The 992,500-nt window shown below is 37.6% G+C and overlaps 6 protein-coding genes, 2 long non-coding RNA genes and 1 pseudogene across 18 annotated transcripts in view; 4 read left to right on the top strand and 5 right to left on the bottom strand.

The window, feature by feature from the left end:
• Positions 1 to 48,242: 48,242 nt before the first annotated feature.
• WNT2 (Wnt family member 2) lies at positions 48,243 to 96,875 on the bottom strand. Its single transcript, XM_003921055.4, has 5 exons — positions 96,498 to 96,875; positions 94,166 to 94,392; positions 88,670 to 88,947; positions 70,606 to 70,870; positions 48,243 to 53,038 (listed from the first exon to the last, which is right to left on the bottom strand). The coding sequence occupies exons 1-5, from the start codon at positions 96,578 to 96,580 to the stop codon at positions 52,809 to 52,811; spliced, it is 1,083 nt and encodes a 360-aa protein (XP_003921104.1). The 5' UTR covers positions 96,581 to 96,875; the 3' UTR covers positions 48,243 to 52,808.
• Positions 96,876 to 127,305: 30,430 nt separating this feature from the next.
• On the bottom strand, positions 127,306 to 187,687 carry ASZ1 (ankyrin repeat, SAM and basic leucine zipper domain containing 1). 3 transcript variants are annotated; one of them, XM_003921053.3, is made up of 13 exons: positions 187,540 to 187,687; positions 187,023 to 187,125; positions 182,619 to 182,744; positions 180,849 to 180,960; positions 151,863 to 151,974; positions 150,853 to 150,987; positions 148,885 to 149,009; positions 147,945 to 148,020; positions 146,884 to 146,940; positions 145,832 to 145,941; positions 133,575 to 133,680; positions 132,011 to 132,124; positions 127,306 to 127,837 (listed from the first exon to the last, which is right to left on the bottom strand). In XM_003921053.3, the coding sequence occupies exons 1-13, from the start codon at positions 187,654 to 187,656 to the stop codon at positions 127,685 to 127,687; spliced, it is 1,446 nt and encodes a 481-aa protein (XP_003921102.1). In that variant the 5' UTR covers positions 187,657 to 187,687; the 3' UTR covers positions 127,306 to 127,684. The 3 variants fall into 3 exon arrangements, with proteins under 3 accessions (XP_003921102.1, XP_003921103.1, XP_010342150.1); XM_003921054.4 differs by having other exon boundaries at positions 132,011 to 132,097; XM_010343848.3 differs by lacking the exon at positions 151,863 to 151,974.
• A 10,569-nt stretch (positions 187,688 to 198,256) lies between these two features.
• LOC101039640 (ankyrin repeat domain-containing protein 49-like) lies at positions 198,257 to 203,590 on the bottom strand (annotated as a pseudogene).
• Positions 203,591 to 237,557: 33,967 nt separating this feature from the next.
• CFTR (CF transmembrane conductance regulator) lies at positions 237,558 to 467,875 on the top strand. 4 transcript variants are annotated; one of them, XR_012512045.1, is made up of 31 exons: positions 237,559 to 237,721; positions 261,807 to 261,917; positions 266,582 to 266,690; positions 282,939 to 283,154; positions 286,312 to 286,401; positions 287,282 to 287,445; positions 288,543 to 288,668; positions 292,354 to 292,600; positions 294,067 to 294,159; positions 300,814 to 300,996; positions 310,076 to 310,267; positions 338,782 to 338,876; positions 341,422 to 341,508; positions 343,021 to 343,744; positions 345,924 to 346,052; positions 353,768 to 353,805; positions 354,465 to 354,715; positions 357,546 to 357,625; positions 360,929 to 361,079; positions 362,280 to 362,507; positions 365,226 to 365,326; positions 377,902 to 378,153; positions 392,092 to 392,247; positions 403,505 to 403,594; positions 413,857 to 414,029; positions 414,616 to 414,721; positions 416,061 to 416,377; positions 427,960 to 428,109; positions 461,988 to 462,062; positions 465,518 to 465,606; positions 466,710 to 467,875. XR_012512045.1 is itself a non-coding variant. In XM_074379167.1 (27 exons), the coding sequence occupies exons 1-27, from the start codon at positions 237,669 to 237,671 to the stop codon at positions 416,259 to 416,261; spliced, it is 4,251 nt and encodes a 1,416-aa protein (XP_074235268.1). In that variant the 5' UTR covers positions 237,558 to 237,668; the 3' UTR covers positions 416,262 to 417,927. The 4 variants fall into 4 exon arrangements, 3 of the variants coding, with proteins under 3 accessions (XP_074235268.1, XP_074235269.1, XP_003921101.3); XM_074379167.1 differs by lacking the exons at positions 427,960 to 428,109; positions 461,988 to 462,062; positions 465,518 to 465,606; positions 466,710 to 467,875 and having other exon boundaries at positions 237,558 to 237,721; positions 343,216 to 343,744; positions 416,061 to 417,927; XM_003921052.4 differs by lacking the exons at positions 427,960 to 428,109; positions 461,988 to 462,062; positions 465,518 to 465,606; positions 466,710 to 467,875 and having other exon boundaries at positions 416,061 to 417,927.
• CTTNBP2 (cortactin binding protein 2) lies at positions 459,333 to 942,117 on the bottom strand. Of its 6 annotated transcripts, XM_074379165.1 has the most exons (30): positions 941,970 to 942,114; positions 883,487 to 883,563; positions 853,480 to 853,634; positions 833,688 to 833,857; positions 815,504 to 815,668; positions 726,556 to 726,740; positions 726,130 to 726,313; positions 611,837 to 611,944; positions 557,386 to 557,610; positions 539,264 to 540,742; positions 534,019 to 534,058; positions 531,880 to 532,083; positions 530,395 to 530,494; positions 528,328 to 528,478; positions 525,758 to 526,012; positions 515,727 to 515,844; positions 508,423 to 508,698; positions 505,844 to 505,939; positions 504,529 to 504,608; positions 494,953 to 495,039; positions 494,771 to 494,870; positions 485,282 to 485,434; positions 484,926 to 485,113; positions 477,771 to 477,949; positions 474,721 to 474,926; positions 474,211 to 474,396; positions 470,754 to 470,817; positions 469,443 to 469,575; positions 467,870 to 467,971; positions 460,564 to 461,667 (listed from the first exon to the last, which is right to left on the bottom strand). In XM_074379165.1, the coding sequence occupies exons 6-30, from the start codon at positions 726,624 to 726,626 to the stop codon at positions 461,422 to 461,424; spliced, it is 5,031 nt and encodes a 1,676-aa protein (XP_074235266.1). In that variant the 5' UTR covers positions 726,627 to 726,740; positions 815,504 to 815,668; positions 833,688 to 833,857; positions 853,480 to 853,634; positions 883,487 to 883,563; positions 941,970 to 942,114; the 3' UTR covers positions 460,564 to 461,421. The 6 variants fall into 6 exon arrangements, with proteins under 6 accessions (XP_074235265.1, XP_003921100.2, XP_039328923.1 ...); XM_074379164.1 differs by lacking the exons at positions 534,019 to 534,058; positions 833,688 to 833,857; positions 853,480 to 853,634 and having other exon boundaries at positions 459,333 to 461,667; positions 539,101 to 540,742; positions 941,970 to 942,117; XM_003921051.4 differs by lacking the exons at positions 534,019 to 534,058; positions 726,130 to 726,313; positions 726,556 to 726,740; ... (3 more) ...; positions 883,487 to 883,563; positions 941,970 to 942,114 and adding an exon at positions 623,312 to 623,518 and having other exon boundaries at positions 460,556 to 461,667; positions 539,101 to 540,742.
• Positions 477,945 to 497,894, top strand: LOC141580051 (uncharacterized). The gene is made up of 3 exons (XR_012512046.1): positions 477,945 to 479,711; positions 485,656 to 485,847; positions 497,173 to 497,894. It is a non-coding gene; the product is annotated as an uncharacterized LOC141580051 (long non-coding RNA).
• An 85-nt stretch (positions 942,118 to 942,202) lies between the features above and the next one.
• Positions 942,203 to 951,450, top strand: LSM8 (LSM8 homolog, U6 small nuclear RNA associated). Its single transcript, XM_010343817.3, has 4 exons — positions 942,203 to 942,346; positions 943,632 to 943,672; positions 946,221 to 946,348; positions 950,554 to 951,450. Exons 1-4 carry the CDS (start codon positions 942,316 to 942,318, stop codon positions 950,642 to 950,644), a joined length of 291 nt encoding a protein of 96 aa, XP_010342119.1. The 5' UTR covers positions 942,203 to 942,315; the 3' UTR covers positions 950,645 to 951,450.
• An 11,002-nt stretch (positions 951,451 to 962,452) lies between these two features.
• Positions 962,453 to 978,330, bottom strand: LOC141580050 (uncharacterized). Its single transcript, XR_012512044.1, has 3 exons — positions 977,683 to 978,330; positions 970,851 to 970,954; positions 962,453 to 962,997 (listed from the first exon to the last, which is right to left on the bottom strand). It is a non-coding gene; the product is annotated as an uncharacterized LOC141580050 (long non-coding RNA).
• Positions 978,331 to 978,444: 114 nt separating this feature from the next.
• ANKRD7 (ankyrin repeat domain 7) overlaps positions 978,445 to 992,500 on the top strand; it is a 1,180,453-nt gene continuing 1,166,397 nt past the window's right edge. Inside the window, exon 1 of the mRNA XM_010343808.3 lies at positions 978,445 to 990,405. Within this exon, the coding sequence (XP_010342110.3) occupies positions 990,200 to 990,405 (206 nt within the window). The 5' untranslated portion in view covers positions 978,445 to 990,199. The remainder of the gene's footprint in view (positions 990,406 to 992,500) is intronic.

The following is a 992,500-nucleotide window of genomic DNA, read 5'->3' as shown; positions in this document are numbered from 1 at the left end:
GGCAAACCCTTCTTTGTATCTACTTTGTACAAGCCCTGATGGGATAAGTAGCTAACTCTGGCTGTTAAAGGAAGTATCTCATATGACAAGCTCCATATACACACACCAGTAGCACTGCTCTCGATGGCAGGGACCAGGTCTATCTCTTTTCTTCTTCCTCTGATACAACTCTCAACATAAAGAGGATGTGCAAATGATTTCTTAGATGAATTGACGCAATACATGATAGGTACAAGTAGCCTTTGACCCATATTCAGAGGAGGAAGACAGGTTCCAGCTGAGAAGGACCAGGAAGGGTTAGAATTTTAATTTTGAGCCAGAGGAAAATGTAATGAGAATCTAATTCTTTGATAGATGAGGAAATTGTGATAAGCCTTGAATGAAAGTTTAAGAGCTCAGAGGCAGTGGGAAGTGGAAATGGCCAAATACATTTTTGTTAGAAACCCCAAGTTTTCAGTAATCCCAGCAATTTAGGAGGCTAGGACAGGAGGATTACTTGAGCCCAGGAGTTCAAGACCAGCCTGAGCAACATAGTAAGACCCAATCTCCACACACACAAATGGTTCTTAATTAGGTGGGCATGGTGGCATATGCCTGTAGTCCCAGCTACTTGGGAGTTGAGGTAGGAGGATCACTTGGGCCCAGGAGGTCGAGGCTGCAGTGAGCCCGAATTACATACTCCAGCCTGGGTGACAGAGTGAGACCCTGTCTCAAAACAAAACAAAACAAACCCAAGATGCAGAAAATACAGCAAAGATGAAAGATAAGGATTTAATAATTAGGATTTCAGAGCCATTTCCTGAAGAGGTGAGGTTTTGAGGGGTAGGAGGAGTTAATGGGAAGTGCACATAGAAAAAAGTTGGTGACATGCAGACACAATCAGGTGACAGGTAACACTGTTGAAGGAAATGACGGGGTGAGTAATGTTGAAGGAATGAGTCTATTGGCTAATAGGAATGTATGAGTCTATTCATGTATTGCTCTATAGAAATATCTAGGACTGATTTATTTATAAGAAGAGAGGTTTAATTCTCACAATTCTGCAGGCTGTACAGGAAGCATGGCAGCATCTGCTTCTGGGGAGGCCTCAGGGAGGCTTCCAATCATGGCAGAAGGTGAAGTGGGAGCAGCACATCACATGATGAAAGCAAGAGCAACAGACAGAAAGTGAGCGGGAGGCGGCACATCTTTTAAATGACCAGAACTTCTATCACAAAGACAGTACCAAGCCATGAAGGATCCACACCCATGATCCAAACACCTCTCACCAGGTCCACCTGCAGCACTGGGGACTGCAATTCAACATCAAGGGGCTAATCAGGTGAGGAGATAGACACCTTCCCTGAACTTGAGGGAAGCAAATGATGCGAACTTCCTAGACCTTGCACCGTATGTCCCAGAGTCAAGACCCCCTCCTCAACTACTCTGCTCAACTGTTGAGCCCACCCACAACTCACATTAGTAGTTCTCACCTTCCCCAGCCTGGATGCCAGAGAGGTTGCTGTTTTCCCAAGTCTTGTCTTGTTTTGCTGCCCCTGAGGACAAGCATTAAGGCCCTCTTCTTTTTAAAGGATTTAATGTACATATGTGGAGAGGTAGAGCCAGAGCAATGCAAATAACACAGCAGAAGTTTTAAAGATGATCATTAATACATCATTCTTACACTTCCTGACCAAGGTCCACAGTTGCTGACTTCCTGCAGAGATGGCAACTGGAACCCAGGTCATCTTCGGCCTTCTGCTTTTATTTCTATGTGAGGGTGCATCAAAATCCATTCTGATGGGCTTTCCTTTATAAAGACCCTTCCTTCCAGCAGGACAGTAAGTGTTCCTTAGTCTCAACTTATGTGCGTTGGACTAAAAATGCAAACATTCTAAATATCAGCAAACTGAATCTAGCAATGGATACAGGAAATAAAACAACATGGCCAAATGGAATGATCTACGGGTTTGTTTGCTTTTTCTTTTAAACTTTGTAATATGATTTGAATTTGTGTCCCCTCCCAAATCTCACGTAAAATTGTAATCCTCAATGTTGGAGGTGGGACCTGGTGCAGGTGACTGGATCTTAGGGGCAGATTTCCCCTTTTCGTGTTGTTTTCGTGATAGTGAATTCTCAGGAGATCCGGTTGTTTAAAAATGTGTGGCACCTCCCCATTCTCTCTTCCTCCTGCTCTGGCCATGTGAAGTACGGGCTCCCCCTTCACCTTCCACCATGATTGTAGGTTTCCTGTGGCCTACCCTGAAGCCACTATGATTTCTGTACAGCCTGCAGAACGGTGAGCCAATTAAACCGCTTTTCTTTATAAATTACCTAGTGTCAGGTATTTCTTTACAGCAATGCAAGAATGGACTAATACACTTCCTTTATCAGTACTTATCAGCATCAAAATTATTATGGCTTTACAAAAGAATTGAGAAGACCATGCACTGTGGCTCATGCCTGTAATCCCAGCACTTTGAGAGGCTGAGGCAGGAGAATTTCTTGAGCCCAGGAGTTTGAGATCAGCCTGGGCAACCATAGTAAGACTACAAAATAAAACATAAAACATTTAACAAATTTAGCTAGCTATGGTTGTATGTACCTATAATCCCAGCCACTTGGGAGGCTGAGGAGGGACAGTTCCTTGAGCCCAGGCACTGATGGCTGTAGTCTACTATGATGGCACCAGTGTACCCTAGCCTGGGTGACAGTGTGAGACCCAGTCTCTAAAAATGTTTTCTAAAAAGAGTTGAGAAGCTTTCCATATTTTCATATGGCCTAAAATAAACACTGACATTATTTGCTGTTATAGGATTAGGTAAAAGACATGAAACATCTGATTTTAGGGTACTAATGGTGGATTTAAATTTTTTTTTAATTTTTAATTTTTGTGGATACATAGGTGTATATGTTTATGGGGTACATGAGATGTTTGATACAGGCATGCACTGCATAATCATGGAAAATGGGGTATCCATCCCCTCAGGTATTTATCCTTTGTGTTACAAACAATTCAGTTATACTCTTTTAGTTATTTTTTAATGTACCATTAAGTTATTGACTACAGTAGTCACCCTTTTGTGCTATCAAGTAGTATGTTTATTCTTTCTTTCCATTTTTCTGTACCCATTTACCATCTCCACCTTCCCCTTCAAACCCCCACTACCCTTCCCAGAGTTTAGTAACCATCCTCCTAATCTGTTTGTGAGTTCTATTGTTCAGATTTTTAGATTTCACAGATAAGTGAGAACATGTGATGTTTGTCTTTCTGTGTCTGGCTTATTTCACCTAACATTAATGACTTCCAGTTCCATCCATGTTGTTGCAAATTACTGAATCTCATTCGATTTTATGACTGAATAGTACTCCATTGTGTATAAGTAACACATTTTCTTTATTCATTCATCTGTTGATAGACCCGTAGGTTGCTTCTAAATCTTAGCTATTTTGAACAGTGCTGCAACAAACAGAAGATTGCAGATAACTCTTTGATATACTGATTTCCTTTCTTTTGGGTATATACCCAGCAATGGGATTGTTAGATTATATGGTAGCTGTATTTTAAGTTTTTTGAGGAATTGCCAAGTGGTTCTCCTTAGTGGTCATACTAATTTACATTCTTGCCAACAGTGTACAAGTGTCCCCTTTTCTCCACATCCTCACCAGCATTTGTGATTGCCTGTCTTTTGGATGTAAGCCATTTTAACTGGGGTGATATGATATCTTATTGTAGTTTTTATCTGCATTTGTCTGATGATCAGTGATGTTGAGCACATTTTCATATGCCTGTTTGCCATTTGTGTGTCTTCAGAAATGTCTATTCAAATCTTTTGTCCAATTTTTGATCAGTTTATTAGATTTTTTTTCCTATGAAGTTGTTTGAGCTTTTTATATATTCTGGTTACTAATCTCTTGTCAGATGGGTAGTTTGAAAATATTTTTCCCATTCTGTGGGTTGTCTCTTCATTTTGTTGATTGTTTCCTTTGCTGTGTAGAAGCCTTTTAACTCGATGTGATCCCATTTGTCCATTTTTGCTTTGGTTACCTGTGCTTGTGGGGTATTGCCCAAGAAATTTTTGCCTAGACCAATGTCCTGGAGATTTTCCCAATGTTTTCTTGTATTAGTTTCATAGTTTTAGTTCTTAGATTTAAGTCTTTAATCCATTTTGATTTGATTTTTGTATATGTGAGAGATAGGGGTCAAGTTTCATTTTTCTGCATATTGATATCTAGTGTTCCCAGCACCATTTATTGAAGAGACTGTCTTTTCCCCAGTGTATGTTCTTGGCACCTTTGTTGAAAATGAGTTCACTGTAGGTGTATAAATTTGTTTCTGGGTTCTCTATTCCATTCCATTGGTCTATGTGTTTGTTTTTATGACAGTACATGCTGTTTTGGTTACTATAGTTCTGCAGTATCATTTGACATCAGGTAATGTGATTACTTTAGTTTTTTCTTTTTGCGTAGGATAGCCTTGGCTATTCTGGTGGTTCCATATAAATTTTGTGGTTCTATATAAATTTTAGGGGTTTTTTTCCTATTTCTGTGAAGAATGTCATTGGTATTCTGATAGGGATTGCATTGACTCTGTAGATTGTTTTGGATAGTATGGACATTTAAATAATATTGATTCTTCCAACCATAAACATGGAATATCTTTCCATTTTTTTGGAGTCCTTTTCAATTTCTTTCATTGGTATTCTGTAGTTTTCATTATAGAGATCTTTTACTTCTTTGGTCAATTCTTAGGAGTTTATTATAATTTTATTTCTGGCTATTTTAAGTGGGTTTACTTTTCTGAATTCTTTTTTATATTATTCACTGTTGGCACATAGAACTGCTACTGATTTTTATGTGTTGATTTTGTATCCTGCAACTTTACTAAATTTATCAGTTCTGTTTTTTTTTTTGGTGGAGTCTTTAGGTTTTTTCAAACATAAGATTGTATCATTTGCAAACAAGGATAATTTGACTTCTTTCTTTCCAATTTTGGATGCCCTTTATTTATTTGTTCGATTACTCTAGCTAGGACTTACAGTACTATGTTGAATAATAGTGGTGAACATGGGCATCCTTATCATGTTCCAGATCTTAGAGGAAGGGCTTTCAGTTGTTCCCCATTCAGTATGATACCAGCTACGGGCCTGTTGTATATGTCTTCTATTATGTTGAGGTATCTCCCTTCTATACCCAAATTTTTGAGGGTTTAATGATTGATTTTTGAGCACTTTTTTTTTTTTTTACTGTCTTCTGTGGTGATCATTGTACACAAATTTTTCACTTCTTTTTATGCTCAGTTGGTTGTATACTTATATAGGAAATAATGCATTCAAATGTGTTGAATGCATTATTCACCGTGACATGGGTTTACAATTTATATATTTAATTTCGTCTGTATTTGTGGTTATTTCTCTTTTCTTATTTCTAATTTTCTATAATATTGCTCTTTTCTCCTTTTAATCAGCCTCAAAAGATTTATCTATTTTGTTATTTAAAAGAAACAAGTTCTTTGTTGACTTGAAACTTTTTTTCGCTGTATGTTTTATTTTTCAGCTTTCATCTATGTATTTATTCTTCCTAGTTGCTCTTTTTTTTAAATAAGAATTACAATTTTTCTAAATTCCTTAAGTGAATAATTGGTTCATTTTTATTTCTCAAAGTCAGGTTCTTAATCTGATAAATCCTTCTCTGAGTGTGGCTTTCTTGTCTTGTACATTTTGCTTTTGAAGTGTTCTCCTTGTCATTCTTTTCTAGAAATTTAGAAATTTCTGTTTTGGCTTCTTTTTGTTTAGGAGTGAACTTTTGGACATTTAATAGTAATTGTTTCTCCATTATTGACTTCATTGGGTTTATTTTTTATGTTACTCTGCAATATCTAATGAAAATATCTAAGTATTCAGCTGCCTGCCCGTAAGTGCAGTAAACCGTGATACCTCACATTCATGCATTACTTCTACGTTTCAGTCACTCTTTCTATAATTTTTTATTAATTACATCTTTCTTCCATGTGAAACTTTAGGGGCAAGTTAAAATATTTAAAACATGTTTGTGGGCTGGGCATAGTGGCTCGAGCCTGTAATCCCAGCACTTTGGAAGGCTGATGTAGGTGGATCACTTGAGGTCAGGAGTTCAAGACCATCCTGGCCAACATGGTGAAACCTTGTCTCTACTAAAATACAAAAATTAGCCAGGCATGGTAGTACACTCCTGTAGTCTCAGCTACTCGGGAAGCTGAGGCAGAAGAAATGCTTGAACCTGGGAGATGGAGGTTGCAGTGAGCAGAGATTGTGCCACTGCACTCCAGCCTGGCATCTGGTAAAAGAGCAAGACTCTGTCTCGAAAAAAAGAAAAAAAAATTAGCCGGGCATGGTGGCGGATGCCTGTAATCCAAGCTACTTGGGAGGCCGAGGCAGGAGAATCACTTAAACTCAGGAGGTGGAAGTTGCAGTGAGCCCAGGTCAGGCTACCACATTCCAGCCTGGGCAACAGAGAGAGACTCCAGCTCAAAAACAAAACAAGAACAAAAATGTTCATATTCTTCCACTGTTCTTCTCCTGGTTCCTCTCCCTCTTCTTGTCCTATGACCATGCACTTCATCAAGCTGAAACAAATCTGTATGCTGGGTCACCAGAGAGCTGGGTCAACACAGGGACATAGTACCCCAAGTAAGCACTGAAAACGAGGGACATGTGGTGCCTCTAAGATGTGCACAACACCTGTTTGGCTTCTGTTTTGCAGTAGTGCAAGCTTTAGTTGGCTGTACTAGGAAAGGAAATTTTCAAAGGGATAGGGGGACTGGAGGTGTAGACCCATGTTTGAAGGAAGTAGTCTTGCAGTTCTGGAGGTTGAGGATCTGGAATAACAGACCAAGCAGACAGGAACTGGCCAAAATGGAAATGTTCAAGCAGAGGCAGCATAGCCCTCTATCAGGAATACTCTGGAGAGCCAGAGGGGCTGGGGGGATAGGATGCCTTCAGGGAATCTCTGTTTCTTCTTAGAGTCATGTGTATAATTTTTTAGCAGGAGCAAAGAAGACAAGACGGGAAATTCTCTTTCCTCCTTCTCCAGCTTGTCTCCGGTTCTGTTCAGCTCAAGTCAATTTCACAGTCCCATTTGTCCTCAGCTTGTGCGTGACCAACCTTAGGAAGAAAACCTTTGGAACTGAAAACCTCAACTTGCCATTGCAAAAGGGCAGACAAGCCTGAAGCCGGTGCATGTTTGTTCAGGGAAGGGGCATAGCCTACAATTTTAGAAGTGTGCAAGGAAATTTAGAGAGTGTGCAAGAAAAAGAAATATATATATATATATATATAAAATGTTCTTTAAAACCACCTCCTCCCAGTTCTGAGCCCCATCTCCTCAAGTCAGTGGGGAATGTCACCTGAGTTCTGACCAGGATGCTCTCCACCTCCAGAGTGGATCTGCCTTCGGGACGCCTGTATGCTCGATGTCTCTGACAGCGTAGCATCGTCCAGGCCCAGAACATCCCTAAAGTCCTCGGCTTTCTGCTTTCTGCTCTATGCTCAGGCCACGGGACCTCAGGGCCCCCCATGCCAGGCTTGCCATGTGTGTCCCCAGCCACCTCTTCTGAGGTCTGAGTGACACTTGCAGGCCCACAGACCACCTGTTATGCCTCTCTTCTCCAGCCTGCCTCCTAGACACCCAGGGTCGTCTCGGCAGTGGGGACAGTCCCCACAATGCCCCCTCTACCCTTGCCACAGCCACAGTTTCTTCCAGGCTGCTTCTGGTTTTCTCCTTGACAACTTTCTGAGATAAAGAGCTGCAAACTCCAAAATCCTATTTGAAATAGCAAAAAGAAGGGAGAAAATATTAATTAACATCTCACAAATATTATGCCCTACAAATCAGACAACCTCCTTGGCATCTAGTGCAAATTTGATTCCCTTGTTCACTCGTTCTCTCATTCAATTAAAATGTATCGAGGACCTCTTGCATGCTGGGGCGGTGGCCATGTTCTCCCAGCTGAACTCTTGGTGTAGCACTTTCCCACGGGGCATCACTTGTATGTGTCCTTGCCTTTCTCCTGCTCTGCTCCTCTGGACCACAGGGGAGTTGAGTTCCACATTGTGGCATTCGTCTACACTCCCTCCTGATCTAGAACTAGACATTCTTTATTCTAGAATATAACACAATAAATATTGACAGGCAGGCAGGACAGACGAGATCCCAAGAGAAGGAAAGATGGCAGCACTCAACCAGGAGGGAGCCTTGTTCTCCAGAAGTCCAGGGAAAAATTATGTTAAAACGAAATGAAATTTATTCTATTCCTGGAACAGCTTAATGAGTGAGGAGCCTTTGTGCAAACTTCGCCAATAAGGTTTTATCTGGGAGATATTGTTTCTTCTTATTCCACATTCCCTAAATGACAGTTGTTAATGTGTACTGTGTCTAGCCGTATATTATTAATACTGTGCAAGGTGCTCAGTCTGCTTTGTTAGGGTTCTCCAGAGAAACAGCACCAACAATAGGAGATATTAATACACACAGACACCCACACACAAACAAACCCATGCACACGCACACACACATACATGCACACACACACACACACACACACACACACACACACCCTTTTCGCTCACAAGCTGGAAACCCAAGAAAGCTGAAGGCCTGAGAACTTGGGGAGCCAATGATGTTCACCCCAATTCAAGGGCAGGAGAAGATGAGATGGGACAGCTGAGCTCACAGGCAGGAAGGAAGGGACGAATTCCTCTGTGCTCTGCCTTTTGCTCCCTTCAGGCCCTTAGTGAACAGGATGATGGCCACCCCCATAAGGAAAGGCAGCCTACTGAGTCCACCAATCCAGATGCCAGTCTCACCTGGAAATGGCCTCACAGAAACGCTCAGAAACAGTGCTTAATCCAGGCAACCAGTGGCCCACTCAAATTAACACATAAAGTTAAACATCACATGTGTGTAACTGTTTAAATCCTCCAAACCACTCTGTAAAGTTGGTACTAATGCCATCATCCCCACTGAACAAGCAGTGAGTCCAGGAGCTGGGCATGAGCCCCTGAGGTCCTGGGCCCTGGCCACGTTGCAGGGTTGCTGTTGGATGTTGCCCACCTGTTTCCACTGCCTGCCTACCCAGTTCTCTAGCTGGAAGTAGATTACTCTTCAGCGGATCTTTGACCTCTGGGAAGGTGCACCAGGGAACGCTGCCCCTCAAATGCCCCTGAAAAGTGCAGAACTGAGCAGATCTCAAAAGACAAGGTGGACGTTTTTCTATATTTTCCAGGCATGTGTGTTGTTCCAGAAGATCAGGAACTAATGTTCCTATATTAGATGATTTAAGAATAAAAGCAAGTGTGTTGCTGTGGACTCAAAACAGGAAGAGGCTCCCCTAATAAATACAGCCTGGGGTTCCCACAATGGGTTTTGAGAAATGTTAGTCCAGTGAAACACCTTTTAAGGGATACATCGCAACCTTTACCACTCTCCTGGAAATTCCCAATGTTGAAAGCCCTGACAAATCTCATAATAAAGAATCCTGTTTAACCTCGCACTTCTCCCAATTAGATCATAGGACATTCTCTCCTTTTATAAAGAAGACTTTTAACATCTCACAGCATCTATTTTGGAAAACATCAGACTAGACCAATCATGACCAAAAGGAGGGTTCCACATACAAGGCATGTAGTGCGGTCATTCTGAGTGTCTCATCTGTCCTGACCAGGTGGGGACCTGCCAGACAGAACTTGAAGAGGAATCCCTGGCTGCATCCAACAGCGAAGCGGGCTGTGCTTCCTAAGTGGGCATCGTGTGCTCTGCGCCCACTCCCTGCCTGCTTAGAAGGCCCCTTGGTGCTGGGTTTGAATGTGGGCCACAGACCCCCAGGAGGGCCTCAGGGCCTTCTAACTGCCCATGACACCCACGCAGCAGAACAAAGTGCAGACATGAAGGACTGGGGCAGCTGTCATAATTCAAGTGTTCTGTTCTCTCTCTGTACAGCCAGGAAAAAAGCCAGTGACTGTTTCTGAGAGCGCCGGTTAAGAGCTGACTTTTTGGCTGTGGTGACCAGTCAGTCATGATCACTCCTCTGAGAGCAAGACCGTGTGGAAACCCCACCCAATGGGCTTTTCAGAAACCCTCTCACCAACTGCAAGGCCTTTGGATCTTATATCTAACAAATTACATTTTACATTATTTTTTAAAAAACAGGTTAGTGACAACTAAGACAGTCTCTCCGTAATTACAGCCCGAAGTCAGAGTGAGAAAATCCCCTGTTCCTTAGGAACTCCCACGTCACTCTTTCTGCATTAATGATATTTATTCTCCCTCGTTGTTTTTTTCTTAAAAAATGGCTCCCCTGGTTGCAATGTTATGTTAAGCATATTACATGTTACTCCAAAGTCAGTTCATATATTACGGCTTGGCCCACTCCTGGGTATACATTTCTGAATAGCTCTCACTCCACAGTTCCAGTTCCACATTAAATATGGGCTGCCATGAGTGGAGCCTGAAAGGGTTGTCCATTCCATTCCCGCTTCTTGTTTTCCCTGGAAGTATTTTCCCCTTCTATTTTGTACTCCTCAGGGAAGATGTGCCCTCCAGTAAGGAAAGTCTATCTGGGGAAAGTAGGAAATATTCTTGCTCTAAAGTTTTCTTGAGGGGAGGTGAGAAGTGGCAGCTGTTTGACAGAGAGTGTTTGCAGTCTTCCAGGGGTCGGCATCGGTTTGGCACATGAGTGGACGCCCTGACTTAGGGGATGTGGGATGCCAGGAACCATCAAGATCATTGGAAAAAAGCCAAAATCTTCTTCCTACTACAACACGAACATCAAACCATGTTTTCATCTTCTGTGGTATCATGGGCTTGACCATCTGTGTTGTAGGGTCACTAACAGACAGTTTCAGGGATTCTGAAACTGTGGGAGGTAATCCTTTGAGTCACTTCAACAGAATCTACCATGACAACCTAGTTTTATTTCCATTTGCTGCCAGATCCAAGCATAAGGCTCTAATGAGCCACCAGCTTCTTTGTTTCACTCATTCATTCACTCAATTAATATATATTATACATTGGGTTTCATCCAGTTCATCAGTGATCATGAAAATAAATCCAATATGCTCATCATCCTTGTGGCCTGTGGCGAGGTTCACAGTCCTTGGGACAAAGTTCTCCTGTGCCGTCTCCAGATGCAGTCCTCACATGACAGATGCCAGGCAGCACCAATAACCCTTCCCTCTGGTGTGGCTCATCTAAGTGGTAAACAAGCAAAAATAGCCCGTGTGTCACACCCAAGGGGGCTTATGAAATGATTCTCAGTGGGCCCCAAAGGCTCTCCAAAGGTGAATAAGTCAAGAGCCACTTTCCTCCTATGCAACTTTGCCAGTTCTGATTTCCCCTCATACTTTTGATTATCTTAGCCATTGCCCAACAGAGTGTGACGAGCCCCAGGCACCTCTCTTTTTTAAGATAAGGGGGAATCTTCAGAGGAAAAGTGACTGCAACAGGGCCAGGGCACAGGGGTCTCTGGAGCCCACTGCTGTCTCCCATGGCTGAAAAGCTGAAGACCTGAGACCCTTGACAAATGAGAATCAGATTGTGTCCAAAATACATCTCAGCCTCTTGCATCTGTCTGTAGCCATATAAGGAGCTGGTCAAGAGCTATTTATCAGAGTGGTTCTTGAGGGCAAAGAAGAACCTACAGGGCACTTCAATTAGCTGAGCAGTCCCCAGGTCTGATGTGCCTGCAGCTGTCACCAGGAAGGGGTATCAACTATTCGAGTGGCACTGTTACTGTGCCTTCATATGCAAGGGCTACAAAGTGCCCCCCTTTCCTTCATCAACTCCTTTGAACATCTTTGCCCATAGTTGCCTAGGATCTTGGAACTTTAGAAAATATTAGCATTTAAAAATTGCCAAGGTATTGGCAAGTAGGCGTTTTAATCAAAATGTCAAATGAGACTGGCCCATAATCACTGACCACCACAGCCAAAGACAAATTAAGAAGATCCTTAGGGAAATCTATCTGCTTTTTCTACATGATCCCGATAGGAACAGAGAATTTGAGTCATGACAGCTGTCCCAGGCCTTAATGTCTTTGCCTGGGACAAATGTGATTATATCCACTGAAAACCCCAAACCCAGGGGGCCCTACGGCATCCACACTGAGACCAGTAAGTTCCTTTTGGGTCTTGCTAGGAAACATTTTCATACATGTAGATTTTCAGGACTCATATATTTGCCTTCAAAAATATCTCTAGATGCCTCTTAATTCTGAGAGGTCTAACCAGATATTAAGAAACACACTGAGTTTTTGAAAATGAGGAAGCGTACTCATCCTACAGCCAGTTTTCTGTCACAGGAGAGGCAACTGAACAAAGCTTTGAGATATTCGTTTCAACTTTATCTTTCCAGGCTGTTTTCTCCCTCTCCCCTCTGAAACATGAATCCTGAAATCTGATTTCATTTGCCAAGTATAGAAAACTTTTTTAAAAGCTCTCCATGTGTGGATACCATTGTCATAGTACTCAACACTTCCTATTTCAGCGTCTCTTTCTGTTCCTTCTATCAGTTATGAACATATTCATCTTTGCATTCCCAGTGTTTAGCACAGTATTTGCATGGACGGTGGTCAGTAAATGCTGAGCAGAAGGAAAATGGAAGGAGGAAGGAGGGAGAGAGAGGGGTGGTTAGACCTCTAGAGGTGTTTCGTTCCCCAGGCTGAATAGTGGGAGAACTAAAGCCTGCAGGGTGTATGGCTGGGGCCCTGACACTCTTTGCATAATGTAGTTTAGTAAGTAGGACTGAAATGTTTCATCAAGTGTGTTCAGAGCCGATTTACCATAGTCACCTTCTGAAAATTCTTTCCATATGTGAGTGTGAAAGAGCAAGACCAGCTAGAAGAGAAGGTCGGAGGCTAGAAATCCCAGCTCTTTGCTTGTTCATCTGCACCTCATCCATACTGCCTATCCTACTGCAAACCACAGACTTCTGGAATTGGAAGACATATAAATAGTCCAGAAGGTCAACAACAAGCTATCAGAATTAAGAAAACAATCACCTTTATAGTAGCATCAAAAAGGATAGGCCAGGCACGGTAACTCAAGTCTGTAATCCCAGCACTTTGGGAGCCTGAGACAGGCAAATCACCTGAGGTCAGGAGTTTGAGACTAGCCTGGCTAACATGGCAAAACCCTGTCTCTACTAAAAAAAAATACAAGGGAAAAATTAGCCAGGTGTGATGGTGCATGCTTGTAATCCCAGCTACTCAGGAGGCTGAGGCAGGAGAACTGCTTGAACCCAGGAGGTGGAGGCTGTGGTAAGCAGAGGTCATGCCATTGCACTCCAGCCTGGGTGACAGAGCAAGACTCTGTCAATCAACCAATCAATTAATACAATAAAATACCTAAACTTAACTAAGGAGGTAAAAGACTTGTATGCTGAAAACATTAATGAAAGAAATTAAAGACACAAATAAGAGAAAAACATCCTGTGTTCATGGAATCAAAAAATTAATGTTGTTAAAACGTGCATACTACTAGGAGCAATCTACAAATTTAATATAATCCCCAGTCAAAATCCCAATGTCATTTTTTGCATAAATAAAAACACAATCTTAAAATGCATATTGAAGCACAAAGGACTCTGAATAGCTGAAACAATCTTGAGAAAGACGAGCAAAGCTGAAGGCATCACACTTCCTGATTTCAAAATATATTAAAAAGCAACAGTAATTAAAACAGTATGGTATTGGTATAAAGATGGATATAATAGATCAATGGAATAGAATACAGAGTCCCTAAATAAACTGAACAATAAATATATGGTCAACTAACCTTACACAATATTGACAAGAATACACAGTGGGGAAAAGGTAGTCTCTTCAACAAACGGTCTTGGGAAAACTGGTTGGCCACATGCATAAGCATGAAATTTGACCCCTTTCTTATAACACATATAAAAATTAACTTGAAATGGATTGAAGTTAATTATAAAACTCCTAGAACAAAACGTAGAGGGAAAGCTTTATGACTTTAGTCTTGGTAATGTTTTCTTGGGTATTACACCAAAAGCACAAGCAACAAAAGCAAAAATAGACAAGTAGGACTATATCAAACTAAAAAGCTTCTGTCTCTGCAATGGAAATAAGAGTGAAAGGCAATCTGCAGAGTAGGAGAAAATATTTGCAAACCATACATCTAATAAGAAGTTAATATCTAAAATACATAAGGAATCCCTACAACTTAATAGCAAACAAACAACCTGATTAAGAAATGGGCAAATGACTTGGATAAAAACCTCTCCAAAGAAGACATACAAATGCTTAACTGGTAAATGTTGATAAAAGGATATCAACATCACTAATCGTCAGGGAAATGTAATTCAAAACAATAATGACATATCGTTTCACACTTGTTAGGATGGACCTTATTTTAAAAAAAGTCAAAAGATAATTTAATTAAAGATAATTTAAGTAAGTGTTGATGGGGATATGAAGAAATTGGAATACTTGTATGCTATTTGCGCAGATGTATATTGCTGCATCTACTATGGAAAACAGTTCTGAGCTTCCTTTAAAAATTAAAAATGGAATCACTATATGATCCAGCAATCCCACTTCTCATGTTTACCCAGAAGAATTGAAAGTAGGATCTTAAAGAGATATCTGCACTCCCATGTTTATTGCAGCATTATTCACCATAGTCAAAAGGTGGAAATAACCTGTATCTAATGACAGATGAACGGTGTATTAGTCCGTTTTCATGCTGCTGATAAAGGCATACCTGAGACTGTACAACTGACAAAAGAAAGAGGTTTGATTGGACTTACAGTTTTGCGTGGCTTGGGAGGCCTCACAGTCATCCAGAAGCCAAGAGGGGCAAGTCACGTCTCGCATGGATGGCAGCAAGCAGAGAGAGAGCTGGTGCGGGAAAACTCCTGTTTCTAATAAGCATCAGATCTTGTGAGACTTGCTATCAAGACAGCAGCGCGGGGAAAGACCTGCCCCCATGATTCGTTTACCTCCCACTGGGTCCCTCCCACAACACCTGGGAATTTAAGATAAGATTTGGGTGAGGACATAACCAAACCATATCAAATGGATAAAGAACATATCCTATATTCATACAATGGAATATTATTCAGCAATAAAAAGAAGGAAATCCTGCCATGGATGGGCACTGAGGACCTTACGCTAAGTGAAATAAGCCAGGCACAGGACAAATATTGCATGGTTCCACCATTCATAGGAGGTAGCTAACGAAGCCAGTAGAAGCAGAGAGTAGAATGGTAGTTGCCAGAGGCTGGGGAGGGGAAGTAAGTGTTGCTCTTCAATGGCTACAAAATGTCAGTTATGCAAGATAAGTAAGTTTGGCTGTAGGACATTGTGCTTAAGAGGATAGATCTCACCTTATATGTTCTTGCCACAATAATAATTTTAGAAAATAGTCCTGAAGGGTTTGTGGAGTGCCTCCTTCTTTCTTCTTGTTTTCCTACCCTGACAGAGAAGTGTCATGATTCTTTTAGAAAGTTGTTCCCAGGCCTGGCACGGTGGCTCACGCCTGTAATCCCATCACTTTGGGAGGCTGAGGTGGTCTGATCACCAGAGTTCAGGAGTTCGACACTAGCCTGGCCAACATGATAAAACTCCATCTGTACTAAAAATACTAAATTTAGCCAGGCATGGCGGTGCAGGCCTATAATCCCAACTACTCAGGAGGCTGAGGCAGGAGAATCGCTTGAACTGGGGAGGCAGAGGCTGCAGTGAGCCGAGATTGCGCCACTGCACACCAGCCTGGGCGACAGAGCAAGACTCCATCTCAAAAAAAAAAAAAAAAAAAAAAAGTTGTTCCCTTAGAACAGGGTTTCTCAGACTCATCACTAATGACATTTTAGGGCAGGCAGATACTTCTTTGTGGTGAGGGGCTGCACTGTGCATTATAGGATATTTAACAGCATTCTTGACCTCTACCCACTCAGTATCAGTAGCAAACCCCATCCCACAGTTATGACAACAAAAATGCTCCAGAAATTGTCAAATGTCCCCTGGGGGCCAAAATCACTCCTGGTTGAGAACCATTCCCTTCAAGAGCCCCAACAAGCCTAGAGCTTAGGCACTCTGAGCGTCAGTGGTGCAAATACCAACGGAGTGTTTGGTGGCATTGTGACCAGATGAAGTTGTTTTTCCCACAGAGCAGCATGCTCCGTTGAGAAGGTGAATGAATGTTCTCCTTCTGGCTTTGACAGCCTAAAATCATGAGGCCATCCAAAGCCATCTTGTTTTTGGTTTTCACCTAGTTTTCTATATTTCCAGTGAAGTGAAAGGAGAAAAGTACATATTAGCTTCCCTGGGCTGCTGCAACAAATGACCACCAACTGCATGACTTAAAGCAACAGAAATTTACTCTTTCACAGTTCTGGAGGCCAGAAGTCCAAAATCAACAGTTGAGCAGGGCCACGTTCCCACCAGAGGCGCCAGGGAAGAATCCTGCCTCCCTCTTCCAGTTTCTGGTGGCTTCAGGCATTCCTCAGCTTATTCCTTAGCTTAAGTCTGTGTCCCTCCAGTCTCTGCCTCCGTCTTCACATCTTCCCCTCTGTGTGTCTCTCACAAGGACACTTGTCACCGGATTTATCTGGATAGTCCAGGGTGATCTCATCTAGAGATCCTTCACTTGATCCCATATGCAAAGACGCTTCTTCCAAAGAAGCTCACACTCACAGGTTTGGGGATGTGGATAGACTTTGCTGGGGCCTTCCATTCAACCCATTAACACTCTAAAACAAAGCTCCGTTTAAGGAAAAACATAGAGACTGACCTTTTTATACTTTATGGTTTTTAAAAACATTTTGAAACAAACAAAAGTTGTAAGTGTAGTTTAAAAACCCTAAAGCCTTTTTTTTGTTGTTTAGTTGCTGACATGATGCCCCATTACCCTCAACTACGTCAGTGTGCATTTCCAGCAAACAAAGACATTCCCCTACCTAACCACAGTGCAACCATGAAAACCAGGACACTGGCAGCAGGCGCGACCTCCCCTCCACAGCTTACATCCCTTGCAACTTTCTCGAATTGTCCTGATGCTCTTTCACAGCAAAAGAATCACACAGTGCATTCAGCAGTCATGTGCCTTCACATTCCCTCACTTTGAAACCAACCCTCAGTCTTTCCTTGATCTTCGAATTCTTAACATTTTTTGAAGATTCAGGATCAGTTGTTTGGTAACATGCTTCTTAGTTTGGGCCTGTCTGATATTTCCTCATGATTAGATTCAAGTTATGTGTCTTTCTCATGACAATCCCAAAAGTAATCTGTGTTCTTCTCCATGTGTGCTATCAGGTAACATACGTTTTCAATTTGCACAATTCCTGGCAATGAAGACTGATGTCTTGATTAAGGTGTCTCTGCCAGGTGACTCTTCCCTCTCTACCCTTGTAATTAATAAATATTTTGTAAGGAGGAACTTGGAAACGATGTAAATATCCCATTTCTCACCTAACTTTCCATTTCTTAATGTGTTTTTTTTTGTATCTGAATGGATTAATGAATTCCTATTTTATTCAAAATCTGTTACTGTCATTATTTGTTTTGAGGCTCACACTGTGTCACATTTGGCCAGATGAGCCCTCATGTCTGATTCTGTGTTGTTCTGACATGTCCCATCATTCTTCGATCACTTCCTTGCTTTTTGGAGCTGCAAGATGCTTACTTAGTACTTTTCTTTGCCCCTAAGAGAAGCTCTGCTCCCTTTACTGGGAAATGGACTGTGTTTCAAGCACCACCATGTTCCCTTTTGTGCATTTTCCAGACTGATATCTCCTCAGTCCTGCTTCACCCCTTATTTCTTCCACACACTGTGTTTACATCACCAGTGTGCCCCTCTCCCCCATCCCTGCCTCCACACATCCCGTTCTGTTTCTGTGTGCATGTTCGGAAGCACTAACTCTGTGGAACTAGCAGTCACACATCAGCAGCCCGGCTCTGAGAAAGGCTGGCTGCTACAGGCAGACGTGCTGGGCAACCCACTGGCCATGCCTGGGGACTGCTGGCTCCAGGACTTCTGGCAACGTAGCCACAATGAGTTAAACCTCTGAATTTGTGCAGGTTTCTCATGTTGGGCAGGATGGTCTCAATCTCCTGACCTCATGATCCACCCACCTCAGCCTTTTAAAGTGCTGAGATTACAGATGTGAGCCACTGCACCCGGTGGTGGTTTTCTCTTTCTTGCCACCAAAAAAGGCTTTCTTGAACATTTTCTTTTTTAAGAGACAGGGTCTCACTCTTTTGCCCAGGCTAGAATACAGTGGTGTGATCATAGCTCGCTCTCTGTCAGCCTCAAAATTCTGGGCTCAAGAAGTCCTCCCACCTGAGCTTCTCAAGTGGCTAGGACTACAAGTGCACATAACTCAATTTTTTTTTTTTTAAGAGATGAGGTCTTGCTATGTTGCCAAGGCTGATCTTGAAGTCTTGGCTTCAAACAAACCTCCTTACCCTCCCAAAGTGATTGGATTGCAAATGCCCTCTCAAAGTGTTGGGATTATAGGCACGAGCCACCTTGCCCAGCCTTCTTGAACATTCTCGTTGACTACATTGCCTTCAAGACCTATCAAGTGGAGACTGTTCTCCCAAGCCCTAGAAGAAGGGTGAGCATTCCCTCTCACTGCACAGTGCTGCGACCCAAAAGTCCGTGTGACACTTTCATTAACCATCCTTCTTTGCAGGCCCATGCCAAGCAAGGGGAGGTATCTTCCTCTTTCCCATCATCCATTGATATCTGGCCCCTTCTCCACGTTCCCTAGCAAACATGGAAAACTCTCCCTTTGTATCCCTTGCCACCATCCTGGGCAACACCAGGGTCCACATGGATGGTTTATGTGCCCCATCAGCCCCACAGTCCCTCCACCCATCCATTTCAAAAAGAGTGAAAACAATACATTAAAAAATGATTTGTATTTTATAGCTTAGGAAATACTTTCCCAGTCACGATCTCACTTTGTTTTGATTTTTGAACTCTATTACCAAAGGTAAACCATAGACTCCTCCCCTTATAACTGCTTCATTTCCCAACCCTGGATGTCATTTTTATGAAGTTGGGCCTTTAATGCCACTTCAAATTTTTTTTTTTTTTTTTTTTTTGAGATGGAGTCTTGCTCTGTTGCCAGTCTGGAGTACAGTGGTGCAATCTTGGCTCACTGCAACCTCTGCCTCTCAGGTTCAAACAATTCTCCTGCCTCAGTCTCCCGAATAGCTGGGATTACAGGTGCCTCCACCATGCTCAGCTATTTTTAGTAGAAACGGGGTTTCACTGTGTTGGCCAGGGTGGTCTCGAACTCCTGACCTCATGATTTGCCTGCCTTGGCCTTCCAAGGGTCTGGGAATACAGGTGTGAGCCACCACGCCTGGCCAAAAATATCTTACTAATCCTTCAAGAAATCCTGATCTCCAGTTTTTCTTTCCAAGTCTAAGTTCTCCTTCTACCTGCACTCTTACTGTCTTGGCTTTGAGCTGCTCCAGAATGTTAACACATCCATTTTCCTCTCTTTCTCTACCATCTCCAGGTCCAGGTACACTTTTCCTTGACCTAATTAAATAGCCGAATGTTTTCCTAGAAACCAGCCCTCTTCAATCTTGCTTCTCCCTTAAGCTGCCGTTCAGCATTTTCCTACTGACTTTTTCTCTAGGGCTCCTGCGCATCACCCTGCCTCTGGCATCTCTTCACGCATTCCACCTTTAATCTTCCAAACTCTGTTTTGACAGGCCCTGCTTCTTCTTGTTGTTGTTATTATTTTTTTAATACCACAAAGCTTGCTGTTATGGACTGGTTCTGTTTTTATTTTTATTTTAAAGGAAAAGGATGACTGCCCATTTCCCAGTTTGAATTTGACCACCAAGCCATGGGAACCCTCCTCCTTCAGCCTGAGACACTCTTTTTCTTGAGTATCTGGAGAGGGTTTTCTTCAAGCTCTCTGGTCCGTGTCTTCCTTTGCCACCATAAATGGAGGCCTCTCCCAAAGTTCTCACATGGTCCTGGAGGGTCCCCTGACTTTGCACGCTCTCCCAGGACCGTTTCACTCTCTCCCACCCGCCCACTCCTGACGCCACCCCATCCCTGCTGAGCTGCTGACCTACATTTCCGACTGCTTATCTGATATCTTGCTCCAGTTTCAAACTGAACTCAGTGTCTTTCCCCTAAAAAGCCCCTGTCTGTGTAAATGACATCATCAATCAGCCACGCACACAGAAACCCTGGCAGATGAATTCCCACAGTGAATCAGTAGCTTCTACTGCCAGATGGCCAGAGAGTTTCGCACCCATTCTGCAATTCAGGGCCTGAGTCCCCTCCCTGATCTGTTCTCATGACCCTCTGCTTGGCTTGCCTGCCTCCAAACTCCCCTCTTTACAAGCTTAAAACACAAGTTTAATCCTACCATTTCCTTTGCTGACTTTGCACTGTTTTCTCACTGTGTAAAGGGAAAGGCCCCGGCTCCTGGGAGGGGACCCAAAGGCTCCATGGTGTCCCTGGCAAGTCCCCACCATACCCTCCAAGCCCCTTGGCTCCTGCCACAGGAGTCTCCCCACTGTTCTCTGAACCTGCTGTTTTTCATCCCATCTCTCCACTTACTGTTCCTTCAGTTAGGAAGATTTTTCTCTTCATTTTCTGCTCATCCAAAAGCTCCCGTAAGTCAGAGCTCAGATCGGTGGCCGCTCTTCTGAGAAGCATTCTTCGATGCTCCTGGACAGAACTAGCTTGCTCCTCTTGTCTACTGTCCTGCCGCACCTTTAGTTCTTCATGGACTCTGCCTTGATTGTAAATGGTTGCAGTCAGGCGCTGCATAACGTCTCGGTCAACCACGGACTGCATATACAACGGTGGTCCCATAAGATTATAAGACTGTGTTTTTACTGTACCTTTTCTATATTTAGATACACAAATACTTACCCTTGTGTTACAATTGCTTGCAGTATTCAGTACAGTCACATGCTGTACAGGCTTATAGCCTAGGAGCAATTGGCTGGACCACACAGCCTAGGTGTGTAGTAGGCTACACCCTCTAGGTGTGTGTAAGTACACTCTATGATGTTAGCATAACAAGAAGATTGCCTAAGGACACATTTCTCCAACTGTATCTCCATTGTTAAGTGATGCATGACTGTATTTTTATTTTTTCAGAGTGGTATTGATATCCCCATTGGCTAAGGAAGATGGCCAGACTAAAAAGGTTTAAATTTCTTTTTTTTTTTTTTTTTTTTTGAGATGGAGTCTTGCTCTGTCACCAGGCTGGAGTACAGTGGCATGATCTCGACTTACTGCAACCTCCACCTCCTGGGTTCAAGCAATTCTCCTGCTTCAGCCTCCCAAGTAGCTGGGACTACAGCCGCATGCCACCACACATGGCCTAATTTTTTGTATTTTAGTAGAGACAGGGTTTCACCATGTTGACCAGGATGGTCTCAATTTCTTAACCTCGTGATTGGCCTGCCTCGCCTCCCCAAAGTGCTGGGATTATATGCATGAGCCACTGCCTGGCAGGTTTAAATTTCTTAAAATGACACAGCCTGAAGCTGTAGAATTGAAATATGAACCCGGGTCTGCTTTACTCCAAAGCTCATTCTCTTTCTCCCTAGGGCCTAGATCAATGGCTCCCAGCCTCCATGGTACATTGAAATCACTTGGGGAATCTGCGGAAACTTTTGCTCCCCCCAGACATTCTGATTTAATTGGTTTGGAGTGTAACTTGGGCTTTGGGTTTTTAAAAATACTCCTCAGGTGACTCTAATGCGTAGCTTTCCTCTGCTGTAGGCTATTGGGCGCTTCCCCCAGTGTCTGGCACACAGTGTGTTTAGTACATGTTTGCATTCAATCTTTTCTCCATATGCTTTTCTGATCCACTGGACACTTACTCTTCAATTCAAAGGCTGGCAACAATTCAAAAGAGAAAATAAAACAGAGAAAGAAATGAATTATCTGGCTAACAGGAGCCCCCAAGTTCATTTTCCATGAAATTTTCTAAATCAATATAAATAAATTAGGAAGCATAGGCCAAAGTTAGGTTTTAACTCATTTCACTGGCTCCTCCGTTGCCCTCTTCTGGTGGAGCAGCCCGCTTCTGTGGCGGCCGCCAGTCCCTGCTCTGCCCCATCCCTCCAGCAGCTGCACAGTGATAGAAGTAGTTTTACAAATGGATCCCAAGGCAGAGCCTGACTTCTTTGGAAGGCAAAGCTCTGCAGAGGAGGCATGTATAGAAGAGGAGGACCATGGCAAGGATCAGGTCACACTCTCTGAGTCCTAGACGAGGTCCCTGTGTCAGGCTGACACAGCCCTGCACAGCCCTGGTAACTGACAGAAAAAAACATCTCATTGGGTCAGTTACTCCCTTTGCATAATGTGAGGTTATCACATTACAGCTAAATTGATGGAAGGAAATTTGAAAAGTGGACAACCTCTTTAAAATGTTTTTTCCCATTAAGACTTTTTTTTTTTTTTTCTTGAGACAGGGTCTTGCTATGTTGCCCAGGCTGGAGTCCAGTGGCTATTCACAGGCGCAATCCCACTACTGATCAGCACGGGAGTTTTGACCTGCTCCGTTTCTGACCTGGGCTGGTTCACCTCTCCTTAGGCAACCTGGTGGTGCCCACTTCCCAGGACCTAACTTAGTGCAGACACCTGTTGGGCATAGTGCACTACAGCCCAGAACTCCTGGACTCAAGCGATCCTCCAGCCTCAGCCTCCTGAGTAGCTGGGACTACAGGCATGCTCCACCGCACCCGGCCCCATTAAAACTTTATTTATAACTTTTAACATTAAATTCTGTCAGTGAGGAAACATCACCTGATAAAACTGTGCTGTGAATTTACATGCACTTCTTGTCCAGTGAGTAAGATATATATTCCTATAAAATTCTAGTAAAGCTCTGTTTTGTTGCATCTAAAGAGAAAACAACTCAGAAGACCTTTCAGCATCCATGAAGGTCATAAAACTACACCTCCCAGATGTTATTGGATACAGGTGTTGGTCCTTGCTAACAATAATCTAGAACACATGAGAGCAAGGACATCCCTTCTGTATGCTCAGAGTTCTGGATTAGAGTTCATTCACCAGACTTTATTTCGAGTCTTCTCTACATGCCCACATACATGGTGTATATATACGACCAAGTTCTCTGTGGGGCTCAGTGACTCACAGTTGTGTTCCTTTAGAAAGATGCCTAGCAGAACAGTAGCGGTTGGATGATACTCTAGACCAGGCATCCCCAAACTTTTTACACAGGGGGCCAGTTCACTGTCCCTCAGACCGTTGGAGGGCCACCACATACTGTGCTCCTCTCACTGACCACCAATGAAAGAGGTGCCCCTTCCTGAAGTCCAGGGGGGGGGCCGGATAAATGGCCTCAGGGGGCCGCATGCGGCCCTCGGGCCATAGTTTGGGGACACCTGCTCTAGATAGTACTTAAGGAGGTGCCTCAGAGCCTCAGGTGATTGAGTTCTTAGTAAATAGTTCCCGTTGGCAACTTGTCATGGAAGTCTGGTAAGAGAACCAGGTGGCGGCTGTGCCTTTGATGGTAACTTCTGAAACTCAGCTTCTTCAAGTGCAAGACAAGAGAGTCATATTAGAAATTCAGCCGGGTGTGGTGGCTCACGCCTGCAATCTCAACACTTTGGGAGGTCAAGGTGGGTGGATCATGAGGTCAGGAGTTCAAGACCAGCCTTGCCAAGATGGTGAAACCCCCGTCTCCACTAAAAATACAAAAATTAGCTGGGTGTGGTGGCAGGTGCCTGTAATCCTAGCTACGTGGGAGGCTGAGGCAGAGAATTGCTTGAACCTGGGAGGCAGAGGTTGTGGTGAGCTGAGATCACGCCACTGCACTCCAGCCTGGGTGACAGAGAAAGACTCCATCTCAACATTCATTTCTGAGGTTCATGCCAGCTCTACGGTGAGTCTCAGGGTCTATAGAGTTCAGAGGATGGGATGCGCATGGTGGGCTTCTTGCAGGGAGGTGTGTATCCAACTCCAGAGTGTATGCCCCCCACGGAGGAGGGGAGACAGGAAGTGGACTAGCCAGGACCTGGTCAGGAAACACAGCGGTTACAGAAACAGACAATTCAATATAGAGAACTGGAGAACATCAAGGAAACCCTGAGCTATTGCAGAAATGAGAGGTACAGGAAGCAGCTAGCACTCTTAGATGTAGAGGAACAAAGGGAAGAGGTTGCGATTATTTGAATTTAGAAACTTGAAGCTAAGGCGGCAGTCCTGGCCTGATGGTGTTGATGTCTCTTACAGCCACAATGAGGCTGGTCTGTAGGGTGAGAAAACTGCAAACTAGAACCTGCTGCTGCTGCAGGAAGAACCGTGGCTGAAATAACACAGACAGGAGCCTCCAGCAGACAGAAAGATCGCATTCCCTCCTGTCTCCTCATCCAGACTGTAGTCCCCTCTGACATCTCCTCGAGGAGCCAACCAAGGAGTGGCTGGCAAAGCAGAAATATGGTTTGCAGTTTCAGCCAAGTGGCCAGAGCTGAGCACTGAGTGGTGGTTTGGAGATAAGAGATGGCATATTCATACCCAGCCCAGGAAGAAAGGCGAACGGGGTCGCTACTACCTAGGGAGCTTGTTTAAGCAAAGTAGTAACAATATCCACCATGTCCAACATCCACCCCATCCGCTTGTATCATTGTACCCATTCGCTTGTTAATCCCCACAATCACTTCATGAAATCGCTGTTACTCAACTGTGGCAAAGGAAGAAGTGTAGCTCAGATGGGTTAAATAACTCTCCAGTCTTACCCAGAATGGGGATCAGAACACAGAATCGTCCCACTTTAAAGCTCTTTCCATCACAGCATGCACCGTGCGTGCTGAAGATGTACTTGGCGTGTCTAAGCAGCAGTGAGTAGTTAGACTGCAATGATTCATGGGAAACAGATTTGGAAGCAGGAGTATGGACTAGATTGTGGAAGAGTAAGGGGCTTGGATCTTTTAGGCAATAGGAACCAGTGAAGATTTTGGAAGACTGCAGAGTAATGATGGGAACACTTTTAGAATGATCTGGAAAGAGTGAGCAAGATGAATTGAAGAAAGTCTGGTGCTGGTAAGCCTCATTAGGCATTAAACTTAATAATTTAGAAATGAAGTGATACAGGCCTTGCTTTGGATGGTGGCAATGAGAAACAAGAGGAAGGGAAAATATTTGGAAGAAAAAATAAACAAGTGGTTGCACGTAGAGATTATATGAAAAGTAGGACTCAGATAATTCTGAGATTCGGGGGTCTGGATAACTAGTAGAATAGTGATTCTGCCCTCAGAAACAGAACTTCTGGAAATTCTGGAAAGTTTTTCCTTTTCAAATGTGGCCTCTGTCTCCCTGCACTGCCCCCTGCCCCTAATGCATCATAGTGGCGCAGGATTCCTAAAGCTCTGAGCTGCACCCTCGATGATCATCAGCAGAGCTGATAAGTTGAACTAATTCAGAGATAACTGTTTACTGTGTAGTCAGGGAAAGTATGCGCTTGGAGATTGGAAACTGCTGTTTTTCACTGTCACCAGCTTGCTGCTATTCACTAGCTTTGACTTGATCCAAGTTATTTAACAGTATGGGTAAGAGGATGCATTGGGATAATGTATATCAGTGGTTCTCAACCTTTGGTTTTATTGTAATCCCCTGGGGAGCTTTTAAGAACTGCAAACACCTTGGCCCAACTCCAGAAATTCTGACTTAATCTGGGCTAGGGCCCAGTCTCCCATACATCAACCCAGGGTGGGTCCAAAGGGGCAGGGTGGAGAGGGTGCTGGGACCCAGTCTTTTTTTTTTAAACCAGCCTCTCTGGTTATCTATTTGAATGCTCTCTCACATACATTTTCAGTGACTCCAGAGGGTTTCACTAATGCCTAAGGGTTGTCAGTACAAGAGAACTCACCCAGAACTTGGTTACCACATTTAGGAAGGTGTGGGCATCTTGCAAGATAAAGGGGCCAGAGGAGAAAAGATCTCTGCTTGCCAGGATAGCCACAGCCCAGTAGGGCATTTTGGCTTTTCATAGTCAAACCAATGAAAACATATTTGAAAATTCAACTGGACTTATAGAAAAGCAAGAACCTTACTACTCTCCCTTCCTAATTTTATGTGAGTGTCATGGGCATTCTGAGAGGAATAGGTGATGCATGTGGCTGTAGTTCTTAGAGAGGCAGCACATTATATTTGGGTGGTCCAAGCCAAGTTGAGACCCAGTTTACCCAGAGAGCATGTACTAAAGTGTAATCCAAACCACCCTTGAAATTCCCTTGTGAAGATCTGAAGATAGTGTAGTTCTGCTCCCACAGTTCAACCTAGTTTTTCTTCTAGTGTTAAAACACATTGCTTATTCTTCCCCGTGCCCTTAAGGGATGGTTGGTTGATGTTTTCAAAGGGCCGTTTGTATCTAACAACAATATCTCTAAATACAAAATTCATACCTAGAAGGCTGAGGAGCTTGAGTGAGAGACAGATTGTGTCCAGAGGCTGGACAGTAACCGAGGGAAGCACAGATCCAAGTTTTCAGTCCATTCTCACTCAGGGAGGCCTGCTCATTGAGGTCATGGCCTCACTGGCTCATATTTTTACCCATACCTCCCCCAAGCCCTTCTCTCTGTCTCTTAAATGCTACGAGTGTTGTGTTTGTGATAAAGGTCATCAAGACCTTCTTGTTGAACAGCACTCACATTAGATGGTAGATTGAAAGTCAGTGAGACAGAGAAGGGGCTAATCCCCCGGTACACATGCCACACACCTAAGGACATCTTCATGTTTGGCACACAGTAGTCCCCTGTCAATGAAAAGAGGAAAATCCTGTAAAATATTTGAAGACATTTATTCTCAGGCAAATATGAGTGACCAATGGCTGGTGACAGCCCTCAGGAGATCCTGAGAACATGTGCCCAGGGAGTTTCGGCCACAGCTTAGCTTTATACATTTTAAGGAGACACATCAATCAGTACATGAGAAATGTACATTGGTTCAGTCTGGAAAGGGGAGACAACTGGACGTGGGGGCTTTCAGGTCACAGGGAGATTCAAAGATTTTATGATTGGCAATTGGTTGAAAGAGTTATTATCTGGAGACTTAGAATTCATAGAAAGGAATGACTAGGCTAAGATAAGGAATTGAAGAGACCAGGGTCTTATCATGAAGGCGAATTCTCCAGGTGACAGGCTTCAGAGAGAATAGACTGTAAATGTTTTTTTGTTTGTATGTTTGTTTTTTAAAGTCAGACTTAATTAAAAGAGTCTGTTCTATCGGTAATTCCAAAAGGAAAGAGGATATAACAAGGCATGTCTGACCCCATCGTCCCATCATGGCCTGAACTAGTTTTCCAGGTTAACTCTGGAATGCCCTTTGCTGAGCCAGGGATTCTATTCAGATGGTTCTGGGACTTAGAATTTTATTTTTGGTTTAAATATCCTATCTGTGATTTCTCTTTCCATAGTTTTAGCTACTTGCAGTCAACTGCAGCCCCAAAATAGGTGAAGGCAGTACAATAAGATGTTTTGAGAGAGAAAGACAATATTTATATGTTATTACCATATATTGTTTTAATATTTTTATTTCATTATTAGTTATTCTCAATCTCTTACTTTGCCTAATTTATAAACTTTATTATGGGTGTGTCTGTATAGGAAAAAATGTAGTATATATAGGGTTTAGTACTACCTGAGGTTTCAGACATCTACTGGGGGTCTTGGAACGTATCACCTAAACGTAAGTGAGGACTACTGTACCTGCAACCCCAGGCTCATCCAGATGGGCTGAAATCCTCTTACTGAAGCATTGGCTTTGACATTAGGCAGCCTGGCACCAGCATTTTGGAGCATGAAGATTGTATTTACATCCCTGCCTCCTCCCACTTTTCCTACACTCCCACCCCAATTAGCATGGCACCAATCTATATCATTTTGTCCTTAGGGTAAACTCTATATGTGTATGTGTGTGTGTGTGTGTGTGTGTGTACACCACTTCTCTTGTTAATGGCTTCTAATCACCCCTCATTCTTAGTATGATGTAATTAAACACCAGACTCACATCTTGTGATCCTTGTGGTAGGTTATGCAGAGGAAAGAATAGAAACTTAAAGTAGACTGCTGGTTTCACTCTCTGCTTGGCCCAAACCTCAACTTGTGCCTAGAATTGGCAACCAGAGGAGAAAACAGCCAGCAGAAAGTCCACCCAAGAAGACTAAACTGAATTTCCAGGGAAGTTTAGTGTTTCTTGTCCTTGAGTTGCTTGAGTTGTTTCTACAACTCTCCAATGTCTTTAAAAAATAAGTTTTTGAAAACTGTTTTTTCTAATTGTCACAGTGGGAGGATTGGCCTTTTCCAGGCTACTCCATCTTACCTGAAGGAATGGGAGGATTTTAAACTAGTGAGTCTGTGTACTGTAAATACTAGGTATAAAATGAAGACAGAAATCAGTTTAGAGCAGAATCTCACTGTGAAAGGAGTCATTTGTGTACCCAGACTTAGTTGTGCTAATATAAGAACACTACGAAACTCTCCTTACCCTAGGATGAGGATGTAGCAGAATCTTTGAGAAATTCCTGTGGTTTATCAGTTTGCAAAAAGATCCTTGGAGGCTTATAGTATGGAATGAGTGTGAGACTCCACCCTCGTCTTTCTGAGAATTGAATTAGAGAAATCGGTTTTTAAGAGTGTGGCCCTAAAAAATATCTGCTGGCATGAAAGGACTTCAAGGTCCCCAAAGGGGAATTTATTATGAGAGTCTGCTCGTGATTCCCGTTCAACATAAAAGCATGGAGGTTCTTTGGGAAGGGAAAGTTGTAGCAAAACATGTAAGTGAGGCTGAGGAAACCCTGGATCTACCCATGAAGATGTATTGTCACTCTGAGAACAATGGCTGAATGCGTGAGTGAAAAATAAAAGAGCTATACCCTTGGGACCCAAGTGTTAGCTTTGAGATGTTCAGGGATCTGCATTGGCAAGAGTATACCTGATGTCTGAGCTAGAGTCCTTGCAACTCTGCAGGGCTGGTGTTCAATGATGGGATCCTATGGAAGTAACAGAGCAGTAATGCTGGTAGGCCGAAGGGGCTCTCCATTAGACTGCTTGGGAATACTAACCCATTTAGATTCAGTGAGCCCTGGGGATTCTTGGACAGTTCGCAATGGGAGCCTCAAGGGAGAGATCTTGGATTTCTACTAATTAGGATATGTGGATGTACAAGAAATAAATTGGAGAAAAATGTGTAAATCTGGTAAAGAGAGTTATGCCAGTTATCCTACCTTTTAAGTTCTAGCTAGTCATATGTAATGGGAGTAGGGACAGAGTATGGGGAAAGAAAATTCTAGTAATATGATAATATTAATATGTTTTAAGACAACCAGTTCTTAGGGTTCATTAGGCTTTTGGGATCTTTTTAATCACCTACAGGAAATCAGAGTGTGAGTTTCTGATGCTTTCATGGATGGGTCTTTATATATACATCAAAGGACTTCATTAAAGACACTTTCTGAGCCACATGATAAATAGCAGGCTATTGGTTACTATATAAAATCAGAGTTTTCTTGACTTTAACAAGTGTTTTGAAAGTAGTAAGCATAATTAATGCTCTCCTATTCTTGTATTTTAATTGTTTCAGGATTTTTTTTTTATTAGATTAACACTAAGAAGTCAATATTGTAATCTATTCATGGCTCTCAGAAAACCTACAATAATTTCCCAATTGTGACCAGTTTATAAAACAATCCTGGCAAGAGGTTGGTTTGCATATTTATGAGAGATTCAAAGCTGGGTACTACCTTTATGGTATGAAATTATACCAGGCTTGATGAGAATTATTTTGAAAGCGTACATCAGAATTATTTGAAAAACAATTGAGTCTTCTGTTTATTCATTCATTTATTTAAAAAAGCATATGAATGTATTGAATACTTGCTGTATGCCTGGGTACTTTATCGTTGAATCCAAAGTGAGAAGTGAGAAGAGAAACTGGTGTAGGGAAAGGGAGAAAGGGAGGGAGCCTGCCTAAAGGAAATATTCCTGATCATCCTCGGCTAATGTGTGTTGGAATTGTAGCTGCACAGATTAGATTAATTTCAGTGAAACATTGACATTTTATGATATTAGGTCTATTGTAGTCTTTCCATTCGTTCAAAGCATCTCATTTTCATTACTAAAGTTTTGTAGGTTTCTTTCTTAATAGTTCTGCACACCGATTATTGTTTATTCCTAAGTGTTTTTGTTTGTGCTATGAGTTTTTCCTACCCTAACCAGTTTCTGGGCTTTCAGTAAGTTCTTCCCACATCCACACCTACAAATTCACTCTCCTTCTTTTAGGTTGAATGAAGAGGTGTAAAAATTGTGTTCATCTTCCTATGAGATAAGACATTATTCATTTTTTGTTATACTGGTTATCTTTAAATTTTTTTTTTTTTTTTTTTGAGACGAAGTCTCACTCTGTCACCCAGGCTGGAGTGCAGTGGCACAATCTTGGCTCACTGCAACCTCCACCTCCCAGGTTCAGGCAATTCTCCTGCCTCAGCTTCCTGAGTAGCTAGGATTACAGACTTGTGCCACTACACTCAGCTAGTTTTTGTATTTTTAGTAGAGACGAGGTTTCACCATGTTGGTCAGGCTGATCTCAAACTCCTGACCTTGTGATCCACCCTCCTCGGCCTCCCAAAGTGCTGGGATTACAGGCGTGAGCCACCGCGCCTGGCCACCTTTAAATTTTTAGCATACTTATGTAACAGTGTCTAAAGTTTGTCAGTACTTCTACCCTTCTAAACATTAAGTTAAACTGTTTAAAAATTGATCACTCCCTTTCTGTCTTGATATTGTTGCCAATACTTTGTTTCACTTTTTTTTTATTACCCAATGTTAGTAACTACTCATTATTTCTAAATATTCACTGTTGTCTACATTTAACTGCACAAATACACATTTATTCGTTCATCATATCTTCTTGTGTCTCAGTTCTTCCTTTTGGAATATATTTCCTTTTTCTTAAAGTTTCTAGTTAGAGTATGCCATTGGTAGATTTTTGTTTCAAAATATCTTTATTTTGTCCTTGCTCTTTAATGATAATTCAGCTGGATATAAAGCTACAGATTGAAATTTATTTCTTTCAAGATTTTGAAAATGATTCTATTGCCTTCCGCTTTCTACCAGTGCTTTGAAAAAGTCTGCTGTTAGTCTGATTATTGTTCTTTTTTAGACAACTTTACTTTTTTCTCTAGTAACTTTTTGTGTCTTCTCTTTTTCTTCTACTCTCTACAGTGTCTCAGCAATATGGTTTGTTATAGATTTATTTTGTTAATTCTACTTTGTATTTATGCTTCTTGAAACAGAGTTTATATATTTCATACATTCTGGAAAACACTCATTTCCTCCTTTTTCTCTCTTCTTTCTTTCTGGAACTTCTAGTATATGAGGAGCCTATTCATTCAGTCTTCCATGTCTCTTAATCCCTTTTGTATTTTTTCTTGCTTTATATCTTGGATAACATCCTGCTTAATTTCTTTAGATCTATCTCCTACGTCATTAACTTTTTCTTCAGCTGATTCTATTTTTTTCTGCTCAGCAGAAAAATATCTACTGAGTTTTTTTTAAAAGATATTTAATCAACGTCAAGATCAGACTCTTACATTTAACAATCAACAACATGTATACAAAAAAAAATTATATTATAAAACTTTTGTTGTAATGCTTCACACTTTCCACAGAACAAAAACTAAAATACCTGTTATAGAGTTAGTCACAAATATTATTCTTATGATTTTTTCCTCAGAGGAGTATGTTCTAAAACATCTCTTCCTGCAGCATGTAGATCCTGCCACTGCAGTTGGCTGACTTCATAAACTTCTTGTAACCGATAGCTTTCCTGTTATTTCTTAGGCTTTCCTCTTTTGCTAAGCACTTTTTCTTGGCAGTAATTAAAATCTTCTGCCACTGCTATAGCAAATGCTATAGCTTCTGCTAAAACAGCCATAAACCTTGGTTTTGTGGTTTGGCAAAGTATTGGTTCTTCCATTATAAGAACTAGAGCTTCTGCTCCATAGTCTCCTTCCTTTTTTGTTCCAGAACTTGAAGATTATCGTAATTGCCATTGCCCACTGCAGCTTCTACCACCTCCAAATTTGCTTCTGTCATTACCAGCGCCATGGGAACTATTCCCACTGCCATCATATCTACCACCATCATGGCTGCCACCAAAGTTGTGACAACCATTGTAGTTTCCTCCATACTTAAAGTTGCCATTCCCTCTAAATTAACCTCTACAACTACTGCCAAAGTTTTCAGAACCACTTTGACTTAGATAAGGCACTTAGAATCTCTTGTTTAGCCACGGATTTCCCTATTTCATGGTTATGGCCATTCACAGTATGCTGTTTCTGAATGACAATCTTATCCATGAACTTATGGTCACTAAAGTTTATAGAAGCAAAGACTCTCTTCTCATCACTCCCCCAGTCAGTAATGATTTCACTTCAATCTTCCTATACTGCTCAAAATAATCTCTTATATGTTGTTCTTCAGTGTCTTCCTTAGTGCCACAAAGATGTTTTCATAGGTAACTGGGCACCTGGTCTTTGGTAAAAAATTTTTTAAAATATCCCTCTTGGATTTCACAACTCTTCCACCTTGTGTGGATTTCTATTCATGACTGAATCTGCTTGCCCCACAGTGGCATATATGACAAACCTAAAGATTCTAGAGTGCTTAGTTCGTGAATATTTTATTACCACACAATCTGTGAGCATTTTCCATTAATGAAAATGGCTCTTCCATCTCTTATGATTATTTTAATGAAGAGCTTCTGCAGTTCTTTGGGCTCTTTGAGACATTGACTAAGACATGACAGAAACAGGAGGAGACTTTAACTGCGTTTCCTCTGTTGTGGCCGCATGCAGAAAATCACTGAGTTTTTCATATCAGTGGTTATATTTTAAATTTCTGGGTGTTTCCCTCTCTCCCTCCCTTCCCTCCCTCCCTCCCTCCCTCCCTCTCTCTTTGCCTCCCTCCCTCTCTCCCTTCCTTCTTTCTTTCCTTCCGTCCTTCCTTCCTTTTTTTTCAGGGTCTTGCTTTGTCACCAAGGCTGGAGTGTAGTAGTGCAAACGTAGCTCACGGCAGCCTGAACTTCTGGGGCTCAGGCAATTCTTCTGCCTCAGCCCCTGCAAGGAGCTGGGACTACAGGTGCATGCCAAAACACCTGGCTGATTTTCTACTTTTTTTTTTTTTTTAATTGCATTTTAGGTTTTGGGGTACATGTGAAGAACATGTAAGATTGTTGCATAGGTACACACATGGCAGTGTGGTTTGCTGCCTTCCTTCCCCTCACCTGTATCTGTCATTTCTCCCCATGCTATCTCTTCCCAACTCCCCACCTCCCCATCCCTCCCCCATTTCCCCCCAACGGACCCCAGTGTGTAGTGCTCCCCTCCTTGTGTCCATGTGTTCTCATTGTTCAACACCCACCTATGAGTGGAACATGTGGTGTTCGATTTTCTGCTCTTGCGTCAGTTTGCTGAGAATGATGGTTTCCAGGTTCATCCATGTCCCTACAAAGGACGCGAACTCATTGTTTTTGATGGCTGCGTAATTCCATGGTGTATATGTACCACATTTTCCCTATCCAGTCTATCATCAATGGGCATTTGGGTTGGTTCCAGGTCTTTGCTATTGTAAACAGTGCTGCAATGAACATTTGTGTGCATGTGTCCTTATAGTAGAATGATTTATAATCCTTTGGATATATACCCAGTAATGGGATTGCTGGGTCAAATGGGATTTCTATTTTTAGGTCATTGAGGAATAGCCACACTGTCTTCCACAGTGGTTGAATTAATTTACACTCCCACCAACAGTGTAAAAGTGTTCCTATTTGTCCACATCCTCTCCAGCATCTGTTGTTTCCAGATTTTTTAATGATCGCCATTCTAACTGGTGTGAGATGATATCTCAATGTGGTTTTGATTTGCATTTCTCTAATGACTAGTGATGATGAGCATTTTTTCATATGTTTGTTGGCCTCCTGTATGTCTTCTTTTGTATAGTGTCTGTTCATAACCTTCACCCATTTTTGAATGGGCTTGTTTGTTTGTTTCTTGTAGGTCTGTTTTAGTTCTTTGTAAATTCTGGATATCAGCCCCTTGTCAGATGGGTAAACTGCAAGTTTCACCATGTTTACCAGGTTGGTCTTGAAATCTTGAGCTCAAGCAATCTGTCCACCTTGGCTTCCCAAAGTGCTGAGATTACAGGTGTGAGCCACCACACCTGGCCCTGGGTGTTCTTTTTCAAATAACTTTTAGCTTATTTTTTTTCAAGTATTATATACCTTATTATTGTTCATTTTTTAAAATATATTTTTTATCATACTTTAGGTTTTGGGGTACATGTGCATATCATGCAGGATTGTTGCATAGGTACATACCTAGCCATGTGGTTGGCTGCCTCTATCCCCCTGTCACCTGTATCTGGCATTTTTCCCCATGCTATCTCTCCCCAACACCCCACCCCCTGCTGTCCTTTCCCTATTTCCTCCCGACAGACCCCAGAGTGTGATGCTCCCCTCCCAGTGTCCATGTGTTCTCATTGTTCAACACTAGCCTATGAGTGAGAACATGCAGTGTTTGATTTTCTGTTCTTGTGTCAGTTTTCTGAGAATGATGGTTTCCAGATTCATTCATATCCCTACAAAGGACATGAACTCATCATTTTTTATGGCTGCATAGTATTCCATGGTATATATGTGCCACATTTTCCTTGTCCAGTCTATCATCGATTGGCATTTGGGTTGGTTCCAGGTCTTTGCTATTGTAAACAGTGCTGCAATGAACATATATGTATGTGCATGTGTCTTTATAATAGAACGATTTATAATCCTTTGAATATATACCCAGTAATGGGATTGTTGGGTCAAATGGAATTTCTATTTCTAGGTCCTTGAGGAATTGCCACACTGTCTTCCACAATGATTGAACTAATTTGCACACCCACCAACAGTGTAAAAGTATTCCTATTTCTCCACATCTTCTCCAGCATCTGTTGTCTCCAGATTTTTTCCATTCTAACTGGCGTGAGACAGTATCTCAATGTGGTTTTGATTTGCATTTCTCTAACGACCAGTGATGATAAGCATTTTTTTATGTTTGTTGGCCTCATATATGTCTCTTTTTGAAAAGTGTCTGTTCATGTCCTTTGGCTACTTTCGAATGGGTTGGTTGGTTTGTTTCTTGTAAATCTGTTTTAGTTCTTTGTAGATTCTGGATATTAGCCTTTTGTCCAATGGGTAAACTGCAACGTTTTTATCCCATTCTGTTGGTTGCCAGTTCACTCTAATGATTGTTTCTTTTGCTGTACAGAAGTTGTGGAGTTTAATTAGATCCCATTTGTCTATTTTGGCTTTTGTTGCCAATGCTTTTGGTGTTTTAGTCATAAAGTCCTTGCCTATGCCTATGTCCTGAATGGTTTTGCCTAGGATTTCTTCTAGGGTTTTTTTTTCGTGTTAGGTCTTATGTTTAAGTCTTTAATTTATCTGGAGTTAATTTTAATGTAATGTGTCAGGAAGGCGTCCAGTTTCTGTTTTCTGCATATGGCTAGTCAGTTATCCCAACACCATTTATTAAACAGGGAATACTTTCCCCATTGCTTGTTTTTGTCAGATTAGTCAGAGATCAGATAGCTGTAGATGTGGGGTGTTGCCTCTAAGGCCTCTGTTCTGTTCCTTTGGTTTATATATCTGTTTTGGTACCAGTACCATGTTGTTTTGATTACTGTAGCCTTGTAGTATAGTTTGAAGTCTGGTAGTATGATGCCTCCACCTTTGATGTTTTTGCTTAGGATTTTCTTGGCTATGCGGGCTCTCTTTTGTTTCCATATGAAGTTTAAGGTGTTTTTCCCAGTTCTGTGAAGAGGGTCATAGGTAGCTTGATGGGGATAGCATTGAATCTATAAATTACTTTGGTCAGTGTACATTTTCAAAATATTGATTCTTCCTAACCGTGAGCATGGCATGTTTTTCCATCTGCTTGTGTTCTCTCTTATTTCCTTGAGCAGTGGTTGGTAACTCTTGAAGAGGTCTTTTACATCCTTTGTTAATTGTATTCCTATGCATTTTATTTTCTTTGTAGCAATTGTGAATGGGAGTTTGCTCTTGATTTGGCTCTCTTTTAGTCTATTATTGGTGTATAGGAATGCTTGTGCTTTCTGCACATTGATTTTGTATCCGGAGACTTTGCTGAAGTTGCCTGTCAGTTTCAGGAGATTTTGGACTAAGACAATGGGGTCTTCTGAATATACAATCATGTCATCTGCAAATAGAGACAATTTGACTTCCTTCTTTCCTAATTGAATATCCTTTATTTCTTTTTCTGGCTAGAACTTGCAATACTATATTCAATAGGAGTGGTGAGAGAGGGCACCCTTGTCTAGTGCCAGATTTCAAAGGGAATGCTTCCAGTTTTTGCCCATTCAGTATGATATTGGCTGTGAGTTTGTCATAAATAGCTTTTATTACTTTGAGATACATTCCATTGATACCTAGTTTATTGAGAGTTTTTAGCATAAAGGCTGTTTAATTTTCTCGAAGGCCTTCTCTTCATCTACTGAGATAATCATGTGGTTTTTGTTTTTGGTTCTGTTTATATGGTGGATTATGTTTATAGGCTTGCATATGTTGAACCAGCCTTGCATCTCTGGGATGAAGCCTACTTGATCATGATGGATATGCTTTTTGATGTGCTGTTGCAATCGGTTGGCCATTATTTTATTGAAGATTTTTGCATCTATGTTCATCATGATTATTGGCCTGAAGTTTTCTTTTTTTGTTGAGTCTTCACCAGGTTTTGGTATCAGGATGATGTTGGTATCGTAAAATGATTTGGGAAGGATTCCTTCATATTGGATTGTTTGGAATATTTTCAGAAGGAGTGGTACTGGCTTCTCTTTGTATGTCTGATAGAGTTATTCTGTGAACCCATCTGGACCTGGGCTTTTTTTAGTTGGTGGGCTATTAATTGCTGCCTCAACTTCAGCCCTTGTTAATGGTCTGTTCATGGTTTCAACTTCTTCCTGGTTTAGGCTTGCAAGAGTGCAAGTGTCCAGGAATTTATCCATTTCTTCCAGGTTTACTGGTTTGTGTGCATACAGTTGTTTGTAGTATCTCTGATGGTAGTTTGTCTTTCTGTGAAATTGGTGGTGATATCCCCTTTATCAGTTTTTATTGCATCTGTTTGATTCTTCTCTCTTTTCTTTTTTATTAATCTGGCTAGTGGCCTGTCTATTGTATTGATATTTTCAAAAAAACAGCTCCTGGATTTATTGATTTTTTTTTGAAGTTTTTTTTGTGTTTCTGTCCCCTTGAATTCTGCTCTGATCTTAGTTACTTCTTGTCTTCTGCTAGCTTTTGAGTTTTTTTAATCTTGCCCCTCTAGCTCTTTCAAATTTGATGATGGGGGTGGATTTTAGATCTTTCCTTGCTTCTCATGTGGGCATTTATTGCTCTAAATTTCCCTCTAGACACTGCTTTAAATGTGTCCCAGAGATTCTGGTATGTTGTATTTGTTCTCATTGGTTTCAAAGAACATCTTTATTTCTGCCTTCATTTCATTGTTTATCCAGTCAACATTCAAGAGACAGTTGTTCAGTTTCCATGAAGTTGTGCAGTTCTGAGTTAGTTTCTTAATCCTGAGTTCTAATTTGATTGCACTGTGGTCTGAGAGACTGTTTGTTATGATTTCGGTTCTTCTGCATTTGCTGAGGAGTGATTTACTTCCAATCATGTGGTCGATTTTAGAGTAGGTGTGATATGGTGCTGAGAAGAATGCATATTCTGTGGATTTGGGGTGGAGAGTTCTGTAGATGTTCATTAGGTTTGCTTGGTTCAGATCTGAGTTCAAGTCCTCGATATCCTTGTTAATTTTCTGTCATGTTGATTCATCTAATATTGACAATGGAGTGTTAAAGTCTCCCACTATTATTTATTGTGTGGGAGTCTGTCTCTTTGTGGGTTGCTAAGAACTTACTTAACTTACTTTATATATCTGGGTGCTCCTGTATTGGATGTATATATATTTAGGATCATTAGCTCTTCTTGTTACATTGATCCTTTTAGCATTATGTAATGCCCTTCTTTGTCTCTCTTGATCTTTGTTGGTTTAAAGTCTATTTTATTAGAGACTAGGATTGCAACTCCTGCTTTTTTTTTTTTTTCTCTCCATTTGGTTGGTAAATCTTCCTCCATCCCTTTATTTTGAGCCTATGTGTGTCCTTGCATGTGAGATGGGTTTCCTGGATACAGCACACTGATGGTTTTTGACTTTTTATCCATTTTGCCAGTCTGTGTCTTTTGATTGAGGCATTAAGCCCATTTACATTTAAGGTTAATGTTGTTATGTGTGAATTTGATCCTGCCATTTTGATGCTATCTGGTTGTTTTGCCCGTTAGTTGCAGTTACTTCATTGTGTCGGTGGTCTTTACCATTTGGTACATTTTGGAGTGGCTGGTACTTGTTCCTTTCTATGGTTAGTGCTTCTTTCAGGAGCTCTTATAAGGCAGGCCTGGTGGTAATGAAATCTCTCAGCAATTGCTTGTTCATAAAGAATTTTATTTCTCCTTCACTTATGAAGCTTAGTTTGGCTAGATATGAAATTCTAGGTTGAAAGGTCTTTTCTTTAAGGATGTTGAATATTGGTCCCCACTCTCTCACTCTTCTGGCTTGTAGGGTTTCTGCCAAGAGATCCGCTGTGAGTCTGAAGGGCTTCCCTTTGTGGGTAACCTGACATTTCTCTCTTGCTGCCTTTAGCATTTTTTCCTTCATTTCAACCCTGGTGAATTTGACAATTATGTGCCTTGGGGTTGCTTTTGTTGAGAAATATCTCTGTGGTGTTCTCTGTATTTCCTGGACTTGAATGTTGGCCTGCCTTGCTAAGTTGGGGATGTTCTCCTGGATAATATCCTGAAGAGTGTTTTCTAGCTTGGATTCATTCTCTCCATCACATTCAGGTACACCTATCAAACGTAGATTAGGTATTTTCACATAATCCCATATTTCTTGGAGGCTTTGTTCATTTCTTTTCACTCCTTTTTCTCTAATCTTGCCTTCTTATTTTATTTCATTGAGTTGATCTTCAATCTCTGATAGCTTTTCTTCTGCTTTGTTAATTTGGCTATTGAAACTTGTGTATGGTTTATGAAGTTCTTGTGCTGTGTTTTTCAGCTCCATTAAGTCATTTATTTTCTTCTTTAAGCTGTTCATTAGCATTTCGTCTAACCTTTTTTCAAGGTTCTTCATTTCTTTGCATTGGTTAGAACATGTTCTTTTAGCTCAGAGAAGTTTGTTATTACCCACCTTCTGAAGCCTGTTTCTGTAAATTCAGCAAACTCATCCTTCATCCAACTTTGTTCCCTTGCTGGTGAGGAGTTGTGATCCCTAGGAGGAGAGGTATTCTTGTTTTTGGTGTTTTCATCCTTTTTGGGCTGGTTTCTTCCCATCTTCAAGGATTTATCTACCTGTGGTCTTTGTAGTTGGTGACTTTCAGATGGGATCTCTGAGTGGACATCCTTTTTGTTGATGTTGAAGTCATTTCTTTCTGTTTTTTAGTTTTCCTTCTGACAGGCCCCTCTGCTGCAGGACTGCTGGAGGTCCACTCCAGACTCCACTTGCCTGGGGATCATCTGTGGCAGCTGCAGAACAGTAAGGGTTGCTGCCAGTTTCTCCTTCTGTTATCTTTGTCCCAGAAGGGTACCCACCAGATGTCAGCTGAGCTCTCCTTTATGAGTTGTCTCTTTGGAGGTACAGGGGTTGGGAAGCTGCTTGAGGAGATGATTGTCCCTTATAGGAGCTCATGTACTGAGCTGGGAGCTCTGTTCCATTCAGAGTTGCTGGGAAGGTATGTTTAAGTCTGCTGCAGACTTTTTTCCCCCAGGTGCTCTGTCCTGGGAGGGTGGGACTCTATTTATAAGTTCCTGATGTGCTGCTGCCTTTTTTCAGAGATGCCCTGCCTAGCAAGGAGGTAATGTAGTCACAGTCTGCCAGCAGAAGCATTGCTGAGCTTCCCTGGGCTCTGCCCAGCTACTATGTGAACTTCCTTGCAGTTTTGTTTACAGAGGTACAATTAGAACTGCCTTGGTAATGGCGGTTTGCCTCGGTGATGGCAGACTGCCTCAATAAAGGCAGATTGCCTTGCTAGTGGTGGACTACCTTGCTAATGGCGGACTGCCTCGGTAATGGCAGACTGCCTCAGTAGTAGTGGACTGCCTTGGTAATGGCTGACTCCCTTTCCCCAACTGAGCTGGACTGTCCCGGGTCCAACTGCCCTTGCTGCGCAATTCTCAATCCAGAACGTTTCAGATTGCTGGTCTTTGTGGGGGTGGCACCCCCTGAGCCAAATCACCTGGCTCCCTGTTTCAGCCCCCCTTTTTTTTTTTTTCAGTTGAATGGGTGGCTCTGTATCCAAGACATTCCAAGTGCCTATTGAAACATCTGCTGAGATTTGTGTGAATTTTTGTGTGGAGACCTGCTGCACTGGCTGAAACAGCCATGCTGGAAACTCATGCTGCTTCTCAGCCCAGGAATCTCCTGGTCTGCGGGCAGTAAAACTTTTTTTGAAATGCAGTGATCACTCACCCTCTGTGTTGTTCTCACTGTGAACTGTGATCCAAAGCTGTTCCTATTTGGCCATCTTGGATCCAAGTCCTATCAGCATTCGTATTGTTCATTTTAAATTTTCTTTTATTCTAAACAGATTTATTTATATAATGTCTGTAATAATTTTATTATGTGATATTCTTGGGAGTCTAAGTATATAGTTTGTCTGTTCTGTGACTCTTGAGCATGGTGGCTTATTTTGTGTTGTGTTTTGTAGTTTTGAAGTACGAGCTCAGGTTTGGTGAAATTTTTATCTGTGGGAATCCCCTTCAGCCTAGTTAAAAATGTGAGCTTCAAGGAGGTTTTGCCTTTGTATCTGCTCAATCCAGAAAGTTTTAAAGGTTGATTTCTTGGCTCAACAATTCCTGGCACATACAAGTTATATAAATTCTAACATCAGAATAAGGTGAGAAGAGGAGGTCAGCTGTGAATGGTCAGAGGACACATTTTCTCTACTATAATTCTATTTTACCACAGGTGAGTTCCTTGTTGATTCTCTGTGGTTGTGGTCATGTTTTTCCTTTATTAAATACATAGCCCTTTGAAGAGTCTGACTTTAGCCTTATTTCCTGCACCAACGTGGTCTCAAAACCCAAACATCTAGACAGAAAAATTATTAAACTTCTCTCAGGGTATCAGATCTTGAGTTTTCAGCTTTCTCTTTATTTTGGTCTTCAGAGCTTTCCTGTATTTGAGATCAAAGGTTGGGAGAGTTCATTTATACATTTCAAAAGATGTTTATTTTACTTTATATAAAATTTCTAGGTATTTGTAGCTGGGGGCTTTTTTTCAGAGATATTTGGTTTGCCATATTACCAGAAATATTTATGCCCATTTATTTCATTTATCTTATTCTATGCTGTTTCCCAAACACTAGGAAAAATATTTAGCAGATAGTTAAGTTGTACCAGATATTTGTTGAATAAATAATTGTTGAATTAAGAAACAAGGCTGAATAGCATCCATGTATTTTAAAAGAAAATTTCAGAAGATAGATTCGTAACTCCAGGCAGCAGCTGTAAGGATGGGAATTTTAGAGATTGTTCGAGGACAATGAAAGGAAAATGATATTTGGAGATGAGTTGTTCCCTGTCATGAGTGTTAATATATTCTACCTAGGGGTCTGATTCTGTTATAGTTGCTGTTAGGAAAAAGGCTTACATGTCCAAAGAATAGAAACATTTCTTTTGGCCATCATCTCACTCTATTTATTGCTCCAAAAGAATGAATCATTTGAATACAATAAAAGCTGATTAAAAGAAAGAATGAATCAAATGCTAGGCATGATTAAACTCCCTAGATTTTATTTACTTATTTAAAGTACCACCTTTTTCATGATCTCACATTTCTTAACAGCTTTCTCACAGATTAAAATGCATATCTGGGGACAGTGTTGTCCCCATCATGAATAAACATGAGTGTTAATCTATTCCATACACTTTTAGAATAATTGTAATAAAAATTTTCCACTCTCTCCCCTTGTTTAAGATTTTATTTATACAAAGATTCTCTCACTTTCCTTCACTCTTCAGATAGTCATGTGAGGACTTGTCCTTGGTTCCCTTACTTTCTGAAGAGATTTTTCTTTTATTAATTTGGCCACCATCAGAAACAACCCCAATCACAAGGTTGGACTAAGTGAGCAGTCAATTGAAGGTCAGTGCTGGGAACCTATATTCATCGCTGCTTGACTGTTTCTAGATTAGAAGGTAGATTAGTCTATTTTCACACTGCTGATAAATACATACCTGAGACTGGGTAATTTATAAAGAAAAAGAAGTTTAATGAACTTAAAGTTCCTCATGGCTGAGGAGACCTCACAATCATGGTGGAAGGCAAAAGGCACATCTTTCATGGTGGCAGGCAAGAGAGAATGAGAACCAAGTGACATGGGAAACCTTATTAAACCATCAAATCTCATGAGACTTATTTACTACCATGAGAACAGAATGGGGGAAACCGCCCCCATGACTCAATGATCTCCCATAGGGTCCTTCCCACAACATGTGGAAATTATGGGAGCTACAATTCAAGATGAGATTTGGGTGGGGACACAGCCAAACCATATCAGAAGGGAAGAGATTACCTTTTGTTTCTAGAAGCATTATCCAGTAATCTAGTATTGTACAAATCTTCCCAGTTTGCTTTATGTAGAGAACGAACACCCATACTTCATGTTAAATGAGGCAAAAATCTTATTGTTAAAAGATGCCAATATTATATTTATATGTACTTTGTGTCTTTAAAATATTTTAAAATACATCATTACATTTGAATGCAATTCCAAAAAACTATTTCTTAGATATTGTTGCTAAGAAAATTATTCCTTCTTCAATGAGAAAAGTATTTTTTAAATTATTGACATGTTAATGCGACCTGAGTAATTAAACATTAGGCAGGGGCTTGGAGAAAACTCTTAAAATATGATTCACACCATTGTCTAAGTTCATATATAATATTTTAGAATGATTATCAACTGTGGATTAATTCTACATGACAGAGAAAGCAGATTTCTCATGACCAGAAATCTCAGATTTTCTGCAAGAATCTAAAAACTATTTTATTTTTTGAGACTGAATTTCACGCTTGTCACCAGGCTGGAGTGCAACAGTGCCATCTTGGCTCACTGCAACCTCTGGCTCCCAGGTTCAAGCAATTCTCTTGCCTTGGCCTCCCAAGTAGCTGGGATTACAGGTGCCTGCTACCCCGCCCAGCTAATGTTTGTATTTTTTTTTTTTTTTTTGAGACGGAGTTTCGCTCTTGTTACCCAGGCTGGAGTGCAATGGTGCGATCTCGGCTCACCGCAACCTCCGCCTCCTGGGTTCAGGCAATTCTCCTGCCTCAGCCTCCTGAGTAGCTGGGATTATAGGCACGCACCACCATGCCCAGCTAATTTTTTGTATTTTTAGTAGAGACGGGGTTTCACCATGTTGACCAGGATGGTCTCGATCTCTCGACCTTGTGATCCACCCGCCTCGGCCTCCCAAAGTGCTGAGATTACAGGCTTGAGCCACCGCGCCCGGCAATGTTTGTATTTTTAGTAGAGATGAGCTTTCACCATGTTGGCCAGGTTGATCTCGAATTCCTGACCTCAAGTGATCCATCCACCTTGACCTCCCAAAGTGTTAGGATTACAGGCATGAGTCAGTGCCTGGCCTATTTTATTAAAAAAAAAAAAAAAAAAAAAAAAGTGCCTGTTGTGTGTAATCCAAAGTCACTTTCTGGTAGAGTTTTGTTCAGTGTGTACCTACATATGATTTGCTATCTACATTTCATATAAATTAAATACAAATCATAGAAATTTTTTGGCCATCCATGTATCCTCATTTTTGTTTAGAGAATATGATCATTGAACTGGTCATTTTCAATAGCCAGTTGGACAAATACTCATTGAGTTCTATCACAGAAAGTTCTGGTGTACCAGAAAGGACACTGGAGTGAGAGTTAGAAGACAAATACTTGAGTCCAGTCTGTGCCTCTTACAAGGTTTTTATGAGCTGGAGCAAATTACCATATCTGAAACTTGCCTCATCTCAAAAATGGGGATAATCATATCTATATTTAAGGGTGGTTCTAAGCACCAAATCCAATCCAAATACTTTACATAGTGCTTGTCAAGTAAAAAGGAAAGTGGTTGGTGCCAGTCCTTCCAGAAGGCTCTGAGCAAGGGTATGTCTATCTTAATCACGCTTGCATTTCCAGGACGTAGCACAGTGGTTGACTCACAGGAGATGCTCAATACAGCCACACTGAATGAATAATAACTGTCCTTCCCTGAAGATGATTCAGAGTATCTTGCTCATATCACAGTTCGAATCATGAAGTTTCTTTTGTTTTCCCATGAATAACATCCAGAGGTTGGAATAAATGTCTGCACAGTTCCTTCCAAAGATGACATTCTGTGATGCTGGGAATTTTTACTCTCCAGATCCTGAAGTGTCATGTAACCTCACTGCTCTGTTGAAGGCCCATATCCATATGACAGAACAATAATATTTTTCAGGAACTATTTAATCATCTGTCTACAATATGCAGACCACAGGAATTATCTTGACTTAGTCATTCTGTTGGTTCAGAAAAATTAAAAGAAATTTGCCAATGAATGGTTAATAACCAGAGGAAGCATTCAAATTCATTTGTCTGTATAGACAGTCTACTGAGTAATTCTTACTCAAGTTACTAAATCCTGTAGAAGAGGAAAATTTCTCATCTGTGAATCATGATTCTAATAAAATCTCCAAGGGCTGGTGTAAATACTTTTAAAAACACAAGTGCTTATTATTTCATGAGAGTTGCTGAGAAGATAAGGCATTGTTTATAGTTACAGCAATATATAGGAAAATTAAACCCATACTCCCTTCTCCTTCAAGTCGTACTCTTAGGCTGGGAATATTTGTCTTGATTAAGCACGATTCCAAAATGACAATTGAGGGTTCAAGGCCTTTCACGAAGCCTTCATTACTATTGGAAAATAATGATCTGGGGCAGATGCCAAAGATTATAGGGTGGGTAGACTTTTGGAGACACCGATTCAGATTTTGTTTTCTATATTTCCTGCTATCTCTTCAACTGGTGGGCAACCTCCACCTGTAACTTGAAGCACCTAAACATTTACAGATGGGTTTGCAGCGCTCCCAGCCTCTGCTGAAGTCACCAGTGTGAGCAGTCCAGCTGAGTGAATCCTGGATGCCTCTTGGTCATTTAATTATTTGAGCTGGGTTTACGGGCAGTAATGTGATTCCTCTTGTCTGTGGAACTTCGGAAAGCCTACAATGCTATTAAAAGAGGACTGGATAAACTGCCTGGGGAAATCCAGGGCCTGTAATTCAATTACAGGGGCTTTCACAGGGTCAGTCACTACCCAGGAATTACAAAATCAAGTTAAGGGTCCAAAAATAGTCTACATATTAAATTGATCGTGTTGATCAGATTTGAATCATGCTCTTATCTAGAACTAGATAATACCATGAAGGAACAGATCACGAGCTATTTATTCATCCAAGTGGTTCTCGTCTGATCAGTACTTCATTGGGCAGCATAAAACATAAATTCAATTTGGCTCATGAAAACTTGTCAAGGCAAAGACAGGCTTTCTGATCACTTCTGTCCACCAGTTGTTCATCTGCCCTAAATTCTTTAGCCAGCAGGGGTTACCCTTCTTTTTTTTTGAGACAGAGTCTCCCTCGGTTTCCCAGGCTGGAGTGCAGTGGTGGGATCTCGGCTCACTGCAGCCTTCGCCTCCTGGGTTCAAGTGATTCTTCTGTCTCAGCCTCCTGAGTAGCTGGGATTACAGGCATGTACCATCATATCTGGTTAATTTTTGTACTTTTAGTAGAGATGGGGTTTCACCATGTTGGCCAGGATGGTCTTGAACTTCTGACATCAAGTGATTCGCCTGCCTTGGCTTCCCCAAGTGCTGAGATTTTATAGGCGGGAGCCACCGTGCCTGGCCCAGGGTTACCCTTCTTGTCCACCACCCAGTCTGGTTTTTCTTCCTGTACTCAACTTCATTTTACCTCCAGCATGTGCCCCTTTCCCACCCTTTACTGGCACACACTAGACAATATTTCACTTTGTTCTCTGCTAAAATACCAGCTGGACCATGCCAAGTGTACGTGGACCTGTGGTACCTGTGGTGGGGCAACTGGCAGTGAGGAGGGGGGTTTCGATGAATAACCTGCAAATGAGATCCGTCCTGACCTTAAACTTGAAATTCTCTCTTCACTTGAAACCCAGACTTCCTTTGTTTTGCACGGTCTCCTCCTTATTATTACTCTCCCTGCTGACTGCCTTGGGAAACTCAACAGTGTTCAATTGTTTGTTGCAGAGATCTGATGTTCTCACTCCTCCACCTTTCCGGGCATACGTATCTTGGGGATTTGGGGTTTTCTGTTTTTGTTTTTCCCACTGAGAGTATTGTGAAACTGAAGAATTCCTAAGAGCTCTGCCTCCAGCTTCTAAAACCACATTACTGTTTCTCTTTGTTATTCTTCTATCGTTTGTCTGATTCCCCTCAGTTAATACCTGTCCTAGAAACCCAGGAGCCTCACACTCGCACAGACTCCAGAGATACACAGTGCGGGCCTCCGGGAGCTTCCAGTCAAGTCTTAGCCTTTCTCATTCTGCCCCATGATGCTGAGGGGTTTCACAACTACCCCTTTTCCTAAAGATTCCTTCCTAGCAAGTCTGAAACGTTAATACTGAGAAGCAATCCTATTCAACTAATGTTCCCAATGAGGTGTTCCTAACTGAAAGTGGCTTGCATATTAATAGAGGGGTTAAGCCAAAGTGTTAGACCAGTGGTTCTCAACTGAGAACAATTTCATATAGTGGGTGGGTAGAGACTAGGGATGCTTCCAAACTTCATGCAATATATAGGACAGCCCTCTCACAGCAAAAGTTGGAAAATTGGAAAATTTCATTGACAATTTCAGAGCAAAAATATTGGGAGGAGATATCCTTTGAAAAACATACCTGGACACATGAATCACCACCACCTCTTTTTATTTTAATTTTTCAAGATATAGGGTCTTGCTATATTGTCCAGATTTGGGAGAAGTGGCACCATTATAGCCCTCTATAGCCTTGAACTCCTGGGCTCAAGGCATCCTCCTACCTCAGCCTCCCAAATAGCTAGAACTATAGGTGTGTGCCATCACATCCAGGTTTTTTTTTTTTTTTTTTTTTTTTTTTTTTTTTTTTTTTGGAGAGAGAGGGATCTTGCTACTTTGCTCGGGCTGGTCTTAAACTCCTGGCCTTAAATGACCCTCCTGCTTTGATCTCCCAAAGTGCTAGGATTACAGGCATGAGCCACCACACCAGCTGCTCTCTCTTTTTCAGATCATCCGGGTAGGTGTGAGAGTTTCTAGATGGGTAGGTGGAATCCTAGACGGACAGCATGCAGTGTAACCACAGGGCTACAGTGCGGTGCTTGAAGTGCAAAACCAGTGCCTTGATTAGCCAGGTCACCCCAAAACATAGCTCACCCATGAGGAAAAAGTGGGGAGGGTAGACTTCCTTTTCTAGAGGAGAATTTATTCCCATTTTCTGAGCTTTTACTGCTTGAGGGAAATAGCCCATAAACTCAGGATGCTCAGATCCTAGTAACCAGGCAAGGGATGCTTTATGTTTCTGATCAAGCAGAGAAAATGCCATTTCAGCCCAGAGTCAGCACTTAGAGGGAACGCAATAATTTGAGAAGTTGATGGAGTGAGTTAGCTGCTGGGGAAAGACACCGGGTTTATAAACACTGACAAGACATGCTAGCATTGAGAGAGGGAAAGCACTTAGATTGGTGCACACAGGAACACACAGGGTAAAATGTGGCATAATATCTCCATTTTTAACATAAGTCTTACCCATCAGCTCACAAGAATAGCTGTCAGTGATGCAAGTCAATTGCCTTCCCTGAACATCTTTACAAACTTGAAAGATGCCTCTCAATTGAGTTGTTTGAAGTATGGTCCTGAGAAAAGACAAGGGAATCGTTCCCATAACCTGCAGGGACATCTTTTCACTAGAGGGTTTGGCAAGACTACCATGAGTTTAAAATAACAAAGTTAACGCTGAAAATCCACTTTATTATGTTTTGATTTCACAGAAAATGTGGACTTGTAAATAACAATAGTCCTTTGCAACAATCTGCGTGACACTTTTATTAGCTTGTGCAAGTGGGAGGTTTGGTTAAACAGAAATCCATGTGAATATCAGGGGGAAGAAAGCTACAGCTGGAACTACTATGATTTAGAAAAATAATAATCATGTTGGGTTTTGCAAACCACCTGTCACATTGCTGATCCCCAGAAAAATGTAAAGAACATTCTCATGGATGAGTGACAATTTTCTCTGCCTAGGTATGGAGAAGGTCAAAAGACGCATGGCTTAGCTGTCAGCTCGCACCAGTGGATTGCTTTTCAGAAGTTCAGTGCAGACCTGACAAAAGCTATTTACCAGCTTTGGAACTGGGGAGGTTTATTTGTTGAGTACAACTCTTGCTCTTAAGATAAGGAAACCCAAGTTGAAGTACAGTAAATAGACACAAAAGAATGGTTCTGGTCCATTGGACACTGCTCTGAGCCTTTATTTTGAGAGTCGGCAAGAGGAGAGCTGCATGTTTTTCAGCTGAGCGAGACAACAACAGCCCCAGGCCAGCTTTTAATAACCGAGAAGTAAGGATAATACCCTGGCGTGAACAAGCCGGCCAGGAGAGCGCATGCACGGTCATGTTGTCCGCTTCTGAGACAGCCCTGCTTTAGGTCTGTTAGATGTGAGCTTCCTTAATAAATTAATATGGCCTAGAAACGTTGACGAGAAACTGGATTTTCTGACTTTAAAGCTACCTTCTTTGAAAAAGAAATGCAATGCCTGATTTTTTTCAGACTTTGTAATAATTCCAGTTAAAAAAAGAATATAGTTGTGACCGTTTCAAAACACCTCTGGAAATTAATATTGGCTGCTTAAAACAGCTAAACAATAGGTGTGGACAATCTGAGCCATGGCCTGGGTCCCTGAGCCTGGTGGGCATGGCTCAGGAAGTAGGTGCTGGGTGTGGTGACAGGGAAGTGGCAGCAGGAAGAAGGGTAGGGGTTACCAACAAAAGCAGAAGAAACCACTGTCCCCCTCCCCCCTTTTTAAAGAGACTTAGTCTCACTCTGTTACTCAGGCTGGAGTACAGTGGCGCAATCTCTGCTCACTGCAACCTCCGCCTCCTGGGCTCACGTGATTCTCATGCCTCAGCCTCCTGAGTAGCTGGGATTACAGGTGCCTGCTACCATACCCGACTAATTTTTGTATTTTTAGTAGAGACAGAGTTTCACCATGTTGGCCAGGCTGATCTCAAATTCCTGACCTCAGGTGATCCACATGCCCCGGCCTCCCAAAATGCTGGGATTACAGGCGTGAGCTACTGTGCCTGGCCTGGAAAAAGCCATTACCCTTGATCACCAAGCTTGGACAGTCACCTGGCAAAAGTCACCAGGTTCTTTCCCTCTCACGTCCCTTCCCATCATCTGGCCCCACCCAGATGCCACAGGATAGATCCCTCTTTTCAGATGCTTAATTCAATCTGGTGACACCTGGCGAAGGGAGACCATATAGCATTCTGGGGTGTCCTATGCCTCTTCTGCTTCCATTCTGAGCCATCTGCAGTCCAGTAACTTGCCAGAGCCCTCCATCATCCCTGAGGGGCACAGAGCCAGAGCTTGGTGTGGTTGTGGCCCTGGCAACTAGGGTGATTGAGCTTAAGTCACTTGAGGGGATAAATTGGTCTCTTAAGGCAGAGCATTAACTCTTTCAGGCCATGGAGGGCTACCCGGGATGCCGAAACTGAATGCACATTGACAAAGTGTGTTCCAAGAATACAGACAGATATCAGTCAGCAACACACACCAACTTACAGAAGCAAATCTGTTAAAGAAAACAATTTATATGCTCAATCTCAGAGTCATGTGCAGATTATATCTTTATTGCAGAAAACTCCAGTGAACTAGTCTATGTTCTGTTGCAGGAACTTTTTTCAGATATTGTAGAAAATTAATAGACATTATCGTGGACCTAGAAAACTTCCATTTATAATAAGATTTTCATAAGGAGGAAATTTGTAAGGAGATTTCCCAGTTATTTTGTTTCGGCTAGTTCGTGCCATACAGTCCCCTTAAAAGCCTCAGATAATTCAGAGTTACGGTGTATTTCAGCTTCCTGGAATACTGGTCCTCTACCAAGCTCTAAGGCGAAGGAGCTTAAAATTACCTTCGTTTATTTTTTCATTTTTTCTCCAAATAATAGACATTTCCTTTCAGAAGTAAAAGCGGATAACAATATTTCATTCTCTCATTTTTCCCTCCTCAGTAGCAGGACCCATTGCCACTTGAGATGGTTGCCAGAGTCTCCCTTATGGATTAGGACAATTTATGTAGGTTTCTATGTGGATATGCTTCATCCCCTTGTTACTTACCAGGAGGGATATATCTCAGCATAGAAAGAATGTCAGATCGAAACCTCCCAGGCATTAAAAAAAAAAAAAAAAGAAAAGAAAAGAAAAGAAAAGAAAAAGCAAACACCCCAATGGAAGCTAAAATTATTTAAAATCCACTGAGTTAATTCTGGGAGAAACTAGTTCGATTTAATGGATAAAGTCCTACACTATCTCAGACACTCAGAGTGTGGTCCTATTTGTGATGGAGCACTGGGCAATAGCTGATATGTGCACTGATCCCTTTACCTCTCCTGGTCTCAATTTCCCCAAACTGAAGGGAGCTGGGATGTCTCCTAAGATCCTTTCCAATTCTGAACACAGCCTGGATTGATGATTTCACAGTTCATCTAGCAGGATGAAGGGCTGATGGCTGTAGGACCCCCATTAAAGTGCCTTCGCACTCTCACGAAGGCATGTACACCAAGCTCCAGTGTAACTGAACGTGAGCAGCTGCTCACATGCCTGGCCTCCTTCACACCAAGCTCAGAGCCGCTGCTGTCTTTCTACTGCTCCCACCTTCTGAATCCATAAAATAAAAGGAGGAAAGGGTCACTTTGGAAAAGTGAGACAATCATTTGGGGGGTTGGAAGGGAGGGAAAGGGTATGAATTCTGTCATTTTTAAGAGGGCTGGAGGCCAATGTCAACTATGACAAAGTACTCTAGTAGGTTGTTTTCCACAAGCCTCAGTTTAAATGACCTACTGCACAGTATGAAAGAATGAGGGAGTATCAACAGTTTGATACCAGATGCATGCAGCGAAGTATCCTGTTAACGTTGCACTGTACGGAAATCATATACAGAATAAGAGCCAAAGCTTTTAGGAGCACTAGAAGTAGCTATTTCATCTTTCTTTCATTTAATATAAAAAATGGTGCAGGCAGCCTCTCCATTTTCCCTGAATGTCATCTTTTGGTTGATAGCAGAAGCCAATGACTATTTGTATACCGATGCTCCCATAATTACAGCTGAATCCCTTAAATATAGTCTCCAAGTTATGATTTGTTTGCAATATAATATAGTGGGGTTACCAACTTTATAAGCAATGCTATGTGTCATTTGCTTTAGGCTACAGTATCACATCATCTTGTAAGAATCAAATAAATACAATTAAATATGACAGGTCTTTAAACTGGGCTTGAAGGGTGCTGGGCATTAGCTGACGGTGCACGTGGCTGACTTCTCTCAGACATCTGCTTATTGTAAGGCTGCCCCAGGCATGAGTTAGCTCTAGAAACCTCTCTGTCAGCATTTTAGTTCACCAATCTTGTATACCCAAAATTTTCATCCTTAACGTTATTTCAGTTATGAAATTCCACGGGTCACATGCATAACACCAGACAGGAATTTTATTCTCCCTTTTTTCTTCATCTGTACAGATATATTTCTCATATTCCATTCACTAAATTATTTTCTACCTAATCTTTACAGAATATTGCCAGACCATTCATCTTCTTTTTAATTCCCTCCAGGTTCTATGTGAGAAGGAAGTCTCATTCCCTAAAGACTTTTAATATTGAGGGGACAGTAATGCAAAGCAATCCCTTTCTGAGGGCTTTGCTCTTACAAAGATAAAACACACCATAGTATCAAAGGACACATGTCCCCACCTTGTTACATCAGATTTTAATATGGCAATAAATGCCTTAAAAATACACATTTTAAACTTAAAAATGTATTGAAAGCCATTCTTCTCCAGGTAATTACCAATTACCCCTAGGGGTGGTAGCTGTAAAATCACTTAATCAGACAAAAGTCGTGGTCTTTTCAAAAATCAAAGTTAAGTCAGTGGCAATTGATTCTGCTTTCTTTACTGTACCCATCAGAGAGAAGTGTGGAATTTCTTAATTAGGAGCATTTGTAGGTGGAAAGACATTGAGAAAGCTCCTTTGAGACACTCTTTTTTCTACCTGGCAACTGCTCTAGAATGAAGAAAAGTCAAGGTGGGTGGAGACAGTGGTCTGGACCCACCACCCTCCCGGTTGAATAGCCTGTCATGCTATTTCCAAAGAGAGCTCACCAGGAAGGGAGATGACCCCAGAATGCTGGGAGACAGATAGAATAGGGTAGGCTTTAGGTGCAGCATGCGGCCCCCTGTCCTGAGGCCCCCAGGGAGGAAGAGGGGGCTTCTGTTGAGACAAGGACCACATGCCTTAGGAAATATCCCCACAGAGAGAACCCGAAGGTCCAGTGTCCTTGCAGATCCAGTGGAGTCCTTGTAGAAGGGAAGGTGGATGGTGACCTCTGCTGGGATCATGTGGGGCTTGTCCAGTCAGCGCTCTTAGGTGCCTTGCATGTGTGCACATCCAGGGCTTCCAGGCAGTCCTGACAGCGCACGGCACAGCACCAGTGGAACTTACACCCACACTTGATCATCCGGGTGACATGGGAGGTGTCGTAGCCTCTTCCACAGCACATGACTTCACAGCTGTCCATGCCCCTGGAAGTCAGGTTGCACACGCGGCCTGCTGTACCCAGGGAGCCTGGAAGACAAGCCAGGGAGTGTTACTGAAAAAGTCTGGGTGGAATACAATGTGCCTCTAGAGGAGGAGTCACGAGGTCCATCCTCTAGGACAGAGGCCTGGCCCTCTCCCCACAGCCTGGGGCTGTGTTCTGTGGGCCCACGCCGTGTGTGCTAATCCCTCTGTGCCAGCTGCAGGGAGTGCAGTGGTCCTGAGAGGGTTAACATGAAACCCAGAAGGGTTAACATGAAACCTTGGATTTCCTTGGCCAACCTGAATCCAACTTCTGAGTTGGATCGACTTTTCAGATTATCCTTACCCAGCCTTGAATTTAAGGATCCTTGATTGAGCAGAGTCAGATCAGAATAAAAGGAGGATCTATCCTGGTTCTCTCTCCCTACCTCAAACCACAATAAGGAAGCAGTCACCCTAGTTAGCTCTCTTGAAATTTGTCAGGGCATGGAGCCCTCAAAGGGAGGGAATGCTATCTCCCTAGACCTGCTTATTAGAAAGAGAATAGCACTCTGGTTCTGAAGAGGAGGCATGGGCATCATTTGTGTGAGGCCCTGAGGAGGGAGAAGGGCCGGCCAGGTTTATCATATTAACTGTCTCCCCTGCTGCAGTCTAGCAGAGCATACAGATGTGTGTGAGGTCCTGGGTGAAGCCAGGATTCTACGCCTTCAATAGACGAAACTGGCATAGAAAATCTGCTAGGAATTACCAGTGGAACAATGTCTTAGTTAATCAGGGTGATGTTTGCTAACTGACAATCCATACTTAGGTATTTGTGTCTAAAAAAGAATTTTAAAGATAGAAAGGTTATTCATTTGCTCTACTCTTGGGGGAGCACTCAGAATTCTTTTATAAGCACATTATCAGACAACAAAACAAAACGTAGCAGACATTTTGGGAGGGTATGATGTGCTTATCATGATCCTTCCTACTTCCTCCTCCACAGCAACGAGCACCTGGCAGCCATGTTATGTAACATCACCCTGCTTGCTGGTGACAAATGATTGGACCAGGGGAAACCACCTGACTCGTGCTGGGCCAATCAGGTAAATTCCCTGGAGATTTGTGATTTTGACAGAGATGGTCGTTACGCCACTTAAAAACTCAGTTGCTGTTGGCAGCTGTACACCATGGTGAAGTGTGTGGACTCAAGGAGGTCCACAGAGAGATAGAAATGAAGCAAATGTACAGTGACAGTGAAGGCAAGACATGGAATGAGAATGCTCCTCAGATCCTGAATTATTTTTCTGGTTCTGCTTCCATTTCTCCCTGAGGCCTGGCTGCATTCTAACGTTTGAGTTCCTAGAGACTCTATCCTTATAAGAAGCTTCTCCTTGTGGCTTAAATTGTCCCAGTTTCTACTGCTTGCTATCAACAATCCTACCTAACTGACAAACCTAGAGAAGCTAAACTCTTATTTAAAAAAAAAAATTATATCAGGATGAAAAAGACAGTGACTTAATTCATTTTCAGTTTCTCCATCATTTAACTAGGAATGTCTTCCTCTTGATAGCTCTGACAACGCCTCGTGACTGTCTCTCTGTTTATCACAGTCCGCTCTGTGTTGGAATTATCTACAGAAATGTCACTTTACCCTGCCTGTTCAGGATGACCAGGGAAGCAGCGAGGTTCAAGCAGGGCGCGGGGTCAAGAAGAGAGGGTGGGGCAGCGCTTGGTCAGAATGATTGGCGGCGGAGAGCAGGAAGGCTGGCCGGGGAACTTCATGAGGACAGGAAGGATGGCAAAAGGCCGGGGTCAGGGTGGAGGGTGGGTCAGCCAGGGATGGCTCCGAGCATGCATCGTGCTGAAGAAGCATGGGGTGAGAAGAGGCAGCAGCTGAGCTTGGATTCCAGGCAGCCATCAGGACAGTCCTCAGAATTTACTGATTATGCAGAAAGGACTTGTTGCCAAATGCTGCCTCTTCACAGCACACCCATTATTTCATTCAGTAAACATTTCGGGAACAGAAACATCTGTAAGACACTGTGCCAGCTACTTGGGGTTTGGGGGACAAGGGAGAGTAAAATAAATAGGACCAAGTTCCTATTCTCAGTGAACCCACTATGTGGCACAGAGATAAACATGTAAAGAGATACTTCCACTACTTTGGGTTAATTGTTTCATTTGCTAAGGACCTACCATAACCCACAGTAGAGTCATGTGCAAAGCACCACAGCAAACAGAGCTCAGAGACAGTCAAATGAGGCTATTTAGAGCTTGGACAATCAGGGTTCAGATCCTAGATTTGCTATGTATCAACTGTGTGGCCTTGGGCAAGTTACCTAAACTTGCTAAGCTTCAGTTTCCTCCAGTGCAAAACTGGAATAAAAATAGTTCTTTCATCAGAGAGCTTTTGGTGAGAACAGAATGAGATAATGCATGACAATGCCTGGCATAAAATCAGTGCTCAATAAATGTTAACTATCCATGTATTGTCTAGAAAGTGTTTATTGAGTGACTACTATGTGCTAGGCAAAATTCTGGGAACCTGGGATATATCAGAGAACAAAACGAAGATCGTGCCCCGAGGAGCTTACTGTTCTAAGAGCATGAACCAAGCATCTGATAATAGTGACATTTCTTGGTATTGATAGTAACAGTAGCAAATAGGATCAGAAAAGGAGCCATCAGCTGTACAGTTTTACAGAGGCGGTAGCATTAGAGATAGGTGTAAAGGTTTGCTGATAAAAAATGGGGTAAACAGCATCCTGGGCAAGAGAGAACCTTCTGGCAATTCTGAGGGCAAGTTCACAAAAGACGGCTGATTCAGGGAGGGTATTAGGGACAATGAGCATAGAAAGGGAGGCTGGAGCAATAGGTTAAAGGGTCTGTTTTTGTTGTTGAGACAGGGTCTCACTCTGTCACCCAGGCTTGAGGGCAGTGGCACGAACATGGCTCACTGCAGACTTGACCTCCTGGGCTCCAGGGATTCTTCCACCTCAGCCTCTCAAGTAGCTGGAACTACAGGCGCACACCACCATGTCTGGCTAATTTTTGTATCTTCTGTGGAGACAGGGCCTCACCATCTTGTCCAAGCTGGTCTCAAACTCCTGGGCTCAAGTGATCCTCCTTCTTTGACCCCTGCAAGTGCTGGGTTTACAGGCGTGAGCCACACACCTGGCCTAACAGGTCTTTATGCCATGCCACAGTTTGATTTTTAGTACAAGGTGGGCGGTGGGCCTGTCCAGACCTTTAATTCTGAAAACTATGTCGTGATGATAAGCCTGGAAGAACAGCTTAGGGCAGGGAGGAGGCCTGTTGGAATAGTCCAGGCAAGAGATACCGAGTGAAGAAACATGCAGGACAAATACGTGATTGGCTGAAGAGGATGAACCAGTAGAACTTGATGACTCATTGAATTAAGGAGTAGAGGGAGGGTCAAGTAGGAAAACTATAAAAATATGTTCATTTGGTGGCACAGCAAGGTGGTTACTGGCGCCCTCGACGAGAGCAGTTTCAGTGATACAGATGAGTGTGGGGGAGGAGGGGACACGGGGACAGCGAGTGTAGGTAAAGTTTTCAAGAGGCTTGGTGATGAAGAAGACGAAAGAGAGTAGAGCCGAGAGTGGCGATGAGGGCAAAGGTGGGACTGCACAATTGTTTTAAGTCATCATGGTTTTTGGTGGTCTGTTTTGCAGCAATAGGTATCTGCACAAGGTTTTCATTTCCAATTAGGTTTTCATTTACGTAAAGTACAAAAATGGGAAAAACTGGTCATTGCTATTAAAGTCAAGGAGGTGATTTCCCTTGGGGAATACAGAAAAAGAGCATGAGAGATGCCTCTGGAATACTGAGCACCTTCAGGTTCTTGATCTGGGCACAGATCATGTGGGTGTGTCCATTTGTGGAAATTCATTGTGCTGTACACATGGGATATGGGTATTTTCTGCACGCATTTCATGTTTCAGTAACAAGTTAAGAAGAAGGTGGTAGAGGAAGAAGAGAATGGAAGGGAGGAGGATGAAGAGAAGGAAGAGGGGAAGAAGAAGAAGAAGGGAAAGAGGAAGGGGAGGAGGAAGATGAGGAGGAGGAAGAGGGGGAAGAGGAAAGAAGGGAGGAGGGGAAGGACGAGAAAGAAGAAAAAGGAGGAGAGGGAGGAAGATAAGGAGAAGGCGGTGGTGGCACGTGCCAAGGCCAGGAAATGAGCAAAGCTCTGCAGTGTGTGAGGAGCAGGAAAGTGGTTCCCCATGGCTGGAATATGGTACTTTAAGGGGAGAGGGTCAGGAGATGAGGTTGAAGTGGTGAGGTGAAGCTGCATCGGGAATGGCCAAGGGCTTTAAACTCAAACTTGAACTAAAGCCAACAGAATGCTATTAAGGGCTTTCACACAAAAGGGCAACCTGTTCTGATGTGTGTTTCAAAAGGATCTCCATGGGTGTGGGGCTGGAATGAAGTGGAGGGGGCTGGAGTGAGGACAAGGGACAAGTTAGAGACCAGTGAAGACTCTGGGCGTACAGGAGTGGCCTGGATTAAGACAGCGCTGGTGGGAATTAGAGCAGTTACTGGAGTCGAGAGAAGGTGAGGAGGCAGGAGCTGCGGGACATGGTGACTGGCTGGAGATTGTGGGGAGGATGAGAAAAGTCAAGGGGGTTTCTCAGGTTCTGGCCTGAGTGACTACTGGTGCTGTTAATTCCCTGACATGGGGGACACTTGGTTAGGGGCCCCTTAGAGAAAAGGTAATGAGTTTAGTTTTCAACATGTCGAGTTTGCTATGACTGTGGGTCATTCAGGTAGAAACATTTGCTGAAAATAACTCTCTGAGACTCAGGAGAGAGGTGGGGATGAAGACTCAGGTTTAGAAATCTTTGTACAGCAGTGGTAAGTGAAGCTATGGGTGTGAATGAGACCCCCCAGTGGGTGTGAAAAGTACTCTCACTTGGCCTCCCAGAAGTGACTCTCCATTTTTACTTTTTTGTTGCTGTTCATATGCCCTGAGCACCAGTAAATATTCTTCCCTTCCACTAACCTGCATTTATCAAAATGGGAATACAGTGCCATGCATTAGAATTCTTTATCTGCTCTAGGGCTTTGGGCTTAAGAGGGCTAGAATAAGGAGGAGAAGTGTCTCATTTCTGATTCGGGCTGTCAGCCTGTCGCTGAAATCTAACTTGGTGGTCTTTCCTTCCTGAGTGGCTTATAGTCTAGCGAGGTTTGAACTTGTGGTCTGACTCAACCTTCTGTAATGGTCATGGAGTTTTTTGTCCCTCAGATGCAGAAAACTGAACCAGACTGTCTGAACAGAAGGATTGCTCAGTGAAGTGACCAACAGCATCAGAACTCAGAGAGAGGAGCAGACAAAGCTATGACCATTGACATAGTCAGAAGTGGTTTCAGTAAAGGAAACAAAGACTCTGGCAATGAAATGTCTCAGTAGTTCAACGCTCAGTTACAAAACACTGGAAAACACAAACTGAACATGCCACTCTCCACTGGCTGCCCAAACAGGGTGTAATGAGGGCCCAGAAGACAGAAAATGAGAGAGGGTTTTTGTGGATTGAGAGCCACTGATGAGAGAACAGCAGTAAGGTCACAGCCTGGAGCTGTGACAGGCCGCCCTGAGGCATTGGGGCACCAGGGAATGGGCCATCAGGGCAGGGAAGAGCAGTCCCTGCAGCTGGAAGGGAGGATGACGCTTAGCAGTGGAGGACAAACTGGCCCTGTCTAATTAGATCTAATTAGGTCTAATGACAGGCTGCAGGGCAGAAGGACGGTTTTGACACTTGCTGTCATTTTATCAGAACATAGAGCCATTTCATCAAAGCTCTGAAAAGAGCATTTCCAGAGTGTAGAATCTAAACAAAATTGCCGGCATTACTTTCCCTCAATGAATTATAATAAAGACTCATTATTATCAATAGCAGTAGGGCCATACTGTTCCATTGGTCTTTCCTAAACAGAAAGCTTCACCATTATGTTTCCCATAAAATACGAGAATCAGAAGTATACGTTTGTGTGTGTGTGTGTGTGTGTGTGTGTGTGTGTGTGTGTGTGTTAATGAAAAGGAGCCACTGAATTTTATCATCTGCCTATTTGTTTAGTTCTAAATATTTGGGACACATACTTGTAGATCTTTTTCCTCAAATAATATACAAACTTGTTAACTGAGTCACTCACCTTTGCTTGGGCTGCAATAGGAACCACTGGAGAAACAAACCCAGCTGTATCTATCAGCCTTAATCCCATAAGGGTAAGTTTTCACATCTTCAAAGCTGAATGGAGTGAAAGTTCATTCATCCTTTCCTTTCTTGTTTGTTTTTTTTCTCATTCCCTCTTCTTCTTTCTTCCTTTCCTTCTACCTTCTTTTTACTCTCTCTCTTTTCCTTCTGTTCACAACTGGAGCCAATATTTATGGAGCACTTCTGTGAGCTAGGCCCATGCTAAGCATTTTACCTGCATTATCTACTTTAATTCTCATAAGCTTATAAAGAAGGCACTATTATTATCACCATTTTGGAAATGAGGAAATGGAGATTCAGGGAGATGAAGTAACTTGCCTGAGATCTCACAGCCAGCTGGTGGCAAGGACAGGATTTGCAAACAGGCTTGCCTGACTCCAGAGCTCAGGCGCTTAACTGCTGTCACATTCTGCCTCTTTGCTGATGCCCCTACCGAGTACCAAAAACCAGCCTCCTTCATAACAGGATGTGACCAGCATGCTGGCGTCTTTCCTGCACTCTCTTCTAATTGTTTTATCAAATGAATAACTTGCAAAGGTCCTGACATGTAACTTTTTGGGGAGAGAGCCTTTTTCTCCAGCTCATGATATGATGTATACAATTAAAATACATAAAGTTATGTGAGAAACTAAAAAAAGGGCTGGTTAACGTGGTGTTAGTTGTTCATGCTACGTTTTTGCTATATTGATATTTCTACTGGATTTCTGTAACCTTTTGGAGAACTGAGAATAACTTGTTTGCAATGCCAGGATGCATGTCTCCAAAACATGTGAGCCCTCAAGGTGGTTTTCATGTCCGTCACAGATGTGGCCAAGGCGGAGGACATTAGGAAGAGCCCTCTCCAAGTAGAACCTTCTGGTTCAGGGAAGCCAATAGCATCAATTTGTATCTCATCAAGAATATAATTACTCAGGCTGATCATCTACCTAACTCTTCATACTTCATTTGAAGATTCTCTGAGCCATTCAACAGCCATCTTGATCTTTACAGGATGAATATTTGTACCACACTGTATCTACAAAACATGTGTGGCTGGCTCTTAAAAATACTCCAAAAGAGACATTCAAAAAATATTCTCAATTACCCGTCCTCTCATTAGAGTCTCCCATATTGATACTTTAAAGGGTAAACATATATTTGGATGCTTCACATTTAACATGTTTGTTCTACAAAGTCATTCATATTCCGTTATAATGTTGTTTCTTATTGCAGTTTGATTTATGTAGTTCACGTAAGAGGAAAGTGACAAGTCGGAAACTCATTTCTCTGACTTTCTTTTGCTTGATATTTGTGAAGTGTGCCCAAGATGTGTGTCCTGCCTAGATTCAGAGCCCAGCCCCCAGGCACAGAAGGTTACACACTCAGACTTGAAACTTCTTGTCATCTTTATACCAAACGATGGTGAGATCATCTTCCTAAACCCAGTGTCTATAAGATCCAGGCAGTGTCGTTAAGGTTTGGCAATGTCTGCGCTGTGGGAAGGAGCTGCTTCCAGCCAGATGGACCTTTTGCTTCCCCATATGGGTTGTCCTCATCTTGACTCGCACAATAGCTCACAAATTCATGAGATTTTAACAAGAACAAAGAAGTGGAGTTTCTAAATCATATAAGTTTGGGACCATGCAACACATTTTGTGGGGCAATGTCGAGGGAACTTTACAGAATTGAGCATCCCATCTCCAGAGCTATAAAATTAATAATGGAGTCAGGGTTCCCAGTGTAAAAACATTTCTGTCTCCACTAACATGCATCTTGCTGACAGCAGAGGAGGAACAGAGGGGCTTTTGCTAATAGTTCCCAGACCCATACCTCTGGGACCTGGAGGAAGGGCTCCCTTCTCTCTCTCTCTCTCTCTCTCTCTCTCTCTCTCTCTCTCTCTCTCTCTCTTTCCTTCTCTCCTGACTCTCTCCTCTCTGCCTCTCTCTATCTCTCCCTCTCCTCCTCACCCCCTTCTCTCCCCAGCCCCCTCTCTGGATAGGCCTGTGTCTGGAAATTCCTGCTACTCCAGGCTGACAGAGGCCCATATGTTGACTATTAGGGCATAAAGCAAGATTCACTTAAACCTGCCATCCAATAGGCTGTTTCTCCTCTGGTTGACTTACACGTTGTCATTAATGACACAGATTTATTGAGGGAACAAAAGTATGTTAAAGAGCAAATGTTAGAGACTGCACATTTATCTACTGGTCAGGCTCACCCCTTCCTCACGTTAGGACTGCACAGCTTAAGCTACTAGACAGTATCTTCACTGATCTCAGATGATTTGATTCAGTGTTTTCATAAGCTGGAAAAGTTTGACTGGTACAGGAAGGCATGTCCCATTAAATTAGCAAATGTTATAATGGAATTAAAGTTGTTATGGACAGACTCTGTAAGGCTTTCCGTATCTGGCACTGCATAGCCTACTCAAAGCTATTTCCCACTGTCCTCCTCCTGTACCTGCTAACCAGGGCATCTCTTCATGATTCCACTGAGGTGACTTTCTGATGTCACAGTTATGTAGACTGTTTCCCCATAAGAGTTACTCTCAGCCAGGCGTGGTGGCTCACACCTGTAATTCTAGCACCTTGGGAGCCCAAGGCAGGTGGATCATGAGTATTCATAATTCAATCTGATACCATTGTCAATTAATTCAAATTAGGGTGCATTTTAGTGTGTCCTAAAAATATGGGAGTTCTACTAAGTTTGTATTTTGAAAAATAACACAGATTTATAGATTATGCCTACAACATCAAAGAGCATTGGATGTGAAAAGTATTTTTGCTATGTTAATACCAGAATTAGGAACTACCCAGGGATGCCACTGATAGTAGTGAATGAAAAACGCCCCTCCAAGAGTAAAAGAACTGAGTATCTGCTGCCAGTGAAAAGCAATAGATATAGTCTGCTGATGCATTTGTCCATGTGAGAATTTTTATCTCCGGGGAAACAGCCAGGCAAGCAACATCTTAAGCTCCGTAAAAAATTCCACTGAACATGTAAGCTTAAATGGGAATTTCCATAGGCTGTGTGTTAAAAGGTATCAGTGATGGGTGGAGACGTGCTTAGTAATTCCTTTCAAAGGAGCCAAGTTATCTTTAAGCTATGAAGCAGCAGCAACACACTTAAGAATGCAGCTCATCTAATGAAACTATTTTATGTTGTTCATAATCTGTCATTCAATTCAGTGCAACAATATTTGTGTGCTAGGAGTTGAGGAACTAGTGAGCAAGGTATATACAGTTCCTGCCATCACAGGATCCTCAGTGAACTCCAATGGTAGGGGCAGGTCACAAGCCCACGTTTATACAAATACACTACACACACTGTGGCATGTGCTATGAATGAAAGAACATAGCTCTGTTTGGACCTAGGGGGTGGCAGTGAAGATGGAGAAGCAGACAGGTCCTTGATACATTTAAGAGGTCTCAGTTGTACCCGGGATGATGAAGGTGGGAAGGAAGGAGTGTAAGGAATGACTGGCAGGTTGATACTTGACCACAGAAGTGGGCGGCAGTGCCATTTTATGAGATGAGGAGGGATGGGAGAAAACCAGTCTCAGGGGACAGGGCAATTAAGGAGTCCAGTTTCAAGCAGAAGCAGGTTGATATAACTGTGTGACATCTGGGTGAAGTTGTCAAGCAGGGAATTGGATACAGGATGGTGCTACAGAAGGCAGACAAGGACAGGGACAACATTTAAAGCCATAGAAATGGAAAGACCAAAGCAGTGAGAAAGCCAGGAAGATCTTCAAAACGTGGAGAAGGAGAAACTAGCAACCGAAATAGAAAAGGACCAGTTATTGGAGCAGGAGGAAAAGCAGGAGAGTGAGGTGTTGTAGAAGTCAAGGAAATAAGAGTGTTTGGGGAGGGAGGGAAAGGCTAATTTTACCATATGCCACTAAAGAGTTTGAAAAGAGGCCTCAATGGGTAGTAATTAATACTAATTATACAGCATAATCATTAACTACCCATGAAAATGGTGACTGATAAGCCTCAGTGAAACATTGCTTTCTCCAATTCTCTTACTGGTCTAGCTATCTTAACACCTTTTAGATATCAATTCATGAATTTCTATGTCTCAAAGCAGAAAGAGATGAATAGCTTATTCTTTACCTTGTCAAAATGACATATATAAGATAAAATCTTGTAAAGAGCAACGCAACAAGGACTGAAACGTAAACAAAACCACTCTCCTGTCCCAGTGAGAGGGTTCTAGCACCTAGCCTGTGTCCCGTTTCCTGGATACTGCTTCAAGGACCATGAAGTCAAAGAAGCCACAAGGGTAAGGGTTGAGTCTGTTTTCCTCAACCCTGCATTCCCAGTGATTATATGAGCGTCTGGCACATGGGAGGATGTCCATGAATATTTATACAGTGAAGAAATGAGGGACATAAGGTGTACCGGTTAGAACTTCACATATTAGTATCTAAGTCAGACCCACGCATTGCTATTGGCTAACATACTTTTAATCATGTTTAATCATTAAAAACATGTTCCCTTTTTAAAATTCAGCTGGTAGGACACAATCCCAGCATTCGTAAGCTTCTGCAAAGCAGGCCACACTACTGGGCATGAGAGAACACCAGTTTCTGAAAACCATGATTAGGATTGTGTTCCCATGGGTTCTGAGTTCTGTTTGCCAAATATGATTTATGTGGAGAAAAAAGTGATACCTCAACGCTTACACCATTCACAGCCTGGAGTTGTCAGCCAGGCTTTTGGGTTTTCCAAAGGCAACAAGTTAAACAACATTGAGCTCCATGTGTTTTTTGAACTTGACTGGAGAAGAGGTGGAGGGTTGCTTGTTTCCTGCGGTTGGAGAGGAGACCTCAGGGTGACCTCCGGCCCAGGTGGCGGTTTTGACATCATAACCAGTGAAAGTGGCCTGTGATTAGGTGCAGACACATTCTCTGGAGAGGAGGGCAGCAGCATTCCTCAGTTAGAGATGAACCTATCTATAACTTAAGGGCTTCTTTGATTTACAGATGCCTGAAGCAATAACCAGAGTAGATAACCACAGAGCCACCAGGATACTCATCCCAGAAAGTCCGGCTTCCAAGATCTAGCCTGCAATTTGGTCTGCAAAATGTCACATGCACAACATCACACAGTTGTACATACTCTTCAGATCTGAGCTGCATGAGGGAGTGATTATAGTTGAACCTTAGAGCACTCACTTTCTTCAACTGAAGACTAGAGGAGAATGTCTTTTGCTGTTGTTCTTGCCATAACAGTATCTTCCTTAATTGGTTTTTAAGCTTACTATTTCTTAGGAGCAATCAAAGACATTTACACTTTGGAAAATTTGAGGGGCTTGTAATTGAAAAGAGCTTCAAGGCAACCTAACCAAAATGTAGGCAAAGCTTGATTCTGATTACTTTTGACCTCCCCTTTTTGTGGGCATCTCAACCCATAAAGTTCCCATGTCTTCATGCTGCCTCTTCATCACATAAGACCTATCCCCAACCACATACACACACACACACACACACACACACACGCGCGCACACACCCACACACCAGGAGGTTAAGTGGCACAGTGAAAAAGGTATGGATTTTTGTTTTTATTTTTATTTATTTATTTTTTATTGATTGATTTTTTTGAGACGGAGTTTCGCTCTTGTTACCCAGGCTGGAGTGCAATGGCGCGATCTCGGCTCACCGCAACCTCCGCCTCCTGGGTTCAGGCAGTTCTCCTGCCTCAGCCTCCTGAGTAGCTGGGATTACAGGCACGCACCACCATGCCCAGCTAATGTTTTGTATTTTTAGTAGAGACGGGGTTTCACCATGTTGACCAGGATGGTCTCGATCTCTTGACCTCGTGATCCACCTGCCTCGGCCTCCCAAAATGCTGGGATTACAGGCGTGAGCCACCTGTTTTTATTTTTTTATTCCCACTTACAGGTCATGTCATCTTGGGAAAGTTAAGTAACTTTTTGGAACCTCACTTTCCTTCTTTATAAATGGAGGTAATTGCCTTGAAGAGTCAGAGAATATGCACATAGGTGTGTAGTGCAGGGCCTGACTTGCAGTAGGAACTCAATAAATGTTCCCATCATCTGTCTCCAGCTAGGTTTGTCCCCATCCAGGAATAACCTGGGGTCTCAACTCTGCAATTTTCTCATCAAAGTTTGCTAGCCTGATTATTTCAGGACTTCTCTAGAGGCTGACTTGGTAACTGTTGTCAGTGGAAGCTTTGAGGGCTGAAATAATTTTGTTTATTTGGAGTCAAAGAGGGTTCCTGAGGATGCAGGGCCTGAAAGTGAAAGAATGACTCTCTTATACTGGGCATGGTGGGAGATGTTTTTTGGGGTAATATTTATCTAGAGTTCCTCAAATGAGGAAATATTTTTTCCTTAGCAAGAAATCAGGTACTCAAAAAAAAAAAAAAAAAAAAAAGTATGTTTCCCTGAATTCTTGAATTTCTTCTTGCCTAATACTTAGGGAAAATTAGAAATTATTAGAAAAAAAATTAGAAATCACAGGCTACCTAAATCACTGACTTTTTCAAACTTTGATGTGTATAAGTTTGTAAAGCTTGCTTGCAGAGGCAGCGCTTGTGGTCCCAGCCACTCAGGAGGCTGAGGCGGGAGGATCACTTGAGCGCAGGGGTTGGAGCCTGCAGTGAGCCACGATGGTGCCACTGCACTCCAGTCTGGGCAACAGAGCAATGATAAAAAATTAAAATGATGAAAAAAGAAAAACTTATAGAATTTCAGGAACAGCTCCTTGAGATGCTGATTCAATAGGTTTCTGAAGAGCCACTTTCTTTGGAAAAAAGTGGACTAGACCTGTGAACTACATCAATTGCACAAACCTAATCGATAAAAATGAGCCAGCTCATATCAGTCAACAAGCTACCTTGGACAGAAAGCAGTTGCTGACCAGCAAGAGTAAGCCAGTAAGTTCCAAATACTGATTCGCTAATAATATTCAATCTGCTCACCACCATTGCTTCCCCGGTGCTGGCAAGTAGAAGGTGCCCACTAAGTTGAATATTAAGTGTGCCTGATTTAAAAACAAAAGCAATGTTTGAAAGCAAAGAAAGAAGCAAAACCAAACAAAATAACCACAACAAAGCAGAACGAGCAGTATGCGATGCAATGTCAGGAAGGGTTAACCCCAATTTTAAAAGAGAAAATGAAAAACAAGAAATTCTATATTAATTACTTGATTTAAATTTGACCGTAAGCTTTTGACTTGTTTTGGAGTCTGGCTACCCCAGGATGATAGCCCATTTTGAACATGTGAGAGTTCCATTTACCAGAAAACAGGCCTTTCCTAATGCAGTCGGATTTCAGCTCGCTGGGGAGGGGGACCCTCAGTGGTGTGCTTACTCAATTATGTGTGCATGCTGGGTGGCTCTTCAGTACAGACTGAGAAGATGACACACTGGTCATTTTGAGAAGAGAGAGGCTCCCAGATCGCACTGTGAGTTAAAGGCAGAAAGCCCCCTTCTTACAGATCTCAGATTCTCTGTTACACTCCCTGCCTCCAATAACTGAGGTTAGAGGCTATTCCAGGATGACTGTGTTCCCTTCTGCACCTGTTGTAACTGACTTGCTAGAGCACATGCTACAGAAGTTTCTAGTGAAAAATGGGCAGGATAAAGCCTCAACTTTATTTAGTTTTTATATTTTAGATATGGGGTCTCGCTATGTTACCCAGGCTGGTTTTGAACTCCTGGCCTTAAGTGATCTTCTCACCTTGACCTCTCAAGGTACTGGGATTATAGGCGTGAGCCACTGTGCCTGGTCAAGACTCACGTTTAAAAGGCCATTGGTCACATAACCAAGAGTAGCCGTATGTGTGGAAGTGGGTTTTATCAGATAAAATTTGCATCTCATACATGTGGCTATCTGCACATGACTGCTAATATATACAATGAAAAAAATATTTTAACAATCTGGACTTGTGCTTACATAATATCGAATATCCTAAATCATATTTTTACTAAAATAATCATCTGATGGTCAACAGCATTAAAAGAAATATTGCAAGGTTTGCATCGACAACTTTGGTATTTTCTTAGGCTCAGCCAAAAACTACATTAACTAAGTACAGTTCAAATAATTTATAAGTAATCTAGGAATCTTACTGGAAATCTGGTCCAATACATTGGAACTGGCAACTTGAAAAAAATAATAGGGTAGATCTTGGTTAATCAACACCAACTGAGAACCAATTTCATATCTTTTAAAGTCAGATAAGCTAAAATTTGTCTCAGATAGAAGAGAGATAAATTAATAGAGAAAATAAGTTATATAGCTTTCTTCAGAAAGCTAGCACCTGTGGCTATGTGCTTTGTACCTGGTGCAGCGAGAGGCAGAGTTAAATGGTTGTTGAAAAGACAGCCACAGCCAGGCACAGTGGCTCATGCCTATAATCCCAGCACTTTGAGAGGCTGAGTGGGGTGGATCACTTGAGGTCAGGAGTTCAAGACCAGCCTGGCCAACATGGTGAAACTCTGTCTCTACTATAAATACAAAAATTAGCTAGGTGTGTTAGCTCATGCCTGTAATCCCAGCTACTCGGGAGGGTGAGGCAGGAGAATTGCTTGAACCCGGAGGCTGAGGTTGCAGTGAGCTAAGATTGCACCACTGTGCTCCAGCCTTGGTGACATAGCAAGACCCTGAGAAAAGAAAGAAAGAGAGAGAAAGGAAAAAGAAAGAGAAAGAAAGAAAAAGAAGAGAGGGAGGGAAGGAAAGAAAGAGAAGGAAGGAGAGAGAAGGAAGGAAAGGAAAGAAGGAAGGAAGGAAAGAAAGAGAAGGAAGGGAAAGAAAAGAGAGAAAATGCAGCCAGCTCAGCTTTAAGTCGCTGCTCTTCCTCTTACCGGCCAAAGCAGTTGGGAAAAATCTTTAACCCTCAGAGCTTCAGTTTCTTCCCATAAAATAATAACACACTCACCTTATAGACTTGTTTGAGAATCAACGAGAGAAGGTAGCTGCAGCTCTGACATGTGATGGGCACTACAGGTATAGTTACTATTTAGGATTAAGAAACAGACTTTCTTTCTAGTACAAAGAGTAGAAAAAGCGGAGTACACAAGAATAACTGAGTAACTTGAAGACGCAGCAGGGATTAGATTCAGAATCACCTCTGTGGGGTAAAAGAAATATAGGGTCTATATTTCATTGATAATAAATGTCACGCCTGTTACACAAGAGGCAGTACATATTCCTCGGGTATACCAGGTTGCTTTCCCTGTGCAAACTTCTTCAATCCAAAGAACCAGAAAAGATGTGCTGGGGAAGAAGTTCCTCTTATATTTGAAATAGGGGTTCCCCCCCCCCATGGCCTTTTCACATATGTGTCCTGGGAGGCAGGCATGCCCAAGTATGTAATAACAGGGTCAAAGCACAGGCCAAGGGGTCAGACATCCACCCACTCCTACCAGTGAGATTGTGAGTGGATCATTCACTTTTCTTATCTGTACAATGGAGAAGATGATATCTAGGGTTGCTTATCTGACTTAAAAAATAAGATACAAATGTGGTTCTTGGTTGGTGTTGGTCATCCAGGAGCAACCTTCTTACTCTTTTTATTTATTTACTTATTTTTGGTCAGTTACAAGTTTCAATGCATTGATTTCATCAGGCTGCTGTAAGGATCCTTCTGGAAGGATAAAATAAGACCAAATGTGCAAGGATCTTAGCCTAGTACCCAGTGCACAGAAGTCAATGCATAGGACTTAAATGATCAAGACAGCAGCATCTCCATGCTTGGTCTGAGGAGGCTGAGGTTGAACAGCTAGTGACTGGCAGAGGGGGGTCAGACCCCTGGGACAATCCTGTATCTAAGCACAGGTTTCATGGTGATTCGGCTATAACTTTGGCCTGACAGGTAGGATGACTTGTTAGAGGTCCCAAAGCATGTCAGGAATGCAGTGGCGCACAGCATCTGGTCCTCTGCTCAACCGTCATTAATCCCTGGATTGCGTGTAGCAACCTGCTCAAATGCTGCAGAGCACTAGCTCATCAAACCACGAAGGCAATTCAGCCACTCAGGGGCAAAAAAAGAAAAAAGGCTTTGGCCTCCTTGTGACATTCTCTGGTAACCTTGCCTCTTGGTCAATCTAATTGACAGCTGGCTGCCATCTACACTGTTTTATTGGTGCCTCTGCAATTATTTTGAAATTAAAAAAAAAACTCAGACTCTAAATTAGAGGACTTTTATTTTTTCTGATAATGAATTCCTTGGCTTCCTACTGAGTCTTAGAAAATGACTTGGGCTGTGGACTCCTATCACCTCCTATGAACTTAGACTTGTACTCATTCTTATTTTGCACTAGAATCTTTGCAAAGGATGAGCTAAACCTGGAGTTCAGGGTTGATCAGGAGGAGTGAGGGGTGGAGCGCGAGCATATGTAAGCCAGACAGGTGGAACAGCTGCGGTATTGAAGCTGACAGAGCTGTTCTTTGAGGGATAGAGAAGGTACTGTCTGGAAGGGAATGGTGTGGCTTTAATAAATGAAGGGCCTCAGACACAGCCTTTATTATACACTGTCTACCTACAGCCAAGAGGGTGAGGACAAATGCTTGCTTTTTATCTTTGGCAATTTCTAAGCATATTGAAAAGAGCAGGGAAGGTGAAGTAGGGCAGATTTCAGAAGAGTACATTTAAAGCCCTGGGACCATGTTCCATAGTCATAGAGGTGGGATTTAATGTATCCTGCTCTCAGCTTCAAGATCATATGAGAGATGCTGGGCTGCTCTCCCTAGTGTACATAGACTACTAATTAGAAATCTGCCCAATCTGAAGAATTTTGCTAATGTGAGTAGCTTGATGTTTTGCCCCAGATATTGTTGAGTTTCCATTTCTCCAGAATCTGTGCACTGTCAACCCATTTCTCCAGTTGCTTAGGAGAGCTCTCTGTGCAGTTTTGTTTCATTTCTTTTTTTTCTTTCCCTTCCTTCCTTCCATCCTCTCTCCCTCTTTCCCTCCCTCCCTCCTTCTCTGTCTTTATTTCTCTCTCTCTCTCTCTCTCTCTCTCTCGCTCGCTCGCTCAAATTGTCACCCAGGCTAAAGTGCAGTGGTATGCTCTCTGCTCACTGCAACCTCTGTCTCCTGGGCTCAAGCGATCCTCCCACCTCAGCCTCCTGAGTAGCTGTGACCACAGATGTGCACCACCATGCCCAGCTACTTTTTTTGCATTTTTGGTGGACTCAGGGTTTCCCCATGTTGCCCAGGCTTTTCCTGAACTCCTGAGCCCAAGCAGTCTGCCCACCTTGGCCTCCCAAAATGCTGGGATTCCAGGTGTGAGCTCCCGGGCCCAGCCCTGTGCAATTTCAATAAGATTGTTAAGGATCATGAGCTTCAAACCTAAAGGGAGAAGGCTGAAAATACAGAATCTCATTTAAATCGTGGAGTATCAATTGTTGAAAGAATTAGGTGCTATGAAGAAGGTATATGAACTTACCTGTCTCTCGGTCCCTGATACAGTAGTCTGGAGAATTCTCAAAATACACAAGGTCATTTTTTGTTGGCTTCTTAAACCTCTCGTTAGCCACAGTGAAACCCGTGCCGTCCTGGTTCATGACCACCTGGATGGCCCCATTGTACTTCCTCCAGAGATAATCGCCCGTTTTCCTGAAGTCAGCCATGGCCAGCCAGCATGTCCTGAGAGAACACGAGCCGCTCACCCCGTGGCACTTGCACTCTTGTTTCAAGAACCGCTTTACAGACTGCCAAAAAAGACAGGGGCAAGTTCAGTGAGGTGGCTTGAAGCAGGTCACACATGCTACAACTCCCCTTACCTCCCAGCAATACAGAAGTGACCCTCAGGATGCTGGATCCTGGGGAGAGTGACTGGGAGATGTTGATCCACTGCTTGTCACTTGCTAGCCGCATCAGCCACTGTCCTGATGACAGCAGACCAGGGTGGTGGGTAGAGAGGGGAGGGATAGGGCCTAACTGTGTACCCCACTGGCTATCAGTATAATGGAAACCTCACTATTTAACAGGGCATGTGTCCAGTTTGAAGAGTGAGGGATTGAATTATTTTCTAAATAAATAGAGCTTTATTATATTAAAAATGTATACTATTTAATTAATGCTGTCCAGTTTAAAAGAAAATAAAAATGCATACTATTATGCATATTAGATTAACAAAATAATTGCTAAGTCCAAATCCTTCAATAAGCCAATCATAGTAATTGGTACTATAGCAATGCTGTGCTACCGTATTTTTTTTGCAGATGACTGAGAAGCAAGACTGAGAGAGGGTAAAGCACTTGCCCAAAGCTACACAGCCAGGAAAAGGCAGAGCCAGGCTGTACTGGAAAGTCAGTTAGCGACCCTGCAGCTGACAGTAGCTTGGGGAGATTCAGCTTAGATGACAGGACTGGGTTTGCTCTGATCATTCTTAGAGAGGAAGCAAAGGAAACTGGCACAAGCTCATCTGGGCTGGCTCCCAATTACGGAGACCCCTTATCTGTGGGTGTGAGGTGTGTGGACAGGAGAGGGGACAGGTGGGCTGGAAACTTCCAAGGGAGCTTCTGCTTTGTCTTCATGAGCCAGCAGAGCAGCACTTCCTCAAAGTAATTTGGTGAGTTATCCTGCCCTGGCCCGCTTCTCCTTTGCTCACCCAAGTGAAGAGATTATTATCGTTCATGGTCCTCACAACAACTTTGATCTATTGCTCTTCCTGTTTTATAGATGAGGAACCAGGGATCAGGAAGGCAACTGACTTGCCCAAGCTCGGTAATAGGAATTCACTCCCACTCTCCCTGGGTCGGGCCTTGGCACTAGGTATCTTTCCCACTTTACCCCCAGCTCCATTGTGGGTGGTGCACCCAGTACATTTGAAATCTGTCCTTCTCAGCACGAGCCAGCCCTGGAGGGCAAGGATGGAGAAGTGAGCAGGAGGCATGTGCTTAGCTTGGATCTCCCAGTTGCAGGGATCCAGGTATCTTTAAAGGATGTCTTAGAATGAACTTCCTCTTTAGAACTACACTGCTGGCTGGGCACGGTGGCTCACGCCTGTAATCTCAGTACTTTGGGAGGCCGAGGCGGGTGGATCACAAGGTCAAGGGATCAAGACCATCCTGGTCAACATGGTGAAACCCCATCTCTACTAAAAATACAAAAAATTAGCTGGGAGTGTGGCATGTGCCTGTAATCCCAGCTACTCAGGAGGCTGAGGCAGGAGAATTGCCTGAACCCAGGAGGTGGAGGTTGTGGTGAGTCAAGATCGCACCATTGCACTCCAGCCTGGGTAACGAGAGAAACTCCGTCTCAAAAAAAAAAAAAAAAAAAAGAATTACACTGCCCCATGCATCCTGCCCCCATCTTTATATTATGGGTGTTTGATAGGAGGCTCACACGATGGCCTGGAGGGCCACATAGACAACCCTGGAATGCCCTCTGGGCTCTACCACTCTGCCCCATGTGGCTTTCACCCATCCAAGAGCTGCCCCTCCTAAAATCTTACAGAGTATCACACAAAACTCACTCCACATCAAGTACTTGGGAATTAGATATGAATGCTCATTCTTCCAAGCTTATTCTTTTTAAATCTAGGTACTTAATCATAATTAATACTTCTACCTTTAAAAATGACAGGAAATATTACTGTTCCTCCTTTTCTTTCTTTCTTTTTTTTTCTTTTTCTTTTCTTTTCTTTTTTTTTTTTTTTTTTTTTTGAGACAGAATCTCACCCTGCCGCCCAGGCTGGAGTGCAGTGGTGTGACCGTAGCTCACTGCAGCCTTGAACTCCTGGGCTCAAGCGATTCTCCTGCCTCAGCCTCCTGCATAGCTAGGACTACAGGTGCATGCCACCATGCCCAGCTAAGTTTTAAAAATGTTTTGTGGAGATGGGGGTCTTACTGTGTTGCTGGGGGCTGGTCCCTAACTCTTGAGTTTAAGCAATCTTCCCATCTCAGCCTCCCAAAATGGTGGGATTATAGGTGTGAGCCAACGCACCTGGTCTGCCGTCTCTTTCTAATGCCGAATTTCCAGATCATAAACTTCAAAGCTGACATTTTTATGTAATTAATTGAAGAATTTGCATATTAATTTAAAATTGTATCTTAAAAAATAACATTATAAATCCTTTAAAAAATGTGGTGACAGACAGGGTCATCTGTGTAACCTCCTCCCTTCCTTGCTAACATTTTGTTCAGGTGTTGGTTAGCCTTGTGTTATAAAGGACTCCTGACCCCAGAGTAGTCCAAATCACTAATAGTAATTTCACTGTCCTGACACTAATTTTTTTTCCAGCTTGGAGCATGTGGCGATTCAATTTGGGCCAATCCTATGGTAGGAGAAATCTCTTAGGAGAAATCTCCTAAGAGAAAGACTCTTAGGAGTCTTGTCAGAAAAACATTCCTTTACTTTTTAAAAGAGACATGTGAGGTGGGGGCACGGTGGCTTATGCCTGTAATCCCAGCACTTTGGGAGACTGAGGCAGGAGGATCGCTTGATCCCAGGAGTTCAAGAACAGCCTGGGCAGCATAGTGAGATTCCATTTCTACAAAAAAGAAAAATGGTAGTGGCATGCGCCTATGGTCTCAGCTACTTGGGAGGCTGAGGTGGGAGGATCATTTGAGCCTGGTGTTTGAGGCTACAGTGAGCCATGATTGCTTCACTGTACCCCAGCCTGGGTGACAGAGCGAGACCCTGTCTCAAAAATAACATAAAGTAAAATAAAAGAGGTACATGAGGAGAAACACCTTGTCTCTGTCTCTAGTTTTCTGTAGCAGCCTCTTTGGGACGTGAGGGCAGCAACACCAACAGGCAGCAAGCTGTAGACACACATGACAGATGTGAAGATCTGGGTTCTGGGGACGCTGCTGAGCCACTCAGTGAGCCCACTTTAGACCTGCCCTCCCGCCAGAATTTTTGTGATCCAGTCAGTAAACTTTCCTCCTTGTTTTAGTGCCTTTGGGATCTGTTACTTGTGGCAGAAAGTATTTCAACAGATCCCATGGGCAGTTCTTGATTGTGGATTAATGACAGGCTTTATCTGACAATTAACCTGGGGGCAAAGCGAGACAGCTTCTCTGGTATTGGGCTTGCTCAGTTCTCCAGCACCCACTGTTAATGCACAGTGTGTTCAGTGCTCAATCGCAGTTTGGGGCTACCTTCATTTCTTCTACCTACTGAGTTTGCAGACTCGAAATTCAAACGTTTAACCTTGAAGTGGATAAAACTGCACTCAGTCAGAGAGGCAGAGGGAAGAGATGTAAGCCGGGGCAGCCTGGTTTCAGGAGTGACTGAGGGAAGAGTAAGGATATGGGAGCAAGAAACTCACAATGAGGATTCCTAGTTTAGAACAACTCCAGTACTCAAATGTTATAACATGGTAAAAATAACAACCACTTATTGAGTGCCTAACTATGTGCCAGGCTCCATACCAGGTGGTTTACACACATTATCTAATTATCACCATAAGCAAAGAAAGCTATCATTCCCGTTCTATGGTTATGAAAAACAGGGCTCTATGAGGAAAGTAAAATCCCTAGTCACACAGCTATTCAGAGGTAGAACAAAGACGTGACTCTCAGATCTGTGCTATTTCTAAAAACACACTTAAAATTTTACTATAAATGACATTGTGATTTTGAATTATGCATTCTGTTTCCCCTCATTCTTTTCTTTTCTTTTTGAGATGGAGTCTTGCTCTTGTCACCTAGGCTGGAGTGCAATGGTGTGATCTCGGCTCACTGCAACCTCCGCCTCCTGGGTTCAAGTGATTCTCCTGCCTCAGCGTGCTGTGTAGCTGGGATTACAAGTACACGCCATTATGCCTGGCGTTTTTTCTTCTTTTTTTTTTTTTTTTCTGGAGGCGGGGTTTCACCATGTTGGCCAGGCTGGTCATGAACTCCAGACCTTAGGCGATCTGGCTGCCTCTGCCTCCCAAAGTGTGGGATTACAGGCATAAGCCACTGTACCTGCCCCCCTCCATTCTTTTGGATAATTAAGAATTAACTTAAAATATTACATAGCTGTTACAATGGGACAGAGGAAGAAGAAGAGGTAGAGAAATAGTGGGGGATTACATTGCATCTTCCAAACTACTAATCATTACACATTTATTAGACAATTCACAGAAGAAATACAAAGTACTAACAAAAGGAAAGTAAGATGTTCAATTTTATTAGTAATTAGAGAAATGCAAACTGAAATAATATACCTTTTTTGCCTAGCAAAAATAGTAAAAATGTCCATTTAAAAAAATTTTAAGAATAAAAAAATAGTAAAACAGTAAAAAGACTGATAATGTTAGTAAGAGTCCAGGGGAAGAGATGCTTTAACAAACCAGTGGTTGGAGAGTATAGTGAAACATCATTTAAATGAAATGTGTTTTTGCATTACCTGCAAAAATGTTAAATGTACATAATCTTGACCTGGTGATTCTACTCTGGAAATATCTGCACAAGTTTGGAAGGATACACACCCACATGGATCTTCATGCAGCTATTGCATAATTAATAATGGCAAAATATGAGGAAAAACCCAAATGACATCAATAGGAAAATTGCTGATTATAGTATATGCTTAATAATAGAATATTATGTGGTCTCTGAACAATGAAGTCGATCAGTCTTACAGGCAGGAAAAGAAGTCAAGTGATAAAAGCCAAATGCAGAACAATATATGTGGTATGATCCACTTTTTAAAGGCCTGCATATATGTGTGTCGCTGGCGGAAAAAGAAAAAATATGTTCTTTTACAATCTGGCTGCAGTTTGAGGGATTTCATGGTCTTGAAAGACATGGGGAAACAAAAAGAGTGAAACTACTCCACACAGTAAAATAACAGGAATTTGAGGATTTCTCCCTGGCAACTGGAGAGGGCAGGTCAGTGGGTGTCACTCCTGGCTACACATTAAAATCACCTGAGGATCATTTCCAGCCTCTCCCCAGACTGGGTAAATCAGAACCTCGGGTGGATGTGAGGCTTGGGCCTTGAAGGTGCAAGGTACTTGTGGTTCTTCAGGTGATTGATTCTCTTTTTTTTTTTTTTTTTTTTTTTTGAGACAGAGTCTCACTCTATCACCAGGCTGAAGTGCAGTGGCACCATCGTGGCTGGAATGCAGTGGCATGATCTTGGCTCACTGCAACCTCCACCTCCCAGTTTCAAGTGACTCCCCTACCTCAGCCTCCTGAGCAGCTGGGACTACAGGTGCATGCCACCATACCTGGCTAATTTTTTAGTAGAAATGGGGTTTTACCATGTTGGCCAGGATGGTCTCTCTCTTCTGACCTCATGATCTGCCCATCTCAGCCTCCCAAAGTGCTGGAGGTGATGGATTCTAATATGCAGTCAGGATTCAGAATCATCCAGACCCAGGGATGCAGAGGAGAAGGTGAGAAACCTGTGCCCCGTGGCAGGAGTCTGGAGCCTATGAAGGGTTACAGTAGTGAAAAATTCCTGGGACAGAAACGGGCATTACATTTCTAAGAATGGGGAAATTGTTTTTCAACTAGAAATTGTTTCTTACCCTGTGCCTCCAAAACGTCGGAATCTCCAGGAAAATGTGCCATGAGTGACAATCTCTGCTAGTGCTGCTTTGGAGGGAATGAAAGATGGGTGGTGGCCAGTGTCCAACCCAAGTAGCAATGGATCAGTGAATAAGTGGACCACACCAGAGCAGCAGGCTATAGCAGCAGGAGACTGCCCCTGGGTCTTCAGAGGCACTGGGCAAGGAGCGTGGTCGAGGTAGGGCAGTGGTTTCCCATGCACAGCTGCTGATGGAGAGGCTGGAGACATTTTATTTGGATGATGAAAGAATGAGTGACTAAAGTGGAGGACTTCTATTCTGTAATTATAATTAAGTAAATTTTGATTCTAAAATTTTAAGGCAATAAACATCTACATAATGTTATTAACTGCACAGCCAAGAACTGTGCCAGAATTGCAGTTCATTATCTCTGGCCCAAGATCACAAACCTTTGTATCAGTGAAGGATGTTCTTAAAGTGAAGTTGGATGTTTTCTAATTTTATTTGCTACCAATTGCATTGACTGTCACCTCATGTTTGCCACTCTCACAATTGTTCCACCTGCTCCGTCACTTCTCCTCATTTCCTGGGGGCATCCACAGTCTTTCATCCGCTTGCTCCAACCAGGATTGGCTCCACAGCTCAGATCTAATGCCATGCCCTCCTAGCTGGACACACTGTATCCTAAATGCCATGTTTTCTCTGTTGATGTATTCCTCATTTTTGCTGCAGTACAGTGTTGAATAACTCCTTCAAGGTGGATGCATTTTCTGAATTCTTGCATGTCTGACACGTCTTCAGCCTTCACACTTGATTAATAGCTTGGCTGGGTATAGAATTCTGGATTAACAACTTTCAAAGTATATCTCCTCAGGTTTTTGGCTTCTAATGTTGCAGATGGGAAGTCTGATATGGGAAGTCTGGTGGATTCTTTGAAAATAAATTTGTTCTTGCTTTCATTTCACTTTGTATTTTTTTCCCCTATGAAAGCTTCCAGAATCTTTTCCTTATTCTTGGGTTCTAAAATATCATAATATTGTCTCCCATTAATCTTGTTCAGCACTCAGCAGACCCTTTCAATCTGGACCGTCATGTCTTCAGCACTGAGACATTCACTTTAATATTTTCCTCTCCTCTACTTTTTCTTTTTTCAGATAGAGTTTTGCTTTTGTTGCCCAGGCTGGAGTACACTGGTATGATTTCGGCTCACTGCAACCCCCACCTCCTGGCTTCAAGTGATTCTCCTGTCTCAGCCTCCCCAGCAGCTGGGATTACAGGCACCTACCACCATGCCTGGCTAATTTTTTGTATTTTTAGTAGAGATGGAGTTTCACCATGCTGGCCAGGCTGGTCTTGAACTCCTGATCTCAGGTGATCCGTCCACCTCAGCCTCCCAAAGTGCTGGGATTATAGGCATAAGCCACCTTGCCCAGCCAGTTTTTAAAAAATGGCATTCTAATTAGCCAGTTGCCAAATTTCTGAACTGGTCATCCATATCACTTATGTTTTCTTTCATCTGTTTTCAATACTTTCTTCCTGATTTCTTGAGGAAGAAATTCCATCAGAGTAACACTCTTGGCTTTTCCTCCCCTTACTTACGTCTCCCCAGAGGAAGAGAAGTGATTTGTCCATCTGTAAGGAAGAAGCAGGGCTTGTGTGCCTGGTTTCTTTCTATTTGGGGATCTGGTATCCTGCGGAAATGAGTTATGATCAGCTCTTACCAACCAGCACGTGGCTCCCTGGCTGCAGGGGCTCCAAGGGCCAGCCTGTGACAGGTGAGTCTGCCTGGCTCAGGGCTGGGCTGCTAGGGAGCACTTTGCTTCAGGCCACATCCTCTAGGGCAGCATTTTCTTCAGTCACGAAACTGACACTTTTAGTCCATCCATTTGTCCATTTTCCAGTTGCTTTCAAACTCAAGCGGAAAAGAGCAAGGGGCGTTTATGGACCTCCTTAAACATTTATCTTTTGGGCTTTTTAATTTACTTTCTGAGAGTTTATTTGGCTTTCTCTTCCAAATTCTTTCTTGTTCTCTAATTATCACTTTTTCAAAGCTTCCATTCTTATTTGTGGGTGTTAATATTTTGTATTACTGTGAGGAGACAGACTGATTAGGCTGTAAAAAGTTTCTCTTACCATCCTTGCTTTTTCTCTGGAGTCATTTTCCTGCAATTTCTTTTGTCTTTTCCTTTCATGCTGCTGTAGTGAATCAAATATATGATCATCCTTGGACAGTCTCTTCATATGTAAGAATGAAGTAGTAAAAAGGTGTTTAGGAACTCTGGTTGTAGAAGTGGAGCTTGTGGACCAAAAAATGTTGCTTTTTGGTGAGTTGGCAGGACACTGACTATTTTTTGAGATGAGGCCTTGCTGTGCTGCCCAGGCTGGGGTACAGTGACTATTCAAAGGCACCATAATAGAGCACTCCAGCCCTGAACTCCTGGGCTCCAGGGATCCTCCTGCCTCGGCCTCCCAAACAGTTGGGACTACAGACAGGTGACACTACATTTAGGACACTGGCCCTTATGCTGAGGACTCTAACTCCAGAAAGCCTAGGATGTTAAATGCCAGACTTCCCCAGAGTTCTGATCATGGGGAGAAGGGAGGCATTGGGGTTCCCTATTCCATGGATGGCATTTTCAGTTTCAGGCCTATGCTTCTCTCCAGGACTTATTTATATCTGAGGCATTCTCAGGGCTTCTTCCCTCCCATGTTGGCTGTTGCCCCATTTGCTTTTATTCTTCTAGACTGTGGCTTCTCCATCCTTTTTATGAGTTACAATTTATTCATTTGCTTTCCACTTTCCAGAAATTTATTAAGCTGTTTCATTTCTCTTCCTATTCTTCTTATTGTCAATTTAAACCATTTTTTCCCCCATGACTACAATTGTAATGAAGTTTGGGAGGAAGAGGAGAAACATTACATGTTCCGTTCACATCCTTGAGTCAGTTTGCAATTTGAAATGTTCTGGAAGGAGATGGGGGAGAAAACAGTCCCATTTTATGATATACATTTCTGCCCTGCTCAAGCTGTTGCTTTTGATACTATGTGCAAGCACTCGTTCTACAATGGAAGGAGAAAGAACTAGAATAAAAATCAGTTACAATGATTTGCTGTCTCTTCCTAGTGCAGGATACTGAAAGCTTCCTTTAGAACCTCAAGGCCATGGCCCATGACACAGTGACATCCTGGTTTCTGTTTTGTCTCTTGACTCTTTCCTAAAAAGTCTCTTGTTCTACCTTCTTCTTTGATTTTTAATGCAGGTCACTGTCAAGATTTCATTTTCAGCTTTCTCATATGCTCCTGTTTTCAATTCTCCCAGCCCCCACGGCTCTTAATATCACCAACTGGCCAGCACAATCTGTAATCAGCCCCAACTCCTCCCCATGTGCCTTAATCCCATCTAGGTTTTACTCTGTGGCATCCTGCCAATAAATACTTGCTCATATGACATGGCTACTCTAAAAAAGTGGTTTTTTTGATAACTTCTAAGGACAGCAGGACTCTTTTGGTGTTTAGCTTCATAGAAACCATTTTTAGCTTAATATATAACTATTCTCAACAAAAATTCTTCAACAGGCTCATAACTGCTCAGTGCTAAAACCTTAACAGATTTTTTATGTGGCCCTTCATTTTTGATTTTGAGCATTTAAGCCTTTGACCTGCAGAGGCTATTTTCTAATTTTACATTTTAAGAAACTTCTATTCTTTTAGCATTCTTTTTTTCTTTTAAACAAACTTCTAGATATTAGCATTCTATACCACAGAGACAGAAGTCTGTTAAAAAAAAGAGCTATGGAAGAAGAAAATACATGCATTGTGTAGGCTGGAACAATTCTGTTTTATATTTCTCTGCTCTAACTTTGTGTCAGATTATAATAGTGAGGCATCACATTCATTAGGTTCTTACCATAAATCACGCTAAGCACTTTATTGTCACTATTTTACTTAGTCCACACTACCACATAAGGTATATACTCTTATTATCCCATTTTATAGATAAGGATATTGAAACACCCAGGATAAAGGAGCTTGCCCTAGATCTCCCAGGCAGTAAGTGAGATAACCCGAGCAGGCAGGATATAAGCCAAGCCTGTCTGACACCAAAGTCGACATCACTCCGCTGGTGTTTTTCATACCAGGGTTTGCCAGTCTCTGGGGCTCACGTTCCATGAATTCGGTGAGTTCTATAAGCTTTTACACTTAGTGTTTGCATATCTAATTATAGTCTAAAATGAATTATATTGCCAGTTATAAAGACAAACTTTTCCTAAGGAGAATGAAGTTGTGGTTCCTTAAGTCAGTTCTGAAGACTCAGCCCAAGCAGCCCTTACGTTGTCTTTGTAAAACTTCTTTGCAGAACATGAGTTTTTTTTCTTGAGGTACCTGCGTTTCGCAAAGTTTATGAACCCTGTATCATGTCATACTGATTTTCTTCCTATCAGAAAGAAGGCATTCCATTTCATGCTGTGTAAAATATTTGCCAACTTAACAACTTGCCTTAGAAATCCTAGTTAGAATTTATTTTAGGTCCCCATATACTGTGTTTTAACTAAATTATTTAGTTCAACTTGAGCATTTGAAGAAGTGTTAGTTCTTCAGTTTTTAGTTGGGTATATTCTACAAAGTCATTAATATATTTCTGGTTCTATATCAGTTTTCCTGAGGGAAACACTCATTAAAAACATATAATTTAATTTTCAGATGCTGGCTTGAAGCCAAGAACATTTATTAACAATTAAATCCTTTTGACAGGCCCACATCTCTAAGATAGAAGTTACAGAAAATTGGGCCAACTCATACCTTTCAAACATACACACTCTGGAACTAAGAAAAGGAATATTTATTTAAAAACTGTGCAGTTGATTTGCTTATACAAACATTTATTAACTTAAATAAGACACTGTGATTTCTTGAGCACTGTCATTTTTTAAAGCGATTTCTTGAGCACTGTCATTTTTTAAAAACAGTGACTGTGGGTGGGCTTAGCTAAAAAATATAAGGTGTGGAATTTACATTTGTGGAATTCAAGAACATTCCCGTTGACTAACCATATATATAATAATTCTTATTGACTAATGAGGCAAGTCTCAAAAACATTTTCCACTAATAATAGAACTTTACATGGAACTGTAACAATTTTTTAGGAGTTATTCCATGTCTTGGGGCTTTACTTCTGGTTTGGTTTTGATTCATATGATAAATAAAGATCTCTAATATCAAGTACATATTATTTTTGGGTCCAAAAAGATAGAGGTGAGGCTGACAAAACTGATCTAACTTTTCAAAATGCTTTTCATTTTATGGACTAAGGAGACCAGTAAGTAAACAAATACTTACTAAGTGGAGTTTATGTCCCGTAAAGATGCTCAAGATTGTTGAAGGAAGGGTCAAGATGAATAGGAGGTTAAAGCATATTAAACTCCAAGGCTCTGCAGTTCAGTATGGCTTTGCCATTTTCTTTCCTATTGATATTCCTTACTTTCTTTCTTTCTTTTTTTTTTTTTTTTTTTTTTTTTTGAGATGAAGTCTCACTCTGCCGCCAGGCTGGAGCGTAGTGGTGTGATCTCGGCTCACTGCAACCTCTGCCTCCCGGGTTCAAGTGATTCTCCTGTCTCAGCCTCCCAAGTAGCAGGGACTACAGGCTTGTGCCACTATGCCCAGCTAATTTTTGTGTTTTTAGTAGAGATGGGGTTTCACCATGTTGGCCAGGATGGTCTCAATCTCTTGATCTTGTGATCTGCCCGTCTTGGCCTCCCAGAGTGCTGGGATTATAGCCACCAGGCCTGGTCAATATTCCTTATTTTCTAAGAGTGTGATTTCTTTGCCATCATGCCCCAGTTCTCTTAGGTCAGACCCATTATTTATTTATTATTATTTAAGTGGCATCAGGGGATCAATTTTTTAAAGTCTTGGCCAGGGACAGTGGCTCATGCCTGTAAATCCCAGAAGTCTGAGAGGCCAAAGCAGGAGGATCACTTGAGCCCAGGAGTTTTAGACCAGCCTGGGCAACCTAGTAAGACCCTGTCTCTACAAAAAATAAAAATAAAAATAAAATTAGTCGGGCACTGTGACATACACCTGTGGTCTGAGCTACTTGGGAGGCTGAGGTGGGAGGATCACTGGAGCTCAGTGCAGTGATTCATGATTGGTAACAGGATAAGACCCTATCACCAAAAAAAAAAAAAAAAAAAAAAAAAAAATTTAAGTCTTTGTTAGAATTTAGATTTACTTGCTTTTAAGGTTTTACCTACAGGTAGTACAATATCCACGTCTGTTTACTTTGGAGGCACTTTCTTGCCTCCAAAGTAAGAAACTCCAAAGTGGAACCTAGAAGTCTCTGCTCTGTCCTAGTGCCGGGTAGGCCACGCTCAGGGGCAGGCCCCAGTGCTCCGTAGCACTGACCTTGGATGGTGCTTGTTTGGATAATGAATGGAACTAGAAATTCTGGATCCCCTCACCCTCTGAGCTTCTCCATATAAAATACAGGATGCCAAGTTAAGTTAGAATTTTAGTTGATTTCAGTGAGCAAATATATTCAATATATTTGCTGATTCTGGCCACCCTATTAGACCTCAGTCTCCTCATATGCAAAATGTGTATAATAATGGTACCTCACTGTGCTTGCTTACTGCCTGGTGTATATGCATACATATTTTATTTTATATGGCAACCGTAGTTTGGTAACCTGTGTAAGATTATGCTCAAGTATTAGGGCCAGTTTTCTGATTCCAGAGCCCTATCCTCCATAATGCCTCAGTCAAGAACTCTTAATGAGTAGAGTAGCCAATAATAATATTAACCATCATGTTGAAAATGTAAATATCAACACAGTTGCCAAAGGCTAATTTTTTAATATTAACAAACATCCCGAAGCTTACTATATTAGTATTTATATGTATATTTAAGGCTAAAAATAAAATTCAGAGAGATGCAAATTTCTCCTAATTTTCCTAGTTAATCTATTTTTTTTCCTGACATATGGGGTCTTACTATGTTGCCCAAGCTGGTCTCAAACTCCTGAGCTCAAGTGATCTTCCCACCTCAGCCTCCCCAGTAGCTGGGATTACAGGTGCATGCCACTTTGCCCAGCTAATTTTTTAAGTCATGAATTCAATCATATTACAAAAAGTTTGAACTTTCATCACTATCACCCTTTCAAAGTGGACTCTAGAGAAATTAACAAATGCATGAATATTAAACTTAAGTATTTAATTTTCTCTCCCACTATCCAATGCCTTCCTCTTGCCTTCCCAGTGGCATTCAAATGTCTCTGCACAGTATTTGAGACTCTCCAGGCCAGATGCAGTGGCTCAAGGCCATCCTAGCACTTTGAGAGGCTGAGGTGGGCAGATTGTTTGAGCCCAGGAGTTCAAGACCAGCCTGGGCAACATGGCAAAACCTCATCTCTACCAAAAATACCCAAAAAACAAAAAGAAAGAAAATCAAACAAACAAAATTAGTCAGGCATGGTGAAATGCGCTTGTAGTCCCAGCTACTGAGACTGAGGTGGGAGGATCGCTTGAGCCCAGGGTGTGCAGGCTGCAATGAGCTGAGTTTGCGCTACCGCACTCCAGCCTGGGTAACAAAGCGAGACCCCATCTCAAAAAAAGAGAGGACTCTTCAGATCTGGCCAGGCCTCAGATTTTCAGCCTCAGTTCCTATTAACTCTCAGTCTTGAACTCCACCCTAGTATTCTTGTCATTCCTCAACTTTGTGATACACTTCTTGCTCCAATATCTGTCTTTGTCTTGAAGTCCCGTCATCCTGGAAAAGTGCTTTCCCTATCTCAACCATGGGAAATCTTTTATTTCCAGCCCAGACACCCAGTTCTTTTTATGATACAACCATTATCTCCTCAGCTAGCTGGCCCTGTGGCTGGTTATTTTATTATATCACATAGCAGTGCTTGCCTTCCAATTGCATTACACTTGTCTCCCTGACTAAAATTTAGTTTCTTATGGTCAGGGGCTGCTTTGTTTTATTCTTTTCCACATTGATTTAGTACGAAAACCAAAGCCTTTCCCAAAGTCATTCCTTAATAAAATATCTGTTCAACCACATTTAGTCCCAAAATATAAGAATAGAGCTCTGAAACTTGAAGTAGCGTTTTTTGAAATTTTTCAAATCCTGCAAAAAGAAGGCTAAATTGCTTCCAGTTTGCTCACAATGACTGGCAGGTCATGTTTTCAGCACTTAAAACAACTTTTTCTTGTCGTTAAAAACTGATAGACATTCATTTTAGAAAATGTGTGAAGACACACACAAAGGAAAAAGTCATCAGTAAACTACCTTCCAAGGGCAGTAGCTGCTGGCTTTCCCCCGTACATATGGAAATACTGTTAGTTTTCTCAGAAATTCTCAACAAAGGTAATATGGAAATACAGACAAGGGCACGTGGGAGAACAGGAGCAGATGAGAGCTCCAAGGGTCTGGTACTTCATGATTCTATGACCCTGGCTTCGTCTCTCCATCCCTCTCAGGCCCAGCTTCTTATCTGAAAAGTACAAATATGAATCCTATTTTTTATTCCTATAGAGGTTTTAGAATGATCAAATTATGAAACATTTGAAAATATTTTATAAATTAAAAAATACGATATGTCTGGTTTTATTAGTATGTTAACTGAACAGAAGATGACTCTATAGATAGACGGAGTGATCAGATTGAATCCTAAGTAATAGTTCCAGCTGGATAGACTTCTGCCTACCTCAGTTACCTGAGTTACAAATAACCTTGACTTCACAAAAGGGAAAGAAACTTTTATTAAGCATCTATTATATGCCAGGTTCTGTGCTGTCTGCCTTACACTTGTCTTCTTGTAGCACCACAAAATGCCCTTTTATACATGAGAAAAACTGAGATTCAATGAGCAAAGCCACTGTATTGTAAGATTAAAACCAAGGTGCCTCTATTTTCACTATAGAGGGACCTTTTAAGGATATTATTTTCACGGAGTTCCTCTTATTCTTATGGAAATTCTTACTCTTACAGAAACTTTCAGAGTGATGGAAGGGCAGAAAGATTGGATACATGAGTTATTTTGATACAGTTTCCCTTAGGGGCATTTAAAGTTGTGATTATCTCATTATTTCATCTTAGAAGAAAGAGTGAACTAACTTTTGTTCTGTTTTGTTTTGATTTTTGAGACAGGCTCTTGTGCTGTCACCCAAGCTGGAATGCTGTGGTGCAATCAAGACTCACTGTAGCCTCAACCTCCCTGGCTTAGGTGATCCTCCCACCTCAGCCTCTTGAGTAGCTAGGACTGTAGATGCACCACCAATGTGGCTAATTATTATTATTTTATTTTTTGTAGAAACAAGGTTCCACCATGTTGCTCAGGCTAGAAGAGCAGACAAATTTAAAAGGTGCTTGTTTGCAAGCTCATCAAAGGAAACAAATGGCAGATATTAATCTTTTGCATGTAATTTAACTGAAACTATCTTAAAATAGAATTTGAAAGTTTTCATAGCGTGGCTTCTTTAGACCTAAACAGAGCTGCTGAAGGATGCTATAGACTTTCGTTCTTGATAGAATATTTTGTTTTGAACAAGGGAGATTTATCTTTTTAGTACTTATTCATAATCCTAATTGGAGATAGGAAACTAGACTCAATCAAGGCTGAACATTCAAGTAAACATGGAAGAAAAAAATCACTATAAATTCTGCTGAAACTGTGATTAAAATAAATGATGCAGCACAGAGAATCTAAAATGATATTACAGTACAGAGACACATGAGGGTGCTCTAACCAACTACTATAATAACTAAATTATTCAAATATTGGGGAAAAATTAAGGCCCGTCGTGACTGGCAGTGATGAATTCCGACTTTTATCATTAGCTAGAGAGAACAATCTTAGAATAGATGGTTTTTAAAAAAATAAAATATATTGTTCTCTCCTACCCCTCCCAGTTTAGAAAGTAGAAGATGTTCTTATCTGTCAATTTGAAAAATACTAAAAAGCACAAAGAATGAGAAAAAAGTGGACTGATGTTACCGTCAGCCCTGGGAGGCGGAGGCTTTCTAGAACTTCAGAGCCAAGCCAGTTGGAGGCTTAGCTCAGGAGGCCTGCCTTCAAACACAAGCCCAGCCTGTTCTCATTTTGATTCCATAGACCTTCTGCTAGTACGAAGGGGGACTGGAGACTGGGGGTCTAATGACTGCAAGAAGAGAATTAGAGACGCATGTTTATCTCAATACATTTACCCTCATTAAAGTTCATATTCACTGACATCATGCATCTCCTTGAAAAAGTCTGCCCACCCACCATTAATTAAAACCACATTTAAAAAAGTCAGTGTATGCACTTTTATTCCAATCAAAAGTAGCCTCCTAAGTTTTGCAGAGCAGGCAGGAGAATATCTGAGGCCTGACAGCTGTTCACCTCTACACAGTGAAGAATCATGTGATTTACATTAAAAGTTGTGTTTATTCAGGGCCTAAAATATAATAGCTATGATCTATTGTCTTGAAGAGTTGAAACATTCAATATCTACTGACCTATTTAGTGAAATTAACATTTATTTTGATAAGTCAATGTTCTTTTGGATACAATGTCTGACCATATGCTTTTATCTTTCCAAATAGAGAAATCTAACTATATACCCAGTTTGAACAATTAAGCAGCACACTCCTATCAAAGACACCACACTTTATAACTTATACATGTACTATCAATGTTAGGACAAAGGTCAGTGTAAATTTTTTAAAATCCAAATCATTGCATAAACAGTAATTACCAATAGTTGTAGGATTGCACAACCATAGTCTATTTTCTTGGCAATAGTGGCTATAATTTCATAAATTCATGAAAATTAGAAATGTTGATTTTTAAAGTTCAAAAAAGGTACTATTTGTAAATAGTTCAGGTCACACTCATCTTATTCCATGTGCTAAGCAAGAGTTCTTCCAACTTCCTTTAAATGAGATTTCTTCCCTCTAGAGCCTTAGTAAAGGGGTTTTCATCCAAACTGATCAGCATTCTTTTCTATTATTTTTCCCATTAAAGCCTCTCAGGGGACATTTCAATTTTATGCTGATCTTTCTTTATATATTAATATCAAACACATTTTTATGTGGTGCTGATAAAAGACAAATTATGGTTATCTCTTCCTATTGTCAATTAGATTATTCTAGAATTGTTCTAAACAAATATTTGATTTAACCAGCCAGTATATGCTTTCCACACAAAAGCATCATGTACAGCATCAGATTCTCTTGTTATTCTGGTCATACCACTGTACCAAATGACATGGGTCATCGATGGATCTGAACATTGGCACTGAAATGGTTTAATCCTAGGGCAAAGCACCCCTGGACTAGGTATTGAGACCTGACTTTCTAGTCCTTTCTATTAACTTCTTTGTGATCTTGAGTACCTTGAGGGTCTCAGTTTCCTCATTTAACAAATGGTGGTTAGGAGGTGAATACTGACTGAAGCCCAGAAATTAATCAGGTCTAGAGGAGAAGGGGTTAGAGTACCCTTTGGGGATCTTGTCTTTCCCTGGTCCACTTACTCATCCAACACCAGAAAATCAAGGTGGGGCTTTTATGAGTGAGACTTGGGTCAGGTTCCAAAAGAGGGCATCCCTAAATCTAGAAAAAGCCAACGAACCATGCTTGTTGAGTTGTTTTCATGATACATGTAAGAAAAGATGTTCTGGGTCTTCATATCCTTTAGATGTAAGCATTCAATGCACCATTGCTGTGTGGGATGAAGCACTATCCTATCCCACAGATAGTATCTTCCCCCCAAATAATACAGTGTCCAGAGGGATCATGAAAGACTTAACTCAACACAATGCCAAATGCAATGGGTGGACTCCTTCAACTACTATAGGGAGGAAGGTGGAGTGTGGGTGGGAATATTTCAACCTAGTTGTTGGTATTCTTTGGAACAAACAGCTAAAAGCTGGGGGACAGTAGCAAGTTGTGTCTACACAGCATTTTATCGACTCTAAGAAAAGTTAAGATAAGCTCAGCATAAGTGATTTATAAAGCCATGCGGCCTACAAAATGAGCACAGTTGCATTCATACCTTCCTGCCAGCTCTGTTGTTATGAAGATTCATCAGGGCTCTGGCATCCTTTCCTTTCCTTTCCTTGGCATCCACAAATGCACGGGCAAATTTGATCCCATAGTCAATGTTATCACTGCAGCCACCCCAATCAAAAACGCCCTTGCTGTCCTTGCCACTTCCCATCTTCTTTGGATCACAGGAACAGGATTTTACTTCTCCTTGGCTACAGGCCCTGGTGATGGCAAATACAACTCCAGCTGAGGAGATGGCATAAACAAAGGCAGATTCCCGACTACCTGAAACAAAAATGCTCTTCTTAAAAGTGGTTCGGTAGCACTGTTTTTGAATAACTTTCATATGGTAATTGTTTAAATACTTGCTCTGTTGCTGACAACCTTTACCACTAGACAACAAGGTACTGATATTCTTGAAGGATTCTTTTCTAGAGCCCAGGCTGTTTCTTTAATGTGATTTAAAGAATATTTGGAACTTCCATCTAATGCAGGTTTTGGTCAATTTAGATATCTGTATGGCAACTCTTCTTGAATAAAGAGTAGCAAATGGCCTTGCTCAGCTTCTGGTTTCACATTAGTTTCAAACGCAGGCTTACTCTGATTCAACAGAGAGCTCTAGAAGCCCTAGAAGAGAGAAGTATAGCATCTCTAGGCTTTTTTCTGTACTTTAGAGTCTGAATGCCACAATTCTATCATTCCATAATATAGTTGGATACTCATGACACCACAGCTTCCCTCAAAAAATCCTTCCAAACCTCCAGGACTTACTGAAGATACTCACATGCATTAAAATTATTGGAATGAAATACTGAATTCAAAGAAATCTAGGGACTAAGGTGGGAAGAGAATTCTGGCAGTAACCAGCCCCTTGCATTAACACTGGAGAGCTTGGCTTAGCATTGACTTTCACAAGTAATTGAGAGATTGCTGAAGGCAATATGCAATATCCTCGAGTTACATACTATATGTCTAACCATTAAGGTGAATTTACTTTCTTCTGGAACACCTGCACTAATCACTGGTATTGGGTAAAAGACAGTGAAAAGCTTTTCTTTGGTTTTTCTGGAAGGAAACAAATTTACCGCCTATAATTAGACTTGGGCAAGAACCCTTTGGGGTGCTTTCTTAGAATTGTTCTTTATTAGAGCAAAGGCTACTTTCACTTACAGGCTGAAAGGTACATATTTCAGTGCAATAACTACATTAAATTATTTTAATAATCTGTAGTAACTCATAACACGGTGTTGTGGTATAGTGACAGATATAAGGCTCTTTAGGGTCTGTGTGCACCTCATTTTTCAAGTGGAGCTGTATTTCATTGTTATTAGCATGCCCTTTTATTAATGGTTGCTGCAGCAAATATATTAACAATCAAAATAGAAGCTAGACAACCTAATGCCAATGCAAGGCAGAAAACAGAGAACCATTCGGTGATTCAATATGTCAAGAGGAGTGTGACTTTTTGAACCACACAACTGGGAGAGCAAACCACCTCTTCGCATTGAAGCCCTGCTTGTTTCCGTTTGTCATTCGTGTTAAAATTTATTATACATCCTTTGCAATATTTGCCCTGCTAGTCTCATTATTAAAAATCAGGAAAACATATCTACACCATATTAAATGGCACTTACCTCAGCCCTCAGAAAATATTTACCCCCCAAATCTCTAACCATCAAAAAAGGGAATCAATCATACTCTGTAGTTAGGTAAAATCAATTCTATGACAATTTGCCATAGGTTGCAGATAGTGCTCTCCAGAGGGGAATATGATGGTTATCAGAGCTGTTTTAAAGAGTCCCCACTTATACGATATAGATCACAGATATTCTAAGTGGAATTGAGATGTTTTGTAAAAGAAGGTGACTAATATATGCTCATGTGGCTTAATCTCAGGTAGTGGCTTTCAGATAAATAAAATTTTTATTATATCCATTTTACACTTTAGGAAAATTCCTTGTCCACAGTTATCCCATTTATCTTCTAAAACTTGGTTTGGGATTTAGAAACCAGTGCCCATGTTTAGAGAGATCACATAGAGGAGGAAATTCCCAAATGCTTAAGTATGTAGCACTCGTCTTATTTTTTAAGGAGAAAGAAGAGACATTTTATGAGGTGGTCTTTTACGGTAAAGGCATGGGAGATGTGGATGATAGTATATCAGGTGACCAGACAGTATTTTGAAAGCAACAAGAGAAATAAATTGTCTAGGTGCAGAATTCATCCTGGTATAACTTGCAAACCAGTACATTAACTTGTTGGCTGAAAGAAAACAAATTACAATCTGCTTCATTTCAGAAATAATTTCCAAAGCAAAAATATGACTTTTCTAAATATTTGTCATTTATTATTCAAACACATTATTATGTAGATGTTCCTTTTTTAAATTAAAAATGTAGCACATTGACTAGTTTTTCATTTTACCTCCAGATGGTTTGGTACCATGTAGATATAGCCCTAAGATGTTTTCAGTTAAGTGTTTTAGATGAATCACTAAAATGTTGTGTGTGAAGTAGTAGCACATTTCAAGAGCTGGTTTGGTAACAAAGCAAATTTTGATCTTGGGCCTCTTCTTAGAAAGATTCTTTTTAAAGCTATCACAAAATAAAACAAAATCCAAATCTAAATGGTGACATCTATATTTCCTAACGTGTTGCTATTGAAGTTTCTCTAATTTTTGTATGGAGATAAATTAAGCAATGTCTATTAAGTACATAGGCACAGTTTTTATTTGGGGTAGGGAGATTGTTACCTAGGAAGGCAAAACTCTAGAAGCTAGGGTTTCTTGAAGGTTATGGGTTGTTCAACTCTCTTTTAAAATATTTGCTTTATAAAAAATATTTACAAGGATGAGACCTAATTACCTTTGTGTTTTCTAAGGCTAATTCAAGAATTTTGGAGGTGTATTCTTGCAAGTATATTTTTGGGTTTGCTAGTTCTGTCCTTGTTTCTCTGCCTGTGACTGGTAACTGTCTGTTGAATGAGTAAATTACAAATGTTTCTAAAAATTGTTCTGTCTTACTCTGACACTGTAAAGCCAGACAGGCAAACATTCTCTATTTCTCTATGACCATGGGACATTCTTGTAATTTTATGTTCTCCTTATAAATGGTCTTGCTCTTTGCCTTTCCTCTTTATCTATGAGCATATTTAGCTGTCCAAAGGAGTGTTCCTTACAACTCTAAGAGGTAACTTTCTCTCTAAGCGACTAATTGTAGAAATCTTTGGATAGCTTCATTGGAATTTCTTGATTATTTCCAGTATAAGCTCCTTTAGGCCAAATTCAGCCCTCCTATAACCAACACAAAATCATCACTGACAGTCACAAGAGTTTGCATAAATGTCTGGGAGGGAATCTGGCCTTCTGTGAAGAATGGAAAGAAATTGTGTTGCATGAGTGGTTTACGTTCTGAGTCCTTTGGCAAAGTATTCTGCTTTATCTGAAAAACATCTGAAGGAAGCACAAATTAGAATCTCTTATTTCTCTGAGGCTCAGACTAAGTCAAACTAGTTCTGTTTCCTGTCACCCAGGCTGGAGTGCAGTGGCATGGTGTTGGCTCACTGCATCCTCTGCCTCCCAGGTTCAAGTGATTCTTGTGTCTCTGCCTCCCAAGTAGCTAGGATTAAGGTAATGTGCCACCACGCCTATGGGGTTTTGCCATGTTGGCTAGGCTGGTCTCAAACGCCTGGCCTTAAGCGATCTGTATACCTTGGCCTCCCAAAGTGCTGGGATTACAGGAGTGAGAACTAGGAGTGTCTCTAGTTCTAACCTCCTTCCTCTCAGCAATTCTATAGCTCAGAAGAAACTAATAGTATCAATATTAAGTTACAGTATTTTTATGAATGAATCCCTAGCTTTGGTGGATATATTTTCTTTAGGATCACTGGTCAATATTGCTTCCTTTGATATGCGATCTAAAGATTTTATTCAAATATGTAGACATTTTAATAGATCCAGAGATGATCATTTTACAAATGCATATCTAATTTGAAATCATTGGAAAATGGTTGTGAGCACTTTGAAAAAAAATCCTGATATGTTTTAAACACTGAGAGCCATGCATAATATATCCAAAGATTACTTGTGCTAGCTATTTGCAAACTCTCTTGACAAGGTCCAGTTTCTTTAATTGATTCACTGGCAAAATAATCTAGGTGAAGTTTTAAAATTCCATGAAGCTGAATTTATTATTAACCTTTCAAAAATTTGCGATGTCATATTGAAACTCCAAAAGGAATGCAGAAGAATATAGTTCTTAAACTAGAGAATAAAATTGCAGAATATTGCAGTAAATTAACTTTAGGGATACTCTAAGAATGAGAGTACTACGCCCTTGGGGGATTTTAGAGACATTCAGTTATGCATTTGGCCTCATAAAACCCTAGGGCTGTGATGATTACATGATAGAAACACCCTCTGTTAAGCATTACCAAGCGCACAGTCCGGATGATTTTCTTAGGAATGGGGGGTAGGCAAAAACAAGTACAAAGTTTCCTATTTCGGGGGTTCGCACATAAACTGCTGTGTTTTCAGTCAGATTTTCTAATAGCAAATGGGCTGTGGTATTTTTTGGAGAGTGCTAATAATGCCAGGTTAGCAGATGGGTATTATTTGAAAATAAAATATGATTTTCAATTAATTTTCTTTGATTGTATACTAGCTAGTGAGCTACTTTATATATGCAGAACTTTTAAGAAGTTTATTATGTAATTAGAAAATGTTTAAGATTCCTGCTAAGGAAGAAAAAAACCTCTATGTATTCATGTTTCCCACCTCTATCCCCCATAGTTATCCTTATTGCTTAAAATGTAGCTCGAAATTGATAGGCACCCACTACAAGTTGATCCATTCATTCATTGTAATGAATGAACAGGGCCTGTAACACACAAGGCACCAAGCAAGGTGCAGGGAATATGGGTTAGTTTCTGCCCTTACAGAATTTACAATCTGATGGGAGGAAAACTGTTGAAATTAGACACAGGGTGACCCAAGGCTGAATTGCTGAATGGAAGGTCAAAGGTGGTGAGTAGAGATTTGTCTGTCCTTAACACTTACGTGGTATTTTTGTAATACTGATAATCTTTCGCTGAGAAAAGATTTGAAGATTCTATCCTGATGATCTGGTCAAATTCTTCTGGAGGAAGAAGCCCCAGAAAGACCAGGAAAAAGTCAAAAGAGACTTGTGGCTCCTTCTCTCTCATCTCTTAGAGACGAAATTTGAACCTGGAGGATGTGCAGTGTTGTAGTAATGGACAGAGCAAAGAGTGAAAAGACAACAGCCTGGGGTTCTACTTCTTCCTTGTAATTCACCTCTTGTAAGCCTCCAGACATGTTCCTTGATTTCTCTAGTCCTCACCTATAAAACAGGGACAATTACACCCATCAGAACAAACTTCTGATAGAGTAAAGTGCAATAGAAAGGAGCAGGGTCTTTGAAGACTGAGTGAAGGGAGCCGTGCATCAGTAGAGAGCCACAGGGCTGGGTGAAGGCAGGAGACTTACTTCGGAGTAGGACCCTGCCAAAGAGGCTGTGATCCCTGTCCAGAGTGTTGCAATTCCAGCGGTGCTGGCGGAACTGGTACTGGCATTCTGAAGTCCACTCGGTCACGCCCAGGCCAATGGCACGCATCACATCTGGGTGTCGATGACACAGCTGCCGCTGGCTGCTCACCAGGCCTGGCACATTATCGCACATCACCCTGGAGGAGCCACCTGTAGCTCCCATGTACCTATGAGGGACCAACCAACACAGAGGTGAGGGCAACATGAACAGGGAGGCTTAGTGGTCCTGGGAGACTAAGGAGTTCAAAGCACTTGTCAAATATGAATTCCTTATCCTTTTGGTGTTATTAGAAAGCAAGGATATTTACTTTTTAATTTAGTGGAGAATTGGGCAAGGCAGGCAGTCATAGTGAGTGATCTTGCAGAAGTCACCCCAAAGATGTAGTGATGACTGCTGAACATGAAGCTAGGTTCACCAGATGATGCTCCAGGTAGGGGGACAGAGGCAAGGTCGGCATTTGGGGAAGTGAACGATGGGTAAGAAGCAATGTATCTTGAGGAGAACATGTGGAAGACTTTTCTCAAGAAGGCTCAGATCTCAGAGACACAATGTGTCTGGACTTGGTTTTGGGGGAAGCTGACCTTAAAGCTCTTCATTCCCATTTATTTGACAGAATGTCTTAAGAACTGTCTGTATCTGTCTAATCAACACCTGCTGGTATCTGATGTTACCCTCTCCTCACAGACAGGCTGTTCTTTCCTTACTGAAGAGTCTTTTAAATATTTCCATTTTGCAGCTCTTTTTGGCTTTTATAAAGATCCTTTGGAAAAAATTCTTTCTATTGTTATTAAGGACACTAAATGTTTGGAAGAATCAAACAGTGTTATAGCTCCATAAAGTACTTTTTGAAAAGAAACTTTAACAAAAAATTACATCATCATCTCTACCCAGATGTTCTCTATTAGTTGTGAAATGTTTAGAAAGGTACCTTTTATATAACCCAAGCTGCCATAGGTGTCTTTTGAAGCGATCAAACAAGGAGAATGTCTTTTTCTTGTATTTTCATTATTTTATATGATCATAAAATCGTTACAGCTGTGACTTCCAAAAAATATATTTAAGTGACAGCTGAGAGACAATGTGACAAAAAGCCTGAGCAATAAATAATGTTTATACACCCATGGAAACAGAAATAGTCATTTTATTGAAAAATGGTCAGTCTGATAAATCAATCTTTGATCCTGTGTCAGCAATGTCAAGGCTAAACGCCTCCCTGTTCAAAGCGGGCTTAGGAAGGAATTGAACCCCTCTTCCCAAAAGCACATTGCTTTGCTCTTTTGAAGAGCTCCAGTGTCTTCCTAAAAAATTCCCTGTTCTAGTCTGTAATTTAGCTGAGACCCCTTACGTTTGCCAGATTCTTTAGAAAACAGCCCACAATAACAGGTCTCTCTGAATCAGTATTTTAATACCTGTTCTGAAACTTTTAGGTGCAAGGACATTATAGGGCTATCAACTCTGTCTCGTTCCAAGACTAGAAAGTCGGCAGATGGAGAACAGTTTCTGGATGGGGAGAGAATCTGCCTTTGGGACTTTAGCGATGCTAAGACCTGTTATAGTTCAACATTCCATCACTATGCAAAAATAAATAAATAAATTGCAGATCAACGTACAAAGGAAAGCAGGAAAGTTATTCTTTGAGGGGACGGTTGTGTACAGGGTAACGTCTTAGACCCCGGGGTCTGTAGCTTTGCATTAAAGCAATAGTCTCTACCTGGAGGCAGCAACATGTTCTTCCGCCCCATTGGGGTGAAGCATTAGGAATGTGGAAGGACGGGAAATAATACAAAATCACACGCTTTGGGCTCTACAACTCCTGACTGCCTGAATTGGCCCGTCGATTTACCTTGTGGGGCGGGGGTGGCAGTTATAGTTTTCAAGGTGAATTCACACACACACACACACACACACACACACACATTCTCACACACTCGCACACGACTGGGCTAGAGCTGGAGATGGGCTAGCACGTCTCTCAACAGGATAAGAAATTGGCTGATTTTGCTGTCGTTCAGCTGGATCCAAATAAACCAAACATCAGAGCTCTCATATGAGGGGGAATGTGGTTTTTTGGAGTTGTCAAAGCTGAAACGATCTTCCAGATAAAGAGAAGGGGCTCATCACCGTGCGATAAGAGGGCAGTAGCCAGGGTTCGGACCAGAATCCGAGATTGCTGCGGCCTCGGGGAAATGCAGCCAGGAAAGGTCTGTGATGGCCAGTGCGGTCCCGGCTCGGATCTCCAAAATCCCCCCGCGCCGGTGCGCATGGACTTACCACCATGAAGAGCTGACCTCGGGGGTGAGCCAGGTCAAGAGCAGAGGGAGCCAGAGCCAGATTCCACGGAGAGGGGAGTTCATATTAACCCCCCTTGCGTCTGCATCAGGTCAGACTCCGTGTGCGGGCGCCATGCGTGCCCAGAGCAGAAGCGCTCAGCTCCGGGAGCGCCTCGTCACGGCCCCGGCGCCTCGCCGCGCCCCCGCCCCCCGCTCGCGTCTGCGACGAGTGGCGAGACTTGCTGATAAAGTTTCAAACGATGGGCCCGGCGAGAGATAAAGGCCAGCCTGGGCTGCCTCGCCCACAGCCCAATTCCCCAGGCGCAACAAGCGCCTGCAGCCCGAAAGCTGTGCGCGCCTCAGGCGCGCCCCTGTCCGCTCTGCTCCCCTGCGCCTGAGGGAGGGAGTACTGCGCCTGGCGGGGGTGGGGAGAGGCGCGGGGTTTTAGACAGCAGTGCATAAAATGATGGCAAGAGATGTCTGGGGATGAGGTGAGGTGGGGAAGGGGGAACACCCCTGCGTGGCTTCGAGCACACGTGAACACAAGCACCTTTAGGGAAGCTGATGGCCAAAGAGCATCTGTGGGCTCCAGGGGCGCGCGTTCCGGATTGCCGAGGCCATCCGCTGGCAAATAAGTCCCTAAGCGTGCAATGCGGGGAAACGATAAGGGGCGGGAGGGCGGCATAAGGAGATTCCTATGCATGGGATACAAGAATCCAGTGATGATTTTCAACTCATTGCTTCACTTCACTCCCTGACCCTGGGATGAAGAGCTAGCACTTGTAAATTTGGAGCTGCTGCGTCTATGCAGGGCAAGGTTAGAGAGGGAGGGGCAGGCCTTTGTGAACTGACCTGTTGGCTTTGATTCCTTGGTGCTGGGCTTATCTAAGGAGCCCATAGGGAGGGGAACCTGGAGGGTCCGTGACCCCTCGGACCTCACCCAGCAGTATCTGCCAAAGCACCCGGGAAAGGCGCAGTTGTTCCACATACCCAGCTCCTCCCTGGCACTGCGGAGCGCAAAAGATCACATCAGAGGAATCGAGGCAGCCAGGCGTAGCGTGTGCCCTTGCACCTTCCGCCGCCCGGGCGCTCAGCCTGTGCACCTTGGGGAGGTTAAGGGACCCCTGGTCCCGGACCTGGGCCCCTGCCTAGCCAGGAGAGAGGGGCTCAGGCCCGTGGGTGGAGCATTTTGAGCAGTAGCTGGCTTGTAGCCGCACCGTTTATCACCGGAAAGGAAGGAAGACCAGGAACTCGTGGCGGCCGTGAACTGTTCCATTGCTCTTTTCCTGGGGCGGAGGGACTTGCTGCCTGCCCGAGGAGCGTGCTCTGGAGACTAGAGTGTGCGCCTGTGTGTGTGTGTGTGTGTGTGTGTGTGTGTGGGAGGTGAATTGTTGGCAGGGCATGGGGGAGGGGGTGCCTCCCAGATCGGAAGGACGGGTTCTCCCTCTCGCCCGCCCACTCTCGGGCCTGGACTGGCCAGAGCGTCAGCCCTCACTGGCCGAGAGCGCCGTGAGAGGCTGGACGAAGCGAAGCTTTGAGAAGCCAAAAACCTGAAAGATGCTGTCATCGCCAACCCCTTCCCCCACGCTGGTCCCTGGCAGGTCCGGCCCCTCCCAGGCTGACCCAGATACATCCCCGTTTGGGTCCGGAAAGGGAGGGGAGGGAAACAAGCACCGCGCCACCCACGACTCGGGAAGAGCAGGGCTCTTAGCCAGGGCCGCTCCGTATCGCTGGGCCGCGACCCAGGGAAGTTCTGCTCGGTCTGCGCCGGTTGGGTGGGAGGTGCAGGCAGGGCTCACGGGGAGGTAGGCGGCGGGGCGGAGGAGCGTTTCTGCTCCCTGTGTGTGCACGATGGCCACGGGGAGGATATGATAGGCACCAAACAGCAACACGTCTTCCGTGCACCTCCATGCTTATGCTCACAAACCTCCTTCCCCGATGAAGCAGAGGAGTAAACTAAAGCTTACCTCTACCCTCCTTTGTCCCATGGTTTCTTGAAATTAAGTCCAGACACTTGGGAAAGAAAAGGTGGTTGGCTCCAAGGAACCATTCATTGCCAAAATTTCACTTCTACCGTGAATGAAGTAGGGGTGTGGATGTGTGTGTTGGGAAAGGTAGGCAGTCATATGATTGTCTCATAGAGAATACGATTTGAAAGCAGCTAAAAAACTCCAACTCAAGTTCCACCCATCTCAGCACATTGTGTCCTGAGAGCTAAGGGGTGTTAAAGGACACAGAATGTGACCATCAGCTTACAGGCCCTTCCTCTCCGCCCAGGGAATTAGTGAGTGGCCAGGAGACCTGCCCTTCAGTTGATGGTGGGGCCAATGGAATGACCTAAACCTGAAACAGACCTCCTGGAAAAGGAGTGGACCATCCCCAAAAGCTAATTAAATCCACGCCAGAGGACTTCATCCTGGGGCAGGAGGAGGAGGAGTGCCACATGTCTCGGAGAGAAGAAATTGGTTTTGGTGAAAGGCAAAAGGCTGAAGAAGTTTGAGCAAAGAAAGCTAAATCCAGATGTGAAAGAAGGGTCCACCCAAACACCCCTTCCTGACCTGTCTAGAGACCGTCTGGACTCAATGACTTGTCTCTTCCAGATCTGTGATTCCATTTCCCTCCCATTCTCCACCCCTTTCACTTATGAACCATTACTTAGCCCCAGTATGACTTATTTTCCTGCCAAGAAGGCCTTTACTCCCTCCTTGTCTGTAGCTAATCTTTGGATGGACCCCTTCACTTTGAAAATAAGGTGTTCACTAGTAGACATAGTTGGGAAATGCTCAAGAAAATTAGGAGGAAAGGTTACAGCAAACCTCACTTCTTTTGCAATCAAAACTACCATCCTAAAGAAGAGTTAATAAGTAATGAAGTAACTTGCATATAATTTCAGCCTAGCTATAGCAGATGATGAGGTAAGGAAAGAGAGGGTCAGAGTGCCTTTAGATTTATGAATTTAAACATCCGATTTTTTTTTAATTTCTTCAATGAGAAATCTCAGAATTGACTGTAAAATTCATTTACAATATACAGAACCGGGTTCTCTTTCTGGAGCTTAATGTTAGTTTGCTTGTAACTTCAGTATAGCACTGTAGCCAAATGAGTCAGTCTATTTTCTTAGTTAGATCCATTGTTTGTCTAATCTCCCAGGGCAGACTAAGAGAAGTCATTTACTACTGAGCCATCTCCACCCTTTAAAAATGGAGAGTTACTTCTCAACCAAATAGTCATTTGCCTTTCAGTCTGAACTGGCTTCTTCCTCAGACAGCGAATCCTAAGATAACCACTCACTAACCAAAGCATACCTTCTAGTATCAATTATTTAAATCTCAATCGTGCCTTTAAATCAATGTGCACCAAAGACTTTTGCTTCCAGCCATGGGAGAGTAACAAGTACCTGACTGGCTCCCCTTTTCCGGTATTGGACAGTAGGCAGCACACAGCTGTGATCCCTGAGAGAGGGGAAACACATTAGGTTTGCTCCACAACTCTCCTACAATTGTCCAAGTTTTTTGGCTGAAGAGAAAGACATTTTTCTAGAATGGAGGAAGGTGGTACACAGACAAGGCAGTAGTTTCAGTTGAGGAGGGAGAAACTGGAGTTTCGGGCTGTTGAAGCAGTTGAAATTTCTGGAGATAGGTGACTATGGAAAAGGAACCCCCACCCCCACAAGCCTACATGGAGATTCACCACCAGTCCTTGGCCAAAAGCTAAGCTGAATCTAGACATGACAAGATTCTGCAAGGCCTAACAGAGATTACCTGCTCCATGTAGTGCATTGTTGAGAGACATTGAAATTCCATTGCAGCAGGGCAGACAGACCTCATTGAGCACTTCAGGCATTCAATTGAAGCACTAGAAAGGCCTTGCCTTAAAAGTAATAGGCTAAAAAGCATGTCTTAGAGCAAAATTCAAAATCTTGTTTCCCTATAGCACATACTCTAATAAAGAATAATAACAAAACAGACAGGACTAGGAAATTTTATAAGAATGAAACAACACCCCTTAAAAGAAAACAACATGATACAGACTCCCTACAATGGATCATCAACGATAAAAAATTTAATATGCTGCACACAGTGGTGTATGTCTATAGTCCCAGCCACTTGGGAAACTGACAAGGGAAGATCACTTGAGACCAGAAGTTCAAATCCAGCCCAGGGCAACATAGCAAGACTCTGTTTCTAAACCAACTAACCAACAAACAAAAATGGACAAGTGAAAAATACACTAAAGTTACCTATGCTTAAGAGAAAGCAGTCAATAGAAACTGACCCTGAGATGGCCCAGATATTAAAGGAATTGGTAGGAAAGAAATTTTAAAGTAACTATTATAAATATATTCAGGTATTTAAAGGAAAATAGAATGAACAAGTAGACAATAAAAAAATAGAGAATATCAGTAGAAAAAATGGAAACCAAAAGAAAGAAATGAAAATTCTAAACCCTACTAATACAGCTACCTTATTTCCAAAATTTGTACTTTCTGAAATGGAATTCCAGAAAGAAAGCAGAAGAAATGGGCCAAAAAATATTTGGAAATAATGCCCCAAATTTGGCCCACATGATGGAAAACATAAATTTATCAATCTAAGAAAGGTGGAAAATTTCCAAAAGACTAAATGCTCAGCATATCACATCAAACTATTTAAAGCTATGTATGACAAATCTCTAAAGTAGCCAAAGGAGAAAGATACATTATATATAGGAGAACAAGAATTATGAATTACACCTGGCTTTTTACCAGCAACAATGAAAGTCAGAAAACAATGGAATGACATCTTTAACATGCTAAAAGGAAAAAAAGTCCACATGGAAATCTATAATCAGTGAAAATGCCCTCTGAAAATGAAGTGGAACTCTTCTCTTGTTTCTTCTTCTTCACTTAACCTTGGGAATAAGAGCCACATTGCATTAATAAGAGCAAAATGAAAACAGAGCAAGCTGAAATAAAGTTTAAAGCCAACCCTAGACAGGATAAAGATTTCCCAGTGGTACTTTTTTTGCTATTCAACAGAAAACTCCACCCTCCCTTTTTAAACATTAAAATTTTTTTTTTTTTAGTTGGAGTCTTGCTCTGTCGCCCAGGCTGGAATGCAGTGGTGCAATCTCAGCCCACTGCCACCTCCGTCTCCCTAGTTCAAGCAATTCTCCCTGCCTCCGCCTCCCAAGTAGCTGGGATTACAGGCACCCACCACCATACCCAGCTAATTTTTGTATTTTTTAGTAGAGATGTGGTTTTGTCATGTTAGCCAGGCTGGCCTTCAACTCCTGACCTCAGGTGATCCGCCCATCTTGGCCTCCCAAAGTGCTGGGATTACAGGCATGAGCCACCACACCCACCACACCCCACCCGACCCTCCTTAAAGGACCATAATATCATTCAGGGTCTCCACGAATTTTTAGCAAATTAAAAATTACTTTTTAAAAGCCCAAACAAAACAAAATCTAGGAAGAAAAACAACAGAAAATAGAAATGGACCCACCAGTAATTTAGAGTTCTGACTTTTCTGAGAGGGACTCCAAAATAATTTAAAATGTTTAAAAAAATAAAAAATAAAAATAACAGACAATTTTAACAGAGAGTTGGAATCCAGACAGAAGACTTAACAAAAAATCCAGAACTAGGGAGAGAAGAATAGAAGCAGTGACTGCGATTAAGAATTAGATAGATGGGGCTGAATATGGTGGCTCACACCTGTAATCCCATAGCACTTTGGGTGGCTAAGGCAGGTAGATCATGAGGTCGGGAGTTCAAGACCATCCTGGCCAACATCGTGAAGCCCCGTCTCTACTAAAAATATGAAAATTAGCTGGGCATGGTGGTGCATGCCTGAAGTCCCAGCTACTCAGGAGGCTGAGGCAGGAGAATCACTTGAACTGGGGAGCTGGAGGTTGCAGTGAGCTGAGGTTGCTCCACTGTACTCCAGCCTGGTGACAGAGCAAGACTGTATCTCCAAAATAAAATAAAATAAAATAAAATATAGATGGGTTAAGGATCTATATATAATCAGCAGAACAGTGGATTACTAAGCCAGAAGAGAGATCAATATTAAATGTTCAGATTAATGCATAGAGAGTATTAAAAAGATAGAAAATATATAAAAGAAAAAGATAAATATGATAGAGTGAAAGTTCTAACCTAATTGCAATTGGAGATCTAGAGGAAGAAGAGAGAGAATGAGACTAAAGAAATATTTGAAAAAACTACCAACTGAGAATTTTTCAAAACTGATGGAAGAAATCAAACCATACATTGAAAAAAAATCTACAAACTTGTAGCAGGTTAAATACAGAGAAAACTATGTTTAGGCAAATCACACATACATTTCTGACAAAGGCAAAAAGAAAATATTGAAAGCTCCCAGATGGGGAAAACCATTAATTTGAGGGAAGAAATTACAAGACATGGCTGACTTTCAACAGTCAGAAGATGGTAGAATGGTGTCTTTAAAAAAAAGGTGGAGTGGGAAAGGATACTGTCAACTTCAAATTCTCTAGTAATTGCAAAGATTCTTTAAAAAATGAAGACAAAATAAATATACTTTCAAACAAAAGGTAAGAAAATCCCTTATTAGCAGAGTTGATGATAAGTATTAAGGCAGTTATTTAGGCTGAAGGACAATGATTCCAGTCGGAATTATGGAATCAGAGTCCCCTGCCAGTTTTTGTACTAGTGATGTCATATATTTTCTTCTATACATTTTAAGCTTCAAAAGTTATTATCATCATTTTAACTACAAATACTATTTTATATTTTTCTATTAATTTAGCTTTCCCAATATTTGTATTCCTTTTTGCAGTTTCACAATTCCATCTGGGTTCATTTTAAGTACTACTGAGTGGTGGTGAGTTTCCCATTTTGCTTTTCTTCTGCTGTTCTGCAGCCTGGACACAAGGCAGCAAAACCATGCAGTGTGAGCTAACATGGACAGAGAGGCATGCAGCAAAGTTATCTGGATTCAAGGAGTATGAAAGAGATTTCCAACATACTCACACTGAGTGGAAGAAATCTCCTGGGTTCCCCGCTTTTAATTCTTTCACATCCCATACCCCTAGGCAAACCAATATCAGTGTTGGCAGCAGTGACAGCAGCAGCAGTGAGGGCCCACAGGTGCTTAAAACTCTGAGAGATGGGAAACCTTACCTCCAGAGGAATTGTGTTCCCAAAAAGATGAGATAAAATTCCATAGCTTCCCCCGCTTCTTTTCTTCTGCCATGTGGTCCCAGACATGGGGATAGTACAGGAAATGTATGGCAGAATGATATGACTAAAGCCAAAGTTTCTAGCCAGAGGACCAAAAAGAGGTGTCCTTGAAAATCAGAAAGTACTAAGGAAGTCAGGGAGAATGAAAATCTTGGGAAAGCAATCATATAAAGTTATATGTGAAGTCCTGTGTTTACCCTCCAAGTTATGTACATGTGGATCTGCCCCTAATGATCACATCAAAAACTTTGTGAATGGAACTATGGGATAGACCACAATCTAAGTCCAAGACAAGACAATGGGTTTTACACATGAGACAGGCATGAATAGCGTTACAAAGCCTTTGAAAACTGAACTAATATCAGAACCAGAGCCCACATAAGGCTAGTCAGAATTTGTGGCCTGAATCCAATTAGGTTGATCATATGTCGAAACAAGAATATCAACATTCCACGTAGATAGGATTTAAACGAGACTCAGAGTCTCTTAGCATTCTATTCTGAATATCCAGGATACAATAAAAGTTACTTGACATACAAAGAACTAGGAAAATTGCAACTCAAATAGAAAAAGACAGTCAAGAGACACTACTGCCCAGAAGACAGAGATTTTGAAATTATCAAAGACTTAAAATCACCTATTATAAAAATTCTTCAAGAAGTAAGGATGAATACTCTTGAATTAAATGGATAATATAAGGTCTCAGTAAATAAAAAATGTAAAGAGAAAACACAGAAATTTTAGAACTGAAAAATTTATTAACTAAAAAATCTATCTGAATGGATGGGGTGATAGCAAAATAGAGATGACAAATAAATGTGTGAATGAACTTGAAAACAGATCAATGGAAGCTATCTAATCTTAACAGCAGAGGAAAAAAAATACTGAAAAGAAATGAAGAGATCCTTGGGAAATAATAAGGTGCAATGTCATGTAACTGGAATCCAAGAAAGAGAGCGGAAACAGTCCACTGCAGCAAAAAATAGTTGCAGAAATGATGACTAAATACTTACTAAATTTAGCCAAAGGTATAGACCTATAAATTTACAAAGCTCAGCAAACCCAAAGAGGATAACCACAAAAAAATTAATTCAGAGATACAACAAAATAAAATTGCTGAAAACTAAAGGCAAAGACAAAGTCTTGTAAACAGACAAAAACAAATGATGCACTACTTATGGAGAACAAAGGGAAATATGATTTAAATGACTTTAGATTGCTCATCATAAATTATGAAAGCAGAAGAAAGTGGAACATTTTTTTAAAGCACTGATAAAAAGAACCATCAACCCAGAATTCTATATACAAAGGAAATATCCTGAGCGAAAGTGAAATGAAGACATTCTCAGATGAAGGAAAACAAAGACAATTCATTGTCAGTAGACCTGTTCTAAAAGACTTGTTAAAGGAAATTCCTCAGACAGAAAGGAAATGATATAAAAAGGAAACCTGTAAAATGTGAAGGAAATGCAAGAGAAATGGTAAATATCTGAATAAAAGTTACAGATGCTTCTACTCTTTTCCAGTTCTTTAAGAAGGCAGAAAAGGGGAAACAGGATTGAAAAACCAAGAGAACACAGAGGAAACAAGTAATAAAATGATGTACTAAATCCAAATATACCCATAATTATATAAAATATGCATAATTCAAACACAATTTTTTTCAAAATTGATGTATTTATTATAATAAACATAAAATTCAGCAACAACAGTAGTAGGTGGTATTTGGTAGTAGAAATTAGGCTTAAAAAATAGAAGTGGTAAAAAACAGGAAAATGGGCAATCACACAGAACTGTGAGACATCGTTAATACTAAACCACAATCTGTGAAGAGAAGAGATAAATAAAGGAGTGATAGCTCAGTTTGAAATGAGATATTAACACACCTACTAACGAAAATAACTAAAATTTTATCAATCAACCTGACAATGCCAACTGTTAAGATATGGAAGAAATGGAATTCTTACTCCTTGCTAGTTGAAGTAAAAGTGGCAAAATGATTTGGAAAACTGACAGAATCTACAAATTCTGACCACATGCATTCATATTGTTTAACAAGTCTATTCTAATTAAAATGTACTCAACCAAAATGCAAACACAACAGTTTTACAACAGAGATTGTCTGAATGGATAAAAACACAGGACCAAACTATATGCTGTCTATGAGAAATTCACTTCAAATACAATTATACAGATAGGTAAAAAGAAGCACACAAAAACATAAATGACACAATCATTAATTAAAAGAAAGGCTCCTGGCCAACATGGTGGAACCCCATCTCTACTAAAAATACAAAAATTAGCTGAGTGCGGTGGTAGGCACCTGCAGTCCCAGCTGCTTGGGAGGCTGAGGCAGGAGCATCGCTTGAACCCAGGAGGTGGAGGTTGCAGTGAGCTGAGATCACGCCACTATACTCCAGCCTGGCAACAGAGCAAGACTCCATCTTAAAAATAAATAAATAAATAATCAAAATAAAAAAAGAACAAAGAAAACGTAAAGTTGATATATCAATATTAAAGTAGGCATCTAAGCAAAATAAAAGTTACCTAGGATAATGAAGGGACATAAACATAATGATAAAATGGTCAATTCACCAAGAAGACATACTGTCCCTAAGTGTGTATAGACCAAACAATAGACCTTCAAAACATGTGAAGCAAAAATTTGACAGAACTGAAAGGAAAAAACAGACAAACGCACAATTACCATTAGAGATGTCAACATTCCTCACTCAGTAATTGACAGAACAAATAGAAAAATCAGGAAGATACAGAAAAACTCAACACCACCAGCAACCATCTGAAATTAGCTGACAGTTATACAACACCTCTCCCAGAATATACATTCTTTTCAAGTGCATATGAAATATTCACTAAGATAGATCATATGCTGGGTAATAAAACAAATCTTAGCAAATTAAAAGATTGAAATCATTTAAAGTATGTTTCACACTCATTACAGAATTAAATGAGAAATCAATACGAGAAAAAGAACAGGAAAATCTCTAAACTCTTGGAAACTAAGCAATATACTTCTAATGATCTTTGGATTAAAAAAGATGTCTAAAGGGATGTTAGAAAATATTAAAACTGAATAAAAATGCATTATTGTGAAACTAAATTTAATATAGATTCTAATAAGTCAAGAATACATATTGTAATCTCCTGGGTAACCACTAAAAATTACAAACTATATAACTGTTCCAATTATCTATTGCTGTATAGCAAACCACTCCAAAACTTAAAACTTCAATACATCCATTTATTATTGTCTTTTCACAGTTCTGTGGGTTGACCAGACTTAGCTTGGTGGTTCATGCTTGGGATCCTTCATATTGTTTCAGGGGTTGCAGCTGGGACTGGATTCATCTGAAAGATTGACTGGGCTGGAGTCCCATGGAGCTTTTTAGTTCATATGTCTTGCATCCTCTTCATGGCCTGGACTTCTTCCATGCTGGCACAAGTCTCCAAGATGGAGGAAGTAAAAGTTGCCAAACTAGTTAAGAACGACACCTGGATCTCATCAAAGAAGTCGCAGGACCTGCCCAGATTCAAGAGAGAAAGTCAACTCTGCTTCTTGATAGAAGAGTAATAAAGTGACACTAAAAGAGAGCATGTGGCAATAAGAAATATTGTTGCCGTCACTAGAAAACAGTCTTCCACAATCTTCCCTTTGCACACAACAATGCACAGTCCTGCCACGTGGGCAAAATAAACCCATTCTCTCTCTCAAGTCCCCTAGTCTTACTCCAATATGGCATTGGCTTGAAGTGCAGGATCTTGTCATCTAAATCAATTACAAATGCAGATAAGGCTTTTCAGGTGCTGATCCTAAAATTTTTATTAAAATGCAGTAGGTATAGAACAGTCATCATAATTTTGGAGAAAAACAACTTGGGAGATTTACATTATGAGATATCAAGCTTAGTTTCTATAAACTATAATAATTAGGGGAAGGTGGTACAGCACAAGAATAGTCAAATAGGCTAATGAAACCTAATAAGAGTTCAAAAATAGACCGACATACAGGGCCAACTTCATTTTCAGCAAAAGTGCCAAGCAATTTAATGAGAAAGAAAGGAGACTGATAAAAGTTTTTCAATTTCTAATTTTAAGGAAAAAAAGGTAGAGCTACTACTTCCCTTTAGACTTCCATCTGGTATTATGTTGAAATGTTAAGCATCATCACTGAAACAATTTTTAAAAGGATATAGATATATAATCTAACAAAAAAATGGAGAAGGGATAAAAAAAAAACCCTCCATACATTCAGTGGAATGAAAGTAGAAAAGAAGAGCTTAAAAGGAAGGCAAAAAGGATCTTGGAGATAAAGGCAAATATATCAATAATCAAAATAAATGTGAATTAGTTGAACTTTCCATCTCTATTCAAAGACAGGGATTGATAGATTGGTTTCCTTTTAAACCAAGTTATACGTTATTCAAAGAGATATTAGAACTTAAGGACACAGAAAGGATGAAAGTATAACTATCTTAGAATCTCTACTAATGTTAAGGCAGGAACATTAGTAGAGACAAAAAGGTTGGAGATGTAATGATAAAGATACAATTAACCTGGACGACAACAATAATTTTAATTTCACCTAACAATGCAGTCTCAAATATCCATACCAAAAATGAACAGAAATATTCGGTTAAACTGACAAATCCATATCTTAGAATTTTAACTTATCTTTCTCACTAATTAACTGTATCAGTTTGCTTTTTCTATGTAATACATCACCCCCAAATTTAGATGCTTAAAACAGCAGTCACTTGTTAACTCATTGTATTGTGGGTCAGAAATTTAAACTGAGTTCATCTGGGTAATTCCTCTGTTGGTCTTAACTGGGGCCATGTTTGATAGCCTTGCTCACATGTCTATGAGTTTACTGAAGGGAGCAATAACTGGGCCATATTTGTCCCATTATCTATTAAGTTAATGGACTTTGTTCTTGTGATGGAAAATCAGAAAAGTAGGAAGGAAACAAATGTTAATGCACAAGCACTTTTCAAGCCTTTGCTTTATCACATTTGCTAATGTCCCACTGGTTGAAGAAAGTCACATGACCAACCTGGACACAAGGGGTGGAGGGAGAGATTCCATTTTTTCAATTCTATCTCATTTCAAGGATATAGATTCAGGAGGGAAAAGATTTTGTGACCATTTTTATAGTCTACATATTGATAGAGCAAGAAGACAAAAAATTAGTAAGGCTATAAGAAGTTTTGAACAATTTAAAAAGTTTTGTATGTTTTATGTATAAAACTTGTCCTCTAAATACACCCATAAAAAATTAATAATAGGCCGGGCACTGTGGCTCAAGCCTGTAATCCCAGCACTTTGGGAGGCCGAGGTGGGTGGATCACGAGGTCAAGAGATCGAGACCATCCTGGTCAACATGGTGAAACCTCTACTAAAAATACAAAAATTAGCTGGGCATGGTGGCACGTGCCTGTAATCCCAGCTACTCAGGAGGCTGAGGCAGGAGAATTGCCTGAACCCAGGAGGCGGAGGTTGCGGTGAGCCGAGATCATGCCATTGCACTCCAGCTTGGGTAACAAGAGCGAAACTCCGTCTCAAAAAAAAAAAAAAAAAAAAAAAAAAAAAAAAAAAAAATTAATAATATACAAAGCTACAAAACTAGTCTCAGCAAAAAACCGAAGAACTGCTCTTTCATAAACCCCATTTTCAGGACAAAACTCAGTTCAGCTAGGAATTAGTTACAAGATAACTTTAAAAAAAAAATTTAGAATTTTTTTTAATGTTTCTAAAAAATTAATTGATCGAGCAGAATTTATATAGAAATTATTAAATATTTTGAATACAAAATATTGGGGAGACTGTGGCATAACTTATGAAATACAGCTAAAGTACCTTTAAATGAAAATTCTAGCTTTAAATATTTACTTGAGAAAAGATGAACAATGTAAACTAATGAGTTGTACATATTCCCTCAAATTAGAAAAAGAACAACATAATAAACTCAGGAAAGCAGAAGGAAGAAAGTGAAAAAGCACATAAAGTAATGAAATAGGAAACAGAGTCATTTGATATGTTCTACGAAAACTAATGCTAGTCTTTGAAAAGATTAATAAAATAGGCATGTCTCTTACAAGACAAATATGGAAAAAAATGACAAAGGCAGACACTACCAAGAAAAAAGGAGAATAATTACAGATTTAGTAAGATCTATAAAATAGAGACCCTGAACTCATTTAAACAAACCAAATAAGGACAATATAAGAAAAAAATATTTATGAATCTAGATGCAACGATAAGAAATAAAATATGATAAAACCATGTGTGTATATAAATCATGGTCAAGGAATTCAAGAATACGTCAACATTTTTAAAAATCTGCCAATAAAACTTCATAGTGTCTGCAGGGAAAAAAACCCTGAAAATCTATCAATGTCATTTAATATATACATATTTTTGAAAGGGAAAAATGATTATTCCAAAATGTGCAGAAAAAATATTTGATAAAATTCAGCAGTTGATGTGAATTGTATTTTTTAAAAAACCTTTTTAACAAGAGCAATAGGATAAACCATTCTTTTTTTTTTCTTTTTTTTCTTTTTTTTTTTTTTATTGAGATGGAGTCTTGCTCTGTCACCTAGGCTGGAGTACAGTGGCACAATTTTGGCTCACCGCAAACTCTGCATCCCAGGTTCAAGCAATTCTCCTGCCTCAGCCTCCTGAGTAGCTGGGATTACAGGCACCCGCCTCTACACCCAGCGAAGTTTTGTATTTTTAGTAAAGATAGGGTTTCACCATGTTGGCCGTGACTGGTCTCGAACTCCTGACCTCAGGTGATCCATCCGCCTTGCCTCCCAAAGTGCTGGAATTACAGGCATGAGCCATTGCGACTGGCCAAAAACTTTTTTAATAATTGAAAGAAATCTGCCAGACCTACAGCAAATGTATCATGTTTAATAATGAAATATTACAAGTATCTTCAAAGTTACAAAACACAAACATCCACTATTGCCACTATTATGAACTATGGGACTGAGATTCTAAAATGTTATGAGAATAAAGAAATATAAATTACAAGAAATGGAAAGAAAGAATTTTTATTATTTGCAGATGATGTGAACATCTACATGGAAAACTTAAAAGTATTAATGAACAGGACTATTAAAATAAACTGGTCATGGTAGTATGCACCTGGAGTCTCAGCTACTCAGGAGGTTGAGGTGGGTGAATCGCTTGAGCCCAGGAGTTCAAGGCCAGCCTGGGCAACACAATGAGACCCCATTTCTTCATAAAGTCTTACTATATTGGCAGCAAATGGTTGAATGGAATAGAATGTAAAATTGAGAAACAGACCCACAAGTACATTAGAAATTAGGTATAGGAAATAGACACCACTTCAAATCAAGGGGAAATTATGCATTATTCAATAACGGTGCTGAGAAAATTGGCTTACAAGTATCTTCAAAGTTACAAAACACAAACGTCCATTATCACCACTATTATGAACTATGGGACTAAGATTCTAAAATGTCACGATAATAAAAAATGTAAATTACAAGAAATGGAAAGAAAGATTTTTATTATTTGCAGATGATGTGAACATCTACATGGAAAAGTTAAAAGTATTAATGAACAAGTATTTACAAAGAAAGAAACGCTATTAGATGAATTTCATATTGTGCACAAAAATAATTTTCAGGTATATTAAGGACCAAAATATGAAAAGTAAAACTTTACAACAGAAGAAAATATAGGTAGATATTTTAAAGGTTTGGGTAACAAAATACACCAATGACCAAAGGTAAGAATTGATAAGAGATAGTTAAACATACATAACTTATACAAATAAGTATTTCAAATATTTAAAGAATGAAAGTCAAAAATAAAAAGACAATTCAGTAGAAAAATAGACAAATGAAAGTAAAAAGCAATTTACGGGGGAAAAAAGGCTCAATCTCACTTGTAATCAGAAAAGCACAAAATAAAACAGAAAACTCAGGCGGGGCGCGGTGGCTCAAGCCTGTAATCCCAGCACTTTGGGAGGCCAAGGAGGGTGGATCATGAGGTCAAGAGATCGAGACCATCTTGGTCAACATAGTGAAATCCCGTCTCTACTAAAAATACAAAAAAATTAGCTGGGCATGGTGGCATGTGCCTGTAATCCCAGCTATTCAGGAGGCTGAGGCAGGAGAATTGCCTGAACCCAGGAGGCGGAGGTTGCGGTGAGCCGAGATCGCGCCATTGCACTCCAGCCTGGGTAACAAGAGCGAGACTCTGTCTCAAAAAAACAAACAAACAACAACAAAAAACCAAACCAAAACAAAACAAAACAAAAAAAACAGAAAACTCAACTATGTTGAATCCATTAGATAGAAGAAAATTTAAGTCAGTTAATATTAAGTGTTGGCAAGTGTGGGGGTAGTGAACAGCCTTGTGCACTGCTAGTAGGTCTGTAAATTAATATAGGCTCCTTGAAGAGGAATACAGTGGTGATGCAGTTGGGCTGTCACCTGGAAACAGATGGAGGATAATTCAAGGAGGTTCGATTTACAAAGAGACTATGAAGATGTGAGCAGAGGAACTGTTACCACTACCAGACCCAAAGGGACAAGGAGAAGAAGTAAAGGTTCATGGAACCCAGAAAGGAAAATCCTGAAGAGATTGCTTAGAGAGAAGCAGAGATTTTTGGTTGAGGACACAGCACAAGGAATCTTGTAGGAAGGAGCTGGTGTTTAATACCTACACTGTACTCTCCCTTAGATATTCTCCTGGGCTTCCTCATTGGATGAACCTAACCAGGAGCTGAGGGTCCATTGCTGTTGTTCATAGAGTCATCCTCCCAGGGCATGGTAGGATGGAGAAAGGGAGACTCTGAAGGGGCAAACAGAAGATAAGTGGCAACATCAGTAGTTAACGAATTGAAAATATTTGTGCCCTACAACTAGCTATTCCAGTGCTCAATACAGTTAAAGAAATTGTGCTGTGCATAAGGATATATATGTTTGTATAGTACAATACTATTGAGAAGAATAAATGAAAAATAACTCAAACTTTTATCAGTAGGGAATAGAGAGGTAAAATAAGGGATGAACATGTGATAGCACACTATAGAGCAGTTACGTGGAATTAATTACATCTTCACTTTTTAACATGGGTGACTCTGAAAACATGTTGATGGCAAAAGTAAACAGAATGAAGCAAAATTAGCATAACCCCATATTAATTGGGAGCGTCTTTAGCACCACTGACAGATAGCTTAGCCACAGTGACTTAATCGAATAGGGGTTCACTTTTCTCATGCTGTAGGAAGTCCAGAGTTAAGACTATCCAGAGCTGGTGCGGCTGCTCTAGGATATATACAAGGAGGGTTCTTTCTGCCTCACTGTTCTTAGCGTATGGCTCCATCTTATGGCTTTTAGGTATTTAGTAGCAGTCTCAATGCTTAAAATAGAACATTTCAGTTTATTTAGCAATTCTTTTAACCTGGGTTTTTCCATGTGTATAGTATTAGTTTTCAAATAGACTTGAAGTGAGTAAATACTTTTAAAATCAGGTGAATTCAAATCAAGAAGAAGCTGAGAAAATAGGTACATCTCAAGTGCATAAACTCTGGTGCTTATGATGGTAAGTAAAATGTTTCAGGAAGGTAAGGTCTTCTGTGTGACTTAGGGAGGTGAAAGTGTATGTAGGTATTAGGATAAGTACCAAGTAGACAATCTGAACAAGATTGAGTCATTTCCATACTACCACTGATCTTCATCTATGGAACAATAAGAATGTAATCTCTAGTTGTCTCTGTTATCACAGGAGGGTTTAATAAGTTTGGCTGTAGAGACAATGGTTTCTGCTTCTAAACTGCAACTGATTGCACATTTTTGCATTCGAGTAGGTACAGTTTGTTGAAGAGGAAGACAGGAAATAGAGGGAGTCTTAACAGATAATTTATTCTCTGTTTAACTATTAACTGTTGTCTTGTGGATTGTGAATACGTCTGTGCCAGTTTAGATAATTTGAGTATTTTTAAGTCACTACATTATAGAAAATATTTCTGTCAAACAAAAATATGGGAATTAAAAAAATTTGACTCCTTTTCTCACACAGAGTATAATTTTCAGTGCAAGGCACTATAACATATGCTATATTGTGAATAACAACTATAGAAATTTTACTGGCTACCATTTATTCAGTTTATATCATTGTAGAAAATCCTTTATGTTCACTTAATCCTTATAGCAACCTTACATATTTTATTAAATATGCTTATTAAAATACAGGTTTGATCACATTAGTTAAATGACTGGCACATAGTAAATATCCAATTAAAGGTGTTATTTTTAGTATAATTATTATTCTCATTTCATAAATGACATGGCATTATTGTTATTCTCATTTTATAGATGAGTACCATTCTTGAAAATGTCTTCATTTAATCTTCCTCCAAAAATGGTATACTGTATTAAAAACTTGTTTTTTAATATAAAATATTGAGAAGATAATCTTAACTCATAGGTAAAGAAATATAGCATTGCTCAAATGGTTTAGAATTAGTTTTTCTAATAACTAATGAATAGTGTCACGTAAGTGCAGTGTAACATTTGTGTTGACACGTAAAATAAATGTATTACTCGCTAGTGGATATGCCAAAAAGAAAATATTCACCCAAATACCACCCCCACAGAGCTAAAAATGATTATTTATTAATCAGTGATAGTGACTTGGAGTGCAAAACAGATGTCATCATGGTTATCTGTGTTCTGAAAGATTAACTATCATCATAGTGTTAGGATAAAAAAAATGGCACAAAACTTCCCGTAAAAAAAACTCAGTTTTGATTCTGATCCTTGAAATTGTGGCTGGATTCATTTTTTTTCTCATTCTGTTTCCTTAGTACTTTTTAATTTTTTTATTTCAATAGGTTTTTGGGGAACAGGTGGCATCTGGTTACATGGATAAGTTCTTTAGTGATGGTTTCTGAGATTTTGGTGCACCCACAACTCAAGCAGTGTACACCATACCCAATGTACAGTCTTAGTCTTCATCCCCCTCCCACCCTTTTCCCTGAGTCCCCAAAGTCTGCCTTTGTGTCCTCATAGCTTAGCTACCACTTATGAGTGAGAACATATGATGTTTGGTTTTCCATTCCTGAGTTTCTTCACTTACAGTAATGGTCTCCAGTTCCATTCAGGTTGCTGCAAATGCCATTATTTCATTCCTTTTCATGGCTAAGTAGTATTCCATGGCATATCTATACCACATTTCCTTTATCCACTTGTTGATTGATAGGAATTTGGCCTGACTCCATGATTTCGAAATTCAAATTGTATTGCTACAAACATGCATGTGCAAGTATCTTTTTCATATAACTTCTTTTCCTCTGGGTAAGCATACTCAGTAGTGAGATTGCTAGATCACATGGTAGATCTACTTTTAGTTTTTAAAGAATCTCCACACTGTTTTTCACAGTGGTTGTACTAGTTTACATTTGCACCAGCAGTGTAAAAATGTTTGCTTTTCACCACATCCACGTCAGCATCTACACTTTTTTTAATATGGCCATTCTTGCAGGAGTAAGATGGTATTGCATGTGGTTTCAATTTGCATTTTCCTAATCATTAGTGATGTTGAGCATTTTTTCATGTTTGTTGGCCATTTGCTTATCTTCTTTTAAGAACTGTCTATTCATATTCTTAGCCCACTTTATAATGGGATTGTTTTTCTCTTGCTAATTTGTGAGTTCCTTGTAGATTCTGGATATTAGTCCTTTGTCAGATGCCTAGTTTGCGAAGATTTTCTTCCACTCTATGGGTTGTTTGTTTACTCTGCTGATTACTTATTCTGCTGTGCAGAAAATTTTGAGTTTAATTAAGTCCCATGTATTTATCTTTGTTTTTGTTGCATTTGCCTTTGGGTTCTTTGTCAGGAAGTCTTTGCCTATGTGAATGTCTAGAAGGGTTTTTCTGATGTTATCTTCCAGAATTTTTGGGGTTTCAGGTATTTAAGTCTTTCATCCATTTTGACTTGATTTTTGTATAAGATGAGAGATAAAGATACAGTTTTATTCTTTTACATGTGGCTTGCCAATTATCCCAGCACCATTTGTTGAATAGGGTGTTCTTTCCACACTTTATGTTTTTGTTTGCTTTGTTGAAGATCAGTTGGCTGTAAGTATTTGGCTTTATTTCTGGATTCTTTATTCTGTTCCACTGGTCTATGTGCCTATTTTTTATACCACTACCATGCTGTTTTGGTAACTATAGCCTTATTAGTAAAGTTTAAAGTTAAAGGTTGCCTCCAGATTTGTTCTTTTTGCTTAGTCTTGCTTTGGCTATGTGGGCTCTTTTTTGGTTCCATATGAATGTTTGGATTTTTTTTTCTAGTTCTGTGAAGAATGATGGTGATACTTTGTTGGGAATTGCATTGAATTTTTGGTTGCTTTGGCAGTATGCTCATTTTCATGTGAGCATGGAATATGTTTCCATTTGTTCGTGTCATCTGTGATTTCTTTCAGCAGAATTTTATAGTTTTCCTTGAAGAGGTCTTTTTACCTCCTTGGTTAGGTATATTCATAAATATTTTATTTTATTTTTCCCAGATATTATAAAAGGGTTTGAGTTCTTTATTTGATTCTTAGCTTGGTCACTATTGGTGTATAGCAGTGCTACTGATTTCTGTAAAATAATTTTGTATCCTGAAACTTTACTGAACTCATTTGTCAGTTCTAGGAGCTTTTTTGACGCACCTTTAGGATTCTCTAGATATACAGTCATATCATTGGCAAACAGTAACAGTCCGACTTCCTCTTTACCAATTTGGATGCCCTTTCTTTCTCTTGTCGGATTGCTCTGGCTAGGACTTTTGGTACTATGTTGAATAGAAGTGGTAAAAGTGAGTATCCTTGTTTTGTTCCAATTCTTAGGGAGAATGCTTTAACTTTTCCCTATTCAGGATAATGTTGGCTGCGGTTTTGTCATAGATGGCTTTTATTACCTTAAGGCACGTCCCATCTATGCCGATTTTGCTGAAGGTTTTAATCATAAAAAGATGCTGGATCTTGTCAAATGCTTTTTCTGTATCCATTGAGGTATTGTTTTTAATTGTTTATGTGGTATATCACATTTATTAACTGTGTATGTTAAAACATCCCTGCATTCCTGGTATGAAAACCACTTGATCATGGTGGATTATCTTTTGGATATGCTGCTTGGATTTGGTTAGTTAGTATTTTGTTAAGGATTTTTTACCTTTATGTTCATCAGAGACATTGGTCTGTAGTTTTCTTTTTTTGTTATGTCCTTTCCTGGTTTTAGTATTAGCCTTCATAGAATGATTTAGGGAGGATTCCCTCTTTATTTTTTCAAATAGTGTCAATAGAATCGGTACCTCATTGGATGAGAAGTGTCTTTGAATGCCTAATAGAATTCAGTTGTGAATCCATCTGGTCCTGGACTCTTTTTGTTGGCAATTTTGTAATTACCATTTCAATCTTTCTGCTTGTTATTGGTCTGTTATGGTTTCTTTTTCTTCCTGGTTTAATCTGGGAGGGTTGTGTATTTCCAGGAACTTATCCTGAAAGGTGTTGACAGTAGCCTTGAATGATCTTTTGTATTTCTGTGATATAAGTTGTAATGTCTCCTGTTTCATTTCTAATTGAGCATATCTAAAGAATCAGCTTTTTGTTTCATTTATCTTTTACATCTTTTTTTATTTCAATTTCCTTTAGTTCTTCACTGATCTTGGTTATTTCTTTTCTTTTGCTGTGTTTGGGTTTGTTCTTGTTTCTCTAGTTCCTTGAGGTGTGACCTTAGATTGTCTATTTGTGCTTTTTTCAGACTTTTTGTAGTAGGTATTTAATGTGTGACCTTTCCTCTTAGCACCAACTTTGCTGTATTACTGAGTTTTGATAGGTTGTGTCATTATTATCATTCAGTTAAAAAAACTACATTTCTATCTTGATTTAATTGTTGACCCAATGATCATTCTGAAACAGGTTATTTAATTTCCATGTGTTTGCATGGTTTTGAGGGTTCCTTTTGGAGTTGATTTCTAATTTTATTCCACTGTGGTCTGAGAGAGTGCTTGGTATAATTTCAGTTTTCTTAAATGTGTTGAAACTTGTTTTGTGGCCTATCATATTGTCTGTCTTGGAGAATGTTCCATGTGCTGATGAACAGAATGTATATTTTGCAGTTGTTGGGTAGAATGTTCTGCAAATAATCTGTTAAATTCATTTATTTTAGGGTATAATTTAAGTCCATTGTTGACTTTCTCTCTTGATGACCTGTCTAGTATTGTCAGTGGAATACTGAAGTCTCCCATTATTATTGTGTTGCTATCTCATTTCTTAGATCTGGCAGTAATAGTTTTATAAATTGGGGAGCTCCAGTGTTAGGTGCATATATATTTAGGATTGTGATATTTTCCTGTTAGACTAGTCCATTTATCATTATATAATGTCCCTCTTTGTCTTTATAAACGATTGTTGCTTTAATGTCTTTGTCTAGGAATAGCCACTCCTGCTTGCTTTTGGTGTCCATTGCATGGAATGTCTTTTTTCACCCCTTTACCTTAAGTTTATGTGAGTCCTTGTGTGTTAGGTGAGTCTCTTGAAGACAGCAGACACTTAGTTAGTAATTCCTATGCATTCTACCATTCTGTATGTTTTTAAGTGGAGCACTTAGGGCATTTACATTCAATGTTAGTATTGAGAAGTGAAGTGCTATTCTATTCGTCATACTAGTTGTGGCACCATTACCTTTTGTTTTCATTGTGTTATTGTTTTATAGGTCCTTTGAGATGTATGCTTTAAGGAGGTTCTATTTTGCTGCATTATGAGGATTTGTTTCATGATTTAGAGCTCCTTTTAGCAGTTCTTGTAGTGATAGCTTGGTAGTGGTGAATTCTCTCAGCATTTGTGTCTGAAAAAAACAGTATATTCATTTATGAAGCATAATTCCACTGTATACAAAATTCTTGGCTGACAATTTTTTTTAAGGAGGCTAAAGATAGGACCCCCAATTCCTTTAGCTTGTAGAGTTTCTGCTGAGAAATCTACTGTTAATCTGACAGGTTTTCCTTTCTAGGTTACTGGATGCTTTTGCCTCACAGCTCTTAAGATTATTTCCTTCATTTGACTTTAGATAATCTGATGAGTATGTGCCTAGGTGATGATCTTTTTGTGATGAATTTCCTAGGTGTTTTTGAACTTCTTGTAATTGGATGTCTAGGTCTCTAGCAAGGCCAGGGAAATTTTCCTCAATTATTCCTTTAAATACGTTTTCCAAACTATTGGATTTCTCTTCTTCCTCGGGAATACCAGTTATTCTTAGGTTTGGTTGTTTAACATAGTCCCAATTTCTTGAAGGCTTGGTTCATTTTTTCTTTCTTTTTTGTCTTTGTCAGATTGGGTTAATTCAAAATTCTTTTCTTTGAGCTCTGAGGTTTTTTTTACTTGTTTGCTGAGATTTTCCAGTGTATTTTGCATTTCTCTGAGTGTGTCCTTCATTTCCAGAAGTTGTGATTGTTTTTATTTATGCTATGTGTTTCTCTGGAGATTTTTCTGTCCAAATCCTGTATTACTTTTTGATTTAAGTTAGTATTTACCTTTCTCTAGTGTCTCCTTGAGTATGTCAATAATCGACCTTCTGAATTGTTTTTCTGACAATTCAGAGATTTTTTTCTTGGTTTGGATCCATTGCTGTTGAGCTAGTGTGATCTTTCGGGGGTGTTAAAAATTGTTTTTCTGGTTCCTTCTCATTTGGGTAGACAATGTCAGTGGGAAGATCTGGGGTTCAGGGGCTATTGTTCAGATTCTTTTGTCCTACAGGGTGCTCCCCTGATGTAGCACTCTCCCTGCTCCCCTGAATATGGGGCTCCTGAGAGCTGAACTTCAGTGATTGTTATTTCTCTTCTGAATCTAGCCACCCAGTGGAGCTACCAGGCTTCAGGTTTATACCAAGAAGTGTCTGTGAAGAGTCCTGTGATGTGATCTGTCTTCAGGTCTCTCAGCTGTGAATACCAGCACCTGCTCCTGTGGATGTAGCAGGTGAGTGAAATGGACTCTATGAGGATCCTTGGTTGTAGTTTCGTTCAGTGTACTGGTTTTGTGTTGGTCTCCAGCCAGGAGGTGATTCTTTCAAGACAGCAACAGCTGTGGTAGTATAGGGAGGAAATAAGCTTGCCCTAGGGTGACCTGAAAAAGTATTTGGGTTTCTTAGATGGTGGGCAGGGACATAGAGCTCTCAAGAGATTATGCCCTTTGTCTTCGGCTACCAGGACAGGTAGAGAAAGACCATCAGGGTTAGGTGTGTCTGATCTCAGACTACTTGGGTGGGGCTTGCCGTGGCTGCTTTCCGGGCTCAGGTGTGTTTCTCAGGCCAATGGAGTTACATTCCCAGGGAGATTATGGCTGCCTCTGCTGCATCATATAAATTGCCAGGGTAGTGGGGGAAACCCAGCAGTGACAGGCCTTACCCAGCTCCCACACAGCCTGAAGGGTTAGTCTCACTCCCACTGTGCCCCTCCAAGTTTATTTCCAGGCAGCCAGTGAGCAGGGCTGAGAACTTGCCCCAAACTACACGCCTTTTCCTGCTTAAAAAGCAAGCAGGGCTTTCACATTTCACACTTCTCCACCTGCCCTGGTTTCTGTGCTCGTATCTGCACTCCCCATGCACCCCCTCCCCTAGATTCTGTCCAGGAAACTTCCTGTTTCGTCAAAATTGTTACAAAGTTCAGCTGGAAGATTCCTTCTCCCTGTGGTCTTTCCCCTGGCCATCCTTCCTAAGACCTCTTGTGAGACCAAGTCAGGAATGGCTTCCCTGGGGACTGAGAGTGCCCACAGGTTCCTTCCTGCTGCTTCTTCTACCCCTGTATTTTGCTCGGTTCCCTAAAATTAGTCTCAGCTCCAGGAAAGGTCAAATCCTTCTCCCGTGATCTGGACCTTCAAGCTCCCCAGTAAGGGTGTTCAGGGGCAGACATTCCCCTTCTCACACTTTGGGCAGTCACAGTGTTTTTGGATGTCTCATGGAGCCTGCAGCAGCAAGCTGCTTCCTTAAGAGGGTCTGTGGATTCTCTTGGCTTTCTTGGTATGTTCCTGCGGCAGTTCTTGGAGCAAAAGTTCATGTGTGTCCCACGTGCTGCAATGTCCATACGAGTGGAAGCTGCAATTTAGCCCTGCCTCCTAGCTGCCATTTTCCCCTGCTATCCCTGCATTCATTTTGGATTGATACCCTTTTAGACATTTAAATCTTCTTTCCCATATTTAATAAATATAATTCATTTAAATTAGGTATTACCTGAAATACCTTCCAGGAAAGCTGTTAAAATTAACAGTGTAAACTTGCTTTAGGTATCATTTATCTAGCCCTAATGTATTCTTGTCAAACCTAGGTGGTCTTTTCCTTTTGCTTCAAATAGACTTTAGGTGCTCTTAAAATTTTCAGCATCCTATAGTGTTACTTTAAACCTTATACAAAAGATAAGGTTATACAAAAGCTACTGTTTCTGGCCTTTAAGAAAGAATCCTACACAGTATTCTGGGCTAAGCTCTGTACTAGGCACAAAGCAGATACCCCAGAAATACTGATTAAAGAGTTTTACTGCCAGGATGGTAGTATGAGAAATGTCATAAATGTACTTCCCAGAGAAACAAGCAAAGCTGGGGAAAACTATAAATATGCAACGATTTAGTCTTTAGAAAATATATTAAGGTCAAAGAACAAATGCAGAAACATTTATTCAAGAAAATCTACTAAAACCCAGCATGAACAGTGAGACCGCATCACTTGAACCCATGATTCACTGTCACCATATCCCCAGCCCCATGCCAAAACAGCTTAGCAGTTAGGTGTGTCTGAGCTCAGACTCCTTGGTGGTATTTACTAAACTTTTAAATCATTGTTTAAGAGTGTACTCCTTTTACTTATTTTTTTTTAAACCTCTAAAATAGCTCAGACAGATCCTTCAGGAATTATTTCAGTAGGCATTGTTATCACAGATGACAGCTGCATGCATGTAATTGCCTTGAAGACCTTTCAGCAGGACAAAATGTGGAGGTAGAAGACAGTGATACTTACAGGCCTAGGCTAATGTGTGTATGTTTGTGTCTTAGATTTTAACAAAGAAGTTTAAAAATTTTAAAAAAGGATACTTTAAAAAATAAAGAGCTTATAGAATAAGGATTTAAAGAAAATATTTTTGTACAAGTGTGCAATATGTTTTGTGTTTTAAGTTAAATGTTATTACAAGAGAATCTGTTTTTAAAAATTAAGAAGTTTCTAAAGTAAAAATGTTATCATACGCTTAGGTTAATTTATTATTGAATAAAAGTATTTAAAAATATATTTAGTGTAGCTGTTAATTGCACAGTGTTTATAATGTCCACAGTACTATACAGCAATGTCTTAGGCTTTCATATTTACTAACCACTTACTCACTGACTCACCCAGAACAACCCTCAGTCCTGCAAACTTCATTCATGGTAAATGCCCTATACAGGTGTACCATTTTTATCTTTTATATTGTATTTTTACTCTATCTTTTATATGTTTAGATATGTTTTGATATAAATATTTACCACTGTCTTACTTGTCCCAAATATTCAGTACAGTAACATGCTGTACAGGGTAGCCTAGGAGTATTGTATAGCCTAGATGTGTAGTAGGCTCTGCCTCTAGGTTTGTTTAAGTACACTCTATGATATCTGCACAGCGACAGAATTGCCTAACAATGTATTCTCAGAATGCATCCTTGTTTTTAAGTGATACATGACTGCATTTACTAATTTTAAATATTTTAATTTGCAAATCTTTATGAGGTATCCCTTATTCTTATACTTTATAACCTTGTGTTTGCTCTTTACCAAAAATGTGACAAAGTTGCTCATATTAATGCTCTTCTAATTCCAAATTTACTATCTTAAGTAAAATATCTAGGAAAACTATCCTAATACCAGATTTCAAAACTCTCTTAATTTCTCTTTAAATTTCGCAGTTTTAAAAAATAATATCTACATTTAAACTTGTTTTCAAGCTTAGGTTGTAGAGTAGGTATTTTACAGTTCTATTTTTCATAATCTGCTTTTGTCAATATGCCAATTTTTTTTTTAATCTCTTGAAGTCTTGGGATTTTGGGCTTGAAATTATACATAGCATTGAATTTTATGTATATATCTAAGCAACTTCTGGTCAGATCAAGATAAAATATTTCCAGTATCCTTGCTTCTTTTCCCAGTCAATACCTACTTCTCAGATGTAGCCACTACGATCACTTCTTTAAGTGTTGCCATAAATAAGTTTTCCCTATTTTGAACTTATGTATAAACTCATAATATGATATGTACAAAATCTTGTGTTTGGCTTCTTTTGCTCAATATTATGTCTGTCTGATTTGCCCATTTTTTATGTGTAGTCATATTCTTTTTTATTTCTATGCAGTATTCCATTGTCCAACTATTTTTTTATTGGCTGCAGTTTTGGGCTATTAATAAACCTACTGTGAACATTCCTGTATACATCTTTCTGGGGAAGCATGAACTCATTTCTCTAGGGCATATATTCAGAACTGCTGGGTCATCAGGAAAACGTGTTTAGTTTTAGTAGATACTGCCAAACGATTTTTCCAAAATGGTTTTTCCACTCTGTGGTTTAAAGCAGTGATGTATGAGTTTCAAGTACTTTATCCCTACTATACTTGGTGTCCTTCTTTTTAAATTTGTCTTTTTGATGAGTGTGTAATGGTATTGAATTTCATGGTGGTTTTAATTTACATTTCCGTACTGACTATGCTGTTGACCATCCTCTGGGCCAAAGTTGGCCCATGGGTTGAAGGATGCTGATCCGTGCTCTTGCCTGGCCTTATTGGCCACTCTTTTAATCTCCTTTCCTGATTCTTCCTGTCTCCCTTCCTTTGAATGTTGGTACCCTAGGACTTAGTTGCCTTATTTGTCTACATTATTCCCTTAGAGGTCCAGTGGAGTCTTCTTATCTCTAAAGTGACAACATCCAAATTTTTATCTTCTGCCTCTGTCTCTCCCCTCTGAATTTCTGACTCAAATATTGTTTATTAAAAATTGCTCCCTTTTCATCTCTCCTGTTTTTGTCTTCTCAGAGACTTCCTTATTTCAGTAAATGGCAACTCCGTTCTTCTGCTTGCTCAAGCCGAAAAGCTTGAAGTTATCTTTGACTATTGCTTTTCACTTAAAACTCACATTCAATCTGTAAGTAAATCCTACTGGTTATATCTTAAAAAATGTGTCTTGAGCTCAACTACTTTCACTGTTTCCAATGTTAACTCAAGCTACCATAACCTTGCATCTGGAATATTGCAGCAGCCTCCCAAGTAGTCTCATAGTATCCACAGTGGTGCCTTTAGTCCATTTAAAAATCATAGTACAGTCTCTTGGTGCAGTGATATTTTTGCTTCATAGTTTTTGTTCTGGAATAGTTTCCCCCTAGATATCTGTATGGCTTACTCTCTAATCCTTTATGTTCTCAAAAAAGATCTGAAGTTTGAGAGGTCTTCCCTGACCACTCAATGTCCTGCGTCTACCCTGCACCTCCTATTTCCCTGTTTTTTCTTCATAGCATTTATCACATCTATTATCTTATGCTTTATCTGTTGGTTTATTTCCATTAGAATGTAAGTTCCATGAGGGCAGGGATAATTTATTTCTCAACATCTAGAAAAATGCCTGGTACATGATAAGTGCTCAGTAAATATTTGAATGAATGAATGAATGCATGGATGAGTGCTGGAAAGAACACGGGACTTGAAGTTAAACTGATTAGATTAAAATCCCAGATTTCTTATTAGCAGTGTGAATTTCAACAATTTACTTCAACAGTCTCTGAAACTCATTTTCTGTAAAATAGGAATATACACTTCATGGCCCTGGCCTATGAATTAAATGTAACATTTATGAAATGCTTGCTATATATTAGGCATTCAAGTGGTAATCTGTCCATCACTGTCCTGACCCTAAGAAACCATAATAGTTATTTATAGTATAATCAGTTTATTTTTGAGCAATATTCCTTTTTTCAAAAGAGAAAGTTGCAGACATGTAAGTTTGAAGTCGCAATGTGTTTTTTTTTTTTTTCAAAAGCAATTTGGAAAAAATAATTTATGAAATAAATGTCAATATATAGATACTGTAATAACACAATAGGGAAATGTCAATACATAGATACTGTAATAACACAATAGGGAAAAATAAGTATTTTAAAATGAATTATAAAATTACAGTATGTAGAATATATGACTTTTAATTCTGTTCTCAGAAAGCAAAAAATATTTCAAGTGTGTTTAACGTAACTGACCTAAAAAACAAAAAACCCAAACAATTAAGATAGGAAATAATAAAAGTGAAAATTAATGAAATAAAAATTTCAAAATGTTGACTGAAAAACTCAAAAGCTGATTCTTTGAAAAATATTAAGAAAATGGATAAATCTATCTAGAATATAACGATTAAAAGAGAATATATAAAAATAAAAAATAACTCACATTTGTAACCCTGTGCCATTAGACATAGGTCTGTAAACTATAGCTTGGTGGGCCAAATCCAGGTAACACCTGCTTTTATAAATCAAGTTCTGCTGTACCTGGCTACATTCATTCACTTATGTACTGTCTAGAACTGCTTTTGTGCTACAACAGCAGAGTTAAGAAACTGTGACACAGACCACATGTCCTGCAAAGTCTAAAATATTTATTATCTGGACCTTTACAAAAAAAAAAAAGTTTGCTGACCTCTTAACTAGAGAAAACCCAGTATGCAAGTTCTTTTTTAAAACTGATTCTATTTCCCAGGGAAATAAGAAGCATGGCCACTATTTTAAGAGTGAGATGGGGAGGTCTCAGAAGTTTGAGGAAAGAGGAGTACAAAACAGTTACCTGATAAAAAGATATTCTCTGAGTATATCAGAGAAATGTAATAAATGTATCAGAGAAATGTAACGAGATTGCCAAAGAGCACTAAACATACCACTTAAAGATAGTGGCAAGATGGGACAAGTAAGCATGTTTCTCTTTGAAAGATACTTACACCCCCAAAATAGTTTATTTTTGTTCATAAGTTGGTTCTAAAGATATAGGAACATTTTCTAATTCAGGTTAATTAAAAATTATATATCAACTAATTTTAAAAAAGATTTACTACTTTCAAGTGCATAGAATTAAAACTTGGTGGAAAACATTCATATCTGTGGTTCAGGGAAGTCTCTAAGGCAGACTTACTTTAAGTCCTCTTTTCTTCTTGTTTGGAGAAGAGAAGAAAAATGATTTATACTGAATTACATGTTATAAAAGAATGGATATTCCAGAAGCAATAAATGCCTCCCTTTCTGCAATAAAGCACTGTAATCAGGTGAAATAATCAGAGTAGGAAGAGACTTATGCTCTAGATAAAATAACCAATTTTAAGTTACAAAGAAAATAATATTCATTCTATTGATACTTTGTCCATAGAACTAACTTCACTAATCACAACAATGGCTGCTGCAGTTATTCTCAGTCTGTAATCTAAAAATCACACTCTATTTGTCAAGGAAAGAAAAAAGTCACCATTTATGGAATTCTGTGACAGATTCTTTTGAAAAGTAAGTATTTTATAAATTCATATCTTCACAGTTTGTCCTAATATTTGCAAGATGTTTTGATTTTGTCAGAAGAAAAAAAATAGTGACCTATCCAGCCAACAGAAGAAACATCATTATCTTAAAGATGAACCAAAGTGAAAAAGACCATCAATAAATAGATAATCTGATAGTACGTCTGTCATTTTCCTAGAGTGCTTTTAATTTTTTTAAAGGAAGCTAAAACTAAGATTTATTCAATAATTTCTCCTTACCCAAGAACTGTGCTGGGAGTGAAACACCATGTGTTAAAAGAAGTTCCTTTAGAACTTCTAAGACTCATTTAAATGAGGAAATACCAGGAAAAAAAATGTTGCTATTTCGGTTAGGTTAAAATGTCAGGCACCAATTCATAGTGTGATTACTTTCCAATGATAGCTGGTTGAGCATATTCTCAGGAAAAGAACGATTCAAATCTTGTTGTTTTGGTATAAGCAAGAGCAGAAACTGCTACTAATTATAGCTCCTTGTAATGTTCTTCCTTTCCACAATTCTTTATCTTTGCTTTGTTTATTTCTCAAGCAAGTGCAGATCAACTGCATATGTTTAAGTATGGCAGTAAGTCAGGCAAGATTTAAATACTATACTCCCTGTGAAATTGGGCCTGCCTTTTTATTAACTTCACTTTAAAAATCTGAATATCATCAGTTTGATTTTGTAAATCTTACTTTTTTAGATATGATAAATAAGATGTCAAATATCATTCACTTTTATAATGTTCCCAAGAATGCTATATAATATGTATGTTCCTCAAAGTGATTTACGTAAAAGAGTCTAATGTACTTTGTACTTTCAACATTAGTGTCTAATTTTTTGCTGTTTTAATTTGTATTTAAAATACTTTTCCTAAGGATTTAATCCACAATTCAAAACTTTAACATTTTACCTTTATCCTTTGTATTCTCTTGGATACTTTCAAAATTAATAATTTCCTCATAATGTAACAAAAAATCCAATAAAAACCTTTATTATATAATAATGAAGGGGGAAAATGAGGAATAAAAGAAAGCTCTTAATTTGTGAACACTTTACTAGTTCTGTAAGACACTATGACAAATAAGCACACTTTTTAAAATGTCAAAGATATTAGATATAACTTTAATTTTGAATGTGATTTACATATGATCAAATCAAAGAATTACTTATAATTTACTGCCTGATCAAAATGAACATAAAACATAACAAATTGTATTTGTAAGTCAGAGTAACAAACCACTTTCTAAAAAAAAATTACATTACATTGTCAAAATGTTTCCTATGGAATACTGGCAAAGAATGTAAGGTTATATTGTGCCAAATAGTTAAAAGCAACAATTTTTGGATGGTTCAATTAAGATGTATATATATAACTTAAAACAAATATTTGGCTTATTTTCTCTGGAAAGTTATCTTGCAAATGAAAAGAAGAAAACCGAATCCGCATACTGTAATAGCTGTCCTCTTCAAAATTCTACTATTCCATGTAGATACTTCTTCCCTTAATGGTATATGAGTTGGATCATTTTCCCGTTCATTTTGCAACTAATGTTTAGTATGGAAAAAGAAAAGAGTTACTATATAATACAACATTTTGATTTAAAAAATATAATACTATTCATGTTAATTCAATTCACTTGATTTAGATGTAGGCAACTCAAGATTCCCTTGGAAGATATAAATAAACATATATATGTATGTTTACCTAAAGACAGTCTTTCATTAGAATCCCATCACTGTAAATTATTAGTTTTACATTAAAAATGTATGCTTTCATAGATGGTCACATTTTAAAATGGTGTTTTTATGTTATGAGATAAAGCAACTTTAATGTTAGTTTCTGTTTCAGCCGGGCCCAGGTTCTCATGCCTGTAATCCCAGCAGTTTGGGAGGCTGAGGCGGGTGGATCCCAAGGTCTGGAGTTCAAGACCAGCCTGGCCAAAATGGTGAAACCCCGTCTCTACTAAAAATTACAAAAATTAGCCAGGCTCTCCTCCCCATGTCCATGTGTTCTCATTGTTCGACACCCGCCTATGAGTGAGAACATGCGGTGTTTGATTTTCTGTTCTTGTGTCAGTTTGCTGAGAATGATGGTTTCCAGGTTCGGGGGGAAATAGGGTAGGGACAGCAGGGGTTGGGGAGTTGGGGAGAGATAGCATGGGGAGAAATGCCAGATACAGGTGATGGGGAGGAAGGCAGCAAATCACACTGCCATGTGTGTACCTATGCAACAATCTTGCATGTTCTTCACATGTACCCCAAAACCTAAAATGCAGTAAAAAAAAAAAATTAGCCAGGCATGGTGGCACGGGCCTATAGTCCCAGCTACTCAGGAGGCTGAGGCAGAAGAATTGCTTGAACCCAGGAGGCAGAGGTTGCAGTGAGTTGAGATCGCGTCACTGCACTCCAGCCTGGGTGACAGAGTGAGACTCTGTCTCAGAAAAAAAAAAAAAAAAGTTTCTGTTTTACCTATAAGGAATGACAATTGATACTGATATGCTTGTCCATTAAGTATCAATTAACATCTTACAAAAAATTGAACCATAATTATAGCAAACATACACCAGATGAAATTTAGCAAAAAGGAGAAGATCAGATGCTACTGGTAGAAACTTAATACTTTAAATATCATTGCAGTAACAAATGTCAACAAAAACTTAAGTGGTTCTTTTAGTACTTCTCAGCAATGAAAGTATAGTACCCAGTTTCTAAATTGCCAGATACAAATTTCTTGCTAAAGAAGCTCCTTTCTCCCCTACCTGTGTGTGTGTGCCCACTGTGTGTATCTCTGAGTGTGTGTGTGGTGGTGGTGGTGGGTAGGGGAAGGCAGAGAGGGAGGAAGTGAGAGAGAGAAAAGACTTAAAGAGGGAGGGCTGAGAGGAGAGGGATGGCTGTTGGGGGTGGGGCAGGAGAGAGAATAAGCAGAAAGCAAAGATCCTTGAAAGATAAAAAGTATCAGGCACATTTATAGAGTGATATTTACTAGAAACATCCTGTGCTGGAGTGGTGACATAAATACTTTCAACATTAGCAGGAATAATGACTTCCAAATTCTACAGTGTAAATATTTAATTAAAAAGCTTGCAAAATTAATTTAAAATTTATAGCAGAAAACCAGACTCCAACGCCAATCTCATTAATACCATATTCTTGGTCTAACTTCCAAATGGCTTCATTCAGCAACAGATTCCTTTTTGACACTGATGCTCCATTTACTGAATCCTGAGACAGTCATTCCTTTTATTAACCAATTACTTAGAATGACCCTTTCTGACAGGAGCCTGTCAGTGTGCTGGCTTGAAAGAGAGTGATGTGGTGTTAAAGTCTAGCCTTGACCTCTCCCACCCTCTCTCTTTGTTACCTCCATACACTTATCTGTGATAACTCATGTTTTCTTTAAAAAAAGATCCCCTTCAGTTATTATTAGTAAACCTCTGAAAAAATATAAGCTTAACAGGCATGATAGCATATTTCCAAATCTGGAAGCCTTCATAATTCTCTAAATCAAATCTCATTATGATGATTACTACTTGTATAAGACTAATCTGGAAAAAGCCACTCACTGGCTTGCTCCAAAATTAAGACTTTCTTTCCCAAAGAACTGTATATGCCATTATTATAAACTAATAAATGTTTTCAAGGGTAGTTCTTATATAGAAATGCACAAATTCTACATAGAGAAGGGTCACAGGAAAAAGATCTTCTATTCAGCTAAAGAACAATGAAAATCCTCTTAACACGTATGCATTATTAAAATAAATATTCTGGTACTTGATTGAATTGTTTATGCTTTAGAGTCAGTCCCTATAACAAAGTTCCTTAATTTCACTAATTTAACAAAAATGTTTTTCTAATTTCATTTTAATCCTATACACACACCCTTAACCCTCACTCCCATGTTTTTAGTTTATCTTAGAGAAACCAAATTAGTAAACAACCCTGAAGCAAATATGTCTTAGGAAATTTCCTACACTAAAGGTTGATGTTTTGCAAGAAGTATCTTTATACATATGCTTCCAAACTTCCCTGGGATCCCCATGAAAAACAGCATTTTTAAGTCAAATCAATTTCTTTCCTTTGATTCTTCTAGATGAGATGGAGGTAGTGATGATGAATGGTGCTGTACTTTTTGGGTTGTCAGCAAGTTCAAGATGTAGCTTGTGTAACACAGGTGCCTGACATATAGCAGGCAGTCTTACGTTTGTTGGAAGAATAAATGTCGGAATAATACAATTTCTAAGATGCCCCTTTCTTTGGAAAGCAATTATTTTCTACAAGACTTCTGAAACAGTACCCATTTCCTCATTTAAAATGTCCTTTCTCAGCTATTATTTTGCATAATAGAATTTTCTTCACAATTTTCTTCTCACTTTAAGAGACTCCTTTTGTGGCAGGTGTGATGACACACACCTGTAATCTTAGCACATTGGAAGGTTGAAGCGGGTGGATCACTTGAGGTCGGGAGTTCAAAGCCAGCCTAGCCAACATGGTGAAACCCCATCTCTACTAAAAACACAAAAATTAGCTGGGCGTGGTGGTACATGACGGTAGTCCCAGCTACTCAAAAGTCTGAGGCAGGAGAATTGCTTGAATCCAGGAGGCAGAGGTTGCAGTGAGCCAAGATCATGCCACTGCACTCCAGCCTGGGCAATGGAGTGAGACTCAGCATCGAAAAAGAAAAAAAGACTCCTTTTGATTTAACCCATTAATAGCTAGAATGACAAATTATTAATACCTGGAACATGTATAAAGTCTATTTTGAAGAAAAGAACTTTTTTGATAAAATATTAATGAAAATATTAAATGAATTATGGGTTGAAGCTATATAAATAACGTAGTATAATTTAACCTTCAAATGAAATATTTCATAAAAGCCTTATAGACATCAAAGTTATTTACTAAACAGATAAAGAGCTCAGAAGTGAGGTTCCTATTCCAACAGCTTAGGTTTTATTATAGCCAATTTTCTTAAAGTGAAAAAAAAATCACCTAACCTTAAATACAGATATATACTTTTTCTGTATATGTAAAAAACCAGAACCAAAAAAGTCCATACTCTTTAGAAAACAGTTAAATTATAAAAATATTACAGAGAGTCTGGAAAATTAAAGAAGTATTTCATCTACAATCCTGTCTCTTTAACAGAACCAATACATACTTCATTTTAATATTATTTTATCTGCACATTTATAAATAAGTAATGTACAAATAGAATTTCATATCTTTAACCAGCTGATATTTAATTTTCATTATTTTTTCAACTGCATATTATTATAACAATAGGTATAGTATGATTTATTAAGTTATTCTCCTAGTATAGAGAATACTATGGCACATATAATTTGGGATAAAATACTATCAAAATATAGGAATTTTTTATGGTAGTTGGCACATCTTGCCAAACTGTTTTTGAAAGGGCTTGTGTTACCAGTCTCACATAAGAATATAAGTTTGGTGACCTCTAGAAATTGGTAGTAATACATTTTTCTCTGCTAATTGAAAAGATAACAATGACATATTCTTTTAGTATATGACATATTCTTCTTTTAAACTAACAAAGTCTGTTTCCTATGTATATTTCTTCCTTTGGAAACTCTTTTTCCCACTTGTCTAAGTGTTCCATTTGTTGCTCTTACCAAAATTGCTTCATTGTCTAACACCTTTTGCTGTAAATCATTTCCCTTAGTTTTTCCCCTGCTTTTAATGTTAAATATATACCTTCTGAATTAAGTCTTTTAGGTTGCAGACCTCTTCACTCAAATCTTCAACATTATTAACCAGTTCTTCACAAACTGAAGTAAAATTCTGGGGAGAAGCCCATTCCAGTGCTATCTGTTAATATTTTCAAAAATCCCACATTAAAGAATGGAAGCAACTTTTCAGGACTTTACATCCACAAAGATTAACAAAACTCTTAAATAATAAATTATATAATTGAAAAGCATTTTTTGTTTAGGATATTGACACCAAAAATAAGTAATTTTATAAAATAATCAAATGAGCTTGCCAAATGCTTTTCCTGAATATATGTATATATAACTTTCTATATGGAGATTAATATTAGTAATAATATTTATGATGAACAAATCAGTTCGTGAAGGTTTTAAAAATGACATGATTCCCATATTAACTAATGTTATATCAAAATCACTGGAAAACAAGTGCCTTTAAAAATTCTCACTAAAACAGCTAAAACCTAATCACATGAAGTAAGTTGCTTTTGCAGGCCACTTACACTTTTTCTTTCTTTTTTTTGAGACAATGTTTCATTCCCCCAGCCAGGCTGGAGTGCAGTGGTACAATCGTGGCTCACTGCTGCCTCAACCTCTTGGGCTCAAATGATCCTCCCACTTCAGTCTCCTGAGTAACTAGGACCACAGGTACATGCCATCATGCCTAGCTAATTTTCAGCTAGGACCAGAGGAACATGCCATTATTCGCAGCTAATTTATAAATTCTTTGTAGAGACAGGGTCTCACCATATTGCCAAGGCTGGTCTCAAACTCATGGCCTCAAGTGATTCTTCCACCTGGGCCTCCCAAAGTTTTGGGATTACAAATGTGAGCCACCATGCCTGGCCATTTATGCTCTTCCTATTCTAAATTTACTTTATTAAAAAATCTTTGCCGGGCGCGGTGGCTCAAGCCTGTAATCCCAGCACTTTGGGAGGCCGAGGCGGGTGGATCACGAGGTTGAGAGATCGAGACCATCCTGGTCAACATGTTGAAACCCCGTCTCTACTAAAAATACAAAAAATTAGCTGGGCATGGTGGCTCGTGCCTGTAATCCCAGCTACTTAGGAGGCTGAGGCAGGAGAATTGCCTGAACCCAGGAGGCGGAGGTTGCAGTGAGCCGAGATCGCGCCATTGCACTCCAGCCTGGGTAACAAGAGCGAAACTCCGTCTCAAAAAAAAAAAAAATCTTTTATTGTTACAGTTTTTAAATAACACACAGTGCTGTTTCCATTTTCACATGGGTCTCCTGTCACTTTATATTTTAAAGAGTTAAATCCTCTTTAAGAACACATGGTAAGTTCAATACATGGATTAGTTTAATTTTTGGTCTGACTCATTTTATTTTTCTTGAGGGCAAGAATACAAAAATTTAAGATTAGTATGTAAAGGAGTAATATTAAACAAATTGACTTACTTAGATCTTATGTGATTTTGCAGAACAAATGATATAATTTTACCAAATCAGTACTAATTATTGAATTATAAACTTATCTGGAATGTTCTTCAGTGTTCATACTTTTCTTCACTTAATAACTTTTGTAGAATACCTTTTGAGAATTTACAGGTAACTCAGTAATAATATTCTGTACAGCTGTTATTAAATGGCCACACTGTTTGTTTAATTTGAGAAGAAAGTTCAGGAACTCATCACCGCTAAAGAAAGGAAACAAACAAATCAAACAAACAGGAATCACTAATAAGAGCAATTTATTTCATTCTACTAGGTTAGTTACTGAATATCTAGTCATAAAATTAGATTCTTCCAAAAGAATTCATTGAATAGCTAATACGGATTACGTACCGAAACAGGCACTGGTTATAAATGAAAAACAAACCTCCAGTCCCAAAGATCTTAAAGTTCAGGATAAGATGCAGATACACAATTACAGCTTTATTATTCACAGGGACACATGAAAGAGGAAGATAAAAGAATCAATATTTGAGTAGCTACTATGTGAAGACACTGAACTAGTTATTTTACATTTGTTATTTCTTTTGATTCTTCCTAACAACCCCTGTAGGATAGATGTTGTTAATACTATTTTACAGTTGAGACATCTACAACTCAGGGGGAATGAATTTAATATCACATGAGAAGGAGGGAGTAGGGAGTTAGAAATGCTTTACAGAGGTAATACTTGAATTGAGTCTGTGGTTGAAGAATAAGTTTGCCAAGAGGTAAGGAAGAGATTCTGGATAAAGACAATAGGAAGTGCAAGAGGACAGGGGTAAAGGTCACTAAGGTGTAATTAAAATACAAATTATAGAAAAGTAGTAAGAGAAAAGACTGGATATAATCATTTATTAAAAGAAATTTGTGTCAGCATAAGAAATTGAATTTTATCTTTCTGATGTAGAGTTACTAAGAGATTTTCAATAGGATATTTGAAAATTCAATTTTTAAATGAGAATGTTTATTTGGGGAGTGATGTGGATAAAAGGAACACAAAAATGGAAGCAGAATAATTAGGTGACCAACAGATAAATATATCCAAGAGATGACGAAAGAAAGTTTAAACTAAGTATCTGGCAGTGGCGGTCTTACTGAGGGGAGGAGACAGAGCAGTGGCTTGAGAAACCTTTAGGAAAATAAACTGAAAAACTTGGTGATGGATTGCACGTAAAGGAAGAATCTACGATGATTCTGTTTTTTGGTTTCCATGGAAGGTGGTGCTGGCAAGCAAGGAACTGAATTTGGTGGCGGTTGGTGGAGAAAACAGTGGGTTGGGATAAAATAAAACCTTACGGCATGATAATTAAGAACACAGGCTCTTGAGTCAAGAGTCAATGTGAATTTGGATTCAGCTTCCACACTTACTAGGTTTATGATTTGGGGCAAGACTAATCTTAAGCCAAATGTTTCCAAATCTCTAGAATGGAGACAGCAGGACTGAAGAAGACAATGTACATAAAGTACCTAGGATTGTGTCTAGCACATGGCTAGTGTTCAAGCAAACATAATTATGATGACTGCAGTAGTGAAGAGACATGTGGATGGCAACAACCAGTAGATGGTAGAAAATGAAGGTCTTGCAAGGGTGTTTATTCTGGGCTCTAAAGACTTATGAAGATAGATACAATTCAGACTCGGTGAACCTCAAAGGGGGAAAAAATGTTTTTATTTTCACTAACCTATAACCAAGATTCAGTCTTTGCTTGAACTGTGAAGGTAGCACAAACACGGTAATATTAGCAATGTCTCCAATAGAAATCAAAACAATGATCACAAAGAAGACTGTATTGTGTATTGTGAAGAGGGGAGGGTTGAGAGTGGTGGCACAAAAAACCCGCTAAAGGAAACGTAGCCTGAGAAGTAGAAAATCAGGAGCTAATTAAGTGTTCTTATGGATGGCAATGAAGGGGACAGATTCAAAGGAGAAAAGATTAAGCACAATAAATAATATATTTATTTTGTCAATAAGAAATCACTGATGACTAGATTAGCTGTAGTGACAGAAGCCAATTTACAGTAGAAACAACAAAGAAACTTAATCCAACAGAAAAGTTGGTCAAGATTATTAACAGGGAATTCAGAGAAAAAGAAAAAAACAAAATTTGTATAGATAATAAATATGGGAATACAATAACTGTTAAGATGCCACATCTTAGCAGAATGACAAAAATTAAGGAGATCATTAATATCAAGAGCTGACAAGTACATAAGATGACTTTCTGGGGAGTCCTTTAACAGTATCTACTAAAATAAAAATACAATAAAAACTACTATTATTGGACCAAAAGATACTTTTTTTTTTTTTGGTGAGACAGAGTCTGTTGCCCAGGCTACAGTGCAGGTGCAATCTTGGCTCACTGTAAACCTCTGCCTCCTTGGTGCAAGTGATTCTTGTGCCTCAGCCACCTAAGTAGTTGGGATAACAGGTGTTCACCACCATGCCCAGCTAATTTTTGTAGTTTTAGTAGCAATGGGGTTTCACCAGCTTGGCCTGGCTGGTCTTGAACTCCTGGCCTCATGTGATCCACCTGCCTCAGCCTCCTAAAGTACTAATATTATAGGCGTGAGCCACCATACCTAGCCCTCAAAATGTACTTCTAAGCCCACACAGAAATTCTTATTCATAGAAATTTTGACTACACACTATACAAAGTTTCACTCTATTTCTAGAAGAAAGGATTATAAAAAGTAAGCAATGTCAGCCTCCAATGAAATGAATAGCAAACTTCTAAGATGCATTACTGGGATGTATACAGTATTTTCATTTAAGACAACAAGTCTTTTCTCCCAGCTATCAATATGAAAAAATTAACAATTTCCCTTTAGCAGTTTTATAAAATATAAACTTTATAAATATACATATAATCAAGTCACTTAGAATAAAGAGTATATAATCAAGTCACTTAAAGTGTACTTATATACTTAGAACAAAGAGTATATAATCAAGTCACTTAGAATAAAGAGTACCTGATGGTTACTTTCAACAAGCAAACCTAAAATTAAAAAATGCAGAATAACTCTTGTTCTATTTATCAATAAAATGGTATTCACAAAACCATTTTCAAAAAATATATAATTCTTATTTATTCTATTTTCTTTCTGATCTTTAGAAAGCACAGAACTTAAGAGTGTATGACACATTTCTGCAAAAGCAACAGCAGTGATTACCTGTATTTTGTTTCCATGTACTATTTATATACATGGAAAGTACACTTATAACTTAGATTTCAGTGTTCTTTAAATACTCAAATTTAGCTTATCAATAAAAAGAATAAATGCTAAATGAGTAATCCACTAATGCCATACATATTTAATTTATGACCTCAAGGAAATTAAGATCCATTGAGAATTATCATTTAAAGTATCAGCAGATAGCAGGTATGTAATTCTAGATAGTGATTCACACATATATATGTGGAATATAAATATAACAGCTCTTATTCTTAAGATAGTAAGACTAAGTCTAAATAAGCAAATTTTATTACTAGCAAAATTAGTCTTAATGAATACAAAATATATATACCTTTCTTGTGACATAATTTTCAGAGCCACTGAATATGAACAGACAAGTTGTACAAAACAAAACTCTACATTGTGCCATTCACACTATGTGAATGGTGCCTCTCCATTACAGCTGTACAGTATACAACCTCCACGACTTTTTGTGGCAGTCCTGATAACTTGGTGCTTACTAAAAAAATTCCAAATAAGCCGATATGACATAGGTATTTGTCAAATTCTCATGTCTTTTCTACTGAGCTAACTACCACCAGTCCCCCGAACCTTGCCAGGTGACTATAATTCATGCCCCAATAACATGAGGCCTGACCATATGACTTACTTTAGCAAATAAAATGTGATTGGAAGTTACTGTGTAACTTTTGAACAGAAGCTTCAATAGCTACTGAATGATCCTGCCATCTCTCTCTTCTCTTTCCCATGAGAGCAGTATGTCCCATATTGAGACTGTTCCTTCAGTCTACTCTCAGAATAACAAGATCACTGTTGCTGACCCATGATATAGATGATTAGGAAATAAACTTTGTTGTTATAAGTGACTTCGATTTAGAAATTATTTGTTACTACAGCATACCATAGTATAAGCGAACTAAAACAACAGGCCACTTAAAAAATTTGAAGTCAAGTATTAAGATAAAATTTACACTTTAAATAAAGGTATTATAAACAAAGGTATTATATGCTCATTGTAGAATATCTGAAAAGAATTAAAATCAACAATCTTACCACTCAAAGACAATGACTGGTATTATTTTCTCTCGGAATATTTTCTTATTATACACATTTTTTTCCCAGTGTTTTTCCTATGGACATATATATATAGCTAGCTGGCATTGTGCTTCACATGACCTTTTATATTATGCCTTTTATAATTACCATGAGTATTTTCCCATGATATTAAGTTTCAAAATAATTTTAATGACGAAAAAATAATTATATTGATGCAATGGAATTCACCATTTTCCTGATGTTCAGTATTTAGAGTTTCCAATTTTAGAATGTTTATAAATGACAGGGGTGAACAATACACACTTTTACATAAAATCTTACACATATGTAGATTTTTTGGGGTGTAGCAGTTTCCTTGATGGACACAGTTTTTGAGATGCTTTTGACACATTCAAGTGGATGTCAGTTAGCTCAGACAAAGGGTCTAACAGGAACTGTTAAAAATTTCAAATGTGAATGAAAATTTATTATTTCCAAAATAGCTAAAATTAGCAACATAATGATATTAAAATTTTAAATTGCACTCCTATTTTTTTTTTTTTTTTTTTTTTGAGACGGAGTTTCGCTCTTGTTACCCAGGCTGGAGTGCAATGGCACGATCTCGGCTCACCGCAACCTCCGCCTCCTGGGTTCAGGCAATTCTCCTGCCTCAACCTCCTGAGTAGCTGGGATTACAGGCACGCGCCACCACGCCCAGCTAATTTTTTGTATTTTTTTTTAGTAGAGACGGGATTTCACCGTGTTGACCAGGATGGTCTCGATCTCCTGACCTCGTGATCCACCCGCCTCAGCCTCCCAAAGTGCTGGGATTACAGGCTTGAGCCACCGCGCCCGGCTTCCTATTTTTTTTTTTTTTTAAAGAGAGTCTTGCTATGCTGCCCAGGCTGGCCTTGAACTCCTGGCCTCAAGTTATCCTCCTGTCTCAGCCTTCCAAGTAGATGGCACTACAGGCACACCCCATTGCATTGGCTTTAAATTGCGTATTTTAATTCTGCAAGCATAGTAAGGCAGAAAAAAAAAGTAAACGCAATGTGTGTATGCATTGTTGTAACATTATTTTAGAAGATTTTGGCACATAGAAGAAAACTATCTTAAATCAGTAAATTGTTGAAGTTACATTACCAGGAGATTATAATCAATCAGTTCAACTTTTCCTGCTGTTAGTTTTCTTATGACTTAATGACTAATTTCTTCTTTAAAGAATGACTTTGAACAAATGGTAAGTAAAACCTTTTCCATAACAGCATGTAAACAAAGTCTGTGATTTAATAACGAGGTCAAATTCCTAGAATATATGTCTGCCAGTTTTATTTTTTTAAAAAAATTCAGTAGCTTTTAATAAGTGAACCATTCAGGATTCTGCACATTCTTTATTAAATCCCATAAAGTAAATTCATATAGGCAACTTTGCCACCATACAATAAAATATATAAAAACATTTAATTTGCAAGTCAAGTCATTTAGAACTTAAAATACTTCAGAGAAACAATAATGAAAAAAAGCAAGAAAAATAACAATGATATTTAAGAAGGTGTGCTGATTTTAAGTCCTCACAACTGAAATCCTTCACAATGCATTTACATGTTTAAGAGCTATTATGTTATTCTGAAACAATGAGGAAGCATTATTTTAAATATAGATCTTGCTGTTATAAGGAGATATGTTAAGGAAGAAGAATGGAGATATTGGAATAGGGAATTTTACTATGGGGAATGTTTATATTTAAGCTGTGAAATAAAGTTTTTAAGAAATTAGGATCCTCTATATTGTTTCCTGGAATATTTCTCTGAATTCCAAAATAACATCGCAATCTATTGTTTGTATGTTTAATTCATGTTTATCATAATTACAATATTAGTTTTAGACTGACTATGCTACTGATAATACCATAGCATTTGCAAATACAGGATATTATAATTCATTAACTCATTTATCCACGTAGTCAATAAAATTTGTCTATACAGTCATGTCCCAGGCAATGGATAGCACCGTCAGTATGTACACTAAGCTCCTTAGGTCATTCAGATAACTTAGCCAGGTAAGGGAACCACTAGCATAAATCATGGTTACAAACCCTAGTATGTTTTAAAAGCATATATGTAGAAACCAATTATCTACTAACATCCAAGTCTCTACTAACATGTAGGGTACTTTTATCTTAGATATAGAATCATCATTTATAAAATTATTTTAGGAAAACTCAAACTGGAATATGTTGAAATAAAAACCAGTATTTGTATTATCAATGGAAAAATAAAATATGATACTCTTAACTAAAAAAAGAAAATTCAGAAAATAATATTAAGCTGATATTAAAAGTGAGATTAGAGGAATCTGAGGAATTAAAAAGTATTTCTGAAGATTTCTTACAGGGAACTTGTATGTAGTTTTAAAAGCTTCTAGAGGCAAAAATTTGATTTGTCCTCTGCACAGGCATTATTCCTATTCTTTTTTTTGTTTTTTTTTTGGATCCATGGGCTATTAAATTTTTTTTTTTTTTTTACTGTACTTTAGGTTCTGGGGTACATGTGCAGATCATGCAGGATTGTTGCATAGGGACATACATGGCAATGTGGTTTGCTGCCTCCACCCCCCTGACACCTACATTTGGCATTTCTTCCCGTGTTATCCCTCTCTGACTTCCCCAACCCCCTGCTGTCCCTCCCTTGGCCCCCCCATAACAGACCCCAGTGAGTGATGCTCCCCTCCCTGTGTCCATGTGTTCTCATTGTTCAACAGCCGCCTATGAGTGAGAACATGCGGAGTTTGATTTTCTGTTCTTGTGTGAGTTTTCTGAGAATGATGGTTTTCAGATTCATCCATGTCCCTACAAAGGACACGAACTCATCGTTTTTTTATGGCTTCATAGTATTCCATGGTGTATATGTGCCACATTTTCCTTGTCCAGTCTATTGTCAATGGGCATTTGGGTTGCTTCTAGGTCTTTACTATTGTAAACAGTGCCACTATGAACATACGTGTGCATGTGTCATTATACTAGAATGATTTATAATCCTTTGGCTATAGACCCAGTAATGGGATTGCTGGGTCAAATGGAATTTCTATTTCTAGGTCCTTGAGGAAGTGCCACACTGTCATCCACAATGGTTGAACTAGTTTACACTCCCACCAACAGTATAAAAGTGTTCCTATTTCTCCACATCCTCTCGACATTATTCCTATTCTTAGTCCCTTAGTAACCAGTAAATGGTTACTTTTGGACTCATATGAAACCAAAAGAAAGAAAATAAAAGAGTTTCCTAAGCAATAAAAGAACAGAAAGAATGAGTTAAGAGAAGCTTACATAAGCAAGAGACTGGGTAAAATGTAATTAACCTGACCAAGTGCCATGGGAGGTAGAAGGTAGGAAAAAACATTTGATGCACAAATCCTCAAAGCTGGGGAGAGAAGGCCATTGTAAAAAAAAAAAAATTCACAGGCTTGTTATAAGATGGTATAGCTAAGTGACATAATTTCAAAATTATCTAGCTGGTGGAAGGAAAACAATTATTACAGGTTATTTTGGATTATAAAATCTAGGGGAAAATTACTGAAAAGACAATCATATAATCTAAAAGGCCGGAGAGACTTTCAGGACTTGTAGACTATGCTATGGCTAAATTCTTTCCATAAGCAAAAATCTCTACAAGTAAGTATTATGTACAATAATACTGTTATCTTATTTATTCTGAACATTATATTTCTATTAGTGTAGTCTAACAGTGCTAGCTTTCCATGACTATTCATGTAACACTGTTACCCTAAAGTGAATTAATAATAAACTTAAAAACTTTTAGTGATTCTTCAGGCATATTAGGTCCCATCCTATAGTAATATAGTTAATCGTGGGACTTTCCATTTATCCTTATTCAAGTTACCCCTATTAATTTGGGGAGATGTGCTTCATCCTGGCAAAGCCTTTAAAATCTTAATTCTCCATATCTCCATCTAGCCGTCAGTCACATGTAGCAATTGAACCCTTGAAATCATACAGAGTATATTCTCTGATCATCAGGGAATCAAACTGGAAACTGATAACAGAAAACTCGCCAAACATGTGGACGTTAAACACCATACACCATGAATTATGTAGGTAATCCATGCGTCAAAGAGGAAGTCTCAAAGAAAATAAAAATAAACACAGAAGTGAATGAAAATGACCATACAACATATCACAATTTGTGGAATGCTACTACAGCAGTGCTGAGAGGGAAATGTAAAAGACTAAATGTTTACATAAGGAAAAAAAGTCTCAAAAATGATCTAGATTTCTGCCTCAAGAATCTAGAAAAAGAGCAAAATAAATTCAAAGTAAGCAGAAGGAAGAAATAGTAAGAATAACAGCAGAAGTCAATGACATTAAAAGCAAAAACAATAAAGTTACTGAAACAAAAGGACAGGTTCTTTGAAAAAAATTCATAAACCTCTAGCAAGACTAACAGAGATAAAAAGAGAAAAGACAGAAATCATCATTATCAAGAATGAAATAGGGTATTACAACAGATCCCACAGCCATTCAAAGAATAGCAGGAAATAGTAGGGGCATCTTTTGGCCTGATCACCTAGAAAAAATGAGCCAAGTCCTTGAAAAACCACACATTACCAAAACTCAGCTACAGTAAGATAGATATAACTGGAATAATCCTATGACCATTAAATAAATCAAATGGTAATTTAAAAGCTTCCTCCACAAAATATCCAGGCCCAGATGGTCTCACTGGAGAAATCTACAAAATGTTTAAAGAAGAATTAATGTCAATTCTACACAATCTCTTATAGAAAATAAAAGGGGAGGGAATACTTCCCAATTCATTTTGTAATTCATGGGATTAATCCTGGTATGCAAGGCTGGTTCAATAATTAAAAATCTAACAAAATAATCTTCCGTTATCAACAGACTAAAGAAAAACATCATATCAGCTGGCATAGAAAAAGCATTTGAAAAATTCAACAACCATTCATGATAAAAACTTTCAGAAAACTAAGTAGAGTATAACTTCCCTAATTGTCAAATAGAATCTACAAAAAACCAATAGCTAATATCACAGCTAATTAATAGTAAAAAACTGAATAGTTTTCTTCTGAGATTGAGAATAAGGCAAGAATGTCCACTATCTACCACTCTTATCGAATGTAATACTGGAAGTCTTACCCACTGCCATAAAGGAAGAAAAAAGGCATACAAATGTGAAAGGAAAAAAATTAACCTCTTTTTTGCAGACCACATGATTATCTACATAGAAAATCTCAAACAATCTACCAAAAACCTAGAACAAATAATAATCCAGTAAGGTTGAAATATACAGACAACACAAAAATCAATTGCATATGGAAACAAAAAGAGAAATACCACTGACAACTGTGCCAAAGAAAATGAAATACTTAGGTATAAATCTAACAAAATATGCATGAGATCTGTGTGATGAAAATGACAAAATGCTGATAAAAGAAAACAAAAGAAGGTCAGAAATGGTGGCACATGTTTGTAATCTCAGTACTTTGGGAGGCCAACTGGGGAGGATCGCTTGAATCTAGGAGTTTGAGACCAACTGCGGCAACAAAATGAGACCCTATCTCTACAAAAATTTTTAAAAATTAGCCAGGCATGGTGGGGCATGCCAGTGGTCTCACTTACTCAGGAGGCTGAGGTGGGAGGATCACCTGAGCCCAGGAATTGGAGGTTGCAGTGAGCCCTCATTGTGCCATTGTTCTCCAACCTGGGTGACAGGGCGAGACCTGGCCTCAAAAAATATAGTTAAAAAAAGAAAACCTAAAACTTTTAGAGATATCTGTGTTTATAAATTAGTAGAATTAACATAGCTAAATGTTAGTTATGCTTAAATTAATCAATAGGATTCATGCAATTACTACCAAAATCTCAGAAAGGTTTTTTGTAGACATAACAAAGCTTTATCTAAAACGTATATGGAAAGAAAAAGGCTCTAGAATAGCCAAGATGATTTTGAAAGAGAACAAAATGAGAGGAATCACTCTTTTTGCTCTTTAGGCTTACCACACAGAGTTATCAACACATGTGGTACTTGCAGAGGGATAGACACATAAAAAACCCAAAATAGAGAACCCAGATTATACCCACACAAATATGCCCAATTAATTTTTGACAAATAATCAAAAGCAATTAATGGAGGAGAACAGTGTTTTCAATAAATAGTGCTAGAACAATTAGCCACCCCTAGGCAAAAAGAAATGAACCTCAGCCTAAACCACATACCTTTACAAAAATGAACTCAAAATGCATCATGGACTTAAATGTAAAACTATAAAACTTCTAGGAAAAAAGTATAGGGGAAAATCTTTGACACCTAGTTTGTTAAACTGTTCTTTAACTTGGTACTAAAAATACACCAAAAGTAATATTCTGTAAAGGGAAAATTTGATAACTTAGATCTCACCAAAATAAAAGTTTTTGCCCTGTGAAAGACCCCATTAAGAGGATGAAAAGAAAAATTACAGTGGGAAAGTATATTTACAAATCACATATCCAACAAAAGATTTGAATGTAGGTAACTCCCAAAACTCAACATTAAAAAACCATTAATCCAACATAAAATGGGCAAAAGATACTGTTAGACATTTCAACACAAAAAGTACAAAGATGACAAATAAGTAAAAGGCTGTTTGACATCAGCCATTAGTAAGGGCAAATAAAAACACAGCAAGCTATTACTATATACCTATCAGAAGTGGCCAAAAAATAATCATGCTAACACCAAATGCTGGTGAGGATGGAGAGCAAACTGGATTACTCATATACTGTTGCTGGAAATATAAAATAATCTTGCCGTTCTGGAAAACAGTTGGGCAGTTTTAAAATACACTAAATATGCTCTAAAAATGCTCTTTAGCATTTATCCCAGAGAAAGGAAATATATTTTCTAACAGAATCTTGTAGATGAATGTTCATAGTAGTTTTATTTGGAATAGCTAAAAACTAAAATCTACTCAAATGTTCTTCAATGGACAAATGATTAAACAAACTGTGGTAAACACATACCACAGGATACTACTCAGCAATATAAAGGCATTAACTATTGTACTGATACATGCAACGACTTTGATGATCCTCAAGAAAATTAGGATGACTGAAAAAAGTTAACCTCAAAAGGAGATATACTGTAAGATTCCATTTCTACAATATTCATGAAATAACATCATTAAAAAGATGGAGAACAAATTATTGGTTGCTAGGGGTTGGGATGGGAAGAAGGACAGATGTGGCCATAAAGGGGTAGTATGAGGGAGCCCTGTGTTAAGTACCTTGAATATGGAAGTAGTTGCATGAGACTACAAATGTGATAAAATTATATACACACACACACACACACACACATACACACACACACACACAAATGAGTGCATAACTCACAAGTAAGCTCTGTGGGTTGTACCAATGTAAATTTTCTAACTTGATTCTGTCCTACAGTTATAAAAGATACTAATATTGTGCAAAGCTAGTTAAACAGTGTATGGAACTTCCCTCTGTAAATCTTTGAAATACTTCAACAATCTATATTTCAAAAATTAAAAAAATCATTTATTGCTCTATAATATGTTAATAAAATCAAATATCATTATTTTCAAAATAGATTTTGGATTATTAATAACCACTGCTTGACAAGTTTATAATACTGGAAATGAAGCTTACATACTGGTACCATAATTTCTCATACAGTAAGGCTGAAAATGGAACTGAGCTACAAGATAAATGTTTTCTTATTGCCCTAAGTGAAAATATTACTACTTTGAATTTTCAATTTAAATTCTAAAATGATTTTTTAGAGTAAAATGTATACTATAAAAAGCATGGGATTGTTTTTGAAGTTCAATTGCAATGAAAAAATAAAACAAAAATATTTCTATGTGAGTTAACAGGAAGACACATTATTTTGCTTCTTGGTAAATGGCTTTATAAAAATTAACTTTACAAAGCACATCCAATTCTAGAACATGGTATATTCAAAAATTTATTATCCTGGGAAAATGATGGTATCAAGTAAAATGATTCAGACATTATGAAAATTAAACTAAAAAAGAACAGTTGGTTCTTAACACTGTTAATATAAATGACTAAGTTAATTTTACCTGATTTCCAGCTTTGCCTCTTCAGACAACTCTCCAAACTGTATCTCTTCTACCTCTAGTTCTTTAAGAGCAGCTAGAATTTTCTGCTGGTCTTTACTGGCAAATCCATTCTGAGCAGAAATAATTTTAAGGTACAGTAAGTTAGTTACACTTGAATAATGTAAAACTCAAAATCACTACAGATGTTTTCTTGAGGAATTCACATCTTAAAAAAATAGACATATATTGGAAAAATAACACATTTCTAAAAAATATATGGCTTTCTTGTAACTGTGATTGATGTTAGTTACAGCATTAAAATATTTAGATATTATATATAATAACTATAGTCAATTTTTTGCAATACATAACAATTATGATGGACTCCCATAACAAATTACTAGAACTGAATATGTACTATTTCAAAAAAACACAGTGAAACAAATTTTCCTTCAACTTTTTATTTAAAATATTATCAGTGATAAATGAGAATTAAGCCCCATCTTTGTCTTCTACCTTTAGTGTTAAACTAAATTTTCTATACTGGATTTAGCTTTGTAGTATGCTTATTGATTTTTAGTGATATTAAAAATTTTAAGTTTCCAATGGGATCTTGAAGCCAGATCCCTGCTTTTTACATATCCTATTTATCAAGGTATCTCTAACAGATCCTGCAGCTATATGTTATGAGATAATACAAGATGGCAAAATAAGAGGTCTTAATAGTTTTGAGAACCAAATGCAAGTCTTGAAAGACATGTGTTAATACCCATATACATAAAGGACGATCTCTTATTGCTAAGTGCTCTATATTACAAATCTATTTCACATTTGAAACTGAAGGATCAGTTTTCGCTTAGACATCATAACAATCTAAAACAAAACAAAACAAAACCCAAACTGTAAGTCTTCACATGTTCTTAAAGTAACTTAATACTAACATACTAACACAAAATTTTAGATATGGTTATCATAATCATTTTAAACAAAGCATTTTAAACAGAGAAAAGAAAAGGATCCACAATTTAAAAAGCATCAAAAATATATTGGGAATTTTTGAAACGGATACTAACTTTTGTAAATTCATCTTCCCTCATGGTCAAAAGCTGTCTTAAAGTTATATCCCTTTCCTGCAAAAAAGGAAAAAAAAAAAAAATGGCCACCTTTCCATACAATTAAAATAGTAGAAGGGAAAGTAGTGAAGTATTCATAAGTTAGTTCATGCTTCATTCTCAAGCAAATTCCAACTTTCTAGAGGGGACAGGATATGTAGATATAGAACAATACTATTGAGTAGATAGTAATGAGTATCATAACAACTATACTCACCTAAAAAGGATAAACATAGCTAGTTTTCCAGATTTAAATAAAATGATTACCATTCATATTTGTTTACATTTAAAAAAAGCAGTTCTATAAAATTGGACAGAAATGTTTTATTAGTATTTTAAATTTCTGATTGTATCACATTAAACCATCATGTATTTTTTACTCATCATTTCTCAACATAGGGAGAAATTTCAAGATTATGCAATGAAGCTCAACTTTGAAATATTTTAACAGCATGTGCATACTCCCAAGAAGTGTCTATCTTAAATAGTGCTTTACTGCAGCATCCCCACTTAGGTGATAACTGTCATGGACTCAAACCCCAGAATGTATACTTAAAGCACCGAGACATTGCTTGGCATGTGATCTGATTTAACCTTCATGACAACCCTATACTAGGTATTATTATCCCTATGAAGAAAATGAGATATTTAAGTCACATATTTCAATGATTAAACATTACACCAAGAATCTGATACCAGGTGTGTCTGGTTTAAAATCATGCTCTTCCTATATTCTACTAAAGATGAGCAAAGACAGATTTGTATCTAAGGGCTCAGGTATATATGAAGGTTAGATAGTGGGTAAGAACTGTTTAATTTCGGATTCCAATTTATGTAAATTTCTAGAATAATACATTTTTGAAGTGTTTATTACAAATTTAAAATCAGAATGTACTAAAAATTATGGAGGAAAGTAAATTGGCAGTTATTCATAGACATGTTTATGAATTAATATCTAATGTTATATTAACCGACAAATAAACATATATGCATAACTCACTGTAGGTTATATAAGATCTTACCTTTAATAAATCTGTCATATGTTCAAGTCCAAGACCATGTAAAAATACTTCCAGATCTCCAAATTCTGCATATGAACTATACACATTTATAGCAATGTCAATTTTAGAATAGACTATAAATGCACAAGCAATAAATATATATTTATATTGCAAGAGAATATGAGTAAGAATAAGAACGAATTAATGTAGAATATATTTGCAATCTGCACACCAGACCTATGCTATATCAAAGGAATGATTGAAGTTTTGTGACTGAAGATATATGAGGAATGTAGCTTATCTTTCCCCAAAATGAAAATACATGCCAGTATGTACTTCTCGTGAAATTTCTGCACATAAAAATCTCCTCAGCTTGGCACAGTGGCATGCACCTATAGTCCCAGCTACTTGGGAGATTGAGGTGGAAGAACTGCTTGAGCCCAGGTGTTTGAGGCAAAAACAAACAAACAAACAAACAAAACCCACAAAAAGCAAAAAAACGAAAAACAAACCACCTCTTTATTGCAATAAATAAAATGTAAATAACTTGAAATGGGGTAAGGGGAGAATTATTTTTGGCCATGTACTGAACAGCAGTGTTCCAGGGGGAAAAGTGTATTTTTAATTTTAGCTTATAAAATTAGAAACGTACTAAAAATAATTAGAAAACAAGGCATAATACTGTTTGAACACTAATATAATTTCAGAACCTTTTAAAAATAAGTTTTATTGTTAATATTTTAATGTACTTAAAGTTTACATTTAAAGTTTTTATTAGAGTTAGTACATAAAAATGAAAAAACATTTTCTAAAATTGTGGAGTATACTAAAAACCCAGATATCTAAAAACGCTCATAAACATTTAAAATATCAGATATTATAAGTCACCACATTTACTACAGCAAAATATACATATTTTTAACTTATAGGTATTCTGTTGAACTAAAACATGTTATATTACCTAAAAATGTGGTCATTTTCTCTATCAGAATCTGTTGTTAATATTTTACAAATAGTTTCTTCCTTAGTTAGCTGTTGAAGTTTTCCTTCCAATGGATTTAAAGTAAAAGAAAGTAAGTTGAAGATCTGAAAAAAGTTAACAACATTAAAATATAATTAACATTGGTACAATATAACTTACACTTAAAAGAAACCATATGATTATCTCATATCCAGAATGAAAATTTTAGCAAGTAAGAGGGACAGAAGTTTCACAATTTACCCTGATGGCAACTTAAAAAAAAAAATTGATACATGACAGCTGTACATATTTTCGGGGTACATATATTTTGATATATATATACAATGTGTAACAAATCAGGCTAAGTGGGATATCAAGTAAATTCTTCCTTGACCTATAATAATAGTAAGAAAAGCAAAAAAGTACATCTAATTAAAAATAGTAAAGATTAAAGGAAGAGAGTAATTAATATCTTTGGTAAGGTATAAAGCAAAACTAAAAATTCCATTTGGATAAGTGACTCAGATTAAATATTAAGGTAGTACGTTAAAAACATTGCTAAATAGAAAGAGAATAATAAGCATAACTAAATATATACAAATCCTAACTGAATACCTCAAAAAGATATGGTGAAATTTCTTAGTTTTAAAATCTAACTTATTAGAAAGTCAAGGTTATATCATGTAATCAGTCAAAATGCAAGATCAAATCTCATTTCAATAAATGATTTATGACTCAAAATAACCTTTGATGTTTATAAACTTCTTATTTCAAGTTTGGTGTCATCTACTCTAAATTTAACAATGTTATAAAATAAATTTAAGTTTTTGAATTTTCAAAGCTTAGAAGAAAAACGGTAAATTCCTTTTTCAAGTTCTACAGGGCTTTAGTGATTACCATTTACCTTATAATAATTTTGAAAAAAATTTTTTTTTACGATATTCAAAGAAATGTTTAATTATTTGATGCTGATACAGTTTTTTTTTTTTTAAATTTAAAATGAAACAAATCCTTTTGTGCCTTTTAAGGTTTCCTTTTAAGCCATATGCCTATATTCTATTTAAAGAATAATTTTTTAAAAATAAAAAGAATAATTTAAGAACTGTACACATAGGGACAAGCCATAAGCTGCACCAACTGGATCCTAGATCCTCTTTCCCCAAGGGCAGCCCATTCTTGGTTCTTTGAAAATATTAAAATAACATTTGGAAAATGATAGGCATGTTTATCAGGTTGCTTAAAAGGTTAGAGGAAGTTACTTTACATGCAGTAAAAGTGGCTTGGTCTGATGATTACATGACAGAATCTTTGGAATTTTATGTGTTTTCAAATTCAGGAATTCAGTGTTACAAACTCTTAAACTTAAATAACTTAGTTTTATAATTGTACTATATTTGGTCCTTGCTTAGACATTACAGACTTGTGGCTAAGGCTTTAATCTTCAGACCAGAAGTTCATATTGATAAAGTAACTTAATGTATGGCAAGTATCCATTATTGAGTTTAACATCTGAATGACAATTATACATCCAGCTATATTATCACTTTATTGTATGCCCTGTCACACATATAAGAGTGAATGCTGCTTAAATAATTTAATTTTTAAATTGCTTAATATATTAATTAAACTTACAAAAGAATGTTTTGGTTACATGTTCAAACTCTGGCATTTTGCTAGCTTTCACTAAATAACTTTTAAAATTCCGGACCAGTTAAAAAGGTTTAAATAGCATATTATAATTTTATTCCTGGGGCCAGAATAAGATTTTATTACTCTTTTATAGAGCTTTTAAATTAGTGTATTATAAGTGCATCTTCTTTAGAAGATGATCCTCTAGAAAAATAGTTTTCATTACCTGGCTGGAGGAAATACACATATATAAACAATTTAATAATTGCCAGATACACTATAATTACACTTGTAAATTCTAACAAAAAATGCAAAAGTTTAATATATGCAGAAGGATACCTCATGATGTTTGTTTCTTTTTGCAATCTCACTGGGCAGCTTTCCATCTTTGGTTTGTAGCATTTTATTAGCTCCAAGTTCAAGCAACTTCAAAACTATACTTTTATGACCCTGACGTGCTGCCCACGTTAAAGCCTGTAAGTTGGGGAGAAAAGAAGATTGTTTAAAGAGAAAGAGTGTATATGAGACAGATAGGAAAAGTTTTCAACAGTATTTATGGCACAATAAAAAAGTGAACATAGTTAATTAATGGAATGATGCAATCTCTTCATTTCACAGTATAATGTAAACATATTTCCAAAGCTGTAATTGCAAAGCTGACTGCAAAGCTCATTGATTTTTTTAAAGGCAGTATTTTATACAATTAACTGATGTTATGGAATAAAATGATTTATTTGCTAATCACTGAAGGGTTTTCTACAAAAAAGAATTCTTATGTGTATTTCAGAGCCCAAATTTTGCTGAGTTACTTTTTTTTTTTTTTTTTTTTTTTGGTCAAGATTAAGGACTAAGAGAGTTAGTTAATTCCTTATTCCTTATTCCTATTTATTTCTTTTTTTATTTTTTGAGACGGAGTTGCGTTCTTATTGCCCAGGCTGAAGTGCAGTGGTACGATCTTGGCTCACTGCAACCTCTGCCCCCCGGCTTCAAGTGATTCTCTTGGCTTGGCCTCCTGAGTAGCTGAGATTACAGGTACGCACCACCACGCCTGGCTAATTTTTTGTATTTTTAGTAGAAATGGGGTTTTTACCATGTTGGCCAGGCTGCTCTCGAACTCCTGACCTCAGGTGATCCACTTGCCTTTGCTCCCAAAGTGCAGGGATTACAGGCATGAGCCAGCACGCCTGGCCTTCTATTTCAACTGTTGATTTTTTTCAACAGATAGCAATTATATCCCAGCCCTTTTGTAATTATTACTTCTTAAAACTCTTTTTTGTAGATTAGTGATAATACTAATGTGGTATCAGTGTCTCAGAAACAAAAAGAAACATTTTAAAAATGTTTCTCACAGTGTAACCATTCTCATCCTGGGTATTAACTTCTGCTCCACTAGCAACAAGGAGAGCAACAACCTGGGTGTGACCATCTCGAGCAGCATACATGATTGGGGTCATAAGTCTCCTAAGGAGGAGGAAAAAAAAATAGGTGTTAATGCTGCCATTAATCTGTCATTTTCATTAATTTAACCATACACAATACCACCAGTACTGCTTTGAAAACAAAAACAAATGAAAGCTTTTGCTAAATCAGGTGATTTAAAAATCCAATTTTCCTACAAATAACTACAAGTGAAAGAGGTAACACTTTTAAAGTGCTGAATGCTTACACAGCACCCTCTAGTGAAGAAATGTATTAAAACAATCATGAAATAAGCCATGCTTTCTACTATGAAGTTCACTAATACATGTATTCATCTAGAAAACTATCAGAGTACCCACACTATGCTTATGCTAGGAATATAGTAATGAATGATCCAAATAAGGCCTCTGGCCTCAAAGGATTTGCTAAAACAAATGCTTATTACATTTTATTTAGAGGATTGCTGAAACAAAAATGTAAATTAAAAAACTTTTTATTCTAACTTGGACACTTACTATATATAATCAGAAAAGAGATAAGTCGAATAGATTAACCAGCTTAATACTCTCTTAAAGAGTACTTTCTGGGAGAGTATAGTGGTTTCTCTGTAGCTTATCATTTCCCAGAATTAGAGATTGAATCCTTCTACTCCTGAAAGTTAGTCAGCTTGTGGGCCTATTCCAAGGAGACCCCATTTTATCTGCTCTACTTGGGCTGAAAGTTAACATCATGGTCTGTTTTAAAGGAGGTCTGACATTCTGAGCCCAATTTTCGTGAGTCACCGAAATATATTTGATTTACACACAAAGAACTTTGGAAAAGAAAAAGAAATGATTTCAGAGTTCTATGTTTTGATCTTACCAAGAAAGTTTATATTGGTTATTCACATTACATATACTACCTACAAATAGACTATTTCTCTGTAAGGTTGTTAGTATAAGGGATACCCTGAATCTGATAACTTCACACCAATGTCCTTATTAGCACAAAGCAATACGTATATCTCTGTTTCATCTACTTTGTGGTATATTATAATTTGAATGTTTTATGTGAAATTATATGCTAAGGTAGTCGTACAACATTGCCTCCTCTATTTTGAGTATCCTTACATAGTGGCTTCATTAGACAGACAATCTTTTTTTTTTTTTTTTTTTTTTTTTTTAAGACGGAGTTTTGCTCTTGTTACCCAGGCTGGAGTGCAGTGGCGCGATCTCGGCTCACTACAACCTCCGCCTCCTGGGTTCAAGCAATTCTCCTGCCTCAGCCTCCTGAGTAGCTGGGATTACAGGCACGTGCCACCATGCCCAGCTAATTTTTTGTATTTTTAGTAGAGACGGGGTTTCACCATGTTGACAAGGATGGTCTTGATCTCTCGACCTCGTGATCCACCCGCCTTGGCCTCCCAAAGTGCTGGGATTACAGGCTTGAGCCACTGCGCCCAGCGACAATCTTTATGAGGTAAAGATTGAATTTCCTAGATAACTTAAGCAAATACAAAAAAAATATATGCAACTGGCCACGTGTGGTAGCTCATGCCTGTAATCTTAGTACTCGGGAGGCTGAAGAGAGCGGACTGCTTGAGTCTGAGAGTTCAAGACCAGCCTGGGCTACAGATGAAAACCTGTCTCTACTTAGAATACAACAACAACAACAAAAATTAGCTGAGTGTTGTCATGCACACTTATGATCCCAGCTACTCCGGAGGTGGGAGAATTGCCTAAGCCTGGGAGGTCAAGACTTCAGTGAGCCAAGATCATGCTACTGCACTGCAGCCTGGGCAACCAGAGTGAAACACTGTCTCAAAAACAACAACAACAACAACAAACACAAAAAAACCCCACATACACACACGTGACAACAACAAATTATTTGAATTAACCATTCGAATTCAAATTCTTCATTACGTCTAAATCTGAACTCTTGATGTGTCATCTCCACTGCACTTACCCCTGTAATAACCCAAATCTGCTCCTCTCAGTTTTCCCTATTTCATGAAGGCACCAATAACCACATTACTCAGGCTTAAGACTAGGCATAATTCATGACTCTTCTCTGTCATTCCAAGTACAAGTCATCAGCAGGTCCTATTAGCCCTATCTTCATAATCTGCTTCTGATCACTTCTCATCACCTCATTAGCCACTGCAGTGGTCCAAGCCAACATCATCTTACTCTGACTTCTATTATCGCCATACCCTCATAACTGCTCTCCATGCTTCCATTCTTGGTCACTTAACAGTTTATTCTCTTTGAAAATGCCAAGTTCTCCCCTTTGCAGGAACTGTGAAAGTGTTCTTCCCTTTCCTCAGACCTTCATCTTGCTAACTCCTTACTCTTTTCAGATCCTTATGATAAGAAAACCAATAACATTTACAAACCTATAGCTAGACTAAGAAAAAAAGAGAGAAGAAACAACTTACCAGTATCAGGAAAAAGAGAAGTAACCTCAGTACAGATTATCCAGATTTTAGAAGTATGAGGAAGTATTATAAACAAATTTATGCCAATAAATTAGACAACTTAGATGAAATGGATAAATTTCTCAAAATACACAAACTATCACAGCTCAGTCAAAAAGAAATAAACTGAATAGACCTAGATTTATTTTTTAAAAATCTTAATTAGTAATTATAAATTAAATTAAATTTTCCACAAAGAAAACAAGCAGCCAGATGGCTTCACTGGTAAATTCTACCAAACAGTTAATGAAAAACACCACCAATTCTAAACAAACTCATCAGTAAACTGAAAAGGAGAAGATGTTTCTCAAATAATTCTATGAAGCACAAATTACTCTTCTATCAAAAGCAGAGAGTGCCATTGTAAGGAAAGAAAACTATAAATCAATAATCTTCCTCTTTCTATTTATTGCTTTCTCTGTTTTGCAGAAGCTATAAGGTTTATCCATTTGTCTATTTTTGCTTTTGTTGCTTGTGTTTTTGATGTCTATTTGAAAGTTCCTTATCCTAATTAATTTCAGGAACCATTTTTTCCTGTGTTTTCTTCTCTAGTAATTTCATAGTTTTGGGTCATACATTTAAATTTTTATTTTGAGTTAATTTTTGTTTGTGGTAAGGTAACAGTCTAGACATATTTTTCTACATGTGGGTGTTGAACTTTCCGAGCACAGTTTATTCAAGTGATTGTCCTCATAGAATGTGTGCTCTTAGTACCTTTGGCAAAAATGAGTTGACTGTAACTGCATGAATTTATTTCTGAATTTTCTATTCCATTGCATTTGTCTATATTTGTCTGTCATTTGTCTATGTCTGTCTGTTCTCCCTACCACCCTCCACATTTTTTGCCACTGCCATGTGGTTTTGGTTACTATAGATTTGTAGCATATTTTGAAATCAGGTAGTGTGGTATCTCCAGCTTTTTCCTTTTTGTTCAATATTCTTTTATCTATCTGAGGTATTTTACATTTCCATGAAAAATTTTATGATTTTTATTTTATTTTATTTCCATTTGCAATTTAACATGGATTACATTGATTCTGTAGATCACATTGGGTGATATAAATATTTCATTAATATTCTTTCTAGTGCAAGGACATGGGATATCTTTCCATTTACTTGTGTAAATGTCTGCTTTACTATCCTTCATCGAGGTTTTATAGTTTTCATTTCATATATATTTATCTTTTGCCCTTTTGGTTAAGTTTATCCTTAGGTATTCTTTTTTTAGCTACTGTTTTGAAATAGCTTTCTTAATTTTTTCTGAGAAGTTTCACTGTTGGCCTATGGATGTTACTCATTTTGTATATTGATATTATATCTTGCAACTTTACTAAATTTATTATTTCTAGTAAATTTTTTTGTGGCATCTTACAGAGTTCTTTCTCTACATATACAAGATCATGTTTCCTGCAAACAGAGACACAGTTTAACTTCCTTTGTTCCAATTTGGATGCCTTTTATTGCATTCTCCTGCCTAATTGCTCTAGGTAGGACTTCAAGTATTATGATAAATAAAGGTAGGAAAAGTAGCCACACTTGTTCCAGATCACAGAGAAAGAAATTTTAAGTTTTCTCCATTGATTATGATGTTCACTGTGGGTTTGTCATATTTAGCCCTGATTGAGCTGAGATATGTTCCTTCTGTACTTGTTTTGTTGAGTTTTCATCATGAAGGAATATTATTATTTTTTTCAGCATCTACTGATACGATTATATGATTTTTCTTATTTATTTGCTGAAAATGATGTGTTACAATTATTTGTGTTTATTGATTCATCTTCACATTCTTTGGATGCATCCCATTTAATCATAGCAGATCATCTTTTTATTTTTTTGTCAAATGCAATTTTCAAGTGTTTTGTTGAGAAATTTTGCATTTGTGTTCATCGGGGATTGTTGCCTGAGTTTTCTTTTTTTTTTTTCCTGTTATGTATGATCTGTGGGGGTTGAAGTTGTATTTCAATAGAACTTTTAAAAATAGTTAAAAAGAATAAAGTTTATGTATATTATCTAACCATAATTAAAATTTATTTCTGGATGATATAGAACCTTTTTTGTTAGTCTCAATTTCTAGTTTCTTTGTTTCAATAAAATTTCCACTAGAGGGCATTCAAAGAAAAGCAGAAAGCAAAGCTCAGTCTGACCAAAAATAATATATTTTCACGATGTATTTGTCATTTATCTGTACTGAGGGTAAAACGGTTGGTCTTCATGTCATATTTTATATACAGTCCAGTATTTTCTGCTTAAAACACTCAGTTTATACTTGAGAGATTAATGAAACAACTATGATAAAGGACATTTTGACCATGATAAAATGCTAGGAATTAGATATCCATTTCCAGCTATCAGAAAAGTTTTGTTAGATCAAATCTCCCACTGAAAAAGACTGTAAAAGCTGATAAAATACAAATATGCTTGGAGACACAGTAGAAGAACCAAGTAGAAGAAGTCAAGCTCCTGGAGAGAAAAGCAACATTTGTTGAATTGAGTCTTATATTCTCTTCCACTTTTTCCCTTAGACATCTGCCAATTCCTGTGTAGCATTAGCAGAAAGCAGTACCTTTAGGCCTTCTTAAGGGGAAGGGGAACTCCAACACTAAAACTGGAGTTCAGGTCTACCAAGGCACTGAGAACTTCAAGAATCAAGAATCTGGAAAAAAGGAATAACAAAGGTGACCCTGCAAAGAAGTGATCTTCTATTGGACTACTGCCTTCAAAGTATTTTCAGGGGCTGAAGAAGACCAAGCTGAAACTAGATGCTAAGAGGGCTTTCAGCATTCCCATAAACAGCTGAGGAAATAAAAGCTGGCTTCATGATCCTCAAAGGGAGAGTTTGAGGAAGCCTGATAGATGAGAGATCCCCAAGTTTGAACTGGGACTGTGGAAAATACAAGAAATAAACTGATCCTGAAATCCAGCCTTGAACCATCTTAATCCCTGATTAAACTGAGGTGATCTGCCCTTATTCTATCAGTCAGAAGTACATTAAATATTTTCTGGAAGCAAACAGACCTGTACCAAAGTTTCATATAATATCCAGCATTCAACCAAAAGTTACCAAGCATTCTAGGAGACAGAGCTAAGTGACAAGCAAACAAACAAAAAAGACCTATAGATGTTATTAAAAACATGCTTTAGAATAAATGTGATTACTGTTAAAGAAAAATAGAAGGAAAAATTAATTAAAGACCTAAACTTTAGAGAAAAAAGAAGCAATCAGAAATTGTAGAACTAAGAAACAAGACTGATAAAATAAAAAAGTTAATAGATGAGTTTAATAGTAGATTAGTTACAGAAGAGAATTAATGGCCTGGAAGATAGACCAAAGGAAAATACCCAGTGTGAAATATGAAGAAGATAAAGAAAGAAAGAGTGTTAAGAAACAAGTGGGTATAGGTATAATGGTCTAAATGTCAATTTAGAGGAGAGAGAAAATGAAGAAAAAGCAGTATCTTTTTTTTTGAGATGGCGTTCTGTCGCCAGGCTGGAATACAGTGGCGAGATCTTGGCTCACTGCAACCTCCACCTCTGGGGTTCAAAAGATTCTCCTTGCCTCAGCCTCCTGAGTAGCTGAGACTACAGGCATGTGCCACCATGCCCAGATAATTTTTTAATTTTTAGTAGAGACAGGGTTTCACTATGTTGGTCAGGATGTCTTGATCTCTTGACCTTGTGATCCACCAGCCTCGGCCTCCCAAAGTGCTGGGATTACAGGTATGACTCATCACACCCAGCTAAAAACCAGTATCTTAAGACATACTGCCTGAAAAATTTCCCAAACTAATGAAATACATCAAACAACAGATTTAAGAATTCCTGTGAACTATAAGTGGGACAAAAACAAAACCCCACTATGTCTAGGGATACCACAGCAAAGCTGATTTAAAAAAAAAAAGGACCAACCGCAACAGAAAATCTTAAAAACAACCAGAGGATAAAATCTACTACCTTCAAAGAATCAGCAATAAGAGTAGCAGCTGACTTTTGTTGTGCTAGACCCCTACTGACTCCAATAGGGATGGCACTGTGGTTAAGAGGTTGAAGGAGAGACCCAGAACCAACAAATGAGACACAGAGTTTGAGAACTTACATACAGGGCAGTCCAGGAATGACAGGCTAGACAGGAAAATTGATACCGTTTGTAAAAAACAATTACGTTACATAGCATTTTTTTTTTTTTTGAGACCTAGGTTCACTCTTGTTGCTCAGGTTGGAGTGCAATGGTACAATCTTGGCTCACTGCAACCTCCGCCTTCCAGGTTCAAGCAATTTTCCTGCCGCAGCCTCCCAAGTAGCTGGTATTACAGGTGCATGCCACCATGCTTACTAATTTTGTATTTTCAGTAGAGATGGAGTTTTATCATGTTGATCAGGCTGTTCTTGAACTCCAGACCTCAGGTGATCCGCCTGCCTCAGCCTCCCAAAGTGCTGGAATTACAAGCATGAGCCACCATGCCCAGCCTTACATAGCATTTTTACTTTGTCATTTCTACCTAGCAAACTTCACCTAGCAACCTCCACCTAGCAACCTCCACTTACCCCAAAACAAAGGGTCTCTAATCCCCTGTACAGCCTGTATTCCAAGGAATGGGCCAGGGGTTCAGACGTCCTTAGTGGATAAGGGGTGAATCTTTGGGTTGGCCACTCTTGGATTCCTTAGCTTGGAAGCCGGAACAAGCATTCTTTTTAGACCATTCAGCCGCTCTTAGGGTATGCTTGAGTTATTGCTGTCAAGTGCATCTGCCATACATTCCACCTCAGCATATTCCTGAATGACCCTCACATTTTTATAATTTTTTTTGTGTATGTGATTTTTGGGGGCCAGGTAGGTGGAGACACAGTATGTGCGGCCAAATGCTGTGGCAGCAATACAAACTATAAAAAAGAGAATAACAAACATAATAGAAATCATACTGTATTGAAGGTTTTTCTAGGCACTTTGAAGTTGATTAAACCAGGCTTAGTAGCCTCCACCAAGACTGTCCTTCAGTTGTCAAACAGGTGAAGGGCTGAGTACCAAATGGAACTCTGTGCTTAAGGAGCTATTAGTTGATGTGCTCCTCTTGTTTGGAGGCTAATCTTGCAGGTATGTCTGCTATTTGGCCAGAATTTGGTTTCCGAAAGGTATCCTTTACTAACCTGCTTTGGGATAGCAGGTGCATATCAGTACTGGGAGCCCCTTTGTCATGTTGCCCACTTGTCGTAAGGGACGCTATATTTAGCTTCAGCCCCCTTCCATGGCTGGGACTAGAACCTTAATGGCACACCCCTCAGGGTAACTGGCTATGTCCAATTCAAAAGGTTGTCTCTGTGGATCAGCTCCAGTGGGCCCCCATCTTGACTAAGTGGTATAGGGGCCTGAGGAGTTGGGCCAAGTCGGGAATAAAAGGACACCAATACCCTATAAGGCTTAAGAAGGTCTGCAACTGCTTTGGTGTGGTAGGACCTGAGTAGGCCTACACCTTATCTATAATGGCAGAAAGAACAACTTTAGTCTTACCCAACAGGATAACATAAGCCTAGACCCTTAACTGTCTGTGCTGCCCATACGCTGCTTGCCACCTGAGAGGGAAAGGTGGGGACTAGCAACCTCCATTACTAATCCAAAGGTGGGGCTGCAGTTTGTAAGCTGGAAAAAGACTTAGTTAGCACGTTATCATTAATTTAATGGAAAACAGGTACCCTCTCCAGGGTAATCCATTGATTGAGGTCTGTGGTTACTAGACTCTGACAGATAGTGGGGCTATGTAAATATCCTTGGGGTGAGATGGTAAAGATCCATTGTTCTCCTTTCTAGGTGAATGCAAATTGGTCTTGACTTTGGGGCAATGGAGATGCTGAAGGTGGCTTTGGCTAAATTGGTAAGAAAATATTACAGGCCAAGCATCTGTCCTATTTTCATCAGATGGGAAGTGATATTTTAATTTTTGGTAACGTATTGTTACTTCCCATATCCCGTCAGGCTTCTGCACAAGCCATACAGTGTTACTGTATGGGCTGTGTACTACTGACCTTATAATGTCTACCTGGGCTAATTCCTTAGCAGTTTCTGTGATTTTTATCATGCCCCTAACCCCTACCCACAAGTAGTATTGCTTCAGTACTACTAATTGCTATGGGGCTGACAACTGTACTGGCTGTATTGGTACCCATTTTGTGTTCCCCTGATTATGTTTTACCATCCTAACTCCCAGTTGGAATTTTTCGGCAGTTGTTTGGAGGGTCAAGCCTGACAAGATACCCATTCCCAAGATGTATTTTGGGATAGGAGCTATATGTGCTAAATAGGGTCTTCGTGACAGTCTCCCAACTTGTAATACTAGTTCAACCTTTATACCTCATCCCCACCCCCCACCATATTACTATCTATTGCTGCTATAGGCCCTTAGAACCAATAGGTGTTAACTTCCATGAGTGCAATTGGCTGCAGTATCCACTATAGCAGGGGTCCCACACCCCCGGGCAGCAGACTGGCACTAGTCTGTGGCCTGTTAGGAACTGAGCCACAGAGTAGGAGGTGAGTGGCAGGCGAGCAAGCATCACCACCTGAGCTCTACCTCCTGTTAGATCAGTGGTGACATTAGATTCTCACAGGAGTATGAACCCTTCTGTGAACTGCCCATGTGAGAGATCTGCGTGCTCTTGATGAGAATCAACTAACTCCGGACGATCTGAGGTGGAACAGTTTCATCCCAAAACATCCCCTACCCCCAGTCAGTGGAAAAACTGTCTTACACAAAACTGGTCCCTGGTGCCAAAAAGGTGAGGGACCACTCTGCACTAAAGCAAGCACAGTCTATTTATTTTTAGGTGACTTATATATAGTTTTGCATGAGGCCTCTGGTCCCTGGCCATCATTGCTTTTATTGGGATTCTGAGGCCTTGGCCTTTATCTTAAGCTAAAGGGGTTTGTGCCTCCCATCTCTCTGTGGGGGGGCTGGTGGGCTGAGCCTAAGGTTTCTCAGTGAAGTGCTATTCTGGCTTGAGTTTTTACCGCAGTCTAACCAAAACAGCATTAGGCTTTTCATCTATTTTTTTTTTCAGGAGGTATCCCTGCTATTAGTAGGTTGCCTACATTTATCGACAAGTCACTCTGACGAGCCTCTTGACTGTCTCCTTTTTTTTTTTTTTTATTGCATTTTAGGTTTTGGGGTACATGTGATGAACATGCAAGATTGTTGCATAGGTACACACATGGCAGTGTGCTTTGCTGCCTTCCGTCCCCTCACCTGTATCTGTCATTTCTCCCCATGCTATCTCTTCCCACCTCCCCACCCGACTGTCTCCTTTTTTTGTGACTCCCTTGTCTTTCATCTAGCAGTGCATACCTCTTGCTTATGCAGTTTTTCTGTTTCCCTTAAGTCAGTGGTCACTTGGGCTGCCAGGGATACTGGCTGCCATATTAGGGTGCTTAAGATGGAAAACCAGCATGCTATACCACTAGTTAGGTGTTAATTGCAGAACTCTCTTTTATTCTGGCATAGCCAATTCATTGTTGGAACCATGAAGATTTTTAGCATAAATATTAATATCATGCTTCATCTCCAATTCCCAGATGATGTCCTGCAACTTTTTCATAGTCTGTCATTGCAATAGAGATGTGAAGATATCCCCTTCATTTGGCCAGGCCCCCTTGAAGCCCACAACCACTCAGCTAAGAAGGGGGTGGCCTGATCCCCATTATTGGTGCCACAACTGCTGCCTCAGGACCAGGTGGTTTTTGATTGATGTCATTTTATTTGTTTCAGATCTAAAGAGTATAGTATTCTCTGCCCTCATGTCCCATGGACAGAGAAACCACCCCAGGACTGACTCTCTCCTCTTCTGTTTGAACCTATTTCCCAGTCCCACAGTGGAATAATCCCACATTGTGGTATGCTGTCCTTTTTCAGGAAGGGCAAGTCTTGCGGGGCTTCCTCTTGTGGGGTCCTTTTACCTTGGTGGTAGCCAATGTATATGCAGAGAGAATAGGAACCTCTATGGACTCACCCTAGTCCTCTTCCTCCTTCCCACTAGAGCTCTCCAAAAGGTCCCAAGACTTAGTGTTCCAGGGTGATTTACTCATGACAGCCCTAACTTGTTGGCTTGGCAGTTGATGACTCTTCAAATGAGTTACCTGGCAAGCCAGAGTGTCCATTCTGTTATTCTGTTCCCACAGGCAGGACACTAATGTCTCCAATATTTAAGTGTGAGCTAACTAAGCATTTCTTTCTAATCACATCTTGTCTTATAACTGATGCAACCTTGCCTGTGCAGTGACCTCAGCCTCAGTGGCTGCTCAACACACAGGAGCTGCCAGTGAACTACAGCTGTCACAGCTTGGCCATGTGACTTTCCCTTAGTGGGATCTACCCCCTGCTCCAGCTCTTCCAGACCTTTTAGTGTTTTGGGGGCATCCCCATATTCATGCAGTGGGCCTCATCCATCAAGGATAGCAGTTATTGGGCCCCACACAGATGTGGATGGCATCCCAGAGTTTTCCTTGCAAATTTCCTTTTCACAATGGCATCATCTTGGTGCTTACAGGATTCTTTCCAACATCCTGGCTGAATTGCCAATTGTTGTGTGGGACCCCTACTGACTCCAATAGGGATGGCACCATATTTGAAAGCCTGAAGTGAGTTTGAGAGGCCCAAGCTAGTGAACCAGCCATAGGGTTTATTAAAGACTTATATACAGGGTGGTCCAGGAGCAATGGGCTGATCAGGAAAACTGCTACCATTTCTAAGAAGTGTGCAAGTTACATATCATTTTTACTTAGCAATTTCCACCTAGCAACCACCATTTAACCCACAAAATAGGGTCTCGATCCCCTGTTTGGCCTGTATTCCAAGGAATGGGCCAGGGGTTCAGATGCCCTTCTTAGATAAAAAGTGAATCTCTAGGTTGAATACTCCCAGGTTCCTTAGCTCAGAACTCCAAAGACATATTCTCCTTAGACCATAGGGTCTTTATCACGGTATTCTTAAGTTAATGCTGTCAGGTGTGCCGGCCACACAAGTTTTCAGTAGAAATAAGAGACAACAAAATGATAGTTTTAAAGTACCAAAAGAAAGGAATGCTAACCTAGAATTCTATACCCAGTGAAAATGACTTTAAAAAATAAAAACCAATATAAAAATACATTCAAAATAAAAATGCTTTCAAACAAAAACACAGTCACCAGCAGATGTTTTAAAGAAAGGTTTTCAGAAGAAAACTGATCCCTGATTAAAACATGAAAATAGAGGATGGAATGAAGAAAGCCAGAAAGGATGAGTATGTGGGTAAATCCAAATAAAAGTAGGTAATAATAACATTATTGATAGCAATACTAAAATGGTAATAAATTTTGAGGTTTAAAATATAGATAGATTTCTGTAATCCCAGCACTTTGGAAGGTCAAGGCAGGAGGATCACCCAAGGTCAGGAGTTTGAGACCCGCCTGACCAACATAGAGTAACCTCATCTCTACTAAAAACACAAAATTGGCTGGGTATGGTGGTGCATGCCTGTAATCCCAGGTACTTGGGAGGTTGGGGCACGAGAATCACTTTAACCTGAGAGGCAGAGGTTGCGGTGAGCCAAGATTGCGCCATTGCACTCCAGCCTGGGCAGTAAGAGCAAAATTCCATCACAAAAAAAAAAAAAAAAAAGAGAGAGAGAGAGATTTAAAATATATGACAACAACAGCACAAATGTAGGGGTGGAATGGGCACAAATGAGGTTAAAATATTCTAAGATTCCTGTATTGTCCAGGAATTGTTAAAAGTACTAATTTAAAGTAGACTCTAATAAGTAAAGAATGTATGTTACAATCTCTAGGGTAGCCACTCGAAGAATAATAAAAGAATTAATAACTACAGCAAGACATAAAATGGAATAAAAAATATTTGATTAATCAAAAAATAATCAGAACTGGAAAAAAAGAGCAATGACCAATGAAATACCAATCAGTGTGCATATTAAAGGAAGGTAGACTAAATACTTCAATGAAAAGAAAACTATTGTCAATCAATCTGGATTAAAGAAGGAAAACTATATTTTGCTTACCTTAAATAAAAGCATAGAAAGGCTCAAAGCAAAAAGATGGAAAAACACTGTACAAATGCAAAAGGAAGCTGATATAGGTATACCAATATTAGATTAAATATATTACAATAAGTAAGAATTACTATATACCAAGGGTCACACATCATAAAAGCAAAAGATCAATGCAATGGGGATATGGTAGGCTTAAAAGACTGACCAAAATGCAAATCTCAGTAACTGATTGAACATGGAAATAAAAATGTCAGTATAGTAGTCCCTGGCTTATCCATAGGGAATAACTACAAGACCTCCACTGGATGCCTGAGGCCACATATAGCAGTGAATCCTTTAAATACTATGCTGTTTTCCTATATGTATATGAAAAAATTTAATTTGCAAATCAGGAACAGCAAGAGACAACAGGAATAATAGAATAAAACAACTGCAATAATATACTCTAATAAAAGTTATGTAAATGCGATCTTTCTCTCGAAATATCTTATTGTACTATATTCACCCTTTTTCTTCTTGTGATGATATGTAATGATAAAATGCCTAGTGATGAGATGAAGCAGGGTGAATGACAGGCATCGTGACGTAGTGTTAAGCTACTTTGACCTTCTGATCATACAGTAGAAGGAGGATCATCTGCTTCTGGTGATCTTGCATTATCAAGCCATGACAATGTCAATGGTTGGATGTCAGGAGAAGATAATGTAGATGACTAATGGGCAGGTAGTGTGTATAGAGTCTTTGTCCAGATATGTCCAGATATGCTGGACAAAGAGATAATTTACCTCCCAGGTGGGAAGGAGAGGGATGGTGTGAGACTTCACCATGCTACTCTGTCAGTACTTTTCATATTCACCAACTCAGAAGTCCTCTACAAATCCTACAGTTTAGGGGTTTTTATGAAAGGATGATTAAATCATTGGCCATTGGTAATTAGCTCAATCTCCAGCCTCTCTCCTCTCTCCATGGAGGTCAAGGGATAGTGTTAAAAATTTCAACCTTTTAATCATGCCTTGGTCTTTCTGCCTCCCCCACCACAACCAGTAATCTCATTAGTATGAGATGTCAAAAGACACTTACCACTAGGGAGATTCCAAGGGTTTCAGAAGTTCTAGTGTGAGGAACTAGATTAGAGATTAACTTAATTAGAGATTAAGACCAAATATTTTAACCAAACATGCTCTACATTCACCCCTATCATTCAAGATATTACAAGGCATTAAGGAGCTGTGTCAGGAACCAGGGGTAAAGATGAAATATATATTTATTATATCGCAGTATCACTGTAGACCATTATACCAAACCATTGCGAAATCACATTATTTTATCATGCAAAAATTGACCATAGGTAGTGCGTATAGAATCTATGGGCTCTAAAGAACATCTCAACATGTTTCAAAGACCTGAAATCAGGTAGAATATGTTCCTTCACCACAGTGGAATTAAGCTAGATATTAGTAATGAAAAGCAAATTAGGAGAATAAACAAACTGTAATATATTCAAACATTAGAACATTCCTCAGCAATAAAAAGAAATGAACTACTCTTACACAAAATACAGGCTCTCAAAAACCTACTGAGCAGAAGAATTTAGACATTAAGAAGTACAATACTGCATGACGTAGAATACAAAGCACTAAGGCAGGGTAGGAAAAAAAATAGTGGTTGCCTTTTGGGTTCAGGGGATTATCTTGGAAGGGGCCTAAGGGAGCTTCCTAGGGTAAAGAAGAATGTTATATATTTTGAAATGAATGTGGGTTACATAGGCATGTAAATTTGTCACAATAAAAACCCTGCTACACTAAAGATCTGTGCATTTCATTTTGTAAATTAGATCTCAATAAGAAAATGGAATAAAAAGTATGTCAAATGGAATTATAGAGTATTTATGGATGATTACATACACACATGCACAGATGGATGATCATATGTATAATTTAACTTGGGCAGAAAAAATACACACAAATTACAAGATTGTGGTTGCTTCTATAAGAAAGAAAGAAGGAAAAGGAATATGATTGGGGAGGATACAAAAGGTCCTTTAACCACATTTTATTACTTTATTTAAAATAGATTTAAAATAATTAAGCAAAACATGGCTTTTCAAAGACTATGAATTACAGTTTTGATATGCTATCAGCTCATATAAGAATAGGTAAAACAAGGAAATTATTTTAAAAAATTATTCAGAATTCTAATAGTTGAAAGTTAAAAATATTTTTTTTCTTTTTTTAAAAAAATTATTTATTATAGTTTAAGTTCTGGGGTACATGTGCAGATCGTGCAGGTTTGTTACATAGGTATACACGTGCCATGGTGGTGGTTTGCTGCATCCATTGCTCTATCATCTACATTACGTATTTCTCCTAAAGCTATCCCTCCTCATTCCCTCTACCCGCTACTATCCCTCCCCCAGGCCCCCACACCCAGGCCCTGGTGTGTGATGTTCCTCTCCCTGTGTCCATTCGTTCTCATTGTTCAATACCCACTTATCAGTGAGACCATGTGGTGTTTGATTTTCTGTTCTTGTGTCAGTTTGCTGAGAATGATGGTTTTAAGCTGCATCCATGTCTCTGCAAAGGACATGAACTCATCATTTTTTTTTTTGCAGTGAGAACATTTTAAAATTTATTCTTTCAGCAATTTTTATTAATTTATTTATTGTTATTGCATTTTAGGTTTTGGGGTACATGTGAAGAACATGCAAGATTGTTGCACAGGTACACACATGGCAGTGTGATTTGCTGCCTTCCTCCCCTTCACCTGTATCTGGCATTTCTCCCCATGCTATCTCTCCCCACATCCCCACCCCCCATCCCTCCCCATTTCCCCCCCAACAGACCCCAGTGTGTAGTGCTCCCCTCCCTGTGTCCATGTGTTCTCATTGTTCAACACCTGCCTATGAGTGAGAACATGTGTTTGATTTTCTGCTCTTGTGTCAGTTTGCTGAGAATGATGGTTTCCAAGTTCATCCATGTCCCTACAAAGGACATGAACTCATCGTTTTTGATGGCTGCATAATATTCCATGGTGTATATGTACCACATTTTTCCTGTCCAGTCTATCATCAATGGGCATTTGGGTTGGTTCCAGGTCTTTGCTATTGTAAACAGTGCTGCAATGAGCATTCACATGCATGTGTCCTTATAGTAGAATGATTTATAATCCTTTGGATATATACACAGTAATGGGATTGCTGGGTCAAATGGAATTTCTATTTCTAGGTCCTTAGGGAATCGCCACACTGTCTTCCACAATGGTTAAACTAATTTACGCTCCCACCAACAGTGGAAAAGTGTTCCTATTTCTCCACATCCTCTCCAGCATCTGTTGTCTCCAGATTTTTTAATGATCGCCATTCGAACTGGCATGAGATGGTATCTCAATGTAGTTTTGATTTGCATTTCTCTAATGACCAGTGATAATGAGCATTTTTTCATATGTGTGTTGGCCTCCTGTATGTCTTCTTTTGTAAAGTGTCTGTTCATATCCTTCGCCCACTTTTGAATGGGCTTGAAAATGGCCATACTGCCCAAAGTAATTTACAGATTCAATACTATTCCCATCAAGCTACCAATGACCTTCTTCATAGAACTGGAAAAAAACACCTTAAACTTCATATGGAACCAAAAGAGAGCCCGCATAGCCAAGTCAATTCTAAGCAAAAAGAACAAAGCAGGAGGCATCACACTACTGGACTTCAAACTATACTACAAAGCTATAGTAATCGAAACAGCATAGTACTAGTAACAAAACAGAGATATAGACCAATGGAACAGAACAGAGGCCTTGAAGGAAACACAACATATCTACAACCATCCAATCTTTGACAAACCTGACAAAAACAAGCAATGGGGAAAGGATTCCCTGTTTAATAAATGGTATTGGAAAAACTGGCTAGCCATGTGCAGAAAGCAGAAACTGGACCCCTTCCTGACACCTTACACTAAAATTAACTACAGATGGATTAAAGACTTAAACATAAGACCTAACACCATAAAAACCCTAGAAGAAAATCTAGGCAAAACCATTCAGGACATAGGCATAGGCAAGGACTTCATGACCAAAACACCAAAAGCATTGGCAACAAAGCCAAAATAGACAAATGGGACCTAATCAAACTCCACAGCTTCTGCACGGCAAAAGAAACAGTCATTAGAGTGAATCGGCAACCAATAGAATGGGAAAAAAATTTTGCAGTCTACACATCTGACAAGGGGCCGATATCCAGAATTTACAAAGATCTAAAACAGATCTACAAGAAAAAAATATTTTTTAAAAAAGAAATCTACTTTAAGCCAGTGTTCCTTTACAGTTTATCACTGAAAATATAAATAAGGTATTATAAAAAACCCTTGCTTTATTTTAAATAAAATATTTTAGTCAGCCAAAAGGGAATAAAGAAAAATGAATTCAACTATATGTTCAGGAAGAACACATTCAAACTTGGAATGTTGATTATAAGATATTGCAAGAATTCATGACATTGTTATCTGTTTAACAAAAATAAATTACATACAAGTTAAGGGGACCTTGGCAGTTATTTTAAAAACTACCAGTATGCATAAAATTTAGCAAAATTTGAAAGCAAATATATATATGAGCTAAAATACTCAAAACAGATATTTTTATTATGTGAAAGAAGAAACTTCATTACTTCCTCTCCAAAAAAGATGAAAAAGAAGAGTTAAATCCAAGTGAGGCTTTCAATAAAGAAAAATATTGTTCTCTCTCACCTAGAATATGTGTATTTAACTAACTTGGAATTAAAGAATGGATAAAGAGCATATTTATAACTTTGCTTATTAATCATCTTACTGCCTGTTTTAGGAACATGAAAAATTCTCATTAATTCTTTTGGAATTACACATTTATTATAAATTCTTCTATAATTTTGTGTAACATATTCCTTATGCATAAATTTTTTATGTAGATAATTTTTACTATTTCCTTGAAAATATACTATCCCTAATTATTAATAGGTACTCTTGGTATCTGCTTAGTGGTACACTCATAACTAAAGTGTGATTCTTTAATGGCATCAACCATTTTTTTTTAGAAACTTGTTATATTTATATGCAATACTTTTTACAAAACTTCTTTTTTTTTTTTTTTGAGACAGAGTCTTGCTCTGTCACCAGGCTGGAGTGGAGTGGCGCAATCTTGGCTCACTGCAACCTCTGCCTCCTGGGTTCAAGCGATTCTTCTGCCTCAGCCTCCCGAGTAGCTGGGACCACAGGCATGTGCCACCATGCCCATCTAATTTTTTTGTATTTTTAGTAAAGACAGGGTTTCACCGTGTTGGCCAGGATGGTCTCGATCTCTTGACCTTGTGACCCACCCGCCTCAGCCTCCCAAAGTGCTGGGATTACAGGTGTGAGCCACTGCGCCTGGCCTTTACAAAACATTTTTACACGATATTGCATCTGACTGTCACAAGAATCCAGCAAAATCAATGAAACAAATTTTCTTATCATATTCTACAGATGAGAAATAAAAGTTCAGTTTCAGAAGTTAGCAAGGTCATGAAGCTTATAATAATAGGACCTGGGACATAAATTTGGAATCCAAGATCATTCACAAATAAGTAATTTTCAATTTTTCTTAGTAAAATAACTCAAAATACATTTTCAATTAATTTTAACGTGAAAATTCTATTTTACCACTGTAAGACAATATTACAATAAAAAGGCAGATGAAACAATGTAAAAAATTACAAAGAAATCATAACAGTTTTTATTCAAGCATAGCAGGGTTTTTGTTTTTTTTTTTAAAGGATTCTCGTTGAGAATTTCTGGTTACCATTATACTGTTGAAAACCAATAGACTAACGTTAGACAACTTATAAACAATAAATTATAAACTCATATACTAGTTCTCTGATATCAGCTATTAGTATGGAAAGTTTTTTCTTGAAAGACGTAAGAGGAAAAAAAATTACATTATCATTTCAAATTTAGAATTTAAAGTATAGCAAAAGACATAAAAGCTAAATTCTCAAATGAATTTTATAAGGAGGTAGTGATAATAATTTTAACCCAATCAGTATGTACAACATTATTATAATCAATAAGACTTATCAAAAGATAATCTATCTGATGGAGAATTCAGTTCAATTTAGAAATAGTAATTTCTTACCATGTACCAGACACTAATAAGATAAAAGTTAAGTCAGAATTTGAACGGTGTTCGTGTGTGTGTGTGTGTGTGTGTGTGTGTGTGTGTGTATCTTGGTTTTTGTTCATGTGTTTTGAAAAAGTAAGGCCAAGAGCTTTTCATCAACTAGCTTTCTTCACTTCCATCCTATTTTGAGTTTGCAAAAGAACCAGGCAGATTTCCACGTATTTGAGTAGCAATATTAACATATGCCTTAAATATGCAAGATAACCCAAAGATATTTATCACTGCATATAGGTAAAACTACTAACAAAGATGAAATCAGCTCCTATGTGTAGAGTAGAGATAAATTTTAAAATGATAATGGGGTAATTTATTAAAAAATATATAAAAGGCTAAAAACCTAAGGAATAATGTCAAACTAATTAAAAATCAGAAAAATAACAAAACTATAACATGCTTATTTTTAGCCGTGATATTGCTTAAACCACAAAGCCTAATAATATGTTGGCAAGAATGCAAAAAAAAAAAAAAAAAAAAAAAAAAAAAAAAAAAAAAAAAAAAAAGAAAAAGGATACTCTCACATGGTTTAGAAATGTAAAGTGGAAACAACTTTCTGGAGGACAGTTTAGATATAACTTGCAAGATTTTAAATGTGCAAACCTTTTAAGCAATTCTCCTTCTGGAAGTCATCTACAGAATTAACATCTACCAAGGGTATTATCATTGTTACTGCAAATGAACATCTGAGTGCTTACTCCGTGGGTAGGCGCTGTTCTAAACACAAAGCAACTTTATGATGTGAGTGGTATTTTTATCCCATACTATAAAACTGAAACTGAAAAGATGAATTAACTTGCCCAATAACAGAGCTAGTAAATAATAAAGTTGGGATTCAAACCTTGGTAGTCTGGTTCATAAGAGAGTACTCTTAACCACCATACAGCATAAGACTAAAAATTATAAACTACTTAAATGCTGTCAATATGATAATGGTTCAATAAATTACAGTGCATTAATAATAAAGAATATTATGCAGCTAAAAAACGGAGGTAAACTTACTATGTATTGACTAGAAAAGATCCCAAACAAGTGAAGAGAGAGTGAGTGTGTGTGTCTGTGTGTGTGTATTATGCATTTATATAAAAATGTGTATTTTTAAGAAGGATTAGGGACATTTATCAAATACTTAAAGTAGCTATCCTGAGGCAGAGAATTTAAGGAATTTCTTTAATCAAGAAAGACTCATCATTTACTACATGGACTTCGACATTATAATATCTCATGACAAAAATGTCTTGATTCTTTACAGGTTTAAAAAGGCTAAAAAGAAAAACTACAACATATATGACAATATTTATTAATGTTTTTAAGTAATGTTTTCTAAATAAGGTATTCTAAAAATTCTTTCTAAAATATTATTTTTGTAATTCCAGTCTATGCTTTTAGAGCAAAGATATGTCACGCATTTGCTTACAACTAGAAAACAAGTTACTATTGTAAGCCAAAATTACATTTTTATCTACCAATCCGCTTCAGTGACATTTACAACTAAATTTATGTTCTGAGAAAGTAGGCAACATTTTTCCCAAGGTATCTTCTGTTTATTAAAACATGCAATAACATTCAACAAGTTAACAATTACACAATGATTACGTAAAAACCTTGGGCATTAATTAATGTGTTCTGCCTTATCAATGGTAATAAAGCATCTATTGAAATTAAAATGTCCCACCATTTTACAAATGTCCCTTATCCTATGACTAAGCAATCTTAATATAACAAATATATATTCTAGAAAAACTGCCTTCTAAATATAAATATATATATATATATATATATATATATATATATATATATATTTAAATACAAGAAGTTTTCAGCAACTGGGGGGTAAAACCCCACAATTTCTAAAAACAGAAATGTTAAATACACATATTTTTTAAAGGCTTATTCTTATTCTAACAATAAAAATGTCAACTCCAAATTTAAGGTTAAATTGAAGATTTACTGTGCCAAGTTCCAATTAATTTGACCGAAGGCCACCTTGTTTTCAGACCTAAATGTGATTAAGCTAAATTAAAGTGATAACATTTTTTCTGTTTCCATACTTTCCTTTGTAGTTTGTTGACCTTTTAAGTGACAATATTGAACTATAAATTAGGGAATGAGACAGAAAAAAGAGAAACCCAAACCCAAAGATACAGAAAGTTTAATCCAAACATAAATTTTGCAACAATATAAATAGTCATGCTGTTTCAACTGTTGTGAAAACATCCTAAATATAGACAAGATGAGTAATATAAATACATTCTACTGGTGGATCCTGTTCTGATTAAACTGTTGTAAATACCCTCATCAAACCTCTGTTGTAGTCAAAAGCACTTAAATACTTAATCATCAATTGTCTGTTCTGTGAAAAATAACATACCATTTACCAGTGAGTTGTAAAGATTATTTAGACAATATATTAACACAGACAGGCAATTAACACAGTGCCTATTACATAGCAAATATTCAATAAATGTTTCATTTAAAAATTATAAAGCCCCCAAACAAATTTTAAAGCCAAAATAAATAAACCAGCATTAAATTTCCATATTTGCTCGATACAGTACACTGTGTTAAATCTTGTCAGTATCAAGATCCAAGAGAAGCATAAGATGTAATTTGTATCCTAGAGGCTTAATTATAAAAATGGCTTTCAAGTTGTCAGTTTTTACCATAAGTCCCACAGATGAACAATGAAAAATGAAAGAAAATTTTAAAAATAATAAAAGAACAAAGTCAATCTACATATAATATGGAAAGGTGTCCATGAATTAAATCATATGTTATTTCCAAAGCTATTTTAAGTAAGATTTTTTTTAAAAAGTTTGCCTGGGATGAAAGAATTACAGAGCTGACACAAAAATAGTTATAAATAAACCATTTAAAAATTTAGAAGATGCTATTTCTATCTCTAGTAATTGCAAGTTAGATATTTTGGATCAAAACTGTGAGGGAATCTAGAAGTTCTTTAAAATTTCTTAAAAGCTGAAGAACTAAATTATCAAGAAACCAGTGAATCAAAATATGAATGGCAAAAAGCCAGAGAGGTAAACTTAGCATTCACAGTTGCTTTTGCCATGAGGGCATTTTCTAGTCCAGAAGAACCCAATGGAAAAGTGAGCTGTGGCTCTGGTGGCCTTGAATATCAAGAGGAATAGCATTCTAAGCCCTGAACCTATACAAGGTAGAGAGTTTGATAAATCATACTTAAAACATTTTAAACTGCGATTCAAGGGGCTTTACCCTCAGGGTAAGCATAAACCAGCTCTTCATGTTTACAACCCCAAAATGGTCCAGGGTACAAAATTTTTGAATTTAAAATTACGGGAGTTCTGGACCGATAGTTCCTCAGATATCTTTAGAAATATGCAAAATCCTCTCTGATAAATCATCCTAGGTCTCATATTATTCATAAAAGTAAGTTTTCAAATTTAATGACTAGCACCTAGTTATGAATGAGAACCCAAGAACTGCTAGCAGAAACAAACCCATAAAGATTTAAGACATTGGAACTGTTCCATCTTGATGATGTGTTTCACATATTAAAGACATTTTAATTTAGAGTTTGAAAATATTTTCAGGGAATAAAAAGTGGCACTAAAATTTTAAAAAGAATCAAATAAATGTTTTAGAAATTAAAAAAATAACTGAGGTCAGGTGCAGTGGTTCACACTTATGATTCCAGTGCTTTGGGAGGCCAAGGTAGGAGGATTGCTGGAGGCCAGGAGTTTGAGACCAACCTGGACAACATAGCGAGATCCTCATCTCTATAAACATTTTTAAAAAGTTAGTCAGAAATGGTGGCACATGCCTACAGTCCTAGCTATTGTTGGGCCTGAGGTGGGAGACTGCTTGTGTCTAAGAGTTCAAGGTTGCAGTGAGCTATGATCACACCACTGCACCCCAGCCTGGGTGACATAGGAAGACCCTATTTTTAAAAACAATAAATAGAAAATTTAAAAATAAAAAAGTAACTGAAATTATAAACTGAATCTATTATTTTAACAACAGATTAGAAGTTGAAGTGAGATTTAGTGACCTAGAGGGTAGATCAAAAGCTATAATCTAGAATATGGCACAATGAGACTGAAAATGGAAAATTAAAGAAAGACATTGAGGATACAGTGAGAAGATCTAATGGATATACAATCAGAGGCTCAGAAGGAGAGTAAAGAACAGGGGGGTTTAATATTTGAAGAAACGATAGATGAGAGATTTCCTAGAACTGAGGTGCCAACCCAAAATGTAGAGGACACTTGTCATTATATCATGATGTAGATACCTTAATGATACCATATTAAAGTGATGTTTTTTCTTCTTCAAGAAGTCATTTTCAAGATGAAACAGAAGAATATTGGAAGAAGCTACATTTTTTTGCAAAAAACAGTGACCCCCAGGAATCCAAATGGTATTAGTAGATTTAAATGTTCACTTAAAACAAAATTTGGGAACAACATAAACGTCAAAGCAAATAAGAATTACATCCTTAATGTGTCTACTTAGTTAATAAGTTTGGAAATATTCACTATCAAATGATAAAAATTTAATTATTATTTTTTAAAAAATCCAACTCCCAAAATGTTGGATGCTTTTCTTAGGCTTTTCTGAGGGAGAACTGATGGAGAGCTTTCTCCTCCAGGGACTGAACAGGTGACTGATGAACATTTTCAGAAATCAGAAAAGCAAGGAAAGAAAGGGGAGAGAGGGAGGAATAAAGGGAGAAAAGAAGGAAACAAACTGTGGACTCTTGGAAAAGTCTAGAATTCATAGATCTGTGAAACAATGGAAAACCTCATTAAGAATATCAAAGGTTCTTTGATACTAGGAATCTGGGAAATGAGTGGGCCAATTTTCCCTACCTTCCCTTGAGTAGCTAAAAGAATACGAAGAAGCCAGAGAGCAGAAAGACCGCCAAAGAACAATAAAGGTAGAAACACTCGAATTCCTGCCACCTAAAAGATTTCCATTTATCATACACCAACAACCATACTGAGCTCCATGAGCCAATAAAGGAAACAACAATCCATGTAAGGGCTCTAAGCAGCCAGCAAAGAAAATAAATAAAACCAGACTGGAAATAAAAAGGACTGCATAGCAAAGAACTAGAATGGCTGAAGAGGTACGGTAGGCCAGTCATGGTGGCTCCCACCTATAATTCCAGCACTTTGGGAGGCTGACGTGGGTAAATCACTTGAGGTCAGGAATTCTAGACCAGCCTAGCCAACATGGTGAAACCCCGTCTCTACTAAAAATACAAAAATTAACTGGGCAGGATGACAGGCATTTGTAGTCCCAGCTACTTGGAAGGGTGAGGCAGGACAATCGCTTGAACCCAGGAGGCGGAGGTTGCAGTGAGCCAAGGTTGTGCCACTGCACTCCAACCTGGGCAACAGAGTGAGACTCTGACTCAAAAAAAACCCAAAAAAACAAAAAACAAACAAACAAACAAACAAAAAAACGCTTAATCTGCCGTTTTGCTTTCCACAGTTACCTATGGTCCAAAAATATTAAATAAAAAATTCCTAAGTTTTGAATTGCACATTGTCCTGAATAGCGTGATGAGATTTTGAACTGCTCCACTTGGGACATGAATTGTTTTTTGTCTGGCACATCCATGTTATATATACTATGCACCCAATTATCAGATTGACAGATCTGTTTCAATTATCAGATTGACAGACCACAAAGAAAGGTGAGTACAATACAGTAAGATATTTTGAGAGAAACCACATTCACATAACTTTTATTACAGTGTAGTTATAATTGTCCTATTTTATTATTAGTTATTGCTAATCTCTTTACTATGCCTAATTTATAAATTATCACATATATGTATGCATGGGAAAAAAAATGGTATTTATAGATTTGGTACTCTCCATGTTTCCAGGCTTACACTAGGGGGTCTTGGAATGTATTCCCTGCACATAACGGGGAACTTTGAAAGAAAAACTGAAAAAAAATGAAATGAAAGAATAAAAACTGAAAAAAGAAAGAAAACAAAAAAGTAAATGTACTTAGTGAAATTAATGTTCAATACACATACGCAAATGGCTTGCTAAAGCAAAACAAATGGAAACAACCACAATATACACCAAACATGATTCCCAATAAGCAATTCAGTAGGTAAAAAAAAGGAGTGAGACAGGTGCAGTGACTCACACCTGTAATCCCAACACTTTGGGAGGCCAAGGCAGACACATCACTTAAGGTTAGACATTCAAGATCAGCCTGGCCAACATGGTGAAATCCCATATCTACTAAAAATACCAAAATTAGGCAGCAGTGGTGGCCCACCTGTAGGCCCAGCTAGTTGGGAGGCTGACACAAGAATCACTTGAACCTGGGAGGTGGAGGTTGCAGTGAGCGGAGATTTGCCACTGCACTCCAGCCTGAGTGACAGAGTGAGCCCCCTTCTCAAAAAAATAAATAAAATAAAATAAAATAAAGGAGTGGATAGTCAGTGATTGCTACTTGAAGCATTGATGCAAGATGCTTGTCTCTGTTTAGGGACTTAGAAAAACGTACTATATTGTCAGCACTCATGCTGCCTTAGCATAGAGCCTAAATACTTAAAAATTCTGCCTACTCAAGTCTTGTTATGACTTTTTTTTGTCTTTTCTTTTAATTTCTAAGCCAATCAATTTTCTGCTTTACTGGGACACCTGTTTTTCTCAGGCCATAAAGAAAATAGAAACTACTAATACACAGAGCATGGATGAGTCTTAAAGTTTATTATAACCAGTTAAATAAATCAGAAAAATACTATATAATTCTAGAACAGAAGCAATTTGTAGTGGTAGAAACAAGATCTGGATCACATGGTTGCTTCTGGTGGAGAGGGAACCTGACTGTCCAGGGACACAGTGGAGCTTTCTGGAGTGATAGAAATATCCCATCTTGGGGTGTGAGTTACACAAATGAATGCATTTATCAAAACTGTTCCAACTGTACACTGAAAATCTGAATATTTTAATTATGTGTATGTAAATTATACACAAGTTAAAAAATTTAAACTATTACAGAATTTTCTTAGTATCGTTGAGCAAGACTTCTAATTAGTTAAGTAGAGGAAATTCAATGGCTTCTTAATTTTTATTCTTCTATCTACCCATTTTTAGTGCAAACACAACCAAATAATGCAAGTGACTCACTTTAAGATCTAGAAACCCCTTGAAATTATCTTCCTGCTCCTAATACAAGTCAGCAACTAATTTTTTCCCTATTTTATCTACAAACGAAAATCCTGTCTTTCGAGGTATTCCATAGAACGGAGAAGAGTTTCCATGCTACTGTACATATGGAAACTGAAACTTCAATCTCAAGCTTAAAGGTTGATCTCTAAGACTTTGCTATTACTTTCACTTCATGAGGTAAGACTACTGATCCATATTAGTTTAAAAAATTTTTAGAAGTAAACTTTATTTGCAGCTATCAAGTATGTGACCATCTATCTAGCTTTTGCAAAATCTAGCTTTTTATGTTTTGCAGCTGGCTCTTTCCTCTCAGCAAAGGCATTTCTCAACAAAAGGGGCTATGTCAACAGCTTGAAAGTAAATTCATCTAAAGATATGTTTTTCTCCTTGACATCTGACGAGTGGTTCCCAGATATATTGCTGGTACCTTCTGGCACTTTTTACAAGAATCTAAAGCTCCCAATCTTCTAATAGGTTTGGAGTGTTGTCACTGCTAATGAGTTAGCTATAAAATTATCTCCAAATTTCATTGCACTCCCCTTGTGTCCTGATATGTTTTTTCTTTTACATTGATAGCATGCTATTCCTGTATGTCCACTAATGCTATCCTTCTTATAAAATTTGCAGCCTCAAAAGCACTATTTGCCATAACTGATCCTCTTTTCAGTTCTATCAAGAAAACACAATTCAATTTTATGGCTTTATGCTTTGACCATTAAAAAAGAAGCAGTTGAATAGTTTTTCAGGTTATTTCTCACATCTTTAATTAAATGCAGATTGCTTTATTTTCTTCAACCATTCTATAAATTCTCTAATTATTTTAGAGAGTTGATCACATACCAATCTAAATCTTGTGCTCCTTCTAATTCATCTGCTTACCTAGGATTTTCAGTTTTGAAATTGCCTTATAGTGTGGTTACCTTATAGTTTTTAGCATAAGATGCTAATCTTGTATCATTTTAACTCAAATGGAATCTGTTTTTCCCAATACATCTTAGGTAGCTAATGGCTATCTTTTAGTTCTTGAGGAGACAGAGTAGTCTAGAACCTGTGACATTGGCTTGACTGACTTCTCCTTCAGTGTGTTTACAAGATTTTAAGTGATTAAGAGCGTAGAGACTTCTATAAAATCTCATAGAGGCAGTCAGAAAAAAAAAGGTGACGAGCACCAAGCGAAAGTTTTATCTTATGCCCTTTCTAAAGGTATGTATCAAAATCACAACACTCATGGAAGTTTACTTCAGTGAGGAATCCTAAAGCACATGTCCTAATTCCAAGGTATAAGCAGATCCAAAAGTTACATTTTATTAAAGATTATACTATATAAGACAGGATAAAAGTTTCTGTTAAAAGTTTGAGGCCGGGCAAGGTGGCTCACGCCTGTAATCCCAGCACCTTGGGAGGCTGAGATGGGTGGATCACAAGGTCAGGAGTTCAAGACCGGCCTGACCAACATGATGAAATCCTGTCTCTACTAAAAATACAAAAATTAGCTGAGTGTGGTGCCATGTGCCTGTAATCCCAGTTACTCAGGAGGCTAAGGCAGGAGAATCACTTGAACCTGGGAGGTGAAGGTTGCAATGAGTTGAGATCACACCACTATACTCCAGCCTGGGTGACAGAGTGAAACTCCATCTCAAAAAAAAAAAAAAAAAAAAAAAAAAGAGTTCGCAGGTAGGCCAGTCATGGTGGCTAACACTTCTAATCCCAGCACTTTGGAAGGCCAAGGCAGGCAGATTGTTTGAGCCCAGGAGTTCAAGACCAGCCTGGGCAACATGTTGAAACCCCATCTCTACAAAAAATATAAAAATTAGCCATTTGTGGTAGTGTGTGCCTGTAGTCCCAGCTACTCTGGAGGCTGAGGGGGAAGGATCACCTGTGAGGCAGAGGTTACAGTGAGCCATGATAGTGCCACTGCACTCCAGCCTGGCTAACAGGAGAGACCCTGTCTTTAAAAAAAAAAAAAAAAAATTAAAGGTTTATAGGTAGTTTTTTCTGCCAGTTCTTTTTTATCTTTGTTTAAACATGAATTATCCATTCAATAAATCTTGGTCCTTCTCACACTAGATCAGGGATTCTCAACCGCGGCACTACTGACATTTTAGATTTGTAATTCTTTGTTTTGAGGGGTTGTCCTGTGCATTTTGGGATGTTAAGCAGCATCTCTGGTTTCTATCCACTAGGTACCAGTAGTATCTCAGGTATAACAATCAAAAATGTCTCTAGACATTGCCGAATGTCCCCTGAAAGGCCAAATAGACCTTGCTTGAGAACCACTACAACTAGATAAAAATATTTTTTTAATTTCAACAAAGATTAATTTCAAACATAATTATATCTATATATCAGGTACTAGGTCATTACTATCTGAGCTAATGAATTATGAATAATAATTCTACTTGTGCTAGACATTTTTGTTAGATGGGCTACTTCCTACTCTATTCATTATAAAGATTAAGTGAAACACAAAGAGAGATTTAATAGGAAGATGAAATAGAAGATAGAGTCAGAAAGGAAGCCAATGTGATAGAAATTTTAAGCAATCTAATTTTTATTATTACTGACATTTCAAAATATGCAAGATACATTTACTGCTTGTCTTCTATGTATCTAGGCACTATTACATATATGTTACCTAGTTAATTGGTGAAGTCTTAAGAAAACGGAAACAAATAGGAAAACAGAAAATCAATATATTTTCTTAGTATTTTTATAAAATTATTTAGTTGTTAAATGTTATACAGAGACAACATTAAGAGGCTTAACTCTTATAGGTCAATTGTATTCTTTTGAGTAGTATAAATCACAGGAAATGATACTATAGTTTTTTTGTCCTTCTTTCTTCTCATTCTAAATTCTTATGGCATTCTCCTCAAAATGTAAAGCTGAAAGGCTACCTTCATGATATCCCCTTCCTTTAATAATCTTACAGAATCAGAACCATGAACTTATGAACTATTTCATTCATCAACTAGTTGACCAAGTAAACATTGTTCATGATTTTTAACAGGTTGATACCAAAGAAAAATTCTTATTCAACTTGAATTTTGAACAGATATAAAGGCTCTTACCTACAAGCAACATTTGGATCAGCATTTCTTGAAAGTAGTAGCTCTACACATTTCAAGATCTGTTCCTCTGAGCCATGAGCAGAACATGCAGTTATCAAAATAGTTTGCTTATCTATAGTGAATAGAAAAGGGAAGAAAAAACCCCATACATCAAGAAATGCATCTATTTGATATCTTTACCACTCAAAACAATCTATTATTGCACTCTAAAACTCTATAACCTCTTCCCAAATCTCTCACTCTTAGCAGATAACTTTGTCTTCTTTCATCGAAAGATGAGATTCGACATGAATCCCTTTAGTCTCCAAAGTTTATCTGTAATTCACTTAATTTCCTTATTTCCATTTCTTCCCATTTCTTATTCCCATTTCTTCAAGAGAACAGAAAGTAGTTAAGAACATGGACATAGCCACATTGTCTGGATTTGAAGAGTGTTTGATTAAAATTTGCCTTGCTGAACTCATGTCTGGGAAACAATGATCCATTTTCTCTGATTTCACTTCTTACCCATTTGAAAACTCTTGCAATCTGGCTTGTAATCAACCCTATTGAAATTGCTGTAAGTGCCACATACATTGGTTTGGTTTCTTTTCAGTCTGGGTACTGGGTCTTTCTGAAGCCACTGTTTCCTAAAACTCTTCTTGCCTTGGCTCTAACAGTGTCAGCAAGGATCAGAGTAAATTAAAAACAAAAAACTCCAATTTTGAATTAAGAATTCAAAATAGGTCACCACAGCTATGATTCACATTAGTGGCCCAATACTGACAGAGCATATTCTAGTCCCAGTCCTGCCACTGAGAAACTGTCACTCCAATGATGTCTTAATATCTCATTAGATGTAATTTACAGATAGGAACCTAATATGTGCCCTTTGTATGCGATAGGGCTATATGGGACACATAAAAGAACTTATGTGTACATTCTGTAAAAAATATAAAGTATTTCATGACTCTAAGTATCCCTCTGATTACAGGAGAGAGAAGTAGAAAAAGAATAATTATTAATTTTTGAGAAGAATATTTTATATACTTTTGAAAACCTGATTCCTAACCATAGCTTTCATTGAGTAATTCTCTGTTGTCCAGGCTGGAGTGCAGTGGCATAATCATAACTTACTGTAACCTCGAACTCCTGAGGTCAAGCAGTCCTCCTCCCTCAGCCTCCTGAGACTTTAAGTGTACACCACCACCCCCAGCTAATATTTTTTATTTTTAGTACAGACAAAGTCTCACTATGCTGTCCAGGCTGATCTTGAGCTCCTGGGCTCAAGTGATCCTCCTGCCTTAGACTCCCAAAGTACTAGTGCTAGGATTATAAGCATGAGCCACCATACCTGGCCAAGTGATATTTTTAAATGATATAATAAAAAGAAAAACTTAACAAAGAAGATTAAACATAAAACTGTGACTAAGCAATATAATTCATAATTTAAAATTACAGACTGATTTCCAAGTAATTTGCCACTAAATTACAAGCTTTTTAATGTTTATTTCAAGGAATTTTTCCTTTAAAAACAGCCAGAACCTTAAAGTTAAAGGTATATAATAACGACCAGTTATAAAGATATTATAACTGGAATTTATCTTTTTAGAAACAGAGTTTTTCAGAATATGTATGGTTTCTAATTTGATTTTGTGTATTATTTACATAATATAATGAACAGAAAGGTTACTTCAAACTGCTTTAATTTTTTCCACTTTATACAATAGCTAGTTGGAAATCAAAGAATCACAGTAAGCATAATCATTTAAGTTACCTCAAACATCTTACCCTTCTCAAAGCTTGCATTAGCTCCTCTGTCCAAAAGGACCCGAACCAGCTCTGCATTGGCAACGCTAGCAGCATACATAAGGGGAGTCCATCCATACCGAAAGGTAGCGTCTACACTAATAATGCCTGTCAATATAAAAACAAGCTTTTAAAAGCCCAGTACCACCAAAGAAAAAAAATCAATCATCTTATATGCTTAAAGTACCATGTAAAGTGACATATACATCATATACTTTATTCTACCATGGGAATTTTTTGGTTAAAAATGGCTTCCAAAAAATAGAAAATAGTTACATCAGGACTTTAATACAATTTGCTAACTTCAGTTTCACTACAGGCACTATATTCCGAGAGACAGATTTGACTGATGTTTTCTCATATAATATGTAACGGAGCATGTATATTATAACACGTTTTTACATGCTACCTTTTTTTCTCTAGGGGAGCTAAAAAAGGTTTCACAGAGGTAAAATGTCTTTTAAATTAGAATATTATCCCTAGGCAATATCAATTATCTCTATGGTTGAAAATACCACATATATATCCCTCAAATACCTTTAACTTTATTCCTAACACTGAACTTACCCATGGGTGACTGGCTGAACGTAAGCTAAAAAGATAGGTTAGGGTTAGATTATGAAAGCTCTGTTAAGAAATGCAGACTCTATTTTGTGATCCAGGAATTGAAATCATTACATATGCATCATAAAGACAACATAGATACCACTATTGAGAATGGGACAGGAGGCAAAAAAAAAAAACTAGTTTTAAGGCAGGGAGTTTATACAAAAATCAGAGCAAGGGCAGTGGAGGGAGAAAGGAAAGAAAACAAAAGCACATTTCAAAGGCAGGGTCAGAATTTAAAGTTACTTTGAGGAGGAGGCGTGATGGAAAAGAAAAATTTAAAATGACCATCAAGTTCTATCTTTGACAAACAAATGACAAACAGTGAGCTAAAATAAAGGGAGATACCAGATACTGAAAATAAGTTTTTTGCTTTTTGTTTTTTTAGAGATGGGATCTCACTGTCACCCAGGCTGGAGCACAGGTGTGATTATGGCTTACAGAATACTCAACCTCCCAACTAGCTCCAACTATAGGCACGTGCCACTGTGCTGGGCTAATTTCTTTTTTTTTTTTTTTAGTGGTAGAGTCTCACTATGTTGCCAAAACTAGTCTCAAACCCTTGGCCTCAAGCAATCCTCCCACCCTAACGTCCCAAAATGCTAGGATTACAGGTGTGAGCCACTGCTCCTGGTCAAGAGATCAAGACTTAAGTAGCAATCTTTCTCTTAAATCTAAGAAATGTTTGGTAATCCCAAAAAAGGAAACAAAATTTTTCTGTTTCAAACAAGGAAAACTTGTATGTGAAACACCACGGAACATGGGCCTGCCTTTAATACCTTGTAATTTATAGGTTCGATAGTCTCTGGCTATAAAATGTCCCACTTGTACAGATTAAGGTCACATCACAGAAGAAATGCAAACTTGGTGGTGGCGGGGGTGTCACTTTTTTGGCTGTATAAACACTGGGTCACTAAAAGACTACATATATCTAATTGTTAATCATCTAATTGATATAAGGTACATAATAATCACTGGGAGAAAGCATTAAACCATCTTAGCATATACATATACTGCTAACCTAACTTGTCTTCTCTCACAAATTTTCCTCTTTAAACTGCTTCCACTGAAAGCATATCCGTGAGATCAGAGAAAATCATTTTTTTTCTCATTTTATTGAGAGTACTGCTCAAACTGATAGCAAAGATAGAAAGGAAAAGATGTGAAGAAAAAGAGAAGGAAATGTGTTATTTTAGTATAAAAATTCTTACTATAATTCTAACTTAATATTTAACCTCTAATATTTAACATATAAATTACTAAACACATATTATGTTCCAGACTTAGAGCAAAAAAAAAAAGGTTAGGTTTAAAAGGATGGACACAGTATATTTATAGAGCTCAAAAACATTCAATATAATACTATATCGTTTAGGGATACAGACATATACAGTAACAGTAAAAAGATACTCAATGATAAATATCAACTATAGAAAAGTCACAATCTCCAGAGGGAATACCTTACCTTTCTGAATGTCTAAAATATGTCATACTTTAAAGAAAACTTAAAACGATAGTACACAGAATAACAAAAACTGGAGACATCTTCAAAAGGTTAAAAGAGGCTGACTCAAAATGTGCTTTTATTTTTAGAGTTTTCAATTGGTGCAGAAACATGTTTCAAGAACAACAATGACTCTGAAAGGCAAAAAGTTAAAAATATTTTTTAAAAGAGTTATGTAATGACATCTGGAAGGAAATACCCTAAAACAGGAGTTAAACTGTGAAAGTGAGGCATCAGCAGTAAGGGGAATGAGAATGGGGACAATGGTAAATAAATCTTTCTACTTCTACCTATATCTTTATTACTGGCTACTTTAAAAATTTTTGTAATTAAAAACAAATTTCAAACGAAATTGACTAAATACCTACTTAGCAGCAGGCTATGATCAAGAGATTGAAAAACTCACACTTGCCCATCAATTGTATCAAGTCTTAATCCTTCAAAAGCCTCTATCGCCTTCATTGTACCTAGTGCCACTATTCCCAAGGCAGATTTTCTTTTCTAAAACAAATCTCTGCCTATTCCACCCCATGCTATGTACACTACATATATATTAGTATTAGATATTCAGGCCTCTTTCCACTTATTCAGAGTTTATTCAATTTCATTCTTTAATTACAAACTCAAATTCCATTGTCCAACAAGTCATACAGATCCTTCTCATTTCTTACAAGAATAACAGCTAATGTTTACACAATTCCTATGTGTTCGAAGTCCTTTAAAAGTGTATTTTAGGCCGGGCGTGGTGGCTCAAGCCTGTAATCCCAGCACTTTGGGAGGCCGAGGTGGGTGGATCATGAGGTCAAGAGATCGAGACCAACCTGGTCAACATGGTGAAACCCCGTCTCTACTAAAAATACAAAAAATTAGCTGGGCATGGTGGCACGTGCCTGTAATCCAAGCTACTCAGGAGGCTGAGGCAGGAGAATTGCCTGAACCCAGGAGGCGGAGGTTGTGGTGAGCCGAGATTGCGCCATTGCACTCCAGCCTGGGTAACGAGCGAAACTCTGTCTCAAAAAAAAAAAAAGTGTATTTTAATTCTCCCCCTTGCCAACAACCTCTTAATAACAATAATCCTCACTTTAAAATTGGTAGAAAATTAAGCTTAGGAAGATTTGGTAACTTAGTCAAGGTTACAAAGCCATCAAGTGGCATGGTTAGCAATCAAACCCAGACCTGTCTTGTTTCCAAAATTATTTACTTTTCACTAAACTATGCATTGATTCGAGCATAGAAGAAAAACATTATGCTATATATAATCACATCTAACTACACTGTGTATCAATGTTTTGTATCTACAATGGCAAAAACCACAATTACTTTTGCACCAATCTAAAGTAAATGCCTGTTACTCCTTTGAGTAATTTCAATTTTTATAATCAATAATTTACATTTCTATGTGAAGGTAATTTAATTTTTTTCATTTAATGCATAAAAAAACATCATGAGGCTCAGGACAGAATTATGATGCTTTACATAAAGAAACTGATGCTCTCTTGCTGGGCACGGTGGCTCATGCCTGTAACCTCAGCACTTTGGGAGACCAATGTGGGTGATCACTTGAGGTCAGTAGCTCAAGACCAGCCTGACCTACATGGTGAAACTCCCATCTCTACTAAAAGTACCAACATTAGCTGGGCTTGGTGACATATGCCTTTAGCCCCAGCTACTTGGGAGGCTGGGGTGGGAGAATCGCTTGAATCCCTGCCCCCAGGTGGAGGCTGCAGTGAGCCAAGATGGCACCATTGCACTCCAGCAGGACGATAAAGTGACACTCCATCCCACACTCATCCCCCAAAAAGAAACTGATGCTCTGAAAGTTTAAATGACTCTTCCAAGAAACCAGAGTAGGCAATAAGATGGAAGAAATTATCAACATCTTTATTCTGATTTTTATCTCAAGCCTCATTCTACCAGTACAAAACAAGAAATTATAGTGAGAAAGAACTAAAATGTACATGACTAGAAACAATTCTTAAGAAATATACAACATTATAGCAGAGGAAATGAAGAGAAAAGAATGATCAGAGTGGGGCAGAATTAGAGTAGGCCTCTTGAAGGAGATGGAAGATAATCAGGGTGGCATTCCAAATATAAGGATTGAGGAAGAAAATAAGGCAGAGAGAACTCAGAGTCAACGAAGATTATGTAGGACAACTGATATATCAATATTTGTTTTGTTTCCATTAGAAAAGCAACATAAACCTTTTAAAAATAAGGAATCCTTGTGAACTTAGGACAGTTGTGTTCAGGTGAAACTATCCTTTATCTCTCACCAGAATCTAGGAGCTCCTGGACCAATGAAACATCTCCGGTGGTCAATGCTTTCTTAAATTTTTCTTTCTTTTCTTCAATGGGTAACATTTGCCCTTTCAATTTCTAGAAGAGTAAACAGTTAAAAAAAATTCTTGTTATATATATTTTCATTTTCACCACATTAGGGAACGATGTTTTGTTAAATACCTAAGTTTTTTTTCTTGGTTTTATTTTGACGAAGATACAAAGTTGGAAAAGAATTCGTGTGGAAAATTATCTTTCAAAGGACTAGGTAATGATGGATCCAAACCCAAGTAAAGAGCTACTACGACCTTAAAAAGCGTATTTGGTGGAAACCACAGCTGGGGAACAAGAGGAAATTTGTGTACGTTTGCTTAAGTCCAAACACCCACATTTCCAATGGGGTAAAAGGGAAATACATGTGAGCAAGTTAGAGGTTTCACCAGGCTGGACCTCGCCTTAGAGGGCTGGGGAGGCCGAAATGAGGTGTGGTCAAGGTAAGTCCTTCTCCGCTACCTGAGACGTCCTGTCGAGATATCCAATCTCCCAGCCGTCATCCTCACTCTCGCTGCTCTCGCCTCCACCCGCCACTGCCAGGCCGCGTAGTGCGCTCGTCGCCATGCTCGCCGCCATGCTCGCCCAGGTAGCTCCCTATGGGAAACGCTCGCCCGCCAGCTCTCCCGGCGCCTGCGCACCCGGGGAAGTGCATAGAGATGCGCGGGAAGGAGCTACGCGCAAGCGCTCTGGCCTGGAGCCCTCCAGCGCAGGCGCATAGCTGCTCACTGCTGCTCACCTTTCTGCTTGCTCCTCAATCTTGAGGCTTCTCGAAGTGAAAACTTGACGAGTCTGACACTGCTGAAGGTTCGTGTGTCAGGCTCCCGGCTAGTACTTCCAATTCTTCTCAGGGATTTACCTTTTGACCTCTTTAAAGTATTTGCTTGATGAAAGTCTTGCTCTGCAAGGAATGCCTTACTTGTGACAGGAGCACACTGGGATTTAATGACAAGTAAGACTAGACTTTCCCTGTCATCCTATTCCTCTGCCCCCTGTCAAACCTCTGTTAAATCTGTATCTCCTGGGAGACGGACTCTTCGTCAGAACCCCTCTCTCCGGAGCACCACTCAGACATTCAAGGAGCCCTCACACAAATAGGAGCCGACTAAGGAACCAGGAAAAATTGCCCCAAATAATTCTTCCTTTACATTTCATGTGATCTCAGACCCACCTTAGATTTAGAAGCTTCAGGCCATCAAAACACTTCCCCTCTATGAAGTGTAGATGCCCTAGAGGAAAATATGAAAGGAGGAAGTTTCCGGGTACAGTGGATCCAAAGAGCCAGAAATAAAGAAATGATTTATACGTCCAGAGAGCAAATAATACAAACAACTCCAGATGGAAGTGGTCCAAGCTCCAACTCACCTTTCTGCATGGTAGAAAGGTTCTAGATGGAAGAACTTCTAGATGTTGGTAACGCAGTGATTTTCTTTGCTACCACTGAAAAGTAGATCCACCAAGAAACGGCACATTATATGTATCTCAAGATAATAGCTATGCACCATTATTTGAAAACTTTTGTGATAAGTTTTTTTTTTCTTGCAGATTCTTTGACAAAAGATTTTGAAATTATTTACTTCAGAAGCTCAGAGGTAAGTACTTTTAGTAGTTTAGCTATTTGGGGGCCACACCTGTCTTTCTAAACGGATTCATTCAATAAATGTTAGTGAATATTTAGTACAGCCAAGTGCAACTGGGTTTGGGGAGACAACCTCAAACCATAGAGCCTCATGCACTCATACTTTAATAGGGAGAGATAGATAATATGCACAGAAACAAGTAAACAATACTATTGCAGATTGTAAGTGCCTTGAAAGAACCAAGTGTGCTCAGTTTCTGGAATCAAACCACTTTGGTGTTTCCTGGGAGAATCACTTACAAGAAGTAGCTGTGTGCCCTTAGGCAATTTATTTAGCATCCATCTGGGTACTAGCTAACTTGTCAGTAGAATGGAGGTGATGATAGTACCCACCAAATGTAATTGTTATGGGGACTAAACGAAGTAATAGGCTTGGAGTAAGGTCTGTCTCAATGTAAGAGGTAGATTTTAGATAGGGTAGTCAGACCTGCACAGAGTCCTAAATGACAAGCCATAAAGAATGAGAGAATAAAGCTTTCTTGGCAGTGGAGATGAATAGTACCAGGGCCCTAAGGCAAGAAAAAAGCTAGGACTCAGGACCAGGATGGGCAAATGAGACCCCTAAGGAGCAAAGTTTAAGGAGGTACTCTCAGGGTCCTGCAAATTCAGTGAGTGGCTCAAATTTTGCTCCTAGGTCACCTCACTTAACTTACCTTAGTTCTTGTCCTGCTTGGACCAGAAAGAAGGCCTGAGGCTAGAGCTTCATAAGAATAGGCATGTGTGATAAGAGGTCCTTGTGGGCCTTAAGTGGAAATCTGGATTTTACTCAAAGCAATTGAACAGTGAAATGTTTTAAGCTAATGAAAGACATGTTCTGATGTGTGCGTGTATTTAAAGACACTCTAGGTCTATTGTAGAGAAGGTTTTTGGTTTGAGCAGCTGGCTAAGGAGTCATTCCATTTATTGGGATGGGGGAAGACCAGTGGATAAATGAGAAGATTTAATAAACATCCCAAAAATAATATATTCAAAAACCAAACAACCAAGTGTAGCTGTTAAGTGGTTAATTGGATATTCATGTGTGGACCTTGAGGGAGCCTGGTCTTGGAGATATAAATGTGGGAGTTATCCAAGTACAATTGGTTTTTAAAAACCTTAGGATTTACCAAGCAAATTGTTTTGTGAATACAGATAAGATTATGCCAAATTGTATGTGGAAAGGCAAAGGAAGTAGAATAGTTCAATTCTGAAAAAGAATAAATAAGGAAGAATTGCTCTCCTTGATTTCAAGACTTCTGTGTAGCCTTGATTTCTGGATTTTGTGGTATAGACCAATAGAACAGAAGAGAAAACCTAGACATAACACCACATAAGTACATATATATGACAAACTAATTTTTCATAAAGGTGCAACATCAATTCAATGGAGGAAGAAAAGTCTTTTTAACAGAGAGTTGTGAAGTAGATTAATATCTTTAGGTAGAAAATGAACTTCAGCCTAAGATGGATTAGGATTAAGACGATGAAGACACCAAAATTAATTGCAACAAGCAAAAATTGACAAATGAGAGAAACTGTGAGAGAAACTGTCATCAGAGTGAGAGAGAAACTGTGAGAGAAACTGTCATCAGAGTGAATGGGCAACCTATAGAATGGGAGACAATTTTTGCAATCTATCCATCTGACCAAAGTCTAATATTGAGCATCTACAAGAACTTAAATTTATGAGAAAAAAGCAACTCCATTAAAAAGTGGGCAAAAGTACGTAAACAGACACTTCTGAAAAGAAGACATACATGTGGCCAACAAACAGATGGAGAAAAGTTCATCACTAATTATTAGAGAAATGCAAGTCAAAACTACAATGAGAAATCATCTTAGCAATCAGAAAGGCTGTTATTAAAAGGTCAAAAACCACAGATGCTGGTGAGGTTGTGGGGAAAAGGAGTGCCTTTACACTGTTGGCTGGAGTGTAAATTAGTTCAACCATTATGGAAGACACTGTGGTGGTTCCTCAAAGACCTAAAGGCAGGAATGCTATTTGACCCAGCAATCCCTTACTGGGTATATAACCAATGGAACATAAAGCATTCTGTTATAAATATATAGACACATGCATATTTATTGCAGCACTATTCAAAATAGCAAAGTCATGGAATCAACCTAAATGCCCATCAATGATGGACTGGATAAAGAAAATGTGGTACATATATACCATGGAATATTATGCAGCCATAGAAAGGAATGAGATCACGTCCTTTTCAGGGACATGGATGGAGTTGGAAGCCATTAACCTCAGCAAACTAATGCAAAAACAGGAGTCCAAATACTGCATGGTCTTACTTATAGTGGGAGCTAACTGATGAGAACACATGGGCACAAGGTAGGGAATAACACACACTGGGGCCTGTTAGAGGGTGGGGGTTGGGAGGAGGGTAAGCATCAGGAAGAATGGCTAATGAATGCTGTGCTTAATACCTAGGTAATGAGATGATCTGTGTAGCAAACTACCATGGCACATGTTTACCCGCACATCCTGCACATGTACCCCTGAACTTAAAAGTTGGAAAAAAAAAAGAAAGAAACATTTCCTAGGCACCAAGCAAAGGATTCAACATTCACGAAGCCTCCAGGAACAAGCCTTAAACTGGTATGCGTTATTGAACTCAAAATACATTTTGTCTCTTCTTTGGCTTTTTACATGCCTTGCTCTCTTGCTCAATATTCATTTTCTCTGTTTCCAAATCCAAATAGTGGATAATTGTAAGCAATTGACTGTTCTCAAGTGTTTTTTTTTTTTTTTTTTTTGAGACGGAGTTTCGCTCTTGTTACCCAGGCTGGAGTGCAATGGCGCGATCTCGGCTCACCGCAACCTCCGCCTCCTGGGTTCAAGCAATTCTCCTGCCTCAGCCTCCTGAGTAGCTGGGACTACAGGCTCGTGCCACCATGCCCAGCTAATTTTTTGTATTTTTAGTAGAGACGGGGTTTCACCATGTTGACCAGGTTGGTCTCGATCTGTCGACCTCGTGATCCACCCGCCTCGGCCTCCCCAAGTGCTGGGATTACAGGCTTGAGCCACCGCGCCCGGCCAAGTTTATATGTTATATGTTCAAAAGGCCAGCGAACATTTCTCATTTCCGAATTACAGTGATGTAATCCAACCCTGAGGGTACACTTACCCTTAAATGAACGAAATAAATTAAATGTTAAGCTGAAAAAAAAATAGGATTTGGTGTTTAATATAAAGGATGAGAGGGAGAAAGGAGTCAAAGCTGGTAAGATAAGAACAAGGAAGAAGAAAACTTTTTGAGGAAACAGGTAAGTTTTGTTCTGCAGAAGCGTATCTAAAAAGCAAAGGAACATCCATGTCAAGGTCCAAAGTTCCCCTAGAGAGGCCTGGGTTATTCAGCTTTAGAAGTCATCTAAGAAGTCATAAGGGACATATTAAAATAATCATGTTATCAAGGGAGAAGGGATAGGATGAGATGAGAGTGCCAAGAATATATTCTTAGGGATTGACAATTTCTTTAGAAAGTCGCTGAAGGAAAGGGATCACTTACGGGGCCTAAGAAATAGTGACCAAAGAAGCAGGAGAGCTGGAAGAAATCAATGCTTCAAAAATCTTTCATTGAACTATAAGATAATAACAACCACAGCAATAATAATGACAATAAATGCATTTTATAGTACATCCTCTATGCCAGTGACTTTCTATGGGCTTTTCTTATATTAAGTCACTTAATACACATCCTCTTGAGGGATATGTTATCTCAATTTTACAGAAGGAATTAGAGGCACAGAAAGGTAAAATTACCTTCCCAAGGTCATCTACCCAGGAGGGCAGGAAACAGCTGGCTCTGCAGTCCATGCTTTTAGTAATTTTTGTTTGTTTGTTTGTTTGTGACAGTCTCACCCTGCTTCCCAGGCTGGAGTGCAGTGTAGCCTCAACCTTCTGGGCTCAAGCAATCTTCCCACCTCAGCCTCCTGAGTATCTGGGACTACAGGTGTGTGCCACTATGCCAGGCTAATTTTAAAATTTGTTGAAACGGAGTCTCGTGTTGTCCAAGCTTATCTCAAACTTCTGGCCTGAAGTGATCCTCCTGCCTCAGCTTCTGAAAGTGGTGGGATTATAGGCATGAGCCACTGTACCAGGCTAGTGATTACTAACACTTAAATAGCACTTCCATGTGCCTTGACACTTTTCTAAACCCTTTGTGTTCACTAATTCGTATAATTATCATGATAGCTTTTTAAGGTAATTACTATCATCTCCATTTTATAGATGAGGAAACTGAGGAACAGGAAGGCCATATAAACTGCCCAAGGTCATAGAGGTGTGACATTCTAAACTAACAGCAGACTATAGGGCTCCCCAGTGGTCCTCAGATTTTACTTGCAAAGTATAATGCTCACAAAAGCACTCTCTCCCTAGGGGAATACTTGTTTCCACTATTTGTTTCACTCTCACTCTGTAGAGGGAAACATTCCTTTCCAAAGGAGATTTCATCTTCTGACCAGTAAATCAGACTCAGAATGAGCTATGATTCATTTACAGGTAAATCACAAGCTTTATTCCTGGCCAGATAAGAAATCAGTAATTTGGTTTTGTCTGAAGAGATTTGGGAATTCCCCCAAGATGATTTCCTGGAGTGGGTCACAATGCCACCTACACACTGGATTAATGACTTCAGTGTTCTGCTTGGTTCACTGATGACAGGAAACTGGTAAAACAAAGAGGGTGAGAAACCAGCTGTATCACAGTAATAAATAATACTCAGCTTTAGGCTCTTCTTCCTAGTTCCTGAGTTTGTTTTCTTTAACTTTCAAGCTTTGACTCAGACAATATGCAACAATTAGCTAATACATTTGTTTGACTATTACAAATGACGATGGTGCTTTTTTCGGGGAATTTTTTTTAAAGTTAATGTTACCATATTTTTACAATTCTTGTTTTCTATAGTAGTACATGCAGTATTACTTTCAATAGTTTGAAAAAATTCTGTTGGGATCCTGAATTCTTTTTTTTTTTTTTTTTAATGATATAGATGCAGGCTTGCATTTTTTTTGGGGGGGTGGGAAAGAGAAAAAGAAAGAGAAAGAAAGAAAGAAAAGAATGAAAGAGAGAAAGAAAGAGGAAGAGAAAGAGGGAGAGAGAACAGGAGTCTTGCTTTATTGCCCAGGCTAGAATGCAGTCTAAAAATGGGTATTGAAAACCTCTTTTATGCCAATAATTGTGCTTAACAATGGAGATAGGAAGGAATAAGGGAGGAAAATAATAAGCAAGCAACTAACTAATATTTCATTTAAACCTGTGAAATGCTGTCCAATTACTGAGGAGTGATTTACTTCCAAATATGTAGTCACTTTTAGAGTAGGTGTGATGTGGTACTGATAAGAATGTATGTTTTGTGGATTTGGGGTGGAGAGTTCTATAAATGTTTATTTAGTTTACTTGTTCCGGGTCTGAGTTCAAGTCCTGAATATCCTTGTTAATTTTCTGTCTCGTTGATCTGTCTAATATTGACAGTGTGATATTAAAGTCTCCCACTATTGTTGTGTGGGAGTCTAAGTCTCTTTACGTCATTAATAACTTTCCTTATGTATTTGGGTGCTCCTGTATTGGGTGCGTATATATTTAGGATTGTTAGTTCTTTTTGTTACATTGATCCATTTACCATTATGTAATGACCTTCTTTGCCTCTTTTGATCTTTGTTGCTTTAAAGTCTATTTTATGAGAGACTAGGATTGCAACTACTGCTTTTTTTTTTTGCTCTCCATTTGGTTGGTAAATCTTCCTCCATCCCTTTGTTTTGAGTCTTTGTGTATCCTTGTGGGGATCCTGAATTCTTAATTTTGACTGAGATCTTTTGGAGATAATTTTAGAGGCATAACAATGGTAAATCAATTTTTTTCAATTTTTAGAATTCATGTGCACAAGACAGTCGGGGGAAAGATTAACAAGTACTTTTTTTTTTTTAATAGCATTAATTGATTCCACAAATAGTTACTATGCTGCTAGCCTATTTTCTTCTAAGCATCAAGGATAAAGTTGTGAGGAAGACGAGGCAAGATCCTTGATGTCCAAATGTTTATAGTCTGGCAAGAGAATAAATGTATAATTAAATGGTAACAATACATTCTATAAAGAAAAATTATCCAGATACAGGAGATAGAGAATAATGGCAGCAAATTGGAATTAAAACAGGAACTTCAGAGAAGACCTCTTTGAGGTTTTATTCTTACTGTGATGGAACATTTCAAGGATTTGATTTGTTACAAGGAGAAAAGACTGTATGTATGGGAGCAATTGTAGAATCAGGAACACCAGTTAAGAGTCGATTCCTGTAGTCTAGGTTCTCAACCTTGTGTGCTCCTTAGACTTCCTTGGAGATAGTTCTAGCTAGCCCCAGTTAAAACCAGTTACCTTATGTCAAAATCTTTGAGAGTAGAGTTCAGGAGTTGATATTTCTCAAATTTCCTCTGGTGATTTTAAAACATAGCCAAGGTTGGAAAAGGTTGTGGAAGAAAGATGTCAGGCAACAAGTCTAGGTCAGTTTTCTAAATCTAGTAGGAACATGTAAGCTGTTAAAACAGGACTGGCTTCTTACCTGGATTTGTTTTCTTCTTTAAGGAATATAGTTAGGTCAGGAAACACATTCTTAAATAGGAAAAAATTTATCAGGAAATGATGAAGATAGATATTGGCTAAGAAGCATTAACTAATATAATACAAGGAAGTAGTGGTGAATGAAAATGTTTGTCATGTTTGTTTCTTAAAATATTCTAGTGTGGAGTCCATGATTGAAAATAGTTGTGAAAGGATGATGTAGGAGACTGGGGCTCTAGCAGCGATCTATGGAGGTGGCTGGTTGTCAGACTCAGGATATACACATTTTGTAGAGATAGCAAATAAGATTCACTGATAGATTGGAAGTGGGTGATAGGAAAAGACAGGTCATGAATGACATCCAAATTTTAGGCCTGAACAATTAGATGAATGGTTGCATTTACTTTATTGGGGGAAAATGGGTAGAAAAGTAGAGATGTATCTGTGTGGGGGAGGAGGTAAAATATTGAAATTAATAGTATCAGTTTGGACTTCATAATGTAAAGAGTGCTAATTAAATTCTAAAATGAATGTTAAGTAGAGAGTGAGATATAGATTCACAGTTTGAATTATTTGTTTCTTGATTTAATAAAATAAAATATTTCTTTACAATGTTGTAAACTGCAGTCCTAATAGACTGCTAGGAAAGAGTAATAACCCATAAATGTATAAACGTTTTAGTGTTAAAAACATAGCAAAATTATAAATTTTAAAAAATGAATTAAAAGATAACTAATGAAATTTTGGAACATTATTTCCAAAACCTTCTTCAATATAGAACAGTTTAAAATTAGTAATATATTGATGAAAACCAAAAAGAGCTCAACAGATTTAATGGGTTCTTGAATTAAAGTAGATAGCAAAAAAAAAAAAAAGGGCTTTTAGACAGATTAATCACTATAAGAGAGGATCTTTTATCATTTGTTTAAAATACAGAGAATTTTAAATAACATAGCTCTATGTTGAAATTAAGGAATAGGTAAATTAGATAAATATATATCACATATTCACATTCAATTGTAACATCAAATTGATGCAATCCAAAGTGTCATTAACTGGAAAATAATGCTCATAGCTAAAATTTATTGAACATTTACAATGACTAAGAACCATTCCAAGCATTTTACATATATTAACTCTATCAGTTAAGGAATACTTTTAGCTGCAAGTGACAATGTTCAGCATTGGTTGCATAGAAACCTATGGTTCATTGCTTTTCATGTTACAAGGAGTCTGGAAACTGGTATTGGTTCAGTGGCACAATGGTTTCTCATAGCATCTACACTACTCTCTTGGCCTCATCCTTATGGTTGTGTGATGTCACTCCCAGGTCCAGGAGGCATGTTTGTGTTAAAATACAAGAAAAAGGAAGGAAAGGATGGACCCAGGAACATCTTTTTATCAGGAAAGCCAAAGCTTTCCTAGAAGCTTCAACAGATTGCTGCTTAGGTCTCCTCTGCTGGCACTGTTACTTAGCACCTCTAGTTGCAAGGGAGGTTGGAAAATCAGGTTATTACATTTTTTTCTGCCTTTATAGCAGAACGGGAGGAAGGAAAAGAAGGTTGAGAATGGGTTTTGAATTATGCAGCCAACAGTAACTACCACAAATTCATGTCTTTCTTATGAAAACCCTCTCAAAGTGGTTCTTTTATTTATTAGCATTTTGCTAATGAACTAAGACAGTGAGAAGCTGAGAAATTTGACCATGGTCACGCAACTAAATAATGTAGAACCACAAGTCTAGTCAGGTGGCCTGTCTCCAGAATCTACTTTCTTCTCAGCCACTCTACTATAGTATAGAAATTAGCCACAGACAGATTTAACATTGAGCCTTATTGTGTCAGTGATCTTCCATATAACTTCCTTATATTCTCATGAATGATACATTTATTATAATAGGCAATACATTACCTAATGATAAAACTAAATGTGTGCTATTGCTCTTCTCCTTTCTAATTATACCAATAATAACAAACCACATGGTTAATTTGAATTTGTAAAGTCACCCTTTCAAATAATTCTAAGTATTTTCATAAATATATACTTCAGATTTTCCTCATAAATCCTGTGAGAAATAGGGGTAGACATGATTATTTGCATTTGATAATTGGGAATACGAGATCAAGCTTATGTCAAAAAGATCTGAAACTTAAACCTAGATTTACATAGAGCCAGGCCATTTGTACTTCATCAAATGTCTGTCAGTATAGATATCTTTATTTTAGGATAAATGTTAATTAAATTGCAGAAGAATGGAAACAAATGTTACCTTTCGAATTTTCTCAACTTGGCAAAGGTTTAAAGCTTTAAAACTCAACATTTAATGTTTCTTAATGTCTTAACAATGGTCTCTGAGATACCAAATTTTATGAAAGCTAGTTCCCTTGGTTACTAGAAATTCCGCCACATTTTTATAGCTCTATTTTATAAAATAGAGAGTAATTTTTTATAAAATAAAGACTGAGTAATTATAAATTATATGCAGGAAGTAAATGTATATTTTGTTGTTATTTTTTGAAATTAAAAACTTACATATATGATTCATGGCAAGTATGTTTTTCTGTTGGAATTTATTTTGTTTCTTACAATAAAATTAAGTATTTTTTATTAATATTTTTCATATGATAGGCAACATTGCTTTTTTAAAATTTATTTTTTGCTATACTTTATTTTTCTTGAATATTTATATTTATGCTTTTTGTGTCTGTCCACACTGGTCTTTTTCCATTAATTTTTCAACTTTAATTTTAGTTCAGGGGTACATTTGCAGGTTTGTTATATGGGTAACAAATTGCAGGTCACTAGGTTTGGCATACAGATAATTTTGTCACCCAGGTATTGAGTGTAGTAGTTCCTGATAGGTAGTTTTCAAACCTCACCTTCCTTTCATTCTCCACCCTCAAGTAGGCTTGACTTTGTATGATGGAAATATTTTACATCTCACACAAAGGAGGCACTGGTACTTACAAATTTATGAAAATAACTGGAACTGCTAAGATTGAGGTGACAAATTTGCACAGCTTTCCACAATTTCAAAGAGGTAGTAATAGATACTTGACCTCTTAATGATATCATATGTTGTTTCTTCTAAAGTTTTTTCAGACCTGGTTTGATATAAGGGTTCATCAGGAGAAGTTCTAGGGTATCTTTGCTATCTTTGTTCTCAGCAGCAAGATGCAGTGTAGTTCAGAGGCCATTTGTTTGGGCATTCATATCAGCATCATGTGTAAGGATGAAAGAAGCCACTCTGGTGTTATTCCACTTACAAGCATTGTGCAGGGTTACCCAGTGATCCACAGTCACTGCATGAACATCTGCCCCTTGTGCAGTCACCTCATGGATGATATCTAAGTGTCCATTGTAGACTGCTTGATGAAGAAGGTTATATTCATCTTTGTCCCAAGTGTTCACATGATTGGCTTTTTCAGAAAGTAGTCTTCACATTATAGTAAGCTTAGAAACATGCCTTCAGTTCATGATTTTCAGTTTTTTCTATGGATGTCTGATGGGTTATGGAGTGCTCTTGGGTTAAAAAGTAGACTTTTTTCAGTAGCCCAAATCAGCAATTTACTTGGATCTTTTACACATTTTTTTTCTTGCAATTGATATCACTGTTCATTTTTCTTCATCTTGTTCCTCATCTTCATCAGAATTGCCTATTCAGAGACTTTGAGTACTAGTGGGAATAAGGTATCCTGTGTTTCTTTCTTTTTTCTTTTTTTTTAAAATTGTACTTTAAGTTCTGGAGTACATGTGCAGATCTTGCAGGATTGTTGCGTAGGTATACACATGCCGTGGTGGTTTGCTGTCTCCATCTCCCCGTCACCTACATCAGGCATTTCTCCCAATGTTATCCCTCCCTAACCTCCCCACCCCCTGCTGTCCCTCTCCTAGCCCCCAACTCCCCAACAGACCCCAGTGTGTGACGTTCCCTTCCCTGTACTCATGTGTTCTCATTGTTCAACACCCACCTATGAGAAAATGCAGCATTTGGTTTTCTGTTCTTGTATCAGATGGTTTCCAGACTCATCCATGTCCTACAAAGGACATGAACTTGTCATTTTTTATGGTTGCATAGTATTCCGTGATGTATATGTGCCACGTTTTTTTTGTCCAGTCTATCATTGATGGGCATTTGGGTTGATTCCAGGTCTTTGCTATTGTAAACAGTGCCACAATGAACATATGTGTGTATGTGTCTTTATAATAGAATCATTTATGATCTTTTGGGTATGTACCCAGTAATGGGATTGCTGGGTCAAATGGAATTTCTATTTCTAGATCCTTGAGAAATCACCACACTGTCTTCCACAATGGTTGAACTGATTTACACTCCCACCAACAGTGTAAAAGTGTTCCTATTTCTCCACATTCTTCTCCAGCATCTGTTGTCTCCAGATTTTTTAATGATCTCCATTCCAACTGGCGTGAGATGGTATCTCAATGCGGTTTTGGTTTGTATTTCTCTAATGACCAGTGATGATGAGCATTTTTTCATATGTTTGTTGGCTACATAAACGTCTTCTTTTGAAAAGTGTCTGTTCATATCTTTTGCCCACTTTTGAATGTTTTTGTTTGTTTTTTTCTTGTACATCTGCTTTAGTTCTTTGTAGATTCTGGATATTAGCCCTTTGTCAAATGGGTAGACTGCAAAAATTTTTTCCCATTCTCTTGATTGCTGGTTCACTCTGATGATTGTTTCTTTTGCTTAATTAGTTTAATTAGATCCCTTTTGTCTGTTTTGGCTTTTGTTGCCAATGCTTTTGGTGTTTTAGTCATGAAGTTCTTGCCTATGCCTGTGTCCTGAATGGTTTTCCCTAGGTTTTTTTCTTGAGTTTTTATGGTGTTAGATCTTATGTTTAAATCTTTAATCCATCTGGAGTTAATTTAGTGTAAGGTATAAAGAAAACCTCAGGCCAATATCCATGATGGACATTGATACAAAAATCTTCAATAAAATACTGGCAAACTGAATGCAACAGCACATCAAAAAGCTTATCCATCACGATCAAGTAGGCTTCATCCTGGGGATGCAAGGCTGATTCAACATATGCAAATCTAGAAACATAATTCATCACATAAACAGAACCAAAGACAAAAACCACGTGATTATCTCAATAGATGTAGGGAAGGCCTTTGACAAAATTTGACAGTACTTTATGCTAAAAACTCTCAATAAACTAGCTATCGATGGAACGTATCTTAAAATAATAAAAGCTATTTAGGACAGACCCACAGCCAATATCATAGTGAATGGGCAAAAACTGGAAGCATTCCCTATCCTTGTGTTTCTAACAATTCAATTTGATTAAGGTATTCCAAAAAGTCCAAGAAATTATTTTGTTCTGGTTTTCCATCATCATTTACTTCCTTTATCCAGTTTTAGTGCTGCTATAAATAAAAAGTATTTCAAATACAAGGATATAAATAGTATAAGTAATATTTCTAGAGATGTGTTACATCTATTTTATTCATCAAGATTTGATGATATTCCTGGTAGTCTATCAGTAATTAATAGGATGCCTTTCCTAACTTAAAGGGTGTATTCCATTTTGGGAGAGATGTGAACTATGTCAATTTCTCACAAACAACTCAGTGACAGGTGGGGCCATAAACTGCATTTTACAGGTGTATTAGTCTGTTTTCACACAGCTGATAAAGGTGTACCTGAGGCTGGGAAGAAAAAGAGGTTTAATGGACTTATAGTTCCACGTGGCTGGGGAGTCCTCACAGTCATGACAAGGCAAGGAGGAGCCAGTCACATCTTACATGAATGGCAGCAGGCAAAGAGAGCGCTTGTGTAGGGAAATTCCTGTTTTTGAAATCATCAGATCTCATGAGACTTATTCACTCTCATAAGAACAGCATGGAAAAGACTCATCCCCATGATTCGTACGTGGGAGTTATGGGAACTACAAGGTGATATGTGGGTTAGGACACAGAGCCAAACCATATCAACAGGTGAAGTTACCTTAAAACAACTTGCCCTAAATTAAGGACCCTTCAATAAAACTGAAAGGCCAGATATTCTGATTCAAAGGTTCCACATTTTTTTTCACTGCACAACATTTTACTGCTCTAAGCACAAAGCAATAGAGATGTGCTGAACCCAAGGATCCAGGGGCAACAGTAAGGGGAAGTAGATAATAAAAAACCTGTAAACTGGAGGGTCTCATGAGTGGGAGTAAGGGAGAAGGGCATCCAGTTCCAGCCTTGTCCCACTAGCTGGTCATGCATAGGCCTAGGAGTCCTGCCTACAGGCTTCCTAACAGCCAAGAGTGGAAAAATCACTTCCACCAAACCTGATGGGGTCTGACCTGCAGGGCTTGGCCTGAGTTGGACAGGTCACTTGCCTCTACAGACCTAGGAGTTCTTCGATGGGGAGAGTCTAACAGGAAGTGAGGCCCCAATTTTTAACATTTCTACAATGTTTTGTAAATAAACAGAATGAGATGATTATTTCTCTTTAGTAGACTTGATTGTTTACTATCATGTCAAAATAGCTTTCATTTTTCAGTGTTTCAAGGTTATAGAAAATGGATTTTAGCAGTTATTGCTGCCATAGAATGCTCTTAAAACGGTTTTTATGAACTGAAGAAGACTACCTCTGGCACATACCATTTTGGTTTGGAAAAGTTTATGCTTATTTATATGTATACAGTAATTTAAGCTAATTATAACCTGCATGTATTTGATTTAAAGCCGTTTGGAATTGTCATACTAAAATAAACAGTAATATAGATAGGATGTTTTTGACCTCCAAGAAAAATTTTTGAAACATTCCTCTCAAAATTTGTTATGTGGATAATAAACATCTTCAAAAAGGGGCTATTCAAATGGTATTTTTTTTTTTATATTTTGGGAAAGAGGAGCAGTTGTCTCCTCGCTCTGGCTTGGCTTTATGGCCAACACTCTTACATTTTTGTAGTCACCAGCTTGAACAGACTTATTTGAGTTATTAAACTGTAATGAGCTAAAGAATAGATTTTCTGAAGTTTCATAGGTTCTTGCTGAGTGTTGTGAAACTGAAATAAATAATAAATAAATAATAAAAAATAAACTGAAAGCAGCAACACGAAGAGAAAAGCATATTTAAGATGGAAATTGAATGATCATTAAGGACCTATAAAATGTGGGGCCTATTCATGCAATTTTATTTAAGTCTTAAAATCACCCGGAGAATTATGTGTTATCCTGATTTTGCAGTTAGAAAACTGAGGTTCAAGAAGTTTAATTACCTTGCCTAGAAAACCTGCTTGGATTTGCAACCAGGTCTCTTTTGTTCCACAGTCATCCAACAAATATTTCTTGACACCAAGCTGGGCTTTGAGAAAGAAATATCGTGTTGTAAATGTCTTACTGTGCATTAAACATCATCTCTCGGAATATAGTCATTCCATCAAATTCTCCATTTTTTTAGACAGCAAAGGTGAATTGTTATGTGCTGGTTGAAGATACCTATAAGAAACATAAAAACCTTGAAAAACTTATTTACATTTTAATGGGATTGACCTTAAGAGTCAAATGGCTGGATCCACTCAGTAGCATAGAAATGTATATAACAGAAGTCTCTTGGGGCTGGAAGTGGTGGCTCACATTTATAATCTCAGCCCACTGGGAGGCTGAGGCAGGAGGATCACTTAAGCTCTGGTGTTTGAGGTTACAGTAAGCTGTAACTGTGCCATTGCACTCCAGCCTGAGTGACAGAACTAGATCCTGTCTCAAAATAAAAGGTTCCTGGATCCAAGGAGGGTGGGAGGGTAGTGGTGGTCATGGTGGGGTGGTGGTGGTGAGGTAGAAAGGGGTGGGGTGAAAAGGCTAAGAAGAAAAATATCCTAGTTGTAGGAAAATCCTAAGAATGCCCCCAAATTGAGTAGGAGTTAGCACCAGGAGATAGGGGAGAGAGTGCTAAGTTTGTTCCAGGAAAGGCACAATGAAAGGTAATTGCAGATAATAGAGGACACTAAAGAAGTGAACAGTGGTGGTTTCTTTCAGTCTAGGAGATATGGGGAACAGAAGCCAGGCCACAAAAGAGAATGTCAGCACCAACCATGCAAAGCATCTCTCTACTTTTAATCCCCCTATTTCACTCATTTCTCTTCATCTTGATATCCCTGTGACCTCATTTCATATCACTCTCTACCTTGCTCACTCTTCTTATTGCTTTTCCTTAAACATGCTAGATTCTCTCCTATTTTAAGTCCTTTGCTGTGGCTGTTCCTTCTTTCTGAAATGCTCTCCCAATGATCTTCACCAGACTAATTCTTTTACATTTTCCATGTGTCTACTCAACTCTTACCTTCTCAGTAAGGCCTGTCACACCCATCCTATTTAATACAGCAAACTGCTCCTTCACCCTCCAGCATGCCTTACCCTACTCTATATACTTTCAAAATTCATAGTGGTTACCACTTTCTGATATATTACAGTGTATTATTTGCTTATATATTATGCTTATTTTCTTCTAAGCATAAGCTCATGTGGCAGGCATTTGTGTTTTATTCCCTGATATATTTTGATACCCTAGAATAGTGCTCTAGGCAAGCTGGCCCAAGTTAATGCCAATCAGAAATGTCACCTGTGAGCCTGTGCTTGTATCTTTAAGCTAGTCTAATATACATCACATGAATAAAATGACAAAGCAGTAGTCCTTAGGCACCTATTGCTAGTCTTTAGCTCACCACCACCTGTCTTTACTATTATAGGGTCTGAGTCTTGTGTATTAACCCTCTACTCCCTGCCCAGCCACCACCACCAAGTGTCTTACCACCACCAAGTGTCTTATATACTCACAAACAAGTTTGGTCAGCTACTGCAGGGGTTCAACAATTTTCTCTTTCTTTCCATTCTTCTTTTTCATTCCCTTATGCTAAATGGGTATGACTTCTTCAAGTTCTTCCATATCTTCTTGGCAAGGCTACTGCTCTCATGAGAATCATGTACTCTCCCTGCCACTTGGGCTTTTTTACTAAGTACCACCACTGAGTTGCTAGAGATTTGGCAATTGCACAGACATCTGTAAAAATAGGCAAGTATGTCTTTTTTGTGTAATTCTCTGCTGGAAGGGGACCCAAAAATATTTCCTTATTTGTGGGGTTTTGCCAAGGACAATGTCTTATTCAAAGAAACCATATAATTTGTTAAATCATTCTTGCCTTCAAGCTGTTTAGCATTTTTAAAAGCATCTATATACTAAGCATATTTATCAGCACCAGCCCAACTGTTGTATATGCATTATTTTCTTTTTATTCTTGAAACAACCTTGAGAAACAAGGGTTATTCTCCTCAATTTAATAGATAAGGAATCCCAAGAGCAGAGAACTTAAATATTTGCCAAATGTCACGTAGGTAATAGCTATGTGGTAGGATTAAAAGCTAGAATAATTAAACCCTATAGAAGATGATGTGCCGCTGTATCTACTTTACCCTGCTGTCCATTTCTTCCTCCGGCTCATATGACTATGGGCTGGTAATTCAGAGAATTACTGTCTTCTGAGAGACTGTGATTCCTCCAATTCCTACCAGCAGCTGCTGGCCAGTGACACAATGATAGGGAGTTCCAGTGGGCTAACCATTTGCTTCAACGTAGGGCTAATTCTGTGGGGCAACTTGTTCTGCAGAGCATTCCTGTGGGATCAAACTTAAACTATTCTCTAACTGAGCCACATTCTTTCCTCTCCTGACCTATACTACTTCCTTCACTTTTGTTCTTTTGAGAGTACAGCCTAACTCATCTCAGGTTTTTCTAGGAAACCTGACTTAAAGCAGACCCATGATGTAATTTTTTAACTACCATAGTAGACTACCTTTTTTTTTAAAAAAATAGGACCAAGAGAGTTTACTCAGTTCTTGCTTTCCTTACTATGAAGTGCCTAAATTGCTCATGTAAATGGATACTACAATAGAGTAAACCTCCATGATGAATGCATCTTGTGATAGGGTTTAATTGTTCTTACACTATATTCTTTTCATGGACAGTATTCTAAAATTGAACATAGATAAATATTTGTAATCAGTCTTGTGAACTGCTGGCCCAAGGATTTCTAGTGGAAATTTTAGACTGTATTCCTTTGGATCTAATTAAGTTTAATACTTCACATTTTTTTTTCTGATAGCAAAAATTACATAATTTGAAAATTTTAATACTTTTTCATAAGAGAATACCAGGTTCCATGAAAGGGCATGTATTTTCTCTATTCCAGAGTATTATGGGTTTTACCTGTAGCTTTTTTAGGAGCTCTTTAACTACTGGAAGTAATATGTAGTTTTTGTGAAACAAATTACATGTACATCCAAAATTAATAATATATACTCTATAGTAATTAGAATGTACTATAAAATGTCTGGGTAGAAATTGGAAACACAAAAGAAGATTAAGAGACAAAATTATTTAGCAAGATGATATTCACAAAGAACTTTATTTTTCCAAGCACGCATTAATATTCTACCATTGGCTGACTAAAATGTACATCTTATCATTACAAATAACTTCTGTGTAATCAATCCACATGAGGCATTCCAGTGGAGGTCCTTGTTGATTAGATTGCTCATTTTTACTTCAAGGTCAGGGAAGTGGATAGAATTTGTAATGAATGGTATAATTGTTGAACATTTAAACAAACACAATCTATTTGGAGGTGAACAGTATGATTTACGTAATGGGAAATCATGCCAACCAATCAGGTTTGGTTTAATAAAATGATAAATAGCTATTTGAAAAAAAAGAGAGGTACAATTAGATGTAACTTATTAACATTAGAAAAAATACCTTTGACAAAGTCTCCCTTTTCCCTGCTGTGCCACATCATCCCCACACACATCCCAACACACACATATCCCCCGCAGACTGTTTCTTAAAAAGACACACTATAAGATTGGAGGGAATGCTTTGTTTTATCTAGAAATTGACTAAGAAATTAGGAATGAAGAGTTGAAACAGTTGATTTTTAAAAAAGAAAACTGGTAGTTGGCTTCCTCAGTAAGAAGTGCTGACATTAATCTAAAATTTTTACAGATCAAGTACTTATATTAAATCCCTAAGTTCAGAATTGTATTAAACAAGTGATTTTTATATGTGAAAAAAATTAACAAAAAGATTGTAGAAGTCTGAGATGCCAGGAGAAAGAACAGAAGGAAGAGCGTTGAACTTTGGTGTAGCTAAGTATAAGATAAGTATTTTTACCCATAAGTATGGATAAAAATAATTCAAATTTTAATTGTGGGGACATGATCTTATGAGAATATAGACCTTCCCTACAGATTTTTGGAAGTTAAAAATGATGGCTCACATTTAAAACATTTTTAATTTTATCTTTATTGTGGTGAAACATATATAACATAAAATTTGCCATTATAACAATTTTAGTGCCATTAAGTATATTTCAGTTGCATTAAGTACATTCACAGTATTGTACAGCCATCACCATTATTCGTTTCTAGAACTTTTTTCATCATGCCAAACAGAAACTTTGTATCCACTGAACAGTAACTCCCCATTCCCCTTTGCCCCTTATCCCCTGGTAACCTCTACTCTCTCTGTCTCTATGAATTTGCCTATTGTAGGTACTCCTAAAAGTGGAATTCTACAATATTTGTCCTTTCATGTCTGATCTATGTAACTTAGTGTAATATTTTCAAGGTTTATCCATGTTGTAGCATGTGTCAGAACCTTATTCCTTTTGATGGCTGAGTAATATTTCATTGTATGTATGTTTTCTTTTGGAGACAGGATCTTGCTCTGTTGGCCAAGCTATAGTAGCACTCTTGTAGCTCACTATAACTTAAACTCCTAGCCTTAGGCAACCCACCTGCCTTGGCTTTCACAGCGCAGGAATTATAGATGTGAGCCACCATGCCTGGCTTACATGTTTTCTTTAAAAATAAGAAAATGTATCCTATCAGCCATGTACTATGTTAAATATTTTATGGCCAATATCTCATTTAGTCCTCACAATAGCTAATAGAGTAGATAATACTATTATCTCCAATTTACAGATGAGAATACTTTGCCCTAGAAAGTTTAAATAACATGTTATAGTAAGTGGTAGAGATGGGTTTAAACTAGATATGTTTATCTCTACTATTAAATTACCAATCCTGAACTTCAAAAACTGTATGAGAGCAGAGCAAGATGATAGAATAGAAGCCTATGCTGTTCATCCCCCTCACTGGAATACCAAAATTTTAACAACTATCTGCATACAGAAAAGCACCATCACAGGAACCAAAAATCAGGTGAGCAATCACAGTACCCGATTTTAACTTTATATTGTGAAAAAAGGCACTGAAGAAGACAGTCCTGAATAGCTGATGCCACCCCTCCCTCAACCCCCAGCAGCAGCCAGTGTGGTGCAGGAAGAGAATTTGTGCACTTTGGAGAGGGAAGAACACAGTGCCTGGGGGACTTTACATTGAACTCAGTGCTGCCCTCTCACAGCAGACAATAAAGCCATGCTGGGCTCAGCCAGGGCCCGCACAGGCAGGAAGCATTTGGACTAGCCTTACCCAGAGGAGAATCACCATCCCAGTGGTTGGAATGTGACTTTCTCGGCAAGCCTCGCCACTGTGGGCTGAAGTGCTCTGGGGTCTAGGTAAACTAGAAAGGCAGTCTAGGGCACAGGACTACAATTCCTAGGCAATTCCTAATGCTAGGCTGGGCTTAGAGCCAGTGAACTAGGGTGGAAGCTGACCTAGGGAGACACCAGCTGGTACAGTTAAGGGAATGCTTGAGCCATCTCTCCCCCAACCCCAGCCCTAACTCCTGGATGATATTTCTTGATATTTCAAGGGAATCTGCTACCTTGAAGGAAGGTCCTAATCCTGGTAGGATTCATCACCTGCTGACTAAAGAGCCATTGGGCTCTGAATAACCACCAGTGATAACCAGGGAGAATGCCATGGGCCTTGGGGTGTGATATGTGTTGGCTTCAGGGGTGACCCAGCACATTCTTGGCTGTGGTGGCAATGGCGAAAGACTTTCTGTTTGAGGAAAGTGGCAGGGAAGGTAAAGGGGACTTTGTTTTGCACCCTAGGTATCACCTCAGCCACAGTGGGGGTACAGCAACAAGCAGGCTCTTGGGGTCCCTGAGTCTAGGCCCAGGGTCTTGGACAGCATTTACAGACCTGTGCTGGGCCGGAAGAGGAGCCTACTGACCTGGAGAAGAAGTCCCAGGCCTAGCAACATTCACCACAAGCTGGGTGAAGAGCCCTTGAGCTTTTAACGTTGGTGGCAGCCTGGCAGAACCCCCTGGGGCCCAGTGGTGCTGGTGGCCACAAGGAGAGGCTCCTCTGCCTGTGGAAAGGGGAGAGAAGGGTGGGAACAACTTTGTATTACGGTTTGAGTGCCAGCTTAGTCACAGTAGAGTAAAACATTGCCAAGATTTTTTGACTCCAATCCCTGGCACCCCAGTGGCATCTCTGGACATGCTTACAGCCTGTGAGAACTCACCACCCTGAAGGGAAGGGCCTTGGGCAAGGTGCAGTGCTGTGCTGGCTTCAGGTCTGACCCCGCACAGTCCCAGTGGTGGTAGACACAGGAATGATCTCACTAAATGAACTAAATAAGGCACTAGGGACCAATTCTAGTGCCTAGAAACATACAGGTAACCTTCTAGACAGAATTCAAAATGGCTGTTTAGAGGAAACTCAAAGAAATTCAAGGTAACACTGAGAAGGACTTCAGAATTATATCAGAGAAATGTAACAAAGAGATAGAAACAATTGAATCCAGAAGAAAATTTAGAGTTGAAAAATACTATTGACATGCTGAAGAATGCAGCAGAATCTCTTAATAGTAGAAAGGATCAAGCAGAAGAAAGAATGAGTAAGCTTGAAGGCAGGTTATTTGAAAATACACAGAGGAGACAAAAGAAAAATAGAATATAAAAAAAATGAAGCATGCCTATAGGATCTAGAAAATAGTCTCAAAAGGGCAAATCTGAGTTATTGGCCTTAAAGATGAGAAAGAGATACAAGTAGAAAGTTTATTCAAATAGGTAATATCAGGAAATTTCTGAAACCTAGAGAAACATATCAACATTCAAGTGCAATAAATTTATGGAGGCCAGGTGTCATGTCTCATGCCTATAATCCCAGCACTTTGGGAGGCTGAGGCAGGCAGATCACGAGGTTAAGAAATTGAGACCATCCTGGCCAACATGGTGAAACCCCATCTCTACTAAAAAATACAAAAATTAGCTAGGCATCAGCATGCACCTGTAATCCCAGCTACTTGGGAGCCTGAGGCAGGAGAATTGCTTGAACCCAGGAGGCAGAGATTGCAGTGAGCCGAGATCATGCCACTGCACTCCAGCCTGGTGACAGAGTGAGACTCCATCTCAAAAAAAAAAAACAAAAAACAAAAAACAAAAAAAGATGTTATAGAACACCAGACAGATTTAACCCACAGAAGACTAGCTCAAGGCATTTGATAATCAAACTCCCAAAGCTCAAGGATAAAAAAAAAAAAAAAGGATCCTAAACACAGCAAGAGAAAAGAAATTACATGTAATGGACCTCCAATATGTTTGGCAGCAGACTTTTCAGTGGAAATCTTATAGGCCAGGAGGGCATGGCACAACATATTTAAAATGCTGAAGGAATGGAATTTTTACCCTAAATAGTATATCCAGTGAAAATATCCTTTAAGCATGAAGAAGAAATAAAGACCTTCCCAGACAAACACAAGGTGAGGGACATCATCAACACTAGACCTGTCCTACAAGAAATGCTAAAAGGAGTTCTTCAGTCTGTAAAAAAGGATGTTGATGAGCCAGAAGAAATCACTTAAAGGTATAAAACTCACTGGTAATAGCAAGCACACAGTAACACAAAGAACAGTATGACACTGTCATTGTGGTATGTAAACTTCTCTTGACTTATATAGAAACACTAAATGATGAACTAATAAAAAATAATGACAACTACTTTTTAAGGCCTATACAGTACAATAAGACATAAAGGAAACAACAAAAGTTAAAAGGCAGGGGGGAAAATTAAAAAGGTAGAGTTTTAATTTTTTTGTGTTTGTTTATGCAATCAGTGTTAAGTTGTCATCAGTTTACAATAATGGATAATGGGCTATAAGATATTGACAAGCCTTATGGTAACTTTAAATTGAAAAACAACAAAACACACACACACAAAAGCAAGAAATTAAAGGATACCACTAGAGAAAATCACCTTCACTGAACAGAAGACAGGAAGGAAGTAAAGAAGGAAGAGAAGACTGTAAAACAACCAGAAAACAAATAATGAAATGACAGGAGTAAGTCCCTACATATCAACAATAATGTTGAATATCAATGGACTGAACTCTCCAACCAGTAGACAGAGAGTGGCTGAAAAAAATAAGACCCAATGATCTATTGTCTACAAGAAACATGCTTCAGCTATAAAGATACATTTAGGCTGAAAATAAAGGGATGGAAAAAGATATTCCATACCAATGGAAACCAAAATAGAGCAGGAGTAGCCATACTTATATCAGACAAAATGGATTTAAGACAAAAACTGTGTGAAGAGACAAGATTATTATATAATGATAAACAGGTTAATTCAGCAAGAGGATGTAATGTTTGTAAATATATATGCACCCAACACTGGATCACCCAGCTATATAAAGCAAATATTATTAGAGCTAAAGAGAGAGATAGATATACTGCCATAAAATAATAGCAGGAGACGTCAACATTGCACTTTCAGCATTGGACAGATCTCCCAGACAGAAAATCAACAAAGAAATATTGGGCTTGATTTGCACTATGGAACAAATAGGCCAAACAGTTCATCCATTGTCTGCAGAATATCCATTTTTCTCTTCAGTACATGGATCATTCTTAAGGATAGGCAGATATCCCTTATGAATGTTGCTGCTAAAATCCTCAGTAAAATACTAGCAACCAAATTCAACAATACATTAAAAGGTCACTTATTATGACCAAGTGGAATTTATCTCAGGGATGCAGGGATGGTTCAACATATGCAAATAAATCAGTGTGATATATCATATCAACAGAATGAAGGACAAAAAGCATATGATCCTTTCAATTGTTGCTAAAAAAGCATTTGATAAAATTCAACACCCCTTTATTACAAAAACTCTAAAAAAACTTGATATAGAAGGAACATACTTCAACATAGTAAAAGCCACATACAACAGACCCACAGCTAGTGTCAAAATGAATGGGGAAAAACTGAAAGTCTTTTCTCTTAGATCTGGAAGATGACAGTGATACCCACTTTCACCACTGTTACTCAAAATAGTACTGGAATTATATTGCCTCAGCTACAGCAATCAGGCAAAAGAAAGAAAGGGCATCCATATTGGAAAGGAAGAAGTCAAATAATCCTTGTTTGCAGATGATATGATCTTATATTTGGAAAAACTTAAAACCTCCACCAAAAAACTATTAGAACTGATAAACAAATTCAGTAAAATTGCAGGATATAAAATTGGCATACAAAAATCAGTAGCATTTTTGTATACCAACAGTGAACAATCTGAAAAAGAATTTTAAAAAGTAATATGATTTAAAATAGCCATAAATAAAATACCTAGAAATTAACCAGAGGTTAAAGAGCTCTGCAATGAAAACTATAAAACATTGATGAAATTGAAGAAGACACCAAAAAAAGGAAAGATATTCCTTGTTTGTGTATTGGAAGAATCAATATTGTTAAAATGTTCATATAACCCAAAACAATCTACAGATACAATGCAATCCCTGTCAAAATACTAATGACATTCTTCCCAGAAATAGAAAAAAAATCCTAAAATGTATATGAAATTACAAAAGACTCAAAATAGCCAAGGCTATCCTGAGCAAATAGAACAAAACTGGAGGAATCACATTATCTGACTTCAAATTATACTATAGAGCTGTAATAAGGCAAACAGCATGGTACTGTCATAAAAACAGACACATAGACCAATGGAACAGAAAATGCAGAAAAGAGAAACCACAAACAAATCCACACACCCACAGTGAACTCATTTTTGACAAAAGCGTCAAGAACATACACTGGGAAAATACAGTCTGTTCAATAAATGGTATTGGGGAAACCATATAAGCAAATACAGAAGAATGAAACTAGATCCCTATCTCTTGCCATATAAAAAATCAAATCAAAATGGATTAAAGACTTAAATCTAAGACCTTAAACTATGAAACTACTCCAAGAAAACATTGGGAGAACATCTCCAGGACATTGGTCTGGGGTAAAATTTCTTGAGCAATATCCCACAAGCATAGGCAACCAAAGCAAAAATGGACAAATGGGATCACATCAAGTCATAAGCCTTCTGTGGAGCAAAGGAAATAATCAACAAGGTGAAGAGACAATGAGATAGCCCACAGAATGAAAGAAAATATTTGCAAACTATTTATCTGACAAAAAAATTAATAGCCGGAATATGTATGGAGTTTATAGGAAAAAAGTCTAATAATCTAATTAAAAATGGGCAAAGATTTGAATGGACATTTCTCAAAAGAAGATATACAAATGGCAAACAGGCATATGAAAAAGTGCTCAGCCTCATTGATCACCAGTAAAATACACCGAGATCAAAACTACAATGAGATATCATCTCACCCCAGTTAAAATGGCTTTTATCCAAAAGATAGTCAATAGCAAATGCTGGCAGGGATGTGGAGAAAGTGGAACCCTTGTACCCTATCAGTGGGAATGTAAATTAGTAAAACAACTATAGAGAATGGTTTGGAGGTTCCTCAAAAAACTTAAAACTAACATATGATCCAGCAATCCCACTGGTAGGTATATACCTAAAAGAAAGGAAATTACTATATCAAAGAGATAGCTGAACTCACATGCTTGTTGCATCACTGTTCACAGTAGCCAAGATTTGGAAGCAACATAAGTGTCCATCAACAGATGAATGGATAAAGCAAATGTGGTACTTATACACAATGGAGTACTATTCAGCGATAAAAAACCGAGATTCTGTCATTTGTGACAACATCATTGGAAATAAAGGTCATGTTAAGTGAAGTAAGTCAGGTACAGAAAGACAAACATCACAGTCTCACTTATTTGTCGGATCTAAAACTCAAAACGATTGAACTCATGAAGATGGAGAATAGAATGATGGTTACTAGAGGCTGTGTAAGTGGGGAGGTGGTGATGGATAATGGGTATGAAAAAAATTAGAAAGAATGAATAAGACCTAGAATTTGATAGCACCACAGGGGGACGATGGTCAATAATAATTATTATACATTTAAAAATAACTAAGGGCATAATTGGATTGTTTATAACACAAAGGATAAATGCTTGAGAGGATGGTTACCCCATTTTCCATAATATTATTACACATTCCATGCCTGTACCAAAATATCTTATATATTCTATAAGCATATCACTTTGTATGAACCCACAAAAATTTTAAGAAGAAATATATAAAGCTATAGGAGAATAAGTAGGGAATGACATTTTAGGGTAAACAAAGAATTGAAGGATTTTGCTGTTGCCATGTTATCAACTAACAAATAGAGAATTTTTCTTCTGAATAGATGAAGGTAGAAAGACAAAATGATTGGAGTTAAATCTTGAAGGATATATTCAGGACAAATAGAATCCTTTTTGATAAATCCTGGAATATTAGAAGTAGAGGTCTTCCCTTAAAAATTTCAAAAGAAAAATTTTGAAGAGAATTGCTAGATGATTTAAGAAATAGAAGTCATAGAGACTGAAAATATAGATAGTTGTAAAAAAGGGTTTATATAGGTTCATGTATTCTATTAAGAAAAAAATAAGGACATTATGAGACTTCAACCCTAACTTGTTTTTAATTAATTCATTAATTTGGTGGTTTGCTTGTAAAGCCAGAGTCTTCCTATCTTGCCCAGGCTGGTCTTGAACTCCTGGCCTTAAGCAGTCCTTAAGCTGATGACATATAAGGCAACTATACTGTCCCACATCATATGCTGTAGTCACACCTTTAATGCCAGATGAATTAGTTTAAAGGTTATCTGTTAAACTGTCCATTAATCTATGCTTTAATGTGTCAGGAAGAACACAGTCTGATTTCATCATTGGACTATCAGACATACTGTTTTATGTTGAGAGTGTATCTTCATCCTTTTACTTTCTAGCCTAGGGTCTTACTCCTTTCATGAGACCATGCAGAACAAGTCTAATGTTTTCATCCCTATGAGCATTTCAAATATTTGAAGACAATGTCAAATATTTCCTACCTTCTTCCTCTTTATCATGGCTCAAGATTAGTAGCCATGACTAGAGAGGCCAAGATAGTAGAGATTAAAGTTCATGTTTTGCTCTTAAGATGCTTATAGATTTCTAATAGGCTACAAACGCACTTAAATATAAAGGAAAATATTAATAAATTAGACTTCATTAAAGTTAAGAACTTATTTTCATGAAACGATACTATTAATAGAGGTGAAAAGTCAACTTACAGAGGGAAAGAAGATATTTGCAATCAATATACTCTATCTGATGAAGAACTTATATCCAGAATATATGAAGAAACTCCTAAAAATCAATGAGAGATAACATGCAAGATAACAGAAAAATGAGCAGGTACCTTGCAAATGAATATATTCAGCTGGCCAATAAACATATAAAAATGTACTCAAAATCATTAATTATCAGAAAATGTAATTTTAAACTACAAAAGAATTCTATTTACCTCAATGACTAACATTAAAACAAAATCCCTGATAATATATAGTGTTGTCCTAGTGGTGGAATAACTCGAACTTCCATATGCTCTTGGTAGAATATAAATTATGAATTGGTACTAACACTTTGGAAAACGATGGAAATATTTACTAAAATTGAACATATGCGGCCAGGCGCGGTGGCTCAAGCCTGTAATCCCAGCACTTTGGGAGGCCGGGGTGGGTGGATCACGAGGTCAAGAGATTGAGACCATCCTAGTCAACATGGTGAAACCCCGTGTCTACTAAAAATACAAAAAAAATTAGCTGGGCATGGTGGCATGTGCCTGTAATCCCAGCTACTCAGGAGGCTGAGGCAGGAGAATTGCCTGAACCTAGGAGGCGGAGGTTGCGGTGAGCCGAGATCGCGCCGTTGCACTCCAGCCTGGGTAACAAGAGCGAAACTCTGTCTCAAAAAAAAAAAAAAAAAAGAAAAGAAAAGAAAAAATTGAACATATGCAAATCCTGTGACACAGATTTTTTTCCTCCTTGCATATACTTTAAAATGCAAAAAGAAAACAATCCAGATATTTATTAACAGTAGAATGATAAATTTATCAACTGTATACATACAACGGAATACTATGTAGTAAGGAAATAATTACCTTTTTATACAATAACATGAATGACTCCTACAAACACAAATTTAGTGAAAGGAGCCAGACACTGAAGAGTATATACTGTAATTTCACTTACCTGAAATTCAAAAACATGCTAAACAAATTGATAGTGGTAGAAGTCAGAATAGTTTCTTTTGGGAGGAGATAATGATTGAAAGATGACAGGAGGGAGGATTCTGTTTTGCTGATATACTGTATTTCTTGATATAGTGATAGTTACCTGAATGTATTCACTTTGTAAAAGTTTGCTGAGACGTGTATCTGTATCTGTATCTGTATCTATCTGTCTATATCTGTATATATAACTCATATATACATATATAGCTCACATATATGAATTGTGTACTTTTCTGTATATATGTTAAAAAATTAACTTTAGAAGGAAAAATTGTCCACAGGTGGGTCTAAAAATTCTAGTTACCTAAAATGTAGGGCTGCATATTGTGCAATTGATAAGCCTGTACTTTCATAATAAGCACAATATAAAGATACTGAAACTTATGTGGCACTTAACAAATTAAGGTTTGTATTGGGAGAATCTGAAAAATACGTAGAGACAGCCATTTTCTAATCCTTCTCCCCCAGTAAAAGAATTCTAGCTCATCCCTTTTTGAGAACTGGAGTTGGGCAGTAAATGAGTCAATTACCGATCCAAATTTGTTTTCGTCTGGGTTTTTAGAACATATGTGAACCGCTCAATGTAGGTTTGGCACATATCAAGCACCTAAGATGTAAATTACTATTAAGTTTTTTATATTTGCATCCCATTTTACTCTTGAGTTTGTTACTAACTGAAATATCAGAATCTCTTTCACAAATGGTAGCACTACAAACCTCATGCTTGTGCATTTTATTTTGATAGAATTTGTTCAATTTCCAGTCTGTTGAAATCTTCATGGATTGGGATTTACTTAATTTTATATTCAACATTGGTGAAAATGTTGGTCAGGGAGGACTAAAGATAAAGCCCTGTAGACCATCCTTATTAACCTCTATCTTGGCTCACAGTGATCCATTAGACCCTTTTGGATATCGTCATTCAGTCAGTTATGACTACTGCTAATGGAACTCACATCTAGTCTATGCTTATTTTGTCAATAAGGTTGTAAAGATAGAAGTAACATAAAATTGCTGGGTGCAATGGCTCACACCTGTAATCTCAGCACTTTAGGAGGCTGAGGCAGGCGGATCATCTGAAGTCAGGATTTTGAGACCTGCCTGGCCAACACGGTGAAACCTTGTCTTTACTGAAAATACAAAAATTAGCCAGGCGTGGTTTGGGGTGCCTGTAATCCCATCTGTTCAGGAGGCTGAGACAGGACAATTGCTTGAACCAGGGATGGGGAGATTGCAGTGAGCTGAGATCACACCACTGCACTCCAGCCTGGGCAACAAAGAGCGAAACTCCTTCTCAAAAAAATGGTATAAAATATCTTTCATAATATTTTTAGATGTTTGTATTCTTATTTTAACATAAACTATATAAAATAGTGAAATATTTCTAAATCTTCCTCATTTTTTTTACTCCAATCCTAACTCACAGGAAATATTTAATTTATGAATATTGCTTCCAAGAAGAGTGGTGGCAAATTAATTAAATATGATGGCTAATTAATCTTGTCTTATGAAAAATTTTGTAACACTGAATATTTCTTGTATGAAGTGTGCTTTTCCAGGATGTTTGAAGCGTCTTTACTTTTCACTTTTCTCTTTTCACCAGCAGAGGGCAGGTGAGGAAGGCAAAAGAAAATACTGTAAAAGTACCTCATCCTCTATTCAACTATTTAAAACACTTCTCTGATATATTTACAAAGTGATCTATTTTGTTTTCTCTTTAGTTATGCTATTTTGAAAATAATTGATCTAAGTATAAATTTTAATTTCTTACATATATTTGGCTTAATGAATCACCAATGAAATTAGTACTTTGAATTTTTAATTAAGTTTATTAAGTTTTTGAATTATATTGAAAAGTCTGAATATTCTTAATGTTTTAAAGTGATATGTCTAAAATGTCCCCTTTTATTTTGGGTAATTCAATTAATTAGACTTTTTCCTTTGCTGGTTTTCTAATTCAATGATGTGAATATTTTCCATAGACAGCTTAATATGGCCATTTGGTAATTTCCTTCAACATGCAGAGTTGTTAAGCATGGTTTTCAGTTTTATTAATCAAGTAATCTATCTTGTAAACATAATTGAATGAAATTCAAATGGGATTTGATAGAGTTTTTTTTTTCTTTTTTTTTGCAACGGTATACCTTACAGGAATGTTTAAATACAGTTTTAGTAGGTATATTAGGATGTTTTTTCTTAAAACTTTAAATTTGTGTAATTAATAATGAAACATCTTTTTTAGAACATTAGATGATATGATAAACTATGTAATTCAGCAGTTCAGAATAGCTTTCACGTAACGTTTGTTAAATCAAAGGTCAGGTGGCAACTTGGATTTTTGCCTTTTCAGCTTGAATAATGCCATTGTTCTGGAAGTAATGCAGCAGAGAGAAATTGAGTAAGTCCTGGGAAGATAAATCCCCTTAACACTTATTCCAAGTACTAGAAATTACTTCTTTCCTTGAATCTTTTTTAAACTGTCAAGCAAGATTATGTATGAGGGCTCCTCTTGGTCATTATAAGGAGTATTTCCAAATACTAGACAAAAATGAACTTCCTCCGGTCATCTAATAAATACAACCTTATAATTGTTATAGTTTAGGACATAGGTGTATCGGAGAACACAAGGAAATGATTCTCGGGACTAAGCAAAAAGGAAATTCTTCCAGTTAGGCAGAGTGATGAAGTTTCAGGCCTGGGATTGCTGTGACAGCCTCTTTACTGATTTCTCATATGTCTTCTTTCTCCACTAGGCCACCATGTATATTTATTCTGCTTTTTTCTTTCTAAAATGCAACACATTGATGTTGTTTCCTTACTCAAAACCCCATACTGACTTCCTTTTGCCAATGGTAGTAGGCATGGGATTCCTTTTTCTGCCATTTGAGACTCTGAACAATGTTCCAGTCTTATTTTCCACATTTATTCCTTCCTCTGCTTTTCACAAACCGTGCGAACAGTGCTGTTTCTAAAGTATGTCCCTTTCCACTCAAATCTTTCTCATTTGTCTCTGCTGTCAGTGGCCCCTTGTCTTTCAAGGCCCATTGTCAGTGACATTTTCTCCTGAAGACACATCTTATTCTTAACTGGAAACAATCTTTGTTGCACTAAGTCTAATGGCTATTTGCATCTGTAGTGTGGCCCTCATTATATTCTATCATCTATTATAGGTATTCATGTATTTGTTTCTCTTTATATGCCAACTATAAAGTCCTTGAGAGCAGAGACTGTGTCTTGGTGTCCCCAGAGATTAGCATGGTATCCTGCAACTGGCAGAGCCATTCAGAGAGACCAGGGTTCGTTGTATTTTTTCAGACCTTCAGTATATGAAAAGCTGAAGAAATGCCAGGGTTAGAAAATTGTGGCATATTTTAAATGTTACATCAAACAAATGGGTGTGATGAAAACACATACATGCCCACAATAATCCCCAGTGTAATTGTGCTGTTTATGAGAGAATTATAGGATTTCTAAAATATTTAGCTCATGGTACTTTTTAGTTGGCATAGTCTAATAACTGGACACAAGTGTAATGTTGCATGTTTCGTATGTTGATTTTCTTCTTTCTGTCTTGTCAGTTTATTTCTAGGACTGTTAATCTGAAGCCTTGACCAGAGGACTTTCTAGACTATGTGAGGGCCCCCTCATGTAAATCTCTGAAATGTTAACTGAAGTGAGTTCAGTTTAATTACACACCAAAACGATGCTATATATAAATATTATACCATAAATTTCTATTTTTGTGTGATCATAGTATTCAGAAATAAGCTTGAAAGTTGTTAAAGTCTAATTAAGTGTATAAATTTAATTTTTAGTTTTTTTACACTTTGAAGGTAGCACAAATAAAGTACTCTTTAAAAAATATATATATATATATATATATATGTATATACTGTAAGTTCTGGGATACATGTGCAGAACGTGCAGGTTTTTTACATAGGCATACATGTGCCATAGTGGTTTGTTGCAACTCGTCTTCTACATTAGGAATTTCTCCTAATGCTATCCCTCTCCTTGGCCCTCGACCCCCTGAAAGGCCCTGGTGTGTGATGTTCCCCTCCCTGTGCCTGTATGTTCTTATTGTTCAACTCCCACTTATAAATGAGAATATGCAGAGTTTGGTTTCTTGTTCCTATGTTAGTTTGCGAGAATGATGGTTTCCAGCTTCATTCATGTCCCTGCAAAGGGCATGAACTCATTTGTTTTTATAGCTGCCTAGTATTCCATGGTGTATATGTGTCACATTTTCTTTATCTAGTCTATCATTGATGGGCATTTAGGTTGGTTCCATGTCTTTGTTATTGTGAATAGTGCTGCAATAAACATATGTGTGTATGTGTCTTTATAGTACAATGATTTTATAATCCTTTGGGTATATACCCAGTAATGTGGGATTGCTGGATCAAATGGTATTTCTAGGAATTGCCACATTGTCTTCCACAATAGTTGAACTAATTTACACTCCCACCAACAGTGTAAGAGCATTCCTATTTCTTAAGAGCATTCCTATTTCTCCACATCCTCTCCAGCATTTGTTGCTTCCTGACTTTTTTAACGATTTACATTCTAACTGGCATGAGATGGTATCTCATTGTGGTTTTGATTTGCATTTCTCTAATGAACTTTTTTTCATATGTTTGTTGGTTGCATAATAAAGCATGTTCAAATATGAATAGAGGAAGTCAAATTGTCTCTGTTTGCAGATGATATGATTGCATATTTAGAAAATCCCTTCGTCTCAGCCCAAAACTCCTTAAGTTGAAAAGCAACTTCAGCAGTCTCAGCATGCAAAATCAATGTGCGAAAATCACAAGCATTTCTATATACCAAAAATAGACAGGGAGCCAAATCATGAATGAGCTCCCATTCACAATCACTACAAAGAGAATAAAATACCTAGGAATACAGTGTATAAGGGACGTGAAGGACCTCTTTAAGGAGAACTACAAACCACTGCTCAAGGAAATAAGAGAGGACACGAACAAATGGAAAAAAAAACAACATTCCATACTCATGGACAGGAAGAATCAATATTGTGAAAATAGCCATACTGCCCAAAGTAATTTATAGATTCAATGCTATTTCCATCAAGCTACCTTTGACTTTCTTCACAAAGTTAGAAAAAACTATTTTAAATTTTATATGGAAGAAAAAAGAGCCCATATAGCTAAGACAATCCTTAGCTAAAAGAACAAAGCTGGAGGCATAATGCTACCTGACTTCAAACTATACTATAAGGCTACAGTAACAAAAACAGCATGGTAATGGTACCAAAACAGATATATAGACCAATGGAACAGAACAGAGGCCTCAGAAATAACACCACACGCAGTCATCTGATCGCTGACAAACCTGACAAAGACAAGCAATGGGAAAAGGAGTCCCTGTTTAATCCTGTTAAAGTCCCTGTTAAAGTCCCAGTGTTGGAAAAACTGGCTAACCATATGCAGAAAACTGAAACTGGACCCCTTCCTTACACCTTATTAACTCAAGACGGATTAAATACTTAAATGTAAGACCTAAAACTATAAAAACCCTAGAAAGTAATCTAGGCAATGCCATTCAGGACATGGGCGTGGACGAAGACTTCATGAGTAAAACACCAAAAGCAATTGCAACGAAAGCCAAAATTGGCAAATGGAATCTAATTAAACTAAAGAGCTGCTGCATAGCAAAAGAAACTATCATCAGACTAAACAGGCAACCTACAGAAGGGGAGAAAATTTTTGCAACCTATCCATCTGACAAAAGGCTAATATCCAGAATCTGCAAGGAACTTAAACAAATTTTCAAGAAAAAAACAAACCCCATCAAAAACTGGGTGAAGGATATGAACACTTTTCAAAAAAAGTACTCATTTTTACTACCTGACTAATTATTTATTTCCCTGCACTGTGAGGTGCATGAAGAGTCAAATTGTATCCTCTGTGACTCTCTTGAGTTAGTAACAAAGATGAATGCTTCATGAGAATTAGTTTAATTTTTTTTCAAAACTAGCTTACAGGTAGAAAATAATGAATTCCATCACTTCAATGTATTTAGAAATTATTACGTAAGAGTGCAAACTGATATCAATACTCAATCATTCTTTGATATTGGGTAATATAGCTTAATTTTGCCTAGAGATATCCCTATCCTGAGGAACATAAATACGTGAATTATGTATCTTTGTGATTCTCCTTCTAGTATAGAGCATATAAATCAGGTGCACCTGGAGTAAGAACTCATCATAAGAATTACCATTGTTTATTTTTTGACATGTTTGTATTTAGATTTTTTTCTGATACAATCTCATTCTCTTAGACTGGTTAGTAGAATGATATGTTTCAAGCTCTATTTTCCTAAATTAACATGAACCCAACCTTTCATATAAAATTATTTTATAGTGAAAAGGAGAGCAAGAAATGAATTATTGTAATTCAGCAGTAAGAAAAAAAATGTGGTTGTTTAAACATTAGGTATCAACTTTTTCTCCTGCATCCAAACAACTGAGAGATGTGATGATTTTTCAAGGAGCAAAGTTAGTGATGGATTGGACCTAAGGGGTGATGAAGTTTGAATTAATTAACTTATACTAAATGCAGTTGCTTCTGAAATGTCCTCTGCAAGAATCACTTAAAAGAGATATATAATTAGATGTAGAAAAACTTGAAAGATGAAGTTATTTGTGAAATTTATTGATTATTTTAAATCTATTAATTTATTTGCATTTGTTTAAAATGTATCATATGTTAAAAACATTTAAAAATCTGTAATAGCACCAAAGGTTTTTCTCTGACCGGAAGTTGCAACTTGAATAACCTATAGTCACGCCTCTTTCTTATTCTCATTTTTATTCACAAATTTTTATATTCACCAAAAGTAAAAAGCATTTTGTTAACTTTCAATTTGTTTTTAAGTAAAATACACGAAAATGTTTTAAATAAATCACACTAGAACTTAATCTTAGGAAACTGAATATCAATATGCATATATGATGAAAATAAGGTTTTATGGAAAAAAGTGAGGACAGTTTCATAAAACCTAAGGAAGAATTTCAAGAGGACACTTTATACAAATAAAAATATGCCTGAGGCCAGGCACAGTGGCTCATTCTTGTACTCTCAGTACTTTGGGAGACTAAGGCGGGAGGATTGCTTGAGCCTAGGAGTTTGAGACCAGCCTGAGAAACATTGTGAGACCTCATCTCTGCAAAAAATAAACAAAATTAGCTGGGTGTGGTGGCATATGCCTGTCATCCCAGCTACTCAGGAGACTTAGGTGGGAGGATTACTTGAGCCAGGGAAGTCGAAGTTGCAGTGGCCTGAGATCACACCACTGCACTCCAGCCTGCATGATAGAGTGAGACCCTGTCTCAAAAAGCAAACAAAAAAAAATATGCCTGAAAGGATAGTTTCCATACTGCCCAGTACTTTCCACTTGGGGAGGCATATACATGTCCAACAGGCATCTGAAAATATTTATTTGTGGACAAAATCCTGTTAATTATATAATTGTGAAACATGCAGCATAGTCCCAATGATGTCAAAGTCTCCATCAAAAATTTGAAATTTATCTTATTTGAAAGGACTATAAATTTTAACATTTTTGTGCAATGTTACCAAACAGAACGTAGTACGTGGCTTGATTTATATATATAATCACATGGAATTCCATACTGAAGCCCAACAAAACTTCCATTACCCTTCACACCCATAATTTATCATTTACTCTTTCTGCCAACCACAGGTGCTGGACAATGATTTGAGGTCTAGCCTGAATCTCTGAATGAGAGGTGCCTCATCTATTGGACTTCTCCTGAATATTGGAAAGATAAGAAGAGAGTTTTGCTTCTTTATTCACTCCTTTCTTACCCTTTGCATTATAACATGGCTGTCTTGGGATTCAAGGGGACAAACCATACAGTCTCTTTTGCTAAATACCAAAAATCAAGAAGCCAGTTGAATTTTTCAGTCCAAATTATTTCACAAGTGTTACACAGTAAAAAACTTTTTTTTCTCAGTTTGAGGTCTCCTGTTAAAAATTTAAACAAAATTAATTTTACAATTTCCTATTCTCAGTGATTTTGATTTTTTGACTGAAATTTTACCCTACAACAATATAGTGAAAAAGGGTGGTCTTGGGATTGGTTCAACCTAATTCAGGACTACCTGTACTAGAGGTGAGGCAAGTACATTAAAGATTATTTGGAATCTTATTTTACTCAAGAGTAAAATGGTATGTGTAGTAATAATTATTTCATAAGGCTATTGGGAGCATTAAGTGGGGAATAAAAACCACATAGAAGGCTTAGCACATTAGAGACTTAATTCAAATTAATTTCCGACATTTTGCTTATTCTGGATATATATGGGTTTGCTTCAGATTGGAAAACAAGACAGGAACAAAGATCCATGTTTCATGCTTCAGTGACTTAAAATATCAGTTGTTCTGGCCAGATGCAGTGACTCACACCCGTAATCCGAGTACTTTGGGAGGCTGAAAAAGGATGACTGCTTGAGCCCAGGAGTTTGAGACCAGACTGGGCAACAAAATGAGGCCCTGTTTCTACGAAAGATAAAAAACATAGCCACGCATGGTGGTGCACACCTGTGATCCCAGTCACACGAGAGGCTGAAGCAGAAAGATTGCTTGACCTTGGAAAGTTGCAGCTGTAGTGAGCCTTGTTTATGCCACTGTATTCCAGCCCGGGTGACACGGTGGGACTCTGTCTCAAACACACATACACACACACACACACACACACACACACACACAAACACACACAAATACACACACGTATATTAGTTCTACAAATAAAAACATTTTATTTTCAAAACATGGTTTACTAAAAGTTTTTCAGTAAGGGTATAAAAACTATTATTGGTCAACTCTGACTACTCCTAAAATGCTTTTGTATTTTGAATGAAATGTTATACTTCTTTGTTAGTTCATTGCAGTACTACTTAAATATGTAAAGTTGAAAGTCAGTAATGGTAAATATAAAGGAATCAGAGAATAAAATGAGTAGAGAGATGGAAAGCTACAGATTGCATATAATTATTTAAGTAAAATATTTTCCTAGAGAAAATAGAGAGTAGAACTTCGAGGCTGAATCTCTTTAAATGTAACAAGTGTTTTTACACCATAAATAGGAGTGGAAATTTGTCACCACTCTGTGGACAAACTCACTTTTTCCTTCTTTCTTTTTGAGATGGAGTCTTGCTCTTTCACCAGGCTAGAGTACAGTGGTGTGATCTCAGCTCATGACAACTTCCATCTCCCGGGTTCAAGCAATTCCCCTGAGTCAGCCTCCTGAGTAGCTGGGACTATAGGCACGCGCCACCACGCCTGGCTAATTTTTTTGTATTTTAGTAGAGATGGGGTTTCACCATGTTGGCCAGGATGGTCTCAATCTCTTGACCTTGTGATCTGTCCACTTCAGCCTCCCGAAGTGCTGGGATTACAGGTGTGAGCCACTGCATCCGACCTCTTTTTTAAAATTTATTTTTACATTAAAAAAATTTATGTCCAGGTTTGTTACATAGTAAAAAATGTGTTATTTTGAATTTAACACTTTTTATATTTAAGTAATGCAACTCTCATAGCAAGTAGTTAATATTACCTTGAAAGTTTGGTATGGTTGATGAATTCCATCCTCTTAATAATCACTACAGATTTTTGAACATTTGCAGCCAGTTTGAGGGTCCTGGGTTGGCACGAGAACATGGAGGTTTACTTTTTCCTGTGAGCTTTCTTGGGATGAAGAAATTTAGTTTAAAAAATTTTTTTAAAGAAATATTTATTGACTATTGTTTTGTTTTTTACATGATTTATTTCCCACTGGAAAATAAATCTCACTGGAGATAGAATTTTTTTTAAGTCACAGAGTAACCCAACTTGAAGCCAGTTTTTCAGATTTAGGTGGTTTATGCTATAAGCCCTAGATCACATAGTCACCCTTTCAGGAGAAATACCTAATTGAAAAACATTAATATGAAGAACATTAATTTTGAAAGTGCTAAAATGACATAAAGGGATTTCACTGGGCTTGAGATATTAAATATTAAAAATTATTAAAGGTTTATATTGTTACTAAGTTGTTTTTTATTGCATAGAAAATGTGCCAAGTATCAGTAAATTAAAGAACTCCTGTTTCTAAATTAAAATTTACAGAAAAATTGTGATGATACTACAAAGAGGTTCTGTACATACCACACTCAGTTTCTTTTATTGTTAACATCTTACATTAGTATGTTATACTTGTCACAATTCGTGAACCAATAGTGTTGCATTAGTATTAAAGTCAGGGTTATTTTTATTACTGAGTGGTATTAGAAACCAAGGTCTGCGTACTGTGATGTGCTAGTTGCTATTGAGATGTCATTACTTTTAGATTCTCTCCCAGCTGACAGAGCAAAGGAATGTGTGTGTATATTAACCTGTGTATCCACATGTGTCTATAATTATTTCTATATGTAACAACTGTATCTTTATTAAGCTAAATATGAGTTCATATGGTGTCTTCAATTCTGATTAATTACTGTATAGATCATTCTAGCCTCTTCCTCTTACTTATCTCTTAACTCCATATTTCAAATAATGAAAATATTGTCTTCCACCATCCGCTATCTACTTACCTAATTTCTCATTTCCAGTTTATGTATATAATTGTTTCAGAATTATTACAAATAGCCCTGTGATATACAACTTTGTCAATTAGTGGTGTTTATGTAACTTCTTTTATCTTTAGTTTTACTGACTCTACTCATTTCCAAAGTTTCTTAGTCCAGAACATTTCACTCATACTTCTCCTAGTAAAGTTGTTTCATACGTTGATAACACAGATTCTTTCTTTGCAGTCTGCATTCCATTTTAGGGTTCTCCCCTCTCCAATCGCCTAAATTATTATTTTTTAAAATTCATATATGTCAAGGTTTATTCTTTGTGCTGTAAAGTTTTCTAGGTTTTGACAAAAACAAAGTTTTATGTGCCCATCATTACAGTGTCATACAGAATTGTTTCACTGCCCTAAAAATATCCCTTGTCCTTTGCCTGTTCAACCCTTCCCCTCCTTTCCAAACTCCTGGCAACCACTGATCTGTTTATCATTTCTATAAAGCTGTGCCTCTTCCAGATGCATATAGTTGAAATCGTACAATATGTAGACTTTTTACCCTGGCTTCTTTCATTAGCAATATGCATTTAACATTAGTCCATGTCCTTATGTGCCTTGTACTTCATTACTTTTTACTACTGGATAGTATTATATAATAGAAATGTACTACAGTTTGTTTCTTTATCCATTTGCTGATTGAAGTATAGTAATATATACCTAGGAACATGACTGCTACATTGTACAGTAAGACTATATTTAGCTTTGCAAGAAACTGCTAAACTATATTTCAAAGTGGCTGTACCATTTTGCCACAAGCAACTGTTGCCAGTGATCCAGTATTGTCAGTTTTTTGGATTTTAGCCATTCAAAAAGTTATGGTATCTTATTGTTTTAATTTGTAATTTTCTAATGACAAATGATGGTGAATTTCTTTTCATATGTTTGCTTTCTATTTGTATATATTTTTTGGTATGGTGTCTACTCAGATGTTTTGCTTGTTTTTTTTAAACTGGGTTTATTTTTATTTTTATTTTTTTAGATGGAATTTCCCTGTTTCACCCAGGCTGGAGTACAGTGGCGTGATCTCAGCTCACTGCAAGCTTTGCCTCCTGGGTTCAAGCAATTCTCCTGCCTTGTCCTCCCAAGTAGCTTGGACTACCAGCTAATTTTTTTTGTGTGTGTGTTTTTAGTAGAGATGGGATTTCACCATGCTAGTCAGGCTGGTCTCAAACTCCTGACCACAGGTGATCCACCTGCCTCAGCCTCCCAAAGTGCTAGGATTACAGGTGTGAGCCACCATGCCTGGCCGACTATTATCTTATTGTTGAGTTTTATCTTCCTTTATTTTTGAATGAAGTAAATAAAATAAAACTGGTTGAGAAGATACACATTTTTTTAAAAAAATCAATGAATTAAATGATACACATTCAATTCTTTCATAGGAAGAAATCATGGAAGAGTCAGTTCAATATTCAGTGAATCATTAATATGAGGATGTAAAATTTGATACACAATTTATTGAGCACTTGTCCTATGTCAATCAGTGTGCTAAATTTTTTACTTTTATATTAACTCATTTACTTCTCACTGCAGCCCTGTGTAATGGAAGCTTTTCTTTCCACCATTTTATAAATGAAGAAACCTTAGATCACACTCAGTGGAAGAGTTTTAAACCCCTATGCCATGCTGTCTGATCGAAAATATGTTTTAAAATGAGATGATCTAAGGTTTGTTTACTTACAGAGCTAAAGGAAAGCATGCCTTAAATTTAATAATAAGTGATTACAGAAACAGATTACAGGAAATAGTCCATCTTTCTTGAATTATCCAAATTGTTACAAGCCTCAAATTCATTTTTGTTTGTATGCAAACTCTTTTAGGTATAGTTTTTCCTAGATGTTTAAATTTATTTCACATCACCTTTTTTTCATCTTTACTTTCTTCAAGGAGAGTAGGATAGAATGTAATAATCAAAAAGGCTTTTCTCCCCCACCCCATAGACCAGATAAATAATTTCTAAGAGCCATTTGCTTTGTTATTGGATAAGTAATTAACAAAAAGAATTCCTAAAGGCAATTAGAATCATGACCAAACTGGGTCTTGAAAACAGCAATGCAATCACAGTTGGTGGCTGTCTTGGTGGCTGGCGATGCGCCTGCAGCATGGGACTGGGTGTTCCACCATGGCTTGGCTGTTGTCCAGGGAGCTGTCAGTCGCTGTGGTTCCCACAGTGCCAAGCACGAGGCAGGTGTAGAAAGGATGAAGGTTTCTGTTCCCCATTAGTGTTGAGGGCATACAGGTCGTCTGACATGAGGGGTATGAGAAGTGAAGTTCCTGCTTTGCTTTGGGTAAGGAATCTGCATTGAAAGGGGCTCACGAACCTGCTCTTACACCTCACATGTCTTGGCCTGGCTTTTGAGATGAGTAGGGAGTTTGAGTTTCCTTTCAGAGAAACAGCACTGAGGCACTTTCATTTTTTAGTTTCCTAGTATCTTTGGTTAAGAAAAAAAATGAGTTCTAAAAATGTAAAATTTTTAGATTTCAAATTTACATTAAAAAATTAATGCTTTTTTTTTTTTTAGGTGGAATTTTGCTCCTGTTGCCCAGTCTGGAGTGCAATTGTGTGATCTCGGCTTACTGCAACCTCCTCCTCCCAGGATCAAGCAATTGTCCTGCCTTAGCCTGCTGAATAGCTGGAATTACAGATGCCCACAACCATGCCTGGCTAATTTTTGTATTTTTAGTAGAGATGGGGTTTCTCCATGTTGGCCAGGCCGGTTTCGGACTCCTGACCTCACGTAATCCGCCTGCCTCGGCCTCCCAAAATGCTGTGATAGGTATGAGCCACTGCACCCAGGCAAAATTAATGCTCTTAACATGTGAAAAATAAAGTACAGTGGAACTGTGGCACTTAAACAAGATAATACAACTTACAAGATTTATAAGAATATTAACTGCTAATGAATAGTAGAGAGATTTAGTTATGGATAAAACATTCAAATTTACCTGAGGAAAGTGTTTTTCTTCTACTTCCAACAGGGCATCTTTGTGACTATAATGACTCCTGAGAAGATTTTGTTTTCAGTCTTAAAACAGGAATGGAGGAAAGATGCAGACCTGGGTGGGTACCAAAAAGGGAAACCGAAGGAGACTATGGAGTTACTGTAGATTTTGCAGCGCTGAAGAAGGTCAGAATAAATAAAAGAGACAATGATGGTGGTAATTTTCTTTGGGCTTAGAGAAGTAATGCTTTGCTTTGCCAGAGTTGTAGTGAAATTTAGATCCAAGAAGCTTGTTGGAAGTTGTAGCAGATTCCTGTTTTGTTTACTTGTCCACTGCCTGGCACAGAGGTGGAGCACTATAGGCTTTCCAAAAACATTTGTGAAATGGAATCAGAAAGTCACTTTACTTACCAAGATGCAGTTCTTTATTTTGAAAAAAAGTTATTTAAAAAATTTATAATTTATGACATGATCATGACATACATCCTTCCAAGCTTTTTTCAATGCTTATACAAACATATGTATGTGACCCAGAGGTCTCCTTTCACCCAGTTTTTGCAGTACAAATAAGGTCATATCTCTTCTTAGCTTTAAATGTTTAAAACATTGAAGTTAGCAAGAAGTCTAGAAACTTTTTTTAAATAACTTTTTCCACTCCTAATTGTCCAAGAACTCCAAGGTTGTTTTGGTTGAAAGAAGTAATTTCCTTTTCTAAGCACTAGAAAAAGGAGAATATGAAGGATCTGAATAGTCCATTGTCACATGTACCACCCCATTTTCTGCTGCAAGAGCCTCTGTCACCACAGCATTGTGTCACTGATGAAAATAGGTCCTCCCATAGTATCAGATGCATCCAAGTCTACTGCTACTATTATCACCCTATTGGAACAGATCCCTGCACAGGTCACAGCAGTTCCTGCAGGAAGATGAAACTCATTCTCCCAGCCTTAATATCAGCCAGTAGTACTTTATTCTTGGATTTCTAAAGTTGTTAATCGTAGTTTCCAAAGCCCACCCAGCACCTCAGGATGGGTGGGTTAAGACAAGCTTCCAGTTTCAGCTGCAGAAACAAGAACCCATCTCCCACCACATAGTAGGTGTTGGCATTAAACCTTCTCTCTCATGGTGTGTTCTTGGGATCTTTGATGTCTCTGTTTGCATATTCCAATTGGGGTCATCTCAATACATCAAATAGATTCTAACTACACTGAATCTCAAAAGAAATAGAAGTAGTCTTTGTCAAGCCACAGAAAATAGCTTGTTCTTTCTTTCCCTCCTAAACACCTACATACTTTTCATTCCTCTAAGGAAGAGGGTCTATTCAATGAATTCAGAAGAAAGAAAAAAATTCAAATCCAGTTTGTGATAAGTCTTTGTTTTCACCTAAACAGAGAAGCAAGAACACAAATTATATAAGGCACCTTCTCTTAATTAAATAAACAAGAGTTCTATGTGGTCTAGTTAAACAGAGATCATGGTGGTTAACTGCTCGGCTCTGGATCCAGACCACTGGGTTTGTTCAAATTCTAGCACTCTTTCTTGAATTTGGGCATAGCATTTGACCTTTTGTACTTCAGTTTCTTCATTTGTAAAATGGGATGTTGATAATAAAATATACCAACTTTATAGGGTCTTCCTTGAGACACATAATGCAATTTATACAACATACAAGTATACATAACATATTTTTTTGCAAAGATAGTAATATACTAAATTTGCTTTTTTTGAAAAATTATATTTTTATGTAAAACTTGGTAAGTTAATTTGTTTGGATGAAAAACATGGTACAAATTTATCAATTTGATTTTGCTGCATTAGCATGATATACTTTGTTCTAAAAAGGACTTAGGCAATTTTCATATATTTCTTTAAATATAGTTTTTGCACATGGAAATAAGAGTTTCAAAATATTTTGCTATCATTTAATCAGTGTTGCCTCTCGACAGCCTTTGAAGTAAAGAGATTCCAGTCACTGTCTCAGACACAAGGATGCAGGCTATGGAGGCCAATGAGCCATAGTCACCAAACTGGGAATTGGCTGCCCTTTTGACTAGGCAGTTAATCACTGTAGTTTCACCAATCACATTGAACTTGAGGATCAATAAATGACCTGGAAACAATGAGATTTCATAGACTCTTTCCGTATAGTGGAAGTTAAATCAGAAAGGAGACCCTAAACCTGTAAATTCTTGAATTTTAGTTTTTTAGGACAAAAAGCCTTCTTTAAGTGACCTTATGTCCTGTCCTTGGGTTTTGATCATGGACTAGTATAAGGAATGACCATAAAATAAATGTTTTTGAAAAAATTATAGCTGAAAATACTGTCCATGATGCCATTCAGTGATATAAGTCTCTAAACAGCAAACTCTTCCATGAATGGGATGGAAGGGGGATGGTTTAAATTTCCAGGTGAACTTGTGTGTTGCCTTCTATGAGATATCAGACTATGAGAATAATACAATGGACTGGGTTTTGATAGCCAAGACTTTCAGAATTGGATGTTAGTACCCATGTGGAATAAAATATTTCTATCCTATCTCTCTTATTATTATTACTTCAAATGCCCTATTTTACTTGTTTTGTTTACTAATTATCTATTTAGAGGGAAAGAGTTATAAATAAATAATTCATTGTTCTCTTTACTGTGCACCCCTGCCTTTCTAAATATAACTCTTCTATGTAGCATGTAAATGATCACAGAACTAATCTGAGAAAGCATATCACTTTTTCATTTTAGAATTCAAATTTTTAATTATCTAATTCTATATATAGCATCTGGCTTTCAGCATGATATCACTAATGAAAATTTAATCTGTGTTATGAATTCCCTGGTTTCTAGAAAAGCTTCAGTAGGAAAATCAGAAGAGAACCCATATGAACAATAAAACATTTCATGACTTGGTAGCTTTAGAAAATCCTAGAGAATTTAGTAACTTTTACATTTATGACAAAGTTGTATTTTTGATATTGTTCAGAATTATTTCAGTTTATTAGCAGCATTAATAAGCTCCCATTTTGTACAGCTTGAAGATCTTTAAGACTTCCTTAATGAGAAACTACCTTTAAGTTACAGAAGACCCATCAGGGTGCCAAATTCCATTTGGACACAGTTACAAATATACCGCTGATGATGAGCTGAAAATTAGAGCAACCAAACAACAGAGCTTTAAAATGTTTTTTCAATACAATGGGACATTTTCACCATATACAAAGAGAATTTTGCCTCTCAATAAAAATTATTTACAGTTGTAAGACTACTTGATTTACCCCTTTTCATCTAGTTCAAATACTAACAATTTCTTAAAGAACAAGAGATTCCAATGTTCCTGAGAATTCTGACAGCTTTTAGAGAATTCAGTTTTCTGTAGCATTCTATTTTGCAATACTACACAAATTTCTAATTTATAACCAGTGGCATGTAATGATAATTTCTAACATTTAAGTGTTAATTAGGTTCTAAGCCCTTTAAGTTTGGTATATGTATCACATTTAATTTATTTCATTTAATGGTTCTCAACTGGGGACAATTTTGTACCTCTCTCCCCAAGGTATTTGGCATTCTCTGGAAATAGTTCTGTTTGTTACAACCTAGTATGTGTGTGGTTCTCTGACCATCTAGTGAGTAGAAGCTAGAGATACTGCTGAACATTCTACAGTACAAAGGCAACTCCCACATCAAAGAATTATCCACACTCAAATGTCATTAGTACTGAGGTAGAGAGACCATAACATAATCTGTTCAACAACCCTATGAGGTGGACACCATTTTTTTTTTTTTTTTTTTGGACAAGGTCTCACTCTGTCACCAAGGGTGGAGTGCAGTGGCATGATTATGGCTCACTGCAGCCTCCATCTCCCAAGCTCAAGCCATCCACCTGCTTCAGCCTCGCAGGTAACTGAGATCAGAAGCATACACAGCCACACCTGACTAATTTTTTTATTTTATTTTATTTTATTTTGGTAGAGAAGAGGTTTTATTGTGTTGCCCAGGCTGATCTCCAACTCGTGAGCTCAAGCAATCCTCCCGCCTCAGCTTCTCAAAGTGCTGGGGTTACAGACATGAGCCATGACACCTGACCAAGGTGGGTATATTTAACCTCATTTGCAGGCAAGGAAACAAAACACAGAAAGATTAAGTAACTTACTTAAGATCATACAGCCAAGTGAATGGAGGTGCCAGGATTGAAAACCTAGTTCTTTATTGCTTTAGCCCAAGCTATTACCACTATACTCTATCATGTTCAGAGAATGTTGATGTCTAGATTCGGAATTTTGAAGGGTGGAGATACTGCCTTATTCTGTACGTCTGCTTTAGCACAAATGTCTTGCTTGGTGAAAAATTAATAGTAACCATTCACCTCTTATGCATCTTCAGATGTGCCCTTTAGAATGACATTTCAACTATTAGGTCAGTAACCCCAAGAGAAAATGGTTGTTTGAGTACATATACTGTATTACAAAATAAGTGGTGAATTCAAAGGAAAACAGAAGATGCAATTCGTGCCTCCAAGGAGGTTGTAGGGAAGAGGGGTTATGTATGTATATAAATAGAAGTTGGTGTGCATGTGTGTTTATAAACAGAATTGTCAGACCAAACATTATTTTGGAAGCAGTAAAAGTAAACTAGAATCTGGCCTACTCATGTCCCAGGACACCTCTTTCTAGTCCTGAAACATCTTTGTTAGACTCTAATATGTGTTTACATCCTAGGTAATCACTGTGGTCCACTGTTGAAGAGCTATGGCTGTTCTTACCCTTCTAGCTTAGATAAACTTATAAGCACAACCAGAATACATATGTGAAACTGACAAGTCCTTGTATTTTTTTTAATGAGTTTTTCTTTCCTATAGGAGTGACTATTTCTTTTCTTCTTCTACTTTTTCAGGTTTTAGTGCACTTTGGATTGCTACCCACTTATCACTATTAAAGCCCACTCATGAGAGAATCTAAGAAATACTCTCAAATTAAGTTGAACACGGTGGATAAGTAAAGTATTGTGAAAGTTCACTCTCATGATTTCAAATGGTGAAACCTGGAAGGGTGAATAATGTTTGATGGAAAGGTTATCACTTATAATCTTTCATATATTGAGATCATTTGTGAGAAGCACCCAGTACATTGCTGAACACAAAGTAGATTTTAAATAAATGTTGGCTTCCTTTTCTTCTACTCCTCCTCACCCTCCTTTTTAATATACCTTTAAAATGATGCCACACAAATGGCCATCCAGTCTTCTATGTTTAAGGTCATTCTTGCTTAAAACATTAGGAAATTTCATAGGGGAAGTATGTGTAGTCATTAAATGCTTGGGCTCAGGTCACAGATTGTTCAGGTTTAAACCCTAGTTTCCTCTGTTATTATTAATTGTGCAACTTGCTTGGGAAAATATTAAACTTCTTGTTCCTCAGTTTCATTATCTGTAATATATAGTTAATGAAGAAGTTACTTGTCCCATGAAGGTATCGTAAAGATTAAAAAAGGCAAATCAGACTATGTATTTGTCATTATAATTGTCATATATGGTAAGTGCCCAACAACCGTAAGTGATTATAAAATTGTTATAAAATGATATGAGCTATTATTGAGCAGCTTGGAGAGAAGAGCTTCACTGTTTCACCTACTCTCACCCTGGCCCATTAATCTGTTTCCTGTTCCTGACGTTTCGAAGACACGTTTAGGATTTCAGTCAGAACCTTAAGCCACATTTGAACACTTTTCTGGTAGATAAGTCCTCATTCCCACATTAGGTATGTACCTAGATGCAAATCCTGAATATCATGTCTCAATTAGTGCATTTGGACAGGCTTGCTAACTGTGTTAAAGCTCTGAATAATGGTAAAGTTTTATTTCTACCAAAACAAATTTGGGCTGTAATGTTTTACGATAAAAATCTATGGTCTTCCTATTTACACGTGTATGTACATGCTTAAAATGGAATATTATAGTTAAATGTAATTCATTAAAAGTACATTATTCCAGTGGCTACTTAATTTGTAGATTTATGTTTTCCTGTTTCATTGTTGAACAGCTCTAGAAGCTATTATTTCATGAAACTAATGTGAGGAGAAAAATTAGGCAGACGTATAAGTGACAGTAGAGAAATACATGAGGGATGATTTGATTAGAAGCAGTATTACACAGTTACAGGAGTAATGATTTAGAACTAGACTCAGGTTTGAATCTTAGCTCTATCATTATAGGCATTTACTTAACTTTGCTTGTTTGCTTACTCAGCTGAAAACTGCAGATAATAACACCTATTTACATGGTTGTTGTAGGGATTATATGAATAATGTCTGGCAAAGAGTAGGAACTCAAGTAACTGTTTTATTCTTTCCAGAAGAAGAGGATTGATTGAAAAATATTTGGGGTCTCCTCTAGCCATATTCCTTGGTCAGCTTCTACAGTTCTCTTTGGAACTTAATTCTTAATTCCTTTATTTTCACTTGCTTGTTGATCACAAAGAAGAACTAATTTTAAATTTATTTCAAAATGCATCTATTATATTTGATGGGCCACACTAATAGTTATCAAGCAAACAACAGCTGGGGGATGGGGAAGTGGATGGAGTGAATTCAATCACATGTCTGGGAAAAGTCAATAGTGAAGACAGAGTCTCAATTTTTGTCATACTGGAGAGATGAAAACACAGGCAGAGGATTTCAAGTAACAGATTGGATGGTGAGTTAAAAACGCTGAAGTTCTTTCCTGGTGTCTAACTTAATGCAATTTGGTTTATCTCTTTCCTCTTTTCTCTACTAATCAAATTTAGGATAATAAAGTTTAAATGTTTCTAAATCTTACTTTACAATATCAAGAAAAAAATGTATGCTTTTGTCAACTGAAGTGCAAAGCAGAGCTATGAAAACCTGCTGAACACATTCTTTATTTTCAACACATGTGGCTGTCTTTCCACCATTATGAAATGCAACGTTTTATTTGTACTATGTTTGGATGATCACAAGTCAACAATAATAAATTCACAAGACCCTTGCCTTAGATGTGTTGGCAATAAAGTAATCTGGCCAAAATTTTTACTTTCCTTTAAATTTTTCAATTCAAACACAGTGTGTGCTTGCTTTTACACAACAGGGTTTAGGGATTGATTAGAGGGTTGGCTCTTTAAAAACCACCAGAGACACACGCAATTCTCACACCAAATGCTGAGAAGGAAGGTGACTACGCCTGGGAATGCCCAGATGCCCTCAGAGGGTTGAAGACGGCGTTTCTCTGAGTCAGGTCAAAGTTAACACATTACCTACGCTTCAAAGACTGCTTGGATTCCTTTCAGTGGATTAGTCAAGATGTTTTGCTTACTGAGACTAGGAAATCTATAGGAGGGCGGGTTAGTTTACATTGTTCTTTGTCATTGTCGCTAAAACACACCAAAGCCTTCGTTAAAAATGCACACTGGGCTAAAAACGACAGACAAGGAACAAATCCTGGGCCGGCAATTAGGCAAAGCATTATCTCCTCTCACCTCCTTGCAGATTTTTTTTTCCTTTAAGTATGTCTCCTAAGATTTCTGTGCCGTATTTGGAGTTCACTCACCTAAGCCTGAAACTAACCATGCTTGGTTCTCTTCTCCGACACGACACGCAAAGGAAGCGCTAAGGTAAATGCATCAGATCCACACGGCCGCGGAACTTTTTGGTTCTCTAAGGCTGTATTTCCATGCATGAAAGGCATATTTTCCTTCCCTTTTCAGAATACACCTTGCAAACGTTACAGGAACCCAGCTAGGGTCATCTGGAAAAGGAGGAAGGCTCGGGAAAGCTGGTGGCAGCTGGTCCTGGGTCTGGCGGACCCTGACGCGAAGGAGAGCTCAGGAGGCTCCCCGGGGAGCCAGTTTTCCTGCCAGTAGTTTCTTGCGTCCTGGAATGTTGCCTACTGGACCTGAAGAGCGGCCGTGACTGTCGCCCACCTGTGCGATGGGCCTGGTGCTGGACGGTAAGGACACAGACCTGGAAGGAGCCCGCGCGAGGGAGGGAGGCTGGGAGTCAGAATCAGGAGAGGGAGGTGCGGGGTGGCGAGGGAGGGAAGGAGGAGAGAAGGAAGGAGCGGGCGGGGGTGCGGCCCGGGCGGGGTGGGGGGGTGCGGAGTGGGTGGAGAAAGCCGCTAGAGCAAATTTGGGGCCGGACCAGGCAGCACTCGGCTGGCTTTTAACCTGGGCAGTGGAGGCGGGGTAAGGAGCAAGAGGAAGGGGAGGTGTGTGGAGTAGGGGTGGGTGGGGGGAGTTGGAAGCAAATGACATCACAGCAGGTCAGAGAAAAAGGGTTGAGCGGCAGGCACCCAGAGGAGTAGGTCCTTTGGCATTAGGAGCTTGAGCCCAGTCGGCCCTAGCAGGGACCCCAGCGCCCGAGAGACCATGCAGAGGTCGCCTCTGGAAAAGGCCAGCGTTGTCTCCAAACTTTTTTTCAGGTGAGAGGGTGGCCAACCGAGCTTTGGAAGGACACGTGCCCACGAAACAGGAGGGCGTGTGTATGGGCTGGGTTTGGGGAAATGGAACAAGCAGTTTTTAAAAAGATGCTCTATCATTCATTGTTTTGAAAGAAAATGTGGGTATTGTGGCATGAAACAGCATTAAGAAGAGATGGAAGAATGAAGTTAAGCTGATTGAGTAGAGCCACATCTACTTGCAACTGAAAAGTTAGAATCTCAAGACCCAGATATGCTTCTATGTGGTTGTTTTCTTTGATTTGTTAATAACACATACGTGTGGTTTAATGCTTTCCCGCCTCAAGCTTTGGACACTTGATTGTCTTCTTGGCACATACAGGTACCATGCCTGCATATAGTAGGTATTCAGAAAACGTTTCTTGACTGAATTCTGCAAAAGAAAATTTTGGGGGGTAGGTAGAAAATATATGCTTAAAGTATTTATTGCTATGAGACTGAGTAAATTTAGTATTTGCCACAAGTAAATTATTCTTCCTTTAAAAATTGAAAGCCAATTTGTTGCAATATTTATCTTGAAGAAGTTAACTTTACAAGCTATAAATTTTAAAAGCCATAGGAATAGATACTGAAGTTATATCCAACTGACATTTAATAAATTCTATTCATATCCTAATGTGATGAGCCATAGAAGCTTGCAAACTTTAATGATTTTTTAAAATAGTGTCTAAGTTTGGAATCTTAGGCAAAGTGTTATTAGATGTAGCGCTTCATATTTGAAGTGTTCTTTGAATATTGCATCTACTTTGTTCCTGTTATTTTACCTGTGTGAATGAATGAATAGGTACAGTTCTCTCATGGGACCTTACTTGACTCATAATTACCCAATGAATAAGCATACAGATGTATCAAAAAAGTCAAATATATTATAAATAGCTCATATATGTCTGTAGAGGGGAAGAAATTTAGCTTTCACATCTCTCTTATGTTTAGTTCTCTGCATGTGCAGTTAATCCTGGAACTCCAGTGCTAAGGAGAGACCATTGGCTCTTGAAGGAGAGCTCCTCCCTGTGGATGAGAGAGAAGGACTTTACTCTTTGGAATTATCTTTTTGTGTTGATGTTATAGCACCTTTTGTTACTCCATCAATAAAATTGGCTTATCAGGCCGGGCGCGGTGGCTCAAGCCTGTAATCCCAGCACTTTGGGAGGCTGAGGCGGTTGGATCACGAGGTCAAGAGATCGAGACCATCCTGGTCAACATGGTGAAACCCCGTCTCTACTAAAAATACAAAAAATTAGCTGGGCATGGTGGTGCGTGCCTGTAATCCCAGCTACTCAGGAGGCTGAGGCAGGAGAATTGCCTGAACCCAGGAGGCGGAGGTTGCGGTGAGCCGAGATCGCGCCATTGCACTCTAGCCTGGGCATCAAGAGCAAAACTCCGTCTCAAAAAAAAAAAAAATGAATAAAAATAAAAATAAAAATAAAAATAAAATTGGCTTATCTATTGATCTGTTTTCCTACTACTTATAAATCAGAATGTTAACTGGCATAAATTATAGACTTTTTTAGCAGAGAACTTTGAGGACCCTAAATGACAATCAGTCTAAAAATGCAGTGTTCAGAAGAATGAATATTCCATGGATACTTCTAAATACCATTTAACTTAAAAATAACTTACTATTGATCTACCAAAGTGGGTTTTTATATAATTTTCTTTTTACAAATCACCTGATTAATGTAGTTTTACAAATGCTGTCAGGTTGGTTTGCAAAGAAAATATATTATAAAGGCTACTAAGTTTGTTAAGAGGATACTCATTTCTGTTCTCCAAAATATTCCATAAGTTGCTTTAAAAATACGTATGTTTTTGAAAGTTAAGTTCCTACTGTTTATAGGAACTGACAATCACCTAAAATACCAGTGATTACAAATTTCCTTCTGGCCTTCTGGACTGCAATTCTAAAAGTGTAGAAAATGTATTTTTCTGCATTAAGTTAGGCAGTACTGCTTAGTCTTCAAGAGTGGTAGGCTTTGAAGTCAGATTATTTTGATTCAGATCCTATATCTACTGTTTAGTAGCTGTGTGACCTGAGGCAGGTCCCTTAACATTGCTCTGTGTGACTTGACCTTTAAAATTTGGAGACTAGTAGGATCTATATCATAGGAGTTAATCCCTTGAGAAAAGGAATGTGAAGAGTTAGCCCAATGTTAACTGCTATTATTATAGATTACTATATTTTTACAGTCATCATAGTACATATAAATTTTTTATATAAGATGCTCACTTAATGTGTGTTGAGTATAATTTTGTGACTCTCAATCTGTATATGCAGTGAGTGGGCTCATATGAGAATTTAATTTATGAAAAACTGTGTTTCACATGGCCTTACTAGATATACAGGAAACACATCACATATTTCTATCATATGGTGTTAAATGCCTTAGAACTTAACTTTCTTAATAGGATCCCTTCAGTTTGAGAATCACAAAAGAGTAAAACTGTTATAGTATGGGTTATAGATTGTATTGAATATCTCTTTATATGTCTAGGTTTTGTCATTGGAAAACCAAAACAGTTTGGAAAATAATATGTAAGTTATTTCTTACTTTTTAAATTTTGCATGGATTTCACATCAAGTATAAATTTTGAAAGACATCTGAACTGTCATAATCCATATATGTATAAAATAAACATAATCTAAGAGAATTCCACCATGAAAAATTCAGGTAGTTTGTGAATATCAAGGCAAACAAGTAAATTAAGTTGAAACTTTTATGAAAATAACATTTATGAAATAGGAAGCTATTTTTAAACTAGAAATGATATATTAGCATAGAGTTTATAATTCATATACAGGTGGGATTGATTTATAAATGGTCACTAACAGAGATTGTGCTTTTTTAATTTGGAGCAATTTTAAAAGTTTACATTTTCTCACAACTTTTAAGGTAGTTATTCAAGTTGTTCTCTGTCTCTTCTCTCATGCCCTGAATTTTTCATGTTTTGTTTAGCTGTGAGAGTGTATATCAAACTGTGTGTCAGATGACATAACTTGATTTTTGGTCATGTTATTTGTGCTACAAGTCTAGGTCTATACTGAGGAATTGTGAGACCCTCACAGAATCCAAGTATACAAATGCCATTGATTTCTTACATGGCATATGGGGTCTCTTGTAAACTCTGCTGATAGGTCTCAAATAAGACCAAAGAGTAAAATATTGTTAGGATTTAAGGTGGAAATTCATCAAAGAATAACATAGTATAAGTCTCAAGTTAACAGTAAGATAATTTGAGATGCTTTTGTAATTATTAAACAAAAAGTAATGAGATATTTTAAAACAAATACACCTGAATTTATATATCAGAATAGGTATGGTGGTTCAAAATAGCTACCTAATGAAAACCACACTCGTATCCTAAACATTCTGCCTTTGATCAAAATAATTTTGGGTCTCTTATTACGAAATTGCCTTTCTAAATAATGCATAAATTTCTTCTCAGTATATATTAGCCTCATTATTTTATAGTTATTATTTAATATTCATAGGTTGCTTTAGGTTAAAAATTATATTACCTAGGCTAGTTTCTTGGACTTACTTTCAAGTGACTTTTGACTGTGTAACAAAATCAAATTCACTCTGAAAATATAAAGCTTTTTCATCACAATTTCCTTTGTTAACAGCCAAGTGCTACCTAATTTTAGGTGTTTTCATTAAAAAACCTGCACTGCAAACTTTAAAGACAGTTACTTTGTTTGTTTTTAAAAGACAGGGTCTCACTCTATTGCCCCAGCTGGAGTGCAGTGACGCAATCATAACTCGCTGAGCCTCCACCTCCTGGGCTCAAGTGAGCCTTCTATCTTGCCTCACAAGTAGCTGGGACTACACGTTTACAGGTGTGTGCCACCATGCCTGGCTAATTTTTTTTTTTAAGTTTTATAGAGACAGTGTCTCACTGTGTTGCCCAGGCTGCTCTCAGAACTCCTTCCCTCAAGTTTTCCTCCCACCTTGGTCTCCCAAAGTGCTGGGATTACAGGCATAAGTCACCTCACCCTATCAGCCTAAAGACAGTGCTTAATGAAGAGAACTAAGTGCTCTGAGCAATGGAAGTATAATAATAAGTATGTTATGAAAGATTTGTAAAGATGACCATTTTTAATGGGACCACACTTATTTAGCTATATAAATTATGATACACTATTATAAATTCATCATGATGATTTTATATTTACATTTTGTTTACATGTTTGTGATTTGTGAGGAAAGCTAAAATTATGACTGAGCCATACATATTTTTGCAGTTTGTTGTGGGTGTTTGTAAAGATGTCGCCACAGGGGACAAGTTGGCTGCTCAATCAAGGGTTTAGTCTAGTTCTGATCAATACGTATGCATTATCTCAGGTTTGTCTCTCAGACAAACCTTAGGCTGTCCAAATCAAACTAACATAGATGTGTAAAACAAAGGCCAATATGTGTTGAACAATTATATTGTGATATACAGCTACCAGTGTTCCTGATTACCGTGAGTCCGTTTAGTCAGTCCATGGGCAAATGCCAACAATGTGGACAGCCCAGGGTGTCCATATTCTCTTTTGGCTTTATATTCTGTAGGAATTGGAGGAGGCCACCTCTGGGATAGGAGCCCTTCTGTCTTGAACAATGTTGCCTGAATACTAACAAATGTTGACTTTCTACACCAGTCCCTCAGTAGTCTCTTCCATTCATCTTCCTTTTGCTGACTGTGTTTTGTTATTACACAGTTGAGATTTTTCAACTGGGAATATGTGTTAATTGTGTGTCAGTTTTGATTAACTTAATTCTCAGAGTTCTCAAAGTACCTCCTGTACATGATATATGACTAAAATTATAATTACTTATGTTTATATATAAAATATCTGTGTATGTATAATTATATAATTAAGTTTCTTTTAGTCAATTTCACAAGTTTTAAAAAGTACTTTGTTTTGAAGTTTATTCCAATAGTTTATATATGCTAGCTGAATTATTAATCACTTGATTCAAGGAATATTCTTATATACTTATAAGGCATAGTGTAGTTTTAATATTTAATTCCTTGCTAAAGAGAGAAGTGGAATCTATTTTTCTTAGCTGCTTCATAAATATTTTATGTTTGATGTGACAGTCAAAATATCCCTCAGAGCCAACTGTTACACTAGGGAAATCACAGTTTTCCAGTTATGTATTATGGGAGGGAGTGGAACAGTGTAATAATATTCAATATATAAACGTTAACACTTGTTTAAAGGTCCTTGAGTGAACACTGCTATAAAATGCATTATTATTGCTAGTGTCTTTCACAAGAGCCTGTAATTTCAGTATATAGAGCTACAATATAAGCATAGTATTGCAAAACCCTCAGGGAAGGATGTTAACTATTTAGCATGCAGTTATATATTGGTCGTGACACTTTAAAAACTTCTCTGACTCAGCAGCAATTTTGATCCCAATGCATCTGTATAGGGCATCTTCCTGGAGCAAAACCTCTGAGATGCAATGAGGTCAAGAGGGGAAAACAGACTATGATAAAGGTCTGGTTGTTTGGAGATCTTGGCAGAAAGATCAATTTACAAATATGTCAAGTGCATTATCACAGAGGAAAACATTGCTCTTTCAATTGGTTCTCTTCAGCATTCTAGAATCAATGTACCACATAGTTGTTTCAGTGTGAAATTGGCATTACGAAGTGGCTTTACTGTAGGGCTTTGTGTCAGCAAAGAGCTTAGGTTTCTTTTAGCAAGAAGCTTGTACAAATTTAATTTACTATTAGCTTGCTTGATGTAGAGAATTCCATTCCTACAGAGCTCTGAAAAATCTTTTTTCAGCGTTTTCACAGCTGTATTCAAGTTTCAAGGCTTGTCAAATTTCCTATTTCCTGTGCAGCTCTATCATTACTATCTTTTGACATAAATTACGATTTCAGATTCTAAAACTTTGTATGTCAGGGCCTTTTATAATTTGTTTAGTACAATATTTGGACCATTTCAAGACTTCCATGGAACAATTTAATAAAGATCTTTTTGTGATGGTTATGAGTTCATGGTGATCAACCCTGGAGACCTATGTATATTGCAGGTTGATGACATTCAACAGTCCTGCAGTGCTAGCATTATTTTGATAAAAAGGATTCAAAGCAAGTGGGACTGTGGGCAGATTCTTAATTCTTAAAACAATTATTACATCCAAGTTTTCTTGTGTCGCTTCTGACTTAGCCTTTGTGGGATAGCATGCTTACTAGTTCCTTGATCATGCGGTAAGGAAATGAAGATTTTTGCTAGGTCCGTAGGATTATTAGAACTCTCAGCCCTAAAACTATACCTGGATATAGCCAGAAAATTTTCCCATAGCTTGCTCCAAGGAGCTGAGATAGAGCAGTACTTCTTTTGTAGGTCATGATTCTGGCTAACTTGGAAGATAATCTCATTTGAATTCTGTATTCTAAGTAAAACATTATGAAGGTAGAGGTAGACAGAAGGAAATTGTTACTGCCTTCATGAAACAAATTATCTGAAACCCAGGTTTCTCAAGGCCTTCATAGAAGCACTCAACTGGGGCACTTAACCTAGTCTAAGGCTGGTCAAGGAAGGCTTGCTGGAGAAGTGTCTTTTGCACTCACACCAAAAGGACGTTATTCAATTGTAATTATCCAAAGAGGGTGGGGATAGGTTAGGAAAAATTTGAACAGATGGTGTGGAGGACTGTCAGGATAAGTAAGCATGGCACCTTCGAAGAATCCTGAGAAGTTCCCTATGACTGGAACATAAAATGTGTGACAGAAATTTGTGGGAGATGGGTCTGGAAACTCTAAAAGGGGCCAGAACATAAGGGACGTTGTAAGCTTTGTTTGGGCTTGATCATACTGGAAGTGAAAAGCCATGGCTTTTAAACAGGAGAGGGACATAATTGATTCACATACTGTTGAAGTTTTGCAAAAGAAAAGATGAACTGAAAGAGTGGCAGTAGGGAGAGAGAGAGAGGAAGAGAGCGAGAGAGAGATTTGAAAGACAGCAGGTAAAATTAACTGGTTTGGTAATTAATTCACAGTGGAAAAGGAAAGGAGAAGAGCTAAGGATAACAACTAGATTTGTTGATTTGGATAATGGAGGGGATAGTGGTGCTGCTTACTGAATGAGAAAATTTAATTGGAGAAGAAAGCATGGAGTAGGAGTGGAGACATATGAGACTCTACTTCTCTCAGAAACAGAAAAGGAAATGATGTGTATGGCTCAGGGTCAGGTAAGATGGTTATTTGACAGTGTTTTAAAGTGATTTAGAGCTTAGCCTTAGGTAAGAGTTATAAGATGTCTGAGGTGACAGTTTTATAAATATTTAGAGTGCCCACAGATTTGGCCTTGTTGTGGCATAGCATGACCTGAGAGTAATAGGAACAAGCAGCTGAGTTTTAGGGATAGTACTGGTTAAATTCTATTTAGAAGTTCTACTTAGAACTCTCCTATATATCCCTCCTATATAACCTGCTAACTGATGTCTGAACCTCCTGATAACTTCACTTCTTTAGGCAGTGCTTTTCACATCATGGGACACAACATATGAGAGGTCATAGAAATTTAATGAGTTATGAGAATCTGCTTGGGACTTCAGATACCGTCTCCAGTGACTGAATAAAAATAGGACCTCACCTACTATGATGAGGATTTTGTGTGTGTTAAAAGAAGGTTTTCTTTACTTTTGAAAAGGTTATATATCCTTGTTTTATTTTAAAACTTTGATCTTTGTTAAATATGCAGAGTTCCTTCTCAGCACTGCCTAGAACTGCAGCTACCTCCTACCTGACTTCATATCTACTCCCAAAAGCCTAGTGAAGGCTCAAGAATTTCAAAAAGAGACTCTAGAATTTCATTTGGTACCAGTCAGGCAAATACATGAAAATTAGGCATAATAGGCAGAATCCCAGGGGTAATGACAGCTGTGTTTAGAGGTGATTCAAGGGCCAGACCTTAGAGTCCAGCATTGGTTATGGGTGTGACACAAAAATGAAGCCTATGTTGACTGGGATTAGCAACCACAGTTCTAGAGGAGGCAAGATGGAGAAACTATATAGGGGACTCCCTTTGTACATTTTATTTATTTTAAACATCTTTATGAACTCTAGAAATTAAAACAATACCAACACAAAAGCATCAGTTTTTCAACCAAAATCCATTGCTATACTTTTATGTGTGAAGGGCCAGATAGTAAATATTTTCAACTTTGTGGGCCACGTAAGGCTGTGCCCTAGATGGCTGTGCTTCAATTAAACTTTATTATGAACATTAAAATTTCATGTTCATGTAACTGTCACATGTTGCAAAATACCTTTATTTAAATTCTAATGCAATACATTTTAAAATGATACAGTTTTTAGTCCTTCTTAGTTTAAAATGAAGATCTGGAAAATATTCTAAGGCTTTTAGAACATTATTTTGTTCAGTAATTGAATAATTTTAGAAGTAAGCGAAGCATTTAAACATGCAAAATGGACTTTTCAGGAGAATAAAATGGTAGCTTAACAGTTATTCAATTATTTTCCAGAATAATTTTTGACTTATAAGCATTGGTTGACCATTTCATTGTCTCTTTTTTTTTTTTTTTTTTTTTTTTTTGGACTATGCATCTTTTAATGTGCCCTTCAAGCCAGAGGCTCTATCTTATCTATCTTGTGTCTTGCATTTTCCCAGGGCAATGTTTTTCACAGTTGTTTAAAAAACAATACTTTCATCAATTTTCAGATGAAATCTTCCATGGGACTGCAGTATATAAAAACAGAAGTGATAATAAAAGATAATAACTCTCCCATAAATACAAAGAAACAGTTAACCTAGTGCTCTAAAGTAAAGGCTACGGTGATTTTGTGTAACATTTATGCACAATTTTATTGATCCTCCATGCTTGTATTTTTCACAGTGTTATGTTTCTGAAATTGAGATGCCTTTTATAATTGATGCCAAAGAAACTTGTCCACCACCAGGCCCAGGAATAAGTTGTAATATGGGAACTTATCAATATATAAAAGGTATATATTCCTGTGACCTCAGTTGAATTATTTGCATTGGTTGCATACCACAAGGCTGACTTAAAGTTAGTTTGCTGCTTGAGATTTCTTGGGATAAATTACTTTGTGATCTAGTTTTGAAAAAAAAAACAGGTAATATTTAGTCTGAAGTTTGTCTGGCATACTAAGCAATGTAATTAAAGTAGAAGTTGCCTAAGCTCAGCAATTTATTATGCCTTGAAATTATACTGCCTGTCCTACAGGTGGAGGTGTTATGAATGCAGCTTGTCACTGTAACCCTATTCATAGCTCTGAAAGGCTGAGAGTGACTCAGAAGAATATTTTTGGTCTGAATATGAAGAATGCTTAGACTAAAACTTTAATTATGATGCTGAAGAAGAAAGTGGGTAGGTGATTGCATGAACAAGTGCATAGTATTGTTAATTTCTAAAAACTGTGTATAGTTAACATAGTGCTTCTTTTTGAAAAGGCTATGGTTAAATTGATAGTGAATCCTATAACCAATATCACTTTAAAGCAAGTAAGCATGATAAAGTATTATAAAACCATGATAATATCATATGTGGCTTGTTATTGTTCCCTGGGTGTTGAACAACTCTGTTATGCTGTGATGAGACCTCGTGCAAACAGGTATGTCAAAGATATGATGGGCTATTAACTGAGCTTGGCCCACATATGCTGTAGTGACATGCTCACTAATGCAGTGCGGAGATAACCAATAACAGATCATAACAGGTCTAAATATATGCAAAGAGATGTCAGCAGAAGCTTTCCTACATAGTGTATACTAAACAAATTAGCCTGACAGCCCAGGATAATGTTTGTATGAATCTAGTGTGCTGCAATTAACATATACTCACACATTTGAGAATGGGTGATTGTTTTTGTTCCTATCTATAAAATAATATTTTAAAACACATACATTTCAAATCAGAAGTTGGTGAATTCACTGAAATATCTCTAGAGAACACTGGATGTTGGGGCTCACAATGTGAAAACCACCAACTTAATTCTTCCCCCATATTGATTGTTCCTGATCTTCCCTGTGTCCCTGATTACACCCATTTGTATCCTTAGAAAGTGATCTCATATTCTACTTCATCTTTATCTTCATTGCCAACTCTCAGGTAGCAATATATGATGGAAGGAGTATGTACTTTGGAATCAGACAGACCTGGCTGGAATCCTAACTCTGTCACTTATTAACAATGTGATCTTAGGCAATTTACTTAATCTCACTCAACCTCAGCTATTCTCATCAGTACAATGAGTTATCCTTATCTTAACATGGCACAGTATTGTGATATCAAGAATTCATTGAGCATTTGTTCTGTATATTAGTCAAGGTTTTCAGAGAAGTAGAACTAATGGTACACACACACACACACACACACACACACAGAGACAGAGTTTATTATAAATAATTGGCTTACATGATTATGATGGCTAACAAGTCCAAAATCTGCGGTATGGATCAGCTGACAGGAAACTCAGGAGAGTCGATGTTCCAGTTTAAGTCCAAAGGCAGTCTGTTGGGGAATTCTCTCTCTCTCTCTGGGAGGCAGTCTTTTTGTTCTATTCAGGCCTTCAGTTGGCTGGATGAAGTTTATCTTTATTAGGGAGGGCAATCTGCTTTACCCAAAGTTTACTGATTTAAATATTAATCCCATTCAAAAACACCCTCCCAGTTGACATATGAAATTAATCATCACTCTCTGTAAGCACTTTCTATGCATTAAGTGATAGCAAATAATGCCAGACATAGGTTGTCTTTAACAAATGGTAAGCACTGTTATCAACAACAACAGCATTATTATAATTTAGCACCTTTTCAACTTTCTGTCTGGGTGCTGAGAAAGTATCTTTCTTCTCTAAATTTAACCTTGCTGTCCTATGAATTATACCCAGTGCTTTCTTTGAATTATGGATGTCACACTCCTACAAATGTCCCTCCCCCATTTCTACATTTGTCCCTGCCCCCATTTCTACATTTGTATCCTTTGGTTTGCCATTGACTTTTATCCCCAGCTTTTACATTTGCAGGCATATGTCAGTTAACAATGGGGATTCATTCTGGGAAATATGTTATTAGGCAATTTTATTGTTGTGAGAATACTGCAGAGTATACCTATACAAACCTAGATGTCATATAGCCTACTACACACTTAGGCAATATGACGTAGCCTTTTGCTTCTAGTCTGCACACCTGTACAGCTTATTACTGTACTGAATACTGCAGGCAGTTGTAACACAGTGGTGTTTGCGTATCTAAGCATGTCTAAACACAGAAAGGGTGAACTAGAAATACTATGTAATGATCTAATGCAGGCGTCCCCAAACTTTTTACACAGGGGGCCAGTTCACTGTCCCTCAGACCGTTGGAGGGCTGCCACATACTGTGCTCCTCTCACTGACCACCAATGAAAGAGGTGCCCCTTCCTGAAGTGTGGCGGGGGGCCGGATAAATGGCCTCAGGGGGCTGCATGCGGCCCGCGGGCCATAGTTTGGGGACGCCTGATCTAATGGGACCACCATTGTATATGCAGTCTGCTATAGACTGAAATGTCATGCAGAACATGACTGTATCTTACATTCTCAGAGTATAACCTTTGTTCATTTGTCCCCTTGTATACATTGTCCTAACGTGGAATTTCTCTGTTACTTAGGGCCAGCGTATTAGTTTACTAGGGCTACCATAACAAAATACAAACTTGGTGGCTTAAAGAACAGAAATTTATTATCCTACAGTTTTGGAGACTAGAAGTGCAAGATCAAGGTCTTGGCAGCTTTGATTTGGTAGGTTTGATCTCTTCTGAGGCCCACAAGGAAGAGTTTATTCCATGCCTTTCCCCTACCTACTGTCTAGTGGTTTGCTAGAAATCCTTGGCATTCTTTGACTTGCAGAGGCATCACGCTGATCTCTGTCTTCACATGGTGTTCTCCCTGTGTGCCTGTCTCTGTGTCCAGACTTCTTTCCTATTAATATAAGGACACCAGTCATATTGGAGGAAGGTCCACTCTAGTGGCGTCTTTGGAATGTTATTACCTCTGTAAAGATCCTATCTCTAAATAAGGTCACATCTTTAGGTACTGGGGGTTAGGACTTAAACTTATCATTTTTGGGGAAAACACAATTGAACCTATAACAATCAAGTCTTTAGGAGCAGAATGAGATATGGAAGTAATTTGAAACCATAAAGTATAATACATGTAATTTATGAAACATTTTAAAAGCTATATGTACTTCATGTATAGTAGTTCATGAATAGCATGGAGACATTGCAGATGATGTTAAGTGACACGATACGGGAACAATCTAAGAGGGTCATAAGAAAAAGGACCTTTTACTCTTGAGAGGACTGAAGAATGACTTTCCATTTATGAAATTTTGGTACATGTCCACTAAAAATAGGATGAAGGCCGAACGTTTGGAAGAATATTTTGATAATGGAAAATGTTGCATATGAAAACATTTTATTGATGAGAATTAAATAATGTTGACTGGAAGCTTTAGGATGATCAACTTTAGGACTCAGAAAAAAGCAGAAACATTATTAAAGAATGGTCTCTGAACAGGTATAGGCACCCTCACATTTGCATTGTGTTTACTACAGAATTGAAAAATGTTTTACCTCTTTTTTGGGGGTTTTAATGTTTCTGACCAAGAGTAACAGCTAACCAGCACCTTTTTGCAATCAGTGTCCTTATGTGAGCTATAAACATATCATGTTTGTGTAATTAATTAATTGAGACATTAATTTGTTCAATCTCTGCTCTGTCCCAGGCACTGAACAAAATGATAGAGATAGAAAGATAGATACTACATCTGCATTGTTCTCCAGAAGTGAGTCTTCTGAGGAAAAGAAATTAGCAAACAAATTGTAATGTCAATTATGTTCCATGCCTCGTGCAGGGGATTCAGTAGTTAAAACACACACACACACACACACACACACACACACACACACACACACACACGATCTATAAGGTGTTTCTTCTTGTGGACCTTATAGTCTAGGGTTCTTGGATACATGGGGGATTGGTATACAAGTAAATAAACATTTTGTGATAAAGGCCCAGGTGGAAGAAGTACAGGATAGAATAGAGCACACCACAGGAAATTAACCTAGACTTCAGAGAGGCTCACACATACATAATTTATATATGACTATTTCCATGCATTTGAGGCTTCTTGAAAATAGAGGCTAAGTTTTATTTTAAGTAAGTTGTCATTTTTTTTCAGTGTGATGTGGCTGAACCAAAGAATGCCATGCCCAGAGATAGTAATAGGAGAATCTTTTTAAATATTAAGAGATACCTAACAAGTCAATAGTTTCATTCAGTGGGAGCTCCTGCAGAGTTCAAAAAGAAGAGAATCTGGCACATTTCCTTTAAAGTTAATTTTCCTAAAGTGTGAATGGATGCAAGAGACTGTAACATTTTGAGATAGAAAAAAAATTCTGAAATGCCTGTAAAATTTATTTTCTCCAAATTATCATGCTTTGTGCTTTTAATGACCTGATTGCAAAGGTGAACATTTTGGATTCTTAAATTGCTTATTAGAATTGGTTAATGAATCAATTATCCATTATTGCGTGTTTTGCTATTGGAAAAATAGCAAATTAAGTGTTTTGCAGACCTTTACTTAGGTGTATGTTGCTTTTATGGAAAAAAAAGATGTAAATATGAAGCAAAAGGGATTTAAAGCAAGACTCTTGCAGTAGAGTTTTATTAATTCCTTGGTAAACCTTGAATCAATTGCTGTCTATGTTCTCTGCCTCTGTCTTGTTTCTCACCTCTGGGATTCACTGTGGGAATGGGGGATTGTTAATCCGGGGCTTCTGACCAATCCTGCCTCTCTCAAGCTTTGCTATTGGTCTCCTTCCCAGTGATAACAAGGCTTCAAGAAAATGAAAGTAGCTTTAGTATTGGTCCTCAAACTGAAGAACAGGATGAAACTTAAATCTTGAGTCACACAATGTGTCTACATACATTCTCCTGTTCCCCAAAAGAAGTAAAGAAGATGCTAGTAATTTAATTTGCAGTACTTCGCAATTTGTTTTCTTGAGGGTTAAGTAATAAAAGTGGAAGGAAAAAAAAGGGTTAAAATGCCACCAAGAACCTAATTCCCTGTTTAGTTTGAAAATGGGAAATCAGCCGCCACTGGGAAGTCTAAATTCAATGCCATGATGTTCTTGGAATCCTTCTGAGAAATAATCATGCATAGCCATAACATAACAGCATAACAGAGCAAAGAACATAAACAGATGAGGGTGAAGGAAATATCACAACAGATGAGAAAAATTCCAGAGTTGACTGATCATTTTTATCTGTTTAGACAATTGAATTCTGAAAAATCACCAGCTTTGTCATTGTGATGCAGCATCAGTTTCAGTATTATCCTTGGAGTATTAGTTGTTAATCATCTTCATCTTAGAACATTTCTGAGGTCACTTCTAGTCTCTCTTTTACAAATGAACAAACATGTAAAAATCCCCAAATCGCATCAGGAAGAATTATACAGTATTTTCTTTTAAATTTGGGAAAAGTCGATTCAAGGCAGTAACTTGCAAGCAAGTGCTAGAAAGGATTTAATAAATAATGATTTTTTTTTTTGTACACATAGTGAGAGGTCATTAAATCATTTCATTGTTAAAGGTCATAAAAAAAGTCTAGCATGCACTTTGCCTATAGTGGTTCAGGCCAGACAGGTTCCTGACTCTATAGCCCAGAGCTTATCAAAGGATTTATGTCCCCAAAGAGAAATGTCATCTCCACCTTTCAATAAACACTTTAGCAGAGAAAAATCAAGTACCTTTAATTCCAAATGTTGAGTTAATTCCAGAAAGACAACCATGGCTCAGAAAAGATATGGGTATTTCTCTGTCAAAAGACAGAGAAGTCCATTAGAGAGTGTTTACTTTAGGTCCTAGTGATGGTATCTGAACAAGGTAGGTAAACAAAGAGCTTCAATAAGGGATTTTGAGGACTAGAAAAAGAGAGGAAATACCAAATAAATGGAATAGCTATAAAACAAATACCAGCAAAGTTAAATCAATGTATCATATGGGAGATATCCTCATATCACTCATGTAATGTCTATTTTGTTTCTGTATTAGGCAGAAGAGAGATGGAACTTGTTTTCCTTTTTCCCTCTCAGCAACGAATGGACATGCTTCAAACTGCTTCTCTGCTTCTGTTCTCTAGAATATGATTGTCTAACAGTAATAGTGATGAAATTTTGACAGTTGCACAAGTTTCTCTCTTTAAGCTTTAAAAATGCCAGCCAGTAACCCAGTGGCATTTCTACCGTAAAATCTTAAGGCCAATCCATTTCCCCTCTTCCTTGTTTTCTTGGTTTCAAATATATTTTTAATGCCAATGGAAATAAAAATCTCTAATTAGAGAGCAATGGTATCCCTTGTCTTGTGAGCAAAGAGCTAAATATGAACTCATACAGGATACAGTAGTTTATAGGGTAATCAATCTTCTTTCTAGCCAGTTGTTCCAGCTACAGTTTCATGGCTCTTATTGGTGGCATAATGCCTTGATAGAATAAAAATCAACCTCAAATCATGGAAAGACACGCTGTGGATGCTTCTCTAAAGTAGATAGGCATCAACTATAAATCACAATGCTTTGTTTCTTCTGTTATCTTTCAAGATGGCTCAGGTTTTCTGGGGGGACGGGTATTGCTTATTATTGCCTCTTAAGTGCTTGGGTCTTTGAAATCCAAGACATGTGAGTGAATTAGATACAGCTGTCAGAAGTGGCCTTTCAATGCTAATGGTACATGTTCCTTGATTTCTTTACAATATTATTGCCTTTACCACTTTTAATTTGAATTCATAGTAGTCCCAGAAGTGAAGTTCATTGATTCTGGAGGGCAAAAACACAATTTACACAACTTATGGTGCATGTCACCAATCCTTAGATCATCTCATGAGCTATGCGTGTAATCTTAAATCACTTGCTGTAGCCAACCAACTATCCACATATTTAAAAGAGCTTAGATTATCAAAGTCACTATAATGAAAATTTTGATTTCACCAGTTCTAGGAGTGAAAAAGCAAATGTTTTGTAAAACTTTCTAATATTACCACTGACAGTTGATTTCTATATGCTATTGTTCTTAATAATAACTTTATTGAGATATAATGCATATTCAAAACAACTTACCCATTTAAAGCATAGAATTCAATAATTTTTTTCATATATTCAAAGAGTTGTCTATCACCATAATCAATTTTAGAACACTTTAGTCACTGCGAAAAGAAGCTCCATTCCTATTAGAAGTCATTCGTTATTCCAAATTACCCTGCTTGCCCTAGACAACTACAAATATACTTTCCATTCCATCTGTATAGATTTGCCTATTCTGGAAATTTTATGTAAATAGAACAAAATGTTCTTTTGTGACTGGCTTATTTCACTTAGCATATATATATATATTTTTTTTTTAATTTTTTTTTTTTTTTTTTTGAGTTGGAGTCTTTCTCTGTCACCAGGCTGGAGTGCAGTGGGGCAATTTCGGCTTACTGCAACCTCCACCTCTTGGGTTCAAGTGATTTCCCTGTGTCAGCCTCCCGAGTGGCTGGGATTACAAGTATGTGCCACCACGCCCAGCTAGTATTTTGTATTTTAGTAGAGATGGAGTTTCACCATGTTGTCCAGGATGGTCTCGATCTCCTGACCTCATAATCCGCCTGCCTCGGTCTACCAAAGTGCTGGAATTATAGGTGTTAGCCACCACACTCGGCCTTCACTTAGCATATATTTTTTTTAAAAAAAGATTCACCCCTGTTGTAGCATGTATCAGTGCGTCATTCTTTATTTTATTAGAGTCAGGGCCTTTCTCTGTTGTCCAGGTTGGAATGTGCAGTGGCATGATCATGGCTCACTGTAGCCTTGAAGTCATGGGCTAAAGCAATCCTCCCACCTCAGTCTTCTGAGTAGTTGAGACTACAGGCATGTGCCACCATGACTGGCTAATTTATAATTTTTTGTAGAGACAGGATCTTACTGTGTCATCCAGGCTGGTCTCAAACTCCTGGGCTCAAGTGATCCTACTGCCACAGCATCCTAAACTGCTGGGATTATAGGTGTGAGCACAGCACCTGGCTTGCATTATTCTTTTTATTGTTGAAATATTGCATTTATAAGAATATGTATTTTACTTATCCTTTCCCCAGTTGATAGATATTTTTGTTGTTCCTAATCATAAATAATGCTGCTATGAACATTTGTGTACAGGTTTTTGTGCAGACATACATTTTCATTTCTTTTGGGCATATACCTAGGTGTGAAATTGATGGGCCATATAGTAACTTTATGTTTAATATTTTTAAATTGTTTTCCAAAGTGGCTGCATCATTTTAAATTCCTACCACCATTGTATGAGGGTTTCAGTTTCTCCACATACTTGCAACACTTATTATTATCTACTTTTAAAAATTACAGCCATCCTACTAGGTATGAAGTGGTATTTCATTGTGTTTTTTCTTTTCCTCACCAATGATTGTGGATTTTCTTTCAATTTTCTTGATGGTGTTTTTTGAAACATAAAAGTATTTAATTTTGATAATTTCCAATTTATTTATTTTTTGTTATTGCTGCTTGCCTTTCTAATGGTGTATCTAAGTGTATGCTACTTTAAAAAATTATAATATGACAAATTGGATACACATGTGGGCTTTTGTGTCACAATTCTATTTTTAAAAATTCTAACTCTGCTCTTGACAAATTAATTAAGCTTCCTCAGCCTCAGTTTCTCACCTGTAAGATGGAGACATGACCAAGACTTCTCTCTTGAATTGTTGTGGACATCAGATGGAATAATGTATGTGAAATACTTAAAATTATACAGGTCTGTGGTAATGAATACTAATGTGAGCTATCATTTTTGTTATAATTCCAATAATAAACTCTGGTGCTTTGAAAATTAAACCAAAGCCAAGGAGTTGATATGAAGAAGCATGTAAAAATGTACAGTCATAGTGCTTTACAGACAGCATTGAATTTGGCTCCCATGAACGTCATCAATAGTAGTCATGGTAGTTATTATCTCCAGCAGGAACTGCAGCTGAGAGATCTTAAGAGCTTTTTCCAAGGCTACATGGATGGGAAATAATAGAGACAAAGCTACAAGCCAGGGCTTTGTTTCTTCTTAAAAGCTTTAGTTCTTTTTTTTTTTTTTTTTTTTTTTCAGTAACAGATTTGTTGTAGGCATCAGGCGACCAGGGATTTGTATTCTTCAAGGTGAAACATTACCTCTGAAAACCATGTTGAGAAAGAAAAAGTGATTTTATAGAAAATTAATATTGATAGCATTACATGAAAATCATAGAGTTAGAATATATTTGGCCAGAAAATTTATGTTAGTAGTTACCCATAGCAATTAATGCATTATAATTATAGGTAACTTTTCTTTAATGAAAAAGTATTTCTTCCTTCCAAAGTTATGCATGCTATTGTTAAACATTAGAGCATATAGAGAAGCAAAAAAGAAAATACATTTTAAAATATTTTCTTAATATGCTTCTGTTCCTAATAATATTTATATTTTAGAAGCATCTTATGAAATAGGTAGATTGATTTTCTATTTAATGTTTGGATTCATTAGGCATGAAGTTAAAAAATTAATTTCCATTAGGGTGCCTGTGTAGTTGTAAATCCTGGACCTCTAGAAGATTTTTCAGTATTGGTTTATAATCTTTTGTTTAGCAGCAAATAATTAGTTCTGTGGAACTTCTGAAATTAATCGATCACTTTAATGCTGTTTACTTATCTAGAGAAAGAAAAGAACTTCTGCAAGTCCCTTGATAAAATTAAGCCTTGGGAACAATGAACTCAAACACACACATGGCTTATCTTTAGTAAGCATATACACTCTAAAGTTGATTAAGCTGACCAAGTGGTTATTGCTTATAAATTCACCATTTTATGGAGAAGCAGCAAACACTGCTAAATACCTTATGGAATTAGAGGAGGGGAAATTAGCAACTTGACCCCAATGCTGTGATTTTAAATTGAATTCTTGAAGCCTACAAGTTTTACACAGTACTTTTTGAGAGCTGGATACTATCACTTTGTCAAGTCTTATTTTTATTATGATTCTCTGAGAAAAATACATCTAACACTGAATCTAAATTGGGTAAAATAATTGTGACATTCAAAACGTTACTTACAATTTTAGAAAAATATTCTTATAGACATTGATGAGTTTTAGTCTCAAATCAACCCTCCCCATCATAGTCATTTATCAAAATGACTAAAGCAAAGTGGTGGAGCTCTGCTCTAGGAGTTCGGTATTTATGATCGTAATCTCTTCCACTGAGGCCCCTCTTTCCTTTCCCTCCCTTCAACATTTTTTTTTCTTTTTTGGTTAGGACTATCCAGATCACGTGGCCTATTTCAAACTCATGGCAAATACATTTGATGCTGAGAAAATTTCTAATGTATTTGAATTTGTCTACACAAACTAGTTTAATCTCTATTTAGTTCCTCAAGTATTATTTCATACAAAAAGGAAAAGGCTATTAGTCTGAGTATATTAACATGTCAGTATTCGGGAGAAGTGTCACGCAACTGGTGGTTTGAATTTGATATTTTATTTTATTACATTTTACTTTACTTGCCTAGTTGAATAAAAAATAATGTTAAATACATGGAAGCATGGTTGTTTTCTACACTAAAAATCATTTTGACTGGAAAAGATCTGATATCTGACCTTCATCTGAAGTTTTAGCAGATGAAAATGTCAGATGTCTCTGTTGAATTAATAAAAGGCAAATGTCAAATCGAAAGATGATTATAAGGTTTAATTATATGACTTGAGGAGGATATGTTGTATGAAAATCAAAGCTTTAATAGTAATTATAATTGGCAAGTTCTTTTCTTTGTAAGGAATTACAAGTCACTCTATATGAAAATTGGAAGTTTTGTCCTAAGAAATGAAATTTACTAAATATAGTGACATCATTGTGTGTGTGTGTGTGTGTGTGTGTGTGTGTGTGTGTGTGTTTTAAAAATCAAATGATAGGGCTTTTTCTTAATATAATCTGAAATCTCTTATAGTTAAATGAACAGAACAGTATATCTAGGGTGCTAGACTTTATTTTCAAAGTTAGTTTAAAACTTAAAAATAGTAAAAATCCATATGCCTTATGGGATCTCTGTCTGCTACCACATAATGAATGATTAGTTAGTTTCTGTTAGAAATAGCCAGAACTAGGCCAGGTGTGGTGGCTCATGCCTGTAATTCCAGACCTTTGTGAGGCCAAGGCAGGAGGATCTCTTAAGCCCAGAATTTGCAACAAGCCTGGGCAGGCTGGTGAGACCCTGTCTCTACAAAAACAAACAGACAAACAAGTGAAGGACAATAAGAAAGAAATAGCCAGAACTTTGAACAAAATTTCTAAGTAGACCAGTTTACAATTCTATTGTCAATATGTAGTGGCTGGTTATGAATGGAGGAGAAGGATAAGATGAACTAGAGGTGAGAGAAGACATCAGGGGCACGTGAAAGGCAGAACCAAGTTTATTGCTTTTTGGTTATTCCAGGTGTATCTGCTTTGTCTCATGAAACATCTGGATGACCATTGATTTCTGGTGGAAAAAATGCTGAAGTAAAAGTCCTGACTGCATTTTAAAATTCTAGATTCGTTTAATATACTCAGGGTTTTTCAAAAGGAAGGGTGACTAGAATTTTGTATTAATTAATAGTTCATAAAGTGTCTCTAAGTATAGGTATCTGTTTATTTTTTATTTTTTTATTTCTAATACTGGCCTGAAGTGGGCATGGAGAACTCCTTGATGGGACAGAGTTTTCATTCAATTTTATTGGTTTAACCTCACAAAATAAAATATTTTCTTAAGATGACTCTGTGGTCATTGTTGGGCAGTGTATGCTTAATGGATTTTAGTTATCATTATTTACCTTAAACCAAATTTATATTTCAGGACACAACTATAGGTTTATTGTAGTGAACCTTCCAGGAAATACTAAGTGATATTAATAATTTTAGATGGTGAACTTAAGACTTTATATTATTGAATTTGTTTGGTTTGATGATGCTAGGTGATGACATTCTTGCTAATCCAAACTATGTTTCATGGTGTAACATAAATTATAAAAATGGGCACAGATAACACAGGAAGCTTTTTATAAAAGCAGCCCACAAATTGTGTTTCTTTGAAATGATCTGGCCATTTATGGGAATGGTCACTAGGTCGTAGATATGGACCAAAGAGTTATGCTTATATTTTTTAAAAAAGATTGAGGAGATTATTTTTAAATTTAATGAAAATGCCTTTTTTGTATGGTATTGACAGATAGTGAATTTCTGTTCGTTTGTAAACATAGTGTCATATTTTAATAATTTCAAACATATTGAAAATGCAGACTTTATTAATTAATAGTGGGAGTACATTTTCCTTTTTTACTAAATGTTCTGCAGGTTCTTTTCTTTCCAGCCACAGTGCCATTACCTTCATTCTAAGCCTTTCAGACATCTGGCGATCAGTGATCTGCTGCACTTGCCTCTTTCCAGCTGAGCTGATTGTTAAATTTTCGGAAAATTTGTGAGCTAATTGTTAGACATGGCCATTATTTAAATTATTTTAACTTATAATTAAATTATATAAAAGCAAATGTATTAAAAACTCAAAAGTTATTACTTCCTAATAATTTTACATTTTACTATTATCTGTGCTATTAAGATTATTTGTGTTCATTGTATTTGAAAGGTGGACTATATTCTATTGCACTTTCATTGTAGTATATTCTAATATGCAACTGTGTATCTCTTCCTGACTCTGTGTTCAATGACTTTATATTTGGTTGGTTTAATATGGTGACAGTGAGAGTATTTACACCATAGAAATTAGCAAATGCCGTAAGTCAGTTTTTGTTTTTGTTTTTGGGAGAGGGGATTGTTAAATATTTGCCTGCATGCAAAATCACTACATGCAGTCTGCTATCTTTTGTTCTTCCTGCTTTCAGGCTCTTCTCCCAGCTGTCTGTCTAGCACAACCCAGCATACCTTTTTTGTCTTAAACAGGGAAAGCTGAACATGGTTAAAGAATGAATGATGTCAGAAGAATGTGGAAAAATCTAGGCTTACCATTTAGTAGTCTAGACAAGTTTAGCATCTCTAAGCCTCCATGTGTTTATCCCTAAAATTGGGCAATGATCCCTTTTTGTTCTACCCATTTAAGAAGATTTTCCAGTGAAAGCCACAACCTGCTCATGTTTATGAAGGGACTTTGGAAAGTGCTAAATATATGCTGTTTCTTATTATTAGTAAACACTACTTCACGTTTTCACTTCTTAGTTTACAAGGGCTCATAATCTAAATTATATCGTAAATTGATGTCCCAGATTTTTTTACAACCTAACTGCCACCTATATTTTCAACTTTCCTTTTGTTCTTTATGTTAGATACTGTGATAGTGTGCACCAGATAGGTATGCCATTATTTTCTCAGATGATGCCCACTGAAGATCCTGTATGATCATGGAACTCATTTTCCTGCTGTATTCAGATTGGCCTCAACAATTTTCATTATTGCTCTCCAGGAAAATTACAAATGAATCGGATTGGGCAATGAAGACTAAACCTAATTATCACTCTTTATTAAAGAAAGCTCTTGTTAAAATGCAGATATTGCAAATTAAGAGGAAAATATGACATAGTAAACTATAGTTACTCATTAATATCTTAGTAAGAAATAGTTAATGAAGTCACTTAACCGTGAAGCCCAAATTCAGTTAAGTTTCAATGAAGGACAAGTTGTAGAGATAATTGGGAACCCAGGGCAGGAGCCTACTGAAGAAGTTCCAGACCAAGGAAGTATGAAGAAGGACCTGGAACTTTAGGGTGGGAGCACTGAGGTTGGACATGAGGGCCACCTGCAAAGTTTTGCCCCAGAACAATGTCAAAATGTTTGCATTTGGCATGGTACTTTCTCTTCTTGTTTGAATGGCTTTGCTAGAATATATTTTCGATTATGGATTTATCTTGCTTCTCAGATATTGCCAAGACACTCCCTTTTGATTTTTGGTGGTTTAAAATGCATTTTGGTACATTACCAAATAAGGTCTGAATTATGCCAAATTTTAGAATTCTCCAGAGAAAAGAAGGATGCTGAGGGAAAAAGCATAGGTTTGGGACTCACTAAATCCAAGATCAATTCCTTTCTTTAATAAATACTTAAAATTTTACCTGAGAAACCCATCATGCTCTTGAATTTTATTTAGAAATTTCTCTTTGTATATGATTGATTTCACAATCCTCCTCTGCCCCCCTTCCCCTTCTTTCTAGATTTTCCTATATTTATACAGATTATTCTACCTTATCCTCGGTAGTTAGAAACAATATTTGTAAAAATCACTAGGGTATACTGCATAGTGATTTCCCATGACAACTTTACTAGTTTCCATTATAAATTATTATTTATTGGTGTCTAGAGGTCAGATGAGTGTAGCTGCTATGGAGTAAGAAGGCAAAACATAAGCAAGTTATAGTCCTACCCTCAAGTAATTATTCAAACATAATAATTAAGTCAACAAATTGATAGAAACTAGTCATTAACTCTGGCTATACTCAGTTCCTTCAACAAATAGCTCATTGCTAAGTATGCTATGCTGCAGTAACAAAATTATATGAGGCTGTTGATTAGGTGCCTGTCTTATCATTCAGAGTTCATTTTGTATTTGAAATGGGAGAGGCTACTGCTAGTATGTGATGATTTGGGGGAAGTTATTTTTTAAAAAATAATTTAAATATGGGATGTTCAGCAGCTTGTTTTTCTCCCTGGGAAAAATTGGGAGAAAATTTTTTTTTCTCCCAAATTTTGGCAAAGTGACTGACAAATTAATTCAGAGATGTTGATGCTTTATACAGGTGTAGCCTATAAGAGATGAAGCCTGGTATTTATAGAAGTTGACTTAATTTATTATCATATTCCCGTGTACCTAATTTTCTACATGCCAGAAAACTTGAATAGGTATCAGATTTCAAATCGTGTTGGAGACCAAATCAAGTGAATATCTGATCCTTCTCTCTTTATTTTAGCTGGACCAGACCAGTTTTGAAGAAAGGATACAGACAGCGCCTGGAATTATCAGACATATACCAAATCCCTTCTGCCGATTCTGCTGACAATCTATCTGAAAAATTGGAAAGGTATGTTCATGTACATTGTTTAGTGGAAGAGAGAAATTCATATTATTATTTAGAGAAGAGAAAGCAAACATATTCATGGGCTTAATTCTTATATTTAAAATTAGGAGACAGGTATGGTGGCTAATGCCTGTAATCCCAACTACTTGGGAGGCTGAGATGAGAGGATTCCTTGATACCAGGAGTTTGAGACTAACCTGGGCAGCATAGCCAAATCACATCTCTACACAAAAGAAAAAAGTTAGATGGGCATGGTGGTGCATGCCTGTATTCCCAGTTACTCAGAGGAAGCAGGAGGATCACTTGAGCCCAGGAGTTCGAGGTTGCAGTGGTTGCACCACTGTACTTCATTCAGCCTGGGTGAAAGATCAAGACCCTCTCTCTCTTAAAAAAATCTGAATTTCATGCCAAAATACTGACTAAATGGAGAATCAAACAATGAAATTATAAAAGAAAAATAATCATTTTCCTGAGAAATGACTTTTTTTGCTTCCTGAAAAATGCACATTCAGTTTCAGAGAATTTATCTTATTAGAGACCATGAGATGAATTTTGTGAAAACTAAAGTAAATGCCATTATGAAGCAAATTGTGTATATTTGCTTTCAAAATCTTAATACTTGAATACAAATATACTCCCTGGGAAGTCTTAAGGTAATGGCTACTGGCTATTGAACAAATATAAAAATTGTGTATTTTTGAGTACCTATTACATGCCAGATAGAATATCTCCTCTCTGTCACAGGAAAGCATCATTATCTCCATTTCACAGAAAAGCAAACTGAGGCTCAGAGAGATGATATATTTTGCCAGTTAATGAATGATGGAACCATGATTCCATCTGAGATCTGTACTGCCTTGCTTTCTAAAAATGGTAGTCCCCACCATAGAGAATTTCTCAGTTTCCTTTCCAATCAAAAGGTTAGGACCCTTTTGATTGCCAGTTTCAGAAACCCAGTTAATTAGCTTAAGTAAATGAAATGGAATGTATTGGCTCATGAAGCCTGAATTGTGTGAAGACCTAGGTAGAGAACTGGTCTTAGGGACTCAATGGGACCAAGGACTCAAATGCCACCTGGTGGCATTTCCCTTATGCTGGTTTTATTTTCTGAGACCAGGCCAGCTTTCTACATACAGTGGGTCCTTGGTTAAAACTCTTTGCTCCTATCTTCAAGGACCATGGAAGTAAGAGCTCTTTGTTCTTGGCTCCATGTGAAAAATCCTGGAGACTCTTGAGTCACAATTCTTACTCCTTGGGCCACTCATAGTCTAGAATGAGCTAGGCTGAATCTTGTGCCAACAGCACAGGTCTGATGCCAGATAAAAGGGAGAATGAGTGGGGATATAAGATAAAACATAACCATTAAATCATGATACCAAAGTTAAAATGTTGAGTCGACTTGCAATTTGTTTATTTTAATTAAATTCATCTCCTTTTTTTGGCATTTTGAAGATAAAGTAAGATATTAAACTTTATTTGTATTGATTTTATTCAAGGAATTAAGCTAGTGGGAGTAGCAAATTCACCATTCTAGGACGAAGGATCAGCTTCTATTATTGGAAATTTTGTGTGTGCAAGTGCCATGAGGAAGGGATACTTTGTTTTGTTTTTTATTTTTTATTGGATTTGATCTCCTTTATGATGTATCTCCAAGTGCCTAGCATAGGGCCTGGAATATGGTATATACTTAATGAATATTTATTGAATGAATCAATGATTGAATGTGAAATGGCTGACATTACATAGAAACCTGTAGCATTGCTGGAGAGAGAAAATATATGAACATAATTCATTGCAGATATATTGACAAGTTCAAAATAATATAATGGATATTGAATATCTACCTTTTTTTTTTTTTGAGATTGAGTTTCGCCCTGTTGTCCAGGCTGGAGTGAAGTGGTGCAATTTCACTCACTGCAGCCTCTGCCTGTGAATTCAAGTGATTCTCCTGCCTCAGCCTCTTGAGTAGCTGGTTTTATAGGTGCTTACCACAAATACCTGGCTAATTTTTGTATTTTAGTAGAGATGGAGTTTCACCACGTAGGCCAGCCTGTTCTCAAACTCCCGACCTCAAGTGATCTGTCTGCCTTGGCCTCCCAAAATACTGGGATTATAGGCATGAGCCACCATGCTCATCCTTAAATATCTAAGTTTTAATTGGATGCTAAGGTAATAATTAATCAGAGCAAGGCTGGGTTAATTGAAAAATGTGTACTCCAGATACATTTTTATTTGTGTTCAGATAGAGAACATCCATCTGAATTTGCAGAATTATCTGACTTAACATTTTTTTATTTTCGTTTTCACTGTGTCCCCATGTTGATTCGATTTTAAAAATATGTCCATTTTATTTCAATTCAACAATGCTGTGCCAGTACAAACCCATAAATTCTATTATTTTTGTTTTGTTTTTTGTGTCTCTTCCTCACCCTGTTACTTCTTTTCTTATAAAATTGGTATTTGGAATTGATTGAAATATTTTGGAAGAGTGACATATCATTTATAGTACTTTGTACCTCTGCACCTTTGAGAAGTGACCCTGGCTTCAAGTTTCATAACTGCCTTGTGACCATGGCCCTCAAGTGGTTGCCAGATGGTTGAAGAATATTAACCTATCTGGCTCAATTTTGTGAGCATGGATTGAATCCTGTACATAACTTCAGTGTGCAAACCACATATCCATTCCAAGATTGTAGTCAGGATATGAGCTTTATAAGAATAAAACTTCTTCCCTTCTGATTTGGGCCTGGTATGTGGTGCTACTAGAATCACACCACCAACTCTTGGTGCTAACAATTTGTGGCACCAAGTTGTTCAAGTTTCACCCATTAAACAAATTCCCCGGTCTTGCCTTCTCCTCAGGTAACTACCCCTTTCTTTTTTTTCCTTTCATAGCTAACATTCTCCACTCTCCTGGTCTCTCTACTTCCTCACTTTCATTTACATCTCAGCTTCTGAAATATGGTTTCCATCATGTACCTAAAACTACACTGACCAGGGTCACTAGAGACCTCTTATGAAATATAGTGACACCTGTCTACTTAGGTGTTGAGCACTTTTTCACATTGAACCCATTTCACTGATTTATGTACACACCCTTCCTTGACATTCCTATCTCACCCATTTCTACTTTGATGGAGAAGGTGAGTCTGCTCCATATTTAGCTTTTTACTGTATTGTGAGTCACCAAATATTATGGATGGGAGGTTAGCTCGGTGTATGAGAAAGGGTGGAAAAGAGTGTGGGGAGGTAAGTAGATGGGAAAAGGTAATTAAGCTTTATAGAAAGGCTCTCATTTGCAAGCTTCTGGGGGATGCCAAGATCCATGCTCAGAGATTGCCAAGCTTGTCTTCAAATATCAGTTGTATATCACTCCTTTATATTTTTTGTGTGTTTGTATTCTTTGTTTTTGAGGCAGAGTCTCACTCTGCTGCCCAGGCCGGAGTGTAATAGTGTGATCTCAGCTCACTGCATCCTCTGCCTCCTGGATTCAAGCGATTCTCCTGCCTCAGCCTCCTGAGTAGCTGGGAGTATAGGTGTGAGCGACAATGCCCAGCTAATTTTTGTATTGTTAGTAGAGACAGGATTTTGCTTTGTTGGCCAGGCTGGTCTTGACCTCCTGACCTCAAGTGATCTTCCCGTCTTGGCCTCCCAAAGTGTTGGGATTACTGGCATGAGCCACTGCTCCTGGCTTATTACTCCTTTAGAGTGATTTAGAGCCAAGTTTAGTTATGGTAACTTGATAGTAATGGGAATAACCATTGACGAAATGTAGCCTTTATCTAATTGTTTATCTAGTTCTTTCCTGCTTGTGGTTCATGAAATTTTTCATCTCTGTACAGTTTCAAAATTAAGATGATGATAATATTTAGAGATACTTTATTCCTTTGTGAAGAGAAAAAAGGCTTTTATTAACAGAAATCAGTGGCAATAATTTAATAAATATGATCAGCTGGTATTCCTATGGTATTTAAAAGAAAACAGAATGTTTACTAGATTTCAGCCAGTTTTCAGACTACTTGATGTCTATTCTTACTATAATAGAAAATATGTAATTTGATCCTATGCTCATTTTCAAAGACTTTTACTCTAATAAATGATTTCAGTAGTTTAAAATGAAGTTTAATTATATTCATCTTATGCTTCTACTTTTAAAAACAAAGTCTAACAGATTTTTCTCATGTTAGATAACAGAAAAAGCCACCGGACATTTTAACTTGTTTTTGATTTGACAGTGAAATCTTGTAAAATCTGCCACAGCTCTGAGCAGATAAAGATCAAGGTATGAGGGAAAAATGTAGGATATTTATGTGTTTATTTTTTCCACCTTGTTCAAAGCACAGCAATGAGTATTCATAACAGTCTTCCTTTCTTTGTCCACACCTTCCATTGTTCTTTAGAAGCCCCACACTTTTCTTTAACACATACAATGTGGCCTTTTCATGAAATAAATTCCCTTCATGGTGATATATGGCAGAGCATTGAATTTTGCCAAATATCTGGCTAAGTGTTTGATGTTGGAGGGTCTCCATGAGGTTTTGTCTCTATAATTACTTGGGTTAGTCTCCTTGGATATACTTGTGTGAATCAAACTATGTTAAGGGAAATAGGACAAGTAAAATGTTTGCACATGCAACTTATTGGTCCCACTTTTTATTCTTTTGCAGAGAATGGGATAGAGAGCTGGCTTCAAAGAAAAATCCCAAACTCATTAATGCCCTTCGGCGATGCTTTTTCTGGAGATTTACATTCTATGGAATCTTGTTATATTTAGGGGTAAGGATCTCCTTTGAAATTCATTCTGTATCACATAATTATATGTTAATTTTTGTGATTCTTAAAGGACTACAAAATCTGGTGAATAGGTGTAAAAATATAAAGGATGAAACCAACTCCAAACACTAGGAAACCACCTAAAACTCTGGTAAGGACGAGTCAAAATTCTTTGGAACTAAAATGTCTTGGAACACGGGTGGCAATTTACAATCTCGATGGACTCAGCAAAATAAATTCCTTGCTTACAAAATTATTTACTGTTATGATTCCAAATCACATTATCTTATCTATATGAAATTACTGATGCCTTTATTTTACAGTATTCGACAGGAGAATGTCAGGAGACAATGTTAGCAGAATTAGGTCAAATGTATCTAATTACACATATGAATGTTTGTAATATTTTGAAATCATATCTGTGTGCTGAATTGTTTCGAAGAAATATACTAAAAATTTAAAATATGGCAGCAAAGTTCCCTTGCAATATATTTTCTTAACATGTGTTCACTAGTATGAAGAGCTGCACACCTGAACATCAGGGCTTTGTGGTGCTTAAGTGCCCTGCATGTTCCCCAGCTGGTGTCCAATGTGACTCTGATTTATTATTTTTCTATATCATCAATGCATTATTTGAATCCTTGGTTGTAACCTACAAAAGGTGACAGGTTCAAGACTTATTTAGCCTTCAACTTAAGGCTGTGCGCAATATTCACTTTGGGGTATTTACTTCCCATATGGATTGACTTGTGTTCATATAGGTCTTTATGCCTCAGGCAGTTAAGCAGTACTACAGTGTCTCCCAAAGAAATGCCATCTGAGTTACAGTGCTTAAAAAATTTCAGTTCATACACCCCACAAAAAATACATTAAAAACTTACCTTAACAAAGATGACGACATTTAGATCCAGAATGTTCTCTAATGCACTTGATAATTTTCTAGAATAAATTTTTCTGAGTTTTGAAATTGTAGATCCATAATATATATTCATATGAAAATCTGCAACCATTTGGGAATTTGGGGGTAAAAAGTATTTTATAAATTTAAATGAAGTAGCTGGAGAATTAAATGTCTTTTAGGTTCCCTTTGAGATGATTTTTCTCAGTCAGAGCACCACCTAGAGCTTTGATAAACAATTTTATTTACAGCTTCTGATTCTATTTGATGTAATTTTTAGAAAATAAGTTTTGCTGGGTGCTTTGAATCAGGTTGTGGAGTACAGTTCACTCTGATCCTATCATATAAATCATGTAAGCATGTAACATTTTCAACAAACGATTGTTGGATTGAAGTGAATGATATTTCAAGCAATTTTTATGTCATAGCTAAGATTTCAGTGAAACTCAGAATTTCCCCTGGTTGTGTTCTCCATTGCATGCTACTTCTGTTGATTAATATAAGCACTGCTGAGTAGAAGCTGGATGAGGGGTCTAATTAGGAGGCCTCTTTCCATGCTCTGCTTGGCTTGTAAAATAATTTATTTCTCTAGAACCCCCAACATAGTAGTTTCACATGAGCGAAAGTGCCCACCTAAATGTTAAAGTTTGTATGATACATGGACATATCTATAGAATATTTGTTTGTCTGATGTATGCCAAAAAATAAACATGATATAAAACAGTTTGATATTTATTTGATATTAACTGGAACCTTACCTGTTCCAGTTCAATATGAAGCTCTTTATGCAGATTATTCTATTTATTTTTCCTAGTAACTCTATGGAGCAGAAATTATCTCTAATTTACATAATAGGAAATTGAGCATCAGGGAAATTAAGTAACTTTTCTAAAGTCATACATATGGTAAATTTGAGTGTAACCAAGTCTCTTTAGCTCCAAAGACTTTGACCCTTTCACTGAACCAGATTATGATTGCTATTAATATATAATTATAATGATTGTATTTACATACTCAACAGAATGGTAACTCTAGTAACCAGCCTTGGTTCTGCTGAGCTTCTCTGCATCTTCTCAGGAGAAACAGGCTACAGAGCTTGAAGGTTGAGGATTCTTCCAGGGTCACTTCAGGGGTAAATCTGAAGAAACTTCATAACAGGTAGCAGGACAGGAATTGATGAGATTTTCTCACTTATACCCTGGGGAAGGAACTGTGTGAAATCTACCCAAGAACCAGTCATGCTAAGGGTCAAACCTATAGACAAAATAAGGGATAGGAGAATGGAATAGATATGGAGAAAGAGTAAATTGTTCTTGAACTTCTCAAGATTAAAAATATCCCAGCAAAAGAGGTATTAAAGCCCTTCATGGAGTATGAATAATCCATGCATGGGAGTGAGTGGATAGGTATTCCTGAGCCTGAGGCTACAGCTCTGGAACTAGCAGCACATTTGAAGGGCAAAAGTATGTTTTCACCAGCTCAACTCCTGCTGATAACCAATGAAATATTGGTAAGTAAAGGATTCTGGGGGGAAGAAGCAGCTGAAATGTGTATGGTGAGAAAACAGAGAGAAGAATATTTATATTGGAAACAGCACAAGTGTGATGAGGCTGTAGGTCTTTCAACCTTGTTGAAACTGCTGTAACATTAAAACAGGGATTCTTAAAACTGCTATAACATTACTCTTAGAATAGATGGTCATACTTTCAGAATGCCTACATGTTCTTAGTATGATAGTTTTGGCATAAAAATATTTGTTGGTTTCAGGACTGATGAGAAAAGTACTATAAAATTTGCTGTTAACTGTGAAAGGTTAAGAAAAAGGAAGTGCCATTATGAAGGAGCTAATCTTTCTGAAGTACTGCTGTAATTTTAAATCATGTTAGCTATGGTTCTCAGCATCAACTATGCACTTGTTTTTTTCATCTGACTCAGCAGCCAGATAGATGCAACATTGTCTTTAACATTTAAGACTCCTAGCATGGAAGAGAAACTGGCTGCTGAAAAACCGAAGGTGAGAGTCAATCTAGGATAGTTTGAGGGAAGCCAAGTAGAGGAAGCTCCGTAAGCAGATTGCTGAGAGAATATGATTATCACAATGGATTTATTATGATAAGAAATTCACAAGCATTCACTCAAAAATATTCTTGATTCTTAGGCAGCTCTGGGCATGTTTCTACCAACAAATTGAGGCATATGTCAGTGCAGCTTAGGTCAGACTACCTTTTTTCATTAAATCTCACAAAATTTAAGGACATGAAGTCCTGGTACTCATGCTGCCAGACCACAGTCTATATGGAAAAAGAGGATCTCTGTCCCTTATGTTTGGATAAAAGTGTTGGGTAGGCATTTGAATACAAGCCTACTGCTAATGCCTGGGCCAAGATCTTTGGCCCCCTAAAAGGTTGCTGAAAAATTACTGATGGGAGACAGATTGATTAATAGAAGGAAAGGCACACAAATGTTTTTAGCGTGTATAGATGGGAGCCTTCAGGATGAAGACCCACCCTCTCAGTGCAGTACAGAAGCTTGTATACCATCTTGAGTTTACAGAAAGAATGAGGATTTGGATTGTTGTAAAACAGGTTTCAGTGTCAAGACAGGTTATAAGAGGCAGAAAGGAAGAGGCTTAGGTAGCAAAGGGAGTCTTGTTTTGTAGATAAATCCTTAGCAGCCCACAGAGAAAATAGATGGTAAATGTTTCTTTTCAGACCTGGGCAGGTGTCAGACTCTCAGTTAATTTCTCCTAGATTAAAAAAAAAAGACCCTTAGAAAGGGAAAACCTGGCTGCACTAACAGATTTTTTACAGATGCAAATTTCTCCCACAAAATATAGCTGTGCAAGTCCACTTCTATCAGCTGGGCCTGTGGCAACCATTTCAAAATATGTGAATGAAATTTATGTAGGGGTAAACTATTTTTGTTTATTTCACTAAAGAAGGGATGCTGTTCTCTTGGGAATTCTGTGCATAGATAGCCTGTGCCTTAAGCACTTTACTTTATATATGTCTCTTCCCATGACTGGCTACCTAGGGACTGCTATCTCCAGCAAGTCTTCTAGATGTCTGCCATATGGAATTCCTTTCTCATCTCTCTGTCTCACCTCCTTATCTAGCTGCTTCTCTAACCCCAGCAGTGACTTACATGCTGCACTCCCCACAATCTCCTATGTCCTGAATATTTTTACTCCATCCTAAACCCTGACTCTAACACAGCTTCACTTTGTTGTGCTACCTACTGCATTGTACGTCTTCCTCTTAGTCCCCATGATGCAGTTCTGCCCTACATCACAAAATGTAATTTAATTGATCTGGGATAAAACCTGGGATGCTGTCATTCTTGAAATGTTCCTCAAGTGATTCTAATTATATAGCCAAGGCTGAGAACCACTTGTAGACAGGCACCAACACAATGACTGAATAATCTGACTTTTGCTAGATCTAAGGTGAGGGGATTGGAGAGTGGTAACCATAGAAAAAACTGTTTGGTTTAATTGCTTTTTATTTCTTCTAAAAAAAAAAATCCAACAACAGGATACATGTGCAGAACATGCAGGTCTGTAACATAGGTACATGTGTGTCATGGTAGTTTGTTGCACCTATTGACCCATCCTCTAAGTTCCCTCCCCCAACCCCTGACCCTCCTACAGGCCCTGGTGTGTGTTGCTTCCTACTCTGTGTCCACCTGTTCTCAATGTTCAACTCCCTCTTGTGAGTGAGAACATATGGTGTTTGGTTTTCTGTTCCTGTGTTAGTTTGCTGAGGATGATGGTTTTCAGCTTTATCTATGTCCCTGCAAAGGACATGATCTCATTCCTTTTTATGGCTGCATAGTATTCCATGGTATATATGTACCACATTTTCTTTATCTAGTCTATCTGTGTGCATGTGTCTTTATAGTAGAATGCTTTATATTCCTTTGGGTATATGTTCAGTAATGAGATTGCTGGGTCAAATGATATTTCTAATTCTAGACACTTGAGGAATTGCCACACTGTCTGCCACAATGGTTGAACTTATTTACATTTCCACTAACAGTGTAAAAGTATTCCTATTTCTCCGCAGCCTCACCAGCATCTATCATTTGCTGACTTTTTAATAATCACCATTCTGACTGGCCTGAAATGGTATCTCATTGTAGTTTTGATTTGCATTTCTCTGATGATCAGTGATATTGAGCTTTTTAAAATATGTTTATTGGCCACATCAATGTCTTCTTTTGTGAAGTGTCTGTTCATATCCTTTGCTAACCTTAATAGGGTTTTTTTCCCTTGTAAATATATTTAAGTGCCTTGTAAATTCTGGGCATTAGACTTTTGTCAGATGGATAGATTGTAAAAATTTTCTCCCATTCTGTAGGTTGCCGGTTCACTCTGATGATAGTTTCTTTTGCTATGTAGAAGATCTTTAGTTTAATTAGGTCCCATTTATCAATTTTGGCTTTCGTTTTAACTGCTTTTGCATTTTCATCATGAAGTCTTTGCCCATGCCTATGTCCTGAATGGTATTGCCTAGGTTTTCTTCTAGGGTTTTGATGGTTTGGGGTTTTACATTTAAGTCTTTAATCCATCTTGAGTTAATTTTTGTATAAAGTATAAGGAAAGGGTCCAGTTTTAGTTTTCTGCATATGGCTAGACAGTTTTCCCACCACCATTTACTGAATAGGAGCTCCTTTCCTTATTGCTTTTTTGTCAAGTTTGTCAAAGATCATATGGTCGTAGATGAGTGGTGTTATTTGTGAGGTCTCTGTTCTGTTCCATCAGTCTATATGTCTATTTTGGCACCAGTACCATGCTGTTTTAGTTACTGTAGCTTTGTAGTGTAGTTTGAACTCAGGTAGCATGATGCCTCCAGCTTCATTCTTTTTGCTTAGGATTGTCTTGGGTATGTGGAATCTTTGATTCTATATCAAATTTAAAATAATTTTTTCTAATTATGGGAAAATATCAATGGTACTTTGATGAAAATAGCATTGAATCTATAAATTACTTGGGGTAGTATGGCCATGTTCACAATATTGAGTCTTTCTGTCCATGAGGATGGAATGTTTTCCATTTGTTTTTGTCCTTTTTTTATTTCCTTGAGCAGTGGTTTGTAGTTCTCCTTGAAGAGTTCTTGACATCCCTTGCTAGCTGTATTGCTAGGTATTTTATTCTCTTTGTAGTGATTGTGAATGGGAGTTCATTCATGATTTGACTCACTTCTTGCCTATTGTTGCTGGAAACAAAATTCATCTCCTGTTTTTATTTGTGAAATTTTGGAACCAAATCTATTTGAAAATTAGAAATTGCTTGTGATCATAGTTTCGCAACTTAGATTGGATACGAGAAGATAAGGTATTTTATTGCTACCTACTATCCATTTTTTTTTTTTTTTTTTTTTTTTGAGATGGAGTTTCACTCTTGTTACCCAGGCTGGAGTGCAATGGCGCGATCTTGGCTCACTGCAACCTCCGCCTCCTGAGTTCAGGCAATTCTCCTGCCTCAGCTTCCTGAGTAGCCAGGATTATAGGCACGCGCCACCATGCCCAGCTAATTTTTTGTATTTTTAGTAGAGATGGGGTTTCACCATGTTGACCGGGATGGTCTCGATCTCTTGACCTCGTGATCCACCCACCTTGGCCTCCCAAAGTACTGGGATTACAGGCTTAAGCCACCGCACCCGGCCCCTACTATCCTTTAATGACTAATGATTGTGACATGGTGAAACAAAGTAAAATATATATGATGCGCTAAGTTTGTATTTTCTCCAAAGCTTCAGCATTTTTTTTTGGTAACTCTGTTGGGATCTGCTTTATGCACTGATACCATGAACTTATTTTATAATCTTAAGCAAATGAAAAAAATTTTGTCTAGACCTCAGTTTCCTTAACTATACAATTGAAGGAAACTGTATAGTATAGCTATAGTTCAGTGTAACATCTCTACCATAACTTCCATCTTTTAAATTTTTTGTTTATGACATGGGGTCTAGAGAAATGGTATTTTTCTTAAATTACAGTGGTACTAGCTTATAACTTAATTTGCTAGGTCATGTTGAACTGATAATGATATGTGAACAGATGAGCATCTGAGAAGAAACCAGGTTGTGTTATAACATTTTTGTTTTTGATTTAGGGTTATGAATAAGGGTGGTGATGGGAAGGGGACTTTGGAATCTAAATTTAGATTCCAAAGTCCAGTTCAAATATTAGTCCAGTTCAAATATTATTTTTTGTTTATTTTTATTTTTAATTTTTTGTGGGTACATAGTAGGTGTATACATTTATGGTGTACATGTGATGTTTTCATATAGGCATGCAATGTGAAATAAGCACATCATGGAGAATGGGGTATCCATCCCCTCAAACACTGAGTTACAAACAATCCAATTACACTCTTTAAGTTATCAGATCACAGTTTTGCCAGTTACTAGCCATGTGATTTTGAGCAGGTTACTTAAATTCTCTTTATCTCAATTTCATTATTTTAAAGTGGAGATAATGATAGCACATGTTTTATAGAGTTGTGAGAATTAAATGCATTAAGCACGTAGAATAGATTCTGGCCTATAGCAAATGCTCTCTCTATGTATTTGGTGCAAAGGTAATTGTGGTTTTCGCCATTGAAAGTAATGGCAAAGACCACAATTACCTTTGCACCAATCTTAGTATATGAAAGGAATATATATATATAAAACCTATATATATATGCCACATATATATGTCTCTGTCTAACCTATTATAATATATAATATAACATAATATATGCCACATATGTCTCTGTCTAACCTATTATAATATATAATATAACATAATATATGCCACATATGTCTCTGTCTAACCTATTATAATATATAACATAATATATAACATTTAATTTATTATAATATAGTAATATACTAAATAAATATATATTACTATAATTAATATACTATATATACTTTTAATATATAATAGGCTATAATATATACATATATGTATATATATATGCCTTTCATAGACATACATATATAGCAACAATAATAGATAAGAAGATAGAAAACATATACATATATGCACACACACACCCATGTATATATATATATATATATATATATATATACACACAGAAAAAAAAAATATATATATATATCCATGTCTATGTTTTCTGCCTTTCATTTTTAGAGACAGGTCTCATCATGTTGCCCAGGCTGGTCTCAAATTTTTAGGCTCAAGTGATCCTCCTGCTTTGGCCTCCTAAAGTGCTGGGATTTCAGATGTGAGCCACTGCACCCAGTCCCTATATTTTTAAATAGACTCTCTACCTAAGTGCACGAATACTCATTATTTACATTTACTTATTTCTGTATATATGCTATAAGCAAATCTTGAAGCACCAGTTTGATTTTTATAAGGCACAGGAATATATTTTGCTAATACTTTAAAATGATAGCTAGATTATAGTATTATTTTAGAAATTAAAATTAATATTTTAATACATCTTTCATTATCATATTGTCTCAACCAAACCTATTATTGCAACTATTTCAGCAAATCCAGGAGCTTTTTCTTATGAAATATGATGAATATAGCTTAGATTTCTAGTGGAGATGTTACCAGTAATAATTTATGAAATTAGCAAGCACTAAAAGGAAAATATCAAAACCAAAACATTTTCAATTAGTCATTGAATCTAAAAGCATGATTGAAAGGTAGATTTTTTTTTGAGATTCTGTTCTAGGTGTGGTATATGTGTGTTTATGCAAAAACTATAAACAATTGTGGCAAAGTGAAGGAAATATTTAAAAATAAACCTCTTAATACTTCAGTGGATTAAGCATGAATATGTTTTTATTATCTATGATAAATATGAAAAAATTCTTTTTCTTAGCAATTTGTATGAAGCCAAAAACTATCATGAGACTCTGCTGTGTCAAAATAAACAAACAAAATTGACACTCATGTTTACCCTACCAAAAGCAAAATTGTAAACTTTTGCTTTGATATATAAGCCAGCATTCTTGTATCCTATGATAAGTTCTGAGTGTAGGTGTGTTTGCTTTCTAAAAATTTTTGTATACATGTTTTCTTTTTGTTATTGTAAGTAATATGAAATTTTTATCCAAATTTTAATTTTTCTTAGGTAGTTTTTCTGATGAATAATCAGAATGATCAGATCATTATTGATAAATTTGATGTTAATCCTTCCATTTCTTTTCCCATGGGAATTTATACTTCATAAAGGGGAGAGGTGATCATTACATAATGTGCTATTTATCTGCTTCTCCTTTTAATGTATTGTGAATGCCTTTCCATGTCATTAGATGTTTTTCTACTTAATTACTTGCATGACTCATATGGCTGTACCATGATTTATTTAATCAGTTCCTCATCATTGAATATTTAAATTGCCTCAGTTTTTTTACTACTATAAAAAGTCCTTCATTATACACCCTTTTAAAAGCTGACTCTTGGAAGATTTTCTTGACTCCTTACCTAAATGTGCAAATACAAATAAATTGCTTTCCAGAAAAGATGTACTACTAATTTACTTTCCTGATACTAAACTACGAAAATTCAGTCCTAGCAATATATATTTTAAAAAATGTTTTTCAAAATGCTAGGTGAAAAAGAGCATATTACTATTTTTATTTGCATTACTTTTGGTTCCTAGTGAGTTTAAACTGTTTTTGTATATTAACTATGCAATTATATTTCCTTTTGTGTGTGTGAATTGCCTTTCATGTTCTTTGTGTGTTTTTATTTTGGTGTATTTGTCTCTTTCTTGATACATGAGAGAATATTTTCCCTAGCCTGTTAGTTGCCTTGCAATTTTGTTTCTAGTGAGTTCATTTTTTTTTAACAATTAGAAGTTTTAATTTTTGAAAAATTTACTGGCAAATCTATGAATCTTTTTGTTTGTTTTCTGCTTCGACATTATTCTTTTATAAAGGCCATCCCACCCAAATATTATGTAAGCATGCATCTATGTTTTTATTACTTCATCTTTTACATTGAAATATCTACTCTATTTGGAATTTATTGTGATGCATGTATGAGGTAGAAATCTAATTTCCAAAAGATAAGTATTCAGTTTTTCCATCATTTATTGCATGATCTATTCTTCCTCCACTGAATTAAAATGTCATATTTTATAATATATTAAATTATTACATGTGCTTGGACATGTTTCTGGACTTTCCAGATAAATCAGTCTATTTCTTTGTCATCTCATGTATTATTATGGCTATATGATTTAATATCCAGTAATGTAAATGCTCCATCACATTATTTTTATTCCTCAAATATTTTTGACAAATTTTTTTCCAAATGAAATTTAGAATCATTTTATTCATTGATTCAACAAATATTTGTTGAGTGGATATTCTGTGCTTGGTATTGTGCATGGTGCTAGGATTATTGCAAAAACTGAGACTGACAGTCCCTACTCTTATGGTATTAAAAATTCACTTCCAAAAAATCTACTTCAAATTTTGATGAAGATTGCACTAATCTTATAACTTGGGGGAGAATGTAATCTTTGTAATATTAAGTTTTTTTATTTCAGAAAGTTTTAAGTCTTTCCCTTTATTTGACACTTTTAAAATATGTCCCAATAATGTTTTGTCAGATGTGTGTTTTAAGATATATATCTTATTGCTATTACAATGTATCTTTGGTTATATTGTTACTTTGAATGGGATAATCATTTAATTGTTATCATGTTTGGTATATAGGAATCTATTTTCTTAGCATAGTTATATTTTAAACTTATATCTATTAAACTCTTAATTCATTTAAATTTGTTACACAATCATATTCTATGCTGATAATGATAAGTTTTGTTCCTTCTTTCCAATATTTGTCCCTAAATCATTTTTCTTGCTGAGTTATATAAGCTAGAAGTTCCAGAAAAATGTTAAATGGTAGAAATAGCTAGTATTCTGGTTTTTTATTGACTCTAAAGGTAATGCATCTAGACTTTTATTAATTATGGCATTGATTGTTGTTTTGAGGAAGAAATTCTTTTTTCAGGTTAAAAATATATCTTTATATTCAAGTTTATTAAGAACATTGATCAGAAACAGATACTGAAATTTTATCAGATTCCTTTTCAGTTGTTATTGAGATAATCATAGATTCTTCTGTATTCTGATTAATTTCTCAAAATTAAACTGTCCTAGTATTCTTGGGATAAAGACTTATAAAGTACTGTATATTTAAAACCAGTGAAAAATATAATGATGATTTTATTAAGTGACTTCACACAACAGAAAACAATGTAGCCTTAGAAGTTTTCCAACTGATCATTCTACTTAGAAACAACTCTGCTTTGGGATCATAGATGTAATTTTTTAAGTAAAATTATCTTGATATTAATTCATTTAATGTAATTGTAAACCTGAGTTCAGTTTTCTGTTTTTTTACCTGAATTTTCCTTCATGGTCTGAATATCTAGAAAAAGCAGACTTTCCTATCTCTAGAAACACTTGACCCTATCCTAGGTATGCATTACAATTTTTTAACCAGAAATGGTTAAAGAATTTAGACTCATCTACAGTAACTTTGAAGCTCTGATCTTAAAGTCCTGTGAGAAATGAGATAACTCCTAGAAGATAAGGAGTATTTTTAGGCTTCCAAACTTTCCCTGGAAGACTGATCTAAATTGAATCCCCAAATTATCCCCACCAGGGATGCAATCACTTGAGTTGTTTTCTAACCTGAGGCCCTCTACCCAGATGGTCTTCTGAACTCACACACTGTTCAGACTTTCATCCCTCTGAGTAGAAAACAGCCATAGTCATGGCAGAATGAGGGCTAGGACAATTACCCAAGGAATTCTTGGCCTCTGCCTTGTGAGTCTGCAGATTCAGATCATGTAATCAGAGATATTAGCATTGGAGGTGACATCACAATTAACTCTCTCCACCTCTTGTTTATCAGTGAGGAAAACTGTCCAGAGCAGGGAAGTGACTAAAGTAACACAGCCAATGTAGGTAATGTGCTGGATAAGAATTTGGAATTCATGATTTTGAATTCAGTGTTTATTTTACCATCACACTGGCTTACACATGGGTATCAGGCTTCTTCTATTATTGAAGTGAAACATTAAGTGAATTCCATCTTGATTTGTGTTTGATAAAGAGTAATAAACTATTTTATTAAATACCCAAAATAATTGTACATTCCTCTTTCTTACATGCAAACCTCAGTTTGCTTGTATTATTTCATGTGGTAGCAAATAAGGACATTTCTTGTGTCTCTGAAAATAGTCTGAACAACGGAGTACAGGCAGCTTTCTTCTACCAAAAATATAGGGTCTATATTTCTCCCAGTCATTCTGGGGATAATTTTTATAAAGGATTGCACTTCATGGATTAAGCTAGGTAACAGTTACCAGTGTTTTTTTCCAAATAAAAAAATCAGGTGATATCTGTAAATGAATGGTTCCATTGTAAATACTAAAGAACATTCTGCTTAAAACTGATTAAGGAAAACTATAGAAAGGGAGAGGTTTTAGAGTGCTGATTTTGTCCTGGAATGGTAACAGCTCCATGTGGTGGTGGGGTTTATGTTGGTTTGCTGTTTGCAGATGATCTTATTATTAGAATTTTTTCATACTGCAAATAAACTGCATTTTAGTCTGTAGACATATGCCTGTCCAGAGCAATGCTACCAGTTATTTGTAACATAGCCACTGTTGTTCAAAGGATGACTATGTCCACTTTGGTTAAGGAAAGATGACAACTAACTCAGTAATGACAATATGTAAAATAGGCATTACAAACCAGGCATGGTGGCATAAGCCTATAGTCCCAGCTACTTGCGAGGCTAAAGCAGGAAGATCTGTTGATCTATAGATTTGAGGCTGTAGTGTGTTATGATTGCACCTGTGAATAGCCCTTGAACACCAACCTAAGCAACAAAGCAAGACCCTGTCTCTGAATTTTTTTTAAAAAAAAGGCATTCCATTCAGTTTAATATACATTTTAATTGTTTTGTTATAAATTACAACTGAATAACAGTTTAGCAAATAAGTCTATTGTGATAGAGAAAACAAGTTCTGGAAAATATAATGGAGAAATCCAGTGGAAGAGAGTTTAGTACACATTACTCAAAAGGAAAGAAATCTTATACAAGTCTTAACATTTCTAATGTGAAAAATTCTGAGCTAACATTTTGCTTGGTTGCTAAAATATTTCCCTTTTTTCTCAGAAGGTTATTTTTAGCATTCCACAGACAGAAGTTACTTTTTTAAAATATTTACATACTTGCTTTGCAATGTATTATCAGTAGTTTTATATTCTTTGAGATAATCTATCCATTCTCTCTCTGTTGATATCTATCTTAATTATCTGTATAGATATATATTAGGAGAGAAATGAGTTCTGAAGGGGGAGAAATATGTTTATGCTAATCATGATATAAGCAATTTGACTTTATAAGCAGTTCACAGGTCATACTCTTCCAGTTATTGTCTTACAATGAACAAGCAATGATGCTTTATCTGGTATGCATGGTAAATAATGTCCCTTGCTCTCTGCCTCAAGACCACACATGATACTTCTAACATGAGTAGCACATATAAATCCAGTGTCGTTGACTGCAACTCAAGAGAGCATTTTGGCCAAGTATAAACCCACTAGTCATAAAAAAAAATCAAATCAAAGTAAATTGATGGTATTGACATTTGCCTATGACAAACAACATAATATAGAAAAATTCTGGGATAAAATATTAATCTAAAATAATTTTAAGGATTAAATATTGCTACTGAAAGCATACTCTAAATAATTAAGTTTGTAGTACGGATATATTTATAATTTTAAATCCAAGATTTATCTTAACTGTACATTTTTCTAATTTAAAGGAGTTATTTTGAAAAAAAAAATACTTGAGCCGGGCACGGTGGCTCAAGCCTGTAATCCCAGCACTTTGGGAGGCCGAGGCGGGTGTATCACAAGGTCAAGAGATCGAGACCATCCTGGTCAACATGGTGAAACCCCGTCTCTACTAAAAATACAAAAAAAATTAGCTGGGCATGGTGGCGTGTGCCTGTAATCCCAGCTACTCAGGAGGCTGAGGCAGGAGAATTGCCTGAACCCAGGAGGCGGAGGTTGCGGTGAGCCGAGATCGCGCCATTGCACTCCAGCCTGGGTAACAAGAGTGAAACTCCGTCTCAAAAAAAAAAAAAAAAAAAAAAAAAAAAAAAAAAAAAAAAAAGAAAAAGAAAAAAAAATACTTGAATCTAGAGCAGGCATCTCCAGACTTTTTACACAGGGGGCCAGTTCACTGTCCCTCAGACCGTTGGAGGGCCGCCACATACTGTGCTCCTCTCACTGACCACCAATGAAAGAGGTGCCCCTTCCTGAAGTGTGGCGGGGGGCCGGATAAATGATCTCAGGGGGCTGCATGCGGCCCGCGGGCAGTAGTTTGGGGACGTATGATCTAGAGAAAGTTTGGCAAACACCTGTGGAACTTTGTAAAACCATCCAGGGCAGCGCTTTCTCTGACTGCAGTAGCTCAGGAGTAAAAACAACATAACTGCTCCAATGTATGGAAATGGGCAAATAACCCAATTTGTTCACAGGATGGCATGTTATGCAGCACTTAGAATAAACGAGTTGGCTATACAAGTATTGATAGGGATAAATGTGAGAAGCACAGTGTTGTTTTTAAAAAGTTGGAAAAAGCACAGTAGGGTGCCATTTATATAAATTTTAAAACCTCAAAATCCATTCTGTTGATATATATTCTAAAAATCCACATATATGTAATAGAAGTACAAAACATATGTAAAATAATACACACTATATAGTCATTTGTATACTTATGTACTTTTAAAAAAATATTTCAGTGGATATTGCAAACTATTAACATGTAATATTTGGGTAGGAGGTTAGTGATTTTCTTTTTAGCACCTGCCTGTCTGCTGTCATTCAAACTCACACTTAAAATGTGGCTATGTGAGTTGAGAGAACCATAATATTCCAAGTTTGTGATTAGTTTGGAAGCTTTTTAAAAGTTTGAATGTTTTCTTGCATTGGTTGACACAGTTAATTCAAACAAAACATTGTATATAAAGCACAGAATGAGCAGCTACACAAAGCTACTCAATCAATGACGGCTCTATATGGGTTAGGATTTCTTGTGGGGGTGCCACTGATGTAGAAAGTATGGTCATCTATTGAGAATGAGGGGGCTGGAGGTACTGGATACTTGAAGTTTAGAACATACATTATAGAAAATAGAAAAAGAAAAACAAATTAAGGGATAAGGCAGAATAATGCTTGGCAATATAGGGGTTAGGGGGCAGTCATGCTTGGTAATACATATTTAAAATAGAACCAATTATCATAAAATCATTTCCTTGCAGGGTTACCCTCTGATCCTTATTTTACTAGGTCATTATAAAACAAAGTGGGGAATTATGTGTCCTTCCCTTTAGAAGTCAATTTAGCAAGATATGTAAGAATTAGACATTCTGGGTTCAAAATCCCTGGATTCAGATCTATTCCCATATATTCGGGAGAGGTGGTAATAAATTCGATGGACAATTTGATTTACTAGTTGATTGAGGACCCCGATGAGGTATATTTGGGAAAACATAACTTCTGTTCTCCCTCATTGACTAACAAGCCTTTGAGAAGTCCAGGAGTCATTGGAAGCTGGCCTGAGGTTGAGGTTGCTGGCAAATCCCGTCACCAAAGTCTATTCCTACTGCTGACTGAGAAGGTACTAGTATTGGAAGTGGCTGACTTTAAGTACTGCTAGTGCTCGTGTGGTCCTCCCTCCCATAGCCAGCTCTGCCTTATATAGTTGCCTTGAGAAGCTAAGTTCATTCTGAAAATAATGCCATTCCTCAAAACACTTCTGAAAGTTCTAGTTTGAAATTACATCAAGTCACTTGGTCTCTGTGGACTCAGTTTCTTCATCGGCCGGTTGAAAATAATACTGCCTACTCTGTAGCAAAGGAAGTCTCTATAGTGAAAAATAAAAAAAGTAATAATGCGTACTCTGATACTGAAAGTTGTTACCAAAAAAAAAGAGGGAAATGTTTTAGAAACTGTTAGGTGCGTGCTATGTAGATGTTACTAATTAACAAACCATTTTGGAAACTATACTTTTTATTTTGTGGCCACTACTCACTGTTTAATTAAAAATACCTCATATGTAAACTTGTCTCCCAATGACTTTTGCTGCAACAAATCCCCACTCTTATTTCAAAGTACCGAGATATTAAAAATAGTGCCAAGTGTTTCACATATGGTATGACCCTTTATGTAAACTCAATTTAAGCCTCCTCTAAATATGAAACATCTTATATTGAAATTATCAGGGTGTTTTATGAGAAAGAAATGAAATTTAATCTCCCTGTTTTTCTCCTTCTGCAGGAAGTCACCAAAGCAGTACAACCTCTCTTACTGGGAAGAATCATAGCTTCCTATGACCCGGATAACAAGACAGAACGCTCTATTGCGATTTACCTGGGCATAGGCTTATGCCTTCTCTTTATCGTGAGGACACTGCTCCTACACCCAGCCATTTTTGGCCTTCATCACATTGGAATGCAGATGAGAATAGCTATGTTTAGTTTGATTTATAAGAAGGTAATACTTCCTTACACAGACTCCATGGTATATATATTCTGTATTATAAATATTTTAAATTCCAAATTAGTTATTGAGCTGGTACAAGTCAGAGATACACGCTGAAATTAATTCCATATGCCTATGAAACAAATGACAGGAATAATTAATGATCTTAATTATCCTTGATAATTTAATTGATTCAACTGATAATTATTGAACGTCTTCTGTAAACTGGCTGTGTTGTAGGGTTTTTTTTTTTTCTCCTAATCATGTTATCATGTTTTTGGAATCCATGGTTTCCTGTTAAGATGACTCACGAGCCTACATAAAAGTAATTGACAAAATATCATCTTATGGTAAAATGCTATATATCTTTATGTTCAGTAAGAAGAGTTTGATACATAATTGTTAATGATAACCCAAGCAATAAAAGTTTTCACCTACTAGTTGTCACAAGTAATAGTATCCATGGCTTATTTTGAATTGGATTTTTATCATCCTGTGAGCCCTACAAATTTAAAGTTTTTGGGACAGCACGTGCATTGAAACCATAGAAACCTACTCTGCTCTTCTGCATGTGTTGTCCAGACAAGAGCCCAAGTTGCCAGGGCATCATTTAGGTGAATTCAAATTAACATTTAGGTAGCTTACAAACACAATTTAAGTTTGTCTCAAAGGCATGTGCTTTCATCAGCCTGATTCACTACCATGTGTGACTAACTTTGATCTGCAAAGTCATTATAGAAAGCTGTTTCTGATGGACTAATTTGGATATTGCTTTACCCTTCTCTTTCTCCTTTTACCACTGTAAAAATGTTATATATTAAATACTTGGCTTATAAGGGACATTGATCTGAAATCTGCCTCTAGCAAATAACCCATAACACTTCCAAGATATAACTGCAAGGTCAACTGTGTTGTAAGACCTCAATAACTGTACTTTATTGTTCAAAAAAGCCTTTTATGAAGGCAGAAGTAAAAAAACAAAAAAACAAAAAACAAAAAAACGGCGTCCACAGTTATCACCTCAGCTGCAATCTCATCAGTTCACAAGTATTAGGAAAACGTGATAAATCAACAAAAGTTTTATTTTGATCCAAACCTTTTACATAAGTGAGGACATTGTTAGATATCATTTAGAATGTAGACGCTACACAACTGGCATGTCATATTAAACTGAATTCAGTTTAATAAATATTTATAAAAATTGCTTGTTATCTTAATGATAGTAGCTCAGGATGTACATGACAAACTTTTAAGCAATTAGGTTCACCATCTCATCTGATCTTCCACACAACTCTTGATGGTAGGCACTGTTATCCCTATCATATGGATAAGGAAACAAAGATTTAAAAGGTACAGAACATGGTGTAGACACTGCTTCAAAATTTCTAAGATAGGTAAATCACAATCTTTGAACTGGAGGGGTTTCCAGCCACTAGGGATAATAGAGTACTGATATTTAGTGGGCAGACTATACTGCAGGGAGAGAGAAGCATGGGCTAAAGTGGTACAGAGATCAAATAAGGGGCAAGTTAGTTTGTAAACAAGTCCATACGTAACATTTAGCACAAATACAGGATATAGGTGCTTTCAGACTGAGATGCATTGATAAAAAGTTAAATAGTGTTGTATTTGTCCTCCTTTCTCAACATTATCTGTGTTCTTGGCCAGTTTGATTTATCTCTCTAGCCACCCTTATTGGCCTACATTGGCATTATCACCAAAGAAGGCAGTCCCGTCTCTGTGTGGCTTTGGTTTGGTTCCTAAAGTGAACCTTGTGTTTACTCTTCCCAGGTCTCATGCTTTCCCATACCTGACCTGTTTGGCCTCATGACCAGGATATGTGGGATGGTTCCTACAATGTTCCAAAGTTTGTAACAGAGCTCTCCTCTGCTTTGTTCCAAATTCTGCAACATTTTACCTTAAATAATGAAATTAAATACAAACAAACTTGAGCTTTGCCTACACTTTTCAAGAATGCAGAAATAACTTAGTTAAAAAATATTCATTGAGTCCTTACTGTGCACACAGCTCCATGTTAAGCCTTATGCAGGACTCAAAGTCCCTTGAGACTAAGCCTGTTACTAAGTCATGTGCAATTTAGCTCAGTGGATTTTCCCCCTTCATATTGCTCTGATAATGTTTTGGAATTAAGTGCCTTGATTCCTTCTTTTCTCTGCTTATCTACACACTGTTTATTATTCCACACCATCTCAAATTCTAACTCCTCAAGAAAATCCTTCCAGATTTTTCTAACCAGAAGTTTTAACTTTCTCTTAACTACCCTATTGCTTTCTACTTTCCTTTACTCATCTATCACATTATATTTAGTTATTTATATATTAGGTCGCTTTGAAGAAATAATTATGTTTTAATAAATCTTAATAATCATTGAGGCATCAAGTAGAGTGATTTGTATTTACTAAACGCTCAACAAATATCTGAGAGATTCACTTGAAACTAATATTAGATAATTCCCAAAGTGGGCTAATAGCAAATCAATTCTTTTTCAGTTTGAAGTCAAATTAAGTAAAGTATGACTCTGCTCTTCCATAATCATAGTCAACTTTATAATTTTAATTAAGTAAATTTAATTGGTAGATAAATTAGTAGATAAAAAATAATTTACCTGCTTAACTATTTTTCATATGCCATTGCATTTTTCTTTGTAAAATTTAAGCATTTTGTTGTTAATATACTTTTTCACAAAAGTATTAATTACTTAGCTATTCATCACATACTTTATTGACTTTAACAGTAATTTTATTCAAAAGAGTTAGTATAGGACTGCATGAAAAATTCAATGCCAAGTCTTAATCTCAAATTTCCCTCCCTTTGGCTCTATCTTTTAAAACAAAACAAAACAAAAATCCCATACCATATAAATGGGTATTTAAGTATAATATCATTCTCATTGTGAGGAGAAAAAATTATTATTTCTCTCTAGATGCTGGAAAATAAAACAGCTAGAAGCATAGCAGTATAATACTGTTAAAAGAAATATTTATGAATCTGAGAAGATAGTAAGCTAGATGAATAGAACATAATTTTAATTACCTCTGCTTAATAATGAATGAATAATAACTGAATTTCTCAGTCATATTATAATGTTACTTAAAATGTATTTGTATTTTGTTTGTTGAAATTTTCTAACTTCCCGTTTTTCTTTTAGACTTTAAAGTTGTCAAGCCGTGTTCTAGATAAAATAAGTATTGGACAACTTGTTAGTCTCCTTTCCAACAACCTGAACAAATTTGATGAAGTATGTACCTGTTGATTTAATCTTTTATGTACGACAGTTATAAATCATATAATTGAAAAGGTAGAGTTTTCCTGGGTCACATAATAGTAATTAGTGGTTAAGTCTTGCTTATCTCCAGCTTCCCTATCCTGGAAACTGAGAAAGATAAATTGTATAGCATAGCACCATTCTGGGGTCTGGTAGAACCACCCAACTCAAAGGCATCTCAGGCTGTTGTTAATACGATTTTTCAAAACTTAATTCTTAACAGATCTTGCTTCTTTTTAATACTTTAAATCTGTTATATACTTTGGCTGAATATGATACTTGGAGCAATTTTTGTTCTATATTGTCTTATGTGACAAATTCAAGCTCCTTGAGGACAGATAATGTGTTTTACTTATCTTTGCATGTCCAATACTTAAAGTAGCATTGGACCCACAGCTGGTACAAAGTTAATTACTGTTAAATTGAGCAACTGTTTATTCCTAATGTCTCTGTCAATTTACAGAGATGTGCAGTTGTGTGGATTGAGTCTCTAGAGAAAGTTTTTTGTTCTCTCATGTCCTGCGCTGTGGTTCTTGCTTAATCCAAAAAGAAGTAAGTTACTAAAAATCTGGAAATGGTAGTTAAGATGTCCAATATCGATTCCATTGAATAAAAATATACTTTAAAATGCACTTACTTGAAATTTGTTCTTTGGGAAAACCTAGTCTATATGTAGAATGTTTAAGCACATTGCTATGTGCTCCATGTAATGATTACTTGATTTTAGTGTGCTCAGAACCATGAAGTGTTTGATCATATGCTCCCTGTATTCGCTTTCTTTCATATATGATTGTTTGTTTCTAGGGGTGGAAGATAAAATGCCACCTGTTTTTGCTGTGCTTTTATTTTCCAGGGACTTGCATTGGCACATTTCGTGTGGATCGCTCCTTTGCAAGTGGCACTCCTCATGGGGCTAATCTGGGAGTTGTTACAGGCCTCTGCCTTCTGTGGACTTGGTTTCCTGATAGTCCTTGCCCTTTTTCAGGCTGGGCTGGGGAGAATGATGATGAAGTACAGGTAGCAACTTATTTGCATAGCTTGAAAATTTTTAAAATTATGTTTTCAAAAAGCCCACTTTAATAAAACCAAGACTGCTCTCTGCATAGAACTGTGATCTTCAGTGGCATTAAAAAAGCCTTTTTGTTGTCTTTTTAAATTCTTTTTTGGAGGCAGAGTCTAACTTTGTTTCCCATGCTGGAGTGCAGTGGCACCATCTCGGCTCACTTCAATGTTTGCCTCCCACTCTCAAGCAATTCTCCTGTCTCAGCCTCCAGTATAGCTGGGGTTACAGGCACACGCCACCACACCTGGCTAATTTTTATATTTTAGTAGAGACACAGTTTCACCAGGTTACTCAGGATGGTCTTGAACTCTTGGCCTCAGGTGATCTGCCCACCTCAGCCTCCCAAAGTGCTGGGATTACATGCATGAGCCACCGTGCCAGGCCTAAAAAAGACTTTTTAAAGTGGTATAAATATTACTTCCTATATCAATAGGAAATTTTTTGCTTGTCAGACTCTAGAATTTCTTTATAAATATGTTGATTCAGTTCATTTTTAGGATATAAAACAGCTAAAAATGGATAAAATATTTATGTGAGTTAAAAGGAATACCTAATTTTTGTGTAGAGTTTATTAGCTTTTACGACTCTGTGGATCATCACACCAGAGCCTTAGTCACTTTGTATTACAGGATAACTAATACCAGTGAATGAATGTCTTACACCAGTCACTGCTTATGATAAAGGGCTTCGTGAGTCAGGTAGAATATGACATAAAGTATAAAAATTTTGGAATCAAATAGCTCTTTGTTTGAATCCCAGATTGCATACTTACTAGTTATATGATCTTAGTCAAGCCAGTTCACCTCGCTGTCTTTGTTTTTTTCATCTCTGAATTGAGATATCCGCCACTCATAGACCATCATAAGGGACAGGGACAGTGCCACATAGGAGGCATTTACTAAACAGTAATTATTTTTGCTACCATCTATTTGATAATAAAATAAATGCCCATCTGTTGAACAAAAGAAATATGACTTGAAACCTTGAGCAGTTCTTAGTAGATAATTTAACTTGTTTTTCCTATGAGATTGATTGGTTGATTGATTTACAGAGATCAAAGAGCTGGAAAGATCAATGAAAGACTTGTGATTACATCAGAAATGATTGAAAATATCCAATCTGTGAAGGCATATTGCTGGGAAGAAGCAATGGAAAAAATGATTGAAAACCTAAGACAGTAAGTTGTTCTAATAATTTTAATTTTGTTAGTAATTCTATCCTTAATTTAAAAAAATAAGTTTGTCATGGTAGACTTTCAGCTCATATTTGATGTTTCTGACAATCAAATTAAGTTATATCAGTATTCATGCATTAGTTCCATAAATTTATTTTCATGGGCTGTAGTTTTATGTAGTTTGTCCATGGTGTTATTTTGCACTGCAAGTATATTATATTTATACCTTATTAAAGAATCTGCTACATGCGTTCATTGTTGCTCAATACATTTATTTCATTGAAATGATCAAGATACTGAAGGGTGATTAGTTGGAACTGGTAGCATATAAACTGGTACAACTCAGATGGAACTGGTAGCATATACAATTCTGAACCAAATAAATGGTTTTCTATTATTATATCTTAATTTGTGTGTTATGGTACATTAACAATGCAAAAAATTATATTTGATTTATATATTTGATATATATGTTTGTTCTTCCTTAACTTGGGAATGACATAGGATAAAATTTATAAATTGTGTTCCTATAAATTCTCCACTTGAAGTGAAGTCAGTTCAAGTAATGAAAGGTAACTCCTGAGATAGAATCAGTACTTGGCACCCATCTCCAGTGTTCTTTCACCTCATATAACCTTTCACTGATTAGCAAAGATTATATCCAACAAAGAAAGTACGGCACAGACTGAGATATGATTACTGAGATAAATTTGGGCAAAATATAAACTACAGCATTTCTGTAGCAATGACACCATTTTTCTTCAGTTGAGCTCCATGTTCTACAAGCTGCAATCAAAAAAGGTTCTAGGAGACTGAGTGAAAGTTGATACACTGTTGAAGGGACAAATAATTTCAACACATGAGAATTTCATCAGGAAAATATACTAAAAAGAGAAGTACCCTTTTGGATGATGTCAGTGTGGGTTATGGGGAATTCAGGCTGCTGAGTCCAGTATACAATGGTAACTGAGGTGCAGGTGTGTGATTGGAACAACAAAAGAATTGCTGAAATATTAAGTCCTTTGCCATGTAAATACAAAGAGTAAAAGAGCATTTATTTCCCAAACATTATTGGTCACCTGTTTTTGTTATGCCTTTCAAGATAAATCCAGGAAAGGAATTGCATTTTCTTTCCAGAAAACAAGATCTTGGGGGAATTGTTCAATTGGTAGAAGTTGTTTTTCTCATTAACAAGTGAGTGCTCTATTACACTTGTTGCGGCATCACTCTTCTGCCTGCAGGCACATGTAGAGCAAGGGTGATGACAAAGGTATCAGAAGGTCTCAGAACTCATGATAAACTCATGGGTAGGTCATTCCTGGTGCTGACTTCACTTTGGTTTTTGTTGCTATTGTTCCCTCTTCCTCAAAAGATGAATCTATCCCCTTACTTGGTATTTCTGTTTGATATATAGCAAACGTTTGGTTGCAGCTTGTATAATCTGGCATGAAATTGTCACTTGAAAAGGCTAGAAAGTTCTGACGTAAATATGGGAAAGCAAGAATTGCTTCTACTTAAGACAGCAAATATAATGTTCTGGAAGAGATTGGCAGAATTCACATCAAAGGAGTGATTACCCTAGCCTGGGCCACTGTTATACTGGTCAAAAGTCTGTGCAAAGCTCTCTGAAAGTCTACTCTTTTATTGCTCTTTAGTAATAAAGTTACTTTCAATTTTAAAAATAAGAAACTGATAAAATATTTTTATGATTCATAAAATGTTACTGATTATATTATGGAGAATATACTTTCTGGGTGATTCTTATAAATGTTCTTGGATCTAATTTTTTTTCTTATAGTACCTCTTCTTTGTGTTTTTCTCAACTCTTTCTAATATATTTCAATAACAGTTCAACAAATTTAACATTTTTATAAAAGGTGTTTTCTATCCTTTTATTAATACCAGCCTAGTCCATGTTTTTCCTTTTCTTGTTGTGGATAAAGAGCACACATTGTAAATTCAAAGTGTATAGACCTCTACTGTGCTATTTAATCTTGGCAACAACTCCACAAAGGAGATGATATGTTTTCCTTCTATAGAGGTGGATTCTGTAAAGTTTGAGGGAAGAGTGACTCGCTTAAGAGGGCATAGCTATAACTGGCAGAACCAGGATTCAAAGCCAGGTAAGATTCCAAAATCATAATCTGATTTCAGTATCAAATTACTGAAATCAGTAAATATTAGACCTAAACAGACTGAATTGTAATCTGTTTTGGGCACACTGAACTCCATTTTCTTCATCAGTGTGCTCAGATTACATTTTAGTTTTCAGACTAAAAACAGAAAAAAGGATTCCCTCTTAGTTCTGCACTTCAGAATGAGAATGGCTTTTCTGAATTATACAAGCAAGTAGAACTAATGCACAAATTCCAGGTACCCACATGTACTATGGCATGGCACAGCCGTTGTCCCCTTCCACCAGAGCCTCCTGTCTGTGTTCTGGTTGACCTTTCCTTGTGCAACAGCTGGATGGGGAGGCTCACAAGTGATTCTAATTGTGTGGCTTCTGGAAGACTGGGACTGAGTTGAAGGCAGCATTGCCCTCTGCTCTCTCTGTTTTCTGCCTGCTGGATCATTTAAGCCTCACATGTGTATTAAAAAAATAATTTCAAATTGCATTTTAGACTAGAAGATTGAATGTATAGTATAATGTAGTTGCAAATAATTACACTGAAATGAGACAGTGAGAATGTAGTATCTACTTTCATAATTTTTCCAAACCCACCAGCAACTTGAATCAAAAGAATCACTTGGGTTTTTTGTTTTTTTTTTTCCAAACGCAAAACCTGGAAACCTTCTGAGACTCATTCAATCAGTAGCTCTGAGAGGCAGGCCTGAGACTGTATTTTTACTTTTTTTTTTTTTTTTTTTTGAGATGGAATTTTGCTCTTGTTGCCAGGCTGGAGTGCAATGGCATGATCTTGGCTCACTGCAACTTCCGCCTCTCAGGTTCAAGTGATTTTCCTGCCTCAGCCTCCTGAGTAGCTGGGATCACAGGCATGCGTCATCATGCCTGGTTAATTTTGTATTTTTGTTAGAGACAGTGTTCCTCCATGTTGGTCAGGCTAGTCTCCAACTCCCAACCTCAGGTGATCCACCTGCCTCAGCCTCCCAAAGTGCTGGGATTATAGGTAGGAGCTACCACGCCCAGCCAAGGCTGTGTTTTGAGTAAGTATCTCAGGTGATTTTTATACATGCTAAGGTTTGAGAACCACTTCTCTGTACCTTATATGTTACTTTCAATGTTCCTCAAAGCCAAGTTAGAATTTCCAGTGTTAAAAATCAATTAGGTAATCACAGAATTGTCTTATTTTAAATAAATCTTGCAAAGTTATTGTCATTTCCACACTTTATTTTTTAAAAACACCAACCAACAAGCAAAAAATGATTAGTCTAACTAATCTTACAAGTTAATAATGAAGTGAATAAAGGCATAAAAATAATGTCATAATAATGTTAATAAGTATGTGCAAAACACTGGTATTTTGATTGTTATCCCTTCATATAAGGTAACAGGCCCAGAGAGATTAAATCACAAGCCCAAGGTCACACAGGTGATATGATATGGAACCAGGATAAAAGTATAGGCAGAAAGACTCTGGAAACCATGCTCAGATCTTACATTCCAAGATACCTGATATTTGAAAAATAAATAACATCTCAAATTTTATTATTTTTTTTTTTATAGAACAGAACTGAAACTGACTCGGAAGGCAGCCTATGTGAGATACTTCAATAGCTCAGCCTTCTTCTTCTCAGGGTTCTTTGTGGTGTTTTTATCTGTGCTTCCATATGCACTAATCAAAGGAATCGCCCTCCGAAAAATTTTTACAACCATCTCATTCTGCATTGTTCTGCGCATGGCAGTCACTCGACAATTTCCCTGGGCTGTACAAACATGGTATGACTCTCTTGGAGCAATAAACAAAATACAGGTAATGTACCATAATGTTGCATCATATACTATGATTTAAGTAATCAGTCAATAGATCAGTTCTAAGGAACTTTGCAAATGTGCAAAAAGATAGAAAAAAATTTCCTTTACTAGGAAGTTATAAAATTTGCCAGCTAATAATAGGAATGTTCACCTTAAACTTTTCCTAGCATTTCTCTGGACAGTATGATGGATGAGAATGGCATTTTATGCCAAATCACCTTAAAATCTCAATAATGCTGATGTAACTGGCAGCTTTGAAATTCTAAAGTCTTTAGGTGATAAGATTCAATTTATACAAAGCTAATTAGATAAATGTGTATGATTAAGAAGCAAATAAATGGTTATAATGCTTTTTTGCTGTTTTTTTAAAAAAATATTTAACCCAGAAAATATGTCTCTGTGACAGAAATAAAAATGAGGATGAAGGGTGGACCAATTTTAGGTAGTTCTGCCATTATTTAATCTAGGCCAGAGGTTGCAAATGGTGGCCCATACACCTAATTTTGGCTCCTCGACTTGTTTTGTTTAAACTTTAATTAAAAACATTTGAATTGGTTGTCATAAAGTAAAAATTAGAAGAACACCCCCCCCAACACACACACACACACTCACACTCATATGTTCAGCCTTTTTTTGGATAATTGGAATAATTAGTCACTGGGTCCTCCTTTTCCACAAACTGTGGTAGCGCCCTCCTTGCAGAGCACCTGCTCCATCCAGTTCATCACGCTTCCTTCTCAGCCCCATTCCTTAATTATATCACCTGTTTGGCCCTGAGACGAAGTGAGTTTGAGATCTGTGATTTAGACAAAGTGGTGAATGTAGCTCTCAATCATAGTAAGTAGCTCTGGGAATCATCTTGCCTTCTGTTAACCCGTTGAGAGAGAAGAGAGAGAAAGAAAGAAAGAAGAAGAAACAGACCTGGGGAGAGTCACTGAACAGGAGCATAGAGACAGAGAAATAGATCTTGGAAACCAAACTGACAGCAAATGAGAGAAACCAAAAGATGTATACCTTCACATCCTTCCTTAACCTACTGAAGTGATGCTCATGAGGCCTTAATAGCACCCATGAGGGTGCTATTAAGATGAAGACATTCATTTTTTTCTCCATCCAACGTTGGATTAAGACACATTAGTGCGTAATTGAGGGTTGCTGTATAAATTCATGGCTAAGGTTAGCACGTAATAGTACAAGGAAGAATCAATTGTATGTTAAATCTAATGTATAAAATGTTTTATAAAGTATCACGTGTTTAAAGATATTTCAAATATGATGAATCTTAGTGCTTGACAAATTAACTGTAGAGCACTGTAATAAAATTATTTTATTAAGAAATAATTACTATTTCATTCTTAAAATTCATATATAAGATGTAGCATGATGAGAGTATAAAGCAGATGTAATAACACATTAATGCTATTCTGATTCTGTATTATGCTTTTGCTTTTTTTTTATAAATAGGATTTCTTACAAAAGCAAGAATATAAGACATTGGAATATAACTTAACAACTACAGAAGTAGTGATGGAGAATGTAACAGCCTTCTGGGAGGAGGTCAGAACTTTTTAAAAAATGTTTGCTCTAAACACTTAAGCATTTTCTTCTTGGTGAATCTGAATTTCATCCTGATGGCAAATAAAATAAGAAGGATGGTATAACTGGTAGAACTGGAAGGAGGATCACTTGCTTATTTTCTAGATTAAGAAGTAGAGGAATGGCCAGGTGTGGTGGCTCATGCTTGTAATCCCAGCACTTTGGGAGGCCAAGGTGGGTGGCTCACCTGAGATCAGGAGTTCAAGACCAGCCTGGCCAACGTGGTGAAAAACCCGTCTCTACTAAAACCACAAAAAATTAGCTGGGTGTCGTGGCAGACACCTGTATTCCCAGCCCCTTGGGAGCCTGAGGCAGGAGAATCACTTGAACCTGGGAGGTGGAAGTTGCAGGGAGTGGAGCTGAGATTGCACCACTGTACTCCAGCCTGGGCAACAAGGCAAGACTCTGTCTCAAAATAAATAAATAAATAAATAAATAAATGCATTATAAAAGCTCTTTTATTTCTTTTAAGTCATATAATTTGTTTCACCTAACAGATCAGGAAATAATACAGAGATTATAGGTTTTGGAGCTGAGTTTGAATCCTGGCTCTGCCATTTACTTTCTGTGTAATCTAAGTCAAGTTACTTGACTTTGTGGGCCCTCTGGCTCTCCATTTGAAAAATGGAGAATATTAATATTTACCTTGCAAGTTTGTTGTGAAGACTGCAGGAGAGAATTTAGGTAAAACATTCATCAGAGTACCATGCATACAGTGGTTCCTCAATAAACAGCTTCCCTGATCGCAAGTTCCAGTCAAAAGTGCTTTATATATACAGTCAGTAAAAGGATGCGGGAGAGATAGACCAGTGTATTGTTTTCTACCATTTTTAACCTTTTTCATCCACTATTAAAAATTCTCTTATATTGCTTGACAGCAGAAAAAAATATTATCCATGATTTTTATTCTCTGAAGAGCAATATTTGATTATTGAGAACAACTGTTGAATTTTTAGTTTCTTCTCACTTATATGGGTTGAGTAAAGGTAGGAGGTACAAAACCAATGTCCTAGGTCTAAATCTTAGTATCTTACTTTGGATTCATTTATGTAAGTAACTTGAGCATCAGAGCTTCATTTTACTTCCTTTTTAAAGATATATGTAAGAGAATAATTCCCATCTGCCTAGCAAAATTGTTTTGTGGAAAAGTTTGTGGATCAGATGTATTTCACTTTGATTTTAGGAATTTCAATTATCTTTCTAGGCATGAAGGAAAAATATGAAGTTTGACATTTTCTACAACGTTCAGGTCATTATTTTCTTACTCTGGTGAAAAATCCTCAATTCCTGTCTCACTCCATCTAATGAAATGGGTGGCATGCTTGAGCCCTTACTATGAGCCGGGCACTAGGATAAGCACTTTATGTGTTTTGTCTCACTTAATTCCCACAGCATTCTATGACCTAAATAAAATTAATGTTTTCATTTCACTGATAATAAAATGGAAGATTCAAAAAGTTTGGGGACTTGGCTCAGCTCACACAACTGGCCAGGACGGAAACTGGACTTAGGACCCAAATGTCATAGGCTAGAGCCCTTTTCTCTAAACTATTGTCTTCTGTCTGGTGGCATCCTAGTCCTCCAGTCTTTGACTGTCACCTAAACTCTGGACACCCCTTGGTGATATTTGCTTATGACAGTGATGCTTGTTAAACTTCCTGTTTGAGACTTCAACATAGTCTTCCAATACTGTCCTTAGAACTTATAGTTTGTAGTGAGTTTTCCAAAATCTTTCTCTCTTAGTCATATCCTGAGTTTTGTTGGCAACTGAACTTACCTCACTTTGGAAATGTCGCATTCTGAAATCTCTTTCTCAGCCTAGAATTTCCTAATCTTCCAACTCTTTGAGTCTTTTAATTCTACATTTACTGCCTTTCCATTTCATCAAAATTTCTAGTCTCGTTAACTCTTCCTTTTGGACTCCTCCTGATTTAACCTCTGCTTATTCAACGAACAGTAATTTCATTCTCCCAGCTGCACTCTCAAATCCCTTTTCCTTTTGGTGTTTTTTTTTTTTTTTTTTTTTTTTTTTTTTTTTTTTTTTTTTTTTTTCCCCCTGCCAAACATTTACTTTATCAGTTTTCAAGAAGGAAGTGGTGCCTGGGAAACAATAGTGCTATCTGTTGACTCTAGTCAACTGTAAGCTTTATGCATTTATTGTTTCAACCTCAAATGGTTGAAATGATTCTATAATCATTCTTGGGAAATCCTTTCATTTGTCTTTAATTTCCTTTACCATTTCCCTAAAGGCTATTCCAGATTTTTACCACATTTACAAAATTTCCGTCTTCTCCCAGGACCTGTTCACCCCCAGTTGATGACCTTGTCTCCCACAATACTTAGAGAAAATAGAGGCCACCATCATATTTGAATGTTTCTAACTTCTCTCTTGATCCTTGGAATTATCTTTTTCTTCTTTTGTGTCTAAGAGAAAGATGTATGCTTCCTCTTATCCTTGTCTGAACTATTCTATTTTGCTTCATTTTCTCAGAACAGGGGACCAGGAATTATTCTTCCTCCAGAAGCTTCAACATCTTTTGTCAACTGACTCCTTCTCATGTTTAAATACATTCAACTTAAACAATTTCATTCCTGACTTTTGCTCATGCAATCTCATGACCCAAACCTTATTACTCTTCTTCCCTTTGCTGTCAAGCCTGTTCTCACTTCCTCACTTTTTGTGAGCTTCTCCCCACAACATAGATTCTGCTATCACCAATCTATTAAAACTCTTGTGGAAATTATTCTTTAATTTAGCTTCAGTGATCCATTCTTTCCAGATTATTTTAGCTTCAGATCATGACTTCTAAGTCTGCCCTGCCTACCACTTAAGTGATGATGGGCCACTGGGCCCCCACCTAGGCCTCTGTATTAGTCTGTTTCTTTGCTGCTGATAAGGACATACCCAAGAATGGGCAATTTACAAAAGAAAGAGGTTTAAGGGATTCACAGTTCCAGGGGCTGGGGAGGTATCACAATCATGGTGGAAGTCATGTCCACATGGTTACAGACAAGAGAATACAACTTGTGCAGGGAAGCTTCCCTTTATAAAACCATCAGATCTTGTGAGACTTCTTCACTATCATGAGAATAGGTTGGGAAAGACCCATGCTTGATTCAATTATCTCCCACTGGGTCCCTCCCACAACACATGAGAAGTATGGAAGCTACAATTCAAGATGAGATTTGGGTGGAGACACAGACAAACCATGTCAGCCTCCTTCTGGTTTTTTATGTTCTCTGTGGATGACATCTCTCAGGCTCAGGTGATATCAATGTGCTGATGACTCTCAAATGCACATCTCTGGCCTCAGTTTCTTTCTTGAACTTCATACGTATGTTTCTAGATTTCCTGTATGTACCTCAAGGTTCTCATTCATCACTCCCCAAGCCTCATAAACCCACCCATTTTAGTGTATTTTCCATCTCCTTTGATAGCATCCCTGAGAGGCAAGTCCCTGGTGAATTATATATGACTCCTCCCTTACTCTAAACCTGAGAGTAAGTAAAATTGCTATTTATGTATTAGGAAGCTGAGACTTAGACAATTTAAGTAACTCAAACAGTTTAAGTTACACAAATAGCTGGGGCAGAGCTAAAATATCAGACTATGCTTCTGTGACTTCAAAGCCGTTTCTCATTCAGCATTTTGTCACTTTTTTTTTCTTCTAATCACATATATGATTTTTTTTCTTTAAGATGCAGAGTCTTAGTCTACCATGTGGGCTGGAGTGCAGTGGCAAAATCATAGCTCACTGTAACCTTGAACTCTTCGGCTCAAGTGATCCTCCTGCCTTAGCCTGCTGAGTAGCTAGGGCTACAGGTGCACACCATCATGCCTAGCTAATTTTTTTTTTTTTTATTTGAGAAAGAGTCTCACTCTGTCACCCAGGCTGGAGTGCAGTGGCACGATCTTGGCTCAATGCAATCTCTGCTGCCGGGGTTCAAGCAATTCTCCTACTTCAGCCTTCTGAGTAGCTAAATCACTGTGCATGCAGATCCATCTTCCTGGTATTACAGGCACCTGACACTGCATCCGGGTAATTTTTGTAGAGATGGAGTTTTACCATCTTGGGCAAGCTGCTCTTGAACTCCTGACTTTGTGATCTACCCGCCTTGGCCTCCCAAAGTACTGGGATTACAAGTGTAAGCCACTGTGCCCAGTTGCCTAGCTAATTTTTAAATTTTTTGTAGAGACAAGATCTCACTACATTGCCCAGGCTGGTCTTGAACTCCTGTTCTTAAACAATCCTCCTGCCTCAGCACCCAAAGGGCAGGGATTACAGGCATGAGTCATTGCACTTGGCCCGTGTACATAATTTTATGCAAATATACGTATTTATTATGTGTAAATATAAATATAAATGTGTGGAGTGATATCCATTGAAATGTTAAACATAGTTACTTCTCAGTGGTACAATTATAGGTGATTTCTATTTCCTTATTTCTGATTTTCTGTTTTTCAAATTTCTTGAAATGTGTCTTCTGATATCAGAAATACAAGTTATTAGTAACAACAACCTTCCATTCATGCAAGTGCTTATTGGATAAAAGTCCCACTTCTAAGCATGACACCCATAACTTTTAGGTTAATAGCCTTTGTCACCTTGCCATATACATCTGACCCAACCACACACACCATTCCTGAGATATATTTTGTTCCTTTGTGCCTGAATCACTGTGCATGCAGATCCATCTTCCTAGAATACCTATAACCATTTCTTGATCTTGTGAAATCCTACTTACATTCTTCGTAGCCTAGCATGTATGTCATTTACTCGGTCAAGGATGACTTGGTCGTTCTCTTGAATGTACCGCCATAGGACATAGTGTGATTTCAGTTGTAGCACCAAGCACATTGCAATATTCATTCATTTATCATTCTCCCATGTAGGATGTTTGAAGTTGTCTCTAATACAGAGATTATGCTCAATAAATATCTATTAGATAAGTAAATGAATAAGGGAATAACAAATGCCTTTGTCTCATTTTAAAATACTTTCATTGTTAGCTACCCCATATAATAAAAACTCAAAACAGTGGACTTTAGGCTTGATTGTTTATGTATGCCGTAAAAGAATTTTGAAAACCTGTGTGCCCCGACACACTTTTAAGTTAACTTACAAATTTTTCAACATAGTTTTAAGTGGTGCCAAATGATGTAGTTTCTTGTTTATTTTATACCACTTGGGTATGCTACATGGATTTTTGTCAAAACCTTGAAGCTGTAGTTTCAGTGCATTCAATTTATGGAAAAAAAAGGAATTTATGAAATCAGTTCTTATTGTCAAGTCAATCAGCTAAATATAACTTGCTTTCTGTCAGAAAAAGTCAGACTTAAAAATACAGATAACTAATGACTATTATTAACTTAACTTATTAAAATTTAAATAATTTAAAAATTTGTTAATTAAATGCCTTATTGCTCGACTCATTTCTGCAATTTCACTCTAAGATAGGTAAGACACATAGATCACCTTAGGTTTGAAATCTGGGTGAAATAAGATATTGTCTCCTTCAGTATTTCTGCCTTTGCTTTTATTGGAGCCTCTTTCAAGAAAAAGTCAGTCTCTCTTGAGTCCCAGAGGTTTTTCTACTCCAGAAAGTGCAATGTAGTAAGACTAGTACTGTCCTCCCTTGCATGGTAAGTGAGAAGGCTGTCTGTATAAAATGAGGGAAGGACTCATGAGAGGGAAGTAGATCAGGAGAAATGATAGATTCTCAGGTAAGTTAATTTTGGGAAAGAGTAAATAGAGTCCCTTAAAACAAGGTGCATCATCTGCTTCCTCCTGATCAATATTTAGGATTGTTTACTTTGATTTGAAGACCACAATGCTAAAGCTTCTCAAGGGGGCAATAGCGAGGCAAGGTATTTTTTTTTATTATTATTATTATACTTTAAGTTCTAGGGTACATGTGCAGAATATGCAGGTTTGTATACATAGGTATGCATGTGCTGTGGTAGTTTGCTGCACTCATCAACCCGTCATCTACATTAGATATTTCTCCTAATGCTATCCCTCTCTTCCCACCCACCTACAGGCCCCGGTGCGTGATGTTTCTCTCCCTGTGTCCATGCATTCTCATTTTTCAACTCTCACTTATGAGTGAGAATGTTTGGTGCTACCAGCGTGATGGAATAGAATTCAGATTTGGGTTATGACTTTAACCCTACGTGACTTTAGTCATTTAACCACTGAGTCACAGTCTACAGCTTTGAAAGAGGAGGATTATAAAATCTATCTCATGTTAATGCTGAAGATTAAATAATAGGGTTTAGGTACCTGACTTACAGGAGAAGGCGGTGTGTGTGTGTGTGTGTGTGTGTGTGTGTGTGTATTTGTATGTATTCAGTCTTAATTTAAAAAATCTTTGACTTGATAATGGGCAAATATCTGAGTTTTGGATCATCTAGAAAAGATGATCCAAAAGAGGACATTTTTGAGTCCTCTAGAAACTATATGCTATATAATTATGTACTATAAAGTGGTAATGTATACAGTATAATTGATCATGTGCTTTTTAAACTAATCATACGTAAAATAAACATCTATTGAAAATATCTGACAAACTCATCTTTTATTTTTGATGTTTGTGTGTGTGTGTTTTAAACAGGGATTTGGGGAATTATTTGAAAAAGTAAAACAAAACAATAACAATAGAAAAACTTCTAATGGTGATGACAACCTCTTCTTCAGTAATTTCTCACTTCTTGGTACTCCTGTCCTGAAAGATATTAATTTCAAGATAGAAAGAGGACAGTTGTTGGCGGTTGCTGGATCTACTGGAGCAGGCAAGGTAGTGTCTTTTATTCTTCATTATTAAGAACTTAATTTGGTATCCATGTCTCTTTTTTTTCTAGTTTGTCTTATAGGAAGGCATTTTGGAGAAATTCTTATGTGAGTATCAGGAGAATGTATGGGTATAGTGTCTCATATAATAGAAATTATTCCTCTGATAATTTCCTCTAGCTTTTAATTTCTTCATATTATTTTCAGTGGCTTTTTCTTCTACATCTTTATATTTTGCATCACATTCAACACTGTATCTTGCACGTGGTGAGCGTTCAATAACTTTATTGAATAAATAAATAATCAATTTTAACCAGTCTCAACCAGAACAGACATTTTTTCAGAGCTGGTCCAGGAAAATCATGCCTTACGTTTTGTGTCAATAGCCGAATAAGCAAAAGGTCCCCATTTTTGTTAATGCTAGAATTTTGGAGAATAGATTTAGATTTGCTTACGATATATTATAAGGAAAAATTATTTAGTGGGATAGTTTTTTGAGGAAATACATAGGAATGTTGATTTATTCAATGGGTCACCCTCTTCTCCATATTCCACTCTAAGAACAACTTAACCTGGCATATTTGGAGAGATATCTGAAAAAAACTAGTAGATTAGAAAGAAAAACAGTGAAAGGAGTAAACTTTAATGTCAGGAGAAGAGAAGACTTTGTAGTGATCTTCAAGAACATAACCTATTGTGTAGATAATGATAAACATTTGTTCTCTTTAACTATTGAGGAAATAAATTTTTAAAACATGAAATAGTAAAATTAGAGAGAAGAAAGAGCTTTCTAGAATTAGAATGGGCTAAAGGGCAATAGGTATTTGTTTCAGAAGTCTATAAAATGGATCCTTTTTCCCATTTAACTGTCATTCTAGCTGTGGTACTTTGTAGAAATATAAGAAAAAGTTTGGTGGTCTTTTGAAGCTTTTCAAGATACTTTCTGGAATTATACCCAAGGATCTAAGACAAACAGAGAAAGAAAGAGAGGAAGGAAGCAAGGAAGGAAGGGAGGAAGAAAGGAAGAAAAGAAAGAAGTAAGAGGGAAACGGTGCTGCTGCTGTAGGTAAAAATGTAAATAAAAATACAAATTAAGAAAAACTCATGAAAGGCAATTATTTATCAATATCTAAGATGAGTAGAATCATGTTTTGAAGAATTTAATATGAGACTTGGAAAACAAAACACCACAAAAAATCTTCAGTCAATAAAGTTGGTGTCAGGCTGGGTGTAGTGGCTCACACCTGTAATCCTAGCACTTTTGGAGGTGAATTGCTTGAGTCCAGGAGTTCGAGACCAGCCTGAGCAACATGGCAAACCCCTCTGTCCAAAAAATACAAACAAAAAATAGCTGGATGTAGTAGCATGTGCCTGTAGTCCCAGCTACTTGGGAGGCTGAGATGGGAGGATCACCTGAGCCTGACAGGTGGAGGCTTTGGTGAGCCATGATTGCACCATGGCACTCCAGCCTATGTGACAGAGTGAGACCCTGTATCAAAAATGAAAAAAAATTTGGTGTTCACAATGCTAATAATACAATTTGGTTGTTTCCCTCTCCAGTTGTTTTCCTACACATGAAACAAGCAAAGCAGCTGGAATTGTGCATTTTTTCTTACAAAAACATTTTCTTTCTTATACTATTATTTTCTTTCTATATCTTGTATACTATTACTAGCAGTTTTCCCTATTAAAAAATTATACCATAAGAGGGGCTGATACTAGATAAGTTACCGATGATCTAAACAAGGATGTTTATCTGTGAAAAGGTAGTAATTGTGTCTCATAGAATTTTTAAAATTAATTCTGTGTATGTTTTCAAGATCAATTCTATGATAGATGTGCAAAAATAGCTTTGGAATTGCAAGTTCCAAGACTTTCAATTAAATTTCATGCAGTTTTATTAAAAATTGATGAGCAGATAATTACTGGCTGACATTGCAATTGCATCTTATGGGAAGCAGCTATGAAGGCAGAGTCAGAGGAAGACAGTGGTCTCTTGGAAATATTTAAACACTTCTGAGAAATAGAGTTGCCAACTCAATCTAGGAGGCTGCCTTTTAACAGTATTAGGAATGGAATACTTTATAGGTTTTTTGGACAAAAGATCTAGCTAAAATATAAGATTGAATAATTGAAAATATTAACATTTTAATTTAAATATTACCCACTCAATACAATTTGGTAATTTGTATCAGAAGCCTAAAAGATAACCTAATAATTCTTCTACTTCTGTAACTTACCCTATGTTTGCAGAGATTTTTTTGTAAAGGTCTTCATTATAACATTGTTTTCAGGAGCCAAAAATTGGGTGGAGGGAGCCCCTTAAATGTTGAGTAATAGGAGATTGATTAGATAAACTTTGGTGTAGTTCTATAATGGCATGTTATTCAGCCAATAAGAGGGTTGTTAAAGAAAGACTGTTCTTCACAAAAGTACAACCTCCCCACCGTCAACATCCCTCAGAATAGTAGAACATTTGTTACAATCAATTAACCTACACGGATGCATCATTATTATCTGGAATCCACAGTTTACATTAGGGCTCAGTTTTGGTGGTGTATATTCTATGGATTTTGACAAATTGATAATGATGTGTATTCATCATTATAGCATCATACAAAATAGTTTCACTGACCTAACAATCCTTTGTGCTCTGCCTAATTATTCTGCTCTCCTCTAACCTCTGGCAGTGACTGATCTTTTTACTTTTGCCATAATTCTGCGTTTCCCCGAATGTTGTATAGTTGCATTGCTCAGTATGTAGCATTCTCAGTCTGGCTTCTTTCACTTAGTAACTTATAGGCATGTAAGTTTCCTCTATGTCTTTCATTCATTGGTAGCTCATTGCTTTTGAGTGCTGAGTAATATTTCATTGTTTGAGTGTGCCATAATTTATTTATCCCCTCACCTACTAAAGGGCATCTTGGTTGCTTCGAGTTTTGGAATAAAACTGCTATAAACATTAAAAAAAAAAGAATGACTGTGATGGATGTATATGATATACTCTTAAGTGAATAAAGAGTTACAAAATATTATGTACATTATGATTAATTTTCATAAAAACATATATGTATATGTATATATGTGTGTCTGGAAGGACAAATTTATCAAGTTATCTCTGAAATTTTGGGTATATTTTATATTCCTGGATTTTCTAAGTTTTAACAATGTATATATATTACTTTCCTGATAAAGTAATAACGTTGTTGACTTTTATCACTATCCCCTATTAATAATCATCTAGACTGCAAAGGGACTATATCTTCTTCACTTTTATATTCCAAGGGCTGTCAACAGTGCCTAATACTTGACAGGTATATTGTAGAAATTTAACTGAATATCTTTAGGAAATAGATTTTTGTTTGTAGTTGTTCTAGTCTGCATTAAATGTCTTACACTTATGAAATTTCCTTGGATTATTTTAGTGAATAAAGCAATATTAGTGTAGAATTTTGCATCACTGGATGCCCTTGTGGCATCTCACCAGTGTATGGGGAGTTTCAGTCCTCCGTTGTCTGCATCACAGCTGAAGCAATGCTGGGTTGCTGGCAATCCCTGACACCACCTTGTCTCTATAATCTATCATTGCCTCACTATGGTACGAGTTTTAGCTTATACTTGTAATAACTGGGACTTGTATGTATAGAATAAGCTGTTAGCTCATGTTTTTGCTTGCTTTTTACACAGAATACATGTCTGCAAAGAGTTTTATCAATATTTTGGAATTTGAGCAGATACGAAGTTAAACAAAAACATCATTGAATACACACACACATATGTATACATGGTACATGATTTATTTTATTTAATTTTTAAAGTTTTCTCTTTTTTAGAGACAGGGTCTTGCTCTGTCATCCAGGCCGAACTGTAGTGGCATGATCATAGTTCACTATAACCTTGAACTCCTGGGCTCAAGTGACCTTTCTGCTTCTGCCTCCCAAAGGGCTGCGATTATAGGCATGAACCACTGTACCTGGTCTAATATATATATAATTTTTTTTAATCTGGATCATCAGAGCTATATTTTGTTTGGGTTTATAAAGCTGTTCTATGTGAAAATATCACTTCTACTTTTAATTTTGAGCAAAAGAATTTTACATTGAAATGAAGTAATTCAGATTTTTCTCATATAATAAAAATTGTAAAATTTACTGAAACAAATATCAAAAAGAGATCCTTTCTTTCCTAGTTTTCCCTGTAAGATGAGAAACTTTTTAATTTAGAAAATATCATCTGTTGGTAATACCGTGGGGAAATCAGCACTCTCTTATAGAGCGAATGGCCTTCCTTTCTTCTGAATATACTTTAGGTGATATTATTTATTAAAATTTAAAAATGAAAATTAAAATCTATATAGAGTTGAAAATTCTTCTTCTCTTTACTTTCTGTCATCTGTCCATTTTCCATTCTTCTCCCTTCCCTCATCCAACCAAGGTAGCCAATCCGGGTAATATTTTTTTTTAGTATCTTTCTAGAGATGTGTGTGTGTGTGTGTGTGTGTGTGTGTGTGTGTATTATTTATATATACATAAAAATTATATATATAATTATATATTATATATAATTTATAATATATCTAAATATATAATATATAAATATATAATTATAATTATGTATATGTATAATATATGTATTTCATATATATATAATTTTTAGTGTTCCCCACCTCCCTTTTTATGTAACAATGTGCAGAGTTTTGTTTCTTGCTTTTCCCAATAAAATAAAAGTCTGAGAAGATAAAGCTAGTGAATGAATGTGGTATCCTGGAACCCAACTGATGTCAAGGAGAAGGGTATTATCAACTAGGTCAAATGCTCATTCATCAAGTAAGTTGAAACTGCTGTAATTAACCAGTGTCTTTTGCAGTATGGAGATCACACATGACTTAATGAGAGCAATAGTGGAGAAGGTCAGACTTGACCAGAATGAAACTAGAAAGAATAAGAGGAAACAAAAGATCAAATACAGTCAACCCTTGATGCCTTATTCTCTTGATATACTCCTGGAGTCCACTTGCTGATACAATTGACCCTTAAACAATACAGGCTTGAACTGCATGGGTCTACTTATTTGTGGTCTTTTTTTTTCAATTAATACATTGGAAAATTTTTTGGAGAATTTTAACAATTTGAAAAAACTCACCAACAAACTATATAGCCTACAAATATTGAGAAAATTAAGAAAACGATATGCCATGAATGCATAAAATATATGTAGACACTAGTCTATTTTATCATTTACTACTATAAAATGTACACAACTTATTATAAAAAGTTAAAATTTATCAAAGTTAACACACACTAGCACTTACCCTACCTGGTACCATTGACAGTCAAGAGAAATGTAAACAAATGTAAAAATGTGGTATTAAATCATAACTGCATAAAACTAACTGTAGTACGTGTGGTACGACTGTAATAATTTGGTAGCCACTTCCTGTTGCTATTACGGTAAGCTCAAGTGTTGTGGGTATCCATTTAAACATCATGTGATGCTAATCATCTCCATGTGAGCAATTGTCTCTCCAGTAAACTGCACATTGCGGTAAAAGGTGATCTCTAGTGGTTCTCGCACATTTTTCATTATGTTTAGTGCGATGCCATAAACCTTGAATAACATCAAGCAATCCATACAGAGTGCCACTAGCGATGCTGGCATGTTATTCAGCCAATGAAAAGGTTGTTAAAGTTACAACTTCTCCCAAGAAGCACGGAGAAGTTATAACATTACAAGAAAAAGTTGAATTGCTTGGTATTTACCGTAGATTGAGGTCTGCCACTACAGTTGCCTGCAATTTTGAGATAAATGAATCCAGTATAAAGACTATTATAACAAAAGAAAAAGAAATTTGTGAAACCATCGCTGCAGCTATGTGCAGTTGTGAAGACCTTACATTTTTTGCACAATACAAAATATGAAATACGTGTTAATTGACTGTTTATGTCATCATTAAGGTTTCCAGTCAACAATAGGCTATTAGTAGTTAAGTTTTTGTGGAGTCAAAATTATACATGGATTCTTGACTACCCAGTGGGTTGGTGTCCCTAACCTTCAGGTTGATAAATGGTCAACTGTGTATTATTTTAAAAATTTGTATTTATCTTCATAAATAAGATTAAATCTATTTTAAAGCAATCTTCATAGGATTTTGTTATTAATATTATTCTTTTTCTTTTTTTTTTGAGACAGAATCTCAGTCTGTCACCAGGCTGGAGTGCAGTGGTGCCACCTTGGCAGACTGTAACCTTTGCCTCCCAGGTTCAGGTGATTCTCCTGCCTCAGCCTCCTGAGTACCTGGGACTATAGGTGCACACCACCACACCCAGCTAATTTTTGTATTTTTAGTAGAGACAGAGTTTCACCATGTTGGCCAGGATAGTCTTGATCTCTTGACTTCATGATCTGCCCGCCTTGGCCTCCCAAAGTATTGGGATTACAGGCATGAGCCACCATTCCTGGCCATTAATATTATTCTTACCCAGTAAAAACAATTTGGAAGTTTATCTTCTTCTTTTCCCCTGATTCTGTAACAGTTTAAATAGCACTGGTGTTACCTGTTTTTAATCTCTTTTCAAAGCAATCCCTTATAAGTTTTCTCTATTTTTTATTTATTTTATCATTTCTTATATTGTATTTTTGTAACTTCTTTGATCATAGTTTTATTTCTGATTAGGTTACTACTAAAACCAAACAAACTTTCCATGAATTAGCTTTTAGATTTACTTACTAGTTTAACTATTCTGTTGTATTGTAACTCATTAATTTATAATTTTATCTTTATTAAATATTCTATTTTTCGTCTGCTTTTTTGTTTTTTGAGTTAGATGTTTGATGCTTTTTTAAAAAGCTGTGCATTTTCCTCTGGGTAATACTTTAGCTATATATTATGGATTCTGATATATAGTGTTTCTATTATATTGTTTTCTAGAAAATCTGTACCTTTGATTTATATTTATTTCCTCTTTGACCTAAGATTTCCTAAGGGAAAGTTTAACATTTTCCAGAAAGAAAACAAGTTTTCTTTGTTTTCCAAGAATGTTGTTGAAATTATTTCTACTGCTTGGAATTTTTAACATTTTTATGTATCCAATAAATAGTCAATATTTGTAGTTGCTGTCTGACCACATAAAAAGAGTATATTTGTGTAGTTTCTATTAATAGGTTAGAGTTCAACTTGGTTATTAAATGTACATCATTATTCATGACCTTTACGTCTTCTACATCTTTACTTATCTTTCTTCTACTTGCTTTGTTATTAATAGATAAAGTTAAATTAAAGGCTTCTCCTACAAATGTTTCTCCCTGTTATTCCTTGTAGGTTCTGTAATTTTTGCTTCAGGAATATTGCTTTTTAAATTTAATGTGTAGATACTTATAATTACACTCTAGCATTATAAAGGACTTTTCTTTTTTATTGAATGTATTTGGGCCTATATATGCCTAACGTGAAAGTTATAGTCCTTTTTTTTCTTTCTTTCTTTGTATTTACAGTTTTAAGTTCTATTTTCAACCTTTATGCATCCTTTGCTTTAGGTATGTCTCTTTTAGTTAGCATAAAGTTAGGTTTCTCTTTAATTTCATCTGAAGTCTTTCCCTCTTAATAGATGGGTTAAGCCAATTGAAAAATAAAACTGACATATACTTTTATTTCAAATATGTCTTCCAAAAATATTTTTTGGATAGATTAGCTAATACACTTTGGAATTTGTTTTAAAAAAGGTTTTGTAGATGAGGGGGTGATAGAGACAGCAAACCGCCATGGCATGTGTGTACCTATGTGTATCCTGCAAGATCTGCACATGTACACCAAAACTTAAAGTACGATAAAAAAAATGATAATTGTGGTGAAATACACATAGCATACAATGTATCATTTTAATCATTTTTCAGGACATAGCTCTGTGGCATAAAGTATATTCACGTAGTTGTGCAACTACCACTTCCTTTTGATTTTTATTTACTAATTTTGTAAATATGCTTCATCTGAGTTCTGTCTTATTATGTTTTGTTTTATGTTTTTCTTTCCTTTATTATGAAGTCACTCTATTACCTGCAGGCTATGTGTATCTGTGAGTATGTGTGTGTATATGTGTGTATTATGTTTTTTTTTTTAAAGTCTGTATTTTTGTTCCAGGGAGTATAGTTATACTAATAACTTTATGTTAAAATTTTCATTCTATGTGTCTTTAGTTCACTAATATGAGCTCTGATAAACTCAGTGCCTTTTCTTCCTCTGGTACCTCCTTTTCTTCTACTCAGCTTTAGTCAGTAATATTATCTTTCTTTGGATTTATCTTTGTATTGTTAAATCTGTGTATGATATTATTAGTGTGTTAGTTTTAAATGATACCTTTTCAATTTCAGCTTTTCTTGATAAGACAAATAGCAAATTTCTTTTATACTCCACACTTATACCTCATTTCCTTTATTTGTTTATTTGGTTTTTACTTCTAACTTTTCTTATTGTCAGGGCATATAACATTCAAATTTTGCTCTTCAACTCTAATTCTACCATTAGTTTTAATTTTTGTTCACAGTTACATAAATTTTTGTTCTCTGATAGTTCTTTTGGACTATCATCACTTAGATGACTTTTATACTCCAAGAAAAGCTCATGGGAACAATACTACCTGAATATGTCTCTATTATTTAATCTCTACCTAATAAGATGAAGATAATGAATCTACCTTGTAGGATTTCTATGAAGATTAAATAAATTAATATAGTTAAAGCACATAGAACAGCACTCAACACAGAGTGAGCACTCAGCAACTGTTAGCTCTTACTAACCTTTCCCATCCTTCCTCCAAACCTATCCCAACTCTCTGAATCAGGTGCCCTTTCTCTGTGAACTTTTATCATAATGCTTGTCACACTGTATTGTAATTGTCTCTTTTATCCCCCCTTGTATCTTTTGTGCATGGCAGAGTACCTAGAACAGGAAGTTCTTTAAATATTTTGAATCACATGAGTTAATAGAATCTTTAAAATAAGAATATACTCTTCTGCTTAGGATGGTAATTTGGGGCAGGTGAATCCTTCGAGTAATTTGATAGTGACCTAATAATGATGGTTTTTAATTCCAGACTTCACTTCTGATGATGATTATGGGAGAACTGGAGCCTTCAGAGGGTAAAATTAAGCACAGTGGAAGAATTTCATTCTGCTCTCAGTTCTCCTGGATTATGCCTGGCACCATTAAAGAAAATATCATCTTTGGTGTTTCCTATGATGAATACAGATATAGGAGTGTCATTAAAGCATGCCAACTAGAAGAGGTAAGAAATTATGTGAAAAATTTTTGATTATGCATATGAACCCTTCACACTACCCAAATTATATATTTGCCTCCATATTCAATCATTTAGTTTACATACATTTATGTTTCCTCTAAGGGTAAGCTACTATGAATGGATCAATTAATAAAACATGGAAGCTGTGCTTTAAGAGGCTTGCAAACATATAAAATAAATACAATTTATTTTTAAATCATAGATTGATTTTATCATAATAAATACATTTTATGAAATGGTGAGAATTTTGTTCACTCATTAGCGAGACAAGTGTCCTCAATGGTTATTTATATGACATGCATATAAATGATATATGTATCTTTAAAAAGATACTCCAGAAATTATTCAGTTGACTTTAATAATTTTAATAATACTATAGCCTAATAGAATAAGCATTGATCTTCCAGCAGAGAATCAGAGGAATAAAATAATGGTGATAGATATTGTATTTCTGGCTTTGAACAAATAATCATATAATTTCTAGTGACTGCAATTCTTTGATACAGAGGCAAAATGAAGATGATGCTATTACTCATTTCACAACAATATTGGAGAACGTTGTTTGCTATGTAAATTGTGTGATGGTGGGTTCAGTAATGATAGATGCAAATGTTAGGGCAGGGAATATGTAACTATGAAGTTTGTTGGCCGTATTCCCCAAATAGTGATTCTGATTTAAGAGTAATATCTTTGATAGACGGCATTTTTAATTCCTTTGTATAATCTTTTATGAAAAAAATTGGACAAAAGTAAAATGTAGCTTAAAATACAGTATCCAAAACATGGAAAATGGCTAACTGTGGATTAGATGGAAATGGCAATTCTTATAAAAAGGATTGCATGCTTATATGAATGGTTCTCCATGTATATACTCACTCATTCAACAGTTTTTTTTAATAGCCCCATGCTTATTTTGTATACACTTTGAGAGCATAATGAAAAGAAAAGTTATCTTCTAAAAGTTTGGACTTAACTTGAAGAGGATATACTTCATTCCTCAAAAGGCCTTCTTCCAGGAATAGTATTTCATAACCTGGTGGTTGGAAAAATCTGGATTTGTTACCAAAAAAACCCGAATGTTTCTAGATAACACAGGTATTTGTCTAGAGGGGACTAGGATGCAAGAGTGGTAGTGCCGTGCAAGACAAATCATGCGCTTTATTTACTTATGAGTGGAAAGTTTTGGAAGGTGACTTGCAGACTTTTTTTTTTTCTCTCTAAGTATGTGTTTTCCAATAGAAATGAATTTATAAATGGTGGTTTGATTTCCTTGAGTGAACCTTTAAAAGTTTATTTAGCTGAAATATAGCTTAGGTATATTACTAGTAATAAATTTAGGACTCTGGGTCTCTCATTTTCAAAATGGGAATTTACTAATTTCTGAACACTGCGCTAGGTCCTGGAAATATCAACTTGAATAAGACATGGTCTATTTTCTGAAGGGTTTATAGTGGAGTCCCATGTGTTAATAATGAATGATTGTATAGTATGTGAATAATATATCAAAAAGGCTGTTAAAATAATGAAAAAAGGAGAAGAAAAAGAACATTTTTTTTTCTTCAAAAATAATACAAAAAGGAAAACATGTTTTTTTTTTTTTTTTTTGGATTGCATGGCCAGCCTTAAAATTACTATTATTTTGAGACAGAGTCTTGTTCTGTCACCAGGCTGGAGTGCAGCAGTGTGATCTCCGCTCACTGCATTCTTGGCCTCCTGGGTTCAAGTGATTCCCCTGCCTCAGCTGCCTGAGTAGCTGGGACTACAGGTGCTCACCACCACGCCTGGCTAATTTTTTGTATTTTAATAAAGTTGGGGGTTTCACCACATTGACCAGGATGGTCTTGATCTCTTGACTTTGTGATCCATCCACCTCAGCCTCCCAAAGTACTGTCATTACAGGTGTGAGCCACTGCACCCTGCCAAAATTATTTTTAAAGTGCATAATTCATGGTATTTGTTTAGCATATTGACAGGGCTGTATGATCATCATCACATTTTTGGCCCCTTGAAAAGAAATCCTGTACCCATTAGCATTCAATTACCATTCCCTTGTAGCTAACTCTCCCCCATTCCAACTTTAAACAATCACCCATCTACTTTCTGTCTCTATCAATTTGTCTCTTCTGGACATTTCACTTAAATGAAATCATGTAATAGGGTTTTTGTTTTGTGTGTGTGTGTGTGTGTGTGTGTGTGTGTGTGTTTGTGTGTGTGTGTATGTGTGCCTAAATAAGCTTCTAAAGGAGAAGGTAAGGAGTCATCATTTAGCAAATATTTATTAAGACTTGCTATATTTTATACAGTGTACTAGGAGCTGGAGATGAAAATATGTGTTGAACACGATCCATAGACTTCAGGGGTACATGGACTGGTGGAAAAGATAAACATATCAAATTGGTGATATTATAGAAAATGACAGAGGCATTTTTATAAGAGTAAAAGGAGGTAGCATGGACTCTATCTGGGTCTGCGTAACATGAGGAGTAACCTTACACAAGGAGGCAGAAGACTAATGTCGTCTAATGGAATGATTCACCATGCAATTCTAAGGGTGTCTTAAATGAAACTTAGGGCTTCGAAGGAATATTTTGATTAAAAGCTGCCAGTAAAGTAGAGTAAAGATCTGATTGTGTGAAGAAGTGGGAGATTAATGAGTAAATGGTCACTGGCTTGTTGAGAGATTAAATGAGATGTACATATAAGGTACCTAACACAACATCTTGTACAAAGTAGTCATTCAGTAGATACTAGTTTGTAGTATCTCCCTTTGAGGTGAAAAATACTGTTAGAAATAGTATTTCTACTACTGATAGTATTTTTCCTACTTATACCTCCCTTTGAGGTGAAGAATACTGTTAGAAAGCATGACATAGGAGAAATACCTGTGAAAGTCAATTCTTGTTAGTGACTATTGTGCAGAAAAGATGGAGGTTGGTGTAATTAAGGGGAAGGAAAGCCATGAAGCCAAAGAATGACAAAAAAGCATCAATATGAATTTTCATGTTGACAAAAGTGGTTATAATAGATAATTATAAAGATGGTCACTTATAAATATGGCAGTTGTTCTGTGTGACACAATTACAGAAGTTGGTGTATTGTACGGAAGAAAACAGCATAAGATCTTGAAGTTTTAAAGTGCGGGCACATTGGCTCCATGCTCAAGAAATGGCAATGGGGCTGGGTGATGATTCTCCTTTGTGTCCCTTTCAGACACACAGACATTACTTGTGTGAGTACCTTATGCCAAACACTATTCACTGTGGAGTGAGCATGGTAGGTATCAAATAAAAACTTTGTTGTCTTTTCTGTCAAATAACTTGTAGGCTGGCTGGGGGTAACAGACCATTTCAACATAAAGTGCTGAGCCAGAGGCACCCTTAGGGCACTACAGTCTCAGACTTTGAGCAGATGATTACATGGCGGCACATGATTGCTGGGAGTAGCAGACAAAAGTAACTGAAAGTGCTCGTTTATCTTGACAGTCAAAATCAAAAGCATTCTCTATTTTCAGTGACTTAAGAGTTTCCATTCTTGTATTTTTGGTGTTGTTAAATAAGTGTTCTCACCTTTGAAAAAGGCCAATGAGAATTCAATACAGTATAATGCTTGTATGCCAAAAGTAGGTGCCTTTTTTAAAAGAAGTGTGGAGAAGTTTCCATCATGAGAGCTTGAGATACCTTCAGAACCCTTGATGGTTAAGCAGCTAGTGCCAGCACTAGAATTCCTCAATATGTTCTCTATGAACCCCTGATCACCAAATACAAACATCCACGATTCAGTATGTTTTCATTTTGATTGCCAAAGTTGATCTCTTTCTTAATGTGTTACACCTAGACTTGGAATTGGAAATGAGAACAGAATATTTTCTTCCTCATTTTTGTGTTTCTGTTCAACTCTAGTGTCTGCAAAGCACTTGCGTATGCAATGATGCTTGGTGTCATAAGAGTAGGCAGGTAAGTGTAAATTTGTCTGGATAGGAGAAAGCATGCACAACATACTTCACATAGTTTTCTGATTTCAGTTTGTTTTTGCAAATTAGTCACTCAGTGAGATAGCGTAAAGACGTTATCACAGGGAAGGGCATGGAGATAGTTCTGTGTTGATAGAAAACTCATAATGTACAGCCATGAGTGAGAAGTCAGGTTCAGATTCTTCACCTTCAGTGATCCTCTTTCATAAACAGCTCCATGTCCTGTTTTACATATCCTACTTTAAAACTAGATTATAGGATAATGACGTTCTAGGCAAAGTGACACTTATTTAAAAATATTATTATGTCTCCCTGTGCTCATTAACTTATCCTATCATTTTTCTGCTCGTGTCCAAACCACGTTTAGAATCCCCTAAATATTTGTATCTATTGTAAACAGCACCAGAGATTTTGCTAGCTTAAAAGGAGAAATCAACATAATTAAGCCCTAGTTAATTTACTTATCTCTTATGGGATTATAATTCTATTTGTTATTAAAAGAGGGACAGAGTACATTGTTCTCTTGCCTTTTTTATTTCTAGACTACCACATCTCCTGCACTTGACAATACCATAGTCTACCACGTAGCCCCATGGCTGACAGGAGGAGAATTCTAGGCAGGCCAGTGTTTGAGTAATGAGTAATTGGACTGCCTTTACTCAGCGACTAATTTACATTTTGTAAATGTACCTGGGTTTAGAGAAGTAATCGGCTATTATGAGGGGTGTGGGGTGGAGAGCTGGGGTGGGGAGAGTGAGAAAGAGGTCAGAGCTTTAGGATGCGTAATTGGTTTCCACAAAATTGTTGCAATACTTTTGGAACCATGTAATGGTCTTCATTAAGTAAGTGTCTGTTATGGCAGCCATTACATATGCATTATAATAAAAATTTATTTATTATGTAAGTTGAAGAAGGTAAAATCTGCATGTATTTTCCAAACTCTGCTTGGCATTTTTCATATTTAAGTCACTAGAAGAAAAAAATTGGGAAGGAAGCTGGCAAAAATTTACTGAAAGAAAAAAATACTTGGGAGGGAAATTGGCAAGAAGTATGAAAAATTTTGGGAGGGAAGTAGGCAAAGAAATGAGTTAATAACTGTTTTGGAAAATAAATTATGCAGATATCACATGACTGATTGAATTTGAATCTGACCTCTTGCTCTCCAGGTCTGGTAAAAACTAACCTGTAAGAACTTGAAACTTAACCTTTGAATGGTCAATCCACCACTGTAGGAGAATTTATGAATGTTCAATTGGGAGAACTGAAAATAAAAATGTACCATAGGAATTAACATTTGCATTCAGTAGCCAAGACATAATGGACATTTAAAACACGTATTTGAGGCTTGGTGCAGTGGCTCATGCCTGCAATCCCAGCTCTTTGGGAGGCTAGGTGTGTGCATCACAGGACAGGCGTTTAAGACCAGCCTGGCCAACATGGTGAAACCCTGTCTCTACTAAAACACACACACACACACACACACACACACACACACACACACACACACACACACACTAGCCAGGCATGGTAGTACACATCTGTAGCCCCAGCTTCTTGGGTGGCTGAGACACAAGAATAGCTTGAACCCAGAAGGCACAGGTTGCTGTCTGCTGAGATCATGGCACTGCACTCTAGCCTGGGTGACAGAGTGAGATTCTGTCTCAAAAATAAAACAAAACATATATTTGAAACACATTGAACTATGTCCCTTAAGCAAGAATAAGCCATACTAAATGACTGTACCTTGAACTACCTGTAATTTTCTACTGATACGTAATTAAGCTTCAAAGCACTGACACATATTAACTGTAATATGAAGCAATAACTTAAAAAAAAATAAAACTACCAGAACCAAACAGAAACGTGATAGCATTTTATGAACTAAACTGCTATTTCATTTCATTTGAGCCCTAGATCTAGAAAATAAATGCTAGTTAACATCTGTGAACAGAACATACACATCAGCATTGTGCTAAGCACCTTTCATGATTTGGTCATTAAAGCCTCACTTTCCATTTATCTAGTGACAGCTTCCCCCAGAGTTTGCACCCAAGGTGAAAATGTGCTGAATTCCAAAAATGTGAGCTAGGTTTTAGAAGTTATAAATCACAATTCTGTAACTAATTATTAGCTTAAAAAATGAGAGTTCTTACGTCTCTCAAACCAGAATATCCTTAAGTCTGTCCCTCCAATAAGATTTGGGCCACTCAATGGAACAGAAATGTACAAACATAATTATAGCTATCTAGAATCAAACTATCCTATGAATAGATGATAAAATTAAGACACTTACATCATGTTTTCATATTAAAATTCTAAGTAAAGAATCATTGTTTTCCAAAGGTAAAAGCCATACTGTATCATGATATAGATATGCATGATGTTTCAACCCTCTTGAAGAACTGAGATTCTTGACTCTACACTTAGAGTTTTCTATATTGAACAGATGTCTAATTTTAAAAAGTCAAGAGAAGATTACTTTGTAATAGTACCTTAGATATACAGAAGGAACCTCAGAAATCTCTGAGTAAATCTTAACATCTGCAGATGAGCATCTTACCAGGCTTCTGACTCTATAGCCATAGAGAAATGTTCATGAAGGCCTTCCAGGAAAGGGATGTTGATAGTTCTAAAAATTGAGTACAAGTATTCTCTAGACATAACAGCTCCTGAAATGGCATATTGTATTCCCATTATTATATTGTAGAACCAAGACATTAATACCTATTTTTTATTGACCAGATTTAGTTATCTTGAATTAGATTTAAAAATTGAAGAAATTGATTTTAACAAATATTTGTTGAGTTCCTGTATGGACACACTGTGTTTGGCATCAGGGATATTGCCTGCAAGTATAACAGGAGTTCATATTTGTAATGAGTTTATGATTTACAGATATTTTTGCAAAGAATATATATACATATATATGAATATATACATTCATTTAGTAAATACTTAATGAGTGCAAACTTTGAACTAGGGACTGGGCCAAACTCTAGAAACATATTGGATGACAAAGACACAATCCCTGTCCTCAAGGAGCTTTCATTCTAGTAGCAAGGATGAAAACCAATAGACTTTGGTAAGTTACATGATATTGGTTAATGTAGGGTTCTTATGTGAGTCTAGAGAAGTAGCACTTAATCTGGTCTTAGATGATCAGGAAAGGTTTCCCTAGAGGAAGTGATATTTAATCTAAGAGAGGATGGATAAACAGGAGTCGTCTAAGTGAACAACAGGGAGAACATTCCAGAAAGAGAACAAAATGTATACGGCCTGATGCCAAGAGAGAACATTTATTGCATTGGGGAACTATAGCCAGTTCTGTGTGGCTGGGCTGTAGAATGAAATGAACCTGGATCCAAGAGGACACTTTGCCTTTTGGGGAAGCTGTAGGTACTACAGTAAGGTTGGAGTCTGGAAAGAAAGGGGTGTATTGTGAGATCTTAATTGAGAGAGGACAGTTATATCAAGAACTTTATATACTCCAGTAAGGAGATTGAACTTTTTAAAACAGTTTATTTATTATACTTTAAATTCTGGGGTACATGTGAAGATTGTGCAGGTTTGTTACATAGGTATACACATGCTATGGTGGTGGTTTGCTGTATCCATCACCCTATCATCTATATTAGGTATTTCTCCTAATACTATCCCTCCCCAATCCCCCAACACCCTGCTATTACTTCCCTAAACCCCACCCCGCAGGCCCCAGTGTGTAATGTTCCCCTCCCTGTGTCTGTGTGTTCTCACTGTTCAACACCGACTTTTGAGTGAGAACATGCGGTGTTTGGTTTTCTGTTCTTGTGTCAGTTTGCTGAGAATGATGATTTCTAGTTTCATCCATGTCCCTGCAAAGGACATGAACTCATTCTTTTTTATGTCTGCATGGTATTCCGTGGTGTACATTTGCCACATTTTCTTTATCCAGTCTGTCATTGGTGGCCATTTGGGTTGGTTCCAAGTCTTTGCTATTGTGAATAGTGCTGCAGTAAACATACATGTGCATGTGTCTTTATAATAGAATGATTTATAATCCAGTAATGGGATTGCTGGATCGAATGGAATTTCTGTTTCTAGATCCTTGAGGAATTGCCACACTGTCTTCCACAATGGTTGAATTAATTTACACTTCCACCAACAGTGTAAAAGTGTTCCTGTTTCTCCACATCCTCTCCAGCATCTGTTGTCTACTGATTTTTAAATGATCACCATTCTAACTGGTGTGAGGTGGTAGGAGATTGAACTTTACATTGGGGGCCCTGGGACTCATCGAAGGGCATTAAATTTGGGAGTGGTGATATGACTAGATTTGCATTTTATAAAGATTGTCATTGGCTGCAACACGAAGTATGGAGTATTGGAGGAGCAGCAAGGCTGGTGGCAGGGAGATCATTTAGGAGTCTCTGGCAGGACTTTAGGTCGGGGATAATAATGACCTGTTAGGTAGGAAGGAGTAAATTGCTTCCTGATGGATAATCAGAAGATCGAATGGATGGACTTGGTCACTATTTGGTATGGAAGGGGAAAAAAAAAGAGATGTCAAAGATGATGCCAATTTTTAAAAATAATTCAACTTATTTTAAAAGTATTTTTCAGCTTTATTAAGGTATAATTGACAAAAATTATAAGTGTATGCCATTTACAACATGATGTTTTGATATACATATACATCGTGAAATGATTACCATAGTCAAGCTGATTAACATATCACTCACAAAAATATCATTTTGTATGTGTGCAGTGAGAATATTAGGATCTACTCTCTTAGCAATTTTCAAGTAGAGAATGCATCTATTACCAACTATAGTGGCCACATCATACAATAGAGCTCCAGGACTTAATTCATCCTGCCTAACTAAAACCTTTTACCCTTTGACCAACATCTTCCCATTCATCTCTTCTCTCTATGCCAGGTTTCTATCTTGGTCAGTTGGGTGGATAGTAGTACTATTTGCTGAGGCAAGTTGGTAGGGTGAAAACAATGTGCTCCATTTTGGAAATGCCGAGATGACCAGGGAACTTTCAAGGGAAACTCTCTAGTTCTAGAGCTTAGAAGAGATGTTTGAGCTGGAGACAGACATCAGATAATCTTCAGTATATGGGTTTTAAATAGTCATAGGAGTGGATGCTATCACCAAAGATAAGTATAGTATAAGAAGACTGCACTGAGGACAGATTTCCAAGGAATTTCAATACTTAGTAGGTATGCAGAGAAAAGGGGGGCTGTGAAGGATACCAAGGAGGAGACTAACAGCAAGGAGGGAAAAATTCCAAGATAGTATTGCATCATGAAAGGGAAGAAGAGAGAATATTTTAAATGATACAAAATGCTCAATAATGGCATCGCTTTGGACAGGCCAAGTAAGATTCCTAAGTACCCACTGGATCAAGTTCCTTAATCTTATGAAAACTTATGCAAATCAATAAAGAGATGATAATCTAATAGTCAAAAATGGAGAAAGCATATAAACAGAAAATTTATCAAAAATATTAAAAGCATTGATCATATAATAATGTGTTCAATCTGATATATAATGAAAGAAAAGTAAATTAAAGCCACAATGGGCATGCCTAAATAACACTATGAGGAAGGCTGAGGAGAGGAAGCATTTGAAATTTCAGTACAGAAGAGAAAAGGAGGGACTTAGAGAACAAGGAGACAGAAACCATAGAACATGTTTGGAGGATAAGACTCAAACAGGTAGAAGGAACCCTCTTCTGGAGTAGGATGAATACAGGTAATGTGTGTGGATGCAAATATGAAGTAGGATGTAATGGGAAGTTGTATGAGTTCATATTTATTCATTCAAAAATACTAAATTGAGCTATTACTGTGTGGCAAGCATCATTCCAGAAATGGAGGACGCAGCGATAAGCAAGACAGTTTGTAGTCTCATGTAGCTTACATCCTATTTTAAGAAGACAGATTATAAAGAGATTAAAAATCAATAATACTATTTTTCAGCGTTAACAATAAGAAAAATAGGGTGATGTATAGAGTTGCTAGGGAAAGTGCTTTCATGGTCCTCTTCATTCTCTCCTCTCCTGGTGTCATTAGCTACTCTCTCATCCATGCTGCCATTTCTCCTTGTTTATGTTTCTAGTGTAGTACCCATCACATTGTTACTATAGAGCCATCTACCTTATGAAGGTGAAAGTGTCAATCTCCTTACTTCTAAAAAAAACACAAAAAAAAACAAAAACAAAAAAAACAAAAAAAGGCAGAAAGAAAGACAATGATGTTTTCAAGCTACCATAATCCTTGATAAGTGTATATTTGGGAAAACCACCTATTCTAACACAGTTGAAATTTAAATAAGTCAGGAAAAATTTTTCCAGATCTTCTCCCAAATTGTCTTCTTCTTTTTCCTTTCCCTTTGGGAAAGAATCTCTTCGTCATGCCTCATAACCTCAAATTTAAGCTGTGGAAGTCCAGGTAGATGGACAGTCAGCAAAGGGAAAGATGGGAAGCTTGTGTTACAAAGCCAACTCTTGACAGAATAAGGATCAAGGTAGAAACTTCAGAAGTAATAGGTAGGTAAGGATGAAGGCCAGCTCCTAAGATCTGAATTACAAAGCAGAAGATTTGTTTACTAGGGAGCTGGAAAACATGTTACGAAATCCAGAGCAGGAAGAAGTTCTAGATAACACAGCAATATAGCAATGAAGTACCTAGAAAAGAGTTATTTTTCAGGGATTGAATTTATTCTAGCATTTTAGGTAACATTTGGGCATTTCTATGTGGGCAGAATTAGAGGAGATAGTTAAAGAATTAGCAGCTCCTAAATGTCAGTTTTTAGACCCATTGAATCAAAATCATCTAAAAAATCTGAAAAATCTAGCTTTTCAGAAATCTGGCTTTCAAAAACCAGATTTTTAAAGGGCAATTTCAGAGATTCTTGAATCTGGAGTCTAGAAATCAATAGCCAGATGAGTCTACAGTAGAGCTAGAATTAAAAATAAAATAATTTGTTTGTTTCAAATATCCTTTCTAATATGACTTTCCTTACCCCAAACACCTTAGCCATTCTTTTAAAAATGCTTGAGACAGATCTATACACATATAGAAATAAACACTAAAGAGACATAAAGATATTAAACAGTTATATATACTTACAAGTTCATATATATTAAACTGAATATTAAACAAGTGTTTGATATTAGTGACAAAATCTGTAACATCCATTATATTAGTGTTTTTTGTATTTTTTGTTGGTTCTATTAAAAATTGCATTGGAATTTGAGTTTTCTGTTATATATTTGGTCAGTACCTATCAGTGAAGGAAAAACCTTTTTTATTATTTTATTATTTTTTTAATTTTTTGAGATGGAGTCTTTCTCTGTTGCTCAGGCTGGAGAGCAGTGGCACTATCTCAGTTCACTGCAACCTCTGCCTCCTGGGTTCAAGTGATTCTCCTGCCCCAGCCTCCTGAGTAGCTGGGACTACAAGCACCTGCCATCAGGCCCGGCTAATTTTTGTATTTTTAGTAGAGATAGGGCTTCACCATGTTGGCCAGGCTGGTCTTGAACTCCTGACTTCAGGTTATCTGCCTGCCTTAGCCTCCCAAAGTGCTGGAATTACCTGCATAAGCCACCACACCCAGCCCTTTTTATTTTTTTAAGCTGATTGAAGACTCTTAGTTCTCATGCTTTCTAGTGGTGATTAATCTTTAGCCAATATTTCTATATACAGCTATTTGTAATCATGTTTGACTTAGGTCAACAAATGATCTTTCCTAAAAAATCAGAACCCCAATTTTAATTTCCAAATTATTTAGTATCTGTTTTCTGCTGTGGAAGTTGAATCCTGTTTATATATATCATACAGAGCCATGTGACACTTTCAGCTACATATTCACACTTATAGTAGCTGTCTGAAAAAATGTTTAATTCATTCTCTCTCTCTTTCTAATACTCTTGGTGCTCTCACATTCTCTCACACGCTCCTCTCTGCCCTTACTCTATTCTTTCTACTTGTTCCCTCTGCTCTTACCACACTTATTTTCTTCCCCCTCCCTCTTGTCTATTTTCCTTGTGCATAAAGCACAACACAGTGCTTAGTAATTATTAAGTATTAATAACAACAGCACTAACTACCCAATGATTTTTAAAGACATGCTTTATTGAATGGCATTACCTTTAAAGTTCATGTTTCCTTTACCCAACCAAGCTTCTCACCCTCCTCCCTTACCACAAGCATCTATATTGTCAAGGTTGTTATAAAGAGTGATAAGCCAGCCATTAAAAAAAGGTTTATGGTATTTTCCTATCTACAAAGTCACAGGAAGCTCAAATGTACTCAGTAAATATTGCAAAATTACACAGGACCATTGAATGTGACACTCTGCCCTTTAAAGTTCTCTCTCTCTCTGTCAATATAGCAACACCCTATATTATTGCCCTGTTCTATGTGCAAATCAGAGTTAATAAGCTTTGTATTAGCAATTACTCCTTAACAACTTCTGGTTTGTTTGGTCCGGTTGAATAGTGTTAGGAGGATGAAATTTTGTGACTTAAAAAAATAAAATTATGAACACTAATGTGAAAAGCGCATATATCACATTGAGTATGTTTGAGATGGAGTTTCGCTCTTGTTACCCAGGCTGGAGTGCAATGGCGCGATCTCGGCTCACCGCAACCTCCGCCTCCTGGGTTGAAGCAATTCTCCTGCCTCGGCCTCCTGAGTAGCTGGGATTACAGGCACGTGCCACCATGCCCAGCTAATTTTTTGTATTTTTAGTAGAGAAGCGGTTTCACCATGTTGACCAGGATGGTCTCAATCTCTTGACCTCGTGATCCACCCGCCTCAGCCTCCCAAAGTGCTGGGATTACAGGCTTGAGCCACCGCGCCCGGCCTGCACTTCTTAATAATAAAGTAAATTAATCTTTATTGCACACTTATTATAATATTACTTTGACCCTCTCTAGTACTCTTTATCTAAGTACTTTCAAGTGCTTTACAGTCTCAAACAGACCCAATGTGTTGTATGCACAGAATCCTTTGAAATTGACATTTGCCTTTCTGACCAGCTTGTTGTAAAGGAAATCAGCCAAAAGAACAAGTATTTAGATGAGTGGCTCAATCATGAGTACACATAATAGTCAAAAGTTAAAAATGCAGATAAATTTACTCTGTCCAAATTTTCCTAAGAGTAGGTGAAGATTTTGTTTGTCTGTTTTGAGGCGGAGTCTCCCTCTGCCACCCAGGCTAGAGTGCAATGCTGCGATCTCAGCTCACTGCAACCTCCTCCTCTGGGGTTCAAGCGATTCTCCTGACCTAGCTTCCCAAGTTGCTGGGATTGCAGGCATGTGCCACCCATGCCTGGTAATTTTGTATTTTTGGTAGAGACGGGATTTCTCCATGTTGGTCAGGCTGGTCTCGAACTCCTGACCTCAGGTGATGTGCTTGCCTCTGCCTCCCAAAGTGCTGAGATTACAGATGTGAGCCCCTGTGCCTGGCTCAGGTGAAGCATTTTTAAATAAGTGCTCCAGGAATTCTAAAATTGGTCCAAGGACCACATATTAAGAACTGATGATCCAAGTAATTTGATTTTTTTTATCTGTAGATAAACCAGATGAAATTGTTAACACCTGAGGAAATTATTAAAAATTAACATGGCAGTGGAGGATCGTTTGAAAGAGGTTTTTCAGGCCCCTTTCAACAAGAAAATTAATTGAACACAATATTAAAAACTCTACATTTGATTTAAGACTAAGGCTTTAATTTATTCTTAATCTCTGTAATTTTTATGTCGTACCCAGTGTTGTAATTATAACGAATGATTTTCCACAATAATTTTTGTGGATAACTCCAAGGGACCTCAAAGGAAGCTATAGTGTAAACAAAGAGAGGTAGAACTTGTCTCTGTGTGTAAGAAGCAGCACAGGCTGTTATACTGCTTTTTAAAAAAATTATGATAGCACCAAGTGGAATTGATTTGTTTTAGATTCACAGAAAGGAAAATCTGCTGTGACAGCTGGAAAACCAACATCCTTAAATAAATATATTACCATATTTGAGTGCCCTTAGTAATCAGCAATGATAAATGTTTAAGAGTACATACAAAATGAAGTGTTTTATGTTAAATAGAGAAAGCCAAACACTAAAACAAATGAGTGACAGATTAGGTAATCAGAACAGATACAGACATTAATAGCAGGATATTGGTATTATTAATGTATTTGATTTTAAAATAAGGAACTTAATTACAATTCTCCTCAGCCTGACCCCACAATTGTATTTTATTTCGGTCTCAGCAGCTTCATGTCATGATCTCTGAAACACTTATTATTAAAGTTATCCAAATGTGTGCATTTCTCTTTATATAAATGTTTCAGTCCATAAAAGGAGGCCAAATACATTAGCTCTGAACATCAAATCTTTTCAGATGTGGGAATCTTTTATTTTCACACTTCTAAAGGTAATTTGTATTTCGAGTGTCTATTATAGACAGAAAACTTTCATATGACAATATTCCTATATTCTTAACTGTGTTGTTAGGGGCCAAGACAAATTCTAAATAGAACTTTTACCCCATTCCTTAGCCTTCTTTCACAAAACCCCCAGCTTCAGACAACTGCTGTTATGAATTTGACATGTACTTTTCCAATCCATTTAAATAAATTTACACCCATATATACATGTTGGTATCTAAGAATAATATTTAGTAGCTTTTGTGTGTGTGGCTTTAAATTTTACATACGTGGTATAATTTGTGCATATCCTTCTTTAACTTGCCTTCTTGGCTACTGTTACCTTTTTGAGATCTAGCTATGCCATTGGTATGTAGAATTCTATTTCATTCTTTTTCTTTTTCTTTTTCTTTTTAATGGTCTACATTTTATTTTACTTTTTCTCCCTTTCTTTTACTTTGTCTTTTTGTAAAAATAATTTGCTGATTTTTTTTATTGCATTTTTCTCCTTTGCGCATATACAAGAGACTTTTCTGACCTATGTATCTGTAAATGAATTGTGTGGTCCTAGGATATATACATACTTTTAAAATTTCACTAGATACTGCCAATTTGCCCTTTGAAATAGCCATACAGTTTACAGTACCACCAGCCACTTATGAAAGTTCCCACGTCCTTATATCATTAAAAGTTCTTGTTATTAACAGACTTACTAATTCTTGGCATACTGATTTGTAAATCAGAATCTCTATTGTTCTATATCTAGTTCAAATTTGCAATTCCTCAATTACTTGTATGATGCTATGCATTTTCATGTTTGTTAATCATTCGGATTTCACATACTTTGGTAAGTTATATGGTGGCCATGAGATGTGCCTTACAGAGGCCTTGCTAGAGAAAATATAATTGAATGAGAACCCCAGATGCTGTGTATTAAAATCCTTCACTGAGTTTGTCTCATGATTCTCCTTCCACGTGAATGAATGAGTACAACTGGGATACTAAAGTAGTTGTGTTTTTTGGAAGTATGAGACTTCCATATTGGTTGGTTTTTGGCTCACAAATGATTTTTTCAAACCTTCCTTAGACTGCTCAGTGTTCTAACATCTTCCATGTAGTCTTCTACCTTTCTTTCCTTTACTAGGGGATTGAATTTACATTGAGATCTCATAGCCTCCTCTGCCTCTCTCCTTATTTCCTTTTATATGAGTATTTGGTTCGAGACCTCCATTCGCAGCTTGGAGGTCCTGGACTAACACAGTTCTATACATTGCATTACCATCCTCTAGAGTGGGATCTTTTGTTGTAGAGAGTTTTAAAAACTTTTATGTAGTCAGTTTTATTCATATTTTTCTTTATGATTTGTACTTTTGTGTCTTTTCTTTAAGATTTATCTTTTCTAACAGAAATCATAAATATTCTTCTATATCACAAAAAGTTTTAACATTGCAATCATTAGAATTAATTTTTGTATATTGTGTGAGTTAAGAATCTAATTTTATTGTTTTCCATATGGAAAGCCATTTGTCCCAAGGTAAGTTTTTGAGTAGTCCCTTTTTCTCCTATTGTCATTCTGATATCTTATTTCCCGATTCCAATCTATGCATTTGATTCTTTATAGGAAGAGTTAGCCCTTTGTATCTGTGAGTTTCAAATCCATGGATTCAATCAACCACAGATAGAAAATATTTAGAAAAACATCAGAATTTAACATATACATACATTTTGCTTGTCATGATTCCCTAAACAATACAGTATAATCACTATTTATATAGCATTTATATTATATTAGGTATTATAAGTAATCAAGAGATTATTTTAAGTATACAGGAAGATGTGCATATGTTATATGCAAATACTACCCAATTTATATAAGGGATTTGAGTATTCATGGATTTTGGAATCTGCAGAGAGTCCTGGAACCAATTCCCCACAGATACCAAGGCATAACTATATTTATTCTATCATCTATTTGTTTATTCTCACATCAATATGTACTTTTAAAATAATAATAACTTTATTATTTAACTTTATTTATTACTTACGATTAGAGAGTTTCCTCTGGTGAGGCATCATTAAGCTGCCGATAAAGACAAGTGAGGGTTAGGATCAGTAAGAATGGGCAGAGGAAGATACAACATATCTCCTATGCATGAAGCAAAAGTGCAGCTCGGAAGCCAGCTCTGTCATTAGGTTGTCCTCTATACCCTCACTAGATTGTAAGCTTTTGAAATCAGAGACTATACCTGTCTCTATGTTACCTTGAGTACTTCACTCACTGCTTGGAACCTACATGCCTGCAATAATTTAAGCCTTCTCTGGCACCCAAAGCATAGAGCAAATCACATTCCTTCCCTTACCTTTGAGAAGCTCAGTCTTTAAGGGTAGAGATATGTGAACAGTTAAGAAGAAAATGAATGACACAGCAGAAAGACATGACTGTCAGAGAAGTCATTGGAGACTTTATAGAGGAAATTAAATTTTTATTTATCTTGAAGGAGCTTGCCAGAGGAAGTATAGTACATCGAACTTTTTAGACAGAGGGAACAGGAGACGCAAAAGCACAAAATGATGGAAGACATGATGAGTTTGGAGAATTATAAAACTTCAGTGTGGCTGAAGGGTAAGGTGGTTATAGAGTGCTGGAAGGTGATGCTGAATAAATAATCTGGGAAAAGTCTTCTTAAAAGTAATTTTTAATAGTTTGAACTTTATTCTGAAGTACACATGGATCCAATAATTTCATTTTGTGTGTGTGTGTGTGTGTGTGTGTGTGAGAGAGAGAGAGAGAGAGAGAGAGAGAGAGAGAGACAGAGTTTCACTCTTATTACCCAGGCTGGAGTACAATGGCGTGATCTCGGCTCACCGCAACCTCCGCCTCCTGGGTTCAGGCAATTCTCCTGCCTCAGTCTCCTGAGTAGCTGGGATTACAGGCACGCGCCACCATGCCCAGCTAATTTTTTGTATTTTTAGTAGAGACGGGGTTTCACCATGTTGACCAGGTTGGTCTCGATCTCTTGACCTCGTGATCCACCCGCCTCGGCCTCCAAAGTGCTGGGATTACAGGCTTGAGCCACCGCGCCCAGCCCATTTTGTGTTGTTTTAAGCAGAAGTGTGACATGATCAGCTTGAATAAATGAACACCTTGAACGCTTAAAGTGGATCACACAGTCTACTATTTTTAAAGTTATTCTTTGACCAAAATATTCTTTATAAACCAAGGGGGAAAAGGGCTTTCTTGAATTTTGGGGTTGTGGGATATATGATAAGCATTCTTGATTTATCATCTTCAATCCTGTTACATAACATAATAACCATGTTATTATCCTTAGCAGTGCTTTCCTCAATAAAATTTAATGGCCTATAAAATGTGACTTTCATTTACAAATATAGTACATCAAACCAGAATTTACATAGCTGCTATCCAAAATACCAACTGCAATTGACCCTTGGACAATATAGGGTTAGGGGTGCTGATTCCCTATGCAGTGGTACATGTTATATAATGTAATACATAACAAGTGTTATTATGTTATATAATGGGATTGAAGATGATAAATCTTTGGAAAGTGGGCAACTAAATTCTTATAATTCCATATCTTCCACATACATTTTACTTTTTTGATAAGAAGTGGTAACCTAGTTCGGAAAGAAAATAATCATCCCCTTTTACTGATGCAGGATACCAAGTCTATCTTAGCACCAAAATAGTGAATGATGGGGATCAAGCTCTATGAATACATTCATATGTGCATATATATGGATATATAGTACACACATATGCACATATATATACATATATACTTGCATATATATGTATATACATGTACATATATGTATGTATATTCTAATGTATATGTATGTATAACCAAGTTATTGCAGAGTTGACCTTTGAACAACATGGGTTTGAACTATACAGGTCCACTTACAGATAGATTTTTTTTTTCCATTTCTGCCATCCCTAAGGCAGCAAGACCAACTCCTTCCCTTGTTCTTCCTCCTCAGTTGATTCAACATGAAAACTATGAGAATGAAGACCTTTATGATGATTCACCTCTACTTAATGAATAGTACATACATTTCTTTTTCTCCATGGGTTTTTTAAATAACATTTTCTTTTCTCTAGCTTGCCTTATTGTAATAATATTGTATATAATACATATAATGTACCTAATATGTGTTAATTGACTGCTTATTTTACCTATAAGGCTTGTGGTCAGCTGTAGGCTATTGCTAGTTAAGTTTATGGCAGTCACAAGTTATTATATGTGGATGTTCGACTGCCTAGGGAGTCAGCACCCCAACCCTCATGTTGTCCAAGAGAATTGTCCAAAGGTCAATTGTAATTGGTATTTTGGATAGCAGCTGTAGTAAATTCTTGTTAGATGTACTATATTTATAAATGAAAGTCACATTTTATAGGCTATTAAATATTATTGAGGAAAACATTGCTAAAGGGTAAAATCTTGTCTAATGCTTGAAACATCTTTGGTTTCCTGTCACTTTAGATCTTTTTCAATTAATTGTGAAAATCTTTTAAGCTAAATTTAATACAACCAGATAGCCAAATATTTAAGTTCCACTAATGAAGATATCTAAATTTCTGTTAAAAATGTAAGATATGTGTTAAACCCTTCTAATATAATTCATCTTTCTCTCAGTCAAACCTTTTTTTTTTTAAGACAGTTTCTTTGCTTCTTCGTAAGTAGTCATAGTTCAACAAGGTTGCTATTGAAATTGTCTGTCTAAGCATGTCAACTATATAATAAAATGACTGGATAAGAGATAAATATAGAAAATTTAGCTTTTCTCTCTATCAGCAGTAACCCTTTAGGAATTAAAATGGTAAACTAATAACTATTTGTTTCATAATAATAGCAAACCATCAACTATTTAGATATAAATCTAATAAGAAATTTATAAGACATATATGGAGAAAATTGAATTGAATAAATCCTTATTGAAGTACCTAAAACAAGACTTGAATTGATAGAAAGATCATGATTTTTAATAAAATTGACATCTTAAAAATGCAAACCCTATCCAGATTTATGCACATTTAATAGAAGTATAAATACATCCTAATGAGGTGGTTTTGAAATTTTGTTAAATGGAACTTAAATTTCATATGGGAAGAAAAAATTAAAAAATGGTTGAGAGTGCATGCTTTGTAGGCAAATTGCCTTGGTTGGAATCCTGGCCCTATCATCTATTAGCTGTGTTATCTTTGGAATGGCATCCATCTTTTCTTATAGATATGCTTAAAACAGTGCCTGACATATAGTAAGCACTAAATATGGATTAGCTATACTTGTTATTACTTATGTTATTAGTATTGTTAATATTTGTTATTATATGGACGACTAAATGACCAAAGAGAGTCAAGAAATTTATGAATAAGATTTGTGCTTTCTCACGTATTAGAGCCATTAAAAAAATCAAAGTATCAAAATACCTAGCTGGATATTAATATAGGAATGAAAAGTGGATCAGAGGAACCAAACAGAAAAGCCAGAAATGAATCTTAGTAATTATGAGAATATGATAGATACTAAATTAATTCAATATAAAAAATTCATTTAATAAATCATGTCTGCTATCCAAATAAAAAAAAAAGAGGTTAGATTCATGTCTCATACCAAATATAACCATAAATGGTATCTTGATTAAATTTTTTAATTAAAAGAGAGCAATAATATTTGAAAAGAAATATAGGATACTCGATGTATAAGCTGAAGGTTGGGTAGTACTTTTCAACAAATATAGGAATTTGTCACTTGGAATACTAGAAGAAAAAAAGACAGCAAACAAACACAGGAATTCCAACTTCCAGCAGGTAAAATGATTTCATGAAATGTTAACATTGTGCACATGATAGATGGTCTATGGATAGTGTAAAAGAAAAAGAGAAAAGGAAAAATGTTTTTTAATGTACGCAGCAAAAAATATTGTTAACATCTGTTACATGCAAATATAAGTGACTGTATAAGGCAGAATTCAATAAAAACAGGCATTTCACAGTAGAGCAATCTACATGTCCCGTATTTACAATTTCATAGGTATTAAGGAAAATACAAATTAAAATGGCAAATTTGCCAAAAATTAAGGTGTGATTATGGTAATATCTATTGGTGGTGGTGGTTATAGGGAAAGGGATACTTTCAAAACTTGCTGATGTAAATATAATTCTTTCAGTTGTTTTGTAAAGGAACCTGGCAATATCTTTTAAAAATAAAGAAAATGCATACTTTTGACTTAGCCATTACATTCATGAGAATATATCTTATAGAAATAAGATCACAAAAGCATAGAGATTTACGTGCAGTGATATTATTGGTAGGTTTTTATTTTTTTATTTTTTTTACTAGGAGGGGCATTGGTAGTAAATGCCAGGGAAAATCACATAGCATCTAATAAGTGTATTTATGAACTACAAAAGCTTATGTTTTCAGTCTAGTCTAATCTAGACTGCAAATAAATTTGAGCAAGTGAATTCAAGCACAGAATTGCTTGAAGGCAGCTTGCATCAATCTACTTTCTTAGAGTATTCTGATATTGACTTATTAAGAAGATTACTGTGGTGTTGATTATTAAAATATTTACGTTTCTAGGTATTTGTCATTCAGTAGTATGTTATTCAATTAGCAACAAGTGTAGAGTTTTAAAAATATTCTTGTTTGTTTTTACTGCTGAGACATATTCTAGTGGAAATTTCAAATAAAGTATTAGTCATCCTAAAAGCACGATAAATTTTCTTAGAAAAGACAAGGTAAAGAACATGTATATCCTGCCTCAATTCTTTTATAAGGTAATAAGATGAATAAAAATATCATGGCACAATTTAGCATTGTAAAATAAAATTAACTGGTCATCTCTAGTGTGGTTGTGCTTGGAAGGTGAAAGAAGTCAAGATCTTGTTTGGGAACATTCTGTCTACCTTGACCTCACCCTTAAGAATCCTAACCTTTAGTTTGAAATCACATGGCTACATACATATCAACTTCAACAACAGTATATCTGGCAAGGTCATGCAGACCTGGGACTTGAGCTTCTGATTCTAAGTCCAGTGTTTTTCTGTATATCTTCTCTTGTGCATTCCTTATGATGATATGCTAACAAAAGCTATATGATCAGGCCTTAAAAATCTGCTTTTTTTTCCTAATGGCAGAATGGAGCGTATTATCACATCAGGTAAACTTTCTGTTCAAGGCTTAATGGAAATGAATGTCATACATAGATCATTGATAAATATCTCATTACAAAATTATGAGAGTTATCATTATTTGAGTGTATATTATGGTCCAGCCGTTTATATCACATTACTTCGAATTTTTGTAACTGTTAAAGGAAGATATTATTACTCCCATTTTATAGACGGACATTTTATAGAAAATACTTCCTCAAAGCTGTTAGTGCAGTAAAGAAGACAGGGTTAGAAAGCAGGTCATGTTGCTCTCTGACTAATGTTACCACTCATGTTTTCTATTTTGTTTAAAGCTTTATTTTATTTTACTTTGTTTATTTTTTGCACTTGTCACCCAGGCTGGAGTGCAGTGGCATGATCACGGTTCACTGCAGTCTTGACCTCCTGGGCTCAAGCGATCCTCTCATCTCTCAATCTCCAGAGTAGCTAGGACTACGGGTATGTGCCACCATGCCTGGCTAGATTTTGAAATTTTTGTGTTGCCCAGGCTGGTCTCAAATTCCTGGGCTCAAGTGATTCACCAGCCTGGACCTCCCAAAGTGCCAGTATTATAGGCCTGAGCCACCTTGCCTGGCCAAGTTTATTTTAGAATTAAAACTATTCCATGTGGATTGTTACATTTTATTTCATTGCTTTATATTTAGGGAATTGCTTTATAAACACCATTTTCTTAATTTTCATACTTAGCACTCCTTATGAAACATGAACTATTATTTGACCCAGGTTTTGATTAGAGGAATTGATTCACAGAGCTGTTAAGTAGCTGTGATTTCACAAGAAGCCAGACAGAGCAGGGTTCAAATTCTGGGTCTCACATCATCCAATTCAGTGTTCCAGCTTTGTTACTTATTGAGCAACCACTAAAAGCACAGGTTACATGACATCTGATAGCTCTCAAAATGGATTTCACAAACACAGTTCAGATTTCAACTCAGCAGCGACTCAGGAGCAAGGACACTTGGATGCGTGTCTTTATGGCATTTTTCCCAGGGTACACACAACCTGGAAGGTCTCTCGAGTATGGGGGAAGGTTTCACCCTGAGGAATCCTATTCCCTCTAAACTGGGACAAGGGGAAGGAGAGTACTGTCTCTCATCAGCCATCTCCTTAGGCAGGCCTGGGGCACTCCTGGGATGCTGGCCATGGCTTACTGACTGAGTGTTGAAAAGACCAGGCACTGGGGCACACTACACTACTCTTAAAAAGGAATCAGAGTACCTTGTGGTTATACTTGAAACAGATGAAGTTACATGATACCAAGAAACTGTTAGCAATTCCTTCCCTGAATCCCTCATTTTCTTAAAGCATTTTCTCCTTTTCCTCAACAAACTTTAAATTAGAGTTTAAAGAATGATAAGACTAAAAGGAGGGCTCTTTATGGTCTTTGGAAGAATTTGATGTTCCATTTGATCTAAGTGTGCAAAGCCTGAGTTCACAAGAGATCTTCTAATCTTTCTATTTTTCCACCTTATTCATATGGGAAAGAAGGAAGGGAATACTTAATTTCATTCTTCTTCCTCCTATTTCCTTGACTTGTTTAAAGTGCAAATGTTATAGACACCTAAGATAGGAATTTGACTGAAACAGCCTCTTATTTATTGTCTTAAAAATTAGTGTAATAAAATAGCATTTGTAGTCTTTGGACATTTAAATGTAGCGGGATATTTTCTTTTTCTTTTTTAAAAATTTTATTCAATTGTGTTTGGACTACAGGTGGTTTTTGGTTACAGGGATAACTGCTTTATTGGTGATTTCTGAGATTTTGGTATATCCATCACCCAAGCAGTGTACACTATACCCAATATGTAGTCTTTTATCCCTCCCCTTACCCCATTGTTCCCTATTGTCCCTAAACACGTTATATATTTCTTATGCCTTTGTAACCTCATAGCTTAGGTTCTACTTATAAGTGAGAATGTGCAATATTTGGTTTTCCATTCCTGAGTTACTTCATTTAGAATAAATGGTCTCCAGTTCCATCCAAGTTGCTGCAAAGGCCATTATTTCATTCCATTTTTTGGCTAAAAGTATTCCATGGTGTATATATGCCACATTATTTTTTTCTACTTGTTGGCTGATGAGCATTTAGGTTGGATCAATATTTTCACAATTATGAATTGTGCTGCTATAAACATGTGTGTGCATTTTTTTTTTCATGTAACGACTTATTTTCCTTTGGGTAGATACCCAGCAGTGGAATTGCTGGATCAAATGGTCATTCTTTAAGGAATCTCCATACTGTTTTCCACAGTGGTTATATGAGTTTACAATCCCATCAGGAGTGTAAAACTGTTCCCTTTTCAGCACATCCATGCCAACATCTATTATTTTTGACTTTTTAATTACGGCTATTCTTGCAAGAGTAAGATGGCATCTCATTGTTTTAATTTTAATTTGCACTTCCCTGATAATCAGTGATGTTGAGCTTTTTTTTTCTGTGTTTGTTGATTGTCTGTATATCTTGAGGATTTTCTATTCATGCCCTTTGCCCAGTTTTTCATGGTCTTATTTGTTTTTTTCTTTCTGATTTGTTTGAGTTCCTTGTAGATCCTGGATACTAGTCCTTTATCAGATGCATACTTTATGGATATTTTCTCCCACTCTGTAGATTGTCTGTTTACTCTGCTGATTATTTATTTTGCTGTGTAAAACTTTTAATTTAATTATCTCCCAAATATTTATTTTTGTTTCTGTTACATTTGCTTTTGGAATCTTTGTCATGAACTTCTTGCCTAAACCAATGACTAAAAGAGTTTTCCCAATGTTATCTTCTAGAATTGTTATGGTTTCAAGTCTTAGATTTAAGTCTTTGATTCATATTGAGTAAATTTTTATATAAGGTGAGTATCTAAGATCCAGTTTCATTCTTCTACATGTGGCTTGCCAGCTTTCCCAGCACCATTTATTAAAAAGGATGTCCTTTCCTCACTTCATGTATTTGTATGCTTTGTCAAAGATCAGTTAGGTATAAGTATTTGGCTTTATTTCTGGGTTCTCTATAATGTTACATTGGTCTACGTGCCTATTTGTGTACTAGTACCATGCTGTTCAGGTAACTATAAACTTGGAGTATAATATGAAGTTGAGTAATGTGATGCCTCCAGATTTGTTCTTTTTGGTTTGTTTGTTTTTGTTTTGTTTTGTTTTGTTTTGTTTTGTTTTTGTTTTTGTTTTTTTTTTTAGAAGGAGTCTCTCGCTCCTCCGACACCAGGCTGGATTGCAGTGGCGTAATCTCTGCTCACTGCAACCTCCACCTCCAAGTTCAAATGATTCTTCCATCTCAGCCTCCCGAGTAGCTGGGACTACAAGCGTGCACCACTGCATCCCGCTAATTTTTGTATTTTTAGTAGAGACAGCCAGGGTTTCACCATGTTGGCCAGGATGGTCTCAATTTCTTGACCTTGTGATCCGCCCACCTCGGCCTCCCAAAGTGCTGGGATTACAGGCGTGAGCCACCATGCCTGGCCTTGTTCTTTTTGCTTAGTATTGTTTTAGCTATGTGGGCTCTTTTTTAATTCCATTTGAATTTTAGGATTTTTTTTTCTAGTTCTGTGAAGAATTATGATGGTATTTTAATGGAATTGTATTGAATTTGTAGATTGTTTTGGCAGTATGGTCATTTTCACAATATTGATTCTACCCATCCATGAGCATGATAAGTATTTCCATTTGTTTGTGTTACCTGTGATTTCTTTGAGCAGCATTTTGCAGTTTTCCTTGTAGAGACCTAACTTCTTAGGTTAAGCATATTTTCATGTATTTTAGATTTTTTTTGCAGCTGTTGTTAAAAAAAAAAAATTGAGTTCTTGTTTTGATTCTCGGCCTGGTCGTTGTCAGCAGGGACATTTTCTAAAGTGTAGGTTGTAGTTTTTTATCTTCTGTTTCTTATTGTCCCCTTCACTTTTCTTGTCCTTTTTTTCCTGCTATTATCTTCTTGATTTTTTTAAATATACAGATAGCTACTTCTTTTTCTGACAATTTTTGCTGTTTCTTTTTCTCCTCTGCACATATTTATTTATTTTCTTATGCATACTTCTTTCTCTCTAGGTTAATATTTGATTAACTCCCCTTCCCTGTCTCTCTTCCTTCTTTCCATAAATCTTTATTAATTGCCTGCTCTGGGCTAGGATTCTATACCTTCTAAACCCGTAATCTATTTTCTATAGCCAACAGTGTTAAAATCATACTGTCAAGATAACTACTTATTTTTAATACTTAAGATATTTTAAATTTTCAAACAATTTAATTAATACAATGTTGAGTTCAAATTGAAAAAGAAATGGAAAACTCTAATAATTCTAGCAACCTCCTGCTTTTTAATAATGTATTAGAAAATTTGCCTCTTCCAAAACCTAAAATGCAATTAAAAAAAAAAAGAAAATTTGCCTCTTTTTCAAAAGCCTACAATGAATCTATTCATATAAGGCAAAAGCAAACCATTCTGTTCATTCTCTTTTTCTCTCCACAAGATTTTTTTTTTTTTTTTTTTTTTTTTTTTTTTATACAGAGTCTTGCTCTGTCACCCAGGCTGCAGGGCAGTGGTGTGATCATAGCTCGCTGAACCCAGGATTCCTGGGTTGAAGCTATCATCCTGCCTCAGCCTCCTCACTAGCTGGGACTACAGGCACATGCCACCATGCCTAACTAATTTAAAAGAAAAAAAAATTGTGTACAGGTAGGTCTTGCTATGTTGCTTAGGTTGTTCTCAAACTTTTGATCTTAAGCATTTCTCCCACCCAGGCTTCTGAAGTGCTGAGATTGTAAGTGAGCCACCATGCTCAGCCAGAATTAGTTTTTAAAAAGAGAATAGGATTTGAAAAAGGAAAATATGAAGTGGGAGAGAAGAAATACACACATGAACTCTCTTGATAATTGCTATAAAATTGAAATATTTCGCCTTGCGAAAGGAGCGCTTCCATGAACACCTCTAAATTATCTTATTACCTTCTAAATTAGGTGTGAAATTTACCTTCTAAATTACAAGTGAAATCTACTGTAGTTTTTGTTATTTGGATGGAACCCTAGGTACGTGGTCCAGTTCATGAGTTGAACAAAATCATGTTCATTTAGTACAAGTAGAAAGAAATAAAGAGCTATGGTTTACATGTCTCACAACACTGAAGATCCTCCCCATAAGCAGTATTTATTATGGGTTTTAATGACGTCTCTCTGTTTTATCTCTCCAGCGCCTGAGTAGCAGAGTCCACTGAGTCATGCTACATCTCCTCCAACATGTCAGCATTTTTTCCCCCAGGATTTTGGTCACTCTAGATCAGAAATGTTGTTAGCAACAGTTCCTTGAGGGCAGTGGCTAGCATGGTTCCAGCCAACAGGCGCTGCCAAATGGCTCTTAATATAAACGACCGCTTATTAATCTATTTAGTTTGTGAGTTTGGAGTTTTGTGTGTAAAGTCCTATTTATGTCCGTATGGTAGATAAATGAAACAAATGAATAACAGAAGTAACCATTTTGACACTTTAGATTTAGATAATATTGGATTATTTCTGGATTGTGAAAGAAGAAGGAAGAAACATATGAAAGAGAATTTTTACTAGAGGAGAGAAAGAAGGGGGTGAAAACAAAAGAATAGATGCATAAGGATGGGAGGAGAAAAGGAGGAGAGCCTTTTTTTTTTTTTTTTTTGAAACAAAGTCTCACTCTGTTGCCAGGCTGGAGTGCAGGGGCACAATCTTGGCTCAGGCTCACTGCAACCTTCGCCTCTGGGGTTCAAGCGATTCTCCTGCCTCAGCCTCCTGAATAGCTGGGACTACAGGCATGTGCCACCACGCCCGGCTAATTTTTGTATTTTTAGTAGAGACGGGGATTTCACCATATTGGCAGGATAGTCTTGATCTCCTGACCTCGTGATCCTCCCGCCCTCCCGCCTCTGCCTCCCAAACTGCTGGGATTACAGGCATGAACCATTGTGCCTGGCCTTTTTTTTTTTTTTTTTTTTTTTTTTTTTTTTTTTAAGGCTAATGAGAGTTTACTACCTATCTAACTCTTCTCATTCTTCAAGTCTCAGACCAAATCCCATCTGTTTGAAAACCTCTAGGGTATTCTATCTTATACTTCTGTTATGTGCAAAATTAATTTGCCAATTAATTGTTAACTGTTTTATAAACTATCTTAAAATGGTTAATTAAATCTTTGGGATGGTATTTAGCTTTCTCCAGGATTATGACATACCTTCTCAACTAGACATACAATGGCTAGGAGTCAAGGATGATTTCTCATAAATTCCAGTCTTATTTTACAATGCCTAGAATGGTTGTTGTCACAGAAATATTCATTACCTGAGAGAAAGGATGACAGGAGGGGCAGAATGGATGGAAAGAGGACATGGGAATGAGGTGCTGAGGATAGATGAGGAAGAAAGCTGTTTTAGTTGAGAGGGTAGGTGAGAGAAGTATGGAAAGGAATTGCCTTGGACCCAGGAAGCCTGGTGAAGATGCTTAGGTCCTGCAGGGGTATGAATAGTGTTCTTTTAGTTTTTCTTGTTAGGAGGTTTCTTCATTTTGGGAGAGTTTTTTTTGAAAAGAGTGAACTTAAATTGGAGAGAAGTGCATTTTAGTATGTCGATAGCATTTGAATTTGTAAAATGGGCCTATGGATGATCTATGGTATTTATATATCCATATTTTACTTTTTGTATTTTATAATTATTATTTAATAATCATGAGTGACATTTTAAAAATTACAGAAAAATTTACATCTAAAATTTCAGAAATGTTGTTTTTGACCAATGAAGTAACTTGCATTTGAAATAATGGAGATGCAATGTTCAAAATTTCAACTGTGGTTAAAACAATAGTGTGATATATGATTCATTAGAAGGAAGATGTGCCTTTCAAATTCAGATTGAACATAATAAAAGTCACTCTCTAATTTTCTATTTTTGATAATAGGACATCTCCAAGTTTGCAGAGAAAGACAATATAGTTCTTGGAGAAGGTGGAATCACATTGAGTGGAGGTCAACGAGCAAGAATTTCTTTAGCAAGGTGAGTAACTGATTATTGGTCTAGCAAGCATTTGCTGCAAATGTCATTCATGTAGAAAACTACAGACATTTCTCTATTGCTTTATATTCTGTTTCTGGAACTGAAAACGTCCTGGGAATTTTATAGCTAGTGGGTTAAGAATCACATTTAAGAACTATAAATAATGGTATACTATCCAGATTCGGTAGAGATTATGGGTTATTTAAAATCTGTGCCCACATTTTGGTGTCTGTATATTTTCTTGCCTCATGGTATAGTTTAATACAAATGGAAAACTCTAGGATTCTGCGTAATACTGGAAAGAGAAGGTGTAAATATCTGTTAGTTCCATCATAGACCCTGCCACTCCAATGTACATACCAGCTTTAGGCTTCTGTTTAGGTTTCTTGGTATAGATAAACAAACATTTTCAAAATTTTTGAGCATAATTTTCATCACAAAAGTAGGAAGGCAAATGATATCCCTTGGTTTAAAATTGGTAATCTTCAAAATAAAGAGGACAAACACATTAACATAGTTAGGGGAGGAGCTCCCTTAGTAGAAACACTCTTGGTCCAAGCGTGTTAAAGCTGTCAAAGGCATGTAAATATAGTTAATGTATGTTAAGGAGAGAGCTTTGTGGTTAAACTGTAACTTTCCGTTTAAACAATTATTGGTGACAGTGACGCGGATGTCAAATGTTTCTCAAGCTTTATCTGAACAAATTTCTTCTCACTTTGTTGCCAGAGTCATTAACAAGAAATCACATTGACTCACCGATGTTTTGGCTCCTTTCCCTTACTTTCTCTTGCTTCCAAAAGCTTCAACAGGAAACACTCTCTCTGAGCACCTGCAATTGCCTCCTAGTATCCTAGGCGTGTGTGTGTTTTTGTGTATGTGTAATCCCCTTACAGCTCTTCAAAGTGAGAATTGTTCTCCGTTCTTTACAGAAGAGATCATAAGATAACAGGCTGTTAGATGTCAACTTGACAAAACCAAGTAGAGTCAGGATTGAACCATATCTTTTTGATTCTTTCCATTGAACCTTGCTTTGATCTTAGAATTACACTGTAAAGTAATAAATCAATAGATATGGATAACTCACAGACAAGATAATAGTTTCTAAATAAATGGAAGTTGATTATTTTCATCTGTGAGCCAAGGTAAGACCTATTCTACGCATTACACGAATTTAGATAAGGTAAAGTATATGGCTTCTAGTCCTCCAACATAGAATTGGGTTTGTGTTATCAGTTTAGATTTGGTTTTGCTGTAAAGAGCACACCCTTTAAGGAACTACTAAAAATAATTGTTTATTCATATTCTCATCAGAATGTGTAATGTGTTGTCCAGTTTGGATGATGAATTTATTATTTTTGATCTCATAAGGAACTGGTCCTAGATGTGAAGGAGAGAATTAAGAACTGAGTGTGGGGGGGGGAGGGGAAACTGTGTACATTTTGATGGGATCCATTATCTAGCTCTTGCATGCTGCTTTCAAAAGTAAGTTACACTTTGAAGATTGCTTTAGACTTTATTTTAAAGTTTTGCCATTGGTTTTTTTAAAAAAATTTTAAATTGGTTTTAGAAATTTCTTAATTGTGTGCTGGTTGAATACAGGTTTCTACACAAGTACCGATAATTACATGTATAAACACAGAATCCTATGTATTTGAGAGATAAGTAAGGTTACTGACAATCATACTTGAAAAATTTAAATGTTGTGAAGAAATGATCCCATTTCTATTAATATGGAAACTATGTCTTCATCTTTATTACTGTTCTAAGATCAACTCAATGTAGATTTTACATGCTTATAGTTTCATATTTTAGCTAAATACTAAAATATTATGGGTATACCTTTTGTTGTGAAGTACTCATACTTCTTTGGAACTTTTATGAATATGGCACAGAGACTGAAACTACAGGAACAAAGTGCAATAGTGATTATACAGTTGTGGCAGCCCTGCTCTCAAGTTGTTGATAGCAGTTAGCACTTAGAAAAACATGTTTACAATAATTTCACATAAGTGCTGCAATTTATTAGCTATCTCTGACATTTTACAGTTTGAAATAGTCTATTTTCTTCTTGGTGTCCTCACCAAAATGCAAGATCCTTGAGGACAGGCACTATATAATTTTTGCCATTGTATTTTGAGCACATAGCATGGTACTGGCCTCTAAATAGATACTATTGATAAAACGTTTTCTTTTTTAAGGTAATATTTTAAAGTATGTGCTATGGTACAATTCAGTTTGTAACTTTTGCCAGTTTATTCCACTTACATCTAACAAAACCATGTCAGCAATTCTTGGAATGTTGTGAAAAGTGATAAAAATCTTTTCAACTTATTCCTTTATTCCTCATTTAAATTAATCTACCCTAGTAAAAAGGCATGTATGAAAGTGCTACTTCTGCACCACTTTTGAGAATAGTGTTATTTCAGTGAATGGATGTGGTGACCATATTGTAATGCATGTAGTGAACTGTTTAAGGAAAATCATCTACACTAAAAGATACAGGAAATAGTGAGGAAATGTAATTTAATTTCCATTTTCCTTTTAGAGCTGTATACAAAGATGCTGATTTGTATTTATTAGACTCTCCTTTTGGATACCTAGATGTTTTAACAGAAAAAGAAATATTTGAAAGGTATGTTCTTTGCATAACTTACTTATAATACTCATGCTAAAATACAATAAAGAAAGACTATACCATCATACACTGCATTTTACCTCTTAAGAAATATGTTCACCCTTGTTGGTGTGGCAGAATGTAGCATGGTATTAACTCAAACCTGATCTTCCCTACCTAGCCAAGATTCAAGATCACTTCCATTAAACCCTTTTCTGTCCATCTCATGCTAAACCAATTTTTCCCATTGCTATGCTGTTATAGCAATTGCCATCTATGTAGTTTTTGCAGTATTATTGACTTGTGACATACATTACTTTAATTGATTATTATACTTAACATTTTCATTTACTTTTTTGTGTTAGTATTTTATTCTGCCTTCTCCTTAAATAGTACACTTCTTAAGAAAATACATATGCCAAGTGTTTTACTGGTTTAATGTAGGTGAATGCTTAGACTACTCATCTACCTCAATACTTCTTTGGAGACCTCCTTCTCAGTCACACAGAGCTCAGGACTTATATTTCCTTGGAACTCCCGTTAGGGTCCAATATACATGAAATTCCCTAGACAGACAGTTAGTTACATGACCTGATTTCAAAATTTTTAAATGATTTCATGAACTATAAGGTAGTCTATTAGGATAACAGTTATTATACTCTTCTAGAAATAAAGACTTTAAGCTATAAAGATGGATATGTGTATAAAATGGCTAGATTATTCTTAGAAGTATCTTTCTTAAAATTTAGTTAAATTTAATATCTAAGATACTATTTTTACAACCCTGTGACTGTGATAAGTAACTTCTATATCAATATAAATCTTGCTGCATTTGTATTGTTGTGTTAGTGTGTTATGGAATAATCTAGAACGATATATCTTTCTATATGATATATAATATTTTAATGCCTAAAAAACCTGATATTTCTTAGATGATTCTAGTCTGGATTTACTTCTAGAATAGATGAAAATTTTATTAGAGGAGAGTCAAACTAATTATCAAATTCTCAGTTATTGTTGCTGTTTTATTTTTAGCGAAACAGATTTAGTCTTAATGTAAGCACTTGAGAAATAAATTAGTGGTCAACCTAAAATGTAAAAAAAAGAAAGAAATTAATAGAAAATTTAAAGAACAACAAGACTCTGACATTTAAAAGACATGGAAGTACAGATCTCTAGGGACCTTAAAGATCATCTAATACTTTCCTCATTTTCTAGATAAATAAACTGAGACCCAGAGGATAAATGATTTGCTCAGAGTCAAATATCTGCTTAATATAGGAAATTTTATTTCATTCTCAGTCTGTTAAGATGCAACTTTTCAATATAGCAGGATATTTCATGCTATCAGAATTCACAAGGTACTAATTTAATTACTACAGAGTACTTATAGAATCATTTAAAATATAATAAAATTGTATAATACAGATTATAGGCAATAAAATATTAATAAAATGCTAAAAGCAAGACATTATTGTAATATTTATAAAATTGATATATATATATATGTATCTTTTTATATTCTTAAAGCTGTGTCTGTAAACTGATGGCTAACAAAACTAGGATTCTGGTCACTTCCAAAATGGAGCATTTAAAGAAAGCTGACAAAATACTAATTTTACATGAAGGTAGCAGCTATTTTTATGGGACATTTTCAGAACTCCAAAATCTACGGCCAGACTTTAGCTCAAAACTCATGGGATATGATTCTTTTGACCAATTTAGTTCAGAAAGAAGAAATTCAATCCTCACTGAGACCTTACGCCGTTTCTCATTAGAAGGAGATGCTCCTGTTTCCTGGACGGAAACAAAAAAACAATCTTTTAAACAGACTGGAGAGTTTGGGGAAAAAAGAAAGAATTCTATTCTCAATTCCATCAACTCTATACGAAAATTTTCCATTGTGCAAAAGACTCCCTTACAAATGAATGGTATCGAAGAGGATTCTGATGAGCCTTTAGAGAGAAGGCTGTCCTTAATTCCAGATTCTGAGCAGGGAGAAGCAATACTACCTCGCATCAGCGTGATCAACACTGGCCCCGCACTTCAGGTACGAAGGAGACAGTCTGTTCTGAACATGATGACACACTCCGTTAACCAAGGTCAGAGTGGTCACCGAAAGACAACAGCATCCACACGAAAAATGTCACTGGCCCCTCAGGCAAACTTGACTGAACTGGATATATATTCAAGAAGGTTATCTCAAGAAACTGGCTTGGAAATAAGTGAAGAAATTAATGAAGAAGACTTAAAGGTCGGTATAAATTGCTTGCGGGTACTTCACCCCCCAGAGTGCAGTTGAATAGAATGCAATATGTAGCATGTAACACAATTTACTCAAATTATAAGATTAGGATAAGGTTTATCTTAAAACTCAGAAAGTTTATTACTTATGCAAGTAACTTTAAAATGTAAAATAACAAATAATTTCTTTTTGCAATGGACATACCTCTTCTCATGAAATGGGAAAGGATTTAGTTTGCAGTCCCTTGCCAGGCCAGTGATAATCATGACTGTAAGTTAGAAAGCACCTGCTTTATTACCATCTTGAACCCTCTGTGGAAAGAGGTGCAGTTTAAATAACTGTGTAAACAAATAGTGGCTTTCATTATTTAGAGCTTGCAAAATAATTTGTATGGAAGTAGCTTATATAAGGTGTATAAACATTTAGCCTCTTGGTAGGACTAACTGACATTCTGGTGTGTGTATCAGTCTTACCTGAATTTAGCTAGTGTGGGCTTTTTTTTATCTTGTAAGTTTGCTTTATACATTGGGTTTCTGAAAAGATTTCTTTTAAAAAATGTATATGAAGCTCAACATGTACTAGTGCCAATCTTCAGACAGAAAGTTTGTTATATTAGGTTTCAAGTATAAAAGCATTTTATTCTTAAAAGAGGAAAAGATATAGTAAGGAAAGTTTTTGTTGTTTTAGTAGAAAACTTAATGCCTTGGATGAAATGAGCCATAGGCAGGGTTGTAATGAATTGATATGTTTAATAGCATAGATCATTTTAGAATAATGTGACCTTTGACAAGACACAAGTCATTAATATCTCTAGGCTGAAGTTTCCCCTTTGTAAAATGAGGGAATAAAATATATTCCTAAAGTGTATAATTTAATGATAATTTGTCTATATAGTTTTTTTTTTTTTTTTTTTTTTTGAGATGGAGTTTCACTCTGTCACCCAGGCTAGAGTGCAATGGTGTGAACTGGACTCACTGCAATCTCTGCCTTCCGGGTTCAAGTGATTATCCTGCCTCAGCCTCCTGAGTAGCTAGAGTTACAAGTGTGCACCACCATGCCCAGCTAATTTTTGTATTTTTAGTAGACAAGGGGTTTTATCCTGTTGGCCAGGCTGGTCTTGAACTCCTGGCCTTGGGATTTGCTTGCCTCAGCCTCCAAAAATGCTGGGATTACAGGCACCCATCCTGAGCCACAGCGTCTGGCCTGTCTATATAGTTTATTTTCAATCTAAATGAATTTCTCAATCCTGAGCCTAAAATTTAGTTGTAAAGAATAATATCCTTTTCTAATAATTGTTACTATTTATGGATTGCTTCTAGTGCTAGGCGGCTTATATTTAGTCCCCACAACTACCCTGGAAGGTACTTACCATTTTTCACATTTACAGATAAGGAAACTAAAGTTTGACAACATGTTTGAATTCTAGCAGCTCCTAGAATGTTAATGGTGGAGGTTGGGTTCAAATCCAGATCTGTCTAACCCAAAAAATGCATACTCCTAACCAGTGCACTGTATCCCAATTCCATAGGACTCTTCTTTATGTTTCATAGTGCTTCATAGTGCTTTCCTATAAGTTTTGTTGATTTTGTGAGAAACAAAACTATCTTTTCCTTTGGACTATCTGGACTCTCTCTTTTTCAAATTTTTGAAATGTGTCTATTTGCCAAGAGACAAAGATTTCCAGAGGAATATGCCCAGGATTGGAATTATGTAATTTAAATCATAGCTGGAAAGAGAGACAGTCCTAAGCTACTAAGGAGTGTTCAAACATAAATGGGCTTTCAGTCTATTGGAAGACCTTTATAGCTAGTAGTATATTGAACTGTACTTGTCCATGGACACCTAAAGAAACAGGTTAAATCAAGGGGAATTCTGGGAAACTCTCCTTTAGATGGTATGATTTATTTGATAAAAGATATGCCACTGTTAAGCCTTAAAATGGTAAAATAGTCCAATAATTTTGAAAAATTATGGTGTTTCTCAACTTTAATAAAGCTGTGTTGCTCCAGTAGACATTATTCTGGCTATAGAATGACATAATTCATAGAATTTATAATAATTTATATTTATTAAAATACACTTATATTCAAGTAATAATATTCCTTTATTTCCACATTTAGATGTAAAACCACAGTGGTGGCATGAAAGTGTACTGTCTTATTGTAATAACCATAATTCTTTTATTCAGGAGTGCTTTTTTGATGATATGGAGAGCATACCAGCAGTGACTACATGGAACACATACCTTCGATACATTACTCTCCACAAGAGCTTAATTTTTGTGCTAATTTGGTGCTTAGTAATTTTTCTGGCTGAGGTAAGAATGTTCTATTGTAAAATACTACTATGATTTAAAGTTAAATTAAGAATAGTTGGGAAAGATGTATACATATTATGCACACACATATAAATATGTATATATACATACATATATGTGTATACATGTATAAGTATGCATATATACACACATATAACTATACATATAAATATGTATATATGTATATATTACATATATTTGTAATTTTACAGTATATAATGGTATAGTTTCATATAGTTCTTAGCTTCTAAAAATCAACAATTAGAAATAGTATTGATAGTTTATTTCATCCTACATATAAAATATATTTAAATAGAAACATAAGAATTTTCAATAGATTTTAATAATAAATGTTAAAAGAGTCAAAAGCTCAAAGTAGAAGGCTTTTATTTGGATTGAAATTAAAGGCCAGGCATGGTGGTTCATGCCTGTAATCCCAGAACTTTAGGAGGATGAGGCGGGAGGATTGCTTGAGCCCAGGGGTCGAGACCAGCCTGGGAAACAGTGAGACACTGTGTCTGCACAAAATTTAAAAATTAGCTAGGCAGGGTGGCATGTGCCTGTATGGCTGAGGTGGGAGAATCTCTTGAGCCTGGGAGGTCAAGGCTGCTGTGAGCTGTGATTGTGCCACTGCATTCCAGTCTGGGTGCCAGAGAGATACTCTATCTCATAAATAAATAAATAAATAAATAAACACTGAAACAAATCTGTACTACATTTTAAATTCATTTGACTCTAGATCACGGGTAAGCTTTTAGCTTCCCTGGGCCACAATGGAAAAATAAAAGAATTGTCTTGGGCCACACGTAAAATATGCTTATGATAGCAGATGAGCAAAAAAACAAAAGAAAAGAAAAGAAAGATCCATGCATAATCTTTATGATATCTGCTACCACAGATAAGCAAAAAAGTCCTCTCATGCAAAAAGTTGAACACAGCTGTTCAAGATATTTTATTAAATATGCAGACAATTACTATTTAAATGATGATTTCTTCACAAAATGAGATTAAATATATATTAGTGGCTTAGCATTCATTTTGGACAATCCTTGTAGAGATTCAAATAACCTACTTGCTTACAGAAATTTTATTGTCTTCAATGTCCTCATCGTGGTTTCTTTACCAACCCTCTACTGTTCTTTATATCACCAAGTTAAAAAAAAGGAGAAGAATGAAAATCACATGGTAGGTCACAAGTTCAGGTCTTCATCAGCACAACAGGGCCTGAAGCAGTGGATGAGGCTTTTCTCTGGATCAGGAGCAGCCACAAAAATGCTTAAAAAGGCCTGGCAGGGAGCATCAGTGGGTGATGTGGGTGATGTGGCTGGGAGGCCGAATGGAGAGTGTTTGTTCTTCAGTTATCTATAGAAGGCAGCTGTCACTCAGCACCAGCGAAGGCCTTGCCATGAGGGAATTGGGGATCAGGTTTGCCAGATATTTTTGTGTATCAGGATAAGACAAATCCAGCTATGTTTTTTTTTTTTTTGGTATTTTTTTTCTATTTTAAAATATGGGTAGTTGATTAAATAAAAAAACAAAAACAAAAACAAATGAATACCATATGGGCACAATAAAACACATCTGTGGGTTGGATTCAGTCTGTGAATGATTACTGCAGATATTTGTTTCAGAGGACACCCTGGGTATGTCCTAATATAAAACCTAAATCTAAGCTCAAGGCCCTTCAGGGAATAAATGGCCCAGAAGAAGAGCCACCTCTCCTAAGGAAGTATAAATGTATAAATAACTGAGACCTAAACTTGTAACTATACATTTTTCCCATTGTTGGTTGTTGCTAACCTCAATTAAAAAGGCTTGATGATATTTGTAAAGTATCATCACTCCACCATGGTCCAATAATATCTGAATGGTCAAGAAATATCTAAAGATATGTACCAAAAAGTTGTGCATACAACTTTTGTAATTTAACAAACCAAATGGAGGCTTGATGCAAGATGCAGTATAGCATAATGCCAACTCTGGAATCCAGCTACTCAGAGTGTGAATTCTAACTCTGTTCTAACCATGAAACTGAGCAAGTTAGTTAAACTCTCTGGGCCTGTTTTCTCATTAAATAATAAGATTTTAATAGTACAGCTATTTTGTGATTTAAAGACATCATGATTATAAAGCACTTAATGTTAAGGCTTGATACATAATGAGCAAGGTTTGTTGCTGTTATCGTTAGTATCCTTAATTATCATTATTATAATACTTAAGATAGTATGAGGTGGACAAGTTCATAATAGCAATATAATGAAAAATTTAATGATTCCTTGTATACTTTAACAAAAATATGAGATTGAGTAATTTATTACTTTTATGTGAGTAATAAATATTGAATTAAAATACATTTAAAATTTACCACATTAGTCTCTGCCAGTCATGCCAAATGACCAATGTGAATGTGAGTAAAACTCGGTCTGTGCCCACTTAATCTCAACCAGGCCTTTATAATTGTTAATGACTTCAACCTCTGCCTTGAAAGATCACATTACTTAATTGTCTTCAACTTACCTGAATGTGGTGGTGATTTCTGTAAATTTATAGGACCTTTGTCTCATGCAGCTCCATGGAGTTGAACTTATGCACCTTTAAAATGGTATGTACTTAATTAATTGAGTGTTGATCTGCTTCACATGTGTACAATATTATGAGCTCACTAAACCAAGAAAACAGTGGTCCTTTAGGGCAAGAAAATAAATTATAACAGAATTTAAATGCCATATAAATAATCTATTATTAGTTGAACTGCCACAATTACTGCAAAAAATGACCTTTTGGTAGACAAAACAATTGATTTTGACATTTTCTGGGCAAGAAATAATATAATATACTATGCACATTTTTGGCCAATATTCTGTAGGCCTTGCCAATTAACTGGTTCTCAAAATTTTGAATAATAAAAACTTGGTGATAATAGAAAAAAATAGTAATTTTTTAAAACTATGCACACCATTATACAACTAAACAATTTATTCACCAGTGTTCACAATTCTATTGCCTTCTTCAAATCAAAATTTACAGTTTTTCTTTTAGATGAAGCTCCTTTATGATACCAGTGTGCCCATTTCTCATTACCATTGAAATGTCTCATTAGCATGTCACATTCTGGTACAACTGCTAATCCAAGATGACAGTTTAGTTCTTTTAAATTCAGTTGAGAACCTTATACTCATGATCAGAGAACCTAAAGGAAGGTTAAGATATGTTTCTTCCTTGATGTAAGTGATTTGCCTATTTTTAGTTTTCCTAAAGGTCATATTTCAATTGAGATTTATATTTTTATAGGTTAGATAAAATATACACCCTTTTGCAATATGAAATACATAGTTTTTAAAAAATTTTCTTCAAAGCTATTAAACTGAAAAAAATAATTTGGTCTATTCAGTTTGTTAGCACTTACTATTTTTGAAAGGGAATGAGTCTATTTTTGTATTTTGTACCACTTTCTCTTCTATAGAGCTGTATCTTCTGTAAATTCTTAGACATTAACAATAAAGAAATAGGCAAAAAAATTATGTTAATTCTTAGACCCCTGCTTGGCAGTGCATCATTGACTAGATGAAGAAGAAATGAAGACAATACATTAGGAAGCAGTTTCTTGGTTATCTTTATTTTTTATTCAGTATACTTTTTTATTATACTTTAAATTCTGGGGTACATGTGCAGAACATGCAGGTTTGTTACATAGGTATACACGTACCATGGTGGTTTGCTGCATCCATCAACTAGTCATCTACATTAGGTATTTCCCCTAATGCTATCCCTCCCCAATCCTCCCAACCCCTGCTAACCCTCCCCAGCCCCCACCCCCAATAGGCCCCAGTGTGTGATGTTCCCCTCCCTGTGTCCATGTGTTCTCCTTGTTCAACACCCACTTATGAGTGAGAACATGTGGTCTTTGGTTTTCTGTTCTTGTGTCAGTTTGCTGAGCATGATGGTTACCAAAAAAGCTCGCCATCACTGGTCATTAGAGAAATGCAAATCAAAACCACATTGAGATATCACCAGTTAGAATGGCAATCATTAAAAAATCAGGAGACAACAGATGCTGGAGAGGATGTGGAGAAATATGAACACTTTTACACTGTTGGTGGGAGTGTAAATTAGTTCAACGATTGTGGAAGACAGTGTAGCAATTCCTCAAGGATCTAGAAATAGAAAAATCATTTGACCCAGCAATCCCATTACTAGGTGTATATACAAAGGATTATCAATCATTCTATTATGAAGACACATGCACACATGTTTATTGCAGCCCTGTTCGCAATAGCAAAGACTTGGAACCAACCCAAATGCCCATCAGTGATAGACTGGATAAAGAAAATGTGGCACATATACACCATGGAATACTATGCAGACATAATAAAGGATGAGTTCATGTCCTTTGCAAGGACATGGATGTAGCTGGAATCCTGGTTCAACAACCAGAGTCTTGTTGACTAGAATATCTGAAGATCCTGTTTAATGCTTTCATTCTGATTGTTAAGAATATGCCGGCCGGGCGCGGTGGCTCAAGCCTGTAATCCCAGAACTTTGGGAGGCCGAGGCGGGTGGATCACAAGGTCAAGAGATCGAGACCATCCTGGTCAACATGGTGAAACCCCGTCTCTACTAAAAATACAAAAAAAATAGCTGGGCATGGTGGTGCGTGCCTGTAATCCCAGCTACTCAGGAGGCTGAGGCAGGAGAATTGCCTGAACCCAGGAGGCGGAGGTTGCGGTGAGCCGAGATCGTGCCATTGCACTCCAGCCTGGGTAACAAGAGCGAAACTCCGTCTCAAAAAAAAAAAAAAAAAAAAAAAAAGAATATGTCATAGAACTGCTATATCCTGTTTCTTTATGACTTCCCTTCTGTTTGTTGATTAGAAATCCCTGAATGGCTTTACATTATTAGTATGGTAGAGATGTAGTATATTCCCATAAAACCACTGCTGCTATTGACTGATAGTAATCATTTTAGAGCAGTGTTATGACAGTTGGTTTATGTTTTAGGGTGTCATTTGACTTGTGAAGCATTGAAATCTGTGTATTAAGCATACTGTTTTCTACATGGTATGGAATTATACTTAAAACCATGAGAAAATGAAAAATAAAGATATTTTTACTTTTCACCTTAATCATCTAGGACTATCACTCTATCCTAAGCTGCATAAACTTTATCATCTCAAAACATTTTGAAAATGAAATGACAGAACTTGCTTACTCAATTTTTCTATATGCACCAAATATTTTTTAAAGTTATTATGTTAAGACCTTGAAAATATTTTGTTCTAGTCAACATAAGAAGTTTAGGTTGGTAGTTCTATGTGGAAACAGCCAAGAAACAACTTTGTATTATGGTGACTAGACCAGTCCTTAGAACATTGCTTTGGTTATTGTTCCATTAGTAAATGTTATAATTATTTCTGAGATTTACTCACCGTCAAAGAATGTTGGCAATGCCAGCATTATTGACACTCCTCTAATTAGAGCAAAGGGGAAATATAATAACAAAATATGATAATAGCCAAATAAAGAGTGACTCAGAGTGTATACTCATCTAGGATCTTGGGTAATTCGATTATTTTTAGGAAATAGACATTTGTACCAGAAGACTTTTAAAATAGCTAGATTGTTTCTGGATTTCTTTTTTTTCTTTTTTTATTTGAGACGGAGTTTTTCGCTCTTGTTACCCAGGCTGGAGTGCAATGGCGCGATCTCGGCTCACCGCAACCTCCGCCTCCTGGGTTCAGGCAATTCTCCTGCCTCAGCCTCCTGAGTAGCTGGGATTACAGGCACGCACCACCATGCCCAGCTAATTTTTTGTATTTTTAGTAGAGACGGGGTTTCACCATGTTGACCAGGATGGTCTCAATCTCTTGACCTCGTGATCCACCCGCCTCAGCCTCCCAAAGTGCTGGGATTACAGGTGTGAGCCACTGCGCCCGGCTGTTTCTGGATTTCTTTTCATTTTGAATTAACTTGAATTTTGAGGAAATAAGGGTATTTTTTTATTGATAGAGTGCATAGAAGCTCTGTGTACAATGAAGAAAATTAGGAAAGTGAGAATAATGCCATTAGATTTTTGTCATTATACTTCTATCTGATATGTGAATTTAATGAAAACTTATGTACCTCATTAAAATATAATACTTCCTAATGTAATTTCTTAATTTAAATGTTCCCTATAAGATTTTTATATATTCTTAAGTACTGTTAAATATTTAAGGCAAATTCCAGTATAAAATAAGACTTGTAGATATCTTATTCTAAACATATTTCTCTTCTATTTATTTTTATTCTGTGTTCATTTCTAAAATTGTTTTACTCACAACTGTTTTTTCTATTTCATTATATGGTAAAGGTATTATTTGGCTAATTGTATAATTTCAGGGTCATTTCTGATATTCCAATTGTGATGGTATCAACACAAGATTATATTTCTCTATAGGGCTTACAAGAATGGAATGCCACATTGAAATAGAATAGAACACAGATGATCTAAATATAAAAAGGACTATAAAAATCACAGTTGTTTAAAAGGTTTTTTGGTTTGTTTATATATGTTATAGAACATTTCTCCCTCAGCCAGATGTTTCCACCTTGAGAGAACTATAGAGGTTCTATGTTGTCCTAGTAACAATAATATGTTTTAACCTGAATGCACCTTATCTTTATTCATAAACTGTGACTTTTTACATTGTTGAAACTTTTTTTTAAAAGGCAGTCTCACTCTGTTATCGAGCCTAGAGTACAGCAGTAGTGTGATTTTGGCTCACTGCAATCTCTACCTTCTGGGTTCAAGCAATTCTAGTGCCTCAGCCACCTGAGTAGATGGGACCACAGGTGTGCGCCACCAGGCCTGGCTAATTTTTTTTTTTTTTTTTTTTTTTTTTTTTTTGGTATTTCTAGTGGAGATGAGGTTTCACAACATTGGCCAGGGTGGTCTTAAACTCCTGGCCTCAAGTGATCTGCCCACCTTAGCCTCCCAAAGTGCTGGTATTACAAGTGTGAGCCACTGTGCCTGGCCTGAAACTTTTAATTCATTTCCATTAATATTAATCTCACCTTTTCCAATAATTTATTGGTTTCCCAGGTATTAGTCCCCTATAATCATTGAATGGTAAATGAAATTATTTACGGCAAATAAACAGATTAATTATCTGCCAGCAGGCTTATATTTGTTTATTATTATTATTATGTATTATATATGTTTATTATTTGTACATAACATATTTATAAAATATATAAAACATAAAATAATGTTTATTATTATATAACATATTTATAAAATATATATTTGTGAATGTTTTAAATAATAAACACAAGAGATAACACAAATATATAGATCTATATATATAGAGAGAGAGAGAGAGATCTAGATCTATATATTTGTGTTATCTCTTGTGTTTATTACTTAAAACACTCAGCTGTGATCTTGGCTCTCTTGTGAGATTCAATAGTTTCTATTGAATAAAGGAGAAATGGCAAAGAATTTACTTCAGTGAAATTTGAATTTTATTAACTTAACATGTTCTTATCATAAATAATAGTACTTATAACAACTATTACAGCTGCTGGACCCAGGAACACAAAGCAAAGGAAGATGCAATTATGTGTACGTTGATGTTGGTACACACATCAAATGGTGTGGTGTGAATTTAGGTGTGGGCATGGGAGGAATAGGTGACGATGTTAGAAATAAATCAACTGTGCCTTCTTCCATTTCAGGTGGCTGCTTCTTTGGTTGTGTTGTGGCTCCTTGGAAAGTGAGTATTCCATGTCCTATTGTGTAGCTTGTGTTTTATTTCTGTTGATTAAATATTTTAATCCACTGTGTTTGTACAAATTGTAATCCACTTTGTTTGACTTTTCCCAAGCATTATGGTAGTGGAAAAACAAGGTTTTTTGTTTAAATGATAATCATTAGTTGGATGAGGTGGCAAATGCCTATAGTCTAGCTCCTCCACAAGCTGAGGCAGGAGAATCACTTAAGCCCAGGAGTTCAGGGCTGTAATGTTCTATCATTGTGAATAGCCACTGCACTCCAGCCTGTACAATATAGTGAGACCGTATATCTAAAATTAAATTAATTAATAAATAAATTATATGCATGTGCAGCTCCTGCCGTTTCTAAAGAATATAATTCTGTTCAGTTTCCATGAAATGCAATAAAAATATTTGAAATAACATTACACATTTAGGATTGTCTTTAAATATTTTAATTTAATAAAGATAAACTTTATCAATGGTAAGAAAAAATATCAATTTTCTTGCAATAATAGTAAGTTTTTGAGATTAAGGATACATGCTCTGTTAATGCAATATGTTATATTTCTTTAGACTCAAATTTAGTTCCATTTACATGTATTAGAAATTCAATAAGTAAGTTTGGCTGCCAAATAACAATTTCCATTTTCCTTTACAGCACTCGTTTTCAAGACAAAGGGAATAGTACTTATAGTAGAAATAACAGCTATGCAGTGATTATCACCAACACCAGTTCGTATTATGTGTTTTACATTTATGTGGGAGTTGCTGACACTTTGCTTGCTCTGGGATTCTTCAGAGGTCTACCACTGGTGCATACTCTAATCACAGTGTCGAAAATTTTACACCACAAAATGCTACATTCTGTTCTTCAAGCACCTATGTCAACCCTCAACACATTGAAAGCAGGTACTTTACTAGGTCTAAGAAATGGAAGTGTGACCCAATAGGGCCTATGGTTTCGTTGGTTTTCTAGTGACGGTGCTGGCTTTTGTACAGAGGCATCTGCCTTTTGTTGAACCTCCTTTTGACTGGCATGCACATTTCCCAGATATTATAGGTTATCATATATTGTTGTTCCTTATATTTCTGTGTTAGATAATTAGAGTAGCTCGGTTTGTAAGAATGTGATGATGAGACAATAGCAGCATAAGAAGGCCCTTATGAGTCAGACATACCTCTCTTTTCAAATATTTGGTCTTGCTTTCTTCTGGGCACCTTGTTGCCAATATATAGTGTTGTTCAAAAAGGCAGGAGATTTGAAGTGATCAATGAAAATGTGATATTTTTCTTCTATTGATTAAGTTTTTTGATGGAGTAGAATAATCTAGTTTCATGTAACTGCTCAAAGTTATATAGTAGGGGGGATCCCACATTTATTTTTAAACTATTTTTATATCATCATATTTGAAGTAATAAAAAGTCAGAATAGTAGAATAAAGGTCCTAAAAATTAAAAAAAAACTAATAAAGTACTTTGAAAGAAATCAATTCTGTTGATTCCTCATTAGATAGATTTGCATTTAAAGACAGGTTAACAAGGATTCCGCTAAATTTTTTCACAGCAATCTGTGAGCATTTTCTCTGTTGAGGCATTTACTCTGTGGTATGAAAAGATGAATCAGGGAATCAGGCACAGTTCTTGCCCTGGAGAAAGTCAGGGGTGAGAGGAGGAGTTGATACAGAAATATCTGATATAAAGCAAAGATTAAATTCCAAGACTGAACTTTTCAGAAATCTAAAAACCTCAAGAAAAACCCGTCATATTTTCTGGATAACAAAATTTCAGTGTTATTAGTATGTAGGAAGATATTGATATTTATTCTGAATCCCATGTGTGTTGCTAAAATCTTGCCTCATTTGAATATAGTCATCACCATCCTCTGTTTTGGAGCTAGGAGTTTTAGACTCAGTATGTCCAATTAACTTGATCCAGTGATTTTATTTTTCATGAAAATCTGAGACCCAGACAAGGCAGGGGATTTGTCCAAGTTTCTAGAAGAGTCAGACGTGAGCCAGGAGGCACAGTGGAAAGAACATGAGCACTGCCTGAGCTCCAAGTTGATGCCGTAAGAGAAGTGATCATGGGCAAGTGACTCTTCCTGTTAAGTGGGGAAAAGAATATCTCAGAGAATCTTTGTGAGAATGAAACGAGGCAATTTACTTGCCTGTTACAAAGCCAATGGGAAATCAATATTAGTTCCCCATGGTTCCCTTGTGTGGGTGTTGTTTTCACAGAGGATGCACTGGCCATTCCACCTCTTCTTTTTCAGGCTCCTCATTCCCTTTAACACTGTTCACAGTTGGTTCCGAACCATTTAAAATATAATAAGCAGCAGGATGATTTTTCTTTTCACCAAAGCAAATTTCATTTTCTAAACACTGTTTATAAATACCATGGGCTATTTTTTTCAAGTTTTGATTATCATGAAAAGATACAAATATGTTTAAATATGCTAAAAACATATTAATCAATAAGCATGTATTAAATAATTCCTACATATAAGGCCTTTTTGCCTGGTGCTATGGGTGATACAAAATAAATATGGCCTGATCCCATTGACCTCTAGCAATTTACATCCTAGAAAAAGAGTTAAGATATGTTTATAAGTGCCAGTGATATAAGACATGCATATAGTCATTATAACAGAGGTGCAAACAAGATTTATTAAGTATGTCCAGAGGAGGCAGAGATTAATTCCAGCTGGAGGAAACACTGATGTTTTCTTGCAGGAGGGTCATTTGAGTTGAGCAAGGGAGGAAACATAGATTTTGACAATGCAAGATGAGGGGAAAGGAGTTTCAGGTGGAGGGGACTGCATGGGGAAAGCAGAGAGGTAGGAAAGTGTAAAGTGTGTTTAAAGAATAGATCAGTTTGGCTGAAACAGGATATTTGAGCAGAGGAAGCTTGTACTAGGTAGGCAGGTTGAGGCCAAATTATGCAAGGCTAAATATTAAACTAAGAATTTTGGACTTTATCCTGCGGTTTATGGTGGATAAATGATAAGATTCAGTATCACTTTATTTGTATAGTATTATGTTTCATTTTCTCTAATTGTTGGTTTAATTCCTCTCTAGACAATGAATTCCTCAAGGGCAAGGAGCATGGCTTATTCACCTCAGTTATCTCAGTGCCTGGTACATAGTAGATACTTGTATATACATTTTAAAAATTGAAGCAACAAGTTATCAAACTTAAGTTAATCCATGATTCAGATGGCAGGTGGAAATGTAGACTGTCAGTGAAGAGGGTAGAAAGAGAATATGACAAGGGAGGACCACATAGTGTGGCAGGCAGGGAGAGAGAGCAGCCGCGGTGTCCATGAGGTATGTCAAAAAGGTTTGGAAGTCAGGAGGGGGAGAACCCTATGTTATGGAATACAATCGGAAGGGAAATGATGACAGCATATCCAGTAAGTTGTCATTAAATGCAAGGTTGGAAAAATAAGATTGTAATAGCAGGATGAGTACCTACCCATTCCTGACATAATTTATAGTAAAAGCTATTTCAAAGACATGGTGTAACTTGAATCTTACAGGAATCTGATACTTTAAAAAGGTTTAAGAGTACAAGACAATAACTTGAACCCCAAATTTTCTAAGTCATTTATCTGATTACATGCTAATTCTTATTTGGGATCTGAATGCATCTACTGTGATCCAAATTTAGCATTGGAAATATTGATACGTCTTTTAAAAATTATTGGTTTTTGAAAAATTTATCATCTTGTATATTATAGGTGGGATTCTTAATAGGTTCTCCAAAGATATAGCAATTTTGGATGATCTTCTGCCTCTTACCATATTTGACTTCATCCAGGTATGTAAAAATTAGTACTGTTAAGTATCTTTGTGTTTGCCATGTTGTTTTTTAAATAATAACAAGAAGCAAATGTGATTTTGTTTTCATTTTTTATTTGATTGAGAGTTGAAGTCCTGTCTATTGCATGAAGTTTGTGGTTATTCAAAGCCTTCAAAACAGACATAAATTTAACAAATTCAATAATAAGTCAGAACTGTTTACCTGTTTACCTGGCCCAAACGTGAGGCAATCCCACATTTATATGTAACAGTTGTCTACTTGGGAGTGATTTGAGAGACACAGAGGACCATTTTTCCTCAAATCATTGGCCACAAAGTGTGACATTTTGGCGTTGGCATCACTATTTGATGGAAGCCAACCTACCCCCAAAAGGCCTGTGTTAGAATGAAGATGGATTCCCTGGGTGGGTTACACTTGAAACTAACCTCACTGGTGAACACTTTGACACAGAGTAGCTAGCCCATTCCCCCACAATAAGGATCATAAGGAAGGGACAGAAGCAAAGATAAGTTTTTGAACGAGAGAGGGGAAAGAAAAATCTAGGTTTTTATGAGGGCTGTTCCTGAGTGATAGATGTGAATAGGCCTCCAGGGCAGCCTGGCTTAGAGGCTGATTCTTTGTGTTGGGGTGACCAACTGGTGGTGAGAGTGGAGAAGGAAAAAGGGGTGGAGGAGGTGAAAGTGACCTTGGGACATTAGGTCTCCAGAAGTGACAGGATTTAAGGAGTGTTGAAAGCTATGATTGTTGGACTAGGTTTGAGAACAGCTTCCTGAGCTTCCTGACTGGTTTAGGTCTAGCTCCAAAGAGCAAATGCCACAATCCCAGTGATCTCCTTGGAGAAATAGTTGGAATAGGATGCTGCTCGTCCTGGGATGAGTCACTGTCCCTTCTTGCTCTTTCCCCACCCCTGCAAAATAATAACACTGTATTTGACTGAACATATAAAACAAAAGAAGGATTACCACATAGTGTGTATATATAACCAACATTGGCAGGTACAAGAAAAACCAGACTGTCAGTTTGCCTCGTTTGAAATGACTGACACAATCAAATATATTTACTGTTCCAAGTGAACTTTAGCATTTTGGATTTCCTTCAGTTGTCTTATTTAAAGATATAACTTAGAAGCAGTTGATGGAATATTTAAATCCATGCTTTGAATTCATGCATTAGAAGAAACATGTACTGTGTCACTAAATGCTGGATATTTGTTTATTATGTTAAGAGTATAAATAACTAGTCCCAAATATAGTATTATTAAATCAGATAAAAACTGGAATGTGAATCTCTTGACCTGATTGCAAAAGTCTTTGCCAGTGGTGCTCACTTCAGAGCTCCTCTGGAAGAGTTAATTTTTAAATATTTATTTTATAAACTAACATTTTTGACATATGTGACAGCTCTCAAATTTCTTCTTTTATGCCAATTTGAGTCATTTCTGCTCAACTTTTTTTTTTTTTAATTGAGACAGAGTCTCACTCTGTTGCCCAGGCTGGACTGCAGTGGCACAATTTTGGCTTGCGGCAACCTCCGCCTCCTGGGTTCGAATGATTCTCCTGACTCAGCCTCCAGAGTAGCTGGGATTACAGGGGCCCACCACCATGCCTGGCTAATTTTTGTATTATAATTATAGATAGGGATTCACCACGTTGGCTAGGCTGGTCTTGAACTCCTGACCTCAAGTGATCCACTTGCCTCAGCCTCCCAAAGTGCTGGAATTATAGTTGTGAGCCACTGCACCTGGCCCTGCTCAACTTTTAATGCTGAGATTCATTTGATTCATTTGTCGTTGCTTCACAAGTGATTAGGCAGAGGTCTTTTATATTAATTTTATACTATTTTATACTTTTATACTATTTTGTTTGTAAAAGTGTCTCATATTAAGGAAGCATAATATATGACAATCCAAATACAGCACAAATTTGATTAATTCTGATTTTATTAAATAATTAATCACAGGGGTCCTTTAAATTGTGAGCTCCTCTGGTTATATTTAATTGTGTCATACCTCTGGTTATACTTAATTTCAAACAAATTAAATTTTCTTCTGTTCATATTTCCGAAGCAGATCTTTTGCACAAAATAAAGCTTATCTATAAAATGTTTAAAAATATTGCTGTTCACTCTTTTTTCTCTTTTTTTCTCTTTAAAATGTTAATGTTATTGTGGCAAGTCCACTTAACATGTGATTTACCCTCTTAACAGTTTTTTATGTGTAAAATACAATATTGTTCACTACGGGCAGAATGTTGCACAGCCGATCTCTGGAATTTATTAATTTTGTAATACTGAGACTTTCTACCTGTTGATCCCTCTCTCCCCTGCCCTGTTACCCATGGTTCTACTCTTTGCTTCTGTGAGTTTGAGTATTTTTATATCTCATATAATTCTGCATTCTATTTTCTAACTTTTGACAATATTCTGACAAATTTTCTTTCTGGATTGGAGCACTGTATAATGAAAATTGAAAATCTGGGTTCTATTCTGCAGATCCCACTATTTTACCTTGATCAGACACTTAACTTAAAGGGTCTCAGACACTTCTCTTGTCATATGTAGAATGGAGAAGATAAGCCTGATAATGGTCCCTTTCAGTTCTAAAGTTGTATCAGTTGAAAATGCATGTGTCACTCATGGACACTGGTGAGTTTCCTCACTGAATAGCATATGCATGTTATAAAGTGTTTATTTTTTTATACTTTCTGCTGACAGTTACTTTATTCAAATGGGTTATTGTGAAATAATTGTTAGCAGACTTCGTCCCTTTTAAAAATATATGTATTTGGTGTAAAGCAGAAATATATAATTTATGAAGTGTGATTTCTTTCAATGTTAAGCATGAGAAAATAGGCTTCAAAAGGTTAGATAGCTTGCCTATGTGACAAGCTTATATTTCAAGCAGAACTTTCTGAATCAAAAGACTCCAAGACAAAAGTCCAGCTTTCAAAAATTGTCTAACCAAAATAAGTCCTAAAATTCACCTTCATACTAAAATTATTTTAAAAGTTTATTTTAAATTAATATTCACTTAAAATTTATTTATCATACAATACTTTAAAGTGTCTAGGAAATGAAAATATTCCAAGATCAAAGAACACTGTGTTTCAAAACCTCAAAAATGTTATCAGTGACACAGTTTTTAAAATTTTCATAAAGCCTATGAAAAATGTACTTGCAAATGACTACTTTCCTATTAGGAGCAGAACAGGGAGAGTATTTAGAAATAAATCACTGACACACTTTGTCCACTTTCCAATGTGAAAACATTTACTCACCAACATGTTTTCTTTGATCTTACAGTTGTTATTAATTGTGATTGGAGCTATAGCAGTTGTCTCGGTTTTACAACCCTACATCTTTCTTGCAACAGTGCCAGTGATAGCAGCTTTTATTTTATTGAGAGCATATTTCCTCCAAACCTCACAGCAACTCAAACAACTAGAATCTGCAGGTATGACAGTGAATGTGCGATGCTCATCTTGGAAAAAAAGCCACAAGAGCCACTTGAGATTCTTTATTGTTAATCTACTCTTCAAAAAAAATTCTGCTTTTTAACTTTACATCATATAACAATTTTTTTCTACATGTCTGTATATAAAAGGAAACTACAATGGGCCGGGCACGGTGGCTCAAGCCTGTAATCCCAGCACTTTGGGAGGCCGAGGCGGGTGGATCACGAGGTCAAGAGATCGAGACCATCCTAGTCAACAAGGTGAAACCCCGTCTCTACTCAAAATACAAAAAATTAGCTGGGCATGGTGGCGCATGCCTGTAATCCCAGCAACTCAGGAGGCTGAGGCAGAAGAATTGCCTGAACCCAAGAGGCGGAGGTTGCGGTGAGCCAAGATTGCACCACTGCACTCCAGCCTGGGTAGCAAGAGCGAAACTCCATCTCCAAAAAAAAAAAAAAAAAAAAGGAAACTACATTACAAAATACACATGGATTGTTTTTCGTAATTAACAACCATGTGACCATTTTGGTTTTTAAATAAGTGGATAGAGTCTTACCATGGTTGGCATACAGGACATTCATTTGTAACGTACTTATATCAATTAAATTAGAAAATGATAGTGCTGCTATTACTAAAGGTTTGTCTGGGTTCCCAAATGAAACTTGACCAAATTTGTTCCTTTGGCTTGTTGTCTTCAGACCCCCTTTTTTCATGTGCTGGAGCTGCCATTTCGTGTGCCCCCAAACTCTACTTGAGCTGTTAGGGAATCCCATTTTGCAGTGACAGTCTTAATGTGGGTGCATTTTCAGGGAATAAATAAATTTTCAGTATGTTCCGGCTTTGTAGGTTATTAGCTAAATCAAATCACATAAACTTCCTTAATTTAGATACTTGAAAGAAATTGTCTTTAATGTAGAATTACCCAGAAAAACAACTCCCAGTGGTAGCTGAGAAAAACGAATAAATAGTGGTGGTGATTTTTTAAGTTCATATTTATGGTAGCCAAGTAAAGAGAAGGGTAACTCATTAATAAAATAATAAATCATATTTGTGCAAAGTATGGCATCATCATGAAAAAACCTCTTTTACCAATGACATTTGTGATATGATTAATTTGGCCTTTTTCAGGTACATAGTATTATGAAATTACATTCTGTGTTTATGTTATTTGCAATGTTTTCTATGGGAATATTTCACAGGCAGGAGTCCAATTTTCACTCATCTTGTTACAAGCTTAAAAGGACTATGGACACTTCGTGCCTTCGGACGGCAGCCTTACTTTGAAACTCTGTTCCACAAAGCTCTGAATTTACATACTGCCAGCTGGTTCTTGTACCTGTCAACACTGCGCTGGTTCCAAATGAGAATAGAAATGATTTTCGTCATCTTCTTCATTGCTGTTACCTTCATTTCCATTTTAACAACAGGTACTATGAACTCGTTAACTTTAGCTAAGCATTTAAGTCAAAGCTTTGTCAATGAATAAAATGCTGCGTTCTTATAGTTTAACAATTTTAGATATCTTTAGAGTTTTTTGGGAGTTTAATAATTAACAAATTTGTTGGTTTATCATAGAACAAATGATTTCTTTGAATTTTTATTGTTTTATTGTTGAACAAATAATTTCTTTGAAATTGGAAATATATGTAGTGTTATCCCTATTTTCACAGTTTTAAAAACAGACACACAGATTGTCAGATAGCAATTTTGTGATGGAAGGGAAAAAAAGTCACCTCTTCATACTCATATTGATAAAGAGTCCTGTCCTCAAAATTAATAGATCTGTAAAGAGCTATCTGAATAGGGGAAATAAAACATTCCCATTTACACACACACACACACACACACACACACACACACAAACGCACACACTCTAGTTCCCCTTGTCAGTATGTTTTGTTTTTTTTTAATCTCTTGGTAAAATTTGTTATCTAATGTGAGTTTTGCACAAATCAAATTAACACAGAAAAGAAAGAAAGTGACATGTTTTTCAAATGCAGATGTTCTGGATTTTAGGATCTTTAGTCAAAAACAAAATATTTAATAAGTAAAATAAAAACCTATGTAGGTAGATTTGTTCCTCTAATTTATGAATTTGAATTTCTAGTATTTATGATAGTGTTGAAGTAAATTGTTAAATGTGACAGTGAATATTCAGAGAAAATACCAAATCAATGCCAAATCTGTAGGCTCATTTGATTGTAGGAACAGAATTCTGCTCAAACTAAAAGGAGGCATTTGTTGGAGTTACAGGAAGGCCTCAGGGAGTACTGAGAAGGTGGTGCCATTGGCCTTTAAAGAAGCTGGAACAAGCACAGGAGAGTCAGCTGCAGTTCTTCTTTTTCTTGAGTCCATAGCTGCCCTGGGTCCTTTCCATTCTGTGGCTGTTTGATTCATTTCTCTCTCTGAAGACTAGTTTTCCTGGTGTATTAGGGCTATTCCACACTGACTATGTAGTATCTATATTCTGGCCTCCTGAATTAACAGCAGAGTTCCTCTATACAATCACAAAGTCCTGGAGAGAACAGAAAACAGGTTTCTTTTGGCTCGGGGGTTCACCTGCCGTCTACTCTCCTGCTCTGAGGATAGTGGGTTCGCTACCTTTGTTGTTCTCCCAGCTAGAGCAGTGGAAAGTGACTCTATGAAAGGAATGCACATGGAGAGGCAAATGTACTAATCCTCATCGGTACTGTAACTTTAAAAATTCTTTTAAGTTATTTGAAAATAAAATCAAAGAAGGCTGAATTACATAAATGAAGACTTGTTAACAATTCAAACTAGTATTACACATGCTATAACATGGGTGAGTGTGGCTGAGTCTTGATTTACTAGGGGCAATAATCAAAACATTTAACAATCAGTATAATACAGAACTTACCAGTCAAGTCAGATGCTCAGCCAGAGTGGATGTTGGCCACCCAGCTATTATTGTCCCTGGCTCAACTAGTCTTCAACTGTATTAACTTGCAAACATTAATTAACTCTCTAAGCCTCTCATTTTTCTCAAGTGTAAATAGACAGAATAATATCACCTATTCCATGTATGTGTGGTGACTATTAATGTGATAATTTGTGCAAAACACTTAGTATAGTGCCTGGTCCTTGGTAAATACCAAATAAATGTTATATGACTTCTTATTATTAAAATTTTATCTTCTCATCTTAACCTTAAGAACAAGCAATACATTGGGGCCCAAATAAATCTTACCTATATCAAAATAATTTAGTACTACATGCAGGTATATGCTGTGTATATTATGCCTTCTGTTAGAGGAATTGCAGAAACGAAAATTTCAATTAATAATAATGTGAATTGTTTCTCACAATTGTAGAACCTTTTGACAATTTTATCATGCATTATAGATGTGTGAACTCTCGACTGGGACTTGATAGCCTAACTTTATAATAATTTAAGAACATTCCTCTTAGAGAATTTTTTGGCCATAATACTGAATACTTATGAATTTTAATTAGTGATCCTTATAATTAAACACTTAAGTATTGTTCTTCCCAGATGCAACAATCTTTTTTTTTTTTTTTTTTTTTTTTTTAAATAAAGGGCAATCTTTTCTCTTTCCGAGTAGCAGACCTGTTAGTTTTCTGACTCTCTGGTGAAGTGCTAAGTATACTTACTTCCTAACAGCATGCAATTAGCAAAGGTCCTCCTTGCAACGGCACAGAGAACATCTAAACATCTTGCAGATACTATTTGGACACACTCCTCCCCTGCTTTTGTCTTTTTTTTTTTTTTGTAGGGGAGTTCATCTGGATACAGGACCTTTATTCCCCATTGCCCATTCTAATATTTGTTACTGTTGTTAGTTATAGAGTAATAATAGAGGAGACAAATATAGTACCTACCCAATACCAACAACACCTCCAATACCAGTAACATTTTTTAAAAAGGGCAACACTTTCCTAATATTCAATCACTCTTTGATTTAAAGCCTTGGTTGAATACTTACTTTATGTAGAGCATTTTTGCTATTAGTAGATGCTGTGGTGAACTGAGACTTAAAAATTGTTAAAATCAGTATAAAATTGAAATGTATGTTTAATGTAATATGTGCCCTTGGAGAGGTGTGAATAAAGTAGTTCACAAAAAGAGAAATAACATGAGGTTCATTTATGTCTTTTGTTCATAGGAGAAGGAGAGGGAACAGTTGGTATTATACTGACTTTAGCCATGAATATCATGAGTACACTGCAGTGGGCTGTAAACTCCAGCATAGATGTGGATAGCTTGGTAAGTCACTATCATCTTTTTAACTTTTATAAAAAAAAATCAGACAAGAAAAAAGTATGAGTAATAGTATGAGGAATAACTGTGTACTCTATATTGAGCTTAAGAAATAAAACATTACAGATAAATTGAGGGTTACTGTGTATCTTTCATTAAACCCGGATCTCTTCTTTCCTCCTCATAGATAGCCACTATGAAGATCTAATACTGCAGTGAGCATTCTTTCAGCTATTTTCTCATTCAGGGTTTTTTAGGACAAATACCTAGGAGTGGTTTTGCTGGATCATAGAATTCACCCATGCTTATCTTTACTGGGTGGTGTCAAATTGCCCTCAGGTCTGTTGTACCAACATATATTCCCGTCAAGAGAGTACAAGAGTTCTCATAGCTACATATCTTTGACAATACTTGGTATTGTTGGACTTTTTCATTTTGGCAGTCTGATGGAAGTGAAGTGATTACTAGAAATATAGGGCAGCTCGATACATATTTATTGGCTTTTGGTGTTCTCTAACATTAATTTCTTATTCATGTTGTTCATAAATTTGCTACCTAGATTTTTTTTCTTCCTTAATTGTAGTAATTTGTGAATTCTGGATTGATTGTCAATTCTATACGTTTCAAACATAATCCCTTAGTCAGTGGCTTGGCTTATAGAGCCTTTTGATGAAAAAAAGCTTTTAAGTTTAATAAAGTTCAATGTATTGTCTTTTCCTTTAGGTTTTGTGCTTTTGGTACTTGATTAAGAACTCTTTCCTTATCTCGGGCTGTCAATTTTAGCAGCATGATGTTTTCATGATATTATTATTATTATTATTATTATTATTATTATTATTTTTGAGACGGAGTTTTCGCTCTTGTTGCCCAGGCTGGAGTGCAATGGCGCGATCTCGGCTCACCGCAACCTCCGCCTCCTGGGTTCAGGCAATTCTCCTGCCTCAGCCTCCTGAGTAGCTGGGATTACAGGCATACGCCACCATGCCCGGCTAATTTTTAGTATTTTTAGTAGAGACGGGGTTTCACCATGTTGACCAGGATGGTCTCGATCTCTTGACCTCGTGATCCACCCGCCTTGGCCTCCCAAAGTGCTGGGATTACAGGCTTGAGCCACCGCGCCCGGCCAGTGCATTTCTATTCTACCTGTTCAATCTCTATGAAAGTTTCTGTAAGGTGTTTTCATTCCTCTAGTTTTTCACATGTGCATCCTGAGCTTTGTGATCTGTGCTTTGACATCGTGTCTTTCATCTTGTGCAATAAAAGGATCTTTGCAAGGACCTATTATGTTATAATACAGTCTATGAAAAGTATCAATATTTGCATTTGATCACATTTTAAAAATCACGTTCTTCTGTTTGAATATCAGAGTGAATATGTGAGTTTCTATTTCCTTGCCAAATAGCACAAGTAGCCTTTTCCTGGGTATTTATGGGCATTTATCTGGTTATTGATTCCCATCATATTGCTGTTAACCATGCCATTGCTAAAGTTATACAGTAACTTTTTTGTTTTCACCTTGGCATATGTTGAGAGTAGGAAATAGATATGGTTATGCCCTCAAATTCCACGTTTATATCATGTTAACCCTAAAGGTCTTTGTGACTTCTGAAGTAAAAACTCAAAGTGTTGCCATTTTACTTACTGAGCTGTTAACTGAATTTAGAGTTGAGTTTATAATGGAATAAACAAGATTTTTAGTTTGATGTATACTTTTAGTTTTTCAGGAAAAAAAAATGTTTATACATGGAAAGAATATTTTATTCACCCATTTGGCTTGGTTTAGACAAGAACACAGAGTCAAATGTTGATAGAATTCTGAAGTTATAAAAATGACAGTGTGGCTTTTTTTTTTTTAACCTTCCCCCTGCTGCTTATGCTCAGGTGCCTAGCTTTCTTTAGTTCTCAACTAGTAAAGTTTGGATGATAACATTTAGCTTCAAATTGCACTGTATTTATGATCACATATCTCAAATATTGGTACACAAAACTGTACAGTAACCTTTTTATTAGATTTTCCTATGAAACTTTTTATTATATTCCCTAAGATAGCTTTTCCCCACCTTCTCCCTTATCAGGTGCTCCAATAATTCCACCCCCTGCACTTTCAACCAGTGACTTTATTATCCCTTGGAAGCAACCAGAAATAATTTTTTGTTTCTCTCTACCAGTTGCACCAGGCTAGTGCACCTCTCCTCATGCACCACCTTCTGCCCGTGTTCTTGCTCCTATATTCAGAAGCAAGTAATTTGCAATACCTTCCTCTTTGTAGGACCTTTCTCATTAGAGCAAAAATACTTTCCCTTGATCTCCAGCTACTACGCCATTTCTTGGCCTATATATAGCTAATTGTTTGAGAAAGGGCCACTTTCCATCTTTTCCTCAACCTACTTCCATTCCATTCTTTTCCTCAATCCACTTTCATTCCATTGTTTCCTCAACCCATTCTTTCCACAGCCTACTTCATTTTATTTCCATCACCCGCATTGCTCAGGACCAATATCTTGCCAGAGCCAATTTCTCTGTCTCCCTTAACAGCTCTAGCAGTATTTATGCCATGGACAAATTCTTCTTCTTGTGATACTTGCTCTCTTACTTCCATGACACTACTCCCACTTCATTTTCCTTCTACCTCTCTGGCTCCTCCTTTGCCCCTTTTGCTGGCCCCTTTTCTCTTTCAGATCTCTAAACATCACCTATATCCCAGCCCTGTTCTACTGACACTCTCCAGCTGTTATTTTCTAAACCCATGCTTCAGAAACCATCTTGATGAATCTTGGAAGGCTGAGGTGGGCAGATCACTTGAGGTCAGGAGTTTAAGACTATCCTGGCCAACATGGTAAAATCCTTTATCTACTAAAGAAATTAAAATTACCTGCATGTGGTGGCATGCACCTATAACCCCAGCTACTTGGTAGGCTGAGACACAAGAATCGCTTGAACCTGGGAGACAGAGGTTGCAGTGAGCCAGGATCATGCCATTGCACTCCAGCCTGAGCACCAGAGAAGACTCAAAGAAAGAAAGAAAAAGAAAAGAAACCATCTCTTGAAGAATCATAAATTCATATCTCTAGTTTAGGCTTCTATCCTGCTCTAAATGTGTATCCAACTATCATCTTGACACCACCACATGTTCATAAAACACAATTGCAGAATGTCTCTCAGTAGACTTGACATTTTAAGGCATGAGTTTCTGTTTAGTATCTCCTTAAAATGTACCCAGGGTCTCAAGAGACTATTAACAGGACAAAACTTCTATTCTACTTACTAATCTGTGTGGCCTTATTTAGCAGGTTAGAAAAAAAGTCATCTGAACATCATCGCTTTATGAATAATATAGTTTAATAGTTTGTGAATCACCCATGTAATTTAAAAAATAGTAAAATTATCAGAATATAATTTAATAATTTCTATTAGAAAACCCCATGTTAGGGGGTTTCCAGTTATTTCAATTGATATCTCAATGCTTTAAAAATTGTTTATTTATATTAATAATTCACTCTTTATTTTAACATAAATTGTGGCTGTCTCTATTCTTTTCAGTTGTATTTTTCATACCATTCTATAGATGAGGTGAAAAGAAAAGTGTTAATTTTTTAAAACTCCATCCTCAAATGATATGTGGATTAATACCTGTTATTGCTAAAGCAATTATCTTATATTTTTTCCTCCAAAACAAAGTTGTGTGCTGGTTTATTTATTTTTTGGACTCATAAGATGCCTTCCTTCCATTTTTAGTAACATAAGTCTTCTCTTTCTCCTATTCTTAACTACTTAAGCATTATGTAACTTAAGCACTTAAGATTGCTATCTATATGAATGAATAAAGATTAAATAAATAAGATCTAGAAAGGGTGACAAGGTGATGCTTCAAACTGAACCATATCAAGCCATCTAGTGATTGATAAACTACGCACACTCATAGTCACATTGTCAGAAAGAAGCCATTGACAATTCAGTTTGTTTCAGGACTGCCTGCCACATAGTGAGCACAACTAAAAGACTACTTTTTATCTTTTACTGTTTGTTTTGGGTTCCAGTAATGATCAAGTGACTGATTGTACAATGACCATCAAGAAGTCTGACACCTAGAAAAAAGGGGAACCTGGCTTTTCTGCATTACTCCTATGTGAATATTATTCTGCCTCTTTAATTCTCCGTGAAGCAGCAGATAAACCATCCCTGTTTATGTTAGCTGTCTACCCTGTTCAACTGGGTGTTTCTAATAACATAAGAGGAAGAAAGCCACCAGAGTGAATAGGGAAAGCAGTGAATCTGCAGGGCTTGTGGACAGATTCCTGTTAGTGAGGCTCTAGAAAGTCCTTGTAAGATTGATGCAATCCGAGAAGAGTTTTCTGTCAATAGAAACTCCCTCGGTTTCTCCTTTGTCCTTTTATTGCCTGTGTTTGTTTTGGGTTCCAGTAAAGATCAAGTGACTGATTGTACAGTGACCAACAAGAAGCCTGATATGCGGAGAAAAGGGGAACCTGGCTTTTCTGCATTACTCCTGGTGTCTAATTTTCTTGTACTGAATGTAGTTTTTGCTGTAAGAATCTGAGGGGAGGAGTCATTTCTTCTATTTTTTTTTTTTTTTGGTCTCCTTTCAATGGTTTCTTGACCATGTCTATCTTTTTCTATTTTTACAAGTCTTTTCAATTTTCCTCTCATGACCTCTGTCTTAAGACATTTTTCCACCCATCTCTTCTCATTTCATCCTGTAGAATGTCTGTGGTAAGAGTCCTGCATTCCACTCTGGCCTTGCCACATGTGGCCTTGGGCAAGTCCTAGCCTCCTTGAGGGCCTTTTTTTTTCTCATTTGTAAAATGAAACAGTTTGGTTAGAAGTTTTCTAAACTTCCTTCCAGCTTTGACAATCTCTCTCTTCTGGATCTTTTTCCTATGAAAAATTTCAACTCTTGATTAGCATATAGGCAGGTATTATTCCACATCCACATTTCCGTTACTATCCCAGAATGCTAGAGTCCATTGATTAAGTTATTCACTGCTGCAATTATCAAAGCTGATCAAAGAACTCTGAACCAATGTGTTACTAGAACCAACAAAGAAAATGCCATTATGATGTTTTAGAGTCTTGAACTAGTAGAAGAGGTTTAATGAGAACCCGAAGGGATTGCTGAAATGTTAAAAACAAAAAACAGGTTGAAAACTTTTAAAAATTCATTGGGCTTCATGCCTATCACTTTAACTTCCTGGGTATAGATAATCTCATTTATGGATTAGATCACAAGTTCTCATTCTACTAGCACATGCAGAATCTTTATAAAAACACAGAGTAGCCAGGTGTGGTGGCACAAGCCTGTAATCCCAGCACTTTGGGGGGCTGAGGCAGGCAGATCACTTGAGAATTGGAGTTGAATACCAGCCTGGCCAGCATGGTGAAACTCTGTCTCTACTAAAATTACAATAATTAGCCAGGCATGGTGGCATGTGCCTCCCAGCTACTGGGGAGGCTGAGACAGGAGAATCTCTTGAACCCAGGAGGCAGAGGTTGCAGTGAGCCGAGATAGCTCCATTGCACTCCAGCCTGGGTGACAGAGTAAGACTCCATTACTAACAAAACAATAGAAACAGAGATTACTCAGGGTCCACTAAGACCAGTGAAGTCAGTTCTCTTGGTAGGAAGCAGGGTGACTGGGCATGACGTTTGTAGTTTTAAAAGTGCTCCAGGTGATTCTAGTATGTATCAAGCAAAGCTTGTGAATCGCTGTACTATATGCTCTCTAAGATTCATTTTAGCTCTGATTTTCTGTGAGTCAAAGCTGAGGGCTCAGCAAACGTTTTCTATAAAGGCTAAAATAGTAAATATTTTCAGCTTTACAGGTTGTAATGTCTTTATGACGACTCAACTCAGTATTTGGAAGGCAAAGCAGCTGTAGATAATACGTAAACTAATGAGAGTAGCTGGATGTGTACTGTGGGCCATAGTTTTGCTGACCCCTGGTCTATGTCATAGAATTTCCTTTTGAATTGAGGGACTACCAGCAAATAATTTTTGTCCTATATCAATCAATGATATCTATATACATCTCTACAAGACATGTAAAAAATGAGGCTTAGTAAGAGAGTACTTTGAGGAAGACACAATATTTCAAAATTAAGATGCTTGGAAAAAAATCTTATTAAAATAGTGAAAACTGTGAGAAGGTGTTTTGATTTGTTGTTTTAGATTCCTCTTTTTGCAAATTATTTTGAAATATTTTTAGCAGAAGCCACATAGATCCAATTGTATTCACCAAGCTAGATTGTAATTAAGCCCCAGAGTAAGTAATAGATTTGGTGAGTGATGTCTCTGACCTTTTTCTTTTTTTGAGACGGAGTCTTGCTACATTGCCCAGGCTGGAGTGCAGTGGCATGATGATCTCAGCTCACTGCAACCTCCGCCTCCCAGGTTCAAGTGCTTCTCCTGCCTCAGCCTCCCGAGTAGCTGGGACTACAGGTGCGTGCCACCATGCCTGGCTAATTTTTGTATTTTTAGTAAAGATGGGGTTTTACCATATTGCTCAGGCTGGTCTTGAACTCCTGACCTCATGATCCACCTGCCTCAGTCTCCCAAAGTGCTGGGATTACAGGTGAGAGCTACCATGCCTGGCCAATGTCCGACCTTTTACATGGAAGGGTAAGTTTGAGTCTTCCTTTGCCCATCGGCACACTTAGTACCATGTTTACCAAAGTTTTTAGCTATTGAAAATGGGCACCAGCGTATTTTGAAACCTCAGTGTTAACTTGGGATATGCCTTTTGTCATGCTGCAAATAGATTTTCTTTCTTTTGTGTGAAGATCACCATCTCTGTCCCTTCTGATAGAAAAAGTGACACTGACTTCTCAAATGATTTGCCACAGGTAAAAATATGCAAACCATTTCTGTAGAGAGCAAGCTGTAATAATATACTAAAGGGCTAGGTTTATAGTATAATATAAGTAACTCATTTATGCTATTAATAATTTATAACAACATGGCAATTGACTGCCTTCTTATGTGCTCTAGGAATGTAAATAATAGATGTAGAAACATAGACCAGAGTTTCAAGAACATGTTTTGGGCAGAGCCTGTTTTCTTGCTAACCATCGTCTCTTAAGTTTATGTGCATGGCCTAAAGATTATGCTAATGGATCTAACTTGGCCTTGGCTGTCAGGTCTCTGTTAGTGAGTATTGAAAAGTATAGTTTGTGCCTACTGGGAAGGATTTATGATATAAAAGCCCTGAATCTCCCCTTACAAGTACTTCATGCTTAGAATTGTTTTCCTATTAAATGTGTGATTTTTTTTTACATTGTGCCCGTTTTCTAGATGATTCTCTTTATATTTATTTCTTGCAATCCTCACATAACTACCAGTAATGAAGTCTCTTTATAGTATTGCCAGCCAGATCTCTGGTGTGTGAAGTGTATTTTCTACGATGGCACATAGTTTGGGTGTTAATGCCTAATCTTGATGTGCTGGCTTCTGAACAACCAAAAGGATGAAAGGAAATAGAACAAATATTTTTGTGAGGGAGAGGAGTCTGGCTTCTTGACTTATTCTAGAATAAGCCTGTAAGCCTCCTCTTGCCTCTTTGTCACACAAAGAGAAAAGGAAAATCAGTAATTATTTTCTTCTTGGCTTAAATGCATCCCTTATAAAGTAAGGTTGAGATTAGGCTGTGAAGCTATATTTTTGTCAAGACTGTCATAGTCCCAAAAGACTTTGTTCTTCTAATGCCTAGGTTAGTAACTTTAGACATTCTTATAAAGATAGTGAGGTCCAGTTTTAAGGATTGATCCCTTCTCAAGGGGCTCAGAAGAGGTTTTGAAGAATAACAAAATTAAATAATGAAACAAAGAATTTAAAGCAGATGAAGATCCTTAAGCAAAAACCCCACCAAATTTTGGCTAAATTCTAATGTACAGAATTCTGCACAAATTCTGTCAAGTTTTCTTCCCCAAAAATGAAGAAAGGGGTTCATTGTGTCAGTGCTTGGGTCTCATTTTGGCTTCATTTTCTATTTCTCAAAGTCTACAAGAAGTGCTCCTACTGAAGCAGATGCTGGGATTTTGCTGCTGGGCAGGGCAGACTTGCTGCTCTAAACAGAGCTATCCCTCCTTAGGCAACTCTTTTCTATGCACAGGAAGCAGCAGACCGGTGTTAAGGAGTTTGCCAATCCAGTCATTCTGATAATTGCTGAATACAAATTTCCATTCAGCACAATCTAGGTAGCTACACAATGGCACAGTAGTTTTTACGCATCACGTGAAAATGTTTAATAGGCACTCTAAATGAGAAAAAAACGTTAAGTGAGGTTAAAAGCTCAATGAAAACAAATAGATGAGACTAAAAATAGTTTGATATGTTGTAACTTCCGTCTAATCCAAATAGCAATGAATATTTTGAGGCTGAGGAGCTGAAGGGTAAAATTGCAGCCTGCACTACCTGCTAATATGCTCGCAGCACTGTCATTCTTAACTGCACAGACACTGCTTTCTGCATAGGAGGTAGAATAATGGATTCATTCTTTATTAACAAAGATTTATTAAGTGACTACATGGTACTAAGCACTAGATGGAGAGGGATGTTTTGAACTGTCCATTGTTTGAATACAAGGAACACTTTGAACAAGGTTACTATAATAGGCAGAGTTGGTTTAACATGAAGCGTATGAGACATAAGCTGCAGGTCCTCTCATTTGCATGAACTCCTTTGAAGGCCCTATATTTAATTTTATATGCATAATTTGGATTTTGATTTTTTTTTCCTTAAGAATTCCCCAAATTACTTAAGCTTCAGGCTCCATAAAACCTGGATCCATCCTTGGTAGCAGCTATGAATCTTTGGCTCTGTAATTAAGTGTGCAAGAAATATGACTTGACTTTTTCTGTGGTTGAGTTTATTTTCTATTTGAGCATGCATTCCACTGAGTGAAAGAAATAATATAATTAAATTCAGAGATTTTGCTGGGTTCTAAGTGGGGTTTGCAGAATGCCATAATATTAGGGATTAAGGTGTGTCTTGACCTGAATCGTCTTTTGTCTGTGCTCACTGTCTCTGAGGCATTGATGTTCCTGTCTGACCTAGAGGTGCATGGTCCATGCAGATGGAGTCTTTGTCTTTCTTGTTCTCACTGTGAGCTCTCCCTTGCTGAGCCTTCTTCAGCTTCTTCCATGCCCCTGAAGGATCAAAAGATTCAAATCTGAAGCTATATCAAGTCATCTGTGCATAGACATTCCAAGCAAACATGTTCATTCTACTGCTCCCACATCATGCAAGACACAGGAAGCTTCACTATGGCATGAGTCTTTCCTGGGCTTTGCCTTGGAATTCAGGCATAGGCCTCCTTTGTTCTAAATTTTCCAAATCACCTTGAGGACAGAACCAGGATTTGGTTGCAAGGTAGAACTTTTCTTAGAGGACCTGGTATCTAAACCCTCTTGTTACTCCCATTTATGGACAACCTTTGTTGAGTCAGTTTGTGGGGTGAGGAGAGTGACTGCTTCTAATCCATCATAACTTTGTCTATGGCTACTCTTTTTGCATAAACACTATGCATTGAGTCCTTAGGCTTTGGCTTTTGGAGCTTAAAGGCCAATATTCACATGGTTCAAAATTTTCAAATGATCAATATTTGACTTGAATTTCAAAAGCCAGTTTTTGAAATTTAAATGACCAGAATTGATTTGTTCTGCTCTGGTTCTGATGTGGCCTCTCCTTCCAGAGGTACTGGAGGTAGAATATCCAAGCTGGAAAGCCCACAAATACGAGGAATTGGTTAGTAATGCATAATCTAATTTGTTATCTGTCCACATCTCTTCAATAATGGCATTTCAGTGGCTACACGCTGACCGTGGTGGAAGTGTCTGCACAAGCCACTTTTTCTTCCTGTCAGAAGGTATTCTAACCCACTTTATTGAATGACTGTCTGCTCATATGCTATGAATAAGTGCCCAGTGTTAAGATGAAATTACATGTTCTTAGCTAGGCATGTTTGACCATGCTGTATGGACCCATTATAGTCCATCTTAGAGTCATATTAAGCAGCTAGGTTGTAAGAAAGATAATGAGTTGGAAAGTTACATTCTCTAAATTTGATTGGTACATTCTGTTTGTCACATTTGACATTAGAAGTTCTAGATTCACCCTCTAGGTGAGTTTCACTAATGGGGAATGTAATTTGCAATGCTCAAACACAAGTCCTAAACAGAAAACATTGTATGTTATATTCTAGTGCTGCCAAAATAGTGGTTTTGAAAGTCTTTATTTTCTAATAATACTATATGTAATTCTGAGTCATTTAGATAACAGTAGTTAAAGGTTTTATTGATTGTTTGGAAGTATTAAAATGTGAAGAATTTTTGTTATATAGTGTCTTTCCTGTCTTGCTTAATAAAAATTAAGTTTAGAATTGTGTGTAGAATTAACAGTCATAAATATCAAGTCTCAACTTTATGCAGCTAATCTACATTTGTGTATACCCTTCAGTTATTTCAAGAGAGGGATGCTATTCTTATGCAGGATAAATACAATAAGAAATTTTAAATGCATTAGAACTAAATCTCTGGCAGTTTTATCTCAATAGTAGTTGCAATTTTAATTTATCTCCCAGACCTTATTATAGACTAGCAGCTCTCTATGAAAATTAGTGACAGTGTGAGTGTATTTTAATTCAAAGTTAATCAAAAATAACTGAGTCAAGACTTATCTACCCTGAAAGTCACTCATAATTCAGAATTTAAAGTATTACATGTGTATAGTCATGACTATATGCATTTTACTTCCTTTACTGTTATTTAGTGTATAGGTGTTGGGGTCCTTTTCACATCCATTAATAGTGGGCTTGACTTCAAAGGATTCTTTTCTTGAATCTTGAATAATTACTGGAGACAATTTGAAGATATTTTCAAGATGAAGGAAACTGAAGCACAGAATCGCCAGAGTGAAAAAGAACTTCATAAACAGAGCAGGCTTGATTAATGGCATGTGAAAACAGGCAATACAATTAGAATTGCTAAGATGGAATTTTAATGTTCAATTAAGGATCTGTGTCTAAACTTCTGTGCTTTATCTACCAATCACTCCATACTAAAGACGAAGAATTTTTCCCATTCCACCTTTTGATATTGAAAAATAGAAATAATAGAAGCAAATGCACTTTTGCCCACATTTTTTTCCAAAAAGGATAATTTTTAAAGTCTAAACATTTGGTATAAATAAGATATGTTAATATCTTAAAGGAAAGCTAATAAACTCTTTGACTGAATAAAACCAGCATCAATAATTTTAGTAAGACTTACTTAACTTTAGTAAGACTAAAAATAAGAGCAGTAAAATTGTGTCTAGTCAGCTACTAATGCCTGGGAAGGATTGAACCACAGGATCAAGGATGACATCTTTTAAAAATAGCATTCTGGGAGGCTGAGGCGGGTGGGTCACGTCAGGAGATCATGAGCATCCTGGCTAACGTGGTGAAACCCTGTCTCAACTAAAAATACAAAAGTTAGCTGGGCATGGTGGCACATGCCTGTAGTCCCAGCTACTTGAGAGGCTGAGGCAGGAGAATCGCTTGAACCTGGGAGGTAGAGGTTGCAGTGAGCCAAGATTACGCGACTGGACTCCAGCCTCGTGACATAGCAAGACTCTATCTCAAAAAAAAAGAAAAAAAAAGGAAGTTGAATGAATTCAGAGTCTTCAAATTTTCTTCTTATACACTTATATTTATTTATTCAGTATATTCATTTCTTTATTTATTGTTCAAATATTTATTGGGTACTTACTATATGTCAGGTTGTTTTTAAAATCACATTCCACATTCCAGTAAGTCATAATTATTCAGAGAAGTACACTTTTGTTTAAAAAATTGAACACCTTAAAAATTAAGTCATTTTCTTTCTGTGTGTGTTAAAGGTATACTTTATTAAATATTACATGAATAGATATATAAAGCAGTTACATATTTAATTTTAAATATAACCCTTACATGCAATTACATTTTTTAGCACTAAAAATGAAATTTAAGTAATTTAGATTAAAAGCATAATTATTTAACTGCAGATATATGCCAATGACTTAAACTGTTTGAAGATTAGAGTGAAGTTGTTTAAAATTGACTAATCATAAAGAGTTCACTTAACCACATGGTTGACACACAGAATTATAGTTAGTTACTAAGGTAGTTTGAGAGAAAGAGAAGAATCTTCAGTAGTGGTTTTAAGTTGTGGTACATTTTATTATAATATACCAGTTGTACAGCATTGCGCAGTGCTGTTCATAATAGAAATAAATTTTCTTTTTGACGTCATCTATTCCCTTGAGAATAGTTTGGCTATTTATGTGTGGCTTGCATAACTGATAATTAGGTGATCACAAAAATAAACAGGCCTGTACAGAGCCCATTTATATAAGTCCTAGTTAATTCTCTTCAGTTAAGCTTTTAATTATATCCAATTATTTCCTGTTAGTTCATTGAAAAGCCTGACGATAACCAAGTGACAAGTAGCAAGTGTCGCATTTTGCAAGTTATTTTTTAGGAAACATCAAACTAATTATGAAATGGTCTGCCAATCTTAAACACAAAAATGTTGTTATTTTTATTTCAGATGCGATCTGTGAGCCGAGTCTTTAAGTTCATTGACATGCCAACAGAAGAAGGTAAACCTACCAAGTCAACCAAAGCATACAAGAATGGCCAGCTCTCAAAAGTTATGATTATTGAGAATTCACATGTGAAGAAAGATGACATCTGGCCCTCAGGGGGTCAAATGACCATCAAAGACCTCACAGCAAAATACGTAGAAGGTGGAAATGCCATATTAGAGAACATTTCCTTCTCAATAAGTCCTGGCCAGAGGGTGAGATTTGAACATTGCTTGCTTTGTTAGACTTGTGTTGAGTAAGTGAATCCCAGTAGCCTGAAGCAGTGTGTTAGTAGAATCTATTTGTAACATTATTATTGTAGAGTAGAATCAATATTGAACATACATCTTTTGCTATTACATGGAGTCATTATCTTGAATATAAAATATAATTTTCAGAGACCTGAATCTACGTAATGGGTTTATTTTAATGTGATTGTACTTGCAGAATATCTGATCAATTGCTAGGTTAATAACTAAATAAGCCATTTAAAAAATCGAAATTATAACATGTTTTAGATTTTCCATTTTGAAAATATCCTCCAATAAGAATAACATTTTATCGCTGACTCCATCTAATGTCTTAAATTTTATCTAAGTTCCATTATGCCAAACAAGTGATACTGTTTTTTTTTTTTCCTAGCTTTTATTTTCAGTTTGTTTGTTTTGGTTTTCTTTGAAGTTTTCACTGAGAAATAGATTTTTTCCCTAGTTATTTACTGTATTTATTAAGCATAAGTAATTGGCATTATTTTGAAATACTGCTTATGGATCCCAGCACTGGGCTGAACACATAGAAGGAACTTAATATATACAGATTTCTGGAATTGATTTCTGAAGACAGGGATGATCATTATCCATAGACTTCAGGTTCCATAAACATAGTTCTTCATTGTCTTCAAATCTCTAATTCTAGACTGCTCTGTAAATCTAGACAAGCGTATTATGTATTTTTGATTGATTTTCTTTTTTATTTAGATAAAATAAAAGGGAGCTGAAAACTGAATTGAAAACTGAATTTTAAAATTTTATCTCTTTGTGGTTAATTACAGACACAGATACAAAAATATATAGAGAGATATAGTTAGTAAAAATGTTAGGCCACAGTCCTTAACACTGACATAGAAACAGTTTTGCTCATGAGTTTCCCAATATATGATTTTGATTTTTGCCCATGGATTTTAGAGCACTTGATAAACATTTAATGAATTACACAAATTCTGTAAAAACATATATATAGGATGAGCAAAAAGTCCCTGTGTACCATGTGAAATGGCTTAAAATGGAACACTGGAAATTTTGACACATCTTTTTGCTTTATATTTGGATAAATATATTCACATACCACTAAAATGAACTATATTTCTGTTCATCAAGAATAAAATTTGATTTTTTTTAATTTTCCTAAGGGAAAACAGTTTTAAATGGGCATAAATGGAAAGATTTTCCATTTCATATTGAATTTGCCCCTAGTGTTAGGATGAGTATGTTTATGGATATTTGGGTTATAACTTGAGCCCTAATGAAACCTCTACAATTGTTGGCATTTTTGCTTCATTATTTAACTTGCAGAGATGTTAGTTGTTCTTTGGAACTATGTAGAATTAATGATTTGTCTTGGCTCTTTTCTTGCACTGGAAAAAGTAAAATTAATTACTCTGTTTTGCTTTACATATCAATGAATACCATAGCTGAAAGTATTTTTGTCCTGGGGTCACCAAGATGAATGCCAAAAGCAATCTCATTTTTATAAACAATAGCAAGAATAGCAAGAATAAAACTAGATAGAAAGCCTTGGTAAACTGACTTTCTCTCCTCCTGACATCCTGCCACCCCTTTGCTTTGCTGATGCTCATTTGCCCACTTATTTAAATTTAAGCAAGCCCTAGAGTAGTACAATTTATGGATCCTCATTCATATGGAAAGTTTCCCTGATTTGAGGTTAGTAATTAGAGATGTAGCAAAAGGAGAAAGAATTAATATGCGCAGGTATTTCATTTTCTCTAAATCTCTATCTACAAAATAGGCCATGTGTGTTCAGTAACAATTCACTGAAAGGCACTCTCTAGGTACTTTGGGGGAATTGAAATTTACTCACACGAGGCTATGGATTGTGCCATTTGTCAAAAGACAAAATGACAACAAATTTTGTTTAAATATGTCAGTTAGCTTTATTTTCTATTCTAGATTTGGCCAATCCTTCATTTCACAAATTGGAATAAGTGTTCCAGTAAGTTGAGCAAAGGAGATTGGCTTTATAGACCAAAAAAATGGCCAAAGAAAACAGAAACAAAGAATAAGAAGAAAATTGGTCATTTCAAAGTTTCTTTTCTTGAAAAGTGGGGACAAAGGAGACAGAATAATAGAAAAGTCACTGATTGGTTAACATTGGTTTAAGAATTAAAACAGCGGGAACTTTAAGATGGAAGTCTGAAACTGACCTGCTTGGGAAATCAGGCTGTCATCTTTGTTGATTTCTTGGAAGGCCAGATAACAGCTTTGTTTTGCTTTGGTGAACATGGGTGACTCCACTTTTATTTTTAGTCTGGTCTGTTGAGGCCTTATGAGAGAGCTTAATCCAAAACAATGACTTCCTATAATTTTTTTTGACACATCCAAAGAGGGACTCTAATATTTATTGAGAGCTTATCATATCCTAAGCGCTGATTAAACACTTTCATTTACTATTACATTTTATCCCAGTATAACCCTAAAGGCAGATAGTTTGCTTTTATTTTCCACACTGGAGGAAACTGAGGTTCAATTATGTGAGTAAGGAAACAGGGATCTTAAACCCAGATCTATCTGAGTTCGAGATACTTTTTCATCAGATGCCATTGCATCTCTTTAAAGAAGGTGGAAGAACAGAAAATGCGGGGCTGGGAAAGAGAGAAAGTTTCTGTCCCAGGAGATGATAATCTGAAAGGGGAAATATAAGATCCACTGAAACCTGAGGCAGATTTATTGTGATGATAACAAAGCATAAATTTCACAGATCTTCATTTGCCTGAGCCAACTTTGAAGGCCCTGTATCTAATTTTGTATTTATAATTCTATAATCTTTATTCTTGGAAAGAGCCCTCCCTCCAAATTTACAAGCTTTGGGTCCCCCAAATCCTTGAAATGCTCTTGAATAAGAGATATACAGGTGAATGTTATGGGAATTCAGAGGAGGAAGCATTTAGTATCAATTGGTGGAGAGTTAGTCTATTCAGGGAAGGTTTTATATAGGAAGTAGCATTTAGAATAGGCTTTGAGAACTGAGCTGTGTATTTGAACAAGTGAAGGTGGTGTTGCAGAATTTTGCTCCTTAGTTCAGCTAAAACTCAGGTTCTTGTCACACGACCAGGAAAATTTAAGCACATAGACACATTGAAAAGTGAGTACAGCAGGATTTTATTGGGCGAAAAGAAAACAAAAAACAAAAAAACCTCAGCAAACTGAGATGGAGGCTTGCTTGCAGATTGAATCCCAGGCCACCACACAGGAACTGAAGAGAGTAGGCTCCTCCCCTGCATAAGGTGCAAATGCCTTGTGGCTCCACCCAGTTTCCTTTGGCCTGCTTGTGGGGTTCCAAGTCTGCTGTGGGCATGCCCAGACAAGCCCTGGACAGGTTCCCATCTGCCTACGCATTTGACTGAGTTAGTTGAGTGAGAAAGGGTGCTCCAGGCAGAGGGCATAACATGAGGCAAGGGGCATACACAGAAGACAGTGACTGGTTCAGTCAGGTTGGGGGATGGCAAAGGAAGTAATGGAAGACAAGATTGGAGCAAGATGGATGATAGATTGCGGATCTTTTTTTTTTTTTTTTTTTTTACATAAATATAAATATAAAGACAGGGTTTTTCACTATGTTGCCCAGGTTGGTCTTAAACTTCTGGCCTTGAGTGATCATCCCATCTCAGCCTCTCAAAGTGCTAGGATTACAGGCATGAGCCACTGTGCCTGGCCTCCAATTTTGGAATTTGAAAGCTAAAGCTATACAGTTGGAAACTCAGATAATCCAGGTAGATTTTGCTATTAGGTGCTATCTGACTTCTGGTACAGAGCTTCTAAAACCCTTGGAATTTCCTAAGTGATAAGAGCCACAGGAGAATCTTTTGTTCTATATTTTTTTCCCCCACTAGTTCCTGAAATAGATCTAGAGCAATAAAAGCAGATAACATCCTTTGTTATTCATAACAAGTCCCTTTCAACTACACCCCAGTTTGTATTTATGAGGTGGCCTTTGGAAAGTCCCTAAGGACAGGAATGGAGAAGGGCTGGTTGCCAGGGGTTCGGGTTGAAACTTCCAGCTTCACCCCTTGACCTCCAGGAACCTTTGAGGGGCTGAAAATTGTGTACAATCAACAATGGCCAGTGATTTAATCAACCATACCTATGTAATTAAGTCACTTATAAGTCTTAACTGGAAGTGTTTTGGAGAGCCTCCAGGCTGGTGAACACACCGAGGTCCTCAGAAGGTGGTATGCCAGAGAGAGCACAGAAGCTCTGTGCCCCTTCTCACATGCCTTTTGCTATGCATCTCTCCCATCTGGCTGTTCTTGAGTGGCATCCATTTATGATAAACTGGTAACCTATTAAGTAAACTGTTTCCCTGAGTTGTGTCAGCCATTCTAGCAAATTATCAAATCTGAGGAGTTCATCGATTTACAGATACACAGTCAGAAGCACAGGTGACAATCTGGGCTTGCCATTGGCATTTGAAGTATGTTGGGAGGCAGTCTTATGGGAATGAGCCCTTATCCTGTGAGGTCTATGCTAACTCCAGACAGTTGTCAGCATTGCTTGGTGTCCAAAACCCACATTGTTGGTACGATGTGGGTTTTACATTGTAAAATGTAAAACCTTTTACATTTACAATGTGTATTGTGAGTAGTATGGGAAAAGCAATTTGTTTTTTTGTGTGTGTGGTCTTTGGTCATCTTCAGGAGCAGGGCTTCTCAAACTGTGGTCCCTGGGCCAGCATCATCTGTATCACTTAAGAATTTATGAGAACTATACATTCTTGGGCCCCAACAAAGTGAACAGGGGTCTGAGTTTCAGCACAACTTCCAGATGATGCTGATGCATTCCTGCCCAACCATGAAAGCCCTTGTTTAAGAAGGCCATTAGGGCTGGGTGTGGTGGCTCATGCTTGTAATCAAGCACTATGAGAGGACACAGTGGGAGGATCGCTTGAGCCCAGGCGTTCTAAACAAGCCTGGGTAACATGGCAAAATGCTGTCTCCACAAAAATTACGAAAATTAGGTGAGTGTGGTGATACATGCCTGCAGTCCCAGCTACTTGGGAGACGAGGCAGAAGGACCACTTGAGCCCAGGAGATGAAGGCTGCAGTGAGCTGTGATGGCACCACTCTAGCCTGGACGACAGAATGAGACACTATCTCAAAAAAAAGAAGAAAAATGAAAAAGAAAGCCATTAGGTATAGAGGACTGATGGTAAAAGGCCAGTTGCAAAAGGTTAGGGAATGGGTGGATACTGAAATAAGAAGCTATGTAGAACACCATTGGTGGTGGTAGGAAGTAGAAAGCAAGAGCACTCGTCTTTGGGGATTGGTCATATAAAATGCAATATGGAGGCATTTGCCTCTGCACTGAGGAGAAATCCATCTTCTCCAAGATAGGAGGAAAGGAGATAAGTGAAGTTAAAGAGAACCTTTGAGCACACAGTTGGGAAACTGAAGGTATTTGTGTTGTGCTGCCTCAATCTTTTAATTCGGCTATAAGCTAAACTCATGAAACTTGAGTAGTGTCAGTTTTGTTTTTCTTTTTTTTAGGACGGAGTTTCACCATGTTGGTCAAGCTGGTCTTGAACTCTCGACCTCAGGTGATCCACCCCGCCTTGGCCTCCAAAGTGTTGTATTACAGGTGTGCACCACCATGCCCAGCTGAGTAGTGTCAGTTATCTGACTTTTTTCTTCTTTTGATACTGTGTCGGCTATTCTGAGTCTTTTGCCTTTCTTTATATACTTAAGAATCAGTTTACCAATATACGTTAAATAATTGGCTGGGATTTTGTGATTGGCTTGAATCTATAGATGAGTTAGGAAGAACTGACATCTTGACAATATTGAATCTTCCTATCCATCATCATGAAATATTTCTCCATTTATTTGATTTGTTGATTTTTTTCTCAGAGTTTAGTTTTCCTCATATAGGCTTTTTACATATTTTGTTCAAGTATTTCATTTTCAAGGAATGCCAGTGTAAATGGTATTGTGATTTTAATTTAAAATTCCACTTTTTCATTGCTGTTACATAGGAAAATGATTGATTTTGCATGTTAGCCTTATATCTTTCAACTTGGCTATAATCACTTATTATTGATAGTTTCAAGAATTTTTTGTCAATTATTTTGAATCCTCTACGTAGATGATCATCATCTGAACTTAATTTTATTTCTTCCTTCCCAATCTGTATACCTTTTATCTCCTTTTCTTATTTCATTAGCTAGGACTTCCAGTATGATGCTGAAAGTAGTGGTAAGAGGAGATATCTTTGTCTTGTTCTTGATCTTAGAGGGATAACTTCAAGTTTCTTATCATTAAGGATGATTTTAGCTGTAAGGTTTTCGTAGAAGTTTTTTTTTTTTTTTTTTTTAAGTTGAGGAAGTCTATTCCTAGTCGGCTGATTTTTTGATTTTTTTTTTTTAAAGAATCGGGAATGGGTGTTAAATTATGTGAAATGCTTTTCTACATCTATTCATTTGAACACTTTATTTTTCTTCTTTAGCCTGTTGATGTGGAGTACATTAGTTGATTTTTAAATGCTGAATCAACCTTGTATACCATACCTGGGATTAATTCAATTTGGTTCTGGTGGTATATAATTATTTGTATACATGTTGATTTCAATTTGTTAATACTTTTTAAGAATTTTTGCATTGGTGTTCATGAAAAATGTTGGCATGTAGGTTTTTTTGTGACAGCTTTGTCTGCTTATGGTTTTAAGCTAATAATTTTCTGATTTTACCAAAGAAATTAGTTAAAATTTCTAATTTTACCAATCCTCTGCAATCTCTTCCCAAATGCTTTTACATGTCTGTTCTCTCTGAAAGTAATATAGCCTCTCCAGTTTTCTTTTGATTAGTGTTAAAATGGCCGAACTTTCTTCATCCCCTTACTTTTAGTCTATATGTGGTTTTAAAGTGAGTTTCTTATAGGCAACAAATAGTTCAGACTTGTTTTTTGATCCACTCTGACAATCTTTGTCTTTTAGTTGGTGTATTCGGGCTATTGGTATTTTAAATGATTATTGATATAGTTAGATAAACATCTACCAAATTTATTCCTGTTTTCTATTAAGCTACTTGTTCTTTGTTCATATTTTTATTGTCTACTCTTTTTCTTTCCATTGTGGTTTTAATTGAGCATTTTATGTTTCCACTTTCTTTCTTTCCTTAGCATAGTAATTCTTCTTTAATTTTTAGTGGTTGCCCCTAGAGTTTGCAATTACGTTTACAACTAATTTAATTCCATTTTCAAATAATGCTAAATAATTTCATGTATAGTGCAAGTACATTATAATAATAAAATGTTCCCAGTTCTACCTTCAAGTCTCTTGTATTGTAGCTATCATTTAGTTCACTTACATATATGTATATACCTAAGTATATACATTATCATATATATGATTGAATATATTGATGAAATTATTTTGAACAAACTGTTTTCTGTTAAATCAATTAAGAGTAAGAAAATAGAAGTTCTAATTTTATTATAAAATGAAATATTTTCATTTATTCATTCTCTAAAATACTTTCTTTCTTTAGGTAAATCCAAGTTTCTGACCTGTATAATTTTCTTTTTCTCACTTCAACTTCTTTTAACATTTCTTACCAGCCAGACCTACTGACAACAATTTTCCTCAATTTTTGTTTGTCTGATAGATACTTTATTTCTTCTTGACTTTTGAAGAATAGTTCCACAGGGCACAGAAATCCAGATTGGTGATTTTTTCCTCTCAAACCCTTAAATATTTCATTCCACTGTCTTCTTGCTTGCATTGTTTCTGAGAAGTTAGATTTAATTCTTACCTTTGCTCTTCTGTAAGTAAGCTGTTTTTTCCTCTGGCTTCTATCAAGATTTTGTCTTTACCTGTGATTTTTCTGGAGTTTGAATATGATACGCCTATGTGTCAGTTTTTTTTTTTGGCATTACTCTGCTTGGTTTTCTCTGAGTTTCTTGGATATGTGGTATGGTACCTGACACTAACTTGGAAAAATTCTCAGTAATTATTGCTTCAAGTATTTCTTCTGTTCTTTTCCCCCCCTTTATTCTCCTTCTGGTATTTCCATTACATGTATGTTACACTTTTTGTAGTTGTCCCACTGTTTTGGATTTTCTGTTTTCTCAGGGTTTATTTATTTATTTATTTGCCTTTGCATTTCAGTGTTGGAAGTTTCTATTAACATATCCTCAAGCTCGGGGATTCTTTCCTCAGCTGTGTTCAGTCTGCCAATGAGTCCATCAAAGGCATTTTACATTTTTATTACAGTATTTCTGACCTATAGAATTCCTTTTGATTCTGTCTTTGCATTTCCATGTCTCTGCTTTCCATCTGTTCTTGCATGTTGCCTACTTATACCATGAAAACCTTTAGAATTTTTTTTTTTTTTTTTTTTTTTTTTTGAGATGGAGTCTCATTGTTGCCCAGGCTGGAGTGCAGTAATATGGTCTTGGCTTACTGCAACCCTCACCTCCTAGGTTCAAGCAATTCTTCTGCCTCAGCCGCGAGAGTAGCTGGGATTACTGGTGCCTGCCACCATGCCTGGCTAATTTTTGCACTTTTAGTAGAGATGGGGTTTCATCATATTGGCCAGGCTGGTCTCAAACTCCTAACCTCAAGTGATCCACCCACCTTAGCCTCCCAAAGTGCTGGGATAACAGGCATGAGCCACCATGCCCAGTCTTTAGAATATTAATCATAGTTGTTTTAAATTCTCAATCTGTTAGTTCCAACATCCCTGTCATATCTGACTGTGGTTCTGGTGCTTGCTGTGTTTTCAAACTGTGTTTGTTTGTGTTTTAGTATGCTTTGCAATTTTTTATTGAAAGGTGGTCATGATGTACTGAGTAAAAGGAGCTGTAGTAAATACACCTTTAGTAATGTAGTGGTATGTGTAGCAAAGGGTGACAGAAGTATTCCACAGTACTATGATTAGGTTTAGTCTTTCAGTGAGCCTGTGTCCCTGTAGCTTAGAAATGCTTGTGAAGTGTTTTTTTACCCCTTTTGGTGGGACATAGCGACTAGTGTGGGTGGGAGTTGAGTATTTCTCTTCCCCTAGGTCAGTTAGGCTCTGAAAAAAAACCCTGATAGGTTAGGCATGGTAAAATAGTCTCTTTCAAGGGCAGGCCTTGTTATAAGACTAGAAAGCTCTGGGCCTGGATGCGGTGGCTCACGCCTATAATCTCAGCACTTTGGGAAGCCAAGGCAGGTGAATCACCTGAGGTCAGGAGTTCAAGACCAGCCTTGCCAACATGGTGAAACTCTGTCTCTACTAAAAATACAGAAGTCAGCCAGGTGTGGTGACACACATCTATAATCCCACCTACTTGGGAGGCTGAGGCAGGAGAATTGCTTGGACCCAGGAAGTGGAGGTTGCAGTGAGCCAAGATCATGTATTGCACTCCAGCCTGGGTGACAGAGCAAGACTCCATCTAAAAAAAAAAAAAAAAAAAAAAAAATGGAATAGAATGCTCTGGCATATTTCAAAATGGTTACTTATCCCCTCCCTCTGCTGGAAGCATGAAGGTTTTTTCCTCTGATTTTCACTGTGAGAACCGGGTTAAGGATCCTACCCACAAAATGCATAAAACTATAGAAATCCCCCAGTGACTGGGCCCACTTGGAATTTTCTTGCTCTCATACTTGTTCACACTGAATCTCCAGCAATTTTTCACTTACAATTTAGGTTTTCGTACCCTAGCACTGGTTCCCTCAGAGTTTTCTGCTTATTGATTCTGTTCTTTAAGTTGTGATTCTCTGTCACAACTTAAAGAACAGAAACCAATAAGCAGAAACATCTGAGTACCTACTTCTCTGTCTCCCACTTTGGGAGGCAGTGGTTTGCCCTGTGATCTCACCTCTCTGACAGATCTAAGAGAATTTGTTGATTTTTCAGTATGCTCTGCTTTTTACTTGCTGTTAGGATGAAACGACCACTTACAGGATTTCTGCAAACCAGACCACAATCTGAAAGTCCTGTTTTTTATTTTTTATCCCTTTGTTTAGCATGTTTCCTATCTTAATATATTTTAAATAAATGAAAGCATAGCTTCTATCTACTTCTAGGTCATATGCTTCCTAGGAATTGATTCTTAAAATGTTATTCGGCTCATGCTGTAATCCCAGAACTCTGGGAGGCCAAGGCGGGCAGATCTCTTGAGGTCAGGGGTTTGAGACCAGCCTGGCTAACATGATGAAACCCTGTCTCTGCTAAAAATGCAAAAATTAGCTGGGCATGGTGATGGGTGTCTGTAATCCCAGCTACTAGGGAGGCTGAGGCATGAGAATTGCTTGAACCTGGGAGGTGGAGGTTGCAGTGAGCTGAGCTCACACCACTGCACTCCAGCCTGGGTGATAGGAGCAAAACTCTGTCTCAAAAGAAAAAAGTTATGCTGAGCAGTTTCTGAAGAAAATAATTTCTACTGCCTTGCCTTTAGAACTTATAACAACATCTTGCAAAGTATCCCAAGATGCTCCAAACATATTCCTTATGTGCTGAATTAAGAAGTTGACTCAAATTTAGTATACTAGTAATATTTTTGGATATCCAAAAACACTGCCAGCTCAGCTTTGGGCTACTCTTCTTGGGGGTGATAAAAAGCGTTGAAATTTAGGACTGAAATGGGCATCTCATTTAATTTTTAATTGATTTCTATATTGTTGATTATGGTGAATATATGAAAAGAATAAATATTCTGTGCAGAAATATTGTTCAATCTACATGTGAAAACACTTTTTTCATAGCAATTCCCTTATGGAAAAGTTGGGCTATTACTTTCTTTGCTCTTAACAGAGGCTTTTAATTTAAAGAATCTATACTTTACAAGTTTTTATTGTTAATGTATGAGAAATGTAGCAGCTATTTTACAACTGTTATTTTTAAAATCTATTTTTCCTTAATAGCCAGATTACCTTCTCCAATTAGAGTACCTCATCCTTTTTTTTTTTTTTTTTTTTTTTGTCTTTTCTTTTTCCTCTCAACATGCTGACTGGGATCTTAATTTGGAGTCAGATACTTCATGATAAATCTGGACTTATCAAAAGTCTTCAGATGGTGTATTGTATATATCACAGTATTGGACAGTCCTCTGATTAAACAGATCTTTAATAGTACTTCAAGATCTATACTTTTGGATGAACTTAGCTGCTTTCTCCGTTTATAGTCTCTTCAAAATACAGAAATGCCAGAAATAATTCATAAGACTATCAAGAGTTCAGATCATATCAGCACAAACCCCTAAATACCTGTTTGCTTTGTTAAACACATATCCCGTTTTCTATCTTGATAAAAATTGGTGTAAAGTAGTTGAATCATTCAGTGAGTATATGAGCAGCATATTCTTAATACTACATTTTATTAATAATTAATAGAGATATATGAACACATAAAAGATTCAATTATAATCACCTTGTGGATCTAAATTTCAGTTGACTTGTCATCTTGATTTCTGGAGACCACAAGGTAAAGAAAAATAATTACAAGTTTTCCATCTGTTGTAGTATTAAAATGGCAAGTAAGATACCCTGAAGGGAATGTGCTGAGACCGTTCTATTCATGGCACAATGCAATTACAACTAGCACCAAATTCAACACTGTTTAACTTTCCACATATTATTTTGATTTATCTTGATCTGACATTCTCAGGAAGGAGGTGCATTTAAGTTACTAGAAAACTCTATCTTAAAAGCTTATTCATGGGAAGTTCTCTAGCCTTCTTCAACAGATCACTGAGAAGCCTGGAAAAACAAGTCCCGGAAACTAATTATTATGTGTCAATTATATAAACAAGAAGACACTGTTGGGTACAAACCAATGATTCGTCGCTTTTGAAAAATGTGTCAGACATCATGCATTACCAGCAGTTTAATGACATAAGGAAACCACAGTAATAGCTAAAACCTTTAAAGCTAAACCAAAGATTTACAAATTGCTTCTTCATCCAGTCTTATCCCAACCTAAAAACTAAGTTCTCTAAAAATTTCAGTATTTGTTTCTGAAGAAAAGGAAACATGGTCATTTATCTAATCCTCATTGAAAACCTTACTAATGATAACAAGGATTTAGATCTCAAGCACTTCTTACCAAAATTCTCAACATGACCTTATAGCAAATCACTTTCCCCTGCACTGGACATATTCAGGTTGCTTATACAAAATTTTACTATTGTGTTTGAAAATTCATGACCCGTGATAAATGTGTTTGTGCAACATTAGCTGATTCATAAATGAAAATGTACTTTTAAATTCCATAGTATTTTAAAATTTGGAGTTGTTCTAGCAATTGAACAAAATTGATTAAATCTATTATTTGTTAGATCAGTTAAATTACATGAGTTCATTCATCTGCTCATAAATCCATCCATTTTTCCACCTGGCTGTCCCTTAGTCAATTCGAATAAATATTTATGGGGCACTTTGGGTAAGGCAGGTGCTAAGAATTAAATGCAAAACAAGATAGAGTCCCCTGTCCTTGTTAAACTTACGTTTTTGGTACAAGCACAAGCAATAATCAAGAAAAAATAAAATAAGTACTGATTGTGATTAATGCTATGAAGAAACTCAACAGAGTATTGTACATAACATTTGATTGATCTAGTTTTCTAAGTTGTCTGAAAACAAACATTTGTGAAAGTCTCTTTGTAGAGTTCTTATGATGGTTAGGAGGTCAACTGTGTCATTATTGCTTATCAGCTTATCCCAAAGACCTAATTTATTACCAGGTTGCAAATAGTGTTTAGTAAGTAATTCTTATTAAGGGTTGTTATGTACTCTAAAACATTTACTGTAATCCATTCACTGGTTCTGGTTTAGAAACTTACTTGTCTATGATGACATAGTATAGAAATTGAGAGTGAATATTTAGAAATTCATTTCTGTATGTTTTACAGTATTGATATGTAGTGAATTAGAAATTTAAAAAGAAGACAAAACTGTCTTTTGCTGCAGATTGAAAAGCATTCTAGTAAAAGACCATTGCTCAGTTATACTATAGAAAGACCAAAAAAATAATAATAATAAGATAAAAGAAATGATGTAAGGGGAAGGAAACAAACATTTATTCAGTGCTCCTAATGTCAGTTTATTCAGTGGTCAGTTAATGACCACAAGTGTGTTCTACCTCGCTCAACGCACCTTCCTCAAGTTCTGGCATCTGAGCTGACATCAGAACAGAGTTGGGGCTCTCTGTGAGCCAACCTCTAGCACATGATCTCCTCATGCAGTGCATGGTGCTCTCACGTCCATGCTATGTTCTTATGGTCTTTAGGCAACACGAATAATTTTCTTTGTTTTCCTTGATATACTTTTTGCTTCCTGAAATTCCCTTCTCATCAATCTGATTGAATGTCAGAATGTGATTTGACAACTGTCCAAAGTGCTCATTCACTGAGGAGTGGCAAGGCCTCTGCCCAACCTGCCATCTCTGTGAATATACTACTGCCTGAACGTATTGTTTATTGCCAGGCTTGAACTTGACCTAATTAATTTATTAGGGTCAATATCTAAATATTAGATCTATTTCAGATTAAGTAATTTTTAAGTTGTGTCCACTTTTTGTACTAGATCACATTGCAGATATCTGCTTCCAGCTTAAGCCTATGTTTAGAGATGATGTGCATGAAGACACTCTTTGCTTTTCCTTCATGCAAAATGGGCATTTTCAATCTTTTTATCATTAGTAAAGGTCAGTGATAAAGGAAGCCTGCATCAGGGGTTCAATTCCTTATGGCCAGTTTCTTTATTCTGTTCCAAGGTTGTTATTCTCCATATATCAACATTGGTCAGGATCGAGAGTGTGCCAAAAAGGTTTGAATGAAAACGTGAAAATCTTCCACTGGTGACAGAAGAAAATATTCCAGTAGTTTTTAATGAAGTACAATACTGAATTACGTTTGTTGCATAAATCCCATCACTTTTACCTTATAGGTGGGCCTCTTGGGAAGAACTGGATCAGGGAAGAGTACTTTGTTATCAGCTTTTTTGAGACTACTGAACACTGAAGGAGAAATCCAGATTGATGGTGTGTCTTGGGATTCAATAACTTTGCAACAGTGGAGGAAAGCCTTTGGAGTGATACCACAGGTGAGCAAAAGGACTTAGTCAGAAAAAAAGCAACTAAATTACATTTTTAGCCATTATTTGACACTTGTGCTCCAAAAATTCACATAACTCTGCAAAATGTATTTGTTACGCATTGCTGTCTTTTTTCTCCAGTGCAGTTTTATCATAGGCAGAAAAAAATGTCCCTAAAATTTTGGAATTCTCAAATTCTGCTTATTGAAATGTTCATGGCTTTGATGGTGTTTTTCAGAAGACCCAATCTACAGTGGGAGCCTTGGGCTTTTGTTTTTAACAGCTCTTTTTGTTCCTGCTTCAGTGGTCTGACCTCCAATTTAGCAACCACCAGGTTTAGAAATGCTTTGCAAGACATCAAAGATGCTCCTGAAATAACAAACACTTGGAATCACAAGGTGGTTGAATTGAAAACAGAAAGTGTAATGATTATTTTTTGTTCTTTGGATGGGATTAACCATGTCAGATTAGTCTGTAGCTTTTTTTTTTTTTTTTAAATGTCACTTTTCAGTTTGTTTCACAAAGGATCTCTAGCCTCACTGGCTTAGTATCATTCTACTAATTAGAATGTGTTACTGTGTAAGAGCACTTTTTGTACGTGAGAGAAATAGCAACAATTCCAGTTTAAAATGATCTAAATGGAAACCAAGAAATGTCTTCACTGGGACCAAATCTTGAAGGAATCTACTGTATTTTTGCTGGTATTTTCTCTAGTCTTTCCGAATATATTCACTCTCAATGATTATTTTTCTCCCTTTATACTAATGGGCGCTGAATCCATTCCACTACCATAGTTCTTTTTAACAGTACTCTGCTTTTTACACAAAATTAAAATGCCAGGAGCATCTACTGACTATAAATCTCGACTGAGAAAAAAGCTCGTATTTCCTAATAGATTACCTTTTTGGAACATTTGCTCCTTTCAACTAATGAGGCACTAAATATTGCAGCTGCTCAACTGGTGCTTTTAATTTATTTGTCTACTCTTTGTCATGTTGCCAGAAGCTTTATCCTGGTTGGAGTTTTGAAAACAGTATTGTTTCCTCAGGAAAAAAAGGGATTGTCAGATGATTGAAAGATAAAGAAAGACTAGAAATACAAGTACCCGAGGTGATAGCATTAGGCAAAATAAAAATGTTGAAAAGTGAAATAGAACTGGTTGACAGAGAAGTGTTGTTATTCAGTTCAACCTAAGTCTTCTGGTCCCATTTTTAATGAAAAATAGTAAATTTTTTGTTTTTTGTTGTTCTTGTTCACACAAAGCTGCCCATTAGAATAAGCCAAGGTCTAAAAATTAATTTCAGTTTCACTGAGAATCCTTTAGTTTATTGACTATGTAGTAGAGAGGTTGTGTTTTATTGCATGCTCCTACATAGGCAAGACATGGAAGAAAACAGAGTAGGCCAGAGATATGAAAATTCTTTATCTTGCTTTTCTGCCAAAGTGAGTCTTCCAAGGTTGTCTTTTTTGTTTGTTTTGTTTTTTTTCTTCTTCTCATTTTCATGCTTCTGTGGTTTCTAGCATTATATAAACCAAACAAAAAAATGTGTCCAGAGATTCCTTCAGAAGTGCTGGGCGATCCTGATATAGATGCTTCTCGTATATGTGTTTATGACGCTGGTTTCTAGGGCTGTCTCTCAGTATCACAAAGATGTCTGTAAACAGCATATGCTATTTCTTTTCTGTGACAACTTTTGAACATTATGTGAATGCCCAAGAAAGGGTGAAAGAGGGCACACTCCTCATATATTTTTGCTGTCTAAACTGACAGATGCTTTTATTTCCCTAACTTTTCTTTGAAAGTTCAAATTAAGTAATGTTGTCCTTTCCTAAAGTTTAAACTTTAAAAAGAAAAAAAAAAAGAAGGAATAAGGAATTAAAAATTCAGAAAGAATTATGTTTGTTTGCTTTTCTATTTTTTTCTTCTTTCCAACTCCCAGACCTTGGAAGGGCATAGTTATGAAGATCTCTGACACTGAGACATTGGAGATCTCTGTATCAATGGGACATTTGTTTTCAGACATGTGAAACAGGAACTTTGAACAAGAAATTTCCCCTCACTTTCTCATAGTGATCCTGAGACATCAGCTGTGGAATCACATGTCAGTTTGGGCAGATCCTTGCACGTGTTTTTATTTTATTTTATTAATGCTCTTTCCTTCTTTATTTATTTTAAGAATATTTATTTTACTAATGTAAAGAGCATTTATTTTATTAATGTTCTTCCCTCCCTTATTTTGTTAATGTTCTTCTCTTCCTTCCCTTGGAAGACTATTGTGTAAATTTCAAGGTGGAGCCTCCTTTAATTTGCTGTTACCTGTGAGCTGTGAAGTCATGATGAAGAGACAATGGGGCTTATCACCAGAGCCCCATTGGCTTAGGCACTTTGAACAACAAGATCTAAAATGATTTATTAGCCTTGAAATGTGTTAAAGACTTAATTCATAAAAAAAAAAAAACAGGAAAAAAAATTTTTAAATGTGTTTCTAAAGCTTCAGTTGCAAGTTTGAAAGGTGACACACTATTCTGAGGAAATGAGTAGGCCTATTCTTGCAATGAGCCTTTATGATCTGAAGAGAATCTATGTCCATACATGACTCCCACCACAAAGTTGGGGCATCTTTTGCTCTGGAAGATATCAAATGGGACCAAAACATGTATCTGAATGATGATTCAGCAGTAGAGCACATCTCACTCATTTTATAATAATTAACAACTTAATAATTAATTATTAAACTCCTCTATGCATCACATTATAAGTATGATAGCTTCTGTGATTACATAAATGGTATAGATAGCACTTTCCCTGGATCTGTCACAGTGAGGTCCCAATCCAACCTACGAGCTTCAAATGAAAAGTTCAAAATTACACTCATTGTCATAAGTCAGAGATCAAAGGAAGAAAGGATTTAGCCAAAATGATAAATTAAATATAGGTGATTAAATATAGTCATGGGTCAAGGCGTGGGCTAGGTAGGGAGTGTGATGTGGGTAGCTATGAAGGGCTAGCTCCCAAGCCCTGTTGTTGCTGCTCCCCCACATCAGTGATCCTTCCCTTTTCTCTACTCTCCCTGCAGTGCCTTTCTCATCTCTTCCCTTGCATCCCTCCGTTATATGATTCACAAAGTAGACTTTTCAAAGCAACATGTAAATTTTGCAAATTTGGGTTTTTTTTTTTTTTTACTAATTCCAACATTCCACTCCCACATTCCAGTCCCACATGGGATTTAGAACCTTGTTTATAAACCCAGCACTTCTAATATATCTTATATTAGAGTAATCCATGTATTTGTTTAATTTCCACTTAGCATTGTAAATACTTTGCAGGTATCCTAGTTAAGAAAGCAAAGTTTGAACACAAAATCATCAATGATTAAAGCAGACCAGATAAAAGAATATAATAGAAATGCTAGATAAAACATAGATTTTTTTTCTTATTAATTTTTCTCTCTCTTATAGAGTGCATAATACAGTAGCTTGCTTGGTAAGAGTTCAATATACATTGTTTTGTGCTGAATCACTAAATGCTTGATCTCTTTAACAAGAGATTGTGGTTTTATCAGTATCTGAATTTTAGTCTGTGTAATCTTAGGCAAGTTATTTAATTCTTCTGTGCCTCAGTTTTTCTTGTCTGTAAAATGAGTATAATTGTAGTAATGAATGCATTATATTTTTGTGAGGATTAAATGAGTTAATACTTAGTATTCCTCCCTGGCACACAATAAGTACAATATGCTGTGTTGTGGTGGTTATTATTATTTATAGTTCCTTAAGCAGAAGAAATCATGTCTCCATCTTTGTATTTTATTGGAAGTATATACCATAGAAATGAACAAAAGAATATAGATAGTTTCACAAGGAAAGTAATAATTAAGGTGGTTCATAAAGGTTCATAAAGCTTGTAGATTTTAGAAATGTTAGGGGCATAAGGATGTGAAGAGGATGTTCCAGGATGCCAGGCAGGAGGACAGATTATGGACAAGTACTAAGATGTGAACTAGAAAGGGTTGAGGGGCAAAAGGTCAGAGGAGGCCACATGTTAGGGAGTATTAGGAGAAATAAGTTAATAGTTGACAAGTACCAAGATGGCTTCAGGAAGAGGCTGGTGAAAGGGTAGTGGAGGACCCTGCTGCTGCTGGTGGCATGGGGTAGGTGGCAGGAGAAGCAGGGACATGAGCTAGGAAACTCTCCAGCTATGTGATGAGTCTGGACTAAAAGAAGGACAGTAGGGGTGGAGTACTGAATTCAAGGGAGGAGAGAAAAACAATTGGTATGCAAGTAGGTACAATTCAATTTTATTATTTCTGAGCCTAAAAATGTGAAATTTTTGATTATTTGGTCAGACCAGGAAAGTATTTTCTTTTATGCTATCTCTGAAAAAGTATATACTAAAAAGTTGTAGTATAAAAAGTTTGTAAAGCATGAAGTAATTTTAGAGGAAACAATAATTTGGTTACCTACAATCATTTGCATGTAAATATATGTATGTTAATATTATAAAATTATTCTGTATTTGTTATAAACCTTAGATAGTTTTGACTGAAGAATGTTTTATTCATCTACTTATAGCTACTTTGTTCTAGCTAATAGATATTTTTTAAAACAAAGCCCCACTTTTTAGGAGACATATTCTTGCACTGTCACCTAAGCTTGAGTGTGTTTCCTTGAATTCCTGGGCTCCAGTGATCCTCCCATCTCAGTCTCTTGTGTAGGTAGATTACAGGCCCACACTACTATGCCCAGCAGTGTTAGTCCATCCTTTCATTGCTATAAAAAATGCTGGAAACTGGGTAATTTATAAAGAAAATAAATGTAATTGGCTCACAGTTCTTCAGGCTATACAGGAAGCTTAGCAGCATCTACTTCTGAGGAGACCTCAGGAAGTTTTAAATCAGGGCAGAAGGCAAATGGGGAGCATTCATGTTACATGATGAAGCAGGAGCAAGAGGGAGTAAGGGAGGAGGAGCCACACACTTTGGAATGAGCAGATCTCATGAGAACTCAATCAGTGTCATGAGGATAACACCAAGAGGATGGTGCTAAACCATTCGTGAGAAATCCAGCCCCGTGATCCAGTCACCTTCCACCAGGCCCCAGCTCCAACACTGGGGATTACAATTTAACATGAGATTTGGGCAGAGACACAGGTCCAAACCATACCACCAGCTAATTAAAAAAAAAAATCCTCTAACATAAACTTAGGATCTTAATTTGTTCACACTGAGCAGTTTTTATTATACAGATTCAATTTATAAAAAAAAATTGCAGACATTATCAAAAAGGGAGATCCAAACCACTGGGATACTTATAAGCATTTTGGCCACATTTTGACAGAACTATACATGGAGTGTTTGTGTGTGTGTATATATATAAAATACATTCTATTTACCCACCTACTATATATAACTACTATATATAACTATGCTTATATAGTTATATATGTACCTACCTACATATATACCTACTATATATAACTATGTAACTATATACATATATAACATACATATATGTGTATATATAACATAGATATATAACATACATATATGTATATATAACATATAAAACACTATATACACAATACATATACTATATAGTATGTTATATATAACATGTTACATCTGTAACATAAAATATATGTTATATCTGTAACATACTATATATATTATATATATTATATATAGTGTGTTACATATGTTATATATACATATATGTATGTTACATATACACATATATGTATGTTATATATGTAACAATATATAGTACACACATACTATATGTAGTATATATAATATACTATATACTATATATACAATATATAGTATATAGTATATTACATAGTATGTAGTATATATAAACAATTTAATTATGTAGTATAGATAAACATATATTGTATATATGTTTATATAGTATATATGTTTATATATACTGTTTAAATATATATATAATATGTAGTATATTTTTTGCTACACCATCAGTCCAAGTGTACCACATTGGCCAAACCACTTAACTTCTCAGGGCCTTGAATGTTTCATTTGCAAACCAGAGAAAAGGACTTAAGTGACCTCCAAGGACCTTTCAAATTTAGAGATGAGTTTGTGGATATATGTTTATATATACTATATGTTATGTAGTATATATAAACAATATATATTGTGTATATATAGTATATAATATACAATATGTATATGTATTGTATATATATGTTTATATATAGTATATATAAACATATATAGTCTATATAAGCATATATTGTATATATGTTTATATATACTGTGTAAACAAACAATATGTATTTTATATATATTGTGTCTGTATTGTATATAATATACAATATGTATTGTATATATTATGTATTATGTATATATAGTATACTATATATACAATAACTGGTGCAGTAGGAAAATAAGACATTAGATACTGAATTGAGTCATTGTCATTTCTGTTCAATTGAATACTTTATTGTAACAATGAGGGTTACTTTCTGTGGACATCTTACTCTTCCACACACATCCCCTTTTTTTGGAATAAAATTTGGAAAATGGAAAAAATATAGTATACTATATTGCATATATAGTATAATATATACAATACATATACAATAATATATATAATATACACACCATATTGTATATATTATACACAATATACATATTATATATTATATATATATTTCCCTTCTGAGCCAAAACCAAAACAGCACTGTGTTCTTAAAGAAACACAGTGACACTTTCCACTTAAGTAATTCATATTCCAGTCACCACACAAGCCAAACTGCTTTATTGTTTTTTGTTTGACATCCAGTGCTAAGGCATAATGCCAGTTGCAGTGAAATATAAGTGCACAACTCTGAGAATTCCATATAGGCTCACCTGTTGCCACCAAGTTGAGTTGAGGAGTCAAAAACTGTAGAAAAGAGGTTTGTCACAGAGTGAGTAATGGTGCTCCTACTCTTCCAAGTCTCAAGAAGTGCTCTTTATGACATATATGACATTAAATAAATATCAGATATTTGCACATCCTAACTTTCCTATTGGAGAAGTTTCTTTAAAGAGAGATAAAGGGCCATTGTGTGATTGACAGTTTCAGGTATATTTTTTGCTGCACCATCAGTCCAAGTGTACCACATTAGCCAAACCACTTAACTTCTCAGGGCCTTGAATGTTTCATTTGTAAACCAGAGAAAAGGACTTAAGTGACCTCCAAGGACCTTTCAAATTCAGAGATGAGTTTGTGGAAAGTTCAAACAGTTTAGAAAACAGAACTAAGACACCCACTGGCACCCTTGGAAACAATACAGTGCCAGATACTATTTGTAACGCAGGAATGAAATGCCTAATTGTATGAAATTGAATTCTTACTGAACCAGTTCGTGCAGTTAAATTTTTTTTTAATTAGAGCACTTACTTCAGTACCTAATGCTAGACAGTAAACCATAGACAAAAGACCTACGGAATTTCTGAATGGTATCAAATTCATCACACTTAAAACTTTGGGATATGTAGTTTCAACCAACAGTTTTCTTTCTTCATAATGTTGAATATGTATCTATTTTAGCTAAATTAATATATTAATATATATCAACATATGTTTGAGAGATATTTTATATAAACTATTGGACTATGGTATTATGAGTAAAAGTTAGGCATACCGTTTCCTAAGCAATTATAAAGAACAATCAAAATTTTAATGGGTTGTTAGTATTATTTCTTTAAAGTCTGTGATACCAATAAACATTAGGACACATTTGAATAGAATTATACATGGTGTGTGTATTTTATATATATATATATACATATATATATGTATATATATAGCTACACACATCTAGATAAATATATACATGTATATCTATACATATATCTATACACATATATCTGTGTATATATACATACATATTATCTATGTGTATATATAATATGTGTGTATATATATATATATTTTTTTCTGAGCCAAAACAAAACAGTAGATTGTAATAGCTATTCTTTCCAAAGAAAGAAAAATAACATGTGCTGAACTCTGAGTTTGATGTTTTTGTATTTTACTTCCTATTTTCCCATTGGTCCATTTATTCATTCAGGCAGCATTTATTGAGCATATATTATGAACATAGCTTGTGCTAAGGGCAGGGTACACAGCAGTTATGGTTTAGTAGGAGAGATGGATGTTAAAAACAAATGCTCACGGATGCACATATAATCAATACTCACTGTAAGCTATGAAAGCAGAGTATGAGTGTTATGAGACCATATGTTGGGAGACCTTATTTGGTATTGAGGATCAGGAAAGATACTCCTGAGGAAGTGATATTTAACTTGAAACCTAAAGGCAGTTGACCATGGGAAGAAGGTAGGGGATGAGATTCCTAGGCAAGGGGAATCTAGTGTGTGAAGAAGCTGAAGACATGAAAGAAAGCTGGTGTGGTGGCAGTAAGAAAGGGAAGAGAATGGAGAAGGGCACTAAGTGAGCCAGAGAAGTAGAAGGGGCCAAATCACGTAGGGTCATGTAGGCCATCTTAAAGGCCTGAGTGTAGTGGAAAGCCTTTGAAGGGTTGTTAAAAGGTCAGTGAAATGATCTAATTTCTATTGCAGTGAATTGTACTGATTGCTGAATGAGAATGGATGGGAAGAGATACAAGAGTGGAAGGGAAGAAATCAGTTACGAGGCTGTTGCCCTGCTCCAGAGAGGACTGATGATTAATTTTATTTGGGAAGTTCAGGGAGAAAGATAAGTCATGAATGACTCCCAAGTTTCTGGATTGAGGAAATGAAGGTACCATACACTGAGATGGGAAAGCCTAGGGGTAGAGTAGCTTTGAGAAGAAAGGTAGCATTTCCCCATTTCATAAAACATGGAGGATCAGAGGCTGGTTCCTGTGTGTAGACATACCTTCCAGGCCAGAACTGCATTACTACAGCATCTTTGCAACTGTATTACTCTTGTATCTTTATGAAAGGCATTACTAAGGCATTGCCTTTCATAACTCTGTGTGTGTGTGGATGCCATAAAATCTTTGGCTTTCCCCTACCATCCTCGTGCAGTCCTCCATGATAATGCCATTATTCCATTTCGATTTGTGTGCTTTCATTGGATGTATAAGTCTCCTTGAAAGTTATAAAGAAGCTATAGCTCAAATGAAACCCTTCAACTCAGGGCCTGTGTAGGAAGAGGAAGCTAACCTCTCCAGGAACTGAGCCTGTGGCCAGAGAGATGGATAACAGTTTAAATAAAGAATATGCTGCTGAGCGCTGATGGGCAATTTATGCACCCATCAGCCTGCTGCTGCCCAACCTTTAATCTTTCCTGAGCTTTAAACAGGAAGGAAAAATGGTCCACAAAGGACTCAAGACATTTTGCTGCGGTAACAAGCACAAGTTTAGAGACAAACACTCCTGTGTTTAAATTCCAGCTCCTACTATCTCCTAGCTAAGTGACCTTGGACAAGTCACTTAACTTCTCCAAGCTTCTGTTTCCTCATGTACATAATAGAATTTACCTCATGAGGTTGACATGAAGATTGAAAGAGATAACCTATGGAATGAACCTGTCCTAGGACATGGTTTGTTGTAAGTCTGCTGTAAATGGGAGCTAAGTGTCCCATCCTTTTGATGGAGGTAACTTCTGTAGCAGGAAACAATACATTGTTAGATACTTGGTTAACTCTTACAATTATCATTTCCTGTTCTTCTCAATAATGCTAGAAACTTTTTATTTAAAGAACCACAATATAAAAAGAAAAATACTTTAAAAAACAGCAAATGGCAAAATTCTATTGGCAAGGCTTTTTAGCTTTATATACTAAATAAATCCAATTGCTTAAATAGTGAATTGACTTAAATTCTAAGTGCTGCTTCTTGTTTAATTCTCTTTCATTGGTCAGAATTCTCCAGTAATGCCTTTTGTCTACTCTCTTCAGTTTATTCAGACATTACTTTTATTTACATAGAAGTTTGGAGGAGATACATACATGTATCCATCACATATTTATGATCCTATGAGTCATATGCTCAGATATCTCTTATATTCACTTCTGCAAAGCAATGTAGGTACATTTCAGGATGGTGATTTTGATGTAGATTAAGAAATATCAGCATGGGGGTCCTGGTTGACCTCTCTAGAGAGTTCCTGAGACATTCGACAACAACTTTTTCTTTAAGTCGCAAATTATGCCCTGGGGTATCAAGTTTCTACGTGATCCTCAGTAAACTTTTCTGCCTTGCTGAGGATACTCTCCTTCTGCCTGAGAGATACAGACACCATTAATTTGGGATTGACTTGCTTTGTGTTGTTCCTTCTGGACCAGATGGGCATTGAACATTTTTATTTCTAGGCAATTATAAAAACTATGCTTCAAGAAATTTCATTCTTAGTTCCCCTAAGTGGGTGTTATTAACCAAAGGCAAAAGAAAAAAGAGTAAAAATAAATTCTAAGTGTTAATAGCAAAAATATTTTCTTTAATTCACCCCTATGCACAGAGAACTAAATATTATTATTGTTGTTGCATCAGCATTCCCCAATGAGACCGTGATTTTTCTTTTAAGACATTTTTAAATAACATAGGCAGACCTAAGTAGTTGGTGATCTGGTTAAGTAGACATTTCAGGGTGATAGCTGTGTTGTGCTCCATGTAGGGAATTAGCCTGTCATTTTATTCCTTACCAGAAACATGCATTCAGTTAAACAAATATTTGACTTCTGCTGTTCCACTGATTTCTAACTTGAGGCTCTCTCCTGTGCTTTTCTGGTCAGATAAGTAGAATTGTGCCTTGGTTTACAGATGAAATGAACATGTGTATTTGAATAAGCATAAGTTAAAGAAATTTCAAAATCCCTTAGGAAGCTAGGCTTATCAGAGAAATCCAAGGAAAATACATTAACAAAATAGGAATTTGTTCTAAAAAGTTAATTATAACTCATAAACTTACTGTTTTTTAACTTTAAAATTTTATATTACATTTGCTTATAATAAGGAATATTGCTAGGAATAAAATATTTTAATATTCTACAATTTACAATTATCTCAATTTCTTTAAAGACATTGAGATTAAAAAAATGTTCACAAGGGACTTCAAATATTGCTGTAATATTTTGTTTCTTAAAAACGATACAAAGGAGACATGATAAAATCAAATTTTGAGAGAACTGGATGGTAAGTACATGAGTGTTTCTTATTTTAAAACATGTTTTTTGCTTCACATATAATACAATAAGGGAAAAATAAAAAGATATTTAGATTATTCATACTTTCTTCTTTTTTTATTGCTATAGAAAGTATTTATCTTTACGGGAACATTTAGAAAAAACTTGGATCCCTATGAACAGTGGAGTGATCAAGAAATATGGAAAGTTGCAGATGAGGTAAGGCTGCTAGCTGAAATAATATTGAAAGAGATAACTCATGCCAACACAAATGGTTGATATAGTTGAGATCATTCTCTACAAGTTGTGTGCATGTGTGTGTGTGTACAACTTTAAAATGGAGTACCCTAACATATGTGGAGCAACAGGTACTTTTGACTGGACCTACCCTTAACTGAAATGATTTTCAAACAGGTAACTCATACCAACACAAATGTTTGATATAGCTGAGATCATTCTACACACTTTGTGTGCATGTATTTGTGTACACAACTTTAAAATGTAGTACCCTAACATACCTAGAGCAACAGGTACTTTTGACTGGACCTATTCCTCTCCTCAGTGGTAAGGCTCCAACCCTCAGGCCCCATCTTGATCCATTTAGGCTGCTAAAATAAAATACCAAAAATTGAGCTGCTTATAAGCATCTTTGGAGTCTGGGAAGTCAAAGACCAAGGTGCCAGCAGATTTGCTGTCTGGTAAGAACATACTTCCTTATTCATTGATGGTGCCTTCTTGCTGTGTCCTCACATAATGGAAAGGGCAAGACCTCTCTGGGGTGTCTTTTATAATGGCACTAATCCCATCATAAGGGCTTTGTCCTCATCACCTAATCACCTCCCACATGTCCCACATTCTAATACTATCATTTTGGGGGTTAGAATTTTAACATATAAATTTGGGGGACGGAGGGACACAAACATTTAGACCATAGCATTTCACTCCTGACCTCCAAAGTTCACATCTTCTTGACATGCAAAACACATTCATTACATCCCAATAGCCCCCAAGTCTTAACTTTTTCCAGCATCAACTTACAAGGCTAAAAAGTCCAAGGTCTAATTTGAATATCAGCTAAATCAGCACAAACAGCTAAATCAGATAGAGTGAGACTTAAGGTGTGATTCATCTTTAGGCAGATTGCTCTCCAGCTATGAAACTGTGAAATCAAACCTATTATGTGCTGTCAAGATAAAATGGTGAGACAGGCACAGTCTAGAGAGTCCCATTTCAAAAAAGAGAAATAGAAAAGAAAAAAGAAGTAACAGGTTTCTATAAGTCTAAAACTTTAAGGCTTGAGAATAATTTGCTTTGCTTTGCTCTCCAAGCTTACTGGAGTGGTGTTTCACCTCTAGACACACTGGGGTGGGTGCTCTATTCTCATGGATTTGAGTGTCTCACTCTTTGTGGCAGGTCTGTGCTCCAATCCCATGCCTGTAGCTCCCTGAGTGAGCAATTGCATGCCTGGTGGTTCTATTGGTCTGGGATTGCATGGGTGGCCCCACCTTCATAGCTCCACTGGGCATTTCCCTACTGGGGACTCTATGTGGTGACCTCACACTTGTGGTGGTTCTCTACCTGGGCCCTGTGACTCTCTGGGTTCTTGAAATCTAGGTGGAGGCAGCCATGCCCCTACAGTTTTGCCGAGTGTGGTATGTGAGCACTAGGGTCTGCTAGAGCTCCACCTAGGGTGGTAGAGATAAATGCAGTAGAGTATGGGGAGCTGTTATTGTTTGGCTGTGTCCCCACACAAACCTCATCTTGGATTATAATCCCCATAATTCCCCCCTCAACTTGTTGAGGGAGGGACCTGGTGGGAAATGATTGGATCATGGGTGTGGTTTCCCCATGCTGTTCGTGTGATAGTGAGTTCTCTTGAGATCCGATGGTTTTATAAGGCAGGTTTCCCTGCTCTTGCACTCTCTCTCTTGCCTGTCACCATGTAAGACATACTTCTTTTCCTTCTGCCATGATTGTAAGTTTCCTGAGGCCTTTCCAGCCATGCAGAACTGTGAGTCAATTAAATTTGCTTTATAAATTACTCAGTCTCAGATATTTCTTTATAGCAGTGTGAAAATGGACTAATAGAGGAGCAAAGTATGCAGTCTGAGGTGGTAATGTGAGGTGGCACAGGGCAGCTGTAGCCTCTCGTTTGAAATCTTTCTGCCCTACCCCAGGCTTCTACAATCTGAACCTGTGATGGGTGTGGCAGCTGGGAAGATCTCCAAATGACTTTGGAGTCATTCTTCCATTGTCTTGGACTTTAAATTCTGGCTTCTGTTTAGGTGGCTGACTAACATCCCCATTGTCTTGATGCAAAGCACCTAGTTTCTGTTGAGATGGCTAGTCCATAGTAATCTCCTTATCAAGTTTGGCCACACCCTTTGTATTCTCTCCTGAGCAGGTTTTCTTATTTTTCACAATATGGAGAAGCTGAAAATCATCCAAATTTTGAAGTTCTGCTTCCCTTTTAATCAACAATTCCATTTTAAAGTCATTTCTCATCTTGAATTTTACTATGAGCAGTCAAGAGTAACTGAACTGTTCCTTCAACTTTGCTTGGATTATTTCCTCAAATATTCAATTTCATTACTTTCAAATTCTACCTTGCATAAAACACTAGTACATAAACAGCTCAGCCAAGTTCTTTGATTGACACTTTATAACAAGCATAGCTTTTCCTCTATTGTCCAGTAACATGTTCCTCATTTCCATTTGAAGAGCCATCAGACTGGCCTTTACCATCCATATTTCTGCAAACATTCTGCTCATGACCACTTAGGTATTCTGTAGGAAGATAGTCGCTTTCTCTCTTAAAAAAATAAAAATAAAAAGGCTGGGCACGGTGGCTCAAGCCTATAATCCCAGCACTTTGGGAGGCCAAGGTGGGTGGATCACGAGGTCAAGAGATCGAGACCATCCTGGTCAACATGGTGAAACCCCTTCTCTACTAAAAAAAAAAATACAAAAAATTAGCTGGGCATGGTGGTGCGTGCCTGTAATCCCAGCTACTCAGGAGGCTGAGGCAGGAGAATTGCCTGAACCCAGGAGGCGAAGGTTGCGGTGAGCCGAGATCGCACCATCGCACTCCAGCCTGGGTAACAAGAGTGAAACTCCGTCTCAAAAAAAAAAAAGACGGGGTTTCACCATGTTGGTCAGGCTGGTCTTGAACTCCCGACCTCAGGTGATCCACCTGCCTTGGCCTCCAAAGTGCTTGGATTACAGGTGTGAGCCACCGCGCCCAGCCAGTAGTAGCTTTCTCTGCAGCTCTCCTCTGCAGCCCTCACCAGAATTGCCTTTAACTGTCCATTCACAGCAATGTAGGCTCTTTCTAGCATGTACCTGAAAACTCTTCTAGCCTCTACTCATTACCTGGTTCCAAAGCTGCTTCCACATTGAGTATTTGTTACAGCAGTACCCAGCTCCTAATACCAATATTTTGTCTTAGTCCATTGGGTCTGCTACAACAAAATACCATAGACTGGATGTCTTATAAACAACAGTAAAATTTATTTTTCACAATTCTGGAGGCTGGGAAGTTCAAAATCTGGTGCTAGGAGATTTTGTGTCTGGTGAAGGCCTGCTTCTTCACAGATGGCTATGTTCTCACTGTGTTGTTACATGGCAGAAGAATGGGCAGGCTAGCTCTCTGGGATCTCTTTTATAAGAACACTAATCCAAATCACGGGTTTAGGGTAGAGCCCTTGTGACCTTAGTCACCTCCCAAAGGCCCCATCTCCTAATACCATCATCTTTAAAGTTAGGATATCAACATATGAATTTGGCAGGGGGACTGAAGCATTCAGTTTATACCAAACCCCACAGATAGCACGATGTTGGCCTTCCCTACTCAATTTGCATCAATGAAACATGAGTTAGAAGAGACCCAGGCAACTCCAGTACACTGGGATTAATCCCAGTATAAGGTATCATCTCCCCACACCTTCTCATCTACTTCCTGTCTGAGTTCTGAAGCTCTTCACTACAAGGAGGAGGCTTTGATTTGACTTGATATACTTCCCTGGGAAACACGGGTTTAGCACAGAAGGGTAATGCTCATTCTAGAGCACCTGCAAATGACAATAATTTTCTTTGGAAGTCACCAGGAGTCATCTGCCTTTGGGGTATGTGGCTGTGAGCACATGGCAGGCAAAATGCCACTTGACCTAGATGAGACATATGCCATCCTTTGAAGCCATTAGGACATTATGTAAGAAATATGTTAATTAAAATGGAATAAAAATTTCTAAATAACACCTTATGTTTATCTGACAGGTGGTTCATTATAATTGAGGGCATTATACAGAATAATTTGGTGGGAAGGAGAGCTGGAGTGAAATTCTCAATTTCTTTAACAGAATACGTTAGCTATAAACTTATAATTTTAAGAATATAAGCATTAAAGAAAAAGGGAACATAAATTATTTTGTTTTTATTAAACTTAAGTTCAAAGGTCTGGATTGTAGTGGAATAGAATCAGGGGACTTAAAATGTTAGCCTCAAAGGTCTTCTTAGAGAACAACTGTATTCTACCATTAGCACTTTTGGTGCTTGTAGTTCAATTTCTGTTTATTCCAAATTTTCTTCCGTTTTCTGCCTCCCTTCACAGTGGACCTTGCCAGGAGCTTTGAAATGACTGTGAGTGTTAAACACTTACCCATTGAGTGCCCAACCTTAACATGCCCCTAATAAAATGTACTTAGATTAACCGTTTTCATTATCAAAGTTTCCTTATTACCCAACAAACACAGGGTCTTTAAAGAAAACATTAACTAAACTGCAAGTGACACATTTTAAGATCTTTGATGTGACTTCAGAGAATGCACTATAGGAACACAATGCAATGGGAGAAAAACTTGGGAAGAAAGACATTAGCCTTTATAAAATCTGGCCAAAATCAAAGTAAATATACGGGAAAGCAGGATCATAAAAATAATCTAAAATCTTAGAACCTGTGGTTATGATTTTAAATATTAATATAATGCAAAATATTTACCTGTTTAGAGTTTTATTTAATCAGTTCATATTTAGGTTTATATATTTACTGTTCTCCTTTTTAATAATTTGCTATTCACAAAGTTGATGATGTTAGTCTAATTTTAATGTCGTGAGTGCTTTGAGTAGTAGTGCTGTTTTTGTTGAGTAGTAATGTGCTTCTCTGAGTAGTAGTATAGGTTTTTGATGAGGAAGCCTGTAGGAGTCGGTTTTTGATGAGGAAGCCTGCTAGCAGCATGTGAACAAATAAGCAAGTATCAGCCTACAGAAGCAGAAAAGACATTTGGGTTTAAAAGTTACAAGGCCTAGGCTTTGGTCTAATGTAGTTGATCATGTAATTTATCCAAACAGGACATTTTTGGGTGTGTCAGACTCTAAACTGGACAGGACACTAGGACAAAAGCTGTAAAGCAGGACTGTCCGGGGCTAACCAGGATGTATGTCATATCACTTAGTCCTCTCTGTCACCTTGCTGTGACTTGTGTCTCTAGAGTTAAATGAACAGAGTAATGACAAACAGCCAAATACCTGAATCTTATCCTAACAGCACTTCCTACATAATTCCCCAGTATCCCAAGTGGAAATTAAAAATGTATATAATGACAATTCCAGGCCAAGAAATGCTTTAATTTTAGCTTGGATTTGGCTCCCAATTCCAGTGTAGAATCTTATCCTTGCTGATCTGGACTGTGTCTCATGAAGCCATGAGGACTTGTGCCTCGTTACTAGCTGGAAGGCTTAGAACCAAAGCTAGCCTAGACAGCTCCTTTCTCATTTTCTGGGTCCAGACCTTCACCTTGGCACTCTGCCCTGTCATTTGATGGAGGAATTTAAAGCAAGTCCAAGGGAGGGTAAGAGAGTTTCTAAGACCTAGAACTTAGGTAGTTTAATTTACCCATCCCAAAACAGCTTAGGCCCAGACAGCTTATTTGGTGCCAAACTAAAATTACCAGCAGGGTAAACCAAAGAGAATCTCAAAAGAAACTGAATCCCAAGGGAAAAAAATAGACTTCTGGCATTCTGGCCCAATAAATTGGTAGGTTTGTTATGACATGTAAAATGGGCTTAGCCCAGTGCCTGGCAAATACTGGTATTAAGTTAAAGTAACTAAAATAATGTTTTTCTTACCTACACATCCTTTAAATGACGTTTGACAGAATCCTGGTTCTTACCTCACTTTACTTAGTTTCCCTGGGAAATTTCATGTGTCCTCTTGACTTTAACTAATACCTCTATTTTGATGACCTCCAAATCTGCCTATTCCCAGAGCTCCCCACCTGATATCTCAACATATGAAAAGCACCTTATGTCAATAACTGAGTTTCTTCCCTGCTCCACCAGATACCTGTCCTGTGTTCCTAAATCCAGTGAATGGCATCCCACCCTCCAGTTTCCCAAAGCCGAGACCTGAGACTCATCTTTCGCTCTCAAGTTCCTCCACGGTTACCCACATGTCACATCCTGTCAGTGCTGTCCCTGCAGAGTATCTGGAATTTAATTCACTTTTCTTCATTTCCACCTGACATCACTACTAACACTTGCATGAATTTCTGAAATAGTTTCCTGGCTCATTTTTCTTATTGACCCCCAATAGTTCATTCTGCTCTTTGCAGCTCTGAGGATCTTTCTAAACTCCACATCTGATCATTTGTTTATTCCCTTCATATGGCTCCTTAATGCCTCTGGACCAAGTCCACACTACTTAAGGTGGCTTACCAGGTCCTTCGTGATTTCATCTTTGCTTGCCTCTCTAAGCTCACTCCCCAGCTTTCCCTTACTCCCCATTATTCAGTTTTACTAAATTTCATTGGATCTCTAAAGTACATGTGCTTTCTGTTCTGCAGAGGCTGTTTTGTTCACTCACTGTTCTCTACCTGAGGAAACTCCCTTCGCCCTCCACTGCCTGCTTCTACCATCTTTCGACCTCTCCTTATACATCACTTCTTTCCAAAAATCTGCCTCGATGCTCCCGGTCTCAGGGACCTTTCCTAGGTGTACCCTATAACTCCACCCCTTTCACAGTATTTCTCACTCTGACTAGAGATTTACCTTTTAACTTGTTCATGTTCCCCACTGCAGTGGACACTCCTGGAGGTCAGAGATTATATCCTATTCACTGTGGTATTTCCAGTGCCTAGAGTAGTCTTGCACACATAGATGGTGTTCAGTAAATATTGGTTGAATGAATAAAGGGTTCTTTCATTTTATATGTAACAGATCATGGAAACAGCCTTGTGATCAATAGACAGCAGGTATTACCATCCTCATTTTAGTAATGAGGACACAGAACCTTGAGATGTCGGAAGGTCTTGACTGGGACTGCTGGCAGATGTGGGAGCAGAGCTGCTTCCCTGCCTTGTGGTTCACAGGCAACTTCACCCCAGCGGGCTATCTCAGGGTCGGCCGTAATCTAAGCACAACATCTGCTGATTTTGGAATGAAGGCTTTTTGGGTTATTGTTTGCTTTTTCAATTACTTATAAAATAGTTTCCATCCTTACTCATTGATAGTTAGGTAAGTTATTTTAGAAAAGCTAAGCAGCAGAAATACTGGCTTTTTAAATTGAAAATTTACCCTGAAAGAGCTACAGAGTAGCAAACAGAGTATCAAAAGGAGTTGATTCTGTCTATTTTTGTAACTGCCACTTACGGATTATTCAGTCAAACCACAATTCACTTTTCTGATTTTTTTTCATGTTTCTCTGTCACAAGAGCAAACTCTTGCTCCATAATAACATTCCAGAGTACAGCAATAGCAAAAGTCAACATTTTGAATCCTTTACAAACTCTTAGACTTTTTTTTAGTTTAGCATGTTATAAAACAAAATTTCTTCTTTCTTCACAGCAATTTGCGAAGTACATGCTATTTATTAGCTCATCAGCATAAAGCTGGCAAATTCTTTTTCCTAAAGTTCTTTATATATACAAACTGTTGATGTTTTTATTTATTCATTTTTAATGCTAGGTTGTAATGAAAATAATTTGAAAACTTTGGATTCTAGTAAATTTGAAGTTATCTTAGTTTGGACAGGACTAAGCTGAAGTTTATACATATTTATTTCTAAATTATTGAAGAATGGTTTTCAATGATAGTATTAACAAGATTATTTTGAGGGCTGGACGCAGTGGCTCATGCCTATAATCCTAGCACTTTGGGAGGCCAAGGCAGGTGAATCACCTGAGGTCAGGAGTTCGAGACCAGCCTGCCCCAACATGTAGAAATCCCATCTCCACTAAAATACAAAAATCAGTTGGGTGTGGTGGGAAGCAACCTGTAATCCCAGCTACTCGGGAGACTAGGCAGGAGATAAGACTATAGTGCTTATCTCTTTGAACAGTCATTTTCCACTTATTAATTTTTTCTCTGGGTTTGGACCATAATTTCCTTTAAGGCAGAGCCTAGTGTCATTCATTTTTGAATCTTGGGTCTGTCAGAGTACCTAGAATTTAATAAAGTCTCATTAAGAGCCAGTTGAAGGAATATATGACTAGGCAGTCATTTACATCCAAAAGATCAGTATCTCCTACTGATCTTACCGGCACATATGCTTGTAACAATAACTTTATATCTTTTCCAAAACAATTGCTAATCTATCTTGCATTCCATTATCTTGCAAAAGCCTATTATACCATGTCTGGCAGAAAATAGGTACTTAATAAAGTTCTTAAATGTTTACTGACTTCAAATTTTAAGTTTTATTAACTAGGTTGACTTTTCTCTAATGAATATGATTCTAAAAGTCTTTTTACTATACTTCATAGTGAATAAAACAGTAACATAGAAATATTACAACATATCCCCTATATTGGTCAGTCTTAGTGCCATTTGTCTTACAAATTCTATTCTCTAAATGTTGACAGTTATATATAAATTTATTTATTTCTGCTAAAGAATTTCATCTGGGGAAAAACACACTTTTCTCAGCTTTTTGCCATGAGTGCAAAGTTTAACACAGTCTAATAGCTTTCCTAGTATGGCCTTAGGAAATTAATGTATGACCGGTATGAATCTAGAGGGAGAGTACTGCATTCTGACCCAAATCTCAACCTTGTTAGTATGGGCATGAGTAACTTCACAGTATTGCAGTACTTTCTGCTAACTTACTTCCCAAGGCAACTTGTGAAAGAAAATTTTTACAAAGCTGGTGTCACACTAGGGTAGTGTTTCAGTAACCAAACCCATGTCCTTGGGGTTTCCCAGGCTCCAATAATACTAATAGTTACTGTACATTAGGTACTTAGCATGTGCCGTAATCTGTGGCAGCTGCTTTCCACAACTTATCTCTGGTAATCCTTCGAACAACCCTTCAACATCAATATTATTATTTTCTCCATTTTTTATGTATGAGATAAATGAGATTTGAAATAATGCGCCTGATATCGTCAGCAAATGAGCTGAGGAGGGCAGATTCAAAGCTGATTCTGTTTGACTCTAGAGCTCCAGTCTTTTATTCTACCAGGAAGAGAACTACCATAGGATTTAAAACAGAATTGATATGGTCAAACCTATATCTTAGGAAGATCCCTGGGGTGTTTGTATGGTGGACTTGCAATTTGACTAATTGAGATTTGTAGGATGATGCTTAAGAAACGATGATGACCCAGATGGGAGTAACTGTAATAGAGTTGGTAGGAGGAGGATGATTTAAAAAGTAATTGGAAGAAGTCTAGGGATGGAGATAAAGATTTGAAAATTATTAGCTTATATGTGGTCATTTGTACCCTGAATACCCTGAAAATGGCCAGGATCTCAGAGGAGAGTTGGAAACGGTGAAGACTAATATGCAAAGGGGCAGAAAGAGGGAGAGTTTTCCACATGTGACAATGGGAAGAAGAAATGGTCATGAGTGTGTGATTTTTTTTTCTTACTTCGTAGTTTTATCTATTTGTTACAGTTTTCATGAATTCAAGACATGAATGGCAATTTTCCATATGTAATTTTAAAAAACGCACAGTGGATTATTTTATGCTATCTTTTGTCCTCAGTCATGACAGAGTAGAAGATGGGAGGTGACATCAAGGATGATGACATAACTCCATCCTTTATGCTACGTTCTATCATCTGTCTAGGTAGATGTCATGGTAGAAGGCATACCTGCAATCTATACATATTATCTTTTCCAGCATGATTCAGTTGTGTTGCAATAATTTGTGTATACCTTTGTAAACCCTGAGCCTCACAAGAGCCATGTACCATGCATTGTTTCCTCACTACCTTTTGGGATCCCTGGCACATAATAGTCACTCAATGAAAGTTTCCTGATGAATGAAGTACAAAGAGAAAACAAGTCGTAGACTGATTCTTTAGAGGTGTCAAGATTATAAATAGACTTTTGCTCAATCAAATTCAAATAGTGGCAGGTAGTGGGGGTAGAGGGATTGGTATGAGAAAGGTAAGCTTTCAGAACTCCTGTGTTTATTTTTAGAATGTCAACCGCTTGAGTGTTTTTAACTCTGTGGTATCTGAACTACTCTCTTTAACTGCAGGTTGGGCTCAGATCTGTGATAGAACAGTTTCCTGGGAAGCTTGACTTTGTCCTTGTGGATGGGGGCTGTGTCCTAAGCCATGGCCACAAGCAGTTGATGTGCTTGGCTAGATCTGTTCTCAGTAAGGCGAAGATCTTGCTGCTTGATGAACCCAGTGCTCATTTGGATCCAGTGTGAGTTTCAGAAGTTCTGTTACTTAATAACAGAGTGGGAACAGAATCATTATGCCTGCTTCATAGTGATGCATATTTTTATTAGGTTGTCATGTCTGTGAGTGGAGGCCTCCCCCAAGATATGAAATAATTGCTCAGTGGAAATGAGCATAAATGCATATTTCCTTGTCTAAGAACCTTGTGTTTTCTTCTGAAGATAGTTTTTAGTTTCATACAAACTCTTCCCCTTTGTCAACACATGGTGAAGCTTTCAAATAATGGACATAATCTGATCCTTATGATTGCCTTTATATCCCACTTATACCATAAGCATGTTTATAGCCCCAAATAAAGAACTACTGGCGATTCTACATAGTGAAAAGTATACTCATTTATAAAATTTTCTTTGAAATATTTGTCCTGTTTATTTATGGATACTTAATCATTGAAAAACTGATTGTGGCTAACTCTATATCAACATTATGTGGAAAGTACTTAAAGAAAGAAGTAATTTAAAGAGATAATAGAACAATAGACATATTATCAAAGTAAATACAGATCATTCCTGTTCTGTGACATTATATGTGGTATTTTCTTTCTTTTCTAGAACATACCAAATAATTAGAAGAGCTCTAAAACAAGCATTTGCTGATTGCACAGTAATCCTCTGTGAACACAGGATAGAAGCAATGCTGGAATGCCAGCAATTTTTGGTGAGTCTTTATAACTTAGGATCTTGTTTGTTTCCCTTATAATTCTTGATAACAATCTCACATGTGATAGTTCCTGCAAATTGCAACAATGTACAAGTTCTTTTTAAAGATAGGTGTCATACAGCTTTGCTCAAAATAGCTGCATAACTTTTTCACTTTGATCTGAGCCATGTGATGAGGTTGAAATACAAGAAATCCAAAATGGCAGCATATTACTAAGTCACATTAATAAATAGCATATATATACTTTTTAGGCCTTTATTTGGGGACCAAGCCATACAAAATACACTACTATTTAAAATTTTTTTAAAAATGTCCTTATCATTCTTTCAATAACTAAATCTCCCATGGATGTGGTCTGGGACAGGTCTGGTTGTCTTACAATCTGATTTATGGTATTAATGACATAGTTGAAAGGCTCAATTAATTTTTCTAGTCATTATTACGGTTCAGATAGTAGTACCTTTCTCCACCACCTTCTCACTGTTCTTAAAAAAACTGTCACAGGGCCAGGCACAGTGGCATACATCTGTAGTCACAACCCTTTGGAAGGCTGAGGTGGGAGGATTACTTGAGGCCAGGAATTCGAGACTAGCCCAGGCAACATAGTGAGACTCCCATCTGTCTTTATTAAAACAAAACAAAACAGTCACAGATTCTTTCAAGTGATGTTTACAAATTCTCTCTGGTTTAGTCACAAGGAAGTTCTGAGGGTGATGTATCACATCATTTCTGTTCAGGCTTTTGAGCCTCCTGGAGGTAAATGGTTTCCTTGCTGAAGACTTGTTATTACCACAATCATCACTAAGCTTAAAGTAACAAATTATGGGGACAGACTCACAACCTCTTGCCCTGCCATGCACAAGATCAAGAATCTAAGTAACATCCTCTATTGTCTGATCTTGGATTTGCTCAACCTGAACAAGCCAAGGAGGCATATTAAACTCAGGCACATCCTGACCAATGTGGAATTATTAAGCTTCAGATCACTGTTTAAGAGATTCAACTCTTTATGGTGCTGTAGACTTACACTCATTTTTAAGGTAATACATAAGGGACCTAATATTTTGTTTTCAGAGTATCTTTGGTTCCTCTAAACTTTCCTGAAGAATCTTCCAGCTGCTAAATAGAAAATCACAACTAATTTCACAGAAGGTAGAACCTCCTTAGAGCAAGAGGATACAGCAGTTAAATGTTATATACCTGATTGTTCAAAATGCAAGGCTCTGGACATGGCATTCTTTGGCTTTTATTTTCCTTTGAGCCTGTGCCAGTTTCTGTCCCTGCTGTGGTCTGACCTGCCTTCTGTCCCAGATCTCACTAACAGCCACTTCCCTAGGTCATAGAAGAGAACAAAGTGCGGCAGTATGATTCCATCCAGAAACTGCTGAACGAAAAGAGCCTCTTCCGGCAAGCCATCAGCCACTCAGACAGGATGAAGCTCTTTCCTCACCGGAACTCAAGCAAGTACAAGTCTCGGCCCCAAATTGCTTCTCTCAAAGAAGAGACAGAAGAAGAGGTGCAAGAAACAAGGCTTTAGAGAGAGGTGTAAATGTTGGCATGTGACATTTGCTCGTGGAATTGGAGCTCGTGGAACAGTCACCTCTGCTTCAGAAAACAAGGATGAATTACATTGTTAAAAAGGGAAACATTTTGGTAAGGGGAATTGAGGACGCTGATACGGGTCTGGGTACATGGCTTTCTGGCAATGGTCAAATTGTGTAAAAGGTACTTCAAATCCTTGAAGACTTACCACTTGTGTTTTGCAAGCCAGATTTTCCTAAAAACACTTGCCCTTTGGTAGTAATTGGAAAGACAGCTATAAATGTCAATCAGCCTAGTTGATCAGCTTATTGTCTAGTGAACTTATTAATTTGTAGTGTTGGAGAAGAACTAAAATTATAATTCTTAGGGTTTTGATTAAGTAATGATAACTGGAAACTTCAGTGGTTTGTATAAGGTTGTACTCCTTTTCCTCTCCTCACCCCATGATGTTTAGAAACACAACTACATTGTCTGCTAAGCATTCCAACTATCTCATTTCCAAGCAAGTATTAGAATACTGCAGAAACCACAAGACTGCCCATCAAAATATGCCCCATTCAACATCTAGTGAGCAGCCAGGAAAGAGAACTTCCAGATCCTGGAAATCAGCGTTAGTACCATCCAGGTCTACAAAAATCTCAGTATTTTGGATAATCACAATATATCCCTTACCTGGAAAAAGGGCTATTACAGCCTTACATAGGGACAGGATGGTTCCTTTGATAAAGAAGTTGACATGCTTTTTCCCAGACTCCAGAAAGTGACAAGCTCGTAAGACCTCTGAACTAAAGGTTGGCTGGAAAAGTATGTTAGTGCAGATTGCCACAGGAAAACCCTTCTTTCCACAGAAGCTCCAGGTAAAGGGTGCGTTAAGTAGATAGGGCATAAGCACCGTGGGTAGATACACATGAAGTCCAAGCATCTAGATATATAGGGTGATGGTGGTATGTTTTCAGGCAAGATGTATGTACTTTGTGCTGTCTACACTGAGTAAGAGAGAATGAGAGACACCCTGAAGAAGTGCCAATCATGAATTAGTTTTATATGCTTCTGTTTTATAATTTTGTGAAGCAAAATTTTTTCTCTAGGAAATATTTATTTTAATAATATTTCAAACATATATAACAATGCTGTATTTTAAAAGAATGATTATGAATTATATTTGTATAAAATAATTTTATATTTGAAATGTTGACTTTTTATGGCACTAGCTATTTTTAATGATACAGTATGTTAAAACTGGGAAGGGGAAGAACCTAGGGTGATATTAACCAGGGGCCACGAATCACCTTTAGGTATGGAGAGAAGGCTTGGGGCTGATACAGTTGTTGCCCACACCTGTATAATTCCCGGCCAACACAGGTTCCCTCTTAGATGCAGTTCTGAAGAAGTTGGTACCACCAGTGCTCCCATCAAGGGTACATTGCTTTCCAAACTCCAAACTGAGTCTTAAGAAGATTGTATTATATTTATTACTGTAAGAAAATATCACTTGTCAATAAAACGCATACATTTGTGTGAAACTTCATTGTTTTCAGATATGTTCACTCTTCATGTCTCTTTAGTCTCTTACTCCAATCTCTAAGCTTCATGGAGCATGAAACATGAATCTGTCTTTTAGATATAGCCTTTTTTGAGAATCTCATGTGAATTAGAACACAAATTTTACAGTTATCTTTTTAAACTAGGTAAAATATACATAAAATGAAATTTTCCAGTTTAACCATTTTAAAGTTCGGTTCAGTATCATTATGTATTTGTATTTTTTGAATGAGGCTTGAAGAAGGAAGATGATCTTCTTATGTAGATCATACAGTATTTGTATTTTTCTGCTTACTTCATTTAGCATCATGTCTTCAAGCCTCATCCATGTTGCAACATGGGTCAATTTTCTTCCTCCTCAAGGTTGAAGGATATTCATTATATAGTAGTCCCCCCTTATCCTTGGGGAATATGTTCCAGGACTCCAAGTGGATGCCTGAAATCATGGAGAGCACTGAACCTGATTACTCTGTTTTTTCCTGTACATGCATGCCTACCTATGATAATGTTTAACTTATAAATTAAGCACAATAAGAGATTAACAACAATAATCATAAAATAGAACAATTATAACAATATATTATGATACAAGTGATACAAATGTGGTCTCTCTCTTTCTCAAAATATCTTACTATACTGTGCCACAGGTAACTGAAACCACATAAAGCAAAATCTTGGATGGGGGGGCCACTTTATGAATATGTGCCATATTTTTCCTCACCCATTCATCCATCATTGGCTACTTGGTTTGCTTCTACCTCTTGGATATAGTGAATAATATAAATCTATAAAGAATCTATAAATGTGGGTATACAAGTATTTCTTCATGTCCCTGCTTTCATTACTTAGGATATGTTTGAGGTTATTTTTATTTTTAAATGGAGGCTTATAGAACACAAAAGATTTATATTCTGCAAATGTCCATCTATTTCTTTCAAAGCTTATTCAAAGAGTGGTAGCTATCTCATAGCTTTTGATAAGTTAAAAATCTTCATCAAGGAAAATGCCATTTCTGCATTGGCACCTGCGTGGATTTTCTTTGTCCAAATTTCTCTTTTTAATAGATGAGGCTTCTTTGGTCCCCCTTTCTTCCTTGTTGAGCTTCTTGATGAAATGTGCAGGTGCTAGCAATGTGGTGGATGGACTGTAGATCCCTGCTGAATGCCAGGCCCTCCGGCCCTGCGTTCTTTCTCGGAGAGGTTTCTTTTCACATGTAGCCCCAAGAGGGCAGTCTCAGAGCATGTTCTAGTCTAGTTCTTTTTTTAAAATTACTAAACTTTTTTTTTTTTTCAGGCAGTTTTAGGTTCCCATCAAAATTGAACAAGAAGTATGGAGAGTTCACATATAACTCCTCCACATATGATAGCCTCCCCCACCCAACATCCCACACTAAAGTGGTACATTTGTTACAACTGTGAAAGAAAATAGAATCTCAAGACCCCAAGCTCACTATGCCAAAGGGGAAGTTAAGCTTCAGAGCTGAGTCACTCAATATTGCCTTTCCTTTTGTTCTCTAGGTGGCTGTAACATTGCAACCCTGTGTGATAGCCTCATCCATAACCCAGGTTCCCACAGTCATAGAAGGCCACATATCTCCCCAAATGGCCTCCCTCACTATTTCTCCCAAGGAAAATCCTGTGAGCCCCTACATCTTTCAGGATACATATCCCTCCTATACAATAGCCCCAAAACGGAGTACTGTTGAATTTCACCCTGACAATGTCTAGTACCAGCTCTTCATAGGCACAGGATGAGGGAAAGACCAGAAATCATCCCTCTGTCTTCCCTGCAATTAACACATAATTGACTTTTCCTCTGCTCCCTCTTTTTACTTATAAAATGTGGATTTACTGAGCAGTAATCAGAGCCTCACCAGAATAGAACCATCTGCCTCACTGTCTACCCTTCCTCCTTCTTTTCCTCCTCCTGTTTGCTCTTTACTCTTTATATATTAAGCTTCCCAAACCCTCTGTGGAAAAGCACAGGTCACTGATGCTCTTCTGGCTTGTGTTTTTCTGGGTGCATCTGCAAACTTTGGCTAAATAAATCTCTATCAATTGAGACACCTGCCTCAGTCACTTTTTCCTTAACACAACCAATGAACCTACACTGACACATGATTATTGCACAAACACAATAGTTTACATTAGGGTTCATTATTGGTATTTTACATTTGATGGGTTTGAACAAATGTATAATGGCATGTAACCAACAGTACAGCATCATACAGGGTAGTTTCACTACCCAAAAAATACTTTGTGCTCTGCATATTCATCCCTCTTTCTCTCCTAACTTTTGGCAACCACTGATCTTTTAATTGTCTCCATAGTTTTCCCTGTACCAGAATGTCATCTACTTAAAATTATGCAGTATCTGGCCTTTTCAGATTGGCTTCTTTCACTTAATAATATGCATTTAAGTTTCCTCCATGTCTTTTCATGGCTTGATAGCTCATTTCTTTTTAGTGATGAATAATATTCTATTTTCAGATGTACCACAGTTTATTCATTGACCTAATAAAGGACATCTTGGTGGCTTCAACATTTTGGCAATTTTCAGTAAAGCTGCTAAAACATCTGTGTGTGGGTGTTTATGTAAATATAAGTTTTTAACTTCTTTGGGTAAGTACCAAGAAGTTCAATTGTTGGATCATAGTTTAGATTTTTAAGAAACTGCCAAACTGTCTTCCAAAGTGGTTGCACCATTTTGCAGTCCCACCAGTAATGAATGGGAGTTCTGGTTGCTCCTTATCGTTGCCAGCATTTGGTGATGTCAGTGTTTTAGAATTTTGCTGTTCTATTAGCTTTGTGGTGGTATCTCATTGTTATTTCAATTTGTATTTCCCTAATGACATATGATGTGGTGTATGTTTTCATATGCTTATGTGCCAGCTGCATCTCTTCTTTGGCAAGGCATCTGTTAAGGTCTTTGGCCTATGTTTCAATCAGGTTATTTCTTACTGGTGGGTTCCTTTTTTGGATTTCCTTCTTTTGATTAGTGTTAGCACAGTATAACTTTATCCCTTTATTAATCTATCTGGGGCTTTAAATTTAACTAGGTTTCTTATAGACATCATGTAAGTCTTGTTTTTTGATCCACTCTTACAATCTGGTTTTTTAGTTGGTATATTTAGGCTCTTTACAGTTAAAGTGATTACTAATATAATTGGATTAATGTCTACCATATTTATTGTTGCTTTCTGTTTGTTTCCTTTGTTCTTTGTTTCTATTTTTACTTTCCCATTTTTTTTTTGCCTTTTTGATTTTTATTGAACATTTTACATGATTCTATTTTCCCACCTTCTTAATATAGCAATTCTACTTCTTTTTTTTTTAATCTTTTTTAGTGGTTGCAATAAACATTTACAAGTAAACTATGTCCCTGTAAATAAGCAATATTCCATTTCATATTAGTGCAAGTACCCGAAATAACAAATTTCTAGCTCTGTCCTTTCTACATGGCTGGTATTCATTTCATTTATATATTAGCTTATACATATTCCAACACTTGACTTTTCATCATATCAAATTTTCTTTCCTCTTTCCCATTTAAAAAAATAAAATATTTTAGCTACAGACTTTCTATTTTTATTTGTTTTCCATACTGAAGTCTTGAGTTTGGGGCTTTACTTGTCCCTGTTTGTGCCCACTCCTACTGACACACACTTTCTTATTTCCTAGTTGTTTCACTTTGTTTATCTTCATTATAAGGAAAAAAAAACCCAAACCTGAAATGAATACGCTTCCTTCCAGTAACCAGGGACCTTCCATGGTTGGGAAATTGTTACCTATTAGAGTAAAAGGCTAATAAAACCCCCAAAGTAAATATTTTTGTAGTTCACTAAAGAAAGAACCTCAAATACTATGTGGAAGACAATTTAAAATGAGGTTTAAAGAGCTCAGTATAAAAACCTGTTTGACCTGTTAAAACAGGTATGGAAAATCACAATTCCCTATTTAAAAATACAGTGAAAAAACCTACAAATGCAAGACAAATACACTGGAGCACAAGAACTCCAAATTGTTAGGTTAGGAATTAGAAGCTGCTCCCACTGTGTAGAGCTAAGAGACCCAAGTCATTGTCAGTTGACAGGGAATAGGGAGCTGCAAGCCTGTAGGCCCAGAGGGCACGTTACAGTTTTCTTTTAGCTCTGCGGTCTACCAACGGCTTAAGTGTTAACAGCTCAGTGGGCTTTTTCCCTTTTCATGTGAGGTGGCTCATGCATATTTGTGTACTTTCTCAATATCTGTGTACTTTCTCAATATCTGTGTACTTTCTCAGAGAAGGGAGAGGTCTTGGCAAAATTTTGGGTTTATCCTTAATTCCATGCAGTGGGAATACTCATTTGCTCATTAATAACTCAGTTTTGATAGGGACAGGGGGCAGAGAAATTCTAGGCAGAAAAAGGTGGGTCCCTGACAAAACCCCACCCTCAGTCTGAAAAACCTGAAACTGCAGCCTAAAGTGAGAAATTCTATCCCCATTTTCCCATTTGAATGTCACCTTTCCTGATCTGACCCACCCCATCCTGTGCCTATAAAAACCCCAGACTCAGCTGGTAGATGGAACCATAACTGGACAGTGGAGAGAAGTAGCTTGACTTCAGACCAACAGCTTGACAGCATAACTTCGGAGAAGAATTGGACAGGAGATGGCAGGACTTCAGGGGAAGATCACCTACCTGCCCCGTACCCTGTTCAGCTCCCCTTCCCACTGAAAGCCATTTTCATCAGCAATAAGATCCCCTGCATTTACCATCCTTCAACTCATTCATGTGACTTCATTTTTTCTGGATGCCAGACCAGCTTGGGAGCCATGAGTGTGGATACAAAAGGCTGTCATTCTGGCACTCTTCCCTTGCTGGTGGAGGGCAGCTGCCTCACATGAAAAGGCAAAGAGCCCACTGAGCTGTTAACACTTAAGCCATCCACAGATGGCAGAGCTAAAAGAACACTATAACATGCCCTCTGGGCCTTCAGGATCACAGGCACCCCTATTTGCATGCTGCCGCTGCCGCAGGCTGGCACAGTGTTTGCTCCTGCCGGTGCCCCAAAGTGGCTGGCTGGTTCTTGCACTCACTCATTCTGGTTCCTGCACTCATTCATTCACATGCTCCCTCCCACAAGGGGTAGATAGGGTGAGATGAGTCAGTGAGGCACCCCTGTCTCATGTCCCATGAAGGGATCAGGGAAATAACCTGCTTCAGTTTCTCTAGTTGTAAGATGGTAAAGTACGTTTTGGTAGGTGGTCAACAATTTTTAAATGAATATGCTAATGCTGGCTTTAATTCTAAAAAGTCACTTGGATCAAAAGTTATGATATACTTCCAATACATCTTCTATTCATTAAAGTACAGAATCTGTACAAAAAAATACAATTTTGTCTTCAAAGACTGCTGCCTTCTGGAGATTTGGTTCTATTGCTAAGACAGCCGATTTCCCAAAAGAACACATGTCAACAACAGAAATGAGTACAGAGCCTCACATACTAATGTAAGTGAATCCCAAAGACATTTTGTCCTTAAGTCATTTTGAATAATAGAAATTAAGCCTGAATACTTTTGGAGTACGAATTGCTCTCTATTTTCTTTCCCATCCACCTTTGTCATTAATGGAATAATAGAAGGAACAATCTTTATCAGCAATTGTGCTGATAAATGAAACCAAAACTGAACTGACAAATATTGACACAAATACTTACAAAGGAAATTTAAAAATCAATCTTGCAATTAATCTCTATGAAATTTAAGTCATAATTTACCAAAAATCATAGAGAAATAAACTTTCTCTGTTTTATTAAAAGAAACGATTAACACATTTGGCCACAATTCACTGGCCATCATTTTTGTCAGTGTTCTATAAGCTAATTAAAAATACAACTATTTTAAATATAACTGTTTTCTTTTTTGTTTTTTTCATTGGCAGCAGGTACCATGGGCTTACTAATATTCTAAAAGAAAAGTTGTGTGAGCAAATTTGTCATCATAGGCAATCCTCTTTTAAGGAAAAAGTTATGACTTTTATTTTCTCTTATCTCCCAATTGGGTCAGATGCTCCAATGCCCTTGAGGAGCCAAAGCAGGAGCCCATGTGTCCTTGCACAAATGCAACTTCCTTCCTGCTTGGAGCTTACACCACACATTTGCAATTGAACCAAACAATGTTGCCAGGCTATTGAGCCACAGAAGTTAAACATTCCAAGTGAGACTGAGACAACCATTACATTCTTTGACATTTTCTGGTCGATTAAAACTTTAATTTTTGACATTTAAAATAGATACGAAAATAGACATAAAGAATAATAAACTTCACATCCCTGTCACTGAACTTCAATAGTTATCAGCTCATAGGCAATCTTATTTCATCTATGTTCCCTCATACTTCCTTCCTATATTATTTTGAGCAAATCCAAATAGCATGTAACTTTGGCTCTATGTATCTCTAAAAGACAGGGCTTTCTCTCTTTCTTTTTCTTTTGAAACAGATCCATATTATCATTAGCACAGTAGAAAAACAGTCATCCTTAATATCCTCAAATATTCACGCCATGTAAAAATGTCATTGTCAATTTCTTCCCAAATATAGATAATCCTCATGTTGCACATTAATATGGCACTGTGAAAATCACCATGCAAGATAATTTAAATAATTAATGGGGAAAAAGTGTTCCATGACCTTTAAAAATATTAAAAATTAAAAACTCTCTTCTGTTGGTTATAATAATAGGGGCACAAGAACAGTGAAACTGATATTTATTAAGTAATTTGAAACTTTACAAACATTGAGAATTAAAATGTTTCTTTTAAAGTACTTATCAAGAGTAGTTTGAGGAATACTTGGTTTTTCTTCTGGTTATGTAACTTGCAATACTAAGAAAGCATCTTTTCTGTGCCTGGGCAAGTTGTCATACTCCTTTCTAATTTAGGACCAGCTTCCAACATTTTATCCTTTGTGATTTCAATGTGGTAAAATATCTCCATGTGTTTGTTTAAGGTAGTGATTTTTGCTGATGTCACTTCCTCTGGGGCATCTTGCAGGCATTCTTGCTGTGTCATCCCATAGCAGAGGGTGCAAAGGCCAACAGAGAGCAAGAGAGAAAGGGGGGATGATCACACTTGCCTTTTTATCACAAACTCATTCCCGCCATAAATATGTTCATCCATTCATCCAATTCTTATATCTTCCTATTTTGTCAAAATCACTTTCCTGTTTGTGTCATTAAGTTCACCTCCACTCAGTTCCTCAGGCTGTGTATACAGTCTCTTCAATGGCGGAAGCGTCAACAATGCTACAAACAGCTCCTTCTTCTATAACTCCACTCACTTTCAACTAAAATTTCACTCACAGCATTATCCCTCTTTGTTTCTTTGCTACACCTGTATATTTGTTAGCCATTCTTCTTTTTTGACTATATATTTTTGTAAAATGTTAGGTGGGTTTAACACTAGGAGACCAGGAGGCAACACAGCCACATGCTTTTTTGTCTGTGCATGAACACGTAGTCGTACTCCACCCAGTCACTGACAGACTGTGAAAAAAGTGATGTGATTGGCCACTGATCATGATGCACATCTGCTGTATGGTGATTTGACTGAAGAGCTAGCAGCATGTATAATTCATGCAATTATTCACAGTTAATATACTGTGGTAACTAAAATTCTAACTGTGTTGCTGAAGGACTGGTGTTATTTAAGCCTTCGTAAAATCTCTGAGCCACTGCTTCAGAACTAAGAGCAAGTACAATTTCCCACCTCTCTTGGGGTTAACACCCATGCTTTAAAGCAAGGTGCTGGGTAGGGTGGGAGACTCTGGTCTGCTAAGTAAGTTTGCCTCTCCTGGCATAGAGTCTCTACCCAATGAACAAACTGGGGTGAGAGCAATTGAGGCCCCGGTATTCTTGGCCTGCTATATTTGGGATGAAAGGCTGCCCTACAGTGGGCTACAGTTTCAGTGTTTGTCCTCTCCAAATTCATGTGGAAATTTAATTATAATTTTAACATTATCAAGAAGTCGGACCTGAGGGACCTTTAAGAGGTGAATAGGCTACGAGGGCTCAGCTTTCATGAATGGAATAATGCCATTATGGCAGTGAGTTCATTATAAAAGGACAAGTTTGGCCCCCTTCTCTCTCTTTCTTGCTCTCTTTTGGCCGTTTTGCCTTCTGCCATGGGATGACACAGCAAGGAAACCCGCACCAGATGCTGGCCCCTTGATATGGGACATCCTAGTCTCCAGAACTGTAAGCCAACAAATATGCATTCATTATAAATGACCCCAGCTGTGGCATTCTGTTATAGCAGCACAAAATAGATCAAGACAAAGGGGACTACAGGCAGGAAAGGAGCCCCTGACCTTTTAGTTTCACTCATCTGGAATTTAGCCACTACAACAAAGAGCTGGGGCTTGAGGGGATAAGAATTGCTATTTACCTGCACTTCCCAGGATGATACTACACTGCCAGGCTATAAACTGAAGAAGGAGGGAATGCCACCATCTTGGCCACATCAGCCTAAAGTCGAGCTTCTATCACACCAAGTTGGGGGAGGGAAGAGGGAGCAGCTTGTGGGTGAAGTGCCATAAACTTTCGTTCTTACTGAGATCAGTATGTTTTCTAGAAAAAATGCTGCTTCTTTTGCTGTATGCCCTTAGGGCCATTTTCAGAGACTTTAAATGATTGATAATTTTTTACCAGTAATGGTTATTTTGACGGGTTGGTCCATAGAGCTCCTCACCTCACTGTTCTAGAAATTGTCTTTTAGCTTAGTATTAATTCCCTCACTTTCAGTTTTTCTGATCTATTATCTCCAGGATGATTCTTTGAAACCACTCTAAATTATTGACTTTGAAACATTTATGTGTAATTGTCATTTTGTTCTTCACATAATCTCTGTGAAGGAGGTTCTAAAAACTAAGAGGCTTAGAAAAGGAAGGGGCTTCCTAGAAATTACACAACACTCCCAGATTTTGAAACTTTAGAAAGTTTGTATGCTTATTGGAAAATTTAGCTCATTTTTAATCAGAGGGAAGTCATTTTACAGTACCCCACACAGGGAGTCAGAAAACTACTTTCTAGTTATGGTTTCCTCTCTAGAGAGCCAACCAGCCCTGCTATACTTTCCCATGGGGATGTGAAACTCCAGAAATCTGAGAAAATAAGAATGGTTACCACAGGATAAAGCTCATGTTTTCTAGCACTACTAAGATTCAGCCTTATGCCTCTGTCTTTGATTTTTTTAATAGTCTTGCTAATGTCAATGTGATTCTATCTCACACATCCCAAAGTCTCTAAAGGTATAATAACAAGGGTTGAGCTTGTCTTAAATCAGCAGTTTCTTGATCTGGTTAGTGAGCTACTATAGGTTACTGCAAAACTTCTCAAGGTCTCCAATATCCAAAGGTACATTTTGACTTGGTAAGAGTGGAATGTCATATATAATGTTTCTCAATTTGTTTGGCTACATAACCCTATTTCCTCGTGCCATTTGTATCCTGTGTTTTGGGGAAGGTTGGCCTAAAACATTTATTCTAAATGGAAAGGGCATAGGAAATCCTTACCATTGGCAGTGTAGGCAAGGAAAAATTGCATACTTCTACCCATTCAGGTTATTTTGCTAGTTTACAAATTAAATTGATGTAAGACAGATTAACAGGAGAAAAACAACTTTAATTATGTGTATATACATGGGAGTCCCACAGAAATATAAGACTCAAGGAAGCAGCCAGATTATTGAGACCTATATATTCCCCTGAGCTACAGAAAGGAATAGGGGTTTGGGGCTTTTGGGGGGTGTGGAGGCAAATTTGGGAAAGATAAGTAAAGGAAATGTATGGTCAATAAAGGTTGCTTTGTGCAGATAAAAGTCTCTCAGGTGATAAAGTTGTCTCCAAAAATTAGTTCTCTTCCTGGTACAGGTATTTTACTCATAAAGATTTTCTTTATAGGCATAAATTTCCTTTACAAAAGAGGGAATTTATAATTTATTTTATGTAGTGGAGAAGTCGGTAGAGCTTTTCTGTGTTGGCTGGTTCTCAGTTTCTTTTAGCTTAAAGTGATCAGTATGCTGAAGTGGAATATTCTAAAATGACAGGTTCTGAATCCTTTCAGCTGGAATACGTTTTTATATCAACACTGTTTCCATCTGCCATCCCTTAGAGTCTGCTTATGGAAGATAAACACCTGGATGACCATGATGAAAATCTGGAGATTTTGAGAAAACACTGGTGCAAGGCTCCATCTAAAATCAATTGAAGAAGAATCTTGGAAGCTGGGGTTAGATTACTGATAGCTTGAAAGGCTTCCCAGGTGAGTCTAATATGCAGAGGCGAGAACCACGGATTTTTTTTTATTGGGCTTTTCAGCTGGCTGAAAGAACTGCAATGATCAGGAAACCAGGGGAGCCTAGAGCCTAGCAGTAGTGTGACCAGGGGAGACCGAAGCTTGTCAACAATGACAACAAAGGTAGGCTGGTGCCTGGCACCTGAGGGAACTTCAGAGGTGCTCGTTAAAACAGAGGTGGTGACATCAAGTGAGAATTCTTAACCAGGCATTCAACAAATTGAGTCATCTATGTGTTCTAGGTGCTAGGAACACAGCAGTAAACAAGGCAAAGTTCTCAGTGTCATTAGGCTTACATTCTAGTGGGTGGGGACCAAAATAAGTCAATGTTAAAAATACATAGCAGACGGTAACTAAAGAGAAAAAGCACAGAATTAGATAATTTGCCGTAGCAAGGTGAAAAAAGTAACTGGTATGGTGGCAATTTAGCAGAAACACGAAGGAGGAAGTCAGTTGTGGGGGTGTCTTAAAGAGTGTTTGAAATGAAGGGAAGAGCAAATGTAAAGGCAGAATCCTGCTTGGGATGTTGTAGGAGCAGCAAGGAGGTGCTGTGGATCTTGGGGGAAAAGAGGGTTAGAAGATATTCTAAGAATACTGCCTCTGAAAGAATCTTACAGCCTCTGTAAGAATACTGGCTTTTACTTTAAGTGATAAAAGAAACCTTTGGCGTGTTTTGAGTGAGGAGTGCTGTGATTGGAGTGACATTCTAGCAGGATGACTCTGATGCTGTGCTGAGACCAGACTGAAAGGTGTGTGCGTGGAAGCAGGGAGGTCAGTTAGGAGTCTACTGCAATAGTCCTGGTGAGAGACCGCAGCAGCTCGGACCAGAGGTGACGAGTGAGGTATCTGAGAGGTGGCCAGAGTCTGCATTTATCTTGAGAACAGAAGCGTCTAAATTTGCTGACAAATTGTATATAGTGTAGGAAAGAAGGCGAGGACTCAAGGATGACGTGAAAGATTTTGGTCGGAGGAGTTAGAAGGATGAAATTACTTATTGCGACTGGGAAGAATGAAGAAGTTGGTGGGATGGGAAGGATTTAGGACATTTTAGACATTGTTAAGTTTGAGACATCTTGGTGTAATGACAAGCAAGCAGTGGAATCTGAGTCTGAAGTTCAGGAAGAAGATTCAGATTGGAGGCAGAATCAAAAAGGTCATGAAAATGGAGATTGCATTTAACACGAGTGTGAACTAGATTCTTGTTACTTGCACCATCAACATCACCTGGGAGCTTGTCAGACTGCAGAATCTCAGACCCCACCTCAGAACTGCTGAGTCAGTATTAGGATATTGCCACGATCCCAAGTGATCTGCTTTAGAGTTTGAACCTTCCTAGATTAGATTACCTAGGAAGGGTCTGAATGAATATAGAATAGAAACACTGAGAGCCTAAGACAGTCGAACTTTGGAGGCCTTGGACAAGATATGGAGACTGAGATGATATAGGGAAGGAGAATTTGGAGAGAATGCTGTTAAATCCAAGTTAAGAATGTGTTTCAAGAAGGAGGGAGTCAAATGCAATAGGTTAATTAATATGAGGAATGCTAATTTACCACTAGACATAGTAATTTGAATGTCATTCATTACTGCTGTAAGAGCATTTTAATAGCATTCGAGATACTGGGAAGAGAAATATTAGAGACTGAGGAAAGACCTTCATGAGTTTTTTCTAAGGGGAAGGAGAGAAATAGATGGTAAATGGATGGGAAACTGAGGGCAGGTGAAAGTTTTTGTTTTTAAGGTAGGAGAATGCTGGGAACAGTGGCTCATGCCTATCATTCTAGCACTTTGGGAGGCTGAGGCAGTAGAATTGTTTGAGCCCAGGAGTTTGAGACCCCATTTCTACAAACTTTAACAAAATTAGCCAGGCATGGTGGCATGTGCCTGTGGTCCCAACTACTCAGGAGGCTGAGGTAGGAGGATTGCTTAAGCCGATGTGGTTGAGGTTGCAGTGAGCTCTGATCATGACACTGTACTCCAGCCTGGACAATGGAGTGAGACCCCATACCAAAACACAAAAAAGGTGAGAGAAATAACATCTTGTATAGAAATAACATACTTGTATAGCAGATATGTAAATAACCAATTAAGGGGTGGGGCATTTGGTGGAGCTGGGGAGGCTAAAGCAACTCTCTCTTGGATGGCAATTCACTATGTTGACTTCTCATTAACCCCTCTTCTGGTAATGCATCTAAGATTTCTATTTTATCACTGTTTCTTATGTAAGAGTGTGTACTTACCATAAAACCTGCTGCCCTCAAGCAACTATCCTATACATCCTTTTTGAAGCGCATATATACCCTTTCCCTGTGGTGTATAAGCCTGAGATATGGAAAGTAAGGTTGTGGAGAGCCACCTTATTGTCTCCCTGCCACCAAGATACAGACGTGGCTTCTGTTTGTAAGACCCTGTTAAATGTTTCTTTCTGAGAAACTAAATATGTCTGCCTCTTTTTTGGGCTTCAGCTTCTAAGTTTTGGGGTAGGTCTGCATATACCCACCCACAGCAGAACAGGGGAGCATTGAAAAGCCTGTCCAGGATACCTTGAATAGGTGAGAGGCAAGAAACCCTGAGAACAAGAGAAGGGATCACCTTTAGTGAGAAGGGTGGAAAGTCACTCATAGATGTAGGAGAAAAGGTAACTTGGTAGATGTGAGGATAGAAAATTGTGAGTTTTCTTTCAATTGACACAGTTGTTATCTATATGAAGGGAAAATGTCTTTAATTAAGAATGAGGATGGGAAAGAAGATACTGGGGATTTAAGAAGAATAAGATATGCACTGTCCCTTAAGACAGTTTACCCCATCATTTTAAAGTCATGACACACATAAAAAAAGGAGATTTGAGTGGCCACTAGAAGGGGATTTGGAGCCAAGTTTACTGGGGCAGGAGGCAAATGGCTCAGGAGTTCTGGTTGCCACTTGCCGAGATGGCTAAAGAAAGTCATACCTTCTGGCGTTCTGATTCTGTTTGACACATGAATTGGGGAGCTCTGAAAGAAGAGATGGGAATGAATGAAGCAGAGACAGGCAGAAAGGTAGCCATGTAGCAGGAAATACTCCATGTGAAGTAGAATTTGTGAATTTGAAGAGGAAACTGGTCAGGATGGTTGTATTTTTTAAAATTTATTTTACTTTAAGTTCTAGGGTACATGTGCAGATTATGCAAGTTTGTTACATAGGTATACACATGTCATGGTGGTGGTTTATTGCATCCATCATCCCATCATCTACATTAGATATTGCTCCTAAAGCTATCCCTCCCCAATCCCCCCACCCCCTGCTATTCCTCCCCTAGCCCCCTACTCCCAGGCGGTGGTGTGAGATGTTCCCCTCCCTGTGTCCATGTGTTCTCATTGTTCAACATCCACTTATGGTGAGAACATGCAGTGTTTGATTTTCCGTTCACAACCCCATTACTGGGTATACACCCCAAGGATAATAAATCATTCTACTATAAAGACACATGCATGTGTATATTTACTGCAGCACTGTTCATAATAGCAAAGATTTGGAATCAACCCAAATGCCTATCAATAATAGATTGGATAAAGAAAATGTGGCACATATATGCCATGGAACACTATGCAGCCATAAAAAAGGATGAGTTCATGTCCTTTGCAGGGACATGGATGAAACTGGAAACCATTATTCTCAGTAAACTAACACAAGAACAGGATGGTTGTATTTTTTAACCACTTCAGCTACACAGGTATAGTCGTGCAATAGAGGGAGAACTGGATTTAATTAAGTTTGGGGTTATGTCTAGCAAGTATGACAGAAAGAGAGGGGATGAGGAAGTGGAGGAGAGATGCCAAGTGTAGACTAATTACAATGTAATATAAACTAGGTGAGAAGAGATATTAGAACATGGAATAGGAGGGGAATATTGAAAAGGGCAGTTTGATGGATTCTGAATTTTGTGGGGTCTGTTTCTGGCGATAGGAAAGGGAAGGAGATGCCTGGAGAATAGAATACTTGCAATTTAACATGGATGAGATGCAGGTGTTGATAACGACAAAGTCAGGGTGTTATATGGGAGTGGGAGGCAGAGGCACTGTGGAGGAAGAGGCTGTTGGACTGAGAGGTCACGGTATTGGAAGGAATTATTTACATTGGTATTAGAATCTCCAAGAATGATGCCAGGTGAGGGTGACAGTGAACCTGGAAAGAAAATTTAACAATTCATTTGCTTCATTCAACAAATGGAGCAAATTAAATGGCATAACCCCAACAAATTGACATGACTGTCCAAAGAAGGACCAGTGTAGTCCAATATTAGAGTCTGATGTCAGAGCTTCAAAAAGGGGCATTTGCTGGGGAGGGACAACATGTGAAAGTGACTGTAAGGAGCAAGGAGGCTGTCATCCTCTACCTCCATGTCTGGCTATCAAAGATGTTAGGGGAGGAAAGCAGCCTGCTTGAGAAGGCCCCCGGAAAAACAGTGTCCCCCAAAGGGAGCCAGGTTTTCATTAGGACCATGTGGTGAAAGGAGCATTCGCCAGCCATTTGAAGATGCAGGAAGCTTTGCTGAGAAGGTGGTGACTCTGGAGGGCACGGGGAGATAGTCTGGGGAAATTGGGAAGGTTTGAGAGATGAGAGCCCATTGAGGGATGTGTGAGGGCCTAAGGAGACGAGAGCACAGGTGCCCCTGGCTTGAGAAGGCAGACTTGTTGTTACTGAAACTGCTGCTTTATGGATGCTGGCGAGCAAACGACTCCAGATAGCTTCAGAGTTTTCTGCCCAAGCAACTACAGGTTATCTAACATCACTTTCAAGAGATCATATTTCTTCTGAAGACAGAAAATAATTTCCCCATAATCCAGCTGAGAAAATTGCTTGGCCTTCTTTTAACCCTTTCTTGAAAGTTTCCATAAAATTCTCAATTCCAGAAATGAGAAATAAAAGAGAATCTTGTCTTAATCCCTTGTCTTAAGATGGTTCATCCTGGAAAAATGATTATCCATTTTTTTCAAGGCCTTCTCCATCAAACCTGATTTGAACAATGATCCAAATAATAAAGAAACCTCATTCCCTCTTAATGTTATGTATCATGGATGTGAGATTGGGTGTATACTGGTGTATATGTGAGGGAGCGGTGGAGTCCTGAATGCTCTTTCAACCTGATCTTTATGAATCACCATGATATTTCTATTTACTATGGCCTGTGTGATTTTGGTTGTTACTTGACAAATATTCTTTTTGAAAACATTGTGCACTGAAGGACACCTAGAAAATTCCAGGAGCCTGTCCAGGTTCTAATTAGATGCAATTTCCTACCTTCATAGCTTTTTATTGGGCAATCTTTGTTGACACTTGTTTTCCAAATTACTGGATTACTCATTTCAGAGTTCAGTTACCCAGAAACCACCTACTTCCATGCCCACAATAAGAAGCAAAACAAGAGGTTTTGCAATAAAGACAACCAGTATCTAGGATAAGGGCTGGCATGTGGGCTGGTCCCATCTTTGCTGTGAAGCTACAGGGAGGAGAGAGTCTGGCTTTCTCACAGGCTGTTGAATAACCGCAGTGAGACACCCCAGCTCACATGCTGGTAGTTGAATTAGTTGGGCTTTTCAAGGTCACAAGAAGGAATCTTATACATGTCACCTGCAGTGATAGGAGTTTATTGTTAGAATAGTGGGTAGGAGGGGAAGGATGGGAAACCTCCTCATCAGCTGCTAAATTCCTCCTGGTCCCAGGGCTTTGGAGCTAGAATAACACACAACAGACTTCTTACCTACAATCAAAGGGCAGGCAGGTAATTTGTCTTCTTTTTGTTCTCTTCACACAATGGAGATTGTGCAATCAAGTCGGCTTTTGGCCTCTCATTATGATGCTCTGCAACTGGACGTGGTTACCAAGTCACCTCTGTGATGGTCAGCTTTTCTAGCATTTGGAGTTTTAACTGAGGCTTCAGGGATTCATAACCCCCTGGGATTTTATGCCACAATGAGGGTCTGTCCATGTGTGCATTTTCTTGCAAGAGGGTAAGATTCTGTTTCTAAAGGGGCCTCAATCTTTGCTTCAATTAGAGGTGGCTAGTGTAACAGATTTGTGTTTTACTCATGGCCTGTGACAAGGTATACAGGGATAAGCCCATTTGAACCACCATCATCAAAAGGAATCCATGTGCTGGCAGCGAGGGACTCCTCCTGCAGCTGGTCACGTATCAGAATGTTGTATGAGGTAATCCCCTTACTTCCTCCCACTGATTTCTGATACCTCCTCTGGTCATTCCATAAGCCACAGAAATGCCCCTGTCTTCTGGCTGTATACACATGCTCCTACACCACCCCTGACTCCGTGACCATGTAGAAAAGTTTTCTTGCATGGCTCTAATGCCAAGTAAGTCTCTTTCATGCTATTCAAATAGACCCATAACAATGGGTTTCATAGTGCCGCACTCAGTTCTATTTTTCTTTTAAAATGATCGAGGTTCACTAAGTGAAAGGCATTTCAGGATTCTTAGCTCTTAGAAAGCAGACAGTTTATATATCAATCTCCTACTCTTTAGTAGCAAAGATTCTACAACTGCAAACTTCAAGAATTCCAGGCAATCCTAAAGGGTTTTCTGGGCCAAGCCTCTTACAGAGGTACGCTTTTAACCATCTCCAGTGAGCTTTTCAGTATTTTCAGCATTGACTCAGTTTCAGTCAACAACGAGATCAAAACAAATGAACATCAAGTCTGAAAAGAGAGTCTGAATACTGTTCTCCAATCACAAAAAAAGACAGGTGATGTGAACATGTGTTGCTCTTTAAAGTTGGTTATTATAAGTCAAATCCATTTACCTCTCAATATAATCAATAATCGTCATAGCTGGGGGCTGCCTGGGCTTCAGATAGCAGTTAGAGAAAATAGAAAGGTGATTTTGGTGCTGTTTGGCTTTGGAGCAATGCAATATGTGGTTCAAATTCAAACTGATTTCATTAACTCTGTAACTGAATTACCTAGTAGCACCTACCAAAACAAACATGTAGAAAACAAACTTTATTTCACCCAAGATTTCAGTTCACTGACATTGAAATGCTTTGGAGACTTGGATCATGTGAATATAACATGAGAGTCTTACAATTTTAAAAACAAATATGTTGACAACAGGGGTGATCACTCTTCTGTCAGCATCAAGAATCATTTCTAATTCTTGTAAACTATTTTCCATGATAAGATCAAAGTAATTTGCAACAAATTACCCTTGGTTTGGGCCCTTGGAGAAATCTGGACTCATTTATACTTTTGCATTTGTTTTAGGGAATTTTTATATGTTTATCAATAGCCTTTATTACAATATTTTATCCTTTGAGGTTAAAAACAAAAAGCTGGCTGAGTGTGGTGGCTCATGCCTGTAATCCCAGCACTTTGGGAGGCTGAGGTGGGCAGATCTCTTGAGGCCAGGAGTTCAAGACCAGCCTGGCCAACATGGTGAAACCCCTTCACTACTAAAAATACAAAAAGTTAGCTATGTGTGGTAGTGTTCGCCTATAATTCCAGCTACTCAGAGGCTGAGGCAGGAGAATTGCTTGAACCAGGAGGCAGAAGTTGCAGTGAGCTGAGATTGTGCCACTGCACTCCAGCCTGGGCAACAGAGCCATCCCTGTCTCAAAAAAAAAAAAAAAAAAAAAAAAACCCACAGAACGAAACAAAAAGGAAAAAGAAAAAAGCTAATATTCAGTAATATGTGCTATACAAACCTTAAAGTTCCATATAAACCTGGAATCAATTCTAGGAAAGACACATAAAGCATGGTGATTATATTTTATTTAACTCTGCCATGGGAAGAGGTGGGTATCATGCTTAAATTAAAACAAAATTTAAAACAAAAGTGGCAATACCCCAATGAAGGAGACCAGGTCAACACAACCAGCTGGCATCATGTTTATCTTCTTAGAATAAAAACAGAACAAAACTCTTTGGCTCTACTTCTGACCTTGGCTGTTATATTGGTGTTCATTTGGCTTTCAGAAAGGCTTGGTTCTTTTATTTGAAGACATATCTTATTTGTTGGAAGAACTTCCATTAAATTATCTTGTCAGTTCTCACTAAATTTTTTTTTCACAGCTCTTGCTGTCTGGGTTATAAAAACCCATGGCAAACATGAGAGGCCCCTAAGGAATGTGTGCTGGGATCCTCTTTAAATATTACTGTCCTGGATCCTTTGAGCTCTTTGCCTCCAGAGAGCAGCACGGAGAAGGTGGGTTAGCCTGCACAGTTTCTCAGAATGGATGAGTTTTTCTTTAGAGTAGCCATGTAGAGCAGCTCAGGAAATGACTGCTATCAAGCTGACAGGCTGGCAGAATATTATTAACAAATGTGAAATAAGCGACTGTCCTGCAAGCATTTCTTGGATGCTGTTTATCCTGATTTCTATCCAGCGCTCTCTAGCACATCTTCTCAGAGTCTAGAAAGTTGTCTCCTTTTTCCCTCAAGACAAATGGGTTATTGCTTTCAAGATTTTTTGCTATGAAGACAACAATGACAAAACAGCTATGCCACCTGCTACTTATTTTCAAAACCGGTTTGATTTCCTCTGACAAACGGTCAGGCCAGTGTGACTTCGCATCACTGGATTAGGTTAGTGTAGGTGCTATGGTTTGAATGTGTCCCCTAAAGCTTCTTAGAAACCTAATCCTCAATGCAACAGCATTGAGAGGTGGGACCTTTAAGAGCTGATTAGGTCTTGAGGGTTTCCTTCCTCATTACTGGGTTAATGTCATTATCATGGGAGTGGGTTAATTAGCCAGCAAGGGAGTTCCTAATAAAAGGTAAGTTTCCTACTTCTCCTCTCCTCCTCCACAACAGACATGGTCTCCTGCCCTGCTGCCTTCTCCCATGGATGACTAAGCAGGAAGACTCTTGTTAGATGTGGGCCCCTCAGCCTTGGACTTAACCTGCAGACCTGCAAGAAACACATTTACGTTCTTTATAAATTATACACTCTCTGGTATTTTGCTTCTTTATAGCAGCACAAAGTGGACTAAGGCAGAGTGTAACCAGATGTCTGAGGAAATGGCCTCCCTCTGCATAGGCTGTCTTTGGAGTACAGCTCCAGGCGGACAGTGGCACTTGTTTAGACCTGCGTTAGTTGGAGGATGGCTAGGAGCGAATGAAAAAATCCATTATGCTTCTAGGACTAAAAGGGTCATTTTGATTAATACCATAAACATAATTTGTATTAAAAATAAAGTCATATTCAAGTTAGAGAAAAAAAGGTAAAGAAATGCCATTTCCTAAGTCTGATTAGAGCATCTTCATTTCTAAAATTAACTGAGTTCTGCTAATGTGCCCTGCCCCAAGTGTAGGCACGAAAAGGTGAAGGAGTTAAACCACCAGGCTCTGAATCAAGGGACTTGTTTAATAGAATTATGCATATTGAAGAATCCTACTCCCTTTGAATTGAACGTGGAAGTTCCTTCAGTCAGTAAAAGAAGGAGAGAGGGAAGGCACCTTCCAGAAAAGTCCAGGCAGAACTTACAAGTTTGAGCCATATGAAACAGCTAATATTTGACCATTTTGCTGAAGAAAACATCGAATTCATATAGATTGACATGATAAAATCAGCAATTTCTATAATGGGAGCTGTGGCCTTTTTCACTTTTTCCTGTCTCCTACATTTGAACAGAAATTTCCAGAAGGGAATAAAACTTGCTCTGCCTCTAGAATAGGCAAGAAATTGTTTTCTCTTTCTCCATCCTTCTGCAACATCAAAAAATATCTTCAGGTATTCCAAGAGACATGAATGAATGAATGAACATTATTCCTATTTTCTCCTGGGATCCAGCCATCCAGCCTTCTTTACCCCAGTTGGACTCAAATTTCTTTCTTTCTTTTTTTTCTTTCTTTTCTTTTTTTTTTTTTTTTTTTTTGAGACATGGTCTCACCCTATCATCCAGGCTGGTATGTAGTGGTGCAATCACTGGAGCCTCAACTTACCAGGTTCAAGTTATCCTCCCACCTCAGCCTCCTGAGTAGCTGGGACCACAGGTACGTGCTGGCACACTAGGCTAAATTTTTTTTTTTTTTTTTTTTTGGTATTTTTAGTAGAGATGGGGTTTTGCCATGTTGCCCAGGCAGGTCTCAAACTCCTGGACTCAAGGGATCTACCCACCTTGGCCTCCCAAAGTGCTGGGATTACAGGTATGAGCCACCAAGCTCAGCCCTCAAAGGTCTCTCTCAATTAATCCGCCTAAGTTTGCTGGAGCAGAGGGTGAGTGGGACGGATATGGGAGTACTTTATATGTGTAAAATTTTGCCATAGGGTAGGTTTTAATTATTGTCAATTCTCGTGTTTTCATAATTTCTTGGAGTAAAGAACTACTTCAGGTATTGTTCATGATATGTATCTGTAACCTCAACTGACTATCTCAGTTAAGATTTTGGTACCCAATAAGTGCAGGCCACATAAGCCTCATCCCTTACAGAATGCTGTTCAATGAGTATTATACCTGTCTAGGCGTGTTTCTTGTTACACTTATGTAAGTTTTAGCTTTCTTAAAGGCTGTCTCAGAATATATTCATATGGCTTAACACCTTTTATGTTCTTGGCTTCCTGTCAGTAGAGGCCATAGCAATATGTGCTTGCTTACCTCATCTGCTGTTTAACTGAGCACACATTACCTGGCATGGGGAAATAACTTCAAATTTCTTCAGGCAAAGGTCCAACAGGCCATACAAGCTCATGGTTAGTTCCTTGCTGTGAACAATCTTGGCATTTACAGAATCTCCAGCATTCAAAATGAGGAACTTGCAGATCATGATCAAACACTTTAGCATCCTTTCAACATTGGCCCCATTATATATTAGGATTAACAGCATTTTTAAAAAGAGATAGTGTATTAGCTTCTTAGGGCTGCTGTGACAAGGGACCACAATCTAGATGGATTAAAAAAGTTATTCTCTCATAGTTTCAAAAGTTCTAGAGGTCTGAAATCAAGGTATTAGCGAGGCTGTGTGCTCTCTGAAGGTTCTAGTGGGGGGTTCTTTCTTGCTTCCTCTTAGCTTCTGGTGGTTGCCAGCAATCTTTGGTGTTCATTGGCTTGTAAATGTATCCCTTGAATCTCTGCCTCCATCACGTGGCGTTCTCCCTCTGTGTGGCTGAATTTCTCTCTTCTTATCCTTAAGGATACCTTCATCCAGTATGGCTTCATCTTGATATGATTAAATTTGTAAAGATCCCATTTCCAAATAAGGCCATATTCACAAGTTTGGATAGACGTGAATTTGGGGACATACTATTCACCTCGGGACAAGTAGTCTGGAAGATTTGCTTCTAAATATACTAAATCCATTTCAATTAAACCAAATGTGATTCAAATAAATACTTACATAATCACCACCATGTCCCAAGCTCCATGTTTATATTCATTCATTTGTTCATTTAACAAATACATATTAAAGGTCTATCATGTGTCATGAGCAGTGCTGGGGCCAAAATAATGAACGAAAGGGACAAGGTCCCTGTTTACAGGGAGCTTATATTCTGGCTTGGAGACAGATACACAAGTGTAATTTCATTTGTTCTCACAAAGCAATATTTATTGAGTACTGACCTAGTGACAGTCACTGAGAATGAAGAAAAGGTAAAAAGAATAAAGTCCATGACTATAGAACTTACATTCTATTTGTAGGGAGACAATGCGTAAATGAGTAGGTAAGTATACAAACAAATAACATTAGCTAGTGATAAGTGCTATTAAGAAACAGGAAGCAGGCAAAGGGTTGCAGCCTCAGAGAGCTTTGTATCTTTTGATCTGGGCTCTGAAGGAAGCCAGGGAATGAGTCTTGTGAAGTTTGGGTTTAGTGTTCTAGCGGGAGGAACTGCAGATACAAAGACCTTGAAGAGAGTAAGTTCGCAGTGTATTTGAGAAGAACAGGAGACCAGTGAGGCCTCTTGATGTGAACCAGAAAAGAGAAAGGGATTGAGTGGTACCCTGGGCTCAAAGAGCCTGGTAAAATGTGACGAGAGCTGTTACTCCAAGCACTGTGGGAAAGCAAGCATAGAGTTTTGAGCAGGAGAGCAACATGAATGTACTTGAATTTTAAAAGGGGACCCTATGGCGATTGTGTGAATACTGTACTGGAGGGGGCAGTGGGTGGAGAAGAGGTCACACTTGAGTGGGATGTTGATTACAGAGCCTATGGTATTCAGATAGTGGAAAGTGCTATGAAGTAAACATGATATGATGGAGAGGAGGATAGGAAGGAAGGTCATTCATTGGGTAGCTAGTAGGTAGAGGGACTTCCCCAAGAAGATGATGCTTTCCTTCATATGTGAATGACTAGAAATTTCCAGCCTTATAAAGATCTTGGAAGATATTTTCAAGTAGAAACAAACATTGGAAAAAGAAAATTGGAAAGCTCTAGCCCTGGTATGTTGGAGAAAAGAGAGGAGAACAGTTGGAACCTAGTAAGCCGGAAGATGTCCTGTAGGGGATGAAGGAAAACAGGGAGGCCGGGCAGTGTCAGGGGCCCCCTGTGGTCCTTCCCAGTACTGTAAGCTTCCTAAGAGTACTAGAAGGAACAGTCTCTGTCCATAGCTTGTTGGCACCTGCTATTTTGTACGGTATAACATTGCCTAGTGTGAGAGTAGGAAGTGGTGACTTTCTGAGGTGCATTGAGTTAGAGGATGTCTCTTTACAAAGTATTACAGGTCACAATTTAAAAATGTCTATTGCCTTATATATAGCAAAATCATTTCTAGGAATTTATCCTAAGAAACAAAATTACAGATACTTAAATATAGAGCATAAAGATTTTTACTGTGGCCTTGACTACAATAGCAAAAGTAACAAAAAATAACCAGAAATACCTGGATACAGTCCATTGTTAAGGAAACAGATAAATAAGTTGTGGTATATGCATAAGTGGACATGTATTTGGCTATTAAAAGAATGTGTGGGAGCTGTATTTGTTGTTGACTTAGAAAAATGTCTCCACACTTTATATTTTGCAAGATATATTGACCTACCTAAATAATATATAAACTCTAATACATAAGATATAAAATTATTTTTAAAAACTTACCCTGGTGGTCTGGTGTGGTGGCTCTCGCCTGGAATCCAAGCACATTAGAAGGTAGGCAGATCATTTGAGATCAGGTGTTTGAGAGCAGTCTGGCCAACAGAGTGAAGCCCTGTTTCCACTAAAAGTGCAAAAATTATCTGAGTGTGGTGGCACAGGCCTGTAGTCCCACCTACTTGGGAGGCTGAGGTAGGAGAATCCCTTGAATCCAGGGTCTGGGGTTGGGGATGCAGCTTGCAGTGAGCTGAGATCTTGACACTGCACTCCAGCCTGGGAGACAGAGAAAGACTCCATCTCAAAAACCAAACCAAAACAACAACAAAAACACCCACTGTGGGGTGATGGAAGTGTTTTGCAATTTAACTTTGTTGGTGGTTTCACAGGTGTACAAACGGTCAAAACGCATGGAATTACACTTTAAGTAAATGCAGTTCCTTGAACATGAATAGTTTATCAAAGTTGAACAAACGTGTATCTTAAAAAGTGTCTGTTTTCTATCATTTATGTGTGTATCTACATTTGAGTAGGTTTCTATAAGCAAAGGAAGAACATATAGGAAGATACAGTGATTACATAGAGATGGGTTTGGAAAGAATGGTACTTAATTTTATAACCCTCTAGTGTCCTTAGCCCCAAATTCCTGTCCAACCAAAATATCTCAACATGAAGATATACCTTTGTTGTCTATCAAGCAGAGGTAGCTAAACATTTGGGCTGGCTAGGTAGGGAAAATACTTCTCATGTCACTTCTATACTTTTTGGACACATGGGAGTTGGGGAGAGGTGGCAAGGACATGCTCCAGCATGATGGCAGTCAGCTAAAATTAAACATAAACCAGTGATCGGAGCATCAACAAAAGGATAATTATCCTTTTACAGTCTATCATGGAACACAGTGGAAGAACAAGATCTTTGAGGTCAGAAATACCTGAATTTTAAGTCCAGCCTCGTTCCTTCCTGGTAGAACAAGTTTTGTGTGGCTTTGGAAAATTAATCTACATGGTCTACATTTTCCTCAAATGGAAACAATAACTCCCTTAGTGTTATAGTAAAGATTAAATCAGATAAAATGGTCACAGGGCCTTCTACATTATAGAATGTCAGTACTTCATATCATTAGCCACTGTGGAAGAAAGGATTGTGAAGTTCTTATTCTGAGAATTAGTGAGTTTATTTAGTGTGCTTATTTACATGGCTAGCCTAGATGTTATTCTTCACTAAGGACTAATTCTAGACCCTGTTACAAGCCCACTATACAATATTGTTGTGATCTGATAAACTTTAAAAACTTGAATCTATAATGACTTCAGCCTGCTCTCCAATATCCCAGTGAAATCATCATGTTTCATCAGATTGCACCTGTTTTTCTGAGCTCTGCTATGCCAAGTTTAAGGCAGCCAGAACTCTCTTCCCTTGCAGCCAGTGAAATTTCTCTGGTTTGAAATGATGGTCATAGATGTTTATATGATGTTCATATTAGGAGGATGACTCACCCCAAATGGCCTCTCAGTGCTGGTGGTCTTGTGGTCTATTATCCAGGGAGACACCATTGCTCCTTGTCACATTGGTGACAAGCAGAAGAGATTAGGTTGCCCTTTGATCTATTGATACACATGCCACACTGTCAGATGGTATTTGAGGTTATGTCCTGAGCTAGGAGATGCGTGGCGTGAGGATGACATATGAAGGATGTCTCTGTGTGTGGGGCAGCCTCTGCTGCCAGACCTGACCTCTCTTGCATTTACAGTAGACCCTCCTTATCCATGGTTTTGCTTTCCATGATTTCAGTAATGTAAGGTCAACTGAAGTCTGAAAATAGCTGAATATAGTACAGTGGCGGGGGGGGGGGGAGAGAGAGAGAGAACATTTATATACTTGTTATAAAGTATATTGCTATACACATTCTATTTTATTATTAGTGTTGACTCTTACTGTGCCTGACTTACAAACTAAACTTTATCATAGATATGTATGTATAGGAAAAAAAAAACCTATATAGGGTGCAGTACTATATTCAGTTTGAGGCAACCATTGGGGGTCTTGGAACGTATTCCGCACAGCTAAACAAGTACTTTTGTTCCCTCTGTCAGTGCAGCATGAGCTGTACTACACTATCATCCTGGGTTTCAGTTTCTCTTTACAGCAGACTTGGTAGGTAGTTTTACATTAATCACTCTGGGTCCAAGCTATGCATCTGTAAACTGGGGATAAGGATACTATTTCCATATCTGTCAAAAGGCAGAGGAGTGACCAGATGGTCCTTCCAATTTTAAGTTTTATTACACCCAATTTTATATTTTTCTGCTTTTCTCTTGCCAACTTCTTTCTGGTTGTCCTATCTTTTATACATAAGACGTCATCACCTGAAATTGAGATATGGAGAACCAAGCTCAGAATTTTGTTAGAAACTACTATACATGCACCTCCTAACTTTTAGAGGGACAAAATAAGGGTGACTTGCATGTTTGTCTTTACTCTCCTGACAACTGAGACAGAAAACCAAACAGGAGCTCATGAAAGTAAAGAAGAGACAGGTTCAGATGTGGACATGACATCTTTGAAGTCACTGTCTGACTTCTACTTCACAGCCAATTAGATCAAATTTACTAGCGACCACACACATCTATAGTGCTACTAAATATCATCATATAAATGGTTAAAACCATGGGAGTGGATGAGATCCTTCAGGAAAATTGCATTGAGTTGAAGAGGATTTCTCAAGGGCAAATTGTGCTTGGATATTTGGAGTGAACAAAAGACATTCCAGTGAAGGAGGTTGAGAAGCACCATCAAAGCAGAAAGAAGACTAACAGTGCTTGGTGTCATGGGGGCCGTGGAAGGAGAAGGCTTTATGGGGGCAGGAGACGCTTAAAAATCAAACGCTTTAACAACAAACATGAATAAAAGCTCAACATCGCTGATCATTAGAGAAATGCACGTCAAAACCGAAATGAGATAGCATCTCGTGCCAATCAGAGTAGTGATTATTAAAAAGTCAAGAAACAGCAGAGGCTGGCAAGGCTGTGAAGAAATAGGAATGCTTTTACAACATTGGTGGGAATGTAAATTGGTTCAGTCATTGTGGAAGACAGTGTGGTGATTTCTTAGAGAACTAAAACCGGAAATACCGTATGACACAGCATTCCCATGACTGGATATATACCCAAAGGAATATAAATTATTCTATTATAGAGATACATGCACATTTCATGTATCTATTCACAATAGCAAAGACATAGAATCCACCTAAATGCCCATCAATAATAGACTGGATAAAGATAAAACCTGTCTCTTCTTTACTTTCATGAGCTCCTATTTGGTTTTCTGTCTCAGTTGTCAGGAGAGTAAAGACAAACATGCAAGTCACCCTTATTTTGTCCCTCTAAAAGTTAGGAGGTGCATGTATAGTAGTTTCTAACATAAAATTCTGAGCTTGGTTCTCCATATACACCATGGAACACTATGCAGCCATAAGAAGGAATCAGATCATGTCCTTTGCAGGGACATGGATAGAGCTGGAAGCCATTATCCTCAGCACACTAATGCAGGAGCAGAAAAACAAACACTGCATGTTCTCACATATAAGTGGGAGCCGAGCAATGTGAACTCATAGATTCAGGGAGGGGCACAACACACACTGCGGCCTGTTGTGGGGAGGGGGATGAGGAGAGGAAGAGCATCAGGAAAAACAGCGAATGTATGCTGGGCTTCATACCTAGGTGATGAGTTGACAGGTGCAGCAAACCACCGTGGCACACTTTTACCTATGAAACAAACCTGCACATCCTGCACATGTATCCCAGAACTTAAAATTAAATTACAAAATAACTGAAGGCTTTAAAAACTACCTGTTGCTTCTGAAGACCAGAAGGTCATTGGTGATTTTAGGAGGAACATTTTCACTAATAGAGTAGGCATAGAGCAAATTTTAGTTGATTAAAGAATCAAGGAGAGGAAGACAAGTCTGGATTAGACAATCTGGAAGGAGATGTTGGTTGTTAGAAGGCACTCCTTTTTGTCTCTTCCTAGGGGCTTTTTAAGTGACATGCAGGCTCCAGGGAAAGATCCACAGCAAAGGAAGATGAAGGCAACCAAGTAGATCATTGAGAGAGCGAAGTCCTGGAGTAATTAATTGTATAGGTGAAAGGGAAACGCCTCCTCTTATTATCTTTTATAAGAAGTAGTTCATTTTCTCTAAGAAGCAGTATAAAGACATGATTAGATGTGCAAGACATTCATTGGGATAATACTTGTAAAGGATAAAGAAGAGAACAAGAGAAAGTGGGGAGACTCTTCTGACCTTAGGAGAAGTCTGACGCTTGTGACGGAGAGGGGAAGAAAGGACTATGTAGGAAGTGTCTCTGGCTGTAACACCGTTCCAAGAAAGCTCTATGGAGTGACAAAGCCTTCAGTTAAAGAAGATGCATGTCTCACAGAAATGGGCATGGAATTGTCCCATGCACACTCAGTCACCAGCTGGGAGAAGTATGCTGGAAGCCTGGTCCCAGAGCAGATGGAGAGGGGGACCCAGAGTGCAGTAGCTGAAGTCAGCAGCAATTATGCATGTTGCATCAGGACGTCTGTGCAGTGAACTTTCATGGTAAAACTCTGATAGAACTGTGGCTGATGTGGATGTCAAGACAGAACAGGAAGACAAAGGAGTTCCTAGGTGGTAGCCTCATTTATTTTTGAAGTATGAAGTATGAGGATTATTCTAGCTAGAAAGGGAAGAGAGAATGGAATTGGGGAAGGAACTTGAGTGATGCTTTAGAACAGCAGAAACTCAAAGAGGATAAGACTTTGACCTGACGAGGTCTCATTGAGGATGGGTACCATAAAGGACTGTGATGTGTAGTGGCATTAACACAGCAGGATTGTGATTTTCCTCTAAAAGGATGTAGTAAGAATAGAGAATACATTTTATGACTTATCTCTTTACTGTTAATCTCACGCCTGGTTCCAAGGCTGCCCCAGTTTTATAATTTTAAAGTAACTTGTACTTTATCTGATTAACACAAATATACATTTATTGAGCCTTATGTATGAAGTACAGAAGGAAATATAATAATGGATTTCTGCTGTCGAGCAATATGTAACTTAATAGCAATACCTATGATGCAAGGCAGACTATGATACGTGATATAAGAGAGGCAGAAATAAAGTCTGTGGAACTTCAGAAGAGGCATAGAGTACCTGAGAGGGTCAAAAAGAGGAGGGACTTAAAGACTATGGAGGTGGCTTTGGTTTGGGATTCATAAAGCGAGTATAATTGTGATAAATTTGTTGTCATCTATGTCTACTGTTGTACCAGGCAGAGACCTTTCTCCTCCTTTTTAATCTTCCTTTTCAAGGCCTACATCTAGGCTGGATGGCGACCACCTCATACCCAGATTACTAATGAGTTGCTCAGTCCCTCTTTAAATCTACCATCTCATGTATTTGATTACAAATACAACTGGGTAAATGATGTTGTTCATATAACCTAGACGTTTTGGGGCCCTCTCCCCGTCTCTCAAATATAACTGATGCTAATGCACTTTGTACTTTTTGCGCATTTGTGTGATGTCTTATTTTACTAATAAGTGCTCTCTAGACTGTGATGAACTAGTTGAGTTATAACTTTGGATAGGAAATTACATATGCTTGGTATATGGTAGTGTTGGGGCAAGATCTTAGGTATTTGCTTAGTTTTCTCATCTGCCAATGAGTTTGTAAATCATAGTCAAGCTCTTGGTTTGGAGAGGGAGGGAGGTAGTTCTGATATATTATCTAATCCGATTTTACCAGTAAACAAGCTAATGCTGAATGTTGATTCTTCACTTGGATGAGACTCCAGTTCTTTATAATATGGAATTGTAACATGTAATAATATTTTCAACCCTCAGTAATAAATCAATAATGAGCTCCTTTTCCACCTTTCCAGTTACTTGGGATAAAAACTACTGGAAATTACAAGATATGCAAAATGTTGTATGATCAGGGCCTCTATCTTAAAAACTGATTTGCTGCTATTTTTGGGAAATGTGCCTATTGCAATATGGAGATTATTGACTGCTATTGTTAAATTTTTCAGATGGAGCTCTACACAGCCCAGCAACTAGCTATGCTTAGCCTCCTTATCTTCATTTTAAATGTGACACAGTAAACTCCAGTCAAGAAAACACATTTAAGACTCATGACACTTGACTGATATATTTGAGGCTTTGCAGTGTTATGCAGAGGTACCAGTAAATATTTAATAGTTGTGAATAAAATTAAAGTCATGGAACCCTTGTCCAATTAAATAAGCCCCTCCAAGAGACTCCTCTGATGCAGTTTACTCACATAGCCAGTGCTTCGATACATCATGATTAGTAATTTTTATATCCTTTCTGGAGGTTTTTGCTCTCCATTTAGAGGTAAACTCTGGTAATAAATTTTTCCTCCAATTTTTGCCTAGTTTTCTACCACTGGTTTATCAGAGTGCCTTTTCTTCAGACAAGAAGATATCGTCATTTAGGAAACCTTGTCAAGGTCAATAAAACATGGACTCATTTTAATAATCCTTTTGTATTAACAGTATTTACTTTTAGGATTATGAAGATGTGTTTATCCTTCCAGGCAGCAGGCTGGGTTGTTGCACTTGAAAAAAAATGTGGTCTGTTAGGCTTGGAGAATAGGCAGGAAACTTAATGTCATAAAGAAAAGGATGTAAATGGACAGTACCTCAGGGTGGTTAAGAAAGGTCTCCTAGGGAGGTTTAGTCTTCTCTCTCAGATGTGGTAGAAACTTCATGTGAGAACATTTTCCAACTCAGATGAGAACATTTTTTCCATTCTCCATAAGCCTAACTCTAAGCTTTTTTCTTTTGTACTTTATATTATTCTTTGAGAGGTGGGGAGGTGAGATGCCCTTCCTTTGACTTAAGGTTCTTACTTTTTTGGCTTACAATTCTCAGAGACTCTGGTTGTCTGCATACAGAGGCCATTCAGAGCTCCATTTCAACAAGCAATTGCATCTTTGATCCAATAATCCTCTAGCACCAGGATTTGGTAATCCTTTCCCAAATATTTTCCAAATTGTTCTTAAAACCATCCCTTTCCATTAGGCAAGTGCCAGGTGAATAAGCATGGCTAAACACTGTCCATTGTAATTTTTGGTTAGGTTTTCTTTTTTTGGTATGACAGCTTTATTGAGATATAATTCATATACATATAGGATGTCACAATTTTCCCATTTAAAATATACAATTCGGTGGCTTTTAGTATATTCAGTTGTGCAACTATCACCACTATCAATTGTAGAATCATCTCAAGCAGAAAACTCATTCCCTTTAGCTATCAGCCTCCATCCTTTCCATCTCCTTCAGTCAGTCCTAAGCAGCACTTACTCTACTTTCTGCCTCTATATATTTGTAATTTTTTTTAAAAAAAAGATTGAGTGTTCAATTGGAATAATTTTTAAAAGTTAATATATTCACAATAATATGGTTTATATGTGTTTTATATCATTTTCTTGACATATATTCTCTAGCTTGGATTTCTCCCTTTTCTAGATCATTGATGTGGAGAAATACACACTGAGTCCTGTTCTCTACCCTCCATTTGATCTAGTGTCCACAATGAAACACACAATTTTCTTCAAAATTTAAGGCAGCACAAAGTGTAGTTTTCTAAGCTTTATCTCATGATGTCAAAGCACACCACTGAAAAGGAAAAAGAAACATTTCAGCTGCACTATGATTAGAGAATGTCTTTGACAGGTTTGGGATAGGTTTTCTTTCCTTTTCCATGACTAAATTAAATTTGGTATGCTATAGTGGAAAGTTAGGGTATTCAAGACTTTCAGTCACAGGAGACAGAAGTCTATTTCACACTGGCTTAAGAAAAAAAGGGAAGGTATTGGCTCACACTGAACTAGGGTTCCACAGGTACTGCCAAATCTCACTGCTTCAGTCTACCATTAAGGCTCAATCTTGTTCTATTTGCTTTTTTTTTTTTTTTTTGGACTGACTCCATTCTAAGGGAGTCTTGACCCTCAAGGTGACAGGATGGTCAGGATGGTTGCCTCTCGTGACAGACTTACAATCCATCCTTTCAACAATGCTAGTAGTGGGGAAAATGCTTCTATTTAAAGCTGAAACATAGTCCTAGAGTTGAGTGTCTTGGGCTCTGATTGGCCTGGACTGGGCCACATGCTAACTCTCGGAGCTGAGGAGGAAGTTAGCTTTTGACTAAAGGAAAGGAATTATTTCCCCCAAAAAAGCAATGGTGTGTGACCAGAAGTGGTTAAAAGGATGGATTTGGGGGCAGGCAGGAACAAAGGATTAGGATTAAAGAGTGATGCAGCATGAGTCATAAAAATCTGGGCTTCAATCTAATGGTGCCACTAAGTTTTATTACCTTAAGCAAATTACGTAATCTCTGTAGGCCTTGGTTCCCAATTCTATAAAATTGCAGACTTGCATAAAAAGTCCTCAAAGATCTCTGCGAGTCTAGAGTTCTAATTCAGAGATGAATTGGCTAGGTTTTTTGGTATTAAACTGATATATCTAACCTGATTTTCTTTGAATTTAATACAGTGGCTTTCATGGAATAGTATCATATCCTACAGCCAAGTAGTTTTATCTGGAGTCATGAAGTTGTGTGTTGTCTTTGATAGTGAGTGTTGGCCAGGTGAACGCATGGTTTCTGATTCAATTTTGAACTATCAAGGGTGTTCACAAAAGTTTAAACCCTTAGTTATTTATTTATTTTTAATCATGTTAGGTATCAAGTTGCTTCCGGTGCTTTCTTTATGTTTACATGAACCCTTGTAGTGTTGCTTGAAGAACCGATAAATTCTTGAAAATAGCAGGGATTAATTAGGAAAAAAATGAGATAGTGTAACTGACCCTTCTGATACAATTTTTTTTTTAAAAAAAAAAAAAGGAAAAAAGGCTATCTTCTCAAGTTGGGAAGTACAGAAGTGAGCTGGAAAAAGAGTGAGTTCCCCCCGCCCCGCCCGGCCTGCCCCACCCCAAAGATTCCTAAGGTGCCTCATTAGTGCCATGGCTAGCAGGCAACATAAGCAGCTGGATTAGCTCACAGTATGATTCACAGGAGATGGAGGAGATCTTGGTGGTGGTGGTGGTGGTGGTGGTGGTGGTAGAATTGGAGAAGTTATTTATATTTGGGTGTGGCATATTAGTTTCCTGAGAGATTCTTGCTTTGGATATTGAAAGTATTTAATTTTTATAAAAATTTTCAATAAAAAGGCAAATACCTAAGTGCCCTATAGAGGTTTGAGACTTATATGCCAATTCAAAAATCAAGAATTGTGACTTCTGAAAGTCCTATGAAACCTTGTATACTTCATCTGTGTAATTTTTGGCACTGTGCATCTTGACTTTGGCATAGATAAATCACTCACTAAAGTTTTTAAGGCAATAACTTTATTTTTTATTTTTTATTTATGTTTTTGTGATACTGTAAGTTTTGACGTATATGTGCAAAACGTGCAGGTTTGTCACATAGGTATACATATGCCATAGTGGTTTGCTGTACCCATCAACCTGTCATCTACATTAGGTATTTCTCCTAATGCTATCCCTCCCCTAGTTCCCCCATCCCCTCACAGGCCTGGTGTGTGATGTTCCCCTCCCTGTGATCATGTGTTCTCACTGTTCAACTCCCACTTATGAGTGAGAACATGCAGTGTTTGGTTTTCTGTTCTTCTGTTAGTTTGCTGAGAATGATGGTTCCAGCTTCATCCATGTCCCTGCAAAGGACATGTACTCATCCTTCTTTATGGATGCATAGTATTCCATGGTGTACATGTGCCATATTTTCTTTATCCAGTCTATCATTGATGGGCATTTGGGTTGGTATCAAGTCTCTGCTATTGTGAACAGTGCCACAATAAACGTATGTGTACATGTGCCTTTATAGTGGAATGATTTATAATCCTTTAGGTATATACCCAGTAATGGGATTGCTGGATCAAATGGTATTTGATTTGTGAGGAATTGCCACACTGTCTTCTACAATGGTTGAATTAATTTACACTCCCACCAACAGTGTAAAAACATTCCTATTTCTCCACATCCTCTCCAGCATCTGTTGTTTCCTGACTTTTTAGTGATCACCATTCTATCAATCACAATGGTATCTCATTGTAGTTTTGATTTGCAATAACTCTTTAATTTAGGGCAGGCTTTTGTCTTTCAGCTTGGATATGAGTGGTATATGCTCTGGGAAGCTAGACACTTCTCAGTCTAAGGAAGGTATCATCACATGGAATTCTATGTAAATATTTATCAGTGGTGTCCCCTGGAGCATAAGCATCTGTTGAAGACTCTTTAAAGAGACTATACTGATTAGATTCTACAATGTACAGACTCACTATATCCAGTGGGAAATGTGGCTTGATTTGAAATTAGAAGGCAGACATTCAAATGACTAATCACAAGTCTGCCCCCAAGGTACTTTTATGACTGTAATTCTGGACTTCATTTTTTAAAAGTCTATAGTGATAATGAAGTAGATCTGTCAAGAAAGGCATGAAAAGAAACAAAATGATCCATCTTGGCAGTGCAAATGCTGTAATGAATGGGGAAGTTGGTAGTTGTGATCCTAACAAGGTATAGGCTTGTGCTGAAATAAGTAAATAAATAAATACAAACCACAAGACTGATGTGACTGCCCAGTTGTGAACACTGTATAAAGGATAAGCTGGCAGATTAATGCTTTTCAAGTACATAGGATAAATATTAGGTTTAAAGGCCAAGATACTTACAAGTATTTATAGGATTAAGTGAGTTATGAAATAATATTTAGTGTCTCAAAGGATGAGAAGGAAGATAGTGTTGTGGTCATCCCACAGAGGAATTGGAACTGCCCACCCAAAATTTGGTTCAGTTATCAAAGCTAATGATGACACAAACACACACATACACATACATAGACACATACACCCCAAGATGGTATGAAAAAGTTTATTACTCATGTAATGAGGTCTTCTGAGAAAAGCAGGCCAGGCTCCTAAGCAAGTCTAAAAATGGACTGAGAGAGCAGGAGGGAGAACTGACTTGGGGTTTATGTGGTGGAATAGCATGGCTGGAGAGAGAGTTCTCTTGTGTAAGCTGGGGCTTATTTGGTTTGAATTTCTCAATAATGCAAAAGTTGGGGCATACAAGCATCTCATCTGCTTCTTTAGATGTGGCTTGAGTTGCCAGCAGGCAAATTCAACTGTTAGTATTTCGTGTCCTAAGACATCTTGCCTAAACTGCAGTCAAAGTTTTTCCTATTTTTTTAGAAGGTGTATAATTTTGGCTCTTACACTTAGCTCTGTCATCCATTTGAGTTGGTTTTTATATATGTTATAAATTAAGGATTAGCATTTTCTTTTATTGGTATTTATTGATATACAACTGTTTCAGCACCATTTGTTGTAAAGATTATATTTTTCTCCATTGAACAACTTTGGCACTTTATAAAAAATTAATTAAGCATGTGTGAGTACGTTGATTTTTGAACTCTGTTCTGTCCCAGGATCCATATATCTGTCCTTGTGCTAGTACTACCTTATCTTAATTACTGTAGTTTCATAGTAAGTCTTTACTGTTAATGCCAATTCTACAACTTCATTCTTTTCAAAATTGTTTTGGCTATTTTATATCCTTCATATTTCCATATAAATTTTAGATTCAGCTTATTAATTTTCATAAAAAACAGAAGGAAAACCCTACAAACATTTTTGATGGAGATTGCATTGAATCTATAAATTATTTGGGGGAGAAATGACATTTTAAACATACTGATTCTTCTCATCTATTGACATGGCACATCTCTGTGATTTTTAGTTTACAGGGTACACATCTTACATACTTTATTAAAGTACCCATTTCTTAATTTTGATGCTATTATAAATATCTTTAAAATTCAATTAGCTGGTATGTAGAATTACAATTTATTTTTATATATTGATCTTGTATCTTCTGATCTTACTAACTTATTAGTTTTAGTTGCTTACTTTTAGATTCCTTAACATTTTTGTAACATCAATTACATCTGCAAAGAAAATTTTACTACTTTTTCATCGTGCAAACTTTTATTTTTTTTATCTTGTCTATTTGAACTAGCTGGGGGTCTAGTACAATGATGACTAGAAGAAGCAAAAGTAGTCATTTTTGTCTTATTTCTGATCTTAGGGATAAACATAATGTTAGCTGTGTTTATTTTGTTTTTGTTCATTTGTTGGTTTCTTACAGATGCACTTTTCAGGTTAAATGCCTTCTCTTCCTAGACAATTGGGAGTTATTTTTTAATCACAAATGAATGTTAAATTTTGTCTTATGTTTTTCTGCCTGTATTGAAATGATCATGTGTTTTCTTCTCCTGTGTTTCATCTTTGTTTTAGAAAGATAACTTTACTAGATATAGAATTTTTAGATTGATAGTGTTTTTAGTTCATCACTTCAGAAATATTTTGTTTTTTTCTGCAGAATACAGTTTATGATAAATCTAAAGTAGTTCTTTCCGATAACATGCTTTTTTTCTAGCTACTTTCAAGATTTTCTGTTTATCACTTAGTACTTCTTAATTACAAATCCATGTCACAGGAGCATTCTAGAGAAATGCAGTGGCAGCTACCACAAGCATTTCTCTAACTTTATTATTGATTGACATTAGAGCCTTTGCTAATTAGTGTAATAAATATCAGAAATGAGTTTTTATTGGTGAAATTAGTGACTTGACAGTCAGCTTACTGGAAGTTAGAAATATCTCATTGGTTTAATAAGTATTCAAGTTCTGTAGCCTGGCTAAAATATTTTGAAGACACTCTTGAGAGAGAATACAGCATAAGCATCAAAGGAACCCAAGCACCTTCTGCAAGGGAGAAGGGGGTTGGGTGGGTATGAAATCATGGAGGTGGTAAAGGAAGACCAAAAAAGGGGTTGGGTAATGCCAAAGCCCGATATTGGAAGACATGGTTCAAGAGAGAAGCTACTCCATGGGTGCTGGCCAATATCCAGAGAGAGAGGCCACTGCAAGAGGCCCTCTTTAGATGTTCAGAACCCCCAAGGATACGGTGTTTGCTAGCTGATTGCCTATACTTTCCACAGTGCCAGTTCTATTTCTTTGGTTTTTGCCCTCCTATCATCCACTTACTCCATGTAATGTGACTGCAGAAGTTCTAAAAGCCTAGGTGATAGATTCCTATGGTGGTGGAGGAGGTGGTGAGAGTGAAAAACTCTCACAAATTTACTTGAGAGGAACTTGAACTGAACTTGGGTTCTTGGTTAGGCTAGGACACCACCATTATATCATGATGATTGTCATGATCAACATCGTATTTTTATAGTTCTTTTCAAACATGTATCTCCTATAGTACTTGTATATGGTAGTACTAGATATTGGAAACCAAAAGAAATGAGTAAGGTATGAATGGACTTTGCCTTCAAGCAGTTGACAGAGTTTGGTTGGTAGCAAATATATGGAACGTTTTTTGTTTTTTTTTTTCCCCTTAAAGTTCCTGGACCCAGCTAGGATAGCCAGATGAAATATCTCTTTACCAAAATGCTAAACTTCAGCTGGTGCTGCCTTTCCTCCCCCCGTGTCCGCTTTTCTGGCTTTCAGCGCATCTTTCTCTTGGCTTTGTGGCTCTCCACTTCCTGTTCCAGTAGGTCGTTGGTCACTGTCCCCCTCATAACAACATGCACGTGGGATATCACCCGATGTTAAAGGCCCCAGATCCTCAATCGTATCTGATTCATTCTCTCTAACTGAATGCCAGGGTTCTGATTCCATTCCCTCAGCATTTGGGCAGGAAAATAAAATCTCAACTATTTGAAATGTGCCTGATGAATTACAGAAGCAAGGAGTTCAGGAGTTATAAGGTACCTTAGCTCCAAGTGGTCAGTGATACAGATCACTCACGGGTAGCACAGGGAGGAGTTTCATTACTTCAATTCTCTATTTACCATATCACAAAATAATATATCACATTTTAATAAAACGATTCAGAAATAAGGAAGAGAGGGATGGCGTAGCAGGCACACCACACCTTGTCTCTCAAATTACACCACACAGGGGCTGCATATTACACTAGTTCCAATTTCATTACTCACAAAGCCAGTCTTGAAATCTCCCGGTAAATTGTCAGGAAGTTCTGAACAATAAACTGGTTTGATAAAACCAACTCATGCTGCTTCTACCTCAAAAAATATTTTGGTGGAAATATTATTATATTTGGACATAAATACCCCTTGAAGGATTTGTTAGGAAGAAAATAGAACATTGTTTAGGTCCCTTAGCACAGAAACCTAGAAGTCAAATAAACTTGGTCAGTCTGTTTTCTCTTCCTAAAGAGAATAAAAGGCCCCAGATGAGTGGGTGGTCACCATAGGAAGAATTCAGCTCTAAGTCAGAGTAACTTGAATATCTGTGTGCTATTTTTATTTCAGAAAACGAAGAAGACACACCAAAAAATCCAGATTAAAAGGGAAGTAGTGTTTAAAGAGCTTGTTGACTTCTTAAAAACAATAATTCCTGCATAGATTTTGGTTAGGATTGCTTTAAATCTGTAAATTTGGGAATTTTAAAAAATACAATGCATTATTATTATATTTGAGACAGAGTCTTTCTTCATTTCCCAGGCTGGAGTACAGTGGCATAATCTCGGCTCACTGCAGCCTCCACCTCCTGAGTTCAAGCAATTCTGCTTCAGCCCCCTGAGTAGCTGGAATTACAGGCGCCCACCACCACAAATTTTTGTATTTTTAGTAGAGACAGGGTTTCACCCTATTGGCCTGGCAGGTCTAGAACTCCTGACCTCATATAATCCACCCCCCCCACTCGACCTCCCAAAGTGCTGGGATTACAGGCATGAGCTACCATGCCCAGCCAATATATTATTAACCATAGTCACCATGATGTGCAATAGACCTCTTCAACTTATTTTTCTCTTCTGTTTTTTTTTTTTTTTTTTTTTTAAAGACAGGGTCTAGCTTTGTTGCCCAGGCCAGAGTGCAGTGGCATGATCTTGGCTCAAACCATCCTCCCACCTCAGCCTCCCATGTAGCTGGGACTAAAGGTGCATACCACCACACCTGGTTAATTTTTTGTATTTTTTGTAGAGACAGGGTTTTGCCATGTTGCCTCGGCTGGCCTCAAACTGCAGAGCTCAGGTGATTCACCTGCCTCAGCCTCCCAAAGTGCTGAGATTACAGGTGTGAGCCCCCACACCTAGCCTCTAACTGAAATTTTGTACCCTTTCAGCAATACCTTCCCAGTCTCCTCTCCATTCCATTTTCTCTTTCTATGAGTTGATATCTTTTAAAGATTCTGCCATGTAAGTGAGATCATGTGGTATTTTTCCTTCTGTGTCTGACTTATTTCACTTATGATGTCCTTCAGTTTCATCCTGTGGACAAACATTATGTGCCATATTTTCTTTATCCATTCGTCTGTTGATGGACACTTATGATGATTCCATATCTTGGACATTTTAAATAGTGCTACAATAAACAATGGAGTGCAGATATCTCTTTGACATACTGATGTCATTTCCTTTGGAAATGAAATATCCCTACCAGTAGAAGGATTGCTGGATCCTATGTTAGTCCTATTTTTAATTTTTAAAGGAGCCTTTATACTGTTTTGTATAATGGCTGTACTAGCTCACATTCCTACTAACAGTGTACAGGGCTCACTCTACATCCTCTTCAACACTTATCTTTTTTGATAATGGTTATTCTAACAGGTGTGAAGTGACATCTCCTTGTGGTTTTAATTTGCATTGCCTTGATGATCCATATGTTGAACATTCTTTCACACCCCTGTTGGCTTCTCTTAAGAAATATCTATTCAGCCCATTTAATTGGGTTATTTTCTTGCTATTGAGTTGAATTTTTATATATTTTGGCTATTAACCCTTATCAGCTATGTGGTTTGCAAAAATTGTTCTTTCATTCTGTGAGTTGCTTCTTCACTTTTTGGATTGTTTCCTTTGCTGTGTGATGCTTTTGAATTTAATATAATTTAATCTAATTTGTCTGCTTTTCCATAAGAAGAGTTGTTAATGCCGTTTACCCTGGCCGATACATGTCTAGATCCCTGAAGACCCTTCCTTCAACCATTCTGTTCTAAAGTAATCCTTTAACAATCTTTACCAAGTGCTCTGTATTATCTTGCTTTATTTGCTATTTTATTTGCTATCTCAGCCCTATTAAGATGAAAGGTGCCTGGCATGTCTTAATGCTTTATTCCTAGTCCCTAGCACAATGTTACTTCAATGAAAAAGTAAGGTTTGAAGTCACTCTGAGCATATGTGAACATTTGAATTAGCTCAGGAGAGATATATTCTTGATTTCCTTAAATTACAACCGAAATGACTTTTATGGTATGTTTAGCTTATGCCCTCACTATAAGGTATCAGGATTTATAGAAACAGCTGGCAGGCTTTTTAATTTTTCCATTGGTTTCCTTTCTGGGAGGCAGAAAAACCCTCTGAATTTTTACCACGATGACATTAAAGCCAGAGATGTTAAGTGTCATTGTAGTTAGCTCTGTGGCCAGAACCTGAGCTCACAACTCCTGATATGAGTGCTTCACCATGAAAGGCAGACTAGATATGGCATGTACTGCACATTTCTTCTCAGTGTGTTTTCCAGTCTTCTCTTTCAAATTAACACTTAATGGGCATCTTGATACACAACTAAACATATTTATTCATGGTTAAAACCAGGCAAATAGAGGACATCTATTCACTCATTTTTTTCCTTTGACATCTGCAAAATATTATCTGAATAAAATGATTTTGCAAAGGATAGGATAGAATTTAGAAAGCTTCACATTACTTCAGAGAGTGACTGTTCTGTAATGGGTCTTGGTTGTTAAGAACAGATGCCTAAATAAGGTGATGGCTAGGGCTAGTCAGCTGAATCTAATGTTAACGATTAACTGCTCACAAAAATATTGTATCTGTGAAAAATTGACCTTGTTTATCAAAATTGGCTACTTCTAATAAGTAGCTTTTATGAAATCTACTTGTTTTCTCTTTTACATAAGCAACTACAAAATTATTAGTGTATTTTGGAGAAACTCTTAAAATAGAATGAAATTGGAAATTGCTAACATGCTACAGTTGCTAATTTCCAGTTAGATATTTCTATGAATTAGTTGTTTCATACACTCCTGGTTTAAAATTCAGTTTTCATAATATAGTTGCCAGTATTTGTGAATTATTACAATTTGAAATGATTTTTGAATACCATGGCTTTAAAAAAATTTCTGATATTTATTTCCGTTCTTCTAACTCTGGGCTTAGTTTGTTGTTATTTTCTAATGTCTTAAGGTGTGATATTTAGGTTATTTGAGATCTTTGTCATTTTTGGATGTATATTACCATGAACTTCCCTCCTAACCTGCTTTTGCTGCACCCCATAAAGTTTGGTGTGTTTCCATTTTTGTCTCAAGATATTTTTAATTTGCCTTTTAATTTCTTCATTGATCCATTGGTAGTTCAGAAACATGGTTTAATTTCCATATATTTCTAAATTTTCTGAAACTTCTTACTGATTTCTAATTTCATACCATAGGTCAGAAAAGGTATTTGATATTTCAATCTTTTTAAAGTTAAATCTTGTTTTGTGGCTTAATAATGACCCGTCCTGGAGAATGTTCTGTGTATGCTTAGAAGAATGTATATTCTGCTGCTGTCAGATAAAATGTTCTGTATATATCTAAGTCCATTTGTTCTAAAGTATAGTTTAAGTCCAATATTTCTGTATTGATTTTTGTCTGGATGCTCTATTATTGAAAGTGGGATATTGAAGTCTCCCCCTGTTATTGTATTCCTGTCTATCTTTAACTTCAGATCCTTAAAATTTGCTTCATAGGGAATACCACAAAAAGTTCTGAGAAACTGATTACTTATTTTATGAATGTGTGAGGCAATTAGGAATGCTTTACTGTGTTATCTTTTTTAACACTCATGGATGACCTGTAGGTTTGTTTTTTTTTTAATACTGAGAAAACTGAATAAAAAAGATTAGCTGGGCACGGTGGCTCATGCCTGTGATCCCAGTACTTTGGGAGGCCAAAGTGGGAGGATCACTGGGTCAGCAGTTCAAGACCAGCCTGGCCAACATGGTGAAACCCTGTCTCTACTAAAAATACAAAAATTAGCTGAACGTGGCGGTGCATGCCTGTCATCTCAGCTACTTGGAAGTTGAGGCTAGAGAATCGCTTGAGCCTAGGAGGTGGAGGTTGCAGTGAGCCGAGATTGCGCTAATGCACTCCAGCCTGGGTGACAGAGACTCCATCTCAAAACAAAAATAAAACAAAAAGAGTCTCATGCCACACAGCTAACAAATGCCGTGCCTAATTCATCCCCAAGCTTGTTTACCACCAAAGACCGTATGACGCCTCAATGCAGCCCCACTGCCACCACTAGGTGCCATTATAGAGTATTGACTTTCAAAGATTTTTGACCATGTCCCACAGTTATACTTTGTCTCACATGTACATACATTCCTACATCCACATGACAGAAACTGTCACAAACAGTTCTTGTATTGACGGTGAGACAATAAAAGATGACTCCAATATTTTCTATTTTTTAATGCTAGTTGTAACTCACTACATTGCTATAATGACCCGTTGGTAGGTCTCTACCTATATTTTGAAAGCCCTGTTCTAAATGTCCTCTTTAGACATCTTGTAGTCTGCCACCAATTACAAAAAGTGTACATGTTGAATGTTACTGACAGTAACATGGATAAATTACTACAGGTCATCTTAATGCATTACAAATTTGGTTTTGTTTTCTCACCTCTAGTTCTTGAGTACACTAACGGGATCTTTATTTTCAGAAAAGCTGCTAATATAGAACACAACGTCTTGGCACTAACAAATCAAATTAGATATAATCTAAGCAGGTGTATGTAAGCAAGAAAAAAAAAACACATTAGAGCTACCTGAATCTAGATATTATCTATGATTTTGAGAGCATTCAGTTTTGTTCCCAAGATTAGTGACAGAATCTCCACTAGACATTGTTTAAGATATGTGCAGTTTTGTAATAGCGAGACAGGGCAGGTGTGTGTACTTCATTGTAAATAACTATTCTGGCCAAAAAAAAAAAAAAAAAAAGGCTTTCAATGACTTTAGACAAGTAAATGATTCTTGGTACAAAATTGTCCTTTTTGGCATTTGTGGAAAAAAATGTGTTTTAACTCCGAGAGCACCCAATTCCTGGTGTTCCATTTAAGTACTTAAACTAAGATTCTTCTAATAGGGTTGAGTCTCGTTGGGAACAGCTAGTGGAATATTAACATGGAGAGCAAGTTTTATTAGCATTTACTAACTTGAAAACAAATTATTTGTTACACAGACTACAAAGAGCTATAGATAAAATATACAGCAAAATTATTTCACTAAATCAACATTTTATTTAGTGTCAAAACATCTTAACTGAGTTGTATAAGTAATTTTGTCTGTAATTTTAGAAGTAACATTTCTAGAAAATATCAATTTTATCAGTTCTGGAAATAATATTGAAGGAATTCTGAATTAATTTATTGAAGCATTTATGTAATTTATATCCACTTAGGTACAAAACTTTTTGTAAGAAAGATAACACTTTTATTGCATTATAATTTCATATTTTACAGGAGTCAATGCAAACTCGTAAGCATAAATATATACATGATGCTACGAAATGGCAATGTAACCACTAAAAGATTTAAAACATAGAATTTAACAGGCAAAATACTTAATATGGCTTTTAATGGAAAATAACTGTTTAGAAATGATTTGTTATTGCCCCATTCTAGTCATTCCCCATCAAGTGAACATAAAATTACGATCTCCGTTTAAAATGGCAAATGTTATCTAAGCCAAAGTTATATGCATTTTGTAGCATGTATGCAATATGATCTGTGGACTTCCTTAAGTATACATATGTACATATATACAGATATACAGTACACAGACAGTTCTGTTTTAATACCCCTGAACATCTTGATTAAAACTATTACAATTTTTCTATTATAAAACTACTTGAAAAGTTGGCATAACTTCTTGGTATTGAAGTTCAATCCTACAGAATTAAAAAAAAAAGCAACAAAATGTTGGTTATAAATACATTCTTTACAAAAACATTGAATAGTGGTCCCGCACTCATACTTTATATTACAGTGAAAACATTTTATTCATTTAAAGGTATTTATATCTGGTTGTCCTTGGTTTCTGTGTGAAACAGAGGAAGTTAATAGTGAGAATATTGTAGGCAGGCCTATTTGTTAGGTTTTTCTAGGTGTTCATTTTTGTGTAAGTTCCAATTCTCTTCTTTTGAGTTGTTGTTGATTTCTATTTGCCTTGTATTACTGCTGCTGCTGTTTCTTTTGGTGTTCTGGGAACACTGGGTGACTTTACTTCTAGGAACAGGAAGAAAAGATTTAACTCTTGAAACACCCAACTCAGTCTTTGATTTACTGTTGCTGCATTCAGTAGTTTGATGGCTGCTGAGAGGACAGACCTCCTGTAAGAGAAAAGAAACCAAACAAGTTTATCACATTTGCCATTGTTGTCAATGTTGTCACCAGCTTCTGTTATGAGACCTACCTCCGCCTCCTCTTTCTTTGTCTCTGAGCAAATGTGCAGGAGTTTCTCTCTAAAACTATAGATTCTCATGAAAAATTAAAAGAAAAATGGAGAGGAGAGGCTGAATAATTAATTTCCTATAGGCTTACTGCATGATTTTCATTAATCCCTTCCTGGTGTTACAAAATTTCTAAATACAGGAGTCAGTGAATCAAGTGCTAAAGCATCGATCTCCTTACTAACAGAAACTTTACTCAGTTACAGGCATGAGGAAATCACCAAATTGCAGTAGTCCAATTTGTAGGCGGCTCTACAAACAAATTGTCACCTTGGGTAAGTCACCTGACTTTTCTACTTTCATGTCTTAAAAATGAACTATTAATAATCAAATAACTTAGAGGCATAAGAAAAACTGGCATACAGCAGAAAACATAAGAGAAGCATTCCTTCCCTAGCAGAGTCTGCATTCTAGTGCATCTATGATTAGGTGGCTCCAGATCTTCCATACTTGGAAACTGCATGTTCTCATTTCTCCAGTGTTTCAGAACTCCTAAGATTACCTGGTCAATGTCTCTCATTTTGCCCATGAAGAATCTGAAAGCTGGATAGGTAAGATGATTTGCACAGAGTGAACAAGTGGTGAAGCTGGGACAAGACCTCAGGTCTCCCAACTTTCACTCAAGGTGTTTTCCCCTATATTGCATTAAATTCTGCAAACTAACATGATATGACTCCTACTAAGTGAGCTGCTCTGAATGCCTCTGAAGGAGTTGACCTTAATAACTTCCCCTCTCCGAAAGTAATAATGCAGCTAAACAGCCATATAACCATTAAAAGATTTAAAACAAAATGAAAATGTAACAGGCAAAATTTAGCTTCAGCTGTCAGTTGCATTCTCCTGGGAATCTTCTTACAGGAGTTGCTGTCAACCTTGACCATGACGTTGGAATTACCTTGGAGCTTTAAGAGTCATTGACTGGGCCCTATTCCCAGAGATTCAGGTTTCATAGTTCTGGGGTGTGGCATGGACATACGATTTTTAAAAATCTTTCTAATATGCAGCCAAAGTTGAGAACCCCTAGCTTAATTCCTCAATATCCTTTTTCTCCATTGACCAATTAAATCAGGGGTCCCTAGCCTCCAGGCTGTGGACCAGTCCATGGCCATTAAGAACTGGCCGGCACAGTAGGAGGTGCGCCAGCATTACACCTGAGCTCCGCTACCTGTCAGGTCAGTAGCATTAGATTCTCACAGGAGTGCAAAACCCTGTTGTGAACTCTGCAAGTGAGGGATCTAGGTGGCCCACTTATTAAAGATCCACCCCCGGGTGTGATAATCTAATGCCTGGTGATCTGAAGTGGAAGTTTCATCTGGAAACCATACCTTCTACCCAGATCCATGGAAAAATGTCCTCCATGAAACCAGTCCCCTGTGCCAAAATGGTTGAGATTGCTTTCTTAAAAGGCACCATTTTTCTTAGACCACTATGTCACACATTTGGTGATCTTTCCCTTCAGAGTATTTCAGTGATCTCTAATTACATATCTCCCATAGTTCTTTCTTTAGCCTTCATTTATCTCCTACATCTAAGAACTGATTTTCACCCTATTAACCCACCTCTATATCCAGCCACACTTCAAACTCTTTCTAAAACTGTATTTATTGAATTTCTTCAATACTACTTATTTCCTGAAGCCATTCCTCTTGTCTCATTACTGGCTAATGCTGCTCTCCCAGTGAATTTAGCAGGAGACCCTCAGTTATCTTTAGCATCTACCTCTTTCTCTCCTCCTCACCAACCTAATCCAGGGTTACCCACAAAAATGGGCAGAGAATTACGGTGGTATTGGTGCAAATAGGAAGGTAAGGGATAATTAGGTCCTCACTTACTGCAGAACAAGTCCCAAGCTTTTAAGCATGTCACTAAAGTTCTTTTAAAGTTTGGCTCCAATTCATTTCCTGCTATTAAAGTCCTAATAATTCTTTGAAGCCCAACACAACATGCCTATTAAACTTCCCCCAAATCACCAACGTGACATCTCTTGGTGTCAGATTTTCAGACTCAGCTAATCTTAAAGGGAACAAAAGAAAAAACAGATGGGTTCAGTTTTAATAACATCCATGGAAGCCTGGAAAAAGGCTGAGCCTGCGTCCGGTGAGGACCCACCTGAGGCCATCCTTGTCACCTCCACGTGCGGTGGATGGTAGGTTAAGGGTGAATCTGTTTAGTATGTTCTGCTTTTGTTTTATAAAGATGCTTATGCTTTCAAGTTACCAGAAAGGAAATGAGAAGCTAAATTGCTTGTCATGAGTTGGATGGTGAAAGAGGCACATACCGTAAAAACAGTGCAGGTATCATAATCCAATCTCATTTCTCCTAACAAGAAATTACTGTTAAGTCTGAAAATGGGACTTAGTCATGGGCTTACTAAGGCCAATTACAACTTGTAACTTGGTCAAAACCACCAGAAAATTCAATATACGTAGTATTCAGAAAACATGAAATATGGCCTTATAATAAGAACAACAGCTAGTTGGCATACAGAATCTGGTGGGGGGGGGTTGTTTAATTTTGCCATTATTGTCAAACTCCTCCTAGCTAATGCCATGGCTCAGAGGAAGGAAAGGAGACATACACTGTGTTCTAGTCTCTGTACCTGTAACACGATGGAAGGGGAGTGCACCTTGAAGTCTGAGGCAGGAAATGTCGGCATGAAATAAATAAAGTACTGAGAAGTACCCAGAACAACTGAAAAATGTAGCTGGGTCAGTGCCTGGAAGTATGAGGTGAGGAGGCAGGATGAGAACATGGAGAATCACGTGGGCTTAGCGTGAGCCACAGCAATTCTAGGCCAGGCATGCAGAATAGAGCAAGTGACCGACACACTGCATCCTGCCTGAAAACGGTTCCTGACACCCTGGAAGTCAAGACTAGGAGGTAGCGGAATCTTGGAGCAGAAGAGTTAAGGGTGTTTAACCCTTCCTGGGATAAAACCTCCACATTCTGTGTATTAAATGTATCACGTTTACTATCTACATTGCTAGGCATGTTAAAGAAAAACTCTAATTCGTATAGGAAGGCACTGACCTAAAGTAGGTTTTATTTAGCGTTTAAGAATTATCGTTACAGCAATTCATTCAATGTACAGCATCTGCTAGAAGCTAAGAGGATACTATAAGTTCTCTAAATGGGAAACTAGGGGGCAGGAGGAAAAGAAAAATATATAAGGAAGATGGCAGTGGGGGTGGATCTTTAAAGAGGCACAGGACTGACAGATGGAAAGAGAGTGTTCTGTAGGGAGGAATAGAGGGGTGGGGGAGTAGTAAATTACATGTAAAAAGAAACTTGTAAAAAAAAGCTACATGAAGGCATATCAACCCCTCTAAAGATATATTTGGAAAGAAAGAAATGGGTGGAAAATGAAGATGACAGATCAGAGCTATGTTTAAGAGTAGTGGGTCTCAACCCTGGCTGCACATAAGAATCACCAGGGATCTGTAAGAAACCCATTGTCCAGGCTCTGAGTATTAAAAAAAAGAAAAAGTGGATTTTGTCATGCAACCAAAGATGTGAACTTGTGCTTCAGGAGGATTTACATGAAAGGAAAACGTTTATTAGCATTCGTTCTTCCTGTTGCTTTATGTATCTTTGTTTCTAATTTAGAAAGCCAGCTAAATGCCACTTGATTCATAAACTCAATTATACTTCCCTTTACTGTTAAAGCAGTGAGGAGTTATATTGTGGCAAATAATAATAAAGGTAACTACTCATTTTTGCTTTCCAACAGATAAGGACGGTTGCAGGCCCCCTCTCCAATGGAGGCATTGCCAGCCTTCTAACCATGAAGGAGAAAGTGAGCTCGACTAACCCAGGGAGGTAAGAACCTCTAAATGGAGATACTTCCTGATAACAGAAGAAACCGGGCATCTAACCAAGAAATACCAGCTGAGTAGAAAAGGAACGAGCCAGCCAAGGTTTCAGAAGGCTGCCAACAGTACCACTTTGCCCTCTGCTGGCGGTTTCTGAGAAACACATCATCTAGCTTACCAGGAAGTGTAGGAGACAGTGGTCCTTATCCCCACATCAAATTGCACATTTAAATAATAACATAGTGTGGGGTTTTGTTTTTTTGTTTTTTGGTTTTTTTTTGGTATAAGAGTTCAGATAATATAAAAATACCCGTTTAAAAAAAGATCTTTTAAACAAAGTTGCCCCGAGCTTTGATTTTCAGTACTATTATTTTGTGGACAGTACCTTATTGTAGCAACCTAATATGGTCACGTGACACAGAAGTGGGGGTACTACAATGTTTCTCCATTAGACATTTCAACAGCCAGTCTCTACCAGTCAACAACATTTTTACACAAGAAAGTGATCTGGCCCTGTGGGAAAGGTGGCTCACTGTCCCTAGATCCTCCTGGCCCTTCCACTGACCATGTTCCACAAGGAATCCTAAATTCTTAGGTCCTAGAGACTGACCTCCAGTCAAGCACAGCTCAGGGCAAGCCATAAACCCAGGGGCAGTGAGTTGAGGCTTTAAAGATGGTAAAGGGATGGGCCCTGGACAAAGTGTTTTCCAACCAGAATGCTCAGTGCTGACTCCAGGTCACCTCCTTAGGTCATCCTCCAAATTTTGCTGGGCTTCTAAACTGTTCCCAATTGAACAAAAAAAGAACAGACATTATGGCAGAGTGAGCTTGAAAGCCATGCATTTTTTCACAGGATATCATGTTAAATGTTTTGTATTATGCCCCCACCCCTGCCGCCATGCGGATTCTCACACCTGCTCCCCACAATGCATGCAGCTCATATAGCTCCACATGTAAAAGCCAGGATCAAAACCTAATAAAGCAGTGAGCGGACAGGGCTTCGGGGCCCAGTGCTGCTGGGTAATCAGATAAGGCTTAATAACTTAATAGTCTCACTGTGCTTACTTTATAATCCTGCTATCTGCACTCCACCCTCCCACCCACACACAGGTCTTTGTAAGTCACGCTGGGAGTAGATGAGAACAGGATGCGAATGGCAATCAGTCAACATGGTTTGGTGAACAAACCATATATTACAAAGTGCTTCTGTGAAGTCTGCATCGTCACAACATAACTAATGGGTGAGACGTTTTTTATTGTTTCTGCTCACCTGGGAATACCGGGCTGTGCTAGCTCTTGCCATTTATTAACCAATTGATAATGGTTCAGTGCTATAGTCATGGAAGCTATTTCAAAAAGTTAAGGAAGTCTATTGGAATCCTGGTTCTTCTAGCTGCCATTCGGACTTGTTTTCAAAGTCGCAATGAAGTGTAATGCATGTTATGAAAAATCAGGATGAGATAAAATTGAGATTTTTTTGCAATATATAAGACCTTTATGTTATCACTCAGTGCTTTGCTTTGTTATAATTAACTCCAATTTTCTAAAATGCAGGGAATCTTAAAAATACATGTAAAAAAAAAAATGGAACCACCAAGATGACCAAAGTTTTGTTAAAGAAGTACCCTCCTCATCCACAATTTTGTTTTCTGTGTTTTCAGTTAACTTGTGGCCTGGAAATACACAATTCCTGAGTTTGCAGGCCATTCTAAGTAGCATGATGAAATCTTGCACCATCCTACTCTGTCCTGCCCAGGGCATGAATCAACTTATCCACGCTATCACCAGTACCCAGTTTAGCCCCTGGGTTACTGGATTGAAGAAACATAGTATATATAAACTTTGGTACTATGTTGGGTTCAGGCATCACCTGAGGATAAGGCAGAACTACTGTATTTCTAGTTTTGTCATATACAAATGAAAAAAGAAAAAAAAAAAGGAGAGCTCAACCGGCACCCAAAATTTTGGAATAAAATTTTAGGAGTCAAATAGAAGGGAAAAAAGTAATGCTTGTCTATGTAATTTTTTCCAAAATGTTCTATAAAAACTCCTTCTAATCTTGATAAACTAATGAACACTTTTACCTTTATCCCATTTTTCAGTTCTTAGCTTTGGTTTTAAAAAAATAACTCTCTGCGATTCACACTGAAACATGCTTGTGAAGTCAATTCCAGAGCAATCCTTCTTTGCTCATTTTGGAGAGAAATACAGAATTCCTAAGTTTGCAGGCCATTCTAAGTAGCATGATGAGGGGAGAAAAGGACACTTACCTTTTGTGACACTGGCATTCTCAGATTATTAATAGCTGCTGAAAATACAGGGTTGTTTCCAGCACTATCAAACATCCTTAAATCATCCCTGGAATCAGCAATCTGGAAAATACAGAATTTGCCCAGTCATGTCTCCACAGTCACACTGTGCATACTCAGGGCACAGCTAAACGGTGGAGAAACCTCAGAAATATTACCCTTATCCTCTTCCCTGCCCCTCAAATCCTGAACTGTTCACATGAAAGACTTTATGTAAAACTGACAGCAAATGCATGAGAAATATCCTCTAAGGCAGGCATCCCCAAACTACAGCCCCCACTGAGGCCATTTATCCGGCCCCCCGCCGCACTTCAGGAAGGGGCACCTCTTTCATTGGTGGTCAGTGAGAGGAGCACAGTATGTGGCGGCCCTCCAACGGTCTGAGGGACAGTGAACTGGCCCCCTGTGTAAAAAGTTTGGGGACGCCTGCTCTAAGGCAAAAGAATCCATTTGAAAAGTCAAAAGACCAGAAGATGAACTCTCTAGGAAAAAAAAAGTTACTTGGCAAGTAAAGAAAGGATATGAAATGTGCAAGATTTTAATCATTACCTTACTTTTCCAGTGGATACATATTTTGTTTCCAACAAAGTTAAATAAGATAGTGAATTGTACTTTGTTGTAGATATTATGATGACTCAGATAACACAGTTGAGTGTTTCAGGGGAACCTGAACAAGTTTCAACCACTTTCTTATGCTCCCTTTCAAGCAAAAGATAGCTATCAAGGCAGCTCAGTGAAACCTGCTGCAGATACCAGACTGCCAAAACAGGTTGAACTTGATGCATGTTTTCTTTGAGATTTCAGGTCACTGGTTTCCATATTTGGATCTCAAATTTCACAGCTTAAAGATTATGATGATATGCATTATACAAGCTAATTCTTTTCCTCATTTGCAAAGAAAGTTGTTGCTTGATCCGTACGTCTGCTGTGATGCTTATACTTTCTTACTGATAGGTGACTGGCATGCCAAAGTTAGGAATATGGAAAGGAAAAATATCTGAGGAAACTCAAATTTAGGCTTATATAAAAAGCTGCCCAGGCCAGGCGACTCACGCCTGTCATCTCAGCACTTTGGGAGGCCTAGGAAGGCAGATCTCCTGAGGTCAGGAGTTCAAGACCAATCTGGCCAACATGGTGAAACCCTGTCTCTACTAAAAAACACAAAAATTAGCTCGGCATTGTGGCGGGCACCTGTAATCCCAGCTACTTGGGAGGCTGAGGCAGGGAGAATTGCTTGAACTCGGGGGCTGGAGGTTGCAGTGTGCTGAGACTGTGGCACTGCACTCCACACCATACAATTTTAACTTCAGGTCTAGGAGGAGTATGGAAAGGCAGGCTATACAAAGTAGAGCTCTTTTATTGTCAAAATAATATTTTGGAAGAAACAGCTTTCCTAAGCAATGTGAGGGATGGTTTGATTTGGAGTATTAACCATGCTATTCAATAAGGAATTTCTTTTAGGAAATTGTGGTCCCCCAAAAGTCTCCCAGCTGTTGGGTAGAGCTATTCAATGCCCGATATTTGTACAGCTCACCTTGCTGATATCAGACTCAGACTTGCTGGAGCACATGCTCTGAAGTTCCTTGACAAGATCTGCTTCATCATCTGAACCCAGAGAGAGTCTCTGATCCAAATTCAACGTCAGTGATACGTCATTCTCTAAAGACCTAACACAAAGTTCAGAAAAATGTTTTTAAAGTGAGAACAATTCCCAATTTGGAAATCTAGACACTGTACCTTTTCTAGGATTTGATGTGGGGTAGGGAAAACGTTTTTAATAGCCTTTAAAAGTATTTCATAAATGTCATTTAATGTAACAACCCACTCTCATATCCTGAGAGATTAGAATACTAAGGTAAGAAATTTCCACAGGAGTTTGATAACTTCTACTCAAAACTTCTTAATAGGATAGAATTTTGTTTCACAAAGACATTCACTTTGACATACAATATTCCAGGCCACATAAAACTAAGATGCTAAACACTGTGGCACAGGGGACAGTGTGATAAAATGGAACAAACACGAATTTCAAACTTGGCTGTACTGCTAACTAGCAATATGACCACGCATCAGGTTTTCTTTTTTCCCTCCTTAACACCTTAGTTCCTGGGTTCCCTGTTCTGTAAATAACCGTTATGTGTACATCCTAGGGTTACTGGAAAAATGATACAGGCTGTTGCATGTAATGGATCTAGCAGTGGTCCTGGTAGAAAATAGCAGGTCATGCAGTTTCCACCTCCGCCTTCTCTCTCTTTGCCCTCTCCTCTTCTGTAATACTGCAAACCAGAGGACAGGATCCTAAATGTGACCTGCCAAGTGACAGGGCGCACAATTTATTGTGCTATCACGGGGACCTATTTACAAACTGCCTAAACATTTCTATAATTGTCCAAATCATCCTTTATGTATCAGTATTTGTAAGCTGAAACAGTCAACTTCTTAGGAACAATATAAGAAATTATCACTGTAACTATATCGCACTTAAAAATAGTCATGCTGTTTCTGTAAATCTGTGGGAGTCATCTAATGACCGTCTAAAAGTTGACAAATGCATAAACAGTTTGATCAGAAATGAAATCTATAATATGTCTAACCTTATTCCACAAATTATAAGCAAAATAGTGTTTATATTATACTAATCTTAAGGAACAGTTTAGATGTCATCCAAGGATATCATTCATTAGATTTCAATATTAGCATCTGAATGACATCTATTACTTTTTAAAAATCATCAACAGCATAATAGTCATACAAATAATTGAGAATATGGAACATTCAAAATAGTAATTGAAGTTACTTGATTTATCTTTGTTTGCTATGAGTGAAATTTGAAAGCGGGACTTACTTTTGTTTTGACAGAGAAGCATTCCTGTTACAGTTCAGCTGTGATAAGGTCTTACTTTTTATTCCTGTTAAAAAAACAGAACGATTTTCAATAGATCATTGTCCCTGTGCATCTTTAACTCTGTATTTAAAAGAAACAGACTGTGGACTCTGCAACACTTTTATACTGTTTTTGGATTAGCATCCACCACTTGAGGAGAGTTTCCCCAGGACAGAGGCTCTGGGCATGGCCTCCTGCACAGGCATTGTGGGAAGGTTAAGGAATAGCCAGCTCCCTCGAGTACATTTTGATGGAACTCGGTACAACTAACACTATCTGAATCTCAAGTCAAGAATCCTGAACTTCACTTTTATTGATGGCCCTTCTCTCTAGTCAAGTTCCTAGTTCCTTAGGCCCTTGTTCACAAAGGACCTAAAGATTTTAATACCTGCCTTTCGGTGATGGAAATCACCCTTTCTCTACCTTTGTGTGCAATCCAACATGACTATGTAGTCAGGCATAGTTTTTGATACATAGCATTAGCCATGCATTTATAGAAATAACAACTTTTGCATTATGTGGTAAAGAAAATATGAACAGTATAGAAAAAGTCATGGAATTTTAAAAATGCTGAAAATCATATCAATGTTTTTTTGAACTGCAGATTATGACCTAATTTTAAAAAAAAGAGAAAACAGCCTGTATTGCTTGCTATAGGTATACTGATTCCTATCAGTTATATACACACAAATGCAAAGGCTTGTGTGTACAAGTCATGGTGTAAAATGTATTTCTCACTACGGTTATGGTCAAAGTTTGAGAAACACTCATAAATCATTTTAGACTCAATGCTATAAATGCATTAAAACAGTTGCTTTTGAGTGAATTATAAAATATTAATATTGCCAGCACAAGTTTTCTCTAAATAATGTTTTTGAAAAGTAAATATATCCTCATTAAAAGCAGATCAAAGAAAATCACTGTTGAGTTTCTTTACTCATACTTTTGTCATTATTGTCCCAAAGCACCAACTAGTGGCTTCTACTAATTACTACATAGCACACAGCCTTGGGCTCTGCCCTAAAAGCCTGGGATCTGACATCACTTTTTCTGTTTTAGGTCAGGAGGGAAATGGGCTGTGTCTTTATAAAATTTTATGAGCTTCCATAGTGATCTGCATGCAAAAGGATTCCTGTATTGGTTTTTTTAAACAACCAAAGTCACCCCAACCATTGTAATACTCATATATGCAATGCAATTATTGGAAAAACTTACCATTATAAAAATAATGAGAGGCATTGTCAGTCATGGTTTTTAACCCAACTACTGACTCATAAATTATATACTCTGTAAAATTACCTTTTAGAAATCTCCTAGAAGTCAGTATAAACTCTTGTAGTTTTATTCTGTCAAAGAAGTTCATGCTTCAAGTAATATAGCATTTGATATCAAATAGTTCTAAAACTAAAATTATTAAAATGCAAATATTTCAAATCTATTCATCTTTTTCTTTTTACATTTAGCATAATAGTTTTCTGAGATAGACTCTTCCATGATACTGATTTAAATTCATATTCATTTTGATTCTGTTTGTCCACTCTAAAGCATATACCAACAACACTTATTAGCTCAAAAAGTTGATCTTAAACTTTATGTAGAGATTCTAATAAGCTTAGAAATGACACAGTGAAGAGCCTCAGTGGGTTTTCAGTTATTTGAGTGCCCACAGATCATTGCATGTCTAACAGGATTAGGGTGGCATGGACTACAGAAAATAGCACTGGGCCTGCAAGAGCCAATTACAGAACCCCACATTTCCACGAGAAGTATCTAAGGGTTTTTGAACCTCAGTGGTGTTCTCTGTAAATGGAGATCGTCATTGTCTTAGAGCTTTCTTGCATACTGAAAGGTATGCAAGAGCAAATGAAAGGTATAATCCTTGCTACAGAAAGTCATCTGGGGGGTCTATACTAAATTGGTCGGCTGGAGTCTAGTGACTCTCACTCCCTGAATCAAACCCTCTGACAACTTTGGGAAGTAATGATAAGCTCTTAACATCAATACAGTATCTTATCAATATAAAATATTGATCTTTTTAAAATTATAAGAAAATTAATTTTATTCCATAAATTTTCATTTAGTTACTTAAAAAAAGGGGTCACAATTTGCTATCATGCACTTGGGGAAATTAAAGAACCCTAGTATATATTGATAGGCTTAAAAAACATTAAATTTTTATTAAAATTAACAAAATACAAGCTTAAGAATGAAAACATACTCAAAACTAAAACCAACTTTTTTATGTTTTAAAACGTATATGATTTTAAGCACCTAATTTAGAAACCAACAGCCATAAAGTTGGCATAAAATTCCACAAAACAAATACTTTGAGAAGGGAGGCACATAAAGTATATAATCTGAAGTCCACAGTGCATAAGAGGTGGAATTTTTTTTTTCATTTTTATTCCAATTTGGATTTCTTTTGGGAAGGACATTTGTAATTTATATAATAGCTGATTATCCTATTATCAATGCCAAAGGGAATAGGTCTAACACAGGAAGATACAGATGTGTTATATCTTTGTTAGAATGAAAGCTTACATATTTATTTTTCACATGATGTCCCATCATATGAAATCTGTCCAATTTATTAGAATATAAACTCTATGAAGGCAGGATTTTTTTTTTTTTTTTTGAGCCAAGCATCTTGCTATGTCACCTAGCTTGGAGTGCAGTGGCGTGATCTTGGCTCACTGCAACCTCGGTCTCACAGGTTCAAGCGTACTTGCCTCAGCTTCCCAAGTACCTGGGATTACAGGCATGTGGCACCATGCCCAGGTAATTTTTGTATTTTTAGTAGAGACAGGGTTTCACCCCCTGACCTCAAGGTATCCACCCGCCTCAGCTTCTCAAAGTTCTGGGATTAGGTGTGAGCCACCGTGCCTGGCCAGGAATGAATGAATATATATATATATTTTACCACTCTGTTTCCAGTGCCTAGAATAGAACCTGACACATGGTACACATCATACATGAGAAAGAAATGTGTACGCCTGATTCACCTGGAAAGGCCTTAAGTGGGTATTAAATATGTCTCTACATATATTTTTTTAAATGTAAGATTAACAGGAGTGACATAATAGGAGAGAAATATGCCAATGATTTTATTATATAATAATGCAATGATTTTATTATGCAAATTATGAACAGCAAGAAAAACAAATTAATAAATGACCATTAACAAGGTAAAGATTAATTTTGGAATTCTAGTTTGAAAGTGGTATTTTTCAGGTAGGGATCTCCCATATATTTTTGAAAATGTACCTTCTATATAGTTTATTCTAAGAAAATGTGCATTAAAATACTTAAACTTTGTTTTGCCAAATGCAGAGTGGATAAAAATGAAAGCAGGTTTGCTTTCAGACACTGGACTGGGAATGTCCATCTCACAGGCAGCATGCCACCCCCTGCCCCTTACCTTCGGTGCTTAGGTCTGGCTTATTCCAGGTCGGTAAAGAGAAGCGGCCGGACTTCCTGCGAGGACTGGTGTTCACCTTTCTCCAGGCACCACTCTCTCCTTTCTTCTTGCTACAACTGTTATAACTGGCAACTATGGATAAAGGGAAACTTCCTCCTTTGAAATCAGCTCTATGCTGTTCTAGCTCTGAAACAACACGAATTACAGCAGGGATAATGCAGTTTCATTGATTAAAGCAAAATATATTTCCATTTCTCAAAGGTATGGACTCTTCAAAATCATGCACTTGTTTAATATCCAAGCTGGGGCTTTGTGAACCAGCACAAACTTTACTTAGAGGTCTAGAATTCAAGCATTAACCAGTAATTAAATTCAAAGTTCTGGAACACTGCTGTAAAATGTATATTTTTCTGATTACAAAGAGAAGACAGCCAGCTCTCTAAAAACAACTTTTAAAAGGTATTTTATAAGGGTGTGAATTTCCTCTCCTCTCTGCAGAAACTCACATACCTGCTCTAGGGAGGGGACAGCCATGCAGTACAGCTTTGTTTAGCAAGATGCTGAGAGCAGCTTTGACCACAGCCTGCTGTCCTTGGCTAGGGTGTCTTTTAGCAGTTGTCTGCCCAAGGCCAGGTTGTCTTTTCACAGAAGCTCTTGACAATATTGCTTCTTGAACTCTGGGTGTGATGACGCCATTCCACAGCTTAGACATCCATCTAGCAAGAGAGGGGCCGATTCATCCCTTAGGAGCAGGCTTCTCAATAATCACACAATTCTATGAAAGGACAGTTTGAAGACTATGGGGAAAAATGTGTTTCTATACATATGCTACCTTTCACAGGTAGTTTTCAAAGAAATGAAATTATCCAATACAAAAGTAAATCTGCCTCAAAAATACAATGTATTTCAAATGAAGCGGATTGTTTACATGTATCTCTCAGTGTAGAATCAATGTGTGAGTGCTGAGTGAATGAATGCATGAACCAATACGTGGAAAAACAGGTAAATTGAAAGGTTGAAGAAATCTGGAAGAAAGCTGTCCTAACAGGCCATGTCTAAGTAGCTTCCATTTCTTTGTGACATCTCCTTAATAAGGTACACATATATTGTATTTTAATATTTCTGAAATTGGGATACTTTTTTTTTGAGACAGAGTCTCACTCTCATCCAGGCTGGAGTGCTGAGGTGTAATCTCTGCTTACTGCAACGTCTGCCTTTTGGGTTCAAGAGATTCTTGTGCCTCTGCCTTCCAAGTAGGTGGGATTACAGGTGTGTGCCACCATGCCTAGCTAATTTTTGTACTTTTAGTAGAGATGGAGTTTCACCACGTCAGCCAGGCTGGTCTCGAACTCCTGACCTCAAGTGATCTGCCCTCCTTGGCTTCCCAAAGTGCTAGGATTAACAGGCATAAACCACTACACCCAGCCTGGGATACAACTTACAATCAATGGCAAATTAAATCTACCTGTCCTAAGGCAAGGGCTCACTGTTGCACCTGGGTGGACTCAGATCTATAGAGAGATAGGGATCAAACAGCTATCACCTCAGGTGGACTGTCTGCATGAATAGCCATAAACAGTGGGACTTCAGCCCAAATTTGCAGCACTCAATGCCAATCAGAATTCTTTCAAAAAAAGATTATGCTTTGTTGCAGTATTTAAAAACAGTTACATGATTAAAGGCTATAGAAACAAAACCACATCATCCAGGTTAGGAATGTTTTCAAAGCTATTGGACATTGCATATAACTTTCAAGAATTGTCAAACACTATGACCCAGGTATTAAGCATCCATCTGTTTTAAGTTTCTCTCTTAATATCTAGTGCTGTGTAATCAGGGGAAAAATAAAAGTACGATAGGGAACACAGACAAAATTCTGGTATTCTACAGCATGAATCAAAATTATGCAGTTATTCCTAAAAATGCTAAAGGTATAAATGTGATAAGCTGTGGTTTGAAAAAAAATCAACTCTTTAACTTAGCCATTGGTAGACAAGTCTCTGTGGCATTTCTGCACATCTGGTGTCAGGTTTTGTTCCGGACTACCTTTTCAGTCTTGGAAGACAGAGATAAATGTTTCCTTCAGGAGCTGAGGGCAGAATTGTTTCCTGATCAGGATAATAACATCATCTTCCAGGGCCAAGGATCAACAGAGTTGCAGCATCCCTCCTTAGAAGCCTTGGAGAGATGGGAAGCGGGTCTCCACTGCTGTGAGGCAAAATCCAGCATCCACATGGGCTACTATGTGGGACTTCAGGGGTAAAGGGAACCTACGTACAAGTGAAGCTCAGGCTGCCTGCTGTGCTGTGGGTGATGAAGTCCTGTGTCCCTAACTTAGCATCCTGAACCATGGCAGGCTAACTTGGTAGCTTGCAAATAAGGTAAAAATCTTGGAAGCTCCACAGTTCTTGACAAAGACTATACTCTATATAGGAGAGGTCAAGATTGGTTCCTAAGAATCCTGAGACTCTTGATATAAAAAATACTTTAATTTAATTGAGAGAGTAATGAAGTGGTAATTATATAAACAACCTTATTTATTTTGTAGCAGAATTCTAAATATATATTTAATATGGGACTTCTTCCCTTCCTGCCAATTAGCTGTTATAAAAATGGTGGTTTGTCTTACAATAAAGAAGATATACATATATTTTATAGACACAGGCACTTGCTCTGTCACCTAGGCTGGAATTCAGTGGCTTAATTAAAGCTCACTGCAGCCTTGACCTCCTAGGTTCAACTGATCCTTCTGCCTTAGCTTCTGCACTCAAGTAGCTAGGACTGCAGGTAGTGCATGCCACTATGCCTGGCCACCTTTTTTTTTTTTTTTTTTTTTTTTTAATAGAGCTGGCGTCTCACTACGTTGCCCGGGCTGATCTTTAACTCCTGGCCCCAAGTGATCCTCCCCTCTCAACTTCCCAAAGTGATGGGATTACAGGCATGAACCACCATACCCAGCTGAGAAGATATTACTTCTATCTCCTGCTTTCCAAAATAGACTTCTGCCCATGACACCAGAAACTGCAGTATCAAATGTGCTTGCTGGTCACAGAAGCATTATTAAGCTGGATGGTGACAATTTTTTTCTCCTTTCATTTTTCTCCTGATTTTCTATTTCATTAACCTTATTGTATATGTCTGTTCTCATAAGCTGCTTCAAAGGAAAACATGGTAAGTACTGAATATACGTCTCAATAAAGGGAGAAGCTTTTCAATTCATTAAAAGAAGGCAGGTTTTTGGAGGGTGTGCATACAATAATTTATGAAACTTATGTGGGACCTCACTCAGGAGATTCTGCATAGCAAGCCGAACATGACTTGGATGAGAGTTTCCTAATGGAGGAAAAACTGCCACCTAGCTCTTAGCAAAAATGCAGCTGCCTTAGGAAGCACGCAGTAGACAAGCTGTGGCCGTCCTCTGAAAGAGCAGAGAGCACTGGCACTCCATGTCAGCGACAGGAGGTGGCGCAAGGCAGCCTGGACAGCATTCTCACACTCAAACATCCTGAACTGGCCATGTCTCTATCATAAGCAGGAAAACAAGGAAAAACGGCACTTACTTCACTGTCACTTGGGCATGTCCAGGGACTACAGGACAAGACAGGAAATACTTTGGTCCAAGAAGTGCTTCAGGTGTGCCCAAGCGGGCCAGGCAGGAGTTAAGCTGACGCCAGACAGACAGAGCCCAGTCGACAATCTTGCACACAGGATCGCAGGGTGGAGGCACCTGACCTCTGAACTAGAGAGCCAGGGAGGTGGAACACAGGCACTTGGTTTAGAACATTTTATCTTTAGAAGCCCAAAGTTAAAAATATACTTCAAATCAAAACTGAAAACTAGCTGAATCTTACTTAACTTTACTTGGGATGACTGAAGGAGGGATAATAACACATACTACTGGTTGTGCAAATGTGTTGGTGTGATCAGCATTTTTTTCTCCTTTAATTCTCACTAGGAGCCTGAGTTAGGCATTTTTACCCCATTTTGTGTGTCAGGACCCTGAGCCAGGAAGAAAAAACAACTTGCCCAAAGTCCCACAGCTAACAGGGAAAAGCCAGGGCTAGAGTCTATTTATATTTTTTATTAAGGTATAATTGACAAAAATTATACATATTTGTGGTGTATATCATGTTTTGATGTATGTATATATTATGAAATTATTAAATTAGGCTAATTAACATATGCATCCCTTCACATACTTATTTTTTATGGTGAGAATATTTAAGATCTACTCTCAGCAATCTGCAAGTATATATTAACCATATAGGGCTTATCTTTAATAGAGAAATAGGATACAGCATATAGCTGAAATAACAAAGGAGTCATTTATCACATTTAAAATAAATTCAGTAATCACTACTGAGCTAAAGAACTTCCTCTTCGTCCTCAGGCTTATCATTTCTGAAGCTCTCTGTTTAAGCTTCACTTTCTTAGTCAGCCAGGGCTGAAAGAACAGGCTTAGCTTTGTGGGCAGCTGATAGAGGGAGAGGAGTCTCTCCAGCTGCCGCATCAAGACCACATGTAGAGGAAGGGAGAAAGAGGGCAGAGCTCTCGTTATATCCGGTCCCCAGGAAAACATTACTTTTTTCTGGGAAGACTGAATTATTCTCTTAATGACTGTCTAATAAACTCCTTCTAAAGATCACACTGTTAGACATTGTAACAGAATCACGTTTCACAGCTCCTAAAGGCAGAATGTAATGTGCCTTTCCTAAGGACCTGAACAAACTGGTGGGCACCCCGTCTCGCCAAAGTACAGATGTTGTTTATATAAAATTTCTCATTTTGCGAGGTGGCTGTATTATGGGAAAAGTGGTCATTATTGGACAATACATTAAAAACTGGTGTTTCATTAAAGGGACTAACCGATAAATAGACTTTCCAGTAACTACATGTTTTTATTTCCTTACCTAGAGATATATTCCTTCAGTGTTAATGGATAATTTTGCCTAGATGTGTGTAGGCCTACTATGTATTCTATGACTATTTGTTATTGCTGCTAAGAAGGAAAATTCCACGTAAGTTAGTGTACTCATGAAATACAGAAGAAACAAAAGAAAAGGCAAGAACAGCTAATGAAGAGCAAATAATCAGTCCTGGTGCAGTTTGACGGAGCTAAGGAAGCCACCCACCAGGTACTACAATTGCCTTCCATTATTTTTCTTTTGAATTTTACCAACTGGAAAAATGAGGAAACTGGGCCAGGCCCTTTATCCTTCAGACACCTTCCAGACTGGCAGTCTTGAAGTACAGACAGACATGAGCTGCTATGGTAATTTGAAAGAAGAATTGACTAAATACAGCGTGGTCAGGAAAGGCAAACAGATGAGGTGGGACTTCAGCCGGATCTCTCACAGGATGTCCAGGACACATGATTGGTGAGGGGAGGCGGAAAGTGTGTCCCAAATATAGAAGAGGGAAGAAACCGTGGAGGAGGAGTCAAAATGGATGCTGATGTTTGCAAATAACAAAAGGGATGAATAAATGATAGGCTTGTACAGGTAAACAATCTATGTAACTGTTATTGATTCAAGGTGCTGGACCTGATCCCCCACCTCGCATGTCCCCTGAATGAATAACTATACAACCATGCAGTTGTCCTTGAGTTTTCCCACACACCAACCTCTTCTTCCCTGTGCCTGAGATGTGTTGCAAGTGCTGCTCCTTCTGCCTACACCCCCTGCCTCCCTATTCTCAGCAAACTCTTCTTCCTTTAGATAACAAATTAGAGTGACCTACAAATCATTTAATGTGACCAGAGACAGAGAGGCCTCCACTCCCCATTCCTAAATTAAGTACTCCTCCCCACTTCTGCTAGAGTTTCTATAGTGGTATGTTACCTATTTCTTTCACAGCACATATTAGCCACCTGTTAAATTAGCATGATTTTAGTGTTGTACCCATGAAGTCAAACAGAATCAGAAGCGGGAACACAGAGTTTAATCTGATGTCATTTATCAGATTTGTGGCCCTGCCACTCAGAAAGAGACAAGGCTTCAATAGTTGAATCCAGTCCAATGCTGAAATAGCATGGGTAAGGGTTACAGATTCAAACTGAAGCTGAGGATTAGGTAATGTGTAAACTGAATCTACCCTACTTGGAAGGCATGGACTTAAGACACTTGTACACAGTGACTATTAGTGAGACTCTACTGTTTTTTTTCTCCTGTTATTGAGAAAAGTCTAAGGTCAGATCATAAGTCCTCAACAAGCCTGGTCGACACACAGACTTGGCCAGCCAAGAAAATAACCCTAAATTTTCATAGAAAGAGAACCCAGGTTTCTTGAGATGGCAAAAAATGGGGGGTGGGGTATGGGAGTATGGGGTATATTTTTATCTTCATTAATATTCAGAATTAAATATAATCAAACATTATTTTTTGGGTTAGGATGAGAGAATCATATATTGGGTCTTTTTAAAATACTTGAAATGTTTACAGGAATTTCATATATTAGAAAAACTTCATGTCTAGTTTAAAATGGTAACTGGGTTATTGATTTAGGGTTGTGATCTTAAGAAGGAAGGGGCAAGAGAATTTTATTAAGTGTATGCAAATGGTACAAGAATTAAGAGAACATTTGAGCCACTGGATTTATTAATTTTCTGGTTTTGTAAGAATTAACTACTTGGGAAGATTTGTCAGACAGCAGAAGTTCTTAAAAAGAGAAATAAAATATATTAAAGTTTTAAAGACCAATCTATGTAAAGAAATGTAATTACGTTATGAGTCCCTTCAAAGATGATTGTTAAATTTTGCTCGATTTATACATAGAAAGATAAAGCTTATACAATTAACTTAAAAGCTTGAGGGAAAGCTGGGCATTTGGATGTACAACTCTAATATACTGAATACATTTTTTTTAAATAGCACTTGAATAATATCTCCTGAATAAAAACTGTCCTCTAAGTCCCAATTCCCACAAAGATAGTTTCTTTTTTGAGGCCTGTCTTTCCATGAGAACACTAGCTCTCTGAGGATGGGGAGGACCCCCATCTCGTCCCACAGTCCCCAGGCCGGGACAAATATTTACAGAATAACCAGCTAACACTGTTCTGATGCATGTATCACACTGTGTTTTGATGATCAGTTTCCACGGCTAGACATCCTTTCAATCTTAGCACTGCATTTTCCTTAGTGTGCCACAAAGTGAGGACTTATAAAGTGCTGTGATTGACCAATGACAAGAACAGGCTGAGTAGTTCTAAGTCTGGATGACTGATAACAAAAAAGGAAGTCAGGGACTGGGGGGAAGCCCAGAGTTAGGTCCGGGGACAGGACGTGTTGAGTTTGTTATGTGTGCAGTGTCAGATGCACTGCGTTATACAGATCTGTGGCTGATTACATGAAACTAACACAAAATAAAGGGGTACATAGACAAAGGAGAAACCTGGATGAATTTTTAAACATGAATTCTGGAAGGAACAGTATTTACATGTATGTATATATAGTACCTCACCAGATCTTTCAGATAAATGTTCAAAAAAGTTTTTTGACTTAATGACATTAAATATTTCATATTCTGGGTAAGTGATAAGATGCTGTACCTGAATTTTAGTATGTTCACCTGGTATTAATGGTAATGAAAAACAATTTTATTTTTCTAAAAGTAAGGTCTCAGCTAAAATGCTAATGTCACCAAAATGTACAGAGCTCTTTCAGCATAAAGACATTTTTTCCAAAATTTAAAATGTGCCCATTTTAAATAATACCACTTAACACACATGACCTAAAGGAATCAATTCTTTTTAGAATTATATTTTATAAAAACCAAATCCCTTTTTTGGTGGTATGGAGGGTTCCCACAAAAATAAATATTTATTTACTATTAGGAGAAATATCCCTTGATTAAAAGTCGGGCATAGAAACTAACTTTGTATTTTCTAAGAAAGAAGAGTCTGGCTCGGTGTGGTGGCTCACATTTGTAATCCCAGCACTTTGGGAAGCCAAGGAGGGTGGATCATGAGGTCAGGAGATGGACACCATCCTGGCCATCATTATCATGGTGAAACATGGTCTCTACTAAAAATACAAAATTAGCCAGGTGTGGTGGCACCTGCCTGTAGTTCCAGCTACTTGAGAGGCTTAGGCAGGAGAATCGCTTGAACACGGGAGGCAGAAGTTGCAATGAGCTGAGATCTTTCCACTGTACTCCAGCCTGGCAACAGAGCAAGACTCCATTTCAAAAAAAAAAAAAAAAGAAGATTCACATAAATCTTTGCTTTTTCAAGTAATGATGATATTAAGACAGGGGACAATTTGGAATGTTGGTATGTCTTACATGAAGGAAACAATTTGGCCAAGGAAACCCAAAAAAGCTGATTCTGTGATACCAGCAGCTCTATTAAATTGATATCACTGTGTTATCTGAGGCTTTGGGATCTGTTACAATTTTCCTTCTCTTCAAAAGAGTAATGATCATTATATAATTCTTTCATAGTTTTCAGTGACAATTCTCAGATCACGTATTTTACAATTAATGACAGTTTAACATTTTCTACTAAAAATGGTATTATTTTTTATATAACACTAGTAGAAAGCCTAGTATTGTCCTGAAAGTTCGATTTTCTTGTATTTCTTCAAGGAACTGGAAGAAGAAACTGTGATTAATTGCCAGTGTGCTTTAAGTACCCACAAAGATTAGGTTCTGTGACATTACAAGATTTCTGATGTTTTGCAGGAGTCATTCATTCCCTTGTACACACACCCCAGGGAATGTTTTATTAACCTACTTGAAGTGTTTCTTGGTGAAGGACAGGCATTTCCCTTTCTTCCTGTTCTATTCTTGGCAGCACACCCCACTCTCAAATATAATGGAAAGGAGAGTGAACCTGAAGCTTGGAACTTTCCTTTCAAAATAAGTTAATTTTTATCAGAGACCTAGGGGGAGGAAGGTACCTTTTACCTGAAATAGGATCAATCCTACGTAATAAAACTGGTACCTTTTCTGCTTATTTATGTGAATTATCTTGGATAATGAGATTTAAATATTGACAGTGATAAAGTTAATGCATGCATCAGTAATTTGAAAAGCTAAGACCTATGACTGTCTTTACCTCACCATTCTTCCTTCTTGTTGAGATTATACAGTGGCCAAAAACATATTTATGACCAGGTCACTGATTTAAATACAACATGAGGCAGAATTCTCTAATTAAATTGGAGATTTCATATATTAATTCTAACTACTAATGGCAGGGACTGTTCGATGAATTCCCAAAAGCCATTCTCACCCAACACTTCTCCCATGCCTATCTCCCCCACCCCAGCGCACATGCGTGCACACACTCTAACACAACAGACACAGAAATCTGTTCAAGCCCTTGGTGGAGAGCTTCAGTCTTGCAAAAGCAGGCCTGGCTATGGTCTGAGATGAAACCAGTTTTGGTTAATGAAACATTAAAGAGAAGTCTTATGTTTCTGGAAAAATGCTTTCCTCCCTGATAAAGAGACTGAGGAAGCCAAAGCTCTCTATCCTTTGCTGCAGCCTGCTTTCTGCCCTTGAATGTGTTTTCATAAAGGCATGGTGTCTGCAGCCTAGTAGGTACCCTGCAGTCTTGAGGGGAAGGTCAACAGACTCCCCTGGGCCTGGGGGCTGAGATGTTGAACATCTACCACAAGACATCTGGTTACATGAGGGAGAAAATCCTCTTTCTGGGAAGCACTTAGCAGTTGGGGTGTTCTGTTATTAGCAGCTTAAAATACTGCAATAATGCGATGACAAGACAGTTCTCCCAATGTGGCCCATTGTGCAGAATTACATGAGAAAATCTTACTAAATCAAGCTCTATTATTTCTAATCTACCTTGATGCTCAGTTACTGACCCAATTTTAAAATATTAAATAATGATGTATTAGATTTGGTCAGCTCTCAATTATTTTTATCATTTGGGAGAATACAGAACACTTATTTTGTTATTCTGTGAAAGTCACCAGAAGTTAGTATTACTCTTGAAAATGTGTCACAAGATATAGAATTCAACTTTTTCATGCTGCTTTTTAATTTTAGCATAGCATAGTGTAACAGTCCTGTTTTAAAATGTGCCCACAGTGGTTTACGTTTTGAAGGCTCCGAGAAAGCAGTAACTTTTCCTTAAAAAGAGTGATTAATTTTCTAACCAAGCCTTCTACAGCATTTAGAACTTGGTGAGACTTCTTCAGAACAGTTGATAACAACAATAAAGCCAATTTGCTTTTTTTTGTACTTAATGTAGTGCAGAAATTGTTTTTTAGTTGTTGTTTTAATTTTGTTTTGTTTTTGAGACGGAGTCTCGCTCTGTCTCCAGGCTGCAGTGCAGTGGCACAATCTCAACTCACCGCAACCTCTACCTCCCAGGGTTCAAGCAATTCTCCTGCCTCAGCCTCCCAAGTAGCTGGGACTACAGGCACGCACCACCACGCCCAGATAATTTTTGAATTTTTAGTAGAGAAGAGGTTTCACCATCTTGACCAGGATGGTCTCCATCTCTTAACCTTGTGATCCACCTGCCTCAGCCTCCCAACGTGGTGGGATTATAGGCGTGCACCACTGTGCCCAGCCATAGTGCAGAAATTGTTATGGGTTTCACGTTCATTATGTTATTTAGCCCTTCAATATCAAAATATTTTATTCGGCCAAGGCTGCCATAGTTAGTAAGTGGTAGAACTCAAGTCCAACTCTCCTGACAACTAAAACCCCTGCTCTCCTGGCAATAGGCTGCAGTTGCTGTTTGTTACCTTATTCACAACTTTCCTTCGTAAGAACCTCTGCAGCAGTCCTTGCATGGGCTCACCATCCCACCGCAGCTGCACCCAGCGGAAATGCTGCTGCACCAGCAAGTCAGAGCCCTGGAGACAGGCCTTGGCGATGGTTCCCATCAGAAAGCAGTTCTCATGAAAGTAATAACACTCAGACATTCCATTTCCTGAAACACACCAAAAGCAATGACCCATCCTCAGTGAGTTATAATTATGGGACAAATTCAAATTCAAATAACTAAAAGAATATGAAGTATAACTTGTACTCTGGGAAACAGAAAGATCAGAATATTATGGAAGCTTGTTTCTCAGCATGCTCCCTCTATTAGCGTTACCTTTTTGGAAAGTACAAGGACTTTCAGCGCTGCGATTTTCAAGAGGTGCCAAAAAGTCCCTCAATAACTCAGATAATGAAGATTTTTCCAAATTCTCTAAAATGATGATGATTTTCTTCTTAACAGGAGATTGTTTCACTGGGATCAGACAAGCTGTATTAAAAAAGGAAATTCACTGATTCAAGCTTTTGACAAAAATTTATCCAAATTGGCAAAAATAAAAAAGTCTGCATTTATAAAGCATTGGCAAAGATGTGGTATAAGGAGAAGTTCTTAAATTGCTGGGAGAGTGAACAACTCTGGAAAACTGTTTGGAATTATTTGATATATTTGAATACATTGACAATGACACAACATGTCTTGTTCTGCAACAGGTCTCAAATGGAATCAACCCAATGTCCATCGACAATAGAATGAATAAATACATAAATAAGAGGATGTTCATACAACAAACAAAGTGATCAAATGACAACTTTTACAACATGGAACACTCACAAACAAGATATTAAGAAGCAAATCAAAAAAGATTATATAAATGTGATTTCATCACGTAAAATTGAAAACAGGTAACATTAAATCTATAATTTAGGGATTCATACACAGGGAGTAAAACTATAAAGAAAAGCTAAGAAATGATTATCATGAAAGATAAGAGTAGTGCTTATTTCCAAAGGAAAGGGTTTGTGATAAAGGGTACAGACCACACAGTCACATTCTGGGAGCTGAGAATATTCTATTTCTTGGCCTAGTCAGTGGTTAAATGGTTATTTAAAATTATTCATTAACCTGTAAACATAAGTAGTATGTATTTTAGCATATCTGTTTCACAATACAAAAGGTTAAAGGCCCTTAAAAATTACTTTTAAATTCTGCATATGTAAAATGTTCATAAAATTATATAGACAGGGCTAGGTGTGTGGCTCATGCTGGTAATCCCAGCACTTTGGGAGGTCAAGGTGGGCCGATCACTTGAGCCAAGAAGTTCAAGACCAGCCCAGGCAACAAGATGGAACTTTGCCTCTACAAAAAAAAAGTTAGCCAGACATAGTGGCATGTGCCTGTATTCCCAGCTACTTGGGAGGCTGAGGTGAGAGGATCACTTGAGCCCAGGAGGTTGAAGCTACAGTGAGCTGTGATCATGCCACTGCACTGCAGCCTGTGCAACAGAGCAAGACCTTGTCTCAGAAAAAAAATGTAGACAGGACCTCAGAGAGTTAAGTAGGTCCCTCTCTCCATTTTCCAGATCTTGGCGAGGTTGAAGTAATTTGACTGTGGTCTCAGAAACAACAGCAAGGAAGGAGTGAAATCCAGGACTTCAGAGTCAGATTTTCATATTCCTTCCACTCAGGATGGGAAGGGCTGACTTCATGTCAACCCAAAATGAAAGTTGGAAAGTAAATGAAAAATTATTATTGTATATAGGACATGAATAAGTCAGGCCACAAAACACACTTAAAACAGTACCTAGCATATACTAAGCAAAAACTATTAATATTTTAGTTAAAATGTATTATATATGGCACTTCCTATATACCACTCAATTAAAAAACAAAAGCACTTTATTTCTCGAAGATTCTAAGACGCCACTGTTTTAGCCAAATTAACCTTGAAAAGAGGCCAGTTTAAACTACTTGAGAGTAACATTACCAAATAGTCAACTTTTTATAAATACTCATGGTAGTCTATTCTCAATTCCTTGTTACTATAGACACAATGAATTTTCATTTTCAAAAGAACTCCTTGAACACTGTAAATGGATCTCCTCTCAGACAGAAATGGCTTTTCTGAATGCTATGACAATTTAAAAACTAGGCTAGAAACAATCACAGCCACCTCTCAATCTAGTTGTACTTGTGGAGGGCCGTTAACACTAGCGTCTAGTGAGTGTCAGATCCTTTTCAACACAGCTATTCAGTAAAGAATGCTAAAAGTCTGTGTGTTTGTTTGGGTTCAAATGTTATTTCACAAATAGATGTATTGTGGAAGTATGAGAAATCCATAGTTAGTTAAAAGGACAATGGAAAACAAACCCTTTTAATTCAATGATTTTAAAAAAACACAGGATTGATGGTTGATGTATCCGGTTTTCTGTAACTGAGGACTGAAGGTCTCTAGTTTTTCCCTGATTTAAGTGCATCGCCAGTTTAAGTGGCTCGGAAGCTGCTGTAGCCAGCCAGAATGTATCTGAAGGAAGGAATATTTCCTTGCATTTCAACAAATGCTTATCCAATGCTTCTTTGCTACAGGTACTGTATGCTGAATGCTATGGCATGCCAGAAGTGACTCATTCTAACTGGGGGTGTGTGGCATTTTAAAGTAAGTTTAAGAAATGGCACTGGCTAAAGAATGGAGGCTGGGCAGGACTCAATTCTAGAAGGAAATGGGGCATCACATCAAGGTCAGAATAATTACTAAAGTGGCATGATGGTGAGCTCAAAGCTGATCCATATGGAAAGCTGGGACAGGGCTGGGAACTTGGGGTGGAACCGCAGGAGTGGCATGGGATCCAGCAGTCACAGCTGTGGGCAGTGGCAGAAGGCAGGACGCATCTTCATCCTGGGCTGCGTGAACATTGGATCCATATGCAGTGATTCTCAGTGATTCTGATTTCATTGCTCCGTGCTGGGCCTGGGGCATTGGCATTTCATAAAAGCGCTCTAGTGACTGGAATGTGCAACCAGGGGTGAGACATGCTGATATGAAGCCTCAGGACCAAACCCAAAATGAAAAGTAGAAGATCCAGAATGTCTTGTTGGAAGGGAGCTACCAGTTGTTGGAATCAGTGGAAGTCTTTAAGTAGGGGGATAAACAGGATTTGACTCCTGCACTGAGATCCTCGCTGGTGCAGAGAATTGGCTGAGGAGGAAAGAAATTGGAGAACATACTTCCTAGACTCTTAATGCTGAGGTTAATAAGGAAAGAGATGATGGGAGCCTCATTCAGGACCAAGGCACAGACTGAAAAGGCAGTTTGAGACTGAATCAGTAAATCTCAGTGGTTGACTTACTAAGAGAGGGGCAGAGAGGAAATGCTGGAAACAACTCTTAAGTTTCCACCAAAGAAGAGGTTGTACAGTTAATGGAGGCAGACAGCAGACGACCAAGCATGTACTTGAGGAGGGGGCAGTGTTGATGGGTTATGTTTCAGGCTTGACGTGTTTGATGAGTGAAGCACTGCTTCTCTGATGTCCAGCAGGTGGTGGGGCATGAGGGTGAGGGCACTGAGGAAGGATCTAGGTTGGAGATAAAATAGGTAAGTTTTCAGGCATGCTGGGGTCTCTTGGAAAGAGGCAGTATGCTCATTCTCCTGGGTCCACAAGCAAGGACTATATTGCAAATGACCTAATTCATCTCACATTCAATGGACTGAGGAGGAAAGAAATGGAGCTTGTGCCCCAGACAAAAAGGAGGAAGGGTTGCTATTCATAACCAATGGGTTATGTTTCCACTTCATCTTTATCTTGGCTTCCTGTGAGGTGCAATCAAGGGTCAAACAGCATGAGTTTCTTTGGTGAAAAGCTTTGTCTTCATCTGCTTGCCTCATTGCCTCAGTTTTTCATTAGTACCTACTTTTCCTTCTGACCACTTAGATTTAACATCCTTAGTCAAGGTGGAACAAAAACTCATTACAGTTTCAAGGATTAACCAGTCTCTGATCAAGGCTCACAGAGAGGTGAAAGAAGGCCACGCACCACATGTTACAGCTGCAGGTTCCTTTTTACCTGAGGCCAGAAAGTCATCCATTTGAATTCCCTTTGCTTTGTGCTACTTCAAAACGCTATTTCTGAAACCAGTCTGCTCTTTCTGATATTTTTCTCCCAACTTTATAGGTTCCATCAGCCCTGCTCCTCTCCTGCAGGTTGGTAATTTTAACTGGACACTCTTTGTGAGGCTCAGGACTACATCCCAGTTTTGAATATCTTTAAAGTCCCAGGGAGTAAATTCTGCAGCAAAACTTATCGGTTTAAATATAATTAACATATCACATTTATAGCTAAACCCAAACTGCTTTGTGTCTTAGGTGACTCCAAGTCTATAACCGCCCCTTTGAGGATAGAAAACAGCCCCTCTTTTCCATGTGTTTGTAAACCACGGCTCTGCAGGAACGATGCTCTCCGAGTCCAAGCGGGAAGCACAGGGCAAGTCTTTAACTAGCCTCCTGGAATGCAAGGTCCAAGGACGTAAACTCGTTTCTGGAGACTCCAATTGTCATAGCCTCTTATTGTTATTACATTAATCCCATCCTCATTACTTTTACAAAGGAAAGTTCCCTTGAAAAATTCAAAGTATTAAAATACCCATCTAGTGTTTAAATTTGTTTTACTGTTTACAGTCACTTGTCATTTTAAAAAGTGTCTGTCTTGCTAACCCAACTTCATACTTTACACTGAGAAGAAATTTGACCTGATTCTAATATGCATTTACAGCCTCCTTACCAAATAACAGAGTCATATGACGTGACTCTCTCTCAAGAAAGGGAATATGAGAAGGAAATGTCATTTAAAAATAAACACAAAGTAATTTATGCTAGAATAACTGCCGTGTCATTCTCTTTGAAGTGGTCTTAAGTCTTGTGTTCTTTTCTTCATTGGCACCATTTTAATCTCTATTTAAGTTTTAGATTCTTAAAGCTAATTATTTAAAACACTATTGCTACTCTTCATTTCTGTCCTTTTCGCTCACACACTTCTTTAACGCTTTTTCTGTGGCTGTTCACTGGCTTCCTTCTGCAGTGTCATAGAGAGGAACAAATAAGGCAATGTGTGCTGTGCTCAGTGGAAGACAGAAGCTCAGCATTCTGACCCCAGTTCAATCCACGCAGGTGAAGGCTCTCTCTTTAGAGAAAATACGGTGAACCATCGGGAATACATGTAGAATACCTCAGGAATCAATGTACTCTTCAGTTGTGGTACTTATCATTTGGTTACTTTAATTTCTTCATAAAAAAGAGTAGCTGGTAGATAATCCCCATATACTCATTATTCTAAATGCTTGAGTGGAACAGTGTAGAAAACCACTTTCCTCCATCCAGATCTCTGCCTTCTTTACCCTGTGCCTCATCCATTGCCTCTTGACTGAAGGATCAGTCCCTGCTGCATGCTTTCTGCACAGTGAAAGTGCTGACACCATGCCCGCCGATGGATCCTTCTCTCTGGCTCGCGGGAGTTCCCCTGCACTGCTCTGAAATCTCTAGTGCCCTCACTGATTCTAGTTCTCCGTTATGTCTTCATCAGCCTCCAGCCCACAGCATGGGTCCTACTAAGAAGATGGTGGTGGAGGTAGAGTGGGTTTTAGGAGATGAGGGTGAACCATGGCAAGGGAAGGATGAGAGGCCAGCCCACAATGTTCCTGATGTAGATTCTGAGAGTTTTAGCTTTCATTCTGGAGCCTTGGGAATGTAACATCAGGAAACAGTCTGAATGGTTTTGTATCCTCCAGTGAGCCCCCGAATGCCTTGTGGAGGGCCCCTGGAGGGAGTGAGACCAGAGGAAATATCAAGGGTTAATCATGAGGCCTCCAGAATACCTTGAACAAGAAATGATAGGTGATGGGGGAATGGAGAGCAGCAGGAGGAGATGAGATAGAAGAAGCAGATTCCATAGAGTTTAGGGCCTGCCTAGACATGGGGAATGAGGCAGACAGGAAGTTATAATGCTCACCTTGCTAACTTGGGGAACCACAGTCAAGGTCTTAGCAGATGAACCTTGTATTTCTATCATAGTTTTATTATTAAAAAGTGAAGAGGCTGGGCATGGTGACTCATGCCTGTAATCTTAGCACTTTGGGAGGCCGAGGTGGGTGGATCACAATGTCAAGAGATAGAGACCATCCTGGCCAACATGGTGAAACCCCGTCTCTACTAAAAATATATAAAAATTAGCTGGGCATGGTGGCGTGCGCCTGTAGTCCCAGCTACTCGGGAGGCTGAGGCAGGAGTATTGCTTGAACCCAGGAGGCAGAGGTTGCAGTGAGCCCCGATTGTGCCACTTCACTCCAGCCTGTTGACAGAGCAAGACTCCATCTCAAAAAGCAAACCAAAAAAAGTGAAGAAAGATATTGAAACTTGTAAATTACTAAGCCAAATACAGAATAAAAATCCTTCTGTATGAATTTTTTTTCTGCTTTACTGCTTATGATCACTTGCAATTTTAAAATGTATCTGTCTTACTAACCTAATTCCATATCTTGCACTGAGGAATATTTAATCCATTTATAATATGCATTCACAGTCTCCTTACCAAGTCACACTCATGTGATATGAAGGCTATAGAAGGATTTTTATTCTGTATTTGGAGATGACATACAATTTCCTACTCGTTCTTCTTGAACCTAGTTTTTTGTCCTTAGTCTATTGTTTAAACACTTCATTTTAAAAAATCCAGATTATTCTATCTTTATGCCAGGTCATCAATGACACCCTTACCAACTCCTTTCTCTCTAATCTTACTTCTACCTCAAGTCTAAGCAAGTTCTTCTACTTGCTGACACTTGAATTGGGCTAAGAATTCCCTTCTTCTTTGCCTATGCTATTTCTTATATCAGAAAATTCACCAATTCATTCAACAAATAATTATTGACAATCTATCTACAAGGCTAAGAGAAGAATAAGTTAAAAAAATGCTAGCCTTCGTGGAGCTCATGCTATAACACGTGTGTGGGACGAGGCCAAACCCCAAATAGTACCCTCATTGCCTTGACATACAGTTGGGTGGTGCCCAAAAGTATAAATAAAGTCCCTTGCTGTTTAGCAAGAGGACGGAATCACAGAAGCTTCATTTGAGGTGTCCTTCAAGTATTCTGACAGTTTCCAAAAGGACAGAGACTGTGTCTACTTTAATCACCAGTGTATAACAGACTACTCAGCATCATACCTGCCATGTGGTAGCCATGGAGTGTGTGGGATGAGAGGCGTTTACGTGTTTACTCCCTAATTCTAGTGGAAGCTGCAGCATGAGCAAAGATATGGAGAGTGGAAAGCAAAGGATATGTAGGGAGGAAACCTCATAATCTGCTGGAGCATGGGTATTTATTTTAAAAGGGTGAGATAGGCACATCAGGTGGATAAGACCCCAGAATAGAAGGCCTTGAACGCATCGACCTAGTCCATTGGGCAATGGAGAGCTGCAGGATGGGAGGGGCAGAAATCACAGGGATTTTAACCCGAGGTCTGCTGGCCTGAGAAGAATGCTCAGGGAGGAGAAGCAACAGACAGAAAAACCACTGACATAAAAGCGAGGAGTTCCAGGAAAGGGGAGCATTAAAGTAAGATGGTGCCCATGGACATGGATTTTTAAAAGCAGATTGAGACTAACTGTGTGACAAGAGTGAGGGTCTGCAAATGAGAGGACCTGGGGTTCTATGTGGTTCTCATAGTGCTTTAAAAAATCAGAATAGTAATACTGAAGGAACAAAACCCCAAAGTTTTTACATAAAAACATGGATTTCTGGCTTCTTCCTAAAAGTCACAAGACCTGACGACACTGGACCTACAGTTCCGTCAGCAACAAACGGCTGGCTCGGAGAGCTACTGCCCCTCATGGGGATTGGGGCATGCCTCCCCTCTACCTGCAACCCCGCCCAGCCTGCTTCACCTCTTCCTGTGGCTTGTTGTTACTTGGGGGCATTGAGGTTTTCAAGCCTGCCAATGAGATCTGAGTTTCTAGTGTGGGAGCCAAGAGACATGGGCCCCTCTCCAAACTGGGAAATGAGGAAGAGGAGCTCTTTCTAAGAAGATGCCCACCATAGATCTAGAAATGCTGGGTTGGTCACCTTTGCATCCTTCGTGACCTCATTCCAGTCTTCTTGGCTCTCTAAGCTTAGAGTAGACTTCAGTCTGTCACTGCTGTCTACCCTCATAGGGCGAGCACAAAATACTTTAGCTTCTTACATTGAGAAGAAACAAGACTGAAAGTTGAAAAAATGTGGGGAACTTTTGTTAGATAACTAATGGAGGGAAAAAGGATATTCTGGCACTGGGGTGTTTTTAAGGACCGTAGTGAGTAAGGTGAGGCTTAGGAGCTGCACTGCTGGGGATGGAGTTCTGTTTTGTGTTCCTGCTGTGGGACCTCTGGGTGGGACACTTAATCTTTTATCTCAAGTGTTTTCATGCTTATAAATCAGGGATGGGATTTTACTTGCCTCAGGAAGTTGTGAGTTAATAAATGCAGTGTTCAGAACAGGGCCTACCAGAGTGAGACCTTAAAAAGTGTTAGCTACAATTAGTAACATTATCAGAAAAAACAGCTTTCTGTGTAGCTAACTTTCACTAGTTTCTAGCCCAAGGCTGACCTGTGTAGTACAGTGATACTCAGATTCTACTGGAATTTTTCTGCCCCCAAGATGTGCTTCTAGGTTTGCGGTATTCTCAGTGAAATCTTTAGTGCTTCCTTAAACCTTCCTCTGAATTTCTTTTTTAAAAAATTAAAATAAAAATTGTGGCTACATAGTAGGTGTGGATATTTATGTGTATATGAGGTGTTTTGATACAGGCATACAATGTGAAATAATAACATCATGGAGAATGGGGTATCCATCCCTTCAAGCATTTACCCTTTGTGTTACAAACAATCTAATTACATTCTTCTAGTGATTTAACAATGTGCAATTAAGTTACTACTGACTCTAGTCACCCTGTTGTGCTATCAAACAGTAGGTCTTATTCATTCTATTTTTTCAGTACCTATTAATCATCCCCACCTGCCCCCCAACACCCCATTATCCTTCCCTTTCTCTGGTAACCACCTTCTGCTTTCTATCTCCATGAGTTCAATTGTTTTGATTTTTAGATCCCTCAAACAATTGAGACCCTGTGATGTTTGTCTTTCTGTGCCTGGCTTATTTCACTTAACATAATGATCTCCAGTTCCATCCGTGTTGTAAATAATAGGATCTCATTCTTTATTATGGCCAAATAGTACTCCATGGTGTGTATGTACCACATTTTCTTTATCTATTCATCTGTTGACTTAGAAAGTGCTAGCCAGGCACGGTGGCTTATGTCTGTAATCCCAGCACTTTGGGAGGCCCAAGGCAGGCAGACTGTTGACCCCAGGTGCAGCACTAAGGGATGTATTGGTTGTAGAGAATTTATGAGTAATAAAATTTACCAAAAAAAAAAATCAATCTGCTGTTTATCACCACCATGCTCCAGCAATTCTAAACAGCATCAAAGATTCAATACCTAATTCGGCTAGGGTGAACTGTCCTACCACATCCTCCCTTGGTATATCACCAGTGCCAGTAACACAGTACACTAGCAACAATTAATCATTTATAACAAAAGATAACAAAAAGAAGAAAATGCAGGATGCTCAACGAATGCAATAATATACACATGAAAATAATTTTTGCAAGTGTTTATCCCATACCTGCTGAATAATTAAAGTTATCTTAAGTGTATTCCCAAGCAACACAGTGTATTTCCTTTTAATGGCACCATTGAAGAGCATGCCTTTAGGTTATCACAGCCAATTTGCTAAAATGTTCTTACCGCTACTGATGAACAGGTCTAGTAGCTGCTTCTTGGAAAAACCAGCATCTACTTCAGCTCTCACTATTTCACAGGAGAATCCCGCAGCCATTTGTCTGTGCTGTGATAAGAAAACAAGGTGATTAGTTCTACATACTTGCCAATTTTCAAAGAAAAGGAGATGGTATACAAGTAATCAATACCTTCAGGCAGAGTGCAAGCTGACGTACTATGTAGTCTTGCAAGCTTCCTTCTGGGCCGTGGAAAATGACGTTATGATATTGCTCAACCTATTAACAAACCAAGAAGAGACCTAGGGTGAAGATGCTAAGCTGAGAAGAGAGAAAAAAACTAAAAATGTGGTACACAAGTGTGGAATTCTCTTTTGTCTTCATACTTTTGAAAGATTAAAAACAGTTCATTTTAGAGGTGGGCAGATCACTTGAGGTCAGAAGTTTGAGACCAGCCTGGCAAACATGGTAAAAACTCATCTCCACTAAAAATAAAAAAAATTAACCAGGTGTGGTGGTGGGCGCCTGTAATCCCAGCTACTTGGGAGGCTGAGGCAGGAGAATCACTTGAACTCGGGAGGTGGAGGTTGCAGCGAGCCAAGATCATGCCACTGCACTCCAACCTGGCAATAGAGCAAGACTGTCTCAAAAAAAAAAAGACATGAGGTTGGCCTTTAAGGAGACTAAGGAAGGTTTGTGAGCACTTCTGGAAAGTGGAGGCAAGCCAGACATGACGACCAGGTATCAGACCATGAGCTAACGGGGCAGTGGTCCTTTAAGACGTTCCTTGATGTTGGGCTTGGGACTGAGTTTTAGGCTCTGAAAGACAGTATGTCTGGAAGCCTGCAGTAATATTCTCTGAGTTGGAATACTATTCCATTATTAGCACACGTTTAGTAAAAGGCTTATGGTGGAGGTACAGGCAAGGACCAAACCTGAAGCAACAACTTCCGCAGAGACACAGGAAAGAAGAACACCCTAGAAAATGCTTCTGAGGCTCTGCCTCTAGGAGTAAGGCATGGGGCCACAGGTCTGTAGAGGTACATTATTATTAAATAATAAATAATTATTAAAGAATATGTTTTCATTTATACTTATGAGATGGGGAAGCCCATGCAATGTACAGATTGTACTTGTCAATAAAAAATGTTGCCCAGATACATCTTGTTACGGCCCCTTTCTCCCAGTCTTCAGTGGAGCATATTAAGTCCTTTTGATATGCATAGTCAGAAATTTTGGATAGGAAATTTTTTCTCCAATTTTTTGGTAATTTCTGCTCTTCTAGGAACATCTACAATGCTTAATTTCTGTTTTCTGTATCTATGATCTTATCTCATCATTATAACCTTGTCCTCTTTTGCATTCAGAGAGCGCTCCTCTAATTAGTCTTGCACGACACTCAACACAATATTCACGATCTCACTTCTGCTCTCTATAGTCAAGTGCAACTTTATGTCATTGTATTTTCAGTTGTTCTAATATTGCCTTACCTCATTCATCTCCTTTCTAACACTATTTTTTGTAATCTAAGCCCAGACGCTACTATGACTTTCTTGAACTCCTTGCATAGTCTACCACCTTGCATTCTGTAGACAAATAACATAATTTTCCAAACTTCTTTTTTTTCTAGTTGCTGTGGTCAAATGTTTCTGTTGCTTCCCCTGGCCCCAATTCATATGTTAAAATTCTAACCCTCAATTTGATTGAATTAGGAGTGGGGGTCTTTGGGAGGGATTAGTGCCCTTATAAATGAAGGTGAGGGGGAACTCCTTGCCCCTTCCACCACTTGAAGATGGAGTGAGCAGGTGCCATCTATGAACTAGGAAACAGGACCTCACCAGACTCTGAATCTGCTGGCACCTTGATCTTGAACTTCCCACACCCTAGAAGTATGAAAAATTTATTTCTATTGTTTATAAGCCACCCAGTCTATGATATTTTGTTATGGCAGCCTGAATGGACTAAGACATTAGTAAATAATTTTAAGGGTGTGCTCTTCCCTGAGTTCTCAGGCTGAAAACTATTCTGCAGTATTCTTCCATAGGTATAAGGTTAATTTGTTATTGTTTACATACTATAAAACCAGAGAAAGAATTTTGCAGGAAAGCAGGATGTGTGGACCACCACTGGCTTCACTCACTGTCCAAAAATTGTGTGGCTGAATCTCCTTCTTGGGTCAGTGGGTGAATGAAAGCTTTGTGTCTGCAGTTACTAAACTCTGGGTCTAGCAATGGCTTCAGTGGAATGAACTCCTGCTGTCCAACACAGCAGACAATGCATAAGGATAAACCCTAGTTCCAGGAAGCGCCACAGCCCAACAGCTCCCATCTCCATCCCTGCTGAGTGCTTCTGGAGACTCGACCTGCTGGGATGCAGCACAGTCTCACTAATCCATACCAACTTCTTGTCCAGTTATTTCTAGGAGCTGTGGTCTTCAGATGGATGTGGAAGGACCTTCTGGGAGTGGAGGAGAATATCATAGTGCAAATATGCACTATGAGAAAAAGCAGAGACTATGAAGTAAAGGATAAATGCCCAATTTTCTAACTGGTTTAAATCCTATTTTTTGAATCACCAGGAAGATGGTAAGGGAAGGATGATAATGATTTCCTACCTAATTTCAGGCAGTTCTCACATAAGTGGGCCTAATACTCTATTACCCTTAACCATAGTAGAAAATGTTTCCAGATTCTTGCCAAAGAGAGAGACCTCAGTTCTGTTTTTCTGTTACTATGAGGTTTTGTCAATTTTCAAAAGTACTTTAGTGGGAAATTGCATATTAGGTACACAGTTTGCTAGCCAGGTGCAATTTTAAACCAGAGCTCTTGAGCTTTCAAAATTAATCCCAAATTGCTATGATTTATTAGGTAGAATTTTGCTTTTCACAAGTAATAGATTGTTTCATACCAGTGAAACAGAACACCGATTTTTAAGATTTATTGAAAACAAACAAGCTAAAGATTTTCAAGATTTACCCCTGACATTTTCAACTAGCGTGGCTATTTAATCTTGTCTCACTTCTGAAAACAAGAGTGCTCTATTCATTATGGCCATCCTGTCAAACTGCCTACGCTTTCTTAAGATTGATTTTGAAATCAAATAACAGATAGAGACCCACTTTCATAAAGAAGCTATCTTTAGTTTCAAAACTTCATTTGTTCTCAGACTATAGACTTTTAGGAAATACATACAGGAAACACTCAATTTAAAATTTCATTGGAAAGGCCATTCACTCGCAGTAAGCCCTTTGTGTTTACATAGCCCAATGTCCTTCATGAGATAAAGTAGAAATATACATAAATAAGTGAATTAGATAGGTAAAGAGAAACACAAATGTATATTCCTACATTTTAAAGCATGCATTTCATTAGTAGGTTTCTCTTTATTTCAGATATTACCAATTTTTTTGTAAAAGGCATTTTGTTATCTCATCAAATAATACAGTTGTGTTGGTTACCATTTAATTTCTGAACAACAACAAAAATAGCTTAATTACTGGGAACCTGTTACTCCATACAAAGCTTTGCTGAGACATTACATATTGTTTTGAAGTTATCATGTTATATTTCTCCAAATACCAAGATCTGAATATAATGAATATATATGCTCCATGCTTCCAGCAGAGGGCTCTAAAGATAGATACATAGGCAGATTTTTTTGGGAGAAAGAAGGGTATAAAGATTCTAATTGTACTGAAAGGAGATCTGTTCTTTGAAAAAGATAGAACACAACTTTTAAAATTGCAGTCTTAATTGTAGTTGCCAGAATCATCTCCTAAGTGCACATTTATAGTGTGACATTTCTGCTTATTAGTAAAGGGACACTGGCCTCATTATCACAATTGGTACCAATCCCTTTTATTCTAGTGTCTTCACAGCCTATTCAGGAAGCTCATCACATGTCAATTAGTGCTTTGTGAGGCAAACAGATTCTGGATTAAATGGACACAAGCGACCTCAACAATGGATCATGCATCTCTGTTTTCCCCTCTACAATGCTTTCCTGCAGAATGGGGTTTACCAGAGGAGCTGTGGTCTCTTGATGTGGCACCTGTAATGTGTTTGCAGAGTTGTGGCACTTTACTTTTGTGTGTGTGGCATTTTAAAGCAGTATATCACAAGTTTTGTTTGGAGTTTCAGTTGTCATACACAGTCTGAGGAAAAAAAGTTTCTGTACAGAGACAGTTCTAGGCCAGCTTGTGCTGACTAAAAAAAAAAAAAAAAGAAAAGAAAAGGGCATTATAGAGCCAATAAAATTGGGATGGTCATAGATTAAAATCACATGCTTTATAGTTACAAACTTTATTCCCTCCACTTCTGACACCGAATTTTAAATAACTAATTTACTTGTAACTTTAGAGCCACTAACGACACAATTACAGTGTATTCATTAACATAAAATTTTCTCAAACAATATTGGAACATCCAGCATTTGGAATATAAAAAATTGGAATTCTTCATGTTAGAGAGCTTTTAATCATTTGCTAAGGTCCCTTTTAAAGAATAGGTATAAGAGAGTAATAGAAATTTAAGAGAAATTACAGTTTACATAGATAGAGACATACATGCATTATTTTTTAAATTAGCTTATTGAAACTTAAAAGCCAACATCAGACTTGGTTACTAACTTCAAATATAGACAAGTCCCCATTTATTGATATAAACATAATAACTTGGGTACTATAGCTAACAGAAAACATAAAATGGAACTCTTGGATATAACTGCTCTCTTGTCAGCCAGCCTCCGGAATTCATGAAGTTTTTCTGATCTAGTCCTTTTCTGGGCTGACACTAACTTACTGCCCAGAATCCTCTTCCATTATTGCCGTGGAAGCCAAATGTTCCACTGGTAGCAGAGCCACCTCTTCCTCATACTAGGCAACCGGCTGCTTCCCACTTCCTCTAGGACCTCACCCAGGCTTGCTCCTTCCTGAGAAAGATCAGGCTAGAGCTGACTCTCTGCTAACAGGTCGTGGGATGTCTTACACACATAACCACCACTTACAACTTTCTCTCTCTCTTTTTCTCTTTTCTTTCGACAGAGTCTTGCTCTGTCACCAGACTGGAGTGCAGTGGTACAATCTCGCCTCACTGCAACCTCCGCCTCCCGGGTTCAAGTGATTTTGCTGCCTCAGCCTCCCGAGTAGCTGGGATTACAGCTGTCTACCACCATGCAGTTAAGTTTTGCATTTTTAATAGAGATGGGGTTTCATTATCTTGGCCAGGATGGTCTTGATCTCTTCACCTCATGATATGCCCACCATGGCCTCCCACAGAACTGAGATTACAGGTGTGAGCCACTGTGCCCTGCTACAACTTTATTTTTCTGGGAAAATAGTGAATTTACTTTGGGAATGTATGGAGAATAATTAGATTCTCCTAGTGATGATTCTTAATGACTGGCACAGCACATATTGGAGTGAATGAAAAACAGGTAGAAGAATCTCAAGGATCCCATCCTGAACATTCAGAGTCTTAATTTTAAAGTAGGGCTCAGATCAGGATAATTGAACTCCAGCATTTTTTCTAATAAAATAATTATTCATAGTAAATTATTAAAACGAGAGCTTTCAAATAAACTAATAAAAAATTACAAACTGGCTAAGAGAAATGTTTGAGTTCTGTTAATGCCAAAAAATTCAACAATTACAATAAATTACTAGCGATTCAAAACTCAATTAGGTTGAATATTTTCCCTATTAAATCAAGGGTGGAGATTTAAAATGTACTTGTATTATTTTTAACAATAAAAGTATTTAAAAATAACATCATTAAAAAAAACAGAAGCAGAATCCTGATTTAAAATCTTCACTACATGTGGTGTTCTGCATAAGGGTTTTAACACATGCATTTTATACAATACATTTGCATACATAGTAATGACTAGTACTTCAATGCTTAATCAAGAGGCTAATAACTAGTATAACTATGATTACATGCATGAATAGGCAGAAAGGCTTGTTTCAACTCGGGGTGGGGGGTCCCATAACTTAATCACTGAAGGCACTGGGTAAATTACTTTGAGTCTTTTATTTACCTGTAAAATGTAACTTGTATGGGGTGTCTATCTCATAGAAAGATTAAATGAGATTATCTATATATTTAGTACAGAGGTTGGCATATAATAAATGCTCAATAAAAAGTTAGCTATTCAAAAGCAACTATCATCAGAGTGAACAGACAACCTACAGAATGGGAGAACATTTTTGCAATCTATCCGTCTGACAAAGATCTCACATATCCAGAGTCTACAAGGAATTTAAACAAATTTACAAGAAAAAAAAACCATTAAAAAGTGGGCAAAGGACATGAATAGACAATTCTCAAAAGAAGACATTCATATGGCCAAGGAACATATGGAAAACAGCTCAACATCACTGATGATTAAAGAAATGCAAATCAAAACCACAATGGGATACCATCTCATGCCAGTCAGAATGGTGATTATTAAAAAGTCCAGAAGCAACAGATGCCACAAGGTTGTGGAGAAAAAGAAACACTTTGACACAGTTAGTGGAAGTGTTAATTAGTCCAGCCACTGCAGAAAACAATGTGGTGATTCCTCATTTCTTTCTAGAGGCAGAAGTATTATTTGACCCAGCAATCTCATTGCTGGGAATTCACCCAGAGGAATATAAATCATTCTGTTACAAAGATACATGCATATATATGTTATCTGCAGGACTATGGATAATAGCAAAGACATGGAATCAACCTAAATGCCCATCAGTGATACACTGGATAGAAGAAAATGTGGCACATACACACCATGGAATAGTCTGCCGCCATATAAAGGAATGAGATCATGTTCTTTGTAGGGACACGAATGGAGCTGGAAGCCATAATCCTCTGCAAACTAATGCAGGAACAGAAAACCAAATACTCCATGTTCTCACTTATAAGTGTGAGCTGAATAATGAGAACACATGGACATATCGGGGGGAACAACACACACTGGGGCCTGTCAGGGTTGGGTGTAGTGGGGGAAGAGAGCATCAGGAAGAACAGCTAATGGATGCTGGGCTTAATATCTAGGTGATAAGATAATCTGTGTAGCAAACCACCATGGCACACATTTACCTATTTAATAAACCTGCACATCCTGCATATGCACCCCATAACATAAAAGTTGAAGGTAAACAGAGTCAACTATTATTACATTTGTTTATCTACTGTACAGATTTCCAACAATTCAACACACATTAATATGTGTGTAGTTATTTGTGGAACTGGGAAGCTATGCCACTCTCTGGCTCAAATTCCCCGAGTGGCTTCCTACCCACCTGGAATAAAATTCGGTTTTTCCCATATTCCTGCATGATCTAGTTTCTGAACATTTCTGAGACTTCACTGTCAACCTAAACACATTTGTATCTGTGGTTCCCTGTACCTCAAGCACCCTCCACAAGGCTACTCCCTTCACTTCATTTGTTTTTCAGTCCAAATGTCACTATAGTAAGATCTTTCCTGAAAACTCCATCTAAAAATAGTGCTTTCTGCCTCCTCTTCCACCCACTCTTTACCTCCTTGACTGCTTTATTTTTCTACACACTTGTGTTAGTACTGGTCATCACAATACATATGCATTTATTCATTTGATTTTTTAAAAATCTGCCTTCTTTACCACTAGAAGGTAAACCCTATGAGGCCAGGGAATGCATCTTATACATAACTCTATCCTCAGCTTCTAAAACATTACCTACATTTAAGAGGCTCTCAATAAACAGCTGTCAAACAAGTGAAATAGCAGGGCACAAAAATGCCTAACACAGGGTCTATGCTCTTAAGGGGCTTATAACTGTTTATGGAAGAGAAAACATTCACAACCATTATGATATATTGTTGTCTCAGTCACTTTACATTTTGCAGAGACTGCTGAAATAAGTGAAACATTTTTATTACATTCCTTCAAGAGTTAACTGTTAAATTAAAAACCCTTTTATGTACACTCACTGAATTCAGAATAGAATTAACAAGTGTTTGTTCTCTGGTTTCCTGGTCACTGGTAGTCAGACTAAGTCTCATGTAAAAGGAGGCACATATATAGGTGTACTTGGGATATTTTACATATAATGTGACTAGCAGACATTTCGTTTTACAGATTTGCTAGTCAACGATAATTTGCAGTTGCATTTTATCATCTTAATGGATTAAAGAAAAGTCCTGGGTTGGAGCCTTGCCTTGTATGGAGAAGCTGAGAAGCCGGAAAGGGAGAGAAGGAAGTGGTTCTACCAGCTGATTCTGCTGAAAGCCCAAGGCTAACATTCCTGAAAACCAGTTGATCACACCCTTCCACCTTCACTTAAGCCAAGTAATAAGACAGATCTCCTTCCCATCACAGGCATACTTAGATGCTTTAGGGAAAGGGGAACAAAGAGTAAAGCAAAGTGAAAGTATCCAATTCAGGAGAATCCACTTTTTCCACATTGTGAGGCTTTGAATGTTTCTCTGCTACTGTGGTTGCTGGTACAAAGGCTAATCCTAACTTTGAGCCTAGCTAGATGATCAATGGAATGGTTTTGAATGCTTCTTTTCATAAGAGGTGAAAACAAAGGCATGAATTCACAGTCTATGGAAACAACTTCTGTAAAATGTCATAGTTCCAACTCATTTATTTTAAAAGGTCATCTAAATTAAGGCAGCAAGCAAAACTATTGTTGCCTTATGTTTTACACTAGCTGCATTAGTTTTAGATGGATCCCATACACATCAGAGACTTGCACAACTCTGGCTTCATCACTTACTAGAGACATGACTTTGAGCATTTTACCTCTCTCTGTTTAGTTTTCCCATCTATAAAATGGATGAAATTATCTCATAGGGATGTTCCAAAGAATAAAATAAAATAGGTCATAACAGCACTCAGCATACTGCCTGGTATGTAATAACTATTTAACAAATGCAAAGCATTACATTTATCCATTTTACATTTATAATTTGCTATTTTCTTTTGATAATCATATTATTCTTCTTCCTTTTAGTAACAGACCACCTAGTTTTAGGTGGGTGCATGATTGCCCAGCAAAAGCCCCACTTCCCAGCTAGGCACCGACATGAGTGTAAGTTCTGCTGAACGGGATGTGGGCCGGAAGGATATGTGCACTTCCCCTGAAAGGAATGGCTCGCCCTCCAGGCTCTTTCCTTCCAGCTAGGAAGTGGGAGCAGAAGTGGTGACTACCTTTGACCAAGCGACAGGAACAACATCCCAGGGAAGCGTGGAGCAGGGAGCAACGGTGCTGAGACCCTGGAGAGGTCATCTGCCACTTCTCCCTCCCCAGCCCTCTCATCTGCTGGGACTTATATGTTTGAGAAAAATAAACTTCTATCCCGTTTAAGCTATAATTATTTGGTTTCTGTTAAAGCAGCCAAATTAACCTCACTAATGCTAGCATCTTTACTCAATTTTAAATTATAAAAGTTTATAGTAAGGCATCTTGATATTTGTGGCCATTCTCTTCCATATTGATTATCATTTACTTGACATCAAGTTTTTGTTAAAGGAAGACATCCTCCTCCTGCCCAAATTATAACACTTCACAGGTCACAGGTGGTCTCTAGATCCAGGCAATTGATACTTCGGTGACAGTGACAGAAATCCAGACTATGTAACGGGCAGCCTGCCAGGGAGTGGGCTGATGGGGAAGGTAATGCTGTCAGAGCACAGGGTGGGTGGGGGCTGTATGCCTCCTTTAAACATAAAAATGGGCCACCCAATTTTCCAGTGGCAGGGATGGGAAGCACAGGCCTCTGCTCAGCAGGGTCCACCTACCAGCCTGAGGTAGTTCTGCATCATCTGAAGAGGGATCATGGAGGCATAAGTCACACTACTGAGGCAGCCTTCTTGAGGACCTGTAAGGAAGGAGAGACGGAAGAAAAATGGGTGCTCCCTTATTAAATATAAACGATCAAAACACCACAGAATCTATCATAAAAGATAAAATGTGTCTGTTGACTTACGTAGGCAGAGCTAACTTTTGGCCAGGAGGCACCACTGTGCCTTTCTGTTGTGAAAATATGACCACACTTTGTTCTGGCTAATAAACTGCCACTGATCCTGACCTCCCAAGAGCTCCCAGCTGCTCCTTCCCCTGCCCCCCTGGGAAGCCCACTCACCTCCCAGCAACTATAGCCAGGTACTCCAGATCCCAGCCCCAACACTGTGCCCAGTATCTGCTGATTGCTGGGCTCAATGTCTTACAGTTCATAAGTAAAAGTTATCATAGATCATTGCAATCCTCAGAAAGCTTTAGCCTTCACCAGCATTAGGTCCATTGGCAATACTCTGCCTGCCCCCAACTTCTGCCATTCTCTCAATACATTATTCGGGCCTAAAGCAATATTCTGGGGTGGCCTCACACTTTTCTTTAATCTTCAGTAAGTCCAGTTCAAGTAATAAAATAAACTTTTATAGTAAAGATTGAATTTTCAAAGACTCCACTCCCAAGTATGGGAAATACATGATGAAATCCAAAGCTGTTCAGAATTGAGGGCTGAGAAATTGAGTATCCCTATACCACATAGTGGTAGCATGGCATTAGGTAAGAATATAAGTCTCTCAGAGCCTCGATGTCCCTCGATATAAAATGGGGATAAGCAGAAATGCATATCTCATTGGGCTGTTATGAGAATTAAATGATTTGATACTTATGCTATAAACAACAGAGTCTAGCACATAGTAAGTGCTCACTAAACATTAGCCTGTACCATTATAATAACCATATTAAGCACAGACTGTACTTGACAGTAAAACAACAACAAAAAAAGACATTTCTCTTTTAACACAGCCTCTGTCACTCTCTTATCAGCATGTCAGTTTGGCCTCTGGTTTATTTTCAATGATGGATGCAATCAGAATGGCAGGAATCAATGATCCAGACAGACATCACCATGGGTGTCAAGAACATAGCTTTGAGTTTTCCTCCCCTTAATCAAACATGTCAAAAAACATCTAATGACCTAGTGGTGGAAGTCACAAGTGTGTGGCTAGAAGACACAGGACGAAACATGAAGCTTTAAGAATTGGTACCATGAGGCAGCCATGAAGCAAACACTCTAAACGTCACCTCAGGTAAAGACATCCTTACCTGACAGAAGCACAGTGATATGCTCTGCCTTGTTCTTCATCATAAAGTCCCACGGGGACTGCAAAAAGCTCTGACCCACTGACCATGGCACATTTCCTAGTTCCAGAAAATGAAATAAAATGTCAAGGGCAGCTTATGAGTGATTTCTCCCACAAGCGTAAACATATGCTCTCCTCCGTGAGAACCCTAAGGAATGTAGAGCTTAAACTGTCCAAGGCACATAGGAATACCTATAAGGCTACAAAAGGGGTCAACTCCCTAATGAAATTCTTGCTGAAGGTCGAAAGGAAGGTGTTCAGTCTACAGACTTCTCCAAAGCAGCCTATAGGAGGGATTAAGAGAGAGACCTAGAAAGCAAATACATCCACTCAAATATTTCTAGGGTTGAGCTCTGAAGAACAAAGCTGACCATAACTGAAAACTGTTTCAGGGTTCTTCCAATGCTTGTTTCTCAAAGCCTAGGAAGCACTTTGGATGAGATATTAGATCATTTATGAACTGGTTCCTGAGGCCCTTTCCAGCAAATTTTTAGATTCCAGGAAAAAAAAAACACATAATTTCAGGTGCTCAGAATAAGGCAAGCCTTCTCCCATTGTGGGCCCTTTGCTCACTGTGGTTCTGAAAGGGTTCTACTTCATAGATACCTTCCCTAGGGAGTGATTGCTAATAAGTATTTGCTTTCATCTCTTCCTTCCACAGATCAATTCTTACACATCTATTCTCAGCCTGCCTCCAATATACATGCACACACACCTGGAATTCTGCTTATCTGCTGACCTGAAGTTCCTTTCGTGTAGCTTAGGTTATGAATCCAGCAAACTCACTTACATATACACTATAAAAACACTAATGTTGTAATTACCCATTATGAAGCGGTTACAGCCAGGCACTAAACTAAGCCCTTTATCCACAAAACTCAATGATTTTTGGATGTGAAATGCTACTAGGGTGTGCTATACCTTTGAGACAAGCATGAACACTGCAAGAATCAAGCCTTAGCATGCACTGCTCACAGAGGTAAACTTATCTGTTGGCAATGAATATCCATCTGCCTTTGTCAGTTTCCACATTAGCTGAATGAAGGCTGATGGAGGGCCATTCCCTTCAAAACACAGTTGTGTTGACTTTGTTTATCAGACCCTGGGCAGAACCACATTTTGAATAATACTCCATGTATGGACAAAATGTGTTCCTAAGAACTGGATAATTTCTTAATGCAATTTTAAGTACATAATAACAATTCTATGATAATAATAATCTTTTTTTTTTTTTTTTTAAAGAGACAGGGTCTCATTTAGTGGCCCAGGCTGGAGTGCAGCAGCTCCATCAGAGCTCACTGCTGCCTCAAATTCTTGGGATCAAGGGATTTTCCCACCTTAGCCTCTGAGTAGCTGGGACTACAAGTGCATGCGGCCACACCCAGCTAATTAAGAAAAATTGATTTGTAAATATGAGGTCTCAGTATGTTGAACTCCGGGCGGAAGTGGTCCTTTTGCCTCATCCTTCCAAAGCACTGGGATTACCAGTATAAGCCACTATGCCCAGCCAATAATAGTAATTTCAAGGATCATGTCAAAATTGCATAAAATCAAGTTGTCACGAATACTTTTGTCTAAAAACTAGTAACATTTTTTATGAAAGTGAATAAACATATCAGTAAACAGAACAAATTTCTTTCCAATATAATAATCTTACAGATAAATAGCAATGATAAAAAGCCCACCTTTCCCTCAACCTTAGCCATTCTTTTCCAATATGGTGCCATTGAAAGTGCACAAGCTTTCATATCAGACAGAATCTGATTTGAATCCTTCTGCTTCGCTCATTGGTTCTGTGACCTCGAGCAAGCCATCTTGTACACGGTTATCTGTAAAATGACACCACTGACAGGACCTTTTATAAAGCTCCCAACACAGTCTTTGCAAAGGAGCAGACTTCCCATAGATGGTAGTTCTTCTGGACCAAGAAGAAAGGAGCTAACCAGGGACAACTCATATTTACAGAGCACTTACTATGCCCAGCAGAAAGCCAATCTCTTTCTTTTCATAAGTTCCTTGGAATCTGTTTTGTGGTGTCTATCAAATTGAAATCACCAATTATCACCCTGATTCATCCTATGTGGGAGCATTGAATATATCTTTATTAAAATGCTTCTTTCAAGTCTAGACTTCATCAGAAAACCTGTCCTAGAGGTAAGGTGCTAATGCACTACAGTGCTCCTGGCCCAATTTAAGAACATATTTTGAGCTGTGTTTAGTACTTGTGCAAAAGCAAGCAGCTGCAGGGTGTTTAGTTTCTTACATTTATCTAGAATAGCAAGTGCAATCACAAAGCCTCATCAAAGGCTTTCATGTTTTTTTATTCTTTGAGTATTATTTGAGGCATAAAAGCATTTTTATATTAACAGGCAACATTACATAATGGCTACATTGTGAATACTCAAGTTTTTCAGCACTGGCAGCTGCCACAAGTAAGCTTTGAATGTGCTTAATCAATGAACTAAGAATCAGGTTATGAAACCCACAAACATAAATAAACCCCGAAATTTCACTTTCTCTTCATCATAGGACTGCTGATACCTAGCGTGATGGATCGTATGCTTCTTGAACTGAGGCCAATGTTGGAATCAGTACTGTTATTACAAGTCACATCTTCCAGACTCCACCATCCATCAGAAGAGATTGCCTGGAAATGATTTGTCAGAGCTTGACTCACTGCTTTTGAAAAATCATCCCATGATGTCTGTTTGCGGATATTTAAAGTACATATTGTGTTTTCGCATTCGAAGTCATCAGAACCATAGTTGCTTGGTTCAATCTCCCCCACTGAAATCCTTAAGGGTATTTTAAGAGCATCTGTTAGAAGAATAAAAGAATTAGGAGTTAAAAAAAATCTGGGCAGAAGAACATTGCAAAACTATTATGTAAAATAAGCAGATATAAACATTTTTTAAAAAACCCAAAGGATTGCTATTTTCTTTCCTTAAATAACATTACATTGCACATTCTTACACTGGAGTAAACTTTTGTTTCTCAATCTCTTCCAGTTTCTTTGGAAGCATGTTGTACGAACTGTCTCTTTCCTTGTTTATTTGGCTTTTTCTAGTATTTGACTGCTTAAACACATTAACTCTTTCCTATCAGCAAGACTGCCAAGTTAAAAAAAAATATGAGAGAACTATAACCCTCCCTTGACCCTGAGTTCTCTATATTCTCCTTTCCTTCATAGATAACGTCATGGATGAGGCAGGTTATAGTTGGAAAGGTTGGTATGCTTAGGACAGTAGCTGAGAATCATATAGACCTTGGGTTGAGCCTCAGGGTCAGGAACAGTCTCCTATAGCTGTGTGTAGTTGTAAACTTCTTTGATCTCTGTTTCCCAATTTATTTCATAAAACAGAGGGAATGTACATCGAGTTGGTATGAAGAATAAATGAACTTACTTTTGTAATAGCTTTTACATATTCTTATATGGTAAATACCATAAAGTATTTGAGAAATAGTTAACAGAGCAGTAGGAATGACCTTTTGAAATGGTCTTTCTGATTTCTCTGACTGAGGCTCCAATGCAGTGGGTAGCACCTTCATGCACTTCTGCTGTTCTCATGACCAGATTGTATACTGAGTTACTTGTGTTTGTTTCCAAATATCCTATGTCCATTGAACTGATGACTATAATTAGTGAATTAAATATTCCATAAATTGATGAAATATGAGTTACTGTTCCTATGAAAACTAAGTTGAATCCTTTAGAGACAGTTTAGGCATTGCTAAAAAAGGTTACCTAATGATGCATAAATGGGACACCTATATGAAATTAGAACAGTTTAATAATCTCTGGACAGACATTACCTTTAGTTTGCTTCATAAATGTGTTTAAACATTCAAACACTAGGAATCATGGATGATGCATTAAAGGTATGCTGTCTTCAAATGAGTATGTGGAATTTTAATTGGTAGAATACCAAAGACCTCTATCTAAACGCTGGTTAAAAAAAAGGACTTTGTATGCTTTAAAATTAAAATAAGATGTCTTAAAACAACATGTGTTTATATGATCCTCTCCTTAAGCTGTATTTTTCCATTAACTAACCAACTGCTGGATTACTTTATTTTCTGTTTGCTGACTCTCAGTCATCTTACTTATCCACAGTATCTGACACAAGTGATTGCTCTCTGTTCCTTGATAGACTCCTGGATCTCCTGTACCTCTTGGATACACTCCTCATGGATCTCCTGTACCTCCCGGATACACTCCTCCTGGATCTCCTGTACCTCCCGGATACACTCCTCCTGCATCTCCTGTACCTCCCGGATACACTCCTCCTGCATCTCCTGTACCTCCCGGATACACTCCTCCTGCATCTCCTGTACCTCCCGGATACACTCCTCCTGCATCTCCTGTACCTCCCGGATACACTCCTCCTGCATCTCCGGTACCTCCCGGATACACTCCTCCTGCATCTCCTGTACCTCCCGGATACACTCCTCCTGCATCTCCTGTACCTCCCGGATACACTCCTCCTGGATCTCCTGTACCTCCTGGATACACTCCTCCTGCATCTCCTGTACCTCCCGGATACACTCCTCCTGCATCTCCTGTACCTCCCGGATACACTCCTCCTGCATCTCCTGTACCTCCCGGATACACTCCTCCTGCATCTCCTGTACCTCCCGGATACACTCCTCCTGCATCTCCTGTACCTCCCGGATACACTCCTTCTGCATCTCCTGTACCTCCCGGATACACTCCTCCTGCATCTCCTGTACCTCCTGGATACACTCCTCCTGCATCTCCTGTACCTCCCGGATACACTCCTCCTGCATCTCCTGTACCTCCTGGATACACTCCTCCTGGATCTCCTGTACCTCCCAGATACACTCCTCCTGCATCTCCTGTACCTCCTGGATACACTCCTCCTGCATCTCCTGTACCTCCTTGGTTGCTCTTTAACGTTCCATTGATATCCCCTCCAACTTTTCCAGACTTCTTAATGATAGTGTGTTTTGGGGCTTCTTTTTCTATTTATTTTGCATGTATTCATCCCTTAGTGATCTCATCCAGTCTCATGACTTTAAATATCTGATAGACTGCTGACCCTCACATTTATTCACCCAGCTCACACTCGCCTCGGGAATTCCTGCTGATTTGACATCTCTACACAGATATCCTAAGAGACAACTCAAATTCCTGCATCCAACTCTAAACTCTCCAACTTCATGAGCAAAATCTGTTTCACCCACAGCCTTTCCCCTAACAAGTACTGGCAACTCCATCCAGCCAGTTACTCAGACTGAACACCCTGAATTATCTGTGAATCTTCCCCCTCTCTCATACTTCACATTCAACTCATGAGGAAGTTCTGTTGACTCTACCTTCAAGTGTATCCAGAAACCAAGTCCTTCTCACTACCTTATCTGCTACAGTCCTACATTGAGCCAACATCATAGTCTCTCACCCGGAATATTACATTCATGTACTAATCCTGATTTACCTATGACTTCCTACAGTTGATTCTCAACAAAACAGTTAGCGCTACTGTTAAAATGTACATCAGATTCCCTCTATCCTACACGTAAACCCTAAAATATCTACCTTAAGTTCTTACGACGACCTACACATTCCAGCAAGATCAGGCCCCACTCCACTCGGTAACTGCTCTCCTGCACTTAAACACTGAAATGGCTACTGCTCTGCCCTGTCCTCCTGCTTCTCTTTTCTCATTCGTTTTAACCCAGTCACCCTGCCCTCTTTGCAGTTCCTCAGACAGAACAGGAATGCTTCTAACTCAGGCCTCTGCCCAACTGGTGCTGAAGCTCCTACCACAGATACCCTCATAGCTGCCCTGTTTACCTCCTTCAAGCCTTGGCTTAAATGTCTTATCAGTGAGGCAAACTTGGCCACCATTTTAAAAGCTGAAACCCACCCTCACAATCCCAATCCCCCTCAGTCTTTACCACAGCACATCTCACCATCTCACAATGCCATAAAAAAACCTTTTCCTTATGTCTATTGTTCATTTTATCACTAAATATTAGACTATGAGCTTCAGGATAAGAACAATCTTCTTAAAAATTCTCTGACTTACCTCAAGTGGCAAAGATAGTGACTGGCACAGACAGCAGCTCAATAAGCATGTGTTCAATGAATTAATAAAAGGGTATTCAGTGAGTGAAGAACACCATTCTACTAGAGGTTTTCTTCCACTGCCTTTCCGTATTATTCTCTGCTTAAAATAATCAGCTTCTGTCTACATAACTACATGAAACTTCTCCCCCTGTTAGCAGTAACTTCCTATTTGCCAAATGCAATGGACTCTCCTTTTAACTCTTACAGTCTAGGGAATGTGATACTGTTAAATCACTTCTTCCTGTTGGAAAGGTCTCCTAACTTGAGTCCAATTACACTATTGTTTTTTCTTTTTTTCTTTTTCTGAGACAGGGTCTTACTCTGTCACCCAGGCTGGAAGGCAGTGGTGCCATTTTGGCTCACTGCAGCCTTGACCTCCCTTGCTCAGGTAATCCTCCTGCCTCAACCTCCCGGGAGCAGAGAACAGTGTGGACTACAGGCACATGCCACCATGCCTCGCTAATTTTTCATAATATTTGAAGAGATGGGCTTTTGCCATGTTGCCCAGACTGATCTTGAACTCCTGGGTTAAGCAAACCTCCTGCCTCAGCCTCCCAAAATGCTGGGATTACAGGTGTAAGCCACCATGCCTGACCATACACCACTGTTTTTTCAACTCTTCCCTCTTATTTCCCAAACTTCTTTTGGAGTAATTTTTTATCTGTTCTGACCTAAGAATGGGGGTTTCTCTGGGCTTGGCCTTCAGTTCCCTTTTGCCCTCACCCTATACATCATTCATGTCTCGTAGCCCACCTGTGACTTGAACTGTGACCCTGTCCTCCAGCCCTGTTCCTCCCTGGCTTGTGCAGGCTTCCTTCCCTCTTACTAGGTTAACAGTCATGCTCCCCATCTTTGGTACCCTGTGTATCAAGACAATTATTTCCACATTACCTACCTCTTACTTCCTCACTTACAATCATTCAATTGTTCATTCATGGCTACAGGATTGCATCAAAACTTACATGGAAGATTGAGTCAAAACGATTGCAAGGCCTTTTATGATCTGACTTTCCATACTCACCTCCCTCTTCTCCCTAGCACTGCAGATATAGCTGAATACCTCTAGAGACTCCAAAGTACATCCCCTTCAGTGCCTCCTGATACGCTGCTGGTTCACCTGGAATGGCTCTATTTTCCACTCTTTCTTGGCTCAGCCCTCCAATTTTCACTTCAATCTTCCACGGGGAAGCTCTTACCTCCCCTATGCATATTTTTACACTTCGCCTCATTTAGTGGTATTTATAACAAATATAGGCTTGGAGTTGTATTTTTAAACTTTTACACAGATGGTTTTATATTATGTGTCCTTTTATAAATGACTTCTTCACTCACCATTTTTAAATGTATTTATGGTATTTATATAGATAAAATTTATTTTATTTATTTATTGTTATTATTATTATTTTTTGAGACAGAGTCTCACTCATCACCAAGTGCCAGGCTCGAATGCAGTGATACAACCTCGGCTCACTGCAACCTCCACCTCCCGGGTTGAAGCAATTCTCCTGCCTCAGCCTCCTGAGAAGCTGGGACTATAGGTGTGCGCCACCACGCCCAGCTAACTTTTTCATATTTTTAGTAGAGATGGGGTTTTACCATGTTGGCCAGGATGGTCTCAATCTCTTGACCTCATGATCCGCCCTCCTTGGCCTCCCAAAGTGCTGAGATTACAGGCATGAGCCACTGCACCCGGCCTAGATAAAATTTATTTTTAAGTGCTATTTGGTACCTTTAAAATATGGATTTTCTACAGTTTATCCTATTTATCTATTCCCTAATAGATTTCCTTTAGAATACTTTTAGTTTTCTAGTATTACATGCAATGCTGCGACACACATCTTCATATGTCTCCTGGTATACATGTGCAGGAGTGCTTCTAGCTATGTGCTTAGTCAAGAAATAATTTGTTAAATAAATGAAAATAATTATGCATCTCTGCATTTGACATACTCATATTCTTTGAAATATTTGACAGAATATGTCAAATAACTTCCTATAGTTCATTTGCATTCACAGGTTTTATCATCAGCCTTATGGAAGTAATCACAATCTAAATGCATATCCTGTCTTTGTTACTTCTCTCAGATTGTCAGATTCGCAAATCTTAGAAGACCTTAAGAAACAATCCACTCTTTTGCACTCTGATATATGAATAATTATTAACCCTATTAACAGGTGAAACTGAGGTAAGAACAGGTGAAGCACCTTGTCTGACATTACATAGACCTCAAAAAATTGTACTGGGATGCAGCTGTCTTTTCCATTAAATCACACTACCTAATGTCCAGTCTTCCATGGGATATGCATGTGCAATTCCTTCCATCATGTCTGAAACAGAAATTATATGCAGGTCTCCCATATCAGTCTTTTATTTCATAAAGTCCTCCTTCATCCTCAATTTTAGGATTTGCTATCCCTCTCCTTCACCCTGGTCCAACTGCTGACATATCATTAAAACTTTTTGATGCTTGATGTGTTTCCAGACTCTCTATAGGTTGACTTGTCCCACATAGAGCTGCCTACAAAATTCCAAAACAGCATTTGTATTATGTTATGCACTATCAAGAATTTCATTGGCTTATCTTTGATTGTCATATAAAGTCAAAACTACTGAAATGAGCATGAAACTGCCCAAAACATTAACTATGTTGCCTCATCCTTCCAATTCCCTACCTCTAATCACACCTCTCTATCCCAGCCATGCAAATATGCTTCATATTTTTCACATCTCAGATACCATAGCTATACGTATTTATTCCTTCTATTTTTTAAATGTTTAATATCAAAAAGTGGAATACAATTAAATTATAGCATTTAAATTCCATAATAAAATTTTAGCCCAACAGAAAGGTTTCCATGTTTGTCATCAGGTTAGCATCAGCTTGTAATAAGAGAACCATTTTGGAGAAATCCTGTACAAGGCACTGTTTCAGACAATGAGCAGCGATTCAAAGTTTAAGGTAAGACTTTGTCAAGAAAAAAAGAAAACACACTCAGGTTTAAGAGAATTTCTATGATTCTCTTTTATCTTTTTATATTAAAGTATACTTACACAGTTTGCGTATATGCTTCCTTACCATTCTAAAATTTTCTTCACAAAATAAAAGAACATGAATGTATGTATTAGGTTAAAAATAAAAACATTATTTTAATTTTGAAAACCCTGTTTATCCTAAAATTGAATTACTGATATAGTTGGCTGGATGGATTGGGTGATCATCTTAATATAAGAGGTCATAATGTCTTCCAAGGTCTATACTTCACACTCCTAAACCCACAAGTGAGCATTTATAAAATGTGCTGAGGAGCATGTACTCTTAGAGCTGGAAGGAATCCAACAAATCATCAATTATCTTCATAGAAAAGTAGGCAACCGGGTGCTGGGAGACAATCAACTTGCCTGGCTCATACAATCAGCTGATGCAGAGTACATAGCTGGGATTTCTCATATCCTGCTGGTCTAATGTCTAGAAAGACAATGTAAGTCAGAAGAAAAATGCAAAAAGTACTTAGATTGCTCTCCTAGGTTAGTAAAATAGGAGTAGCCAGCATTACTTGAATAGCAAATAGTTCTGCAAAAAGTCATTCTACATGGAAAAAGAATTAATTATGACTCTTATAATCAGTGAAGTATTTTTGCCATAGCTAGGGCTCTAAAAAGGTTTAAAAAGGGGATGCGAAAACTGTTAATAGTTGTACTAGAGGCCTAGTAGCAAAGGGGAAAGATAAACAATAAGCTCTGAACATCACTCACTCAGATTCTCCAGCAAATGCTTGCAGTCATCAGTGGCAACATCATGCACAGTCCGATTACACTTGTCTCTCCTTTCCGTCTCAAGCCCTCCGTGCCTACACAAGATTTCTAGGCAGTTCTGTAAAGACAAGGGCTCTATTACCTCCAAATCCAAATGAAGTAACTTGAGTGCAAAACCCAAAGGAAAAGCCAGTTGCCTATTACAATCAAATCAAGAATTCACAGCTATAAATCTTGTTTCAATTCCATCAACCCCAACATACAGATTAATCTTAGATTAAACTAAACAATGTCTAGAAATGCCAAACAAAGTGCTTCATTTAAATGCTAATGATATGATCATAACATTGTTCCATCATTGTTCCACAGAACTGCTTCTTAGGTTTCAAGAAAAAAAAAATAGCTTACTAATCACTCATCTGCAGATTGAAATTAAGAACAAAATTAACTTCAGCAGACATTTTCCTTTTATGGTAATTTGGCAATATAAAGCAAAAAGACTTTTGCTATAATGGGATGTACTTTGCTGTCTTCTAGACTATAAACTGCTTTCCTGGTAATATAAGTGCAGGGTTCTAATTTTAACAATTCTAAGAGTCCTCATAAGCATATTTGTATTTGAGATGTTACCTTGCCATATTTTATTTGAAAACATGCCCTATAGATATTAAAGTTATGTTTCCTCTCCTTTTCAGCTTTTTCTTCTTCTGTGTTGCTTAAGAAAATCTCCATTCAAAAAATAACTATGTACTGAAAGGTCTTAGTTCTCCATATTTTTTCAAATGCAAAGTAAGAGACTATACACACACACACACACACACACACACACACACACACACACACATTTTCTAATAAATAATCACATGACAAGACATTATACCAGGATATTTACCAAGGAACTTTCCTATATCAATGTTTACCACTTGATGATTTGTTTACTGATTTCCCACAAGGCTAAGCAGAAAAATGAATAGATCAGAAAGCATGACAAGGAACTAATAACCAAAACAAGCAATGCCCTGCCCATCATTCCCCTAAACACACATACACACGCATGCACATGCACATGTAAACACACCCACTCAGAGGCATGGGGCTGTCCTGCAGTTCTAACAACATATTAAATCAAGTCATCTTGAATAGCCTTTCTCATCTTTCTGTAAGAAAGTGGTCACCCTTTTAACCACCTTTAAAATATACGTTTTTCCTAATATAAAATATTTTTAAAAGAAATACAATATCCAGCTGGATGCCATGGCTCATGCCTGTAATCCTGGCACTTTGGGAGGCCAAGGCAGGTGGATCACTTGAGGTTAGGAATTTGAGACCAGTCTTACCTGGCTACCATGGTGAAACCCCATCCTACTAAAAATATAAAAATTAGCCAGACATGGTGGTGGATGCCTGTAGTCCCAGCTATTCTAGAGGCTGAGGCAGGAGAATCGCTTGAACCCAAGAGGCAGAGGCTGCACTGAGCCAAGATCATGCCACTGCATTCCAGCCTGGGTGACAGAACAAGACTCTGTCTCAAAAAAAAAAAAAAAAAAAAAAAAAAAAAGGCAGAGGTATATAACTTGAAGCATTATCACAAAGCAAACACATTTGTGGAAGGAAGCCCCTTTTGTACTCCATCTCAACAATTAACTCCTCTCTCCCCTGCCAGAGGCAACTACTATCTGATTTCTAATATTAGAGATTGGTTTGGCCTACTTGTGAACTCTATATAAATGGAATCATACTGTACGTAGGTGCACTTTTATATTTGGCTTCTTTCAGTCTACATAATGTCTCTAAGATTCATCCATGTGTTAGAAGTAGTCAGAATGCATCTTCATTAAAAAATGATTACTATCTGGGATTCCATTATATTCCATTGTGGTAAACCACAATTTACTTATCCATTCTCTTATTGATGGACATCGTTGTTCTGCTATAAACATTCTAGTACATTTCCTGTGGTGGGAACATGTTGGGTATACAGTAGAGCTGGACTGCGGTGCACAGGGCATGCATATGATCTACATTAGTCCATACTGCAAAGGGCTTTCAAAAGTGGCTACACCAATTTGCACTTCTACAAGGAGTATATATATGAGTCCCAGTTGCTTCATGTTGCCTCTGAAATATACTTTTAAATGCAATAATGAGTTCACAAGAAAGTACAGGGAGTCCCTAAGGCCAGAAAGCAAAATAAGGAGTAAGCAGAAACCACCAATTCAGTGGAATTTTAACAGGAAGCCAGTGCTTCTTTGAGGGTAAAGCTGACAGAGAGGACTTTCTTGGATGGTGGAAGAATGGGAAACCGGGTCTTGGTTTCCTAAGTAAAGAAAATCTGCCTGCGTGCAAAGGGAAACAACTAGGGCATTTGTTTCTCACTGCCTGGCCCTGTTCAGGTTGAAGGGATCTCTCTAAAACTTGTCATTTAAATCTGGCAGTCTGTACAATTATTATGTGGCCATTAAAAAAAAATAAATCTTAAAGAAAAGTCTAGAAGTCGGCTTTCATAGGTCTACAGTTCAGATTTAAGAAATCACTAAGCTAAGAAGTTAACAGAAAACAAAGACAGATAAATGTCAATTCATATCAATTTGTTATTACTAATTTGGATAAAGTCAGTAAGTAAATAGTGTTGATTTAGAAATGAACTGTAATTTAGAAACTTAAATAGAAAGCAATCTGAGAACTAAACTTAATGAGTCCTCAAGATAAGAGATGAAAATCACGTTTATTTTGCAAGTTAGAACTTGCAGTAAACATAGGTAAGAGCCACAGCAGACTTGGATTCTAATCCTGCTAATCAAAATGACTTTATCTACCACTGTTGCTGATTCATTTAACATTTTTCTGCTTCCATTTCCCTATCTGTATTTCAAATATCTATAATCTAACATGACTTAAATGAAAGATGCACACAAAGTTCTTACACTCTTGGCCTATACTAAACTCCCAATATTTATTAGCAGTTATCATTATTATTATAATCAACATCATCATCAACTAAAAACCAGTCCAAATCTCCAATTAACTGGTGAGGTACTATAACACATCAACAAATGTCACTAATCTCAAGACAATTTAAGAGTTAATTCAAATTACAAACAGACATGATAAAAGGTGCAACATAAGTTTGCAGTACTCCTGAACTGATCATTTTTTATTTCTGACCTTCAAAGTAGGTTATTTCTAATCTTTATTACATTCACATAGGTCAGTGGGCCAGAACATAAAGCAGTGACTTTCTCTTTAAGGAAGCATGACTGTCAGCCCCCATTAGAGTACTGCATAGCCAAACACTACTACAAGTGTAAATTCTGCAATGCTATGCTAGCTACATGGAGAACTCAAAGAAAGTGAAAACTTTGGCCCCACTGACACTTAACAACAGCTACAACAACGGCTTGAGTGCATACTAAGTTCTAGGCACATTCTACACTTTGCAAGTATTCGATGTTCATGTAGCCCTCACAACAACTTCATAAGTAAAGCACAAAACCCCTTTGGGCCAGGGGCTATTATGAAGGCTGAGAGTCCTGAATAAGATAGAACAGTTCCATGTCTCAGGGAGGAATGCACAGTGTCCTGATACACTCAGAAGAGAGGCTGGTGAAGCCACGAGTACAGTTTTACTTTATGGATGAGCAGGAGGAGGTAAAGAGGGAGAGAAGCATCTACACTCTTTCCTTGTTGGATGGGATTGTGTGAAGAGGATAAATGCTGTGATACCAGTTCCTGCTTCTGGAAATAGATTTCCAAAGGCCCTAAACTGGGCAGGATATCCTATCTAAGTTATAAGAAGAGAGGGATCTAGATGCATGAGTTTAAGCTAAATTCCAATTAATTAGGATGTAGAGACATCTGCTATTACAGAGACTTTTTAAAGTAGTAGCTTAGGCCTCAGCTTTCATGTGCACTCACATTTCGCTTGCCAGAACCCAAGTATTTGGCCACAGTTCCCTGCAATGGGGACCAGAGAATGGCATCTTTATGCTGGGTACCCATGGGTCCCACTGAAACAGAGGGATCCATTATTACAAACTAAGGAAAGAGGAGAGGCTGAGGGGTGATGGAACTGCCAGGCTCCTTTAAACAGAGCTGAGAAGCAAGGTACCAACACCCACGAAATTCAGTAGGAACCTAAAGTCCAGAGAACTAGAGATAAAAATCAAAGTCAGAGCAGGGAACCAAGAGTTTGAGATTGAGCAGAGGAAAAGAAAGTGAAAACACTTTGTATTTATACATTTATAATCCAGCTCAAGTGCTGAGAGCAACCTTGGGGTGTACTTGCTGCTTTAGAGGGCTGGGGAGATGGAAGCTATTCATGTGGAAAATGATGACCTGAGCAAGAAGGTAGACTTAGGTGTGCATGGCACAGATGAAGCTGGCTGCTGGCAGCTGTGAAGGACTGAGCGTTATGCAGTTTGCATGCTTTTCTGTGGGCATGGGGATGTGTTTGGGAAGGAAAGTGCCATGTTCAGCTCTTTTCTGAAAACCAGTTATTGTACTGGAAAATTACATTGGAAAGAAAGAGAGTGACAGGAAGACCAGTTAAGAAAAATGAACTAGTCTATTCTCTGATTCAGCAAACATTTAGCACTTTTGGGCCACAGACTCTGCTGGACACAGTATATGTAAGGATTAAAAAGTAATTATTCAGAGGAGGTGTAGAGGGAGAGAGGCATGCAAATAATTACAATGAAGTACATGCTCTCTAAGCAAAGTGTGGAGAGGTATCCTGGGAACACCTAACTCCAAGAAGCCAAGACTTAAGCTGAAATGTTTTCCAGGCAGAGAGGGGTCAGGACAGGAGAAGAGGCCATTTGAGGTAATGGGAGTAGCAGATACAAAGGCAGGGAGTGGAGAGAGCACAGGATGTTTGGACATTGGCCGGTCACACGTGGCTAAAGTCTAGCATGCACTAGGGAAGGAGACAGAAGAGTGCCGAGGCGAGCAGACCAAGGCCAGACCAGGAAGAGACCTGACTGCCGTGATAGGCATCCCTGGCCCAGAGATGAGGCTTGGGAAGACATGAAGCAGGTCATTATGTCACCGTGTTCACCTGTTAGAAAGGCCCCTCTCACAGCAATGTAAGGGAAGTGGAGAGACTGAACATGATGGGACTGTGGCAGTACCCTGAATGTGACCAGACAGCAGATGATGAGGTCTCCCTCAGGGCAGTGCCCATAAGACTGTGGAGGGGGCAAGATATTCAAAATTTATTCGTAAAAGAGTAAATCTAGAGTTGTGTCGATCATTTGAGTTCTTTAAGTTAGGAAGATGGAGCAAGTAAACAAATGTCAGGTGGATTAAGGGGGAGAAGCAAGAATTGCAGCAGATTGGCTAAGAAGCATAAACATCTGGGCCCAAAAATGTGCTCGAAGGGGTGGAAGCAAAAGTGAACGTGGCCCCCAACAGGGTTACCCTATAATTGTTTAAACTGGAACATGTCAAGGAGTAAAAGGAGGCACTGTTAATAATTACGCTGGGATGACAGGTATAAATAGGGCTGTGCTGAGAAAACTGGAAAGTTTGTTATCAAGGAGAAGATAACCTTCTCCTTCCTGAAAAGGTCCTGCCTAGACAGACTCAGAAAATGCTTAAGTATGGCTAGAGATGAGATTTTAGAATATTTATTGATTATATTCTGGGGATCAACAAGATCATTCAAGTGAGAAAGTTCAGAGTGAGATAAGAGAAAGGCTCAAAACCCAGGTCCATGAAAGCTGTTGGTGGGAAACAGTGGAAGGCCCACGTCTTGGAAGAGGTGGAGCATGACCCTGGTTGGGTAAGTTGATATTCCCTTTAGGGTTCTGCCAGTCACTGCTGCCCAAAGAAGAAAGGATTTAGTACTCTTTGCTGAATGTTATAGGGAATGAGTATAAAAAGGCATTTTCCAAAATAATTTTTCTAAAAATTAAAAGAAAAAAGGAAATAATAAAAGATAATCAAAAGCATTACAACACAGTTCAAATACCAGATTTCTATTTGTCATGATTAAAATCTAGTTCCAATAACTCTGTGCCTTTACAGGCAACCTTATCTAATTTTTTCTTTTCTAAACTAGTTACCCAATTTCATGTGACAATGAATAACATTAGTGACTCCTATTATCTTGTTCTTGTTGCATCCAGTACCTAGGAAGAAGGAATGCAAATTATGAGGACCTTTGCACATACCTCACAGAGACCTCTTGGAGGACCGAGGTGGCTAGTAAAGTGTGAGTGCAAACGTCTGACTCTCCTATGGCTAACAGCTAACAATGCATCAGGCAGACTGCAATCCTAACACATAAAAATGACCTAAAGAGGGTAACAAAAGGGCTACCGACTGATCAGAGGATAGTGGGTCTGCCCAGAGATGACCTCTAGGATGCTGGAGATAAATATCTGGAGGATAAGTAAAAAGGCAGATATGGAAATACAGGTTTGGGACTAGTTACTGCAGGAGTCATTGTTAAAGCTGAGAAGAGTGGATAAGCTCTTAGAAAATGGTAGGCAGCTGAGAATAAAGTTTGGTAGTTGCTTAGAGGTAACACACACACATACACACACACGCACGCAGAAAAACAAATAGCCTGGTCGCAAAGTTGGAGGGGAAGCGAGAAAAGGGCAATGTTCTGGAAGTCCAGGGAGGAAAAAGTTTGCACTAAATCATCAACTTGTTAAAACACCCAGGGAGACTGAGCAAGAGCAGAAGTGACAGGAAGCCACTGGCTTCAGCAACATGTAAGCAAAAAGTATAACTTCCTCCTGTAGTCAAAAATTCATGCAGTCCCTCCAGTGAAAACAATCTCTGGGTATATGAGCTTCGACAACAGAGATGCTCAAGTCCAGACAATCTCCTTAATTTGATTCTGTTGCAGGAAACTAACATGCCAATGGTTTCATGATAGAACAGGAAGTTTCGTTAAGAAACTCATCTATCTATTCACATGAATTGATGGAAACAAAGGCTTATCCTTAGTTCAGCAGCCACTCTGGATAGTCAGGCCAGCTGCAGAGAGAGGTTTTTCCAATGACACTTAATGGTGGTCTGCACAAATTTCTTAACCATTGGGAAAAAAGACCAAGGGCTAACATGGAAAAAGCACAGATTTGGGAATTTGACCTTCAGTGAACTGAGCTTGAGGAATTAGTCACCTATTTCCCATTTGTTGTAGGTAAATACTTAGTTTCTTTTTCTGCAATACAAGGGAAATTGACTGGATGAACTATGTCAGGAGTCCCCAAACCAGGGTCACAGACCAGTATAATTCTGTGACCTGTTAGGAACCAGGCCGCACAGCAGGAGGTAAGGGGAGGGTCAAACTTGAGCTCCGCCTCCTGTCAGATCAGAGGTGGCTTTTCATAAGAGTGTGAATCCTATTGTAACTGCACATGCAAGGGGTCTAGGTTTCGTGCTCCTTATGAGGTAGAACGGTTTCATCCTGAAACCATTCCCATCCCACCCCAGCCCAATCCATGGAAAAACTGCCTTCCATGAAACCCGTCCCTGCTGACAAAAACCACTGAGCTACGTTCTGTCCCTCCAAACTCTGAAACTCCACAATTCTCCACTGAAAACGACGTGAAAACTTAAGTCATCTTCTTGGGTTGCAATGACACTACCACCCTGTGTAGCCTAGACAAATGTATGCTAGAGTAAAGAAAAAACAATCTATTTTTAAGCTCTTCTTGTGGTTAATGTAGAATCTTTTTACCAATACAATGACTAACTCTGAGCTATATTTTTTTCCAGAAATCTGGCCTCAATAACTTAGTTATAAATGGATTACCTTTCTGAAGAATGATCTCAGCCAGAATATAAATTTTAGGTAAAAGATATAAATATATTTTGCAATATCTTTGACTAGGAGAGAAGGAAGTATGGTATAGTGGAAAGACTAATGGACTCAGGCAATCTGGGCTTAACTTTTATCTACTAAACCCTCTGGGGTTTAAACGTCTTAATCATAAAATGAAGACGCTAGACTAGAAGATTAACTATCTACTCCAGGGCTTAAAAGAGATATTAATAGTCTAGCCATGTGTGAATGTTGTCAGTCATGCCCACTTTAAAAAAATTTCTCTTTCCTTCTCCAAAATTCATCTTGTGCTTCTTAAAGTAAAAGAATACAGTAGGTCATAGTCTATGGGAGAAAAAGGTCACACTTCCCTTGGACAGAGGTGCAGAAATCAATGACAATCCCATCTTGATCATAAAAACACCAGAACTAATAAACAGTTTATAATTAAGAAGCTAAGCAGCATCACAATCGCCCTCCACTGAAGGGTAACTTGCCCTGGGGAGTGGCTTCCTCTTTGCCTAACCTGAGAGGTTCAGTAGCTGGACATCCTAGAAAAAGGGAGTTCAGATTTTTTCTTCCTTTTTTTTTTTTTGCCCCAAAGCTGAGTGCAGGCATAACACAGTCCTATCATTAACATCTCATATTACATTCAGAGATTTTCTTTTAAAGGGGTGGAAGCAGGTTGCAAACTACCCTTTCCGTGCACCTCTACAACAGCAAAAGAGATTCACAGTCTTCAATTAACTGTGCATATTCAAATTTAAACAATTCACATTTCCTATCTTCCTGTTTCCTAAAAACTTTTATGTCACATATTATTGCATTCCATTCAAATCATACATACAAATCAAGTTCCCAGAATTCTTGTATCTTTTTGTCAAAGGCTAAAGTGGAAAAAACAAAACTACTACTAACAAACAATACCTCCAGATTGAATTATTCCCTTTTCTCATTTTGGAAAAAACCAAAGTCCAAAATGAGTATCTTCTGCTAAGATCACAGTAACAGGAAGTTACCCAACCAGGAGCTCTAAATACACAGCCTTAGCTATCTCCAACTGGATGACCAAATCTTAGCACTTATATTCAGCATGTCTAAAACCGCATTCAGTCTTCTTGATCAAAATGATGTCTTTTCTTTGTTCTTTCTGGGAATGTCACTATTATCTTTTTATTCAGCTCCCCCATTTCCCACATCTAATTCATGTTCATTCCTTGGGCATTTCTAATGTTTCTCATTATTTCCACTGCTCTAATTGTCTTTCATGTAGTATCTCTTCCTGATACCAATTTCTTCATAATCCCAAATCTTCTCAACGTTGTTGCTAAATGAATCTATTTAAACTATTGATTTGATTATTTTGCTCCTTTGTACAAAACCTTTCAATGGTTTCACTTTGAAGGCCCCAGGCCCTGCTGTGAAACTCCCAGTCAGGTCTTACTTCTCACTACTCTCCATGATTAACAGGGACCTGTTATCCACCTGTCTACTTCCATGTGTTTGTTTTTACTGCTCCTTTCACCTGAACCACTCTCCTTTCTCAGTGGTGATGATGAATTTAACCCTCCTTGCAAAGCTCAAAATAATTTCCACCTCCTCAGAATGAGCCATGCCTGAGCCTAACATTCCTGGAGCTCCGCTCTTTGAAATACGTGTGTTCTCTTTTTATTCGCCCATAATTGCTGCATTTTTATACTGTTCCAACTGCATTTCTATTTTCCTTGTGCTCATTTTTTTGTGCTTTTCTTATCCTACATTTGTTGTGTATCCTGCACACTTGCCATTGAACTAGGAGCTACCTAATGGCAGAAATGATCCTTGCAAATGTTAGCACACACAGTGCCTTGCAGTCAGGAACTTCTATAATCTTATTGCTAACACATATTAATGCTAAAGTGATTGACATCAGAACGTGAAAACTGACTACTATGCTTACTATGTAAGCAACCCAATGGACTAAATCAACACCCATGATTTGCTCCTATCGTAAAAAAGATAAAATGTTTGAAATTACCCTCATATTTATTAACAAACTACAAATAGGTGATTTTTATTAAAAGTCTCCTATACCCTTGACCACAAGTAACTGCTGCATAGGAATAATGTCGATTTGTATTGGTAAATAACATCCGCAAGTGTATTACTCAGTCTCCAATTATTCAATTTAAGTACACTTAATCTATAGCAGACAAGTTTGCCGCTCATCGAATTACAGCTGCATGATGAGGCCAGCTGCTACCAGACACACCTTAAAACCTTTGGAAGCAGCAATGTGGGCAGCAGTCCAGCCTTCTCTGTTGGCGTGGTTGATGAAGTCTGCAGTAACAACAGGCTTGGATTTGCCTTCAGGACTCTCTCCTCCTCCATCCAAGTCAAAGACACCTGACTCGGACTCCTCCTCACTGAAAGAGTTTCCATGAGCTGGTACTCTGTGGTACATAAGAAGCTTGAGGCTGTCCACATTACCAGTGTCCACAGCTGCATGAACTGGTGTCCAGCCATCCTGAAAATAAAATGACCATGGGGAAAAGGGTTGATAACAACATTAATGTCAAGGATAATGTTACTGAAAGTTCACTGCTAAATGTTCTTGGGCATGGACCACTGAGCTGGGAAAAGCAGGCATTCTAATCCTGAACATCACCACTGATGAGCTGGGTAAAGTTCTCTGACCTCTGTCAGTTAACAGTATTTCCAACTATTATGACTCATGTTTGTTATTTTGTAATCACTTCCACCTACCAGTCAAACATTTGGGGTGAGCCGGTACTGTCCAGGGCATAACTGGGCATTATGTATGGTCAATCAAAATCTCAATTTAATACTATGAAGGAGAATGAATTTAAGCTTAAAGGGATTTTAAAAATGTATATGCAAGAATAATGTTATTAGTAGAGTACTGAAAGAATATAGTTACAAGCCAGTTTACAAGGCACTGACCTAACTCTGTGATCTTAAAATTTTATGTGAACCACTCCGGAAGAAAAGACCCTAAATAATAGGAAAAAGGTAGACATGAAGGAGAAACAAAGCCAAATAATTTCAGCGGATGTTTACGGGCCCCTATTGAGTGTTTTGTGACTGCAGAGGGATACTGATCATTACAAGCTTAGAAAATGTTTCAACTAAAATTGTTGGGTCTGTTTTCTAGAATGTATTACTTTGGAGCCTTATTATCCACTTAGCTGGTTGCTAGAGTAGTGGTATTAATATAAGTCCTTTTTAGGGCAATGGTTCTCAGATGTGGTCTTCAGACCAGCAGCATCAGTATTACCTGGGAACTTGATAGAAATGTGAATTTTTAAGCCTCATCTCAAATCTACTGAAGCAGAAACTCTGGGGATGGGGTCTACCAATCTGACTTAAGCCCTCCACGAGATTCTGATACACTAAAGTCTGACCAGCATTATTCTTGGAAATATCTAGGTTCTATCTATAGTCTTCCATCTTTCTATAGAGATGGGTCTGCCTTCTACTCAGGCACCCATCTTCATTAGTTCTTAAAAATTTTTATGTAAAAGAGCCAGGCCTTATTTTAGTGATTTGTATTTTGGCTTTATTTTTCTACCTTTAATTTCCCCTTGACATACTTTTTTCATGTAGTATTTCACATTGCTATACTAAGTATATTTCAGTAAGCTACAGCATACTTAAAAAAAATAGAGTGGAAGACAGAGAGAAATAGACAATAAAAACAATCTAAATTTAGGCTAAGTCATCTGATCATTTGCAAAAGCTGTCCCTTTATGACGTGGCTTTTTCTCCAGGTTGGTATCTCATACCAATACAATCCACTTGGCTAAGACAAGACAGTAGTGCTCCAATCAAGAAAATAAAGTCCACTTGGCTAAGACAAGACTATGGCGCTTCAATCAGCTCCATTCAGGCGTGTTCTTCACTGGGTTGTAGATACCTTTACTGGGGTAGTATAACAGTGTACTACACAAGTAGTCTATTACCAAAGAGTGTAAGTGCTTTTGACCTTTCTGAATTTATATTACAAAAGCCATGCAACCATTTCTGAAAAAAAAAAAATTTCTATCTTCCATTCTCTTTTGAAACTTTCTTACTATAAGGCACAAGACATAATTAATTGTTCCCAATTATACTGTTTTGTACATCTATACTTCTAAAGGTTTTGTTCAGCTCATCAGCAGCTAGCTGGAGCGCATGGATTTCTTTTTTCTCTAACTTAAGGCGTGACTAATTTTTATGCTGTACTACATATTTTTCATTCAGCCTGGAGATATAAAATTCACTTATTTTTCACTATAGAAATTTATCCTGGATATATGTAACACCATAGATTTCCCAAGTAATATATATAACATGAAAATATAAAACTTAACTGTTTTCTCAGATTTTCAAAAAATAGGAAGAGTTAAAAAAAAGTTCTAGCAACAAGAGACAATAAAAATTTTTATATCTAGCTTATTACTTCTCTGCTTATGTTATTAAATATTGGTTCTCTTTTACTTGAGAAAACCCAGGATCTGAGACTATTATTTGTTGAATCAATAAAAAGTTACATCTTGTCTGCCTTAGTCCTAAAAGTAATCAAAGCATAGGTATTTGTTTTCCTGTTTGACAGATGAATCTGAAGCTCAGAGGTTAAAGGACTGGTTAGGCTAATTAACAAGGCATTTAATTAACCGGCAAGAGACTCAAACAAGGGTCAGACACTTTTCAAATCCTACAAGCAAAACAAAATAAAGCAACCTCTATTTTAATGTGTTTTTCTAGTTGTAGAGTTTACAGATATAGTGCAAATTATGTATACAGGGAAAAAAATAAAACAAAAGCCCGACTGGTACTCACTGTGGTTTTTACATTTCGATCTGTTCCAGCTTCCAACAAGAGTTTAATACATTCTTTATTTCCATTTTTACAGGCCAGGTATAGAGGTGTCTGTCCTCCATCAGCAGCATGATTAATATTAGCATCATATGCAATTAATAATTCTACACACCTAAACACAAGATTAGAATTACACAAAACCTGAGTTTGACCTTTGAAGCAGCACCTAACCAAGACATTAAATATAGAAAAGGCGGCAACGGTGCGTCTTTATATACATCAATTGTTTCTATGCATATATCAACTATTATGGATTTTATTACATCAGTACTGTTTTTTCACAAGGCTAGAAAATATATTCTAATCATAAAATTTAATTTCTGCCATGAAAATTTGAAAAGTGCTAATACCTGCTTTATGACATTTCCCTATAACCAACTTGTAAAAGTAGAGTCCTTAGAATTTGTTTAACTTGCTGGGATGAACAGTTAACTGTATTTGATAAGTATATATTATTTTGGTTCAAAATAGTTTGAACATTGAAAAAAGGCTGCTGAGTCATTCTGAGATTTTCACTTGAGAAAATAATTATAAATAGCATAGACAGCAGGGCACCATGTGCCTTCTCTATAAAAGGCAGCAGAAAGGCTCAGAAAAGGGTTGCCTTGGGGAGAAAAGACAGCAAAGGTTGTCCTGTCTCCTGAAGGCAGTCTAGTTGATGAGGAAAAAGATAGCTAAGCAGGAACTCACTGCCCTGAGAATCAAGGAGAAAAGACATGAGGCAAAGTCGAGAATTTGTGACACTTAGTTCCTAGCTAAACATGCAGAGTTTAAGTTGTAAAATTAGTTGAAAATAAACTTAGAAAAGAGGGCTAAATCATAATCAAAGTAAGAAGCAATCCACTCCCTTTTTTTCACTCCACTGAACGTTTTTCCTAGTTTTCCCTTGTAGTATCTGATTTATATATTTTTTAAAAAATTAAGTGACATGTCGATATATGTGTGTATCAGATATATTTAAAGTAACCAATCTCCAGATTTCTCCAGGGTTCTTCCTTTTTGTAGAGTTACCCATGCTTCCATTCCCGTGACTGCTATACTCTCCAAGAAAGTGGCCCTACAGGTTGCCTAGTGAAAGTAATGGTAAAAAGCACAGCCTAGAAGGAGAAATTCCTTTTGAAGGAGTCAGGATATGTCCAAAGAGTAACAGCAAAATCTGGGTCTAGGGTTCTTTGACAAACTCAGGGTAATGAGATATGTGTTAGATATGCAGAAAAGTAAACAATGCTATACATAAATAATTCATTTTGAATTTTAAAAATTTTAGATTTATGATTAACAACATGGAGGTCAACCTTAAAAACCCGTATTTCAATAATTCTGGAATTTGTTAAAGAACATTTCTATCGGGACAGTTACATTCAAAAGCTGAAAGCAACTTGTATTTCCCACAACCCACCATTTCAGCACAGGCAGAGGAAGCAACTTAAAGTCATGCCTATATCTAACTGAGTAAGCTATTAAAGAAATCACTGCTGAAGTTACGTATTATCTTAATTTTAATTAATACGGTCTCTTTGGCTTAATGCTCAAACTACTTTCAGCATGTAATATTCATGCTTCAATTTTGTTTTAAATGGTAAAACAAGATGAATAATTAGAATACATTACTACTAGGAAGTTGAGATTATTAAAACAAATATAATTCTATGTTCTACTTTAGTGACATCATAAGTAAAAAATCTTTTAAGGAGTTGGAATGGTGTAAAATAGTGAACAAACTTCTCAACAGTCCTTTATCTCATGACATATGTGTTGATATGCCATAGATTATCTTCCAAAGAAAGTTCAACCACATTCAGCTGGGACGCGGCACAGTTCTCTTCTTCACTTCCCTCAAACATAATTATTATTAAGAGCAAATTTAGAATCCTGGTTTGCATTTAAATACTCAAATATATTTAGTGAATTTATTTGCCAGTGATTTTAAACACTAGTTTACACATTCAGCCAGAACTAAAATACATGTGCAAATTATAAAAACAGGCTCCTTTCATAGTGGGGAAAAAAGAATTAAGAGTAACTTACTCGAAATGTCCCTGAGCAGCTGCAGCACACAAGGGTGTGAAGCCATTTTTATCAGCAGCATTGACTTGGGCTTCTGCACTCAGCAGCAATCTCACACAGTCTAAGGATTTTAATAGAAAGCCATGTAAACTCCCCATTTAGAGTTATGATGTGCCAAATTCTATATAAGCTGTAGATTCTAAACCCAAAGGGCCTCTCCCCTGCACAGTTCATCTCACAGTTCCATCATGGCAGACATAAGACTCTGCAGACTACTTTACAGGAAAAGCAGTCTCTTTCCCAAAGAGTATAATACCCCAGACTCAATGACCAAGATAATAGGGGGTGTGTGTATGTATGCCTGTGTGTGCCCATGTGCATGTGCATTTTGGGAAGAGTTGCTGCTGAGTAAAAGGAACATCATGTGCCAGAAAATGCTTTACCAGATTTTTCTACCAGCCTGTCCCAGAAAACAATGTTCCTGGATGGAGAACCAAATTCATTTACCAAATTGAAATACCATTCTTTGTATTTAAATAAATTCTTACTTCGTGATGTTTAATCTTTAAACTGCTTTTGGATGGTGGTCATCCCACACTTCATGAATGAGGCTAAAGGAGAGCCCATAGAAAGTCACCTAACTCAGGAATAAATATCACCTAGATGTCACATTCCTCATGTTACTTACTAGATTTACTTCTATATTAAAGAAAATCTCCATAGTGTTTATGAAATAAATAATTCTAGAATATTTTTTAAGCTCCCTTAGCTCACTAGAATCCTCCATTTATCTGAATTAATCGACAATCATATGGGCTCACATATGCAATGCCACCTGACTTTGCATTTGCGGTCAAATCATCTCTTTTTCTGCACTACCATATGTTTTGGTAGATTTGACTACAGGATTTGCATTTTAAAGAACAAGAATAATTTCCAGTCTTCATCGATATACCATTTATAGTTACACAACTTCTCGGTTCTTTTAAGACATTCAGATAACTATAAATTGTTCCAACCACAGAACAATTTCAGGCCAATGACCTTTCCTAACTAGGAAAACTTTCCCTCACTGTAGCTTACAGCCCTAAAGTTCTGATACTTAGACTTTCGCACACATCAGGTATTTCTAACAGACCAGTTACCAGGACTGTTCTGTCCTGACCAAAGTAATCACAGATGGAGGGCTTTATTCTAAATTTTGCTTCGCAATGAGTAGACCCTGAATTTCTATATGCATAATACATGTCATTGTGCATAAAACAAAGATTACTTTTTACTAGCTGTGGTATAAAATTTTATATTAAGGAACTGTACAATTTGGATTTTTAAAATGTTTATAAAAACTTTAAATCTCATGTAAAAAAAAAACTATCCATTACCACCTGTAAAAGAAAAATAAAACTAAATTGAACCTTCTGCGCATAACAATGGATACATGGGCTTTTGACTTTCCATCCTTTTGCAAGTGTGTGGTATGATGAGATAAGATCTTGCCATATTTACCTGTATGTCCATTCTTAGCAGCAGAATACAAGGCAGAATGGCCATCTTCACAGGAGTAATTAATGTCCAGTCCTTCTTCATTAAGCAGCATTAATAATAAAGTGACATTTCCCTGGGCAGCAGCTTGCTGAAGAAGGGTGGGCCTGCCAGCCAGGGGGGCAGGACCACCACTCATTAGCAAAGGGGTTAGGGAGGGTGACCAGCCTGTAGGTTAAAGTGACCCTCATTAGAGAGTAGGAGTAAGGACAAGAGACAGATACTACCCATTCCTTTCTGAATTACACACACACAAACATATGAACATGTGTCCTTAGAGGATTATGTGGTGTCTAACATTATCAATCTGTTAATATTTACTTAGCATGAATCTGGACTGTTATTTCAGATCTTCTATCTGCTGCTAATTAAATCAACATACATGGTGAAAAATTATTTTTAGTCATGAGTCTTGCACAGATAAGTGTTAAAGTGGTGATTGGTTTTAGAAAAACTCAGATGGCTGTCTCATTTTTTTTAATTGAACTTTTGTTCAAATTCCTCTTCAAGATTTAAAAAAAAAATTGAATTTTAAAATGTAAAGGCTTTACAATGTAAAGGTTTCCTCTAGTTCAATATTAATCTGGAAAAGTGAACTGATATTTTTAGGTATAAGAGAAATCATTATCAGCAACACATTTTTCTTTCTTGACAAGGTTTCAAAGTTGTTTAACTACAAATTTTATGTAAACCATTAAGATGGACAAAAGAGTTTATTTATATTCCTTGAATTCCCTTATTTGGGAATAGAAATAATAGAAGCCAACTGCTAGTCAGTATTAAGAGCCAATAAAACATAACATATATAATTGGATCTAGAATTCACCAGCACAAATATTCAATATACAATTGTGAAGACTGCATCATCTGGCCACTTTTACAAAATGCCTAACAAACTTTTAATCAGCCAACAAAACAGGACACTCAACTATATAATTTTAACAAAAATAGTGAGTTATATAGTTAGATACTTCTCATCAGTATTTAGCAGCTTTAGAAGAGAATCTGTTAAGTGTGTGAAGTCGGCTGCATATAGCATGAAAAATTTTCTGAATTCTTCCTTGATCAAAAGGCTGTAAAAACAGTAAAGTAAAAATGTTCATTCAATGTGATATACAGGTATTTGTGTATTTTAGACTTAAATACAGTGAATATTCAAAAGAAGAAATGTTCCTTTATTCTTATAGGGTTCTGATACCTGTAACATCATTGTGCATATGCACATATATTCATCCCTAAGGGCATACTTTCACAGACCAATTAGGACTTTTTGGTCTTGACCAAAGTGATCACAGATGGAAGGCTTTAATCTAAATAGCACTACACAATCACTAGACCCTAAATTTCCATATGCACAATGCATTTCATTGTGCATAAAACAAAGATTATTTTTTACTAGCTGTAATAAAATTTCATATTAAGAAACTATACCATTTGGACTTTTAAAATGTTTTTAACTATCCACTACCACCTGTAAAAGAAAATTAAAACCATACTGAACCTTCTGTTCATAACAATGGTTACATGGGCTTTTGACTTTTCATCCTTTTGCAAAAGTGTACTATCATGAGATAAGACCTTGCCATATTTACCTGTATGTCCATTCTTAGCAGGGGAATACAAGGCAGAATGGCCATCTGATTATGATACATGCGAACATCCCTTTAGTAAGATACAACAGATGTATGTTTTACATTCTCTGTACACTGGTATCAGCATAACAGTCTAAGCATATGGGTGTCATATTAATACGTATGTAATACTAAATTATTATTAAATCCTAAATTACTGGCCTTAAATTATCTTAATAAATATTAAAAGGGTACATATCAAAGGAATTTGTCAGTATTTTTAAAAAGCTTTATTAAAAATGCAAAACAAAGCCAATTATACAAATGAAGCTACACTGCTTATAAAAAGCTGGACATTATATCTTCATAATCAATTATTTGGGTCTATGAATAATTTATTATTTTTAATCCTACTTGTAGTGACATACAAAATTAAAATGCTCATGAAATTCAGTATCTAAACTTTATGATATTTTCCTACTGATAGTCATTAGCTCTTCTTACAAAAGTAATATTTTTACTTCATACTTACAAGAAGGCTCCTCTCTGGTACATTTTACCTTTTGTATTTTCTTAAAAACAAACAAACAAACAAAAAACAGGCCCACAAAAATTAAATCAGTACTTATTAGAAATGGACGATAAACAGAGAAATTATAAACACAAAGGTATAAAACCTTGACTGCAAAGCAAATACAGGCAATATGAAGGCATCACACTATGTCCTCTGTGGCAAAGGAGGGAATGGGGCTCATACTCAGCCTCTCTTTCATCCTCTCTCTCTCTTTAGATCTCATCCAATGGGTCTTGGTTATTGATACTTCTTTATGAATACCAACATACGTAAATAGTTTGCTATTCTTTTGGGTTTTGTTAACATTTTTCTTTTTTCACCACAAATCTAGGATTTTGAGGGGAGGAGACAGTTTAAATATATTTTTCAACTGCTTTACATGGAAATATTCAATTGCAGCTGTAATTTCCTGGGAAACTATTTTTAATTAGTTATCTGAAAGATAATTTTTTTTCATTTTTTTTTTCAATATTTAGACCACACAAGGGTCTTATTATACAGAACTTCAGACGATATGTCAGTTGCCTTATTTTCTTAGAGGTCTGCAATATATTTTAAAAATCTTTACAAAGGAAAAATCCTTTATAAATACCAAGTAATTTCAAACTATAAATATATTTTACATCTTCACTAACGTTTCCAATGTTCTCTAGCATAGACAAGCTTATTTTAATAAATCCTGCCTAAATATGGGAAAAATAAGACTTCACCATGAGACTGTATTGTTCATCTGAAATTCCCAACACTGATAAAAATGGTAATGCTTAGTTAAGTGGTTAAATAATGGTTAAGACAGAACAGACCGGTATTCATACAGCTACTCTAACGATGTTAGGAAAAGGGCATTCAGCTTAGCAGTGTCATATGCAAACATTAGTAAGGGGAGCATCCTGCACAACATGCTGGGAAGAAGGGAACAACTGATCATGCAATGGAAGAGGGAAGGCGTGAGAACAGCTTCTGGCATCAGCTTCAGAGGGTGGAGAAGGTTAATGTCATAGCCCAGATCATTCTTGTTTTCTGATGTAGCCTTTAAGCCAATCATACATGGAGAATAATTTTTAAAAGATATGTGTCAATAGGGAAAAAAGTATAAACCAAATTAAATCAAATGTATCAAATAAGAAAAAAAAAAACAGAAAAAAAAAATGTCCAAGGGTATGGAGACTCAGTTGCCTGGAGTGATTTCTGGTTTAGGCTTCCGTTCATCTAACATTTGAAATGTGTTTATTTGGCAAGTTCAGGAGGAACAAGAAATTCTAGTTCATTTAGAATTAGGAATGTTATTTAAAATTTTGACATCTGGCTATAAAGGTTGCCAAATAGAGTTTGGGTAATTTATGCTACAATTCATTAAAATGGTAACTTCTGTCATTCCAATTTTCCTTGGGGCTTTAACTTAGTCATAATTGTTATAGAGAGAAGGTGACATAGAAACATAGGATTCTAGAGTTGGAAAGATCATGGGCCAGTAGCTGTCCAAGGACGGAGAGGTAGTTTGAAAATTCATCAGGCGAGTTTAAATCTTTTTTTTGTCTGGAAATATTATAATTTTGGTTCACTGCTTATTTTTTTGAGACATGGTCTCACTATGTCACCCAGGCTGGTATACAGTGGCATTATTATGGCTCACTGCAGCCTTGACTTCCTGAGCTCAAGTGTTCCTCCCGTTTCAGCCTCCCGAGCAGCTGGGACCACAGATGCATACCGCTATGCACAGCTAATTTTTGTATTTTTTGTAAAGATGGGATTTCACCATGTTGCCCTGGCTGGTCTTGAACTCCTGGGCACAAGTGATCTTCCTGCCTCCGCCTCCTAACGTGCTTAGGTATGAGCGCTGCAGCCGGCGATGCTTTTGTTTTTAAATGAAAAAGCTAATGGCTCAGAGGGAATTTGCTCTCTAGGGTGATACCTATAAAGGGGCAGGAATGAACTAATCCTGCCTTACTATAGTTAATTCAGTGCTTGTTTGATCACTGAAATTGGAAAAGACACCTGACAGGTATTTGACAGATGTGCTTTGTCCCTGAGCCTTGCTTTTGGCAACTACAATGGAATCAGTGGCTGTTTGGAAGGTTGATACCCTTCAAAGGGGTCATGACCTGGAGAGGCACAAGCTCACCCAGGCACAGACAGGTTAGTAAGCAGGGTGGAGGCAGCTCTTGTGCTTCTTAGTTGCAATGGGCATGGTGGCGAAAACAGGGGCAGTCTAAATGCAGAACAGAGTTGAAATCCTGTATCTTATTTGGAAAGTTCAGCTGACCTACATTTATAGTTGAGTTGTAAAGTTATACATCTTCATCGTGCAAGTGTAATAACACTTCCATTTCTCCCAGTCTAGGTGCTCAGTAAACACTTGCTGAATGACTAAAGGCCTCCAGTGCCTCTATTCTCCCATAACAAGCCACATCTTATAATCAAAGACATAGAAACCTGTTATTCTACCAAAGGTAATTGTGCAGTTCTGAGAGGAATAAATAATATACTTTGGCAAAATTGCAAAAATCAGAGAATGGAAAATAAGGAATCCGGCCAGGCACAGTGGCTCATGTCTGTAATCCCAGCACTTTAGGAGGCTGAAGTGGGCAGATCACAAGGTCAGGAGTTCAAGACCAGCCTGGCCAATCTAGTGAAACCCCGTGTCTACTAAAAATACAAAAATTAGCCAGGTGTGGTGGCACACACCTGTTGTCCCAGCTACTCAGGAGGTTCAGGCAGGAGAATCGCTGGAACGCAGGAGGTGGAGGTTGCAGTGAGCCAAGACCATGCGACTGCACTCCAGCCTAGGTAACAGAGTAAGACTCCGTCTCAAAAAAAAAAAAAAAAGAAAAGAAAGAAAGAAAGAAGGAATCGTTTTCCGCATCTTCAGTGGCTATTTCCTTGGTCTCTGGTCTATGTTGTCTTTTGTTCTCCAGATATAAGTGAAAGGCATTCTTCAGAGGAGTTATAGCTCTTTTATTCAAAATTTCACTGTATCCTAGAGCAGGACATCCTGGTGAATAGACAATAGATTAGTAAATCTCTGTCTTTAAAAGTTAACAGATTTTAATCCATTAACTGACAAAACGTTCCTCAGTCATAGATCCTGGTTTTAAAGCTTCTCTGCTGAAACAAAAGGGCATGTGTAGCTAAACCCTGGACCACAGTAATGACCAAGGCAACAAGCGGCAAAGCCTCAAGGTCTCAAAGTAAAGATGGCTTTGCATTTTTTTTTTAAGTGACAAAACTTCTATATCCTAGGAAGCATTTTCTACTTTACAGTCTATGCATTTACAGCAATGGCACTGTCACTGCTCCACACATTTCTGGAACTTGTGTTTTGTGACTGCCCAAAGATATTATAGTACATTCTCTATTTTCCTGAGTAGCAAAATTTGTCTTCTGTGGGTGGATTTAATTTGTGAGAAACAGCCAAAATTATTTTAGGCCACAAGAAGAGCTGTTCAGCTCAGTAATATCATTTTGTATCAAAAATATAGAATGCTGAATGCCTGTAAAGACATCTCAAAATAATACCAAAGTCAATCCCAAAGCAAATTCTCAAAAATATTGTAAGCAACAATGTCATTGAAGCAGTAATATCACCTCTATTTATTGATTACTCATGCTGTTCTAAGCTCAATACTATGCTCTCTGACAGGTTATAGGATCTGATCCTCCTAACAGTCACCCTCCCCCATATGAGTAGCATAAGAAGTCACCAAAAATGCACTACTGTAAATGGCAGAGACTAGATTTCAACACAGATCTAACTTCAAAGTACATGCTGCTTCCAATTCCCTATTTTGTCCCTCAAAATATGGATAAAGCCTCTCAAAGACCTTAAAGTCAAGTTGATAGTTTACAAATGGACAAATAAATCCTGGTATATTGTTCTCATCACCTGATAATTAGCAAATATGATGCTACTTGTTTTTCTCTCTCTCCCCTCAAAGTGTTAAATATAACAACTATTCAAACCTTCCTGTAATTGTAAAAGTTCCCTCCTATTAGAACCAACGATCTCCACTAACCACTAAGATCTCACAGTAGGAGAGTCTTTTCCAAAGCTTCAACAGAACGTTGTCATCCACATTTTGAGGGGTAAAATTGCAAACTGGAAACAGCATGGACCTTTCAGTTAGTCAGATGTGTGTTGGAATCTAGTCTCTGCCATTTACAATTACAAGTTTTTGGTAACATTACTTTAGAGCTGCATTTGCTTAGTAAAGAACTAATCCAGTCATGTCAATAAAAAAAAAAGCAATGCTTTTTCTAGCACTGTAGAACAAAAGGGGAAAATCCACCTCTTCTTTGTTCAAGAGTCCCAGGTTCAGTGACTTCATGACTTCATAAGGCACACCTGCAATGGAAACCTTCTCTAACACAGACCACATGCTATGTTAACCATCTGTGCCCAAGTGTTGGAAGACAGCAGCACTAAATAGGGTACATGGCTTTTGAAATAAACTAAACTTAGAACAGAGATGTATAAATATTCACATTCCATTTCTGAAGGTTAAAAAAAAAACCCTGAACACCAAATTGATATTTAGAACTTAAAATATACCAATTACAGAACAAATCTAGTAAATGTGATAATCCAATGTAGTGTTAATAATTACTTGAAAGGCCTTTAAAAATGTCATCTCAGAAGGAACATAATTGAACACATACTGTCTGATGATGACCCATTAATACTGAGGTCTTGTGAGATAAATATTTAATAAGAAGGAATACCATTTTTCTCCCATGTAAATATTTTGGTCTCTCTAAATTAATGGTCTCCCTGTGCTTTAAGCCACAATTTTCAAGGTTATTTTAAAAGAAGAAAGTACTTAGCATAGCAAAACCACAATTCATATAGCAAGATGAATCACCATACCCTGGAGCTTTTAAAAAATACAAAAAAAAAGAGAGAGAGAGAGAGAGAAAAGAAATAGGGGGAAAAAAGCATCAAATTAAAAAAAAAATAGTTTCAAGGCACTGTGAAGAAAATCAAGGCAAGTGAGAGGAGAGGCCACGTTGTTTAAAAAGGGTATAACATTTCAATCCCTTTACCTGATGCTGTTACCAGGAGGCTGTCTGAGGCACCTGGTCTACAGGATGAGGCACTAACGGGGTTTATGGAAGAGCAAAAGGCAATGGTGGTAGGAATGGCAAGGGAACTGCCTGAACATGCAGGTTGGTTCAGTCCGGGGGTTGCAGCAGGCCAGGCACCCACCTGAGATGTGGCCAGGGCTGAAACGGTACAGCCTGCAGGTGCCACAGTTAAATCTATGGATGGTTTTGGTGGCAGCTGAGGGGAGGATGACTTAGGAAGGTTCTCCTCATTGATCACCCTGTTCCCTTGTGGCAAACTGGAAGGAGGCGAAGCCACAGTTTTGTTATCACCTTTGGCCCCTGTGTTCGAGGCTCTGCTGCTATCTATAATAACCTTGAGTTGGGGGTGTGGTGGAGAAGGCGTTTGGGAGAGCCCTGGCTTTTTTGGAGGGATAGGAGGAGGATTTCCTCTGTCAACTCGTGCTACGCCATGAGTCTTTACACCGGTCCGACCGACTGAATGGTGGGTGCTGACATCCCCTGTTGGGGGCGCTCCAGGCCTTGGGGGAGCACCTGCTTGAGGTCCCGTAAATCTTGACAGTGCTTGGGTCACAGTATTCCGAGCCAGTTGTTTGGCAACTAGGTTGTCACGACTTGTAGGCGAGACATCTCTTGACGGAGGACTTTGGGTAGTATTTCCATTTTGGTCTGGGTCATTAGCATTGCCCTGAAATCTAAATCTAGCTGCTTGGATTCGTGGGTTTAGACCTGGATGCAAAGAGGCGTTGGCACATGGTGAATGTAAACTGTGCATAGGTGGAGCTTGCGAGTTCTGAGGAGTTATGCCTGGTGTTTGAGCAGTGGGAGGGGCAGCGTTACCGGGAAGTGGCGGTGTGCTACTGGTTGGATCTGGTGTTAAGCCAGTGCTTGGTCCATTTTCCTCAATTCTGTTTGCACTGGAAGGTGGGAAAGCAGGTACAGAAACACCAATCAAGTCACCATGGGAAGCCTGCCTGTCAATTCCTGGTCTGGCCATTGCAGCACTTCCTTTTGCATTTGCAGAAGCTAGGGGGCTCCCTGTGGAAGGTTTTACAGGCATGGTTAAAGGCAACTTCTTCACATGGTCAGCACTTTCTGTCACTAGGTCTGTCTGGCAAGCAACAGACCTCGTCACAGTTCCTTCTGTTCCCACAGATATGGAAACCAAACGCCTATCTTTTGTCTTCCGTGGAAGAGAGAGGCTTGGTTTGCTGTCACTTCCCCTTTTCAGTTGCTCAATCATTTTCTTCATCTTGTCTATCTCCTCTTTGAGGTCAGTGGTGTGTGCTTCTTCTCGGTTCAGCTTGGCACGAAGCTGTTCCCGCTCGGTGTCAAACTCAGAGAGTTGTTTTTCCATCTGAGCTTCCATTTCCGTGCTTCTTTGTTTCTCAGCAGAGAGTTCCTCTTCCAATTCATTTGTCTTTTTCTTTTCCTCTTCCAGTTTGGCCATTACGTCTTCGAGCTTCTGGGCCTCCTCTATGACTTTGCCTGAGAGCTGCTTGCACTCTTTGACGAGCATCAGGACCACCTGCTTGTTCTTGCCGCGCTCTTCCTCAAGGCGGGCGGCCAGCTTCTTGTGCTCTTGCTCAAGGGCTTGTAGCTGAAGCTTTTCCATTTCCAGCTGAAAAATTCACAGGAAAACCCTGATTAAGATACAGAATTTTCTTTTCACCAAAGAAATGCCTTTTGTGAGATCTTTATTAATTTCCTAACAATTACATAATTTGGGTTAGCAAAAATGCCACATTTTCAAAAAGTGTTGTGATAAGAACTATTTTAAAGGCTCATTAAAATGAGAAAATACATGTAAATGGTTTCATTAAAAAAACTAAATTACAACAATAGAGAATTTTAAAAATCTATTGAAGTTAACTACAGAAAAGGAGAACAATAACCAGATGCTTTAAATCACAGCACAGGGATTGAAAAGGTCTATTTTTATAAAAACACAGCTCTGTGATGGAATTGGTGATATTTTTAAAAAAGGTTTAATGATTTAATATTAATCCCTGAGGTAAAGTATTATGAAAAGTACTGAAAACCGAGGACTTCAGTGAAATTCTAATTGTATTTGCTAATTGTATTACCTATCTCAGTAATGGAACTTCTTTGAACTTCCTATGATAAGTTGTTGTGGAAATCATTACCAAATCATACATGAAAGTTCTCTGAAAACTCTAAGGAGCTAAAGAATGATCTTATTAGAACTGTATTTGGTGTCAGTGGAGTCCGACCTTGCCTCCTACTTCGGTCCCGCTTGTTCCCTTAGCTCCACTGCATGCCCAGTGTTTCCTAAACATGGTCCTGCCTCAGGGTCTTTGCCCTTGCTGTTCTCTCTGCCTAGAATTCCCATCGAACACCTTCCCATAGCACTCCCACAAGCCACGTGAGCACGGCACAGGAGTGACAAGCGGGAGGTGAGTGGGAGCAAAACTCCAGCCCTCCCCCTCCCTTCCTGCAAATTTCCCTACGCACTCAGCCACTTGCCCAGGCACATAGAGAGGGGTGCCTTTTCCTTCACAGAAAGGCATTGTCTGTTTACCAAGCCACAGGCCATTAGGATTGGGGCTTTCCAGAGCAGAATCCTTTTTTCTAACTGATACACCTAGAGAGGGAGTTTTTAAAGCCTTTCTCTCTCCAGATGAGGCTTTCTAATATACACAAAAGCTCCCAATAGCATAAGAGGTTGGCTCATTCATTTCTTCCAGGCTTCTGCTCAGCTGTCACTTTTACAGTGAGGGCTTCCATCACCACCCTGTGGAAAATAACAGTCCCTCCCACCCTTGTGTTTATCACCCTTTGTTCACTACCTGCCTGTACCCCCCAACCCCCCAAACTAGAATGTGATTTCACTGAGGGCAGAGACTGTGTCTTTTAGACACAGAACAGTGGCTGGCACACAGTGGTGCTTAATAAATTGTAGACTGAATGAATGAGCTGAAATTGACACAGTTCCACCGATAACAATGAACTTCGGTTACTAATGGGCTTTCTGTATACATGGACAACCTCACACCAACACTAGTCTAACATATTCTTGCAGATTTCTCACTTCTCTCCAGGGGAGCATCTGTCCTGAGGGGCTCATGAAGGACAAAGGACACACCCCCTAGCTGGTATGCAGAAGCCAGGTTGGCTCACATACCTCCCTTGCCCAACTAGTGAAATATTCCCCTGGCAGTCTAATGGGCCTTATGGTTCCTAAAGGTTAAAGTAGGTCTACCTGATTATAAAGACGTGGATAGATTTACCTTCTCCTCTAGATGTTAAACACAAATATACTCTCAAGAGATTCATTGCTTATTTGAGTCAAATTTTTGTCATCAATAACAGAGGAAGAAGACACTTTCATGATCTATGAGTCATGAGGATGTACTCCTGTTCCTTACTCAGTTATAAAAATCCACAACTCTATTCCCTTCAGTCAGCCATGGGACCAAAAGGAGAAAATGGCTTGCTATCCAACTGGTTGTCAGAGATACTGTTTCTTTACTCTGGGATGCTTCCTGCTTTGACAAACAATTGCTAAGTAGCATTGGGATGTGTCCCATAAATAGATGATCAGGAATATAGATTATTCCTCAAGAATAATTACACATATACTTTATTCTACTATATAAAATTTTGGGAGTAATTTCATAAGTAGATCAGGTAAGATTTGGGGAACAATAATGTTAAATACTGTATTCATATGTGTATCTTATTCACGTGGGTGCCGTGCACAAATTGACATATTACCTAAAACACGCTGAACTCTTTTTAAATGCATGAAATAACAGATTGCTGTTAGAAGGCATATGCAAAGTTAGAACTAGTAAGAAAATTTAAATCATATTTTATACTAGCCCCAACAAAAATAATTTTACAGCAATGTTAGAAAAACATAAACTAGGTCAATTTTCAGCTTGCTATTAAAATACAAATTTTATCATCTGTCTCTGAATGTAGAGAATTTTAAGAGCTACCTTCATTTCACAAAACAATTACTAGAGGCCTTATTAGTGTTTTTTTCTAATGTCATTCAGCTAATAAGTGTCAGAGTCGTGGTAATCACTTGGAGTTCTGCTTATCTCAAGTTTTTCTCACCATGTCTCACATTTTGTCCACAGTAATTCTGCACTGTGGATGATCATCTTTCAAAATCAAATCGAAGAAAGAGTTCCAAGTGGAGAGCAAGTCAGCTAATGTCAGATATTTATACAAAAAACTATACTATTATAAAAGCATCTGTAATTCTTTTCTTCGTTCTCCAACACTTGAGCTTTGTAAATCCTATCTCAGACTAATGAATGACTTAAAAAAAAAATCTTACCACAGATAGCCAAGCAGAGGAAACCTCACAATTGGCATACATATAAACATATGGCTCCAAACTTAATTAACCTTTGACCCCCAACCATCAATCACTCTGCCTAACTTTATTTAGCTTCCTCTGCCATTTACTACAAGGGATATTTCAAATGTTTGCCTTTCCCCAAATCTTGACCCAATGATGACTCAACTGACTCTTTACAGACTGACTCCTTTATCAAAAACATTCTAACTCACTCACTCTTCCTTTCGTCCTATCTCCTCCTTTAAGCTTTTTCATAGCCACACCAATCCATATGTCCTTCCCTTCAATCTAAGGAAGAAAGCTTTCCATCTGTTCCATGCTGAACTTTTTCCTTCAGCAATTAACTTCATTCTCTCCTATCACCTCTGAGACTCACTCCATCAGCTATCATGTTGCTGCTTTTAAATATTAAACTCCTGTTTCTCTACAGGAGCCTTCCAGTCAGTATGTAAACATACTCCCATACTTTAAAAATAATTTTTATATTAAAAATTCCTTGACCATTTAAGCTTAGAGACAAAGTATGTGTACTTAAGAGAATAAGAGATGTAGCACTAAATTCTGATTTCAAACTTAGTAGCTGTGTGACTTTGGTAAGTTCTCTCTCTAAAGATTGGTTCTGTATGGTCCTAATAATTATGTTATTTTATACTTTTAAATAAGACAACACATGTAAAGCACATAGTATAATGCCTGGCACTAAAAAATACTAAATTTTCAATTCATAATACAATAGCTACTTGTATTATTTTTCAATGTGTGTGTGTGACTTTGCACTATATTTCTTCCTCTGAAAACACATTAGAGGCATACAAAGATCTAGAGAATACACCATATTAAAAATGTAGATGAATGTTTTTATAAGTTAGATGGGGTCTAATAAACATTACTTCCCCATTACTGGTAGTAGAACTTTCTCTGATGTTGCACATGTTTTTCGATTATGAAACATATCAGAGAAAGTTCTATCAGTAATGGAGAAGCAATGTTTATTAGATCAATTCTCCTACAGATAATTATTATAAATCCTTGAAAAACATATAAAACATAGTGATTTGAAGGCTTTTGAGAGCAATAAAAGAGGTAGAAATCAGAGAGGAGTAAACCCTCCCAACAGAAAGGAGGCAATAGCACTGGATGAGATTTGCCTTTGTGTAGCTGTTCAGCTGGAGGCAATTCTCTATTCCGGTAGCACTGGCAGCTGAAGCTCAAATACAATGCACTGGTCATATGGGCTTGAAGAGTCAGAAGATGAAACTGGGGTTGCTATGATTTATCAGCATTCTTGGTTGATCCTTGAATTACACATTCATGGGAGAGACCCCAGAGAATGACAGAAGGTGGCTACCAAATGGCTCAAAGAGCCGAGCAAAGACCTCAGATGCTGCCAACTGCAAATACTAGAACAAAGTACAACCCTTCAGCAGGTAACAGAATCCAGAGTCTGTACCATATCATCTGCAGTGTTCAGTATACAGTAAGAAATTACTAGACATACAAAGAAATTAAGAAAAAGTGAGTCATAGTCTGGAGAAAAGTAGTCCATAAAAACTGGCCTAAGATTATCCACATTGGAATTAGCAGACAAGGATTTTAAAGCAGCCAGCCATTTTCAAAGAAAATATGGTCATAACAAAATGAAAACTGTAAAAAAGAACCAGATGCACAAACAGAACTGATAAGTATAATATCTAAACTGACAAAGAGTTCATTGAATGGGCTTAATAGCAGATTTGAAAAAGAATATAAAGGATAATGAATTTGAAAATAAAGGAAAAGAAAGATTCCAATTTAAAGAGCAAAGAAAAAAATGACTGAAAAAAAAAAATGAACAGCATCTCATTTATATCTAGGGCAATATAAACTGGTCTAAATTCCACGAACTGGATATCCAAAAAGAGAAAAAAGATAGAATGGGGAAGAAAAATATCTTAGAAAAAAAATGGCCCTAAAATTTATAAATTTGATGAAAAAGAAAACATACAAATCCAGGAAGCTCAGCAATCCCAAAGCAAAAAAACATAAAGAAAGTTAAACCTAGGCACATCATGGTAAAACCACTGAAGAGAAAGATACTCTTAAAATCAGCCAAAAAATTAAAGACATATTCCATATACAGAACCTACAACAAAAATGATGGCAATAATTTTCTCTAAAATATACAAAGCAGAACTTGACAGAAATACAGGGAAAATAGACAAATCTACAATAATAACAATATCTCATTTTAAAAACCTAGATTAAAAAGCTCAGCAAAAACATAAATAGTATATCTGAAAACACTACAAAAATCACCTGGCTATTGATATATATAGGGTACAATATACCAAAGCTACCAAAGATATGCTTTTCAAACACACTTGCTGAGCTATTGAGAACTGCCAAACCAATAGATTTCAACAGGCTAAAATTTTATAGAATGTGTTCTCTGAAGCAGAATTAAACTGGCAATAAATCATAAGATATTAACAAAATCTCAGAATTCAAAAGCAAAACAATATATTGCTAAACAGTAATGCGGGTTAAGAGAAAATCACAAAGTAATTTAGAATATATTTGGAGCTGAGTAAATATAAGAACACAGCGTACCAAAATTTGTGGGACGGAGTGAAAGCAGAGCATCTAAAAGCAGCTAAAGCAGAGGACAGAGAAAAAATTATGGCTATGTTTACATTGGAAGAACTGCCTCAGATCAGTTATCCTAGTTTCACCTTAAGAAGCTAGGAAAAGATAGGCAAATTAAATCCACAGTAAGTAGAAGGAAGCAAATACCAAAGAAGTGGATTAAACAGAAGAAATAAATGATAGAGAAATTAACAAAGCCAAAAGTTGTGTCTCATCTGAAAGATCAATAATATTGCTAAATATGTAGAGAACCAGATTTAGAAATAGAGAAAAATACAAATTACAAATAACAGAAAAGAATGATGGGATATCACAACAGAATAAATAAATATTAAAAGGATAATAACTTTGTGCCAATAAATTCAACAAATTAAAAAAAAATTCTGAAACATACACTTTCAGAAATCACAAAATGACACAGAAAATTGGAATGGCTTTTTTTTTTTTTTTTTTTTTTTTTTTTTTTTTTTTTTACGAGGAACTAAATTCATGATTAAAAACTTTTCCCCAAAGAAAACTCCTTGCTTATAAGGTTTTACTGATGAATTCTAGCAAACATGAAAAAAAAAATGCCAAAAAATTAATGCTAAGCTTACACATACCCTTTCAGAAAACAGAGGAGTAAACACTTCCAATTCATTTTACGAACAAAAAATTACCTTTATACAAAACAAGGTACTTAAAAAAATTTACAGATATCTCTTTTGATCACAGACATAAAACTCCTTAGCAAAATACAGGGAAATGAAATCCACCTATATATAAAAAGAGTAATAAAAAGGTTACCATGAAAGATTTACCTCAGGGATCTAAGTTGGTTTGCTATTCGAAAAATCAGTATGTGTAATTCATTATACCAAAAGAATAAAAGAGAAACACCAGGATTATGTCAACAAATGCAGATAAACCAGTTTTTAAAATCAAAACCATTCATGACAAAAAAAAAATCTTTCAACAACATAAGAATAGAAATGAAACCTCAAATGAGATAAAGAGCATCTATAAAAAGCACAGCTAACACTATACTTAATGATAAAACATGAAATATTTTTCCTTAGAAAGAGAAAAAGACAATAAAGTCCACTTTCATACTTCTATTCAGTATTGTACTGGAGGTTCTAGTGACTGCAGTAATTCCAGGGCACTGGTGGGGAAAAAGAAGAAAAAGGAAGCCAGGCAAGCAATTTGGAAATGAAGAAGTAAAATGTTCTCTATTTATAGATCACATGTTTTTACATTTTTAGCCTAGAAAATCATGAACATACAAGATAATGGCTAGAACTAAGTAACATAGCAATGAATGTACAAAAATCAACTGAATACCTGCACATTAACAACAAACATTCAAAATTCTTAAATAATGAGATTTACAATAGCATCAAAAAATAAAATATAAATAACAGCAACAAATGACTTCTAAGACTCCTACACTGATAGAAGCCAAATGTTGCTAAGAGAAATAAAAGAACCAAATGAATGGAGAAATATACTATAGTCATGGATTGGAACACTCCATTTTACTAAGATTTCAGTTCTCACAAAATTAGTTTATAGATTCAGTGAAATTTCGACCCCTGCAAACTTTTGGAGAAACCAAACTGCCTTTAATTTTTTTTTTTCGTAGAGAAGACCAAAGGATCTAGACTAGCCAAACAATTTTGATAAGGCAAAACAAAGGCAGAAGATTAACAGCTCCTGAATTTAAGGCATACTAACTACTAACTATAAAACAATAGTCATAGTTTACCTAATACGGATAAGACTAATCCATGATGAAAAAAATCAGAAGAGTGCCTAGTAGTTGCCTGAGCTGGGGAAGGGGCTTATTGGAGAGATACTCCTGGAACCTTTATGTGACAATGGAAATATTCTGTATCTTGTTGGTAGGGTCGGGGGATGTACAGATTACACAGGTGTATGCATTTTCAAAACTCATTAATTTTGAAACTTAAGATATGTGAATTGTACTTCCTGTAAACTTTGCCTTAAAAATCTGTAAATAAATATTGAATTCCAGGTTCCTATTTTGGCTTTATACAGCAGTATGAGTAAGTAATTCTGAAACGACTCTGTGTGTTCCACGCTTGAGTAAATGAGTAAATATACTGAAGTACAGTGAAAATAAGGTTTCTCACTGGTGGAAAAAAGGAGTCATAAATAGAAAAAGGACTGGCACATATTCTATGGCTTGGAATTACAGTCAGGAATGTCAGTGTCAGTATACTGACAGCTTGATACATAGAGAGAGACAAAATATAGCTATGTTTTTGGGTACCTATGAATATCATAAATATAAATAATTTCCTAGCTCCAGACTTGTTGCTAAGTACTGTCTCCCATCAAATAGGAAACTTAATGCTCCTGGAAGAAACAGCTGATTCCAATCATCGGGTTAAAGAAAACACAAAATGAGCATGGAGTATCTTGCTCAGGTGCTCAAAAATGATGAGAACATATAGAAAGAGCCAGCTTAAGAGGGCTCCCACTGGCTAAATCTGGGACAGATAGCAATGGTAAGTTTCTAACTTGTCGAAGAAGCATCTGTGACTCTACACTGATGTAATAAACAAGTAAATGGGGGAGAAAGGAAAGCTCTTCCTAACAGTAGAATGCCACATGAAAAATGTAGAAAGAGTAATGGGGGTTGGAAAATCATCAGTGGATTCTAAAACTAGCAGGTGAACATTTAATGAATAAGATAGTTAAAGAATCTCAACATATTTCTCCGCAAATTACTTAGTAACACAAAAGAAAAAGTAACAACTAAACAGTGAGGACAACTGAGAGACATCACCTTAACCAGGTGACCAATGTTACTATCAATCACATGATTTGGTTTTGAAAAAAATCAGCATCATATGCCTTTTGAATTTTACAAACTAATAAAAACACAACATCACAGACATGGTATTTCTACCAAAAATGCAAAAGCTGAATCAAATCGTCAGGGAACATTAAACAAATTTGAATTGAGTGATGTTTTGCAAAATACCTAGCCCATGCTCTTCAGAAATATCAAGGTAAATAAAGCAAAGAAAGGCTGAAAAACTGTTGCAGCTTAAAAGAGACAAAAGAGAAACAACAATTAAATGCAATGCCTGATCTTGAATTAGGAAAATAATTGCTACAAAAATCATTATTGGAACAACTGGGGGAAAATGAATATGTAAATTAGAAAACAAATGCTGTTTCAATGATAAATTTCCTGATTTAAAAAAAACTGTATGGTGATTATATAAAAGACTGTCCCTGTTCTAAGGAAATACACATCAACATATTTGGGAGTAAAAAAGCACTATGTCTCTAATTTATTCTCTAATGGCTTGGAAACAAATCTCTGTGTGTACGTGTGTGTCTGTGTGTGTGCGCATGCACGCGCAGGTGTGTAAAGAGGGGAAGAAAAAAATGATAAAACAGATCAGGTATAAAATATAAACAACTGTAAATCTAGGTAAAGAATGCTGTTATTGTACTATTCTTGCAACTTTCCTGTAAGGTTGAACTTATATCAAAAGTTTGGAAAATGTAAGTGGCACTACAATAGAGGGAAATTACAATTATGTAAGAAATAGATATGGTAATCACTTGACTATGAGGAGAAAGAATTTCTTTTGAAAGCTTCAAAATAGCCATATACAGAAGAGCAAAACTGGACCCCCATCTTTCACCATATTGAAAACATAACCCAAGATGAATCAAATATTTAAACATAACATCTCAAATTATAAAAATCCTAGAACAAAACCTGGGAAATATCATTCCGGACTTCAGCATTGGCAAAAAAAAAAAAAAAAAAATGTATGGCTAAGACCTTGAAAGCAATCACGACAAAAATAAAAATTGTCAAGTGGGACCTAGTTAAACTAAATTGCTTCTATATGGCCAAAGAAATCCTACACAATAGGAGAAAATATTTGTAAACTATGCTTCTGACAGAGACCTAACATCCAGTATCTATAAATAACAAGCAAATAACCCCATTAAAAAGTGGGTAAAGGACATGAACAGACATTTCTCAAAGGAATATACACAAGTAGTCAACAGACATGAAAAAATGCTCCATATCACTAATCATCAGAGAAATGCAAATCAAAACCACAATGAGATACCATTTAACACCAGTCAGAATGGCTATTACTAAAAAGTCAAAAAGTAATAGATGTTGGAGAGGCTGTGGAGAAGAGGACACTTATACACTGTCAATAAGAATGTAAATGAGTTCAGCCACTGTAGAAAGCAGTTTGGAGATTTCTCAAAGAAAATGGAAATACCATTCAGCCCAGCAAACCCATTACTGGGTATACACCCAAAGGAAAATACATTGTTCTACCAAAAAAGACACATGCATGCCTATGTTTATCTCAGCACTATTCACAATAGCAGAGACACAGAATCAACCTAGGTGACCAGCAACAGTGAACTGGATAAAGAAAATGTACATATACACCATGGAATACTACAAAGCCATATAAAAGACTGAAATCATGTCCTTTGCAGCAGCATGGATGCAGCTGGAGGCCATTATACTCAGCAAAGTAATCCAAGAACAGAAACCAAATACCACAAGTTCCTACTTACAAGTGGAGGCTAAACATTGGGTACACATAGATAAAAAGATAGGAACAATAGATGCTGAGGACTCCAAAAGAGGCAAGAGGGGAAAAGATCAAAAACCTACCTATTGGGTACGATACTCAATACTTGGGTGACAGGATCAATCATGCTTCAAACCTCAGAATCACACAATATGCCAATGTAACAAACCTGCACGTTTCCCCTAAATCTAAAATAAAATTGAAATTACTTTTTAAGAAGCTTTAAAATAAAGTTGAAAAATAAAAATAAGAAAGACCAAGGAAGAATGGCTTTTATGTATTAAGGAAGTTTTGACTTATCTAAAAGGTATGTCTGGAACCCATCAAAAGACATAAGTAAAGAGAGGGTGAGAATCTTCTCTAAATAAAGAAGAATGCACCAGGAGACTTACAGATTTAAAGCATTACCACAGACAGCCAGAAAAGGCTATTGCAGGGGATAAAAGAGAGCCAATAAGATTCTCGAAGAAATGGATACCAAATGGCATTGAAGAAGGAACTACATTTTTGTCATTAAAAAATTAAACAGCTGGCGCCATGGCTCATGCCTGTAATTCTAGCACTTTCGGAGGCTGAGGAGAGCAGATCACGAGGTCAGGAGTTCAAGACCAACCTGACCAATATGGTGAAATCTGGTCTCTACTAAAAATACAGAAATTAGCTGGGCGTAGTGGCACATGCTTGTAGTCCCAGCTACTCCGGAGCCTGAGGCAGGAGAATCGTTTGAACCAGGGAGGTGGAGGTTGCAGTGAGTCAAGACTGCGCCACTGCATTCCAGCGAGACTCCATCTCAAAAATAAAATAAAAAAATAAGTAAATATATGTAAATCATGATACATGATTTTTAGTAATTTAGTATGGTGGATTAATATTTGAATAACTACTTTTTGATGTTCAAAAGCCTGGCCTCAATTTTTATTTATTTGTTTTTGAGAGGAGTCTCACTCTGTCACACAGGCTGGGTTGCAGTGGCGCAATCTTGGCTCACTGCAACCTCCGTCTCTGGGTCCAAGAGATTCTTTTGCCTCAGCCTTCCAAGTAGGTAGGACTACAGGTGTATGCGACCATGCCTGGCTAATTTTTGTATTCTTAGTAGAGACAGAGTTTCACCATGTTGGCTAGGCTGGCCTTGAACTCCTAATCTCAAGTGATATGCCTGCCTCAGTCTCCCAAAGTTCTGGGATTACAGGTGTGAGCCACTGTGCCCAGCCAAGCCAGGCTTCAATTTTAATAAATGTTATGAGCCCATTAAGTTTCTCAAACCATTCATGTATACAATAAACATTTTTTTTCTGGTGATCAAACTAAAAAGTCCTAACTCATTATTATAAATTTCCTATATAACTATTCACATTAGCAAAGACATGGAATCAACCCAATGCTCATGAGTGATAGACTAGATAAAGAAAATGTGGTACATATACACCACGGAATACTATGCAGCCAAATAAAGGAGCAAGATCATGTCCTTTACAGGGACATGGATGGCACTGGAAGCCATTACTCTCAGCAAACTAATGGAGGAAGAGAAAACCAAACACCACAGCTTCTCACTTGTAAGTAGGAGCTGAACAATGTGAAGGCACAGAGACAGGGAGGGGAACAACACACACTGAGGCCTATTGGGGCAGGACAGAGGTAGGGAGAGCATCAAGAAGAGCTAATGCATGCTGAGCTTAATACCTAGGTGATGGGTTAATAGGTGCAGCAAAACACCATGGATGTTTACCTATGTAACAAAGCTGCAAGTCCTGCACATGTACCCTGGAACTTAAAATAAAAAATTTTTCCTGCATGTTCATTTTCCTTAATACGTAGGAAAAAAAACCTATTTCAAGCAAAATCTTTTCTGTGGCCTCTGTTCTTGATTGTTTTATACATCTTGAATGTCTTTTGAATACCCATCCTTCATGTTTTTAGCTCTTTTTGAAGCATGAACTACATTGATCACACATTTAAGGATAAGGGTTTTAGAGCTGGTCTTTTGATCCAGTATCAGATAGGCATTTTTTTTTCCCCTCTAAACTTTGGGATATTTTCTTAATTGTAGAGCTATGGGGGAATAAATGTGTTAAAATCTGTGTCTCTCAATCTTAAGTGGCTTGAAGGAATGACATAAAATCACAAATAATCTAAACTATTAAAGATTTTCAACTTTTTTTTAGCAGTAAGAAAGAAATACAGTACATATAGGAAGCCTAAGAAGCAGGAGATCTGAGTTCTCCCACCAAGTGGTTAAAGGAAAGTCGCCCTTGCACAGCAGCTAAGTATGGGGACTCCAAAGGCCGACTGCTTGTCTTCAAACCAATAGGCACAGTTGTTCAACTTCTCTGTGATCTTAACTTACTTATGCTTAAAATGCAATAATAATAGCTTCTACTGTATGTAATAATAATATCCTATGGATCAAATGAGTTGATTTAATAGGGTGTAGGGCACTGTGAGCTCATTACAACTCAGAAGAATCCCTTAAGTATTCTGAGTTTCATCATATAATTTTGAAACCTCCTGTCGTTATAGCCACCGAGTCATTCATTCTTTCCTAAATTTTTTTCCTATCATCAATAAAGTAGTTGCCAGTGATAATTTTTTTAAAGAATTTTTCAGGTCAGTATAACAGCAGTGAATGCATACTTGTTTAAATTTGAGTCATCTTGGTATAAGTTTGTTCACCTACTATCACAAGCAATGTTTTAAAGAACTTTTGGAGAGAAAATATGTACTGAACTGCATATAAGAAACCACACTAGAAACTACAAAGGATATGAAAATTCATTAATTCCACTTATTTGATTGTAGCACTTTATACAAATTTTAGAGAGATGCTCAGATGGCAGGACCACATACTAAAAACAAACCACAGTATACATAAATTATGGAGTTCCAGAATTATGGAGTTCCAGGTGACTTTATGTTATTGTCAAATTTATATCTCCTTCTAACACTTTCAAGTAGGGGCTGAGGATAACTTTGCACGGAGCAGTATCACTGAACTCTTTTGCAAAAAGCAGTGGATTGTATGGAAGAGCTCAGAAGAATGAACACAGCTTCCCTGGTAGTGAGAAAGTGGGTGGTTGCTCCAAGAATAGCACCCAAACTGAAAGCTATGAATGAAGAGGCACCAAGCACATGTTTTTATAGAATGAAAGGGAAAACTATGTAGGTGGGAGCACAGCAGTAATGTAAAGGCAATTAGTTCTAATTCAAAGTGGAAAACTGAGAGGAAAGCAATTATGGCCATTTATAAATTGAGAAAGCAGAGTGCATATCTGCTACACCACAAAACACTCTTACAACACTTAACCATATTCTCTTCTGCTCCCCCAAAATATCTTAAGGCTCATTGCATCATTGCGCTCTTCTTCCCCTGGGCAACTCGACCCATATGCTCAATCTGGTAAACAAATACCTAACAACAAGATATATTAATAGATCTTTTCATTTTTTTCACAGACAAGGGTACTTGTCTGTGATGCTGGCTGGGGAGAGCTGGTCCTCTAGGCTTTGCCAGCCATGCTGAACCATGTTTTAAGCCAACTACTATTTCTGTAAACCAGTCAATAAATGCCCCTTCTGCCTTCTCAGAGAACACTGGCTTACCTGCTCACAACTAAGAATCCCGTCTGAGGCATCTATTGCCATGCAACTCACCTATTTATGATGTGCTGCCACATAGAAGAAGCTGTATCTAATACACACAACTATTTTTGGTTTTTCACTGGTGAAAAGAATTTCTCCCCCTCTGAATTTCCTGGTTATTACTTTGGCTACATACATTCAAAGGTTCTGATGAAATTAAAAGGTCTTTCCTATTTCAGGGCTAGAACTTATGTTTTCTAAATGTGAAGAAAATGTTTGAAAATATATAGATTTCCTCCCTACTGTTCAAATAAATTAGAATGGAAATTCCATTAAAAGATGATAGACAAGATTACAAAAGAAAAAAAAAACCCTCCAAATACCATTTCATCCTGGGTTACTGGCTCAAAATGGGAAGTGGATTACCGGAGGCAAAGTTCCCCATGATGATTACTCATTAGCTTATTCAAAGTGGCTTTACAGGCTCAGTCCATTTGCCAAATTGACTCTTGCCCAAATTTTCCTGGCACACAAATTACCAAACAGTTAACCCGCCTATTAGTAGTCACAGCAGGAGCCAACGCATGAATGAGCATGGACCCTGTTCTCCTGCCTTGAGAGGCCAACCAGAGCAGCACGCAGGCCAAGTGCCTTAGAATTACCAAAGAGATATGCCTGGTGTCAGATAATAAATACTTAAATCATAGATAATGGAGCCTTTGCTTTCCCAGACATTTGCTCTGGCAGTGATTTAAAGAACTGGACTCATTTAAAATAATGGATTTTTTTCCTTATGGCTTTTAGATTTCTAAAGCTGCAATTTATATGCGAGGGAACTGAAGACATTTGGTTAAAATATGTCCTTTCAGAGGACTAAAGGTGACAGATCATTTTGTTGTTAAAGAGATGATTTTGGTGTTTTTGCTTTCATCAGCTGATATGATATTTTCCTTTTAAGACACAGGGTAAGAGTACAAATTATAACTCTTCTCATACACTATAATCTACTAAAATATAATATTTTTAAGAATAAAATGTAGCACTGTGTCAGATAAACCCTTCACTGAGACTACACAGCCAATGAATTTAGCTATAAAGGACTCCTGTATTCCCATTATACATGGGAGACTCACCACTGGCTCATTTTATATTAGCCTCTCAGGACCCATAGGACAGAAACAATTTCCTTTCACTATTAGCCAGATTGGAAATGACCCAGTCATTCAGAAACAAACAGGATGTAAGTTGATTTTTTTAAAAATCAGCTAGATAATAAACTCTTTGATCCAACTAGAAATGCACTTTTCTTCTCCTAAAAGAGAAATGAGTTTTTTTAAAGGCAGAACAGAAGTAAAATTCAGGAAAGTATTTTTTATATATTCAAGGACAACAAAATGTTTTCTTAATTTTTTATAATGCAGCATAAAGTCCAGCAGAAATAATTTATATGAAATAACTAATTGACACATTACAGGCATAACTGAAATGTATCCCATCCAAGAAATACAAATGAGTTTCAGTGACATCAGCTGAAATTCATTGGCTCTTGTTTATGAGGTTTGTGGAAACTTTTGAAAATCTTCAGATATCTTAGTGGTTGTCTGCAGGACTTTGTAAAGGGTTTTCAAAGTCCAGAGTTAAACTGTCTGATTTTGCCTTACAGCTATGGAAAGCCTTCTATTTTTCTTAACTATTTTACTTAGTGCTTTAGTTTTCTACCATGTAACTTACTGAGAAAAATGTTTCCTTTTATGCAGCACCCATACCAGAACACTGGTATTTATGTTAATGTACAGATAAAATTTCAGGGAAAAGACACACATGAAATGATAATATCTATCATAAATATTTGGAAATACAGTGCATTCAAGTTAATCATCAACCAGGTGTTACATAAGAGATATTAGAAGTTCTCTGAAAAGGCCAAATAAAAGAAATATTTTAATTTACACTTTAATAATAATGGTGAAGAGAACATATTAGTTTTAATTGTTTTTTCAGTTCTTGAGATGGAGTCTCACTGTTACCCAGGCTGGAGTACAGTATTGTGATCTCAACTCACTGCAACCTCTGCCTTCTGGGTTCAAGCAATTCTCCTGCCTCAGCCTCCCAAATAGCTGGGATTATAGGTGTGCACCACCATGCCCGGTTAATTTTTTGTATTTTTAGTAGAGATGGGTTTCATCATGCTGACCTGGCTGGTCTTGAACTCCTGAGCTGGTGATCTGCCTGCCTCGGATTCTCAAAGTGTTGGAATTACAGGCGTGAGCCACCTCGTCTGGCCCATTAGTTTTAATTTTAATCATACCATGCAGCATCAACTTCTAACTTCCTCTCTTTTCTAATAAAAGGAATCAATAGTTTTGGCAGTGTACTGGAAGGACAAAATTTAAATTTCTATTCCTTCTGGCTGATCAAGGTAAGTTTTTATTGAACTTTGTACTCTTTGAAGTAGATACTCAAGTGAAAGGAATATGTGTGTGATGGTGGGGGAGGGGGAAGGGAGGAGGTTGGTTTAAATGAGACACATGTGAGCAGGAGACTTGAGGTCTGCAGCTGACACAACTATCACATCGCAGAGGTGAGTTTGACACTAACCAGGACTTTAAGATGACACATTGTAAGACTGGATATACCACGGAAACGTGCATTCCATTTTCTTCACGTTATTTCATTTCCCCCCACCAAAAATAAATAATAATTTCTAATTGCCAATAACTATTTTAGACAGAAGCTGGATAAAATAAGTTGGGATGTTACCATATGATCAGAGAGTCCTGGTTGCATCACTGGATTAACCTACCTAGCAGCTAAGCATGTTTTCTGGAAGGTAGTAGGAAGTCCAAAAACATATATATAGAGAGAGATTTTAAAGAAAGCACTAAAGTAACCATTATCAGAAACATAATTTTTCTGTTATACTTCCATTATAGTTTAGTGTTATTTTGAGCTACATTTTAAACATGAAGTTACATTGACTTAAAGAATCTTTCAGCCTCTTGCACTTCTAAGTACTTATTGCAATGCTGCCTGAAAATGTAGTACTTAAGAACAAACAACAACCTTGGAGATGATCTCTTCCTCTGACACCATGTTGAGGGGAAAATGACCATTTTAACGTCTCAGTACCTTCTTTTGTCTGCTCTCAGCAGCAGCCAGCTGTGCGGACATCCTTTCTTGCATTTTCCTGCAGTGGGCCATGACTGCTTCAAGAATGGAGAGGGGGTTGGTACAAACTGGCTTCTTCTCTTTGTCACCAGCACCTGCTTCATAGTCTCTCTGGAGTGCCAAGAACGGGTCATTTAGATTAAATCTCCCATACCGTTCCTGGATAAATACCTCCTTCCTGCGAGCCTGGAACAAAATTAGAGAAATGTATTGAAGTAAGAAATGAAAATATACAGAAAGATATTTATAAGACGGTTTTGTGATTACATTTCCAAATGGTATTCTCAACTGCTGTGAGTAATGGCTTATACATGATGTCGGTGGTGAGTGAGAGGCAACTGTGACCCCCAGTCGCTGACTAGCCTGGAATACCATTCCATCTGCTTTCAAATTTTCTTCTTTTAAGAATATCACATTTTACATTGCAAATGATGCAAATACAGTTTGCATGCTGTACGACCTTCAAGGATCAGAATTTAAGGTGCAGTCTTTATTTCCTCCAAGATAAGTTCTGGCTCTGTCATTCAGGTTGGAATGCAGTGGCACAATCACAGCTCAATGCAGCCTCAACCTTCTGGGCTCAACAATCCTCTTGTCTCAGCCAGCCTTATAGCGGGGACTATAGATGCATGCTACCACAGCCAGCTAATTTTTCTGATTTTTTAAAATTTATGATGGAATCTCACTTTGTTGCCCAGGCTGGCCTCAAACTCCTGAGCTCAAGTAATCCCCCCGCCTCAGCCTCCCAAAGTGCTGGGAGGCCACCACACCCTACCTAGTCTTTTCTAATTTAAAGTAAAATCAGAAATATTGACAATTAAAATAAGTTTAGCAAAAGTTTAAAAATAGTATCTCTATATTGATGAAACTTATATTTAAAATAATAAGTATCAGGTTAAATCATGCACACAAAAAAATCCCCTACAAGTTTTTTATAGCCAGAAGGAAGTCATATGGATAACTAGTAAGAAAATTCCTTGCAAAATTTTTAATGTAAAAATTTTAATTAAAAAAAGTAAAATTTTGTGTAAAAATAAATCACAATATTTATGGTTTGTAAAGTTTGATCAACCACAATAGTCTTCAGAAAATTTTAAAAATGCATCTATCTCCTTCGCACTGAAGGGCATTAAAATATAGTTCACAGAATCCCAGGAAAGAATGCAACCTAATTATACTCTAAATGTCAGTCCATCAGCAACAAAGTTAATTTCACACCCACATAATGAGGACCAAATGCAATTTTCTATAATTAGCCTACAAAGTCATTGCATAAAAATGGAAAATAGCAGTAGAAATGTATTAAAACCTAGCAACATTTTCCTAATTCAGGTCATTTTGGAATAGCCACTAGAAAGAAAAAGTATCTATGTCACTGCCAGTAGAAAAATTAAATTAGACCGAGTGCATTGGCTCACGTCTGTAATCCCAGCACTTTGGGAGGCCAAGGCGGGTGGATCACGAGGTCAAGACATCGAATCCATCCTGGCCAACATGGTGAAACCCCATCTCTACTAAAAATACAAAAATTAGCTGGGCGTGTTGGTGTGTGCCTATAGTCCCAGCTACTCGGGAGGCTGAGGCAGGACAATTGCTTGAACCCTGGAGGCAGAAGTTGCAGTGAGCCAAGATCATGCCACTGCACTCCAGCCTGGGTGACAGCAAGATGCAGTCTCAAAAAAAAAAAAAAAATTAAAATCAAGCTTATTTGTTCAAAACATTAAACATTTTTTCTAAAGAAATATTATTAATACAGTACATACAGTTCCTTACTTGAAAAACTACACTTTTCCATTTTAGGCCATTATCAGTAAGCCAACAACTAGAAAAACATGAGTCTTACGACAACTGGGAAAAAAGCTAACATTTCTTTCCCTATTATCAACTTAAATTAAGAAATAAAATTTATAAAAAGTCCAATTTCACCATTAAATTTAAGCTAGCTTTCAGAAGACCACTTCAAATTTAAAAGATAAGGTTTATGAGTTAAAAGCATTGGGTGTTTCTAGATTCTTTAAATTCAATTATGTAATCAATACACCAATAAGTATCACTTGAGAGATACAATTTCAAAAGCAATTTCATTTTGTCCTTCACTTTTTTCTTAATATTTATTTGATGCAGTTCTTTTCCCACCCCTGGATGAACATTTGGCTAGCTCTATGTTTTTTCTAATCGTTTTAATTTAATAAAAGACCTACAGTCACTGTGAGTCAAAACAGTCTCAACTTGGTTATAAAAATGTCCATCTTCATTCAGAGGTATGGCAACTTCCATTCCTCAGCTAGCATCCACTGCAGGCTAACATCCACCACCCGGCAAAGCGGTTTATATGACAATCTCTCTCTTTTTCCCAAGACCTTCTCCCCCTCTTTCTAAGCTGTCTTAGTTCCCTCTGGGTTGGAAGGGACTGGAGGTAGATGATAAAGGAGACATGAAGGGAGCAGGAATGCTGTACCTGATTGGTTCAGTTGGTCAGCTGGGTTTACCAACAGAGTGTGCTGAATATTTAAAGCCTACTCTTTTCCCATGAAGGGCTTGGTGATTTCTTACAGGAACACCCTCTCTTGCACTGCTGGGACTGCTTCATCTACAGTTTCTTCAATGTAGGCCATAGGACAAGCTACATAATCTGCAGGACCCACTGCAAGATGAAGACATGGGCTTTTTTGTTCAATTATTAAGCATTTCAAGATGGCAACAGTGCAGTATTTAACCAGGCAAGTGACCCTTCTAAGTGCATGGCCTTGGTGACTGCACAGGTTGCACACCCAAGAAGCACAGCCTTGCATACCCTCCTTATTAGCATTTGGAATCCACCTTTTGTCAGCTGAGGTCCCATGCTCTCTCCACTCTTCCCTACTGAACAGGGCCTGAATCGATCTCATTCCTACTGTTTCACGACCAAGGCTCAAACTGGTCTACAGGAAACATTCATGGATGTCTATTTAAACAAAAGTTGGGAGTCTCTGCAAGATGATCCCCACATCTATCTCTCCTTCACTTCCACAGAATGGCTGCTTGTTCAGCCCCACCTCCACTGAGCCCACCAAGATCTGCAGGAAAAACCTATCACATCATTCAAAAGTCTCTCTGAAGCCCTTTTCTCTTGAGATGAAGGGAGAAGCAACTGGATGAGGCAAGTCTGACAGCACAATTCTCTGCAGAGAAATGCTCTCTGATAGAAATCTTCCTTTAATCTCCAAAAACCACATTATTTTATGTTCTCAATGTGGATGAAAGGTTTAAAAGTCAACACTAGCTTTTAAATATTTCTTCTGAAAATTTGCATCTTGGTCCTCACTGTAATATCTGATATTTGTCACAATGTGTTCTCTGCTGAAACTGACATTTTAACAACTCACTGTAATTACCTGATGTCTACTCACCCATACAAGATTTTTTATGATGTACAATACTTAACACTGATCAAGCAATTTGTCAACACACAGGTTATTCTTAAGCCCGAGTAAACATCTTGAAAAATGGGTTAAAATTAATTTTTGTATAATGTAAGAGGTAAATATATGTATCACAAACCCATTTCCAGTTTTTCCCAACAGATTTTATGGTCAGAAAGTATTTCTTTTTTTTTAGTTCCTAATGTAAAATAGTTTTGTATATGTATATTTTTGTTGTGATTGTTTTTGTTTTAAAATTACGTTTTAACTGATAATCACCTTATGACATTGTTAAACACGAACTTTTTTCTGCTGAAAATGTCGTAAAGTGATACATGTACAGTGTCATAAACATAAAACTGCCTATTTATTTAGAGATAGGGTCTTGCTCTGCCACCCAGGCTGGAGTGCAGTGGCGTGATCATGGCTCACTGTAGCCTTGAACTCTCGGGCTTAACTGATCCTCCCACATCTCAGCTTCCCACATAGCTGATAAAATAGGCATGTGTCACCACACCTAGGTATTTTTTTAAATTTTGGTAGAGATGAAGTCTCACTACGTTGCTCAGGCTGGTCTTGAACTCCTGAGCTCGAGAAATCCTCCTGCCGCAGCCTCCCAAAGTGCTGTTATTATAGGAGTGAGCCTTCATGCCAGCCTAAAACGGCCAATTAATTTGCTTCACAAGTATGGACTAACATGTAGCCTTTACGAAGTATAAAATATGTACATTAGATTCCTTCAAGGGTAGAAACAGTGGCTTTGTGTTTGTTGCTAACTAGATACGCAATTGTGTTATCTTTAGTTATCAAAATGAGAGAAATGAAGCAGCCTCATGTTTCATTTTTAAGTCCTTAAAAGCATGGAAACCAGTTAAAAATGAATATCAAAGATCACATGTTCTTAACATTAAACTGACTCCTAAACTCATATTATTTTCAGTGATGCCAGCTAATAATCTTGTTCTATGACCACATATGCATCTATTTATGTGTATTATATATATTCAACATGTACTTTTGATATTCTTGTCTTATAGCAAGGGTTTCTAGAAATATATAATTCTAACAATTAAAATGTGCTTTTTGGTCTACAGCTTTCTATTAGGCTAATAAATTAGAATCCAGTTGCCCATTTTGATTCCATGGTGAAAAGTCACAGATTAAATAAGTCTATGATATGAAGACAAGATGCTATAATATGAATTCAGTGCACTCATGACATAGACAAATAATCCACTAACAGCTAATTAAAAATATATTTTCATATATTTAATGAATATATATCCATGTATTTTTAAAAATTGATTATTACCAGAGATACATAGAAAGTTACTTTTCTATATAAATATATCCTATCTCCAGAGGATGAGTTTTCCCAGATAGAGGAATAGAAAACATAGTAGACACAAGTATCTGCCTAGGAACTTTTGGCGACTTGGAAATCTCAAGATCCAACAACAGGCTCCCCACTACTAGGATGGTAGGCAGTGCTGACTCCCACAAATGCATGCAGGGGCCAGGTAGCCAACATCAGTGTGTATATTTTGCTTGCTATTAATCAGTGTGAAATGGCAGACTTTTGGTGAACTAAACATGATATGCTCTAACAAAAGACATTGAAGTTTTGTAAGAAATCATGACACTTTGCCAGTGAAACAAAATACAACTGGCAGGCCTGGTTTGGACAACCAGTTTCTCATCTGTGACTTGTGGGAAGAGTCCACTCTGAGACTCACTAGTCTATATCTTCTCTTTATCTTCTCCTAAGCATTTTGCTTTGAGTTCCTTTTAAGTGGGGGTACTGTTATTTTGCTGACACATCCAATCCCCTACAAGGCAAAACACAAGTACATAATGCACACTGGTTGACTGAATAAAGGTAGCATCTAACAGACTTAGGAAAACAGCAGATGTATCCTTGAAGAAAGAATTCAGACCACATTTCCCTGTTGGAGGGATGTCTCTTTTCCAAGGGAGCAATCTTCCCAGGAATCTGGAGAGAACGCTGGGCCAATGTCAGACTCCTTTATGCAGGACTCATTCTAGAGAAAATGATAGCTAAGGATCAGTTCACCCACTGCCCAAGACAGAGAGCAGGGATCCCAGGAAGGATTCATCAACTTTCCAACTTAAAGGCAAGTCACAGCAGTTCCAGGAGAACAACAGGGTATATTGGTTGGTTTTGCATGGTTCCCCATTGTTTGTAATGATCACTTTGCACCCCCTGAATTGTGCTGCATGGGGGCACTCTACAACACACAGTTGTCGGGGTAGTCTTTCTCAAATGGAAACCTTCTCAGTCATTTCTCTGCTCAAAGCCTTTCAGCATCCTTTTGCCCCAGGCCTTTGTGTTGCTTGGGATGCTTCCCCTCCTTTACCCGTGTATCTCCCCATGAACTGCCAACCCTCACTGCCACTTCTTCTTTTCATGCTCATTGCAAAATCTTCAGAGTTTAGCCTAATTTGGATTCAAGGAAACATCTGTAATGAAACATATGTCCAAGCCACTTAAAGTCTCTTCAGTGTACCTACTTTTCAACATACAATGTGTATTCCTTCTAACATTCTTATAAAAAGTTTACTGTTCTTAAAATCTTACTTTCAATGGGGTTCTTGTTTATAATGTATTACATTATGTTTAATAAGGGCAGATAAACAATATAAATGGTTTTAATATGTAAGGAGACCATGCAACAAGAAATGACTTGGAATGTTTATTACCCTGGGTTTGAGGAGGCCTGACCCTAAAAAAGGAAGACCTGAATGTGTAGAGAATGTCTTGGTTTATGCATCAGAATTACTTGAGAATGAAATACACTTCAGAGAGATGAGTCATTATGAAGACATGAACTACTTATAATAAAAACAGACTCTTAAAGGAACTCTTAAACCTAGCCACCCTGGTGTATAAAAGTATAATTTCATCAGAATGTGACGTTTTTTGTTAGGAATGTCACAAGCAGGAGGTTAAAAGACGACCATTATTACCAGAGGATTTAACATACATGAAGTTTCTACTTGGCTTTCCTTGTTTGATATAATCAATTGAGCTAGTTTGGACATGATTAGTAAAAATAAAAGAAAGCATGCTTAAAATATCCAACCTTTCCTATAGTATGTAATCCTCTGAGAAACAGAAACTAGAATTGGCACTGTGAGTTGTAATTAAAACATTATAAAACATACTACCAATTTGTAAACATACTGACAAACTTATAACTAAAATAACTTCATTTTATGAAAAGCCAGAATGGTTCTGTTACAATTTTAAAGATAATACTAACAAAAGATGACTTTTATTGACATTACATATTGCTAGGTGCTTTATATTTATTTTGTCCTAAAAATAAGCCCAGGAGATAGCCATTATTTTAATTCACATTTTATAGATAAGCAGACTGAGGCTTAGAAAAATTAACTTACTTAAGGTCACTTCAACAGTTGATACTGAACCCAGGCAAGCACTATGCTAAAGCCCACATTTTTAAGCACTAAAAGATAATTATGACTGTATTATTTTGGAACACTAGAAAAGGCTTCAAAAATAACTATTGTTTACAACCCTTTTTAAACCAGTATAAAGAAATTAGCTTTAAAAGAAAGACAAAAATATGAAAATGTTCTCAGTTTTCTATATGCTGTATTTGTACTTCTATTATTACTGACCATATGCTAACATGATTTAATCAGACTTAAACAGGTTTTCAAGATTCTGCACAGAATATATCATTTAATATAAAATCCAACAATAAAAATGGTTTTCAGATTTTTTCACAAACCACTGATTACCTAAGAATAAAAAAAAATAACCAAAAAACTAGCATTAATACAGATCTAACTGCAAGAAGACCGCTAAGGAATTCTGTACTCTGTTCTAACCCGCTCAACACAGCTGTCACTATCTTAGGTGCCAATGATACAAAAAGTCACAGGGGGTGGTTGAAATGGTGAGTCCAATCTGGCAAGATGGAGTTTTTCAGGAAGAAATGAATGAGTTCTTGAGTATGAACACAGAAGCAAGCATAAAAAACACATAGGGGTGTCAATCAACAAGATACTGAACCAGCAAACCGTGAAATGGACAGTGACCCTGCTCCAAACCAGCAACTCCACCCCAGACTTCATTATTTAGTAGGGAACAGGTGTCAGAACCGGACTTCTGGACTCATTATTGACTGAAGTAGTCAAAGAACAATTAATAGCAAATCTGAAGACAAGACTGAAGACAAAAAGCAGAAAGGACACTTCAAAGTAGAAAAGACTTCCAGGTGCATGATGGCGCTCTTTCAATACCTGAAAGCATTTTATGTTTAAAGAGATATTCGATGATTTATTTACATGATTCCCAAGGAATAAAATTACGGCCAATATAATAAAGAATTTTTAAGGGTCAAAGCTTTTCCACAGATAAAACGAGCTGAATTTGATTGGAACAAAATCTCTACCTTCAGCTGTGTTTCAAATGCAGGCTGAAAAAACACATGCTAGAAATGTAATTCCAGAGTCTCAAAAGTCAGGAAGGTCTTTGGCTTCTCAACTGTTACATCCCTCTCAAACCCCGAAATTCTATGACTCAAAATCAAAAAGGATAGAAAATACATAGCAGTTTTTCCAAACAGCCAACACAGAAGTTTATCTATCCAGGTATAAATCTTTGTCTTAGTGTTAAGGCGTTCAAGTACCCCAACACTAAATAACACTAAAATTAAAAGCTCTTCTAAGAAGAAAGGGGGGAAATTCTGCTTGTAAATAAAAGAGAATGGAAAGCCAGAGATAAGCCTCAGTCCCCAAAACTCATTCTCGCTCAAAGAGGGGTAGAACAGCAGAGGAGTGAATTTACACATTCACATACTCTCTCTTTTCTCCTTCTCTCTCTCTCTCTCACACACCACACACACACACACACACACACACACACACACACACACAAACGCACACACACATATTTTTAAAGCCTTAGAAATTCACTGGCCAGAAATGAAGAATAACTTCTGGAATTATGACTTAAATGCCAAAAGAACTGAAGAGTTCATTTCAGTGTCTGCATCTCAGACACATCTATGTGTGAAGATACACTGGAGCCACAGAAATGAAGGAGAATGTCATGGCATCACATGATTTTCTGTGCAATGCTGAGAATGTCAGAGAAGAGATAAGCTTTTCCTCCTTCCTCTAGCCTCCCACCTTCATCCCCCCAACCTTTCTGCCTCCTACATGTCCTACCTGCTCAAAGACATCATAATCTGGAGGTGCAGAAATTGTCATGCCAGGAATATACATAATGCATATTGTGAATCATACTAAGACTTTGATTTATTTAATTCCCAAAGCTAAAATCTGGAAGGCATACTTCAATAAACCACCAATTTTTTCTCAAAGTGTAGACAATTCTAACAGAATTCATGAAAGGCTTGGTTTCACAGAAGTCAGAGCCAGAGGTAAACTCTCTCCTTTCTGAAATCTCCCACCACTTTCTTTTGACCTTGTATGCCACTTACTACCTTGTACACATTCATTAGTACTCCTCTCAGTCAGATGTGGGAGCCCATGCTCATCTGCAGAAAATAACATCATTTTTATTCCCTAACTAGGTCAAGAACAGTATACAGTGCTGCACTGTTCCACTCTCTTGCCCAGGGTAGACATTATTAAATTATCAGTGCACTTAAAGCTGAATCCAGAACAACCTCCAACTTTGCCCTATTAAGACTCCAGACAGCCACCACTTATTAGTAATAACTGGGGCACAGATGAACAACCTACCATTTCTGCCCTGGGCACTGAAATATTAATAGCTAGATCTTTACTTCTAGAGAATACGTTTTTAATTTTGATGAAATCCAATTTAACCACTTTTTCGAGTTTCATGTTTTTCATCTTCTATTTAATAGCTAAGAAACCTTTGCCTCACTTGAAGTCTAAAGATTTTCTTCTGGAAGTTTTATTTATATAGCTTTTAAGTTCATGATCCACTTTGAGGCAACATTTGTGTATGGTGTTGGAAAAAAAGGGTTGATGTTCACCTTTTCCACATATAGATTCAATTTCTCAATCATTTGCTAAAAAGACTAGTCTTTCCCCATTGAATATCTCTGATGCCTTTGTTGAAAATCAACTGATCACATATGTGACTCTGTTTCTGGATTCTATATTCTAGTCCATGAGGCATATGTATGTATCTTTGCTTTATAATAAGTACTGACATCAGGCAGGTTAAGTCTTTCAAAATCTTCTTTTTAAAAATTGCTTTTGTTATTCCAGGATCTTTGTTTTTCCACATAAATTTTAGAATCCATTTGTAATTTTTTAAAAAAATAAGTCTCCTGAAATTTTAATTGAGTTTGGTAACTCACTCATTTTATACTCTCTCAGCAATTTTATTTTTGTTTTCAGCATAAAAGCTTTGTTTTTAAGCTTATGTGCTTTTTATGCTTATGTTTATATTTTGTTAGGTTTATTCTTAAGTATTGTATGTTTTTTCGATGCTACTGCAAAAAATTACTTAAATTTCATTTTCTAATTATTTTTCTAATAGTATGTAGGAACATAACTGACTTTTCAATGCAAAGTTTTTATTCCACACATTTTATATATTCCTTTTTTGGTTTCAATTGTTTTTGAAGATTACCTAGAATTTTTACACAAGCAGTAATATCTGCAGAAGTGACAATTTTACTTCTTTATGCTTTTTATTTCTTTTATTCCCATCTTGCAATGGGTAGGATTTCCAGCTTGACACTGAACAAACGTGCTGTGAAAGTGCTAAGTGCTTCCCTTATTCCTGTCTAAATTGCATTCCTCAATTATTATGTTAGTAGCCTGGTTTTTTTTTTTTTTTTCAGGTTTTTTGTTTTGTTTTTTGTGGGTTTTTTTTTTTTTTTTTTTTTGTAGCTGCACCCTTTTTCACTTTGCAATTCTCTACTATTCCTGCTTTGCTGCTGAAATTTTTCAAATATTTTTCTCCATCTGTTAATGAGAATATGTGGTTTTTATCCTTTATATTGTCAATACAGTGGATTTTATTGTTTGATGTTTAAATATTAAACTCTGATTATGTTGTTTGGAATTCAATTTGCTAATATTCTGTTTAGGATTTTTTACATCTATAGTTATGAGTAGTATTACTCTGTAATTTTCTTTTTCTTTTTTTTTTTAAATACCTTGGCAGTTTTGGGATTATGATACTTCTGACCTCATAAAATGAGTTCACTCATTTACCAGGGAAATAATCTAGGCCTGAAATTTTCTTTTGGGAAAAGTTTTTGATCGTTAACTCAATTTTTAAAGCAGACACAAGGCTATTTGAATTTTTTATTCCTTCTTGTATTAGTTTTATAAGTTGTATTTTTTCAAGAAATTTGCCTATTTTATCTAGGTTGTCAAAAGTGTTCATAGATTTATTGAATATCTTTTTAGTGTCTGTTGGATCTATAATGATAATCCCTTTTTCCATCCTTAATATTAGTGATTTGCATTCTTTTTTTCTTGATCATTCTAGCTAGAAGTATGTCAATTTTGTTGATCTTTTCAATGAATCAACTCTTGGCTTTATTATTTTTACTCTTGTATATCTATTTTGCATTTCATTGACTGCTACTTTTAACAAAATTTTTTTTCCCTTCTACTTACTTTGTGTTTACTTTCCTGCCCTTTTTGTCATTTCATAAAGTAGAACCATAGGTCATTGATTTATATCTTTCCTTTTTCAATATAAACCTTTAGAGCTCTAAATTTTCCTCTAAGCACTGTTTTAGCTGCATCTCAAATGTTTTGACATGTTGCATATTTGCTGCCATTCAGTTCTAATTACTGTCTAAATCCATTTGTCTTGGACATATGAGTTTTGTTTTGTTTTCGTTTTTAATCCACGGATACTTGGAATTTTCCTAAATAACTAACTGTGATTGATTTCTCATTTAAGTCTATTGAGGTCACTGAATACACTCTATTATTTAAATTAAGACTTGTTTCACGGCCCAGCATTCTGCCTACCTCAGTAAATGTATCACATGCACTTAACCAGAATGCACTTTCTGCAGTTGTTGGATCTAATACTCTACAAATGTCAATTAATCAAGGTGGTTGAGGGTGGTTTTTACTGAGCTGTTTTCTAGCTGTTCTATTATTAATTACTGAGAGAGGTATAAAAGGTATGATTATGACATTCTCTATTTCTCTTTTTAATTATGTCAATGTTTTCTTCATGTATACTGAGGCTCTGTTATTAGCCACATAAACACTTCATCTTTGTGATGAATTGTCCCTTTTATCATTATGAACTGTAATATCTCTGTAACACTGGGCCTCTTATTGAATCTTCTATTGTTTCCTTTGTCTATTCATAATTCACCAATATAAATATTTTAATTTATATTAGTAAATGCTACCATTTACTAATATATATTTAAATATATTATATATTGTATATTATTACATATTACTATATAATAGATGGGAAAATATAAGTACTACCTGCTACAGGACAAAACTCTGTGTTCATTTCTTAAAATCTGCTATGCAACTAGCTTATTCTTCTAGATGCAATTTATTTGATCTGCTTCTAAAAATAAGTAATTATAATTTTGATTGGAATTTTGTGTAAATTAGAGATACCTTTAAAATAAGACTTCTTCATAAAATTGTCTTGTTGTTAAAAAACATATTGTTCCTTAATATACTAAAATTTGCTTTTATAGCTTAGAAAGGTTTATATTTTCAAATTAATCTGCATAAATTTGAAAATAAAAAATATTTTCAGATATCTTTGGGAATATCCTCATTTGCCTAATTTTCTTTGTACTTATTTTATCTTGAATAAAATTGCTAAAGCAGTAGTTCTCAATCCTGACCACTCATCAGAATCACCTGCATAACTCTGCAAACATTCAGAGTCGGGTCAACACTCAATGGCAAGTCCACTTAATTCTCCTAAGTCTTTGGATGTCCCAGCCAAGGATAAGACCTAGTTACTGATATCTTGCTCTTCTTGGACAATTTTTCTTTTTTTGGAGACAGGGTCTTGCTCTGTCATCCAGGCTGGAGTGCAATCATGGCTCACTGCAGTCTTAACCTCCTGGGTTCAAGCAATCCTCCGCCCTCAGTCTTCCCAGTAGCTGGGACTATGAGCACATGCATCACTCCTGGCTAAGTTTTGTATTTTTTGTAGAGAAGGGGTTTCACCATGTTGCCCAGGCTCACCTAACTTCTTTATGCTTATTTCCAACTAGGAATCTGTCTGGTCTTTTTTTTTTTTTTTTTTCCCAAGCAGCTATTAGATGAGAATATTTTCTATCCTTTCCAATTTGAAGATGATTTCTATTTTCTTCTTATGTAAACACTGCCTTGTCTGGTAAAAACATGCTTCGGTAGTATTCCTCACAACAGCATATATTAATTTCAACATCTCTTGAATTCAAGAGTATGCAAGAGCAACCCTGAGGTAAGGTAGATTTTTCTCCTTTTCAGTAAACCTTCTGTTTTTGTGCCTTGTTAAGCCAATTCTTTTTCTTACCTTAAAATACATAATATTTAAGATTTTTCTGGTGTCAGCTGCTATCTTCCTGGCATATAGTGTTTTTAATCTAAAAATTCTGTGAAATCTTGGTAGCAGCATTTATTCTACTTGTTCCAGGCTCTTTGAGGAACATCAGTTTTTCTCCTGGTGGATCTCCATTCTGCATCTTGCACATTACATGAATCTTCATTGCTACTTTATCACTTGAATCCTTTCCACTAGGTTCGGGGTTCTGGGAGATCTTCTTAAGTTTGTTACTGATTCAATTTTTTACAGTGTTGATTTTTTTTCTACTACTTCCAATACATGCTTTAATTCTGCTAATGCACTTTAAGTTCTCATAACAATCATATTACCTAGGTATTAAGATGCTCATTTTAAAGACAGCAAAACTGTAGCACCAAGAAAGGGTAAGCACTTGCCCACAACTGCACGGCTAGAAGTTTTGGAGCCTGGACTTACTCCTAGCAATCTGCCTCCAAGATCTATACCCCATTCAATGCTTTCTCTTCCCTAGCTTCACAGCTAGTCCACCCTTCACAGTCTGGCTTCCTTCACTTCAAAGCCTAGGTTTCCTCAAATTGTAAGACACAGAACAGATGGTATCTAAAAATGACACTCTAAAATTTGTTTCTTATAATAATTTTCTCAAATGTAAGTTGTTCCTTTGCATTTTAAATGTTACGTTATCTTCCTTGTTCTATCCTGCAAAATCTTTCATGGGCCTTATGTTTTCTTTTTTCTTGTTTACTCCATCCTTAGACCAGTAGGAGTTAACCCAGATCTGGTGTTTATCCATAAGCAGGTCATGCGGGTAGAATCTTCCTGAATATCTTTACTGTCCAGCTGGTTGCCATTAAAATGCTTCTTTAATACCAGGAGTCAATGAATAAACTGGTAGAAATTTAAATTTTATTGCACCTTTCATCTGAGCAAGACAGAGTAAAAGCCAATGGCAGGCCCGACAAGACAAACGGACTCCTAATTAGGTTTTTTTCCTCTCATTTGTGTTAAGGATATGCAGTCTCTTTGGCCGTGTCTGCCTACAGGCTCAAGAAAAAGTCTGTGTTATCCTCAGTCCTTGCAGGGTATAAGGGAATGACCAGCTCTCCGGTTGTTACTTCTGTCTGAGCCATGCATGCTTGCAATGCTGCTTTCTGGTACTTCTCCACAGTCACAGAAGGGATTTCAATCAGCAACTCCTACCTATCCCACATTCTGCTTTGGCCTCTCCAAATACAAGAGGGTAGGCGTTGACTAGCTCTTTTCCAGAGCATCACAGGGTCTCAGGAAGAGTCGGTTTTCATTTATCCCTCAGCCTAGTCATACAGACATTAAATCTATCAGGCATTCCTTTATTTTTCAGGCTATAGGTAGTGCAAGAGTACAAGGGTGAGCTCAGAGGTCAGACAAACTGGATTTGGATATAGAATCTGTTGCTTCCAAGTTATGTAAACTTGGGTTGGATACTTTACTCCCCTTGAGCTTTCACCAGTTACATGAAGGCAGTAGAGTACCTAACCCAGAATTTCGTTGTTGCTTTGAAGAAGAAGAAGAAATAATGCAGACAAGGCACTTAGCTGGGTGCCTAAACAAATGGAAGCATGTGACAAATCACAGTTATCTTTACAATAATGATTATGCTCTTTCTAGTTTGTAGCATTGGTGGAAGTTTTCCCCTATTTTTATATCCTTAGGATGCCTCATCAGAGAAAAGGGAAGTGGGGAGCCAGATGCCAGTGCCAACGTTTCCACGTTATTTAGAACTCCCAACTGCGGTTTATCAGGTATCTAGCATGCTGGGTGACTGTTTCCATGTGTGTGTCCACACAGTCATAACTGTTCTTTCTCTTCAATTGCATCACATTCTAGAAGAAAAAACCTTGGCGCTCCTAACCACTTATTATTCTAGAGCCCCTCATCATCTGGGGAGAGCCAAGAATGATGGGTGCACTCATGAAACACAGCCAATTATGTCAAATGTATCCACGTGCCCAAGGATGAAAATGAACTCACCATCAACCAACACTTACGTAAACATGCATGAACATAACACTCCATGTAGTGAGAAAATATAAATAAATCCTTTCAAGTGATAGTTTTTAAAGGATTACAGAGCAAAAAAAGGCTCAGAACAAAATGTACCAGAATCCTGTTTCAAGGCCATTCTTCAATACATGAATTCAGGTCTAATGTAAGTCAAATGATGTGTTCTAAAGCATAACATTTAGAAAAAAAAAGTTATTATATCATTAACTTTATAAGTCTTGTCCTTATTAATAAATGTTTTCAGCTTTCAGGGTAAATTTAGATGTGAATGTATAAATATTGTCTGTAGCCCTAAAATAACAAATATACAAAAGCCATTCATTTACTGAAGTTCTAAATCATATCCTTTATGTTTTCTCAAGCTTCTAAATCTTGAGTGATATGATTTTCTAAGCAATCCCATCATAAAACTTATCAACGTTTGTGATATTAGTCCCATCATAAAATGAACCAAAGTTTGTGACATTATAATAAACTGGACAATTATAGTAATAGCTCCTATAAAGACTTGACTTAGAAGATCTATAAGAAAATATTCTTTCAATAATTTAAAAGAAAGTTAAAATTTCAATTGAGCATTATTATTATTATTAATTTTTGAGGTAGAGTCTTACTCTACTGCCCAGGCTGGAGTCCAGTGGCACAATTTTGGCTCACTGCAACCTCTGTCTCCCAGGTTCAAGTGATTCTCCTGCCTCAGCCTCCCAAGTAATGGATTGCAGAAGCATGCCACTGTACCCAGCTAATTTTTGTAATTTTAGTACAGACAGGGTTTCACCATGTTGGGCAGGTCTCGAACTCCTGGCCTCAATTGATCCACCTGCCTCAGCCTCCCAAAGTGCTGGGATTATAGGCATAAGCCACCGCAACTGACCAATTGACCATTACTTTTAAAGTTAAGTGTTTACAAAATAAGGCTTCTGAAGAGGGTTTGATACTGTCCAAAGAAGCAGTCATCACTTTCTGGGGGATGAACAGCACTCTAGCAAGCACACTGGGAGTGGGGGCTGGCACAGGCTTCAGGGGGTTCTGCTTTCATGTTTACTAGACTAAATTCCTGTTTTGGAAATTTTCAAACAGGAGTTTTGCCCATTTGCATGTTGTTCTCATCATTATGACTGCACAGAAGCATTTTCTTATTTGGCTTTAATCATGTTTGTGGTTTTTTTTTTAATCATCTAGGACATTTCAACTCATAACAGAAAAAATTCTCAATATTAAACCTCTCACATAAAATGAACACATAAGCAGGTATACAAACAAACAAGCAAATGAAAAACCTTAAGAGACTGCAGGAAGTTTCCCTGAGGTGTTTCAATATTTCGGGAAGAATGTAGTTTACAGTATAATTCCAGAAATGCCTACTTCTCTGTGACTTGAGAAAAGAAATGGGGAAATAGCAGTGGATGTGGAAACAGAGTTAACAGAACCATTCCCACACACAAAATTTACCGAGTGAAAAACACAGAAATAAACGTAGTGTCTTGTCTACTGGGGAAAATACAACAGATAATTTCTGTGGGCAGAAGTTGTGATTAAAATTTTTAAATACAGTCCATTTTATGGCTCCAAGAAACATAAGTTGTCTTGGTTAAAAATAAAATTCCCCAGGACCTTAAGAGTGACTGGTGGAGACAGTTGTTTTCCTGTTCTCCCCCCACGACCCTGCCCCAAACTCCCTGCAGAAGCAGTCTTGGCCACTGATGAGTAACAAGAACCACTAAGCATCTGGAAAAAATAAACAGAAAGATCTTAACATTCTCACCATCTACCAGCTGAAGATGACTCACTCCATATCAAAAACAATCAAGGGAAAAGGAACGTCAACAGTTTGAAAGCAGTCTTTATTCAAAACCTGCCAGTGATTTTACCACCATTAAATAAATGTTCCCCAGTCATTGAGAGAATGTATACCTCCTGCTACTCCCAGAGCAAACCAGAAAACAATGGAGGCTGACAGAAAAGGATCATGGGGAAGCCCAGAAAGAAAGCAGAGTCCTTTGAGGGTAACTCCATCTTATCCCTGCAATAAAGAACATGTGTACCCCTCAGATGTGTGGCAAATGTGCAAACAGTGGATAGGGCACTCCTGGCTACCCTTAAGTCAGAGGTACAGGGACCTAGGCAAGAGGTGAAGGGAAAAGCTGGTCTTGCTCAGGGGTAAGCACATCTCATCAGGACAAGTATCATTTGCAGGGGCACGTAAGAATCCATTTCAGATCGTGCAATTTTGTCTTCCTTCATTGTAGATAATATATTAAGTACTGTAAAAAAATGCTTTACAAACCATCAAGTTTAGTGCATAGGTTAATTCATATCAGCAATATAAAACTGAACAGGCCATTTGTCACAAGCCTGTTTTTGTTCATTCATATTGGTAAAAATGCTCAACTATTTATATTTCTGCTAGACTTTTAATATTACATCATTTATCCAAAGAAAACTCATCAAGAATTGTCTATGTGTATACAATTTTTCTCCAGCAATCAGCTTCCCTTGTCTTTCTTACTATGTTGGGCATTTGGGGGCAGAATGGGAAGTGGGTAGGATCTATTAAATAGTCTGTAATACAGAATAAATGCTAGAATACTATAAACATGTGTTACACATTATGAAACAGTGAAATGTAGCATCTCCTCCAAAGGAATTTAGACCAAGATGGATGCAAATCATTTCCTGAGTCTCCAACATGATTTATTTATGACTAGCTGTGATCAACTTCTGAAAAGACTAAACAAGAATTATGTATTTAAAATCTATTCTTGTAGGAATCTGTTTTCTCTTCTCCAAGCTATGCCACCCACTTTCTCACTGAAAGTGGAGCACAAGCCTTCAGGCCTCAGTGGCCTCAGAGCATGTGACACCACTCTTCTGTGTAGGTGGCACATAACAGTGCTTGTTGGAATTTGCTGCAGGAAGGAGGTCAGGACCTGACCATTCCCACCCCCTCTATTCTGGAGCAGCTACTGAAGGCATCTGTCTCTGTCCTTTAATGTCCTTTATCTATCATTAATATTCCTAGAGAACACAAGGATGGCAAAAATAATAAAGTTAGTTAGGATGAGACTAAAGTCCTCAGCTTCTGCCCCAAATACATCTGTTCTTAAAACTCATCAGTTACACGGAAGTGTTGGTTTAGGCAAGGCTAAAGCCTGTGGTCAGCCTCTCAGCCAGGGCAGACAGCACTGCTAGTTCAGACTAAAGGTACTCAGTTCCTTCTCACCTGCACACCTTTTCTTTGTATTAGGCAGATGATGCTGTGGACTTTTTCAGGATACAATGGGACTAGGAATAAGGAATCCACATATGCTCATGCCCTATTCCTCCTCATCACTATCTCCCCACGTGGCCAGCCAGCAGAAAAGGACCCAGGTATAAATTAACTATCTCTGTGCTATAGTAAATGCCCCAAAGAGGAATTACATCCACAGCTCTAGTCACAATAGCCCAAACCGATTGAGCAACTGCACATCAGAATTCATACAAGAGGAGGTGTCAGAGTATATATGAGGCATCCTGATAGTTTGAGCTGTCTCAGAACAGCCATACATCTAGAAGAGCCCTCTAAAATAATATCATGCTTGCCTGTGAATGCACAGTTTTGCCTGTGTAGTCTATTTTTAAATATTGGTACCAAGTACATGGATGCTTGCAGCCTCGTTTGAGAAGTAAAGGATAACATGTACTTGAGAATTAAGTCTGGCATCCATAGAAACAATTCCTATGCCATTCCACAGAAACAGGAGTATCAACAGAAGAGTCCACCAAAATGATCTTAAAAAGTCAATTAAGGCAAGTAAATATCTTGAGAGCCAATTTCCGAAATAACTACTTTGGAAGCTAATTTAGTATTGGCAACAGTCTTAATTTTATTTCTATTTTTCAGTGTTAAAATGACTCTAATGATAACAGATTTTTAAAATACATGCACAAGTACATGTACAGAGTGTACAACAGGCAATCAAGTTACGTTTCATTAAATATACTTCTACAGGTGACCGGTGACCTACATTACAATGTTTCAGTACAATTCTGTTGAGTTACAAAGTCACACTTCAAGACCAACAACAAGGGCTCCATGGAGATGTTCTAAGGTCAAAAAATTCATTCGCACCATGTTATATTAAGAATCTACCCCAAGATCAATTAACCTGCTAGCTCCTGAATGAGTGAATAGCCAAAGACATGCTGAACATCAACACATCTGGCACTCCTATTCTTTCCTCTTTGCTCTTTGAGAGTCAAGAACACTCAAACTCATTTGGAAATGAAAGTAAACAATTAGAAAGCCAAATATATAGCCATCGGGAGAAATATCCTTAAAGCTGATATATTATTTGGAGGGAGAAGAGACCCAAGAAGGCATTAGAGTCATTAAACAGCTGACGGTTTTGCAACCCTGTTTGTCTGCTCTTTCTTTACTAGGAATGCTTCCCTCTCTAGAATGAATGCCACCCTTCCCTGGCTATCTGGCACTTCTGCAATCTGCCTGCCACACAGAAAATAAACACTTCTCTGGCTGAATTAACTGAGAAAGTAACGACTGTTTTTGTTTCACAAGGTCATAAGAAGGATTTATATTTGAATTCCACTTTGGGGATGAATAGCCTAGACTACCAAATGGTCAGAGTACTCCTGGTTAGAAAATAGGTAATGTTTTCACCTGTAAGTTTATTATTATTATTACTATTTGTTTCTTAAAGTAAATAAACCTCAGGGTTAAAGTGTAATTCTGTGTATGAAATATTTATTGGCTATTAAACCTACTTTTTAAACTCTTCGAGCACCTAGAGATAAAACATAAACATAGCTATCTAAATCCCTAAGTCCCATCATTCACCAAGAACTCTGTCATTATCCAGGAGTCCTCGAATCATGTGGATGAGAAAAAGAATACCAAGAGCTCACTATTTCTTAATATCATTGGCTCCAACAGCCTTCACTAGAACTCCCCCTGACACCTTCATGTCTGTGGGCTCCATCATAACTACACAAAGATCTCAGCATCTTCCCCAACTTCATCTCCCATTCCCCATCCAGTGTAGAGCTCTTAACGTTTCTCCAGATGATTCTGGAGAATCATCTCTTGCTCCAGAAGAAAGCAAGATTGCGTGTCATGAGGAGGGTAATGGTGGGTTAGGAGTGTAAAGGAGGTTTGGAATATCCTCCTTGAGCCACAGCCACAGGAGAGAATAGACTCCTGCTAGCTAATATGATTCAAGCCATTATTTCTCAATACTGTGAGCTTGGGTCCATCTAGAATCTGCCATCTGTGGTCTATCTCAAGTACACAACAGTACATTTGAAAGACTGTATACATTTGAGGTCTCCAAACACACCTGGGTCCCAGGAGCAAAGACTATGACAGTTTCAGTGAATTGTGTTGGCTAGAAGGAGCCTATTCTCTCCCGTGTCTGCTGCTCAAGGTGGACATTCCAAACCATACTGCACTCCTAACCCACCCTTATCCTCCTCATGACATTTAATCTTGCTGTCTTCTTCACACCACTGATCAATTTCTTTTTCAAGTATATTTTCAACATTCTGCTTTCAACCTTATTCTCTTTCTTAAAGGAAACCAATTCTTTGCTCCTATCTAAGGTTGTTAATTCTCTCTGTGCTGTCTTCTGATTCCTTTTCCAAGCTTCTAGAAACAGTATTCTATGACCAAAATGACAGGTTCCAAACCGTTAAATTCAACTACCTGTTGAATAAACTGGCTTACATGTTTCAACAAGCCCCTAAAACTCAACAAGAACTAAACTGAACTCTGCATCTTTCCCAGCAAGCACCTTGTACCTCACACATTCCATGCCATCCTACAATTCACCTGAAACCTGAGTGCCCACAGAGACATCACTTCCCCCCTGCTCACATCAAGGACTACAATGGCTAAATCCTACTATAAATCCTGCTCATCCTCATCACCTCCTCTCCATCCTAGCCACCACCATGTGACTCTACCCCTCAGCATCTTTCACACAAACACTTGCAGCTGACTCCTGCTCAGTCCCTGCATCTTCAGACCTGACACTCCTTCAGTCAACCTTCCTCTCTGCTAAGAGGGACTGTCCTATTGTAGGCCTCAGGTATTACCATATTTCACTTGTCAAGAGTTCTCCAATACCTAAAAATACAGCCCAAACCCTCACTAAGCAAGTTCTTCCATGATCTGACTCCTTATTCTCACTCTACTCTCATTTTTTTTTTACATACTACAACTCATTTCCTCCTTTCTCTCTGCAAAGCTTTGGATTAACAATATTTTTATTTGTTGGTTTTCTATACTCTTGATGCTCTAGTATCTGGGACATCATGGACAGGGGAGAGATTGTCCTTCCCAGACAAGCCAATTCTTAGAGACAGCAAATGACTACTAATCAACCTACATCCCATAACATTCACTCATCAGCCTTTTTTTTTTTTTTTTTTTTTTTTTTTTAATTTTTATTATTATTTTTATTGTACATCTTTCTGGCACACAATATGATGTTTTGATATATTCATCCATGGTGAAATGGTTACTGCAGTCAAGCAAATTAACATATCCATCAACTCACATAGTTATGTTTTTATGTGTGGCAAGAGCCCCTAAAATCTGCTCTTAACAAAAATCTCTAATACAGTAAAATAAAACCTTTGTTTTTGTAATACAGAACAATGCCAGAGAAGGCAGGACTCAGAACACACTTGGTGGGCAAAGGAAGAATGCAGCAATGGTTTAGATGGAAAGGGTAGAAAAGGCCAGGTGCAGTGGCTTACACCTGTAATCCCAGCACTTTGGGAGGCCGAGGTCAGTGGATTATGAGGTCAGGAGTTCAAGACCATCTGGGCCAACATGGTGAAACCTCGTCTCTACTAAAGCTACAAAAAAATTATCTGGGCGTGGTGGCGCACACCTGTAGTCCCAGCTACTCGGGAGACTGAGGCAGGAGAATTACTTGAACCCAGGAGGCAGAGATTGCAGTGAGCTGAGATTGTGCCACTGCACTACAGCCTGGGCCACAGTGTGAGGCTCCATCTCAAATAAAAAAAAATTGGAAACTCCAGCCTAAATCCTCTGGATCAAGAATGTCCTTAGGAATAAAGTTAGTGGTGGGGATTTTTGACAATGCCACTGAACAAAGAAACCAGATTTGGGGGAAGAGTTACTTGGACAGCTCTATGCTATGGCAGGGGGCCTTCTTCAGGGGGATAAGGCTGCTCTTGAGTGGTAGGGGATACAGTTACCAGGATAAATGCAACACGAGTGTCTCCTCCCACCACAGACAAAGCCTCTGGCAGTAGGTGGCCAAGCTGGGCTGATCATATCCAGGTTGTACCATTCGCTATGCTGTGTGGGATACGGTGAAGGATCTTTAGGTTGAGCCTGAAGAGCTCATGTCAGCCAAACCAAAATGACATTTTACACTTGTACTTGCTGGGGCTTGCTATGTAAAGTGTCCTTGTAGAAGGTGACACACACAGAGATGACACAGAGAAAGAGGAGCCTGGTGCTACTAAGTCAGGTAGTCTTGTTCCTTGTCTTCCTTTTTCTCTGTATCTCTTGGAGGCGATGAAGCCTAAAGAGACCTTTAGGAGTAGCCTCACTTTCCATGCTAATCTGCATTAATGAGAATGACATCAGTGAGTACTGCTGACATTAACAAAACAAAATAATAAAACCTTGAAATATGCATCCCCTTTATGAACTGGACCCACATAATGACCAAATATGTTTTGTGTTGATTTTGCTTTTGGCCCAATTAGCGTATCTCAACCCTGGCTGCACAATGGAATAAATAGTCTTAGGAGCCTTAAAACATAATCATGCCCAGAATTCATCCCCAAAGATTCAGATTCAATTGCTCTGAGATGAGGCCCAATTGATATTTTTATTAAAAAGCTTCTTGGGTGATTGTAGTGTGCAGCTGGAGCTGAGAATCCCTGGCTCGGGGTTGAAATCTTTGCAAGGAAGATTTATCATTTGGATTGGAACGTATGTCAGAGCAGCTTCCTGTCCTGACAGACTGCACTCATCAGCCTTTTTTAAAAAAATTGAACTCACACATCAAGCCACTATCTCCCTGCACTAATTACCCCCAGGTCCAGGTATCCCGTAAGTCCCACAACCAGAGGCAGTCCCTACAGCCCAGGAACCTGCCAAAATTATTCAAACTAGCTAATTTCAAACCTGCTTTCCTCCACCTCACTCCTTCCTTCCCATGTAAACCACAATGAAGGTGCTGGCCCATGCTTCCCCTCCCTCTCTCTGCCTCCTGACCGGCCCTGGGGCTTCCCGTGTGGTCCTGTTGATATGCTGTGCCTCCTGTTTCTAGCAATCTCTGAGAATAAAAACATCTTCCTTCGTGAGAGTCATTTCTGTGTTTGTGTCTTGTCTTATCTGACTAAAACAAATCCTGAGTGCATTTTAAAACGAGTTCCAACTACAAAACAATTTTGATTCCTGAGTTCCCCATGTGGTTTCATGCCTCTGTATGTGAAGTTGGTGAGTTGCATCCATCCTACAAGAGCCAGAGTTTAGTCCTTCTTTCTCTGAAAAGCCTTTCCTAACCACCCCAATGTTGAGTCTTTTCTCTGTGATCACTGTATTTTGTACATAGCTCCTTGTCGAATTCATATTCCACTACGACCTAGTGATTTGTTTACAATTCCATCTCTTCTCTCTCCTCCAAGGCTGGGCTGGGAGCTACAAGAAAGGGACCAAGCCATACTCATGTTTACTGTGAGCACCTGGCCTAGTATACAACAAGCACTCAATGAATTCTTCAATCGATTAGTTTGAGTGTGCATTGCTAATGTCGGTATTGAGTAGTACTTAATGATCAGCATTGCTGCTTTGAAATAGAGCTTCTCCATTAAGAATTTCCCAGCTGGAAGGAAAAAGATGTAAAACACCCAATAATAACCTTAGATACCCCTTACTCACAGTTCTTTAACCTATCCAAAAATATATATATAGAGAGAGAGATAGACAACATCTTAATGGTGGCTTAACCAGTCAAATATATATTGACATATATTGACTTTGGAACAAATTTTTTTTTTTTTTTTTTTTGAGATGGAGTCTTACTCTGTCACCCAGGCTGGAGTGCAGTGGTGCGATCTCGGGGACTAAAGGTGTCTGCCACCACAATGGCTAATTTTTGTACTTTTAGTAGATGGGGTTTCACCTCATTGGTCAAGCTGATCTCGAACTCCTGACCTCAGGTCATCCACCTGCCCTTGCCTCACAAAGTGCTGGGATTACAGAGGTGAGCCACCACAGCAGCCCAGAATGTATTTTCATATGTATATTTGACAATTTTGGAATTTTCAATACAATATCTGCAAAAATCAGAGAAGATAATCTGACTCTGAACTAATTGAGAACTTAGGCTAATTTCCTATTTTCTCCCTACTTAGGAGAAAAGTCACCCCAGTTAGGAAATGATGGGAAAGTACAGATTTAAACAAGCTAATCTCTCTTTTTATCCTCAAGAAAAGCAGTTCAGTATTTGAATCATAAATTGTTAGAATTCTAAGTAAGTATATAGTTTAAAGAAAAAATATGTATCTAAGTCATTTTGAAAAGAACTCTAATACATTTAATATTGATGAATGAACACATTTTACTTTTTAGTGAGAGTCATAAACTTCTCCATTTAACATTTAGAGAAATCTCATTTAGTCCATTCAATATTGCTTTCAAGAAGTGATGAAATTTTGTAATTTATTCTGTTTTGTTTAAACATAGGGATAGAAATGCATGTACTAGTTATTTAGCCCACACCAAAGGTGCTAGGTTGGGTTTACTTATTCAAAACAAAATAATTCTGGCCCTTCAAAGCCACACAAGAAAAATGCTTCCGGTTTCACTTGTTTAGAGTTGCCTCTTGGAAATGCCTCAAAGCGATGTAGCAGTGTTCCAATTTTCCTATACTGTACTCTTCAGATAATTGCCAGCATCAATAAAAGCAAAAACAGCTTGCAGTGCACACCTCTGTAGGTGGAATTCTAAACCTGAGCAGCCCAGCTGCCACACATGAATGGACGCTCTCAACACCAAGCCTCCCACAGGGGACAGCTGAAGTTGCAGTTTAAGTGTTGGCAGAAATAGGAACAAGTCTCTCTCTGAGCCCTAAGGACAGCATGGTGAGTTGTCAGTGTGTCTTGTCCGCATGAAAGATATGCACACTAACTTATGTTTAATTAAGTTTGGCCCAAAGCTGACATCTTACATGTTTTAAGTTCAGCCTAAAGATTTCTCTAATTGTAGTGAACTGTGACCCAACTTGATGTGTAAATAGACTGGAATCTACTTTTCTAACAAGTAGCCAAGACTCAGCCAATCACAGCAGCCAAACTTCAGTCAACCACAGGGGGCCAACTGTTAGAAGCAGATTCAAACAAGGCAAACACTCAGCTGTAACCAATCCAGCTGTTTCCCTCACTTCCCTTTTCTCTCTCTAGTCACTTTCCTTTTTCTGTCCATAAATGTTATTGACCATGTGGCCACCCTGGAGTTGTACCAAATCTATTCTGGTTCAAGGGCTGTCCAATTTGAGAATCATTCTTTGCTCAATTGAATTGTTAAAATTTAATTTGTCTAAAGTTTTCCTTTTAACAAGCGTTTTTCTTAATTAAAGCCAGAGAGTCTGGTCGTGCATCTGGAAAGAGATTGAGGATTATAAAATAAGGACGTGGAGCCACATAATTCAGTCCAAATTTGGGGCTCTGGTTTTCAATTGCCTAGATTTGAGTTTGGGCTCTGAAGTTCCTAGCTCTGTCCTTTGCCAAGTTACTAACTACTGTAAGCCTCAGTTTGTGTAAACTAGGTAATACCTAGTATTAGTAATAATACCTACAACTAACACCTAAGTCACAGGATTACTGTAAAGCTCAAAGAAGTAATGGTACAGCACAAGGCATTGTTGTCTGACAGTAGTAAAAGTGTCAAGTTCTGTCACTTTCAAGAAGAGAGAATAGGATAATTGACATCCCCCTATGAACTACCCAGACTTAGTCTGAGCTGGAGGGCTGGAAAGAGGAAACTTCATTACCAAAACTGTTGCTTCTACTTTCTCATGCTACTTCAAGTTTTAAGCACAAGCCCATTCTTGAATTAGTAAATTAAGAACCGCCGCTACCTTGTTATCATTTCAAGTCCCCTCCCACCTCACGTTTCTTTTTTATAAAACTGAAGAGAGTGATCTTTAAAAATACTGAGAGGGTTATTAAATATGTCACTGTTGCACAAAATACCTTAACTGTCTGTATTAGTCTGTTCTCACACTGCTAATAAAGACACACGTGAGACTGGGTAATTTATAAAAGAAAGGGGTTTAATTGACTCACAGTTCCACATAGCTTGGGAGGCCTCACAATCATGGCACCAGGCAAGAGGGTAAATGAGAACCAAATGAAAGGGAAAACCCCTTACAAAATCATCAGATCTCATGAGACTTATTCATTACCACAAGAACAGTATGGTGGGAAGTGCCCCCATGATTCAATTATCTCCCATGGGGTCCCTCCCACAACATGTGGGAGTTACGGGAGCTACAGTTCAAGATGAGATTTGGGTGGGGACACAGCCAAACCATATCACCATCCAATTCTACAATGTTGTACTTTTGTTTTTTTTTTTTTGAGATGGAGTCTCACTCTCTTGCCAGGCTGGAGTGCAGTAGCACAATCTTGACTCACTGCAACCTCCACCTCCCCGGTTCAAGCAATTCTCCTGCCTCAGCCTCCTGAGTAGCTGGGATTACAGATGGATGCCACCACACCCAGCTAATTTTTGTATTTTTAGTAGAGACAGGGTTTACTCTGTTGGCCAATATGGTCTTGATCTCTTGACCTCATGATCCACCTGCCTCAGCCTCCCAAAGTGCTGGGATTAAAGATGTGAGCCACCATGCCCAGCCTCAACGTTATACTTTTTAAGAGAATCCAGGGTCAGTGTTTTGCCTGAGCAGAGTTAACCCAATGAAATCAGGATTAAGAGACAAGGAGAGTGAGACTGAGTTCTGATTGACATCATTAGAGCCCCTATGTCTAGCCAAACCTAAAATCTAGACTTAGTCCTATAATTTTTCAGTTACATGAGCTAATATGTCTCTTGAGAGGTAAGGGTTTCTGTCACTTGCAACCAAAAATTCCCCTACTAAGCCATTGAATGCCAGACTATTGTAAACAACAAAACCACCAATAACAAAATGTTCACTTGCTAATATCTACCAGTCTAATAAACTTTTACTGTTTTTCTCACTACCACTAACTTTGACAGCATTCTTTGCACAGATTTTCTGATTTCTGCCCCTCTCTCAGTATACCCCTGCTACCTTCTCTGCTCTTCCTCTCTTCCTCCCTGTCATTTGCCCTAACCAGCCTCTCTCAGTTAAGAAAATGCCAACTACAGGTTGAGGATCTCATATTCAAAATTCTTGGAACCAGAAGCATTTTGAATTTCAGTTTTTCAGATTTGAGGTATTTTCATGTACATAAGATATCTTAGAGATGAGACCCAAGTTTAAATATGAAATTCATTTATATGTCACATACACCTTATACACATAGCCCGGAGGTAATTTTATTTCATATTTTAAACAATTTTGTGCATGAAACAAAGTTTTGTCTGCGTTTGACTGTGATCCATCCCATGAGGCCAGGCATGGAATTTTCCACTTGTGGCATCATGTTGATGCTCAAAATGTTTTGCATTTTACTGCACTTTGAATTTCAGATTAGGGATGCTCAACCCATACCTGTCTATAAAGGATGGCCAAGATACCCCAGGAAAGTGACATCCACCTGACACTGTAACATGTAGTACCCTTTATCATCTGGCTCCCATCTGCATTTGTGGCCTCACCACCTACTACCCTATCCTTTACACTAGCCCAGCTAAGCCCAGCCAATGCCCAGAGACAGAGATCTCCAAGTTAGCCACTCATGGTTAAAGTCACAAAATGCTGGTGCAATTTGTTATGTGACCATAGATAAGTGAAACATTAGCCTCAAGGACGTAATCTAAGGTGAGATCATCTCCACCTAGAGATAAGTACCACCGACCAAGCTGCAAGACAGGACTGAATATTTAAATGCTTTCCATAAAACCCTCTCCAAGTAGCAGAGCCCATCTTTTGTGTTAGCAGTCACCAGGGAAACAAAAACACTAAATTCTGAGCCCAAAGATGGTATTTCTGCCACTAACACCACATGCAGGTTTCGGTTGCTGAGCTGTAATTTCTGATTTCATAAAATGAGGCCTGTTGAATGCATGGCACAAAACATGAGCATGGTCTCTAATGCTAATATCATCAAGGAGTCTAGGCTGGGCAGTGGCTCACGCCTATAATCCTAGCACTTTGGGAGGCTGAGATGGGTGGATCAACTGAGGTCAGGAGTTCAAGACCAGCCTGGCCAACATGGAGAAACCCCATCTCTACTAAAAATACAAAAATTAGCTGGGCATGGTGGTATATGCCTGTAATTCCAGCTACTGGGGAGGCTGAGGCAGGAGAATTCCTTGAACCCGGGAGGTGGAGGTTGCAGTGAGCTGAGACCACATCACTGCACCCCAGCTTGGGCAACAGAGCAAGACTTCATCTCAAAAAAAAAAAAAAAAGTGTGGTTATGTAACACCTTCACTTGGAGGATAACTTAGACTATAGACAATTCTTCTCTTTAGACACTAATTGTTATTAAAAAGAAAAAAATTCAAAAATTCATTAACAGAGTAACTGCATTAATCACAGGCCCAATCTGTGAAAACCACCCCAGATATTCAAAAGATTAATAGACGAATTCAGCCATTGTTACAAATGACCAGCTATTTAACAAATGATCCAGTTTGGAAGATTTGAGACAGATGAATCTCCAAAATCTACATTTTTTAATCTATGAGGGGAAAGTCATGCATCACCTTTGATTTTGCCTTTACAAAAATGTTAATAAAATTAGCAGCATACAAATACTGAAAGAAACCTGCCCTAAAATAAAGATTTCAGGATTTAATATGGTTTCCTAGGCTTAATCTTATTCATCTTTTTAATAACATGCATTTATTTAGCTGCAGCTAGAAAACACGGTACCATTTTATTATCTGGAATTTCTTCATTTCTTTAAACTGTTTTCCAGATTTTTGTTTAATAATGTATAGTAACACTGCAAAGGGGAACTTTAAAAAAAATCCTCCAAAGTACAATTTCCACAGGTTTATTGTTTTTTCCCCAGAAACATTAATATTCAAGTTAAGGCATCCCCCAACTTCCCTACCTAAAGTAGGAACCTGCCTGTAATTCTCGTAGTACAAAATTTCACCACAGTTTGTGATTATTTCCATAGCATGTTCCCCCCACCCTATCCTTGTCTGGCAGATAAGCACCCAGTCATCAAGTGTTACCTACAACTATTAAAGTATATATGTAGTCTCATTAAATCCTGACAATCATGTTAAGAAAGCTCTTTATATGCCATCAGTCAAGAGTGGTAAACTGAGATTTAAGGAACAGGAATAAATTTCCTAAAGTCACACAGCTAACAACAGAAGTCTGGACTTAGTTCCAAAGCCCTTTGTCAGAACCACAGAATTGACTTAATAATACACCTAGTAATTTAACAAAATCCTCTAGTTATAGCTAAGGGATTGTAATAAATATAAAACTTCAATACACTTGTAATGTGACAAATTGTTATATTTAATATGCTAGTGACTATTCATTTTAAAACAGGTACTTTTTGTTAATTCATCCTTAGGAGCATTTCGGCCACATGGTGAATTTAACAAAAATGCTCCTTCTGTCTAAGGAAGAATCAAGGTCAAGTCTCTGACTTACGATTGAAGAATGGCAGGAAATGAGAGCCTAGTTTTAGTTCTACTTCCTGCTGTGGTCCTGACCAGCTTTCAGGACTCGGCACACATTGTCCCACCTCTCTACTTTAGCTCTACTATCTACAGGACCCCATGGAGTAATTCACCTTTACTCCTCCAAAATTTCCCCAAAATAGTTTTAAAGTACACTTTATCTGTAAAACTTATCATAACTGTAACTCTCCCTAATAATAATAAACTACCAAATAACCAAATCTGGTTAACATAAATGTATGAATTCTCAAAATATTTTCCTGATTCTGAAAGATTCACTACTCCAAATTTATGTCGGGTATATAGATTAATGAATACATACACATATGTTTATGTGTATGCACACACAAATATATGCTTATATATACACGCACACCTGTTCATACAATCCATAAATATCTAGGGTATACTTTAAAGGTTTTTGAAGGCTACGAAGTACAAAACCATAACTAAGCATCACAGTTTTATTGAACCCATGGGCTTTTGAATCACTGCTAGTTCCAGAAATAGCCTAGAAGGGAGAAAAATATCTTTTGTGGAAAAGCAGGACACTTGGTAACAACCAATAGTACTGTCCAAAAAAGGTGAAAAGTAAGGGGATATTTCTGATACCTGTGAGCATACCCATCATCAAGTTAGGGTCAGGTAAATAGAATCTTAAAAAAAAAATCCTAAATTAACCAGGTGCTGTGTGGCATGCCTGTGGTCCAGCTACTAGAGAGGCCGCCCAGAGAGAATCATTTGAGCCAAGGAGGTTGAGGTTGCAATTCAGCCATGTTTGTGCCACTGCACTCTAACCTGGGTGACAGAGTTTAAGACATGTCTTAACAACAACAAAAATTATTTCCCTGCTTCCTCCAATGTTCTCTCACATAAACCTCTCATATCAAAACATGTATTACCACACAAGTGCCTTATGTAAAAGCACACAAGCGTCATGTGATATAGTTAGCTAGCTGTGGCTGTGAAGCAAATCACTATCATCTCTTCAGGAAGAAGTCTGGTCTCTCCTGTAGACAATTATTTCTAGTATCATTGGGAAAAGCTATGTTCTCCAGCAGAAAATCTGAATGGTGAGGGCAAACTTCAAGTAGAGAGGCTGCTCATCTTCTCATAAGGGACTGAAATAGCCCCGCATGGACTCTGGAGGAAGAATGAGTCCAGGCAGTGCAGCACAGCGATACTTCAAAAGCCAAATTCAGTAGTTCTCCAATGTTCTAGTCTCAGAACCCCTTTATGCTCTTAAAAATTATTAAAAACACAAAGATTCTGTTTATGTGTGTTACAGCTTTTGCTAGTTATTAAAAATTAAAATTGAGAAATTTTAAATGCACTAATTTAAAAATAATTATAAATCCATTTATGTGTTAATGTAAACATTTTATAGAAAAATCACTGTATTTTTCAAACCTGAATAAGTGAGAAGAATGTCACTGTTTTGTATTTCTGCAAATTTCTTTACTATCTGGCCTCACAGAAAACATCTCAAGCCTGGTTTCTGCTTCTTCATCTAATCTGTTAAAAAAATCATCTGTCATTGTAGCTGTTGGAAAGCTACAATGTATACATATAACAGATGAGAGTGAAAAAAGAAAATAATGTTTACTATTATTAAGAAAACTGTTTTTAACTCATGGACTGCTTAGTAGGGTCTTAGAGATCTTGAATCATGGACCATACTTTGAGAGACTAGACTTTATTACTTTCTTTTTTTTTTTTCTTTCATCTCCGTCCTTTCATTAAGCCATCTGGAACATCTTAGCCTTGTATCAACTTTGCTATAGAGAATAAAGAGTTCCCTCTCTATACAGACATGTGCCAGAAAGTTAAAGAAAGTACAGCATCCCCCACACATCAAATGCCAATATGGTTGTTGCCCCTGGACCCAAAGAGTCTTCCCCATACCTCTCCAAAGATAAAGTCAATCTCAGATAGAAAGCTATGACCTTTCAGCCAAATCTCACCTCTCCATCAGAAACTGCATGCATAGGAATGCAGGGGAATTAAACAGGTGCAATGAATATAATGATTACACATGCAGAGACACTACTAACTGGTGTGGCTAGATAAAAGATTACTTCTCTTTTTCGTGATGGCTGAAAAATGATGAGGCACTAAAAAGAATGGAAAGTCAAAACATAAAAGAGAAAAAAATGGAACAGTAACAACCAGAAGTAGTTGCATTAGAATCCACAATCAGGACAGTAAACAGCAGGAATGCTACATGAAATACACTAGAACCTAGAGATAAAAGAAACAACAGTTCCCTGGCTTGCAGGAGAGCAGGAGAGAGACAGTGGGAAAAAGGAACCCAGTTTCTCACAAGCTCTTCCAGGCTTCATGGCACCACACTAACCACTAACCACTCTACATACTATAGGGTTAAAAATCAGTTAACCATAGAGGAAACTGGTGGAGGAGGGCATATGAGAACCCTCTCTACTTTCTATTCAATTTTTATGTAAAGCTAAAACTTCTCTAAAAAATAGTCCTTTTTTTAAGAGATGGAGTTTCACTCTTGTTTCCCAGGCTGGAGTGCAAAGGCATGATCTCGGCTCACTGTAACCTCCACCTACTGGGTTCAAGCAATTCTCCTGCCTCAGCCTCCTGAGTAGCTGGGATTACAGGAGCCCACCACCATACCTGGCTAATGTTTTGTATTTTTAGTAGATATAGGGTTTCACCATGTTGGCCAGGCTGGTCCTGACCTCAGGTGATCTGCCTGCTTTGTTCTCCCAAAGTGCTGGGATTACAGGCCTGAGTAACTGAGGAAGGAAGGAAGGAAGGAAGGAAGGAAGGAAGGAAGGAGGAAGGGAGGGAGGGAGGGAGGAAGGAAGGAAGGAAGGAAAAGAAAGAGAGAGACAGACAGAGAGGAAGGAAGGAAGGAAGGAAGGAAGGAAAGAAGGGGGGGAGGAAGGGAGGGAGGGAGAGGAGAAGGGAGGAAGGAAGGGAGGGAAGGGAGGAGGGGAAAGGAAAATAAAGGAAAAGAAAGAGAGGAAGGGAGGGAGGGAAGGAGGGAAGGAAAAAGGGAAAGGGAAAGAAAATATCACAGTAAAGGAAGGTGAAGTACTCCAGGTCCACAGAAACACGTACTCAACAATAAAACAGGTAATGTATAAAAAGTGTCCCCCCACTGGCTCCAATATCAACTATGGAAGAAGCAAATAGAGATAGAAAAAATGTATTCACCTAAAATCAGAAAGTAGATTTTTCTGCATAACATGAAAAAGACAAAAGGAAGAAATCATTTCCATGTTTATACAGTATTCATTAATCTAAACTCCTTGATATAAAGATGTATCTATATTTAACAAGGAAAATTTGGAGTGAATATACTTTTATTCAGCAAATGCTTATTGAGCCAGGTACGATACAGCAGTGAACAGAATAAAATTCCTGCCCTCAAGGAGCTTATATTACAGTGCGAAAAGTAAAACAAACAATAAACATTTAAAATATATAGTATAGTCAGTCCTCTGTATTCATGGGCTGGAAATTCACATCCACAGATTCAACCGAGGATCAAAAGTATTTGGGGAGGGAGGAACAAGAATGATTGCAATCTGTACTAAACATGTACAGACTTCTTTTAATTATTCCCTAAACAATACAGTATAACAACTTTTTACATAGCACTTACATTGACTTAAGTATTATAAATAGAGAAAATTTAAAGTATATGGGAAGATATATATAGGTTATATACAAATACTAGGCCATTTTATATCAGACTTGGACATCTGTGATTTTCAGTGTTCCAGGGGGTCCTGAAACCAATCCCCACAGATACTGAGGGGTGACTGAATATCAGATAGTGATAAGTGTAGAGGAGCTAAATAAAGCCAGAAAGGATGGAGACTGTATGTTGTGAAGACAGGAATGCGAATTTTAAATAGATGGTCAGAGATAGCCTCACTAAGATGACATTTCAGCGAACATCTAAAACAGTGAGAAAAGGAGCTACAGGTCCATTTAGGAGAGCTTTCCAGACAGAGAAAACAAATACAAAAGCTTTAGGGCTGGGACAGGCAAGGGGGCCAGTAGGGCTGTAAAATAAAAGAGATGATACTAGGAAGTGATTCAGAAACATAAGGGAGGTGGATTATGCAGCCTTGAGGCCACAGAAAGACCTTGGCTTTTTACTCGGGCAAGATGGTGGCCACTGGAAGGCTGTGAGCTGAAGGGTGACATGACCCTGGCCTTGTTTTAACAGGATAACTCAATTGCTATGGAAAACAGAAACTGGAGTGGAGCAGCCACGCAAGTGGGAGGACCAGTTAGGAAGGCATTAACATAATTCAGATAAGAGGGTTGTGGTGGGCAGAATAACGACTCCTGAAGATGCCCACATTCTAACCCTGGGGACCTGTGAATATGTTCCCTTACCTGGCAAAAGTGATGCTGCAGATGTGATTAACTTAAAGATCTCGAGATGGGAAGATTATCTCAGATATGGGTTGGGCAAATGTAACAGCAAGGGTCATCAAAAGAGAGAGAAAGGAGACTTGGAGTCAGAGAAAGAGGCATGACAAGAGAAGGAGAAATGAGAGAGAGAGAGAGAGAGAGAGAGAGAGAGACACACACACACACACACACACACACACTGTGGGAGGGATAGATAACAGAACATGCCACCCTACTGGCCTTGAAGATGGAGGAAGGGACCACAAGCCAAGGAATGCGGGCAGCCTCTAGAAGCTGGAAAAGACAAGGAAATGGATTCTCCCATGGAACCTCCAGAAAAAATGCCGCCCTGATGACTCATTTCAGACCTCTGATCTCCAGAACTGTAAGATAATAAATTTGTGTTCTTTCTAAGCCAGGACATTTGTGATAATTTGTTACCGCAGCAATAGGAAGCTAATACAGGATGGTGTCAGTGGAGACAGGGTAAAGCAGAAGGACTTAAGGTACATCCTAACCTTAGAGCCAACAAGATGCACAGAGAGACTGGATGTAGGGAATGGGAGAAAAACAGAAATCAAGTCCAATGTTATTTTTGTTCCTAAAAACTACAAAAATATAGCAACTTTTGGTTAGAACAGTGTTGGCAAAAATCTAACTACAGCAGGTTCAAGGGAGAATGGACAAAAAAAAATTGCCGTCAACTACCAGGCAACTATTTTAAGTACTTTTGCTGCAACAGGGCAAAAGGAAATAATGTCACAACAGCTAAAGGGGAGGCAGGGTGGATGAGAGGAAAAACTTGATGAAATCTGAATATGTGAGAGGGACAGACCTGAGTGCACAATGGCCAGCTGGACCTGAGCCTCAGACATGGATGGTTTGCCAGAGTGCGGGGAGAAAAAGTGAGCACATGGATTGATGTGCTAATCGGCGAGTCAGGAAGCGCTTTCTGATTGCTTGATGCTCTCGATGAAACTGAAGGCAACTGAAAGGGGAGTAAAGCCAAGAGGTACTGAAGGCCTCAGAGGAGAGAAGAAAGTGTAAAAGAATCTAGGAGAACAGGTGAGTAAAAGCACTGAGAAATGCCATACAATTGCCAAGCAGCAAAAAGGACCACCAGGAGGATGTGGTGAATTTAAAGTGAGGGCAGTCAGCCTTGTGCAAGCCTATTGGTGTGGGCAAGAGGTAGCCAAAGAGTTTAATTTCACAGGCACCAGGGTTTTGCCAGGTGAAGACAAAGGGAATGGGGGCATCTGCAAAGGAGGAATTGCAGCAATAGTTCATGGGGTTTAAGATGGATAATGAGATGTCCAAGCACAGAGATTTGAGTAAATAAATGATACGCAGTGATTGAAAATCTCAAAGTTGAGGAATAGCTAGGTATATGTTCACTCACGATATATTAAGAATACAAGCAGGCTGAACAAATTACTGTATAGAGCATGTTCCCATTTCTGAGAGCTCTGTATTATATGTGTTCATTAATGCAGAGAAAAACAGATGCTTCTGAGTGATGGGAAAATTTCCTTTTGTGCCTTTGAACATACTCAATGAAGAATGTTTATTACATTAATAATTAGAAAACATCTGTAAGTCATATCTTAAATAGCACAACTATTAAAATGTCTTGCAGATTATGACATTTAAAATCATACTTACCTAAATTATACATTTCAAGCTGCCCCAAAATCTAGCAGGCACTACCAATGCTCATTAAGATGACACAGATTTTTATAAGCAAACACATTTGACTGGGCTGTGCTTCTCTATGGAGGGTTTTACAAATTAAAACATTGCCAAATGATATCTACAGCAAGGGCTGTGGTTCAGCCAGTACATATTAAGATGGTGTAATGAATGTAATCTGTCCTGGTAACTTAGGCATCCTTTCTGATTTACTCCTGCCTGTGTGGTTTCTGCTGTTAAATATTTTGAATACCATCCCTATCATAGCTAATGGAAAAACAGCTGATGACACAATATAGAGTAAGAATAAGATTTTGGTCCTTCAACCATGTGAAATACCATATACTCAAGGAGGCTATAATTTATGAATACTAGAAAAACTAAAAATAGTTAAAATGCTTGATAAAAAATGAAGAATATAAAACTGTTGTATAACGTGTTTACAACTATGTTATGGCAGTAGGTTTATGGGTTAAAAAGTCAGTAATTTAATAATCAAATGACATATGTTTCCATTAAGAAAAGGAAGTATAACTTTATGGTACATAAATAATTAGAAGGCTGTTATTAGTGAGAAAAATAACTCATGCAGGAGGACTAATCCCACAGGGATCCCACAATCATTGTTCACCTACCAAAAGAAAAAAGAAAAAAATACTTTAAAATATCACATAATGCTATTTATAGCATTAGGAAAAGGAATAATGAAGAAACATTTGAATTGCCTGTAAATTAAATTGTTATATTTTACAAAACTGATATAAACTCAATGCTCATAAATAATTATACTTATAAAAATATTAAAAGCTGTTCCATTATTATTACTAACCACCTTCATTCCTTAAATGTATCAAGATTTAAAAACTGGCTTCTTGAACATTGTGACTTTTCTTAAGCCAATATTTATATAATTGAATGTCATCTTGTAACTAAAAAAAAAAAAACACTCTCATATCAAAGGGGCGACTTCACTTATTATGAAGAAAAAAATGGTAGTGAATGTTTACCGAAGTTACATTTGGTTAGTTACAATGTAAAGACAAATTAACTTAGAGACAAATTGAGACTATTAAGAGACACCACAGGAAGAACAACAATGCCCTGCAAAAACTGATATTCAATTCATCAACAACAAGAAGAGCTAAATAACAAAATTTTAGATTACACGGTTACCAACATGCTTCTAACATTTAAATCATTTCAGGGACATCCAGAAAAAAAAAATGCACAAACTGGTTTTCTAAGAAATGAAAAGTAGGACAATAAAGGGAGTTGGAAAGTTCAAAAACAAGAATGTAGAAAACTGAGCCGGGCATGGTAGCTCATGCCTGTTATCCCAGCACTTTAGAAGGTTGAGGTGGGCAGATCACTTGAAGCCAAGAGTTCAAGACTAGCCTAGCCAACATGGTGAAATGCTGTCTCTACTAAAAATACAAAAATTAGCTGAGCGTGGAGGGGCACACTTGTAATCCCAGCTACTTGGGAGGCTGAGGCAGGAGAATCCCTGGAACCAGGAGGCAGATGTTGTAGTGAGCTGAGATCGTGCCACTGCACTCCAATCAGGGCAACAGAGCAAGACTCTTTAAAAAAAAAAAAAAAAGGAGTGTTCTAAACTGAAATAAGTTGATTAGAAAAAATAATTAGCCAAATTATTTCAGTACCATAAAAAAATATTATTTACTGTCAACTACCAGTACTTTAAAGTATGTTCATAAATTTGTAACATAAGTTGTGTTACAGTCATCATACATTCTCAGAAAGGGCGTTATAAGCTAAAATTATTTGACATCAACTCTCATTTTATTGTGGAAGCATTGATAAAACTCTTTTCCATGCTTTTGTTCCACGTCCAAATTTTTATAGATACTGCTTTTCTAACCATATATATATTTATATATATAAACATATATATATATATAAAAGCCCAGTATGTGCGTATGTGTGTGCGTGTGTGTGTGTGTGTGTGTGTGTATATTTTTTGAGACAGAGTCTTGCTCTGTCACCAGGCTGGAGTGCAGTAGCGCAATCTCAGCTCACTGCAATCTACGCCTCCTGGGATCAAGCGATTCTCCTGCTTCAGCCTCCTGAATAGCTGGGACTACAGGTGAGCATCACCACACCCAGCTCATTTTTGCATTTTTAGTAGAGATGGGGTTTCACCATATTGGACAAGATGGACTCGATCTCTTAACACCATAATCCACCCAACTAGTCTCCCAATGTGCTGAGATTACAGGCATGAGCCACTGTGGCTGGCCTGCCTACCCATATTTGAATATTTGTTCAGTCTGGAAAACATGTATATAACGTGATTAAACAAGGAACATTAGCAAATGTTATGAGATCAGACTGGCAAGTGGTCTGAAGGTCACACAGCCCATCTGCTTCTTGAGATGATCTGCTGAAGATACAGTTCACAGCAGACCAGCTGCTGTGGTGCCCATCCCTCTCTAAATCCAACTGTCTTGTCCATGCCTCACCACCCCACCCCATCACTTCCACCCCGATTACTCTGCCCAAGCATCCTGCCTCTCACTTATGTCAATGAATTTTATGCAAAAGCACCCATTTATACCCAGCCATTACAGTCTTATGTTAATACTGTTGAAAACATGACCACATTACGCAATACCTCCAATTTGAAGAGGCAGAGAAGAAATTTTAGAGCCCAGTATCAGGAAACATTTCCCTTCCCTGAGGAAGTAATTGCTACAGCTTTTTTCTACCTTATTAACAACAACAAATCATATGTAACTCAACCTGCTCCTATTTTATTTTCCCTTTTAGTTTATTCAAGAAACTTAGGACCCTAATCATTTGTTCCACCCCAAGAGCTCAGCTTCTGCTTTACATACTGTGACTCAAGTAAGATTTCACATGAATAAGAGGTCTTATTATTTATTTATTTATTTATTTATTTATTTTTGAGACGGAGTTTCGCTCTTGTTACCCAGGCTGGAGTACAATGGCACGGTCTCGGCTCACCGCAACCTGCGCCTCCTGGGTTTAGGCAATTCTCCCGCCTCAGCCTCCTGAGTAGCTGGCATTACAGGCACGCGCCACCATGCCCAGATGATTTTTTGTATTTTTAGTAGAGACGGGGTTTCACCATGTGACCAGGATGCTCTCGATCTCCTGACCTCGTGATCCACCCTCCTCTGCCTCCCAAAGTGCTGGGATTACAGGTGTGAGCCACCGTGCCCAGCCAGAGGTCTTATTATTAAAAGGTTTTTAAAGCCTTTATTCTAGTCCTAATTTTTATATACTTACATTTTTCCATTTTGCTGTTTTTATTCCTGTAAACCCCTTCAATTCCTATGTGGAACAATTAGAAGTATAAGTGAATAGAATAATTATATTTTATTCAGTCTACTGCATACAGTTCTTATTGTCTTAATAATTCATGTTTTATTTTTAATGCAACAATTCAAGAAAGCTCCTTCAGTGCTATTCCCACAGGCTTCCTTAAGAAAGTATCCAGGCTGAATCACTTTGAGGCACTTGCTGATGGCTTATGAAAAAGCTGTCCTGAGAAGAGCCACTGCCTCTCTTTATCGCATCCAGCAGATGAGAAAAACAAAAACGCTAGACCAATTTGCTGGCCATTGTGCTTACTGAGCAGAAAGCGTTTCCAGCCCTGACACCTAATCAGCATCAGCGATTTCACCATGCAACCTGATGTTACACAAATACATCAGCTTTATGAGTGACTGTCCAGATCAGCGGTTCTCAAACTTCAGCATGCATTAGAATCACCCAGAGGACTTGCAGAAACACTGAATGGAACACTTTGCTTTATCCCCAGAGTTTCTGAGTTAGTTGATCTAGGGTAAGGGCTCTAAGAATTTGCATTTTTAATGAGATGAAGCTGATCCTGCTGGTCTAGAAATCATACTTGGAGAACAAATAGCTCAGATTATTCCATTTTCCTTTTTGATAATGTTCAGGGACTCTTCCCTGCCTATCAGGTTAAGCACAGGGATGCTTCAGCTTGGCATTCAAAACCTCCTGGATAGAGCCCATCCTAACTCCTACTCCACCAGTCCACACCCCTGTGCCTTCATTCATTACCTCCTCACTCTGCCCAGAGCACACACAGATCCTGTGCTCTGGCTCTTTCTGATCAGAATACACTTCTCCCTGCTCTATCCATTAAGGTACTTATTCTTCAAAAGACTGCAGGAATGCCACCTCTTCCCAGAAGCCATCCATAATTCATCTTCACTAGAACTCTTTTGTCTGGGCTTTACTAAACACATACACAAGCCAGCCCTGCATTATCATTAGTAGCTGTTGCCTAGCTCTCTTCTACGACGTTATATAGAAGAATAGTTAAGAAGATGCATCTGGAGTTAGAAAGACCTGGCTTCAAACTCAGGCTTGGCACTTAGCTGTGTGACACAGAACACTTCCTTTCATCATGAGCCTAAAGTGAGGTAAGAACAGTACCTACTTCCAGGGGTACTCATGAAGGATAAATGACATCATCCACATGAAATACTAAATAGCATGCCTAGCAGTTAAGGCTCAGCAAACAAGGGCAACTATTCCCTGGAGGTTTTAGAACATCCTCCAATTTTTCAACATTTCTCGTGTGTCAGGTTTATGTCTCTTCACCTTGAATCTAAGCTCTGTGACTGCTTGATTAATAGAATATACAACAGCCTCCCTGTATCTATAGGGAATATGTGCTAAGACTCTAAGCGCATGCTTGAAACCACAGATAGTACCAAACTCTATATATATAGATTGGTCCAAGGCTGCAGTGTGCTATGGTCATGCCATTGCACTCCAGCCTGCTTGACAGAGATGCCTTCTTAAAACAAAACAAAACAAACAAACCACCTCTATAAAGTCATCTGTCAACCAGGCTGGAATGCAATGGCATGACCTTGTTTTGTTTTAAGAAGTAAGTTTGTTACAGCCATACTGCTTTGTAACTTCAAGTAACCAAAGAATGACAGATAAATAAGAGATACTAATATTCACTCTGAAAAGCAAGAAATTCATGAGGTCACCATTTGCATATAAGGAGAGATCAAAAGAAGACCCGGCAAAGCAGCTGCACAAAATGAAACAACTTTGGGGGAGTTGCACAAAATCCAGGGAAACTAAGTAGGTGGAGACCCAACAAGAGAAACATGGTTATTTTTATTTTATTAGATATATTATAAATATTTTGCAAAGTTTTTGTATTCTTACCTTGGCCCTATTTTTACACAGCCCTCTATCCATAGTGGGTCTTAGAAAAATACCCTGTCAGTCATGGTACATAATCTTAACGTTAGATTAAAAGTCCGGTACTTTTCCATTATTGCACTTATCACACATGGAACCTGTTAATTATGGTTAGTGTTCTATACCAGACAACACATTTTAGAAGTACCAGGACTATCTAGTATACACTCTCTTCCCAGTGCCCAGTGTAACACCTGATATAAATATACACCAAGAAAATATTTGCTAGGTGAATGTTAAACAGCTAAGCAGTAAAAAGGCCATTGGAAGAACTAGAACAAACGCCTGAATTAATTGAGCATACATTTACATGGAGCATAAATACAATGTCCTCAAAAAACAAAGTTTCTATCTTAACATTGAGATTGCATTAGGAACAACTATTTGCTGTCACCAGTTAGAAAACAATGTGCTCTTAAGCTTGGTGTGGTGGTATACACCTGTTGTCCCAGTTACTTGGGAGGCTGAGGTAAAAGGATTTCTTGAGCCCAGGAGTTTGATTACAGGTTGAGCAACATAGCAAGACCCTGTCTCTATTTAAGACAAAAAGAAAATAAAATAGAGAAAGAAAACGAAGAGAGGAAATAAAGGAAAATAATGCACTCATGCTGGAGGAGATAATTTTATTCCCAATCCCCTCCATCTATGCAAGTCCTGTTAATACCCACCCCCATCACACACACAACAAATTACCCACATTTAGAGCCATTACCCAGAAATTCAGAGCTTCATAGAACTACACTTTAATTAACGTCAACTATAATTGCTTCCTCAGATTCCTTCTTTCCCTTTTACTGTCAATCTATTTCCAAAAGTGGTTAACACAATCTCCCTTAAACACTGTTTTTATCACATCTGTTTCCTACCTCAGAGCCTACAGTGAATCTCAACTGTCATCTGTCTGAAATCTAAACTCATTAAGAGTTTAACATATTCTCAATATCTATTAAGAGTTTCTAAAGCTCTTCCATTAGTTGTCCTACCTACAGTCCACCAAACCAAACTTACAACTTGTTACTATTCCCAGACAGGCACAGAAACGTATGGAACCTCTGATGTAGCCAAGGAGACATCATGAAAGGTTACTTCTCAGTTATACTAGTGAAGTCTCTACTTTGTCAAGAAGAAGGAAGCCCAAAACACTTTTGAGACTTCTTATGAATAATGTATTCCCAGGCACTCATGGAAAGAGACTCATCAATAGAAAATCATCAACTCCACTGGGCGAGGTAGCTCATGCCTGTAATCCGAGGTGGGTAGATCACCTGATGTCAGGAGTTCAAGACCAGCCTGCCCAATATGGTGAAATCCCGCCTCTACTAAAAATACGAAAAATTAGCCAGGTTTGGCGGTGGGTGCCTGTAATCCCAGCTACTTGGGAGGCTGAGACAGGAGAATTGCTTGAACCCAGGAGGTGGAGGTTACAGTAAGCTGAGATCACTCTACTGCACTCCAGCCTGGGTGACAAGACCAAAACTCCATCTCTTAAAAAAAAAAAAAAAAAAAAAAAAGAATCAACTCTAAATACTTGTAGGGATTACTTAAAAGTTTGTCTTAAAAAAATCTAAAACTGGATTCTGTTGATTCAGCCTTCGTGAAAGGAAACCTGAACTTTCTAACAAGGCCAATTGCACATCCATATTTTAATACTGTATATCAATTATGTAAAATACTGAACTCTTCCTCTTAGCGCCTCTATCATGACCCTGGCTTACATAATCTACTTTCGCAAATTCACTTTAACTTTTATTAATTAGAAAAAGAAAAAAATCAAAGAATTATATAACATTAAGGAAATCTATACAATAGCCTTTCATGGAAACCAAACGAAGTTTCTATTTAAGGACTCAATTTACTACCTGCTGATGTTTTGGAGATACAAAACCAAAAAAAAAAAAAAGATCAAATATGATAAACTAATATAAATTTACAAATTTAAAAACAAAATGCAAGTATAAGAGACAGACTTAATGACTGAAATATGCAAAGATGGCCAGGATGGAAAGAGCAGTTCCTTAGTAATTGTGTCATTGTACATTTCAGAAATCTCCGTCATGTCCCTAAACTCAGGTCATGTGGCATTCTCACATGCACCAGCATGTTCTCTCTCATCCAGAGGATGCAGAATTATATCCTAATTACAGATAAGTACAAGCTTTTGGTATGATAATAAGGAGGACACATTAAAAATCAATGATATTCTTCTACATTATAATACTTGCCATTCAATAGGATCTTAGAAGTTTTCAAGGATTTACTTCTGTTTATAATTACCTGTGCTCAATTGCAAAGGAACAGCAAATGAATGATTAAACATAGAAGATTAACAATTTATTTGTAGCTTCAACTTCTGTGCAGCTTTTGAAATTTACAATTGATTACAGGTGTGTAGAAATGATCTCAGTAGCAATTAAAGTAAAATAAAGAATCCATAAATGACAATTTTCAGCTCTAGGAAAATGCTTAGTTTCATTAATGTTGCCTTTGAGGCAGAGACATGGTGAGAGCTAAGGTTAAGAGTCAGAAAGAAAATGGCATATATCCTATTAGTTTTACTTTCTCTGTTCCTAAAGTGGGGGTACTACCACTAATCTCAAAAAGTTTCATAAAGATAAGAAATAATGCCTATGAAATGCCTGACATATAACCAAAACCTAACAACATTAAGCCCCATTCTCTCTCCATCCCCTGATCAAATTCTAGCTTGTTGTAAACAGCAGTTAATCTTAGGATTCCTGCAATGCATGTGCCAAATGGAAGTACCCTTTTCTTGATTTTGGTTTGGTTACTGCCCACCATCATGGGACAGATGGAGGTAGTTATAGAAAGAAAATTGTTTTAGTTTAAAATGATAAAAACCACTCTTGCTTTTTTTTCATTTTTAGTTTACTTTTAAGTGGTTGTGAATGGAGGCGGTTGTAAACCATTATTTACGCAAAGTTGAAAATAATGCCACACAAAATTTAAAAATTTATTTAATAAGGAATAAGGTGCACACTGAATATGAGCACACCGCTTTAGACCCCTCTTTCCTCTTATAATCAAAACGTATAATTAATCATAAGTGTGGCAAAAGAAATTTCTGCAAAAACCCATGACTTGTAGCTTAGCCACCAAGTGTCAGGATGAGGCGGCTAAAATGTAATCAGAATGCCTCAGAGGCATACCTTGTATTTTCAGAACACATGGAATTCCAAAAAAGAACTGTTAATTGGACTGACAGTCCCCACAATTGTGATCATCTTCAAAGTGTATAAAAATATATTCCCAGTTTCATCTTATTTGTAACCTTGATTCTATCCTATGCCAGAACAGATCAAATGGTATGTGGGATTGAGCTGGGGAAAGCTTCATCTTTAATTTGTTCTCCTTACAGATATCTTGATAACTTATCAATAATAATCAGCAGGCAAATGCTACACAGTTACTTCAGTTGCTTATTAAATGGTCCAGAAATGGTGATCATAAACATTTTGCTTTCATGACCTCACCACCTTCATTTTCTAATATATGCAAAAGCAGTGTTTTGCATGGTATTCATCTATTTTTTGTTATTAATGGGAAATGTTTATCAGAGAAAAAATTTACCAGAAGAATCAAAGTTTCTCATTTCAGTGTTTGTCCTACTGGAACAAATACAGTGCTATTTAAAAATCATCAGCTGCTTGTTCTTTCTGCAAAGTGATTTGCTTGCAGAAACAACACAAAATCTGGTCAACACCCTTCTTCCTTTCTCTAGCATGGCACAAAAGTGTTATCTCAACAGACAGGAAAGGAAACTAAAATTAATTTATGTTTTCATAAATTTGGCTCTGCTCAGCAAATTCATTCATTAATTATAATGAACAGCACAGAAAGGGTATGTTTTGGTCAATCAAATGCCTGCATTCATAGGAGAATTTTGAAATACAAGAGACTGCATGTTTTACTTAGCTCAAACCAATAAAAAAAAACAGATTATTATTCTTTTATCAGGATTTAGCAGATGTGTCATATGAGGAAAGCATTCACAATACTCTGTAGCTGTTTTTAAAACTAGAGTGGAACCATTATTCTACTTAAAGTGACTGCCTTTGTTCTATGTCAAGATTCTAGCACTGAGCCATACAACCATAAAGGCTTTTTAATTTGGAAAATAAAGCATTTAATTTCTGCATAAGAAACTGTAATTCAATTTCAAATAGTAAAATATGTAATATATTTTGAAACAGTCCTGAAATTTGTTAAAATGGGCATTTTCAGATTATTTTTAGCTTGAAGGGAAGTATCCCTTGCAAGAAAAATCACTGTATCATAATGCAATGCATATGAATAGAGTTTTACATTTATTTTAGCAAAAACAGAATTTTTTTTTTAAGACAGAGTCTTAAAAAAAAGAGTCTTGCTCTGTCACCCAGGCTGGAGTACAGTGGCTTGATCTTGGCTCATTGCAATCTCCGCCTCCCAAGTTCAGGCAATTTTCCTGCCTCGGCCTCTCAAGTCACTGGGATTACAGGTATGTGCCATCACACCTAATTTTTGTACTTTCAGTAGAGACGGGGTTTCACTATGTTGGCCAGACTCTTTCAAACTCCAGACCTCAAGTGATCTGCCTGCCTCGGCCTCCCAAAGTGCTGGGATTGCAGGTGTGAGCCAAAGCACCCAGCCTGAGATACACCTTATAATCACTGGCAAAGTAAATCTGCCTGTCCCAAGGCAAGAGCTCACTGTTGCACGTGGGTGGGCTCAGCTCTGTACAGAGGATGGGGGTCAACCAGCTGTTGCCTCAGGTGGACTATTTGCATTAATAGCCATAAACAGAGGGACTTCTTCCCAAATTTGCAGCCTGCCACCATGCCTGGCTAATTTTTGTATTTTTAGTAGAGATGGAGTTTCACCACATTGGCCAGGCTGGTCTTGAACTCCTGACCTCAAGTGATCTGCCCACCTCAGCCTCCCAAAGTGTTGGGATTATAGGCATTTAGCAAAAACAGTTTTAAGAACAGTCATTCCTTGACCAGTATTACCTCCTTAAAGCAGCATTTCCCAAGGGGTGGCAATTGGATTCCCCACTGGAGAGACCTTCTTGTCACAACTGAAGAGCTGCTACTGGTATCTAGTGGGTAGAGACTAAGGATGCTGCTAAAAATCCTACCAGGTACAGGACAGCTCCCCACAAACAGCAAAAAATAACTGCTCCCAAATATCAACAGTGCTCAGGTTGAGAAAACATGCTTTAAAGCAAAATTACTAAAAAGCTTTAAAATTTTTTTTTGAATTTTGAACCCAATGAACAGGTCAAGGTTTTGAAAAGGAAGATCATTGTAGGTAAACTCAACATACTGAGTCGCAGTCTGAGAAAAGTAAAACTTAGGCCTAAATGACACTACATAGAACAATTTTAAATACATAAAGTCAAGAAATAGAATTTTCTAAACAGATACAATTTTGGCATAACGTATCTTCACTTAAATGCACTTCAAACTTTATTTTTAATGCCTGCTACATAGTAGGTACTCACCAAATACTTATTGAGGAAGGAAGGAGGGAAATTTCTATCTTCCTATATATTAGCCCAGGATATTTTGAAAAATAATACTGGAGAGAGATCCAAGATGGCTGATCACTAGCAGCTCGGGATTGTAGCTCCCAGTGAAAACGCAAAGAACGAGAGGACGCCACACCTTCACATGAATTCTTATTGCTCACGCACTAGGAGATTCCAAGCAGAGGAGCCCCACGGGTCGCCAGCGCGACTCTTGTGACTGGCGAGGCGGTTTTGCCAGCGCCTCGGAGCGTCGGTTCTTGGTGCAGACTCAGAAAAGCACCATCAATCTTAACGACGCTGATTTAGTCGGCACAGTGGGTTGCTCAGATTTCGGTGCTGAGAATCCGTAAGTTGGACGTCCACTCAGAAACCCAATTACAAAGACGGTAATTATAAAGACCACAGATGGATAAATCTACAACGAAGGGAAGAAAACAGTCAAAAAAGGCTGAGAATACCCAAGATCAGAATGCCTCTCCCTCAGCAGAGGATCCCAGTTCCTCATCAGCAACGAAACAAGGCTTGATGGAGAACAAGTGTGTTCCAATTACAGAAGCAGGCTTCAAAATGTGGATAATAAGAAACTTCTGTGAATTAAAAGAACTTGTTTTAACACAATCTAAAGAAACTAAGAACTTTGAAAAAAGGTTTGACGAAATGTCACCAAGAATACAAAATTTAGAGAGGAAAATAAGTGAATTGATGGAGCTGAAAAACACAATACGAGAACTACGTGAAGTATGCACAAGTTTTAACAGCCGCATTGATCAAGCAGAAGAAAGGATATCAGAAGTCGAAGACCAACTCAATGAAATAAAACTAGAAGACAAGATTAGAGAAAAAAGGATAAAAAGGAATGAGCAAAGTCTCCAAGAAATATGGGACTATGTGAAAAGACCTAATCTACACTTGGTAGGTGTACCTGAATGTGACAAAGAGAATGAATCCAAGCTGGAAAATACGCTTCAGGATATTATTCAGGAAAATTTTCCCAACTTAGTAAGGCAGGATAATATTCAACTCCAGGTAATACAGAGAACACCACAAAGATATTCCTCAAGAAGAGCAACTCCAAGGCACATAATCGTCAGATTCACCAGGGATGAAATGAAGGAGAAAATACCAAGGGCAGCCAGAGAGAAAGGTCAGGTTACCCACAAAGGGAAGCCTATCAGACTTACAGCAGATCTCTCAGCAGAAACCCTACAAGCCAGAAGAGAGTGGGAACCAATATTCAACATCCTTAAAAGAACTTTCAACCGAAAATTTCACATCCAGCCAAACTAAGCTTCATAAGTGAAGGAAAAATAACGTTTTTTGTGAACAAGCAAGCACTCAGAGATTTCATCACCACCAGGCCTGCTTTACAAGAGCTTCTGAAAGAACCACTACACACAGAAAGGAACAAACAGTATCAGCCTTTCTAAAAAATACGAAAAAGTAAAGAACATCAATATAATGAAGAATTTACATCAACTAATGGGCAAAATAGCCAGCTAATATTAAATGGCAGTATTAAACTCACATATCATTACTCTAAATTTAAATTGACTAATTTCCCCAATTCAAAGACAGACAGGCAATTTGAACAAAAAACTAAAACCCATCGGTATGCTGCATCCAGACCCATCTCACATTCAAGGATACACAAAGACTCAAAACAAGGGATGGAGAAAGATTTATCAACCAAACAGAGAGCAAAAATAAATAAATAAAAAGCAGAAGTTACAATTTTTGCCTCTGATAAAATAGTCGTTAAAGCAACAAAGATCAAAAGAAGCAAAGAAGGACATTATATAATGATAAAAGAATCAACGCAACAACAAGAAGAGTTAAAGATCCTAAATATATACGCACCCAATACAGGAATACCAAGACATACAAGACTAATAAAGAGACTTAGACTCCCACACAATAATAGTGGGAGACTTCAACATTAATATTAGACAGATCAATGAGACAGAAAATTAACAACGATATCCAGGACTTGAACTCAGATCTGGAACAAGTAAACGTAATTAACATTTATAGAACTCTCCACTTTAAATACACAAAATATACACTCTTATCAGTACCACATCATATCAACTTAGAAGTTTAAACAAAATGTTGGTTGGCTCCTTGTTTGTTATTCTCTTCCCTCATTTTCTTTCATGTCTCCTTTATTAAGGACAATTATAGGCATATCCATATTTAGACTGCATTCTAGCCTGGGCAATAAAGCAATACCCCCATTCTCTCTCCCGCTTCCTCTTTCTCTTTCTTCCTCTTCTTTATTAAAAAAAAAAAAAAAGAAAGAAAGAAAGCTGGGAATTTAGCTCCTTCATTAAAAAAACCAGTTGAGACAGTGGGTGAGGGTCTCCAGTTACAACAGATTGACAACAGCAGAACTGTTACTTCTCTGGGTACAGAGGTTGGGGAAGAAAAATCAGATATATAGTAAATATTTAATAAACCCTAAGAGGCAGCCAAGGCACCCAGAATATGACCTCAGAATGCTCATATCCACCCTTTGAATGGAATTGACTATTTACATAAGCAGGGACTGGAAAATTCGGGAAAAGTCCTATATATAAAAAAAAAAAAGAAGAAGAAAAATAATACTGAAATAAAGATAGGACCCCTCCCCTCTTGGACTTCAGCAGGACTTCTCCAAAGTCCTCCCTTCTTCCACAGTACTGCAGTGTAGCCAGCCAGCCAGCCAGGGCCATTTTCCAGGCTCCTATGCAACTCGGAAAAGTTGCATGTCTATGAAAGGTCTCCTGGATACACCGTGTGCACTCTGCAGAAGAAAGCCCACGCTCAGAGGAAGTGCTTGCCCTTCATTTCCCCTCTTTCCCCCTTACCATGTATTGGTATGTGGAGCAGGCATTGATCCTGTTTCAAGTATGCTGATGAAGCTAACTCCCTAAGAGTAGTAGTAAAACAAAAATAACCTGGGTTGTTTAATGACCACTTGGCATGGAGCTGCCTCTCCAGCTGGGATTACTCACCTCCAGACTGTTACGTGAGAGAAATGAATTTATTTAATCTGTTGTATGTTGAGTCTCTTTGTTACAGCCACCTGCACAAAGCAATTCTAGAAGTGATAATCCCCTATGTTACTGGGGTTATAAATGCATTCCAGCTGAAGAAATGTTAAACTGGCTAAATTTAAAAAATTTCAATGCAAGTAATATTTGAAAGTCTAGATTACATACTCTATATATGAAGATTAGGAGGAAGAATTGCCATGGATTTAATATGGTCAATCACATTTACCCAATCTAAAGGAAAAAGGCACATAAGAAATCTGAAGATAACTGCCAAATAAATTCGTTTACGTGATATAATATTTACGTAAACTCATGCTAATGATAGCAGGCTGGGCCCTGTAAAATGTAGGTTTAATCATGTACTTTTGACTTTTAAAATTTTGTAATTACAGCATCTTCATCATCTTGACTGTGTCTCTCTTTGACTAAGATACCTGTAAGAATACCAGTAGCAAGAGAAAACAAAAAAAAAGCTAGAAGACTCCAAAAAGTAAACAATTAACCTTGAATCACTAATTTCTGTATAAATTGTATATTCAGATTTTGAATAGCCAATTAAATTTAATTAAAAAGCTTCTGTGCCTATCCTGGTGTTCAGAAAATGCAGCTGCTTCTCTTTGGGCACATTCCTTATTAAACTACAAAGTATTTTTCTCTGGGCTTTATTTGAAGGTATCTATTTATTCAAAGATTTACTCCTACTCTATGTGAATATGGAGGAACTGTTGAAAAACCTAAATACTTTTCATGGGAATCAATTAAAATATATTTCAGTTAAGCAGCTTTATGCAATTCAGATTTTTTCAATATTGCTCTTTTTAAAATTAAATGGCCAGGCACTGTGACTCATGCCTGTAATCCCAGCACTTTGGGAGGCTGAGGCAAGTGGATCACCTGAGGTCAGGAGTTCCAGACCAGACTTGCCAACTTGGTGAAACTCCGACCCTACCAAAAATATAAAAATTAGCCGGGTGTGGTGGTGCCTGCCTATAATGCCAGCTACTTTGGAGGCTGAGGCAGGAGAATCACTTGAAACTGGGAGGTGGAGGTTGCAGTGAGCCAAGATCACACCACTGCACTCCAGCCTGACTGACAGAGCAAGACTCCATCTCAAAAATAAATAAATAAATAAATAAATAGAAATTAATGTCTTCCATACTATCACGGCCTTTCTATACTGGGAAGTATCTATACCTTAAATATATGAAAATAGCAAAGGTACCACGATATAAATTGCAATCTCTTAACATCCTCCCCATCCCAAATTATATTTTTGTATTGTTTTGAAAAGTCCAGTGCCATTAATCCAATGATAGATGCAATTTTTAATAACTTGAAATCAAAGCATCAATACAGCATGATTTAAAAAGTAAAATAGCTTCATCTGAAATATGTTTAAAGATTTTAAAATTCTAAAGAATTTGAAGGTCTCACAACAAAATCATTTCTAAATTTAATAAAGTTCAGTGTACAAATTAGACATCTTTATAATTTATATATTAAGTTCAAAACTATTTGCTGTTTTAGCGTAATATTAACTTTTGGCTGAAAAAACACAAGATGCACTTCCTTCCCAGTTGAATAGCAGCACACTGATTAATCACTAAGGAGATTTTGATTCTTGATTTAGGAATAAATTGATCTCATAATGTAAAACAAAATTAAAATGACAGTTTCAAAACCTCTCTCCTTCCCAATTTCTTTCTGGAGCATTAGTCACTCAATTACATTTTACCACTATAGGAAAAGGCAAACAGATGACACACTTGGAGCAATGAATGTCCCAGTGAACACTCAATCGGTAAATCACCACAGTGAGTCTATGATGGCTACCACATGTGTGTGAAAATGATGTTACCTACTGTAAAAAACATAATCATCTAAATCAGGCATCACCAAACTACGGCCCTCGCATGCGGCCCCCTGAGGCCATTTATGCGGCCCCCCGCCACACTTCAGGAAGGGGAACCTCTTTCATTGGTGGTCAGTGAGAGGAGCACAGTATGTGGCGGTCCTCCAACGGTCTGAGGGACAGTGAACTGGCCCCCTGTGTAAAAAGTTTGGGGACACCTGATCTAAATAAAGAAATCACAATTCTCCATTTTAAACCAAGAAGCTTTAAGAATCTCCATATACACCGAGTTCCATATGGGAGGCTGTGTGAAAATGAACTGGAAGCGGCAAGGTGTGGTGGCTCACGCCTGTAATATCAGCATTTGGGGAGGCCAAGGTGGGTGGATCACGACGTCAGGAGTTCAAGATCAGCCTGGCCAACATGGTAAAACCCCGTCTCTACTAAAAATACAAAAATTAGCTGGGTGTGGTGGTGTGCACCTGTAATCCCAGCTACTTAGGAGGCTGAGGCAGAAGAATCACCTGAAGCTGGGAGGCGGACATTGCAGTGAGCCAAGATCGCACCACTGTACTCCAGCCTTGGCAACAGAGCAAAAAAAAAAAAAAAAAAAAGAAAATGAACTGGAATCTCTTATGCATGCCATATCTGTGAACTTAGATAAATCAGAAGTCTCCAGGCTTTTTTGTTTGTTTGATTTTTTTCTATAAACAAAGGAGACTAGTCTTGGCTAATGGTTCTCCACAGGAACAGTACCTTAGGATTTGTTTTAGAAACAGACAAGAGCATTTTTGGTTTTCACAGTGACTGGCACTGAGGGAGGCAGGGCAAAGATGTGGTTCCTTGCCACACATCCAGAAACTGTGCCATGTTCCCTACCACTTTCAAATGTCTCTCTGTTCATTCCTTTCATTGGAACCCTCTGTATGACCAGTCTAGAGAGTAACTCCTTTTTACTTATTAAACAAGTCATTTTAGTGTTTTAACAAACTAAATTTTCTAGGGATTCAACTCCTGTGCACATGTGTACTTTGTTTGGAACTCTAGTAAGAGTCATTCACCATTTCAGAAAAATCAATTCACCCTCCACAAATCTGCTGACTCAAAGTAAACAACATTAGCAGGATGGGATCAGGATTCTTTTGCAACTATTGTATTCAAAAGACTGACCTACAATATGATCTAAGGCTCCTTGTAATTCTAACATTCTTGACTCTATGTAAAACGTTCATTTGGCAAGTGCCGATTATTAGCAAGCCTTTACCTCTACTCTTACATTTCAAAGTACTGCAATTAAGTTAAAAAGCGAAATAACATGTGGTTGCTAAGGTGATACATAAAAACACAGACTTCACTAAATGTTCAAACACTGATGTGAACAGGGGGGAATTTCATAGTTCTGATGCCTTTCACAGCTTAATATAGAAGGACAAAAAAAAAAAAAATACCTAAGGCACAGCGGGAGCCCTTCAGTCTGGCCACAAGAGCCACTACTGGCCTCAGCAGCTGAGTGCCCTTGTTCTGTCCTTGGGCTAAGGGTCACATATGTTAGTTATATGCTGCCTCAGCATTTCTCCCAAAAAATTTATTCAGAAAAATATACATTTGCAAGCAATACAGATGTTCTAAATGTGAAACAGGAGGAACACAACCAAACTGTAAATGTCTACTTAGCAGAACTTCAATTTCATTCAAAATGCAACACCTTCAACTTAACATTGGCTTGCCAACAGTGTAACTATACTCCCGCCTTTCTGTGGCAATTTGTTCCTGCAATCAAATTGAGGGCTAATCATCACATCTACTATGCCAATTTCTGGTTTATGAAAACACACTGAAGACATGACTGCAGGAACTATCTGTACTTCTCACGCAACTGGGTTTGCCCCAAATCCACCTTCTCCATTACTGTGTCTGACCAGCCAGCACTACCACTTCCGTCCTCTACCATATAAGCTCCGGTCACAGGCAACACTTTGTTAACATTCCACAGCTTTTCATATGTACATTAAAATAAGCTTCCTAAGACAAGGTTTGAGGAAATAATTCTCTGACGAAATAAGAAAAACCCATACTTAATAAATATATCCTTCTTGGCCAAATGACCAAGAGCCAAAAAATAACTAATCACATACAAAGGATTAAATAGAAAACAGGGGAAAAAAAAACAAGCACCAATTTATGTTTGATCTACACACCAAAACAAATGCAAGATCCAGAATATTCAACTGGAAAACGGCACCAAGAAAGTCTAATTGACATTGTTTTTTCAAAAAGAAAATTTCATTGAGACATTTAACTCATATATTCTTTGTAAGCTATTACAGAAATAGTTCAAAATTACTGGAAGATCAGAAAAAATTAACACTATTTGAAGGTAGGGATATATAAACATTAACTTTTTAACTCATATTTTCTAAGAAAATGATTATAATTTTTTACAAGGAAAAAATATCCAATAACAGCAATATTTTTTATAAATCTCAACTTCTTCTAACTGCCCTCACATACATGTAGGATCCCAAACTACCAATTTCCAGAAAACACATGTTTCTAACCAATTAAATATGTGAAACATGAAAGGATTTTTGAACGAGTATAGCTGACTTCTCAAGTTTCCCGTATTGAACAGTTTACTTTCAGCCTCCAGCATCTCAACGACCATCTGACTTCAGTGTTTGTTTGGGCTTATAAAGGTTATGGGTTAGAGTTTGGGGTGAAGAACACATTTTGACCTGATGTAACATTTTAAATCTATTTTATTCAAACACTAAGAGAAAGAGTGTTTGCCAATGGCTCTTTGAAAAAAGCAAATGACCCAGCACGGAGACCCAGTCCTGTATTGTTCTTACCCGCAGGGCCTCAATGACGAGGTCTCTGGCCTCCAGCTCCCCTTCCATCACGCTCAGGAGCATCCGCAGCTCGGATTTACTGAGAGTATCCACATCAAACTCTTTTTTCTGTAACACACAAAAAATAAGGCAATGAAAAATCTTGTCCTAAGGAAGACACACACATTCTAAGGGTATGCAATGAATCATTTTTATTCCAGTGGCTCAGCAGATCCAAGAGGAATGGGGTACTATTTGCAGCAGACAACCTATGCCTCGCCCTTCTAGGAGGAGAGGTAAAAACGATAATGCCCATCTCTCCACTCTCCCCTCCAAAGAGCTATAGTTTCCCAGTCTGCCTGCACACCCAGATTCAAAATCTCTCCAAATTACACAGCACAAACTTAAAGTCCCTGGAGTCTGGAGCAAAATAGCTCTGGTATATCTTAGGGGAGTGGGGGGAGTTTCAAGGGTAGCAAAGAAAACATGGATGTATTCCTAGAAGGCCCCCAACATAAAGGCTCCCGGGAGGTTATTACAAATTCCAGAACATCCAATAATAACAGGTCATGTTTATATACTCTGCAGCAGAGGCCACCAGCTGGCAGCCAAATCTGGCCCACAGATGTGTGTTACTTGGGCCACAAACCGGGTTTGTCATCGTTGCTGTTTTTTATTTAGCCAACATTAAAAATCTGAAGATGTCACCAAAAAATCCAGATCCCTGGTTTGTCTTTAAATGTCAGATGACTAGGTAACCCCAGATTCACATTTCCTCAGGGTGATAATCCACAGAGCCAGGAAGTAGCTGCCCCTCAAGAAGGAACACATTCCTCATGTTGCCAACCCTCCCCCACCAACACATACATACATACATACATATACACACACACAGTACAGACACACACACTTTTAAGAAGCCAGGACTGCCACCCATATGTGGTCATCTGGACTGCCATAGTCAGGTGAGTTTGGAATCTCTGCTGTTTGAGTATCAAAGTGCCTTCTTATGAATGCCTCTGTAGCTTCTTGGCAGGCCTGGGAGGGAGCTGAAGCTGGAGTAAGTGAGCCTTCCAGGGACCCAGCTACAACATGAAGTCAGCACCAGGGTCCTAGGTACGGGGGCTGGGGAGGGGAGGTGATTATAATTTCTCACACAAGGTTCTCCCAGCCCTTGTCTTCTCTTGTACATTTCTTCCCTGAGCGACTGCAGCCAACCTCTCAAGGCTTTAAATCCCATTGATATGCCACTGACTCTTGATTCTTTTGTCTTCTGCTCCAATCTCCTTTCTCATAGCAACTTTTAGAAGTAGGTCCTCTGGCATTCGTTCTAGAGATAAAGCTGAGAGATCATCATTGGTGAGTTCACAGTCAGCCTGAGTGAGTTCGAAGCCTGTGCTCCTTCCACCAGGCACACTCTGTTCCTCCCTACTGTAGACAGACTCATTTGACAAGCCCAGTCACCATCATAGCGAAGGGGAATGCAACATTCATTCCCAAATCTCTCTGTACACTTGCCCTCAGAAGCCGTTGCTCAAAATGTGCCAAAATATTACTTCACACTTGCCTAGCACCCAATGACTTCCAAAGAATTCTCAAAGAATCAACTCTAATTTACACCATATTGTCATCACCATTTTTAAAATTGAAACTCAGAAAAGTCAGCTAATGTATCCAGATTGTGCAACCAGTAAACAGTAAAACCACAATATATGACCAAATGCCATGACTTATCTTCACACTTTACCATCATGGCACCAACATTCTAGAATAAGCTCTTTGAGATTGGATAAAAAAGTTATCATCCTATCAATCAGCCAACATGAACACCAGGCTATTTCTGTGAAGACACAAAAGTATACATAGCAAAGACAATGAATTACTTCAAAGGCTTTCAAACAGGCATGACCAGAATGGTCATATTTAAGAATGCGACACATAAAAGAAGCTTCTAGAAAGAGATATGATGGTATGAGGGGGAAAGAGACCAGAGGTAGGGTGTTCTCTCAAGACAGGCTTTAAAAAGACTCTCTCTTAAAATTATTTCTTTTTGCATGTACACTAGACAGAGAAGTTATTTGGGAAGGCAAAGACTAAGGCTAAAGAGAAAAGGAAAACCTATAGCAAGCATAAATCATGTATAGTTCTCAGGGATGCCTGTTACAAATATTTCTTAGAGATGCTCCCTATGAATAGTAAACTCCAATACACCAGGTCTCAATTTCTGCTCCCACTACACGGTAGTGTCCATAAAGTCTTATAAACCAATTGTTCTCAAACTTTGGCATACATAAGAATCACCTGAAGACCTTGTGAAAAAACAGACTGCAGGGCTCCACCCCTAGAAACTGTAATTCAATGAGTCTGAGATGCAGCTGTGAATCTGCCCTTCTAAAAAGCTCCTGCTGATGCTATTGGTGTAAAGATTACACTCTGAGGAACATTTATATAACTTATGTCATTCTCTGTTTTCTCATCTGTATAATGGAAATCCTAACATCTACCCTGCATTCTTCTGAGGATTAAACAAGAACATATCAATGAAGTAAGTGGCAAATGAAGGCAGGCGATTGTTATTATTAACCCAGATGTTTCATGTAGAGAGGAGTAGGGTATTGGCCAGGAGCCTATTTCTTTGAAGACCTACCAGCCCAAGTCCAATAAACTCAGTTTATTGACTATGATGAAAGACAGGCTCTTTTATCCTGTTTTTTTCCCACTGAGATGGGAGAGTAAGCTGCAATTCTTGTGTGCTTTAGAGGGTAATGTTTTATTAATGATGCTGCTCGTTGCTCTAAAGATTTTAATTAATTGTATATTTTATCGTCCTGTTTCTCCAAAGCTTTATAAGCAAAGTGCTCCATTTTAAAAACTAATAAATTATGAAAGACATTGCCAAGATCCTGATTCATATTAGAATCAGGAGAGCCTGCCCTGCTTCCATCAGCAGCAGCAACACATGTGACCTACAGCCCAAACTTCTGTTTTTCTATACATTACCATCAATAAAGAGGGAAATTCATTAAAATAAAAAAAATAGTAGTACAAAGGTCCTTGCTAAACCATAGATTATGTCACACAGAATGTTAAAAAATAAATCTGTCTCCCAACACAATGTATGATGTACTGTTTGAAACATACACTGCTTGTCTCTCTTCTATGTCTCCACCCCTATTTCTCCACTAAAACTACTAATTTCTGGTCTTTCATAGTACAAATATTATAATAATTTCAAATTTTCAACACTTTTCATTTTCATTCTATTCTGGCAAAACAGGGTTTAAAAAAAGCATGAAAAGATGCTGAAGATCTTAAGACTCCAAGTATTTCATAAATAAATACTAAGCACTTTGTTTTTTTTAGAAAAATAAGCCAAGAAGCAACAATTCTACAAAAAAATAGCATATATGTATGTATATAAGAAGTGGCATTAATCTTAGGTGCATATGGTACAAAAGTACTTAGATGTAGAAAAAAAATTATTAAGAGTTTCTTGGTTTAGAAGCCAAAGGAATTGTTTTTAATCATAGAATGTTTATAAAAGACTGCCTTGATAAACTAATTTCCAAATTGGATATAAGACAGAACAGATCAAAATGCCATTCACACAAAAAATTAAAGTCTCTATCAAGGCATTCATGAAAACATGACCCCTAAATCCTCAACCCCCCTACCCCCAAAAAAAAACCCACAGCGGACACATTCACAGACTAAGATTCACTATTGAAGTTGCTTTTCCCAATTAAAAGAGAAAAATCCAGCTCTTAATTTTTAGTGATGAAAAGAAACTAAAAACAAAATAAAACCAGACCTGCTACTAGATTTCAACTTCACAGGCCACTCTTCTGCCTGTTACATTTGCCAGGAAAAGTATTCCAGAAAAAATTGCTTTACACCTAGTTTTAAAAATCTGGCATGGCAGCTTCAACTAATCCAGAATCTGGTCATCAAATACAAAGTATGTCTTGTTTGGGATACAAGTCATATATATTAATTTACTGTATGTTAATCTATTGTATATTATAAATTATAGTTTATTTTAAAATTAAAAATTATACTTATATATCATATGTACATATATATGATATATATTATGTATAAATAAGGAGAAATAATCCCAAACTCAACTGTTCAACACAGTAGTTTTGAACAGCTCTGAGTTACACGGGGCAATCATGGGGTGGGCATTCTTCAGGATTTTTTCTCATTCAGGCTGAGACAGAAAGAGGCAGAACAAATAAAATAGACCCTGGCTGAATCAAGTCATCTTAAATTTCCAGAACTGAACACAGGCCAATACCAAATTTTCCCCTCCCCCAGTTCCCTAAATCTAAAATACTAGGTTTATGTGGGGAATTCAATAGACACAGCTAAATATTAATAGAAAAGTCTTGCCCATATCCTTTAAGAATTAGTGGAGGCAGCACATTGATCAGTTATCAAAATGCCTTCAGGAAACATAATGAGCCACAGATATCCCTCAGATCCTTCCTCAAACACATCTGTCCTATCAGGGCTGCTGGGGGATATGTTAATAACCAAACACAAACTCAGGCACATTCTCTGGCTCTTCCCACCAACACCAGGAGCCTCTCTTCCAGTTTACAATCCAGCAGGTTGTGCCTATTTTCCATCAGTAAGTTTTACACAGGAGAAAGCAAGCAGACTGGAAGGCTGGGTGATGAGAGATGTGGCTAGGGAACAATCGGCAAAATAGGGCAAATCATTTCATCTGATGAATCTCAGGGTTTCCACCAGTAAAATAAGGATGCTGGAGCAAGTGATCTCTTAAATCTCCTCCAGCCCCTAAATGTCCTGATTTCATGTAACATCAGGGTAACTGGATTACTGGACTGAGGAAATTTATTTAGGTCATTTCCTGAGCCTAAAAGCCTTTGTGAGGTACTTGAGGAAAACTGTTTTGCCTCTTTGCTCAGAAGTTACAGAAATGTATTTTCCTCCTAGTTTAATAGTACATGCTAATAATTAATAATGCATTTAGAAATTTCTATGTAAGCAAGATTTATGCTTTGGGAATGAAAATGGGCTATAAAGAAGGAGAAGCAATGAAATCATCTTGTAAGTTCCCGATCACAGTGCGAAGGCTGTATCACTGACATGCAAAAAATTAAATCCACCTCTCTGGGTACATAAGAACATGGACTATATTAAGAATTTAGCTAATTATAAGGGTTTTCATGAAGAAAAGTACAGGCTTCTCAAGATCTCAAACTATTTTCAAATCTCTGAAGCTACTTCTTACCTTGAGATTATCTTTCTGATTTCTCTCTCTGCAAGGAGGAAATAATTTTTGTGATGAGGTTGCACACCTCTGATGATGCTCTTCCTAATCCTCCATTCTCCTCTGATTCATCTGAGTCCTAGCTTTCTTTAGCACATAGCTCAAACCTCACCTTTGAATGCCTTTCCAGACTCCAGAAATCTCTTGTTCTCTCCAGTCTTAAAATCTTCACTTGGCAGTTAATCATGTCCAGCCTTGTGCATTTCTTCATGTTAAACTTATTAAATCTATTAACTCTATTTTCTCACCCCTACTAGATGTGTCAGGACAGGAGCATTATTACTTCTTCACTTGATTTTATCCAGCATGTTACCCCTGCCCCCACCCCACCATATATACCCTTGGTATAAAATATCTACTGCACAGTATGAAAACAGAAATGTGCAAAGGATGTCTCAGGTACAACCATCTTACTAAGATACAATGTTTCAGCCCACTCTAGAGGCAACCAAGTAACTGTACGAGATCTTTCAGTGTTTCAAAAATATTTAGATTAACCTAAACTAGGGAAGCAGTTTGATGTTCACCTTTAAAACAACATATAGTACCGAGAAGATGGGGTCTACTTGGTGTCAGCTCTCCGAGGCCATGTACCTCAGCTCAAATCAACCACACTCTCTGGGGTCTTTCGTGCAAGACAAGAAACTCAGTGTATTGAAAGGAGGTAATACTGACAAGGAAACAATGTCAGGAAGGAAACCTGGTACCGAGTGTAACTAATTTTAACTAAGAGAAAGCTGAAAAGAACGGCAGAAAAGTGGCTCAGTAAGGGGTGGCAGCCTCTAATAATTAGGCCAAACTACCTCCCTTTTCCTCCTTTCAGATCTCCCCACAGTCTCTATTTCCTCCTTAGAAAAAAAAGGACAACATCTCAAATAAAACTAACATCTATTTTCACCCTAACTCAGCTTTTCAATGTTACATCAGCCCAACACCGACACGGATCAGCTCCACAGGCAAGCAGACATTCAGATGTAATAACCAACTTTTAAGAAGCTTACAATGCATTAAAGAATATCGTCTTGATTATCTGTAGGTGGCAAATGTCTGCCTGCTGACTTTCAAATAAAGAGGCTGGGCCAAATGAAGAGGCAGGCCTTTGGAACCACCTTGTCTTTTCAGTGAAATATACGTCAAAACCAAATCTTTGCAAACAAGTATCCACTCCACATAGCAATGTTACCTAGATTACACTACATTTCTATGACCTATTAAATGGATCCCCAACCTATTAGTTGGTTACTAATAATTTATTTAAATAGAGTATCTCCCCCCTCTAAAATCAGGATTTCTGTATGGAAGGCATCATGCCATACACAGCATTAATAATATGATCTCATTATTTATGTAAGTTATTTAAAACATTAACATTTTAAAAATCTTTCACTCTCAGTGTTATCATCATCCTCTCTTGTACCTGTTCTCTGATTCTTTACCTAACTACCAAGAAAAAAGACAAATCTCTTTTCCATGTTATATAAGCTTTGCAAAGGAGCACCAAGAGAGAATAATGTAATGGAACGTGTTCAAATAAAGTCTCCTTCTAACGCAATAGTCAGACGGGCTTGGGTGGCAAAGTAAACGGAGTTGGGGGTTACTACTCCAGTCCCACAATTCTGTGCAATTGCAGACTATTCTAAAGCCTTGCCTAATCTCCTTTTTCCTGCCCAATCTTTCCTTTTATTCCCTTTTCCTGTTTCCAGACTTCTCCATGTTTCTCTTAACCCCCTATCAATCATGCTCTCTTCCACATCCCAATGGGTGATGTGGCCTTGACTCTATTACTGGAAGGATGCAGGCTGGCAGTGGTGCAGCCTCAATCATCATTTTGAAAAGAGAGAATCTAAGGAGAAAACTAATAGTGTTGGAAATTAAACTTTTAAAAAACCCCTATGAAGAATCTAAGAAGTTATTGAGAAAAGCAGCTTGGAAAGGGGCAGTATTAAGATGAAAAATTTTAAAACTAAGAATTAAGGTAATCTTTTTGGATCAACAACCATAATATCTATAATGTTAATTATTGCAAGTCACACGCCAACAGTTTCACTATAAGCTAGCTGGTAACACACACAGTGAATTTTCTAATTAGCCAATCAACATTAAGTTTTATGACACAACTTCTTGGTGAGCTTCCTTTTATTTTCTTCATTTAGTAAATATTTGGGGAACACTTAAACCATGTGCCTAGCATTGTGCTAGCAATTTCTTTTACAAAGTTCACTTTCTTTTACAAACTTCACACCACTCTCTCCCAGCCACAGCCTTGCTGTCCACATGATCAACAGCAGCTCTTTGCAAATCTAAGTACCAAGGCTGTGAAACATTTTCTCACCTCATAAAGTTATGTGAAACACACCAGGATAGAACCAACTGGCAATCTAGCCAAGGCATAGGTTCAATCACTGAGAGGACAAATGTTCTCTAACCAAAATTTCTCCTATGAGAAATACAGTAACAATAACAGCAACAATAATAATGAAGTCCAAAAACTGGTGCAAACAGAAATGTATGGCCTATTATTTAAGAAGAAAAAAACAAAAAGTGAAAAGCAGGAGGACACTGAAAACAGTTATATTCTCGTCTTTGGAAAAATATTCCAGTCAGTTTCCTCAACTTCCAAGCTATTTTTCTGAACCAAATAGCTGAGACCAGAATGGAAACCTCCATGTTCATCACTGAAAGCCCTTCGCATGTCTACCAAGGATATGGCCACATTTGCACACTCCTTCCTGCAGTGCCAGTCCAGATCATCCTTAAATCTCAAGGCCTACCTCAAATGCCATCCTTCTATGGAGGTTTCTAGATCCATCCACTGGGGATCCTCTCTATGACTGTTGCACTCCAAACTTGTAATGCAAAATCACGTGTGCCTCTCACGACACCATGATCTCTGATTTGATTCCTTGGTGTATGTCACTTTCTATCACTGGGATGTATTACTTCAGGGCAGCAAAGATGATACTCATGATGCCTGCATCTCTCTAAATGTTCACTAATATGTGTTAAATCTACATTATTTCCTATTTAAAACATTAAGCTGCAAAACTATCAACATTCTAGAGCTGCCATATATCTATAATTCAGTTTTTTTAAAAAAAAAAACATAGTGAAATTGGCTACAAAAGTTCTTTTCTGTGCATTTACATTCAATATTGTCACTTGGAAAACAAAAATTTCAAGGTTCCAGCTGTTAATTTGTTTAACATCACTGTTGTGCATTTTAAATCACTGTCCAAGTTTTTGTCACTGTCACCATGACAACAAATTTTATACCTACTTCTTGCATATTAGCTGCTCCAGAAAAGCCCAGAATGGCAAGAATGTTGGTTGGCTTCCCAAATAGAACTCTAAAAAGATCTCCATTTTCCTTCCACTCCAAAATTATTTGGTGACAATAAAAAGTATGAAGAGTTCTGTTTTCCATACTGCCTTATCCATTAGGAGTTATTTTCAGAGTAGAAACAGCAATACGGCCTATAAAAGTCATCACATTTGGCTAAGGCACTGAAAATAACCCAGGTTTCCCGGCATGGTTCACGGCAAAGACATTAATACAATCCTACTAAATAATGTAACTGTTACCCAGCTTTAAACTTGGTATGCTTTTAGGATTTAAACAGCTAAGAATGAGGATCACAAACTAAATTTAAAACATTCCACTAAAAATGATATTAAACTGAAAACTATAAATTAAGCTTGTTTCTAAGCAACAATCTAAATAGTCAAAGCTTAGTGAAAACACTGACTTTCAAAAATAGCCTACTGCTTCAGAGCTTCCATTGGCTCCTTACTGCCAAATGTATACATAAAAATGCACAATATGTAAACCGATTTGAAATTCAATAAATCTCCAAAGTGCAAAGTGAATTGTTCACTAAAATAAAAATTAAGTTCTCAGTCAACAAGAACCCAACTTAAACATTAAACCCAACCCAATATTAAAACGCCTTTGATTGTTAAGGAGCAACTGGGATGACACATACCACTCCTCTACACTGGCTTTCCTTTCATTTAAAAATCAATCTACAAGTGGCTGATATGAGAGAACCATGCCTTATTAAGTCAAAACTGGAGAATTAAAATAAAATGCCCAATTTACTACATAAGAAGCCATTGTCGAAACTTTACTAAAATGTCCGATGTTATTACTATTTCTTTTTAACTACTAGATGAAGAATCCTTATTGCATCTCGCAACCCTGAAGGATTCTATGGAAATAGCAAAGAAGGTTCACTTTCGAAGATTTTCCATGGCTCTGCCCATTAACAAGGGTGAAATCATCAAATCCCCAAATATCAGCAGTGAAAATCAGGCTTGAAAATTTTAAACGGCAGAGAGGGAACACTGACCTTGTTAACACAGAAATCTTCCTGGCGACCAAGGTTTTGTTTACGATCTAACTAAACTATATATCAGCTGTACAGACCATCAATCAGATGTTTGTGTTTGGGTTAATTGTCAGGTGGTTAAAATATTGAGGGTAATAGAAACCCATTCTAAGTAGATTAAGTAAATAAATTCAACCTGGAGAACAAGAAACACACACACACACACACCCCTACACACACTCCACACACCCCTACACCCACCCCTACACACACACTCCTGCACACACACTCCTGCACACACACTCCTGCACACACACTCCTGCACGAACCCCTGCGCGTGCACCCACACACCTGCACACACACCCCTACACAGGCACCCCTACACACACACACACACACACACACACACACCCCGCGCCCTCTTTTTCCTTTTTTCTCCTTCCCACCTTTTGGGGATGAAGGCATCAAATCATTTCCACTTCCCAGAGAGCCTTGTCTTAATAGCTAGTTTCCTTACTGTGCCCCACAGAGGGGAGCTGATTCACGTTAAGTGGGCAGGTTTCGTTGGAAATCTTAAAGCTCTGATTTTCAATGCAAAGAATGGAAACTGTTTTCCCAAAAGTTCAAATCAAAACTTGCCAGTTTTACAAGTGGAAATCAGCAGTCCTCCTCCCCCTCTCTGTTTCTCCCTCCACTCCCAGGCTCAGCTCCTCTCACCCCAAGTACCTTCCTCCACATCTCTCCTCTTCCCTCTCCAGAAAGCCCTACCTCCAGAGGGTGGGAGGAAGTTAAAGCGGCCCTGGCTGTTTATGCCTGGCCCTGCCCTCTCCCGCTTCTGCACGGACTCTGCTCAGGTCTTGAGAGGAAAGGAGGGGGCGTCCACGCCCCGCTCGCTCCAACCCACCCCGATCCTTTGGTAGGAGCAGCTAGATCGGGCCAAGAGTGGGAGGCGCTCACAGATCTGCCTTTCTCTGCAGATCCTTGCAGCTCCTGCAAGGCTGCTTCCCAAACACTGAGAACGTTTTCCACCCGGAAATGTGGGTCCAGTCCTCCTCCAAGGTAGAGGCTGGAAACCACCAGTGAGTATCTGCCCGAAGATATTCAGGGGGTGAAAGTGAGGACCAGTTATAAATGGTAGCGCACTGAGCTTCTAGACCCCAGAGAAGGAGAACAATGTCTTGAAACCAGGTGCAGAACCTCCACCTCGCCCGTGCATCGCCTCGGGAAGAACCAACCCCTCCACCCCACTCCAATCACCACCACCAAGTGATGGGGCAGCAGGCTGCTAGGACCTAAAGCTCTGGCCTCAGCGGCAGCAGCGCCCACAACGGAACACGGGGCCTCTCCCAAAGGGCCTCCCGAAGGCACAGGAACAGATGCACACAATGGGCATCCCCACACCTGCTGGGCAATGGCCCGCCTCCCCCTCGAGGCTCTCCCAGGTCCGCTGAGAGGTACCAGGCACCCCCGGGACACGCGCTCGCAACCACGCGCGCCGCGAGAGGTGAACAATGGGGGGTCAAATTCGCCAGGAAACACGTCCCAGCCTTCGCCCCCGGCCAGAATCCACCGCAGCGGAGGGAGTGGGCGAAGGGGTCGCGCAGGACGCACGCAGGAGGCTGGGAGAACCGGGCGACCTGGGGCCGCTCCCCGTGGAGCGCGGAAGGGGCAGGACGGAGCTCCAGCCCGGGTGGCCTCTCCGCTCCCACCAGCCTCCGCCGTGCGGGCACCCCGAGGAAGGGGCACCCAAGGGTCCCGGGCTTACAGAACGCCCCGGCGGTGCGGAGCCGGGTCCAGCTGGGGCCCCGGCGCCGCCCCCGGCCCGCGTCTACACTCGCCCCGCACCCGCCCCGGGAACTCGGTTACCGCCGCCTCCGCCGCTGCCCCGGCCGCGTCCTCCGGGGCCCGGGACAAGTCGGGCTCGCAGCTCGCGCCGTCCGTCGCCATCTTCCTGCTCTAGCGGATCCGAATGCGAGCTCGGAGCCGCGGCTCCGGACTCAGCCCTCTCCGCGCGGGCGGCGCTTAACCCGCTGCTGTCCGGGACGCTGGCGCCGGGAGCCGGGAGCCGGGAGCCGCCGCGCTCCCTCCGCCCCTCGCCGCCGCCCTCGCCTTTTAACCCGCTGCGCGCCGGAGCGCCCCGCCTCGGTCCTGCCCCGCGCCCCGCGCCCCGCGCCCCGCGCCCGGCTGGGCCAGCCGCGGGCTAGTGGAGGTGCGAGAAATGGGCGCACGACCTGACTCCGCTGCGGCCCTGCGCGCGGGCTGGGGATCAAAGACCAGGGAAGAGGTGAAAGGAGAAAGCGCCCGAGAAGCGATGCGTTCCGCGGAACCCCCACCAAGCCGGAGAAATCCTTGCACGGACCGGATTAAATGTCAGGCCTCCTGAACCTGAATTCTCTGAAAGATCAGGGAAAATCCTACACTTCAGCTCCCTCTATCCCGCCCCGAGGAATCACACAAGGCACCCCTTTCTTCTTAAATTGCTTTCTTAAATTTCACCGCCGCCAGGGTGTTTTTACCCTCCCAATGTATGTGTGTATACACCTGGCTCTGATTTACTTTATCTTGACTCTAGTCCTTCTCCAAAAACAGTCCTCAGATGAAAACGATGTGTCTGTTCTGTTTTCTTTTAGTGGATGGCACCAGCCCCTCAGCTTCTAACTTTGTAATCTCCTTTTCAAGGAACTTGTAGCGGGCTGCCTTATGTTCTTTGACCCCTCAAGTCTGAGGTCTCTTCTGAAGGACTAATGAAGCAGTGTTAAATGTCATAGCTTTAAAAGCTAAATGTTATGCCCTCTACTTTTGAGAGAGTTTAAAAAAATTATTCCCTATGTGTGAGAACACGTGTACATATACACAAAAAACAATCAAAAGCCATCTTTGTAAACATAGATTTTATGGGAATTACCCATCTCAGAAGACTTTTTGTGAGATGAGTGAATTAGGCCGAAACACTCAATCTTCCCTTCCCACATCTAACTCGCTTCCTACCCTTTGCTGCCAATTTCCAGAATGTGAATATCTATCACCTTACCAAGACCATATGGTACAGCCCTTCCCAAATCACCAGATCCCTAAAAATGTGTCGAATGCATAAAATCAAATTGAGACATTCAAACTTTGTCTCAAAGAAGTAAAATCAAACCACAACCAAATCCTGCACTTGAAATTCTGGAAGATGAATGATTGGAATGTTCAGTCCAAGAGTTACAGATCAAAGCTATTTTTTTTTTTTTTAATGGCAGATCTTAATGAAAGATTTTGACACTTTAATTGCTCCACTTTCCAAATTGGATCCAAATATGACACAAACCAGGGCAGAGAAAACCTTTTCTACAAAGACCGTGAAAGGGATTGAGTAATAAATTGTGAAAAGTTCCCTCCCAGAAGAGAGGTGAAGAAAGAACTTTACCTAGAACTCTGAGGCTAAAGGTCAGAAGATTAGAAATCCTCTCCAGGTTATCCTGTGAGTAGAGGTATTTATTTATTTATTTATTATTTTTATTGGCTCTGATACTTACTCCCTCTCTTATCCCTTTAATATCCATCCCTGTTCATTATACCACTTTTCTTTATTTATACTCTCTAAAACTGCTCAATATTAGAATTACTAGTTTCCTTTAAGATGAAAGAAAAGTATTGGACAGTAAAAGTCAAGCTGATAGTAAAAATTTAAAGCCCAGGAGCATTCCCTGTTCTTTTCAAAAGGCATTTTTACACACTGCAAGACAATTTTCTTGATTCTGGTGTTGAATACTCCCCAAGCAATTAACTGGCACACTTCTGGGGAAAAAAAATAAAAAGAATAAGATAATAAATTTTACTCAGGGTTAAGAGCTAGAAATATGAAATGACACTATCTCTGGGAAGCAAATCCCTTTTATACATGCAGCCCAATTAAAAAAAAAATCATTAGGTAAAAATAGCTTGTATTCACCTAAATACAATTAAAGCAGGATCATGCCACATGGAAATCAGTCCTTGTTCCCCACCTCACCCCCATCATTTTTTGTGAAATGGAAAGAAAACAAACAGACAAAAATCACAGGACACCACATTTTCTAACCACCAAAATCTAGGACCTTGGAAGGAGAATTGACAGCATTCTGTTTCCACCTTAAAACTGGCACTGTTGAAGCTTTGGCTGAGGATCTCACCTACTGCACAAAAGTGGCACACTAGGAGTTAACTTCCTCACCAGTAGCCTGGCCTGGGGCTGCTTCTCCACCAGGAAGACACTTGATGGTTTAAATTCTCTCCTGAGAATAAGCCTCTGTTACTATTGCAAATTAACTCTTTCTAAGACTTTCTTTGCACAAAGGCAGGCTCTATTACAGTCAAAGCAAATAGATCTGAAAGGGTAGTGACTGGATAGTTCCAGAAATTAAATCTTTTGAAGCCTCATTAAACAGCTAAATAATAATGATAATTAATAATAATTTAAAAAGACATCCCAGGGCTACAGTGAAAATTATTGAAAGGCAGGGTAAAAAAGGAGTGAGATAGAAGTATAAACGGGAGGAAAATAAATCCCTTCAACAAAAATGAATCGTGATTCTTAATCAGTAAATTCCAATAAGCATTAAAATGGAAGGAGTAATATTGAATATATTGCAAATAGAGAAAACTATAATTTACATTCTTTTTTGGAATGTAACAATGATGCTGATGACCCACTGACTAAATAATTTGAGGCTAATTATTTTCCAAACCCTGGAATAGAGGTATTTTTGCTGAGCTATAGCATACTCTCTAAGGGTGAAATGACCAGGGAAATTAGTTCTTGAAGGTAGGAATGCAGATAAATGTTTGGGAGCCAAGTGGTTTTCTGATTAAACCATGTCCTTGGCCTCATCAGCCACATCCTCCAACCCACTAAACCAAAAATCCAGAGTTATACATAATGATACAACAGGATGCTTCCTTCCATGTGGAAGTATAAAGGAATATACACATAGCCTAAAACTGTTTCCATCATGGAGTAAGAGAATTCTTTATTTTGGTAAAATGACAACATTTATGTTAATTCCAAAGAGCAAACCGTATGTCAACATGTCTTAGTATTGCCAAATGACAAAATTACGGAGTAGCAAATCATTTCTGACTGTATCTGCAAGCCTATAGTTATACAATTTAAATACTGCAAACTATGCTTATCCCTGTCTGCAGCACAGTGACCAACCTAGGAAGCCCCAAATCTTGACATCAGGAACTCCATGACAAAGAGTACAGAGGAGCTGAGTGTCCATTGCCAGAAACGATCTTCCTAAGACCTAACTACATTCCCTTATAGTCAACTTATCTACATGCGCTTTAGGCTTTTTGTGGATTTTACTCAGTAAATTTAATTCTAATCTAGTTAGCCACTCTTGTCAACAATCTATGGTTTTTTGGAAGGCCTCCTCCACCAACTGCAGTTGGTGTGTGCCAAAGGAATGCAAGCTAATTTTACCTAAGCTAAAGCAAAACATAATTAGGAAATAAAATCTGCTATGTAGGAAGCAAGCCAAAGGGAAACATAAATAATTAACATAATCACTCCCAGCCCCTTTTAATACCACCTTTAACTGGGAACTGTATCTATTCACTCAATTGCTGAAGTAATATCCAAATATAGCATTTTGCTGCAAGGTTAGAACCACATTGAGAAAATCATCCCCTGGTGCAGTCACTCTAAGAACAGAAACCGGCTAATACTGAACAATGAGATAGTGTTGGTTCCATTCTCTTGAATGTTTTTTATATTTTAAATCATTACTTGTTGGTTTGGACTCTTATCTGCAGAAGTCATTTACAAGAGTAAGTTTTAGTGCAGAAAGATGTTTTAGTGCGAAACCATTATGGAAAAACAATTTTAACAACAACAACAAAAAATCTGGCCAGCTCTTCCCCTTATCCACCTGAATTGGAAATGGACCTGAATATCTCTGTTTATTCAGCCTCTTTAGCAACCTCACAAGCCTGCAGTATATAGTTACTAGGCAACCATATTAAAGCAGGAGTGTTTATACCATTAGGCATTAATTATAGTGGAGCTTCATTTTTCTTAGAAAGTTTAAAAACTATATAAATAGGTTGTGAGATCAGACCCTTTCCTCCTCTGATTAGAACTGTGGAGCCAGCTGTAAAACCACAGCTGAGATTTTTCTTTCACTTGGGGATATGTACCGTTCAACACAAAAGGAAATTTAGTGTTCGAAGAATTAATAAGAACACTAAAGATGATGTCTTTTGGTTTTAATAAATATGCATACGGCATTTATGATTGACTCTGTGAGGATTTACTTAGGATACAAAAAGCAGGAAAAAAGCTACACATGTATATCTCTCCTGTGTCAAACTGTGAAATAAACCAATACATTAACACTTCCTAGACAATCATAATCATTTGTCATATACCAAATTACTAGAGTTTCAAATACATTTGAAATTTCTGAGATGTAAATTTCACCTTACCCTGCCCCAAATCTCACTTGATGATAATAGTTTTGTTTTATGCTTTTTGTTTTTTTGGTCCATCAAGACTTTTTTCATTAATCCAAATTAGTTGGGCTTATTTTAAATAAGCCTGGAAATGTGATGACATTACTTAAAAATATATTAGTATATGTAGTAGCAGCTGTTCAATTAACCAAAAAGCATACAATATAATTTAATTCATAATATTTATAAAACAATGTCATGGCTAGACTTGAAGGATTAATTTATTTCACGCCTTGATTTAAGAACTGAAGGGGGAAAAAAAGCATTGGTATTGCTATTTTCATTCTGGGGAAGGTGAAGTTACTTTTAGAATAAGGAAAAATACTTCTGACAAACCACCATTAAGGTTTAAGCAGTCTGAAATGTTTTATTCTGGCAATTAAAGAAAAATTTAACTACCGAAAATGTTTTACGCTAGCAATAAAATACATGTTTTTTTATTATGGCAAAAGATAGATAGTCACATACTGGTCATTACTATCATCATCATCCTGACATCCTCACTTAATGCCACTATCTATCTGTTTCAGCAGTAACGTCCTTGTTAAGAATCAGTTCAGTTGGGATGTATTTTACCACTGCTTTTTCCTCCCTTTGACATCTATTAAGGACCTCCCTTTGTTGGCTTGCAGTCTCCACCTCCTGACAGTTGACCACCCAAAGGACACTGTGCCATTTGATTCGTAAAACACATTTGATTGACACTTTTCTGCCTTGACCAGCCCTCTCCCATCACCCAATGTGGCCATAGATGCCATTAGAATGGTAGAGGGGAACCTCATTCCTAGAATTTAAAATTTGAGGTGGCAGCAGGTTAGGAATTGAGCTGAACCTGCTAAGCATTGCCTAACTTTGAATAGTGGGTAAAGGCACCCCATATTAAAATACCGCATTGTCTTGTTGTATTTTCTGTACAGAAACATTTTTAGAACTATAGAAGAAAACATAACCAGAATCATAGTTTTGTGGGTTTTTATTTTTATTTTCATTTATTTTAGAGAAGTTCTTGTTCTGTTACCCATGCTGGAGAGCAACGATGTGATTCCGGCTCACTGCAGCCTCAACTTCCTGGGCTCAAGGGACACTCCCACCTCAGCATCCTGAATAGCTAGGAGCACAAGTGTGTGCTGCCATACCTGGGTAATTTTTTTTTCTTTGGTAGAGACAGGGTCTTACTATGTTGCCCAGGCTGGTCTCAAACTCCTGGGCTGAAGCCATCATTCCACTTCAGCTTCCCAAAGTTCTGGGATTACAGACATGAACCATTGTGCCCAGCCCAGAATTGCAGATTTAAACATGAGTGGTAAAGAAACAAAGCTGCTAGAAGAAAAATATTTTCATGAACTTGTAATCAGAATATAAATTCTTAATTTTAGTGCAATCCATTTATCTTTATCTTGTATGGTTAATGTTTTTGTGTCCTGTTTATGAAATTTTTGCTTAGCTCCTAAGTCACCAAGATGCTGTTTTCTTATGATTTTCTTGGAGTCTCATCCCACACATGCCCAGCTTAGAATTCTGCCTAATTTTGAGAGGAAATTGCATGCATACTTTTGTCAGGGGCTCTTTCTCTGAAGTTTCTTCCTCCTTTGGAACTTTGTCCTTCAAGTACAGGACTCTTGGGCAACCACCAAGGCCTGAGCTCTATCTCCTTAGCCCAGTAAAAGTAATCTTTATTCCCCAGCTGCCCCAATTCCATCCTAAGTCTTCCCTCAAGAATCATAGCTTTTAGGGCCAGGCACAGTGGCTGTTGACTGTAATCCCAGCACTTTGGGAGGCTGAGGCATGTGGATCATCTGAGATCAGAAGTTTGAAACCAGCCTAGGTAACATGGTGAAATCCCATCTCTACTAAAAATGCAAAAATTAGCTGGGCATGGTGGAGGGAGCCTGTAATCCCAGCTACTTAGAAAGCTGAAGCATGAGAATCACTTGAGCCTGGGAGACACAGAGGTTTCAGTGAGCCGAGATCACACAATTGCACTCCATCATGGTCGACAGTGCCAGACTCTGTCTCAAAAAAAAAAAGAATCATAGCTTCTAAAGTCCTCCCTGCACTCACAGCTTGCCAATACCTTTTAACAGTTGTTTTACATATGTTGTTCCACTTTTTTGTTTCAGTATTAGAGTTGGCCCAGTACTAGCTTCCCTGTCATGATTGAAACTGAAAACCACACTTACTTTTAGAGAGTATAACAAAACTTCCTAATGTTTCCTTGCCTAATTGGGGTATAAACAGGACTGTATTATTTGTTTGTGTATCCTGGGAGTGGGGTGAACTCAGTTTAGACTCTCTATTTACTATTGACAAATAGAGCCTAGGCACGAATCTGTTACTTCATCTGTAGCTGACATGAAAAACCAGGCTGGCAACAAAGGATCACATTGCATTCATGGAATATAATACATGATATGTACATAAAATATAATACATGGTAACTATACAAAATAGACTGTATTGACAGCTTTTAAATTGCAGTAATGGTCCTTTCATTTCTAGAAAGTGGCATGCCTGCATGGGTTTCAGAAAACAAGAGAAGTGGCAGAGATTGAAAAAAGAAGAGGAGGAATAGAGTGAAAGTGGCCCTGAGCTCTACCCGGTTAAGAGACTGATGATTAACAGGGTGTTTCATAGAACAACACCATCTCAAATGTGAAGATCCTAGTATATTCTGAAAACTTTTGGCTGAAATTCTGAACTTCAAGGTCAAATGAAGATTGGTGGGTCTGTAAGAACATTAACTCTACACTTTTAATGTCTAACACTAGCCAAACACATAACAAGCAGTCAAGAAATATTTATTCAGATTAATTGAATGGAATGGATGTGTGGATAGATGAAAAGACAGGTGAACAAATGGATCAAGTAAATATTACTGCTTTCTTACCTTCTCTAATGACCCCTTTGACATTGTGGTGAAGCCTAATAATTTCTTCTCAGAAAAAGGTTTTAAGTATATAAAATAAAACAGGCTCTTAAAGGAAATAGTTATATTAAAATCTAATAACCAAAATTACACAAAAAAACAAATTTATAAGGTAGTAATGGAAGTGATTATTAGCACAGTAAATAACAAGATACAGTGGTGAACTCCATAATTGATATAATTTTGAAGTTTCTATGATGGTAATTTTTTTTTTTTTTGAGACAGAGTCTCACTCTGTTGCCCAGGCTGGAGTGCAATGGCATGACCTCGGCTCACAGCAACCTCAGCCTCTGGGTTCAAGCAGTTCTCCCACTCAGCCTCCCAAGTAGCTAGAACTATAGGTGCCTGCCCCCATGCCCAGCTAATTTTTGGATTTTTAGTAGGAGTAGTTATTGCCTTGTTGATCAGGCTGGTCCTGAGTGCCTGACTTCAAGTGATCTGTCTGCCTCAGCCTCCCAAAGTGCTGGGATTACAGATGTGAGCCGCTGCACCAGACCCCATGATTGTAAATTATATTTGAGATACCGGTGGCAATTGTATCAAGATTTAGATGTCTGTAACTTCTACTGTGACACAGTCAGGTACTACCACGTCTCTCATGGCCTGCTGCCTTAAGTCATAATTGAAATAAATGCTCACTACGAGAGACTAGTAAACATGAAAATATTTATTTTTAATTTGTAAAAAACTTTATGTTTAAAAAAAATTATGTTTATAAAATGTACATATTAAATATATTAAATTCTATTGAGAGATTAAAATTTAGATGTGATAGGCCAATTAGGGTATGCTAAGTACAAGAGAGCTTAGAAGACCACCAAATGCTCTGTCCTCCAAACAAATACAACTTAGGTCATATGCTATAGAGTTAGTGGTTAAGTTCAAGGTTATATTATTAAAAGCCTCTTTCTAGCTTTGTGACCTTAGGCAAGTATTATGTCTCAATTATTTCTTCAGTTATGAGGTTTAATCATAATGGCTCTTGTCTCTACAGGGTTGTTGAGAGGATTACATTAACTTGTTTAAAGCACTTAGACCAGTGCCAGGCCCCCAGTAAGTTTTGCCTCTTATTACTATTTCCATGCTCTTCATATACCTATTAAATAATTAAGAATCATGCTAATACACATGGAGTTTCAGAAAGAAATAACTTGTTGAAGTAATAAAAATGATCCTACAACTACACAAGAGTCCCAACAAGGCTATTTGTATAAATTTTTAATTTTAAACCAAATATTCCATGATTTTAGTTTAAATATTAACACTCTCAATAAGTGCTTGCAAAAGTCTTAATAGAGAAACTCAAGATGAAGCATATACATTGGAAAGTCACTGCCATTTCATGGATGCTGGGTGAGTGACAGCATCAGTGGGTTCTGGGGCAGAGGGAAGTGGGAAGACGAATCAGAGGGTGTAGATTTCAGCCTGTACATTTTTTACCCTAGATCAATGGTCACCAGCCTTTTTGGCACCAGGGACCAGTTTTGTGGAAGACAGTTTTTCATGGGGTAGGTGGGGGATGGTTTCATGGATTGAACTGTTTCACCTTGGATTATCACGCATTAGTTAGATTCTCATAAGAAGCCTGCAACCTAGATCCCTTGCATGCACTATTCACAGTAGGGTTGGCACTCTTATGACAATCTAATACTGTGGCTGATCTGACAGGAAGCGGAGCTCAGGAAGGGAGCCTGCTCCCTTGACAGCTACTCATCTCCTGCTGTGCTGCCCAGTTCCTAACGGCCATGGACCAGTACAGGTAGGCACCCAGGCTGTGAGAACCCCTGCCCTAGATCTGGAAATACATCTTGATTCCTGTCCATTGGACAGTAAAGTTTATGTAGGTAATCTTTGAAACAATGGCAGAGAGACCAAATTGGAACAGGCTTTAGGCTACTATGGACCACTCTGAAGTGTGTGGGTTACTTTTCTTGAATTTGGAGAGGCCCAAGATGCAGCCAATGCTGTCTAAGAGCTTGATGGAAGAACAGCCTGTGACTACCACAATGAAATGGAATTGGCGTGGCATGGTGGCTCTCGCCTGTAATCCCAGCACTTTAGGAGGCAAGGTGGGTGGATCACTTGAGGCCAGGAGTTCACGATCAGCCTGGCTATCATGGTGAAACCGTGTCTCTATTAAAAAAAAAAAAGTTAGCTGGGTGTGGTGGTGGGCACCTGTAATCCCAGCTACTGAGGAGGCTAAGGCATGAGAATCACTTGAACAGGGGAAGTAGAGGCTATAGTGAGCAAGATCGTATCACTGCACTCCAGCCTGGGTGACAGAGCAAGACTCCATCAAAAAAAAAAAAGGAGTGAAACTGTCAAATGGTGGAAAACAAAGTAAGAAATAGAAATCATGGCCTACCTCTGTCTTGGGGTCCTAACCCTCAAGATGATTATCACAGAAGGAGTCTGCCACCTCACCACATATCTCCAAGAAGGAGAAGCTTCTCTCACAGTTGGAGCAGGTTTCTTTCTAAAAACAGAAGAGAGACCACTGTCTTCAGAGAGAAATCACAAGCTGTCCCGATCCTTCTCTAGATCTTATAGCAGATCTAGGTCAAATGAAAGGAAATACAAGACCAGTTTGCTTGAGAAGTGATGTATAGGAAATTACTTCATTTGACAGGAGTATGTACAGAAAATTCTTTTTTTTTTTGAGATTTCTTAAACTTGTATTATTTTAAAGATGTTTTAGTTGTTCAAATTTGTCTCTTGAAACAGTGACACTCAAAGGTGTAATCTCTGGTTTGAAATGGATCATATGAGGCATGAAATACCAAGAACTGTTACTTTACAACGTTCCCTTAAGCAAAATTGAGTTTGCTTTGAACTTTACACATAGACTAATAATAAACCTCTAAATCCTGCCCAGCAGAAATGTGATTTCTTTAAAATACAGAAACAACTGGCAAAAACTGAAGATTTACTTGTTTTTCATAGTTAGAATATAGTATGCAGCTATAGTTAGACAAGCAGTCTTTAAAAGCTGCTGTGAAACACAAGCCATTGGTAAAAAGAAATGCTGCACTATTAAATTAGACTTTTTAAAAAAATCCAGCGGCAGTCCAAGATCAAGATGCTGGCACACGTGGTTCCTGGTGAGGGCCCTCTTTCTAGCTTATAGATGGCCAACATCCTGCTGCATCCTCACATGGCCTTTCCTCAGTGCATGTGCAGACAGGGAGAGAGAATGAGAGAGAGATTTTTCCCTTCTGCCACCCACTAATAGTAGAACCATAAGGACTCCACCTTCACAACCTAATCCAACTCTAATTACTGTTCAGAGGTGTCTCCAAATACTATCACATCTGGTGTAAGGGCTTCACATATGAATTTTAGGAAGACATGATCATTCAGTCCTACAAGATTCGAGGTCATTTCTGTACCATCTCATTCACTTGATTTTGAACAAGTTTAATGAGTCTGAGAAAAAGAAGCTTCACAGCCAGCCCGTCATGAATTACGCAAAACAGTTGCATGTTTTATTTATGCCTGTGGTGTACCCTACATGCAAACTTTTTCCAACAGTGTTTCAGAGCTTAGAATCACCCACACTACACAACTCCAGAGGGTGCCACTTATCTGGTAGTGTATGGAAATGGCATCCTCATGCTCCACATAAGTCTGAATAGGAAAACTCAAAAAACATTGGTATGGTGAAAGTCCAAGGGAACTTGGTCTTGAAGACCTGTTTGAGCATGATTTCTCTGTGACCTTATGCAAGTCACTGATCTTCAGTGAGTCTAGTTTTGTCTCTAAAAAATGGGGATGATAATTTCAATACTCACTTTACAGGGTTGTTGTGAGGATTAAATAAGATTAATACGGATAAGTGCTTGAATACTGAAAAGAGTTACACTAGTAGTACTATAGACTTGATTTACCTTCCAGGCCTTGCATTCAAGGGTTCTTTCAGCTGGATCTAGACAGCCTCATCATTAAGAAACCCCAACAGCCCTTAGTTGGGTCAGACCATGATGGAACTTCTATTCTATATACACACATTTCTGAGTTCTTTATTAAGGAAATGCCTCTGGAGTTTAAGCATAGAAGGAGTTTCTCTTTCCCTCATTACCACATTTTTCAAAAAGTGAAATTTCTTCTGTCAAAACACATCAAGATACCATGGTGACAATTGCTATAGAAATGCTAGATTTGGAAAGAAACGAGATTTCTATTCTGTTCCTGCTATCCATGTTTAACAGTCTAAATCAAGCCCTTGCTAGCTACAAGACTGAAAATGACTGTTTGCCCTATATATCTTGACCACCCTCCCTACTCCAAACCTTAAATTCTCACTTCTTAAGGCCTTTCAGAGGTTGTACATGAAATTAAGTCTTACCCTAGCATTATCTGAGACACAGAGAAACTGGATGACATTGGCAGAGTTTTTCTTTTAAATTATCCTCTTGAATGTAGATCACAGAGTCATTGTATTAAATGATTATAAGGGCCATGTGTGCAGGATATCTGAATAGGGCTGGCTAGGGTGAAGACAATAGGTAATGATAAAGATTTGAGCCAACAGCAGTGCACAGCCTCTGTCCAACTAAAGGGAAAAAATTCCTCACACTCAGTCAAAAAACTACACACCCAGTAATGTTAGAACTTCTAATTTTTTAAGAGGAGGAAGAAATGAAATATTTATGTGATATTTTCTAATATAAAAAGTATATCTGCAAGACAAAGCTGCCCATGGCTGCCAGTTTTCAACCACTATCAATGGAGGCCTTAACTTCAGAAATTATCTCCCTCTATCCTTAATATTCACAGAAAATGAAAGCGTGCTAAAAGTAGATTCTAAGGTCTCCTCACTGAGTAAGTCCCTTTTCGAGCCTAAACAGTTTCACATTTTACTAGGTAGCCCAGGAGTTTCATCTGGAGATCATTCAGGGACCACCTTTTGAGACACACTGCTGGAGACAGCAAGCTCCTGCAAGCCAACATCTATCCTTGTGTTTCTTGAGCCTAGCACATTGCCAAGCACAGGAAGTTTTAGGAGTGAATGAATTCTTCCATATCCTAATACTGTATCATATCACTAGTCAATATTTAATAAAAATATATCATTATCCTTGAGTAGCAAGACCCCCAAGATACAAGATACTAAGCAAATAGAGGAAAATACTTTTTGATTGGAGTAAGGATTGTGGAACATAGGATGTTATGTTGAGGGGGCTGGCCTGAGAGTGGCCTACAGTGGGTGACTGACCCCATAACATCTAAAGGGCTCTATGGCACTGAGAAATGTTTAAAGGCACTAAAAAAAAAAAAGGTCATTATATGAAATAGACACTTGCAAATAATGGCATTCACAGCAACCTAGATGGAGTTGGAGACCATTATGCTAACTGAAGTAATGCAGAAATGGAAAAGACATGGTATCGTCGTATGTTCGCACTTCTAAGCGGGAACTAAGCTGTGAGGACACAGAGACATAAGAATGGTATAATAGACTTTGGGGATTCGGGCAGATATGTAGGGGGCAGAGTGAGGGATAAAAGACAGCACATTGGGTCCAGTGTACACTGCTCGGGTGGTGGGTGCACCAAAGTCTCAAAATCACCACTGAAGAACTTTTCCATGCAACCAAACACCACCTGTTCTTCCAAAACTATTGAAATTTTTTAAAGTATCTGCTTCACCACAATAGCAAAGTTTCAAACAGTGGAAAATAATTAGACTCTGAAACTGTAGCAATGACAATTTATCTTTGTCTTTTCATTTGTAAAAATTATGGCGGTTAAGAAAATATATCTGTGAATTAAGGACAAATAGTAATAGAAATCTCTCAATCAAAATATAAGAAATACTGATATTTTAATTCTAACTCTAGATTTTGCTATCTTAATTTCTCCTGCAACTCATTTATACATTCTTCTCATTATCTGTAGAGTGAATCACAAAATTTCACTTATTTATAAGTAACTATGCAGAAGTATTTCCTGCTTCTCAGGAGAGGGGTGGTAAATTTTTAATCAATGTTGATTTTGGAACAACATTGTGAAAAATATTTAAAAGGATTAGACTTTTCCAAATTAATGATTTTGAGGGTCAGCATAGTAAAAGTGATAAGAAAAGGATGTAATAAAAACAATATGCAATCACTTTCAGCATTTTCTTACTAATTATGAGAATCCCCCATTTCCCACCTTTTTTTTATAGAAGCGAAGTCCTTGCCTTCCTGTCTGTCTCCAGGACCTGGCTGGGGAATCATCTGAAGTTTGCACACCCTGGGTCTCTCAACTCCAAAACCTTCAACTTCCCTGTTACCCTCTTGGAATTGATTTCGTTTTACCTTATGACGTTATTTGACTATTCTAAAATACGTGTTGGCAACCTTTTTCCGTAAAGTGCCAAGGGTAAATATTTTAGGCTTGTGGGCTAAACAGTCTCAGTCTCAACTATTCAACTCTGCCCTTGCCATTTGAAAGCAGTCATAAATGTAAACAAAGGGTGTGGTTGTGTTCCAATAGAACTTTATTAACAAAAGCAGGTGGTGGGCCAGATTTGTCTTACGGACCATATTTTGCTTACCCCTGTTCTAACACAAAATTATGTACTTTTTGCATCATTTACAATAATATCTTCCCAAACACAGTGTCAGTTTCTTGCATACAGGAAAGTCTATATTCTGTTTTTGCAACACCTATAGAACTTAGCCACAATGTTTGGATCATTATATGATTTTGATGAATATTCATTGACTATTAGCTAATTGTTTTATTGTGTGTGGTGGGGGCACAGGGGAATTTGGTGGGGGAAAAGTATCAGAAAATGATGGCATTTTTGAATGAAGAAGACCTTGTTTGTCACCCATCCTTGGAGGTGAAACCATAGCCCAGGTGGCTGTACAGTAGGTCACATGTTATCTTTCCAAACATAAATGCAACTCTAGGGATCCCAACTTTATCAGCCTTCTATTAACATCCAAATGAAATAATTTCAGCTCCATCCACACAACCATGTTATGTCCAGTGCCTGCCTTTATATTCCGAAAGATTTCCTAGAGGTATTTTCAGTTTCCTGACATTATCCCCTCATTTGCTGCTCTGAATTCTTCCTTTTTGACCCACTTACCCTCAGATCTCTCAATCATGGCCTGGTTTTCTTTTTACTGCTCCCTGGAGAATCAATCTATGCTCAGCTTTTGCCTTGATAAAAAATTTCTCCGCATCTTCAACCCAATTCCCTTTTGGATAACTTTAAAAAAACAACCCCCTGCTGATTCAGAAATGCATCCTTGCAATCCTGATGAAAGTCATCAATATTTGTGTATTAGCAGCAGCCAAGAAGATGGTTGAATTTTACTTTTAGGCATTTGAATTATAAAAACAATTGTTTTCCAAAATATCACACTGCATTGTCATGCTAAATATGCTTTTTCTTACTATAAACACCTTACACCCACTGTTCTTACTTCCAGAGATTCTAATTTTCATTTTCAGACCCAGAAATCCATGTATCCGTGGTGAGAATTCCTGAGCCAAAAGATGCTGAATATAGTTCTAACTCTGGCAGAAAACCCAGGGTAAATTTACAGAGTGAGAAGACTCAGATTAGAGAGAACGAACAGATTACGGTAACATTCTGCTACTTTGGGAGTCATACGCAAAGCAGGCAGCCAATTTTAGATAGTTCATTAGAGGGAAGTGAAGTATCCTTGGTGCCCCTACTGACAAAGCTTTGATGCATAAAGCAATCTCAGAGTATGTGCATAATCAAAGATTTAAGGTATCCAGCAATAGCAGTCAGGGCTTTCCTCTGAAGAAACAGCCCTGCAGGGCAGATCAGGGATAATAATTTTGTGAGATTCCCAACTGGTTTCATGGAATTGAGAGACAAAACAGAAAGATGGCCTGTAATGAAGGGCATTCTCTTAACTATGCCTCGCTCAGGATGCTCGTTAAATCCTTATAAAGAATGGACTGGAATTAACCATCACTACCCTGCCACGTGTTTATTTGCGGTTGTCAAGTAACATGATATTGGAATAGAAAATCTAATTCCACCTCGTAGTTTCTCTACTTCTCACCTAATTCTTTTGAAATTCATGAAAGGTTTATCACATAGTTACCTGTCTAAACTGGAGAACAAAACTGGCTAATGACATTTGACCATTAACAACCTTCATTTTGTGTCTCTATGTGTTATAATATATTATGTTGGATATTTAGCCTGCATAAATCATAAACCTCAGCCAAAAGACTGAACATTGGCTCTTTGATGGCCTTTTATACAACAGAATAAAAGTGCAGTAGAGGCAATGCTATGTATTCTCCAAATGCCATTTGATCACACAGGAAGATGGCATTTCCCAGGTCACCAGACAGTTTACTTGGGGTCACGTAACTAGTTCTGGGTACTTGGCTATAAACAGAAGTGGCATATATAACTTCCAGCTGAAGCACAGAACAGTGGTGATCTCTCTTCCCCTGCTCAGGGACCTAAACGTCAACAATTCCAGATGGCAAAGCTATAAGATGGACCCTTGAGTCACTGCCTGGATGACAAGTGCCTAGAAAGCTGCCTGGCATAAGAAAAAATGCTCACTGTGTTACACCACTGAGATGTGAGCAGTAATTTGTTACCATAGCGTCATCTAGTCTATCTTGACTAATATGCAAACTGACACTGAAAATGAAATAACTAATTTGATATTTAAGTTACTGGGAAAAATTATAAAAACAAAATGTAGTTAAATTTGAATTAGAGAATATGTTAAAAGAAATGCAGACATTCTGTGATATTCATTATGCAGGGATAATGAAGCATGTTAATAAGGAAAATCAAAATATCTACATTGCATAACAATTATCCAAACAATACAGTTTTAGAAATTGAAAGTGAGTTTAAGCATTCTTTAAAACTCAATGCCTTTTGCTTAAAAAACTTATTGACCCTGGGAAGAATTTATTTTATTCTCAGTGAAGCCCTAAAAATGATAGAAAATACACACAACCATATACATCATAAACAATAGGGTTGATTTTCATGTGCATGTACCTTATGTAAATTAAATTACATAGGCTTCATTCTTAATTTACTTCATTGCTCTTCTCTACTTTACAGAGGATTCGCTTCCAGTGCTCTAGGTTAGGGGCTGTCAAACTATACCTTGCAGGCTAAATCCAGCCTGCTGCCTGTTTCTCTAAATAAACTTTTACTGCAATACCGCCATACCATTGTCTATGGCTGCTTTTGCTGTACAACAGCAGAGTTGATGAGTTGTGACACAGACAGTCTGCTAAGCCTAAATTACCTGCTCTCTAGAACGTTATAGAAAAAACTTGCTGACCACTACTCTAGGGAAAATGAGACCACAGCAAAAATGTAAAAAGAAACAAAAGGAGTTTTGTCCTTTGATTCCTAAGGGATTTCCCATGGTGTTTTCAGCTATATGCAATTTTCATCTTAACACACTTATTTTAGAACCTGTACCATACATAGAATATGAAATCATAACCCCTAGTCCGGTTATCTCAAATTCTGACTTAGAGGAATAAAAAGTATTCATAGTTTAAATTTTACTATTATAGGTTCATCTTCAATATTGACAGTGCTGCTTCTAATTCTTCGAAATTATCTTGCGTGTTATTGTCAGGATAATCTTTATATTTATTGGTAAGATTTCCAACAAGTAGCTGTCATGCCAGACCCATAATGACTTAAGTAGGGATAGCACTGTGTTTGAGAGGTCAAAGAAGAGAGCCAGAGCCAGCAAATGAAGCATAGAGTTTACTGAGGGGACTTGTATATAGGTTTGTCCAGTGATGATGGGCTGGACAAGAAAACCATGACCACTTGTAAAATGCATGCAGTTTATATAGCATTTTCACATAGCCTCCTCTCCCTAGCAACTTCCACCTACCAACCTTCATTTGACCCAAAACAAAGGACCTTGATCTCTTATATGGACTGCATTCTATGGGATGGGCAGGGGTTTCCGATGTTCCTCACAGATAAGGAGTGAATCTCCAGGTTGGCTACTCACAGAATTTTTAGCTTGGAATTTGAAACAGACATTCTTCTTAGCCCATAGAGTCATTCTCAGCGTAAAGAGGATGCTTGTTATTGCAGTCAGGTGCAACTGCCATATTGTAGCTCTCTTATATTCTTACCTTTGATAATACTCAGTAACTTCCTATCATCCGTGGTTTCCAGAACAGACTCATTTGCTCTCCAGAATCTAACCAGTTTATCTAAGACAGTCTTATTTTCTATCACTCCATGACATTCTTTCTTTGTCACTCAGAATTTTTCACTTCTCTTCTTATATACTATATGAGGGAGAAATGAACTTTCCTGCAAGTAAACCTGACTACAATAGCTTAAGCAAATAAGGGTTAATTTTTCCGCCACATTGTAAGAGACTGGGAGGTAAGTGGTTGCTGGTGTTGATTTAGTAACTCACCGGTGTCAAGGCTTGTACTTTTAGAATTCTCTAGGCTTCCCCTCATAGTCACAAGACGTGTACTGTAGCACCAGCCATCATATTCATAGTCAGGTCAGGAAGAAAGGAGAAGGGAGAGGATAGCGTGAACTATATTTGACCCTTTTATTAAGAAAGCAAACACTTGGCCAAAAACTTCAAGCAGAATTCTATTTATATGGCTTACTGGTCAGAAGTAAATCTATGTTCATATGACCACATCTAACTGTAAAGGGGGCTGAGCAAGTATATAGATGGTCTAGATCCTAAGTAGTAGAGGCCAAAAAGGACAAATGGGGTGTCAAGTGTGTTAGATAAACAATCCAACATGGCTTGTTGCATACATGTTGAACTAATTGCTGGCTCCATGCTTTTGCATACAGATTTCCCTGCCTAAAATGCTCCCTCCAGCCTTCTTATTCTAAACTTTATTTTTTTAGTTTCCAGCTTTACATTTCATCTTCTTCATTAAACATACTCTGAAAATTCCAATTACCATGATCTGTCTTTTCTCTGAACACTTTTTTTCTCACACACAATAACATATCATCTGTTTCTAAAAATTCAAATTATGCTACATTCATGCCATGTGGGGCTTAGAAAATAATACCTCAAAATGTGCTTTGTTTTCCTCTGAAGTTCCCAGATCTACCTGCAAGCTATAATAGGTCCTCCAGAAGATATTCAACTGCTGTGAATCCCTTCCCCAGACAGGACATCAACTGGGGGAAATGGATGCATATCACAGAAAGAAAGACTAGAGCTCACCCCACACCCAGAGCCCAGACAAGCTTTGTCCCGGGCTGCTGTCTGTTCTTTGGGTCCATTTATCTTCCCTAAATATCATTTACTCTTCCTTGAGAATTGCCTACATCCCCCACTTTTCTCTCTTATGAAGAGGTTATTTAAGCTTCAACCATGTGGCCCTTCTTTGAATCTCGTATGTTGTGGGATTCCCTTGAGCTTGCCCCTAATACATTTGTATGTCTTTCTCTGTTAATCTGCCTATTGTCAGGTTGTTTTATAGACTGAAATTATTGCAACTTCAGCGGGTGAAAGTTCATTTTGCTTATACGGTCACATGCTTTTGTTGTTGGCTCCCTTGTAGGACACTTGAGTTCTTGTTTTAAATTTTATTTTTCCATAAGCTGTTGGGGTGCAGGTGGTATTTGATTACGTAAGTAAGTTCTTTAGCAGAGATTTGTGAGAACCTGGTGCACCCGTCACGCGGGCGGAACACACTGCATCGTATTTGTTGTCTTTTATCCCTCGCCCCTCCCCCACTCGTCTTCCCAAGCCCCCAAAGTCCATGGCAAACTGTTTTCAGTATCTTCTCTTCAGGATCTAAAAAGAGAGTCTCATTTAGGTATTTCATAAAATATAAACTCTTTCTATTAACTATTTAGTGGCTGTGTTTCAAGGGACCTCATAGTCTAGTAATAATTACTTATCAAAACTGTGATAGGAATTGTGGCTTTACAATAATGAGACTGAGCTCTTATAACAGACAAAAGTGTAACTTTATGGTCACATCATATTGTTGCATTTAGCATTGCTAATAAGATGAAAGACACTGAATTTGAAATGTATTTGTTACGTCACAATTATTAATTTGACTAGGAGCTGATTATTCTGCTTAATGGACTATAAGAACGCTAAATCATGTATATTACTGTTGGAACTCTAAATCGTGTATACTACATAGGAGGATACTTTGTTGATATTTAGTATAAATGTGGTTTAGCTAGGAATTTAAGCCAAGCTTTGGGGTCTTAACTCAAGAGATTGGAACACTTAAAAAAAAACACACAACTCATTTCTAGGCTCTCTAAGCTAATCTCCATTTTAAGGGGTCTAGCCTGGTTTTTAGTACTTAATTGCTGACAAGGTAAATCTTATTTTTTCTCCAAAATCTTCTTTAGGGGTTTATATTTTTCTTCCTGAACTGAGTATTTTTAGATTTGTTTTTTTATGTGAAATATATGTCTTCCCCTCACATCAGAATCATTCTTTCTCCAAACAAATTACCAAATAGCTCAGAAATTGTTTTAATTTCTTGGATGGAGATTTGAATGACTGCATATGATTTACAATATTAAGTCATGTGATTGAAAATGTAGGAATACTTTTGAAAAAAAGTGAAATAGGAATTAATAAAAGGAATTCCTAGCTCACTAAAAGTGAGTCAAAGTTTGGGTATGACAAAGATTCTCTCTTTGACCAAAATCTACGCAGATTCTCCCAAACTCTTTTCAACTAGGTCTTGAATTTTGGACTTTTATGTTTGTCCAGTTTTAGCAAGAACCCACTAAGTCAGTTTAGCCAGAATTTCTCACCCTCCATATCTGATCACCCTCGATATCTGATCGACTTCTCATCCTCCACCATCTCCCAGGTGATGTCTGATCAACCTGGTCTTCCTTCAGCAAAAATCCTGTTAGGTCGGTTAAGGTAGACTCCCTTCTTACCCTTGATATTTCCTTTTAGTAATTTCTCATCCACTAACCCCTACTCTGCTCCTTGGCTATAAATCCCCAGTTGTCCTTATTGGAATCAGAGTTGAGTCCAAACTCTCTTCTCAACTGCAAGACTCCATTGAAGTAGTCCCTATGCTTATTGACAATAGTACTCCCTTGAAGAAAGTCTTTCTTACTGCCTTCAACAAGTGTCATCAATAATTTCTTCCTTTACAGGTACCAGTGTCATTTTAAAATAAGCTGCCTCACCAATGCAAACATATTCTTAAAAAGACATTGTGAATCTGAAGCCAAAAAACTTGTAGGAATATAGCTGTAGATGATAGAACAATAAAAGAACAAAGGCAGAGGAAGAGATGAGAGAGTGTGGCCTTCCCAGAGCCCCATTCCAGCTCTCTCCTGGCCTGCTTCTCAGGCAGTAGGCACTTGCATTGAGAAATAAACCATGCACCTTTTGAAGTTATGCCACATCAGTCACAGGCCTTTATATACTGATTAACTGCCTCTCTCAGCAAGAGGGATGATCCACCTCATTCTCTCAGCACAAAAGAAACCAGTCTTGCAGCTCATGAATTAACCCCTCTTTTGCCAGGCAAACTATTTTCCAGGATAATGAAAACAAGAAAATAACATTTCAAATAATTTAATGATGAAAATTGTGATTATTTTCTGGCTAAGCATATGCTAAAAACTGTAAGATCATTACCTAATAACCTAGAATGGCTTCTAAAAACCCAGAGGTGGCAAAGGATATAAGAATTAGCAAACCATGAGCATCCCTAAGTATGCAGTCTGACTCCCTTAAAGGAACTGAAATTGACATGGATTCATGAAGGGCAGCTGCAAGCTAGGTGTTTGGGAGAACTGAGTTGTCTAATTTCCCATGAAGGATTTGCGGGATGCTTCTGTAAACAGAACATGCCTACAAGTCACCAGGGGAGTTTATTGACATTTTGGTTTAGTATATCTGGATGTGTCCTGAGAGTCTGCATTTCTAATAATCACCCTCAGATGTGGATGCTGCTGTCTGTGGACCACATTCTAAAGCAATCCAGTTCTAGAGGACTCTTACCATAACTCAGCTATCTTAACTCATGCACCAAAGCTAATGTCATCTTTGCTTTCCTTAAACATGTGGAGTCTTTGTAACTCTATAGCCTCTCCTACCCTTAGTCCAACTTTAGCTATATCAGATCTGTGGTAGCTTTTCCAAGTGAGGTCTATCACTAGGTTATGTGTAGTAGCTGGTGGACTGCAGGTCTAATTGCATTATTATTATTATTATTTTATTTTTTGAGATGAAATCTTGCTCTGTCACCCTGGCTGGAGTGCGTGGCACCATCTCGGCTTACTGCAACCTCTGCCTCCCAGGTTCATGTGATTCTTCTGCCTCAGCCTCTCTAGTAGCTGGGACTACAGGCAACCAACCACCATGCCTGGCTAATTTTGGTATTTTTAGTAGAGACAGGGTTTCAGCAGGTTGTCCAGCTGGTTTCAAATGCCTGACCTCAGGGGATCCACTTGCCTTGGCCTCCCAAAGAGCTGGGATTACAGGCGTGAGCCACTGCACCCGGCCCAACAGTATTATTTTCCAACAACATAGGCATTGTTTTATCGAAACCTTACGTGAATTCAAATATATCAAACAGAACAAGTAGGAAGAATGGGAGAAGGTTGTTCATTGCATGAAAAAAAAATGCTCTAAAGCACACGAGTTTTCTCACTTTGGCATATGTAGAACATATTTCAGGCAAAAATACAAGACTGAATTTGCATGTAGGCATGTATTTGTGGTGTTGAGCAAGTAACCTACCCTGTCTGCCACTTGGATTGGTGCCTAAACAAGGAGCAGTAATGATACCTTACTTTTGTTTGTGTAGTTACAAAGCACTGCCACATGCATTATCCCTTTAATCCTTTTAATAAGCATCTGATTAAGAGTTATTTTTATTTTACAGATGAAGAAACATAAACTTGGAGGTCACACATCTAATTTCCTAGCCTACTAGGTGGTGGCAAACTTCAGACTTAAAACTGAATTTCTGAGTTCACTTCTCTTTCTATCATCCTCTATGCTCTGCCATCGCACTCAGCTCTGGTTGTACATTGAGATTATGGGGAGAGCTTGGAGAATGCTAATGCCTGAGTCCTACCCTCAGACATTCTGAGTTCATCAGTATGGGAAGTAACCTAAGAATCAGAATTTTTAAAGCATTTGGGTGAGTCAAATACGGTTATTCAGGCTTAATGCTGTTGGCATTTGGGGACAGATGATTCTTTGTTGAGGAGGGCTGTCCGGTGCATTGTAGGATGTCCAGCAGCATGTCTGTCCTATACTCTCTAGACAGCAGTAGCACTCCTCCAGTTGTGACAACCAAATGCCTCCAGACATTGTCAGTTCTTCCCTGGGGAGCAAAATTGCCCCATTGAGAAGCACTGCATGTTATAAAGCCAAAGTTGTGAATGGTTGATAAATAACTGCATTATCAGCAGTAACTATAGTTTATTTGTTCATTTCTTAACTTACCCCACTCATGGCCAAAGAAATAAAATAATTCATCATCTTTACCTTTTCCCAATTTCATCAAAATTAGGATCGAACCTAAATTTGATGATTATCTAATCTAAAGGAAGATAGAAACTTCTGTTCATCCATAGTTTCTTAATTTACTCAATTACATTTCCTTAGTGGTATTATGTACTGGTATGTCTCAATTTTCCCTGATAAGAATCACCTGGAATTACAACAGATTCCTTGGCCGTAATCCAGAACTACTGAATCCAAATTTTTAGGGAGAGGCCAGATAGCTCAGATAGTTAACAAGTGTCTCCAGGTAATTTTTATCACCAGGGAGTTTGGAAAATATTAGGTAAGATAAAGGGAATACAGAGATGAATAAGACAGAGCTCCTCAAGAAGACATGTAATTAAGTAGTGATAATTCATGATGGTAAAAGCAAAATTATAAGTGTGTAGAAACCCAGCATGTAGCATATAGGATGGAGTAATTTACTTATTTTGACTGAAGAGGCATAGCTCAGAGAAGGGCATATGTAGGAGATGATACCTATCTTGGATTTTGAAGCATAAATACAACTAGTACCCAGTGTAAAAGTACATTCCAGGTAGAGAAAATCAACAGGAGAAAATAATCTTGTTTCTAGATGCCTAGCCTATATAGCCATGCATGTAGTAAGTGCTCAATAAATACCTATTCTTTGGTCAACCTTAAACCCACTGTTCCTACATTATAGAGCTCTCTAGTCAGTGATTTTGCACACTGAATATTATCCTCAAATGGGTATCAAAAAGTTTGCCTAAGCAAGAAGCTTGCTAACTGATTAATATTTGTATCTCATTTAAGTCCCCTACATCTCAGATTTAACTCTTAATTTTTTTCCTTGGAATTAACTTTCGTACTCTTGTGTGATGTCTGTTGACTTTTTAAAACCTATTCCATAGGTCTCTGTAAAAGTTGAATTACTGTGTGATTATTGTATGAACATGAAGGACTCAACATGCTCTTAAGATTTTTTTTTTTTTTTTTTTGAGACGGAGTTTCGCTCTTGTTACCCAGGCTGGAGTGCAATGGCGCGATCTCGGCTCACCAGAAGCTCCGCCTCCTGGGTTCAGGCAATTCTCCTGCCTCAGCCTCCTGAATAGCTGGGATTACAGGCACGCGCCACCATGCCCAGCTAATTTTTGTATTTTTAGTAGAGACGGGGTTTCACCATGTTGACCAGGATGGTCTCGATCTCTTGACCTCGTGATCCACCCGCCTCAGCCTCCCAAAGTGCTGGGATTACAGGCTTGAGCCACCGCGCCTGGCGCTCTTAAGATTATTAATGGGAACGTGAAAAACATTTGCAGGCTGGGGGCAGAGACTCATCTTAAAGTGATGATGATACCGGCATTTCAAGCAAATGTGAAAATTTGAGGACATTTCTGAATACTCCTCTTCCTAAGGCTATGTCGCAAGCAGCTTGAGAAAATTTGTTTCATAATTAAGAGAGCAGCTCAGATATAATCTCCGAATGTCTTTTTATGACTACCCACTCACCATTTCCTTCATCTCTTTCTCTTACCTTTTTTCATAACATTTATAATTCCCTGACATTGTGTGCCTCCTTATTGTTGTTTCTCTTTCCTCTACTAGATTAAAAGTTCCCGAAGTTCAAGAATCTTGCTAGTCTTATTTACTGTTGAATCTCAGCTCCCAAAAATATGTCCTATACATAGAAGCCATTAATTAAATAACTGCTGAATACTGAATAGATTATACGTTCCTCCTTTGTAGGATCAACATGCTTGCTCTTAGTCATCAATGTCTAATTTTCTTTCTGGACTGTAACATTCATTAGGGAAGGGATGGTGTCTACCTTATTCTCTATTTATTTCAGCATATAGTAAATACTTAAACACAATTTATTTAATTAATAGATCTATGAATGAATAAGTGAATCAAAATAGAAGGCCAGCACTAGATGGCTTTAATCTAATGAGCCATTTTCTCCAACAGCACACTCACCATCAGCATAGACATTTGGGTCAGCAAATTCCAGGAATAAACAGCTTTGATTATTAGAGCAGTCAGCTCTTCCTGCGACAGTAGTAAGGATAGGACAAATGAAATGGCTAATGAATAATAATCCTGTTACTCTTGAAGAGAATTTTTTAAAAGTTAAAGAAGAAAAGAAACATATATTAGTGGTAGGGAAGCTCATCGAAATAGTTGGCCAATGTAGGTGAAACAGAGGGTCTTGAAAGCCAAGAAATGTGGGCATCTGGTGAGAAAATAGAAGAGGCAAAGACTCCCAGTCTAAAGAGATAGAGGGAGCCTAGAAAGCCCAGTGGAAACCACAGATGTGGTCCCATCCCTGAAGTTCACATTTGTCTACTGTCAATCATGGGTATTCTACTCTTGGAAGTCACTCCCAATCATAGAGAGATTCCAGATTAAAAAAGGGATATCTGCTGACATCACGACCTTCAAACTAAAACTTGCTTCAGGCTCAGTATACAACTGTATGTGGTGGGGAGGAGAGCCCCCTTGCATTCTTAACTCTCAACAAATAAGAACCTGATTTTCACAGGGTAATCATTGCCAACGAAGCAGCTACATTGTCTGGGGCATATATCCTGGAGTTTCTCATCACGCTCCAGGAAAATTTAGGGTGTGGACATACATGAGGAGTTTAGGAGTAGAGCCTTATTAGGCAGAAGAAAAGAGAAAGAGAAAGAGTTCTCTCTACAGAGGTGTCTCCCAGCAGAAAGGACTGGCTGATGGCAGATGCCCTGAATTTTATACTGTGGTTTGAGAAGGCAGTGTCTGATTTATGCAGGGCTCACACATTGGTTCCATCAGGTAGGATGTTTATATAGCAGGTGGGGAAGGCTGGTTGCCCCACCCTTATTTTATTATGCAAATGAATTATCCTTGGCCCATGCCATCTTGTCTGCTCCTTACTATACATGTGGCTGGCAGAGAAGGGAAGATGGGGCCACCATCTTGAACATATGGTCCCTCCTTCCTGCAGGCATTCACCCCTGCAACTTCCCAGCTTGTTTTCTATGTCTGCAACTCAACATTGCAGACTGCTCTTTATTAGAAAATGATTTTGGGTTGCTTTTCATTAAAAAGAAAAGCCTTACCAAGTACTCCCATACCCTTCCTATCTGCCTAAGTGATTTCTTCTTAACTCCTATATCACCGATGCTCTCAAATACACTTTACCACACCTTTTGTGTATCACACCTTACAAAGAAAATTATAATAGTTGCATGGTACACTTGAATAAGCAGACATGGCTGCTACACCTGCCAACTCGGGGGCAGAGGAGAGCAGTATGTCAGGCACAGCTGGAACTCTTTGGAGATGGAGCATTTAGTCTGCAGCCCACTGTTTAGAAATTCTGCGCTGGCAGATGTGTTCTTGTTTTTCATCAGTCATGGAAGGCTTATATTATGCTAGATTCTATATGCATCCCATAAATATTTTGGGTCACCTACTATGTGCCAGGGACTTCTCAAAGCAGGGGACAAAACAAAACAAAGACCCCTTTCTCATGAAGATTACATTCTAGTAAGGTGAGACAGAAAACCAGACCTATGTTGGGGGGTGACAGTGGTAAATACAGCAGGCAAGCATGATAGAAAGTGACAGTACGGCAGGAAAGCTGTGAGCAATTTTATGTAGAGAGTGAGAGAAGGGTCTACTAGCTGCTTAATGCTGCTGCAACAAGTTGCCATATACTTAGAGGCATAAAATAACACAAATTTTTTACCTCACAGTTTTGGAGGGCAGAAGTCTAAAATGGATTAGCAGCTACATTTCTTCTGGAGGCTCTAGGGGAGGGTCCTTGCCTTTTTTGCCTTTTAGAAACTGCATTCCCTGGCTCATGGTCCATTTCTCCACATTCAAAACCAGTAGCGTAACATTCTCAAATCTCCCTCCCTCTCACTCCTCCTTCTTATAAGGACCCTGCAATTATATTGGGCCTCTCTGGATAATCCAGGGACTCTCCCCATTACAATATTCTTTATTCACGTTTATTCACAGTTGTAAAGTCTATTACGCCATGTAGGGGAACACAGTCACAGGTTCCAGGGATCAGGATATGGACATCTTTGGGGGTCATTATTCTATCTACCACAGTAGGATTCTCCTACAATGATCTATTTGATCAACGACCGAATGGAGGTGCAGGGGAGCCATGGAACAATCAGGGGCTTGGGGTTCTAGCACTGGGAAAAGCGAATGCAAAAGCCCTATAGGGCGAGTTAACTTGACACACTTAAAGAATGGTAACCAGTGTGTCCAGATTGGAAGGAGAGGGCAGTTATGGCAGTAGAAAGATCAGAGGAGGGTAGTGGGCCAGGACAGGTGTACAGGGCCCAGGAGGCCATGTCAGGGTTGCATGGGATAAGCTCATTCAATTCATACAACAACCTGATAAACTAGGTGCTATTGCCTTGTTTTTAAGGTTGAACAACTGAGGCTCAGAAAAGTTAACTATAACTCAAAGAGCAAATAAGGAACTAAATCTGATGACTCTGGTTTAGAGAAGTGAGAAGATGCTGGAGAAAATATCAATATCCTTCTGAGTCGCTATTTCAGTTGTGACTCAGAAGGCACATGTCAGTGTTACAGCACAAGGAGCAAGACCCAAATAGCTGCCCTCCTACCAGTTTCCCTTTTGACAACAAAATTAAGGGTTTAGGCAGCTGGGATGTAACTAAAATTAAGCCAGGTAACCTTTTTGTTTTCAGGTTTACTACCTGTAAAACAGTAATACAATATTGCAAATGTACCTTGCTATCAAACAATAAAAGAGAGATTCAGACTAATATGTATTTTCAAAACAGACAAATGGGACTTTGTGCCTTGAGAAGATACTCTGTTTTAACAAAAGATTATCCAAAGCTTTCTTATAATAGTAAGTTTCTCTGGCACGCGCGTGTGCGCGCACACACATTTTCTGATATTTGATGGACAACTTTTTAGAAAAGTAGTGATTACCAGAAGTGCCTTTATTTTGTCTTGCATATATTAGTTCTTTTTCTCCTGCTCAGAGATTTTGCATTATTCCCTGCTAAAAGATGGAGAGTTTGGGGGTGATTTTGCACATTGTGTACCTGAGGGGCTCCTGGAAAGAATAAAAGATTTTTAGAAGCTTCTTAATCACAGAGAAGTCTTTTTCTTTCTTCCCTGAGTCCCACGTCTAATGAATGCAGTGCATTTAGGGTGCAGAGTCAGGCCCAGTGTGTTGGCATTGTTGCTGGAACAGTCCAGTGACCTAGACTATTAATAAAATTGTATGTTTATGTAAAAACTGGGCAATTTAAAAGCAGAGCTATGTGTTCCTTTCCAAACACCTTGGTTGTTTAGAATAGAATTGTTAAGTGTGTGAGTTGATTCTTTAGTTTCCAGTATTCACAGCTCCCACTCACAGCTTTGAAAATTCCTTTATGGCATCCACTTACAGTAGTCAAATTGCAAAAGTTAAATGATATGCATTAAGAAAAAATGGACCCCTGTGGCTGTCTGTGCTTTTGTCATCTTGTCAGGAGTCAGGAATCCTAGAAAGACCTGCATTGTCTGCGTAGCTCTGAGCTTACAGAAAGAATACATGGTATAGAGTTTTAGAAATCATAAAGGATCTCCCTTCATGTGATCCATATCACAGCTCCGCGCTCTGCCAGGTGCTGCTTCCCACGAATTTCTGCCACCCCCACCACCATCCATTCTTTAACACACGTGGTAGCTCTGTGGAGATGGAAGTACATGTCACTGTATGGTGACGTGCAACCCCACATGCATCTCTTCCCCGATCCCCATCCTGCCCCAGGGTGAGTGTTTTCTGAATTGCAGTGATGTCAACAAAACAGCAGACTTAAACAACCAGGACAAGTCCAGGTGAGGTCTGAAAAGATTCCCACAGAGAAAATTTTGCCCTGCTGCCTCTGCAGTGAAATTGCGCAGTAGAGCAGAAAAATGCCATAATGAGAGATCCAAAGGAAAATAGCCTTTTATGAAGTAGAAAGTGAAAAGATGTCCAGATGTGGACACTGCATATTTAAAGATATTTGATGATGCAATTATTATAAGCGCAATGTCTCAATTTATAGACACTGAGGGTGCCTGAAGGGACCAGAACATGCTCCTATGATTTCAGCGACTTAGGTAACCCAGGAGCAAGCCTTATGTGGTTATCTGGCCTCATTGTTCAGTGAAACCAGCTTTGCTGGGAGGAAGAAAACACTGGGAATTATAGATTTGAATGAAGGCTTTTTCAATTAATGATTTTATGAACTTGGGCAGCTTGCATCCCTTTCTGAACCTCAAAGTCCTCATAAGGAAAATGGGCATAATAATGTTTTTCTTGCTGGGTTTCTGTGACGCACAAATAAGATCAAGCATGAATTGCTATGTAAGCTGTGAAGTGCTGCACAAATAAAATTTGTCAATATCAAGAAAAAACAAAATTATCACATTGACCTTGGATTCATGCAATTTCTTTGTTCTGTTTAAATGTGGTAAGAGGTACCACATTTAACTTCCTCAAAGGAGGTTTAGATATCTCGTCAGTAAGTTGTGTCATTAGAAACCAACTCATTGTCAATACTATTTTCAACTTACTGGTAATAATACAAATCTTAAAAATGATTCTAATTTCATTAGGTACAATAAAAACCTACTTGAAGTAGTTATAGAATATGTAAGACTTTAGTACTATTTGGTTGTTTTGGACAACTGACCAAGGAGAAGGGTTAATTGAGGTTGAACCGGGGTCTTCCTAATACAGAGTTAGGCATTTTTGTCTACAAAAGGACTAGTTTCTTCACATAGAAGCTAATTTCCTTTAGACCAGGACAACTCTATAATTCTCCACTAGTTATGACTTAAAGGTAGCACCAAATATGGCCCTTGGCATGAGTAATATACTTACTCAAAATGTTTTATGTCGTATAACAATATTTGCAGGTGTCATGCTATAAATTCAATTTTAGTATTTTTCAGTATTGCTGCTCTGTGAGCGTGTACCTTCCTCTTGGCTTTGCTCATTCTTTCATTTGTATTTTTTCTTTCTTCTCTTTGCTGTTTTTCTCTTTTTCTCTTTTTAAAAATTCAGTTCTTTGTCTTTCCAAGACCCCTTACTCTTGAAATTGTGGTTTCCAGTAAAGGAGATTCTCTAACAATGGACCGGAAATACACTATTAGGCTATGTGTTTTAGAGGGAGAGGTACAGACAGGCATGTTTATGAAAAGAGCAAATATTCATGGTAAAAAAATAAATGAGGCTAGAGAAGTTAACCACTCAGCACTCTCTGAGTTGAATAAGAAAGGGCAGGAAGGCTGTTTGACATACTGAAAATAATGTTCAGGTAATTTAGCAAACAAGACACGCTGGCATTGTAAACTGGTTGGGTGACCTTTGATGAGAATTAAAATGCAACACATGGCCGTAATTGAATATTTTTCACTTTATACCCTTAGTCTGATAAATTTGTGAAAAGACAGAGATACATGTAACCTACAACTTTACCCTTAATATTATTGCAATTTCCACAGTTTTCCCATTGATTAATTTTCTCAACATACTCAAATTGCCAGAGTATGCATAAGAGAAATGTCTTAATGATAGGATTTATTGCAGAAGCACAGAATGTTCAGAAGCAGATGGCAAAGACCTTTTATACTTCTTTCTGGTTTTCATGACCAAGCTTTCAGAAAAATAGACGTGAACAATTCAAGTTAGTTTCCCCAGGACTAGAAAACCTCAGTTTCCATTTTAGTTGCTTCTGCGTTTCTGGGTACTGGCATAATATATGCTATCTGCCCTCCAAAAATGTATAACTGGAATATAAATTTGATTCTTACATTGCTTGGGACCTAGCCTTAACATCTAAAGATTTTTCATATTCTCCTTACAGCTTTGAATTCAATTTTTCAAAAACTTAATTCGATCAGGCTTAAAAAGAAACAATGGGATCTCCACTTTGGTTGATATTTTATTTTTCTGCTCCTACAGTAAAAAATGTTTTTACCTGCTATAAAGTATAATATTAACTAGGTTGTGATTTGGGAATCCCTTTTAATCTTTATTATATCTTTCATGAATAACGTAATTTTAGTTGGAGATATTAATTCAATCTGATTTAAATTAGAAGCAGATTCCATTATTTGTGGTGAAATGCTTTTGCAATTACTAATAGAATGCATCAGGTAATATAGATAAGTGTTAAAAGAAATACTAAGCTCATCAAGAATGTTTTAAAATACATGTAGACCTTTAGTTAATATGGCAATCTGTTTTTTGTTGGGTTGGCCAATGTAATATATAGGATATGTTGAACAAAATACAAATGCGTCACTACTTAAAATTTTAGACATCGTTTCCGAGTGTAGGTTTATATTCTCTAGGCTAGGAACTGTGTCTTAGGCAGTTGTATTTATTAGGCAAATTATTTAACTCAGTAGTTTTCTGGTAACTGTGGTTAAATGTGCTCTGCTTGATTTCCCATTCAGCCATCCTTCAGCTACATCCTCTGTCCTCTTCCTGATCTGTGGGAATTATAGGTTTGCTTCTCTGTGTACTGCTTCCTTTGCCTTCTTCTACTTCCTACCATAACCCATTCGTTGCTGACTCAAATTTGTCACAGGGTCTGAAGCTATCTAGGCCTGGCCCGGGGGAGAGAGTCATTAACCATGGCTTCTGTCCTTTGCTTTGTACTTTGGGCACTTCCACTCCAAGAACAAGACCAGCACTGAGCCGCTTGGAGTAGCAGCAGCAACAGCAGCAGCAGTGTATCTGAAAAACTAGGTTCCCTGAGAAAGCTTTTCTCTTAGAAGATTGTGGCTTGTAGAGTTGCTTCTTGAAGACCTTGCCTCTAGTGTTTGGTAAGCATCCCACACACATTACACACCACACTTCATTAAAGGATAATCCTTAATTGAAAGCAAGTTCATCATGCATTAACAAGGTTATAATGGATCTTGTGTTGCATAAAAAGAGTTTATGAGCTTCAGAAAGAACACATTTGTTTCCTTCTCAACTCAAGGAGACTCTACCATTCAAATGCTCCTGGTGTTTAGCAAATCAAGTCTCGTTTTTTCATCACCTCACACCAAAATTAACTTTAAAGTGCTATTTATATCAGGCAAAAAAAAATTCCAGTTAAAAGTGAGAATGCACTCTATATAATTATTTAACATCAGTTAGAACCACCCACCATTTTCCCCCCAGGAAAATGCTTATTTTTAAAGCGACTGTATCTTTTTTTAAAGAGTTAAACAAAATGCATAGGACTTGATCTAATAAATAGCTGTTTGTTTTTTTCCTAAACTTCAACCTCTCCTTTTTCATTTTTCTATCCCATTATTCATTCTTTCTTTCTTCCTCTCCACAATAAGCCTCTTCTCATTCTTTGTAACCCCAGATCTTGTCTTCACAATCAAGGTTTTTGCTCTCTCCACCGCCCTGTGCAGCCCCTCCCATCTCCCACATACTGACTTCACCTCTCATTCAAACCTTTCTCTGGAAAGCCAACAGTGGTCTCCCAGATGATATCTTCCAGGTAATTTTCAATCCTCCCTTTCCCCCACCACCAAATCCTTTCAGGTTTCCATTTTAGTTCTTCTCTTCTTGCAGTACATTTTCCTTGCATGTTTTCATTCATACCTGCAACATCAAATATCACTCAAATATCCATAATTCCCAGATGTAGAACTTTGGTCCAGATCTCTTTCTTGAGCCTCAAATGTTTATTTCTGTGTGTTTACCAGGCATCTCTGCTTTGATAATCCATAGCAATAGTGGTCCAGCCAGAATTCATCATCTACAATAATCTCACACCCTGCTTCCATTAATACTTTCCTGGATTTCTTATCTTATAAATGACACTTCATCCCACTGCCCAACCCAGAGACAAGGGTATCATCTTGGAATACAATTTTTCCTTTAAATCCTACATCTTGCTAATCTCTATGCTCCATTGATTCCATCTCCTAAAGAATTATCATTTCCATCCCTGATGTCTGTTTCCATGGTCACTGGAATAAGTCACGCCCATGCAAATGGCATTGTTTGCCCATTTGTCATAATAGGGCATTTTCTGATTGTGCCACTTTTAGCCTTATCTCATTATCCTTCACAAAGCTGCTGAAATTTTCCAGTGTGAAAATCTGATTACTCCTTCTCCAGTCCCAAAATCTGCAATGACTTCTTATTATCTTCAGATAAAATCTGCAGTGTTTTGCTGGACAAAGTGTTCCATAATCAAGCCCCATTCAGCCTTCACATTCACCTGTTCTTTGTCCCTTTAGCCCCTCCCACTTAACGTTTTACATTCTGCTAATATTGAGCCACTTCTAGTGCCTCAAACACTGCATGGTCTGCACGCTGCTAGATGTGGTGCATGCTGTTCCTTTCCTGGCATGCCCTCAGCATATGTCTGCTCATTTTTCAAGGCTTGTTTAGGAACTATCTATCTGTGAAACTTATCTTTTTGTCCCTGGGCATATATGCTGCCATTGTACCTATGCCTACTTTCATCAGAAGAGGAAGGATCTTTTCTCTTTGCTTCTGTCTCTCTATTACATTGTAGACTTCCTGAAGGCAAACTTTTGTTTTTCCATCTAAGTGTATCACGTACAAGTATCTAACATATAGTAGGAACTCAGAAAATGTTCATTAAATCAATAGATAACTGAATGAGTAAATGAATGAAATTACTAAAACAATTGAAGGCTTTGAAACTATGTGATGCCAAATATACCTGCATAAACTTTCTTTCATTTCAGCTTTTCATCTTGATTCTGCATAGACACATCATTAATTAAATTCTGGGTGCAGGACAGACTTTATAGAGCATGCTCATGTTTTTTCCTAAGATGAAGATAAAAATATTTGCATGTAAATGAGACAATACCCAACCTCACAGAAGTACTATCTATTTCTCGCTCCTTCAAATAAACTCCATTACCTGATGGGAAATAAATGAAAATGACTCCACTGCAGTAATGGGTTTTCAGGCCAATTTTCCAAGCAAGAGCTCACTTCTAGTTGAAAGTAAATATGCTTCTTGAGCTTACGAAATCACCTCTTGCTTATGTGTACACATGCATTGTGGATGAGTTCACACCTCATTCAGGACCCCTGAAGTTTGAAATCAGCCCTACACATGAGCAACACATTCACGGTTTCACAAATTCCATTTACTCAAATTAGTAAGCAAATTCTTAAGTTTCTAAATAATTTTGAGTTATAAAGCCATCTCATATTTGAAGCATTTGCTCTTGTTTCTAAATAGAGAATTTTTTATTTAATTCTGGAAATTAAAATGTAAGGCAATTGAGTAGAAAAATGTCCACATTCTTTTAGTGCTAATTCTTTCTTCCCTTCTTCCTGCGTTCCCTTCTAAAGTTGCCAATGGCAGGATGTAAGGACTTACTATGTGCCAGGCGCAAGGCTAAGCATGCTGTCTTCATAGAATTTAATCCTCTTAACAACCCATGGAAATGGACACTATTATCATCATCCCTATGTAACAGAGGAGGAAATGTGTGCAGATGGAGGGTAAGCCATACAACTCATAGTTGGTAAAGCCAAGGCTGGAACCCAGATCTGATTACAAAACCTTGCCTGCAATCCTTAGTGGCCCAAGTCATCCAAAACATGGGTAAAATTTGTGAGGTGGAAAATTATTCCAGCTTGTTTTGAATAACCTCACACTCTGTTTAATAAGAATCCCAAGTAACTCATTATTATTACATTGCCTTTCACATGTACTTTATAAAGCAGACATTTTTACAGCTAGTGATGTTGATTCCAGTTTGTAGGATATAATAACTGGTACAAAGAGGTTAGATGCTCCAAAGAAAAGGAAGGGAGCAGGGAGGGAAGTTTTCTCCTTCCTCATGATATTATTGAGAAATAAAAACAAAACCCAAGAAAACAGAGATATTTCAGATGAAGCAGCATCAACAAATTTTTCTTGAGAGATGGCAAGTATTTTAGACTTTGCAGAGGCTTTGCAGCCTCAGTTGCAACTATTCTGTTCTGCTGTTGTAAAGTGAAAGTAGCCATACAGAATAAGTAAATGAATAAGTGTGGCTGTGGAACACTTATTCATTTATTTATTTATAAATAAATTTATAAAAACAGGCAGCAGGCCAGGTTTGACCCACTAACCATAGTTTGTTGATGCTTTCTTTAAAGCATCCAACTATATTCCTTATATTGTGTTATCAATCTAGATATTTGGAAATGCCTAGATGATGGGAAATGATAGGCCTATCAAGATTACTTTTGTGCTATGTAGCTAAAGTCCCACTGTTTAAACTGGATATTATAAAAGTTCAAAGGGAGATAATCTATTTAAACTCCAGAAGCAGGCTCTCTGGCAATTTATGACATTGAACTGTGAAGTCTTAGAAAAGCTTTTGACAGCTATGGAACTATGTTCATACAATTTGGAACTGCAATCTTAGCTGTGAGGATTTAGATTTGGACTCAATACAGATAATACAAACATGTATTATAAATCTTTTTAGTGTAATTAACAAAGTTGGGCATAGCAGTTTTATTATCCAAACAATAAACTGCAATTTTTCTAAAAAAAATAATAATAGAAACAAGGAAAAACAGACCTTATACACAAATTTCAACTCCATCTATAAGGCATTTTCTTTATTTAAAAAATGGCAAGCCTGGGTGAGGTGGCTCACACCTGTAATCCCAGCATTTTGGGAGGCTGAGGCAGGTGGATCACCTGTGGTCAAGAGTTCAAGACTAGCCTGGCCAATGTGGTGAAATCCTGTCTCTACTAAAAATACAAAAATTAGCCGGGCATGATGATGTGTACCTGTAATTCCAGCTACTCGGGAAGCTGAGGCAGGAGAATCGCTTGAACCCAGGAGGTGGAGGTTACAGTGAGCCAAGATCACACCACTGCGCTCTAGCCTGGGTGACAGAGTGAGACTCTGTCTCGAAAAAGAAAAAAATGTCAAGCCTATTTTAAGATGCTATTACTAACTTTTAGATAGATGTATAATGGTAGAGAAGCCTATGGAAACTAAGTGATTGAGTTGGTAGTTTCACTCTGTCACTTCCTAGCTGTGTTAACAAATTCTTAAGCATCTATAAGTCTTGGCATAAAATATATAGCACAGGCCTGGTACATAGTAACTTACAACAAATGTTTGCAAAAATAATGATATTCTTTTTCCCCCTGACTTTCTCTGCCTATAGGTGTAGATCTCTACTTTACTAAAAATGAAAACTGAATCTGGATGTTGAATTCTAACACTGATTTGAATACTAACGTAGAAGCCTTTTAGTTATTATTCCAAATAATTGATCGATCACACAGTCTACAAACAGGTTCTGCATGCTCACTAAATTCGTTATCAGTAAGGCTGTACCCCAGCCTTTCTGTGATAGAAAAAAAAAAAGAAATTTCTATCTTATGGCATTTTGGTATCATTAAAACATAATGCACACATAAACCTATTGTGTGCATTGATGCTTTGTTTAAAAGAAACATGTCACCCTTTAGTGTGTGTGTGCTTAAAAGAGGAAGGGAGAGGAAAAATGAGGCAGAGAGAGAAAGGGAAAGAAAAAGTGTGTAGATCCTTAGGCACATTCAAATTTACTACATAATGCCATACTTTTTTTTTTTTCTAAATTATAACATGTTACCATTAACAGTGGATGAGAATTTTCCTGGCTCTGTATCCTTACAAAGATTTGGAATTACTAAACTGTTTTAAATTTTGTTTTTACTGACACATAATAGTTATACATATTGATGTGGTACAATGTGATATTTGATACATTTATATATTGTGTAAAAATAAAATCAGGATACTTAGCATATCCATCACCTCATGCATTTATTAGTTTTTTGTGATGAGAACATTCAAAATCTTCTCTTCTAGCTGCCTTGAAATATGCAGTACAATATTTTTAACCATAGTCACCAGAACATATTCCTCCTACCTAATAACTTTTTACCTGTTGCTCAACATCCCTCTATATTCTCTTTCCTCTCCCCGCCCTAGCCTCTGGTAACCAGTATTCTACTCTCTACTTTTAAGAGATCTACTTCTTATGGCCGAATAGTATTTTATTGAGTATATATACCACATTTATCTATCCATCCAGTTGTTGATGGCCACATAGGTTGTTTCCATATCTTGGCTATTGTGAATAGCGTTGCGATAAACATGGAGTAAAGATGCTTCCTCAACATATTGATTCAGATAAGGAATTAATATCCGGCGTATATAAGGAATCTAAACAACTCAATAGAAAAAATAAATAAATAAAAATATAAATTTAAAAATCTGATTTAAAAAACTGGTAAAAGACTTGAATAGACATTTCACAAAAAAAAAAAAAAAAAGACATACAAATGGCCAACAGGCCCCTGAAAAAAATGTTCAGCATCACTAATCATCAAGAAAATAGAAATCAAATAGAAATACAATTGCCATATGTTCCAACAACCTTACTCCTGGGTGCATATTCAAAGGAAATTAAATTGTTCAACTTCAGAATTTTTTTCAATCTTGTGGGTTTGAAATGGATTCTCATTGTAATTTTAATTTACATTCCTTAATTTCCTAATGGGGCATATATGTCTTAGATGTTATATGGAAATATAATACAGATTTTAAAACATATTATGTAATACAAATGTTTCATATAAGACACTTAGATTTCTTCTGTTGAGACATGCCTGTCAAAGTCTTTTGCTCTTTTTTTTTTTTCAGTTGATTGTCTTTTACCTATTGTTCAATATGAATTTTTAACAAAGACATATTCTGGGTAATTCTTTTCAGATTTAGGTATCAAAACTATCTTTCATAGTTTGTGGCTTGTCTCTTTACTCCTTTTTAAAGTGTCCTTTGATGAACTGAGTTCTTAATTATAAGTCAAATTTGCTGATCTTCATATAGATTTTTACTTTTTTCATCTTATTTAAGAAATGTTTCCCTATCTGAAGGTTATAAAATTAAATGGTCTTCTAAAAATTTTTACCATATTCTTATGTGTATTTAGGTTTTTAATCCACCCCAATTTTTTTGTACAGTATGAGGTGAGGATACAATTTCATTTTTTCATCTGTTGTTCTAGCACTATCAATAAATATTCAATTATTTCCATGGGTGTACAAAGCCTGCTCTGTCACAAGTAGAGGGTTTATATATTTGTGGTTTATTTCTAGGCTATTTTTTTTCCAACTATGGTACAATATCATGTTAACAACTATTAAACTAAATCTTTATACTGACAGGGTAATTTTCCCACCTTGCTCTATCTTTCTTCTCTAGGAATGCTTAACTATTCTTTGTCCTTTGTTTTTTCAAATGCACATTGGAATAAGCCCATCAATTTCAACAAAAAATCCTGTTGAGATTTGGACTTGAATTGCAGTCCAAATTGGATTTGGAGTAAATGTAAAAACAATTGACATCTTGGCCGGGCCCAGCGGCTTAGGCCTGTAATCCCAGCATTTTGGGAGGCCAAGGTAGGTGGATCACTTGAGGTAAGTAGTTCAAGACCAGCCTGGCCAACATGGTAAAACCTCATTTCTACTAAAAAAAACACAGATTAGCTGGGTGTGGTGGCATGCACCTGTAATCCCAGCTAATTCAACTCTTTCTCTGTAAAAATTCAAAAATTAGCTTGATGTGGTGGCATGTGCTTGTAGTCCCAGCTACTCTGGAGGCTGAGGCAGGAGATTTGTTGGAACCCTGGAGGTGGAGATTGCAGTAGGCCGAGATCAAGCCATTGTACTCCAGCCTGGGTGACAGAGTGACACTTGATCTAATAAATAAATAAATAAATAAATTGACATATTGATTATGTTGAGTCTTCCTATTCAAGTGAATTACATTCATTTTTCCATTTATATATTTTATATTATTTAATAAAATTTTACAGTTTTGTACCAAAATATAAAGTACCTAGAAAAAAATGGTACAAAATTGTACAAAATTATATCAGTTTCTCTAGGTATTTTCTATTTTGTTGCTATTGTGAGTGATGTACTTTTTAAAATTACATTTTTCTTGCTGATTACTGCTGATGTATAAGAAATACATTTGACTTTAAAACATTCATTTTTATTTAGTAAACCTCACCACTCTCTACTAATTGTAATGATATAGCTGTAATTTTCTTTGGAATTTCTTCATGGTTACATACCTTTCATTTCTTATACCTTTTTCTTCCTTTTTACTTTTCTCTATCTGTACTAGCCAAGACCTCCAGTATAATGTTCAACAAGTCAGGTGACAGTGAGCATTTTGTATTTTTCCTGATCTTAAAATAAACTATTTTGTCTGTTCACCATTTAGTATGATTCCTGTGATATGCTTTTTGTAGATGCTCTTTCTAAGGTTAATATAATTCTATTTCCAGTTTGCAAAAATATGCTAAAAATTTGCTGAATTTTATTAAATTTGGTCTGCAATGACTTAGGTGATGTATGGTTTGTCTTTTCTAAACCACAAAGGTGGTCAATTACACTGACTGATGTTTTTGAATTTTTATTTATTTATTTATTTATATTTTTAGTGGAGTCTTGCTTTGTTGCCCAGGTTGAAGTGCAGTGGCGTGATCTTGGCTTACTGCAACTTCCACCACCTAGGTTCAAACGATTCTCCTTCCTCAGCCTCTAGAGTAGCTGGGACTACAAGCACATGCCACCACACCAAGCTAATTTTTGCATTTTTACAGAGAAGAAAGAGTTTTACTATGTTGACCAGGCTGGTGTTGAACTCCTGACCTCAAATGATCCACGTACCTTGGCCTCCCAAAGTGCTTAGATTACAGGTGTGAGCCAATGCACCTGGCCTAAATATATTTTAAATTATATATATATATATATATAAATTTTATATTTTTTGGTGAGATTTACATAATTGACACACAGTAAGATTCACACTTTTTAGTTATACAATCCTATGAATTTTGACAAGTGCATAGAGTTGGGTAACCACCATCACAATCAAGACACAGAACCCACATTACCCACTCCACTTCCCATTATCTTATGGTCACCCTTTATTGTCATATCCAATCTCAATTTAATCTCCCAGAAACTACTGAAATTATGTACTATCTAGCCTTTTGAGTATGATTTTTTTGCTTAGCATAATGTTTGAGATTCATCCATAATCTTGCATATTTAGTAGTATTCTATTATATGAATATAACAATTTATTTACCTACTCATCAGCTGATGGACATCTATGTTGTTTACAGTTTTTGATGATTACTAATGAAGATACTATAAACATTCAGGTGCAAGATTTTAAGTGAACATTAATTTTCATTTTACTTGAGTAAATATCTAGGAGTGGGATTGTTAGGTTGTATAGAAAGGGCAATATTGGCTCCATAAAATGAGTTGGAAAATATTTCTTCTTTATTCTGGAACAAATTATGTGTAGTTGGTCATTTTTCTTCTTAAATGTTTAGTAGAGTTTACCAGGAAAACAATCTAGATCTGGATTTTTCTTTCTTGGAAGATTGTCAGCTATGAATTAAATTTCTCTAGTTAATATATGATCATTCTGGATATCTAGTTCTTCTTGAGTGAGTTTTGGTAATTTGTTTCTTTCAAGAAAATGGTACATTTTATCTACATTGTCAAGTTTATGGGTATAGGGTTGCTCTTGCATTCCTTTATTATCCTTTTAATGTCTTTAGGGTTTATAGCAGTTTCTGCTTATTTATTCATGTTGTTGGTAGTTTGCATATTCTTTCTTTCTTATTTTTGGTCAGTCTATCTAAAAGCTTATAAATTTTACCTTATCAAAGAAAGCTTGTTTTCATTGATTTCCTCTATTATTCCTTTTTTTTCAATTTTATTGATTTCTGCTTTTATCTTTATTTTCTTCTGTTTACTTTATGTTTCATTGGCTCTTCTATTAGTTTCATAAGATAGAAGCTTATTGATTTGAATCTTTCCTGTTTTCTAATACAAGGTTTTATTGCCATAAAATTTCCTCTAAGTATTACTTTAGAAACTTTCTCTAAGTATTACTTTAGCTGTAACCCACAGCTTTTGATGTGTTGTATTATTTTTCATTCAATTCAAAATATTTTCAAATGTATATTGAAACTCCTTCTTTAACTCATGGGTAATATAGAATTGTTTTATTTAATTTCCAAATATTTTGGAATTTTCCAAGTATTTTTATGTTATTAATTCCCAGTTTAATTTTTAGTTTCATGGTATGTATGATTTAATTTATCTTATGCTTGTTAAGATTTATATTATGGTCCAGAATATAGTCTAGTCTGTTGAATATTTCACTTGAAAATAATGCATATTTTGTTATTGTTGGCCAATGTGACTTTTAAATGTTGATTAAGTCAAGTTGGCTGATACTGGTGAGGTCTTCCATATCCTTCCGAAGTTCCTGTCTACTTGGCAATTCCACCCACAATTTTAGAATGACCTGTTTCTCTTTTCAGTTCTAGCAAATGTCACTTTATATATTTTGTAACTAAGTACAGATATATATAGGATGGTCATGGTGAATTAACTCATTCTATGGATTCTTGGTGAATTAACTCTTTTATAATTATGTAATATCCTCTTTGTTCCTTGTCATTTTTCTTGCACTGAAATATACTTCATGTAATATTAATATAGTGACTCTAGCTTTCTTTTGATTAGTTTTATGTTTATATTTTTCTATCATTTTGCTTTTGACTTATCCATGTCATTATATTTAAAGTAGATTTTCTATAGACAGCATATATTTATTTCATCTTTTAAAAACTCAGTGTGTTAATTTTTATCTTTTAGTTAATGTGTACATACCATTTACATTTATGTAATTATTGAAAAAATGGTAGAACTTAGGTCTACCATTTTTTATTTGTTTTCTTTATCTTTTTCTTCTGTTATTCATTTTCTGCATTCTTTTGCATAATGTTAACTTTTATTTATTTACTTATTTTTATGATTCCAGTGCAACTTGTCTATTGCTATCTGTGTTTGAATTTATTTAATATTTGCTCTAGCAATTGAAACATATGTTTATATATATATATTTTTTTCACTGTCTATAAATAGTTAATATCTTGTCATTTTAGTAAGGCATAGAAAACTTAGCACCATGTAGGACTTTTACCTTTACTCTCTTTATGCTTTAGTTGTCATATGCATTTTATCTATGTATATTGAAACCCCTCCAGGTGATGTTTCAAGTTTTACTTTACAAAGTATTTACTATTTTAAAGAAATTAAAAGTAGAAGAAACACAGTGTATTATATTTACCCAGATATTTACTAAGTTAGTGTTTATTCATTTCTAAAGGCTAATTTTTCCTTAATCATTTTACCTTCAGCCTGAAGAATTTCCTTTAGTAATTCTTTTAGAACAGGTTGGCTTGCAATGGATTTTCTTAGTTTTCCTTCACCTGAGACTGTCTTTATTTAGCTTTCATTCCTGAAGGATATTTTTACTGATTATGAAATTCTTGACTGATAGTTCTTTTTCACGTTGCACTTTAAAGATGTTGTTCCACTGTCTTCTAGCTTGTTGCCTAATGAGAAACCCAGTCATCTGAATTGTTATAAATGTAATGTGAAATTTTCTCTGACTGCTTTAAATGTTTTGTTCTTTGTCTTTAGTTTTCAGCAGTTTCATTATTTACAATATTTGGACATGCCTTTATTTGATTTTATCTTGCTTCCAACTTGTTGAAGTTGTTAAGTCTGTAAATTTATGGCTTCTGCCAAAATTTGAGAAGTTTTGCACGATTTTTCTTCAAATGTTCTGTACCAATTCCTCCTTTGTACCACCTACTCTTTTTCAGGGACTATAATCATATGATTGAAATAAAAATAGTTTGAGCCCTAGGGGCTGGTAAGACAATATTGTTCCCATATCAAGGGATACAATAATTTCTTCTTTATTCTTCAGATTATTTGACTTTTTATTAATGTATCTTCAAATTCCCTTGCTCTTTCCTTCCTCCTCTCAATTCTACTATTGAGTCCAAGTGACTTTTAAATTTTCAGATACTGTAATTTTCAGGTCTCAAATTTTCATTTTGTTCATTTTTATATTTCCTAATTCTCTGCTCAGAATTTCTATCTTCCATCAGAAATACATTTAAAGTATATTTCTTTTTAGATGATTTATCCAAAATTTTAATTGTTTCAATTGGGATGGCTGTACAGTGTATCTCATCTGTCAAATTGCCAGAAACAGAGTCCACTTTTTTTTATTTCATGTTACCTTGCCTGCTATTTTTATGAGTCTTCTGATTTGTGTGCCAAGTAGCAAAATATTACTAGCAGTTTCTTGATATAATAAAAATATATCATATTTGTATATCAACCCACAACTTATAAGTAGTTTTAATGTTTATTCAAATAACTTTATGAAGGATGGAGGGCAAAAATTTTCTCTATATTATAGAAGAGGAAATTGACTCACAGAGGTTTACTTAACTACACCAAGGGAACTCCCTGTGGGACAAAAGAATCTGAACAACAACCTTGAGCTCTAGACTTTCACTCTGAGATAGGCTACCCAAATGAGAAGAAATCAGAAAAACAATTCTGGTAATAATATAAAACAAGGCTCTTTGACATCCCTGAAAATCACACTAGCTCACCAGCAATGGATCTAAACCAAGAAGAAATCCCTGATTTACCTGAAAAATAATTCAGGAGGTCAGTTATTAAGCTAATCAAGGAGGTGCCAGAGAAAAGTGAAGTCCAATTTAAGGAAATAAAAAACATGATACAAGAAATGCAGTGAGAAATCTTCAGTGAAATAGCATAAATAAAAAACAATCAAAACTTCAGAAAATAATGGGTGCACTTAAAGAAATCCAAAATTATCTGGAAAGTCTCGCAACAGAATCGAACAAGGAGAAGAAAGAACTTCAGAGCTCAAAGACAAGGTTTTCAAATTAACCCAATCCAACAAAGACAAAGAAAAAAGAACAAGAAAAAGTGAACAAAGCCTCCAAGAAGTTTGGGATTATGTTAAATGATCAAACCTAAGAATAATTGGTGTTCCTGAAGAAGAGGAGAAATCTAAAATTTGGAAAACATATTTCGGGGAATAATTGAGGAAAGTTTCTCTAGTCTTGCTAGAGACCTAGACATTCAAATACAGGAAGCTCAAAGAACACTGGGAAATTCATCACTAAAAGATCATTGCATAGGCCCATTGTCCTCAAGTTATCTAAAGTTAAGACCATCTTAAGAACTGTGTGGAAAAAGCACACGGTAACATATAAAGGAAAACCTATCAGATTAACAGCAGATTTCTCAGCAGAAACCGTAGAAGCTAGAAGGAAGCCCTATCTTCAGCTTCCTTAAAGAAAACAATTAGCAGCCAAGAATTTTGTATCCAGCAAAACTAACCTTCATAAATGAAGAAAAGATATAGTCTTTTTCAGTTAAACAAATACTTGGAGAAGTCACTAGTACCAAGCTAGCACTGCAAGAACTGCTAAAAGAAGCTCTAAATCTTGAACCAAATCCTGGAATACACATCAAAACAGATGCCTCTTTAAAGCATAAATCTCACAGGACCTATAAAACAAAAATACAATTAAAAAATAAAACAAGTTATACAGGCAACAAATAGCACAATGAATGGACTAGTACCTCACATCTTAATACTAACATTGAATGTAAATGGCCCAAATGCTGCACTTAAAAGATACAGAATTGCAGAATAGATAAGGATTCACCAACCAACTATCTGCTGCCATCAAGAGATTCATGTAACACATAAGTACTCACATGAACTTAACTTAAAGGGGTGGACAAAGATATTCCATGCAAATGGAGAGCAAAAGCAAGTAGGAGCAGCTATTATTATATCACACAAAACAAACTTTAAAGCAACAGATGTTAAAAAAAGACAAAGAGGGACATTATATAATGATAAGAGGTCTTGATCAGCAGGAAAATATCACAATCGTAATTATATATGCACCTAACACTGGAGCTCCCAAATTTATAAGACAATTAATGTTAGACCTAAGAAAAGAGAGACAGTAACACAGTAATAGCGGGAAACTTCAATACTCCAATGACAGCACTAGATAGGTCACCAAGGCAGAAAGTCAACAAAGACACAATGGATTTAAACTATACCCTGGAACAAATGGACTTAACAGATATTTACAGAACACTCTACCCAACAACTGCAGAATCTATATTCTATTCAACAGTGCATGGAACTTTTTCCAAGTTAGACCACATGATAGGCCACAAGACGAGCCTCAATATATTTAAGAAAATTGAAATGATATCAAGCACTCTCTCATACCACAGTGGAATAAAACTGGAAATCAACTCCAAAAGGAAGCTTCGAACTGAAGAAAATACATGGAAATTAAATAACCTGTTCCTGAATGATAAAATCAAGAGGGACATTAAAAAAATTCTTCGAACTGAAAGACAATGTGGCACAACCTAGCAAAACCTATGGGATACAGCAAAGACAGTGCTTAAAGGAAAGTTCACAGCCCTAAATGCCTACATAAAAAAGTCTGAAAGAACACACACAATCCAAGGTCACACCTCAAGGAACTAGAAAAACAAGAACATACCAAACCCAAACCCAGCAAAAGAAAGGAAATAACCAAGATCAGAGCAGAACTAAATGAAATTTTAGCAACAACAACAAAAAAACAAACAAAAGATAAATGAAACAAATAATCTGGTTCTTTGAAAAAGATAAATAACATTGATAGATCATTAGCAAGATTAACCAAGAAAAAAAACAGAGAAAATCCAAATAAGCTCAATTAGAAACAAAATGGGAGATTACAACTGACACCACAGAAATACAAAAGACCATTCAAGGCTGCTATGAACACCTGTATGTGCACAAACTAGAAAACCTAGGGAGATGAATAAATTCCTAGAAAGATATAACCCTTCTAGCTAGACACAGATACCCCGAACAGACCAATAACAAGCATTGAGATTTAAGTGGTAAGTTAAAAAATTACCAACAAAAAGAAGTCCAGGATCAGATAGATTCACAAAGAATTCTACCACACATTCAAATAAGAATTGATACCAATGCTATTGACACTATTACACAAGACAGATAAAGAGGGAATCCTCCCTAAATAATTCTATGAAACCAGTATTATCCTAATCCCCAAACCAAGAAAGGACATAACCAAAACAGAAACCCACAGACCAATATCTCTGATCTACATGGATGCAAAAATCCTTAACAAAATACTAGCTAACTGAATCCAACAACGTATCAAAGAGATAATTCACCATGATCATATGGGTTTCATACCAGGGCTATAGGAACGGTTTAACATATGTGAGTCAATAAATGTAATACACCAAATAAACAAAATCAAAATCAAAAACCACATGATCATTCCCATAGATTCAGAAAAAGCATTCAACAAAATACAGCATTCTTTCATGATTAAAACCTTTGGCAAAAGCAGCATACAAGGGACATACCTCAATGTAATAAAAGTCATCTATTAAAAATACACGGCCACCATAATTATGAGTGGGGAGAAGGTAAAAGCATTCCCTCTGAGAACTGAGACAAGACAAGGATGCCCACTCTCAGCACTCCTGTTCAGTAGCATACTGGAAGTTCAGTAGCTATTGGCTACCATATTAAATAGCACAGTACTAAAACCTATTAGGGTGGCCCTTAGAACTAAGAGTTCCTTAAGAACCACCTTTCTTTCTGTGTGATGCTTTCATTACTGTACACTTACGATTTCTCAGTGTGCCTGGGCACATGGCTGCTAGCCTCTCTAGAATCATACATTTTCAGCTTTATCACAGAGGAGAGAACTCTTCATCCTCCCATCAAGATCCCCCTGACTATTCGAAATCCCTTTCAAAAAAATGTTTGGGAAGAAACTCTGACTGTGCCCATTTTCAGTCAATCAGATGGCTCATTAACGAGGCGAGGTAACACAATTGGTCTAGTCTAGGACAGAGTGGGGTTCTGTGACTGACAGCTTCAAAAAAAAAAATGTCCTTATGACTAGAGTGGAGAAGGAAGAGCTCTCCAAAAGAAGCAGGGTTTCTGTAACAAGAAGAAGAGGAAAAGAGGTACTGGGAACTCTGAAACAATAAATGTATACATTCTCCCATGCCTAAGGAAGAATAAAAATGGCTCTTTACTATGGCTATTGTTGGATGAACTGAAAACTCAGATACAGATAATAGTATATCTGCTTGCTATGTAAATATTCAATGAGCAAGCTTGGAATTTCTAGAAAATGAAAATGACAACTTCATTTAACAACTAACTCCTTAATCAGCGTATTTCTCACACTTATTTTTGTATTTTTGGTTAAAAAATAATCAGGATGAATAATACATTGATTTGGTAGTTTAATATTAAATCATAAAATGTGTTCCTAACCAGAAATGAATGTGTGGAACGTCAGAAGAAAAAAATGTCAGGGATCAATAGTATTTTTAAGAATACAGTCATGGTGATTATTTTATAAAAATGGAAAGATAACAGAATCCCATAAAACCCTGATAAGCAACAGACCCTACTGATTCCGGGAGTTTGCCAATTACTGTCAGTTTGCAAAATCCTTTCTGGAAAGATTGACTGATATGTAAGTGTAACTGTGGATCTTTTTCTCAGATCAAGACACAGAGCAGAAGCTTCTCTGGCTGCTGTGGCAGGTGATCATTTAAGGTTAAGGATGATTATTGTTTATCTTAGTCTACTGGGACCCATCAGTAGCTTTCATCACTATGAATATATGATGCTAACATTCCTTTTAAATGTTCTGGCTAATGTAAAGGTGACAGCTTTCTCCAGGGTAAATTCAGTCCTGTCTAACACACTGTAGCTGAAGATGTTCCTATGTTCGGCCTAAATTGGTACTGATTATAGGATTGTCTTGAGAATCAGCATAGTTGAAAAAAAAATATCTTTTACAGTTTTCTGCTTGAGTTCTTCCTGTCCCTTCCATGTGGTGCTGGAAAGTCAAAAGACATGCTGTCCACTACAATGCCCTCTTCATCACAAAATCAGCATTTTTCTGAGTTCAATGTGCATCACAGTCAGGTAGATACTTAAAAATGTATCTCAGATGGCCCCACCACTGGAGACATTTAGTATATTTGGGGCGGGACTTAGGGAGATTGACGTTTTATAAGCCCTGTAGTAATTCTAATGTACACACTTTTAAACTCAACTTAAACTTAAGTTGTGTCACTGTCTCTAATTCTCGATTCTGATCATGTATGGAGGAGTGAAATAAAATAACATGAAATGATAGTTCCCTTACATCAGCTCCTTCTCAAAAATTTTTAAATCCAGGGGTAACCAGGGAGGGAAGAGTCTGGAGAACCTCCAGGTGTCTGTGAACCTCTTGAGATGGTATGCAACGTTTTATATATCTGTGCACTTTTTTAGGGAAATATATTCATAGCTTTTATCAGATTCTTCAAATTATCAAGTTCTAAACAGATACATTAATAAATCCTCACTGACCATCTAGTTACGTATAAATGCCTCAACTTGCTATTTAAGACATGCAGAACACTATTTTAAATCCACTGTCTCATTTTTCTCTTGCTCCTCTGCATGTACTCTAATTTCTGGTCAAAGAGACTATTCACTGTTCCCCAAGTATGGTACTATTTCTGCACCTTTGCCCAAACAGTTCTTTCTACCTGAAATGCCATCTTATTGAAATTCACATCCTCCATTAACCATTTTAAAAATCATTTCACCTATTTAAAAGAGACACCTTCACTGGTTATAATTGCTTTCTCTTCAAAGACCCTAAAACGTTTTGTTTGAATCTGTTTTGTTTGTTGGTTTGTTTTAAGACAGAGTCTCACTCTGACACCTAGGCTGGAGTACAGTGATGTGTTCTCAGCTGACTGCAGTCACCACTTTCCAGGCTCAAGTGATTCTCCTGCCTCAGCCTCCCAAGTAGCTGGTACTATAGGTGTGTACCACCATATCCAGTTAATTTTTGTATTTTTAGTAGAGACAAGGTTTCATCATGTTGGCCAGGATGGTCTCGAACTCCTGGCCTCAAGTAATCTGCCCACTTCACCCTCCCAAAGTGCTGGGATTACTGGTGTGAGTCACCATGCCTGATCTGAATTTTGTTTTAATTTTTTTTAAAAAATTAGAGTTACTTGCTTATTTTATACATCTATGTATTGAAAAATTGTTTCTTAATTTTCTCTGTAACCACTTTTACTTCCAGTCCTACACTTAGCATAGTGCCTTCTACATAAGATACTAAATAAATATCTGTTAAAAGTCCAACAGCCCTATTTCACTTGCCTTACCTCTGTTCCCTTCCATCCATGCTGACAGGGTTTCTGTTTATACAACAGTATGAAAAACCTTGTGGGTCTCCTGTGTATGTTATGGAGATATACACTATTAGAGAGTAGGGTATTCTGCAGATCTTTTCTGGATAATCCTGTCTCTATTCCTGGCTCTTTCTGCATGATTGAGTGAATTCATGAGTCACACACCTAATCTCTTCAGCAAAAGGTTGTACAGCCAAATGCATGCTATGGAGAGAAAGAATTCTTTCTCCATAGCATGCATTCTCGATAGTGAATTTCCTAATTTTAGCAACATTTGCAATTTGAATAGGCTGTGAACCTCTCAAATCACCAAGTGCTGCTTCCTTTTTGCTTAATACTTCCTGCCTCAAATTTCTCTTTCCTCACACATTTTACTAAAAGCTGCAAGGAGAAACAAGGTCCTATTGTCAACACTTTTCTTGGACATCTCAGCTAAATTTCCAAATTCATCACATACAAGTTATGCTTCCCACACAACTGTAGAACACAATTCAGACTTAACAGTTTCTGCCACTGCATAACAAAAATTTCTTTTTCTCCAGTTTTTAATCATATATTCTTCATTTCTGAGTTTTCACTAGCAGTGCCTTTAATGTTCATATTTTTTTTTACCAATATTCTGTTCATGGTTGTATATGTATTCTCTAAGACAATAAAAGCTTTCTCTGCAATGTTCTTCACTTCCTTCTGAGCCTCTCCATTGTCATCTTTGAAATCCATATTTCTATCAATAGTCTGTTCAACATATTCTAGTTTTTCTTTTCTTTTCTTTTCTTTCTTTTTTTTTTTTTTTTTTTTTTTGAGACAGGGTCTCACTTTGTCGCCCAGGCTAGAGTGCAGTGGCTGGATCTCAGTTCATTGCAAACTTCACTTCCCAGTTTCAAGAGATTCTCCCACCTCAGCCTCTCAAGCAGCTGGGACTATAGGCATGCACCACCACACTAGCTAATTTTTCTATTGTTTGGTAGAGATAGAGTTTCACCATGTTGGCCAGGCTTGTTTTGAACTCCTGACCTCAAGTGGTCTGCCTGACTCAGGCTCCCAAAGTGCTGGGATTACAGGCATAAACCGCTGCACCTGACCATTCTAGGTTTTTTCCTATCATGGTCCTCAAAATTCTTCCAGCTTCTTCCCAGAGGCAGTTCCACAATTTTAGGTATTTTTTTGGAGAGAAAAACTGAAACCTAAAAAACCCTACAAAACTTCTACATACTAAAATTAAACACATCAACTGTTGATCTAATCTTGTATCAATCTATTGACAATTAAACAACACCATGTTTTTCTTACCTAGTTTAAACATACTCAGATAATTATTATTCAAAGTATTTGTTCCTTTGAAATAAATTCTTAAAGAGAGCTCGAATCCTTAACAAACAAAACCTTTTACCAATCAAAAATTATTAGACATCTCCAAATTTCCTCAAGAAAAATAGATTTCAACTTTTTTTTTCCACTTGACAGACTTTGAGAGACACTGTGTTCAATGTGGCATCCACATGAATAAAGGCCTTTTTTTTTATAACAAGGACATTATAATAAAGTATCCCTCATACCTCCACTTCTTAATATAAAATTTCTCCTTTGGAATTAATGGTGCTTTATTCTCTTGAATTTAGATTTAATGATCATCTAAATTAGATGTAGCCATAATCTTTAAAATGATTGCATAAAAATAGGGAAGTAGTTTAAAACTCTCAGAAATATAAGTTGTAATGATAGATATATTTTATCAGGCTACAGGAAATGTAGTATCAATTTAAACACGAAAACCCTACTTTTTCTTCATTTATGTGTGTGTGTGTGTGTGTGTGTATGTGTTTCTTCCCTCCCTTATCATCTAACATAAAATATATTAATAAGTTAACTTTATATCACTGAACTTAAGTAACAGGATAACAGTGAGAAAAGTGAGCCAATATCACCCAAGGAATTTGCATCCTCTTCTGGAAAAAGATTATTATGTTTTCAGTTTATGTAGGATAGTTTTATCATGTTAAGTAGAAAAACGACTTTGTTATTATCTTTATGTGAAGGTTAGGTATGGTTTAAGGTGACGTGTATGGGGGCTGAGACGACAAGGAGTGCATTGTGAAGGACACTTTTTTTTTTTTTTTTTTGGAGACGAAGTCTTGCTCTGTCACCCAGGCTGGAGTGCAGTGGCATGATCACAGCTTACTGCAACCTCTGCCTCCTGGGTTCAAGTGATTCTCCTGTCTCAGCCTCCCCAGTAGCTGGGATTACAGGTGTGCACCACCACGTCTGGCTTTTTGTATTTTTAGTAGAGACAGGGTTTTGCCATGTTGGCCAGGCTGGTCTTGAACTCCTGACCTCAGGTAATCTGCCCTTCTGGGCCTCCCAAAGTGCTGGGATTAAAGTCCTGAGCCACCACGCCCAGCTGAAGGACACTTTGGTGTGTCAGCTTGGCTTTGCTGTAATACTCAGCTCTTCAATCAAACACTAAATGAGGGCTTTTGTGAAGGTATGCTGTAGATGTGATTGATATGTATAATCAGCTGACTTTAAGTACAGTAGATTATCCTTAATAGTTGATGCAGTCCTGATGCAGTCAGTTAAAAGGCCTTAAGAGCAGAACTGAGGCTTCCCTGAGGAGGAAGAAATTCCACCTGTGGACTGCAGCATAAGCCCATGCTCGAGTTCCCAGCCTCCTTTAATAAAGGTCTACCTTATAAATTTTAGTTACATTCTTTCCTTGCCACCACTTGCTCTTTGGAGGCTCTTCCATAGCCTTCCAGCTTCCTCCATGTCTCCTGTTTAGTTTTAAGGGTTTTACCACAACTCAGAATAAGAAACGAACAGGGGATAACAAATGTAACTAACATATTTGACGTTCTCCTGAAGGCTGCAAAATCTTAACAATTGTGGCCCTTGACTTAAGGTCCTGGCTTCTTCTGAAACAAGAAGGAATGCTTTAAAGCTTCTATTTATTTGATAGGAGCTCATAAATACCCCTTCTAAGAATCTTTCCCTTCTGTTGGGCCTTCCTTACTGATTTGAAGTTGGACCCAAGGCAAACCATGGGTTCCTCTTTGCTTTGGGAGGCCAGTCCTCCTTCCTGCCCAGAGATGGCACAGTCCCTGAAGATTACCTCACATTTTTAGCAGCAGGAAAAAGTATATGAATTTTAAATGACATCCAGTTTAATACTGCTAGTAATATTTTTCTAGCTCAATAATATGAATATTCTTATAAATGTCAAGATTGTAAGCATGTATGTTTACAATATCCAAGCTCATCATCCCTGATTGCATTTCAAACGTTTCATTTATTTAGGATGACTGAAAGGAATTTTTCAAAATGAATGCTGTTGGTATTATGAGTACTCAGGCAGTAGGCTGATTAAAATGACCCTGGAGAGAATGGTCAAAATTTGCTTTATTCTCCATCTATCAAGATAGATATTTTTATGGCAAAGAAACAGGTATCAGGAAGACATTGTTAAAAAGAACATCTGGCTGGGTGTGGTGGCTCATGCCTATAATCCCATCACTTTGTGAGGCCGAGGTGGGTGGATCACCTAAGGTTAGGGGTTCGAGACCAGCCTGGGCCACATGACAAAACTCCGTGTCTAATAAAAATACAAAAAATTCGACCTGGTGCAGTGGCTTATGCCTGTCATCCCAGCACTTTGGGAGGCCCAGGCTGGAGGATCATGAGGTTAGGAGATGAAGACTATCCAGCCCAATACAGTGAAACCCCATCTCTACTAAAAATACAAAAATTAGCCAGTCATGGCAGTGAGCACCTGTAAAACCAGAGACTCAGGCTGCTGAAGCAAGGAGAATTGCTTAAACCTGGGAGACAGAGGTTGCAGTGAGCTGAGATTGTACAATTGCACTCCAGCCTGGGCAACAAGAGTGAAACTCCCTCTCAAAAAAAAAAAAAAAAAAAAAGAACATCCTACATTTTCATGATATCCTTACTATACAGATCTCAAAGCTTTTGCAAACAAAAATTTAGTATAGTACTTCAGACCTACGGGAATAAACATGTTCAGATTTGGTCTTCATTGTCCTACTGAAGCTCATGAGCACAAGAGTGCACAACTATCCAATGAACCCAGGGCCTCTGTAATATAGGCAAATTGAATAAGTCAGACAATGTCAGTATTTCTGATTCAATTTTTCTATGTAAACTATGAAAATGAGCTACCGTGTCCATGATGATTGTCCCGGATATAATGACTATCAGCTATGTGGTCACAGACATGGTATATTGTGCAATGGAAGAAGAAAACGACACTACATGCTTAAAAAATGTGAGTTTCTATTTTTAACTCTCATGGCTGCCCCTAAATCCCTTGCCTCATTTCCTTCTAACAGCTGTCTTCAAGAAATTGGAGAATTAGAGAAAATACGTGTCCAGGAAAAAAAAATAAAGGCTAAGATTTTCAGTTGCTTCTCTGGGAATTACATGCATCAGAGTTCCTTCATGTAGATGATCTATTCTCTAAATTTTAAAATTATATACATTGTTCAGGTTCATGAAACATTCTATGTAACTGGATATTGCAGCTATGATAATAATAATCAATATTTCTCAAATTTTAAAGAAATTTTGAGCAGATACTTATGAATATCTTAATTTTATGGATCAGCTCATGTGCACAGAGTTCTCTGTTAATAATAAACTAAAAATTAATTTGTTTAGTCACTCATCAGGTGTTTTTCCCTTACTAGCTTTCTGGCCTTGGGCAAATCACATAACCTCCATGGTTCTGAGTTTTCTCATTTATAAAACAAAGAGAATAATAAAATATGTAACTCAGAGGAATGTGTGGAATTCACTCACTTTGCAGAATGCCCAGTGTGTTGTTGGTACTTTTAGTTTGTGTCACTGCTGTCACTGTGGTTGACAGTATAGTTCACCCCCATGTGCAGGTAATCTCTAGGCACAGGGCATGGAAAGAATAAATCACCCATGGCCCTTTCTCTTGAGAGACTCCTTGTCTAATGGGAGAAAGGCATATAAGCAAATACTCGCATTTCATTGCTATACTTACAGAAATCAAGGCCCAATGTATCGAGTATCATGGCAACCCAGAGGAGAGAGTGTTGACTTTTTCTGGAATTATGAGGAAATGCTCGGAAGGATAGCTGCTGAGCCTTGAAGGGTAGAAGTAACCATTTAAGTCAAACTAGAAGTATAGGAAATTTTTGTATGTAAGGACACATCATCTGAGAGATGTAAATGAAGATGGCTCATGTGTAGCATAACTAGTTACTCAGGAGGGCTGTGGCATAGAGAACATGTTAGGGTTGGTTGGAAACAAAATATATTATGATATTAGTTACTTCATTGCTTATTTATTACCTGTCTCTTCCATTAGAATTTAAATTTTATCAGGGCAAGGACTTAGCTTATTTTATTTTCTTCCATATTCCCAGCAAACTTCCAAAGTTCCTAAAACATGGTTTAATTATATATCATTGTTTGAACAAATTAATCAGTTATCTATTAATTACTCAATTTACTCTCTTCTTACAATATTCCCATCCCTTTCTTATGTGTTTCTGTGTCATTTTCTTAATAACCTTAAGCTATACTTTTGTGTGCAGGTCTCTTAACTCCTGTATGGATTAGAAGCTCTTTATGAAAAGTGATCAGTATCACAGCTGCTGGCACATGGTATATATGCATAAATGTCTGCTGAACATAAATATTAAAGTGTAAAATATTCCTATCATATTATTTCCTAATTTTTTATTGAACACAAATATGGCAGATGCCAGAAAAAGAGCTAAGGAAAAGATGCAGAAGGCAAACTAGCCCTCCCTCATGATGGAGCATCTGGCACTCTATTCACTATCACCTGCTTACAGAGAAATGGAGGCTGCACATGCAGGTGTTTTGTACCATATATACCACAATGAAGCATACCGACATCTTTCTTTAGATAGTAGTTGCTAGATACCTATGTCTTGCCTACATAAAATGAATAACTCTAATGTTTTGCTCAAGCAATTTTGATAGACCCAAACACATTTTGAAGGTCCAAACTTGCTACATTTTTGTGGGCAACGTATTTGTTTGTTTTTTACTTAAAGAAAACATCTGACTCTAGAGGGACCAGGTGAAATGATTTAGAATGTAAACACTAACAATTCATCCAATGGCCATCAACTCCCTTTACAGTTATCCCTGGAATTTTTCACACATTATCCTCCCTTCCCCTCCCTTAACTTGGTGGTTATAAAAATCTGTGACCTCTGCCCTGTAGGATTTATAACGAGCTAGAAAAGAGGTTTTTAATAAGAAAATTACAACATAAGGCAGAATGTTATGGGTGATGGGTGAGTCGTACAGGGAATCAGCTGGAGTCATAAGCAAACATGAGCCTAAACATTAGCTGTTAACATAATCAACTGCTCTCATTTTCTTTATGGTGAAATTAGTTCCAGGAGAGCTGGGATCCTATCAACTCTAGGTACTATTGTATCCCAGTACTTCTTCCTTTGCATCATATAAAATAGGTGATATCAATAAATATTTGTGAGATGAAGGGCTGAATTCTTCCCTATGCAGAAGGAGTTCTGTTTTCTTCCCAAGCCAGTGTGATATTTCTGTAGATCCTTAAAAACATATTCTTCATACAAGGGCTAGTTTGATATTCATCAGCCTCTCATACTGTGTGTGTGTGTGTGTGGAGGGGGGAGAAATGCAGAGAGAGAAAGGGAGATGCATGACAAATGGTAGGATGTGGGAGAAAAGGCGCTAGATTTACAATCAGTTTAGTTCCTTCCCTAGCATTCCTATATGTGTCACCTCAGTAACTGCATTAACTCTGAAACCTGCTTACCAAATAGGAAAAGTTCCTCTCCTGCTGTCCTCCCAAAGCAGCTGTATATTAAAGTGTTTGAAATCACTAACCAAATGCAAATAACTGTTATTGCATGCCTGGAGTCACAGTGGGTGAAATCGCTCTGCTCCTGACACTGTTTGGTGCACCTTCCTGACCACTAAGTGTGCCACTAGCCTCACCAATGAGAGCTATCAGACTACTCCTGAAGGCAAATGCTCCTTGCAGCAGGTCTAGTCCCTATAGGAGGCAGATAACATCACAGGAAGGTGCATTCTGGCTGTGTATAAAATAGCATACCCCACAGGCATCATAATGACTCCTAAGACTTGCTTTTTTAGTTTTTCAATTTTCTGTACTTCTTTGTATGCATTACTTAGAAAACCATAGAGAAAAGAAATATACACCAACAACTGTACACTCAGCTTCCGAGGTAGACAGGCAGGGCCAACCTATGGTATTGTTCTGTATACTGGCTGTGAGTAGGGTCAGCAGCTTCACAAAGAACATAAATCCAGAACTGACAAGAAAGCCACAGGCAGACTCTCATATCAATCCATCCTCTTGGCTTAAAGTTGAAATGCAAACACCTGTCAAAGAGTTAGTTGTTACTTGTTATCAATCGTATTTGTATGCATGAAGGCATTGTTCTTCTTCTGCCAGAAACTAATGTCTCAAAAGGCAGAAGGTTGACTGAATGCTGGAAAAGGGAAGGAGGGTGAGTGGAAGCTGAGAAGGATCACAGAAAATCTCAGGAGCACTAGGAGATAAAAGCTATTAAGATAAAATTATGTTAATTCCAGTTATTGTGCCACTACATATATAAAATCATGGTCAATTACAAACTTACTTTAAACATGATAAGAAAATCTTGCATGTTCAAGATTATCTTTTTATATTTCTAAAAACAGAGGAGGAATTTAAGTTATATAAAAAACTCGAATAGCTAAATTTTTCAACACAATTCCTTGATTGGTCAAAATCCCTTCCTGCTCTGTAGTGAGGACTCCAGATTGATTTTTTTAAATAAATTATTCTCCTGTTTTTGTAAAGTGTGCATGGTGGAAAAGACAGTTAGTGGCTGCTTAGATGATCAAAACATTAATCGTTCTTCCAAGTACCTGTGGCAGAGTCTTCGTGTTGAGAATGGGGGTTCCACTAAGTATCCTGGTACACAAGAGAATAATACAATTCCCATCAGAGGTCCTCTTTCCATTAAAGAAAGGAAATGAAACAATCTGATTCCTGAAGATATGCCTGAATATGTCCTTTTATTCAATATTCTTCTGGTGCCCCTTGAAAGATACTCAATCTTTGCCAAATTGAGGTCTTGTGGGGTTTACAAGGCTCTTTGGAGCTGTGTCAGGAATACATTGGAAAAATACTTTATCTGCCAGTTGACTGCACATGAGTATGCATGTGAAATCTGGAAAATTTAGCACTTTGGGGGGAATGAGAGAGTATTGGAATGTTTTAGGAAGTACTGATTATGACCATGAGGATCAGGATGTGATAGAAATGGTTATCAGCTGGTCACCTAAGAGGAAAACAATAGAACCCTATCATATTGGTTTACACAGTAAAGAAATTTATTAAAGGATATTAGGAAACTCACAGACTCTCTGAGAGGTCTAGAGAATGGGCCTTGGAAGCTATGGAACCAGGAACAATACTAAACCACACACTGAGGTTAATCCAACGGAGATCTTGCTGCTGCTACTGCTGCTACTTAGCACAGATAACATAACTTGCAGAACTTTCATCTCTGCTATCTTGGCCAGCCACCTGTCACTGTGGTCATTCATTCCAGACAATGAATTCCTCTTGGTACCTGCTTCTCAGGTTGGTTTCTTTCTATATAGAGGTTTCACAATGGCTTATCTGACTGCACACAAGCTGCAAAAAAGGCTAAAAAAAGAGTTTCTGACTTCTACCCCCAGAGAGGTGAAACATGATAAATGATAGACTCCAAGTAATGGGAGGAGAATTCAAAAGATGCTAGCCACATCCATGTCAAAAGGGCATATTAAATAAAATGCTACTTTCTCTTTCCCCTCAGCTGATACAGAATTTCAGCCCTCAGCAAAGATATATTTAATATTTTGGGTGATTTCCAGATGAGTCTTTTCCACATTCTAACAAATCTAGATATAATCACATGGGTGTAAATTTGGACAGAGTGTTTCTCAATTCTTCTGGTGCTATAGTCTGTTAAAAGAATGTCAACATGTTCTTGATTACTCCATAAACTCTCACAGAATTTTTGGAAAAACACATCTTTCAGTTTTTAATTACAGTCAGGTCTGTGTTTTTATTCCTGGCTTCACATATAAATCCCATCAGGACCCGGCTCTGTGCAAAATCTAAATGACTGTACTTCCCTTATGTAATAACACTCTCCTTTCCTCCATTACCATTAAACTTTACTACTAGATCAATCTGCTTCCCTTTTATCTTAAGATGTCTTTTCTACCAAAAGATACCTCAGTTCCTCCGGTACATAGACTTTTGGATGGCTTACCCACAAGCAGGTCAAATTCACAAGCATATTTCTGAATTCTTCCTTAGACATTAGCATGCTTTCTCAGTGTTTGTAAATCTTAAAAGTCCTTATTTCACCTTCATTTTTAAAAGAATTCTTTGCTAGGTATAAAATTCTAGATTGATAGTTTATCTCTTTCAATAATTTATTTATTTATTTATCATTATTATTATTTTTAAATTATACTTTAAGTTCTGGGGTACATGTGCAGATCATGCAGGATTGTTACCTAGGTATATACATGCATGCCATGGTGGTTTACTGCATCCATCCTGCTCGTCACCTACATTAGGTATTTCTCTGTGTTATCCCTCCTCAATACTTCTAATCCCTGCTATCTCTCCTCTAGCCTCCCCAACCAATTAAAAGGGCCCAGTGTGTGATGTTCCCCTCCCTGTGTCCATGTGTTCTCATTGTTCGACACCCACTTATAAGTGAGAACATTCAGTGTTTAGTTGTCTGTTCTTGGGTCAGTTTGCTTAGAATGATGGTTTCCAGCTTCATCCATGTCCCTGCAAAGGACACAAACTCATCATTTTTTATGGCTGTGTAGTATTCCATGGTATTTAGGTACCACATATTCTTTATCCAGTCTATCATTGATGGGCATTTGGGTTGTTTCCAAGTCTTTGCTATTGTAAACAGTGCTGCAATAAACATAAGTGTGCATGTGTCTTTTCAATAGAATGATTTATAATCCTTTGGGTATATATCCAGTAATGGGATTGCTAGGTCAAATGTATTTCTATTTCTAGATCCTTAAGGAATTGCCACACTGTCTTCCACAACGGTTGAACTAATTTACACTCTCATCAACAATGTAAAAGTGTTCTTCTTTCTTCATATCCTCTCTAGCATCTGTTGTCTCCAGATTTTTTAATGATTGCCATTCTAACTGGTGTGAGATGGTATTGCAATGTGGTTTTGATTTGCATTTCTCTAATGACCAGTGATGATGAGCATTTTTTCATATGTTTGTGGGCTGCATAAATATCTTCTTTAAGTGAAGGAGAAATAAAATCCTATATGGACAAGCAACTGCTGAGAGATTTCATCACTACCAGCCTGCATTAAAAGAGCTCCTGAAGGAAGCACTAAACATGGAAAGGAACAACAAGTATCAGCCACTGCAAAAACGTACCAAATGGTAAAGACCATCGACACAATGAAGAAACTGCATAAACGAATGGGCAAAACAACCAGCTAGTATCAAAATGGTAGGATCAAATTCACACATAATAATATTAACCTTAAATGTAAATTGGCTAAATGCCCCAGTCAAAAGACACAGACTGACAAATTGAATAAAGAGTCAAAACTCATCAGTGTGCTGTATTCAGGAGACCCATCTCATGTGCAAAGACACATATAGACTCAAAATAAAGGGATGGAGGAGGATTTACCAAGTAAATGGAGAGCAAAAAAAAAAGCAGGAATTGTAATCCTAGTCTCTGATAAAATGGAAATTAAACCAACAAAGATCAAAAGAGACAAGGAAAGGCATTACATAACAGTAAAGGGATCAATGCAAGAAGAAGAGCTAACCATCCTAAATATATATGCACCCAATACAGGAGTACCTAGATACATAAAACAAGTGTTTAACAACCTACAAAGAGACTTAGAACTCCCACACAGTAATAGTGGAAGATTTTAATGCTCCACTGTCAATATTAGACAGATCAATGTGACAGAAAATTAACAAGGATATCCAGGACTTGAATTCAGATCTGGACCAAGCAGACCTAACAGATATCTACAGAACTCTCCACCCCAAATCCACAGAATATACATTCTTCTCAGCACCACATCACACTTCTCTAAAATTGAACACATAATTGGAAGTAAAACAGTCCTCAGCAAATGCAAAAAATGGAAACCCTAATAGTCTCTCAGACCACAGTGCAATCAAATTAGAACTCAAGATTAAGAAACTCACTAAAAACTGCACAACTACATGGAAACTAAACAACTTGTGCCTGGATGACTACTGGATAAATAATGAAGTGAAGGCAGAATAAAGATGTTCTTCAAAACTAATGAGAACAAAGACACAACATACCAGAATCTTTGGGACACATTTAAAGCAGTGTCTAGAGGAAAATATATAGCACTAAATGCCCACATAAGATGTGGGGAAGTATCTAAAATCTGCACCCTATCATCACAATTAAAAGAACTAGAGGAGCAAGATCAAACATATTCAAAAGCTACCAGAAGGCAAGAAATAACTAAGATCAGAGCAGAATGGAAGGAGATAGAGACATAAAAAACCCTTCAAAAAAAACAAATCAATAAATCCAGAAGCTGTTTTTTTTTGAAAAGATCAACAAAATAGATAGATCGCTAGCCAGACTAATGAAAAGAGACAAGAATTGAATAGCTGCAAATAAAAAATGATAAAGTGAAAATCACCACTGATTCCAGAGAAACACAAACTACTATCAGAGATTACTACAAATATCTCTATGCACATAAACCAGTAAATCTAGAAGAAATGGATAAATTCCTGGACACTTACACCCTCCCAGTACTAAATCAGGAAGAAATTCAATCCCTGAATAGACCAATAACAAGGTCTGAAGTTGAGGCAGCAATTAATAGTCTACCAACTAAAAAAGTCCAGGACCAGACAGGTTTACAGACGAATTCTATCAGATGTACAATGAGGAGCGGGTACCATTGCCTCTTAAATGATTCCAAACAATATAAAAAGTGGGAGTCCCCCCTAACTCATTTTATGAGAACAACATCATCCTGATACCAAAACCTGGCAGAGACACAACTAAAAAGGAAAATTTAGGCTGCCAATATCCATGATAAACATTGATGTGAAAATCTTCAATAAAATACTGGCAAACGAAATCCAACAGCACATCAAAAAGCTTACCCATCATGATCAAGTCAGCTTCATCCCAGGGATGCAAGGCTGGTTCAACATACGCAAATCAATCAATGTAATCCATCACATAACAGAACCGATGACAAAAACCACATGATTCTCTCAATAGATGCAGAGAAGGCCTTTGACAAAATTCAACAGCTCTTTATGCTAAAAACTCTCAATAAACTAGGTATCAATGGAACATATCTCAAAATAATGAAAGCTATTTATAACAAACCCACAGCCAATATCATACTAAACAGGCAAAAACTCGAAGCATTCCCTTAGAAAACTGTTAGTAGTCAAGTGTGCCCTCTCTCACCATTCCTATTCAACATAGTATTGGAAGTTCTAGCCAAAGCAATCAGGTAAGAAGAAATAAAGCATATTCGATTAGGAAAAGAGGAAGTCAAATTGTCTCTATTTGCAGATGACATGATTGTATATTTAGAAGACCCCATCGTCTCAGCCCAAAATCTCCTTAAGCTGATAAGCAACTTCAGCAAAGTCTCAGGATACAAATCAATGTGCATAAATCACAAGCATTCTTATACACTGATAACAGACAAACAGAGAACCAAATCAAGAGTGAAATCCCATTCATAATTGCTAAAAACAGAATAAAATACCTAGGAATGCAAATAACAAGGGACATGAAGGACCTCTTCAAGGAGAACTACAAACGACTGTTCAAGGAAATAAGAGAGGACACAAACAGATAGAAAAACATTCCAAGTTCGTGGTTAGGAAAAATCAGTTTCATGAAAATGGCCATACTGCCCAAAGTAATTTATAAATTTAATGCTATCCCTATCAAGCTACCATTGACCTTCACAGAACTGGAAAAAAATACCTTACACTTCAATATAGAACCAAAAATGAGCCCACATGGCCAAGACAATCCTGAGCAAAAAGAACAAAGTTGGAGGCATCACACTACCTGACTTCAAATTATACTACAAAGCAACAGTAATCAAAACAGCATGGTACTAGTACAGATATATAGACCAATGGAACAGAACAGAGGCCTCAGAAGTAATACCATGCATCTACAACCATCTGACAAAAACAAGCAATGGGGAAAGGATTCCCTGTTTAATAAACGGTGTTGGGTAAACTGGCTAGCCATGTACAGAAAGCTGAAACTGGACCCTTTCCTTACACTGTATACAAAAATTAAGTCCAGATGGTTTAAAGATTTAAACATAACTAACACCATAAAAACCCTAGAAGAAAACCTAGGCAATACCATTCAGGACATAGGCATACACAAGGATCTCATGACTAAAACACCAAAAGCAAGGTAACAAAAGCCAAAATAGACAAATAGGCTCTAATTACACTTAAAGAGTTTCTGCACAGCAAAAGAAACAATCATTAGAGTGAACTGGCAACCAACAGACTGGGAAAAAATTTGGCCAACTACCCATCTGACAAAGGGCTAATAACCAGAATCTACAAAGAACTAAAAAAAATTTCCAAGAAAAAAACAAACAACCCTATCAAAAACTGGGCAAATGATATGAACAGATACTTTTCAATAATTTACAGATGTTACTTCACTTCTTCAGGCTTGCAATGTTTCCCCTGAGAAGTTGGCTGTCATTTTCATCTCTACTTTTCCATATATTGTGTATCTGTTTTTCTTTGGGAATTTTAAAGCTTTTCTTTCATTGCTAGTTTTTAGCAATTTGATTATGCTATTTTCTTTATATGTCTCCTTTTTGGGGTCATGAACTTTTTTCAAAAAATTTATATGAAATCAGCTGGGCATGGTGGCTTATGCTTCTAATCCTAGCAGTTTGGGAGTCTGAGGTGGACAGATCACAAGTTCAAGAGATTGAGATCATTGTGGCCAACGTGGTGAAATCACATCTACTAAAAATATGAAAATTAGCTGGGTGTGGTGAAGCACGCCTGCAGTCCCAGCTACTCAGGAAGCTGAGGCAGGAGAATTGCTTGAACCCAGGAGACAAAGGTTGCAGTGAGCCACGATCGTGGCATTGCACTCCAGCCCGGTGACAGAGTGAGTCTCTGTCTCAAAAAAAAAAAAAAAAATGAAATCAAGGCATTTTTAGACACATGAAAACTGAATGTATTATCAAATAGGCCTGTATTAAGTTGTGTAATGATAAATGTTAAACAAGTAGCTTTCCAGGAAAATAAACCTAGACTTGTAGCATTTTGTGATTTCTGTGCTGTAAATATTCCTACAGTGACCAATTTTATGCTAACAACCTGTCATTTCTGAAGACAGAGTACGGAAGAGATGCACACACTGTTCTTGTAAACCTCTGTGAGCTGGCTCTAGCACACTGTTGCCTCCACTATAAGAAACATTAAAGGAAGCCCTTCAGCTAGAAGAAAAATGAAACTAGATGAAAATTTGGATCTATCTAAAGAAAAAAATATCACTAGCAATTGAAAATATGTAGGCAGATATAAAATACTTTTTCTACTTAAAATGTTTTACTTGAAAAGATAATTGGCTTTCTAAAGTGGAAATAATAATTTGTACCGTACAGCCTAGACATGACAATGACAACAGCAGCGGCAAGGAGTACAGATAATAAACCAATAATGGAAAGAAATAGAAAATAGAAAGAAATAGAATTAGAACTGAAAATGAATTAATGAACTTCATTACCCCTTAAAAAGGCAGAAACAGAAGAGAAAATGAAATGGCTAGTGCAAATAGGACATTTAAGCCCAACCATATTATTACATAAAACGTAAATAGTCTAACCACTCCAAATAGAAGGTAGAGAATGTCAGCATGGATTAAAAGAAGGATCTAACTATATGCTGCTTTAAAGAAACCCACTTTGCATATAAAATCTTAATATTTGAAAAAATATTATAATCAATTTTTCAGATCAACAGTTACTCAATGCACACAGTCCTTATTTATTTATTTATTTATTTGAGACAGAGTCTCTCTCTGTCACCCTGGCTGGAGTTCAGTGGTGTGAACCTGGATCATTGCAACCTCCATCTCCCAGACTTAAGCCATTCTCATACCTCAGCCTCCTGAGTAGCTGGGGCTACAGGCATGCACCACCATACTTGGCTAATTTTTTGCATTTTTATTAGAGACAGATGAATAAAGAATACTCTCTAGAACCACACATATAGTTGTCTATACAATTCAGTTCACCACAGCAGAACTGCTTAGGGACTATTCAAAGCTGTTTAGGTCTAGGGTGGCTGTCATCCTGTTGCTGAGGCTGGTCTTGAACTCCTGAGCTCAGATAGTTTGCCCTCCTCAGCCTCCCAAAGTGCTAGGATTACAGGCATGAGCAACTGGGCCTGGCCTGTTCCTAAATTAAACAAAAGATTATATTCTAAGCAAAATGAAGTAAATTTATAAAAGAAGTTTTGGATTCAGAATCAGAACGTCTGGATAGGGAGCTCCAATTCTACATCTTACTAGATAAGTGGTTTTTGATAAACCATGCCTTTTGGGGCTCAGTTTCTTTCTCTCTAAAATAGTGGGTTCTCTAGGGAGGTAAGGGAAATCATTTATAAGAATTACCCGACGAACTTCTAAAACACATGTGAGACTACCCCACAACACTCCCAGACTCTAATATTTTCTCAGATTGAGCTAGGAGGGGCTAGGTAGCCTGCTTATATGTTGAAAAAGCTCCCTCGTGATTCCAGTGAACAGCTCTGCCCCTGCAGCCTACCTAAGAGTTGAAGATCACTGAACCTTATTGTTTCAGTGGTCCCTTCCATTTAAAGTATTTTACAATTCTCTGATTTAAGCAGAATTAATATTTGGGTGTTCTTCAAATTACCTGAAGTTCGCAGCCACCAATTTGGCCAGCACTGACAGGCCCCAGGCTCAGCTCCTTGGCATCTTGCCATTTCCTTTCAGTTGATGGATTATAAATGACACTTGTAACTCTGTTGATTTGCCTAGAGATATTTCATTTCAGAGTGAATGCATAGATCAAATAAAGAATACTCTCTAGAAGCACATATTTAGTTGTCTATGCAATTCAGTTCACCACAGCAGAACCGCTTAGAGACTATTCAATGCTGCCTAGGTCTAGGGTGGTTGGCATTGATCTATCTGAAAAAATCAATGAAGTCTGTGCAATTGAAAAGAGAGCACTAAATTAGCTTTACTGGTTCACAAAATTGGAAAGTAGGACAGTGCCCAACATTCCAGTAATTGCTGCTAGTGCTGTAGCAGGCTCAGTGGCAGATACTGAGGAGCAGGACAGCCACCTAGAGCCCTTGAGTCAGGAGGATTAAGGCCCTGAGTTTCCAGTTTGAGCCAGCCCTTAGCCCTCTAGGTCCAGACTGGACCTTCCCTTTTAGCTTCATCCAGGACTATAGGAAATAATTTTCTGTGATAGCGTATAGTTTGTTTCAGTTTTAATATGTCAGAGATGTTTCCTTTAATTATTTTCCCATTACTTTTGCTATTTTTCAAAGACTTCTCCATTCCTCCCCTGAGAGTGCTCGAGGACTCTGTGTTATTTAATTTTTAATATGCTGCATTTCAAAAGACTTGTAAAATTAAATCTTGGCAGAAAAAGAGAGGGCTAATTAAGCAAGAGTGGGTCATGTTCTCATTTTCCGTTCTTAGTCAGAATGAAGGTCTTTTTAATTATAGGACTCAAGTTAAGGAACCAAAATTTTTATTCTAATAATTGTGAACATCACCCTTTCATAAACAGGCCAAAAGACAGACCTGTGAGAACCCCACTGAGGGAAGCCATTGGTGATTTCAGAGGGAAGTAGATGGAAAAGGGTAGACTGGCAAGTGGCCACAGGCAGGAGTGTGCAGTTATGGTTTAGCTATCGTGGCAGTCATGTATATTGTTGCGGTCCTTGGTAGAGATCTAGACCTATATTTAATCAGGATGAGACCTTGTTGAAATCAAGGTAGGTGAAATATTTTCCCATCATTTCACATTTCAGTTCCTGTTTCATTGCCTTGATTCTCAGTATCTCTCCTTCCATTCTTTTCTCTTCCCCACAGAGAAGATGCCTGTCTCATTTTCAGGGATCTGTTAACAAGCATAACCCTACTAGGTCCTATTTTGAGATTTAAGTGCAATGGTGCTAGGACTTGGGCAACACTATGGCCTTTTTGCTTCACTGAGAGATCACAAGAGAGAAGAACTTCAGTGTCCTGTGGTACATCATTCGGAAATTTGGTAGGGGACAAGAGACATGTTTGAACTAGTAGCTTCCTGCTATTCTAGTATCAACACATTTGTAAGTAATCGTGGATCATAAGGCCCCGGCAACGATCCTTGGAGCATGACATCACTGCTGCATCATTCAGTACCTTTGCTAGCGAGTATGAGAGGGGAAGATAAGAATTTGTGAGTAGGGATCTTGTGATGGTGCATAGTGCTCTGACATACATTATATTCTTTCAGACTTGATGTTATTTGGGGACTGGAAAAATCAGGCATTATATGCCCACTATATTAAATTAGAAACTAAATCTGAGAGACCAAGCTATGTTTCTAATATCCACAAGTAGTTGAGCTCCACTAGAAATCAAGTATCTTGGCCCCAAATTCATCTTGTATTAAGTCTCTCTCTCTCTCTCTCTCTCTCTCTCTCTCTGTGTGTGTGTGTGTGTGTGTGTGTGTGAATAATTCTGTACATTTCTTGTTAGTAGAGACTTCCATTTTGGTACATGTTCATTTAAGGCTGTGAAATAGAAGCCAAAACAAACATGTACAACTCTTTGTTCTTTTAGATCAAGTCTTCTAGAAAACAGAACCTGAGACAAAAGCTCACATGCTAATGCTTTATTGGGGATACAACCCCAGGAAATTAAGAGTAAAAGAAAGAAGGAGTGAGGCAGGGAAGGAAGAAAAGCTGTGGATTCTGCAGTGCATCCATCATTCAGGCCTCACCTTAAGAATGATGAGATCACTTCCTCAGCTACAGGAACTGTTGCTGGGAGACAAGCTGCTAGCCCTTTTTAGGAACTGCCTTGGCTGAAGAGAGATGCCTTATTGAGGTAACATGTACTTTCCAGAGCAGCCTCAACCAATGACCTGTCAGTGAAGAAGCATAAAGGCCTGGCTCCCTTGCCTGAATTCAACACAACCTTTAATGACTCGCTCCATTCCAGAGGTCCCTGTGTAGTCGCTGAGGACTTTGTTGTGGCTCATCACAGCCCAACTTCTCCCTTTGCCTGATTTTGCTTCCATTCATTCTCAAGATCACTTCTTTTTTTTTGAGATAGATTCTCACTCTTGTTGCCCAGGCTGGAGTGCAGTGGCACGATCTCAGCTCACTGCAACCTCTGCCTCCTGGGTTCAAATGATTCTCTTGCCTTAGCCTCCTAGTACCTGGGATTACAGGTGCTCATCACCACACCTGGCTAATTTTTGTATTATTAGTAGGGTTTCTCCATGTTGGCCAGGCTGGTCTCGAATTCCTTACCTCAGGTGATCCACTCACCTTGGCCTCCCAAAGTGCTGGGATTACAGGTGTGAGCCACCCCACCTGGCCCTCAAGATCACTGCTTAATAAACTTCCTTCACTGTGGATCAAATTCATACGTAACAATATTAACCTTAAATGTAAATGAGCTAAATGTCTGAATTAGAAGACACAGACTGGCAAATTAGATAGAGTCAAGACCCATTAGTGTGCTATATTCATAAGACCCACCTCAGATGCAAAGACACACATAGGCTCAAAATAAAGGAATAGAGAAATATTTACCAAGCAAATGGAAAGCAAAAAGCAGCAGGGGTTGCAACCCTAGTCTCTGATAAAACAGACTTTAAACCAGCAAAGATCAAAAGAGATAAAGAAAGGCATTATATAATGGTAAAAGAATCAATGCAACAAGAGATAACTATCCTAAATACATATGCACCCAATGCAGGAGCTCCTGGATTCATAAAGCAAGTTCCTAAGAGACCTAGAAAGAGATTTAGACTCCCACGAAATAATACTAAGAGACTTTAACACCCCACTGTCAATATTAGACAGATCAATGAGGCAGAAAATTAACAAGGATATCCAGGACTTGAACTCAGATCTGGACCAAGCAGACCTAATAGACATCTACAGAACTCTCCACACCAAATCCACAGAATATACATTCTTCTCAGCACCACATTGCACTTACTCTAAAATTGACCACATAATTGGAAGTAAAACAGTCCTCAGCAAATGCAAAAGAATGGAAATCATAATAGTCTCTCAGACCACAGTGCAATAAAATTAGACCTCAAGATTAAGAAACTCACTCAAAACTGCATAACTACATGGAAACTAAACAACCTACTCCTGAATGACTACTGGATAAATAATGAAATGAAGGCAGAAATAAAGATGTTCTTCAAAACCACTGAGAACAAAGATGCAATGTACCAGAATCTTTGGGACACATCTAAAGCAGTGTCTAGAGGGAAATTTATAGCACTAAATGCCCACATGAGAAGTGAGGAAGGATCTAAAATTGACACCCTATCATCACAATTAAAAGAACTAGAGGAGCAAGATGAAATCAATTCAAAAGCTAGCAGAAGACAAGAAATAACTAAGATCAGAGCAGAACTGAAGGAGACAAAGACAAAAAAATCACTTTAAAAAATCAAGGCATCCAGGAGCTGGTTTTTTGAAAAGATGAACAAAATAGATAGACCACCGGCAGACTAATAAAGAAGAAAATAGAGAAGAATCAAATAGATGCACATAAAAAATGATAAAAGGGATATCACCACCAATCCCACAGAAATACATACTACTATCAGAAAATACTATAAACACTGTGCAAAAAAGCCAGAAAATCTAGAAGAAATGGGTAAATTCCTGGACACTTACACCCTCCCGAGACTAAATCAGGAAGAAGTTGAATTCCCAAACAGACCAATAACAAGGTCTGAAGTTGAGGCAGCAATTAATAGTCTACTAACCAAAAAAGTCCAGGACCAGACAGGTTTACAGACAAATTCTACCAGATGTACAATGAGGAGCAGGTACTATTGCCTCGTAAATGATTCCAAACAATATAAAAAGCGGGAATCCTCCCTAAGTCATTTTATGAGACCAACATTATCCTGATACCAAAACCTGGCAGAGACAAAACTAAAAAGGAAAATTTAGGCCAATATCCATGATAAACATTGATGTGTAAATCTTCAATAAAATACTGGCAAACCGAATCCAACAGCACATCAAAAGGCTTATCCATCATGATCAAGTCAGCTTCATCCCCGGGACGCAAGGTTGGTTCAACATATGCAAATCTATAAACTTAATCCATCACATAAACAGAACCAATGACAAAAACCACGATTATCTCAATAGATACAGAGAAGGCCTTCGACAAGATTCAACAGCCCTTCATGCTAAAAACTCTCAGTAAACTAGTTATTGATGAAATGTATCTCAATATAATAAGAGCTATTTATGGCAAACCCACAGCCAATATCATACTTAATGGGCTAAAGCTGTAAGCATTCCTTTGAAAACCAGCAAAAGATAAGGATGTCCTCTCTCACCACTCCTATTAAACATAGTATTGGAAGTTCTGCCAGGCCAATCAGGCAAGAGAAAAAAATAAAGAGTATTCAATTAGGAAAAAATGAAGGTTGGGAGTTCAAGACCAGCCTGACCAACATGGTGAAACCCCGTCTTTTTTTTTTTAAAAAAAAAAAAAGAGGGAAAAAGGAAGTCAAATTGTCTCTATTTGCAGATGACATGTGTATATTTAGAAGACCTATGTAACAAACCTGAATGTTCTGCACATGTTCCCTAGAACTTAAAGTATAATAAAAAAATATCTCCTGCACTTTAATCGGTCTCAATTTCCTGACATCGTGATTCACCTGCCTTGGCCTCTCAAAGTGCTGGGATTATAGGCATGAGCCACAGTGCCTGCCCCTGAGTTTACTCTGAGAGCTGCAGGGGATATCTCATGCTCAGCTGATAGAAGAGGTTTACATATGAAATAGCTCAGCATGTAGGTCTAAGTCAGAATTGGACGGTGGTTGCTTTACAGCCTGACTTGGATGTGGTCAATGGGCTGCACTTTGGTGCTACAGGTTATCAACTTTATGAGCAAAGAGAACTATTGCAAGGGCACAAGACACATAGGCAGTGGAAAATATTTTGGCCAGCTGATAAGAGGTACAGAAAGAGAAAGATTGTAAGATTGGAAATAAGGAGGCATGTGGATGAATATATGGGAGTGAGCACATTGTGTGAAGACTTTTTTTTATCACATGAAATATCTACTAGAAAGTACCAATCACTGAAGAGGCACTTCACAGCCAGGTAGCCAAAAACAACTCAGACAGTTGACAACTAGCTACTGTCAATGGCCATGTAACACTGGCATAAGGAGCACAGGAGTGGCGCTGTCATGGTAGCAGGGCCTAACAACGTGGGACCAATAGCATCCACTTCTGCTTACCTTGGCTAGTCTATTATCGCCATTGCCAAATGTCCCTTCTGCCAGCAACAGAGAACAATTCTATGTCTTTACTGTAGCATCATCACTAAATAAGCCACTTGGTGACGGGTTGACTACATTATGCCCCTTCAGTCTGGATGAGCTGGTGACTCATTTTGACAAGAGTAGACATATTTCTGGCATGAGTTTCTTTTTCCTGATCAGAGGACCTATCCATGGTCTGATAGAGTGTTTGATCCACCAGTATGAGTTTCCAGAGAGCACTGCATCAGACCAAGGGACCTACTTTACAGCAAAAAAGGTGTGAGGGTGAGGGCATATCACATTCTTCACCACCTAGAAGGTGCTGGCCTGGAAGAGCAATGGCTCACCCTGCTGAAAGCACAGCTGAGAGGATAACCCTGCTGAAGTACCAGCTCAGAGGCTGGAAGGCCATCCTCCAGGATACAGTGCACACTCTGAATAAGCAAGTATAATATGAGATTGTTTTATTAACAGGTAGAATGCATGGGCAAGGACTGAGGGATGGAAGCAGGAGTGGCTTGTTTATCACCACTCCCCAGCACCCACTTGAGGAGTTTGTGGTTCCCATTCCCACAACTTTGAACTCTGTGTGTCTAGAGGTCCCAGTTCCAAAGGAGGAGCCCTTCCACTCGAGGAAATACCAAGAATCATACTGAACTTTAACTGATACTGCCACCCGGGCACTGGAAAGTAATCATCTTGTCAGGGTTAACTGAAACTGAAGTTAGGCTAATGCTTCACAACGAGGGCAGGAAGAAATATGTTTCATTCTTACATGATTCACTTGAGTGTCTCTTTAGACAGCAACAATGGTCTGCAAAAGGTGTAGTGCTCAAAGGGCTCAGATTTCTAAAGGATGTGGGAGTGAGTCATGCCGCTAGGGGAGCCACTGAGACCAGCAGAAATGCTCGCTGAAGGAGACAACGTGAAGGGAGATGAAGAGTATAAATTGAGCAGCAGCAGCAGTGGAGCTGTTGTTCACCATATTAACTTTCTCTTTTTAAATTTCTTTCAGAAAAAGAAGTGCACCAGTGTCCTGAAGGAGACTCCTAGAATTTACACAAAGAATTATATGTGAAGTGTACAGGGGCACATTGGAGAAGAGGTTGTGATGTGCCCCCCACAACCCTCTTCAGGAGTGACACAGACTTACTCCCTTGCCTGCTGTGATTATTATCAGAAAACAGCCCTCAATGTCACCTTTATTCAGCATCTGTCATTGTCAATGTCAATGTCATCCTCCCTTAGGATAGCCTACACTCAATGGCTGGTTGATGAAGGAGTAAAAATTATCCAGCCCTGTGCACCAACCTGGGATCATTATGGAGGGCCTTCAAAGCTGCAAGCTCTCTGTGGGTGTGGCTGATGTGTCACTTGAGAGTGTATCACAACCCAGCTGATTCAACTGCTCAAACTGCTTCTTACCTTAGACGTTGAAGGTCTTACAGTGAAAGTAAGAGGATTATGAACTCGGCTCAGGACAACTCTTTCCTAAAAGGAACTATTAATGTGTTTTAATGTCAGATACCTTCAAAAGGGTTTTCATTGCATTTAAGTTATTAAATCTTTTTTTTTTTTGAGACAGAATCTTGCTCTGTTGCTCAGGCTGGAGTGCAGAGTGCAGTGGCACTATCTCAGCTCACTGCAACCTCTGTCTCCCGGTTTTAAGCAATTCGTGTGCCTCAGCCTCCTGAGTAGCTGGGACTATAGGCATGGCCACCATGCCCAGCTAATTTTCTGTTTTTTAGTAGAGACAGGGTTTCACCATGTTGCCTAGGCTGGTCTCAAACTTCTGAGCTCAGGCAGTCTACCTGCCTTGACCTCCCAAATTAGTAGGGTATTAAACAGGGAAATAATACTACAAGAATAAAGCATCATTATATCTTCAAAAGAAGTTCAATCTGGAGGGGCAAAGGATGCATAAGTAAGTTATAACGTTACCATCACTCCCCAGTGGCTTGCACAGTAAGACTGGAAGGATGGGAATATGTTTCCAAGGTCCAGAAGGAAGAAAAAGGCACTATGTGCTGTGGGAATAGCACAGGTCAAGCACACAGGCAGAAACATGGAGCAGGTTACATGGTGTGGCCGGAACGTGGAGTGCTGAAAGGCTGAAGGTGAACTTCAGGCTGGAGATGAAGAACGCGTCAATCAAATAGGTACACAATGCCAGCCACAACTGAAACCCAGTCCAAAGTAAAGCAGTGCTATTTGGAACTAGCAGTTTCATCCACAACTATCTTACAGACTTGTAAATTAGCTAAAAGCTGACTAAGGTGCTTTGGATTAAGCCAAGTATTTTTAGTGACCTTTATCAATAAATATGCACATTGTTAACCAAGACTGGAAAGTAGGAAGCATATGCAGTTTATGATTTTAACTGATACCTGAATAGCATATGTGGTTTCGGGCATGGACTCTGGAGCAGGCTGCATGGGGCCCAGAAGTACTTGCTGTGTGACTAAGGATGTTTTTTTCTTATTTGTATACCACTGCTAATTTCTAAAATGAAAATAACAATATGCCTATCTCAGGGTTGTTGTGAGGACTAAGTAAGTTACTATATGTGAAGTACTTAGAACTATGCTTGATACTTGTTAAACATGAGAGAAAGAGAAGAGACGGAAGACAGGAGGAATGAAAAAGCCCAAGAAAAATTACGTGAGTGATCAGACAGTCATAACTAAAGGTATGGTTTCATCCTTTTTCCAAGGAATACCTGAGTTATGACTATGCTAAACAGTAGTATCCATGGGCAGTGAAACTGGTCAGTATACACCAATTAATCTCAACACCAGAAGCAAGCGGGTCAGAAGGCTCACTGTGACTTGCTCCAACCCACTGAAGCAACTGCACTTCCTGTGTTTGAATTGGGTCATATTTCAATGTGTCTGTGCTCACTACCTATTTGTGTTTCTATTCTGGGATGTTTTAAAGGTTTGCCTTGAGGGATAGATGGGGGAGACGATGCAGGCCTGTAGTGGGGTTTTTTTGTTTTGTTAGGTTTTGTTTTGTTTCGTTTTGTTTCGTTTTTTAGAGCCTGAAAACCAGGAGCAGAATGTCCTCATTTTACACAGACAGATACTAAGGTAGGAGGACTTTGGTACCTCTGAGCCAGGCAGTGGTGAGGAGATTTAGAGACGTGTCTCTCCTGGATGTTTTTTTGCTCATACATATGTCAGCATTTTATTGACTCAAACAGAAAATTGAGCTTTTATTTACTTGGGGCAAGCCATTGTTCTATAATATTTGATGTGTCTAACACATTTAAAATGAAAGGGATACGGAAACAGCATTTTAAAATGAAAATATTATTTCATTGTTCTTACCTTCAGTATTATTTAACTGCTTCACCTGTGGAGTCAGTGTGAGGTTCTTAATCAGGGTTTGATTCCAGAAGCTGCTAATTATTAATCTGGCCTTCTACAGGCCACTAAACCTCTTAATTAATAGGTAAAATGATATCTACCTCCTAGGATTTTGTGAAGATTAATCAGTTAATTAGAGGATGTAATGAACGTGAAATCCATGGAACATAATAGATATTCAGTAAGTGTAAGTCTCCATCCATGCCTGTCCTGTCCTAAGAGATGGAGTTTTAATGAGGATACCACTTAATTTTAACATGAATACAATCACTTCTTTCATAATCATTTCCTCCTAAATCAAAAGCTGACACAGAACTCATTTTCTGTCCCTGGATTAGCTCCCTAATTTGTAAGATGAGGTGGTTAGACTATGTTTCCCCTCCAATGTCTTCAAAATCTGGGTTTCTATGGCTTCTTCCTAGCTTTCCATTGGGAAAATTATTTATCCCAGTCATCAAATTCTCCCATTTGCTGAGAGAAAGAATAAAATGAAATGTTTTGAGGTGAATAGAGGGAAAATGCCTCACATGCTTCCTCTATGAAAGTATCTTTTTCCATTTTTGTTAGTTGCAAAGCACTATACAAGTATACAACTTACTGTCATTATTACTAGTATTATTTTTATCACTCTTACAATTCTGTTTTCTCCATCTCCCACAGTTGAATGGGAGATGTCAGTACTTCATGTTAGGATAAATATATAACTAGATCTCTATATAAACATATATATATATAAATATATAATTGTTCAGAAAAAACAGTATATGCATAGGCACGTTCCTACTCATAGTTTAGGTTTCATCCCACCTGTCTACTCAGTCACCTGCTGTTCTTTCTGGCTGGAGTAGCAATATCAATCAATCATGCCATTGGTCAGAATTTCTGGCTACTGTTGCCACTACCATTTAGGAGCCCCCTTGTGAATTCTTGCCTGGCAAGTATTCTCTGCACCTATGTACTGGCCTGAATGAACAAGAGAAGGATCTGCCTTCCACAGTGGCCACCTAGAGTGGTTGAATGACCTGACTTAGAAGTGTGGAGGTGTTGTTGCCCAATGCAGCAGATTTTGACCAATGAAAGAGAAGGGTATCCTAGCGATTAAAGTACTCTGTCTTCCTCTTCTCCCTTTATTTCTCATGGACTATTCTGAGTGTAGTCCTTTCTTACAATCTCCCTTATGCCCTATGACAGTTGAGCAACCAGGCATGTTTGGTGATTGCTGTCTGTCACAGGTTGCATTCCCTGAGAAGCTGACTCTAAGATAGTCTGGTGTACAGTATTAAAGAATATGTCAGAGAACAAGATGGCCAAATAGAGACAACTCCAGTGTGCAACACCCAGCAAGACACAGAAATCGAGACATCTCCTAGCTCCAACTGAGGAACCACGTTCATTTCAATGGGTCTGGTCAGACAATGAGTAAAGCCCAGGCAGGACAGACCGAGGCAGGGAGGGTGCTGCTTCACACAGAAAGCGGATCTGATGGGTGAGTCGGGGGCTCCCCTCCAGCACCCTGGTCCAGATACAGCACTTCCCCTAAAGCCTCAGCAATCCACAGAACAGGGGATCTTTGCCAGTCAAGTGCTGGGAATTACAAGCACAGAGTTCAATAATAATCCAGGACAGTGTCCTGGATTGTCGCACAGATCTAAGCAAACACATAAGCCCATAAGCCGGCCGGGAGAACCTGCATACCAAACTATGGCCCCCTCCTTCTCCCTGGAGAGAGAGGGAACTGAAAGCAGGAAGACACATGGTAAGGCTGGGCGTATCCCTCCCCTCTCCCACAAACCCCAGCAGGCTGAAGCACTAAATCTGCAGGTTTTGCAGCCAGTGCCTCACTCTGAGCTGAACCCTGAATGATCCAGTTCTGTGGAGGAAAGGGGCAACCTGCCATTAAAGAGGCGGGACTAGGCTTCATGTTTTAACAAAAACCACAGGAAGCCTAGGTAACAATGGGACGGTGTCCTTGACAACCCATCAGTGCCTTCAGGTCAGCAGTAGGAGGGGTAACCACCATTAAAGAGGTGGGCCTAACATCTCAATGTAAACAAAAAAGACACAGGAAGCCTACCTAGCAACCTGAAGGAGTCCTTGGAAACTCAGTATTGCTTTGACAGGCAGACAAGTGACCTCATCAAGCAGCTCCCTGATACATCCAAGAAGATGGAAAAAAAATCAGTGCAAAAAAGATGAAACCATCAAAGACCAGAACGCCTCTTCTCCTTCAAGGAATCACAACTCCTCACCAACACAGGAATATAACATGACCAAGAAAAAGTTCAACAAATTTACAGAAACAGTCTTCAGAAAGTGTGTAATAACAAACTTTTCTGAGTTAAAGGAAGACATTCTAACCCAATGCAAAGAAACTAAAAACCTGGAAAAAAGGTTAAATGAAATGCTAACTAGAATAACCAGCTTAGAGAAGAACATAAATGACTTGGTGGAGCTGAAAAACACAGCATGAGAATCACATGAAGCAAACACAAGTTTTAATAGCCAAATTGATCAAGCAGAAGAAAAGATATCAGAGATTGAAGATCAACTCAATGAAAAAAAAAATGAGAAGGCAAGCCAAGAGAAAAAAGAGTGAAGAGAAATGAACAAAGCCTCCAAGAAATATGGGATTATGTGAAAATACCTAATTCAAGCTTGATCGGTGTACCTGAATATGACAGGGAGAATGAACCCAAGCTAGTAAACACTCTCCAGGATATTATCCAGGAGAACTTCCCCAGCCTAGCAAGGCAGTCCAACATTCAAATCCAAGAAATACAAAGAACTCCACAAAGATATTCCTCAAGAAGATCAACCCCAAGGCACATAATTGTCAGATTCACCAGGGTTGAAATGAAGGAAAAAATACTAAGGGCAGCCAGAGAGAAAGGTCAGATCACCCACAAAGGGAAGCCCATCAGACTCACAGCAGATCTCTAGGCAGAAACCCTACAAGCCAGAAGAGAGTGGGGGCCAATATTCAACATCCTTAAAGAAAAGAACTTTCAACCCAGAATCTCATATCCAGCCAAACTAAGCTTCATAAGTGAAGGAGAAATACAATGCTTATGGACAAGCAATTACCGAGAGATTTCATCACCACCAGACCTGCCTTACAAGAGCTCCTGAAAGAAACACTAAACACGGAAAGGAACAAGTACCAGCCACTGCAAAAGCACCCCAAATGGCAAAGACCAAAAATGCAATGAAGAAAATGAGTCAACAAATGGACAAGAAAACCAGCCAGTAACAAAATGGCAGGATCAAATTCACACATAACAATATTAACATTGAATGTAAATGGCCTAAATGCCCCAATCAAAAAACACAGATTGACAAACTGGATAAAAAGTCAAGACCCATTGGTGTGCTGTATTCAGGAAACACATCTCATGTGCAAATCACACATAGACTCGAAATAAAGGGATGGAAGAAGATTTACCAAGCAAATGGAGAACAAAAAAAAAAAAAAGCAGGGATTGCAATCCCTAGTCTCTGATAAAACGGACTTCAAATCAACAAAGATCAAAAGAGACAAAGAAGGGCACTACATAATGGTAAAAGGATCAATCCAACAAGAAGAGCTAACTATCCTAAATATATATGCACCCAACACAGGAGCGCCCAAATACATAAAGCAGGTTCTTAACATCCTAAAAGGAGATTTAGACTCCCACACAATAACAGTGGGAGACTTCAACACTTCACTATCAATATTAGACATATCAATGAGACAGAAAATTAACAAGGACATCCAGGATTTGAATGCAGAGCTGGACCAAGTGGACCTAACAGACACATAGAGAATGCTCCACTCCAAATCCACAGAATATAAATTCTTCTCAGTACCACATCACACTTACTCTAAAATTGACCACATAAATGGAAGCAAATCACTCCTCAGCAAATGCAAAAGAGCAAAAATCATAACAGTCTATCAGACCATAGCACAATCAAATTAGGACTCAGGATTAAGAAACTCACTCAAATTCACACAACTACTTGGAAACTGAACAACTTGCTTCTGAGTGTTGACTGGATAGACAATGAAATGAAGGCAGAAATAAAGATGTTCTTAAAAACCAATCAGAAGGAAGACACAACTTACCAGAATCTCTGGGACACCTTCAAAGCAGTGTCAAGAGGGGAATTTATAGCAATAAATGCCCACATAAGAAAAAATGAAAGATCTAAAATCAATACCCTATCACCAAAATTGAAAGAGTTAGAGGAGCAAGATCAAAAAAACAAACAAACAAACAAACAAAAAACTCAAAAGCTAGCAGATGGCAAGAAATAATTAAGATCAGAGCCAAACTGAAGGAGATAGAGACACAAAAAACTCTTCAACAAATCAATAAATCCAGGAGCTGGTGTTTTGAAAAGATCAACAAAATAGACCACTAGCCAGACTAATAAGAAAGAAAAGACAGGGTCTGGGCGCGGTGGCTCACGCATGTAATCCCAGCACTTTGGGAGGCCAAGGTGGGTGGATTATCTGAGGTCAGGAGTTCAAGACCAGCCTCGCCATAATGGTGAAATCCCATCTTTAAAATAAATAAATAGATAAATAAATAAATAAATAAATAAATAAATAAATAAAAGACAGAAGAATCAAATAGATGCAACAAAAAATGATAAAGGGGATATCACACTGATTCCACAGAAATACAAATTACCATCAGAGATTACTACAAACAACTCTATGCACACAAATCAGTAAATCTGGAAGAAATGGATAAATTCCTGGAAACTTGCACTCTACCAAGACTAAACCAGGAAGAAGCTGAAACCCTGAATAGACCAATAACAAGGGCTGAAGTCGAGGCAGCAATCAATAGCTTACCAACCAAAAAGAGTCCAGGTCCAGATGGGTTCACAGCTGAGTTCTACCAGACATACAAAGAGGAGCTGGTTCTATTCCTTCTGAAATTATTCTCAAGAATACAAAAAAAGGGAATCCTCCCTAACTTATTTTATGAGACCAACATGATTCTGATACCAAAACCCGGCAGAAACTCAACTAAAAAAGAAAACTTCAGGCCAATATCCATGATGAACATCAATGCAAAAATCTTCAATAAGATACAGGCAAACTGAATGCAACAGCATATCAAAAAGCTTATTCATCATGATTAAGCAGGTTTCATCCCAGGGATGCAAGGCTGGTTCAACATACGCAAGTCCATAAACATAATCCATCACATAAACAGAAGCAATGACAAAAAAACACATGATTATCTCAACAGATGCAGAGAACGCCTTCGACAAAATTCAATAGCCCTTCATGCTAAAAAGTCTCAATACACGAGGTATCAAGAGAACATATCATAAAATAATAAAAGCTATTTATGACAAACCCATGGCCAATATCATACTGAATGGGCAAAAGCTGGAAGCATTCCCTTTGAAATCAGGCACTAGACAAGGATGTCCCCCCTCACAATTCCTATACAATATAGTACTGGAAGTTCTAGCCAGAGCAATCAGGCAAGAAAAATAAATAAAAGGTATTCAAATAGGAAAGGAGGAAGTCAAATTGTCTCTATTTGCAGACGACATGATTGTATATTTAGAAGACCCCATCATCTCAGCCCAAAATCTCCTTAAACTGATAAGCAACTTCAGCAAAGACTCAGGACACAAAATCAATGTGCAGAAATTATAAGCATTCCTATATATCAATAACAGAGAGCCAAATCAAGAGCAAACTCCCATTCACAATTGCTACAAAGAGAATAAAATACCTAGGAATACAACTAACAAAGGATGTAAAGGACCTCTTTGAGCAAACCACTGCTCAATGAAATAAAGAGGACACAAACAGATGGAAAAACATTTCATGCTCATGCTTAAGAAGAATCAATATTGTGAAAATGGCCATACTGCCCAAAGTAATTTATAGATTCAATGCTATCCCCATCAAGCTACCAATGACCTTCTTCACAGGACTGGAAAAAAAACACTTTGAATTTCATATGGAACCACAAAAGGGCCTGCATAGCCAAGACAATCCTAGGCAAAAACAACAAAGCCGGAGGGATCATACTGTCAGGCTTCAAACTATACTACAAGGCTACAGTAATCAAAACAGTATAGTACTGGTACCAAAACAGAGACATAGATCAATGGAACAGAACAGAAGCCTCGGAAGCAACACCACAAATCTACAACCACCTGATCTTTGACAAATATGACAAAAACAAGCAATGGGGAAAGGACTCCATGTTTAATAAATCGTGTTGGGAAAACTGGTTAGCAATGTGCAGAAAGCAGAAACTGGACCTTCCTAACTAACACCTTACACCAAAATTAACTCCAGATGGATTAAAGATTTAAACATAAAACCTAACACCATTAAAAGCCTAGAAGAAAACCTGTGTAAAACGATCCAGGACATAGGCATAGGCAAGGACCTCAGGACTAAAACACCAAAAGCAATGGCAACGAAAGCGAAGATAGACAAATGGGATCTAATTGAAATTCAGAGCTTCTGTACAGCAAAAGAAACAATCATTAGAGTGAACTGGCAAACCAACAGAATGGGAAAAAGTTTTTGCAATATACCTATCTGACAAAGAGCTAATATCTGGAATCTACAAAGAACTAAAACAGATATACAAGGGAAAAAAACCAAACAAACCCATTCAAAAGTGGGTGAAGGATATGAACAGACACTTCTCAAAAGAAGACATATATGAGGCCAACAACCATATGAAAAAATGCTCAACATCACTGGTCATTAGAGAAATGCAAATTAAAACCACATTGAGGTATAAACTCAAGCCAGTTAGAATGGTGATCATTAAAAAATCTGGGGACAAGAGAGGCTGGAGAAGATGTGGAGAAATAGGAACACTTTTACACTGTTGGTGGGAGTGTAAATTAGTTCAACCATTGTGGAAGACAGTGTGGTGATTCCTCAAGGATCTAGAAATAGAAATTACATTTGACCCAGCAGTCCTATTACTGGGTGTATACCCAAAGAACTATAAATCATTCTGCTTTAAAGACACATGCACACGTATGTTCATTGTGGCACTGAGTACAATAGCAAAGACCTGGAACCAACCCAAATGTCCATTGATGATAGACTGGACAAAGAAAATGTGGCACATATACACCATGGAATACTATGCAGCCACAAAAAACAATGAGTTCGTGTCCTTTGTAGGGACTTAGATAAATCTTGAAATCATCATTCTCAGCAAACTGACACAAGAACAGAAAACCAAGCACTGCATGTTCTCACTCATAGGCAGGTGTCTAACAATTAGAACACGTGGACTCGGAGAGGAGCAGCGCACACTGGGGTCAGTTGGGGGGGCAAGGGGAGGGACAATGGGGGATGGGGAAGTTGGGGAGGGATAACCTGGGGAGAAATGCCAGCTATAGATGAAGGGGGAATGGAGGCAGCAAACTACCTGGTTACGTATGCACCTATGCAACAACCCTTCATGATCTGCACATGTACCCCAGAACCTAAAGTACAATTTAAAAAAAAGAATATGTCTAGTTTACTCTTTTATTTATTAAGATCGTTTTTACTTTCAGTTTTTTTTTTTATTTGTATGATTTCCAGGTGGCCCATTTTCACGCATTCCTACTCTTGTTTGATAACTTTATGTTCCTGTTTTGGGGATGCTATTTACTACAATATCTCTTTGAGAAATTTAGACATTTGTTTTAAATAAGGAATGCTGTCTTATTTATATTTTATCATTTGTGAATTCTACCAGTGTATGGTCTTTTGACTATCTCAAATAGCAGAAATTCTCCTGTAGGCTTTATAATTTTCAATGATGGGTTTATGTTCCCAGGGTGCTTATTTTTACCTACACCTCTTCCTATCAAGTGGTTTCACGGTTGCTTCAATGAACTCTCTGTGTTGTTTAGCCCAATTAAGCTACTGATTGGGGTGGATTCTTAAACTTTTTGTTGTTGCTGTTTTTGTTAAATTACTCCATTGAAAACTTGATGATGTCCCTGTTTCCTTTTCCCTAAGAAACACAAATACACATGTACACATAAACCACTGGGCCTTTCAAAGGCCAGTCTTAACATATTGTATGGTTACTTAGACCTTTAGTTAAGAATTCTGAGGGAGGAGTTTTGAGTTATTGTACTATGTGGGTACAAAAACTGTAGCTGTTTAGACCTCTTATAGTACAGCTTCAGTTATAATTATCTTGAAGGGTTTCTGCTTGGGCCATAGATAAGTGGCACATTTTAATTTTAGTCATTTTTATAGGTGCACAGCAGCAGCTCACTGTGGTTTTAACTTGCATTTTCTAATAACTATTGATGTTGAGCATCTTTTCATGTGCTTGTTTGCATTCTGTATACTTTTTTGGGGGCAGGGGAATTGTTTGCTCAAATCTTTTGCCCAATTCTTAAAAGTTGGGTTATTTGTTTTCTTATTATTGTGACTTTAGAGTTCTCTTGCACTCTACATACTGGCCCCATTATCAACTATATGATGTGCAAATATTTTTCTCCAACTATGGCTTGTCTTTTCATTCTCCGAATGTTGTTCAGAAAACAGAATTTAAAATTTGATGAAGTCCAATTTTTTGTTTTGTTTATGGGTATGTTTTTAATGTTGTATCTAAGAAATCTCTACTTAGCCTAAAGTTACAACATTTTTTTCTTTTTCAAAAAGTCTGATAACTTTAGGTCTATGATTCATTTTAAGTTAATATTTAGATATGGTGTGAGGTTAACATACATTTTTAGTATTTAAAAATATTGTATTTTTCTTTTATTTGGAGCTGGGGCGGGCTGATTATGAGCTTGTTTACTCCAGAAAATTGACCCTAATTGGTACTACATTACATAGCATTTCATTCAATAGTTCATTTGTTTGATATGCAAACTAATTACATACAGGCTAATTGGCTAGTTTCCAATTAAGAGAAGGAAATGACTGGCCATGCATGAAGTACTGGCTAATGGAGAACAGTTATGTAAATCATTCATTCTCTCAAGAGACTGCTTGATTCTCCTAAACAACTGCATTGGAAAAGCTATTTGAGTAATGAGATCAAACCCATATATTATCACATGTCTATTTGTAATTAAGTAGTAAGTATCAACGAGGTCTAAATATATCAGTTCAAAGGTAAATTAAAAATATGCTACCAGCGGATGAAAGCATCTCTTCGAAATATAATGTTTATGAAAAATACTTAATTAGTGTACATGTTATGATGGAAACTGACAGGTAAAGGGCTTTCTAATATTATTTTGAACCTTAATATATTTTCCCACTAAGCTTCTAAGATTGAAAAATACAGCATTTTATTTATACTTTTAAAAAAAACAAATAAAAAATAAGTTTCCTCTGTGACCTAGAGAAAAAAGTTTCTTTTATAACTAACAAATATTTTTAGAAACAAAGGAAAACAAAGGACTTTAGAATGAGGCAGTAATATCTGGACTCTATATTCATGCCCAGTTTGAAAAATGTAGGTCATTTTAATATGACTATCTTTTGTATAAAAATTCCAAAAATCATGAAGTGTAAATCATAATAAGAAAGCCTCTGCATTTTTACCTTTTTGGGAGAACTGCTGCTAACAATTTAAACTATTGTTATAAAGTGGTTTTAATCAACATTTCTCTTAGGATGGGAACTACATTTGACTGAAAAAAATGCTCAGGTAGAGTGTGAGACCCTGACAAGACGTTAACACTGTTGAAAATGTTTATGCAAAATGAGAATAAAAATGTGCTTGCTACTTTGGAGAAAGAAGAAGGATGAGGGAGAAAGAGAACAGATATCAGATAGGTTGTACAGAACCATCTATCCCTGATAAGAACTTCTGCCCTCAGCCTGGATATCTCCGAATTTTCAGTAAAGTACACACAAAAAGCACAAAATGCATATTATAACATATCCTATAGAACTGGTAAAGCAGCTGAGAGCTTCATCCTGACTAATAAAGGGCAAATAGAGGTATCATGTGCAGATGGCATACACATGGCAGTGGAGGAGCCTGGAGAAGTCAGGGCAGGAACTAGCAGTAACCATGGAATTTCTTTCACAGGACTGTGGAGTTGGGGTTTGGACTAAGTTTACCCAGATTTCTAGCGGCCCAGGGCCCCCCCCCAAGGTGGTAGGTGGGCTATATATAGATTTTACTGCTACAAAAACAAGTAAGGCAGATTTGTATTTACTGTTATAAAAACATGTCTATTAAATAGAAAAAGCAAGTTGTATAACAGTATCCCATTTTTCCAAATGAGTCCACTGGAAGTTAAATTCCAAGGGGAGAATTTACTACACAAATCAGATCTACATTAAGGATGTGTTCAGACACAAGAAACAGGTCCTAGCAGTGGTGCCCAAGTGGAAAGAAAACAGGAGAGGGTGAGAAAAGTCAGAGTTGTGGTGGGGCAACGTAGTACAGACCCTGCTAAGAGAAGCAAGGGCAAGGAAGACTACATGGTCCAGTGAGAAATGGAAATCATGGACCCCTTGTTTAAGACTTATTAAGAATTCCAAGATGGCAACTGGAGAGCATTAAATCATGTGTCAGGCCCTTCTAAGTGCTGGATCCTGTGTGACTGCACAGATAACATGCCTGTTGAGTGGGAGATCACAATCCAGAATTCCTGTGTCTTCCTGCATGTTTTCCTATTCTTTTAGTGGGGCTTTTTGGAGAAAATGACTCTTTTCTTCTAAAGGAAAGATATGGTGAGACAATATAGGCTTACTTGCCCCAAATCTCTTTGCTTACCACCTATTTTGGTCTTACTTCAGCCAGGCAGCTTAGAAGGCAGCTTCTGCAAATTCTCTTCCTGAGAATCACCATTAGCAAGACTCACATTGACTGGGATCTGAAATCTCTCATATACAGGACTGAAATACCATTAGCTGGTTTATTTATTTATTTATTTATTTAGAGTCAGGGTCTCACTCTATTACCCAGGCTGGAGTGCAGTGGCCAGATCATGGCTCACTGCAACCTTGATCTCCTGGCCTTAAATGATCCTCCCACCTCAGCCTTCCAAGTAGCTGGGATTACAGGTGCACACTACCACATATGGTTAATTTTTTTTTTTTTGGAGATGGGGTTTCACCACCTTGCCCAGGCTGGACTTGAGCTCCTGGGATCAAGCAATCTTCCTGCCTCAGCCTCCCAAAGTGTCAGGATTACACGTATGAGCCACCATGCCCAGCCTTATTACACATCTTCTAATACAACTGTATTCCAACCTGATTGTTGTAGTGAAAACAACAGTAGTGAGTGCAGTAAAAAGAGCAAAAATTCCTGCAGTTGGTTCTGAATATGTCTTCTTATATGAAGGAATTAATACAAATTTCATTCTAGTCTCAGTTCTAAATGTTCCTGCGGAAATTATTTAACACTGGGAGGCCTCAATTTCTCTTCTGAAGAATAAAGAATTGAAGTAACTATCAAGTCTAAAAATGTTTGTGTAGTTCAATGTGTAGAAAGATTTTAAAAGAGAAAGAGCTGAGAAGATGGTAAGGGTTTACTTCTAGCAGTCATTTTTTTTTTTTTTTTGGCTTGGAAAAGCAATATTAGAAGCTGTTAGAATAGGAAACATTATATAAGCATGACTTCTTAATTTTGACTACATAATCAATTAATGTATGTATTTATAAGTTCCACATTATATACTTACAGCTGCATTATTTATTTATTTTACATGTTCGAATCTGTCACTATGTGAGTGCCTGTATGAAAGACGTGGCTAAAGATGTTAGGGTATAACTATCTGGTTTCATATCCAGACTATAAATTGGAGAATGAGGTCAAGGTTTGTAACCCCATGTCTTGGTCTTTGGGCAGACTAATATTCATCATTCTTCTGAGTTTTTCAGTAGAATGTTCACCCCTAACACATACAAACTGCTGTTATTCCCCAAAGAAACAGCAAAGAAAGCAAGCAAAGGACCAAGAAAACAAATGGCACTGGACAGGGCTCAGCATAGAGATTTTATACAGTTTCTCTGGCAATAAGGCTTTATGTATCAGATGGATAAAAATCAAGATATGAATCACCATGATCTATATCAACTGATGCAGATTTTCTTAGAAATTTTAAAATTCATTTCTGGGCCAGAGTCAAGGAAAGAAGAAAGAAAATAGTGACATTTTTTATTGGCAGTTAAATATCTACTTTCTTTTAAAATGGAGATATTATCAATAAAACCTCTCCCTTATAAAGTCTCACATATTTAAAGCATCTTAGTAGCAGATTTCGAATATTAGTTCATGAGCTGGTGAGATTACCTTTAATTAACAAATACTGTTAAAGTAAATAATAATAGCATTTTCCTCACTCTATCAATGAATTGAAGGAGATAATTTTATCCAGGAAAATTAATTGTTTTGAAAAACATTGCTCAATTTAGCAAAGCTGATAAAAATACTGCAGCAGGAGAGAAGCATGAATTCAGAGCCAATTATGAGGAAGTAGAAAGACAACCGTCCCTGCAGTTCTGAAGGTTGGAAATAGCTTTGTAGCTTACTAGTTTTTAGGCTTTGGACAAGTTTTAAAACTGCCCCAAGCACTACTTTCTTTTATAAAGGGAAATAATGATTCTAGCTTACAAGGGATGCTGTAAGAACTCTACAGTGGAATAGTATCATGTTTGCATTTAAGTTATATAAATAACGTGCATTCTCCCATGAAATTAAAATACATAACTATATGTCCTCTTTTATACAATTAATATTTTGAGAAATAAATTTTGCATACTATTCTTTGTTGTATACTACACTTTCTTCACACTATAGATATTGTCTTCATACATATGGATATTTTAAAATGTTGTTTTAATAAAACTATTCATGGTATTCTTTATGGGCTATGGGTAATGTTATCCATATGTGACTTTTACCTTGTGAAATGGCTTCCCAATACAATCCCCACATAAGATGTAACTCTGCTGCATATGAAAGTGTTTTTGAAATCATGAATGTGTAAGATGTTGCTGCATATGAAGGTGTTTTTGAAATCATGAATGTGTAAGATGTTAAAGACATCTTAAATATTTTATTTTCATTTAGAAGGAAAAGTGAAATACAATAAAAAGGAAGAAAATAGGATGAAAAACAGGACCTTACATAAAGATTTTCTCATATTATTTTTCTTAATTGCCCATGGTTTTATATTCAGGCCAAATAAATAACATGCAATTTAGAGTATGCTTGTCTTTTAGCCTCAGAAAAGTAGATTTGTGCATGCAGAAAAATATCTATGGACATAAAAAGTGCCTTAATTTTAACACAATATTTTATACATAGTAATCAAACAAGTTGATTTTAAAACAATAAACTGAGTTTAAATCCATTGAATAAATAAATTTTTGGATAACTGATGAATAACCAAGTTGAGAATCTTCACAGTGATTCCATGGCTGCTGAAATTTCACTAACAATTGTTTTAAAACATTATTTAACTGAAATTAATACATACATACACATCTGTTCTATAACAATGTAAAGAGAACTTTAAGTTCAATTAATCAATTGTTAAGAGCTTCAAAACCTTTGAAGGAGAATTTTCGTACTGTTTTATAATTTAGAAGTTAAAATCATAAATGGGTAAGCGACTTGCGTAAAGCTACACATCTGCCACGGAGAAGATAGAACTCAAGGCTGGAAATTGGAAAGCCAGTCAGAAAAAGAGCAGATCAGCAGAGCAAAGACAGCGGAAACAGCCTGCGCATGAACTTCTTCCCTGCCAAACTCCTCAGAAACATCACAAATATAGAGGCTCTTTGGCTTGGCCTGGAAAGCTTTCACAGTAAACATATAAGGCCACATGAAAATATAGGATGTCATGAACACTATGCTTCAGCATATTTTAGGCACATAAAAACATAAAAATGCTATACAGTATCTCCTACCTAATTAAGCGTTATTGTATGCTAGCAAGCCATTCCCCCAGTTTTATTTCCACTTTTGGTGGCCTGAATTATTTTCTTTGTTTGTCTGTTTATTTATTTGATACAGAGTCTCATTCTGTCACCTAGGCTGGAGTGCAGTGGCTCACTTTCAGCTCACTGCAACCTCCACCTCTGGGGTTCAAGTGATTTTCCTGTTTCAGCCTTCTGAGTAGCTGGGATTACAGGCATGTGCCCCCATGTTTGGCTAATTTTTACATTTTTAGTAGAGACAGGGTTTCACCATGTTGGCCAGGCTAGTCTCAAACTCCTGACCTCAGGTGATCCTTCTGCCTTGGCCTCCCAAATTGCTGGGATTACAGGTGTGGCTCCACTTTCTTTGATTCTTTAATTTATGTTTCTCCATGGTCAAATCTTAATCTCATTGTAAACACTTAGTAAAAGACAATGCTATCAGAGTTTTGATCTGGAAGAATGCCCTTCCTGGCAAGGCAACTTCTAGATATGGCTGTTCCCCTGAAGGGTTTCTGTGGCCTGGCATCCCACGGGAACATGTGCAGGTGTTAAGTGAGACAGGTTTTGAGGGGTGCCTCCAACACTTACTAGCTGCATTTATTCCCTGACTGAGACACTCATTCTCTGAGCCTCTATTTCATCATCTGTAAAATGAAGATAATGTTGTACAGTGGATGTAAGAATTCAATAAAGTATATAAAATGCTTAGCATAAAGTAGACACTCTATAAAAAGTAGCTTCTTATCACTAAGGTATCAAAAGTTTCTTATTTTCCTCAATCAAAGAGAAAAAATATTAACTTCAGAAAGAAGAGGAATAATCTTTCTATGGGAAAAAGTTCCTGTTTGAATAGTTATGATGCTCAGCCTTGTTTCATAATTTTCTCAGCCTTTTTGACATCTTAAGCAGCACCTTTCTGATCACCATCGGAATAAACTTGTGTTTATTGACTAAGTTTGTTGACATGAGTGACAATATGAACAAAGTTCCAATAAACCATGTTATTATTACTCTAGAAAGATCATTGCACCAAATTGTTTATCTTGCCGAAACTTCCTTTTAAGAAGAAAGACCTTTTTTCTTCTTTTTCTTTTTTCTTATTCATTTACTAATTTATTTTAAATCTATTTTGTTGCATTTTAGGTTTTGGGGTACGTGTGAAGACATGGACAGAGGGAGGGGAGCATCACACACTGAGAAAGACCTTTTTAAGGGAGAAAAAACTGTACACACTAGATACTTGATATACAATCTTAGGTCACCATCCCTGAGGTACTTTATCAGGTCTTATGTTCATTCAGATGCTTAGTGACTAAATGATTGTCTTTGTCTCTCTAACCACCATAGGCAAAATCTGACTGTATAATTTAGGCATCCAGCACAACCCTAAGTAATGATAACTACAGATGGTCAGTAGCATTAGCCTTTTAAATTAGCTCCCAAACAAGATCCAGTAGGGAGCAAGAAATCATTCAACATCCAGGTCTAAAAGGGCAACAACCCAACTCCCTGTGCCAGAAGCAACACTTGTTTACTGAGACATGTCTAGTGGACCTGAAGACTGACTTCACAAAATAGAAACCAGCCAAGAGGACAGAATGGTTTTTGCTGCTTGGAAGAAGCAGAGATAGTCTGAGACTTGATGCTGTCATACCAATTTATCTTAATTTCTGCATTACTCAATTTATCTGTAGAAGAGGGAATGGGTGTTTTTTTTTTTTTGGTGTTTTTTTTTTTTGTTTTTGTTTTTTTTTTTTTTTTCTGGTAGTAATGGGAAATAGCATGAGTCAGATAGAAAAAACACTCTTCAAAAGGTTCTCCTGATCACACTAGCTGGATATAAATCTTTTTCCTTTCTCTGTGCTCTTGAATTAGTTTTTTGTTTGTTTGGTTGGTTGGTTGTTTTTAATCACTCTTTCTTAAATAGGAGTCATTTGTGTCTATGTCTTAATCTGGATTCTTTGAGAACTGTCTTGTATATTTTTCTATCCTGCGTAACACCTAGCATAGTTTTTACAGTAGATAATAAAAATGTATAAAATGAGTACATACATAGAAAACTAAAGATGGTGGTTTGGGTCTAATCAAAAGAATAGACATGTGACGAAAATAACAACAATAAAAAAAGCTCGGTGGTTTAACTTTGGCCTAAAGTATGGAATCATTAGAAGCCTGCAAACCATTACTATGAGGTCAGCCTCAATTCTGCACTTCCCCTGGCGAACATTTTTATTTCTTTCACTTTTCCTCATACATATATTTTTTGCTCCTTTATCATCTTTACTTCTCATTTTTGTTTGCTTTCTATGCTTGCTCTTTGAAGTTAAAAATTTTAGGGAAATTGAGCAATTGTTGCTTTCTTTAAAATAGATCATATTAGTATAGTCAGCAAGATTTTTCCTGAATTCTGCGTAGACATCTAACTTCCTATTAAACATCAGCTTTGATTAACATAGGTAATGCTTATTGTACTTCCTTGTGGAGTCCTGGTTGACAAAGCATGGTACACATAATTAATCAAAAACAAAATGAAAGCAAATTGTGGACAGGTTATTTTTTCCATAATGAGTAATATACATTGATAGATGATTTTTGTTCACAAGAAATTCAAATTAGTTTGTGAATTTGATTTTCCCTTCCTTGTAAGCAGCTGGTAAGGATTAATTTCCCTATGTTTGGAGAAATTGAGACTCAAGATTGCACAGGAGCAGTCAGGACCTGGCCAAACTTGCAGACACGTAAATTAATATAATCTGTCTCCAGGGTCATCTGTCTTTCTATAGAATCTTATTAAGTACCTTTGGTATAAAGACAGACACTCATCAACCACATGACAAATGTGATAGCAAGTTTGCAGTGCAGTTATGGGGAAAACAGGGACTAAATGAATCCATAGCTCTGCTCTCTGCCTGTAAGGTCAGCTCATGTACTCTTGAGAAGAACCTAGAGGCCTCCTCCTCCCTTCCCCAAACTTTGGTCATCCTGCTGTGAGGAAGGCTACCGAAGGGGCTCTCAGTGGCTTCAAGTGAAATTTCAAATCTTAATTTACTGAGGGGCTCAAAGACCACTGACTCCTCCTAATTAATTTTCTGCTCAAAATATAAAAAAGAGAGTATAATATATGTATTTTAGGGCATAACAGAGAATTAAGAAGAAGTCATTTTAAAAGCGCTGTTATATGTTCTCTTTTGTTCATAGGGCAGTCATCTGAACTCCCTGGGAAGGGGGAGGGAAGTCATAAACAAGATGAGTAACAGCCTAACAATGCACTTTCAAAACAGAATATTTTTCCCCAGAAATATCTGAAACAGCATTATGTCACTGAAGAAGAGCAATGCCTGCCTTCCTAATTTTCATTTGGTTATTAGCATTTTTATTTTTTGTTCCTTTTAAAGTCAAGACCCTTTTCAGCAGAAATTGAAAACCACAGTTGTTTCCCATTGAGGAAGAATGCCCACTGCTTTATCTGTTCCATTCATATATCTGCATAATTGGTTGATTCTGCAAGCTGTAATCTAATGATTTTTGTTTTGCTAGGAAACAATTTGATCTTAAACTATGTTTATCTAGCCTCCCCAGGGACGGACATGCATCATTACCCTTCTCAGTCTTTGTGGACCATATAAAGAAAGGGAAGAAAATTTATAGTGCCCTAAAGCTATTACTACCAAATGAAAGAATTGTCTTTAATTTTGAAAGCTAACTAGAGTGTGATCTTTCATGATTCCTGAAATAATATTCAGCTTTTAACACTGGGTTATTTTTGCCTAAGTCAATAAATGAAAAATGAAGTAACTTCAACCAATTTTGTGTTCCTGTAATAACAGGATTGTTACTTCTTCTGCTGGCATTGCATAGGCAGCTTGTTAAGAAGGCTAACTCCCCAAGTTCTGCTGTCAGAAGAAGAGGTTATACAAGCACATAAACAAAGCTGTTCTGTCAGACAAAATACGTTAGGCTGTGTTTGCTACGGCATAAATAAATGTTCCCTTCAGATCCAGTCAATGTGAGAAAAACAAGGAAATTATGAAGGGTAGTTTTAATGTTAAGAAGACAGGAGGTTAGCAGGCATAAAGGAAGTTTTCATTGTTTCACAAGTGTTTCCAGTAAACCACCCTGAACAGCTGGACCTCCATAAGCAGCACCAGGACATTTTGGAGGAGAGTATCTTAGTCTTGGAGTAAGAGAAGCAAGCTCCACAGTCCTCTAAAAATGTATTTAGAGAAATTGCCAGAATAATGCACTCTACCAATGCACACAATCTTTTCTTCTTTTTCCCAGCAGGTGAATTTATGCAAGCAAGATATTGCTTTGAAAACAAGCCATTTCTTTTTAAAATGACATTTTGACTAAACACAGAGCCATAAGGAAGCCTTCAATACAAAAGGTGATGTAATCTTCCTAAGACTCTAGAAGCAAGACGACAGAACTAGAAAATCCATAAATCCTGTGCTTTTTAAACCTTGCTCTATAAACTATCATCATATTAGTATATCACTGAATTAAGGAAGGCATTTCTTTTCTCTCTCTGAATAATATAAATATTTATGTCATATCACTCTGATTTGTCTTTTCTAGTAGAGGGTCTTTGATACTGACATGAAGGCCTTAGACTCAGCTATTTTCTCCATTTGGTCTCTAAATTACATTCATACATATGTAGAAAGTCATGCTTCTATCTATACAAGTATGTATTATTTTGTATCTATGCATGTGCTTATATCCTGGTTTATTCCATAAAGACTTTAGGTGCTACCAGTAAATACATGCAATAAATTTGAAAAGCAAGCACACACAAAACATAACAATAGGACAGAGAAAATCTAAATTAGCATAGGGGATGTAAATGGGCTAAGGGAAAGTGTCAGAGAGAATATATTATGCCTAAGAAAGTTGTAAATTTCTATTTAGTTCCTAGATCTAAGCAATGCACTTAGTTCTAAACTTTATGACTGACAAAATAACAATAAAAACAGACCATTAAATTGTTATTATATATGAGTGTCACAAAAAAGGCATAGAAAGTCCTTAGGAGAATCACAACTTCTACTTGACAGTTAGCTTCTATTCTCTCACAGGTCTTTGTACTGGGCACACTATTAGCTATAAAGGACAAGGTCCTGGCCAGGCATGGTGGCTCACACCTGTAATCCCAGCACTTTAGGAGGGTATGGCGAGAGGACTGCTTGAGTCCAGAAGTTTAAGACCAGCCCAGTAACATACAGAGACCTTGTCTCGACAAAAAATGAAAATAATAAATAAAGGACAATGTTCTCAGGAACATCACCACAACAAATACACATCTAGTAGTGTGTTTTGAGGAAAGGCAAGAGCATAACCTCTCATTTCAATTCAGAAACAGTTCTTCACACATTCATGAGGAAGAGTTTTGATGTAAGAATAAAACATTCTCTTTCACACATTCAAGGACAGTTTGACGTAAAAATAAAACACACTATGCCTGTACATACATAGATGGACTGTGGCCTGCTGCGGTGGCTCACACTTATAATCCCAGCACTTTGGGAGGCCGAGGTGGCGGATCACCTGAGGTCAGGAGTTCGAGACCAGCCTGGCCAACATGGAGAAATCCCATCTCTATTTAAAAAGTACAAAAAAATTAGCCAGGCATGGTGGTAGGTGCCTATAATCTCAGCTACTTGGGAGGCTGAGGCAGAAGAATCGCTTGATCCCAGGCAGCAAAAGTTGCAGTGAGCTGAGATCATGCCACTGCACTCCACCTTGGGTGAGGGAGTGAGACTCTGGCTCAATAAAATAAAAGAAAGAAAAAGATGGACTGCATGCACATATGTGTAGATTATTCTAGTTTTGGAAGTGATCTTACAGAAAATATTAGTGATGATCTTTTGAGCAGTTACTACGGACCAGGCATTTTGTTTACATATATTATTCCATTTGTCTTAAGACTTTGAAATAATTGTCATTACTTTCTTCTTTTGTATTTTATAAAATGAGGTCACAGAACTGAGAAGAATTTAATATATCTGTCATAGGTGTGGTATAAGTATATACCTACATATGTATGACAACACTGAAAGAAAAAGTAAAAAAAAATACAATTAAACTAAAGATTTGAACACAATTCTCTCAATAAATGATAGATCAAATAGACATAAATCAGTACAAATAAAGAAAATTTGAATGGAACAATCAAATTGCTCGGTCTACTGCAAAATTTCTCAAACCTCTCTAATGGCCTAATACCAGACCTATTGAATGAGACTCTCCAGGAAAGAGACCTAGAAAGTTGTATTCCTCAGGTGATTATCATACAGGAGGTTTAGTAAACACTAATCCAATGAAAACATAAAGAACTCTGGACCCAGTTCACGTTACAAGAAACAGTTACCAAAACATAACAATGCCTTAGGCCATATAGCAAGTCAGAGTGATCTCCTAAGAATTAATTTTGCAAAGAATTCCACCTCTGACCCATACAAGATTAAATTAGGAAATAAACTTAAATTTTATATTCATTAATACATATGCAGGACAAAAAAATTGGAAATTAAAAATATACGTATTTTAATAACTCATGGCTTAATAAAACATTAGAAAGGGAAAAATAGTCAAATTTTAACAAGAAAATACTATCACTTAAAACTTTAGAGAGGTAGGTTAGTGCTATGTATGAGGACTTTTATGATTTAAATGCTTTATTATAAAAGAAGAAAGTGAAAATTAATAAGCTTGGTTTTTGAAAAGATAAAAAAACAGACAACTCTCTGGGAAGTTTAATCAAGAAAACAAGAGATAAGATTCACAGGAATACTTAAAAGAATGAGAAATTACAGATACTACATAAACAAAAGAAAAAAACATGTTCTGATGCCAAAAATTACAAAAACTTTCAAGAAATGAATATTTTCATGGAACAACAAAATTTATCAAAATTGACTCAAGATGAAATAGAAAATGTATCTCTGTAACTACCAAAGTCATTAAATAAGTATTTTAAAAAATGTTTCCAGAAGGAAGACATCATGCACATGTATTTTTAGAGATAAATTCTTCCAGGCACTGAAGGGAGAAAATTCTAAATTTGGCATAGTGAGAACATTCTACTACTCATCTTATGAAGCAAAATAACTTTGATGACCAAATCAGAAACAGGCACGATATGAAAAGGCAGTTAGGTGCCAGTCTCACTTAGGAATATTGATCCACTGATTTTTTAAAGCCAAGTTACGTTTACTTACTTTATTTTCTTAATAGTATAATCAGTTTATTAATGATATAATGTATTTTATTAGTGGTATAATATAATTCAAGTTGTTAAGAGCTTAGAATTGTTATATTTTTCTGGTGAATTGAAATTTTGATCATGATGTAGTGGACATCTTTATCTCCAGTAATGTAACTTTTTGTCTGAAGTTGTATTTCTGTATTCTAAATTAACAGCATCAATTTCTTTTAATGAGCGCTTTTTGGATATATCTTTTTTCTACCCTTTGCAACTTTTCTGTGCCTTTTTGTTTTAGATATGACTCTAATATGCAGCATCTAGCTTTTTTATTTTTTGAGATGGAGTTCTGTTCTTGTTGCCCAGGCTGGGGTGCAATGGTGTGATCTTGGCTCACTACAACCTCTACCTCCTGGGTTCAAGTGATTCTCCTGTCTCAGCCTACCAAGTAGTTGGGATTACAGGTGCGTACCGCCACACCTGGCTAGTTTTCTGTATTTTAGTAGAGATGGGGTTTTACCATGTTACCAGGCTAGTCTCAAACTCCTGAGCTCATGCAATCCACCTGCCCAGCCTCCCAAAGTGCCAGGTGTAAGTCACTGCACCCGGCGGCATCTAGCTACTTTTTAGGAAACACACACACACACACACACACACACACACACACACGACTCTGACAATCTGTGTATTTCACAGGAGAGAAATCAGTCCATTTATATTTATTTTAATTATTTTTTACCAACAGTTTGAGCTTTTTCTTTGTCCTCCCCTCCCCTTTTTTCTTTTCCTCTTTTAAGTGATAGAATTTTATCATTTCAGTTTTTTCCCTCTACTGGTTTGGGTGTTCCTGGTGCTGTTTTTGTTCTTAGTCAAACCCTTGAAATTTTACTGTGCCTACTTCACAAGACTTAAGTTAATAATTGTATTTATCCTCCCCTTGAATAGGTCCAGGACCTATGAATATTTAACTCCATTCACCACATATATTACCTTTTAGGTTTCATGCTATTTTGTTCATTATTTCACAGTTCTTTGCAATGCTTAATTGTTTTATTCTCTAAATCAATAGTTATTATTGCTGTGTTCAATGTTTATTTAGATTTATTCTCATCCTTAATGCTTTCTTGATTCACTCTTTTTGTATTTCAGATCTTTTTCTGAGACAAAAATTATCTTTCTAAAATTCATCCTTTAGATTTTCTTTTACTGAGAATCTGTTGGTACTAAACTCAGTTTTTGTTCATCTGAAAATTTCTTTATTTTACTCTACTTTTTGAGCGTTTGTTTTGAGTATATGAATGTAAATTGACAGTTATTTTCTCTCAGCAGATTGGTGCTACTCATTCTCCTGCTTTCTGCCTTTCATTTTTGCTCTCGAGAAAGCAACCATTAGACTAAATATAGTTTATTTTTAGTCAGGCTATCTTTGCTCTCTGGCTGCTTTTAGGAACTTTTATTTTCTCTTTGGATTTCACTGTAATGTTTTAATATTGAATTTTGAAATTTATTCTGTTTTGAATTCATTAGGTCTACTCAATCTAAAGATAGATGTGTTTTCAATTCTGGAAAGGGCTCAGTAATTATCTTTTAAAATAATGTCTCTTCCCCTTTCTTTTAATTCTCTCCTTCTGGATCTCCAATGGAACATATTTTAGGCATTTATTCTCCGTGTCTCAAGTTCTCCTTCATGGCGTTTATCTCTTTTTCTGTCTGTGCTGCATTCTGGAAAAATTTTTAGATCTATTTTCCAATTTGTGATTCCCATTTTCTTCCTTCCTTCCTTCCTTCCTCCCCTTCCTTCCCTTCCTCCTTCCCTCCCTTCTTCCCTCCGTCCATTCTCTCTCTCTCTTTCTTCCTTTTTTTCTGCCAAGTTCTCACTGCCAGCTACTCAGGAGGCTGAGGCAGGAGAATCTCTTGAACCTGGGAGGTGGAGGTTACAGTGAGCTGAGATCACACCATTACACTCTGGCCTGAGCAACAAGAGCAAAACTCTGTCTAAAAAAGATTACTTTTTAACATGTTTAAACTTCAGGTTTCATTTTCAATTCAGTGGGTACATGTGCAGGTTTGTTATCTGGGTATACTGTAAGATGCTGAGGCTTGGTGTATGAGTGATCCCATCACTCCGGTACTGGGAGTGGTACCAAATATATCGTATTTCCACCTTTGCCCCTCTCTCTCTCCTCACTCTAGTAGTTGCCAGTGTCTGTCATTCTCATCTTCATGTCCATGTGTCAGGTACATTTTTCTTAATGATACCTAATGGGGAAGTTTTCAACTCTGGGCTTGACAAACGTAAGAAGATTGATGAACTATAAAGTGTTTTCTAAATGTTTAGCTTAAATATAAACAATTTAAAAATGTACAGATAAAGCTACAAAATAATCAATCCCACAGTGAACTCTTACCTAGGAGTGGCTAAAAGATTCTTTAGTCACCATCCTGATCCTACCGTGCCCATTGAGCTTTCTCTTTTAATAATTCTGGTCAACACGAGTGGACTCGAATTATTAAAAGAGATTTCAGTTGCTGAGAACTGGCAGTCTTTATGTCTGTACAGGATCTGATTTGGTCTCCATTGATTTTCGGCCAAAGTTCTGGCTGTTCTGTTGCTCTTGTTTCCTCACATATTGTGCATGTGCTCAAAGAGTATAAACTCGCAGCTGCCTCACCCTCATGATTCCATTTATTCAAAATGCTTTCCACGCATTGTTATAATGAAAAGAATTATGATAGCTTTTTGGGTTTTGTTGGAGAAGAAACAAGACCAAGATCTAATGTTGGGGCAATGTAGGAAGAATGTTGTAGGTAAGTTTTGGGTTAAAATTCCAGAGCTTTTTTCTCCATGTACACTCCTGTTTCTACCTTAAAAAGTTAGTTAAATGTCACAACAGGTTTAGTTGCTATGATTGGAAGACTGCTGAGAGGCCGTGTGCCAGATAGAAATCCAGGTTCTATTACTACCAGAGAAGGGGACAAGGGTATTGGGAGAACTCAGTATGTGTGGAGAGTAGTTACATAAGGACACACTAGACTTGTAGGCCCTGGACCAACCGTGAAGAATCCAAAGCTAAATATGTTAGCCTTTGTCTGATAGGTAAGAGGAAACCACAGAGGTGTTTAAGCAATGGAACGGAATGTTCATACCATGTGAAGAAAATAAAGTGCAAACACATTTCAGAGAAGCCAGGCATAGAAGCAATACCAAGAACAATTTGAAATTTTCAGAATTATGTTCAAAATGTTTCATAATCACATACTCATCTTTATATGATATATAAAATAAATAATTTCTGCATCAAAATAAGCCCACTTTTAATACATATTTGTATTAACTACTGAAACTTTCACTTTGGAAAATGTGTATATTTTTAGAGCGTTTAGTGTATGAGACAAAAGGCCCTTGTGACATATTATCCTCTCTTTTCTGTCTGTTGGTGTCCCTTAAAAGGAATTTCCTGGCATTTACTACAGAATGATAGCTTAAATTCAATTTAATACTCATCTTTGTCCTTAATTTTCCCTTGGGTCATTTCTCAAATGATAGATTTAGTTAACTGAGTTGACACAAGAAATTAGGAGTAATTTTATGTGCACTACCCTCTTTGTGAAATAGGCAAATTTTTATTCATTAGCTTCCCATTTCCCCAGAAGGACATTTTGACCTAAGTACAAAGTGTTGTCATTGAAATCTCTGAAGGACAGTCCAAATTGTAAGTTTCTCATAAAAACCATTTTGGTATTTTTACACAGTCTGTGTAAAATGATTTAAAAAGACTTCACTGATGTTTTGATAAAGTGCCACTTTGCTTATTTAATGATAAAAAGATCAAGATGTAGGTTGTATGTATATAACATTCAACATGACTGACAACTATTTTTCTGTTTTTTTTTTATGTTTAATAAATATGGGCAGTTAGTGACATGGTGCCACCACAGCCTTGATAGATTTTGTAATTGCTTAATTAAATAATAATAATAATATCAAATTACATTGCTCAATTTCCATTAGGACCAAAGTGGCTGGGCATAATTCCATCATTTGCTGGAAAGGAAATGATAACTGGGTCATGTCCTATAGTAATAATTGGCACAACTTTGTAAAGAAGAACCCAACCAAATTTATTTATTGCTATTCCTGAGTGATAAGCCATTGAGCCTGAAAGTAATTCAATTCCAGTTCCTATTGTATTCAAACTAATCAGTTAGAAGATGTAATCTAGCCAAGTGTTTCTTAAACTGTGAGGCTGTGAGCTCTTGGCATTCTTTTATTTAACATCTGATTTCTTTTTCACTAATTTCTTTCCATTCTATTTCCATGTTAGCACATTATTCTTTATCCTCTGTTTACAAGCATCATGCCCTTGCTCTCTGCCCTCTCACAAACAGAATCTAGTTTTTGAAAGAAAAAAAAATAATAATTTAGGTTGAATACCAATTAGAAAATAAAATAAAAAGACACTGCATTTATTAACAAGTTGAAAATCTGAAAGGTTTTGGTATCATTGTCAGTGATATGAAGCCTTGCACTGAGAATATTAGAACCATTTAAGGATTTTAAATATTTAAAAATTTGAATTAAGTACATGTAAATCTAACTAAAGGATTTAAATCTGAAAAAATTCCTCAAAGAGGTCATGAGTAGAGGCTGTCTGAGAGTAAAATGACCTTTTTCAAGTTGTGAAAGGATGGTGAATTTGGCCCACTAGGAATTCATGCAGCTTATCCTAACTGGATGGTCTCTGCTGTCTGGCAGTCCTGTCAGGTCTCTCTTGTAGACTGCTCGTTCTCTCTAGCCATAAGCGCTAATCCACATTTTCTCTGGTCTCAAAGCTGAATCCCATCTACTTACCCAGATTTTAAGAATTGGCTTTTCTCTTACTTTTCTGACCAAATGAAAGCTGTAGGTTCTGAACTCTTTCACTCCTGGATCATCTGACTTCACCTATCAACCCCTTCTACCCTCATGAAGAGTCACATGATCCCAGCTCATCCCAACCTGAGGCTCTGAGCTAGATCCTGCTCCCTGTTAAAGGAAGTAGCGTAAGCTGCTCACCAGGATAAATGTGCTGGTTATCTTGCTCTGATAATATGGCTAGTTTTAATAATTGAGCTTCTGCTCTGTTATTCTGATTCACAGTGGACATTGCCTTACTCAGCAATTTGCTTCTCCCTATCAGTCTCAATTACTAAAGTTGTGTCTGAATCACTGTCCTATTGCTAGAACCTTGTCATTTGCTTCCAGATGCCCTAATGCTGCAAAATATCTTGCCAGTTAACACCTGCCCCCAGACTTTCCATGAGTTCTTTGTATACTTTAACTCTAGTTGCCTTCCCTACGTTGCCTGATAGTGGCCATATAGTGGACAATCTTGTCATCGTAAGTTGGGTACCATGCCCTACTGTCCTGTGTAGACTTCCTTCCACTATTTGTACCTGGCCCAGATGCACAGTCCTGCCCTACCCCGGTCATTATGTTCAATCTCCAATGTCTTCAATAGGCCAAATCTCATCAAGGTGATAAGCTCTGTTCTGAAAGCTTAGATGCTACGAGCTCATTTCCCTTCCCCCCTCCCCCACTTTTCATTATGTATAGAGGAGAAAGTGATTTTACATCATTCCAAGGCCAGCTCCTAGAATGCCTGACCAGTGCCCTTAATCCCCTTCCACCCTACTTCTTTTAGTTTATCTAGGGTTTTGATCTCTGTTATTCACTCTTTCATTCTTACTTTTTCTGTGGGACTTTTCAGCTCTGCCTTCAAACATGCACTTATTTTCCTAGGCTTGAGAAAAAAAGAACAACAGCTCTTGATCTTGCTGCTAGTGCTTGACTATTATTCTGTTTTCTTCCTCCTTAGCGTAATACATTTTTAGAATAAATAACCTACAGGGGCTGTCTATCACTTTTTACCATCTCTTCTGCCTTTTACATTTTAGATTGTGGCCTGCTCCTCTTTCCTGCACAAACTGCTGAAGTATTCATTATCTGAATCAATAAATTTGGTAATTCTTTATCAGTTCTCATTATTCCTAATTTCTCTCTGCAATAATACCAACAGCCACCATTTATTGAGTAGCTGCTGTGTGCTAAAAAGAGTAATCAAGATTAATAAATATTTGCAGACTATTTTTCCCCAATAGTGTTAATTTTAACCAATTTAGAAATAAGCGACAGTTTTTAAATGGGGAATTCTCTTCGCTTCTACCCTGTTCTTTCTCCTCCCCACCTTATGTTGCTCTGTCTACTAAGAATCAACTTCTGTGGCACTTGGAGAAACTTTTCTGCTCAACATCTGGTCATCACTTAGAAATGTGACTTTTTCTAATAATCTTTGCCTAACAGTTGAAGGCACCCTTATAAACCAACACATGATATGAGCAGACCTTTGTATGCCCTAATTATATAGGCCCCATCATGTGTGTCTGAAGTTGTACAGCTGATAGTTTCTCTGCTGTCCAACGTCAAATGGAAATGTACTTAGCCAGAAGTTTTTCTTTTCAGGATTTCATGTGTTATTGATGCTTCATGAAAACAGAATAAAAAATAATCTTACCACTGACAAAGAAACACTTATGTCAAACTGCTTACATTCCGTGGAATTTTATATTTCCTTTGCTTTTGAAAGCCAGTTGTATTACTATCATCCCCCCGTCTCTCCCCGTTACACATGCACGCACACAAACTTAGAGAAAGGAAACATTTAAAACAAAATCTCTGTATAGAAGCAGCCAGAGGATTAAAGAACTAAAGATATATTTTCAAATTTAAGTAACTGTACAAATTAAACCTAACACATACAGATACTTTCTTTGTGCAAGCAAAGATTTCTTTCAAAGTATTTGTGCTTTATCTATGCATGACTGCACTGGTTTTTTCCTCTTATGATTTTAAGCTATGTGTCTGTAATGTCTATGTGAAAATAGAAAAAAAAGGTGTTGATTCTACCTCTAATCCTCAGAGAAATGAGAAATGAAGTAAACAAAGAAATAGTTATTAATTAAGAGATTATTACCTACACTAGAAACTGTGAGTCAGTCATAGGCCTGTTCATGTTCAGATTCATTCCCCAGTCCTTTTCTTCTCACCTCTGTCACACATATGAGAATGTTTGCTAGGTTCCCTTCTTTATTGGATTATGGATGGATCTGGACAATGGAAGGCACTAGCAGGAGCCTAGAGGACAGAAGGAAGGAAGAAGCCAGGGTATTTCTTTTCTCTACCCATTCTGCTTTGAATACAGGTGGACAGAAGTCCCTCTTTGTGTATTTGCCAGGGTTCTCTAAGGGACAGAACTAATAGGATAGATAGATATATTTAAAGGGGAGTTTATTAAGGAGTATTGACTTACATGATCACAAGGTGAGGTCCCACAATAGGCTGTCTGCAAACTGAGGAGAAAGGAAGCAAGTTCAGGTCCCAAAATCTCAAAAGTAGGTAAGCCAACAGTACAACCTTTGGTCTGTGGTTGAAGGTCCAAGAGTCCCAAAGCTGAAGGACTTGGAGTCTGATGTTCAAGAAGGAAGCATCCAACACTGGAAAAAGATGGATGCCAGAAGACTAAGCCAGTCTAGTCTTTCCATGTTCCTCTGCCCACCTTCATCCCAGCCATGTTGGCAACTGACTAGATTGTGCCCACCCAGATTAAGGGTGGGTCTGCCTCTCTGAATCCACTGACTCAAATGTTAATCTCCCTTGGCAACAACATCCTCACAGACACACCCAGGATCAATATTTTGCATCCTTCAATCCAATCAAGTTGACACTCAATACTTACCATTGCACTCTCCTTTCATGGCTCCAGTTTCCACCATACAGGCCACCATAGTCCCAGGGTTCTCCGGGCATCCTCTCCCATGGGGCTTTGCTAACACAGTGGCTTCCCTCTGTTCCTTTAGAGGAGAGAGTGTCTTCCTGAAAGTTGCCTTCTGGGTTGCCTTGCTGGTCCTTCTAGGTCAACTCCTGTGGAACAATTTCCCTAGATTTCATTCCATCTGTTTTTGATATTCAAAGTGGTTTCTGCTTCATGGCTGGATCATGACAGATACGTCCTACCTATTCAGAAAGACCTAAATAATGGAATGATTCCATTTCTTCCAGATATGTATGTTTTTATGAATAAAGGAAAAAAATCTATGCACCACTTTTTTAAAATGCCATCATTCACTTGTTTAATCTATTGAATTTGAAATTAAAATTACTTCAAAACTTTTCTATTTTTGTCATCTATTGTTTAATGTTTTTGACATTTCTCTCTCTTAAGAGTATGTTCACAACATTAAAATTTTACACCAGCTTTTTTATTATTCTCTAGGAAGTACAAAAATTGACATTGTATTTTTCATACTTCTTTTTTTTGAGATGGAATCTTGCTCTGTCACCAAGGTTGGAGTGCAGTGGTGCAAACTTGGCTCACTGCAACCTCTGCCTCCTGGGTTCAAGCAATTCTCTGCCTCAGCCTCCTGAGTAGCTGGGATTATAGGCACCTGCCACCACACCTGGCTAATTTTTGTATTTTTAGTAGAGACAGGGTTTCACCATCTTGGCTTGGCTGGTCTTGAACTCCTGACCTCGTGATCTACCCACCTCAGCCTCCCAAAGTGCTAGGATTACAGGTGTGAGCCACCATGCCTGGCCTTTTTCACATGTTTAACGCTATTGTCATGGCCATTTCATCTTTGGCCCAAGCTTCCCTTGCTCATTTTGTTAATGAATGATCTTCTTGTAAGTCAATTTCAAAGAAAAATGGCTTTTGGGACTATGTTTAACTCATTCAAGCCGGGGCACACTTTTGACTTAATAAATGAACCATTACTATTGGGAGATGAACAAAATCTGTTTGATGCCTACCCTCTATAGCTTGCAACACATATTACGGGAACGGAAACATGAAGGGGCTCAGGCAGCCCTACGTGGTAGGTAGGGAGGGGAGGATCATTTGGTTTTCAAGGCATAAAGATACAGAAAGATATGACCAATTACCATAGAAGAAAAGGCAGTCACATAGAGAAATTTAGGCTTAAATTTTGTATAAGCACATTATATTGTGAGACAAATCACGTGAATGGACCAATATTACAATCAGGTAAGACTGGCTAAGAAACACTTCATGAAAAACGTGAGCTTTAAGCAGAAGAAAGGAACCAAGCAGCTTTAGTGGGGAGGGTGAAGTAAAATTACATTTCCAGGTAGGGAAAAGCACACAGAAAGGCTTAAATCTTCAGGAAATTAGGAGTAAATGGGTTTACCAGGCAGGATCACACAGGAGCAGGTCAATTATGAAGTGGAGGGGGAAGAGGAGTAGAAACAGCAGCCTAATGCAGAGTCCTGGATGAGTCAGGAAGAGATTTGATACGGAAAACGAAGAGAGGATTTTGAGGGTGAGAATAAGTTGCTTTCTCTTAACCTTATCTCTTTTGTGCTTTGAAACCAGAAAACCTTCATAATGTGTTAGCGGATTTTGGGAAAATGTCCCTAATATGTGAGAATAAAATAGAAACTTGTATATAGAAGCCTGTGTATACTGAGGGTGCTCAGCTCCTTGGATGACTTACATTTGATTTGCATGAGTTCAAATGGCCCAAAGGGCTGAAAGCTAGGTCTCCAGACTTGAGACTGATGTTTTTCTCACCACGTCATTCTTTTCTACAAAGCATTACTTGTCACTACTGGGAGACAGAATATGAGACTGAATAGGTAACTCTTCTGATCTATCATAGCATATCTTTTGGTTTACTTCTCATTGATAAAATTTTTCACCTAAAAAAAAACTTCCTCGAGATCCTCCACACTAACATTAGTCTCAGAGTCTCTGATTTACCTTTAGTCTTTCAATCCCCCTGCTAATAGAGAGCTCAGATTTGATCACGAGGTCCTGTTGTTTAAAACCTACCAATGCCTCTCCACTTCCTGCAGGAGAGGTCCAAACTCTCCACGTGGCATGTATGTAGGGTTGCCACGTTGGCAACTAAAATATACAGGATATCCAGTTAAATTAGAATTTTAAACATTGGATTTTTAAATTTATAAATATGTCCTGTGAAATATTTAAGACATACTTACGCTAAAACATTAATGTCTATCTGAAATTCAAAGTTAACGGGGCACCCTGTATTTTATCTGGCAATACTAGATAGAGAGTTCTTGCCTTGTTTTCCACCCGAGGCTCTTCTTGCACCATCCTCTCACCCCCCATCCACCCTGGTGCCCAACATTCCAGCCATCTCCAGCTGCCCCAGTTCAAGGGATCCTCCCCCACCTCATATGTTACCTGCCATCAGCACTTTCCTCACATTGTGCTCTCTGCCTGAACTAAAGTTCTTTTCCTTAAATCTGGACCTTCATGATTGTGGAACTCCAGATGGAAGACATCCAGTAAGGTGTATTCTGCCATTTCTCCCGGAAGCCTCTGCTCCTGCCAGTGGGGCAGAGGGTCCTGGGTGAAAGGGTTGCAGCTGTGCTGCTGGGGAGTAGGAATCAATGTTTCAGGCCTCGTCTCTTCAGTCTGAAGGGGCTCTGCCGGTTGCAAAATAACAGTTTCGCTTGCTCCTGAAGTAACTTTCCTTACAGCTTTATGAATGTGGCCTTCACTCAGGGCCCCCTCTCAAGGCTCAGTGTCTTTTCTAAGGCTGTGCAGCTCCCTTTCCAGACTGGCCATCACCCTGTGACCCCTGCCGGATACATGCGGATCATCAGAGAAGCTCCAACTTTGTGTTGACTGGGACCCTGCTTCTACCCACACTAGAGCTCTCCAGCAAGGCAGCCTCCCAAATTATGCCTCAAATGGTGTGGATTCTTTTGTTAAACTGGTTTCCCTCGTTTTAAAATAATGTCTGTTTTGTAACATCGGGAAATGTGACCCTTGAATAAACAACTTTTGATCTAAAAATCTCTCTATGTATGAAATGGAAATGCTTTGAACTAGGGCACATCAGTTAAACTTTCAACCAACAATTAAGCATATTTTCATGTTATGAGGAATAAAAATAATGGATTTGATCAAGTTGCTGTTTGTGAGAATATGCTGACCCTGAATTGAAGAAATTCCCCTCCTCTGGGAAGAGCTTATTCTTGACATCAAATGTAACGTTTCCTATGACAATCAGAGCATGGTTTTCTAGCAGTATTTCCCCGGCTGAATAAACAAATGTTAACAAGTGTTTACCAGTTTACCACTAGAAGTTTCTGGAAATTGCATTTAAAAGATCTGTCTGTGTACTTAGATTCTTCCTTCCTTAGGCAAAGAACCACACAGACAGTCCCAGGCTAATCTGCAAAGCATGTTGCAGTTGCACTAAATCCTCCCAGCAAAACATCATAAAAGCCTTCCTGTTTGACTTTACACAGCATTTAAACATCAAAATAATTACCAGGAGGCTGAGGAAGCTGTGTCACAGCTCAGGTCAAGTTGTTCTCTCCTGAAGCAGAGGTATAGAGCAGAGTGTGCACGGCGGCTGATTAGGGCAAGTGGGCCAGGCTTAAGGATGGAAGAAAAGGTAGGACACTGTAATGGGAGGTCAATTTTCTCATGCCATCGTTAGGTACCAGCACTGAGTAACTTTATAAAGAATTACTTTATGTTCTTTAAAAGTCCTTCAGAGCTAACATGATGCAATATTGCTGCTTACTCATTCACTTCCTTAAACTTTAAACTTTTTAAGGTTTACAAATTAAATAATAATAATGCAGAACAATTAATTCCAGTAACAGCTCCATCTGACTTATTGATTGGCACTGCTGTTATATAACACTCCTTAGAGAACTCTCGGTTTGATGTTAAAATAAAAAAAGAAAGGAAAGCCTCATTTTTCAAAAAGGAGGACACCTGACTCTTCAAGATGCGTTTTTCTTTCTTTTAGCCTTTCCTGATGCCTCATTCTGTGCATGAAATAACTGAATATATTTCCTAGGGTCGGTCACACTGCTTTCCACAGCTTGCAAAAATTAAGGGATATTATTGGATTAAAAACAAGCAAACACTGTGCTCATTCTGTCAAACAGCCATGCTGTTCTGAGTGTGATGTGCCATGCTAAAAAAAAATAGGCCGTGCTCATTTTTATTGACTTCAAAACTTCTCTCAATCAAAGTGTCCATGGAGGTTTAATAACTTTTTTGCTATAAACTGTAGCAGAGACATATTAGGCAGGACTGGTGAAATACAGCCATTAACATATAAATTCAATGCCTTATCAATAAGACATTTTAAAGTTGGAAGACCTAAAAATCATCATTTAATACCATTACATTCAGTAGCTTTTTCATTTGACATGTTGCTTTAGTGATTTAGTGCCATGTCTATAAAATGTCAGGAGGATTTATTGGCGTGCGGTAGATCAATTTGTATTAGAAAATAGGAATAAAAACTAAAACATCCTTTTTGTGACCTACTATATTCTGTTCTAAGCAGAGAGGACTGAAGTAATATCTAATTAGAACGCTTAATATTAGTATTAGAATTATTTTTTCTTAAATTTCATTCTAAAGCAAGTAGCAATTTTGTCTAGATATCATGGCAGAAAATGAAAGATATTTTATCCATGGGAAGCAAGTTTCCAGTTCCATTAATCTCAAGTAATAATTATATCAATCATCATATAAAGAGTAGATTTCTAAGTGAATTTGGAATCTTTTTAGAGAAATAAATGGGAGAGAAATACCAGGATATTGAACTATATCAAATACAATGACAATGAATCCCTCTTGCCATACTGATGTTTGTTTCCATGGAAACATTGTTTATAGAAATAGTTAATATTTTTTTTTGCTTAAGATATCAAGCTTACATATTTTCTCCAGCACTATTACTATGATTGATTAGTTATGAGAATTAGCATTGAACTTAATATCACTTCTAAGTAAGTGTGGTAAATGCTATGGTAGAAGTGTGCTGAGACCACAAGGAAGATCATGTAGCACAGACTAACCAGGAAGGCTTCTTGGAAGAGGTGATGCCTGAGTTGCCTTCAAAGACAAGAAAGACTTAGGTGTAAAATGAAGGAAGAGATTTACAGGCAGAAGAAATAAAAGAGGAATAAGAAAATAGTAGAGAAAGAAGAATCAGATTTTAGGTGCCATTGTCATCTCTGTCACACTGAGAATCTTTTTTTTTTTTTTTTCACCCTTTACTCTTGTTGCCCAGAGTGGAGTGCAATGGCGTGATCTCAGCTCACCGCAACCTCTGCCTCCCAGGTTCAAGATATTCTTCTGCCGCAGCTTCCTGAGTAGCTGGGATTACAGGTATGTGCCACCATGCCTGGTTAATTTTGTGTTTTTAGTAGAGATGGGGTTTTCTCCATGCTGGTTAGGCTGGTCTCAAACTCCCAACCTCAGGTGATCTGCCCACCTCAACCTCTCAAAGTGCTGGGATTACAGGTATGAGCCACCGCACCAGGCTGAGAATCTTTACCTGGAAGACAGTGAGGGTCTGTAAAGGACATTTGTTATTTTTACATGTCAGGCATCTGTTTTCTTTGATGATAACTGCACTCTGACTTTCCCTAGAGAAGCATACATCCCCACATTGGCTATCAGGTTTGAATAAATCAAACAATTCTACCTTCGTGGACATATGACTTAGGCTTGGCCAATCAAATTTCATTATACTACCCAGAGTAATTGGTTCAGGGGTCGTATTATTTCCCTATTGCTAATTGTAACCAATTAACACAAATTTAGTAGCTTAAATATAAATTTATTATCTTGTAGTCCTGGAGATTAGAAGTCCCCAAATCAAGGTGTCAGCAGGGCCGTATTCCTTCTGGCTCTGGGGTATCTTCCAGTGTATCTTTCAGATCTTTCTCTGACTTCTGCTTCTGTCATAACATCTCCTACTATGACTGTTGCCTCCCTGTTTTTCTCTTACAGGAATTGTGTGATTACATTGGGTCCATCTGAATTATCCAGGAAAAGCTTCGAATATCAAGGTCCTTGACTTAATCACATATGCAATGTTCCTTTTGCCATGTAAGGTAACATATTCACAGGTTATGGGGACTTAAATATTGCTTTATTTGGGGGCCATTATTCTATCCACCACAGGGATGTTCATGTGACCCAAGAAGGGCCACTAAAACAGTCCCTACATTAAACTGGAAATATTAGGAAGGAGGTACTCTCTTTTTGCTAGAGAACTAAAATGGCGGAAATGTTAATTTTAGAGCTGCTTGTACTCATTTTGCTACCACTTGGGAGTGCCCACCTAAGAATAAAGTCAACAGAAAGACAACAAAGTAAAGGATGCCGAGGGAGGGAATCCTGTTGTCCACTGTAGGAGCAGCTGGATATGACTGTGCTTCTACCTCTGGACTTTCTAGTTACCTGAGCCAGCAAATTCCCATTTCTGTAGAAGCCAGTTTGAAATGCATTTCTCTTGGTACAACTAAGAGTCTTGAGAAATAAAGCAACAAGTAAGCCTTTTTAAAAAGGGTCTTACAACATTCAATTTTTACTTAATAAATGAATAACTGGTACTGGCATGGAAATGTGTTGGAAACAAAACAAGTCTAGAATTAGCAAGATGAATTGGAAAGGGACTTCAGCAGATATGGAGAGAAATGATGAATACATGAAGCAAGGCTTGGTGTGGGGGGTCACGCCTGTAATCCCAGCACTTTGGAAGGCCAAGGTAGGTGGATCATGAGCTCAGGAGTTTGAGACCAGCCTGGCCAACATAGTGAAACCCTGTCTCTACTAAAAATACAAAAATTAGCTGGGTGTGGTGGTGCGTACCTGTACTCCCATTTACTCAGGAGGTTGAAGCAGGAGAATCCCTTGAACCTGGGAGGCAGAGGTTGCAGTGAGCTGAGATTGTGCCACTGCACTCCAGCTTAGGCAACAGAGCAAGACTCTATCTCAAACAAACAAACTGAACAAAACAAAACAAAACCACCCCCCAAAATCCCATGAAGCAAGTCAGTTGTAGTGGCAACAGAGGAAGTAATAAATTCAAACAATAATTCAAAGATAAATTGCCAGGATTTGATGACTGAGTGGCTGGAAGGAATGAGTCTTGGCTGAGTTCCAGTTCTGGCTTGGTGACTGGGTGAATACTTGGGTCATGAATAAAGTCACCTGAGCTAGACACATAGATTTGAGAATCATTGTACAGGGGTTAGATAAGTCTATAATTTTAGATGAAATTATTTTGAAATAATAGAGCTTTAGAAGAGAAGAGGATCAAGGATAGAATTGAGGAAAGTGCTTATAAAAGATACCGGCACCATAAAAATGAGCAGGAAAGAATGCCAAGTAGTGAAAAGATGAAAAGTGGGATAGGCTGTAACAAATACTGTTGTAAAGACAGGAATGATAAACAATGAAAAAAGAACAATGAATTTTCCAACCAAGAGTTCAATAGTGAATTGGTAATCAAATTTTAATGTTTGCCCCAAGTGCCCTTTTTCTTTTGAAGCTTTCCTTTTCTCTGTTAAGTAGTTAGTGGTGACAACTTTCTTTTGACTCCCAAATGTGCATTATGCATGTTATAGCACCTACCACTGTTTCGAATACGAACCTTACTTTATAAATGTTGGAAATAAAAATATCACATTGCTTTATTTTACATTGAATTAAAAGATTACATTTTATTCAGAACCTCTTATTGGCAGAGTGGTTTAAAAAAGTCAATTCAGGAAAGCTCACAGTGAATTCTTGGAGGCTTATATCTCATCCAAAAATTGGTGGAAGGGCCTTTAGTCTTTAGTTCATTATAATTTCCATGGAGGTGGTCATTTTCTAAGTCCATATGACTCCTTCAAAGGTGGACAGCCCCTTCTTCCACTCCAAGATGTCGTAATGGATCAGAAGACAGACTGAGATAAGTTAAGGAGTGAATTCAAGTGAAGAGAGTAAGTGTAAATTATTCTTTCTGAATGTTTGGGTATGGAGAAAAGGAGATGGTGTGGGATTGGGGAGGAGAGATGAAGGTCAAGAGAGGGTTTATATACTTTCCTATTATAGGCTGACTTGCTTAGAAATCTCTTGGTGCTTTGGGTTCTTGGTTTTGTTTTTGTAGTTATTGTTTATTTGTTTTCTACTACATGCTTATCATAGGAGAAATATCATATCTTTCCTTTTCCCTTGCTAATACCAAACATTTCAAGACAGTCAGTCTGGCCCAGTTTCAAGATTTTTGCCTATGGGAAAAAAAAACAGATGTGTATGTGAATATATTATAATAAAATAATAGTTGGAGAGGGTGGAGGGAGGACAGGCTTTAGTGTCCGAATATAGGTTAGTGGATCCTGAAGAATCACCCAAAGAAATCACTGAGGGCAGGTTTGCTCAGATTTCACATGGAGAATCTGCAGGCATGGACCTGAGGTGATACTGGCATCTTCATCTTAACAACCATGCCAGGTATTCTGATTCAGGTGGTCAATAAGCACATTTGAAAGTTTTATTCTTTGAAGGTTACGTGAAGGAAGGGACTATAACTTCAAGGAGGTATTGGATCTTGGAAGTCAGAAAGAGAGTTGCAACATCCTAAGATGGTGCAGCCTACATAAGGGATGAGCACCAGGAACCAAGGCCTTGAAAAGCTGAGTTTTCAGTGGCTAAGCTGAGTAAGGAAAGAGTTCTGCCATTAGTGCAGGCACTGGCCTGTGAACGGACCACCCTGTCCTCTAGACCTGAGATAGAAGGGGGAGCTGCACCTAATGACTGGTATTGGACTTCTCCCCAACTTTGGTAGTAAGGCCTCCAGTTGAAATTAATTCGATTTAGAAAAATAATGTGACATTTCTTATACTTTAAGAGCCAGGGAACAATTTACACCTGGTATTTATTTCATTTTTAAAAACAAAAGAAAATTGAGCATGGTTGGGTCATGAGAAGAAAGAGGGAATCATAAAACGGAGAGATTGGAGAGATGAGACATTTCCCAAAATGTCTGAATGGGCATTGTTACAATGATAGTAATGGATTTTCCATGGCAAATCCAAGATGCAAGACAGAATGCCCTCTGTCAGCAAGTACATCCCTGATCCACATTACCCTGCCCTTTGCCCATTCTTGCCATCACCTGCTCAGGTGTCACCTCCTCTGGGGAGTTTTCCAAGCCCAGATTCTTCTGATCCCTCCCCTCTTGGTGCAAATGGTGGATTTTGCACTGGCAGCAAAGGACAAGCAATTCTTTCAGAATACCGTATTCTTCCTGATGTTCCTGACGTCATCTTTGCACCTTTAAATTCACCTACTTGTTCCGAGTGCAGGGGTATGTGTCATTAGTCTTTGTTTCCCCAGTGTCTACCATAATATCTGACAGATAAAGACTTAATTCATGTTTTTTTGTATTGAATTAAACTTTAGATAATAAACTTATACAGTTGACCCTTGAACAACATGGGTTTGAACTGTGTGAGTCCATTTACACATAGAAATGTGGAATTCAGCCTCTGCTACCCCTGAGAGAGTAAGACCAACTCTTCCTCTGCTTTGTCAGCTTACTCAATATAAAGACAGTGAAGATAAAGAATTTTATATTGATTCACTTCCACTTAATGAATAATAAATATATTTTCTCTTTCTTATGACTTTCTTAACAACGTTTACTTTTCTCTAGCTTACTTTATTGTAAGAACACTATATAATATATACAACACACAAAATATGTGTTAATTGACTTTTTATGTTATCAGTAAAATTTCCAGTCAACAGTAGATTTCTGGTAGTTAAATCTGAGGGGAGCCAAAAGTTATGTGTGGACTTTTGACTGTGTGAAGGTCAGCACTCCTAACCCTCGACATTCAAGCATCAACTGTGGTATCTGAGCATTTTAATTCTAGACTAACAACGTAATAAAAATGTTTGTCACCGATGATTAACCTATTGTAAAATTTTATCTAGCATTTTCTAATAATACATAAATTAACATCCATTATTTGTATCCTAGCTAATTCACAATTCTCCTTTGAATTATTTATTGTGGTATTTTAATATATAGACTATACTGGGCAGTAGATATATAAAAAATGAACAATACCTAGTACGTACTTGTCTTCCATGAGCACATAGTCTAGTAGCATAGACAGATGGTAATATCATTACAGTGAAATTGCATTACCATGAAATAAATTCTGTCATAGACACAGGCACAGGATGTTACAGCAATATAAGGGAGAATCTGAGAAGGAAACCATCTGACTTGAAGGGGTGTAAAGGGACAAGGGAAGGTTTCTAGGGGAATCTAAGCCATGAACCATGTCTAAAGAACAAATAAGAGTGATACTAGAGGGTGGGGCAGAATAGGCAGATGGGGCAGAATCCCTTCTCTGTCCCTCTCCCTTTAGTGTTTAGGAAATAGGCCATGTTTCAGTGCTGCTGGAGTATGGGGTTTGTGTGAGTATGTGGATAAGCTTCTAATATCTCAGCTACATGAATCATAGAGTTATTTGTGGAGCTTTTTGCCTTGGAGTCAAACAACTGACTACAACAAACAACTAGCCTCAAGTTCAGGTCTTGATTTCAAATCTGAAAAGAATATTGATAATACCAGTAGAGTAGTACAAAGCTCCAGTGGAAAAACAAATTGGAGAGTTCACTGCAGTTGAAAATGTTGGATATTGCACTGCCAGAAAAGGACAAGGAATTATTAAAAGTTCCCCTGTACTTTAAAGGGAGCTTTTCTACTCTCTTTCCACAGAATTTGTCTATTGGCTTGAAGACACTGAGAATAATTCATTGTGCCTGTTTCACTTAGTATATGTTTACATTGGTTTTGCGTAGATATCCAGGAGGCAATGTGGGTTGGCACTCGTTCACACCATTGAATTGGGTATGCCTTTTTGGTAGTTGAGAGTTTAAGTGCCCTGTGTGTCTCCTTGTAAGCCTCTCAACCCAATACTAATCATTTTTATTCTCTGAAGCTTCTCCAAGAACTCTAACCTGAAAAGTTCAGAATGCCACAAAACAAAATTAAGGTCTGCAGGTAAAGCTCTCTTCAGAACTTGGTAGAAATTTTATTAGCATTGAAGGTGGAGAGAAGAGAGGGACTCCAGGGTGAGGTTCAGAGCTCGGGTGTAGGAGAAAAAAGTGAAAGGACTACCAATACCAGGCATGGGAGACTCACCTCCCTTCCCTCCATCCCAAGTATGGCTTTCACTCATCTTTCCTTCTTGCATCCTCTGTTTGAGATGAAAATGTTATCTAGGCATCAGGAGACAAAAGTCTAGAAAAGATTGTTTTAAACACCTAATTCTAGGCCTAGAGATGTCCAAATTTCCTCTTAATTTATGTTCATCCCTGGGCACTCTTGGAATGTAAATCTGATTAGCGAATGGCTTCCTACTCCTCCTCAAACTTTGGTCATGTCCTGCAAGTCTACATATCACTGCTTACTTCTCCAGATACAACCTGGCAGTTCTGGAGTTCACTCAAGACAATCCATCCCCATGCTAGCCCCTTCTGAGTCTCTTAAGTATGCACATTTCAGTCTTACGGCTTTTGCACTTGCTGGTTCTTCCACCTGAAGTATTCATTCCACGGTTCAGGACATTTTTGTTGTCTTTCACTTCAGGTCAACAGAATGGTCTTTCCTAATCATGCTAGGCTCTCATTTCCAGTCTCCACCATTGTCTTTTGACTCTGTTATAACTACCAGTTAGTTTTCTAGTTCGTCTGTCTCTCCCAGAATGCCACTGGTTCTTAGAGCCTTTAAATTATGAGCGTCTATCTTCTACTGAAGATAGTTTGATTTATGTGTTCTGGAGTTGCAGACTGGTCATCAAGAGTTTTAATAGCTCCTTGGGTGACTTTAATGAGCAGCTAAGATTGAAAACCACTGCTGTGGACCATTGGTTTTCAAAGTGTGGTTCCCCCAAAATAGTATCAGCATAATCCCTTGCTCTATGTCATGGCACCTTGAATTAGAACCTCTCTATGTGATTCTGAGGGATGATAAAGTTTAAAAACTGCTATTCTAGAATAAAGTCTCTGAGGATTGTTCTTTGATATCCAGATAGTCTGCAGTATCTTTGACTAGAAGGTGTAATAGATACTTGAATCAGCAGATAAATAATTAGTAATAATAATAATCAACCAATTACATAAGTGATGCAATGAAGGAATGACTTTTTCTTGCAGAACTGAATGCACATGGTTTGATTTCAATGCACATCTTTCTACTAAAGCCTTAGGATAAATTTGTTCTACTAGCCCTTATTGAGAAAGTATGTTATAGCAGAGACAGAAGAGCAAAAAAATAGTGTGATTTCCTGAACTGCTGCCCCAGCAATTCTCTCTCAGCCTCATTTATTTTGTTCCTGTCACTATAGCACTGAGTGTTTTGACAAGTGAGCTATTTTCACTTCCATGACTTGCACCTCTAATTCAAAGGTGGCAAAGTGGAGAGGCTATTTATTAGATTTTATTGGGAACAGATTAGCACATACATTTGCTTTCCTTTAATTTACCAGGGCCTGGGTCACTAATGACTTGACCAATCAAATTAGGGGATGCCTGCCTTTTCTTGGATGAGCTTTCATGCATTGCATGTGAACAGTCTTCTGCTGGAAGCCCAGTGTCACTATTATCTGCACCTCCTCCCTAGCACCATCTGGAAACTTCATCACTCTCAGAATGCAAGGTGCATCCTTCTCCATTCTTACACATGCTGTCATGCTGAAAATGCTCAGGCACTGGGAGACCTGTCATGATTGGCTTGCTAGAAAAGAAAGAAAAGCTTATCTCTTCTAATTCTAGAGTGAAGTTGATATATAAGCTAGACAGAAACAATGATATTAGTTCAAGCTGCTCAGAAGTGAATTATGCCTTCCCTTGGATAGAGTTTCTAACAAATAAACCAAAAGCTGCTACCGGGGGTGGATGCTAATTCTGTAGCTCGGACTTGTTTCCGGCATTATTCTCTGTAATGAATCACTCTCCCAGACCCTAGAAAGAAAGAATGCTACAACTTTACATTGGCCAAAATGGCTGAGACTGCAATCTCCTCCCCTACCCGAGGTGCCCTGGAGAGCTTTCCTTCCAGATCACAGGGGCCTAACTTGTGTGCACTTCAATGGCTTTCCTGCAGGGGCAGCAGCAGCAGCAGCAGCAGCTTTTGAAGGACACAGCAAGGACTTGCTCAACAAAGATGCTCAATGAAGATGGTGTGGGATTGGGGAGGAGAGATGAAGGTCAAGAGAGGGTTTATATACTTTCCTATTACAGACTGACTTGCTTAGAAATCTATTGGTGCTTTGGGTTCTTGTGTTCTTTGGGTGCCTGGGTTCTCTCTCCCCTCCTTGTCCTTAGTAGTTGAAATTCTCAGCTGTAGTCACTCCTTTAAAAGGCAGGAGAATAATTCCAGTTTGGGTAGATTTCTTCCTGACTCTCTCCTTCTCTGATTCTTATTTTCCATCTGTGAATATTACTGAGTATTAGTTTAACATAGATAAATCATTTCAAAACCTTAGCGGGGGCAAAAAAGAAAAGATCAAGGAAGAGAAAATGAGATCACAAATACAATCACAGGCTGGTATTGTTTGGCTGTGTCCCCGCCAAAATCTCAACTTGAATTGTATCTACCAGAATTTCCACATGTTGTGGGAAGGACCCAGGGGGAAGTCATTGAATCATGGGGCTGGTCTTTCTCATGCTCTTCTTATGATAGTGAATAAGACTCATGAGATCAGATGGGTTTATCAAGGGTTTTTGCTTTTGCTTCTTCCTCATTTTCTCTTGCCATTGCCATGTAAGAAGAGCTTTCCACTTCCTGCCATGATTCTGGGGCCTGTGGAACTGTAAGTCCAATTAAGCCTTTTTTTATTCCCAGTTTTGGATATGTCTTCATCAGCAGTGTGAAAATGAACTAATACAGTAAATCGTTACTGATAGAGTGGGGCACTGCTGAAAAGATACCCAAAAATGTGGAAGTGATTTTGGAACTGGGTAACAAGTGGAGGTTGGAACAGTTTGAAGGGCTCAGAAGAAGACAGGAAAATGTAGGAAAGTTTGCAACTTCCTTGAGATTTGTCAAATGGCTTTGCCTAAAATGCTGATAGTGATATGGACAATAAAATTCAGGCTGAGGTGGTCTCAGATGGAGATGAGGAACTTGTTGGAAACTGGAGAAAAGGTGGCTCTTGTTATGTTTAAGTAAAGAGCCTGGCAGCATTTTGCCTCTGCCCTAGAGATTTGTGGAACTTTGAACTTCAGAGAGATGGTTTAGGGTATCTGATGGAAGAAATTTCTAAGCAGCAAAGCATTCAAAAGGTAACTTGGGTGTTGTTAAAGGCATTCAATTTTATAAGGGAATCAGGGCATAAATGTTTGGAAATTTTGTAGCCTGACAACGTGATAGAAAAGAAGAACCTATTTTCTGGGAAGAAATTCAAGCCAGCTGCAGAAATTTGCATAAATAGCAAGGAGCCTAATGTTAATCCCCAAGACCATGGGGAAAATGTCTCCAGGCCACGTAAGAAAACTTCCCAGCAGCCCCTCCCATCACAGGTCCAGAGGCCCATGAGGAAAAAATGGTTTTGTGGGCTGGGCCCAAGGTCCCCATGCTGTGTGCAGCCTAGGGACTTGGTGCCCTGTGTTCCAGCTGCTCCAGCCATGGCTGAAAGGAGCCAATGTACAGCTCAGGCTATGGCTTCAGAGTGTGGAAGTCCCAAATCTTGGCAACTTCCACATGGTGTTGAGTGTGCAGGTGCACAGAAGTCAAGAATTGAGGTTTGGTAACCTCCATCTGGATTTCAGAAAATGTATGGAAATGCCTGAATGCCCATGCAAAAGTTTGCTGCAGGGGAAGAGCCCTAGAAAAACCTCTGTTAGGGAAGTGCAGAAGGAAAATGTGGGGTCAGAGTCCCCATACAAAGTCCCTACTGGGTCTACTTAGTGGAGCTGTGAGAAGAGAGGCAGCATCCCTCCAGACTGCAGAATGGTAGATCCACCAACAGCTTGCACTGTGCACCTAGAAAAGCCACAGACACCCAATGCCAGCCTGTGAAGGTGACCAAAAGGGAGTTTGTACCCTGTAAAGCCACAGGTAAAGCCACAGGGGTGGAGCTGCTCAAGACCATAGGAAACCCCCTTTTGCATCAGCCTGACCTGGATGTGAGACCTGGAGTCAAAGGAGATCATTTTGGAGCTTTAAGATTTGACTAACCTGCTGGATTTCAGACTTGCATGGACCCTGTAACCCCATTGGTTTGCTCAAATTCTCCCATTTGGAATGGCTGTATTTACCTAATACCTATTCCCCATCGTATCTAAGAAGTAACTAGCTTGCTTTTGATTTTACAGGCTCATAGGTGGAAGGGACTTGCCTTGTTTCAGATGGGGCTTTGAACTGCAGACTTTTGGGTTAATGTTGACATGAGTTAAGACTTTGGGGGACTGTTGGGAAGGAATGATTGGTTTTTGAAATGTGAGGACATGAGATTTGGACGGGCCAGGAGCAAAATGATATGATTTGGCTGTGCCCCTTCCAAAATTTCAACTTGAATTATATCTCCCAGAATTCTCATGTGTTGTGGAAGGGACCCAGGAGGAGGTAATTGAATCATGGGGGCTAGTCTTTTCCATGCTATTATCATGACAATGAATAAGTCTCATGAGATCCGATGGGCTTTTCAGGGATTTCTCCTTTTGCTTCTTCCTCATTTTCTCTTTCTCTGCCATGTAAAAAGAGCCTTTCCTAGGTTTTCTTCTAGGGTTTTTATGGTGTTAGGTCTTACGTTTAAGTCTTTAATCCATCACTGCCATGTGTGTACCTATGCAACAATCTTGTGTGTTCTTCACATGTACCCCAAAACCTAAAATGCAATTAAAAAAGAGGCTTTCACCTCCTGCCATGATTCTAAGGCCTCCTCAGCCATGAGGAACTGTAAGTCCAATTGAACCTTTTTTCATTCCCAGTTTTGGGAATGCCTTCATCAGCAGCATGAAAACAAACTAACAAATTGGCTGTCCTTACTTCCAATAATCAAGAAAAGCAGATGCCCTTGGGCAATATCACAAATGGAATTTGTACATGCTCTGAAATGTGCCACTTGTCTTCTAAATGGTGTGAAGACTAGGCAGCCAGTTGTATGATGAACATTCACTATGGAAACTGATCCTGCCACTCAAACTCCTCCTAGAAACAACAAAGAAACATGTTCCAGGACCATAAGTTGTATATTAAATACCTCATCTGTTAATTTTGAGAGAATATATGGCATGATGAACATCCTGACATCCTATATTCAAAATACCTTTCCAGCTGAGCTGACCTCGATGACTAAATTTTTCCGTTTTCTCCTTTTTACTGAAGTAAGATTTCTACTCTATTTGGGGCAAAGGAAAGTGGATAGGGAATAGTGGTAACACCTTAGTCTACTGTCTGCCATTAAAGGCATAGCTTAAAGCTGGTTAGGTCACTTTAGGTCCCTTCACCTGGATGGGCTCTGATGCAGAAGAATCAGGGTAGTTCTGGAAGGGCAAGCCCTACTATGTGGGCTGGGGCGGTATGAAAACAATGGGCTCCTGGTTTTGAGCACTGGTGGAACGTGGCAATGAAACGTGATGCCCAGAAAGTCAACAGAACACTCCTTCATTTATTTTCCAAGTTTTTTATATTATCACTCTGCAGCTAGGGTAAACCTTTGAAAGTCCAGCTACAACCATGACATTCCTCTGTTTACTTCAGTGGCTTCTGATTGTTCTGAGGATGAAGACAGAGCTTCTGAAATGGACTCCTGCCCACCTCTCTGTTCTTATTTGGCAGTCCTGTTATATGCTCTTCTAACATACCATACTTTATAGGGCTTTATAATTTTATTTTGAGAATGTAATTAGTTGCTTAGTGTCTATTTCCATTGAATTGAAATCTTCACGAGATGGAAGAGATTATATCCATCTTTCATTGATGCTTGAGTTTCAGAATGTGCTACAGAGCCTTGCTCATAGTAGATTCTCAAAAGTTATTTGTTGAATGAAGTGAGTAAGAAAACATTTTGGTTAGAAAACATAAGGTGTCTACAACCAAAATGTGAAAAGGGATAGGAAAAAATAGATATTTTTTCAAACTAAAAAAATGTATTCTCTCTTTGGAAGGAAAAAAAGGTGAGGATCGTCTCATCAAAGGTCTGAATGGAATAAAAAGTTATCTTTTTAGCTATATTCAGGCCTAATAACTTCTTCTAATGCACAAGCTATATTGAATTTAGCTAAAGTAGCAAATAGTTTTTGTTATTGGAGATAAGAAATGGTGATTAATTCTCATGTATCCATATATATTTTCTTTGACAAATTTTGATCTTGGGCTTTTTTTTTTTTTTTAATGCTAAATAAAATGCAAGATGACTTCCAAGTCATCACTTCTAGGTTTGGGTTAGAGAAAACAAACCCAAACACTTAGAGAAAGTTCCAAATCCAAATCTAAAATCATTGGAATTTTTGGCTCCTTTTGACCCTCTACTTGCGGTCTGTATAAGCACATTAGTAGAACTAACTGAAAACTAGCCATGTTGATATTATTAGTAACATTCTTTTTATTTAATCTACGTTAGACCCAGAAATTCTATTCCTGGAGTATATATCCATAAGAAACAGATACATATTTCTACAAAAAGACTTGTTATGGGAATGTTCATACTCACCCTATTCCTAAGAGCCCCAAACTGGAAACAACCCAACTGTTCATCAACAGGAGAATAGGTATAAAGAACCAGAAAATTTTATAGTCAAATACAACTAATATTTTATATTAGAACATAACTCAGCAATGAAAAGGAATTACTGATACAAGCAACAGCGTGGTTGAATCTCACAAATATGTTGAGCAAAAAAAAATCATACTCTATGGTTTCATCTGAACGAAGTTCAAGAACAGGCAAAATGAATCTATAGTTCTAACCTAAAAATCAGAACAGCTTATTGTTGTCTCTGGAGAGGGGACAATGAATAATTGACTGGATAAGACCATGAGGAAACATTTTGAGGCTAAGGAAGTGTTCTGTATCTTGATTTGGGTGATTGCAATGTGGGTATATACATTCATTAAAAAAAAATGCCTTGAAGGAACACTTAAGATCTGTGAAAGCACTATCTAAGTTAGGTAAATTACGACTCAATAATCAAAAACATCAGAAGTGCAAACCAAAAATTTTCATTGTCAATAAAATACTCTAACAGCATCAGAAATAAAACACGCCTATTTTCCCCAGTGTACTTGACATCAAAATTGGAAAAAAATTTTAAAAGGTCATTAATATACATAATCAGATATATGAATTAAATTGTGCCCCTAAGTTATAACAAATCTCATATATGGTTAACCAACATGCCTACCCATGAGAGCAATGGTGAAATTCTCAGCTCCATGGGGTAGGAATTTTTTCTTGTTTATGTCTGTGCCTCAAGCATCTAGCTCAGTGCCTGAACTGGCTCTTAGCTTGAAGTACTTGAGTTAATCTGAAGAAGGCTGAACTCCAGGCCTCAGTTTCTTCACCAATAAAGTGAAAATAATACCTGACTTTCCTAAGTATATTGTATAAACAGGATAATAGACTTAGTCTGTTTCTGCTGTTACAACAAAATATCTGAGATAGAGTAATTTCTAAATAATAGACAATTATTTTTCACAGTTCCGGATGCTGGAAAGTGTAAGATGAGGGCTCTGGCAAGGTTGCTATCTGGTGAGGCCCCCACCCTCTGCTTCTAGGACGTCAGCTTGAACACGTCATCCTCACATGGAAGAAGGCACAGAAAGGCAAGAGAGGCACTAGAGTGCTCCCTTCAGCCTCTTTTATAAGAGGCTTTTAATATTTTCAGTAGGTTGGTTTATGTGCCAGTTTTTTTCTTTTCCTATAAACTGATAAGATAAAGACGATAGGACTCCTGGGAGATGTGTAGAGCCAAACTTTTAAAACTTAGCTCAAGGAATAAATCACCTATAGAGACTTTCTAGTACTCCCCCACTACACACACACACACACACACACACACACACACACACACACACACATATGCATCACAAGCATGCACTTATTCAGAGTAAAATTGGTCACACTCTCTTTGGTGCCATAAGGGTGGGAATTTATTTTATTAACCTTTGTATCTTCAGTGTCTAGACCAAGTAGGCCTCACAGGAAAGGTATTTGATTTTCTTGAATAAATAAACCTCAATGTATTATTACTGCAATATTAATACACAGTAATTAATATGTAGCAGGAGTGATTTAATTTTCTAGGGAATACAGAATGGGTGTGCATTTCTGTATGAGTAGGTTTTGTTTATATCATCTATATATGAACGAGAAAATTGAGTCTGTAGAGATTAAGTTCTTACTTGCTCAAGGTCACTCAGTGCCTGAAAAGGGATTTCAGCCCCACATTTGTCTGTCTCCTCTCAACAGTCATAACCAATTTGTCATACTGCCAGATCATTAAAGTCACGTTTCTACCATGCGTTACATTTCAGATCTCACCTAAGTCAAGTCTAGTTGGCATAAAACAATCCTTCTAAAGATGGAAAGATTCTTCCTTTGATGATTAAACTTTCATTGCTGGATAGAGTGCCAGGAGATAAATCAAAAGATTTCTGTTATAGGGTCAGGCAAGTCTCTTTTAAACTTTCTGGGCCAGGGTAAATCATTGGATCTCTCTGAGCCTTTATTTTCTTATCTTTAATTAGAGAAAATACTATCTACCCTGCTTTAACTTACAGGATAGAGAGAATCATACAATATGTGAAAGTGTTCCATGAAATTTAAAGTACTATAAAAGTATTTTTTTAAAAAGTCATGTCAGCACAAAAACATGAATCACTGCACTGTTGAATTCAAACATACATGTATATGACTGGCCATTTTGAATTTTTATCTTCTCTGTGTATGTATTTGTGTGTGTGTGTGTGTGTGTGTGTGTGTGTGTGTATGCTATTTTAAAATAAATCTTTTTAAAATGAAGATAACTTTTGGGTAATTTATGGGGTCTTTTTAATTGAAGTTTTTCCATAAATTCCAACCAAGATAATCCCATGGATTGGTTTACCAGCCTGCAATGAGAAGCCTCATGACCATGTAGCCTACTCATTTAAGCAGATGGAATAACACATTTGGTGCTAATTAAACCTTTAAAGGGTCTTCAAAGGGTAGCAGTAAATACTATAAATTTCCCTTATTTAAAGCACTAGCTGATGAAGGTTCTTTTTTCTTTTTAATGATATAGGGTTCCCATCTGTTATCTTTACAAAACTGCAGCATGTAATGCAAAAGAAAAAATAGAATTGGAAAAACTGTGTCATTCTCTTTCTTTCACAGTAAACCATTCTTTTCCAGACAAAGCCTTTTATTTTGGCCACCAAATCTCAGAGCCATGGGAAACTACTGATCAGTCCTTGATAAAGCATAACTAAGTAGGTCTTTTTGTTCCTCCTGCTTTAAAGGCTTAGTGATAGATACACCAGGTTGGCTCATTCAGCACCAAATCCCAACCCCTGATTAATTTGGCTCTGTGCACTTGAGAGGCTGGGAAGCTTAGGACTACATTTCAGTCCTCTGTGAAATCCACCTGGGAGAGACAGTGATGTGGAAGTGAGCAATGTGAGGAGAGAGAGGGTCTTCAAGCTGACAAGTACAGGAGTATTTGCTTCCTTTGTGGTGGCCATGGTGGAGTTTCCGTTGTCTGGTTCTAGAGTGTTAGGTTGCAAGTAGACAGAAGTAGGGGTGGCAGCAGCCTTTTAGCAATAAAAATCCTGTGAGACAACTGAGCATTTTTTATACTTGTTGTTTCTGTGGTTGACTGCATGCAAGCTTGTTTTTCTGGCCCTCCCAGAGAAGTTTGTGAACTACCTAACATTCTTTATTCTGCTTAAACTAGTCAGAGCTGATTCTGTTGCCTGTAAGAGTCCAGGGATTTATAATTAATGCTACATAGGGTTTTAGTAGTGAGGACTTACATCTACTGATACACTTAGACAAACACTACTACTTGCCTATCCACCTGGCCTTTTTACCCTTTCTTATCATTAGCGGAATGCCATTTTGTAGGAGATGAGCAATGTCTCCAGTTAAAAAAATGACATTTCCCAGCTGCTCTTGCAATTAAGCATCACTACAGACATAATTCTAGCCAAAAGGATGTCAGCTGAGGATATCTGAGTAAACTTTGCTTCCCTGATATAAGCACCATCTTCTTTATGCTTCTTTTCTGCATGAAATGTAGATAAAGCAGCTGGAGCTTCAGCATTCATCCTGCGATCACCATGGAAAGGCCCAGAGAGTGGCAGAGACCCTGTCCTGACATCAGTGTGCCTCAGTGCCCGTGCCAGCAACAAACACCTGCATTACCTCTGGACTTCTTGTTGCATGAGAATAAAAATAGACATTTATGTGCTTTAGGCACCATAGTCAGTTGCTTAACATTGAAATTAGGTCCCTAATATAACTAATTTCTAACTGAACTAAAAGCAAACATAATACAAGTTAGAAAAGAAAAAAGAAGAAAAAAAAACATAGTTACCAAAGTGTTGGGAGCATCTCTTGAGGCTTCCTGAAGAGTGTAATCTAAGGATGGTTTCATCTTTAGACACTGTTCAGACAGCAGGGGTGAGCACACTGGATCCCTTTATGATCATCAGGGTTCAATAGAATTCTTAAAATGGAACCTTGGCAAGACCCATTGTCCTTGGTTAATGAATGTAAACTACTATTCATCCCAACCAACAGTAATAAAGTAACAAATAAATATTTTTTAAATTAATATTTAAATAAAAAGAAAAAGCAAATGTTCCAACAAAGCAGCTATTTTAGTCTTTTTTTTCTTTTTTTTTTTTAATTGCATTTTAGGTTTTGGGGTACATGTGAAGGACATGCAAGATTATTGCATAGGTACACACATGGCAGTGTGGTTTGCTGCCTTCCTTCCCCTCACCTGTATCTGTCATTTCTCCCCATGCTATCTCTTCCCACCTCCCCATCCCCCATCCCTCCCCCATTTCCCCCTAACTGACCCCAGTGTGTAGTGCTTCCCTCCCTGAGTCCATGTGTTCTTATTGTTCAACACCCGCCTATGAGTGAGAACATGCAGTGTTTGATTTTCTGCTCTTGTGTCAGTTTGCTGAGAATGATGGTTTCCAGGTTCATCCATGTCCCTACAAAAGACATGAACTCATCATTTTTGATGGCTGCATAATATTCCATGGTGTATGTGTACCACATTTTCCCTATCCAGTCTATCATTGATGGGCATTTGGGTTGGTTCCAGGTCTTTGCTATTGTAAACAGTGCTACAATGAACATTCGTGTGCATGTGTCCTTATAGTAGAATGATTTATAATCCTTTGGATGTATACCCAGTAATGGGATTGCTGGGTCAAATGGGATTTCTATTTTTAGGTCTTTGAGGAATCGCCACACTCTCTTCCACAATGGTTGAACTAATTTACACTCCCACCAACAGTGTATATTTTAGTCTTAACAGTCTTAGGTTTCTATAACAAAAATACCACAGACTGGGTGGCTTGAAAAACAAATATTTCTTTTTCACAGTTCTGGAAGCTGGAAGTTTAAGACCAAGGCACTGGCATTGTCAGGTTCTTGATGAGGGCTCTCTTCCTGATTTTTAGATAGAGGGCTGACTTCTTGCTTCTCATATGATGGGGAATAGAGAGAGATGGGAAGCAAGTTTTCCTGTGTCTGTTCCTATAAGGGCACTAATCCCATCACGAGGGCTCCATCCTCATGACCTAATTATCTCCTAAGGGACCTGTTTCCACATATGATTTTTTAGTGGACACAAACAGGCCATGCAGCAGAAATTTTAATAAGGTATACCTTTGGTAACAGGTAGTCTGCCCCTGTCTTATAATAGGAGCCTGGGCTAGATTCCCACAGAGCCTCTCAGTTCCTTTCCCCACTTATTGGCATTCATTGATTCCTTCACCAGTTTCCTAAAGAAGGTCCCATCTACTACATCTAGTAAAGTGAAGAAAAAGATCTTGCCCCTTCTTCAGGATTTCACACTCAACTCTCAAAGAGCAAAATACAGAAGCCACAGAGAGACAGATTTCAGCTATCTACAAAAGACTATTCTTCCAGAGCTCCCCAAACATCAAATAAGCATAGTTGAAGCTAATGAGTTCCCAATCATTTAAAGTATTCAAGCATAGGCTAAATGACCTTTGGGAGGGGACATTCAAAGAGAGGGATCAAATATTAGACCATGGATACAAAGATAATTTAACTGTTTTCCAGTTCTACAGTTCTTGGGTTCTACATCAGTGCCTCAGTCACAAATGTCTTGCCGTTGACTACCAAGAAATCGTTTGTTCATGGACTTCCCCCCATCTTTGTGATGAACATCCACCTCTCCAATGTCTTGTGTGTGACAAGTGTGCTCTTGTTTTAAATTTACAGGGTACAAGGAAAGGCTCTGGGGAGGAAATGAAAGTGGGAAGCCAAAGATGAAGAAGACTAGAAAAAAATAGTGAATGAGGAAAAAAGACCAGTGCATACAGAAGGAAGGGAGTTGGGTTCATTGAAATAGCAAGGTTGTAAGCGAGTAGATTAAAACGCTGAATTAGATTCAGTTCCTAGAAACAAAACTTTCAGAGACTTGAGGGCATGAGGACCAGATGAACTAGAGCATACAGCTTAGGATGCTGGAAAAGGACCTGGAAAGCAGTTTCAGCCCGACTCTGGGATAGAATGTCTTAGGCAGAAAGTCTGCTTTCCTTATACCATCAAAGTAGAGATGATTGCTCAAGGACAGAGAAGTACAATCGGGTAAAAGTAAATTACACATCTAGTGGTGCCAAGCAAGAACCTGTCATATGCTGACCTGTTTGCAGTCTGCTACTCTGGGATTTCTCACATGTGCCAAAGTAGTTTCTTGCACTCTAAATCATTTGGCTGAGTGTGATGTTCCTGATTACTCATTACGAAGATATGGTTGTGAGGGAGATTAGGGAGCAGTGCTGTGTTCTCAGGCCCCTCTGCCTGGGAAAGTAAGAAGATTAGGGATTAACACAGGGAGGCTCCTGAGTGGACACACCCTGACGGTTTATTACCTGGCTCTTCTTTACCTGCTACATTCGGCTGTCTCCAACAATTCTTTCCATCCAGAGATGTGCCATGTTTCTGCCTGCTCAACCCAGGTGTCTTTTAAGGTGAAAAGGTGTCTTGATTTCATTTCATGTTCCTTAGTCTCTAGTTCCTCAGTTCTTGGTGCTGGCTCATGTTTCAGGTGGTTGCAAAGTGGCATCATTCCTCAGAAATGCAAATGATGTTTCCCAACCAACGAAACCACAAATCCTAACTGGGTCCTCAGCCTGGCTTGCTTTCAACAAAGCAAGTGATTACAAGGAAACAGAAAACCCCCTCTACTTTGAGTTAGCTTCCTCTTGGCTGGCTTTGAGCTTGCGGGGTCTGTTTCTCACCCCCACACAGTTTCCTATCATGGCTCAAGCTGCTGAGGAAGTGACTAGCAGAGGCTCTGCCTGAAGCACCCCTCTCTCTGCATCCTACCTCCATGGAGAGGCACCCTTCCTTCCGTGGCAGATGCTCCAGGGAAATGCTCTTATAAAGTTTTACATGAGGCATTTCCAGACATGAAAAGCCTCTTTGCTTCCTCCGCTGTGCATTCTCTTGTCTCCCCACTCTTTCAGCATCTAACATCGAGCAGCCCCATAACTCAGAGAAATGCCACACATCAAACTGACCTTCAGAAAGGTCAGGTTCCACTTCCCAGGAACTTTAGGAATAGTCAGTTGTTTTCTACAGGTGGTTGAATTGTTCTGAGAATAAATATAGACTCCCACTCTGCCCTGAGAATGTTGGTATCTGTAGTGGGAAGGTACAAAACAAGAAATGACTGTTTTGGTTCGTATTGGCAGCCCAGGTTTTTTTAAAGTTGAAAATGTTCTACACATCACAAAATTGAGGACTGGTCAGTCTGTCCTTCCTGCAGGAGCCTCTAGGCCTTCTCCAGAGCACTCAGCCTCCCTGCCTCCTTCAAGTCCACCCTTCCCCAACACATTCCTTTCATCCTCGTAACCAAGGAGTGCACCCTGCCTCATTCAGATATGGCTTCAAGTCTAATTTCTCCTTAGAATTCTTCACAGACTAGTAAAAAAGTAATATTCCTGAACACTTAAGTATGACAAATTCCATGCATGTCTACAACTCAGGGCTGTGAAAACACTCCATGTTAAATTCATAATGTAAATGTTGATGTAATTCATGCCATGTTAGCTGTATTAATTTATACTAGATCTCTGGAAGGTAAGAAGATTTAATTCAATTCACTTCAATAAATATTTTGTGAAAGCTATATGCATAGTAACATCTTTGCATAGAATCATGCAAAAATAATATCTAATAAGTGCTTTTTGATGAGAACCCTCTTTTGTATGATGCTGGATGGACTTTCATTTTTGTTATAGGATGTTTTGAAAGAAGAGAATATAATCACTATTCTTCAACCACAAATCATGATTTTAGTGAAAATTCAAACTAGTATATTTCAGAGAACTTCTAGACACCCTTCAAGTAAGGTGCTTGGTTTTATTTTTAATCGGAACAAAAAATGGTGGAAGAAAGCATTACTTGTGGAACGCATACTTCATGCTAAAATATTCATTCTTAAAGTTTCGATAAATTAAAGAGAATAACCAACTAAAATCCATGCAAATGATTATTCCAAGTCCTATCCATAATGTAAACAGTTCTAAGAACAGAAACTTGGGATAATTGGAAATAGATTCTGTTTGCTCTTAATCTGTCAATCTGGGTTATGACTGATAATTTCACACATGATGGTGAAGATTTATTTCCTAATACACTGGACCAACATGAACAACAGACTGCTTGGGATTATGCATTTTCAGGTTCCAAAAAGTCTAAGAAAGGTGTTGGACAGTGTCTCCCTAAGAGAGGAAAGGCTGTGGTTATGGAGATGTTAGTGGATCTTGCGCTTCTTCAAACCACACTTTGACCTCAAGACAAACTTCTAAAACAGCAGTAAGCAGTTGCTTACAGCCTTCTCTTAAGCTGTCATAATCCAGTGCCCTTGCAGTGAGTCTTGGGGGCAGGGCAGAGAAAGGTGCCCAAGATAAGGACAACAGAGGTAAGGCTATAACCCTGTCCTCATATGACTCAGACAGGACAGATTGCTGCCTCCATGTGTAATATGAGCCATGCTGAGAAAAGTCACCCGCTACAAAGTAATTCTACTTTCTGGTGTCAGAGTACCTGCAGTGGGACAGATTTTAGATTTTGGTTTGGCTTCTTAGTAACCGCATGGTTTTGATAACAACAATGGAGGATGTCAACAACAGCAGCTGCCATTGAATCTTACTGTGCACTGGGCACCTCTCATGTGCACTTTACATTTATTAACCTATTTAGTCCTCACAGGTCGTCTGAGAGATACATAGCAGTATTGTATCCATGTTACAGGGGAAGGATATGAAGGACAGACAGGTCAGGAAATATGTCTAACATCACAAAGTAAGTAAGTCATATAGTCTGAGTATTAGTGTCTTTTTCAATAAAATGGGGATCATTTTTTTTACATCTCAGGGCCAGTATGAGAATTAAAGAAGTAATAAAGGTAAAAAAATCTGGAACATAATAGACACTCGTTAAACGGATATATTATTTATAATTCCTTTAGATTAAAAATTCTTACCTTAGTTTGAGACCAGCTCAAGCAACACAGTGAAATACCATCTCTACCAAAAAAAAAAAAAAGGGTGAGGCCAGGGGTAATAGCACATGCCTGTACTCCGCCAGCTACTTGGGAGGCTGAAGTGGAAGGATTTCTTGAGCCTAGGAGGTTGAAGTTGCAGTGAGCTATAGCTGAGCCACTGCAATCTGCCTGGGTAACAGCATGAGACCCTGTCTAAAAAAAAAAGAAGAAAAAAATCCCCTGTCCTAACCCTTCCTATTATGAACCCATAATGACTCCTCATTTTTCTTAGAGGTTGCTTATCCACCAAATGCACAAGCTGTCTAAGAATACCTAAGAATCAGAACAGAAGCACAAAGCAATCAAAATAATCCAATGGAAATAAGCAATCAAACAACCCTCTTGCCCATTATCCTAGCAGAGCCTGTGGGAACCTTGCTGAGAGCTTATTTACACGAAGGCATCCCTGGTTCTAAGGAGCCTGGCTCTAAGGCTTCGTTATAAGATGATTAAAAATGCAAATTAGAAGGAGAAGAGGCTGGTAGGGAGCAAGCACACTGTCAGTAGCAAATCCCGGCAGCCGATGGTCTGGCTATAGTAGGGGAAAATGCAAGCACCTTAACAACCAGACAGAAGAACTCAAGCTGCACATTGACTGGACTCCCCATGAAGAACAGAATCCCTAATGAAGAGTATCGGTCCTCTGAGAGGCCTCTCTGGGCACTCTTCACCCATTGTGGCAGTAATTACTCTTCCTCTGTGTCTCACAGATGCCCCATCCCTGCCCTGTTCATAGTTCAAGTCTAGTCTCTCTTACCCTGGACTGTAGGAATTTGTCTTTGGCATCCTCATCCTGATTGGATTGTAGGCTCCTTAAAGGGAAGGGCATTTATTGTATTCATCTTTGAGTATGTCTGAGTCTCTCACATAAGAGATGCTCTATGTATGTTTATTGAATGAATGGTTAGTAATTTAATACATTACAAGCAAAACAGACAGAAATTTAAACTCGTGTTTTCACAGATAGGAAATAATGCAAAGGCATTTGAGAAAGTTTCTATTCAAAGCCATTACAACTTTAAAAAGTTTTCCCTGAAACAGGTAAGCTTTAATCTCCTGGAAAATTAATGTCAGTGTGGAGCATATCATTACCTGAGGGTTCTGGATAAAGTAGGCATTGCTCTGTAGTACAGCAACCCGTGGGTGTGAAGAGGAGAGAAACCACAAGAGGGGAGGGAGCTAGGTCTTAATGGGAGCCTGGGAATTCTACAAGGAGAAGGAGAAGTGAGGTACAGGAGGCAACGAAAACTGAGGATGAGTATGATCAATGCTATAATTGTACTGATGGCCAGCTCCTCTTCTTTTTCCCCAGAAAATGAAGTGGCATTTTAAAGGCGACTTGGGAGATTCATTTGAGTTACTTTGAAAGGTGATAACAACTTCATCCATTTGAAAGCTTGAACACAGGCAGGATAATAAAAAGAGACAATAATTCATCAGATAAATTGTGAGGCATCTGTATCAGGGAAGGGTACTTTTACAAAATATACAGAAAAAAGCTTTGACTAACAACAAACTAGACTCCAAATAGTCTCAGTAATGGAGAACCCATGAGCAGCAAGATGGGTGGTTTTCTAGGGCTGAGGGTGAGGAGAAACAGAGAAGAGGTGAATAATAAGTGGATATCATGCATTAGTAAGCATGGAAGTTTGGCTAGAGTTGTGAACTGCAAGTCCAGAGATGCGGCAGAGAGAGAAGACACAAATTAGTTTCTGGGTCTGAATTCAGAGGGGAACCACACCCATCTTCTAATACAGAATCAGAGAAGCAGCAAGACCTGAGAATAGAAATACCCTGTTGATATGCCTAAGCAGCCTTCTAGAACTGCCTTCCAAAGTCCTGTGTGCTTAGGCACAGCACAAAGGTGATGAGGACTGTGAAAGGTCACCAACCTGTGCACAGCCCTGTGTTTCACAGGCACAGCAGCATGAGCTGTGCCTCTGAGAGGATCACCATGATGAGCTCAGAGAAAGCCAGACCCAAGCAGCATTGGAATGGGTTCCTGAGTGGACACTACTGTAATTTAGCTGAGAGAGATCAATGTGAACATCAGTATAGAGAAAGGACAACCTGCACCAGCTACCAACCCCTCCATTCCTGCCTCAGAACTAAAGATGGCCCCAGAATTAGACACAACCTCAGCCAAGGAAGCTGTTTAAACCTTGCAGTGCAATAAAAACTTAGCATATGGACTAACTTTCATTCCCACAAAAACACTCACCATTTGCCACATCATCATGGACCTTAATGTAAAGCATATCATCAGGACTGCCCTCCAAGGCTGGGAGCCAGAGGCCTCTTGCTTTAAGAGGATGGAAATTGCACACTATTGACCTGCTTTAAATTTCCAAAACAATCTGAAACTAAGCTTGCAAGGTCACTGAAATGTGTTAAAGGTGAGACTGGGCAAAGCATCCAGAGGTCCAGGGCTGTTTGCCTTCCAATATTGTGCTGGCCCTCCTCCTCCACAAAATTCCTATGGTTTGTGCTGAGAAGACTCCTCCTCTAATAGCCCTGTGATGGCCCACAACAGGATAAAAGGTCATTTAAACCTGTGACAACCTCTCCATGAAAGCACACAGAAGAGCATGCCCTATACTTGTGTTCTTCCAATTACCATAGTCATGAATTTCATTCTGCTGTTCAGACAGATGCCTGGGAATGTAATAAGGAGAATTTAAATCAGCTGAAAGCTTCTGTTTCAGCCCATTTTCTTTTCTTTTACAAATTTGGTTTCCATTGATGTTCATTCACATCTCATACCCTTGATGGACTATATTTATGCTCCATATCTTATCATTTTTTAGCTATGAATTAGATTTTACATGCAAAATAAAATCTGTGAAATTTATTTTTCCCCCAGAGTGAAAGAACTCACATGACACCTGAAGCAATTTTGCAAATTCTGCCAGAAACAAGAACCAGGTTTCACCAGTGAATACAGGTTTTTGCAGCCTAGAAAACTGAACTGCAAATAACATTCTAGAGGTCAACCTAGCAAGGCAGGCCAATATTCAAATTCAGGAAACACAGAGAACATCACAAAAATCTTCCTCGAGAAGAGCAATACCAAGACACATAATCATCAGATTCACCAAGATTAAAATAAAGGAAAAAATGTTAGGGGCAGCCAGAGAGAAAGGTAGGGTTACCCACAAAGGGAAGCCCATCAGATTCACAGCAGATCTCTCTACAGAAACCCTATAAGCCAGAAGAGAGTGGGGGCCAATATTCAATTCTTAAAGAAAAGAACTTTCAAGTCAGAATTTCATTTCTAGCCAAACTAAGCTTCATAAGCTAAGGAGAAATAAAATCCTTTACAGACAAGAAAAATGCTGAGAGATTTTGTCACCACCAGGCCTGCCTTACAAGACCTCCTGAAGGAAGCACTAAACATGGAAAGGAACAACCAGTACCAGCCACTGCAAAAACATACCAAATTGTAAAGATCATTGATGTTATGAAGAAACTGCATCAACTAATGGGCAAAATAACTAGCTATGTTCACAATGATAGAGTCAAATTCACACATAACAATATTAACTTTAAATGTAAATGAGGTAATGATCCAATTAAAAGACACAGACTGGCAAATTGGAAAAAGAGTCAAGATACATCAGTGTGCTGTATTCAGGAGACCAACCTCATGTGCAAAGACACACATAGTCTCAAAATAAAGGGATGGAGGATTTATCAAGAAAATGGAAAACAACAGCAGGGTTTGCAATCCTAGTCTCTGATAAAACAGACTTTAAACGAACAAAGATTAAAAGAGACAAGAGCATTACGGAATGGTAAAGGGATCAATGCAACAAGAGCTAACTATCCCAAACATATATGCACCCAATATAGGAGCACCCAGATTCACAAAGCAAGTTCTTAGAGACCTACAAATAATCGACTCCCACACAATAATAGTAGGAGACTTTAACACCCCACTGTCAATATTAGACAGATCAACAAGACGGAAAATCAACAAGGATAGTCAGGACTTGAACTCAGCTCTGGACCAAATGGACCTAATAGACATCTACAGAACTCTCCACTCCAAATCAACAGAATATACATTCTTCTCAGCAACAAATCACACTTATTTTAAAATTGATCATAATTGGAAGTATAAGAAACATGCAAAAGAAACAAAATCATAACAAAGAGTCTCTGAGACCATAGTGCAATCAAATTAGAATTCAAGATTAAGAAACTCACTCAAAACTGCACAACTACATGGAAACAGAACAACCTGCTCCTGAATGGCTAATGGGTAAATAACGAAATTAAGGCAGGAATAAAGATGTTCTTTGAAACCAATGAGAACAAAGATACAATGTATCAGAATCTCTGGGTCACATTTGAAGCACTGTACAGAGATCAATTTATAGCACTAAATACCCACAAGAAAAAGAAGGAAAGATCCAAAATTGACATTGTAACATCACAATTAAAAGAACTAGAGAAGAGCAAACAAATTCAGCAGCTAGCAGAAGACCAGAAATAACTGAGATCAGAGCAGAACTGAAGCAGATAGAGACATGGAAAACCCTTCAAAAAAATAAATGAATCCTGGAGCTGTTTTTTGAAAGAATCAACAAAATAGACCACTAGCCAGACTAATGAAGAAGAAAAGAAAGAAGAATCAAATAAACTCAAAAAAAAAAATAATAAAGGGATCTCACCACCAATTCCAGAGAAATACCAACTACCATCAGAGAATACTATAATACCTCTATGCAAATAACTAGAAAATATAGAAGAAATTGATAAATTCTTGCACACATATACCTTCCCAAGACTACACCAGGAAGAGGTTGAATCCCTGAACAGACCAATAAGAAGTTCTAAAATTGAGGCAGTAATTAATAGCCTACCAACCAAAGAAAAGTCCAGGACCAGATGGATTCACAGCCAGATTGTACCAGAGGCACAAAGAGGAGCTGGTATCATTCCTTCTGAAACTATTCCAAACAAAAGAAAAAAAGGGAATCCTCCCTAACTCATTTTATGAGGGCAGAATCATCCTGATACCAAAACCTGGCAGAGACACAACAAAAATGAAAAATTCAGGTCAATATCTCTGATAAACATTGATGTGAAAATCCTCAATAAAATGCTGGCAAACCAAATCCAGCAGCACATCAAAAAGCTTCTCCACCATGATCAAGTAGGCATCATCTCTGGGATGTAAAGCTGGTTCAATATACATAAATCAACAAATGTAATCCATCGTATAAACAAAACCAATGACAAAAACCACATGATTATCTCAATAGATGCAGAACAGGCCACGGACAATATTCAACAGCCCTTCATGCTAAAAACTCTCAATAAACTAGGTATTGACAGCTCTTATTATTTTGAGATATGCTCCATCTATGAAAAACCCACAGCCAATGTTATACTGAGTGGACAAAAACTGGAAGCATTCCCTTTGAAAATAAGCATAAGACAAGGATGCCCTCTCTCCTCACTCCTATTCAACATAGTATTGGAAGTTCTGGCCCAGGAAATTAGGAAAGAGAAAGAAATAAAGAGCATTCAGTTAGGAAATGAGGAAGTCAAACTGTCTCTGTTTGCAGATGACATGATTATATATTTAGAAAACCCCATCATCTCAGCCCAAAATCTCCTTAAGCAACTTCATCTAAGTCTCAGGATACAAAATCGATGTACAAAAATCACAAGCATTCCTATGTATCAATAACAGACAAACAGAGAGCCTAATCATGAGTGAACCCCCATTCACAATTGCTACAAAGAGAATAAAATATCTAGGAATACAACTTACAAGGGATGTGAAGGACCTCTTCAAGGAGAGTTACAAACCACTGCTCAAGGAAATAAGAAAGGACACAAACAAATGAAAAAACATTCCATTCTCATGGATAGGAAGAATCAGTATCATGAAAATGGCCATACTATTCAAAGTAATTTATAGATTGAGTGCTATCCCCATCAAGCTACCATTAACTTTCTTCACATAATTGGACAAACTACTTTAAATATCATATGGAATCAAAAAGAGCCTGCATAGCCAAGACAATCCTAAGTGAAAAGAACAAAGCTAGAGTCATGCTACCTGACTTCAAACTATACTACAAGGCTACAGTAACAAAAACAGCATGGTACTGGTACCAAAACAAATATAGAGACCAATGGAACAGAACAGAGGCCTCCAAAATAATACCACACATCTGCAAACACCTGATCTTTGACAAACCAGACAAAAACAAGCAATGGGGAAACGATTTCCTATTTAATAAATGGTGTTGGGAAAACTGGGTAACCATATGCAGAAAGCTGAAACTGGATCACTTCCTTATACCTTATACATAAATTAACTCAAGATATATTAAAGATTGAAATGTAAGATCTAAAACCAGAAAAGATCTAAAACCCTAGAAGAAAACCTAGGCAATACCATTCAGGACATAGGCATGGGCAAAGACTTCATAATTAAAACACCAAAAGCAATGACAGCAAAAGCCAAAATAGACAAATACAATCTAATTAAACTAAAGAGCTTCTGCTATCATCATAGTGAACAGACAACCTACAGAATGGGAGAAAAATTTTGCAATCTATCCATCTGACAAAGGGCTAATATCCAGAATCTACAAAGAACTTAAACAAACTTACAAAATAACCAAACAAACAACCTCATGAAAAAGTGGGTGAAGGATATGAACAGACACTTCTCAAAAGAAGATATTTATGCAGCCAACAAGCATATGAAAAAAACCTTATCATCACTGCTCATTAGAGAAATGTAAATCAAAACCACAATGAGATACCATCTTATACCAGTTAGAATGGCAATCATTAAAAAGTCCAGAGACAACAGATGCTGGAGAGGATGTGAATAAATAGGAATGCTTTTACATTGTTGTTGGGAGTATAAATTAGTTCAACAATTGTAGAACAATGTGGCTATTCCTCAAGGATCTAAAACCAGAAATACAATTTAACCTAGCAATCCCATTACTGGGTATATACTCAAAAGATTATAAATCATTTTACTATAAAGACACATGCACACGTATGTTTGCTGTGGTACTGTTCACAGTAGCAAAGACTTGGAACCAACCCAAATGCCCATCAATGATAGACTAAATAAAGAAAATGTGGCACACATACACCAGGGAATACTATGCATCCATAAAGAAGGATGAATTCACGTCCTTTGCAGGGACATAGATGAAGCTGGAAACCCTCATTCTCAGCAAACTGACACAAAAACAGAAAACCAAACTGCATGTTCTGACTCATAAGTGGGAGTTGAACAATGAGAACTCATGGACACAGGGAGGGGAACATCACACACCAGGGCCTGTTTGGGGGTGGGGAACTAGGGGAAGGACAGCATTAGGAGCAATACCTAATGTAGATGATGGGTTGATGGGTGCAGCAAACCACCACAGCACATGTATACCTATGTAACAAATCTGCATGTTCTGCACATGTTATCTCAGAACTGAAAGTATAATAATAATAATAAAATAACAAGGGTATGTCAAGGTTATTTGGGTCTGATAAATGTGTAACCCTTCTTGTCATATCAAGAATTCTCCTTTAAACACAGAGGTTTCTCCTAATATAACTAGTTATGAATCAGCCAGAGCCATTGTCTAACAGTCCCACAGGTGAGGAAACCTTAATCCTTTATGTACTTCATTAAGATACCCTCCTACAAACAATTCTCCCAACATCATATTGTCCTACATTCTTTCTCTTTACTGTGTCATATAAACTCTGTGTGCTATTTAAGAAATTCAGACTAGGTGTGGTGGCTCAGGCCTGTGGTCCCAGCACTTTGGGAGGCCAAGGCAGGAGGATCACTTGAGCCCAGGAGTTTGATACCAGACTAGCCCTGGCAACATGGCAAGACCTCATCTCTACCAAAAAAAAAAAAAGAAGAAAAGAAAAAAGAAGTCCACAGGTCAAAAATTAAGATCTCTATTTAGGTAGGACCACACCTCCCATCACCCAAGTACTTGTCTCTAAGAGCATCCTAAATGTGTCCTATACCACAATAATAGTCATAGTCCAAAGTCTTGTCTTTTCCACAAGCCCTACCTAATTCATCACCTAAACACAAAATAATCATTCCTTCTTCTATAGCACTTCTATTTCCTGTTCATAAACTCTATTTGGAAATTAACTATTTACTGTGGTCTTTCTCAACTTCAAACCTATTATCAGGTACCATAAGCTATTTCCTAACATTTTCACTGTCCATTTGTGTATGTGACTGTTTTGGTCCTGACTAGTACCACTTTAATTGTAAGAAACTAGTTAAAAAAAGAACATAGGCAGACAATATGCAAATGATGCTTTTGCATTAAGTGAAAGCTAAATGAGAGTAAGGTATTGTACACGCTGAAAAGAAATGGCTATTAACTGCCGGGCGCGGTGGCTCAAGCCTGTAATCCCAGCACTTTGGGAGGTCGAGGCGGGTGGATCACGAGGTCAAGAGATCGAGACCATCCTGGTCAACATGGTGAAACCCCGTCTCTACTAAAAATACAAAAAATTAGCTGGGCATGGTGGCATGTGCCTGTAATCCCAGCTACTCAGGAGGCTGAGGCAAGAGAATTGCTTGAACTCAGGAGGCTGAGGTTGCGGTGAGCCGAGATCGTGCCATTGCACTCCAGCCTGGGTAACAAGAGCGAAACTCCGTCTCAAAAAAAAAAAAAAAAAAAAAAGAAATGGCTATTAACCATTCAAAAAGAATGATGTCATTACTCAGCACACAAATGTACAAGCACATCAAACTCAAAAGAACTGGTGTCATGGAGTCAACACTGCATTCACCCTGAAAGGGGAAATTTAGCCTCGGTAAAACAGTATTACTAACCACAGTAAACTGATCATTGTTGACTGGAGTATGTGGTATTATTTTGCTATATTTAATTTATAAATTTTTTTCGCTTCATAGCTATTAAGAACTATAAGCATATGGATTATACCTGGTATATGGCTGTACATATTTCAGTTTGAATTACGATATAGGTAATTTAAATTAACTCTGGAATTCCACAGATTTTTAAAAAATATTGTGGCATTTCTTTGACTGCAGACCTTAAATGGTTGTTTGAGTCTTTTACTATTTGACTATTATATAACCATCTGTTATTGTCTTGTTGCTCCAAATGAAATGTTTCTGCAGGACAGAAATGAGCCTTTGGGCCATTTGCACCCTCTTAGTACTTTGTGCAATGTTGTGGACATAATAAATGCCCAATGATATTTGTGGATTTGAGCTCTTTGATCAACCATTCTGGACTTAACTTCCCATTCCAGAATATTTTCTATTCGTTTATTTTTCTAAAACTCTACTTTCAAGTGAAGAATTTTTTAATCTATTCAGTCAAATATTTCAGTCTGTCAAGATTCCAGGTAAATTATAGTTTGCCTTTACTACATATACCCTGGTGCCAAGAACTGCTCTGAGCATTTTATATAGATCATTTCAGTTCATCATGACAATCATAAGAAGGTAGGTGGGTGTATAAGGCCATTCTTGCATTGCTATAAAGAAATGCCTGAGACTGGGTAATTTATAAAGAAAAGAGGTTTCCACAGTCTGTTCAGGAAGCATGATGTTGGCATCAGCTTAGCTTCTTGAGAGGCCTCAGGGAGATTTTCCTCATGATGGAAGGTAAAACAGGAGTGCACACGTCACATGACAAGAGTGGAAGCAAGAGAGAGAGCAGGGAGGTGCCATATGCTTTTAAACAACCAGAAATATCATGAAGATAGCACCAAGCCATGAGGTGTTCACTCCCACGACCCAAATACCTCCCACCAGGCCCCACCTCCAACACTGGGGACCACATTTCAGCATAAGATTGGGGTGGGACAAATACCCAAACCATATCAGTGGGATGATAAACAGACTATTTCTTCTTATTAATGAAGAAACTAAGCCATAGAGAGCTTAACTACTTTGCCCCCAAATCATACAGCTAATAACTGGTGAAAGTAGGATACCAACCAAGGCATACTAAGCTCATTGTCCATTTTGTACCGCCTGCAACACAAATTTGCAAAAGGAGTGTGTAAAAGTCACTGCTCTATCACTGTGCCGATGCCTCTTTATTATCGGAGGCTTCATCGGTAGATTGCAGTGTGGGTAGGGAAAATGCCCACATTCACACTTTAGGGAGGTATGTCGCTACTACATCATTTATTAAACACCTACCATGATATCTACTGTAAATGTACAAACAAGAAAGTATATTATTTACACTTTAGATTTCTTAAGTTGACACACTGTTGAAAGGAAAATATTTTTATATGTATTTGGCATTTTACTCATATTTTTATCTTGCCTTTTATTTTGCTTGAAATAGTGTTTAGCATGTATATAATATTTCAATATTTGTCAAATGAGAGAAATCCCCTTATCTTTCAAGCTCTGAAATAGTCAACTGCCCCACAGTTTAGGTTTATTGTCCATGAGCAAAACTCACCTTATTTTCATTGTCAGTTCATTTTTTTTTTTTTTTTTTTTTTTTTTTTTTTTTTTTTTTACCATTTACAAAACCCACGAATTCTCAGACTATGTCTGAATGCTTGATAAAATGGGATGTGGCAAAGACGAGTTGGTATTTTTATGGTCTTAATGATGTAATCTATTTGGACATAATAGATTACTGGAATGATCACAAATGCATTGGCTGCAAAAGAGCAATTCCATTGTGGTCAATAGACAGAGCCTTCGAAGCACATAAATTTTATGCTATTATTTTTTTTCTGCTCTTTTGTCTTAGCTGCCTGAAGAGTGGAAAATCTTCTGACAGGGTCTCTCTTTGAAGCAAGTTTGCAGTCAGTCTATACACTTCGTTAATACAATAAATCTAGTTTCCTTGGTTATTGGATTGAGATTTGATTTCCTAGGAGACTCTCCTTGTCTGTGGCCCTGATGATGAGATTTGTTCCCTGGTAATTCTGCAGCCTAGTGTGTCACCTCACAGTGTGATCAGTCTCATCTCAGACTAAACATGAGGGCAACGCCACATTATCAGAGTGTTCTGTGTGTGAGTTTGTGACTTGTCTGTCCTGGATAGTTCTGAAGATTCACTCAAGCATTCATTCATTCACCCATTCCCTTGACACACATTTATTGAACACTGTGTGACAGGAGCTCAACTGGGGATGGAGAAATGATTTGGGGATTGGAACACACCTGCTCACAAGGTTCTTCCACTTCAGAGAGACATGCTCTAACTCTTACACAGTGAGGTAAGCACTGTATCTTTATAGGTGCTCAGACCCTATGACGAGGAGAGGGTAGGAGTGAGGCAGTGGACACAGAATGTAGCACTACTTTGGGTTGTCCTAACATCTTCTTGAGACCTGTTTAGAACAGCTCCCAGAGTGATGGGTATAAATGCCCCGTGTGCGAGACCATCTTTAGAAAGCATGAAGTCTCACCAAGAAATGAAGTGAGAAGCTGAAAATGCTGGCAGCCAGCATAATCGCTGTTTGAAGCCTTGTGTTGCTGTTCTTTCTTAATGTGTATAAATTCACGTGAATTTTCATTCCAGCATAATATAGCATATTTATTTTACATAAAAATGTGTTAAATTACTCAGCCGCCTTCCCCCACCCATTTTGCAACCCCCAAGTTCCTCAAGTAAAATGTATACTCTAGGAAAAAATGACAAGTTCTTCCTGGGACTTTTCATACTCTGGCACAGCAGTGAGTGTTCTGAGCCGAGAGGATAAAAGCAACTGTAAAGAAGAGGAAGCAGAGTAACAGAACATTTCACTCAATATAACAAAAGTATGATAAGCCTCAAATATCCCTGGCTAAGCTAATTGACAAAACTGTAAAATTCTATTAAGATTTGTGGGTCAAAATTATTTTGGCAAAAATAATTGAAAGTTTATAAAGCTGTTAATAAAAGTAATTTTGAAAACGCAAAGCATTAGCTTAACAAATGACTTTTGTTTAGATAAGAGAGAATATTTGAGAATATTTACATATCAGTTATCATAAAATATATCTTAAGTTTACACTTACTCTAGATCTTATTATAAAATTAGGTTTTGATCTAAGTATTTTCTTTCTTCTTATATTGAAGGATTTTTCTAGGTGGTTCCAAGTTCTGCTAACTTATAATCTTGAGACTATGCATGTGTATCATAGGAAACTGACTCAGACCTCCCTTATCTGGTTCTAATAAACAAAATCAGTATAAGAAAAATTGAACAGGGTCTCTTAGAATTAGAAATGTAGCTAAAGGCATTTCTGTTCATAAAAAGCTACTTTTGCAGACAATAAAGTGATTCTTACAGATTAGCTTTCAAACACAATGCAAAATCTTGATTTTCTTCTAAGTTCCCCAACTGGAACTCAACAACAATCATTTGCTATCTGCCACCTGCCCCTCCCTCTCCCTGCTGCACGTTCTTATTGTGGCTCTGGCAAGCTGCTGCCTTTCCTCCCCCTCCCTTCCCTAGCCTGTTAATGCGTCAGCACTCACCCAGTTACCCTAACCAAGATCTTTTTTGATTTCTATTTTCTTCCCTCTCTACTCACCTATCTCTCACCACCACTTAACTGCAAGCCACATCCAAGAAATGACAATGGTGGCCACGTGCTGCTCAGTGTGGGGGATTCTGTCAGTCCTTACTTCCTGACCTCCTATTCTTGGCCTTCCCGTGCCTCCACTTCATGTTCTGGAACTCAGTAACCTAGATTCAGTTGCCAGCTTGGTGACTAACTTAGAAATCCCACAGGATGTTACTATTCAAAATCTATCCTCTCCCTGCACCACCCCCAACCCCCAGTCCAAAACCAGGCTGTAGGTTGCTGTGCTCCAGTCTCTGCCCACTGTGTTTGTCCACTCAGAGAGGGAGATCAGGGACACATTTCCCAGCTGGCAGTCACTCCTCATTCCAACTCACCCTGCCCTGCCACCAGAAGCACCAGTCTACTACTCAAAGCAGTCTCTGAATCTCTGCTGCCCAACACATGATAAGGTCTGTAACATCATTTAGCAATGCACATAAGTCCCACTGCAATCTTACTCAGACCACCATGTCCCCTACATTCATATCGTGTTAGATTATCCCAAACATTATTTTATTTAACATTCTATGAGTTGCTACTACATGCCAGGCATTGGGGTAGGGGTTCCACAATGAGTAATTCTGATACTCCTAGAAAAGTAATACCTAGAGGGGATATGGAGAAGTAAATGATTAAAACACAGAATGATGATAGCTATGAGTGATGGTCAAGAGATAACCTAGGAGTGTACCTAATCCCGCTTGGAAGCCTCAAGGAGCAGTAGATTTTCCCGAAGACATTTGCAAAAGGCAAGAGCTGAAAGATGCCAAAAACTTAGACTAGTTTCTCTCCTTTGAAAGATCTTTTCTCCTTTACAAGAGAATTTTTATTCAGCCTTCAGGGCTACTCTCTGAGGCTTCCCACTAACCTTCCCATGCAGACTCAAATGTTTTCTCACCTGCAGCCCACCTGAGGCACATCTTCCATATCCATGTTACTGCTCTTATCCCATTGCATCACAGTGATTGGGAAAGACAACTTGCCTTGCCCTCACCTGGGAACTCCATCAAGGCAGAGAAGGTGTCCTTATCCATCTCTGTGCCCAACCTATTGGACACAGACTTGTTCAATCAAGTTTGATGAATAATTCAGTTTAACAAAGAACAATTGTAAGTCAGCTTTAACATTTGAAAGTCTACTTTAAAATAAGTAAGACATCTGTAGGGACATAACACCTCCAGGAGTATCTTTTATTGTACAAAAAGTCTTTTATACTTTAGAAAACAATACACTGAAAAAAATCAAAAAGCAATTCCCTATAAAACTAAGGAAGGTCTCAGAAATGCTTTCTTATGTCTGAAAACGTTTTATAGCACGTGGCTGATTTAAGCAATGTTTATGATCACTGCTAAATTCTGGGCTGTTAGACACTCTATCACTCACAGACTTCATTTGTGGGTGGGCACAGTGAAGGCAGTTCACAGGAAGGACCTTAAAGGCCCTGGCCAGGCCAGTGTGGAGCAGTTACTCACAGGCTTCTGGGCCCCTGGACTTGCACTTATCTTCCACCAGGATCAATGTGGCCACATTGTATAATTTTGCACAAGGCAAGAAAGACAACACGTTTCCAGGATAATCAAACTAATAACAATTACACCAAAAACTTAGTATCTATTTTGTCATCTGAAAAGCTCACTCCTAATTAAATTGCTGGCAGAGTTTTCTATAATTTCCAACTTCACATCCCCTAGAGGAATAATACATGGGCTATTTTGGTCACTAGTAAGCTCAGGATAACTGAAAATATATACCCATATACCTCACTACCACATGTTGTTTTAGAATTTCTTCTAAAATATTTAGAAGACATTTCCTGTAGAGACTGGCAGGCTATTGTTTGTTTTGTTTTTCCATCTGGTATTCAATGAATATACTAATAACCACTCTAATTTATCCTGCTATAATACTGATCTTATTTTTTCAAATGGCATGTTTATTTTCACTTGGGACTGAAAAATACTGCAGATTGGAAGCCACGGTTCATTTACAGCTGCCACAGCTACAGCAACCCAAGGGCTGTTAACATTCTGTAATGGGGGCATCTAACTTCCTCCAATTGCTTGGCATTCTCTTGGATGTTAATGTTCATTAACTTTATATTATTAATTTAATGTTTATAAACATTGTTAATAAATATAAAAGACATTGCAAAGCACAAATTTAACACTAAAAGTTAGAGAGATAAATAGACAGCTTTTGCAGATAGATGTATGTTGTGGGGTGTGTTTTTTCCTTTTCCCACCTTCCATCTCCCCTATTAACTAGCTCTGTTGGTAGTGAAGAAAGTCACTGAAATTTGCTCTGAAGTCACAGGGGGATTTTATAGGTGTGAAGCTGGGAATTTAGGGAAAGCTGAGTGAGAGGATCAGAATAATCAGGGAAAAGTCATTAAAATGCCAGATGAGTGAGCTGGAAATATCCTCATTGCATAGACAGAAAGCCTGTTAGTTGAGACTACCTAATAGAAAAGATAATAAGCGTGAGAAACTGCTATATCGCTGAAGACTGACAGATGTTAGCTTGATGCATGGTTCACAAGATGCCAACTCAGTGGGTTCATTCCCCTTTTAAGTTGGTCTGTGACATATATCCCAAAATTCTCACATGGGTAGCTCAACCCAGATCTGCAGCATTGTCACAATAGACTCTGAATTCCTCAACACTACTGAATGTGTTCCTAGAAAATAGGCTCTGCTGAGAGTAGGTCAGAGATATTGCTCCTTTCTCCTAGTTTTCACTCATTACCCCATCAAACTTTCTAAATAATTGTAGGTGCTCTCTCTTTTTATCTGAATAGAAAAATGCCTTTGAGATAAAAACCCTAGGACCATGGCAGACAAGAGGCAGGACTGGATTGCAGGGCCCACACAGACAAACATAGCAGTGTGGAGACTCACATCTCAAACTTCTGATCCAGAATTACTGCAGGAATAAACCAGGACAGCTGAGAGAATACACAGACCCTGTGAAGGAAATGGATTGCTCCTGCAGGACCCAGAAGAACCACAAATACTCAGTGGCAGCAAGACCTACCCAAGGAGAGTCAGACAAACTTAGCCCTGCCCCACCTGATGGTCCTTCCCTACCTACCATGGTAGTTTAATACAAAGGGTGTATACTCTTGGAAGCTCTAGGACCCCACCCTCCACCTAATCCTCCCTGTATTACCATAGCTGATGTTCTCTTCAAAGTGCCACCTCCTGGCAGAAGGCCAACCAGCACAAAAAGCCCTCACAGAGTCCATTTCCCTCCACTGCCACCTCCACTGGAGCAGGTGCTGGTATCCATGGGTGAGAGACCTGCAGATGGTTCACATCATAGAACTCTGTGCCAACAATCCCCAGTACCACTCCAGAGCCTGGTAGACCAGCTAGGTGGCTACATCCAGAAGAAAGATAACATTCACTATAGAAGCTCTCAGGAAACCACATCTCTAGGAAAAAAGAGAGAGTACTACACCAAGGGAATACACTGTGGGACAAAAGAATCTGAACAACAACCTTGAGCTCTAGACTTTCACTCTGAAATAGGCTATCCAAATGAGAAGAAATCAGAAAAACAATTCTGGTAATATGATAAAACAAGGCTCTTTGACACCCCTGAAAATCACACTAGCTCGCCAACAATAATCCAAACCAAAAAGAAATTCCTGATTTACCTAAAAAATAATTCAGAAAGTCAGCTATTAAGCTAATCCAGGAGGTGCCAGAGAAACGTGAAGCCCAATTTAAGGATATCAAAAACATGATACAAGAAATGAGGGGAGAAATCTTCAGTGAAATAGATAGGATAAATAAAAAACAATCAAAACTTCAGGAAATAATGGGTATACTTAGAGATATGCAAAATGCTCTGGAAAATCTCAGCAATAGAATCAAATAAGGGAAATAAAGAACTTAGAGCTTGAAGACAAGGTTTTCGAATTTACCCAATCCAACAAAGAGAAATAAGAAAAATGAACAAAGCCTGCAAGAAGTTTGGGATTATGTTAAATGACCAAACCTAAGAATAATTGGTGTTCCTGAGGTAGAAGAGAAATCTAAAATTTGGAAAACATATTTGGGGAAATAACTGAGTGAAACTTCCCTGGCCTTGCTAGAGACCTAGACATCCAAATACAAGAAGCTCAAGGAACACCTGGAAAATTCATCTCAAAAGATCATCATGTAGGCCCATTGTCATCAAGTTACCTAAAGTTAAGACAATCTTAAGAACTGTGAGGCAAAAGTACAAGGTAACCTATAAGAAACCAAAAAAACAAATGATCAAACAAACAAACAAAAACCTATCAGTTTAACAGCAGATTTCTCAGCAGAAACAGTAGAAGCTAGAAGGGACTGGGTCTATCTTCAGCTCCCTTTAAACAATTAGCAGCCAAGAATTTTGTATCCAGCAAAACTAACTTTCAAAAATGAAGAAAAGATATAGTCTTTTTCAGTCAAATAAATGCTGAGAGAAGTCACCAGTACCAAGCTAGTACTATAAGAACTAGAGTACAAGATTTAGAGCTTCTTTTAACAGTACTGCAAGAACAGCTAAAAGAAGCTCTAAATCTTGAACCAATCTTGGAAACATCCAAACAGAACCTCTTTAAAGCATAAATATCACAGGACCTTTAAAACAAAAATACAATGAAAAAAAAACCCAAGAATACAGGTAACAAATAGCACAGTGAATGGACTAGTACCTCACATCTCAATACTAGCATTAAATGAAAATGTCAAAAATGCTGCACTTAAAGACAGAATTGCAGAATAGATAAGAATTCACCAGTCAACTAGCTGCTGCCATCAAGAGACTTATCTAACACATAAGGACTCACATGAACTCAACTTAAAGGGATGGAAAAAAAAATTCCATACAAATGGACACAAAAAACAAGTAGGAGTAGCTATTATTATAACAGACAAAACAAACTTTAAAGCAACAGCTGTTAAAAAAGACAAAGAGATGCATTATATAATGATAAAAGGCCTTGATCAACAGGAAACTATCACAATCCTAACTATATACACACCTAACACTGGAGCTCCCATGTTTATAAAACAATTACTGCTACACCTAAGAAATGAGAAAGACAGCAACACAATAATAGTGGGAAACTTTCCAATGACAACACTCGACAGGTCACCAAGGCAGAAAGTCAACAAAGAAACAATGGATTTAACTATACACTGAAACAAATAAACTTAACAGATATTTACAGAACATTCTACCCAACCTCTGCACTGAAGAATATACATTCTATTCATCAGCTCATGGAACTTTCTCCAAGATAGACCATGTGATAGGTCACAATACAAGTCTCAATACATTTTTAAAAACTGAAGTTATATCAAGTACTCTCTCAGACCACAGTGGAATGAAACTGGAAATCAACTCCAAAAGGAACCTTCAAAACCATGTAAATATGTGGATATTCAATAACCTGTTCCTGAATGATCACTGGGTCAACAATGAAATCAAAATGGAAATTAAAACATTCTTTGAACTGAACAACAATAGTGACACAACCTATCAAAACCGCTGGGATACAGCAAAGGTGGTGGAAAAAGGAAACTCATAGCCCTAAATGCCTACATCAAAAAGTCTGAAAGAGCACAAATAGACAATCTAAGGTCACACCTCAAGGAACTAGAGAAACAAAAACATACCAAACCCACACACAGCAGAAGAAAGGAAATAACTAAGATCAGAGCAGAACTACATGAAATTGAAATGAAACAATACAAAAGATAAAGGAAACAAAAAGCTGGTTCTTTGAAAAGATAAATAACATAGATTATTAGCAAGATTAACCAAGAAAAAAGAGAGAAAATTCAAATAAGGTCAATCAGAAATGAAATGGGAGATGCTACAACTGACACCGCAGGAATACAAAAGATGATCATTCAAGGCTACTATGAACACTTTTATGTGCACAAACTAGAAAACCTGTAGGAGATGAATAAATTCCTGGAAATATACAACTCTCCTACTTTAATGCAGGAAGAATTAGATACCCTGAACAGACCAGTAACAAGCAGCAAGTCTGAAATGGTAAATTAAAAATTACCAACAACAAAAAAGTCCAGGACCAGATGGATTCACAGCTGAATTCTACCAGACATTCAAAAAAGAATTGGTACCAATCCTATGAACACTAGTCCACAAGATAGAGAAAGGAAGAATTCTCCCTAAATAATTCTATGAAACCAGTATCATCCTAATCCCAAAACCAGAAAAGAACATAGCCAAAAAAGAAAACTACAAACCAATATCCCTGATGAACACAGATGCAAAAATACTTAACAAAATATTAGATTACCAAATCCAGCAAAGTATTAAAAAGATAAGCCACTATGACCAAGTGGGTTTTATACCAGGAATGCAGGAATGGTTTAAGATATGCAAGTCAATAAATGTGATATGCCACATAAACAGTATTAAAAACACAAATCACATGATCATATTAATAAACACAGAAAAAGCATTTGTCAAAATCCAGCATCCCTTTATGATTAAAACAGTAAAATTGGCATACAAGGGACATAGCCTCAATGTAATAAAAGCCATCTATGACAAACCCACAGCCAATACAATACTGAATGGGGAAAAGTTGAAAGCATTCCCTCTGAGACAAGACAAGGATGTGCACTCTCACCACTTCTATTCAACATAGTACTGGAAGTCCTATCCAGAGCAATCAGACAAGAGAAAAATAAAGGGCATCCAAATTAGTAAAGAGTAAGTCAAACTGTTTTTGTTTGCTGATTATATGATTGAATACCTAGAAAGCCCTAAAGACTCCTCCAAAAAGCTTCTAGACCTGATAAATAAATTCAGCAACGTTTCAGTATACAAAATGAATGCACATAAATCAGTAGCTTTGCTATACACTGACAATGATTAAGCTGAGAATCAAACCAGGAACTGAATCCCTTTACAATAGCTACAAAAATAAAATAAAATACTTAGTAATATACTTGACCAAGGAAGTAGAATATCTCTACAAGGAATCCTACAAAATACTGCTGAAATAAATCATAGACAACACAAACAAATGGAAACACATTCCATGCAATATTGTGAAAATAACCATACTGCTAAAAGCAATCTACAAATTCAACGCAATTACCACCATCATTCTTCACAGAACTAGAAAAAAAATTCCTAAAATTTATATGGAACCAAAAAAGGAGCTTGCATAGCCAAAGCAAGATTAAACAAAAAGAACAAATCTGGAGGCCTTACATTACCTGATTTCAAAGTATACTCTAAGGCCATAGTCACCAAAACAGCATGGTACTGCTATAAAAATAAGCACTTAGAACAACGGAACAGAATAGAGAACTCAGAAATAAACCCAAATACTTACCACCAACTGATCTTTGACAAAACAAACAAAAACATAAAGTGGAAAAAAGACTCCATATTCAACAAAGGGTGCTGAGATAACTGGCAAACCACATGTAGGAGAATGAAACTGGATCCTCATCTCTCACCTTACACAAAAATCAACTCAAGATGGATCAAGGACTTAAATCTACGGCCTGAAACTATAAAAATTCTAGAAGATAACATTGAAAAAACCCCTTCTAAACATTGACTTAGGCGAGGATTTTATGAACAAAAGCCCAAATCAAATGCAATAAAAACAAATATAAATACATGGGACTTAATTAAACTAAAGAGCTTTGCACAGCAAAAGGAACAGTCAGCCAAGTAAACAGACAACCCACAGAGTTGAGAAAATCTTCACAATCTATACATCTGAGAAAGGACTAATATCCAGAATCTACACCGAGCTCAAACAAATTAACAAGTAAACAATTCCATCAAAAAGTGGGCTAAGGGCAGTTCTCAAAAGAAGATATACAAATGGCCAAAAAACATGAAAAAATGTCAACATCACTAATGATCATAGAAATGCAAATCAAAATAATGTGATACTACCTTACTCTTGCAGAAATGGCCATAATAAAAAAATAATAATACATGCTGGTGTGGATGCAGTGAAAGGTAACACTTCTACTATGCTGGTGGGAATGTAAACTAGTACAACCATTACGGAAAACAGTGTGAAGACTCCTGAAAAAGCTAAAAGTAGAACTACCATTTGATCCAGCAATCCCACTACTGAATACACACCCAGAGAAAAAGAAGTCATTATACAAAAAAGATAGTTGGACATGCATATTTATAGGAGCACAATTCGCAGTTGCAAAAACGTGGAACCAATCCAAATGCCCATCAACCAAGAAGTGGATAAAGAAGTTGTACTATACATAAACAACAGACTACTACTAAGCCATAAAAAAGAATAAATTAACGGCATTGACAGCAACCTGGATGACATTGGAGACTACTATTCTAAGTGAAGTAACTCAGGAATGGAAAACCAAACATTGTATGTTCTCATTCATAAGTGGGAACTAAGCTATGAGGATGTAAAGGCATAAGAATGACACAATGGACTTTTGGGACTTGGGGGAAATGGTGAAAAGGGAGTGAGGAATAAAAGACTATAAATTCAGTTCAGTGTATACTGCTCTAGTGATAGCTGCACCAAAATCTTACAAATCACCACTTAAAACATTACTTATATAACAAAATACCACCTGTTCCCTGAAAAGCCTATGGAAAAAAAATACATGTAAGTGGCTTTGAACCAAGACCAAGTCCTTAAGTTTTTGTCTCCATAAACCCTAAATGCTGATGATAAAATGCTGAAAAAGACTTAGACTCTACTCTCCTTGAGTTTTGTATGCCGTTGGAGGAGGTTGGGTACTCTGCAGTCAATGAATGCCTGCAGAATTGAAGTAACCAAAGGAGACTCCCAGTTTCTAACTCCTGATATCACAATTAACTTTCTTTATTGATACGCTTGTTCTTGAAGAGTGTGTTTGAGTCATGCCTCAAATGCCTTGAGTTTTCATTAAACGTCGTGACATTTTGTTTTCTATTTTTTAAATGCAAGGATAAATTTGCATCTCAAGCACAGTAAAAAGACATTTAAAGTAAAAACTCATAAAAATAGCTGATAAGTCTGAAGGACAGTACTGCAAGACTACAATAAAATATGGCTATGAAGCAATGAGGTCATTCTCTTACTCATGAACTAATCTGGAATGATGTAATAATAATAGGAACTAGCAATTTGAGCACTTAATCAGTTCAAGTGCTTTGTGTGCATTATTTCACTTAATCTTCATAATTCATGTATCATTTAATTTATACCAAATTATTTATGTAACATTTGTGTTTCCATTTTACAAATAGAAATAGAGAAGCTAAGATGCTTAAGTGTCATAAAGGAAGGACGGGGATTTGAAGCCAGGTATACCTGGCACAACATCTCTGCTCAGTCTAAGCCACCAACTTGTCTTCCACAAAATAAGGTCTAGAGATGTTTTGAGTAAGTAGACTATAATCTCAAGGTGTTTTGAAGAATACCTCAAGCTCTTCAAATCTGGATATATTGGATGTGATATCTTGGGTAAAACTTAGTCTAAAAAACGTAATAAATCAATGTATACATGGCAGCCAGAGGTCAAGGTGATAATCTGTAACTTTAAGTTGGGATTGTATCCAGATATTGAGGAAAGTAGCTTTTCTCATTATATTAAAGAAAATTACATTAAGAATACAATAAATGGTGGGAGAAACGAAGAACAGAGCTCTACAAGTGAAATATGTTTGTTATCAAGGTTTCAGAATTAATCTATCATATTTTTCAATTTTCTTCATTTTTCACAGAACTTGATAGGGTAAAGCAGAAATGTAGAAGTCAGTGTTGAGAAATGTTGAAGTTTTGCTTTGTTCTTGTTTGCATTTGTTCTATGATTATCTTGAAGATTGCAGGAACTTAAAGTTCACTCACTGTCAACAGTCTGTTGTAGACCACTTATATCTTGCCTATTTTTGAAAGAATCAAATCCGAAGACCAACGTAAAGTTAGTAAAAACAAAATAAAAATCAACTAAGCTATACAGATTTTTGAATATAGATGGGATAAGGCAAATGTTAGGTTGCTTCACACTTTCAAAAATAAAATAAACACAACATATAACTCTTTGGAAGATGCCTATTAGTGTAAGCTTTGAAAAACTCCAGGAATGATTAAAATGCAGCACAGGAATGAGAGGGAGAGAGAGACAGATTATCAATATCCATGTATAAAGAACTTATTTGATAAGAAGCTTAAAAAGGGAAGAAAGGGCATTTAGTTATTAAACGTGTACCTATAGGCAAATCGAACAAAAAACTCAGGGCATCAAAATACTCCTGGGTTTTTCTAACTCCTTTAGGCTTAGAAATTCTAATTTTAACAGGCTCAGGATGTTATTTTGCATTTTTTGCAACTCATTAAAGAAGATAAAATATCTTTCCTTCTAAATGGAACCCTTTATTTTAAAATGAAACTGCCAGCACACTTCTTTTATTATTATTATTAAAGTTCTGGTGTACATGTGCAGAATGTGAGGGTTTTTTTTTAACGTAATTATACACATGCCATAGTGATATGCTGCATCCATCAACCTATCATCTGCATTAGGTATTTCCTGGTGTGTGATATTCCCCTTCCTGTATCCATGTCTTTTCTTTGTTCAACTCCACTTATGAATGAGAACATGTGGTGTTTGGTTTTCTGTTTGTGTGTTAGTTTGCTGAGAATTATGGTTTCCAGTTTCATTCATGTGCTGAAAATGACATGAACTCATCCTTTTTTATCCTGCATGGTATTTCATGGTGTATATGTGCCATATTTTCTTTATCCAGTCTGTCACTAATAGGCATTTGGGTTGGTTCCGAGTCTTTGTTATTGTGAATAGTGCTGCAATAAACATACAGGTGCATGTATCTTTACAATAGAATGATTTATAATCCTTTGAGTATATACCCAGTAATGGGATTGCTGGGTCAAATGGTATTTCTATTTCTAGATTCTTGAGGAATCGCTACACTGTCTTCCACAATGATTGAACTAATTTACACTCACACCAACAGTGTAAAAGCATTCCTATTTCTCCACATCCTCTCCAGCATCTGTGGTCTCCTGACTTTTTAATGACTGCCATTCTAACTGGCATGAGATGGTATCTCAATGTAGTTTTTATTTGCATTTCTCTAATGACAAGTGACAATGAGCTTTTTCTTTTTTTTTGTTGCATAAATGTCTTTTTTTGAGAAGTGTCTATTCATATCCTTTGCCCACTTTTTGATGGGGTTGTTTTTTTCTTGTAAATTTGTTTAAGTTCTTTGTAGATTCTGGATATTAGCCTTTTGTCAGATGGATAGATTGCAAAAAGTTTCTGCCGTTCTGTAGGTTGCCTTTTCACTCTGATGATAGTTTCTTTTGCTGTGCCAAGGCTCTTTAGTTTAATTAGATCCCATTTGTCTATTTTGGCTTTTGTTGCCATTGCTTTTGGTGTTTTAGTCATGAAGTCCTTGTCATGTCTATGTCCTGAATGGTATTCCCTAGTTTTCTTCTAGGGTTTTTATGGTGTTAGGTCTTACATTTAAGTTTTGAATCCATCTTATTTTTTCATAAGGTGTAAGGAAGTGATCCAGTTTCAACTTTCTGCATATGGATAGCCAGTTTTCCCAACACCATTTATTGAATAGGTAACCCTTTCCCCGTTGCTTGTTTTTGTCAGGTTTGTCAATCAGATGGTTGTACATGTGTGGTGTTATTACTGAGCCCTCTGTTCTCTTCCATTCATCTCTATGTCTGTTTTGGTACCAACACCATGCTGCTTTGGTTACTGTAGCCTTGTAGTATAGTTTGAAGTCAGGTAGTGTGTTGTCTCCAGCTTTGTTCTTTTTGCTTAGGATTGTCTTGGTTATGTGGGCTCTTTTTTGGTTCCATATGAAATTTAGAGTAGTGTTTTTCAAGTCTGTGGAGAAAATCAATGGTAGCTTGATGGGGATAGCATTGAATCTATAAATTACATTGGGCAGTATGGCCATTTTCACAATATTGATTCTTCCTATTCATGAGCATGGAATGTTTTTCCATCTGTTTGTGTCCTCTCTTATTTCCTTGAGCAGTGGTTTGCAGTTCTCCTTGAAAAGGTCCTTCACATCCCTTGTAAGTTGTATTTCTAGGCATTTTATTCTCTTTGTAGCTATTGTGAATGGGGATTCACTCATGATTAGGCTCTCTGTTTGTCTGTTATTGGTGTATAGGAATGGTTGTAATTTTTGCACATTGATTTTGTATCCTGAGATTTTGATGAAGTTGCTTATCAGCTTAAGGAGATGTTGGGCTGAGATGACAGGGTTTTCTAAATATACAATCATGTCATCTGCAAACAGACAATTTTATTTCCTCTGTTCCTAACTGAATAGTCTTTATTTCTTTCTTTTGCCTAATTGCCCTGGCCAGAACTTCCAATACTATGTTGAATAGGAGTGATGAGAGAGAGCATCCTTGTCTTATGCCAGTTTTCAAAGAGAATGCTTCCAGTTTTCATCCATTCAGTATAATATTGGCTGTGGGTTTTTCATATATAGCTCTTATTATTTTGAGATATGCTCTATCAATATCTAGTTTATTGAGAGTTTTTAGCATGAAGCATTATTGAATCTTGTAGAAGGCCTTTTCTGCATTTATTGAGATAATCATATGGTTTTTGTCATTGGTTCTGTTTATTCGTTTGTGTATGTTGAACCAGCCTTGCATCCCAGAGATGATGCCAACTTGATCATGATGGATAAGCTTTTTGATGTGCTGCTGGATTGTTTGCCAGTATTTTACTGAGGATTTTGCATCAATGGTCATCAGACATACTGGTCTGAAAATTCGTTTTTTAGTTGTGTCTCTGCCAGGTTTTGGTATCAGGATGATGCTGGCCTCATAAAATGAATTAGGGAGGATTCCCTCTTTTTCTATTGCTTGGAATAGTTTCAAAAGGAATGGTACCAGCTCCTCTTTGTACCTCTGGTAGAATCTGGCTGTGAATCCATTTGGTCCTGGACTTTTTTTTTTTGGTTGGTAGGCTGTTAATTGTTGCCTCAATTTCAGAACTTGCTATTGGTCTAATCAGGGATTTGACTTCTTCCTGATTCAGTATTGGGAGGGTATATGTATCTGGATCCCTTCCTTACACCATATACAAAAATTAACTTACTGAAAGGTGTAAAAAAGGATCCACAGCAGCTAAGTATTTATTAAAATAATATATAACTTGAGTCCTGAGCCTTGGCTGTGATCACACATCACCAGCATGTCAATTGGCTGTGGATTATAGTATTAGTAGATAGTAAGGAAATCAGCCTGTTATTTGGCCTACATAACTCAAGCACATCATTCTAATGTCTTTCCTCCTGAATTGACTGTTTTTGACAGAACTATCTTATTGTATTGCTATATGGCTTTAAGTTTGTTTGCTTTCTAATTATCCTATGAAAAGGAAAAATCATTTTTATAAAAATTTTAAAAAACAGTAAGTTATTAAATACTATGTATAATATGCTCATAGTAGTGTCTTTTAATATATATAATGTATATGTATATATGTTCATAGTGAAAGATGAAGAGATACTAAACTATATGCTAACTGCACTTATCACAATATGATCTTTTAAGATATACATGTATATATGTTCATAATAAAAGATAAAGAGATATTAAACTATGTTAACTGTAGTTATTTTTAATAGGTAGAACTGTAAAGATGTTTATTTTCCTTTGTGGTTTTAAATTATTTTCTAAGTTTCCTACAAAAACAAGTGCTACTTTCGCAAACAAGAAAAAAAGAAAGCCAAGCACTAAATATTATTTCAAATTTTTGGCATGAAATATAAAAGCCCAAATTAAATATGTTCAGAAAGTCTGTTAAATTCTCATGTTTACACACTTCCTTCTACCATAAACCTAAAGGATCTGCTTGAATAATTTATGTACTTGTGGTGAAGATATGTTCTTCAATACAAATTACCTGGTTTTGTGATTGTTGAATTTAGATTGTTAACAGTAGTATGACACAGCCATTTAAGGATGGAGTCCACCACATCCAACCTTAAGCAAGAGGGCAGCAAAGCAGTTCAGATGATGCATGATAAAAAAAAAAAAAAAAAAGTAAAAAGATGAGGATAGCATCAGCTTAAGGTGACCACATTCTATTCACCCCTTATCAATGACCAGGTACCACCAGCTCCTTCCCCAAAATTCAATTGTTTCCTTATCAAGTGATTCCTCCATTCTGCTTTGAAGGAATAGCTTCAAAGTAGATGAAGAATCAAAAAGATTTATTTTGCATAGCTCCAAGAAGGAGAGGTAGGATCAATTGGCCCAAATGAAAATTTAGCTTAGGAAGAATTACCTGAGAGTTATGGTCAAAATCTCTTTTTGCTGGGGGTGGAAATAAGGTGTCATTGAAGGTCTGGTCCAGTAGCTGGGGTAGATTGAGGAAATTCCTCTACCAAAACTGAGTAAGAGTGAAATCAAAAAACCATGAAGAAGAGAGAATCAATCAGGAACCAAATGTGTTAAGATAGCAAGTGGAGTTGCCCCAGTGGAATGACTACAAGAAGGTATCAGGAGGTGGGGACTTGATTCAGGTAAAGACAGTGCTGATGATGACTCAGGAACAAGTTCAGCTACCTAATTCGTGAAGCCCAGTGCAAAATGAAAATGCAGTTGCTTGTTTAAAACTTAAGAATTTCAAGACTGCAACAGCAGAGTATTAAGTCATGCAGAGGGCCCTTTGGAACTGGCCTGGCATAGGAATGGTTATTCACCAGGAAAGAGAGAATTTTTCTGGGGTTTATCATTTTTGGGTGGTTCTTACTTGCTCATGGACTCACTGATGAGTAGTGTGGAGACATGGGATGCATTTAAATGGCAATGATAAGGAAAAAGAAGATGGAAAGTTTCAAAATGGAATTGGAAAGTAATATTACAGGACATGTTCAAATATAGGCTGCATGTTACAGAGAGAATTCAAGCATTGACAAGATCTTTAAGATCCTTTTCAACTCAGAGTCTAGAATTGTAGGCTTGGATTGAAGAGGCTAAACGTCATTTTAAAATATTCTGTGGATTATGGGTTCTGTAAGTCCTGAGTTTTTCATATATTCCCAATTATAATTGTTTCCATTCTCATATATATTATAATCCTACTTGTCATCCAGTTCTTAGAAGCACATATGCTGTAACATAGTATTTTCCCGGCTGACCTGCTTAGCCTTAAAATCACTGCTGAGCAGGCAGATTTTCAGGTAATAGTCCCAGAGATCTTTTGGATATTCCTTTTCATCTCTAAGTATAAGAAATAAGAATAGAACATTAGATCTTATCCTCTGTCCAGTTGGGTTAAAGTCTCCTTTCTCTTCTTCCATACAAACATTCATACAACATGGAGAGCTCATTTTCTTAACTGTTTATCTCCTCATGGTATTGTATAAATTGTTCCCATTCCTCATTTCTCCCTGTATTCACACTCATTGCCACGTGGCATTGCATATCCTCCAACTAGAGATGGAGTATACTTTGCCATTTCATTGATGGTAGGCTTTGCCATGTTGCTTTAGTTTGCCCTTGGAACATGGATGGAAATGGCAATGTGCCATTTCTAAGTCTAGACCCTAGGAGACATTATGTGATTCTACTTGCCATTTTTTTACTCTGGTAGTGCCATGAGAAGAATATGTCCCAGGTATCTCATTGGTCAAGGAGGATAGGATGAAAAACTTGTGCAACAGACAAATGTCCAGTCTGCAGCATGGAACCAAGCCCAGACAAACCAAGTTTCAATCAGCCGCATGTGAGCTAATCTGTAAGTGTGCGAGCAAGAATAAACCACTATTGTTTTAAACTATTGGTTTGTTTTGTACTATTATTGTAACAAGAACTGACTCATATACCTCAACTTCCTAGCTCTTCCATACTTTTTGTTTGTTTGTTTGTTTGTTTGAGACAGAGTCTCACTCTGTTGCCCAGGCTGGAATGCAATGTTTCGATCTCAGCTCACTGCAATCTTGCCTCCCAGGTTCAAGCAATTCTCCTGCCTTGGCCTCCCAAGTAGCTGGGATTACAGGTGACCACCATCATGCCTGGCTAATTTTCGGACTTTTAGTAGAGATGGGGTTTCACCATGTTGGCCAGGCTGGTCTCAAACTCCTGACTTCAGGCGATCTGCCCGCCTCAGCTTCCCAAAGGGATGGGATTACAGGAGTGAGCCATTGCACCCAGCCTCTTACATACTTTCAATCAGTTGAATGCTGAACTCATTAATTAGCCGAGAAGAATGTTGTGATTATTGCTTCAAATTTTGGAGTATGTAGACATGGATTAGAATCCCAGCACTGTTATATCAGTCCCCTTTAACTCTTAAACTGAGGGGCTTTCTTCATTGGATGGAGACAATAAGATGCCCTACTTTATTTTGTTAAATTATACTTTAAGTTCTGGGGTACGTCTGCAGCTTGTGCAGGATTATTACATAGGTATACACATGCCATGGTGGTTTGCTGCATCCATCCTCCTGTCATCTACATTAGGTATTTTTCCTAATGTTATCCCTCCCCAATCTCCCTAACCCTGCTATCCCTTCCCTATGCTCCCACTCCCCCAACAGGCCCTGGTGTGTGACGTTCCCCTCCCTGTGTCCATGTGTTCTCATTGTTGAACACCCACTTATGAGTGAGAACATGTAATGTTTGGTTTTCTGTTTTTGTGTCAGTTTGCTGAGAATTATGTTTCCAGCTTCATCAATGTCCCTGCAAAGGATGTGAACTCAGCCTTTTTATGGCTGCATAGTATTCCATGGTGTATATGTGCCATATTTTCTTTATCCAGTCTATCATTGATGGGCCTTTGGGTTGGTTCCAAGTCTTTGCTATTGTAAACAATGCCACAGTGAACATATGTGTGCATGTGTCTTTAAAACAGAATGATTTATAATCCTTTGGGTATATACCCAGTAATGGGATTGCTGGGTCAAATGGAATTTCTATTTCTAGGTTGTTGAGGAATCACCACACTGTCTTCTACAATGGCTGAACTAATGTACACTCCCACCAATATATAAAAGCATTCCTATTTCTCCACATTCTCTCCAGCATCTGCCATCTCCAGATTTTTTAATGATTGCCATTCTAACTGGTGTGAGACTGTATCTCAATGTGGTTTTGATTTGCATTCTCTAACGACCAGTGATGATGAGCTTTCTTTACTTTTTGAGATTATTATGAAGACTGAATGAGATGTTACACTTAAAGTTAGCAGCACAATAATTGTCTCCTGTCACTGAGGTTGGCCTTGAGCTAACACAGAATAGCCAAGCAAGCATGTCTGCAGAAGTGTGCACATATGTAGTAAGAATCATTTCATGAGGTTAAAACGGTACCTTTTGTCTGAAGTACAATCAAAATAAATTATCAATGAAAAAATAACACGATATAAAAGGAATTAGATGAGAATATACTTGAATATTTTCTGAAACCATTACTATGGCATATCTGGTACAGCAACAGCTACAACTTCTCCACCCACATAACTCACCTCAAGTGGAAAGTAAAAGGGTGAGAGAGATCCAAGATGGCTGATTAGGAGCAGCTCAGGATTTCAGCTCCCAGTGAAAATGCAGAGGGTGAGTGGACGTTGCATTTCCAGATGGATTTTTGTTGCCCACAGACCAGGAGATTCCCAGGCGGAGGAGCCCCATGGGTCACCAGCACGCCTTTTTTGGCCTGTGTGGCTGTTTTTCCAGTGTCCTGGTGTGGCGGTTCTCAGTACAAAAATACATGGGACTGGGTGCCCTTTTGGCTGGTGATTGAAGCTCCAGGAAGGCAGAGTCACCCATTCAGTTGATTAAAAAGGGGACTGAAACAGGGAGCCAGGCCAGGAGATTCCCGGGCAAAAAAGCACCACAAATCTCAATGTTGCTGTTTCAGCTGGTGCAGTGGGTCATTGCATGGGAAATCACACAGATCTCAGTGCCTTTTCAACAGGTGACTGGAACACCTGAGAGATAGTCGATCGTTAAACTAAAAAAAAAAAAAAAAAAGCTCTGAGACAGGGAGCCAGGTGATCAGACTTGGCTGGTCCCACCCCCACAAAAAAATAGCAATTGGAAATGCTGTGGGCTGAGAGTTTCACAGCAAGCACAGCTGAACCCAGGAAGGTTTAACTCTGTGGGGGAGCAACATCCGCCATTACCGAGGCACTCCACCAGTGCAGAGGTAGGCTGCCTCCTTGCTGGGCAGGGCATCCCTGAAAAAAAAAAGGCAGCAACACAATGGAAACTCATAAATAAAGCCCTAACTCCCTGGGACAGAGCGCCTGGGAAAGAAAAAAGTGGGGGTTTATGAGTTCTGCTGCAGCAGACTTAAATGTACCTACCCAGCAGCTCTGAATGAACAACGGAGCTCACAGCTCAGCATTTGAGCACCTATAAAGGACAGACTGTCTCCTCAAGGAGCTCCCTGACTCCAATATACCTAAAGAATCACCTCATAAAGCAGAGCTCAGACTGATATTTGGCGGGTATCCTTCTGGGACAAAGATAGCAGAAGAAACTGGTAGCAACCCTTAAAGTTCTGCAGCTGCTGAAGGTGATCCCCAGGCAAGCAGGGCCTGGAGTGAACCTAAGCAGTCCTACAGCAGAGGGTCCAGACTGTTAGAAGGAAAACTAAGAAACAGAAATAACTTCATCATCAACAGACTGGACGTCCACTCAGAGACCCAATCTGAAAGTCAGCAACTACAAAGACGACAGGTGGATAAATCCGTAAAGATGGGAAGAAACCAGTGTGAAAAGGCTGAAAACATCCGAAACTAGAATATCTCTTCTCCTACAAGGGATTACAACTCCTCACCAGCAAGGGAACAAGAATGGGTGTGATGAATTGACAGATTCAGGCTTCAGAAGGTGGATAATAAGAAACTTCTGTGAGCTAAAAGAACATGTTCTGCTGGGCGTGGCGGCTCACGCCTGTAATCCCAGCACTTTAGGAGGCTGAGGCGGGTGGATCACGAGGTCAAGAGATCAAGACAATCCTGGTCAACATGGTGAAACCCCGTCTCTACTAAAAATACGAAAAATTAGCTGGGCATGGTGGCACGTACCTGTAATCCCAACTACTGAGGAGGCTGAGGCAGGAGAATTGCCTGAACCCAGGAGGTGGAGGTTGCGGTGAGCCGAGATCACGCCATTGCACTCCAGCTTGGGTAACAAGAGTGAAACTCCATCTCAAAAAAAAAAAAAAAAAAGAACATGTTCTAACCCAATGCAAAGAAACTAAGCACCTTGAAAAAAGATTTGATTAGATACTAATGAGAATAGACAATTTAGAGAGGAATATAAGTGAATCAATGGAGCTGAAAAACACAACACGAGAACTTCGCAAAGTATGCACAAGTTTTAACAGTCAAATTGACCAAGCAGAAGAAAGGATATCAGAGGTCGAAGATCAACTCAATGAAATAAAATGAGAAGGCAAGATTAGAGAAAAAAAGGGTAAAAAGGAATGAACAAAGTCTCCAAGAAATATGGGACTATGTGAAAAGACCTAATCTATGTTTGATAGGTGTACCTGAATGTGACAAAGAGAATGAATCCAAGCTGGAAAATACTCTTCAGGATATTACCCAGGAAAACTTCCCCAACCTAGCAAGGCATGTCAATATTCAAGTCCAGGTAATACAGAGAACACCACAAAGATATTACTCAAGAAGAGCAACCCCAAGGCACATAATTGTCAGATTCACAAGGGTTGAAATGAAGGAGAAAATGCTAAGAGCAGCCAAAGAGAAAGGTCAGGTTATCCACAAAGGGAAGCCCATCAGACTCACAGCAGATCTCTCAGCAAAAATCCTACAAGCCAGAAGAGAGTGGGGGCCAATATTCAACATCCTTAAAGAAAAGAACTTTCAACCCAGAATCTCATATCCAGCCAAATTAAGTTTCATAAGTGAAGGAAAAATAAAATCATTTGTGAACAAGCAAGTACTCAGAGATTTCATCACCACTAGGCCTGCTCTACAACAGCTCCTGAAAGAAGCACTACACATAGAAAGGAACAACCAGTACCAGCCACTCCAAAAACATACCAAAAGGTAAAGAGCAGGCATCCCCAAATTTTTTACACAGGGGGCCAGTTCACTGTCCCTCAGACCATTGGAGGGCCGCCACATACTGTGCTCCTCTCACTGACCACCAATGAAAGGGGTGCCCCTTCCTGAAGTGCAGTGGGGGGGCAGATAAATGGCCTCAGGGGGCCACATGCAGCCTGCGGGCCATAGTTTGGGGACGCCTGGTAAAGAGCATCAACATAATGAAGAATCTGCATCAACTAATGGGCAAAACAGCCAGCTAGCATTAAATGGCAGTATCAAATTCACACATAACAATATTAAACCTAAATGTAAATGGACTAAATGCCCCAATCAAAAGACACAGACAGGCAAATTGGATTAAAAAGCCAAAACCCATTGATGTGCTGTATCCAGGAAACCTATCTTACATGCAAGGTTACACAAAGGCTCAAAATAAAGGGTTGAAGGAAGATTTACCAACCAAATGGAGAGCAGAAAAAAAAAAAAAAAAGCCCGAGTTGTAATTCTCGTCTCTGATAAAATAGACTTTAAAGCAACAAAGATCAAAAGAGACAAAGAAGGACATTACATAATGGTAAAAGGATTAATGCAACAAGAAGAGCTAACGATCCTAAATATATACGCACCCAATACAGGAGCACCCAGATACATAAGGCAAGTTCTTAATGACTTACAAAGAGACTTAGACCCCCACACAATAATAGTGGGATACTTTAACATCCCATTGTCAATATTAGACAGTTCAACAAGACAGAAAATTAACAAGGATATCCAGGACTTGAACTCAGACCTGGAACAAGCAAAGTGAATAGACATTTACAGAACTCTCCACCCCAAATCCACAGAATATACATTCTTCTCAGCACCATATCACACCTACTCTATAAGTGACCACATAATTGGAAGTAAATCACTCCTCAGCAAATGCACAGCATTTCACAGGTATAAGTGAAATATTGGTTGACTGCTTGTTTGCTATCTTCCTCCCTTATTCCTTCCTGTCTCCATTGTCAAGCATAATTATTGGCATTAAAGAGGTTTTTAATACCCATTTTAGACTGCACTCCAGCCTGGGCAATGCAACAAGACTCCTGATCTCTCTCCCTCTTTCTCTCCCTCTTTCTCTCTTTCTTTCTTTTTTCTTTCTTTCTTTTTCTTTCTTTCTTTCCTTCCTTCCTTAAAAAAAAAAAGAAAGTAAAAAGGAAACTTGTTCTAGGATCCATTATTATTTATCATGGCACAATGAATAATATGAACAGATGGCCAGTTATTCCTGCAATTGCAATAAATGAAGTGTCTTTATGGGAAGGGAGGAGTGTAGATCAATTACCTTGCTTATATACTGATGGAAAAGGCAAAGGGAAACTTGCAGAGGTTAGACCCAACCAACATCAACAATCTGTCGCTGGCTCACATCAATATTATAATTTTTCCTTTGCAATAATTTCTGTTTACTGATTTACCTGTACATCTGTGCTTTAAGCAAAGATTCAATTGTTTCCTGTCAATCATTTCTTCCTAATTGAGTTTTGTGACAGTAAATGAGATGATACATGTGAAAAAGCTTTGCAAAGTGTAAATGGTTGTACCTGCTGGCTAGTTTAGTTGAATTGTGCAAGGAATTAAACATGCTTATCTGTTTCATTACAGCAAATTGTGAGATGTCAAACCTAAAATTAAAACTTGATGAAAAAAAAATCAAAGAAAATGAGCAGCTGGCCAGGGAGCTTGGAGTGGAGGAGTAGCCTTTCCTTTCAGAACCACTCACTGAGGAATAGTGATTGGAACAAAGAGGTGGGCAAATCGAAGAAAAGTTATCTTTGGCTGTGTTTTATTCTCCCAAGTATGTTTCTGCCTGAAAGAGGGACCAACTGTACTTTAATTGAATTAAAAGAGAATATAACTTGTAATTCATATACCAAAGAGTTTATATTTTTTCTGCAGTTTCAAATTTTTTTGTGTGTGTATGTGAAGGTCTAAGTCTTAAAAAGTCATAAGATTTATTTACCAATATGTGACTTATGCTCAGGACACCAGCTCTCCTCATTTTTTCTGGTCCCTCACCAGCACTTTCCATGAAGTATCATAGAGAGTGTGTAGTCCCCAGAGAAGAGGCATGGGATAAAAATTAAACTTTTCCCCCTATTGTAGTGCTGTTAAAAGGGTAGGGAATAGCCAAGGACTCGGGCTAAGATCATGGGCAGTGATCACTGCTTTTCTTTGGCTCTGTGATCATGGGCAATTCAGGCTCCTGATCCACTAAAGATGGAATCACAATAGTACTTACTTCATGGGGATGTTGTCAGCATTAGCCAAGATATTTCATAAAGATAATTTAGCTCTGTGCATGGTTGATTGTGGTCCCTTAATATTAGCCATTATTATAGTCACTGGGTGGTAAGGAAGACCATTGTGTGGCTGAGATAAATGGAGGACGTAGAGAGAGATGTAGACATAATTGTAAGCTGATGCAAAGATAGGACAAAAACTCATTAATTTAAATGAATTCAAATTTTGGGAAAATTGAATGTCAGGTCTAAGTTTCTTTGTAATTATGAAAGAAGCAAATGCTAAAAAAAAAAAAAAATCCCCAAAACGATGTTATGGAAAATATTATATTTAAGCCAAGAGGAAAAAAATACTGTATTTAAGGACATTAGAAGAATTTATCATCATGGAACATGCTCATTATATACTAATTGTATCTGTTTGATAATGTAGCCTAAGATTTCTACTTACTAAAACAGCCAGGTTAACTTTACTGTGTTTAAGAAAGACAAAATTGCCTTTTTAGAACTTCAGTCTAGGGTATCTTTTCAACAATTCAGATATTTTATTAATAGTTTCCTGTAAATGTGCCACCTTGTATAGCTGAAGTATAGAAAACAGCATTTTTGAACCCTTTTCACACAAAAAGCTTGGCACAGATCTCAGAAACCTCTTAAATAATACTGTCAGTGACGGCACTGTCAGCATAAACCCTTATTAAGTAATTTTGACAAACTCCGTCCTATCCTATCTGTGCAAATAATTTTCAAATATATTTAGGATCATGGATATCAGTTGAGCCAACAAAGCAAATTAACACCACATCCACCATTACAAGAAAATGGGCACCCATCTTTGTGTCAGATTAGTTGTGTCTCATGCCAGAAAAAGATAATCAGATCTGGCTTGGCCTTCCATTTTATCTTCCCTCCATGTCGTCAAACCCTTCAGGAATCATGGAAAAGTGCCACAGTGAAACATATTAATTAGCCTGCTTGCCCAGAGTGAGCACTCTGAATTAGTGCCTGCATTTTGCTGCTGCATATATTCCAAAGAGAGTAGTAACACAAAGTGAAATCAGGCCCAGACCAAGGGATTCCAGTTGTACAGGCAGGGATGAAGGTTATGCAGTCCGTGGCCATGGTGCTAAGTGCCCTCTGGTTTCTCACTGAGTCAGAGGCAAAAGAGTAAGAGTGTCATTACTTCTCAGCTCCCCTGGCTTTGGGACATAGCAGTCATAGTACTCAATTTGGGAAATCTCTTTACTCCCGCTGTGAAAATATGTCCCCTTTTTTGGCCATAAATATTTGTTCAAGGCTTTCCAAAGTAAAGTTGAGGATTACAAAGGTTCTTTCATAACATAGGGACCTTTTATCCCTTAGACAGTTTCTTTGAACTAGCGGACAAATTTGAAACAGGATAAAGGAGGAGGTAGATGAAATAGACACAGAAAAGCTATCAGGGATTAGTCAGCCATATAACTAGTGCTCGAACATAATTTTAAACTCCTTGATCTTAGATATTAGATGCAAAGAAGCATTATCTGGCTTTTTATCCCCTTCCTTTTCTTCTTAAAAATATAGTTTTCCCTTGCAGGACATAATTTTTGCCTGGATTATTTCAGGGCCAGAAAAAACAAACTCTATATGGGTAGTTTAGAGATAGAATATGTGAGCATGGGATGGGAAGAAGACCAGAATTAAGGCCCTAAGGATGAATCTTTGAGTCTTTTGGCTTACCTCATGTCACACATACTGTATTATTTATCGTAGTCATATCATTTACATGAAAATGCAGTTCCTCAGGAGATTTGTAGGTAAACTTTAATAATTTAATGTATCTAAACACTATATACTTTGACTAATCTCAGAATTAAATAATTACAGCCAAAGACAGAGAAGGTTATTCCTAGAATAGTTCATGCATTTCAGCCAGTTTGGTTTGCAAAATTCCGACTAAGTTGTCAAAATACATGGTGACCAATGCAGGGGTCACTTTTGTGGTCAGAGTCCTGCACACTTGGTGAGGTATATCAATTTTATTAGTGTATGGACAAGAAGCCTTAAATCTTATAACCAAGAGGCTGGCTTCAACCTATTAATGTGTTTTGTTCAACGTGTAGACTATTAAACATGTTTTTGATACATTTAAAAAGCAAGAGATTTCATACAAAATCTGTATTTCTGACTTATTCTAAAAAGTTGGGTGACTATCATTCCTGGGGCTGTAGTTCACATGGAAAAATCTGCAAAAAAACTCAGTGATATTCTTTTTTGGTATGCCACAGCCCCCGTAACTTCCTATGCTATTACATCTAGCCCAAGGTACTCATTTGTGTTATCTTCAGGACCTCTGATGAAAATGCTCCATAAATAGATGAAAAATGAATTTCTAGATAAAGTTCTTATTTTATAGATAGTGTGAATTATTTTCTGCATTTCTCAGCCTGGCTTAACAGCCATACACATAAACACAAAACATATAATAGAGTTAAAAGAGCGAGTATGATTGCAAGTATGAAAACGAGAACTAAAAGATTCTTCTTTCGGTCATGGCCCTGCAAGTAAGCCAGTTGCATGTTTTGGAAAATTTTCTGTGCTCTTTCCACGTTTAAGAAACTCATCTGTAAAATGCTGAATGAGCTTAGATAGATTCCTAGCTTCCCAATCTAGCGTTTTTGCATTAGCAAGAGAAAAACTTATTTTGGTATTTTAGTGATTCAGTTTGATTGGCTTTACTATTAAAATTAATTATATCATGGAATTAAACTGAAAACAAAATTAGAGTCTAGCTTCTCATTTTATAGATAGAAAAAAACTGAAGAGATCATGCAAATAAATGACAAAAATACATTAAATGCAAGCAGGAATTATGTTCAAAAAGCTATGTTAAAACAGAGAAGGGAGCAGACATTCTTTATCAAAAGTATCATTTTCTCCAACCTGCTGTTTTATCCACAAGAGAGCATTTCGTGAGCAACATGGCTGGGATGAGATTTTAAAATGACCTTACCCAGACCATTGACCCAATTATCCAGTCTGGAACCTTATTTAGTATTTCCCAAACTTTTATTGTAATAAACCTTATATTACTTAGGTATGTAGCTTCCTTTTCTAGCACATAGTAAAGACAAATGTTTAATGAGATAAACTCTTACTCTGTCACCCAGGTTGGAGAGCAGTGGCACGATCACAACTCACTGCAGATTCAAACTCCTGGCTCAGATGATCCTCTCACCTCAGCCTCCTCAGTACCTGAGACTATAGGCATGTAACACCACCTCTAGCTAATTTTTCCAGTTTTTGTAGAGAATGGAATTTTGCCATGTTGCCAACGCTAGTCTGAAATTCTTGGGCTGAAGCATTTTACCTGCCTTGGCCTCCCAAAGTGAATAAACTATTAAGAGCAAGAATCATCCTTCTTCTTTTTTTCTTTTCTTTCATTTTTTCCCCTTTTTTTTTAGACAAGGTCTCACTCAGGCCAGAATGCAGTGGTAAAATCAAGCTCATTGCAGCCTTGACATCCCAAGCTCAGGTGATCCTCCCGCCTCAGCCTCCCGGATAGCTGGGACTACAGGCACACACTACCATGCCCAGCTAATACCCCCTTTCTATTTCCCAACCCCAGACTCGATTTTTAGCTTTGCACAAACCAGGTATTCAGTAAATATTTGCTAAATCTGAAGAGAAACTTCCAGATCGATAAATGATGAGGACATATTGATTTGGTCTGAATACTTAATAATGTGATATCATCATGGGCTTGAGAATCAAAAACACAGTTTTGTCTTGAGTAATATATCCCATTTTGCTGCACAGCAGTTCAGCTCAGTAAATCTTCACTATGCATCTACTATATGCGAAGTACATATTAAATTCTATGGGGCAAAATTTCCTAATCCTGACTGATCACCAGCATTATCTGAAGTGGTTTTAAAAACTCATTCTGAAGTCATACCTCTAGAGATTCTTATATACCTAGGCTTGGGGACTCTACATGTGTTTTTAAGTTCCCCAACTGATTCTGACCATTACTCAGGTTTAGGAAATATTGCTTAAGTAATACATAGGTAAAGAATATAATTGCTAATTACACACTTCATTCTGAGTTATGTGATCTAAATTTCAAGACCTTATCCACTTTGTTTCAGAGAATAGTAAACAGAAGTTGTTAATCTCTTAAAATCATCCACAAATTTATTAGTGTCTGAAGTTTGGAATATGTGAATAAAAATAAAAGAAAAATTAAGTTACATGAAATGTTAACTATGTCTATCTCTATGGGGAGAGTAACTACTCTATTTTCCTCATTAAGATAATTTAGGAATATTAGCAGTAGAAATGGAAAGGGCCTACTACCTTATCTCTTGACAAAAATACACTATTACCATGGTAACCACTGAGATAGGACGAGATGTCTCCATAGAGGCAGAGAATAGAACCAAGCATCAGTTGAAGAAAAAAGTTTTAACTACCAACAAATGATACTCTTAGCTACATTTGTGTAAACTCAGATTGTTTTAGCTAAGGCTTCTAAATCAAATAATTTCAAACACTTGGCATAGTAGCTCCCCACATTAACTATCTATGTGTGGGTTTTGTGTATTCACATGAACTAATTTGAATATTTCTATTAAATCACCTGGTCAAGAAAATCAGACCAGTTTTGTCATATAAAACAAAGCAGGAAAGAAAGCAGATGCAGTAGTCTTTTTTCTAATAATGATAATAATTATAACAATGACAACTTCCATTTAATAGGGACTTAGTATACCTAACATTTTATGCATATTATGGCATTCATTTCTCATAACAGTACTGCAAAGTAGATATTATTATTATTGTCTCATCTTATAGAAAATGAAACTTAGTTTTACAGAGGTTAGGTAATTTACCCACCGTCATAGAGCTAGCAAATAGTGGAGCTCAGAGGAAATCTTTCTGACACTGGCTCTTCCAAGAATCTCATTTTCCAAAATAAAAACATACAGGTTGTGCCACAAGATATATGAACTGTGGTCTTTATAGCTCAGTATTCTCTCTTAAAGGATATTAGAATCTCTTTGTGGAAAAAGATGGTTGTCCCTCTGCATTGCACTGCATTGCCCTCAAAGGTCTGTGCTATACAATCTTGTCAGTTCTTTAGCTTATTCTTAAATTTATTTAATTTATTAATTATTCTCAGGTATACAGGCATGCAATAAACACTGGCGTACCAATCAAATGCCAGGCATTATACTTTCTACTGGACATGTAAAGGCATTATGTGGCCTTTGAACTTAAACAGCTCATAATCTAGTGATAAAGACAGAAGTATGTAGATAATCTCAATATAAAGTAATGGAGTTGCACAGTAGAAAGAGGAGTCTGCAAAGGTGAAGATGGACAGAGAAGTCCTCAGAGAAGTGATGCTTTGAACTGGGTCTAGCAGTGAGTAAGAATGGCCAGCAAGATGGGAGAATGGCACTTTAAGCTGAAGGAACCACACTTATACATAGGAATGCAGTCACAAATGGCTTGATATTGGGAGTCTGCATCCCCATCTTTGTCTAAATTCTAAATCCTATTGGAGTTTAGTGGGCAATAGGAGAAGAGAGAAAAGTGAGATTGAAGAAGTCAGAAGCAGCCAGGGGTTTATACACTACTGTTGCAACACCATTTTTTATTTACTTGACAATATGTGACTGGGACTGTGTCAAGTACTTTACATACATTGTTCTATGGGGAGTTTAGAGTTGAAATTACAGCTCAGAGAGATGAAGTATTTTTTCCTAGGTTACATAGCTTGGATATAGGTAGAATTTGAATGCGGATCTGGTTGGTCTTCAAGCATGCATTTCTCTTCTCTATATTACAGATTGGTGTTTGGAGATTATTTCTCTATAAACAATAAGAAGCCACTTGAGAACTTCACATTGCCATGTAATATAATCAGATTTGCATTTTGGAAGGATTTCTTTGGCAGCAATGTAGAGGATGAACTGAGAGTGATAAAGGACTAGGAAGCCAATTAGGAACTTAATTACAATGCTTCAGGTGAGGAAAAAAACACCTATGTCAGTAGTTCTCATAGTCAGCTGTTCATTGGAATTACCTGGGAAATATTTAAAACTAAAGTGGGTCCTTAGGTATCCATGTGATATTAGTCCCAGGATGTGGACCCTGAGTGCAGACACAGAGGGCCAAGTGAATAGAATGCCTGGGTACCACATTCAGAAATTCTCCTTTAATTGGTCGGGAGTGTGACTTAGCCATTAGGATTTTTAAAGCTCCCCTGAGTGATTCTATTATCCAGCTAGGGTTGAGAACCACTGGTGCTGGCCAAGTCAATTGGGACAGAAATGAAGAGATAAGCTTGGGTATTGTCTAGCAATTAGGCTTAACAGGACTTAGGGTCAACAAGATTTGGTGGTTGACTGGATATGTGGGAGGTGGTGATGGGGGTGAAACTAGGGTAAGGAAAGCTTTGAAATAGATCCTAGGTTTCCGATTTAGAATATTGGGAAAATAGTGGCTCCATTAGCCAGGATAAAAAATACTAGAGTAAGAGAAGATTTATAAACTCTTAAAGTAACAGACTATAGAATAAAATAAATATGTTATATATAACAACAAATTTTAAAATTATTTGTAAGAGACCCAGACTTTTTTCTATCAAAGTGAGAAAATATAATTTTTAAATTGTTCTAAACTGAATTCTACCCGGCTCTCTTTTCTCTAGTGTTGACAACCTCATTTCCCTGATCTCTGGGCAGGCTTACCATTCCCGCAGCTATAAAGATCAAGGAGAGTGGGTCAATGATGGTGGTGGGTTCTCACAACTGCTGCAACCCCAACAACTTTGACCGAATCACAAGCACTACTAAGGAAGTGAGCACCACTTGTGTCCCACGAGAAGGACCAGTCCTTGTGACAATGCTGACCACGGATGAAGAGAGAATGACTACCTGAGTCAGCTAACACTGAGTTATTTACATCTACAAACAACTGGGTCAGCAGGAGAAACAACAGTCTTTAACACAGTGGCTCTCATCTCGGTTTGTGTTGAAATCACCTAGAAAGCTTTAAAAAGTAGTGATGCCCAGGTTTCATTACCAGGTTTCATTTTGTCTATGATACAAACTGGACACTGATTTTTTTTTTAAATGCATGGAATTTTCTTAATGCTTGGGTTGTGCTAATGTGCAACTCAGGCTAAACCATTGCTTTAGTACCTTTATGTACCTCTTAAGAGACTGCATTCATGTTAGCAAGTCGGTTGTTATGGAATAATTCAAAATGGCCAAAAAATGCCTTTCTTTTATGAGAGGATTAGCAAAAACTACCGTATACATGAACACTTTTGCAAGCAATGTGCTCTTAATGGTCAAAAGCTCACATATAAACGTCTAGGTTCCAGTGTGAAATGCATGAGTTTTGACCTTTCAGACAAAAATTAACTCCCTGCATTCTACCTCTTGATAACAGTCAGAGTCTACTTAGGGAAAATAGACTTATGCCTAGTAGTACAACAAAAGGAATTGAATGTGGATACTAGTTTAGAAGTGTTGGAAGTGCTGAAAAGAAAAACAGTCTGGGCAGGCAAATTGGAGATAGACAAAAAGAAGCTTCATACCACCTTGCAGAGCTGGAGGGATAAAGGAGAAAACACGTTTATAGTCATCCCTCGGCATCCATAGGGGATTGGTTCCAAGACCCCCACAGATACCAAAATGTGCACATGCTCAATTCTCACAATGGTTCTGTGGAATCCATGGATATAAGAAGTCGATCCTCCATATCTGAAAGTTTTGCCTCCTGAAAACACTATTTTCTATATGTTTTTGGTTGCAGAATCAAACATGCATGCAGAATCCAAGGATATGAGGGGGCTGGCTGTCTTTATTTTTGAAAATTCAGGTATAAGTGAACCCACATAGTTCAAACCCAGGTTGAACTCCAACTGTTAACTGTACTAGCAAGTAAGAGCTTGGGCTGCCTTTGGGAGCTGGGGTCTTCAAAGGAGCTGCTTCCCAACAGGAGCTAGAACCACAGAGATGCAGCCTCTGCTGGAGATGCTTTCTAAAGCTGAGAGAAGAAAACCTTCCTCTCTCTTCTTCATTTGCTCTTCAGTCTCCTACCTGTGCCTTCCCTTGGCTGAACCTAACAGGAAGCCAGTTGGCATAGAATCCTGGGATGCATAATGTGCAGGCTTTAGCATCCTGCAATATATTGCAGAGCTGGAGGATGCGGATGGGTCTAAAGGCAATCAAGCAAATGACTGAGACTAGGATTCCGAGCCAGATTTGCCCCAGATTTTGGCTGTAGTTATATTACATTCCTGCTGGTAAGTATTATGTAGTATAAAATACAGGGCAAATAGAAAACTCTGAATTTTTCTCCTTTATTCCACATAGCATATTTCATAGCAGCAATTATTCTACAGATATGTGTTAGTAATTGTGCTTACATTACCAGCTCCTCAGCTGAGATGTTCACACTTGCAGAATATATTTATTCCAATACAAACATGTGAAAATCTTTTTGACATGCATAAAAGAAAAGACATGGATACTGATAAACAAAGGACAGAACTTTGGATAGGTGTGTCTCTGCTTGCAGAATCTCACTGCTATGAATAGTTAGTGGTAGCATAACAGCTGCATTGAGGATGCTGTTTTCGTATAAATAGCAAGCCTCATTTTTGCAAGCCAATTTGCAGGAATAGAATTTAGACAAATCATTTTTCCCTGTTCCAAAACTGCTTTGGTTACCTGTACTGAAAAGCAATTAAGAGTAGGGTTGTGTTTATGCAAACCTGCCACTGAGGGAACAATATGGCTTCAACTCTAAGACCAACTTTCTACCTGTTGGTGGTCCTACTCTACTAGTTAGAAAGTCCTGTTTATTCTCAAACAATATTATTGGTTAAGATAGATGAGCCTGGTTCCAGATGGACCCTCTGGCAGGAATATAGGTTAAAAGAACACCCTGAAGAATTTGAAATGAGCCATGGACACAGATCTAGCACCTGCATTACTTTACTAAGACAGCTTTGGTCTGAGTGAGGTGGAAAAAATATTATTTTCCTATCCTTCCTTGATAAGTAAGAACTGTAAGAAGTATTAGAAAGAACAAAATAACTTTGGGAGGATTCTAATTTAGTCTTAGGTGTCTATTCATGAGTCTATTCTGATGGAGACAATTGTTACACTGGATTAAATGAATTATTTTACAGTGCTTTTTAAAATTTAAAAATAAGATTTCTCCTGAACTTGGTGGCTTGCCTCCCTGAAAGCTCACCTTGAAGGGTTTAGGGAGCTCACACAAGTGGGCAGCAGAAGGGAGGCTTCCAGCTGCAGAGCAAGCAGAATAACAGATTAAACAGTAGTCTCTTCTGAAAATCTAAATATGGAATAATACTTCCTCTGAGAAAACTCAGCATAGGCCAACCAGTAACCATGGCCATGGCTACATTTGGGGATCAGGAATCTTTGCAGTTGAGGCATCACCTCTTGATTGGGAGCCCCTTATCTGGAAGACCTGCTATTAGAAAACAGTCACAGGGTAATACAGGTAAGTACCACCAATGCATTACAAATTCTAGCATCAAGATGCACATGGCCTTCCCCTAGTCTGTTTCATGTACGGCATTTATTTGGGCTGTGTCTCTGTGCAGTTCTTCAAGAACACATTTTCTCCTGATCTTCAATTTCAAACAAACCCATAGGGCTAAATGGTTAGGTTCATCTAAAAAGATGACACTCCCTTTTAGCATCTCATAGGTCACAGAACATCTCCAAATCCTGGCTTCCAAAAAGAGAGGAAGTCCTTGTCCTGACAAGTTGATTTTCTTTGCTTAGACTCAACCAATAGAGATAGAGGGTAGAGGCACTTGGTGCACTATATCTTAGCAGCAGGATTATGATGTCCACCTGAAGGCTTGAAGGGTTATATGCTGGTACAGGAACTACCTTGCATGAGGTGTGTGCCTAAATTTGGTATCCGAAACACTGAAGGGTGTGTGAATTGCCAAGAATACCTGATCTGGTCCAACCTAGCAAATATCCAATAGGATTTTTCACTGGTTTGTTGTAATCCTTATTTTCATGAAGACAAAAAGTAAGGTTTCAAAACATTAAAACAATTAATGTTGTTCAAGGTTTTAGTCAGTTGTATCCTAAACACACCCTTTCATCTCCTTCTTGCTCCTGCTCTTGGAAGTGACATTAATGGTGGCAGAATGATGTATTAAATCATTTACTGATTTATTTTATACCACAGGATCTACATAGGTCCCTCTCTCCCTGGCAGTGAAAACAGGCAATACTTACTGATGAGTAAAATCGTTCAGAAGTTTCTTTGTCACTAAATTGAATCAGCTTTCCTCCAAGGATAGTCTTCTCTTCATCTAGAAATTTACGTATTATGCAAAACCCATGGTCATTTTAATGTTTGTTCTCTCTTTTGACTCCACCCAGGTTTTCAATGAAAAATTTCCTAATTCAGTGTTGCACTTAGGTTTTTACATCCACTTCCTTCTGCAGATATGGCCTTGCAAGAAAGGAAGTCACTTGTTTTTGATAATCTCATTTGGCTTCAGCATAGTTCTTTGAAGTAATTCCCTTGCTAGCTGGTTGCATTCCAAATGTGTGCAAACCGTATCATGCTTTTTTAATCTAAATTATGCAAAGAGATAGAACCTACTTTCTATTATATCTTTTATCACTTTACATCAAATTGATATCAATATTTCATCATCCTTGAACTTTTGATTCCATTTTCAGTTTAAGTTTTCTTATGTTCAGATTTTAGTCTTCCTCTTCATAAAACTCTGTTTGAACTTGAGTATATTAATACCTTGTATGGCTAATTTTGCCCCACAACATTTTACCCTTCATTCTTCAACATTCTTTCATTATTGATTTTGTTTAAACCTCATTTTCACAGTAGTTCAGGGAATTGAGCCTTAGTGTAGCATTTTTCTCTCAAGGGCTGGGAAGTTTTCAAATCCTGAATCTTTTCTAACAAGCTTAATGACGAAAAAACAATTCACACCAATCTGTGTATCAATTACTTAGAGTGAAGTGGTAAACCAAAGAGCTGTGGGAAATCATTGATACATGCTACACAAACAGATACTGAAAATCTATTAGACATTAGTAGACATTCTTAAATAAACGCATTATTTCAAAATGGCCATGCTTTCAGAACCATGACAGTTATACTGACTTCCCCCATCCCCCAACCTGCCTCATATGCTGATCTCAAAAGTTGGGATTATAAAATGAAAAATCTAAAGAAAGGTTATTGGTTACATAGCCTTGCTTAGTGCTTTAACATTTTAAATGTCCTAGTTATCTTTTCAGGAGTACTATTCAGGAGATTATAGCCTGAGCTACTTTTTCAGAAAGTTTACCTAGGAACGTAAAGTAGACGTCTATTAACAGTAGATTGACCAAACTCACTACCACTGTAGAGGCCTCATGGCTGAGAAGCCTTGTCTGAGGATTTCTTATGTATTTGTATCTTTTTCGAAAAGCCTAATATCCTGAGAGAGTTTAATGCCCTTTAGCTTTGACCTAGTGACTGTAAAGTTTGTTGCTTAGTTTTAACTTAATAGAATGTTATAATTCTATGCAATTATATGTGAGTACATTAAAAGAACTAAAGAGGGGGAAGTGGGAAAGGTGAAACAAAGAAGCGTGAATAATGTTGAAGAGGTAGTTAAGAGTTTGTGGTCGATTTGCTCTATAATGTCATGAGAGCAAGTGAAAGAAAAAAATGTGATCAGTAATATTCAAAGGAAGGTAATTTTCCCTCTGTCACTAGACATATGAATATTTCACTGCTAGGTAAAAATCATCCTAAACAGCATTTATTAGATAATTTATGGTTTTCTGATGAACTATTATCATCTAACATAAAATGTGAGCAGAGGGACCTGGATTAGGTTTTTGGCATTTTCCATCTAACTTTTGATACTGGATTTCTGAAATTCACCTTCCCCTTCCTAAATAATCACCTCTCTCCCACGACCCACCCCCACTGTCATTATATTCCTGTGGATTTCGTAACTGGAAATGCTCCCTTTTATGTGAAACTGTAGCTAGTTTCTCTTTGGAAAGGATATAAGAATAATTGGCTACTTTGGCAATCACTTAGTCCTGAGTCTAGCAGGAAGGGCTGGTTTCTGGCAGCAGAGAGAATTAAATGCTCAAATTCCCAAGCTGTCAGCTAGCAGATGTATGTTCAACTAGGAGAACAAAGAACCTTCTGGAACAATGTTGAGAGCTCTGGGTGTGTTGTCAGTTGGAAAGAAATCTGACTGTTTCGACTCAGAAGCAAATGCTCAACTCCATGTGTTCTGACTTTCTGCACCAGTCCCCTCACCTCACCTCTCCAACCCCATGTCTCCTGCCTGCTGAGAAAATATCACTATAAAAGGGACACATATGGCTACAAATTCAAATTTTCACCCCTACCACATGTCTTCGCATCTTTATCATTGAGCTAATTGCATTAGGCAGCATCAGGTGCTTCCCACCTGGCCTTTTCTGTGGTCATGCTATAATCCTATCTCCTGTTCCCAATGCCAGGCTCAGGCAGATCATGCACTGTCTTCTGGCCCTAGGCAATGGCAAGACTCCAGCATTCCCTACAAAAAGAGTCAACAACCTGTTTCTAGGCATTTGATTTCTACTAGAATAAACTCCCTTTCAGCATATTTTGCCTTTAAGGTATCAGGGGTAATATAAGAGGTGGGCATAGGTTGAAAAATCTCTAGATATCATTAATGTTGTGCCATTTTCGGCAGACCTATAAACTGTTTATGATTTTTTTCTACTTAGTAAAATATTTTATACCTTCAAATCTTATCCACACTCCAACAATTTCTCACCATCTCTGTTTGTGACACTCCTTGACTAAATCACTATCCAATTTCACCTGTATTAATGTCTTTTATTTGGAGTCTACCTTGCTACACATCAGTCTAATCTCAACCCAGCATCCAGGGTGATTCTGTCATAACCTATCACATCTCTGCTTAAAAATCCAGCAGTGGCTTCCCAGCACACTCAGAATAAAAGCTGAAGTCCCTCGAGTCATTTACATTTTTTATGACCTGGCTACCATCAACTGTCTGGCCTCAACCCTTATTTTTCTCCTATGTTACTGGAGAAATGATGTTTACTAGGAATGCTGTCACCACCCAGATCTTTAACTGGCTGTTTCTTTAGTTTTAATTGCATTTCCCTGCGCATCACATGGCTTACTTCCTCCTTTGCAAATTCTTTCTTCTGCACTTTTTTCTCCTTAGTATTTATCACTATATACTTTAGTTATTTATATTGTTCATTGTCTTTTCCACTATAATGCAAGCTTAATTCCCCCTAATTTCCATGTTTTTCCTGTGATTTTTTTTTTCTTCATCTTATTAGCATCTGGCATTCTTTGAAGCAGTCAGCTTGGTATTTTTGCCTCAAAGCTATCACTTGTAACCCTCTCCCGATTCAAGGCCCATCTTCAGTAGACTAAACAAATATCAGAAACATACACACACACACACACGCACACGCACACACAATCCTGTATATTACAAAGGGAGTGGGAAGGAAAATATTCTATAATAAAACGATAATAAGTTTTTACACAGTAGTTTTGTTTAACAGGTAAAGAAATGAAGGATAGCAGAAGGAGGCAGAAAACTTATTTAATGCAGAAAATGGATAGGAAAAAGTCTAACCAAAACAGATGAACTCTAGAGCCCTGCTGTGAAAACAAGGAATTTCAAATCTGGTCAAATTCTCAATAGTGGCATAATTCTTAGAAAACCTCAGACTTCCCAGTCTTCAGATACTTCCTGTCTAGGTCTGCTTTATGGAGATTCCCACATTCTTATCTATTCATACCTGCGTCTGGGTGACAGTCATTTTAAGTCAAGATAGGAAGGATTTCCTTTCGTCTCCAGGCCCTTAGGGATTAAATAGACTTTATTGGACCAATTATATAACCATCCTTTAACCTGCAACTTTGGGGCCACAGCCTTTTCTTTTCGAGGATTATTCTGGGTAAATACATAAATAAATAAGAGAGGCCCTTATTAGACTTTTTACAACTTAAAGAGTATCTTTATGCACATACTTCATAGAAGTATACTGTCTTTGATGTTGTGGGCCTACTAGTTGGTGCAAAAGTAATTGCAGTTTTTGTTATTGCTTTTAATGACAAAATTAATTTGTCAAACACTTTTACATCATTTGAGGACTCAACTACCTGGGATAGATAAATAAAAATTTTATTTTAATGACAAAATTAATTTGTCACACACTTATACATCAGTTGAGAACTCAACTAGCTGGGATGAAGTAATTCACATCAAACACTACCACTCTAACTTAGAATAGTGGTCTTTATATTTTTGCTCATAAATCCTTTCCAAAATTTTGAGAAATCATTTATCTCCTCAAAAGTTTGTTTGCAGGAAAAACTCATCATATTAAGTAGCTGTAAGGCATAACTTCTGGCAGATCGTAAAAATTAGACTTCAGCAAATAAAACTATTACAACATTCTTCTAAGTGTTTTATGAGAAATCAAGTGCCATAATATGATAAGCACCATAATCCATTTAAAATATATTTGTGAATTTTTACTTAACATTTAGAAATTTTCCTCTTTCCTCTTTTTTTTGTGAACTTATATTACTATTATACTCCCCAGATATTTATCCTTATGTAATATATTTTGTGCTTAAAAACTATTTTGTTGATCATCATGCCATGCTTATCTGTAACAAACTGAACATAGTTTAAAATTTTTCTTTTTAATTATCTCTAACCATAAGACTTTACATGTTATGATGTTTTTCTGGGTTAAGTTATTACCATTATAATTTTTAATAATATACTCTGGTTCAAAGTAACAAAAATATTAAAATTTTTATAAATTAAACATAAAAATAAGATTTTATTGAAAAAACATCTTGAAACGAGATGAATAATAAACCTCCTTAGGCTTTTGGTGAAGGAGAATAATATTTACTGCTAAAAAGTAATTACACATTATAACATTAAACATTGTATAAAATGAAATGTTATGAAGATTGACTATAATTGGAGTACTTTATATAATATTATATATACAAGTTTCCAGCCCCTATTACAAGAGATTCTAATTTAGTAGTTTGCTGCCTATACTTTGAGCAACATTGGCTTCATAGAACCTAGTAAATATTTGGGTGCTAATTCTAAGTGCAAAGAAAAACCTTTGAAAGTTGCTAAATTAAGGACTGATGTGATCAGAAACTGCAGAAAGAACAAATGAAGAGTGGATTGTTGTGGGCCAAAAAAGGCAATAGTGATACCAGTTGGATAATTTCAGTAGTCCCGGTAGGAGCGGATGGTGCTCATATTGATGATGAAGAGAAATAGGTGCCAGGTACATCCTGGAGATAAAATTAAACACGATATGATGATTAATTGAATGTGGGAAGTCAGGTAGAAGTGAGTGTCAAAGATGACAGGTTTTTGGCTTAAGAAACTGAATGATGATACCATTTACTGACATATGGATTACCGAAAGTAAAGTAAGTTGGGGAATAGATAGAGGAAGATCATAGTTTCCACTGTGGATATTCCTGTTAGACATCATGAAATTACACCAGCATGGAGCTCAGAAAAATAGTGCAAACGAAAGCAATGGTTATCCAACTTCAGTTAGCATCAGAATTACCTGTAGAGATTGTTAAAACATAGATCATTAGACCTCACTCCTAAAGTTTCTTCTTTTATAACTAGGAGCATGCACAATAGAGAGGTGAGAATTTCCATTTCTAATAAAGTAGCCAGGTGGTGCTCTTGCTGCTGGTTCAAGGACTGTATTTTGAGAACCACTGAGGTAGAGCTTTATATTTGGGACTCTTTAGTGCACAAGATTGGAGTGGATGAGATTATTCAGGAAGGAGAGCAAAGGTAGGTCAAAATATGAAGCTTTCATGAACTTCAAAATTTAAATTACCAGTGGAGGATTTAGAGTTCCCAGAAGAAAGTGAGAAGACTAAGAGGTATGAAGCAAGTTAAGTGAGAGGTGTTAGTTCACTTAACCTCTTAAAGTCTTTGCAGCCCCACAGCATTTGATACAGCTAGTTCTATTCATTAAAATGCCCTAGCTACATCTATTCTCAAAACAATGAATAAATGTACTCTGGAAATACACCACTTCTGGGAGTAGAGCATCCAGCAAAACCACTGAGGATTGTCAACATACAGACAATCTTTGATATAGGCATCACTTAATCTTATTTGGCCCACTGGATTCTGTTTCTATTATGTCTGTATTTAGTGGTGAGCTCCCTCTGCATCCTCAGGATGTTAAAGATGATGTTTGGTCCCAAAAGGAAAAGCAACTACCCCATACATCCTCCCTGCCTCCTTACTGAGGAACCAATACTTTCCCTGACACTTGATACTTTTTGTTTGTTTGTTTGTACTGTTTCTAGTTCAATCAACCTGACACCTGACACTTTTTTAAATTGTTTCTAGTTAAATCAATCTTTTTCTCATAAAATCAAAAATATTAGCCATGGGGTTTATATATTCATTAGTAAATTAATTGAGGCATATCCAAGCAGGAAACTCAAGTGAAATTCACTTCCAATTCCACCAGGGTCTTCTGTAACATCAAGGAAGCCCATCTGGCCTCTTGAGCCATGCTCTCTTCATAGTGTCCAGTGACACGTGCTGTGTGACTGAAATTCCTCACACCTGTTGCATGACTGAAGTCCCTGGTAGATAATGCAGAGTTATTTCTGCTATCATCAACTTCCAGAGGCACAGGGAGAGTTATGTTAGTGATCCACTCCTTCACAGTCACAAAGATATTTTGGGGATAATTTTAGCATCTCTATCATGGGTAGAAATCGCTTGAACTCCTGACATTTTCTGACTCTTTGTAACCCTGTAGGCCAGGACTGCCTACACATAGCAGGTGATTTGCCCACACAGAGTAAGCACAAAGCAAATAACCTTTGTCTTAATATTAATGTCCACCAACCGTATTTTCTGATGCTTCTCTGGGTGCCAATCTGTCTTGCCACTCTCTGGACCCTGCCTACCAAGCCTTCCTCATACATGGATGGAACAGTCTGCCAACTTACATATCCACCTCTTCACTACTGGGCCCACCCACCTACCCACCTGCCTGCCTGCCCACCTGCTTGCCTGAACTATGGATCTGGCTTTATCTGATCTTCTGACACATTTTTAATAGAATGAACTTTGCAGTGTGCAATTTAACCCACAGCATCTCATTTTTCTTGAAGTTTCAATTACAAGTAATAAGTGTGATATTCGATGCTCCTGCAATTCATGTTATGCAATAAATATAAAAATCTATTTTTTTGATAAATTGGGAAACTTAAAAATATAGCTCTAAAAGAATATTTATAGGCTTTCCAGAGTAAAGATTTATACATTATAAATGATTCTTTTATACTATGAATCATTTCCCCCTAATGTATATTTTTCCTACATTGAGACTGAATTTTATTAAAGAAGAAGACTCCAGGAACCTGAGAATTACTTCTGTCATTGATAATCCTTCTTGTCTACAGAAAGAGAATAATTACAACCTAACTGGGCTATAGTATCTGTTACTATAAAACCTCTATATACTGGAGAAAGCCCTCTCTACAGTTCCTCAGTTCTACAAGCATACACTGTATTTAGTACCAAATTGGTGTCTTCTGGATGATACAAATGTCAAGAGTAATAAACTTCTACATTGATGATGTTTTCTGCCTGAAGGTCCAATGCATCTAAAGTAACACCAGGACTCTATACATAAAACAACCAGAATGTGGCACAATTAAACCAATCATTTCTGCCAAGTTAATGAATATGCCAACTGATAATGAAAAGTCCATCTGCAGCAATTGGTACTGTCTGAAATGAATGCATCAGCTGTGCCCCAGTTCAATGCAAGGGCTGATTATAGAAATGGCCTAGATACTGCCAACATTTTTTCCCATACAAAGAAGACTATGATTCTGTTTACATGGCAGCAAACGGAGGATGTTCTTTCCTTCTTAGGGTCATCAGGGTGCCTCACATTTGAATTAAGAATAATTTTTTTATTATACTTTAAGATCTGAGGTATTTAAATGCCTCACATTTGCCAAGGACTCTCCATGAACAAATCCTTTGAATCTGTGATTTTTTTAGATACATTTTTAAGGTAAAACCAGCCAGTTCCGCCAACCCCCCTGCCAAGATCTAGGTTTCTGGTAGGCAAAATTACTCAACTCTGGAGTTTACTACTAATGTGGCAGGGCCAGGGCAAACATGGGGTTAACCCACCATGGGAGCTGCATATGAGCAGAAATAATAGATAAGTAATCAACATTCATCAGCTGCTCAATACCGAAGTATAACAATATTATAAATTTACTTTAAAAAATACTAAATAATTCCCATTCCGTGGTCAGACAGTATATCCAATATATATTTGTAAGTCCTGGTAGCACCCTTCCCCCGCCATAGAGAGCTACACATAACAGATGCACAATATTTAGGAGAAACATAGACTTTCAGAGATGAACCCCAGGAAACTCCTAAAAATGTTTTAATCGAATATTGTTCTGAAATATAAATTCTTTTAACTATCTCACACAAGGCATCTGCTGAGTTTCTGCATGGATACTTCCAAAGCTAAGTAACTCATTGCCTGCTGGGCACGTTCATTTAGTTGTTTGGAGGTTTTAATTCACTCAAGGAAGAAATAAAACACAGGCAAAATGTAAAAAGTCACAAGCAAACAAGTATAGCATTTTCAGATGGACACGACTTTGGTGATAAAAGTCAATATCTTAAACTGCACATTCATTATAATCGCCCTTTTGCATGTACGTACAATTGCTTCTTTCTAGTTTTTTCTTACCCCCTTGGCTAAGTCACAACCTTGGTTAAGTCTACCTTTTTTTTACTAGTCCATGTCTGCACGGTCCTTCTGATTTGCATGAGTAAAATACAAACCTATGTTGACTGGTCACCCCTTAATCTCATGAACCTCAGAGGGTCTCTAAGTTTGCACAGCAATCATTCTATTTCCTAAACCATTTTTTATCTCACTCTTTTGGATAACTTTCATGCCTCTCTTCTCTCCACAAAACTTCAACATCTCCACCCCATCCTTATTGACAGTGGATCACCTTTCTTCCTTGTGTATTGCAAAAATAGATGTAATCAGAAAAGACATCCCCCAGCAACTCAGCTACATCTACCCAACTACCTACATCTGTGCTCATAAGCTGTCCTTGTGCCTAAGGCCAAACCTTCCACTTGCACCTTAGTTCCACCCTCTTGGCCTGCTTAAGAAATTACTTAGCAATTTTTCCTTTTTCTTCATTGTTAATTTCCCCTTCCCTCTTGGGTCATTACCATGGGCTTAATATGATGTATTTCTGAAAATTTAAAATAACCTTCTCTTGATCCCTCTTCCTGTTTTTGGCACTGTCTCATTTTTCTCATTCCTTTTACAACAAAATTCCTACAACCCTGCACATTCTGCACATGTTCCTCAGAACTTAAAGTATAATAAAAAAAATTATTCTTAATTTAAAAAAAGTCATCTATACTACTTACCTTCAATTTTTCCCCTCCCATATTCTCTTCAAACCGCTTTAGTCAACTTTAACCTTTATCATCACTGGGAATATTTTCTTAACAAAGTTACATTGCGGAGTACATATTTGCGTCATTGTTAACCACCTCTCAGTAGCATTTGACATAATTACTTTCTTCTTCCTTCAAACATTTTCTTTACTTGCTGAGGTAGCTTATCTCCAAAGATAGCTATGATCAATTCTTTCCCACCACATCCTCATTGAGAAACGGTGTGCCTTCCTCCACTCCCTTAAATCTGGGTTGGGTTGTTTATGCTTTGAGCAATAGAATACAGTGGAAATAACATTTTAAGTTCAGAGCTAGCCTTTAAGAGGATTAAAAGATCCTGTTTCCTGCCTTCTGTATCCCTGAGTTGCCATGTAGAAAAACTAAGAGATCACATGGAAGAGTCACATGTGAGGTGCTAGATATGTAGATAGAGAAGACATTTTAGCTTTTCAGCCCAGATCAGTTGGGTCATAAAACTCCAGATCCAGCCAATATCTGACTGCAACTGGATGACAGGCATCTAAAGCAACAATCACCTAACCGAGCCCAGTCAATTAATAGAACCCTCACATACAATAACAAATTTTTGGCTTAAGACACAACATTTTGAGTTGATTTATCACATAGCAATAAATAATTAGGTCACCACATTCGGTAGGCATGGAGACATGCTTCCAACTACAGGAAGCTTAATTGGCCAAGGGCCCCAAACTTGCCTCTGAAATACGCTATCATGTTTGCATCAAGACTAAGCTTCCAAATGGCTACATATGGCAGGGTATTCAGCAGACCCATTCCTGGGAGGCACAGCGCTCCTCAGATGGATGACTTTGGCTTCAGGACTTTCCTGTGACCTCACCAAATCTTCTTTAAACTGCATCCGCTCAACGTTCTTTCTTCTCTTCTTCACTCATGGTCAGACCTGCAGTACAGTCTCTCAGATAGCCCCTGTCTTGTGTGTTCTCTCCTCCACTTTCTCTCACAGCCTCTTCCCTAATAAAATACTTGCATGTTTAGTTCTGTCTTGGCTTCTGCACAGAGGACTTGGGTTAACCCACCACACTTGCCTGACATACCCCTACCTCTCTCATCACCCCATTTCAGTCTCTTTGACTGGTGACTCTATCTTCCTGAAGTCAAAGTGCTGACATGACCCAGGATTTAGTCCTTAGACTTCTCTTTTCCATCCATACTCATTACCTTGGAGATCTGATTCAATCTTATGGCTTTATATTGAAGACATGAACTCCAGTCTTAATATCTCATTCACTCAGATGTCTGATGGGAATCTCTCAAATTTAACATTTCCAAAACTGTGCTACTGACATTTTCCCCAAATCTGGTTCCTCTTGCAGTTCATTTCCTTGCAGTCCATTTCAATAAGGTAATCTTATCTTTCTAGTTTACCATGGCCACTCTTAACTCATTCTACCTCATCACTGCTGGTCATCAGTAGGGCCTGTCATCTATAACTTCACTATATATATATATATATATATACATACATATACATATACACAACATTCTCACCATCTCTCTTGATCCACACTAGTCCAATGCATCAACATCTCGCACCTGAATTATTGCAGAAATCTCCAATCTACTTTCTCTGCTTCTGCTCCTGCCCTACCTTCACCTTTTTCTCAAAACAGCTGCCAGAGCAATCCTATTAAAAACTGTCAGATCATATTGTTCTTCTGCCTCAAACCTCCATCTACTCAAAAATCTTATCTTACTCTGAGCAAAAGACAAGGTCCTCATAATTATGTATAAAACCCTCATGACAGGGCCCCCAGCACCTCTCTGACTCATCCTCTCTCTTCTCTTTGTTCACTTCGCACCAATCACAATTTCCTTGATGTGTCTGAGACTGCCCGGCTTGCCCCTACTTCGAGGGTCTTTACAGTGGTTCCCTTGCAGGGAATATTCTTCCCCTCACTTTTTTCCAGTTTTTATCTAAATGTCAACTTCTCAACTAAAGCTTCTCTGGCAACCCTCTCTATTTATAATTACATTTCCCTAAGACACTTTGTATTTCCCATTCCCTATTTTTTCTCCTTAACAGTTGTTACTATCTAATATTAATTTGTATTTGGCTTGCTTGTTAATTCTTCCAGAGGAAGAGATTTTTGTCTGTTTCATTCTCTGCTGTTTCTCCGCACTGAGAATAATGTCTGTTACATAGATGTTCGATAGATACTCATTGAATGGACAACTTTTCTAAAATAAAATAGCATAAGAGCAAAATTTTACTGTTGGCACATATAAAATTCTCAGTAAATATGCATTATATTAATTAATGAATTCTTTCCCTAATTAATTCTTTCCCTATATTAATTAATGACTTTTAAGAAATATACATGGACCAATTTCATTGCGGTGAACCAGAGACACAAAATGCTGTTCGCTTCACTGCAGTTCCATGGAGCGTATCATTTCTGCAGGAGAATCATAAGCACCATAATGATTTGGAATCTTTTCATAATGTAGATATTTTCAAAATAATAGTATATTTCTTGACTCTCACATGTAATTTCTGTTGGTCAGTGATTGATTTGATTTCTTATCCTTGACTGCTAATTATAGTAGAATCCAGTTAAAGCAAAACCAAAGGGAAAATTCCCTACCTTATTTCTTGGAAGAAGAATGCAACTCCAACTTAATTTTTTTTTTTTGGTGAAAATCATTTGTTCAGGTAGAAAGTGCAGATTTCAAATAGAGGCGTGAAAGGAAGAAAGGACACGCCTAGAAATTCAAAACTCTTCTCCCAACTCCTTTGGATAAAGGGCAACTTTAGTCACTTGAGCCCTATAGTTTTTGGTGCCCAGAATTCCCTACTTCCTCTTCCCTTTCCTCTTGGCATATATTTAAAACAGCCAAATGCAAAGAAACTCTCAATATTTTCACAAGGGGAAGAAGCTGCACATTCCTTTTACTGTATTCTGAGATATTTTTAGCAGAGCTAAAGAACAGTTTTAGACAATAGCAAAATATGGCTCTTTGAGAACTAGTTATTTAAACCCCTGCTGAATGTATCCTGACAAAAATTACAGAGTTTTATTAATTAGATAGCCTGAGGAGAGAATTAAATCTTGAGTCACCACCCTGTGTGACAAAATAAGTTGAAATCTTCAAACTTAGCCTTGTAATTAGAGGTTCCCAGTGAGAGAGACAGAGTAGTCGCTATTCACATAGAACCTGGCTGGCAACATGCATTAGTTAGAGAAAACTGCAGCAGCAAATACAGAAGGACAAATAAAAAAATGGGTGGCACTGAAAATGTTGTGTGCCAAGGTGTTTCTTGGTATCTTCAAGAAACCAAAGCAGGAAGTTGAAATTTGCTTTGAGAAGCAGGGGCCTGTCACATTGTCTTCCCAATTTATACTGAAGCAGTCATGCCATTATCTGCATAAAGTTTAAAAAAGGAAAAGTTTAATTGCCCACAACTTTCCAAAGCATAAAAAGGGTAGGGATGATAAATTAATAGAATTACTTCCCAAGCCCAGTAGGCAATATTTTTATCTGATAATTTGTACTGGAGGCATGGTGAATTTCATGCAACTTCAAATATTCTCTAAAATAGAGTGCCATGTTGTATCTCCCATAAACGAGAATGCTTACTTTTCAAATATATGACATTTTTCAAATCATTTGCATTTTAAAGGTCTAAGGAATTTTAATCACTGATCAGTGTTAGCCCACGTTTCCTGCATGCATGCACAAGCGTACACCCTCAACTTTGCCATCCTCATAAAAATTCACTCTTAAGCTCTTACTTTCATGTGTTTTTAAAATGGCTCAGCTCCCCCGCAGCTTTCATCAGCCTGCCTTCTCAAGTGGTCCCCTGCCTGGGAAGATGAAAGACTCTCTTCACCTCAGCCAGGGCTCTTGTTTCTGCTTTCACACTGATGGAAAATAACTTAAAGATGGGAAAGTAACTGAGTACCATGGGATGGTCTTGAGCTGGTGTGATGCATTTCCTCTCAGGGTCTTTTGTTTTTTTTCTACCACTCACATGATTTTCATTTCCAACTGAAAAAGGCACCTACCCAATACTCAAATTTATTTAATAAATTTTGCTGGTTCATATCTGACCATTCATTCTAGAAGATGAGAAACCAAAATATTTCATGGCATATTCATTTTACCCTAATTACATTATGAGTTTCTCAAGGACGGGAATTAAATCCTTGATTTTATTTTTCAAAGGCAGTATGTTGTAGCTAGGAGCACAGACTCCTATGTCAGGCTGCCTAGTCAAAGCCCAGCTCTCTTTTTTTATCAGCTGTGTTACCTTGAGCAAATTACTTAACCATTCTGTATCCTGTTTCTTCATCTATAAAATGGCAATAAAATTATTACCTACCTTGAAGAGTTGTTGTAAATATTAAATAAATATATGTAAAATAGTCTGTAAATGTAACCTATTTTTGTTTTAAATTTCCTTTTACTAACATAAAGGCAGATCTACAGTTAGGGATCTTGGTGGCATTTAATACCTTCAAGATTACAAAACATGTAAGTTCTGAGAAATCTACTAGGTAATTGGCATGGTCATTTTGACAATTAATAAAACCTTTTCATGTCCAGAGCAAAATATTCAATAGACTCAACTTCTGGCCATCCATTAGCTAGTGTTTAGAGTCACAAAGCTGGTTTCCTTATGAATGAAGACATGGTGCTCTTGTCAACACATTCAGACAGTGCAGCTCTCAACTATGCAATCAATAATATTTAAATGATTCTCAAGGTATTATGTAAGATTACTACCAATAAGTTTTTATTGGTTGATGATTGTGTGCTGGGAACTGAGTCAGATGCTGAGGACAGGGAGAAACCCAAGATATGATCCTTTATTTTTTTTTTTTAATTCTTTATTTTTTGAGACAGAGTCTCACACTGTCACCTGGGCTGGAGTGCAGCAGCACATCTCACCTCACTGCAACCTCTGCTTCCCAGTTCAAGCAATTCTCCTGCCCCATCCTTCCAAGTAGCTGGGATTATAGGCACCCGCCACCATGCCCAGCTAATTTTCTTTTTTGTATTTTTGGTAGAGACAGGGGATTCACCATGTTGGCCAGGCTGGTCTTAAATTACTAACCTCATGATTCATCCTCCTCGGCCTCCCAAAGTGCTGGGATTAAAGGCGTGAGCTACCGTGCCTGGCCTGACATGGTTCTTTATAATAAACTTGAGATCTAGCTGGAATGACAGAGTACCTCCATCAAGAGATGAGTAAAAATAAATGGCAACATAAGGTCAGTATAAAATAAGTGGAGCAGGCCAGGCATGGTGGCACACGCCTGAAATCTGAGCTACTCGGGAGGCTCAGGCAGGAGAATTCACTTGAACCAGGAGGTGGAGATTGCAGTGAGCCAGGATTGCGCCATTGCACTCCAGCTGGGCCACAAGAGCAAAACCATCGTAATCAATCAATCAGTCAATCAATAAGTGGAGCAGATAATCATGCTCTAGTAATTCAAAAAAAACAACAGATTATTTTGGGTTTGGGCCACTAGACAGCACAAAATGGCGTCAGTGGGCAAAGTGACAAAATAGTTTTGATATGGGACTTGTTAAAGATCAAATAAAAATTAAACTTGTAAAACTAAAATTATGATTTACAGGAAGGTATGTTTGACCTAATAATTTCTTATAGGAAAATCAACTAAAATGCATTGAAGGTCATTTACTGAAGCCATTAACTTGACAATCAAAAAGCTAAGAAATGAGTATAGTAAGGATGAATATCAGACAGAAAACCCGATCAACTCCTTGTCCACACCAGCTTTAGCCTCACCTGACCTGCTTCATTAATTTCTTGTCATTTTATCTCCAGAAAGAGAGTCATTTTGGAAAAGGCTTACAAACATACTCATCATAGTTATAGGCACACAACACAAATGGATTTTTCTCTCCTCCAAAATTCAGTGTGTAATAAATACAAGGTATTTTTTGAAATTTAAAAGACATAAATACAGGTCAAATAAAAAGAACTTTAAAAATCACACAGTAAATTTATATATCTCATCATTTTATAAAGTAGATGTACTGAAAATATATATAAAATTTTAATAGGACTTAACATAATCTAAAAATCATATTAAAGAAAACAAGAATGTTCTCGTTCCTACATTTCTGAGATTGATACAATGGTAAAAATAATTATGTTCCAATTCTCTCAAAACATAAAAGTATGCTACGCTATAAAGAACACTAAACTTAAAGTAAGAAGAGCTATACTCAAATTTCATTCTGGCACTTACCTCTATGATGTTCACCAAGTTATAATCTTTATAAATCTAAATTTTCCTCATCTCTGAAATAAGGATACTAAGACTTTCCTTCGAGAATTGTTGAATAATAAATATAACACACTTGAAAGTATATTAACCACAAACTGATGTTTATACATAAGGTGTGAAATAATATCTTTCATACCATTGACATGTAGAATACGAGGATGATCCAAAATTGCATTGATGGTTCTTGAGTTCAGTGCCTGAAGTTTTAAGCTTTTAAGAATATACTTGTAGTCTTTTAAGAATATACATATTTTATACCACTAGGCATCTCTTCCATGTGTACTTTAATACAGTTACCTTTTATTCTTAGAATGTGGAGCTAGATTGGAAAGTAGGTGGGTGTGGTGGTTAATTTTATGCGTCAACATGACTGACTACTGGATATCCAGATTAAACATTATTTCTGGATGTGTCTGTGAGCATGTTTCTGGACATGATTAGCAGTGGACTCACTGGGCTCAGTACAGTAGATTGCCCTCCCAAATGTGGGTGGGCATCATCCAATCGATCCATTGAGGGCCTGAACTGAACAAAAGGCAGAGGAAGGGGGAATTTATATTTTTTTCTTCCTACTCCATTGCTTGAGGTGGGACATCTCATCATCATCCTCTCATAGACCCTCAGACTGAGATATATGTCATCAGCTTTCTTAGTTATCAGGCCCTTGGACTCGGACTGAATGACATCTCTGGCTTTCCTGAGTCACCAGCTTGCAGATGACAGACCATGGAACTTCTCGGCCTCCATAATTACATGAGCCAATTTCTCATAATATATGTTTCTCTGAAGAACCCTAATACAGTGGGGGAAATGTGAGGATTCCGATGGCTTTAAAAAAAAAATGTCCGAGAGTATTAAAATTCCTAAAAACCCTGACATGAGTGATACAAGGAGTGGTGTAATGTTTACTGAATGAGCACTTCGTTTTCGGGGCTAAGAAAATCTGCCAGGGTCCTGATGATAGAGTGAACTGCTCAGAAGTGCTGGCTTCTGGAGAAGTGCAACACACGAATACGTTTTTTTCTTCAAGACTACACTAAAACTATAATGTCAAATGTTTTAAAGGAGAAGCCTACATTTTAATGAATTCAGAATTATTGACCCATGGGGCACCTCATTCAAACAGCCATAAGAGCCTTCAGGAGTCTGGTTTTATAAACAAACAAACAAATGAAAAAACCTCCACGATAAACTACTTACCGGTTTTCCAGAGAAAGTGCCGAATGATCTCTGATAATATCACTCCTCTTCTCAAAATGCTTGGGCGCAACAGTGCTCAACCTTGGCCAAGATTAGATTCACCTGTGAAGCCCTCCGAAGTCCTGATGCAGCTGGGCGTGGGAGCTCACACCTGTAATCTCAGCACTTTGGGAGGCCGAGGTGGGCGAATCACAAAGTTAAGAGATTAAGACCATCCTGGCCAACATCATAAAACCCAGTCTCTACCAAAAATACAAAACTTAGCTGGGCGTGGTGGCATGTGCCTGTAGTCCCAACTACTCGGGAGGCTGAAGCAGGAGAATCACTTGAACCCAGGAGGCAGAGGTTGCAGTAAGCCGAGATGGCGCCACTGCACTCCAGCCAAGTTACAGAGTGAGACTCGTCTGAATAATAATAATAAAAAAAAAGTCCTGATGCTTAGGCGGTATTTCAGAACAACGAATTTAGAATCTCTGGGGGTAGGATTCAGGCCTATTTTTAAAGTCCCCCAGATGATTCTAATGATAGCCAAGGTTGAAAACCACTACTGTAATGGTTTTCTATTCCCAGGTGAATCTAATTCATGCTCCTTAGCTTGGTATTAACACCTTGCCACAGCTTGATCCTATCTATGTTTTCAGCCTCTTTTCCTACACTCACAGTGCCCTGGCCTACCTAGTCTTTCTGTTCCTGCATTGCCTACCTGCTGATGTTGTAGATCCCCGTGTTTACTTCTTATCTCCCCTCTCCTTATTCAACTTACATTCATCTTTCAATACCCATATCCACTGGTAGTACTTTCATGAAGCTTTTCTGATCCCCCAATGTGGTGGTTTTCAACAAGCCTGCAAATTCTTCGATACTACTCCCAAAAAAGGTGGAGTATAATTCCCTTCCCTTTAAACATGGGCTAGCCTTAGTGAATTGACACTAATGAACAGAATGTGGTAGATGTTCCTATAAAGTCAGACTACTAACTAAGGCTGTATGAAGCCATGCAGCTTTTGCCAGGCACTCTCTCCAGACACATGACAAGCTGGAGAAAACAGGTAAAGAGCCCACAAAAAGACAGGGTGAGATGCCTGAGGAGCCTCAGCAATTCCAGCCCACCAGCTCTTTGAGTCTAGTCACCCTCAACTGCCAGACATGTGAACAAACAAGCCTTCAGATGACTCCAGGCCTCAGACTTTGAGTCATCCACCTGAAGCCCCAGACATCACGAAGTGGAGACAAACTATCCCTGCTCTACCCTGTCTCACTCCTGAGCCACAGAATAATAAGTGAGTATTGCACACCACTAAGTCTTGGGATAGCTTATAATACAGTCTTAATAATGAAAACTCACTTTTTTAGCTTATTTTATCTCTGTCTTGAATATGGTACCCAACCTATTCTTTTACTATTGTTATCACTAAACATGTTGTATCTCCCATCCTAGATCACTAGGTCTTTGATGGCAGAACCTATAATTTATTGATTTTTGTATCTTTTACAATGCCTTGTCCTAAAGTGTGCTCAAAATTTGAGTGAATTCGTAACTTCCAGCATAGATAAGAATTAGCCCTGTGAAGGCATCATTCTACTTTTGTCTGTTTCCAAATTCCTGGCTATAAGTGTTAATTGAATTCACCTGCTTTAATTAAATTAAAAGCATTGTGTTACATCGAGACAATATAAAGACTACAAAAGGAAATGTTGAGACTAACAATGTACAAGGCAATGATAGTGGCATATAATTAACAAAATATAATTATATATAAGTTCAAGTAATATGCATTATGGATCTAGCATGAACTTTTCTAACCTTTGCTCTCTTAAGAACTCATGAAATTTGCAGTTCTGTGGCTAAGGGGAATGTTTCTGACTGTGTCTGGTTGCATCTTCTTCTTGTCTTGGGCTGGATGTGTATCTCTGCACATAGTATCTATGTCCTGCTTTGACTGTGCTGGAATGTTAGCTCTTGTAAGTGTTTTGGAGTTTGGTTTTGTTTTTTGGTCAAATTCAAAGAGTTGTTTTAAAAGGCAATGTGACATGGAAGGGAAAGGCTGTACTCCCTGGGTTGAAATCTGGGGTTGAAATTCCATTGACTGATCTGCCTCGGGCAAACACCTGCACATTTATATTTGAAGCTCCTTAACTGTAAGGAAGGAGAGGAATTCCTATCTTACAGAATTGTTAAGAAAAAATAAATGAGATTAACTGTGAATTGGCAGTGATGAGGATATAGTAGGCATTGGATATCTTATCAATTCCCTTCAGTTTTTAAGGAGAAATTACCTTAGATTTAGGATTTGTGTCAACTTTAGGTATGAGGTAGTTCACTTTTCTCCAACGTGCTCCAAAAAATGGTGGCTGTAGCTATGACTTTGAAAGGACTTTGATTGGTCCATTTCTTTCTCATTTCTTTCACCCTCTCTGATCTGCTTGTCTCATGCTAAGCTGAGCCAAGACAAAGTATTAGCTCAGCCCCTGATATGTTGCCATGAAGAGAGATGTTTTGAGGTAGGTGTAATGTAAAAAATGCTACCCTACTGAGCTGACATGTTTTGGCTCCATGGTACTTCGTAAGTTACAATTCTAAACATTCCCCTGGCTGTAGTTTTTAGAGTAGAGACTAGCTATTTAACAATTTTACTACTACTATGTATAGATTGCAAGTCAATTAAAAAAAGTATAGGCCCAAGGGATTAGTATCAGCTCTCTCCCTATCTCTTTTTCTTCACTGACATCATATTGGTCCACCCATGTTACTCTCCTGATCATTAATTCCCAAAATCTGGTCAAGTGTTACAGTGACACACCACTCAACTCTTTCCATTCTTCTTACCCTCCTACCACTAACATGATAAAGTCTAGACCCATGCGTCTCAAACTTTAATATGAATTTGAATAGCCACAGGAACTTATTAAAATGCAGAATCTGACTCACTGAGTCTGGCTATGGCCCCAAATTCTACATTTCTAACAAGTTCCAGGGTGATTCAAAGGATGCTGTTGGTCTAGGGCCACATTTTGGGTTACTAAAATCTAGATTACATCAATAACCTCATTCCTGGGCTCCCTGACTTCTCCCTTGCCTATATCATTATTGACAGTAACAACAAAGTAAGAAAGTTAAAATACAAGTTTTATTGCACCTCTTTCTTAACCACAGTTTCAGCTCCACCCATGCTACCATTCTTTTCAATGGACCTCTGTAATTGTCAAGACGAAGTCCAAACTCCTTAGCATTGCTTATGAGACTTTGTAAGACTCCCTTCTTGCTTGCCTCTCTAGCCTCATTTTGCCCTATTTCTTCATTCAACAAACATTTGAAAACTGTGGCTATGAAAGACCCAGAACTCAGTTCCTACTTCTCTAAGAGCCAGCCACAGCCAAGAGCTTGCAATGCCCCCAGCAGATCTTTCCTGCTTCTAAATCTTTTCAGGTGCTGCTCTCTGTGTTTGGAACATGACCATCCCTCCCCTGCTCCCTTGTCCCAACTTTTCTGATTAAAGTCTTCTTATTATTTAGGATCGAACATGGGGATGACTTCTTCGGAAGACTCCCTCTGCCCCCATTTAAATGCCCATTCTGTATGCAATCTATTCATAACTACTACTTTGCACAGTGTCTGCACAGAGCAGGAGCTCAGAAACCAATTTACTGAATAAATATTAATAGCACTTAGGGTATTGTACTGTAATGGACTGTGTATCTGACTATTTCCTTATAGTAAATTTCTTGAAAGTAGGAGCCATTACTTTTTTATCTAGTGGTACCAAGGCAACTCCTTAATATTTATTGAACACGTGATTGAATTTATGCATAAACGAATCAGAGAATGACATAACTTATAGACATAAGCAAAGTGATATATGGATTAGAATGTTATAGCATGAGAAACTAATAAATGTCAAGGCTCAGGAATGGGCTTAATAAGCAGGAAAGATTGGAAATAAGCAGAAAATAAGCAGGGAAGATTGGTGTTTAGGTTTCTAGGTTTCTGAGGGGGAATAAGAAAGGCTGCTATGGGTAAAATTCCTTGGTATTTAGGTTTGGTAGAAGTTAGATGCAAGTGCAACCGTATGGGAGCAAACACTCTTGAACAAAGCAAAGAGACCCTACAGTTGCAAATTCAGCCCAAATCAATTTTCACAGCTACCCAGATGTTCTGCTGACATTTAAAAAATTCTCTGGTTTTAAAGTATTCACAACCTAGTAGAGAGACTAACCAAATATGTTATCAATTAGAGAGTGTTTCAAAGGGAAGACCAAAGAGATAATATGAGCATGTCTTTCATCGAGCCACAATAATATCCACATGTTCATATGAAGTAGAATTGAATTATAAGATAATAAACACACCCTCAGATATCTGTAGTTTCATTCTTCACATATTATGTATTGAGGATTTTTATGGACAGGGTTCTACATTGCAGAAAAGATTATTTTCTGGTGAATGCGTAACATAAAAAAACAAAAAGCAAACACACACACACGCACACGACAGATCAGCCTCTGCTTTCCTGGTGGTTTAAATTGACAACAGACATGGCAAAACAGAGAGCTGTAAATGCCACAGTAGCATTAGGGGTACACTCCAGTGGAGCACAGAAAAGGACATCTATTCGATGGGGCTTGAGGAAATGCTTCCTGCAGTCCTTGCCACAAAATGAATTGAACCAACTCCTACAATTTACAATGAAATAAAATCAACCAACCAATATACACAAATCTCAACTCACCAACCAACCAAACAAGAAATTCAAAAACTGTTTTCAAGAAATCCTCAAAGTTATTAAACAAGACAGGGGATTCTTCTTCATAGTCCTTCCCTATTTTTCCTCTTTCTTATGTTTTTATCCTTCTTGAATTTTTTTCACCTTCTCCCTGATCTTCACTCTTCCCTCCTCACACCTCCTCTCCCCACTTTCAGTCTCTACTTCCTGCAAGTAACTAATGTAAGATGGTAGGTGTCGGCGAAGTTGGGTTAAATCCCCTCCAGGGGTGGATTGTGTGAGAGGAAGAACCATGGGCTCTGATCCCCAGGAATCTGGTGGGGACAGAAATTCTGATCTGGTCCCAGCAGCCACCAAGTGCCAACCTTTTCCTTCCCAGCTTGGATTTGGGGCCCTGGTACTTCAAAGATAAGCAGGTCCAGAGTTTAACAGGGATCACCCAGGGAGGCAAAGGTGGGCAGGTCTAGTAGGACCCCACTCCATAAGTCACCAGGACCCAGACACTGAGCCACCCTCTGGATTGTCTTTGTAAGCAGATCATAAAAGTCTGTACCTTCATAGTTCAACCACTGAGCTTCTATTTTTAAACATTTATATTTTTATTTTGTAAAAGTGTTACAAATTTTAGTATTTTAAGTCTTTAGTTTCTGAGATCAAGAAAAATAAGACAGATTCTGAGTTTTAAAAATAATAAAATATCATCTAAATAAAGACCAGATGTCTTTGTCATGTGGTTCTACTAGGGGATACCCCCTGAGAATAACTTTTATACGGGGCGTTGGCCGGTCATCCATCATGACAGAATTTATAGGTTCTCTATTCTCTCTGAACTCATTTACAGTAGAGTCAAACACAGGGTAAACTAAATGCTTTGTGGACATATGTAAATATAAATGAAAACTATTGTAGAGTTTCTATCTTATAGAATGTCATAATGGGAAATATTTCATTTATAGTTTCTCTTATAACTGGTGATTGTTAGTATAAGGAATATTCTTTTGAAAGCTATTTTTCTTTTTGTAAAGAATTCTTACAAAATACGGATGAGTCCAATCAATAACATAAAGTTGAATTGCCAAGACAGAGTATTTAGAGTAAGAAGATAGGAATTGCCAAGGATAGAAACATGGGAAATACACGGGTGGGCCCTGATGAGGAACTCGTGAATGTAAGCAGTAGGAATAGTCAGGGAGGGAGGAGAGAACCAGAAATTGGTGCCAAGTAATTCAGAGAAAAGAAAGTTTTAAGAAAAATGAGCAGAGCCTGAAATTCTGTGTTTTCAAAACATCAACTCATGAAATCACCTCTTAAAATTCACTGTTTGAAATTCAAGGATTGTCTACACAAGAATGACTCTCCAAGGTTTAAAAAATTTTGAAGTTTGGATTTTCTTCCAAAAATTATGATTTAGAAAGATATAGCAAAATAGAAATAAAGGACATGGTCAGGGCAATTAGCCTGACAAGTGTGAATTTGCTTTTTACTAATATAACATGGTTGTAACTTTTAGGCCAATACTGCCAAGGTTTTATGTTAGATTGCCAAACATTCTCTCTCAGAGTTTTCTTTCTCTCTCTCTCTCTTTCTTTCTTTCTTTCTTTCTGGCAGGATCTTTCTATGGTGCCCAAACTGGCATGCAGTGGCTATTCACAGGCACAATTAAAGCACACTATAGCCTTAAACTCCTGAACTCAAGGAATTGTCCTGCCTCAGCCTATCAAGCAGCTGGTCTATAGGTATGCACAATCATGTCTGGCTAAATTTCCTTTTAATCTCCTCCAAATAAATAAGCTCTTTAGAACCTCAGTCACATGTCTAGTAAGCAGATCAGGCTGGAGAGGAAAGCATCAGCTTTTGAAAAGTGGACAAAAAGAACCAATAGCACTTCATTTTTCCCTTCAGGTCTGTTCCCTTTTTTCTACCTACAATCACTCTCCCTTGAGACCCTGAGACTCTCTGAGGGTGTTTACCGTGTTGCTCTATGTTAGGGAAGGTTGGTTTTTTTGTTTTTGTTTTTTGAGATGGAATCTTGCTCTGTCACCCAGGCTGGTGTGCAGTGACACAATCTAGGCTCACTGCATCCTCTGCTTCCCAGGTTCAAATGATTCTCCTGCGTCAGCCTCCAAAGTAGCTGAAATTACAGGCTTGTGTTGCCATACAGTTAATTTTTTGTATTTTTAGTAAAGACAGGGTTTAACCATGTTGGCCAGGCTGGTCTCAAACTCCTGACCTCAGGTGACCCACCAGCCTGGTCTCCCAAAGTGCTGGGATTATAGGCTTGAGCCACTGTGCCTGGCCTCTGAAGACTGGTTTTTAAGCCTTGCTTTAGCTCAATTTTCTTTTTAAATCTCTTAGGTGATTTTTTTTTTCTGAGAAAACTATTTAATTATTTTGATACTACCTGACTCAATCAATCTGATGAAAAGTCAATTCAAACAAGCTGGTTGGCTAGAAAGAAAAGAAAAAGGAGAAGGGGATGGGAAGGGGAAAGGGAAGAAAAAAAGAGAGGAGAAAAGAAAGTGCCCATTCTTGGTGACTGAATTGATTATCCTCTTTCTGTTAATAATACAGTCATGGCAGAAAACTAATAATCTGGGGCTCAGGATGTGTCTGCATCCCTAACACCATTCCCATCATCCAACCATAGTCAACAATTTTTTTTTTTTTATTCTTGCTTCTGATGCCCTTTATGGCGACCATCAATCCTCCTGCTACTAAGCCATTGGTTAATTTTTTTCTCAGTGAAGTTCAGAAACCAGATTAATTGGATATGAATTTATTCTAATGGCTCATTATCTCTACAGCCAACATTCTTCTCAACAAAGTGCTTAACCCGAACACAATTCTGCTAGCCACATAACATTGCTCAATCACCGAGTCAACTCATCTACATATATTGATATAATTAAATCTCTGTACACATTTAGTTTCCATTATCACTACTAAGAGAATTAGTGACAGCTAATAATATAATAATAACTTTTAAACTTTTCATTTTAGACTCACACATACTATAATCATTATTCAAAATGAGCAACGTCTATATTTTGTCTCATGGGAGCTTTGATTACCATCCATTCACATAAGTCTTTATAGAGAACAAAATCTTCCAGTTAGATGCAGCATTATTCTTTTAAGCAATGTACTTCATTCTAACCATTTTAATTGTCAATTTAAGAAAATAAGTTTCACATTGTTTATATTTCTAAATTAGAGGTAATATGATAATCATTTAAGAATACTATTATACATACAAGTAAAGCTCTATTTATTAATGAATGTCCTTGGGAACATTTGCACCTATACAAGCTGGCTTTATACTGACGTGTTTTTACGTTATTAGATGTGATTTTTCACTGCATTTCTGTATTTTATTGTTCAGGTTGTCATCAGCCCCCCACTTTTCATTGTCATGTGCTTGTCTGCATCATCAGCCCTTTGTTCTCCTTTCTGTTTTGCTACCTCAACTCAATCATGAGTTTAGATTACTATTCTGAATAGGGTTGTGTGTGCAGTAAATGTAAATAAATATTGCATAAACAATTGGGGTAAAGGAAATACACTAACTTTGCTGCATGGACACTGTGGTATTGAGGCTGGTTTCGCCCAGGCCTTTTTTCTTCCCTCCTGCACCATGCATCTTCAGCTCTGTCCTGAGTGGGAGCACAGGGTGACTTTGAGAGTGAATAATCTCTGAATAAATGGGTTACGATGAAGGTAGAACTCTAATTGTCTGCTATCTGATATCCTTTGAAATGTTTCAGAGTCCCAAATGCCACTTAAGAAGCACTGATACAGAATAAGGTCTATATGTCGGAGATGGGGCAGAATTAGCAAAGTACCATTAACCTTTTATAGTAGCCAAAGAAAAATCACACCATAAAATGTGAATTTAAACGCAAAAGCGTCACTTCTTGTGACATTATGATTTTCTGTGATATTCAGTTTCTCCTTAGAAACCGTATGTCCAAGGGAGACCAGGAAAGGGAGAGAAAGGGACAGAGAGACAGAGAGAGAAAGGAAGAAAGAAACATAACAATGCTGTCGGTAAAATATGTAAGATGTGCAAGACATGTATTCTCAACAGGAGTGAAAATTGGCTCTTTGGAGGAGGTCAAAAATCTTATCATTTTAATGTATAAAGTACAGATATATATATAGCACATAAATAGATATATAGCATATCTGTGGTATTAAAATTTCATAGAAGGTGTCGTTAGAAAAAAAATGTTTAAATAAACACAGTGGGGAGTGATATAAAAAAAGCTGAGAAACACTGTTGTAAGACATGAAATATGAGAGTAGCATAATGAAGGATGTGGTGCTGGCAGACACGGGCAGGAGAAGCAGGACCTGTAGGCATCCATATTTGCATGTTCACCAAATGGTTCTGTCTTGCTCTCCAGCTTCCTTTCATTCAGTCACCTGCATGGCACCCTTTTTGCTAGCTGAACCACCTGCATTTCCTCAAGGTGGCATTCTTTTCCTTGCTGCTGAGCCTTTTCACATGCTAGTCCTTTGACCTAGGATTCTCTTCTCTCCCTTTCTCACCTACTAACCCATTCTTAAAAATCCAACTCAAGCATCATCTCATGCTAGAAATTTTCTAGATGTGTGCAAAACAATAATAATAAAAACAAGCAAAACTAAAGGAAGAAGGATTTGTTGATAATAGGCATATTGTGTCATTTAAGGATGCTGACTTTAAGCAGAGACCTGAATGAAGTGAGGAAGACAGCCATATGAATATGTATGGATAAATGTTCCACATGAAAAACAAATGCCCTGAAAGCAAAGCAAGTTTGTCAGGCTCGCAAAGGAGCTCAGTGTAGCTGAAGCCAGCAATAGAGAAGGAAAGATACAGAAAATTAGGTTGGAGAGGTAAGGAAGCATCATGTGATATAGGGCATTGTAGTGTTAGGAATTTTCTACTCACTGTTGTGGAAAATTATTGGAGTATTGACAGATGGTTGTACCATGGGGTTATTTATGGATTTAAAGATTCCTTTTGGCTACTGTATGAAGGATTGATCGTACAGGCACAAAAATCAAAGCAGGGAGGCCAGTTAGAAGTTACTGAAACAGTGCAATGAAAATGATGGTCACTTGGACTAGCATGCTAGCAACCAAATAGGCAAGAAATGGTCTAGAATTAATTCTATGTGCCCTCCATTCACTGGACACAGAAATCAACTCCCAAAATTGCAAGTTCAAATATGCAAACTGCTAGAAACCTTGTTCAACTGCCCTAGGTTGATCAGCATCTTCTTTCTCAGGACTGTGAAAGCTCTTTGTATATTCTTTCATTATTGCACTTTGCTCATTCAATTATAATAACTTATGTCCACATCTGTCTATATCATGCAACCAGCTTATTGAGTATTTGTATTTAGTCATCGTAGCATCCATAAGGCCTAAGATAGTATAAGGCACATGGTAAAAATGGTCAACATCAACAACCTTTTACAATTTTCTGAGCATTTTATAAGTGCTGTTTCATTTGATACAACAAGGCAATGAAATGGATATTCTTACTATTGCATTTTCAAATGGGGAAACTGAAGCACTGGGAATTTAAGTGACTTGTCTAAGTCCATACAACTAACAGAAAATGGTGCAGCAGTCCTCAATCTCATCTCTCTAGAGACTTCACTTTTAACCATTTTACAATTCTGCCATAATAAATGTTTTGTTCTTGAACCAGAGAGAGAGAGAGATCCTGAGTTAGTATAAAATTAAAATTAGCTTGGGCAGAATTATCAGTAATTATACAAAAATCTACTTCAGGCCTTAATGATACATCCAGCGTCTCTATATACTATAGTTTTTCTGGCAAAAGAGGCACTGGTTTGGGTTAAAATTCTCTGAGGTTGAGGCTCAAAGAGTACATTTCTAGGGTAGTTTGGTCTCAGCAGGCCTTCATGATGCCTCAGAGTACAGCACACTGTTTATTATTTTTAGCTAAAATTTGCCGTTCTTCATCTATTGCTGAAACTGCTACAGACCTATAATCAGTTTAATTTTTTTTTTTAGTCTGGTTTATTTTCCTAGTCATAGTGATAAATCTGCACTCTTCTATTCACCCGACTGTCCTTTGAAATGATCACTTGTGCTTTTAATAACTCACTAGATATGAATGAGGCGTAAGGCACAACTCATTATTGGATACTGCCACCTCAGACCATTTTTGGGACAAGACAAGGTGTAAATGAATAAACAAGTAACCAACCAAACCCACAACTTCGGCTTCACTACCACAATGTGCTGACTAAGCTTAGCAACCGCCAATGTGAAAACATGTTCCCAAACCAAATGCATGGGAAGAACCCCCACTACCACCTGGGCTCAATCAAGAGAAGCAGGAGGATTTTCTAAACAGGCAGATCGCCTTTCTATCTTCAGACTAATGGAACACAGTTAAAGTTATTTAGCATAAGGATTCCCTTCATTCCTTTCTATCGTGAAAGAGATGGATGTTTCTTGTTTCATCCCTTTGTTCCTTTCCTTTGCTGACACTGGATGTTGAGCTTCCATAGAAAACTGGGCAAACGAGGTGCATTGCTTTTCTCTTTTGGCTTACACTATGCTGCAAAGACAGTCTTACTCTTTCACCTCTCTTTTTCCCACCCACTCCTCACTTGTGACTTCAGAAAGCCTGCTGTCTTTGAGTCTAATCAAGCCTTCTTGAATTATCACAACCACTGTGGCAAACATTAAAATATAGACAGTATCAGGGAAACTGTAATTTTTAGGTCCTCAGAATTAGAGGGCTCATGTTTACAGTATTTATCATCCTTTCAACACACTCCAAAGACATCACTGGCTTTAAAGAGAATGCTGTGTTTGCAGATCCCAGAGGTAGAAGGTCACTGGGTTATTACAAAAATGAAGAAAAGCCCCCTCACCAAGGCTAATGTGCCACAGCTTTTTATAAGCATTGGTTTTTGAAAGTGGGATCTTGTGGCATCTCATATTTGCATCATGTAAGTTTGTTTTTTTTTTTTTGTAACAATCAGGCTATTTTTGGTCAATGAGACATTAAAAAAAAAAAAAAAGAAAGAACTGAATAAAAGAAAGAACAGTGCCTGAGCTGAAAATGTACCTACTCACAGCAGGAGCTAGCAGCGCTGGTCTTGGGCATGTTGAGACATTAGTGAAAGCATAGCCCTCAGCTCTACTGGCTTCTCTTATTAAAAGGTGCCTTCCTTCATCTTCCTCATTCCAGAGACAATTTTTTTTCCCCCATTCCCCAGGCTTTCTCATTTCCTGAACAAACCTCTTTGCAGTGTCAATAGAAAATGTGACAGTGTGTTATATTGGAAACAGTACTTGATGTACATACAATTGATTCCTGGTCTCAACCTCACCATTTATTAGCAACTTGACATAGGACAAGTGGTTCAACTCTGACTCTTCTTAGTTTCCTCATCTATAAAATGGGAATCTCTTCCCAATACACTTCACAGACTTATCTTTAGGGTCAAATAAGAAAACGACAAGTGTTTTCTATGAAATCTAAACATTGTACAAATAGAAGGCATGCTTCATTTCTGTTTTATTATCTTACATATGGATACTGTTTAATGGATACTGATGATTGCTAAATGAAAGCTTGTCAGTTGACAAATGTTATCATTCTAAGAAGGATTCATAATTTCACGGGTAAATCTGACATATTTGGAAAGGAATATACTAAAGTCATTCTTTTTGCTGTCAATTGAATAACCAAATTGGATCATTAATATCAATTATTAAGTAACAGGAGGTTGGTACACTTTGGTAACTACAAACAGGAGACCAGTCTGGCCATTTTAATTGAAGTGATGCTGAAGTTACTTACGGTTCTATTGCCAAATGGTTCCAACCTCTTATGGGTTCCTTACTTACCAGAAATGCTGGGAAGTAAAACAAAACAACAAATTAGATTCTGAGATTCCCTTGGAACTGGGCAGGTGTGTAGCTTAATGTCACAATCAGATGAACCCACAGTTAGATTTGGACATAGACATGAGTGCATGAGAGAATGGACACATGCCTTGTGGCAAGTACGGTGGTGAAAGCATCTGGGTATTTCAGGGTTAGCCATGGCAGAGTTTTAGCCTCCAGTTACTTGACTTGCTTGAATCTGAATCTTGGAATGACTAAGAAATCACTGTTTTTGGTGGAGGCTACCTAGAAATGACTAGGTTATATTTTTCTCAACTCTAATGATAAATAAGAGTCAGATATTATAGCAAGAAATGAAAAAAGTAAAATTATATTTTTGCTCAGCAAAGCTTGTGAGTATGAAAATCTTGTTACATCACCTGTCTTGAAGGTGGCTCCAGTTCAATACATGTAGATCAATGACATTTTTTAGCGGGCTATATAATGTATACACACTTTTTTCTTCCTACATAGGCACCTCCATTTGTCATTGAAAACTTGGAAAGAATCATTTTTAGAAGCTGCACAAGATTTCATTGTATGTATACACCATGATTTATGGATCCACAGCTCCATTTTTACACATTTCTGTAACACATTTTTTGCTATACTAAAAACGCTGTACTAAAAATACTTTTGACATTTTGAATTATTTCCTACAAAATATTCATAATTAAATTTTATGTTAATGCTTTTGATCACTTCCATATTCTGTAAGATTTCAATTTTTTTTAAGAAAAGCTTTCTAAAGAATATTCCTTATACTTACAATTCATTTATAAGAGAAATTGGAAATGTTCCACCTTTATAGCATTCTCTAACATTTTATATTTTTGTATTTATAGTTTATAATAGCTTTATTTCTCCAGAAAACCTTTTATTTACCATTTTTTCAACTCTGTTGTAAATGACTTCAGAGAGAACAAAAAATCTGTAAACTCTCTCCTTGCTAGCTGCCAGGAACAGCTCAGGATTCTTACCTTCATGCGCCAGAGTCCATGGTTAAGGTCCCGATTCTGAGTCTGCCTCCCACCCACCCACCCGTCTGAGAGGCTCCACCCCAAAATTAGTTGGTTGTGGGAATTAGACACTGAAGGATAGAAAGGTCTGTAGGGCAGGAAGGGAAGGAGGAGAGGAGAATTAAGGAGAAAGAGAGAAGGTGAGGGGGCAGGAGAGAAAACAGTGAAAAAGATAAAGAGGTAGGAGAGGGGAGAAATAGGGAGGAATTCAAAATAAGCTGCATCCAAATATTGTTCTCAGATTTTTAAATTAATCCTATCTATTATTTAATACTTTTAAGGAGATATTAAAAAAAAATGTAGGTCTTTTTGTTTGATTGGTTGGTTAGTTACATTTTTGCTTGTTGTTTTAATCCTTTTTTTAAATTCTAAGGGCTGTTTTATTTCCCTTTTGTTGCAAGGACTGCAATCTTTCTATCAATGGCAAACTAGAGATTTTCTTTCAGATAAAGCATTTCTGCCCCTCTTCATCTTCTTTAGTTTCCCTGCAGGCAGGCGGAATGGCCAGGCAGCACTGGTTGTGCTCATGTCATCACTGTCATGTTGATAATTCATTTGCTTGGTGAGTGTCTGACTAGGCATAGTAACACCCAGACCTAGCAGCTTCGCTACACCATTGCACAGATGCTAACTGGCTCATAGGGAAGAGCAGTGGTCTAGAGCTGCACACTGAGCTTTGTTTTCTCTTTTTGCATGCATTGAATAATTAAGTGAATGTTCTTTGAAGTCAAGGTATAAATGGTTCGGATTTTGGGTTGTTTAAATCATGAAATATTTTTTATTACTTCTAAAATAAGAACACCGATGTTTTAATTTACAGTAGCATGAAATGCCAAAAATCATATAGGAATCAGTAGATGGAGGCCTTTTATTCCTGGAGCTGCACTGGATTTGGAAGTGGGGGTCTGTGCAGGAGAGAGGGGCCAACAGAAGATGAAAGGGTCAAGAGATTTGCTACTCTACCTTGCTAACAAAAGAATTCCAGATGTTGACAATTCCTTCAAAATCAAGACATGCTGACTTAATGAAACAGATTCATGCAGCACTCTTGGGCATTTAATTCTTCATACTATAGATAAAATTCTACATGCAACTTTTTATGCACCAAAGGAGAAAATGTTCCTGCTTATTTTTTATGTGATATTTCTAATTATGTTATTGTTAGAAATGCTGTGGAATTCTATTTTATTTTCTTATGGTCTGATACAGCCTTAATATGAAAACATTGATACCATGAAGAAATAAATGAGTGGCTTCTTTGTGAATTAAATATTAAAAATCTTGAATTGTGTTAGGGCATAGAGAAGAGTTAGGACATAGAGAAGATTAAATGTTCAAAAGAAACACTAGTTCTTAAAGTATGAAAAAAGGGAAGTACAGTATTCATGGATTTAGCTCATATGAACATGTTTCAATCTCTGAACTTATAGGAGAAATATAATTTCCATTGGTTGAATGCCTTATAATTGACTTTTTTTTCTGTTACGATGTAAAACATCAAATCCCACAGTCACTCCTTGAATATGCTGTTCACAATTCTGGCCTCACCACTCAAAGCTTTGAAAGCATTTTTGTAAGAATTGCTTTTCCTAAGAATCAGAGTGGCCTAACAGCTTGCACCATGTACTCCCGATCTGCTGCTTTTTGAATGTGTAAAAGATTAGATTCTCCTCACTCCTCAAGTAATGAAATCTTTATTTTCATCAATGGTCTTTTTTTCATAATAATTATCTGCAAATGTTTTGCCATGTTTGTGACTAATAATAACCTCCTTTACAAGAGGACCTCTCTGTTTTCTGGTTTTATTTTTCGTAACACCATATTATGCTAAAATTCTTTTCTCTTTTTTGTTTTTCTACATATTTTAAAACTGTTGTTCCAGGGGAGTGGAAAAAACATGGGGCAGGCCATCAAAAGAGCTGCAGTCAAATCCCAGTCTTATTATTTACAAATTGTGTGACCTTAGGGAGTTCACTCCTTCATCTTTGATCCATTCTTCCTCTACTCATGCATAACATGGAGATAACTATAATTGCTTTATCAAAGAAAAAAATAATGTAAGTTAGAGTATGTTGTAAATCACAAAGTGATTTTGAATCTAAGGTAGTATGTGAGGGCTCTTCTTTCTCCTGTCTCCCAACTTTGAGCATTCCCGTTTACCTTATCTTCTCTCAAAGTCTCTGTATTGATGACAAATTACTCTCAAATCCTATTGCAACTTCTGTTAATGGTTTCAGTCACCAATTCAGCTGTCTAGACATTATAACATTTTCAAGGTCATAGAACGCTTTTCTATGTCTTCACATGTCTCGGACCAACCAATCAGTATAGAACTAGGGAGGTTGTATTTGCTCACTCATAATTTAAATAAAACCTCAATTTAATACATCTAGCCATTTTTCCCCAAACCTGGATTTTCTTTCCCTAAACTTTCCCTTTTTTCAAAATGTAGCCAATACTCTGAAGCTACTTGGGAATACAAGGTATTGTTGTTCCTTTGTTACCACTCTCACTATTCAGTCTTGCACGCGTATTTTTGATTCTTGCTTTTCTGTTTCTTTTGTGTCCCTCTCCTTCATTCAAGTTTCCTAACAGCATCCTAGTTTAGATTTTTACTACTTCCTGTCAAGACTATTACAATAGTCCCTTGGTTTACTTCCCCAACCACAAGTCCTCTTTAATCTATCTAGTACCTTGTTGCCAGATTCCTTTTCTGGAAAAAAAATTGTAAAACCAGGTTCTGAAAGTGAACACCTAGACAAATTCAGACTTGTCTGAGTTTGTCTGGTGATTACATAAGGAACTTCAGATCTTCAAAGGGTACTGTCACCTGAAAAGAACGGAAATTCTCAATAGTTGTGATAGGTAGCCTCCAAAATGGCCCCTGTGATCTCTCCTTTCTAGTATTCATACCCTTAAGTAATTCCCTCCCCTTAAATGTAGGCTAGATCTACTGATTCACATGCAACAAATATAATATGGCAAAATGAGATGTCGTTTCAAAGATCAATTTACAAAAAATAAACTATGATTTTCCTCTTGCTTGCTCTCACTCACTCTTTTCCTCACTTGCTCTGACAGAAGCTAGCTGTCATGTTCTGATCTATTGTATGATAGGCCAGTGTAGCAAGGAGCTGGTGTCTCTGGTCAATAGGAGACCTGAGCCCTGCCAACAGCCATGTGAGTAAGCTTGGAAGTAGATCCTCCCCCCGTTGAGCCTTGAGATGATCAGAGTCCTTGCTAATACCTTAACTGCAGCCTTAGAAGGAACCTCAAGCCAGATAACCCAGGTATGCTATGCCTAGATTCCTCACTGACAGAAACTATGAGATAATAAATGCTTGTTGTTTCAAGCTGCTAAGTTTCAGGATAATCTGCTATGCAGCAATAAGATAACTAATACAACAGTTTAGTATATATAAATGTATATACTTGCTTTCTGGCCTTTTACTTAACCCCTACAACTTGTGGTCAGAGCCGGGGGCAGGGGGAGGGCAGCAGGCTATGATAATAATTTTCAACAAGACTCTGAGAAGAGAGAAACTGCTATTTCATGGACCAGGTAACAGAGTGGGAGTTATCCCACTTCAGCAAAGGGAGTAGGAGTAGCTGAGTGTTATGGCCACCAGAAGTACATTAAAAGCATGAGAGATGAACATGATCTGGGTGCCACAATGTCTACACCAGAGATGACAGGTGATGTCTTAGCAATGGTGCAGGACACTCTTAGCCACTGGTAAGGTCTATCACCGGGAGATGGAGGGAACATAAGATAGGCAGGAAGAAGCCATTCAGAGTTACTCATAATCCACCCCAGAGTCTTTCTAAATGAGAGGAAAGCTGATACCAAAGCCAGAATGCATCTTCTTTGTTTCTTTTGTACTTTTGAGGTCTCATTAATCTTCCATGTAGGTGGAAGTGTGGGAAATACGAATCTTACCTGTTTCCATCATGTCACCTCACTACTCTTTATTGTCTACATGTGAAGATTCCAACATTCGGCTTCTACTTCTGTTTTGTCCCATCTATATTCAAATGGATGTGCTCACTTTCTCATAATGCACTGCATTTACTCAGCCTTCTCACTGAATATAATTGTCCTCTCCCTCCTTAATGCCTATCAATGTTCAAAGTACAAGGGAAGTCTTATCTTACTTTCCATATAACATGCAAAAATATTTCCATGATTTCTCTATGAGTATCTGCCACGACATTATGAAAAAAATCAATCTATTAATTGAGTGTAATATTACAATTGATTTAGAGCATACCTAGTATTGATTGGACATTCCCAAAGATGCACAATATATCTATAACATGGTCACTGCTCTTAAAGTCTTTTAATTTTATTATATAGAGAAAACTTTCTCCTGTGAAGCAATCAGAGAACATAGATATCAGCCTATCAGTGGTTCTTTTAGAACAAGTCAAATTGCTGTTCAGAGTTGCTTACCTTTTAAAAGAAAATGAGGTTAAGAAATAAGAGATTAAAATGTTTTTTGGTATTTCCACTCTCACCTTGATATTGATTATAAATGGGAACTTCTGGGTTGTAGTGGCAAAGATGGTTGCCTGGAAGTTGGTCTCTGCTTGAAGCTGATTAATGAAGTTATTCCTGGTGAGACATTCATTTTACTGCTCTCAGCTATCTGTCACCAAATCCAGACATTTGGATCCCAGAAAGATGTCTTGAGGGAGTAAGAATAATGTCAATAAACTAACTAGACCAACATATAAAGTTTCTGTTGTAACTAATTATGTGATACCTGCTAACACATTAATACACTCTGTTTCCTAGGCTCCCCTCTTCAACTGGGCCCATATGGTTTAAGAAGCAGAAACCCTGCATTCCTTAAACTTATTTCACATGATGATTTCAATCTATCACCAAATTGTCCTTTCATTGCTTATAACTTGCCTATCATGCTTGTCTCTGGAAAAGAATATAATTTTGTTGGGGAATAATTACAGGTTGTTAATCATTGTATTATAAATAATATTTTAAAACATCACTGATACAATTGTTCATTCTAGTTTGCTGTCCTCAGCCCTTTACTCATCAAAGATCAAGTGTCCATTACTTGAGAGCATGAGCAGAACCAACCAAGAACAAAGAAGATAGTGTTCACCTTTATGTTTCAAAATAAACTAACAAGTTAACTAGAGATGGTCAGGAAAGCAAAGGCTTCCTGTAACAGCCTTGCACCTGAGACGGGAAAGTGTTCCCTAAAGCTCCCTTTTAAATACAAAAAATCATAGAGCATAGAAATTTGCTGCAAGCTGTGGAAGAGAAAGGATGATCATTATGATTTTCCTGAAGACAGTGTTTTGTCACACAGGGGATGCCAGCGTGGAGAGTGATCAGAGAAGAGTCTGTGAGGTGAATGTGGTGCTTCCGAGAAGGGCTTAGTTCTGCCCCTCTTCTAGAATGGAAATCTTGATTGGGAATAGGGAGGGAACTAGGGGCAGTGGAATCTAAGGGGAGATAAAATTTATGACTCACCTCCCAACTGGCAACCAGTGACAACATGGGATAGCTGTTACTGAGTAGAAACAGCAGAGAGGTCTCATGAGTATCTGCTCTGGGTTCCCCAAGTCAGAGAAAGGTCCAGAATTTCACCCCAGGGAGGATTTTTTTTAAATGCCAAGAGGGCATGCATATTGGAAGATTCTTGAGATGAAGATGAAGAGTGTAGATGTTACTACCAGAGGCCACAGCAAGGACCACAGACATCACAGGCAACAACTGCTGGATATATTTGGATGACTTGCCCAAAATACATGTAGCATCCATTACTACAAAGTATTATAAAGACCCGTGGGGATAAAATACCCCACGGAGGCCAGAGAACACCCCAGGCTGGCATGTGTCAGATAACCCTCTGAGGCCATGAGGTTTCAAAATTTCTTGATGTTCACATGTCTCTGGTTGGAAGAGAAGGAGGAAAATGGGAGGAAAGAACTATGAAAAACTTAGTGTTTCTCCCAATACAATGATCTAATCTGGGAGAAACACATTTTCAAATAGAAAATTCCCTTAACTTAGAAAAACTGGCCTAGTGTGGTGGCTTATGCCTATAATCCCAGCACTCTGGGAGGCTGAGGTGGGCTGGATCACTTGAGGTCAGGAGTTCAAGACCAACCTGGCCAACATGGTGAAACCCTGTCTCTACTAAAAATACAAAAATTAGCCAGGCATGGTAGTGTATGCCTGTCATCCCAGCTGCTTGGGAGGCTGAGGCAGGAGAATTGCTTGAACCCGGGAGGTTGCAGTGAGCTGAGATCCTGCCACTGCACTCCAGCGTGGCCGACAGAGAGAGGCTCAGTTTCAAAAAATAAAAAATAAAAATTATGGACTCTCATGCCCATCCTCAATCCCTCCAGCCTTCATTCATCTATGGAAACAAGGTCTGCAGAGAGAGCTCGGTTGAGTTACACAACACTAGCACTACATCTGACTCATAATGACTATAAGTCACGATGACTTTATCTGACACTCCTTACGACTGTCTTCCTTTCCAAATGTTTTTGAGGAAAATGAGCAACATATAACATCCTAAGTTTTCATGCTTCGTTCTGAAACATAATTTAGCAATATAGTAAAACTCATTATATATTTTGAGGAGTCCAAAAAATTCAGTTGAGCAAAACATAGGGGTAACGATTTTCTAGGTTAATGAAAAGAGGGGCTTGGTGAAAGCTGGCCGACCACTTATCACATTATTTCCAAATGTATATCATATCCAAATTCCTAATACTGCTGGATGCTTCATGTGGGGAGGAGTCAGGGCACTTAAAACACACTGTAATAAATGCTTGTTTTAAAATAGCTCAGATAAAGATGCACTCTTTTTTGTTAAACAGTTTTATTTATTTCTTTTAAAAATCAGAGTGGTGAGCAGACAACCAATAGATATGGAAGTCCTTTAGGTGATGGTCTTTTGTCTATTGAAAACACAGGGAGGGGGGCATCACACATTGGGGTCTGTTGGGGAGATATAGGGGAGGAAAAGCGGGGGTTGGGGAGTTGTGGAGAGATAGCATGGGGAGAAATGCCAGATATAGGTGAAGGGGAGGAAGGCGGCAAATCACGCTGCCATGTGTGTACCTATGCAACAATCTTGCATGTTCTTCACATGTACCCCCAAACCTGAAATGCAATAAATAAATAAATAAATTTTTATAATATAGTAGTACCTATTGTTAGTATAGTTCCTTGCTGAATAGAATAAAATTCTATGATACTCGATAAAAAACAGATAGCAACTCCTAGGAGTTTTGTGGAAAGCTCAGCCATTCTTTCTCTGTGTGCTGGTGAAGCTGTTTTATGGTGATGAATGTAAGGTAGCTCAGGTGACTCACTGAAAAGAGTACTTTCTTACTTTGGCCAATGTATGTAAACTCTTCTACAACATCTTAAAACATTTCTCCTCAGACTCCTCAAAATAATACTTCATTTTTTTTAAATATTGACAAAAAACACAACCTGTCCCATTTTACAGATTTGAGGGATAGAAAATGGAGTTTCTCTTCTCCTGGCATTTGAACCCACCCCCACTGCAATGTTCTCCTAAACCTTTTTCTCTTTGAGTGGTAGCAAGTCTGCTTTGCCTTCCACTATGCAAAAATATCAACACAATCACTATCATTTGAATTACCAAAACTGTACCTACTTCTCTCAAGCAAATGAGTCCATGTATTGCTGGTAACACCCTTCATCACTGTATTATAAATGGTAGGGGATGAACAAACAGACTGGCTGGTAAAAACTGCCTCATTTAAAAAAAAATCCAATTTTCATTTCAAATATCCTACAACAGCATATCAAGCCATGTCTGAATATTTAATCCCTATGAACACAGAACACTTTAGAGGAGCCCTCCAAGACATCATTGAGAGTGCCCTCAAAACCCAAAACCTGCTAACTTATACTGCTTCTGGTCTTAGACAATCAGATTCTCTCTGATTACGGATGAAGGGAAACTGTGGTACTCTCCAGCAGAAGCTCTCAGCAAGTAGGAGTCATGACAATTATTCATATGGCCAGGCAACAGAAATACTGCAGAAAAATGTAAGCATGACCTAACTGTCGTTTAAATGTCACATATGCCTAGGAGGCATTGTAATTTTGTACATAATGAATGTCAATTGACACTTGCTCCATAGCTTATGGGGTTTTCAATTTGGCTAGTAATATTTACATGATATAAAATAAGGTTCTTAGAGCCACTGGTAAGTAAAATCCAATTCTCATACTCCCTGTATTATAATCATCACTGTTGTACAAATAATTGTAAAGGGGCTATTTGGATACTCAAGTAAAAGGGGATATTTGAATACTCTGCAGGCAGAGCCACAGAAATAGCCACAGAAACAGCAATTCCCCTTGTAAATGAGCTGTGATTTAAAAATTGAAATCCTAGTAGTGAATTGTCTCTTATACCTCCCAACCACAAAGTCAGAGCCAAAGGGTGAAGATAACTGGGTGTCAAGTAAAAGTGTTCCCACAGGATGGATATTGTCAAATAAGTCACACAACCACCGAAGTACCTCTTTCATTGTGTGTTTACAATCATTACGTTCCAATTTGGTGATACAGGATGCATTGAAGACTTTCCCATTATTTTTGTAAATAGTATGTATATTACAACCAACGCTTTTCTTTTTTTGCCGGCAGAGAATACTTAGAAACAGTCCTTCCACTGAAACATTATACTAAGAAGTTTGAGCCCTTGAAAAGGTCAAATCAAGACCAGCATCTGTCTGTGCACAAGTGGCAATTAAAGACTGGCCACTCCTTTGTTCTCTTCTACACTTTTGCCAGTCTTTTAGTAATTGTATTTTTTTAAAAAACAGAATACACGTTTCCAACTCATTTAAACATAAATGATAATAATATTACTTAAGATGGTTTCCCCATTAGTGTCTTAGAACCAGGGACTTGAATTTGGACCCTTATAAATTATTTTAAGCACTCTCATTTCTGTCTATGTACAAAGTTTCAGTTACTTGAAACATAGTAAATACATTTTCATAACCCTAATTTTACTTAATACATTAATCTGGTATCAAAGCTTGCTAAATTTAACTGTAATTTGAGACTTTCATTAATCTTTTCATGTGCCCAACTGAAATAGACTATGAATTTTAGAAACAAAAAATCAACTGCACTATGGAAAAACAATGGCATTTAATAAAAAGAATGTTTTCCAACTTCAAGTTTTGGATTGACATCTAAACTTTATATCAGCGAAATAACCAGTGTTATTTAACAAGTTTTGTTTGCAATTGCTATGCAATTTGATAGTTTAAACTAAAAGCTTACTGTTTTTAATTTATTGTTCTATCAGTGAAAACTCTTTATTTCATGAAAGACTGGACATGTGGCCACTTGAAAAAGAACTAAATGACTCAGCAATCATTTATCAGTTAAAGGCCTTCCATCTACTTTAAACTGTGTTGAGATTCTTAGCTACTAAGAGTTCCTAGCTATTTTATTTTTCCTGGAACTCAGAAAAGCCCATTGGTGTTTTTCATAGTATAACTCAAAAAAACCATAGTAGTTTAGAATATGTCTTTATTTAAGCATTGATAGCTTCAGTGTAATAATTATACTGATGTTTTTCCAGAACTCTTATATGGAGTTTCAAATGATTAAATGTCAAATCTCTCTAGGATTTCCATGTTGCTATTCTCTAAAACATCATATGCTGAACATAGTGATGTCTATATTTACATAAAAGATGATTATGTAAGGTATAACTAGCATGGTAGCCCCATGAAAACTCTAAAAAATAAACCCAACTTACATAAAAGTGAAATTATAAAAGATTTTTTCTTCTGACATCACACAGAAAGAATATAGATTCTTTCCAGTTGTCATTTTTCAATTGGAACTCTATATTAAAATGCTCAAATTCCAAAAATACAAGTGCTGGAGATAGTTAAATCAGAACTTCTAGGGTTAGGACCCAGGCATCAGTATATTTTTTCAAAGCATCCTAGATGATTTTCATGTGAAAGCAAAAAAATCAGGAACTTACAGGAAAGACAATTTGAAATGAGACACAAGCTGGGGTAAGTTTACAGCAAACACAAGCTCAATGCAAGACTCTGACCACAGTTTCAGGAGTCTGGGTGAAAGTATGTCAAAACTGGTTTTAATGCCTACAGCACTGAGTCTTTTCTTTGATGCAGAAAACTTTAATAATAGTTTCTCCATTTCTTCATAGGCTTAATTGTATCTTAGGCTTGACATAGGCACTATTTAGTTCACAAATATTTATTGTGTTGTAGGCAGTCTGCTAGGCACAAGATGATCTAGAGCAGAGAAAGCCTATCCAGGTATCCATAAACCATTTATACCAACCAACAGTACTTTCCAAAACACATTGACAATAATAATAGAATGGAATTTTTTCCTAGGTAATTAATCTTTACAGTGGTAACATTGCTACCATTCACTATTCTTACAATTCCAGTATCTATGACAATTAGAAGTGACATGATTTTAAAAAGACAAACGGGAGTCCACTTACAGGAGTGGACTCTCAAAACCCTCAGTTTGAGATCTTAAAATATAACAGCAAAATCATAAGAAACTTCACATAACCAGACATAAAGGTAAATATCTTATAGTAGTCATAAATGAAGCAAACTTTTGCAGGGCAAAATAGGGAAAATAAAACCAGTAAATCCTTTATGCTTGTTAGGGTGACACAGTTAATTCTGGCTTCTGGATTGTTAGTTTGGTTCAGGAATGGTTTCTTCTACTAGGAAGTATTTTCTGATGGTTGTATTTGTCATAAACTTGCTTCCTCTCTCCCACCAGATGTCAGAGAAAAAAGGACAAGATTCTGTTGCAGTGGATGGATTATAGGTAGAGGATGAAGACAGGGAAATCCTGGCTAAGAAAGTGCTACCCGAGTTGAGTTTTAATAGAAAAAACAGTTGAATAAAACAGAATGTGTGGGTAGGGAGGAATGATTATGTTTCAGGCCAAAGGAACAGCATATGCAAAGACTATGAGGCATAAACCGATGGGGTTGTTTGGGAATTTCCAAGTTCAGTATGACTGGAGCATCGGAGGTATGAAGGGAGGGCTGGGAGTTAAAGCCAGCAAGGTAGGCTCGTGATGCACTAGAAAGACATTTTTAATTTATTCCACAAACTCTTTATAATCTTTGAAGTATCTTAAATAGTAAGAAAACACCAGAAGACTTCTATTTTAGATTTAAAGACTTGTTTTGAGAGCTCTAGGGATGAAGAACTGACACAGAGTGAATTGGTGCAGACTGGAGATGACCTAGAGGCTATTTTGGAAGGGAGACAGACCTGAACTCAGGAATAGTGATGGGGAGGGAGAAGAGGAGAGGATGACAAAACCGTGTTTATAAGATATAATCTCTGCTACGAGGGCTGAATGAGAAGGAGAAAGCTAATTCCTAGGTTTTGGGATTGAACAACTGGTAACTGATAAAACCTTTTATGGAAATAAGATATAGAAGAGAATTGGGGGGCTAGAGGAGGGATAGCATTAGGAGAAATACCTTATGTAGACGATGGAGTGATGGATGCAGCAAACCATCACGACACGTGTATACTTATGTAACAAACCTGCACATGTACCCCAGAACTTAAAGTATAATTTTAAAAAAGAAGAGAATTAGTTCTGGTGGAGGGCAAGTGCATGCAATTTTAAATGCAGTTTTAATAGCTTGAGAAACAGAAAAATATTGTCTCTAAAACCTTAAAATAAAACTTTTTTGAGAACCCAAGTTTAAGGGCATTATACAAAAAATAGCTGGTCCATGCTCCTAAAAAATGCCAGAGTCATAACAGACCTGGGAAGACTGGAGAATTCTTCCAGATTAAAGAAGACTGAGTAGATTTAATAGTCAAATACACTTACGATCCAGAACTTCCTTTCTTTACAAAGAACATAATTGGGACAGTTAGAAAAACTGAATACAGTCTGTAGTCAGCAACTAGTATTTTTACCAACACAATGCTAGTATTGTATTTATTTTCCAATTTTGTTAAATGTACTGCTGTTATGTAAGAGAATGCCATCCAGGAAACATACACTGACATATTTATGGGAAAAAGGATGGCATATGTACAACTTACTCTCAAATGGTTCAGGAAAAATAAACCTGCATATGTATAAAGGCTGAATGATAAACATAATGTAATAAAATGCTAATTTTTGAGAACATGAGCAAAGGGTATATAGGAACTTTTGTACTATTCTTGGAATTACTCATTATTATGAAATAATGTTAAAATAAAACACTGAAATCAGCAAAAATTCTTTTTAAATATTTAAAACTCTTAGAAAAGCGTAAGAACAGCACAATGCCTATATTTCCTTTAACTAGAATAAATAACAACTAATATTGTCTTATTTACTTTCAGCCTTTTTTGAAGCAAAATATTATTTCATAACATTTTATTTTCTGTAAAAATTATTGTGTATCTGCAGAAAAGAAGGAGAATGGCAAAGGTTGTAGACTGAATTATGTTTAATCATCTCTTAAATTAGAAATAATCAAGCCCAGAGTGTAATCACCCCAGTCTCTGGGGTAATCTTACACTCTGGGCTTTAGCTTTACTGCATGTTTACTTTAGTAGAGCATGATTTAGTTAGCCTGTGAAAGGTTCAAGGGGCTAAATTTTTATTTTAGTTTCTGTATAAAAGCAAAACCACCAGTTCTTTTCATGTATCAGCAAACCCTAAAAAAGCACTTTATTTCTTCTGATGCTTTGATTTGATTAAAATCCACATAGAAAAGCTACTTCAAAGGTGCCATTCAATTGAAACTGCAATAGGAAAAAGGACAGGCTAGTCACAAAAATCTTTCAAAAGTCTCTTTTAAAAAAAAAACAGTAAATAGTACAAACAGGTATATATTGCCAGATTATGTGACACTAAATACTGAAAACAGTGGTAGAGTAATAACCTAAGTATGCAACCAAGATGAAACTTTTGCAATGATCTTGTTACCCTTTGTTCCTGGCCACCATCCTATCTAGGAAGGCTAAAGGTCACTGCTCGATGCTTATTTGGCTCAAGTGGACGGCAGGAGACTTAATCTGAACAAAAATTTGAGATGCACACAGGTCACTACCCTAGCCATGTATGATATCTGGTCTTCCTCAGGTATCTTTATCCTGATACTCATCTTTGAGGCCTTTAATCTTACTTTTCTGGGTAAACACAAGAAAGGCCAAGTGACGGATAGGAATCTAAGATCAGACAGCAAATCAAAACACTGTCAATGCTGGCAGAAATGGAGCAAATCCACAGACAGCAAATCAAAACACTGTCAACGCTGGCAGAAATGGAGCAAATCCATGTGGCCCAATGATCAAAAGGAATTTTTTCCAGGGCTGGATCCTGGAGTAAGGTGCTCAGCCCTGCCAGGCAGAGAAAGGAACTAGGGGTCCCGGGAGTTGTACCACCTCTACTTCTCTTTACTCTGTCTCTACTTCCTTTTATATCTTCCTGCTCTCCATCACTTTTCATTATTTTCCTGACTCTTTTAAACTGAAGCACCGCACTGAAGAGGCTGCGCCATTATCTCTCTGGGAATTTAGGAAGCCTCTCCCACCTTTCTCAGACGTCTTTTGGTTTCTCCTTTTGTCTGGCAGAGAATAAGTCCTAAGTCACATGATAATGACATTTTTTTCTACAATCTCTCCAATAGACAAAAATATGATTCCCTTTTTCATTTTGAGTAAGTATTCCCACATCATGTCTTTAAGCTGTGAATAAAATTTCTTAGTCTAAGCAAATACAATTATTTTTATGACAATTTTTATGTTCTGGCATGGAAAATAAATATCATCATTGTTTAGTGCTGGGCCCTTCCTTCTGTTTACTGATGACAAACACCGCTGGTAGGAAACAGAAGGTATCATAAAGATTTATATGAAAAGAATCGGGGGTGGGTGATGGAGGAGAATCACTTTGAAACACAAAAGAACTTCTGTTGAACTGGTCACTTTCTAATTAAGAACAGTGGTGGTCGGGTGTGGTGGCTCATGCCTGTAGTCCCAGCACTTTGGGAGGTGGAGGCAGGTGGATCACTTGAGATCAGGAGTTCAAGACTAGCCTTGGCAGCAAGGTGAAACATCATCTCTACTAGAAATACAAAAATTAGCTGTGCGTGGTGGCGTATGTTTGTAGTACCAGCTACTCCAGAGGCTGAGGCAGGAGAATCACCTGAATCTGGAAGCAGAGGCTGCAGTGAGGTGAGATAGCACCACGGTACTCCAGCCTGGGCAACAGAGTGATTCTCTGTCTCAAAAAAAAAAAAAAAGCACTGTCCACTAATGTGACCAATGTAAAATGTTCATACATGCCAACTGCTTTTGAATATCCACATTTCTGTATGGGCTGTGACACTGAGGATGTTTAGAACCTATGGGCTCCATCCTCCAGGAATTTCTACTATTGAATACTTCATGAGGTCATTAAACATTAAAGAATCATTTAGTAAAATTATCATAATTTTATAAACTCTATGTTTATATGTGTGCTTTTACAGAAATATATGAGGAGATACTCACCTAAATAAAAATCATGTTTATCTCTTGGTGTAGTATTTTATACAATTTTTTAAAATGTTCTTTGTATTATTATAATACGTATTTAATGTCTTAATTATAGTGTATAATCAAGAAAAATAATATTATTTTCTTTGCAAATTGAAAAACAGATCTTGAAACAGTTTGAACATTCATTATTTCTCAGGATTGAAAGTTATATTACAAAAAGTATTTTTTAATGCAAGTCAATTTTTAATGAAGTAACATTAAAATTAATTTTTGTTCCTCTATAATATTTAGCTTTTTAAAATATTAAGTGTTTGTGAAACTCCTGACATTATATCCAGTTTCCTGTGTGCAAGCTGAGTTGCTATGGTGACATCACTTTGTACTTGCATCTGAAATTTCTTATAGTTTATAACTTCGTATTATCTCATTCCCATTGAAGTTTTTAAAAAGTAGTTTTGATTATCTGCTATGAGGCCCAAAGGACTCTTGCAACCCTTTCTCAACAGAGAGACCACTAATCAAAAGCAGTGAAAATAAATCCTCATTGCACTTAGGAGCAGATCCAGGCAGTTCTCAGCCCCTGTTCTCTCCCACCTGCCATCTGGACCTCCCTGCAGCTATGGGAGCAACAGGAAAAAGCAGAGAGGAGCACCTCCCCCTGTCCATTAACAGTGGCAAACTAGAAGCAAGATCCAAAAAAAAGAGAAAGAGACCTTAAAGTCATGGTTTCCCTCCATTACCAATGCCTCTCTCACCTGACAGGAGCTTTAAGAGATCCTCTAAAGTTTCTTTCAAACCTAAAATGCACGAATCTACCAATAATTAATAAGATTAAAAAATAGACATTCAAATTGAGTGTTTTACCCTTCTTACCAAGATAGGGATTCAATTTAGATCAACTTTTTTTATATCAGATGTATGAATACATTGTCAAGGCTCAATTCTGCCCCCTACCCCTCCTCCACTTTCAACATTTTTTAAAGCTGATATTCTTCTCCGAAAACATCTTTCAATCAATTTAATGGTAGTCAGTTGCTTGGTAAGCATATGGCCTTCTCTGAAATGTGATGAATCAATTAATTATTCTCTCTGTCTCTCCGTCTTTGCCTCTGTCTCTCGCTCTCTTCTTCAGTTATTCCTTTTCCATTGACCACTTATCTGAGTTTGTAAACAAGTCCAGCTCTTCCCATGTTGAATTTTAAGAAGGCCTTCACACTACTTAACACTCTCTTCAGCTTCAGGTGCACTCCCATTTTTCTCCCCCTCCACTGTACATACCTTCACCTTCTTTTCCTACCTGCGTCACCACAGGTTGCTTCCTTCTGTTGTCACTCTGCTGAAGCCACTATCATTATGGTCACCAATGGCCTTCAAAAACTAAACTGACACTCATCTTACCTGTGCCATTTTATTTTGTTGATTTTTCTTTATTAAAATTTGCTTCCATTAGGCTCACAAGCACTAAATTCTCCTGACTTTTCCCCATTCCACTAGACCTCTGGCCAATTTCTCATTTTTTGCCTATTGCTATATATTGGTGTTTTCTAGAGCCCTGTTCCATGTTTTCTTTCTCTTCTAGGCATCTCATCCAACTGATATCGTCAGCCATTCCTATATATCTCCATCTCTCTTCTGTGCTTCACATCTGTATTTTTAATTTCCCAGTAAGTATCCACTCTTTCCTCAGTCGTCCACTGAGTGTATACACTGCACCAAATAAGACACATGCAAAAATTAGCCTGACTACTGGTTTCTTTTCACTCATTTTCTCCTCTTTCAAGTCTACCTTTTGTCCAAAAATACAAATCTTATCATTTTATTCCTCTGTTTTATAAAATTGTAGGGTCTCCCTAGTGTCCAAATGATAAAACGCCAAACCTGACTTGCAGAGTCCTTTCTCTTCAGCCAACCTTTCCAGTGGCTTCTTTCTTTCTCCTTTTTATGCTCCTAAACCTGCCAAGTAACTGTACCTTGAGTGTATTCCCCCATCACATCATGTTTATGGAGTTGGGGTTTCATCTGTGGCTTTCTTGGGTTGGAGTGCTCTTCCTCTGTCTTAACTCTTCTTCACCAGTTCATATATTTCCTCCTGAGTTAAATTTTCCTGGATTCCTCCCCCTAGTCCCACCACTATTTATTGATCTCTACGATAACATTTTACCCTATTGAAAACCTTGGGTGAACACAGTTTCCCTACTTCCTGTGTCTAGCACAATTCCTGAAACACAGTAAGTCTCTTAAAATATATGAATGAACATGTGAATTTACTGCAAACATACAATGAGCAAAATTTAAGGATGGACAGAAAAATGAGAAAGTTTGAAATTCAAGTGAACAAATATGGTTTTCATTTACATTTGGGTTTATCATATTTCTATGAAATATTCATAACAACTGTGATTAATATGTGCCATAATATGACTCCCCATTCTCTCCCAAGCCAAGAGTTTTCAGCAGGGGAAGTATGCCTTTGGCAACTCTCCCACTGCATTCCCTAACTTTGGCTCTATTTCTCTTTCCAGGAGCCCTTACCTTTTCTTTCCACCATTCCAGTATCCAATAGTGGACATTCTTTCCACCATTAAGCACTAATCTGTGCTCAAACACTGTACTTAGCTGAGCGTAAAACTAATTCAGATTATTAAATTAAAACAATTTTTCTTCATTCTTGTGGCAGCCTAATGGTAGTAAATTGGGTAACTAATTGTAATCAGCTTTTATTCCTTCCTCCTTCTTCCTCTCCTCAGTGATTATAAAATAATCCATGCAAATCTTATTGGAATGACACAAGTACAGGAAAGTATTTATGACAATTGTAAGCAATGTCTTCATTGATGCATTGCTAGCAAAATATTTGGAATATGTTTTCACATCTTTGCTCTCTCATAATTAATACTGGGATACTATGTCCAGGAGTAGAAACATCTAGAGAGGATAGCAACTATATGAGAACTGATTATTTTGGGTTGTGATACTCAGCCCAAAGAATGTATAGGAAAACTAGATGCTGAAAGTTGGTAAGTTTTTAATTTTTGGAGTTCTAGGCCAGTAGTGAAATAGCTGCTCATTTACTACCTTTTAATTAAGTGTCAAAGTCATATAATTTCAACAGAATATTGTTGCTGGTATACTCCATTTTAAGAACAACTATTTATCATCATTTTAGGGAGACTGATTACTCAAATGATCACAACTGATTAAGTAATTGCTAAATATCAATAAACACAGTTTGGAAAACTAAATATAAACAGAATGTCACCTGAGGAAACAAACAGGAAGTCCAAACTTTCTTAAATGTCAATTTTCTATTTCACAGAAAGGAAGTATTTTTCATCTTTCAAAATATTGAAATTACTTTTAATGGTTTGCCTGTATTTCCAGCACACAGATCCAGGACATATGCAGGTTGCATTTTGCTCAATTCAGCTACATTTTTTTCATTATTATACTTTAAGTTCTAGGGTACATGTGCAGATTGTGCAGGATTGTTACACAGGTACACATGTGTCATGGTGGTTTATAGCATCTATCCACCCGTTATCTACAGTAGCTATTTCTTCTAATGTTATCCCTCCCCAGTACCCCACCCCCTGTGATCCCTCCCCTAGCTTTCCCACCCCACAACAGGCCCTGGGGTGTGATGTTCCCCTTCCTGTGTCCACGTGTACTCATTGATCAACAACCATTTATAAGTGAGAACATGTGGTGTTGGGTTTTCTGTTTTTCTGTCACTTTGCTGAGAATGATGGTTTCGAGTTTCATCCATGTCCCTACAAAGGATATGAACTCATCCTTTTTTATGGCTGCATAGTATTCCATGGTGTATATGTGCCACATTTTCTTTATCCAGTCTATCATTGATGGGCATGTGGGTTGGTTCCAGGTCTTTGCTGTCATAAACAGTGCAACAATGAGCATATGTGTGCATGTGTCTTTATAATAGAACAATTTATAATCTTTTGGGTATATACCAGTAAAGGGATTTCTGGGTCAAATGGTATTTCTATTTCTAGATCCTTGAGGAATTGCCACACTGTCTTCCACAATGGTTGAACTAATTTACACTCCCACCAACACTGTAAAAGCATTCCTATTTCTCCACATCCTTTCTAGCATCTGTTGTCTCCAGATTTTTAATGATTGTCATTCTAACTGGAATGAAATGGTATCTCAATGTGGCTTTGATTTGCGTTTCTCTAATGACCAGTGATGATGAGTTTTTCATGTTTGTGGGCTGCATAAATGTCTTCTTTTGAAAAGTGTCTGTTCATATCCTTCACCCACTTTTTGATAGGGTTGTTTTTTTCTTGTAAATCTGTTTAAGTTCTTTGTAGATTCCGGATATTAGTCCTTTGTCAGATGAGTAGATTGCAAAAATTTTTCCCATACTGTTGGTTGCTTGTTCATTATTATTTTTTTTTTTTCTGTGCAGAAGCTCTTATGTTTAATTAGATCCCATTTTCTATTTTGGCTTTTGTTACCACTGCTTTTGGTGTTTTAGTCATGAAGTCCTTGCCCATGCCTATGCCCTAAATGGTATTGCCTAGGTTTTCTTCTAGGACTTTCATGGTGTTAGGTCTTATGTTTAAGTCTTTAATCCATCTTGATTTAATTTTAGCATAAGGTGTAAGAATGGGATCCAGTTTCACCTTCCTACATATAGTTAGCCAGTTTTGCCACCACCATTTATTGAATAAGAAATCCTTTCACCATTGTTTCTTTTTGTCAGGTTTGTCAAAGGTCAGATGATCATAGATATGTGGCATTAATTCCGAGGCCTCTGTTCTGTTCCATTGGTCTATATCTCTGTTTTGGTACTAATACCATGCTGTTTTGATTACTGTAGCATTGTAGTGTAGTTAGAAGTCAGATAGCATGATGCCTCCAGCTTTGTTTTTTGTTTTTTGGTTTTTTTTGGCTTAGGATTCTCTTGGCTATGCATGTTCTTTTTTGGTTCCATATGAAATTTAAGGTGTTTTCTTCCAGTTCTGGTGAAGGACAATGATAGCTTGATGGGGATAGAATTGAATCTATAAATTACTTTGGGCAATATGGCCATTTTCATGATATTGATTCTTCCTACCATGAGCATGGAATGTTTCTCCATCTGTTTTTGTCCTCTTTTATTTCATTGAGCAGTGGTTTGTAGTTCTCCCTGAAGAAGTCCTTTACATCCTTTGTTAATTGTGTTCCTAGGTATTTTATTCTCTTTGTAGCCATGGTAAATGGGAGTTTGCTCATGATTTGACTCTCTATTGGTCTGTTATTGATTTATAGGAATGCTTTTGATTTCTGCACATTGATTTTGTATCCTGAGACTTTACTGAAGTTGCTTATCATCTTAGGGAGATTTGGGGCTGAAACAATGGGGTCTTCTAAATATACAATCATGTCATCTGCAAATAGAGACAGTTTGACTTCCTCTCTTCCTAATCAAATACCTTTTATTTCTTTTTCTTGCCTCATTGCTCTGGCTAGAACTTCCAATACTATGGTGAATAGAAGTGGTGAGAGAGGGAATCCTTGTCTAGTGCCAGATTTCAAAGGGAATGCTTCCAGTTTTTGCCCATTCAGTATGATATTGGCTGTGGGTTTGTCATAAATTGTTTTTATTATTTTGAGATATGTTCCATCAATACCTAGTTTATTGAGAATTTTTAGCATGAAGGGCTGTTGAATTTTGTTGATGGCCTTCTCTGCATCTATTGAGATAATCACGTGGTTTTTGTCTTTGGTTGTGTTTATGTGATGGATTATGTTTATAGATTTGTGTATGTTCAATCAGCCTTGCATCCTCAGGAGTAAGCCTACTTGATTGTGATGGAGAAGTTTTTTAATATTCAGTTGCCACTATTTTATTGACAATTTTTGCATCAATGTTCATCATTGATATTGGCCTGAAATTTTATTTTTTAGTTGTGTCTCTGCCAGTTTTGGTATCAGAATGATATTGGTCTCATAATATGAGTTCGGAAGGATTCTGTCTTTTTGTATTGCTTGGAATAGTTTCAGAAAGAATGGTACCAGTTCCTCTTTGTACCTCTGGTAGAATTCGGCTGTGAAACTGTCTGGTCTGGACTTTTTTTGGTTGGTAGGCTATTAATTGCTACCTCAATCTTGTTATTGGTCAAACCAGGGATTCAGCTTCTTTCTGGTTTAGTCTTAGGAGGATGTAAGTGTCCAGGAATTTATCCATTTCTTCTAGATTTACTTGTTTCTGTGCATAGAGGTGTTTGGATTAATCTCTGATGGTAGTTTGTATTTCTGTGGAATCAGTGGTGATATCACCTTTATCATTTTTATTGCATCTATTCAATTCTTCTCTCTTTTCTTTTTTATTAGTCTAGCTAGCAGTCTATCTATTTTGCTGATCTTTTCAAAAAAACACCTCCCGAATTCACTAATTTTTTGAAGGGTTTTTCATGTCTCTATCTCCTTCGGTTCTGCTCTGATCTTAGTCATTTCTTACCTTCTGGTAGCTTTTGGATTTGTTTTATCTTGCTCTTCTAGTTCTTTTAATTGGAATGTTAGGGTTTCAATTTCAGATCATTCCTTGCTTCTCATATGGGCATTTAGTGAGATAAATTTCACTTTAGACACTGCTTTAAATGTGTCCCTGAAGTTCTGGTACATTGTGTTTCCATTCTCATTTGTTTTAAAGAACATCTTTATTTCTGCCTCCATTTCATTATTTATCCAGTAGTCATTCAGGAGCAGGTTGTACAGTTTCCATGTAGTTGTGTGATTTTGAGTTTCTTAAACCTGAGTTCTAATTTGATTGCACTGTAGTCTGATAGACTGGTTGCTATGATTTCCATTGTTTTGCATTTGCTGAGGAGTGATTTACTTCCTATTACATGGTCAGTTTTAGAGTAGGTGTGATGTGGTGCTGAGAAGTATGCACATCCTGTGGATTTGGGGTGGAGAGTTCTGTAGATATCTATTAGGTCTGCTTCATCTAGATCTGAGTTCAAGTCTTGGATATCCTTGTTAATTTTCTGTTTTGTTGATCTGTGTAATATTGACAGTGGAGTGTTAAGGTCTCCAACTATTATTGTGGGGGTGTCTAAGTCTCTTTTTAGGTTATTAAGAACTTGTTTTATGTATCTGGGTGCTCCTGTATTGGGCGTATATATATTTAGGATAGTTAACTCTTCTTGTTGCGTTGATACCTTTACCATTAGGTAATACCTTTCTTTGCCTCTTTTGATCTTTGTTGGTTTAAAGTCTATTTTATCAGAGACTAGGATTGCAACTCCTGATTTTTTTTTCTCTCTCCATTTGCTTGGGAAGATTTACCAAATCTTCCTCCATCCCTTTATTTTCAGCCTATGTGTGTCTTTGCATGTGAGATCGGTCTCCTGAATACAGCACACCGATGGGTCTTGAAGTTTTGTATAAAATTTGCCAGTCAGTGTCTTTTGATTGGGGCATTTAGACCATTTACATTTAAGATTAATATTGTTATGTGTGAGTTTGATCCTGCCATTTTGATACTAGCAGGTGGTTTTGCCCATTAGTTGATGTAGTTTCTTCATTGTGTTGATTGTCTTTACAATTTGGTATGCTTTTGCAGTGGCTGGTACTGGTTGTTCCTTTCCATGTTTAGTGTTTCCTTCAGGACCTCTTGTAAGGCAGGCCTGGTGATGATGAAATCTCTCAGCATTTTCTTGTCCATAAAGGATTTTATTTCTCCTTCACTTAGGAAGCTTGGTTTGGCTGGATATAAAATTCTGGGTTGAAAATTCTTTTCTTTTAGGATGTTGAATATTGGCCCCAACTCTCTTCTGGCTTGTAGGGTTTCTGCTGAGAGATCTGCTGTGAGTCTGAAGGGCTGGCTTCCTTTTGTGGGTAACCTGACCTTTCTCTCTGGCTTCCCTTAGCATTTTTTCCTTCATTTCAACCCTGGTGAATCTGATAATTATGTGCCTTGGGGTTGCTCTTCTTGAGGACTCTCTTTGCAGTGTTCTCTGTATTTCCTGAATTTGGATATTGGCCTGCCTTGCTAGGTTGGGAAAGTTCTCCTTTATAATACCCTGAAGAGTGTTTTCCAACTTGGTTTCATTCTCCCTGTCACATTCAGGTACACATATCAAACCTAGATTAGGTCTTTTCTTATAATCCCATATTTCTTGGAGGCTTTGTTCATTTCTTTTCACTCCCTTTTCTCTAATCTTGCCTTCTCATTTTATTTCATTGAGTTCATCTTCAATCTCTGATATCCTTTCTTCTGCTTGGTCAATTTGGCTATTGAAACTTTTGCTTCATGAAGTTCTCATGCTGTGTTTTTCAGCTCCATCAAGTCATTTATGTTTTTCTCTAAGCTGGTTAGTTAGGATTTCGTCCAAACTTTTTTCAAGGTTCTTAGTTTCTTTGCATTGGGTTAGAACATGCTCCTTTAGCTCAGAGAATTTTGTTATTACCACCTTTTGAAGCCTGTTTCTGTCAATTCATCAGACTCATTCTCCACCCCATTTTGTTCCCATTCTGGTGAGGGGTTTTGATGCCTTGGAGGAGAAGAGGTGTTCCGGTTTTTGATGAATTCAGCTCTTTTGCGTTGGTTTTTTCCCCATCTTCCTGGATTTGTCTACCTTTGGTCTTTGAAGCTGGTGACTTTTGGTTGAGGTCTCTGAGTGGGAGTCCTTTCTGTTGATGTTAAAGCCACTTCTTTCTGGTTTTTTAGTTTTCCTTCTAACAGTCAGGCCTCTCTGCTGCAGGACTGCTGGAGGTCCACTCCAGATTCTGCTTGCCTGGGAATCACCTGCAGGGGCTGCAGAACAGCAAGGATTGCTGCATGTTCCTTCTTCTGGTAGCTTTTTCCCATAAGGGTACCCTCCAGATGTCAGCCAGAGCACTCCTGTGTGAAGTGTCTCTTGGGATAAACGGTGGTCAGGGAGCCACTTGAGGAGACAGTCTATCTCTTATCAGAGCTCAAGTGCTGTGTTGGGAGCTCCATTGCTTCCTTTAGAGCTGCTAGGCAGGGACGTTTAAGTCTGCTGCAGTGAAACTCACAACCGCCTCTTTTCCCAGGTGCTCTGTTCCGGGAAGTAGGGGCTTTATTTATAAGTTCCTGATGGGCTGCTGCTTTTTTTCAGAGACGTCCTGCCCAGCAAGGAGAGAGTCTAGTCACAGTCTAGCTGCAAAGGCCTTGCTGACCTGCCACAGGCTCTGGCCATATGCTGTTCAAACTTCCTTTCAATTTTGTTTATATAGGCAAGGTTAGAATTGCCTCAGTAATGGCCGACACCCTTTCCCCCACTGAGCTTGACCATCCCAGGTCAAGCTCAAACTGCTGGACTGGCTGTGAAAATCTAGAGTCAGTGGGTTTCAGCTTGCTGGTCTTTGTAGGAGTGGGACCTGCCCAGCCAGATCACTTGGCTCCCTGTCTTCAGCCTCCCTTTTTTAAGGGAAATGAGTGGTTCTGTGTTGCAGGTGTTCCAGGAGACTGCTAAAATGGCCACCTGGTTTTGTGCTGGAAACCTGCACAGCACTGGTGGGAATCTCCTGATCTGTGGGCTATAAAGACCGTGGGAAAAGCACAGTATCTGAGCCAGACTGCTGGAGTGTATGGAAAAGTCCCCGATGGCCTCCTTTGGGTAGAAGAGGGAGTCTGCTGGTCTCTTGCACTTTCTGGGTGAGGCAACACCCCACCCTGCCTCAGTTTGCCCTCCTTTGGCTACACCCACTGTTGAACCAGTCCCATTGAGATGAACCTGGTGCCTCAGTTGGAAATGCGGAAATTACTCACCCTCTGTGTTGCTCTCGCTGGGAACTGTGCTCTGGAGCTGCTCCTATTTGGCCATCTTGGCAGAAGTCCTCGATTCAACTACATTTTTTTAGGACAACATATGTATTAGATGTTTCTGAGCAGCTATGCTGTGTTCCATCATCCTTTGCTTTTTTCTGTCCAAAAGAGAACACCAAGACTGAAGCCATTGAATCAGCCTTTAATATCTATTTTTCTTAGGAACAATGAACCAGTAACAGAGCTGAATGAGAGCCATTTAACAGCCTGGGGAAAGCATGGCATTATGTTCATGTCCTTGTCAGAAAACTGAGCTAAATAGAAAGCCTCATGCTGCAATATAATTTGTGTTAGACTTACAGATTGAGAGAAAAGAGATGTTCAGCTATAACACTAACATTTTAAGTGTATGCCTAAGGGGTGTTAATACAGGAAATGCTAAATATTCAGCACTATCACTCAGCTTTGCATATAGGGAATGCAGGTTTAAAGGAACAAAAGTTCAGGCTTGAAGAGAATAAAATATATTCTCAGCTGTGCAGGGTCTCTCATGCCTGTAATCTCAACACTTTGGGAGATTGAGGCAGGTGGATCACTTGAGGTCAGGAGTTCTAGGCCAGCCTGGCCAACATGGTGAAACCCTGTTTCTACTAAAAATACAAAAATCAGGTGGGCATGGTGGTGCACACCTGTAGTCCCAGATATTTTGGGGGCTAAGGCAGGAGAATCACTTGAACCTGGGAGGCGGAGGTTGCAGTTAACTGAGATCACACCACTGCACTCCAGCCTGGGCAACAGACTGAGACACTGTCTCAAAAAAACAAAACGAAAATAGATCCCAAAACAAAAAATATATTCTCAGAGATCGTTCTGAGGGACCTCATGGAAGGACTACAGAGAAAAATTTCATCTCTCAGTGATGGTGGATAGCTATCACAGATTGCTTAAATGTATCAAAAACTTGGATCTTTTTGGTCTCAGCTGGTGAAATCACCTCCCTCGCTCCTGTTGTCTAATACCTATTGAATCACTGCCCATTCATCAGTAGGTAGAGTGGACAAAATGGCCCTGCTTCATGGAGAGTAAGACTTCCCTCTCCACCCAAATAGAGAGGCTTGCTGGTGGAATGGTGCTTAGATATTTTACTCCCCATTAGCTGTGTATCTCTGTTGAACACACTATGCCTGCTTAACATGTGCATAACGTAAAAAGCCCAACATCTACTTCTCCTCTTGTACATACTTTTCTATACTGTTAAAATGAGGTAAATAGGAAGAATCATGTCAAATCATAGTGGTTCAGGATATTTATTTCTTCTAAGTGCAACATTTTTTCTTTCAAGTATCAGCTGCTTTAATATATGGGATGGCTATTGTGGACTTGTTTTTATTATCCCTACTGAAAACTCTCTGAAAAATAAGTAATTCAAAAGTTGAATTTCTAGGGGCAATTCAGTTACCGTTGCTTTGGAAACAGTTCTATGTATATCTATGAACTCAATTGATATTGAACCAACATTTTTTAAATATCAAAAATAATTCTCATTTTCCAGGTACTTTTCATTCCTTCATTGTTGATTGAGTAAGGCTATTCAAATTGCATAGAAAAGGATATTATCAATAGTAACATCTAACCTGCACTTTCTGCTATGGGAATTACGAAAGGATATAGAATTAGTTCTTTGTGTTGAGTCAAGGATGTTTGGAGTTAAATTCTGGGTTCCTTCATGACATTATGAACCTCTGTCTCTTTTTAATAAAGGAGAGGTTGCTTTGTGATTCTCTGAAAAGTTCATTTAGGAAAATTCAATTAAATTTTTACATGTATAGATGCAATTAATAAATAGCAGCAATCTGTTGAAAATATTTAAGATAAGTCTGCAGGTACTACTCCTCTGTCCTAACATAATTATACAATTGGCAATGATTACTATTATTTAAGAAGAAAACCCACAAATAAATAAATACCAAAGTTATCCCTTCAAGACATCTCCCCTTAGTGATATACTTTTAATGGTAGAAAACACAAATAACAGAATCTTGGTTTTTTGGTTTTTTTTTTTTTTTTTTTGAGACAGAGTTTCGCTCTTGTTACCCACCCAGGCTGGAGTGCAGTGGCGCGATCTCGGCTCACCGCAACCTCCGCCTCCTGGGTTCAGGCAATCCTTCTGCCTCAGCCTCCTGAGTAGCTGGGATTACAGGCACGTGCCACCATGCCCACTAATTTTTTGTATTTTTGGTAGAGACGGGCTTTCATCATGTTGACCAGGATGGTCTCGATCTCTCGACCTCGTGATCCACCCGTCTCGGCCTCCCAAAGTGCTGGGATTACAGGCTTGAGCCACTGCACCTGGCCAGAATCTTGGTTTTGAAAGAAACTTTGGATGTCCTCTAAGATTTGAGAAGTGAGGACCACATCTTGATGAAGATAAAAATGAACGATGATGTTGTGGTGCAAGGACTGTGAACTGGGACTATCTAGTCAGATGGAAGACACGGAAGGTGCTGCCAAAGGCAATCACAAAGCTGTTCCAGAAACAAAATATATGCCTAATGGATAAATCTAATGGCCCAGGCATTTTGTAAAGCTACATCCTGCTAAAAATCAGTGCATCTGGTAAATGTATGACTTGTCTTTAAGACAAGTTTATTTTTCAGATTTTAGAGAAAGCAATAAACTCAGTTACAAAGGCTTCAGAGGGTTGATGAAGAGAAACTGAGAGAAACCTTGGGACCATGACATTTTAGAATATATAGCAGTCCAGAAAGCTTGTATTGGGCATAGGCATTAAGGTCACTAGTCTTTGAAAAAGTAAACAGTCAAAAACTTCAAAGAAACTAGACTGACACCTGTGGTCACCCATGATGGAATAAAGAGAGTAGGAAGGAGTTAGAACACCATTACAAAAGAATCCCTTGAGAGAGAGAGGAGAGAGAGAAGTGCCTGAAGTCATTGGTGTCTACATAGAGAAGTCTGTGCTGAATTCATCCTTTTGTTTTTTATTTTAAAGGTCAAGAATGCTGAGATCTGTAAATATCATACAGGTAGAGCAGAAACTCTTCAGAATGAATTAAAGATTGGGGAAAAAACTGAGAAATTAAAGAGAACTTTTTAGGTGCATTCAGATAAAAAGACATTGTAGAAAAAGTATGATAGACTTTCTGAGCAAATCAGACTAGGAATCCTGATTTGCTCATGACTAGCTGGGAATTTTGTTACCTAACCAATTTGAGCCTTAGTTTCCTCATCTATGAAATGGTTACCACACCCCAAAATTTCTAGTAAGGATGAAATAAAATTTATAAAATATTTAGCCCAATGGTTGATACATAATTAGTTATATTTTAAAAGCATTCTGCCGGGCGCGGTGGCTCAAGCCTGTAATCCCAGCACTTTGGGAGGCCGAGGCGGGTGGATCACGAGGTCGAGAGATCGAGACCATCCTGGTCAACATGGTGAAACCCCGTCTCTACTAAAAATACAAAAAATTAGCTGGGCATGGTGGCTCGTGCCTGTAATCCCAGCTACTCAGGAGGCTGAGGCAGGAGAATTGCCTGAACCCAGGAGGCAGAGGTTGCGGTGAGCCGAGATCGCGCCATTGCACTCCAGCCTGGGTACAAGAGCGGAACTCCGTCTCAAAAAAAAAAAAAAAAAAAAAAAAAAAAAAAAAAAAAAAAAAAAAAAAAAAAAAAGCATTCTACCACCAATATTATTATTAATAATAATAAAGACCGAATTCCTGAGGCTTATAACATGTTAATAGGAGAAAAATTGAATTCCCATTTTATTTACTATAATGTTATGTATCTCTTAACATTTTGTTTCATCTGCACATCTGCATACATGATAAGCATTATTTCTTTCAACATTTGAGACTATGGTGAACATATTGGTTAGGAATAGAAATTTTGGCATTCCTTCAGATTGATATTGAATCAGTAACTAATCTACATGTTTTAGGTGTGATTTAACAAATTGAGCATTAATCTGGCTACATTATTATTATGTTCATCTTTCACCATATTGTCCATATGAATATCTGGGAAGTCAAATTAACTGTTAATATTCAAACATTTTATATGTAATATAAAGAAATATTCAACAAATGTTTGTTCAATAAATCAATGAATTAGGAACTAGAAAGAAATTGAGAAAATAAAGAGAAGTGATTATTAGGTGGTGAGATGGGGTAATATTAGTTTCTCTTATATCTACTGTTGTTATAGTATTATTTTTTATATTACATAAAGAACACTTTAAAATAATTTTTAAATGATAGCAAGATATACTTGGTACATAATGTTTCCCTATTTTATGTTTTTATAAATTGATCAAAAGAGAAGGCAAGTCTAATTTGTTGTCACTTGTTGGCTTCTGATTACTACCACATTCTATCTGAAGTGTTCACAAGTTATTTGTTCAATTATCTATGCTAAGTGCTGTCCAAATTTGATTAGCAAGCAGGTTGGTCAAAATTGATGGTTTCCACCTTTTTTCTTTTTTGACTGTTGAGAAAATATTTACCTATAAATTTAAACTATCATGTTGAAGAAATAACTAAAAATGATACGCTATTTATGAGGATAAAATACTCGAGTTTGAAATGTATTTTTGTTGTTATTGTTCTTGCAAAAGAGGCTAGACTGATTCTGAATTCATCTGTGAATCATTCATTTGGTATCAAGTAGTAATACTTCCTATTGTCTGTTACTAAATTTAAGCTGAAAGTACAAATTGAGAGACTAAATGTGCTTCTTTATCGCTTGTGACACAGGTTTTGCTTCTAAGGAGCTCTAACTTGTGGACAAAGCCAATGAATTATGTTATTAATTCATTCAATATTTACTGCATAAATTTTATCTACAAAGTGCTGTGGAGTGAATTAAAATTAAATGAAATTTATTTATTTAATAAACGTGTGATATGGTAAGAGAACAAGAGATGTGCAAACTCCTATGGTAATAAGTTTAAGAGTATTGGTGGTGAGCCAGACATGTAGTGGAGAAGGTGGCATTTCACAGATCCTTAAAGAAATGATAACATATGTGGAGGGAGAAGAAACTGGTGATGGGGGTGGGATGGGGTGCTTAGTGAAAGCAGAAAAAACTTCATAAGCAATGTTAGAAAGGGTATAAAAGTCAGGCACTTAAGGGGAGTAAGGAATATTTCACCAAGGATGAGTCTTTTACAAAGGATTTAATGAAAGACAAGCCTAACGGCAAAGGTTTGGATCACATTATGGAAAGCAGTACTTTCTAGGCTAAAAAAAATTGATTTATTCTATAGGAAATAAGGAAAGCATTGTGGCTTTTACATGGAGAAGTACATTATGATGATTACATTTCAGGGAAATTTTTCCAGTAGTCACGTTTTCAATATATTTAAGAGAAAGAGTTTCAGATGGGTAATTATTAAAAGAGTCTAAGTGAGTAATAATGAATGATAATCTAGACTGTGACATAATATGCTTTAGTTTGTTAATAAATATATCTGCATACTTAATACAATATTTTGCATTACAAACACATCAAATATTTATTCAGTATCTCCTTACTTAAAACTCAGGCAAGATATCATATTAAGGTTAATTATGGTGACAATAAAATTAAAAATAATTGTATCATTACTGACATGATATTTAATTCATGAGTATAAAATATAAGAAGAGAACTAAAAGTCTTGTAGTATTTTATAAGCAAGTAGATATAAATAAAAAAGTAACCTAAGGAAAACAGATTTCTGCCAAAATGTAAAATGGAAAGTTGTATTAGGAACTGCTGTCACCTCAGTATCTTGCCTCCCTTTCCATTTTAGTAATAAAACCCCCAAATTTATCAAGCATGTGTTCCTCCAGAATAAAGGTTATACTTCCCAGCTTTCTTTGCAGCCAGATGGGATCATGTCATTAAAGTCTGGTGAATGAAATTTAGCAAAAGTGTCCTGTGTGACTTCTAGAAAATGTCCTGAGTGGAAGAGAAAGGAATATGCTCTGTCATTTCTTTTCCTGTCAGCTGGACTGTGGACCTCATGGCTGGAACCTGAGCAGCCACCTTGCACCTAAGATGAAAGCCAGGTATTGAAGATGGCAAAGCAAAAACCCAGAAGGAGTCTGGACCTCTGATGATCATGGAGTCATCATAGTACTCATGGAGAACACATATGAGATAAACAAAAAATCTTGCTTAAACCACTGTGGTTTTGGTTTTCCCACTTTTTGCAGTCCAGACCTTATCTTGAGAATTTAATATTGTTCTAGCACTTTATTGTCAGATGCTATGAGAACTGAAGGAACCCAGAAAGTGGGATATGGTTTCAGGTCAGGCTTTGCTAAACAACTGCCACAGAGAGGTATTGGATAGGATCTGAGTGGAAGAGAAAGAGAACAAAAAGGAGGAGAATTTGCTTGGTAAAAATGTGTAAATCCGCCGGGCGCGGTGGCTCAAGCCTGTAATCCCAGCACTTTGGGAGGCCGAGGCGGGTGGATCACGAGGTCGAGAGATCGAGACAATCCTGGTCAACATGGTGAAACCCCGTCTCTACTAAAAATACAAAAAATTAGCTAGGTGTGGTGGCGCGTGCCTGTAATCCCAGCTACTCAGGAGGCTGAGGCAGGAGAATTGCCTGAACCCAGGAAGCGGAGGTTGCAGTGAGCCAAGACCGCGCCATTGCACTCCAGCCTGGGTAACAAGAGCGAAACTCCGTCTCAAAAAAGAAAAGAGAAAAAAAAGAAAAAAAAAAAGAAAAAAAGAAAAAGAAAAAAAAAAGAAAAAAAAGAAAAAAAGGAAAAAAAAATGTGTAAATCCAAACTCATATTTTTGATATCTTTAGTATTACAGATACATTGCTTCTCCTGCTGATCAAGTTGATGTAGGTAATAAATCACAAATCTGAGTATACAATAAAATGTAAACATGTTAATATACCTGTTCTACAATGTGTCACTGCTGCCTAGAAACAGTCTTCAATATGGAAGAGGGTTATTTTCCTGGTACTTGGTTTATACAGGATTATTTTCTTCCTATTATAGAAAACACAGGATTATTTTCCTGCTATTACAGAAAAGGCCTCTCTCTTTTATAACTGTCATTCAGGAGGGTTGGGTAAGAAACAGAAAAGCGTAAGAGCAATTAATGAAGAAGTAGATTTTGATTTAAATTGAACTTTCAGTCAATTTACATATACATAAATTGTCATCTGTCATATAAGACACTCAAGGATATGTTTCATTGTTACTCCAAAACAACTAAACTAAAGGATTAACTAATTATTTCTTAAATTGAGGAAAATGTCTTACATGGCCTTAATCAAAGCATAGCAGACTGAAGGAAGGGGCTTGTGCTTGGTCATTAGGGGCTCTTGGGCCAGGAGAAGTAGAAACATTGTCATGGGACAGTAACTTGGGCTTTTTAAGTATCAAGAGTGTTAGAGAGGCTCAACACAGAAAGAGTCTGCCTTGGTAAAGACATGGAAGGTAGAACCAGGTCCAGGTAGAAGTTTGCACAGAAATCTTTTATCAGGGAGGTTTGTAAGGGAGTAGGATGTCCTGGTAGGTGAACTCTGCAGAGCTCAAGAAGTCTAGAAACAAGCTGTGAGGAGGGCCAACTGGCAGGTGGATTGGCAACATATGTTAGTCTAGCCTGGGGAACTGAAGCTTAGGCCTCAGTAAGAATAGCTGGAAAATGTCAGGGAAAATAAAAACTGAACTTAGATTTGGAAAACAAGATGGAGGCTTGGTGACAAGGAAGGATGCAAAAGACTGGCTATTCTGACAAGGTGTAAGGAACAAGGTTAGAGGGGCCTTAGAGCAATATTTCCCTTAGATAAATAAGGTAACTGGGTCCTGAGCTACCAAACTATGCAGGGATGCAGGGGTCCTTTTATTCTTGGGTCTAGAAGAATGTTGAGATCATGAATGGAAGCCAACTGGCCTCACATCCAGAACCTAGGAGGTTTTAATGAGAGGCAGGCAGCTAATCACATTATACTGAACAAAAAGGATTCATCTGCAACCAGGAAACAGTTGCTGATTCAAACCCATTCTGTGAGGCTGGTTTGAGTCTAGCTTTAAATGCACTTTAGAATAAATAATGTTGACTTCTGGTCACTCTCAGAAAAACCTCTGTTCATTTTAGTTTCCTAAGTCACAGTTCTCATATTGAAATGACCAATCTCATTGTAGTTGTAAAAACTTCCAATTACATCTGTATCAACTGTTCTCTCTTCCTTAGCTTGAACCTGCTCAAGAGAGAGTCAGCTTCCTCTCCATTTTTGTGTTTTATGCTTCTATCTCTCTTCTCCCAGCTTGGTAACCCATGGTTTCCATTCAAGGTGAAGTCGCTGGGATTTGGGGAAAAGATGAAGGAAGGGAAAACGTTTAGATTGTCAGACAATGCCTTCGAGAACTGGAACTGACATTCTCTGGGCTTGGCAGGTGTTTAAAGCTCTATTTCTCTTTTGAGATGCTTTTCAATATTCTTTAGAGATAATCCCATTGCTGAGAATCATCAATTTGGAGTTCCTTTTGTGCAGGGCAATGCATACCCTCAGCTCCTAAAAATCTATGTGACACTTCCTGCTTCTCTCTTCTCTAGATCGATCATGTCTCCAGGCAATCTTCTTGAAGATCAGTGTTACTCAACCTGCTTCTCATTCTCTCAATCCTCCTACCCGGTAGATGAGAGACTCTTATGCATTCTTTTCCTTAACAAATTCTGGAAGAATAATCTACCCCAATGTATCAGCTTCTGTTAGTTCCTTTACCTGGCAGCCAGTCAGTCAACCAGTCACAGTTACCCTTCAATTTGTCTGGACTGAGACTGTCTTTTATTTTCCAAGCAGCAAAGGGTATTACAAAGCTCTTGGTGTAGTTGTTGTTGTTATAGTTCTGCTTCTTCTTCCTCTTTCTTCTCTCCTCCTCCTCCTTCTTGTTCTTTTGTTGTTGTTGTTGTTGTTGTTATTGTTGTTGTTATTTTGTTTTTGTTTTTTGATGCCTATTTTCCTGGGCAGAATAAGGGGGTAGGAGGTGGAGGACTCACAATTCTCTGATAGTCCTTCCAATAAAACCTCTTTTAATCTCCATTTCTGCCCTTTTGTATCTTCAATGTGGGTGAATACCTACAGAAAACTAGCTTTTGACCACGTCCTTTGCAAGCCTCATCTAGTAATCTCACATCTCATTTTGAAGCCAGTAGTTTGCACATATCTATTGAGGACTCGGCCAAAGCTAAGACTCAAGTACTTTTATTTTAACATTCAATCATAATCACATTCATCTACATTCTTTTTAAAATTCAGATTTCACCGTGTTCTGTTATCCCTTGTTGAATTTTTTTCTTATCAGTGTTCTCATTTGCTTATAATAACAAGGTTCATTATCAAAAATGATGCCACCCACTGACCATGATAGGACAGCACAGCGAAGTGTTTGTCAAGTCTCCTCTCCACCCCCATGTACTCACACAGCATCCCTTACAGTCACAGATGACTTGAAATTTCAGGGAGCTATCCTTTGCTATAGAAGACTTGCCAACTATTCCTGAAGTATGTCTTTCCTTACTAATTTTCGAAAGGAGATTTTTATTTTTCTCCAAGTTCTTCTTGATCCAGGTATTTCAGTAAAAGATCACGTTAACAGAATTAGGCCAGGTGTGGTGGCTCATGCCTTTAGTCCCAGCAATTTGGGAGGCCAAGGCAGGTGGATCACTTGAGGTCAGGAGTTCGAGACCAGCCTGGCAAACATAGTGAAACTCCTTCTCTATTAAAAATACAAAAATTAGCTGAGCATTGTGGCAGGCACCTGTAATCCCAGCTACTCAGGAGGCTGGGTCCCAAGAATCATTTGAACCTGGGAGGTGGAGGTTGCAGTGAGCCAAGATTAGACCACTGCACTCTAGCCTAGGTGACACAGCAAGACACTGTCTCAGAACACAAAAACAAAAACAAAAAAGTCACTTTAATATTTTACATTTTACCTCTGAACAAGAATGGTTGCACTTACATAATTAGACAACATTCCAAATTTCCATTGGCTGACCTTCAGGAAATTTGCTTAGAGTATTTGGGGTGTGTTTGTTTTTACCTCGCCTTTTTTGTATCACAGTTAGCCACTGTTTTTTTTTTTTCTTTCCTAATTAAGTTGGCACATCTGCAAAAGTTTTCCCGTGCCATGTCCAAGTTAACAACAAAGTCATTAAAGATACTCTGCATGGCTAGAGACAGTTTAAGGAACGTAACAAGCAGAAAATTTTTCTGGAAACTTGAATTCTTTCTATTTTGGTTTAATAAATGCACGGTAATAATTTAGCTTTGCTATAAGCCCAGCCTTCAGAAAACAGTAGAATACAATATTTAAAATTTCTAAAACATTATCATTTTGATTCCAGGGTAAAAAATCTGGAATTTTAGAAGTCAGTATTTAATTGACAGGCCCAATTGACAGCTTGACTCTCTCCTACTTTTGATCTTGGAGTATCACCTCATTTCAGACTCTTAGAAGAACATCTATTCTGTTGCTTTGTTGGACAGAGAGAAAGACAATAAGAGGTCTGCAACATCGCTACTATATATAAATTGGTTGGTAATATTACCAATAAAACACTACTTTATTCATTGAACAATAATTAATAAAATGTCTACTCAGTTAATAAGATAATTCAGGCATTTTATGTGTGGTGGGAAGAGAGAGAAAATAAAAAAAGAGAAAAAAACCTCTGTTTCCAAGATATTTTATATTAGAAAGCAGAATTTTTAAAATGCAGAGGGATACAGGATAAACTATAGCAACTGTCACATATAAGCTGAAGTATGTTTATAGGAGAACTATAAAAAAATGAAGAAATCAAATTATATTATGTGATGAAAAAAGAAAGAAACCAGGCATATTAGTTTGCCAAGAAAATCTCAAGGGAAATATGATAACTGTTTTATTTGTTGGCAGGATTGTCATTTGTAGAGAGAATAGATTGTGATGGCTCCTGGCTTCTTAAAGAACAAAGCCCGTACATCTCAGTCGGGCATACAAAATCACAAGTTGATTCCAGTTTTCCAAATTATGTCTTTCTAATTGCAACCACATCAGTTCCAGAATTCTTTCTTATTCCTACACTTTGCCATGTATTATTTTCCTACCTAGAATGCCTTATCCTCTTTTCTGCCTACACTTACTCATCCTTAAAAGATAATTTTGTATTTATATAAACATACAATTTCATATTGTACACCCAAACCCTCACTGAAATGACCAAAAGAATGCAAAAGTTAAAAAACAAATACCTTGGGATCGGAAAATAGGGATAAATAGTTCATACATGCTAGAAACTCTAGGGATGTCTGTTACATATACTGCATGTGGGCACAGGTAAAGATAAATCACCAAAACCAACGTGCCACTTTCCTTCTTTAAGGTAGCTGGTATTTCAGAGAGCGAGTCGAGGAGATCCAAGGCATTTCTCATGATATAGACAAGAAGCAGACCTCCAAGAATTTCTTTTGCTATGAGAGCTCAACAAATTCAATAGTAGCTGTGAGGGGATCTGTTGGAGTTTTTAAGCTGCTATTTCAACTGGAAAAATGTGAACAAAAACACCAGGGATGAAGACTAGATTAGTTTGTGTATGGAGAACATGTCAAACAGAAACCTATATTCAAAAAGTTGGTCCATCCTTCTACTTGATGTGAAAATGATGAAGCTATAATAATCAAAGCACCTAACAATCAATGTTTTCATGCAACAATGACCAGAAAGCATGATTTCAGAAACAAACTTAATATATATGAGTTTTACTAATTTCTCTTAGCTCCTGTTTCCTTGGTTGTAAAGCAGAGATAATGATGATAACATAACACGTAACACAAGATACTAAAAGCATTATAATTTTTAAGCAGGCTAATGCATATTAAATGATTAACACAATAAGCACCAATAATTCCTAGCTTTAGGATTACTATTACCAAAGTATTACTTTGATATAATGAAGTTGGAATTTTAAATCACTTAGGAAATGATCCTACAATATTAAGAATTTGAGAGAAAATGAGTTTGACCGTTAGTTTCTAAATTACTTCCTATAATTGATAGTGAATAGTTACCCTCAGAATAAAGTCTTTTTCACAAAACACCGAAGACATAATACATAGAGAAAATATTATTTGATTTGCTACACAGAAATAAAAATAAAAATGTTTAATCAGTCAAAAACATATTAAGCAAAACTTAATGGCAAACCAAAATGTGGGGAAAATATTCACAACATAATTGGGAATTTAAGTGTTTGTAAGACATACACAGAACTTACTATTTAATAAGAAAAATATAAACACATTGCTTAAAAATCCAAATATATTTTTAAATTTCTTAAAAATGAAATTAAGTAATGCCTGAATGCATTCAATAAATATTTATTTAGCACCTGCTCAATAAACATGTATGCCTGCTATTGGGATTACAGGCTGAAGCCACTGTGCTCGGCCCCTCCCACCTTCTGTAGTCTCCAATGTCTATTATTTCACTCTACATGTCCATGGTACCCATTGTTTAACTCCCACTCATAACTGAGAATATGTGACATTTGACTTTTTGTTTCTGAGTTATTTCATTTAGGATAATGGCCTCCAGCTCCCTATTTACATATATTTGAATTTTTTAAATTGTTATTTATTTGGGGGATACAAGTACAGGTTTATTACACACATATATTGCATAGTGGTAAGGCCTGGGCTTTTAGTGTACTAATCACCCAAATAGTAACATCATACCTAGTAGGGAACTGTTCAATCTTCACTCCCTCACTACCTTCCCACCATCTCATCTTTCCACCTTTTTGTTTATTTGTTTGAGACAGAGTCTCACTCTGTCAACCAGGTTGGAGTGCAGTGGTGCAATCTCGGCTCACTGCAATCTCTGTCTCCCAGGTTCAAGTGATTCTTGTGCCTCAGCTTCCCTAGTGGCTGGCATTACAGGTGCATGCCACCATGCCCAGCTATTTTTTTTATTTTTAATAGAGATAGTATTTAGCCATGTTGACCAGGCTGGCCTTGAACTCCTGGCCTCAAGTAATCTGTTTGCCTTGGCCTCCCAAAGTGCTGGGATTACAGGCACGAGTCACTGGACATTGCCCCTCCCACCTTTTGTAGTCTCTAGTGTCTATTATTCCACCCTGCATATCCATGGTACCCACTGTTTATCTCCCACTCATAAGTGAGAATATGTGGTATTTGTTTTTTTGTTTCTGAGTTATTTCATTTAGAATAATAGCCTCCAGCTCCATCCATATTGCTGCACAAGACATGATTTTATTTTTTATTGAGTAGTATATTCCATGGGGTGTGTCTGTGTGTGTGTGTCTGTGTGTTTGTGTGTGTGTGTCCCATTTTCTTTATCCAGTCCTCCTCCATTGATGGACACTTAGGTTGATTCCATATCTTTGCTATTGTGAATACTGCTGTGATAAACATCTGAATGCTAGTATCTTTTTGATATAATGATTTCTTTCCCTTTGGATATATACCAAGTAATGGGATTCTTGAATCAAATGGTAGTTCTATTTTTTAAGTTCTTTGAGAAATCTCCATACTGTTTTCCACAAAGGTCATACTAATTTACATTCCCTCCAACAGTAGATAAGCATTCCCTTATCTTGGCATCCTCACCAACATCTATTGTTTTTAGACTCTTGAGTAATAGCCATTCTGACTGGTGTAAGACGGTATCTCACTGTGGTTTTAATTTGCATTTCTCTGGTTAGTCTTGTTGAACATTCTTTCCTGTTTGTTGGCCACTGGTATGTCTTCTTTTGGAAAATGTCTATGTCCTTTGCCCACTTTTTAATGGGGTTATTTGTTTTTTCTTGTTGAGTTGTTTGAGTTTCTTACAGATTCCAGATGGTAGCTTTTCATCAGATGCATAGTTTGTATATATATTTTTCCCATTCTGCAGGTTGTCAGTTTACTTTGTTAATTGTTTTTTTTCCTGTGCAGAAGCTTAGAAAGACATATAAAGTATTCGACTTCATGAATCTTATCTTTTGAAATAGTGCTAAGAGCAGAAATACATATGATCAACAGACATGAAAAAAATTTCCTCAGTAAAAATCAAATACATGAAAATCAAATCAATATACAATTTTTGACCAATCAAACATCCAAGATTTTAAAACATACACAATGTTTACAACATAGTGAATTAGAAACTTCACCAGTAAGATAAATTAGAGGTAGTTTTTGGAGGGCAATTTGGTAATAGTTATCTAATAATTTTAAAAATTATTTTATCCAATAATTCAATTGCTTACAGTTTACTCTTAGAAAATATTCAGTGGTGCATGGAATATTTTGATCATGATGATGTAAAGTTCTGCATTATTTTTAAGAATAAAAAATTTAAAACAATATTTTGTTTCTGTAACAGTTTAAGTAAATTGAGATCTATTTGCAAAACAGACTACTATATAACTCAAAAACATTAAAAGGAATATTTTACAAATTAAAAAAATACATTATTGTGGTCTTATTAAATTTAAAAGAAAGGCTTACAAAACACTCTGTTAAATCTGGCTCTTTTGCATAAAAGTTTTTATATATGCATAGAAAAAAACATTAAAAAATATTCACTAAATTAGTAACTATTGTATTGTTTGGTGAAAGTTTAATACATGATTTTTGTTTGCTTTATCTTTTTCATATTCTCCAATGATAAACATTGAACACAAAGTTTATTATACGTAAGTAGAAAATTAATGAAAGGAAGAAAAATCTAGCTAGAATGAACCTCCTCTTTGAGGCCTTATTAGTCCACTTAGCTAGTTAAGCTGGGTTACCTCTTTCTCTATATTCTCGTAACATTTTGGCTTATCTGTTTTAAACATGTACTAATCATTTATGGACTCTTCTTTCCACTGAGATCCTTGAAAGTGGAGTTATTTCATCTTTATGTTCTCCTTTTGCTCCTCACTATTCTAAATCCTGTAGTAGAATAGAGGCTTAGTGTTTTGAGTTGAATTGTGTCTCTGAAAAAATATGTTGAGATCCTAATCCAGAATAGCTGTGAATGTGATATTTGGAAATAGGATCTTTACAGAGGTAATGAAGTTCAGATGATATCATTAGGATGCACCCTAATCCAATATAACTGGTGTCCTTATAAGAAGAGAAACACACAGACACACACTGTGTGATGATGGAAGCAGAAATGGAAGCAATGTACCTATAAGCCATGGAATGCCAAGGAATGCTGGGAATACAAAAAGCTAAGAAAAAGACATGGAACCGATTCTGCCCTACAGCCTTCAGGGATAGGATAGCGCTGCTAACATCTTTATTTTGTTTTTCTAATCTCTGGAACTGGGAGAAAATAAATAGATGTTGTTATGAGCAACCCAGTTTATAGTACTTTATTACAACAACCCTAGGAAATGAATATGCTCCATGAATAATTACTGAATAATAAATGAACAGATTTTTTCTACATGACCCCCAGGGATAAATTCAGGACTAGTGACTGGATTTTAGAGGAAGAAGATTCTTGCCTCTTCCTATTATGAAGAATTTGTTTGAAGAAAATTCAAGACATAGGTTGCTATTTGGACACTATTCTAAAATCCATAGTTATAAAATATAATTTTTCTTTTGTAGTAACAAAATAGGTAATCATTATTCGGATGTATAAGATTTGCAACGTAAAACCCACTGCCAAGAATGTAAGAAAAAGCAAGATGTTATGGTTTTAGTGAAGTTAGGTAATAACAGCACCATCTACTGGTATATAAACAATGCTATGACTGATAATATTTGTGCAAGTTGTTTGGAACAGCACATATTAGGTATTGAATAAAAGTTGGTTTTCATTCCTTTCCTCTTGCTAGAAGGTAAACTAATAATAAAAAACTATTAATGTCTTGGTTTCCAAATGTAATTTATTTAAAGTAAATCCCTATATGTGCAAAGGTAATTAATGAAATACACAAAATTCATTCAGCTTTAGATGTAGTATATCTGATTAGAGTAGAAAGGATTGTAGTTTGTGTAGAACTATGACAAAATATAAAATTATAATTCAATTAAATATATACTGCATATTTACTAGGAGTCAAAAATAATGTAAAGTGGACATATAAATATGAATGAGTTATTTTTGATTACATTTTATTATTAGAAAAAGTAAGCTTGCTTCATCATGCTTGTGTAGAAGAAAACATTTAATAAAAATATATTTAATTGTAAATGTCTAATGTCTACAGGATTTAAACATTTTTCAAATGGCTCATCTGGCACTGACTCACCCTCAGGGTATAGATTAAACATATAACCACATACATATTTTTTACCACTTATGATCCTACACTGTTAAGGTTTGATTTTACATAAAATGTTCCCCACTTACCACAACTTTGCTGTTGTCTTCCTCCACCACCCATTCCAGGAAACATTTAGAGGCAATCATCATATTGCATACTGTTACTGGTTTTTAACCTGAATCTTATGAAATAATAGACAACAAAATTATATCTAATCCCCAGCCCAAATAACTCATGGGGAATGATTACGTTTGTGCTCTGTGCAAAGGTTAGCCTATTCTTTCGACAGTTTAAAAAATTACAGTCACAGATAGAAAAGAGCAGTGAATGGTATCTGTTTATTTAAAATATGCCCCTAAACCAGGCTGGAACCTAGAAATGTTTAGTAACCAGAAGTGTTTACCCAAATTCACAAATTTTTCAGATTGTGTCTGTACAGAGTTGCTGACTCAGGTAATCTGTTGTAACAGGCGTCTGTGGTACGCTTTAGGTTGCTCCAACATCATACTCTCAAAAGCAAGGAACTTTTTTTCGTGAGAGAACATTTCTACACAGTGAAAGGTTTGCCTCAATAATTCTGCCATTTGAAACTAAATAAGCTGTAAAACTGAAGTAGCAAAGTAGATACTTAAACACTTAAACATAGTTTTTAGCTACACATTATAAATTCCCTTTTTGAAAAGTTCTCTTAATGAGGTCTCCCATACTATTCCACTTTCACCATAAAAAAGTCTAAAAACAGCACAGTAATTAAAATACAAGTGAAAAAAAATGTTTAAACAGATCTGATAGTTCTTTAAGGGTGTGCAAATTTCAGTGCACATTTACTATATTGAGATATAATACATTTGTTTTAAAATCAAACAGGCAAAGACTCAAATCCTAACTCTGATGTTCACTAATTAAATGCACCTTGGGAAGTTCACTTCATTTCCAGTAGTCTCATGTATAAATTAGGGTAAGTAATATCTATATGCCAGCGTTGTTGTAAGTGTTCAAGTAGATCCCACACATAAAGCATCTGTCACATAGGGACACTTAAATATTGAGTATCCCCCTTTTCTTTCTTGAGGAATAATTGGGGGAAGGGAGACAGGAGAACATTAGAAATTCAAAATATTAAAAATGTTCCTTGCATAATTTTGGCTGGCTTGCTTTCTCTTCTATTTCACTTTCTTTCTCTCTTCCTCCCTCCCTCCCTCCTGCCTCCCTCCCTTCTTTCCTTCCCATACCTTCCCCTGCTTTCCACTCCCTTCCCTTCACTTCCCTTTCTCCTTTCCTTTCTTTTCTTTTCTTTTTTCTTTTCTTTCCTGTTCTTTATATTAGACAATGTATAGAATTGGATCCAGGAACAGTAAGGTACCCTCTGTGTCTTTTATTTATTTATTTAATTTTTGATAGAAATTATGTGACTATAAAATAGACTACATTTTTTTCAGATATATCTGAGATTAAGTGAAGGATGGGTGAATGCAATTGCACTGAAATATTTCATAGTTCAACAATTTCAAAAGCATGTTCGCACATAATCCCACCCACACCGTTATGTGTCTGCAATAACACATGAATATTTGAGGCAGAACCAGGTACATTGCTAGGCTTGGTATAAGAATATCTGGCAAGCAGAGTTTGGGTAATTTAAGCCTTCATGTGTTCCAGTCATCATATAGGCCTCCTGACAGATGCTGTAAGTGGATAGTGTCAACATCAGAAAACTGCTGAGACAAACCTAGGGGTATTGTTATCCTTGGTTTCTCACCAAGTGCATGGGCTTCCACAAGTTTGAAATATATCATTCAAAAAATAGTGATTAAGCACCAACTTTGTGCCAGACTGTATGGTTACTAGCTGGAATATGGCAGTAAACAAAGTCAGTGTGGTTTCTGCAGTCATGGAACATACCAGCCATTCTAGTGTCAGAAAGATAGTTCTTATAAAGGTGATTAGGACAATAACAATAAAAGAAGACTGGATAAACCCATGAACATACGTGAGGGTGAGTAGACCTCCACTGAAGATACCTAAAATATCTGATGACAATTATGCTTTTGCAATAAAATCGTACATGAATGTGTAGCCACAACTATCATTTAAATGGGTAAAGTAAACCACGAAGTTTAGAACAGCTGAAAAATATCCTGAATATAAAACTTTCTACATAATAGATATCTTATTTAGGTGATTCTTGAAATCACTTAAGTAAGTGATCATGGTTTGTTTACAATTTAGAATTCTCATTTTCTGGAAATCTAATTTCAGGAATCCAGGATTCCAAGCATGAATATCTTTACAGTTGGCTTTTTTTTTTTTTTTATGGGGCTTCACCATGTTAGCCAGGCGTGTCTCAAACTCCTAACCTCATGAACTGCCTGTGTCAGCTTTTCAAAGAGCTGGGATTAAAAGTGTGAGCCACTATGCCTGGCCGGGACCTCATACTTAACACATCCAGATCAGAGCTCATAATTTGTGCCTGGATGGTTCCTCTCCAGATGTTTATTTTATTCTCTATACATATATTTTTTTGCACTTTAGGTTCTGGGGTACATGTGCAAAACATGCAGGACTGTTGCACAGGTACATACATGGCAATGTGGTTTGCTGCCTCCATCCACATCACCTTTGTCTGGCATTTCTCCCCATGTTATCCCTCCCCAATCTCCCTATCCCCTGCTGTCCCTCTACTATTCCCCAAACAACAGACCCCAGTGTGTGATGCTCCCCTCCCTGTGTCCATGTGTTCTCATTGTTTAACACCTGTCTGTAAGTGAGAACATGCAGTGTTTGATTTTCTGTTCTTGTGTCAGTTTGCTGAGAATGATGGTTTCCAGATTCATCCATGTCCCTACAAAGAACACCAACTAATCATTTTTTATGGCTGCATAGTATTCCATGGTGTATATGTGCCACATTTTCCTTGTCCAGTCTATCATCAATGGGCATTTGGTTTGGTTCCAGGTCTTTGCTATTGTAAACAGTGCTGCAGCGAACATACCTGTGCTTGTGTCTTTATAATAGAATAATTTACAGTCCTTTGGATATATACCCAGTAATGGGATTGCTGGGTCAAATGGAATTTCTAATTCTAGGTCCTTGAGGAATCACCACACTGTCTTCCACAATGGTTGAACTAATTTACACTCCTACCAACAGTGTAAAAGTGCTATTTCTCCACATCCTCTCCAGCACCTGTCTCCAGATTTTTTAATGATCGCCATTCTAACTGGTGTGAGATGGTATCTCAGTGTGGTTCTGATTTGCATTTCTCTGACGACCAGTAATGATTAGCATTTTTTCATATGTTTCTTGGTCTCATATCTGTTCTTTTGAAAAGTGTCTGTTTATGTCCTTCACCCACCTTCGAGTGGGTTTTGTTTTTTTTCTTGTAAATCTGTTTTAGTTCTTTGTAGATTCTGGATATTAGCCCTTTGTCAGATGGGAGATAGCAGAATTTTTTTCCCATTCTGTTGGTTGCCAGTTCACTCTAATGATTTTTTTTTTTCTCTGTACAGAGGACTGGAGTTTAATTAGATCCCATTTATCTATTTTGGCTTCTGCTGCCAATGCTTTTGGTGTTTTAGTCTTGAAGTCCTTGCCTATGCCTATGTCCTGAATGGTTTTGCCTAGGTTTTCTTCTGGGGTTCTTATGGTGTTAGGTCTTATGTTTAAGTCTTTAATCCATCTGGGGTTAATTTTAGTGTATGGTGTCAGAAAGGGGTCCAGCTTCTGTTTTCTGCACATGTCTTGCCAGATTTCCCAACACCGTTTATTAAACAGGAAATCCTTTCCCCATTGCTTGTTTTTGTCAGGTTTGTCAAAGATCAGATGGTCATAGATGTGTGGTGTTGCCTCTGAGACCTCTGTTCTATTCCATTGGTCTACATCTCTGTTTTGGTACCAGTAGCATGCTGTTTTCATTACTGTAGCCTTGTAGTATAGTTTGAAGACAGGTAGTGTGATGCCTCCAGCTTTGTTCTTTCTGCTCAGAATTGTCATGGCTATTCGGGCTCTCTTTTGCTTCCATATGAAATTTAAGGTACTTTTTCCAGTTCTGTGAAGAGGGTAATAGGTAGCTTGATGGGCATAGTGTTGAATCTATAAATTACTTTGGGCAGTATGGCCATTTTCACAATATTGATTCTTCCTAACCATAAGAATGGAATGTTTTTCCATCTGTTTGTGTCCTCTCTTATTTCCTTGAGCAGTGATTTCTGGTTCTCCTTGAAGAGGTCCTTTACTTCTTTTGTTAGTTGTGTTCCTAAGTATTTTATTCTCTTTGTAGCAATTGTGAATGGCAGTTCATTTTTGATTTGGCTCTCTTTAAGTCTGCTATTGGTGTATAGGAATGCTTGTGATTTCTGCACATTGATTTTGTATCCTGAGACTTTGCTGAAGTTCCTTATCAGTTTGAGGAGATTTTGGGCTCAGACGATGGGATCTTCTAAATATACAATCATGTCGTCTGCAAATAAAGACAATTTGACTTCCTACTTTCCTAATTGAATATCCTTTACTTATTTTTCTTGCCTGATTGCTCTGGTTAGAACCTCCAATACTATATTGACTAGGAGTGGTGAGAGAGGATACCCTTGTTTCATGCCAGATTTCAAAGGGGATGCTTCCAGTTTTTGCCCATTCAGTATGATATTGGCTGTGGGTTCGTTGTAAATAACTTTTATTAATTTGAGATATGTTCCATCAATATCTAGTTTATTGAGAGTTTTTAGCACAAAGGGCTGTTGAATTTTGTCGAAGGCCTTCTCTGAATATATTGAGAAAATCATGTGTTTTTTGTCTTTGGTTCTGTTTATGTGGTGGATTATGTTTATAGACCTGCGTATGTTGAACCAGCCTTGCATCCCTGGGATGCAGCCTACTTGACCATGATGGAAAAGCTTTTTGATGTGCTGTTGCAATCGGTTTGCCAGTATTTTATTGAATATTTTTGCATCTATGTTCATCATGGATATCAGCCTGAAGTTTTCTTTTTTTGTTCAGTCTCTCCTGGGTTTTGGTATTAGGATGATGTTGGTTTCATAAAATGATTTGGGAAGGATTCCCTCCTTTTGAATTGTTTGGAATAGTTTCAGAAGGAGTGGTACCAGCTCCTCTCTGTATGTCTGGTAGAATTAGGCTGTGAGCCCATCTGGACCTGGACTTTTGTGGTTAGTAGACTATTAATTGCTGCCTCAACTTCAGCCCTTGTTATTGATCTATTCAGGGTTTGTCTTCTTCCTGTTTTAGGCTTGGGAGGATGCAACTGTCCAGGAATTTATCCATTTCTTCCAGGTTTACTGGTTTATGTGCATAGAGTTGTTTGTAGTAATCTCTGACAGTAGTTTGTATTTCTGTGGAATCAGTGGTGATATCCCCTTGATCGTTTTTTATTGCATCTATTTGATTCTTCTCTCTTTTCTATTAGTGTGGCTAGGAGTCTGTCTATTTTGTTGATCTTTTCAGAACACCAGATCCTGGATTTATTGAGTTTTTGAAGGTTTGTGTGTGTCTGTATCTCCTTCAGCTCTGCTCTGATCTTAGTTATTTCCTGTCTTCTGCTAGCTTTTGAGTTTTTTTATCTTGCTCCTCTAGATCTTTCCATTTTGATGACAGGGTGTCAATTTTAGATCTTTCCTTGCTTCTATGGTAGGCATTTATTGCTATAAATTTTCCTCTAGACACTGCTTTAAATGTGTCCCAGAGATTCTGGTATGTTGTGTTTTCATTCTCATTGGTTTCAAAAAGCATCTTTATTTCTTCCTTTATTTCATTGTTTACCTGTCAATATTCAGGAGCCTGTTGTTCAGTTTCCATCAAGTTGTGAGGTTCTGAGTTAGTTTCTTAATCCTGAATTCTATTTTGATTGCACTGTGGTTTGAGAGACTGTTTGTTATGATTTCTGTTCTTTTGCATTTGCTGAGGAGTGATTTGCTTCCAATTATGTGGTCAATTTCAGAGTAGGTGTGATGTGGTGCTGAGAAGAATGTATATTCTGTGGATTTGGTGTGGAGAGTTATGTAAATGTCTATTAGTTTTGCTTGATCCAGATCTGAGTTCAAGTCCTGGATATCTCTGTTAATTTTCTGTCTCATTGATCTGTGTAATATTGACAGTGAAGTGTTGAAGTCTCCTACTATTATTGTGTGTGAGTCCAAGTCTCTTTGTAGGTCATTAAGAACTTGCTTTATGTATCTGAGCACTCCTGTCGTGGGTGTGTATATGTTTAGGATCATTAGCTCTTTTTGTTGCATTGATCCTTTTACCATTATGTAATGCCCTTCTTTGTCTCTTTCGATCTTTGTTGTTTAAAGTGTATTTTATCAGAGACTAGGATTGCAATTCCTGATTTTTTTTTCTCTGCATTTGCTTGGTAAATCTTCCTCCATCCCTTTGTTTTCAGCCTATGTGTGTCCTTGCAGGTGAGATGGGTTTCCTGCATACAGCACACTGATGGTTTTTGACTTTTTTTTTTTTTTTTTTTTTTTGAGACAGAGTTTCGCTCTTGTTACCCAGGCTGGAGTGCAATGGCGTGATCTCGGCTCACCGCAACCTCCGCCTCCTGGGTTCAGGCAATTCTCCTGCCTCAGCCTCCTGAGTAACTGGGATTATAGGCATGCGCCACCATGCCCAGCCAATTTTTTGTATTTTTAGTAGAGACGGGGTTTCACCATGTTGACCAGGTTGGTCTCGATCTCTCGACCTTGTGATCCACCCGCCTCGGCCTCCCAAAGTGCTGGGATTACAGGCTTGAGCCACCGCGCCCGGCCGGTTTTTGACTTTTTATCCAATTTGCCTGCCTGTGTCTTTTGATTGGGGCATTTAGCCCATTTACATTTAACGTTAATAATGTTACGTGTGAATTTGATCCTGCCATTTTGATGCTAGCTGGTTATTTTGCCGATTTGTTGATGCAGTTTTTTCATTGTGTCAATGCTTTTTGTCATTTGCTATGTTTTTGGAGTGGCTGGTACTGGTTGTTCTTTTCTACAGTTAGTGCTTCCTTAAGAAGCTCCTATAAGGCAGGCCTGGTGTTGACGAAATCTCTCAGCCTTTGATTGTTCATAAAGGATTTTATTTCTCCTTCGCTTATGAAACCTAGTTTCGCTGGATACGAAATTCTAAGTTGAAAGTTCTTTTTTTTAAGGATGTTGAATCTTGTCCCCCACTCTCTTCTGGCTTGTAGGTTTTCTGCCAAGAGATCTACTGTGAATCTGATGGGCTTCCCTTTGTGGATAACCTGACCTTTCTCTCTTGCTGCCCTTAGCATTTTTTCTCTTCATTTCAACCCTGGTGAATCTGACAATTATGTGCCTTGGGGTTGCTTTTGTTGAGAAATATCTCTGTGGTGTTCTCTGTATTTTCTGGACTTGAATATTGGCCTACCTTGCTAAACTGGGGAAGTTCTCCTTTATAATATCCTGAAGAGTGTTTTCCAGCTTGGATTCATTCTCTCCATCACATTCAGGTACACTCATCAAAAGTAGATTAGGTCTCTTCTCATAATCTCATATTTCTTGGAAGCTTTGTTTCTTTTCACTCTTTTTTCTCCAATCTTGCCTTCTTGTTTTATTTCATTGAGTTGATATTCAATCTCTGATATCCTTTCTTCTGCTTGGTCGATTCGGCTATTGAAACTTGTGTATGCTTTGCAAAGTTCTCGTGCTGTGTTTTTCAGCTCCACTAATTCATTTATACTCTTCTCTAAGCTGTTTATTCTCGTTAGCATTTTGTCAAACCTTTTTTCAAGGTTCTTAGTTTCTTTGCATTGGGTTAGAACATGTTCTTTTAGCTCAGAGAAGTTTTTTATTACCTACCTTCTGAAGCCTGTTTCTGTCAATTCATCAGACTCATTCTCCATCCAGCTTTGTCCCTTTGCTCGTGATGAGTTGTGATCCCTTGAAGGAGGAGAGGCATTCTGATTTTTGGTGTTTTCATCCTTTTTGAGCTGGTTTCTTCCCATCTTTGTGGAATTTATCTACCTGTGTTCTTTGTAGTTAGTGACTTTTGGATGGGGTCTCTGAATTGATGTGCTTATTGTTGATGATGAAATTATTTTTCTATTTTTTAGTTTTCCTTCTAACAGTCAGGCTCCTCTGGTGTAGGACTGCTGGAGATCCACTCCAGACCCTGCCTGCCTGGGGATCACCTGTGGTGGCTGTAGAACACTTAGGGTTGCTGCCAGTTTCTTCTTCTATTATCTTTGTCCCAGAAGGAAACCCTCCAGATGTCAGCCTGAGCTCTCCTTTATGAAGTGTCTCTTTGGATATATGGGGGTCAGGGAGCTGCTTGAGGAGACAGTCTGTCCCTTATAGGAGCTCAAGTGCTGAGCTGTGGGCTCCGTTGTTCTCTTCAGAGCTGCTGGACAAGTACATTTAAGTCTGCTGCAGCGGAACTCATAACCGCCTTTTTTCCCAGGTGCTCCCCTGGGGAGGTGGGGCTTTATTTATAAGTTCCTGACATGCTGCTGCTTTTTTCAGAGCTGCCCTGCCCAGCAAGGAGGTAACCTAGTCACAGTCTGCCAGCAGAGTTGTTGCTGAGCTGCCGTGGACTCTGCCCAGCTGCTGTATGAACTTCCTTGTGGTTTTGTTTAGAAGGTATAGTTAGGTATAGTTAGAACTGCCTCTGTAATGGCAGACTGCCTCGGTAATGGCGGGCTGCCTCAGTAATGGTGGACTGACTTGGTAATGGCAGACTGCCTCTGTAGTGGTGGACTTCCTCTGTTGTGGTAGACTGCCTCAGTAATGGTGGACTGCCTTGGTTAATGGAGGACTTCCTCTGTAGTGGCGGACTGCCTCTGTAGTGGTAGACTGCCTCAGTAATGGTGGACTGCCTCAGTAATGGTGGACTGCCTCTGTAGTAGTGGACTGCCTCAGTAATGGTGGACTGCCTCAGTAATGGCAGACTGCCTTGGTAGTGGTGGACTGCCTCAGTAATGGCAGACATCCTTCCCCCAACAGAGCTAGACTCCGGGTCCAGCTATGCTTGCTGCGAACATCTAAATCCAGAGCGTTTGAGATTGCTGGCCTTTGTGGGGGTGGGACTGGCAGAGCCAGATCACCTGACTCCCCGTTTCTGACTCCTTTTTTTCAGTCGAATTGGCAGCCCTGTCTCCCAGGAGTTCCAGGCACCAGTTGAAATGGCTGCCCAGATTTCTGTGAGTTTTTTTGTGGAAACCCACTGCACTGGCTGCAACAGCCTCACTGGAAACTCATGGCACTTTTCAGCCTGGGAATCTTCTGGTCTGTGGGCAGTAATAACTCGTTTGTAAATATGGTGTTCATTCACTCTCTGTGTTGTTCTTGCTGGGAACTGCACTTCAGGGCTCTTCCTGTTTGGCCATCTTGGATCCATGACCCTCAAAGTTGGCTTTTTAAAGATAAAATACCTAGATGATTTGGCAAGGCATGATATATCTGATGTCTCTGTTTTCCGGTTTTGAATTGTCAAGTGTGTTAACTGACATCAAAAGACAGGGCATCAGACTTTAATAGAATTACAGTTTGTAAAATTAAGGGAGGATAATATCAAGAATATTTGTGTATATCAAGTAGAGTAGACTTTCTAGGCAGAATAAGATCAATACATATTTAAATCAATATGAAGGAGTCTTTCTTTGGCTGTAATCCACAGGCTCATTTATCACTGTCTGCCAATTATTGAAAGGACTTTACTTGGCTTTTCAATGCTTCTAGTCATTTCTCAGTGTTCTAAAAAATTTTTTTCTACATAGCCTGAGAAGAGTTATAAAAGAATTATATTTGCATAGCTGCATCCTGTGTTGTCAGCATGAAATACTTACAGATGTCTTTTTTCCAATTAGAAGTAAGTAATTTTCTAAATTATTTTAAAAATAAAAACTCTCCTTTAAAAAAAATCAACTTCTAGATAGCCATGGTTTGAATTTAAGTATGAAAATATTTTTTCTTCAAAGTCTATACCCCAAACATGCAAATTTTATAAACTGATTTCTGATACAAGTAGCTTCTAGAAATACTAGTTTTTATCTATTAACATAATTATTAATAATAACAAGTGTATGGGAGGCTGAGGTGGGCGGGGCATAAGGTCAGGAGTTCAAGATCAGCCTGACCAACATGGTGAAACCTTGTCTCTACTAAAAATACCAAAAATTTAGCTGGGATTGGTGGTGGACGCCTGTAATCCCAGCTCCTCAGGAAGCTAAGGCAGGAGAATCACTTGAACCTGGGAGGCGGAGGTTACAGTGAGCCGAGATGACACCACTGTACTCCAGTTTGGGTGGCAGTATAAGACTTCATCTCAATAAATAAATAAATAAATAAATTAAATTAAATAACAAGTGATCATTTTTCAAGGACATGTTAGAAATAATGTAGGTGTTCTCATTTTTCTGTTGAAGAAACTTGGTCCCAGGACAGACAAGAATAAGGGTCTGAACCTAAGTCTCTTACTTCAAAATTCATATACTTGCCCAAAAACGTTTTGTTTTGAACAAAAATTTAAATGAGTGCTTGCATGTTATTTGAAATACTTTCATAGTATATTTATCAAGTTTCAGTCACTATAAGAAATAGACTCCAAGAACATCGAACAGGGATATTTTTTCTGGCAGGATTATGGTGTAGTGTCACTATCTTTATCACCATCAAAGAATAAACATCAAAATCTTATGCATAAACAGCAGCGTAGATCTTGCCCTCTAGAAATTGTGGTAATATAAAAACAATATAATTCATACTGCTTATAGTCTTTTTAAAATGAAAAACTTCATAGCTGCACTTACTATACACACATATCCATACATGTGTGTATACATACAAATTAGTAATTATCAAATTTATTCTTAAGTATATATCTCAAATAGGATGTCATTAATGAATATTTTTCTTTAAAACATTTCTATTTATAAATGTAAAATATTTCCTTATCTTCATCTAAATGTTCATTCAACATCCAACCAAATTGTTATTGTTAAATTTTGAAAAGGGAGTCTTTCTCTGATGAATAGCATTAGAATTTTATCAGTTGGTATTCTTTGATTGCAAGAAATAGAAAACAACTCTGATTATCTTGGGCAAAAAAGAAAGTTAAAGGACATAAGGTGGCTCCCAGAGGTGAAAGGAAAGTTGAAGACTCCATCTCAAAAAGAATGGGAATCAGGGCAGCTTCAGGAAATGAGGGACACTGTCTTTGGGGGGCAACTTCTCCAGTGAATCACCATTAATCACATACTCTTTTTGGTCACTTAGCTCACAATTAATATGAGAGAGAGAGAAAGAGAAACAGAGAGAGAGAGAGAGAGAGAGAGAGAGAGCATAATTTGCTTCCTTTGAGGCACAGGTTAATTTGCTGACAAGGGAGTTTAAAGTACTTTAACTTCTCCCTTACAGACTGTACACAATCAGGAATAAATAATTTCCTCAGGACAAAACAGGGATGTCTTACCCAAAGATAAGTTAATGAGTGCTGGGAGGCCAAAACAAATAAACAAAAATAAAAATCCCAGTATAATAATTGTACCGTGTAATTTTCTTAGATTTTTTTAAAATAAAGGGATCAAGATTTGTTCTTCTTAATACTAAATTTCTATTATAGTCATGGATCAGTTAATGATGGGGATACATTCTGAGAAATGTGTCATTAGGTCATTTCATCATTGTGCAAACATTATGGAGTGTATGTACACAAATCTAGATGGGATAGCCCACTTCACATGTAGGCTTCATGGTAAAGCTTATTGCTCCTAGGCTACCAATCTGTATAGCTTGTTACTGTACTAAATATTGAAGGCAATTATAACACAATGATTAAGTATTTATGTATCTAAACATAGAAAAGGTACAGTAAAAATACAGTATTATAACATTATGGGTCCACCATCCTATATTCAGTCCAACATTGACTGAAAGGTCACATTAATGTATTTTGACAGTCATATTTTTTAACCAAAAAGAAAAACAGTGACTTTTTAGATGTACTTAATATTTTCAATGCTACCAAAATAAGGAAATGATAAATTCCTATAATCATTTTGCATTGTCAGCATCTACAGAAGAGATCTTAAATTTCAAAATGTAAGATTTTTATTTCCAAACTACATTTTAATGTGGGAAAAACTCCCATAGTCATCTAGGAACTAATTTTATTTCTTTTTTTTTCCTGTCCTTCTCTCCCCAGCCTCTTACACACCCAATTTGGCTGATTTTTTTTTTTTTCATATATAACTTCTGAGAAAACCATAGTTTTTTGTGTTGCATGTTCTGTTTTTAGTGTCAGCATCTAAAGCTTCTTATTCAGATGCTCATCATTACCAACCTTTCTAGAAAATATTTTCCTTTAAAAATAAAAATCATTTGACCTTAGTATATTCAACTTCACTTTTTAAAAGCTTTTTTTTTTTTTCTGTCAACTCAGGGTTCTTTTCTTTTTAGCAACTCCTGTGAACTTTCTAACTCTGAAACCTATTCAGAAAAATGTATCTATTTTTACCATCTGTCTGTCTCACATTGTATTATTAGGAAAGAACTTTTCAGTATGAATTTCATGAGATGAAGTGGGTGACTAATTCCTATCACAGGATTGCAGGGTGACTTTCTTAATACTCCTTCCCCCGATTTCTGAGGATTCCTCTGCTCTGTGGTTTGTTGTTCTACCTCAACTGCTATTTAGAAAAGGTTTAACATAAATACAGAGTTAATTTTTAAAATAGTGACTTTTTGAGTGAGTGCTTCTTGGGTGTAGGTGATGTTCTGTTTCCTGATCTAGATTCTGGCTACATGCCTGTGTTTTATTTATTTTGTGAAAGTTCATTCAGCTGTATACTTATGATCTGTGCACTTTTTCTCAATTAACATGTACTAGAAACATACTGCTTAAAGAGAATAATCACTTTGTGTTTAATTTCAATTATATTCTGGCCCATTTTTTCATTGAGGTGTTCATTATTTTTAAATTGATCTGTCAGAGCTCTTCCAGCAATTCAAGTCAAAATCCTTGGAGTCATCCTTGACTCCTCTTTTTCTTACACTTACCTTCAATCTGTAGGTAAATATTTTTAGCAGCACTTTCAATATAAATCCATAATCCTATCACTTCTCCCCACTTCACTGCTACCACCTAGCCAAGCCAATGTCATCTTTAGCATAGATTCTTGAAAGGCCAAGGAAATGGTCTCCCTTCTCCCATACTGCCCTTATCCCTCATTCGGTCTATAGAGCACACAATCAGCCAGAGATTCTGTCCAACTGTAGAACAAATTATGATTCCTCTGCTCCCAACTCTCCAGAGGCTTCACAATTTACTCCAAATAAAAGCCAAATCATTACTGTGACTCACAGGGTCCTGTACAATTGGTCCAGGTGACCTCTGTGATATCTCTTATTACTCATCTTTCATTCACTCTGCCTCACCAAGGTGGCCTCTTTGCTCCTCTTTCAACACAGTAGACAGCCTCTATATCAAGTTCTTTGCAATCACAGTTCCCTATGCGTGGAAAGTTCTTCCTCAAGATATTCATTCACATGGCTTGCTCTTCTCATTTTAGGTCTTAATGCAAATGTGACCTCATTGAGACCTTCTCTCACTACTGTAAGATTGCAGCCGTTTCCCTCCAGTGTTCCCTATGTTCTTTCCCTGCTTTACCTTTAGACTTATGACCATTTAATATTTTATATATATATATATATATATATATATATATATATATATATTCCTTATATACAGAAAAATATAAATATAGATATACATACAGGCAACCCTCCATATCCATGGGTTTCAGGTCTGTGAATCCAGCCAACCCAGATTCAACCACTGCAGATTCAGCCAACTGAGGATTAAAAATATAAAGATAAAAATAAATAATAATTCAACAATAAAAATAATACAAATAGAATAATACAATGTAACAACAACTTACATAGCATTTATACTGTATTAGATATTAAAAGCAATCTAGAGATGATTTAAAGTATCTGAGAGGATGGGTGTAAGTTACATGCAAATACCACAGCTTTTTACATAGGGGCTTGAGTATCTGCAGACTTTACTATCTGCAAGGGTCCTGGAACCAATCCCATTTTAGATACTGTGGGCTGACTGTACACATATGTACAGGCACAGTCAATAATAGATTGTTTTATATATCTTTAGTAATTCTTTGCCAGCCATGAGAATTGCATTTCTGAAAAACAGTATGATTATTAAAACCATGGTTAGTACTAACAAGGTCTCAGAAAATAGATGATACATTTTTTAAATAATCAAAATAACGTTGCATATGCAGATTTAAAACATAGTAAATAGAAGTTATAGAAGGCATCTGCTTCCAAACACCGAAGATTAACCAACAACAAAATCCCACCCTCAGGCAGTCCTTCTAAATTTTCTCCAGTTGTTCAAAAAACACTGCTGAGGCTTTCTCTTCCACTAAGGAGGCTCTCCCACAAGTTTTCATTTCTGTAGACAACTGTACCTGTTTACATTTTTTGTATCAGCTCTTATTGAAATACAAATTTTATGGGTTTACATATGAATTGTTTCTTGTTTCCCAATTATTGGTGGGAAATTAATGGTGCTTTAGGAAACATATAGTAGGTTGTGGCTATTTTTTTGATAAAATAGAATAAAATAAAACTAAATACTATTAAACACATACTTTCACACTAATGCTATGAGTATGAATCCTGAATATCAAAGGTAAATATTACTTTATGAAACTTTTAGTTCAGTTGTGTGTGTGGGGGTGGGTGTGTATTGGGATCATGATATGCAATAAATTTCCTATTGAGGTTTAGCAGCCAAAAAAGGTTTTAAATACATTGTTGTAAGCACATTTGCTGCCTCAAGCCACCCAGAAACTTGCATATACTGTATCAGCATTTGCTTTAACAAATAATTTAGTCACACATTTATTTGGAGATAAATGGTAGGAAAATCCAACATTTCTAAGAATCCAAACAATGCCAGTGTAAAGAATATTATTTACAACTTTACAGAAAAAAAAGTTTCAGTGGGGTAATTAAAAGCAAGAGATTGGCCAGTTACTCAAGTAATCATTGGCCAGAATGGTAATCACTGATTCAATTAGAACTTCCTTTTCTTGGATTGCATTTTCTATGATAAATTGAACTACATAGGGTATTTTAAAATCCCAAGTACAAAATGATATACTGTGTATATATTTGCTTCAATTTTCAGAGAGAACTACATAACTCTATAGCATTCTGCATTCATTTCAGAGCTCTAATCCAAATTCACATTCTCTTCCCTTTAGACTGCCATTAACATAAGCATGAGTGGTTCAGAAACAAAGTATGTTTGATTAGGGTTTGCTGATCCACTCACAAATGCCTCCTGTAGCTCTAACAAGTGATAGTATCCCTCACCTTGAATCCAACCTCTTTCCAGCAATGTAGAATTATTCCAGCAATGATTAGATTATTTCATTTGAGGGAACATCCACCTGTTTCATTTTCTTTACCCCTACCAAATTATATATATAACAAAAAATTAACATTAACCTAGATCTATTTAGGATAAGCTACTGGAAATAGTTATTATTTGACCATTCTACAAAAACATGAATTTTATGTGGTTTAACAGAAAAGTTGGATATATTCAGTTACGGTAGAAATCTATTAAAAAATTATGTTCAGGAATTTGGAGATTGGAATGAGGACATTTGAGTAATCTAGAAAGCAGATAACTCCATGGGCAAGTCTACAATTTCTATGATATTAACAGTTAATACACTTGTGTTATTATTCATCTCTTCAGTACTACACTTACTGAGTACCTATAGCGTGCTCAAACACTTTCTTGGTGTTCAGGATAGAAAGATGAATAAGATGTAACTCATGACCTTAAGGAACCTGCAGTCCAATGGCCTATATTCCATTTGAATTTGAATGGAGCATCAGCTTTACAGTCTGTGCTACTGACTAATTATTATATTAAGAGATCTACTTCCTCTATCTTTATAATTAAATGCAATTTTTTATTTTAAAAAGAAGTATTTGCTCATCACTAAAGAAATATTACAGAAGTGTCTAAGGTAGAAACTAAATTTTCTGTACTTGTGTCATCTATTGTTTGCAATGATAAGATATTTCAGTTTGACCATATTCTAGACAATCTAAAGAATCATTAAGTGGCTATTTTGGAATAAGAATCTGGAATGTCTTGTCCTAAGAAAATACAAATAAGAAAGGACATGAAGCCAACCATGTGCTGTCACAATATAAACATATAGAATCAAGGCATGTCCAATGTTTCTACTGGACAGACTTAAAATAAAATGAATGTTTATTGACTAAACACAAATAAGAACAAAGAATTTTCAAGAAAAAAAAAAACAGTTCAGAAGATTTCTAATAAAAGATAACTGAAGATTAACTAATGGTACACATAGCAGTCAGCCAAGGTTCAGAACTGACTTTTTCCATCCTGAAATCAAGGAGTAGAGAATGAAAAAAAACAGAAGACCTTCTGCAACGTATTGTCATCTAGGTCAGAAGCCACCTAACTCTTTATGTACTATAGGGCAAACAGTGTAGTGAGGATTAGCAGTGGTGAATTATCAAGAGAACATTTTTAAAAGTTTATTCCAGAGCATGCACTGTTCCCTTGCCAGCAGTAATAACTTATCTCTAGGACTAAGGGGAAGAGAAATAACCGAAAGAGATATAAAGGTAAGAAGCGAAACATCTACAGCAGTGGTTTTCAAGCTTTTGCTCAGGACGTATTTATGTTCTTAAAAATTACTGAGACACCAGAGAGCTTTTTAAAATCCATCATAACTATTGATATTTACAAATAACAAAACCAAGAAAAAGTTTAAATATTACTTAACTTAAAATAAGAATATATCTAGGGCATAAATGATATATTTTTATGAAAAATAACTATTGGGTGACCTGTCTGCCTAGGTGTCTCATGCCCTGACATCTTGCAGTATATTCCAAGACCGCAACGGTCTGTTTGCTCTTGACCCAAGTTTTCTCATGGTATGGAAGGCATCAGGCAGCCTTGAGAGATAAGGCAGGGTCTCCTGCCAGGACAACGAGCAGGCTTGCTTACTGCCTGCTAGAAATAGCAGGTTCTTCAAACTCAGACTTCCTCTCCTATCATGCAACCCACTGTGTGTGTTTGCTTCTAGCTAGGTCCATCTGTGCCTCCCCTGTGGAACTGGTACTGACTGAGGGAAACAGGTGTAAACATATGGACACGCTAGCTACCAGTTTTGTGATAACAGTCTTTCAACTCCGATACCAGAGTCTTACATCTTTTGTTAGCCTCCAGTAAACTGTGGTAAGTTAATTTGTTAACTTGCAAATAGTGTAAAACCTCATACTCTGTATAGCTCTTGAAAATCATATTTTCAACAACAAAATGATGTAATGAGCAAAGTAGCATTAATTTTGTTTTTTTGCAAATTTCTAATGTCTGGCTTAGTAATAGATAGCTGAGTTCTCATATCTGATTCAATTTCTTCTTACAATATGTTGTTTTGGTTGAAATATATGAGGAAAATCTGGTCTCATACAGACATATAGTTGGAAAAGAAACAAACTTGTGAACCCACTAAAAAGATTTCAGGATCTGAGTGGTCTTTACACCACACCTAGAAAATTGTTGATCTATAGCCACATAGTTTACTGTCTATATGTAGATTGTTTTGTTATCAGTCTGTATTAACATGACTTAACTATGCCACAAAATTTTGCTCACAGAAGATAAAGTTGTAAATAACTTTAGCATTTGTTTTGTTACTGTTATTAATTCTTTTGTTATTTATAACTTGTTACAAGAGTGTTCTGGAAATCTGTTTATCCAAATATTCAACCACTAAACTTGCCCCCATCAGGGTAACAGATCATTCACTGGTCTCATCAAAGGCTTTATTCTTCAAGACCAACTTCAAAACCCTTGCTTTGCTGGGTCCACCAATCCTAAATTATTATTTCATAAACTTTGCTGCAACTCATTCAACCCTCATACCACATTGAAAGACCCACCTTAAACTAGACTCTCCAACTCTAACCTACAGCTGTCTTTCACCTTCTCTTCCTAACTCACTACTAGAGCACAGTCAATATTAGTGACCTATCATAGTGCAATAAGAAATAAACTTGGTTTTCCTTTATAAATAGGTTAGTTTGATAGATGGTAATGGACAATCTGTTTTATATTTAGATCATTCTCTCGTCAATAAATAGGACTCTGTTTTGAAAAACTAAGGATAGAATGTGCTTAACATGATCTTTTCTGCATACGTTAGCAAGAAAAAGTCCTGGGGCCTTTCATTAAAAGGAAAAATCTTGGTATTCAATCTATCATTAAATTTCATGAAATTAGGGTTGCCATATTAAGCAAACATAAATACAGGACAGCCAGTTAAATTTAAATTTCAAGGAAACAATAAATAATTTTGAATTATAATTGTGGCCCAAATATTCCAGGGTGTCCTCTATCTTATTAAGCAAACTTACATAAAATCTGTGCTGCAGGACTTGTGGCTCCATGTTAATAATAAAGATTTTTCTATTTGCTTATTATTCTTAATCTGAAAGATGCCAATCATTTTACAAAACTGAATACAATAGTTACTTTAGGTTCTTTAGTTTGGTAGACAAATTATAGATGAAGTGTAAAAAAAGCAAAATTCCAAATAGATTTAAAAATTCTGACTCTATCAAAGGATTCTAAAACTTTGTTATTTTTAATTTCTTAGCACCAAATTGTAAGGCTTCAGCTACAACTGTAGGCTAAAACTATCTGTCATGGTAGAATGGCAGCTGGAATCAAACTATATATAGAAAGATACATGGAATTGCAGACACTACACATAGTATGTAAGAAGATAGCTATGGGACTGGGGTGGAGGTTTGGTGCCAAAGATGAGATTATTATAGCTATAATAACAAGAGTCAGAGGTTTTCTTTTCTTTCTTTTTTTTTTTTACAGGAAGACTGTCTTTAATCTGATATTGCAAGATGAAAATTTACATTTATAAAGGATACTACAAATAGAGGAAAACAGAACATGAATAAAATGAAATTAAATGCCTTAGTAAAACACTACAGAAAGAAACCTGTTTCCTCTAAAATAAAGATTGGATAGGTGGTAAACTCAAAAAGTACAATGATCTCTCCCAGCTGAACTAAGTACAGAGAAACTGCCCTAAGAATGAATGACCACTCTTAGCCACCTGCATTGCAGAAGATCATGTGCAGATGTTGCAAACTAAGCAGGAGCAATAAAAAATAAAAAATCAGTGGAAAGAGTAAGCAATGGGTGAGTCTGAAGAAGCAGTCAGGGAATGTTGTGGTGGTTTAGCAGTAGGATGAAAGATCTCAGTTATGGTAGCATGAGAGCAGCAAAGAGAGAGTCCAAGTCTTGAATTTGAATAGATTTGGATGGAACACTTCCCAGCTATGTGATATTGGAAAACATTATTTATCTTCTTTGAGCTTTGGATTTTTCATGTGTAAAATGAGTACTATGATATTTGCATTAGCTGTTATGTAAATTGTTACTGACATGCACTAAGTACTCATTGATGTTATTTTGTTATTATCATTATTATTTTACTATTGCTATTTTATTATTATTTTACTATGATTATGATGATTATGACTGCCCTAGCATCAGGGATCTTTGAACACAAAGGGAAAAAATAGTAGCACTATTTCACTTTGATATTTCTAGCAAGAGAATTGATGTTTTATATAGTCTAGTCACAGAAAAAAATAGAGTCATGTGTCATTTAAGGACGAGGATACATTCTGAGAAATGTGTCATTAGGTGGTTTTGTTGTTGTGTGAACATCATAAAGTATACTTATACAAACATAGATGGTATAGCCTACTACACATGTAGGCTATATGGTATAGCCTGTCGCTTCTTGTGACCTAGGAGCAACAGGCTATACCATATAGCCTACTAAATAGTCTAAATTTTTCATGTGTACTAAAAACTGTAGGCAGTTGTAACATAATGGTAAATACTTGTGTATTCAAACATATCTAACCATAGAAAAGCAACAGTAAAAATATGGTATAAAAGATAAAAAATGGTATACCTGTACAGGGCACTTACTGAGAATGGACATTGCAGGACTGGAAGTTGTTCTTGGTGAGTGAGTGAGTGAGTGGTGAGTGAATGTGAAGGATTGGAATATTATCCTACACAAGTATAGACTTTAAAACACTGAATTCTTAGGCCATGCCAAATTTATTTTTAAATTTTCTCTTTCTTCAATAGTAGGTTAACTTTAACTTACTATAATTTTTCAATCTGAAAACTTAACAATTTTTAACTTTCTGACTCTTTTGTAATAAAAATTGCTTAAAACACACACTGTATGGCTGTACAAAAATAATTTCATTCTTACATCCTTATTCCATAAAATTTTTATTAAGTATTTACCTTTTAAACGATTTTGTTAAAAACTAAGACACAGGCACACGTTAACCTAAGCTGAAGGATATACCTGTGGGTGTCTTACAGTTAACTTAAAAAAAAAATAAGTAGAAGGAGTATATTCTAAAATAATGATAAAAAGTATAGTATAATAAATACATAAGCCAATAACATAGTTTTTTTATTATCATTATTAAGCATTAGGTACTGTACTTAATTGTATGTGCAAGACCTTTATACAACTGGCAGTGCAGCAGGTTTGTTTACACCAGCCTCACTGCAAACATGTGAGCAGTTCGTTGTACTATGACATCACTGCTACAATGTCACTAGGTGATAGGAATTTTTCAGCTCCATGACAATCTTTTGTATATTATGGTATATATGGTCTATCATTGACCAAAACATCATTATACAGCATATGATCATATACCAAACTGAAAAGCAGAAAGACCTACCAGGATTTTAATATCAGTTTTACAACAAATTAGCTCTATAACCTTGAGTAGTTTGGTTCCTGTATTAGTTTGCTAGGGATGCCGTAAAAAAGTACTGCAGGCTGAATGGCTTAACCAACAGAAGTTTTTTTTCTCACAGTTCTGGAGGCTAGAAGTCTGAACTGAAGGCGTTGGCTTCTTCTGAGGCTTATCTTTGGGCTTATAGATGGCTGTCTTTTTCATGTGTCTTCACATCATCTTTCCTCTATGTCTGTGTCCACATTTCCTCTTCTTATAAGAACATCAATCATAGGGGATAAGGGTTCACCCTGATGACTTCATTTTAATTTAATTATCCTTTTAAAGATCCTATCTCCAAATACAGTCACAATTCTGAGGTACTGCAGGTTATGACGTCAACATATGCATTTTTTGGGGGGAAGTGCAATTCAGCTGATAAGAGTTCCCCTTTCTGAATCTTGGTTTCCTTTCTTGTAAAATAGTGACATTGGAATTGGTCATTTCTAAAGTCTCTTCTCACTCAATGATTTATATATAATAAATCACAGATTACCTGTTATATTTTATGGACTACAAAATTAAACGTAGCAGTATAAGACTCAAGAAAACTAATATTCATCAACAGAAATGTCTGAAATCATGATGCCATTATAATGTTAATGAAGACCACAGATGGTAAATGTTCATTTGAATTTCAAATAGTTGCAGCTTTTCAAATGTAGTGAACCAATTCAGCAAAATTTGCATAGTAGGAAAAGTATACATAATTGTTTTCGCTTATTAAAATAGGACTCAGCAGGACACTGCAAATATCTATTGAAACGTCCACTGATTGATGCTAAAAACAAAAGGCTCTTTTTTATTGAGGCTATGAAGAAGAAAATTAGGTAATTCTATAATACCATAGTCTATGGTTTGAGGACATAAGAAAATATTTGTGTATTTGTATCTCTTGTTATTTTATTTTTTTCCATAATGATTTTAGAGCTAAGTGTATAGCAAGGTATGTGTTTTCTCAAAGTTGAGCTTTCTTTATTAATGACCCAGAAGAGGAGAAATCTTTGTCTCCATAGTCGCCTGGAGAAATTCAGGAAGAAGGCCACCTATAACCACTCTGTGGTAGATTCAGAGGCCTCAATAAACTCTTCAGTTGCATTTTGGTCAAAGCCTTTAACAAGAAGTGATCTAGACTAGTGGATCATAAAATTGGCCAAATAGAATTATCTGAATAATACATAAAAAATAAGATTATCCAGGCCTCATCAAAGTGTTCTGATTCACTATGTCCAGGATAGAGTCCAAGAGTCAAATTTTTTGACAAAAAAATCACTCTATCTCCCTACTCCTGCCACAGAGGATTTTGATGTAGCTGGCCCATTTGTGTTTGGCAATTGCTGATAGAATCCTGTTTCTTATTTAGCAATAAGAACTCGGGATCTACCTGCAAGAGCCCATCACTCCCTGGATCATTGGCATGGTTTAGTTTCAATCTCTCTGATCAGAGATATTCTATATTCTACAAGGTTAAGAATGATGTATAAGAAGCCAGAAACATATTGCGAAGGTACAGAGATACATCTGAGATACTCTAATATATTCAGAAAATCTTATATTCTAAAGATCAAGGATTATAGTTTTTCAGTGAAGTGATCCAAACACTGTGCAAATTTAAAAAGAAGTAAAACAATTCTCTTCCCTGGACTTTTCCTGGTGTGCACATTCTCCCAGTCTGTACCATGCATTTCTAAGAAAAAATTATAGAAAACTTTGAAATTTAGTGGGAATACTCTCTATTTCAGCAATCCAGGTTATCTCTGCCTTTGCTGTCATTATTTTACAACACTGTAGAGATAGAAGTTAATTGTAGAAAACTGGGAGTAATGAGAATAATTTCTGTCCAAAGAAATGTAAATTGCATCCAGTAGAACATCACTGATTATTGCCCTATACATATTGATCAGTTTTGCCAGTTTTACAGCTGATATGGTTTGGTTGTGCCCCAATCAAATAACATCTTGAATTGCAACTCCCACAATTCCCATTTGTTGTGGGAGGAAGCTGGTGGGAGGTAACTAAATCAGGGAGATGGGGCTTTCCCATGATATTCTCATGATAGTGAATAAGTCTCATGAGATCTGATGAAGACAGGACTCTCCCTGAACAACCCTCTCTTTTCCTGCTGCCACCCACATAAGATGTAGCTTGCTGCTCCTGGCCTTCTACCATAATTGTGAGGCCTCCCCAGCCATGTGGAACTGTAAGTCCACTAAGCCTCTTTCTTTTGTAAATTGCCCAGTCTCAGGTATGTCTTTATCACCAGCATGAAAACAGACTAATATAGTAAACTGGTACCAGGAGTGAGGTGCTGCTGAAAAGATGACTGAAAATGTGGAAGAGACTTTGGAACTGGGTAACAGGCAAATGTTGGAACTGTTTGGAGGGCTGAGAAGAAGACATGAAAAGTGGCAAAGTTTGAAACTCCCTAGGGACTTTTTGAATGGCTTTGACCAAAATGCTGATAATGATATGGACAATGAAATTCAGGTTGAGGTGATCTTAGATTTAGATGAAGAACTTGTTAGGAACTGGAGCAAAGGTGACTCTTGTTATGTTTTAGCAAAGAGATTGGTGGCATTTTGCCCCTGCCCTAGAGATTTGTAGAACTTTAGAGAGATCATTAAGGTATCTGGCTGAAGAAATGTCTAAACAGCAAAGCATTCAAGAGGTGACTTAGGTGCTGTTAAAAGCATTCAGTTTTATAAGAAAAGCATAGCATAAAAGTTCAGAAAAATTGCAGCCTAACAATGTGATAGAAAAGAAAATCTGAGGAGAAATTTATTTTCTGAGGAGAAATTCAAGCCAGCTGCAGAAATTTGCATAAGCAATGAGGATTAAAATGTTAATCCCCAAGATGATGGGGAAAATATCTCCAGGAAGTGCCAGATGTCTTCATGCCAGCCCCTCCCATCACAGGCCTGGAGACCTAGGAGGAAAAAGTGGTTTTGTGGGCTGGGCCTAAGGTCTCTGTGCTGTGTGTAGCCTAGGGACTTGGTGTCTTGCATCCCAGCTGCTCTAGCAGTGGCTGAAAGGGTCCAACATAAAGCTTGGGCCATGGCTTCACAACGTGCAAGCCCCAAGCCTTGGCAGCTTCCATGTAGTGTTGAGCCTGCAACTGCACAGAAGTCAAGAACTGGGGTTTGGGAACCTCTATCTCCATTTCAGAGGCTGTATGGAAACACCTGGATGCCCAGGCATAAGTTTGTTGCAGGGGCAGGACCGTCAAGGATAACCACTGCTAGGGCAGTGCAGAAGGGTATTGTGGAGTGGGAGCCTCCACACAATGTTTCCACTGGGGCACTGCATAGTGGAGCTATGAGAAGAGGGTCACTGTCCTCCACACCCAGAATGGTAGATCCACCGACAGCTTGCACTGTGCTCCTGGAAAAGCTGCAGAGACTCAAAGCCAGCTCATGAAGGTAGCCAAGAGGGAGGCTGTACCATGCAAAGTCACAGAGGTGAAACTACCCATAACCATGGGAACCTATCACTTGCAACAGTGTGACTTGGATGAGAGACATGGAGTCAAAGGAGATAATTCTGGAGCATTTTGTTTTAAAAAAATGTTATTTTACTTTAGGTTGTGGGACACATGTGTAGGTCATGCAGCGTTGTTGCATAGGTACATACATAACCAGATGGTTTGCTGCCTCTACTCCCCCTTTATCTATATCTGGCATTTCTCCCCATGTTATCCCTCCCCACTCCTTGTTATCCTTCCTCTAGGCCCCCACAACTGCCCCCAGTGTGTGATACTTCTCTCCCTGAGTCCACATGTTCTCATTGTTCAACATCTGCCTATGAGTGAGAACATGCGGTGTTTGGTTTTCTGTTCTTCTGTCAGTTTGTTGAGAATGATGGTTTCAAGATTCATCCAAGTCCCTACAAAGGACACCAACTCATTGTTTTTTATGGCTGCATAGTATTCCATGGTGTGTATGTGCCATACTTTTTTGTCCAGTCTATCCCTGATGGGCATTTGGGTTGGTTCCAGGTATTTGCTATTGTACACAGGGCTGCAATGAACATAGGTGTGCATGTGTCTTTATAGTAGAATGATTTATAGTTCTTTGGGTATATACCCAGTAATGGTATTGCTGGGTCAAATGGAATTTCTATTTCTAGATCCTTGAGAAATTGCCACACTGTCTTGCACAATGGTTGAACTAATTTACACTCCCACCAACTGTATACATGTTCCCATTTCTCCACATCCTCTCCAACATCTGTTGTCCCCAGATTTAATGATCATCATTCTAACTGGCGTGAGATGATACCTCAATGTGGTTTTGATTTACATTTCTCTGATGACCAGTGATGAGGATTTTTTCATATGTGTATTGGCCTTATATATGTCTGCTTTTGAAAAGTGTCTGTTCATATCCTTCGCCCACTTTTGAATGGGGTTGTTTGTTTTTTTCTTATATATCTGTTTTAGTTCTTTGTAGATTCTGGGTATTAGTCCTTTGTCAGATGGTTAGATTGCAAAATTTTTTTCCAATTCTGTTGCTTGTCAGTGCACTCTAATGATTGTTCCTTTTGCTGTACAGAAGCTCTGAAGTTTAATTAGATCCCATTTGTCTATCTTGGCTTTTGTTTCCATTGCTTTTGGTGTTTTAGTCATGAAGTCCTTGCCTATGCCTATGTCCTGGATGGTTTTGCCTACGTTTTCTTCTAGTGTTTTTATGGTGTTAGGTTTTATGTTTAAATCTTTAATCCATCTGGAGTTAACTTTAGTGTAAGGTGACAGGAAGAGGTCCAGTTTCTGCTTTCTGCACATTGTTCGCCAGTTTAACCAACACCACTTATTAAACATGGAGTCCTTTCCCCATTGCTTGTTTCTGTCAGGTTCATCAAAGATCAGATGGTTGTAGATATGTGGTGTTGCTTTGGAGGCCTCTCTTCTGTTCCATTGATCTACGTCTCTGTTTTGGTACTGGTATCATGCTGTTTTGATTACTGTAGCCTTGTAGTATAGTTTGAAGTCCAGCAGTGTGATGCCTCCCACTTTATTCTTTTTGCTTAGGATTGTCTTTCCTATGCAGTCTCTCTTGTGGTCCCATATGAAGTTTAAGGTATTTTTTTCCAGTTCTGTGAAGAAGGTCTTTGGTAGCTTGATGGGGATAGTGTTGAATCTGTAAATTACTTTGGGCAGTATGGCTATTTGTACAATATTGATTCTTCCTAACCATGAGCATGGAATGTTTTTCCATTTGTTTGTGTCCTCTCCTATTTCCACTAGCAGTGGTTTGTAGCTCTCCTTGAAGAGATCCTTTACATCCTTTGTTAGTTGTATTCCTAGGTATTTTATTCTCTTTGTAGCAATTGTGAATGGCAGTTTGTTCTTGATTTGGCTATCTTTAAGTCTGTTATTGGTGTATAGGAATGCTTGTGATTTCTGCACATTGATTTTGTATGCTAACACTTTGCTTAAGTTCCTTATCAGTTTGAGGAGATTTGGGGCTGAGATGATGGGGTCTTCTAAATATAGAATCATGTCATCTGTAAACAGAGACAGTTTGACTTCCTCCTTTCCTAATTGAATACACTTCATTTCTTTTTCTTTTCTGATTGCTCTGGCTAGAATTTCCAATACTATATTGACTAGGAGTGGTGAGAGAGGGCATCCTTGTTTAGTGCCTGATTTCAATGAGAATTCTTCCAGCTTTTTCCCATTGAGTATGATATTCGCTGTAGGTTTGTCATAAATAGCTTGTATTATTTTATGATATGTTCTGTCAATACCTAGTTTATTGAGAGTTTTTAGCATGAAAGGATGTTTAATTTTGTTGAAGGTCGTCTCTGAAGCTGTTGAGATAATCATGTGGTTTTTGTCTTTGGTTCTGTTTATGTGACGGATTGTGTTTATGGACTTGCGTATGTTGAACCAGCCTTGCATCCCTGGGATGAAGCCTAATTGATGGTCATGAATAAGCTTTTTGATGTGCTCTTGCATTCAGTTTGCCAGTATTTTATTGGAGATTTTTGCTTCAATGTTCATCCTGGATATCAGCCTGAAGTTTTCTTGTTTAGTTGAGCCTCTGCCGGGTTTTGGTATCAGGATGATGTTGGTCTCATAAAATGAGTTAGGGAGGATTACCTCCTTTGTCTTGTTTAGAATAATTTCAGAAGGAATGGAACCAGCTCCTCTTTGTACGTCTGGTAGAATTTGGCTGTTAACCCATCTGGACCTGGACTTTTTTTAGTTGGTAGGCTGTTGACTGCTGCCTCAACTTTAGCCGTTGTTATTGGTCTATTCAGGGTTTCAACTTCTTCCTGGTTTAGTCTTGGTAGAGTGCAAGTATCCAGGAATTTATCCACTTATTCCTGGTTTACTGGTTTGTGTGTATAGGGCTATTTGTATTAATCTCTGATGGTAGTTTGTATTTCTGTGGAATCAGTGGTGATATCCCGTTTATCATTTTTCAATGCATCTATTTGATGCTTCTCTCTTTTCTATTAGTCTGGCTAGTGGTCTACTTTGTTGATCTTTTCAAAAAAAAAAAAAAAAAAAAACAGCTCCTGGATTTATTGATTTCTTGAAGGGGTTTTCATGTCTCTATCTCCTTCAGTTCAGCTCTGACCTTAGTTATTTCTTGTCTTCTGCTAGCTTTTGAGTTTTTTTAATCTTGCTCCTCTAGCTCTTTCAATTTTGATGATAGGGTGTCGATTTTCGATATTTCCTTGTTTCTCATGTGGGCATTTATTGCTATAAGTTTCCCTCTCGACACCGCTTTAAAGGTGTCCCAGAGATTCTGGTAAGTTATGTATTCATTCTGGTTGGTTTTGATGAACATCTATATTTTGCCTTCATTTCATTGTTTATCCTGTCAACACTCAGAAGCAAGTTTTTCAGTTTCCAAGTAGTTGTGCAGATTTGCATGAGTTTCTTAATCCTGAGTCCTAATTTGTGCTGTGGTCTGTTAGAATGTTCATTATTTCTGTTCTTTTGCATTTGCTGAGCAGAGATTTTTTTCCAATTATGTGGTCAATTTTAGAGTAAGTGTGACGTGGGTGCTCAGAAGAACGTATATTCTGTAGATTTGGTGTGGAACATTCTGTATATGTTTACTAGGTCCATTTGAGCTCTGCATTCAAGTCCTGGATTTCCTTGTTAATTTTCTGTCTCATTGATCTAATATTGACAGTGGAGTGTTGAAGTCTCCCACTATTACTGTGTGGGAGTCTAAATCTCCTTTTAGGTCGTTAAGAACTTGCTTTATGTAATGGGTGCTCCTGGGTTGGGTGCATATATTTTTTAGGATAGTTAGCTCTTCTTGTTGGATTGATCCTTTTACCATCATATAGTGCCCTTCTTTGTCCCTTTTGATCTTTGTTGGTTTGAAATCCATTTTATCAGAGATGAGGATTGCAACCTCTGCTTCTTTTGTTCTCCATTTCCTTGGTACATCTTCTTCCACTGCTTTATCTTGAGCCTATGTGTGTCTTTGCATATGAGATGTGTTTCCTGAATACAGCACACCAATGAGGGGACTTGATATTTTATCCGTGTTGCCAATCTTGTGTCTTTTGATTGGGGCATTTAGGCCATTTACATTCAATGTTAATATTGTTATGTGTGAATTTGATCCTGCATTTTGTTACTGGCTGGTTTCGTTGTCCGTTAGCTGACTCATTTTCTTCACTGCATTTTTGGTCTTTGCCATTTGGTGTGCTTTTGCAGTGGCTGGTACTTGTTCCTTTCCACGTTTAATGTTTCTTTCAGGAACTCTTGTAAGGCAGGTCTGGTAGTGACGAAATCTCTCAGTAATTCCTTTTCAGTAAAGGATTTTATTTCTCCTACACTTAAGAAGCTTAGTTTGACTGGATATGAGATTCTGGGTTGAAAGTCCTTTTCTTTAAGGATGTTGAATATTGGCCCCCACTCTCTTCAGCTTGTAGGGTTTCTGCCAAGAGATCCACTGTGAGTCTGATTGGCTTCCCTCTGTGGGTGACCTGGTCTTTCTCTCTGGTTGCCCTTAGTATTTTCCTTTATTTCAACCCTGCTGAATCTGACAATTATGTGCCTTGGGGTTGTTGTTCTTGAGGAATATCTTTGTGGAGTTCTCTGTTCTTGGATTTGAATGTTGGACTGCCTTGCTAGGCTGGGGAAGTTCTCCTGGATAATAACCTGGAATGTGTTTTTCAGCTTGGATCCATTCTCTCTGTCACATTCAGGTACACCGATCAAGGGTAGATTAGTTCTTTTTACATAATCCCATATTTCTTGGAGGCTTTGTTCATTTCTTTTAACTCTTTTTTCTCTTGTCTTGCCTTCCCTTTTTATTTCATTGAGTTGATTTTCAATCTCTGATAGCTTTTCTTCTGCTTGATCAATTTGGCTATTAAAACTTGTGTTTGCTTCATTTGTTCTCATGCTGTGTTTTTCAACCCCATCAAATCATTTATGTTCTGCTCTAAGCTGGTTATTCTAGTTAGCATTTAATCTATCCTTTTATCAAGGTTTTTAATTTCTTTGCATTGAGTTAGAACATGTTCCCTTAGCTCAGAAAAGTTTGTTATCATCCACCTTCTGAAGCCTGTTTTTGTCAATTCATCACATTATTTCTCATGTTTCTCATGTTGTGTTCCCATGTTGATAAGGAGTTATGATCCCTTGAGGGAAAAGAGGTGTTCTGGCCCTTGATGGTTTCATCTTTTTTGCACTGTTTTTCCCCATCTTGGTTGATTTATCTAGTTCTCATCTCAGGGAGCTGCTTGATGAGGTCGCTTGTCTGCCTGCTGAGGGGCTACTTGGTTTCCAGGGACTCCTTCAGTTTGCTAGGTAAGCTTCCTGTGTCTTTTTTTTATTTACCCTGGGAGTTTAGGCCTGCCTCTTCTGCTGACCTGGAGGCACTGCTGGGTGGTCAAGAACACCGCCCGTTGCTATGTAGGCTTCCTGTGTTTTTTGTAAAAACATGAAGTATAGTCCTGCCTCTTTAATGGTGGGTTTCATCTTTACTCCATGGGGTTGGATCATTCAGAGTTCAGCTCAGACTGAGGTACTGGCTGCATAACCAACTAGAGTTAGTGCTTCAGCCCTCTGGGGTTTCTGGGGGAGGGTAGAGACCCACTCAGCTGCACTGTCTGTCTCCCCAATTTGAGCTCCCTCTCTCTCTGATGATGAGTGAGGGGGGGCACCCAGCTGCTCCATCTGTCTTCCCGCTTTCAGCTCCCTCTCTCTCTGGGCAAGGGGATAGGGCGATAGCTTGGTCCTCAGGCTCTCCCAGATGGCTTATGGGCTTATGTATTTGCTTAGATCTGTGTGCCAATCTGGGACACTATCCTGGTTTATTATTCAACTCTGAGCTTGTAATTCCCAGCAATTGACTGGGCAAAGATCCTCTGCTCTGTGTATTGCTGAGGCATTGGGGGAAGCACTGTATCTGGACCGGAATGCCAGAAAGGGAGCCTCCAACTCATCAGTCAGATGCACTTTCTAGGTGAAGCAACAAACCTCCCTGCCTCAGTCTGACCTGTCTGAGCTTTGCTCAACATCTGATCAGACCCGTTGAAATGAAGCTGGTACCTAAGTTGGAGCTAGGAGATCTCTCAATTCCTGTGTGTCTCTCACTGGGTGTTGTGCATTGGAATTGTGTCAATTCAGCCATCTTGACGCCAACTCATTTTGGAGCTTTAAGGTTTGACTGCCCTGCGGGATTTCAGACTTGCATTGGGCCTGTAGCCTCTTTGTTTTAGCCAACTTCTCCCATTTGAAACAGCTGTATTTACCCAATGCCTGTATCCACATTTCATGTAGGAAGTAACTAATTTGCTTTTGGTATTACAGGCTCTTATGCAGAAGTGACTTGCTTTGTCTCAGATAAGACTTTGGACTGCAGATTTTTGAGTAAATGCTAAAATGAGTTAAGACTTTGGGGGACTGTTGGGAAGGCATGATTGGTTTTGAAATATAAGGACATGAGATTTGGGAGGGGTCAGCAGCAGAATTATATGGTTTGGCTGTGCCCCCACCCAAATTTCATCTTGAATTGTAACTTCCACAATTCCCATGTGTCATGAGAGGAACCACATATGAGGTAATTGAATCACAGGGGCAGGTCTTTCCTGTGCTATTTTTGTGATAGTTAATAAGCCTCATAAGATCTGATGGCTTTAGAAAAAGGAGTCTCCCTCAACATGCTCTCTCTTTGCCTGCTGCTATCCACATAAGATGTGACATGCTCCTCCTGGCCTTCACCATAATTGTGAGGCCTCCCAAGCTGTGTGAAGCTGTAAGTCCATTAAAGCTTTTTTTTTTTTTTTTGGTAAACTGCCTGGTTTCAGGTATGTCTTTATCTCAGCATGAAAACAAATTAATACAATAGGTATTTATAAATTCATTTCATCATTTCTGATCTGATAATAACTGTTTGGTACTTTGTTTTCACTTGAGCAGTTTATAAAATATTTTCTCATGAATTAATGAGTTAAATGGAAAGCTTGATACATGTTCAGTTGTATGATACATTTTAAAATTTATCCTTTTACCTGTTTATTTATTTAACATTTATTGACACCATGTTAGATATCCCAAGAATCCTAATATACTGATATTCATGCTTTTGTGTTATCCTATCTCCTTGAGTATGGGCTGGATTTATTTATGTGTATGCAAGATAGAAAATAGCATATAAGTGAAGGAATGCCACTTCCAATATCCAATATTAGATTATATAAAATTATAAATTCTTTGTAGAACACTGTTTCTTGTTCACTTGCTACCTTGCTTTGAAGGAACCTAGCAGCCATGTGAGCTGCTCTATAGAGACCCCCACGTGACAAGGAACTGATGTCTCCAACTAACAGCCACATGAATGAGTTTGGAAGTGGATTCTCCTAGGTCAAGCCTTGAGATGACTACATCTTCAGACAATCCCTTAAAACTTGTAAGAGACCTGGAACCAAAGACGCCTGATTCCTCACCCATGGTAACTATGAGGTAATATAGTTTCTTTAAGCCATTAAACATTAAGGTTACTAGTTATAAAGCAATTGATAACAACCATTATAGTTTTTTTCTTGGAAATTCATTAATATATTCTGTCACGGGTGTTTGTCCAGTAACCACTTAGAATCAGTGTGGAGATCTTGCACTAAATGTGGTTGACCTTCAGCCCAATTGTCCAGAAATTGGTTTTAGAGTATCCAGGCCCAGGTGACCTGCACTGGAAACTAAGCAAGGGAAATAGCACAAAAATTCAGAAAGAAAAAACATCCTTCGAGAGATTCTCCATAATATCTAGTGTGACAACATAACTTTTACAAGTAGTACAGAAAATGACATCAGCAAAAGGAAAACATTAGTTTGTGAAGTGATGTTATATAAGTCATGGAATAGCTTTATAATGTAACCCAAGATTTGTTGCATATAACCCAGCTTCTGTTTGAATCTTGTGGTTTCTTCTCACATGTTATCTTACACTAGCTCTGTTTTTTGTTTTTAATTTTTCTTTGCACTCAGCAATCCCATACCCACTCTTTCTTAAGAGGTGGCATGGAAAAGCTCCATGACATTGGTCTGAGTAATGATTTTTTGGACATAGACCTAAAAGCCCAGGCGACAAAAGCAAAAATAGACAAATGGATCACATCAAATAAAAAAGCTTCTGCACAGCCAAGGAAATAATCAACATGGTGAAGAAAAAAACACAGAATGAGAGATAATATTTGCAAACCGTACATCTGCTAAGGGGTGATTATCCAAACTATACAGAGAACTCAAACAATTCAATAGTAAGGAAACAACCCTATTTTTAAAAATAAGCATAGGATCTGAATGAACAGTTCTCAAAAGAAGTCATACAAATGACCAACAGGTACATAAAATATGTTCAAAATCACTAATCATCAGAAAACTGTAAATTAAAACACTTCACATCTGTTAGGATGACTATTAACAAAAAAACAAAAAGTAAGTGTTAGAGAGGATGTAGAGAAAAGGGAACTTTTGCACACCAAACACTGTTGGTAAGAATGTAAGTTAGGGAAAGGATCCAAGATGGCCAAATAGAAACAGCTCCGGAGTGCAGTTCCAAGTGAGAACAGAACAGAGGGTGAGTGCTCACTGCATTTCCAAACAAGTTTTCACTGTCCACAGACCAGGAGATTACCAGTACAGAAGTGCCACAAGTTTTCAGTGCAGTGGTTTCAGCCAGTGCTGGGTTGGCGCACAGAAACTCACATAAGTCTGGGTGGCCATTTCAACGGGCCCCTTGAACACCAGGGAGACAGAGCCACCCATTCAACTGAAAGGGAGGGGACTGAAAAAGGGAGCCAGGTGGTCTGGCTTGGCAGGTACGACCCCCACAAAATAAGCAATCTGAAATGTTTCGGTTTGAGAGTTTCGCAGCAAGCACAGCTGGATCCAGGATGGTCCAGCTCAGTGAGGGAAAGGGCATCCCCCACTACCGAGACAGTACACACAGGAGCTGGGCAGAGCTTGTGGCAGCTCAGCAGCAACTCCACTGGCCGACTGTGACTAGACTATGTGTGGGGCAGGGCATCTATGAAAAAAGGCAGCAGCACAACAGGAACTTAAAAATAGAGCTGAGCTTCCTAGGACAGAGCACCCAGGAAAAGGGGCAGTTATGAGTTCAGCTACAGCAGACTTAATGGTACCTGCCCAGCAGCTCGGCACAGAACAATAAGCTCCCAGCACACAACTTGAGCTCCTATAAAGGACAAACTGTCTCCTCAAGCAACTCCCCAGCCATATACCCAAAGAGACACCTCATAAAAGAGAGTACAAGCCAACATCTGGTGGGTACCCTTTTGGCACAAGGATAGCAGAGGAAGAAACTGGCAGCAACCCTTGCTATTCTGTAGCCCCCGTGGGTGATCCCCAGGCAAGCAGGTTCTGGAGTGGACCTTCCGCAGTCCTGCAGCAGAGGGGCCTGACATAGAAGGAAAACTAAGAAGCAGAAAGAAATAGCTTCAACATCAACAAAAAGGATGTCCACTCAGAGATCCCATCCAAAAGTCACCAGATACAAAGACCACAGGTAGATAAAGCCATTAAGATGGGAAGAAACCAGTGCAAAAAAGATAAAAACACCAAAAACCAGAATTCCTCTCCTCCTCCAAGGGATCACAACTCCTCATCAGCTAGGGATCAAAGATGGATGGTGAATGAAACTGATGAATTGACAGAAACAGGCTTCAGAAGATGAGTAATAACGAAGTTCTCAGAGCTAAAAGAACATGTACTAACCCAATGCAAAGAAACTAAGAACCTTGAAAAAAGGTTAGTGGAGATGCTAACTAGAATAAACAGCTAAGAGAAGAAAATAAACGACTTGATGGAGCTGAAAAACACAGCACGAGAACTTTGCAAAGCATACACAAGTTTCAATAGCCGAATCAACCAAGCAGAAGAAAGGATATCACAGATTGAAAATCAACTCAATGAAATAAAATGAGAAGGCAAAAATAGAGAAAAAAGAGTGAAAATAAATTAACAAAGCCTCCAAGAAATATGGGATTATGTGAAAAGGCCTAATCAATGTTTGATAGATGTACCTGAATGTGATGGAAAGAATGAATCCAAGCTGGAAAACACTCTTCAGGATATTATCCAGGAGAACTTTCCTAACCTAGCAAAGTAGGCCAACATTCAAGTACAGGAAATACAGAGAACACCATAAAGATATTCCTGAAGAAAAGCAACCCCAAGGCACATAATCGTCAGAGTCACCAGGATTGAAATGAAGAAAAAAATGCTAAGGGCAGCCAGAGAGAAAGGTCAGGTCATCCACAGAAGGAAGCCAATCAGACTCACAGTGGATCTCTCTGCAGAAAACCTACAAGCCAAAGAGAGTCAGAGCCAATATTTAACATCCTTAAAGAAAATAACTTTCAATCTAGAATTTCATATCCAGCCAAACTAAGCTTCACAAACAAAGGAGAAATAAAATCCTTTATGGACAAGCAATTGCTGAGAGATTTTTGTCACCACCAGGCCTACCTTACAAGAGCTCCTAAAAGAAGTACTAAACAAGGAAAGGAACAACCAGTACCAGCCACTCCAAAAACGTACCAAATGGTAAAGACCATTGACACAATGAAGAAAATGTGTCAACTAACGGGCAAAATATCCAGCTAGCATCAAAATGGCAGGATCAAATTTACACGTAACAATATTAACCTTAAATGTAAATGGAATAAATACCCCAAACAAAAGATACAGACTGGCAAACTGGATAAAAAGTCAAAACCCATTGGTGTGCTGTATTCAGGAAACATATCTCATGTGCAAGGACACACATAGGCTCAAAATAAAGGGATGGAGGAGGATTTTCAAACAATGGAGAGCAGAAAAAAGCAAGAGTGGCAATCCTAGTCTCTGATAAAATGGACTTTAAACCAAGAAAGATCAAAAGGGACAAATAAGGGCATTACATAATGGTAAAAGGTCCAATGCATCAAGAAAAGCTAATGGTCATAAATATATATGCACCCAGTACAGTAGCACTCAGGTACATAAGGCAAGTTCTTAATGACCTACAAAGAGACTTAGACTCCCACACAATAATAGTGGGAGACTTTAACCCTCCACTGTCAATATTAGACAAATCAATGAGACAGACAATTAACAAGGATATCCAGAATGTGAACTCAGATCTGGACCAAGCAGACCTAATAGACATCTACAGAAATCTCCACCCCAAGTCCATAGAATATACATTATTCTCAGCACCACATGGCACCCCACATAATTGGAAGTAAATCACTCTTCAGCAAATGCAAAAGAACAGAAATCATAACAAACAGTCTCTCAGACCACAGTGCAATCAAATTAGAAGTCAGGATTAAGAAAGTAACTCAGAACTGCAAAACTTCACGGAAACTGAAAAACTGGCTCCTGAATGTTGACTGGATAAACAAGGAAATGAAGGAAGAAATAACGATGTTCTTTGAAACCAAGGAGGACGAAGACACAACATATCACAATCTCTGGGACACATTTAAAGCAGTGTCTAGAGGGAAATTTATAGCAATAAATGCCCACCAGAGAAGCGAGGAAAGACCTAAAACTGAGGCTCTATTGTCAAAATTGAAAGAGGTAGAGAAGCAAGATCAAAAACATTCAAAAGCTGGCAGAAGATAAGAAATAACTAAGATTAGAGCAGAACTGAAGGAAATAGATTACAAAAAAATCTTTCAAAAAAATCAATAAATCCAGGAGCTGTTTTTTTTGAGAAGATCAAAAAGTAGACAGACCACTAGCCAGATTAATAAAAAAGAAAAGGGAGAAGAATCAAATAGATGCAAAAAAAAAAAAAAGATAAAGGGGATATCACCACTGATCCACAGAAATACAAACTACCATCAGAGATTACTACAAACAACTCTATGCACAGAAACCAGCAAACCTGGAAGAAATGGGTAAATTCCTGGACACTTGCACCCTCCAAGCCTCAACCAGGAAGAAGTTGAAACCCTGAACAGATAAATAACAAGAGCTGAAGTTGAGGCAGCAATTAATAGCCTACTAACAAAAAAAAGTCCAGGACCAGATGTGTTCACAGCTGAATTCTACCAGATTTACAAAGAGGAGCTGTTGCCATTCCTTCAGGAACTATTCCAAACAATCCAAAAAGAGGGAATCCTTCCCAAATCATTTTATGAGACGAACATCATCCTGATACTAAAACCTGGTAGAGACTCAACCAAAAAAGTAAACTTCAGGCCAATAGCCATGATGAACATAGATGTAAAAATTTTTAATAAAATACTGGCAAACCGATTGCAACAGCACATCAAAAAGCTTATCCATCATGGTCAAGTAGGCTTCATTCTGGGGATGCAAGGCTGGTTCAACATATGCAAGTCTATAAACATAATCTACCACATAAACAGAACCAAAGACAAAAACTAAACTCAATGGATGCAGGGAAGACCTTCGACAAAATTCAACAGCCCTTTATGCTAAACACTCTCAAAAAACTAGGTATCAAAGGAACATATTTCAAAATAATAAAAGCTATTTATGACAAACCTACAGCCAATATCATACTGAATGGGCAAAAACTGGAAGCATTCCCTTTGAAATTCGGCACTAGACAAGGATGCCCTCTGTCACTACTCCTATTCAATATAGTATTGGAAGTTCTAGCCAGAGCAATCAGGCAAGAAAAAAAAATAAAGTGTATTCAATTAGGAAAAGAGGAAGTCAAATTATCTCTATTAGCAGAAGACATGATTGTATATTTAGAAGACCCTATCATTTCAGCCCAAAATCTCCTTAAACTAATAAGCAACTTCAGCAAAGTCTCATGATACAAAATCAATGTACAGAAATCACAAGCATTTCTATATACCAATAACCGACTAACAGAGAGTCAAATCATGCGTGAACTCCCATTCATAATTGCTACAAAGAGAATAAAATACCTAGGAACAACGAACAAAGGATATAAAGGATCCCTTCAAGGAGAACTACAAACCACTGCTCAAGGAAATAAGAGAGGACACAAACAAATGGAGAAACATTTCATGCTTATGGTTAGGAAGAATTAATGTTGTGAAAATGGCCATATTGTCCAAAGTAATTTATAGATTCAAGACTATCCCCATCAAGCTACCTAAGGCCTTTTTCACAGAAACCAAAAACAAAACAGAACAAAACAAAAAACAAAAAGCCACTTTAAATGTCATATGGAACCAAGAAAGAGCCTGCATAGCCAAGACAATCCTAAGCAAAAAGAACAAAGCTGGAGGCATCACACTACCTGATTTCCAATTACACTACTAAGCTACAGTAATCAAAACCGCATGGTACCAGTAGCAAAACAGAGATATAGACCAATGGAACAGAACAAAGGCCTTGGAGGCACCACCACACGTCTGCAACCATCTGATCTTTGACAAACCTGACAAAAAGAAGCAATGGGGAAAGGATTCCCTGTTTAATAAATGTGACTGGGAAAATTGGCTAGCAGTGTGAAGAAAGTAGAAACTGAACCTCTTCCTGACACCTTACACTAAAATTAACTCCAGATGGATTAAAGACTTAAACATAAAACCTAACACCATAAAAACCCCAAAAGAAAAGAAAACCTAGGCGAAACCATTCAGGACATAGGTATAGTCAAGGACTTTATGACTAAAACACCAAAAGCATTGGCAACAAAAGCAAAATAGACAAATGGGACTTTGAATCCATGGTATTCAAAATATATAATGATTGGATTTTAGGAAAACCTTAGCAATTGAGTGCCAGGAGGGAAAAGCAAGGTGAACTTCATACCCAATAATACACTGTTCAGTCCTTACTCTTATGAGGAGCCAGGAGTAATGGGGTTTGAAGACGATCCCCTGGGAGTGCTATGGTAGAAGTCAGGTTCCTGTTACTTATTTTAAAAGTCACTTTTAATATAACTTTAGGAGAATAGTGATAGAGACAACTAAAATACCCATGATTACCCATCTTTGTTTCCTCTTTTTCTTCTGGGGATAGCTATTTTCCCATAGCAGATATGTATTCTTCCCATGCATGTTCATTTAGTTTTATTATCTGCATGTCTTCCAATAATATTAGTATTAGTATTAATAATATATTCTTTACATAGTTGGTATCTTTTTCCCACTTTCGGATGAATGATCTGTTTCCCCTTTACCTCTATTACCCTGTTTCCAAATCCCATCAGTCCCCTAAATTCTGGAATAAGCAGAATTACAGGGAAATAACTGGACTAGGCTTTTCCAGTCCCTTTTCTTTATCCCTAGAGAGCAATGTTATCCTGAGAACATTAGAGTCCTTCAGGGGACATTTTATGAAAGTCGGGTCCAGGTCATAATGATAATTCTGCTAACAGGCAGTTTCCTCCTTATTCCCTATCTCCTGTTGGTTTTATTTCCTCCACTGAGAGAAAAACAATCCACATGAAAGAACACTTCTCCAATATCAAATAACCATCTGCCTTCTTCCTACTCTCATACTCTGCCATCTCAAACATATCACAAAATTTCAGAAAGTGGGCAGTCATTTCATTGCCTCCAGATGGAGAGATCTGATCCACTAGCTGACTCCAGCCCTTGGGGGGAACAATCAGAAATCCTGCAGGTGGGCCCCTCCTTTGCCCCTCCCCAGGTGGGCTCAAGCCAGGTGGATGTAGAGTGCCCAGGAGATGGCACTCTGTCAGGGCATAGCCACACATCACCACCAAGGAGTATGACTTTTTAAGCCGGGTAGACCTGGAGCATGACCTGCATTTTCCAAAAGTCCCCTCTGGTATTTTAACCTGTTGGGAATCTGATATGCAGGTCTCCAAAATGTTGAGGGCCTTTAATATTAATTGCTTGCTAAAGTTCTGAATTTTATTTCATCCATTTCCCTATATGTCACCTTTTAGGCCTTTTAATTCTGTAGCCATCATGGGAAAAAAATCTCTTCCAGAGATACAGATCAATCCACCATCCTTACTTGTTTCACATTTAGGGATACTGCTGCAAAATTGCCTAACACATCTGGAAAGAAAGATTTTCTTGTGATTTTTGATCTTACTTCTTGGCAGGCTAAATATCGTGTGTCTCCATGTTAAAGTAAGCATATAGTTTATCACCTAGCTTGGAACATGTTTGAGAGTGACAAATGCTACTCCAGTTGGAGTGCTAGTACATCCAGAGAATGCCAGGACAGTCCAGACAAACTAGAAGGCACAGGCATGGCCATCCTACATAAAGTGCACATTCCCTCTCCAAAAGGAAACTTGCAGAAGCAGCTTTCAGTAAACAAGCTGTTGTGTCACCCCTACCAGGATGATGCTTCTCTTTGTAGCTCCAAGAAGTCTTGACACTGGCTACACTGCACAAAATATATTTGCACACGTGGGATTTATAGTCCAACTCTCTGGTTTCTCTGGGTGGATAAATCTGTACAAGTCTGTGATAAATAGAACCTTCATTATCTGTGCACTGCATGTTTCAGCCTTGGCTCAAAATTAGGAATTTGCATCGTTTCCTTTCTCTAAAGCATTGGCAACTTTGACAAACATTTCTGCCCTCAGACGTACCAAGGAAGCATCTTCCATTCTTAGCAATTTTCAATTACTAGCAACTCTGAATGCAAAGAGGAGTGACTTAACTGATTGGGTAGACTAGGGAGAAACCAGTATCCATAAGGCCACATTTCTCAATTATCAGGGGTAGTAATAGTAATACCTAGTATTTATTGATTATTTCCTCTTTGCCAGTGACTTTACATGTTTCTCTATGGTATATTAGTTTCCTGTGGCTGTTGTGACAAACTGCCTCAAACTTTGTGGCTTAAAACTCGACATTTATTCTTTTACAGTTCTGTAGGCCAGAAGTTTGAGATCAAGGTGTCTGCAAGGCTGCATTCCCTCTAGAAGCTCTAGTGGAGCATCAATTCTTAGCCTCTTCCAGCTTCTGGTGGCTGTTACAATTCCTTTACTTGTGGTAGCATCACTCTAACCTCCGACTCCATAGTCAGAACTCTCTTCCTCTTTTATCTAATATTCCTCTGCCTCAAACTTCTTAGGACACTCGTTTATTAAAATGTAGGGCCTACCCAGATAATCCAGGATGGCTACCTTTTCTCAACATAATTACACCTGCAAAGATCTTTTTTCCAATAACATTCCCAGGTTCTGAAAATTAGGATGTGAACATGTCTTCTTGGGACAATCCTTGGACCATTATGGTCCCTTCACGGGTTATCTCTCTAAGTTTTTACAGCATAAGTCTAGAAGATGGGTACTCACAACACCAGTTCTATTTTTCCAATAGGGAGATGGGGCTTACTTTCTAAGGCCATAGAGCTAATCAGTAGAGGAGCCAGGATTTGAACTCAGAAAACTGGACTAGCACATTCCTAATCATGATGTTACAGGTCAGAGTTCATGCATGGCCTTCCTTCTACATCTTTCACTTTCTCTTATACCCTTTTCCTTGTAAATTAAAAAGAATCAGAATTCTTTGCTACTTCTGGCCCCATATGGTAAAAAGACCTACTAGGTCAGCCCTATCTTTGGACCCAAGAAGCTTAAGACAAAGTAGGAAGGCCCCCATTCTCCAAATTCTCTTGATATGCTACAGTTAATGTCAGAGAGATAATTATGTGTGTATGTGCATGTTTATATTACATAATAAAATATGTGTGTTGCTCAAAACAAACTGCTTAGTAAAATTACCAGCTTATGAGAAAACAGAATAGGGCAGATCACTCAAAACTTGGTGACCAACACACTAAAAAACAAACCAATGAAAACAAAACAATAATTAGCATCTCAGAGAAAACTTGGACTGCTCAGAGAGGCAGCTCAGCATGGCTAGAGGCTTTGCCAGAGAAGATACTTAAAATGTATATACAAAAACACACAAGCAGAGTAAAAAAGCTGGACACATGGTTTACTCCGTAAACCTAATTTATTCCACAAACCCATCCCTGGTGGAGCTGCTCACTTGTGTGTGCCTACTCACTTCTACTGCTGGCAGGGCTGCAGGACCCCACCTGCAGGTGCTGAGGCTCATGAGGCCTGCTTCCACTTGCTCTATTCCACGAGGAGTTAATAATGGATATTCAGATTTAACATCAAAATGAAAGGGCAAACATGAGTGCTACTTTTCTAGAATATTTTATTCTGTTACATATATTTCTATGATGAGACTTAGCTCATAAACAATTAGTAAATAGGGTAATGATGTCAGGTTAACACAGATGTCAAATTGGTTCATTCTCAACTTTTCCTTAGCCAAAGGAAAGTAGAGGAATTATAACCTTCTGAAAGAAAGAAAAACACTGCTTCTACAGTGGTAACAGAAACACTTTTAGCTTTAATTTTTTAAATGTAAATAACTGGATTCTAAGAGGGGAGTCCCATACTTTGCATAGCTTTTGGCTAGTCGTGCTATCTCAAGTGCCCACCCTGAAGGCAGACCCAGAGACTTTGAGCTCCAATTCTATCCATATTGTCTCAATGTCATCCAGTACTGCTCCCTTCTTATGTCAATTCTCAATTGGTGCAGATAGGAGGAGACACAGGCTTTGGTACAGGCAAAGTTGAATTCCACCACGCAATCATCACAATAACAGCAACAGGAACTCAGAGATTGTGACATGCTCTTGTGTATGAATATATTAAATCAACTCATTTAATCCTCAACACAACACTACAAAATAGGTGCTTTCAGCCGAAGAATAAGACCTAGGAAGATTTCGTGATTTAGCTAACGCCATTGTTATTAAACTGGCACAGCTTGGAAAAGAAGGAAAAAGTTCTAGAATTTAAATGACAGTTTAGGGTATTGTGGTTAGAGGTTAAAAGGCAGGAAAAAAAAAAGAGCTTATTAAGTTTATTGAGTTGGTGTCATGAGAAACATTGCAGGAGCGACCTAGATAAACTAGAATTTGGAAAAGTCCTATGGGTTTATGTAATCCTGAGGCTGCTCAGATAATTCATAGATGATTAAACATACTATTTTTTAAAATCACATAACAAAATGAATTCTAGTTATTGTTCAACTAGAATAGCATCATAGAACAATCCTTAAATGTATTAAAAATGGTCTTTCTGATAGAAGAGTTAAAATTTTCCATAGGCGTGAAACAAAATTATCTCCCGCACTATTCTTTATAACTTGATTCAAAATGATTTAGATGAGCTGGTTTTAGATGAGCTTGACACAGACTCACATAGAACAGGGAAATACTGTTTTATAGTCCAATGATGTGGTTATATTATCTTGATTTGTGAGTGGCCCGAACAAACAACTGACTCTGCAAGCTCATTACTGCCATCAAACTAAGCTGTAGCTCAATTTTTCAAATGTGAAAATACTTTCATTTATTTATTAATTAATAAATAAAAAGAACTTTTAACCATCTTATAAACAACAAGCCCATACAACAAGTTATCTTTGTGAACATTTCACAAATAGGGCATCTCCTTGAAGAGTATGTGAGGAAGTAGAGCTTTTTTAAAGTTGGATGATACATGGATAGTGAAAGGACAGTTTAAAATAGTTTTGCTTTTGTGGTTGTTTTTTGAATACAGCATCTGGTTGTATTGCTTTAAATTGTTTTCAAGCTAAATCAATTGTTGCCATGCTACACAGAGCAGAACTTCTGCATTTGATTTTATATTAATCTGCATTCTGGAATGAATCTAAAATTGTATTTTGGGGAGAACTTTCTCCTTCTGCAGGTATTTTCCTAACTCGCCTCAAAGGAAAGAGATTGACAAAGAACAGTAGAGTAGCACATATAATTAGGTACATATCTGCTTTGCACCATACCCTTATTACTTTTTCTTTTTTAATTCAAATCCTAATATATTCCATCTGGTTACATTTTATGTCTTATTATAAGTAACTATAAATCACTTTTTGAAGAAACTGAGGTATAAATAAATTGTAAAAGAAACTAAATATATTTTTAGTAAACTAGTTCAAATATATTTATATTTCTTCAAATACAAATTCAATTGCTGGTATAAACATACCAACATACACATTGAAATGTCTCTAAAATCTGCATAAGAAGTTGTTCTCCCAGTCGAACAAGTGAATTGTTTACTGACTCTAAGATTCCAGATCTTAGATTACAAACCATATTTAAAACCTCTTGATATATTTTCCCAAAAAAAGAAAATTTGCAATTGCCATCTTTCCTAAGACAGTATTCTCCTACCAATAAGGCGTACTTTTATCTTGAAAAAGGAAAGTTGCATGCAAATTTCATGCACAATTTTAAAGTATATTTGGAGATATCATACTTCTTTGCAGGAATGGCCAATATAGAATAAATCATCTTTCTTGGTTGGTCTTCCAGCTGACAAAAAACTAAACTTTTCTCCTCACTTCCATTAGCTTGATACACTGAAGCTAATGTCTAGTCCTCCGACTCCAAGCCCTTTTACTGAAAGTGTAAGACTAAAACTTACAGTCACAAGTTCAACTGTTTCCATAAGTCCTAACTTTGGACCTGGTTCTTTAAATGGAACATGAAATAATTTTTTTTTTCGTTATCTGACAAAATACCTAAGTTTATTTTCCTCCAGGAGGAAGAGTCACAAAGGAAATTTTTAGTACAGGTAGTTTATTTGGGTGGTGATCCTAGGACACAGGAGTGAGTGACCAGAAAAATTAGTTCAGAAAATAGGAAAAACCAACATAAAGGTTCATTGCCACAGTTCTTACTGTGAGCAAAAGGAGGTCAGTTCACCAGGACCTACTGAGAAGCACACATCATGCTTCCCAGAATCATCTTCCTAAAGGACAAGAGGTTGGAACATCGATCTACCAGCTTTCATCTTCTACTGCTTTAAAGCTATTTTGGTAATTAACTCACTTATACTTTCAGGTTACTCAGCATCAGAGAGGGACTTAAGGCAGAAAGCAGAAAAATACTGGCTCTCTTGAAGTGGGAAATGCAAAGTCAATCTGAGCTGGCACAGAAACGTATACCACAGCTACAGCTAAAATCAGAAGTAGGCCTCGGTAATGAAATTCAGTGTTCCAGGGGTGTCTAAAAGCACCCAAATGTGGTGGTAGGTGGTTAATGTGGTGATTTCCAGTAAACCACACCTCTTAGGCTGCTCTTATCAGAGCAGTCACAAGCTCAGACCTTCTGCTGTCTCTGAACTAAGCTTGTCTGCTCCAGTAGGATATAAGAGAACAGATACTGTGCCTATTGTAGGCCCAGCCCTTAACTGATCTGGTAGCTTCTACTTCCTACTTTGTAAAATGCTTACTCTTGGAACATTTCTCTTGGAACCCAGCCTCTATGACTTGAAGCTCCATATGGAGGTCCCCTGACTGAGAGCTCTAGCAAAGCTCCTGGTCAATCCTCCAGATGGATTGTTTTAAACCATTATATTTTATGGTGTTTGTTTTATTCAGCAATCAATAACCAAAATATCAGTCAAGGAATCTTGAATAAAATAGTGTTCCCAAATTCCCTAGAAGGGACAGCTGTGTCTTCTATGACACGACCACTGAAGAATTGCATTTTCTAGTTTTGCCTATTTCCTACCTAGCCATGGTAACCCTTACAGTGCATCAATGAGGGGTTGGTCTTAGCTAAGAGTATGAACTAAGCTAATTCTTCATAGCAGGAAAGAAGGTAGACTGAATGTACACAGATGTAGGAGGTAAGTAGATGAGGTGCAGAGTTCATTGAAATTCTCTAAAGACTTCCATTTTGACAATCAAATAGGAATCAAGGTCATTAGCTAAGAGTGATTATGGTAAAAGAAGTGTTGGAGGTTTGCAAAAAGAGGTTCAGAAAGTATGAGGTAATCAGCTAGGAGAGTATGGACTCGGGATATGTGACATCATTGCAGCACAGTACTGAGGACATTGAAGGACAGTGGTCATGATTGCAAGTGGAAACAGTAAGTATCCTTGTGTGTGGCATAACATGTAGCTGTGTGGGTACAGGAGCCACAGAGAGTTGGATTTAACCAGGTTGTGTTTGGCTAAATTAATCACAGTAGCATATTCCACTCTCCTTATCCCCCTTACATTCTCATGATAATATCTGCTTTCTCTTCCTAACAGAGGAATGTTGTTTAGAGTTCTTGGTGATTCTGACTCAGCTTTCAATATTTTACCCAAGATGTCTTGCAAATGTTTTGTACGTTGTCATTCACTTTTCCTTTCCCATCCCACAATTCATATGTTTTTCTATTTTCCATGTCATGCAGTATAGTTGTACCCTTACTAATTTTCCAAAAGGGGGCAAAGACAATCATGGAAGGAGAGGTATAATTAGAACTTCAACAGTATCTCAGTAATGTTCAGTATCATTTATTGAGCACCTTTTATGTCCTAGGCATTTAACATCCTTTTAACAAGTTTCCGCACCTTAAAGGAAGGAAAACCTAGAAGGCAAAATGAGTTGCAGCTAGTATAGGCCCCAGCTAAAATCCAAGCTCTTTTCTACATGTCCCCACAGAATTGACTCTGGCCACTACTTGACACTCTCTAGTCCTTATCTGCCAAGACAAAAATCAAGCTTTCATTGTCCCAGCTCTAATTATTGCATATTCAAGTGCTGTTATGTGGGCTTGCCCAAGTATCCTTAATCCAAGGTGTAATTTCCAGTCTGTCTTTCTAAACACTAGATCTCATCTGCTCCAGATCTCGGGACAAAAACTCATTTTCATGGTCCAATCTTAACTCATTCTACAACACTGAACTTTTACTGATGTCCTCTTGTCCAATTTTAAACCTTTGAATACATTTCCCTGTATTTATAATATCCTGACACTATGAAATCTTGGGCCAGATATTTTTTTTTTAATTTTGGAAGCATGTCCTGTGCATTGTAGGCTGTTTAGCATCATCCCAGACCTCTACCTACTGGATGCCAGGGGTACCCTTACCCTAATTGTGTCAACAGAAATAGCTCTGGACATTGCCAAGTGTCCTCTGGGAGGCAAAGTCTTTCCTGGTTTAGAAGCACTAGATTTGAAGTAAAGATTAAAGTTAATTTTAGTTTTTGAAAATCTTTCTGTGAATTTTATATTGCCATGTTATCCACAATTAAAGATAAGTCTCAATCTAAATTCATTGTAATAGTCCCTATGTTCCCATTATACTTTGAAATAAATAAATCTATAATAACATTTACCACCTTTAATTATAGTGCTTTAAGAAATCCAATTATCCCTTACACATTTTTTGCTGTAAGACTAGCATCTCTTTAGCATCAGAGATCATGTAATAAGCACCTTTGCATCTCCAGCACTTGCAAATATCTAATACATAGTATGTGCTCAACTTGTACTTTTAAGCTGTGTTGGGAAGAATTCCATGTGTTGGCTTTTTAAATGATCTATGCCTACAGAATACACATGTTGATTGTTTGTAACCTTTATGCACATCACAGCCCTATATGGCAGGGCTGTGATGTGCATAAAGGTTACTTTATTCTAACTACCCAAAGTACAGGCACAATACCTGGGACAAAATAAGCTAACATGCCATATTTCTCAAATACAAAATTACATTCACTGTTACAAGATAAAAAAACTTCAGAACTCCTTTCATGTATGTGCAGATACATTTTTCTACTACTGATATATTCCAATTTTTAACTCTTTGCCTAGTTGACTGAAATTAATTCACCTGTATCAGGCTTTCAAACGAGTGAATATATGTTGATGTAATGTCTGCATTATCCCCTTTTGATTTTATACAATATCCTTCCCTAATCAAGCTCAGCCTTTCCTGCTTTTTCCCCCAGAAACCTCTCTACCTGAAGAATCTAAACCATTAAACAAAACACCTGCCAAGACACATAACTCAGAGAAATAAGAAGATCTAAAGAAAAGCTTCTGCAATAATAGGATTCGTTGTTGGATTCACCCCAAAGTTGTTCCACTATTTGGACTGAAATAGCCAGTTTCGTGCAGTAAGCTATTAGTGTAGTTATGGCATTGACTGAACTGATCCATCAGTTCAACCAAGATGGTTTATCCGAAATTAGTCTAAATATAAAAAGTTAATTGTGAAGAAGCATCTTCATTATTGATTGAATGAACATCTCACTAACTCAATCCCTTCACCACTTATGATTGTATGCTTTCAAGTATCTAATTTATGCATTCTCCTACTGTTAGAAAAACAATAATACAGTTAATTAATAATACAGTTTGGATAGGGGTACAATAGAATGAAAGGAAGGTGAGAGATAAGTTTGGCAATTCAATTTTGACTTTACTATTTAGCATTTGAAAGATCATGTCTTATTAATTCATATTTATGAGTTACAAGATGTGTTTGCTTTAGCAGGAAGGCACAACCACATCTCTAAAATATGCTGAATTGTCTGTCACTTATCTTTTTTGTTGAGATCCTCAACATACTTTGAAGCCAAATGTAGCAGATGCATAAACACTCAGATATTTCTTTCTTCCTAATATTAGCTCCTTATACATCATTGATTCGAAAGATGAATATTCATTTTTAATACTGCAAACTTACCAGTCATATGACCTCACTTTTTCACTGTCGGATCTTTACCATGTCTAAAAAAGCTTAGGAAATTATTTAGATTGGTTCCTCATTGTATAGATGAAGAAATGAGGGTTTTGAAGGGTTTAGTACTTTCTCCAAGGTAATGTATCTAATTATGGCAAATGACTGTAGAACTCTCAGTTGTTGAGAGAATAATTATTAGTCCTGAGGCTGCACCATAATTTAATGCTTTAGGCTGCACACAACACCAAGAGGACGACAAGGTGAGACTGCCCATCATACTTCACATACCTGTGTATCTCATTAATCTGCAGGTGTTCCAACTTAAGTCCTTCTTTTTCTCATAAACTCATAATCCACAAACTGTTGTCCTCTCCACTTCTTCCCCTCCCCAAATAAACCCTTCTAGTATCACATGTGATTTTAATTTGTGTTCAGCAGTCCCCTTTCTCTCACATTTTCCCATGCCTCCTTGCCTTACCTTAGTTGAAACCTATCTGGTCCCTCAGGGAATGTCAGGGCCAGGATTAGGGGTAGGTGCATTCCTTGCCCCCTCCCATTGCTACTTCCAAATTATCTTACCCCTTCCTTCCTGGAAAAATAACTGTTTTTTTGATGTTTATGTCATGTGGATATAGCACCATTTCTTAGTCCTTCTCACTATCTTCTGGCAACCTCCTAGTCAAACCTCCTCATTCACTGGTCTTCTGTTTCTGGCAAAAGATCTTCCATTCAAACCAATTTGCTTCCTTTATTCTTGGTGAATTCCATACCTGACTGGATGATGCAAAAACTCTCAGCGTCTCAGTTTCTTTATTTCCATATTCCAATGACATTTTCATTTTTTTCCAATGACATTTTCATTTTTTTCACTTCGGTCATCCATTGTATGTCATACCTTGGATGTTTTCATCTCTTAAAAAGTAGCAACTCTTTCAAAAAATTGAAATAACATCCAACTTTCCTCTACAATTTCCTATGCATTCAGGACATTGACGCAAGTACTCCATGCAACTACATAGTTTCTCAATGATGGGGAGACATTCAATCCTTTCATCTCACCACTTTCTTATCCATCAGTCCCCTCCTGCCATTACTTCCTATCTTGTTCAACACAAATCCCATCATCATCAACATAGCTCCCCCTTTGAAATACTTTCAACTCCAGTCTCTACTTTGCTTCACTTGAGCAGATCTTACAAAAACTCCAATTCATATGGATGAACTCACTCTGTTTCAGACTTTTGTTATGTATGAAGATATTTAACTTTTTGTCTATAGCTATCTGTGTAGAAAAGGAAGGATAGTTTCTTACATGACTCAGCATTCAGCTTAATTTTTTCCTTTTGGCATAGTGAGTTGGGGTCCCAAGTATTTATTTTCTTTTCACGTTTCTCTCCCTCCTTTTTAAAAAGAGGTCTTTTGGAGAAAGCATTTTAGAAGAAAATGAGTCTCTGGTCTCAAGTTTTCTCTGATATCTTGTGGCTAGGGCAATTTATTCCTAGATAAATAGGTCTCATGTTATGAAAGTTCGTTTTTACCATGTTGTAATCTCAATCCCACAAAGAAAAAATAGGGTGAGGCAGAAAGAAAGAAAATACATGAACAAAAGGAGAAAGTCACAAACAAAAAAGGGACAACAATCCTGAAAAATTAAAGTACATATTATCCTGAGGTCTATACCTCAGATTGCAGGTATGAAAATGGCTTATAAATAGGTTGCTCTTCCAAAATGTACGCTGTCCAGCTTCAGTATTTCAAATCAGAAAAAAAATGGGGGAGGAAAGGAAAAGAAGAAAGAAAAAAATTGAAGACAATTTTGGTGACTTGTGACCAGGAAAAATTTTAGAATTCAGTCCAAATTGTAGAAAAATAATTACATAACACTAGATGTGGCTAAAATCTAGTAACAAGTGTACTATAGTTTATTCTGAAATATTTTTTTTCTCTTTAATTCCCTAATTTTATTACAGATAAAATGATAATAGGACAATCTTATCTGTAAAATAAGTTTTAGTCATATTATACTTGGTTTGATTATTTGCATAAGGTGCAGCAAGAATAATCATTTACCATACTAGCTTCCTCTTAAAAAAAAAAAATGGCTTTGTTGGAATCTTTTCCATAAGGAATCAAAGATTAGATCTTTTTAAAGCCTCACACCCAGCCAACAATTTAGCTGTGCCTGCAGATACCTGTTTGAATTGAGTGAATTCCTCTCTATTTGAGGTTCCAAGAAAATTTGGGGTTCCTGGGCCTATCAGAAAGTGACATTCTTTACCTACGACAAGTCAGGATCCTGTAAAGGACAAGGTATGTGGTCAGTTTTTCAAAGGGCTTTTATCACATCTATAGGTCAGCCTGCTTGAGATTGGATCAACAATCCTCATTAATACATCAGCTCTCCATAAGAGTCCTGGAAGATTTTCTCTCTACTCCAATGGCACAATTTCTAAAGTTATTAGAAACCTATAAGTAAAAGTAGTTCTCAGAGTAATATTGCTGATTATAAACCACTCCAAAGAAGGATCAAAGTAAAACAACATTTGTGGATGACAAAAGTCTTAGAACTGTCATGGTTAAAGACACAATTTACAAGGGAATTTGGTTACTTTTGTGCCATACAACAATTTTACATAATAATCATAGTCACTACTGATAATATTTATTCAGACATAGCAGAATCACAGGAATCTCATACACATAGTTAGTTTTGGAACACATACTAATAACCCATTTATATAAATATAATCCAAATAAGGTTAAACACTGTTTCTTATTTGACAATGCTTTCTGTATGATTTTTATTATACCCAATAAGCTGAATACGTCTCTTTTGGACTTCAGAAGACCTAATATCAATAATTAAAGAAGTTAACAGAACTGGATTTAAAATTTGATTCTGGAAAGGTTTTCAAATATAAAAAGATTAAAACTTGATATCACTTAATAGAATCAGAGGTCACTGTAAAGTAAGTGATTCATTACCCAAACGATAACTCAGAGATTTAAAAAAAAAAAAAAAGGCAAAAGTCTTTATTCTTTGAGAGAGGAGACCTTAATTTCCCAAACAATAAGCCCTTGAAAAGACAGCATGAGGCCAATTAAATCTGTCTCTCAAATCTTACAAACAAATCTATTAAATTTTAATAATCTTGACCATAAGATATAATTTTCTTAGACCTTTTTATAACCTTTTATGATTTTTTATGTAAAAAGTTGGTTAATGCTCCAAGAAAACCTTGTTAATCTGACACAGGGGCTCAGATGCTGGTCTTGCACTAGTATGCCTTTGACATTAATGTTTAATTTATAGCGAAATGCTGAACTAATTTTGTCTCTCAAAATTGGCCTTTACAACCTCACATGTCCACCTATTCTGCAATAGTCCCTGTGCCCCAAAGTATTGAATGTAAAGTTTTCATTTCTGGCTCTGTTTCTCATGAACACAGTAATTTTGATTGTCATATTTTCCAGGTCTGAAGATGAGGCTTTAATTGCTGTCAGTGTTAAAATAGTAACTGAATTGCTTTTAAATTTTATTTTGAATTTTTTTTGACAGTATATAAAAACAAAATTGATTTTTGTATATTAAAACTTGTGTTCAGTGCTAAATGCATTTATTAGTTCTGGGAGTTTATGGATTTCTTTGAATTTTCTACATACATAGTCATGACATTGTTGAAGAATGGTATTTTTACTTATTTATTTATAATCATTATGTTTTTTATTTCTTTATTCTGCCTTGTAACACTAATTAGCAACTCCAGGCCCAGTGTGGTGGCTTACATTTGTAATCCCAGTACTTTGGGAGGCCAAATTGGGCAAGTTGAGGTCAGGAGTTCAAGATCAGCCTGGCCAAAACGGCAAAACCCTGTCTCTACTAAAAATACAAAAATTAGCCTTGCATGGTGGCATGTGTCTGTAATCCCAGCCATTCAGGAGACTGAGGCAAGAGAAAAACCCAGGAGGCTGACGTTGCAGTGAGCCAAGATCCTGACACTGCACTACAGCCTGGGTGACAGAGTGAGACTCTTTCAAAAAAACAAAAAAAAAACAAAAAAACAAAACAAAACAAAAAAAACAGAAAGAAAGAGGGAAAGAAAGAAAAACCAACTAGGAATTCCAGCACAACAGACATCGTGTCAGTATCTTTGCCTGTTACCAACCTTAGGTGGAAAATGTTCCTTTATTCTGTTCATGTGGTGAATCGCATTGCCTGATTTTCAAATGTTAAATTAGATTTGCAGTTCTGGAATAAACCTTTCTTCTACAGAAATTTTAACACTTGTATTCTTTAATCAGTCCTCTCTTGTGGGACCTTTGTTATTTTAAGCATTCTGACATTTTATTTATTTATTTATTTTTTGAGACAGAGTTTCACACTTTTGTCCAGGCTGGAGTATAGTGGTGCAATCTCAGCTCACTGGAACTTCTGCCTTCTGGTTTCAAGTGATTCTTCCGTCTCAGCCTCCCAAGTACCTGGGATTACAGGCACCTGCCATCACACCCAGCTAATTTTTGTATTTTTGGTAGAGACAGGGTTTCACCATGTTGCCCGAGCTGGTCTCAAACTCCTGACCTCACGATCTGCCCACCTTGGCCTCCCAAAGTGCTGAGATGTCAGGCGTGAGACACTGTGCCCAGCCATATTATGGTATTTTAAATAGCATTGTAATAATTATCCCTGCAGCTAAATCATTACACACTTTCATAATAATTTCTCGATGAGCAGTCCCTAAAAATTGAATTGCTGGGGCTTTTACTATTGTTATAAAATTCTTCCTTAGAAGTTTTGAATAAACATATCCTCTATTTCTACCAAAAGCCTCTCCTCTACAGATGCTCCTCGCTTATTATGATGTTATATCCCAAATAAACCCATGAAATAGTTGAAAAATTCTAAGTTGAACCACTGTTAAGTTGGGGATTCTCTGTATAGCATTAATATCTATAGTAGTCAAATTTGGATGCTATCATGGTTTAAATTTCCAATTTTGTAAGGAAAGATGTATCATTTTAATTTACATTCATTTATTAATGAAGTTAAACTTTTTTGCAAATTTTTTGAGCATTTCTCTTTTTTTAGTGTAAAATGCTTATTCATACCCTTTGTCTATTTTTCCAATTAGAGTGGAAATTTTCTATTAAATTTTCTCTTATTTGTAAAAAAAAATTGTATTTATCTTGAGCTTTTGTATCAACTATATGATATGATAATAGTAGAGTTATCAGAAACAAGTTAGAATACAGATTAGAATCTGAGCGATTAAGGCACTGACCTTAAGTGGTAAATTAAGGATGATGGCAGATTTTATAGGATGGTGAACACTATGTTCTGAAGAAAACAGAAAGGCTTTGATAGGGAGATACATGACCTAATTTACATTGTAGAGCAGAGGTCAGCAAACTATGGCCTTTGGGCCAAATCTGGTCCATTGACATTTCTGTAAATAAAGTTCTATTGGAATGTATCTAAAACCATTCATTTATGTATTGCCTATGAAAACTAACATGCTGTCATGGCAGGGTTGAGTAGGTGCCACAGAGACCACATAGCCCACAAAGCCCAAAATATTTACTGTCTCTTTACAGAAAATTTGCCAACCTGTTTTAAAAAGATAACTCTGGTAGCTAGATGAAGAAATATTAGGGAGAAATTGGGTGCATGAAACATATTTGGAAGGAAACTGCTAGTTCAGATAAGGATGACAAAGACCTAGTCTTAAGGCAATGGTAGTAGGAAGGCATGGAAAAGAGGAAAAAATAAGAGATATTTTGTATGCAGAATTAGAGGTGAGAATAAAAGATTAACAAAGGTTAAAACAAGAGAAAGAGTCTAAGTTTTCTATTTTTGGTGATTGGAAGAATGATGGTGTTCTGAATTGTGGTAGAAGAAAAACAGTGGGGGAAAGAAATATGTCCAGGAACAATGATTTTCATTTTGGATAAGCTCAACACTTGTAAGACAAATGGATGGGGCTTGCCCAAATTATTACCAAACTGATCTCTAAGGCACATGCAGTTGTGGGGTCATTGGTCTGTAACTCGTAGCTGGTATTTTAGGAAGACATGGAAGAACATGTAAAATAAATACAATGTTCCCCGAACATCTATATATAAACATTTGTTGAAACTGTCATTAATACCACAGAAGATTACAGAGAAGTTAAAGTAAATTAAGTCCAGATATATCAAAATAGATAATTGCAAAATATATAATGATGAGTTTTTAAAAAGCCATGTGCAAAGGATACTACAATATTGCATATGAAAATTTTAAAAACATAAAATGACATATATTGTATACAGACACAAATGTAGAGATGACAGTACAACTTCAGAATATTAACATAATAGGCAGGAGAGGAAGAGAAGAGGAAGGGGGAACTAGCTTGATCTGCCACATTATATTTCTCTTTTAAAAAGCTGCCAGCAGAAGACACTGAGAGTAAGCTATAAACTGTTAGGAGAAAAGTTAAGAAAAGATGGGTCCTGGACATCAGGAAAGGAGGTATGTCCTCAAAAAAAAAAGAGCACAGAATGTACTATTCAACTTTGCAGACAAGTCAAGTAAAATAATGATTAAGAAGCTGTCTACTATCAGTAAGAAACCTTGAAGTTAATTTCAACAGAATAATGGGGGTGGGAGCCAGATGGTGAGGGGTGGAGAGGAGATACTTGGCACTGAAGGAATGGAGGCAGTGACAGCAAATGGCTCATTCAAAAAGGCTGGCAATGAAGAAGGAAAGAGAAGAGAAAGATATATAGTAGTTTAAACGAGAAATATTTATCTGATGCTTCAATTTGAGGCCAGGTAGGTACTCAAATAATTCAATTTTTTTTTCCTTTGCAAAACTTCAAGTTCTTATAGTAGCAACATAAATATCTTTTTTCCTTAAGGGATTATCTATCTCATATGTTAATATGACACAAAAACAACATTATGAGCTTGGTTCAAATTACGTAACATGGACAGCAGTGTTACAAAAGTTGAGAAAACACGAGTCATGAGACTGAGCGATTTTCTAGGTGTACTGCTCACCCAGATAGATCTCCACAGAGTGGTATGTATCTTGAGCAGCCACCCAGTCCAGAATCTGTCCTTTAAACTTTCAAACTTAGAAAATTTCATCAATGTGAACACACTTAGCATATTCGGGAAGGTGATTCATACTAACAAAGCTCATCAGGCTGATATTTAAGCCATTTTATTTATTTACAATAAGGAGTTTGATTGCCAAGCAGTCTAGACATAGTGAGCCCTGACTAGTGAGTCCAGTTATCCCTAGGGTATGTGGGAAGCAAGGAAGTAGGATAAGGAGTTACTCATTGAGCCAAGCGCGGTGGCTCAAGCCGTCTCAAAAAAAAAAAAAAAGAGTTACTCATTGGAATGTGTAATGACATCTGGCTTTGATGAGACAGTCTTTGAAATAGCTATATTCCTGTCAAGTGGCTTCTTGAATCGGCCTAACAGAGCATTCTCTCTTCAGGTGGAAGGCATACTCTTACAAATTTGCTGCTTCTGCACCTTTATTTCTAAATTTCCTTTTGAAGTACATGTCCATTCCTTACCACTCCTAACACCTTTCTGCCTAAGAACAGACACATCTCTTTAAAATGTTCTGTTTTTCTCTGCACTGAACGCACTATGCATGTTATTGCTTAGCTTTCAAAGTTCTCTGAGGACATCAAGGATCACTCCTAATAGATTACAACATTTCATTTGTAATGATGACTTTTACCATTTCTGAGGACAACTATAATTCCATTGTTTATTCTGTTTTTCTTCAAGAAAACTTACTTCTTTACATAAATTTTTTAAAGGACACCTTATATTACTACCATCAATTACCAACCCAGTCTATATTTGACAAAAGTAAAAAAACCCAAAAAGATAAGCATAATAAAGATACAATTATATTCTTTAATAAGTCATTTGTTTCACCACTACCTGTACACTGATATGCCATCTCTTACTATCACAACTGCTCAAAAATGACATTATTTTATATTTTTTTCATGCAAAGTCTATTACAGTCCTGCAAGCCTAGCCTGTTTCTTATGATTGCTAAAGTATTACCTTGTAATAACATCAACACTGCTCTGATTTATCAAATCCTGATGTGAATGTCAGCTCAAACTTTAAAAGAAACTTAAAGAAAATATGAGTTGTTTATATGAAATGTTTCTTAGGATATCATTTAAATGAGACACATTTCTGAAATTATATAGTATGTCTTTCACAAAATTCTATAAAAGAGCTCTGATGGTGCACTCAAAGGGCTATCATTAAACAATTTATTGCTGTGTAGGTGCTGATTTTCAAACATTTTCTCAGACACAAAAAGGTGTAGTTCTTTTGGACCCATAACATAGTGTTTATTTTGGACAATTCATTCTATTCAATGTGTGTAACACTCTAAGACATTGTAAATGTCTGAAAGTAACCATGAAGAAGAAAAAATAAAGAATTATGGGATTTGTTGAAGAAGGGACAAAGGGTATACTTTGAGGCTATTTGAGAATATGTAGGGGAGCTGATTAAACACAGAGAATCTGGAGGAAAGCCTAAGAAAAGTTTCTCTACCTTTTGAGCTAGCAGTGACTATGGGTAATGCTCTTTGTCCACAAAGTCTGTGAGCAGAGCCCCCAGAAAGTAAATATTGTATTCTCAACTATAAGATTTTTAGGACTTCTCATTAAAAGGATAGCAATTGTACATGTCATATAGCATTAAATCTTTATTTCCAAACTTAGGTTTAGGATGATATAGAAAACCTCAACCAAATTTTAAATAAAATAATAAACATCTTAGTAAGAGTTTAGGTACTATAAATGTGTGTAGGAAATAAAATTAAACTCAATATAACTGATGAGCTACGTACACGTCTTAATCTCAGAGCTTTCTTGCATTAGTTTCAAACACATCTTAGAAAATAGTGGATATTTGTTGGCTGTTACCTCAGCATCCATTTCCATTTTTTCTAACCAAAAGAAACCTGATTTCCTTAGAACTTATGCAACCTCATTATAACGTGGCCATGTGGTTGGAGTGGACAAACCTCATACCCAGGTTGAGTCCTGCAGAGTGTCTTGCACCTGACCATAGTGATTATTGATCCAGGAATGGGGATGTATCACATTTTGGCCAATATAACATTATAGATTTACTAAGGATTTCTACAAGTGAACACTGTTGGACAATATTTCCTTGCTGCTGTGGGAGTTCCCAGAACTTTCCATGAATAGTGTGAGAAGAAGGTGAAGTTCCTTAATGCTGCCATGAGGAGATCTAGCATGAAAACTAGTCCAGCATCTGGAGGAAGACAGAGCTACAAGAATCAAAATGGACTCAGTGTCCAGATGGCAACATAAATTGATGAATTAAGTCTCTCTTAAAGCCTAAAATTAGAGGAGTGTGTACACAATTCAATTACACGAACTCATACTCCCCTATTTTTTCTTTCATAATCCACTTTGGTTCAGGTTTTCTGTTACTTCCAAAAGCCTCCCAGCCAATGTAGGAAAGTAATGTGGAACACTGGAGGAAGTATTGTGCTCAGGAGGTCTGAGTTCTGGTTTAGTTTTGCCATTATTTGTGTGATCTGAAGCAAGTTCTTTATAACAAAACCCTTTAACCACTGTATCCTTTTTACAACAAGAGCATTCATTCTATATGATTTCCATTAATATAACATAGAACAAATTGGCTAGATGTATACCAATTTCACACATATTTCTGAGTGTATAGGATGACTGTATTTACTGGCCTCTCATTAGTTCAGTTGAGTAATTGTGATTCAGTTGTAAAAGATGGGATGTTGACCAAAGTGACAAAAACTACACTAAGGTCTTTTACTTCATAAGATTTCAAAATCCTCTTTTCCCTCTCTTCAATGACTATGGAGGCCGAATACTGAGGATGGCAGAATCAGGGATCTCTGATTTTTACTAGACTTCCTCCACGTTTTCAACCTAATTTTCACAAAACATTTATAAAATATTCTGAAACTTTCCAATGTATTTTTGTTCTTACAAGAAAACTTTTCCTGGATTGATCAAATATTTGTTAATTGCACACATGAAAGTGCCTCAGAATTACTTCACTAAATTTAAACAGAAATTATGCATGACTTACAACCTTGACCCTAATTTAAACCTAGTTTACAAAATGAAAAAAAAAATGTTAAAGTTAACTGCTATTTTTTAAAACTCCTAAATGTGTTGTTAAACAATATTTATTTCTTATTCACCTGGAGTCTGAGGTGGTTAGAGCAGCTCTCCTAGAATTATGAACAAATAGGGTAGAGTAGGGTGTTACAAGTCAGCGTGAAATAATTGAGGCATCCTGTGATGGGTGTGAACTTGCCCCTCAGCAGATGAGAATCCACTGCAGAGCCTTGAGTGGAGAAAATGGCATGATTAAGGAGCCAGTCAATAAGTGAAATGACCGAGAGACATCAATAATCTTTTCTAAATCAATGTTGGACAAATTATCCCAGTATCTCAGGCAGGAGGAGACATTCATTGATTCAACTGATTCTTAAACCAATCTGGAAATTCTAAGTCAGCCTTTTAAATTAGATTTATTTCGTCTCTCCTAACTAGTCCCAGATAGATCTTTATTCATCCCTCTACTTATTGAATACAAGGAATAATTCACTAATGCTAAAACAAGATCCCTCCAATTCTCATTTCCATCTAAGATTTTGCAACCATTGAAAGTTGAGCCAATTGTGCATAACTCCGTTTCCTTGCCTGCCAACCCAAACTCACAGTGAGAACCACCTCAGCTAGTTCTATTTATTTTATAAAGGGTACCATTACAGTGCAAACTTCTCAAAAGCAGGAACAGTATCTTATTTAGCTTCAGATAGCCAATGCCTATCTCAGTATCTTGCATTCTGCTCCACCGTTTATAGAATTGACAATGGTCAGGAAGTAAGGTTCTCTGTCTAGTAGCGATCTTGATACCCAATTATGTTGGCAAATGAAAGGGGGAAGAGACACTACCCACAGAGAAACTGAAAAGTTTCTGTGCAAAGAGAGATAGTGTTCCCAGCAGTAACTGCGTGGCAATAAACACCACTGCATATTTTCTTTCTGCTTTTCTACAGTGGTTAATGTTATATACATACGTAGAGACATGTACACACATGCATACACAACAAAAAACGTAAAGTTTTAAGAAAATGTGTCTTATTCATTTCTAATATTCTGCATGAAAATACTTTTTCTATTTTTTTTTTTTACATGTCAAACTTTCATTAAAGATTTCTGAATGAGTAGAAAAGGTTAAAGCCCAGTGCAACATCTATATTTAGAGAGATTTTCTGTGTAAGTTTCTTTGGAGAGGTGTGCTTGGGGAGGAAAAATTTAAGATAAAGTTGTGCTGATTGTTGGAATTTAGGTTAGACTGGGAATATCTGATGTGTTTACAGTCTATTTGCATGGAATGGAAAGAGACTACAAAGAGGATCTTTTTCTTCACTCATCCCCCAGGGTCTTCCAGTCTTTTGTCTAAACTCTGGGTAGGGAAAAAAGGGCCAGCCAACAGAAGCAAGAAGGGCTATTTTCACAAAGATTCTCTAAGAAATAGAAACACACTTTTAATTAATTATTTTGGAGACAGGGACTCACTCTCGCCCAGGTTAGAGTACAATAGTGTGATCACATCTCACTACAGCCTCTAATTTCTGCACTCAAGTGACCTCTCATCTCAGTCTCCCACGTAGCTGGGATCACAGGCTCATACCACAGTGCTCTGTGGAAACATATTTAATTTTATTTTTTTTTAACAAATTGGTAAGAGTGACATTCCACAAACTCTACGCCCTTACAAGTTCACCAGCCCATGCCCAATTACTGCAAGGAAAAGGTCTGGGTAGCTTATAGCTTTATCTCCATGACTAACTACCATCACCACACTGAATTTGGCTCGGACTTCTTGAAAGCCACAACTAGATCACTGTGGTGTTGGGGAGAAACGTGAGCTAAAATTTGTTAAATATTTGCTTGAAATGCCCAATATACTTGGAGGATATTCAGGCTTATTTGGTGGTGACCACCTATGCCAGTCCACACAAAGTGGTTGTTATTGCTGGAGGACAGGTGAGAATGGCATTTCACATTCACCTAACAGTCTCTCACCTTGGCTTGCTTTGACTTGGTAAGTAAGTAAGGCAAAGGATATACATGAGATTAGAATATGAATTTGTGGCTGCAGCAACCAGAAGGTTCTCTCAGAGTCTGCAGATCTCACCCTCTCAAAGGAATGAATCAGTAGATCAGAGCAGCTCAGAAATGTACTTTTTACATTTCTGGCTTGATTTGGTAAGGGGCAACTGGTAACCAAGTCTATCCTAACACCATGAAATAAATGTTTGCTGTGCTACAGTCAGATAACTAAGTTACTTATTTGTATCATTTCTTGCTACATAATTGGACCAAGTTGATGTCTGGTGCAGCGGACATGCTATGGTCTACTAAAAACAGGAATTTCATTTTTGAGTAAACAATCCACTTTAGACCAACTTTGGTGGTAGCAATGATTGCCTACCCAAGAATATTTAGAGAGGCTTGTGCAGATCTTTGAACATGGGCAGAAACCCCATCCTGTCATTTGCTTTACATAAAAGAGAATCAGGTGAAATCATATGATGACAGGAACTGGGGCCAGACTACTGCTCCTAACTCAAGATACAGATCCTTTTAAAGGGAGATTATAAAGACACATGCACACATATGTTCATTGTGGCACTGTTTGCAATAGCAAAGACCTGGAACCAACCCAAATGCCCATGAATGATACATTAGACAAAGAAAATGTGGCACATATACACCATGGAATACTACGCAGCCACAAAATATGATGAGTTCGTGTCCTTTATAGAGACATGGATGAATCTCGAAACCATCATTCTCAGCAAAATGACACAAGAACAGAAAACCAAACACCACATATTTTCACTCATAGGTGGGTGATGAAGAATGAGAACACTGGGATACAGGGAAGGAAACAACACTCACTTGTTTCCTTGACTCAGGTAGGTGGGGGGGTGGTGGAGGGGAGGGGAGAGAAGGGACAGCAGGGGGCAGGGAGGTTGGGGAGGGATAACACAGAGAGAAATGCCTGATGTAGGCAACAGGGGGATGGAGACAGCAAACCACCATGGCAATTGTGTACCTATGCAACAATCCTGCAGGATGCAAGATGTGCACATGTACCCCAGAGCCTAAAGTACATTTGAAAAAATAGATAGATAGATAGATAGATAGATATTTATTAATATATCTAATCTATCTATATCTATATATTTATATATCTATATATATATATATATCTATATATATATATATATATAGAGAGAGAGAGAGAGAGTATTTTTAATCTCTATCTTAGTTTGGGTTCTCCCAAAAGCAGATCCTGGGGCAAGAATTTAAGTGCAAGTAGATTATTTAGGGAAAATCAGTAAGGGAGTGGAAAAGTGTTCTAAGGAAAGAAAGTGAGCCAATAAAATGTGCACTATTAAGCCAGCTACTATTGAATGAGCAGAGGTATAGCACCTGGATTATCCCACCTTCTTGATAAACAAACTGTTATTTATAAACTGTCACTGACTGAAGACTGCTCTGTGAGGGAGTGCTAATTCCCCAGAATTCCTAGCCTGCCACACATGGACGGGGGTTCAGAAAATACCTTCAAATGCAGAGATGCACATATCAAAAATTGAAAGTACACTGGAGCACAGTGAAGTCATTTTGAGAGAAATGGGAAATGGGTATTATTATATACTTGTTTACCTAGAAGAGGCATAAAATTTGCCTAGATAAGGAGTAGTCAGGGCTTTGCACCAGCGGCATCCCTGTGAAGAATATGCAGTGATTTGCAGGGCTCATGGTGGATTAACTCTCCAACAGCTCTCACAGAATGCAGGGTAACATATTTATTTAAATAGAAAAATTAAGTCAGCTAATGGGTTTGATAAGGATATGGGCTCTACCATAAATATGAGTTAAATTTGCAGCTACAAAATTTTAATGAAAATATAGTTAAAGCACAGAAACAAAATACTACGTGCTAGAAGTTACATTCTTTGCAATTAATAAACTTAGTATATAAAAATTTAGCATTTTAAAGTAAGCATGCATAAAAGGGTCTTAGTTTAAAACTTTTTTAGTTAAAAACATTTAGAAGCCATATGAGCAAAAACAGCTCATTAATTGTCTTACAATTATCTGAGCTGCTCAATATCCTTTAAAAAAAGGAGAATGAGATTCAGAGGTTAGGTAGCTGGGTGGCAGGCCCCAAATGCACAGTAAAGCTGGGTCAGTTAGGATGCTTTGAACACCAGTCAAACAATCAGACTGAAGCTTCTGACCTAATACAACTAGCACTGCCCACTGTGCCCTGGATGTCACCACAGGCGTCAATGGCATGCTCATTTATGAACCTGCTCTTGCTACAAATGGTGTGACCATCAGAGTCGGTTCACCACAGGATTTGCTGTTTTGTAGCACCAGTCCTCAATTCAGTATCTGTGGTAGTCATAAACAGAGCCTAGGCCTCTTTCCCTGCAAGAAACATCAGAAAAAACGTGCCTAGTATATTGAGCTCTATCAACAAAACTTGTAAAATAGGGAACTCTTGAGAAATAAAAAAAGATAGTTCTCACATTAACAGCCAAAAAGCAATGACTAATGTCCCCAATAAATAGCTGTCTTTAATTATAATTATTTTTGTTTCCCAAAAATCTCTTTGCTGAGATTTTGTTTCAATCCACTGCATTATTTTGACATGTTGGTGATTTTCAATTTAGTTTCTGGTGTATATGTTAAAATGCAGACCATTCTTTATTTTTGATCATGCCACATGCATGAAAATTTCCATTATGTGAGTTACTATTACATAGGGTACAGACTTGGAAAAGTTCCTGCATATTCTTTCTGTTGTTTTTTGTTTCTTTTCCTGCATATTCTTGACAGAAAACAATAGGAAGTAGGGTAGGTAGGGAGGAAACAATGGAGACTTTCTCTTAAGTCCTAGGAGGTTTAGTTATGTCTGTTTATTCTCAATGCAAGAGGTCAAGTTCAGAAGAATGGGAGAATCATATATCACAGCTATTCAAAGATGGGCATCATGAGAATACATGAGGCTGGTCAGAATAATAAGTTTGGTAATATAAAAGTTCTGGAAATATTTGTTGACATTAGAGAACAGGGGTCTGCAAACTTTCTACAAAGAGCCTGATAATAATTATTTCAGGTCTTGTGGGCCTCTGCTGCAATTATTCAAGTCTGGTGTTGTAGCCACAAAGCAGCCATAGATGATACACAAATTAATGATTGTGGCTGTGTGCCAGTAATATTTATTTACAGAATAATTTCCCCAAGGTTTGTAGTTTGCCAGCCTCTGTTACAGAAACTTACTAGGAACAATACAGATACTTAATACTGAAGAAGAAATGGAAAAACATGCAACAGAGGCAGAAAGGTATTTAATCTGCCTCTTCCTCTTTGTAAACAGTTAGGTCCAGGAATCTGAAGAGAGTCACAAATGCTCAAATCTGAATAACCTTAAGTGGTCCTTTGTCTATATGTGTTCTTTATTTCTTGACACTACTGTGCATTTTTCTTGGGCAGCAATCTCAATGGCAGTTCAGTACATTGGAGCTTGACTGTCTAGGTCCAAAGACTGGCTCTGTCAATTACCAACAAAATGACTTTGAGCAGGAGACAAAACCTAGAGAAAAAAAGCAGCAGAAACCACAGGAGTGACAAAGGCGTGGAACACAGTAGGTACTTGACGAAGATGACTTAAGATTTAGGTAAAGACTGAACATGTACCACTCCTACTGTCATGACAGTGGAGCATCCACCTTGTAAGAATGACAGTATAATGAGAAAAACAACACACAAATATATTAAAGAATACTTTGAAGAAACTCACCTTTTACTTAATATCACCACAGAGGAAATTCTGGGGAGTTTAGAATTTAGAAAGACTTTGTGCCATGGAGAAAGATGGTCATGAGCAATAGTACTTAAGTTGTTTAGAATGAATAAAAAAATGCTCAAAATCTCCTATGTACAGTATAGCCACTTTCTCAGTGACATTGGCCAATGACTTTTATCCAGGAATGCAATAAATTAAGAGGTTATATATCTGTATCACTTTTTATTTCTTCTGTAATAAATTACCACAAACTTAGTGACTTAACACAACAAAACTTTATCATCTTTTACTTCTATAAGTCTGATATGGGTCTAACTGGACTAAAATCAAGGTGTAGAACCTATGCCTTTCTGGAGGCTGTAAGAAAGAATTCATTTCCTGCTCACTTAGATTTTGGCAGAATTCAGTTTCTTGCTGTTGTAGGACCAAGGTCTCTGTATTATTGCTGGCTATAAAGTGAGAGCTGTTCTCAGCTTCTAAAGACAACCACATTTCTTGGCTCATGGCCCTCATCCTTCAACTTCAAAGTCCATCACCAGCAGGACGAGACTATTCACATCACATCTCTCAGACCCACTCTTCCGATTCCCTCTTCCACATGTAAGGACTCGTGATTAGAGGGGGCCACCTAAGTAATCCATAATAACCTCCCCATCTCAAGGTCATTACCCTCAATCACATTTGAAAAGTACCATTTGACATGTAAAGTAACAATCACTTGGGGACAGGATAGATTATTTTACCTTCCACAATATCTAGTTACCTTTCCTGTTCTTTGCATTGGTAGTGAAATCTGAAAAGTATCAATCTGCCTTTGAGTATTTGGACTCAAAGGTATACATAGTCCTTCTGACTTTTGAAAAAGGTCTACATACAATAGCAATGACTTATCCATGGATATGCGCTGATCCTATGTACATATAAACTCAAAATTTTGTCTTTGGAGTAAAACAGTTACTTTATTATTAATTATTATAAAAAGCACTGAACTAGAATCCAGGGAGCCTTGATCGCAGGTTCTACCATGTAACCCTAAAAGAGTCACTGAATCACTGAACTTATTTGGGACTCAGGTTCCTAATCCACACGACACAGAATATGAACTTGAAAATTCTTAGGTTCCCTTTTAACTCTAAATATCTGTGATCCATGATCTGAAAGAAAAAGGGTAGGTGGGAAAGTCATTCTGGATTGTTACAAAAATGAAACAAAACTTATGAGAATTTATCAGAAATAGTAGAAAGCCTTGATATATTTTCTGCCCAGTATGTTTTTAATTTGTTTTTGCTATTTAGGAGGCTACAAGTGTAGGTTTCTTACATGTATATACTGCATAGTGGTGAAATCTGGGCTTTTAGTGCACCCAATATCTGAGTAGTGACCACTGTACCCAATAAGTAATTTTCAATCTTCATCCCCTCCCCATATGTGTTTTAATGTCATTTCAGGCATTTGCTTTCCATTAGTCAAGGTTATTTATGTTTAGCTTTTGTCAATATAATTCTTATACTTCACTCTCACTATTTCATTTCCATTTCCATACCCTCTTATATTATTCATCTCTTATTGCCTAAACCTCAGTATTTTTCTCCAAAAAACACAGTAAGTTAGCGTTGCTCTCTCTTGACATATAGTATCTGCAACAAGTCCAAATCAATCTATTCCTTCAGTGTCAATTATAATATTAAGGAATGAATGTAGGTTGAAAATCCTAGGGACCTAAGTAATTTCTGTCATCAATATTATTTTCCAATTTTCATGCAAAAATCCAACAGAAAGGACAGTATAATTTTACCTGTATTGCAACCCAAGCACTAAAGACAATTTTTAAAAGCTAAGCAAAACAATAAAAAACAAAGTAAATGTACTCAGCTTAAAATAAAGTTCCCTAATCTGCTTCACTATAGTGCTAACACATAATTTATTGTTTAAAAAAAGATATTGAAAAATGCTCCATTTTGATTAGTCATATGCTGTATGTGCTATTTAAATAAAGCTGCCCCAAGTTATATGAATTCAAGCACCCTTCTAGGGCAAAGTCAGAGGTGGAAGAACTGCTGACCTAAAGAATTATTTCATGCTAAAAGAGAGTATGAACCACAGAAGGAGATAAGTAAAACAGGGGTAGGTTAACGTTATTTAAATTTCAGATTCTCAGTGGAATACTAACATAGTCTGTTGTGCTACAGTACTATCTTTTTTAGTTATTATTTTTGAGATAGGGTTTGGCTCTGTCACCCAGGCTGGAGTGCAGAGTGATGAGATCTTGTCTTATGGCAACCTTTGCCTTCTGGGTTATCAAGCCATCCTCCCACTTCAGCCTCCCAAGAAGCTGGGACTACAGGAATGTGCCACAATGTCTGGCTAATTATTTGTAGAGATAGGGTTTCACCACACTGCCCAGGCTGGTCTGGAACTCTTGAGCTCAAATGACCCTCCAGCCTTGGCCTTCCAAAGTGCTGGGGTTAAAGGCATCAGTCACTACATCCAGCCAGGTACTGTTTTTTTTAAAATAATAAACATAAGCTCACATGAGATTGTTAAATAGGGGAGTAATGATAAAATAACAAGAAAAGTGGGTTGGTTCATACATAATTTTTCATAGCACTTCAATGCTTTGTAATACAAAGACACAACAGCTGAAGTACAAGTATTGCAGTTAGCTTCATGATTGCACCAGGCCTGGGGAATATAGCACTCAAATGATGACCTTTCACAGTGTGGGACCCCATTCTTCCCTGGGCTTGGTTCAGCCATGTGCTCCATTTTGATGGTGCTTATATTGCAGTGTTCTCAGATCGTTGCAAAAGCAGTATCAGACAATAAGTCAGAGCCATCCATCTCCTGCAACTCTGTATTTCCTGCAAAGTTTGCAACTGTTTCTCCGTCTGCAACTTCTGAGGATCTCCTGACCTTGTTTCTATCACTCATCAGTGTCTACCTTTCTGTAAATTGTCATTCTTTAAGCTAATTTCAACTTTTTAAAAAAGGTAAAGCTCTTTAAGTTAACATGGCATTGCTATATTTGTTAGGAGTTTTATACATCCTTTCAAATAACCTACTATTTTCATTTGGGATGTTATTGTCTGTTAACACTACAGCTCAGTGGTTATCAGACTTCGTTGTGTATTAGATACCTAGGGATATTTTAGAATACTAAGGCCCAGCTTCTCCCCCAATTCCATTTAATTCAGAATTTCTTGAGTGTGGGAGCCAGGTATCAGTTCTTTTCGTTGTTGTTGTTTTTTGTTTTGAGACAGAGTCTAGCTCTACTGTGAGGCTGAAGTGAGGTATCAGATTTTAAAGATCCTATCATTAAGTAGCAAAGTTTGGGAACCACCGCTTTGTTGTTCAGAGTTTGAGAGGGCTTTCCCAGACTTATTTTTTCCTTAGGCTCTTATTTTAAGTGAGCCATTTTCTTAAAATGTGAATATTTTCAGGAATGTATTATACATAGTATATTATAGCCAGAGGCTTTGTTATTTTTTGGCTTCTGCTATGGTCTGGGTATTAGTGTCCCTCCAAAATTCATATGCTGGAACCTAATATCCAATATGATACCACTAAGAGGTGGCGTCTTTTGGGAAGTAAGTCATAAGGACTCTGCCCTCATGAACAGGATTAGTGCCCTTACTGAAGAGGTTGAAAGGATCTGCCTTGTCCCCTTCTGCCATGTGAGGATGCAGCAAGAAATTGCCACCTATAAGGAACAGGCCCTCATCAGACACAGAAGCTACTGTTGTTTTGATCTTGGATTTCTCAGCCTCCAGAACTGTAAAAAATAATTTTTTGGTGTTTATAACGTGTCCAGTCTAATGTATTTTGTTATAGTAGCCCAAACAGTTTCTAAAATAAAATAAAAATAATGTAAAGAGAGACGAGGATTTGGTGAATTAAAAATAGCTGGTTAAAAAAAAAATTTTTTTAACTCAAGACATTCTGATTTTTTTTTTTTTTTTAAGGTCTCACTCTGTCACCCAAGCTGGATTGCAGCAGCATGATTATGGCTCACGGGTCTTAAGTGATCCTCCCACTGCAGACTCCCAGGTAATTGTGAATGCAGGTGTGTGCCACCATGCCCAGCTAATTTTTGTATTTTACTAGAGATGGGATTTCCCCATGTTTCCCAGGCTGGTCTTGAACTCCTGGGTTCAGGCAATCTGCCCACCTTGGCTTCCCAAAGTGCTGGGATTACAGGTGTGAGCCACTGCACCTGTTCTAAAAATTTTAATAATAAAAATTTTAAAAACACCATAAAGAATGCATAAAAGTATACATAAGTATTTTATTAATATGTATTGCCCTTTATGAAGTGAAACAGTGGGACTCCTGAGACAGACTCATTCTCCAGATCTTTAAGGTAAAGCATATGCCTGTGTAAGTATAACCAGTATGTTATGTGACCTCGCCATTGGCTAATGAGCCAAGTGCATCATGTTTGCATGGTTCTACAGACTGGCCCAATCTACTTTCTTACCAAGCAGTCTTGCCTTTTTCTGTGTCTCCCTAATCTTGCTAACCTCTGATTCACCAAACACTATGCCACCTAGAATTTGCTGTCTCCCTCATTTCTTTTCTTTTTCATTTTTAGATAGCATTTCACTCTATTGCTCAAGCTGGAGGACAGTAGCTCCATTATGCCTCTCTGCAGCCTCGACCTCCCTGGCTCAAGGTATCCACCTGCCTCAGTCTCCCATGTAGCTGGTACTACAGGTGCATGATACCACGCCCACCTAATTTTTTTTTTTTTGGTAGAGATAGGGTTTTACCATTTTGCCTAGGCTAGTCTTGAACTCCTGGACTTAAGCAACCTTCCTAACTCAGCCTCCCAAAGTGCTGAAATTACACATGTGAGCCACTGGATCTGGCCCCATTTCCTTTCTTAAGCTCTATCTTCAAATCACATTTTTTTCTGCCTCTCCATTCTTTTAATATTATTATTAACCTCTGTGAGCACAGAACATGCCTCTCCATTCTTACTGCTACAAATCAGAAACTCATACCTGAACTCCTGCTGGCCTTTTTATCTTCAGTTTCTACCCCCACTAAATATTAATGTCAGTGCCAGGTGCGATGGCTCACATCTGTGGGAGGCTGATGTGGGCAGATCACCTGAGTTTGGGAATTCGAGACCAGCCTGGCCAATATGGTGAAATCCCGTCTCTACTAAAAATACAAAAATTAACCAGGCATGGTGGTGCATGTCTGTAATTGCAGCTACTCAGGAGGCTGAGGCAGGAGAATCACTTGAACTCGGAGGCGGAGGTTGCAGTGAGCTAAGATCACACTACTGGACTCCAGCCTGGGCAACAGAGGGAGACTCCAACTCAAAAAAAAAAGTCAGTTCATTTTCCTAAAGTGTATTTGCACTTCTTCTTAAGCACTGATTCAAGTCCTATCTTTTTTGTAAAACCTTCTAACTCATATCCATCTTTCCCTTCCTTAAACACTTAAAAGTATATACAACTCAATCTGTCTAATCATAAAAAAATGGCAGCGAACAAAACATTGTATTGGAATAAGCTTTGTGACTTAACAAAAAAGGTTTTTAATGGTGTAGTCTATGTCCTTGAATAATGCTGAGTACTTACTATATATAAGACTCTTCAAGTATTACTTTTAGTTCCTCAACAACTAGATGTACTTCTGTGTAGTTTTCTCCATTTTACAGATGGGGACACAGGCACAGAAGGTTAAGCGTGCTAAAAGTTACACAAATTAAAATCCAGACAGTTCTTGAGTCAGTGTTCTTAATAATGATCCTAAACTGCTTCTCAAGTAACAAATCACTTATATTTGATATTTTCCATCCCTTAAGAAATAGAGTTAAATCTACCCATCTTTATTATCCTAAATGAAAAAATAAGTAAAGCACTTTGTAATTTACAGTTTAAATGAAGACTATCATTTACCTTCATCTATAATCTGGAATATTCATTTTTTCCATGCAATAATTATTTCATTTTTATAAGTAAAGCTCTCTAACTATTCAGAAATTTCCTTGTAAGTAGAGACACATGATATACTTATGTCCTTTCTGCTTAGAATCCTAGCTAGATCTATTCAATATATATTACTGATTGATTGACACCCTTGCAACGTGTAGGGAAGTAAAGCATAAAAGCATAAAAAGAAATAAAAGTTCCCATCATATTAAGGTTAAAAATATTATTTTAAAAATTGCTATTGTGATAGTTTTCCATAAACTATTCAGAGAAGGGCAAATTCAGCTTCCTCAGATTCTACTAGCAGTCTGATCCTTTAGGTTAATGCATTGTGCTCAAGATTTAGATTCAGAACTAATGGAATAAAATTATCTATTTCAAGCATACTTTGGTTGATACTTTATCAGCGATACGTCATTTAAATGAGCATTACCTTGAGAGATTTTGACTTAAGGGGAAAGTTTCACTGTAACACAATTTTTTAGTAGTCAGATGTTTACATGTATCAGTTTTTCCTTGGTGGAGCTTTAATGTAATTCTCCTTTATGAGATGCTAAGCTCTCTGCATTCATGTACTCCCAAGGGAATATGGCTAATATAGATAAATCACATATATAATGTTTGCATCCAGATGTAATTCATTTTTTGTCTTAATAAATGGACTTTTCTTTATCCATAGGCTTTCTTGCTGTATCTGTGATCCTTACAGACTACAGAAAATACAGTGGCTTTAAGACACATGTAAAAAGCCAAAGATATTTTGTGATGCTCCATAAACACTGTACATCTGCTATTTATCTGGCATTTTAATTTAATGAAAGCTACACAAGGCCATAGACTTATAACGTATTTATGATGAAAGCAGTTTCATAAGTTACAATGTAATGTTAAACATTTTCTTTTTTTTTTTTTTCAGATTTTGTTTTATTTATTTAGGCTCTGGGGTACACGCGCAGATCGTGCAGGATTGTTACATAGGTACACACATGGCAAGGTGGTTTGCTGCCTTCCTCACCACCACCACCACCACCACCACCACCCACGCCACCCCCACCAGTCACCAGTTTCTGGTACATTTTCAAAACACAAGCACACTCTTAAGGGATGAAAAAACTGTAGGGAGTATTCATTTTTATAAGATCACACAGCGTTTCGTGTTTTCTTTTTTGAGATGTAGTTTCACTCTTGTCACCCAGGCTGGAGTGCAATGGTGTGAGTCGCAGCAACCTCCGCCTTCCGGGTTCAAGCGATTCTTCTGCCTTAGCCTCCGGAATAGCTGGGGTTACAGGCTCACCACCATGAGCAGCATTTTTTTTTCTTTTCTTTCTTTCTTTCTTTTTTTTTTTTTTTAACAAGACTCTTTACTAATACCTCGTTAATCATTAATTAGTCTGTGGGTTTTGGTTGAACCCCTAACATTTACAAATCACACAATTATCTCCGTTGTTTCACTATGGAAGACGGTTTCATTTGTTACCCTGAGAATATGAAACATTCACAATCTAATTCCTGACTACATTTGATTTCAAACAGATCGGAGTAAGCTCCAGAATATAAAATATTAACTATTTGGTAGTCATCTTGCAGGTATTTTGTGGGTATGCTCTAATTAAGAAATGCTTCCTTTTCCAATGAAATCTGCTGAGGTTGCAAGAGTGATTCCAAAACCACAATTCTCAAGAAATTACAAGTTTAACTGAAATCATAAAGATATTTTGTAAAAAAAGAAAAGAAAAGAAATCACTCTTGCTGGTGTTTTATGTATAAATCTTTTTCTAACTTCCAGCTCTCTCGTTAGGGCACCACAGTAAATAACATAGGCACAGTGGCATTTTCTAGTACCATGTCTGGAAATATCTTAAATGATATCTATGGCAGCATGTAGGGAAACTGAGGACAAAGAGTTGATGTGACTCGTACAATGACATCAATTTGCTAGCAGAGCCAAGATGAGAAGCAAGTTTGGTATTTATCTGCATCAGTCCTTTCTTGGTGCTGCAGGAGCCTTTTACTTACTAATTAAACCCTAGGGAAGGGTAGACCATCGTGGCATGGTAGAAGCGTGCCTATTCGCTTTCTAAGGGATGATCACACACCTTTGTCGATTTGCATTTAGTTTCTCTAAAAAGTAACAGCACCTCTGGGAGTACTTTTAGAAACAAAAGCAGAACATACGAACGTGCTTTTCATTGTTGATTTATACTGTGTGCTTACAACGTGCGCAACTTATTTTTAGTGTTATTTTCGCCTCCTGCTGCAGAAAACTAGGTTCCCCGACCCGCAACAGCATTTCACACAACAGTACTTGTCTCTTCTCCTCCTTCACTCCTAATAAAAACACCTTACCCCGTTTCTTCCTGTCTGCTCTGCCTCATCTCAGCATTCTTACTTAGTAACTTCCACCACTCTGACCTTTCCTCAGATAGAAAACCCACCCTCTTACCCTCTCTCTTACGCCACCTTCAGGAAGCTTCTTCCTTTTTCCGCCTCTCGCTCACTTTTGTCCGCCGCTCGCTCGCTTTTGTCTCGCGCGGTTTCCAGAACACGGCCCGGAACTACAACGAAAACACGCTGCGTATGCGCGCTCTATCTTCGCCGCTGTGCGGCTTCTGTTTGATTGGCCAGTTCATTCCAATTTCCGATTCGCGGCAGCTGCGCGGCAGCAACTCTCGCGACATTTGCTGCGGCCCGGCACGCGCAAGCCGCGGCAGGGTTCTGGCGCGCCCGTTCAGTTCTGCGTACCGCCGGCGCAACTCTGTTTGTAACCCGGAACTGCCGGGCAGAGCAGCATGACGTCCGCCCTGGAGAACTACATCAACCGTATCCTCAAGGTGGCCGCCGCGGGCGTGAGCCGGGGACACGGAGACACGGCCAGTCAGGATCGGTGGGAGGTTGGGAGGCCCGGCCGCGGCGGGATCTTGGGGGCGGGCGAGGGGAAGAAGACCCCGGAACGACCCATAGAGTTCGCTGGCGGCTGCTGGAGCCTGCAGCTGCGGCGGGCCCAGGGGTCCTTTCCTTTCCGTCTGCAAAAGGCGAATAAAAACCCAGTGTGATTATCCCGAACTTTTCTCTCTTAAAAAAAAATAAATAACGTTCTTGATTCTTCTTTACTATTTCTGTAGGACTTATGTGTTCACGTTTGCAAATAAGATGAACAGTCGTCCGGGCGGCGACAGCAGTTTTAAAAATCTTTGTCTTGTTTTATTCATATCATTTGCTCATTATTTTGAGGATAGCAAAAAGTTTAACGATGGATCACAGACCTGGTTTCTGTCCCTTTACCACTTGTTTCAACTTGTTGGTAGAATGAAAAAAAATGCATGCTCTATTGTATTGGATTGTAGTGAGTAGTAAGTAACAAAAAACCGCATGGGAAGTCTTAAAATAGACTTTCCAAGTGTTACTGTTTTAAAGTCTTATGCTCATGTACAAACTGGACGACAAATTAAATACCGAATGCTTTTAATCATGTGGGCATTATTGGTACCTTGTGACACTGATTATATAGTGTTTTTTTTTTTTTTTTTTGAATTACAGAAGACTGTCTTGGAAGACAGTTTTTTAACATGCTTGAAAATCGTCCAACATCGATTAATTTAGTAGTCATCCAATTTTCATTTTAGAAATGAAGAAATAGGCCTAAGAAACGAAATATCCTGCCCAAAAATCATAGATTGGCAACATTCCTGATAGAAAAGTGTCAAAAACCCAGGATATTTTGAGATAGGATACACTGGATACACTGATCACGTACGGAAAGAGGTTTTCTTTTTCTGTTTTTTTCTCTTTAATCATGTAATTATCACAAACATAAAACATTAGCTTAAGGATTTTTTTTTTCTTTGAGTCGAGAGTCTTGCTCTGTTGCCCGGCAACGGGGGTGGGGGGTGTCTCACTGTGTTGCCCAAGTTAGTCTCACCTCAAGTGATTTTCCTGCCTTGGCGTCCCAAAAACTTGTAACATTTTTATGTAGTGAACTTAGTGGTTATCTTAATCACTTTTACCTAATTGTCATATATCTTCTAATAATTCAAATCATTACCTTGCCAAAGTCTGTTTTCAGATTGTATTCACTAAGAAACACTTTCCTTGATTGAGTTATCAGGAACTGTTGCTGTTATTACCTCTGATGGGAGAATGATTGTGGTAAGTCTTCGGAATTTTCATTCTCTGCTTTCCTGTACGTTTATTGGTTGCAGGTTTTATATGAAACCTCTGATCTCTAATGCCTAGACACCACATTATACCTGTAGTGCAGTTTTATTATAATTTAACTCTTTATCACTTTGCTGTCAATCCGCATTTTCCTTAGTAATACATATTGTGTCTTACCCACAAGGCTTCCAGGAGCTAGAATAATAGATTCTGCCCTCAGAGAGCTCCTAGTCTGCAGACCTTTATTAAACTTACTTATCTTCCTCTTCCATTTTTATTTTCTTCCCCATTCAGTACTACATGAATCAGAATTTTTTGAAATTTTACATATGCTTAAGAACTTTTTTTGTGATTTAGATACTATTGATATCTACATATCAACGTTTAAGGCTTGTATGCAGTCTTAATATTGTTTATTTTTAGGTTGTATGACATTTTCTATAGGACACAGGATGATTGACTCTCTCTATACACACATATATATGTAAAATTGGCTTGTTCCTTAAAGTTGTTTCTCCCTTGCTAATTTATGTCATATAACAAAGATAAAGTGTTCCTATGGCAATACTTGTATTTGGAATTTCATCTGAGGAATTTATCTCAAGGTATTTGGATACTTGCTTATTTCTTCACTTACAATTAATACTCTTAATTCTTTTGAAAGAACTTTAAGGCTACTAAACTTTCTCTGTTTTCTAACCTTACCTAGTTTCTTAAATAATTTAATCCCTTATTTTTCCATTCTGCAATTTTGTTTTTGTTCATTTTCTTTTTAAGCCTTGTGATTGCCCCCCCACCCCCACCCCAGTGGGTTCTTAGTGACTGTTAATAGTCAAAGTTCTGGCTTTGCCATTTACTAAATTTATATCATGTGCCAGGTGCATATGTGCTACATTATTTAATGTACAGCACAACCTTGTGAAGAATAAGTACCCCTCTATTGTAGATTAGGAAACAAGCTCGGAGAAGGTGAGGCACTTTCCCAGAGTCACAAGGATAGCAGGTGACAGAACTGAACTGGGATATAAATTTGGTTTGACATCAAAGCCAAGGCATATTGCTTGGCTTCTTTCTTAAGGAAGCAGTCATGTTTCCTTAGGTGCCTCACATTGTATTTTTTTTCAAATACGTACAGTTTTACATATTTTAATCTCAACACTTCAGGAAGCCTATTGCTATTAATAGATATTTTCAATTTTTTTAATTTTGTGAAAACTTTAAATTTTCTAATCTTTGTTAACAGAGTAGATAATAAACTGGGAAATCAGTTTTAATTTTAAAAAAGGAAAGTAATATAAAAAGAGCATCTTAAGTTCTAAAGTTCAGTCGTTCTTTATTTCTTTGACACACAGTTTATTTGATGGGATAGTTATGTATAAAATGAAGCCAGGAGGTTATGAATGGGTGTTTATGATAGCCATTTGTTAACTAGTTCAAGAAAGACTTCATATTTTCTCTTCCAAATTATAGATTTCTTTTTATTTCATTCTCATTTTATATATTTTGGTTTTCAGAAGATAAAACAGTTTAGTAGCTTGAGAGATTTAACCAATCAAAATCAATGTTAGTTGATACTTCTTCAGAAACTTGAATACCATCTGAGTTAATCTGTTGTGCTAGACCCATGTCTTTTTTTATTCAAAATTAAGCTTTCATAAAACCTTCCCTGATTATTTCCTTCAAGTTCTGGTTCTAATTAGTATAGGCACATTTGTATCTACTGGGAAAATTAAATAATAAATGTATTTGATATGCATTAAATAATACATTTGAGACACACAGAACTCTGGTAACTAGTAAGTACTCATTAGGTATTACCTGTAACTACTAGTTAAATTTTTTATATATTTATGGGACTGATTTGATTCTCTGAAAAATGGCAAATTATTTTTACTTGTGTATAATAGTAGAATGAAATGGTTTACTGGTCTGGCTCAGGAGCTAGCCTTTTGTGGTTCACCTCCTGGCTCTGCCACTTACTGCCCATGTGACCATAAGAGACACCACTCTGTGCCTCAGTTTCTTCTTTGAAATGGGGCTAATTATAGTATTAAACAGTAGAGATGAGTTGAGACAATATGTACCATGTGTTTAGCACACTACCTAGTGCTAGTATGTAGCATACAGTGATACTGTTACATTACCGTAGTTGGTATGTAAGATTCTTCCTTATTTATATATAGTTACCTATCATTTTATTTTAAATCTCCTTTGTTATAGTATATACCTTTGGCTGTTGGACTACATGAGCTTTTATGCTACTTACTTGGAAATACAGTAGTACATAGGTGTCCTTTGTAACTGTCATCAGCTCTGCACGTGAGTGAGATGTGTGGTGCAGGTCCCTCCACCCAACCAAACAGCCAAGAGGTCAGTTTGTACCCTCGAATACTGTTGGTTATAAAAAAAGGCATTTTATTTAACATCGTATAGGTACTTGTATTGGAGTTCCTAATAACTAAAATGATTGTGAGGTTGAATTAACACTTTCAGATAAACCAGAATATTTCTCTTTTTCTCCTGAATATTTTCTTTACAGGGAACACTAAAAGGTTTTGACCAGACTATTAATTTGATTTTGGATGAAAGCCATGAACGAGTATTCAGCTCTTCACAGGGAGTAGAGCAAGTAGTCCTAGGATTATACATTGTAAGAGGTGACAATGTGTAAGTAAAATATATCTGTTAAAATTATAAGTGATACTCCCTTGCTTTATGTGGAAGAGGTTTTACCCAGAATAGTCTACTGTATTATCCATACATAGTTAATGGAATCTTGCATTCATTTCTTTTATAAATATGGCTTTTCTTATGTTTGCATAAAGTAAGACTAATCTATACATTTTTATGTCAACATTTCTTCAGGTTTCAACCAAAGCTATCTCTTTACAAATCAAACATTTACCTGAGATTTGCCCATTTTTCTACTAGTTAAATAAGTAGCCTGGATAGAGTCCAGAAAGGGCCCTGCCTTATATTAAATACTTAATTAAGAGGTTTATTAAAATGTTCTTGGCAGGGCGCCGTGGCTCAAGCCTGTAATCCCAGCACTTTGGGAGGCCGAGGTGGGTGAATCATGAGGTCGAGAGATCGAGACCATCCTGGTCAACATAGTGAAACCCCGTCTCTACTAAAAATACAAAAAATTAGCTGGGCATGGTGACACATGCCTGTAATCTCAGCTACTCGGGAGGCTGAGGCAGGAGAATTGCCTGAACCCAGGAGGCGGAGGTTGCGGTGAGCCGAGATCGCGCCATTGCACTCCAGCCTGGGTAACAAGAGTGAAATTCCGTCTCAAAAAATAAATAAATAAATAAATAAATAAATAAATAAATAAATAAAATGTTCTTAAAAATACCCAGAATTTTAGAGGAACATATTCTAGAGTCCAAGGCAAAAGTTTGAAAAATGTTTATGAAATCTCTCATTTAAACAATTTTAATTCATGCTCAGTCATATAGGTGTATTTATAAATAAGTACTTACCCATTATTCATTTTCTTTTAATTTTTTAGTATACTTGACACACTTAAGATGTCTCTGTGGCCGCAGTTTACTTGGGAAAGGCAGTTTAAAAAGTTTAAGAGTAGTTGGCTGGGCGTGGTGGCTCATGTCTGTAATCCCAGCACTTTGGGAGGACAAAGCAGGCAAATCACCTGAGGTCAGGAATTTGACCTGACCAGCCTGGCCAACATGGTGAAACCCTGTCTCTACCAAAAATACAAAAATTAGCCAGGCGTGCTGGTGTGCACCTGTAGTCCCAGCTGCTCAGAAGGCTGAGGTGGGAGAATCACTTGAACCCGGGAGGTGGAGATGAGCCAAGATTGTACCACTACACTCCAACCTGGGTAACAGGGTGAGACTTTCTCTCAAAAAAAAAAAAAAAAAAAAATGCTGAGTTTGGTGACTCAAGCGTGTAATCCCAGTAGTTTGGGAGGCTGAGGCGGGTGGATCACTTGCAGTCAGGAGTTCGAGACTAGCCTGGGCAACATGTCTCTACTAAAAATACAAAAATTAGCCAGGCGTGGTGGCGCAAGCCTGTAATCCCAGCTACTTTGGAGGCTGAGGCAGAAGAATTGCTAGGACCCAGGAGGCGGAGGTTGTAGTGAGCCAACACTGCACCACTCCATTCCAGTTTGGGCAGCAGAGCAAGACTCCTTCTCAAAAAAAAAAGTTTAAGAGTAATTTAAAGGTAGCAATTTAAGAAAAGCCTGTAACAGTATAGAGCAGTGTTTTCTAAAAGAACTTTTTATGATTATGGAAATGTCATATATCTGCATTTTCCAGTACAGTAGCCCTAGCCATGTATGGGTCTTGAATATTTGAAAAGTGGCAGATGTGGGCCGGGTACAGTGGCTCACACCTATAATCCCAGCACTTTGAGAGGCCGAGGCGGGCATATCATCTGAGGTCAGAAGTTTGAGACCAGCCTGGCCAATATGGTGAAACCCTGTTTCTACTAAAAATACAAAAATTAGCTGGGAATGGTGGTGATGCCTGTAATCCCAGCTACTCGGGAGGCTGAGGCAGGAGGATCGCTTGAACCTAGGAGATGGAGATTGCAGTGAGCCAAGGTTGCATTGTTGCACCCCAGCCTGGGCAAAAAAAGCAAAACTCCATCTCAGTGGGGAAAAAAAGGAAAAGTGACTGACGTGACAGAGGAACTAATTTTAAATTATATTTAGTTGTAAATAAATTTTTTTTTTGAGACATAGTTTTGCTCTTGTTGCCCAGGCTGGAGTGCAGTGCCACAATCTTGGCTCACTGCAACTGCACTTACTGGGTTCAAGTGATTCTCCTGCCTCAGCCTCCTGAATAGCTAGGATTATAGGCACAGGCCACCACGCCTGGCTAAGTTTTTTGTATTTTTAGTAGAGATGGGGTTTCACCATGTTGGTCAGGCTGGTCTTGAACTGACCTCCTGATCCACCCATTTTGGCCTCCCAAAGTGCTGGGATTATAGGCATAAGCCACTGCATCTGGCTTTACTTGTAATAGTTACATGTGGCCAATATTAGTATGGTTATAGAGGCTAGAAGAACACTGAATGAATTTTCTAGTGAGTACTACATGAAAAAATTAAGAATTTAAAGGCTATTCTAGGACAAGAAGTCCCCTAAAAAGGACTTCATTTAAGTTGCTTATTGTTAACATCACCTTGAGATAAATAAATATTTTGATCTTTAATTAAAATCATATCTTAAAATATTTTATAGAGATGACTTGGGTGGAGTTACAAGGTGAGCTGTAAGTAATGAGAGAGAGGCAGAGCAGATAGGGCCCATCTATGGATCAGAACAACACTGTTTATATTGGGGCTGTGCATTCATTGATTTTAAGGTTTCTTTTATATAAAACAACTTTTTTTCTTGAACTTCAGTGAAAATGTTGTGCTGGAGCCAGCTTGTACTGGCTCATGAAAGCAGATTGTTATATTTTAAGGAATTTTTCAAGCTACTTGATTGATGTCTTGTTAGTAGCTTGAAATTGGCCAGGTGGGAGTGTTTGTACAATGTTAGTAATGCTGCAAATCAGGCTCCTGCAGAGAGCTAGTTTTTAAACATTTATCATTATTCCACTGCTTACCATAGAGATTTTAAATGATACTAAATATTTAAGAGTGGAATTGAGGCCTTTAGTTTATTTTGAGAAAACTTAATTTGTTCTGCCAGAGTTGGTATTTTTCATTTGTTAGAGAAGTTAAGACTTTATGTAGTATAAAGCAAAATTGTGCGAATTTCTTATTACGAGTATTCATCTTTAGAATTTGACTGCGCGCAGTGGCTCACACCTATAGTCCCAGAACTTTGAGACGCCAAGCTTGGTGGAGTACCGGAGGTCAGGAGTTTGAGACCAGCCTACCCAAAATGGTGAAACCCTATCTCTACTAAAATACAAAAAATTAGCTGGGTGTGGTGGTACGCGCCTGTAAACCCAGCTACCCCAGCTACTCAGGAGGCTGAAGCGTTAGAATCCCTTAAACATGAGAGGCAGAGGTTTGAGTGAGCTGAGATTGCGGCACTGGACTCCAGCCTGTGCATCAAGAGCAAAACTCTTATCTCAAAAAAAAGAGAACTTACTCTCATTAAAACCAAACAAATATAAACCCGACAAATGCTTTTTAAAAAATATTTTATAGACGTCTTGTTGTATGATAACATTGAATATTTCCATTTAGAGGGCCATGAGTTGGTTATCTAGCATGATATTAATGAATTTCATGTTACAGCTATTGTGTTAGTGTTGAACAAGGAAAAATTTTCTAGCTTTAACCCTAGCCAGTCACTTAAAAAATGATTTGTTAAGTACCAAAGTACTTGTTCCTACTATTGTTTTTATACACAAAGAACTGTACATTTTGGCTTTGCATTTAATTGAAAACTTATGAAAATAATTTAATATATATCATTGGTTATCATTGGTTTAATTCGTCAAAGTTACTCAAATAATAGATACTTTTACTTGCTAATTATTTTAGGAGTGATTTTATGATTTATTTATTTATTTATTTATTTTTTTTTAACTATAGTCCTAGAATTGAATTGAAATCATAGGATTTGGAAGTTTGGGGTTCTGTATTATATCTGTCCCTGTGTGTCTTTTTCCTTTAAAGATTCATGATACAATCACTATGTACAATATGTCCTTTAATACTGGTTCCTGTAATAATGTTCCTTCAAATTATTTCTTGAATTTTGTGACTTAAATGTGCAGTTCACTGACTCATGCCAGTGTTGTTTGCTTTGTACCTTAATTAGTTCTTTTTACTGTGCTCTGTTTTGGAAGATGGTACTTAGTGCTTTGATTAGTAAGATTTTTGAAACATGTAAATTTATTTCAGAAATGTGATTGTTTTAACTCTGACTTTTTTAGTGCAGTCATTGGAGAAATTGATGAAGAAACAGATTCTGCACTTGATTTGGGGAATATTCGAGCAGAACCTTTAAATTCTGTAGCACACTGAGGAAAAACTACATACTTGGACATCTATAAATCTTTGTACAGAAACTGATTATTCTGAGGATGATGTATGGAATTTTTATGAATGTGTAACTGGATTTTGACTCCTTATCGATTTATTATAATATGTAAATTAAAATATTTCTGCATTTTATTGAAAATTTTTTGTCTAAATCATAAGTTTGGTAGTTTGGTTTCTTTTATTAAATAGTGTGAAAATATAATGGTCATTTTGAAAACTTCTAGAAAAAAGTTGTACTTTTTGATACTTTAGTATTTATGGAAACTACTGGAAAAGAGAAATTTGTGTGCTACGTAAATCAGGCATTCAATAACAGTAGTAGTACAGGATATATGTGTTTTCTTTCCGTGATATTTAGGAAAGTCACCGTAAGGTAAATCTTTTCAGGAGTTCTTTGAATCAACGACATTTATCCGATTCCACTGGTGGTGGTTTGCTAGTACTTATAAAAGTTGCTCCCTAGCACTGAGGTCGGGTAGGTACAAATGTGTTTGCTTGAGAAAAGCTAGAATGCTAACAAGGTTTTAATAGACTGGGCCAAAATTCCAACTTGAATATTACGACTAGGAATAGTAGAATTGACAGAGATGATTGGTAAAGTCTCTTGATACCCAATTGGTTAGGTATGAAAGTAATATGAACATGTCAATGTTGAATTTTACGGACAGTATATTATCTGAATAAAACTGATTCTGTGTAGTCTTAAATTTTTAATTTTTTAAGAATTGGAGAATTTCTAATATTAGAGTTATTTATAAATGTGAGTAAATAAACTCATTTATATTGAAGTAGCGATAGTCATTCTTGTCAGAAATTTTTCATGATTCATTAGTTCCATAAACCTGATTTTATGTAAATGTGACTTAAATGTGCAGTTCAGGCCGGGCGCGGTGGCTCAAGCCTGTAATCCCAGCACTTTGGGAGGCCGAGGCGGGTGGATCACGAGGTCAAGAGATCGAGACCATCCCGGTCAACATAGTGAAACCCCATCTCTACTAAAAATACAAAAAATTAGCTGGGCATGGTGGCACGTGCCTGTAATCCCAGCTACTCAGGAGGCTGAGGCAGGAGAATTGCCTGAACCCAAGAGTCGGAGGTTGTGGTGAGCCGAGATCGCACCATTGCACTCCAGCCTGGGTAACAACAAGAGCGAAACTCTGTCTCAAAAAAAAAAAAAAAAAAAAATGTGCAGTTCAAAACATCCTCACTCAAAATCAGCCTTGTAAAGGGAGAAGCACTATCCCTAGAATTACTTTGTTGATGTTAAGGGCTGTCTCTGGGAGGATTAGAGAAGTTAGCTAATACTGACTATTCATAAATACTTGGCATTTGTAGTATAATGTTTTATAATCAATTTAGTAATGAAATGATGCAAGGTGAGTAAGACATACAGGCAAATTTAAGTAGGGACTGTGAATGGATTATTTTAGTATATGGTGTTTTTAATTGGTAAAATAATTCCAAAAATCAAATAAGAATACACATCAATCAGTTGCTAAGAAAAATGCATTCTAACAGTACAAATGAAGTTCAGAGTCAGATCTTTTCTCAAAATACTTGACATATCAACACAAATTATACATAAACAAGTAAATAAAAACCAATCTTGTCCCTCGTGGTAATGGGTTTCTAATGTGATGTATTCTTGAAATCTGAAACACTTTATAAAGCTGTATTTTCCTGTTGATGTTGGAAAAAGCATTCCCAAAATGTGAATTACTGTTCACATGAATAGTTGTGAAGGATGTGAATGGTAACAGGCCAGATGATCTATGTAATTCTTTATTCCTGGATACATGCACATGGTAGACTTTTTATGCTTAAAGCCAATTTATATTGGATTTATTTTTGCCTGAGAATTGTAAGGGAGCCACAACCATGAGTACTCACATAGTTAATATACAGTGACAAGATTTTATATTTAATGCAACATTTATTCTATAATCAGTTCTTATTTATAAAGAGGCACAAATCAATTTCAACCTGTAATTACCTCTGTGCTTTGTGACTGGGACACAATCTAAACCTAATCAGTTCTTATTTATAAAGAGGCACAAATCAATTTCAACCTGTAATTACCTCTGTGCTTTGTGACTGGGACACAATCTAAACCCAGCTTAATGAATCAAAGAGATTTTTCTTGGCAAGATATTTTCATTAAAGTTATTTGGAAAGGGCAATTAACTGCCAAAAGGACTTTTTATTTTTCTTTTTAACCGACAAGATACTATCTAAAATAAAGCTCTTTGATAACTTGGCCTCACATGCTTACCGTTTGGGCTTAAATATTACAAATCTTGATCACAGAAGACCAAGAGAGAAAGTTTTACTAATATTTGCTTAAATATCCTGTGTAATACCTTTATAACATCCTTCTGGATTTTTAAGCTAATGTAAGGTAAGTATGATAAAAATTTTTAAATGGTATTTAATGCAAATGCAGAATAACTGTCAACATTTTTCTCAACCATGTAAACCTAGTATTCATCATGTGAATGAGAAAGTAAGGTCCCTTTATATGGCATGTGAACCAGACTGTTTAGTAGCTAGGATTGTAAAGCAACTCTTAACTGACAATATAGTATCTTCTGGACCTTCATCTTCAAAATTAGTAAGTAGCATTTATTTAGTGCATATCATGTACCAGGCCTGATGCTGAGTGCTTACAATGATCATTTTTATACGGAAAAATTGAGGCTCAGCAGGGTCAAACACTACAGTATATTCTGGGCCTTCATCTTTGAAATTGGTAAGTAGCATTTATTGAGTGCATATCATGTGCCAGGCCTGACGCTGAGTGCTTCCAATGACCATTTTTTATATGGGAAAATTGAGGCTCAGCAGGGTCAAGTACCTTATAAGAGGTAGCACTAGTAAGTAACGGCTCAAATTCAACTAGGTCTTTCAACTCTTTATACAATACTGCCTGTTACCAGAAAGTATAGTCTCAAAGTCTGTTAAGTATCCATCAGAAGCCTGATGATAGACGATCTAATGCAATTCCCAAAGGCACATTGTAGGCCATTTTCATTATAATTACCTGAGGTGCCTTAATAATATTCTTGGGCCCTACTCATTGATGTGGTTCAGCAGCTCTGTAATGAAGCATAAAGGAATAGTCACTAAACAGCGAAGGAAAGCATGGAATTACTAAAAGACCTAGCAATTATATGCTGGGATGTCTCTCTAACCCCACAGAATTGAATTCAAACACAGAATCTTATTCAAGATAAGGATAATAACATCTATCTTCTTGGGTTGCAAAAAGTAGCATTAGACTGCATTTTAAACACTTGGTGTGATTTTGAGGACATAATGGTAAACAGCTACTTAATACTATTCTAGGTATTCAAAGGCCATTGTATAAAAGTTAAAATATAGGTCTTGTCAGCTTAGCTTTTTAAGAGTCTGTCCCACTGACTACCATATCTCTACAAGAGAAGGGTTATATAAGTTATGAAGAGTTCAGGTTATGTGGAAAATATGTATAAGTTTACGCTATTTTAACAAATTCTATGTCATCATACAGTCTTGATTCAAGGAGTTTGAAAGTGTAAACCTAGATCTTTCACATGCAAAGAGCAACCTCTCCATTCTGTACTTGTATAGTCGTTACCTTATTTCATAGATTTACTTATTTTAAATTTAATTTTACTTATTTTGGGCTTAAAATAAGCTTGGGCTGTGAATCTTAGTTTTAAGTCATGGGCAAATTTAATAAAAATTGCTTTCTGTCTTCAAGTAGTACTGAAAAAAATGTTGACAGGTTAAGGCTATCTCCATTTAGATTGATACTTATTAAATAGCATAGTGCTCTCATTAAACCAGTGACAAATTCATTTAATTATAAGATGCTAGTACTTATGCTCCATCCTGTTTATAGGGATTATTGATGTGAAATTTGGTCAGATGCTTTGATGTAATCTTCATTCCTCTGTATAGCGGGAAACTATGAGACGTGGGGTTAGTCTTTGTGAATCATTGCTGCTTTCTAGTGACCATTGCTTTCTTTTCTACATGTCCACGTACTTCAAAAAAACTGATTTTTTAGAATTTTGTCAGGGACATTTATCAAGCTGTTAATACACGCCAGGCACTGTGCCCAAAACTGTGGATAAGCCAGGGAATGGTATTCTTGTCCTTGTGAAGTTTGTGTCTGTCTGTATCTACCTCAACCAAATCATCTTGACTCAAATTTACTGTCCAAGGGCATGTGTTACTTCATCAGATTCTTTCAGTATTCTAAGTTATTATTTATGGGTCTGGATTCATTCAAAACAACTAGAAATGGTCTTCTTAAAATGAATGTAATTCATGTCAATCATTTTCCCCATCTATTTTTTGTTTGTTTTAAGATTGCTAAGTGTGTAAGTTGCATAATTCTAAGGATAAAGGCAAAATAGCATTTCACCAGTAGAGTTTTCTTTCATTAGCTAACAGTATGCCATCTGATTCCTAGTGGCATCATTTGGGGAATGAAGGAGCTGAGAATCATTCTTACATGATATCTTTCAGACTTCTTCTTGGTTTTGACATTAATTTTTTTTAATCCAGTTTTTGTGTTAGTTTTTTGTTATGCCTTTTTATTTCCTTATTTTTTTTATATATTTTTAAGTCCTTTTATTTTACAGAGTATTCCTTGTCAGAAGTGTGCTTCGTTTCTCCTGATTGTCACCTTGTACCTTTTCCATTTACTGATTTTAATCTGTATCCTTTTGCTAGAATAAACTATAACTGGAAGCATAGCAGCTTTTCTGAGTCATGATTCCAAATGTGTCACTGAACCTCAGTATGATCTTGGGGACCCCCAACTCAATAAATTTTTCATTGAAAATTAATGAGGAAAGAAGGGAAAGGATGGCCTTCGTTACTAGTGTAAAGTTAATACTTTATTCTTAGAGCAGCAAGTTGTTTTTATAGGATTAAAAATGTAAGTTGTGTTAAAGGATGCATTGAACAAAACTGGTAGCCTGAAGGAGAAACAGGCAGATTATTTCAAGATAGGAAGCTATTGCAGTGATTAAACTGAGCTGATACATTTTCAGGTCAGATTTTCAGGCATGATAAAGGCTGGAAGTACAGATTTCAAAAGATATTTGTAAATTTATGGAAAGGAAATTTTTAAATGGTGATTCTAACCTTTAAGGTTCATGCCAAAGAAGGAAAACAACTAATTTTGCAACAACCTGTTCAACAGTGAGAGGCACCAAATGCCAGATACTGCTAAGTGCTGGGAACTTAGATCTAACCAAAGACTTATAAGATACTAGTCTTTAAGACAAGCTTTAAGAAATTCAAATGTAGGGTAAGGCCACCTCCTCAGCAAGTAAATACTGACATGGTGAAGATATGTATTGGGTGATACGAGAGCATATAGGAGAGACAGCTAGAGAGTTTAATAGCAACACTAGGCTGGACTGAGTGGTAAATGGGTTGATAGAGCAATTTAATTATAATAACTGTTATTGTCAATGTAGTTATTTTGCTCATAGCTTTGGGCAAGTGAGAAGAGACAAAGCTTAACAAAGGACTGGATATTTTAGCTTGACATCAGTGTCTAAATTACAGATTAGAAGACTAATGACCAGCCATACCGAAGACAATTATCTGGAAATGCCTTCCCTAAGTGCCAACAGATAAGTAATGAAAATATAATCAATAGCTTTAAGTGACCCCATGGATCTTAATGCCTTTCAGGCAACATGTTTTTCTGACTTCCAAGCATAAACAGTCTAAGCATTGTGCAGTAGCCATGAAGGATTAGGTATCCAAGTGCACATTATTATTAGTTTTGTACAGTCATTGGAGGGAGTAATAGTTTCAGAATCATGAAATGAATCATAAGTGGCTCTGGTGCTCTCTAGAGGCAGAACTTTCTAAATCTGAAGACTATTAATGGTGCAGCTCTCAATGGTACAAGTGAAAAACCTCTGAGCCCTACATAGCATCTTTGAGAAAGCTTTAATTTTGTTTTTTTCAGAGCAATATTCACATGACATCTTTAGGGTCTGTAATCTTACTACCATTAGGTTAGAACTCTACCCAAACTAAAAATAAGTGGCCTCTATCAAGTTGACATTACTTTAATATTTTTGTTTATTTCTATATTGTTTATTTAAATACAGAGAACATGGCTAACCATTCAGGACCATTTAATTATCAAACTATTAATGATTCTTACATAATTAAGCTGTCATATTTATTAACTTATGTTTCATTCTGTGGAATTCAAATTTAATTGATAAAGCACAATGTACTTTATAGTAGTTTATTCCTTAAGTGTTTTGAGTTTACGCTTTTTTCCTCCTGTAACAGACTCTATTCCCAAGGCAATCAACATTTTAATGGAACAAACTGAGGACTGCAATTGCTAATGTTATTTTCCCATCCTAGTTTCTACTTGTTTCTTATAATAAAGGAGGTTTCCAAATCTTGACTTTTGATTGGCAATTAATGGACAAAATTTCCCCTTAGCAAACACTTTTCACATGTACAATAATATTAGTATCTAAATTACATTAAAATCTCTGTAATTTGGTAGCAACTGACTTTAAATTCGTGATGCTTCAACTTGGGCTAGGTTGTAGTTTTGCTTTGTATCACTCATAAAGAGTTACTGAAAATGCAGAGGGCAAATTTGATATAACGATAAGAATAAACCTTTAATGAACTTTTAATATGCAGTACTTAATTGTAACTAACCATTATCTTTACTGAATCAGATGTTTCATTAACTGTTAGCAGTTATTTCAAGTTATTTATATATCACAGAACTTTGAACTGAAAGGTAAAGATCATCTATCTGAATTTCCTTGATATTAAAGAAGAGGAGAAAAAGCTTAATACTAAGTATGTGCAAGCCTGGAGCTGACATGGAGCATGTAGACAGAGTCTCCTGGGTGATACCAACTCAGGAAAGCAGAATCAAGCAATAAAGAAACATTTTGGGCCTGATAACATCATTTCAGTACCTGGATCCAGCAATGCCTTAAGATGTGACTCCAAGACTTTTAACTTACATAAGCCAAAAAGGTTCCTTTGCATAAATAAATTGCTCTGTGACACATAATGTACAGCCAAGAATCTTAATATTTATTATTTTGCATTAAATATCAATGTTTTATATGAAAATCTCAGTTAAATTCATTAATTTGAGAATGTGTCTAATCATAGTTAAGTTTTAAACCTAAACTCTGTACAGTTCTACTTATTTGAAATATAAAATTACAGGTCATTTTCATGTATACATTTGTGGTAATACCTTAACTTTTTCCCTGTAAGGGAACCTTTTGTGTGTTTCTGTTTCCATCAAGCAGCCTTTAAATGCAAATTTATCTTATTGGTTTCCCTATTCATAATTAAGAGTTTGGCCCTAGTTCACAAGTAATCTTTTAGCACAAATTTTATAAACAAATGCCCTGTGAATCTGCGTGGCATAAATCAAGTCTCTAGATCCTGATCACTTCTATGTGGATTGGTAACATTCTGGTTTTGGACGTACAAGACCAAGAACAGACTCCCTAAACACAGAGGAGGCAGTAATTTAGGACAGCTTAAATATTCTGGCTGACTGCCTCATCAATGCTCTTTAATAACAGAATTCAGGGGATGTGTTGAAATATATACATTGGTAGTTTTTTTTTTTATTTTGTTTTTGCTTGTCTCACACAATGCTGATGAAGAATTCTGAAATTTGTTTAGGGTACAAGTTTTACAATTAAGAAAATACACATTGATTCTAAACAAGGGTTAGAATCTCAGATTTATTTGATCTTTTGTAAAATAAAACCCTAATGACTATATTGGGTTAGGTTAAATAAGTAGGCTCAAATGAGACAGACTATTTATTTATTTAAAGAGAAATGGGAAACTCTTAACTAGTATCTTAACTAGTAAAAATTATAGGTCCACGTGCATAGATATGTAGCACAAAAGTGTCCACAAATCTGGACAGAATTCCAAACAATTTTATGCAATAAGGTAGAAGAAAGAACAATCGAACCTTCTCTTAATTTCTCAAAAGACAAATAGATGCACCTTGGGATAGTCTCCTGTACACCCCTTGAGAGTTCATTTTGGAGGAATGTAATTATTCCTCCAAGGGCCAGAAGTTACATACTTTGCATTGCAAAATCAAAAGGTCAGGCTTCCTATTGGACCTGTTATATTTTCAAAGAGACACCCTAAAGAGGAAGGTAGGCAGCCTTTCTCCTCAAAGAAAATTACACCATTTTATCTTTACAATTTTCCCATTTTGTTACGAGTTTAAAATAACATAATTTTCTAAATATTGCCATTTGCCATATCTATTTTTCTTTGGGCAGCAGCAAAATACAAAGCAAAGCAATTATCAAAATTACAATAGGATGAATTAAGAAATTAAATAATATGAATAGCAAAGCAATCTATTTGTGTAGTAGCAAGCTTGTTAGAATACCACTTTTTCTTAGGATGGTGCAAAAGTAATTGCAGTTTTGGACCATGAATTTTACATCATTACAACTAGGTTCAAATATCTTTATTAATCAAAATAGGAACCACTACATTCCACACATTTTTACCAATGAGAAACACATTTGTTTATTCCTGTGGCATAGAAATCCTTGCTTGGCAAACTCCTGGAAAGCATTTTCTGCATCCTTTTATTTGTGGAAAAGGTTTCCCTGCAAGAAGTTCTCCAGATGCTTGAAGAAGTGGTAGTCGGTTGGCAAGAGGTCTGGTGAATACAGAGGTGAGGCAAAACTTCATAGCCCAATTAATTCAACTTTTAAAGCAGCAGTTGTGTGACATTCAGTTGGGCTATCATGGAGAATTAAGCCCTTTCTGTTGACAAATGCCGGATGCAGGTGCTGCAGTTTTCAGTGCATCTTATTGATTTGGTGAGCATTCTTTTCAGATGTGATGGTTTCACCAGGATTCAGAAAGCTGCAGTGGATCAGAATGGCAGCAGACCACCAAACAATGACCATGATCTTTTTTGGGTGCAAATCTGGCTTTGGGAAGTGCTTTTGAGCTTCCTCTCAGCTCACATACTGAGCTGGTCATCACCGGTTGTCATAAAATCCACTTTTCATTGCACATCACAATTCCATCGAAAAAGGGTTCATTGTTGTTGGATAGAATAAGAGAGATGGGTTCACAGCCGAATTCTACCAGACATACAAAGAGGAGCTGGTACCATTCCTTCTGAACTATTCCAAACAATCCAAAAAGAGGGAATCCTTCCCAAATTATTTTATGAGTCCAACATCATCCTGACGCCAAAATGCAGCAGAAACTCAGCAAGAAAAGAAAACTTCAGGCCAATATCCATGATGAACACAGATGCAAAAATCTTCAATAAAATACTGGCAAACACATTGCAACAGCACATCAAAAAGCTTATTCACCATGATCAAGTAGGCTTCATTCCGGGGATGCAAGGCTGGTTCAACATACACAAGTATATAAATGTAATTCACCACATAAACAGAACCAAAGACAAAAACAACATGATTATCCTAATTAATGCAGAGAAGGCCTTTGACAAAATTCAACAGCCCTTTTTGCTAAAAACCCTCAATAAACTAGGTATTGATGGAATGTATCTCAAAATAATAAAAGCTATTTATGATAAACCAACAGCCAATATCATACTGAATGGGCAAAAACTGGGAGCATTCCCTTTGAAATCTGGCACTAGACAAGGATGCCCTCTCTCACCACTCCTATTCAATATAGTATTGAAATTTCTAGCCAGAGAAATCAGGCAAGAAAAAGAAATAAAGGGTATTCAAATAGGAAAGGAGGAAGTCAAATTGTCTCTATTTGCAGATGACATGATTGTATATTTAGAAGACCCCATCGTCTCAGCCCCAAATCTCCGAAAACTGATAAGCAACTTGAGCAAAGTTTCAGGATACAAAATCAATGTGCAAAAATCACAAGCATTCCTACACACCAATAACAGACTTAAAGAGAACCAAATCAAGAACAAACTGCCATTCACATTTGCTACAAAGAGAATAAAATACCTAGGAACACAACTAAGAAGAGAAGTAAAGGACTTCTTCAAGGAGAACTACAAACCACTGCGCAACGAAATAAGAAAACACACAAACAGATGGAGAAACATTCCATGTTCATGGTTAGGAAGAATCAATATTGTGAAAATGACCATACTGCCCAAAGTAATTTACAGATTCAATGCTATCCCCATCAAGCTACCAATGACCTTCTTCACAGAACTGGAAAAAACCACCTTAAATTTCATATGGAACCAAAAGAGAGCCCGCATAGCCATGTCAATTTTAAGCAAGAAGAACAAAGCTGGAGGCATCACACTACTGGACTTCAAAATATACTATAAGGCTACAGTAATCAAAACAGCATGGTACTGGCACCAAAACAGAGATATGGACCAATGGAACAAAAGAGAGATCTCAGAGGCAACACCACACATCTATAACCATCTGATCTTTGACAAACCTGACAAAAACAAGCAATGGGGAAAGGATTTCCCTGTTTAATAAGTGGTGTTGGGAAATCTGGCTAGCCATGTGCAGAAAGCAGAAACTGGACCCCTTCCTGACACCTTACACTAAAATTAACTCCAGATGGATTAAAGACTTAAGCATAAGACCTAACACCATAAGAACCCCAGAAGAAAACCTAGGCGAAACCATTAAGGACATAGGCATAGGCAAGGACTTTATGACCAAAACACCAAAAGCATTGGCAACAAAAGCCAAAATAGACAAATGGGACCTAATCAAACTCCACAGCTTCTGCACGGCAAAAGAAACAGTCATTAGAGTGAATCGGCAAGCAACAGAATGGGAAAAAATTTTTGCAATCTACTCATCTGACAAAGGGCTCATATCCAGAATCTACAAAGAACTAAAACGGATTTACAAGAAAAAAAAAAAAAACTCATTCAAAAGTGGGCAAAGGATATTAACAGACACTTTACAAAAGAAGACATACATGAGGCCAATAAACATATCAAAAAATGCTCATTGTCATTGGTCATTAGAGAAATGCAAATCAAAACTACATTGAGAGACCATCTCACACCAGTTAGAATGACAATCATTAAAAAATCTGGAGACAACAGGTGCTGGAGAGGATGTGGAGAAATAGGAACACTTTTACACTGTTGGTGGGACTGTAAATTAGTGCAACCATTGTGGAAGACAGTGTGGCGATTCCTCAAGGACCTAGAAATAGAAATTCTATTTGACCCAGCAATCCCATTACTGGGTATATATCCAAAGGAGTATAACTTGTTCTACTATAAGGACATATGCACACAAATGTTCACTGCAGCACTGTTTACAATAGCAAACACCTGGAACCAACCCAAATGCACACTGATGATAGACTGGAAAGGGAAAATGTGGCACATATACACCATGGAATACTATGCAGCCATAAAAAATGATGCGTTCATGTCCTTTGTAGGGACATGGATGAACCTGGAAACCATCATTCTCAGCAAACTGACACAAGAACAGAAAATCAAAAACCTCATATTCTCATTCATAGGTGTTGAACAATGAGAACACATGGACACAGTGAGGGGAGCATCACACGCTGGGGTCTGTCGGGAGAAATAGAGGAGGGACAGTGCGGGTTGGGGAACTGGGGAGAGATAGCATGGGGAGCAATGCCAGATATAGGTAATGGGGAGGAAGGCAGCAAATTACACTGCCATGTGTGTACCTATGCAACAATCTTTCATGTTTTTCACATGTACCCCCAAATCTAAAATGCAATTTTAAAAAATCTGAAAGAAAATATTTCAGGGTTTTTAGATTGTCCGTGCTAATTGAACTTATGTACTGAGATATCCGGAAATAGCCAACTTAGCTGAGAAGATTTGGCATATATGTTAAAAGTAAAAATGAATTAAAAGCATGTTGTGAAAAAAATAATAAGACAACACTTCAAATCAACAATATTTCTTTTTACTTTCACTCAGCTCATGATGCACACACAATTACTGAGCTTTTTCACCTTTCCAATTTCCTTCATGTGCCAAAGGACCATAGAATGGTGGATACTGAGTTCTTCCGCAACTTCTTAATACAGTTGTTAAGAGGATCAGCTTTGATAAGTTCTCTCAGGTGGTTGCAGTCAATTTCCAATGTCCAGCCTCTGTGCTTCTCATCTTCCGGGCTCTCATCTCGTTTGCAAAACTTCTTGAACCATCACTCCAATGCAGGTTTGTTAGAAGTTCCTGGGCCAAATGCATTGTTGATGTTGTGAGTTGTCTCTGTTGCTTTACAACTCATTTTGAATTTGATTAAGAAAATCATTCGACTTTGCTTTTTGTCTAACATCATTTCCATAGTCTAAATAAACATAAACAGCAAGTAATAAGTCATTAGCAAAAAAAATAAAGTGAGAAATGCCCACTAAAATGATGTATAACAACCACATTTCAGAATATATTTCAATATCAGACGGCAAATTCCAACATTGCAAAAACTGCAATTATTTTTGCACTCACCTAATAAGTTGAGTGCATTAGATATTCTAGCAAACTCAGATATTTTAGGAAATAAAATATTCCCTAGGAAACTAATTTCAAGTTCTCTGTGGGAGTCATAGAGCAGTCTTTTTGAGGCATTGTCTTCACAGGAAAAGCTTGAGTCCAGTTGGACTCATGCTTTTTTTTCTTTGACTCTGATGGCAGTATGAAGTAATCAGTAACATCTTTTTATTTATTTATTTATTTATTTATTTATTGCATTTTAGGTTTGGGGATACATGTGAAGAACATGCAAGATTGTTGCATAGGTACACACATGGCAGTGTGGTTTTCTGCCTTCCGTCCCCTCGCCTGTATCTGTCATTTCTCCCCATGCTATCTCTTCCCACCTCCCTCCCGTCCCTCCCCCATTTCCCCCCAATGGACCCCAGTGTGTAGTGCTCCCTTCCCTGTGTCCATGTGTTCTCATTGTTCAACACCTGCCTATGAGTGAGAACATGCGGTGTTTGATTTTCTGCTCTTGTGTCAGTTTGCTGAGAATGATGGTTTCCAGGTTCATCCATGTCCCTACAAAGGATGTGAACTCATCGTTTTTGATGGCTGCGTAATATTCCATGGTGTATATGTACCGAAAATGTAATCAGTAACATCTAAAAGCTTACCCCTAGGGCAGTGATGTTTGTCCCTTGTTCAGAACACTTTTATACTGATGAAATTTCCTGGTCACAGATTTCTTCAGGACACAAAGACTTTTTAGGTCCTTCTGCAAATAAGAATTTTCGATCCTTAGGACTCTGTCTCAGGGTTTCTGATTCTGGAGGCATTGCTGAAATTTCCCCAGTGCACATTTTGCAGAGTCTCCAAATACAGCTGGCTGTCAGCAAACCCTCTGAATGGGCCTCTAGCATTTTCAGGCCTGCCATTGTTATGGGGTAGTGGACAATCAGCCTTTTGTAGCCACCACTCCACCAATATGGTAAATTATCTTCAGGCTCCTGATGGAGTTTGTTTTATTAAACAAGCAAAGCCTAGTAGTGGTATTTCATGCAGCAGCCAATGCATTTCTTCATGCATAGGGCTGTGAATTGAAAACACACTAAGGAATATTTCTGCAAACCTCTGGATTTTTCTGGGATAAGGAAAGAGAAGCATTTAAATGAGATATCTTAGCTGGCGAGAAGGTCATCTGTACTTCTAGAATAAGGTCCAGAATAGCTTTAGTGGCATTCATTTCACTGGTGACTCAAGTTCTGATGCCTTAATGTGAGAATACTCTTGTCTAGGTTTTTAATTATTCCTTGCTTGCCTTTTTATCGTGTCTGCTCCTCTGATTATATGATGTATGGAAGGTAGGGGACTCAGAGATGAAATGTGGGTTTATTCTTCAAACAGGAGATTGGATTTTAATCTTTGCTGTGTCACTTTAATGTACAAATAATGTAAACTTATAAATGTTCAAATTTTTAACCTGTAAAAAATTAGACAAATGCCTAGACTTCTCCCTGGGTGGTTGTGAAGATTAAATGAGACAATGTATGCAAAGTACTTTAGAAACCATAAAGTGTCATATGAAAGGAAGTTATGATTATCATTGGTGAGTACATCAGTTAGAATGGTATTTGGTTATAAGCACTGGAAACTTTGTAGTAGCTTTAACAGGCAGGAGCATATTTATCCCAAGAGAAAAGAACAAAAAAGTAAAAACAAAGGCAGTTCAGACCTGGGACTGCTCAAAGAAATGACCCAGTACCCAGGCCACTATTTTTTGTTTTCCATCCTTTTGCTCTCACAATTTGTCTGTGGTGTTTGGTGACTCATATTTTCCATTTAATTAAAATAATGAAAGAGGAAACAGGAAAGTGAGATTATCATATGGGAAAAACAAATGCTTTCCCAACTATAACCAGCAGACTATAGTGGCAAAATATACTGATTGAATGCCATTGGCCAGATCTTTGTCATATGGTCACCCTAACTACAAGGGAGGCTATGAAGGTGAGGAATTTTTTTCCTTTTATAGTGACATTTTGCCAGTCCAATATAAAAAGGGTTGCTGTTAGGAAAAAGGGAAGAATGGGGATGGGGTGGACAACCAACAATGCCTGCCATTGTGATAGTGTAGAAGCAAGTATCTCAGAGGCAGGTGAAAACACTTCTATGTCCAAACAGGATTTTTTTAATATCTCTGATATAAAATGCAGGATATGAATTTTAATAAAATTCCCCAGGTTAGTCATATGCATATTAAAGTTTGAGGAGCACTGATCTATACTGTCTGTCTACACACTTCTTTACCTTACTTTATCCTTTGGGATTCTGGCATTGAGTCCCTTCCTATCAGTCTTTAAAAGTTGTAACCTTAAGCCAGTAGGGGTATAGAAGACATGAACAGTACTTTCATCCATCTTGACCTAGTTGCCATTTATAGAACATTCTATCCCAATACATCAGAATATATATTCTTTTTAAACATTTAATGAAAGGATTTAACTCCCAAACTCCAAAGCAAGTTGTTCTAAAAAGACTTATTAAATAATCTTTAAAAAGATTTTAAACTGTACATGAGAAATGCTTATGAGTACAGAATTATGGGGCACTCTGAATACTAATTTAAAATAATAAATAAATATAAAACCCCTTTAAAACTAACATAATTTTCCTATTTCCCTCGAAGAAGATACTAATATCTCTGATATCACATAGGAGCAAAAATTGAGGGGAGGTCCTAATATCCAATAATAATAGAGCTATGATTATTCAAGCTTTAGACTTAAATTTTTAAAATAGAGCCATAGTTGGTCAGTAGAGATTAATATTTAAATAAGGAAATTGAAGAAAGGGACTAAAAATCAAGTAAATAGGACATCTAAGTTTTAATGGGGGAGAATTTTTGTATCATTATTTTACAACCCTGAATACCAAAGTCAGTGACGTCTCCAAAAGGCAACAGGAAGTGTACCATTCTTTGGAGCACTATAAAAAGTGAAAGGTCATCTGCCATATCTAATACGGCATAGTCTAATGGAAAAAATCATCAAAATTATTTTCTTTCTTATGACTCTGTGGTAACAGTTTAGTCAAGAAAATAAATCATAATTTGTGATTTCAAACATTTAATATGTGTCATGCATATTACAATATACCCATCCTTTATATTTATGCTTTTTTGTATAAATTTTTTACCTTATTGAATATGAAAAATATCTCCATATTTTTATAGCTGTTTTTCTTGGTTGCTTTCTAATTCTTTTCCTCCCTTATTGCTTACTTATGAATTGTTTAGTTCTAACAATGATTTATAAATCTTAACACTATAGATATATTGCTGTAGGTTATTATACCTAAAAATAAATTATTTTACAGAGGCTACTAAGGATGTCCATTTTTTCCTGAGAGTCTTGCCATATTTTAAGGATGATACATAATTATGGGGATAAGGGATGGTATATAAAAATAGCAAGGACATCCTTGTTTAAAAAAGAAAAGTTTATCTTTGAAGAAAGCCCTGGACTTTTATGATTTAAGAAGAATTTTAATTACTGTCCTCAAGCAAGATTCAGTTTTCTGGTTTGATGAGGCTATATTTTTCATTTGCTACAGTAAAAAAATAAAGCATATGAAGTTATAAACAAGACACCTGTACGTGTATGCCTATCACTGCACTATTCACATTAGCAAAGTCATAGAAACAACCTAAGTGTCCATTAATGGTTGATTTGGTAAAGAAAATGCACATATATATACATACACACATATATGTAACATTTATTGTAAATATACACAACATTTATTGTATATAAATTGTATATGCTGTGTATATATGTGTGTGTGTATATATATATATATAGTGTGTGTGTGTGTGTGTGTGTGCGTATATAGTATCTGTGTAAATCATGTCCTTTGCAGCAACATGGATGGAGCTAGAGGCCATTATCCTAAGTGAACTAACTTGGAAATAGAAAATCAACTCTCACATGTTCTCACTTACAAGTGGGAGCTAAAAAATGGGTACACCTATGGACATAAAAATGGAAATAATAGACACTTGGGACCACAATGGGGGGAGTATCAGAGGAGGCTCAGGGTTGAAAAATTACCTATTGGGTAATGTTCACTTTATGAGTGTTGGGTATACTAGAAATCCAGTCTCCTCCTTTACACAATATACCCATGTAATAAACATGCACATGGTATCCCCTGAATCTAAAATTTAAAAAATAAAGTATAAGAAATTATTTGAAATTTCAAATTGTTACATAACTCAACTGACAGATTTCAAATACCTTATTTTCCTATATGGCTGAGAGGTAGCTGTTAATTTGTTAAACTTGGTTTTGGTATATTCTGGGAAAATATTAAGAATAATGAGTATCGAATTGGGCCAAATAATAATAATATTCATCTTTGCTATGTGATTTAATTCAAAGAGCACAGGCTTGGGGTCAGACATACTGGAGATCAATTCCATGTTCTGTCTATTACTAACTCATTTTCATAAGGCTAGGGTGTGAATTAAGTGAGATTAAAAGTACATAATTTACAAAAGATTACATTCCTTCCCCCTATTTTTACTGTACATAGAATAGGGTATTCATTAGATTACCATTTAGAGTACTGTTGACAAATTTTAGTTTTAGAAATAAATCTAATATATTGAAATACCAGTTCCATACCATCCAAATGATCTTTTCTGCAAAAAATTAGTTCAATTTAATTAGTAGCATGTCATTTAGATAAGTGAAATTACGAATGATACAGGTTGCTTTGGTTTGTTTAAAAAACTAAATAAAAATGATTGTGTAAGCTCAGGTCCTTCCCAGAAAAAGAAAAAAGAAAAAAATAAGAAAATTAGCACGCACACACTGTGGGGACAATGGGAGAGTGTCCACACTTACACATAGCTACTAAGTAGAAAGCTGTAAATAAACACGCTGACAAATAGAGATGAAAAAGGGGAGATGAACTGAGAGAGTTAGACACTGAAGAAATGGATTCCGTGGACATTTTGTTTGTAATAATTACCAAAGAAAAAGAAAAAGAGAGAGAGAAAAAGAAAAAGAGAGGCAAGTGAGAAAGAGGAATAAGAAGTGGTAGAGACAGAGTGTGACAGGACAAATCAATTAGGTATGAGTTTAAGCCAAGGAAGTAAAAGAAAAAGATAAGAATAATAAAGTCTATGAAAATATATATCAGAAACTTTTTCATAAACATTTATAATTAAATTCATGTGTATCATTTTAAAATTATTTATAAATGCTTATTGTAATCAATATTAATAGCTTAATTTTATAATAAATTATCATGTCATTTAATATGCTTATGACTACTATCTGACAGCTGTAGATTACTGGACAAAGGGAGAGAGAGAGGTGCAAAAATAGATAAATTAATAAATAAAATCTGACACACCTCTCTCCATATATATGGTTTGAAAGATATATTTAATGATACATGGGCCTGGGTTAAAAAATGAGACATTACAGTCTAAAATTCCCTGTATAAGCTTACAATTAGAAGACATCAGAGAACATACTGTGTTCTTCTTTCTTATTTATAGTTCCTCGACATAACTCAATTGAACTTATACATCATAAACATCAATAGGGAACACAAATGTATGCCACACATTTAGAAATTCAAAAATACTAACTGCTAGGCAATTAGTATTTATAATGGAGATTGTATTATTGTAATGTTGCATTTTAATGCCTTTTATGTGCTGGCCATTATTCTAGGTACTCCAGGAAATCTCCAAATATGACTCCTGATCTCAAGTAACTTACCATAATGCAGGAGATATAAAATGGGTATAAAAATAACTATAATATAAAAATTCCTGAGGTTGGGGAGCTCTAGAGTGTGGTTATCAACAGCTACTGCTTCTGAAATTATTTTACAAAAGCATGCCTTCTGGGATTTGGATGAAGAATTTTTACCATACTCTTAATGAATAGATTTAGGAAGTATAGGGAAATCCTTTTGTAATATTGGTCTGGGGAAGAGAATTTAAATTCATCTTACAAGATAACCACTATTTCAAATATTTTGTTCAGTCGAAGTGTAGAACCAGTAATGAAGAGAAGATAAAGAAACAGTTACCTCTCTTTATGTATATATAGTCCTCTCTTTCTATATACATCTCTATATAAAATTACTTATATATTAGCTTTATAAACATGTTTCTATGTAATATATGTATATATTTATATTATATAGTATAACATTTGTATATGTTTATATAATCTTTAGATAATATGTATAATTACATATATATGCATATTCATTTTAGAACTGAGAGGTACCAGGAACATTTTATTACTGCAGTAATTAATTCAAGAAAATAACATTTTATTAGGCATAACTGATATAAAGGCTACAATTAATATAATTTAAATTTACAGTAAATCTCCTTACCCTTGGCTTATTTTCCTAAGTAGAGAAACCAATGAGAAACTCTCTCTAAATAGATCCTGAATCTAATTAGTATAACATAGTCTATATGCATAGTATATTTGCATTGTACATTGTGTTGTTTAACATATGTATTGTAAAGTAATTTTTAGAAGAACAGACTTGCCAGAGTAGGTATTGCTTATGTCAGTTTCATGAAGATAAAGAAAGCAATTAACTCATCTATGGTCCTGAGGCCATAGTTAACTGAGATCTGCCTTTGAACACTTGATTAGGAAAAGTATTATTACATCAACTATCAAACATATGAGAACAAACTCTAAGCCTAATCAATCTTCTCAAAAATAAATTTCAACTGGAGTAAAAACATAACTAAATCTGACTTCTTCAAGTGGATCTTATTGGATCCAACATTTTGATACTATTGCTGTAAAAATACTATGGGGAGAGGAAAGAGAATGGGTTTGGGAGCCTGGCAGCCTTGGAGTTAAATTATGGTTTAACAGTTTTTTTTAACTGTAGGATCTTGGGCCAATTAATTTCTCTGAACCATAGTTTTGTAATCAGTAAAAAAGAAGAAAATGACAGCATGGTAACCTTGCGGAGTCATGATCATTATGCAGAGAAGATAGTCTCAGCACATAATATGGTATCTAACCCAGAGTAAAACACTGAATAAATATTAGTTCCATCTCTCCCCACTCACTTACTTAAAAGATAATAGAAGAATCATAAAATTCTACCAGCTTAAAGACTAATAGGCAAATATATAATAACATTAAGAATATAATGTTCTGAGGCTTTGCTACAAAGTACCCCTTTGTAACATACTTGAACGATATTCCAGACTGAATAGTCATTATACTTGTGGTAGGCAATTAATGCATTAAAGTATCTCACCTGGCATATCGTCATATGCAAGGGAGAATGTGATTTATGAAAATTTGATACCTAAAAGTGAATTCAAGTTATCATAATCCTAACCTGACCCTATCAAAGTAACAGAAAATGCCATCATGAATAGAACTGGTAACAATTGGAAAATGACAAATTTAAATATGAAGTTTCTGAGTTTATTCCAGTAGGGTCAGAGAGCATACTTATTTTGCTCTCTAATTCTTTAGTCCAAGGAAGGGATTTGGTAGACACCATTGAATATAGCACAAAGCATTCACTGTAAGGTCTAGAGGCACTGTATTTTGCAAGATAGCAGATAACAGAAAACAGGTACGAGAGAATGACGCTTGCAAAAACTTTCAAGCTGCCAGGGAAGAAGTGTGGGAAAGAGACAATTGTACTTACTTATTCTTCCTATTCTTCTTCTTGGGAAGATGTTAATAAATTCATTTAGTCCTAGCCACTCTGTCTTTTGACTGAATCCTGCAAAAGTGGCCCTTTCTACCTCCCTTGGAAAGAACAAATGAAAAAGTTCCATGTTAAGAATTTATCTATTCTGAACTATTTGGAAGTTATACTCAATGAATTAAGTTGAAGAGGAACCACTGAGGAGGTGGAGGCAGTGTGTCAGAGTGGGATCATCTGGAGATGCAAATAACAACTCATACCAACATGTTCAAACTTCCAGAGTATGTGATCATTGTCCCCTTCTCCAGCAGCATAAATATTTGTTCATATCATGTAAGCAAAACTTACATGATTTTTTAAAGCACTTTTTGTCATTTTTTAAAGCACTTTTCACAAAACAGAAACTACTGCAGAAAGTAAGCCTTATTGTGTAGTATAAACTGTTTTCAGATTCATCTCTCAAGGGAGGAAGATCAGTGAGGAGTATTTGAAATACAGCATATACTCTTGAACTCTATTTCTTTCCTTTTCTTTTCTTTTTTTGAGACGAAGTCTTCCTCTTGTCACCCAGGCTGAAGTGCAATGGCGTAATCTGAGCTCACTGCAACCTCCACCTCCTGGGTTCAAGCGATTCTCCTGCCTCAGCCTCCTGAGTAGGTGGGATTACAGGCATGCACCACCACGCCCAGCTAATTTTTGTATTTTTAGTAAAGATGGGGTTTCATCATGTTGGCCAGGCTGGTCTTGAACTTCTGACCTCAGGTGATCCACCTGACTCAGCCTCCTTAAGTGCTGGGATTACAGATGTAAGCCACCACGTCCAGCCCTGAACTCGATTTCTAATAAAGGGTTTGTGATTCTTGTTTTAAGTGGTAATCTCTTGAGATTATCTCCTTTAGGTGACAAAGCTGTCTGGACTACCTCTTATAACATGATGGTTCAAAGAGTTAGCATCATATGATGTCACTTTTCTAACCCTTTCCATAATCATGCTTTATCAAGCATTATGACAAGACCTATGCCAAAGGACAAAAACAAACAAACTTGAATGACAACAATCCATTAAATTGACATTTAATTTTTTAAACTATTTAAAAAGCTATCTGCTGATTAGTCTATTATAGTATATTGTAGCAAAACCTAGCTGCCTTGAAAGTTTAATATAAAGATTTAAGTAAGGAAACATAAATATTACCCTCAAAGTAGAAGCATATATAATACATAAAGTAATTTTAAAAGTGTATTTAGGTAAGAAAATACATTTTATTCCCCAATATTAGGGCATAATCTAGTACCCCTGAAAGATACTTAATAATTACTTGTTGAATGAATAAGTGAATGAAATTAGTATTTTCCTTAGAAAAAAATTTTGTAAAACCATAAAAACTAACTGTTCTGTAAGGGTAAGTTGAAGATCAGAAATATACCTATTTCATGTATGCATTTCTGGCATCTAGCAACATGCCTGACTCAGGAAGTTTCACTAAATGTAGATTAAACTCAAGGTAGTCTCACGCAGTTGTTCAGGTCATGCACTACACAAGTCACCACATCTAAAGGGATACCATTTTCATTGTAGTATTATATTTTTGTTTTTGTGACACATTTTTGTACTTCTCTTAAAACTTGAGTAGAGTCCAGAGATGGTCTCTTTGTATATTTATGACACAAATGCAAATCTTCTGGCTAATGCTAATAAAGTATCTTTGTTGTAACAAAATTAGTAAATCATGACAATTAGCCAACAGATGAAATAAAAGTATTTTGTTCTAATGGGAGTTAACATATATCATTCCTTTCAACTTGAAAGGGAAAGGATAGTGGCAGACTGTTAATATAATCATGTGTAAAATAGCTTGTGATTTTCAGTAAAGAATTACTTTTAATTTCTATAAGAATCCACAGGAGTAAATTGAAAATATAATTTGGTATTAGTGTACACGTCTAAACCTACATGTCTTTTTTTCTTTTTAAACCTGACATTTCTGTTGTTCATATTGTCTTCTGTTTGTTTACAGTCCCAGTTTAAATAGACATTTTTATTATTAATAAATCATTGTATCATATTTAATGGTTATCAGTAATAATTCACTTGTAAAAGTAGTAGATCCATTTTATAACAAATTCAATAAAATTATAGGGAAACAAATAATATACTTATTTTTAAAGTATATATGTACTTAAAATAATTTACTTAAGTAAAAGAATTATACTTATTTTTTACTTATATAATGGTACTATATGGGCTTCTTGAACATAGTGAACTTTAGAACCTAAAAGTTTCTCCTAAATGTGGTATATATACATAACAAAATACTATCCAGACTTTAAAAAGCAGGAAACTGTCATTTGCAATAAGCTAGTGACATTTGCTAAGTGAGATAAGCTAGGCACAAAGGAACAAGTATCGTAAGATATCACATATAAGTGGCATCTAAAAAATTAGAACTCACAGACATAGACAGTGAATGGTGGTTACCACATGCTCATGGGGGTTGGGAGGCAGAAAAAGTGAAGATGTTGGTCAGTGTACAAAGTTTCAGTTGAACAGGAGAAATAAATTCTGGTGATCTTTTACACAGTATGATGACCATAGTTAAAAATAATGTATTTTATACTTCAAAATAGCTAAAAGAATATTTTAAATTTTTCATCAGAAATAAATAATATTTGAGATCGAAGATATGTTAATTCGTCTGATTTGAGCATTCCAAAATAAATACATACATCAAAACATCACATTGTACCCCATAAGTATATATAATTATTATTTGTTAATTGAAAACTAAAAATAAAGATCCTCAAAAAGCACTAAAGTTGTATCATCTTCCAGGCAAACTCGCCGGCAGAAGAACAAGAGTATCAAAAATAATAAAGAAAAGGGCATGAGGTAGAAAAATTTTTTTTAAATGATTATTTAATAGATATTCATATTTTCTATTTCTACTCATCTTGGCTCTGGTATATTTTAGATTTTAAAGAATTTATCCATTTTAGCTAAGTTGTTAAAATTGTTAGCATTAAGTTTTTCATAGTATTATCTTATTATTTTTTAAATGTCTATGTGGTATCTCCTCTTTCATTCCTGATATTGGTCATTTGCGTTCTCTCTTTCTCTGTCTCTTATATGGGCTAGAATATGGTTTATCAATTTAGTTACTCTTTTTAAAGAACCATGTTTGGTTTTATTTATTTTTCTCTACCTTATGTACATTTTATGTTTCATTGATTTCTATTATTCTTATCCTTCTACGTTTTTAAGCTTAAGTTGGAAGCTTAGGTCATTCATTGTCTTTGTTTGTATGTAAGTATTTAAAGGTGTGAATTTCTCTCTAATCACTGAATTAGCTTCATCCCACATTTTGGTATGTTATACTTTAACTATCAATCATTTAAAATGTTTTCTAATTCCCTTTGTGATTTCTTTTTTGATCCATGGCTTATTTAAAAGGATCTTAAAATATGATTTTTAAATATTTGTGGATTTTCCAGAAATATATGTCTTGCTGAATTCTAATTTCAATCTGTTGTGATCAGAGAACATATACTGTTGTATTTCAAATATTTTAAATGTATTCAAATTTGTTTATGGTCCAATGGTCTACCTTAGTGAATGTTTCAGAATATATAAAAAGAATGTACAATCTTCAGGCATTAGGTGTAATGTTCTATATATGCTAATAGGTTAAGTTGATTGGTAGTGTTCAAATTGTCTATGTACTTACTGATTTCTTTTCTTCTAGTTGTTTATTTGGAGAGGAGTGATAAAATCTTCAGCTATTATGAAAGAAAGTTTTGCTTCAGATATTATTTCATAATTTCATAAATCACTTCTTAAATAATCCAAAATTCTTTAATTTTAAGAGAAACTAGACTGGGCGTGGTGGCTCATGCCTGTAATCCCAGCACTTTGGGAGGCCAAGGTGGGTGGATTACGAGGTCAGAAGTACAAGACCAGCTTGGCCAAGATGATAAAACCTCATCTCTACTAAAAATACAAAAATTGGCCAGGCACAGTGGCAGGTGCCTGTAATCCTAGCTACTTGGGAGGCTGAGGCAAGAGAATTGCTTGAACCCAGGTGGCAGAGATCGTAGTAAGCCGATATCACACCACTGTACTCCAGCCTGGGTGATAGAGTGAGACACGGTCCAAAAAAAAGAAAAGAAACCAATAAATTTACATATTGATTTTTAAATTGCTCTTTCATTGTCAGAACTTTCATAATCCTACTTTTCTAGTTAGCAGAACAAGAGAAAATTTACTATCAGAATTTTTAACCAGATTGTTGTATTTGAGAAAAAGTACATTTGGGTCTCTTATTTTTTCCTGAGAAATTACTTGGTGATTGCTAAGTTAAAAAAATTTTAGCCGGGCGCGGTGGCTCAAGCCTGTAATCCCAACACTTTGGGAGGCCGAGGCGGGTGGATCACGAGGTCGAGAGATCGAGACCATCCTGGTCAACATGGTGAAACCCCGTCTCTACTAAAAATACAAAAAATTAGCTGGGCATGGTGGCACGTGCCTGTAATCCCAGCTACTCAGGAGGCTGAGGCAGGAGAATTGCCTGAGCCCAGGAGGCGGAGGTTGCGGTGAGCCAAGATCGTGCCATTGCACTCCAGCCTGGGTAACAAGAGCGAAACTCCGTCTCAAAAAAAAAAAAAAAAATTTTAAATTTTAATACATTTAAAAGAGTTGAAATGCAACAGTACATGTTCTCTGATCACAACAGATTGAAATTAGAATTCAGCAAAACATGCATTTCTGGAAAATCCACAAATATTTAAAAATTACATTTTAAGATACTTTTAAATAAACCATGGATCAAAAAAGAAATAACACTGATAAATAACATTACTATTTTAATACTGGTATTAATATAAAGTAGCAACCATATTACACAATACTTCTGATAAAAGACATAGCAGCTCATAACTGTATTAATAATTATATAAAATTAGTATATATCTATCAACTTCAAACTTGAGCTGTATTAATTTTATATTAGTATTTAATTGAAAAATTATGGCTGAGGAGTCCTAAATTGAGGTTGGTACAACTCTTTAATTGGAGGTGGCATGATATGACAGATAGTCCTAAAGTCAAAAGAGATTAGTAGTTCTTGTCCTGGGTCTTACAGGTAGCTATATTTTCTTGGTTAAGTACTTTCTTTTAGGCTCAATGTCTTCTATCAGGGGTAGATCTTACCTGCTCTTCTTAACTTACAATAGTTGTTGTGAGGATTTAATGAGATAACATATACTACTATTTTGTGAGATAGTGAAGTGACAGAAGAATTTGCTCTTGAGCTTTATTACTGAAACTACTGTAGAAACCCAAATAAAACCCATTGTCTCTTTTGACATAGGTTTTAAGATTTCAAAGTTCTGCAGTTTTCACAAAATGTTATAAATTCTAACACTGCTTATTAGGTAGCCTATTGTTGGTGGTTTGTAATTTCATGCACACAGGTTTCTATAGCAGCTTTATTCACAATTGCCAAAACTTGGAATCAACTAAAATGTCTGATGCTTGAGTGTATTCTTAAACTGTGTCACATCCAGATAATGGAATATTATTGAGTACCAAAAAGCTCTCAAGCCATGAAAAAATGACTAGTGATATAGTTTGGATATTTGTACCTGCCCAAATCTCAGTCGAATTGGAATCGCCAGTACTGGAGGTGGGACCTGGTGGGAGGTTATTAGATCATGGGGGTGGATTTCTCATGAATGGTTTAGCACCATCCTCTTGGTGCTGTCCTGGTGACTGAGTGAGTTCATGAGATCTGGTTATTTAAAAGTGTGCAGCACCTTCCTTCTATCTCTCTTTCTTTCTCTCTCTCTCTCTCTTTTGCTCCTGCTTTTGCTATGTCATATGCCTGCTCCCCTTTTGCCTTCTGCCGTGACTGGAAGCTTTCTGAGGCCTCCCCAGAAGAAGATGCTGGTAGACTTCCTGTAAATCCTGCACAACTGTGAGCCAATTAAACCCCTTTTCTTAAAATAACCCAGTGTCAGATATTTCTTTATAGCAGTGCAAGAACAGCCTAATACAGACATGGAGGAAGCTTAAATGCATATTACTAAGTGAAAGACGCCAGTCTGAAAGGCTACATACTGTATGATTCCAACTACAGTATATGACATTTCAGAGACAGTAAGATCAGTGGTTGCCAGTGTTTGGGGAAAGGGAGAGATGAGAGGCTGAAGCAGAGGTAAGTTTTAGGGCAGTGAAACTATTCTATATGACATTATAATAAAGGGGTATATATCATTATATATTTGTCCAAACCCATAGAATGTACAAGACCAAGAGGAACCGTAATGCGAACTATGGACTTTTGGGCGATAATGATGTGTCAATGTAGGTTAATCAACTGTACCAAATGTACAACTCTGGTGGGGTGATAATAGGGTAGCCTATGCATATGTGAGACCAAGCAGGATATGGAAAATCTTTCTATCGTCTTTCCAATTTTGCTGTGAATCTAAAATTGCTTTAAAAATTGTCTATTAAAAGAACTACGTTGACTTTATCACAAATACTTTTAATTCAGAAATGAATATGGGAGTTTTTTCTTATTATATACTTTTCCACAATATGCTAATATCTGATCACCAGAAATGTGTCTACTGAAAAGGAAATGATATATATATTTCTATTGCTATTTAAATTTAGTGAAAATTATATATGTATTTTATTGCTATTGCTATTTAAATTTAGTGAAACCACTTTAAAGTGGTCAATCAAGCGGCCTATAATGGTGCCTTGGGAAAAGACAAGGATCCAGCTAAAGGAGTGCCGTCCCTCCATTCCCACCTCGCTCCTCACCTGCCTTCCTTTGGGCTGTTTTTAGAGATTTGATTCATGAAAGACTGACAGGCACACTTGGCCTGGCCTCTGTGAGGGTACTCTCGGGTGCTTTGGTATCCCTGACTGAAGGAGCCTTAGAAGGACCGAGCATGCCTCTCAGGACTCGAGGGCTCCACCAGCTCCGCAGGGGCCGGAGTCAGGGTTGGGAGCGCGCCTCTCCCAGAATCCGTCCCCGGCGCAGCCCCATTGGGCCCGTCCGCCCCCCGCCTCGCCGTCCTATTACCGGTCCTTTTTGACTCCTAGGCTGAGCAAAAACACTGTGCTGCACTTTCGCCACGTTAGCACGCGGCACCCCGGTGGATTTTCCCGAAATCTGTCACGGGGCGCGGTTCCCATCCTTGGTCTCTAGCCCGCGCCGTGCGGCCGCTCCTCCAGCCCCGAGGAGCCTGGGGCCCTGACCCTTTCTTCTATGGAAGAACAAACCGTTTCATCTCTTTAGGGAGAGGGCTGGGAATGACCCGGACAAGTCCGGACGCGCAACTCTCCTCTCCGCTTTTCGCAGGAACCCCTACACCAGCGCTAGGCCACAGAGGTAAGCCTCGCCCAGGCCTCCCCGCACCAAAGCCCTGCTGCTTACAACCCGCGGCTTCTGAGGCGGGCTAGGACGCCACGGGCGACTCCGGAAGTGGGAGGTCCGGCCGTGCGCGCGCCCTCTTGGCAGGCGCAGACCGTGCGCGCAGGCGCACGCGCAGACGCAGCACGCCCGGCTCCAGGCTCTAAACTCGGTGCTGGTGGTGACTTGGCTAGGTCTGAGGGTAGAGCATCTGGGGAGGCGTTCAAAGGAAGGCTGACGCCTGCGGACAGGCAGGCTTGCACAGGACCTGGGCCGTGCCGACCGGGGCTCCAGGACCCTCAAAGTCTCGTCCCAGTAAGCTTCCCCTGATACGTTGCACGTAAAAAAATTTTTTAGCGTCTCCTTATCCCACTTTAATAGCCACCTCAGTCCCGGAGCATATTCTCTTCCCAGGTCCCTCTGGGCTCTTCCGCATATGTTTCTAGAGGTTAAAGGGTATTATTATGATTCACAGCCCTTTCGGCAACCTATGTCCCAGCTGTGGTTGCAGAGAGTGTGACAGCACATATCTAAGAGAAACTTGAAAGAAAGAAGAGAGGTACGGAGTCTAGATGTAAACAAGAAAACAAGCATTCCACAGAATCACTTCTCTCCTCTTCTGGCTCTGTCTCATACGTAAAACCTTACCTTTAAATTTTAACCCTAATGTCAAAGGAGTGTCATGAATTCAATCACAGAGATATACTTACACAATTCGAAGAAATCAAATTTGTAGCCATCAAATGCAATTTATATCAAAGATACATGGTTCCAAGGATGCTGAAATAATATACCCATTGGGTAAAGGAGAAAAGGCTCTCCTTTATGAGGTCAATCCTGAGAAGTGACCAGTACATCATCTTTATATTATTACATCGAGGGAAACGAAGCTGTGGTTAATGTCTTAGTTTGTGCTTCTATGACAAATTTCCTTGAGAGTGGATAATTTACAAACAATAGAAATTTATTTCTTACATTTCTGGAGGCTGGGAAATCCAAGATCAAGGTGTCAGTAGTTTTGGTGTCTGCTGAGAGTCCAGTGTCTATTTCCAAGATGACGTCCTGAACACTGTGTCCTCTAGAAAGGACAAATACAGTGTCCTCACATGACAGAAAGGAGGAAATAGTTAAAAGGGCCTAGATAGTCCTCCCCAGACCTTTTTTGAGGCGGTAATCTCAGCCATGAGGGCAGAGTCTTTATAGCCTTATAACCTCCAAAAGACCCCATCCTCTTACTACTACTGCATTGGGAAGTGAGTTTTAACATAAATTTTGGAGGGAACACATTCAAACCATAGCAGTTAAGAAACTTGAAAATCATTATGTATCTAAGCGGCTAGTTAGGAATTTGAATCTACTACATTTTTTTCATTCTGTTACTAAGATTGTCAATGGAAATAGTAGTATATGAAGGAGGCATAAAATATGGAGAATTTTTCTCATAATGTTTGTAGATGACAGAAAAAATAATTTAAAAGCTTTAATAACTTTCATTAAATAGACACATTTTCTGAAGATCTAAAACTTAAAAATCAGGAGGTAAAGCTATTAGAACATGTGTTAGAGAGCAAATATACAAATAGACAATGGCCAGACCATGTACGAAGATAAAACTCTGACCCACGACCTCTGCAACAGTCAGCCCAGAATGGTCAATGACTGCCAGTATTTTGCCTCACTCCAACGAGAACCAACTAGAGGAAACCAAATAGATCCTCAAACCAATCATGTAAGTTGTCCCATTTCTCATTAGCCAACTTCCAGCTTCCCCATGCCAGCAACCCCTAATGGGAGTGCACCAAAAGCCTTTTCTTTTTTTCACCATTAAAATTTTTTCATTTTCCTTCTTGCCTTTTGAGTCTCTGTCAGATGCGAGTAATGGTGGCTGACTCCCTTGCTATGCAGACTCTGAATAAATAGTTTCTGGTTATTCTCATTTGGGTTATCTTTATGTGCACAGTTTCCCTAGACCACCACCAAGATTTGGTCTATACTGCCTGTTACTATAGATCCCATCCTTCAATCAGTGGTTCACATGGAGACTCTGTACACCTTGATTTTTGTAGCTTGTTGAATCTTTGCTGATGTGACTAAATCAGCACAAGTCTGCATTCTGCTTTATGTGTATGGGTTCAGTTCCTCCATTTGTTCTTCGATTTTATTGGTTTCTCAGTTTGGTATCTGGATTTTGCTACTGAGTCTCATTTGTTTGGCATCCTTGGTGAAATCAGGCCATTTTTTTTTATCCTTTCTTGCTCTATTTTTGGGCTTTTATTTTGCATTGTGCTATCTAAAGTGTTGTTTGTCAAAAGAAATAGAATCACAAGATAAAACACATGCAGTGTTTTATAAACCTGATGTTTTAGCTGGTCCAGTGAATGCTCCAGGCTGGCATGCTATTTGACAGACTTTGCTTTGGGCCATCAATAAAACTGTATGAGGTGTCAATTTTTTTGTCCTAAGATCTTGAGTTTGAGTACTGTCTCTGGCTTTCTACCTGGCAGGGGGTTGGGGAAGGGGCACATTGTAGAATCTGTGTTTGGAGCAGGTCAACCATCAGATTGGGGACCTGCAATACAAAATGTCCAACCATCACTTTTGTCAACATAAGAATCAAAAATGTATAAATTAAAAAAGGAGACTATATTTTTTATAAAAGATTGCACCCTATAAGGTGGCCATTCTGACAGGCTAGGAAACCTAGCCTTTAGCAAAGACTGTCAGCAGGCACATTGAAGGAGGAAGGGTTGGGGCAGGAACTTTCTATTGCATGACTTGGCTTGGCTACATATTCAACAGGTTAAAGGAAGAGCTATGAATAATCATCAAAGGGGTCCTGACACATGAGTGATGAGCATACATGCATGCTACATGCATTCCATGTTCACTTAGGCATGGAGATTTGCATTTAAATACATTACATTTAGGCCCATATGTCAAAAGGTGAAGCAGGGATATAAAGGCACTCAAGCGCGCAGCCTCTGTAAACTGGCCAGAACCAGTCTATGGTCAGTGATCTCTTATCAGAAGAAAGTTACTGAAATCAGCCTCTTGTCCAGTCAAAGCAGAGGTTATGGCTTGTGGAACAGAGGGGTCAGTTATTCAGTGTCTGTCAGTTGGTGAACTGCAATTGTTTAAATATTGCTTATTATGAGGTCAGTGCTTGTTTAGCTAGAGAGAAAATTTTAAAAAAGCCTTGTGACAAACCAATAGTTTATTGTTTAGGTGTAAGGTGTGTCACTTAACCCTTGCCTGGCATGACTCTGTAGCAGTAAGATACCAAATTAAAAACAGGACATAGATATCTCATTTCTTAGGTATGTTATTCTAATTTGGTATCTTATTGCTACAAAAAGTCCGTTCTGTCATTCTTATGATCTCTATTTTGACATTAATGCTGATAAATTATTGTGTCTGAACCACAAAAGGGAGAGGGTATAATGAGGTATGTTGAACCTTCTGTACTGTCATGGCTGGGGACTCAGTTGTTAAGGTTTCTCTGGGGTCCCCTTGGTCCATTCAGTCAGTTGCGGGGATTAGGATTTTATTTTATTTTATTTATTTTTGAGACAGAGTCTCATTCTGTCACCCAGGCTGGAGTGCAATGGCATAATCTCAGCTCACTGAAACCTCCACCTCCTGGGTTCAATTGATTCTCCTGCCTCAGCCTCCAGAGTAGCTGGGATTAAAAGCACTGCCACCATGCCTGGCTAATTTTTGTATTTTTAGTAGAGATGGGGTTTCACCATGTTGGCCAGGCTGGTCTCAAACTCCTGACCTCGTGATCCACCTGCCTCGGCCTCCCAAAGTGCTGAGATTACAGGTGTGAGCCACGATGCCCAGCCTAGGATTTTATTTTTAGTCTTCACTTTAGACTGACTGCTGCTAGCTGTTAGGAAATCATGTAAATCAAAATTTTCTCCTCCTCCAGGAAAAGCTGCTTCTTCTTACATTTACTCTTTTACACCATGGAGAAAAAAAAAACACTAATAGTACAAAACTGAAGCTAAAATATGTCCCAGGCAGAGAGAACAGCATGTGTGAGAGCCCTAAGATCACAAATGGTTTGTGGCATGAGCACAAATGAGCAGGGGAGAATGGTTTAAAGATACACTCAGAACATAGATCATGTCAAAACTTAAATAGACTTCTAAGAATTTTTCATTTTTCTCCATGAACAAATAATGCAGAGTTTTAAGCAAGGACAGTGGCACAATTTGATCCATTTTTGAAAGAAGTATCTATGTAAGAATTATCTAAAAGGTTTCTTCTCTCAGTTAGGCACAGCCTAGTCCTATAAGATAAACAGATTATCAAGAGCTCAATAGATTATCTGAAAAATACTTCAAACTAGCTCTATCTTTTCTGTGTTATTTCAAGGCCACGTGTTACAGGGTTTGGGGCAATTGGTCTATGTTATATCAGGCTACATGTTTATATTTTGACTTGTAGAAAGTGAAGATCTATTGGAAAGTTTTCATCAGTTTTTATAAAGTTAACACTAGCAGCAGTGTGGAGAATGGGCAAGAGTGAGTTGTAAAAGTTGTGGTCCAGTGATGATTTAGATGTCTGTTGTAATAAAGAACAAAGAAGAGCCTGGACTAAGGCAACAGGAGTGGGAGACAAGGGAAAAAGAGAAAAGATGAACAACAGCTCATTAGAGATAGAAGGCAATAACTCTTCTATATGTCTGTGTATCTCTCACTGTAATTGTAGCTCTCCTGGGCTCTAGGTTCTGATGGGCAGTCCTGTAGGATAGAAGTGTTATCTCCTTGAAGGAACAGAAATCAGGTGGAAGCAGGTTCGAGAAAGAATGTGAAGAGAAAAACTAGAAAAATCATTCCACTCAACTCCATCAAGGAATTTTTATGCTAAGAGAAAATGAGATATAGGCAGTAGCTGTGTATATGTATCTGTTTGTGCATGAGCACAGTATAAAACATTGAGAAATTACAGTATCTATTGAATAAAGGGGAAAAAACATATTGAAATCAGAAAAGGGAGAATTGGTGGAGCAATATCCTTGAGAAGTTAAGAGGTGATGATCTATCTCCTCTTATAGAAGAGTTTTGACTCGTAGGAAGTGAAGATCTATTGGAAAGTTCATCAAAGGTGGCGGGGGGCTACTTAGGAGCAGGAGCATTTTATCCACAGTAAAAGGAAAAAAGGAACAATAGGCAAGGTGCAGGTAAGAGGATCAGTGTGGTCCTGGAAGCCTGTATAAGTTGCCTTCTGCTTTCTTTTCTCATCAGTGAAATACAAAGTCATCAGAGTAGGAGATAGAGAGATGGATAAGATAAGAAATAGAGATCCGAAAGGATGTAAGTGTCAGTAGATCAGGGAACTATCATTATAGTCAAGTGACATTTAAACTCAGTAGAGGAATATTTTCATAAAATGTACACACATCAGATATTTTCAATGACTAACCTGTAATTTAATAATATTGTAAATAAAGCTTTGATTCTCTAGTGCAATAGCTATTATTCAGAAAGGCTTTATGTTGAAGAGAAACAGAGAAACCTTCAATTGGTACTTGGTACTAATACCTTTACATTTTTCAATCACACTGACCAGAAGTAGATAAAAATTGTTTATTGCTGGAGGGGTCCCGAAAAATGGGAGTAAATGTCCCAGTAGGGCTTAATTCACCTCTGATGTATGTATGAATGAAAGGATTAATGGATGAAAGCCCTTGGAGAACTATTTTTTTAAAAATTTCAGAAAGAAAAGTAATAATTTTGGTATAGAAATAGCTCATAATTTTGTTATTTTTAATGTTCAATTTTCTTAAATAGGACTCATTTCTAATCTTTGTAAAAACTACAGGGTATAGTAAAAATATATTCTTTAATTTGGAAAAGGAATAATATCTTTCTTAATTCAAAGAAACTACTAACATTGTAACAAAGAAGATATAATCTTTAGGTTTATGAGATTTCTGTTCCTGTACTTCCCAAGAACAGTTTCTTTATACTAAACTTTTAGGACAATTTTATATATAAATATTAATGTTAATTGTAGAAATAGGAAGGTTGATGGAAAAAATACAAAAATAGTAACCATAAATAAATGTGAAAAACAACCATTTATAACTTTAAACACACATACTTCATTGCCATTTTTATTCAGAATCTTTTTTTTTTTCATAACTCTTGCATGGATACTCTAAACAGTTGATTTCAATTATTATTCTTTCTAAATTTATATTGTCTGTTTTTTTATAATTCTTAAAGGAAGCATACTATAAATATGGAGCATAAGCCCTGATTTGTAGTTTGTGTCAATTTCCATTATTGTATGTAACTACTCTCATTTCTGAGTGTAAGCTTCCAACAGTTTTTGTATATTTAGCAATTGGACCCTAGGTATGATATGAGCCACCTCCAGCTCACCATTCTTTGAATGATGTTTAAAGTAAAGGTACAGATAGCCGGGCGCGGTGATTCAAGCCTGTAATCCCAGCACTTTGGGAGGCCGAGGTGGGTGGATCACAAGGTCAAGAGATCGAGACCATCCTGGTCAACATGGTGAAACCCCGTCTCTACTAAAAATACAAAAAAATTAGCTGGGCATGGTGGCGCGTGCCTGTAATCCCAGCTACTCAGGAGGCTGAGGCAGGAGAATTGCTTGAACCCAGGAGGCGGAGGTTGTGGTGAGCCGAGATCACGCCATTGCACTCCAGCCTGGGTAACAAGAGCGAAACTCCGTCTCAAAAAAAAAAAAAAAAAAAAGTGAAGGTACAGAAGCTATTTAAAAGGTCATAGAAGTAATCTAGGCAAAGAAATAAGGAAACTAATTTAAGGTAGAAGAAATAGGAGAGAGTAGTTCCAAATAGGAGAGATGGAAGAGAGCCTCTGGGGGAACTAATCTTTTCATATGTCTTCATATCTCTGGTATAAATGTTGGACTGCTGTATTCTGATGACTTGTTCTGTCAGGTGGAGTGGATATTGCCCTAAACATAGTGGATTTTTAAAAATAAATCATCCAAATAAAAGACTTATCCTGAAATAAGACATGAAGGATTGAGTTATGGGTCATTATCACATGGTAGAACAATTCACTATTTTCTTAGTCCTGGACTCAGAAGATTCTAAGACATGAATGAGGGCATACTCTCTAAGTTGATAGCCTTGGAAAAGCAAAACAAAACATGTTCATATGTACAGTCATATGCCACTTAACAACAAGGATGTTATCTGATAAATATTTGTTAGGTGATGTTGTCATTGAGTGAAAATCATAGAGTGCACTTACACAAACCTAGATGGTGTAGCCTACTACACACCTAGGCTATATGCTATAGCCTCTTGCTTCTAAGCTACAAACTTGTACATCATGTTACTGTACTGAATACTGTAGGCAATTATAACACAGTGTGTGTATCTAAACTGTCTAAACAGAGAAGAGGTACAGTAAAAATACAGTGTAAAAGATAAAAATGTTACACATGTATTGGGCACTTACCATAAATGGATCTTGCAGGACAAAAAGTTGCTCTGGGTGTGTCAGTGAGTGAGTGGTGAACAAATGTTAAGGCCTTGGACATGACGATACACTGCTTGTATACTTTATAAGCACTGTGCACTTAGGCTACACTAAATTTATAGAAAAATATTTTTCATGCTGGGCATGGTGGCTCACATCTGTAATCCCAGCACTTTGGGAGGCCGAGGCAGGCAGATCACAAGGTCAGGAGTTCAAGACCAGCCTGACCAACATGGTGAAACCCTGTCTCTACTAAAATTACAAAAATTAGCTGTGCGTGATGGTGTGTGTCTCTAATCCCAGCTACTCAGGAAGCTGAGGCAGGAGAATCTCTTGAACCCAGGAGGTGGAGGTTGCAGTGAGCTGAGATTGCTCCACTGCACTCCAGCCTGGGTAACAGAGTAAGACTCAGACTCAAAGAAAAAAAAATGTTTCTTTCTTCAGTAATAAATTAACCTTAGCATACTGTCATCTTATTTTTTACTTTATAAACTTCAATTTTTTGACCTTTTGAATTTTTTGTAGTAACACTTAGCTTAAAACACACATTGTACAACTGCACAAAAATATTTTCTCTTTTTATATCCTCATTCTACAAGTATTTTTTTCTTTTTAAATTTTCCTGTGAAAAAGTGAGACACAAATGTGCATATTAGTTCAGGCCTACAGAGGGTCAGGACTATCAACACATCCAAGACATCAACAGGCAAAAATTTTTCAGCTCCATTACAATCTTATAGGCCCATAATTGTATATGCATTCCCTTGTTGACCAAAATGTCATTATGAGGTACATGATTGTATTTTTTTATTTGCATGCTAAATATATGAGTTAATGTGTCAATACACTAATATATCATATCCATTATAGAGCATATACAATTATTTTCAAGGGAAGTTTTAAAAATATTGTATGAAGAAGTTCTGACACTTTTTTCCCCACCCAGGGGAATAATTGTTTTTAATCACTTGAGTGTTATGCATTGCTCTTTAAAGATTCCTGCTCTCAGGAGCACCCTCAAGGTAGAATAGAAACTGTCACTCTCCCAAGGCCAGGACTTGCTTATGGAGATGCACTGGAGTCTGGGGTCTTGGAAAGCAGGCATATTTGATGGGCCAGTTTTATGTTAAGTTCTGTAGTCTCATTTCATCTGGCACCCTCAAGTTTTTTATTAAATACTACAGGCTGTCTTTTAACTTTGTTCCATAGTAGGAAAAGTTTGAGTTCAGGAAAAGTTCTGTGCCCAAAATTGCATCCAAGAATTGAAAAGGCAAATAGAAGCAGAGGTTATTTTTCATATACTTAACCGTTCATTTGACATACATTTAATGAGCACTTAGTGCGCCCAGCTCTGTTCTGAAAGCTGAGAGGTAGCCTGGAATAAACCATACAAAAATGGCTGCCTTCTCAGAGCTTATATTATTGTGGCGGGACCAGCATTCCAGGAAAGGGGAGCAACAAGGTCAGGGTCCCTGAGACAGAAACATGTCTAGTGTGCTGGGGAATAAAGAAATCACCATGGTTGAAGCAATTTGAGTTTAGGTAAGAAGAACTTTAGGTCAGAAAAATAAAAGGTCGGGCAGGGTGCATGGGATTGGGGTCACAGATTGTATAGGGCCATGTGAATCAGTATAAGAAATTTAGCTCTTACTGTTAGGAATTTGAGAAACCATTGTAGAGTTTTTGCAAATAAGTAACTTCATCTAACAGTATGTTAACTGGATAATTCACGTGGCTAGGTTGAGAATAGACCAGGGCAATAGCAGTGTACAAGGACAGAAGCATGAAGATATGAAGATCAGTTAGGATTCTTTATAAAAATTAAAGTAAGGTATTGCAAATGAGAGAGATGATGTTGGCTTGGGCTACATTGACAGCAGTGGTCAAATTCCGTTTGAATTTTGGAAATAGTGCTGTCAGGGTTTGCTAACTGATTAGATGTGGCCTTTGAGAGAGAAAAGTCAAAGATGACATCAAAGATTTCGCCTTGAGCAACTAGGAGAATAGTGTTAATCTATCTGAAGTAGGAAAGATAGTAAGAGAACGGAAAGTGAGGTGACCAGTTTAGACATGTTTAGAGTGAGATGTTTATTGAGTCTATAATATAAACAACTAAATTCAGGTATTGAATAGGCAAGTGGATATACCAGTTGGGAGTTCAGGAGAGAGATTATACTGGAACTCTCAGTTTGAGTGTCAGTAGAATATAGATGGCATTTAAAGCCATAGGACTGTGGTAACCCAGAAGGGAATATGGGTAAAATAAAAAAAATTTTGAATGTATTTTGTAGTTACAATTGACAGGATTTACTGACTGTCTAAATGTAGATATAAAAGATAAAATGTGAGACCGCCTTTAAGGATTTGGAAAGAATTAAAAAAGCTGCTGGTGGATTGACTCCAGGGATTTCCAATAATTGAAGGTAAGGAAGAACCAATAAATTGTATTGAGGGAAAATGTTTAAAAAGGTAGGAATCAAACCAGGCGAGTGTGATATCTTGGAAGCCAAGCCAAAAAAAAAAAAATGTTTCAAGGAGTAAGCAATGGTCAACTGTGTCAAATGCTGCTGTATTTACATGAAAACTCAGAAATGACCATTTGCTTTCATGTAATAGAGATCATGGTCAATGTGGCTTAAAAGTAGCATCAAGGGCCGGGCGCGGTGGCTCATGCCTGTAATCCCAGCACTTTGGGAGGCCAAGGCAGGTGGATCACGAGGTCAAAAGATTGAGACCATCCTGGTCAACATGGTGAAACCCCATCTCTACTAAAAATACAAAAAATTAGCTGGGCATGGTGGTACATGCCTGTAATCCCAGCTACTCAGGAGGATGAGGCAGGAGAATTGCCTGAACCCAGGAGGCGGAGGTTGTGGTGAGCCGAGATCGCACCATTGCACTCCAGCCTGGGTAACAAGAGGGAAACTCCATCTCCAAAAAAAAAAAAAAGTAAGGTCAATTGAGTAACAGGAGCAAAAAGGAGCAAAAAGGCAATGATGTGAACTACTTTAAGTGAGAACGGAGGGAGAAAAATTGTAGACAAAGATTATAAAATTTTACGCAATCCTACTGAGGAATTTTGCCACAAAAGAGAGCCATTGAGGATGGTTTCAGAGGAAGATGTGGTCAATCTTCCTGTTTGTTTTTTTAGGATGAGGTAAATACCAGTATGTATTTATGCTAATAAGAATTAGCAGAGAGGGAAACTTTAAAAATACATATGAAAGCAGGGAAGAAGAGTTTACTGAATAATGTTTTTGGATAGGCTAGAGAGTATGGGGTCCAGTATATTCAAGAATGGTGCTGACCTTTGCTAGGAACATGAACATATCATGAACATACATGTTCATCATATGTGAAAAAGAGAGATATAAAGTTTTTTTTTTTTTTTTTTTTTTCCCACAAGGTTCAGATAAGTGGGTAGATATTTTGGGAGCTGGTAGAGTTCCTCTTCTGATTGGATCTTTTGCTCGATGGTTCAGGAAAAAAGGCCATGAGCCAAGGAGGTGTGAAGAGAAAGGAAAAATAATAGACCACTTGAGGTGGATTTTCATGAACTGGAAATGGAAGATGGCAGGACTGTGCTTTTTCCTTTGGTCACGTTTCAGTGGCTTAGGGCAGAACAAACAGTTTAGGCTTTTGGTTTAGGCACAGATAGGTAAGAAAAAGAAGGTGGGGAAACTTGTTGAAGGTTTCTGCATGGGAATGATCATGACGATTGGTTGTGAAGTTTAGTTAAGTAGTAAAGTGAAGACACAGGGTGTGGTGGTCCAAGTCAGGGAAAAGAGGTTAAGACTAACCAAGTATAGGTACAGTGAATTAGATTTTGAAAGGACTTTTGGAGTTTTGTGACTAGACAAAGTGAGCTGGAATATGAGAAGTGATTCACGTTTAAAAAGTATATGAAATTGAGATTATTGAGGAATTGCAGTTATTGTGAAGACAATTTGTAGCATGTAGCCTGGGAGGTGAGAGTCTGGGAGGAGGTTGGAGGCAAGATCACAGGAAGAGATCCATGCCTATCCCCATCACAAGGACGGTAAATATCAGTTTGCAAGACTTCAAGACTTTAGATCTATTTTTGAAGGAGAAGGGGCTATTTGTAAGAAAGCTGGTAAGTCTCTATTCTAAGGTTCGTGATCTAATAGGAAGACTGCAGGTGTGGCCATCAGGCCCAAGTCCTAGGTGAGAACGAAGGTCTGCGAGCCCCTAGGACCAGATCATAAAGACCCTAACAGCCGTTAACAACCATAACTGCCGTAACAACCATAACCGCCATAACGGCTGGCTGTGCGAGACTCTTCCAGCATTTCCACTTTTGTCAGGGACGGGAGAAAGCTGCGAGCCAGGTGCCAGTGCAGAGGGGTAGAGCAGACGGCTAGGAGCCTAAAGAACAGCCTGGTGTGACGCAAAGACTGCAGCCTGCGCCGCCATGAATAAGCTTTTCAGCTGCTGGAAAAGGAGGCATGAGACCCCGAGCCGTACCTCCTCAGACCTGCCCATAGGCCAGACCTACAAGCTTCTAGATAAGGATGTAAAGAAACTTCACAGAGCTGCTTCACTCGGGGATTTGAAGAAGCTGAAGAAATACATTCAGGTCAAGAAATATGATGTGAACTCGCAGGACGAAGAATACAGGTGACCGGAGCTGAAGAGCCAGTGGGGGAGGACGGGCTGGGGCGGCTCCTCCAGCCAGAAACAATACAAGTAGGGGCCGTTTGACGCTGGTTGTCACTCCGGGTTTCTCAGAGAGGAGAGATTGCATGGTAACCATTAGCAGAAGGTCCCACTCTAACTTTCGGCTTTTTATTTGATTTTTAAAATATGCTTACTTGAATGTTTTCTGCCTTTCCTGAATCCATCCCCTCTTCTCACCACCTTAGTCTCCACTGGGCAGTCCATCTTCTCACCACCTTGCTGTTTTACTTCTTAGTATTGATTGTCCCCAGGCACTAAGCTGTTCAGTTTTGCTAATGGGAGAATAGGAAAAGAGGCGACTCCCTAGAATGTTGGTTTGTCAGATTTTAACACTTGAAAACATCAAAACAGGTAACTTTTTAATGTTTTGAAAAAGAAACAAGTTTATTGATACTTATAAACTTATTTGGACAGAGGATGATTTTCTTTTCCCTTCTTTGCTACTCATTCCTCTTCACCAATTTGCTTAAATTTGAATTCATTTTCTCTCCAAATATATGCTGCAAATATGGGTAACAACTGTATAAATGTTTCAGATTCTGGGACAACATGATGAATAAGCCAGAGTATTCATTAACCACACTCATTACCATTGAACTTGTCAAGTAACAAAGGTCCCTTTAGCCCCTTGGGCCTTGATACATCACAGTCAGCAATATGAACTCTGTTACACCACTGTCCTTACTTTAGTTACAATTTAAAAGAGACTTTGAGAATCTCTAAACTCAGAGTTGCTGTTGAGCTGGGGTTAACAAACAGAGGAACTCCCCAGGTAGCTGTGTACCCAGGTTAGCTTTATAACAAGTACAGTTTGTAGGCTCTATCTTGGCATACTTGAGAACACAATAGCTGCTTCAAAACAGGCATTTGAACTCGATGTTTAATCAAATTCTCATCTGCCAAAAAATGTGCGAATTTTTTTTTTTTTTTTTGAGGCGGAGTTTCACTCTTGTTACCCAGGCTGGAGTGCAATGGCGCGATCTCGGCTCCCCGCAACCTCCGCCTCTTGGGTTCAGGCAAATTCTCCTGCCTCAGCCTCCTGAGTAGCTGGGATTACAGGCACACGCCACCATGCCCAGCTAATTTTTTGTATTTTTAGTAGAGACGGGGTTTCACCATGTTGACCAGGATGGTCTCGATCTCTTGACCTTGTGATCCACCCGCCTCGGCCTCCCAAAGTGCTGAGATTACAGGCTTGAGCCACCGCACCCGGCCAAAATGTGCGAATTTTATGCTGGACAGTTATTTTTATAAGAGCACTCAACATGATATCTATTCTCTTTTGATGTTTTTTTTTCCATCTTAAAAGATTTTTAAGTGTTAACATATCACTGTTGATTATAGGTACAATGTTTTACAACAGATCTCTAGAGCTTACATTACTTGACTGAAACTTGTTCTTTGATGGTAACTTCCCATTTCTGGGTCTAAGATCATGTCATTTGCAAACAAACAGTTTTGCTTCTTTCTTTCTGATTTGGATGTTTTTTATTTCATGTCTTGTCTATTTCCTCTGGCTGGAACTTCCAATACTATGGCTAATAGAAGTCATCATCCTTTCTTAGCTGTTGATCGCAGAGGAAAAGCTTTCCTTTTTTTTATTATTATTATTGAACTTGATGTTAGCTATGGACTTTCATGCATAGCCTTTATTATGGCTAGGTAATTTCTTTCATCCTCACCCAGTTTACTTCTCTGATTTTATGCCCTGCAACTCTTTCATTTGTTTACCTCCAGCTACACTGCCTTCTTACTGTTCCACAGAAATGCAAGACATGCATTTAGGGTTTTTGGACTTGCTGGAACTCTGCCTGGGGTGCTTTTCCCTCAGTCATATGACTTGCTCTTTCACTTCCTTTAGGTGTTATTCAATTGTTACTTTAGTAGTGAGGCCTTCCCTGGCTATTCTTTATCTATAATTGTACCCTTTTCCTCTCACTGGCATTTCCTACACTTCTTCCCTGCTTTTCTCATTAGAACTTAATATTGTCTGGTGTACTTTGTATCTTTTAAGTTGTTTTGTTTACCTCTTCTA

The sequence above is a fragment of the Saimiri boliviensis genome, chromosome 10 (assembly GCF_048565385.1).
Source record: "Saimiri boliviensis isolate mSaiBol1 chromosome 10, mSaiBol1.pri, whole genome shotgun sequence".
NCBI classification, from domain to species: Eukaryota; Metazoa; Chordata; class Mammalia; order Primates; family Cebidae; genus Saimiri; species Saimiri boliviensis.
Note: the sequence above shows the minus strand (reverse complement) of the source record. Positions and strands in the feature narration are given on the sequence as shown.

What these genes read in the sequence shown, in the direction of transcription:
- WNT2 (XM_003921055.4), bottom strand. Translation starts at nt 96,580, where the DNA reads ATGAACTCCCCTCTCCGTGGAATCTGGCTCTGGCTCCCTCTGCTCTTG. An exon ending in TGGCAGGGTCCTACTCCGAA is followed by an intron (nt 88,948 to 94,165) that starts GTAAGTCTCCTG and finishes TTTTTGTTTCAG; the next exon opens with GTAGTCGGGAATCTGCCTTT. An exon ending in ACAACAGAGCTGGCAGGAAG is followed by an intron (nt 70,871 to 88,669) that starts GTATGAATGCAA and finishes CTTTTTTGGCAG; the next exon opens with TCTGTAAAGCGGTTCTTGAA.
- ASZ1 (XM_003921053.3), bottom strand. Translation starts at nt 187,656, where the DNA reads ATGGCGGCGAGCATGGCGACGAGCGCACTACGCGGCCTGGCAGTGGCG. An exon ending in CCAGGAGCTCCTAGATTCTG is followed by an intron (nt 182,745 to 187,022) that starts GTGAGAGATAAA and finishes TTATATTGACAG; the next exon opens with GCATTATTAGTGTAGACGCT. An exon ending in AGGATGAGAATGGTTACACT is followed by an intron (nt 150,988 to 151,862) that starts GTGAGAAACATT and finishes CCCAACTTACAG; the next exon opens with GCTTTAACGTGGGCAGCACG.
- CFTR (XM_003921052.4), top strand. Translation starts at nt 237,669, where the DNA reads ATGCAGAGGTCGCCTCTGGAAAAGGCCAGCGTTGTCTCCAAACTTTTT. An exon ending in CTATCTGAAAAATTGGAAAG is followed by an intron (nt 261,918 to 266,581) that starts GTATGTTCATGT and finishes ATTCTTTTGCAG; the next exon opens with AGAATGGGATAGAGAGCTGG. An exon ending in TGGAATGCCAGCAATTTTTG is followed by an intron (nt 414,722 to 416,060) that starts GTGAGTCTTTAT and finishes CCACTTCCCTAG; the next exon opens with GTCATAGAAGAGAACAAAGT.
- CTTNBP2 (XM_074379164.1), bottom strand. Translation starts at nt 726,626, where the DNA reads ATGCCCGGAGAACCCTGGGACTATGGTGGCCTGTATGGTGGAAACTGG. An exon ending in TGCAGAACTACCTCAGGCTG is followed by an intron (nt 495,040 to 504,528) that starts GTAGGTGGACCC and finishes GTTTGTTAATAG; the next exon opens with GTTGAGCAATATCATAACGT. An exon ending in GAATGCCAGTGTCACAAAAG is followed by an intron (nt 461,668 to 467,869) that starts GTAAGTGTCCTT and finishes TTTCTCTTACAG; the next exon opens with GAGGTCTGTCCTCTCAGCAG.
- LSM8 (XM_010343817.3), top strand. Translation starts at nt 942,316, where the DNA reads ATGACGTCCGCCCTGGAGAACTACATCAACC. An exon ending in CCTGGAGAACTACATCAACC is followed by an intron (nt 942,347 to 943,631) that starts GTATCCTCAAGG and finishes TTGAGTTATCAG; the next exon opens with GAACTGTTGCTGTTATTACC. An exon ending in CTGATGGGAGAATGATTGTG is followed by an intron (nt 943,673 to 946,220) that starts GTAAGTCTTCGG and finishes TTTTCTTTACAG; the next exon opens with GGAACACTAAAAGGTTTTGA.